The sequence below is a fragment of the Paroedura picta genome, chromosome 5 (genome assembly GCF_049243985.1).
Source record: "Paroedura picta isolate Pp20150507F chromosome 5, Ppicta_v3.0, whole genome shotgun sequence".
NCBI classification, from domain to species: Eukaryota; Metazoa; Chordata; class Lepidosauria; order Squamata; family Gekkonidae; genus Paroedura; species Paroedura picta.
The window spans coordinates 121,263,738-122,221,237 of record NC_135373.1 but is presented as its reverse complement, the minus strand read 5'-3'; the positions used below and the strand labels follow the sequence as shown (position 1 = coordinate 122,221,237).

General features: G+C 47.6%; 1 protein-coding gene, 1 long non-coding RNA gene and 5 other non-coding genes across 29 annotated transcripts; 4 read left to right on the top strand and 3 right to left on the bottom strand.

Annotated features, from left to right (window-relative positions):
- The first annotated feature begins 1,556 nt into the window (after positions 1-1,556).
- TRNAS-AGA (transfer RNA serine (anticodon AGA)) lies at positions 1,557-1,628 on the top strand. The gene has a single exon. It is a non-coding gene; the product is annotated as a tRNA-Ser (tRNA).
- A 192,050-nt stretch (positions 1,629-193,678) lies between these two features.
- TRNAA-GGC (transfer RNA alanine (anticodon GGC)) lies at positions 193,679-193,750 on the bottom strand. The gene has a single exon. It is a non-coding gene; the product is annotated as a tRNA-Ala (tRNA).
- Positions 193,751-200,256: 6,506 nt separating this feature from the next.
- Positions 200,257-200,332, bottom strand: TRNAA-GGC (transfer RNA alanine (anticodon GGC)). The gene has a single exon. It is a non-coding gene; the product is annotated as a tRNA-Ala (tRNA).
- A 136,123-nt stretch (positions 200,333-336,455) lies between these two features.
- On the top strand, positions 336,456-343,552 carry LOC143839139 (uncharacterized). 2 transcript variants are annotated; one of them, XR_013231634.1, is made up of 2 exons: positions 336,456-336,504; positions 343,180-343,552. It is a non-coding gene; the product is annotated as an uncharacterized LOC143839139 (long non-coding RNA). The 2 variants fall into 2 exon arrangements; XR_013231633.1 differs by having other exon boundaries at positions 336,459-336,504; positions 343,183-343,552.
- A 78,873-nt stretch (positions 343,553-422,425) lies between these two features.
- On the top strand, positions 422,426-951,939 carry CELF2 (CUGBP Elav-like family member 2). Of its 22 annotated transcripts, XM_077340258.1 has the most exons (17): positions 422,426-423,013; positions 500,914-500,949; positions 764,247-764,443; positions 810,620-810,702; positions 838,390-838,438; positions 851,680-851,814; positions 874,582-874,611; positions 884,019-884,098; positions 893,506-893,664; positions 902,395-902,478; positions 902,597-902,660; positions 915,445-915,579; positions 929,708-929,839; positions 936,622-936,819; positions 940,595-940,738; positions 942,490-942,661; positions 944,215-951,939. In XM_077340258.1, exons 1-16 carry the CDS (start codon positions 422,961-422,963, stop codon positions 942,615-942,617), a joined length of 1,707 nt encoding a protein of 568 aa, XP_077196373.1. In that variant the 5' UTR covers positions 422,426-422,960; the 3' UTR covers positions 942,618-942,661; positions 944,215-951,939. The 22 variants fall into 22 exon arrangements, with proteins under 22 accessions (XP_077196373.1, XP_077196372.1, XP_077196371.1 ...); XM_077340257.1 differs by lacking the exons at positions 422,426-423,013; positions 500,914-500,949 and adding an exon at positions 565,479-565,865 and having other exon boundaries at positions 929,708-929,827; XM_077340256.1 differs by lacking the exons at positions 422,426-423,013; positions 500,914-500,949 and adding an exon at positions 565,479-565,865.
- TRNAA-GGC (transfer RNA alanine (anticodon GGC)) lies at positions 813,863-813,934 on the bottom strand. The gene has a single exon. It is a non-coding gene; the product is annotated as a tRNA-Ala (tRNA).
- Positions 914,998-915,072, top strand: TRNAS-GGA (transfer RNA serine (anticodon GGA)). Its single transcript has one exon. It is a non-coding gene; the product is annotated as a tRNA-Ser (tRNA).
- Positions 951,940-957,500: the final 5,561 nt, after the last annotated feature.

The following is a 957,500-nucleotide window of genomic DNA, read 5'->3' as shown; positions in this document are numbered from 1 at the left end:
ATCTGGGGCCTGGGGACCAAGCCCTAGGAGGAAAGTCTGAGGGTCTTGGAGATGTTCAGCCTGGAGGAGGTCAAAAGGGGCTAATCTCCAGGCTAAACGTTTAGAACCTTTTCCAGTTGAACATCTACCTGGTTTATCTGAGAGTTCTCTTAAGGGGAAAAAAACCCAGTTACGTCCTCTGGCTTTGTCTCCTTGAAGGTAATTCCCCCAATTAATTAGGAGACTGCGACTTTGGGTCACAACAGAGTTGACCACCAGGCCAGAAGATGGCAGAAACAGCAGATAGCAAGTTCGGAAGCTCTTGGGCTATTTTTTGAGGGGGGGGGGTTGATTGTTGGGGGCCAAACGGGATCGATTTGGTGTGTTCGAGTCTTATCTGCATGCAGCATGAGAGCTACAAATGCAAGGCGCCTCTTTTGTTTATCGGTTTAAGGCAAGGCGGGGAATTAATGGCTATATTTAGCTCGGCGCAAGAAGTCACTCTGGGAATTTATCACCGCGAAGCGATGTAGTTCGGTATTGATTTGTTAATTTCTTTTCTTGGTGAAAGGCAGGCGAGAGAATCTGCTGAGAGCACAGCTTTATTTAATTTCATACCAGAGACTCCGGGAGCCGTTCCAGAAGAATGTCATTCCAGGTTGAATTGTCAAAGGGAGCTTGGCACCAGAAGATGCTGAGAAGATAGTCCCCGACAACAAAGAATATACAGGCTGGACCCTCAAAGGACAAATCCATTGGTGTCCCTGTCTCTGCTTCGGGGGATGTAAGTGTTTAATTAGAGTCAGTGCTATGCCTGACAGATGTGGCTCCGTTTTACAGTTTGGGTAGGGGAGCTCTTCTTAGATCTTGTTTGAAGTAATCTTCAAACTCATTCTTGATCCTAGGATACTTCTCCTCCACGCCTCCCCTGCCCATCACTTCCCTAATCCTCAGGAATTGCTCAGTCTGTTTCTCCTACATGGGCCAGGACATGCACAGTGTCATGAACCCCAATTCATGCCATCTAAGTTTCGTTTCTTACATGCCTTGAGGCCTCTCACCAGCCGGCCCTGGCCAAGGCCGTAAAGCAATAAACCTGTCGGCTAACTCCTAGCCTCCCTTCCTTTTCCCAGCGGGAGAGGCTCCATGCTGATGTATCAATCTTACTGTAAGTGTCCTTGCTGAGACAACCGGAAGTCTCAACAAAGTGTCAACTGCTTAGATAAGATTCCGGGCCATCTGGTCACCTGGGAATCAACCCACCTTTGCTGTTCCCTCACTCTCCCGCCAAGATGCCTATGTACCCCCTCCCTTATTTGATGGGCACTATAACTGCCCTGAGTGTCCCTTTGTACTTTGTTATTATTAAGATTTTTGTTTAGGAAGATCTTGGCTTGCTTTAGCGTTCTGTGGACTCTGTCTAATAAAGCTCTCTTAGAATCTTCAACTGGCTGTTGGATTTCGGATGTGCCTTTATCTCGGACTCTTCAGGCTGGGCTCAGCCTAATTCCTGACACACAAGAGCTTTTCTTTAAGGGAAATTTTGACATGTGATTCAGGAGTTTACAGAGAGCCCAGGGGCTGTGGCTCAGTGGTAGAGCATTTACCTAGAATGCAGAAGGTCCCAGGTTCAATGCCTGGCATCTCCGGTTAAAGGGAGTAGCTAGCAGATGCTTGAGAGACCTCGGTTGAGTAGACAATCTTGACCTTGACAGACTAATGGCCAGCTTTGGTGGAAGACCTTTACTGATAACTCTATTCAGGGGAGGAGTCATGGCTCAGTGGTAGAGCATTTACCTAGCATGCAGAAGGTCCCAGGTTCAATGCCTGGCATGTCCAATTAAAGGGAGTAGCTAGTAGATGATGTGAAAGACCTCAGCCTGAGATCTGCTGCCACTCTTGAGCGGACAAGACTGACCTTGGTGGACAAATGGTGTGTTTCAGTAAAAGGCAGCTACTGGCTCAGTTGCAGAGCATCTGCTTGGCATGCAGAAGGTCCCGGGTTCAATCCCTGGCATCTCCAGATAGAAAGGACCAGGCAGTGGGTGATGGGAAAGACCTCCGTCTGAGACACTGGAGAGCTAAGGAAAGGGGACATGGCTCACTGGGAGAGCATCTGCTTGGCCTGCATAAGGTCCCAGGTTCAATCCCTGGATCTCCAGTTAAAAGAACTGGGCAGAAAGTGACGTGAAAGATCTCTGCCTTTAGAGGAAAGCCGTGGCCAGTCTGAGTTGACAAAACTGACCTTGGGGGACTGGTGGCTGGCCTCAGTATCAGGCAGCTCGATTTGTGCCTTGTGCCCACCCAGTGCCTGAATCCCAGTAACCATTTGAGATGGTTGTACTTTTTAAATGGCTCAATCAAACGTCCATCACATACATTCTCAACTGGGGAGGAAGGGCCAGTGAGCCAACCAGAATCTATTCCCTGTTAAGAAGCAAAACACTTTGGACAGAGCGAGGATGAACTGCAACAAGAGAAGTCGAATCTGAAAGCATGGGGTGGGATAGAAGACCTCCAAGTCTTGGGCCTTCTCCCAGCAGGAGGGAGCCTGTAGGCGGGGGCCATTTCTGGACCCTTCAACCACTTCTCTGCCTGGAACATTACATGAAACTTCTGCGGCCCTTCGAAGTCCTCAAACTCCACGGAGGTCTCCAGGGAGCTCTTCCTTGGCATTCGGTTGCCAGCAGGTGGCAGCGTTGTACACCGCCAAAGAGCATGGCTGCTGAATTCCTCCCAAAATTGTCAGGAGGGAGGGAACAGTAGGTAGGAGTAGAAAGCTGTCGCTGCAGCTGTTCTTAGCCTTCTTCGTTTTTTTAAATAGGTTTCGATGCTAGAAGTTCTGTCATCTGTCACAATAAGAACAGCTCTGGTCTGAACAGCACAAAAGGAAATGGTTTTTAAAAAACGGAATAACAAATGAACTGCTGAAAGGGGAGGGGGGGGACACATGCCTCAGAACGAGGGAGCAGAACTTCCCGGTGGTTTAGTGAAGTTGGCCGTGACCTTAGATGCCTTCTCGTTGCTCCTTGATACGTGTCAAGAGCTGCAACTGAGGTCTGAGGAATGCTCAGCTGGATAACAACAACAACAATTATATTAAATGACCCAAGACCCTGGTGAGATAAAAATACATTATTATTATTATTATTATTATTATTATTATTATTATTATTATTATTATTATTATTATTATTAGAAGAAGAAGAAGAAGAAGAAGAAGAAGAAGAAGAAGAGTTGGTTCTTATATGCCGCTTTTCTCTCCCCAAAGGAGTCTCAAAGCGGCTTACATTTGCCTTCCCTTTCCTCTCCCAACAACAGATACCCTGTGAGGTGGGTGAGACTGAGAGAGCCCTGAGAGAACTGCCCGGTCAGAACAGCTTCATCAGCACCGTGGTGAGCCAATTCGTTGTTGTTGTTGTTGTTGGATTTATATCCCAACCCTCACCAGCATCTCGGAGCGGATAACAACATAATTAAAATATTACACAGGAGTACATTGAAATATAATATAGACCTCTTAAAATAGAATAATGCATCTGATGAAGAGACTGGACAACCAAATCTAACTGGTTTATCGAGCAATTTCTGGTGCTATAATGGAAGGTGGGGGAGTCCATAGGGGGAGGCCCATGAGTTGTATTTTGTGCCATCCAGTTGCCTCTGCTTGGCAGAAGAACTCTGTCTTGCAGTCCCCTTTTGCAGGTTGTCACATAGAGGAGGGTAGGGAGTGGCTCCTGTTGGCAGCAGAGGAGAGGACCTTAGACTACAAATTAAAAAGTACCAGCTAGATATCAGGAAATCATTTATCCACAGTCAGAGTAGTTCAGCAGTAGAAGCAGCTGGTTAAGGGCTTCAAGAAGCTGCTGGACAGATCCTTCTCCTGGATGCTTGAGGCTGATCCTGCACTGAGCAGGGGGTGGGACTGGATGGCCTGGATGGCCCCTTCCCACTCTAGGATTCTAGGAGTCTAATTCAGCAGTGGAATGGGCTGCCTCAGGAGGTGGGGAGCTCCCTCTCACTGGTGGTCTTCAAGCAGGGGCTGGACAGATCCTTAGCCTGGCTGCTTGAGGCTGATCCTGCATTGAGCAGGGGGTGGTCTTGATGGCCTGTGTGGCCCCTTCCCACTCAAGGATTCCTTGATTCTAAAATGTTTTCCAAACTCAGTTTGACCCAGGTTACATCGCACAGGGTGAAGCCTCCTCAGGAATAATTCAACCCACACAAGCAGCCCACTCAAGGGAGTGAACTTCAGTACGATGGCCAGCATGGGCATTGACCTGAAAACGAGAGCCATTCTGATCAAGTATTTCTCAGAGACCTTCAAGATGTCCCCTCTGACTAGCAGGGCTTGTGTGTTCAGCAAACCTGGCCTTCGTGTGGGATTACAGTTATTTATTGGACTCTTCTCTGGAAGAAACATCATTCTGCTTTCCTCCCGGTCATTTAAGATCCTTCAGCCCTTAAGCAAACACAAAACTGTCTTTCCGTAATGACCTGAAAGACGGTGTTGTTAAGATGGAGCGGCTACGCTGCTTAGGGCAATCTGTCCGGGGAATTGCACGGTATTTTCAAAGGTCTGCTGCGTTGGAGCTTATCCAAAGACGTTTTTTGTCATTTGTTTCGCGAGAGTGGCTGGAGGGACCGGGAGAAGAAATTCTGTCTGATTCAGCAAGTTCACGCATACAGTCCCCTTGCAAGGAAGGATCATGGGAAACCGCGATGTCCTGAATCGAGACACTGGTCCGTTCAACTCATGACGGTTTGCTTGGATTGATAAGGAGTCTGCAGCAGCCTTTCTCAATTTTCTTACCCTTGAGAAACCCCTGAAAATGTCTCCAGGCTTCGAGAAAACCCAGAAGGGGGGTGACTATGCAGGATATGGTTTGGAAGCAGAGCTGTGGACACGCCCACTAGGGGCCCCTCCCCTCCCCCCCAGGCCCATCATTGGCCAGTTTGGTTGGGGTTGATCTGGGTTGATCATTTGCTAAACAGTAGGCTGATCAGGTTAATGATCCTTGAACAGAGAGACTATGGATTAAGACTTGGATGCTTTAGGATGCTTAGGGCTGATCCTGCGTTGAGCAGGGGGTTGGACTAGATGGCCTGTATGGCCCCTTCCAACTCTATTATTCTAAGAAAAAGAGAACCCATATATTACTAAAGAAGAAGAGTTGGTTCTTATATGCCGCTTTTCTATCAGGACTCTCTTAGCCTCCCCTCCCACACAGGGTGTCTGTTGTGGGGAAAGGAAAGGGAAGGCGAATGTAAGCCACATTGAAAATCCTTCGGGTAGAGAAAAAGTGGTGTATAAGAACCAACTCTTCTTCTTCTTTAGTAATATATGCGTTCTCTTTTTCTTAATCCTTCTTCTTCTTCTTCTTCTTCTTCTTCTTCTTCTTCTTCTTCTTCTTCTTCTTCTTCTTCTTCTTCTTCTTCTGGTCTCTAAAATCAAGCACTAAAACAATGCACACTGCACCAGATGGCATCTCCCGGACTTAAAACTCAAGATTGTCCTCATCATCCCCATCACTCTCCTCTCCCCCCTCTCCATTTTGTCCCCCTCCTTTGTGAAGTGAGACCTCCTGAACGGCCTCTGTGGCTCCAGGTGGGATTCTCCAGTTTGCTTGATGGAAAAATGACCCTGTGGGATTTTCAAGGGAAGAGCCATTCAGAGGTGACTCACCATCACCTGCCTCTGTGTTACAACCCTGACATTCCTTAGAGGTCCTGACCAGGGAGGGCTGGTTGGGGATTGCTCATGAGTAAAGAGGCATAGGTGTGGGCTGTACCTCATACGTGGTCTTTCTGGGATGAGGGGGAAAGAGGACAAGCTTTAATTGTCATGAGCAGAGAATGTTTGCATGCAAGACAATTTAAAAAAGAACCTCCTTGCAGAAATCTGTTAAGTGGGAACTCCCAGAATGTTAGGAGGTGGCCCCCAGAGCTCTCTGGGAAATTTCATCCGCTTTAGGTACCCGTATAAAAGCTGCTCTGGTGTTCCTGCTGAGTTTGTGGCACACTTTAAAAGCTTCTTTCTTGGTCCCCCACTGAGCTCTTCAAACAGTTTCTAAGACCTTTAAAAACCCAGCAGAAGTGAGCGGAGGCTGGCTTTATAGTGTTGTAAGCCTTTTACAGCATCCCCACTGCCTGTGTGTTAACACACCACTAGAACCATGTCTTTAGAGGACCGGGAAGGACATCTAAGTCAGCTAAGTGCCAAGACCAAGGAGAAGCCCAGGACAGAGATAATCATCATCTGAATTCCGCCTCCCCCTTGGGGCATGATCTTGTTATTATAGCTATGGAAGGGGCTCGTGGTAATTGTAGTCCATAGAGATCTGGAGAGCCGCAGTTAGGCCATGCCTGCCCAAGTGGAACAATTGGGGTGGGGAATGCTTCTAATATTTTCTGTTTTTTTAATAAACAAAATCATAGAATCATAGAGTAGGAAGGGTCTCCAGGGTCATCTAGTCCAACCCAGTAGAATGCAGGAAACTCACAACTACCTGCCCGCCCACAGTGACCCCAATCCCATGCCTTGATGATGGTCTCCTTCAAAACCAGAATCCCTTTCCAGCCTGGCCTAGTGCTTGAAAACTTTTGATTTAGATGGATTTGTGTAGCCGTGCCAAACTTCAGGTTGGAGAAAGCTGAAATGAGAATGGATCTAATTCATTGTGTTGGGGGAAATGGTACCTTCGAGGGGCAGAGCCTATAGCATTTACCCCACTGAGGTCCTGCCCCTCTCCAAACTCCTCCTCGGCCAAATCTCTAGGGAATTTCTCCAGCCGGCGTTCTTTGTGGGTCTGCAAGGCATCGTGATCGGACATTTCTTCCCCAATCGGCCAGGAGCCTTTCCCCAATTGGCCTTCATCTCCAGCATTTACCACACACTCAGCAAGAGAGAAATTAAGCTTGGTCGAAGGGGTCAGTCCTGCCAAGTGATTGGCGGCCAAACTCAATAGCTGGCTCAGCTGCTCTTGAAAACCTGAACAGGTTTAAAATAAAAGTTGGCTTCCTTTTACCGAGCCGGCCTCCAGCTTATGAAAGAGATGGGGAATCGATTGTCTTTTTTCTCTCTTGGTCCATCTGCCTGACTGCCCTTCCCCCCCAGTCTAGCCCTCCAGCTTTGTGGTTCCGTGGCCTTGCCTTCTTGCCTTTAGGAAGACACAGGCCTACATACACAGTTGGGCTGCTTTTTGCACCCTGCCTTTTAATACCCAAAAGAATCTAAAATTGGCTCATAATCACCTTCCTTTCCTCTCCCCTCAACAGACCCCCTGTGGGAGGTGAGGCTGAGAGAGCCCTGATATTACTGAAGAAGAAGAAGAGTTGGTTCTTGTATGCTGATTTTCTCTACCCAAAGATCTCTCAAAGTGGCTTACATTCCCTTTCCTCTCCCCACAACAGACACCCTGTGAGGGAGGTGAGGCTGAGAGAGCCCTGAGATTACTGAAGAAGAGTTGGTTCTTATATGCTGCTTTTCTCTACCCAAAGGAGTCTCAAAGTGGCTTACAGTTGCCTTCCCTTTTCTTTCCCCACAACAGACACCCTGTGAGGGAGGGGAGGCTGAGAGAGCCCTGAGATTACTGAAGAAGAAGAAGAAGAAGAAGAGCTGGTTCTTATATGCCACTTTTCTCTACATGAAGGTGTCTCAAAGTGGCTTACATTCACCTTCCCTTTCCTCTCCCCACAACAGACACCCTGTGAGGGAGGGGAGGCTGAGAGAGCCCTGATATTACTGAAGAAGAAGAAGAGTTGGTTCTCCCCAATATTGTGAACTTCTCGAGCTATCTGGCCCACTTCCCAAGCAGAACCAATGCATTAGGAGTTTTCCACTGTCCTCTGATTTCTCCTTTAACATTCCAACTTTCCGCACGACTCTCTCCACGTGTACTTTGCATGAATGATCAGCGTGTTGATGCGTTCAACGATTTTCACCCCACCTTTCCTCTCGGCTCTGGTTGAAAATGTGCAGTGGACCAATGTAAACCAGATCTGGTTGTTAGCCCGGATTGCACTCAGGGTGTTTTCAGGGCTTTTGGAGTCAATGCACAGGAGCAGATGTGGGCGTCGCTGAAACACTTCCCCGAAAAGCTTTGTGATTCCATCTGATGAGCCATCTCATCCAAGCGTTTTTTTTCTTGCAGTGTTTTTCTCACCACATGTTTGCATCGGGGCCAAGCCAGATGTTACACAGCAGCTCTCTGGAAGAAATCAGCACTCTTTTAAGGTTCGTTCTCAGGAGCGCAGGGGGCCCAGTTTAGACTGGGCCCTGGCATGTGGGAACATGGGCCTTAAAGCTCTCTCCGTGATGTTTCTTTGAGCTGCAACAGCTAGGGTTAGGAGCCAGCTTGGTGCAGTGGTTAAAGAACGGTGGCTTCTAATCTGGAGAATCACGTTTGATTCCACACTCCTCCAAATGAAGCCGGCTGGGTGACCTTGGTTCAGTCCCAGTTCTCCCAGAGCTTCTTCAGCCCCACCTACCTCACAGGATCTCTGTGGTTGTAGAAGAAAGGGAGGCTCCTTTGGGTAGTGAAAAAGCGGGGGATAAAAACCAACATTTCTTCTAACTCCAGCTTGGGAAATTTCTTGGGGATTTGCATGGCAGGGTTGCAGCCTGAGAGAACCAACACTTTGGGAGAGATCTCAGTGAAGTATAGGGTCACCCGGGGTGTAGTATAGGGTCGCTGGCGGGGGATGGGGGTGCTTTCTGGGAGATTTCCAACACGCCAACAGCATCCAGAAGTGATGTATTGGAAATGTCAGGGGGCGACACTCTGATTGTTGGGCAAAACTCTATGGTAGAATGTGCTTCGGTCATGAGAGTTTTGCCCAAAGACCAGAGCCCCTGCCCCACCCCGCTGGTGACCCCTGCATGCAGATGTCACTTCCTGGTAATAGTACCGCATCATATTAAAAATTGTGTTTTTCTGGGTTGGAGTAAGATTGGGAGTTTGGGCCGGGAGTAGGGGACTCTTTCCTGGACCAGAAGACCTGGCAACTCTTGTGGGGTATAAAGCCATAGACTCCACTGTCCATCCATTTTCTGGAGGTCTGTAGTAAATCTTGGTATTCTCCACGTTCTTTCTGGAAGTTGTCCACCCTATGAACTACCCCTGGGGAATCAAAGATTGGCCCCCATTGGCTAAATTTATGAATTGGGCCCATACATGTCTAATAATTTAACTTTAAAAGATTGTGGGAAGTTTCTGATATAGGAATATATAAAATCACAAGATGTCATAGTCACATCAAAATCACAAGATGTCATAGTCCCATTGTATACGGCGCTGGTCAGACCACACCTGGAGCACTGTGTGCAGTTCTGGAGGCCTCACTTCAAGAAAGATGCAGATAAAATTGAAAGGGTACAGAGGAGAGCGACGAAGATGATCTGGGGCCAAGGGACCAAGCCCTATGAAGATAGGTTGAGGGACTTGGGAAAGTTCAGCCTGGAGAAAAGGAGGTTGAGAGGGGACATGATAGCCCTCTTTAAGTATTTGAAAGGTTGTCACTTGGAGGAGGGCAGGATGCTGTTCCCGTTGGCTGCAGAGGAAAGGACATGTAGTAATGGGTTTAAACTACAAGTACAACGATATAGGCTAGATATCAGGAAAAAAAATTCACAGTCAGAGTAGTTCAGCAGTGGAATAGGCTGCCTAAGGAGGTGGTGAGCTCCCCCTCACTGGCAGTCTTCAAGCAAAGGTTGAATACACACTTTTCTTGGATGCTTTAGGATGCTTAGGGCTGATCGTACATTGAGCAGGGGGTTGGACTAGATGGCCTGTATGGACCCTTCCAACTCTATGATTCTATGAATTTTTGGATGCATCTGGTTTGGACACTCAAGAACGAGGGTATGGGGAAATGATTATGGTTTTAGTCATTCAAGGATGTCCACCTTTTGGCTATCCTATGGCTCAACTTCTCCACATTTTTTGATCTTGCACTGCGTCTTTTACTTGTATAATGCTCTGGCAAGGGTCCATTTTAATTGGACCTAACCACCATGTTCTTTGTGGGCCTGTTTTCCTTTCACCACTGACCATTCCTAGACTATCTGCTGTGTCCATTGAGTTAGAGGATCGCATGCTATGGCCAAAGTAAGTGAGCCAGATTTTGGTGATTTTGCCTACCAGTGATGTATCAGGCTTTATGCGCTATACTATTTCCTTGTTGTTGACTTTTCCTGTCCACGGAATCCGCAGAAGCTTTCTCCAGCATCAGAGTTAAAACAAATCAGTTCTACTCCTTTCTGATTTCTTCATAGTCCCACTTTCACAGCTGTCCGTGGCTTTTGGAAATATGCTAAAGGTAAAGGTAAAGGTATCCCCTGTGCAAGCACCGAGTCATCTCTGACCCTTGGGGTGACGCCCTCCAGCGTTTTCATGGCAGACTCAATACGGGGTGGTTTGCCAGTGCCTTCCCCAGTCATTACCGTTTACCCCCCAGCAAGCTGAGTACTCATTTGACCGACCTCGGAAGGATGGAAGGCTGAGTCAACCTTGAGCCGGCTGCTGGGATTGAACTCCCAGCCTCATGGGCAAAGCTTTCAGACGGCTGCCTTACCACTCAGCACCACAAGAAGCTCTTGGAAATATGATAGATTGAACTAATCTACAATTGGCAGTCAGGCTGATGTCCTTGCGTTTCATTGTAAGCTTATCATTGTAGTTGTGAATTTTCTGCATAGTGCAGGGGAGTGGACTAGATGACCTTGGCTGTCCCTTCCAACTCTATGATTCCTGGATTCTGTGATTGCTGAGTGTCCCAGAGCAATTTGCTTTACTGCAGCTGCCACTCTGAGCCAAGAAAAATGAAATCTTGAACGCATTCGATCTCTTCCCCATCTATTGTGACATCGAAGGAACTGAGAACCCTGTATTCTCCCACTCTGGAATTAATTTTAGGAATCCTCCGAGTGAAATCTTATGTAAGGAAGGGTGGAACACAGCCCAGAGAGACAATCTGAAACAGCAAAGAGATGGGATGAGAAATCTGCTCATCTCTAACCTTTACTGGCCTCGTCCTAGGTGGGCCATGCATGATTGGGGCAGGTGTTATTCTGGTCTCCAAGCCAAGAGATTTTCATAGGCTGAGAAACAGTGTTGAATAAGAGCATAAATGGGAACCAGATGAGACCGCCTAGTCATCGTACACAGTCTTCGTGAACAAACAGGAATCAGAGGAGGGGTGCAAAGAGGATTATGCGAGAGGACCAGCACAGCCAAAAACGAGCAGCATCAGAACAAGACAGAAAGGAAGAGCCGTCGTTGCCAAGAGAACATTCTCCAGACCTGGAGCATTGACAATTAGTGTTTTTCCCTCGTTCCTCCGGGCTGGCAAACCATCTGATCTGGGGTGTGAAGAACACAGTTGCTGAGAGGCTGCACAATTGAAGGGCACCCTTGCAGATAAACGCCCGTTTCCACAATACTTGCAAAGGTCCTCTTGGTCACGGTGGTCCAGCTGAGGGTGCTGGAGATGGAAAACCCGTACCATTTCAGAGCAGGCTACTTGGGGAAAGAATATCCGTGGTGTGCCTGGGAGAAGCTGGTGGAGCCTCTGCTTGGCATGCAGAAGGTCCCAGGTTCAATCCCTGGCATCTCCAGTTAGAAGGCCCAGGGAGAAGGGGATGGGAAAGACCTTGACTTGAGATCCTGGCTCAGTGGTAGAGCCTCTGCTTGGCAGGCAGAAGGTCCCAGGTTCAATCCCTGGCTTCTCCAGCTAAAAGGAACAGTAAGTCATGTGAGTGGACAGTTCTGGCTGGAATGGACCAAGGGCCTGAATCAATATGAGCCTCACGTGGCCATGCGCCTTGCTTTCAGAACACTAGATGTAAAGTAAACTCAGGTCTATGGTACTACCCATGGCAACAGACTTCAGTGCTGGACTGGAAAGGCAGCTAACCTGATTCCCCATCTTACCAATGCCATAAGGTGCCCTGCATGGATCCTCCAGTGGCACAGATATTAGTTCTGGAGGTTGCTTGAGGTCAGGAAAACACCTCTGTGCATGTGGGGGAAGAGGGAAGGGTTCAACCCCCACCCATTTTACACTGGCATTATGGTTAGGAGCAGAGGCCTCCTCTAATCTGGAGAACCGGGTTCAATTCCCCACTTCTGTACATGCAGTCAGCTGGGTGACCTTGGGCTTGTCCCAGTTCTCTCACAGCTCTCTCAGCAGCCCATGCCTCCACAGGTGCCCATTTTGGGGAGAGGAAGGGAAGGGGATTGCAGGCCATTTTGAGATGCATGAAGTCTGATGGGTGACCTTGGGCCAGGCACAGTTCTCTCACAGCTCTCTCAGCTCCACCTGCCTCACCAGGCGAGTGCTGTGGGGAGAGGAAGGGAAGGGAAGACAATGGCTGGCCCTTTTGAGACACATGAACCTTAATGTGTGACCTCGGGCCTGTCCCAGTTCTCTCACAGCTCTCTCAGCTCCACCTGCCTCACCAGGCGAGTGCTGTGGGGAGAGGAAGGGAAGGGAAGACAATGGCTGGCCCTTTTGAGACACATGAACCTTAATGTGTGACCTCGGGCCTGTCCCAGTTCTCTCACAGCTCTCTCAGCCCCACCTGCCTCTCCAGATGTGTGCTGTGGGGAGAGGAAGGCAATGGGTGGCCCTTTTGAGACACATGAAGCCTGACAAGTGACCTTGTGCCAGGCACAGTTCTCTCAGAGCTCTCTCAGTCCCACCTGCCACACAAGTTGCCTGTTGTGGGGAGAGCTTCCGGTGGGTAAACATGCCGCTCTGAAGCAGCAGAGCCATGTTTGAATCCAGTGGCGCCTTTGAGACCGACAAAGTTTAATTCTGGGTGGAAGCGTTTGTGTGCATGAGCACTTCTTGAGAGACATTGAAACCGGCATTGCCAGCCATTAAAACCCTCTCGGGATCCTGCTCCATTATTGACGGCAAGAAATTTTTGTCAACACTGGCTTCCCTGGGACCCATTGCCAGCTCCTCCAGTGTGGATCCAGCCTATATCCAGCCCTCTGTGCACACAAGGGAAGCAACTAGCGCATGGGATCCCACGGTGCGCAAGAAGGAGCGCACGCATCTCTCCGACAGAGTTCTTTCAGATTGGACCGTGCCTTTGGCTTCCCCGAGGTTCTCTTGTATATCATGTCAGGAGCGGGCAACATATTATCTGCTGCCATTTGCCGGGCGCAATGATTGGAAAAGAAGACATAGCGTTTGATGAGAAGACCGCAGAGGGACGTCCTTTCCCCAGGCAGACTGGATCGCTGCGCGCTCAGCTGCCGTCGGACGGCCTGGTAGGTTTGCTGTTCAAAACAGAGCGCGCTCCGTGACAGGTTTGAAATGGAGCTGTGGTTTCTGTCTCCTCTCCTCTCTTCGTTCTCCCCGTTCAGCAGCGGGGGAATGAAAATGAAATGCACACTGGGATCTGGAGTTTATTCTTAGAAGGCCGGGGTGGTTTGGCTCAGAGAACGCTCAGCTTTGTCTTACGAGCTTCAGGGAGTGTTTAAAAAGAGACAGGAAGCCATGAGTTCTCCCCGACACCCTCTGCCTTTCCCCCAAACCACCCGCCAGGGAAGAGCGAAGCTGATCCTCATGCCCCCTTTCCAGTCCTGGCCCCCCTTTCCTGTACCCAAGGGGGGAAAGACAATTAGAGGGGCAAAACCCGTGATAGCTGTCGAAATTCACAGCTGCAAATTGTAGGGGAGAATCCGGCTGTTTTTCGATATTGTTATGTTTTGTGTTTCTAAGGAGTTGCTTTCCCTCCCCCACTTTTCAAGCTAACAGCTCATCATCAGAAAATGAATGGGAGAAATAGATAAAGCCTGTACTAAATTGCGATCCTAATGTCCTGATTGGATTTTGTGTTGCGCCCTGTCAAGGACATCCTTTGGAAACCGGGGTCATTGTTTGAATCCAGGCCAGGACTGGATGTTGGAGATCTCACGCATCGATTGCATAAGATTCTGGAATACTGGCCAATGAGTCTTCATTGCAGATGTTATTGCTAATTCATAGGCCAGGAGGAGGAGGAGAACAAAAGGAAGGACAAGAACAAGGAAGGACAAGAACAAGGAAGAAGCAGGGAGGAGGAGAACGAAAAGAACAAGGACAAGAACAAGGAAGGACAGGAAGAAGGAAGAAGAAGAAGAGAGGGAGGAGGAGGAGGACAACAAAAAATAACAGAAACAAGACCAACGAAGAAGAGGAGGAGGAGAACAAGAACAATGAAAGACAAAAACAAGGAAGAAGAGGAGGAGAAGGAAAACAAAAAGAACAAGAACAAGGAAGGACAAGAACAAGTAAGAAGAAGAGGAGGAGGAGGAGGAGGAGGAGGAGGAGGACAAGAACAAAAAGAACAAGAAAGAAGAGGAGGAGGACAAGAACAAAAAGAAGAACAAGAACAGGGAAGGACAAGAACAAAAAAGAAGAAGAGGAGGAGGAAGAGACAGAAGGAGTTGTTTTTCTAACTCAATAGTCTCAAAATAGTTTACGATCACCTTCCCTTTCTCTTCCCGCAGCAGAACAAAGGCCTTAATGATCAAGAGGATTTAATTCTGGGGATGAGCTTGTATGTGCCTGCGTACTTCTTCCAGGTACATTGAAACAACCTCTTCCCAGTCATTACATAAAGGTAGAGTGGGGGGGCTTAGTTGCCAGGAGGGACTCATAGAAGTCACGATGCCTACGGAACTGAGCAATAAGCATCGCTAAGATTGGATTCAAGCAGATGGCAAAACCTGTGAGCGGCAGCAAAGAAGCAGGCAGGTAATAAAAGAAAAGAACAGAGTCTGAGTCCAGGGCCCATTCTGCACACATAGGATAAAGCACTTTCAATGAGCTTTGGCAGCTGGATTTTCCTGTGCAGAACAGGAAAATCTAGTTCTAAAGTGCATTGAAAGTGCATTATCTATTGTGTGCAGAATCCCTTTCAGGCCAACACAGTTTCATTCGGGGTTTATGCGTTTATGTCCATGTACACTTCTTCAGAGGCATTGAAACAAGAGTTCTTCAACCACTACATATTGGTCGAGAGAGAGCAGTTGGGCGTTGGTTGCCAGAAAGGGCTACTTAGAGTCGAGATGCATAAGTTACTGAGCGATCAGTCTGGCTAAGACTGGACTGACAGAAAGCCCTAGCAGCGTGGTGCTGTTTAAAGCAATAAACACATTGTGGATGTACAGAGCGACGGCATATTGGTGTAGCAACTAGCACAGACTTTCACCCTGGGGTTTCTTCACAGCCCTGGAAGAGCTTCCTGAATGGGCGGGAGTTAATTAACTTTTAATATATATTTTTATTTGGTTTTTAAAAATGTGTTCAACATTTATCGGGCGATAGGACCACGTATGGTCATGGTGACCAACCCACCACTCCCCAAATGGCCAATGATGGGCCTGGTAGAAGTGGGAAGGGTATCCTTCCCAACCATATTCTGCCAGTTTGGTGTCGTGGTTAGGAGTGCGGATTTCTAATCTGGCATGCTGGGTTCGATTCTGCACTCCCCCACATGCAGCCATCTGGGTAACCTTGGGTTCGCCACGGCACTGAGAAAGTCAAAGTAAATCAGCAGTGGAATCGACTGCCTACAGAGGTGGTGAGCTCCCTTTCATTGGTGGTCTTTGAGCAGTGGCTGGATGGATCCTTATGTTGGATGCTTGAGACTGATGCTTTCTTGAGCAGGAAGTGGGACTAGATGGCCTGGATGGCCCCTTCCCACTCTAAGATTCTAGGAGTCTAGTTCAGCAGTGAAATGGGTCACATAAGGAGGTGGGGAGCTCCCCCTCACTGGCCGTCTTCAAGCAGCGGCTGGACAGATCCTTCTCCTGGTTCTTTGAGGCTGATCCTGCATTAAGCAGGGGGTGGGACTAGATGGCCTTCATGGCCCCTTCCCACTCTAGGATTCTATGAGTCTAGTTCAGCAGTGGGATGGGCTGCCCAAGGAGATGGGGAGTTCCCCCTCACTGGTGGTCTTCAAGTAGTGGCTGGACAGATCCTTATCCTGGATGTTTGAGGCTGATCCTGCATAGAGCCTGGTTTGGATGGCCCCTTCCAATTCTAGGATTCTAGTACCTATAGGGTTTTCATAATTTCTAATGTGTCTTCTCAAAATCAGTGTTGGTCATGTCATGAATACTGAGGTTACACTTCTCCTGGCCACGAAACTGGGTCACCCTCCCTCCTCTTTGTTATTCTGTGTTTCGAAATAATGTTGAGTCCACAAATCGAAATAACTTTGGCCAAAAATACATGACCATTAGTAGCAGCAAGTCAAAGGCCAAATGGTTTGGGTCGTGAATCACATAAAGGCTGTTGCATGTTTTTAAGCTTGGAGTTGGACATTCCGATTGAGGCATGCACAGCGGGGGAAATTCGGACCATTTCAGATTTGGCCCGATTCAATTTGGCCCGTTTAAATTGCAAGGATGGGCCCTTTGGCTTGGCCCCAAAAGTCCCCAAATCAGCACTGATTCGGGTCCTTTGTTCATTGATCCAAATCAAATCACCCATGCGCCAATTCTGTAAAAACAGCAAATAACCTTCAGCAATATTTAGCATCGACCCGGGCATGGTTCTTATGGAACTATTTTTTGCTTTGCGAGACATGGAAACACCAGCATTAAAGATGGCTGATACCGAGTCGTTAGGCACAACGTTACCACCGGTGACAGTCAACCCATCAAAGACGCCCGGGAGCGATGAATCAAACTACACAGATCCCAGGGTTGTGCGTGGCATTCATTTCCCCCCAGTTTTGCCCAGCTGAGCGTTTGGCATATATTTTGTATTATAGTGTAATGATTATATTATAATGATGCAGGCCAGTGGACGGAGACCAGTCAAAAGATGGAGTGACTTCATTCTTTTTTGGAGGAAGTTCTATCAAAGACAGTGTAAGGCCAGAGGCTGGATGAGATCCAGGCGACTGAAGGGATATTTGAGCAGGACTCAAAACACCTCTAGTCCATGCTGTATCACCAAGTATGAAGAAAGCCGCCTGAGGATGGTGCAGAGATGGATCAGGTCCATGCCACCATCTTAATAATAAAGATAAGGACAAATATGTATTTATTTATATCCCACTTGTCCGGATTTGCCCTTCTGCATCTTCTCTACCCCTTTCATAGAATCATAGAATCATAGAATCATAGAATCGTAGAATCGTAGAATCGTAGAATCATAGAATCATAGAATCATAGAATCATAGAGTTGGAAGGGGCCATACAGGCCATCTAGTCCAACCCCCTGCTCAATGCAGGATCAGCCCAAAGCATCCTAAAGCATCCAAGAAAAGTTCTTTTGCCATCTAGTTGCAGTTTTCAAGGCAAGAAACAATCCAAAATGGTCTGCAATTGCCTGACTCTGTTCTGTGAACCGGGATGTCCTCAGTGGTGTCTCATCCTAGTCCGAATCAGGACCAACCATGGGCAGCTTCCAAGCGATGAAGAGATCAAACCAGCCCGGGCTACCATGGTGGTCCCAGCCTAAAAAATGGTTGCCCTAAAAAGGTTGCTGCAGGAGACAGAGATGGTCACAAAATGGTTGTCACAATATGGCTGCTACTAAGAGGCAGCCTCAGCTGCAAAATGGCTGCCATGGCTTACTCTGAGACCCACAGTGAATAGCCTTCTACAGCAGTGGCAGCTATTGCCCGAGCAACATTTTAAAACAGCTTGGTAAAGTGGTTAGGAGTGTGGACTTCTAATGTTGTGAGCCGGGTTTGATTCCCCGCTCCCCCACATGCAGCCAGCTGGGTGACCTTGGGCTTGCATGGTGCTGATAAAGCTGTTCTGACTGAGCAGGAATATCAGGGCTCTCTCAGCCCCACTGACTTCACAGGGTGTCTGTTGTGGGGAGAGGAAAGGGAAGGTGACTGGAAGCCACTTTGAGCCTCCTTCGGGTAGGGAAAAGCGGCATATAAGAACCAACTCTTCTTCTTCTTCAGTAATATCAGGGCTCTCTCTGCCCTACTTCCCTCCCCAGGAGTCTGTTTTGGGGGAGAGGAAAGGAAAGGCGATTGGAAGCCACTTTGAGGCTCATTTGGTTAGAGAAAAGCAGCATATAAGAACCAACTCTTCTTCATCTTCATCATCTGCATAGACCAGGCTTTCTTGACGGCCTCAGAAGTGTTTCCCGAATGGGTGGGATTTAATTAACATTTAATTTGTTTTTAAAATTTATTAAAAATTTATCTGGCTTTAGCAGTCCAAAAGCGGCTGCTATCTCAAGAAATTCCACAGGGCTGGTAAGATAGAGCTTTTCTACCAGGCCTGAAACCATCGGTTCTACCAGCCTCCCTGACAGAACTATGGATACCAGCCTGCAGGTGGGCATTTAGCAGTTTTTTCTTGTTCGCACCCACCTTAGTTGTGACAGGGAGGCCCGTAGATCAGATGGCTTTATGCCTCAACCATAAGCCTTGTTTTACAAGCCCTGTGGAATTGCCTCAGGTAAACGGCCTCATAGGACCGCTCGAACTGCACGTGTGCAGCGTTCCCGAAAAAGCTGGATGCGAACCTGTTTTGCAGACTTTTAAGACGAGCTCTTGGGATCCCTGAAAAGGGAGTTCCAAAAGGGAGATACAGCTATTAAGGCCATCTCACGGTGACCTTTTGAAATCTGATGAAGAGCACGGAGACGCAGTTTCTCGTCAACCTTAAAGGTCATGATGGAGCACAAGGATGGAATGGGGTCTCCTAGATGCTATGTACCGGCTCATTTAGGGCTTTACAAGTCTTCACCAGAACCTTCAAATGAACGCAGGAGGCACATGGGAACTTCTGTAGATCTGCCTGTTCGCCTAACGTCAAGAAAACCGTATTGTCTACTCCCTGCAGGAAATTATCCAACTTTTATGACTGCATGGAGCCAGCCGGCTCCATCTTCTCCCCCGTCGCAGAATGCTGCCAAAAGGGTCAGCTGGAACAACGGCAATCACCAACTCTGTGGCTCCAACACAAAACGACGCCATGGCATTTGTGACAAACCGCAGAATGTCAACTTGGTGGGGCTTTCGAGGAGTCCTCTCTGGGGAGCCGTGTTCTGTGCAGCCTAATTCCACGTGATGGTTAACGATTGGGAGAAAGGGAGTAAACAACACGGTAATGAGATTCGCCGCTAATAGGAAACGAGGAAGTGGTGCCAACAGGAACGAGGGTGGAGGTGGAATGTGAAAGAGCCCTGCAGGAAATTTGAGGCAGGGAGGAGGAATGAATTTAGACCGGACATGCAAATGAGAAAGGAGAGGGAAGAGAGAATACAACCTTGTAAAGTATGAATTTCTCCCATTTCATACCCTACTTTCACCTTCAGAAGCAGGCGGTCAACCTCTGGAAACCAACTAGAGTTGCTAGCTTCCAGGAAAGTTGCCATCCTCCAGGTAGAGCCTTCAAATCTCCTGGAATTACAACTGAATTCTAGAATCTAGCTATTCTAGGGCAGTGATGTCCTGTGTTCCCGGGGCCTGGAAGGTTTCTAGAGTTCTGGCCCTGCTGTTGGATCTTCTGGTGGCATGTGGAGTTTGGCCCCTGTGAGACCCAGAGTGTTGGACTGGATGGGCCATTGGCCTGATCCAACATGGCTGCTCTTATGTTCTAGGCCAACACGGCTACCCTCTGAAATGGTTATCTTATGTTCTTATGGCCCAACTAGTGGACCTCCTGATGGCACCTGGGGTTTGGCCACTGTGTGACCCATGATGTTGGACAGATGAGCCATTGGCCTGATCCACCATGGCTTCTCTTATATTCTTATGGCCCACTGGGGAATCTCCCGGTGGCACCTGAGTTTGGCCACTGTGTGACACAGAGGTTTGGACTGGATAGGCAATCAGGCTGATCCAACATGGCTTCTCTTAGGTTCTTATGGCCCTGCCAGTGGACCTTCTGGGCTAAACTCTCATCCAGCTGTGATTTGGGTAAAGCCAGGAGCTCCTGGTAAGGCCCTTCCTCTGAGGAGTCCTTCCTAACAGGATCTGGGCTCGCAACAGAAAGTCTACATGGGTTAGAGGTGTGTTTGTACAGCAGTGGGAGTTAATGTAATGGTGTTAACTTATTGCAAAGTTGAAGCACAGTTAACTGAAAAGTTGGGTTGCCACGGCCCTGGAGCTTCCACCCATGGGCTCTTTACCAATGTGGGATGCCTGGCTTCCCACCCATTCGCACACTGATGCGCTTGCAGCTTCTTCAGAGAACATGCTTCTACGAGCCCACGGGAACGTGTATATTTTTATTCATGCACCCCTTCACATTCGAGATGCCGCAGGACGACTCCCCTGACAATGAAGCCATGGAGCTCTGAGCGTTCGTCGCCAAAGGTGAAGGCGACCTCCCTCCCCCGACGTGAATTGGAAAAGCGGGTTCCCTTTCATCCCGTCCCACCGTGACAACCCACGCACGACGTCCTCAAGGGTGGCAGAACATATGCGGCGCTCGGTGATCCATGCAGGATGACGGCCAAACGTTATGCAATGCATCTTCCAACACATTTCCCCCCTACCCCCCCAACTAGGTTTTGCAATCCGTATTAATTAAGGTCTTTGGCTCCCTCTCAATTGGAAATGTCGCTTCCTGCGAGTGAACAGCTTTCTTCGACTTTTGATCTAGTCTAAACTCAAACTGGAAGACTGATCTAGCTAAGAAGCAGGCCCCCTGTTCTGTATACCAGCGGTCTCCAACCTTCATCTGGTCAGGGACCGCCTCTGGGGGTAGGGGAGAGCCAGCGGCCCGGCTTCCACAGTTGCTCAAAAACGCGGAACTTCCGCGCATGCGCGTTTTGGCCACCAGGTGGCGCTAACACGCATACACAGAGTTGCCGAGCATGCGCGTTTTGGCCACCAGGGGTGCAAACGCGCATGCGCGGCAGTTCTGCACGTGCGCGTTAGCGTCGCCGGCGTGCCGGCTGCCGCGCCGGCTGCCATGCCGGCCTCTTTCCCCCCCTCTCGCTGCAGGGGGGGAGGCAGGTGCGGCCACTGGCGGCCCGGTACAATGGCTTTTGCGGCTCAGTACCGGGCCGCGGACCGGGGGTTGGGGACCCCTGCTGTATACTACCCAAAGGAGTCCCAAAGCAGCTTACCTTAACCCTCCTCTCCTGTGAGGTAGGTGGGGGAGGAGAGAGCTCCAACAGAACTGCTCTGAGAGAACAGCTTCAAGCTGGCCCAAGGTCACCCAGCTGGCTGCATGTGGAGGAGTGGGGAATCAAACCCAGATTAGTGACCCGTCTGGCAGACCTCCTGGATACAGGTGAGAGGGGTCATCGCTTTGGGGGCCTGGAGGTGGGCTTCCACATCGGCTGCCTGTGTATGGAGGGAGGGGAGGGGACTTCCTCCTTGGAGTCCTTCTCTCCCATGTCCCTGCACTCTTGGGATTCCGGGAGTGCTGCTGCAGTTAAGGATGCACCCGTACCATGCCTTTTAAGTGTGGCCTAGTATGATGATTGCTCACCAAAACACACCACTGAGATCTCCTCGAGAAAACAGATGCTTTGAGGGTGCGCAATAGGTCTGGCATCATGCCCTGCTGAGGCCCCTCCCCTGCCCAAACCGGTATCTCCCAGCCTTCCCCACCCTACGCATCTCCAGGTCTTTCCCAAGCCAGAGTCGGCACCCCTGTTCGCTCCCCGTATCGCTGGAGGTGACCTTCCAGCGGCCAGTCGATTCTTCTCCATCCCGGGTGTTCGGCTTCGAAACCCCCTTCCATTTCTCCAACCTCCCCCCCTCCCGACCCCACACTTTTCACATTTGGCTTTGTTTACCCGCACAAATGAAGGAGCCGACGGATGGACGGCGCCGGAAAATTCTCCCACGAAACTCCACTGCGAGCCGCCAGCTGATTGACAGGGAAATGTCATTCCGATGCAGTCCAATTCGAGCTGCCTGCAGTCTTCTATTGATCTTCTGATTATTTTCTCATAACTTAAAGGACAGGCCTTGTCAAGCTGCCAGGGGAGCCTCGCCATTGTTTCCAGCAATGTCGGAAAACTCTCCCGAAACATGAGGCCGGCCTGACAGTTATTATTTCCTTGCCTCGCCAACATGACTGATAATGTTGCCCAAGACTTACTGGGGCGAGAGTGATAAGGCAGGGTTGCCTTCCACCCCTCCGCCCCCCCCCCCTCCGCCCTTTTTAAAAGAAAAAGAAGGCTTTCGGGAAAGAAGCAAATGTACGAAGCCACGGAAATGGACAAAACAGACGAGGCTTTAAGGAAGTCGCCATGCATCTTGATAATTGAAGCGGGGAATGCTTGGACCTGACAGATTATCTTCCCGGTGCCGGCAGTGTGCAGGGAGAGGATGACGGATTCCAACCCCCTTGGAAGGGGGAAAGAACATGCGGGCTGGTTTGCTAATGAGCATGAAGTGGCTGGAGGGAGGGACCGGACAATGAGGGGTGCTACAGTTGGAGGATCATTGTCCATGGGGGTCGCGATGGGTCGGACTCGACTTCGCACTTAACGACAACAGCCCCCTTAAGCGTGAATAGGTGTTCGCTCCTTGAATAGGATGCCTTTCTTTGTCTTGACCAGAAAGCTGCCCTCTGATGCCTCTTCTCTCTCGTTCTCTGTCTGTCTCCTCCTTCTCTCCCATGGCCTTCCATGGAGACACATGTCCCACATGTCCCTGCAGGTCTGTCCAGTATAGAGAATGTCCTTATACTTCCATGTTCCCAGTTTAGCTGGACAACTGTGATGGAGAAAGTACTCTTTAGATTAGCCTTCTTCCTCTTCCTTTGACTGCGACCTGAATGGGAACTGGATCTACTTGAATAAATTGAATTTTACCTTCCTCTTCCTCTTCCTCTTCCTCTTCCTCTTCCTCTTCCTCTTCCTCTTCCTCTTCCTCTTCCTCTTCCTCTTCCTCTTCCTCTTCCTCTTCTTCTACTGATTTAGGATGCTTAGGGCTGATCCTGCGTTGAGCAGGGGGTTGGACTAGATGGCCTGTATGGCCCCTTCCAACTCTATGATTCTATGATTTTCTGGTCCATTTATTTACTGCACTCATATCACACCTCAATACCTGGGTGAACGCCACTCCGTTAACCAAATCTCCCAATAGACTGAACAATGATGGGTGCTACATCTGTCTTAAGCATGAATAGGTATTCACTCCTTGAATAGGATGCTTGTCTTTGACTGATTATGCACTGGGAACTTTACTGCCCCAGCTCCCGTGCAGGAGCACAAATCGGGGCTGGATGAGGTGCACCAGGCCAAATACTTCCCCTTGTGGGTGCAGGAAGAGGTAGAACAACCTGCCACGACTAAAACTCCAGCCTGCAGCCTGGTATGAAACCTCCAGTGCATAAACGGTCTTTGTCTTGCCCTGAAAGCTGCCCTCTGACTCCTCTTCTCTCTGTCTCTGTCTGTCTCCTCCTTCTCTCCTACGGCCTTCCATGGAGACACATATCTTTGCAGGTCCGTCCAGCATAGAGAATGTCCTTATACTTCCATGTTCCCAGTTTAGCTGGCCAACTGTGGTGGAGAAAGCACTCTTTAGATTAGCCTTCTTCTTCTTCCTTTGACTGCGACCTGAATGGGAACTGGATCCACTTGAATAAATGGAATTTTACCTTCTTCTTCTTTTTTGCAGTAGACTTTTTGGGCCATTTATTTACTGCGCTCCATATCACACTTCGATGCTTGGGTGAACGCCGCGCTGTTAACCAAATCTCCCACTAGATACATCCTGCAATCGGATGGAGCCATCTTAGCCGGCGTTCAGAGGGGAAGATGAAGAGCATCATTTCTTTCCTTGCTGGGACTCATCGCGGGGAGTCCATCTTGGAGACGGATGGTTGACCTCACCGCTGTATTCACCGATCAAAGTAAATTGCTCTCGCGACGAGCAAGCCTGGACTCAGCAATTTCTCTCCGCTGCCTCTGGTGTAGTTTTCAGGGCACGGTTGAGTTCAGTCTCTACAAAGCTCTCTAGAGGACAGGACAAGTCGGCGAGAAGGTCCTTTCCCAGGGATCAGCTCAGAGCTGAGATTCGTTTTTATCAGAGCCCATCAGCCCCGGTGAATTCCAATGCTAGACGGAGCATCCATCACTGAACAGAAGCAGAGTTTATGTCTATAGGCCACTTTAGTGGAGTTCTTATGTCTTGGTTCGGGGCCTAGCGATCTCCCACTATGACAACGGATATCCAGTAAAGTTCAGTTCCCCTGGAGAAAATGAGGGTAAACATTTTGCATTGATTCATGTAACACTGTGTAACCAGGAACTACTCAATTGTAGTCCACTGAGACTCTTTAAGGTAGAGAAAAGTGATGTATAAAAACCAACTCTTCTTCCTCCACATGAGGCCTGCTGGGTGACTTTGGGCCAGTCACAGTTCTCTCAGTGCTCTCTCAGCGCCACCTGCCTCACTAAGTGTCTATTGTGGGGAGAGGAAAGGAATGTAATTGTAAGATGCTTTGAAACACATGAGATTTCCTGGGGGGACCTTGGGCCAGGCCTGATTGTCTTAGAACTATCAGCCCCACCTACCTCACAAAAGCGCCAGTTAAGGGGAGAGGAAAGAAAGGTGATTGTAAACTACTCTGAGAGTCCTTAAGATACAGAAAAATGTGGTCTAAAAAGCTACTCTTCTCCTTTACTCTGCTCTGGTTCAGCCTCATTTGGAGTCCTGGGTTCAGTTTTGGGCACCCCAGTTGAAGAAGGATGTTGACAAACTGGAGCATGTCCAGAGGAGGGCAACAAAGATGGTGAGGAGTTTGGAGACCAAGACGTATGAGGAAAAGTTGGAGGAGCTTGGTCTGTTTTGCCTGGAGAGGAGGTGACTGAGAGGGGATCTGAGAACCATCTTCAAGTGTTTAAAAGGCTGCCATGTAGCTGATGGAGCAGAGTTGTTCTCTCTTGCCCCAGAGGGATGGACAAAAACCAATGGGATGAAATTAATTCATAGGAAATTCCATCTAAACATCCGGAAGAAGTTCCTGAGAGTTAGAGTGGCTTCTCAGTGGAACAGGCTTCCTCAGGAGGGGGTGGGTTCTTCATCTTTGGAAGTTTTTAAACAGAAGCTGGATAGCCATCTGACAGAGAGGCTGATTCTGTGAAGGCTCAAGGGAGTGACAGATCACAGTGGATAAGCGAGAGGGTTATGAGTGTCCTGCGTAGTGCAGGGGGTTGGACTAGTTGACCCATGAGGTCCCTTCCAACTCTATGATTCTAAATTCCATCTAAACATCTGGAAGAAGTTCCTGACAGAGTGGTTTCTCAGTGGAACAAGCTTCCTCAGGAGGTGGTGGGTTCTCCATCTTTGGAAATTTTTAAACAGAGGCTGGAGAGCCATCTGACACAGAGTCTGACTCTGTGAAGGCTCAAGGGGGTGGCAGGGGACAGTGGATGAGCGATGGGGTTGGGAGTATCCTGCATAGTGCAGACTAGATGATCCATGAGGTCCCTTCCAACTATATGATTCTAAGATTTCTTCCTTGTGGCACGGTAAATTCTGTTTTCAGGCATCCTGTTAGCAAGAGCGAGGAAAGTCTGTTTGAAAGGAAAGCCCACGTCCTGCTCATAAAGAATATCCACAGGGATTCTGTGGGTGAATTCAGGCGTTCGCTCATGTTCTTCACCCCAAATGAACCCAGGAGCTCCAGTTCTAGAGCCATTAAGGCCAGAACTTTCATAAAGGCTTCTTTTTTAAAAAGAAAATATTGCCAAGTTCTCTGGCGATCTTTTCATCTTAGTTGCTCACGTTAATGAATAAGTGTGGGTTCCCCCTCCCCCTTTAATTGAGGGTTTGGCGTAGACATGTGGACTTTTTTTTCTGTTCTCTGATTGCCTGCGCTATTGTTGCCGAAGTCTTGAAATTGGTATCTTTGCACTTCATTTCCCATTTCCCCCCTCCCCACGTTGCAATTTCAGAGTCAGTTAAGTCATCCAAGCAATGGCGTTTAATTCGTTGAGAAATAACAGGTTTTGCCGAACAAGGGAACTGCCGCTAAGAAATTATAGCCCATCGGGGCAATTTTGGGGGTGGATGGGTGACATCTGCACTTTTTGATTTTGAAATTATTGTTGTGTTCTTTGCATTGCTTATTTATTTGTGCTCCCAATATTTGGTGACAACGGTGCTTTTCGACACCATCTGGGAGCCTAAATTCTCCAGGGGGTGGACTGCAATCCTACACATGGCTTATGTGTTGGTAAAGTGACATCAAGTCTTATCAAACTTATACTGACCCCAGAAAGGGGCTTTCAGGGGAAATAAGAAGCAGAGGTGGTTGGCCATGGCTTTCCTCTATAGAGCCTTCCTTGGTGGTCTCTCATCCAAGCCTTATGGTGACCCCAGCAAGGGGCTTTCAGGGCAAGTAAGAAGTACAGATGGTTTATGACTACTTTCCTCTGCAGAGCCTTCCTTGGTGGTCTCTCATCCAAGCCTTATTCCCACTCCACAAGGGGATTTGAAGGGTAATAAAGAGCAGAGATGGTTTTTCCATTGACTTCCTCTGCTTTCAAGGTAAGTGGGAAACAAAGGTGGTTTGCTACAGACTCCTTTCTTGGTGGTCTTTCATCCAAACCTTATGCCTATTCCAGCGAGGGGCTTTCAAGGCAAGCAAGAAGCAGAGGTGGTTTGCCCTGGCTTTCCTCTACAGAGCCTTGCTTGGTGCTCTTTTAATCAAGCCTTGTGCCCACTCCAGCAAGGGGCTTTCAAGGCAGTGAGAAGCAAAGGGGGGTTGCCATGGCCTTGCTTTGCAGAGCTTTCCTTGGAGATCTCTCTCTGTCTGTCTCTCTCAGGTATCCTAGGCTGATGGCCCCACCCTCTCTCCTTTTTTCTCTCTTTTACCTGAGCTTGGAGCTGTAGCAAGTTAACTTTTTTGAGGTAGATTTGTTCATGAAAAGTGAAATGTACCCGCAAGATAGCAGCACATGTTATGTGACACATTCTTAGAATCTATGATTCTCTATGATTCTAAGAATGTGTCGCGTAATATGTGCTGCTATTTTTATAAGTAAAATTTCTTCCTTTTGCTAACACTGGAGTCAGATCGTCTTTGTCAATTGTGTGAACAGCATTTCCCCCTTAACCAGGAAATGTGGAGGTTCAGGGATACTGTGTAAAGCAGCCTTTTCCAGCCTAGTGACCATGGGGGAGCCCCTGAAATAACTTATCATTCTTTGAGGAGCCCCAAAAGTGACGTCAGTTGGCCACGTTGCCCTGCCACACACCCTGGAAATGCCATGTCAACAGAAATGACATCACCATGTGTGTCAACAGGCAGGTTTGAGGAGGACCAAGCCCTATGAAGATAGGTTGAGGGACTTGGGAATGTTCAGCCTGGAGAACAGGAGGTTGAGAGGGGACATGATAGCCCTCTTTAAGTATTTGAAAGGTTGTCACTTGGAGGAGGGCAGGATGCTGTTTCTGTTGGCTGCAGAGGAGAGGACACGCAGTAATGGGTTTAAACTACAAGTACAACGATATAGGCTAGATATCAGGAAAAAAATGTCACAGTCAGAGTAGTTCAGCAGTGGAATAGGCTGCCTAAGGAGGTGGTGAGCTCCCCCTCACTGGCAGTCTTCAAGCAAAGGTTGGATACACACTTTTCTTGGATGCTCTGGGCTGATCCTGCGTTGAGCAGGGGGTTGGACTAGATGGCCTCTATGGCCCCTTTCAACATTATGATTCTATGATTCTATGATTCTATGAAAATATAGTTTGGGGAAAGGACTGTGGTTCTCTGGTAGAGCTTGTAGGCTTTGCTTGCAGAAGATTCCCAGTTCTAGCACACAGATCCCCCACATAGTGCCCCAGGGCTCATGGTGCCCTTCAGCACATTCCCTGGTGTTCACCAAATGTTTTGATAAGGTGTCGTGAAAGAAAGAAAGAAAGAAAGAAAGAAAGAAAGAAAGAAAGATAGATAGATAGATAGATAGATAGATAGATAGATAGATAGATAGATAGATAGATAGATAGATAGATAGATAGATAGATAGATAGAGATGGCAGATGGACAGAGAAGAAGAAGAGTTGGTACTTATATACTGCTTTCCTCTACACCAAGGAGTCTCAAAGCAGCTTAAAGTCGCCTTCCCTTTCTTCTCCCCACAACAGACACCCTGTGATGGAGGTGAGGCTGAGAGAGCCCTGATGTTACTGACGAAGAAGAAGAGTTGGTTCTTATAGGCCGCTTTTCCCTACCCGAAGGAGTCTCAAAGCGGCTTACAGTCACCTTCTCTTTCCTCTCCCCACAACAGACACCCTGTGGGGTGGGTGAGGCTGAGAGAGCCCTGCTATTCCTCCTCGGTCAGAACAGCTTTATCAGAGCTGTGGCAAGCCCAAGGTCACCCAGCTGGCTGCACATGGGGGAGCGGGGAATCAAACCTGGCTTTCCAGATTAGAAGTCGGCACTCCTAACCACCACACCAAGCTGGCTCTACACCGAACAGACCGGCAGGCAGGCAGACAAATAGATACCCACATCCATCTAAGTTTGGGGCAGAGGTGATGGAGGGCGGCGCTTAGGGCGGGGAGGGAGCTCGGAAATGTATAATGCCATAGAATATGCTGCCCTTTTATCCGGGGGGAGCCAATCTGTCACCAGGAGATCAACTGTAAATCGCAGCCAATGCTATTTAATGTCGAGCTGCTTTCACTGGTTGCTTTTTCACTTCGCTTCTCGATTGTGTGAGGGGGCTCCGGAGCTCCTTGAGCTGCCCATGGTTCCCTACCCGAATAATTATGAAATCGAGACCGCACACAAACAGCAGAAAGGCTTAAAAAAAACACCAAAAAACGTGTCTTTGCCCTTTTCCCTTCCCATCTCTCTGCCAGGTCTCGGAGAGTCCCGTAACCATGGCGACGTAACGACAAGCTGCTCAATTTTTTGCCAATTTTGGGTACATTGTTTATTTTCCACCCGTGTATGAAGAGCAAACGGGACCTGGGCCTCCATGTGCTTTGTTTGTCTTTGTTAAGCAAAGTTTGTATATGTAGGTTTTTCCCCTTGCACCCTGCTCCCCCCAAGCACTGTTAAGGTTGTACCTTTTTGTTCTAGAGAGAAGGGTTGTCATCATCTTCTTAACAATGTAGCCGAACGAAGTTGCTTCCCAAAATGTCATGCTCAAAACTCGGTGAGGGTATGGAGGCTTTGGCCAAGAAGGGGACGCCTAGCTTCATTTAGGCCACATTCTTGCAGACTTATATCAAGTCCCACATAACCTTCTCCCAACATCCCCCTATCCCTGGAAGAGAAATTCCCCCCCCCCCCTCCTAAGAACAGAGAGGAAAATAGTTATATACAGGTGATCCTTGTCCATTCTTTGCCGTACCTTGAGAATTAAACGTGGAAAACACGTATTTCACCAAATGCAGAGACAGTCCCTCCCAAGCCCCAAACCACCCCTGGACAAACAGCATTGAGGCATATGGGAATATTTTGTATCAACCACTGGTTGCCGATAAATGCTTCATATACTGTTGTGATGGCTTTGAAAATGGTTCTTTGTTGTTGTTGTTATGTGCGAAGTCGTGTCCGACCCATCGCGACCCCATGGACAATGATCCTCCAGGCCTTCCTGTCCTCTACCATTCCCCGGAGTCCATTTAAGTTTGCAGAAAATGGTTCTATTGTTATTCATAATTTATAAACTTCATTGCATATTTTGAATTTTATTGCTATTGTTCTCACAAGTTCACTGCCCTGAGTCAGCAAGGCTGAGAGGGGCAGATATATAGATGGATGGATGGATGGATGGATGGATGGATGGATGGATGGATGGATGGATGGATGGATGGATGGATGAATGGATGGATGAAGGGTGGGTGAGGCGGTGGATGGATGGATGGATGGATGGATGGATACTGCTTGGTGTAGTGGTTAGGAGTTCAGACTTCTAATTTGGCAAGCCAAGTTTGACTCCCTGCTCCCCACATACAACCAGCTGGGTGACCTTGGGCTCGCCATAACACTGATAAAAGTGTTCTGACCAAGCAGTAATATCAGGGCTCTCTCAGTCTCCCCTCCCTCACAGGGTCTCTGTTGTGGGGAGAAAAAAGGGAAGGCAATTGTAAGCCACTTTGAGACCCCTTCGGGTAGAGAAAAGTGGCATATGAGAACCAACTCTCCCTCTTCTTCAGTAAAATCAGGGCTCTCTCAGCCTCCCCTCTCTCACAGGATGTCTGTTGTGGGAAGAGGAAAGGGAAGGCAAATGTAAGCCACTTTGAAACTCCTTCAGGTAGAGAAAAGTGGCATATAAGAACCAACTCTTCTTGTTCTTGTTCTCCTTGTTCTTCTTGTAAACCAGGATTTGTGTTCCTTTTGATTTCAATGGGAATGTCTTGGCATATAAACTCCCTGAGACCACAGGAGAGCTCATTCCATTCTTTTGCTCTGGGTGGGAGTGGGTGAAAGAGTGGGAGACACACGTAGCTATGTGGAGGGAGAGAATTTTTCAGGATAGGTAAAGAACAAACACCTTCCGTGTTACCTGTGAGTCTTCAGCTGCTGATTTGTGTCTGGCATTCAACACCCCCCTCCCTTCAGAGGCTGATTGCATGTCATTCAGAGCCTCACTGAGTATAGGCAGACATCTTTTATTTTTTTGTCTTTGAAGAGACAAGTATTTGTTCTTTCTGGGAGCAATGTGTGTGTGTTTGTGGGAGGGGGATTTCCTAGGAACATTTTCTGGGTTAACTCACCTAATTTTCTTTCTGGAAGCGGGGTGAAGGATCACAAATAAATTTCTAATGTACTTTTCTACAAAGTGCTTTTGGGAGGGGGTGGGGATAAGCCGGAACCAGATGATTGCTAACGGATCCTCATGAATTCATATGATTCTTACATTGAAATGAAATAAAACCGCCTTCATTCATTAGATTGTGACCATTTCCGCACAGGAGGTTTTGTGTTGGTTTGCAGGCTAGAGTTTGATCTCAGGAATATTTGCATCTAGTCCCCTCAAACTCACTCTAAGATTATCTGTTCTCGCAATACCCACAGCATATACCACAAAAATCAAAGATCCAAACCTTCAGGGCTATGCCACGGAGCAAAAACATGGTTCCAAAATCAGATCCTCATGGATCCTCAAGGATTTTGTATACATTCACCCAAAACCACCATAGGATCATTTCTTCTACTGATAGCCACAGCTTACATCACAAAAGTCACAGATCCATGCCTTCCTGGCCATGCCACGGAGCAAAAACATAGTTCCAAAGCATGGGTACATGGAGTTTTACTTTTAGTCACCCCCAATTTCACTACCCATTTGCATATCATGGCTACGGGTATGTCCACCTTTAGCACCACAGAAATCTCCAATTGTTCATCTCTGCCATGGTACTGAGATTCGATCCATGTTATCCTCATGGATCCTCAGAACTTTTGTGTCGCGTCAACCAAAACACAACTCCACATATTATTTTCTTTGCCTCACATTTCAACACGAGAAGCATGAATCCACTCCTTTGTGCTGTTGCCATGGTGGAAATCCATGATTTCAAAGCATGGATCCTAAGGATTTTTGTATTGGTTCATCCAAGACTTGCAGTCAATTATCATCTCCATACCAACAGAGGACAACACAGAAATCACGAATCCACTGCTTCTTGGGATCACCACATCCAATAATACTGTCTTTATCCAATTGCCTTCGGAGGACGTCCATTACACTGTCCTTCTTCCTTTCTATCTGCAAGCTCCTTGCCCCTTTTGACATTCCACACTCTGACAGTGAGTCCAGACATTGGGAGGGGTTTGGGAGAGGATCTAGTTTGCCGCTTTCCCCTCCCTTCTAGGGTTGTTTACCTGAGTAACCACACCTTTTGGTTTTCCTTTGCCTTGAGGTTTTTCCTTGTTTTACATTCAATGACTTTGGATAGCATCTCTTTGTTGCTTTCTTGGAGCTCTACTGTGTTTACCCCCCCCCCATCTCCAAAAGATATATAGATCTCAAACCAACATACACCTATCTGCCAGGTCTGATTTTAGAGCTGGTGAGTGACTGCTCTCTTTCCCATTGGAGATACAACCATGAGGGTCCACAAGCTTGGATGGACCCTCTCTTCTATTGGAGATATGACCACGAGGGTCCACAAGCTTGGATGGACCCTCTCTTCCATTGGAGATATGACCATGAGGGTCCACAAGCTTGGATGGACCCTCTCTTCCATTGGAGATATGACAATGAGGCTCCACAAGCTTGGATGGACCCTCTCTTCCATTGGAGATATGACCATGAGGGTCTACAAGCTTGGATGTGTCAGGATGTACCGTAGCTATCATCATGCTCCCTGGGCCCTGGGTCAGGTGCTCATAGGTAGTTGTGCTCCACAGGTGTTAGATAGGTGGGTAAATGGTGCTGTGGATGGGCAGATAGACAGTTGGTTAGGTAGGTAGGTAGATAGGTTGGAAGTCAGAGTACCTAAATCAGGATCCAAGGAGCGTATTGGGAGCTACACCCCATCTAGGCCCCTCCAAGCTTGTGGACCCTCATAGTCATATGTGTGGGCACCACTTGGCCCCCCTGGGGGGCTCCCAACACCCATTTCATCATCCATTATGTCCATAGGAAACCATGGTCTCTAAAACTGTGACATGGGAAGGTAGGTGAGTGGATGGACACCTCCCAGGGCCAAACTGAAGGGTAGACATTGGACAAGACCCAGAATCCATGTCCCCAATGAGGCAGTAAAGTCAGGGGGCTCCACAGTGAGTTTCACATGTACAGCACCCCTGGAAACAGCTAAACAGTTAACAAACTCAAGCAAACCCAAAGGTCCATGAACATGGGGAGGAGGTGATCCGTGCAATTTTGGGGCTCAAGGTTTGTGACGTCCACCCGACCCGTAACCACCCACAAATCCCACAAACATCCATTTTCCAGGTTCGCACCCAACTCTAACCAGTATCCTTCTGGTATGTCAACTCTCACTCTCTTTTTACTGACATATCCCTGCACCTTTCTTGGTGCACGCCCTCTCTTTGTTCAGCATCTTGAAAGATATTCTCTCAGATGTCAGGACTCAATCCAAAGAGGTTTAGAGTACGGAGCCGGCGGGGAGGCGGGAGGCGGAGTCACCCAAAACAACATCCAGCCTCATTTGAATCATAATCCCATCCTTAATAAGAATGATAATGAAAACGCGGTTTCACTTCTGATATAATTCAAAGCCTTTTGAATACATATTACCCTTTTAATTGTCTTGCCAGAAAGGAATGCCTTGTATCGAGGTTTGTACACCCACGTCTCGCAAGGCAGGGGGGGAACAGAAAACAGAGAACGAGGGAGAAAGCGCCTCGGTTTGCCTCCCACTTTTATTTGAATCTTAATTGCTCTGAAACTGCTAGCTTTTTGCTTCAGGAAAAGCGAGATTCTTGTAAGACGGGCGGCACCCCTCCCTTCCGGATTGTGTCTCTTAAAAATGTAATAAAATAACTTTCTCAATTTCCCTGTAATCTGCTTTGTGTTGATTCCCCGGGGTTCCCCGGTTCATTTTAATTTGATTTTTAAACAAAGGTGAGGAGGAGGGGGGGGGTTTCCCCCCTTCCATTGAGCTGTTCAGAATTGCCACCCCTGATTAACTTCCCAGTTTTAATCTGCCTGTCTGGTTTGTCAATAAGAAAAGATGAAAGATCAAGGAACCAGTGAATTTCTCCAGCGCATGAGGGAAAACTGTTACTTTCTCCGCTATGTTTTGTTTAAATTGAGAAGCTCAGATAGTGGAAGAGTTCATTGGATATTGAAATCGTAAAACAGCCACGGAAGAACGACCTATGATCAGTTTGTCCTCAACTATTTAGTTTAGAATCATAGAATCATAGAATCATAGAGTTGGAAGGGGCCATACAGGCCATCTAGTCCAACCCCCTGCTCTACGCAGGATCAGCCCAAAGCATCCTAAAGCATCCAAGAAAAGTGTGCATCCAACCTTTGCTTGACGACTGCCAGTTGTGTCCCCTTCTTGCATGCCCAGAGAAATGCCCATTGCTACTGTGGGTTTCTGGTTTTCTTGGAGGGGGACAACATCTGGGCAGGGGTCGCTGGGGTCCAGCATATGTCACAAGGTGCTTGTTGTGGGAAGAAGAATGGAAGGGGACTGTAGGCTGCTTTGAGAGACATAAGGCCTCCTGGGTGACCTTGGGCCAGTCACAGTTCTCTTGGAGCTCTCTCAGCCCCACTGACCTCTCAAGGGATGAGAGGAAGGGAAGGGAATGATAATCCGCTTGGAGATTCCATAAGGCAAAGCAGGGGTATGGAAGCATCTTCTTCTTCTTGACAACCTTAAATCCCACAAACCCAGCCTTCTAGAGAGCCCTGCATCTTGTCCATGACATCTGCATACCTCCAGCCAAATGCCTAAACCCTTCTGCCGCATTGAACACTTGTGTAGCTGAATGTCCCCAATGCAATTTGGACAAAGGAGAAACATCTGTTGGCCACAAGAAGATGGATCACTCAGAGTTGGCCAGATCAACAGTGGGCTCCATTTAATAAAAGCAGAAGCAATCTTTCCACCCCTCTAATGTGGCAGTCACCAAAAGACTAATGGCCCCACCAGACTGCGACCAGGTCTCCCTCGCTCAAATGCACTCCCTGCTTCGTTCTGAAGCCAGCCATAAATTATGCACAGGGGGGGTTAAAGATATCATCAAGAGTGCTTTGCTTCGACAAGACACAACGGTGAATCGTGGCTCTGGACAGAAAAGAAAAAGTTGGTCACATATTGCAAAGCACTCCATTGGGTGCCATTTAGTATCACGGATAAACAGCCAAATGTAGAAGTTAAGGATAAACCCCCCTCTTTTAACACTTTAGTGGCCTAATCCGTGGTTTATGTTGCCCTCTCTCTCTCTCTCTCTCTCTCTCTCTCTCTCTCTCTCTCTCTCTCTCTCTCTCTCTCTCAGTCTTTTGCAGGGCTTCTGAAAGGAACACACAGCAAGGCTGGCAACTCCAGGTTGGAAAATTCTTGGAGATTTGGAGATTGAAGCATGGGAGGGTGGGATCTTATGAGAGCCAGGAGCTCTGTGGAGTCTAATTCAATAGAGTCCACCCTCCTTAGCAGCCATTTTTTAAGGGGAATTATTTGTGTAGTTGGTGGGGTTATCTGTAGCTCCAGGAGATCCCCATGTGACGTTCTGGAACCCTACAAATTTGGACACGCAGTGTTGAGATGCTGGATCATATCTTAGGAAGCATTAACTGAATGCTGATTAAGGATGGATGCGAACCTACTCAAGAATGCAATTTCATGACGAATTCTGCCTGGTTCGTGGTTTGTGAAATGAAGTCGGCAAACTGAAGAGCCAGTGTGAGCTTCTGCGAATTTTCAAGCAGTTTGTGGTGGTTTGTGGCAGTTTGTGAAGAGCAGAAGGGTCTAAGCGGCTCCAAGCCATTTAAACCCCTGAATTCTGCTCTTCACTCCCCCCAAAAAAGAGATGAGTGTAAGGGAGCAGAAAGTAGGGTTTAATGACTCTGAGGCATTTAACCCCCTGCTTTCTGCTCCCCATTGAAAGCAGTGGGAAGCTGAAAGTAGGGGTCATGAACTGCTATGAACCGGTTTGTTTTGTGAAATGACCTCTGATTCGCAGTTCGGTTTGTGGTTCAGCTATGAACCATGAACAGAAACAAATCGCAAAAATTCACATTGTGCCCATCTTTAATACTGATCTCCATGCACCATTCTCTTCCATGCCCCTACAGTTCCTTTAACACCTGGAAAGATTATTCCTCAAATCACAGGGTCCACCTGAGGAACAGTACTGTGGCCCATAAGAAGGAGGTAAATTCTCCTCAAATCTCTTTTAATCAATGCAGCTTTATTTTCTGGTGGCTCAGAAATCTGTAGAGACTAACATACTGAAAAACCCCTCATGCTTGTTCTTGTTGACGCCTTGTTACCCACAGGAAATAGTAATATGACTACAGGGGGCATGATTCGGGGTTATAAAATAGAGAAAGAAATTTGCTCCACCCAGATTAACTTGTTTTTGTCAGATTTCAGAAGCTAGGCAGGGTCAATCCTGGTTAGAACTTGGGTGGGAGACCAAGGAAGTCCAGGATAGCTAAACAGTAGTAGGCAATGGCCAACAACCCCCTGTTTGTCTTATACCCCGAGAACTCTGTGACTTGATGGCACCTTTAGCCACTACTACAAGGGCAGAGAATTGCTTGAGGAACTGGACAGAAATATTTGAACCAGACAATAAGAAGCACCACGAATGAAGAAAAGAGCAGGGGATCGTGGGAATTGTAGTCCATGGATATCTGGAGGGCCGCAGTTTGACTACCCCTGATGTAGAGAAACTGGAGGATGTCCAGAGGAAGGCTGTGAAGATGGTGAGGGGTTTGGAGACCAAGTGGTATGAGGAGAGGTTGAGGGACCTTGGTCTGTTTAGCCTGGTGAGAAGATGACTAAGGGGTGATATGATAACCATCTTCAAATACTTGAGGGGCTGTCACAAAGAATTTTTGGCTAAACATCCAGAAGATGTTCCTCAGTGGAACAAGCTTCCTCCAGAGGTGGTGGGTTCTCCTTCCTTGGAAGTTTTTAAGCAGAGGCTAGATAGTCATCTGTAATAATGGCTGATTTTATGAACTTAGGAAGACTGTGAGAGGGTGGGCAGGAAGGGATGTGCCAGTGTTTGTCTCTTGTGACCCAGGGAATTGCTGATTGCCTCTGTGGGATGGCAGGTGAATTTCCTACAGGCCAGGCTGGATTATGGAGATTAATGGTGGGCATGGAACTGGGGTCTCTGTGGGTGTGCAGGTAGTAGTGAGCTCCTGCATTGTGCAGGGGATTGGACTGTGTGACCCTGGAGGTTCCTTCCAACTCTATGATTCTAAGCGCTTCTTCAAGTGATGAAAATTCAAGTTGGACTACACTTCCACATTCAGTGAAGCTTAACTCATGGAACTTTGCCTTATGATTTGATGACATGTGCAATCATGTTCAAAAGAAGACAGATTCATGTTGGGTCTAGCAAGATCTTCCTCAAGAAGAATCTGCCTCTCCCCAGATTGCTGTTTTCCATCTCCTTGGGCTGGGGGTAGGGGTGTATAGAGCTAGGGATGGGGAATAAATGAATGAATGAATGAATGAATGAATGAAGGAAGGAAGGAAGGAAGGAAGGGAGGGAGGGAGGGAGGGAGGGAGGGAGGGAGGGAGGGAGGAAGGAAGGAAGGAAGGAAGGAAGGAAGGAAGGAAGGAAGGAAGGAAGGAAGGAAGGAAGGAAGGAAGGACGGAAGGAAGGAAGGAAGGAAGGAATGTCTCTTGCACGTGGGTTATTTGCTCTGACCTAGGCTCATTCTGCACGCTTTGGATAATGTACTTTCAATGTGCTTTGGCACCTGGGTTTTCCAGTGCAAAACAGAAAAAATCTACTACTAAAGTGGATTAAAAGTGCATTGTTCAACTCAACATGTTTTGAATAAGCGCTGGATATTGGACTGCAAGGAGAACAAACTGGTCAGTCCTAGACGAGATCAGCCGTGACTGCTCCTTAAAAGGCCAGATCCTGAAGATGAAACTCAAATACTTTGGCCACCTCATGAGCAGGAAGGACTCCCTGGAGAAGAGCCTAATGCTGGGAGCGATGGAGGGCAAAAGAAGAAGGGGATGACGAAGAATGACGTAGCTGGATGGAGTCACTGAAGCAGTAGGTGCAAACTTCAATGGACTCCGTGGAATGGTAGAGGACAGGAAGGCCTGGAGGATCATTGCTCATGGGGTTGCGATGGGCCGGACACGACTTCGCACCTAACAACAACAAAATTGGGTAGTAGGTTTATTTCCCCTTTCCACACATCACTCCGATGCTCCTGCGGACTCCTTTGTTACTCCCATCTTTTTCTTTCCCCTTCTATTGACACAATGAGAAGGGCTAGAACTTAAAAAGAAACACTGATCAAGGTGAAGTCCCCTTCACTGCAGTAAGTCTTGCTTAAATCACACAGTAAATCTGCAAAAAAAGAAAAGATAGAAAACAGTGGAAGGAAGGAAGGAAGGAAGGAAGGAAGGAAGGAAGGAAGGAAGGAAGGAAGGAAGAAAGGAAGAAAGAAAGAAAGAAAGAAAGAAAGAAAGAAAGAAAGAAAGAAAGAAAGAAAGAAAGAAAGAAAGAAAGCTGAGACTTCAGAAGACCTCATAGACAGATTGGCCTGGCTGACAAAAAGACACAAGCCTCTCACAACTTTCTACACCCACTGAGTTACATAACTTCAATTTTGGTTCCTACATCTCCCTTCCATCTAAAAAAAAAATCCTGAAATCAGATGAAGAACAAAGGGCAGTGTACAACCAAGTGTGGAGATAATGGTCCATGAACTATTAATTACTGGAGATACCTTTTCCCTATCATCTTGCTTGTTAGACTTCTTTTAGAGCTAAATAATCAATCGTTGAATGTTTAATCTCTCCGTGATGGAGGCCAACTCATGCCGGTAATCATTTCTTGGTCGCCCTTCACCGGACCTTTTGTAGCCCTGCTGCTTATATTTTTTGAAAAGGAAATGATCAGACTTGAATGTTGCATTCAAGGTGGGTGAATAAAATTGATTGCCATAATGAGCTGGTATTTTCTACCCGTGCCTTACTTCAGCATCACATCATTACGGCTTTTTTAGAAGATACATATAATTGCTGAACAAGGCCATGCAGATAGCTCTCTCCAAGCGTCTGCTTTGCAAGGCACAGACAGTTCAAACTCAAGGATCGGTTTTCGCTGCCATGGGAGAAGTAGAAAAAGATGACTCTGCAGAAGCCAGAGAAGATCCATAACTTTTCAAAGGTGGCAGAGGTAACTGAGTTTCTTCTGCAACCCGAGAATTACTATAAACATGGCTGGGAGACCAGCATGGCAACTGTATTGACTGTAAGTGCAGAATAGCCCTCTTTAAGTATTTGAAAGGTTGTCACTTGGAGGAGGGCAGGATGCTGTTTTTGTTGGCTGCAGAGGAGAGGACGCGCAGTAATGGGTTTAAACTGCAAGTACAACGATATAGGCTAGATATCAGGGGGAAAAATTTCACAGTTAGAGTAGTTCAGCAGTGGAATAGGCTGCCTAAGGAGGTGGTGAGCTCCCCCTCACTGGCAGTCTTCAAGCCAAGGTTGGATGCACACTTTTCTTGGGTGCTTTAAGATGCTTTGGGCTGATCCTGCGTTGAGCAGGGGGTTGGACTAGATGGCCTGTATGGCCCCTTCCAACTCTATGATTCTATGAGTCTAATATTTACTGCCCATACTGACCTGGATGGTCCAGGCTAGCCTGAACTCCTCAAATATTGGAAGCTAAGTCATCCCTGGTTAAGATTTGGATGGGAGACCACCAAGGAAGTCCAGAACAAGGCAACCACAAACTACCTGTGTTCATCTCTTGAAAATCCTACAGGGTCACCATAATTCAGCTGCCACTTGAAGGCACTTTCCACCAAGGGAATAGTGACCCAAATTTAATTTCACTTTTAGTACTAGACACCTTAGTGTGGTTGGGTTTACACTGTCACGGTGGAACTCGTACTGTTGAGATGACTAAAATGCTCCCACCCCACCAACAGTGACATTCTGGAACAGTTCAAGGTCCATGTAGGCCAAAGCAAGAATGGTTGATCATAACATTTATGGCTGGCCAATGATGGAAACCAAAATCCATCATGTAACTTGTTCTGGTTCTAGTCCAGAAAGAGAGACTTGAAGATAAGCTTCAAAGTACAAAGAAAAGTGATGGTAAACATAGCACTGTTCTTCAACATGCAGAAACTGATAAGCTGATGCATTCTGCTTTCGATCAAATGTACTTTGCTCTGGTTCGGCGTTACCTGGAGTACTGTGTTCAGTTTTGGACACCCCGGTTGAAGAGGGATGTAGACAAACTGGAGCATGTCCAGAGGAGGGCAACAAAGATGGTGAGGGGGTTGGAGACCAAGACGTATGAGGAAAGGTTGGGGGAGCTTGGTCTGTTTAGTCTGGAGAGGAGATGACTAAGAGGGGATCTGATAGCCATCATCAAGTACTTAAAAGGCTGCCATGTAGAGCAGGGGTAGTCAACCTGTGGTCCTCCAGATGTTCATGGACTACTAATTGAAAAATATCCGGAAATTCCTAATCTAACTATGCCAAATGCACATCTCCTTCAATGCCCGCTGTAGGATATTCTTCATATCCTTTTGAATCATGCACATTATAAATCTGGCATATTCCAACATGTTCAAGCGATTCTCTGGGATCTTCAAGCTGTCTGGAAAGGCCCATTTGCTGTGTCACTCATCCCTCTAGAGCCGTCTTTCTAACTGAGAGTCACAGCTTGGTGTTGTGGTTAACAGCAGCAGCTCCTAATCTAGTGAGCTGGGTTTGATTCCTCGTTCCTCATCCACATGCAACCAGCTGGGGGACCTTGGGCTCATACAGGGGTAGTCAACCTGTGGTCCTCCAGATGTCCATGGACTACAATTCCCAGGAGCCCCTGCCGGCGTTTGCTGGCAGGGGTTCCTGGGAATTGTAGCCCATGAACATCTGGAGGACCACAGGTTGACTACCCCTGCATTACAGCACTGATGGATCTCCTCTGACTGAGCAGTAAGATCAGCTGCTGAGATGGCAGACGTGGATGAGTTGTGCTTGCCACTACTCACCTCGCTTGACTCCTGCCTTTCTTGATTTCTGGAACGACTGGCCTCAGACCAGACCTATTGGACCTTGATTCTTGGATAGTCTCCACCAGACTGGATTTTGACTCAATTTTTTTCCAACTACTCCTGCTGTAACCTAATGTCTCCAGACTACAGCCTGAGCCAGCACAGGTGTATCAGTTGTAATCAGAAGTCTTGGTTCCTGTTTTTGCCACACCAATTTAGGAGCCATCTGACTTAGAAGATGCACCTTTGCCAGTAAGCTCAGATGGTCTTCATTGGGGAGTTGTGGGCAACACACCTGCTCTTTTCCTTTCTGCAGTAGGATCTGCGGAAGAGGGGCCATCTCTTGCTTACCAGGAAAAGTCCCAAAAGCCAGTGAACCAACTCCTCACTCCCATTTGGACAGTGCCTGTGACAGCCATTGTTAGTCTAGTCTTCTTGACGGTGTTCTGGGTTTGAGAGCAGATGGAAGGGAGCAGAGCAAAGGAGAGCAACAAATCACATTGGGCTACATTAGGAAGCACACGAAACCTGATTTGCTGCCCACCCTTTGTGGAGCGTTTGATAATCAGAGAAGAAAGCAAAAGAATGATAATTGAACCTCGCCTGACAGCTTGGATAATTTACTGGAGGGAATGAGGTGGGGAGGGTTCCAGGAAAGGGTCTTGCAACAGTTGAGAAAATAGATGTCGGCATTGTCACCATGCTTGCTATAGCATCTAGGGATGTTGCAGGAAGAATATGGAGCAGATTATGGAGCAGAGGAACTGGCTGGCCATTGTGTGAGAGAGGATGCTGACTGATCCAGTCGGGCTCCTTCAGTTCTTAGAATGCTGGGCTTGATGGACCACTGGTCTGATCCAGCAGGTCTCCTCTGATATACTTAGGACACTGGATTAGATGGACCCCTGGTCTGATCCAGCAGGGCTCTTCTGATGTTCTCAGGATGCTGGACTAGATGGACCCCTGGTCTGACACAGCAGGGCTCTTCTGATTTTCTCAGGATGCTGGCCTAGATGGACCCCTGGTCTGACACAGCAGGGCTCTTCTGATTTTCTCAGGATGCTGGCCTAGATGGACCACTGGTCTGACACAGCAGGGCTCTTCTGATTTTCTCAGGATGCTGGACTAGATGGATCACTGGTCTGGTCCAGCAGGACACTTTTGAAGTTAGATTATCTCATATTTCGACATTTAAAATATGGCATCTGTTGAATGTTTGTTCCACCTTTGTCTCTTCTGACTAGTGGAAATTCTCCAAGATCACAGGTAGGCCTATTACCTGATCCCTGATCCTATACATTAAAAAAAAAAAAAACAACCCTAGAAGCTGAATCTGATATATTCTACAAGCAGAGCAGGTGCTCGGGTGATTTGGTTTCTCCATTGCTGAATGCCTTCCCATCCATTACAAAAAATTTTCAGAAATCTTCCACCAAAACTCTGAACTTCCGGACAGATTTCATGACCCTTAACCTCACACTCGCCTCCTTTGGCAAGGTTGGAGATTTTCATTTAAAAAAATAATAAAACTCCGATATTTCACCAATTTATCAGCCTTTTTCAATCCACCCTGATTATTTTTCAATGAGAACAAGATATATTGGACAGCTTCATCCTGCCTAACCCTCACACTTTAATGGAGGAATAGAATTACCCATGTGTAATTAGTATTGGTACCCCATTAATATTCAAGACACACAACTCCACCTTTTTTTTAACAGTTCTGAAATATTAAGGATTCCACATGAATTTCTTCTGGTTATGACTCTGGAGCTTCCGTAGTCTTTCAAGGGGATAACTTATCCTGCTTTATGTGCACATAAATGTCCTTTAGGACTCTCTTTATTTCTTTTTAACGCCATATAGAAAATAATGAGGTCCCTGAAGTATGCCAGGAGGACCTTCTAAATAACCAGAGAGGACCACCGCCCGATATCTTATGAGCCCTGGTGAAAATAGCAATTTGTTCATTAATCATGGAAGCAAAGACATGATTGTTAGAGAATTCATCCCGCTCCAATCAGCAGACTACATGACATTCTTCAATAGAAAAGGCAGAGATAGGGAAAGAATCAAGGTAGCGTTTCACGAGAGTCTCCTCCTTCCGCCTCCCCCCTCCCCCTAGCTTGAGACCCGGATGAAGTCGTTCTGGTTTATTTGAATCCCGAAAAATCATCTGAAAACTGTGCTCCCTGCCCAAGGAACAGCTGGCAAACAGACCTCAAAGGGGCCATTGGCTCACAAGCAAAGCCTCTACAGCAGGGGTAGTCAACCTGTGGTCCTCCAGATGTTCATGGACTACAATTCCCAGGAGCACCTGCCAGTGTTTGTAGTCCATGAACATTTGGAGGACCACAGGTTGACTACCCCTGCTCTACAGCACATTGCAAATCCAAGGCTAGGATGAATATTCGTATTTTTTTGCCTGTACGATGAATATTTGTATTTTCCTGGCATGTATAAAGGAAGAGCTGCACAACTGGTTTCTTTGCAGGATGGCGGAAACCCTCTTGAAAAAAGTTGGCAATTCTTCCTGGAACACTCTTGAGGCCAGTTTTAATTTGCCACCAGGTGGTCGATGTAGTTCCATCCCATGAAGCACTGCTAGGGATACCCAGGCTCCTTGGAGATTTGTGTAGTGAAATAAGCTTCTAAGTCTGGGTTAAGAAATCTGGAGATTGGGGGGTAGAGCCTGGGGACGCCAGGGTTTGTAGATGTGAGAAAACTCAGTGGAGAACAGTGTAGGGCTGACAGCCTCCAGAGGGACATCTGAAGAGCTCCCATTATTACAATTGATCTCCAGTTGACCAAGATCAGTCCCCTGGAACTAAATGGCATCTTGAGAGGAGAGGTTCTATGAAGAAGAGAAGAAGGAGTAGAGTTGGTTCTTATATGCCCCTTTTCTCTACCAGAAGGAGTCTCAAAGCAGTTTACATTTGCCTTCCCTTTCCTCTTCCCACAACAGACACCCTGAAAGGGAGATGAGTAAATAGTGATAAATGTAAAGATTTTCATTTAGGTAAGAAATGCATCACTAGATGGATCACTGGTCTGATCCAACTGGGCTCTTCTTATGTTCTCACGAAGCTGGGCTAGATGGACCCCTGGTCTGATCCAGCAGAGCTCTCCTTAAGTTCTTAGGATACTGGACTAGATGGACCACTGGTCTGATCCAGCAGGGCTCTTCTGATGTTCTCAGGATGCTGGACTAGAAGGACCACTGGTCTGACCCAGCAGGACGCTTATGTTTTAGGATTCTGGATTAGAAAGACTACTAGTCTGACCCCACAGGGCTCTTCATCTGTTATTTTGTTCACAATAGTCCTATCAGGTAGATGATGCTGAGCGTGTACGATTGGCCTAAGTTCACCTGGTCAACTTCTCTGCCTGGGAGGGGATTTGCAACCTGGGTCTCCCAGATCCTATTCTAACAGTCTAACTACTATCCCACACTGGCTCATGGCTTTGATTAGAGAAAAGCAAAACTCTGAGGATATGCAGACTGCATTTTCTTCATCACTGTCTCCATTGTATCCACCTCAATAAGTCAGATCCAGGGGCTTTAGGTCCTGGCAGCCGTGAGTCCCGAAGTTCCTGAATTATATAGCCAGGACTGTTTTGAATGAATCCTCAAAACCTGCCGTCTTCTTTGGATATCATTGCCAAGTTCTAGGTCAAGTCTCTACATAAGCCTCGATATTATAGAACGTTTTTTCCCCCTTCCAAACAGCACATTGTGCACAAAGCGGCAAGAGCGGGTGTGTTTGTGCGCAATTGATTTCCCTCCCCACCTTCCTATTATGAAGATTGCCAATCCAGAAATTGTTTTCTATTTGATCATTCAAAGTGTACTTTAGGAAAAAAAATAGATTTTTCAGCCATTGATTTTCTTTTTAACACGCCGGATTGTTTTTAATAAGATGTGTTTCTGTATTCAGGCTGCTGTCACTCATAATGGGAAAAGAACACAACTCAAAATACAAGGGCTACAGGGTTTTCTTTCTTTCTTTCTTTCTTTCTTTCTTTCTTTCTTTCTTTCTTTCTTTCTTTCTTTCTTTCTTTCTTTCTTTCTTTCTTTCTTTCTTTCTCTCCCTCCCCCCTCCCTCCCTCCCTCCCGTCCTTCCTTCCTTCCTTCCTTCCTTCCTTCCTTCCTTCCTTCCTTCCTTCCTTCCTTCCTTCCTTCCTTCCTTCCTTCCTTCCTTCCTTCCACATACACCCTGTGAGGTAGGTGAGGCTGAGAGAGCCCTGATATTATTGAAGAAGAAAAGTTGGCTCTTATATGCCACTTTTCTCTACCCGAAGGAGTCTCAAAGCAGCTTCCAATCGCCTTCCCTTTCCTCTCCCCACAACAGACACCCAGTGAGGTGGGTGAGGCTGAGAGAGCCCTGATATTACTGAGGAACAAGAAGAGTTGGTTCTTATATGCCGCTTTTCTCTACCCAAAGGAGGCTCAAAGTGGCTTGCAGTCGCCTTCCCTTTCCTCTCCCCACAACAGACACCCTGTGAGGTGGGTGAGGCTGAGAGAGCCCTGAGATGACTGAAGAAGAAGAGTTGGAATTCTGACACACCATGGTGGGAGCAACCATCAGATGGCTGCCACAGAAGGCAAAGCCAACCATACATAGGAAGCCCCAAGAGAGGGGAGGGGCAATTAAAACCCTCCTGGCTAAGACAGAGAATAAAACCATTTTTGTGGGGGGCAGTTGCTGTGGAAACAATTTTATTTTAATACCCAATTGAATTTTTAGTGGACAGTTATCCTGCATACTGCCCAAAAATGACTGTTAAATGTAAATTAAAATTAAATTAAATTAAAGCCCCTCCAGCCCCTCCTCTCAGGATATGAAAATACTTGATATGACAGACAGTAAATGGGTAATGCTTTCACTTGGTCTGAGAACCTTGAGTGACAGGATTCAAATTCTACATTTGGGAATGCCAGGAGTGTCAAGTTAAGAGACACTTGACTGGGAAAGAAGATGAGTATAAGGATCAGGAGGGTCCTCATTCGAGCCTGAGGGAATTAGCTCCTTGTAAAGGGGGGTGATCCCTGTCCAGTCTGAAGGAAATTGCTCCTAGTAAAGGGGGGTGATCCCTACCAAGTGATTAAAATGGTTATTGGAGCTTGTGTGACTGTTCCTGCCTCCCCTCGCTTAAACGGTTATGAGATGAAGACATTTATGTTTGTTTATTTAAGCAGAGACTGCCAAGAAATCTCTCTCCTGAGTGTTTAAAGACCTGTCTGATTAACTAAACAGCTACTTGTTTGTGACAAACTACTGGGGACCCTGTACGAGAACTTATATGAACGCAATCCACTAAATATCCCTGGTTCTTAATTTTATCAATTATGCCACAGTCTAATTCTCTGCAGAAGAAATCTCCCTAGGATTGTGCTGTAAAAAAAAAAAAAAAAAGCTTCAACAGAAAAATTTATTCCCACGCATCACAACAGCCATACTAATTTCTGCAAGAGAGTTAGTTTAGTTCTGCTGCACTCACCCCATGGTTCGTGGAGACCCACAATGGGAAGGATCACTACCCAGAAGAAGCACATGGATCAGGCCCCTGGTGCACAAGCCTAATCTCAACTACTTTGGGGTTAAAACCTTCGGAGGGCATATCTTCCTCATTTTCAGCAGTGAGTCCATCATTTCTTGGTGATCTATCAGGGACTCAGTCACAGACCTGGTTGAACAGCTCTGTCTTGTGGGACTTGTGGGTTAAGGTCCAAAAGGGCTATGATCTCTTTCAGCATTGAATTCTAACAGGTTGGGGCCATGGCCGAGAAGACCCTGGGCCTGGTTGAGGCCAGTTTCACTTCCTTTGGGCCAGGGATCCTCAACAAGTTTGGTCAGATGACCTCACTGCTCTTTGGGGGGAAGTGGTGGAAAGGGCAGTCCCATAGATATGCCGGTCCCAGATCCTTTAGGACTTCCTGGACATTATTCCGCCTGGGCACAACAGCTTATCAAAACATTTGGTGAACACCAGGAAATGTGCTGAAAGGCACCATGAGCCCTGGGGCACTATGTGGGGGATCCGTGTGCTAGATCCGGGAATCTTCTGCAAGCAAAGCCTACAAGCTCTACCATGGAACCACAGTCCCTTCCCAAAACTATATTTTCATAGAATCATAGAACCATAGAGTTGGAAGGGGCCATACAGGCCATCTAGTCCACCCCCCTGCTCAACGCAGGATCAGCCCAAAGCATCCTAAAGCATCCAAGAAAAGTGTGTATCCAACCTTTGCTTGAAGACGGCCAGTGAGGGGGAGCTCACCACCTCCTTAGGCAGCCTATTCCACTGCTGAACTACTCTGACTGTGAAAAAGCTTTCCTGATATCTAGCCTATGTCGTTGTAGTTGTAGTTTAAACCCATTACTGCGTGTCCTTTCCTCTGCAGCCAACGGAAACACAATCCTGCCCTCCTCCAAATGACAACTTTTCAAATACTTAAAGAGGGCTCTCATGTCCCCTCTCAACCTCCTTTTCTCCAGGCTGAACATTACCAAGTCCCTCAACCTATCTTCATAGGGCTTGGTCCCTTAGCCCCAGACCATCCTCGTCACTCTCCTATGTACCCTTTCAATTTTATCTACGTCCTTCTTGAAGTGAGGCCTCCAGAACTGCACATAGTACTCCAGATGTGGTCTGACCAGTGCCGTATACAATGGGACTATGACATCTTGTGATTTTGATGTTTGCCAAGCAGTTTTCAGCACAAACAAGATTCCTCATTGTCTCCTAGAGCAGAGGTGGCCAAATTAGCTCTCCAGATGTCCATGGACTACAATTCCCACAATCCCCTCCAGGCGGAATTTTAGTCCATGGACAACTAGGTAGCCACAATTGGCCAGCCCTGTCCTAGAGGACACTAGTGACTCTACTTCTCCTTCCTTTTATTCTCTTGAAAGATATCTTCCAGAGGAAAAGGCCAGAGCACAGGTGAAGATGCCTTCTTTCCGATCCTTTTAACGGCCAGCCGTTTTTTCCCCCTTCATTGTTACTTGGAAACCATTAAAAACATTGAAATGTCTATAAAAGCAATAAAATGATCACAGAGGTATGCGGTGATATTTAATTTCCCCCACAAGTTAAATATCACTGATAATTAACTATTAGAAGTTTATTTTGAAATGACATTTCCCTGGAATACCAGACCTTTACAACATAATTAAAGGGTTTCTCATTGTAATGGGGTACAATTCCTGGTATTAAAGCATTCTTTATTTTTTATCTGCCTGCTTGTACACGATGGGGGAGGGAAGATTTTCCCCGCTATTTAATTTTTTGTCAATTTTCTCCCATCGCTTGTTTCAGTTTTGCTCGAGATAATGAACAAACACATGCGTGCTCATACACACACGCATGGTATTTTGTGCGCTGGCGCTAAAGTGGCTCGAACAAGCCGTATACTTAAGCCGACTGATGATAAAATGAAGACAGCGGCACACTTTGATCAATTTAATGGGTACACTAATCAACCGTGGCATCGGCTGATTAATTAGCCAAAGCGACTTTTAATTAGTGGGGCTAAACACACAGGTCCATTTTCCTGGGGCTGTTTTATTCATTCATTTATTTGTAAGTTTAAATGGTTTTATTTATATCCCGCCTCTCCCCGAAGGCTCAGGGTGAATAACAACAATCATATGAACAATAAATTCCACGGGTCCTCGCCCTCACATGGTGGAATGAGCTCCCGGAAAAACTGAGGGCCTGCCTGAGCTTCCACAGTTCTGCAGAGCCTGCAAGATGGAGCTCGTCCGTCAGTTAGTCAGTTGAGGCCCGGGCAGTCAAATCAGGGACCCCCCTCCTTGGAATAGCTGGGATATCAGGCTACTCCCCATTCAATTTCCCCCCCCCCAGGCAAAGTTGGCGAGTTGGAGGGAATTGGGGGAGCAGAGGGGCAGAATGTTGAGAAAGGCTGTTCTACTGAGAGGGGATAATGTAAACATGTTTGGAGAGTTCGACTGATGCTTTGGGGAACTACAACCCTGTTTCCGTTGTGTGCAGAGGAAAGGACACACAATAATGGGTTTAAACCAGTGGTCCCCCAACCCCTGGTCCAGGGACCGGTACTGGTCTGTAGATCAGTCGGTACTGGGCCGCGGCTCCTCCTCGTCTTCCTTCCTGGCTGCTGCCTCGGGGGCTGCCCTGCCACCCTGCCGCCGGCTCACCTTTGGTGCTCTCCAGCGGCCACCATGGCTGGTGTTCCCCCTCGGCATGGCAGTACGCAGCTGCTGCTGTCAGAGCCCCCCAGCGGGCGGCGGGAAATCAAGTGCACTGGCAGGAGTAGGGTTGTGCAATTTGGCCACTTCGGTGGCCTTTCTCGCAGGGCGCAGCCAGCGCCATGCCGCGGGGGGGGGGGAGGGCGGTGCCAGCAGCAGCGTGACAGCGGGTGCAACCACGCAGGCACGGCAGCGGTGGCGTCCCTCGGCAAAAGACTACCCCCCCACCGGGCCTCAGTAAAATTGTCAAGTGTTGACCGGTCCCCGGTGATAAAAGGTTGTGGACCACTGGTTTAAACTACGAGTACAACGATATAGGCTAGATATCAGGAAGAAAATGTTCACAGTCAGAGTAGTTCAGCAGTGGAATAGGCTGCCTAAGGAGGTGGTGAGCTCCCCCTCTCTGGCAGTCTTCAAGCAAAGGTTGGATGCACACTTTTCTTGGATGCTTTAGGATGCTTTGGGCTGATCCTGCGTTGAGCAGCGGGTTGGACTAGATGGCCTGTGTGGCCCCTTCCAACTCTATGATTCTCTAAGTCATGTTTTTCAGGCCAGTTCTACGCCCATTTAAAACAATGAACGGCATAGTGAATTGCTTGAAAAGTCACTTTAAATAAATCCCCAGTGAAATAAGATGCAAGTTTGTTTTTTAAAAAAAATAAAGAAGCTAATTATAACCCATTCACAGGTCAAGAGATAAATGTATCACAGCAACCAAATAATTAATACAGATTCTTGTTCAGCTCATGATGCGTTCGCTGGTCGGGAAAAGTTAGCCAGCGGTTCATTGATCAGTTCAGTTGCTTGTGAATGCTTGTGAAGAGTTGTCTCTTATATGGCACTTTTCTCTATCCAAAGGAGTCTCACAGCAGCTTACAGTCGCCTTCCCATTCCTCTCTCCACAACAGACACTCAGTGAGGTGGGTGAGGCTGAGAGAGCCCCGATATCACTGCTCGATCAGAACAGTTTTATCAGAGCAGTGGTGAGCCCAAGGTCACCCAGCTGGTTGCATGTGGGGGAGCGCAGAATCGAACCTGGCATGCCAGATTAGAAGTCCGCACTCCTAACCACTACACCAAGCTAACTTTGATGATGATGATGATGATGATGATGATGATGATGATAGCATACTGCCCTCCCAGAACTGGCTCTGGGCAGTGAACGACATAGTACATCAGCACAATACAATCAATAATAAAAATTATTCTCATTAATATTTAAAACACTTTAACAATCTTTCAAAGCATTTAAAATCATAATTAGGGCAGCTGTCCAGTCATACTAGACTGCAACTATCCCCAGATGTTCTCCTTTAGGTATTTCTGATGGGTCATTGTAGTGCGGGGCCCAACAGATGTTATCAGTTCACCGATAGCATTAGATCAATCACCCTGTATTATATGTATTATATCTACAGGCCCTATGGCAACATTTTTTTTCAAACTTTTGACCATGGAGGAACCCCTGGAAGAATTTCTGAGCTTCAAGGAACCCCAGAAGTGATGTCAGCTGGTCATGCCTCCCTGTCATGCCCCTGGAAGTGACATCACCCAGACACTTCCATCAGATGTAACCAGGCCACGTCGCAGGAAGTGATGTTGCCAGGCCTCTCCCTCTTCTACTACACCATCAGAATTGTTGTTTCTAACCTCACCTCATCTCCACCTACTTTTGACTGTCATCTATTAATGTCATTGCATTGCTAGAGTTGCCACATCCAGACCATGGAATCCCTGGGGAGCTGATGCAGAACCTCAGTCTTCCCTGAAACCTCTGCTGGGAATCCGTGCTCTATGATATACAATAGATTCTAGGACATAAGGATGTCCTAGAGTGACAGCATATCCCTAATAGCATTCTTCATTCTCCAAACTCTGGCCTTTCCAAGCACCATTCAAAACTCTCTAGGAATTTCCCAAGCCAGAGCTGGCAATCTCAAAAATTTCTTGGTTTAGCAAAATCCTATGGGATAAGCCTTATAACTCCCTTTCCTGCTCCTGACCTGGGTGGCCCAGAATAGCCCAATCTTGCCAGGTGTCTGAAACTAAGCAAGGTTGGCCTTGGTTAGCACTTGAATGGAAGACCACCAAGGAAGTGCAGGGTGGTTATGCAGGGGCAGGCATTCCTAACATACCTCTATTACTTTCTTGCCTTGAAACAACCCATGAGGGAAGTCACCATAAGTCTGCTGCAGGGTGATGACACTTCCCACCAATCCCACCACTGTGGAACTGATCCAAATATGGGAGAGGTCCTCTGTTGTGTCCATGCAAAAAACCACTATGGCGATCCATTCATGGTCCTTCCCCTGTCACATCTGGCTTGCTCTGTAGAATCCATGAACCACTACAGAACCAAAGACTGGATCCACTAAGGACTCTTCACGTTTTTTAAAAAGTTGGACTCAGGCAGTAGGACCTTGGGAAAAACAGTGTCAGAGCCGTAGCTTTCAGAATTTAAAGGCCCTTGGGATAAGATAGTTACCAGCAATTCCCTTGTAGGAATGTTTCATACTTGTATGGAGACAGATGGGGCAAGCAGCATGTGGTGAGGTGAGAGCCTTTGATCACTGACACGTGCGGTTTTATTTCTGCTATGTTTTTGTGAACTACCACTGAATTCCAGGGGATTGATTGGCTGTTTTGACACAGAATTGTCATTGGCTGTATTTGGTTCTTACATTTACTAACGTAACAGAATTAATGTTTGCTTTTATATTTCCACTGTCATGTAAGGCAGTGGTCCCCAACTCCCGGTCCGGGGACCGGTATCGGTCCGTCGATCACTTGGTACCAGGCAGCGGCTCCTCCTCGTCCTCCTCCCTGGCTGTTGCCTCGGGGGCTGCCCTGACACTCTGCCGCCGGCTCACCTTTGTTGCTCTCCAGTGGCTGCCATGGCTGGGGCTCCCCCTCGGCGTGGCACTGTGCAGCTGCTGCTGGCAGCGCCCCCCAGTGGGCGGCGGGAAGTCAGGGGCGCCGGCGGGAAAGCAAGCAGAGCAGGGGCTCAGGCGGCGGTGACATCCCTCGGCAAAAGGCTACACCCTCCCCCCCGGGCCTCAGTAAAGTTGGCAAGCGTTAACCAGTCCCCGGTGATAAAAAGGTTGGGGACCACTGATGTAAGGAAATCATAGTCTGAGGAAGAGTGCTTGCACTCGAAAACTCCCACCCTGAATAAATCTTTGTTGGCCTTAAAGGTGCTACTGGACTCTGAGTTTATTGAGTAACTCATCTTATTGGTAGGAGAAAAACTGAGTCCGGGGTCACCGTCAAGCCCAACAGAATTGTCTGCAACAGTGGTCCCCAACCTTTTAATCTCTGGGGACCGGTCAATGCTTGACAATTCTACTGAGGCCCGGGGGGGGGGTAGTCTTTTGCCGAGGGACGTCACCGCTGCCTCCTGAGCGCTTGCTCCGCTTGCTTTCCCACCAGCACCCCTGACTTCCCACCGCCCACTGGGGGGCACTGCCAGCAGCAGCTGTGCAGTGCTACGCTGAGGGGGAGCCCCAGCCATGGCGGCCACCAGAGAGCACCAAAGGTGATCTGGTGGCAGGGCAGCCCCGGAGGCAGCTGCCAGGGAGGAGGACGAGGAGGAGCTGCGGCCCGGTACCGACTGATTTACGGACCGCTACCGGTCCCCGGACCGGGGGTTGGGGACCACTGGTCTGCAAGACATCATCTTCCACGTGCATGCCTCCTTTATCAGCTACAGCCCTGCATCTATCCTTTTGTCGGTTTTCCAGTCGGCCACTAGAGGGGGACAGAAAGCTATCCTTTGGAATCTGAGATGTGCAATTCTTTTTGCAAGGATTATGGAATCCCTATCCCCCTTTTCATTTTATATATATATATATATATATATATATATATATATATATATATATATATTAAACAACAGCATGAAAGTCCTGGAGAAAAACAAATCTCGCGAACGCCGCATTAAAAACCCCACGCGAAGTTTCCTCCTCTGTTCTATTAGGGTCTCCTTTGTGTGGCTCCGGTGGCGGGTTGCCTGGGTAACCGTGTCCAGGTCAGCCCTTGATTGGCTGTGTTGTCAGCCTGATTGCGGCGTTTCACGCGGCGCGTCTGAAGAGTGGAACGCCAAAGCGAGTCGACGCGAGCCGGCCTGAAAGCTTTTTAATTTATCAAATAAAAAGAAGGAACGACCTTGATGCCGGGTTTGGAGACAAGCACTGCAGCTGGGTGGATGGGAAGTGGGGAGGGGGGAGAGGATGGCTCGGGAGGAGAAGGGAAGGGAAGGGAGGGCCGTGGAGGAAGCCGAAGGAGCCTGGGTAGAGGTAAAGAAGCCGCTGCTTCCCCCGAGGAAAGGAAAGTTTACTTGGAGGTGAGACATGGCCAAGGATGCTTTGGAATATATTAGCACGGGACTGGAAGGCTTTGAATAAATTTGCACACATTTTTAGTGCGCTCCGAAGAGTTTCCGCTGCAGAGTGGCAGTGTTTGAGATGTATCGATCGTCTCGCATTAAAAAAAAAATGGCTGGAAAGAAAATTGTGAGTGTCAGTGGATGAGAGAGAGGGTTGTGAGTGTCCTGCATAGTGCAGGGGGTTGGACTAGATGACCCAGGAGGTCCCTTCCGTGATTCAGTGATTCTATGAAACCTCCTTCATGCTCAGTTCAAAGTTGGTTTGATGGTGGTGGTGGAAAGGGCGTTCCAGTCACTACGAACTTATGGTGAACCCTGTAAGAGATGGACAGAGGTGGTTTGCCATTGCCTGTCTCTGCATGGGAACCCTGGCTTTCCTTGGTGGTCGTCTCCCATCCAGGTATTGACTGGAGCCCACCCTGCTTGGCATCCGATATCTGATGAGATCAAGCTAGCCCGTGCCATCCAGGTCAGGGCAGTCCCAAAGTGGTATGCGCAACAATGGTCTTCTTGTTTCTTTCCTTGTTCGTTTTGCTTTCATATAATGTATTGCAGTCACGGATATCACTAACCACATGGCAATCATGTTCAGCATGCTGTGCCACAAGCCGGCTCACAAAGTTCATCACACATTTTACCCAGTTCGTGGTTCACAAAGCGAAGTTTGTGGAATGGCAACCGGCCTGAATATTCCACAAACTTTGGTGTTGTTTCTAGCTGTTTGTGGTGGTTTGTGAATGGATACATTTTCAGATAGACTGTCTCCATTCAATTAAATTGTTTCTGAAACTCCTAAGTAACAGAGGGGCGGAATTCTACAGCCTAAAGGTGCCAGCAAGAGCCCTCCAAGGTTGAAACTGCTGGCTGCCAATAACAGATTTCCCATTCTGCTCTATGGGATCCAAATGCTATATACGCCCTCAGCACTGCTCCACACTCTTGCTTCTGCTGGCAGGGAATTTGTTAAAAGCCAATTAGCAGAGCATATTCCCTCCTCTCCCCTGCTGGGGTTTGCTGTTCAGTGGACTCAGAGCTCAGAGCCTTCCCATCTCTCTGCTCAGCCCAAGCTTAGGTACTGGGTGCTTCAGCTGGCGTTCCATATTTTATACCCTCCCACCCTTCCTAATTGTGAACAGCTTTCTGTGCCATGAGGCTGAAAGTGGGTGCAGAAGGATGCTAGACCTGGGGAGAGGGGAAGGCGTCCTCCATCCTCTGTATACCTCAGGCACCAACCCCATCCTGCCAGCCCACTGGAGTCCGCTTCCAGCAAGGCATTACTAGGGATCTCAGAGCCTCCTTTTCTTGTTCTGTTCCTGAGGTTCTCCATGGAGGAAAAAGTGATCAGCAATCTATGGAAAGGAGGACTCTGAGATTGGGGATGGGGAATATCTGCCCCTTCCATACAACTCCCTGTCGTGTCAAGTACATTCCTCTATGGCCCCTCCCAGTCCGACAACAACAGTAGATGACCCTCCCCAACTTCAGTGACCCCTGTGTGGTCGAGTGCCAGCTGTGCTGCAGCCATGTCTGAAAAGGTCTTCTTCTTCTTCTTCTTCTTCTTCTTCTTCTTCTTCTTCTTCTTCTTCTTCTTCTTCAGTAATCTCAGGGCTCTCTCAGCCTCACCCACCCCACAGGGTGTCTGTTGTGGGGAGAGGAAAGGGAAGGCAACTGCAAGCCACTTTGAGACTCCTTCAGGTAGAGAAAAGTGGCATATAAGAAAACACTTCTTCTAACCGTAAGCCAACAGTTCTCCAGTTAATGTACAGCCATTCTAGAGCTCTTAACTGTCTTCCCATTTGCACAAGTAGGTAACATCTCTTTCCAGCTGTTGAGTTGCCAGATGGTGTGCGGAGGGAGAAGCAAAGATGAAAGCTTAAGCAACATCCCGCTAATGTGCATTCTTACTCCAGCTGGAACTCTCGTGTTGTGTGTGTGTGAAAACAGAGGGTGATAAAATCCCGTGTAAAGCTAGACAGCTGAATCCAGCCCTGGCATCCACAGCCAGCCATGGGACCCACACTTCCAGGGGATCCCCTCATGGATCAGGGCTGCAGCCTCTTTCCTCCCTCCGTTTCCCTCTCGAAGGACAATCAGACTGACTCTTCTTTCCACTGCAGGGCACCCCTCTGCCCCAGTTTGGCTGCTCCCCCTGCAATTGTATTCTGCTAGGGCCCCGCACATTCTTAAACCACTACATCCTGGCATAGTGGTTAAGAGCGGTGGTTTCTAATCTGGAGAGCTGGGCTTGCTTCCTTGCTTCCCTGCTCCTCCCTGCGCCTTTACCTAGGAAAGGGAAGGTGACTGTAAGCCGCTTTGAGCCTTCTTTGGGTAGGGAAAAGCGGCATATAAGAACCAATTCTTCTTCTTCTTCTTCAGTAATCTCAGGGCTCTCTCTGCCCCACCTCTCTCACAGGGTGTCTGTTGTGGGGAGAGGAAAGGGAAGGTGACTGTAAGCCGCTTTGAGCCTTCTTTGGGTAGGGAAAAGCGGCATATAAGAACCAATTCTTCTTCTTCTTCTTCAGTAATCTCAGGGCTCTCTCTGCCCCACCTCCCTCACAGGGTGTCTGTTGTGTGGAGAGGAAAGGGAAGGTGACTGTAAGCCGCTTTGAGCCTTCTTTGGGTAGGGAAAAGCGGCATATAAGAACCAATTCTTCTTCTTCTTCTTCTTCTTCTTCTTCTTCTTCTTCTTCTTCTTCTTCTTCTTCTTCTTCTTCTTCTTCTTCTTCTTCTTCTTCTTCTACCACCTCACAGGGCGTCTGTTGTGGGGAGACGAAGGGATGGCGATGGGAAGCCGCTTCAGGTATTCAAAAACGGAGGGTCAAAGCCAAATTTCCTGCTTCTTCGTCTCAGTTTAGGACCACCTAACATTCACTCCGCGGTGCCTAGAGGGCAGTGTTGCAGTAGCTTTTTGCAGGCTGGGCCCTGTGTTTTCCCCCTCTGTCACCCAGCACTTCATAAGATCCCGTTATTACTTTAAATGGAAAGAATCATATGCCCCTTCAAAGCACCGGGCCGGCACATATGAAAATTTGATCAAGTTGGAAAGCCGTAATTCTGCAGGAGATGATATTGTTTGCGATATGAAGCCCTCCCGCCGCTGAATATACCCTCTTCCGTCGCCAATATTGGTAGTCTCCCAAGAAAACTCTGGAGTTTATCATTCCGAGGGTGACCTTATAAAACCAAGAGGCAATGTCCCGGTGGCTTAGTCGTCCTGGGCGACTCCATGGTTCAGATAGGCGACCATGCAGCACGTAGTTCAAAAGATCACAGAGTAAAGATAAGTCCAGAAGTACAAATAAGGTGCTATCCCTGGGCTAACATCTGTGTGGAGGAAATTTAACATCTGGAATAAGGTATTTTTAAATGAATGGATGTTTTAAAGAGCCCACAGCTGATACCCCCCCCCTATTTCCAGTGCTGAGAGGAGACAGGCTGTGCTCAGGAACAGAACCTTGGCTCAGTATGCAGAAGGTCCCAGGTTCAATCCCCTGAATCTTCAGTCAAAAGGTCCAGGCAACAGGTGAGGTGAAAGGTCTGCTGCCAGACTCAGGAGGTAATACTAGCTTTGATGGGTCAATGATCTGATTCAGTATAAGGCAGCTTCATGTGTGTTTCCTGGGTGAAGCAGGGGAATTTAGAATCAAAGAGTAGGAAGGGGCCACACAGGGCCTCTAGTCCCACCCCTTGCTCAGTGCAGGATCAGCCTAGAGCATCCAGGAGAAGGATCTGTCCAGCTGCTGCTTGAAGACCATCAGTGAGCGGGAGCTCCCCACCTCCCGAGGTAGCCCATTCCACTGCTGAACTGGACTCATAAAATCCTAGAGTGGGAAGGGGCCATCGAGGCCATCTAGTCCCACCCCCTGCTCAGTGCAGGATCAGCCTCAAGCATCCAGGAGAAGGATCTGTCCAGCCCCTGCTTGGAGACCGCCAGTGAGGGGGAGCTCCCCACCTCCTGAGGCAGTCCTTAGGCATATCTTTCTAAAGTGCCTTGGAAGTGCATTATCCAAATTTTGCAGAACGGGTAGTTCTATATACACAGGGCATAAACATTTTATAGGGGTAAAGCACACAAGCCTTTCAAATCCCAAATTAAGCTGAGTTTGTTGCTGGCTGCCTTCTAATATTCATTTGTTTGTTTGTTTGTTCGTTCATTCATTCATTCATTTGCTCATGCATTTATATTTGTATTTCTAGCCTGCCCCTCTTGATCCGGTCATCTTGGCGCAGGTTACAATATTTAAACAATACAGCACAAGATAAAAGCATAGCAATCAATACCCATTTTAAAAAGTCAGTAAAAACATTCTCTAGTCCAGCGGTAGTCAACCTGTGGTCCTCCAGATGTTCATGGACTACAATTCCCATGAGCCCCTGCCAGCATTTGCTGGCAGGGGCTCATGGGAATTGTAGTCCACGAACATCTGGAGGACCACAGGTTGACTACCTCTGCTCTAGTCTATACCAGTGAAGTTCAACCAGCCTTTCTCAACCACGGTTTTGTGAAGTCCTGAGGTTTCTCGATGGCCCTGGAAGGGTTCCCCCAAATGTGTTGGAGCTAATTAATTTTAAGTATATTTTAAAAAATCATAGAATCATAGAATCATAGAATCATAGAGTTGGAAGGGGCCATACAGGCCATCTAGTCCAACCCCTTGCTCAACGCAGGATCAGCCCTAAGCTGATGTATTAAACAGTTATCGGGTGATATGACCATCTATGGTCACATCGACCCACCCCCTCCCCAAATGGCCAGTGATGGGCCTAGAAGGGCTGGGAAGGGGAGGGGCCTTAGGTGGGCGTGTCCACAGCTCTGCTTCCCAACCATATTCCATACGATCGTGCCACTTCTGGGTTTCTCAAAGCCTGAAGACTGTGTCAGGGGTTTCTCACTGGTAAAACAAAGTTGAGAAAGACTGAGTTAAACTAACAGCTCATGATCGTCCAGCTGCTATATATGTGGAGCCGGTTATCTGATGAGTCCTACCTTGAGGAGAAGATCCAAGGAAGGGGACGTACTGGCAGGGAAGGGCCAATTGATGTTTAATATTCTGCGGATGCTGGCCTCAGCCCTAAACCTGGTGGAAGAGCTCCGTCTCACAGGTCCTTCCCCCAAAATAATGTGTCTGCTGTTTTCGTTATAAAGTGGCCTGGGAGCCCCTCCCCGAAAACAAAAAACAACAACAAAAAAACCCTTACTGAGGACAAACGCAGTGAAATATGGCTTTAATAAGTGCCCTTGTGTTTTGCAGTTCATCTACAAGGGGATTTGCAAAGACTGATACAATGGAACGTGCAGCAAGATGCAGCCAAGCAAAGGTATCCGGGAATCACCTGCTGAACTGCTATTGTTCCTTCCTGGTGTTTCTAACCTCAAAGCTGGACCTGGAGGTCTCCCAAAATTACGGCTGACCTCCTGGTGACAGAGATGGGTCCCTTCTGGAGAAAAGGCTTGCTCTGGAGCAGAGGTTCTCAACATCGGGGTCGCGACCCTTCGAGGGGTCATTTAGCGCTTTCCCAGGGGTCACTGAGACAGCTCGGCAGCTTGGCGCTGGCCTCCTTCGTGCCGCCTCGGAGCTCATGGAAGCTCATGGAGATCACCGAGGCTGGGCAGATGAGGCCAGCACCATGGTGATTGCCACAGTGAGCAGGAGCAACGGCAGCATGTATGCATGTGCGCATGCCACCCCTATTGTAGGGGTCGCGGCATTAGGGTGGTTGAGAACCACTGCTCTGGAGGGTGGACTCTGTAGCATTTATACCCTGCTGAGGTCCCCTCCTTAAAGCACACCTTCTCAACAATGGACACCTGCCAGGTGACTTCTGCCCTCTCACAATGTCTCAGCCTCGCCGGCCCTCACAGGATTGTTGTTGAGGAGATGAAGTGGGGATGAGAGGAAGTCGGTGAAGAACTGCTTCGATCAAGGAGAAAAGTGGGATATAAATACATAAAAATAAAAGATCTATCTATGTCCAGCATAGGGCAAGTGGTTGGACTAGATGACCCATGAGGTCCCTTCCAACTCTATTGTTCTATGATTCTGTCTTCTAAGTTTCAGAAGAAATTTGTTCTCTGTTTCTTTGAGCTTGCTAGGGGCGTCACGGCTGGCTGTTCTTCTGGGTGAAGAAGAAAAAGAAGAAAAAAGTTGCGAGAATCCAATTGTTGCATAACAAATATGTGAAAAAATCAAACATTAAAATGCTGGAGGGGGATTTGTTTGTTTCTAAGATTTTTCAATTTTTTAACATCAAATTAAAGATCTCGAAGAGATGAAAATGTTGCTTTGAGATTGTCTGAAAAATAACGGTGATATCACAATTCAGCACAGGAGTAGAACCATAGAACCATGGATTCATAGAGTTGGGAGGGGGCCATCCAGGCCATCTAGTCCAACCCCCTGCTCTGTGCAAGACCTGCCTCAAGCATACAGGCAACACAACTGTTAGCTGTTATCCTCCAGCTGTACCTCATGCCTGGCCTCCTACGTGTTTAGAAGAAGAAGAAGAGTTGGTTCTTATATGCCACTTTTCCCTACCCGAAGGAGGCTCAAAGCGGCTTACAGTTGCCTTCCCTTTCCTCTCCCCACAACAGACACCCTGTGAGGGAGGGGAGGCTGAGAGAGCCCTGATATTCTTGCTCAGTCAGAACAGCTTTATCAGTGCCGTGGCGAGCCGAAGATCACCCAGATGGCTGCATGTGGGGGAGTGCAGAATAAAACCTGGCTCGCACTCCTAACCCCTACACCAAACTACAGCTCATGTCTCTCATTTTGTTTGTTTGTTTGTTATGTGCGAAGTCGTGTCCAACCCATCGCGACCCCATGGACAATGATCCTCCAGGCCTTCCTGTCCTCTACCATTCCCAGGAGTCCATTTAAGTTTGCACCTACTGCTTCAGTGACTCCATCCAGCCACCTCATTCTCTGTCGTCCCCTTCTTTTGCCCTCGATCGCTCCCAGCATTAGGCTCTTCTCCAGAGAGTCCTTCCTTCTCATGAGGTGGCCAAAGTATTTGAGTTTCATCTTCAGGATCTGGCCTTCTAAAGAGCAGTCAGGGTTGATCTCCTCTAGGACTGACCGGTTTGTTCGCCTTGCAGTCCAAGGGACTCGCAAGAGTCTTCTCCGGCACCAGAGTTCAAAAGCCTCAATTCTTTGACGCTTGGCCTTCCTTATGGTCCAACTTTAGCCTTGACTAAACGCACTTTTGTTGGCAGGGTGATGTCTCTGCTTTTTAGGATGCTGTCTAGATTTGCCATAGCTTTCCTCCCCAGGAGCAAGCGTCTTTTAATTTCTTTGCTGCAGTCCCCATCTGCAGTGATCTTGGAGCCCAGGAAAATAAAATCTGTCACTACCTCCATTTCTTCCCCATCTATTTGCCAGGAATTGAGAGGGCCGGATGCCATGATCTTTGTTTTCTTGATGTTGAGTTTCAAGCCAACTTTTGCACTCTCCTCCTTCACCCGCATCAACAGGCTCTTTAGTTCCTCTTCACTTTCTGCCATGTCTCTCTATGTACTTTAAATTTTGCCGGTTATTGATTACTTCCATTATGATTTCCGTTGCATTTGTCCATTGCACATCTTAAAGACTTTCCCCACGGCTGCTGCAGTATATGTTTTTACATCAAAAATTGAGTATATGTCCCAAAGTTTTACAGCCTCAAGCTAGAACGTTCTGTTTTCATGCCACCACCGCAGCGAGGTTAATACTGGCTAAGATTTGGAAATCTACAGAGATCCCAGCTGTCTCATCATGGATGGATAAAATGGCTGAACTATCAAGTCTGGCAAAACTTACTATATTGGTCAACAAAAAAACCTCTGGAAGAATATTATGAACAGTGGCCTTTCTATACGGACTACCTTCTTAATTGACTTTCCAAAACAACTTCAGAGTGGAGGAGGAATGGAGGAATCTGTGAACATATGTATCTATTCTTATGTTCTTTTCTGTACTTTCTTAAAATAAAATTTAGATTTTTTAAAAAATATCCACAGGTGTCATGGGGAAGAGGAGAGGATGATGTTATTTTCTGATTCAAATGAGTAGCCGTGTTGGTCTGAAGCAGCACAATAAACTCAGAGTCCAGAAGCACCTTTAAGACCAACAAAGATTTATTTAAGGCGTGAGCTTTCGAGTGCTGAGGAAGAGGGCTTGCACTCAAAGGCTCATGCCTTGAATAAATCTTTGTTGGTCTTAAAGGAATGGGAAGGCGACTGTAAGCCGCTTTGAGCCTCCTTCGGGTAGGGAAAAGCGGTATATAAGAACCAACTCTTCTTCTTCTGCAGTAATGTCAGGGCTCTCTCAGCCTCACCCACCTCACAGGGTGTCTGTTGTGGGGAAAGGAAGGGAAGGTGATTGTAAGCCGCTTTGAGCCTCCTTCGGGTAGAGAAAGGTGGCATATAAGAACCAACTCTTCTTCTTCTGCAGTAATCTCAGGGCTCTCTCAGCCTCACCTCCCTCACAGGGTGTCTGTTGTGGGGAGAGGAAAGGGAAGGCGACTGTAAGCCACTTTGAGACTCCTTCGGGTAGGGAAAAGTGGCATAGAAGAACCAACTCTTCTTCTTCTGCAGTAATCTCAGGGCTCTCTCAGCCTCACCTCCCTCACAGGGTGTCTGTTGTGGGGAGAGGAAAGGGAAGGCGACTGTAAGCCGCTTTGAGCCTCCTTCGGGTAGGGAAAAGTGGCATATAAGAACCAACTCTTCTTCTTCTGCAGTAATCTCAGGGCTCTCTCAGCCTCACCTCCCTCACAGGGTGTCTGTTGTGGGGAGAGGAAAGGGAAGGCGACTGTAAGCCACTTTGAGACTCCTTCGGGTAGGGAAAAGTGGCATAGAAGAACCAACTCTTCTTCTTCTGCAGTAATCTCAGGGCTCTCTCAGCCTCACCTCCCTCACAGGGTGTCTGTTGTGGGGAGAGGAAAGGGAAGGCGACTGTAAGCCGCTTTGAGCCTCCTTCGGGTAGGGAAAAGTGGCATAGAAGAACCAACTCTTCTTCTTCTGCAGTAATCTCAGGGCTCTCTCAGCCTCACCTCCCTCACAGGGTGTCTGTTGTGGGGAGAGGAAAGGGAAGGCGACTGTAAGCCACTTTGAGACTCCTTCGGGTAGGGAAAAGTGGCATATAAGAACCAACTCTTCTTCTTCTGCAGTAATCTCAGGGCTCTCTCAGCCTCACCTCCCTCACAGGGTGTCTGTTGTGGGGAGAGGAAAGGGAAGGCGACTGGAAGCCACTTTGAGACTCCTTCGGGTAGGGAAAAGTGGCATAGAAGAACCAACTCTTCTTCTTCTGCAGTAATCTCAGGGCTCTCTCAGCCTCACCTCCCTCACAGGGTGTCTGTTGTGGGGAGAGGAAAGGGAAGGCGACTGTAAGCCGCTTTGAGCCTCCTTCGGGTAGGGAAAAGTGGCATATAAGAACCAACTCTTCTTCTTCTGCAGTAATCTCAGGGCTCTCTCAGCCTCACCTCCCTCACAGGGTGTCTGTTGTGGGGAGAGGAAAGGGAAGGCGACTGTAAGCCACTTTGAGACTCCTTCGGGTAGGGAAAAGTGGCATATAAGAACCAACTCTTCTTCTTCTGCAGTAATCTCAGGGCTCTCTCAGCCTCACCTCCCTCACAGGGTGTCTGTTGTGGGGAGAGGAAAGGGAAGGCGACTGGAAGCCACTTTGAGACTCCTTCGGGTAGGGAAAAGTGGCATAGAAGAACCAACTCTTCTTCTTCTGCAGTAATCTCAGGGCTCTCTCAGCCTCACCTCCCTCACAGGGTGTCTGTTGTGGGGAGAGGAAAGGGAAGGCGACTGGAAGCCACTTTGAGACTCCTTCGGGTAGGGAAAAGTGGCATAGAAGAACCAACTCTTCTTCTTCTGCAGTAATCTCAGGGCTCTCTCAGCCTCACCTCCCTCACAGGGTGTCTGTTGTGGGGAGAGGAAAGGGAAGGCGACTGGAAGCCACTTTGAGACTCCTTCGGGTAGGGAAAAGTGGCATAGAAGAACCAACTCTTCTTCTTCTGCAGTAATCTCAGGGCTCTCTCAGCCTCACCTCCCTCACAGGGTGTCTGTTGTGGGGAGAGGAAAGGGAAGGCGACTGGAAGCCACTTTGAGACTCCTTCGGGTAGAGAAAAGTGGCATAGAAGAACCAAATCTTCTTCTTCTTCAGTAATCTCAGGGCTCTCTCAGCCTCACCCACCCCACAGGGTGTCTGTTGTGGGGAGAGGAATGGGAAGGCGATTGTAAGCCGCTTGGAGACTCCTTCGGGTAGGGAAAAGCGGCATATAAGAACCAACTCTTCTTATTATTATTATTCTAAAGGTGCTTTTGGACTCTGATTTTATTGTTATTTTCTGACTCAAACTCTTTCCAGCAGATTTGTTCCTCTCTTGCTGTTTAATCTGTAAAAATGGGTAAAACCAGGCAAATCACATATCGGTCTTTTTTTTGGGGGGGGGGGGGTTGAGGGAGAAGAAGGAATCCCCCGCAAGGAGTCATACGCTTGGAATGGATTGGGTCCACCCTCAGAAAATCAGTCCCTTTGCTGAGGCCTCTGAGGAGATTGTCACCCTTTCTCCACATCTTCCCCCAGCTATCGATACACCATTTGTGTGTGTGTGCGCGAGGATTAGAAAGGCCTTTAAACCCGCCTCGCAAGGCCGTTGTGTTCTTCTTACGTCCTCCGTTCCTTGACGTTGGTTTCGTTTTCGGCAAGTAAAACCAGAATCAATTCCCAAGTATTGAACACCCCCCACCCCCCCGGTGCTTTTGAATGGAAGCAGCACTTTCCTTTGTGTTTTGTGTGTGTGTGTGTGAGGGGGGAACAACAACCAACCCTCCTCTCTCAAGAAAAAGAACTTTCTTCTCTGTTACGACACCAACAGCGTCCGTGATGCTGAGGCAAAGGAGGCCTGCATTGTCAAATAAAAAAAAAAGAAAAGAAAAGAAGAAAAAGAAAACCCGCTAAATTGTTTCCTAAGTAGCTGCGAAGATCTCATTGTTGCATTTCTTTGCCGCACTTACGGCCGAGCAAGTTGTCTGCTCGCCGACTCACTCGGTTCCTTTGCGCCCCGAACGGTCCTCGCCATGGCAACGCACTGCACAATGTCATAAACATTGCTGCAGTCAGAGGAGTGAAATGCCGTAGGAACCCACACACACAAACACACACACACGCACACACACACAAATACAAAGGTCTCTAATAGCCAATAATGACTCCCCAATCTCCCTCCACAAAGAAAGAGGCATTTTATGAAAGCCAGGGACAGGAATTACAGGCCAGGGCGTAAAACAATGCGGGGAGCCAAGTGTGTTTAATGCAATAAATCAAGCTCTTAACCGCTCAGGTAAATGTTAATAAGGCCTGGGGATTTTCGAAACAGCAGTTGCTTCTGCACTTTGGCGGGCGGGGAGGGGGGGTCTTTATAAGGTTTGGCTGGGAGGAAAGAGTCGGGCAATATCAGCCTCATGTCAAAGGGAAGGAATTGAGGGAGGGGGGACGCAAAATGGTCCTCGGCTTTGGGTCTCCTGGGTAAGAAGGTCGGAGTATGAAAGGGAGGGGAGTAGGACCCTACCCCCATGTACCCACCCACAACAGCTTTTAGCCCTGGTTTCCTGTTGAGCAGGAGGGAAAGCAGTTCAATCCCCGGCATCTCCAATCATAGGCCGAGGCAGGAGATGACGGGGAAGACCCCTGCCTGAGGCCCTGCAGAGCTGCTGCTGGTCTGGGTAGACAATACTGACTTTGATGGACCCAGGGTCTGAGTCAGTAGAAGACAGTTTTGTATGTTAACTTAGGATCACATATTCAGCAGCACGGAAAAGCCGGTCTTCGAGGAATGGTCAAGCAGCAGCTGGACAGATCCTTATCTGCCTCAGGAGGTGGGGAGCTCCCCCTCACTGGTGGTCTTCAGGCAGCGGCTGGGCAGATCCTTCTCCTGGGTGCTTGAGGCTGATCCTGCACTGAGCAGGGGGTGGGACTAGATGGCCTGCATGTCCCCTTCCCACTCTAGGATTCTAGGAGTCTAGTTCAGCAGTGGAATGGGCTGCCTGAGGAGGTGGGGAGCTCCCCCTCACTGGGGGTCTTCAAGCAGCGGCTGGACAGATCCTTCTCCTGGATGCTTGAGGCTGATCCTGCACTGAGCAGGGGCTGGACTAGAAGGCCTTTGTGGCCCCTTCCCACTCTAGGATTCTAGGAGTCTAGTTCAGCCGTGGAATGGGCTGCCTAAGGAGGTGGGGAGCTCCCCCTCACTGGCCGTCTTCAAGCAGCAGCTAGACAGATTCTTCTCCTGTATGCTTGAGGCTGATCCTGCACTGAGCAGGGGGTTGGACTAGATGGCCTGTGTGCCCCCTTCCCACTCTAGAATTCTAGGATAATCTTGTGTCACTTCCCTGCTGTCTCTCCATAGGTCTAGGGAACCCAGCCCAGAGCCTGAATCACAATCCTCTTCAACCCTCCAGCACTTTGTTCCTTTTGACCCACACCCTGTGGCAGAAGCCCTGGCAGCAGCTGGCTCTCCACCCTTGTCTGCTGAGCCTAAAGAACAATGTTGTAAGAAGCAGCACTTTGACTGACAGGAAAGGCACAGAAGCAGGAGGTTGGCTGCCCAGGGAAGAACTGGCCTCTGAGATTCTTTGCAGAAGCCAGACTGAAGGCTGAGGCAGCCATTCATGATTAGTTGTGTGTTGGGCTTAAAAAAGAGGTGGGAGGCAGAAATCCTATGTGCTGGCAGCCCCTTTCTTGCCAGGCCTGCATCTCCAGACCTTGATTTGGGACTTTGTGGCCCCTGCTTACCTGACTGGTTGTTGTCTTCTCCTAGTAAAACATGCAAGCCATAATTGGGAGTTGTCCAGTCCTTAAATTCTGGCTCACCCCAGCTGCTCCCATTGGGCATTTTGGTGGAAATTCTGGGGGATTCTGAAGAGCTCCATTTTGCATGTCCCGTCGAACGCCTCCGGGAGCTCATTCCCCCAAGTTGGGGTCAGGACAGATCAGGACACAACATCCCACTCAGGAGGGAGGGACCATTCAGATGGTGTCATTTAGTTGCTTACTGGCCCCAACCAAAAGCCTGGAAGAAGAGCTCTGTTTTGCAGGCCCTTCAGAACTGGAAAAGTTCCTGTAGGGCCCTTAGCTCTTCCGGGAGCTAATTCGACCAGGTGGGGCCCAGGACCAAAAAGGCCCTGCTGTGGTTGAGACCAGACATACTTCTCTAAGGCTGGGGATCACCAGCTGGCTTGTATTGGCTGATCAAAGTGCTCTTTGGGAGGTATAGTCTATTCCCAGAATCATAGAATCATAGAATCATAGAGTTGGAAGGGGCCATACAGGCCATCTAGTCCAACCCCCTGCTCAACTCAGGATCAGCCCAAAGCATCCTGAAGCATCCAAGAAAAGTGTGTATCCAACCTTTGCTTGAAGACTGCCAGTGAGGGGGGGCTCACCACCTCCTTAGGCAGCCTATTCCACTGCTGAACTACTCTGACTGTGAAATTTTTTTTCCTGATATCTAGCCTATATTGTTGTCCTAACCTGCTTTATGCCAATAAAAGTATTGTGTGTGGGGAAGGTTTAGTCAGTTATGCAGTCCCTCAGGCTTTGTTATCTTAACAGTTTGATGGATGTTTTAATGGTAAAGCATACCAGGGATGTTTTAATTTGATTTTTTTTATGAACCACCCAGAGCTCATCTGTTGGGATGACTGTATATAAATCCAAGAAAGAAAGAAATCCCCTCCTTTGGGATTTGTAAAGGGATCCCAGCTATGTCCTTAAATGCCGGCCCCAGAGCCTGCTCGTAGGTTATCAAAAGCCCTTGGTCTGTCAAGGTCAGGAACATCTCCCCTCACCCACAATGGATCTCCACTCATGGCATTCCGCCTTGCCTACCCCCTTTTCTGGCTACTTGCCAATTCCAGTGGGGCTGCAAAAAAGGGTTGCTCTCTGGGTGACACACTGCCACCCCATGGTGTTAGGAAAGGAGAACTTGTTGGGAGTATGAGGACTTCAGCTGCCAGTTCAAATTCTAAGGCCTCATCTCTGTGTCTCCCCCAGCCCAGCATGTGAGTAGCGTGGGGACAATTTACTGCAGGGTACACCCCTCCTTCTCCAGAGGAGTAGCTGCTTGCCAAGCTCCCTCCCCTCACCCTAGGTCACCTGTTTGCACTGGGTTAGTGTTAGATGGGAAAGATTGATGTGGTCAGAGAACCACGGCCAGCTTCAGCAGTGAAATTAGCTGCCTAAAGAGATAGTCGGTGGGAGCCCACCTTACACAAAAGAATCCCCAGGATGTGTGCTTGGAATTTTCCATCGCAACCTCACCTGTGACCACTTGATGTCACTAGTGAGCACACAGGTACAGCTCAGCTGCTTAAAGAGCTTAACAACAGCCTTTCAAGGCTGGCTTCACCAAATCTCCTGCTGGTTGCAGTTCCAACACTTTGGAAGCTGGATGTTCCTTGTCTCCTAAACCTCCTCCTTCTCCTCTACCTCCAGCCCCCGAAATCTCCAATTACATCCCAAACTGGAGCTGGGAACCTTGCCAACATAACCTTTGAATGTGGCAAGAGTAGACCCTCCTGTTCCTTTTCACCAGTGAAACGCATTCTGGATCCAGCCCAACAGGTCTCCAAGAAGATATCTCAGCAGAAGCTCATCAGAAGAGAAAATTTTGTGTGCAGATTCATGCAGGAAGCTTCCATCTAGACCCTGGGAGCCATTTTAAAACTCAGGTTTCCCCAGCATCTGAAGCCAAACACACCCTGCTCCCGGTTTCCGATATTTCCCCCCCCTCCTGGTAAAAATTCATTTCATTTCTCCTTTTTAATATGATTTTCCTGGAGACCCGGGTAGGTTTGCCACTGGTGCGACTCATAAACAGGAAGCTAATGATTTTCTTCGGCGTATAATATGTGGATAATTAAGTTAATGTTTTTCCAGCAACTGAAGTGTTCTAAACTGCCTTCAGACAATATACATCTCCTCCATCCCCCCACCCCCCACCCCACCCCACTCGATCCACGTACTTAATTTCAGTGGCGCGGCACAAGTGCAGAGAGAAATACGACAGTGGGCATAATTGCGGCGCCATGTTCATCATTAGATTCCAGAAGCCATTCCTCTCAATCCTCGGCTTGGTAATTTCCTTCATAGTTGGGCAATTTAGGCACTTTTCTCCTGCTCCCCATGGTATTAAATGTCTGCTTTAAGGATGAGGGATGGGCTTTTTTTGGCTTCCTTTGCTTGTTAAAGGAGAAGTTCTCGCTGCGCATTCCTTGGCGTGCTGGGGGCACTAGCTAGGGAAGGCAAGCAGTTGGTGCCTCCTCCTCGTCTTCACCCAGAAGGATTTTCCAGGAGCACCTATATATTTCTGGTTAGGAGGATGAGGAGGAGGAGGAGGAGAAGGAAATGAAGTTGATTATTTATTGTATTGAGGTTGATTTATTTATTGTATTGAATTAAACACAGAAAGCATATCATCATACCACATAAAATGTGAAGGGTGCTTCCAAAAACATGCCGGCTCTCCGATTGACCCTCAGGGTCCTCCCCCTGAGAGTCACTCAGAGGCCACCAGGAAGCACCAGGTGGGGACTCTGATAGGGCCTCACTGAGAGACACCGCTACACCAACAGGGGATTGGATAAACCTGTGGAGCAGAGATCCGTCAAAGGCTGTTGGCCACAAGGTCTAGATGGAACATTCTGTCTGGGATCAGTGATGCCCTTGATTCTTGGTACTTGGAGGGCAACAGTGGGAGGGCTTCCGGAATTATAGCCCTACTGGTGGACCTCCTGATAACAACTGGGTTGTTGTGTGACCCAGAGTGTGTTGGACTGGATGGGCCATTGGCCTGATCCAGCAGGTTTCTCTTTGGTCTTCTGTTTTACATTCTAAGGGTCAAAGGAGAGAAGACTCTACTGCAGGGGTAGTCAAACTGCGGCCCTCCAGATGTCCATGGACTACAATTCCCAGAAGCCCCTGCCAGCATTCACTGGCAGGGGCTTCTGGGAATTGTGGTCCATGGACATCTGGAGGGCCGCAGTTTGACTACCCCTGCTCTACTGTATCCTTAACTAGACGTGTACCTTCAGCTCCATGGAAGTTCTAGGCTCAGTCTCCAGCATCTCAAAGGACCAGGTAGGAAACAGCATCCAAGCCTCCATTAATGACCCTGGACAGCTACTACTAGTCTGAAGAAGAAGAAGAAGAAGAAGACTTGGCTCTTATATGCCACTTTTCCCTACCCAAAGGAGGCTCAAAGCGGCTTACAGTCCTTTCCATTCCTCTGGGCAATACTTGATGGGCCAATGGCCTAATTCAGAAAGAGTTCCATTCAGGGGCGGGGCCATGGCTCAGTGGCAGAGCCTCTGCTTTTCTTGCAGAAGGGCCTGGGTTGGGTTGCTGCAATTTTTGGATTTATATCATTCTCCCACGTCCGGTTGGAGTGACGGTGGACAGTGGAGAGATTCCCTGCCCCCACTGGAGCCTTAGTCACCTTACATCTGTTCGAAAACCAAATAGTTGTCCCAGCCTCCCCCAAATTCTCCCACTGCCAACCCTACGGTTAACCATTCTGCTCCAAACAAAAGGGCTCACAGCGCCGAGACCGAAAAGCCAAAACGAGGGAGACATCTTCGTTCGTCTCCGATTCATTTCCTATTTCCCAAATTGGCGACACGTCTCCGGCTCGCCTCCGTTCCGCACTAACAAGCCGCCCGCGAACGTCGGAGCGACGGCCGGAAATCTTCGCCGTCGCCCTTTATGGCGCATAAAAATAGGGGTCGACATCTTGCAGGCATCGATAGCGTTTGGAGAATATTTGGTTCTATTTGTTGTTTTATGGGATAATGCTGCCGGTTTGACATTCCCGGGACGCGGAGGGCTCGGGAACTGACAGCAAATAAAACACTCACTTGTCGTTCAGCCGGGGACAGGACTCTCCCTGTTGGTGAATAAAACATTTCTTTTTACGGTTCGGATGCTATTGAAAACATAGGAGAGAGGGGCACAGAGGACAGGGCTGCCAAATATGAAATGTATCCCCTCGATGAAAGGGAAAGCGCTCCGACTTTGTGTTGGTGTCTGTTTGAAAGACATGGCACCTGCATGTCAAACATTCTCCTCAAGAAGTGAAGCCTTCTGCCTCACAAAAGAATGGCAAATCTAGGACAAAGTAGGACTCTGTGTAATATTATTATGAAGCATAATATTTTGCCACGGCACAGGATTCCTAAGAGGGGAGGAAAGAAGACTAATGGGGTCCTTCCAGGGGGTACGCAAAGCCGAAATCCAGAGCTGAAAATAAACATGAAAATCACCGTTTCAGATCCTTAAGCCGATCTCTCCAAAGAAGATCAGGAATTTGGGATACGTAGTGACGCAGAGTGGTAAGGCAGCAGACATGCAGTCTGAAAGCTCTGCCCATGAGGCTGGGAGTTCGATCCCAGCAGCCGGCTCAAGGTCGACTCAGCCTTCCATCCCTCCGAGGTCGGTAAAATGAGCTTGCTGGGGGGTAAACGGTAATGACTGGGGAAGGCACTGGCAAACCACCCCGTATTGAGTCTGCCATGAAAACGCTGGAGGGCGTCACCCCAAGGGTCAGACATGACCCGGTGCTTGCACAGGGGATACCTTTACCTTTTTAGTGAAATAGCAGATTTTGACAGGCCTCCCCCTCTACATCGCCCCTCCCCTCTTCATCATAACACTCTCAATTGCTCCCAGGTCAGCTGGATATATCTTCACTTGGAAGCCTGTTAGTTTTTCTTTAGTTTGCTGGACGTTACTATTTTAATGGTAATTGATTTTAATAGTTTTATTGGCATTTGTATCGCATTGTATTTTCAAAAGTGTTGTTAGCTGCCCTGAGATGCAAATGAGGGGCAGGGATATAAATTCAAAAATCAATAATCAATCAATCGATACATGCAACTAACCTCCCTACCACCACCAAATCAGCAACAGTTTCAAGTTCAGAGGCTTGAGCTGTAATGCATATTCAAGGGTGGAGCATGTCAACTAACTACCGGATGGACATTTTATGGACTTGGGCAGATTTTATGAACTGATTATATGAACCTTGTCAGATGGTGAGTGGGTGGGCACAGGACGGGATGTGCCAGGGTTTGTCTCTTGTGACCCATCCTAGCATACCTGGGAATTGCTAATTGCCACTGTGGGGTGGTAAGTGAATTTCCTCCAGGCCAGGCAGGATTCTGGAGATTTTGAGTGGGGGGATCACTTGGTCACCAAACTGGGGTCACTGTGGGTGGGAAGATTGTTGTGAGTTCCTGTATTGTGCAGGGGGTTGGACTAGATGGCCCTGGAGGTCCCTTCCAACTCTATGATTCTAGGATTCTGTGTTTCCAAGCCATATTCTGCATGATTGCACTACTTCTGGGGTTTCTCGAAGCCTGAAGAATGTATCGGGTTTCTCAACTGTAGAAAACCTCCAGAAAGGCTGATCTACCATGTTGAAAGCTACCGTGAGATCTACCAATGCAAGCACTGCCAACCTGCCTTGGTGTAGCTGCCTCCTGCGGTCATCTGTAAGAGCAACCAGAGCCATTTCCACCCCAAGGAGCAGTCAGGGCTGATCTCCTCCAGGACTGACCAGTTTGTTCACCTTGCCATCCAAGGGACTCGCAAGAGTCTTCTCCAGCACCAGAGTTCAAAAGCCTCAATTCTTTGATGCTCGGCCTTCCTTATGGTCCAAATTTCGCAGCCATACATTGCAACTGGGAAGACCATAGCCTTGACTAGACACACTTTTGTTGGCAGGGTGATGTCTCTGCTTTTTAGGATGCTGTCTAGATTTGCCATAGCTTTCCTCCCCAGGAGCAAGCGTCTTTTAATTTCTTTGCTGCAGTCCCCATCTTGGAGCCCAGGGAAATAAAATCTCTGAAGACCAGTGTCACTATCTCCATTTCTTCCCCATCTATCTGCCAGGAATTGAGAGGTCCGGATGCCATGATCTTCGTTTTCTTGATGTTGAGTTTCAAGCCAACTTTTGCACTCTCCTCCTTCACCCGCATCAACAGGCTCTTCAGTTCCTCTTTGTTTTCTGGTTTATTTTCAGGCTTATTGGATCCAAATTTTCAGGAATACTATTATTTTGTTTTTATAACTCGCCCTTCCCGTAACGGCTCAGGGTGAGCAACAACAGGTTTTGCAACGATAAATATAAATTTATATTAAAATATTCATGCAAACTTTCTTCAATATAATTTTAAAAAATTTAAGTTGCTTTCCTTAAGATCACTTTCTGAGGGTACTGGATCTCCCTCCCCCTTTGGTAAATGGGTTTTCCAGTAGGGAGGCAGGCGTCTGTTGACCTTACTCTATGACTTGGTGGACCAGATCTGTCTTCCAGGCCCCTCTAGAACTATTTAAGGTCCTGGAGGTCTCTGTTCTCATCAGCCTTGTAGAGCATCTGCTTTGCTTATAGAAGGCCCCAGTTTCAATCCCCAGTAGAATGTAGAATGTAGAACATTCTCAATTCAGACCCTGGAATCTCCACTTAAAAGGGTTCAGGTAGTTAGTGACTCTGTCTGAGTCCTTGGAGAACTGTTTCCAGGTATGGTAGATCATACTGACCTCAATTGGAGAAATGATTTGACAGCCTGAATCAGGGTTATTCTGATCCCTGTGGGGCTCTGTTGAATGTGCCCTTTGCAGTCAACTATTCTAGAAGCAACCAGAGCACTCACCTGTCCAAGAAAGGTTAAAGGTAAAGGTATCCCCTGTGCAAGCACCGAGTCATGTCTGACCCTTGGGGTGATGGCCTCCAGCATTTTCATGGCAGACTCAATACGGGGTGGTTTGCCAGTGCCTTCCCCAGTCATTACCGTTTACCCCCAGCAAGCAAGCTGGGTCCTCATTTTACCGACCTCGGAAGGATGGAAAGCTGAGTCAACCTTGAGCCGGCTGCTGGGATCGAACTCCCAACCTCATGGACATTGCTTCAGGCAGCATTTCTGCTGCTTACCACCCTGTGCCACAAGAGGCTCCAAGAAAGGTTACCACGGGCTAACCTTTTGAAGGTAGTAAAAGGCCCTCTTGTCTTGGCCGTCCTTGCCACCTGGTTATTCAGCAGCTGGCCTGGATCCAAGTGCACCCCCAGATTATGGACTTGTTCTTTCAAGGGTGCAGCACCGAAAAGGTGTGACCTTTAATTCTAGCACAAACCTTCTGCCCATCAGTAGCTTTTCCGACTTGTCCGTGGTAAATTTCAGTTGATTCACTTGCATCTATTCCAGAACTGCCTTGTCAAGATCATTTGTAGCTATGCAATTGTATTCTAACAATACGCTGAAGATACCCAGCTCTACATTTCATTAATAAAGCCTCCCTAATAAAGCTGACATCTCAGTCTTGAACTAATGTGGCTGGGGGGAGAACAGACTAATGCTCATTCCAGACAAGATGGACGTTATACTGATCAATTCTAGAAGTCAAGTTTTGAGATGATGAGTAGCAATTGCCAACTTCCAGGTGGATACTTTAGGCTGATCCTGCACTGAGCAAGGGGTTGGACCAGATGGCCTGTGTGGCCCCTTCTATGATTCTATCTCCTGAAGCTGAAAAGCCAAGCATGAAAGACAAGATTCTGAAGACCAGTGATAACAGCAAATGTCAACGTAGCAAGATTAAGGATGAAACAGTTGACCACATGGTCAGTGACTACAGTCAGATTGCTCAAAGTGACTATAAACACTGGGAACTTCACAAGAAGTATGACTTAGCAACAGACAGAAATCCTGGACCATAACACCCCTGGCATCGTAGTGGCAGGAAAAATGAGAAATGGGGTTTGGAACATTGGCATTGCTATCCCAGGGGGTTACCAGAGAAGACTGTAAATACTAAGACCCTAAAATAGAGCTAGAGTGCCTCTGGGAGAAGTAAGTTACAATTATTCCATTTGTTATTGGAACCCTTGAAGCAGTGCCTAGATGTCTCAAAAATCACCTGGACCTCCCGGGCTCCTGGAAATTGAACAAATAACCCCAGCTCGGCTCCAGAAGACAGTGTTGCCTGAAAGAGCAAGAATGTCCGCAGAGATACATCTTCAGCTCCAAAGTACTGGGCTAAATCTTGAATTGCAGAACACCATTGAGCAGTCAAATATATGACCGTGACTTCATAACAAGAAGAAGAAGAAGAAGAAGAAGAAGAAGAAGAAGACGAAGACGAAGACGAAGACGAGACGAAGACTAAGGAGAAGGAGAAGGAGAAGGAGAAGGAGAAGGAGAAGGAGAAGGAGAAGGAGAAGGAGAAGGAGAAGGAGAAGGAGAAGGAGAAGGAGAAGGAGAAGGAGAAGGAGAAGGAGAAGGAGAAGGAGAAGGAGAAGAAGTTATTGTCCCTCACCCTCACCCCTTGCTGTAGATCAGGGTGGAGGTGTAAATAGAACAACCTTGTTTCTCTCCATTGGCTTTCCCCCATGTGGGCTCATGTGAGGTCTTTGCGGTTTATTTGGCTTTTTCAGCAATGTCCAGTCTGGGACGACATCTAATGGCATCGTAACAGGTACACCGCACAGCATTACCTCCCTCTGCCTCGCTAATTTGGCGCAGATGTCAAGCCCATCTCTATTCCCCTTCGATACACTGGGCTACATGATCGCCTCTTGTCAGTCGGAGACACCGTTGTGTTGAGAGGAGCCGGGATCTGAGCTGAGGCCTGCTGGAGAGCCCCAAGGCAGGCTCAAATTGAGCAGCAGACTTGTTAAGTGGCATTTGCTGGAAGAAGCTCCAGGAGTGTTCTCAGGGCTATAAAGTCTGCCTCTGGGCTTCTGTTTAATGAGGCACCACCGCGGAGGAATCAGGGTCCTCCAAATGGCCTCGGTTTGTTAACTTTTTTGCGGGCGGCGTGACACGTTGACCGATTTTTTTCCCCCCTCCCTTCCCGGAGACATTTTTGACAGCAGGTAAACCGAGTGACGGACAGGGACGGAATTAGCTGAGGGGAAAGGGATTTGTGTTTGTTAGGCGTCTCCGGTTGGCGTCTCTGGACATGCTGGCTAAGTGAACAGATGAGAACGAGAGGCAATTCGATAAGGAGAAGTGCAGAGTTCTAGACGATCTTGGGCACACAAATGAGGAGTGTGCATCCTGTAGGGGAGAGATATTTCTGGGTAGCCGGGTGTGTGGACAAGGTCTTGGGGGTACTTGTGGACTGTCAGCTAAATAGGAGCAGACAGTGTACTGCGGTGCTAAAGAAGGCAAATGCAGTCTTGGGTTGTGTCAACAGATTCATTCATTCATTCATTCATTCATTCATTCATTCATTCATTCATTCATTCATTCATTCATATACTGCCGCTCTCACAGACTCATGGTGGTTTACAATAAAATGGTAAAACCACAGAACCCTTAAAATCCCCCTCACATTAAAACACATTAAAGATGGCCATTGGTTGGAGTTAGCCCCCCATCTCCCCACCACCACCCCCGTCCAGCTAGCACTCCGGAGCTCTTTCCATAGGAGTGGGGGACCTGATCTCACCAGCTCTAAGGGATCCCTGGATAGTAATTCCAGGACCTCAACCTGGCCTCAGCCATACGTCTGGCGGAAGAGCTCCGTCTTATAGGCCCTGTGGAAAGCTGATAACCCTGGCAGGGCCCTTAGCTCTTCCGGGAGCTCATTCCACCAGGTTGGGGCCAGGATCCCCAGAAAAGCCCTGGACCTGGTCGAGGTCAAGTGAGTGTCCCAGGGGCCTGGGACCACCAGCAGATTCATACCTGCAGAGCAGAGTGCCCTACAGAGGGGGCATGACATCGAAATCAAAAGGAGTCATAGTCCCACTGTATACCGCCTTGTTCAGACCACACCTGTATGCAGTTCCGGAGGTCTCAATTAAAAAAGGACATGGACAAAAAGGAGAGGGTGCAGAGGAGAGTGATGAAGATGACCAAGCCCTGTGAGGAAAGGCTGAGGGACTTGGGAATGTTCAGCCTGGAGAAGAGGAGGTGGAGAGGGGACACTAATGCTGTCTTTAAGTATGTGGAAAGTTGGAGGAGATCAGGGAAAAGTTTCTTTCGGCATTAAACACACAGTAATGGGTTCAAAGTATATGTAGAATGATAGCAACCCTCCAAAAATGTCACTATCTGAGTAGTTCAGCAGTGGAATTGGCTGCCTAAGGAGGTGGTGAGCTCCCCCACACTGGTAGTCTTCAAGCAGCAGATGGATAGATCCTTCTCCTGGATGTTGTAGGCTGATCCTGCACTGAGCAGGGGGTGAGACTAGATGGCCTGGATGGCCCCTTCCCACTCTAGGATTCCATGAGTCTAGTTCAGCAGTGGAATGGGCTGCCTAAGGAGGTGGGGAGCTCCCCCTCATTGGTGGTCTTCATGTAGCATCTGGACACATACTTATCCTGGATGATTTAGGCTGATCCTGCATTGAGCAGGGGGTTGGATTGCCTGGATGGCCCCTTCCAACTCTATGATTCTATGTGATGACCCATAATTCCTCAGGATCCCCAAATCCCTCCGTGGGACTGGCATCAGTGGCGAAGAGGAACTGCTCGGAGGAGAAAACAGGGAAAGCGCGCAGGAATAAATCTGAGCCTCGCTTGTCTTTTTGTTGACAAATGAATTGATCGCTAATCGGGAACGCCGAATTGCATGGGCTCGCTCCATTTCTGACACCTTCCAAACCAACAGACTTGAATTCCGAGCTCAGAAGAGCTCGGCCCTGGACATCGCACGGACGGCCGAATGGTCATTATTAGAGCGAGGAAAACCGATCCCTAATAACCGCGTTATCTGCCATCAACTCTTCAGAAGCCAAAAAAAAGAAAGAAAGAAAGAAATGGATTCATTTGCTCAAAGGCGGCCGGGGTCAAAGAGAGAGATGCGGGAGCCGCCATAAAGCAGATTGATGCCATGAATGAACTTGCACACAGCTGGAGGGAGAGGCGGTGGTGGAACTAAATGGGGAATTTCTAATCTGGAGACTTTAATGAGAGAAAACGCCGACCGGGATGCGGGGCCCGCGTGCGGGAAAGGAGAACGAGGACGTGACCGGTGTGAGAGTGGGTGGGCACGGGGTGAGGAGCACGGGCAACGGAGAAATAAGAGCACATGGAGGCACTCTTGCGCTGTCAAGGGGACCACGAACCTTGGTGGGTCTCAACGTTTTGTGAATCCTTTTCTAAAAGAAATGGGTGCCAGAGACCAATGGCACTGCCAAAGACACTTGAAACAGAGGGAAAGCAGATCTGATTTTTGGGTCCCGGTTTTCAGAACCCAAAGGAGTCCCAAAGGAGCATACAAACACCTCTCCCTTCCTCTCGCCCCAAGAAGAAGAGTTGGATCTTATATGCTGCTTTTCTCTACCCGAAGGAGTCTCAAAGTGGCTTACAGTCGCCTTCCCTTTCGTCTCCCCACAACAGGCACCCTGTGAGGGAGGGGGAGGTTCAGAGAGCCCTGATATTATGGAAGAAGAAGAGCTGGTTCTTATATGCTGCTTTTCTCTACCCGAAGGAGTCTCAAAGTGGCTTACAGTCACCTTCTTTTTCCTCTCCCCACAACAGACACCCTGTGAGGGAGGGGAGGCTGAGAAAGCCTTGATACTACTGCTTGGTCAGACAGCTCTATCAGTGCTGTGGCGAGCCCAAGGTCACCCTGTTTGGTTTTATGCGGGGGAGTGTGGAATCATACCCGGCTCGCAAGATTAAAGCAAAGGTTGGATACACCCTTTTCTTGGATGCTTTAGGATGCTTAGGGCTGATCCTGCGTTGAGCAGGGGGTTGGACTAGATGGCCTGTGTGCTCCTTCCAACTCTATGATTCTATGATTCTATGATTAGAAATCCGCACTCCTAACCACGACACCAAGCTGGCTCTGAGACAGGTGGTGCTCTCAAGGACCTGTGCTGAGGTTGTGTTGTTATAGACACTCTGGGAATTTCCAAAGTCTCTATGGTCAAACAATATGATAAAAAACATGGTGATTTGAGAAATTCCTACATGGTGATTTGAGAAATTCCTACTCCAGCATCACTTCTAGATATTTAACTGGTAGTGACATTCAGTAAAAAAAAAGAAAAAAAAAAAGGAAGTGACATAGGTAGCTCTAGCACCAGAACTCTATTACAAAATTATAGAGTTTCTGGTGACTCCTAGAGCTATGTCACTTTCTTTTTTACTGGCTGTGAGATGACTCCACAGCCGATTTGGTGTTTTTATTATTATTATAGTTTTTACACTAGAAGGTTGTTTTTTTTACCCTAGGTTTTATTATATGGCAGACTTTCTCAACGAGGGTTTCTGAAACCCTGGGGTTCCTTGATGGCCCTTTTAAAAATGTGTTAAACATTTATTGGGCGCTATGATCTGATATGGTCATGTCAATCCACTACCTTCCTCCCAAAATGGCCAATGATGGGCCTACAGGGAGTGGGAAGAGGAGGGGCCCTAGGCGGGCGTGTCCACAGCTCTGCTTCCCAACCATATTCTGCATGGTCATGCCACTTCTGGGGTTTCTCAAAGCTTGAGGAATATTTCAGGGTTTTTTCAATGGTTAAAAAAAAGGTTGAGAAAGGTTGGCATAGAGTTTGGGGCAATTTCCAGAACTACCGAACCCACTTCCAGCTTGGTGTAGTGGTTAGCAGTGCAGACTTCTAATCTGGCGAGCCCGGTTTGATTCCCCGCTCCTCCTCCACATGCAGCCAACTGGTTGATCTTGGGCTCCCCACAGCATTGATAAAGCTGTTCTGACCAAGAAGGAATATAAGGGCTCTCTCAGCCTCACCTCCCTCGCAGGATGTCTGTTGTGGGGAGAGGAAAGGGAAGGTGAATGTAAGCCACGTTGAAACTCCTTCAAATAGAGAAAAGTGGCATATAAGAACCAACTCTTCTTCTTCTTCTTCTTCTTCTTCTTCTTCTTCTTCTTCTTCTTCTTCTTCTTCTTCTTCCTTTTTAAACCAGAAGTTACATCATGCTGCAACTATCTTCGCACAATGCCATATTTGCGTCCTCCCGCCTGTTGCCTGGCAACCCTAAAACAGCCCCATCCCAGGATAAGATTCGCAGAGAAGACATTTGCAGAGAAGGCTGCTCGGCAAAGAAATAGATCCCCAACTCCTTCACAACGATGCGTCCCTGATAATATTAGAGAATGCTTAATGAAAATCAGAAAGATATCCTTTCTGTGGCAGGGTCCAGGCACATCCGATGGCCTCAATTTGAGAAATCCTCCTCATTATATGGGACTTCGGGAGGGACACCTCGCAGCACTGAGCAAACACCCTGAAGAATCAACAGCCGGAGAGAGGCCAATCCTTTCATCCCCAAATGACCTGGAGCGATGGCAGGCACAATTCATATAGATATGGGGATTGCTAGCGCAATCTTGTGCAGATTCACTCCAATTGAAACCCATTCATCTCAGTGGGCCTCAGAGTGGAATACCTCTGCATAGGATAGACCTTGTCAATCACTCCCAATCTGTTTGGGATCATCCCGAGATTAAAGAAAGTTGGGTGGGGAGGGACCACCTCTCCGGTGTGAATGTAGGAAGCTGTCGAAAGAGTGGTCAGCCCTGGAAAGTCAAGATGTTCCACTTGAAAAAAATAATAAAGTCTCTCTAAGTGCTTAAAAGAGCCTCTTGTGGCGCAGAGTGGTAAGGCAGCCGTCTGAAAGCTCTGCCCATGAGGTTGGGGGTTCGATCCCAGCAGCCGGCTCAAGGTTGACTCAGCCGTCCATCCTTCCGAGGTCGGTCAAATGAGGACCCAGCTTGCTGGGGGGTAAATGGTAATGACTGGGGAAGGCACTGGCAAACCACCCCGTATTGAGTCTGCCATGAAAACACTGGAGGCCGTCACCCCAAGGGTCAGACATGACTCGGTGCTTGCACAAGGGATACCTTTACCTTTTACCTAAGTGCTTTTCTCAGCCTGGTTTTGATAAGCAAAATAAATCAGGTTTTGGTGCAAGTGGTGAGGCAGGTTATTATGAGGCTCCATCTCACAACCCCTGAGAAACTGTGTTGGTTCCGGCAGGGCTCTCAGCTCTGCCGGGAGCTCATTCCACCAGGTTGGGGCCAGGACCGAAAAGGCCCAGGCCTGGGTCGAGGCCAGGGGTTGCCAACAAGTTTGCACATGAGATTGAAGAGCCTTGCTGGGGGGGGGGAGGCAGAAGGAGGTAGGCCATCCCACAGGTATGTGGGGACCCAGTTTAGGCTTACCAACCTCCAGGTTGCTTAAGATACAGCTAATAGCTATGTGGATGTCTTAGGAATTTTTATATTGTTTAATTTCCCGCTATTGGCAACACAAAATAAGGACGGAATATACCAACAATTGCTCTTGAAATGTGTTCGTTCCCGTTGACTGTGATTGTCATCTTTTTTGGGTGACACCAACCTGAGCTGTATAGGAAGAAGTCTTTAAGGTGCTCTTTTCTACTTTGGATATGGATTGGCATGATTTCATATGCCTTGAAGTCTACTCAGGCCGAGAGTTTCAAGCTAAGGCTCTATTCAAGGCCTGTGTTTTTTTTTTCATTTTTATTTTAAGTGTTCAGCACAGTTTATTTATTGATTGGATTTCTAGCCCACCGCTCTTGGAGTCTGTCTTGCGGCGGGTTATACCAAAACCCATACAATACAATAAAAATCCCATAAAATCCCATTAAAACAATAAAGGTAAAGGTATCCCCTGTGCAAGCACTGGGTCATGTCTGACCCTTGGGGTGACGCCCTCTAGCGTTTTCATGGCAGACTCAATACAGGGTGGTTTGCCAGTGCCTTCCCCAGTCATTACCGTTTACCCCCCCAGCAAGCTGGGTACTCATTTTACCGACATTGAAAGGATGGAAGGCTGAGTCAACCTTGAGCTGGCTGCTGGGATCGAACTCCCAGCCTCATGGGCAGAACATTCAGACTGCATGTCTGCTGCCTTACCACTCTGTGCCACAAGAGGCTCTTAAAACTCCAATATCAGCACGCAATACAATACAGGCGGGGGAAAAACGTTATTCCCTAAGACTATACCTGGCAGAAGAGCTCTGTTTTGCAGGCCCTCAAGAAAGCAGAAAGCTCTCCGAGGGCCTGCAGCTCCCCTAGGAGCTCATTCCACCAGGTAGGGGCCAGGACTGAAAAGGCCCTGGACATGGTTGAGGCCAGGCAAGCATCCCTAGGGCCAGGAATAGTCAACAAGTTGTTATCAGCAGAGCGCAAGGCCCTGCTAGGGACATAGGGCACAAGGCGGTCCCTCTAGTATGTGGGTCCCAGACCACGAATGTATTGATATGTTTTACTTGCTTCATTTGGAACATTGTTTGAGCCCAACCTTTTGTGCTCTCTGATTGGCCTAGTAGAAGCCGCCCTGAATCCAGGAAATAGACAGATACGGTCCAGTTTGGTTCGTTCAAACGGAGGCTTAACCAACCTTCGTTTCCCTTTGAATAAGGGTTAATGGACCCTTGCTCTTGTATTTCTTTTTTTTTAAATATATATATTTTAATATTTGTGTCGATTGCTTCCGCTCTTGACGTCTGGCTGTTGGTTTCATAAATTTGTTTACGTCGGGTGTGCCTGTTGAATGGCTTTCCATGCCATCACCATGCACGACGTATGCTCTTTCTATCTATAATGCATGACGGTGATTTATCTGTGCTGAAAGAGCCTTTTAAAATGTGAATCTATCTCATGGTGCTGGTGGCGGGGAAGAATCAGCAGACATTCATGTCAGCGCCAAGAATATCAAGTTTAAATTGCGTAAAGAAGCAAAAATCTAAACAGAGATTTCTGAATGAAGGCCTTAAGGAACCGGAGAGCCAAATTCATCTCTAGTTGGGCTGCTTTGTTTTCTTTTTCCCTCCGCATTCTAAAGCTGAATCAGTTTGGAGACGGGCAGCCTTCGTTCAGATAAAGCCCTAACTGCTTTATGCTACAATCCCAAACAGATTGGGGATGGTGAAAATTAGGACTGCCAGCTTGAGATTTGGGGGTGGAGTTTAGGAAGGACAGGGATCTCAGTGGGGTACAATGCCCCAGAGGTGACCCGATAATCATAGAATCATAGAATTGGAAATTGATATTCAGGCCATGAGTTTCCCTAGCCCCAAAGAAGGCCATCTGTCCTCAACCAGGGCCAGAGCATTTTCTGTCCTGGCCCCCACTTGATGGAATGAGCTCCCAGAAGACATCAGGGCTCTGCTGGAGCTAGTACAGTTCTGCAAGACCTTTAAGACGGAGATTTTCCGCCAGGCATTTGGTTGCGGTCAATTGTACCTAACATCTACTGGGCCCCCTTCCCCATGAACTGACTTCTGACCATCCATAGGTAAAGATAAAGGTATTCCCTGTGCAAGCACCGAGTCATGACTGACCCTTGGGGTGATGCCCTCCAGCGTTTTCATGGCAGACTCAGTACAGGGTGGTTTGCCAGTGCCTTCCCCAGTCATTACCATTTACCCCCCAGCAAGCTGGGTCCTCATTTGACCAACCTCGGAAGGATGGAAGGCTGAGTCAACCTTGAGCCGGCTGCTGGGATCGAACTCCCAGCCTCATGGGCAGACTGTATGTCTGCTGCCTTACCACTCTGCACCACAAGAGGCTCTAACCATCCATGGGATCACAACTAATCCATTAATGTTACCACCGGTTACTGGAATATTGTTGTAACTACTGTCATTTGACATTATGATGAATTACACTGTACTTATTCTTGTGTTTCCCCCTGTTCTTTGCAAACCACCCTGAACTGCGAGGGAGGGCAGTATATAAATAGAAGAAAATAAAATAAAATCAATAAAATCTAGTCCAACCCCCTGCTCAATGCTGGATCAGTGCAGGATCAATGTAGGATCACCTACCAATGCATCCATTCCTTTCCAGGGGAACTGATCTCTGTAGCTGTAAAATGAGCTGTCAATCTGAGGAATACTCAAGTTTGACCTGGAGGATGACAACCAGACGCCAAGAGGTTTGGAGCATGGGCACCGCCTTTGGCTCCAGCTGATGCTTTGAGACTGACTCCTGAAACCTGAGGGGCTTTCTGCTGTGGACTTTGCATCACAGCATGGAATCATAGAATTGGAAAGAACCATAGAGGCCATCTAGTCCATCCCCCCCGGCTCAATGCAGGATCAACCTTAAATATCCATGAGAAGGATCTGTCCAGTCGCTGTTTGAAGATCCTCAATGAGGATGAGTTCACCACAGACAGCCATTTGAGGGTCATCTGCTAATTTAACGAGAAGAATTTATTTCATTTATTGGATGCCACCCCCTCACCTGTATTGATAAACATGTTGAAAAGTACCAGAACCAGTCCAGAGCCCTGTGACACCCCACTACTCATCTCCCTCTAATCTGAAGATAAAGCATGAGCAACCACTCTTCGCGTGTGGTTCTCTAAGCAATTCCCTGCCAACCTCTCTGAAAATCCAGTCTGTGCTGCTCTAGTTTACCTGTCTGGAGAAGAGTGAAAAAGTCTTATTTTACTATTGTTCTTTGTGCTTGTCGGGCGGTAGGTTGTGGAGGGTGAGGCCAAGGACCTCTTGCTTTTATTCTATGCTTGTCGTCAGCCCTGTTGAGATGGCATTTACCACAAAGGCACTGGGTTCTGTTGGGCACTGGTGGATAGGTGTCATGTTGTGCTGCTGGGTACTAGTTTCCACTTCAGAGAATCTCAGATTTGACCTCAGTCCTGTTGGGTTTGAGTACTGCCATAGTTACAGGAAATTCTTACCATAGATATCCTAGTGATTCCTAGAGCTACACAGAAATGAAAAGGATAACTCTAGGAATCACCAGGAAGCTCTATGGTAAGGACTTACCATATGCTCTTCATCATTGGAGGCCTTAGCTTGGAATTTCCAGCACTGAATAGGAAATTGGCCTTGGACAGTCTACCCTCTTTCACCTCTATGGTTTTATGCAATTAGAACAAGAAAGCGTGCAACTCTTGGTCTCCTTCAGTTATTTAATTGCGGAATTTGAGGAAAATGAAACGCTTTTGAAATTAACAGAGCCCATATCTGATTGACCTCAACAAGAACGTTTGACCCGTCTCCATATTGTCCATATTCCTGTTTCTTGGACACGGCTGTTTGGAAAGAATCCCATTTTGCTTTCTCAATTTTTGAAAGCAAGAAGCAATTTCTCACCTCTCCACCCTCCCCGTTCTCGTTTCCAACTTTTTTTGAAGTTGTCACTTGGTAACAACATGAAAAGCATTACAGCTTGTGGGAATACCAATTAGAGCTAATTATAACCTGACTGATTTATCTTAGCATAAGGATGCCTTGTGAAATGAATTCTTTTTCTTCCTTTTCAGCATGCATGTTCGCTTGCCGACATGTTATGTTTTAAGGATCTGGGACTTGTCCACAGTCTATGACGAGGGAGGACATTTGGAAAGCTTTTGTGTTGCAATCGTCTTCAAGAAAGCCCCTAACAATATCAAGACATTTCCTGGAATGGGGATCATTCTTGGATGACACATCTAAACAAGGTTTGTTAAGAGAGCCAGTTTGGTGTAGTGGTTACGAGTGCGGACTTCTAATCTGGCATGCCGGGTTCGATTCTGCACTCCCCCACATGCAACCAGTTGGGCTCACCACAGCACTGATAAAACTGTTCTGACCGAGCAGTGATATCAGGGCTCTCTCAGCCTCACCCACCCCACAGGGTGTCTGTTGTGGGGAGAGGAAAGGGAAGGCGACTGTAAGCTGCTTTGAGCCTCCTTCGGGTAGGGAAAAGCGGCATATAAGAACCAACTCTTCTTCTTCTTCTTCTTCTTCTTCTTCTTCTTCTTCTTCTTCTTCTTCTTCTTCTTCTTCTTCTTCTTCTTCTTCTTCTTCTTCTTCTTCTTCTTTTAAGAGGTGCTTTCAGGTTGGTGGAAGAGCAAAATCTGAATCCAGTAGCACCAGTGCGGTATAGCAGTTAAGACTGGTGGACTCTAGGCCGGAGAATCAGGTTTGATTCCCCAGTCCTCCACAAGCAGCCATCTGGATGACCTTGGGCCAGTCACAGTTCTCTCAGAACTCTCTCAGCCTCACCAAACTCACAGGGTGTACATTGTAAGGTGAGGAAGGGAAGGCAATTATATGCCACGTTGAGGTAGTAAAAAGCAGGGTACCAAAAAAAAAAAAACCCAGATAAACAACCAACAAGATTTCTTGGGTAAAAGGGGTTGAGAGCCAAAACTCTCTTCTAGGCATGGCTAGTTCAGCTCAGTTAAGCCAAAAAGTACCCATATCAATGCTGATTCTGGTAGTTTTTCAGCTCATCCAAGTTGAATGGCCCGCTCCCTATATTAGAACAGTCCAAATCAGTGTGGCTGAATCGTGATTCATGGTTTCATCACAATTCAGCTACCTAAATCCTTTCCCCCTGATTTTTCAGGCAGTGTCTGAGAAGGTGTGTGTGGGGGGAGACTCTACGTTTAACAGCTGATAATGACAGGTGTCCCACCTGCTTCCTTTAAATCCCTTTGGAGAGAGATTTAAAGGGAATGGGCAGGGCAAGTGTCATCAGCTGTTCAGCACACTGGCCACTCCCTTTAAATGCTCACCCCACCTTTGCAGACAAGCAGGAGAGGGATTTAAAGAGAAGGGGCAGGGCAAGTCGTCATCAGCTGTTCAGCACCCTGGCCACTCCCTTTAAATGCTCACCCCACCTTTGCAGGCAAGCAGGAGAGGGATTTAAAGAGAAGGGGCAGGGCAAGTCGTCATCAGCTGTTCAGCACCCTGGCCACTCCCTTTAAATGCTCACCCCACCTTTGCAGGCAAGCAGGGGAGGGATTTAAAGAGAATGGGCAGGGCAAGTCGTCATCAGCTGTTCAGCACCTTGGCCACTCCCTTTAAATGCTCACCCCACCTTTGCAGGCAAGCAGGGGAGGGATTTAAAGGGAGCAGGCAGGGCCTCTGTTATCACCAGCTGTTTGGCATGCTGGCTAAGTGAGTAGGATGCCTGTCATCATGAGCTGTTTGGTGGGCACTCTCTTTCCTCCCCTGTTGCTTCTTGGGAAGGGAAGGGTGACAGAGGCATGTACACACAAAAAAGCCCAAATGTTCAGATTGGGTCGAATCAGATTGGGCCGAATATTAATCAGAACAGTCAAAGGGATATTTGTGCATTTCAGATTCAGTGGATTTGTTTCTGGGCAAATCAGAAAGTACGATTTTGGGGGGGGGGGAGGGCACATGCCTCCTTCAAACAACAAAACAAAGTTTGAATCCAGTAGTGCTTTGAGACCAACTAACTTTTATTCAAGGTATAAGCTTTCGTGTGCAAGCCGACTCCTTCAAATCACAGTGAGACAGAATTTCCTCAACCCTTTCATCTAGGGAAAGACAGGGTAGGTGGTTAATTGCCAGGAAGAACTAGTTAGCATCAAGATGCATAAAGAACTGATTGACTTAGCTGAGACCGGATTAAGGCAGTCGGTGAGTCTCGTAAATGGCAGTCAATTAGCATACGCATACAGGAGTTCACAAAACAGATGTGGGAACGTTATGTGCTTGTGTAAATTAACCTCGGTCACCTGAACGCCACACTTTTAAAACAGCAGCTATTTATAATTGCTGGCCGTTGTTTACAGCTTCCGACTGAAGGATGGGCTGGCTTACCCTTGGTTATTTAACGGATCGGTTTTGGAGTGGTATGACTTGACAACCGGTCCGTTTGGGGGATGAAGCAGGAATCCCCATAGGGCTGTGTGAGAAGAGGCATGAGTTAAATGCTGCCATATATGTGCACGATGGCCCACTCAACAGGCATAAGTAGGGATGGCAGACTCCAAGTGGGACCTGGGGATAATCTGAAATGACAACTCATCTCCAGACTAAAGAGGTCAGGAGAAAATGGCTGCTCAGTAGTTCAGCAGTGGAATGTTCAGTAGTTCAGGATGTTCAGTAGTTCAGCAGTGGAATGGGTTGCCTAAGGAGGTGGTGAGCTCCCCCTCACTGGCAGTCTTCAAGCAAAGGTTGGATGCACACTTTTCTTGGACGCTTTAGGATGCTTTGGGCTGATCCTGTGTTGAGTAGGGGGTTGGACTAGATGGCCTGTGTGGCCCCTTCCAACTCTATGATTCTATGATTCTATGGCCTGTATGGCCCCTTCCAACTCTATGATTCTATGATTCTATGGCCTGTATGGCCCCTTCCAACTCTATGATTCTATGATTCTATGGCCTGTATGGCCCCTTCCAACTCTATGATTCTGTGATTCCATGGCCTGTATGGCCCCTTCCAACTCTATGATTCTATGATTCTATGATTCTAGGATTCTATGATGACTCCATGGTATTATACAATACTCAGGTCCTTCCCTGCTCCAGTCCCAAAGTCTCCAGGTATCTCCCAACCCTCAGCTTGAAGAAGGATATTGACAAAGTTGGGACATGTTCCGGGAAGGGTGACTAAGATGGCTGAGGAGTTGGACCCCATGCCTTACGAGGAGAGGTTGAGAGAGCAGGCTCTGTGTCCCTTGGAGAAGAGGAGGGCTAGGGGCAAGTGGAGAGCTGTGTTGAACAACGTAGAAGGTAGCCATTGTTGAAGAGGGGGGGAGCAACTCGTTTGCTGCAGCTTTAGGGACAAATGACAGGACCGGAGGTTCCACTGAAATATTAGAAAGCATTTTCGGACAGCGAGGGCTATTCATAGATGGAATCTGCTGCCTTGAAGGGTGGTGGAGTCTACTTCGTTGGGAGCTTTTAGGAGGAGATTGGAGGAGCACTTGTCAGGAGTGTGTGATTAAGTTCTCGAGAAGGTGGGGGGCTGGACTGGATTGGTGGCCCCTTCCAGCTCTGTCTGATTCTGATTCTGAGCTGCGCACGAACAGCCAAATTGTTCAGTGAAAAGCTGCCTGCCTGTTCATGACCGGTGAGCAGAGAGTTACCTGACTGGAGGAAGTCAGGGTATCTGGTGGGGGCGGGATGGGCTCCATTCAACCTGTGGGGACCCCACAGGGTTCCCAAGGCAAGAGATGTTCAGAGGTGGCTTGTTGTCATTGCCTCCTTCTGCATGGACTTCCCTGTTGATCACCCATCCAAGTACTAAGTGCGAGGTCCCCAATCCCTACCTAGTTTCCAATATCCCTGGTACATTGGGGCTAACCAGGGTCAGCCAGGTCAGAGATGAGCAACCTTACTGATGATCTATTAAAGAACTGAATCTGCAACCAGCAGGTATATATGCACAGGCACACTACAAGAAAACCCAGTAGAAGTCAATTTTAAGGAATTTTAAGTGGTGTAGGAAGAAGAGTTGGTTCTTATAGAGCCTACTTGGTGTAGTGGTTAGGAGTGCGGACGTCTAATCTGGCATGGCGGGTTCGATTCTGCGCTCCCCCACATGCAGCCAGCTGGGTGACCTTGGGCTCCCCACAGCACTGGTAAAACTGTTCTGACCGAGCAGTGATATCAACGCTCTCTCAGCCTCATCCACCTCACAGGGTGTCTGTTGTGGGGAGAGGAATGGGAAGGCGACTGTAAGCCGCTTTGAGCCTCCTTCGGGTAGGGGAAAGCGGCATATAAGAACCAGCTCTTCTTCTTCTTCTTCTTCTTCTTCTTCTTCTTCTTCTTCTTCTTCTTCTTCTTCTTCTTCTTCTTCTTCTTCTTCTTCTTCTTCTTCTTCTTCTTCTTCTTCTTCTTCTTCTTCTCCTTCACCACTTTTCTCTACCTGAAGGACATTCAAAGAGGCTTCTTCTTCTTCTTAAAAGGCCACCAAAGGGCCTAGGTATGAACTGTGACAAACCTACGCAAAACTGAAAAATGAGTACAGACAATCTCAGTGACCAGTGAAAGACATAAGGAATGAACAGAGATAATAGGAAGACATTAGGTGGCAGAACATCATGAAATTATAGAATCTTGGAGATGGACGGGTCCCCCAGTGTCATCTAGTCCAGCCCCCTGCAGATTGCAGGAAACTCACAACTCCCTGCCCACCCACAGTAATCCCAATTTCATGCCCAGTCGGCGCCCCTCTCCAAAACCAGAATCCCTGGTCAATCTGGCCTGGAGAAAATTTGCCTCCTGACCCCAAAGAGGCGATCGGCATTTCCCTGGGCATGCAAGAAAGGGCCACAAGAGCTGAGCACCAACACAGTCCCTCCTGCTCACCACTCACCATCTGCCTAAGGTCACAGAATCAGTTCTCCTTTTCTTCTCTTTTTTCCAGCTCTTTTCTTCTGATTTCTAAGTGGATCAGAAATGAATGCCAAAAGCAGGAATGCAAGCAGGAAAGTATTGTTTTTAAAACAAACAAAAAACCACGAACAAGCTGTTTTGTGGGATGGACTGGCATGCCGATGGGTAACTTTTCTTTGGTGTTGTGTGTGTTTCTTTTTTTAAAATGTTAAACCTTTGGTTTCCTGCCCAAATTGCTGAGCAATTACCTGGGTAAAGTGGTTACATATTGCTGCTGAAGAGTTGTAATCCTCCATTAATAAGTGGGGAAAGCGCTAATTATTTGCCTCTAAAGCAAACAGGCACTTCAGTCGTAATTTATTTAAAAGAGCAGAGCTGCGGAGGAAATCGACGGAAGCCAGGGAGCTCAACGCGATGAGCTAGAAGTCTTGAACTGGGGTCGACGAAGAAGGAGAAGATTTCAAATGGGTAGCCGTGTTAATCTGAATCATAGAATCATAGAGTTGGAAGGGCCATCTAGTCCAGTGGATTGTGGATTGTGTTCAGATCTCATTGAACTCTGTCTCTAAGGGGTTTGGACTAGATGGTTGGACTTCCTTCCTTCCCACATTCCTTCCTTCCTTCCTTCCTTCCTTCCTTCCTTCCTTCCTTCCTTCCTTCCTTCCTTCCTTCCTTCCTTCCTTCCTTCCTCCTTCCTTCCCTCCTTCTCTCCTTCCCTCCTTCCCTCCTTCCTTCCTTCCTTCCTTCCTTCCTTCCTTCCTTCCTTCCTTCCTTCCTTAAATAGAACATCCTATCAAATAAGCAGGCCCCAACCTTTAGGGGTTGGTGACCCATGAATCCAAATGGACTTGGTGTGGTTCCCATCCAGGTTTTTACCAAGGTTTTGTGGTGCCCTAAACAAACCATAAAATGGTCAATATTATAATGTCCCTGGATAGATCTACAGTGCAGCCACTGTTAAGTGAAATGCTCTGTTATCCCAAAAATGTTCTGATCAAAAATTAGGAGTATTAGCTATACAAAAAGGGGATCTGTGTTGCACAGTTTATTAGGTGATTAGGCCCTTCAAGAATCCACGACAGACAACAAGCACTGTTTAAGAAACAAGGTGTGTAGCTTCATTTAAGAAATAAGGCACTGACCGACACTAAGCAATCACGCTTCACATATTGGCAGAGGAAAATGACATGTTATATCGATAGGTCTCTCTTTTCTGCTGTTGGTTTGGTAGGTTTGCTCTGAGGGTGTACAGAGGGTAGACAGGGCGTTTGTCCATGTCATGTTCGTCTTTTGCATGCATCGTGCACACAGTCCCCAGTGACAGGAGATGTCAATTTAGCACAAGGAGATAGAACCATCCCAGGTTTCATTCGCACGATAGATAAGCGAAATAGAATCCGGGACAAGCAGCAGGGATGAAGCCAAACAAGCACATTCCTTGGTTTCCTTCCTGCAGAGAAGGCAGATCCCTCCCCGATGGCATTCCACTAAATGTTCTTGGAGGCTCACATCTAAATCGTATCACCAGAATCTCATGTTGTTCTGATGTTCCTCCCCATTTGTAAACATATTTGCATGGCCGGCCTGGCTTTTATCACCCCAAATATACCTGCTGTTCTGAACCTCAAAGGCCCCATTATGAGCGGGGATAATGGGATTCTTAGTTATATGGGCAAGGGCGGGAAATGCTGATGTAGTATCCGAGTATCAGAAATGAATTTGATTTGTCCTTGGGTTCCTCTTCCCCATTCCCCGGACAATGTGTTCCACCCTGGGGGGGCCTGCTGTAGCTTGCCTCCAGATAGCAGATCATTCTGTTGGGAGCTTCTGTTGAATGCCTTTCTCGGAGAAAGGAAAAGGAAAAATTAGCAAGGGGGCAGCAGGGGAGGGGGGGGTTCGTTGGTACTGTAGATAAAGAGGGCTAGGCTAAAGCTCAGTGTCTTACAACGAATCATAGAATCCTAGAGTTGGAAGGGGACATCTAGGCCATCGAGTGCAAACTTCTGCTGTATGCAGGATCTGCCTCAGGCATCCAGGAGAAGGATCTGTCCAGCCACTGCTTGAAGACCGCCAGTGAGGGGGAGCTCCCCACCTCCTTAGGCAGCCCCTTCCACTGCTGAGCTAGACTCCTAGAATCCTAGAGTGGGAAGGGACCACAATGGCCATCTAGTCCCACCCCCTGCTCAATGCAGGACCAGCCTCAAGCATCCAGGAGAAGGATCTATCCATCTGCTGCTTGAAGACCACCAGTGAGGGGGAGCTCCCCACCTCCTCAGGCAGCCCATCCCACTGCTGAACTAGACTCCCAGAATCCTAGAATGGGAAGGGACCACCCAGGCCATCTAGTCCCACCCCCTGCTCAATGCTGGATCAGCCTCAAGCATCCAGGAGAAGGATCTGTCCAGCCACAGCTTGAAGACCACGAGTGAGGGGGAGCTCCCCACCTCCTTAGGCAGCCCATCCCACTGCTGAACTAGATTCCTAGAATCCTAGAGTGGGAAGGGGCCACATAGGCCATATAGTTTTACCCCTTGCTCAATACAGGATCAGTCTAAAGCATCCAGGAGAAGGATCTGTTTAAGCCCATTATAGGGAGTCCTCTTCTGTGCTGCCAACAGGAACCTTTCCCTGCCCTCCTCCAAGTGACAACCTTTCAACGGCTTGAAGAGAGCCATCCTCTCCCCTCTCCACCTCCTCTTCTCCAGGCTGAACATTCCCAAATCTCTCAGCCTTTCCTCCTAGGGCTTGGTCCTCTCATCGCTCTCCTCGGCCCCCCCCTCCCAGGTTTGTCCACATCCTTTTTGAAATGAAGCCTCCAGAACTGCACCCAGGTCTCCAGCTGCCATCTGACCATGCAGTTCTCATTTTTCTCCCAATCATTAACAAAGGCCTCGGGATCGTGAGCTCCGTTGGATATTTTCTTCTACCCTTTGTCAGCCATAGCCTGTGCCATTTCTTCAGGACGCACGCATTCTGCTTTCAATGGCTGTACAAATACGTTTTTTATTATTTTGGTAAGGTGGAAGCAAACAGGGCAATTGAATGCAAGTGCACTGAGCCCGCCGAAGACAAATGGGGTCACCCTACTGTTTCATCCATAAGAGGGAGGTGTTCCAGAATCCTTCACCCCTGCCCCTTGGCTTCCTCCGAACCGCTTGCCGCATACCTGTTGTATTGCACAGGGGGGTGTACGTTACAGCAGGAGGTGGAAAGGTGTGTGTGCAGGGGGGAGGAAAACGACTCCAAATTGCTGCTTTTAGGTTAAAAAGCATGTTCTGGCAAAGGAGCTAAATAGCACGGAACACGGGAGGCCTATAAGAATGCAGCGCCCCGTAATTTACTCCCCGGTAGGTCATGTTTCCTTAAAGCTTTAAGCGCCGGTTCACATTGTTATTAAATTTAAAAAGTTTTAAAAGGGAGGGAGGGAGGGAGGGAGTTGTCATGGCAACGGCCGGCGTATAGGATGCTGGCTGAGATATTAGCAAAATTCATTATATATATATGGCAGATGGCATGAAGTGAGTCAACATAATCGACAGGACAGGATTGTATTGCTTAGCAAGATAGGCATGGGCCAGGGTGTGCCGATCCAAACTCGGAGATGCAATCCAAGGTCAGGACAGGCAGCAGTCAGAAGTGTGGTCAGAGGGTCAAGGCATGGTCCAGAAGATGTACAAGGCTGGAAAAGACAGCCGTGTTAGAGGAAGTTGAAAGTTTCCTGAAAAGAGGAAGAGCCAAGATGAGATGGGTTGGCTCAGTCAAGGAAGACCCGGCCCTCAGTTTGCAAGACCGAAGCAAAGTTAGAATCCTAGAGGTGGAAGGGACCTCCTGGGTCATCTAGTCCAACCCCCTGCACTATGCAGGACACTCACAACCCTCTTGCTCATCCACTGTCACCTGCCACCCCCTTGAGCCTTCACAGAATCAGCCTCTCCGTCAGATGGCTCTCCAGCCTCTGTTTAAACATCTCCAAAGATGGAGGACCCACCACCTCCCGAGGAAGCCTGTTCCACTGAGGAACTGCTCTGTCAGAAACGTCTTCTGGATGTTTCTTTTGAATTCATTCCATCCCATTCGTTCTGGTCTGTCCCTCCGGGGCAAGAGAGAACAACTCTGCTCCATCCTCCATATTGCAGCCTTTTAAATACTTGATGATGGCTATCAGATCCCCTCTGTTGTCTCCTCTCCAGGCTAAACAGACCAAGCTCCCCCAACCTTTCTTCTCATGTCTTGGTCTCCAAACCCCTCACCATCTTTGTTGCCCAGGTTGGTAATGACAGGACATTTTGGTGGAATTAATTCATGAGGTTTCCTTAGGGCTAATCCTGCGTTGAGCAGGGGGTTGGACTAGATGGCCTGTATGGCCCCTTCCGACTCTATGATTCTATGATTCTATGATTCATACGTCAGGAGTGGTTTGACCATGCCTAATTTACACACAGAGCAGGGAACATCAAAGACCTCTTCCAGAGGACCCAGATGAACCATGAATATGACTCAATATGGGGCACTTCCATATTTTCCTTCCCTTTAATATTAATAAGTCCCTGGTACAGGCTAGGTGTTAATTGGAAACTTAAGGTCAGGAAACTGCAGCCAAGTCAGGTGACGGCTGCTCGCGAGCGTTTCTTGCAATGCCTGAATGTCAAAAGAACAATTCATGGAGATGATGAGGCTGGGTAAATGAGATTCAGGGCGGCACGATGTGCAAATACGACTGGGGCGCACTGATCCAAAAACCACATCGGAAGCTCAAGGGGGAAAACTTGTAAATAATTTGGCGGGCAACCATACCGGAGGTTGAGCGAGGGGGAGAGGGACGACGGGGAGGAATGTTGTTCTTCATTATTAACCGAGCTAAACTGAGAGCCTGTTTGGTTAAGAGTGGCAGGCTCTAGTCCGGATTTGATTCCTCATTCCTCCTGCACATGCAGCCAGCTGAGTGACCTTGGGCCAGTCCCAGTTCTCTCAGAGCTCTCTTAGCGCCACCTCCTCACAGAGGGTCTGCTGTGGGGAAAGGAAAGGAAGGTGACTGTAGGCCACTTTGAGACACATGAGACCTGATGGGTGACCTTGGGCCAGTCACAGTTCTCTCAGAGCTCACCACCCCTACCTGACTCACTCCTGCATTGTGCAGGGGGTTGGATTAGACGACCCTGGAGGTCGCTTCCAATTCTATGCTTATATGATTCTAAGATGTCTGTTGAGGTTAGAGGAAGGGAAGAGGATACGTGAAGCCTGCTGATGGACCTTGGGCAGTCTCAGTTCCTCTCAGAGCTCTCTCAGCACCAATTACCTCACACAACGCCTGTTGTGATGAGAGGGTGATGTAGGCTGCTTTGAGACACATAAGGCCGGCTTATGTGGTATAGTGCTTTAGCCTTGGTAGACTATGCCACTCCTCCTCCATACGAAGCCAGCTTGGGTCAGGCACAGTTCTCCTCAAATTCTCTCAGGACCATCTGCCTCAAAAAGTGCCTGTCGTGGAAAAAGGAAGGGAAGGTGATTACAAGTTGTGTCGAGACTCCTTTCCGGTAGGGAAAGGCATGATATAAAAACTTATTCACAGACCGCAGCTGAAGGCATTGAGCCAACTCAGGGTTGTGGTTAAGAGCTGCAGCCTCTAATCTGGAGAACTGGAGTTGATTCTCCAGCTGGGTGACCTTGGCCTAGTCACAGTTCTCTCAGAGCTCTCTCAGCATCCCCTACCTCACAGGGTTCCTGCTGTGGGGAGAGGAACGGAAGGCGATGGCAACCCACATTGAATCCCCTTCAGTTAATAAAAAGCAGACAACCAAAAAAACAGCTCTTCTTCTTCGTCGTCGTCGTCGTCTTCTTCCAACATGGCCGTTTTTTCCGGGCAAATTGATCACCGCTGACAAAAGATTCCGTGTAATCCCAGGGGATCCCCATCCAACAACTGTCAATTGGCAAACCTCGTTTCAGATTCACCGAAACCCTACCTTCAGGCAAAGTCAGACGGTGAATATCGCCATAACCACAAGAACCAAAAGCGTACGGGGCTGGCTGGGCCGTAATCTCCGCCGGCCGCGCGCCTTGAGCTTCTTCACTTGGACAACGTGGCCGGGAGGGGTTGTTTTATAGCTTGTTTAACCCGGAGCTCCTCAGGCAGGCTTCAACAATCGTCTCCACTCCCTTCCTATCAGCAGAAGATCTTCCCCTGCATGATAGGAAGGAAGGTAGAGACATGGAAATAAGCACATTATTATGTAGGTCAGCCATTAATTGGTTTCCAAGGGCTTTCTTTCCAAGGGGTGGGGTGGTGGGGAAGAGAGAGAGAGACGGAAGGCTTCATCCTTTCAAAGAAGACATTTGCGGTCCAAATTGGGGCATGCATGGGGGTCGCTTTGTGATTCTGCAAACCGGGATGAAGCATCAGGCCCGTTAACAGGAGAAGAGATGCGTTCGGGCCTTCTGGAGACAGTCCGGGCTACTTTTGAGAAATTAGAGATTGGGGGTGGGGGAATTCTCCACAACCGCAGGTGAAGCAGCCTTAAGGGGCAAGGATCGTTCGAGGGAGACCTATAAATGGCTTGCTCTTTCTTTTTGGGTAGGTCGGCCTCTCCAAGTGCCAGCCCATCTCTCGTTTTTTGCGAGATTGAGGAAATCCACGATAGTCAACAGCTGCAATGAAGAAGAAGAGTTGCTTTTTACACCCTGGTTTTCACTGCCCAAGGCAGCCGACAATCGCCTTCCCTTCCCCTCCCCACAACAGAACCCCTGTGAGGGAGGGGAGGCTGAGAGAGCTCTGGCAGAACTGTTCTGTGAGAACAGCTCATATTCATGAGGAAGAGTTAAGGACGCCATAGGCCAGGAAGAAAGGTTACCTTTCCGGGTGACAACAGGAGTCCAGATTTAAAAAATGCCCAAAATGTGGACAAAACTGAGAAGGTTACTGGAGAGCAACAAGGATTATTCAATTCCAAGACATTCGAGGTCAGGGCTGCCAGTTTGGTGTAGTGGTTAGGAGTGTGGACTTCTAATCTGGCAAGCCAGGTTCGATTCTGCACTCTCTCACATGCAGCCAGCTGGGTGACCTTGGGCTCCCCATGGCACTGATAAAGCTGTTCTGACCGAGCAGTGATATCAGGGCTCTTTCAGGCCCACTTCCCTCACAGGGTGTCTGTTGTGGGGAGAGGAAAGGGAAGGTGAATATAAGCCGCTTTGAGACTCCTTCAGGTAAAGAAAAGCGGAGTATAAGAACCAACTCTTCTTCTTCAGTAATCTCAGGGCTCTCTCAGCCTCTCCTCCCTCACAGGGTGTCTGTTATGGGGAGAGGAAAGGGAAGGTGACTGTAAGCTGCTTTGAGACTCCTTCGGATATAGAAAAGCGACATATAAGAACCAACTCTTCTTATTCTTCTTCAAGACACATGATCTGCAAGAACAGCAATATCATTTGCATGATGCAGATGCGATATTCATGCATTGTTTGCACGTCTTTGTCATGAGTAAACTTAATGGCACATTGAGCTCTGCTTTCACAAGCACGATTTAAAGAAACCATATCACCAATGTGACCAAAGGCAGCCAACGGATTAAGGAGTTTGATCATAGACTTGTCGAATCCCGACATCCTAACAAGCCGATGATCAAACGCCTTCTTGCTTCCTCCCTTTGGTGGCCATGGCCATGCAATCACGGCATGATTAAAGACAACTATACAAACAAAAACTAACATATAGAATCATTCAGGGATCAAAGCAGCCTTTGGGGGAAGAGGATGTTGCTTACAAAGGAATCAGTATTCCCTAAAATGTGAGAACTGTAAATTAAGTCAGAGCTTAATTAACATACTAACTGGGAATCCTTCCAACCTCTATGGTCTTTACCGTAGAATCTGGGGGAATGCCTAGAGTGTCCCACAACATGGTGATGTCAATTTCAGGTCTTCAGCAGCCAGTCTTATTGTGAAATCTTCCCCTTCCCCATGTCCTGTCCAAACAACATCCAGCTAAGGTCAGGGAAATCTACTTTCATGGATAAGGATATTTCCAATTTTTTGAGCTGGAACAAGATTCTCCCACCCACCCACCCATCCGTCCGTCCGTCCATCCGTCTCTTCCCCTCTCTCTCTCCTGCACACAGATGCACATAATTTGTTCACACATCAAAATTATTTGGTCAGGGTGACCAAATATACTCCGAATCACGATCATGGCATGAAGAGCTGAAGTGTAGTTGGATCCACATTTGCCGGGTAGGCTGTTTTAAGCCCTGTTAACTCTATGTGTGCACAGTAGAAACTACAAGACCTATAGTGTGCATGATTCAAAACCTTATGAAGAATATCCTCCAGGGGGCATCAGGGGAAATGGATATTTAGCATAGTTAAAGTAGGAACTTCCTGATATTCTTTCAAATACTCTCATCCTATGTCCTGATTGCTTAATTTGGAGACTCGTGCTCCTTGGATCACCCTCTCTCTTTGCCTCTGGAATCGACTGGACACTGGATGAGTACTGGGCAGCTCTTTTCTCTCTCTTTTCTCTATTTACAAAGTTGTTCCTCTTTATGAATAAAACTGTTTTCTTCTTTTAAGCCACCTGCCACCGTGGCCTTCTTTGCATATCTAAACACTGCCCACGAGAACTATGTGGCCTTTTTTCTTCCTCCTTTCCACTTCTGTTACACTGTCCCAACCCAGCATGCGAACCCATATCTGGCATCCCGGGAAAAGGATTCACATGTCTTATATGGCCCCCATGGGTAACTAGTAGGGGTTAGGAGGGTAGGGTTACCAGATCCAGGTGCGGAAAATTGTGGCAATTTTTTGATGGAGCCTGGGGAGAACAGGGAACTCCATGGGGTAAGATAACATAAAGTTCACCTTTCAAAGCATCCATTTTGTCCGAGGGAATTGAATTCTATAGCTCATCTGGACATTAGCTGTAATCCTGAGGGGATGGGGTATTCCCAGGTTCCACATGGCATCCCTAGGAACTAGACATCCAAAATATTGGCCCCCAACTTTTCCCCTCTTAGTTCAATGATCCAAATGGTAAAATAGGAAGAATGGCATCTTAGAGACTACATATCCCAGTATGCATTGGGAGCTTTGATCAACAATATAACAGGCAGGGCAGTGTAAGAGGTTTACTCAGGCTGGCTGACTCATCATGGATACATGCCAGTGGTTTGGAAATCAAGAAGGAGGAAAGGGATTTTTCTTTGGCTTGGAGGCTAGAAGAAGAAGAAGAGTTGGTTCTTATATGCCGCTTTTCCCTATCCGAAGGAGGCTCAAAGCGGCTTACAGTCGCCTTCCCATTCCTCTCCCCACAACAGACACCCTGTGGGGTGGGTGAGGCTGAGAGAGCCCTGATATCACTGCTCAGTCAGAACAGTTTTATCAGTGCTGTGGGGAGCCCAAGGTCACCCAGCTGGTTGCATGTGGGGGAGTGCAGAATTGAACCTGGCATGCCAGATTAGAAGTCCACACTCCTAATCACTACACCAAACTGGCTAGAGAAGATTGCTGGAGTCAGTTATGCTCCCTTCTTACTGTGGGCAAGAATAACTAACAGCTGAAGCTCACACATTGAAGACATGGAGTATATAATATTGCAGGTGTTTCAAACATTGGCCCCTGGGAGCCAGGGCCTTACATGTTGTTCCACCACAGCTATAACCAACCAGCATGAGCTCAACCACAGTGCAATTCTTCGAAAGGGCACCTGAAGAATGGCAGTTGGGGTTAGCCCAGCAGATCTATATAGCTGGAGAGTGTGGAGCTGGAGTTATAGAAGGTTTGTCTCTGAAACTGCCCTGAGCCTTCGGGAAGGGAGGTAAATAAATAAATGAACAAACAAACAAACAAATACATTTGGCTCCTTAGTCCTACCATAAGACCCGTGGCTTTGCTACCAGCTTGGTGTTTGGGTTGGTTACCCTGCTGCTCCGGCTTGGTGCCAGGCAGATTCCTGTCCTTAGTTGCAATAAACAGAATCACATTGCAAATGCCCGCTTGACCTCTCAAGCAGTTCTCATTGCTTTCTAGGGTTGCCAATTGGCAGGTGGGGCTTGGGGATGCCCTGGCATCACATCTCATCTCCCACCTCATGGTCCCTGGGAGAAAATGGCTGCTTGGGCCCTGCGGCCTTGTATCCCGCTGTGTTCTTTCCCCTCCTCAATGACTCCCCTCCCCAGGGTCCACCTTCAAACCTTCAGCCAATTCCTGACCTGAAGCCCCAACCCGAATTTTCAGTGCCAAGGCCTTTCCAAAAGGCCTCTCCGAGCAGATTGTCCTGGTTGATTCAAAAAGCCCCTCCAGGTCTCCCCTTGCCCTCAGATGCATTGGCAAAGTCCTGCCTGCTTGAGCCATTTAACGCCATTCAAGCATCACAGGAAGACGACTCCAGGCATCACATTGTGAAAGCCGAAAATTCATTTTCCGAACAGGTAATTATAACTTCCAGGGATCCTCTTTATGGTCCTCTTTTCCCCCCCATCTGCCGAATCGGTCGGAAACAGGCCGAGGCATCCTGCTTGCCTGATATATATCACTCCATAACTGCATCGTAGGCCCCGGCTCATCGCCCATTTGCTTAACAATGACCAGCCGTCACTGCAACCCCAGCTCTATTTTTCATGCCGGCAAATGTCCCGGCGCATTCCCCAGCCCGATTTGCGGCGGCTTTGATTTGTTAGGGAGATAATTAATGATCGCTCCCTAAACTGGCTTTGATCGTGGTCATTTGACGTTGCCGAGAGCGTCTCAAACAGTCAGCTGCGATGCTTTGGCATGCCGAGTAAATGACATTAAACGGGAGGATGGACCTCGGGGGCCGGCTCTGCGTTCCCTGCCTTTGAAGTCTGCAGGGAGGATTGGTTTAAGATCATCCTACGACACCGCGTGAATTCGGAATTGATCCTGCTTTGGAAGTACGGGGATTGTCGCCGTCCAAATCACAGGGATGGGGAAATCGGGGTCCAATGGTTCCTATTTTTCATGCCGTAGGTCATGTTCGGGCGTGGCCTGGATAGCCCAGGCTAGCTTAATCTTATCAGATGATGAAGAAGAAGAGTTGGTTCTTATATGCCGCTTTTCCCTGACCGAAAGAGGCTCAAAGCGGCTTACAGTCGCCTTCCCATTCCTCTCAGCAGGGACGGAGCCAGTGAGTCCTTGAGTGGATGGCTACGGAGGATTACTGCGGTTGTTATGCAGAGGCAGGCAATATCCAACCACTCCTGAATGTCTCTGAGCTTGGGGTTGTGGTTAAGACTGGTGGCCTCTAATCTGGAGAACTGGGTTCAGTTAACCCTAACCCTAACCCTAACCCTAACCCTACCTAACCCTAACCCTAACCCTAACACATGCAGCCCGCTGGGGGGGGGGGGGCTTGGTCTAGTCACATTTCCCTTAGGGCTCTCTCAGCCTCCCCTACCTCACAGGGTGTCTGTTTTGGAGTAAGATCAGGCAGACCCGTGTGTGATTCCCCTCTCTGCAATCGAAGCTTCTTGATGATTTTGAGCCAGACAAACTAGGCCTAACCCTAGTTGGCAAGAGTTGAGAACCCTGTAAGCCCCATCAGGTTGCTAGTGAGAGGAAAGGTGGGGCACAAATGAACGGAAGGAAGGAAGGAAGGAAGGAAGGAAGGAAGGAAGGAAGGAAGGGAGGGAGGGAGGGAGGGAGGGAGGGAGGGAGGGAGGGAGGGAGGGAGGGAGGAAGGAAGGAAGGAAGGAAGGAAGGAAGGAAGGAAGGAAGGAAGGAAGGAAGGAAGGAAGGAAGGAAGGAAGGAAGGAAGGAAAAGAGTTGGGAGGGAAGAAGGAAGGAAGGAAGGAAGGAAGGAAGGAAGGAAGGAAGGAAGGAAGGAAGGAAGGAAGGAAGGAAGGAAGGAAGGAAGGAAGGAAGGAAGGAAAAGAGTTGGGAAGGAAGGAAGGAAGGAAGGAAGGAAGGAAGGAAGGAAGGAAGGAAGGAAAAGAGTTGGGAAGGAAGGAAGGAAGGAAGGAAGGAAGGAAGGAAGGAAGGAAGGAAGGAAGGAAGGAAGGAAGGAAGGAAAAGAGTTGGGAAGGAAGGAAGTAAGGAAAGAAGGAAGGGAAAGAGTTGGGAAGGAAGGAAGGAAGGAAGGAAGGAAGGAAGGAAGGAAGGAAGGAAGGAAGGAAGGAAGGAAGACATCCTGATGGCACCTGGAATTTGGCCCCTGTGTGACACACAGTGTTGGACTGGATGGCCCACTGGCCTGATCCAACATGGCTTCTCTTATGTTCTCATGGCCCTGCTGGTGGACCTCCTGCTGGCACCTTGTTTTTGACCACTCTGTGTCGCAGAATGTTGGGATGGATGGGCCATTGGCCTGATCCAACACAGTTTCTCTTATGTTCTTTTGGCCCTACAAGTTTGCCCGTACGTATACTGGGTAGCTGTTTAAAATGAACCCACACATCAGGCAGACAGAACGGAGGCTAGATAGAAAACAGGAAGGGACCGCCGAACCATCTTTTAACCCACTGAGCTGCACCCATTATTCATGGTCTCTTCATCCCGTGGTGTGTGGGCCATTGATCGATGCCCAGATGCAGTGGGAAAAACACAGGTGTTTTAGGAGTGCAAAGGAACGGTACAAAACTAAAGAATCCCACGTCCATTTCCCACCAGGAAGAAACAAAACCCAAGAAGGACTCAGAGTGTTGGAACAGCAGGGCCCTATTTCTGCCATTTAATATGCCGCGTTCCACCCTGGCATCCTTTTATTGAAATATGAACGTGGCCGAGATCGTTTCCGTTCCGAACGTTCTGTCTCGTGTTCTCAGCGCTCTGACCTCTTTTTTCTCGCTCGAGTCGCCCCCCATCTCCTTCCCTTAAAACCGGCCCGGATCTTCAATCGTGTCCTAAATCTGTCCATCATCTTTCCCCCATTTTGAGTGTTCTCGGGCTCGTTTTGTCAGCACAGGGCTTGATTCAGGGCAAGGAACTCTCACACGGTCAAAGGGGAGGATGGGTGCTTCAGCCCCTCCTCACGTTTTGGAAAGAGTTCACCACAAAAGCAGCGGCAAAGAGACTGTTTTCGCAGTTCAAGTTTGATGCCTGTTAAATTCATGGGGATTCTTTGCTGGCAGATGGAATCATTGTGTTGGAGGGGAGCATACAGGCTATCTAGTCTAAGGTTTACCAAATTGGGAAATAGACCCCTCCGCAGGGTGGTGGAAGGATCTAGGGCAGGGGGAGTCAAACTGCGTCCCTCCAGATGTCCATGGACTACAATTCCCATGGGCCCCTGCCAGCATTCGCTGGCAGGGGCCATGGGAATTGTAGTCCATGGACATCTGGAGGGACGCAGTTTGACTCCCCCTGATCTAGGGCATAGATTTCCAAGCAGGACCCCTGATGATCCACCGGAGTTCTGATGGGGGCCCACAGGAGCTCTGAAGTATGGGGGGGTGGGGTGTTATGGTCTAATTTATCTGCTCCTCCTTTTCTTTCCAACCTATATCAGGCCGAGCTGCCATGGTAGTAATAAAGGTGGAGGGAGGGAGCAAAAGGAGGGCGATGGATGCAAGTGATGATATCACTTCTGGGGGTGGGGCAGGGGGCGTGGCCAGCTGACCTCACTTCTGGGGCTCCTCGAAGACTGAACCATTATTCCTCTATGGTCAAAAGGTTGAAAACGGCTGATTCACGATGACGGTGAGGAATTTAGGGGCAGTAAGGGGCCAGTGAGAAATTTTGGGTTCGTAAGGGGATAGCAATTTGACTCGTCCTGGTGCAGCTGCATTTTCCTAGCAAGAGACCTCCCAAGGTTGCTGGCCATTGCCTGTCTCTGGGAAGGAGCAATCCTGGACTTCCGGGGTGGCCTCCCATCGTGCTGACCAGGGCCAGCCCTGCTCAGCTTCTTGAAGGAAAGGACAGCTTCGGAAGGTGGTCTGGATGGGATCGTCTTCCTGCTGATCTCCTTCCCCTCCTCAGACTCTCCTTCCTAGGCTCCACCCCAGATCTCCAGGAATTTCTGAACCCAGGGCTGGCAACTCTTCCTCCAAACTCTCCGTCTTTGGGAGGCTGAAAAAGCCTTCACCTGCTTGTTTTGCCAGCAGAGAGCATATGCTTCTTTCTCTCTTTCTCTCGTTCTCTCCTTTTCTCTCCCTCTTTCTCTTTTCTTTCTCTCTCTCTTTTTCTCTCTTTTTCTCTCTCACTTTTTCCTTTCTTTCTCTTTCTCTTTCTCTCTCTCTTTTCCTTCTCATTCTTTCCTTCTATTTTTTCTCTCTCTTTTCTTTCTCTTTCTGTTTTTCTCTTTTCTTTCTTTCTTTCTTTCTTTCTTTCTCTCTCTCTCACTCTCTCTCTCTCTCTCTCTTTTCTTTCCCTCTTTCTTTTTTCTTTTTCTCCCTCTTTTTCTTTTTCTCTCCCTCTTTCTCTTTTTCTCTCTCTCTTTCTCTTTTCTTTCTTTCTTTCTTTCTTTCTTTCTTTCTTTCTTTCTTTCTTTCTTTCTTTCTTTCTTTCTTTCTTTCTTTCTTTCTTTCTTTCTTTCTTTGTCTGTCTGTCTGTCTGTCTGTCTGTCTGTCTGTCTGTCTGTCTGTCTGTCTGTCTGTCTGTCTCTCCCCATCTTGTCTTCCTCCCCAGTAAGGACCCAAAGTGTCTTCTACAAACAACTTCTACAAAGAACTTACGTATTTCCTTCCAGAATATAATATGGCCACTGCGCAGCCTCCAAGGAAGCATAGGCAAAGTTTTGAATTTGCATTGCCTGTCTCTGGGCAGTAGGCTCAACACCAGGAAATAAGTTTGTGTTTGTATGTGTGTGGGCTTTTTTCTGGGGGGGGGGGGCACTAAGGATTTAGCCTGGGAGTCAAGTGGGGTGGCTGTCGTCCCTCAGCACCACATGCAGAAATCCCTTAACATGTCCTGGTGAGCTGTCAGACAGCCGGGCCTCCTGGTCCCTCTCTTGCCTCAATAGCCCCATACTTCACTCAGTAGGAACGACTTCCATTTGCCCAAATGACTCTGTTGCAAATTGCCTCACGTCCTTTCCCGTTCAAAAGACCGGGTCCCTGTAAATATTCAAAAGCAATTACTGCCTCGGGGAGCCATAAACAAGGGCTCTGCCTTGAAAGTTTGACGCCTGCCATTCGGAACGGGAGTCAGACGACCCACTTTGCTCATTGACAAATGGGCCTGATTGGACAAGTGTCGCCCTTCATTAACCTCATGATAGGTTTGGGAGGCTGGGTGTGTAAAACAAACCAACCAGGCCGACCCCCCTTCCTTGCTCTTGAATGGAGGTACGATAACGCAGCAACAGAGAAGGGAATATCCTCGATTTCCAGGGAGCGACTCTGCTTAACGGGTGGCGTTCAAGATTAAGCACAGTGTTTTGAGGCTGTGTCTGCCTTTGGGAATCTGAGACAGGATGGTGGTCATGACCACAAAATGGCTGCTGCAGGAGGCGGAGCCACATACACAGAGAAAGCACACGTGGGGGGGGGAAGAGGGAGGTTATTCAAAATGCACAAAAAGCGTTTGGACTTTCGGACCTGGCTTGGTCCTGAGTCTCTCCAGAGTAATGGAGCTGCAGAGTAACAGAGCCTTTTGAAAGTATGCCGTTATTAGTAACCTTTGTGGATGAGGCAGAGATCCAGACCGACAGCGCTTTGAGGTTTAAAAGAGAATATTTAAAAGTATATATCATATTCATTTGCTTCAGTCTTCTTACTGAAGCAGACTACAAAAAGAGTACTTACAAAAGCAGTCCATTGCATGCCTCTGTGGCTAGGCTGCAAGCAGACTACATGCCACACATCAGCAGGGAGAGAGCAGAGCCTAAGAACTGCCTGCTTGCTTCAGAGCACACAGCTGCTCTTCTTGAAGAAAGAGGAAGTGGGCGGGAGCCCAGTTTAAACATAGGGAGTCCCTGGCATGTACCTGGGATTTTTCCACTGCAATCCCAGAGTGACCATTAGATGACACTAGTGAGCGCATAGGTACAGCTTAGCAGCCTAACAACTTTACAACAACAACCCTTCAGAATTGGCTTCACCAAATCATTTGCTGATTGCAATTCCAATCAAAAGAATGGTGAGGGACGATGCGAGAGCTACCATGGAATCAACATTATTTCAGTCTGTGCAGCCAATCAGATTTTCAGCAGGCCCAACCCATTGTCTAAAAATTCTTAGCGAGCTTCAAAAAGGGAGTTCTCAGGTTCCTTGTCAACTGGGAGCAACATGTTGGGGAATCTTGTGAATCAAAGGGCCCATTGCTTCTTACGTTCTCGTCAGTGATGAGTTGGAGCAGAACCTTAGGATGGCAGTTCTTAATGAGCAATTTTCTGTCAAAGTCATTGCACACCCCAAGAAGGCAGAAAACACTCTTTGAACAGCAGATCTGAGATAACGGAACAAACCATCTTTTGCCGCCACAGAGGGACAAGCGCTTTAATGATTTCTTCTGATCTTCCTGCAGGACCGAAAAGAAAAAAAAAAGAATTGTTCTTATGCAATGCTAGTAAACGTGAAATTGGGGAAGTTAAAATCAGTAAAAATAAAACAAAACAAAACAAAACACTGAGGACAGAAAGTGACATAGTGTGCCCCGATTTCATCATACGCTTAACAGGGTTAGTATTTCAATGGGAGAGCACCAAGGAAGACTCTGCAGAGGAAGGCAATGGACAACCACCTCTGCTTCTCACTTGCCTTGAAAGCCCCTTGCTGGGGTCACAATATGGCTTTGGAGAGAGACCACCAAGGAAGGCTCTGAGGAGGAAGGCAACAAACAGCCAGTATGGTGTAATGGTTAGGAGTGCGGACTTCTAATCTGGCATGCCGGGTTCGATTCTGCACTCCCCCACATGCAGCCAGCTGGGTGACCTTGGGCTCGCTACGGCACTGATAAAACTGTTCTGACCGGGCAGTGATATCAGGGCTCTCTCAGCCTCACCCACCCCACAGGGTGTCTGTTGTGGGGAGATGAATGGGAAGGCGACTGTAAGCCGCTTTGAGCCTCCTTCGGGTAGGGAAAAGCGGCATATAAGAACCAACTCTTCTTCTTCTTCTTCTTCTTCTTCTTCTTCTTCTTCTTCTTCTTCTTCTTCTTCTTCTTCTTCTTCTTCTTCTTCTGTGCATCTCACTTGTCTTTCTGGGGCCATCATAAGTCAGTTGCCTTTATGAACATGGGCATCCGCTATGACCCTCTGATATCCCTCCCACTAAGTTTCAGTATTGCAGACACCATTTTCATGAATGTGAACTTAGGAGCTTCTCTTCCAATGTCGATGAACTTACCCACAATGCATTTCATGTGCCACATTGCTGCCTCCTTACCCAATTGGTCAAAGTCCTCCAGAACTTCTCTGTTGGTGTTTGCCATCCTGATTGTTCTGTGGAATAGTTCTGTTTTTATTTTTACAGGTTTTACAGCCTCCCTGGTAAGGTGTGGTAGAAACCTAACAACCTCTTGAAATAATGTTCCACAGTCAAGTTGAGGCTGGTTCCAAGCATGTCCTGCCCAGGGTGTTCACCCCTTGATGTAGTAGTTAAGGGCAACTGCTTCTAATATGGAGAAGCAGATCTGATTCCCTCCTCCTCCTCTACTTGAAGCCAGCTGGGTGACCTTAGGCCAGTCACAGTTCTCTCAGAGCTCTCTCCACTTACCTCACAAGGGGTCTGTTCTGGGGAGAAGAAAGGTAGGCAACTGTAAACTGCATTGAGACTCCTTCGGGTAGTAAAAAGCAGAGTACAAACCTCCACCTCTCAGAATCATAGAGTTGGAAGGTGCCACACAGGCCATCTAGTCCAACCCCCTGCTCAATGTAGGATCAGCCTCAAGCATCCATGAAAACTATCTGTCCAGGATGAAAAGTATCTGTCTCTTCTTGGAAGGGAGACAGCTTGGTGTTATTGTTGGAGAGCCGGGTTTGATTCCCTGCTCCACCACATGCAGCCGGCTGGATGACTGTGGGCCAGTCACAGCTCTCTTAGGGTTCTTCAGCCCTGCCTACCTCACAGTGTTGTGGGAAGAGGAAGGAAAGAGGAAGGAATTGTGAAATTCCTGCATTCTGCAAGGGGCTCGACTAGATGACCCTGGTGGTAGCTTCCAACTCTATGAGTCTGATTCTATGATTCCTTCAGGTAGTGTAAAGTGCAGAAAACAGCTGTTTTTTCCCCTCCCCTCCCTTCAAATACCAGTTGAACATTGTCATATGACCCTTAACACACCACACAACAACAACAACAACAAAAATATCTGGAAATGAGACATTTTTACATCCGCTCAATTCTTGAGACGTCAACTTTCTCTCAGATGAGATCTCAATCTCCCATCGCAGAATGAACAAAACCGCACAGGAGGTGGGGAATCCGTGGGGAACCCACTGCATATTTGCACACCTGAATCGAATTTAGGTTCAGCGTAGGGGCTCCTCCCGGCTGCAGCCAGCAATGTGTATCTTTACTCGCAGGATACAAGCTTTGTGTACCAGTCAGGGAATCACGGTCTTCCCAAGCCAAATTCCATTCACGGATCCATCAGCCAGAGAAAATAGAATCTGCTCCTCACCGTCGGAATTGTCTATTTTCTCATCAGCATGTTAATAACCTTGAATTTGCCGAGCCGAGGAACGATGTCGTACAACCAATAAAGGCCCAGACCTCCCACAATATCATCGGATATCGGAGGAAAGCGTCCGTGTACCTCACAGACAGATTAAAATGTAAGCTTTACAGGAAAGCTTGTGATATTGTGCTAATATTTAAGACAGGTACCGTGATAAATAGCTTTATGAATACCCAAAAATCCCATGGCAGCTTCGGAACAGCTGTCAGTAGAGATAGATTGAGTAATAACTCTGTTTTGGAAATAACAGTAGGAAATGAATGGTGATTTATTAACTCCAATGAATTTCTACTGCTTAGGGAAAGCGAGGGATAGAGGTAAACGTTGAACAGCAAAAAGAAAAAGAAATAAAAAAGGAAATCTATCAGGGGGAGGGGGAAAATAACATATCTGATAGCGGATCAAGATATAAGCTCAACGGCGAACCAGTGAGTCAAATTAACTTTCTCCGGAAACAGGGATCGACCTGTGAAATGTAAAATAATGATTATAATGCCAGTGTGGTGAATTTGTAATATGTTTTGGGTTTCGGCTCAGAAGACCAGGGCTTAAGTCTCCAGTCTGCAAGGGTGGGGGAGTGGCTAAAGAGAGGCGGGACTCTAATTTGGAGAACTGGGTGTGATTCCCCACTCCTCCACATGCAGTCACCTTCGGCCTCCCAAGTTCTCAAAGAGCTCACTCAGAAAACTGTTCTGTCTGTTGTGGAGAGAGGAAAGGAAAGTGTTTGCAGGCCACTTTGAGACACATGAGGCCTGCTGGATGACCTTGGGCCAGTCCCAGTTCTTTCAGGGCTCTCTCAGCCTCACCCACTTCACAGGGTGTCTGTTGAGGCTGAGAGAGCCCTGATATTACTGAAGAAGAAGAAGAATATATGCCACTTTTCTCTACCCGAAGGAGTCTCAAAGCGGCTTCCAGTTGCCTTCCCTTTCCTCTCCCCACAACAGACACCCTGCAAGGGAGGTGAGGCTGAGTGAGCCGTGATATTACTGATTGGTCAGAACAGCTTTATCAGTGCTGTGGCGAGCCCAAGGTCAACATCCCCTGATTTCTGTAGTGCTTGCTATAGAGATTGCGGAATTTCTTAGAGAGTCATGGGGTGTTCTGATGCCACTTCTGAGCGATCACTCAGAAATAAAATCATAGTGTCTGCAATATTCCCAGCCCCTACTCTTCACATGTATTGTGATTTGGGTTTACAGGGTAGGACTCCGCTTTGCATACCACTGTAAACTTAGATAGCAAAAGTCTGTATGGCCAATAGGGATCCCAGATCCTTCCCCTCCCCCCTGCCTTACATTCTAAAGGTAAAGGTATCCCCTGTGCAAGCACTGGGTTATGTCTGACCCTTGGGGTGACGCCCTCCAGCGTTTTCATGGCAGACTCAATACGGGGTGGTTTGCCAGTGCCTTCCCCAGTCATTACCGTTTACCCCCCAGCAAGCAAGCTGGGTCCTCATTTGACCGACCTCGGAAAGATGGAAGGCTGAGTCAACCTTGAGCCGGCTGCTGGGATTGAACTCCCAGCCTCATGGGCAGAGCTTTCAGACTGCACGTCTGCTGCCTTACCACCCTACGCCACAAGAGGCTCTGCCTTACATTCTACAGATCCCCAAAAAGTCCAACCTCTTTTCTGCTTGCCTTCTGCTGGCTGACGGCCAGTGGGATTTCTCCCTATAATGACTTTTCTGACACCCTCATACAGCTTTTCCAGTAATTACGTTAGGTTTTTAAATGAATGTAATAATATTGTAGTTAAATTTCATTGTCTTTTTCTCCGACGGTTTTAAGCAGTATTGAGCATGGGAAGAGTTCAACAGGAATGAATGGAGTCCAAGCTAACCACAAACCCATTGGATGTTGTACCTGTGGATGCAAGAAGATCTGGAAGGGAAAGATTTAAGGGGATATGGGCTCGGTACACTTGGTAGGTGTACCCCCAGCATGGGTTAAGATGCACTTAGACCAGGAGTACTTTAAGGATTTGCAAGGCCCTGGCAGAGTGCAGATGTGGCGAGAGTAGCCAGTCTGAGGGCAAAGAGGCTCCCCACAGTGGCAAGGGATGTCGCTTTGAGTGTCCTTAAAGAGGGAAAAGTGTAGAGGTGAGAGTCTATGGCCCTGATCCATGGGGGGAAGGCATTTCATGGGACCCCTGGAAGCCTGTAGCATGTCCTATATGTAATACATGGCCTCTCTGGCCACCATTTCCATTCTTTCATCTTGGATTGGACATCTAATCCAGTTTGGTATAGTGGTTAGGATTGCGGACTTCTAATCTGGCATGCCAGGTTCGAGTCTGCGCTCCTCCACGTGTAGCCAGCTGGGTGACCTTGGGCTTGCCACGGAACTGATGAAACTGTTCTGACCGAGCAGGAATATCAGGGCTCTCTCAGCCTCACCCACCTCACAGGGTGTCTGTTGTGGGGAGAGGAATGGGAAGGCGACTGTAAGCCTCTTTGAGCCTCCTTCGGGTAGGGAAAAGCGGCATATAAGAACCAACTCTTCTTCTTCTTCTTCTTCTTCTTCTTCTTCTTCTTCTTCTTCTTCTTCTTCTTCTTCTTCTTCTTCTTCATAACTTCTTCTCTCTCTACTTTAGCTCAGAGCCATCACAAGTTCACCTTTTGAAGTAAATCTGTTCACAATGAATTAAACGTCCCTGCATGAATGCGTCGTGTAAGATGCGCTTCTGTTTCTGTTAGCAAAATGTCTTCCTTTTGTTACCGTCGGAGTCCATTCGTTTTTGCAATTTGTTTGAGCAGCAGTTTCCCAGAATGGCAAAATGTGGAGGATGAGCGATACTGTGAATAACAAACAAGCAAACAACAACCCCCTCCCCTTACTTCTGTGCTTCCACGTCAAATGATTTTTTAAAAAATTAACCCAATTAAATCAACTTTTTGGATTCTTGTGGCAGGACTCTGCACATGAAGCCAGCTGATATTGCATCAGAGTCTCTCTCAACTTTTTGACCTTTGAGAAACCCCTGAAACATCCTTCAGGCTTTGAGAAACCCCAGAAGTGGTGTGATCATGCAAAATTTGGTTGGGAAGCAGAGCTGTGGACACGCCCACCTGGGGCCCCGCCCCTTCCCACTCTCTCCTGGCACATCATTAGCCATCGGGGAGGGGAGGGGCAGATCAACATGACCATATATGGTCACATCACCTGATTTAACACATTTAAAAAATATATTAAAAGCTAATGAACTCCATCCCATTCGGGAAACCCTCCCAGGTATGTAAAGAAACCTTGGGGTTTCACGAAACTCTGGTTGAGAAATCCTGCATAAAACCATCACTCCCTCCTTGGCAGAATCTGCGCTTTTTATCCCCAGTGACCCCAAGAAGATGCCGAGAAGATTCTCAGCCTCTGAGCTGCAACCCCTCCCATGAGTCTGCATGGATATCAGCCTTCCGCAGGGCCTGCAAAACGGAGCTCTTCCGCCAGGTCTACGGTTGAGGCTGGGGTCGGCGAGGTAGATCAACGCCTCCCTCCGGTTATGACCAGTACATTGCTTTCACCTCCTTCTCCAGTAGTGGGGGTTGGCAGCGGGTTTTTCCGCCATATTGGACTCTTTATGTCTTTTAATGGGTGCTTTAAGGGGAATTTATAAGTCTCTGTAACCCACAACAAGCTGGTTTCAGAAGTGGTGGGGAATAAATATAAATATAAATATAAATATAAATATAAATATAAATATAAATATAAATATAAATATAAATATAAATATAAATATAAATATAAATATAAATATAAATATAAATATAAATATAAATATAAATATAAATATAAATATAAATATAAATATAAATATAAATATAAATATAAATATAAATATAAATATAAATATAAATATAAATATAAATATAAATATAATCACAGAATCATAGAGTTGGAAGGGGCCATACAGGCCATCTAGTCCAACCCCCTGCTCAACGCAGGATCAGCCCTAAGTGTCCTAAAGCATCCAAGAAAAGTGTGTATCCAACCTTTGCTTGAAGACTGCCAGTGAGGGGGAGCTCACCACCTCCTTAGGCTGCCTATTCCACTGCTGAACTACTCTGACTGTGAACAATCTTTTCCTGATATCTAGCCTATATCTTTGTACTTGAAGTTTAAACCCATTACTGCGTGTCCTTTCCCCTGCAGCCAATGGGAACAGCATCCTGCCCTCCTCCAAGTGACAACCTTTCAAATATTTAAAGAGGGCTATCATGTCCCCTTTCAACCTCCTTTTCTCCAGGCTGAACATTCCCAAGTCCCTCAACCTATCTATATAGGGCTTGGTCCATCACAATCCTAATCCTAATCCTAATCAAAATCATAATATCATGCAGGTGGGTACTGAGAACGTGTGTCCCTGAAAGGATTCTTAAAAAAAAAAAATCAACCTCGTTCTTTGGGGTCTGGAGCCATGAGTATTGAACCCCAGAACTTGGTACTCCTGGTTTGCATGCAAGATGAACTTGTCTACCATCAAGGAAGAGCTGGCCTAGACTCCTCTTGACCATAATACCTCACTGGATATTCCTGGGTGAACGTTGATTTTAAGTTCAGGAGATCCTTAAAGAGAGTCAAGATTTCCAGGAGAGTGTCATTTTCTGGATTTAAACACACACACACCTTGTCTAAATGACAGGAGGCCGAGAGAAAGAATAATTGGATAGTCTTCGCGACAGACTGGAGGGAGATATAGAGTCGCTCAAGGTTTGTTATTGGATCCAGCGCTATTTAATTGGTTCAGAAATTATTTTGAATTGTGTGTGTGTGTATGTGTGTGTGAGTGGAGTAGTAGCCAAGATTCCAAATGATACTGAACTAGTCCAAATTAAGTGCTTCAACTTCTTTTGCAAAAAATCTTTTTCTGAGGCATTCCGTCTTCACGCTGTCACTGGTCTTTTGCTTTTCTCCTGGGCATGCGTTTGCTTATCGCTGGTACGTAGAACGGTGCTTACAGTTGCATGCTTCCTACGTGGTTTTTTCTCATATCATAAAATTGTTAAATCCTAGAGTGGGAAGGAGCCATGCAGGCCATCTAGTCCCACCCCCTGCTCAGTGCAGGATCAGCCTGAAGCATCCAGGATAAGAACCTGTCCAGCCGCTGCTTGAAGACCACCAGTGAGGGGGAGCTCCCCACCTCCTTAGGCAGCCCATTCCACTGCTGAACTAGACTCATAGAATCCTAGAGTTGGAAGGGGCCAAGCAGGCCATCTAGTCCAGCCCCCTGCTCATTGCAGGATCAGCCTCAAGCATCCAGGAGAAGGATCTGTCCAGCCGCTGCTTGAAGACCGCCAGTGAGGGGGAGCTCCCCACCTCCTTAGGAAGCCCATTTCACTACTGAATTAGACTCCTAGAATCCTAGAGTGGGAAGGGGCCATGCAGGCCATCTAGCCCACCCCGTGCTCAATGCAGGACCAGCCCTAAGCATCCAGGAGAAGGATCTGTCCAGCCGCTGCTTGAAGACCACCAGTGAGGGGGAGCTCCCCACCTCCTTAGGAAGCCCATTTCACTACTGAATTAGACTCCTAGAATCCTAGAGTGGGAAGGGGCCATGCAGGCCATCTAGTCCCACCCCCTGCTCAATGCAAGATCAGCCTCAAGCATCCAGGAGAAGGATCTGTCCAGCCGCTGCCTGAAGAGGGGGAGCTCCCCACCTCCTGAGGCAGCCCATTCCACTGCTGAACTACTCAGGGAATTCCCCCCCCCACTCCAATATTTAACCATTATTGTTCCACATGAAGTTTAACGCCATTACTGCAGGTCCTCTCCTCTGCTGCCAACAGAAACCACTCCCAGCCATCCTCCAAATGAAAACTTTACCAGGAGAAAGAATGCCATCCTGTCCCCTCCCAACCTCCCTTTTTTCAGGCTGAATATTCCCCTTTCTGCACTGGGCATGGTCCCCAGGCCCTGGATCATCCTCACCGCTCTCCATTGAACTCTTTCAATTCTGTCCACACCTTTTTTGAAGCATGGCCTCCAGAACTGCACACAGAATGCCAGGAGGAGTCTGACCAATGCGGTCTACAGCGGGACGATCTAATCTTGTGATTTCAAGAGTGCATTTGTCTTCTTTAATGCCACATTACACTGTCTGCTCAGATTCCGGGGTCAGGTGGGTCATTTCAATTGGCACTTTCCAAGACACTCCTATTCTTGATAGCCCTTCCTGTGCTTGTGTTCTTGCGTCCCTTCTTGTTTTCCTCTGTCTTTCCTCAGCCCTCCTTACATTGGGACACGAAAATCCCCATTCTGGTTTTTTGCTCCTCCGTCCGTGAGTCTACCTTATGGTTGTTTACTTTAATGGCATGTTTTGTTGTGTTGCACCTTGTTTAGTGCCCCCCCCCCTTGCGAAACGTAGCAGTTGTTTATTTCAGTGTCACAAAATCAGCAGGTTGACATCAATGGGTTTCTACAAATGAATACAAACTGATATCACACGAAAACAGCTCGACAACAGGCAGACGCAATCCCAAAGAATGTACAAGCCCGAATGAGAAAAGCAGCAATCCGTTGACAAAAAGCTAAACGTTTGCAGAAGACGTTAAAGAGAATATGTTTGCTCCATTTCTCCTTTCTTGGTTCCTACAGGAAGCAATGGAGAGGAATCCTAGAATCCTAGAGTGGGAAGGGGCCATCCAGGCCATCTAGTCCCACCCTCTGCTCAGTGCAGGATCAGCCTCAAGCATCCAGGAGAAGGATCTGCCCAGCTGCTGCTTGAAGGCCCCCAGTGAGGGGGAGCTCCCCACCTCCTTAGGCAGCCCATTCCACTGCTGAACTAGACTCCTAGAATCCTAGAGTGGGAAGGGGCCATCCAGGCCATCTAGTCCCACCCCCTGCTAAATACAGTATGAGCCTCAAGCATCCAGGAGAAGGATCTGTCCAGCTGCTGATTGAAGACCACCAGTGAGTGAGAGCCCCCACCTCCTTAATCAGCCCATTCCACTACTGAAATAGACTCCTAGAATCCTAAAGTGGGAAGGGTCCATCGAGGCCATCTAGTCCCACCCCCTGCTCAATGCAGGATCAGCCTCAAGCATCCAGGAGAAGGATCTGTCCAGCCACTGCTTGAAGACCACCAGTAAGGGGGAGCTCCCCACCTCCTCAGGCAGCCCATTCCACTGCTGAACTAGACTCATATAATCCTAGACTGGGAAGGGTACATCCAGGCCATCTAGTCCACCCCCTGCTCAATGCAGGATGAGCCTCAAGCATCCAGGAGATGGATCTGTCCAGCTGCTGCTTGACGATAGCCACTGAGGGGGAACTCCCCACCTCCTTAGGCAGCCCATTCTTCTGATGATCTTAACGCTCTTTGCAGGACGTAAGGGAAACAGCTGTCTTGTAAATCTGGTTGCCTTTGAAAATTGTGGAGCCATTCTACTCACTTATATTGACAACAATATGATACCGACCCAAGGGCAGATTTCAAAACTGAGGTTCTCAATCTGCCCTCTGAAGCCTGGAAAAAAAATTCAATCTGACCTCCGAATTTGACCATTGCCCATTTTGGGGTGGGATAATCGATGGAGTAGCATTGATTACCATGATTCCATGGGTCGTTTCAAAAACCCCTCCCGATCGTTCGCTCTGAAAGCCAGCTGTCAAATGCTCCCCGTTGCTGCCTGCTAAGCATCTCAAGGATTGACAGCTCCAAGCCCAATTCGGTCGACAACTGACTGCCGTTGTATGCCAGCTGTCAGAAAGCATTAAAGGCTGCGAAATTGGAGATGACCAGCTCGGATGTCTGGACTGCCCCAACGAAAAGCTGCACATTTGAAACACATTGGAGGCCACATTGTGCTTAATGAAACTGCTTCCCGGCCCCCAGCCAGTCATTCCCATCCCCAAATATCAAATGCCCACTGAATATTTAGGCCAGGGGTAGTCAAACTGCGGCCCTCCAGATGTCCATGGACTACAATTCCCAGGAGCCCCTGCCAGCATTTAGACCATGCTGGAGTGTGGTTCTTTCCTCCCAGGAATGCTCAAACGCTGGTGCATCCTTTTTGTTGGGTCGTTCCTTGTATACACTGTGATATACAAGGTGCAATTGGCAAGTGATATACTGTGGTAGAGCCTCTTGTGGCGCAGAGTGGTAAGGCAGCCGTCTGAAAGCTTTGCCCATAAGGCTGGGAGTTCGATCCCAGCAGCCGGCTCAAGGTTGACTCAGCCTTCCATCCTTCCGAGGTTGGTAAAATGAGTACCCAGCTTGCTGGGGGGTAAACGGTCATGACTGGGGAAGGCACTGGCAAACCACCCCGTATTGAGTCTGCCATGAAAACGCTAGAGGGCGTCACCCCAAGGGTCAGACATGACTCGGTGCTTGCACAGGGGATACCTTTACCTTTACCTTTATACTGTGGTGCAATTGGCTACAGGATCAGAATCACTCAGAGGACACTACAAAGGACCATCCAGCCTAGTCCCTGACCCTCACAGGGACTTAAAAAAACATAACAGTGTTGCCAGATGCTGATCCCATCGCCTCCTAAAACCTTCCAGCGAAGGAGACTCCACCACCCTCCGAGGCACTAAATTCTATCTACAGACAGCTGTAACCATCAGAAAATGCTTCCTAATATTTAAGTGGAACCTCCTTTCCTGTAATTTGAACCTATTGCTCCTCATCCTGGGCTGATTCTGCACTTACTTTGTTTATTCCATTGTGGATCCTGCTCAATTCAGATCAATTTGAACTCGAGTCTTCCTCTATCCCTTTATTCCATTGTGGATCCTGCTCAATTCAGATCAATTTGAACTCGAGTCTTCCTCTATCCCTCCCCCTCTAAAACTGCAGAAAACAAGCTGGCCCCATCTTCTACATGTCTCCCTTTTACAGGATGGCAGTTCATACGGTCATTACATGGGAGTTCTATTATTTGCACCCTCCCAAGCCCCTCATCCCTACTTACTGCTGGGCGCCTGCCAGGCACCTCCCAAAGACCTGCCATCTCTGCTTGGCAGTTGACCAATGTGGCGAGGCAAGGAGATCTGAAGTTTGGCTGTAGAAGGCCAGGTGTGCTTTTGGTCTAAATTAGGGGTTCCCAACCAGGGATCAGGGAACATTCCATCTGAGACCTGCTCAGCTTTGAAGAGTCAGGTTTGAAAAAGGTCCCTCTAGGACACAACCTGAGTGGGTCTTATATTTCCGTTGTTGACAACACAGTGTTTGTTCTGGCAGAAGGGAAAACAAGGCCTTCTATTCATAAAAGGCCAGCGGGCTATGCAGCACTGAAAGCCCATGTTGTATACATGTATACCTAGTTAAAGTTAGAAGAAGAAGAAGAAGAAGAAGAAGAAGAAGAAGAAGAAGAAGAAGAAGAAGAAGAAGAAGAAGAGTTGGTTCTTATATGCCACTTTTCTCTACCCAAAGGAGTCTCAAAGCAGCTTACAATTGCCTTCCCTTTCCTCTCCCTGTGAGTTGGGTGAGGCTGAGAGATCCCTGATATTACTGCTCAGTGAGAACAGCTCTATCAGTGCTGTGGCGAGCACAAAGTGGAGGAGGAGCATGGAATTAAACCTGGCTCACCAGATTAGAAGTCGGCACTCCTAACCACTACACCAATCTGGGTCTCTAGTGAAGGAATACCCAACAGGGGTTATGGGGAACCATAGAGCCTAGCCAGCATCCAAAGGATGTTGGACTGGTAGAATGCAGACCTCGTCGATCTCCTCTGCACCCTCGCCATTTCAACCACATCCTTTTTGAAGTGAGGCCTCCAGAGCTGCACACAGGACAGGTAGTTGTGAATTTCTTACATTATATAGGGGGTTGGACTAGATGACCCCGGATATCCCTTCCAACTCTATGATTCTATGACTCCAGGTTATACATTTGCGTTATACATTTGGACTATGACATTGTGCAGTTTGAACATGAAGTCTCTGTTGACACCTGCCAAGACTTCATTCTGGGAGCAACATCTTAAATTAATATTCGGCCTTAACTGAAAACCTTGGATTTCCTGACGCAATTTGCATGAGCTCACCACGGCTTGGGCCACTAGCGAGCAAACATCAGAGATATCAACAGCAAAACAAACACTTTGATATGTTAAAAGGGTGGGGGAGGGCGCGCCTTTCGCATTCATGGGTGATAAAATGGAAGAAAGACGAAATCCATTTCCCATGTTGCTCCCAAAAGGAGATGCTGCCTCTGTTGTTAAATGAGCATTTAAATTGGAGTGGCCCCGAAACCTGCTTTCCTACAGCAGAATAATGAGAAGCAGTGAATGAATGACTATTCCTATTTTAGAAGGAAGGAAGGAAGGAAGGAAGGAAGGAAGGAAGGAAGGAAGGAAGGAAGGAAGGAAGGAAGGAAGGAAGGAAGGGAGGGAGGGAGGAAGGGAGGGAAAGAGGGAGGGAGGGAGGGAGGGAGGGAGGCAGACAGGCAGGCAGGCAGGCAGGCAGGCAGGCAGGCAGGAAGGGAGGGAGGGAGGGAGGGAGGGAGGGAGGGAGGCAGGCAGGCAGGCAGGCAGGCAGGCAGGCAGGAAGGAAGGAAGGAAGGAAGGAAGGAAGGAAGGAAGGAAGGAAGGAAGGAAGACTCATATCAGTTATTCTGTGGAAAACATTGATATAGTAGAAGCTGTGGCACAGAGTGGTAAGGCAGCAGACATGCAGTCTGAAAGCTCTGTCCATGAGGCTGGGAGTTCAATCCTAGCAGCCGGCTCAAGGTTGACTCAGCCTTCCATTCTTCCGAGGTCGGTAAAATGAGGACCCAGCTTGCTGGGGGGTAAAACAGTAATGACTGGGGAAGGCACTGGCAAACCACCCCATATTGAGTCTGCCATGAAAACGCTAGAGGGCATCACCCAAAGGGTCAGACATGACCCAGTGCTTGCACAGGGGATACTTTTACCTTTTATGAACACCGTTCAGTGAAAACTGTTTCAAATCATTTCATTTGCAGACATATCTTAATGACGTTCCAAGATAAGGAGAGTAACAACTCTACTTGGAATCAACTAATATCTAGTCCAGCCATTCTTAACTGTTTATTGTAGAGAAACCCCTGAAACATTCTTCAGGCTTTGAGAACCCCCGGAAGTGATGACAGCAGGCCACACACTCCTGCCCCATCCCCGGAAGTCACATGACACCAGAAGTGACATAACTCTGTCACACCCACTGGATGTGACATCACCAGGGCACTCCCACAGCCTTTCCTCTTAGAGCTTGGTTTCCTGGCCCCAGATCATTGCTCTCTTCTGCCCCCTCTCCATTTTGATCCCAGAGATCCCTAAGAAACATATGCTCAATTTCCTTGCACCAAATGGCTTTCAAAACTCTGTATTAATCAGTCCCCTGTCCTGGTGAGTGTTAAATGCCATTGAGTCACTTTTTCCTTATGGTGAGCTTAGGAATTCGTGTCCTTCATAACAGCCTTGCTCTGGTCTTGCTACATGGGGGCCGTGGCTTTCTTGATGGGGTCAAACCCATCTCATGTTAAGTCTTCCATTTTTCCTAGCATGATGGTTTTTTCCAATGATATCACCTCAGAATGTGACCACAGTTCTGACAGCCTCAGTTTGGATTCAAATGAGTAGCCGTGTTGGTCTGAAGTAGCACAATAAAATCAGAGTGCAGTAGCACCTTTTAAGACCGACAAAGATCTTCTTACATGACAGGGAATATACAGCAAAAATCAATTCTGTTACATCAGTAGACTGTGTCACAACCAAATTGATTGGCTATTTTGAGAAAGGATTATCATTGGCTGTATTTGGCTCCTGAACTGGCTCATGTAGTAAAGAGGGAGGAAACTAAGGGAGAAACAGGAGGGAGCATGCAGACCAAATGAAATTGGAGTTTGAGAAGCCACAGAGCTCCCAGCTAGGGATGGGCCAAATATTCTGCTACTCCACAAATCTAAAGATCCTGCTGGATCAGACCAGTGGTCTAGTCCAACATCCCAAGAACATAAGGAGAGCTCTGCTGGATCAGACCATCCTAAGAGCATAAGGAGAACCCTGCTGGATCAGACCAGTGGTCCATCTAGTCCAGCATCCTAAGAACATCAGAAGAGCCCTGCTGGGTCAGACCAGGGGTCCATCTAGTCCAGCATCCTGAGAACATCAGAAGAGCCCTGCTGGGTCAGACCAGGGGTCCATCTAGTCCAGCATCCTGAGAACATCAGAAGAGCCCTGCTGGGTCAGACCAGGGGTCCATCTAGTCCAGCATCCTGAGAACATAAGAAGAGCCCTGCTGGATCAGACCATCCTGAGAACATAAGGAGAGCCCTGCTAGATCAGACCAGTGGTCCATCTAGCCCATCACCCTGAGAGCATAAGGAGAGCCCTGCTGGATCAGGCCAGTGGTCCCTCTAGTCCAGCATCCTGAGAGCATGAGGAGAGCCCTGCTGCAGCAGACCAGTGGTCCATCTAGTCCAGCATCCTGAGGACATAAGAAGAGCCCTGCTGGATCAGACCAGGGGTCCAGCTAGTGCAGTATCCCAGGAACATGATGAAACCTTCTTGGTCCTGATTGACTCAATTGGAGACTTCCTTCTCCATTGAGTGCACCTCCTGCCTTCTTTCCTTCCTCTGATCGCTTGCCGTTAAGACTGTTAGGACTACCTCCCTTACTCACCAAGTCTGCTTCTCTTCTCAATTAAACTTTTTTTCTTTTTTTAATGCCTGCCTGGTGCTCTGCTCCTTCCCATACCGAAACCCTGCCAACCGTTATTCCCTAAAATGCCCCACACTTCCGCGCTCCAGGCCACCTTGTCTTTACATGCCAGCGTTAAGGAAGGAGACAGGCCTCGTTATGCGCCATAGCCGCTGAGCGATCGTCGGCACGGCCTCTCGGAAACGCGAAGAGCCGAAATTGGTTCTTCTGGGGATTGCCGGCGCTATGAATTCTTTATATCTAAGAGTTGGCCTGCACTGACCCAAAGGATATTAGATTTCTTAGGAATAAAACGGGAGACATGGCAATGTACTTAAACAGCTCTGGTGGAACAGCTGCCCTCCGTTTTCTCCGGGCCCGACGGCGGCCTGTTTAATGACACCATTTCCTCTCCCTGCAGGGTGACCTTTGAGCCTTCCCGCTCACATCTCTTGTGGCCTGTCTTGTCAATGGAACCTGTCAATAGAAACACCGGATGGAGGGAGAAAGGGCTAGGGGAGAAGAGCCCTTAGGGAATGACGTTGCGGGGTGCAAGGGGGAGACCCCAAGTTCTCCCTGTTGTTGTTGCGGCTGCTGAAAAACCTGCCGCTCTACCCGAACGGACCGTCGCGGCCTTTGGCTGCCTCTTCTCGTTCCCGTCGGCGCCGTCCTCGAGAGCCCCCTATCAGATCGACTTTGCCCCAGAGCCGGAGAAGGGACAGCTGCCTCCCCACGGCTCCGAATACCCGCTGAGGAATAAGCGCTGGCTGGACCTGAAACACAACAAGCAGACAGGGGGAAACCAAAGAGGAAGAAATCTTGGAAAGGTGACAGCCGGCTCAGGTTTTCCCGAAGAAAAACGCGAGAAAGGGTATTTCAGAATCTGATCAGATGGCCTAGCAGTCCAGCATTATGTTTTAAATTTTATTTGTTTGTTTGTTTGCTTGCTTGCTTGCTTGCTTGCTTGCTTGCTTGCTTGCTTGCTTGCTTGCTTGCTTCCTTATTTGGATTTTTATACCTCCATTCCATACCGCTCTGGGCGGTTTACATAGAACGTTGGCGTGCAGAAGGTGCCAGGTTCAATCCCTGGCCTCTCCAGCTGAAAGAATTACGTAGAAGATGAGGTAACTGAAACTGGCCCAGGTCACCCAGTAGTCCTCATACGTCTCAAAATAAACTACAATTAACATCCTTTTCTCTTCCTACCATAGACACCATGTGAGGAAAGTGAGGCTGAGAGGGCTCTAAGAGAACTGAGAGAGGAATGGGAAGGTGACTGCAAGCCGCTTTGAGCCTCCTTTGGGTAGGGAAAAGCGGCATATAGGAACCAACTCTTCTTCTTCTTCTTCTAGGCCAAGGTCACCCAGCTGGTTGCATGTGGAGGGATGGCCACCCAGCAGGCCTGATGTGTCTCATTGGGGCTTACAATTGCCTTATGTTTGAGTAAGGTCAGAGACATGGAAATTATAATCACTGCTTAACTACTATGGCTGTTTTGGAAGATGGTCTCTATAGCATCATATTCCTTATGAGTACCCTCTCCTCCTGAAACTCCACCCTCCCTAAACTCCACCCCATCTATAACTGCAATGGGGACCTATAACTGTGATGAGGACCTATAATACAACTCCTGGACAGGAAGCTGGGAGGGAGAGAGGAAACACATTGGACTGAGATCAGAGACCTGAGTATTGCCAGCCAGTTATTCCCCCTCAGCCTGTCCTACCTCGCAGGGGTGTAAGGAGAACACCGCAAGGTGAGGAACGATGCAAGGAGTTGATAGAATTGCATAGGGCGGGGCCAGCGTGAAGAGCGATGACTTTTGGCAAACGTTTTACTGAATATTTCATTTAAAAGTGTTTATATTTGGTCTCTCCGTGGTACCATTTAGCCTTCCTTACAAAAGCGCTGAAACTTTATTTACCAGTTAAAGAAAAAAGGTATGAATAGCCTTTCATCTTTTAGCTTTCACTACGATGACTGGTGAACGTTAAACAGAACAATGAACTTCTTTACTTTTTTAAGTGGAGGCTTTTTTGGGGAAAAAAGATGACAGAATTAAAGCCTTCGGAGGGTTCCAGTTCTTTTAATGATACTCCCCTCTGTTGTGTGTTATCCTATTAATCGGGGAAAGTGGAGAGCCTGAAAGAATTCTGCTCTGCTAGGGAGAATGCTTGTTCAATGGCGATCTCCCCCGAAATTATTTCCAGGGTGGGGGAAATAAATGAAAGCTGATGAATCTGTTCAAATCCCTGCACACCTGACTTCTGTCGCTCGTGCTTATGTATTTATTTTATTCTTTTTAGGTCTTGAAGTCCGGCTAGTTCATCGCCTCGGACGATTGCAAAGATTTCAGGACGAATATTTCAAAGAGAATGAACTAGAAGCTACATATATACACAGTGCATAATATATGGAGAGCATACGTTGGTTGGCAGAGGAAGAACATGGTTTGAGGTTTCAAAGGCCAACAAGGTTTCTTTAAACTGCTCCTGGGATATGCCAGCGTGGTGGAGGGGTTAAAGAGCGACAGACTCCAAACCTGGAGAACCGGGTTTGATTGGTCCTACTTATCTGCGGGACCGCTTAGTTCAGTGGTTCTCAGCCTGGGGGTCGAACGACCCTTTCACAGGGCCCGCGGCAGGGCAAGCAGCTTGGCCAGGGGGTGCCGTCTACACAACAGCCTTGCAGGGTAGATTGAAAGAACACTTGCATAATGTTATGGTTGGGGGTCACCACAACATGAGGAAATGTATTAAAGGGTTGCGGCATTAGGAAGGTTGAGAACCACTGGCTTAGTTGCTTAAGCCCCCCGCAGGGCTCTTAGCTCTGTGGGTACTAATGTGTTGGTTGTCCCGGGCCCTTGGGATATTTGTCTGGCCTCAACCAGGGCCAGGGCTTTTTCAGTCCTGGCCCCGGCCTGGTGGAATGAGCCCCCGGATGAGCTGAAGGACCTGAAAGAGTTGCCAGCTTTCCACAGGGCCTGCAAGACGGAGCTCTTCTGCCAGACTCATGGTTGAGTTCAGGGCAGCACCCAGATGTTTTCATCAGAGGATCCCCCCTCCATGTTGATTAGATCTGGCCCTCACTCCTACAATAAGAGAATTGGGGGGAGGGAGTGTTAGGGTGGGAGATCGGGGGGGGGGGGAGTGAGGGCTAGGGTGCCTATAGGATTGATTCGCCATCCGTCTAACTGTGATCATTTACAATGTTTTATGGAATGTTTTATGGGTTTTATTGTATTTACTGATGTTAGAAACCGCTGCGAGGCCGTTGGAGAATGGTGGTATAGAAATCTAAAAGATAAATATAAAGAATAAATAAATACATTGAATAAATAAATAAGGGACTTTCAAGTCAAATGTGAAACAGAGGTGGTTGCCATGGCCTCCCTCTGCAGAGCCTTCCTTGGTGGTCTCTCTTTCAAAACTTACGGCAGCCCCAGTAAGGGACTTTCAAGGCAAGTTCGAAGCAGAGTTGCTTGGCCATGGCCTTCCCCTTCAGAGTCTTCCTTGGTGCTCCCCCAACCCTGCTTAGTTTCCAAGATTGGGAGATATTGGGCCAATGCCCTGCCGCCTTCCCTCCCCATCCCAGCTTCACATACACTCAGTCTCTCCACAATAGCCTTCCAAGGGTTTAATCCTGCCGGGGGGGGGTCCCGATCCTCCCACGTTTTGCTTCAGTTGGGTACAGTAAAGGGATCCCAATGACCCTTCTGCTGTGTAGCTGGGAATCATCTGTATTCCTCGCATCTCCCTTTGATATTCATCAACAAGGACTGGACCATCTGGGCACACTGAACGTGTCGTTGGCAAAACCAGTTGGACGCGCCATGTTCCTTCTCTGGCAAGTCCTGCTGCCACCTTATTCTTCTTCTCCCCGAGCCAGAAGCTCATCGAGGCCTCCACCGCAGCGGCCCAGAAAGCCCGTGCCTTCCCTGGGAATCAAGCTGACAGGTGGCCAAGGCTAACGTTGGCGGATGTCCCCGAAAATCCCCCACCCCCATCCCTTTCACTCTCTCCTCCCCATTCCCTCTGGCAATAAAAGAGCCTCTTTGGTGCCTTTGCATTAAATACATCTGTAACCCGCCACGGGAAAGAGCAAAGCTTACAACGGTCTGGACACAATGTCGTCTTTTATCGGCTCCTATAGATCAGGGTGACGCGTTCTTGGCCTGGGCTCCTCTCTTTGCTCTGGCTTCTCCGCTCCCTCTCAATATGTTTTCTCATTAGAGCCAATAGCCCGGTCAGCATTCAGAGGTTCGGCTTGGCAAGCAGAAGGAGCAGATGCCGGACTCCAGAAGCGAGGAGCCCTGAACAGTGAGCTGCTACATTCGGGGTTGGCAGAGATCCTTAGCATGTACTTCTCTACCCGCTGGCCTCTGAAGCTGTTGGAGGGTCAAAAGTTCCTGCCTGCCACTTGAGGGAGAGAGGAAGAGAGAGATCCACTTGCATTCTCTGCTTTGCTCTGCTCAGGTTCGGCCTCATTTGGAGTCCTGTGTTCAGTTTTGGGCACCGCAGTTCAAGAGGGATGTTGACAAACTGGAGCGTGTCCAGAAGAGGGCAACGAAGATGGTGAGGGGTTTGGAGACCAAGACGGATGAGGAAAGGCTGGGGGAACTCAGTCTGTTTAGCCTGGAGAGGAGACGACCGAGAGGGGATCTGATAACCATCTTCAAGTATTGAGAAGGCTGCCATGGAGAAGATGGAGCAGAGTTGTTCTCTCTTGCCCTGGAGGGACAGACCAGAGTGAATGGGATGCAATTAATGCAAAAGAAATTCCGTCTAAACATCCGGAAGAAGTTCCTGACAGAGCAGTTTCTCAGTGGAACAGGCTTCCTCGGGAGGTGGTGGGTTCTCCATCTTTGTAGATTTTTAAACAGAGGCTGGAGAGCCATCTGACGGAGAGGCTGATTCTGTGAAGGTTCAAGGGGGTGGCAGGTTTCAGTAGATGAGTGATAGGGATGTGAGTGTCCTGTATATTGCAGGGGGTTGGACTAGATGACTCAGGAGGTCCCTTCCAACTCTATTATTTCATAATTCTATGGTTCATTCCTACTTTTTAAAGAACATTTATGTGCTGGGTACATCCCAAGATTCTTAGTTTCCCATTAAGCATGGGGAATGACCCATTACCTCCCCCCCCACACACACACACCACACTGCCCAACTTCTGCAAGTGGAGGGATAACATTAAAGAAAGCCTATCTTGGGATGGTGCGTATCACTTCTAAGGAAAACATGGACATTAGGTCAGCCCACTTTAGGAATCCCTGGAAACTCTATGGCATTATCATCATAATTTCTGGCAATTCCTAGAGTGGTTGTGATGTCACTACTAGTTTCCCCCCAGAAGTGGCATCAAGTGACTTGCTCCCATCCATGCTCTTTCACCAAGCCTTTGATTTGGGGCTGAGGACTATGAAACATCTATGGGCCCTGCCGAGAGAAAAGAGACACCCACCATAGAGACACCCACCCTGGGAAGACCCACTAACAGTGACCAGTTTCTGGATATAAGAAGGTTCTACATAGGAAGACAATGGTAAACCACTTCTGCTTCTTCAACCACTTCAGCATATCAAACACAATCATCTCAAGAAGAAGAAGGAGAGTTGGTTCTTATATGCTGCTTTTCTTTACCCTGAGGAGTCTCAAGCCAACTTACAGTTGCCTTCCCTTTCCTCTCCCCACTACAGACACCCTGTGAGGGTGGTGAGGCTGAGAGAGCTCTGACAGAACTGTTCTGTAAGAACAGAACTATCAGGGCTGTGACTAGTCCAAAGTAACCCAGCGGGCTGCATGTGGAGGAGTGGGGAATCAAACCCAGCTTCCAGATTAGAAGCTGCTCTTAGCCATTACACCAAACTGGTTCTACTGTGGCTTATTACTGTGGCAGGTGGGGAAGAAACTATTTTAAGGGAGACATAAAGTCCTCAGACAAAGTTCTGAGATGCTAACAAGCAAGATGACAGAACGTTCCTAGCATGAAGAGCTAGGACAGGAGTTAGCCATCTGTTAGCTATTGTGCCAAGTCAAAGAATTCTGGGCACAGCTTTTCATTTCCGTTGGTTTCTGTGGGAGAGTTAAGTGTGTGCTTTAGGCTCTCATTTTAAAATCTATGAGAATTGTAAGTGAACATAAGAACATAAGAAGAGCCCTGCTGGATCAGACCAGTGGTCCATCTAGTTCAGCATCCTAAGAATATCCAAACAGCCCTGCTGTATTAGACCAGTGGTCCATCTAGTCCAGCTTCTCAAGAACATGAGAAGAGACCTGTTGGATCAGACCAGTGGTTTGACTAGCCCAGTATCCTATGAATATAAGAGCCTGCAAGATCAGACCAGTAGTCCATCTAGTCCAACATCCTAAGAACATCAGAAGAATCTGGCTGGATCAGACTAGTGGTCCTTCTAGTTCATCTTCATACATCATTAGAAGAGCCCTGCTGGATCAGACCAGGGGTCCATCTAGTCCAGCATCCTAAGAACATCAGAAGAGCCCTGCTGGATCAGACCAGTATCCCATGTAGTCCAGCATCCTCACACAGGGGCAAACAACAGGTATAAGAGACCAAGGCCTCCTTACTGGCACTGGGATTCAAAAGCTTTTGACCTCTGAATGTGGAGGTCCTCTTCAGTCACCATAGCTAGTAACCACTGATAGAATCATAGAATCATAGAGTTGGAAGGGGCCATACAGGCCATCTAGTCCAACCCCCTGTTCAATGCAGGATCAGCCCAAAGCATCCTAAAGCATCCAAGAAAAGTGTGTATCCAGCCTTTGCTTGAAGACTGCCATTGAGGGGGAGCTCACCACCTCCTTAGGCAGCCTATTCCACTGCTGAAATATTTCTGACTTCCAGAAAGTGTTAGTCTTAGCAAGGATTCAGAGATGCCTGTTTCATGATGACAATAGTTCTATATTGTCCCTGGCACCAGAGAAGTATGCCTGGCCTTGACCCAGGCCGGGGCCTTTTCAGTCCTGGCCCCAACCTGGTGGAATGAGCTCATGGGAGAGCTAAGGGCACTCATGGAGTTGTTGCAGTACTGCAGGGCCTGTAAAACAGAGCTCTTTCACCAGGTCTCCAGTTAGGCCGGACTAAGATCAATGGGCCCTGCTCAGGCTCTGCTATACCTTCGGGCAAAGCCGTTGATGGATGGCTGAGGGAGGTAGAAGGGTTTTTGCCATCTTGGTATGTTGTGGATAGATTGGTTTTACATGGTCTCCAAGTTCCGTCAGTCCTATTGCTTTGAAGTTTGGCAAGCATTTTGACTAACTAGAGGCAGTCTGTCTGGAAATCTATCTATCTATCTATCTATCTATCTATCTATCTATCTATCTATCTATCTATCTATCTATCTATCTATCTATCTATCTATCTATCTATCTATCTATCTATCTATCTATCTATCATCATCTCTCCATAGTTTTTTCTCTTCACAAATAAGAACTTATTTAATGTTTAAGCAGCCCATTTCTCCACTCTGTCTGCATATTGAAACTCTGCCAACAAAGAGCAGGCCACCATGATTACCTGTCTGAAATGTTTATAGGTAAAGGTAAAGGTATCCCCTGTGCAAGCACTGGGCCATGTCTGACCCTTGGGGTGACGCCCTCTAGCGTTTTCATGGTAGACTCAATACGGGGTGGTTTGCCATTCCCTTCCCCAGTCATTACCGTTTACCCCCCACCAAGCTGGGTCCTCATTTTACCAACCTCGGAAGGATGAAAGGCTGAGTCAACCTTGAGCCGGCTGCTGGGATCGAACTCCCAGCCTCATGGGCAGAGCTTTCAGACAGCATGTCGGCTGCCTTACCACCCTGCGCCAAGTACAAACCCCTAAAAATCCCCCTAAAACCAATAGTTAAAAATACAATCTACCAAAGCAAAGCACGGCAGCAACCAACCCCCCATCTACCCCAGCTGGGATCTAGGAGAACAACTGACCACCACAGATGGAAGGTGTTGGGATATTCCTCCTTTGGTGGGGGGAGGTTGGTTGCCAAATCTCCAGGCCATCTCAAGGAATTTCCACTCCTGCAAGGGAAGATTTGGTGGAAACACTTCCTGATAAATCCCAAGATTTGAGGAAAGCCACCCTTGGGTGCCGCAGAAGTTAATTGGCTAGCCAAGAAACTAACTTGAGGGTTCAGTCCAGGACAGAAGCCGAACGCAACCAAGGTATGTGTGAATGCAGCTTTTTGTCCTGAGCAGGAGCCAAAAAAAAGAGAACATATTGAAACCAATGTCTAATCCGAAGCGAACGCCGCTTGTACGATCCAGAGAATACCTAGCCTTAGCAGGGAGGAGGGAGGGGGAAATTGCAATCTGTCAAGACATATTTGAGTTATTTTGCCATAATTGGTTTGGCAGGAGTCTCAGTCACAGATTTCGGTTTCACAGATTGTCTCCGAATGAATAAAAGGTTTGCTTTGAAATGTAATTAATGTTGCGTTCAGCTGTGAGACTTTCTCACGTTGTCAAAGGGAAAGGGGAGGAAGGAGCTACCCAGAAAGGAGAAAGGAAAGGGGATCGGGACGGAACACTTGAAGAACGGAAGGCTTGCCCTCTTGCCCTCACGCAAATGGGGAGAGACCACCTGCTCCCGTGTGAGCCAGCCAGTCAAGTGAGGTCACCTGTGCCGGTGCTTTATTGTGTATTGGGTTAAAACATGTGTAATAAACTATATCAGGGATTCCCAACCGGGGGACGGCAGCTCCACGGGGGTCCCGGGGAGCTCTGGTGGGAATCCACAGCCTTTCCACTGCTGCCAAAATGGCAGCCAGCTACTAGGGAACTGGCCACTTCCATTGGTCCCCCTGTCCGACTCCTGGGCATGAGTGAGTTCTCTGGTGGTGTTTGTGCCTGGGAGGGGGCGGAGCCTGCACGCCTCTTCCCGCCTCAAACTGCCACCTGTCTCTCCCCCCTCCCTGCCTCATTCGTCCTTGAACCTGCCCGTTAAGGTAGTGACATGTCACTTCTGAGGGGAAAGAGGCGTGGCCTGGTGACATCATAATCTTCTAAACTATCCTGAGTTTCCCACGACAGGGCGGTATATAAATCTCTAAATCAGCCTCTTTCAACCTTTTGACCGTAGAGGAACCCCTGAAACATTTTTCAGGCTGCAAGGAACCCCGGAAGGGGTGACACGCCACGTCAGAGAAATGGCTGTGGAAGTATTTTTTATCTCTGTGGGGTTTTTACGACCTGATGGTAACCAACTGCGAGACAGTCACGAGAGCAGCGGGATATAAATCAAATAAATAAATAAATACAGTAAGATGCGGGAGCCAGGCAATCAATCTATTGATCCTTTACTGTTTCCATTGTGGAGAAAGAGTCTAGGCCTGTCGAGCAACAGGAGACGCGGGCTCCAGTGACGTCTACTGATGTCAGCGACCTTCTGAATTTCAGGGAAAGGCCGCATAACTCCTAGGGAGCTTTCGTGTAACCCTGCTCTAAACCTCTGCTCTAAAAAAATAAATAAAATAAACCTCCAGCACACATAAGAGCAGAATCAGGAGCATCAGCATCACACCAACACTATGACATCATTTCCTGAGTGAACCGGGAAGTGACATCACAGTTTCAGGGCAACACTGCAGGATTTCCCCCCCCCAAAAGACTTACTATAGATTTTAAGGTGAATCGTCAAGCCTGGAGTTTTGCAGTGGTAACATCCAGGGCCACACTGGGAGTGTCATTATGGCACCAGTCCAATTTCTGTTTTCACCGATTTATCCTCAGTTTGCTCTCACTGCAGGAGAGGTGAGGCCTAGACGGGCAGCCACGTCCCTATTGCTGCGAAATATTGCGATAGGAGAAATAAGCACTAGGCGAGAATCATAGGTGAGGCTCCTCTTGTTACTTCTGCTCCGGCAGCTGCTGTTAACACCTCCGCTTGCCGCCTTTGGGAGTGCTCAGTCAGCCATTTTGCTGTTCCGCCGCCGTCTCCCCGGCCCAATCTACGTTCCTGAACGGCACGATCTTGAAGTTGTCAGAAATGACAGATCGTATTAGCGTCGCGATTGGCAAGGCGCTTCAAACGCTGGACTCCTTTCTGCTCGCGTAATTATCTGTGAGCGATGCCCTTGCGCATGTGTGTGTCTTTGTCGCCAAGAGATTTGGGAGGCGCTGGCTTTGAACCGGCTCGGAGCCGGAGACGGGGCAGCTTTATGCATGAAGTGGAGCCGGACCGAGGAAGATCCTGCAAATGGAAGCCCAGCAACGAGACGGAGGCTTCAGCTATCCTATAGATCCCGAGTCTGGCAAGACGTCGGGCTGCGAACGAGCTGTTATTTTCCACGTGGGAAAAACATTGCTACAATCAAATGCCAACGTTCATCCGTCATAATGTCACGGCTCGTATTAAAATGTCTTGAGGGGCCCAGGGGAGTTATGAGCAAAAGACATCAAACCAATTTTCAAGCAATCACTGCAGGGTTTTTTTGGGGGGTTAGGGGTGTCGGTGGGGGTGGGGGGGTTGGAACTGGATACTCTACGAAAGCATTTGGATGGCAGGAAGAGACGCTCTCAATAAGGCCTCTCCTTGAGGGAGGGGAGAATTTAGGATTCAACTCTGGGTCCGGGTTGAACGTGTGTTAAAGGAGGCTGCCCTGCTCTCTGTTTCAGTTTCAGAACCAAAGCGGAAGGAGCCGAATTTCATTGGCCCGGTGGTGCCAGATTAAAGCACTGTTGCCATTTTCCTTGCCCCTGGTACAATGTTGGATGGGAGATACACTTCTGGGGAGCAGTCTGTGTGAATGTGATCTTGGGGCACTTGTGGACTGTGAGGAAAATATGAGTAGACAGAGTGATGCGGCAGTGAAGAAGGGGAATGCAGCTTTAGGTTGTATCCACAGAGGCATCACATCGAAATTATAAGATGATGATGAAGAAGAGTGGGTTCTTATATGCTGCTTTTCTCTACCCGAAAGAGGCTCAAAGCGGCTTACAGTCGCCTTCCCTTTCCTTTCCCCACAACAGACACCCTGTGAGGAAGGTGAGGCTGAAAGAGCCCTGAGATTACTGTAGAAGAAGAAGAATTGGTTCTTATATGCTGCTTTTCTCAACCCGAAGGAGGCTCAAAGCGGCTTCCAATCTCCTTCACTTTCCTCTCCCCACAACAGACACCCTGTGAGGGAGGGGAGGCTGAGAGAGCCCTGATATCACTGCTCGGTCAGAACAGCTTTATCAGTGCTGTGACTAGCCCAAGGTCACCCAGCTGGCTGCATGTGGGGGAGTGCAGAATCGAACGCGGCATGCCAGATTAGAAGTCCACACTCCTAACCACTACACCAAGCTGGCCTAGTCCCCCCGCATACTGCCTTGGTTAGGCCCCAGACTCAGTTCTGCAGGCCTTACTTCAAAAACCAAGTGGACAAAACGGAAAGGGTACAGAGGAGAGCAACAAGGATGATCCAGGGCCTGGGGACCAAGCCATTCTAGAAAAGGCTAAGGGACTTGGGAATGTTCAGCCTCAGTCCTCCCAGGATTGGCTCCACTGGAAACTCCTTGATCCTTTGATTAAATTTCCTCCTTTCTTGCCTATGGAGCAGACAGAATGAATATGGAAGAACGGTTAGACAATTAGTTGGGATGCTTTCTCCTCTCTCTTCCTATACAACATTTGTTCTCTTTGTAATTAAAAAAAACCCCTCTTTTATTCTTTTAACCAGAATGCCTGTCAGTTAGACAGTTAGAACGCTCTCTCTCTCTCCCCTCTTACTCATAAAGTTTGTTTCTCTTCTTAATAAAACTCTTTAAATCTTTGAAGCAGCTGATGCTGCACCCTCTTGGATATTTAAACTCTGCCAACTGCTACAACCGAACGCGGCTCGACACACCGTAACGCATAAAAATAAAATATCTAGACAGCTTTTTCGACATCCCCTGTCACTGACTTTTTAAAAACTTCCCAGATGTCTTTAAACAGTTGTTTGCAAGAGCATGCCACTGTCAAAAATCCGGATCATTACAGAAGAAGGTTCTCGAGAGCTTGCCTGTTAACCTCGCCGTGAAGGTGGAACTCCATTCGATTTGCTTTGAAGCACGGACGGAAAATTAGCTGCTCAGTACAGTCACCTAATAAGAGCAAGGGAGCCCTGCAAAGCATAATGATCTAAATAATTCAGGAAGCACATATCGATTTGTGGTGAAGCTTGATTGGCTCCGAAACAGCAAGAGTACAACGGTGCCTGGGAGAGGGACTCGTGCGACTGCTCGAAATTGATTCTGCCCACCTCTTGCAGGTCCAATGGCCACAGAAGTTGACTTTGATCCATTGGGCACAGAAGGAGAGGTCCTGTCTCAGCGGGAACATAGTGGAATTTGAGTGGATTCATAAAAAGTTCATGGCCTCTTGTGGCGCAGAGTGGTAAGGCAGCAGACATGCAGTCTGAAAGCTCTGCCCATGAGGCTGGGAGTTCGATCCCAGCAGCCGGCTCAAGGTTGACTCAGCCTTCCATCCTTCCGAGGTCGGTAAAATGAGCACCCAGCTTGCTGGGGGGTAAACGGTAATGACTGGGGAAGGCACTGGCAAACCACCCTTATTGAGTCTGCCATGAAAACGCTAGAGGGTGTCACCCCAAGGGTCAGACATGACCCAGTGCTTGCACAGGGGATACCTTTACCTTTACCTATAAACATTTCAGACAGGTAATCATGCCAGCCTGCTCTTTGTTGGCAGAGTTTCAATATGCAGACAGAATGGAGAAACAGTCTGCTTAAACAATAAAATAAGTTCTTATTTGTGAAGTGATAGATAGATAGATAGATAGATAGATAGATAGATAGATAGATAGATAGATAGATAGATAGATAGATAGATAGATAGATAGATAGATAGATAGATAGATAGATAGATAGATAGATAGATAGATAGATAGATAGATAGATAGATAGATAGATAGATAGATAGATGGAGAGTAACTGTTAGCTGTTTTGTATAATCATTCTTCTGTTCAACGACTATTCTAGAGGCAAGCAGGGAGTAAGTGCACTCAAAAAGTAGGAAGTTGGTTGAGCAAATCAGGACATTGGAGGAGATAATGTGAAAACTATCAGTAAGATCCCATTCTATCTATGCTCAATATACTTCTCCTCTGTTGCCCCCTGCAGGACATTCTTTATATTCTGCTTAGAATCATAGAATCATAGAGTTGGAAGGGGCCATACAGGCCATCTAGTCCAACCCCCTGCTCAACGCAGGATCAGCCCTAAGCATCCTAAAGCATCCAAGAAAAGTGTGTATCCAACCTTTACTTAAAGACTGCTAGTGAGGTGGAGCTCACCACCTCCTTAGGCAGCCAATTAGTTATGCACACTGCAGATCTTGCAGATTCGCATACTCATTTCATCAGGAGATGTCAGGTATCTGATGGAGTCCTCTTAGACCCATGACATCTTACACCCTGGAAACAGTGCTGATTTCAGAGGTCTCAAATCAGATTCAACATAATTTTCAGGAAGACTAGCCACATTCCTTTGGAGGAGTTTTCGTACATGCATAGTCTCCACGAGATTACAGACAAAATTGCACGTCATCCAATGTGAGAATTGCTTTCTCTAAAAATGAGGTGCCTATATGCTCACTTTGTAGTCCTCTGATAGCCATCTTCAAGTATATAAAAGGCTGCCATATAGAGATGGAGCAGAGTTGTTCTCTCTTGCCCCGGAGGGATGGACCAGAAACAATGGGATGAAATTAATGCAAAAGAAATTCCGTCTCAACATCCGGAAGAAGTTCCTGACAGTTGGAGCCGTTTCTCAGTGGAACAGGCTTCCTCGGGAGGTGGTGGGTTCTCCATCTTTGGAGATTTTTAAGCAGAGGCTGGAGAGCCATCTGACGGAGAGGCTGATTCTGTGAAGGTTCAAGGTGGTGACAGATTACACTGTCAGCAATAGGGATTTGGTTCTCCTGCATAGTGCAGGGGGTTGGACTAGATGACCCAATAGGTCCCTTCCAACTCTATGATTCTATAACACGAACTTCTTTCTTTGGCTTAACAGCTAAATGCTGGTAATTTCTTCAGAGGAAGATTACTGGTTTGCCTCTCTCAGGATTGGCTTCCTGGATTGAAAGCAGCTCCCTTGGTCTTTTTCAGTGGTGGCTGGAATGGATCTTTTGTTTCAATTATCAGAGTCATGTGTAATTCCACATCACTTCCAGTAAAAAAAAAAAAAAACCAGGAAGTGATATAAAGTAGCTCTAGGAATCTCTGATAACTCTATGGTTTTACTGGCTGCTTAGCCAAAGCACTCACAACCCTATCACTCATCCCCTGTCACCTGCCACCCCTTTGAGCCTTCACAGAACTAGTTTGACCATAGAGTTTGTGTTGATTGCTGGAGCTACCTACAACAATTCTGGGAGTTTTTTTGTTTTGTTTTTAACTGGAAGAGATGTAGAGCCACAGCTGGTGTCCCGGGGAAGGGGGGGGGTCCCATCTCCTGCTGACGGCCACCATGGCCTATTAGCTGAGATCCTTCCCGTGGAGCTGAAAGGGCCTGAACCTAGGAAATTCTACGGACAAATTACATGCTTTGTCACCGGACTACAGGCCTTTCCCAGTCCTGCCAAAATGTGCCTTATTCGAATCCAGCTATTGGCCTCTCCAACTCTCTCAAAAACCCCCAAAGACTTTAGCTTTCTTAATAACGTCACAAATTCTCATTTTTTTCTCTCATGCCAAAAACTGCCCCCTTACCACCCTTGATACCTGCTTTCTCTCTCTCCCCCCCCCTTTAAATCCTTTCTCAAAAATCCATATTTCCCACGAAGCCTCCAGCTTAAGGCAAATCCTTCGTTATTTTCACTTGTCAAGAGCCCGCCTGCCCGTTTTATCTATGTATTTGTTTGCTTAAAATATTCCTCTTTCACCTTTCTAAGTGCCCAACGCTGCCCTCCGGACTGAAGTCTCTAAATCTGCTGAAGTCCAGCGGTTGAGAAGGGACCTCATCTGGTTTAGCGTTGCACTGCCCGTGGCAGCTAATACCAGAAATGCAGACAAAAATTTAAGTTTCTGCTCTCACTTTTTGCTCCCTTTTCGGTTCCATCCCCCTGTGAAATAAGATAGGATTCCAGTGTAGGAGGCAGCTAGACAGGGTGCCGGTTACAACCTGGCTAATAGGAAGACAAGCTCGGAAGTGCATTTCAAGATGTCCTGTCCTTTTGCATCCTCTTTAGATGGCTTTAATGCCTCGTGCAGGGAAGCTGAAAACAAGTCACGACTCATAGCTCTTCCAGGAGCTCATTCCACCAGGTAGGGGCCAGGACCGAAAAGGCCCTGGCCCTGGTTGAGGCCAAGAAACCTTGCCTAGGGCTGGGAATGACCAATAAGTTGATTCCTGCAGAGTTCAAGGCCCTGAAGGGGGCACAGGGTGACAGATGGTCCCTCAGATACATAGGTCCCAGATCACAAAGTTCCTTAATGGTCAATACCAAAACCTGATCGTCGACATAGAGAAATGTAGTGTTTTATACTCTGCTTTTCTCTACTTTAGAGAGTCCCAAGGTGCCTCACAGCCGCCTCCCCTTCCTCTTCCCTTAACAGGCATCTCGTGAGGCAGGTGGGGCTGAGAGCTCTGAGGGAACTGGGATTGACCTATGATCACCTAGCATCCTCATGCGTCTGAAAGCGGCCGACAATCACCTTCCCTTCCTCTCCCCCCAGCAAGCACTCTGTGAGGCAGGTGAGGCTGCCAGGTGGCTGCATGTAGAAGACTGGGGAATCAAACGCAGTTCTCCAGAGCGCGCTGCTCTGAACTACTGCACCCCGTTGGCATGACACAGTAGACAAGATGATGAGAGTGTCCTGCATAGTGCAGGGTGTTGGACTAGATGACCCAGGAGGCCCCTTCCAACTCTATGATTCTATGATTCTACAAGACCTCTTTGTGGTAGGTGTGGGGGACAAAAGGTCATAGAATCATAGAATCACAGAATCATAGAGTTGGAAGGGGCCATACAGGCTATCTAGTCCAACCCCCTGCTCAACGCAGGATCAGCCCTAAGCATCCTAAAGCAGCCAAGAAAAGTGGAATGGAAAGCATTCTTTCTCCTAAAATGGTGCTCCTCCTCCCTAAATTGTCTTGCCAGGCTCTTGCTGGACCTTCTCCTTTGCTTGTTTAGGGAATATTTTATGTAGTGGTCCTCTTAGATTATGCATCTTCTCCCTGATAACTTGACTGTGGATTCTCTCCTTAAAGCCAATCGATTTCCATGGACATTCCCTTTTGTCTAATTGCTTTGGGATCGGAGTTGTTCCCGTATTTTTTTAAAAAACAACAACAACAACAACAGCCTCTTATACAACATGGGGGCTGATGACACATTGCGCAAAAATTTGCCAAGATCAACCCACAAATACCGTCGGCGCCCATGAGTACTTGGAGCCAGATGCTGCAGGGGTAGTCAAACTGTGGCCCTCCAGATGTCCATGGACTACCATTCCCAGAAGCCCCTGCCAGCGAATGCGGCCCTCCAGATGTCCATGGACTACCATTCCCAGAAGCCCCTGCCAGCGAATGCGGCCCTCCAGATGTCCATGGACTACCATTCCCAGAAGCCCCTGCCAGCGAATGCGGCCCTCCAGATGTCCATGGACTACCATTCCCAGAAGCCCCTGCCAGCATTCGCTGGCAGGGGCTTCTGGGAATGGTAGTCCATGGACATCTGGAGGGCCGCAGTTTGACTACCCCTGTGCTAAAGCGTGTGTTTTGCAAAGTTTTAGGGATTCAAATTTTACCTCACATTCCTTTGCGTGATTCATAGCCTAAAAATAAGCGCTCGTTCCTGAGCGCGCTGCTCGGCCGCTGAGGCCTCCGCAAATAGTTGTGTCTTGTCAATGTGTTGATGGGATGTTTTGGTGTGAATCCAGAAGGCCTAGAACAGCGTGTCCTTGGCAAATGAAAATCCCAGTTAGCATCTTGCTTTGTTTCAATTTATAGACCTGGGGAAGGGGAGGGAAGAGAGAGGGTACGGAATCTCACTTGATTCAATACGATTAGCAAAGAATGTACCGGTTCGGGTTGTTATTTAATGCTCACAACAATTCTCCTTGTCTAGAATGATGGATTCAGACATTTTACAGTCCTTGGTAACATTTAATGGCTGGTTTGTTAATTTATCTCTCGCCTTTCGCCCCAATGGGGACTCAAATCAGCAGCAGAAGAAGAGTTGGTGCATATATGCCGATTTTCTCTACCCAAGGGAGTCTCTAAGTGGCTTACAATCCCCTTCCCTTTCCTCTCCCCACAACAGACACCCTGTGAGGGGGATAAGGCTGAGAGAGCCCTGATATTACTGAAGAAGAAGAAGAGTTGGTTCTTATATGCCGCTTTTCTCTACCCGAAGGAGGCTCAAAACGGCTTACAGTTGCCTTCCCTTTCCTCTCCCCACAACAGACACCCTGTGAGGTGGGTGAGGCTGAGAGAGCCCTGAGATTACTACTCGGTCAGAACAGTTTTATCAATGCTGTGGCAAGCCCAAGATCACCCAGCTGGCTGCATGTGAGGGAGTGCAGAATTGAACCTGGCTTGCCAGATTAGAAGTCCACACTCCTAACCACTACACCAAGCTGATATAATTGATCTCATTCTCCTCGCTCCTTAGTTTAGCCTCACAATTGTCAGCTGAGTTTGAAAATGTGAAGGAGACGAGCACCAAAGCCTCTTAAAAGAATAAATTAGTTTTTTTATTAAGAAGAGAAACAATTTGGTATAGAAAGGAAAGGCAGAGAGAGCACTAACTGTCTAACTGTTGTTCTCCCATCATTCATTTTGTTCTGGAGGCAAGAAGGAGATGTGTATTTTGCATATTTAGGTATTTTTCCTGGTATTTTTCTGATCATCTCCTCCTGTGTCCTGATTGGCTCAATCAGAGACTTTCTGCTCCTTTGAACACATTTCCTTCTGCTTCCCCTCCAGAACAACAGTTAGTCAGTTAGACTGCTAGGATTATCTCTCTCCCCTCTTCTTTACTTAGTGATTTCTCTTCTCTCCAGGGTCTCAGGTGGAGGTCTTTCCCATCACCTCCTGCCTTGTTGTTAATGGAGATGCTGGGCACCAAACCTGGGACCTTCTGCATGCCAAGCAGAGGCTCTACCACTGAGCCATGGTCCCACTTCATGGCTCTCCAGGCTTTCAGGTGGAGGTCTTTCCCATCCCCTGCTGCCTGGTCCTTTTAACTGGAGATGCCAGGGATTGAACCTAGGACCTCCTGCATGCCAGGCAGATGCCACAGCCCCAGACCTGAACGGAACTGTCTCAGGTATCTGCCTTACACAGAATCAGGCCAGTTATCCATCAAGGTCAGTTCTGCCTACTCAGAGGGACAGTGGCTCTCCAGGGTCTCAACCTGAGTTCTTTCACATCACCTATTTCATGATTTTTTCAACTGGAGATGCCCAGGATTGAATCAAGGATCTTCACATGCCAAACAGACGTTCTGACTCTGAGCCATAAATCTCCCCAGTATGTACATGCAGGGGTAGTCACACTGCGGCCCTCCAGATGTCCATGGACTTCAATTCCCATGAGCCTCTGCCAGCGTTCACTGACAGGGGCTCATGGGAATTGTAGTCCATGGACATCTGGAGGGCCGTAGCTTGACTACCCCTGGACTATAAGTTTTGGATTCAGAGTGATCTAGGTATGCTGCTAAACTCCACAAGTTCGTGATTTTTACTGGACAAACACAGTCTCTCTCTCTCTCTCTCTCTCTCTCTCTCTCTCTCTCTCTCTCTCTCTCTCTCTCTCACACACACACACACACACAAACACACACACACACAGTGTTTTCCTCTTGTACAAATCAAACCCACACTACTTAATTTCCCCCGTCATATTCTATGTCTTGCTAGCAAGCTCATGCTAGGAATCTAATGGAATTCAATCTTCTTTATTTTTGCATTGTTGCCCAAAATGACACATGGCACACAAATGGTGTAAAAATGAGGCCTCCAAAGAAACAAAAACAAAGAAACAAAAAGGCCTCCAAAGAAACAAAACCAAATAAAAATATCAGTAGTGAAAAAAAAGGTTCAAAGCAGCCACACAGAAGAACACAATGAAAAACAAAGGGAGATGGTTTATTTTTAGTGTTAAGAAGCCCCTGAAATATACTTCAGCTGTGGACACGCCTACCAGAGGGCCCTCCCTTTCGCACCCCCTCCAGGCCCGTCATCGGCCATTTTGGGAGAGGGGCAGATCAACATGACCATATATGATCATAAAAGGTAAAGGTAAAGGTATCCCCTGTGCAAGCACCGAGTCATGTCTGACCCTTGGGGTGACGCCCTCCAGCGTTTTCATGGCAGACTCAATACGGGGTGGTTTGCCAGTGCCTTCCCCAGTCATTACCGTTTACCCCCCAGCAAGCTGGGTACTCATTTTACCGACCTCGGAAGGATGGAAGGCTGAGTCAACCTTGAGCCGGCTGGTGGGATCGAACTCCCAGCCTCATGGGCAGAGCTTTCAGACGGCTGCCTTACCACTCTGCGCCACAAGAGGCTCTTTTGACCCAATAAATGTTAACTTTTAAAAATATTTTTAAAAACCTCCCACCCATTCAGGAAATTCCAGGGCCATCAAGAAACCTCAGGGTTTCACGAAACCCTGGTAGAGGATGCCTAATATAAGGTCATGTCAACCCACTCCCCCCTCCCAAAATGGCCAATGAAGGGCCTGGAGGGGGTGAGAAGAGGAGGGGCCCCAGGTGGGCGTGTCCGCAGCTCTGCTTCCCAACCATATTCTGCATGATGGCACCACTTCTAGCGTTTCTTGAAGCCTGAAAAACTTTTCAGAGGTTTCTCAATGTTAAAAAAGTTGAGAAAGGCCGCCTTACGCCATTTTGAGAGGCCTGACACCTTGTTTGTTGAACGACCTTGAGCTGCTCAGAGGTCAAAGTGTGACACCAACGTCCGCTGCCTTTGAAGAAAAAATTGGGATTAAAAAAAATGCAGATTGGTATTCATACAATTCCCCTTCTTTCAGATTTTTTCTCTCTTTCTCTAAGATAGAGTATTGAGTTTGCATTTCTTTCTAAAGATCTCTCTCTCTCTCTCTCTCTCTCTCTCTCTCTTTTTGGGGGGGAGGGGGCTTGGCTTAAACACCATGCAAAACCCAAACATCTAAATGCATTTTAACAGCACTCCCAAGCTTTCGCTACGACCAGTCAAATCTTCCCCCCCCCCTCCATCAGATGAGATGCTTTTCCGACGGAGAACACTTTTATGTGCTTTTAATAATTCTCTAGGGCGCTATGAGCCCGTCTCTAATGGCACATTAGGCTCTTCCAGTGCTGACGGCTTCCGACACCGTTTTCAGGACAAATCTGACATTTTGCATCACTTAAATAGACCTGACTATTTTAAGGTTTGGTTTTTGTGTGCGAGAGCCAGCCCCGGCCGAGCCCCTCCTGCAACACTGCTGGAACATCGCTTCCAAGTAAGAAAAAGTACGCATCTCGGCAGGTGTTGATTAACGCTGCTAAAAATGCTTGGTGGAGGTTCTCGTCCTAATTACCCTTTTATTTTGTAACCTGTGTCAATCTCCACCGTTCAAAGTGGCATTGTTCTCTTAGGACTGCGGGAAGTGAGGAACCGATGTGCGGGCGAGGCTAGTGCCAAGGAAGCCGGAATGTTCTGTGGTTTCGGATGACAATCTGCTACTTTCCCAAAATGTATGTTCTAAATGAAGAGGATAGCAGGGAAGGCGGTACAGAATATGTGCTAAGTGCTGTTGAGTTACTTTGATTCCAGGCTCCTTTGCATGCAGATGAAGAGGAAGAGTTGGTTCTTATGTGCTGCTTTTCTCTACCGGGAGGAGGCTCAAAGTGGCTTCCAATCGCCTTCCCTTCCTCTCCCCACAACAGACACCCTGTGAGGTGGGTGAGGCTGAGAGAGCCCTGAGATTACTGAAGAAGAAGAAGAGATGGTTCTTATATGCCGCTTTTCTATACCTGAAGGAGTCTCAAAGAGGCTTACATTCACCTTTCCTCTCCCCACAACAGACACCCTGCGCGCGCAAGGGAGCAACAGCGATCGGAGAGCCCAATCGGCAGGCGCTTCGCGCCTTATCGCACATGGACTAAATAATGCGATAAGGCCTTGGGGGGAGGAGTTAGGGCAGGCTCTGTCCGGGATGAGGAAGGGTGTCGATTGGCCCCTTCCTCGGACTGCCCGCTGTATTCCAGGTACAGTGGGCTTGATTACTAGTATATATATATTGCAGGAAACAAATTTTGTACAAAGGTTATCTGCACTTCCAGATAATCGTGTTTGGAAGGCTGCAAGTCTGTTTGTTTGTTTTTTCGCATGCTAGGTTTTGAAATTAGTCTCATCATTGTGGATACAAACAATTGAGTTTCTCCGGCGTTACTGCCATATTATAATGGGATCGAGACTTTCCGATGCCAGGCGATAAAAGAGATTCAGAGCTAAAATAAGATTTGGATAACAAGGGAGATTTCTGAGCAGTTTCTTTTATGGGCTAGTCAAAATAGAACCCCCTCCTGAGCGGGTGATATTGTCCCAACTGCACCCTAAGCTTGAAAAAGAGGGGGGTTTTCATTTATTTATTTTTTTTTACAATCGGAGATGAGATTGACAGGGAGTTTGGATTTTTGAGACATTCCCTTGATATTTAGGGGATATCACTGTCCAGGTGACCATGCACATTTCATTATTAGCATAATTAACAGGGCCTCAGATGTGTTCCTGATAAAAGCTTAAGGTTTTGGTAATCACCTTTAAGACCATATGTGGTCTGGGCCCAGTGTACCTGAAAGACCACCTCCCTGCCTATGCCGCCAGAAGAGCTCTACGCTCCACCACCTCTAACTGGCTATGGATCCCTGGCCCTAAAGAGGCATGTTGGACCTCAACAAGGGCCAGAGCCTTTTCAGTCCTGGCCCCCACCTGGTGGAACAAGCTCCCGGAAGAGATCAGGGCCTTGCCTGAATTGCCACAATTCTGCAGGGCCTGCAAAAGGGAGCTCGTCCACCATGCTGGAGGCCAACGTATTCAAAACATCTGCAGGGCCTCCCCCTCCCCCCTTAGACTGAGAGGTCGAACCTACCTAGGGATTGTCAATGTTATTGTCTGCTGAAATGCTGTTCTAGTTGGCATGTTATTGTTATCTGTTATATTGATATTGTTCTATGTAAATCTTCTACAGTGTTTTACGTAAACCGCCCAGAGCCATAGGGAAGGGCAATATAAAACTCAAAACAAATAAATCAGCAGGGCCATAAGAACATAAGAGAAGCTGTGATGGATCAGGCTGATGCCTCATCCAGTCCAACACTCTGTGTGACACAGTGTCTGAAACCCAAGTGCCATCTGGAAATCCACCAGCAGGGTTATAACAATGGAACAGAAGTCATGTTGATTCAGGCTAATAGTCCATCCTTTCTCTTTCCTTTTAAGCTGCTTGTCTGAATTGACGAATCTCATCGAATACGATTCGGTGATTCAAACAAGGTTGATTCGGCCCATAGGGGACATGATATTTAAGTATTTGAATGGTTGTCACTTGGAGGAGGGCAGGATGCTGTTTCTGTTGGCTGCAGAGGAGAGGACATGCAGTAATGGGTTTAAACTTCAAGTACAATGATATAGGCTAGATATCAGGAAAAACATTTTCACAGTCAGTGTAGTTCAGCAGTGGAATAGGCTGCCTAAGGAGGTGGTGAGCTCCCCCTCACTGGCAGTCTTCAAGCAAAGGTTGGATACACACTTTTCTTGGATGCTTTAGGATGCTTAGGGCTGATCCTGCGTTGAGCAGGGGGTTGGACTAGATAGCCTGTATGGCCCCTTCCAACTCTACGATTCTATGATTCTATGATTCTATATTTAAACTTATTGGTGAATACCAATTCAAACTGAATTTGGCCAACTTGTCTATTTTGGCTGATCTGAATCAAACCACACATCCCTACTTTGGACTTCTCCAGTTGGCCGCCCTCTGGGAGAACATATTCCGGGTGCCACTGGAGGGCAGCATGAAGTTTGTGGATGACAAACTGCCAATGAAAGCAAGGGTTGTACGAAAGGCAGAGGAATTTTAAAAACAATCAAAATGATTCCTGGACCCAAACAGGGCACAAGTTTCATCCTGACAAAGCAAGGAATTAGAACAGTCATCATGGGACTGGTGGGAGGCTGGATTTTGTTTCCTTCTAATGAATTGATGACTTTGAGCCAAACTCATTCTTCCTGGATCTCTCAGCTGCTTGCATCGAAGAAGGGAAAAGAGGAGGTGGGTAGGACGGAACAACGTTCTTTGGTTCTGGCTCACCAGGAGACAAACATGTACCTGGGCCCAGCAATCTCTCTCTCTCTCTCTCTCTCTCTCTCTCTCTCTCTCTCTCTCTCTCTCTCTCTCTGTCTCTCTCTCTCTCTGTCTCTCTCTCTCTCTGTCTCTCTCTCTCTCTCTGTCTCTCTCTCTCTGTCTCTCTCTGTCTCTGTCTCTGTCTCTGTCTCTGTCTCTGTCTCTGTCTCTCTCTCTCTCTCTCTCTCTCTCTGTCTGTCTCTGTCTCTGTCTCTGTCTCTGTCTCTGTCTCTGTCTCTGTCTCTGTCTCTGTCTCTGTCTCTGTCTCTTTCTGTCTCTGTCTCTCTCTCTCTCTCTCTCTCTGTCTCTCTCTGTCTCTGTCTCTGTCTCTCTCTCTCTCTGTCACTCTGTCTCTCTCTGTTTCTCTGTCTCTCTGTCTCTTTCTCTGCTCCATCTCCTTATCTTCCAACTTTTCCATCAGCTCCAGGAGGGCAAGCCAGACATGATGAAATCTTTGCAGGGAGCTGGAATACGCTTTCCAAACGCTGGCATCCTTCTTGAATCGTATTCCCAGAACACAGAGTGCTTTTAAAAGGCCACACGCTCCTTCTGCCAATTGGGAAAGCACTCAGCCCTGTTTTAAAGCGAGGACCAGTGGGGTATCGGCCTGACCTGGATAGCCCAGTCTCCTCTAATCCCATTACATCTCAGAAGCTAAGCACCTTAACAGCATTATAGCCCCCACCCAGGCGAAGCAGTCCCCTGTGTCCCTCCCTACACAACTGTTTACAGGAGTAAAAGCATAAGCTATCGATAAAATTAAACTTCTGTTTATCGGTACCTGCAACAAAACCAGTGTTTAAACATTTTAAACATTTACAATTTTCACATCTTCTACTAATCTCCAGATATTTCCCAACCCAGGGCCGGCAGTTCTATGCATTGTCCTTTGAGGTGGGGGAGGCAAGATTCATGGCCCATGCTTGATTCATGCCACCCATTCTCTGAAGCCCAGCTAATGTAATAAAGGATTCACTTTCAGCTCACATCTGTTCTGCAGCCTGCCGGTGCCACTACACATAAATAATGCTTCCCTCATGCAGAGGAATGACATGCAAATTTGTCACAGAGAAGCACATGAATGATTCCAGATTTCCTTCTTGAGAGCCGCCCTCTGCCATTCATACAAGGAGACAGACGACCAGTTCTCCTACGGCTACACTGGTTGCTGGTTGAGCTGGGGATCAGGTTTAAGGGGCTGGTTCTAACCTTCAAGGCCTTGCATGGTCTAGAACCTGTCTACCTGAGGGACTGCCTCTCTGAATATGCCAATCAACAAATTCCAACCTGGAGAGGTATGCTTGGCTTCGACCAGAGCCAGGGCCTTTTCGGCCCTCGCTCCAGCTGGGTGGAATGAGCAGCCAGCAGAGGTGCAAGCCTTCATGGAGGGCTCTCTACGTTCCGGAGGGTCGGTAAAGTGGTGCTCTTATCCCAGGCACTAGATTGAGGCCAAGGATCACCATTGCCATTACAAAGGGCCCCCAGCCGCACCCCCTACACCCACCATCCCAGCAAGTAGTTTTTCAGCCGCTGAACTTCCAGGCATAACAGTGGGAAATTGATGGATCCCTTCATTATTAATGATTTTAGCAGATGGAATTTTAGCACTTATAAATTGTCCAGGTTTCTACCTTTGTTGTGAGCCACCCTCAGATTGTTTGTGGAGGTGCGACCTATTTACTAGGGGCAAAGCCCGTTGCATTCAGGAATATAATGGGTGCTACTTTGAGGAGGGGGGAGAACTATGCAGATGGCCTCCCCCTCCCTGCAAGACCTGGCAAGGCTGCAGGCAGCGGTTAGGGACCTCACTGGGAGGGGCAGCTCTCATGCAGCAAAGTTCTGCAGCCTCCGAGCCTCAGAGGGAAGTGGAAGGAGGAGGGGGTGGTCAGGGGTGGGTGACAGAAGGCAATTGGCTGGCCGCTGGACAGACAGGCAAGCCAATTGGAGGAGGAGGCACTCAGGGGCAGGACAGCCTCCCTCAGTGGGTGTTAAGCGCTGAGTGGCACTTAAGCCATGAGACACGCTCTTCCTCCTAGGCCTTACCAGAAATATATTATGTGGAACAGATAATTTGACTGATAGTCTACCCCTCCCCCCAAAAAAGGGGTAATTGGTTCAAAAGTAGGTAGGTAGGTAGGTAGGTAGGTAGGTAGGTAGGTAGGTAGGTAGGTAGGTAGGTAGGTAGGTAGATAGATAGATAGATAGATAGATAGATAGATAGATAGATAGATAGATAGATAGATAGATAGATAGATAGATAGATAGATAGATAGATAGATAGATAGATAGATAGATAGATAGATAGATAGATAGATAGATAGATAGATAGATAGATAGAGAGATAGAGAGATAGAGAGATAGATAGATAGATAGATATGCCCTAAATTGGATGGGACAGGTCTAGCTCAATCTTGTCTGGTCTCAAAAGCCAATCACGGTTGGTCCCATTAATAGTTGGATGAGAAAACAGAAGGGTTGTTAGCTTGGGTTGGGAAACAACTAGATATTGGGGGGGGGGTGGACCTGGAGTTTAGGGAAGGGAAGAACCAACTGGAGGCTGGCCATCCTAAATACTACCAAGAATGTCCAGATTCGCTGTTCAGAGACAGGCTATGCCAAACCATCTCTGGAGTCTTCAGCTTTGGGGTCACCATAAGTTGACCCACACAGCCAGTCGCTTGGATAGAAAGTCTCCTTCCACACAAATGTCTGTTCTCCACACTATCTTCTATAAAACAGGGGTTGTCTTCAGGAGCACAAAGTCTATAACACAGTGGGAAGGAGATTATTAACTTGACAACCGACACCTGTAGGTGAACTTCATGCGACTGGCCGCTGGGCAGGAACTAAAACATGGCCTTTCTTCTAAAGCGTCCGACCTTCAGCTGTTGTCTTTTGCAATGTCAGAACTCTTGAGTGGCTTTCTGCCCCCCGTGGAAAACATGACATCCCCTCCTTGGTTGCTTGATATGGGTTGTCACCCACATGATTCTCGTGCAAAGGACACCATCTGATCAGGCCTTTGGCTATACACAGTTGCTGTCGAAGCTCCTGCTGTTTTGTCTGGCTGCGGAAAAGCTACCTGTATAGAGGACGGCACAGGTTCAATGGGGTTGCATTTGCCATGCCATCCTGAAATGACTGTGGAGATGATTGCCGGAAGCTTGGAGCCAGCAGGAGACGATGGGAAAGACATTTGTTCTCTCCCCTTGAAACCAAACAACCTCTGCCCATCTTGGAAAGATTCAATTTTGTTGGTTTGAAAGTTTGTTAGGTTCAATTTAGGGATGGCGGTTGGAATTGTTGCATTGAGCTTCCGTTCCTGTTGTCCTCAGGCTTTTACATTTGCAGCTGTCCATCGGAGGGCAATGGAGGGCTTTGCATCTTGGAGAAATGAAGATTTGAATTATTTGAATTGTTGTTATTCAGTTTTATTATTAATATTAATCATCATCATCATCATCATATGACACAGGAGAGAGGCCTTATTAGGATTGCTCGCTCTGCCGTGCTTCGGTGAGCACTTTTAATTCACTAACTACACATCTCTGATGCTTCCTGCAGGGCATTTGGGTGCTTGATGATTATTATTTATGTAATATTGATGGGTTTTATGTGGTTTTATGATTATTTTATGGTTTTTTTATTGGATGTATACCGCCACGAGCCAGCACACTGGGAGTGGTGGCATATAAATGTAATAAATAAACAATAACGATAACGATAACAATAACGATAACAATAACAATAACAACAACAATAACAATAACAATAACTCCCCGCCACTCCCAGAGCTGGCTCGAGGCGGGTTTCAGATGTCCGATAAAAACCCATTAAACCCCCCATTTAAAGGACACAAAACTCAAGCCATTAAAAGAGAACCTGGCAGAGTATTACCCCACCAAACCCTGCCCCTAGAGGGGGGAGGAAGGAGGGTTAAGATGACTCAAGTTCTTGCTTGACGCCAGGGGGAGGGGCTCGGCCTTCCTCACCGACCCCGGCCTCAACCATAGACCTGGCAGAAGAGATCCATTTTGCAGGCCCTGCGGAATGCCGAGAGTTTCCGGCATTAGAACCCCTTATTCTAAATAAGAGATCACCACTCTTAACCACTCCTAGGGTAAGAATTTTCTAGATTAGACTTCTTCTTTCTGCTGCAACCAGAGTATGAATAGGAGCTACGCAAATCCAAATAAGTTCTACCTTTGCAGATTTATTTTCCTGCTCTCAATTTCATCTTTCTATGACTGGGCAAACTCTTCTGTGCTAACCAAATATCAGAATAATTTCACCACAGAGTTTCTAATGATTCCTAGAGCTACCCTATCTCACTTCCAGTTTTTACCAGAAGTGATGTAATGTTGTTGCAAAAAGGGATTTTTCTCTCTCGCCCCTGCTCTGACTGAGAGTAAGGGGGGAAATTCTCTGCTTGGACCAGGGGCTTCACAGACCTAGATCTAAATCTCTGCATCCACAGCTTGCAGATCGATGTGATATTTTCCCATAAAACAAGGAGATCCTTGATTTTAAAAAAGTTTAACTACAATTAACTACAAAGCAATAGACTGGAGGCCAGCCAGAAAGGAAATGTGAAAGGCAGTTGGCAATCTAAACATGTGAAAAGATGAAAAACTTCTAATATCTACTTTGGTTACTTCTAGTTCAATCACCGGGAATATCTTTGATAAAGTGAGATGACCGAATGTGTCTCGCTCATGGCTAGTCCATGAAAGAACTGCATGGATGAATGCACGTCTTTGAAGAACATAAGAGGAGGAAGGCTAAAGGAAGGAGGGAAGGAAAACAAAAGATAATGCCAGGCAGCGTCTTCAAGACCCCCAGGAGAGCTGCGGCAGACGTGGACCAATGGGGGAGCCAGAGACCCAGAAGACCTTGAAAGGGGCTTTGGGAGACACAATGTTATGGGGATATTTGATTCATATATCAAAGTTTTCCCAGTCCTAGAAGCATGAGCCTGTGCACTCGATAAACCTCCCAAGAAGTATATTGCAAAAAAAGAACATAATAATAATGCGAACTTACATTTGTTCAAATAGATCCAGGTCATGTTCTAGCTGCAGTCAATACAAGAGAAAGGGGCCTAATCTAAAGAGCACTTTCCCTATCGTAAATGGCTAGCTTGACCGGCATCATGTGTGTCTGTGTGAGGTCATTATCTGTATAGGAGAGACCTGCAGAGACATGTGTCCCCAGGGAAGGCCATGTGAGAGGAGAGGGGACAAAGGAAGAGAGAGGGGAGGGGTCAGAGGGCAGCTCCCAGTTTAAGACAAAGAGAGGCCAGCTTGTCTGGCATCAGGTATATGGGAGTATGAGGGCATTGTGTTTACAGGAGAGACCTGCAGATAAATGTGTCTCCAGGGAAGGCCATGTGGAAAGAGGGAGAGGACAAAATGAAAGAAAGGAGGGCTCAGAGGGAAGCTCCCAAGTCAAGACAAAGAGAGGTATCCCATTCAAGCAGATAACACCTATACATACTTAGAGTGAGGTAGTACCCGTCAGTGTCCTGGCAATGTATTGGAGGGAATGCCTTTCCTAATATGCACCCCTATGGAGAGCATTGCACACTGCTAGCACCAATTCCTAGTCCTAAAGGCATTTGCTTGGTCTTCAGCAGGGCCAGGGCATTTTTGGAGCTGACTCCGCATTGGAATCAACAAGTAATTTGGTGAAGTCAGCCTTGAAGGCCTGTTGTTAAGCTGTTTTAGCAGCTGAGCTGTGCCTAAGTGCTCACTACTGGCATCAGGTGGTCATTGGTGAGGCTGCAGTTGAAATTCCCCAGCACATGTCTGGGTATTCCTTTGTTTAAAGTGTGTTCCCACCCACTTCCTGCTTCTTCAGGAAGAGAGCACAGTGTGCGATGGCTGGAGCAAGCGAGCAGCAACAATATAAGGCTGATGTGTGGAACACAGTCTCTGAGCAATTAGAGGAATCCTCTTGGAAATTGTGAGCCTTCTGGACTTTGTATATGAAATAACAGAAGGATCTCAAATTGAACTTTCATTCAAATAGTTTAGCCACTGAAGAAGACATGGTTGAAAACGGGATATTGAAGTATTGAATATATCTGAAGCCCGTTCTGGCCGCCTTTGGGTTTACGTTATCATTCATCAAAATAATATATCCTGGAAAAAATTAATCCAAGTATGATTCATATTTCATTTCTCTTATGATTCGGTGGCTTCATAGATATTTATTAAAATAAAAGATCTGGGATAAGCCTTTACGTCCAAATTTTCCTTTATCCTGAGTGGCGAGTCGACTGGCCCTCTTTTGGCAATCAACCCATGGGGACACATGAAGATGTTGGATCGGGACCATGAGCTGTAAGTCTGCCAGTATTTCACCCCTGACAAGCACCAGCCATTGGGGGCCTGCAAGTTGTGATTTCCTCATTTTCAGGTTTCAGGGTCTGTCTGCAGATGCTGGATTGGAAGAAGCCTATAATTTCAAATGACATCTGGGAGCTATTTATAGGAATCTCGCTCCTGAACAGTAATTAATATATAAGTATTAAGCATTTATTCACATCCGCTTAGTAGTTCTCTTCCCCCATCATTGATGTTAAGGAATAGGTAGGGCAATTCAGAGAAATACTCCTCCTTATTTCACAGGCCTTCTTAAGAGCCCTGAAGCAGATAGCCCAGGCTAGCACAATCCTAGAATAATAGAACCATAGAAACATAGAATAATACAGTTGAAAGGGGCCTCCTGGTCACCTAGTCCAACCCCCTGCACTATGCAGGACACTCACAACCCTTTCGCTCATCCACTGTCACCTGCCACCCCCTTGAGCCCTTACAGAATCAGCCTCTCCGTCAGATGGCTCTCCAGCATCTGTTTAAAAATCTCCAAAGATGGAGAACCCACCACCTCCCGAGGAAGCCTGTTCCACTGAGGAACCGCTCTAGCTTTCAGGAACTTCTCTCCAGATGTTGAGACGGAATTCCTTTTGCATTAATTTCATCCCATTGGTTCTGGTCTGTCCCTCCGGGACAAGAGAGAACAACTCTGCTCCATCCTCTACATGACAGACTTTTAAATACTTGAAGATGGTTATCAAATTCCCTCTCAGTCGTCTCCTGTCCAGGCTAAACAGACCAAGCTCCCCCAACCTTTCCTCATACATCTTGGTCCCCATACCCCTCCCCATCTTTGATGCCCTCCTCTGGACACTCTCCAGGTTGGCCTGTGAGATCTTGGAAGATAAGCAGGGTTGACCCAAGCTACTATTTGGATGGAAGACCTCCAAGAAATATCAGGGTCATGACATGGAAGCAGGCAATATCAATCCACCTCTGAATATCTATTGCCTTGAAGGCCCTAGAGGGTCCTGAGAAGTTAGATATCGAGTGACAGCACGATCCAACACCTTCAGACCAACAGACCGTGTAAAAAGGAACACAGGCTTCCATTTTACGCTTCACAGAACTCAGGACAGAAGCATACAGAGTTTCGTATAGATCGATTTAGCTATATCGATAAATCTATATCAATTGATCAAAATATCAGCTGTCAAGTCGCATCCGATTTAAGTAGAACCCGGGCAGGGGTTCCGAAGCAAGAGACATTCAGAAGTGGTTTGCCACTGGATTCCTCAACACAAGGGCCCTGAAGAAGAAGAAGAAGAAGAAGAAGAAGAAGAAGAAGAAGAAGGAGGAGGAGGAGGAGGAGGAGGAGGAGGAGGAGGAGGAGGAGGAGGAGGAGGAGGAGGAGGAGGAGGAATTGGTTCTTATATGCTGCATTTCTCTGCCAGAAGGAGTCTCAGAGCAACTTATTTATTATTATTATTATTTTCAATGTATATACCAGCGCTCCCCTTATGGGCTCGCAGCGGTTGACATCATAAAACAGTAAGAACACATAAAACCCCAGTAAAACCTTCCCAACTTAACAAGAGCAACCTCTAGCTCCATCCCACCTTGTTCAGCCTAGTGGGCAAGTTGTCTTTCTGTGAGAGTGGGATTAGTGAACTTTGGGGGGGGGGATCCTTGGTCGAACTGCCAGAACTGCCCTGGCCTCAACCATACACCTGTCGGAAGAGCTCCATCTTGCAGGCCCTGCGGAAAGCTGACAATTCCAGCAGGGCCTTCAGCTCTTCCGGGAGCTCATTCCACCAGGTCGGGGCTCCTTCCCTTTCCTCTCCCCACAACAGACACCCTGTGAGTTAGGGGAGGCTGAGAGAGCCCTGACAGAACTGCTCGATCGAAACAGAAAAAGAATAGTTAGTTCTCATATGCCGCTTTTCTCTACCCGAAGGAGTCCCAAAGTGGCTTCCAATCCCCTTCCCTTTCCTCTCCCCACAACAGACACCCCGAAGGTAGGGGAGGCTGAGAGAGCCCTGATATGACTGAAGAAGAAGAAGAGTTGGTTCTTATAGGCCGCTTTTCACTACCCGAAGGAGTTTCAAAAGAGCTTCCAGTCCCCTTCCCTTTCCTCTCCCCACAACAGACACCCTGTGAGGTGGGTGAGGCTGAGAGAGCCCGGATATAATTTGGTTTGGAGACGTGGCCTGAGAATGCTGACATGAGCCTTTGAACCCTGATCTCTCTCTGAAGCCTTGGCAGACTTTGAGCAATGCCCAAGTTGTCTCTGTGTGGCATCCCAACCGCGCCTTTCCCTTGACAACTCGATTGTGAGTTTCTTTCTAATACAAGGAGAAAAAAAGAGAGCACGGGCTCACTAATATTCCTTTCAAAAACTCATTCCCTTCCCACCCCCTCCTTGGAGAGGAGGGTGATATGTGGATGATCTATGATGGGCAATAGAAATAAATTTTCGAGGCTACAATAGTCCTCAGCCTTCCCATACCTACCCGAGCAATACAAAAAGCAGAGAACCTCTCTCTCGGCGAGTTCGGCTCGATAATATCTTGCAGATGGAAGCCGTCTTTCTTTGGGGATTGTCCTACAGCAAAGGTTCTTTCTTCTCCTTGATATTTCAATCATTATATCATAAACTTCCTTAGGGAATGTGCTTATCCTTAATAGCTCAGTGTTTTACGGCAGACAGATGAGGGTAGCCGCCAGATGATTCATGAGGTTCTTTTCTATATATATGTTATAAAATGGCTGGAACGGGGCAGGCGGGGAGGACTAGGGAGGGAGCTTTACGTCTAGGCCTTGATAATCCGGTCTTGCCCCCAAATCTCCATGGCAACCGTAAGCTCCCATAACTTTTCAATGAAAACTGGGATCAAGAAGTTACTTAGTTTGTCAATGGTAAAGGTAGGAACTTTTTTCCCTCCCATTAATAATCAATACCAACATGGCTTATATCCTGATCCCGGAAGTGTACAGAGCGATGTGTCTTGGCAAGAGATGTAGCTCAAGTCCTTGACCGAAAATTGTCGGGATTTTACTGTGTAAAGGAGGTGAGGCTGAGAGAGCCTTAATATTACTGAAGAATAAGAGTTGGTTCTTATATGCTGCTTTTCTCTACCCAAAGGAGTCTCAAAGCGGCTTACAATCTCCTTCCCTTTCCTCTCCCCAGCACAGACACCCTGTGAGGGAGGTGAGGCGGAGAGAGCCCTGAGATTACTGAAGAAGAAGAAGAGTTGGTATTTATATGCTGCTTTTCTCTAACCGAAAGAGTCTCAAAGCAGCTTACATATGCCGAATATGATTGGGAAGCATAGTTTTGTAAATGCCCACCTGGGGCTCCTCCCCTTCCTGCCCCGTCCAGGCCCATCACTGGCCATTTTGGAAGGTGGGGGCAGATTGGCATGACCATATAGGGTCGTATCACCCGATAAATGACCATAAATGACCATATATGCTCATATCACCCGATATATGTTTAACACATTTTTAAAAAATATAAAAATTGAAATGACTCCCACCCGTTCAGCAAACCCTTCTAAGGCCATCAAGAAATTCTGGGTTTTCACGAAACCCTGTTTTTGAAAAATGAGGGGTTCCAGCAAAGCTCTGTCTCTCAAGACCAATACTTTGGTATGGTGGCCAGCGTCATGTTTTCCAAAGGGGACAGCATCGTCATCCAGGCTCTTCCGCATCGTCTAAAACACACGCTCATTTCCATGTGTCAAACGTGTCAAACCCGCTTGCTGCAGAACAAGGAGACCCTGCTGTTCACAGTTGGTGCCTCTCCTTGGCCGGCCCTTGCAGAACATGACTGGCCCGTTCTGTTCAGCTTGCGAGGTGAGAAGGGGAGAATGCTCGCCATTTGTTCTCCATCGCGCTCGGCTTAATTAATGCCTGAACATGGATTTCCTAAATGTGAAACCGCATGCAAGCTGTCGAGAACAAATGTGATGCGACTTGGAAGCAAAGGGAAAGGCAGGCCCAGTGGGAGGATGCAGGAACATGGTATTTTGGCTGAGCTGGGAGAACGGTTGACCTCCGAGACGTCGGATGCTTCCTCCACCCATGGCGAACACAGGTGACTCTGCCTTCAGCTGAACCCAACTGTTGGTCCACCAAGCTCAATACTGTCTGCTCAGACTGGCAACAGCTTTCTAGAATCTCAGGCAGAGGTCTTTCCCATCCCTCTTAGTGTCTGGTCCTTTTAACTGGAGATCCCACGGATTGAAACTAGGGCCTGCATGCCAAGGAGATGCTCTACCACTGAACCACAACCCCTTATCCCATGGCTCTTCACAGTCTCAGGCAGAGGTCCTTCCCATCACCTATTGTCTGGTCCTTTTAACTGGAGATGCCGGGGATTGAACCTGGGACCTTCTATTTCCCAAGCAGATGCTCTATACTGAGCCATAGTCCCTTCCCTTGGCTGCCCAGTGTCTTAGGACATGGTCTTTTCCATCACTTACATGCTGGTACTTTTCAACTGAAGATTCTGGGACCTTGTGTGAGCCAAGCAGATGCTCCACCACTGAGCCGCAGTCCCTTCCCATAACTCTCCAGGGTCTCAGGCTGAGGTCATTCACATCACCTACTATCTTGTTCTTTTAAAACTGTTGGGGTTTGAACTTGGGATCTTCTGCATAACAAGCGGAAGCTCTTCCACTGAGCCACAACCCCTCTACTCACATGAATCTGCCTTAGACTGACTAAGACCCTTACTGCCCATCTCTTTTAATTGGTGATCCCAAGGATTGAACATGGGACCTCCTGCATGTAAGGATGAAGGAGGAGGAGGAGAGGAAGAGGAGGAAGAGGATGAGGAGGAGGAAGAGGAGGAGGAGGAGGAGGAGGAGGAGGAGGAGAAGGAGAAGGAGAAGGAGAAGGAGAAGGAGAAGGAGAAGGAGAAGGAGAAGGAGAAGAAGAAGAAGAAGAAGAAGAAGAAGAAGAAGAAGAAGAAGAAGAAGAAGAAGAAGAAGAAGAAGAAGAAGAAGAATTAATAACAATGCCCTGATCTTCACTACCTGAATTGGTCTCAAATAAAGCATGTTGCTGGGCTCATCGGAATTGTAGTCCATGGGCATCTGGTAAACCACAGCTGGTCCATCCCTGATATCAGGGAAAGTCCTGGAACCCCCAGGGAGCTCTCACAAAACCCCAAGAATCCAGGGAGCTCCGGTTGGGAATCCCTGCCACATACTCTTCAAAGCATCCATTTTCCCCAAGGGAACTGACCTCTATAGTCTGGAGATGAGCTGTAATTCCAGGGGATCCCCAGTTCCCCCCCCCCAGAGGCTGACATCCATAGGTGCTCGTGGATCCAGCTCTTCTACAACACACTGACAAGGACTACCCACCAGAGTTTGAAAAGCTGTCACTGAAGACATTAACCTGTTTTTGTAAGGGGGGGGGGGTTGCTGCAGTATTCTTTTTGCTCAATTTAAAATTCAAAATGCCCAAATCTCAGCAACAGAGCAAGCCAGTCACCCTGTTCTAATGTACATGGAAAACACATCTCCAGGGGTAAGGAGAAGAAAGCTTCACGAATGTTCCTTTTCTCCATTGCCGCATTCCTTTTGATCCTTCCGAAGGATGATGAAACCTTCTTTGATCATGAAAGGTCCCATAGAGTGATGGCTTTTGTTGATGTTGTGAATTTATCTCCATCTCTGGCTCACTGTGTCTCTTTTCTCTCTCACACATACCACCCTAGGCATGTGCATGCAAGTGTGATTGAGGCAGCGGTCCGTTCTCTCTCTTGCTAGAGATGATTCTTTGGAGACCACACTTTCAAGACACTTTGACAGCTTCCCGGGCCCTTTGGGAACTTCAGGAATAAATCTGTGATAGTGAAACTTCTCACCTCACTTTGCATCGCAGGAAGTGTCAATGAGAGCTGAGTGAACAGCTTTGCAACTGTGTGTATTTAAGCAGAGAGAGAGAGAGAGAGAGAGAGAGAGAGAGAGAGAGAGAGAGAGAGAGAGAGAGAACCCACTGAAAGTCCATGCGTGTGCATTCCATAGGCTGAGCATGACACCAGTTTAATGGCGAAACGAGAAAGATATACAAATCTAAAGTTTAAAAGAATGGTGAAGAAGGAAGAAGGAGGAGGGAGAAGAGGAAGAAGAGGAGGAGGAAGAGGAAGGAAGGAAGGAAGGAAGGAAGGAAGGAAGGAAGGAAGGAAGGAAGGAAGGAAGGAAGGAAGGAAGGAAGGAAGGAAGGAAGGAAGGAAAAAGAAGAAGAAGAAGAAGAAGAAGAAGAAGAAGAAGAAGAAGAAGAAGAAGAGTTGGTTCTTATATGCCGCTTTTCCCTACCCGAAGGAGGCTCAAAGCGGCTTACAGTCGCCTTCCCTTTCCTCTCCCCACAACAGACACCCTGTGGGGTGGGTGAGGCTGAGAGAGCCCTGATATCACTGCTCGGTCAGAACAGTTTTATCGGTGCCATGGTGAGGCCAAGGTCACCCAGCTGGCTGCATGTGGGGGAGCGCAGAATCGAACCCGGCATGCCAGATTAGAAGTCCGCACTCCTAACCACTACACCAAACTGGAAGGGGAGGAGGAGGAACAGGAGGAGGAGGGAGAGGAGGGAAGAGGAGGAGGAGGAGGAGGAGGAAGGAAGAAGAGGAGGAGAAAGGGAGGGGAAGAGGAGGAGGAGGAAGAGGGAAGGGAATGAGAAGGAAGAGGAGGAGCAGGAGGAGGAAGAGGAAGGGGAGGGAAGAAGAGGAGGAGGAGGAAGAAGAAGAAGAAGGAAGAAGAGGAGGGAGTGGAAGAGGAGGAAGAAGGAAGAGGAGGCAATTGTGCATGCAGTCACGGAATACCTCCAGAGCTTCCTGGAAGAAACATCAAACACTTGATCTATTCCAGTTTGGCTTCCAATATGACCACAGGGGAGAGACCACTGTGGTTGCTCTCACAGCAAGTCTCCGGAAGCAGCTGGATCTAGGCGAGTTGATGCTGCTGTTGTTACTAGAGCCAACTGTGGCGTTCTACACAATTGGTTATGGGTTGTAACCCAATGCCCTGCTGGCATGAAGGTTCAAGGTATGGCTCTTTATTAGCTATAATCCTTCCTCTAAGGCCGGGGACAAAGGATGGTGACAGGGGAGAGACCATCCCAGTGACATTCCTTGTTTTGTGTGGTCCTGCAGAGAGTGATCCTCTCTATGATGCAGTTTAACATCTACATGCACCCTGCTCACCCAGCTAATCTGTTGACACAGCACAGTTGACACAGCACAGGCTGGATATGGGCCCTCCAAGAAGTTCTGGTGAGGACCCTCGCAACCATATTTTGAACCAGCTGTAATTTCCGGTTCAGGGACAAGGGCAGGCCCGCGTAGAGCAAGTTACAGAAGTCTAACCTGGAGGTGACCGTTGCATGGATCACTGTGGCTAGGTGATCCGGGGACAGGTAGGGCGCTAGTAGTCGGGCTTGGCAAAGATGGAGAAACGCTGACTGAGCTACATTCGTGACCTGAGCCTCCATTGAAAGGTAGGCATCAACAATCACACCCAAATTCCCGGCTACTGGTGTAGGTGTTAATGGCACCCTGTCCAGGCATGGGAAATGCACTGCCAAATCCTGCCCCTTCCCACTCAGCCACAGGACCTCCATCTTGGAAGGGTTGAGTTTCAGGTAACTCTGCCAGATCCATCCAGCCACTGCTTCCAAACAGTTGGCAAATATATCCGGGGGGTGGGGGGAGTCCATCCATTGGTCCAGCAGAAGATAGAGCCCCTTCTTCATAGGGCTCGGTCCCCAGGCCCCGGATCCTCCTCGTCACTCTCCTCTGCCCCCTCTCCATTTCGTCAACATCCTTTTTGAAGTGAGGCCTCCAGAACTGCACACAGGTCTCCAGGTGGGATCTGACCAATTTTTTTTATCTTCATTGGGAGGAGGGTGGAAGGAAGAACTGATTTTATATCAGGAAACATTGTGAGAAAGCACATTTTAAAACATCCCCTCTTCATTTTTCCCTCATTAAATCTCATCTCACCTTGCTTTCTGCTACTGAAGGAGTCAGGGCTAATAATCCCAGAACCGAAAGAACGATTTCTTACTTCCTGAGTGTTTAGGACCATTTCCTGGGGGCAATATTTTACCGCCGGCGGTGGCAGCAGCCCCTCCCTCGGCCTACGCGATCCCACCCTCTGCAGACGGAGGAATTAAGTGGCGTCCATCCCGCCCCGCGGCAGAACACGTTTGATATTGTCGAGATAATTGTTTTATTAAAATATTTGCTCTTTTTGCTCCTGACAAGATCCCTGACAGACTGGGACCCTTTGCTGAGCGTCACGCCGGCCACCAGAGCTTTGATTTCCACCGTGCCTTTCTTTATTTAATAGGCCTGAAATATTGATTAACATTTACAGATCCAATTCCGCGCGCCTGCCAGAGGTTACCACGGGCTGGTTGCACCAGTCAAGTCTGAAGGTGTAATGAAATCCCCTACTGTTCCTGTCAACTTATCCCCTGCACAGGTCATTTCCCACAAGGCCTGCTCGGTGGGGAGAAAAGCAGACATTTTTGCTTCAAATGTTCGGTAAGCGACAGGGGGAAAAAAAACCCTTTCTCCCGTATTGTATTCACTGACGCTTCCGAGAAAATGGAACGGGCTCATTGCAGCTGACGCCGCTTGGGTTCTAAAACACCCGAGATCACTAGAGGATGAAAATGTTTTTAGGGAGACCCGGGACTAGACGCTCCATTTCAATGTGGCATTATCCCTCTCGAGGAATTTCAAGAGAACCAAGCGTACGTACGGGCAAAACAAAGTCCGTACTGTTAGCGTTTGAGTTAGTGACAGGGGAATTTGCAAGTCCGCATCGGCTTGGAAATTGCAGGCTTTCTCAGTGAACATTTAGAATCATAGAATGAAAGAATCATAGAGAAGGATCTCCTGAGTCATCTAGTCCAACCCCCTGCACTGTGCAGGGCACTCACAACCCTCTCGCTTATCCACTGTCACCTGCCACCCCCTTCAGCCTTCACAGAATCAGCCTCTCCGTCAGATGGCTCTCCAGCCTCTGTTTAAAAATCTCCAAAGATGGAGAACCCACCACCTCCCGAGGAAGTCTGTTCCACTGAGAAACTGCTCTAACAGTCAGGAACTTATTCCGGATGTTTAGACGGAATTTCTTTTGAATTAATTTCATCCCATTTCGGAGAGGGTGTCAAGGTCAGGCTGGGGGTGGGGAATCCCCTATCTCAACCCCCCCCAAGCAATTGTTACAGTGTTACAGCATCCATATACAGCCACGTGATAATTCTTTGCCAAACCAGCCAATCAGACCCCTCAAATTCAGTTGTAGTTCACAAATACATATGAGAAATAAAACTGTCAGTGCCAGTCATTAAAGGCTTCCACCCCATCATTTTACCATAGAGTTTCTATTGATTCCTAGAGCTGCTCCTTGTTTTTACCATAGAGTTTCTGGCCATTTCTAGAGCTACCCACTGAGGAACTACCCCAGCTGTCAGGAACTTTTTCTGGATGTTCAGCCAAAAGTTCTTTTGAATTAATTTCAACCCACGAGTTTTGCTCTGACCCTCTGGGGCCAGAGAAAACAATTCTTTGCTATTTTCTGCATGACAGCCCTCCACCCCACAAATGCGATTCTCTCCACCCCACATTCTTCTTCTATGATGACAACATTAGTAGATCAACACAGGCGGATAGATGGTAGTCTCCAATAGCCGTTTGGGTCAGGGGAAATTTCAATGGGACATGCATCTATCTTATAGGGAGAAATCAGTATGAAGAAACCAAACAACCCATACCCAGCCGGTGCTGAGGCAGCTGCATTGGCTGCCAGGTGAAATCTGAATCCGCTTCAAGTTACTGGTTTTAAGGCCATATGTGGTCAGGGTTCAATGTATCTGAGGGACCATCTGACTGCTTATGTCCCTCGAAGGATGCTTCATTCAACAGCTTGGTGTCCCCTGGCCTCCACAAGAAGCCCACCTGGCCTCCACAAGAGCCAAGGCCTTCTCAGTCCTAGCCTCTACATTGTGGAATGAGCTCCCAAAGGATCTCAGGGCCCTCAGATCCACAGGGCCTGTAAGACAGAGATCTTCTGCCAGGTGTATGGTAGAGGTTGGGTGGGGCCAAGAACATCCTGGGGTTCCCCTCGCAAAACTTTGGCACCCTCCCGGTAAATCAAATCACCTGAACTATAGAACTATTGGGGTTGCTGCTGATTGCTAACGGGTTTTTATTGTGTATTTTAGAATGTTTTAACTGGTTGAATTATAGCTAATTGTATTTCTATGAACGTTGGAAGCTGCCACAGCCAGTAACCCCAGGAGTGGTGGTATATTAATTCAGATGGATGGATGGATGGATGGATGGATGGATGGATGGATGGATGGATGGATGGATGGATGGATGGGTAGGTGGGTGGGTGGGTGGGTGGATGGATGGATGGATGGATGGATGGATGGATGGATGGATGGATGGATGGATGGGTGGGTGGGTGGGTGGATGGATGGATGGATGGATGGATCTGCCAAAGTTCACAGAATCAGCATTTCTGATACTTTTGTAGCCTCTGCTTAAAAAACTTCCAAAGAAGGAAAACCCACCACCTTCTGAGGAAGCTTGTTCCACTGAGGAGCCACTCTAACTGTCAGGAACTTTTTCCAAATATTTAGACCGGGCTTTCTCCACCAAGATTTCATGAACCCCTGAAGTCTCTTGGTAGCCCTGGAAGTGTTTCCTGAATATGTGGGAGTGAATGAATCTTAAATATATATTTTTAAATTTGTTAAACATTCATCAGGTAACATGAGCATATATGGTCATGTCGACCCGCTCCCCCCTCCCCAAATGTCCAATGATGGGCCTGGAGGGGGTGGGAAGGGGAGGGGCCCCATGTGGGCATGTCCACAGCTCTGCTTCCCAACCATATTCCACACGATCACACCACTTCTGGGCTTCCCTGGAGCTTACAGGGACTTCTCAACAGGAAAAAAAAGTTGAGAAAGGCCGGTTTAGACCAAACGCTCTTTCTGATAGCATCCCAACCAGCTGATTCTGGTCTAACCTTCAGGGGCCAGGAAGAACAACTCTGCTCTCTGTACTGTGTGATTATCCGGGACCTGTTTATGAAGGAAGTGAGTCCCCCTCCCCTTCGTATAACACACAACAATGATCATTATATAAAATTGCATGATGTGAGCAAGCTTAAGTAGGCGTCCTTAGAAGCATGTCTCCTTTTATTTAGTGGGGCTTACTCCCAGGAAAATGTTCCCGGCAACCAGGTAGGCACGTCGCTTCGGCGGCTTGATCGTCAGCCGTTTAAGGCAGAACAATTTAGTTAAGGGGTTCGAGGGAAATGTAAGCATAATCCAAGCGTTTATGAGATGCAGCCGCGACGGCTGTTCCCCCAGCGCACACACGGAGACGCACATGAATACGCACTGACAAATTCTCTTTTCAAGTGGAAGCTAATGCACAGATATTTTGAGATGAAGGTTTCATGCGCCAAAGAAGGGGGTGGGGAGGGAGAAGACCCAAAGCTATACAGTGGAAGTGTACTACATTTAGCCCGTGGCGTTCCTTGTAAAATACACTTTGGATTACCTCCTTCCAATCAGACAGCTCTGGACTGGGAAACTGAATGAAACCTGCATTTGTTCCCAGGCATTCTCCTGCATTGTAGTGTGCATGCATGCATTGTTGGGGCATGCATCTGGGCTTTTTTTGCATGCACAGGAATGGGAGAGGTTGACGTGGGGATATGTAGCTTGCCCCCAAAGAAGACTCGCAGAACGCCATTCAGAGTGTGGGGCGAGCTGAAATTTCCGAGGCCGGCTGGTTCGATTTCAATGTTATCCTTCACTCAGTGAGTGCATGTGCATGCATGCGATTGTGGCGGTACGCATGTTCAGAAATCGGAGGTGGCTGCAGGAAGATGGGAGGCCTGCCACAAAAGAAGACCAGCCGGCCAGCTAACCAGCAGCAGGAATGCTGTAGTGGTCAAGAGCACTGGATTCTAGTCTGGGTTGGATTCCCCGCTCCTCCTCCACACGCAGCCAGCTGGGCGACCTAGGGCCAGTCACAGTCCTGATAGTGCTGTTCTCACAGAGCAGTGACATCAGGGCTCTCTCACCTTCCCCTACCTCACAGGGTGTCTGTTGTGGGGAGAGGAAAGGGAAGGCGACTGTAAGCCGCTTTGAGCCTCCTTCAGGGAGAGAAAAGTGGCATATAAGAACCAACTCTTCTTCTTCTTCAGTAATATCAGGGCTCTCTCAGCCTCCCCTCCCTCACAGGGTGTCTGTTGTGTGGAGAGGAAGGAGAGGCGACTGTGAGCCACTTTGTGAGGCTTCTTTGGGCAGCGAAAAGCGGGGGTATCAAAACCAACTCTTCTTCTCCTCCGGAGGCAGGGCCGGCAGTGGAGGACCTCAGAATATACCGGAGGGTCTGGCAATCCTAGCCAAAAGGCAGGCAGGCCTTGACAAATCTATCTATCTATCTGTCTGTCTGTCTGTCTGTCTGTCTGTCTGTCTGTCTGTCTGTCTGTCTGTCTGTCTGTCTGTCTGTCTGTCTACCTATCTACCTATCTACCTACCTACCTCTCTCTCTCTCTCTCTCTTCTATCTATCTATCTATCTATCTATCTATCTATCTATCTATCTATCTATCTATCTATCTATCTATCTATCTATCTATCTATCTATCTATCTATCTATCGTTTAGACTTATTGCTCGCCACTGCCATAACTGGCTTGTAGCGGGTTACTCTTGTCCATATTAAAAGCCCCATGAAAACCCCATGAAAACAATTCGAGACATCCATCCATATACAATAACAGACTCCTAAAACCTTTTTAAAAACAATGGCTATTTCTTTGACCCACTAAACCACTCCCCCCCCCCCAGAAATCGAGTACAGGAGTACAGGAGTGGGAGGAGGGAGCCTAGATCACATAGCTGGTGCTTTTGCTCTTCATACTGGGGGCCCCATCAGATCTTCATTGCGACTGTGGCCTCAACCATAGACCTGGGGGAAGAGCTCTGTTTTGCAGGCTCTGGGGAATGCCAGAAGCTCCTGCAGGGCCTGCATCTCCTCCAGGAGCTCATTCCACCCGGTCGGGGCCAGGACCGAAAAGGCCCCGGCCCTGGTCAAGGCCAGGCATGGCTCCCTGGGGCTGGGAATGACCAATAGATTAGTGCCCGCAAAGCATAGAGGGCCTTAAAGGTCAGAACCAGAACCTTTATTATTATTATTATTATTATTATTATTATTATTATTATTATTATTATTATTATTATTATTATTATTATTATTATTATTATATTTATACCCCGCATCCCCCCAAAGGCTCGAGGCGGCTTACATAACCCCGTCCCCTAAAACCATAAAATAACAATAAGATCCGATAAATTACAGTAATGGCAACAGCGATGGCTTAATCTGCTCATTTGGTCTCCGCATCCTCAACTACAGGAGGGGGGGGGTGACACTCTCTACCGCCAGTTTGTGGGGGGGGGCTGATCTTCTTTCTGCCCGGACTCAGTTATAAGCCTGGCGGAAGAGCTCCGTCTTACAGGCCCTGCGGAATGCTGGTAATTCCCGCAGGCCCCTCAGCTCTTCCGGGAGCTCATTCCACCAGGTTGGGGCCAGGACCGAAAAGGCCCTGGTCCTGGTCGAGGCCAGGCGTGCTTCCTTGGGCCCGGGAAACAGATCCGGGCAGTAACTGGCAATGAATGCCCCTAATAGGGAAAGGAGACCAACATTTGCAGCTCTGGGGATAAACCCTGGCAACAACTTCAAAACCATTCTCCTTTTGGGTCTGGAAAAAACTGTTCATCTTTTTTTTAAATGTGGTTACATTTGGGTTGCTTGTCTACGTCATCAGGGGACCTTCTTGGTGCCCCAGAAAGAAAAGTGGGACTGTCCTGATTTTAGCATTTCATCTTAATGAACCTATTTTGATAACCAGCTTCAAAGTGCTTGTTTTGATGATGGGGATGAGCCCACAAACTCCCCCGTTAACGGACCGCATTTTCTCCATCAAATGCAGGAGAACAAAGTGACCCTCTTCAGCTAAAAGGACCAGGTAATATGTGATGGGAAAGACCTCCACCTGAGATCCTGAAACTTCAGCTAAAAGGACCAGGCAGTAGGTGATGGGAAAGACCTCCACCTGAGATCCTGAATCTTCAGCTAAAAGGACCAGGCAGTAGGTGATGGGAAAGACCTCCACCTGAGATCCTGAATCTTCAGCTAAAAGGACCAGGCAGTAGGTGATGGGAAAGACCTCCACCTGAGATCCTGAAACTTCAGCTAAAAGGACCAGGCAATAGGTGATGGGAAAGACCTGAGATCCCAGAGAGCTGTGGGGAAGGACCATGGCTCAGTGGAGAACAAGGGCCATGGCTTAGTGGTAGAGCATGAAAATCCTATCAAGTCTAAAGGGTATACAAAAGACAGAGAATAAAATAAAAACTTAAAATCTAAAATCATCAAAACTAAAACTGACTAACAGAAACAGAGTCAGAGTTAAAATAATTAGGACAACAACACAATTTGTTTCCGTAGTTAGACCTAATTTTCTTAGTGGCAAGAGCAAATAGGGCAACTCTGTAGAAACAAGCAGATCAGGCTAGGCAAGAACAAATATTCAGATTTTGCTGTGCCCCAAGCCGTGGGCAACCAAAGAAAATGAAAAACTGATTAATGTGAGGATTTTGAAGGCATGAGGGATGGAGGACGTGATTTGAGTCTCCTGCTGGGGAGGTGGATTTCTGTGTAGAATTTTTGGCTTTGTTTGATCCATCTCAGATCAATCAGTCCTTATGATAACTGTCATAGGCCAGTACAGATCCCACCAGATTCCATTCCATGCCGATATAATATAAATTAGTCCCGTATACAAGATAAAATTAAGTGGGAGGTTCCTGTTCAGAAGAGAATATGTCTTAACTATAACTAAAAAATCATTAAAATACTACGATGGATAAAGAATCTTAAGTCACCAGTATTTGGTGAATTCTAAAAGCTTCCAAGCCCACAAAGAACACGGCGGTTAGATACAGTCAACATGGACACTGGCCAGAACATTATACAACTAAAAGAAGCGGTGCAAGTTCAGAAGATGGAATAGGTTTCCTAAGGAGGTGGTGAACTCCCCCTCTCTGGCAGTCTTCAAGCAAAGGCTGGATACACACTTCTCTTGGATGCTTTAGGATGTTTTGGGCTGATCCTGCGTTGAGCAGGGGGTTGGACTAGATGGCCTGTTTGGCCCCTTCCAACTCTATGATTCTATGATTCTATGATTCTAGTAGTAGAATGGACTGCCTAAGGAGGTGGTGAGCTCCCCCTCTCTGGCAGTCTTCAAGCAAAGGCTGGATACACACTTCTCTTGGATGCTTTAGGATGCTTAGGGCTGATCCTGCGTAGAGCAGGGGGTTGGACTAGATGGCCTGTGTGGCCCCTTCCAACTCTATGATTCTATGAAGATGTGGAGACAGCTGAGCCATAGGAGCGTCAAGAGTCGGGACTCGACTGAATGGCTAACATCATCATCAAAAACTGCCATTCAAAATTTTGCAGTAAGAGCCAATACCGATAGATTTCCATGTATAAGTAGCAATTTTGCGCATGCCGCATCTGATCCATCTCAGAGTTGTCAACACCGTGCATCACTCGGCAGCAAAACGTACAGATGAGAAAATCAATCCGTCAGCCTGTGACTATAAACAAACAATTAAAAATGAAAAACAGCCAGTCCTCCCGCTGCTGGTGCCTTTTGATAAAGTTCCTGTTAAGGCTCTTTCTCACATGTGCATTTTCACATGGCCTTATAGAATCATCGAACCGTAGAGTTGGAAGAGGCCGTGCAGGCCATCTAGTCCAACCCCCTGCTCAATCCAGGATGAGATTAAAGCATCCATGAAAATCATCTGTCCAGCTGCTGCTTAAAGACTGCCAGTGAAGGGGAGCTCACCACCTCCTTAGGTAGCCTATTCTACTACTGAACTACTCTGTGACACCCCCCCCCAATATCTAGCAAGTACCATTCTACTCATAGTTGAAACCCACTACTGTGGGTCCTTTGCTGGCAACAGAGACTGCTCCCTGTCCTCCTCCAAGTGACAACCTTTCAGATACTTAAAGACAGCAAGCTTGTCCCCTCTCAACCTCCTCTTCTCCAGGCTGAACTTTCCCAACTCCCTCAGCCTTTCTTCATAGGGCTTGGTCCCTAGTGTGTTTGGTCCCTAGGGCTTGGTCCCTAGTGTGTTCAACCCCCTTCCTGGTCTCTTAAAGACCTGACCCAACCATCCATGGCCCTGAGGAGAACCATTTTTACCTACTGCACAGATGTAAAACTGACTACCAGGCAAGAGAAGAAATCTGGACCACCGGGAATCAAACCCAGCTTCTAAGGTTCTTAATGTCTACACCAAGCATGTGTCTTAATCATAGGGACAGCACAAATGCATGTAGTCCTCTGCATTACCAGAAACACATACACATGTGTCCCAAGACGTGTTCAGCAGTAGGGAATTGTTTTGCGAGAGATTTGGTAACGTAGCATTAAGGATCATTTGCCAATGTTTACAAGGTGATTACACCCTTTAGAACTCAAGGCAGACAACAGATAGTTATAGTAAAATAATAACAACCTTTATTGGAAGGAAAATAACAAATAGAAATAGAGAAACATATCTGGCATGCTAACAGTCAAGCAGATAGGAAAATAAAGGGAGAAAGAGGATTGCAATTAGTATATTTACCGGTTCTGTAGAGCAGAGAGGCAGCGACCAAGCAACACAGCCAGCATGAAGGGTGTTCTGGATGGATTTGAATCATACGACACAATTTGGCTTGGGAAACCCAGTGTTTAAATATATTTTTGGGAGAAGGTGTACATGTAAACATAAAAAGGTAAAGGTAAAGGTATCCCCTGTGCAAGCACTGGGTCATGTCTGACCCTTGGGGTGACACCCTCCAGCGTTTTCATGGCAGACTCAATACGGGGTGGTTTGCCAGTGCCTTCCCCAGTCATTACCGTTTACCCCCCAGCAAGCTGGGTACTCATTTTACCGACCTCGGAAGGATGGAAGGCTGAGTCAACCTTGAGCCGGCTGCTGGGATCGAACTCCCAGCCTCATGGGCAAAGCTTTCAAACGGCTGCCTTACCACTCTGTGCCACAAGAGGCTCTCAGGTAAACATAGGATGGCATTTTCTATAGGTGAAAAGTTGGGCCATGGCTTACCCAGGGTAGGAGATGGGTCCCAATGAGCTTAAAAAAGAGAACCATCCTTCCACAATGGGTCTAGCTCTGGAGATGAGGGCTCAATCTCCACTGGCAGATTAGCTCAGGGTGAGTCATAGGTGTGAGACAACAAGAATTTGCTTAGGAGCACCTAAGCAAACACAGTTCTGCCAGTCACTTAATCAGCAAAACAATGGAGTGGGGTAGAGGGGAAGAGGAGAGCAATCCATGTTTCCGGCTGCAGCTGTCATGTCAAATCTGTGGCTGAGAAAAAGATGGAGTCTGTCCCAGCAGGGTCTTGGCAGACTGTTAAAGTGTCTGGCTTGGACACAAGCCTAGACTATTGAGAGGTGTCACTGGTTGTTGGGACCAGTATGCCAATCTGTAGGGCAGGGTCCTGCCATAGGTAACATCTGCCACCTATGGAGTGGACAAGCTTATAGGCTGGCAACCTTGTGGAGGAAGGGATACTGCCAGAGCACTGGTATCCACTACATGTTGATTGAACAAGCAGGTGGATCCCTGGACACTCCTCCTTCTGTGCCACTGATCTAGCGATAAACCCAGCCATGTTATAGAAACAGGGGGTGTGCAGGTGGAGTCACAAGCCTGACCCTATTACCCGCATCTCTTCGCCAGAAGGGAACTCGAGTATCAGATTCCCCCGAGCCTCAGCTTGACTTCCCCTCTCCAGTGGGCACGATGAGGATTTTTTAATTGCCTTGTTAAAGAGAGGGTAACAGCTGACAATTGTTTGGCTCGGAATCATGGAGCTACTAATGCCTCCTCTGGCAAATGAAGGGCGTTGATGGTTCGTGCGGGAAAATTCCTTGCGCTCGGCTGTGCGCTGTATACTTCAGAGCCGACATTCGTGTGCGGGGAAGGGAGGGAAGGAGGACAGGAGGTGGGGCCAGCGTGCTCTTATCTTCATGGTAGATTTCACTCAAAAGCGAGTAATTATATCCCAACGTTGCCCCTGACGTCTGTCTCGCTCAGCCACTTGAAAGCGGCTTTGAAATAGCATCCCCCCAAATATTATTTTTTTATTTTCGAAAAGCCGTCGCGGTGTTTGTTTCTGATCTTGCAAGGAAATAGCAGGAGATCTGATGGGAACCCTGTTTGACAATAGGGGCTTCTCTAAATCAGAGCCCCGTGTGAGGCAAACGGAAAGTTCGCAGACAGGTAACGTGTGGAAGAGAAATTGGCAGCGGAAATAATCTGGGCACCTGGTGGAGAAGTTAGTGAGGTCTCCATCAATCAAGTCTGGACTCTCCCGGGAAGTTAAAAGGATTCAAATGAGGCTATGGTAACTTTGGTCATGTTCGGAGAAGACCAGACTCACCGGAAAAGACAATCATACTAGGAAAAGTGGAAGACCAGAAGAAAAATGGAAGAAGGTGAAGAAGAAGAAGAAGAAGAAGAAGAAGAAGAAGAAGAAGAAGAAGAAGAAGAAGAAGAAGAAGAAGAAGAAGAAGAAGGAAGAGAAGAAGGAGGAGAAGAAGAAGAAGGAGGAGAAGAAGAAGAAGGAGGAGAAGGAGGAGGAGGAGGAGAAGAAGAAGAAGAAGAAGAAGAAGAAGAAGAAGAAGAAGAAGAAGAAGAAGAAGAAGAAGAAGAAGAAGAAGAAGAAGAAGAAGAAGAATCCCCATAGACATGGGAGCTTGCTAGGTGACCTCAGGCCAGTCATATTTTCTCCACATGATCCACCCCACAGGGTTCTTAGGAGGGCAAAATGGAGGAGAGGAGAAGCATATTAAGAAGAGCTGTTTTTTATATATATATATATGCCACTTTTCTCCACCTGAAGGAGTCTCAAAGTGGTTTACAGTCACCTTCCCTTCCCTTTCCCCACCACAGATGACCTGTGAGGGAGGTGAGGCTGAAACAGCTTTGAGAGAACTGCTCGGTCAGAACAGAACTATCAGGACTCTGAGAAGCCCAAGGACACCCAGGTGGCTACATGTGGAGGAGGAGTGGGCAATCAAACCTAGCGCGTCAGATTAGAAGCCACCGCTCTTAGCCACTACACCAAGCTGGTTTCTTTACTTGGCTTACCTCCTTCCTCTTCCCTCAGCCTTGACAAGTAAGTTAAACAGCCAGTTCATCTTTGAGAAGGTGTCTTAGTTCACTCCGCCACTGGTTTTGCCCGGGAGGGATATATCTCCAGCTGGCTGCATGTGGAGGAGCAGGGAATCAGAGCCAGCTCACCAGATTACAAACCACTACCCCAAGATTGGGTGCACTCTTTGTTTCAAAATTTGATTGCATGAAGTTTTCACAGCATTTCCAGTTTGTGGAAATGAACAAAAGAAAGATCTCGACGACACAATACCATCGGTTTTTTAAAGTTTCTAATTTGTCCGAAAAATAACAGCGACCTGCTTATAGACCTTGGGCTCGGTCCAGTTCTCCCAGAGCTCTCTCAGCCTCACCTACCTCCCAGGGTGCCTTTTGTGGGGGGAAAAAGGGAAGGTGATTGTAAGCTGCTTTGAGGCTCCTTCGAGTAGTGAAAAGCGGGGTGTAAAAACCAACTCATCTTCTCATTCGCTCCACCTTGAGACCCATGCGGCCTGCAGGTAGACCTTGGGCCAGTTCCAGTTCTCTCAGAGCTCTCTCAGCCTTACCGACCTCACAAGGTGCCTGTTGTGCAGAGTGGAAGGGAAGGCGATTGTAAGCTGGCTTGAGACTCCTTCGAATTGTGAAAAGCGGGGTATAAAACCCAACTCATCTTCTTCTCATTCGCTCCCCAGATGAAAGCTGCTCTCCCATTCCCTTAGCAGCTCTCCGTGAACATGGGATCCAATGCACTCGGCCCGACACCCCGCATCCTTTATCACAGAGTCTGGCTTTCTACGTGAATGCTTTGGCGCTTAAAAGACCGGCCTCCCAGACACCAACCTTCTCCGAGAGCCAAGCTCGCTCTGCCAATTTGAAGGAGGAGGCGAGGGAAGAGTCATTTTCATTCCTATTCCTTTTACAAATGCAGCATTTGCGGGTCTTAGCCGAGGAACGCGAAGCTTTGTTTTCCACAAAGCGGAAAAGCCTCCTCGGGTCATTATGTTATCCCTGCTTCCGAGAGAACAAATGACAGATACTGGGTTGGACGCCGTTTCAAATCCGTCTTCCCAAGTTCAGAAACTTTAATCAATTGGGGAGATTTTTAAAACACACACACACATACAGCCAGAGTGAAATATTTCACTTTTGTGGGCGGGGGCTCCCTGCGAAATCCAATTTCCAACTTGAAATAAAATCACATCCCAGAGTTTGCAACGGCCGGGGCCTTTATAGGTCCTCGTATCGCCCTCAAAAATCTTCCCTTTCTTTTCTCGTCCTTAAAAATATATATATTCATATTTCAGCACATCGCCAGTACATTACCCCCACCTCCGCCCCCCTGTGCGACTGGATTTCAACTTATTAAAAAAGATAAGATTCTCCAAATTAATTAGCCAGAAGGCTAGAACTGCCAGCTGCCTGGAAGGGGGGGAAACGGCCTGTCCCTTTAACAGACGCTTGATGAGAAGTTTAAAAAAATATCAGACAGCTGCCCATCCTTGCATGGAAAGTGCCCCCGAATTGCAGCCCTGGTCAGGGGCTTTCAAGGCAAGGGAGAAGCGGGGGGAGATGTCATTGCCTGCCTCTGCAGAGCCTTCCTTGGTGGCCTCTCATCCAAGACTTACAGTGACTCCAGCAAGGGGCTTTCAAGGCAACTGAGAAGCAAAGGTGATTTGCCATGGCCTTCCTCAGTGGTCTCTCATCCAAACCTTACAGTGACCCCACCCAACTGGCTTTCATGGCAAATGAAAAGCAGAGGTGGTTTGCTATGTTCCTCCACAGAGCCTTCCTTGGTGGTCTCTCATCCAAGCCCAAGGGGCTTTCAAGGCAAAGGAGAAGCAGGGGGTGAAAGCACTACTATCAGGGCTGTGAGTAGCCCAAGGTCACACAGCGGGCTGCATGTGGGGGAGCCGGGAATCAAACTCAGCTCGCCAGATTAGAAGCTACCCCTCTTTACCACGATGCCCAGCTAGATGCCCTTGCGGCAAGGTAGGCAACTTCAGAATTAGCAGTGACTCACAAAAGCTCTTCCCAACCCAGGGCTGTCAGCCCTACATTCAAAGCCTGCCCCCTATTCTACGGAACCTGGGTGCAGGATCAGCCTCAAGCATCCAAGATAAGGATCTGTCCAGCCAGTGCTTGAAAACCCCCAGTGAAGGGGAGCTCCTCACCTCTTCAGGTAGTCAACTCTACTACGATGACTGTGGAAAAAATTTTTTTCCTGATATCTAGCTGATATTGTTCTACACGTAGTTTAAATCCATGACTGTGGGTCCTCTCCTCTGCTGCCAACAGGAACTGCCTCCTGTCCTCCTCTAAGTCAGGAGTAGTCAACCTGTGGTCCTCCAGATGTTCATGGACTACAATTCCCATGAGCCCCTGCCAGCGTTTGCTGGCAGGGGCTCATGGGAATTGTAGTCCATGAACATCTGGAGGACCACAGGTTGACTAACCCTGCTCTAAGTGACAACCTTTCAAATTCTTCAAGAGAGCCATCCTGTCCCCTCTCTACCTCCTCTTCTGCAGGCTGACCATTCCCCAGTCCCTCAGCTTTCCTCGCAGGGTTGGTCCCCAAGCCCTGGATCTTCCTCATTGCTGTCCTCAGCACCCTATCAAACTTTCCCCTTGGAAAGCTAGCTGGTCTTCTATTGTTGGTAGGTATTATGGACACCCTGTATTATTATTAAGTCTTATTGCCTTAATTTGTACCCTGTCTTTCTGTGGCAGCTTATGTCATTTCCTCCCTCTTCGGAATATCCTCACAGCACCCCTGCAAGGTAGGTTAGGCTAAGAGCATGTGACTGGCCCAAGAGTCTCTCAGCAAGCTTGCCCTGCCTTTCTCCATAGTGGCTTACATCCTTTGCTTCTCCTCAATTTATCCTCCCACCATCTCTAAGTTAGTCTTGCTATAATATGTATAATTCAACAGTATAGGAAGAATATCCTGCAGGGGGCATTGGAGGGAGATGTGTATTTAGCATGTTCAGATCAGGACCTTCCTGGTATTTTCCAAATAATCTTCTCCTGTGAATTGGAGACTTCTTTTTCCTCTGAGCACACTTCCTTCCTGATTGCCTCCAGACGAAGAATACAGTCAGTTAGACTGTTAGAACCTTCTCGCACCTCTGTCTTTACAAACCTGGTGTTTCGCCCCTTGGCAAATTCAAACTCCCCCAACATGCAGCGGGCTTAGATCATTTGCTTCTCCTCCATTTCAACCTCCAAACTACCCTGCGAGGTAGGTTCGGTTGAGTGTGCGAGACTGTAGGTGGGGGGGGGATTCGAACCTGGGTCTGGCACTGTAGCAACCACACTGGTTGCTTCACTGGGTTCAGGCACGGAATCCCTCAGTACAGCAGAAACAAGCTAGCTCCTAACTCTGTTAACTTGCTTCCTGGGCTGCAGTACTCCTTTTTCCACCGAGGTACGCAAGGATAACATTCGGAGACACTCTTCTCGGGCGCTCAAGTGTAGCCAGCTTCGTGCTCCGGCTGTCAGCTTGATAGGTCTTCCAAAGGACAGTGCACTGATCAAGATACAGCATTTTAACATCCCACATCACCCACTGGACATTTTATGCACAGCCCGTGGAGCTGTGACAGCCCTGCGCATACCAGCACGCGCACGTTGGTGTGTCTGTTCAGCTTCCTCGATATATACCAATAAAAAAATTATTTTTAGGGGCAATTGCACCTATTGTATGCACCCACAATTGCTTTCTCCTCAATTTGTCAGAAGGTTTTCTTTCTTACATCCTGGGATTCAAAGCAGACTTTTCTTACAAGCCTTTGTCACAATAAAAGAGACATGTATTTCTCTGCTGTTAAGAAGCAAGAGTTGGTTTTTTGATCCTGCTTTTCACTACCCGGAGGAGTCTCCGAGTGGCTTGCAAACACCTTTCCCTTTCCTCGCCCAGCAACAGAAATCCGGTGAGATAGGGGAGGGTGAGAGAGCTCTGAGAGAACTGTGACTGGCCCAAGGTCACCTGCAGGTCGAGAAGGAGCAGAAAATCAAAGCCAGTCATTTATTGACGGTCATAGACCAGTAGTAAAATGGAGAATTGGACCCGTCTCCCCAAATTAGAGGCTCCTGGGGTTCACCACGATGCCATTCTGGCTCTCAGCCGGTGTAGCAGACAGCCGTTTGAGCACCTCAAGGGCCATCCGATCGCCTTCTGCGACACGAAATAATAATATTAATATTATTCATAGTTATAACTTATTTATAACCCACCTTCCCCCAAAGGCTCACGATGGGTAACAACATATATGCTAAACAATCATAACTCAATACAGATAGATTCAGGTGGGCCGCCGTGTTGATCTGAAGTAGCACAAGAAAAATTGAGTCCAGCAGCACCTTTAAGACCAGCAAAGATTTATTCAGGGCGTGAGCTTTCAAGGGAAAAAGAATGCCTGCGCTCGAATAAATCTTTGTTGGTCTTAAAGGAGCTGTTGGACTCTCTGTTCCACTATATATTTCTGGTAAGGCCTTGGAGGAGGAGCTTGTCTCATGGCTTAAGTGCCACTCAGCGCTTAACACCCACTCAGGGAAGCTGTCCCGCCCCTGAGTGCCTCCTCCTCCAACCAGCTTGCTTGTCTGTCCAGCGGCCAGCCAATCACCTTCCATCCCCCATGCTTGACTACCCCCTCCTCCTTCCACTTCCCTCGGAGGCTTGGAGGCTGCAGATCCTTGCTGCATGAGAGCTCCCCCTGCCGGTGACTTCCTTTCCCAGGGGCCTCCAGCCTGCAGCTTTGCAGGTTCTCGGGGGCAGGAGAGGCTATCCACAGAGTTCTTCCACTCCACCCCCCTAATCTACCACCCCTTGAATTCCTGAATGCAACAGGCTTGGCCCTAATTGTTATCAACAGAAGCATTGGAATCAATAATCTACCGTAAATTTTAAATGACTCATTTTAAAGCTGACTCCTCTCTTCGCACAAAAAAGGTGATGTAATGCTCATGCTAATAATATTTATTCTTATTTCTCACCCTACCTGGTAGCTCAGGATGGGTTACAGTCTATTAAAACAATCCACACTAAAAACCGGTATTAATAATAGAAACACAGAATCATGGAGTTGAGAGGGACCTTTGTGGTCATCTTATCCAACCTCCTGTACAATGCAGGAAATTCACAATGCCTCCACCCACAGTGACCCCAATTTCATGCCCAGATAGTCCCCCCCCCCAAGAAAACCAGAATCCCTGGCCAGTCTGGCCTGGAGGAAATGTGCCTTCTCATCCCAAATTGGCAATTTGCATTTCTCTGGGTATGCAAGAAAGGGCCACAAGAGCCAACCACCAACACAATCCCTTCTGCCCACCCACTCCCAATCTGCCTAAGTTCACACAATCAGCATTTCTGTCTGATGGCTATCCAGCCTCTGCTTAAAAACTTCCAAGGAAGGAGAACCCACCACCTCCCGAGGAAGCCTGTTCCGCCGAAGAACCACTCTAACTCTCAGGAACTTCTTCCGGATGTTTAGCCGGAAATACTTTTGAATTAATTTCAGCCCATTGGTTCTGGTCCGACCCTCTGGGGCAACAGAATATAATTAAACATCAAAAACATTCTATAGTCTACAGCTGCAGAAGTCTACACATAGTCTCATTGCAGCAGAATGTGGGGAATTCCTATTTATTCTTGTGTGTCTTGTTTACGGCACTCAGCACCATACCTCTATGACTGGGTAAAACTCTGCTGCATTAATCAAATCTCCCAGTATTTGTACGGCACGCTTTTCCAATGTTCTTCCCCAAAAGCACTGCATTCCACGCAGACCATATTCTGCTCAGCCTTGTTTTATACCCCAAAATCTCAGATCATTGAGTCCACAGCTGATCAGGGGCATGGATTTCCCCCTTTAACGCCCTGAACAGCAGATGGGTACCCTTTTTTAAAAAAATATATCCCCAGATGCTCGCCTGGCTCCTGAATCCATTTCCATTCTCATCTGGCTGTTCAGCCCTGCTTTGGTTTTCTGTTGAATGGAGCCCCCGAAGAATTTTCTTCTAGCTTATCATCGCAATATTGATCCCATCTCTCCCCCCCCCCTTTTCCTTTTTCATGATCTGAGATGGAGAAGGTGTGTATTGAGAACTCTCAAAGTGAGTTCAAGAGTCCGTTATGTTCTGCGACGTTCTCCTAATCTATTGTGCAAACCTGAGTTTTATAGGGTGTGTGGGTGTGGGTGGGTGTGTTTTAAAATGGCCCATTCTCCTTTATAAACAGTTTATTTGCGGCCTTTGTGCGAACGTTGTCTGAGAATCAGAGTCCCAAATGCTTTAACTCCAGCCAAAGATATAGATGTCTGGACATTTTTTAAAAAACAGATAGAGCTGCAATTGTAGAAAATGGAGAGGGGGGGGGGGCTGCCCTGCTCATTATAAGGATACAGACTTCAAATTATTTGCCTCTGCAAGGAGGCTGATAGACTTGATGCAGCTGCTCTGGAGTAAAGAGCTTGAGAATTACATCCTAACTATTTGATTCTGTGAAGGAGGTTTAGTTGGGAAGAGGGAATACATGACCTCCCCCCTCCCTTTGTTAATTACAAAGTTAATTACAAAATTACTACATTAATAAAGTATTTTTAAAGGGTCTTGTTGGAAATGATCTAAGTCAGTGGTCCCCAACCTGCGGTCCGCGGCCCGGTGCCGGGCCGCGAAGTGCAGGGCGCCGGGCCGCAGTTCCCTCTACCCGCCCCCCCCCCGCAGTAAAAAACTTCCCAGGCCGCAAGCTTGTGGCCCGGGAAGCTTCTTACTGTGGGAGGTTGGGGAGAGGGAATCAGGGCCGTGCCGCACATCGTACATGCGTGGCCCAGCTGCACATGTGCACATGCGCGCTGCGCGGCCGAAATCGCGCATGTGCGGCACTTTTCTGGTTTTTCTGGTTTGTTCTCATTCCTATTGATGAGTAGAGTGTGTCCATCTGCGTAAACTTTCCAGGCGTTTCTCATACTTTTTATCTAAGCTCCCAGAAATAAAGTGTCCAGGACAACAGAGGAGATAACTGAGAGGGGATCTGATAACCATCTTCAAATATTTAAAAGGCTGCCATATAGAGGATGGAGTAGAGTTGTTCTCTCTTGCCCCGGAGGGGCGGACCAGATCCAATGGGATGAAATTAATTCAAAAGAAATTTCATCTAAACCTCCGGAAGAAGTTCCTGACAGTCAGAGCAGTTCCTCAGTGGAACAGGCTTCCTCAGGAGGTGGTGGGTTCTCCATCTTTGGAAATCTTTAAAGAGAGGCTGGAGAGCCATCTGACAGAGAGGCTGATTCTGTGAAGGCTTAAGGAGTGGAGGGTTACAGTGGGTGAGTGATAGGGTTGTGAGAGTCCTGCATAGTGCAGGGGGTTGGACTAGATGACCCAGGAGGTCCCTTCCAACTCTGTGATTCTATGATTCTAACAGCTCTCCCAGTTCCTTTGAGTGGAAGCCCTGACAGTTAACCAGACTTGAGTTCACGGGGCAGGCCGATCTGCCATCTCTAGATTTATTTCAACTTGCTGCGTAATAATTGAAGTTCTAATTGTCTCGCATCTCTCTCTATCAACAATATCCTTTCAGAGGCCCAGTTGCCCACGCATTCCTGACGGATGAAAGCTTACATTTTAATTATCAAATTACGCAGCCGTTGCCCAAGGAACTCTTGTTTTGTATCTACCATTTATGTGTAACTAAGATGTATCTTCTTTCCCTTTCAAATACTTAAAAGGACATGGTTTTCTTCACCCCCCTGTGCTTTCTCCATACAGATTCCGGAACAAAAGAGACTCCCTGCTTCTGGGGAATAGCTGGATAAATACTGGCTTAAAGAAACAAACTTTATTCAATTACCCTAAAAGCATAAATAAGAAAACATGGTTGAGTGAAACCCTGGGCTTTCTTGACGGCCCCAGAAGGGTTTCCCAAATGGATGGGACTTAATTCGTTTTTAAACATTTTTTAAATGTCTTAAACATTTATGGGGTGATCTGTCCATACGGTCATGTCGATCCACCCCCCCCCTATCTGCAAACGGCCAATGACGGGCCAGGAGGGGGTGGGGAGGGGAGGGGCCCCAGGTGGGCGTGTCCACAGCTCTGCTTCCCAGCCATATTCTGCATGATCACACCACTTCTGTGGTTTCTCAAAGCTTGAAGAATGTTCCACGGGTTTCCTAATGGTAAAAATAATTTTGAGAAAGTATGACATAGAAGATCATTTGGATCTTATTCCGATCAGCCTAAATACAGTCCCCAAAAGGTTTGAATAGAAACCTTCGGTCCCTCTAATGGAGATTTAATATGTCTCGTGGTATGGAGAGCAATATCCAGCTGCTGGATAATGGACCAGCACACATCTAATAGTAATAGCAATTGCTGTAATAACAGTAATAGTAATAGTAATCTTTATTCTTTTAGCCCTCCTTTCTCATCAACAGTAACACCCAAGGTATGGGTTCTGTACTCATGGGCAGTATTTTGAGGATGGTTTTTAGAATGGTTTTGACTGGGATTTTGAATTGCATTCATAAGCATAGTTTGTTCACTGCCCTGAGTCCGTTCCAGCAGAGAGAGAAGTCTATACATTCAAATCTGTTCCACTTAATATTTCTGGCAAGGGCTTGGAGGAGGAGCTGGTCTGATGGTTTAAGTGCCACTCAGAGCTTAACACCCACTCAGGGTGGCAGTCCCGCCCCTGATTGCCTCCTACTCCAACTGGCTTGCCTGTCTGTCTAGCAGCCAACCAATCGCCTTCTGTCCCCCACCCTTGACCACCCCCTCCTCCTTCCACTTCCTTCTGAGGTTCGGAGGCTGCAGATCCCTGCTGCGTGAGAGCTGCCCCTGCCAGTGAGTTCCCTAACAGCTGCCTGCAGCCTTTCCAGGTCCTGGGGAAGGGGGAGGCTGTCCGTATAGTTCTTCCACCCCCACCCCCAAATCTACCACCCACTGTATTCCTGAATGCAACAGGCTTGGCCCCTAGTAAATAAATAAAACACAGTTATATATACGATTAAACATGGTTTAAAGTAAATTAAAAGGCTTTCACAATCCATGCCTCTGCCAGCTAATATATTCGTCAAGGAAAGTTTATGTCTTTGGGGGAGATGGAACAGTTCTTTATCTTCTGTGTTTCCCCAGAGAGGCCTGCCAATTGGGCCTTATTGGCTAGATTCCCAAGTGACCTTCAGGTAGAGGGCATGGCTCCATGGTGGAATATCTGCTTGGCTCATGTGAAGTCCCAGGTTCAATCCTTGGCATCTCCAGTTGAAGGCGGTCCAGTTCTCTGAGACTTACCTCAAGGGATGATTGCCTCCACCAACACTGCAACGAGGCCATAGGCAGAGGTAACACAGAGCACCCCTGCTTGGCTGGACGGGTGAGCACCAGCATGCCTGTCACGAACCGTGGTCTGGTCCGACTGACCAGAAGAGACCCCTTCTTAGAGAACTGCTCCATACACATGCGGGGCAAAGAAATCAGTCTTTATTAAAAGGATCCATAAGGCGAGGCAAGGCAGAGCATGGCAAGGACAGGAACATTGACAGTGACAAGCACAGGGTGCCCCTCAGGCCTAGATATAGGGGGTTAGTTTAAGCGGGATAAATGGTTCCCATAGAGGAGGCTTTTGATCTAAAAGGCGCAAATTCAGGAGACATTCAGTCTGCGTCCTCTGCCATTCCTGGCAGTAAATTTCCAACTCCTACTATTTGAACCAAGGACAAGGATAGATAAGGGAGAGCTCTTTGCAACGGGGGATAAACCATGGAATGGATGAGGGGAGGAAAGGTACAGAAAAACAACAGGAATGTGGGGTTTAGGGAGGGGTGAAGGACCCACAGGCCCGTTGGCCTTCTAAGTTAACACTCTCAAGGAGATTGGGAAGGCGATCATGACATCGCCACAGCAAGCAACATAAGAAAAACGGGGCTGAGATACTGAGGCAGGACAAGGCTGAAGCTGAGAGCAGCCAGCAGGAGAGCAGCAGATATGGAAAGGGCAGCCAGGCCAGATCATAGAATCATAGAATCATAGAGTTGGAAGGGGCCATACAGGCCATCTAGTCCAACCCCCTGCTCAACGCAGGATCAGCCCTAAGCATCCTAAAGCATCCAAGAAAAGTGTGTATCCAACCTTTGCTTGAAGACTCCCAGGGAGGGGGAGCTCACCACCTCCTTAGGCAGCCTATTCCACTGCTGAACTACTCTGAATGTGAACATTTTTTTCCTGATATCTAGGCTATATAGTTGTACTTGAAGTTTAAACCCATTACTGCGTGTCCTCTCCTCTGCAGCCAGCAGAAACAGCATCCTGCCCTCCTCCAAGTGACAACCTTTCAAATACTTAAAGACGGCTATCATGTCCCCTCTCAACCTCCTTTTCTCCAGGCTGACCATTCCCAAGTCCCTCAACCTATCTTCATAGGGCTTGGTCCCTTGGCCCCAGATCATCTTTGGCGCTCTCCTCTGTACTCTTTCAATTTTATCTATGTCCTTCTTGAAGTGAGGCCTCCAGAACTGCACACGGTACTCCAGGTGTGGTCTGACCAGTGCTGTAAACAATGGGACTATGATATCTTGTGATTTTGATGTGATGCCCCTGATGAGAGACTCTGTTATGGGCCAATCAGGTTCCTTGGTGGGCCAACTCAAAGGTATATACATTCCATGAGTTTTTATGTTCTCTGTCTGGTGTTCTAGTTGGTGTTGAATGCAGAGCTGCTGGACTGAAAGACATTGTATCGGTGTCTTGCCAAATCCACGGACTTAATAGGATTCATCTGCTGCCTGTCATGTGCCATGCCTGGCTCATGGCAACTTGGTTGTTTTCCCCTGGGCTAGAGTTGTACTCCTGAGATGCACCCCTCCCACATCTGGCTTCCCTGGCTCTTTGCAATTCAGATTTGCGGTGCAAATCCCTTCTTGCAACATACCCTGGTAGCAAGTATACAGCTCTGCTTGGTCTCTGACACCTGGTCGCTAGCTAGACACATTGTTGTTTTCGCACTTTAGAAGATCAAACGCACAAAATGTGGGAAAGTAGTTTCACAGCCAAAATGTGGTTCAAGGGGTGTGTGGGGGCCTGAGAAGATAACCAGCCTGGTCTCCTTTTGTAGTATGTCTTTGACAAGGCTTGCGTGCCTTTGATGTTCCTGTTGATAATGCCTACTTTCCTAAATAAAAATTAACTTCAGTTTTATCGTGATGCCTGGCATACCTGCTTGTTTGTTTTGAGGGAAATTCAGGCTGCACTCCAGGGCAGTGACACTGTTGTGGGCTCAGCATGACTATAGGAAAGGGGAGAAGGAAGGAGGAATTCTTAAAGAAGGGCTCTCCTCACAGGGTGTTTATTGTGGGGAGAGGAAAGGGAAGGCGACTGTAAGCCGCTTTGAGACTCCTTCGGGTAGAGAAAAGCGGCATATAAGAACCAACTCTTCTTCTTCTTCAGTGATATCAGGGCTCTCTCAGCCTCACCCACCTCACAGGGTGTCTGTTTTAAGGAGAGGAAAGGGAAGGCGAATTGTGGCCGCTTTGAGACTCCTTTGGGTAGAGAAAAGCGGCATATAAGAACTAACTCTTCTTCTTCTTCAGTAATCTCAGGGCTCTCTCAGCCTCCCCGCCCTCACAGGGTGTCTGTTGTGGGGAGAGGGAAGGTGATTGCAGGCCGCTTTGAGACTCCTTTGGGTAGAGATAAGCGGCATATAAGAACCAACCCTTCTTCTTCTTCTTCTTCTTCTTCTTCTTCTTCTTCTTCTTCTTCTTCTTCTTCTTCTTCTTCTTCTTCTTCTTCTTCTTCTTCTTCTTCTTCTTCTTCTTCTTCTTCAGTAATATCAGGGCTCTCTCAGCCTCCCCTCCCTCACAGGGCTTCTCTCCTTTTTCCTCCTCTTTATCTCCCCCGCCCTTATTTTTGCCATCTTCAGCCTGGGCAGAAGGCAGACAGAGTTAAGAGAATGAGAGGATAAGGACTGGTTTTCAGCTGTTTTATTATTGCATTTTATTACTGTGTTTTAATATTGTGTTATTGCAGTTTTATTATTGCGAACCACCCCCGAGCCCACTGCAGGCAGGGGTGGTATAGACATTAATTAAATAAATAATCATACCAACCTCATAGCATAAGGATAAAATGAGGTACACAGCCATGTGCTCCTCAGAGGAAGGGAAAGGGGGAGGAATGTTCAAGCCACATGGATCTACATACATTTCCAAGAAGCAGAGGTACATTCCTGCCTTGCCGAAAACACCAGGAGCAAAACACGTTTCCCCGCCCCCTGCATTGAGTTCCACAAGTCGTTTTATTATAATTTTTTTGCAGCATGGAGAAATTCTCAGCCTTTCCGCTAATTAGCAGCATACGATTTCCAGTAGAAATGTTTAATACCGATAGGTCTAGAGATAGCTTTGGAGTTTCTTAGCAACGGCTTGGAGAAAAAAAAAAACACCAACACTGCTTTCACGTCAGATAACGCACTTTAAATGCACTTTCGAGGCACTTTAACAGTGGGAGAAACCCAGTCGGCAAAGAGTCAGTAAAGTGCCTCGAATGTGTTTCAGATGTGACCGATCCGGCTTAAGGGAAAGCAACCCAAGTTCTTTCCTGACTGTCCCTGGTCCATTAAAATGCCCAGCTGTTTGAACAGTGAAACAATAGTGAAACGGAGAAAGCATCAGAAAGAAAAAAATACTTCTAAGCCGTGACTCCGTGAGAAAGATCTAATTGACGCGGACTCGTTTGGTTAAAGATTCCTCTTTTTGATTTGGTTCAAAACTCCGACGTTAACTTTGAGGCCGGCTTCCTTCTCTTCGACGCTGTTTTTACACGGCCTAACTAAAGGCGAGGAGAGTCTCCTCTTATTTCTTTTCTCTCTAGTTAAAAGGGTTTTTCTTCTTTCTTTTCTTTTTACTTTTTGCTTCTTTTGTTTTAAAGGAAGAAATGACATGAATTTCCCCAAAGCTGTTCCGGGCTATTGATCACACAATTTTTAATCTGCCTTTGTTTAAAGGGTTCGTAAAAGGGAAGCTGTAATGTACTGTTATTTTCTCTCTCTCTCTCTCTCTCTCTCTCTCTCTCTCTCTTTTTAAGGTTCATTTTGAAATAGCCTGCAAGAGAGGAAGAAAGCATCAACCATATCCTATCTGGAATTCCGAGGGAAATATGCCTTTAATTAAGGGTCGAAGAAGCAAGACTGAATTTCCCTGGATGTTCCTTTTACAAACACTGCTTTATTAGAGTCTTTAAATAGACCTTGGTAGGATCAGCTTTAGAGCTGACAGGTCCCCCCTCCCCCACACACATCGGACGCCGGCACGGGTGGGGGTGTATGATTGCTGAATCCAAGTTAGGAAATTCCTGGGGATTTGGAGGATGGGGCCTGGGGAGGGCAGGGACCTCAATAGGGACAGATTCCACTCTCCAAAGCACCCATCATCTCTGGGGCAACTAAAGTCTAGAGATACTCTGTAAAACCAGGGGCCCCCAGCTGGAGGCTAGCATCCCTAACTATCTTACAGCATGCCTTTTTACAATATAGAAAGATGTTGAGAACCTGCAATGGATCATAGTTGCATTGGGGGATAAACATTCAGGGATCTCTTCCTGATGATTTATCCAGAGTGTGAGGCTGCTGGGCTCTGGGAATAGATGGTTACATGCATCAATGATATAGCTAATTGTCAACAGGGGCATATCTGTGGATACTTAAATCCAGAGACTGGGTCCATGAACAAGACAAGTCATTCCACAAGCCTGTAAATCATACCAGGTTTGCAGGAAAATATAATTTTTTTAAAAATTGGGGAGGTGGGGTTTTAAAATCTCCAAAATGGCACAAGCCATGCCTGTAGCTTTAATAAATGAATACGATTAGCGGCTATTGCTAGGCAATCACACATTATTGTCAGCTTTCAAGCCTTGGCTTCTGTCAGTAAAAGACAGGCGAGGTAATAGGGCACTTCCTAAGATTGTTCTTGCCTCCCATTATACTTCAAAACCTCTCCTTCTTACCCTGGAAGGAGGTTTATATGGGGACCAGGCTCGGCAGTAATCACTGCTTCTGTGTGATTCACCCGTGTCTAATTGCAATCGCTACTATGTGATAAGAGCTACTTGCCAGGGCAAGTAACTACTGTGCAATTTTTTTGGAATATCTGTAGAGCTGCCAGTTCTCGGTTGGTAAATTTCTGGAGATTTTGTGGGTGGAACGTAAGGAGCATGTGTCTTGGGGAGGAGAGGGACTGCAGCAAGGTATAAACAACATAGGGTTCCCCTTCAATGCAGCCATTTTCTCCAGGGAAAACTGATTTTGGTCATCTGAAGATCGATTGTAAAAATGACACATCTTTTGAACTGTTGGGACTTTTGGACTTGATTGGGTCCCGAGTCCCTCCAGAGAGACAAAGCTGCAGAGTATTTAAAAAGTGTGCAGTTATTTATTATATTTATGGATGAGGTACAGATCCAGACTCACAGCGCTTTTAGGTTTAAAAGTGAGTAATCTCTACTGGGAAAGATTATTTTCAGATACTATATTCATATGATTCATTCTCCTTACTGAAGCAGAGTAAAGGTAAAGGTAAAGGTATCCCCTGTGCAAGCACTGGGTCATGTCTGACCCTTGGGGTGACGCCCCCCAGCGTTTTCACTGCAGACTCAATACAGGGTGGCCTTGCCAGTGCCTTCCCCAGTCATTACCGTTTTACCTCCCAGCAGCAAGCTACAAAAGCTTAAAAGATAGTTACAAAGAAAACACATTGCAAGCCCCTATGGCTGGTTCAAGCAGACTACATGCCTACATAGCAGATGGATAGAGAGCACAGAGCCTAATGGAATGATCAAACGTTTGCAGGTTTCCCCCCAACAATAATATCAAAACAAGCTGTATGATGGCGTCTGCTCCTTGCTTTTGAGCACACACTGATGTGCTCTTTCACTCCTGAAGAAACAGGAAGTGGGTGGGAACCCACCTTAATCAAAGAGATCTCCTAGGCATGTGCTGGTATTTTTCCACTGCAACCTCAGAGTGACCATTAGGTGTCATTAGTGAGCACATAGGTGCAGCTCAGCTGCTTAAACAGCTTAACAACAGCCCTTCAGAGCTGACCACCAAAATACTTGCTGATTGCAGTTCCAACGTGAACATTCCAACCCTCCAAAGCAGCCACTGACTCTCAATGAACTGATCTCTGCCATCTAGAGATCTGTTGTAATCCTTGGAGATCTCCAGCTCCTACCTGGAGGCTTGCAACCCTTATCATTGCCCTTAAAGCAGGGGTTGTCAACCCGTGGTCCTCCAGATGTCCATGGACTACAATTCCCATGAGCCCCTGCCAGAGTTTGCTGGCAGGGGCTCATGGGAATTGTAGTCCATGAACATCTGGAGGACCACAGGTTGACTACCCCTGCCTTAGAGTACCATTTCTTAATAAAACCCCTCTAGAAAGGCATTCATGATTCTCCCTGCATTGTACATAAGCTGGTCTTCTAAAGAACCAGGCACTGCAAGTTCCTGGTTCCCGTGGGAATAGTTTTCAAGCAGCTCTGATGGAAGCTTTCTCTTTCCCATCACGCTCAACAGGAGGAAATAAGAATCTGGGGCCATTTGCAAGGTGGTCTTTTAAACCAAGGTGGTCTTTTTTTGCTGTCTTTTAAACAAAAAAGAGAGAGATTCGGCAAAGGCCAGAAACACAAATCTAATTAACATGACTGGACTCCCGGGGAAGAATATTTACTGATACACAGAGACAGGACGTAAAAAAGCTAAGTTGTACAAATCCATTTTAGAGGCCTTACGTGGAGTTAGCAATTGAGGGTACCCAACGCTGGATTGGGAAATACCTGGAGAATTTGGGGGCACAGCCTGGGGGAGGTGGGGTTTAGGGAGGGGAGAGGCCTCAATGGGGTACAGTGTCATAGTACCCACTCTACAGAGCAGTCATGTTCTCCAGGGGAAATGCATCTCCATTGTCCGGAGTTCAATTGCAATTAGGGTTCACAGGCCCCCGGAGGAAGTAGTGGTCCCCCACTCCTAGGCCCTGCATCACGGTTGTCGATCAACTGGCTGGTAGGGGGACTGGCCTGTAGGGATGGGCACAAACCAGCTCACAAACCAGCTGCTTCATGGTTCGCAAAGTCAAGTCTCCAAAATCAAGTTTGTTAAACATTTAATGGGTGATATGACCATATAGGGCGGTGGTTCTCAACCTGGGGGTTGGGACCCCTTTGGGGGTCAAACAACCCTTTCACAGGGGTCATGGCGGGGCAAGTAGCTTGGCCGGCGTGGCGCCATCCACACAACACTCTTGCAGGGTAGATCAAGATAGAGCGTCCTTCTGTCTGGAGCAGCGGAAAAGAGCAAGATGGGCATGGTGGGACAAGAGGCAGAACTGAACTGAGAAACCCCAGAAAATAACCAATTTATCTACAATCATGAACAAGGGATCTTCATGCCATTGGTCACTTTCGGTTTAATTTCTGTGAAAGAACCCTTGCGTCATTTTATGGTTGGGGGTCACCACAGCATGAGGAACAGCATTAGGAAGCACAGCATTAGGAAGGTTGAGAACCACTGATATATGGTCATGTTGACCCGTCTCCCCCCAACAATGGCCAGTGATGGGCCTGGAGGAGGTGGGAAGGGGAAGAGCCCTGGCTGGGCATGTACACAGCTATGCTTCAAAAATTGCCCGTAAAAGCCTTGGTTTGGTGGGAGACGAAAATATGCAGTACCCGCTCTGCCCTCCTCCTCGCTCGCATTAGTTCAATCTTCATCCTGCCAAGATTTTTGCAGATTCCTGAAAGGCCCTTTGACATTGTCAATCCATTTCTTCAAAGGCCCCATCTGACCCCTCTCTCTTGATATGCAAGGGGGAAGGGGGAAAGAGCACAAGGCATAATTGGCTTGGAAAATTCTTCTCACGAGGGCCGATTATGGGAGATTGTGTTTTCTATTTCTTCTTCCGGACTTTCCTGTTGGCTTAACCTTTATCTAATGGTTTTATTTGTCAAGCCCAGAAACTTCAGTGCGCCTAATGTCTCTCTCCCAGCCGATCATGTTTTTTTTTTGGAGTTTTTTGTGCTTCGAATCCTTTTTTGTTTCTAATTGTCCTCAAATCAAAGCCTGGGGGGAGGGGGGAACTGCAAATTCAAACAAAGGGGGAAAAACTCAATATATGCTAGCATTTCGCTATGAAGTGACATTGCAGCACAATGTCGTACATCGACAGCCCTGTTTTTGTGGAAATCAGCTCCTGGTTTATGGGGGATTAGGAATGTAGACTCCTCAGAATGGAGATGACCACCCCACCCCCAGTTCTTTTTTTATTATTATAAAGTGTTGGTAAAACTAGCTTTTATTGGTGTTTACATAGAACAGAAAAAAGAGAGAATAAGAAAATAATACATAAAACATAGATAATTTTAATTTTAATTTTAATTTTAATTTTAATTTTAATTTTAATTTTAATTTTAATTTTAATTTTTATTTTTATTTTTATTTTTATTTTTATTTTTATTTTTATTTTTATTTTTATTTTTATTTTTATTTTTATTTTTATTTTTATTTTTATTTTTATTTTTATTTTTATTTTTATTTTTATTTTTATTTTTATTTTTATTTTTATTTTTATTTTTATTTTTATTTTTATTTTTATTTTTATTTTTGTTGACTGCCACTCTCATTTCTGGCTCGTGGCGGTTTACAAATTCGCCCTCAATAAAAACCCCACTAAAACCCCATTAAAAACCATACTGGACATACAATATACGATACATGTCGGACTCCAACAATAAAAACCGTAACGGAGGAACCCCTCTAACCCCGCCAGACCAAATATAGGATATAATCCATTATGCCTTGCCATCTTCTAATCCATTCCTTATCTAACTACCTAGATAGTCGATATAACAGCTCCAGAGTTCCTGGAATTCATCTGCGGAGCGATCGTTCATTAGACTTGTAAGCTTTGCCATTCTGGCCAACTCTCCCCAATTCTCAAGCCAATCCGCGACTTTCGGTGTGTCCTGTTGGTTCCACCTCCTAGCCACCACCAGTCATGCTGCAATTGTTGCATGAAATAAGAAACCACCAGCTTTTTGAGGAACACTAACCAGTAACAGAAGAGCCTCTTGTGGTGCAGAGTGGTAAGGCAGCAGACATGCAGTCTGAACCTCCCAGCAACCGGCTCAAGGTTGACTCAGCCTTCCACCCTTCCGAGGTTGGTAAAAGGAGTACCCCGCTTGCTGGGGGGTAAACGGTCATGACTGGGGAAGGCACTGGCAAACCATCCCGTATTGAGTCTGCCAAGAAAACGCTAGAGGGCATCACCCCAAGGGTCAGACATGACTCGGTGCTTGCACAGGGGATACCTTTACCTTTAACCGGTAACACAGTCAGTAACATAAATTCAGAACAAAATGGAAATCTAACTTTCAACATTACTTCTAAAATATTATGAATCCCCCCCCCGCCCCAGAATTTTTGGATTTTTTTACATGTCCACCACATATGATAAAAGGCACCAACCTTTCCCCTACATTTCCAGTGTTTTATATATCAACGTTTGCAGAAATTTTACCTAACAGGTTAGGAGTCACGTATACCATCTATAAAACATACCCCCCACACAGTTCTTTGACATTGCAGTTTCTGCAATGCGGTAACCCAAATCAATTAATTCAGGTGTTGTTCTGAAGTAGCAGAACAAAAGTTGAGGCCAATGACACCTTTAAAACCAACGAAGTTTTATTCAGGGTGTGAACTTCCATGCGCATGCATGCTTCCTTAGACAATAAAACAGAAACCGTCAGAGCACAGAAACTAAATTAGCAGGAAATTAGTAAACAACTTCATGAAGACATCCAAGGAAAACGCAGCCTAATGAAGATGTGTAACACAATCAAAGAATGCTTTGCTAGAATAATAAACTGAGTTCATCTGTCCTTTGGGTTCATCTCCCATTCACAAAAACATAAAGGGAGTAAAAATGTTTTTTAAAAGCCTATAAGTAGGATAATAAAAATGAATGGGAGACGCTTTCCCAGTGGTGAGCAGAAGTAATTAAAAGAGACCCATGGCTAGCCCTCTCCACCTCCACCCGAGCATGGAAGCATATCCACAAATGACAAGCCATACTGAGTCGGTTTCCTGTCCTATGACTGGAAAGCTGGATTCCAAATTACATTACATATACCGCTACTGGTTGTTGTTGTTGTTGTTGTTATTATTATTATTATTATTATTATTATTATCATCATCATCATCATCATCATCATCATCATCAATTAGATTTATTACCTGCTGCTATCGGGCAAGCTGTCTCATAGTGGGTGACATCAAAATAACATCACATTACAATCCACAATGCAATCCCATTGTTCCAAGTGAAATAAAATGAAGTAAGGAATGCAAATATAAGAGATGAATTAGGTTAGTGTATGTAGTGAGATAAGAAGCCCATATCCCTATTAAGTCCTGGGGATTCCATTGTTGTAAGTGTTGCAATAACTTGCTTCCCAGCAATTTCCCTTTCCAGCCTGTTCTTTAAGTTCCTTTGTGATAAAACAGCTGAGGTCCCTCACTGAATGTCCTCAAAGGGTGAAGTGTTCCTCTATAGCAGGGGTAGTCAAACTGCGGCCCTCCAGATGTCCATGGACTACAATTTCCAGGAGCCCCTGCCAGCATTTGCTGGCAGGGGGCTCCTGGGAATGGTAGTCCATGGACATCTGGAGGGCCGCAGTTTGACTACCCCTGCTCTACAGGCTGCTCAGTCCTGTGTTTTCTGGTGGCAGATTCAAACCCATTAATTCTTTGGTGGAGGGTTTGCCCCATTTGCTCTATGTGGAGAACAGAAGGAAATAACAAAGCAGCGAACCAAATCTCACTGACACCACGGAAACCTCAAAACAACACAGTCCTACGTTCGAGTAATGATTCGCCTTTTCCTGGAGCACCATGAGTGTACCTGTTACATGAGAACTTGGCATCGCACAGTGACTAGATGAGCAGTAAGACCTGGGTAGCAAAATAAATAAAGGAAGTAGCCAGCCTGGGCCATTTCTGCCCCTCCCCGAAGCTGCCCCAATCTGGATCGGGGCCCCCGTATGGCTTTCATTCAACCCTGAGAAGATTCGTCCCATGTGTTTTGTTCGTTCCGTGTTTTTACTCTCATCTAGCGTTCGCTGGCAGGGCCTCAAGGGAATTGTATTCCATGGACATCTGGAGGCCCACGGTTTGGCCAACCCTGCTCTAGTCCCTGGGCATCGACAGTAGGTGTAAGTCACTGTTTACTGAGCGTTCTGGAAGAGTGTATCATCGCCTGTTACTTATTTCGCTTCATTTATTTGTTTTATCTTAGATAATGTAATTACTACTAACTATTTATTAATTTCTAATGATTTCTATTTAGACGCTGTCTTTATATGCCATATGCCGCCTCAAGCCTGCAGGAAGAGGCAGGAAATAAATCGAATAGAAGAAGAAGAAGAAGAAGAAGAAGAAGAAGAAGAAGAAGAAGAAGAAGAAGAAGAAGAAGAAGAAGAAGAAGAAGAAGAAGAAGAAGAAGAAGAAGGGTTGCTTCTTATATGCCGCTTTTCTCTCCCCGAAGGAGTCTCAAAGCGGATTACGGTCGCCTTCCCGTTCCTCTCCCCACAACAGACACCCTGTGGGGTGGGGTGGGTGAGGCTGAGAGAGCCCTGATATTCCTGCTCGGTCAGAACAGTTTTATCAGTGCTGTGGGGAGCCCAAGGTCACCCAGCTGGCTGCATGTGGGGGAGCGCAGAATCGAACCCGGCATGCCAGATTAGAAGTCCACACTTCTAACCACTACACCAAACTGAATACTAATACTAATACTAATACTAATACTAATACTAATACTAATATTAATACTAATACTACTACTACTACTACTACTACTACTACTAATAATAATAATAATAATAATAATGTCTTTGAATTTGAATTTGACTCTTTGCATTGGCAGAAGAGCCCAACAGCCCCCTGCTGTCTCGCAAATTCGCCCAGCGAAATCTAGTGTCTGCTGTACCGAATCACGCATTTCAGACTGGTGCTTTTCCTGGCTTCAGAACAGCTGCAGCTTTTTCAAAGGTCTTAGGCAGCACCTCGACGTGTCCCGGTAATCCCGACGAAGGCACACGACGCGGGATTTGCATCTATCACTCTTGACTGGGATTCCTGCCTGGTTTCCCCCCCCCCCCCTGGCCCAATATCCGTTTTGGACCTTAACTAAGGTGGCACGGGTGAGGAACATGCATTGAAATGGAACCCTGATCTTCTGAGCCTCTGCATAATTTTAAAAGACAAACTCCGTAGTGAAAGAGAGAGAGAGAGAGAGAGAGAGAGAGAGAGAGAGAGAGAGAGAGAAACACATTGATTCAGTAGAGTTGGTATTTTGCACCCTGAAATCCACTTTAACAAACACAGGGATCAATAAATGGCTTAGTAAAATCACTCTTTATTTTTACCAAGCTGCCTGCCTGGTGTAATTCTTTGCTCGACATGTTAATTTGAAGCACGGCTCAGGAGAGAGGCTTACGGAGCCCGCATTTGAGAAGTGAGGGATGAGGAATCACTCCTGACCATTCTTAGTACAAAGGAAGGAAGCCAGCTGTCTGTTGCTGTCACAATCCGGTTCTAAGGTGTCGTCCCATGCCTGCATGTGGACCAGGGGTGGCAGCTAGTTGTTGGTACTCAGTGGGAAACTAGAGGGTGGGTGAGAATGAGGAGGTGTTATTACAACAACAATTAATGTTAATGTTAATGTTAAAATTAAATTAAAAAGTCTCCAATTAAAAGTCCCAGCCCACCGGCCAGATGATCATCTCCAATGGAAGGTGCCCTAGACTTGTCCTACACAGGGGCCTGGCCATAGAGTAGAACAGAGGTAGTCAACCTGTGGTCCTCCAGATGTCCATGGACTACAATTCCCATGAGCCCCTGCCAGCAAACGCTGGCAGGGGCTCATGGGAATTGTAGTCCATGGACATCTGGAGGACCACAGGTTGACTACCCCTGAAGTAGAATACCATAGAATCCACATTCCAAAGGAGCTGTTTCCCCCAGGGGAACTGACCTCTATAACCGGGAGACTATGAACCTTAGGGGGAAAGGGGTTTTGATGGGTGGCATGGCAGGTGTGTGGGTGGGGAGTTGGTGATGGTGAGCCCTGAGAACTGCCCCACCTCGGGGGATACAGATACGAGACCTGGTGGAAGTCCCTCTACTAAGTTTATAACTTGACTTGAGCCTACTTCTTGGTGCACCGACACATGAAGCTGCCTTATATCCAACCAGTTCTTCGAGCAACAGGAGCACACAAAGAACATAACAGCCAAAAACTAATTTGGGCATTCATAGATTTCTACAATAACACAATAATATATAAATAAAAAATTCTAAGTCCTGTTTATTGTCCTGTCCTTGGAAGCCAAAGGAGAAATTCTCTATCGTGATTGCTGAACAGGATTCCGGTATAACAAGGCCTGTTTCGTGACTTTCTTCAGCCGCATTAACTAGAAGATTTAAAAAAACTATGTTAAGGGTGCGAATAACCAGATCACACAACCTTATTATGCTTAGACTATGTGCAGAAATGAGACTCACCCAACTGCCAGGACGCAAGCTCTCAGTAGCACCTGGCTTACAATGGCACCTGTCTTTCCTTTAAACCTATAGCCAAGGTTGGGTAATAATTACTATCTATATTTCAGTAATATTTTAAAAATTGTTTTCCCCATAAATGACGGATCCTCCGTGTCATTAACGAGAAACAGTTGGTATCCGAGATTTATCTTCTATGAGTCATGTGCCTTAAAAATCTCATTAACACATTTAAAGTGATACACACATTGCACTCGAAAGCTTGCACTCGAAAGCTCACACCTTGAATAAATCTTTGTTGGTCTTAAAGGTGCTGCTGGACTCAGATTTTATTGTGCTACTTCAGACCAACACGGCTACTCATTTGAATCACACACATTGCTGTCTTCATTTGTGAAATTTTAAAAAATGCCCCCCCCCCATTTCCCAGGATGTGTTGAGACCATTAGGATATCCTTATCCATTGTTCCTCTTAATATTTGCGAAACAGCCCTGGGGGTGGAGTGTTATCCGTTCATTCTGAGATAGAATAAGGCCAATCAGGGTGCATTCTGATTGCCCCTCCCTCTACAGCTCCCACTTTTCTTCCCTGGACGCCACTTTGCTCTCAGACGTCTTAGAGAGAAACACAGAGGAACAGAGAGCCCTGCCGAACTGCAAACGACCCCGATTACCTGCTATGGCTCCTGCTGAGATGGAAAGAGAGAGACAGACTGAGACAAACTGCAAAGGAGCCCTAAACTGCAAACAACCCTTGCTTGCCTGCTAAGGAGCCTTGATTACCTCCTATGGCTTCTGCTGCAAGAGAGAGATTTGTGCCTGCCGGTGTCCCCTGGGTCCTAGCACCCATTTCATTCCTGTTTGCAATGGGCTTTCTTGCTAGTAATATTGATAATCTGCAGATTTTAAAAAAGCTTTCTTCCTGCCATGGATTTCTCCTTTGTCATCCAAGAACAATAAAAAGGATGTCGATGTTTTGATTTGTATATTATTGTGTTATTGGATATATCTTTGTTGTTGTTAGGTGCAAAGTCATGTCCGACCCATCGTGACCCCATGGACAATGGTCCTCCAGGCCTTCCTGTTCTCTACCCTGGAGTCCCTTTAAGTTTGCACCTACTGCTTCAGTGACTCCATCCAGCCACCTCATTCTCTGTCATCCCCTTCTTCTTTTGCCCTCAATCGCTCCCAGCATTAGACTCTTCTCCAGGGAGTCCTTCCTTCTCATGAGGTGGCCAAAGTATTTGAGTTTCATCTTCAGGATCTGGCCTTCTAAGGAGCAGTCAGGGTTGATCTCCTCTAGGACTGACCAGTTTGTTCGCCTTGCAGTCCAAGGGATTTGCAAGAGTCTTCTCCAGCACCAGAAGCCTCAATTCTTTGATGCTCGGCCTTCCTTATGGTCCAACTTTCACAGCCATATATTGCAACTGGGAAGACCATAGCCTTGACTAGACACACTTTTGTTGGCAGGGTGATGTCTCTGCTTTTTATGTTGCTGTCTAGATTTGTCATAGCGTTCCTCCCCAGGAGCAAGCGTCTTTTAATTTCTTTACTGCAGTCCCCATCTGCAGTGACGAACACACAAACAATTTGTTTTTTAGCTTCAATCAGACCATTGGTCAGTATTGGTCTACTCAGACCGGCAGCCGCTCTCCAGGGTCTCAGGCCGAGGTCTCTCACATCCCCTACTGGCTGGTCAACTGGAGATGCCAAGGATTGAACCTGGGACCATCTGCATGCCAAGCAGGTGCTCTACCACTGAGCTACAACCCCTTCCCGCAGCTGTTCAGTGTCTTCAGGTTGAGGTTTTCTCATCACCTCCTACCGGATCCTTTTGCACTGGAGGTGCCGGGGATTGAACCTGGGACCTCCTGCATGCCAAGGAGATGCCACAGCCTCTCCCTCATCAATCTAATCTCCTCCGAGATCAGTTGCTGTGTGGTTTTGATCGGATCGTGTCCACTGAGAAATCTCTACTCTTCCACTGGGCCTTAGTTTGTGTTTATGTTTTCTTCGCCGCCTTCCCTTTTCAGGAAGGTCCGATTAAAATCTTTTAATAAACACGTATAAATAAAACGGAGCCAAATACAAAAGGTGAAAGGCAAGTAGATCGCTATCAACTCATTTCCCGGAGCCCCAAATAACCCAGTTTAGCTTTGCTTTCCCCCCCCCTCCAGGTTGCTTAGAAATAAACTGTGACTCAGTTTCTGCCCATGATGGGTATAAACGGCGCATATTTTAAGTCATATATTATAACCAGATCAAAGAATATCCACATGCCCAAAGGTTTTCTTCCCAGCCAATTATCTTACTTTTACTTTGGAAAATTAACGAGAACAATCTAATTATTCTCTGAACAAATGTATTATTTTCGCTTCCTCCGCAACTTCACGTATATATATATATATATATAAATTGCTCAGACGTTTCTTTTTTGTTCCTTCCTGCCAGCAAAGTTTAATGAGGCATATTCCATTGTTTCCATGGCATTTCAAGAAAGGATTCTCTGACGAAGGCAAGTGGAAGGTTGAGCATTAGAGGTGCCGTTCTTTGATAACAGATCGGCACGTTTGCCTCCAGATTAAGGGGAAGGGAGCCCGTCGATGAGCTTTGGGTGCCTCGCCGAAGCTTTGATTTCACATTTCAAACCAGATGTTTCGTCGGCTTCCTTTCCGTGGCCTATGTAAGCAAAAAGATTTGCGATGAGGGCACCCCAGAGGTTAGCGATACCAGCTTAGGAAACTCCGGGAGATTTTGTTGGTGGAACCTGGGAAGGGCAGGGTTTGGGGAGGGACGGGACCTTGGCAGGATAGAACACCATCAAATCCACCTTCCAGTAATGTCACTTTCTCCAGAGGCGCTGACCTCTTAATCTGGAGACCAGCGATCCCTACCGCGTGGAATGTCTAGCTGCCCACAAAGATGGGGAGAATCTAAGCCAGCCTTTCTCAACTTTTTCACGATTGAGAAATCCCTGACAGGTTCTTCTGGCTTTGAGAAACCTCAGAAGTGGCACGATCCCGCAGATGGGAAGCATAGCTGTGGACACGCCCACCTGAGGCCCCTCCCCTTCCCAGAACAGCTTTATCAGTGCTGTGGGGGGTTCGGGATCACGCAGCTGGTTGCATGCGGGGGAGCACGGGATCAAACCCGGCTCACCAGATTAGAAGTCTGCGCTCCTAACCACGACACCAAGATGGATTTAGGGGGAAAGCCATCTAGTATCCATAAACGGGCCTCTCTCTCTTTTTCTCTCTTTCTCTCTCTCTCTCTCTCTTTCTCTCTCTCTCTCTTTCTCTCTCTTTCTCTTTCTTTCTCTTTCTCTCTCTCTCTCTCTCCCCTATTCCTATATTATGTTTCTTTTCTATAATAAACCTATCATGCTTAAGACAGGGTGCATTCTGGTTTTCTGCATATTTAGACTCTGCCAACTGGAACACTCACAACCAATTCCCAAGCCTTCATGCGGAAACACTCCCCCCCCCCCCGAAAAAACCAGCCTGCCTCTCCGTCGCGTGACCACCTTGCATTAGCAGAGGATAATTAATCCAAAAGGAAACTGAGAAGCCCGACTGACTAAAAGCATTAAAACGTTGGCCTGCTCCCGTAACTTGGCATGGGCTGATCTGAGCGCCTAAGCCATTGTCGTCAACGAGACAACCTGTAGTTTGGAATGACTCGGCTTGTCAGCTTTTCTGCCTAGCTGAATTGTAACAATAACGTGACAAATAGCATGTTATGTCGAGTCTGTCTCTCTTTCTTCAACCTCCCCCCCCACTTTTAAAAAAAAACCTTTCCAATGACTTCTCTTACAGTTCATATTTCGCTACACGATCAAACGATCATTCGGCGTTCGAATCCTGTTGACGGGATTTGAATGATGGCTCGCGACCCTTTTTGACTTTTCTCAGGATTGGAGGGGAGGGCCTTTTGAATCCTGTCGAAAGGTCCTTTTGGGGAGGCACCAATTCTGGAAGGTTGAGAACGGTCCAATCCCGCGCTGATCTCTTTCAGGAAATGGTTTGCTTTCCGTCTCAGTATGGAGGGCAGAGCTGACATCATTGAGCGAATTAGTTAGGGGTCTAAATGTTGGGCATCAGGCTGGAGCTGGAAGGTCCCCGGTTGAAAGGTGGGAGAAGAAGGTAGGAGATGGTCTTAACTGCAGTTGTCAATGTTCCGCAGTGTTCAACGTTCCGCAGGGCCTGCAAGACGGAGCTCTTCCGCCAGGTTTATGGTTGAGGCCGGGGGCTGATAATAGATCTATGCCCCCCCAGAGACTCGGGTTCCGGACCCGAAGCAAAACATCATCAGGACCTCCTCTCCACCCGCTAGTAGTGGGAGGGAGGGGGGGGAGTGGAGCTGCCGTTCTTGCCATGCCGGTAATATTGGCAATGTTATTATTGTTTTTATGGGGTTTTAATGGGGATTTGTGATATTGTTACCCGCCACAAGCCACAAGGGAGTGGTGGGATATAAATACAATAACAATAACAATAACAATAACAATAACAATAACAATAACAATAACAATAACAATAACAATAACAATAACAATAACAATAACAATAACAATAACAATAACAATAACAATAATAATGGCATGCTGGGAAATTCCCAGAAATTTGCAGGCCGAATCTGAGGAAGGCCAGGTTCGGGGAGGGGAAAGAGCTCAGCAGAAAAAGAAGAAAAGAAGAGAAGAACTGGAGTTTTGTACCCTGCTTTGTACTATCCAAAGCAGTCTTAAAGTACCCTATCATTCCTCTTCCTGCAGCAGAGACCTTGTGGGACTATGGGATTCGATGAGACCCAGCTGAACACGAGCCAAATCTCCCTTAATTCGGGCACAAATCGGCCGAATCCACAAATCAGGCACGAACCCAGTTTGAATCGCTGTTTTCCAATATGTTTAAATGGCCTGATCAACCTTGCTCTAATTACTGAATTGCGATTCGGTGCGATTCGGCAATTCGAGCAAGTGGCTGTTTAAATTGGGAAGGGAAACAGAAAGGGCAAAAGTCGGCCCTTTTGTCTTTCCCAGGCTGTGTGTGTGTGTGTGTGTGAGAGAGAGAGAGATAAGGTTTGAGGTGGAGGCACCAGACTTACAGAATAACTGCAGGAGCCTCTCCTCAGAAGAACCCTCAAGTTGCAAAATGATTGGGCCAGGCTGTCTGCTCTGTTCTCACCACAGGAAGTAATATAGGATGGGGGCACCATCTTTGGACGCCCCTAGAATTGGACACCCTGGTCCAATCTTCTTGCAACTTGGGAGTTCTGTTGAGGAGAGGGTCCTTCAGCCACACAGCAGGTTTAGTGCCTCTGCCTCAAACCCCATATCTCCCCAAAGCCCAGAAAAGACACAGTTATATCATTTTCACAACATCAGCCTTCCCACCACCTCCCTGCCCCCAAATCGTTCTAGTTATGGTTGCCAGTTCTGGGTTGGAAATACCCGGAGACTTGGAGGGGGTAGAATGAGAAGTGGGTCAGATTCGGGGCAGGGAGAGATCTCAGTGGAGTATAATGCTATGAAGTCCACCCTCCAAAGCAGCCATTTTCTCTAGAGGAACTGACCTCTCTCATGAGCTGCAAAATCTGGGAATCCCCAGGGCCTACCTGGAGGCTGGCATCCCTAACACAAGTTCAGCTTTGGAAAAGACCCCCACTTATGTGGAATTCCCAAATCAGGGAACGGGAAGGAAATCAAACGAGGAGAATTTCAGAAACAGCCCTAAAAACATATCTTTTTGCTCTTAACTTTAATTTTTTTTGCTACCAGCTGGCGACTCTTGGCGTTCTTCCTCATTCTTTTCATCCTTTCCCAGTAAGCGTGCCGAGAGATTAATCACCGAGCAATTAACCAGAGTGCCTTAACTGCCTTTCATTCCCTCTGACAATATTTCGTGGGCTTTCCCTTCGAGACTCCGACGGGAGACTCGGTGGGCCTTATGAAAGCGAGGGGAGAAGAAATAACCCCACCACTTCCTTCATGGCTTTGACGGAACTCACAGAATTTTGTTCATTATCAGTTAACTGGGCTTGCTAATTAGCTCTTCTTTTTTCTTCTTCTTCCTTTTTTTTTTTGTATTTAGAAGAAGAGACCATATTGCTTTAACACTTCAGTGTGACTGTCGCCTAGCAACAAAGCTTCCTCTGTAAATGACCTCTGCTTTTCAAAGGGCCCTTTCCTCTCCGAGATTTAGTACCTGAGATTTAATAAACGCTTTTTATATATAGTAGTATTGCTTTAAAAAAAAAAGTTGATTGATGGCTCTTAGGACACTAAAGTGGTAAATCTAGGTCTGCCTTGGACCTAAGGTTGCCAGGTGCCAGGATGGGCCAGATTTCGGTGACATCTTTCTCTAGAGAAAATGGCTGCCAGGTGGTCATTGTTCAGTGCTAGGGGTGCCTCCTAGTGGGGCCTGGGACCCCCCCCCCCAGAATTACTGCCTATCACCAGACTGCAGAGATCCGTTCCCCTGGAGAAAATGGCTGCTCTGGAGGGTGGACTCTATGGTCATATATTCTCGTGAAATCCCCCCCCCCCTTGACAAACTCTTTCACCCCTGTGGCTAAGAAGTGGGTCACTGACTACCTGGGGGGGAACAGGAATTCAAGAAAACAAAGATAGTTTAGAGAGCCAGCTCGGTCTAGGGCAAGCTTCCTCAACCGGGAGCCGTCCTCGCCAACCTTCCCCCCTGGAGGCTCGGCGGCTTCCCTGCAGCACAGTTGGCAGCCACAGGGAAGGGATGTCTCTCTCCCCCCATACCCGCTGCTGGCACTTACCTGGGGCCCGTGAAGCGCTTGCTTGGAGGAGCCACAGGGGCAGGGCCAATCAGGGTGCACCCTGATTGGCCCTATTCTAACTTGGGCAGCCGGACTCGCTCCTCCTCGAAGCCGATTTCACAATTATATAAGGAGGAATCACGGATAAAGATATTGCCCTATGTAGACGTCGTTCATTCCGCACACGTTGGATACTGCACTTCCAATGTGCTTTAGAAGTAGATTTTCCGGTTTTTAACAGGAAACCCCAGGTGCAAAAGCACATCGAAAGGGCATTGTCCATAAGTGCAGAATGAATAATTTTTAAACGATATTTTAGTGCAAGTGTTAAAAACGCAGCTGATGTTCAAACAAGGCTTTGAAAAAGGGACTTGTGTTAGCAATCTCTATCCGTACGGAAAGGTCACCAATAAGAACATCAAGATTTCCTTTTAAGGGATCCCTGAAGATTAAAAGCAACATCTGGAAATGTTTTAAATGTATATCAAAATGCTAGAAACCTTGCCAAACGTTGCAAACCATTTTCTGTTTTCACTCCAGCCTGAATGGGTTCTCCTCTGGAGTCTGGTGTTAGCGAATCAGTTTTTTCCGCAGTGATGGATCCTTTTTAATCCCATGTCACCTTTGTTATTTGCAGATCTGCCTCCAGAACTTTCTTCTCTTCTACCTCCATCCCTCTGACAAAACAGACGCTGTCTGTCTTCTCCTCCCCACGCCTTCCCTCAGCGCCAGTTCCTTTTCGCAGTCAATGAGAAACATTTGTTATCAAAGCCGAAAACCTTCGTCCAATCAGTGCGGCAAAAGGAGACTTGCCTGGGTATATCAACACGTATCCTGCCATTGGCGCATGACCATGTCTCCTGCTGTGGCGATCTATATTTATGCATGTTCCTTGTTTGTTTCCTTAGAAATCTATATATTATATCCATATCTGTCAGCCTGACAAATGTTTTAGCCAATATGCCTCCAAAAATTGCAAGGGGGGGTGTTGTAATGGCTGGGGTATTGAAATATTAAATGGGCAGCGTATTAACCGTCTCTGTTTAATGCCAGATTTGAGCATTAAGTGGGATACAGGGATGCACTGAAAAGAGTACAGTGCATTAGCTGTGATAGATGAAAGAACCATCCTTCATATTTCTTTGTCTGAACTAGGAACCGTTTTCTCCCGCAGTTACTTCACGTCAGAAACAACTGGGATCGGAGCCAGAGAAGACATGCGAACACGCATGAAGCAGCCATGTACACATGAAGCAGCCTTGGTCCATCAAGGTCAATATTGGCCACAGCCCCTCCCATGGGTCACCAGGGTCTCCGACCAAGGTCTTTCTCATCACATACTGACTGATCCTTTGAGCTGGAGATGCCCCGGATGGAACCTGGAACCTTCTGCATGCCAAGTAGAGGCTCTACCCCTGAGCCACAGTGCCTTCCCATGGTCATCAGGGCCTCAGGCCAAGGTCTTTCCCATCACCTACTGCCTGGTCCTCTCTAACTGGAGATGCCAGGGATTGAACCTGGGACCTTCTGCCTGCCAAGCAGATGCTCTACCACTGAGCCACAGCCATTTCCCATGGTCATCAAGGCCTCAAGCTAAGGTCTTTCCCATCCCTTACTGCTTAGTCCTTTTGAAGTGGAGATGTGGGGATTGAACCTGGGACCTTCTGCCTGCCAAGCAGATGCTCTATTGCTGGGCCAGGGTCCCTCATCAAGAGCTGAGCCAGAAGAAGGAGAAGGAGAAGAACAAGAAGAACAAGAAGAACAAGAAGAGTTGGTTCTTATATGCCGCTTTTCCCTACCTGAAGGAGGCTCAAAGCAGCTTACAGTCACCTTCCCATTCCCATTCCCATCCCATCCCATTCCCATTCCTCTCCCCATAAGACCCCTGTGGGGTGGATGAGGCTGAGGGAGCCCTGATATTCCTGCTCGGTCAGAACAGTTTTATCAGTGCCGTGGCGAGACCAAGGCTACCCAGCTGGTTGCATGTGGGGGAGTGCAGAATCGAACCCAGCATGCCAGATTAGAAGTCCGCACTCCTAACCACTACACCAAATTGGCAAGCCGCTTGAGGTCCCACAGGGCTCTGATTTCGTTACGCAGAGCGTTCTACCAGGCCCGTCTCCCTTGTGCGGTTGAGAGAGCTCTAAGAGTACTGCTTGGTGAGAAAAGCTCTAAGAGAAGTGTGATTAGCCGAAGGTCACCCAGATGGCTGCATGTGGAGGAGGAGTGGGGAATCAAACCGGGCTCTCCACATTATGGTTTGCCGGTCCTTAACCACTACACCATTCTGGCTCTCAACGCAAGCCACGAAACGCTTGCTGAACCTCTCTGTAAGGACCTGGGAAGTCCCCCATATTTTGTTCTCCACAGACATCTATGCAAACCAACCTACGTCTCATACCATTTAGAGGGGCGGGGAAATGAACCTCTGTGATTCAACAGCTCTTACATTTGTAGAACACCAAAAAAAGCCCTATTTTAAGGAAGCCCCAACTATCGGCTTCTATTTCCCTGCCAAACAACAGCCAGACATTCATTTCCTTCCTCTCAAGCCATAAAGTTCAGGTTGCTAAAAATATCCGTCATTTCACCTGAGCGCCTCTCCCATTCAGTCCTCCTACTCAGGAAAGAATTGTTCGGCGAGTTCGGGATCTGCCTCTTATCAGGCAGGGTTCTTCATCGCCTCCCTTCCCGTTGAAGGTGTCAGGAAAGAAAAAGCAACGGCTAATTGTTCTCATCACAAGGATAATCGCCCTCGATGATGATTTCTTTGAGGGCGGAAAACCCGCACAAGACAAATAACGTCCTCGCACGACTTAGCAATGACAAGACAGATTAAAAGAAGGAGAAAGCCAGGAACGCGGAAAGCTTTGGCAAAAGAAAAACACAAACGCAAGGGGTATGAAGTCTCTCTCCGGCCCAGCCTTTTTCAAACTTCTGACCACGGCGGAAGCCCTGAAATAATCTTTCAGGCGTTGAGGAGGCCCGGAAGTGATGTCAGCTGGACTCATCTCCCTGCTATGCATCCTCACACCCCTGAAAGTCCCCTTGAAGAATGATTTTAATCTCTGGCATGACAGCTTCCCAGATTTGGAAATATTGGAGATTTTGGGGAGCAGAGTCTGAGGAAAGCGGAAGCTGGGGAAAAGATGGGCCTCAGCAGGGTATAATTCCATACTCCAAAGCTGCCATTTTCTCCAGGGAAGATGACATTGGACATCCAGGTGATCTCTAGGTGCCTCCTGGAGGTTGGACATCCAATCCCCAGGGCTAGTTCTAGGTTTCAGAACATTTCCCCCTATCCTGGATCTCATCAGAATCTACTGGCAACTCTTCTCTTCTTCTTCACTTCACATTATGGGTCTCAGACTTCCTGCCTGGAATTTAAGGCTTTTACTCTGAAGTTTTATGTTTCTCCTCAGTTATAGATACAGCAAGCTTTCATTAAATCTAAGGTAAAGGTAAAGGTAAAGGTAAAGGTAAAGGTAAAGGTAAAGGTATCCCCTGTGCAAGCACCGGGTCATGTCTGACCCTTGGGGTGACGCCCTCTAGCGTTTTCATGGCAGACTCAATACGGGGTGGTTTGCCAGTGCCTTCCCCAGTCATTACCGTTTACCCCCCAGCAAGCTGGGTCCTCATTTTACCGACCTCGGAAGGATGGAAGGCTGAGTCAACCTTGAGATGGCTTCTGGGATTGAACCCCCAGCCTCATGGGCAAAGCTTTCAGACGGCTGCCTTACCACTCTGCGCCACAAGAGGCTCAATTTTCATTAAATCTAATTGAATGCAAAAGCAAGACAGCTGAGAACTTCTGGCGGAGAACATGTTCTGCAGGAGAACCTGCTGCTTTTGACAACTGAGATTGCTTCCAGGATGATCTTCAGGATCTCCTCATCTGGCAGCCATCTGGCTGGAATATGGCTCAGCTGCTGTTGTAGTAGGATTTCGTTCCCACCTGTTCTGTGGCCACTTTTACACGTGTGCAGTTGTAGAAATGGATTCTCCCCCAGGGGGATGGTTAGTTGTGTCAGGTAATGAAAGGACATCAGCCATTGGGCTGTCTTTTAGTCTCAGACTTCAGAGGGGGACTAAAGAGAATCAGAGAGGGAGTTACAGGGATGCCAACCTCCAGCTGGGACCTGGGGATCCCCCAGAATTACAGCTCATCTCCAGATAAGAGAGATCATGTCCCCTGGAGAAAATGGCCGCTTAGAAGGCAAACTGTATAGTATTGTACCATATTGAAGACCTTCCCCTCCCTAAACTCTACCTTCAAGAGAGAGAGGGGCCAGGATCCTGAACCCTGTTCCTGTTTTGAAGAAGAAGAGAGCCAGTTTGCTGTAGTGGTTAGGAGTGTGGACTTCTCATCCGGCGAGCTGGGTTTGATTCCGCGCTCCTCCACATGCAGCCAGCTGGGTGACCTTGGGCTCGCCACGGCACTGATAAAACTGCTCTGACCGAGCAGTGATATCAGGGCTCTCTCAGCCTCACCTCCCTCACAGGGTGTCTGCTGTGGGGAGAGGAAAGGGAAGGAGATTGTAAATCACTCTGAGACTCCTTTTGGTACAGAAAAGCAGCATATAAGAACCAACTCTTGCATGGCCCCTTCCAACTCTATGATTCTATGATTCTGTGATTCTAATCCCCCACCAGTGGCCTGAAGGCACCTGGCGACCCTATCTATGAGGGCCCCGCTCAAAGACAAATAGGGGAATTTGAATGATATCGACTTGAGAGCCAGCTTGGTGTAGTGGGTAAGAGCAGCGGCTTCTAATGTGGCAAACCAGGTTTGATGCCCCGTTCCTCCTCCACATGCAGCCGGCTGGCTCATCACAGTCCTTTTAGAGCTGTTCTCACACAGCAGTTTCGTCAGAGCTCTCTCAGCCTCACCTCCCTCCCACGGTTTGTTGTTCGGAGAGGAAGGGAAGGCGCTCGTAAGCTGCTTTGGGACTCCTTTGGGTAGTGAGTAGCGGGGCATCAAAAACAACTCTTCTTCTTCACGAGGAGCAGCGAATCGAGGACTCGGCCCACGTCGAACGGGCTGCAGCCCCCGGAGCTCTGAGTTGAAAAACCCACTTGAGCATTCAGAAGCCCTTCAGCGGGAGACGGAGGCTGGGCACCGGAGGGAATGCCCCCCTTCAGCCAATTAGAGATCCTTTTTTTTGACATTAATTTGACAAGCGGCGAGAGCCAGCCTAATGCTCCATTTCCACGGCCTAGGAGGAAGGATGTGTGTGCAGCCTAACCAGAAGTGGATTTTTAAAAATAAAAACACACACAGTGTTGTCTCCCATGCGATCAACTCAGTGGGGAGAAATCACCCGAGTGGAACCTCTTTGGTTACATTAGTGTGGTGCAACTAATCTCAGCCCAGAGCTCTTGGTTTTCAAATCCTTGTCATCTATCGGCACATTTTTTAAGGGCTTCTTTTACGGGAGCCAGTGTCAAATTGGGCAGGATGCTGGAAGTTGGATACACACTTTTCTTGGATGCTTTAGGATGCTTAGGGCTGATCCTGCGTTGAGCAGGGGGTTGGACTAGATGGCCTGTGTGGCCCCTTCCGATTCTATGATTCTAGGATAACAGGCCGGGATCCATGGTCTTGGGTCGTAGTTACAGGGTGCCAGTTGAGGAATCTTTCTCTCCCCCCCCCCTGCAGCATAGTTCTGTCTAATAGAGATGAGAAGGCATGGGCCCATTCACAATACCCAGGGTTGCCAACCTCTAGGGTGCACGTGGAGATCTCTGGCTTTGACTATTTGTCTCCAGAAAATCAAGATCAGTTCCCCTGGAGATAGATTAAGGTGGGTAGCCATGCTTATTGCTTCATTTATTTATTATTTCACTTACTAGGGGCCAAGCCTGTTGCATTCAAGAATACAATGGGTGCTAGATTGGGGGTGGAGTGGAAGGACTCTATGGATGGCCTCCCCCTTCCCCCCAGGACCTGAGAAGGCTGCAGGCAGCTGTTAGGGAACTCACCGGCAGGGATCTGCAGCCTCTGAGCCTCAGAGGGAAGTGGAAGGAGGAGGGGGTGGTCAGGGGTGGGGGACAGAAGACAATTGGCTGGCCGCTGGACAGACAGGCAAGCTGGTTGGAGGAGGAGGCACTCAGGGGCGGGACAGCCACCCTGACTGACACTTAAGCTATGAGACCAGCTCCTCCTCCAATCCCTTATAAAAAATATATATTATGTGGAACAGATAGACTGCCCCTCTCCACAAACAGACTCGGGAGTTTACCGCAATTGATTAAAACATTCATAACAATCAAAACATCATACAAATGATAAAAACCCTAGCAAATCCCTTGTCTATGAATAGGGATGCCAGCCTCCAGCTGGAAGCTGGAAATCCTCTGGAATGATAGCTCATCTCTAGACTGCAGAGATAATTTCCCCTGGAGAAAATGGATTCTCTGGAATCCGGCTGGGGGACCTTGAGCTAGTCACAGTCCTGTTAGTCCTGTTCTTACAGGACAGTTTTGTCAGAGCTCTCTCAGTCCCATGTACCTCACAGCCATTTTCATTCTGGCCCTTGGGGTGGACTATATGCAAGTTAATATATATAAGCAAGAAAAGCGAAGGGGGAAATCTGAGTCTTTTAGTCTATCTGTAGCAGTAGAAAAGAGCAAAGGTCCAGGAACACCTTAAAGACTAACACAATTTGTGGCAGGGTTAAGAGCTTTCGTGTGTCACTGCTCACTTCTTCAGATACATCTAGAATCTGAGTTCACCTCGTCCTTATATCGAGAAGAGTGGAGTGATTTCAGATGCCGAATGCCATTAGCAAGCAAATGACAACAGCTGGCAAATGACAATAACGCTTGTGATTGGGATAGGCCTCGGTAATGAGAAAGAAAACCTAGATCTAGATTCAGTCCAGGAGGATGCTTTCTCTTGAGCTTCATTACCAAGTGCAAGTCAGCAGTCTTTTACCCCTTGAGAAAAGGGAGGCGGCATTGGGGTGGGCTAGTCTATGACATTATGACCTTCCTTCCTGTCCCCAAGCCCTGGCCTTTCTCCTAATCAAAGAGCTTCCCTCTGGCTCCTCCTCCTCTCTTTCCTTGTCCTCTCCCTCTCTCTACATGGCCTTCCGTGGAGACACCTGTCTCTGCAGGTATCTCCCATATAGAGACAATGCCCTCATGCTCCCATACACACAATGACAGAGATGCTCACCATTTGCGATACGGGAAGTCCTCTTTAGATCCAGCTTTCCTCTCCTCTTTTGACTGCAACTTGAATGCGAACAGGCTCTCCTTGAATAAACGTAAGTTCACATTTTGCATTTGACTGCTCAGGAGATTAATTTACTGCCATCAGCATCATAAATAGCCAAAGTGCAGAAGTATCATAAAGACCATCAGAACTTATGGAGTCGGGATTTCTGCAGCTGAGCAAAGCTCTGCTATATTCACCAAATATTCCAATATATCTCGCTGAGGTCTCTCCCCTCCTGAAATCCTGCTCTCCACAGTCTACACCAGGGGTAGTCAAACTGCGGCCCTCCAGATGTCCATGGACCAGAATTCCCAGAAGCCCCTGCCAGCGAATGCTGGCAGGGGCTTCTGGGAATTGTAGTCCATGGACATCTGGAGGGCCGCAGTTTGACTACCCCTGGTCTACACCTTCCAACATTTTCAGGGATTGCCCAGCCCGGAGCCGAGCACCCTACCCAAGAGTAATTCAATAATAAAAGAGTTAGACCTAAAAGGCTGCCATGTAGAGGATGGGGCAGAGTTGTTCTCTCTTGCCCCAGAGGGACGGACTAGAACCAATGGGATGAAATTAATTCAAAACAAATTCAGTCTAAACCTCTGGAGGAAGTTTCCGGCCGTTAGAGCGGTTCCTCAGTGGAACAGGCTTCCTCGGGAGGTGGTGGGTTCTCCATCTTTGGAAATGTTTAAACAAAGGCTGGAAAGGCATATGACAGAGAGGCTGATTCTGTGAAGGTTCAAAGGGGTGGCAGGTGACAGTGGATGAGCGAGAGGGTTGGGAGTGTCCTGCATAGTGCAGGGGGTTGGACTATATGACCCAGGAGGTCCCTTCCACCTCTATGATTCAATGATTCTATGAGAGCTGAGTCCAGTGGCACTCTAGAGGCCAACAGGATTTGGGGGGGGGGGGGGCTTTCCCAGGTTCAATCCCCGGCATCTCTACTTGAAAGGATCAGGCAGTCGGTGAGGTGAATCATAGAATCACGGAATCACAGATTAACAGAATCACAGAATCATAATCACAGAATCACAGAATCACAGAATCACAGAATCACAGAATCACAGAATCACAGAATCACAGAGTTGGAAGGGGCCATACAGGTCATCTAGTCCAACCCCCTGCTCAACGCAGGATCAGCCCAAAGCATCCTAAAGCAGAACTCTGCCTGAGACCTCGGAGAGCAGCTGCCAGTCTGAGTGGACAATACTGATCTTGATGGACTCGGGCTCTGCTTCCGTCCCAGGCACTTTCAGATGTGTCCCCACGGCCCACTCCTTTTAGCAAACCTCATTCCCTTCGCCCCTTTTAAAATCCGCACTGTTTCCCTCCCGCTTTCCTGCCTAGAAAAGCAAAAGTCAAGGTAGGAGAACGTGACTTTAACCCCTCGGGGGGCTAAAAGGCCTCGTCATTTTGTTCCTGGCGCGGGGACCCACCGCAAAGTGAGGCAATTTCCAGCTCTCCTCCAAAGCAGGGCCCAAAAGAATACTCAAGGACAATGCAGTCATCAGTGGCTGTTGGGGGGGGGGAATGGCGAATCATCGGTAGGGGTACGAAAGCCCAGCATGTTCTGTCGTTGTGAAATTTCTTTGGGGGAAAGGACAAAAAAAAAAAAAAAAAGGGTTTTCTTTTTCTCCCGAGCGGCTTTCTTCTGAATCCCTTGGCCTTTCTCCCGACATGCGGGGCTAATTGTACGGTGTCAGACGGTGGGTGCGCCGGTGCTAAAAATTTTAGAGGCACATCAGCGGTGCTTTATTCAGCATAATAGGGGCTGATTAACCAGCCATGCGGAGGGGCAGAAGTAGATTTCACCACCGACTGTTCACTTCAGCTGCGAGAACTTGGCAATGACGGCAAAACAACCGCGGAGGTGGAGGGGGTGGTTCCGATGCTATACTTGGCCAGGAGGCAAGGGGGGAGGAAGAGGGAGGGGGGGCCCAGAACACTCTCTCTGCTCGCTCAATCTGTCCCCCCTTTTCAGTCTCTCTGCTTCTTAGTTAGCTAGGCCAGGGGTAGTCAAACTGCGGCCCTCCAGATGTCCATGGACTACAATTCCCAGGAGCCCCCTGCCAGCTGGCAGGGGGCTCCTGGGAATTGTAGTCCATGGACATCTGGAGGGCCGCAGTTTGACTACCCCTGAGCTAGGCAGCTGTGGAGCGACTTGCGGCGTTCGTTTGGATAAGGTCGGCCTTTCCTTCCGCCGTTGCCCAAATCTGAAGGTATTTACAAAGGGATCGGTGGCCTTTATAAGCGACCGAAGGGGAAAGGAGGTCAGGCAACGAGGTGGCTGCATTTTGCAGGCTGTGGCCTCCTGGCTCTGGGATACAGAGGCTTAGTGTGGGAACTGCAATCAGCAAGTATTTGGGTGAAGTCAGCCTCGAAAGGCTGTTGTTAAATTGTCTAAGCCGCTCAGCTGCACCTATGGGCTCCCTAGCACACCCAGTGGTCACTCTGAGGTTGCAGTGGAAAAACCCCAGCATACGGCTGGGAGAGCTCTTTCTTTAAACTGGGCTCCTGCCCACTTCCTGCTTCTTCAGGAAGAGAAAGAGCAGATCAGTGTTGTGTGCTCTGAAACAAGGAGCAGATGCCATTAAGGTGCTCTGCTGATGTGCAGACATGTAGTCTGCTTGAGCCAGCCATAGGGGCTTGCAATGTATTTTCTTTGTAACTATCATTTAAGCTTTTGTACTCTGCTTCAGTAAGGAGACTGAAGCAGAAGAATATGATATATTTTGTACATAATATTTCCTAATAAAGATTCTCTCTTTTAAACCTCAAAGTGCTGTGAGTCTGAATCTTTCCCTCATCCACAAAAATAACTAAAGGTAAAAAAGGTAAAGGTATCCCCTGTGCAAGCACCGAGTCATGTCTGACCCTTGGGGTGACGCCCTTTAGCGTTTTCATGGCAGACTCAATACGGGGTGGTTTGCCAGTGCCTTCCCCAGTCATTACCGTTTACCCCCCAGCAAGCTGGGTACTCATTTTACCGACCTCGGAAGGATGGAAGGCTGAGTCAACCTTGAGCCGGCTGCTGGGATTGAACTCCCAACCTCATGGGCAGACAGCTCCAGACAGCATATCGCTGCCTTACCACTCTGCGCCACAAGAGGCTCATGGACAAAGATAACTAATAACTGTATATTTCAAAATGTTATGTTACTCTTGCAGCTCTATCTCTCTGGAGGGACTCAGGACCAAGTCAAGCCCCAAAATTTGGGAGTTCTTTTGAGAAGAAGCTTCAGTAGCTACCCTGAAAATCTGATGCCTTTATCTCAAATCCCCCCCCCCCCCCCCTAGATCACAGAATCCACAATAAGGCAAAATTCCCATTAACTTTAATGGCACCATAGGTCATAATGGTGCCGAATTGATTTGGCCGAACCCAAACTATCCATAGAATCATAGAATCATAGAGTTGGAAGGGACTTCCTGGGTCATCTAGTCCAACCTCCTGCACTATGCAAGACACTCACAACCCTCTCGCTCATCCACTGTCACCTGCCATCCCCTTGAACCTTCACAGAATCAAATCACTATGTTGACTGAACGATTGCTTTGGGTGATTCAGATTCCTTCAAACTGATTTTTGCACTATACCACATCTTACCATGGCTACTATCTGATGAGCCAAGAAAGCAGTTTATTTTAAGGTTAATTCCGGATGCATCCACCATATCCAAGCAGGATAAATTGATATCTTTATTTCCTCCTATCGATCCATATATTTCCAAAAGATTAGCTCTTCATGCCCTTGCAGCCCCGAAAATTAGAGCCATAATAATCATTGGGGGAGCGGGAGAATGGTATCCTAAAACTTTTAAATCCTAAATATTGTAGCTACATTTCGAATGGAATTTTACCTGTTACTGTCCTTTTAGCTGAATTATATATATACTTAAGAGCCTCTTGTGGCGCAGAGTGGTAAGGCAGCCGTCTGAAAGCTTTGCCCATGAGGCTGGGAGTTCAATCCCAGCAGCCGGCTCAAGGTTGACTCAGCCTTCCATCCTTCCGAGGTCAGTAAAATGAGTACCCAGCTTGCTGGGGGGTAAACGGTCATGACTGGGGAAGGCACGGGCAAACCACCCCGTATTGAGTCTGCCATGAAAACGCTAGAGGGCGTCACCCCAAGGGTCAGACATGACTCGGTGCTTGCACAGGGGATACCTTTACCTTTATATATACTTAGGAGACAAAACCTGCTTTAAAAGCGGGCTAGGACACGGTGTCACCCCCTACCAAAGCTCAACACGGGAGGAGGGGAAGAGTGGGGTAGAGGACACAAGCACAAAGGCCACCATAAAAGTGGGGTAAGTGCCAGCAGTGGCCCCACCATGGGAGCTCTGGGAGAATGAGGGGAAAGTTACATGGGAAAACCTGCTGTGAAATCAGACTTGAAGCTGGCATTCCCCACCAACAAGCACTGGAAGGGTACCATCTGCCTCCTAGGTCACATTTAAAGTAGCCCCCCCCCTCCCCGACAGCACCATTTGCCACGCTGGCCTCACATTCACTGCATTAAAATGGAGCTTTCTTGCTGCTTCCACCACCTCTCTGTCCCTGCCCTCCTCTGGCGGATGCAGAGAGAGCTGGGCGGAGGAGACAGCGCAGGAGCTCTCATTAAAAGCAGGCCAGGAGCAGGATTACAGGCAGGAGCGTGATGAAAGGAGCAGGGGACGGGAAGGGCAGATACCTGATTGGTCGAAGACCCATTGAGCTCCGCCACGCCCTCACCACTGCTGGGGGACGGGAAGGGCAGTTGAGCAGGACAGCCACTGTGCCCAGTGATGGGGCGGGTAGCAGCAGTGTGGCCTCCGTGGGGGAGGTAGGTGGGGGAGGCAGGTGGGTCCCTGGTAGCATCAAGGGTCTTCACAAGTCATCCTGCAGGGCCCATTTATGGTCTGTGCAGTTGCCTGGGCCTGGCTTATCTGAGGGACCGCTTCTCTCCTGATGCTTCCCACAGAGCTCTCTGCCCTGCGGGTCTGAATTTGTGGGTTGTTTCCAGTCCTCAGAAGGTACGCCTGGCCTCAACCAGGGCCAGGCCCTTTTCAGTCTTGACCCCCACATGGTAGAATGAGCTCCCAGAAGAGCTGAGGGCCCTGATGGGCAGGAAGGGATGTGCCAGTGTTTGTCTCTTGTGACCCTTCCTTACATACCCAGGGAATTGCTGATCGCCACTGTGGGATGGTAGGTAAATTTCCTCCAGGCCAGGCTGGAATCTGGAGGTTGTTGGTGGGTGGGGGGCTCACTTGTGCACAAAATTGGGGTCACTATGGCTGGCCATGTAATTGTGAGCATCCTGCATAGTTCAGGGGGTTGGACTAGATGACCCAGGAGGTCCCTTCCAACTCTAGGATTCTAGGATCATTGAGCCCTTATTCTCTCAGCCCAGCACAGCATCCGTTGGTGCCCTTTTAGTGACTTACCTGCTTGACTGCAAAAGAAAAGCAGAGGAGAAAACCAAGGTAGCAATCTCGCAATTTGATTAGTACAAGGACAAGGTAACAGTAAGGTGGGTTGATTAGAGTAATAAGCACCAGGAAGATCACACCAGTTACCTGGTAATTATCGAGTGTTTTGTAAGCATTGTGATTCTAAAATTCTACCCTCTGCAATTTTTTTTTTTATTTTAAGGAAGAGAAATTCCTTGCAAATGATCACATTCCAGCTGCGGGGAGATGATTACCAGAGGTAATTGGCTCTCCTGCGATCCCAGTTAGCAAGTGTGTTAAGGGCAACAAAAACACACTGGGAAATGCCGTCCCATTTTGAAAAAAAAAAAAAGCCCAGCATGTATAATGTCACCTAATGCATTATGCTACATGGCAGGGAATTGTGGACATGCTCCAGGACCATTGTTCTGTGATAGAGCATCAGCTTGGCATGTAGAAGGTCCCAGATTGTATCCCTGGCATCTCCCATTCCTGTGTGTAGTCTTTTTACCAAGTCCCAGTTCAAATGAATCCCTCCCATCTACACTGAATTTGATTAATATTTTGATTTGGAACGCTTTAAATTTTCCCTCTGCAACATGCATGATTGATCCGGGGTGACCCTCCCTTTCCCCTGCGATATCCAGATGTGGATATAAGCCTTGATATTTGAAAAATCACCATCAGGAAGTGTGTAGATTTCTGCTTTTTGGAAATTAACTCCTTTGGCTAGGGCATCAGTTCAAAGACTTCCTGGTTCCCGGTTGCAAGGTTTGTCTTAAAGTGACTGCGCTCCAGAAGCCCTAACTTCACTAAGCAGAGATTTGCCTCTTGTTATTTCCCTCTCCTCTGCTGTCTCCATTCCTCTACCCCTCCCCATTCAAGAAAAGAAAGAGACATTTTCATTTGGGAGGGGGGAATAGATGAAGACCTGAGTTGAAATTGATCTGAATTCAGTAGGATCCACAACAGAAAAAACAAAGTAAGTGCAGAATCAGCCCGGGTCTCAACAGCAGGTGTTGTGAAAGACTTCTGCCTGAGACCCTGGAGATCTGTGGCCAGTTTGAGCAGACAATGGGCCAATCCCTTATATGTTCTGCATGCAGAAAATCCCAGATCCAGTTCTCTGTCACTCCAGTTTCAAAGGATCAAGTAGCAGTTGATGTGAACGACCTTGACATGGGACCTTGGAGAACCCCTGCCTATCTGAGCAGGCAATTCTGACCTTGCTAGACCAACGGCCTGGTTCAACTTCATATCTTCTGCCAATGGGCCAGTTCTCCCAGGTCAGACACCCCAAATGAAAGTATGTTGTTGTTGCTAGTTGCAAAGTCGTGTCCGACCCATCGCGACCCCATGGACAATGATCCTCCAGGCCTTCCTGTCCTCTACCATTCCCCGGAGTCCATTTAAGTTTGCACCGACTGCTTCAGTGACTCCATCCAGCCACCTCATTCTCTGTCGTCCCCTTCTTCTTTTGCCCTCGATCGCTCCCAGCATTAGGCTCTTCTCCAGGGAGTCCTTCCTTCTCATGAGGTGGCCAAAGTATTTGAGTTTCATCTTCAGGATCTGGCCTTCTAAGGAGCAGTCAGGGCTGATCTCCTCTAGGACTGACCGGTTTGTTCGCCTTGCAGTCCAAGGGACTCGCAAGAGTCTCCTCCAGCACCAGAGTTCAAAAGCCTCAATTCTTTGACGCTCGGCCTTCCTTATGGTCCAACTTTCGCAGCCATACATTGCAACTGGGAAGACCATACATTACAACTGGGAAAATGAAAGCAACCAACCCCCTAAAAATGAGCTTTCAGGAAATTCTGGGTTGTCAAATGAATTGCCACGTACTCGCTGCTCCAAAAGCCAAATGCGAAACAATGACCCCAATTTGATTGTATTTACCCAGCAGTGGCTTCAGAGTTTCGGCCTCGTTTTCTTTGGCTTCTCCCGACTTTGGATTGTTCCGTCTCCTGCAAGGACAGAGCCTCACGTAGATATGTTTTCTTACCCTTTATTTGTCTCCCAAGAAAGACTTTCTCCAATGCTTCAGGCAGATACCCTACTGCAACCTCCAATTGATATTTTTTTCCCCCTGCTCACAAAAAAGAGAAGGGAAAAAAAAAAAACATCTTCCCAAACCCAATAAATTTGCTGTTTAACCTTTCCTTTTTGTCCTTCGGTACTTCTTCAGTGCATGCAATTTAGTTGTTAAAAATTAATTTTGGACTTCAAAAACCTGTTTCTAGTCAAGGGGCTTAGCTGAACATCGACTTGAGAGAAGCTCAGTAAAATGGAGGTGGCTGCGGAGGACTGGGGGGGGGGGGTGAGGTTGCTGGAAAACCCGGTGCACGTTCCGCTTTGAAAGTAGGATGGAGGAGGAATCAGCTACCTCCAGATTTACAGTCTTTTAAAGTTCCAATCTCAGACAACCCGTGTAATGCAGTAGATTAAGGCAAAGATCCACTCTTATAGTATAATCCCTATGCCTAGGGATTATGAGGATATGGATTATCTGCAACCCAATAGTTGTAATGCCCTTGTGTAAATCTATGGTATGGTTTTATCTGAAATATGATGCATGGCTATTTATTGAGTTATTAACTCTGGCCCTGCTGATGGACCTGGGCTTTGGCCACTTGGTAATACTGAGTATTGGGCTGGATGGGCCATTGGCCTGACCCAACATGGCTTCCCTTATGTTCTTATGGCCCTGCTGGTGGACCTCCTGGTGGTACCTGAGTTTTGGTCGTTGTATAACACAGAGTGTTGGACTGGATGGGCCATTGGCCAGATCCAACATGGCTTCTCTCAAGTTCTTATGGCATTGCTGGTAGACCTCCTGATGGAACGTGGCATTTGCCTACTGTGCGGCTCAGAGTGTTGGATTGGATGAGCCACAGGTCTGATCCCACGTGGCTTCTCTTGTGTCTTCTTATTGCCCGTCTTTCTGAGGCAGATTGTACGGAGGGATTTGACACAATCAACACGATGGGACAGCCATTGCAATAGGAATGAGGGCTGTCAAACTAACCAGGAGTCTAAAAATACGATTGAAGCAAAGCATACTGTAAGAATTAATAGGACACGCTAAATGGTGCAACAATCACACAGTATGATCCTAGGTTCCAGTCGCTATCTCAGAAGGGATGTTGTACAGCTGACAAAAAGGTACAAAAGGGCAACCAAAATGATCAAGGATTTAGAACACCTTCTCTACACATCTATGAAGCTGTGTTGTACTGGATCAGACCCTTGGTCTTTCAAGGTCTGTATCATCTGCACAGACTGGCAAGGGTTCTCCAGTGCCTCAGGTGGAGGTCTCTCCCATCACCTCCTGCCTGGTCCTTTTTTTAACTAGAGATGCCAGGGATGGGACCAGGGACCTTCTGCATGCCAAGCAGAGGCTCTTCCACTGAGCCACAACCCCAAATTCTGGTCTGGACAGGACAACAAGACGTAACGGTCTGCAAGGAATTTTTAAAAACAACAGCGTTGCATCTCCCTCCCCCCACGGCTGTGCCCACAAGTGATTCAAGTCACCACTAAGGGTGGTGACAGAAAGCCCCCCCCCCGTTTGAATCCCCTGTCAGTCAAACATTCTTTTGGATAAATGTTGGGAGATCAGAGCTGTCATTTATCTATTGCTAATTGAAAATTGGATATCTATCCTCCATCTATCTGTCTGTCTGTCTGTCCCTATCATCAATCTATGTAACACACATCTATCATCTGTCTCTGTAGTACACAACTATTTGTCTGCCTTTAACACTCACTGTCATTGTGTCTATGTAACACACATCTATCTATCACCATCTATCATCAATCTATGTAACACAGAGCTACAGCTATCTCTTTAACACACATCTATCAATTTCTCTGTATCTGTAGCATACACATCTGTCTGCCTTTGCAGTAAACATCTGTCAGTCTATCTATATAAGATTCAGATCAGTTTATTAGTCAGCCATTGGCCATCTCCCTCTCTCTATTAAACATAAGGTGATGGTACCGCTTTACTCTGCTCTGGTTCGGCCTCACTTGGAGTCCTGTGTTCAGTTTTGGGCACCCCAATTAAAGAGGGATGTTGACAAACTGGAGTGTGTCCAGAGGAGGGCAACAAAGATGGTGAGGGGTTTGGAGACAAAGATGTATGAGTAAAGGTTGGGGGAGCTTGGTCTGTTTAGCCTGGAGAGGAGACGACTGGGAGGGGATCTGATAACCATCTTCAAGTATTTAAAAGGGTGCCATATGGAGGATGGAGCAGAGTTGTTCTCTCTTGCCCCAGAGGGACAGACCAGAACGAATGGGATGAAATTAATTCAAAAGAAATTCCATCTAGACATCTGGAAGAAGTTCCTGACAGTTAGAGCAGTTTCTCAGTGTCCTGCATAGTGCAGGGGGTTGGACTAGATGACCCATGAGGTCCCTTCCAACTCTATTAATCTTTCCATCTGTCTGTTGATGTGTCCATGTAACAAACATCCATCCCTCCATCCTCTCTCTCTCTCTCTCTCTGTCTGTCAATCAACTCCCATCTATCACCTATCAATCATTGCATCATCAATCTATGCAACACATACATCTATCTCTGAAGCACACATCTTACATCTATCAATCATCAATGTATGTAACACACATATTTCTGTGTGCCTATCTAGAACACACATCTGTCTGTCTATCTTTGTAACACACACCATCTGTCTCTATGTAACACACATCTATCAGTCATCATCTATCTCTGTAACATACACATCATTCTGTATTTCTGTCTCTCTCTCCCTCTCTTTCTCTCTTATCCTGTCTGTCTGTCTGTCTCTTTATCTGTCTGTCTGTCTGTCTCTGTCTGTCTGTCTGTCTGTCTGTCTATCTATCTATCTTCTAGCCAGCCAACTGGCTGGCCGGCTAGCTGGCCAGCAACCCTTCCTTCCTTCCTTCCTTCCTTCCTTCCTTCCTTCCTTCCTTCCTTCCTTCCTTCCTTCCTTCCTTCCTTCCTTCCTTCCTTCCTTCCTTCCCTCCCTCCCTTAGCCCTGAGTCCTATTCTCCTTCCTTCCTTCCTTCCTTCCTTCCTTCCTTCCTTCCTTCCTTCCTTCCTTCCTTCCTTCCTTCCTTCCTTCCTTCCTTCCTTCCTTCATCTATCTATCTATCTATCTATCTATCTATCTATCTATCTATCTATCTATCTATCTATCTATCTATCTATCTATCTATCTATCTATCTATCACATTTTCAAGCCATGCAATTCCCCCTTGGTTCCTGCTTTTACACGGCAGACGGTGAAAGGGCTTTGAAAATGTCAGATAATTTTAAGCCAGAGAAAACCAAGCCCTGCATCTGTCTCACAGAGGGAGGAAGGATATCCAAACTGGACACAAACTCCTCGCCGTGGATTCTGGAGGACGTCACAAAGGATTTCACACCCCCAAGAAACTTCACAATCCTTTTATGGCCAGCCGAGGAAACCCTGTTAGAATCCCCCCTTTTTAAAAAAGAAGGAAATAAGGCAGGTTCCAGATTGCAACACAACGGCACGCCCTGTTTCAAATTTACATTCCAGCTTCCCGAACCGCATTTAATGCCTCCATTCTGCTTGTTTTATTTTCTTTTGATAGAGTGCTACTCAGAGCTGTAGAGCTCTTTCTGGCACTGAGGAGACCAGCTCTTGGTTATCTTTGTTCTAATGGCTCAATCCCTCTTCTTGACAGTGGATCAACAGCTGGCTCTCAGAGCAAAACCGTCCGCTCCAGGCCTCTGAACTTCCGACTGTTCGGAAAATGGGGTCTGCGTCCTGAGAAAGAAATTGACTGCAGGGTCCCAGAGAAAGGACTGCTTTCCAGAGCTTGTTTTTCTGGATTCTTTTTGTATGTCTCAAGCAAGGATGGGACTTACAGAGGGTTGACAGCCCCTAAATACCAGGTTGAAGTACTGAGGCCAGGAGGCCAGGGGTTTTTGGCCTGCCTGATGAAGACCCAAACCCCCAAAGTAGCTGTTTCCTCTAGTTGGAGGGAGGTGAGCTATGGGGGGGTCATGAGGTCGGGTACTTTTCAACGTTTTTATCGTGATTGGGATGAGGGGGTGGGAGATACTCCTCGTTCAATTTGGGGATGTCTCCAAATTGGGAGGAGGATGCTTTGGGCTGATCCTGCGTTAAGCAGGGGGTTGGACTAGATGGCCTGTATGGCCCCTTCCTACTCTATGATTCTGTGATTCTAACATCCCAGAAGACAGAGATAGACTTCAACAAGATCTGAACAGGCTGGAAAAGTGGGCCATGGACTGCATAGACCATGAGCCCCTACTAGCATAATGCTGGCAGGGGCTCGTGGCTGTTATATTGATTTATTTTATTTTTTATTTCATTTATATACTGCCAATCCTGGCACAGCGGGCTCGAGGCGATAGTCCATGGACATCTTCAGAGCCACAGTTTGCCCACCCCTACTCTAGATGTAAGCCCCTTTCATAGTTGATCTTTCCCAGAGGTTGTTCTTACTATGTCTTCCTCCAACGTTTTGTCTCTCTAAGGACCTTGGTTCAAAAAGGTCATTATTGTCTATTCTGACTGGCAGCAGCTCTCTAGGGTCTTGAGTGAAGATCATTCATATAACCTACTGCCTGGTCCTTTCAACTGGAGATGCCGGGGATTGAATCTAAGATCCGTATTCATTGGTCTACCAAGATCAGTCTTCTTTACACAGATTGGCAGCAGTTCTCCTATGTCTCAGGTTGAGATCTTTCCCTTCACCTGCTGCCTGGAGCCTTCCAATGGGGATGCTGGGAATTGAACCTGGGACCTTCTGCATGACAAGCAGAGGCTCTCCCACTAAGCCACGGCCAGTTCCCATGGTTCTCCAGGGTCTCAGGAAGAAGCCTTTCCCATCACCTATTGCCTGGTCATTTAACGGAAGATGATAATCCTCCCCCTTCCCTAAACCCCGCCCTCTCAAGGCTCCGCCCCCAAAACCTCCAGACATTTCCCAGCCCAAACCTGGCAACCTCTGGCGTAGCAAATGCCTTTCTCCAACCCCTGGCTTACACTGAAGCACATTCTTCCCGGAAAGCTACTTTCCCTGACAGGAACACATGTCGCCTTCATCATTTCGTTGACTCTGTTGCCTTTCATCACGTCTCCTCATTGTCGGCCCATCGGCAAGCTTGACAGCCCTGACCTCCTCCCTCACCTTTGCCATTAGCCCTGACAAACGTCGTTACTCAGCAGCTGTCACGGCCCCAAATGGTTCCTGACAACGGTAGCCCCTCCATCTTCCTGTCGCCATTTCCCAGAAGGTTGACAGGTGACAGAAAAGGGCCAGGGGGGGCAACCAACCAAGACTGGTGCTTTTACAATGTGCTGCTCTCCTCCGCTGGCTAAAGGAGTCCTGCCGCTGCCATGGTGTGGCCATTCACAGAATTCTGCCTCAGCCCTTACACAGCTGGCGCTGAATTTTCGAGGAACAGAAGAAGCCTTTCACCTGGAGATCTGTGGGCAGTTCTGGAGGCCTCATGTGGACAAAATGGAGAGGGGGGACAGAGGAGAGTGACAAGGATGATGTGGGGCCTGGGGATCAAACCCTAGGAGGAAAGGCTGAGGGACTGGGGAATGTTCAGCCTGGAGAAGAGGAGGCTGAGAGGGGACAGGACGGCTCTCTTGAAACTCTGCCCAAAATAGCAATCAAGCCTAAAAAAACCAATTTGGAATCCAGTGGCACTTTTAAGACTAACCAAGTTTTACTATTGACTTAATGGTTCCACTAGACTCAAAATTGATTCTGCTGCTTCGGATCGAACACGCCTCCCCGCTAGAAGGAAGCTATGCAGCAGCCACCAAGAAGCGTTCTCCACATTTTGTTATTTGTGACCTTTGAGGAGCCATTCTCTACTTTTTTACCCTTGAGAAACCCCGGAAGTGGCTCAGTGGTGCAGAATATGGTTGGGAAGCTGAGCTGTGGATACGCCCACCCGGGGCCCCTCCCCTTCCCACCCCCTCCAGGCCCATCATTGGCTAATTTGAGAGAGAGGGCAGGTCGATGTGACCATGCATGATCATATCACCTGATGCTTAACAATTTTATATATATATATATATATATATATATATATATATATATATATATATATATATATATATATAGAATTGATTAAATGTCACCCATTCAGGAAACCCTTCCAGGGCTGTCATTCCAGGGTTTTCCAAAAGCCTGGTTGAGAAAGCCCAGCTTAAAGGCTGACACTGAGACAGAGAAGGACGGAGGCGAAAGTTTGAAGGGCCAAAGAAGGATGCCACAAGGACAAATTTATCCTGTAGACTGCCTTTCAGTGCTGAGAGAAGTATCTTTCCTCCTTCCATTACAGCAGGGGTAGTCAACCTGTGGTCCTCCAGATGTCCATGGACTACAATTCCCATGAGCCCCTGCCAGCAAATGCTGGCAGGGGCTCATGGGAATTGTAGTCCATGGACATCTGGAGGACCACAGGTTGACCACCCCTGCATTACAGTACCTGACCGGTAATAGCTTGCAGGGGAGCCCCCTTTTCCTTGCAGCTGGGGCTTCTCTCCTCCATAACACAATGGACAGCTCTGTCTCTATCTCTGTCTCTCTCTGTCTCTCTCTCTCTCTCTCTCTATCTCCTCTGCCTGTGCCCATCAAAATGGAAGTGTGCGTTTTCTTTTCTTCCTTTTTTTTCCCGTCTGAAGCTCAGAAAATAATGGATATTTCCAAGGGGTATAGCAACACATCAATCTTGAATTAAATTTCTGAAGGACTAGGCATGTAACAAATTACATCTAAATGGAACAGCACCTGCCTGGGAACCGTAAGGTACGGCAGCCGGCCGGGCTTTAAGGTATTACAATAGAGATGGAAGGAAATGAATCACAAATGTGTCTAAACATTCACATCTGGCTGCCTTTGGTTTTCCATGCTGAGGAGCACAGCTAAGGAGGACGTTCGACGGGCCCTCGGACAGGGGGAGGGGCTTCGTCTCATTTTGGACATGCTGTTTGGGCAGTTTTTTTAAAAAAAACATGTGACAAAAACCGGCCTAGGGTCTCCACTCATGTCTTCTGCCTGATCTCCTTTCCAAGATTTTAATAGGACTGTTTACCATGCTTCTTTGAATTTGATTGTGTTTTTAAAATCTATATTGCACAATGTTGTGGTGAACAGCAGTGGGTTCTTCTGTGGACAGCCGGGTTTGATTCCCTGCTCCTCCACATGCAGCCAGCTGGGTGGCCTCGGGCTTTCGTTAGAGCAGTTCTCACAGAGCAGTTCTGTCAGAGCTCACTCACAGCCTCCCGTACCTCACGCTTGTCTGTTGTAGGGAGAGGAAGGGAAGGGGATTGTAAGCCGCTTTAAGACTGGGGGTGGGAGGGGGGAGAAAGGTGAGGTAGAAAAGTTCTAAATAATATAAATACAGATCCACCACTAGTATCCTGCTCCTTCTTGGCATTGTTTGAATATGAAGAGAATGAGTGCGGAGGACCAGGCTGCTTAAAGAATAAAATAGATTTATTTATGAAGAGAAACAACTATATAGAGAAAGAGAGAGACCTAGACGGACGGACAGACAGGAGGACTGTTGTAAGCTGCCTTGAGGGAGCCAGTTCACGAAAAGGCAGGTTATAAATGTAAATAGAAATGAATGGACAGCGAATGGTTGAACCAGCTGAAATGTCGATGATGGGAATTAGACCAGCATCTCTTGGAGTCCTGTGTTCAGTTTTGGGCACCCCAGTTGAAGAGGGATGTAGAGAAACTGGAGCGTGTCCAGAGGAGGGCGACAAAGATGGTGAAGAGTTTGGAGACCAAGACATCTGAGGAAAGATTGGGGGAGCTTGGTCTGTTTAGCCTGGAGAGGAGACGACTGAGAGGGGATCTGATAGCCATCATCAAGTATTTAAAAGGTGCCATATTGAGGATGGAGCAGAATTGTTCCCTCTTGCCCTGAAGGGATGGACCAGGAACAATGGGATGAAATTAATATAAAAGAAATCCTGTCTAAACATCTGGAAGAAGTTCCTGACAGTCAGAGTGGTTCCTCAGTGGAACAGGCTTCCTCGGGAGGTGGTGGGCTCTCCGTCTTTGAAGATTTTTAAACAGAGTCTGGAGAGCCCTCAGACGGAGCGGCTGATTCTGTGAAGGCTCAAGGGGGTGGCAGGTGACAGTGGACGAGCAATAGGGTTGTGAGTGTCCTGCATAGTGCAGGGGGTTGGGCTAGATGACCCAAGAAGTCCCTTCCAGCTCTATGGTTCTATGGTCAAGAGTGTTCCCATTCAAAGCCATGCCCCTAGTTGATAATAACCGCCTGGTCTGAGGTTTTGTATTCTGGAGAGCGTTTTGATTACTCTGAATTCTCCCCCCACCCCTTTACAAAAGTTTGGTTATGCCGTGAGGAATATTTCTTCTTTCTTTGTTTTGGAATACCTTTTTTTTAGAACCTCTCCGGCTGCTTTGGGCTTGTATGATTTCCCCCTCTAATAATCCCTGCTTTCAAGGGTGACAGGAAAGAAAGCACAAGGATTTTGGGAGGGGGGGGGAGTTCCAAGCGTTCTTTCCCTCCCTTGTCCCAATTCCTGTAATTATAACCAAATTAGAGTGGTTGTCTCTGAGCAGGAGAACAAAAGGGAGCTAGCAGAATTTTCCCCTCACAATGACATTCTTGCCAGGTGCTCTCTGTACCGCTGTTTTTACAGGCCTCGTACAAAATGCACGGGGAGGGGGTGGGGGGCAGGAGCACAAAGTTACCAGAAAGCAACAGAGTCAGAAGTTGTTCTCGACTCAAACCTTGGAAAGATTTCAAGGCCTGAGAAAAGAGGATAAACGGCTTTAGTGAAATTTCTGTCATTGAGAATTCCTAGGCCAGCTGGAACTACCTGGAGATTTTGGGGAGGATAGGGTTTGGGGAGGACATGGACCTCAGTGGGGTACAAAGCCACAAAGCCCACCTCTCCTAAAGTAGCCATTTTCTCCAGAGGAACTGATCTCTCTAGCCCAGAGAGTTGTTCTAATTCCAGAAGACCAAGAGGAGACTGAAAACCTTAGCGATCTCTGAAACCGGAAGACTACATGTAATTCTGGGAGACCACCTAGAGATTGGCAACCCCAAGGATCTCTGTAACCCAGAGAATAGTTGTAATTCTGGAGACTGGCAACCCCAAGGATCTCTGTAACCCAGAGACTAGTTGTAATTCCTCGAGACAACCTGGAAACTAGAAACCCTAGGAATCTCTATAACCCAAAGACTAGTTATAATTCTGGGAGACCACTTGGTACCTGACATCTCTAGGGATCTCTGTCATCTGGACACTAGTTGTAATTTTGGGAGACCACCTAGAAACTGTCAACCCTAGGAATTTCTATTACCCAAAGACTAGTTGTAATTGTGGGAGACCACCTTGGGCAGGAGACATTCAGAGGTAATTTGCCTCTGCATCACAACTCCAGACTTCCTTGTTGGGCCACCATCCAAATACTGACCAGCCCTGCTTAGCTTCTGAGATCCAATAGGATAGGACTAGCCTGGGCCATCCATGGCAGGGCAGCCACCTTTGGTACAAAGCCAGAGAAGCATTGGGGCCTACTTCCTGGTGGGCCTCTCACAGCCAGGTGATGGTTGCTTTAGGATGCTTAGGGCTAATCCTGCGTTGAGCAGGGGGTTGGACTAGATGGCCTGTATGGCCCCTTCCAACTCTATGATTCTATGATTCTATGATTCTATGGTTGGAGCTCTTCCAGAATTACCAGATCTGCAGTCTACAGAGTTCAGTTCCCCTAGAGCAGGGGTAGTCAACCTGTGGTCCTCCAGATGTCCATGGACTACAATTTCCATGAGCCCCTGCCAGCAAATGCTGGCAGGGGCTCATGGGAATTGTAGTCCATGAACATCTGGAAGACCACAGGTTGATTACCCCTGCCCTAGAGGAAATGACAGATTTGAAGGACAGACTTTATGGAATCATATCCCAGCTGAGCTCCCTGTCGTTCTCGAATTCTGTACTCCTTAGGCTATATTTCCCTAGCTAAAACCCAACCTCTCATATCTAAGAAACCGCCTCTCCCTGTACACCCCCAGAAGAACATTAAAATTGTTGAAGGCTAATATGTTGGTTTTCAGCTCGCTTGTGCATTTGGAGTGCTATCAAGTGACAATGAATGGCAACTCCAGGAATGGGCTGTTAAGGCAAGTAAGAAGCAGTGGGTGTTTGCCATTTCCTTCTTCTGCAGAGCCTTCCTTGGTTGGGTTGGGGGGGGGGAGCATTGCCAGCTCCCAGTCAGGAAATCCCTGGAGAGTTGGGTCTGGAACCTGGAGAGGACAGCAGCCTTGGTGGGGTATGATGTCATAGACTCCTCCCTCCAGCGGACATTGAGCTCTGTCGTTGGGAGATGAGATGTCATTCAGGGGGATCTCCAGGCCCCGTATTGGGGATGGACCTCATTGGGGTGCAATGTCATTGAGTCCATACACCCAAGTATCAATTTTCTCTGTAATCTGGAGATGAGCTGTCTTTCTGGGAGACCGCCAGGTCATATTGCTTTCCCTCCTGTTCATCGCCTACTGCCTGGTCTTTATAACTGGCCTATTTCACTGAGTTTTGGCCATCAAGGTTTTCAGGGTCTACACTTTCCAGAGCTGAGGCTCCCTTTGCCAGATACCAGCAAGCTGTCCAACCGCAGGCCTTTTGAATCGACCCTCTACGAGTAGAAATGTGTGCAACCATTTCAAACCAGCCTACCTCGCTGGGATATTGTTAGGTTTGTATCAAGGATATTTCCTGAATTCTGCAGGGGGTTGGACTAGATGACTTTGAAGGTCCCTTCTAACTCTATGATTCAACAATTCAATGTTTGTGGGGTATTTTGAACCAAAATGCAAAGCATCGCCCTGATTCTCTCAGCACACCGTTGATGAGCGAGAGGCTTGTGAGTGTCTTGCATAATGCAGGGGGTTGGACTAGATGACCCAAGAGGACCCTTCCAACTCTATGATTCTAAATTCCGTCTCAACATCTAGAAGTTCCTGACAGAGTGGTTTCTCAATAGAACTGGCTTCCTCGGGAGGTGGTGGGTTCTCCCTCTTTGGAGATTTTTAAACAGAGGCTGGAGAGCCATCTGACAGAGAGGCTGATTCTGTGAAGGCTCAAGGGGGTGGCAGGTGACAGTGGATGAGCGATTGGGATGTGAGTGTCCTGCATAGTGCAGGGGGTTGGACTAGATGACCCATGAGGTCCCTTCCAACTCTATGATTCTATGATTCTAAGCAGAGTGCAAAGCTATTATACTCACGTCCCATCAGACAGATATTTATTTTAGAACTGCAATAGATCTGGATTTCACTTACATTTGTGAAAACAGTCGGAGGTTTCATCCCGTCTTCTTTTCATGCCTTTGTTTTTCTGATTCCCTCTCAAGTTTCTAGGGTGCCTTTTCAAAAATACAATACCCCTCCCCCCCCCAAACCCCTAGTTGAGCCTTTTGGAAGGGTTTCAATATTTGTTTAGAAGCTCCCAGCGCCTTCCGTTCGTCTCCCCTAACGCTCCGAATCAGAAGAGATCCATTCTGAAAGCCGAACGTGTCATTTGGCTTTATTAAGCAAAGAAACCTTAAATGAAGAACTAAGTGCTGTTTGAAACAAGGAGCCGTACATGAAAAGAATCTAGCAGCTCCTTTTACTGTTGACTCAACATCTCTTTCAAGATGGGCTTGACAAAGTAAGCCTTTTTCCTTCCTTCCTTCCTTCCTTTCTTTTTCTTTTCTTTTCTTTCCTTACTTTTCTTTTTTGTAATAAAGATTTTTAAAACTCCAGTTCGTACGAAATTGTTTCTTTAGCCACGGGATACCTTCCTTGGGAGGAGGAAAGAGCGCCTTCAAAATTAAATTAGTGTGCAATTATTTCGAGCCTCCCTATGGTCGATGGCTGCCAGATCCTTCTTGGCCCTCTTGTTTTGACCCCGATGGGTCGGGCTTTGTTCAGTAACGGGAGAGATAATGAATGCTAAACGGGGCCCGTTTGAACAGGTGATTTGTGTTCACAATGGACCTGCATACTTCCTGGACCTGTCAAAAGATGTTCTTTGCAGCTTGGTGGGTGATATTTTCTTGCTGCCAGGGCTGGGTGCATTGCATGTTTACTTCCGCGAGTGACACAAAGGAAGACGAGAATGGTTGAGAAAGGAAATCAGGGGGGAATAGACAGATGGACAGACAGAAAGATATGTATGTGTTATATACATCAGTGGTCCCCAACCTTTTTATCACCGGGGACCACTCAACGCCTTTTACTGAGACCCGGTGGGGGGAGGGTAGTTTACTCCTCTACTCTCAACCACTGCCCTAACGCTCTCTGATCGCTATGGTAATGTTTAAACATCCCTTCAAAATAAGATACAGGCACGCCACAACAATGAAGTGTGTTGTAAAGGGCTGGGGGGGATGAAGTAAAGGGCCGGGGGGGGGGGAGAGAAGGCGTCCTTCGGGGCCCACCTCCAATTAGTCGAAGGACCACATGTGGTCCGCAGCCCACAGGTTGGGGATCGCTAATATACATGGATGGATGGATGGGCAAATGGGTAAGTGGGCAGGAAGGAAGGAAGGAAGGAAGGAAGGAAGGAAGGAAGGAAGGAAGGAAGGAAGGAAGGAAGGAAGGAAGGAAGGAAGGAAGGACAAACGAACCAACGAACAAACGAACAAATGAACGAACATCTGGCCTCAACCAGTGGCCCTATAATGGAATGATCTCCTGGAGGAGATCAGGGTCCTGTCGGGGCTAACAGTTCTCCAGGGCCTGCAAGGCAGAATTCTTCTACCATGCTTTGAGGCCTCCCGTAGATGACGGTTTTACATCTTAAAGAAATTGCATGGTTGCGCCAAGATGTTTGTAGCTGCTAGGGAGGGTAGTGTATACATTTAATAAACAAATAAGATGGATGGATGGACAGATGTATGTATGGATGGATGGGTGGGTGGGTGGATGAAAAGCCAGACCTGTCCCAAGGTCACCTAGCAATCTTGCATATCACAAGTGCATATTTAAACATGGGTCTCCTAGCTCCTAATCTTCCCGTCCCCTTCCGGCTGAAAGTGCAGCAAAGCACATGTTCCTCTTCCGCATTTTCCTTAAGGCTAAAAACAAAATTGCTAAGCATTTTGTCCTTGTGGGATATAATTGTGGGTTCCCCGAATATATCACCACTTTATTGGTTTCACCTGTGCCTGGAGTTTTCTTCCCACTGGCTTTCTGGCAAGGCAGCATCATAGCAACAGGGAGTTTCTGTTTTCTGTTCTGAAATTAGCCTTCTGCAAGTACTTCTCTCTCTTTTTTTGACACTGAACCATTTGGAGCGCCTTCCCACACAGTTTGCAGGTAACCTTGCCAAATGTCATTGTTCAGAAACTCCAGATGAAGCCACGGAGACGTTCCGCAGTGGGGAGGTGATTATTATCGAGCGATTTTTTTCCAAATCATATGGGGAAAAAATATGTTGCAACTTTAGATTTATTTATGGACATTGTATTTGGACGATTAGCACAACTGAGATGATAGCGCCTTTCCCCCCTAGGGGCTTACAACCAAAAAGGGAAGAGATGCAAAGGAATGGACAACCAGGGAAAGAATATGCCAAATTCAGCCACAAAACCCACAGTCAAAAATGTGCTTATGGGGGTTCATTCTTCCTCCCTCCCTCTCTCTGTCTCTCCCTTCTTCCAACCCTCCCTTCCTCATTTGCTCCTTCCTTCCTCCCTCCCTCCCTCCCTCCCTCCCTCCCTCCCTCCCTCCCTCCCCTTCTCTTCTCTTCTCTTCTCTTCTCTTCTCTTCTCTTCTCTTCTCTCTCCCTCCCTCCCTCCTTCCCTTTCTTCTTCTCTCCTTCCTTCCTCCCTCTCTCTCCCCTCCCTCCCTTTTTCTTCTCTCCTCCCTCCCTCCCTTCTTCCCTCCCTCCATTCTTCTTCTCTTCTCCCCCCTTTCTTCTTCTCTCCTCCCTCCCTCTCTCTCCCCTCCCTCCATTCTTCTTCTCTCCTCCATCCCTCCCTTTTTCTTCTCTCCTCCCTCCCTCCTTTCTTCCCTCCCTTCCACCTCTCTCCTCCCTCCCTCCCTCCCTCCCTCCATCTCTTCTTCTCCCTCCCTCCATCTCTTCTCCCTCCCTTTCTTCTTCTCTCCTCCTTTCCTCCCTCCATTCTTCTTCTCTTCTCCCCCCCCTTTCTTCTTCTTTTCTCCCTCCCTTTTTTCCTCTTCCTCCCCCCTTCCCCCCCTCTCTCTCACTGGCATGGCTCTGGAATCATCAGCAGTTCCTTTCTTGGTCTTCATTGCATGCTCTTTGTGTCTTGTATGGGATGTGTATGCCAAACCAGGTGGTGGTAAAGTGTCAGACTAAGATCTGAGAGCCCCATTTTCAAATCCCTTCTCTGCCAAAGAAATTCCCTTGGTGACCATGGGCCAATGACAAGCTCTCAGCCTAAACTACCTCATGGGGATTTTTTTCGGATAAAATGGGGGAGGGGAGAAGGATGACATCTGTTTTGAGTTACCCTTTTGGAGAAAAGGAAGGAAAGAAGGAAGCAAGGAAGCAAAGAAGGGATTTTATTCTAAGTATATCTATCATCTATCTATCATCTATGCAACACAAGCATGTCTATCAGCTATCTATCTAGCCAGCATGGTATAATGAAGAGCGGCAGCTTCTAATCGGGTTTGATTCCCCGCTCCTCTTTCTCATGCAGCCAGCTGGGTGACCTTGGGCTAGTCACAGCCCTGATAGAGCTGTTTTGACTGAACAGTCCTTTCAGAGCTCTCTCGGTCCCACCAATCTCATAGGGTATCTGCTGTGGAGAGAGGAAGGGAATGTGATTGTAAACCGCTTTGAGACTCCTTCCGACAGTGAAAAGTGGGGTATAAATACCAACTTCTTCTATCTATCTATCATCTGTTTTGGATCCTTGAAAACTATATAGTACCAGCCACGGTGATTTCTGGCCCCTTTGATCCTGTTCATTTATGAATTTTGGACCTGATCTACACCTTGCGAGATAACTGTGTCCAATCTTCCCTACCTGCCCACTAGTCCCCAGGTCTCAAACGCATGCACAAATTGCTAATGACTTTTTGGAACTTGAGCTTCTCTTGCAAGCTATCACTGTGCCAGTATCCGGTCGAAGCGTTGTCCTTTTCCCTGAAGAGCGACAAGCGTTTAGTAGATATGAGAACAGCTGGCTCTTTGCCAGACAGTGCAGGGATTGCTAGCAAACCAGGCTGGGAGGCTGAGAGCAGCTAAAACAAGGGGCTGAAGGCCAGGTCTCTTCGCTTTCGAATGCAACCACTGAGCTTGTCAATAGTCATCGATCGGCTCTGGCAGATATTTTCAAACTCTGCCAAACCCTAGAAAAGAAACATGACGGGCGGCAAGATAGACGAAAACTCACAAGACGTAAGAGAAGAGAAAGGTGCACTGGTCACAGTGGCCTTTCTCAACTCTTCGATCGTTGAGAAACCCCTGGAACATTTTTCAGGTTTCGAGAAGCCCCAGAAGTGGCGCCATCGTGCAGGCGGGCAGGCAGGTAGGCAGGCAGAGAGGATATAATATAAAACCATGAACTCTCCTGTTGAACCAATCAAAACACTGGAGGAGATAATTTGAAAATCACCAGGAAGTTCCTATCCTAACTATGCTAAATATCCATTTCATCCAATACCCCCCTGAAGGACACCCTTTATATTGCGCTTTATATACTGCATATCTTGCATACTTCCACATCACTGCCAATCCTATTCATGCCCTAAAAAAAAGAATCTATCTATTTTGGAAGGTGGACTCTGTTGCATTGTATCCCAGTGAAGTCCGTCCCCTCCCGAAACCCTTCTCAACCCCGAGCTGGCAACCCTATCCATGCCCTAAAAAAAGAATCTATTGTTAATGGATGCAACTTTTACATTGGGAGGCTTTGCTCCAGAGAACAAGGAGAGGAAAACAGCAGGAAAGGTGCAGACATAAAGCCGCAGAATAAAAAATCAAAACATGAAAGCTTCTCAACCGCTGATGTGGAAAAAACGCCATTTGGGAATTTTGAGTCTCTACAGACCAATAGCTTTGGGGCAGGAGTCGTCTCTACGATCCTGCAACTTTTTGCTACACGTTTTAGGATTCTGTCAAGAATGCAGGGGGTTGTTTTTAGCTGTCACAGCCCAGGCAACGCTCAAAAACGACGACTCTCCCTCTTCTGAGCAAAGTACTTCCTGCAAGACAGAAGACTTCATGTTGCTGTAGAAGTATTCAAATGTACCAGCTCAAAAGGGACATTCTGACAACGGGAAGGAAGAATTCCGAGACGCTTTGCTGAAGAAGTCCTAACAGGACGAAGAGAGGAGCTCAAATGCGAGCGCTCATTTTTCAAAGCTTTTTACCACTTCTTGACTTTAATTCTGTGATTGGCCACCCCTCTCTCTTAGAGCTATTTACGACATAGGGTGTGAATCTCAAAACAGTGCAGCCAAAATCAGGACCTACAATCAGTTCATTGTCTACTGATGTGACGTTGTGTGAAGATATGTTTTTGTGATGTAATGAATATCAGGCTCTCACAGGGTATGTGGAACGTTGCTGAAGGAGTCCTAATAGGATGAAGAGAGGAGCTCAAATCGAGACCCTCAGAGTATGAATGAATGAATGAATGAATGAATGAATGAATGAATGAATGAATGAATGAATGAATGAATGAATGAATGAATGAATGAATGAATGAATGAATGAATGAAAAGTCAGGCTCTCACTATGTGGAACACATACCTGCTCCAGAGCTCCTGGGTCCTAGACCCCTTCCTCTGTCTCAGACACACACACCTGTGTGGACACATGCAAACACACTCCTCCCCCCCCCCCGCCACTCCCCCTGCCCTCTCATTCCTTACCTCTCACTTCCTGGAATTCCTCCCTGGTCCATCCCTCTTCTCTCTCTCTCAGCCACACACCTAGACTCCTCCCTCCCTCACCTTCCTTCACTGCCTCAGTTGGCAACCCCATGGCTGACAGCATCAGGGCTCCCTCAGGGCTCCAGCAACAACCTGGTTCCCTCAGCCTCCTCCAGTGCTGCCGGAGCTTCTGCTGTGGCTGTCCAGGCCTCTTCTGCAGCTGCCCTTGCCTCCTCCGGGGCCATACTATGGCTGGCCAGGACTCCTCTGGCAGCGATGCCATCTCAGGCCCCAGAGCCACCAACGCCACCTCGCGTCTTCTAGCAAGGGACTACGGATGTCACATCCATACCTATTTCCATCCCAGGGGGTGAGCCAAAATATGTGTTCCATATTCATAAATTCCTCTCAGTGCAACCTATGAAGGTGAATTTTAATTTTAATAGGGTCTGTATTACGTCTGCACAAGCCTCTTTTGCTAAGTGCTCGTATCGTTTTTTGGCCTCTCCCTCATCGGAGGCATCTTCTTCTCTTCTGCTCCTTTTCTCGCCACCCTGTAATGTATTTGAAAGAACAGCTGAGTTTCTCTTTCCCTGCCTGACAATCTTCTTCCAATACTTCAAAACATACATCCGGTGTAGGGGCCTGGTTTCCTCCTGAGCTTTGCTCAAAGTCAGTTAGCAAACTTTGAAGACATAATTTGATAGGGGAAGAACAGGAGGGAAGCATTATTTTGGGAAACAGTATATTACATCTGTGATACAAAGGCAATCTCGAATGGGGATCGCATTCTTTCAACTTTAGAACACACCTACAATGTATCGTACTGCGTGTGTGAAGTGTAGCCAGCGGATCTAAGAATTGTCTGGCACCCAGGCTAGGGACGTTCAGAGACGGGTTTGCCATTACTTGAAAAGTACCAGACCCAGTACCAAGCCTTGTAGAACCCCACTGCTTGCCTCCCATCAGTCTGATGAAGATCCCTGAAGACAAGGGGCTCTTGGTGAGTTGCTGGCAAGGTGAGGGGGGTTCTTTTATCTGAAACTGAGGAAACTCTCTCTCTCTCTCTCTCTCTCTCTCTCTCTCTCTCTCTCTCTCTCTCTCTGTGTGTGTGTGTGTGTGTGTGTGTGTGTGTGTGTGTGTGTGTGTGAGAGAGAGAGAGGTGGGGGGAAGGAGAGAGGACAATATTTGTGGGTGAGTGGTTGTTTTGTAGCCCACTAGCATAAACTTTGTGTTAAATATTGTGAAGTGATTTTGTTTGTGGCTGATTGAGGAAGTGTGTGCTGGCAGTGGTGAACAACAGAGGGATTACATACCTGGGCTGTGACTCTCTGAGCTTAAAGGCTCCTCCGTGCCAGAAACACAGCTGAGCAGCTGGGCAGAAGGCAAGGATCTTGTGGAGTTGGCTGGCAAGGTGAAGGGTTTCTTTCCCTCTTTCTTGTTTCTTCTAACTGAGGAAGCCCCGCGTGGGCATGCTACCACAATCCAGATGGAGTTTGGAAATCTCCTGCAATCACTTCTCCCCAGACTAGAGACACCTAAGGCGATCAGCATTTTCCTGGGCATACAAGAAAGAGCCACAAGAGCCAAGCACCCACACAATCCCTTCTGCCCACCCACTCACAATCTGCCAAAGCATTTCTGTCAGATGACTATCTAGCCGTTGCTTAAAAACTTCCAAAGAATGAGACCCCATCACCTCCTGAGGAAGCCTGTTCCACTGAGGAACTGCCCCAAATGTAACGTCCTCCAGATGTTTAACTGAAAATTCTTTTGAATTGATTTCAACCCATTTGTTCTGGTTTGACCCTCTGGGGCAACAGAAAACATCTCTGCTCCATCCTCTATGTCAGGGGTAGTCAACCTGTGGTCCTCCAGATGTCCATGGACTACGATTCCCATGAGCCCCTGCCAGCTAATGCACTCCAAATGCACAAGCGAGCTGAAAACCAATGTATTAGCCTTCAACAACAACAATTTTAATGTTCTTCTGGGGGTGTACAGGGAGAGGCGGTTTCTTAGATATGAGAGATTGGGTTTTAGCTAGGGAAATATAGCCTAAGGAGTTCGAGAACGACATGGTGCTCAGCTGGGATATGATTCCATAAAGTCTGTCCTTCAAATCTGTCATTTCTTCTAGGGCAGGGGTAGTCAACCTGTGGTCCTCCAGATGTCCATGGACTACAATTCCCAGGAGCCCCTGCCAGCAGGGGCTCATGGGAATTGTAGTCCATGGACATCTGGAGGACCACAGGTTGACTACCCCTGCTCTATGTGACAGCCCTTTAAGTACTTGAAGATGGCTATCCTATCACCTCCTAGTCGTCTCCTCTCCAGGCAAAACAGACCAAGCTCTCTCAATCTTTCCTCACACAATTCGGTCTCCAAGCTGTTCTATGGGGGACCTGACCATCAGGCTGTCGTCCCTCAATTACAAATCCAAACCGAAGCACAATGAAGTAGCCGGACAAAAAAACAAAACCGATTAACAACATTTAAGAAATATTATTTTATTCCTTTTTAGGTTTCTACCACTCTCGAGGAAAGTCATCTCGGGGCGGCTTACAAGACAAGACAAAGAAACACCGTCTAACCCGTAAAGCCCCATTAAAACATTAACAGCATCCACCGAAATAAGACAATGTCAAAGATGGCGGCATAAGTTCCTAATACTCCACACCCCAGTTCCGCTGTTCCAGGCCAGAGGCCAACAAAGTGACTCTAGAAGATATTAGCAGTATTAATGGGGGGGGGGGGAGAGAGAGAGAATCTACAGAAAGCATGAAGGGCATCCTTGACAAAGATTTTTTAAAAACACAGAGGGTCAAAGTTCTCTCTCTCTAGAAGTATTTGTTGCATTTCCTCATTGAGATCCCTGTTACTTTGTTGGAAGACCGGACGAGACGTCCGTGGCACCGTATGAAAAAATAGTTCCTGTCGCTCTTGTCTTTCTTACAAGGTCACCTGGGAAAGAAACAACCTTGACTTCATTAATGGCCTCCCTTGCCTGAAAGGCTATTCAGCCTTGGGCTGAATGCGAAATAAAAACTGTGCAAGAAGAATATGTCCATGCTAATTGCACACAAACATACTATCGGTGTTGATGAGTGGTTAGAAAGAGGGAACGAGCCATGTCCGAATGCAAGGTCAAAATCTCAACGGTCATGCTTTATAGCAGGTTTCTCAGCCTGGGTTTCATGAAAACCTGGGGTTTTTTGTGGGCCCTGGAAGTGTTTCCCGAATGGGTGGGAGTTATATGTATGTGTGTATATATCTGTAAACAGCCCGTGGTGCCACGGGCGCCACGGACTGTATAAAGGAGTAAGGGGTAGTGGGGAGGAGTTAGGGCGGGACCGGTCCGGGATAAAAACTCGGGGGGGGCCAATCAGGAGCCGCGAAGCGGCTCCTGATTGGCCCCTCCGAGTGTCAATCCCGCCCCAAGCAGACAATGGGGAGCCGCGCAAAGCGCGGCTCCCCATTGCCTGCTTCACTCGCTCGGAAAATGGCGGCCCGCCTGGTGAGAGCCTCGGCTGGGGGGTGGGCCGGGAAGCCTTCTCTCGGCCGGCGGAGCGGCCTCGCAGCGTTGTGGACGCTGCGAGCCCGCTCCGCCGGCCGAGAGAAGGCTCCAGAGAGCCTCGGGGGGGTGGATGGGTGGGGGGGGGAAGGGAAGCCTTCAGCCGCCGGCCGCAGCGGGCTCACAGCGTCGTAGACAGAAAAAAAAACCCTGTAGGAGCCTTTCGCAGATCCAAGCAGCAGAAAACAAAACCCTGAAGGAGCCTTTCCCAGCTCCAAGCAGCAGAAAATAAACCCCTGTAGGAGCTCCAAGCCGGCACACCCACGAGAGCTAGCAGAAAAAAAAAACCCTGTAGGAGCCTTTCACAGCTCCAAGCAGCAGAAAAAAAAACCCTGTAGGAGCCTTTCCCAGCTCCAAGCAGCAGAAAACAAAACCCTGAAGGAGCCTTTCCCAGCTCCAAGCAGCAGAAAAAAAAACCCCTGTAGGAGCTCCAAGCCGGCACACCCACGAGAGCTAGCAGAAAAAAAAAACCCTGTAGGAGCCTTTCACAGCTCCAAGCAGCAGAAAAAAAAACCCTGAAGGAGCCTTTCCCAGCTCCAAGCAGCAGAAAACAAAACCCTGAAGGAGCCTTTCCCAGCTCCAAGCAGCAGAAAAAAAAACCCCCGTAGGAGCTCCAAGCCGGCACACCCACGAGAGCTAGCAGAAAAAAAAAACCCTGTAGGAGCCTTTCACAGCTCCAAGCAGCAGAAAAAAAAACCCTGTAGGAGCCTTTCCCAGCTCCAAGCAGCAGAAAACAAAACCCTGAAGGAGCCTTTCCCAGCTCCAAGCAGCAGAAAACAAAACCCCTGTAGGAGCTCCAAGCCAGCACGCCCACGAGAGGCAGCAGAAAAAAAAAACCCTGTAGGAGCCTTTCCCAGCTCCAGGCAGCAGAAAAAAAAAACCCTGTAGGAGCTCCAAGCCGGCACGCCCACGAGAGGCAGCAGAAAAAAAAAACCCTGTAGGAGCCTTTCACAGCTCCAAGCAGCAGAAAAAAAAACCCTGTAGGAGCCTTTCCCAGGTCCAAGCAGCAGAAAACAAAACCCTGAAGGAGCCTTTCCCAGCTCCAGGCAGCAGAAAAAAAAAACCCTGAAGGAGCTCCAAGCCGGCACGCCCACAAGAGGCAGCAGAAAAAAAAAACCCTGTAGGAGCCTTTCACAGCTCCAAGCAGCAGAAAAAAAAACCCTGTAGGAGCCTTTCCCAGCTCCAAGCAGCAGAAAACAAAACCCTGAAGGAGCCTTTCCCAGCTCCAAGAAGCAGAAAAAAAAAACCCTGTAGGAGCTCCAAGCCAGCACGCCCACGAGAGGCAGCAGAAAAAAAAACCCTGTAGGAGCCTTTCACAGCTCCAAGCAGCAGAAAAAAAAACCCCTGTAGGAGCCTTTCCCAGCTCCAAGCAGCAGAAAAAAAAACCCTGTAGGAGCCTTTCCCAGCTCCAAGCAGCAGAAAAAAAAACCCTGTAGGAGCCTTTCGCAGATCCAAGCAGCAGAAAACAAAACCCTGTAGGAGCCTTTCCCAGCTCCAAGCAGCAGAAAAAAAAACCCTGTAGGAGCCTTTCGCAGATCCAAGCAGCAGAAAACAAAACCCAGAAGGAGCCTTTCCCAGCTCCAAGCAGCAGAAAAAAAAACCCTGTAGGAGCCTTTCGCAGATCCAAGCAGCAGAAAACAAAACCCTGAAGGAGCCTTTCCCAGCTCCAAGCAGCAGAAAAAAAAACCCTGTAGGAGCCTTTCGCAGATCCAAGCAGCAGAAAACAAAACCCAGAAGGAGCCTTTCCCAGCTCCAAGCAGCAGAAAAAAAAAACCCTGTAGGAGCCTTTCGCAGATCCAAGCAGCAGAAAACAAAACCCTGAAGGAGCCTTTCCCAGCTCCAAGCAGCAGAAAAAAAAACCCTGTAGGAGCTCCAAGCCAGCACGCCCACGAGAGGCAGCAGAAAAAAATTAACCCTGTAGGAGCCTTTCGCAGCTCCAAGCAGCAGGAAAAAAAACCCTGTAGGAGCCTTTCGCAGCTCCCAGCAGAAAAAAAAAAAAAACCCTGTAGGAGCTCCAAGCCCACGAGAGCTAGCAGAAAAAAATTAACCCTGTAGGAGCCTTTCGCAGCTCCAAGCAGAAGAAAAAAATTAACCCTGTAGGAGCCTTTCGCAGCTCCAAGCAGCAGGGGAAAAAAACCCTGTAGGAGCCATTCGCAGCTCCAAGCCGGCACGCCCAGGAGAGCTAGCAGAAAAAAAAACAAACCCTGTAGGAGCCTTTCACAGCTCCAAGCAGCAGAAAAAAAAAAACCTTTAGGAGCCTTTCCCAGCTCCAAGCAGCAGAAAAAAATTAACCCTGTAGGAGCCTTTCGCAGCTCCAAGCCGGCGCTCCCACGAGAGCTAGCAGAAAAAAAAAAAACCCTGTAGGAGCCTTTCGCAACTCCAAGCAGCAGAAAAAAATTAACCCTGTAGGAGCCTTTCGCAGCTCCAAGCCGGCGCGCCCACGAGAGGCAGCAGAAAAAAAAAAACCCTGGAGGAGCCTGTCGCCGCTTCAAGCCGGCGCCCTGGGAGCCCCGGCAGCCGCCCACAGCGCTGCTGCTGGCGGCTCCCTGCCCTCATGGCCCCAGAACACAATGGAGCCGCCGGGAAAGCCGCAGAAGAACAAAAAAATGCAGAGGAGCCGCCGCAGCCCAGCGCACCACACCTGGTGCTCCTCGGCAAAAACTACGAGACGCCGAGGAGCCGCCGCCCGCCTCCTCTTTCAGGTAGCCTGTCCCTCGCTCTGTCCCTCGCCTGCCGCTCGCTCTGGTCCCCACCTGCTAGCGCCCATTGTCTTCTTCATACAATGGGCTTTTTTACTAGTATATATATATGGTAAAGGTATCCCCTGTGCAAGCACCGGGTCATGTCTGACGCTTGGAGTGACGCCCTCTAGCGTTTTCATGGCAGACTCAATACGGGGTGGTTTGCCAGTGCCTTCCCCAGTCATTACCGTTTACCCCCCAGCAAGCTGGGTACTCATTTTACCGACCTCGGAAGGATGGAAGGCTGAGTCGACCTTGAGCCGGCTGCTGGGATTGAACTCCCAGCCTCATGGGCAGAGCTTTCAGACTGCATGTCTGCTGCCTTACCACTCTGCGCCACAAGAGGCTCTTCCCTAATGTGATATATAAATGTTAATTATGTATATATATATATATATATATATATATATATATATATATATATATATATATGACAGATTTCTAGAACATTCAACCAAGAGAAGCATGTACGTTCTTTTTCCTTGACTGCAATAATTCAAGTGTACAGAAAGGTACAAGATTGCATTATTTCATTTTCTTTCCCTTGACAAAAAGGGTATTCCATTGGTTCAATTACCAGGGCCCCCCATTAAACCCTCTGGTCTCCCCCTTTTCACATTTTTCAGTCTCTGTCCCCCTTCAAACATGCCAGGGCCCCAATATGGCCCCCAGTTGGGAATGGCTGCCCTAGGGTTTGAACTCAGCCCCCGAGGTCTCAAGGGGTTACATTTCTGAGTGCCAACTCTGATTTGACCAGGCCTCAAACTTTCAGCAATTAAGTTTCTATATTTTGGGGCAAGTTTCAAAGCCTTCCGAGAGAGGCCTCATGAGCCGTCTGATCTCTTCCAGACCCTTTTTCAGCTCCTGTCCTGAAAAAAAATCTCTTTCTTGCCCCTTCCTTCTCTCTCTTACACAGGAGAGAGAGAGAGAGAGAGAGGTGGGTGAGTCCATTGAAGTTATTTTGAGTCTATCCTATGGATTTTTCATTGAAACATCTATGTTAACTTTTATCGGCCTTGCTCCACTTTGTAATTTTGGAAACAGATATAAAGAGCGAGCGAGCGCGGACGCCGTAATATAGTGGGAAGCATCCTTCATAAGTCAATTGAGGAATTTAATAATCTCTTTAGAAATAAGCTCAGCAGCTATGAGAAAAATGTGCAGGTTAAAGGCCTTCCAATTAAGAAAGGTTTCTCTGTGGATTTATAGGCTGGTGGGGAGCTCTTCCTGTTCGTGTTCCCATGGCAACTGTCAGGTAGATTTTCTGCTCCTCGCTAGGAAGTTGGAAACGTCGAGTCGGCTGGAGTTTTTTTGTTTTTTTTTCAATTCAATGAAGCTTAAATGAAATTCTTTGCATGGGAGCTGCCATTTAGCCCAGGTCATTTATTCAGATCGAGGAGAGAAATCCATTTACCACAATCAAATCTGGCCAACGATATATATATATATATATAAATTGTTCTGTTTTATTGGGATTATTTGAGAGTACATTTCTACCCGTGCGCATGCACAGAAAAGCAACGCGGGCCCTCCCAAAGACCTGTCACTCGTCTTGTCAAAACTCTTCCCCCCCCCTTCCCTTTTGATTTCCTCCGCTGTTTCTCCAAGCAGAAGCCTTTGCGATCGCTTCAAAATAAAATTCACCGCAGATGAAATCGGGGTGTGTGTGTGGGGGGGGGGATGTACTCTGCATTGGCTGCTTTGCAAAAATAAAAATAAAAAGTTTCCGTCATCTCGGGAGGGTCAGCTGGATGTCCAGCGCCAATGGAAGTCAGAGGATACGGAAAGACCAATGAAGGTCTGCGGCAGAATGGCTAAAGTCGAAGTTTCGTTGGGCAGACAAAGACCGTTTATGCACTGGGCACTTTACTGCCCCAGCTCTCATGCAGGAACACAAATAGGGAGCAGGTGAGGTAAACTGGGCCAAATGCTCCCCCGTGTGGGTGCAGGAAGAGGTGGGGCCACCTGCCACGACTAAAACTCCAGCCTGCAACCCATCATGAAATCTCCAGTGCATAAACGGTCAAAGAGAGATTTGAATCTCAAAAGCCTCTACTTTCAACACCTTTTGCCCTCTGAGGTGCTATTGGGCCCAAAAGACCAACACATTTTGGGCAACACATTTTTGTTAGCAGAGTTTGAGCACGCAAAGGGGTGTAGCATCAGGCTGCCTGAAAAGAACACCATAGTTTTTAATTGCGATGAGAAACGCTGTCTACAAGGAGGAGAGAAGAAGTAGGCCTAGCTGCCTAGCACTCCTGCTGCCTTTTGCTTTGGAGGCAAGCAGGGAGGAAGAAACAGGAAGTCTCCAATTGAGCCAATCAAGGGCCAGGGGGAGGGTTTGAGAATCATCAGGAAGTTCCTAATCTAACTGTGCCAAATACTCTGACGTCTCAGATGCCTCTGATGCCTTGAGTGTCTAGAAGGAGGAGAGAAGGAAAGAATCCTAGTTGCCTAGCAGTCCCGCTGCCTTTTGCTTTGGAGGCAAGCAGGGAGGAAGAAACAGGAAGTCTCCAATTGAGCCAATCAAGGGCCAGGGGGAAGGGTTGAGAATCATCAGGAAGTTCCTAATCTAACTATGCCAAGTACCATCTTCTCTGACGTCTCTGATGCCTCTGATGCCTTGAGAAACTCTGTCTAGAAGGAGGAGAGAAGGAAAGAATCCTAGTTGCCTAGCAGTCCTGCTGCCTATTGCTTTGGAGGCAAGCAGGGAGGAAGTGCGCTCAAAGGAACAGGAAGTCTCCAATTGAGCAATCAAGGCCCAGGAGGAGAGGGTTTGAAAATCATCAGGAAGTTCCTAATCTAACTATGCCAAATATCATCTCTGATGCCTCCAGCAGGACACTCTCCAAATTCTGTTCAGTCGTGCGCAGTGCAGGTCTTGCATGTTCCAACACTTTTAAGGGTCAAAGCCCTCCTTATCTGATAAGGGAGTTTTGACCCTCAGAAGCTCATATTCCCAAAGTTATGATTGTTTTTAAGGGGTTCTTGGACTCAAATCTGACTATTAACTAATATTAATAGATTCATACTCATAGCTTTCAGTCTCCTCCTTGGAGTCTGTAGTTCTGGATCGTCTGGTTTTGTTTCCAATGTATGAAGGATTTATCTGAAGGGTTTTTAAAAAATAATCCACCCTCCCTCCCCCTACAAGTTTCTTAATGATGTGGTTTGACTAGAGATGGATCCCCATAAATGGGCTCTTCTCTTAGCTTGATGAAATATGTTTCCTTCAAATTTCTTCAAATTCCATGTAATGAGGCAATTTGTCAGTGTGGGTGCAATGTCCCAGGTACACTCCTACATCTAGTATTCAGTTGCCCTGTATTTAGAGAATTTATAGAAGCATAAAGTGGGAAGGGGCCCTCCAGGCCATCTAGTCCCACCCCCTGCTCAATGCAGGACCAGCCGCAAGCATACAGGAGAAGTAAATTCAGGCACAGCTCAAATTCTCTTGGGTAGCAGGAAAGAGGTCTCCCCAAGGCATCTATCGAAATTGCAAGGTGTCATACTCCTGCTGTTTCCCGCATGGGTCAATTTGTACCTGGAGTCTGGTGTACAGTCCTGGAGGCCTCACTTCAGAAAGGACATGGGCAAAACAGAGAGGGCTCAAGGGAGAGTGAAAAGGAAGATCCAGGGCTTGGGTGCCAAGCCCCACAAGGAAAGGCTGAGGAAAGTTGGAAATGTTCAGCCTGAAGAAGAGGAGGTCGAGAGGGGACATGATCGTTCTCTTGAAGTATTTGAAAGGTTGTCCTTTGGAGGAGAGCAAGTAATGATTCCTGTTGGCAGCAGAAGACAGTTCCTGCAGTAATAGGTTTAGACTACATGTCGAATGGGATTGATTAGATATCAGGAAATCAATTTCACAGTCCAAGTAATTTAGCAGTGGAATTGGTTGCCTAAAAAGTTGGCCAGCTCTTCCTCACTGGGGTCTTCAAGCAGCAGCTGGACAGATCCTTCTCCTGGAAGCTTGAGGCTGATCCTGCACTGAGCAGGGCCTGGGACTAGATGGCCTGCATGGCCCCTTCCCACTCTAGGATTCTAGGAGTCTAGTTCAGCAGGGGAATGGGCTGCCTAAGGAAGTGGGGAGCTCCCCCTCACTGGTGGTCTTCAAGCAGCGGCTGGACAGATCCTTCTCCTGAATGCTTGAGGCTGATCCTGCATTGAGCAAGGGGTGGGACGAGATGGCCTGCATGGCCCCTTCCCACTCTAGGATTCTAGGAGTCTAGTTCAGCAGTGGAAGGGGCTGCCTAAGGAGGTGGGGAGCTCCCCTTCACTGGTGGTCTTCAATCAGAAGCTGGACAGATCCTTTTCCTGGAAGCTTGAGGCTGATCCTGCATTGAGCAGGGGGGTGGGACGAGATGGCCTGCATGGCCCCTTCCCACTCTAGGATTCTAGGAGTCTAGTTCAGCAGTGGAATGGGCTGCCTAAGGAGGTGGGGAGCTCCCCCTCACTGGCCGTCTTCAAGCAGCGGCTGGACAGATCCTTCTCCTGAATGCTTGAGGCTGATCCTGCACTGAGCAGGGGGTGGGACTGGATGGCCTCTATGGCCCCTTCCCACACTAGGATTCTAGGAGTCTAGTTCAACAGTGGAATGGGCTGCCTAAGGAAGTGGGGAGCTCCCTCTCACTGATGGTCTTCAAGCAGCGGCTGGACAGATCTTTCTCTTGGATGTTTGAGGCTGATCCTACATTGAGCAGGGGGTGGAACTAGATGGCCTGTATTCTCCCTTCCAACTCCATAATTCTAGCATTCTAGAATTATAGAGTGCTAGAATTAGGGAGTAAGTTGCTAAGATTCAAACGTCATCAGCTTTTTAGAGCCCATGTCCCCTTTGTCAAATTCCATTTTTCATCAGATATTTTAAATCCACATCCCATAATTCCTGGAAATCTAATTGGTCTTTCAGATCCCACTGGACTCCAACATTGTTCTATTTCCCCTTGAAAATTCCTGTTTTACCTTTGCTGTTTTCCGATTCCTGTCGATGTCTTTTGTACCCTTTACTCTCTATTGTTCTCTTGTCTTCTATCGTTCCTGCGAAGTGTACAAAACCAGTTTATCGCTATTGTCTGTCGTTGGCATATAACACACCTCTCATGCAAATAACATGCCAAGCGCATCCAAATGTTGTGAGCAAAATGCCAGTGAGATGTCGTGAAAGGTGCACACCACCAAGGACAATGGGAGAAACCAAAAAAGTATCCCAAGAGCAAGAGAAAGAAGAAACAAAACAACGACCGGGGTGGGTGGGTGGGAGGGATAATTTTGCTTTCTAAGTTGGCATTCCCTTTGGAGTGCTGGGAGCCCCAGCAGAATTTTACCAAAGTCCAAAAACGCATCTGTATTTCCTCCCTTTCCAGCCATGCTCCTGGGAACGCCACTGTGGTGACGATCAGAATTCACCGACGCGTCTCTGAGTTCACTGACCTTCACGAAATTTCTCCAGGATTGTCAAAAGACGCCGGGCGGGGGGGAAGGGGAGTCGAGCGCACAAAGATTCTCTGCTTCCTTTTATAAAAGATCTATTTTTAATACGAGCAGAAGGAAGGTCTGAAATTCTTGAGCACCCAGCCCCCCTCCCTTTGCAAGTATGAAGGCTTAGGGCTTTAATTACAACCCGGCACGTAGCCCCCTCCCCTCTGTGCCTCTTCTCCTGGTCTGCCACTACAATCTGTAATCGCCCTGCGGCTACGGGCCACGTCAATCCGAATCCTAAAGTTTCATTAAATGCCCAGACACCTGTATTGAAAGGAAATGCCACGTGCAAACATTTCGGCTTTCATTCCACCCCCATCCAGTCATTCCTGATTTGCTTGCCTCAAGGCCGTCGCGGTAAATAATTTGCATGGTATTATTAAAACTTCGTCCAGGAACACCGTGTCTTAATTTTCACGTCAGCGTCTGTCGGGCTGCTCTGAGCTTTTGTGCTTTTGCATCGTTTCCTTCCCACACTGATTGTCTCTTGACAGCCCAGCGCCCGTTCGCTTTCTTGTTAATCCTTTCCCTCGCCGGAGATCCGTAGGTGGATCGGGAATGTTTCCCAGGGACGGTGTTTTCTGTTCCCCGCTGGGAAGAAGATCGTCCGTCAGGCCCACCGTTCTCAAAAAGAAGGCCCAAAATGTCTCCTGTTTTCATTTCGGAAGCCAAAGGGCGCTTCCTTGACGGAACAGGAATGGCTAAACAATTCTTCTGCGGCATATAATGTTCAGGTGTCCTTACCTAGGAAATGAGAGAATCAAATGAAATCGGAGAATGGGCTTGATGGGGAGATCTCAAGGGCCTGCCGTTGTTTTTGTTATCCAAAATCTTGAAAGGATATTTCTTTTTCTTCATAGCATGGATTGTTTTTAACCCTCGCAGTTAGGAGTGCTGTTGGAGTAAATGGGGTTTTATTTTTGGGAGGGGGGAGGCGCTGAAATAATAGAATTAGATTCACAGTATTGCCTCAATTCGTCAACAAGCATTTGTTTTGTTTGGCAGAATGTCATTCAGTGTAATTCAGGGCCTATTCTTCGAACCGCAGGCATCTCCTTCAATCTCTCCGAGGAGTGAAATCAACTGCCTGAGGAGGTGGGGCGCTCCCCCTCACTGGCCGTCTTCAAGCAGCGGCTGGACAGATCCTTCTCCTGGATGCTTGAGGCTGACCCTACATTGAGCAGGGGGTGGGACTGGATGGCCTGGATGGCCCCTTCCCACTCTAGGAGTCTAGGAGTCTAGTTCAGCAGGGGAATGGGCTGCCTAAGGACGTGGGGAGCTCCCCCACACTGGTGGTCTTCAAGCAACGGCTGGACAGATCCTTATCCTGTATGTTTGACACTGATCCTGCATTGATCAGGGGGTGGGACTAGATGGACTGGATGGCCCCTTCCCACTCTAGGATTCTAGGAGTCTAGTTCAGCAGGTGAATGGGCTGCCTAAGGAGGTGGGGAGCTCCCCCTCACTGGCCGTCTTCAAGCAGCAGCTGGACAGATCCTTCTCCTGGATGCTTGAGGCTGATCCTGCACTGAGCAGGGGGTGGGACTAGATGGCCTGGATGGCCCCTTCCCACTCTAGGATTCTATGAGTCTAGTTCAGCAGTGGAAAGGGCTGCCTGAGGAGGTGGGGAGCTCCCCCTCACTCTAGGATTCTAGGAGTCTATAAGAATGAAATTGATTTTCGCCTAATGAATATGGACTTCAGAGTATTCCGATTTGTCTTGGATTGGGACTAAAGTATTGACTATTAGCAACTTGGGTGTGTGATGGTGGTGGTGATTGCGTTTTTTCTCCCAGAGAAATATTACATTCCATTTTTGTGGCTAAGTATAGAAATCAGGCTTTATTTTCACACATCATTATGAACTGATAGCACTTTGATTATTAATCTTTTTTCCCCCACTATGCAATGCAAAATCAGCTCTGGCATTCACTGAATGTAAGATAACCCCTCCTGTACAAAACAATGTTATTATTGGGCATAAAATGTAATTTGTGTACTTTCAGAAGGTAGACTGGTTGGTTTGCAGGCTCAACTCATGGATGACCACAAGATTTGAGGGGGGGGGGGTCCTAAGTTTTGAGAGTCAAAATTCCTTTCTTCAGATATCTGAAGAATCCAACTACTGGAATTGAGTCTAACTGTAATTTGTGTGTTGAAAGGAAGATGTCATCTCCTTTATTTGATGGTATTACTTGGGGATGAAAAAACCCTACTCTTGCATTTCACTAAATGCTGTTCTCCTCTTTCATGTTCTAAATTCTTCCACATTATCTTCTTTTATACCCCTAATGTTCACGGCACTTCCCCTCTGTTTTCATAGCTCCTACCTAGGGTTGCCTAGGTGAAATTATTACCACCACCACCACCACCACCACCACCATCATCATCATCACCATCATCATCTTCATCTTCATCATCATCATCATCATCATCACCACCTGCCCTTCCCAGTATTGCTCAGGGCAGGCAACGTCAGACTTAAACACAATTCAGTACAAAATACGTTCTATATACAACAAAATTCAAAAATTAGACATTTAAATGTAGGTTTAGTGATGAAGTGATGGCCATAGGAATAAACAAGGGAATAAACAAAGGGGATTTCATAGATTCATGGAGGATAGATCTATTTATGGCTACTGAAGGCCACCACCACATTCAGAGGCATTAAACCTCTAAATCCCTGTTGTTGACCAACCAAGAGGACCTGTATGGCTGCTGTGTGAGCCAGGATGCTGGACTGGATGGGCCACTGGTCTGATCCAGCAGGGTTCTTCTTATGTTCTTATGAAGGCCTCAGCCTCTAGGCCCCATTGTTGGTCTCCAGAGGAACTGGTTGGCCATTGCGTGAGACAAGATGCTGGACTAGATGAATAACTGGTCTCATCCAGCAGGATTTTCCTTATATTCTTAGGATGCTGGACTAGATGGTCCACTGGTCTCATCCAGCAGGGTTCTTCTGATGTTCTTATGGAGGCCTCAGCCCCTATGCCCTGGTGTTTGCCCTCCAGAGGAACTGGTTGGCCGCTGTGTGAGCCAGGATGCTGGACTAGATGGACCACTGGTCTGATCCAAGAGCACATATGTTCTCAGGATGCTGGACTAGATAGACCACTGGTCTGATCCAGCAGGGCTCTCCTTATGTTCACATGAAGGCCTCAGGCTCTCTGCCCTTTTGTCAGCCAGCTAGAGCAGGGGTAGTCAACCTGTGGTCCTCCAGATGTCCATGGACTACAATTCCCATCAGCCCCTGCCAGCATTTGCTGGCAGGGGCTCATGGGAATTGTAGTCCATGAACATCTGGAGGACCACAGGTTGACTACCCCTGAGCTAGAGGACTTGGTTGGCTGCTGCGTGAGATAGAATGCTGGACAGTGGATGATGGATCTGACCCAATGGGCTATTCTTATGTTCATATGAAGGTCTCAACCTCTACATCCCTGTTCTTGGCCCTCCAGAGGAACTGCTTGGTCAGTGTATGAGACAGGATACTCGAATAGATGGACCTCATCTGATCCACCTGGGTTCTTCTGATGTTCTTATGCCGGGTTCCTTCTGGCAAACAGTTGGGGTATGGAGGGACTTTCCAGGAGTGAGAGGGAAGCCTAGAGGCCCAGGTTATGTAACCACATCATTCCTGGCATGTATCTTAAGTGATATTGCCATGCTGTGAAGTCAGGGTGAAGCTGTAGTATAGTATTTGGGCAAAAACTCTATGGTAAAAACAGCTTCTACCATAGACGTTTTTGCCCAAATGCCAGAACTTCGCTCAGACTTTGTCAACATGATGCACATGAGACGTGACATCGTCACATGACCAGGGATGAAGCATGGGCCCCTCTCTCTCTCTGGATAAGTTCCCCCCTGGTCATAGGGGCCCACCAGCTCCACTGGGGGGGGGCTGGCAATTCTACCCTTATCCTTCAACAGCAAAATACTTAAACGCTCACTGACTGTTAACCGGATAACCTGTGTCACATTGCCAAGGCTGCTAGGGATTTTAACTTTCCCTGGGAAATTTGCCATGTTCTTTTATAAACAATCCCTCTCAGGGACCACTTTAGCAGTTGTCACCTGGGATTCTATTATTCCTTTAATTGTCCTGTTGGCGGAAACTGGTTTAAAAAGAGTGGCCCGGTTTTCATTTGTCCCCCCCCAGCCCTCCCCTCAGCCATTCTCCTTCTCTTGTGCTTGAACGTGCTTATTAATCCCAAATGTGTGCTTAAGAGATTTCTCCCATTCATATAGAACTCCAGAGCTAATCATTTGCTCCCTGGCGTTCGGAGACATTAGACCTCCGAATCGTGATCTTGGACTTCTGTTATTGCTCATTTCATCCTGGGTTTATAATCAGCAGACTTTTTTTTTTCAATGACCAAGAATAGGCAAAATGTACTTTTCTTTTAAAAAAAGAAAGAAAAAAAAGTATAGGCTGATTCTAATTCCACAGCGGAAGGAGAATTCCCCCCCCCAGAATTGGACGGAAACATTTCAAAATGGATCATTAAGACTTAAAAGCCAATAAGTGCCTGTTTTAACATGTAGCTGTTTTCTTTTTTTTCCCCCTTTCCCTCATTGATATTTACCTTTCTGCAGCTCTACCGATTTTCATATAGAGAAGTGATAGACAGTTGGAGTTTATTTGTTTTCTCTCTTGAAGCCAGGCCTCCACCTTTCTCATATAATCTTCCGCGTGCAAGACCTGCTGTATTAAAGTTTCTTTGTACATTTCCAAGGTAATATTGCAGAACCCAGGAAAGAGGTCTTAGAGCTCATCTGGTGTGTTGAGGAGGCTCTAAATCCAGGATAATTCCCCTCGAAATGGGGTACAGGTGAACCATTATGGGGCTACACCTGCAAGGTGGTGCTAAAGTTGATGGACAATGCCAGAGGACCAGTGGAAGGGGATATGGGGAACACAACAGTGGCTGCTGTGTCATGCTACTTCTGGTTATAATAAAGTGGAAGTGGTGTGTAGGTCACTCTAGAAATGGCCAGAAACTCTATGGTAAAACCATAGAGTTCCAGAAATTCCTAGAGCTCCCCTGTGTCACTTCCGTTTTTTTTTATTTTTCAGAAGTGATGTAGTAACATACACAATGCTGTTGGCTTCTTTTAAAATTTCTCAGAGTGGCAGAGGACAATGAGGGCTAGGGGCAGGGAATTCCTGCCTCCATTCGGGGAACGGGACCCCTAGGTGTCTCCCATATGACCAACAGAGACATTATTAAACTGATAAGCTCTAGTGTACATTGTGAAAGCAGCCACAGGAGAACCAGGGATGTACAAACAGAAAGCCAGCATGTCTAGTGGTTACAATGCTGGAAAAAGATTTGAAAGACTCAGGTTTGCAATAATAATTTTTATTAAGGCTTTTTGAGCAAAGGGAGGGAAAAGGTGGAAAAGGTGACAAAAGTTAATAGAAAATGGAAATAGAAAATATATACATGGCTAAAAGAAAAATAAATATAAAGAAGAGGCTTCCAATTTTCTCTAGGGCAACTATAAATAAAATTATTAAGTAATCAAACTATAATTACAAAAGAATAAAAGCTCTCTTTCCCCCCTATGATCTCCCTCCCATCCTCAGAACCACAAATTATCACTTCTTGTCTCTTTCCATTTTTATCAAAAAGTGCACAAGGGGTTGAGAGACCCGGTTTTAAATGTCTACTCGGCCGTGGGAGCTCACTGGACGGCCTTGGCCATCTTTCTCTCTCTCTCTCTCTCTCTCAACTTCATCTACTATGCAGTGTGTTTGTCAACCTCCAGATGGGGCCTAGAGCTCTCCCAAAATCCTGACTGCTTTCCAGACCACAGAGATCAGTTACACTTGAGGAAACGGCCACTTCAGAGGGCAGGCTTTACAGAACCACATACCTGCTAAGCTCCTCCCCTCACTAAGCTCCACCCTCCCCTGGCTCCACCCTCAGAATTCCCAGAATTCCCCAAGCCAGAGCTGGCAATATACATAATTTTTGGGTTACGAGGATAAAAAAAAGCATAAAAAAAGAGGAAGGGGGAATGGCAGAAGTCAGTTTGAGTCCTCAATGTGGTGAAAATTGGGGTAGAAAGATCTAAATCCATCTATCCTCTGCCCCATTGTCTTTTGTTTGGTTTTTTTGTTGTGAGAATTTAACCCATTTTTGTTACCCCCGGTCCGGATTTTTTACATTTATGTCGTTCCCCCACTGTTGACACTATTTACACCTTTGACACTATTTCTCTGTCAGTTTTTAAGGCATTTCCATATAACAGACAGATCAAATGGACACGTTAAGATAAGAGTCCGTTGAACAGGATATTTTTCAGGAGGTGGAAGAGAAAATGGGCTGATGGTAAGATTTATTGGGTTTGATTTTTCAGAATGGATTTTTTAAAAGAAAATCACAACAGGGGAGGGTTTTTTTGAGCTGAAACAAGGATTAGAAACTCAAAATCCCCCTGAAAGATGACCGGTCCTCCATAAACCTGAAAGCAACAACCCTGATCTTAGAGACCCAAGTTCTTTTTTAAAATTTTTATTAATACAGAAAAAGTTACATACATATTAAAGGTAAAGGTATCCCCTGTGCAAGCACCGAGTCGTGTCTGACCCTTGGGGTGACGCCCTCTAGCGTTTTCATGGCAGACTCAATACGGGGTGGTTTGCCATTCCCTTCCCCAGTCATTACCGTTTACCCCCCAGCAAGCTGGGTCCTCATTTTACTGACCTCGGAAGGATGGAAGGCTGAGTCAACCTTGAGCCGGCTGCTGGGATCGAACTCCCAGCCTCATGGGCAGACAGCTTCAGACAGCATTTCTGCCACTTATCACTGCGCCACAAGAGGCTACTTACATGTTATGCTATGCTATGCTATGCTATGCTATGCTATGCTATGCTATGCTATGTTATGTTATGTTATGTTATGTTATGTTACATACATATTACAGAACAACCAATACATATAAGGAGAAAAATAGTAAGGAAGAAAAAAAGAAAAGAAAAATAAGTATCATGTAATTTAAAAAAGACTTCCAACTCTACTTACAAAGAAAAAAAAATTCTTAACCTTTTTTACCCGTATATAAACTCTTGTTATATCACAATATCAAATATCTCAAATATTCTATGAAATATAGAACCATCCTTAATATTTATAATCATATCTTTGTTTTGAATTTTTTTTTCCGATATAAATTTTCTGTTGCTTCCATTCTACGTCGAAGTCTGAGGTCTATTTGTCTTCTACATTAATAGTTAATTTTGCAAAACTGGCTAGCTCCATAACTTTACATTGCCATTCATTAATTGTAGGTATTTCTTCTGATTTCCATTTTGTTGCCCATATAATTCTCACTGCAACTGAGAGGTATCCAAAAAGATTTCCCAGTTCATTTTTTTAAAGAATTCTCTAAAATGCCTAATAAATAGGCTTCAGGTTTAAATTTAATCTTTTTGCCCAACATTTGTGAAATTTCCTCATGAATTCCCCTCATGTCTTGGAAGCTCCACTGGTGACCTTCAGCCAATCCTGCTCCCATTCTAGCCTACCTCCCAGGGTAGTCGTGAAGATAAAATGGAGAACAGGAGGACAATGTAAGCCCCTTTGGGTCTCTATAGGGAGAAAAATAAGGTAAATATGTATCTATAACTAACTAAGGTTTACAATCTGTCACAAAACCCTTTCATTAGAAACACCCCCAAACCCTTCCACGCCTTCAAGGCACTTTTTATTTATTTATTTATTTATTTATTTATTTATTTATTTATTTATTTATTTATTTATTTATTTATTTATTTATTTATTTATTTATTTATTTATTTAATTTATATACCGCCCTCCCCGAAGGCTCAAGACCGGAAATGTTTTGGTTCCCCTCCTCACACTTTCCAGCTGAAGTAAATCAAAAACACAGGCTCTCAGTCTGAGAAATATCAACTTCAAATTGAAAATTTACATTCCAAATTCTTTAAAGATTTAACTCAAGAACCACACAAAACTCAAAAAAAAAATCTAGTTCCAGGTTAATCTCAGGCAAAAATTCCTGTGGAAATCGTAGCTCCTTTAACGACAACCATTTAAGAGAAGGACATGAGTATCTTACGTTTTCACCTCTTCCTCACAGCTCTTGTGAGCGGCTATTACAGTATCCCAACAGGAAGGTAAAGAAAATCAATACTCCGAAAAGTTCAAAGCAGTGTAATATGACTCAACTGGAAATACCGTAAAATATAGTATGCGGGAATCACCTAATCCAACCTGTTGTTTAACTCCCTTCTTCTGTTAGATCTATCCTGGTTTATGCGTGTTTGGCTGCTGATAATTGAGCCCTTTTTTGCTTGTTTTATATAGCTTTTCTTAATAGTTTCAAAGCATGATATGAAAATGAAAAGAAAGGAAAAATACATAAAGGTGGAAAAGAGAGCTCTTTTTGTCTTCAAGCAAACAACAAGAAGAGCTGGGATTTTATACTCTGCTTTTCATGGTCCGATTGAGTCCCAAAGCAGCTTACAAACACCTGCGGGGCTGGGTTTGATTCCCCTCTCCTCTTCCACATGCAGCCAGCTGGGTGACCTTAGGCCTGTCACAAATCTCTCAGAGCTGTTCTTGCAGAATGGTTATCAGGAAGAAGAAGAAGAAGAAGAAGAAGAAGAAGAAGAAGAAGAAGAAGAAGAAGAAGAAGAAGAAGAAGAAGAAGAAGAAGAAGAAGAAGAATGAGGAGGTGGAGCAGCAGGAGCAGGAGAAGTAGGAGAATAATTATTTTACCCTGGTGTCCCCAAAAGTGAGAGAATGGCCCCTGACACCTCCACCATGCAGATGACACTTCCAGATTACGTCCAAGAAAGGCTGGAGGGGAGTTATCAAAGAGTGCCCCCCAACTCTGCTGACAGCACAGCAACATACTAGTTGCTAAAGCTCTTTGTAGTCCTTTGGCCCAGTTGTGTGTCACGTGACCCAAAGGCACCTATCAAGATTCCGCAGCAGAGCAGAAATTCGAACCTGGGTCTCCCCCATCCTACTCTGACATTCTAGGCATCATACCACACTGGCATAGCTGTACCACCCAACGCTACACGGTGTTTTGCATTTAAAAACCACACGGAAAATTAAGCTAATGAGTCCTATTAATTAATTAGCTAAGTCATCGCAGTAGAAAACAAGCGAGGGGGAAGGAAGATGGATGAGAAGCCGAGAGAGAGTTCCTTTGCCTTGCTTCTCAGTTGTTTTGTCTTTATCCATTATTTGCTATTGGCAATGCTGTGGAGGCATTCTACCTCAGCTGCAATGGCTGGAGGTGCCGGGAAAGGACATCGGAAGGGAAATGGGGAAGCAGGCAGTCAACAAACAGGAGGGTTGTCTGACCCGCTGCCGAGAAACCTTTGAGCAACTGGAATCAAATGACAGAAGGTTCCTGGAACCGCGCCAGGGAATGTGGAGTTTGCAGGTGACAGTCTAAGCTGTCTCTTCTAAACTCTATGGTCTTTTCCGTAGGGACTAGGGGAAATTCCTAGAGCACCGCTTTGTGGAGGCCAGTTTTTTCTCCAGCTTCTCGATTTCTCAGCTGTGGGACATTGAGGCTGAGGGGTGAGAAGGTCTCAACCCCATGCCAGTAAATGGGGTTTACCAGTGGGTGACCTTGGGCTAGTCACAATTCTGTTAGAACTGTTCTCTTGGAGCAGTTCTTTCGGAGCGCTCTCAGCGCCACCTCCCTCCCAGGCTGCCTGTTGTGGGGAGAGGAAGGGAAGGCGATTGTAAGCCACTTGGTGACTCGTTCGGGCAGTGAAAAGCAGAGTATAAAACCCAACTGACCAGAGCTGCACACAGAATAATGCAGCAAGTGGGTTACAAAGGTCTGGCCTTATAGTAAAAAGAGAGATGATACGTATAATAAATATTTCAAGAGGCTACAATGCTATCCTTTATGGAAGTGACCTCCCGGGCTGTTCCATGTCTGCATTTCGTTCACAAGAAGGACGATTCTTGGGTCCCAAAAGACTAAGGTATCGTGAAAGGGTACAGAAGAGAGCGACGAGGATGATCTGGGGCCAAGGGACCAAGCCCTATGAAGATAGGTTGAGGGACTTGGGAATGTTCAGCCTGGAGAAAAGGAGGTTGAGAGGGGACATGATAGCCCTCTTTAAGTATTTGAAAGGTTGTCACTTGGAGGAGGGCAGGATGCTGTTTCCGTTGGCCGCAGAGGAGAGGACACGCAGTAATGGGTTTAAACTTCAAGTACAACGATATAGGCTAGATATCAGGAAAAAGTTTTTCACAGTCAGAGTAGTTCAGCAGTGGAATAGGCTGCCTAAGGAGGTGGTGAGCTCCCCCTCACTGGCAGTCTTCAAGCAAAGGTTGGATACACACTTTTCTTGGATGCTTTAGGATGCTTTGGGCTGATCCTGCATTGAGCAAGGGGTTGGACTAGATGGCCTGTATGGCCTCTTCCAACTCTATGATTCTAGGATTCTTCTATGATTCTATGTGACTGTTTGCTGAGCTGCCCCAACATCTATGAGATCATGAATGTTACAACACTGAGATGTCCTTAAAAAAAAGAGGAGATATTGCAAAACAAAATAAAGCTCTCTCGTATCCTTCGGCTCATCAAACACGGTGGATCTTTTCTTGAATGGCCACAGGTGGCTTGTATGTTTGAAGTCAAGAGTAAGAGCTGGTGCCGTGGTAATTGTCAAGTCATTTTCCTCCCTTTCTGGCAGGTAATAAAAGGTCCAACACCCCACAGACTTCACAGCCTAAGCTCATTACACAAGATAGATTCTTACAGCTTGTTCGGTGAGCATTGGCAGCGGAGCCCACTGGGCATAGCACCTTGACGGAAGAATGTTTCCACTGGATTCCCAATGCAATGCAGCTTCAAAGCCAGACACATACTTGGGAGGAGGGAGGGCTTGTTTATCAAACTTCATCCTCAAGATAAGTTACAAGGATCCAACCTCTTGCACTGATTTTGAGCTTAATAACCACCATTCCCCACCCCCTAGAACAGGGGTAGTCAACCTGTGGTCCTCCAGATGTCCATGGATTACAATTCCCATGAGCCCCTGCCAGCAAAGCTGGCAGGGGCTCATGGGGATTGTAGTCCATGGACATCTGGAGGACCACAGGTTGACTACCCTGCTCTAGAACACACGTGAAGCTGCCTTATCCTGAATCAGACAAGGGATGGCCAAACTGTGGTTTTCCAAATGTTCACAGACTATAATATCCCATCAGCCCCTGTCAGCTCATGCTCATGGGAATTGGAGTCCATGGACATCTGGAGAGCTACAGCTTGGCCACCGCTGGTGTATTCAGGTGGGCACTCTCAAATGTAGGTCTTTCTCATTATTTATTGCCTGGTCTTTTAAAGTGGAGATGTTGGGGATTGAACTCCCTGTATGCCAAGCAGCCACTCTTCCCATAGAGCCACAGTCCCTAGAAAACCCTTATCCAAACAGTTCTTGCTTCCCCCTCCTCTGTTTTACTAAAGCAAGTATCTCTGGAATCCGTGAATTCTCTAGTCAACTAGCTAATAATCTCATATGGTCCTGGCTGAGGGCTCTGAAGATATTCAGGAGATAGAGATAGAGTTAACATTAGGGATGTGGATCAAGAGGGGTAGCCATGTTAGTGAGAGAGCCTGTCTGAGTGAAGCTGTGGAGAAGGGCAGTTTAAAGCTTACTGAAAAGACTCAGTCTCTAACAATGGGTCCCCAAAGCTGGAATAGGAAAACAGTTCAAAGGTCCAGTTGAAAAGATACTGTGCAACCTCAATCGTTGGTCTTAAAGGTGGAGCTGGACTCAAACTTTGTTCTGACTTTCTTCAGTGTTCTGCTCAAGCAGTAAATAAAAGTTAGCTGGTCACTTGATTAACCTTGTGGGCTGGTTCTCACAGTGAAAGAAACACACACAGAAAAGCAAAGAGGGATAGACGGACAGATAGACGGACGGGTGACAGTGGAGCATTTCTGAGCATTCAACAGAGAGGCGTGCAAACACTCGGGAAAGAACTGATCGACCTATTGATATATTTGATTACTATAGCAGAGTTTGCTCAGTCATAGAAGCACAATAGTCAGTGCAATAAATAAATCTCCCCAAAATTATGCTACAAGCAATACAACTTACATTTATTGAAGTAGATTCAGTTCACATTCAGGTTGCAGAGAGAGAGAGAGAGAGAGAGAGAGAGAGAGAGAGAGAGAGAGAGACAGAAATCTGATCACAAGTAGCCTACCAAATTTGGCATCGTGTGTATGGATGTACGAGGGCATTGTTTCTCCAAGAGAGACCTGAAGAGAACATGTATTTTCATGCAGCACCATGCAGAGAATAGGGAAGAACAAAAGGCAGGAAGAAAGAGGGGCCAAAGTATACTGCAAAAATAAGGTAAGCCTACATTTATTCAAGAAGAGCCAGTCCACGTCCAGATGGCAATTGATGAAGAATAAGCAGCCTAATTGAAAATGTACTTTCCCTGTTACAAATGGCTAGATAATCTGGCATCATTTGTGTGGAACATGAGGGCTTTGTTTCTACAGGAGAGATTTGCAGAGGCATGTATCTACCATGGATGGCCATGGAGAGAGAGGGAGGGAGGGAGAGGACAAAGTGAGAAAGGAGAAGAAGAAGAAGAAGAAGAAGAAGAAGAAGAAGAAGAACAACAACAACAACAACAACAACAACAACAACAACAAGAACGAAGGAGTCTCAAAGCGGCTTACAGTCGCCTTCCCTTTCCTCTCCCCACAACAGACACCCTGTGGGGTGGGTGAGGCTGAGAGAGCCCTGATATTACTGCTCGGTCAGAGCAGTTTTATCAGTGCTGTGGCGAGCCCAAGGCCACCCAGCTGGCTGCTTGTGGGGGAGTACAGAATCGAATCAGGCATGCCAGATTAGAAGTCCGCACTCCTAACCCCTGCACCAAACTGACTAAAAAAGAAAGTCTCAAGTTAAGACAAAGATTTTTCTCCATTCAAGGAGAAAATACTTATACATGCTTAGAGTAATTTAGCACCTCCCAGTGTCCAGCCATGCTAAACCAATCACTCCAGCACAATTCCCATCCATAGTTAACATGCTAGTCAAACAAACAAACAAAAAGCGGAAAAGACCAGTCAGCGAGATCACTATTTGGAGACATAACACAGCACAACTTGGCCTTTCATTTTAATGTTTTAAAGCTTGTTTATCACTTAATGAATTGTAATTTGGTACTGAAAAAACAAACAGACTCCGTCATTATCTGCAAAGGAATTTTCCAGGGACACATGGAGATTTCACCCTCTTTTTAATTTTTTTTAAAATATTTTTTTGCATCCTGGCTCCATTCATTTTTCAAAGGGCGATCATTCGATCCAGAAACTTTTTAATTATAATGTGTAATTGAAGCACTTTGGTTTCAATTAAAACAAAAAAAGGCCTCCTACCGCAGGGTGCGTGAAGCTTCTTAGGAGGACGTAATTTATTGCCATTTTGATGATCTTGGAGACTTCCATCTTTCTTAAATCAATTATAAATAATTCATTTGAAAATGGATACAAGTCAAATTAACTTAATTGATATCAGTTTTCTTTTTTCTTTTTTCTTTTTGTGATCTGCAAATGTTTGCACTGACTACAAGGGGAGAGAAGGGGAGGAAACGTTAATCCACCTTAACTTTTGCTCTGATAATTCTCTCTGGTAATTGCATGCCGTTCGGTGCGTACATGCCGTACCCGGAGAAGAAATTCGCAGAGGTCTCAAGCAGTTTCCAGAAGTATGAGGACATATTTTTGGGAACAAATAGTACAGATGACTTGAACCTAATGCAGTTCAGTCAGTAAGATCTTCATCAGAGATCAATATAATCACACACAGTTACAGATCTATCTGACACCTGTTGAAAAATGTCTCTGGTGCACAACAATAGCAAACTACAGACCCGGGGAAATACATAGGAATTCTGCTTAAGCTGTTACTATTGCTTCAGTCCGTAAAGCCACCGGGACATATCTGTAGCAGATATCTGGGAGATTTGTGACTTAGATGTGGGGGCTAGGGGTCGCTATGGTCTAATCCTGCTGTTGTGGTTTTGTCGTGGGTTTTATTGGGATCGTATTGTTTCACCTTGGGTTTTATTGGGATCGTACTGTTTCATGGGATTTCAGATTCATGTAAACTGCCACAAACTGGTGTTTCCGGGAGTGGCGGTCTGAAAATTTGGTGATAGATAGATAGATAGATAGATAGATAGATAGATAGATAGATAGATAGATAGATAGGTAGGTAGGTAGGTAGGTAGGTAGGTAGGTAGGTAGGTAGGTAGGTAGGTAGGTAGGTGAGAGAGAGAGAGAGAGAGAGAAGAGAGAGAGAGAGAGAGAGAGAGAGAGAGAGAGAGAGAGAGAGAGAGAGAGAGGCAGGCCGACAAACAATACAATACAATATAATACAATGCAATACAATACAATACAATACAATAATGAGTAAAATACTGTACTGCCTGTTTAATATTTTTGTCACTCGCAGGATTTTTTACCCACCCACATCAGGTTAAAAAAATAATTTTTATACTTATATCTCTAGATGGAACGCATGAGGTCAAAGTCATTTGTACCATTGATGTTTATTTTATTGGTTATATTTTTAAGCTGTCCCTCTCTAGCAGCAATCTCCAGGGGCTGACAGTGGTCATTGGCTGTTTATGATAGAGCAGCCTTTCTCAACTTCTCGACCACTGAGAAACCCCTGAAACTTTCAAGCTTCAAGAGACCCCAGAAGGGGTGCAATCCTGCAGAATGTGGTTGGGAAGTCGAGCTGTGGACACGCCCACCCAGGGCCCTCCCACTCCCAATCACTTGAGGCCCATCATCGGCCATGGTGGGGTGGGTTGACAGGGTCATATGGTCATATGCACCATATATGGTCATGTCACCTTATCGATGTTTACATCATTTTTAAAATATATTTTAAAAATAATTTATGATCGCAAAACCCCAGGGCCATCACAAAACCCTGGCCTGTGTTATTCATATGTGTGTAACCTATTGGGGGGGGGAGTGTTCACTCTTTATGTTTTTTTTAAAATAAATATCTTAAATTGCCTTGATCTCTGTTAAATCAATAATTTATTTACTATACTTTTATACATTTCTGATCCCTCAACCTTTTTGGTTCGCACCTGTTTCTCAGGTTGGGTTTTGTGTGTGTGTGTATGTGTGTGTGTGTGTGTGTTCCCTTCTTTTTTCTTGCAAGAAGTGACCAGCTGGGCAGGCAGCTGAGCCATCAAGAGGTGCTTGTTTTCCTTCACAGAACGGGACTGCCGGTTCAAAGACGTTTAGATCCGAAATGTCAGGAGGCCCGTGGATGGTTGCTGACTGCTGAACCCTTTCCAAATACCCGCCCACCAAGCCTTGCAGGGCAGCATTCATATCCGGCTGTTCTTTCCCTTCACAAAATCCCCCTCTGCTCAAATATCCTATTTCAGAATCAGCCCGGGAGCAAGACGCTACTGACTGTTTAAATTTGCGACGGTCCTCCGATTCCGTTTTCTTTCTCTCCGGAGAGATTCGTTCTCGGGTATCGTTGCAATATCTACATATAACCCTTCTTTTGTTTAAAGCATTCATTTGTTTGCCACGAGAATTTGATTGGAGCAGGTAGGGCTGTTACAGCCACTTTCAAAAGTCTCTCTCAGATTTGGGACATTTATTAAAATAACAAAAAGGAGGGTTGGAAATGCCGACGCCCTCCCTTGTGTTTTCTGTCACTGTCGAGTCCTTGAAGCGGAATATTCGTGGAGGCAGATTGTGGAATAAGAAACGCAGTTCTGACTCTTGAATACGTTTTAATTTTTCTTTTCTTTTCGGTAGCTCTTGGATCCTCTACACCTGGGGTAGTCAACCTGTGGTCCTCCAGATGTCCACAGGTTGACTACCCCTGCTCTAGAGGAAGCCAACATTCGAGCCTGGATCCTGGCCATAATTCTGATATTCAGTGTGAACCAACCCAGGTTGGCAATGCAGTGTTATAGTCCCTAGCCACAAGTAAGCATGTGCAAAACCCAACCAAACACGGCCTGTTTCCGATTCGGCCCAAATTGATTTGATCCGAATCGAAAGCACTCCCTGGTTCGGGTTGAGCCGAACCGATCCAAAGCAATTCGGTGCCATTGAAGTCCATGGACATTGCGAGGACCACAGGTTGACTACCCCTGCTCTACACACCACCCTGATTTGGCAACGCAAAAGAAGAAAAGTCCTAATGGCAGATTTTGTTTAAATTGGTATTTCATCTTGGCATCCCAACCACAGAGGACTTTTATTTCTTCAATTCTCCAGGTATGTGGAACAATGAACACATTGTCGACGATTCAAGTATTGTTGGGACTTGAGGACTTTGGTGGGTTCTGAGCCCCTCCAGAGAAACAGGGCTGCAGAGTAACAGAGGGCTTTTAAAGTATGCAGTTTGTGGTTGAGGCACAGATCTAGACTCACAGCACTTTGAGGTTTAAAAGAGAGAATATTTACTGCATGGTCATTTACAGAAAATATATAATATTCATCTGCTTCAGTCTCCTTTCTGAAGCAGAGTTCAAAAGCTTAAAAGACAATTACAAAGAAAATACATTGTAAGCCTCTTGTGGCTAGGTTGCAGACAGGCTACATGACACATGGAAAGAACAGAGAGCCTAAGTGAAGGACGCTGCTCCTCTTTTGCAGCAGAATCACACACACGTATCTCCTCTTCCAGAAGAAAGAGAACGTGGGTGGGAGCCCGTCTTAAACAAAGGAATCTCTAGGACATGCTCAGGGTTTTTTCCATTTCTACCTCACCAGTAACCACTTGATGCCACTAGTGAGCACACAGGGACAGCTCAGCTGCTTGAGCAGCTTAACAACAGCCCTTCAAGGCTGACTTTACCCAATGAGTTGCTGTTTGAAATTCCAACAATTATGCAGTTGACATATTCAATGAAAAGTGCCCTGTGGATTTCCAAACAGGCCTCAAGCTCAAATACTGAGTATACAGAGTCACCCATACCTGATACTTTGTGTATGTATTGATCTCCATCTCTCCTCCCCCCCCCTTCTGTTCCTAAAATTCACATGGACCAAGATTAACAAACTTGGACATGCTGTGTCAAGTCCTGGGGTGTGAACTCAAAAGGTTGAGGGATGAAAATATATAGAAGTATATTAAATGGATAATTTATTTTAAAAACTCATAAAAACGAAGCTCTTCTTTTCCCCCATAGGTCTCACATATTACATATTCCCCCCCCCATATTACATATACACCAATAGTACAAATAACCTGGACTTAAAGCATTACCATCAGTGAGATATTCATCAGAAATCAGCCCAAGCACACACAGTTACAAATACAATATACTTATAAACATTCTGATTTCAATCAAAGGTGTAAAAAAAAAAATCTGTCCTTAAGCAGAACTCCTTTGCATTTCCCTGGGTCTGCAATTTGCTACTGTTAGTTGTACAAGGAAGCCCACCCATTTTTCAACAAGCATCTATCTGTAATCTCCCCTGGGTGGCAGTAAATTCCACTGCAAATTTCTCTGTGCGCAAGATCAGGAGCTAGAGGCCATGGCTTTCAAAATTGGCTGTGACATGAGATCTTTAGTGTTTTTTTTTTAAATTAAAGCATTGTTTGTGTATTTGTTTTAGGTATTTTTAGTTGCCGCTGAAGAACAAAACTCTTGGCATTACTCTGCACACATTCACAGAAGTCAACATAGAATGATTTATTTAGATATGCCCCACATTTCTCCACAACAAAGACCCAAAGCAATTTCCATCATTCTTCTCTCCTCCATTTTATACTCACAACAATCCTGTGAGGTAGGCTGGCCCAAGGCTACCCAGCAAGCATCCATGGCATGCCCGGAGATGCAAACCTGGGTTCGCCCAGATCTTAATTCAATGCATGTTCTGTTCCCACCCGGAGGAAATGAAAGACCAAAGGTCTTTCCCCAAGATGGAGCCAGGACCAAAAAGGCCTTGGCACCATCTGAGGCCATTTAAATTTCTTTGGGGACAGGGAACCCAAAGAGATCGGGCCGGCTCCATCTTAAAAAGGGGACCATGAGCTTCTGTAGCAACGAACTAAGAAAGCGCCATTTTGGAGATTTTGGTCATCTTGGGGTTCCATGGAGACATGATGAAGACTGAACATCATCACCATGATCATTCTTGGATGCCACCCTTCCCTGTCCTGCTCAGGACAGCTCACAACAAATACGACAGATTCAGCCTGAAATAGCACAACAAAAATAGAGTCCAATAGCACCTTTAAGACCTTTGACCCTCACAAAACCCTGATTGACACAGCCTGATCTAAGTGGACAATAGTGATGTTTACGACTGCGGATTTCTTTGCCTTGGCCAGGATTTCACAACACACCAATTTGCAAAACTCTGATGCAAACCCGGTCGGCCGATGTACCTGTCGCTCCGGGGTCGGCCGCCTCTTCTCTAATCTTCCTCCCTTCACCGCAAATATTCACAGCGTTCCTTCTCAGAAGCACTCGTTTCTGTTGACTTGGAAACCCATTTTTATCTCCGCCGAGAACGACTCGTCGTTCTGACATCAACCACTGTTGCTTTCTCTTTGCAGGGACTTGGGATATGCTTCCCGTTAGGAGGAGAGCGTTAAAAGCAAAGCCACAATACACGGTGAGTTAGTGAAGGCACCGTCTGATGAACAGAATTCACTTGGAGTGGTTTGCAGGGCCAGGGAAAGCTTATGAAGGGCCTCCGGGGAATAGCACATAGCAGATGTATTCAGCCACACAGATATTCTTTTCTTGTTTATTTTTATTGAAGAGGCAATGTCTGGTGTGCAGAGAAGTGAAGATGACCCTGAAGGGGGCAGCAAGAAGACAATTAGAGATTGTCTCTCCCCTGTTAAGTGTTATTCCTTGTTTCTCTCCAGATTGCTCCTCGTAGGCAATTTCCCCCTTCTTCTGGGGAGTGCCACACTTAGGCTGTTTCTGCACAGGAAGCATTGCACCACAATGCCACCTGGTTTCCGGATCAGGGCAGGTTGACCTGATTCTTCCCGGTACCACACAGGGGAGCTTTTGGCTGTGTTACCCCCCCCCATCTCCATCTTTGGAAATTCTTCAAAAGAGGCTGGATAGGCATCTGATGGAGAGACTGATTCTGTGAAGGTTCAAGGGGGTGGCAGGTGACAGTGGATGAACAAGAGGGTTGTAAATGTCCTGCATAATGCAGGGGGTTGGACTAGATGACCCAGGAGATCCCTTCCAACTCTATGATTCTATGATTGTATGTTTCTCTGATTCTGTGATATTGTCCAATCACAGAATTAAGAAGTAGGTATTAAAACTATAATAGAAACTAGATGACCGAAGTTAATAATATTTTTTTTCTTTTTCATAGTTAATGATTATATAATATTTGGCAGCTAAATTTTGGGCTCTTTGGGGAGTACTTAAATATGTTTAGTAGTAGTAGTAGCAGAAGTAGTAATAATGATTAATTAATTAAATTTCTATACCGCCTTCCCAATATGGCTCAGGGCAGTGTGCAAACTGGGTTAAAATTAACAGTACATTAAAAACCAATGCAATAACAACAACATCTGTACCATACATAAAACGGGAAAGGGGTGGAGGGAGGAACTGGGACTCATTCATCACCTATGTTATTGGCCATCTGTCCAATGAACAGCCAATCAGGTAAGCTGTACCGTCCCTGGCCACGTACCCTTCCACTACCAGCCCACTCCACTCAACTGACTGCAAGAGGCTAGGCACCCAACAATCTGGGAGGAAGGGTGAAGGCCTAGGACTGCAGGCAGGACCAGGGCCTGGGAGGAAAGGGAGGTGAGCCCTGGCCTTGCCAGTGTATAGAAGACAGGGAAGGCCATGATCCCTGTCAGTGCTCCCCCCACTCCAAAAACGCCCACTGGCCTCTCCAGACCTCAGCGAGCCTCCCTGGGGCAGGGGGGAGGAAGAGGGAAGTCCCCATTAGCATTCTCCCCCATCCTGAGAAGGCCAGTTGTGGCCTTTCCAGGGCTTGGTGGGGCCGCCCGGGGTGTGGGGGGGAGGCGCATCCCTGCCGGTGCTCTCTCCTGCCCCAAAAAGGCCCCCCATAGCATGTCCAGGCCTCAGTGGGCCTGCCCAGTGTGAGGAGATAAGTCTAGCGCTCGTATTTTAAATCAAAACAGGCTTTTCTGCTAGTTAATAGTATAAAACAAAATAACAAATAGCAGATTAGCAGCCTTAAGCCACAGCAGCCTCCAGATGTCACCCGGTGGGAGCGTTTTGTAGGGAAGGGCCACAGATATTATTAAGTCATTGGACCCAACCAATAGCATGGGGGAGATACTCCATCCCCCTGCACAATGCAGGAACTCACAACTGCCTGCCGACTGACGGTGACACCAGTTCCATACCCCAGTGATTCCCCCTACCAAAAATCTCCAGAATCCAGCGTGGCCTGGAGGAAATTCACCTGCCATTCACCTGCCATTCACCTGCGATCAGCAGTTCCATGGGAATGCAAAGAAGGGCCACAAGAGACAAACACTGGCACATCCCTTCCTGCCCACCCACTCCCAATCTGCCTAAGTTCATAAACTTTGGGTCTCCTTCAGATAGTGAAAAGCTGGATATAAGAAACTTGAATCATCATCATCATCATCATCATCATCATCATCATCATCATCATCATCATCATCATGGCTCCTCTTCCTTCTTTCTTTTCCTCCCTCCCTCCTTCCCTCTCTCTTTCTCTCCCTTCCTCTCTCCCTCCCTTTCTCTGCCAGATCATCTTCTCCCCTCTGAGCTATGACCCCAAGGCTAAGAGCTAAACAACAGGAGTTCATTGGCTTGGGCTCAAGGATTCATGCCTGCGGCTGTGCCCAGGTCTGACGTTCTTGTAAGCAGAGGAGAAACAAGTTCGGCGCAATCTCATCCAGCTGCTCTTAGTCAGCTAGCAGCCTGCTCCTAACATCCTCCTTGGCCAAATGTGCGACCTTCCCGAAACGTGAATTGCCTCTCTGCAGAAATATGGGTACATTCTAGGGCGCAACAATGCGTTTGGTGCTAGCTTGGTAGCGTGGTAAAGAGCAGCGACTTCTAATCTGACAAGCCGGGTATGAGTCTCTACACATGCAGCCAGCTAGGTGACTTTGAGCTAGTCACGGTCCTATTAGAGCTGTTCTCACAGAGCAGTTCTTTCAGAATTCTCTCTGCCCCAAAAAGGTGTCTGTTTTGGGGAGAGGAAAGGGAAGGCAACTGTAAGCCGCTTTGAGACTCCTTCGGGTAGAGCTAAGCAGGATATAAGAACCAACTCTTCTTCTTCAGTAATCTCAGGGCTCTCTCAGCCTCCCCTCCCTCACAGGGTGTCTGTTGTGGGGAGAGGAAAGGGAAGGCGAATGTAAGCCGCTTGGAGACTCCTTCTGGTAGAGAAAAGCGGCATAGAAGAACCAACTCTTCTTCTTCTAGTTGTGCCTCTCTCAGCCCCTGCTTGTCCCTAGATCATCCCTGTAACCAGCACCCTGCGCCCCAGAAATCTTGGTTTTGGAACAGGGCCCTCTCACTGGTGATCGAAACAACCGAGATGCTCTGAAAACACAGCCCAGCCTCCTCCCCAATGTTAATCCTTTCACAAAGAGTTTGCAACGCGGTGGTGGAAATCGATAGCGAGGATAAAGAACTTGATCCGATGCTTAGCTGAGATAGCGGGCACCTATCATTCAATTAAGCTTCATAGAGTGAGTTTTTAAAACCATAAGAACATCAGATTGAAAGCGGGGACTCTCCGTTTGTTCTCCGTGGTAAGGGCTCAGATCTCCCTCGCTGGATCCAGAATGGACTCGTGTTTGGGGCGCGAGAGGCAGTGCCTTCAAATGAGCACCAAGTCATTCTTCAGCCTTCACTTACAGAAATACGATTGTCTGTGATCTGTTAGCCCTGATTAGGCTAGTTTAGTCTTCTCAGATCTCAGACACTGAGCAAGGTCAGCCTTGGCTAGTATGTGGACGGGAGACCTCCAAGAAATACCAGGGTGACAAGAGGGTGACAAGGGCAAACCACCAATGAACCACTCTGGCCTTGGAAACCCAACGGAGGTCAGCTGTGACTTTCCCCCGCATTATGTTGCCGTTTGGACAGATGGCTCTGGGGCAGCCTCGACCCCCTGCCCCTTCAGACCACAGAATTGACAGGAAAGGAAAATTTCCCATTGACCTCAATGGTGCCGAATTGCTTCAGATCGGTTCGGCTGAACCTGAACCAGGGGGTGCTTTCGATTCGGATCAAATCAATTCGGGCCGAATCGGAAACAGGCCATGTTTGGTTTGGTTTTGCACATGTTTACTTGTGGCTAAGGACATTGAATTGCCAACCTGGGTTGGTTCACACTGAATATCAGAATTATGGCCAGGATCCAGGCTCGAATGTTGGCTTCCTCTAGAGCAGGGGTAGTCAACCTGTGGTCCTCCAGATGTTTATGGACTACAATTCCATAATAACTGGAGTAGATGGACCACTGGTCTGATTCTGTAGCGCTCTTCTGATGTTCTTAGGATGCTGGACTAGAAGGACCCCTTGTCTGATCCAGCAGGGCTCTTCTGATGTTCTTAGGATGCTGGACTAGATGGACCCCTGGTCTGATCCAGCAGGGCTCTTCTGATGTTCTTAGGATGCTGGACTAGATGGACCCCTGGTATGATCCAGCAGGGCTCTTCTGATGTTCTTAGGATGCTGGACTAGATAGACCCCTGGTCTGACCCAGCAGGGCTCTTCTGATGTTCTTAGGATGCTGGACTAGATGGACCCCTTGTCTGATCCAGCAGGGCTCTTCTGATGTTCTTAGGAAGCTGAACTAGATTGGGCCACTGTTCTGATCCCGCAGGGCTCTTCTGACATTCTTAGCTTTCTGGACTAGGTGGCCCAGTGGTCTGATCCCACAGGGATGTTCTTATTTTACCATCAGCAAACCACTTTGTGGAGCAAAATCTGTTTCTTTGTGGCACGGCTGAGTCTCATATAGCCCAGCACAAGCCCAGGTTTGTCAATCTGCTGCAGGGTGGGGGCACCACAACCACGAAGAATGCCAAAGCCCTGGCATCCAGGAAGCCTTCCAGCCAATTGGGCAGGAAGTGTGTTGCCGCTGTCGCTAATCTTCAGAACAGCCAGCTCCCCGACTCCCTTGCCCCTGGCTGCTCCTTTCATCTATTCTTCATAAGGAATCCATTGAACTTTAATTAATATGAAACATTCAGGGTTTCATCTGATTTCAGTGTGACTGACACCACGCTGGTAACCGAAAGGGGAACAAAGCGCCAGGGGTGGCGTAAACAATGCTTCCTGCCCACGGTCAACAGGGCAGAGTGAGCTGCCCAAGAGCTTTACATCGGCAGCGATTGGCATAGAAATGCTGGATCCCTCCCAGGAATGGCTGTTCAGAGAGAACAACACAATTGTCGGTGTGTCAAGAGTGCTGCCAGCTCCCTCCCCTGGGCTCACCGTTCTCTGCATGGAGGAAGTATTTCACCTGGCAGAAGAGGAAATGTTCCCCCTCCCAAGTTCCCTTTCTCACTGCTGATGGATGAATCTTTGGCTCAGTGGTGGAGCATCTGCTTGGCATGCAGAAGGTCCTAGGTTCAATCCCCGGCATCTCCAGTCAAAAGGACCAGGCAGTAGGTGATGGGAAAGACTTTCGCCTGAGACCCTGGAGAGCTGGGGGGGGGGGGCTGTGGCTCCAGGATAGAGCATCTGCTTGGCATGAAGAAGGTCCCAGGTTCAATCCTCAGCAGGTTGGACAAGTTATTAATACACTTCTCTCAGCCTCACCTAGCACACTACCATATTCTGAGTCTGACCGTAGTCAGTAGGCTTGGGAAGCAGGTCTCCAAGAACTTGGGCAGAAGGATGTCTTTCCCAAACTGTCCTCCCTGGATGCTTTCTACTGAACTTCCCTTTCCTCTCCCCACAACAGACACCCTGTGAGGCAGGTGAGGCTGAGAGAGCCCTGATATGACTGAAGCAGAAGAGTTGGTTCTTATATGCCTCTTTTCTCTGCCCAAAGGAGTCTCAAAGTGGCTTACATTTGCCTTCCCTTTCCTCTCCCCACAACAGACACCCTGTGAGGGAGGTGAGGCTGAGAGAGCCCTGATATGACTGAAGAAGAAGAAGAGTTGGTTGTTATATGCCACTTTTCACTACCTGAAGGAGTCTCAAAGCGGCTTACATTCGCCTTCCCTTTCCTCTCCCCACAACCGACACCCTGTGAGGGAGGTGAGGCTGAGAGAGTCCTGACATCACTGCTTGGTCAGAACAGTTTTATCAGTGCCGTGGCGAGCCCAAGGTCACCCAGCTGGCTGCATGTGGGGGAGCGCAGAATCGAACCCGGCTCGCCAGATTAGAAGTCCGCACTCCTAACCACTACACCAAACTGGCTCTCTCAGCCTCAAACAGAAGTGATGGGGGAGAAACAATCATAGAATCATAGAGTTGGAAGGGGCCATACAGGCCATCTAGTCCAACCCCCTGCTCAACGCAGGATCAGCCCTAAGCATCCTAAAGCATCCAAGAAAAGTGTGTAAAGGTGCAAAGGTCTCTCCACAGAATGATTTAAGTCATTGTGAACAGCTTAAGGTGCTCTCATTAGCCTGAAACATAAGAACTAAAGTCTGCGTAGGTAACCATTCTCCCTCAGAGTTATCTATATTGATTTATGACAGAAATTTTACCCTTGGTTTCACCTAGCCTTTCCCCTCTATGCTGAATAAACTATTTTGTTAATTTGGAAACTAAAATCTTCTCAATGGCCATTTAAGTTATATAAGTTAAAGGAGGCTCCCCTTTTTTCCCTCAGGTTCCTGGGCTGAGCAAACAGCCAAAATATTTTACTGTGACAGGGATTGCCAGAGTTCTCCAGGGAACAAACAAACAAAAAAAAAGACAACTAAGCCAGCACACTCCCAAAAGGGAAAGAAAAACTGAGAAGAGAGGGAGCGACTTGGGTAATGCTGGCAGGGGCTCATGGGCATTGTAGTCCATGGACATCTGGAGGACCACAGGTTGACTACCCCTGTTTTAGGGGACTGGGGTTGTATGGGGATCATGGGAATTGTAGTCCATGAATATCTGGAGGACCACAGGTTGACTACCCCTGTTTTAGGGGACTGAGGTTTTATGGGGATCATGGGAATTGTAGTCCATGGACATCTGGAGGACCACAGGTTGACTACCCCTGTTTTAGGGGACTGAGGTTTTATGGGGATCATGGGGATTGTAGTTCATGAACATCTGGAGGGCCACAGGTTGACTACCCCTGTTTTAGGGGATTGAGGTTGTATGGGGATCATGGGAATTGTAGTCCATGAATATCTGGAGGACCACAGGTTGACTACCCCTGTTTTAGGGGACTGGGGTTGTATGGGGATCATGGGAATTGTAGTCCATGAACATCTGGAAGACCACAGGTTGACTACCCCTGTCTAACTGGGTTCTTCTGAGGAGGTTTGTAACAAGCCCTTCTGGGTTTCCAGCTTGTCCATGTGCAAAAACCTGCCGGCAGCTCCATTTTAAAAGTGTGATTTTGGGGAAACAAAGCCCACTTTGGTCTGTTTGGTCAACACCTGTGCTTGGGATACCGGAACACCTTGCTTTCATTTTACTTTGCTCCTTCTCCCCTCAACTGGGCAGCAGCAGAAGGTCCCCTTCCAAGCGGAACAAGCCTTCCAGTGGCAGGCAGTGTGAGATAGGTTAATAACAACAATATTTCCTTCCCATAACCAACCCCCTGGATTTCAGCTCTCCCCCCCCCCCTCAGCCTTTTTCTTCAGACCTTCTTTCCCTTTTGGAGACACTTTCTCTGCTTGGCTTGGAAGTGTGAATCACAGCTACAAAAATAGGGCCTGAAGAGACAGAGTGAGTCAGTTTTCCAGAACGAGCATCTGGAACCGCAGATTTTACAAGTACGTCCCACCTGCTCGGGAACAACTGCAAATAGACAAGGGAGTGTTGAGGCTCCAGAACGGCTGTTCGCCTTCTATTTGGGGCTCCTGGAAGCCACAAGGCCGTAAACTCAAGGCTCCTCTCTGTGCCGTTGGGGCTGGTTTTGCATGTTAGTTTAAGGCAGGGAATGGAACACCCCCCCCCCAAACTCCATGACTCTTTGGAAGAAGCCAAGCTAGTTTGAGAGGGGAGAACTGGAGAGGGAAAGCAAGGGTTATAGAATCCTAGAGTGGGAAGAGGCCATGCAGGCTATCTAGTCCCACCCCCTTCTCAGTGAAGGATCAGCCTCAAGCATCCAGGATAAGGATCTGTCCAGCTGCTGATTGAAGTTGGCCAGTGAGGGGGAGTTCCCCACCTCCTTAGGCAGCCCATTCCACGTCTGAACTAGACTCCTAGAATCCTAGAGTGGGAAGGGGCCAAGCAGGCCACCTAGTCCAGCCCCCTGCTCAGTGCAGGATCAGCCTCAAGCATCCAGGAGCTGCTGCTTGAATACTGTCCAGCTGCTGATTGAATATTGCCAGTGTGTGGGTACTCGCCACCTCCTTAGGCAGCCAATTCTACCACTGATGGACTCTGACTGTGATTTTCCCCCCAAGATCCAGTGGATATTTTTCTCCATGTAGTTTAAATCCATTACTGCAGGTCCTCTCCTCTGCTGCGAACAGGAACCTGTCCCGGCTGTCCTCTAAGTCAGGAGTAGTCAACCTGCGGTCCTCCAGATGTTCATGGACTACAATTCCCCATGATCCCCTGCCAGCAAACTCTGGCAGGGGCTCATGGGAATCGTAGTCCATGGACATCTGGAGGACCACAAGTTGACTACCCCTGCTCTGAGTGATAATCTTTCAAAGACTTGACAGCCATCCTGTCCCCTCTCATCCTCCTTTTCTCCAGGCTGAACATTTCCAAGTCCCTCAGCCTTTCCTCACAGGGCTTGGTCCCTTGGCCCCAGATCATCCTCGTCGCTCTCCTCTGAACCCTCTCCATTTTGTCCATGTGCTTCTGCAAGTGAGGTCTCTACAACTGCACAGGTGATGTCTGACCAATGCTTATGATGTGATTTTGATTGTGATGCCTCTGTGGATACAGCTCAAGGTGGCATTTGCCTTCTTTATTGTCATTAACCATTCTCAGGCCTGCTATTGGTCTGATTCTGATAACTACACAAGCAAAACAGGACCCTATTATTTTATCAAAGGAATATCAGCTTGGATGGACATGGGCATCTTTTTTGCCCTGTTTTGCCAAAAATAAAATCCTATGAAGAAAAAAAATACCAGGAATCACATGTATAGGCATATATGTTCATGTTCATGAAGCTGACTTATGCTGAATGAGGCCATTGGCCCACCAACATTAGTACTGCCTGCTCAGGCTGGCAGGGGCTCTTCAAGGACTCAGGCAGAGGTCTTTCCCATCACCTACTGCCTGGTCCTATTAACTGGGGATGCCGGGGATTGAACCTGGGAACTTCCAAATGCCAAGCAGAGGTTCTTCCACTGAGCCAAAGCCCCTCCCCTGATTTGAACTGTCACACATAGCTGCCTTATATTGAATCAGACCATCAATCCATCAAAGTCAGTATTGTTTGCTCAGATTGGCAGTAGTTCTCTAGGGACTCAAGTAGACGGCTTCAGGGTTGTGCAACAAAATTAGGGTTTTTTCATGCCCAGGTATATTGGAACTGAAATATAGTGGCATTTCCCAATATTCCTGAATCCCAAAAACAGTATGGTATTTGGATACTGGATTTTTAAAGAAATCCTTCCCCCTCGCCTCCCTTTTTATTTTTATTTTTTTTGCACTAGCTTCATTATACGCTTTAGGCACCATAATAAATAGTCCCCATTGGATAATATGGGGAATTAATTTGGGGGTATATAGGGGTCTGGGGGAGATTTTTTTTTAGATAAGGTAAAGGTAAAGGTATCCCCGGTGCAAGCACCGGGTCATGTCTGACCCTTGGGGTGACGCCCTCTAGCGTTTTCATGGCAGACTCAATACGGGGTGGTTTGCCAGTGCCTTCCCCAGTCATTATCGTTTACCCCCCAGCAAGCTGGGTCCTCATTTTACCGACCTCGGAAGGATGGAAGGCTGAGTCAACCTTGAGCCGGCTGCTGGGATCAAACTCCCAGCCTCATGGGCAAAGCTTTCAGACTGCTGCCTTACCACTCTGCGCCACAAGAGGCTCTTTTTTTTTTAGATAGGGGCACCAAATTTGCTGCATGTTTGTTGATGCCTCACCTCAGAAGAACCTCCAGTTTAGAAAAATATTGGACCAGGTGATTAAAAATCTATGGGTCTCCAAAGTAGGAAACTCCATCCTGGATTGTTTCTAAAGGAGAGGGGAGGCATTTAAAGGGATCACAGTCTCTTTAAATGCCTTCTCCAAGCTGTGAGAACTCTGACGGTGTTTGGAAGGAATGAGAGCCCTTTAAATGCAGTTTAACTAACTTCCCAGATAATCCCAATTCCCCCCCCAGGAACAGCTATATCAGAGAGCCCAAAATGGACTGCAATCTGTATTCAGCCAAGAAAAATCTTGGAAGTCTTTTTCAGCTTGGATACAGAAGAATGCACATCCCTAGAGGGCTTTCATGCAGACAGGAAGAAAGTTGCCTCACTTGAAATATGGAATGGGAGGAGAGCTTTATGGAAACCATGATCTAGCAATACTAGGCATAATTCTAGAGACCTTCACTTTCCAGGAAGGGGCAAAGCTCAAGAGACATGTAGGGGACAAGGAAATATAAAAGGGATAATTTAGATCTCCTTGACACTCATAAAGTGGGGGGCCAACTGTGGCTCTTGAGATGTCCATAGACTACAACTGGTCCATAGATGTCCATAGCCCCTGGTAGCAATTCCCAGGGGCTCATGGAAATTATAGGCCATGGACATCTCAAGAACCACAATCTAGCCACCCCTGTCATAGAAGTTGCCAGCTTTCCAAGATGCTGTCCATGGTCCTGATGCTTATTTCACATACACTCTTATTCCTAACTTCTGATCAGCCATTGGTCCTTGACCAACCATTGGATACAACAGATCAATAGAATCATGGAAGAAACCACCAATGTCATCTAGTACAACCTCTTGCACAGTGCAGGAACTCACAACTACGTGCCCACCCACAGGGACCCCAATTTCACGCCCAAGTGATCCCACCCCAAAAAATCAGCATAGGCAGAAGGGAATTCACCTACCTCTCACAGTGGTGGTCAACAATTCCCTGAGTATGCAAGCAAGGGCCACAAGAGACAAACTCTGTCACATCCCTTCCTGCCCATCCACCTTTTACTTAGCAGCAACCTCAGTTCTTAGCAGCCTTGATCTTGGGTTGGGTGAGTTGTGGCTTACCTTCACCTGAGGGACAGCCTCATCAGGGTCGAACTCCTGGGAGGAAGGCTGGGAGAGAAATGGGACAGACAACCCTGATCGTAGCTTTGTGCTCCCAGTCACTTGGCACTAATTATTTTCTTTCATCCTTCAAAAGTTTGAGGCATAGAGGGATAGATTTAATATTTTTTCAATTAAATCTTTCTCCTAGAAGCCGTTCCTCAGGAGCAAGAAATTTAAAGTGGGATACATTTTAGGCCTAAATTATATGCTGTCTCCTTAACAGCCAATATATCTGGTTCCCACCATTTTCCAAATAAAACTGCTGTTTGTTAATGTACACCAGTTAACACTGATTAATGAGTTTCATTGTTACGACTAAAATGTTCATGAAATCCACCCCAAGTGCTGTAATAAACCAATAATTGCCCAGACTAAATTATCTAAAGTCAATTGAAACGAAGGAACCAAAAGCACTTCCTAGTTCATTAAAAGTGATAAATACACGTCTCTCTGTACTTTTAAATGATATTAAATTGAGTTAATATAAGGTCTGCTCTTCATCTACAATAGGCCATATATGAGCTATAGGTAATGATCTACTGAATGTTCAAGCTTTGAATTAAGGCTATAAGCTTGAAGCAATTAAACTGAGATTAATCAGAAGGAAAAAGAATCATAGAATTATAGAGTTGGAAGGTACCTTCTGGGTCATCTAGTCCAACCCCCTGCACTATGCAGGATACTCACAACCCTCTCACTCATCCACTGTCACCTGCCACCCCCTTGAGCCTTCACAGAATCAGCCTCTCCGTCAGATGGCTATCCAGTCTCTGTTTAAAAATCTCCAAAGATGAAGAACCCACCACCTCCCGAGGAAGCTTGTTCCACTGAGAACCCGCTCTAACTGTAAGGAAGGTGAGGCTGAGAGAGCCCTGATATTACTGCTCAGTCAGAACAGCTTTATCAGTGCTGTGGTGAGCCCAAGGTCACCCAGCCGGCTGCCTGTATGGAAGGAGTGGGGAATTGTACCCGGCTGGCCAGATTAGAAGTCCACACTCCTAACCACTACCCAAATCTGGGTAGGTACATGAACAGTCTTCCTTCTGTATAGCTCACATTAATTACACGATTACTTGAAAGTAAAGCCATATCAGTGAAAATGTCTCCTACTCAACTATGGCAGTCTCCTCTTGTTGGGTATTTATTTTATTTTCTTCCCATTCCTCCCTGATGTTGCCCCATTATCCATATTGTAAATATGGTTCCTTTCCTTCAAAACTCTAGAGATTTTGTCACCCTCTTGAAGAAAATCTCATAGAAAAAAGTGGTTCCCTTGCTACTTCCTTTGTGCCCTTATACTTGAAGAGGAGTAATGCAGAGTTCTGTCACCAGGTGGCAGTATTTGCAGCATGCTTTGAAGATCACAGTTTTTAAATTCTATGCTTGATCACTAGGCACAGTTATTCCACCTTGGTGTAATGTTTAAGAGTGCTGGCTTGTAATCTGGAGAGCCAGTCACAAGCTCTTCCACATGGAACCAGCTGGGTGACCTTGGGCTAGTCACAGCCCTGTCTGAGCTGTTCTCGCAGAGCAGTTCCTCTCAGAGCTCTCTCAACCTCACTTACCCCACAGGGTTTCTGTTGTAGAATCATAGAGGCATAGAGTTGGAAGGGGCCACACAGGCCAACTAGTCCAATCCCCAAAGAGAAAGGGAGAGAAGGAGAAGGAGAAGGAGAAGGAGAAGGAGAAGGAGAAGGAGAAGGAGAAGGAGAAGGAGAAGGAGAAGGAGAAGGAGAAGGAGAAGGAGAAGGAGAAGGAGAAGGGACTCCCTGGGGTGGTGAAAAGCACTCGTATTTTTTTCTGACTGTAAGGATAAAGACTAAATTCTGTAAAGGAAAAGAAATATGCATGCAAGAGTTGACAGAAGCCATCCACAAATTCCCAAACGAGTGCATAGAATTTTTAAAGCAGAACTCACTCATTTATCTTCCCAAATTCCTGATCACGTAAGTTGGCTCTTTGAAGAGAGGCTTCTTGACCTGCAATCTCCTTCCCTCCCTGACTTCCCAGATTCCTCTCTTGCCAAGTTCGATGTCTCGCGCCAATGCTTTAATTTCATTCCCAGCGTTGTCCGTGCCCCGTAGATTTCGGTAGACTCCCCGCATCAAAAATGTATCACAAGCCACGCCAGTGAGGAACTAACACAAACCATTGCATTTTTTTTAAAAAAAGGATCAATACTTCATTGTCTCTTTTCTGCGAGCCTCGCAGAATGATCTTTTAGAGATATATACTTGGTGGTGGACAGCCAAGCATTTAGGCTGGAGCTGGCAAACTGTTTGCAGTGCTTTTTGACGGCTGGAAAAAAAAACACATCTGGCCCCATCGCTGTGATTGCATTCTTGGGCATTAAATTAGATTTGGAGAGACTGTAATGAAGTCTGCCTGGGGATAAATTTTATAATCCTAGCAGGTCTGCAACTCCAATATATCAAGCCCAAGGTGTGTTTCAAACCGTCCCATTGACTTAAGCCACATCACTTGAACTTCGGAGAGAGGGAGAGAGAATCACCGAAGTAAGACAGATTATTCCACGCTGATGCCGTTTTCTCCATGCTCTGATGACTGTCACCACCACCCAGTTGCAGGCGTGCTTTTAATGCGCTTCGAATGCACTTTAGCAATAGGGCTGAATTGGCACTTACTTTGTTTATTCCATTGTGGATTCTGCTGAATCCAGGTCGATTTGAACTCAGGTCTTCCTCTATCTCTTCCCCCTCCCATTGAAACATAAAAGTGCTCTGCATGTGGTTAGGGAAGCTCAGAAGGGGGGGGGGAGACAAGTGCAGCAGCAGCCTCTTTCCTTCTTTTCTTGGTGGGGGGGGGAGGATTAGAGACAGCAGAGGAGGGAGAAAAAAACCAAGAGGCAGATCTCTACCAAGAGAAGTTAGGGCTTCCCCTTTAAGGCAAGCTTGCAGCCTGAGAACGAGGAAGCCTTTGAACTGAAGCCTTGGCCAATCAGGGCTTCTCGGCCACGGAGACTCAGCAGCAAGTTCGGAACCGGTAGAAATTTGCATGCTTTCTCATGCTGATTTTTCAAATATTGAGGGTTATATCCACTCTAAGATATTGCAGGGGAAAGGTAGGGTCACTCCATATCAGTCCTGCTTGTTGCAGAGGGGAAATTTAAATCACCCCAAATCAAAATGGAAATCGCATTCAGTGGAGATGGCAGGGACTGAATGCACCTGGGATTGGAATAAAAGTTCCGTGCAGATTCAACCCAGCTTGCAAGTTGGTTTGGCCATTCCACACAGTGAATTCAAGCTGCAAAGTGCAATGAATTTGGATCGAAAGGGCATTATTCAGTGGCCTGCAGAGAAAGAAAAAACTGCGTATGAAACAAATGGATAACGGGTGACACAAAACATTTGCTGGGTCGAATCTACAAATTGTTATTGCAGCGTGACTCTGAAACACAACAAATTCAAGATTGTATGGTTAAATGGGCTCAGAACTTTGCAGCGTAGGCCAGTGGGAGGGATTGTGGGTCAATGAGCTGAAATTTACTGAATGTCAAATGTTAAAAGAAGATTGGTACAAGATGTTTTTAGATGGTACAGTGCCCCTCAAGACATGGCAAAAATAACTTACATTTCTGCAATCTCCCTTCCTAGCCTGTTCTTGAAGTTCCTTTGCAATAAGACAGCTACTCTGAGGGCCCTTATTGAATGTCCTGGAAGGTTGAAGTGTTCTCCTACGGGTTTTTCAGTCCTGTGATTTTTTATATCAGACTTGTGTCCATTAATTCTTTGGCGGAGGGTTTGACCTGTTTGCCCAATGTAGAGAACAGAGGGGCATTGCTGGCATTTAATGGCATATACAATGTTAGCAGATGAGCAAGTGAATAAGCCTTTGATGGTGTAGGACAGGGGTAGTCAAACTGCGGCCCTCCAGATGTCCATGGACTACAATTCCCATGAGCCCCTGCCAGCGAATGCTGGCAGGGGCTCATGGGAATTGTAGTCCATGGACATCTGGAGGGCCGCAGTTTGACTACCCCTGGTGTAGGAGGTGATATAGTTAGGTCCAGTGAGTGTGTTATTGGAGTGTATGTGCAACAAAGTTGGCATCTGAGGTCGTTGCAAGCTCTGGGACCAGTGTCCATGTTCACATTAGATGTTGTATTTTTGTGGGTGAGGAGTTGATTGGAGTTGGGGGGTTGTCTGTGTGCAGGAAAAGGCTCGGCCCCCAGAACTGTCATGATCAAGTAGAGGTTGTAAGGAACTTCAAGAACAGACTGGAAAGGGAGATGGCAGAAATGCAAGTTATTACGACACTCAAAACAATGGCACACCCTGGACTCAACAAGGACCTAGGTTTTTTATCTCACAATGCATGCTAACCTCGTTCAACTCTTCTATCCACGTTCCTTACAATCCTCTCTTCTCTTGAATTTATTTTATTTGGGACAATGTAACTGTAATGTGATGGTAGTAATTTTGAATTTAACCCTCTGGTCTCAGGGCAAGATAGTTGCCAGCACAGCTTGTCACTTGCAGGAATGTTTTCACACTTGGGGGGAGACGGATGGGGCCAGCAACAGATGGGAAAGTGTCTGCCATTAATTACTAACGTGGACAGTTTGATTTCTCCAGTGTTTTTGTGAACTGCAGCTGAACTCAAAAGGACTGATTGGCTGTTATAGCAAGGAATTATCATATGCCATCCTATGGCATAATTTGAATCCTATGACACAATTTATTAATTTGCCTCAATTTGTTTTTGCCCTATATCTCCACAGTTATAATGGTTGTTCATTTAGTCTGAGGAAGAGTTCCTGCACTCAGAAGCTCACGCTGTGAATAAATCCTTGTTGGTCTTAAAGATTATTGGACTCTATTTTTGTTGTGCTACTTCAGACCAACATCGCAACCCACTTGAATCTTTTCTAAATAGGAGTTGTGTAGCATATAATAATATACAGAATTTTACCCCTTTTCCTTGTATCCTTCTAAATTATCTGTCCGTCTGTCCAATTAGTGCATTATTCAGTATGTGTGAAAGCAAGTAATGTAATTAATCTGCCACTGGGTAACATTTTGCCAAATCCCCCTGTGCTGGTTAAAGGGCCAATCAAATCAGCACAGCCAATACCCGAATGAATTATTTACAGAGGCACATTGGTTGAGTTTGTTTGCTGGAATACATTTGCAAGAAGTCAATTGCTCTATCAGCTGATGTTGTAACAGGAAGGAGGGAGATTGAAAATACAGGAGAGGTTAAGAGTTCTCCCCGCAGAGGAGCCAATTAAAAGTGCCCACCAAAATTTACCCCTAGTGAAATCCCAGGCATTTGATTTTTTAAAGGCATGTCAAGAAATCTGCAAAAAGAACCATTTGGGTATCTCATTCCAGCGGTTTCAGCCCACAGACCTTTGTTTCGATTTTGCTTCCTGGCTGTACATGACGCCAGGCTGATGTCTCTGTATTAGTAAAGGTTCCACAAGTTAAAAGGAATTTCTTGCCCTTGCCGTAAAGTAAATTCAGAGGAGGCCATCCAGGCCATCTAGTCTAACCCCTTGCTCAATGCAGGCTCAGCCTCAAGCATCCAGGAGAAGGATCTCTCCGGCCGCTGCTTGAAGACCACCAGTGAGGGGGAGCTCCCCACCTCCTTAGGCAGCCTATTCCACTGCTGAACTAGACTCCTAGAATCCTAGAATGGGAAGGAGCCACAAAGGCCATCTAGTCCCACCCCCTGCTCCCCACTTCCTGAGACAGCCCATTCCACTGCTGAACTACTCGTGCTTTGAAAAGTTTTTTTCCTGACAGAAAATCTGTCAAAAAAAACCAAGGAGGCCATAATCTGGTGATCCACTCCACGGAAGCACTGAAGCATTCACGGTTACTATGGAGGATGCAAAAGAGACACGTTGAATCTCTAGACTGCAAACTCCCGTCTACTAATATAACTGTTCTTAGCTCCTGCTAAGGAAGCCTTGGGAAGGAAGGAGGGGATATTTGGGGTTTGTTTTCAGAGCTAGCCTGGAATGGTGGTTCAGAGCAGTCTCTGATCCCCCGCTCTTCCACATGCAGCCAGCTGGGTGAGCTTGGGCTAATCACAGTTCTCTTAGGGCTGTTCTCTCAGAGCTGTTCTCTCAGAGCTCTCTCAGTGCCACCTACCTCACAGGGTGGGGAGAGGACGGGCAGGCAAGTGCAATCTGCTTAGGGACTCCTTCAGGTAGTGAAAAGTGGGGTATGAAAGCTAACTTTCTTTTTTTTTTCCTTTAGCGTTTATATATTAGAATTTTTTTTACAGAAAACTGTTAGATAAAAAGTATCCTAAAAAACAGACTGAGTTCATTGAGCAAAGAGAATAACAGATAGAATTCATGGAATTGGAGTTACTGTGGGTGGACAGGTAGTTGTAAATTTCATGCATGGTGCAGGGGGTTGGACTAGATGACCCATGAGGTCCCTTCCAACTCCATGATTCTATGAATCATTACTGAATTTTGATAGACTCTGGTAGGCCAGCTCTCCTTTCTTCTTCTCCTTCTTCTCCTTCTTCTCCTTCTTCTCCTTCTTCTCCTTCTCCTTCTCCTTCTCCTTCTCCTTCTCCTTCTCCTTCTCCTTCTTCTCCTTCTCCTTCTCCTTCTCCTTCTCCTTCTCCTTCCTTCTCCTTCTCCTTCTTCTTCTCCTTCTTCTTCTTCTTCTTCTTCTTCTTCTTCTGTCTTGCTCACTTAGACATTTTGTTGTGTAGAATTCATAAATCCATTTATCTCCACGCAGTGTTAAAGATGGACTTTCATCCCCAGTGACTCTTCTCGCTTGCATTTCCATTCTTTTATTTTTCATTGCCAATTTCTGTGATTTAAAGAAACCGGGTTTTTTTTTTTAATGATTGGGAACCTGGAGCAGAAACAAAGCATAAATTCTTCTTGTTAGGAAGAAGTTCTCCCAGCCTTAGAAGTTTATATGGCTTCTGATTCATGATCACCCTCATCTCTTATTTCTGAGTAACTTTTGGAACATAGTACAGAATCTATTTGATGATCATGATGATGATGTCATCCGTTCAGTCATGTCCGACCCTTGGTGATTCTACAGGAAAGTCTTCGCCATTCTTCCCTGTCTCTGACTGCTTCTTTTAGTTGGTTCATGGTCATCCCTGTGTCGGCTTTGATCGTGTCGAGCCAGCGGATCCTTTGGTGACCACGTTTCCTTTTGCCACTGACCATGCCGAGCATTAATGATTTCTCCAACGAGTTTGATCGCATGATGTGTCCAAAGTAAGTGAGTTTCAGCTGTAATATCTGGCCTTCTAATGACGGAGTTGGTTTGCTCTTCTCTAAAACTATCTTGTTGGTAACTTTGGCTGTCCATGGGATTTGCAGCATTCATCTCCAACACTATAATTTGAACCTGCTTACTGTCTGACTATATAGGGCTCCTGAGAAGGCACAACACCCACATGCCATGTATCATCAGAAACATGGGTACCATCCTACGTGCAGTTTAAACCTGTTACTGTGGGTCCTATCCTCTGCTGCCCTCCTCCAGGTGACAACCCTTAACCTTTAAAGAAGGCAAGGGGTCTTGGCCATTAGCCTGTGGCTCAACGCAGGATCAGCCCTAAGCATCCTAAAGCATCCAAGAAAAGTGTGTATCCAACCTTTGCTTGAAGACTGCCAGTGAGGGGGAGTATATAGCATGCTTTCTCAGTATGATATGGGGGAGGAGGCCCCAAAGTTATAATGGCTGGGAAAGGGTCTTTTTTGGGGGGGAGAGGGTGGAACATATGCTGAATTATAATGCCACCCCAGCTCCTTAGAGCCAGATTGATGTAGTAGTTAAGAGCAGTGGCCTTCAGTCTGGAGAACCAGGTTTGATTCCCTGTTCCCTCTCCACATGCAGCCAGATAGGTGACCCTTGGCCAGTCCCAGTTCTCTCAGAGCTCCCTCAAACCCACCGACCTTGCAGCTCTTCTTCTGTTCTCTTTAGCCGTCTTTAGAAAGCAAAAAGGAGTCCGGTTTTGGAAAAAACACCTCTCGTCTTCGGCTGGCTTTGCGTCGGTTCAAATCACAAACAATGCTTCCCAATGAAAATGACCCCCAAACCCCCACCCCATATCTTACTAATGAGGTGTAGTCGTCAGGTAGAGAGTGAGAGCGAGAGAGACAGAGAGACAGAGACAGAGAGACAGAGAGAGATTTGTGGCCCCAGCATGCATTCTGCTAGATTTGTGTTTGTTTGTTTTGTTTGTATGGTAACTGTCAGTTGCTACCTGGCAGGTTGTGAAACCCAGTGGGAAGGGGGGGGGGGGGGGATAGCGGAATGCCACTAAAACTGACAGCAAATTTAAATTACTATGTGTGTGTGTGTTTTTCCACATGTGTGTGTGTAGTTTTTCCCTACTCTGTGACTAACTGAAAAAGATTTCAGCACATGATAATTCCAGCACCTACCTACCTACCTACCTACCTACCTACCTACCTCCTTCCTTCCTTCCTTCCTTCCTTCCTTCCAGTCTCCTCGTTCCCTCTATCTTCTTCCATTTCCCTCCCTCCCTTCCTCCCTTCCTCCCTTCCTTCCTTCCTCCCACCCTCCCTCCCTCCCTCCCACTATTCTGAACACTCCTTCCTTCCTTCCTTCCTTCCTTCCTTCCTTCCTTCCTCCCTCCCTCCCTCCCTCCCTCCCTCCTTCCTTCCTCCCTCCCTCCCTCCCTCCCTCCCTCCCTCCTTCCCTCCTTCCTTCCTTCCTTCCTTCCTTCCTCCCTCCCTCTCCCTCCCTCCCTCCTTCCTTCCTTCCTTCCTTCCTTCCTTCTCTCTCTCTTTTCTGCTTCCCTACTCTTGAGTCAGGGATAATGGAAAGAGAATCCTCCAAGAGCAACATTCCACAGAGTGAGTGGCTGAAGCTCCATGCTGGTAAGAGGAATTTAATAGTATTTTCTTTCTCCCCCCCCCAACCCCCTTTTATTTTAATCCCCTTTCTTTTTTCATCCACTTTTCGACCCGGACGCTTTCCATACAGCACACCTTGCAAAGTGCAGTTCCCCTGCTGTGTGTGTGTGGGGGGGGGGCGGAGGTTTAAGATGTAATGGAAAGGTCCAGTCGGTCGCACGATACTCTCGGTTCTTACCTAAAACGGGTAATAGCATCATTCGTGACGGTGAATGTTTTCACTTGGCTAATTTGCTGTTCTCTCCCCGGAAGCGGGCCTCGAATTTTTGCGCTATGACAAAGCAGCACTATTGGCTTGTATTTCACACTCCCGCCACAATAGGGACTTGAAATAGCATCTCGTCTCCTTGGGGTTTTTTTAAGCACTGATGTTCTTCGGAGGGCCAAGTGCGGTAAACGGGGCAGCTACACCTCTGGATTGCTGAGCATTTGTTGACCAGGTTGACGACGGATGGAGACACTCACACTTTGTAAAGGGAGAAAAGACATTGCTAGCACAGTGTTCAGGGTCAGAGGTCACCCAGCACTGGGTGAACCATTTCCCATTGGCACCTTTAAGACCAACAAAGATTTCTTCAAGGCGTGAGCTTTCGAGTGCAAGCACTCTTCCTCAGACTAACCACAGACTAACCTCTTAGTCTGAGGAAGGGTGCTTGCACTCGAAAGCTCACGCCTTGAAGAAATCTTTGTTGGTCTTAAAAGTGCTATTTTATTTTTGTTTGTTTTGTTTGTTTGTTTGTTTGTTTGTTTGTTTGAGGGCTTGTGCCAGGTTACAATTCATTAAAACCCCGATAAAACCCCCTAGACAATAAATCAACTACATAAAAACCAACAAGATGTCGAAAAGACCTGGTGGAAAATCTCGCCCCAATTTAATCAACCGAGATGTGAAGGAAGACAATTGGAGCAGCTCTTCATCATGACACCGGATGAGAGTCCAGTGGTTGTCTAGGGTAGGGGTAATCAACGTGTGGTCCTCCAGATGTCCATGGACTACAATTCCCATGAGCCCCTGCCAGCAAATGCTGGCAGGGGCTCATGGGAATTGTAGTCCATGGACATCTGGAGGACCACACATTGACTCCCCCTATCTAGGGAGTGAGACTCTTCTCCCATCAACTACAACACCCTTGAGGCAGTGCAAGGACAGGAAGGAGAGTACTTCTAGTTTGGGCAGCCTGAAAAGTTCAAATCGCAATGACAGAGTTTGACTAAGAGATAAAGCTCCGGCAGCTTAAAGAATAAAGTGTTGAGAAAAGAAAGTGACTTTGTAAAACGAGAGGGAGAGAGTCCTAACAGACTAACTCCTGTTCTTCTGTCCTGGAAGGCAATCAGAGAGGAAGTGGACTCAAAGGAACAGGAAGTCTCCAATGGAGCCAATCAGGATACAGGAGGAGATTAATTGAAAAAATACCAGGAAGTTCTCAATCTAAATATGTTAGCTGCACATCTCCTCCCATGTCCCCTGTAGGATACCCTTCGTATGCTGCTGAATCATGCACCCGACACATCTTGCATATTCCAACACTAAGAAGTACATTAAAAAAGATTGTATCTGTTCCCCTACCCACACGCGCCATCTCTCAAAATTCAAGTTAATAAGGACCATTCAGGAAGGCTCAAGAAAGGGCCCTTGACAACATCAAGTTGGCTTCAGTAGGACAGAGGCCAAACTCCTTACAAAATCCGTTCCCATAACCGGACATGTCTAACAGCCTTACTTAAGCAGGCTTCAAGAGGGAATGAGCAATGGAAACACTCCACGGCTACTCAGCCTGGAAAAAAAGCTCGGGCAGATCGAATGCCAGATGTTAAGGCCGCGGAGAATTGCTTCCCTGCAGCCACAGGTGGAGGAAAGGCGAACTCTTTCAGTGGAGGAGTCTGCGCCGACATATGTCGAACAACAGCTGGGACGAAATTCGCTCTTTCTCCAGGGTCTGTCTGCACGCTGCTGGCTGGTATACTCTGCGCAACCTGCATGCCTCGAAGTCTGCGTTCTCTTTCAAGGGCTCTCGAAAGGACGTAATTATTTGTGCCGTTTATAGGTCAACTAGTGGTGATTTCCTCTGACCCCTGCCCCCCCCCACCTCCCCCCCCCGGCCCCCTCTCCATTCTCTGAGAAGCAGAAAGCATAGTCCAACCCTTCAACGGCCAATTTCTCCCGGTCACAATGACACAGTGGATTTTTAACTAGGCTACTTAACTATGTTCCAGATTGGTGATGTGCTGTAAGGCGGGGGTAGTCAACCTGTGGTCCTCCAGATGTCCATGGACTACAATTCCCATGAGCCCCTGCCAGCAAACGCTGGCAGGGGCTCATGGGAATTGTAGTCCATGGACATCTGGAGGACCACAGGTTGACTACCCCTGCTGTAAGGCACGGATAGTGTCCAGAAGGGTTGATTGGGCAAGCAGGCATTTGGGTTGGGGGACATTAAAAATGCTTCACCGTTGCAATCCTACCCCCTCAAAATAAACAAAGCCTAGCTTTAAAAAAAAAAAACAGAAATGATAGAATCATAGAGTTGGATGGGTCCTCCAGGGTCATCTAGTCCAACCCGCTGCAGAATGCAGATTTCTAAAGGAAGTTGTAGAAGCATAAGTATATTGAAGGTGACCCATAGGGTACACATGGATGGCGAGATAGTCTTCAGGCAAGTTGAGAGGCAGCTTGGCAGAGTGGTTAAAAGTGATGGCTTCTAAACTGGAGAACCACTCCTCCTTTACATGCAGCCAGATGGGCGGCCTTTACTCAGTCACAGTTCTGTTGGAACTCGCTCAGCCACACCTACCTCACAGGGGGTCTGTTATAGGGGAGAGGAAGGGGAGGTAATTGTAAGCTGCTTTGTAATCAAAAGTGGGGTGCAAAAAGATAAGCTCTTCTTCTGTACTTGTGCTGCCCTGCATGACATAGGAAGATAGGAAGAGCCCTGCTGGATCAAACCACTGGCCCATCTAGTCCAGCAGTTGAAGAACATAAGAAGAGTCCTGCAGGATCAGACCAGGGGTCCATCTAGTCCAGCTTCCTAAGAACATCAGAAGAGCCCTGCTGGGTCAGACCAGGGGTCCATCTAGTCCAGCATCCTGAGAACATCAGAAGAGCCCTGCTGGATCAGACCAGTGGTCCATCTAGTCCAGCATCCTGAGAACATCAGAAGAGCCCTGCTGGATCAGACCAGTGGTCCATCTAGTCCAGCATCCTGAGAACAGAAGACATGCTCTGGCCACCCCTGATGTTGCCACCTGACCCTGAGCTTGACAGGTTTACGACCTCTTTAACTTGTCCATTACATCCACAGGACAAGGACTTCTATGTACCCATTTGTTCATCTGGTTTACCGCCACATCTGTCCCCTCCCCATGAAGTCTACTAACCAAGCTTACGTCTACGTCTAAACAGCCGAAAGAAGTTCCTGACAGTCAGAGCGGTTCCTCAGTGGAACAGGCTTCCTCAGAAGGTGGTGGGTTCACCATCTTTAGAAATTCTTAAACAGAGGCTGGATAGCCATCTGATGGAGAGGCTGATTCTGTGAAGGCTCAAGGGGATGGCAGGTTACAGCGGATGAGCGATAGGGTTGGGAGTGCCCTGCACAGTGCAGGGGGTTGGACTAGAAGACCCAGGAGGTCCCTTCCAACTTTGATTCTCTGATTCAAGCCTGTATCACTCCTAGTGACCCCTGTTTTTTTAAAAAAATAAGATTCTAATACTTTACAGGACATTAAATAATTGCCAGCTGCTCTGATGAACAAAAATAGCGACTATTACAGAAGCATTACGCCTGCAATTACTGTCATCCCACCGCCCCATGGAATTATTGTTTATTGACCCTGATGATCATATTTCTCAGCTCATCCTGGTTTGAGTGTTCTCACTCCCACATGCTGCGCTGTGTGGGCAGGCCCTATGGGGCGACATGTGTGGGCCGCCCACGCGGAACAGCTTGAGGGATCGAGACCTTTTGGGCTGGTTTAATTTCTGCAAAGTGTTGTCAGGAACGACGAGGGAGTTTGATAGCCAGGTTGGGTGTAGTTAGACTTCCAGCCGTTCCATCTCTCCTGCTGGAAACATGCAGTGGAGGAAAATGATGAGCTCAAGATGCATATAGACATTGTTTTTTAATAAAAAATATCATATGCCAATCCATGTTCTTCGATCTGGAAAGATTTTCTTCTCTTTCTGTGAATATGCTGCCCTGACCTGGAAGTCCCAACCTAGACTGATCATATAAGATTTCAGAAATTAAGTTGAACTAGCCCTATTAATAGGTTCAGAGATAAGAATTGGATCAGAGCAGTGATACGTCTAGTACAGCATCTTAAGAACATAAGAGGAGCCCTGCTGGGTCAGACCAGTGGTCCATCTACTCCAGCATCCCAAGAACATCAGGACAGCCCAGCTGGATCAGTCTAGTGGTCCCTCTAGCCCATCATCTGAGGAACATAAGAGTAATCTTTGTTGAGCAGACCAGTGGTCCATCAAGTCCAGCATCCTAAGAACATAAGGAGAACTCTGGTGCATCAGACCAGGGGTCCATCTAGTCCAGCATCCTAAGAACATAAGGAGAACTCTGGTGGATCAGACCAGGGGTCATCTAGTCCAGCATCCTAAGAACATAAGGAGAACTCTGGTGCATCAGACCAGGGGTCCATCTAGTCCAGCATCCTAAGAACATAAGGAGAACTCGGGTGGATCAGACCAGGGGTCCATCTAGTCCAGCATCCTAAGAACATAAGGAGAACTCGGGTGGATCAGACCAGTGGTCCATCTAGTCCAGCATCCTGAGAACATAAGGAGAACCCTGATGGATCAGACCAGGGGTCCATCTAGTCCAGCATCCTGAGAACATAAGGAGAACCCTGATGAATCAGAACAGGGTTCCATCTAGTCCAGCATCCTGAGAACATAAGGAGAACCCTGATGGATCAGACCAGGGGTCCATCTAGTCCAGCATCCTGAGAACATAAGGGGAACCCTGATGGATCAGACCAGCGGTCCATCTAATCCAGCATCCTGAGAACATAAGGGGAACCCTGATGGATCAGACCAGCGGTCCATCTAGTCCAGCATCCTGAGAACATAAGGGGAACCCTGATGGATCAGACCAGCGGTCCATCTAATCCAGCATCCTGAGAACATAAGGGGAACCCTGATGGATCAGACCAGCGGTCCATCTAGTCCAGCATCCTGAGAACATAAGGAGAACCCTGATGGATCAGACCAGCAGTCCATCTAGTCCAGCATCCTGAGAACATAAGGAGAACCCTGATGGATCAGAACAGTGGTCCATCTAGTCCAGCATCCTAAGAACATCAGAAGTGGTCCATCTTTTCCAGCATCAATCTCACACAGTGGCAAATGAGTGACTTTGGCGGGACAACAGGAGAGCACAAAAGGTTGCCTCCTGACAGTGAGATTCAGAGAACTGAATCTCTGGTACCTCTGAATATGGACTTTCTCCTCAATCACTATTAGGAGTGTGAATGAACCCAAAAAAAAGTAAAAAAAAAAAAAGAATTCAGGATTATTCAGCCCATTTCACATCTACTGAAATCCCTGGCTCAGATTTTGGTCCAGGTCATTTGGGTTTGCCTGAATCGATTTACCTCCACCGCCCCACAGATCTCACCGGACAACCAATGCTGTTGAGAGCATGACCTCAGCAGCATCACATGGGTTCTTTGGACCTACCAGGGTTAAGCCCGGCAGCTATGCAGACCCCACCAAAGAGCTGATGCTGCAGAAAGAGCATGAGACAGACTCTGCTAGAGAGATGTCTAACCCCCCTGCCAAACAGCTGGTCCCATCCGGGGAAACCTGCATCAAACTGAATTGAATGCAGAATCGATTCGAGTTCGGCAATTGAGCTTCCAAGTGAGGAGGAGAAGTGCAGTTTGGCTTAAAAATACCAGGGGGGGGGTTGGGGCACACATCTGCATTGATTCAAGTTCTTCTGGTGTTTTTCAGCCAAACCGCATACCCCTAATCACCCTGGCTAGTAGCCATTGATCAATTTATCCTCCATGTATCGATCTAATCCTCTGGCTGAGAATTCCACATTTTAATCCCTCGCGGCGTGAAGTCGTCTCCTCTTTCCCCGTCAATCTGACCCGGGCACCCCGTTTCTCTCCTGGGCGTCTTCGTCCCTTGTTGACTCCAAACAGTTCCTCTTGAAACGGCAGCGTTTATCCTTCATTATTTCAGGAACGCGCTGAAATAATGATCCTCCAAGGATGGCTTCTTTCCTTATTTACTTAGAATATTTCCCCATCCCCTTTTGTTGACTAGCTCCGTCTTCTTGCGTCGTACCTGGAATAATAGCCGCGGAGGGCTCATTGCTTATGCAAGGAGCCCAATTTAGAGAGGTGTTATTTCTGGCAATGCAACGGTCTCCTCGGAGTCTTTTTACTCGAAGCAAAATGCTTCGTTTCTCCATGTTGGCATCCCCGGGTCAGTTGCTTTTTGGAGGTTTTTGTCATCTCTCTTTTTTTTTTTTAAGCAAATTGTTCCGTGGTGGGCTTGTAGGCCTGCCAGGGCTTCACCGGACGCTGGGGATAAAGCCAGCTTGGTGTAGTGGTTAGGAGAGTGGACTTCTAATCTGGCATGGCAATCTTGCGTTGATTTCATCCCATTGGTTCTGGCCCAACCCTCTTGGGCAACAGAAAACATCTTTGCTCCATCCTCTATGTGACAGGCATTCAAGTACTTGAAGAGGGTTCTCTCACATCACCTCTTAGTCATCTCCTCTTCAGGCTAAACAAACTAAGCTCTCTCAGTTTGGTGTAGTGGTTAGGAGTGCGGACTCCTAATCTGGCAGGCCGGGTTCGATTCTGCACTCCCACACATGCAGCCAGCTGGGTGACCTTGGGCTCGCCACGGCACTGATAAAACTGTTCTGACCGGGCAGTGATATCAGGGCTCTCTCAGCCTCACCCACCTCACAGGGTGTCTGTTGTGGGGAGAGGAATGGGAAGGCGACTGTAAGCCGCTTTGAGCCTCCTTCGGGTAGGGGAAAGCGGCATATAAGAACCAACTTCTTCTTCGGTAATCTCAGGGCTCTCTCAGCCTCACCTCCCTCACAGGGTGTCTGTTGTGGGGAGAGGAAAGGGAAGGCGACTCTAAGCTGCTTTAAGCCTCCTTCAGCTAGAGAAAAGCAGCATATAAGAACCAACTCTTCTTCTTCAGTAATATCAGGGCTCTCTCAGCCTCCCCTCCCTCACAGGGTGTCTGTGGTGGGGAGAGGAAAGGGAAGGCGAATGGAAGCCGCTTTGAGACTCCTTCAGGTAGAGGAAAGCGGCATATAAGAACCAACTCTTCTTCCTCCTCCTCTTCTTCTTCTACACCACTGGCAACACACACACACACACAAAGCGATAATTAGTGCATTGAATAACTTCAGCTTGAATTTTTTGTACTTACGAAACCCTTGTTCAAGCCATCCTGCCTGTGCCAGTCCCTTCATTTCATTGTGGCAGAGTGTTGGCCCCCCTGTCTTATCAGCAAAACACTTGCCACGGTTCGCTCTTGGAAGAAGACATTTGCTGAGTCACCAGAAATGCAATGCATCACCAGTGATGGATTGCACTCGAGAGCATTATGTACAAGGGAAATTATTCATTTCCCCCGCTGTCTTTGTAAAATATCCATTTCTCGAAGGGAAGGCATCGATTTCATTGGGTTTTACATGGGTCCCGTCCAGGCTTCTGGAAATTAATTTACAATGCAATCCTAAGCAGTTACATCCTAGAATCCTACAGCTGGAAGAGGCCATCCAGGCCAACTCCCTACTCAATGTGTGATCACCCTAAACCCTAAAGCAGGGGTAGTCAAACTGCGACCCTCCAGATGTCCATGGACTACAATTCCCAGGAGCCCCTGCCAGCATTCGCTGGCAGGGGCTCCTGGGAATTGTAGTCCATGGACATCTAGAGGGCCGCAGTTTGACTACCCCTGCCCTAAAGCATGCATGAGAAGTATCTGTCCAGTTGCTGCTTAAAGACTACCAGTGAGGGGGAGCTCAACAGCTCCTGAGAGGAGCGTAGTTGAAGACTAGTTGTGAATTTCTTGCGATGGATGGATGGATGGATGGATGGATGGATGGATGGATGGATGGATGGATGGATGGATGGATGGATGGATGGATGGATGGGCGGACGTCCCCCTGGAAACATTCACCAGATGTTGGGAAGCAGTGTCTGGATGGCTCAGCCAATGTCACCTGAAGCTCAACCCCTTCAAAATGGCGGTCCTGTGGCTGGGGAGGAAAGGACGGGATCAAGAAGCACGTCTTCCCTACCTGGACACGATGCAGCTGCTGGCTGTACCCACAGCCAGGAAATTGGGCATGATCTTCAATGCTTCCCTGTCGATGGAGGCGCAGATCATGAGCGTGGGCCAGGTGGCATTTTTCCATCTATGCCAAGCCAGGCTACTAGCACCTTACCTGTCCCTAGAGCACCTAGCCACAGTGATTCATGCAACGGTCACATCCAGGTTAGATGTCTGTAACTCACCCTATGTGGACCTTTCCTTGTCCTTGACCCTGAAGTTACAGCTAGTGCAGAAGGCAGCTACTAGGGTCTTCACTAAGTCATCTTGGAGGGTCCATATCCAGCCAGGGCTGAGGCAGCTGCGTTGGTTGCCAATTGCATTCTGGGTCAAGATCTTGGTATTGACCTTTATGGCTATTAGTGGTCTGGGTCCTTTTGCCTCCCACAGGGCTTTTCACTCTGCAGATCTGAATCCGATGGTGGATCCTGGCCCACAGGAGGCATGCCTGGCCTCAACCTTTTTGGTCCCGGCCCATACCTGGTAGAATGAGCTCCCAAAAGAGCTGAGGGCCCTGAGAAGCTATCACCGTTCTTCAGGGCCTGCAAAACAGAGCTCTTCCACCAGGCATATGGTTGAAGCCAGGCTGGGAGATCTGGGTCCCTCCTCAGAAGGTCTGGAACATCTAGGTACAGTGATATATGCCCTCACCCAGGTTTTGTAGGTGGGAGGAGTTACACCAGTCTGGTAATGTTGGGGAGGGAGCTGCAATTGGGGTTTGGGGTCTGTGCTGCCAAGGTTGCTTTTGGTTTTATATTGTTTTAGAATCCTAGAATCATAGAGTTGGAAGGGACCTCCTGGGTCATCTAGTCCAACCCCCTGCACTATGCAGGACACTCCCAACCCTATCGCTCATCCACTGTAACCTGCCACCCCCTTGAGCTTTTACAGAATCATCTTCTCCATCAGATGACTATCCAGCTTCTGTTTAAAAATCTCTAAAGATGGAGAACCCACCACCTCCCAAGGAAGCCTGTTCCACTGAGGAACCGCTCTGACTGTCAGGAACTTCTTCCGGAGGTTTAGACGGAATTTAGAATCACAGAGTTGGAAGGAACCTCCTGGGTCATCTAGTCCAACCCCCTGCACCATGCAGGACACTCCCAACCCTTTTATCGGGGGTTCTTTGTAAACCGCCGCGAGCCGGCCGGGTCCAGGAGTGGCGGTTAAGAAATTAAATAAATAATAAATCGATAAATAAAAAGGGGGTAGGTCCTGGCTCAAATTCCACCCAAAGGGACTCGCCGTGAATGAACCCAACCCCTCTTCAGGCCTAAAACTGGCCATGGGAAGGGTGAGGGATGGTGCACCCATCAAAAGACAAATCACCCAGCAGACCAAGAAGTGCGTAGGGCATCACTGTGCCCCCGACTCCCAAAGAGCTGCTATCGGCCCGAATTATGTCTATTGTTTCCATTCACTGATCCTGAAGGGGTGGGGAGGGAGGGCGATAATATCAGTGCATGTTGTAACTCTGGTTACCCTTTGTGTTCTTTCTTCCCCCAAAGAAGAGAAGAAGACAGATGAAGCTATTGTCCTTCGCACGGTGTACCATAATTCACTACAGAGCGAAAACCGCAGCAACATGATAAAAGATCTGGGCAGTGATTGAAATAATAGCAGAGTATTTAATTGCTAAATTACAGTGGCGATATTACGAAATAACATATTATAGCCGCGTTTATAACAGATTAATCCATCATGATTAAAGGTCTCCCAATGAATACCAAAGGGATTAATACATGATTGGCTTTCCTAAGCAGCCCCCGTAGCAATTACGCCGCGGAACGAGAGCGCCCGCAGACCCCCGTGAAAAACACCCTTCTCTGAAAAGAAAAGGGATCGAGAACTCCAGACAATGACATGAGACTTCATAATGTAAGACCAGCAGCCGTTTGGGACTGGTTCATCAACCTGTTTCCGTGAGTGACCAGTGAGCCCCCTGAAGATCTCTAGGAGAAAAATTGTATCCCATCCTTCCCCCAAGAAGGTCATATCCATGGTTAAAGAATCCTAGAATCATAGAGTTGGAAGGGCCCTCCTGGGTCATCTAGTCCAACCCCCTGCACTATGCAGGACACTCACATCCCTATCACTCATCCACTGTTATGATTCTCTTTTCCTCGACTGGTGCTTCCTCGGCCTATTCTGCACACATAGGATAATGCACTTTCAATGCACTTTAGAAGTAGATTTTCCTGTTCTGCACAGGAACATCCAGCTGCCAAAGCACACTGAAAGTGCATTATCCGATGTGTGCAGAATTGGTCCTCATCTCTTACACTCCCCAAAGAATGTTAAGATCAGGCCATCTAAATCTGCTCACTGTCCCCGGCCCAAGAGAGATGAAACTGACCTCGACCAGGCCATGGCCTTTTCGGCCTTGGCCCCGGCCAGGTGGAACACTCTGCATGAGGAGATCAGGACCATCCGGGATCTCCCACAATTCCTGGTACAAAGTGATTCCGCGTACAAACTGTCCATTTCAGATTTAGGGGGAAGACCGAATGAAAAAGAAGCCGTAACTCACAGAGAAAAACCTTGCCAAAGAAATGCATGTTTTAAATCTGTCTGCCTCTTGGCACTTTGCACACTGGAAAGGGTTTGGAGAACAAAACCTATGAGGAAAGGTTGGGGGAGCTTGGTCTGTTTAGCCTAGAGAGGAGACGATTGAGAGGGATCTGAGAACCATCTTCAAGTATTTAAAAGGCTGCCATGTAGAGGATGGGGCAGAGTTGTTCTCTCTTTCCCCGGAGAGATGGACCAGAAACAATGGGATGAAATTAATTCAAAGGAAATTCCATCTAAACATCCGGAAGGAGTTCCCGACAGTCAGAGCGGTTTCTCAGTGGAACAGGCTTCCTCGGGAGGTGGTGGGTTCTCCATCTCTGGAGATTTTTAAGCAGAGGCTGGAGAGCCATCTGATAGAGAGGCTGATTCTGTGAAGGCTCAAGGGGGTGGCAGGTTACAGTGGATGAGCGATACGGTTGTGAGTGTCCTGCATAGTGCAGGGGGTTGGACTAGATGACCCATGAGGGACCTTCCAATGCTATTATTCTACGATTCTATGATTCTGTGGAATGCTCTTTTTGTGAATGTAGCAGAATTCGTTCAGTAAGAGCTGCCTCATTCCAGTTAATTATTTGTGGTATACTGTTCCTGCCATGGAGGTTCCATTTACTATCAGGCCATGCATTTACATTTCAAGCTCCAGATTTTCCCAATATAGAGCAGACTTCTTTTTTCACACCAAATTGGGTAGCAAGCCCTTGGTCCCATAGCCTACAAATGCTAGAAGCAGTGACAAGAGAAACTAATTTTCTGAAAAAGACCTCATCTACCATAAAGTTCCTGGAGTTTCCTAGAGCGACATTGAAGTGGGAAAGGTGTCTCTAGGATTCACTGGAAACTCTAAAGTAAGAATTTTGGTTTTTCCCATAGAGTTTCTGAGGATTTCACAACTACCCATTTCGTATCCAGGCAATTCTAGGAATTTCCAGGAATTCGATATTGAGAACTTCCTATAAGTTGGTCCTGCTTTATTTGTCTTTTCTTTTTATCCTGGGACAAAGCTACCCCCACCATAGGCTAACACCTAAAGCTAAGGAATGGATGTAGTGAAGCGGTTAATGTATCATACTAGGATGCAAGAGACCCAGGTTCAAATCCTGACTCTGCTGTTTGACCCAGCTTGCTGGGTGGCCTTGGGCCACTCACACACTTTTGGCCTAAAGTATCTCACTGAATTGTTGTGCGGATAAAAGGGAGGGGCAGGAGAATGTTGGAACCTGCTTTGGGTCACCAATGGGAAGAAAGGTGAGAAATAAGGATAAGGATAAGGATAAGGATAAGGATAAGGATAAGGATAAGGATAAGGATAAGGATAAGGATAAGGATAAGGATAAGGATAAGGATAAGGATAAGGATAAGGATAAGGATAAGGATAAGAATGATCATAGTGGTGATGATGGTGATGATGATGATTTTAAACTTATAGCCCACTCTTCCCCATCAGTAGTAACATCAGAATACAACAATGCATTCAATAAATGATAAGAAGAAGAAGAAGAGTTGGTTCTTATATGCCGCTTTCCCCTACCCGAAGGAGGCTCAAAGCGGCTTACAGTCGCCTTCCCTTCCTCTCCCCACAACAGACACCCTGTGGGGTGGGTGAGGCTGAGAGAGCCCTGATATCACTGCCCGGTCAGAGCAGTTTTATCAGTGCCATGGCGAGCCCAAGGTCACCCAGCTGGTTGCATGTGGGGGAGCGCAGAATCGAACCTGGCATGCCAGATTAGAAGTCCGCACTCCTAACCACTTCACCAAACTGGCTCTTAACATAACAATAAACCAATTAATAAACCAATTGTTGTTTAAGATCACTGAAATTGTGTTATTTAGAGTGTTGTTGTATTTTTATGTTATATATTAATTTGTTCCATGTATCCCCATATATGTATGCATGTATGTATGTATGTATGCATGTATGTATGTATGTATATATGTATGTATAAACAAAATTCAAATGAAGTTTTAAAATCAAGTTGAAAAGCCATCATTCCATTTCAATTAAGAAACCTCGGGGGGGGGTAAGCATATTCCTTTAAGGAAGGACTCTGTTTCAGCTAAGGAGACCAGCTTTAAAAAAACAAAACAAAATGAGAATTAAAAAAAAGAAAAACAAACAAAGATCCAGGCGACTTTGGCTGAGCAAAGCCACGACATTTGAATGGGTTCTGAAGCACGGAAAAACAATCTGGACCATTTGCGGAGACAGACCCTCTCGGTATTACGGGAGTGCCGACCTGCATCCTCATCTGATTAATTTCTGCCACTCGAGGAGCTCGGCTGATGCCTTCCAAATTAAAAACAGTTCCGCCTTCCAAAAGGCTGCCAACACGTTTGTACGTGAGAACTCTCCGGAGAGCCCATGCTCACACGCGGCTGCCGCCGGGGAGGTGTCCACGCTGTCCCTCCAGGAAGTGTCGCCTGCCAATTAAGATGGTTCCCGATTTGTATTCATTAGGACTTTGCAACTTGCAACCATGGCTTGTTAATGTGACAATTCCCTCGGAAAAGCTTCGGGACTGCGGGCTTGCACAGGGAGGGAGGGATTCTTAAGGAAGCACACTGCCCTCTCCTCTCAGGCTCTCCCACCTGGATCGACTGACAGGAACAGGTGTGGCTCTGATTGGTGCCATCCTGGCAGAGGCAGGTCTATGCTGGTCCCCTTGTACCTCTTGACTCAACGGAGACTCTGCTTATCATTGACAGCTCAGATCAACATGAGAAGGAAGGATCGACATGCAACCCTTATTCGGACCACCCCAGAAAGTCTGTTGGAAATTGGATATTTGGGAGGTCATTAATTTCTAGGACTGCAATCAGCTGGAAATGACTTGAGAGCCCACTCCAGAATGGCCTGTGCTCCACCAATAGAAAGGAGCAAGAAGGAGTTCCAGTGACATGTTCATTGAGATAGTTGCGCCTTGTTTCTCTATCCAATGAGGGCCCCAAGTGGCTGACCGCATCGTACTCCAGCACTTGATCCTTATAACCACCAGTTAGGCTGAGGGTCACCAAGGTCACCCAACAAGTTTCAATGGCAGAGCAGGGGTTCAAATTTGAGTTTATTACATGGATAGGTAGGTAGGTAGGTAGGTAGGTATGTATGTAGGCAGGCGGGTGGGCGAGTGGAAGGAAGGAAGGAAGGAAGGAAGGAAGGAAGGAAGGAAGGAAGGAAGGAAGGAAGGAAGGAAGGAAATTATTAGGTAAACAGACAGAGAGAAGAAGAGTTGGTTTTTATACTCCACTTTTCACTGCCCAGAGGAGTCTCAAAGCGGCTTACAATCGCTTTCTCTTCCTCTCCCTACAACAGACATCCTGTGAAGTAGGAGGAGCTGAGAGAGCTCTGTCAGAACTTCTCTGTAAGAACAGCTCTAACAGGACTGTGACTATCCCACAATCACCCAGCTGGCTGCATGTGGAGGAGCGGGGAATCAAATCCGGCTCTCCAGATTAGAAGCCGCCGCTCCTAACCGCTACGCCAAGCTGGAATTTAGAAGTTAGAAGCTTATCCTACCCTCTCAAAGTTTTCTATAATTCCATGTGAAATAAACAATTGAAAACCATGCAACAAATGAAATCAGGAATTCAAAACAGTCCTTTGCTGGTAATGACATGTAATACTAATGTTATATGAACACAGCGCTGTCAGGTGGCTACTGACTCATTGGGACCCCTCCTGAGGTTTTCCAGCAAAGAGATTAGCAAAAAATGTCTTACAGTTGCCTTCTTCTCCCTAGCCTCCTGAGACTCCCTCGATGGCTTCCCAGCCAGTTCCTAACCACGGCTGACTCTTCTTAGCTTCCGAGATGCAACGAGTTCAGGCTAAGCAGTGTGGAAAACCGGTCCACTTGGGTAAGCCAAGGCAGCCTCATCCATCAGGGGTCTTCACCACGCAAGAAGAGTCCTCCTCTGAAGCCACATCACTCCTCAGAAGAAGTCTCCCTGTAGGACTGCACCGTCTCCTACCAATCTGCAGTGATGGAAGACGTGCGTCTTCCGTGTGGCAGAACCGTGCTAAAATTGACATTTAGAGCCCGGAATGAAAGCCATCCATTTGCTCAGACTTTTCGCCTGAAGGATACCAATGGACTGAGCAGAGTCCTTAATAAGGAAGGAAGATTGGGGAAACGGGGGGGGGGGGAGAGAGAGAGTTCATTTCTTGACATTTCTCAACTCGTTTCAGAGCCATTGTTTTGCCCGTCTCCTCAGCCGGGCGTCCGGAGATTTGTTGGATGGCTGCCTTTGTCTCATACATAAAACGAAAGAGACAGAACGATTCCCCGCGTTGTTAGGAGCTGGCAAGGGTTGGACAGCAGTCCCTGACTCATGCCGGAGAAAGCCCCGATCCGAGGGAGGCCAGCCCTGGCTGCATCTCCCCGGCCCTGCAGATATCTCCGAGCTGGCAAATCAGGATGCGCGGACTTCTGAAAAGGAGGGAAATTAGGTCAGTGGTTGGCGGCTTGACAGGATGACATACATTTGGAAAATTTGTTCTTTGCCAAGGCCACAAAAAAAACGTTTGCTCATTAAGGGCCTCGGCTCCCTTGGGAGTTGAGACGGCTGGGTTTCATTCTCGTCGGCGTCTAAAATGACATTTCAAGATCTGGAAATGAGAATAGTTTATCCATAACGTCCCGGAACCAGACTTGGAGGCTGATCATAGAATCCTAGAGTGGGAAGGGGCCATCCGGGCCATCTAGTCGCACCCCCTGCTCAGTGCAGGACCAACCTCAGGCATCCAGGAGAAGGATCTGTTCAGCCGCTGCTTGAAGACGGCCAGTGAGGGGGAGCTCCCCACCTCCTTAGGCAACCCCTTCCACTGCTGAACTAGGCTTATATAATCCTAGAGTAGGAAGGGGCCATGCAGGCCATCTAGTCCCACCCCCTGCTCAATGCAGGATCAGCCTCAAGCATCCAGGATAAGTCTCTGTCCACCTCTTTAGGCAGCACATTCCAGTGCTGAACTGTTCTGACTGTGACAACATTTACTGTGAATCCTATCCTGTGCTCCCAACAGGATCCAATCCCTGCTCTCCTCCAGGTGACAACCTTTCAAATACTTTAAAACAGCTGTTCTGACTGAGCAGTACTATGGCTCTCTCCGCCTCACCTCCCTCACAGGGGGTCTGTTGTGGGAAGAGGAAAGGGAATGCGAATGGAAGCCGCTTGGAGACTCCTTTGGATAGAGAAAAGTGGCATATAAGAACCAACTCTTCTTCTTCTTCAGTAATATCAGGGCTCTCTCAGCCTCACCCACTTCACAGGGTGTCGTAGGGAGAGGAAAGGGAAGGTGACTGTAAGCGGCTTTGAGACTCCTTTGGGTATAGAAAAGTGGTATATATGATTCAACTCTTCTTATTCTTCATTCCCACTCAAGGGGGAAAACTGGAGCACTGCAAAGTTTTATTTTTGGATTAAACTGTAGTTTTAGTTGCAAAAATGTATGATGCATAATGTGAACTGCTTTCAGTCTGAATTGGGGAGTAAAATTTAATATATATAAATACCACAGGGAGAGTCAGCATGGCGTAGTGGTAGCCTCTAATCTGGAGAGCAGGGTTTGATTCCTCACTCCTCCCCATGCAATCAGCTGGGTGACCCTGGGCTAGTCACAGTCCTGTTAGGTCTGTTCTCCTAGAGCTGTTGTCTCAGGGCTCTCTCAGCCCCACCAACATCTGTTGTGAAGAGAGGAAACGGACGGTGATTGTCAGCTGGTTTGAGACTCCTTCAGGTGGTGAAAAGCAGAGTATAAAAACCAATTATCCTTCTTTCTAATAATAAATAAGACAAATAACTTAAGACGCTCTTCTCCCAGCATGCAAGAAAAGTCGATGACAAGCCGATTACGCACAGATTAACATTTACTGTAATAAACCGTCAGGAAACCCAAAGTGGAGATGGCATTCAACAGCCTTCATTCTCCATGGAAACCTTTCTCATCCTGAACTTGGATGGTTCATCAGTGAACCTTAACATCTCTTGATATTCGGATTTCATCAGGAGGAAATGCCCCTCTCACAACCCTATCGCTCACCCACTGTAACTTCCCACCCTCGTGAACTTTCCCAGAATCATTCTCTCCGTCAGATGCCTATCCTGCCTCTGTTTAAAAATCTCCAAAGATGGAGAACCCACTACCTCCCGAGGAACAGCTCTAACTGTCAGGAACTTCTTCCGGATATTTGAGCAGAATTTAGAATCATAGAATCATAGAGCTGGAAGGGACCTCCTGGGTCATCTAGTCCAACCCCCTGCACTGTGCAGGGCACTCCCAACCCTATTGCTCATCCACTGTCACCTGCCACCCCCTTGAGCCTTCACAGAATCAGCCTCTCCATCCGATGGCTATCCAGCCTCTGTTTTAAAATTTCCAAAGATGGAGAACCCAACACCTCCCGAGGAAGCCTGCTCCACTGAGAAACTGCTCTAATTGTAGGGAACTTCAAATGAGTAGCCGTGTTGGTCTGAAGTGCCACAATAAAATCAGAGTCCAGTAGCAGCTTTAAGACCCACAAAGATATATTCAAGGTGTGAGCTTTCGAGTGCAAGCACTGTTCGTCAGACTAAGAACTGACCATCATAGCAATAGGAATATCTAAGCAAAAGTTAATTCTGTCACATTAGTAAACTGTGTCACCGTATCCACAGCCACATGATAATTCCCTGCCAAACCAGCCAATCAGACCCCTGGAACCCATTTGTAGTTCACAAAGACATAATAGAAATAAAACTGTCGAAACCCATGGCCATCAAGTGCCAACCATGTCCCTCTGTTCTCTACATAGGGCAAACAAGTCAAACCCTCCACCAAAGAATTAATGGACACAAGTCTGACCTCAAAAGCCACAAGATTGAAAAACCTATAGGGGAACACTTCAACCTTCCAGGACATTCTATAAGGGACCTGAAAGTAGCTGTTTTATTACACAGAAACTTCATGAACAGGCTAGAAAGGGAGACTGCAGAAATGCAAGTTATTACAACACTCAATAATTTGACATACCCTGGACTCAACAAAGACAAAGGTTTTTTTTATCTCACTATGCATGCTAACCTTCTGTAACTTGTGTACCCACATTCCTCACAATTTATTTTAATTGGGATTATGTGGCTGTTAGTCATATATAATGTAATTTTGAATTCTACTTTCTGGTCCCAGGACAACATAAGCTTCTACTTGTAAGAAAGTTTCACACTGGTATGGAGACAGATGGGGCCGGCAGTAAATAGTAGGGTGTGAGCCTGACAAGAGTGCTTGCACTTGAAAGTTCTCACCTTGAATAAATCTTTGTTGGTCTTAAAGGTGCTACTGGAGTCTGATTTTATTGTCCGGAACTTCTTCTACCAGATGTTTAGATGGAATTTAGAATCATAGAATCATAGAGTTGGAAGGGGACCTCCTGGGTAATCTAGTCCAACCCCCTGCACAGTGCAGGACACTCACAACCCTATCAATTAGAGCAGTTTCTCAATGGAACAGGCTTCTTTGGGAGGTGGTGAGTTCTCCATCTTTGGAGATTTTTAAACAGAGGCTGGAGAGCCATCTGACAGAGAGGCTGATTCTGTGAAGGCTCAAGGGGGTGGCAGGTGACAGTGGAGGACCGATAGGGTTGTGAGCTGCATAGTGCAGGGGGTTGGACTAGATGACCCAAGAGGTCCCTTCCAACTCTATGATTCTATGATTCTATGATATTCTCAGCCAATGCTCTCCACTGTGCTACAAAAATGTAAAGAAAAAGGGAAGTGTAAACACAGTCAGGCTAAGAAGATGTGCGAATGCCTGCAGCAGGCAGAGAGGGAAAGACGCATGGAACATTCATGCTAATCCTGGACCGCTTAATGAGGTTTTCACCACCTTTTCTTTCCCATCGCTGCTTTAAAACCACTCAGGGTGCATCTGCGCTGGGTTTTTTAAAACCCCGTTCCCTTTCTTTAAAGGTTATCTTCTATCATTTCCAGCAGCAGGTTTTTTCCCCCGCTTTTTAAAAATAGTTTCCTTGGCACCCGGACAAGTTTCTTGGCCTCTTGATTTCAGCTCTGAAAATGAATTTATTCTCAAAAGCAAAGGAAGCCAGAGTCTCTTCTCCATAGTATCGGAAAGCCAGCCTGTTCACGCCACTGAAGGCGATGTTCTGATTTTCTATCTGCGTTTAGCTCTGCCCCATCCCTGACTTTCAGGTCAGCCCAGGTGTGTCGACTGTTGAGTAACACAATGCATGAAGACACAAAGGTAGCTTACTTTCATTTATTGGTGTAGAGGGGTGGCTTCCAATCTGGTGAGCTGAGTTTGATTCCCAGCTCCATCACCTTGGGCTAGTCATGGTCCTATTAGAGCTGTTCTCACAGAGCAGTTCTCTCTGAGCTTTCTAAGCCACACCAACTTTGCAGGGTGTCTGTTGTGGGGAGAGGACAGGGAAGGCAACTGTGAGCTGCTTTGAGTCTCCTGCAGGCAGTGTTATAAAACTAACTCTTCTTCTTCTTCTTCTTCCTCTCCTATTATGGTGCGTGTAGTGTAGCCAGGATGAGCTTGAGCTAGTCACAGTCCTTTTAGAGCTGTTCTCACCAAGTAGTTCTCTCAGAGCTCTCTCCATCCCACTGACCTCACAGGGGTGCCTGTTGTGGAAAGAGGAAGGGTGGGCAATCATATGCTGCTTTGGGATTCCTAGGGTACTGAAAAGCGGGGTATTAAAACCAACTCTTCTTCTAGACGGCATTTCCCCCCCAAAACAATAGAGTTTCAGCCCAATGGCGCCGTGTGATGATGTCACTTCCTGTGCTCACCAACAGTGATGCAAACATAGTCAGTGACATCACCTGGACCTCCCTTCCACTCCTGGCACATCCCCCCATCCCCCTAAGCGGGATCTAGCAACCGTAGGTGAAATTCGGGGCATTGCTAGCCTCTCAATTGTCCCCTGTTAAGCAAGATGGCACCCCCCACAATATCACAATTAACCCTGAACAGATATGAGCCCTGGCAGCCCGGAAATACTTTGCCGCTTTCCAACTCCAGCGCGATCTCGAGGCATGGCAGGCCCTATTTAAATCCCCCCTAAAGCCATTCCTTCCTAATGATTCGCAAAACTGACAGGTTTTATTCACATATTTCAGCAGGCACACTTAGCCCCCGAGGGCGTTGGAACGGTTTCTTCCCAGTCCCGGAGGGAATTCATGCAAATGCCAAGTCCTTCGCTAAAGAGAGATTTCGTACCTTGGAATAACAAGGACGTTGCCTCTCAAAATGGAGGAGCAGCGAGCCGTGGGATGGGGGGGCAGAGGATCTGCACGCTCTGTCACTACGAACCTGCCGAGGGTATCAGCGCGTCGATTTTCCCTGAGAACAATTTCACAAACGGCGCTGTGTTTCTCTGGGCTTCAGCACATCCGTTCGCCAGCTTGTTGAGTGTCAAGGGACTCAAAACAAGGACCTGGTAAGAACACCACCAGGGGAAAAAAATGACCTTAGGAGTATGTGTGGGTGCTGTGTGGTTGCCAACTAGACCCTGGGAAATTCCTGGAGACTTCAGGGACTGTGATGCCGAAGAACTCGACCCCTTCAGCTGCCATTTCCTTTGGGAGAACTAAGTTCGATGGCCCTGAATTTAGCATAGGGCAGGGTTGGCCAAACTGTGGCTCTCCAGCTATTCATGGACCAAGCCCTATGAAGATAGGTTGAGGGACTTGGGAATGTTCAGCCTGGAGAAAAGGAGGTTGAGAGGGGACATGATAGCCCTCTCTAAGTATTTGAAAGGTTGTCACTTGGAGGAGGGCAGGATGCTGTTGGCTGCAGAGGAGAGGACGCACAGGAATGGGTTTAAACTACAAGTACAACGATATAGGCTAGATATCAGGAAAATGTTTTTCACAGTCAGAGTAGTTCAGCAGTGGAATAGGCTGCCTAAGGAGGTGGTGAGCTCCCCCTCGCTGGCAGTCTTCAAGCAAAGGTTGGATACACACTTTTCTTGGATGCTTTAGGATGCTTAGGGCTGATCCTGCGTTGAGCAGGGGGTTGGACTAGATGGCCTTTATGGCCGTTTCCAACTCTATGATTCTATGACTACACTTCCCATGAGCCCCTACCAGAGTGGCCAATTGAATGGTCCATGAACATCTGGAGAGCCAGCTTGAACACCCCTGGCATAGGGTCTGTGCATCCATAATGACCTAAATGGAACAGCTGAACAGCTGCCTCACTGTGGAAGAGGAGTCCAGAGCATCCTTGCTCCCTTGATAAAAGCAGATTTTGGCAGATCCTGCATTGAGCACAGGGCCGAACTAGATGGCCTGTGTGGCCCCTTCCATCTTCATGACTTACGGCTGGCCGCGTAACCGGCTTTCCCCTTCACTTGCAGACTGATTAAGCATGCCAAACGTTTGTCTAAATTGAGGTCGGAGGGTACAGACATTTTGCGCCTTTTTTGTCTCCTGCAGGAGGCGATAATAAAAAGAATAACCCAAAGAATCAAGACTTATCCTTTTAAAAAAAACCCATTAGTTTTCATTTCCACGTTCTCCGAGGGGCAACGGCCACACACCACCACGCGGAGAGACAATCGAAAGAAAAAAAAATGATTTTATTACCGGTAATAAAAAAAAGTCTCTTATTGCACTTTAACAAATTACTTATAATTATAATTGTCTGGAGAGCGTCTTATCAGCCTGAGCGGGACGCGGCAGAGCTGGACACACAATAGAGTTTCGTGGGTGACGATTTAACAATGGTGCCCGCCGTTAATGGCCATGTAAATTAGCGCTGAATAACAGGGTTAGAATTAGCTTTATGAGGCTAATTTAGGGACCCTGCTCCCCCAGCAAGCGGTTCAGGGATTGTCTTCCATTTGCCTTGCTCCTTCCCGTCTTTCCGCCCCCTCTGCCCCCTGTCTGGCACCTTCTTGGGGCAAAACCATGAGGATACGAGCGTGATCCTACTAGAGGGAAGAAACAGCTGAAGAAGTGAAAATCTGGAGGGTTCAGTTACCCCAGGAAAACTCGAACCAGCAGAACAAGAACACATAATCTCTGCCAGTATAGGTATAGAGGTTCTACGTATACCTGGTGCCTGGATTGGGGCATCAATGGGAGGGCTGTTGGTGTTCTGACCTTGATGATTTACCCTCTGAAGGCACTTAGGTTTTGGCCACCATGACACGGAGTGTGGGCAGGATGGGCCATTGGACTGATTTAACATGGCTCCTATTAGTCCTAGAAACAAAGTGTAGATGAAACACTCTGTATGAGATAGGTACTCTGTATTCTCGGTGTTTGGGGGAGCCAGATTGGACGAGCTTCTGGAATTCTGGCCCTGCTGGTGGACTTCCTAATGACACCTTGGTTTTGGCCACTGTGTGACCTAGAATTTTGGGATGGGTAGGCTTCTGGCCCTATACAAATACAAATATGGCCCTGCTGGTAGACCAGCTGATGGCAGCTTGATTTTGGCCACTGTATGACATGGAGTGTTCGATTAGATGGGTCATTGGCCTGACCAAAGACCTGCTGGTGGACCTCCTAATGGCACCTATGTTTTCGCCACCATGTGGCACAGAGTGTTGGACTGGACAGGCATTTGGCCTGACCCAACATGGGTTCTCATATGTTTTTATGTCTGGGGTAGTGGTACTCTGTCTTCTTAGTGTTTGGGGGGCAAGTGGTAGGGCTTCTAGAGTATTGGCCCTCCTGATGGCACTTGCACTTTGCTGTGATGAGCCCAAGGTCACCCATCTAGCTGCATGTGGAGGAGTGAGTATTGGAATGAATGGGCCATTGGCCCAACCCTACCTTGCTTCTCTTATGTTCTTATGGCCCTGCTGGTGGACCTCCCAAAATCACCTGAGCTTTGGCCTCTGTGTGACACAGATTCTTGTACTGGATGGTCCATTGGCCTGATCCAACATGTCAACATGGCTTCTCTCATATTCTTATGGTCCTACTGGTGGTTTCTCTTCCATTCTTAGATTGTGTTATGACCCTTTCTCCAGTTACTTACATATAGTGATGTAAGTAATTATATTGTGGAATTAACTCCCAGTGGAGATAAGGACAACATCATGGCAATACAAGCACAGATGTACCAAGACTTCTTTGTGCCAAGTCCTTTAACTGGTGATTGGTGGAGCAGGTTGTCCCCTCTGCTAATACGCTGCTGTAGATGCTGCTGGAATTTTGGCCTTGTTAATATGTTTCCAGATTAGATATATACTTGTGTTGCTAATTTTATAGGAAAGGCGATAGGATTTTGCCACCTTTTATACAACGAACTGTTTCTGGAGGTATGTGTATTTGAAGTAACTCTTTGCTGCATTGTTTAATTTGATCAATATGGATAATAAGCTGTACATTTTGAATTTAGGATTGGAGGATTCAACCACTGATGAAGTCAACGAAAACGGAATTTATCTAAAAGCCGTTATGGTTGTTCCTTCTGGTATATAAAAGAATTGCGAAAGAAATCGAATTGAAATTCACTGTAGACATTATTACAAACATATTACCTTGGAAAGGTTCCCTGTTTTCTTTCTGTTGGTGTTCATTCTGCAGAGATGGCCAAACCATTGCAGTCACAAGAAGCTGCCTTATACTGAATCCGACTACTAGACCATCCAAGTCCATCAAGTTCTGTATGGTCTATGCAGATTGTCAAGGGCTCTCCAGGGTGTCAGGTAGGGAGCCTTCTTATCACCTACTACCTGATCCTTTTGTTCATTGGAGGGGCTGGGGATTGAGCCTAGGACCTTTGGCATGCCAGGCAGATGCTCAACCATTGAGCCCTAGCTCCTCCCCATGATTTCTCTTTCTCCTTAAAAGGGGTTTGGACAGACTTAGACAGGAGTGGTCCATCAAAGGCTATTGCTCACAAAGGCTAAAGGGAACTCTCCCTATGCAGAGGCAATAAACCTGTGAATATCCTAGCTTAGGAGGCAGCATCAGCCATGGCCCCTATGACCTGCTTGTTGACCTTCCAGGATATCTGGTTGACCACAGTGGAAACAGGAAGCTAGGCTAGATGGACCCTTGGGCTGAATTCAGCAGGAAAATTCATAGGGACTCCAACAGCTGCACTGGTGACCATTTGACTCCCATGTCAAGCTTAAGGTCTTAGTAATCACCTTCAAGGCCATATGTGGTCTGGGACCAGTGTATCTGAGGGACCACTTCTCTGCCTGAGGGACCACCCCAGAGGGACCACCTCTGAGGGACCACCCCAGAGAACACTATGCTCTGCCAACTCCAACTGGATGGTGATCTCTGCCCCCAGGGAAGCATGCCTGGCCTCAACTAATGCCCGGTCATTCTCTATTCCACTTGGTGTAATAAGCTCCCAGGGGACATTTGGGCCCTGGCGGAACTAGCAGTTCTGCAGAGCCTACAAAATGGGGCTCTTCCGCCAAGCATTTGGTTGAGGCCTGTGGAACCAACATCTATTGGGCCCTCCAGGACCCCCCTTCCAATCTGCAGGTCAGAATGTTTATACTTAGTGACAAATTAAATATTTCTTGTTCAGCATTATTTATTTATTTATTTATTTATTTATTTATTTATTTATTTATTTATTTATTTATTTATTTATTTATTTATTTATCATACTCATATACCGCCCTCCCCGGAGGCTCAGGGCGGTTTACATCATAACAGAGAACAATACATAAAACAGTCTGTAACATGTATAACTGATAACTAATAATTGTAACCAAAATAACAGCACAATATAACGGTATAACAATATAGTACTACAAACAGGTCCAGGGCTTATTGATGGGATTCTGAGGGGGGTGGTTTATTTATTGAATTCTGAGGGGGGGGTGGGGGGGGAGCAGGGGCCCTTGGTCGCTGTTGATTACGTCTGGTCTCAGCCAAATGCCTGGTGGAGGAGCTCCTTTTTGCAGGCCCTGCGGAACTGTTTAAGCTCCTTTAAGCTCCACTCCTCCGCAAAGCTTCCCATCCATTACTCCTCATCACTGATTTAAATGAAGCCGACATAGATGCAACTTAATTTAGTCATATTCATTGCTAGGTAGCCTTGTCCCTTTCTTTTACCTTTTGTTTACATTTAGACCATACACTCTTTGGGGGTGAAGGACTTGATTAGTGAGGTTATCATCACTATGCCGTTACTGAAGACACATTGTGTGTGTCTTCTTGGTTTCCGCGTTCCCTAGGAACCATCCTGAGCTGTAATGGAGAGTGGTATAAAAATGTAGAGCCTCTTGTGGCGCAGAGTGGTAAGGCAGCCGTCTGAAAGCTTTGCCCATAAGGCTGGGAGTTCAATCCCAGCAGCCGGCTCAAGGTTGACTCAGCCTTCCATCCTTCCGAGGTCCCTAAAATGAGACCCCAGCTTGCTTGCTGGGGGGGTGAACGGTAATGACTGGGGAAGGCACTGGCAAACCACCCCGTATTGAGTCTGCCATGAAAACGCTGGAGGGCGTCACCCCAAGGGTCAGACATGACTCGGTGCTTGCACAGGGGATACCTTTACCTTTACCTTTATAAAAATGTAAGAAATAAATAAAATATATATATTTTTAAATATAATGTCTGTATGGCACACTGCTCCTTTCTTGGGCAAACCCTGCAGCAACAAGCCATGCCAAATTACAGCCAGGTGGCTGGGACTGTCTCCGGCAGCCATTCCAAGTTTATTTTAAGCGTTAACATAATGCTGATTACCTCTTCGCAGACGATCTGAATTTCCTTTCAGAAGTTATCGCTTTCAGGTTACTCACCAAACCACCCCCAGGCAACGTGGCAACGGCCGCATTTCAGCACCGACTCTGTTTATGGTGCAGAAGAATCAATTAGCTTCCAGTACGGGTTATAACCACAGCTCGTAAAATCAAAACTGCTCAGTGATCTGGCTCTGAAAGAGGTCTGCCAGATGCCCGTGAAAACTCACGAGAAAAAAGGAAATCACGAGGCACATGGTAGTCTTCTCTATGTTTATAGATGAAAAGGTTATAACATAAAGTTCAAATGGACAAACATAAAGAGTCAACCAAAACGGGATCCTAGGTTAAGTGACCCGCTTTCTGTTCTATCTTCATCAGTGGTTGCTCTTCCAATATACCAGGGGTAGTCAAACTGCGGCCCTCCAGATGTTCGCTGGCAGGGGGCTTCTGGGAATTGTAGTCCATGGACATCTGGAGGGCCGCAGTTTGACTACGCCTGCAATATACTGTCACAGTAGTAGTCGTAGTATCACATTGGCAAAATGCTCATAATCGTCTGGGGATTTCATAAAGTATATGAACCGTTTTGGTTGACTCTTTATGTTTGATCATATGTTTGACCATTTAGACTTTATGTTATAACCTTTTCATCTATAATCATAGAGAAGACTAGTATGTGCCTCGTGGTTTCCTTTTTCCTTCTGAGTTCACATTGAGGAATCCACCATTCTATATTTGATTGGTTTCATGAAAACTCACATGCAAGACATCAAGTCAACCAAAGTTTGTTTCTGATTGCTGGTATTTCTAGGGATCTTGTTCCTGTATGCAACAGCCCTTAGGGATGCTTGTCTGTGTACATCTCGAGCCCCTACTCAACTGCCATGACCACCTAAGGGGTCAGTTCTCCAGCATGGGTATATGACCCCAAATGCCTGCTCGTTAGGGTCACCATGTCCCTCTGGGCACATAGAATCAAAGAATCATAAAATAACAGAGTTGGAAGGTATCTCCTGGGTCATTTATAAGTTGCCGTCATCTTTTAGTCTTAATTTTAACAATGTAAAGGTAAAGGTATCCCCTGTGCAAGCACCGAGTCATGTCTGACCCTTGGGCTGACGCCCTCTAGCGTTTTCATGGCAGACTCAATACGGGGTGGTTTGCCAGTGCCTTCCCCAGTCATGACCGTTTACCCCCCAGCAAGCTGGGTACTCATTTTACCGACCTCGGAAGGATGGAAGGCTGAGTCAACCTTGAGCCGGCTGCTGGGATTGAACTCCCAGCCTCATGGGCAAAGCTGTCAGACGGCTGCCTTACCACTCTGCGCCACAAGAGGCTCATATTTAACAATGTAATTGAGGTATTTAAGGGGTTTTATTGTATATTTTTATTCTTTTATTGTGTAAACTGACATGAGCCCGAATGGGAACGGCGGTATATAAATTCAAGTAATAAATAAATAAACAAATAAACAAACAAACAAATAAATCCACTCCAACACCCTGCACTACACAGGACACTCACAACCCTATCGCTCATCCACTGTCACCTGCCACCCCCTTGAACCTTCACAGAGTCAGCCTCTCCGTCAGATGGCTACCCAGCCTCTCTTTAAAAATCTCCAAAGATGGAGAACCCACCACTTCCTGAGGAAGCCTGTTCCACTGAGAAACCGCTCTAACTGTCAGGAACTTCTTCCAGATGTTGAGACGGAATTTCTTTTGAATTAATTTCATCCCATTGGTTCTGGTCCGTCCCTCTGGGGCAAGAAAGAACAACTCTGCTCCATCTTCTACATGGCAGCCTTTTAAATACTAGAAGATGGCTATCAGATCCCCTCTCAGTCGCCTCGTGTCCAGGCTAAACAGACCAAGCTCCCCCAACCTTTCCTCGTACATCTTGGTCTCCAAACCCAGTGCATAGTGGGGGATGGGGGCTTACCAAGAACAGGGAGTGTCATGCCACATTTCAGTATCAGGCCTAGGGTTGAGGCCAGTGCGGCAAGGAAGATCTGTATGGCCCCCCTCCCCGGATAGAGCGGTATGAGTGGCAGCTTGTGGGTTCCATCTGTGCCCCTCTTCCCACCCACCCCCTCTAGGAGATTTTTTTATTGGGGGGTGAATGAGAGTAGTTGGGTAAGTTTTCCGCCATATCTTCTTCTTGATTAGTGGGATTGTTTTATGTTTTTTTATGTCTGGGGTTTTAATGGGGCTTTTACTGGGATTTTATAACCTGCCATGAGCTGTCTGGGAATGGCAGGTAAAAAATCAAAATAATGAAATCATCATCATCATCATCATCATCATCATCATCATCATCATCATCATTATTATTATTATTATTATTATTATTATTATTATTATTATTATTATTATTATTATATCATGCCCTCATTCCTTCCAACGTGACCTGGAAGTGACGTCGGCACATCAAGGAGATCGGGGTGACACTCTCATTTTTGGGCAAAAACTCTATGGTAGAGTAACTTTTACCATAGAGTTTTGGCTCCCAAACCAACCATTGCCCCGATGCCCCTGATGTGCTGATGTCATTTCCAGGCCATGCTGGCGTCATGCTGGCACATGACTGAAATTCCAGGTGTTCCTCCCTTTTCTTCCCCCACCCCCAGCCTGCCGGAAGTTCAACAGTAGACAGATGGGTCCTGGCAACAGGGAATCCATGGCCCCACCAGGGATCTGGCATCCCTACTGTAGGTTGGGATAGACTCTTCCGTAGCCACAGTGGTTTTGTACCACAGGAATTCTCTTGGTATGTAGGTTTACTGTTTGATCATTCATTTTATGCTCTTAGCTACTCGTTCTCACGTTGAGAATGATCAATAATGTTAACTGTATCCATTATTAATATCCGAGGCACCCATGGGACTTAATATGCGAAACGGACTCCATTGTATAGTTGGCACAGGGTATTAAATTGGCAGCCCAGTGCCTTTGCGACCGAAATGTGTCTGGTCTGGCTTCATTGATTTATTGTTTCCTGTCAATGTACTCAATGGTAAACTGCATCATTTGTAATGTGTGCTGCAAGGTGTGTGAGGCCTATCTCATTTTCAATTATTTCGATGTGCGGTAACACGAATGATTAAGACATGAAAGATATTTCATTTTCTTTAGCCTTTTTTTTAGATATGCTCGTGCCCTTAACATTTAAGGCTTTCATGAAACCCTGGTTGAGAAAGCCAGTTCTTGCCATTCCCCAGATCTCGAAGGCCAAATCCTAGAAGTCTGGAGAACTCCAAGATGACCCAATGCCTTGTTTTCACTTCCAGGTTCATACCAGGAAGTAATGTCACAGCATCATACAGCGTCAGTTTCCTGTGTCACTACTCTTCTGAAGTTTTCAGGAGTCGTCATCCGAGGCAACCAGACTGTCAGAGGGTTGGCTTCCTGCAGGTGATTGGCAAGGGGGCTGTGAATGAAATCAGTGGGTGTGTAGACATCCGTGGCCCTGCTGTCCCAGACCTTTATGGATTATTCATTTACAGAGAGTTTTTGGAGAGGGACTGTGGCTCAGTGGGAACAGCATGTGCTTGGCCAGCAGAAGGAAAGAGAATGACGTGAAGTGGTTTGTGTCTCCATTGTGGAGAAAAGCTGGAGATAAATATCTAAATAAAGAAATTAAATGTGCTAGATAAAGAATATAAGAATATAAGAGGAGCTATGTTGGACAGGTCAATGGTCCAGCCAGTTCAACACCCTGTATCACACAGTGGCCAAAAACCAGGTGCCATCTTAGGGCTATCAGGGCCATAAGAACATAAGAGAAACCATGTTGGCTCTGGCCAATGGCCCATCCAGCCCAACTGTCTGTGCCCCACAATGGCCAAAACCCAGGTGCCTTCAGGAGGTCAGCCAACAGGGCTATAGGAACATGTGAAGGCCTGTTGGATCAAGCCAATGGCCCTTTTTGTCCTATACTCTGTGTCACACAATAGCCAAAACCCAGGTGCCCTCAGGAGGTCCACCAGTGGGGTCAGGACTCTAGATGCCTTCCAACTGTTGCCCTCAAGCACCTAGTATACAGAGAATCATGACCCCAGACAGAGTTTTCTCCAAGAACATAAGAAAAGCCCAGGTGGATCAGATGAATGATTAATTGGTCCAACATTGTATCACAGTGACCACAATCCAGGTGCCATCAAGAGTTCAACCAGCAGAAGTCCTCCAGAAGCCTCCTACTGTTATCTTCCAACTGACAAAATGGCAGAGTATCATCTATATATTCCTTCTATATGTTGTGGCATATAGCCTCCTTTGGACCTCTGTTTCACATGCAAATCCAGTCCCCTTTTGAAGCTATAATGGGTGAAGAATGTCTTAATCCCCACTCCATCAGTTTTCCAGACTCCAGTATTGTGTCACTGAGACAACAGGTAGCTTTAAGTCCAGGGACACTTTAGAGACCAACAAAATATGGGGAATAAACACATTTCATAGAATCATATAGTTAGAAGGGATCTCCTGAGTCATCTAGTCCAACCCCCTGCACTATTTAGGACACTCACAACCATATTGCTCATCCACTGTAACCGGCCACCCCCCTTGAACCTTCACAGAATCAGCCTCTCCATCAGATGGCTCTCCAGCCTCTGCTTTAAAATGTTCAAAGATGGAGAACCCACCACCTTCCGAGGAAGTCTATTCCACTGAGAAACCGCTCTAACTGTCAGGAACTTCTTCCGGATGCTTAGATGGAATTTCTTTTACATTCATTTGGTTCTGGTCCATCCCTCCGGGGCAAGAGAGAATAACTCTGCTCCATCCTCTACATGGCAGTCTTTTAAATACTTGGAGATGGTTATCAGATCCCCTCTCAGTCATCTCCTCTCCAGGCTAAACAGAGCAAGCTCCCCCAACTGTTCCTCATATGTCTTGGTCTTCAAACTCCTCACCATCTTTGTTGCCCTCCTCTGGACATGCCCTCTTCTACTGTGGTGGCCAAAACTGAACACAGTATTCCAAGAGAGTCAATGTTTCCTTCTTCAGAGGACACGATAGGAGTTTAATACACAGGCCCAGTGAAATATCAGCCATTTGGCAACTTTCCTTTGAATTCTTTGAAGCTACCTTTGGGAACGTGGTCATTTCACAAATGTTTTTAAATGCTCCGTTTGCCCATATGGCTGGCTCATTTTTTTCTTAGCCATAGGATCTTAAGTTATAGCCAACTTCCTACTCGAAAGGTGGTAACAACCGTGGTTGAGAGACATTTTAGAACGGGACGCAATGCTCATTTGCGATCGAGGTTTAATTAAACTTTCTTCTTCTTCTTTTTTTTTTACTTTGCATCTTCCGAAAAAACTCATCAAGCTAGACAGGCATCCTCGTTCTCTAGGACTTGATTGACGGAAAGGAACAGATTGACTTAGCATATCAGTGGTGCTCATTAATCTTCTTCAAGTACGTACTAGAGAAGTGTCGAATTTTCTCCACAAGCTGTTCACAGAGCTGGGCTTCAACTGTTTGGACTGCTGGCAGCCTAATGTCACAAGCAGACAAAGGAAGGTTAGTGTGGCCTCCTACTCTTGACTATAATTTTCATGTCGTGATCTGGAGAAATTTCCGAGCCGGATTGGCAAGCTAGCGACCTCCATTAAAGGCTGCTATTTTTTTATGTGAACACATCTTATGTGGAAGCCATACGGAAAACTTTTAAGATATGCAACAGAAAATGCAACAGGAAATGTATAACGGAAGTAATTGTCAGCTGGCAGTATTTAAAGGACATGAAGATGTGAACTGTAAACTTCCAGGAAGGCAGGCAGGAGTTACGCATTTCACCAGTGAGTCATAATCTGAATGGTATGGCCTCAGGCAAGAAGTGCAATACTCCACGGTTGCATCACAATATCTCTGCTGTTCTTTGGATGCTTTCAAAATTTAAAAACTGTTTCATCTGGAAAAAAATATGGAGTTTTAATGTTCGGTGTTTTCATGCACGTCTTAGGTGAGAGTCGGATTCTCACAGCTTTCTTTGGCCACCCCCTTGGTTCATAGAATTACAGAATCATAGAGCTGGAAGGGACCTCCTCGGTCATCTAGTCCAACCCCCTGCACTATGCAGGACACTCACAACACTCTCGCTCATCCACTGTCCCCTGCCACCCCCTTGAGCCTTCACAGAATCAGCCTCTCCATTAGATGGCTCTCCAGCCTCTGTTTAAAAATTTCCAAAGATGGAGAACCCACCACTGCCTGAGGAAGCCTGTTCCACTGAGAAACCACTCTAATTTTCAGGAACTTCTTCCAGATGTTCAGAGGGAATTTATTTTGAATTAATTTCATCCCATTGGTTCTGGTCTGTCCCTCTGGGGCAAGAGAGAACAACTCTGCTCCATCCTCTACTTGGCTCCATCCTCTACTTTTTAAATATTTGAAGATGGTTATCAGATCCCCTCTCAGTCACCTCCTCTCCAGGCTAAACAGACCAAGCTCCCCCAATCTTTCCTCATACGTCTTGGTCTCCAAACCCCTCACTGCCTTTGTTGCCCTCCTCTGGACATGCTCAGAAGTTTTTATTAAAAGATCACATTTAGGAAGTTATTTGTGCTGATTGATTAGTGAATCAACATGCCAGGAAATACTAGTTCACCAAAAGCCAAAGTCCAATAATTCAGTACCACGGAGAGCTCCAGCAAGTTACTCCTTGCTTTGCCTGCTTTCTGGCATAGCAATGAAAGGATCAGGAAAACCCACATTCAAATTTCTTCTCAAATTTTGATCGCATGATGTGTCCAAAGTAAGTGAGCTTTAGCCGTAATCATAGAATCATAGAATCATAGAGTTGGAAGGGGCCATACAGGCCATCTAGTCCAACCCCCTGCTCAACGCAGGATCAGCCCAAAGCATCCTAAAGCATCCAAGAAAAGTGTGTATCCAACCTTTGCTTGAAGACTGCCAGTGAGGGGGAGCTCACCACCTCCCTAGGCAGCCTATTCCCCTGCTGAACTACTCTGACTGTGAAATTTTTTTCCCATTACTGCGTTTAAACTACAAGTACAACGATATAGGCTAGATATCAGAAAAAAATATCTTCCCTTCTAATAGTTGGTTTACTCCTCCCTAAAACTCCCTGGAGAAGAGCCTAATGCTGGGAGCGATCGAGGGCAAAAGAAGAAGGGGACGACAGAGAATGAGGTGGCTGGATGGAGTCACTGAAGCAGTAGGTGCAAACTTAAATGGACTCCGGGGAATGGTGGAGGACAGGAAGGCCTGGAGGATCATTGTCCATGGGGTCGCGATGGGTCGGACACCATCGCACATAATGTGCGCACATAACAACAACAACAACAACAACAACAACAACAACAACAAAAACCTTGTTGATGGTAACTTCGGCTGTCCATGGGATTCGCAGCATTCATCTCCAACACCATAATTTGAAGGAGCAACACGGAGGAGTGGGCGAAAATAAAACTGCATTATTGTTGTGGTTGTGGTTGTTATAGCAGCTATATGGTCAGAAACCCACACTTTCCCTCTCCAAGCTCATACACAGAGGAGAATGGAGCTAACCGTAACTTAAAGAACACTTGCAGAATCATGAGCTGCACCCAAGGTGCATTTGGCAGAGAGAGAATGTGCCTGTTAAGTGGAAGACTATCAACCTAAGGAAGACAATCTCTGTAGCTGAAATGTGAAGGGAAACAAGGGGCGGGTGAGGGGGGGAGACAGCTGAAGAGATGTATTCTGCTGGCTGTTCTCCAAGAAAGCGTCTGAGCTGAGAGTTTGGGAGAAGATGCATTGTGCTTAAAAACCCCTCAGGAAATAGAATGGCACCGTGAAGTATCAGTGAAGGGAATGTGACACGCTCCATTTTAAAAAAAAGAAAAAAAGCTATTTTATATATAAGTTCAAGACTGGGGGGAAGATTCGAACCAAGAAACTGAGATATCTCTGGTTCTGGTTGGAAAAGGTTCATAATTTAGAGGTGCTCCTCTCTTGTCGGGGACAGTCCTGATCAGAGTGCCTTGTGAGGAAAGGCTGAGGGGCTTGGGAATGTTCAGCCTGGAGAAGAGGAGGTGGAGAGGGGACAGGGTGGCTCTCTTGAAGGATTTGAAAGTCCTAGGAGGAAAGGCTGAGGGACTTGGGAATGTTCAGCCTGGAGAAGAGGAGGTGGAGAGGGGACAAGATGGCTCTCTTGAAGGATTTGAAAGTCCTAGGAGGAAAGGCTGAGGGACTTGGGAATGTTCAGCCTGGAGAAGAGGAAGTGGAGAGGGGACAGGGTGGCTCTCTTGAAGGATTTGAAAGTCCTAGGAGGAAAGGCTGAGGGACTTGGGAATGTTCCTCCCGGAGAAGAGGTGGTTGAGAGAGGACATGATTGTTCTCTTGAAGTATCTGAAGGTTTGTCACTTGGAGGAGGGCAGGGAGCAGTGCCTTTTATCAGCTGCTGCCCTTCCTTCACAGTAAAGACATTACAACTTTGGTATGCGCCTTGGTAACACCTCTATTAGACTACTACAATGTGCTCTACATGGGACTGCCCTTGAAGTCTATCCAGGAGCGACAGATTGTACATAATGCAGAGCCAAGAATGCTGATTAGACTGGTTCTTAGGGACCCTATCACTCCAGTCTTGTTCCATCTACACTGGGTCCCAGTTCGCTGCTGGGTTGACTCCACCATTTCTTCATCAACTCCCACCCTCCTCCCATCTATATTGTCACCATTGTCTCACTCCATCCCTGTACCTTTCTGCATCCTCTCCTTCTCTCTCTCACAGACACTAATCCATTACTTTTTTTTATTTTAGATGCCTTGTTGTATGAGGTTGCTAGGCAACTCCATAATGTCAGTTGGGATCTCATGAGATCTCGGTCAGCATTTTCTTTCGAGATGCATTATGTTTGCAGGCCTAGGCCATGTTTCTCCATTTGGGGAGGTTTCGAGCCCCAAACCCATTATTTCATTGTAAAATTTCTGATTCCCTTAGATATGTAGGGAAAGCTCCCCTTTTTTTGCACCTGGCCACACTGAGCAGGTTTTTTGATCTACACTCCGAGGCCGAGGTCACAGGTAGATGGGTGATTACATTATACCTATTCACGAGGAACATCGTAGATACAAAAAGCTGCAAGCATCCAGTTCTAAAAAGGTATATATCCCACCATTTTGGTGTAGTCGTTAGGAGTGCGGACTTCCAATCTGGCGAGCCGGGTTCGATTCTGCACTCCCCTACATGCAGCCAGCTGGATGACCTTGGGCTCGCCATGGCACTGATAAAGCTGTTCTGATGGAGCAGTGATACCAGGGCTCTCTCAGCCTCATCTCCCTCACAGGGTGTCTGTTGTGGGGAGACGAAAGGGAAGACAACTATAAGCCACTTTGAGACTCCTTCAGGTAGAGAAAACGGACATATAAGAACCAACTCTTCTTCTTCTTCTTCTTCTTCTTCTTCTTCTTCTTCTTCTTCTTCTTCTTCTTCTCCACTTTGACACTTCCTTCTGGACTCAGGACTCCAGCGGGCAACTACTATTGGCTGAACAGCCTCTTCAGCTTTAGGAAATTTCCTTGGATTGGAATAGCTTCCTCTATCCAAAGGTTAGGCACATGCAGAGATGTGTAGAATAGTTGGGGAAGAGATTGAGTGCATTCAAAAATGCATTTTTCTTGGGTCACAAATTGATGTGCATGGTGATTGCATCATGGAAATAACATGTCGAATGGCTCTGGGTCACTCAGCAATGAGGAGCTCGAACCGAACATGGAAAACCAAGAACATACGCGTGATTACCAAACATAGATTAGTTTGATCTATCATATTTCCAAGAGCCACTTACAGCTGTGAATGTTGGACGATGAAGAGATCGGACAGTAGGAGAATCGATTCATTTGCACGCTGGTCCTTGGGAAGGCTTGTGAAGATTCTGTGGACGGGAAAAGTCACAAACAAGGAAATACTACAGCTCACAAAGCCTGATACATCACTGGTAGGCAAAATCACAAAACTCTGGCTCAGGGGTAGTCAGCCTGTGGTCCTCCAGATGTCCATGGACTACAATTCCCATGAGCCCCTGCCTGCGTTCTGGCAGGGGCACATGGGAATTGTAGTCCATAAACATCTGGAGGACCACAGGTTGACTACCCCTGCCCTGGCTCACTTATTTTGGCCATATCATGCAATCCAACTCAACAGAGAAAGCAATTCTGCTAGGACTGGCCAGTGGTAAAAGGAAACCAGGCCAACAAAGAAGGTAATGGTTGGACATGACCAGAACGGACATCGGCCAGAACACTGTAACTAAATGAAGAGTTGCAAGATCAAAAAACATGCTGACGGTTGAGCCATAGGACTGCCAAGAGTCGGATTTGACTGAATGGCTAACATCCTCAAATATGCGTACACAATAACAATGGTCCTAAAAAATAAACAGCAAAACACCAAGGACCCATCTTGTTACCATTGTAGATATCTCCATCTGCCCCACCCTACTGACAATACTGATTATGGGAGTTCATGAACAGGAAGTAATAGGATTTCTTTAAAGCCCATATTTATGGAGGACTGATATGATTTGCAACTGATTTAACCATCTATTTAAACCAGGCAAGAGTGCAACAAGGGGAGGGGAGTAGAAATCTATTGGAAAATGTTGAGAAAATAGGTGGAAAGGTGATTCCACTGTTCAACAGCTGAAAACAGGTTGATGAAATGTTCAACTGATTAATGGGGAGGTATTTGAGCATCCTTTCCAATAGGGTTAGTTTCCTGGGTTTTGGGCTTTTGACTACTTTAATACCAGAGACAGGAGGCATCATCTGGGGAAGGTCTCAGCCTCTTTGCCCTGCCCTTGACCCTTCAACTTAACTGATAGGCCACTGTGTGAGACTGGATACTGGACTGGATGGACCACTGGTCTGATCCTACAGGGCTCTTCTGATGTTCTTGGGATGCTGGACTAGATGGACCCCTGGTCTGATCCAGCAGGGCTCTTCTGATGTTCTTAGGATGCTGGACTAGATGGACCCCTGGTCTGACCCAGCAGGGCTCTTCTGATGTTCTCAGGATGCTGGACTAGATGGACCCCTGGTCTGATCCAGCAGGGCTCTTCTGATGTTCTTTGACTGCTCTTCTGGTCTGATCCAGCAGGATTCTTCTGATGTTCTTATGATGCTGGACTGGATGGACTACCTGGTTTGATACAGCAGGGCTCTTTTGATGTTCTTAGGATGCTGGACTAGATGGACCACCTGGTTTGATCCAGCAGGGCTCTTCTGATGTTCTTGGAAAACTAGATTAGATGGTCCACTGGTGTGATTCAGCAGGGCTCCTCTTGTGGGTGCTAGACAGACCACAAGTCTACTCCAGCAGGGCTCCTGCTATGTTCCTAAGATGATAGAGAAGGAATCACCATTGGTAGTCTCTGATCTCCCATCAGCTTTTTGCAGTGTGCTCATTCAAGTCTGGAACAATTTTGGGCCTTATCATTAATGCTGAGTAACCTATTCCATTTCTCTACCTTCCAAATACAATACAATACACCCTCATTCCACAGCCTCTTCCTAAAGCCATTTTATTTACACGAAGAAGACTCCTTGTCCATTACGAATGACCTGCAATAATCAATTAAACCTTGTAGTTGTTTTTCCCCCTTTGAAAAAGAAACAGACAGCAAAAGAAAATCCCAAGCTTTTCAAGGTTCAGCATGTTCAATTAATTACCGCCCTATGAATCAGAGGCTATTCAGATTAAGATCTTTCCATTGATTTGCATCTTGCAAGCCTAAAGGGTTTTGAGACAACAGGCTGATGTTTTCAAAATGGCCCAGGGGAAAAAAAAACAACTTCTGGCTTCCTGAGATGCTCAGGACAATCTGGGTCAGGGATTCCCAATCAGAGGTCCGCTTTAGGATGCTTTGGGCTGATCCTGCGTTGAGCAGGGGGTTGGACTAGATGGCCTGCATGGCCCCTTCCAACTCTATGATTCTATGATGCATGGCAGCTTTGGATGGGTCCTCTCCTGCTTTAATGGACTCAGCCACACATTAGGGAAGTGGCTATGAGGATTGAACTCTCTTGTAGTTACCGTTTCTGCAAGGGAACAGAGCCTGCATGTCTACTCCCATCTTAAACTGTGTCCTGTCTCTCTCTCCCCTCAAGCCTGCCTGTTAACATGAATCATGATGCCATGTAACTTCTGAGGGTCATGACAGGGAGATGAGGCCAGCTGAGTTCACTTCGGAAGCTCCTTGAAGCCTGAAAAATTATTTTAAGGCGCTCCTCAAAATCATAGAATCACAGAATCATAGAGTTGAAAGGGACCTCCTGGGTCATCTAGTCCAACCGCCTGCACTATGCAGGACACTCCCAACCCTCTCACTCATCCCCTGTCACCTGCCACCCCCTTGAACCTTCACAGAATCAGCCTCCCCGTCAGATGGCTCTCCAGCCTCTGTTTAAAAACCTCCAAAGATGGAGAACCCACCACCTCCCAAAGAAGCCTGTTCCACTGAGGAACCGCTCTAACAGTCAAGAACCTCTTCCGGAAGTTTATATGGAATTTCTTTTGCATTAATTTCATCCCATTGGTTCTGGTCTGTCCCTCTGGGGCAAGAGAGAACAACTCTGCTCCATCCTCTACGTGGCAGCTCCTCTCTATACCGCAGAGATCCGTTGCACTGGGGGAAATGGGTACTTTGGTGGATGGACTCTGCATGCCATTGTACTCCAATGAGGTCCCTCCCTTCCCCTTTCTCCACCCTCAAATCTCCAGGTATTCCTCAATGTAGATGGCAACAACTCCCCGGCTGGTGCCCGGGGAAACTTGGAAACCCTCTTGGACTGAAATAGCATCTCTGGTTTCAAAAGATGAAATTGGCAGGTAGTTAGAGGCAAGGCTAAAGACCAGGAAGATTTAGAAGTTCAGGAAAAGACACGAATAGGGGGACATGCTCCTTGAAATGCGCGTGGGCTGAAGAAAGTGGATCAAGAGAACAGGTTTTCCCAAAATATTCGCACTTGGGGCAGGCTTTCTCGACCCGGGCTTTCTCCACCCTGAGGTTTCTTGACGGTCCTGGGAGGATTTCCTGAATGGGTGGAAGGCCAGCGTGACTCATATTTTGTGATAACATCCAATGAGTATTTAACAAATGTAAAAAAAAAAAAAAGATCAACATTAGTTTTGTTAAGGTCCTCCCTAATGTCTGTAGGTCTATGTGTGTCTCTCTGTGTGCATCTTACCCTGAGCCAATAAGCATGCAATCAGCAGGGCTAATTCATAGAATCATAGAATCAGAGAATAATAGAGTTGGAAGGGACCTCCTGAGTCATCTAGTCCCACCCCCTGCATTATGCAGGACACTCACATCCCTGTTGTTCATCCATTCTAACCTGCCACCCCCTTGAATCTTCACAGAGTCAGCCTCTCCATCAAATTAAAAGAGTTTACTGTTACTGACATTTTATTGTGACAAGGAAGTGATTTATAAATATAAACACAATGCTTTTCAGTCCTTAGTTTTGAACTATGAGACCGTTTATGCACCAGGCATTTGGCCCAACTCACCACTTGTCTGATCGTGGGTCTAATTCCTGCTTCCAGATGGCGTTGGCATCAATCCGGGATGGCCCACAGCAAGAGAACATAAATAAATCCACATTCCCTCATCAGGGCTCATGTGGGGCCTGGGCCATTGGGAAGGGGAAAATTGGGCAGTCTTGGCCTGGCTTCTCCCCACCCTTCTCCAAATACTGCATCTTGTGATAAATAAAACAAATGCCCCAAGTAGTTCTGCCGCACTGTGCAGCACAATGGAGCCACCTGGGCCTTTCTTTAAAAAACAGTAAGAACATGTGATTGTGTTGTTCTGAGAAATAGAGCTGCAGAGTAACTGAGCATTTTGAAAGTATGCAGTTATTAGTTACCTTTGTGGATGAGGCACAGATCCAGACCCACAGGTTTAAAAGACAGTAATCTTTACTGGAAAGATTATTTAGAAGAAGAAGAAGAAGAAGAAGAAGAAGAGTTGGTTCTTATATGCCGCTTTTCCCTACCCGAAGGAGGCTCAAAGCGGCTTACAGTCGCCTTCCCATTCCTCTCCCCACAACAGACATCCTGTGAGGTGGGTGAGGCTGAGAGAGCGCTGATATCACTGCCCGGTCAGAACACTTTTATCAGTGCCGTGGCGAGCCCAAGGTCACCCAGACCTTTAGAAACATATCATCTTCATCTGCTTCTATCTCCTTCCAGAAGCAGAGTATAAAAGCTTAAAGAGTAGTTACAAAAGCAGCACATTGCAAACCTCTATGGCTAGGCTACAGGCAGGACTACATACTCACAAATCTGCAGATGGAGAGAGCTGAGCCTAATGGATTGCACTCCTTGTTTCAGCAAAAGCCCACAGAAGGCAAGAGACCACCTTAAAAAAAATCCCCAGAGCATGTGTCTGGGTTTTTTCCACTGCAACCTCACCAGTGACCACTTGATGCCAGTCGCGAGCACATAGCTGCAGCTCAGTTCCTTAATCAAATTCACAACAGCCCTTCAAGGCTGACTTCCCCAAGTTACTGGCTGATTGCAATTCCAACGCAATGGCCACCATTTCCTGCTTTGAGGCAAACGTCTCCCCCCCCCCTCCATGCCAACTTGACAATAAATGGTTTAAAAAAAAAACCAGACCTGAAACGTTACTTCTCATCCTGATTGGCTGCCAGGTAGAAATCAGAAGATGCCGAGTCACATAAAGAAAACTAAGGTGTCAGCGTCTGAGAGAGGAGACGCCCCGTGGTTATCACTCACTCTACTGTCTACATGAAGTTTCATTTAGCAGACATTAATAAGGGCTGACCTTTCACCTTTTCAGTAATTAGCTTAAAATAGGAGGTAAAGGAAGCAAGTGACCTCTTTCCAGGGTATAATTAATCTATGTCTCAGTGCCTGAGTTGGGCCCTGGGTACTCCGTGACGGACATCCTGGAAGAGCGTATAATAACAGTAATCCATTGAAGAGCTCAATTTCACCCGAGAGATGAAACCTCGCATTAAGAAAAGTATATGATGACTGTAAAACAGAGTAATAAAGGGGCTTCTTTGCTTTCTCCCCTGAGCATGAACTGTGTAGGAGCACCGCGCATGAATGCTGAGGGGGAGGGAATGAACGATAACCAGGCAGAGTGGAGGTAAATAGAGAGACCCACCATAGCAGAGGCAAAATAAAAACATAAACAGTTTTGTGCGCCGTCAGACAACGTCTCCCGAAAGACCAATGCAAAAAGGGCACATGGCGCGCAATTTGGAAGATATGTGACCGGCTCTTCTGTCATGAATTTTGCCCTGAAAAGTATTCAAGGGAGGAGGAGGAGGAGGAGGTAAAATATTTGGGGGGGAGGTTAAATATTTTTTAATTAAATTATCTCCATTAAACACTATACACACCGCTGATTTTTCAAATATATATATAACTCTTTTATGTGCAAACCTTTCAAGTAACTAACTCCAGCTTGCAAATTACACAATTCAACATTAGCAACTTCGAAAATTATAAATTACAAGGCTCGAAGTTACGCCAAACACAAAACAACACTCCAACACTCCAGCATACGAATATCAATTTTAGCTGATATCTGCACATTATGTTCTTCCTCCCGACCCCTGGAAAGTACCCTCTACCCCCCACTGGCAGCAGTGACAGACCTGCCCATCCTATGCCCAGGGGAAGGATGATTCTTTCTCCCCACACAATTTCTCCAGTGGAAATCAAAGCCCGCGGATATTAGGGGGACACTACGACATTTTGCAGCTCTCCAATTAAGGTTAGTAACCTGTAAGTCGTTATACAAAAGAACAAAATCCACCATGTAAAGACAGCACAACAAGAACAGGTACAAGGTGAAGAAACCTTGTCTGAGAAAGCCTGAAGTAACCTGTAATTTCGGGGGATCCCCCGGTCCCACCTGGAGGTTGACCTCCCAAGTAATACGTAGCCATGGCCATCGTCCATGTTTTCCTGCCAGTCTTAAACTTGAAAGGGCTTTCTTGCTTTTAAGTTTGACACCATTTACTTTTAGAGCGACCTTGGAGGAAGAAAGATCTGCCCTCAGAGGCATCGTCTGGTGCATTTTTTCCATTGCTCTCTGAGTGTTTACTACTCGGAACAATGACACTTGCAGAGACACAAAATACGGCCCCTGTGAGGGCAAGGGGCCTGCCGTGTCTCTGCTTTAGATACGTGAGGCTTTTAAAAATATATATATTGACAGCCTGACTCTCACAAGGTATGTTGAACACACACCTGCTCAGGGGATCCTGGGTCCCCCCTGTCCCTCTCTTAGATACATGTACAGACACACGCAGAGACAAACGCACACAAAGTCCTTCTCTTCCTATTCCCTCCTGACCTCGCCACCTGTTCCTCTCGTTTACCTGACCTCCTCCCTGGTCCCTCCCTCCTCCCCCTCTCAGACACACACACACACACACACACACACACAACTTCCATCCCATTCCCCACCTGCCCTCACCACCCGTATCTCTCGCTTGCCTGATCTCCTCCTTGGTCCTTCCCCCCTACCACAGAAACACACCCTGACTCTCTCTTCAGCTCATGACAAGGTATTTGCTGTCCGATACGGACCCATTTGTTACACAAAGGGTTGCCACCTTTGCTTTGGCCGCAATAAAGATTCGAACTGGCCTCGTGGCAAATACTGTGGCTAATGAGCAGAAGGTATGGGTTAAGTGTAATTTTTATTCGGGCTAAGTGATAATCCGTGTTTGTTTTGAACAGTTTTATTGTTATCTGATCTTGCAATAGCCTATGGCCTAGTGCGATAAAGTCTGACTATTGACTATTGACCCTGACTCTCTCCTCCCTCCCACCCAGAGTCCCTCCTCCCCTCCACCGAGACTCCCTTCTCTCTCCCCCCTCCCACTCAACCAGACTCCTTCTTCACTCCCTCCTCCCCCCTCTCCTCACCTTCATGGCAGTGCTGGGCCAGGCACCTGCCACGGCACCCTGTTACTCCCCAGGCGTCAGGCAGGGGCAGTGGTGGTCCAGCTGGCTGCTGCTCTACCCCACAACTGCCGAGGCCTCCTTGAGCAGCATGGTGTGGCCCAGCCTCCTCTCGCACTGCCCTGCGACTGCGCCAGCTGGATGCCTGCCACACCACCCGACAGCTGCCCAAGAATATTTTGCCACACACCCTGGGGTGGGACTATGGACCTCACATCCATAGTCACATCCGTTTCAGGAGGCATGCTATAAGATGTGTTCCACATAAAAAAACCCATTAAGCTTCTTCCTCTCTGAATTTATTTATTTAAAGGGAAAGACACACTGCTTTTCAGTCATATGAAAACATAAGACGCACCCTGCCAGATCAGAACAGTGTTCCATCTAGTTCAGCACCTTGTGTCACACAGTGGCATCTGGAGGACCAACAACAGGACATAAAGGCCGAGGTCTTCCCCTGATGTTGCTTTGTGAATACAGGGATTCTGCTTGGTGTAGTGGTTAAATGCAGCAGCTTCTAATCTGGCAAGCCGGGCTTGATTCCCTGCTCCTCTACATGCAACCAAGTGGGTGAACATCAGCTAGGCACAGAGCTAGATTCAAATGGGTAGCCGTGTTGGTCTGAAGTAGCACAATAAAATCAGAGTCCAGTAGCACCTTTAAGACTAACAAAGATTTATTCAAGGCGTGAGCTTTCGAGTGCAAACACTCTTCCTCAGACTATGAACTACCATCATGACAGTGGGAATATAAAGCAAAAATTAATTCTGTTAAATTAGTAAACTGTGTCACAGCATCCAAATACAGCCAAGTAGTGACTGGACAGATACTTATCATAGATGCTTTCAGCTGATCCTGCACTGAACAGGACAGGGGGGTTAGATTAGACCAGGGGTAGTCAAACTGCGGCCCTCCAGGTGTCCATGGCAGGGGGCTCCTGGGAATTGTAGTCCATGGACATCTGGAGGGGCGCAGTTTGACTACCCCTGGATTAGACGGACCCTTCCAAGTCTATGATTCTATATAAAGTTTATATAGATGTATCGCACACTCCTTCTGAAGTCTGGCGTTTCCCTCCTTGAGAAACCTTGCAGCTAGAGATCATGCAACATTGACTCAAATGGAAGCTCTCTTATTTAAAATCAGGTCCATGCCCTGTTTTGTGTGCCCTCCCCCTCTGCCTCTATTCTGATAAAATTAACAGGGAATGGCTTTCCAGGGTCTAGGCTACGACTGTAATGACAAAATTGACTTGTTATGACTGTGAGCCATTCGAGAGGGTAAACAATTTGACAACCACTTCGCAGAAAGCTGGTTATTACTTCTTACGGATTGGAAGGACACCTTTCAAAGTGATGTTTCTCCGGGGGGGGGGGGGTCTGTCAGATGGTCTTCCGTACATTTTGCGACTCTGAAAGTAGGGCTGATAGCTTTTCACACTTCAATGAAGAGTGCAATCAATTAAACAATTAGCAAGTAGGTAGGGTTTTCATTGCAGGACTCAGAAGGCCATAACAATATAAACCAAAGCAGTAATAAATAGGGTTGCACTCGGGGGGGGGGGGGGAATATGGCGTTTTTCCAATTCGGACCGAACCAATTTGGCTGCATCCAAATCACCCGAATCACCGGCTTGGACTACGATGATTCGGATTTGGCCGAATGGATTCAATGCCCAAGCTGATTGGGCTGAAATGTCCGGCAGATGAGTGATCTCCAGGGAATAGCTGTTTGGTGCGCTCTCTCCCATGCCCAGCCTTCCGAGGCAGCCTTCCCCCCATTAACACAACGGTTGTCATTGACAAGAGCAAACCTGGTATAGTGGTTAAGAGCAGTGGCTTCTAATCTGGTGTACTGGGGTTTGATTCCCCGCTCCGGCACCTGCAGCTGGCTGGGTGACCTTCAACTAGCCAGGTCATATGGGGTCTGGCCCAAGTATACCTGAGGGACCGCCTCTCCACCTACACTCCTCAAACAGCCTTGCGCTCTACTACTTCCAACCTCCTGGTGATCCCTGGCCCCAGGGAAGCCCACTTGGCCTCAACCAGGGCCAGAGCTTTCTCCATCCTGGCCCCCACCTGGTAGAAAGAGCTCCCAGAGGAGATCAGGGCCATGACAGAACTTGAACAGTTCTGCAGGGCCTGCAAAAGGGAGCTCCTCCACCAGGCATTTGGTTGAGGTCGACCCACCCCGTATTGAGTCTGCCATGAAAACGCTGGAGGGCGTCACCCCAAGGGTCAGACATGACTCGGTGCTTGCACAGGGGATACCTTTACCTTACTAATATTAGTAATATTAACATCACTATGTATAAATACTCTATAGCAGTCCAGTATACTCCAGACATTATAAGACTAAGTTATTTCCAACACTCATAAAAACATTATTAGAGAAGACTGAGTTATTACAATGTTGAGAATTCACTGGTGAAGATATCGAAAACAGACTATACCTGGGAATCGGTTTTTGAAATGGTTTTGAACATTGTGATATTGTTGTGAATAGATCATGACAATAAAAGGTAAAGGTATCCGCTGTGCAAGCACCAGGTCATGTCTGACCCTTGGGGTGACGCCCTCCAGCGTTTTCATGGCAGACTCAATACGGGGTGGTTTGCCAGTGCCTTCCCCAGTCATTTCCCAGACAATACCCTGCCACAAATGTTAATTTTTTTGTGTGCTACTGGACTCTTGCTCTTTTCTACATCCTGTCCCTTAACAGATCAGTTCTATTCCACCAAAACAGGGAGAAATGAGCAAGAATCATTCAAAACTGGGGGGGGGGGGAGCAGGAATTAAACTGCTTGACATTTCATAACCCAGAAAACTTTTACACAATGCAGCGAAATCGGCAGACGGCAGTGGGCAGCTCGGTATGGATCAGACTCACCGAGAGCAGAGTCTCTGCTTCTTTAAGCCCTAAATAGTCTCCCGAGGCAGAAAGGCAGGTTAATCAAAATAGCACAAGCAGGTGTAAGTACCGACTTTTTCTATAAAGGAAAATTAAGTAGAACTAGTAATTATAACCGGCGAACGACCTTTCGGTGTAGTCAATAAGAAAGTCAATTTGCTTATAATAATGAGGTACTCTGTCGTGAACAATCTGTTCAAACTTGGTTCCCCAGAGCTTCCATCTCGGAAAAGGGAGGTGGAGGGGGGGGGGAATCACAGCCCTGGGTGACATTTGATGCTTCCTGTCATGTTCTCAGACCCACATCAGTCAGAGAGTTCTACAATAGTGCTGAGAGATTATTTGAAGAGAGATTATAATACAATCTGGGAGAAAGAGCAAATTTTCATTCCTAAATGCAGTGGGGAGTGCCAAAAAATAATTAAGCGGTGGGTTTTATACCCTGCTTTTCACTACCGGAAGGTGTCTCAAACCAACTTACAACCACCTTCCCTTCCTCTCCCGACAGCACCCTGTGAGGGAGGAGAGGCTGAGAGAGCCCTGATATTGCTGAAGAAGAAGAAGAAGAAGAAGAAGAAGAAGAAGAAGAAGAAGAAGAAGAAGAAGAAGAAGAAGAAGAAGAAGAAGAAGAAGAAGAGTTTGTTCTTATAAGCTTCTTTTCTCTACCCGAAGGAGGCTTCCATTCGCCGTCCCTTTCTTCTCCCTATAACAGACACCTGTGAGGGAGGGGAGGCTGAGAGAGCCCTGATATTACTGAAGAAGAATTGGTTCTTATTTACCACTTTTCTCTACGCAAAGGAGTCTCAAAGTGGCTGACAATCCCCTTCCCTTTCCTCTCCCCACAACACCCTGTGAGGTAGGAGAAGCTGAGAGAGCCCTGATATTCCTGCTCGGTTAGAACAGCTTTAACAGGACTGTGACTAGCCCAAGGTCACCCAGCTCCCCAAGTTAGAAGCCACTGCTCTTAACCATAACCCAAAGCTGGAAGGTGCCTATATTTCTATAGTTTATAGTTCTACACCTCCACCAACTTTGTGTTCCTCAAGAGATTGCAGCTGACTTCTCTCTGTTTCTTTAACTGCTGCTCCGGTATCTCCCTCCAGCCACCAGCCTCGTAAACCCCCCAACCCTAAAGAAAGACCACCCATGTGCCGAGCACCTCCCAGCTCACAATCACCACTGACGCCCACCCACCCATCTCTAACAGCCCAGCGTTCCGCACAAGTCTCAAGCTTGCATGCAATAAACATGTTCATGTTTTATGGATGCTGCCTGGAGTTGTCAGAAAGTCAATCACTGCTACTTTTAGCATTTCCCAACCTGCTCAATATTCAGGTCTCACGTCGAGCCGAAAAAGAACGCGCTGGTGCTCATGCACGCACACACACACACACGTATCCTCACAAATGTTTTAAATCTGCTGCATTTCATTAAGGGCTCGGGCCGGGCTGCCTATGCTGGTTAAGAACCGGGAGCTGTGCTGCTCAAAAGGCCTGTCATTTTGGAAAAGGAAGGCGCCCTTCGTCAGCAGAAGCTGCTGTACTGATAGCTGTTGAGACTTTTGGACTAGATGTGATCCCTTCCAGAAAATTAGAACGGCAGAGCAACAGAGCGTTTTGAAAGTATGCAGTTATTCGTTACCTTTGTGGATGACGCACAGATCCAGAGTCACAACGCTTTGAGGTTTAAAAGAGAGTAATCTTTACTGGAAAGATTATTTACAGGAATGTATGATCTTCATCTGCTTCAGTCTCTTTACTGGAGCAGAGTACAAAAGATTAAAGAGCAGTTGCAAAGAAAACACATTGCAAGCCTCTCGTGGCTAGGCTGTGGGAAGACTATGTGGAGAGAGCAGAGAGCATAAATGGCTACTGCTCCACATTGAGAACACATCTTTAAAAAGGAATCCCCAGGACATGTGCTCAGGGTTTTTCCATTGTAACCTCTGGCATTCTATAATATTTTTATTTTTATTTTTGAGAAGTATACATATGAGATATATCTGTTATTTCCTCGTGTTACAAATTGTTCGGAAACCTGCACCATTATAATGTTATTATCTGGGTATGTTTCTTCCTGGTCCTGGAATTCTAAATGGCAACGGATTTGGAAACAGGGGCAAGAAGGGCAAAATTCCACCTGGGTTCACCCACAGGGGAAGAGATTGGGCTGGAACCTGAAACGGTTTATCCTGGTAGCATGTCACACATGTTACGGGCCCTGTGTTTCCAGGGGCCCCATAGTGCTGTAGGATGAGGGGGCCTTCATGGTATGATTGTTAGGGGGTCTTCACACTCACATGATTGCAGAGCATAAGAATGGAAAATGGGCAACACGTGTGCCTTGTTATAACTGAACGCGTGCATCCTTCATTGAGCACACATGTGGTCCTCAAGCCAGGTAAGCGTGAAGGTCCTCTTAGATATTGGTCAAGTGTAGAACCGTGGATTCCTCAATGTGGACTCAGAAGAAAAAAGGAAATCACGAGTTACACTGATGTAGGGGTCTTCTCTATATTTATAAGTGGAAAAAGTTATCACATAAAGTCTAAATCAGGGGTAGTCAAACTGCGGCCCTCCAGATGTCCATGGACTACAATTCCCAGGAGCCCCCTGCCAGCAAACGCTGGCAGGGGGCTCCTGGGAATTGTAGTCCATGGACATCTGGAGGGCCGCAGTTTGACTACCCCTGGTCTAAATGGTCAAACATAAAGAGTCAACCAAAACGGGGTCCTAGGTTAAGTCACCCGCTTTCTGTTCTATCTTCGTCAGTGGTTGCAGTGGTTTGACCATTTAGACTTTATGTTATAACCTTTTTCACTTATTAATATAGAGAAGAACACTACATCATTGTGCCTCTTAGATATTGGGGCATTGCACTTGAGTATCACACCCAGGTTCAAGAAATGTTCTCAGCAAAGTAAAGCTGTCAGTTGCTTCCAGAGTTCCAGTTACTTGTGCAGCACAAGGTACAGCTCCAGTTGCATTCTGCTAAGACCTCACAAATACTTAAGACGTCTCTGGTGCTACAGGCCCCAGGAATTCTTAAACCAGGCCTTACTGTAACCAACAGGTTTTGTGCTTCCCAGCAGAGAAAGCAAAAAGGTTTTGGTTGGTTTTCCCACCCATTCTAGATCACCCAAGTGGAATTACAAGGTCATCCCTTAGGGATGCTCACCTCCAGGTGGGACCTGTGTATCCGCTGGAATTATAGACTACTGAGATCAGTTCCACTGGAGAAAAAGGCTGCTTTGGAAGGTGGATTTCATAGTACTCTACTACAATGGGATCCCTCCTCACCCCAAACCCTGACCACTCCTGAATCCACCCCCAAAGTCGCCCCCCAAAGTTCCAACCCAGAGCTGGCAAACCGATCCTCCCTTGCCACTGGTGGTAGGGGAAGGTTGCCAGACATGGCCTGGATAGCTCCAAGCTAGTTCGATCTCATCCGAACTTGGAAGCTAAGCAGGGTTGGGCTTGGCCAGTATTTGGAGGGAGGCCTCCAAGGAATACCAGGATCATGAAGCAGAAGTAGGAAATAGCAAACCATTTCTCAATGTCTCTTGTCTTGAAAACCCAACAGGGCCACCAAGTCAGATGTTACTTGATGGCGCAAATGTAAGAGACACCCAGCCTGCTTTCTTTGCCATTCCTGGCAGTAAATTTCCAACCCCTCTGTGTGAACCAAGGATGAGGATAGATAAGGGAGAGCTCTTCGCAGTGGGGGAGAGAGTCTCTACCGGTCATAAACCGTGGGATGGAGGAGGAGATGGAAGGAACAGAAAAATGAAAGGAACGTGGGGCATAGGGAGGGGTGAAGAAGGACCCTCAGGTTCTTTGAACCTCTACGTTAACATGCCAGAGGAGATCGGGAGGGTGGTCATGACATCAATAGGCTGCAGGAAAATCCATTTGGGAAGTCAACATATACCCCCAAAATACTGATTGTGTGTTTTTCAGGTATATTTTTGGTTCAGTTAAACCCCAATGCACACCCCTAGCTCGTAGCCATTGACAGACGTCTCCCCCATAAATCTGGAGGGGGGGAACAGAGGCGAGGAGAATAATGAAAATTATTTTGGGCCACTTCTGGGAGAGATAGGTAGAGTAGAGCGTTAATAAATGAATGTTCCATGTGTAGAGGTGTTTGGGGCTTGCAGACGTATTTATCTATATTTCTTTGAATTGCAGTTCTTTAAATAATCATGAGACATTTGAAAACATTGCTTTATTGGCTTGTGGTGGTTCTTATTTTCCAGATAAAAGAGAGAAAGCAGTACAGTCAGAGGTAGGGTCATTTTTATTTTTTTAGGCATTGGTAGCTGGAGATTTCTTGGGGTTAAGCTCGATCTCCAGGCAACAGGGATCTGTTCCCCTGGATAAAATGTCCACTTTGGAGAGCAGATATGATGACATTCTATGTTGGGGGAGCTTGGTCTGTTTAGCCTAGAGAGGAGGCAACTGAGAGGGGATCTGATAACCAAGTATTTGAAAGGGTGCCATGTAGAGCAGTGATCCCCAACCTTTCTGAGGCTGGGGACCGGCAGGGCATCGGGGCGCGGCCCGCGGCCCGCGCAGGCCACGCCTACGCATCGGCCGCGCCCACACGGGCGCAGCCGGCCCTGCTTCCCTCTCCCCGCCCTCCCGCAGTAAGAAGCTTCCCGGGCCACAAGCTTGCGGCCTGGGAAGTTTTTTACTGTGGGGGGGGGCGGGGAGAGGGAGCCGCGGCCCGGCGCCATGGCCTTCGTGGCCCAGCACCGGGCCGCGGCCCGCAGGTTGGGGACCACTGATGTAGAGGATGGAGCAGAGTTGTTCTCTCTTGCCCCGGAGGGACGGACCAGAACCAATGGGATGAAATTAATTCAAAAAAAATTCCGTCTAAACCTCCGGAAGTAGTTCCTGGCAGTCAGAGCGGTTTCTCAGTGGAACAGGCTTCCTCGGGAGGTGGTGGGTTCTCCATCTTGGGACAATTTAAAACAGAGGCTGATTCTGTGAAGGTTCAAGGGGGGGGGTGACAGTGGAGGAGCGATAGGGTTGGGAGTGTCCTGCACAGTGCAGGGGGTTGGACTAGATGACCCTATGATTCTTGCTTTGACCAGCCAGTAGGAACCCAAGTCCCCAAAACAGAAACTTATCTTACTGAAAGAGAAATTCGTTGACAATTGTCCCACCAGATTTTCTGCCTTGAAAGCAATCAAAAGGAATTTTCGAGCTGTGATAGCATATGCAAAATACACTTGCAATTTGCATTTCTCCTCAGAAATAACACAAAGTTATTACAGAAGGAAATGGGGGGAGGGGGGAAGGATCATCCCGCTTTGAGCTACAATAGCAGGATGGAAGGTTAAAAATATGTTTTTGTCATTTGCGCTGTTAAACTTGGGGGAAATCTGCATATCAATACAGTAAAGAGATTTCTTTTTAAAAAAAAAAAATATGGATATTTACATATAATACCAGTGTGTGTTTACATTTAATATCCTATTGGATTTAATTTTATTACTTTCAAGAAGGCAATTGGGGGAAGAATAAACAGTGGCGAATGCCAGTTCATTGATATGCTGAATCAATATGATAATCACATTGCTGATATAAACTCATAAGGAAAAAGCTTATGACATTCTGGCTAGGTGCCTTAATTTAGAATTGGCGGTGCGCAAGCATGTGTGTGTGTGTGTGTGTGTGTGAGCAGCGATACACAGCCATGCGCTGGTTTAATTCGGAAGATTTGCAGTTTGTACCGTCTCCCTGACGGGATCTTTCTCCCTAATTACTCTGAGACCGCTTTCAAAAGCGTCGATGGGAAAGATAATTAAAATACACCCACGCCTTTATTAGCTGCTTTTCTGATGCGCCGCCCGGATACGACCTCACCTACGGGCGTCTCCCACAAGGGACGGGATCGCGGCCGCTAATTAAGAGATAGAGGAATTGTCCCGGCATAAATCAACAAGGCCCAACCAACCAGGAATGGTTCCAGAGAACTCTTGGGGGAAGGAAGCATAATTTGCCCCAAATGGGAAAACGTCGTTGCAATTTCTCGGCCTCTGTTGTTGGGTTGCCAGACGCCAGGGGGGACCTGGAATTCCCCGGGGGATTACAGTTCATCTCTAGACAACAGAGACCAATTCTCCTTGAGGAAGTGGTAGCTTTCAAGGGCGCCTATGTAGCGGAAGGGAAGCGGAAGGGAAGCGGAAGGTTGGCCTGCATAGAGGAAAGGAAGAGGATTGTAAGCCGCTTAGAGGCTCCTTCAGGCAATGAAAGTAGGGTATAAAAACCAATTCTTCTTGAGAAGAGAGTTGGTTCTTATATGCCACTTTTCTCTACCCAAAGGAGTCTCGAGGTGGCTTCTAGTCACCTTCCCTTTCCTCTCCTCACAACAGACACCCTGTGAGGTGGGTGAGGCTGAGAGAGCCCTGATATTACTGAAGACGAAGAAGAGTTGGTTCTTCTATGCCGCTTTTCTCTACCCGAAGGAGGCTCAAAGCGGCTTCTAGTCACCTTCCCTTTCCTCTCCTCACAACAGACACCCTGTGAGGTGGGTGAGGCTGAGAGAGCCCTAAGATTCCTGCTCGGTCAGAACAGCTTTCTCAGTGCTGTGGCGAGCCCAAGGTCACCCAGCTGGCTGCATATGTTAAATGCCATCTGTGATTCTTGTCTCTCCTTCCTCTTCCATCTTGGAGTAGGATGGAGGAGGGGTTGGGGGGGGTTCCGCCGTGTTGTTGTTGCTATGCTGTCATTGTGTTGTTGGTTGTCCATTTTAACGGGTTTTAATGGGGTTTTAGCTGGACTTCTGTAACTGCCACGAGCCTCCCGAGAGTGGTGGGTAATAAATTAAATAACAACAACAACAATATGGAGGAGGAGTGGGAAATCAAACCCACCTAGCCAGATTAGAAGTCTGCACTCCTAACCACCACACCAACCTGGCTCTGGATGGGAGGTCGCCAAGGAAGAGAGAGGGTTGTATGCCACGACAGCCAACAGCAAGCCATCCCCATCCACCTCTTGCTTTCCAAACCCTCCAGGGGTCACCCGATGTTAGCTGTGGCTTCACAGCACTCACGGGCCAGGGTGACACCATCCTTCAGCCGCGGAAACGAGCCAAAGAATGCATCCGTCTCTCCCGAGCCGGTTCCTTTCCAACCCTGATAAACAGCCCCGACAGTGAGAAAGCACCCTGGGCAAATGCCTTTTAATGGCGCGAGGACACCCCGTGATCGATGCCTCTCCGTCTCTCTTCCACCCAATCTGTCTTTCTTTCTTTTCTTTCTTTTTTCCCCTTCTCTTTCCTGAAGTGCTCTATAAAAAGTTATAAAAGTCCAGCGCGGCTCAAACTGATACATCATTAAGGGGGCCCGCAACTTTCCGTGGCCTGCCACAAGTGATTTTGTGTGGCGGGATTGATCGGGTCTCGATTCGAGAACGGGGGGGAGGGAAGAGGGAGGCGAGGAGCGATATGAATCCGGCCTTATCTCCCTGTGTTGTTTCTCTCGCCACTCAGTGTCTTGCTATTAAGATAAAGCAAGTTACCCTGGTGGTGCGAGCAGCTGATTGAAAGCAGGATAATGACTTTGGGATTTATTTATATATTTATCGGGGCGCCGGAGGTGATATTGGCCAAGCCGTGGGGAAGGGGGGGGGAGAGATGGATTGGTAAATTGGATTACTCAGGGGTGCCATTTTTTTCTCTAAATGGAGGGGGGAGAGAGAAGGTTCTCAGCTCTTGAACACGTCTCACTGGCTCCAGGGCAGGCATACTTTTCCTCCTACCTAATATTTAATATTCTAATATTTCTATAAAGAACTATATACCCTCACCTGGGTAGCCCAGGATAGCCCTGTCTTGTCAGAACTTGCAAGCTAAGCAAGGACGGCCCTGACCACCGACCACCAGAATACCAAGGGGAGAGTGTGGAGCCAGGCAATGGCAAACTTGCCCCGGAGGGACGGACCAGAACAAATGGGATGAAATTAATTCAAAAAGAAATTCCGTCGCAACATCCGGAAGAAGTTCCTGGCAGTTAGAGTGGTTCCTCAGTGGAACAGGCTTCCTCGGGAGGTGGTGCGTTCTCCATCTTTGGAAATTTTCAAACAGAGGCTGGAGAGCCTTCTGACAGAGAGGCTGATTCTGTGAAGGCTCAAGGGGGTGGCAGGTGACAGTAGATGAGCGATAGGGATGTGAGTGTCCTGCATAGTGCAGGGGGTAGGAGTAGATGACCCAGGAAGTCCTTTGATGACCCAGGAAGACTTCCTTTGGCACATCCGTATAACACAGAATCATTCAGAGTTGTTGCTTTTTTCCAATACATGCAAAATCCGGCTTCTTACCGCGTTCCCAAATGCCCCATACCACTGCAGCTTCTCTGGAGTTGACTGAGCCTAAAATTAGTGGAAAGATTTGATCTTCCTTCAGCCTTTGTTCAAATCGAATTTCCTTTCTCCCTAGCAAACTCTATCTATTATTTCTTGATGATCAAAATTGCCAATTAAAATGTGTGTGCAGCCCAGGAAGAAAGGAGGGGAGGAGGAGGGAGGCGGGAGGAAAGCAGGGAGGGAGAGAGAGAGAGACTATTATTCATAAATTCTTCAGTCGCTGGTCAAAGAAGACAAATTCCAAATGTAACGGCACGTGCTCTTCTGTGATACAGTCCAAATAATTAATTGACTTTTCAACCTGCAATAAATATTCTCCTCCTTGTCGTCTTCTGATTGCTTCATAATTAACATGGTGGAGACACCAGCCTAACTCTGTATGACAGATATTTATTTAATACCCCTCCTGCTGTATACATTAACATTTCTCAGTCCCTGCTTTAAAAGTCGTTTGGAATTTGTGCCAGGAAAAAAATCAGATGCACCCCAGGCTCCTCTTGTTTATTTTATTGTATTTTAAAGTTTGGTGCCTTGCCTTTTCATTGTACATAAGAACATGAGAAGAGCCCTGCTGGGTCAGAACAGTGGTCCAACAAGCCCAGAATCCTAAGAATATAAGAAGAGCCCTGCTGGATCAGATGAGTGGCCCATCCAGTCCAGCATTCCAAGAGCATAAGGAGAGTCCTGCTGGATCAGACAAGCGGTCCATGTAGTCCAGCATCCTAAGGACATAAGAAGAGCCTTGCCGGATCAGACCAGTGGTCCTTTTAGTCCAGCATCCTAAGAACATAAGAAGAGCCCTGCTGGGTCAGACCAGGGGTCCATCTAGTCCAGCATCCTGAGAACATAAGAAGAGCCCTGCTGGATCAGACCAATGGTGCATCTAGTCCAGCATCCTGAGAACATAAGAAGAGCCCTACTGGATCAGACCAATGGTGCATCTAGTCCAGCATCCTAAGAACATGATAAGAGTCCTGCTGGATCAGACCAGTGGTCAATCTAGTCCAGCATCCTAAGGACATAAGAGCCCTGCTGGATCAGGCCAGGGGTCCACCTAGTCCAACATCCAGTCTCATAGAGTGGCCAGCCAGTTCCTCTGGAGGGCCAAAAACAGGCCTTCCTTCCCCTGATATTCCCTCCTAGCACTGGGAGGATTCAGAGGCTGGCTGCCTCTGATCGTGGAGGTTTCTTTCAATCACCATGGCTAGTAGCCAGTGATAGACCTCTTCTTCAATAATCTGTCTAATCCTTTAGGAGTGCAGATCACATTTTAATTACTCTTTGTGTTTCCTTTCCTCTGTCATGGATATGCAGCTCCTCGACCTCATTCAGTGCCATTGAGTCCAGTACTTAGGGAGTAAGTGGGCTATTATGTCCCTTACTTGCCAGTACATTTCATGAAGCCTGCTGGCCAATTAAGCTCTTGTTCAAGAAAGGCATCTCGATAATGAAAATCAAGCTTACCACAAAGCTAAAATTGTGGGTTATGATGCTACTGGCATCACATACCATTATGCCTACCATGTAGCGACATGCCCAAAGCAACATGAAAAATGTGACACTGGCATTGACCAATATCCACCATGACATCTGTACAATTGTAGCAAAAGTTGGGGAACTATATGTTGTCAATGTTTACAAACCTCCTATAGATTCATGGCCAGCATGTATCCTCTGAATCTATCATCAACCTTCTGTACACGCTGGAGACCTCTACTGCCATCAAGAAATTTGGAGATATATAATTAACTAGATTCAAAGCCCGTTCGTGAGAATGGGCTTTGAAAGGCCCACCCCCACTGTGGCCACCCAGCAGACACATAGAGGTGGCATTGCCCCCGGGTGCGACGTTTCTAGGACCAAGGGGAAGGCCTGCTCCCCCCTCTGCCCTGGCACCCGGGGACTCAAAGAAAGGCCCGAGGGGAAGGCCTCCTTCTTTACTCACAATGTCCTGCCGCTTACCCATCGCATTCTGGCCTGGTGAGGGCCTAGAAGCCTGTCCTGGTGAGGGCCTAGATTGTGCCGTCACCTGATTGGCTAGAACTGCTGCCAGTCCTGGTGAGAGGCCAATTGGAAGGTGCGAAGTCTCCTCACTTGGACTGGTCCCGCCCACTCTCCTCCCACTTAGCCCTTAACGAATTATGAAGGAAAAGATGATCAGAATGGTGAGGCACCTGTTGACTTGGTTGAAAAACATGGCTTGTATCTTCTTCTTCAGCAACAGCCTTCTTGTGACATCACAAAGTGATGATGTCACTTCCAGTACACACCAGAAGCAATGTCATCACACTGCTGCTGATGAAGCCTAAGCCTCCCTCTTTCTCCTGGTAAGTCCCCCTACCAGTCGTCTGACCGGTGGCATAGGAGTTGGGCCTGTTGTGGGGGACCCCACAACACTGGAGGGCAGTTTCTGGAAATCCTAAAGTTTCTGGAAATACCCTAAGGCAAATAAACTGTGATTTTATATAACACAAAAGGCAGGGTCTTAGAACTTGACCTGGAAAATCTGTTTTTCCTCCTCCATTTTGAAACTTGTATCATCTAGCCCAGGGGTCACAAACCCTTTTGAGTCTGTGGACACACCTGGAATTCTGATGCAGCATCATAGAATCATAGAATCATAGAGTTGGAAGGGGCCATACAGGCCATCTAGTCCAACCCCCTGCTCAACGCAGGATTAGCCCTAAGCATCCTAAAGCATCCAAGAAAAGTGTGTATCCAGCCTTTGCTTGAAGACTGCCAGGGAGAGGGAGCTCACCACCTCCTTAGGCAGCCTATTCCACTGCTGAACTACTCTGACTGTGAAAAACTTTTTCCTGATATCTAGCCTATATCGTTGTACTTGAAGTTTAAACCCATTACTGCATGTCCTCTCCTCTGCAGCCAACGGAAACAGCATCCTGCCCTCCTCCATGTGACAACCTTTCAAATACTTAAAGAGGGCTATCATGTCCCCTCTCAACCTCCTTTTCTCCAGGCTGAACATTCCCAAGTCCCTCAACCTATCTTCATAGGGCTTGGTCCCTTGGCCCCAGATCATCTTCGTTGCTCTCCTCTGTACCCTTTCAATTTTATCGACGTCCTTCTTGAAGTGAGGCCTCCAGAACTGCACACAGTACTCCAGGTGTGGTCTGACCAGTGCCGTATACAATGGGACTATGACATCTTGTGATTTTGATGTGATGCCCCTGTTGATACAGCCCAAAATGACATTTGCCTTTTTTACCGCTGCATCACACTGCCTGCTCATGTTTAGTTTACAGTCCACAAGTACCCCAAGATCTCGTTCACACACAGTGCTACCTAGAAGCGTATCCCCCATCCAGTAGGCATGCTTTTCATTTTTCTGACCCAGATGCAGAACTTTACACTTATCTTTATTAAATTGCATCTTGTTCTCATTTGCCCATTTTTCCATTGTGTTCAGATCTCGTTGAACTCTATCTCTATCTTCCAGAGTATTTGCCAGTCCTCCCAATTTGGTGTCATCTGCAAACTTGATGAGTAGTCCCTCCACCCCCTCATCTAGATCATTAATAAATATGTTAAAAAGTACCGGGCCGAGCACCGAGCCCTGAGGTACCCCGCTACTCACCTCTCTCCAGTCTGATGAAACACCATTGACAACAACTCTTTGAGTGCGGTTCTCTAACCAATTCCCTATCCACCTAACTATCTGAAAATCCAGATTGCAGTCCTTCAACTTATCCATCAGAACATCATGGGGAACCTTGTCAAAAGCTTTACTAAAATCCAAGTCAATGACATCAACCGAATTTCCACGATCCAGCAAACCTGTCACTTGGTCAAAAAAGGAAACCAGGTTGGTCTGGCAGGACCTGTTGGAGACAAATCCATGCTGACTTCCTTGGATCACTGACACAGCAACAAAATGGCTGTCACAAAATGACTGCCAGAGTAGGTGGAGTCAGGCTTGCGGCAGCTTAGCTTCAATCTTACGGCATCAGTCCTTGTGCTGCATTGTCAGCTGCTGCTGAAGCAACGTATTCAACAATCTGCACAGGCCAATCAAACATCCAATGGCCAATCAGAAGCTTTGCTGGGTTAAAGCCCTATCTGGTCCCACCCACTTCCTAAAAACACTAGGCGATACCCAGAAAAAGTGTCAGTGGGTCCCACAGCATCCACAGGCGCCTTGTTGGAGACCTCCTGAGTTACAGGGGGGAAAGAAGTGAATTTATCCTGGAGCTGCCATTTTTCCATGCCAGTCCCATTCTCTGCGTAGACAATTCTGTCCTAAATCAGGTAGCTGACAAAAAAAGATATTGAAGGATGTGTCAGAAAATCTCTTCCAGCTCTACCTGTAAATTTATGCTAGCTGGCACTTGTCTCGCTCGCCGACAATGTTAGTGTAATTTATTGCCATTTAACTGCTGGATGGCTCGCCCTATAATATATGCACGGGCATGGATATTTGGCTTGGCATTGCGATCAGGGAGAGAAGAAGCCCATGCGGAGAGCTGAAGGCAGCATCCCTCAAAGAGCACCTGACATATTGGTGGAATAAGTTACGGCTCGCCCAGTTATAAAGCAGAGCGTTGAGCGTCAAGTATGGTTGTCAGAATTGGACAGGAGACAGCCGGGCAAGAGTTTCTGAGCTTGCGTCAGTGAATGGGTCAGATGGTTGAAGTCAATGGCTTCATCCCCTCCCAGCTTCAACTGGGTCAGTGCTGGCTCTGTTCTCACATCAGTTGGACATGGTCGAGCTGCATTGGCCAGACCCCTCCCGGAGTCCCGCATGCAGTTCTGTTGGATAATACACTTTCAATGCACTTTTAGAAGTAGATTTTGCCTGTTTCTGCACAGGAAAATCAACCTGAAAGTGCATTATCCAACATGCATGGAATGGGGCCTCACTTCAAAAAGGATGTGGGGGAAATGGAGGGGGGAAGAGAAGAGTGATAAGGATGATCCGGGATCTGGGGACCAAGCCCTGTGAGGAAAGGCTGAGGGACTTGGGAACGTTCAGTTCGGTTTGGAGAAGAGGAGGTGGAGAGGGGACATCACGACTCTCTTGAAGTATCTGAAAGGTTGTCATTTGGAGGAGGGCAGGGAATGGTTCCTGTTGACAGCAAAAGAGAGGACACAGCAGTGGCTTTAAACTACATGTAGAATGGTACCAGCTAGAGATCAGGAAATACATTTTTACAGAGGTTTTTCAATGGTCATCCCCTCCCAACTCAAAATCCTCCCCTTCCAAAATCTCCAGGAATTTTCCTCTCTGCGTCTGGCAACCCTATTCAGGACTCGTATTTTAATTTTACTGATCCAGGTGAACAGGGCTAACCTCTCTGGAATGCTCCTCATGAAAAAGAACACCCAACATTAGATTGGTAGTTTTGGTTCGCTCGCCTTAGGCTATATATTCTGTTAATAACACCATGTTGTATTTCAGGCTTTAGACTCACACCTGTTTTTTCCCCCTGGCTTTCTGATGATAAATAGAAGCTGTATTGCATGACACTTGTGAACAATGGGTGAAATGGATATTAGAAAAATCTCATTTATCTTCTGCTTTATTTCTTGATAGAGGTCCTTGTCACCAGGGCTATTATGTGACCAGGCCTGGAAAGGCCATCTCATTAGTTTCTCTTATCAAGATAGCAAGGTCCCCTTTTCAAGCGATAGCACATTTTAGATTCAATTAAAACAACAATATTTGCGGTGGGCGGTTATACCTTTCCTTCCCCCTGCCGCGACCTCTCTTTCTGAAGCAACTTTTGCTTGGAAATCAAACTCCAATCCCTCTGCCTTTTCCTGCCTCGGTTGTTGTATCCCTGGGTGTTGTATCGAACAGATTATACTTGTACGTTTCTTCAAATTCAAATTCAAAAACCTTTAATGGCATATAATGAACTCTGGTTTCTCCTCAGATCCTCTAAATCTTTTGTGCTAAACTCCGCACAGAGAGACAACATAGGATAGGGGTTATAGACTTTCACAACCAGGAGTTCATCCAATTCAGGAAGCCTTTCTGTGCTTTTTTACCCTTGAGAAACCCCTGAAATTTTATTTAGGCTTCAAGGAACCCCAAAAGTGGCGCGAACGTGCAGAATATGGTTGGGAAGAAAAACCCCTTCCCTTCTCACCCCCTCCAGGCCCATATTTGGTCATCTTGGGAGGGCGGGTTGACATGACCACATATGGTCATATCACCTGATAAATATTTAACATATTTAAAATATATTTAAAACCAATGAGATGAAATTAATTCAAAGGAAATTCCATCTAAACAGCCCCCCAGTCCAGAAAGAGAACCTTTTCATGAGTTGTTTTTAAAGAACCACAAAGAGGATGGAAAGCGACAAAAGAGGACATTAGGAAAGCATATGTCTCACCATATTTTCTCAACCAAGGTTCGGTGAAGCCTTGGTGTTTCTTGATGCTCCCAGATGTGTTTCATGAATGTGTGGGAGTTAGTTATTTTTTTTTATTTTTTTAAATGTGTTAAACATTTATCAGGTGATATGATCATATATGGTCGTGTCAACCCACTCCCCCCTCTCAAAATGGCCAATGGTGGGCCTAGAGGGGGTGGGAAGGGGAGGGGCCCAGGGTGGGCGTGTCCACAGCTCTGTTTCCCAACCATATTCTGCATGATTGTGCCACTTCTGGGGTTTCTCAAAGCCTGGGGAATGTATCAGGGGTTTCTTGAAGGGGAAATGTTGAGAAAGGCTGTTCTAAGATATCTCCCTGCAGATTTCAGTTGCAGGTTCTTATGCAACAACAGCAATGCAATATTGAATTGACCACTAGAGGGAGGCAGATGCATACAGAACACGGGGAGAAAAACCCGAAGCAATAGGAACACACAAGAGATGAAAATAAAAATGGGGTAAATCCCTTTGTAGCCTTATGTCTCCTGTTGCGCTGTTTCCCATTCTATAATCCTGGCCAGACTGCACTCTTTATTGGAGCTCTTTGCCATCTGATTGAATTGAGAAATGTGGGCTATACGTGAATTGTATCATTTCTGTTGTTGCTAAAGTAACACCTCTTCGAGTGAGGGCAACAGAGCATGAACAGAGCAGCCAGATCTGTGTGCCGATCTCTTTTGGCAAAGCTGACATTTCGATCAGCCAGCAACAGGGAAACCAATGGGTCAGTACTAAAGATGGCATTGCCCTGATTCCCTCCTGCACACCTGCATGGCAAGATTTGGTTTGTTTCTAAAAAAGGCCGAATGCTTTAGCATCAGGAGAGCAACCCTTGAGTGGGTAACAATTATAAGCACTGGTTGAAGCCAATTAAGGCAGGGTTCTCCGATATGAAATTGTAAGTCACGTCAAGCTGGCTTTGGCCATGTGGTGATTAATAAATTAAAGAGAAAGACGATGATGCCCAGGGGGCACGATGGTGCCCACCAGCACTTTCCTTGGCCCCTTTTCAGAATGTGGGTGGGGGTATTGTAAGACAGGCATTTTGTGACTGCTTCCCCCATGCTGTATCAGAATTCCAAAGGTGGCCACAGATTCAAAGATCCCTGATCTATGCTCCTGGAATCTTTGGCCGGATCCCTAGAGAATATGGCAGGCTGCCTCAGGTGGAAATCCCTCCCTTCCTCTCCCCACCACAGATACCCCGTGAGGGAGGTGAGGCTGAGAGAGCTCTGACAAGAGTGCTTTGTGAGATCAGCATTATCAAGACTGTGATGAGCCTAAGGTCAAACATCTGGCCGCACATGGAGGAGTGGGGAATCAAACCCGGTTTGCAAGATCAGAAGCCACTGCTCTTAACTCCAACACGACTACAATAAAATGTTAAGATTTAACATTCTGTGCTATCTGCAACCCCTATTGTCTCATTTAGGTCTTCTCTATTTGACAGGCTCCACCGGATTGAGCAGAGTCCATGCGGACGTAGAGCAGAGCAAAAAATGACATGATGTGGATGGAGCAAAAGGAAGTCCATGGTTGTATCTCAGCTGTTCTGGATTCTCCCGTAGGCCCAGTGGAAGAATGCCATTTTGCAGGCCCTGAGGAACTTTGTTATTATATTAGTTATTAGTTATTATATTAAACTAGCTTCAAAGCCCATTCCTAAGAACGGGTGCTGAAAGGGCCCCCTCCCCTGGCTCCTGGTCAGGCAGCTTACGGTGGCTTTGGGACGCAACTTGCAGCCAAATCAAGTGGGGCGGGCGGGGGCTGGGCAGCTCATTAACAGGGCCGAGACGGAGCTCCTTAGCAGGCAATCAGCAGGCCAGGAGGCCCTCGTTAGCAAGCCCTCCACCACGACCCTTTGCCTAGGGCCCTCTCACCTGCTGCTGGCTCGAGGCACTGAGGCGTCTGAGAGCAAAGAGGCTAGAGTCCAGGGCTGGAGGACAGGAGACGCAGGGGCAGGGCCAATCAGGACAAAGCTGGCTGCACCCTGATTGGCCCTATTCCAACTTGGACAGCTGGACACGTCCCACCTCCTAGGCTGTTTCAGAAATATATAGAGGAACAACAATGGATAAGGATGTGTAATCCACCTTGAGCTTTGAGAGACAGGATAGAAAATAAATTCCATAATAGATAGCTAGATACATGATGGCTGGCTGACTTGGCCAGCCGACTGACCAGATAGATAGATGGATGGATGGATGAATGGATGGGCAGGTGGGCGGGCAGGCAGGCAGAGAGATCATAGATTCATAGAATCATAGAGTTAAAAGGGACGTCCTGGGTCATCTAGTCCAACCCCCTGCACTATGCAGGACACTCCCAACCCTCTCGCTCCTCCGCTGTCACCTGCCACCCCCTTGAACCTTCACAGAATCAGACTCTCTGTCAGAGGGTTATCCTGCCTCTGCTTAAAAATTTCCCAAGATCTAAATGTCTTTGCATAAAAATAGACTCTCAATTAAAACTTGTTTGTCCGTTGTTACGATGGGTTTACAAGCTGCTGATTTACAGGCTGCACGGCTAAAAAAAACCCAAAAAATCAAAGCCACTCTGTGCCTCTGGAATTCTGAATACATGTCTGTCTTTCTCTCCCCCAAGCAGCTTCTCCACTCCTCTGACAACAGCTTTGAAACATTCTCTCTGCGGCCACCAAGGCAACAGCCAGGAATGTCAACAAATCGGTAATGATTTAGAACACGTCAAACAGATTTCAGCAGCCTGGCCTCATTTCAAGATATCATAGTGGCAGCTCGATAAAGATGGACAATGCTCCTTCCAGGGTCTTAAATATAGGCAAGGTTTTTTTTTTTCCCCGCCCTAAAAAGTCCGGAGAAGAGTTTAGCTGCGGACGAAATAATGGCTCACATAGTCAGCAGGCCGAAGTGATTAGAAAACGCAGCCGCATCTCACAAAATGTTTCTAAGAGTGAGAAACAGAAGATCAATGATTACCCTCCCCCCCAAAAAACAAATCACTTTATTGTTCACTCTCAAAGCGAATGTGAACGAAGGAGTTAGTGGCGATCCTCTCTGATAAGATAACTGATGGAAATTGGAATTAATGAATTCTTGGAAAAGACTCAATGGAAGAGAAGTATCTCCAGCAGGAGAACATGGGGAAACACATTTGCAAAGAGTTTCTCATGTTGCACGTTGTTAAGATCTAACCTATCACATTCCTTGGGTTGGGGGAGAGGGATTCGATCAAATCCCTTTTCATGTGCAACTGGGGTAGGTCAGGGTTGCCCAATCTTTTTTGAGCCAGGGGACACCTTTGGAATTCTGAACACAGGGCAGTGGGCGACTTCACAAAATGGCTGCCATAGGAGGCAGAGCCAATCACAAAATGGCTGCCAACGAGGACGAGACAACCCTTAAAAATGTCCAGGAGTGAGGTTATAAACAAACAGAGAAGGGTGGGCAATAATAATAAAGTTAATGTTTTATCATCATCATCATTATTATAACTGTAACAATAACTCTTCAACACTGCAGGCAGAAGCTCAATTTAACTGCTGTCTTTTAATCTGCACATCCAGTCAGAAGCCACAGAGGGCAAACACCCCACCTAGCTCATCCCACTTTCTATAGGAACTTGGTGGGCACCAGGAAAAGTGCAAGTGGGCACCATGGGTCTCCTGGTATGTGTACATTGATATGTACTATCCTGTCTGGCACGGGTGGCCAAACTGAAGCTCTCCAGATGCCCATGGACTACAATTCCCTTGAGCCCCTGCTCTTTGGGATCCATTTAATGAGATCCCTGGCCTTCTTCCAAACAGCACAGAGCTGTTTGTACTGGTAGTCTTTAGCTCATGAACCGCATCCCTAAGAGGAATCACAGAAGCCTTCCAGGTGGCCGTAAGTTCCTCCAGAGCCCAGCCCCAGGGCTATTCCCACTGGCAAAAACAGAGCAGTAGGGAAGCTACTTCTACAGCACCAGAGCCCCACAGAGTAACTGAAGACTTTAATTGAGTAAACCCAATTGATGTGAGTCATTACAGTAAGTCAGGCACGGAATGGGTATTCTGGCTCCTACCTCGAGTTGCTAACTTCCTAGTGGGCACAGTGAATAAGAAGAAGAACCCTGCACCTCCTGTCTGCTCCTGGTAAGTCTACCTCACCAGCCAGGTTGGTGGTAAGGGGCCGGGCTTGGGGATGCCTCCAACGTTGTGGCCAACCCATGACATGAACTCCAAGAGAGTAGTCGAAAGAAGTAGGAGAAGAACAGGCTCACCACTTTCCAGAACACACGTCAACGCTGTAGGTGCGTGTAGAATTGCCAGCTCCAGGTTGGGAAAGAGCTGGAGACTTTAGAGATGGAGCCTGCAGAGGGCAAGGTTTGGGCAGGAGAGGGATTTCAGTGGGGTATAATGTCATGCAATCTATCTTCTCAGCCACCAGTTTCTCCATCTCCATTGCCTGGAGATGAGCTGTAATTCCAGGGGATCCCCCGGGGTCCCAACTGCAGCCTGGCATCCCCAGGTAGTTTCCTGCATAGTGCAGGGGGTTGGACTAGATGACCCATGAGGCCCCTTCCAACTCTATGATTCTATGATTCTATGATTCTTTGAGACAGCTATATGCATTGTTTTAGAACCCCAATAGCTCTGCCACCCTAAGCAATAATGGAGGTACAAACCAGACCCGTGGGGGTGACACAAGGGACCATCACCATTTTTGTAACCAAGACCACAGAACAGGAGGGAAGAAAGAGGAGGGTGTGGAGTAGAGCCAAGCTTCTGAAATCAGTCATAATTCTTTCAGTTTTCTAAAGGGCTGGGACGGATTTGGCTGACAGCTATAATGGATGATGACTGAGGTCAGAGAATCAAGAAGGCCAGTCAAGAATGCCGAAAAGATCAAACGTGATGGAGAGGTCCATATCAGGAAATGCAGTCCTTCAAGATCGATGACAAGTTCCAAACAGATGAATTTAAAAGTGAGTCACTCCCAGAATAACCACGGATTTTAAGATGAAAGTTGGGGGAAATGGAAGCTTTGATGGGTGGGTCCTATGGTGTACAGCAGGGGTAGTCAACCTGTGGTCCTCCAGATGTCCATGGACTAAAATTCCCATGAGCCCCTGCCAGCATTTTCTGGCAGGGGCTCATGGGAATTGTAGTCTATGGACATCTGGAGGACCATAGGTTGACTACCCCTGTTGTACAGGATTGCCAGAACTCCAGAGGCCTCCAGCTCCCATTTTCTGCCACCTGTCTAACCAGAATTTTTTTTTCAACCTCCATCAAGCTGATGGCAACATCACTTCCAAGGAAAAAATACCCAGACCTGAGGGAAGTCCTCTATAAGAATCACCAACAATTCTACGGTAAATACATAGAGTTTCCAGAGATTCCTAGAGAGGCGTGACATTACTTCTAGGTTTTCCTGGGAGTGATGTCACGTAGTCACCAGTGGCTACCCCCTATGTTCCCACCCTCAGACTCCCCAAATTTGATATAACATCAAGTCCAAGAGAAATGGAAGTTCTAAGGCAACATCACATTCCTCCCCAAACTCCAACCTCCCCATGCACCACTTCCAAATCTCCATGAATTTCTCATGGTAAAGTTCTCAAGAGGGTTGCCAGATTCGCCTCTCCCAGTAGAGGCTGTTGTGCCCCACTTCCAACTTCTTCCCTCAGCCAGCAGGGAGACCTTTGAAAGATGAAGGCCTATGCCGTATTGCTGGTGTCACACAGGAAGTGCCATCACACCAGTGACTTTGGGGCATGACTCTGGCATTTGGGCAAAAACTCCATCGTAGAAGCCAGTTTTGCCATAGAGTTTTCCCCCCAAATACCAGAGAGTCTTCCAGAAGTTTCCAGCATGAAGACAATGTCATCTAGCTGGTCTTCTTTCTACTGGTAAATCCATTCCCTTCATCCCTCCTGGCTGCCAAGACAGAACTGGTAAATCTAGCTGACAATCCAGGTGGCAGATAATCTGGAGCCAATTTGGTATAATGGTTAAGAAGAAGAGTTAGTTTTTATGCCCCACTATGTACTGCCCAAAGGAGTCTCAAAGCAGTTTACAATCGCCTTCTGTTCCTCTCCCCACAACAGACACCTGTGAGGTAGGTGAGGCTGAGAGAGCTCTTATAGAACTGATCTGTGGGAAACGCACTGTCAGGGCTGTGACAAGCCTAAGGTCACCCAGCTGCCTGCCTGTGGAGGAGTGGGAAATAAAATCCAAATCAAATCTAATCGCCAGATTAGAAGCTGCCGCACTTAACCACTACACCATGCTGGGTCTCTAATCTGGAGACCGAGGTTTGATTCCCCACTCCTCCACGTACAACCAGCTGGGTGGCCTTAGGCTAGTCACGGTTCTCAGATCCCTCTCAGCCCCACCCACCTCATAGGTTGCCCATTGCTGGAAGAGGAAAGGAAAATGATTTTACCAGCTACCCTTACCAAATACACACAGGCCTAAGCCTGTCTTCCGGAGCCTTTGCCTGTCAACCGCTCTATGAAAAGATCGAAACCAGCAGACAGGAAGCTCCTCGAAAGAATGCCACTGTACATAACCCGTCTTTATCTATTTACCTTTTAGAACATTTGATTGATTCAGGATGAACTTTTGGCTGTTTCAGGACCATAACCTTGATTGTTTCCCATTCATTGTGAGTGGCAAAATAACAGGCGTTTCCCCAGATAGAAAACCGTGGCCTTACTTATTGCACTGCCTGGGTCTCCTTGAAAGGCTTATAATTGAAACAATGCCTGTTGCCTTACCCTTCTCATGTGATGTATTGTATCTTCTCAAGTCTAGGCTTCCTGTCAAAGGCTTTTCATCCTTCTTCTGAGAAGGCGCCTTACCTGAACGGATTTCAAATCCCTTCTTCTTTGAAAGAAGGTTGGATGCACACTTTTCTTGGATGCTTTAGGATGCTTTGGGCTGATCCTGCGTTGAGCAGGGGGTTGGACTAGATGGCCTGTATGGCCCCTTCCAACTCTATGAATCTATGATTCTATGATTCTACGATTCTACGATTCTACGATTCTACGATTCTATGATTCTATGATTCTATGATTCTATGATTCTATGATTCTATGATTCTATGATTCTATGAAAGGAGGTCCTTGAGCTAATGGAGTCCAAACTTCCTCAGACATTGTAATTCCCTGCGGAAGGGAGACTCATGGAAACTCGAGTCCCTTAAAGTCCCATTTGCTATTGGGATGAATGGATCCCATTGAGTTGAATTACTCTGGAGCCTTTCCAAATGATCCAGCTCTGCAGCACTATCCATGTGCAGACATCGATCATCTATCACACCAGTTCCCGATGCCTTCTTTCTGCGTAGAAAATTTGCTACAGGATTTGCTGAGCATTATTGTTCCTTTGGCTGGAGAGATGGGATTCCGAGGGCTTTTCTGCACCAAAATTGTTGCTTCAACTCGGATTCTTGACTTTATCCAGTTTTTCACTCCTTGCACACTGTACCGTTTGATGGTTGTTGTTAACCTTGGTTTTCTGTGAGCTCTTTTCATGCAGGAAAAACTTGAAACAACAATCAGCAATAGGGTTGCCAGTTCCGGCCAGTGAAATTTCTGGGGAAGGGAATTCAGGGAAGGTTTTCAGCTAGAATCTATGCTGGGGGGCCCCAAACTTTTGAGGGTATGGGTGTCTTTGTAATTTTCTGAGGGGATCCTGAGCATCACCCCAAAATGGCTGCTGCAGTAATTGGCACCAAACCTAAAATGGCTACCTCTGGAGGTGGAGCCAAATGGAATACCCCCATTCTCACACATCCTGTGAGAATGGAAATCTCAAAGGAGTGATGGAACAACAGACTGACTAAGGAAAAAAAAACAGTTCCTTGCCTGTCCTCCTCATTCTCTAGTAGAAAATCATTTCATTTAAATGAAGGAAGCTGTGATGGCCCCCTTCCGTTTCAGTACCCTCAGGGGCAAGATTTCCCCTCATTATTCTTTCTCTTCTGTGACCAAGTCACCCTAAATTATCTCTTTTCTCCTTTCCTGAAGAATTCTTGCTTTCCTACCCTGTCACGGTAAAATCATTTGGCTGTTTGCTCATCCCAGAAATCTGAGGGAAGGGAGTGGGCTTTAACGTGTAAATTAAATTGCACTCAAGAACTTTTAAATTTCAACAGCAAAATATTTTAGTCAACACCAAGGAGAAACATCAGGTAAAATCAAGGGTAAAAATCCTGAGGTAACTCCATATCAATAATTGTGAGGTAATTTCAGTCCATGCACGGACCTTGGTTCTCATATTTCAGGCTGAGAATTTCTGAAGCTAATCCAAGCTTTCTTAACCAGGGTTTAATCGAACCCCAAGGTTTCTTTATGGACCTGGGAGAGTTTCCTGAATGAGTGGGAGTTAATTAATCTTTAATTTTTTAAATTTTTTAAAAATTTGTCATGTCCACCCACCAACCAAATGACCAGTGATGGGCCTGTAGAGGGTGAAAAGGGAAGGGACCCTGGGTGGGCATGTTCACAGCTCTGCTTCTCAACCATATTCCGCACCATCGTATCACTTCTAGGGTTTCTTGAAGCCTGAAGAAGTTTTTTTTTTTGGGGGGGGGGTGTCAATGATAAAGAGTTGAAAAAAGCTGAGCTATTCAGAGTTACTTTAAATCTTTCGGTTGAGAGGCTTTTATTCCAGTGTTTTCCTCAAGCAATCAAGTACACTTTCCTTGAGTATTCTCTGACACTTTTGGTTTCCAGAAGACTAGTGCAATGTTTGCAGTACCCAAATCTCTTCTCTTGAATTCTGCACTCCCCATATGCAGCCAGCTGGGTGACCTTGGGCTCACCACGGCACTGAGAAAACTGTTCTGACCGGGCAGTGATATCAGGGTGCTCTCAGCCTCACCCACCTCACAGGGTGTCTGTTGTGGGGAGTGGAAAGGGAGACTCCTTCGGGTAGAGAAAAGTGGCCTATAAGAACCAGCTCTTCTTCTTCTTCAATAATATCAGGGCTTTCTCAGCCTCACCTCCCTCACAGGGTGTCTGTGGTGGGGAGAAGAAGGGAACATGACTGTAAGCCACTGAGAAAAGCAGCATATAAGAACCAACTCCTTCTTCTTCTTCTTCTTCTTCTTCTTCTTCTTCTTCTTCTTCTTCTTCTTCAAATTAGCTCACAGAGCTGTGTTGGGGGGGGGGGAAGTGGAGGGGAAAACCATGTACGCCACACTGAGCTCCTTCAAAGATAAAAGAACAAAAAAATTAACCAAGGTCTGGAATGTTTGCTCATTTCAAATAGGAATGCTGTGCCAGCCACTCCAAAGTGCAGCCAAATAGCCAGTCCGGACAGATTGTGACCGTGGGCAGGGAGAGATATTGATACAAACCTCTCGAGTTAATCTTGTCTTTCTTTTGCCCAGCACCATAGATCCTTTCCAGCTTGGTACTTCATAGCATCCTGCCGTGCCCCCTTTAGAATTTGGCAAACTGGTGTGTGTGTGTGGGGGGGAGGGTTGTTCTTAAGGTCGGGAACGCATCGACAGATTGCACCATGCCACTTGAAAAGCATTCCCCCCCTCCTGCCACCGCCCAAAGAAAATCAAATATGACCTTGCCAAATAACAATGCCCACAAAGGGAAGCAGCGTGACACTTCCTTGGAAGACAAAGTTGGTCGTTCATCATATTTGGCTTCCGAATGTGGAAAGCTCTGACACGTGTGACGCTTGCCAAGGTTTGGGGTCAAAATCTGTAAAGCGAAGGAAGGTCAGGGTTTTTTAATGGCCTCTAATTGCGACCGAGTTCAGTCGCCCCGAGAGACGTTTGTACCCGGGCCATTCCACGATGATTGTGTTTCATTTTGCAACGCGTTTGTAAAAATCCGAGGGGAGGGATTTCTTCGAATCTTGGACTGTATGTTTCTCCGTGGCAGGGTGTCCGAGTGGCATTCGAGTGGGGTTTTTTTCTCCGCCACAAAGATGCCAGAAGAAAGCTAATGCATGCGAATGGAGTCTCGGGAAAAAAGGCAAGTAGGTTCAGGCAGCATTCCTGTAGATGTGGAGTTGAATATCTATCTATCTATCTATCTATCTATCTATCTATCTATCTATCTATCTATCTATCTATCTATCTATCTATCTATCTATCTATCTATCTATTTATTTTTGGATTTATATACCGCCGCTCCCTGATACGTCTGGCGGCGGTTCACAACATAAAATTCTAAAAACAATAAAATCCCAATTTACCCAATTTACGCCATAAAACAGTATCACAAAGATGACAGTAATATCCTGATTTAATCCTTCCCACCTTGTTCACGGTGGGACCCTGATCTTCCTCTAGCAGCGGGAGCTGGTCTGATGGAACTTGAGATCCAGTTGGAAAAACGCGGGACTCTGTCCTGGCCTCAACCTGGCGGAAGAGCTCCGTCTTACAGGCCCTGGGGAAAGTTGGTAACTCTGGCAGGGCTCTTAGCTCTTCCGGGAGCTCATTCCACCAGGCTGGGGCCAGGACCGAAAAGGCCCTGGCCCTGGTTGAGGCCAGGCGTACGTTCCAGGGGCCACTCCTGTTTCGCAATACTAGGGGAATGTTGCGGTTGACACAAGCTTACTTTGCTCAGCTTTCTGGATGAATGAATTTGGTCCCTCTACGATTAGTCTAGGCTCCGTCTGTGTATTGAGTCCCCTTGAGTCACTTCCAACTAGGAACTATGACCTATGGCCCAGCGAATTGATTGCTGGAAGATGCGCCCCATGCAATTCTTTACCATAGAGTCCGTGAGACAGATAGGCACACTGATCGCTCACCTTCCTGATCTCTCTCATGCGGTCCCTTTCGGTTACATTATGTAAAACCTTCACTGGCATGCCATAAAAGAGATTATAGATAGGGCTCAATTATTGTACCAGTGCTTCTAATTTGTCATACCTTTTATCACTTTACCCAGGGCAACCCAGGGCAAACCTACCCAGGGCACCTCCCCTTCCCGCTCCTTCATCCAATTTGCGTCCAGATCAAGTTCAAGGTTTTGGTTTCGACCTCTAAGGCCATACACGGCTTGGGTCCTACCTACCTGAGGTTAGCTTATGCCCCCCGCAGGACCCTTTGCTCTGCAGGTATGAATCTGCTGGTCCCGAGCCCCGGGACATTCGCCTGGCCTCAACCAGAGCCAGGGCCATTTCAACCCTGGCCCCAACCTAGTGGAATGGGCTCCCAGAAGAGCTAAGGGCCCTACCGGAGCTATCAAGGTTCCGCAGGGCCTGTAAGACAGAGCTCTTCCGCCAGGCGTTTGGTTGAGGCAGGGAGGAGTGGAAGTAGTGGTGGAAGAATTCTGTGGATGGCCTCTCCCTCCACCCAGGGACAGCCCTCTCCAACTCACCTGCAGGGGCAGCTCTCATGTATCAGGGATCTGCAGCCTCCGAGCCTCAGAGGGAAGTGGAAGGAGGAGGGGTGGTCAGGGGTGGGGGATGGAAGGCGATTGGCTGGCAGTTGGACAGACAGCAAGCTGGTTGGAGGAGGAGAAGGCAGGGGTGGGACAGCCGCCATGAGTGGGTGTTAAGCGCTGAGTGGCACTTAAGCCATGAGACCAGCTCCTCCTCCAAGCCCTTATCAGAAATGTGGTATGGTACATGATGTAAATTATTTTGGGATCTGCTCAGTCTGCGGAGAGAGAGGAGTACAAATGTTTTAATGATGATGGTGTTTTGGTTTTAAAGCAGATTTTTGCTTTCCCCCCACTTCTTTAATATTTTGCAATCCACCCTGAATGCTAATTTGGCTAAAGGGCAGGATGGACATTTTTCCAGCCAAAGAAAATAAAAGGACTCAAACAGATTCGGCCACAAAAAGAAACAGAGGTAAATCTGAACTTGACATTACTTGAAGGACCTCATGTTCTGTTTTTTTCCAAAGCAACTGAAAACGGCACAACTCTTCGAAATCTTATCAGAGACGGCAAGGATTCCAGGAAACAATTTTCAAACTTTTCATACACAGAAAAAAAACTGAAGTACCCTAAAGGCCATTGCTTTTTAAAGATTATTCAGAGCGTTAATCTCTGATACATTTTGGGGCCTATCAGGTGGATTTAACCCAACCTTTTGTTCAACCGGAAAGTTCAAATAAGCTTTTTTTAAAATTTAATTCACTCACTTTAAAAATTCTAATGTTAAACCCTTCTACACTGCTTCATTCTCCCTACAAATTGAAATGTCAGAAATAATCAGAGCTATCGCCAAGCTACATCTGTTCCAACTAAGTGAAGAGTGTACAGGAATTCTCACAAGAATACAGTGTGGGATATCAGATTTCCAGAGACAAACCATGTCCTGTCTGCTGCTGCCATACAGAGAAATACTGTGGCAACCAAAAGCTTCAGCCAAAACATGTATTTCCCCATATTAAGTCTGTCCGTCTGTCTGTCTGTCTGTCTGTCATCTAACTTTTATAGCACCCCTCCCCACTAGCAGACTCAGAGCGGTTTACAACATTAGGCAATAAAACCTCACAATGTTAAAAGTTCAATAAACACAACAAAAACATAATGAGATCCACTGCAAACTCCCCATCATCTGTACCACTCCTGCCCACCAATATGGTCATTAACATGATAAAATATGCCCCCATAAAAGAAGAAGAATGGTGGACGATTTTCCACACCAGAGGCTCCACACCAGGCTGCCTGCTGGAGTTTGAGCCAGGGCAGGTTGTTCCACCTCTTCCTACTTCCGCATGGGGGAGCATTTGGCCTGATGCACCTTGTCTGCCCTGGATTTGTGGTCCCGCACAGGAGCTGGGGCAGTGAAGTTCCTAGTGCGGAAATGGTCATCAAGAGACTGGGAGGAAGACCCACTAAATACTTAGGCCTCAACCATAGGCCTAGGAGAAGAGTGATGCTTTACAGGTTCCTGTGGAACCATAGAGTCATGGAGTTGGAAGGTACCTCCAGGGTCATCTAGGCCAACCCCCTGCACAATGCAGGAACTCACAACTACCTGCCCACCCACAGGGAGCCCAATTCCATGCAGGGATGAAGCCCCCCACCTAAAAAAAAACAATCCGTGGCCAGTCTGGTCTGGAGGAAGTTCACCTCTCGAACCCAAAGTGATGATCCGCATTTCCCTGGGCTTGCGCGAAAGGGCCCAAGACCCAACCTTCTGCCCACCCACTTACAATCTGCCTAAGTTCACAGAATCATCATTTCTGTCAGATGACTATCTAGCCTGTGCTGAAAAACTTCCAAAGGAGAACCCACCACCTCCCGAGGAAGCCTGTTCCACTGGGGAACCGCTCTGTCTGTCAGAAACTTTGAGGGAAAATAGCAGTAGGTGCAAACTTAAATGGACTCCTGGGAATGGTAGAGGACAGGAAGGCCCGGAGGATCATTGTCCATGGGGTCGCGATGGGTCGGACACGACTTCGCACCTAACAACAACAACAACATAAATTATAGATAAATTTGAAAATGTTTCCCATGGAGCCTGGCTCTTCAGGAAAAGAACTTCATTGTGACTGACATCCTGGTTACTTTCTTTATGGCTTTAGCATAGCGTTCCCACCAGTGATTCCTAGAGCTACCCATTCTCACTTCCGGAAGGAACTTCCAGGAAGTACGTGAAGCTGCTTTAGGGGGAAGGGGGGGGGGAGGAAAGGTGTCTTAGCTCAAAGAGGGGAGAAACAGGGTGTGAGGTAGTTTAGGTTTAATTTAGGTCCAGCCTAGGATTACCAGCTTCCATATGGGAGTAACAGGAAAAAAAACTATTTGTCAAGCTTGCGGAAAGCAGACAACCAAAGAAGTTGACAAATGAGCTACACAAGTGAAGACAATAAATAGACTCTTCTATTATTCTATAAATAAAGTGGCGGATGGACAGATCCTTATCCTGGATGCTTTAGGCTGGTCCTGCATTGAGCAGGGGGTTGGACTAGATGGCTTGTGTGGCCCCTTCCAACTCTGTGACTCTAAAATGGCTGCCTAAGGAGGTGGGGAGCTCCCCCTCACTGGTGGTCTTCAAGTAGCAGCTGGAAAGATATTTATCCTGGATGCTTTAGGATGATTCTGCATTGAGCAGGGGGTGGGACTAGATGGCCTGGATGGCCCCTTTCCACTCTAGGATTCTGGGAGTCTAGTTCAGCAGTGGAAGGGGCTGCCTCAGGAGGTGGGGAGCTCCCCCTCACTGGTGGTCTTCAAGCAGCAGCTGGACAGATATTTATCCTGGATGCTTTTGGATGAGTATGGGGTTGGACTAGATGCCCTGTAGGGTCCCTTCCAACTCTGGGATTCTGTGAGCCTATGCAAAAAGATTTCCTGAGCATTAAGCTAAAGTCTTTCCCCGCCTCATTCCCAGAGATCGTTTTGAACTGAAGATGTCGGAACGGAACCGTTTGCATGCAAAGCACGTTCTTCGTCACTGTGCTAGGAAACCTCTCCTCAGCAATAATAAATAATAATGGGGTACATAATAATTGGGGCATGTGGAATTGGAGCCTCCTTCCCTCTAAGCCGACACGTCTCCCTTCAATGCAGATTCAATTAATAGCCGGGGGGGGCTTGGCAAGAAACAAGCCCCAATTCCATCGGGCCAATTAAAGGTTAAGGAACTAGGGTTACAGCAAGACAATCCAGCCCATTTGGCCTCCTTAATTACGTTCAGTTAATTAAGGGCTTCAGGAGCAAACCACCACAGAGCATGAAAAGAAATTCGCTTGGCTGTGCTCCGTTCTCTGAAAAGGCGCATTGGAGTGTCAGGAGCACATTGGAACTACGGCGCAAGCTTGAAGATTGCCACTCACCCCGTTGTGAACCGGGAGGGACAAAAGCAGGAGTGGTTTATCATAGTAGCCCACGTAGCGCACGCTACAGACACACACACCCCGGTTCCAGGGCCCCCGCTGTGTTGTACTGTTGAGGGCCTGCTTACCGCGACTGTAGGGGGTCTTCATGCTTATGTGCTTTATGGACCCCCTTTTTCAGAACTGAAACGATGGTTTTCCTCCCGGCACATGAGACCAAATGAGCAAGCTGAACATCAAATTGGGTACCCCTGCTTTCCTCTCCCCTTCCCCACCAGGGGAAATGTTCACTCTTAAAACTGAGCAAACCTCTTGTTGTGGTTGTTAAATTGATTTCTACACTGCCCTCCCAGCAAATGGACTCAGGGCAGTTTAGAGCATATAAACATAATAACATGAACGAAAAAAAGTATTTAAAAAATACTTTGGCCACCTCATGAGAAGGAAGGACTCCCTGGAGAAGAGCCTGATGCTGGGAGCGATCGAGGGCAAAAGAAGGGGACGACAGAGAACGAGGTGGCTGGATGGAGTCACTGAAGCAGTCAGTGCAAACTTAAATGGACTCCGGGGAATGGTAGAGGACAGGAAGGCCTGGAGGAGCATTGTCCATTGGGTCACGATGGGTTGGACACGACTTCGCACATAACAACAACAACAAACATGAACGAAAAACATACTATGTTTTGTGTGTTTATTAGATTTTTAGACCTCCCCTGGCAGCAAGCTGGCTCAGGACGGTGTACAAAGATATAAAATATATAATAACAGTAATAAACTTCCATTTAAAATTGATTTAAATAAACAACGACAACATTAAAAGAGGTTAAAAACAGCAGCAATGAGCTTACTTGGTGTGGTGGTTAAGAGTGCGGACTTCTAATCTGGCGAGCTGGGTTTTATTCCCCGCTCCTCCTCCACATGCAGCCAGCTGGGTGACCTTGGGCTAGTCACAGCACTGATAGAGCTGTTCTCACAAAGCAGTAATATTGGGGCTCTCTCAGCCTCAACCACCTCACAGGGTGTCTGTTGTGGGGAGAGGAAAGGGAAGGCGACTGTAAGCCGTTTTTAGACTCCTTTGGGTAGAGAAAAGCAGCATATAAGAACCAATTCTTCTTCTTCAGTAATATCAGGGCTCTCTGAGCCTCCCCCTCCCTCACAGGGTGTCCTTTATGGAGAGAGGAAAGGGAAGGTGACTGTAAGCCACTTTGAGACTCCTTTGGGTAGAGAAATGTGGCATATAAGAACCAACTCTTCTTCTTCAGTAATATCAGGGCTCTCTCAGCTTCACCCACCTCATAGGGTGTCTGTGGTGGGGAGAGGAAGGGAAGGTGATTGTAAGCCGCTTTGAGACTCCTTCAGGTAGAGAAAAGCGGCATATAAGAACCAACTCTTCTTCTTCTTCTGAACATCTAGGCCAGGGGTTGTTTGTGGCCTTCCAGATGTCCATGGACTACAATTCACGTTCAGAGGAAAGTGAAGGCGACTGTAAGCCACTTTCTAGAAATTCAAGGTGATTTGGGATAGGTCAATCCATTAGAAGATAGACCAATGATTGGGTGGGGCCATAAATAGGGAAATAGATGGATGTTAGCTTTGGCCCCCACTGAAAGACTGGCGGAAGAGCTCAGTCTTACAGGCCCTGCAGAATTGTGCTCACTCTGATAAACAGAATAAAATAAAACTTCATTCTGGGAGCAGTATTCTTATCAGTAAAATCTATTAAATATTGAATTGTTTTAAACTGTGTTTTTATGTTTTAACTGCATATAAACTCTGAGGTAATATGCCCTGAGGCTGCTGTGCAGGAAGGGGCGGCCTAAAAATCAAATAAAAAATAAATAAAAGTTCCAGGAATTTCACGGAGTTGGCAGCCCTGGTTCTCCCTTTTATTTCTCCCAGCAGTGGTTAGTAGCAGCGACTTTGTGCGCTACGCTTTTTCAGTTTTGTTTGGCTTTTGCCTACGATCCCTGTGACCCTTTTCATTCCTCACATTCTCCCAGCTGGCATCCCCAATCTTGCTTCTTTCTTTCACAGCATGTCCCTACATTACCTCATTCGCATGCCATTTATGCGTGTGCATCTGTAGAACATGCATGCGCCTTTCATGTTATGTGCCGAAAGGAGCAGGGAGTCTACCAGTGGAGGAAATGCTTTGAAAAAAAGATATCAGGAAGTTTCTAATCTAATTATATCATAGATCAGGGGTAGTCAAACTGCGGCCCTCCAGATGTCCATGGACCACAATTCCCAGAAGCCCCTGCCAGCGAATGCTGGCAGGGGCTTCTGGGAAATGTAGTCCATGGACTAATGCTGGCAGGGGCTTCTGGGAAATGTAGTCCATGGACATCTGGAGGGCCGCAGTTTGACTACCCCTGTCATAGAATCATAGAGTTGGAAGGGGCTATAGAGGCCATCTAGTCCAACCCCCTGCTCAACGCAGGATCAGCCCTAAGCATCCTAAAGCATCCAAGAAAAGTGGGTATCCAACCTTTGCTTGAAGACTGCCAGTGAGGGGGAGCTCACCACCTCCTTAGGCAGCCTATTCCACTGCTGAACTACTCTGACTGTGAAATTTTTTTTCCTGATATCTAGCCTATATCGTTGTAAATGTAGTTTAAACCCATTACTGCGTGTCCTCTCCTCTGCAGCCAATGGAAACAGCATCCTGCCCTCCTCCAAGTGACAACCTTTCAAATACTTAAAGAGGGCTCTCATGTCCCCTCTCAACCTCCTTTTCTCCAGGCTGAACATTCCCAAGTCGCTCTCAGGGATATCAGGCTTTCTCAACTGGGTTTTTGTGAAACCCTGGTTTTTTTTTTTTTTATATCCCTGAAAGGGTTTCCCAAATGTGAGGGAGTTAAGTCATTTTTTTAAAAATTTCAAAATTTTGTCAAACATTTTCCGGGTGACATGACCATATATGGTCGTATTGACCATATATTGACCCCTCCCCAAATAGCCAATGGTGTCAGGATCAGTACCTGTTCTCTGCCATGTTTTTATGTTAACCTGAGTTTCTCCATGTTTTCTTAGCCTGGTCTCTTGTCTCTTGTTGCTGGGCCCCTATGTAACCCTGGCCCATTATATTAGCTGTCTGCCTGAAATCGAAACCTGTCTGCTGTGCATTTGTTATCATGATTTGCTGTGAACTATTTGTCTTTTGTACCCAGCCGACAAGTCCTGCTCTATGTAACAATAATAGTTATCTTGTCAGTGGGCGCCAAGCGGTCCAAGGACGTGCCAGAAGTAACACTCCCTAGTTATTTGCCCAGCCGGGCACCTGAAGCTCTTCTCCCTCCCCCCTGGGAACCCTCAAGTTTTGGGCGGGAGAATTCTCTTGAAAAGGGCTTGCTTTTGCATTGTTAGGCAGATTTGACTTGGCTAGTTATAGTGACTGAATTAAACTTCCAACAAAGCTTTCTTCTAGCACTTGACACCTGGAGGAGGTGGGAAGGGGAGGGGCCTCGGGTGGGCGTGTCCACAGCTCTGCTTCCCAACCATATTATGCCTAGTTGTGCCACTTGCTGGGGTTTCTCGAAGCCTGGAGAATGTTTCAGAGGGTTCTCAATGGTGAAAAAGGTTGAGAAAGGCTGGACTATGCTAACTACCCATCTCATGCACACTAAAGATCTTGCACGGTCCAACAAAGACGAAAGAGATCGGTTCCTCTGGAGAGAATGGATGCCTTGGAAGGTAGAATATATGACTGTTACCCAAATTGCTGGGGAATCATGAATATAGCAAGAGGCTGGGTGACGCAAGATCTTTTCTAGCAAATTTTGCGGGGTCCGTTCCCTGGAAGAAACCCTTCTTAAATAAAGGCAACAATTAAGCTTATACTCAGGGGATTTATTTGGGGAAATAATCAGGGTACATTCAAAACATACACATAAATAAAACATGCACACACTAAGTTCTACAGGAGGAATAGTTCAAGATACTGCACCTTTCTTAGATCCAAGACCCAAGGTTGACGACATCAGGGGGTAGACAGGATGCACAACACACACACACACCTGGGAATTTTTGAAATTCTCGGGCTAGACTGATGATTGGTCTCTGATATTATGAGCACCTGATAGGTGAGTTTGAACTGTGAGGTCACTAGAGTGGGAGGTATGGAGTAACCTCATCAATTATAACAATACCTTGGCTAGGTGTAACATGTCGCTAATGGCCCTGTCTTGTTTAATCAGGAAGGACTGGGGGAGTCCAATGGGAGACATTTGGGGGTAAGAGATGCTGCTAGGCAAAAATTCCACTCGACAAAAGACACAAAAGAAGTTGCAGTTAGTTCCTGGAAGGTATATTCCTTTCCTGTAGATAGTCTAATGATCTTTGGCTGGGAGGGGGGGGGAAGGTTAGATAATGTGCACATTTAGCTCAGTCAGTTGGGCAAGCAGGAAATGGAAGAGAAGGTTCTAGTCCAGGTCAAACCAGATGGAAATCTGGCCTGCAAGAGAAAGAAATTGAGCAAAGCCAACCAAGAGGGAGACCTGGCCTGGCTTCCTAGGTTTGATAAGGGGCCCTACTGACTCCATAGTCAGTCTCTGCCAAGCTGGTTTCTGCATGTACCAACCTACTCAGAGTCCAGTCATGGGCTTTTGTGCATGAAGGTGTCTCTGTGTGAGGCATCCTTCCATCCTACCTTTAGGGTAACATGACATTGTGCCCCAGTGCGGTCCCTGTCCACCCCACACTCCATCCCTGAACCTCCATGAATTTGGCAGCCTGGATATGGCAAACCCTACCTCCGCCTCCCTAGCCAGTGACCAGGAGGGGACCTGGGAACCCTACATGAATTCCCGGGAACAGAATGGCTGCTTTGGAGGGTGAATTCGATGGCATTAAACCCCACTGAAATCCTTTCTTTCCCAAAATTCACTGTCCCCAAGCAGCGCCCTCCAATACCCAAGACTTCCCAACCTGGAACAGGCACCTGTAAATCAGTATGGCTATTTTTCGGTAAAGACGGCTCTGTGAATTCCGAGCTGCCATCTGCGTGCACAGTTGGATCAGGGCGGGAATGTTTAGCAGGGATGCATAAATTGCAAGCAGTCGAGTCCTGTTAAAATTTACAAGGCCCAGGCGATGAATTAAAGCAGCGATCAATAGTTTACCGGGCCGTCATCTTGTAAATACATAAATCTGTCTTGCTTGTTGTTAGGGCCGGCTGCCTTGGGCCGCCAATGAAACGGCGAATGAGGAATGACGAAAACGGCTCCTTAAATATTGTAGGTTCTTGGTGTCATTTTCGTTCGTTAGGCTTTTTGATTTCTTTTGGGGCTTTGTCTGTTTTCACGCTGCTTGTCTTTTGTCTTATTAATATATATATATAATATATATATGAATGAGATTTCTCTCGGTAAACAAGTGTTCTTCCCGTGATGAGCGACAAGCAGAAGTGATTTCTGATTAGTCAAGCTAACTTTTTTGAAAAGGACGGAAGGAAGAGAATAGCAAACAGGACTGGGGGGAAAAAACTAATCAATCCGGTGTGCATTCTGAGATGATGAAGGGAACAAATGTGGAAGACGAGGCCACTGCTAAATGTACGTGGATGCTAAGGTGTGTAAAGGGGTTTTTAATGTCCTTTATTCTTTAAAGGTTCATGAGAAAGATGGGGTTAGATGAGTCACAAATTGGGATCAAGATTGCAGGGAGAAATATCAACAACCTCAGATATGCAGATGATACCTGCTCTAGAGCCAGTTTGGTGTAGTGGTTAGGAGTGCAGACTTCTAATCTGGCATGCCGGGTTCGATTCTGCGCTCCCCCACACATGCAACCAGCTGGGTGACCTTGGGCTCGCCACGGCACTGATAAAACTGTTCTGACCGAGCAGTGATATCAGGGCTCTCTCAGCCTTACCCACCCCACAGGGTGTCTGTTGTGGGGAGAGGAATGGGAAGGCGACTGTAAGCCGCTATGAGCCTCCTCCGAGTAGGGAAAAGTGGCATATAAGAACCAACTCTTCTTCTTCTTCTAATGGCAGAAAGTGAAGAGGAACTAAAGAGCCTGTTGATGCGGGTGAAGGAGGAGAGTGCAGAAGTTGGCTTGAAACTCAACATCAAGAAAACTAAGATCTTGGCATCCGGCCCTCTCAATGGGCCCTCCAAGAAATGGAGATACTGATCTTTGTGGAGAGGTAAGGCAGCTTCATGTGTTCCTTATACAGAATCAGACCATGGATCCGTCAGTGTTAGCACCTCTTCTTCTATGTAAACTGTCACGGTTTCAGGTAGAGGTCTTTCACACCACCTTCATCCCGGTCCTTTAACCGGAGAGGCCGGTTTTGAACCCAGGACCTTCTGCATGTAAAGCAGAGGCTCTCCCACTGAGCAAGTCCTCCTATTGAGCAGATCCAGCGTGTGGTGTTTGGCCTGAAGCTTCCAGCAGCATCTTTAAGACCTACCAAGTTTCATTCGAGGGAAAAGCTTTCATATCTGCTGAAGCGTGCACACCCACGGAAGCCTGTACCTCAAAAGAATCTTCCTTGGTCTTAAAGGTGCCGTTGGATTCAGACGTTGTTCCGCTGTAATTATCACGAGGGACACCTCTGCTTTCACTGCAACTGCATTTGACAGACAAGCGTATCATGTCCCACACAGACCCATGGCCTGACCTCAGATTCTGAGCTTTGCGTCAGGTATTTTTCCATACTGCAAATGCAGGGGAAAGCTGCTGCTCCAAACAGATCTGCCCCAATCATGTTGCTAAGGATGATTTAGACTAACACCAAACAGTAGGAGTCTTAAAAAAAAAAAGAAACACAATGTGTTATGTCCTTGGACAATGCCTGGAATGTTGGACGGCAGCCCGTCTCAGCTTATTCACTGTTCAAAAACCCCTGAAGCATTCTTTAAACTTCAAGAAACCCCAGGAGTGGTTTGACCGGGCAGAATATGGTTGGGAAACAGAGCTGTGGACACGCCCACCCCACCCCCAGGCCCATCATTGGACATTTGGTGGAGTTGACATGATTATCATAGAATCACAGAATAACAGAGTTGGAAGGCACCTCCTGAGTCATCTAGTCCAACCCCCTGCAGTATGCAGGACACTCACATCCCAATCGCTCCTCCACTGTAACTTTCCACCCCCTTGAACCTTCACAAGATAAGCCTCTCCGTCAGATGGCTATCCAGACTCTGTTTAAACGTTTCCAAAGATGGAGAACCCACCACCTGCTGAGGAAGCCTTTTCTACTGAGGAACCGCCCTAACTGTCAGGAACTTTTTCCGGATGTTCAGCTGGAAATCCTTTTACTTCATCCCATTGGTTCTGGTCTGACCTCAATCGACATTTGTTGTAATGTTACAGAGCTCCATCCCTTTGGGGAGTTTTCTTGTTGTTGCTGTTGCATTCATTTCAAGTGCATTGATACTCACAATTACCCCTATACTAAAAGTGTGTGTGTGTGTGTGTGTGTGTGTGTGAGAGAGAGAGAGAGAGAGAGAGGAGAGAGAGAGAGGGAGAGAGAGAGAGAGGGAGAGAGAGAGAGAGAGAGAGACTGGCCCAAGTTCACCCAGCACGATTGAGAATTTGAACCCAGGTCTCACTGATCCTAGTGTGACAATTGTGGTCTCCAGTTCATGGGACCAGAATTTGGCCCTGAGAAAGAAGCACCGTCCACTGAACAGAGGGATGCAGAACAAGCATCAAAAGAACCCAAATTTTAATCAACCAAAAACTTCGTTTTCACTAACTTGTTCTGTTAGCTCAAGTATGCAGCGGTGGAAGTAAATGCTTTTTTTTTTTTAAACCCAGAAAATTAATTTCTCTCATTTCTCCTGTCCCACGCTGATTTGTAGCCTAATGTAGCAAGCCGTGTTATTTATTTCACACTTGAAATCGCTACTCCTGGATGGGAGGGGTGGGGGGGGGGGTAGCCATGAGCCAGCCTAACCCACACTATATACTGAACGACCTAATGGAAATCTGAAAGCAGTAATCAGGGTAAATTAAGGATTTGCTCAACTGACAACACAAGCCTCGGTAAGCCTGATATTGTCCTTATGTAAACTCATGAATGAAGACTCTTCTCAAATAAATTACTTAATAATATCAGGGAGTCCTCAGCTGGGTAAACATATCCCAGGGCGCACGCCAAAGAGTTTGGAATGTAAATGTTCATTCAATAGAATTTCATATTTGTCACCTAGGCTAACGACTCCCTCCCCCCCCCCCCCCCCCCGCTTCCATTATAAAACCGTTATTAGCCTGGAAAAGTTCAAATTTCGGTCTCTAATTTCTAGAATTAACGCTCTCCCGAAGACCTGGAGGGCCTGAAAGTTCTTTAACTGGAAAGCTTTATTTGCATAATTCCCATCGCCCCAGCCCATTGATGCTCGCGACGAGTTGAACGTTGCCATCTTGATTTCTTTCTCTCTCTTTTTTTTTAATGCTTGCAGCAAAGTACATTAATTTTTATTCTCCCTGCCACATTTCAAAACAAGGGGAGAAACAATGAGAGGGGGAGAGAGAAATAGCAAGCGTTCAGCAGGCAAGTTGTGTTTATACGACGGTGGGGTCGCAATAAGAGAGCGGGAGGTATTTTATGAACCTGTTTGCTCTTTGTTGAACAACATACTCTCCGCGTTTACACACAATGGGTGGATAAAATGATGCCTACACATAAGTTTGAAAAAGTCACTGTGTCGGTGTGCTGTAGAACCGTTCTATTCGAGGCTGGTATTATGACTAGTATGATTATTTACCAAGGCTATGGTATTCCCAGTTGCCATGTATGGCTGCGAAAGTTGGACCATAAGGAAGGCCGAGCGTCAAAGAATTGAGGCTTTTGGACTCTGGTGCTGGAGAAGACTCTTGCGAGTCCCTTGGACTGCAAGGCGAACAAACCGGTCAGTCCCAGAGGAGATCAGCCCTGACTGCTCTTTAGAAGGCCAGATCCTGAAGCTGAAACTCAAATACTTTGGCCACCTCATGAGAAGGAAGGACTCCCTGGAGAAGAGCCTAATGCTGGGAGCGATCGAGGGCAAAAGAAGAAGGGGACGACAGAGAATGAGTTGGCTGGATGGAGTCACTGAAGCAGTCGGTGCAAACTTAAATGGACTCCGGGGAATGGTAGAGGACAGGAAGGCCTGGAGGATCATTGTCCATGGGGTCCAGATGGGTCAGACATGACTTCGCACCTAACAACAACAAATGATTATTTACGAGGTTTTAATACTGCCATTCTCCCAACTGGAATTCTGAATAGGTGCGTTAAAGCTTCCACCTTGAAAATCTTACTTGGCTCTAGGGCAGCCTTTCTCAGTTTTTTTACCATTGAGAAACCCCTGAAACATTCTTCAGGCTTTCAGAAACCCAGGAAGTGGTGGGATTGTGCAGAACATGGTTCTGAAGCAGAGCGGTGGACACGGCCACCCAGGTACCCTCCCCTTCCTACCCCCTCTAGGTCCATCATTGGGCATTGGGTAGGGTTGACATGATTATATAGAGCCCTGTTGTTGTTTGTTGTTGTTGTTGTTAGGTGCAAAGTCGTGTCCGACCCATCGCGACCCCATGGACAATGATCCTCCAGGCCGTCCTGTCCTCTACCATTCCCCGGAGTCCATTTAAGCTCACACCGACTGCTTCAGTGACTCCATCCAGCCGCCTCGTTCTCTGTCGTCCCCTTCCTCTTTTGCCCTCGATCGCTCCCAGAATTAGGCTCTTCTCCAGGGAGTCCTTCCTTCTCATGAGGTGGCCAAAGTATTTGAGTTTCAGCTTCAGGATCTGGCCTTCTAAGGAGCAGGCAGGGCTGATCTCCTCTAGGACTGACCGGTTTGTTCGCCTTGCAGTCCAAGGGACTCACAAGAGTCTTCTCCAGCACCAGAGTTCAAAAGCCTCAATTCTTTGATGCTCGGCCTTCCTTATGGTCCAACTTTCGCAGCCATACATTGCAACTGGGAATACCATAGCCTTGACTAAACGCACTTTTGTTGGCAGGGTAATGTCTCTGCTTTTTAGGATGCTGTCTAGATTTGCCATAGCTTTCCTCCCCAGGAGCAAGCGTCTTTTAATTTTTTTGCTGCAGTCCCCATCTGCAGTGATCTTGGGGCCCAGGAAAAGAAAATCTGTCACTATCTCCATTTCTTCCCCATCTATTTCCCAGGAATTGAGAGGGCCAGATGCCATGATCTTTGTTTTCTTGATGTTGAGTTTCAAGCCAACTTTTGCACTCTCCTCCTTCACCCGCATCAACAGGCTCTTTAGTTCCTCTTCACTTTCTGCCGTTAGAGTGGTATATATAGCCCTATCACCCAATAAATGTTTAACACATTTTTTAAATATATTAACTCCCATTCATTTGGACCAGAATTGTTCTCTCTTGCCCTGAACGGACGGACCACAACCAATGGGATGAAATTAATTCAAAAGAAATTCCGTCTAAACCTCTGGAAGAAGTTCCTGACAGTCAGAGCGGTTCCTCAGTGGAACAGGCTTCCTCGGGAGGTGGTGGGTTCTTCATCTTTGGATATTTTTAAACAGAGGCTGGAGAGCCATCTGACGGAGAGGCTGATCCTGTGAAGGCAAAGGGGGGGCAGGTTACAGTAGATGAGCAATTGGGATGTGAGTGCCCTGCATAGTGCAGGGGGTTGGACCCCTCCAAGGTGTTCCAGTGAAGACCCCAACAGCTGAATTCCGCACCAGCTGTAATTTCTGGATCAAAAACATGCATAGGCCCACATAGAGCGAGTTACAGAAGTCAAGTCAGGACTGCAAATGGGGTCAGGCACCTATAACCCAACTCGTATCACATGTATCTTGAGTCACTCTCTAAGTCATTGTTGAGTCATTCTCTTCTCGAGCCACAGACCTCTTTCTGAACTCAAAGAATCATAGAATCATAGAAGGGACCTCCTGGGTCATCTAGTCCAACCCCCTGCACTATGCAGGACACTCACAGCCCTATCGCTCATCCACTATCACCTGCCACCTCCTTGAACCTCCACAGAATCAGCCTCTCCCACATGGCTATACAGCCTCTGTTTAAAAATGTCCAAAGATGGATAACTCCTAATATTTGAATCAATGGGATGATAAAAACAACAGCCAGTCCACCCATTAGAATTCTTCTTCAAGAGAGAGAAAGAGATAAATCCAACAATCAGTTCCAGGTGCTTGTTCCAACTTGGGCCTAGCAAACCAGGACTGAACGTGTGACTAATTAAACTTCAGCCAAAATTAGCATACATGCCTGCCGTACTCACAGGAGCTGGGTGATCGCGAAATGCCAAGCTCTAACAAATGAGAAATTGACCACATGTTTCCACTCCCCGCCAGTTGCCAATATTAATGATCAGATATTGACTCCCTTCACCTAATTGGATGCTTAATGATAATAGGGGTTGACATTTCCACAGCAAGCTGGCTGGTTGGCTTATTGGTTTCCAGTGCTTTTTTTTTAAAGAACTGGCATCAATGACATGTTTGTACACAGCTGGGAAGGGCGTAAATTAGAGGTGTCTTTGATAGCCAGCCCCAAAGCAGAATTCTCAAAGGCAGCAGATAACTGACTGGAGGGGATTACCTTGAACTGTAGATCAGGCACTCATGTGACTGAACAGTCCACTTTTTAAAATGAGAATCCACCCTCAGCTTTCAGGGGAAGTGGTGACTCTGGGTTCCAGCCGTCACTGAGAATTCAAGAGGAGCCCTGCTGCAATCGGCTGAAACCGAAATCGGCCAAATCAATTCAGGTTTTTTCTGATTCAGCTGCTTTAGGCATATGGGATATGAGGTTTGGCACCCAGCCCTAGTTCAGGCCAATAGTCCATCTGTCCAGAATCCTAAGAACAAAGCAATAGCCCTGTTGGATCTGACCAGTGGTCCATCTAGTCCAGCATCCTGAGAACATCAGAAGAGCCCTGCTGGATCAGACCAGGGGTCCATCTAGTCCAGCATCCTAAGAACATCAGAAGAGCCCTGCTGGGTCAGAGCAGGGGTCCATCTAGTCCAGCATCCTAAGATCATCAGAAGAGCCCTGCTGGGTCAGACCAGGGGTCCATCTAGTCCAGCATCCTAAGATCATCAGAAGAGCCCTGCTGGATCAGACCAGGGGTCCTTCTAGTCCAGCATCCTAGGAACATCAGAAGAGCCCTGCTGGGTCATACCAGGGGTCCATCTAGTCCAGCATCTTAAGAACATCACAAGAGCCCTGCTGGATCAGGCCAGGGGTCCATCTAGTCCAGCATCCTAAGAACATCAGAAGAGCCCTGCTGGATCAGACCAGGGGTTCATCTAGTCCAGCATCCTAAGAACATCACAAGAGCCCTGCTGGATCAGACCAGGGGTTCATCTAGTTCAGCATCCTAGGAACATCAGAAGAACCCTGCTGGGTCAGACCAGAGGTCCATCTAGTCCAGAATCCTGAGAACATCAGAAGAGCCCTGCTGGGTCAGACCAGGGGTCCATCTAGTCCAGCATCCTAAGAACATAAGAAGAGCCCTGCTGGGTCAGACCAGGGGTCCATCTAGTCCAGCATCCTGAGAACATCAGAAGAGCCCTGCTGGGTCAGACAAGTGGTCCATCTAGTCCAGCATCCTGAGAACATCAGAAGAGCCCTGCTGGATCAGACCAAATTTCATCTAGTCCAGCATCCTAAGAACATAAGAAGAGCCCTGCTGGGTCAGACCAAGGGTCCATCTAGTCCAGCATCCTAAGAAAGTAAGAAACGCCCTATTGGATCAGACCAGTGGTCTATTTAGTCCAGAATCCTAAGAACAGTCCTAAGAACAGTCACAGTCCTGTTACAGCTAGTCACAGTCCTGTTACAGCTGTTCTCATAAAACAGTTCTTCCAGAGCTCTCTACCCCTCTTACCTTACAGGATGTCTGTTGTGGGGAGAGGAAAAGAAGGCAAATTAAGCCACTTTGAGACTCCTTTGGGTTGAGAAAAGCGGGGTATAAAAACCAAGTCATCTTCTTCTATGTGCCATCAAATTGCAACTGATTTCTTGTGACTGCAGCAGAGGGCTTTCAAGGGAAGTGATTAATCAGAGCCGTTCTGCCATCGCCTTCCTTCTTTAGTGGTCTCTCATATCCAAGCCTATGGTGGCCCCAGCAAAGGGCTTTCAAGGTAAGGGAAAAGGTTTTCCATGGCCTTCCTCTGCAAATCCTTCCAAGATGTCCTCCATTCCAAGTAAGGACCATGCTTAGCTTTCCAAGATCTGAGAAGATCAGTCTACACCATGCCGCCTTCCGCCAAGCTGAGCCAAAGAGAGATACAAAATCAACGTGATCCCAATCCCACCTACCAGGCGTTGGAAGCTCAACAGAAGCAAGTAGTTTTCCAGGGAACTACATTCCATCTCCTCCCCCGCCCCCGTTCTCTCTGCCAGATGCCGTGCCCATAAAACCCATCAACGCCCATGTCACCCCGCAAACCAGGGGTGGGGCGGAGGGAGAAACAAATGAGATGGTGTCTCCATTTCTTCTCTCTCGTGAAGGTTTCGCTTGAAGTATTAAGCCTTAAGTTTCGTCTCGTGCCCAAAGCCCCATCAATTATACCGGTTAGCCGCTGTCTATAAAATCAAATCTTTAAACATAATAGATCTAGGTGGATGATAAATTAAGTCGATTAAGGATTTACATGGGAAAGATGAGCCGGGGAATCGAGAGTGCTTTCTGAGGTCAGCTCCACGAGTTTATAAATGTTTGCCTTCATCATAATCTCTTGAAAAGGCAGCAAAAAGGCTGGGATTCAGAGAGGGGTCTGAAAAGCCCCAAAGGTATTTTGATTAAAGACCTCCATTAACCAAGAAAAGGGCAACCTGATCAACGGGTAAAGATTCGGTTTAGGGAATAAGTTTTGGAATGCAACAGAATGGGGAGGGATGAAAATATAGAACGATGGGATGGGTTTTCAGGGATAAGCCCTAGCGCAAGACTTGGAGACTTTGGGGGTGAAAACAAGTGAGACTGGTGGCCAGTACCAGAGGCCCCTGATACCAGCAGAAGGTGATCCTGAGGTGTCAAGAAGCAGGTGCAGATATGACCACCGAGGATTTGGCTGAGGATCGGGACCAACCAGAAATTCTGTCTAAACCTCCGGAAGAAGTTCCTGACCGTTAGAGTGGTTTCTCAGTGGAAAAGGCTTCCTCGGGAGGTGGTGGGTTCTCCATCTTTGGAGATTTTTAAACAGAGGCTGGAGAGCCATCTGACGGAGAGGCTGATTCTGTGAAGGTTCAAGGGGGTGGCAGGTGATAGTGGATGACCGATTGGGATGTGAGTGTCCTGCACAGTGCAGAGGGTTGGACTAGGTGACCCAGGAGGTCCCTTCCAACTCTAGGATTCTAGGATTCTAGATACATCAGAGGATGAAATGCCTGGTCCCCATCAAGAACCCACTGAGCCTCTCGTGCTGGCCATGCTGGGTGTTAAATCCGTAGGTTCAGAGTTGGACCCAGAGCTCTTTGCTAGGAGCCCAGCATGGGACAATTAGTAGAGAGGACTGAACCAATCCCCCCCCCATAAAAAAAAACAACTTATACTTGAAGGGCTGTCCTAGAGAAGATGGAGCAGAGTTGTTCTCTCTTGCCCCAGAGGGTCAGACCAGAACCATGGGTTGAAATGAATTCAAATGAATTTCCGGCAAAACATCTGGAAGACGTTCCTGATAGTTAGAACAGTTCCTGAGTGGAACAGGCTTCCCCGGGAGGTGGTGGGTTCTCCTTACTTGGACGTTTTTAAGCAGAGTCTGGATAGCCATCTGATTGAGAGGCTGATTTTATGAACTTAGGTAGATTGTGGATGGGTGGGCAGGACGGGATGTGCCAGTGTTTGTCTCTTGTGGCACTTCCTTGCATACCCAGGGAATTGTGGGATGGTAGGTGAATTCCCTCCAGGCCAGGCTGGATTCTGGAGGTTTTTAGTAGGGGGATCATTTGGGCACGAAACTGGGGTCATTGTGGATAGGATCAGACCAGGCTGGTTCAGACCAGGGGACCATCTAATCCAGCATCCTAAGGACATCAGAAGAGCCCTGCTGGATCAGACCAGGAGTCCATCTAGTCCAGCTTCCTGAGAACATCATAAGAGCCCTGCTGGATCAGACCAGGGGTCATAGAATCATAGAATCATAGAGTTGGAAGGGGCCATACAGGCCATCTAGTCCAACCCCCTGCTCAACGCAGGATTAGCCCAAAGCATCCTAAAGCATCCAAGAAAAGTGTGTATCCAACCTTTGCTTGAAAACTGCCAGTGAGGGGGAGCTCACCACCTCCTTAGGCAGCCTATTCCACTGCTGAACTACTCTGACTGTGAAAAACTTTTTCCTGATATCTAGCCTATATCGTTGTACTTGAAGTTTAAACCCATTACTGCGTGTCCTTTCCTCTGCAGCCAGCAGAAACAGCGTCCATCTATCCAGAATACTAAGAACATCAGAATAGCCCTGCTGGATCAGACCAGGGGTTCATCTAGTCCGGCATCCTAAGAACATCAGAAGAGCCCTGCTGGATCAGACCAGGGGTCCATCTATCCAGAATACTAAGAACATCAGAAGAGCCCTGCTGGGTCAGACCAGGGGTCCATCTAGTCCAGCATCCTGAGAACATAAGAAGAACCCTACTGGATAAGACCAGTGGTCCACCTCATCCAGCATCCTATCTCACACAGTGGCCAACCAGCCGCTCTTTACAGCCAACAACAGGGCAGAAAGGCTGCCTCTGAGCATGGAGGTTCCCCTCACTCACTATGTCTAATAGCCACTGATAGACCCCTCCTCCATAAATCTATCTAATCCCCTTTTAAAGTTATTTATTCCTGTGTTCATTCTTATGTTCTGCCCAGCAGTTATTTCCACATTTTACGCCCTCTTGGTGTGAAGAAGCATTTATTTTTGTCCGTCCTGAACCTATTGCCCATTTGGCTTCATTGGATGCCCCCACGCTTTAGTATTTTGGGAGAATATCGAAACGTCCTTTCCACATAATGGGATATAAAGAGCTGACGGCCTAAAAACGGAACACAGGTATCTGGAACGTGTTTTTAATATTACATATGTCCTGAATATCAGGGGGGAAACGAACCGCTTTCATCATTTAGTAATGAAGTGGCTACACTGAGAATTTTGAACGGGTGAGGAGAAATCACGCTTGGCCATGAAAAACTGGGTGTGTGTGTTTTTTCTTCTTCATCAGTGACTCGATGGGATCATAATATGGTCTTTCCATGCACCCCCAATGCAGTTGCAGGAAACTGTTTTATAGATTTCTTGGTAATCCGAGCCGATGTTCTACCTGTTACAGGACATTGCCAGTAAAATAGAAACACAGCGGGACGACAAAGGGGGTGTGCGTGGAAAGATACAAATGGTATTTTTATACGAGTCGATAAAAGCATGACGCTGTAGTAATAGAAAAACCCGTTTGTGAATTTCAAAGTATCAGGAACTCAGCTGGGCAAAGCGTTAAAATAATTTACGTCCCGTCATTCGGACTTCTGATACCATTATGTCAGGGTCTGACTTTAATTTTCCACCCCTTTTTGTCACGAGAGAGGGGCATGGGGGAATACTTTGCATTCAAGCTGAGAAGGAGGGCTTCGAAGAACTGCATCGGGTTTGGGACATGTACAAAGTATATATTGTGGGTATGAATTGTGACAATTCTCTTATGGTGCAGAGTCATAGAATCATAGAATCCTAGAGTGGGAAGTGTCCATCGAGGTCATCTAGTCCCACCCCCTGTTCAATGTAAGATCAGCCTCAATTACCCAGGAGAAGGCTCTGTCCAGCTGCTGCTTGAAGATTCTCAGTGAAGGGGAGCTCACCACCTCCTCAGGCAGCCCATTCCACTGCTGGACTAGACTCCTAGAATCCTAGAGTGGGAAGGGGCCATCCAGGCCATCTAGTCCCAGCCTTTGCTCAATACAGGATCAGCCTCAAGCATCAAGCATCCAGGATAAGTCTCTGTCCAGCTGCTGCTTAAAGACCGCCAGCTGCTGCTTGAAAACATTTGTACCCTTGAGAAAACCTCTGAAAATTTTTTCAGGCTTTGAGAAACTCCAAAACTGGCACAATTGTGCAGAATGTGGTTGGGAAGCAGAGCTGTGGACATGCCCACCCGGGGCCCCTCCAACCCCATCCAGACCCATCCCTGGACATTTTGGGAGGGGGGGGGGGTCAACATGCCCCTATATGGTCAAACCACCCAATAAACTTTTAACAAATTAACTCCCACCCATTCGGGAAACCCTTCCAGGGCCATCAAGAAACCCTTCATGAAACCCTAGTTGAGAAAGCTGTTCTATGCAATGCTGAAATCTATTACCAACTTACATGGCATTATAGCTTTGCAACGCACCATGTGTTAATGATTGTTTACTGTATACGGCACCACTGAGGTCCATTTCCTTGACAGAAGCTCTTTATCTCTCTGTTACGACGTCCCCGGGCTAGAGGAGGCAGCTGCTTAGCTCGACCCAAACATCGCCGAGGAAAGTATATCACGAAGGCCCACCAAGGAAGAAATCCATTCTGCCCTGCTAATGCATATTTCAGGCTTCACTCCCTTGCTTAGGCAATCAGCCAAGGCAGATGCATTCTCCATCTTTCACGACTCAGCTATGGGACAGTTAAACAAGAATAAATGAATTCCACTCAGGATCGAAACTGAGCCCTGGCCAGAATGGTGATTCTTGACTACTTTGGTTTTGGATGGTGAGCAGATTCAAGGTGTTGGTACTAACCTTCTAAGCCAGCCTTGGTGTAACGGTTAGGAGTGCAGATTTCTAATCTGGTGAGCCGGGTTTGATTCCCCGCTCCCCCGCATGGAGCCAGCTGGGTGACCTTGGGATCTCAACAGCACTGATAAAGCTGTTCTGACCGAGCAGAATCTCAGGGCTCTCTCAGCCTCTCCCACCTCACAGGGTGTCTGTTGTGGGGAGAGGAAAGGGAAGGCGACTGTAAGCCACTTTGAGACTCCTTCGGGTAGAGAAAAGCGGCATATAAGAACCAACTCTTCTCCTTCTTCAGTAATATCAGGGCTCTCTCAGCCTCACCTCCCTCACAGAGTGTCTGTTGTGGGGAGAGGAAAGGGAAGACGAATGTAAGTAGCGTTGAGACTCCTTTGGGTAGAGAAAAGCGGCATAGAAGAACCAACTCTTCTTCTGCTTCAGTAATCTCAGGGCTCTCTCAGCCTTATCTCCCTCACAGGGTATTTGTTGTGGGGAGAGGAAGGGGAAGGCGACTGTAAGCCTCTTTGAGACTCCTTCGGGTAAAGCAACCTATAAGAACCAACTCTTCTTCTTCAGTAATCTCAGGGCCTCTCTCCATTACACCCTTTCCAGGCCCAACACTGGCCATTTTGGAAGGGATGGGTGGGTTGTCATGAACACGTATGGTCGTATTTCCCACTAAATGTTTAACAAATATTAAAAATAATATTTTTGGGAATTGTAGTCCATGGACGTCTGGAGGGCCGCAGTTTGACTCCCCCTGGTGTAAGCATTCGGAGAAGCTGCCGTCCCCAAACATCATTTCCGGGGCTCCAAACTGGTTCAGCTTCACGCTGCATTTCAGCTCGCAAACTGGTTCTTGCCCACCCCATCCGGTGAGTCCCCCGTTCTCGTCTGCGAATGGCAGGAGAGCGCACACGGTTTGAGAGATTCCGTCCAGGAGACTGCGCCTCCCGCAGCACAATCCAGCTCTTGTAAGCGAAGCTTTGATTCCGCAGAAAATTGTTGCCATCTATATAAACTGTCAACGACAGCACGGTAGACCTCCGGGCTTTTCCTTGGAGGACTCCCGTGCGCGTCTTCATCAGACGGTCCCAACAAAGCCTGTGATATCGGGAGGGAGAAGAGCCCGAGGTGGAATGGCTGCAGGTGGTAGCTTGTTGAAGAGAAGAAAGGCAAAGGGAGATTAGAATGTCAAAACCTTAATTGTGAATCAAAACTGCCTTCCGCCAGCTTGGAATATTAATTCCCAGGGTTGGCTCTTCCTTTCCCAAGGATGTTTTGGGTTTTGTACTGACAAAGATCATTAGCAAGTCATTGTAGTTGATCCAGAGCTACTGCCTTGCCTTTGATCAGCATTCGGGAGCTCCAAGTACATTCTTAGCAATGGTGCCAGATGCCTTTGTGCTTCCCATAATGAAGGGGAACAAAGGGGTCCCCCCCTCCATGCTGGAGACCCAATAGAAAGTTTATCTGTCTCCGACTGGCATTCATGCACAATTAACCCTGTTCTGGAGGGTGGAACTTTTTTTTTTCCTCTTCTGCAATTGTTCAGGTATCTATAAACACGGCCGCCAAGCACGATACAGTTGGGGGGCTCCCGAAAATGGGGGAATAACCGCCTCCTTTGAGGGGGTTAGGCGAGTGGATATTGCCATTTCACACCATAAAGTCCAGCTTTAGTGGCAGCTGCCAACACAGCTCAGCGGTCTTCACTATATGACTAAAAGTAAGAGAGAAGAAGAGTGTGTGTGTGGGGGGGGTGACGATGAGCCCTCTTTAAGTATTTGAAGGGTTGTCAGAGGAGGGCAGGAGGCTGTTTCTGTTGGCTGCAGAGGAGAGGACACGCAGTAATGGGTTTAAACTGCAAGTACAACAATATAGGCTAGATATCAGGAAAAAAATGTTCACAGTCAGAGTAGTTCAGCAGTGGAATAGGCTGCCTAAGGAGGTGGTGAGCTCCTCCTCACTGGCAGTCTTCAAGCAAAGGTTGGATACACACTTTTCTTGGATGCTTTAGGATGCTTAGGGCTGATCCTGCATTGAGCAGGGGGTTGGACTAGATGGCCTGTGTGGCCCCTTCCAACTCTATGATTCTATGATTCTATGAGCTCCCCCTCACTGGCCATCTTCAAGCAAAGGTTGGATACACACTTTTCTTGGATGCTTTAGGATGCTTAGGGCTGATCCTGCGTTGAGCAGGGGGTTGGACTAGATGGCCTGTGTGGCCCCTTCCAACTCTATGATTCTGTGATTCTATAAGGACATCTTTGTTTTCGGCACGACTAAAAAATCCTCTTAACAATGTTTCTTTCACCCAGATTTGAACCCAAATTAAAGATGGCCTTATGAACTCAGCTTGTAATTTCTGTATCTGGTAAACAGCTTCATTATGCTGTGTACTAATCCATGGCCAACTGCATATATATGGCCCAGTACTTTCCATTTCATTGTCTGACGAAGTGTGCTGTGCACAGGCCATCTTACAACTTGAATAAAACTTTGTTGATCTTCAAGGTTCCATCAGACTCAAAATTTGTTCTGCCACTTCAGACCAACATGGCCTTCTTTTGAAATCAGTGTGGAAAAAGCCAGGAAAAAAATCATTTTGAAGGGCCAACAACCATTCATTTCCCTCAGGAATATAGCGGGGTGGGGGTGGGGGGAGTGTGGGAACCTTTCCTTCTTAAGCGGTGATTTGCCCCCTGGGCTTTTTAATTTATTTACAACGCCCAGCTTCCGCGAGGATTTATTGTTCTTCAATTATTTATATCCCACCTTTCCAACGGCACCCTGGGTGCTTCCAGAGGAGAACATGGGCCGAGCAACGCCTGCGATCGGCATAAAAATTACAATATCCAAAGGTCAACCAAACTCCCCAAAGTGAGCCGTGCCAGACAGGACACCAGCTGGGAAGAAATCGCTTCGCTCAGACTCGGCCGAAAATAAGATCCTGACGTGAAAGATGACTTTTTAAAGGATCATCTTACAGGCCTTGGTCATAAAGTTGGCTCGTTGGGGAACTCTGAGAGCTTTTCTTCCAGGGGAACTGATCTCTGTAGCTAGGAGATGAGCACTAATTTCAAGGGATCGGGAGGTTGGCATCCCTGTTCTGGTAATCTGTGGAAAAGCTGTGATACTCCACCACCATAACAGAACCAGGTGAAGAGGGGAAGATCTCAGGGAGTTCAGAGTCTGACACCTCCTCCACTGAGTCTGTAGTGGAACAGAACGTATCAGAAGATCCAAGCATGGACTTTGTGCAGTTCGGCGGTGGCTGGTTGACAACCAGTCTCATGCATGGTGCGAGATTCTGGAGCAACAGATGTCAGCCCAAGAGAGTATGCTTCAAGACCTCAGGGGGTCAGTTGAAGGGCTGCAAGGGGGGCAAGGCATCGTGGGCAGCTGTGCCACTTGGACAGGTGCCATGGCCCTCATTGGCTAAGTTGAGCCCAGAGGCAAACTTAGATGTTTTTGAATGAACACCAGAGGCAGCAAATTGACGTAAGGCAGGGGTAGTCAGCCTGTGAGAGCCAGTTTGGTGTAGTGGTTAGGAGTGCGGACTTCTAATCTGGCATGCCAGGTTCGATTCTGCGCTCCCCCACATGCAGCCAGCTGGGTGACCTTGGGCTCGCCAAGGCACTGATAAAACTGTTCTGACCGGGCAGTGATATCAGGGCTCTCTCAGCCTCACCTACCTCACAGGGTGTCAGTTGTGGGGAGAGGAAAGGGAAGGCGACTGTAAGCCACTTTGAGCCTCCTTTGGGTAGGGAAAAGCGGCATATAAGAACCAACTCTTCTTCTTCTTCTTCTTCTTCTTCTTCTTCTTCTTCTTCTTCTTCTTCTTCTGTGGTCCTCCAGATGTTCATGGGCTACAATTCCAACCTGGCTCTTGGAAATTGAACTCTAAAGGATGACCACTCGCGTGAGCCAGATGTGAACAATGCAATCCCCCTAAGCCGAAATCAAGAGGAAATACGGCTAGCCACTCATAAGAAGCAGCTTCACAGGGCAGCCGGCCTGGTCTGCAATAGAAGAGTGAGCTTCAAGCCAGGACGACCTTGGAGACTCAATGAGATTTTCTGGGGATAAGATTTTGAGAGTCAAAGCTTTCCGTCAAATCCGTCTGGTCGCTAAGGCGCTACTGTACTTGAATCTCGCTCTTATAAGGGGCCGGCTCAGGAATATGGGAACTGTTGTAATGAATAAAGAGGCTATAAAACATGGAGCAGCGGTCTGTATTAAATCGGGTTAGGATGGCCAGCTTCCAGATGGGGTCTGGAGATCTCTCAGAATTATAAGGGATCTCCAGAATTAGGCATGCCAGCCTCCAGGTGAGGCCTGGGGATCCCCTGGAACAAAAGCTCATCTCCAGACTCAACAGATAAGTTCCCCTGGAGGAAAAGGCTTCTTTGGAGGGTGGGCTTCCCAACTGGAAAGGGGGCAAACCTGGAGGGGGGAACGTTATGCTTTGAAATTGTCTCTTTTCCTTCCATCGTGCAAAAAAACCCAAATTTCCCAATCAGCATTTCCGGAAGAGCCGAGGCTCTCCTCCCCTCCTCCCCCGACCCCAACGTGGCGATGTAAAATATTAATGTCCTGTTTGCTTGCGTTTAATATAATTCCTCGTTGCTAATCTACCCCAAAATGCTTGGGAGTCGGTACACAGACATCAAATATTCAGAAGATGTTTAGAAGAATAGCGATTAGTAAGAAACAGAAAGCTGCTATTTACACTCTCGGATTAATGTTTGCCAGGGAATGTTTTGAGAACAATATAGCACTATCTCGCCTGTGTTTTCTCTCCTCATTGTATGGAGAAGGGAGGGAAACGGCTGGTCCCGGATCCCATAAAATTTATAACTACTTACTTGGGGTTTCTCCAAGTGGAGGTCTATATTAACCGGGAGGCTAAGTGCCCTGCAGAGTAGACCCTGGTGACTGCATCGTTTCCTGAGCACATCTCTGGTTAGTGGGATTTCCCTTGCTTCCTGTTCTGGGACCCTACATAGTTCCCCCGGGTTCAGAATTAGGGCAGAAGAGTGCCTGCACTCGAAAACTCAGGTGCTATTGGACTCAAATTTTGTTAGATTTCCCCAAGTTCTACCCTTTTCTCTGGAAATTTCATTCTGTGTTCTCCTTTGATCTGGTTGACATGCTGGCTGCACTGCCAGATCTTTCTCTGTCCTGGCCCCCACTTGGTACAATGAGCTCCCAGAAAATATCAGGACCCTCCCAGCGATAGCACAGTTCCGCAGGGCCTGCAAAATGGAGCTCTCCCGCCAGGCATTTAGTACTGGTTGACCGAATCAACACCATCTACCAGGCCCCGCAGATCTCCACCCACTCCCCTGACCTGAATTCTGAACTGACCAACCTTTGGGGTCATAGTCGCAGGTTAACGTTGCTACAACTAGTTATGGAATGTTATGAAACCATGGTAGTTTATGTAGTTTATTTGATGACTACTGAATTATACTTTACTTATTCTTATTTTCTCCTGTGTTCTATGTGAACTGCCCTGAGCTGCAGGGGAGGGCAGTGAATGAATGAATGAATGAATGGTGGACATGTTCTATAGACTGGAACCCCTGTCCCAATCAGAACCTAAATTATCTGTGGGCTCTAGGAGAGGAAGGGAAGCCATCTGACGGAGAGGCTGATTCTGTGAACGTTCAAGGGGGTGGCAGGTGACAGTGGGTGAGCGAGAGGGTTGGGAGTGTCCTGCATAGTGCAGGGGGTTGGACTAGATGACCCAGGAGGTCCCTTCCAACTCTATGATTCTATGATTCTAAGTAGAATGGTTTTACAGTATTTCTATTTGATTTTATAATTTTACTGGTTGTTCTACTAAGTATTGCAATTTGCAACCTCTCCTGAGCAGAGGAAGGATGTGTTCTAAAAATAAAGATGATGATTTTCTCCTGTCAGAAGAAAAGAAACAATTGCTTTCAGGTCTCTCTCTCTTTTTTTTTTTTTAAGTGATCAGGTTTTTTTGAGCCCAAGTGCAATCCAGTGGTTTCCTGGGAGGAGGGTGAACTCCATCCGAGGCAGATGTGGAAAGAATGACACCAGCCTGGTCTGAAAGCGGAGAGGTGGAATTTTAATGCCCCAATCTGCCTCCAGTGCAACCTCTTATCAGCCCTTTGAAGAAATGTGTGGGAGGCCCGAGGCCTTGGTCTTCAAAGGGCGGCCCAGCACACATCCTATTTGTACCGTCTGAGCAAATAAACAGCAATCCCATTAAGTCCTTTTTTCAAAGTCCTATAAAAACTGATGTTCTGTGAAAGAGAGTTTAAATACATGAGTGCTGGAGCTGTTTCCAGAATCGGAGAGGGGGGGGGGGCTTGATAAATAACCAATTTGTCTTGCTTCCCGGTCATCCGTCTCAGTCTCCTGCCAGCAGTGCAAGTGGCCAATTACAGGTGCTGCAGATCGTAGGGTTGCCAACCTCAAGGTGGAGCCTGGAGGGCTCCCAGTTACAGCTGTTCTCCAGACTATACAGCCTAGAGTAAGCTTTCTCAGCCAGGGTTTTGTGAAACCCTGGGATTTCTTGACGGCCCTGGAAGGGTTTCCTAAATGGGTGGGGGTTAATTAATGTTTAATATTTTAAAAGAATTGTTAAACATTCATTCAGTTCCTTCCTTCCTTCCTTCCTTCCTTCCTTCCTTCCTTCCTTCCTTCCTTCCTTCATTCATTCCTTCATTCATTCATTCATTCATTCTATTTATATACTACCCTCCCCGAAGGCACAGGTCAGTTTACATCAAACAGAAACAATACAAAACTCAGCATATAATAACACAATAATAACTATAACATTATGAACAAGAGAACATTGGGGAGAACAATAAATCAACGCTTGCTGATTTACTCTGTGGTATGACCATATATGGTCAGGTTGACGCACCCCTCCCCTTTCCAAAATAGCCAATGATGGGCCTGGAGTGGTGGGAAGGGGAGGGGCCTGGTTGGGTGTGTAAAAGCTATGCTTCCCTAGCATATTCTGAACCATCGTGCCACTTCTGGGGGATTTTGAAGCCTGAAGAATGTTTCAAAGGTTTCTCAATGGTAAAAAAGTGGAGAAAAGCTGGCCTAAAGGAAATGGTTGGGGAGCGGGGTAGTTTCTCTGCCCTTAAATACTACGGGGGAAGGTTGCTGTCTGCACTTTGAGAAATACCTGGAGATTTTGGTGATGGAGCCAGAGGAGGGAAGGGTTTGGGAAGGGCAGGGACTTCAGTGGGGTAAAATGTCAGACAGTGCACCCTCCAAAGCAGCCATTCTCTCTAGGTGAATTGATTTCTGCCACCTGGAGATCAGGTGTAATCCCAGGAGCTCTCCTGTCACCACCTAGAGGTTGGGAACCATAAATTTTAGCCCCTCCTCCATATATATAAAGGTAAAGGTATCCCCAGTGCAAGCACCGAGTCATGTCTGACCCTTGGGGTGACGCCCTCTAGCGTTTTCATGGCAGACTTAATACGGGGTGGTTTGCCAGTGCCGTCCCCAGTCATTACCGTTTACCCCCCCAGCAAGCAAGCTGGGTACTCATTTCACCGACCTCGGAAGGATGGAAGGCTGAGTCAACCTTGAGTCAGCTTCTGGGATCGAACTCCCAGCCTCGTGGCCAGAGCTTCAGACAACATGTCGGCTGCCTTACCACCCTGCGCCACAAGAGGCTCATCCCATATATATATATATGTATTTATTTAAATTTGTTAACCATTCGTTGGGTGAAATGACCATATATGTGTATGTTGACCTGCCCCACCCAAAGGAGTCTCAAAGAGGTCAATGGACCAGTGGAAGATACAGTATTTTATTTTATTTATTTTATTTTTCAGCTTATATACCGCCGCTCCCCAACTGGTCTTGCAGCCGTTCACACAATAAACCATTAAAATACAACAAAACCCAATAAAACTGCCCAATTAAACAATTAAACAACAAAGGCAGCAGCGGTCGCATCTTCTTTACCCAAATCTATTCAACCTCATTCAGCCAGAGGCCACTCCCTCTTCCAGTAAGAGTGAGAGCTGGTCTGATGGACCTTGGGGATCCTTAGTTGGAGTGCCGGGATTCTGCCCTGGCCTCAACCGTACGCCTGGCGGAAGAACTCCGTCTTGCAGGCCCTGTGGAAAGCTGGTCACTCCGGCGGGGCCCTCAGTATAAACCAAATTCGTGTGTTCAGGTTCTCCTGTGAACTATACTGTATCCATCTTGCCAGTTCCACCCTCCGCATCCCAAATATGGGGGATGTTTTGGGTTCCAGGGGAAGGGAGGAAGTGAGAAAGCCATACTTTGTATAGGGAAAATCTTTCTGTCTGCATTAGATTTCAGCCTCTACCTCATTCACCATTTTTCTTGCCAATTCAGCCACTTCCAACGGACATATGGGGGACACAATGATTAGCCCTGACACCATAAATAACTGAAACCAGCATGCTGTTAAGAGCAGCGCCTTCTAATCTGGTGAGCTGAGTTTGCTTCCCAGCTCCTCTACATGCAGCCAGCTGGGTGACCTGGGGCTAGTCACTGTTCGCTTACAGTTCTTCTCAATGAGCAGTTCTCTTAGAGCTCTCTGGGGCCCGGCTACCTCGCAGGCTGTCTGTTGGGAGAGGAAAGGAAGGCGATTGTAAAGATGCTTTGAGACTCTGCCAGGGAGTGAAAAGCAGGGTATAAAAAACAACTTTTCTTCTTGAAGAAGAAGAATAAGAAGAACAAGAAAAAAGAAGAACAAGAAGAACAAGAACAGTTGGTGCTTATATGGTTCTTATAGTTAAAAAACAACAACAAATTCCATGTTTGCCAGTCCTCAATTTGCAACATCGGCTGGGGCACAATTCTCCAAATAACATGCAGCACCCATAAGGTTTCTAGCGCAATAAGAAATCTGTGTAGGAGAGAAATCTTCGTATTAAGAAGGAAAGCACTTAAACGGTTAATAGTTCAGCTGCTTCCCAAGATGGATTGCATGTGCATTGGGGGGGGGGAGAAATTATTACCATAACAAGGTCTACCACGGAACAGAACATATGTTCCTCATAATGTCACTTTCTAAATCAATGAAATTATCATTATAGAACATGTCGACAAATTAGACATGTAAAATGCAGCCTGTGCGGAGGGGAGAGATGTAATTTGGCTCCATAAAAAGAAATTAAACAATAAAATATCAATGACAGATGTAGTTAAGAGAGAAATTTCTTTTTCTTTTTCTTTTAGAGGTTTAAATACCAATGTGTAGGGAAATAAAATTATGCACACCCAATCAAGGTGGGAGATAAAAATACCAGCGTCCGTGAATGGAGATGATTAAATGCCTGGACCAGATGTTCGGAGACCTTCGGCGTGCCCTTTCTTTAACTGGCAGGCTGGCAAGCACGTCTGTAAATTTGGAAAACCCATGCAGGTAAGATCAGCACAGTTGGAAACCCTAAAACAATCCAATAGGGTTGGGCCCACCACATTGAGGGAGAGTTTTGTTTTTGCTTCCCTGAATTTTCTTTCCCCCCGTTGGCGCTGGAATTGTTCCGGAATGTCTTCTTCTGGAAGATGCTCCTTCGGATAAACCTCCGGAAGAAGTTCCTGACAGTCAGAGCGGTTCCTCAGTGGAACAGGCTTCCTTGGGAGGTGGTAAGTTTTCCTTACTTGGAAGTTTTTAAGCAGTGGCTAGTCACTGAGCAGAAATGCTGATTCTGTGAATTTAGGCAGAATTTAGGTGGGTGGGCAGGAGGGATTGTGTCAGCGCTTGGCTCTTGTGGCCCTTTTCTCTCTCCTGACCACTACACCAAGCTGGCTTTAGGGGAATCGCCCAGTCTGTCCACATGAGCGTTGTACTTACGCAGGTCCATATTTTACGTGATTCTACGGTTCCTGAGTAGAACTCTGCCAGACAAGAAACAATACCACCTCCAAATCTCCAGGAATTTCCCCAGCTCGGGTTGGCAACTTTGTGTGTGTGATGGCTTGACTGTCATACCAAAGAGTTGGCTGCCTGGAGTCTCTGAAGGGAAGGGGAAGCATTGAAGTCCCTCAACCTATCTTCATAGGGCTTGGTCCCTTGGCCCCAGATCATCTTCGTCGCTCTCCTCTGTACCCTTTCAATTTTATCCACGTCCTTCTTGAAGTGAGGCCTCCAGAACTGCACACAGTGCTCCAGGTGTGGTCTGACCAGTGCCGTGTACAATGGGACTATGACATCTTGAGATTTTGGATTGCCTTTGCTCCGGAGTCCTTGTGAGACACGCACTTATTCCTGTGTGGTGGGGGTGTTCATCACATCGGCACATGTTCGGAATGTACTGGAATTAGTTAAGGTTCCCTGTCAAGATCTGTTGTGTGCGTGAGTCAAGAGTCCAATCAGAATATCCCACCGGGGATGCTGGAGGAGATATGGCATTAGCATATTTAGATTTGGAATTTCCTGAGAAATTCAAATAATCTCCTCCTGATTGGTTCAGTTGGAGACTTCCTGCTCCTCTGAGCACACCTCCTTCCTGATTGGCTCCAGACCAACTGTCAGTCAGTTAGACTGTTAGGACATACTTTCTCTCCTCTCTTCTTTACGATCTCAACCACTAAGGTCCAGCAGCTATTTGAACATCTGGCTTTCCACAGCAGCAAGCTTTCCTTCTCCCTGCTGCAAGTTCCACCACTTGTGATAAAAAGAACCCACATTTTCATGACATCTCCAGCATTTACTTAAGTAATACTGATCCATTGTTCCTCTTAATATTTGTGAAACAGCCCTGGGGGTGGAGAGTATCCTGGATGACTGAGTTGGAATAGGGCCAGTCAGAGAATAGAGCCCTGATTGGCCCTGCAGCCACAGCTTTCACCCTCCCCCCTGGACGCTACCCACTTTGCTCTCAGACGCTGCAGGAGCCAGTGTGTGTGAGAGAGACACAGAGACACAGAGAGCCCTGCCAAACTGCAAACCAGCCCTGATTACCTGCTACGGCTCCTGCTGTGAGGGACAGAGCCAGACAGACAGAGCCACCCAAACAAGCCCTCATTCCCTGCTACAAACAGCCCTGATTGCCTCCTATGGCTCCTGCTGTGACGGGGGGGAGGGGGAGAGATATCTGTGCCTGCCGGTGTCCCCTGGGTCCTAGCACCCACTGCATTCCTGGTTGCCATGGGCTTTCTTGCTAGTATTTACATATTGCTTAGACATTCTCCTTCTGACTTTTGGTGTTATATACCGCCTATAAAACATTTTATACCAGAGTTGCTCTGACTCACTTATTAAAATGTTATGATTCAAATTCTGCATCCACTTCACCATGCAGTTTTAATTTGCTCTGTTTCAGTTTCATATTTTAAAAGAAGTTTATATATTTGCCCCTGCAGGTGGGGTTTCTCTGGTTAAAGATCCAGACCATTGCGGAGCTAACAAATGCCTGCAGTGCCTGCAAAGCATCACCATTCCACGAGGCCTGTGGCTGAGGTCAGGTCAACTGAGCCACAAGTATCGGCCTCCCCCTGCCTTCACCCATTCCAGTGCCCCTGCTCTCTCTCCCAGCCTCATACTGAAGCCCCCCAGACAGAGGGGGTTGCAGAATGAAACAGAGAGGTCCATTTTTTTAATTCTTTTATGATGTTTTAAATCTGATTTTGCATGTTGTGAGCCATCCCAGGCCTGCTTGCAAGGAGGAGCAGCCTAGAAATGAATGTATAAACAAAATAAGGATAATGAACTGTCAAAAGCTTTCATGGCCAGAGTCCACGGATTGTTGCGGGTTTTCTGGGCCGCATGGACCCCAGCCACACAGCCTACAAATTTCAAAACAGTCAACATAATGATATTTCATTGATTATTCTCAACATTCCTAAAACTCTCTCTGTGTCTCTCTCTGTCTCTCTGTCTCTGTCTCTGTCTCTGTCTCTGTCTCTGTCTCTGTCTCTGTCTCTCTCTGTCTGTGTCTCTGTCTCTGTCTCTGTCTGTCTGTCTGTCTCTGTCTCTGTCTCTGTCTCTGTCTCTGTCTCTGTCTCTGTCTCTCTCTGTCTGTGTCTGTGTCTCTGTCTGTGTCTCTGTCTCTGTCTGTCTGTCTGTCTGTCTGTCTGTCTCTGTCTCTGTCTCTGTCTCTCTCTCTCTCTCTCTGTCTCTGTCTCTGTCTCTGTCTCTCTCTGTCTCTCTCTCTCTTTCATCATTCTTCATCTCTTAGGCCAAAAGAGCATCCTCCAGGCTTTGAATTTATCCTGGAAAAAAAAAAGATGGAAGAATATCTAATTGCAAGACCCCTTCAGCAAGGGGCTCACAAAGTCCCTCATCACCCCAGAGATAAGGAGCCCATGGAACAAGCAAAGGCTTATGAAAATGCAGCGACTTTCTCGGAGTCTCTAGGACCAAAAGGAACGCTGAGTAAACTGAGGCTGGCCAACAGACTGGGAGGAAAGTGTTCTGTCCCTTTAGCAGAGTCCCTTTAATGCGTGGAAATGGGATGATGAAGCCAGCCGTGGCATGGAGAAAAATTACCCCCCATTAAGCCTCTTTTAGCAAAAAAAAGAACATGTTTTTTTTTTCTCCAGGCCGCTGGCAACCTTAGAAGAATATCCTGTTCCCCGCAGTTTCTCCTGTTCAGTTCTAAGTCGCCACCCACCAAAGTGCCTCAAATCTAAAATTCTTTTCAGGTCCAATTCTTCCCTTAGAACATTCTATTTGTGTGCTGTCTCCTAGCTGTCATCCCTGCCCCCCCTCCCCGTGCTTCTTCTAATTACGGGCTGGCAAACTGAGAACTGCCACCATGAATGTCAAAGCGAAACCAAATTATTCTGGCTCACACCCTGTCCTGATCTTGTGTGGCTCAAATTCTAGACCAGGCTTTCATTAAAAACTTGGGATTTCTTGACAGCCATGGAAGGATTTCCCAAAAGGGTGGGAGTAAATTAATTTTTTGATTTTTAATTATTTGGTGATATGATCGTATATAGTCATGTTGACCCACCTACCCTTTCCCTAATGGGCCTCAGGGAAAGGATCTCCTCTAGATGACAACCTTTCAGATACCTAAAGACAGCAATTCTGTCTCCTCTCCACCTCCTCTTCTCCAGGCTGGACATTCCCAAGTCACCCATTACTGCGCGTCCTCTCCTCTGCAGCCAACGGAAACAGCATCCTGCCCTCCTCCAAGTGACAACCTTTCAGATACTTAAAGAGGACTATCATGTACCCTCTCAACCTCCTTTTCTCCAAGCTGAACATCCCCAAGTCCCTCAACCTATCTTCATAGGGCTTGGTCCTCAGGCCCCAGATCATTCTCGTGGCTCTCTCTGCACCAGCTCAATTTTGTCTATGTCTTTTTTTAAGTGAGACCCCCCCAGAACTGCACACGGGACTCCAGGTGTGGTCTGGCCAATGTGGTATAGAAGTAAAGGTCTATCCCATCACCCACTGCCTGGTCCTTTTAACTGGAGATGCTGGGGATTGAACCTGGGGCCTTCTGTATGCCAAGCATACACTGCAATTAACTCCACATGGACTTGGAACACTCCCTCCTTGGGCCAATCTCCTTTCTTCTTAGCCTGTGTGGGGGTGGCTGAAAAGGGAAATGAAGCCATATCAACAGATCCCATATCCAGCTAGGTGGATATCCCTTGTGGACAATGCCGTTCAAGTCAATCACACACGTTTGTTTGTTTGTTTTTCCATTGTCCATTTTATTTCTCGTTCCGAACTAAATTTCTTAACTCACTGCTGTGTAAAAGAGAACTGCATTTGGATGAAAGTAAGATTCTGACATCCCAGAACCCCGATAAAACTGAACCAGTGGCAAAGTTTTTCTATCTCATCATGAGAGATCATGACTGTATTCTTCTGTCCCAGTCTAATGCATGATATCTGCCTTTGTAAGCGGCGTTTCCATGGGTAATAGGGAAGTGGTTCCAGGCAGAACCATTTGGCATGAGAGAGCAACAGAAGAGGAGTTGGTTTTTAGACTCCACTTTTCTCTACCCAAAGGAGTCTCAGAGTGGCTTACATTCGCCTTCCCTTTCCTCTCCCACAACAGACACCCAGTGAGGTGGGTGAGGCTGAGAGAGCCCTGAGATTACTGAAGAAGAAGAAGACTTGGTACTTTTATGCCGCTTTTATCTCCAAGAAGGCGTCTCAAAGCGGTTTACAGTTTCCTTCCCTTTCCTCTCCCCACAACAGACACCCTGTGAGGAAGGCTGGGAGAGCCCTGATACTACTGAAGACAAAGAAGAGTTGGTTCTTAGATGCAACTTTCCTCTACCTGAAGGAGTCTCAAAGCAGCTTACAGTCGCCTTCCTTTTCCTCTCCCCACAACAGACACCCTGTGAGGGAGGGGAGGCAGAGAGAGCTCTGACAGAACTGCTCAGTGAGAACAGCTCTTACAGGACTGTGACTACCGCAAGATCACCCAGCTCACTGAATGTGGAGGAGCACAGAATGAAACCTGGCTGTCCAGATCGGAGGCCGCCACTCTTAACCGCTCCACCGAGCTGACTAACAAAAGCAACGCTACCTGACTTGAGCCTCCAAGACAGGGAGGGTTGCAACCTGCGTTCAGAAACAAATCATCGAATAAGGTTCTGATTTGTTAAATTTTCAGGGCTGAAATAACACTCTCGATACGAATTCCTTCCACTGCCGCAGCTTTTGCTTGACCTTTCGAGATCTAAGCCTCTGCAGCCCGCCTCTTATCCATCATACCTCCTTTGCCGCAGCATCATTTTTTCTGCCTATTCCCCGCTGTGTTGCAGCCGCTGAATCGTCCGGTCCAATTTTTAAATGACCAAACAGCAAATCTCTCGATTCTTCTCTCGGGATTTGATGCCGAGGCTCAAACAGAGCTCGCCAAGGAGCCGGGCCAAGCTCCCTTTTGTTTAATTCCGTCCCATTATTCTTAACAGCTGCCTGTCTCCTGACCCCAAAAATGTACCTTAAAAAAAAAAAAAACCCAAAGGACTTGTGCTTCTTTGAATGGATCTATCTGGATTTAACTCCCTCTTCTGAGTACCCCGTTCTGACCTTTCATCTGCCTCAGATTCCCAGCAATTCATTTGCTTCTGAACCCTGGCAAACGAAAAAGGGTTGTTAAAAATGTTCATGCCAAGTTCAAACGCTGGTTCTATACGGTATATATCTGATACATTTTCCTCTTACTCATACTCCGGAGAACTGGGTTTGATTCCTTACTCCTCCTCCATATATACTGCCAGCTGGGTGACAATGGGCCACTCACAATTCTCTTAGAACAGTTCAGGTAGAGCAGTTCTCTCAGAGCTTTCTCATCCCTCCCTCCCTCACAGAATGTTGGTCATTATTATTTAAAGCATTGATTAGCTTGATTATTTAATAGATTGAGAGCCAGCCTAGTGGAGTGGTTAAGAAGAACAGCGGCCTGTAATCTGGAAAAAAAATGGATTAGATTCCCTACCCCTCCACATGCAGCCATCTGGGTGACCTTGGGCCAGCCACAGTTGTCTTAGAACTGTTCTCACAGAGCATTTCTCTCAGGGATCTCTCAGCCCCAGAGCTCTGTCAATCCCAGAGTAAGGAAAAACAGGTGTTTCTAAACTGGTTTGGGACTCCTTTGGTTAGTCAAAAAAGCAGGTTATTAGAAATAAAACAGTTCTTCCTCTTCCAAAGCGATCCGAGAGTCATGCCTGGCTCTCACTTCCTCCCTTTCTCCTCACAATGACCCAGAGAGGTCGGTTAGGCTGAGGGAGGGTGTGTTTCCGGCCCAGCAAGCTTCTGTGCGGAGTGGAGGATTTGAACCTGAGTCTCCCAGAATCTAGTCCAGGTTTCTTCAACCAGGCTTTTGTGAAACCTTCCACTACTGGATCAGCCTGCAGGCAGAGTGACCAGCTACCAGGATTCCTGCAGCTTCACAGCGCCACCCCAGGATCAGGTCAGAAAGTGTATTGCATCTCTTGGCCTCGGCAGGATCCAGTTATCTGAAGAGGCATTTTGACCCGCTCCATCCCTCTATAACGGCTCTCTCTCTCTCTCGGCCTTATCAAAAACAAATCACTACTCTGTCAATTGAGTTGCAACAGGCTACCCAGTGAGCCGGCTGAATTGCCTTGCTTCTCCATGGCCGGACCTGACGGACTTTTAGAATTCCCGACTGGTTTCTGAGAGAGCCAGAAATACCTGCTATTATCCTCTTTCTGGTTCTTTGCAGGGCGGCGCCGGGGTTAAGAAGGAAAGGTGAGGAAGGCTTCGGGAACGTTACTGATCCTTCGCCCCACATTAAACGGTCAGAGCCACGTAAAAAAGGAACATAACTCCGAAATCATCCCGAGTAAGTTTTGCTGGGTAATAGGGCTGAACGCGTGAGTTTATCTGCCTTTACGATTAAGTCGTTAATTGCCTTCAGGTCAGCAATGTGGATTCCGTACTGTCGCATCTGCCTGGCTGAACTGCCCACTTAAAAGCTGGACTTTTGATTACCTCCGTAGGAGAGCCAGCGTGGTATTGTGGCTAGGGCTGCCGGCCTCAAATCTGGCGAGCTGAGTTTGATTCCCCGCTCCTCCACGTGCAGCCCGCTGGGTGACCTTGGGCTTGTCACAGTTCTCTTAAGTCTGTTTATTTATTGCTTTGATTTTTTTTTATACCACCCTCCCGATAGGCCAGCTATATAATATACAATCACATTGGGCTTGCCACAGCACTGATAAAGCTGCTCTGACCAAGCAGGAATATCAGGGCTTCAAAAGTGCGTTATCCAACATACGGCTCTCTAGAGCAGGGGTAGTCAAACTGCGGCCCTCCAGATGTCCATGGACTACAATTCCCAGAAGCCCCTGCCAGCATTCGCATTTATCCTCTGCAGCATTCGCTGGCAGGGGCTTCTGGGAATTGTAGTCCATGGACATCTGGAGGGCCACAGTGACTACCCCTGCTCTAGTGTCTTCTCTATCCCATAGCTTTGGACCTTTGGGCTTCCCTGTTTCAAGCCGTGATTCTGAGGAACCCTGCTTTTGGAACAAGCTCAGGATCGCACTGGCTCACCACGTGTCATCTGCCTTGAGCCCCTGTGAGAAAGACAGATTCTACCGAACTTAAGTAATAAATAAGTAAAATTAATTTCCTGCAGCACATCTTGGAGCAACCTCTGAGCGAGAACGAATCTTTCGGCAACATTCGGCTTCCCGCCCGTCGACTCATAGCAGTTCGCAAAAATGCCCCTCCTGTGTGGCTCTCTTTTTCTTCTGTGCCAAAAAAAAAGATATCGCTTATGTGGTCCTCTTTGTCTCAACGGGACAAATTAATCAGTCAATCAAGTTAATCGCCGGTCATAATAACCGAGTCAAGACATGTGAAAACTGCCTGAGAAATGTTGCTTTATATTACCCCACAATTTGTCTGCCTTGCGGTCCAACGAGCTTGCTTCCAATGCTCACACTTAACTGTGGCCCGACCCATGGCTTCCTATTTGTGAACATCGCCTTCATCATTATGCCTAAATCTCAACCGAAGAACAACGGTTTCCTCTTCCAATCATATTTTCATTATTGTCATGTTAACCATACCATTCCCCCCCACCCCTTATGACCTTGATTGGGATCAGGATTTTTTAAAACAAAGATATAATTAATTGCACCTGCGATACGCGACCCATCCCTGAGAAACAGCGAAAGCAGACGGCATTCTGGGTAATTTTATGCTAATTGCCGCAAAGATGAGATCAATAATTCTGACTTTTTTGTAATACCAATGGGGGCCTTTCCATCCATTTGCATGACATTACTGATAACCATTTGTAATTTTACTTTTAAATGATAATTTATCCTCTGCAGCAATCACATTACAATACTTTTTTTTTTATGTAAAACAAATTTGGTTAGCAGCTCATTTGATTTCGTTGGCAGCAAGATGAAATCAAAGTGACATGCCAAGATAAAAGTTGTTAGGGATTTCGTGTGTGTGTGTGTGTATAAAATCTCATGATGGGAGATTAGGCAGACAGGCAGTCAGGCAGATAGACGGACAGACGGACATAGGACTGACAAACAGACGGACAGATGGATGGATAGATGGATAGACAGGTGAAGAAATACGTCTCAGTAGCAGTGTGTGAACAAGATCTTGGAGTAAGTGTGGCTCACCAGAGTTGCAGACATGACTTCTGTTGAGAAACTGTAAGGGACGATGGTAGCTCTAGAAATCACTGGAAACTCTATGGTTTTACCATAGAGTTCCTGGCGTTTCCTAGAGCTAACCTCTGTCACTTCCAAATTTTTATTACACCATGTGTTGATTGCACCCATGCCCTGCCCCAATCCTCTTGCCTTTTGTCTGTTGGCAATTCTAGTTTTGCTCGCAGAACTTCTTGAATTCAGCCCCGGATATCTCAGGCGAAAACGTATCTCAGATTTCTGGGCTGGACAAATAGGACCTTGGAGAGCTTCTGCCAATCAGATGAGAAAACACTGAACTGGTTGAGCCATTGGTCTGAGTCGATATGAGGCGGTTCCATATGAGGAAGTCTTTTCCCAATATGGAGCCTTGATCCCCTTTGTATATTACCATCTCCCGCCTTAAGCCTTTGCTAATCCAATGGGGGCCTAACGACGGCACAACGAAACACTAAATCTTCAGTTTATGAGGCAGTAATTCTGTTTCCAATATATTCCTAGTTCTTGACAAAATGAATCAATATCGCTATATTTGCACTCTCCCCCCAGCCCCCAGCCCCCGTTTCCAGATTATAAGCCATTCTGATTTGCCTCAAAGGCAATGTGTTGTCAGAGTCTAATATCGGATTTTTTCCCCCAACAACAACAAAAAAACCCCCCAGTTCCCGATGCCTTCTGCCTCAGCCCATGTCTTAAGCAAGCAAATATATTCAAATATTCAAAGCAATGTGAGGAGTAATAACACTCTTGCTTCGTCTAATTCCAGAATCATCACCGTGCCGTAAACAGAACTCCCCTTAAAAACCGGGAGAGAATGAAACGAGATCAGACAGAAATGCATATAAATGAATAATAACCAGGGACGGGGGTTGCCAGTCTCATATAAACACGGAAAAGGCCACGTTGTTAGTTGGAAGGCTGAAAAACCGACGTTGGAAGAGGCCTGGATGAAAAGTTAACCCAAATTGTATCCTATTGTAGTGGTCCCCAACCCGCGGGCTGCGGCCCAGTGCTGGGCCGCAAAGGCCTTGGTGCCGGACCGCGACTCCCTCTCCCCGCTGTAATGCTGTGGAAAGCCAATAAAGGGAATGAATGAATGAATGAATGAATGAATGAATGAATGAATGAATGAATGAATGAATGAAGTTTAAAAATTGTTAATTTAAAAATGGAATTAAATTCCACCCTGAGCCAGTTTCGGGAAAGCGATATAATAATAATAATAATAATAATAATAATAATAATAATAATAATAATAATAATAATAATAATAATAATAATAATAATAATAATAATAATAATAATAATAGCCTCTTGTGGTGCAGAGTGGTAAGGCAGGAGACATGCAGTCAGGGTGGAATTTAATTCCATTTTTAAATGAACAATTTTTAAACTTCATTCAGCGTATTAAAGAGAAGGATCAATTAGCTGGAAATGTGTATAAACAGCGACAACAAAACAAATTACAATAGGATATGCTAAAAAAGCTTAGATCTAAGTTTTAAAACTTCCATCAAATATTTTACAGCCGTAGATGTAATTTCAGGTGAAAAGTCAGTAAGAATCGAAATGAACTTTTCCTTTTTACAAATCCCTTTTGAATGCAATTCTTCACGAACCTGGCAATGAAGAATGATGTGTTGTATTGAATCTGGTGAATTTGCAGGGCATAAACATAACCACTCCTGAAGTGGAACATTCAGAAATCGTCCAGCTAGCATTGAAGAGGGGACAATATTCATCCTAGCCATCATGAAAGCTCTACGCTGGTAAGGGTCATCAAGGTTATAGAAATAATGAGCCATCTTTCCAGGATGGATTTGTATACCAAATTTGATAGGAGAACATGTGAGGTTAAGCAGGAGATTTTTGTGAATATTCTAGATCTAATAGTCTTCATTTTAAAACACAAAGTATGGCTCATTCATTGGAGAGTAGGGGGGAAATCTACTGAAAATCCAATTTGAGCGATTTTGGACTCAACAACAAAAAAACAGTAGGCACAGAAACAGTCATTTTTTAAATGAGAAATTAAACAGCTTGACCCAGTTCTAAAATGTATTTTGAGCCAGTACTTAAAAGTTATGATCCAGGCCTTATTTTCCAAGGGATGCTGGCCCACTTCAGTGCAAATAGCAGAATAAGGCACACATTTTGGGGCACCCAGGAATTGTTGAAAGAGGTTTACCAAGACTTTTTCAACATTATTGTTGTATGCCTTTACCCAAATAGGTATGCCATATAATGTTTGCGATGAGATTTTTGCATTAAATTTTTTCACTGCAGCAGGTGCAAATTAATTGCCTTTAAGGAAATAAAATTGGGCAGCAGACCTTTTGGCCAATTGTATTGCTCAAATAGGACCAAGCCCTATGAAGATAGGTTGAGGGACTTGGGAATGTTCAGCCTGGAGAAAAGGAGGTTGAGAGGGGACATGATAGCCCTCTTTAAGTATTTGAAAGGTTGTCACTTGGAGGAGGGCAGGAGGCTGTTTCTGCTGGCTGCAGAGGAGAGGACACGCAGTAATGGGTTTAAACTACAAGTACAACGATATAGGCTAGATATCAGGAAAAAGTTTTTCACAGTCAGAGTAGTTCAGCAGTGGAATAGGCTGCCTAAGGAGATGGTGAGCTCCCCCTCACTGGCAGTCTTCAAGCAAAGGTTGGATACACACTTTTCTTGGATGCTTTAGGATGCTTTGGGCTGATCCTGCGTTGAGCAGGGGGCTGGACTAGATGGCCTGTATGGCCCTTTCCAACTCTATGATTCTATGATTCTATGATTCTATAACCCGCTCCATCCCTCTATAACGGCTCTCTCTCTCTCTCGGCCTTATCAAAAACAAATCACTACTCCGTCAATTGAGTTGCGACAGACTACCCAGTGAGCCGGCTGAATTGCCTTGCTTCTCCATGGCCGGACCTGACAGACTTTTAGAATTCCCGACTGGTTTCTGAGAGAGCCAGAAATACCTGCTATTATCCTCTTTCTGGTTCTTTGCAGGGCGCCGCCGGGGCCCTTTCCAACTCTATGATTCTATGATTCTATGAAATTTGATGAGTTGACCAATTAAGATTATAGTGACAAATAATACCCAAAAAAGCTTTTAACTTTGATACTTTCTTTACTTCTCAGAAACCATTTTTTAGGTTTCCAGCTCCTAGAAAACACTAGCAATTAGAAATTTTAGTAATTTATGGTTAGATAATGATTTGAACAGTATTTACAAAAAAAGTTTAAATATCTTAGAAGGCTGACTCCAGTGTAAGAAAGAATGGTAGTATCATCCACGTAAAGTAATAAAGGAATTGAGTGTGACTCTAATTTAGGGTGATGGTCATTGACAGATTCAAAATTTGGAGCCAAATCATTCAGAAATAAATTTATAAGGTGAGGGGCAAGGATACATCCTTGTCTAAGTTCCATAGGAGACGTGAACTTGGATGTTAAATTGCCATTTCCAGAATATTTAACTTGGCATAAAGTTGCTGTATAGAGTTTCCTGAGGAGAAATAATAAGCAAGGATCAATTCTCAGGAGCTCCAGTTTGTTCCACAGTAGCGCTCTAGGAATGGAGTCAAACACACTTTTTAAGTCAATAAAAGCTGTGTACAATTTTTGTGTGCCAGAATTCATATATTTATCAGCCAAAAAAGCAAGAAGGAAACATTGATTCATGGTGGATTTGCTTTTGATAAAACTAATTTGTTCCAACCCAATGATGTTATGAAAGTGGAGCTAATCATTCAGGTAGGTTTGCACGGCAGCAGTATTGATTTTTAAACTGCATTGCTATGTTTTACATGATGCAAACCTCCCTGAGCCAGCTTGCTGGGAGGGAGGTATAAAAATCAAATTGTTTAACATACTAGGAAGAACTGAGAGCAAAAAGCAAGGGAGAGTAGGGGTTGGGAGGAATGGCAGCTACAGAAGGCCTCAGGGTGGCCAGTTCAACTCATGGAGGGTGAAACATCTAAGCTGGCATGAGCCAGGCATGTAACAAGTGCAAAGAAAGGTAAGAGGAAATAACATGATGATGATGATGATCTATCCTCTTACCTTTCCTTGCAATTATCATGTGCTATGCCCGACCTATGCTGGCTTAGATGTTTCTCCCATTCACAAGTTGAACTGGCCATTCTGAGGCCTCCTGTAGCTGCCTGTCCTCCAAATACTTGCTCCCCTTGCCTTTTGCTTCCAAGAGACTTTGTAGTGCAAACACTCTTATCTCGGTTCCTCCTGGTATGTTATGCTATGTTGTCTCTGTTCTCGCACCTGGGTGTGAGAACAACTGGTAGTCAACTAATGGCACCCCTATAGTGGTTTGTCCTTGCCTGCCTCCACATCATGGCCCTGGACTTCCTTGGGGGTCTCCAATTCAAGTTCTAACCATGGTCTACCCTGCTTAGCTTCCTAGATCTGACAAGATTGGGTTAGCCTTCATCAGGTGAAAGCAACAATGTGTCATTAAGCCACAAATGACTCATGGCGAAAAAGAGGGGTTTCAATGCGAGACTTTCAGAGAGGTTTCCCATTGCCTGTCTCTGCATAGCAATTCTGTTGCAGTGTGGGATGACCAATTGTGATGCTGCCAGCTCCTATATGGAGTACGGCAAGGCATGGTCTTCTCTTCCACCTTATTTACCATCTTTATGCACTCTCTTGCCCAGCTGGAGATTTGGTCTTGGGTATCATCAATATGTTGATGACATCCAACTCTGTTTCTCATGGATGGCCATCTGACTCTCTCCCTGAAACATTTGCCAGAAGTCTGGAGTAGTGATGGGTTGGCTCTGGCAAAGTTGAATGAAACCAACCCCTCCAAGACGGAGGTCCTGTGGCTGGGAAGGAAAGGGCCGGATGAGGAAGTGCACTTGCCCGGCCTAGATGGTATGCAGCTGGCTGTTGCACAATCCACTAAGAACATGGGTGTGATCTTTGATGCCTTCCTCTCAATGGGGGCACAGGTCACTAGGGTAGCATAGCTGGCATTTTCCCATCTTTGCGAACATTAGTAACTAAAAGTAGGGAAATCCTTAGCAGAGGTAGATTTTTTTTAAGTGGTAAGAATTGGATTGTTGCATAAGATGTACGTGAAAACATCAAACAAATTTTTTGTTTCTAAAAATTCTCAATTTTTAATGTCAGAGAAAAAGACCTATCCGATGGCAATACAATAAAATATTATCAAAAAAATAAAGTCTCCTTTTTATAGTTGTCCTTATCTTTTTATTCTGTGGGACTTCTATCAAAACGGCAACCAGTGTGTGTGTGTGTGGGGGGGGAGATCGATGGGCTCCCCTGGTGTCTTGCTACAACTTTGTATCTTGTCTCTCCTGCCTCCTCCCTCTGGAGGTCGTAGTAGGAATTGGGGATGGGGGGGGGGCTTCCGCCATGTTGCTGGGTTGTTGGTTTGTCTGTATCAGTATTTCTTGTCCATTTTAAGGGGGTTTTAATGGGATTTTTAACTGGACATCTGTAACTCACCATGAGCCTGCTTGGAAGTGGTGGGTAACTAAATAATAATAATAATTTTTAATTAATAATTATTAATAATGATGTTCATTTTCTGTGAAATGCTTTCCTCAGTGACAAGTCCTCTGATTCTTCAATATCTGTATCAATTTTACAGGTATCAGAAATTTAAACCTCTTACATAGTAATAGTATAATAATGATAAGTATAGGGATCCCGGTCTGTGCCTGGATGATGACATTACCTGGATGATGTTTTGAGAGAAGTCCTACAAAATAAAAAAACTAAGGAAAACTGCAAAAAGAACACTTTTCTTTCTTTGTTTTTGGATAATATTTTATCATATTGCCATCGGATAGGACTTTTTTCTCTGTGTTAAAATTAAAGACAAGACAAAACTGTTGGTTTTTAAATTTTGGAAATCATCCAAAAATGTCAGAGATATTGTGACACAATATTACGCTTGCTGCCTGAGACCGTATCATAGAATCATAGAATCATAGAATCATAGAATTGGAAGGGACCTCATGGGTCATCTAGTCCAACCCCCTGCACTATGCAGGGCACTCATATCCCAATTGCTCATCCACTGTCACCTGCCACCCCCTTGAGCCTTCACAGAATCAGCCTCTCCGTCAGATGACTCTCCAGCCTCTGTTTACAAATCTCCAAAGATGGAGAACCAACCATCGTACAGCATATTGCTCACCACTGAAATGTCCTCATGCCCAAACTCCTAGATGTTTATGACTAATATCTCTGCCTCCTTTAAATTTCACTAGTTGACAATTACTTCTTTAATGGATTTCCGTTGCTTTCATCTTAAAGGTTTTCCCCATGGCTGCTGGATAAGATGTTTTCACATCGATAAGGATGCAAACCTGCCTTCCAAATAGAGGGGAGGGGGGCTTCCATTCACAATATGGTGGTGGGGGGAGAGAGAATTGAGACATTGATATTGCCACAGCTTAACATGGAAGCTTAATTTGTATTTTCAATGTTTATTTATAAGTAGAGAGTTTATTATGAACAGGATGCTCCTCTCATCCGGGGCAACGATGCAATTAAATTGCTCCTTGTTGAGACAGGTTTTATGGCGCTTATTAAAAGTAAACATAAATAAATGTTGGGAGAGGAGTGGATTTTCTCCCGATCTGGAGTGCTGTGACAGATGAAGGATTTTAACCCTTCAGACCCTACCAAAAAGCGGCCTCACCCCGGCAGACTGGATTAGCAAAGGGGCTCTTGGACATAATTCATTAGGATTCACTCTTTATCCCCCGCCCCAAATTTAAAACTTTTGTCAAAAGTGTTTTTCAAGAGGCTATTAAAGAAGCAATGCAAGTCAAGGTTGAGGCGCCCAGCGCTGGCATGGATTAGAAGCTGTTAAGAAGGCAAGAGGAATGAGAAATTACATTGGAGCAGGGAAACCAACCTCAAGAATGTCTCGATGATGGGCTATTCAATTATTTTCAAAGGGAAGCAAGGAAAACAGGATACTGGAGTGGCAAAATCATATTCCCAGACATCACTGCCAGGAGTTATTTATTAATTTTATGGGTTTACTTTGTGTATGCCCCAACTTTCACCCCAAAAATGGCTCATGTCATTCTCCACTCCAAATTTATCTTCTCAAGCACCCTGTGAGGTAGGCTGGGGATGCGCCACTTGCCCAAGGGTATCCAGGAAGTTTCCATGACAGAGCAGGAATTCGAACTCGGGTCTCTTAGACCCTATTCTGACATTCTGAACACTATACCATGCTGGGGAGCAGAGGCCATGAGAATCACTGACGTAAAACTAATATGTGCTTTGAGTGTAGATGTAGTTTGGATAAAATATTCCTTGCCTAGGGTAGGAGTGGCAAATATGTGTCAGTAGAGAACTAAAATATAGCTGCCGCTGTGCAAAATCAGTCTTTGAGACTCTTTCAGGCACTGAAGAGCAGGTTATAAACACCAAGTTTCCTCCTCCTCCTCCTCCTCCTCCTCCTCCTCCTCCTCCTCCTCCTCCTCCTCCTCCTCCTCCTTCTTCTTCTTCTTCTTCTTCTTCTTCTTCTTCAAACTCTGGTCTGTCCAGGGTTCATGTGTATGTATAACAGCCATGATCAACAACCTTCTAAAGTTGTGTACTTCTTGGTGCTTGGGAAACAACAGTGGGAGGGCTTCTGGAATTCTGGCCCCACTGATGGACCTCCTGGTGGCACCTGGATTTTGGTCACTGTGAGACACAGCGTGTTGGACTGGATGGGCCATTGCCCTGATCCAACATGGCTTCTCTGATGTTCTTATGGCCCTGCTGGTGGACCTCCTGAGGGCATCTGGGTTTTGGCCACTGTGTGACACAGAGGGTTGGACTGGTTGGGCCATCGGCTTGGTCCAACATAGCTCCCCTCATGTTCTTATGTCTGGAGCAGGGATGGTCTGTATTCTTGGTTCTTGGGGGGGAAGCAGCAGGAGGGCTTCTGGAGTTTTGGCCCCACTGATGGACTTCCTGGTGGCACATGGGTTTTGGCCCCTGTGTGACACAGAGCATTGGACTGGATAGGCCAAAATGGCTTCTCTAGTGTTCTTGTGAATGAAAAATTGGAGAAAAACTAATGTTTGGCTGTTGGATGTTTACATCTGGAGAAATCGGAAAGGGGTTTTATTTTGGATTTGTTTGGAGGGGGGAGCCAGCTTGGTTTAAAATGGCAACCTAACCTGGAGAACTGGGCTTGATTCCCCACTCCTCCCCCACATGCAGCCAGATGGGTGACCTTGGGCTAGTTTTGGGGAGTGCCTGTTATGGGAAGAGGACAGGAAGGTGATAGCCAACTGCTTTGAGACTCCTTCAGGTAGCATAAAACAGGTATAATAACAACTCTTCTCCTTCTTCTATCGATAGGCCATACATTTCAGCAAGCGAAGAGCACATAACTTTATGAATTACGCCACAAGACACAGGATAGACTTCGGAAGTTGGTATTTTTGTACAAGGGGGAAAAATCACACACACACACACACACACACACACACACACACACACATACACGTGAATTCACTGTAGGCCTTTTAAAAAATCCATTTATCCTGTCAGCCTCTCCCCGCCTCCTTTGACCTATGGCAGGTAGTTAAAAGAAGAAGAAGAAGAAATACAGGCTCTTCTTAAGCCTACCGTACAACACAAATCAAACCAGCTTAGCTTCAGAATTAAAGGAAGAAGCAAAAGGCCACCCAGTATCTTGAACTTAGGCGGTGGCTGAAAATCCCTACAGCTACGGTGGCTAGCACAGAGAAGAGCAGGTTCTGGTGTCACCATATTTTGTGACAGCCATGTGCAATAGCCGTGACCTGAGTCACTCGGGCAACCAAGTCCCCAGTTGAGATTGGGCACACACCCTCCCCTGGTCTCACTGACTGACCCCCTTCTATTCACACAGCAGTGGCTGAAACATCACACCACACTCCTACAAGTGGCAAAGGGTAGCTCTAGGAAGCATTGAAAACTCTATGGTTTTTACTACAGTGTTTCCAGCAATTCCTAGAGCTACCTCTGTTGCTTCCATTTTTTAAAAAATTCTGGAAGTGACGTGACTGTCTCCATAGCATGGTACTGTACTGGCATATCTTCCCTTCCAAAACCCTGCCCTCTCTGGGATTTGCCCCTCAAATCTCCAGGTATTTCCTAATCTGGAGTTGGCAACCTTAGCAGGCAGCCTGTATTCAGTTGATTAGAAAGTGCTCAACAGTGCCACCAGCCTGCCACTTTGGGTATAACGAAGTCAGTGAGACTCCTCCTGCCTGGGCGGGCCTAGATGATGTCATGCCCGGATGCCTCATGTCCATGCTAGGAAATGGGATAGTGCCCCATTTTTATTGCCACCACTATTTTGTTTGTCTTGAGTCACTCAGAATAAGAAGGCACTAGGACACAGCCCTAGTATAACCTATATAGTGGTTATAGTGTCAGACTAGGGTAGTATAAGACATGGTCAGGTTCGAATCTCGACGCAGGCTTCAGCGGCAGGCCTGCTCTGGGCCCCATGCTGAAGCTGGGAGCTCGGGGGCAGGAGGGGCGGGCGAGGGAGGCCTCCCGCACCCACCCACTGCATTTTGGATACAGTGGGCTTAAATTCTAGTAGGAATATATTGCAAAGATGGTCCAATATAATGCCTCCTGAGATCTGCCTACAGGGTTCTCGTGAGGACAAAATGTAGGACAGAAGAATGAAGTCAATCACTTTATATCTATTTTTATTTTACAATTGAATGTATTGACCGCCACTCCTGGCCATGCCAGGTCAAGAAGGTTGACATCACCATAAAATCGCATCATAGAATAAACGCCATACAACCCTCCTGACCCCACCCACCCCCTCTCCTTTCCTGCAGCTCATTGGACAGCAGCCACCACACCTCCCGCCCTATGGCGGGGTGTTTTGAGGAGGGACCCAATGGATGTTCTGGCTCCCGGCCTCAACCAAACGCCCGGTGGAAGAGTGCCCTTTTACTTTGGATCCCCTTTGGGGTGAAAGCTGGGGTACAGATGACGTAACCAAAGAAAGAAGTCATTTGAATCCCCACCACACTTAGCTGTATTCCATCTTCTGTTCCCATTTGTGAAATCCTAACCGAGCCCCCCTCAGGCGGCACATTTGTGGACTTGTGTGGCTATAAAAAGCAGGTTTAGGATCCTTATTTCCTAAATGGGGACAGACTCACAGAAGTGCTGGGGGCCGGATCGTGGAATGGGAACGGATTCATGGAAATAGCAGGGCGAGAAAGTCTACGAAGCAGACATAGTAAATCCATGGGCTTACTCAAGTGCATTCGGCGCGCAAAACAAAGAGCTCTCCAAGGCCATGTTTTATTTGCCGCACTGAATGCCTCGCATTTTCCCAGCCACGGCGATCGGCGCTTTTAAAAGGATTTTTTAATTCTGACTTTTGAGTCATTAAAATATTGGCTTGGAGGACAGATTAAAAAAAAAACAGCCTTTTACCTGGCGCCAGGTACACAAGGATGTTTTTTGACAGTAGGTAGAAAGACCCCGATTTTCTTCTCCCTTTTCTCCCCTCTCGGCCATTTATTTACATGAGCATCTAAACATGTTTTCCCTACGGCAAGCCGTCCCTGGTTTCTCAGAGCTCTCTCGGTCCCACCTGCCTCACCAGAGGTGTCTGTTGTGGGGAGAGGAAGGGAGAGGTGCTTGTCAACCACTGGGAGGTTCATGAGGCCTGCTTGGGTGACCTTGAGCCAGTCACAATTCTCTCAGAGCTCTCTCAGACCCACCAGACCAGTCTCACATGGTGCCTATTGAGGGGAGAGGAAGAGAAGGCGATTGTAAGGGGCTTCGAGACACATAAGGTCTGCTGGGTGAACTTGGGCCTGGAATACTTCTCTCAGAGCTCTCTCAGCCCTACCTACCCTACCTACCCTACAGCATATCAGGGCTTTTATTTATGTATATACTAGAGTTAAAGCCCATTGTATATGCCAATACAATGGGTGTTAGCATGCCGGCTGGTGGGCCCGGCCCCCCTGCAGCCCTCCTGGCGGCCCCCCCACTGCCACCCCCCTCGGTTCCTCTCCCGCACCCCTCCCCCCTCCTGAGGACCCAGATTCGGTGCTGGGAAAGGAGCAGGCCTGTTGCATCTCCGAATCCAGCTGGGCTCAGCCTACGGGATCCAGGTGAGCCTGTGGAACATTTAGCTCTTGACAACGTCCAAGTAACAACTTTGATCGCCATCAAGAGCCTGGGCATGATCCTGTACTCTTCCCCATCTATGGAGAAGAAGAAGAAGAAGAAGAAGAAGAAGAAGAAGAAGAAGAAGAAGAAGAAGAAGAAGAAGAAGAAGAAGAAGAAGAAGAAGAAGAAGAAGAAGAAGAAGAGTTGGTTTTTATATACCGCTTTTCCCTTCCCGAAGGAGTCTCAAAATGGCTTCCATTCGCCTTCCCTTTCCTCTCCCCACAACAGACACCCTGTGAGGGAAGTGAGGCTGAGAGAGCCCTGAGATTACTGAAGAAGAAGAAGAAGAAGAAGAAGAAGAAGAAGAAGAAGAAGAAGAAGAAGAAGAAGAAGAAGAAGAAGAAGAAGAAGAAGAAGAAGAAGAAGAAGAAGAAGAAGAAGAGTTGGTTTTTATACCCCACTTTTCTCTACCCGAAGGAGTCTCAAAATGGCTTCCATTCGCCTTCCCTTTCCTCTCCCCACAACAGACACCTTGTGAGGGAGGTGAGGCTGAGAGAGCCCTGAGATTACTGAAGAAGAAGACGTGGTTCTTATATGCCGCTTTTCTCTACCCGAAGGAGTCTCAAAACAGCTTACAGTCGCCTTCCCATTCCTCTCCCCACAATAGACACCCAGTGATGGAGGGGAGGTGGAGAGAGCTCTGACAGAACTGCTCAGTGAGAACCACACTATCAGGTCTGTGACAAGCCCAAGATCACTCAGCTGGCTGCATGTGGAGGAGCAGGGAACCAAACCCCATCTCAGCAGAATAGAAGCTGCCGCTGTTAACAGCTACACCACGCTGGCTCTGTCAATACCATGCCAGCTCTCACTTTACATCCGGGCTTGCAAAAAGCTGATTCCCTTCAAAAGATATTAACCGTGATGAGCCAAACAAAACCTCCATCATTAGGGGCAGTGTACCTTGGATGGCTAAGGGCAAACAGTAGAGCAGGGCTGTCGGAAGCAGCTAGCTAACCTCTGTTGAGGATGAAAGGGCGAACTCTCTGCCCCGTTCCGATCCAGCAGGGGTCACCTGGCGTTCATAAATCTCATCATGTGGGGCCTCCATGCGGGAGCTGCCAAGAGCTGACTCTCCTCCTAATGGCAAATGCTACATTGACAATCAACAAGCCGGTTAAAGAAAATATAGGAAGGGAAAGGCAGATTACCGGGGGAGCCGTGAAAGCTTTAGACCGGAGCAGAGTTGTTTTTCATTTATATGGAGAACACGAGCATATTTGGCACACTAACAGCGCATGAATAATGGTTTTTAGTAAAGCGTATATCTTTACAACTTTATTTCCTTGAAGTTTGCGGTGCGGCCGGGGGGGTGAGTGGAGGGGAGAGGGATGACTTAACGCAGGGGTAGTCAAACTGCGGCCCTCCAGATGTCCATGGACTACAGTTCCCATAAGCCCCTGCCAGCATTCGCTGTTTTACAGCCTTAAGAAACTGAAGTTTAGAACTCAGGGCAGGCCTTAGATCAGGGGTAGTCAAACTGCGGCCCTCCAGATGTCCATGGACTACAATTCCCAGAAGCCCCTGCCAGCATTCGCTGTTTTACAGCCTTAAGAAACTGAAGTTTAGAACTCAGGGCAGGCCTTAGATCAGGGGTAGTCAAACTGCGGCCCTCCAGATGTCCATGGACTACAATTCCCATAAGCCCCTGCCAGCATTCGCTGGCAGGGGCTCATGGGAATTGTAGTCCATGGACATCTGGAGGGCCGCAGTTTGACTACCCCTGACGTCTTTGACACGTTGCTGATCCGGCATTTCGACGGCATTTGTGCGGGGAAACAGGACCACTTTTGCCATGCATTCAGCGTGAAGTATTCCGAAACAAAAAATACATTGAGGACACGGCGAGGGAGAGGGGGGGGGAAAGAGAACAAAGCAATAATCCAAGAGCTATTCAACGCCACTCTGGGGCTGCGCGCATTAATGTGCGGAGGCGTGAGCATTGTTCTGATTTGGGGGGGGGGGGCGGATTGAACGCTGTTGCTTTGACAGCCACCGTTCTCTTTCGGCACAGCAGCCAGCTAGAGGGGCACGAGGGCCGGCTTTGCAAACCTTGAACCAGGAAGGGCGCTTTGGCAAATGCCAGATCATGTCCTTTATATCCACCCCAGAAACTGTTAGCGCGTGGGTTTTGCCATTTTACACTGTAAAATCCAGCCATAAAGTGTATTGGAAGGGAATTGGAAGCCGGTTATCCAGCTCAAGAAGAAGAGTTGGTTTTTATACTCCGCTTTTCTCTACCCGAAGGAGTCTCAAAGTGGCCTACATTCACCTTCCCTTCCTCTCCCCACAACAGACACCCTGCAAGGGAGGAGAGGCTGAGAGAGCCCTGATATTACTGAAGGGGAAGAAGAGTTGGTTCTTATATACTGTTTTTCTCTACCCAAAGGAGTCTCAAAGTGGCTTACATTCACCTTACCTTTCCCCACCACATACACCCTGTGAGGTCAGTGGGGCAGAGAGAGCTCTGACAGAACTGTTCTCTGAGAACAGCTCTAACAGGACCGTGACGAACCCAAGATCACCCAGCTGGCTGCATGTGGAGGAGGAGCGGGGAATCAAGAGGGCCAGCCTGAAACTTAAGCCAGCTGCCTGCAGCCTTTCCAGGTCCTGGGCATAGGGGGCGACCATCCACAGAGTACTTCCACCCCCCCCCCAATCTAGCGTTCATTGTATTCCTGAATACAACGGGCTTGGCCCCTAGTCTTAGCATAATGGTTAGGAGCTGCAGCCTCTAATCTAGAGAGATGGCTTTGAATCCCCACTCCTCCCCATGCAGCAAACCGTAGGCTATTCAGAATCCGTTTAGAGCAGTTCTGTCAGAGCTCTCTCAGCCCCACCAACCTCACAAAGGGTCTGTTGTGAGGAGAAAAAGGGAAAGCAACTGTAACTTCTTTGCTGGTCTCTCGCTGTGACCACCCAAGCACCAAGGAGACAGACAGAGTGTTCCATCTATGCCTTGTGGCCAATAGCCGTTGAGGGACCTCTGCTCCGAATGCTTATCCCATCCCCTCTCAACACTGTCTGTAGTTGTAGCCACCACCACGTCCTGCCGCAGTGGCACCACATCCCCTCTCCCAATTCCCACCTACCCAGGCACCACTGCCAATTTGCAAGGGATTCTCCAAACGTAGCTGGTGCCGATTCCCCTGGAGTCTCCCTTCCTCCTGAACCCTGTTGCTTCCAGTGGAGACCCCATGGATTGAACAATGGGCCTCCAGCATAAGGAGCATATGTTCTACCTCTGGAGGAGTCTAGCTCAATTTGTAAACGAGCCTTTGATTTCAGGCCTTGCTTGTGGCCTTCTGTCCTGAATTAGTCTCTGCAGGATGTCAAACTTCTCCAGATGTTTGTGGGTAGTTCTCATTTATATCGTAACCCTTCCTTTACATGAAGAGGGAGGGGGGACCCACTCTGTCTTACAATGTTATCTTTGCCTGCATGTGAGAACATAGATCAAAGTCTACTTATATTGGTGCCTAAGATTGGCAGGCAGTACAAGAATTCTGGACTGGCTATAAAACGGTAGGATCCTGGCCTTCTGCCTGGAGTTGAATCTGTTGCCTTCCTGAAGCCCTGGCTTCAGGAATTCCAACTAGTAGAAACGGTTGTCTCCATCCATCCGCTGTGACCCATTGGTAGAGCATCTGCTTGGCATGTAGAAGGTCCCAGGAACCAGAGTCCCTGATACCTCCAGTTGAAAGGACCATATAGTTGGCGACGTGAAAGACCTCAGTCTGAGACCCTGGAGAACCTTATCACTCCCTGAAGGAGTCTCAAAGCATGGCAGAAAGTGTTGGACTGGATGGGCCACTGGCCTGATCCGACATGGCTTCTCTTATGTTTTTCTGGCCCTGCTGGTGGACCTTCTGGTGGCACCTGGGTTTTGGCCACTGGGTGACACGGAACATTAGACTGGATGGGTCATTGGCCTGATCCAACATGGCTTATTTTATGTTCTTATGGTTGGGATGCTGGACGAGATTCACCACTGGTCTGATCCAGCAGGGTGCTTCTGATGTTCTTATGAAGGCATAGGCCTCTATGCCCTGTTGTTGGTCCTGGAGGAACTGGTTGACCACTGTGTGAGGCTAGATGAACCACTGGTCTGATTCAGCAGGGCTCCTCTTATGTTCTTATGAAGACCTCAGCCTCTGTGCCCTGTTGTTGGCCATCCAGAGAATAGGAGGTAGACTAGATGGACCACCGTTCTGATCCAGCAGGGTTCTTCTGATGTTCTTCTGGTGTTGGAATGCCAGTCTCCAGGGGGACCCGGGAATCCCCCAGGACTGCAGCACATCACCAGACTACAGATTCCAGTCCTCCTGGAGAAAATGGATTCAATGGAGAATAGACTCTATGGGCATTTTGCCCCCACTGGTTCTCCTCACCTCCCTAGACTCCATCCCCAAATCTCCAGGAGTTTTCCAACCTGGGCCTGACAAAGCTACCCCTCCATTCTGCACCAGTGGACAGGGGGACTGACCTGCATTTACAGATAAATGAAGATTTAATCTGTCAAACCCAGATTCTAGGGGTTTTGTTCTGGCATGTTTCTCTCACTAAGGCCCAGACATGCAGAAATCGTCAACATATACATCTTGCAGAGGACAATCGAGTGCTTCATCAGTCCAATGCCGAACCATACCCTATTTGTTTCTATTCCGGAGAAATTTCTTCCTCTGCCTGCAGGTCAGCGGAAGGTCAAATTCCAGCAGCCCCAGAACTTAATTGGGTAGTTCTCAGACCGTGTACCAAGGCACTCGAGCAAGCAATGAGATACAGCGGGGAGAAATAAAATTAACAAAAATCATTTAATGTGCCAACTCATCCAAACCACTAACCCTGGAGATTTTTGTTATGTGAGGCACTGCGCTGGGCTTTCCTTCTCCTGATCAGCCTCCTCTACTAGATCATCCAAGTGTGTTTTCGTCGTAGAGACCTCCCTCCAATGGCATGGACTGCTGGCCCTTGGCCTGAGTCCCTTATCTGAGCATTGCCCACTGGGTCTCTGCCTGAGTCCCTGCTCAGAGTAACCCAAACTGCTCAGAGCAGATCTCCATCCAGACACAGGTGTGAGGTTTTATTGAATGAATGAAGGAGTGGTGATTTAATGCCCCTTCTAGCCTCACATCAAGAGCCAGAATCTAGAAGCTCATTTCTTGAGTGACACACAAAAGTGCATAACCCTGACACATATTTTGTTAGACTGAACTACTGCTGTTTCCTATTGTTGCAGCCCCTTCTGTCACAGCACTGAGAGCACCTCGGAGATAGACTTGGAGGTGGCTGAAGATAAAGGTCAGGCACCTGAAATCAATCAGCTTCCAGCCCAGCCAGAGATGGAGAAAGCTCAGCCAGAGGCAGCTAGTCAGGTTTGGACACTGACAGCTCTGATTCCCCTCCCCCAGCTCATAGGTACAGAAGGAAACCTAGAGTAGCACTATAGGAAAGGAGGAGATCTGCTCTGAGTAACTGCAGGAGTAATCCCCCAGACGTACTGCAAACTGGATTTAAATTACGCCCAGGAAGAACACAGCATGGAAGTAACTCGCGTCAACCTGTGACAGCCCGTCCCCACCTCCTTGCCTCAAATCTTTAGACAACCCCAAACTGGAACCCGCAACCTTGAATTTGAAAATTTGAAAACTGGCATTTTGCTTACACAACTCTGGTTTCTTGGCTTGTTTTTGGACACTCCCGGTTCTGGTGATCCCCTGGTGCTGACTTCTTGACTTGTTTAGGGCTCTCCTCGTTGGACGCCCCTTTCAGTGTGGCTCCAGGAGCTCCAGTTCCAGACTGCATTCAGCAGCTGCTTTCTCAACCAGGGTTTCATAAAATCCTGGGCTTTCTTGATGGCCCAGGAAGGGTTTCCCGAAAGGGTGGGAGTTAATTTATTTTTTAAATTATTTTAAATTATTTTTAAATTATTCATTATTTTTAAAATGTGTTAAACACCAATTGGGTGATATGACCATATATGGTCATGTCGATCCACGCCCCCCTCCCAATATGGTCAATGATGGGCCTGGAGAGGGTGGGAAGGGGAGGGGCCTTGGGTGGCTGTGCACAGAGCTATGTATCCCAACTGTATCTTGGAAGAGTATGCCACTTTGGAAATTTCTTGAAGCCTGACATGTTTCAGGGGATTCTCAACAGCAAAAAAATGTTCAGAAAGGATCCTGTAGACAAGCTAACATGGTGACCTGTCTTGATCTATCCCCAGTGGACAGACTGAGCCTCCAGAATTGTTTTCTGTAACTGGCTCTACCAGGGCCTGTCCTTGATCCTGACCTAGAAATTACAGCTGGTGCCAAAGCTGTAATTTCCCCCCTTTCTCACAATACCAGAACTCATGGGCACTTCAGCACGAGGCTTAGAACAGACTAAAGTAAGTTGAGAGCCAGTTTGGTGTAGTGGTTAGGAGCGCGGACTTCTAATCTGGCATGCTGGGTTCAATTCTGACCCCCCCACACACAGCTGGGTGACCTTGGGCTCGCCACGGCACTGATAAAACTGTTCTGACCGAGCAGTGATATCAGGGCTCTCTCAGCCTCACCCACCCCACAGGGTGTCTGTTGTGGGGAGAGGAATGGGAAGGTGACTGTAAGCCACTTTGAGACTCCTTCAGGTAGAGAAAAGTGGCATATAAAAAACAACTCTTCTTCTTCTTCAGTAATCTCAGGGCTCTCTCAGCCTCACCTCCCTCACAGGGTGTCTGTTGTGGGGAGAGGAAGGGAAGGCAAATGTAAGCTGCTTTGAGACTCCTTCGGGTAGAGAAAAGCGGCACATAAGAACCAACACTACTACTACTACTACTACTACTACTACTACTACTACTACTACTACTACTACTACTACTACTACTACTACTACTACTTCTTGTTTTCTTCTTCTTCTTCTATCCTGCTTTTCCACCTAGGGAAGGTGCTCCAATCCCGTCATCCTCCTGACTGCTCTCCTCTGTCCTTTTGAGATACGGTAACCAGAATGGCACACCGTTTTCCCACTGAGGCATCCATGAACAGAGCTCATTGCCTGACAGACATGTCAGCCCGTGTCAAAGGCGTGACCGAGGTAATTTATTTTCAGCCATTCTGATTTCATTTCGGTTTTCTTGAGCACGTTCACGACGCCGGCCGAAGAGCTGGAGGGTCAGTTTCCCACAGGCCTTTTTTTTTTTTTGCGGTGCCCTCCGTGCCCAGGGCACGATCCGACTTGACGTGGATTTCAGTTAGAGACGTGGCGGGCAAGAGGAATCTGGCACAAATATGGGGTGTTTCCTCTCCCCCCATCTAGAAGCGTTAAAAGCAGCTTTTGTTACTGCCGGGTTGTACCCAGCTTGACCCCTGACTCCCTGAAATGGTAAGGAAAAAGGAGAGATTGTGCCTGGGCCTGAGGAAGCCTTGCTAAATAGAGCCACGGCACACACAAAAGGTCCTTTCTTATAGTTCGTTCTTTCTTTTGCCGAGAGATGACGAACCAAGGGGAGCCACTGGTATAGTAGAGTATGAGGGATGAGCATATGGAGAACCATGGGACACGGACACACACACACACGCAATTTCTTCTGTATCTCATCACCATACCCTTTCTTATTTCCTTCTTCCCTCTTTCCCTGCCCACGTCAGCCCTTGATATCCCAACCTGTCCTTAGTTTAGGAATGCCAGTTCCCTGAGGGGATCTGGGGATCCCCTGGAATTCCAGCTCATCTCCAGAATTTGCTGATGTGCCAACTTTTGCATTAAAGTCACCCATTATGTCAATGACATCCTTCTTGGGTAATTGTTTTAAAGTGTCTCGAATGGCGGTATAGAAGTCTTCCATTTCCACTTCTGTTGCATCAGTTGTTGGAGCGTGTACTTAGACAGCTGTGATATTTATTGCCTTGGCACAAATTCGAATTTTTACGGTTTGGTCACTGAGTGTCCAAAAATTTTCCACTGCTCGAGAACATTTTTTGCTTCATTGAAAGCCACCTGTAATGTTATAATACTTTTTATAAAAAATATTTTTGTAATATTAATCTTGTATTTAAATTTGTTGTTAGCTGCCACGAGCTGGCCAATCCAAAACCGATGGCATATAAATACAATAAATAAATAAGATTAAAGTCTCCTTACCAAAGCATTACATAAAAGCTTAAAAAGTAGTTACAAAAAAATACATTGCAAGCCTCTGTGGCTCGGCTGTAAGCAGACTGCATGCCACACATCAGCAGATGGAGAATGCTGAGCCTAAAGGAGTCCATTCCTTGCTTGCTCCAGAGCACACTGATCTGCTTTTCCGGAAGAAAGAGAAAGTGGGCGGGAGCCCAATTTAAACATAAAGAATCCCAGCTATGTGCTTGGGATTTTTCCACTGCAACTCCAGAATTAGGTGTCACTAGTGAGCACATGGATACAGCTTAGCTGCTTAAACAGCTTAATAACAGCCCTTCGAGCTTGAATTTCACCAAATTCCTTGCTGATTGCAATTCCATCATTTTTACCTAAAAATCCAAACTGGAGGAATAACTAAGGGTGGGACAAGACTATCCTTGAAGAATACAGCATTTCAAACACTAGCTTGGACAATCATTGAAGGAGAAAACTTGGCACTGCCTAAAGGAGAATAGTTTACAAACACTGCTCCCTTCCTTCCCCCACAACAGACACCCCCATGAAGTTGGTGGGGCTGAGAGAGCTCTAAGAGAACTGGGACTGGGCCAAGGTCATCCAACTGGCTGCATGTGGATGACTGGGGAATCAAATCTGGTTCTCCCGATTAGTCTGCCACAATTAACAAATAGAACACACTCTTCCTCTTGGTGTAGTGGTTATGAGTGGTGGCCTCTAAACTGGAGAGTTGGGTTTAATTCCCCACTCTTCTGCAAGCAGCCAGCTGGGTGACCTTGGGCCAGTCACAGTCCTGTTAGAGCTGTTCTCACAAAGCAGTTCTGTCAGAGTTCTCTCCTACCTCTCAGGTGTCTGTTGCAGGGAGAGGATGGGAAGGGAAAGCAATTGTAAGCTGCTTTGGGACTCCTTTGTGTAGTGAAAAGTGGAGTATAAATACCAAACTTTCTCCTTTCTCCTTCTCCTTCTCCTTCTCTTCCTCCTCCTCCTCCGCTATTTCGGAGACAACCCTGAAGTAGGAACCCTTCAGAAGTCTAGCTCTCATCCAGCTAGCTCTCTGACCTTGTATGAGAACGACTTTTCTCTTTTTTTTCTCTCTTTTTCTTTTCTAAATTTGATAAATAAACAAACTGAAAAGCTTTAAGGCTTTTACTAAAGAAACTTATTAAGAATGAGCCGTTTGCAGGCAAATGGGTGCAGAATCCTACCAAGGCTCTTACCAAGGCCTTCTATTGTCCTAGCTGGGATGAGCTACACCTGAAAACACTTGCTAGTCAATTATAAGCCAAGTTCGTGTTCTTTCTTTAAAAAAAAAAAACACAAGTATTTGATACATCAGGCCTCCAGAAAGTGAGCTGGCCAAGGCAGATGTATTTAATGGATGATTACTTGTTATCTCTGTACCTTCAGAACAAATGTTGAGTCCAATGGCATCTTTTTAAAAATTTATTATTAGATTTCCATATCGCCCTCCCATTCGGCTCAGGGCGGTTCACATGGAACAATGCAGGGGTAATACATGGAACAGTCATAGAATCATAGAATCATAGAATCATAGAGTTGGAAGGGGCCATAGAGGCCATCTAGTCCAACCCCCTGCTCAACGCAGGATCAGCCCTAAGCATCCTAAAGCATCCAAGAAAAGTGTGTATCCAGCCTTTGCTTGAAGACTGCCAGTGAGGGGGAGCTCACCACCTCCTTAGGCAGCCCATTCCACTGCTGAACTACTCTGACTGAGAAAATTTTTTTCCTGATATCTAGCCTATATCGTTGTACTTGAAGTTTAAACCCATTACTGCGTGTCCTCTCCTCTGCAGCCAACGGGAACAGCATCCTGCCCTCCTCCAAGTGACAACCTTTCAAATACTTAAAGAGGGCTATCATGTCCCCTCTCAACCTCCTTTTCTCCAGGCTGAACATTCCCAAGTCCCTCAACCTATCTTCATAGGGCTTGGTCCCTTGGCCCCAGATCATCTTCGTCGCTCTCCTCTGTACCCTTTCAATTTTATCTATGTCATTCTTGAAGTGAGGCCCCCAGAACTGAACAGTCTGAACATATAACTGTCACAAAATTACGCAGCAGCAACAATCTAAATCAACAGAACAAGAACTTTGACAAACCCCCAAGGAGGTCAGGCTGGTTCAGGTCATGGAGAGGGTGTCTGAGGGGGGACTCAAGCGAATGCCTGGTGGATGAGCTCCCTTTTGCAGGCCCTGCGGAATTGTGGGAGTTCCACCAGGTGGGGGCCAGAATTGTTGAGGACCGATGCACTTCTTTGGGGACAGAGATCACCAGGCGGTTGGAGGTGGTGGAGCACAGTGCTCTTTTGGAGGCATGGGCAGAAAGATGTCTCTCAGGTCCACTGGGCCCAGACCGTGTAGGGTCTTGAAGGTAAGAACCAAAACCTTAAGCCTGACCTGGAATTCAATTGGGAGCCAGCTGAGTTGTTGAAGAGTAGGCTGGATGTGGGATCTCCATGGTGTATTGTTGAGAATCCTGGCTGCAGCGTTTTGAACCAGTTGTAGTTTCCGGATCAAAGTTAATGGTAGGCCTATGTAGAGCGAGTTGCAGAAGTCCAGTCTAAAGGAGCCATTGTGTGTTTCACTGTGGCTAGGTGCTAGTAGCTTGGCTTGGCGTAGGCGGTAGAAGGCCTGCCATGCTATTCTCATGACCTCCATGGAGTGGGAGGTGTCGAGGATCACACCTGGGGTCTGATTCAGTATAAAGTAGCTTCATGTGTTTCTTCTTCTTCTTCTCTCCCTCCTTCTTCTTCATATTCATCTTCCTTCTTCATCTTTACACATCCTCCTTCATCTTTTTTTTCCTCCTGGTGTTCCTTCTTTCTTACTCCTCCTTCATGTTCTTCCTCCTGCTCCTCCTTCTTTATCCTCTTCCTCCTTCTTCATCTTCCTCCTCCTCCATCATCTTTTCCTCATCCTCTTCCTTCATCGTCATCTTCTTCTCTTTCTTCTTCATCTTTACACACTCTCCTTCTTCATCTTTTTCTTCCTCTTGCTGTTCCTTCTTCTAACCTTCCTTCTTTATCCTCCTTCATGTTCTTCCTCCTGAGCCTCCTTCTTCATCCTCCTCTTTCTTCTCGTCCATCATCTTCTTCCCCTTCCTTCATCATCTTCTTCTCATCCTTTTTCGTCTTGTCTTTACACATCTTCCTTCATCTCCTCTTCCTCTTTCTTCTTCATTTTTACACACCCTCCTTCATCTTCTTCCTCCTTCTCCTTCTTCATCTTCTTTCTTCATCTCTTCTTCTTCCTACTCTTTCTTCTTCTTCATCTTCATCTTCATCTTCCTCCACCTTCACCTTCACCTTCACTATACAAGTAGTGCCTTTGTATTTAATGGAGAGTTTTACTCATTTAATGTGCTTTGTAGTAGACACATATATTTTGTTTGATTTATTTCCCCTTTTTTCCCTCTCACCCAGTTTTCCAGCAGCCAATTTTGTTGTTTCTTTGGCTTGGATTTCCCCCTTTCTGTTTTGGTTCAGTGTTCATAGCACACACTATATCCTGGCAGACTGGTGGGAGAGATTTGTAGGAACTCCTCTGATGTGTGCCTTTGTCATAAATACCTATATTTTGTTTAATTTATTTCTCATAGTGTTCTCTCACCCAACTGTCCAGGAGCCAAATTTACTGTTTCTTTGGACTGGGCTTCCCCCCTTCTGTTTTGGTTCAGTGTTCATAACATACACAATGTCCACGGCAGACCGGTGGGAGAGATTTGTAGGAACTCCTTGCATGTGTACAACATCCTGTGTCTCATACTTGACCTGTTGGGTTTACAACAAACATCTCTTGAACATCTGCCGACTCCCTCACTGCACAGCTGTCTAAACTGAGGACAGGAATTCGGGTTCAAGCCTCTCTCCCCCTTCAGCCTCCTTTCCTCCTACTGCCAGTAGGCAGAGGTTTATGGGTTTGTTTTGTTTCTTTCTAGATACCTCCTTGGAAGATTTCCTTGTGAAAGAAGAAAGCCTATCCCTTAACTGTTGCTGCCATTCAGGGTATGCAATAGGTTTGGGGTCGGGGTTAAGAGCAGCAGGTTCTAATCTGGTGAGCCAGGTTTGATTCCCCGCTCCCCCACTTGCAGCCAGATGGGTGACTTTGGGCTAGTCACAGCCCTGATAAAGCTGTTCTCACAGAGCAGTCCTGTCAGAGCTCTTTCAGCCTCATCTCCCTCACGGGGTGTCTGTTGTGGGGTGAGGAAAGGGAAGGCAAATGTAAGCCGCTTTGAGACTCCTTCGGGCAATGAAAAGCCGGGGGATAAAAAAAAAACAACAACAATTCTTCTTCTTCTTCTATGCAAGATGAAAAGGATCAGTCAACGAGGCTCAACGTCTTCTTCATCGGAGATTTTCAGTTGAGACTTTGAAATATTTTTTGACTGTTTTGCATTCTAATTTGGATCACGTTTTCTTTAGGAGTATCTATTCCAAGCTTGATGTATTCAGGAGAGCTGGACTTTGATATTGTTTTCCACAAAAGAATCAAGAGATTCACACACACACACACACTAGGAGCCAAGCCCGTTGCATTCAGGAATACAACGGGCGCTAGATGGGAGGGGGTGGAAAAATTCTGCGGCCGGCCTCCCCCTCACCCAGGACCTAGAAAGGCTGCAGACAGCTGTTAGGGAATTCACCGGCAGGGACCTGCAGCCTCCGATCCTCAGAGGAAAGTGGAAGGAGGAGGGAGTGGTCAAGGGTGGGGGAAGCAAGGTGATTGGCTGGCCGCTGGACAGACAGGCAAGCCGGTTGGAGGAGGAGTCACTCAGGGGCGGGTCAGCTGCCCTGAGTGGGTGTTAAGCGCTGAGTGGCACAAGCCATGAGACCAGCTCCTCCTCCAAGGCCTTACCAGAAATATTAAGTGAAACAGATTAGACTCAAATGTTTTCTGGCTCCATTCCATCCCCACTGTTCGGTCTTTTTCAGTCTGTAACCTCTACGTGTTACCTGGTGCTCTTCTGCTATTCCACCTAACCTCCAGACAAACAATATCAGTTCCCCTGGAGAAAATGGCCGCTCTGTAGGATGGACTCAATGGCCTTATACCCAACTGAGGTCCCTCCCCTTCTTAAACTCCACCCACTTTCAGCTCCATTCCCAAAGTCTCCAGGTATCTCCCTATCCAGAGCTGGCAACCCTCACATGGAGTAACCGGAGTATCCAGCAGGTGTTCTGACAGGGTCGCCTGGCATCGTTCAAAATGGTAAAACACCTCTATCAGTGGGCTTGCCCATCAGAACTCTGTGCCCTTAATGGGTGCCAGATGTATGCGTGTTTCTTGGCAAGAAGCGTTTTTCGGAAAAGAAAAGGTTATTTTTCAAAGCCTATCCGGAGAAAACTCCCTGGATAAGAGCCTAATGCTGGGAGTGATTGAGGGCAAAAGAAGAAGGGGACGACAGAGAATGAGGCGGCTGGATAGAGTCACTGAAACAGTCGGTGCGAACTTAAATGGACTCCGGGGAATGGTAGAGGACAGGAAGGCCTGGAGGATCATTGTCCATGGGGTCGCGATGGGTCGGACATGACTTTTCACCTAACAACAACAAATCCGTGGAAATCGCAAAAACAAACCCAAACGTCTGTGGAATAGCAAGACAGTTTTTGGGCCTCAGATGACCTGGATGGCCCAGGTTATCCCCATTTGATCAAAACTCAGAAGCAAAGCAAGATCATACCTGTTTAGTCTCTCCCCATATGCAACCCAGAAGAACAGTGAGATCATTCGGTGCTAGTATGGTGATGTTCCCCGGCTCTAATGTTGGACTCCATTTTCTATTAAAATCTGAGATTGATCTGATTTGCATCAAATTTTTTGCTCTTTGATGCGAATACAATCCTGTTACCATATATTTAATAAGTTCACTATACATTTTAATACTGTTTGGTACCACATTTGGGGTCTTTTGTAAATCTGATTTTTCAATTCTTTTTTTGTATTTTGTCATGAATCGTAATCCGATATTTCCTCTCCCTCTGACAAGTCCACCATATACGATAAAATGGTGCATTTATTTCATCATGTTTTCAACTTTTCCCACTATGGCTCCAACTGCTCTTTACTATGTCTTTTCGAGCAGTATACCATCTATAAAACACTTTAGACCATTTTTCTTCTAGTGTAGGCCCTTCAGTAAACTTCAGTTTGTTAACTCAGAATGCCTCCCAACAGCCCAGACTTACATTCTCTCCCATGTTTTGTGCCCACGTTATCACACAAACTTTTGACTTGTTCTAGTTCAGAATCATATTCCACTAGCCATTTATAAATGTATAATTTTTTCCTCAGTAAATGCAAAACATCCATTTTCTTCAGGGAAACTGATCTGAGTCATCTGAAACTCAAGTGTAATAGCCATATGCAAAACCTCAATGGCATTAAAGGAGCAATGAAACTTACAGTAGGTAACCTTCATGACAGAAGAGTTTGCAATTAGAACAGTTACAACAATATAAGTATAGGTCTAATAACAAGAAGACTATCTAGAAACCTTTTAAGTTTTAGACCTAAGCAACATAACCACAGATCAAAACTCGGCAACCTGCTCAGTAATTTCTGGGGACGTATCATCCAACAAAAAGGCTGATTGCCTTATTATCGGGAACATTAACAGAAGGTAATAAAGGCAGAATCAGATGTTGGCAAGGTTGATTGTAATTAATACAACGGAAAATAATATGATAAAGTCATTCTGGTTCTGGCCACAAACTCTTTTGTTGTGAAGAATGGCGTATAACCATCGTTGAGGGGAATATGTTAAACCTCGCTAATATAGAAGTTCTAAGACAGCCGTGACTCCAACAGCAGGGGTGGCGGCAGCGCATGGGCACATGTGTGCGGGTGCGCATGCGCATGCGCCACCACAGTATGCACATGTGCCACCGCCACTCCTGCTCGCTGCGGCACTCGCCATGGCGCTGGCCTTCTCCACGGCTTCCATGAGCTCCGAGGTGGCGCGGAAGAGGCTGATACCATGCAGCCACCACCGAGCTGTCTCAGCGACCCCTGGGAAAGGGCCAAATGACCCCTCGAGGGGTCATGACCCCCCACGTTGAGAACCACTGCTCTAAGATAAGATGGAATCGTTAGATTAGAAAAAGTAGTGCACCATAAACTTTGGAGGATAAGTGAGGCCCAGGAAGCATGGGGAGCATGGCCCGCCCATGCCAGCATAGTTCCACTGTTACAGATAAGAGAAAAACAAAATCAGCAGGCCAAAATGATAAATCTTACAGCCACTATGTATGAATAAATTGCCTCAAGATAGAGAGCTTAAAGCCAGGAGATACATCTTAATTTACTGTTAAATGGATTACAGACTCTGCAGTGTCAATCAATGAAGAAGTATTTGAAAACGGGGGAAAATATACCTAGGAGCTTGTTCTGATTGCCCAGAAATTATATGATTTATCCACCAAACAAGAGTGGCTGTCAGACTTATCATTTTGGCCTGCCGATTTCGTTTTTCTTTTATCTCTAACATTCGGAAATCAACGGTGTAGTTCCTTTTCATTGAATTCAGCATAGTTCAGCTGGCCTTCGATGTCCCAGATTCTTCTTTGAATTGACTGAAATATGTAATCGTTACCAGAGCTGGCCAGCGAGGCCAGGTTAATGCCTAGATATTTGATTTGGGAAACTGTTAATTGGGACCGTTTCGAAATAAACAGCTCAGCAAATATAAATGTAATGAAGATATTTGGCAGTGAACTAAACTGTGATCGAAGCCAGGATTCGATGCAAAAATCCATGCATGAGATCAAATCAGCTCTAATAGCAGGAGATTTCCAGGTGCCACCTGGAGGTTGGTAACCCTAACTACAGCCTAGGCTGATGGGGTGCACGTGGCCCAAGGTCACCCAGCAACTTTCCAAGGCAGAGCGGGGATTCGAACCTGGGTTCCTCAGCTCCTAACCCTGCAACCACTGAGCCACGCTGACTAACAACGCTACGAATTAAGGCTCAGCGTGAGAGCTACATCGGCCTGAACCATCAGGGAAGGCCAGAATGCAAGCATAAAATCAAATTAGATCAAATTAAATGACTCGCTCCACTGCTTTTGGGGGAATTGTTACAAAAAGTTGCGCGTGATGCAACAGATTTTGGAAACTCCGTCCCCCGTTGCTATACTTAACCTTTCCTGGTTTTATTTTTAGAATGTTTCTGTTTGGACTTCTTTATTTAGTTGTCCTTCCTTCCCCCTAGCTGTACAGGGTGAGTGAAATGTCAGGTAGGTCAACCCAAAGGGGCACTTGGCTCGAGTTCCAGGGGACGGGGGCGGTTTCTCCGAGCAGCCGTTGAGAAAAGCAGTCGGAACGGCACGGAAACATCCCATCTTCCTTGTAAACATGACCCATTCTCTGGAAAGAGGAAGAAAGAAATGGGACCGAAGAGGGTTATGTTCAAGAAGGGTCGTTTCCTAACTGGGGGGACCGAAACGAGCGGAGGAATCCCCCCCCCAAAAGCCAAATTTAATCCACATAATTTATTTGTGGAGAATGTTTCCCTTGAAGATAGGTGGTCTTTCCCCTCCTGATATTTGTGGCTGGGCTACATTATTTAAGCTCCGCATTTCAGAGCCAGTGTGGTGTTGTGGTCTAGAGCAGTGGGCTCTGAGCTGGACAACCCCCGGAAGTGATGTCAGCAGGCCACACCTCCAGGCCACGCCCCTGGAAGTCACATGTGACATTACCCAGACACTTACCAGACATGACATCATCCGTGTGTTTGTGGGGGAGGGGGGATCTAAAAATTCAGCATCACCCTCATGCCAAGCTGTTCATTCCAGCAAGACCATTAACCGCAGAAGTTGGGGTGGACTCTAGAGGTTCTTTCAGATGTGACGTCACTTCTGTTTCATGGTGTCGTGGGGAAGAGCGACGGCCTCTATGCTGGAGAGGCAGATTTGGTTCCCCACTTCTCCACATACAGCCCGCTGTGTGACCTTGGGCCCGTTACAGTTCTCTCAGAGCTCTCTCAGTCCCACCTGCCTCACAGGCTGCGTGTGGTAGGGAGAGGGAGGGAAGGTGATTGTCAGCCACTTTGAGGTACATGAGGCCAGCTGGCTGACCTTGGGCCAGTTGTTGTTCTCTAAGAGCTCTCTCGGCCTCACCTCCCACACAGGGTGCCTGTTGTCGGGGAGAGAAGGGAAAAGTAACTGGAAATTGCTTTCAGGCCTGCTGGGTGACCTTGGGTTAGTCCCAGTTCTCTGAGAGCTCTCTCAGCCTACCTTGTGAGGTATCTGTTTTGGGGAGAGGAAGGGGAGGTGATTGTCAGCTGCATTAAGACTCCCTGTGATAGTATAAAGCAGGGTACAAAATTCTTCTTCTTCTTCTTCTTCTTCTTCTTCTTCTTCTTCTTCTTCTTCTTCTTCTTCTTCTTCTTCTTCTTCTTCTTCTTCTTCTTCTTCTTCTCTGATTGCACACCCAGTCCTTCATCTCAGCATTTCAATCAATCTCTGAATGGTGTATCACAGGAGTAGTCAAACTGCGGCCCTCCAGATGTCCATGGGCTACAATTCCCATGAGCCCCTGCCAGCAAACGCTGGCAGGGGCTCATGGGAATTGTAGTCCATGGACATCTGGAGGGCCGCAGTTTGACTACCCCTGGTGTATCACATTGCAACATATTTTGTGTTTCCAGCTGCCCCTTTGAAATCCGGCAGAGGGGTCAAGCAGCTGGTCCAATGGAAAACTATATCCTAACCTTAGAAGCACCATCCCTCTGTATCCCTCTTGATTAAGCCAGAGACAGCCTTGGAGTGCTGTTTAAATTGCGTCCTTGTTTGTTTTTGGTTTTTTTTCCTTGGAAAAGAAGCCCCGGACAATCAAGCCAGGATTTTGAGTGCCCAGGGCCACTTTCATTCTCAGGGCTGAAACTTTACAAGATGGTCATAAAAGGCAGCTTTGCCAATTCCCACAAGGACCACAATCTGCCTGGGGCCGGGGAGGAAAGGGAAGTTTAACCCTTCAGCCACCAAGGCCGATACAGGCAGGTAGCCCCTTGGGTCTGAAAGGAAGAAAAACAAAGTTTCGAGTCCAGCAGCACCTTTAAGATCCACAAAGCTTAATTCTGGGTACAAGCTTTTTTCATGGCTGGAAAATACCTGGAGATTTTGGGGCGTGGAGCTGGGAGTGGGTGGGGTTTGGGGCAGGGAGAAACCTCAGTGGCGTATAATGCCATGGAGTCCAGACCCCAACACAACCATTTTCTCCAGGGGAACTGACTTCTATAGTCCAGATATGACCTACAATCCTGGGGCATCCCACATACGGACTGGCATCCTTACTCTACTTAAGCCAGGAGTAGCAGTTGTTATAACAGTCTTGTAACTTGGGTTTAAAAAGAGAAAAAGAATTTAAGACTTTGTGGTCCTTTTTGTTCAACTATGTTTATTAAATTCATTTTACGGTGGTTGACCGTGTGGTATACAAGTTTGTGGACTAGGTAGAGGTTCGTGTACATGTTTCCATCATAATTGTAATGTTTTGTTATTCTTTCAGACTCTCTGTTAAGAGATCGTTGCTCTCTAAATTTAAGTTTCCTGTTGAAAATAATTATGTATTCATGACATTATTCAGTTGTATCTCTGTTATGCATTTGTTATTTTTTGAACAATCACTAATTATATATATTTTCTAAGAATTGACATCCTTTGAAAAAGCCACACTGTGAAATGTGTCGGGATTTGTTTAATATTCCGGACATTAAAGATCCACTGACGTTTGAAGACTCCTTAGAGGTCTGTTTATTATATTGTAATATTTGATATACCAGACAGGTATCCCAGTGCCTTATTAGTTGCTTTCTTACCAAAAGAACTGGCAGGGTATTCCTTGAATGCATCTAAAATTTGCAGCCTGAACGCCCTCAACCAAATTTCATTCATAGAATCCTAGAGTTGGATGGCAGAGGCATCTAGAGGCATCTAGAGGCATCTAGTCCAACCCCCTGCACAATGCTGGAACTCACAACTACCTGCCCACCCACAGTGACCCAATTTCATGCCCAAGTGATTCTCCCACCACCACTGCCAAAAATGTCCAGAATCCAGCCTGACCTGGAGGAAATTCACCTCCCATCCTACAGTGGCAATCAGCAATTCCCTGGGTATGCAAGGAAGGGCCACAAGAGCCAAACACTGCTACATCCCTTCCTGCCCACCCACTCACAATCTGCTTAAGTTCATAAAATCAGCATTTCTGTCTGATGACTATCTACCCTCTGCTGAGAGGAAGGAGAACCCACCACCTCCTGAGGAAGCCTGTTCCGGGGGGGGGGGGAGAGCCACTCTAAGAGTCAGGAACTTCTTCCAGATGTTTAGCTGAACGTTCTTCTGAATTCATTTCAACCCATTCCAGTGTCTCCCCCTCCCCACCACCATAGTAGGGTAATTTACACTGCAGGGAGCCCACTTACCCACCAGACTGCAGAATTGCTGAGCCTAAAGCAAACTCAACCCACCCCTTGCTAATCTGTACAGGTTGGATCCTGCCCTTTTGCCGCTGCTGGGTTTTCCTGTGTGAAGCCGGGTGCATTGAAAGTGCACTATCTAAAGTGCACTGAAAGTGCACTATTTAAAGTGCATTACCAAATGTGTCCTCAAAGTGCATTATTATTATTGCAAACTGCTGGGAGTCCACTCTGATTTCAGATCCATTTGCGAACAACGGAATGGGGGGGAGGGGGGGAAGGAGGATATTCCAAGAGTTCAGCGGCCACCTCTCCCCTCCCCAGTTTCTGCAGCCTCCGTCTCCTTGACCCCTCGCCCTCCTTTCCTCAGAAAAAGCACTCGCTGCCAGCGACGGAGCCTGTTTTGAATCGTGCCTCTTAAATTAACAAATCTGTTCCCCAGGGCGAAAAAGCCAAAAAAAACAAACCCAGACCGAGGCAAGGAGCCAGCGCCTTGGGTCCAGGCGAGCAAAGCGGCAGAGGGGGAGGAAAGTTTGCAAAATTGGGGCGGAGGTGGGCGGCTTTAGAAGCCTCTGAGCCGTGGGGGAAGAAGACCCTCGACTCTGCTCCCCAAGTAGCCTTTTTGGGGGGAAGGGGGGAGAGCCCGCCCGGTCTTGTTCTCCAAAGGAAGCAATAAAGGGATCTAAACCGGAGCTGAATCCAAAATTGGGCTGGGGAAATCCAGTGTCCGGCAGAGAGAGAGAGAGAGAGAGAGAGAGACCCCCTCCCCAAAAAGCGGATCAGACTTGATCAGTTGCAAGGAGATATTGACCAGGGCGCTCCGGGAGCGCGCAAAGAGGCTGCGTAAAAACGCGCGCTTGCTTTCTCGGGCTGGCCAAGAGCCGGATAAATTCTTATCAGCTGGGGAGGGGGGGGGGAAGAATAGGGGAGAACTGTTGCTTTAAGTCCTCCCCCACCCCCGCCCGCCCCAGCTGCCTGTTTTCATTCTTGCACAGTTAAAGCCGAGCGGGCTGGTTCCTCCTTACTGGCCGGATCTCTTTTTGCAGTTTTGCATTGTGCTGTGCAATATATTTTTTTTTTGAGTGGAAAGACAATGGTTTCTCTCCTTTCGGATTTGGACCCCCTGAAAACCTGGAAAGTTTTAAGGTAGGCCTGTCTCTGTGCTCCCTGCTTCTCCCCGTTCGTTCCTGGTGTCCCCTAATATGGGCACAACCCCCTTTAGGAATTGAGTGAGGTTTTCAAGACACAAGGGGATGGGGGGATGGGGGTCTGGCTGCTGGGGGGCGGGGGAGGAGTTGGGTTGGTTTGAGTTTTTAAACCCCCAGTGAACTGCGACCTCAGGAGGCAAGCCACAATGTTGTTGTTGATGATGATAATAATAAATAATAACAACCCTTATTCCACGCATGCTGGATAATGCACTTTAGGAGATTTTCCTGTTTTGCCACAGACATTCCAAGCGCAAAAACACACTGAAAGTTAACATTATCATCAACCTGCAGTTTATTCTGCACATGTAGGATAATGCACTTTCAATGCACCTTAGAAGTCGGGTTTCCTGCTTTGCCCCAGAAAACCCAATTGTAAAAGCACACTGAAAGTTGTTGCTGTTGTTGCTAATAATAATAATAATAATAATAATAATAATAATAATAATAATAATAATAATAATAATAATGCCAAAGTTTACTCCACACATTTTGGATAATGCACTTTCAATGTACTTTGGAAGTAGGCTTTCCTGTTTGCACCAGAAAAATCAAACTGCAAAAGGACACTGAAAGTTACTATTATTGTCCTTGTTCTTCTTCTTAACCAATGGTTTATTCTGCACTTGTTGTCTAATGCACTTTAAGTGCAGCAACTGAAGGGCCCCTGCGCCTCCCCCCCCACCTCAGAATTCCACCAATATGCTCTGGACCTGTTTGTATTGTTGCACTGTTGTATTGTTATATTGTTTATACTGTTACATTGTTATATGGTTACAACTATTAGTTATTATTATTATAAGGTTATTCAAATGTTTTTATAGACCGTTTTACGTATTGTTCCTTGTTCTTATGTAAACCGCCCTGAGCCTCCAGGGAGGGCGGTGTATAAATATATAATAAATAATTAAATAAGTGTACTTTAGAAGTAGATTTTCCTGTTTCGCATCAGAAAATTCCGATGCAAAAGCACCCTGGAATTATTTTAATTATTTTTATTATTATTAACCCACGAATCTCTGGCTTTGAAAGGCAAAAAAAATAAAAGAGGAGTTTCTAGCAATTGAATCGTTTTGAAGATAGGGGGGGAAATCACTTTTAAGCAGATGTTCTAGCAGAGGGTCTCAAGGGAGCGTTCAAGAATGCATTGCTCCAGCCCCAGCTGAGAGGAAGTTAGTCTTTTATTGGTTTTATAAGTGGGATTTATCTGGGAGTTCAGGCAGTGATAAGTTTGTGCTCCACTTAACTTGTCTGCGCGAAGAAGAATACTTGCCTCGGCGAGAGGATTTCGGAGGACTCGTCTGCATCCAGAAGTGGATGCAATTTGTTGTTGTTTTTAGTTGCGAAGTCGTGTCCGACTGATCGCAACCTCATGCACAATGATCCTCCAGGCCTTCCTGTCCTCTACCATTCCCCAGAGTCCATTTAAGCTCGCACCGACCGCTTCAGTGACTCCATCCAGCCACCTCATTCTCTGTCGTCCCCTTCTTCTTTTGCCCTCGATCGCTCCCAGCATTAGGCTCTTCTCCAGGGAGTCCTTCCTTCTCATGAGGTGGCCAAAGTATTTGAGTTTCATCTTCAGGATCTGGCCTTCTAAAGAGCAGTCAGGGCTGATCTCCTCTAGGACTGACCGGTTTGTTCACCTTGCAGTCCAAGGGACTCGCAAGAGTCTTCTCCAGCACCAGAGTTCAAAAGCCTGTGGATGCGCTAAAGATAATTTTAAAATCATATTTAGCACTCAGTCGGGGGTGTGTGTGGAGTTTCCACTTTTATTTCTTTTCCCTCTTTGTAGTTGGATAGAATATCCTGGAGGGCATTTGGCATGAAGCAAAATGTTTAATCTTCAAGGGCTGTCCCTACGTCATCTTTATCTTTTCCTGTTCTTCTGTGGCACCCACTGGAACCTGTTGTGACCGTTCTAAAAGGCAGCTGTTTTGGGAGGCTGGGGGAACTTTTCCAAAATGAAAGGCAACTTCAGGAAAAGTTTGGGGATGACACTCCGTCCAGCAACTTTTGGTGTTTCCTGAGTAACAACTCCCTCCCCCTCCCCTCTAATGGAGGAATGTAGTTTGGGTAGACTCTTTGGTTGCTTTCCATCTTTGTACTTGATACCATTTAGAAAGGTTTTCCCAGCTGATGGGCTAAGGTTTCTGCACTCCAGTGTTGTAGTTTTGCGGCTTTCGTCAATGGGCAGAAGTGCGCACAAGCTTTTTGTACTCTGCTCTGGTTTGGCCTCACTTGGAGCACTGTGTTCAGTTTTGGGCACCCCAGTTGAAGAAGCATGTAGACAAACTGGAGCGTGTCCAGAGGAGGGTAACAAAGATGGTGAGGGGTTTGGAGACCAAGACGTATGAGGAAAGGTTGGGGGAGCTTGGTCTGTTTAGCCTGGAGAGGAGACGGCTGAGAGGGGATCTGATAACCATCTTCAAGTATTGGAAAGGCCGCCATATGGAGGATGGAGCTGAGTTGTTCTCTCTTGCCCCAGAGGGACAGACCAGAACCAATGGGATGAAATTAATTAGAAAGAAATCCCATCTAAACAAGTGGATTCTCAGTGGAACAGACTTCCTCAGGAGGTGATGGGTTCTCCATCTTTGGAGATTTTTAAACAGAGGCTGGGGTAGCCATCTGATGGAGAGGCTGATTCTGTGAAGGTTCAAGGGGGTGGCAGGTGACAGTGGAGGAGCAAGAGGGCTGTGAGTGTCCTGCACAGTGGAGGGGGTTGGACTAGATGACCCAGGAGGTCTCTTCCAACTCTATGATTCAAAAATGTAGCATCTGTGATATATTCACCTGGTGGGCAGGTTGTATTTGGGAAGCGTTCGTATGCTTGGGAAAAGGGGCCAAGGTTCTGAAATTGGCTGGTTATTATTATTTTGGGTTGACCAATACATATCTTAGTTTGCTACATCATCTTAACGTTACATACCGAATACGGATAGATTCAAGTGGGCCGCCGTGTTGGTCTGAAGTAGCACAACAAAAATAGAGCCCAGGAACACCTTGAAGACCCACAATGATTTATTCAAGGCTTTTGAGTGTCTACGTGGAGACGGATGGGGCCAGCAAGTATCCTCTTTTAATTATTTCTTTTTGCCACTGGAAAAGAGTCATATAAAAGTGCCTCTTGTTTTGGCCAATAATTTATAAACAACAAAGCTGGATTCTTGGGTTTGATTTTGACGCCTCCTCAGTTTCTTTTTCACTTGGCCACTCTTCCACGGATGGGTCTTTTGCATTTGTACTGGGACCTCTGGAGAGCCAGCTTGGTGTCGTGGTTAGGTGTGAGGATTTCTAATCAGGCAAGCCGAGTTTGATTCCCCGCTCCCCCACATGCAGCCAGCTGGGTGACCTTGGGCTCGCCACAGCACTGATAAAGCTGTTTTGAGCAGTGATATCAGGGCTCTCTCAGCCTCGCCCACCTCACAGGGGGTCTGTTGTGGGGAGAGGAAAAGGTAGGTGACAGTAAGCCACTTTGAGACTCCTTCGGGTAGAGAAAAGCGGCATATAAGAACCAACTTCTTCATCTTCAGTAATATCAGGGCTCTCTCAGCCTCCCTCCCTCACAGGGTGTCTGTTGCGGGGAGAGGAAAGGGGAGGCGACTGTAAGCCACTCTGAGGCTCCTACAGGTAGAGAAAAGCAGTGTATAAAAGCCAACTCTTCTTCTTCTTCTAGTTGGGACATGGAGATCTTCCAGAAGAACAACTTAATTGATTGATTGATTAATCAGTTACACAAACACTCTCTCAAACATTGTTATACTGCCCTTCCAAAAAGGTCAGGGAGGTTTACATACTAGTAAAAGCATACAATGATAAAGTCTTCCCTCTGTTTTTTTTTTCAGGTCATTGGGAGGTTATTCCTGCTGAAACCTGTTCTTAACCCCCCCCCCAAAAAAAAAAAAAAACAAGCATAGGAAGTTGTAGCATGCCTGATCTTTCACTTCTTAAAAAGAGAATAAGGATGAACAGTTCCCAAACTGTTCTCTGCAGTTCATGCGTTTAATTTGGCGGAAGCAAAAGTGCATTGAAGGATGAGAGGTTGATGGGACTATGTGTCAACAAGAACCACTGAGTCACTACTGATATCGGTTCCGGTTTTTGCTACCCAACCGTACAGAAGTTGCTGATAAAGATCCATGAAAGGTTCCACAAAGGATTTCAGACCCTGTTTCTTAATTGATGAAGTTCTGCCTTCTTGGTTGGTCGGTTTGGAGTTTCTCCTCTGGATTTACAGAAGAGAACTGCAGCCAGAGATATTTGCTATTTATAAGGTGACCAGATTTTAACATTGGTAAAGCAGGACACCATTGACCGGGGTGGGGTGGGGGGGGGTTCTTGATTAAAAATTTGGTCTATACAGAGCAACAAAAATTTTCATCGAACTTATAGAACGCAAATATAGTATTGTAATATATATTTTTTTAATTTCATAAGTACAATTTGCCAGGTACTCCCAGATGTTCCTCCAAAAGTGGGACAATCTGATCACCTTGGTTATTTAGGAAAGGTGATTGTGTGTGGATGAGCTCCTGGAAAAGCTGGGGGCACTGCCAGAGTTGCCAGCTTTCCGCAGGGCTTGTAAGACGGGGCTCTTCCACCAGATGTATGGTTGAGGCAAAGCGGTGTCCTGGTGTTACCATCGGAGGATCCCTCCCTCCCATTGTTCATTAGATCTGGTCCCTCGCCCCTAGCGGAAGAGAACTGATCCTTGGGCTGAACAGAGGGGAGTTAAGATTAGTGCTCTTACAAGAATTGGATCGCCATCTGATCGATTGTGATTAATTTGTAATTGTTGCTATGGGGTGTTTTTGTGGGTTTTTATTGTATTTTTTTAGAATCGTAGAATGATAGAATTGGAAGGGACCTCCTGGGTCATCTAGTCCAACCCCCTGTACTATGCAGGATACTCACAACCCTATTGCTCATCCACTGTCACCTGCCACCCCCTTGAGCCTTCACAGAATCAGCCTCTCTGTCAGATGGCTATCCAGCCTCTGCTTTAAAATCTCCAAAGATGGAGAACCCACCACCTCCCGAGGAAGCCTGTTCCACTGAGGAACCGCTCTAACAAGAGAGAACAACTCTGCTCCATCCTCTATATGGCAGCCTTTTAAATACTTGAATTACTTTTATTACTGCTGTAAACTGCCATAAAACCTTTGGAGAGCGGCGATACAGAAATGCATAAACAAATAAATATAAGAGAACACCCCAGGCATTTAATATCTTTGTGTGTGTTCTCTTTTATCCTTTTCACCTGGGGCAGTTCCCTAATCTCTGTTTTTAGTTTGGCCCTAGATTACAGGAACATCTTAAAACTGAGCACAAGTTGCTGGGTTTTCATTCTTCATTTGTGAGTTCGCTTCCTGAGGTTCTGAAGACGTTAAGTCTCTTCATGAGTGTGTCCCAGGGGTGCTTCCTGAACATGGTGTCCATGGGTGCTATGGTGTCCCCAGCCCACATTCAGTTGCCTAGCAAGGATTTTTAGGAAGTGGGCGGGGCCAGGTGCAGGTTTTGCCCAGCAAGGCTCCTGATTACCTATTGGAGATTTGATTGGCTGTGCAGATTTTTTAAAAGCTTTGGCAGCTGCTGCCATCACAGCACACGGATCTAAATGATATGGCCGAAGGTCGGTTGTGGCAGCCATTTTGTGGCTGAAGGTCGGTTGTGGCAGCCATTTTGTGGCTGGCTCCGCCTCCCGTAGCATCCACTTTGTTGTTATTCCCGCCACACTGGGTCAGAATCCCTTCAGGCTCAAAAGGGTGGGGGACCCCGGGTTGTGCCTTGCCTCTATTACTCTCAGCTGAATAAGTGAGCTGAGATTCATGAGAGCTCACAGCCTGCCACACGTATTTTGTTAGTCTTTAAGGTGTTTCCAAACCCATGCTCTATTACTCATAAAAACGCATGCATGTAAATAAACAGTGAAAACTCTTTCAGGGCCCTGAGAGCCAGTGTGGCGTGGTGGTTATGAGCGGCACCCTCTAATCTGGAAAACTGGGTTTGATTCCCCCACTCTTCCTTCACACGCAGCCAGCTGGGCGACCTCGGGCTAGTCACAGCCCTGAAAGTGCTGCTCTTACAGAGCAGTTCTGTCACAGCTCTCTTTGCCTCACCACTCTCACAAGGTGTCTGCTTTGGGGAGAGGAAGGGAAGGTGAATGTAAGCTGCTTTGAGACTCTTCCAGGTAGTGAAAAGCGGGGTATAAAAACCAATTAGTCTTCTTCTTGTAGCCAACCTGACTAGAGCAGAAGGGAAATTATCATCTGTGGAGAGTTATGAATCCTATGACCTGGGAGGGTCTGCGGTTCTGAAGTGAATCAATTGAAATTCCTTTGTTTGAGGACTGCCTCTAGGATCAAAGGCCTCCAAAAACTCAATTTATACTCATCTCCATGGAAAAGTGCTTCGACTCTGGGAAACTTACTCCCCAAAATTATTGTGGGTCTCACTGGCCTCGAACCGTAATTGTTCTGCTGAGGTGGTAGGTTCTCCATCTTCGAGGTTTTTAGACAGAGGCTGGAGAGCCATCTGACAGAGAGGCTGATTCTGTGAAGGCTCAAGGGGGTGGCAGGTGACAGTGGATGAGCAAGAGGGTTGTGGGTGTCCTGCATGGTGCAGGGGGTTGGACTAGATGACCCATGAGGTCCCTTCCGACTCTAGGATTCTATGATTGACATGGCTCGTTTCTGAGATAACATTCTGCTAAACTGTTCGTAAGAATCCCAGCGGCGAACAACAAACAGTGCCCCAAATCCGGCAATTAGATAGGCAGTGATACACTTTGACAAAAATTAAGAGCTGATGTCCATAGGTTGACAGGGGCCTGTATTCATAAAAGATCCAGCGAGACAGGGAGCGTCCATGAAGACAGCACCACGATAGCAGCATAGAAGGCCCTGCTTGGTATCGGCAGCGTATCCTCCGCTAGAGGGAGGTCCGGACGCGAGGACGAGAATCCGTATCCAGATAAAATCTGAAATTGGCGGGCGTTGAGGTTGAACGGCAGGATACTGAATTGGGCGCTGTTTAGGTGAAGGTATCAGAAGCGTCTGAGGATAACGAAATAGGCCAACCAGGTTCTGCCAGGTTAAGTTTGGACACTGAAAGCCGTGTTGACAACTATGATTTGGGGAATACCTAGAGATTTTGGAGGTGACTCCTCCAGAGGGCGAGGTTTGGGGAGGGATGGGTCCTCAGGAGGGCAGAAGGCCGCAATGAACAAGAAGAACAAGAAGAAGAAGAAGTTGGTTCTTCTATGCTGCTTTTCCCTACCCAAAGGAGTCTCAAAGTGGCTTACAATCGCCTTCCCATTCCTCTCCCCACAACAGACACCCTGGGAGGGAGGGGAGGCTGAGAGAGCCCTGATATCACTGCTCGGTCAGAACAGTTTTATCAGTGCCGTGGCAAGCCCAAGGTCACCCAGCTGGCTGCATGTGGGGGGAGTGCAGAATCGAACCCGGCATGCCAGATTAGAAGTCCGCACTCCTAACCACTACACCAAACTGGCTCTCAGTGTTGGCCCTCCAAGCAGCCCTTTCTTTCAGGGGGACTGATCTCTCGTTTTAGAGATCATTTCTAATGCTGATCGATCTCCAGGCCCCCCCTGGAGTCTGGCAACGCTAAAGCTACGTGACATTTCAGCCAGGACTTTCCCCGCTTGTATTTACCACCGTAGCCCGAAGCGAGTTCTCAGGATAAATAATCTCTCCAGAAAGCAGCCAAGGGTTTTGGATCATGAACAAGACTTATTTCTTGCAGGACAAAGAGAGACGCTAACTTCACCCAATTGAAATGTCAATAAAAGATTGTGCCGATTGCCCAGATTTGGAAGCGGCTGGGGACGAGGCCCTAAATAGAGCAGCGTTTTATACGGGTCCGCAAGCTCTGAGAAAGGGAACAAAAGTCATCCCTTTCATCACTGTCTTTCCTATACTACAGATGAGGCAAATTTTAAAAACACACAGATTGTTACCTTTTGGGGAGAGGACGCTATATTTAATGGCCATTTTAAATTTTTAAAAGAATGAAGAAGAAGAAGAGTTGGTTCTTATATGCCGTTTTTCCCTACCCGAAGGAGGCTCAAAGCGGCTTACAGTCGCCTTCCCATTCCTCTCCCCACAACAGACACCCTGTGAGGTGGGTGAGGCTGAGAGAGCCCTGATATTACTGAAGAAGAAGAAGAAGAAGAGTTGGTTCTTATATGCTGCTTTTCTCTACTCGAAGGAGTCTCAACGAGGCTTACATTTGCCTTCCCTTTCCTCTCCTCTCAACAGACACCCTGTGAGGTGGGTGAGGCTGAGAGAGCCCTGATATCACTGCTCCGTCAGAACAGCTTTACCAGTGCTGTGACTAGCCCAAGGTCACCCAGCTGGCTGCATGTGGGGGAGCGCAGAATCGAACCTGGCATGCCAGATTAGAAGTCCGCACTCCTAACCACGACACCAAACTGGCTGTAAGAACATACAATGAACTCTGCTGGATGACACCAGTGGTCCATCCAGTCCAGCATCCTGGCTCCCACAGTAGCCAACCAGTTCCTCTGGACCCAGAAGCCGAGACCTTCCCTGATGTTGTCTCCTGACTCTGGGATTCAGATATTTATCTCCTTGGTAAATCAAGCATGCCTTGGCTCTTTCTACAGACAGGCATCAGCAAGTATGGGCAAGGTATACAGGTGTCCACCGTAATATCTGGACAGGGGTAGCAACAGGCAGCTTCGTGTTCATCCGTACACTAAAAAGCACCCCAATGGGCGTCCAAGCACTTGTTCTGCAGATTCTGATCCACGAAGGGTGGCTGAACGGAAAAACAGGAAACTCCCTATAAAAGTTTATTTTGGGGGGGGGGGTAGCAAAGTAGGGGTTTGAACGCAGTTCTCCAAAATGCTTTTGTCCCCTGTGCTGGTTCGTCCCCTACTTGTAACAGCTTCTCCTGCCTTTCCTGTATGGTTTTGCCTGCTGTTGAAATGGGAAATGGAAGAGAGGCCTGACAGAAATGGGAATGTCCCGGTAGATCATTTTGGTAGGATTTGCCCATTCATCGCCCCTCTGTGTGTGCCCCCCCCTCCTCCATTGTGCTGTTGTTGTGTTTTGCTGCTAGGCAAGGGAACTCCTCAGTGGGATGGGAAAGAAACTTTGGCTGGAGTTCAACATCTGCCCCCCTCCCCCCAAGTTCCTTCTTACATAAGGGAGGAGAGCTGCTCTTTGCCATCTTTGAGCATGGCCTTAAAATAGCCACAGAGGGGGGGGGTGTCAGGGGATCTTCCACGGTTCTTCACGGTGGATCGTCCTGTTCTGAGGGTCGATCGGGGGGGGGGGGCTCGTTCCAAGATGGGCATCGCTGCTTCTGCAGAGGAGCATGTGCGGGAGTTTCGTGCGCCGACGGCCTCCCGTTGGCGTTTCAGTTTGCTTTGGCAAATCTTAGTTTTCCGCTCAAGAATGCGGCAAACGCGGGCCTGCGTCCTGAGCACGTTCTGCTGCGTGCAGAATCTGCTCCGGGAATTTATGTTCGCCGTTTTGCATTTGCCGTTATCTGGTTGCTGGGGCTTATCTGTCGGCCGCGTGCTTAGAGCCAGCGTGTTAGGGTGGTTAAGAGTGGCGGCTTCCAATCTGGAGGCATTCCCACTCCTCCATGTGAAGGCTGCGGGGGCACCTTGGGCCGGTCACAGTTCTCTCAGAGCTCTCAGCCCCACCTTCCTCACAGGGTTCTGTTGGGAGGAGAAGCAGCTCAGCCACTTTGAGGCTCTTGAGGGTAGAGAGAAGTGGGATATAAAAACCTACTCTTTTCCCTCCACCTGAAGCCTGCTTCTCCTCCACAGGCTGCCAGCTGGGTGACCTTGGGCCAGTCACAGTTCTTCCAGAGCTCGCTCGGACTCACCTGCCTCCCAGGGTGTCTGTGGCGGGGAGAGGAAGGCAAGGCAATTGCAAGCCACTTTGAGACCCCTTCGGGTAGTGCAAAGCAGGGTCTCAAAACCAAATCTTCTGAGAAGGAAAAAAAAAAACAGCTGTGAATCTTAATGGCTCTGTTGGTATTTCAGGAAGGTCTGCACTTGGGCCCGGGACTGGAGAGATTTGATTGTCCAGGCCAGTGGTCCCCAACCTTTTTATCACCGGGGACCGGTCAATGTTTGACAATTTTACTGAGGCCCGGGGGGGGGGTAGTCTTTTGCAGAGGGCTGCCGCTGCCTGAGCCCCTGCTCTGCTTGCTTTCCCGCTGGCGCCCCTGACTTCCTGCTGCCCGCTGGGGGGCACTGCCAGCAGGAGCTGCGGAGTGCCACACCGAGGGGGAGCCCCAGCCATGGCAGCCACTGGAGAGCACCAAAGGGGAGCCGGCGGCAGAGTGGCAGGGCAGCCCCCGAGGCAGCAGCCGGGGAGGAGGAGCTGTGGCCCGGTACTGACTGATCTACGGACCGGTATTGGTCCCCGGACCGGGGGTTGGGGACTACTGGTCCAGGCCGTTAATTGGATTTGCTTTACTATTTGAAGATACTTATATTGTATTTTAGAGCCTCTTGTAGTGCAGGGTGGTAAGGCAGCCGACATGCTGCCTGAAGCTCCCCCCTCCGTATTCTGAGCCATGCAGGTTCATGTAAAAAGTTGAGAGTTGTTGTCACACTATAAATCTGTTATAGTGTTTTGTTATGATCTGTTATGTTCCATTTTGGAACCACTGTTATGTTACTCTCCCTAGATTTCAATGTATACCCATGACATTTTATATAAACCATCCTGAGCCTTATGGGCATAGAGAATGAATGAATGAATGAATGAATGAATGAATGAATGAATGAATGAATGAATGAATGAATGAATGAATGAATGAATGAATGAATGAATGAATGAATGAATGAATGAATGAATGAATGAATGAATGATGTTAGCCAAGGGGGTGGCAGGTGACAGTGGAGGAGCGATAGGGTTGTGAGTGTCCTGCATAGTGCAGGGGGTTGGACTAGATGACCCAGGAGATCCCTTCCAACTCTGTGATTTTAAGGAGGTGGTGAGCTCCCCCTCACTGGCAATCTTCAAGCAAAGGTTGGATACACACTTTTCTTGGATGCTTTAGGATGCTTAGGGCTGATCCTGCGTTGAGCAGGGGGTTGGACTAGATGGCCTGTATGGCTCCTTCCAACTCTGTGATTCTGTGATTCTTCCCTTTCCTCTCCCCACAACAGAAACCCTGTGAGGGAGATAAGGCTGAGAGAGCCCTGAGAGAACTGCTCTGTGAAAACAGCACCATCAGGGCTGTGACAGATTAGAAGCCGCCGCTCTTAACCACTACACTAAACTGTCTCTTAGAATTCCTTAGAATTTGCCAAATCTCTTTATCCAATGGGATTTTATTACACTAATAATAACAGAAGACGTATGTTTTTTCCTGCTTTCTTTTAGCTCATGGTTGTATCTATTTTCTCATTTATGTGAATGTTTGTTTGTTTTTTAAATATCTTAATCGAATAGGAGCCCGTGGGTTTTTGTTGCTACAGCAATTATGTTCCTCGGACAAATTTTCTTTTATACAAATAGGCTGGGTTTTAACCTTAAGGTCAAACGTCCAGCTCGGTGGAATTACATGAGACGCAGCATGGTTTTGTGAGGTTTTTGGAAAGTGTAATGAAAGCTAAGAGCCTCTTGTGGCGCAGAGGGGTAAGGCAGCAGACATGCAGTCTGAAAGCTCTGCCCATGAGACTGGGTGTTCGATCCCAGCAGCCAGTTCAAGGTTGACTCAGCCTTCCATCCTTCCGAGGTTGGTAAAATGAGTACCCAGCTTGCTTGCTGGGGGGTAAACGGTAATGACTGGGGAAGGCACTGGCAAACCACCCCGTATTGAGTCTGCCATGAAAACGCTGGAGGGCGTCACCCCAAGGGTCAGACATGACCCAGTGCTTGCACAGGGGGTACCTTTACCTTTACTTAATGAAAGCTTGCACTCTGTTCCCACAGACGGTTTTGTGAGCGCCGTTTGTTCCAGAGCCTTGAGCCCCGTCGTCGTCCTCTAACTTGTATCCCGAGCTGTTTTTGTTATCTTCCTCCCTCTTAATCTCATGTTAATGAGAATTTTGTCCGCGCAGCGAAATTAAAAACAAGCCCCGTTCAGACTTAGAGGGAACATCTGATTGTCCTCCTGTGTATCATTTTATTGGAACGGCATGGGAACGAATTCTCCGGTTTCTGAGCCACGTCACAAGACGGATCACGGGCCACAACCTTGTGTAGCACCTCGGCCTGACCGGCAATTGCAATTAAAAAGTTTCCAGGGTTACGAGGCTGTGTTTGTGTGTTTGTGTGTGTGTGTGTTTTTTTTGGTTTTTGCAAGTTCGGCTATCCTTATCTAGCAAGCAGCGCCCAGCCAAGAAAGAGAGGTTGCCCACAAACATGCTCTGGAGTTGCGTGTCTTTGCGGTTGTTTCTTTTACGCAAGACCTTAGCCGTGGCAGGAGTGAAGTACGCGGCCTGCTCCAAATTGTAATTCGAGATTTGATACAAATGAGCAAAAGGCCAGCCAGAAAGCTGCGCTGTTCTGAATATTGTTACTATTGTTACTATGGTACAGAAAAGTCCGCTGGAGAGAATCAAACCTGAATCGGCAGTGACCTACTTGCGATATTTGTTTTCCCTAGATATTTATAGATGGCTTTTCTTTCCCAAGGGGGGGGGCCCAGGGCGACCTACAACAGCATGCCCCCTCCCTCTTTTTATTCTCAAAACAGCCCTGCCCTGGATAACCCAGGCTAGCTTGATCTTGTCAAATCTCAGAAGTTAAGCAGGGCCTCTTGTGGCGCAGAGTGGTAAGGCAGCAGACATGCAGTCTGAAGCTCTGCCCATGAGGCTGGGAGTTCAATCCCAGCAGCCGGCTCAAGGTTGACTCAGCCTTCCATCCTTCCGAGGTCGGTAAAATGAGTACCCAGCTTGCTGCGGGGTAAACGGTAATGACTGGGGAAGGCACTTGCAAATCACCCCGTATTGAGTCTGCCATGAAAACGCTGGAGGGCGTCACCCCAAGGGTCAGACATGACTTAGTCCTTGCACAGGGGATACCTTTACCTTTACCTTTAAGCAGGGCCAACACTTCATAGTATTTGGATGCGAGACCTCCATGACAATAGGGGTCAGGATGCAGAGGCAGGTAACGGCAAACCATCCCCAAACCTCCCTTGCCTGGCTGCCAGATGCTCCCTGTATCTCCCAGCGACATTACGCATGCCCTATGATGTGACAAATACATAAATCCTCACAACAACCCTGTGGGGCAGGATTAGGGGGAGAGAAAGTGACTGGCCCAATTTTGCCCAGTGAATTTCCTTGGCACGAGACAGGTTGGCATCCCTCTACCCTACTTAGTATTTCTATATGACTTCCTGCTGCCCACTGTGGGGCACTGCCAGCAGCAGCTGTGTAGTGCCACGCCGAGGGGGATCCTCAGCCATGGTGGCCCCTGGAGAGCACCAAAGGTGAGCCGGTGGCAGAGTGGCAGGGCAGCCCCCGAGGCAGCAGCCGGGAGGAGGACGAGGAGGAGCTACGGCCCGGTACCGACTGATCCACGGACCGGTCCTGGTCCCCGGACTGGGGGTTGGGGACCCCTGCCCTAGAAGCAATGAGATCAGGACCCTCGCTCCTAATGAAGGACCTCCTGACTGCACTCTGGACAGGGGAGAAGATGGGGGATTAATTTTAGTGAATTGCCATCTTTTCTGCCTGGGGATTTGAAGGGTTGTTGTATTCTTTTCTTGTAAACCGCCGTGAATCTTTGAGAGCGGCGGTATATGTTAAAATATAAATAACAAATATAAGAAAATGTGTTAAAAATTAATTAATTTTAATAATTAATTCCCCTCCCCCATTTGGGAAACCCTTACAGAACCATCAAGAAACTCCAGGGTTTCACAAATAGTGGTTAAAATACTGGAAAATGCAAAAGCTATAATGGGTCATCTGGTGTGATGTCACGTATCCCTTGCCAGGGAAATACCAGCAGGGGATCCGCAGTGACTTGCAAGGGACATCCCATTTCCTCCTCCCCTTTTCCTGCTTCCTCCTCTGGAGAAATCCGGCGCCTCTCTGCATCCCAAAGGATCCTGGCTCCAGTTGAGAAAGCATAATGCTATAGAACTGTGGACCCAGCTGCATTTTCCTGCCTTCCTGCTGGAAACCGTGGACTGCCCCCAATCGGGGAAGAAAGAAAGATGCGGCAGACGAGTCCCCGTACTCTCTGCACCCAAAGACCCGTAGCCCTTTGTGGTTAGCACCAAAGAAGTTGTGGGGCCAATAAGAACCAGAGGTGCAGAGAACTCCGGGCGGGAGCATGGTCACCCTGTGAACTTTCCTTGTTTGAATGCCCTTGCTTATGTGCAAGGGAAGCTCTGGAGCAGACTGTGCCAGTATTTTATGGAAATTCACTGCGAGCTGTTCTCCAAGAGCTTTGTGCCTGCCAATACCTGCCTGTGTTAGATGGTGGTGGCCCAATCGGGCCTTGGTAATATGTGAGAAGGTTTCTGCTTTGGTACTGGGACAGTCTGCAAGCGACATTTTCTTAATCCCCAAGCAAAAGTCACCGTTGGGTCATTACCGACCTGTTATTTATTGTGCATAGATTTGGAGGCTCCTAAGCTCTTTGGGCGTGCACATTTGGATGAGTCCTGTTAAATAAAAGCTATGCAGTCAGCCGTAATTCTGATCAACACTTTGGGTTCGAGAGGCAAAATTTCTCCAGGCCAAATAGCCAGGGATCCCAGGTTTTTTTTTGGAGGGGGAGCATCATCTGGGTACGGAACTGGGTAGGTAGGTAGTTGTGAGTTTCCTGCATTCTGCAGGGGGTTGGACTAGATGACCACAGATATCCCTTCCAACCGGATGATTCTAAGAATTTGGGTGCCTTGATGTGGGGAGGGGAATTTGTGTTCCCCTTCCCCCACGGTTTAGGTTTCTGGTCCCGATCTTTTAAGCAATCGTGCCTCAGAAGGCTAGTTTGTTTATCCTGTCTGGATCTGGCTCTCCGCAATGTTTTATCTGATCTGGAATAAAACTACTTCTGGAAATGTCAGGGCTTGTTTTGCTCTCGAACCTTATTTTCCCGGTAACCGTACCAGCCCACATGCCAATAAAAATCCTCCTATCTGGTTACGGAGTTCAGCAATGTTTGGGCTCTCTTGATTTACGAGCCACAGTGGTGCCTTGAAGAAAGTTTTAATTTGTGGCCAGGGGTAAACCTCGAAAGCTATTAATTCCAGACCGATGCGGCCAAAAATTTATTATTCTGGAATATTTCTGTGGTGAGCGATTCGCTAGCCGGCGTTCGTGCGCTCTTCGGCCGACACGCAAGGACGTTTGTTTGCGTCCTTGTGCGTGTCACCGTTGTTCCGTGGCCAAACCAAACCCAGGGTGGGTGACGGGAGGTAAAAGAAAGGGAAGAAAAGTTTGTTGGTGTTGGCCCAGGTGTTTCCAACCTTGCTCTGGGGTCCTTCTTGAGTCAACTTGGTGACCACGGGCCATGAGAAATTAATCTTTGTTCAAAACAACACCTTTGCGTCATTCTTTTATGTCTTTGCTGTTTGTTCCCGTTCCCCACATGCGCAGTTTTCAGTGTCAAGAGGCCCTGGCCTGAAGGAACTGTTGATCCTTTTTTTATGGCTCTTGGACACCGGAGTGCTGTCCCTTCACAAGCAGGCCATTTAAGAAAGAGAACCTTAAAGTAAGAAACTGAGGAGAAAGAACCTTCTTAGAAGTGGAGCCAAAACATGAGCATTTTTTGTGATGGCAAAATGGCGCGCGCGTGCCAATTTCAGCTTGACGGTCTGATGGCGGTTTGGAAATCTCTGTTGACCCGAGTTTGAAACCGTCTGGGGATTTTTATTCTTGATTTCATGTATGAGGCAGGTGGGGGGGGCATCCTTCAGAATCAGAATCACACAGAGGCGGGAGAGACCACCAAAGACCATCCAGTCCAGCCTTCCCACCTTCTCGAAGACTTAAAAGTCACACAGGTACTCATCCATTCCCCTTCTCAGTAATAAAGAATAATAAAAACTCTATCCCGATGTTCTCTCTCAGGCTATCTAGATGGCATGGGGGTATCTTCCAGGGGTGTGTGTATGCAGTTTATCTGTACATCCTGGCCTCAGCTGTATGCCTGGTGGAATAGCGCCATTTTGCAGAACTTTGATAGCCAGGGCTCTCGTGTTTGCCAGCTGCGTATTCTGCCAGGTTGGAGCCAGGACCAGAAAGGCTCTGTCCCCAATTGAGGCCAGTCACCCTTCTTTAAGGCCAGGGACGACCATTATGTTTGCATTTGCAGATTTTAGGGTTCGTCTGTGGGGGAGGGTATATTGCGAGAGATGTTACCTTAGATACACAAGGCCTTAAAACAGCCTTTCTCAATTTTTTTCCTGTCAGGAAACCCCTGAAACATTCTTCAGATTTCAAGATACCCCAGAAGTGGTGCGATCGTGCAGAATATGGTTGGGAAGCAGAGCTGTGGACACGCCCACCCTGGGGCCCCTCCCCTTCTCACCCCCTCCAGGCCCATCACTGGCCATTTTGGGGCAGGTGGGACAGGTCGACTTGACCATGTAGGGTCATAACGCCCAATAAACGTTGAACGAATTTTGGAAATATATGAAGAATTAATTAACTCCCACCCATTTGGGAAACCCTTCCGGGGCTGTCAAGAAACCCCAGGGTTTCACAAAACGCTGGTGGAGAAAGCCTGCCTTAAAGGTTAAAACCAACACCTTGAATTTGACGCGGAATTCATCCGGCAAACAATGTAGCTGCTGATAAGGCTCATGAGCATATACTGCCTCACCAGCTGCTCTCTGGAAATATTTCAGAGGACAGAATGCCGTGCTGCTAGAAGTCCTTTAAAAGAAAAAAAACAAACATACACACAACCCTTTTCTGATTTGACTGTGTTAACGTTTTGTTTCTTAAAAAAAAATAGTAGGCTACCTTCAGGCATTCTTGCTGACTGAATATGAATAATAGAATAAATCTAAATGAAATAAATTGCTCTTCGGTTTTGAAAAATATGCATTTACGGCGGAAAGGGCTCCCGCATTAATAAATGAAGGGTGCGTTGTTTTTACAGCCATAATGATGTCTGGTGTGATGCTGCAGTTGCTGAGGGGGTTGTGCCCATGTTTTGCAGGTGGAACGTCCCCGGTTCGATTCCTGACACTGTCCATGAAAAGGTCAAAGAGGGAGGCAGGGAGAGAACTGCTTTTAGGCCTGAGTGCCACCACCGTCTAGGGTTGCCAACCTCCAGGTGGTACAAGCAAACACAGACAAAAGGGACGGTTTGCAGTGTCTACAATCTAAAAGGGAGAAAAACTTATCCCAAGGCTACTACCGATGTTTTCAAAAATTTATACAGACTAAAGAAAAGTAAAGTAAAAAGTCTCTTCTTTTTCTGTTTTCTTGTAGGATCCAATCAGAACGATTTCAGGTGTCTCCCATTTTCAATGAGTAATTTTCCTCAGGGGTTGTTCCTAAACATAATTGCTCCAAGTTAGTACCTTTTAACATTGAGATAAATGATAATATATATCAATAAAGCTATACTCTGCCTCTCGCTTGTAAGCAAATTATTACTTCAATACCTGAAAATGATATAAGCCTAAAATCATTAAATGTTCTATCTCATAATATTATAGAATGCTCCTAAATCTTGTATATATCTTACCTCTATTACACCTATTCAATAGTTTAAACCAGGGGTAGTCAACCTGTGGTCCTCCAGATGTTCATGGACTACAATTCCCACGAGCCCCTGCCAGCGACCGCTGGCAGGGGCTCATGGGAATTGTAGTCCATGAACATCTGGAGGACCACAGGTTGACTACCCCTGGTTTAAAGTGTACCCCCTTGGAATGCCTCCTCCCCCCCTGAAACCTGACCCTTCTCAGGCTCCAACCCCCAAATTTCTAGGCATTTCTGAGCCCGAAGCCAGCAATTCTACTGTCTTCACAGAAAGATCAGTGGCTTGGCCCTGACCCCATCATCAGAAAGCAGTAAAGTTGTGACTTGGTCTTCTCAACCTTCAATAATTTAACAACAACAGCTTGTGGTTTCATGTATATACTGAAGAAGAAAAGAAGAAGAGATGGTTCTTATACGTTGCTTTTCTCTACCCGAAGGAGTCTCAAAGCGGCTTACATTCGCCTTCCCTTCCCCCTCCCCACAACAGACTCCCTGTGATGGAGGGGAGGCTGAGAGAGCCCTGTTATCACTATTTGGTAGAACAGTTTTATCAGTGCCGTGGCGAGCCCAAGGTCACCCAGCTGGTTGCATGTGGGGGAGTGCAGAAACGAACCTGGCTCTCCAGATTAGAAGTCCTCACTCCTAACCACCACACCAAGCTGGCTCTTAGCCTTTGGTATCTTCCTAATTCTGTCTTGCTAGTGTTCTGAGAAGCTGGACCAGAATTTGCCGGTTTAAAAGGAACAATACGCACAGTGCTTCACTCTTTGCCATGAAGTCTGGTACATGGTTCGTGAGCACAGGTCCATAGATCAAGATCTGTGGCTTACGGATATGGTTCTGAAAACTTGGAGGTGCATCTGCTTAAACGTGCATGGGAGGTCACTAGGTATCCGGATGTGGGTAGCTCCAGATTTGCCTGATCTCATCAGATCCCGGAAGCTAAGCAGAATTGGCTCTGGTTGATATTTGGATGGGAGACCACTAAGATGATCCTGGGTTGGAATGCTGGACTAGATGGACCACTGGTCTGATCCAGCAGGCCTCTTCTGATGTTCTTAGGATGCTGGACTAGATGGACCCCTGGTCTGATCCAGCAGGCCTCTTCTGATGTTCTTAGGATGCTGGACTAGATGGACCACTGGTCTGACCCAGCAGGCCTCTTCTGATGTTCTTAGGATGCTGGACTAGATGGACCACTGGTCTGATCCAGAAGGTCTCTTCTGATTTTCTTAGGATGCTGGACTAGATGGACCCCTGGTCGGATCCAGCAGGCCTCTTCTGATGTTCTTAAGATGCTGGACTAGATGGACCACTGGTCTGATCCAGCAGGTCTCTTCTGATGTTCTTAGGATGCTGGACTAGATGGACCACTGATCTGACCCAGCAGGGCTCTTCTGATGTTCTCAGGATGCTGGACTAGATAGACCACTGGTCTGATCCAGCAGGGCTCTTCTTATGTTCTCATGATGCTGGACTAGATGGACCACTGATCTGATCCAGCAGGGCTCTTCTGATGTCCTTAGGATGCTGGACTAGATGGACCCCTGATCTGACCCAGCAGGGCTCTTCTGATGTTCTTAGGATTCCATACTAGATGGACCCCTGCTCTGATCCAGCAGGGCTATTCAGGGCTCTTCTCATGTTCTTCAGATTCTGTACTAGATGGACCATATATAGGTATTTCATGTTCTTCAGATTCTGGACTAGATGGACCATATATAGGTATCATTAAGCCTTCCTGCCTTTTGAAAGGACCTGCTAATAATGCATTTGCATTGAGCAAGAGGATGGGTATGACTTAACATTTGAGCATCTGCTTGGCATACAGAAGGTCCCAGGTTCAATCCCTGGCACCTCCAGCTAAATGGTTAGGCAGTAGACAATCCTAGAGAATGGGCCATCTAGGACATTTAGTCCCATCCCCTGCTGAATGCAGGATCAGGCTAAAGCATCCAAGATAACTATTTGTCCAGCTGCTTCTTGAAGACCACCAGTGAGGGGAGGGCTCACCACTTCCTGTGGCAACCAATTCCACTGCTGAACTACTCTGACTAGTAAAACGTTTTCCTGCGATCTATCCGGTACCATTCTACGTGTCATTTAAAGCTATTACTGCGGGTCCTCTTCTCTGCTGCCTACAGGAACTGCCTCCTGCCCTCCTCCAAATGACAAACTTTCAAATCCTTCAAGAGAGCCATCCTGTCCCCTCTCCACCTCCTGGTCTCAAAGCTGACCATTCTCCAGTCTCTCAGCTTCTCCTCACAGGGCTTGGTCCCCAGGCCGTGGCATTCCTCGCCGCTCTCCTCTGTCCCCTCTCCAGTTTGTCCACCTCCTTTCTGAAGCGAGTCCTCCAGAGCTGCACCCAGGACTCCAAGTGGAGTGTGACCCATGCGAAAGACACAGCCTGAGACTGTGGGGAGCCTCTGCCAGTCAGAGGAGACAATTCTGGCCGTGATGGAATTTTGGTGTGATTCAGTGGAAGGCAGCTTTGATTTCCCCACGTGCAAACTTTCTGCCTTCCTTTGCTCGCTCGTGCTCCTCCCCTCCTTACGGGGAGGAGACGTCCCTCCGTGCTGGAGGTGATTTCTCCGGACGCTGACCCTCAGCTTTCCCACCCGGCGGTCCTCCCAGGTTTCCCATCCCTATCTCTCTTTCCCGGCTTGCTCGTGAAGGGTGGGAACGAGGGTGAAATCAGGTCACGTCTTGAATTGGAAGCAGTTGGTGGTTCTCAAGAGGTGCCAATAATTGTCAGGAACGCTTGAGTCATGGAGCTTGTGTCAGACTTTTGAGAATTTCTTTTTCGCTTTTTGCAAACCAGCCATGATCCATCTTGTCATCGCCAGAAAGGGACAGAAGCGAGAACAAAATGGAGCTTTGAGAGCTAATGGCGCAGGCTGGATTTCTTTTCTCATTGGCTGCCTTGTGCCACATGGTGTAGGGCAGGTAAAGGTAAAGGTAAAGGTATCCCCTGTGCAAGCACCGGTCATGTCTGACCCTTGGGGTGACGCCCTCTAGCGTTTTCATGGCAGACTCAATACGGGGTGGTTTGCCAGTGCCTTCCCCAGTCATTACCGTTTACCCCCCAGCAAGCTGGGTCCTCATTTTACTGACCTCGGAAGGATGGAAGGCTGAGTCAACCTTGAGCTGGCTGCTGGGATCGAACTCCCAGCCTCATGGGCAGAGCTTTCAGTCAGCATGTCTGCTGCCTTACCACTCTGCGCCACAAGAGGCTTTGTAGGGCAGCCTTTCTCAACTTTTGTACCATTGAGAAACCCCTGAAATGTTTTTTCAGGCTTCGAAAAAACCCAGAAGCAGTGGAATTGTGCAGAATATGGCAGGGAAGCCTAGCTGTGGACAATCCCCTCCAGGCCCATCGCTGGCCATTTTGGGAAGGGGTGGGTGGGTCAGCGTGACCATATCTGGCCATAGCACAATAAATGTCTACCAAATTTAAAATATCTATAAAACTTTAATTAACTCCTACCCATTTAGAAAACCCTTCTGGGGCCGTCAAGAAATCCCAGGGTTTCACAAAACTCTGCTTAAGGAAGCCTGGTGTGGTGGTTAAAGAGCAAGTTGACTCTTGATTTGGAGAACCAGGATGGATTCCCCACTCTTACATATAGTCAGGTGTCCTTGGGCTAGTCACAGTTCTCCTAGAGCTGTTTTCACAGGGCAGTTCTCTTAGAGCTTTCTCAGCCCCACGTTTCTTGCAGGGTGTCTTGTGGAGAGAGGAAGGGAAAGGTGTTTGTAAGGCATTTTGGCACTCCTTTGTGTAGTGAAACGTGGGGTATAAAAAACCATCTCTTCTTAAATCTTAACAGTTACCTGTGAATGGACTCATGAGATTTTGTATTGCTTAGTACAGTTTGGTGTAGTGGTTAGGAGCGCGGACTTCTAATCTGGCATGCTGGGTTTGATTGTGCACTTCCCCACATGCAGCCAGCTGGGTGACCTTGGGCTCACCACGGCACTGATAAAGCTGTTCTGACTGAGCAAGAATATCAGGGCTCTCTCAGCCTCACCCACCTCACAGGGTGTCTGTTTTGGGGAGAGGAAAGGGAAGGTGACTGTAAGCTGCTTTGAGACTCCTTCATGTAGAGAAAAGTGGCATATAAGAACCAACTCTTCTTCTTCTGCTTCACAACATGCACCGTCAGTTGATTCGGTTTAAATCGAGGGAGATACGGTTGTGTCGGGAGTTTAAAAAAAAAAGGCAGACAAGCCTTAAAGGTTCAACCCTTGCTTGTTAATGAATCTTGTAGGGATGAGCAGAGATCCATTGTGTGAGGTGATCAGAGAATCACAGAGATCCATTGTGTGAGGTGATCAGAGAATCACAGAGATCCATTGTGTGAGGTGATCAGAGATTCACAGAGATCCATTGTGTGAGGTGATCAGAGATTCACAGATCCATTGTGTGAGGTGATCAGAGAATCACAGATATTCATTGTGTGAGGTGATCAAAGAATCTCAGAGATCCATTGTGTGAGGTGATCAGAGATTCACAGAGATCCATTGTGTGAGGTGATCAGAGATTCACAGAGATCCATTGTGTGAGGTGATCAGAGAATCACAGATCCATTGTGTGAGGTGATCAGAGAATCACAGAGATCCATTGTGTGAGGTGATCAGAGAATCACAGAGATCCATTGTGTGAGGTGATCAGAGAATCACTGCATCTCCACTTAGCCTACCTCGCAGGGTGGCTGTGATGATAAAACAGGAGGAAATAGTACCGTGGCCTTTAGCTTTTGGATGGGAGCAGAAGGCTGAAGGCAACTGAAACATCCATGCGTAAACTTTGGTTCTTCACGGGTATCAGTCGAAAGCCCGCGTCCTTTTCATCGCAAAAGTCACCGTGGTCCCGTCCGTTGTTACAAATGCTTTTCTAACGTGAAGCGTGACCTTTTTTCCTCTCTTTCTTGTTTCGTAAGCGATCTGACTTGCTGGTTTGGAACCAGATAAGTTTGAACGGCTGCCTTTTCTCTTCCCCTCCAGAACTTATCCGGGATGCGGGCCAACCGTCTTTTAAGCTCCCCAATAGCGATCGGGTGATTTGTGCTCTTACTTAAGATTAAAGCTAATATTTGCAGGCGTGACTGAGTGTGTTTGGTATTTTTGTCCGGGGAGGAGGGGCGGTGGGGGGAAGCAGAGGGGATAACTACCCTGTGAGTAATGCTGGCCTCCAACGGGGCCTTTTTTTTTTAATGCCGCGACTCGCTGCTTATCAAGGGAAAACAGGGCAGTCTCACAATATGGAGCTGACACGAATCAATAGGGCGCGCTTTATCTCTGAGGAAAGGGATCTTTTTTAACCTGCCGTTCGTTTTAATGGGTTATTTCATTCCGTGGGGGGCAGTGGGCTGCCTTCAAGAGAGTGCGGGGAAATGTAAAACCAAACGGGCAACGATCCAGACGAGATAATTTCTAAGATGTTTTTTTGCAAGGGTTCGTTTGGGGCAGAAGAATAGAATCCTAGGGGTGGAGGGGGCCATCCAGGCCATCTAGTCCACCCCCTGCTCAGTGCAGGATCAGCCTAGAGCATCCAGGATAAGGATCTGTCCAGCCACTCTGTGAAGGCCACCAGTGAGGTGGAGCTCCCCACCTCCTTAGGCAGCCCCTTCCACTGCTGAACTAGACTCCTAGAATCCTAGAGTGGGAAGGGGCCATGCAGGCCATCTAGTCCAGCCCCCTGCTCAGTGCAGGATCAGCCTCAAGCATCCAGGAGAAGGATCTGTCCAGCTGCTGCTTGAAGACCACCAATGAGGGGGAGCCCCCCACCTCCTTAGGAAGCCCATCCACTGCTGAACTTGACTCACAGAATCCTAGAGTGGGAAGGGGCCATGAAGGCCATCTAGTCCCACCCCCTGCTGAAGGCAGGATCAGCCTCAAGCATCCAGGAGAAGGATCTGTCCAGCCACTGCTTGGAGACTGCCAGTGAGGGGGAGCTCCCCACCTCCTTAGGCAGCCCATTCCACTGCTGAACTACTCTGACTGTGAAATCCCCCCCCCCCCGATCTATAGCTGATATCATTAGAGTCAATATCAGTAAAGCCATTGATCCTTGGGGAGAAGCTATGGTCAGTCGCCATGAATGTCCTTTGAACCAGTGGTTTTTATAACCTGCTTTGGGAAGCCGAAAGAGTCAGCTTACCATCACCTTCCCTTCCTCTGATACCGAATGGGACTACTGCTCTGACCTTGTATAAAGAGATCCTGCCGAGGTCTTTAGAGCTTAAATGGACCATTCAGCTTGCCTCAGCATGGAACCAACGCTAAGCTCAGCCATTTGCACTGGCTCTCAGACCTCCTGTAAGACTGTTTCCTTTGCTCACAGAATGGCTTGGATGAGAGGCCTCCAAGAAAGGCTCTGTGGAGGAAGACTGGACAAACCACCTCTGCCTCTCCCTTGAATAGAAAACTCCTTTTTGGGGTCACCATAAGGCTTGGCTGAGAGATCACCAAGGAAGGCTCTGCAGAGGAAGACTGGACAAACCACCTCTGCCTCTCCCTTGAATAGAAAACTCCTTGTTGGAGTCACCATAAGGCTTGACTGAGAGACCACCAAGGAAGGCTCTGCAGAGGAAGACTGGACAAACCACCTCTGCCTCTCCCTTGAATAGAAAACTCCTTTTTGGGGTCGCCATAAGGCTTGGCTCAGAGACCACCAAGGAAGGCTCTGCAGAGGAAGACTGGACAAACCACCTCTGCCTCTCCCTTGAATAGAAAACCCCTTGTTGGAGTCACCATAAGGCTTGGCTGAGAGACCACCAAGGAAGGCTCTGCAGAGGAAGACTAGAGCACTTGCCTTGAAAGCCCCTTGGCTGGGGTCACTGTAAAGTTTGGATGAGAGGCCACCAAGGAAGGCCATGGCAAACCATCTTTGCTTCTCATTTGCCTTGAAAGCCCCTTGCTGGTATTTTTTTTCTTTCTTTCTATCCAGTTCCATGTAAACCGCCCTGAACCTTGGGAGGGAGGAATATAAATATATAATAAATAAATAGTGTTAGGGAAACGCTGCAGTCCAAAGAAGGCCCTGGGTCTTTGGAAGATTCTTCATAGAGCCTTTGGTCCCCAGCTGGGTCTCCCTGATTCTTGTGACAGCTCTATATCCTGCCGTGTGTCCCCCCTCCCATAAAACCTCTTTAATGGTGTCTTCGTTTCTGAAACGGGGAGGGGGCACATCGTAAAGGGCCTCGTATTTATTGCTCCGTCTTAATCTGTGCAAGCTGTGCTTTTCTTTCTTCCTTTAAAAAAAAAATAGCGCCTGGAGCATTCCAAAAGATCGCTTTATCTTTCCAAATGTCAGAAAGCCTCGTACCATGGAATTATGTTTCCTGCAAATAACGGGCCCGACCCTCTTGCAAACGGAGGGCGAGAGCGCTTGCATATGTTCCACAGTGATTCATCATTCACCCCAGGAGTGTTAGAAGAGCTCTTGCGGGAGGCGGTGGAGGCGCTCAGAGCGTGTCACTGGCATGCGTTCGGTGTGCATCCCCTTTTTTTAATTCTCAAAGGAGGGATTTAGAATCATAGAATCGTAGAGTTGGGAGGGGCCTCCTGGGTCATCTAGTCCAACCCCCTGCACTGTGCAGGACACTCACAACCCTATCGCTCCTCCGCTGTCACCTGCCACCCCCTTGAGCCTTCCCGAGGAAGCCTGTTCCACTGAAAAACCACTCGGTCAGGAACTTATTCCGGAGGTTTAGATGGAATTTAGAATCATAGAATCGTAGATTTGGGAGGGGCCTCCTGGGTCATCTAGTCCAACCCCCTGCACTGTGCAGGACACTCACAACCCTATCGCTCCTCCGCTGTCACCTGCCACCCCCTTGAGCCTTCCCGAGGAAGCCTGTTCCACTGAAAAACCACTCGGTCAGGAACTTCTTCAAGAGGTTTAGACGGAATTTAGAATCATAGATTTGGGAGGGGCCTCCTGGGTCATCTAGTCCAACCCCCTGCACTGTGCAGGACACTCACATCCCTATTGCTCATCCACTGTCACCTGCCACCCCCTGGAACCTTCACAGAATCAGCCTCTCCATCAGATGGCTCTCCAGCCTCTGTCTAAAAATCTCCAAAGATGGAGAACCCACCACCTCCCGAGGAAGCCTGTTCCACTGAGAAACCATCCTAATTGTCGGGAACGTCTTCTGGATCTTTAGAATGATAGAATCATAGAGTTGGAAGGGAGCTGCTTAGTGCAAGGGTTGGACTAGATGATCCAGGATGCACCATCCAACTCTATAGAGTTGGAAGATGCATCCTGGGTCATCTAGTCCAACTCTATAGAGCTGGAAGATGCATCCTGGGTCATCTAGTCCAAACCTTGCCCAAAGCAGGTCCCTTCCAACTCTGTGTTTCTACTGCCCATCAGTTTCGTCGGATATTCTCGCATTCTAGTCTTTTGGTAGAGGGAGAAAAAGTTCTCTTTGTTAACACTCTCCATGCCATGTACGGTTTTATAAACCTCTCCTTGGTCATCCTCCCCCCCCCCCACAGCAGTCTCTTTTCTAAATGGAAAAGTCCCTGGCTCTTTGGCCTTTCATCCTAGGGAGGGGGCTCCAATCCCATCATCCTCTTGGTTGCCCTCCTTTCCGCTCTCCCCAGCTCTGCAATGTCCAGCCAAGCTTGCAAGCTATCTCCTATAAGCTTGTTCCTGAAATCATCGAACAGAGAATTTTCCAAAGGGCCCCGGCTCAAACCCCAAACTTTTATCGGCTTCTCCGCCCTCCAGCCTTGCGGTAGAAAGGGCCATCAGATAATCGAGAACTGCAATTTCCTGCCCCTTATTGTGCATATCTGTCGAGATTTTTTTTTGGGAGCAAATTTCATTTCCTTCCCTCTGTCGAAAATTGCCCTTTTTAAAACAAGCTCATCTTGGATAAAGGCTTTTTTATATTATTTGATTCCCCGCCTCCCCCCCGTTTATTGCTGTAAAAACAGTCAAGCCATGAACGTTGACTTTATGCCGTTGGGGTAGATTTAAAGTAAATCTGTTTGTCCCTCTGCTCCAATTATTTAATATCTGCGGTCCAGCGTGCGGGGAAAATTAAGGATTATTCGACGTACAATTTTATCACAAGGTGGCAAGGTTACGCGAGTCGGATTGAGTAAACAGGAGTCAACTCCTTTTTCTTTTTATTGCTCAAAGAATCTTGGTGGATTCTGACAGAGAGCCTGGTTTGAATTAAGATTACATTTTGGATAAGCAGCGACCGCTGGGCTTCGCCAAAAATGGTTCATTTACAGGCAGTGTTGAGGCTTGGTTTTCCAGTCGTCTTGTGCAAGGGAGCGCAAAAGATTATGACTGGAGGAATTGCTCCAAATGTAATCCCAACCCAAGTATCTCGGCCTTGGGGTTCCCTGAGATTGCAGACTGAAGTCTGATGGACTAATTTATTATTATGTTCAACAACCGGAAGGAAGAAGCCTCCTTCCTCCCCTCCCCCCCCCCGCCTGCCCTGTCACTTTGCAATTAAGATTATTCGATTAATTGTGCGTCCCAATTGGGCCCTGCTTTGGACAGGCCATGCCCGGTCTCCGCCCACCCATCCCTTCGGCGGTTATTATAACAGCAAAGTGCTGTTAAAGATAAACTGGATGACATTCAACTGTTAACTAAGCAACCGCAAGTGTGACTGTGGTTTAATGAGTGCCCAGATTGGGAGTTGGCCTGTGTTGTACTTATTTGGTGCCTTTGGGGGTAGCGAGAGGGCTTCTGGGGGGCCCTAGTCGGTGGTGTTCTTTCCTCGGCCTCAACCGAAAGCAAGGCAGAAGAGCTCTATTCTGCAGGACCTGCGGAATTGGTTTAGCTCTGCCAGGGCCCTGATCTCTTCTGGGAGCACATTCCACCAAGTGGGGCCAAGACGGAGAAAGCCCTGGCCCTGGTTGAGGCCAAATGTGCTTCTTGAGGGCCAGGGATCACCAGCTTGTTTGAGCTTGTACAGTGCAGTATCGCAGAGTTTCGATGTGCGGAGGGGCGGAGCAAAGGTTGCCATCATGTGCCATTCCTGGCCCATGTCAGTTTGGATGTTTCTCCCATCCTGGAGAGACTCTGTAGACTCTTCTCTTCATTCCCCTTCAGTATGTGTTTTGGCACTCTGTGAGATGGTTACTTTGGGAAAGTGGACTTCCTGCATGAATTTGGGTTAAGTGGGGGTGCAGGGTCCAAGGGTAAAAGGTAAAGGCATCCCCTGTGCAAGCACTGGGTCATGTCTGACCCTTGGGGTGACGCCCTCCAGCGTTTTCATGGCAGACTCAATACGGGGTGGTTTGCCAGTGCCTTCCCCAGTCATTACCGTTTACCCCCCAGCAAGCTGGGTACTCATTTGACCGACCTCGGAAGGATGAAAGGCTGAGTCCACCTTGAGCCGGCTGCTGGGATCGAACTCCCAGCCTCATGGACAGACAGCTTCAGACAGCATGTCTGCTGCCTTACCACTCTGCGCCACAAGGTCCAAGGGCATTAGCCAAACTTCCTTTTCTTCCCTTTGACAAGGCTCCTATGCTGTCCTTCAGTCTCCCCTATCAAGCTACCCATTCCTGTGGTCAGTGCTCTAGTTGCTGAATCTGAATGAATTCTTCCCTTCTAATAATGCAAATTACAGCTCATCTCCAGGTTAAAGAGATCAGTTCCCCTCGAGAAAATGGCTGCTTTGGAGTGTAGACTCCATAGCATTCTACTCCATCGAGGTCTCTCCCTGCCCCCAAATCCTGCCCACTCCCAGCTCCACCCCCCAAGTCTCCAGGTCTTTCCCAACCCTGAGCTGGCAACCCTGTTGGAGCTTTGCTCCGATTGGCTCCTGAGTTTTTATTCTTCTGCCTGCCCCAGTCAGGATCTATTACAGTTTGTGGCAAACCTTGTGGCCATCTCCACCTGATGTTCCCATTTTTTTCTGGTTGATCTGCAGAAAAAGACCATAACTCCTGGCCATTGTCCGGGGCTTCTGCCTCCCTGGATCTTCTGCCTCTCAAATTACCCAAGATTTATGCACGAGTCTTCTGTTTTGCCAAATAAATTCCCCCGTCGTTGCCCTGCGAACGTCCTTTGTCTGCCAGTTTGGAGGCTGTAGAGGAATTAGCATTGATTTCAGGGCTGTGTGAGTTATGAAGAGAGGAAGGCGTGATTCATGGTAAACAAAGCAAGAACCGGGAAGGAGAACAGAGTTATGAAACAAGCGGGAGGGGAACGTATGTGGAATCGGAGCGGTCTTGACAAAATCAAGTACCGGAGCTCAATTCCGGTTTTCGGTTGACAGTAACCTAATTTCTCCCGCTCTTGTGCTCCCCAAGGTTAATGTTAATAGTGAGACCTTGGCCTTTGTGCTCACTGAAGTAGGATTCAGAAGCGTTTCAGTAGAAAAGTTTGCTGTTAGCTTATATCAGGGGTAGTCAAACTGCGGCCCTCCAGATGTCCATGGACTACAATTCCCAGAAGCCCCTGCCAGCGAATGCTGGCAGGGGCTGCTGGGAATTGTAGTCCATGGACATCTGGAGGGCCGCAGTTTGACTACCCCTGGCTTATATCCACTGGTCTTCCTGGAAGGTTAGTTATGGTACCAAACAAGTGTTTTAAAAAAAAATCCATTGAATTAGAGATGCTATTTTGGCTGACTTGGCACATAGTGGGCAATCTTGCTCAGTGTTCAAACCTTGTTTTGACTCCTATGTTCTTGTGTAGTAGCCAGGAGCATCAGCTTCTAGTCTGGTAAAATGGGATTTGATTCCCTGTGCCTCCACATGCAGCCAGCTGGGTGACCTTGGGCTTGTCACAGTCAGGATGGAGCTGATCTCACAGAGCAGTTCTGTCAGGGCTCTCTCAGCCTCACCTCCCTCACAGGGTGCTTGCTGTGGAGAGAGGAAAGGGAAGGCGACTATAAGCCGCTTTTGAGACTCCTTTGGGTAGAGAAAAGCAACATATAAAAACCAATTCTTTTTCTTATTTTGTTTATCAGTGAATCTTTGTTTGGTTTTGGCTTCCTTGTAACTTCCTGCCAGCACATAAAAATGTTTTTTCTCTTCCCCAAACCATTGAGAGCTGCTGCTGGCTAAATCTGTTTGGGAAGGCTGCAACCAGGCTCGGCGGGGCAGGAGTCTCGCTCGAGTTGAAGCCGTCTTGTATGTTCCTGTTTCCAGCTGCAGTGAACCTCTGTTTGCTTTTGACTTTCATCTCGTGCCACGAACCCATCTATAGCTGAGAAATAGCTGATTTTGATCCTTTCTGTCTCTGCTTTTGGGACATTTTGGAAACTGAACCTGGCACCTGGCACCTTTCTTGCCCTGGAGGGATGGTCCAGATCCAATGGGATGAAATTAATTCAAAAGAAATTTTGTCTAAACATCCGGAAGAAGTTCTTGACAGTTAGAGCGGTTTCTCAGTGGAACAGGCTTACTTAGGAGGGGGTGGGTTCCCCATCTTTGGAGATGTTTAAACAGAGGCTGGGTGGCCATCTGACGGAGAGGCTGATTCTGTGAAGGTTCAAGGGGGTGGCAGGTGACAGTGGATGAGTGAGAGGGTTGTGAGTGTCCTGCATAGTGCAGGGGGTTGGTCTAGATGACCCAGGAGGTCCCTCCCAACTCTATGATTCTATGATCTGTCGCTTATGTGTTGACCCTTCTAGCTTAGCTTTTTTCAACCTTTTGACTGTGGCCAAGCCGCTGAATTGATGTTTCAGGTTTGGAGGCATCCCAGAAGTGATATGGGAGGCCATGCCTCCCTGCCACGCCTCCCGGAAGTGACATGTCAGTGGAAGTGACATCACCACCCCTGTTGAGAGGCGGGCTTGAGGAGGATTGAGGAGGGGGAAAGTTAAGAGGCAATTTAAGGCGGGAGTAGGGGTGCAGCCTCCTCATCCTCCCAGGCACATGAAACACAAGAGAATTCATGCTCAGGGCGGAGAGGAGCAAAGGAAGCAGCTAGTTCTCTAGCTCAGAGGACTGAAGGCCAAATTGTTCAGGCTGGCCTTTGGAGGTTAACCAGATATTTTTGGCTGTCTTGGCAGTGGTATGATGCAGTGGTACACATCTTAATCTCTTGTTCATATGTATTATTTGAGGGTGTTGGTTTTTCACGCTGATTACGATGTTATTTCGGTGTCACAAGTGAAATCCTTTGGACGGGCAGTCTATAAATTTAATACATAAATACCCCTGGGTCTTGGGTAGAGAAGAAGCGTTCTCAATTTGAGGTCATTTGACTAGAGATCCTTGGAGCAAACCCATGCTAACCCTGTGCTCTACCTCTGGAACTAGTACATGGTACGGTTTTCCAGGACACGCTGCGAATCAGTGGTACAGTTCGTGCTTTTGATTTTATTTTATTAACACGTAGCTTAAAGGGACTCCGGATTTTTGTTTTTTCTTAATCACCTCCTTTCCATGCGCTTATTTGAGAAGCCAGGACGCGCGGGGGAAATAAATTGGATTTGCATGTGGCTTTTCAGGCATGGAGGTCTTGCTGTGAACCTGAGAGAGAATTTCATCTGTATCCCGAGAAGAGGAGGAACCGAGAACCTGCCGGTGGCAAGTTCTAACCCCTGTAAACTCGCTTGGCTGCTAACCAAGTTCTGTGTAGTTGGGAAGATAAACAAACCTTCCTGTTTCAAAGATACCAAATTCAAATCTAACAGCTGGGCATTTCCCTCCACTTTTATCTCCTCCGTGGCCAATCCATTACTGTGTTTTTCAGCGCGAGATATCTCTTTTTCCCCCTGTTGTCCCAAATATTTTCTACGGAGAACAAACTTCACCCTGGCGCGGAGGGATATCGCAAGGACTGGATGCTAAAATAATCTTTTTTCTCCTCTCCTTTATGAAATGCTGAATCTCCACGCAGGATATATTTAAACCGTATGTGTGGGAGAGCAAACCGTTTTTAAAAGACTCTATTTTGAACAGTTTATTTAGGATCCATGCATAATACAACATTAAAAGTTTACACATTTGTGGCGATGGTCTAATTTAAGGCTTGTACATGTTGCCTTCAGATATTTGTGGCTTCAATTATGCCTTCCCTCCCTCTGTTCTCCTCAATGTGGGCCAAAAGCAACCTGTTCCGTCTACATTTTATTCTCACAATGACCCTTCGAGAGAAAGTCTGAGAAAAAGGGGCTGGCCCAGGGCCACGTTGGCCCTCTCCCAAAATGGCTGACTATGGACCTTGTGGGGTAGTAAGGGGAGGGGCCTGGGGTGGGCGTGTCCACAACTCTGCTTCCCAACCATATTCTGCACGATTGCACCACTCCTGGGTTTTCTTGAAGCCTGAAGGAAGTTTCAAGGGTTTCTCAACAGTTCAACAGCTGAGAAAGGCATCCGTGGACAGTACTACGGCATGAATTATCTCAATCAGCACAACCTTACCCTTAAGACGAAGCTCTTCCATGCAGCCTGTGGTTGAGATCAGCGGAACCTGCCATAACATCACTTCAGGGCCTTTCTCAATTCACCATCTCCCTCCCTCCTCCCCCATTATGGGGCTAGCGGTTTAATTTTGTCGTGTTTTAGACTAATGGGTCGTATTTTTAATTTTGTCCGACTTCAAGTGCAATTGCATGTCTGGGTTTTTATCTTGATCGTTACCGATGCCTGTGTTGTTGACCGCCCCGAGGCATCCTACCGCAAGGGATTAGTATAGCAGTGGCCAAATAAAGAAATAAAAACAAATTAAGATCTTTTCTTGCTCCTTCACGGCTCCCCTTCCCTATTGCAATCTCCTCCTGATTTCTGGTTCATAAATCCTGGCCGCTGTTTACTGCCAAACTTGGGTATTGTCTTCTGAGAAACGGGAGACTAATTTTTCAAGTTTGTCGTGGGGAGAGGGTGAGGCCTAGGTGCAATATCTTGTTCCCGAGTTAGTAAGTGAGGGCAGGAAGTCCGGAAGGACCTCCACTCTTGGAGACAGTGGGCAATCGCTGTTTTTTTTTTTAATAACCTAACTCGCCTTAGTCTATCTTTTCTTCAAACTCTCTTTTTCCTCCCCCCCCCCGTCCCCCCATGTGCATCAACCCTGTTATTGCCCTGTAAATAATTGAATAACTTCTTCCGGGCAACATGGGGAAAACGTGGATTTCATTTACTCACAGGCCAGGGCTTCAAGGTGGCTCGACTTGGCCCCCTTTTGCTCTCTAGGGTTGGAAGCGGAAGAGCTTGGACAGAAATGTTTTCTCAACCTGCCGGCTTGGTCTTGGAATACACACGTCTCCTGCCGTCTCTTGGTTATATAAAAATGGCTCCCCTTCAGCTCTCGGGCAGTCGAAAGCAATATATTTCCTTCTTTCCCCCACTCCTCTATTAACAGGAGAGATGGAAACACTTTTTTCTTTCCTAAAAAGAGCTGGAAAGTTTTAACTGAGATTCTCCCCGTGTATGTGGGCCCAGATCATTCCCATATTTACCTTTTAGGTAGTGTCTCTGTGTTTAAAATACCAATCGGGATGGTTTTGATTGTTCTAAGCTCTATCCCATCCTCCCAGTCAAGTCAGTAATTCTATAGGACAGCCTTTCTCAACTTTCTGAGAAACCCCTGAAAAATTGTTCAGGCTCTGAGAAACCCCAGAAGTGGCAGGTTCATGCAGAATATGGTTGGGAAGCAGAGCTGTGGACATGCCCACCCAGGGCCCCTCCCCTTCCCACCCTCTCCAGGCCCATCTTTGGCTATTTTGGGAGGGGCGTCAACATGACCATATATGGTCATATCACCTGATAAATGCTTAACAAATTTCAACGTCCCTAGGGGAGTGCGGTATATAAATGTAACTAATTAACTAAATAAGTAAAATAAAATCTATTAAACATTAATTAACTCCCATTGATTTGGGAAGCCCTTCCTGGCCTGTCAAGAAACTCTAGAGATTCACAAAACCCTGGTTGAGATAACCTGCTGTAGGGTTTCAAGGCAACAGACTAACTGGGGTGGTTTGCCATTACTGGCCTCAGGATAGCAATCCAGGACTTCTTTTGGGTCTCCCATCCATGTACTAAGCAGCTGCTTAGCTTCCAAGATCTGACGAGATCTGCCTAGCCTTGGCCATCCAGGCCAAGGCATTCTCAGCTGTGTTTGTGAGAGTCAGCTTAGAGTAGTGGTTAAGGGTGGCGGCCGCTGATCTGGAGAACTAAGTCTGAAAGGGAAGGCGATTGTAAGCCACTTTGAAACTCCTTCTGGTAGAACCAACTCCCCCTCCCCCTCTTCTTCTATTCTTAGGATTCTGGACTCGATGGACTTTTTGGTCTGATCCAGAAGGGCTCTTCTGATGTTCTTGGGATGCTGGACTAGATGGACATCTGGTCTGATCCAGCTGGGCTGTTCTGATGTTCTTGAGATGCGGGACTAGATGGACCACTGGTCTGATCCAGCAGGGCTCTTCTGATGTTCTTAGGATGCTGGACTAGATGGACCCCTGGTCTGATCCAGCAGGGTTCCTCTGATGTTCTTAGGATGCTGGACTAGATGGACCCCTGGTCTGATCCAGCAGGGCTCTTCTGATGTTCTCAGGATGCTGGACTAGATGGACCCCTGGTCTGACCCAGCAGGGCTCTTCTGATGTTCTCAGGATGCTGGACTAGATGGATGATTGGTCTGATCCAGCATGTCTCTTGTTATGTTCTTAGGATGCTGGACTAAAAGGACTTTTTGATCTGATCCGGCAGGGCTCTTCTTATGTTCTCAGGATGCTGCACTAAGGTGCACCACTGGTCTGATCCAGCAGGGCTTCCAAATCTCCAAGCATTTCCAGAATTGGTAATGGAACCATCTGCGCTTTTTGACATTGTGCTTGTGCAGGCAAGTGGATTGAGGAAGGAGAATTGGGGGAAGAAAATTGGGAAGCTGGAGCAGGAAGGAGAGCAGTGCCAAAAATTGGCCTCCTTTTCCCGCGAAACCAAAAGTCATTCTACCGGAGGAGCTGCTGTTGAGCTGATAGTGCGGGATCATGGAACCCAAATGGTTTATTTTAATGAATTCTCAGCAGAAATGGCTTCTCCGTCAAAGTGTTGCATTTCCGAGCTGCATGCTTTGTCAAAGAGTACGCACATGCACAGATTTGTGGACATACAATTGCCGATCCCTAAACGAGATTGATTTTTATTTATGGCTATACTCTGGTGTGTTAGCGGTCCCGGTTGCTCATGTTTACAGGCTTACATAAAATCTACCGCAGCTGCAGGGCAGGGGGATGAAAATTTCATGAGACGTATAAAATATACAAAATGTGGTTAATATTTAATAAAATCTGCAGCAGTCAATGAGCACAATCAATGTTTATTAATTAAGCCGTTCTGGTGTAATCGGAGCTGCGGCTTTTTCAAGCTGGGGAGCAGTTGACTTCGGCATTGGAATAAGCCACTTAGGAGGGAGGAAGAATCGTGACACATAACAGTGATTTTTATTGATTATACGGTTATTAATTGGTAATTTCGTGTTTGCTAAATAAAATAAAAGGGGTCTGGGAGGGGTGTTTTTTTGTTTGTGTGCTGAAGGGTGGACGACTAATGAAAAGCCAGATTACTCGGAAATGTAAATCGTACTTTGTAGTGGTTTCGGAAACAGAAAAATGGAAAATGCCCTGTGCCTGTTCTCCTTTTATGGCTAGTGGAACTGGGAAGTTGAATAAGGTGGGCAGCTGTGCTGGGCTGTGGTGGAACAACCATTCGCTACTGACTGAGAAGGGTCCTTCTGCTCTGAGGTCAGGAGGATATCTTGGTTGGGTGATTCCCACAATGCACTTGAGGATACAGGAACAAGCTTATTTTCTCTTCCTCTCCTTTGTGGGAATTACTGTGCCTTCAGTTTTGGGCTGCCACATTGTCAACTCTGGCAAGCACATGGGAATGATGGGTGTAATCTTTGTAGTCTCCCAAAGCTCTTGCACATTTATCGGAAGGGAGGACTCTGACACTCACCAAATGCCCTGAACTATTCTTTCACTCAGGATAGATCCTCAACCCCTGCAGCTTTCATCCATAAATGTTTGGAGTGCCTCGTTGACTAAGTGGAATTATCCTTGCTGGAGGTTTTTGGCCTTGATCCACCAAAGTAAGCTCTGCTTGACCTTCCGAGGTAATTTAAGTGATGCGTCCTTCCTGGTTATCTGTGACCGAAAGGGCCATAGCAACTGCTGGAGTTGCCCAAAGTGTAATCCACTCCACTGTACGACATCCATGTGGGTGATGAGGATGCCTGTGAAGCTTGTAAATATCATTAGGGATGACAATTTGCTCTATGATGTTTCTTGCCAACTCCCTAATCTTCTGGAATTTCTTGTCCATGATAAAAAGAAATCTGTCTAGTACCCCTGTAAGGTATTCCAAGCTTTGATATGGTGTCAGGCAGCTCTTCTGCAAGTGCACCAGGAAGCCGAAATTCTGAAGCCCTGAATATCCAGGGCAGATTGTTGACTAGAATTAGACCTTATGAGGAGGTCATTAAGTTATGGGTGGATATGGATACGCTGATGTCTCAAGGTGATGACTGGATTAATCAGGAGCTTTGAAAAGACCCTCGATGTGGTGGATAGTCCAAAGAGTAGAACCTCGTATCGGAAATGGTTGTATTCGACACAAAATCTATTTATTTATTTATTTATAATTGGATTTATATGCCGCCGTTTGCCAAAAGGTCTCACGGCGGTTCACAATAAAATATAAAATCAAAGTAAAATCACATAAAATCCCATAAATACCCCATTCTTACAATAAAAGATGGCATTCTATTCTATAACTTTCCCCACTTTCCCCGAAAATATTAGCGTTGTGATAGGAAAATATTTGCAACGGGATGTGGAGCATCCAGGAATTCTGATGCCTCTTATACATACCTTTTGAATTCAGAATGTCTTCAGATTAACCAGTCCAGGAGTTGTAACAACTTTTTCAGAAATAAATATGCTGCATTTTTCTTTGCCGTCCTTAAAAAATGGCTTTATTGAAATATATCAACCTTACCGCTCATATTTTATGAACCGTTCTTTATTTCAGCAATGTGGAATTCAATTTACCTGAAACATGATATTCCTTCTGAAATTTTAAAATCCCAACAGAGGCATAATTCAATTAAGCCCAGAAGATCTTTAAAAAAAAAAAAAAAAAACGCTCATTATTCTCTATCCATGTTTCTCCCTGCTTGGTTCCAAAACAAATGAAAAAATACAGCTGTTCTCTTTGGGTTCATCTATCACTTTGTACAGCTTATATGGCTTTTTATGTGTAATCATGTTTGCAGAGAATTTTTATAGAGTCTGTTCCCCTTTGGGCAGCAGTTGTCTCCACATATTAAAAGCTAGAGAGAAAAACAGTTGAAATGCCTCAGTCCACTCCCCCACCCACCGAATAAAGCAGAAGACTTATGGTTCTCGCTGTGCACCAAAGGACCTCACTGCTCCCTCTTGGTGACTCAGTGATGTGCACAGAGACGCTTTGACTCCCCCGTCATTTGGTCATGTTGGAATTCTGGCTCCTATGTTGTCCCTCATACAGTACGTTACAGTAGCGATCCCCAACCTGTGGGCTGCGGACCACATGTGGTCCTTCGACTAATTGGAGGTGGGCCCCGAAGGACGCCTTCTTCCCCCCCCCCCGGCCCTTTACTTCATCCCCCCCAGCTCTTTTCAACACACTTCATTGTTGTGGCGTGTCTGTATCTTATTTTGAAGGGATGTTTAAACATTACCATAGCAATCAGAGAGCGTTAGGGCAGTGGCTGAGAGTAGAGGAGTAAACTACCCCTCCACACACACTGGGCCTCAGTAAAAGGCGTTGAGTGGTCCCCGGTGAGTGGTCCCCGGCGTTGAGTGGTCCCCTGTGATAAAAAGGTTGGGGGCCACTGCGTTACAGGATTCCACTGTGATCAAAAGACAGCAGCATTAATATCATGGAAGGCCTCTTTGTGTTTGAGTTGTGTTTTCATCCGTCTGTATATTCAAGAGTGACTTGCGTGGGGTAGAACAACTGTAATCTGATGACTTAGATCAGGGGTAGTCAACCTGTGGTCCTCCAGATGTCCATGGACTACAATTCCCATGAGCCCCTGCTGGCAGGGGCTCATGGGAATTGTAGTCCATGGACATCTGGAGGACCACCTTGAGAACTGAGAAGTTGTGAGTTAAAACCTTGGCTGCAGAGTCGCTCTGCGTATGCTTATGTGTGCTGTATTTCCTTCACTGCTATGAGATTTTGACCTGACCTGGATAACCCAGACTGGTCTTGTCCCATAGAATGATAGAATTACACAGCTGGAAGGTACCTCCAGAGTCATCTAGTCCAGCCCCCTGTACAATGCAGGAAATTCACAACTACCTGCCCACCCACAGTGATCCCAATTCCATGCCCAGATGAGCCCCCCCCCAAAAAAACCCCCAGAATCCCTGGCCACTCTGGCCTGGAGGAAATTTGCCTCATGACCCCAATTTGACAGTAGACATTTCCCTGGGCATGCAAGAAAGTGACACAAGAGCCAAGCACCAACACAATCCCTTCTGTCCACCCACTCCCTATCTGCCTAAGTTCACAGGATCAGCATTTCCGTCAGGTGACTGTCCAGCCTCTGCTTAAAGGAGAAACCGCCACCTCCTGAGGAAGCCTGTTCCACTGAGGAACCACTCTGACTTCTTCTGATCAGCAGCAATGTCCTGGGGGGAAGGTCAAAGGAGACCCTTCCTTTTTTCAACACACATAGAAGGGTTGGTTGGATCCAACCCTCTATGTGTAAATACCGTAGCAATTGTGTAGGACCAGCGTCCCCAGTGTGGTGCCTGAGAGCACTTGGCACCTCAGCACCTTTCCCGGTGCCCACAAGTAGGTGGGACCAAGTGGGGCTTTTCTCCAGTGAGGCTTATGATTGGCCGCGCAAGTTTTGATTGGCTATGGAAATTTTTAAAAATGTGATTTCGGCTTCAGCTGCCCACGCAGCATGAGGATCTTCCCTGTCCGACCACAGATAAATCATAGCAGCCATTCTGTGGCTGGCTCCGCCTCCTGCGGGAGCCATTTTGCAGCAGCCATTTTGAAAATGAGCTGTCCACAGTGACCAGTGTTTGAAGTGAGGGTCTATGGCAGGCTTTCTCAATCTTGATGGCCCGGGAAGGGTTTCTTCAATGGGTGGGAATTTTTAATATATATATTTTTTAAATTGGTTAAACCAGCCTTTCTCGACTTTTTGACCATTTAGAAACGCCTGGAACATACTTCAGGCTTTAAAAAAACCCAGAAGTGGCATAATTGTGGAGAATATTGTTGGAAAGCAGAGCTGTGGACACGCCCACCTGAGGCCCCTCCCCTTCCAACCCCCTCCAGGCCCATCATTTGCCATTTTGGAGAGGGGGGGAGAGGTCAACATGATCACATATGGTCACATCACCTAATAAATGTTTAATAAATGTAAATATATATATATATTAAATTAATGAACTCTCACCCATTCAGGAAACCATTCCAGGGCTGTCACGAAACCCCAGGGCTTTATGAAATCCTGGATTAAGCAGCTATCAGTGATATAGAATCATAGAATCATAGAGTTGGAAGGGGCCATACAGGCCATCTAGTCCAACCCCCTGCTCAACGCAGGATTAGCCCTAAGCATCCTAAAGCATCCAAGAAAAGTGTGTATCCAACCTTTGCTTGAAGATTTCCAGTGAGGGGGCGCTCACCACCTCCTTAGGCAGCCTATTCCACTGCTGAACTACTCTGACTGTGAAAAACATTTTCCTGATATCTAGCCTATATCGTTGTACTTGAAGTTTAAACCCATTACTGCGTGTCCTTTCCTCTGCAGCCAGCAGAAACAGCATCCTGCCCTCCTCCAAGTGACAACCTTTCAAATACTTAAAGAGGGCTATCATGTCCCCTCTCAACCTCCTTTTCTCCAGGCTGAACATTCCCAAGTCCCTCAACCTATCTTCATAGGGCTTGGTCCCTTGGCCCCAGATCATCTTCGTCGCTCTCCTCTGTACCCTTTCAATTTTATCGATGTCCTTCTTGAAGTGAGGCCTCCAGAACTGCACACAGTACTCCAGGTGTGGTCTGACCAGTGCCGTATACAATGGGACTATGACATCTTGTGATTTTGATGTGATGCCTCTGTTGATACAGCCCAAAATGGCATTTGCCTTTTTTACCGCTGCATGACACTGCCTGCTCATGTTTAGTTTACAATCCACAAGTACCCCAAGGTCTCGTTCACACACAGTGCTACCTAGAAGCGTATCCCCCATCCAGTAGGCATGCTTTTCATTTTTCTGACCCAGATGCAGAACTTTACACTTATCTTTATTAAATTGCATCTTGTTCTCATTTGCCCATTTTTCCATTGTGTTCAGATCTCGTTGAACTCTGTCTCTATCTTCCGGAGTATTTGCCAGTCCTCCCAATTTGGTGTCATCTGCAAACTTGATGAGTAGTCCCTCCACCCCCTCATCTAGATCATTAATAAATATGTTAAAAAGTACCGGGCCGAGCACCGAACCCTGAGGTACCCCGCTACTCACCTCTCTCCAGTCTGATGAAACACCATTGACAACAACTCTTTGAGTGCGGTTCTCTAACCAATTCCCTATCCACCTAACGATCTGAAAATCCAGATTGCAGTCCTTCAACTTATCCATCAGAACATCATGGGGAACCTTGTCAAAAGCTTTACTAAAATCCAAGTAAATGACATCAACCAAATTTCCCCGATCCAGCAAACCTGTTACTTGGTCAAAAAAGGAAACTAGGTTGGTCTGGCAGGACCTGTTGGAGACAAATCCATGCTGACTTCCTTGGATCACCAAATTGTCCTCCAGATGTTTGCAGATCGCTCCCTTTAATATCTGCTCCATTATCTTCCCCACAACAGAGGTCAGACTCACTGGTCTGTAGTTTCCCGGGTCATCCTTCCTCCCTTTTTTGAAGATCGGAATAACGTTTGCTCTTTTCCAGTCCTCCGGGACATCTCCAGTCCTTAAAGAGGTTCCGAAGATGATGGACAAGGGCTGTGCAAGTTCTCTGGAAAGTTCTTTGAGTACTCTCGGGTGCATTTCATCTAGACCAGGGGATTTGAACTCATCCAGTGCAGCTAAATGCCTCTTGACAACCTCTCTATCCATGTTAACCTGCCACCCAGACACTATCCTTTGGCTATGGCCATCTCTAGAGGTGCCTAAACACTTTGACCTGTGGGGAAAAACAGATGTAAAATAGGCACTAAGCCTTTCTGCTTTCTCTGCATCCTCCGTTAGAGTTTGTCCATCCGCACCCAACAGTGGGCCTATTGCCTCCTTTACTTTACGTTTGTTCCTCACATAACTGAAAAATCTTTTCTTGTTACAGTGGGCTTCCCTGGCCAATCTTAGCTCACTCTCAGCTTTGGCCTTTCTGATGATTGATCTACAGTGCCTAGTAACCTGTAGGTACTCTTCTTTAGAGCTCTGTCCTTCCCTCCATTTCCTGAACATTTTCCTTTTCTTTCTTAGTTCCTCTTGAAGTTCTCTGTTCATCCAAATAGGCTTCTTAGAGCTCCTGCAGTGTTTTCGTATTTCTGGAATAGTCATTGATTGAGCATGCAATAGCTCTTGTTTGAGTAGCACCCACCCTTCACATGCTCCCTTCCCTTCCAGCATTCTCGTCCATGGTATGACACTCATCATGTCTCTGAGTTTATTAAAGTTTGCCCTACGAAAATCCAACATCCGCGTCTGGCTACAAGCTTGCTTGGCTCCCAATCTCAAAAGGAATTCTATGAGGACATGGTCACTTCCCCCTAGGGTCCCCACCTCCTTCACCTCATCCACCAACTCTTGCCTGTTGGTCAGTATTAAGTGCCTGTTGGTCAGATATGACCGTATATGGCCCTGTCAATCTCCCAAATGGCCAATAATGTGCCTGGAGAAGGCGGGAAGGGGAGGTGCCCTCTATTTTTGTGTACACAGCTACGTGGCTGCTAGGATCCCCACTGTGCTGAGGCAGGCTGGATCATGGCCCGGATCAGGTTCATGGTTCTGGTTTTGACCTTTAAGGCCATCTGAGGTTTGGGCGCTGCCTATCTGAGGGACTGCTTGTCTGCTTATGCCTCCCACAGGATGCTCCATTCTGCTGTTACTAATCTGTTGGTGGTCCCTGGAGCCAGAGAGATATGCCTGGCCTCAACCCGGACCAGGGCCTTTTGGGTCCTGGCCCCGACCTGGTGGAATGAGATCCTGGGAGAGCTGACGGCCCTGATGGAGCTATTAAAGTTTTGCAGGGCCTGCAAAATGGAGATCTTCCACCTGGTCTTTGGTTGAGGCTGGGTTTCTTAAGACCAATGGGCCCACCTCAGGCCATGCTGTACTATCGGTTGAACCCGTTGTTTATTGACTGTGGGGGAGGTAGGAGGGCCTTTTTAGCCATCTTGAAATTTTTGGGTTTAATGGGATTGGGATTTTTATGGGGTATTATCATGTAATCTGCCTTGAGTCCCAGGAGGATCAAGGTCCGTAAATTTAATAATAGTAATAATAGTAGTAATAGTAGTAGTAGTAGTAATAAAGATTATTTTAGGGGTTTCTCAATAAAGTGGTCATAGTAATAGAGGTTATTTTAGGGGTTTCTCAATGGTAAAAAGGTTGAGAAAGCCTGGTCTAGGAAAACACTACAAAAGAAGTTTATATCCGACATTAATACCGGCCTACATTAAAGGGTTGTGCTGATTCCATGCTAGCCCCAGGAGGAGCATTCGAACACAGACAGCCTCTTATAGCTGCTAAACTGACGGTTAAGGATTTATTTTCCAGTCGCTTTTGTTCTGTTTGTTAACACCTTTTAGAGTGCCAAAATTATTCATTGTACGATTGCAGGTTTCCTGTCAAAAAGAGCCGAAAACAATAATATTTGTTGTATTTTCATGGGCTAATTTTATGTCTTTGGGTAATTATACCAGCCTGGAGCCTTGGGGGACTGCAGACCAAATACAAATTAAAAGGAAACACGCTATTAGTCTTAACATTGGTTGCTGTTATTGGATTTAGATTAATGCGGAACCAGAAGTCAGCTCTTGTTTTACAGTTCTGTGTACGGGGCCACATGGGATTGTCACAGTGGACGCTTCCTTTTTAATGGGGTGTCCACATAGTTCCTTCCCATTGGCCATTGTCCTGGGATTCTCGTGGGGCTCCTCCATTCATGGAAAGATGTCCTCTGCTTTTCATGTCGGTGATGTAATTGGCCGCTGAACATTCTCGGAAGGGGATGGGGCTTATCCAGGGCTTTGTCCCTGGAAAAATCAAAGCCCTATGGCCAGATGTCCACGAACTGCAACCACCATGAGTCCTTGCCAGCACTATGATGGCAGAGGCTCATGGTAATTATAGTCCATGGACATCTGGAGAACCAACGTTTGGCAACCCTTGCCCTAGGGAGTACTGGGTAATGTCTGTCCACAGTGATGGACATGAGGCTGTCCTGCCCCCGAAGGGAAGAACTTGCCATTCAGCCCTTCCATCCCTGAGCCTCTTGAACGAGTTTGGTGTCGTGGTTAGGAGTGCGGACTTCTAGTCTGGCATGCTGGGTTCTACTCTGCACTCCCCCCCCATGCAGCCAGCTGGGTGACCTTGGGCTAATCACAGCACTGATAAAACTGTTCTGACCGAGCAGGAATATCAGGGCTCTCTCAGCCTCACCCACCCCACAGGGTGTCTGTTGTGGGGAGAGGAAAGGGAAGGCGATTGTAAGCCGCTTTGAGACTCCTTCGAGTAGAGAAAAGCGGCATATAAGAACAAACTCTTCTTCTTCCTTCTTCCTTCTTCCTTCTTCCTTCTTCCTTCTTCCTTCTTCCTTCTTCCTTCTTCCTTCTTCCTTCTTCCTTCTTTCTTCTTCTTTCTGAGGGGGGGCTTAAATGCTGAAATGTAGCACACAGTTCTGGGTCTGTGACGGGCTTGAGAGCTACCTACAGAAAGGAGATCATGTAATGTAGAAAATTATGGGCATTCAACGTAGCCAACATTGGAAGGGCCGCTTGTAGACGAAACATTCCATCCGTAGAAAAATATATTGGAGCACGCGGGCCTTGACAGGTGTTTACCTTAGACGAAGAGAGCGAACTTTGACTCTGTGTAGGTGTGAGACCTCTTTCCACAGAGGTCTTACCTCAAACGGAAGCATCCAGTCATCTCCTTGTTGGGTGATCTGAAGTAGCTGTTCGGGCTGCGAAACCGTTGCTGACCTTTGAGTACCCATGTTTGATGCACGCAAGCACCATCCCCCTGGGAGCTCCGATGCATCGAGCTTTACAGGGTGGCTCTGAACATTGCTTTCTCCAGAGAAAGCTGGAAATGGAAAAATTGTGGGGAGCAATTGTGTCAGGTCCAGGGAAGTCTCTTCAGAGAGATCTAAGTTGGGTTGACGGGACTTGCTCTGTTGAAATGTGAAAAGTGGAGTGTAAAAACTGAGTCTTCTTTCTTCTCCTCCTTTTTGAAGTATGTAAGGGTCTTTTGACCATATAGAATCATAGATTTGAAAGGGACCATCTAGTCCCACCCCCTGCTCAGTGCAGGATCAGCCTCAAGCATCCAGGAGAAGGATGTGTCCAGCCGCTGCTTGAAGACCGCCAGTGAGGGGGAGCTCCCCACCTCCTTAGGCAGCCCCTTCCACTGCTGAACTAGACTTCTAGAATCCTAAAGTGGGAAGGGGCCATCCAGGCCATCTAGTCCCACCCCCTGCTCAGTGCAGGATCAGCCTGAAGCATCCAGGAGAAGGATCTGTCCAGCCGCTGCTTGAAGACGGCCAGTGAGGGGGAGCTCCCCACCTCCGTAGGCAGCTCATTCCTTTGCTGAATGACTCCGACTGTAACAATTTTTTAATGATATCTAGCCAATATTGTTCTGCATGTAGTTTAAACCCAGTACTGCGTGTCCTCTCCTCTGCTGCCAGCAGGAACCTTTCCCTGCCCTCTTCTAAGTGACAACCTTTCAGATACTTAAATCAGCCGTCGCATGTCCCCTCTCCACCTCCTCTTCTCCAGGCTGAGCATTCCCAAGTCCCTCAGCCTTTCCTCACAGGGTTTGGCCCTCAGGCCCCGGATCCTCCTCGTCGCTCTCCTCTGCCCCCTCTCCATTTTGTCCACGTCCTTTTTGAAACGAAGCCTCCAGAACTGGACACAGGACTCCAGGTGGGCTCTGACCAATCCGGCATACACTGGGACAGCATCCCCTTTCTCAGCTTGGTCCTCGGACTACGTTTTGTCCCTGCATGCCTGTCTACGGCTGTGTTAACTACGGTTAAGGTTGCTCTGGACTGTTAACCCTTCAGAGGTGGTTAAGAGAATTGGATTGCTCGAATCCCCTCTCTTGTCCTGGAAGCAGGCATGGTGACCTTAAGCCAATGACATGCTTGAGCCTAGCCTCCCTCACAAAGTTGTTGTGTGAAGATAGCATGGTGGAGAGGAGGCTAACGGAAAGCCACCTGGTTAGAGGAAAATGGGGCATCCGTGAAGTCAAGAAATAATGGAATGAAATAAAACAAAACGAAACATTCTGTTCCCCTCCCAGTTAAAACCACAGTAGGGCCAGTGTGTAGCAGAATCAAGCTATAAAGCTTTTAGGGGGAATGTACCCATTCACTGAAACTCAAATACTTTGGCCACCTCACAAGAAGGAAGGACTCCCTGGAGAAGAGCCTAATGCTGGGAGCGATCGAGGGCAAAAGAAGAAGGGGACGACAGAGAATGAGGTGGCTGGATGGAGTAGTCGGTGCAAACCTAAATGGACTCCGGGGAATGGTAGAGGACAGGAAGGCCTGGAGGATCATTGTCCATGGGGTCGCGATGGGTCGGACACGACTTTGCACTTATCAACAAAAACAACAATCCATTCAGACCACCGACAGAAGACCTCATGTCAAAGACCCTGTGTTGTAGAAAGCTAGCACCTCAGGAATGAGGATTTCCGCCCCGTCTTCTCACCGACCAACAAGCTCACCGGATCACTATTCCCCCGAATCGCAGTCCATCCAAACAACATTTATTCTCATTTTCTCTGGAAGTGGCCTCTTCTCCCTAAACCAAATGGGGATCATCTCTTTATTTACGTGTGTTTCTAAGGACTGCCTCTGTGCTTCATTTATATTTTGAAAGATCCCGTCTACAGGAGGGACGTTCGGTCTTTGGAAAAGAGCATCAGTTGTGTTCCTTTACCGCCGTACAGCCGCTTTACGCAGGGCGAAGTGTTCGCTCGGCCAATCCCCAGGGATATCATTAGGACGGGCCGCGCTGCCCAACCGCCTTGCAGTACAAGATACATTTTTGTTCCGAGATTGGCTCTTTTAACCTTCTCCCAAGCCGGCCGATTCGTTCTGTTTAATGGGGGAGCTGCACACGCCGGGGAGAGAGCAAGGCATAAAGAGACACCAGCTTGTCTTAGAGATTGACAGCTGGCGTACAAAGGTTACTCCAAATAATACATAACCGTTCTCCTCTTGGCTCCTTTCAAGGTTGCAACCTTTCCCGTCTTCCCTGGTTAACCTTGTTTCTGAACGAGGCTCTTTCCGTGGAATCCTTTTTCTGTTTATGTGGCTTCAAGGCCACTTCTGCTGTTCCTGTTCTTAGGAGCTCTTCTTCAGATTCTGTTCCTGGTCTTGTTTGGGGTGTTGGACACCAATGCTTGGGAAGCCCACTCTAATGAGAAAACCTTCAGATGTCTGAGGAGCAAATGTAAGGTCAACGGGGCAAGAGGCCAGCTGTTGGGTGAAGGTGGAGAGACTTTGATGGAGGACCGAGAGAAAGCAGAAAGGCTCAGAACTTATTTTGACTCTGTTTTTCTCCAGAAGAATATGGGCACATCTAAGGATGGTAGTAGACAAGGTATCGTGTCTGGGTGGTGGGTTGACATGGACAGAGGGGTTGTTGAGAGGCACCTGGCTGCACTGCATGAGTTCAGATCCCCTGAGCTGGATGGTGTGCACCCGAGAGTACTCAAAAGAACTTTCTGGAGCACTTGAGTAACTGTTGCCCATCATCTTTCGTACTTCTTGGAGGACTGGAGAGAGGCCAGACGGCTGGAGGAGACCGAATGTTATCCCAATGTCTGAAAAAGGGAGGAAACTGCAGGCCAATGACTCTGACCTAAATTGTAGTGAAGATAATTGAGATCTTAAAGTCAGTGATCTGCAGGCGTCTGAAGGACAATTTGGTGATCTGGGGAAGTCAGCACAGATTTGTCTCCAACAGGTCCTGACAGACCAACCTGGATTCCTTCTTTGACCAAGAGAAGGAGAAGGAGAAGAAGAAGAAGTTGGTTCTTATATGCCACTTTTCTCTACCAGGAGTCTCAAAGCGGCTTACTATCGACTTCCCTTCCCTCTCCCCACCAAAGACACCCTGTGAGGGAGATGAGGCTGAGAGAGCCCTGATATTACTGAAGAAGAAGAGTTGGTTCTTATCTGTCGCTTTTCTCTACCTAGAGTCTCAAAGCAGCTTACAGTCAGCTTCCCTTTCTTCTCCTCTCCCCACAACAGACACCCTGTGAGGTGGGTGAGGCTGAGAGAGCCCTGAAATTCCTGCTCGGTTAGAACAGTTTTATCAGTGCTGTGGCGAGCCCAAGGTCACCCAGCTGGCTGCATGTGGGAGAGTGCGGAATCAAACCCGGCTCACCAGATTAGAAGTCTGCACTCCTAACCACTACACCAAACTGGCTTACTAGATCGCGAAAACTCAGTGGAGGTTGTTTGCCTGGATTTCAGTACTGCTTTTGACAGGGTTCCCCACAATGTTCTGATGAGTAAACTGGAGGACTGCAGACTAGATTTTCGGATGCTTAGGTGAATAGGGAACTGATTAGAAAACCATATCCAAAGAGTATCTGTCAATGGTATTTCTTCAGATTGGAGGGAGGTGAGCAGTGGGGTGCCCCAGGGCTCGGTTATGGGTCCGGTATTTAATCAAGGATCTGGATGAAGGGCGGGGAGGGACTTCTCATGAAACTTGCAGATGACACCAAATTGTGAGGAGTAGCGAACACCCCCAGAAGACAAGAGTTCTATGAGATCTTGGGATACTTGTGGGCTGTAAGCTAAATACGAGCCAACAGTGTGATGCAGCAGCAAAGCAGGCGAATGCAGTCTTGGGCTGTATCCACACAGACATCACATCAAAATTGCAAGATGACACAGTCACGTTCACACACAAGGATACCCAGAAGTGTGTCTCCCATCCAGTCTGCATGCTTCTCATTTTTGTGACCCAGATCATGCAGAACTCTTCACTGGCAGTCTTCAAGCAAAGGTTGGATGCACACTTTTCTTGGATGCTTTAGGATGCTTAGGGCTGATCCTGCGTTGAGCAGGGGGTTGGACTAGATGGCCTGTGTGGCCCCTTCCAACTCTATGATTCTATGACTTACTTCTGTTGAATTGCATTGTGTTCTCATTGGCTCACTCTCCCAGCGTGTTCATTCTTCAGGCTTTGAGAAACCCAAGAAGTGGTGCGATGGTGCAGAATATGGTTTGGAAGCATAGCGGTGTACAAGCCCACCCGGCGACGCTCCCTTTCCACCCTCCTAAATGACCATTATTGACCATTGTAGGGAGCACTTGACATTACCATATATGATCATATCTACCGATAACCAGAATCCTAGAGTTGGAAGGGGCCATACAGGCCATCTAGTCCAACCCCCTGCTCAACGCAGGATCAGCCCAAAGCATCCTAAAGCATCCAAGAAAAGTGTGTTATCCTTTGCTTGAAGCTCACCACCTCCTTAGGCAGCCTATTCCTAACCGTTTAACACATTTAAAAATATATATATAATATTAATTAACTCCCACCCATTTGGTTAGATCAGCCTTTCTCAACCAGGGTTTGTCAACGAACGCCAGGGTTTCATGAAAACCTGGTTGAGAAAGCCTGGTCTAAACCAATGAGAAGGTGGGACCAGCTGCCAGTGGCAGGGTATTCCTAAGCCTTTTCCCTCCCAGATTCTCTTGCAAGCAGAGTCACAATATCCAGCAGGCGTATGGCGGGATCTCGGGTACCATTTGCCCAAAAGCTCTCTAGTTCCTGAAACTGCCACCATCTCCCGCCACTATCCCACGCCCCGCCCCGCCTGTCAAATTGACCACCGCTTCCCACCCTGTTCTATTTCCGTAAGGGCACGCAGAATGAAAACAATTGGCTGGCTTCCACCTCTTTTGTTCTCCGGTTCTTTTGTCTTCCCTAACCTCAGCGACACCCCCCTCCTCCGTGCACCAGGTACATCCCTCCCCCCCTTTCCCCCCCCCTCTTGTCAATCTTTAGAAAACTGTTCTTCACATCTGATTGACGGGAAGTGAGTGGGCTGAAAATTGCACACAGCGCAGCTCCCAATCCGCCGATTCTTTTGTCTCCCTCCTCTTCAAGGTGGAGGTGGAATCGTCACTTTTTTTGTTTTGACTGATTTCAGTTCAGAGGATTGGGGCGGGGGGGGGGGGGAAGCGGGAGGACAAAAGGATTACCTGAATGCACCTTTTATGTAACGCGGTGTACTAATTAGTCGATGACGGGGGGGGGCGGCTAATTAAGGCTCGGTTTTCGGGATGCTGGATGTGCTAAGTGGATGGCTGATGATTCTGGCTTCGGAGCCTCTGTTTGGTTCCAAATGAACCTGGGGTGTTTCCCCCGTCTTCCGACAGGTTGCTCGAGGGTGGAGATTTTATTTGTTTCGGAAGCACGAAGCAGCGTGGCCGGCCTGAAAAATTAAGTTAAGCTCGTGTGATGGAGCGGCTGGGCTTTTGGTTTGGCATGTGCCAATCTCTGATGCAAATCCCTTTGGGTCTAGCCCTCTAAAGATGCCCAAAGCCAACGTGGTAGAGCTGTCAAACAGGGTCTCCCCAACAGATTGCCCACCATGGATTTTGAAGAAGTAGGCGGGATCAAGGAGAGCTTTTGCTCAGCAGCGCTTCTGATTGGCCCTTAGAGGTCTGATTGGCTGTCATTGAAGCAAACCTGTCCGGGATGCTGCAGAGTTACTCTACGGGAGACAGGTGGCCTTTGGCGGCTGCTCTGCAAGGGGTAGGCCGATAAAGGGGGTAGGCAGATAAAGAAATTGGGTTGTGCATAATTTACTGCATGACTTGCGGAGGGGGCTCCTCTCTCTCAACAGGAACCTGTGTAAAGAGTCAGGCGACCCACACCTGAGTTCGGTCACAGCTTTGGCATGTGGTGGATGCATATCTTGAAAATAGTTTAAAAAACATAAAAGGGCGGTCTGTATTCCTGCTGAGGACCAAGCTTGAGGTCTGAGGCAGGACCATAATCCTGCCGCGCAATTAGCCAACGCATGGCTAGATCCCCTCTGCCAATTCCAGTCGGTTTAAACTGAAACTGGAGTAGCACATATACAACATCTCAGTATGTACACCACAAATGCCAACATGTTCAGACCAAATGTGTTTTGATCATACCGATCTTCATTAGAGGTCAATATACAGATACACACAGTTGTATACACACAATATACAGATACACACAGAGAGCCAGTTTGGTGTAGTGGTTAGGAGTGCGGACTTCTAATCTGGCATGCCAGGTTCGATTCTGCACTCCCCCACATGCAGCCAGCTGGGTGACCTTGGGCTCGCCACGGCACTGATAAAATTGTTCTGACCGGACAGTGATATCAGGGCTCTCTCAGCCTCACCCACCTCACAGGGTGTCTCTTGTGGGGAGAGGAATGGGAAGGCGACTGTAAGCCGCTTTGAGCCTCCTTCAGGTAGGGAAAAGCGGCATATAAGAACCAACTCTTCTTCTTCTTCTTCTTCTTCTTCTTCTTCTTCTTCTTCTTCTTCTTCTTCTTCTTCTTCTTCTTCTTCTTCTTCTTCTTCTTCTTCTTCTTCTTCTTCTTGTATATAACACCTTCCTGATGTGCCCAATTGTTAAGATATTTTTTAATGGGTTTTAAACACTTTTTAGCTCTAACAATAACTTGTTTCTGTTTTTTCTGCGTTTGGTGTTATCCCTTCCCTTTGCGGTCCTCACTCGTTTTCCAGGTTGCATTTTTAATTCCCTTTATGTTATTTGTTGCCACCTGGAGGTTAGCTGCCCTATTAATGAAAGACACGGCAAAGAGCAGACGTCTGCTGGGGTTTAGTGGGAATCCAAGCTGAAGAAAGCTCTGTTCTTCAAACAAACATTGCAGGGCCCCAGACACCAAAAACCAGCAGTGGAAGGCCTTGGCTGTTTAAAAGAACACGCAGATGTTCATTCTGCAGTACCCAGGTTTTTCCATGTTCTGTTCTTTTACGGCTGTGTAATTTCTTTCTGGGTTACATCACACTCCATTTTCATCTGAGTTTAATTAGGGGAGCCTGGAAACTTGAATTCGGGACAGTGCGCTGGGTTGCAGCTTCGGTTCATTCCGCGTGCTCTCTCCCGTCTCACTGATGTTCACATGTGGAGGGCATAAAGCACTGCCAAGAAGACCATCTTGACATGAGCATGTGGAAACCGCTGTCAGAGTTTTATGTGTGAAGTTCTCCTGATGTGGAGCATTCGGATGCTCGCCTCTAGGTGAGACCTGATGGTCCCCTGGAATTCTGGCTCATCTCCAGGCTACTGGGATCGGTTACCCTGGAGAAAATGGCTGATTTGGAGGGTGGACTTTATTGGCATTTTGCCCCACTGTGTTCTCTGTCCTCCCCAGTCTCCATCCCCAAATCTCCCAAGAGTTTCCCAACCTGCCCCACAGTCCCTCACCGTCGTCCTGGGGGGGACTTGGCCACATGGTGGAGCACCACGAGGGTGGCCTGGTCCTTCAACACTGCCAACTTGGGATGGGAGGAGCTTTCCAGGAATGACGTGGCTTGTCAATGTCAACCAAAAGTGATGATGTCATGCTGGGAATGTTGAAGGGCGACACTCTGGCTTTCTGGCAAAACTCTATGGTAGAATATGCTTCTAACCATAGAGTTTTGCGCAAATCCCAGAGCATCAGTGGGAAAGGCTGCCCCAGAAGTTCTGAGGAGGAGATCATAAACTCCTTCAGATGCATCCCTAGCGAAGGCCCTAGAGTGGTTTTGAGTATCTACAACCTCTCTTGTTCGTCTGAAGGGTGCTTTGAGTCCCGTAGCGACTTAAAGCCCATCGAATTTTTCCACGATATTAGTCTGAGTGAGTCACAATTCACTCCTTTAGAAACTGTCCTTTGAAAGTCTGAAAACTCCTTCAGAAGACAAAGCAATACTCTTTGAAATCCGTACCATCAATCATCCGTGCTCTTTGAAATCCTATTTGAAATCATACAGACAGCACTCCGATTTACAACCCCGAATTTGAATAATTGTCAAGCTTCTAGCCCTGGGCAAAGCTAGTTCCCCAGAACTTAAAAACATAGCGTTGTTGTGTAGAGTGAAATTTCTTTTTCTAAAATTCACTTTTCCCCCAAATACAGACATTGAATCTTCTCCTCCTCCCCCCCCCCCCCCCGTTTTAAATGATGGAGTTCCTGTTGAAGAGAAATCAATAAGCTCTTTTATAGCTCCAGCCCTTGCAGCTGTTTAATGTTACACACCACAGGGTGTTCCTCTAGCAGGGGGGTAAGGATGCTTCAGGAAAACATGAAGGAATTATGGATCAGTGAAAGAGTATCTGCTTGGCATGCAGAAGGTCCCAGGTTCAATCCCCGGCATCTCCAGTTGAAAGGATTGGGAAGAGAGGAAAGGCAGACTTTCTGCCTGAGACCCTGGAGAGCCATGGGAAGAGGCTGTGGCTCAGTGGAAGAGCCTCTGCTTGGCATGCATAAGGTCCCAGGTTCAATCCCCGGCATCTCCAATTGGAAGGATCAGGACGGGAGGAGATGTGACAGGACCCTGGAGATCCACTGTCAATCTGAGTAGATAATACTGACTTTGACGGACCAAGGGTTTGATTCAGTCTAAGGTAGTTTCATGTGCTCATGTGTCACTTGTTTCTGAGCATATACAGAGCGCTATTCCGAAAATTTGGCAGAATATTCCTTCCTGCCCTTCCTTTCTGCAAATACTCTTTTATCAAAATAGAATAGATTAGGAAAGCCCTTTTCAACCTTTTTGACCATGGAGAAACCCTTGAAATATTTTTTCAGGTTTCGAGGAACCAGGGAAGTGGTGACGCACCCCTGGATTGGGGAGCCGGCCAGTCCATCAATCCATCATTTTCCATCTTGATCGTGGAGAAAGAGACAAGGCCTGGACAGCAACAGGCAAAGTGGTCTCCAGTGACGTCTAGTGATGTCAGCACCCATCCAAACTTCTGGGAAAGACCAAGTAATGCCCGGCGAACTCTTCTGTAACCCCAGGATTCCCTGGACCCCTATTTGGGAATCTCGGCCTTAAAAACTGATATTGCATTCCTAGAAAGAGGAAAAGAAAGAGATTGTTGAGTTCCAGGGAGAAACTGGCAAAGAAGAACTCAGAGAATTTATCTTAAAAGCCACCTTGGTGCAGTGGTTAAGAGTGGCAGCTTCTAATCTGATGAGCCGGGTTTGATTCCCTACTCCCCCCTTCCACATGTGGCTTGCGGAGTGACCTTGGGCTAGTCATAGTCCTATTAGACCCGCTATCACAGAGCAGTTTCTCACAGAGCTCTCTAAACCTCACCTGCCTCCCAAGGTGTCTGTTGTAGGGAGAGGGAGGGAAGGTGACTGCAAGCCATTTTGAGACTCCTTTTTGTTGTGACAAGTGGGGCATAAAACTCAACACTTCTTTTAGAATCATAGATTTGGAACAGGCCTCCAGGGTGGTTTTGGTGGTCTTCTCCTCCTTCTCCTTCTCCTCCTCCTTCTCCTCCTCCTCCTCCTGAGTTGCCAACGTTCTGCATAGTCTAGGAGGACATGATGCATCAGAACCTACAATGCTTTCCCCATGGCCCACCATCTTGTCCACGGATATTTAGTCCTTCCTCAGAATATTCCTACCAAGTACCAACCCAACCTGGCCCTCTTTTGCTTATGAAATCTGACGATCCCATAGCTGGAGGTACCGCAGCAGCTGTGGAGAGCTCCGTACATGCACAAGAAAGGACAGATTGGGGTCACCCTGATGTGATCCGAGCTGACACACATTCCGAGAGACTCAAAGGTCAAGTTCTAATGATCCACATGGGTAGTCTGCCTTGCATTCATGATTCTGATGTCTCATGAGCATCACCGCTCCTCAGCTACGCTTGCAAACTTATTGCTGAATGTTCTTGGAGTGTTCACTGGAGGAAAAATCCATTCCCTAGACACCCTGCCTTACAAACTTTTGGGGGAGCCTACGTTTTTGTGTTCACGTCCCCAACGGCCCTTTCCAGTCAAAGCATCTGGAAGGTTATGGGATATGTGGTGCTTTCTTCATTGAGAGGCTGCGGAGGAGAGTGACAAGGATGGTCTGGGGCCTGGGGACCAAACCCTATGAGGAAAGGCTGAGGGATTTGGGAATGTTCAGCCTGGAGAAGAGGAGGTGGAGAGGGGACAGGATTGCTGTCTTTGAGTATTTGAAAGGTTGGCACTTGGAAGAGGGCAGGGAAAGGTTCCTGTTGGCAGCGGAGAAGAGGAATCCACAGTAATGGGTTTAAAACTATGTGTAGAATGTTACCAACTAGATATCAGGAAAAAAAATGTTCATAGTCCGAGTCATTCAGCAGTGGAATAGGCTGCCTAAGGGGGTGGGGAGCACCCCCTCATTGGTGGTCTTCAAACAGCAGCTGGACAGATCTTTCTCCTGGATGCTTCAGGCTGATCCTGCACTGAGCAGGGGGTGGGACTAGATGGCTTGGATGGCCCCTTCCCACTGTAGGATTCTAGGAGTCTAGTTCAGCAGTGGAATGGGCTGCCTGAGGAGGTGGGGAGCTCCCCCTCACTGGTGGTCTTCAAGCAGCGGCTGGACAAATCCTTATCCTGGATGCTTTAGGCTGGGTTGGCCTATATGGCCCTTCCAACTTCAGGATTCTATGTTTTGACTGGATTATTTCCAGCTGATTTACTGATGATAACTTTGGGACAAGACTAAATATATTTTTTTTTCTTTCCACTTCTAACAGTATTCTTTGTGTAGAAAAATATTATGAATTTTGTGGGGGTGGTGGAGCAATACCAATGTAATTGGCCTTTGACTGTCCATACCAGGGATCCCCCAACGTGATTGTGACCATGGATCATATTCATTCATTCATTCATTCATTCTCCACTTGTCCATGTACTACAATTACCATGACCCCTGCCAGCATTACTGGGACTTATGGTCATTGTAGTACATGGACATCTGGAGTTTGATCACATTTTTTCTCTAGGAAAAAAAAACTCAGAAATTTCATTGTGGGGGAATTGCAATTGTTTCCTAGGAAGGAAGGAAGGAAGGAAGGAAGGAAGGGAGGGAGGGAGGGAGGGAGGGAAGGGAGGGTGGGAGGGAGGGAGGGAAGGAAGGATTGAAGGAAGGAGGGAGGGAGGGAGGGAGGGGGTAGATAGGAAGGAAGATCTTTATCAAACTGGAACTTTTAAAACTAAAATAATAGAATTTATCATTTATAACTTGAGTAGCTTGTAAAATTGTACGATTTGACATACTTATGGAAGGCACAAACAACTTAAAGGCCAGTCCTTAGCAGATTTCCACCCTTCTGAGTCTGTCGGCTTCAGTTCTGCTTCAAGCAGAGTTTAAGTCTTCTGTGAGTTTCCTTCAGGCAAAATAGCAAATCGTTCCAACCTAAAAGACAGAGCCAATGTTATTAAACTCCTGTTACTTTAGCACGTTTCTTAGCCTGTTGTCATGTGAGAGGTGGGTGAAATTAAAAGCTGGGAATGAAAATAAAAACGCAAACACAATAATTTCGGAGTAAAAGTTGGGATGCCAGTCCCAGTGGGACCTGGGGATCCTCCCGGTTTGACAGATCCTTTCTGGGTGACAGAGAACAGTTCCCTTGTGGAAAATGGCCACTTTGAAGGATGGACTCTGTGGCGTTCCCTCCCCACCTCGAACTCCCCTCTCCCTGGTAGGACTGCTTGCCTCCAGGTCATGTCTGGAGATCTACAGATGATAGAGATCAATAGATGTGGAGAATATGGCTGCTCTGGCCAGTGGACTCTATGGTAATGAACTCAGCTGCCCTTCCTAACCATTACCCTCTCAAGCTCCGCCCTCCCAATCTCCATGTATTTCCCAGTCTGGAAAACTGTATATAAATTACATATTACAGTAATATAGCCTTAGGATTGGTTACCTTTTTCTCTGTTGGGCTGCTTGAAGGCCACCAGTGAGGGGGAGCTCCCCACTTCCTTAGGCAGCTCACTCCTATGCTGAACTAGACTCCTAGAATCCTAGAGTGGGAAGGGGCCATCCAGGCCATCTAGTCCCCCCCCCCCTTGCTCAATGCAGGATCAGCCTCAAGCATCCTAGATCAGTATCTGTCCAGCCACTGCTTGAAGACCGCCAGAGAGGGGGAGCTCCCCACCTCCTTAGGCAGCCCATTCCACGGCTGAACTAGACTCCTAGAATCCTAGAGTGGGAAGGGGCCATCCAGGCCATCTAGTCCCCCCCCCTTGCTCAATGCAGGATCAGCCTCAAGCATCCTGGATCAGTATCTGTCCAGCCACTGCTTGAAGACCGCCAGAGAGGGGGAGCTCCCCACCTCCTTAGGCAGCCCATTCCACGGCTGAACTAGACTCCTAGAATCCTAGAGTGGGAAGGGGCCATCCAGGCCATCTAGTCCCCCCCCCTTGCTCAATGCAGGATCAGCCTCAAGCATCCTGGATCAGTATCTGTCCAGCCACTGCTTGAAGACCGCCAGAGAGGGGGAGCTCCCCACCTCCTTAGGCAGCCCATTCCACGGCTGAACTAGACTCCTAGAATCCTAGAGTGGGAAGGGGCCATCCAGGCCATCTAGTCCCCCCCCCTTGCTCAATGCAGGATCAGCCTCAAGCATCCTGGATCAGTATCTGTCCAGCCACTGCTTGAAGACCGCCAGAGAGGGGGAGCTCCCCACCTCCTTAGGCAGCCCATTCCACTGCTGAACTAGACTCCTAAAATCCTAGAGTGGGAAGGGGCCATCCAGGCCATCTAGTCCTACTCCCTCAAGGCTCAAGGCAGGATCACCACCTAAGGAGGTGGTGAGCTCCCCCTCACTGGCAGTCTTCAAGCAAAGGTTGGATACACACTTTTCTTGGATGCTTTAGGATGCTTTGGGCTGATCCTGCGTTGAGCAGGGGGTTGGACTAGATGGCCTGTATGGCCCCTTCCAACTCTATGACTCTATGATCAGCCTCAAGCATCTGGGATAAGGACCCTATTCCCAAGAGTCCACCTCCAGATTCTCCACAAATTTCCCAATCCAGTGTCAGCAGCCAGTACAAGGAAATAAGAAATCATCGCCTGAAAACTCCACTCATGTAGAGCTGCCAAGCTTCTGAAGAGGCCTGTAGGAGGGGTGTGCAAGGGAAGCGAAATCCAGATGGTTTCAGATTCGGTCTGAATCACCCATAGATTTTTTCGGATTCGGTCACCAGTCTTGAAACCAGTGGCGCCGTTGAAGCCTACTGGATTTTTTTCCCTTTGTGTCTTTTCCTATGGTGTGAATCTACGAACAGAGCAGAGAATCTGTTATTTTTTTCCCTTCTCATCATAGGAAATAATGGAAATCAGATGGGTGACACTTCTTTAGGCGCCTTTAGAATTGCACCGCCTGGCCTATTATTTTTGCAACGTGGGGGTTCTTTTGAAGAGAGACTCCTCAATTGGGTCGTGGACTCCAGCGTGCCTTGGCGATCGCTGCAGCTGCGGTGCTGGCTGATTCGGGCTTCAGTGATCGCCAAAGCGGCCAAAGTGCACTGGAGCGCACAACTCTGCTCTTGAAGCCATGCTGTGAGTTTGGTGCCTCTTCCTCAAACTCCAATCCCCAAGGGCCCAGACAGAAAAAAGGGGGCGACTATTTCCCCTTTTTTCTCCTCTTCCAAATTTTAACGGATCCTTGTTCGAATTGCTGAATCACACCGAATCATGATTCGGCGATTCCAATACGGTAGGTTTCGTCCATTTCAGCTTATAGGACAATGGCAATTCTGACCAAATTTGGCCGATTCGCAGCTGGTCCCAATTGAATTGTGCATCCCTCGCCTGGTGATCTCCCAAATTTACAATTGCTCTCCAGACGGTGGTTTTGCAAGGCCCATTCTATGGCATCACCCCCAGGTTGAACTACTTTCCCAGCTCCACCTCCAAACCTGCAAGAATTTACTAAAATGGATTTCTAAAGATATGCACTTGTGGTCTTGGACTTTTTAAGGACTGGAAGAATTGGGGGAGACAAAACCATGACTTGCGCTGGGCGGGCCACAGTGGGAGGGCTTCTAAAGTTCTAGCCCTGCTTGTGGTCTTCCTGATGGCACCTGGGTTTTGGCCATTGTGTGACACAGAGTGTTGGACTGAAGGGGCCATTGGCCTGATCCAACATGGCTTCTCTTATGCTCTCATGGCCCTACTGGTGGACCTCCTGATGTCACCTGGGTTTTGGCCACTGTGTGATGCAGTGTATTAGACTGGAGGGGCCATTGGCCTGATCCAACATGGCTTCTTTTATGTTCTTATAATTGGAATACCATGTCTGGGGTAGTGACTCTGTGTTCTTGGGAGGGCATCTGGCCTTATTGGTGGACTTCCTGATGACACCTGGGCTTTGACCACTGTGTGACACACATTGTTGAACAAGATGGGCTACTGGCCTGATCTAGTAGGGCTCCTCATATGGAAGAGAGGAAAAACACACAGCTAGATCCATTATTTGATGTGTCCTGGCCATGAGCAGACAGATCAAATTTGGAGAAGTTCCCCAGCAGCAAGATGTCTTTAGCCTCCATCCTCTCTTTCCACCATGCTGCAGTTTTCCCACTGGAACCAAAATGCTCCATTATCACAAAAAAAGTTGCAGGGTCCTTGCTGAGCACAGGTGATTGACGGTTTCCCGAATTTATTTTTTATTTCATCTGACGACCCATTCTTAGAAAAAATTGGCGCTTGAAAAATAAGCCTAGGTCCGTTCTTCTTTGATAGTGGGAGTGGGGGAACCTTTTTGATGATACAGCAGTATGTATGTATATTTATATCGCTCAAATTGACGGGAGAAAGATTTTGAAGGGCTTCCCCATTTCTTTCTGCTTTTTATCATGGGAGGGGGGAAGGAAGAAGCCCACCATATCTAAAGTCTTTGAAACAGAGAACTCACACAGTACAATACGTCAGAAGGAACTCAAATCTCCAGCTCACGACGACGGAATTCTGCCAGGCATTTTAATGATAAGCCGGGTTAGCCAGGTTATAATTGTCTTTAATTTGCACTTCTAAAAAACCGCAACGTTTACCTGCCTCAAGAGACTCTCAGAAGAAGTGTGAATTTCTTCTGCCTTTTAGGGGGGGAAAAAACATCAAGGAAATTGCTTTGTCTCTGATATTTACAACAGTGCCCTACTGGCTAAACAAGTGCATGAACAGCAGCAGGGATTTCATTTCCTGCTTCCCCTCTGCCTGTCTTTTGTCTTTTCGCCATGGCTTAAAAGGATCGCTGAAAGTTCTTCTGGATGCAAGCTCAAATGCCGTTCCAAGGGTAACTTGGGCAGAACTTCGTGCCACGGATGGTGTGAAGGATAAAAACAAAATGGCGTCCCAATCTGAATTCCTCCTGGATGCGCCATGTGACACGTTTGGTGGATGTGGAAGCCACGTCTGGCTTATTTGGGAGAGGGGAAGTGGCTTGGTGATAGAACGTCTGCTTGGCCTGGCCAAGGCTTCTCTCATGTTCTTATGGCTCCATTAGTGGGCCTCCTGATGGTTACCTGGGTTTTGGCCACTTGTGACACAAAGTGTTGGACTGCATGGGCCATTGACCTGATCCAACGTGGCTTCTCTCATGTTCTTATGTCCCTGCTGGTGGACCTTCTGATGGCACCTGGATTTGGCACTGTGCGACAAAGGCTATTGGATTGGTTGATCCATTGGCCTGATCCAACATGGCTTCTCTTATGTTCTTATGACCTCACTGGTGGGCCTCCTGATGGCACCTAGGTTTTGTCCACTGTGGGATAAGGAATCTTGGACTGGGTGGGCCACTGGCTTGATCCAACAGGGATTCTCTTATGCTCTTATGGCCCTGCTGGTTATCTCCTGATGGGAGCTGGGTTTTGGCCACCATGTGACACAGAATGTTGAACTGAATGGGTTATTGACCTGATGCAGCATGGCCTCCCTTATGTTCTTATTGATGGAATGCTCTGTCTGGGGCAGTGATGCTCTGTATTCTTGGAGCTTGGGGGAAACAGAGGAAGTAGGATGGTGCTCTATGGTGCGCTTTGGCCACTTCAGCGAGCACCGACGCCCGAGGAGGCCAGCACTGTGGCACGGAGGAAAGGGGTGTTGGTGGCGCGCCAGATGGAATTCTGGAATTCTGGCTCTGTTGGTGGACTTCCCGATGGCAGCTGGGTTTGGGCTAATATGTGACTCAGAGTGTTGGACTGGAGGGGCCATTGGCCAGACCCAACATAGATTCTCTTATATTGTTATGCGCTACTGAGCTCGAAGCTGGTTGTTTAAAATCCCCGTGTCTTATTGGTGTCTGGGGCAGAGTTCTGCATAACTCATAACTTCGCTGCCATAACTTTAATCGGACCACCCCGTTGCTACCACCTCTGCTCGCCCACGAAACTTTTCGCGAGAAGCTGCGACGGAAGACCGAACAAAAACAAACAGGCCATTGTTCCTTTCGCTGCAACGCTCAATTTGATAACAATAAAGCCATTTATCTGCAAAGCACAAGACACTGTTTTGTATCTTTTAAAAAACAACATGGGTGAAAATAGATAAGCCTCCCGGTTCATTATAAACCTTACTTTGGCCTTAAAATGCCTTTTTTTTTTTTAAAATGACAAAACCTTCCATTTGATTCAAGTTCCTTTACAGATTTATAAAGTGGCAAAGGTTAATGACGGAAATTTCGTGGAGTGTTCCAGGGACGGTGGATGGTGGAGCCGACAGACAAAATGAAAATGGTTCTGGGAGAAACTAGAGTCAAACTAATTATTGGCAACGTTATAGGGATGTATAATTACATTCACCTTAAAAAAACACACACACACACACGCACAGAACGCGGAAAGGAGGGAGGTGGAGAAACGGTGAGCTTTATTACAAATGTGCTTTTTAAAGAACGAGCCGAGAAATAAAAGCGGTAATTGTTCTTAATTACAGCTAACTGTAATTGCATACAATTGCAATATGGCACATATCAGCACCGGATTAAGAAATGCTAGCGCATAATGTATGCCGGTAGGGGTTTTTTTTGGGGGGGGGGGAGGGAGAGGAGGTACAATTCTATGAATATTATCTATAATTTAGGTCGTTAGCATTTACCAAAAAATCTCTTCGATTTCGGTCTCTATTGTTCTTCTACAAAAGTAATTTTCATTGGGAATGCACTTGTGAAAAAGATACATTAAAAAAAAAATCTGATGCCATCCGCTCTTAAGGAACGTTTGAGGGACTGTCTAATTTATCAAGGCATTCAAAGTGGACTATTGATTGCAATTTTCCAAATGATCATTTGTTTCCGAAGTTAGCCTCCCGTGAACCTCCCGGTTGAGCATCTGCATGGCAAATCCTATCATAATCTCTGTTACCTATTTTTTGCATTTCTTGCCAGATTCTCTCGCATGTCAGCGGTGAGCACGAGAAGGACCAATTACCCTAGAGACAGGCCCCTATGTGGCATAGTGCAACATTTCAAAGGGTCTCCCTCAAAAGCAAGGGGAGGAGGGTCCACGGGAAGGGGAGGACCCCCTGGTGCATGAGTGGGACTGCGCATGCAGTCTTGGGCTGTAGCAACAGAGGCATCACATCAAAATCACAAAATGTCATAGTCCAGCTGTATGACACACAGATCAGACCCCACCTGGAGACCTGGGTGCAGTTCTGGAGACGTCATTTCAAAAAGGAGGTGGACAAAATGGAGAGGGGGCGGAGGAGAGTGACGGGGACAATCTGGGGCCTGGGGACCAAGCCCTCTGAAGAAAGGCTGAGGGACTTGGGAATGTTCAGCCTGGAGAAGAGGCCACCAAGAGGCGACAGGATTGTTGTCTTTTAAATATTTGAAAGGTTGTCACTAGGGTTGGGCGCTTTCGTGCCCAAAGCAGCTGGTCTCTCCCAGTGCAGCCAGCGCCGCGCCACGGGGGGGGGGGCAACTGGATGCATGGGCGTCAGCGTCAGCCCGTGGGCGCACACACTGAAGCACCCAACCCTACTTCTCACTTAGAGGAGGGAAAGAAAAGGTTCCTGTTGGCAGCAGAAGACAGGACATGTAGTAATGGGTTTAAACTACATGTAGATTGATATTGACTAGATATCAGGGGGGAAAATTCACAGTCCGTGTGATGGGGCAGTGGAAGGAGCTGCTTAAGGAAGTGGGGAGCTCCCCCTCACTGGGGGTCTTCAAGCAGCAGCTGAACAGATCCTTCTCCGGGATGCTTGAGGCTGATCCTGCTTTGAGCAGGGGGTGGGACTAGATGGCCTTTGTGGCCCCTTCCCACTCTAGGGTTCTAGGAGTCTAGTTCAGCAGTGGAATGGGCTGCCTAAGGAGGTGGGGAGCTCTCCCTCACTGGTGGTCTTCAAGCAGCGGCTGGACAAATCCTTCTCCTGGATGCTTGAGGCTGATTCTACATTGAGCAGGGGTGGGACTAGATGGCCTTTGTGGCCCCTTCCCACTCTAGGATTCTAGGAGTCTAGTTCAGCAGTGGAAGGGGCTGCCTAAGGAGGTGGGGAGCTCTCCCTCACTGGCCATCTTCAAGCAGCGGCTGGACAGATCCTTCTCCTGGACGGTAGAGGCTGATGGGGTGGGACTAGATTTCCTGGATGGCCCCTTCCCGCTCTAGGATTCTATGATTCCCACTCTGTTATTGAAGCTTGCTGGATAAACTGGGGCCCATTGTCTTTTTCTATGTCAGCCTACCCTGCCTCACAGGGTTGTTGTGAGTTAAAATCAGGAAAAGAGAACCTTATATACAACTCAAGCTCTGTCACTTTGGAGGTAGAACAGCACAATGCTAGGATGGATCAGGCCACTGGTCCATCTAGTCCAAAAATTGTCACTTGGAGGTGGGCAGGGAGTGATTCCTTTTGGCAGCTGTGAACAGGACCCACATTAATGCCTTTAAACTACGTGGAGAATGATAGTGACTGGATATTGGTGGGGGGATTTCAAAGTCTGAGTAGTTCAGCAATGGAATCATCTCCCTAAGGAGGTGGAAAGCTCTCCTTCAAGGGCAGTTTTCAAGCAGCGGCTGGACAGATCCTTCTCCTGGATGCTTGAGGCTGATCCTGCATTGAGCAGGGGGAGGGACTAGATGGCCTTGATGGCCCCTTCCCATTCTAGGGTTTTAGGAGGCTAGTTCAGCAGTGGAATGGGCTGCCTAAGGAGGTGGGGAGTTCCCCTCACTGGGGGTCTTCAAACAGATCCTTCTCCTGGATGGTTGAGGCTGATCCTGCACTGAGCAGGGGGAGGGACTAGATGGCCTTGATGGCCCATTCCCACTCTAGGGTTCTAGGAGTCTAGTTCAGCAGTGGACTGGGCTGCTTAAGGAGTTGGTGAACTCCACCTTACAGGTGATCTTTAAGCAGCGGCTGGACAGATCCTTCTCCTGGATGCTTGAGGCTGATCCTGCACTGAGCAGGTGGTGGGACCAGATGGCCTCGATGGCCCCTTCCCACTGTAGAATTCTGTGATTGTATCCTAAACATATTGCCCATCAACTTTACGGGATGCCCCCAATACAGGGAGTGGGAGAAATTGTTATAGAAGGAGAGTATTCTGGGAGAAGAGAATTTTCAGCTCTACCTGTTCCCGTTCCCACTCATCTTCTGTTCTGGGAATACTTTTTGGATTCCAGATACTGTAATCTGGCATCCAACAGCTGCCATGATACAAAACAATCTGCCACACAACATGAGACTTGCCTTTTCTCCAGATTGCGTTTACAGTCCCGGACATATTTAGTCCTTTAGGTATCGCAGGTGGAAGGTCTATTCTGTCGCCTGGATCGAAGTGAAGAGTCAAAATGCCTGTGATAGCTGGAAATGAAAAAGGTGTTATATTTATTACAGGGTGGGAGGTGCTTTGAAATGTAACGCCAGCTCAGTGGCCTGAACGGCGTTGTTTTTTGAACAAAGGTAGAGTTGTGAAAAGGTGCCGAAGAGTTGGCGGATAAACACTGGATTAAGAAAAGAACCTTCCGAGAAGTATGTCTTAAAGCAGGGGTAGTCAAACTGCGGCCCTCCAGATGTCCATGGACTACAATTCCCAGGAGCCCCCTGCCAGCGAATGCTGGCAGGGGGCTCCTGGGAATTGTAGTCCATGGACATCTGGAGGGCCGCAGTTTGACTACCCCTGTCTTAAAGACTTGAAGATTGATTAAATGTCGGGCTCGGAATGGGGAAGCCCGAGACTCCCGTGCCTTCCACCGTGGGATGATCCCAAGGCTAACAGGGAATCAAACTCTTCTGTTCCTTAAGAGTCCAGTCGATTCCCCGGTTCCGATTTTTCTTTTCTGATTATCTTGTAGAGTAGGGTTGCCAAGGCAGGTTGTCGGCATGATCTTGTGGGTGGGGTGACAGCATGGCGGCAGGGTGTGCATTGGAATATCAGTTGTGCATGCAGTATCACATGTTCATTGGAATATCACTTCCAGGAAAAACCTGGACATGGTTTCCGGCAGCTCTAACGGTAAAGGTAAAGGTATCCCCTGTTCAAGGACCAAGTCATGTCTGACCCTTGGGGTGACGCCCTCCAGCGTTTTCATGGCAGACTCAATACGGGGTGGTTTGCCAGTGCCTTCCCCAGTCATTGCCGTTTACCCCCCAGCAAGCTGGGTACTCATTTTACCGACCTGGGAAGGATGGAAGGCTGAGTCAACCTTGATCCGGCTGCTGGGATCGAACTCCCAGCCTCATGGGCAGAGCTTTCGGACTGCATATCTGCTGCCTTACCACTCTGCGCCGCAAGAAGCTCTTTTCCGGCAGCTCTAGAAACTGCCAAAAACTCTGTGGTCAGACGATAAATGTTTCTTCCCATTTCTCGAGCAACCCTACATCCCGTCTTGGTTTCCCCAGGAAATGATGTAGTAGCTCTACCCCACTCTGTGCTGCTCTACCCTTGCCTGTCTGATCTTGTCTTCCCTTCTGTAGCCTACCCTATTGTCCTCTCCCCTTCCCTTTCCTCTCCCCACAACAATCACCCTGTGAGGTAGGGGAAGCTGAAAGAGCCTTGATGTCACTGCTCTGTGAGAACAGGGCTATCAGGACTGTGACTAGCTCAAGGTTTATCCAGCTAGCTGCATGTGGAGGAGGAGCGGGGAATCAAACCTGGCTCGCTCCTAAGTACGACACCAAGCTAACTCTCCAGCAAGGAAACAAAATAAAGGAAGAACAGAAAAAGTTTTCTTTCTCATTTTCTTTCTCTTTTTTTCCTATTCAGATCACTAATTTATGGTCCTTTGACGAGTAATCTCTTCCTTTTTTCAAAATTGAGTGATGATAAGAACGGATGTCGAGGGAAAATGTCATAATTAACATTACAGTGTACATTTAATTCCTTGTTTTCTATTTGAAAACATAAAGTAATGTTGAATTCGATGGTTTCGGGGGGGGAGGGGGAATATTCTGGTGTGGCCAGGTTTGATTCCCCACTCCTTTACATGCAGCCAGCTTTGTTGACCTTAGGCCAGTCACAATTCTCTTAGAGCTGTTCTTGCAGGGCAGTTCTGTCAGAGCCCTCTCAGCCCCACCTAGCTCACCGAATATCTGCTGTGGGGAGAGGAAGAAAAGGCGATTGTCAGCCGCTGTGAGATCTCTTTGGGTCGTGAAAAGCAGGGTACAAAAATCCAACTCTTCCTTTTATTGAAACTCCTTGAGCATCAGAGCAGCGGGAATCGAAATGAAAAAAATTCCAAGAGCGTTCAGCTCTATTGTTGCATGTATTTGACCTTGACCGGAACGCTGGGAACGGGGCTGCTAATTGGCAAAAATTCCTTTTGCAAGAAATGAAAGAAGAATTATCTCCACGGTGGAGAAGTTCTGCACGAGAGCTTTTAAAGGGAAACAGTGTCAATCTCGGGTCCAAGACTTGGTTGATAACCCTTCTGGTCGGTTAGGAATCAGAGAATGATAGAGTTGGAAGGGACCTCCTGGGTCATCTAGTCCAACCCCCTGCACTATGCAGGACACTCACATCCCTATTGCTCATCCACTGTCACCTGCCACCCCCTTGAACCTCCGCAGAATCAGCCTCTCCGTCAGATGGCTCTCCAGCCTCTGTTTAAAAATCTCCAAAGATGGAGAACCCACCACCTCCCGAGGAAGCCTGTTCCACTGAGAAACCGCTCTGACTGTCAGGAACTTCTTCTGGATGTTGAGATGAAATTTCTTTTGAATTAATTCCATCCCATTCGTTCTGGTCTGTCCCTCTGGGGCAAGAGAGAACAATTCCACTCCATCCTCTATGGCAGCCTTTTAAATACTTGAAGATGGTTATCAGATCCCCTCTCAGTCATCTCCTCTCCAGGCTGAACAGACCAAGTTCCCCCAACCTTTCTTCATACGTCTTGGTCTCCAAACCCCTCACCATCTTTGTTGCCCTCCTCTGGACATGCTCCAGTTTGTCTACATCCCTCTGCAACTGGGGTGCCCAAAACTGAACACAGGACTCCAAGTGAGGCCAAATCAGAGCAGAGTAAAGCGGTACCATCACCTGCCGTGATCTGGACACGATACTCCGTTTGGTACAACCCAAGATCCCATTTGCCTTTTTAACCACTGAGTCACACTACTGACTCATATGTGGGTGTCCTGCAGCTCTTTTGCTGTGGAATGCAATGTGGTTGATGTTATTCATGATGCCAGCCCCCCAGTGGGGTCAGAGATTTCCTGGAATTACAACTGACCTCCAGACTGCAGAGATTAGTTCCCTGGGAGAAAATGGCTGTTTTGGAAGGTAGCCTGTAGGGTGCTATACCCCACTGGTCTCTATAGGATGCTATACCCCACGGGTCTCTAATTTAGGACCCATGTCCAGCTGCTGCTGAGATAGGTGCATTGGTTGCCAGTCTGCTTCCGGATCAAGCTCAAAGTATTGTTTTTGACCCTTAAGGCTATACGCGGCGTGGGCCCTACCTACCTGTTGGACCGCTTATCTCCTTATGCCCCCCGCCGGGCTCTTTGCTCAGTGGGTATGAATCTGCTGATGATCCCGGGGCCCCGGGAAGTACACCTGGCCTCGACCTGGGGCAGGGCCTTTTCGACCCTGGCCCCTACCTGGTGGAACGAGCTCCCAGAAGAGCTAAGGGCCCTGCTGGAGTTGTCAGCTTTCTTCGGGGCCTGCAAGACAGGGCTCTTTCGCCAGGTGTATGGCTGAGGCCAGGGTAGGGTCTTGGTGCTACCAATGGGGGATCCCTTGGTGTTTGCTAGATAAGGGGTAGTCAACCTGGCAGGGGCTCATGGGAATTGTAGTCCATGGACATCTGGAGAGCCATCATTTAGTTACCGCTGCTCTAGATGATCTTAGAGGGTTCCCCCAAGTATGTTTGTGAGAATTCCAGAGAATTCCTGCAGGATGAAAAAAGTTGAGACCTTTGCCATAGAGTTTCCTGTGATTCCTAGAGCTCCCTATAACATTTCTCTCTCTTTTTTTTTACTGGAAGTGACCTGGCACTATAGCCCTACCAACAACACTCCTGTGGGCGGCCCTCGAGTGCTTGGCAACCCTATGTTTTGTGAACACCATAAGACATGAAGTCCACGTATTCCCAGCCATCTCTAGCATTCCTATTGGTGACTTCCCTAATTACCCAAGAGCCCTTGGGCTCCAAATTTAAGCCTGAAACTCTCTGGGAGATTTGCTCCTTCCTCCATTCAATTGTACAAAGCTACCGTCAAGCCTGCGGAATCCTTTAATGCAGGGTTAGTCAACCTGTGGTCCTCCAGATGTGCATGGGGGCTCATGGGAATTGTAGTCCATGCACATCTGGAGGGCCACAGGTTGACTAACCCTGCTTTAATGGGTCTCTCCTCCTCTCTGCCTTTTCCCTCCTTCTTCCCCATTTTCTGTCTCTCAACATTGCCGGGTAAATGACTCTTAATATGTCATTTCCCTCAACTCCGTGACACTCCTCCAGGGCTGGTTGCATTTGCTGTTCCCGATGCCCAAAGAATCAAGCCGCTAATGAGCACGGAGGCTTGTTTAATAGCTGATTCAGGTAGTTAGTAGCCCGTGTTATTAAATGGTAGCAGAATTATAGGGCATAAACGGTGGGATGATGAATAGACCTACCTGTTCCGCAGCGCATTCTAACCGTTCTTTAATGGGGCAGGCCGCCTTTAAGGATTTATTATTCTGTGGGGGGAGAGGGTGGGAGGGAAGGAGAGGGAAGTTGAGTTGTGATGTGCCCGGCTTGAAGACAAACCGCCCTGCCAGAAGAACGAACGCAAATTCGGCTTCCTTGAAAGAACAGAAAAAGATCCCTGCTGGGTCAGACCTGAGGTCCATCTAGCCCAGCATCCTGAGAACATCAGAAGAGCCCTGCTGGATCTGACTAGGGGTCCATCTAGTCCAGCATCCTAAGAAGAGAAAAGGCCTGCTGGATCAGACCAGTGGTCCTTCGAGCCCAGCATCCTAAGAACATAAGAAGAGCCCTGCTGGATCAGATCAGTGGTCCATCTAGTCCAGCATCCTAAGAACACCAGAAGAGCCCTGCTGGATCAGTCCAGTGGTCCATCTATTCCAGCATCCTAAGAACATCAGAAGAGCCCTGCTGGATCAGAACAGGGGTCCATCTAGTCCAGCATTCTAAGAACATCAGAAGAGCCCTGCTGGATCAGACCAGGGGTCCATCTAGGCTAAGAACATCAGAAGAGCCCTGCTGGATCAGACCAGGGGTCCATCTATTCCAGCATCCTAAGGACATAAGAAGAGCCCTGCTGTATCAGACCAGGGGTCCATCTAGTCCAGCTTCCTGAGAACATAAGAAGATACCTTGTGGATCAGAATAGTGGTCCCTCTAGTCCAGCATCTTGTCTCACAGACTGGCCAACCAGATTTCCTGGAGGGTCAACCACAGTCCTCCCCATGATATTCCCTCCTGGATGTAAATATGGAGGTTCTCTTTAGTTACCCCTGCTAGTAGCCAGTGATAGACCTATCAACCCTTGACTCTGCTAAGAGGATATAATAAAAGAAAGTGGAACCTTGAACTTCATGGACGAAGGTGTAGAATAAAAATGTACAAGACAACTGAAATGATGACACCACGCCAGTAAGTTTGGGATCGCTGCGAAATACACAGTTCCTGGGAACAAGATTTGTATTAACAAAGCACACCTGCGGAGCTGTCCCCATTTTCTGTCCTTTTGTAAATACGGATTTGCAGTGCATACCATTTTTTGAAAACATTCAATTACTGGGTCTGAGCTGGCAAAGGAAGCAGAATTCCAAATTGTAATCCAGCGCCTCCATCACCCAATCAGAGATTGATTGAGCAATATTCGCAGATTCCTTTTTAAGTGTGTGTCCTTTTCATTGCTGCCACGGTTTTGGCGGCCCTCGGTTTGTACCCTGAAAACCATTTAGGAGAGACAGTTGACTTGAACGGTGATGAATGGAGGAGGGGTTGTACAGCAGCCTCGGCTGGGAGCAAACATATTTCAGGCTTCATTCAAATCTGAATTTGGAGGGCTGCCGCTCTGCCAGAAATCAGAAGCGTCCGGCTTTCTGTGAAGCAGCGACTTGTGGAGCTTGGCCTGGGGAGAGTGGCTACAATATGACCTGCGGAGGGTGGGCTGAGGGCTACATGGCCATACCAGGTGGGAAGTGGTCACAGATGCAGTTTCCAATGTAAAACAGTGACAGAAATATCCAGATTTCTTGGGTTTCGTTGTTGTTATTAGGTGGGAAGTCGTGTCTGACTCATCGCGACCCCATGGACAATGGTCCCCCAGGCCTTCCTGTCCTCTACCATTCCCCGGAGTCCATTTAAGTTTGTACCAACTGCTTCAGTGACTCCATCCAGCCACCTCGTTCTCTGTCGTCCCCTTCTTCTTTTGCCCTCGATCGCTCCCAGCATTAGGCTCTTCTCCAGGGAGTCCTTCCTTCTCATGAGGTGGCCAAAGTATTTGAGGTTCATCTTCAGGATCTGGCCTTCTAAAGAGCAGTCGGGGCTGATCTCCTCTAGGACTGACCGGTTTGTTTGCCTTGCAGTCCAAGGGACTCGCAGGAGTCTTCTCCAGCAGCAGAGTTCAAAAGCCTCAGTTCTTTGACGCTTGGCCTTCCTTATGGTCCAACTTTCACAGCCATACATTGCAACTGGGAAGACCATAGGCACACTTTAGTTGGCAGGGCGATGTCTCTGCTTTTTAGGATGCTGTCTAGATTTGCCATAGCTTTCCTCCCCAGGAGCAAGCGTCTTTTAATTTCTTTGCTGCAGTCCCCATCTGCAGTGATCTTGGAGCCCAGGAAAATAAAATCTGTCACTACCTCCATTTCTTCCCCATCATTTGTGTGTGTGTGTGTGTGTGTGTGTGTGTGTGTGTGTGTGTGTGCACACCAAATGATGCATTCCTCTTATTCCAGGAAAAGATTACCTGGATGTCAAGGGTGAAAACCTGTGGAATTATGGCTCTGGCAAGCCCTCCACTTACAACTAGGGTAGCCAGCCAACAGGTGGGGCTTGTAGATCTCCCAGAATTATGGCTGATCTCCAGAGTTCAGTTCTCCTGGAGGAAATGGCTGTTTTGGAGGGTGGACATTGTGGCCTTATAGTCCCCTGAAGTCCTTCCTATCCCCGAATTCTACCCACACCAAGGCCCATCCCTCAAATCTTCAGAAATTTCCCTACCCAGAGCTGGAAGGGACCTCTAGGATTATTTAGGCATAGAATCACGGAATCATAGAGTTGGAAGGGCCCATAGAGGCCATCTAGTCCAACCCCCTGCTCAATGCAGGATCAGCCCAACGCATTCTAAAGCATCCAAGAAAAGTGTGTATCCAACCTTTGCTTGAAGAGTGCCAGTGGGGGGGGGGGGGAGCTCACCACCTCCTTAGGCAGCCTATTCCACTGCTGAACTACTCTGACTGTGAAAATTTTTTCCCTGATATCTAGCCTATATCGTTGTACTTGTAGTTTAAACCCATTGCTGCGTGTCCTCTCCTCTGCAGCCAGCAGAAACAGCATCCTGCCCTCCTCCAAGTGACAACCTTTCAAATACTTAAGGAGTCCAACCCCTGCTGAATGCAGGAAATTCACAGCTGCCCGCCCACCCTCAGGGACCTCAATTCCATGTCCAGATGATGCTCCCCCACCCCTAAAAGAATGGAATTCTTGGCCAATCTGACCTGGAAGAAACTCACTTCTCGTGAAATGGCAATTGGTGTTGCCCCAGACATGCCCCAGATGTGCCACAAGAGCCAGTCCATTCTGCCCACCGTCCCCCAATCTGCCCAAATTCACAGAATCAACATCTCTGTCCGATGGCCATCTAGCTCCTGCTTAAAAACTTCCAAAGAAGGAGAAGTCGCCACCTCCCGAGGAAGCCTGTTCCACTGATGAGCTGTTCTAACAGTCAGAAACTTCTTCTCAATGTTCAGCTGAAAATGTTTTGGAACTCATTTCAATCCATTGGTTCTGGACTTAGAGCTCTCTGTTAGCCTCCCCTCCCTCACAGGGTGTCTGTTGCGGGGAGAGGAAGGGAAGGCGATTGGAAGCCACTATGCGACTCCTTCGGGTAGAGAAAAGCGGCATATAAGAATCAACTCTTCTTCTTCTTCTTCAGTAATCTCAGGGCTCTCTCAGTCTCCACTCCCTCACAGGGTGTCTGTTGGGGGGAGAGGAAAGGGAAGGCGAATGTAAGCCACTTTGAGCCTCCTTTGGGTACTGAAAAGTGCAGTATAAAAGCCAACTCTTCTTTTGCTTTTCCATTGAGGAGGAGTCAGGGGAAGACACTGGACTTCAAGAAAATAGCACTCTTTTTTCATTTATGTTATATAGATATGTGTGTTAAGGTAAGCCAGTGTTTCAGGGTAGAAGAGAAATATATGGCTAAATTACATAGTCGGTTGCCTGTAATTTGCATTGCATTTTTAGGGCTTGCGTTTATTTCGTAATTATGCCTGTTCTCAAATTGGTACCCTCGAATGCGATGAATTTCAGTCAGACCTTGACAAAAAACAAAACAAAAAACAACCCAGATTGTTGTATTCTAAACACCTGCAGACAGTGGTGGATTTTTGTGCTGGGATAATTTAATATACAAAATGTAGCTTCTCTGTCTTCACACTAGTACCTCACAGCTGACATTGTGAGCACTTTTTCTCCCTTCAAATCCTCCCAGTTCCTCAGCGACCGCCATGCCTGTTGGAGTTGCCAGGCAGGTGGTGGGAGACCCTGGGGAAGGCCCTGGCGACAGCATTATACTGGGTTTGCCTGGAAGTGATGTTTTATCTCAGAAGTTTCTGTTGGATGTGACATCAGCTCTCAGATGGAGAATAGAAGAGTGGGAAGGGGCCCTACTAGCCATCTAGTCCACCCCCTGCTCAAGGCAGGATCAGCCGCAAGCATCTAGGATAAGGATCTGCTTGAAGTTGGCCAGTGAGGGGGAGCTCCCCACCTCCTTAGGCAGCCCCTTCCACTGCTGAACTAGACTCCTAGAATCCTAGAGTGGGAAGGGGCCATCCAGGCCATCTAGTCCCACCCGCTGCTCAGTGCAGGATCAGCCTCAAACATCCAAGAGAAAGATCTGTCCAGCCGCTGCTTGAAGACCACCAGTGAGGGGGAGCTCCCCACCTCCTTAGGCAGCCCCTTCCACTGCTGAACTAGACTCCTGGAATCCTAGAGTGGGAAGGGGCCATCCAGGCCATCTAGTCCCACCCGCTGCTCAGTGCAGGATCAGCCTCAAGCATCCAGGAGAAGGATCTGTCCAGCCGCTGCTTGAAGACCACCAGTGAAGGGGAGCTTCCCACCTCCTGAGGCAGCTGAACTACTCTGTCTGTGATTTTTTTCACCTGACACCTAGCTGATATCATCCTCCATGTAGTTTAAACCCATTACTGTGGATTCTCTCCTCTGTTGTGAACAGGGACCTTTCCCTGCCCTCCTCTAAGTGACAACCTTTCAAGTCCTTAAAGATGGCAATCCTATCCCCTCTCAGCCTTTTATTTTCCAGGCTGAACATTCCCAAGCACCTCATCCTTTCCTCACAGGGCTTGGTCCCCAGGCCCCGGATCATCCTCGCCACTCTCCTCTGTACCCTTTCAATTTTCTCCACATCCTTTCTGAAGTGAGGCCTCCAGAGTCGCACACAGCCCTCCAGGTGGGGCCTGACCAATGCAGTACACAGGAGGACTATGATATCTTGTGATTTTGAAGTGATGCCTCTGTTGACACAGCCCAAGACTGCATTTGCCTTCTTTACCGCCCCATCACACTGTCTGTTCATATTTAACTTACAGTTCACAATTATCCCGATGTCGCATTCACACACACTGCTACCCAGTGTGGCACTTTTAATACTATTTTAATTTTAATTTTTTTTTCTTGCATGCTTAAATTATTATTTCTATTTAAATACAATAGCTGGTGAAACCGAAGGATGGGCAAGCATGGGGGAAGGTGGGGCATATTCAGCATACCATACCTGTTCAGCATACCTGCTGTTCAGCATACTTGCCAAGGTCTGGCGAGTATTCAAAGGACCAGGTTGCCACTTAACAACTGATAATGATAGCCATGCTGCCTGTTCCCTTTAAATCCCTCCTCAAGCTGAGGAGGAATTTAAAGGGAGTGGCCACAGGGTTATCATTATAATCTGTTAGGCCCCCTCCCTTTAAATGCTCCCCTCTATCTTTGCAGGCAACTTTGCTTGAGAAGCTGGCTAGGACATGGATGTGCAATCTCCCTGAATCTTTTTTGAATTCGGTTGAAGCCAAAAAAGTGGAGGGGCATTCATGCGTACTGGATTGCACTGAGTTGTTTTGGGCCACATCCAAAATGGTATCAATTTGTTTGTGTATGCATACGCCTACTCCGAACATGCTGAAATGCTGTCCTAGTTGGTATGTTATATCATAAGGGTTATCTGTTATATAAATGTTCTACAGTGTTTTATGTAAACTGTCCAGAGCTGTAGGGAAGGGCGGTATAAAAATCTAAATAAGTAAATAAATACATAAATAAAAATATGTAAAAATAATAAAATTGGCCTCAACCAGAGCCAGGATCTTTTAAACCCACAGCTAGGAATTATTTTGTTTTTTTTCCAGTCGTGGCATACTTCAATCAAGAAAAGAAATGTCGCTTTGAGACTCATTGGGGTAGAGAAAAGCGGCATATAAGAACGAACTCTTCTTCTTCTTCTTCTTCTTCTTCTCCTTCTCCTTCTCCTTCTCCTTCTCCTTCTCCTTCTCCTTCTCCTTCTCCTTCTCCTTCTCCTTCTCCTTCTCCTTCTCCTTCTCCTTCTCCTTCTCCTTCTCCTTCTCCTTCTCCTTCTCCTTCTCCTTCTCCTTCTCCTTCTCCTTCTCCTTCTCCTTCTCCTTCTCCTTCTCCTTCTCCTTCGCTGACCTTGCTGGATCAAGGGTCTGATTCAGTACAAGGCAGCCCCATGTATTCACATGCCTCTGTTTTTTTGTTTTTTAATGCAAGCTATGTGCAAGAGTATAGCCATAGTGTTTGGGTGACATCATCCAAAGCAAGAAAAGACAGAAATTCCTAAAAGACAGAAATGCTGTTGAGTAGCGAATGCCGTTTCCTCTTCGTAACGTAAACATTGAACCGTTTCCTGTCTTTTCCTTGAATAGCCAGTGAGGAAATAAGGGCATTTCTGACTGGGACCATTATTCACCCAAGATGTAAGATCAATATCTTTAGCCAATTGGGGTTGTTTAAATGTCCCTCAGCAGTTTGCTTCTAAGTGCACAAAAGAAGTTCCCCCTTTTTTCCTAGCTGAAATCCATGCAGATCATCATTGGGTTTAATGCCTTCTCTAAATACCATCAGAGCCTCTTATGGCGCAGAGTGGTAAGCGGCAGAAATGCTGTCTAAAGCTGTCTGCCCATGAGGCTGGGAGTTCAATACCAGCAGCCCGCTCAAGGTTGACTCAGCCTTCCATCCTTCCGAGGTTGGTAAAATGAGTGCCCAGCTTGCTGGGGGGTAAACGGTAATGACTGGGGAAGGCACTGGCAAACCACCCCATATTGAGTCTGCCATGAAAACGCTAGAGGGCGTCACCCCAAGGGTCAGACATGACCCGGTGCTTGCACAGGGGATACCTTTACCTTTTTTTTAAACACCATCACTTAATTTTGTGTGGGCACTTGGTTTCCTGCAATAAATAGTGGATTGTCGTGGTTGGGTTGATCCACAAAGGTACTTGGATAAATCGTTAGAATTTTGGCCCGGACTAGGAATGGGCATAAACTGGGAATATGCAACAGTTTTTGGTTCTTGGCATGTCCAGTGCGTGATCCACGAACCATCATGGACTTTTAGGTGTCAAAGGAACCAGTCTGGTGATGTGGTAGAATGGCCACGCAGCATACTGAAGGCACACAACTGATGGGATATCTGTAACTGGCTCTTCTCTACCTGCTTTCCAAGTTAAATGAGGATTGGATATATGAGGTCCAAGTTATGGCCTCCAGTGCCCCAGGAAAGTGCTTTCTGGGAATATGACAGATCAGGTTCAGGAGTGTATAGAACAGATCCTATGCAAGCTAGAGGACTTGCCCTCCAAGTTGTGTGCAGATTGGACTTCTAAAGAAGAGGCCTCTAGGAAAGGGCTTTTGGGGAAAACGTCAGACATACATTAAACTCACAAGGAACTGCTCCTTTGAAATTGGGTAAACATGATGATTGAGTGGAGACAGTCTGTCTTGAAATGTATCCATTCACGAACCAAAATGAACAGCTTGAAAGTCCGTGGAAAGTTTGAACCAGTTGACTTTCCATTAACTTCAGTTTGCAAACTACAAACCGGCCAACATTGCCATACAGGTGTTCACGAGCCAGTTCGTGCTGTGGTTCATTGCTGTAGGATTCAACTTTTTCATCTTGGCTTTGCACACATGCAGTTGAGTCAGACCACTGATCTATCAAGGTCCAGGATTGCCTGTTCAGTCAAGAAGCACATCTTCAAGGTCCAAGGGAAAGGTCTTTCACGTCACCTAATCCTTTTAACTGGATTTTAAATGCTGGGGCATGTGCCATCATCTGCATGCAAACCATGTGCTCTACCACTGAGCCATGGACCCTGCCCTCTGGTATGACACCATATCTGGCTGGGCTGTGAGGCTCCATAACTCATTCCCAAATGGGGATTTGGATTTGCCATGCTTCTCTGCAAAGTGAATTTTAGAATCCCTGGTTCCTCACCTTTCCATCTCTCCCTCTTTTGCCCTTTTGAAGAAAGGGTGTTTTGACTTCTGAGCTACATTGTCGTGTCCAAAACCATTACCCCCCTGCCATGTTCAAGCGAGACTTTCATCCACCAAAATGATGACATTTTGATTTGAGTACAATTAGGCATACAAACGATTCAGTTCTGCTGAAGTATGAGTCAGAGGTTCACCATTTTATTCACAGCAGATTGTTGGGTTTTTTTTTTAATGAAATTTCAATCTGGAGAGTAGGAGTTAAGATCCAAAGATACAAATTAGTTTTACAGAGGGAAAAAAATATGAAAAATTTATAAAAATGACATCATGGGGCCTATCTAGTCCAGCATGCGTTCTCCAAAGTTGGCCCACCACATATCTGTGGAAAGCTTATAGACTAGGGGTCCCTAGCATGGTGCCCCCACTCACATGCCAAGTGTTTTCAGAAAGTGGGTGGGGACAGGTGTGTCTATTGCCCAGCTCAGCTTATGAAGATTAATTTATTTATATCTATACTAGCTTCAAAGCCCGTTCCTAAGATCGGGCCTTGAAAGGGTCTCCTCCCCTGGCCCCTGGCCAGGCAGCTTAAGATGGCTTTGGGCCGCAGCTGGCAGATGGATCAAGAAGGGCAGGCGGGGGTTGGCCAGCTCGTTAGCAGGCTGGAAGGCCCTCGTTAGCAGGGCCAGGCTAGTAGGCCAAGAGGTCCTTGTTAGTCGGCCCTACTTAGCAGGCCAAGAGGCCCACATTAGCAGGCCCTCCACCACAACCCTTTGCCCAGGGCCCTCTCCCCTTACCTGATGCTGGCTCCAGGCACTCAGGCATGTCTGAGAGCAAAGAGGCTAGAGTCCAGGAACGGCGGGCGGGAGCAGCAAGGCAGGGCCAGTCAGGGTGCACCCTCCCCTGTGGCTCAGGGCGGTTACAGAGAACATGGAACAAGTACAGCAGAACATAATAACAAGATTAAATAAACAACAATGGTAAGAGTAGCATCGGTAAATAGTGATTCTCTTCCTCCAAATGTAAAATATATAGATATATATATATATAGAAGCGATCGGGGTCACACAGAGAGATTCTAACAGGACCCAAATATAGAAGAGGAGGAGGAGGGGGGAGGAGGAGGAGGAGGAGGCTTATTTTTTAATTTATTATATTTATATACCGCCCTCCCCGGGGGCTCAGGGCGGTTTACATAATAACATAAGAACAATACATGGAACCGTCTATAAAACATTTGAATAACCATGCAATAATAACTGATAATTGTAAACATGTAACATTATAATTGTATAACCAATAAACAATACAACATTGCAACATACAAACAGGTCCAGAGTGTATAGGTGGTGTTCTGAGGGGGGGCGGGGAGCGAAAGTCCAGTCTAGAGGTGACCGTCGCATGGATTGCCTTCCCATTCCTCTCCCCACGACAGACGCCCTGTGGGGTGGGTGAGGCTGAGAGAGCCCTGATATTCCTGCTCGGTCAGAACAGTTTTATCAGTGCTGTGGGGAGCCCAAGGTCACCCAGCTGGCTGCATGTGGGGGAGCGCAGAATCGAACCCGGCATGCCAGATTAGAAGTCCGCACTCTTAACCACTACACCAAACAGGACACAATGTTATTTTGACTCAGTTGATGCCCTGCCTTTATGTTAAAACTGGCTGCTTTTCATGCCGTTCTTGTCCCCGTTGCCAGAGTGATTAGGACCAAGCTTTTAAACATACTAACAAAGTTTCCCTTCTCTCTCTCTCTCTCTTTCTCTTTTTGATTTGCAGAGAGACTGCCACAGAGCTATCTGGAACTCTACCAAGGTAAGCAAGCTGTTCCACTAAACCAAATCCGTGTTGGCGTTGGATCGCTTCTGGAAGGAAGCACAGCCTTTCAAAAAAAAAACAAAAAAAACTGAAGTGTCCAAGACAGCCTGTCAGTTGTTTGAGGGGGGAAAGGAACATTTGTATGAGAAGCAATCCTTACGATAGACAGGATTCAGAGAAAGGGCAAGCCACGGTATTAGACAAAAGCAGCTGAGAAAGGAATCTTGGGACCCTAGAATATCGTGGAAATGTATTTTAAAAATGGCATGATTTTGAACGGGCAACCCATTGGCTAAGGACAAACATCCCTGTGGTGGACCTTCTGGCAGATTAGGCCTTTGAAAACGCTGTTCATGACGTCGGTTTTGCTTTGGGTGTTTTCTTGATTTGTGTCTGAAGGACTGGAATGGGTCTCTAGCTCAGCCTTCTCAACTGTATTTTGGCCATGGCCCTTTTAGTTCTCTTGTTCAAGACCCCTGCATTAGGGTGGCTGTTTGTGCAATAGGCTAAGAAAGGCCTAAGCTAAGAGTGGATTGACTATACTTAATGTTCCTCGCCTTATGTATGCACGAGAGAGATTTCTAGAACACTCAACCAAGAGTTCTTTTTTCCTTGAATGTATCAATTAAAGCAGGACAGGAAGGCCTGGAGGATCACTGTCCATGGGGTCGCGATGGGTCGGACACGACTTCGCACATAACAACAATCAATTAAAGCATGCACAAAAGATCATATGACATGATTCCCCCCCCATTCCCTTAACAAAGGTCGAACATTTTCGCAATTAACAACATCTTATGTGACCAAAAGGGTATTTCATCAGTTCAGTTACTTGGATCCCCCATAAACCCTTTGCCCCCCCCCCATAAACTCTTCTTACATTTTTCAATCTGTGTCCCTCTTCACATGTACTGGGGCCCCTCAGAGGACCATGTGACCCCATTGAGAATGGTTGCTCTAGATTCTAGAGGATTTCTTGACATGCTTAGAGACCCAGCTTCATTTTCAGACTTGGAGATGCTTGGATGTGTCTTCCCTTCCATCTTCTCCTTTTGCGTGTGCTGCAAGTTCCTTCTGTAGCACTTCAAAGATTCAAGATTCAATTATCTTGGTTTGACTAAAGAGGTACAGAGGGAGAATCACACCACCGTATGTTTGAAGAACATCCGTATCAGTTAATATCTGCGTGTTGGACTGGTAATGGAAGTCGTTCCAAGGTTGGCCATTGACATGGAAGAATGATGGAAGCCAACCAGAGGCACTCGTTTATTTGTTGGGATCAGGCCCCTGATCCTTTTCATTTTGGGATACCGTTTAAGAGGGGTTGCCATGCTGGGTCTGTGTAAAAGATCTTGGGGTCGCAGTAGTTAGCTCAATGGAAATATCAACCCAGTGTGCTACAGTGGTGCAAAAGACCAATCTCTGTCTTTGGGATTATTATGAAAGGAATTGAGGATAAAATAACCAATATTCCAAAATTGTGGGTGGCGTCCCGTATGTTCCCAGGTTTGAGTAGACACCAGCAAGATTTTGTTAGTATGACTTTTGAAGAAGTCAAAGCCTCCTTCATCAGATCCATTAGATGATATCTGCCAAAGGGAGCAGCATTGATAATGAGACAGGAAACCTAGATCTTGATTCAGTCCAGGGGGGATGCACTGTGTCTGAAATAACCCCACTTTCCAACATATAGGACAGATGGGCTCACGATCGAGCTGTATCTGAAGTGAGCTCATATGAAACAGCATACGCTATCACCGATGTGGTTAGTATTAAAGTTTGCTACTAGATTCTTGCTCTTTCCTCCTGGTACAGCTCGCACGGCTACCCATCTCGATCCAGCTCTTGTTCATGTATTTTGAGTAGGGAGCAGTGTCAGTGTAGCGTTTAACCCTCAGTGAATTCGTTGCAGCTGAAGGTTGATACTATATGATATTAGTGCAGTTCAACCCAGTCAGTCAGTAAGTGAATTTTTGCTTTGTAATGGACTTTCTCGGGTAACCCCCCAGGACTTTCTCGGGTAACCCTCCCTCCCCCCCTTTGGCAAAGACAACCGCAGAGTCAAACATATCAGTTGTGCAAAGTCTTGCTTCCGCTTTGTTTCTCATTCTGCCGCTGCCTGTTCATTATTATTCCACTGGGCTATTTTTTAATGAGCTTTCGGATGGGGGTGGGGAGGGGGTGTCGGGTGAATATTGTATTGCAGTTTGATGTTTATTCATAATGAAAATGTGTAACATGAAAGCAGCGATATCCTCATTGCAATTATACTACAGCTTGTTAACAAACATTTTAACAAGAATATTTATTAACCGTGGCATTTCTTTTCTCTTTTTTTGTATATTCCAAAGGAAGAGGAAAAGCTAGCATTAAAAAACAAACAAACAAACAAAAACCAAGAGTTGGGTCTCTTACTGGTTTTGCTAAATATTTGGCTATTTGGCTGTATTTTGTTGGGGGACGGTTCTTTATTTCTGGACAGCTGCTTGGAGGGCGGCGTTGAGTTGTGAATATTAATTGTCAGCTTGTGTGTCTGGCCCCTTGTTTAGGTGGTGTCTTCTTGATAGCTTCGTCTATGCAGGAGAATAACTGGAAACGAGGCTCCAGAAGTCATTTTGCTTATCCGTTAGTTAATGGCTAGTCCGTGACCCTTTGAGGTTTGTGGTTTTCAAGTTTCCGAATGGCCAAGGTACGCTGACGTTTCCACCTAGCTAGGGGGAAACGTTCCAAAGAGGTCCGAGGGTAGCAGGGTGGCCTGCAGGAGAACAGCTTGAGTTGAGGAGCACCTTAGAGTAGCGATCCCCAACCTGTGGGTTGCGGACCACATGTGGTCCGTCGACTAATTGGAGGTGGGCCCCGAACGATGCCTCCCCCCCCCCTGGCCCTTTACTTCATCCCCCCCCCAGCCCTTTACAACACACTTCGGGTGTCCTTGTCTCCCATCACCCCCAGATGGGACTATCTGGTTGCAGTGAAACAAGCTCAGGGTTCCCATTGATTTGTCATTGTCATGAGTTAAAACTTCCATGAAAATAAAATGTTCCTTATGTTCATTGTTGTGGCGTGTCTGTATCTTATTTTGAAGTGAATGCTGGCAGGGGCTCATGGGAATTGTAGACCATGGACATCTGGAGGGCCACAGTTTGACTACCCCTGTTTTAAGGCTTAGGTTTCTAATTTTAATAAATATTAATATTCAGTTTTACGCTTTGCCCTATAGAGGCTTGAGCACATTTTCCTTATTTTGACCCTTTTTTGGGGGGTGGCATACCCCAGAGGACATCCAATTGTAGACGGGAAAGCTTGGTGCAGAAAAGACAAAACAACCTAGCAAAAGTATTTGAAACACACTTTGCGCAAGGGAGAAATTGAGCTGAGGCAGAGATAGTGCCAGCTGAAAAGGTGGGGGGGGGACATGAAATCACCCTTAGAAAACAGGCACATCATTTTAGAATCATTTCGCATGTAGGTTCATCTTGCGTCATGTTGGAAAAAAGATGCTGAGATCTCTTTATGAGGGAGGGGGGGCCCTATACTTAATTAGACTGGCTAATCTCACTTGGGCCAGCAATTAACAGGCAGTCGATATAGTGGAAATATACAGTCTTCCTTGCATTGGAAAGCAATTAGAAGTAGCCCCCCCTACATTCCCCCCCCAAAGCTTTGAAGTTTAAAAAAGAGACTCTTTAAGAGCCTGCCGGGTGCATGTGGGTTCTCTTTCACCCAGTTAATAACCTTAATCTCGGGGCTAAATCCTCGTCTCCGTCAGAAATTAAAATCTAACGACATGTTACTTGACAAAAAATTAGATTTATACGAGCAATATGTGGCCGGCGGTGATGGGAATCAATAACCGAGCTCAGATTAGTGCCGGCATCTACAGACGGGCACATTCTGGCAGTCGGAGGGTAAGAGCTCTTTTAGGACGAGATCTGTCGTTCGTGAAAGAAAAAGAAATCCAGGCCAAAGGATGTCCTTCCTGTGCCAGTCGATAGCCACGTAAATAACGACCCATGGAGCCTTCTGATTTAACATATCCGAGTCCCTTAAAAGAACAACAACAATACCACGGTATTAATATGGATGCTTTAGGATGCTTTGGGCTGATCCTGCGTTGAGCAGGGGGTTGGACTAGATGGCCTGTATGACCCCTCCCAACTCTTTGATTCTAGGATTCGATGATTCTATGAATATCCCTCTCTCTTTAGTTCATTTGCTGTTTCTCTTTCCGTCAAACACTGCTGTGAGAATCATCAGATATCACAGACTTTCTCTCTTTTGCTGCCTTCTGTAACTTCTACAGCAGCCTTTTACAATCTTTTGACTCTCTGAAATATTTCTCAGGCTTCGAGGAGCTGCCCAACTGAGTTGGAAGGGATGTCAGCTGGCCTTCCTTTGTGCCACATCCAAGGTGAACTGAGGAGGGGAAAGACATGGGGGGGGGGGTGAGGCAGGAGTAGGCATCCGGCTCTATCCCCTTTTCCAGACCACATATATAAGCAAAGACTGGCTCTTGGGTTAGTACACCACATCATGAAGCTGTTTACCAGATATAAGACTCTCAGAAATAACAAGTTACGTTTATAGGGTCATAGAGTCATAGAATCATAGAGTTGGAAGGGGCCATACAGGCCATCTAGTCCAACCCCCTTTTCAACGCAGGATCAGCCCAAAGCATCCTAAAGCATCCAAGAAAAGTGTGTATCCAACCTTTGCTTGAAGACTGCAAGTCATCAATCATTTGGGTTCACCTCTGGGTAAAGGAACATAGTAAAGGAAATAAAAATGTCAAGGTTGAAGATTAATGGACAGCGGCATTCCCAGATGTGGAAGTTGAGCGCAATTAAGTGACAGTTTCTATTTGAATTAATTTTTAATTCTTTTTTGTTTATAATTCCATACATATCCAGCCTTTCTTACCAAGGGAAACCTAAAGCCGCTTACACAATTCCCGCCTCCTCTATTTTATCTTTGCAAGAACTCTGTGAGGGAGGTTAGGCTGAGAGCATGTGACCGGCATAAGGTCATGGAATCCTAGAATCATAGAGTTCGAAGGGACCTCCTGGGTCATCTAGCCCAACCCCTTGCACTTTGCTGGACAAAGGTCACTCGATTTGTTTCCAGGGCAAAGTGGGATTTGAACCTGGCCCTCCAAGATCCTAGTCTAACCACTACACTACACTGTCCACGATTGATTTCTACGATTTGCTGTTTTAATTGTTCTTGTTGACTGGATTCAAAATTTCAAATTCAGACAGGGTTCGTATTCAATCTGATTCAGTGTGACAGGGAAGGAAGGAGGCCAAACTTCAAAATTCTTTGTTTCCTGATCGCCTTCCAAAGGCCTGGATTGCGTCTTGTCTTTCCTTCCTACCCATGCCAAACAATCTTGCACAAAACAGCGTATCGAAGAGGAAAAGCTTCACGTGGCGAATCTTTCTAACGGCGCAACGATGTTCGTCTCTTTGACCTATTTAGAAGGCCTCGGATTCTTTTTGCTGTAGATGACACAATTAAATTTTAAATGGAACACGATAAAGAAATTACACTGCTTGATCTCTGGAGATTTGGATATACCCTATTAGGGCCTTCGCGAGAGAGCGCAGCAAAGGCATTGTAGTTTAAATTTTCATATAGGTCTGGCCTAATTTCCCTCCCCCCTCTCCTTCTTCGTCATGCTTTTTTAAGAGCTGCAGCTCTCTAAATCTGGCTGCCAAAGCTTTAACTCAGTTTTAGATACAAGGGTACAGTTGCCAAAATATAAATCATAGTACAAAATACATTTTAAAATAATAATGCCCCCCAGCTGGTAGTCCCCGGCCCGAGGGAAGTCCGCCTGGCTGGAACAAGAGCCAGGGCCTTTTCAGTACGGGCCCCTGCCTAGTGGAACATTTCCCCAGAAGATCTCAGGGCCCTGAGGGAGGTGGTTCAGTTCCGCAGGGCCTGTAAGACGGAGCTCTTCCGCCAGGTGTTTGGTTGGGGCCAGGACAGCGACTTAGCGTCATCTGGGTCCCCTCCTCTAAACCGAAATACCCCTCTGCTGCCAGAGAGAACACTGATTCAGTTGCTGATTGTTATGAATTACGTTGAGGTGTATTTTATAGCACTGGGTTATGTTAAAGCTTTTATTATACATTCTGAGTGAAGACGCATACATCTGCTTGTAAGGAAAAGCCAAAGTAGGTTGGCTTTACAAATGAAAACCAAAACTGCAAAGTAGTCTTGAATGGCCCAGACTAGCAGAGTTAGCGTAGCAAGTACTTAAATGGGAGACCACCAAGGAAGATTAGGATTGCTATGAAGAAGAAGGCGATCACATAATATCATAATAATATTGGAAGAGCCCTATTAGATTGGACCAGGGGTCCATCTAGTCCAGCATCCTAATAACATGAGAGCCCTTCTGGATCAGACCAATGGTCCAGCTAGTACAGCAACCTGAGAACATCAGAAGAGCCCTGCTGGATCAGAGCAGTGGTCCATCTAGTCCAGAATCCTTAGGACATAAGAAGAGCCCTTCTGGATCAGAGAAGTGCCCCATCTAGACCAATGGTCCAGCTAGTCCAGCAACCTGAGAACATAAAAAGAACCCTGCTGGATGAGACCAGTGGTCCATCTAGTCCAGCATCCTAATAACATGTGGATACCCATTTGTTTATTTTTGAAGTTTCTATATTGCCCCTCAAAATGGTTCATCTCAGGGTGGTGTACAACAAAGGCTTGGTGCAAATCCTTACCCAGTGTTCCTTCTCTTAATATTTGTGAAACAGCCTGGGGGGTGGAACGTTCCGGGGTGTCCGAGTTAGAATAGGGCCAATCAGGGTGCTGGCCCAACCCTGATTGGCCCTGCACCTACAGCTCCCGCCCTCCTTCCCTGGACGCCAGCCATGTTCCTCTCAGACGCTGCAGGAGCCAGCGCCTGAGAGAGAGACACAGAGAGCCCTGCCAAACCGCAAACCAGCCCTTATTACCTGCTATGGCTCCTGCTGCAAGTGAGAGAGACAGAGAGAGATCTGCGCCTGCCAGTGTCCCCTGGGTCCAAGCGCCCATTGCATTCCTGGTTGCAATGGGCTTTCTTGCTAGTAAGTAAAACAAAAACCAAGATACATAAATAATCAGTACAAGCACAGTGATCTAACTCTTAACATACTTTTTACCTTTATCTTCATCCAGACATGGTAGAATAAAGGGAACTCTGTGGTATTGCCCACGTAGATCTTTTCTAGATTTCTCTTTCCGCGTTTGAAGACCGCTGCAGCCCCCTCCAATTCTCCCTTTCGCTGCCTGAAGTGAGGCCCTCTGGCCACAGCAGGACGGAGAGTGTATTTCCGTAACTATTTAAATCCACCTTCTAGCCAGCCCCGTTCTAAAGCCGCATGTATGAGACTTAAGCCGTGAGTGAGTCTTGTCTGTTAGGGTTTTCCAGATGTTTAACATTCTAACTGTAGCCGGAGCTTCAAAAGTCTCCTGGCAAAGAGCCTCTAATTTTAGTAAGCCGTATAATTACCCTATCAAATTACCTGGCACTCAAATTGGCATCCATTTTTACCACCTGCCGGTGACTATTAAAACGCTTTACAAACGCTAATGAATTTAGCCTTTTGCCATCTACGTACAGTTAGTCCGATTTGGTGCACAGCTTATAGCTGGAGACTGCAAAGTTACTATCTTGTAATGTGTGTGTGTGTGTGTTGTTCAGGGGATGTTGTTCAGTGGCAGAGCCTCTGCTTGGCATGCAGAAGTTCCCAGGTTCAATCCCCGGCATCTCCAGTTTAAACTTCTGGTAACCTGACCTCAGGTTGGAACAACTGTGAACTTCTGAAGTCTTCCTTTGGAGGAGGATCTGATACCAGAACCTGGCAGGCCAGGACATCTGGGCTAGAAATGAGCATGGGACTAAACCACCATATTGGCATGCACTATCTGCAAGAACAGACATCAACCTGCCAACAAAAGTGCGTCTAGTCAAGGCTATGGTCTTCCCAGTTGCCATGTATGGCTGTGAACATTGGACCATAAGGAAGGCTGAGCGTCAAAGAATTGAGGCTTCTGAACTCTGGTGCTGGAGAAGACTCTTGCGAGTCCCTTGGACTGCAAGGCGAACAAACCGGTCAGTCCTAGAGGAGATCAGCCCTGACTGCTCTTTAGAAGGCCAGATCCTGAAGATGAAACTCAAATACTTTGGCCACCTCATGAGAAGGAAGGACTCCCTGGAGAAGAGCCTAATGCTGGGAGCGATGGAGGGCAAAAGAAGAAGGGGATGACAGAGAATGAGGTGGCTGGATGGAGTCACTGAAGCAGTCGGTGCAAACTTAAATGGACTCTGGGGAATGGTAGGGGACAGGAGGGCCTGGAGTTTCATTGTCCATGGGGTCGTGATGGGTCGGACATGACTTCGCACCTAACAACAACAAAAGCTGCAAGAACATATCCCCCTCCCCAATTAATGAACCCCTACATTACCTTGTTTTTCCTGAAGTCTCTTCTCCTGAAGAGAGCCAGTTTGGTGTAGCGGTTAGGAGTGCAGACTTCTAATCTGGTGAGCCGGGTTTGATTCCCTGCTCCCCCACATGCAACCAGCACTGATAAAGCTGTTCTGACTGACCAGGAATATCAGGGCTCTCTCAGCCACACCCACCTCACAGGGTGTCTGTTGTGGGGAGAGGAAAGGGAAGGAGACTGGAAGCCACTTTGAGACTCCTTCTGGTAGAGAAAAATGGCATATAAGAACCAGTTCTTCTTCTTCTTCTTCTTCTTCTTCTTCTTCTTCTTCTTCTTCTCCTTCATCTCCTCCTTCTCCTCCTTCTCCTTTTTCTCTGTGCTTGGCCCTGCCCGAGTCCTAGAATTTTTGGACTCCAAGGTTCTTTCGGCCACCTCATCAATCAACATTGAATGTCTTTCATTTCAGGGGCTCTTGTCAGCGTAGAGAGAAGTTTCCCAGCGAGAGAGTTTTATTGAGCAAAAAAAAAAAAGAAAGAAAGAAAATGAATTATTATTCCTGCCATGGAACAATCGAATCCCCAGAAGTCCCGTTCGGATATCACGGACTGCGGACGATACGACTTGACGGGGGGAAACAGCAGGGGGTTGATCTGTACGTGTGTGTTCTCGGCCAACCTGGCTAGCAGTGGCTTAGACCAGGGGTAGTCAACCCGTGGTCCTCCAGATGCCCATGGACTACAATTCCCATGAGCCCCTGCCAGCGTTTGCTGGCAGGGGCTCATGGGAATTGTAGTCCATGGACATCTGGAGGACCACGGGTTGACTACCCCTGGCTTAGACCGTCCCCTGTACTTCGGTCTTTTACACCGCTTCCCCTCCCCCACCCACCCTTTCCTTTTCCTTCCTTAATATCTGAAATATTGCACCTATTCTCTGCCAAACCCAGGCAGGGCCCTCTTGGAATCTACCGAACAATCCCATTTGGAAGAAACAAACAGGCTATTTCTTCAGGGAATTTCCCCCTTCCCCCTGCTACCACGGAAGATTTTTAATATCATAATAAAAATATTATTTAACGCGCAGCCAGCTGTTAACTTCCAGGCATGTTCCCCCTCGCTATCCCTTCTGCTTGGGATTCCCTCGCCGGAACAGCTGGGTGTCAAACCTTAAGAGCCACTTTTTCAGTGAAGCCCTTGACGTAACTCTTTGGTTTCCCCTCTCAACTGCAGCCTGATTGCATGTTGCTTCATTTGTCCATGTCCATCAGGGTGTGATCCTGACCTCTCCGTCTGTCCCCTTTTTCATGTCTCTCCCGCTGAGAGCCAGCATGGCTTCTTGGTTAAGAGTGACGGCTTCTAATCTTGCATGCCGGGTTTGATTCCCTGCTCATCCACATCCAGTCAGCTGGGTGACCTTGGGCTCAACACCGTCCTATTAGAGTTGTTCTCACAGAGCAGTTCTGTCAGAGCTCTCTCAGCCCTACCGATCTCACAAGGTATCTGTTGTGGGGAGAAGAAGGGAAAGCAGTTGTAAGCTGTTTTGAGACTCCTTTAGGTAGTGAAAACCGACATAGAATAACCAACTCTTCTTCTTCTTCAGTAATATCAGGGCTCTCTCAGCCTCACCTCCCTCATAGGGTGCCTGTTGTGGGGAGAGGAAAGGGAAGGCGACTGTAAGTCGCTTTGGGTAGAGAAAAGCAGCATATAAGAACCAACTCTTCTTCTTCTTCAGTAATATCAGGGCTCTCTCAGGCCTATTATGCACGGCCGCTGAAACGGTGGCATGAAGAACGCGGAGGAAGAAGAAGCGAAGTAAACCACTTATGCACGGGATGGAACGCAATGACGACAAAACCCAGGGTATCCGATTATGCACGTGGCTACTCCGGAGTCACTTCTGGTTGCGCCCTGGTCCCGGGAAGCTCCACTTTCTTCCACATCTCGCTAACGTGGCTTTTTCGGTGGCATATGTTGACTCTGCGTCCGGTTGCCGCCTGCAGCGTGCATAATTGGTGATTTTAGCCGCCGCCATTCCAACCCGAATGCGGACCTTCCACTCTGTGCGTAATGGGCCTATGCCTCACCTCCTTCACAGGGTGTCTGTTGTGGGGAGAGAAAAGGGAAGGCAAATGTAAGCCGCTTTGAGACTCCTTCGGGTAGTGATTTCCTTATGCCCCCGCCACCGTGATTGAAGGAGTGCATATAAAGGATGTATTGAAGTTTGGGTCTGGCTAGAATCTCCGTGTGTGATCCTGATCTCTTCTATATCTATCTATATATTTTAGATTTGGAGGAAGAGAACATTTCTTTATGATAGTCTCAGCCTCGCAGCCGATCAATTCGTAATTGAGGTTGCGCTGAAGAATGGGCGCCCTCAGAAAAATGAAAAATGAGACGGTGTGCGAGCGCATGTTTCCATCGAGCAGTGATTGAAAAATTGGAAAGAGAGCAGACTTGGGGAATGGGCTGCCGCCAAGCGCCTCTGATGTGCAGGAGAATGGTCAGCTTCCCAAACAGAAGACGAAGAACGAAAGAGGCTGCTCTGGGCCACCCTTTGATTTTGGACTGGGTCTTCTTCATGGCCTGGGATGGTCTCCTAATCCCATGTGGCCCCTTGGATCTGGCTAAGGGCAGTGCTTCGTAGACTTTGTAGTGCTTCGTAATCAGCCTGGAGAAAAGGAGGTTGAGAGGGGACATGATAGCCCTCTTTAAGTATCTGAGAGGTTGTCACTTGGAGGAGTTGTCTCCTGGAGTACTGTGTGCAGTTCTGGAGGCCTCACTTCAAGAGGGAGGTAGATAAAATTGAAAGGGTCCAGAGGAGAGCGACGAGGATGATCTGGGGCCAAGGGACCAAGCCCTTTGAAGATAGGTTGAGGGACTTGGGAATGTTCAGCCTGGAGAAAAGGAGGTTGAGAGGGGACATGAGAGCCCTCTTTAAGTATCTGAAAGGGTGTCATTTGGAGGAGGGCAGGATGCTGTTTCCGTTGGCTGCAGAGGAGAGGACACGCAGTAATGGGTTTAAACTTCAAGTACAACGATATAGGCTAGATATCAGGAAAAATATTTTCACAGTCAAGAGTAGTTCAGCAGTGGAATCGGCTGCCTAAGGAGGTGGTGAGCTCCCCCTCACTGGCAGTCTTCAAGCAAAGGTTGGATACACACTTTTCTTGGATGCTTTAGGATGCTTAGGGCTGATCCTGCGTTGAGCAGGGGGTTGGACTAGATGGCCTGTATGGCCCCTTCCAACTCTACGATTCTGTGATTCTGTGATTCTGACTTCTTGATTCATTGGGCCGTATCAGAAACATTGCCACAGGGACAAAAACACCCCACATCATCTAAATTTGACTCCGTTCTCCAGTCTGGCTCACACATGCAGGGAGTGCGGTAGAAAATTGCAGTGCCAACAGAGAGCTGGAAGGGGCTACAAAGGTCGTGTTGTTCAGCCACCTGGACAATGCAGAAGAAGACGAGTTGGTTTTTATTCTCTGCTTTTCAGTGCCCGAAGGAATCTCAGAGTGGCCTTCCTTTCCTCTCCCCGCAACAGACACCATGTGAGGGAGGCTGAGAGAATCATGGAATAACAGAGTTGGAAGGGACCTCCTGAGTCATCTAGTCCAACCCCCTGTACAATGCAGGACACTCGCAACCCTCTCGCTCATCCACTGTCACCTGCCACCCCCTTGAACCTTCACAGAATCAGCCTCTCCGTCAGATGGCTATCCGGCCTTTGTTTAAAAATTCTCACAGAGACTACTCTGTGAGAGCAGAACTATCAGGACTGGGACTAGCCCACGGTCCCCCAGCTGGCTGCAAGTGGAGGAGGAAGGGGGCATCAAACCGGGCTTGCCAGATTAGAAGCTGCTGCTCTTAGCCAGGACCTCAAACCGTCTCTCTCAAAGCAACCTCCCCACCTAAAGTGGAAGGTAGGAAACCTCCAGCATCTCTGGGTCAATCTGGGATGGAAGAAAATCTCTTTGTGACCCCGGAGTGACAACTGGCATTAATCTGCCCATGTAAGAAACAGCCATGTTAGAGCCACAACTGACTCGTCTTTTCCCGCCCTCCCCTCTCACAGTCTGCCTCAGAAGGGAATAAACATTTCTCTGGCTGTGCAAGAAAGGCCCACAATCCCTCCTGCCCACAACCCAATCATAATCTGCCAAAGTTAACAGAATCAGCATTTCTGTAAGATGACTATTCAGGGGTAGTCAAACTGTGGCCCTCCAGATGTCCATGGACTACAATTCCCATTGCTGGCAGGGGCTTATGGGAATTGTAGTCTATGGACATCTGGAGGGCTGCAGTTTGACTACCCTGATCTAGCCTCTGCTTAAAAACTTCCAAAGGCGGAGAATCCACCACCTCCCAATGTAGCCTGTTCCACTGAGGATTTGTTCTTACTGTCACGAAGCTTTTCCTAATGGTTGGTCCAAAAACCTCTTCATTTCATAACAGTCCATTGATTTAGCTGGAGATGCCGGGGATTGAACCTAGGACTTTCTGCGTGCTAAGCAGAAGCTCTGCCCCTGAGCTAAACCAGTTCTGCAGGGCCTGCAGAGGGGAGCTCTTCCGCCAGGCATTTGGTTGAGACCAGGTGACCAGCAACATCCACAGGGCCCCTGCTCCCTCCCTCCCTCCCAGAAATCTACCCATGCGTTCTGCTCTGGACCTGTTTGTACTCTGTTACCTATGTTATAGTTTAATGTTGTTGTTGTTGTTATTATTATTATTATTATTATGAAGAGTTGGTTCTTATATGCCGCTTTTCTCTACCTGGAGGAGGCTCAAAGCGGCTTACAGTCACCTTCCCTTTCCTCTTCTCACAACTGATCCCCTGTGGGGTGGGTGAGGCTGAGAGAGCCCTGATATTCCTGCTCCGTCAGAACAGTTTTATCCGTGCTGTGGTGAGCCCAAGGTCACCCAGCTGGCTGCATGTGGGGGAGCGCAGAATCGAACTCGGCATGCCAGGTTAGAAGTTCACACTCCTAACCACTACACCATGAAAAACTAAGTTCTATCTACTGTTTTCTGGGTTTTATGTAAACCACCTGAGCCTCAGGGGAGGGCAGTAACCAACCAACCAACCAACCAACCAACCAACCAACCAACCAAACAAACAAACAAACAAACAAACAAACAAACAAACAAACAGTCTTCCCTCCACCATGTTTTTTTTTTAAACTGCAAATTGAAAATCTGCAAAGTATCTGCAGGAGTTGTGTTTGTGTTTGTGTGTGTGTGTATGAAGCATACCCTTTGCTTGGCTAGTTTTGTCCTTCCATGGTGTTTTTTATCCAGTGGAATAGTCAGAATTGGATCCTACCACTTGCCATCTCAAACGGGGCACTACATAATAGCATGTGTCAGGTCGCTGGCATCTCCCCCACCTCATTCTCCCGTGTTCCGTGAAGCAGACCTGATCTGGGGCTTGGAACGGCCCGGCCTCTAGCTAAGCTCGATAATTAAGTTGGCATCCGCTAGGCATCAGGGGTGTGGCACACAGCCGTGCTCTTGGATGGGATGCAATTGTGCACTTGGCGGGAGATGAGGCAGGGATGAAGATAAGATCCCCTCCAAGGTCAGTGGACTTTTGTGCTTTAGTTTTCTGGGCTGTGCATGAGGCAGCAAGGGGTGGAAAGCAGATGTGGGGATTGTTTCCTCCCACCCTTCATGATGAAGAAGAAGAGTTGCTTTTAAACACCACTTTTGACTGCCCGAAGGAGTCTCAAAGCAGCTTACAGTCACCTTCCCTTTCCTCTCCCCACAACAGACACCCTATGAAGGAAGTGGGGCTGAGAGAGCCCTGAGATTACTGAAGAAGAAGAAGAATATTTGGTTCTTCTATGCCACTTTTCTCTACCCAAAGGAGGCTCAAATTGGCTTACATAGGCCTTCCCTTTCCTCTCCCCACAACAGGCACCCTGTGAGGGAGGGGAAGCTGAGAGAACCCTGATATTACTGAAGAAGAAGAAGAAGAGTTGGTTTTTATATGCCAATTTTTTCTACCCGAAGGAGTCTCAAAGTGGCTTCCATTTGCCTTCTCTTCCTCTCCCCACAACAGACACCCTGTGAGGTGGATGAGGCTGAGAAAGCCCTGATATTCCTGCTTGGTCAGAACAGCTCTACCAGGGCTGTGACTAGCCCAAGGTGCATGTGGAGGAGCAGGAAATCAAAGCCGGCTTGCCAGATTAGAAGCCGCTGCTCTTAAACACTACAAAATTCTGGCTGAAAAGCAGAGGGCAAACAGTTGGCCACACCTTGGTTCAAATGTGCTGAGACCGCTGATAAAATTGTGAAGAAGAAAAAGAGTTGGTTGTTTAATGCCCCAATTTACATTACCCAAAGTGGCTGACAGACACCTTTCCCTTCCTCTCCCTGCAACATACCCATTGTGAGGTACATGGCGCTGAGAGAGCTCAGATAGAACTGCTTTACAAGAACAGCTCTTGAGAGAACTTTGAGCAGTCCAGCTTTACATGATTGGCTGCACTTGGAGGAATTTACTTATTTTTTTTAATGTTTCGATTTCTATCCTGCCACTTTCACTGAGGGACTTGTGGCGATTTACGGAGGGCCGTATATAAATATAATAAATAAATAAATAAAATAAATAAATAAAACCCTCATACAAACCCCCACAAAAGTCTAAAAAATCCCCGGATCTCCAGGTTAGAGTCTGCAGCTCTTACCCACGACACCACTATGGCAGAAGGGCCACGGCGGCCCGATGCCCGTCCCCAAATTTGTAAAACAAGTCGGTTTGGTTTCATTATGAATTAGCGCAGGGGTAGTCAAACTGCGGCCCTCCAGATGTCCATGGACTACAATTCCCAGGAGCCCCTGCCAGCATTCGCCAGCGAATGCTGGCAAGGGCTCCTGGGAATTGTAGTCCATGGACATCTGGAGGGCCGCAGTTTGACTACCCCTGAATTAGCTGTTGAAGTCCACTGCTGTCCTTAACACATCCCATATTCCGCAATAACGATGGAGTGTCGTCAAAACCCGAGCCGACGCTCTCGTTACAGGAAAACAATTTGTTGGGGATATTGTTACATGTGTTCTACGTTTGGCCTTCGAGAAATGACATTTTATTAATTCGTCGCACATTTGGCAAGCTCGCTGGGTGTTTGGCGGCAGATGTTTCCCAGTGTGGGGCCTGTGGTGAGGACGGCAGGTATCGACCATGGTTGTCAGAGCGGATCGGTCTAGGGGTGCATCTTTGCTTCCGCCTGTCCCGCTGCCAACTGTGGCAAGCTCCATCCGTTCTCAGATGGCGTGGAGGGATCCCTGCTGCCATCGGCCCCTGTGGTATAAACCCTCTTTAGTTAAAGGCTTATTTGTTCGGAAGATCGTGAATTGGAACATCCATCCGCAAATGCCGTTCGATTCATGCGATTGTAAGAGGGAGATATTCGTCCGGGCTCACGGCTGAAGCTTGCCTGGAAAAAAAGAGCATTCCCCCGCCACAATCTAGATCAGGGGTAGTCCAACTGCGGCCCTCCAGATGGCCATGGACTACAATTCCCATGAGCCCCTTGGCAGGGGCTCATGGGAATTGTAGTCCATGGACATCTGGAGGGCCGCAGTTTTGACTACCCCTGATCTAGATAGCTCTCACTGTCTACCCCTGTTTTTAACTGTTTTAATGATTTTAAAATATACATTTTTTTTTTGGTATTTATTACATTCTGCAAACCGCCCTGCAATGGTGGGCTCGATAGGGGCGATATATATAAATGTGACGAATAAATCAACAAATAAACAAACAAACAAATACATTGCCAAACAGTTGGCAAGCCAACCTTTACAGTTCATATTTTGTTGTTGTTAGGCGCGAAGTCGTGTCCGACCCATCGCGACCCCATGGACAATGATCCTCCAGGCCTTCCTGTCCTCTACCATTCCCCGGAGTCCATTTAAGTTTGCACCGACTGCTTCAGTGACTCCATCCAGCCACCTCATTCTCTGTCGTCCCCTTCTTCTTTTGCCCTCGATCGCTCCCAGCATTAGGCTCTTCTCCAGGGAGTCCTTCCTTCTCATGAGGTGGCCAAAGTACTTGAGTTTCCTCTTCAGGATCTGGCCTTCTACGGAGCAGTCAGGGCTGATCTCCTCTAGGACTGACCGGTTTGTTCGCCTTGCAGTCCAAGGGACTCGCAAGAGTCTTCTCCAGCACCAGAGTTCAAAATTTCATAGTGTTAAGTTTATTTTCAGACTGTGATGCCACGTTTCCCCGGGAGCCAAGACAGCTTGCAACATTCTGTAGCACATAAAAGGGAACTTGTGATCAAGGACGGCTCACCGGTTGACTTGCATGCTCTGCCATCTGAGGGATCTGGGGTGTGGGGGAAAGACAGGGTATAGGGGAAGAACCGGGGAACCTCTGGGGAGCTCTCACCAACTCCTCGGGCTTCAGGGAGCCCTGATTGGGAATCCCTGATCTAGAGTGACTTCCTGGAGGGGAGAGTCCATGTTTCAATTTATTAATAGTGCAAATTGTTGTCTTTTGAGTGTTTAGAGCGTTCTGAGTTATGTCGTTACAATGAAAGTAATAATGTAGTTGTAAAATACATCCGTCATGAAAGGTAAAATGTTTGAAGCGAGGACTATTATATTTTGCCAAGAACGTCTTGAGGATTGTAATGAAGCGGATCTCGGGGAGAAATATTTTCTCATCTGCGCCCGGCAGTGCGGAATAATTTTTGAGACTTGTGATTTGTTATGCAATCTCTCCTTTCCTTTTGCGTCCCTTTTTAAAATTATTATCTTGGGTTGTTTTCTTTTAGTAAACATGTTATGGATAAAAGAAGAGGGGTCTCAATTTGGCAGCTGGATAAAGATGCGTATAAAGTAGATTCAAAATGTTGGTTCAGGCCCTCTTCTTGTTAAAATGTCTAGACAGAGCACGTTCCTGTTTACATGGAATCCCTTAGATATGAAAATATGAGGCGTTTTTACAAGGCCATGGAAATGTTAGTGAAATTTGCCTTTCTCAGGCTTGCCAAACAGAATGTGGCAAACGACGGGGCGGTTGGGTGAGAACATGATAAGGAGACACTATTGTGAGCGTGATGACATCACTTCTGCAAAAACCGGGGCGTTACCATGGTAGCTCTAGGAATCAGCATGAACTCTATGGTAAAACCGTAGAGTTTCCAGCAGTTCCTAGAACGACCGCAGTCACTTCTGGGGTTTCCCCAGAAATGGTGTCATAATGCTCAAAGTATTGGGGATCTTAATTTTTTCTTGTCCCCAGACAACAGAAGCTAGAGTTTCCCCTGCCCCAAACAGGGATTCGGCAGCCATAACACTCTTCCCCATAACTCTAATTCTCATGAAGAGCCGACGAACTCATAAGACCCCATCTGGCCTGTATTTGTTGATTGATTGATGGAACTTCATTTCTACCCCTCTTTTCTCTTCTACTACTTTGGGCAATAAGGGTGGGCACATATGTTTTAAGTTGTCTTCCTTCCCCTCAAAAAGGCCCACCAAACTCCTTGCCCTCAGAAAGCCAACCTGCGAGAGAAACTGGTTGGACTTGATAGCTGACAAATATTTGACCTCAAAACTTGGGTTTGGAGCAGTTTCAGGTCAACCACAGGTTGAAACCTTAAGAGACTAATGTGCCCGAGACATATCTTTTGAGACATATATTCTAGGGTTGAGCGCTCTGGTGCACTTCGGCCACTTCGGAGAGCATGCGGGCGGCTACGCCATCCCTCCCCTCCATGCGGCGGTGCTGGCTGCATTGGGCATTGGTGCTCGCTCAAATGGCCAAAGCACACCAGAGCACTCAACCCTAAATTCTATTCCTTCTTGTTTGTGGTCACTTACTGAATTACACAAGAGCCTCTTGTGGCGCAGAGTGGTAAGGCAGCCGTCTGAAAGCTCTGCCCATGAGGCTGGGAGTTCGATCCCAGCAGCCGGCTCAAGGTTGACTCCATCCTTCCGAGGTCGGTAAAATGAGGACCCAGCTTGCTCGCTGGGGGGTAAACGGTAATGACCGGGGAAGGGAATGGCAAACCACCCCGTATTGAGTCTGCCATGAAAACGCTGGAGGGCGTCACCCCAAGGGTCAGACATGACCAGGTGCTTGCACAGGGGATACCTTTACCTTTACCTTACTGAATTACACCTCCCTCTGCAGGGCACTCTGTGTCTCCATGAGGTAACCTTCTCCTTGCAGTGCCTTTTCTAGAGCTTCTCCATCTAGCAACCATCCAGTGTCGGGTACCTGTCGAGGCCCCAGTAAGCAGACTCATCGTCGAAAAAGAATCTCGGCTCTGAAAAAAGGCAAACGAACAGAAAGCAAGGCTTTCCCTTGCTAAACGTAATGGGCAAGCACCCTAGCACACCTTTCTGTCTCCCGTACAACCCCTGCCTCCAATTTGAGGCCTGCATGCTCATTAACATGCCAGGTGAAAGAACAATCTCCTCCATCCTGCGTACCTATGCAAAAAGCCAGCGGTGGCCCTCAGAAACTGCAGGCATTCCTAAAAGGTTACATTGGCGCGCAAGGTCAAAGCGATGAAACATTCTCGGGAGTCCATAACTACCAATACACAATTAAGCAAAGCAAAAAAAAAATAATAATAAACCCACCAACAGGTTCAGTTAAACAGGTCATTAGGAGACCTACTGGACATAGCCAGATCACTTTTCAAATGGCTTCCAGGCTCAAAAGTCATTTGCCTCGACCAGGGCCAGGGCCTTTTCGGTCCTGGCCCCTTCCTGGTGGAATGAGCTCCCGGGGGAACTGCGGACCCGGCGGGAGATTCCGGCTTTCCGCCGGGCCTGCAAAATGGAGCTCCTCCACCAGGTCTATGGTTGAGGCCAGGACGAAGAGAAGATCTATGCCCCCCCCCCAAGGAGGAGCATTCCACCACGTTCCATCTGTGGTGGTCAACCATTCCCCAGTCCCCAGCGGGGGGTAAATGAGGGGTTGGCTGCTGCCATGCTTGGTAGGTTGTATTTATTTAAATTATTGGTCAAGAGTGGCAGGCAATACATCCCAAACAATAGCAATAGCAATAGCAATAGCAATAGCAATAGCAATAGCAATAGCAATAGCAATAGCAATAGCAATAGCAATACCAATAGCAATAGCAATAGCAATAGCAATAGCAATAATATTGTGGAGGCGGCAGGGCAAATATTCGTGAAAGCCAAGCCGAGAGCCCTCTGGGGTCATTCCGAAAATATCCAGATCCCAAAAACATATTTGAAATCTCTTCCGTTCATTTCTCCACCGTGGTTTCCCCCCCCCCTGCATTGCAGCCCCCCTCCCCTTTTCTTTATTAATTTTAACTTCGGGAGTTCTCTCCGAGACCCTAGTAAATGGCTCGGGGGACTCCTTTGCTATTATTGTCAAAAATGTAACATTGTTTTCTCTTGAAAGGAAGAAAGTGTTAATACGCTACCTGGGGACAAGGTACGGGATGTCAATATGTTTTTACAGCACATCTGCATGCTTCCCTTGGGGAGTTTTCATTATGAAATCCTATCTCCGCTTATCAAGTTTCCATAATCAGGGGATGTGTATACTGAATACCTCGGGAAAGAATTGAACGCCGTCATCGGAAAAGGCTGTTAAATAGCGGTGTGCAGGGGGGGGGGGAGGAGGGGAGATTGTGGCTAGCTTTATCAAAGATTCTTCTGCCTCGGTGGGAACTCCTGAATATGCTTTGGCGCATTTCTCATGGGTCAAATTTGGAATCAGCCCGGAATGCAGGGGGAGACACAGATGTGGGCTTAGAGAGCCACAATGGGTGGGGAAGGGCCAATTCTGTGCTAGGGATTATTTGTAAGCGGGCTGAAATTGAAATGATCATAGAATCATAGAGTTGGAAGGGGCCATACAGGCCATCTAGTCCAACCCCCTGCTCAACGCAGGATCAGCCCTAAGCATCCTAAAGCATCCAAGAAAAGTGTGTATCCAACCTTTGCTTGAAGACGGCCAGTGAGGGGGAAGATTGCCAGTGAAGGTCCCAGGTTCAATCCTTGGCATATCCAGGCAAAAGGACCAGATATTAAGTGATGGGAAAGACCTCTGCCTGAGATGCCGGAGAGCTGTGAGAAGGAGCTGTGGCTCAGTGGTAGAGCATCTGCTTGGCATACAGAAGGTCCCAGGTTCAATCCCCGGCATCTCCAGGCAAAAGGACAAGGTGGTGACTGATGGGAAAGACCTCTGCCTGAGACCTGGGAGAGCTCCTAAAGTGTGACTAGACAATAATGACCTTGATGGACCAGGGATCAGATTCAGTAGAAGGTAGCCTCATGCAAAGTTCCAATCATGAGAAGGGGTGTGTAGCTCAGTGGTTGAACACCTGCCTGTCATGCAGAAGGTCGCAGGTTCAATCCTCGGCATCTCCAGTTAAACGGATCAGGCAGGAGGTGATGTGAGAGGCCTTGGGCTGAGACACAGGAGAGAAAAGTTGGGTTTTATACCCTGCTATCATGAAAATACATTCTTATTGGTGTAGCGGTTAGGTGTGTGGTTTTCTAATCTGGTGAGCTGGGTTTGATTCCCTGCTGTTTCATATGTAGCCAGCTGGGTGACTTTGGGCTCACCACAGCACTGATAGAGCTGTTCTGACCGAGCAGTAATATCAGGGCTCTCTCAGCCCCTCCTACCTCACAGGGTGTCTGTTGTGGGGAGAGGAAAGGGAAGGGGATTGTAAACCACTTTGAGACTCCTTCTGGCAGAGAAATGTGGCATAAAAGAACTAGCTCTTCTTCTTCTTCTTCTTTAGTAATATCAGGGCTCTCTCAGCCCCTCTTACCTCACAGGGTGTCTGTTGTGGGGAGAGGAAAGGGAAGGCGACTGTAAGCCGCTTTGAGACTCCTTCTGGTAGAGAAAAGTGGGGTATAAAAACCAACTCTTTTTCAAGAACAACATTGCTTAGCTTGTAAGATCTAACGCAAAGACGTAGCATCCCCTCCCTCTGCTTAGTGATCCTGGACTTCTTAGGTAGGCTTCCATCTAAGGTCTTTCCAAGCAGCAGCTGGATAAAAACTTGGTCAGGGATACTTCAGACGGATCCTGCATGTATCCAGGGGCCGGACTAGATGGCCTGTCGGGATTCTTCTCATTCATTCATTCATTCATTCATTCATTCATTCATTCATTCATTCATTCATTCATTCATTCATTCATTCATTCATTCTGTCAATCCGTCAATCCGTCAATCCGTCAATCAGTCATATGGCATGTGTGTTGTACAGTCAAGAGATCCTAGGACTGCCGGGCAGCCAGGCTGGAGATGTTTGAAGGCGGTCTGCCTTTACCTGCCTCTACATCACGACCCTCATGTTCCTTGGAGGTCTCCCATCCAAACAATAGCCAGGATTCGGCCCTGCTTGGCCTCTGATTTCTCAAGGGATTTGGCTTTCTCAGGCTACGCTTCCATGGTTCTACAACTCTTCTGAGTCAGCGATGCCTGCACAGTACTGCAAATACTTCATTATCCGAGGCAACGCTAGCCCCACGCCCTGCTTGCAGGCGACTTAATACTCCTTTCCCTTTAAAAATATCCCGGGGGGGGGGGGGAATGTCCGCTTCGGTATAATGGCATTAGAAACCGTGGATTGCAGGCAGATAGTAAATATATTTGACAGCTGTGAAGGCATGGGGGGGTCAAGCCCTTTAATCTCTTGTTTCCTGGTTCTCTGAAGATAACATTTACCAAAGTCCTTAAGTAATAAATCTTCCCAGGAAGCCCAAGGAGAAGGGGAGGAAAGTGTGTCTCGTTTACAGATATAGGCTTCAAATTATTTCGAAAACACCATTTCTTTTTTTCCGGCAAGCAAGCCGCAGCCGACTTAAGGCGACCTCCGTGGGGCTTTCAGTGTAAGAGGCTTCCCGGCATGCATAGCAACACGGGTAGTTCAAGGTGGTCTCCCATCCAAATATGCTTAGCTTCCAAGATTGGACGAGAGCATGGTGATCTGGAACCAGGTCGTTCATTTAAACGTGAGGATTATTTCAAAGAGCAGAAAGAGGATTACCCTTTCCCCCTGTGGCATGCTGATATTGTTTTATTTTTTAAAGAAAAAGAAGAGTTGGTTCTTATATGCTGCTTTTCTCTACCCAAAGGAGTCTCAAAGCGGCTTACAGTCGCCTTCTCTTTCCTCTCCCCATAACAGACACCCTGTGAGGGAGGGGAGGCTGAAAGAGCCCCGATATTACTGAAGAAGAAGAAGAGTTGGTTCTTATATGCCGCTTTTCTCTACCCAAAGGAGTCTCAAAGCGGCTTACAGTTGCCTTCCCTTTCCTCTCCCCACAACAGACACCCTGTGAGGAGGGGAGGCTGAGAGAGCCCTGATATTCCTGAAGAAGAAGAAGAGTTGGTTCTTCTATGCTGCTTTTCTCTACCCAAAGGAGTCTCAAAGCGGCTTACAGTTGCCTTCCCTTTCCTCTCCCCACAACAGACACCCTGTGAGGGAGGGGAGGCTGAGAGAGCCCTGATATTCCTGAAGAAGAAGAAGAGTTGGTTCTTCTATGCTGCTTTTCTCTACCCAAAGGAGTCTCAAAGCGGCTTACAGTTGCCTTCCCTTTCCTCTCCCCACAACAGACACCCTGTGAGGAGGGGAGGCTGAGAGCCCTGATATTACTGCTCGACCAGAACAGCTCTATCAGTGCAGTGAGGAGTCCGTGCATTCTGCCACCTCTAGCCTCTGCTCCTTCTTTTATTGCTTATGTCATCCAGATTGGGTTCAGACCAGTGGTCCAGCATCCTGGTGCTCCACAGGCAATGCCCCTCTGGTTTCTTAGTCAGGTGTCTTTTCATAGAATCATAGAATCATAGAGTTGGAAGGGGCCACACAGGCCATCTAGTCCAACCCCCTGCTCAACGCAGGATCAGCCCAAAGCATCCTAAAGCATCCAAGAAAAGTGTGTATCCAACCTTTGCTTGAAGACTTCCAGTGAGGGGTAGCTCACCACCTCCTTAGGCAGCCTATTCCACTGCTGAACTACTCTGACTGTGAAAATTTTTTTCCTGATATCTAGCCTATATCGTTTTCATTCTTCTGTCCTTTGGACTCTTTGCCAGGAGTTGCTAAGGGCAGAACTGGGGACCTTCACGTTATGCAGTGTGGATTCTAGTTGATGTTCTCTGCTTAAATATTAACAAGTAAGGTTTCTTTTTTGTAAATGAAATATGGACTTCCTGAACTGAACTATTTCCCCCTCTTTTCCTCCCTCTTTTTGAAGTGTTGCAAGGGATACATTTAACAGCCGTTCTCCTCACTTCAACATAGTTCAGAGAGGAAGAAAACCCATTACTTGTAAAGGAAGATGGAGATCAAAGGGAAAAATAGATAATCTGAGCTCAGTTTAGGGAAACCTCTGTGAAGATCAAAAGAAACATGGGGCAGTGGTGATTGAGGATAGCCTTGCCGGGTTAAAATTTCCTGTGTCTTGTACTTGAGGCCATCACCAGCATCCAGGTGTCCACAGCTTAGCAAATACCCACTTCTGACAAGGAGAAAGCTATCTTGTTCTCTAAGGAGACATGCAAGTGACATGTTCGGAGGAGGTAACCCTCTGAATATCAGTACCTTCTTCTTGTGTTCTCAGGATGCTGGACTAGATGGACCACTGGTCTGATCTAGCAGAGGTCTTGTTATGTTCTTAGGATGCTGGACTAGATGGACTCCTGGTCTGATCCAGCAGGGCTCTTCTGATGTTTTTAGGAGGCTGGACTAGATGGACCCCTGGTCTGACCCAACAGGGCTCTTCTGATGTTCTTCGGAAGCTGGACTAGATGGACCCCTGGTCTGATCCAGCAGGGCTCTTCTGATGTTCTCAGGATGCTGGACTAGATGGACCCCTGGTCTGATCCAGCAGGGCTTTTCTGATGTTCTCAGGATGCTGGACTAGATAAGCCACTGGTCTGATCTAACAAGGCTCTTCTTATGTCTTTAGGACGCTGGACTAGATGGACCACTGGTGGAGAGTGGGAAGATCAACACTGCAAACTCTAGAACCCCCCCTCCTGCAGTGTATAAATTGAGGGATATTAGATATTGTGCATGTTTTAATGTAATTTATTGTTTTTAATGATGTTGTAATCCACCCTGAGCTGTATTGGTAGGAAGGGTTAGAAAAAAATATCTATCAGTCTCTTTGTCTTTCTATCCATCTGTCTATCCATTATAAACCTGCCTGCCTGCCACCCACCCACCCACCCATCCCTCCCTCCCGCCATCCACCCATCCACCCACCCATCCATCCGCCCGCCCGCCTGCCCATCCATCCATCCACCCATCCACCCATCCCTCCATCCATCCATCCATCCATCCACCCATCTACCCATCCATCCATCCACCCATCCACCCATCCATCCATCCCTCCATCCCTCCATCCATCCATCCATCCTTCTGTCTATCCACCCATCCATCATATACCTGCCTGTCTGCCTACGTATCTGCCTACCATCCATCTATCCACCCACCCACTTATGCATCCATCTATCAACAGGTAGAAAAGTAGGGTATCAAAATTTACTCTTCTTCTGTAGCCAGAGGTCGAACACCCGTGGGTTGTTTATGGGGAAGACTTTCCTCCCCTGTGTCTGATATTGGCCATCATGGGGAGTACGGCGCTAAATCACTTTGAATCACTCTATTCCAGCCCTCCAGACAGAGATACTAACTGTTCTCTTTATTTCCTGTCATGTTGGCTATATCTTTTCCCGCAAAACACACACACACACACACACACGTGTGCGCACACACACACATTGTTTGTGTTTCCTGTTTAGGATTAGTTGTCATGTTTCTTCCCCCAGAATTCAACCAGCTGCCAACAAACCTTTTAATATGGATGTCTGTCTAGATTGGGAAATCAAGTGCTAATGTGATTATTCTGTGCTAACATCAGCATTTCCCCCTGGAAGGAGGCAAGGTCTGTGCATGAATCTTATAAGGAAGCTTCATAATTTCTTTAGGGCCATTGGGTATTGTTTGAGGGCTTAACCCAGGTGCTTCATCGCCCAAAGCTGGAAGCCGACCCTAATGTGGACTCTCTATGCGCCAGACCTTTCACCGCACCGAAGAGAGTAAGAGGTTTGTAGGATGAAATCCTGTGATGGCAGAGAGAAAAAGCCCCGTGGAAGGCTCGGTCTGATGCTAGCATAGTCTACTTTTGCCTCTGTTTGCTTTAGATTAGAAGAAGAGTTGGTTTTTATTTCCCACTTTTCTCTACTTGAAGGAGTCTCAAAGTGGCTTCCAAACCCCGTTCCCTTCCTCTCCCCACAACAGATACCCTATGAGGTGGGCGGTGCTGAGAGAGCTCTGACAGGACTGCCCTGTGAGAACAGCTCTGGCAGGAAACTGACTAGCCCCAGAACACCCAGCCAGCTGCATGTGGAGGGGGAGCGGGGAATCAAATCCAGCTCACCAGATGAGAAACCGCTGCTCTTGACCACTGCACCAAGCTGGCTCTTTTATGTAATCCCATTTCTTTGCTTATAGTGGCAGACCAGGTGCCCTGTTGATATGTGTCCCCCCGTTGGGACACAGAAAGTGGTGGACCAGCTCTGCTGCCGAAATGGGGACCCAAGAAGGGGTGGAACAGGCATCATTGGTGCGGAATGGACCTTAGATTCTGTTGAGAGATGTGATGGAGAGCATCAGGCCCCAAGTGCTGAAGTAACAAGAAGTGTAGAGTTAAGACTTCACTGAAGCAGAGAGCTGGAGTGACAGGCTGCTCCAGGCATTTTGATTGGCCAAGAACATCTGTTGATATTAGAGATGTATACCAAAGGGAGATTATTCTGCATGTAGACAAGTCCTATCTGTGCCTTAACTGAGCAATAACTTCGCTGAGAAGATTTTTAGTCAGTTCCACATGAATGCTTTAGGCTGATTTTGCATTGAGCAGGGGGTTGGACTAAGTGGCCTATATGGCCCCTTCCAATTGTATGATTCTACACAGTTTGAAGTACTGGAACTGATATTTGCAGTGTTTGGGGTAGCACTGAGACTCCCAATTCAGGACAAAAGAAGGGGAGAGAATGGTTAGGGAGACAAGAAGGATCCCTGCCCAGTCAAAAAGGGAAAATTAGTTAAGGATTTCCCTGGACTGGTGTAGAAAGGAGCTCAATTAAGTCTTCTCAGGAGTTAATGGGAAACTCGTGTTTCTAGGAAGGGAAAGTGGAGTATATGCCTTCTGGAAAACCAAGTATAGTTCAGAGGCCTCAAAAGATCAAAGGAAACACAGAAACAAAATCCTCTCAGTGAGAACTCAAAAAATGAAGAAAGACACTTCAATATGTCTCTAAAGCTCGTAATTTAGAACGACAAATGTATAATAACTGATTTTACAACAAAGCTTTATCTCCCCATTCCATCTAACCCTCCCCTGTATGTGAAATGTAATCTCTTGTTTTGGCTGGATTTTATTAAAGGGTTTTAGAAAAGCGGGCTCTTACAACTCCCCATAAAAATCCAGGGCTGAGTTAAACCTCTGGATGGGACAACCTGTTTTCCTAATTACCCCAAAGAAACCACACTACAATGGCAGCTCAGTTAGGGAGGGCCCAACAGTTTAGCTTTGGAGGGAAACTTTTCCCTCAGAGTGGAAAGTGTGAAGGGAGTTCATCATCATAGAAAACACCAGCGTTAGATGGCCCTTTATTCTCCATGAATGGACTTCTTGGAGATACATGGTTGGACACTTGAGAGAGAGACTATGTTAACTAGATCAGCGGTCCTCAACCTTAAAAAGACCGCCTCTGGGGGTGGGGAAGAGCTGGCGGCCCAGTTGTCACGCATGCACGTTTTCACCACCAGGGGGTTCTAACGTGCATGCGCGGCAGTTCTGCACATGCGCGTTTTCGCCACCAGGGCGGCCTGGTGAGTTTCTCGCTGTGGGGGGGGGGGAGGGAGGTGTAGCTGGCAGTGGCCCGTTACTGAGGCCTTCCCGGCCCGGTACCGGGCTGCATACCGGGGGTTGACGACCCCCGAACTAGATGGACTCTCAACCTGATTCTACAGGGCTTGTAATAAGAACTTCTTTCTCTTAAACGTACATATGTGTCAGAGACAGAAAACAGAAGTTCCTCTGGAGCCACTGTTTTAGTAACAGCCCTGAATGGCGATTTTAAATTTCGATTTTTTTTACCGTGTTTTACCTGGTGCGTTTGGGTTTGTAAGCCACTTTGAGCTCCGTCAGGAAGAAAGGTGGCTCGTAAATGTTTTCAATAAATAAATTTCCAGCTGTCAGCAGAACCTGAATCAAAAGCGCTGGCTCGAAAGAACCTTTAAAAGCTACGCGGGCTTATTTCCCGACACGACTGAAACACATTCTTTACTCCTTATTTTTCTCCTAGACCGCTTGTCCTGATTCCAAATGGGTCCGGAGGGGATGCCCCTTTTGTTTAAATACAGCTGCCACCTTTTTCCTCTTTTAAAAACAGCAACCGCCTCCAACAAAACCCAAACTCCACGGGCCCGTTAAACCGATGAAGTTAAAAACGACAACTTTAAGTGTGAAACCTCAGGACAAATGGTTACCCCGTTGACGAAAGCAGACCGAGTTACTTACAACGGAGGCTAATCCATTTCAACCTGCCAAGACTATATTTCACGTTTGATTAAAAACATGGCGCTTGGGTACAGACAGGGGGGGAAATGCTCACGCCAAACCAGGACGGGCCTGCGTCTGGCTCTCACTAGTGGCTTTTTCGAGATTGGTAGCTTGGAGGAAACATTAATTTCCCCCTCCCTCTCCTTCCCTTCCGATATTAAATCAGCCGCTAGGAAAACACCGTCGTGCAGGACTCGTCGGCAAGAAATGGTCCCTGCTGAGATGCCGTAGAAGATGACTTACATCATGGTGAAGTCTACTCTGTTGGATAGGGTCTCCAGTGGCTCTTACCCAATATCAAGGCAAACACAGAACACATTGCCCTGCCCATGAAAACAGTTTGAGCTTTCACCGATGCCTTTACTCCTCAAAGAGGGATTCACTTGTGGAACTCCCTGCCACAGGAGGAAGGGGTGGGTCCAGCTGGTGCTGAGAGGTGATTGGACAAATTCATGGAGGAGAACTCTGTTGATGGCTATTAGCCACGTGTTATCACCTGAAGCTACCTTCCACTGAATGAGAACACTGGTCTACCAATATCAGATTTCCTTGGCCACCGGTAGGTGAAAAAGGGGTAGGATTGCCAGGTTCAAGTAGGAAAACCCCTGGAGTCGTCCCTGAAACCAGGCCTCAACCAAAAACCTGGCAGAAGAGTTCTGTCCTGCAGGCCCTGAGGAACTGTGATAACTCCTTCCAGGCCCTCGGCTCTTCTGGGAGCACATTTCACCAGGTCGGGGCCAGGACCGAGAAAGCCCTGGCCAGGGTCGAGGCCAGGTGTGCTTCTCCGGGGCCAGAGACCACAATCAGATTCACACCTGCAGGCTGGGAAGAAGGGCAGGAGCTGAGGAGGCAGCCTGGATGCGGCAGCCCACACAATAACCAACCCCCCCTTTGATTTTTACACCCGCGGCCTACTTACTGAGCCCCCCAGGCCGAGGTGGCCAGGTCCCTAGCTTGTGGCCAAATCCATTAAGGCAAGGGGGGTGGAAGGCCACAGAACCCCCTATCTAGCTCCCCTGGACAACCAGAGAGCCACGGACCCCAGATTGAGAATCCCAGATTTAGTGAAATCCGGGCTTTACAGGTGTGTTGGAATACTGCAATGGAGGAGATCTAATTTCAAGCCTCCAGGGGACAGGGGCGGGGGGCTAATGCAGGGAAATCAGAAGCTGGAGGGGGGGGGGAGTGTCGTCCCCCACTGTGTGAGCCCATCGGAGCCCAAGGAAGGAAGAGGCTCACTTTTCTAATGGGGACAGTACACTTTTAGCAAGGCGTCCCCGGAGGAACAAGGATCTATATCAGAACACGTTTTTTAGAACTTGAGATGTTACAGATGTTCCATTTTTTTAAAATGGCATAAAGCTGGGTCACTGCAGAATGGTGTGCTTTTTATAGCCTAGCGTTGGTACAGCGGCCCAAGCGCCTTTGTGCCCTGGCCTCAGATCAAGGAGTTAAATGTTGTTGTTTTTTCTTGGTCTCCCCTTCTTGTGAGGCACTGTCTGTTCTCGAGCGAGGCTCTCAGGACACCTGAGCTGCTTCCAAAGCTTATCAGGGATATTTCGGTGAGAATAGAAGCTTATGGCAGTAGGGATGCCAGCTCTGGTTTGGAAATACCTGGAGATTTTGGGGGTGGAGCCCAAGGAGGGCACGATTTGGGGAGGGGGACAGACTTTCAGCTTGGAGGAATGATGGTTGAAAGGTGTCATGATGGAACCTTACAAAATTACGGAGAAGGCATAGACAGGAATACTCCTCTACCTTTCTCATGGACACACAATGAAGCAGATGAATCATAGAATCATAGAGTTGGAAGGGACCTCCTGGGTCATCTAGTCCAACCCCCTGCAATGTGCAGGACACTCACAGCCCTATCGCTCATCCACTGTCACCTTCCACCCCCCTGAACCTTCACAGGATCAGCCTCTCCGTCAGATGGCTATCCAGCATCTGTTTAAAAATCTCCAAAGATGGAGAACCCACCACCTCCCGAGGAAGCCTGTTCCACTGAGGAACCGCTCTAACTGTCAGGAACTTCTTCCGGATGTTGAGATGGAATTTCTTTTGAATTAATTTCATCCCATTTGTTCTGGTCCATCCCTCCGGGACAAGAGAGAACAACTCTGCTCCATCCTCTACATGGCAGCCTTTTAAATACTTGAAGATGGTGATCAGATCCCCTCTCAGTCGTCTCCTCTCCAGGCTAAACAGACCAAGCTCCCCCGACCTTTCCTTGCCCTGGCTCAGCATCGTGGAACCATTTGTCTCGACCTGCTTACTTTGGCCCCTTGGGACCCGCCAGTGTCTCCTCTGTGTCTCTTCTGCCTGCCATCTGGTTGCAGCAGTGATGGGGGCCATCATCCCCCAAGGCAAATCCTGGGGAATGGGACAGTTAACCCCCCCCCCATTGTATTAACTTACTGTTGGAAAGCTGGAGAAGACACAAGTGACAGCTGCTACTAAGCCTTGTAGCTGTAACTACCCCAGAGCCCAGCTCCATCAGAGCCCAGTGTGGCCTGCTGTGACTGGCCATTCCCAGTTCTCTCAGAGCTCTCCGCCCCTCCTACCTCGCAGGATGTCAGTTGTGGCGAGAGGAAGGGTGGGCGATTGTAGGCTGCACTGAGACACATGAGGCCTGCTGGGTGATCTTGGGCCAGTGACAGTTCTTTCAGAGCTCTCTCATCCCCACCTGAGTGTCAGCTGGTTTAAGACCGTTTCAGGTGGTGAAAAGTGTGGTATAAAATCCAAGTTTTCTTCTTCTGTTGCTTCGTAAGGGAATCGTTGACAACCAAAAGCAATGACAGAGAGCCTTTGGCCCTCCCAACCCTGCATCTTTTGCAAAGATAAAATGGGCCACTTTTATCCCCCTGGGGAATCTTTCCCAACTGCAGCCCTGTTCTCACGGTCAGTTGGGCGGCTGGAGGCTTCACCGCCTTCATTCGATTCCACATCATAAACCTGTTCCCCGTTCTTCTGAAGCAGAGCTGCCCGGGGACAAATCCAACTGCTCCGTTCTTTTAAAACAGTTGGACGCCCTCCAAAGTGGGCCGGATCGATTTGCCCTCACCCGGGACAATGACCCGCTCTCTCCCAATGCAGCCTCTCCGCCGTTCCCCCTTGCCCGTACGCGCCGAGTTCCATCTGACGGCTTGAAAAATCACCCTCGCGGTAGCTGTTTGATCACAGAAAATCTTTACTAATTAGCTTTATGTTAATAACAAGAAACTGATGGTACCTGGAGGCGATAGCGACTCGGTTAACTCTTCCGTCTATCAGGAACGCTGTCTTTCATCGGGCGCTCGGTCGGGGGAGATGCAAACCAGCAGGGATATGTTCCCGGGCTCCTCTTTATGATGAAGCTGTCAGGACAAGCTAGCCATGTTCAGAATTTTTCTTGCCTCTGCTTCTAATAGGCCGTTCCCCCCATCCCTGCCCCGCCCAAACCCTCTGCTGGAAATTAGATGCGCCAAGTGTAGAAATGAGGATTTTGCAAGCCCTATTTGGGAAGCAACCGGAATTAGACTCAACGAGTTAGACCAGGGGTAGTCAAAGTGCGTCCCTCCAGATGTCCATGGACTACAATCTTGTGGGGAGGGGCTGTGGCTCGGCTTGGCATGCAGAAGGTCCCACGGCCAGTCCTCGGGATCTCCAGTAAAAAGCACCAGGGCGTAGGTGATGGGAAAGACCTCCATCTCAGACCCTGGGGAGCCGTGGGAAGGGGCTGTGGCTCAGTGGGAGAGCACCTACTTGGTATGCAGACCCAAGTTCAATCCCCGGCATCTCCAGTTAAAAAGGACCAGGGAGTAGGTGGTGGGAAAGTCCTCCATCTGAGACCCTGAAGAGTCATGGGACAACTCCAACTCTATGATTCTATGAGGCTGTGAAATCAAAATGAATATTCAGAGGCAGGGCTGCCATTGGCTGACAGAACGCTGGGACGGACAGGTCGCCGGTCCAATCTGGACGGACTTTCCCAAGCATTCTCTCTCAAAGTCCCCCTCTCTCCATCTCTTGCTCTCATTTGAAGAAAAGAAAAGGAATTGGTGTCTCTTGATGCAGCAGGAGTGATCTGCCGGTGATTGGTGGTTCCTATTAGTCACGGGTAACGATTCAGCCTCCTGATGTCTGGAGCTTGGATCAAAATGAGATATTGATGACTTTTGGTCTCCAAGCCCGAATTGCAATTAGCAGTCGTGGTGGGGTGAGGGTTATTTTTTTTTTTAAACACGGGGCCATCACTAAGCGGCAGAAGAAGCAGAAGAAGGGCCAGCTCAGGAAAATAATGACTATTGACATTCTCGTGAGATGCTAAGGAACTTTACGAATGGAAGCCTCCAATTTCTAATGGGACTTCTCGTGTGTGTGTTCTGGTTTTTGCGGGGGGGGGGGACAGGATAAAGTCAAGGTCCGCAAGAAGTTTCATAATGTAAACCAGGAAACGCTTTCTCCCATGCTGTGATTATGGTCCAAATCAGGGGTAGTCAAACTGCGGCCCTCCAGATGTCCATGGACTACAATTCCCAGCATTCGCTGGCAGGGGGCTCCTGGGAATTGTAGTCCATGGACTTCTGGTGGGCCGCAGTTTGACTACCCCTGGTCCAAATGTTCCGCTGTTGATTTGGTCTTTCCAAATTCAAAGGAACTCCTTAAAAAAAAGAAATTCAGTCGAGCCACAGAGTGCTGTTTGTTTATCTCCATCGTGCTGGGCTGTCTCAAAGGTAGGACTCCCAGAGAAATTAGCAGGAGCACAAACAGAAGCCCGGAGAAACCTGATACCTGTTCAGTTTACGGAAAAACAACAACAAGGAGGGTTGTACGAAGGCAAGATGTGTTCCTCTTTTAGGTTGGCATATAGTCAGTGGCTTCAGCACTGATTATGCGTAGTTGTTGGTTTTCTGGGTTTCATTTTGTACTATGTCTACCCCTTAGAATCATAGAATAACAGAGGTGTAAGGGACCTCCTGGGTCATCTAGTCCAACCCCCTGCACTATGCAGGACACCCACAACCCTATTGCTCATCCACTGTCACCTGCCACCCCCTAGAATCATAGGGTTGGAAGGGACCTCCTGGGTCATCTAGTCCAACCCCCTGCAATGTGCAGGACACTCACATCCCTATCGCTCATCCACTGTCACCTGCCACCCCCTTGAACCTTCACAGAATCAGCCTCTCCATCAGATGGCTATCCAGCCTCTAGAAATCTCCAAAGACGGAGAACCCACCTCCTCCCGAGGAAGCCTGTTCCACTGAGAAACTGCTCTAACTATCAGGAACTTCTTCCGGATGTTTAGACGGAATTTTTTTTGAATTAGAATCATAGAATCATAGAGTTGGAAGGGACCTCCTGAGTCATCTAGTCCAACCCCCTGCACTATGCAGGACACTCACAACCCTATCACTCATCCACTGTAACTTGCCACCCCCTTGAGCCTTCACAGAATCAGCCTCTCCGTCAGATGGCTCTCCAGCCTCTGTTTAAAAATCTCCAAAGATGGAGAACCCACCACCTCCCAAGGAAGCCTGTTCCACCGAGAAACCGCTTTCAGAAATACCCTGACAGGGAAGTCCGGTTGATAAAGCCTTTAGTCTCTGTCGTTGTTCAACTTAACTGCATAGGCAGCAGGGGTGGCACTCAGGGGAGGGCGTTTAGCACACCTGGAGGAACTCTGGAGCTCTGTCTTGCAGGCCTGGGGAACTCTCCAAGGTCCTGCAGCATCACCCCAGGAGAGCATTCTAGCAGGCAGGAGCCAGGGCAAAAAAGGCCCTGGCCCTGATTGAGGTCAATTTGACATCTTTGGATCAGGGACATTGAGTAGATTGGTGTAGTGGTTAGGAGTGCGGACTTCTAATCTGGTGAGCCAGGTTTGATTCCTCACACATCCACATGCAGCCAGCTGGGTGACCATGGGTTGGGCACAGCACTGAGAAAGCTGTTCTGAACGAGCAGTAATGTCAGGGCTCTCTCAGCCTCACCCACCTTACAGGGTGTCTGTTGTGGGGAGAGGAAAGGGAAGGCGAATGCAAGCCACTCTTCTTCTTCAGTAATCTCAGGGCTCTCTCAGCCTCCCCTCCCTCACAGGCTGTCTGTTGTGGGGAGAGGAAAGGGAAGGTGAATGTAGGGTTGTGAGTGTCCTGCATAGTGCAGGGGGTTGGACTAGATGAACCAGGAGGTCCCTTCCAACTCTGTTATTCTATGATTCTATGAAAGCTGCTTTGAGACTACTTCAGGTAGAGAAAGGCAGCATGTAAGAATCAACTCCTTTTCCTATTCCTATTCCTATTCCTATTCCTATTCCTATTCCTATTCCTATTCCTATTCCTATTCCTATTCCTATTCCTATTCCTATTCCTATTCCTATTCCTATTCCTATTCCTATTCCTATTCCTATTCCTATTCCTATTCCTCCTCTTCTAGATTTTGCTCTCTAGATCTTATGCTCTTTTGGGGGACACATAGGAAGAGATGGTCCCATATATGCAAGTTTCCCAGACCGCTGAGCGCTTTAAAGGAATCATTTCAAAGGAATCAACTTTTTTCCTGTCTGCTTTCTTTGTTGTCCAGCGTTCACACTTTGTCTGCGGAGGTAGGAGGGGCTTTAAATTTAATTATACATAAATAGTAATGGGGAACAGTGGTATGAAGGAACCAGATCGGTTGCAGCTGCTAGTGGCTGGCCCAGTTTTGTATTAATTTAATAGATTTTTGCTTCCTTCAATACAGCTTATCCATGCCGCTAGGGCACACAGCTTTAGAATTGGTTGTTTCATTTATTTATTTTATTTATTAATTGGATTTATAGCCCTCCACTCTCGAAAATCAGGTCACGGCGGGTCACATAAAAAGAAAATCCATGCAATCAAATTCAATAAAACCCCCATTAAAACCCAATTCCGATACACGAAAATCTTAACAGATGGCCAAAATCCCATGGCCCTCCTTAAAACAGGTAGGCCCTTGTGAGGGCAGCATGTTGGCCATAAGAAATCATTGAAATCCTTTAAGATCCGTGGTTCTCAACCTTCCTAATGCCACGACCCTTTAATACAATTCCTCAGTCTTCTTTCCCAGAAATGAAACCAAAACTGACCAATGGCATGAAGATCCATGGTTCATGATTGTATATAAATTGTTTTTTTTCCGGGGTTTCTCAGTTCAGTTCTGCCTCTTGTCCCACCATGCCCATCTCGCTCTTTTCTGCTGCTCCAGACAGACGAACGCTCTATCTCGATCTACCCTGCAAGGCTGTTGTATGGATGAAATGGAAGTGAAGGGATGTTGGTCACTTCATGATTGTATATAAATTGGGTTTTTCCCCCCTGGGGTTTCACACTTCAGTTCTGCCTCTTGCCCCAACATGCCCATCTCGTGGTAACAGTGGAGATGCCCCCCCCTCTGTGGCCAAGCTCCTTCCCCTGTGTAAATGGGTCCCGACCCCCAGGTTGAGAACCACGTATTTAGATCGTCCCTCGGGTGAAACTGACATTGCGGTCCCAGGCATAGTTAACCCCATTCAAAACCTATTGAAATCAGGGGGCTTAGAAGGGTATAACTCCATTTAGAAGACCTTAGAGACCATTTCAGGCGGAGCGAGAAAGCCTCAATTCGATTACATTTGGCAAAGGAGAATCTTCCTTGCTCTCCGAAGCAGCCATTGTGGAAGAAGACCTATGGCTGTCCTCCGGTAATGGGACTCCGTAGCCGGCTAATCTCCCGTTGGGTCCCAAATCCTTTTTTTAAAAGCCTGGACCGTAAAATGATCTCGCAAATTCTGACCTTGGGGGAAGGCCCGCTGTCCACCCGAGGATTCCACAAACGCTCAATAATGGCTGCCAGATATGAATCTCCTCCCGATAACAGGTATGATTCAGTTAGCGGTGAAAATGCGGCTTCCGAGGAGCCTCCGGAGGTTTCTCCGTGCCGTCCTAAACAGAGCATCCCTCCTTCTTAATCCTTGGGCGCCAGCGGGGCTAGGAGTCCCCAACTCTGTGTAGGACCTCACTTTCAATCCAGAGATCTTTAATTTTCTTTAAAAACAGCCATGGGGAGAGAGATGGATGGCATTTCGGTGTTGGGATGGGAGGATTAATTCTTTCCTTCTCGTGTACTGTTTCCCTAAGAAAAAATTGCCTCCCCCAGGCTGCTAAATTTGGGCAACCTGTTTCTCTCCCCTCCACTCCTTCCTTTATCAGGATTAATAACTGCTCAAGGGGAGCAGATTCCGTACAGGAAATGGCACAGATGGACTTTGGCTCCCCTCCCGTACTGTAAACACCCCTTAAAATGGTCTCCCTTCTGACTGTTTGAAGGAAAATAAAGGATATCGAGAGATCCAAGCAGACCTGGCTGGGATGGCCCAGGCTAGCCAGATCTCATAAGTTTATAGTATTTATTTATTTGATTTTTAGGCTGCCCAGTATCTGAACAGTCTTCAGGCAGCTAATAACATTTAAAACCCATGCGTAAAATTTGAAAATCATTTCCAGTTAAAACGAAGTCGCAAGTGAAAGCGTGCTTGGTGGCTACTTCCAAACAACCTGGCATCCAAGTAGCCCTAAATTCAGTTTACTTGGAATCCTGGAATCCTAGAGTTGGAAGGGACCTCTAGGTTCATCCAGTCCAGCCCCGTGCAGAATGCAGGAAATTCACAACTGCCTGCCCACCCACAGTGACCCCTAATTCCATGCCCAGATGATACCCCCCTCCCAAAAAATCCCCAGAATCCCTGGCCAGTCTGGCCTAGAAGCAATTCGCTCCCTGATCCCAAAGCAGTGATTGGCATTTCCCTGGGCATGCAAGGACGGGCCCCGAAAGCCAAGGACCGAAACAATCCTTTCTGTCCGCTCACAATCTGCTTAAATTTGCACGGCTAGCCAAGGTTCAGATGGAGGGGAGGGGAAAAGGAGAGGCCATTCTGATGTCAGTGAGTGCTGGCGTTGACCTCAACCGCCTGGCAGAAGACCGCCATTTTGAAGGCCCGTTGGAACTCTCGCAGTTCGGTCTGGGCCCAGATCTCTGCTGATTCTTGTCATCTGCTGTGTTTCCTACCCCTCCCAGTTTAGTGTCATCTGCAAATTCAATAAGCTGGCAGCTCCATCCACCCGGTTGGAGCCAGGGCTGAAAAGGCCTTGCCTCTGGTTGAGGCAAAACATACTTCTTTGAGGTCAGGGAACACCAACAACTTGGAGTTAGCAAAGAGGAGTTCTCTCCAGGGGACATATTTGGAGAGGTGGTCCCTCAGGTTAAGTAGGGTCAGCACTGCTTAGTATTTGGAAGGGGATTCAACAAAGAATCTCAGTCATTAGACTGCCAGAAGGAGTGTCAAAGCAATTTCAGTCACCTTCCCTTCCTCTCCCCACAACAGGCACCCACTGAGGGAGGTGAGACAAAGAGAGCCCTGTGAGAACAGGACTATCAGGGCTGTGACGAACCCAAGGGCACCCAGCTGGCTGCCTGTAGAGGAGCAGGGAATCAAACCTGTCTCACCATATTAGAAGCCATCGCTCTTAACCATTATACCAGTGGTCCCCAACCTGCGGTCCGCGGCCCGATGCCGGGCCGCAAAGGCCATGGCGCCGGGCCGTGGCTCCCTCTCCCCCCCCCCACAGTAAAAAACTTCCAAGGCCGCAAGCTTGCGGCCCGGGAAGCTTCTTACTGCGGGAGGGCGAAGAGAGGAAATCAGGGCCGCGCATGTGCGATTTCGGCCGCAAATGGCGCATTCGTGCATGCGCGATGCGTGAGTGCGGCCCGTGCATGCACAATGCGCGAGCACGGCCCACTGCCCTGCCGGTCCCCAGCCTCAGAAAGGTTGGGAACCACTGCATTATACCACGCTGGCATTATTGTTATTATATTTGATTTCTATACCGCCCTCCCAGCAGATTGGCTCATGGCAGTGTGCAACATGTAAACATAATAACATTGACTAAACCATACCCTGAAACAAAATTCAAAACGATATTAGATTGTGTGATAATGTCAGCATCAACCAGACGGGTATTTTATCAGCTGTCTTAGATTGCAGATTGCAGCCCGGAGGTGACTTGGGGGGGGGGGGTCAATAAAAAGATAAAGGTAAAGGTCTGACCCTTGGGGTGACGCCCTCCAGCGTTTTCATGGCAGACTCAATATGGGGTGGTTTGCCAGTGCGTTCCCCAGTCATTACCGTTTACCCCCCAGCAAGCTGGGTACTCATTTTACCGACCTCGGAAGGATGGAAGGCGGCTTGAGCCGGCTGCTGGGATTGAACTTCCAGCCTCATGAACAAAGCTTCAGACTGCATGTCTGCTGCCTTACCACTCTGTGCCACAAGAGGTTCTTTTAATAGAATTTCTTTAATGGTGACATTGGTGTGTGTGTGTTGGTGGTGTGGCTCAGTGGCAGGGCCTCTGTGTTGCATGCAGGAGGTCCCAGGTTCAATCCCCTCAGGAGGAGCTGTCAGTTTGGTGGCAAAACACTTGCTTTGTGTGCAGAAAGTCCCAGTTCTGAACCTCGTAGTTGCCGGTTCAACAGATCTCTTGTAGCCAGGCTGTATTCAACCCATTTCCCAATACTGATATAATCTACTGATGGCCTGTATGGCCCCTTCCAACTCTATGATTCTATGATTCTACTTCACCGCCTGAGTTTCTGCAGCCGAGATCATTCACTGTTTCTTCCAGGGTCTCGAAATAAAGCCGGGAAGTAGGTTTGCCGCTTTATGTGTTGGGAACCGGGATAAGTCTTTTGAAAACACAATTTCTTTGGGGCATGCTTTGTTTTCATTATCATAAAATATTGATTGTGGTGCCTTCAGGCTTTTAAACAAACTAAATGCTGTTTTTCCTGTTTCTTCTTTTTTTAAGAGAGAGAGAGAGAGAAAGAAGGGGAAGTTGCCTTTCTGAATTGTGGAGCATTAATTCAGACAAAATTTCCCTATTAAATATTCAACAGTGCCGTGTTTACTACAGCAAAATATCGGCAGCGATTCATGATACTTTTAGCAAGCCTCCCTCGGTCAGGATGAAATGAAATTATCTGCTAAGGAGCATCTGAAATATCTGATCGCTTTATTCAGTAAGGATTGGCTCTCAAGATACGGGGGCAATTGGGATGAATGATCATAGAATAGAATCATAGAACCATAGAGTTGGAAAGGGCCACACAGGCCATCTAGTCCAACCCCCTGCTCAATGCAGGATCAGCCCTAAGCATCCTAAAGCACCCAAGAAAAGTGTGTGTCCAACCTTTGCTTGAAGACTGCCAGTGAGGGGGAGCTCACCACCTCCTTAGGCAGCCTGTTCCACTGCTGAACTACTCTTGACTGTGAAAATTTTCTTCCTGATATCTAGCCTATATCGTTGTACTTGTAGTTTAAACCCATTACTGCGTGTCCTTTCCTCTGCAGCCAGCAGAAACAGCATCCTGCCCTCCTCCAAGTGACAACCTTTCAAATACTTAAAGAGGGCTATCATGTCCCCTCTCAACCTCCTTTTTTTCTTTTTTAATGATCTCTCAACTCCCGAGGGTTGAGAGATCATTAAAAATAGGAGCCTCTTGTGGCGTAGAGTGGTAAGGCAGCCGTCTGAAAGCTTTGCCCATGAGGCTGGGAGTTCAATCCCAGCAGCCGGCTCAAGGTTGACTCAGCCTTCCATCCTTCCGAGGTCGGTCAAATGAGGACCCAGCTTGCTTGCTGGGGGGTAAACGGTAATGACTGGGGAAGGCACTGGCAAACCACCCCGTATTGAGTCTGCCATGAAAACGCTGGAGGGCATCACCCCAAGGGTCAGACATGACTCGGTTCTTGCACAGGGGATACCTTTACAACTCCCAAGGGTTCTGTGTTTAGAAGTACCACAGCCTGCCTATCTAGAAGGTTTAACAACAAAAAATAGAGTCCAATAGCACCATAACTCAATCTTGCTTCGAGTCTGTCCACTTCCTCCCCCCAAATTATTCACAAATCCATGGCTGAGGGGGAAGAAGTAAGCAGTGCTTAAGAAAGTGGCAGGTTTTCACCCAAGATTAGTACCAAATGCATGACTTCTCTCAGTGGGTGTCCAAGAATAGTGCCGGTCAACGTTCATCCAGTGAGTGCCCTTGTGACACCAAACCAATCTTGAACTTCATCCCAAACTTATTTGCATGCTTAGCATCCAACATTGTCTCACCCGAAGGAAAAAGGCCATTTAAAGAGGCACATGGAGTAGCAGCATCCAGGTAGCGATGCCAGACTCCCGCTGGCACCAGGGGAACCCTTGCTTTGCCATTGCTCCTCCCCTTTGGGGTTTTTGGAAAGCAGGTGAGATCATGCAGAATAAGTTTGGGAAGCATAGCTGTGTCCATGGCCACCTGAGACCCCGCCCCTTCCCACTGCTTCCTTCGGCCATTTTGGGAAGGGTGGGTGGGTTGACGTCCATATATGGTCATATCACCTATCATGTAATATATTAAAAAATAATCAACTCCCATCCATTCAGGAAACCCTTCCAGGGGCAGAGAGAAACGCCGGGGTTTAAAGCTTGGGATAGAGAGAGAGAAAAAGAAAGAAGAGCTATTTTTTAATACCCATTTTTCATTTAAGGAGTTCTAAAGAAGCTTATAAACACCTTTCCCTTCCTTTCCCCACAACAGACACTCTGGGAGGTAGGTGGGGCTGAGAGAGCTTGAAGAGAACTCTGTGAGAACAGCCTTAAGAGAACTGTAACTAGCCCAAGGTCACCCAGCTGGCTTCATGTGGAGGAGCGGGGAATCTAACCTGGTTCTCCAGATTAGATTCTGCTGAATTTACCCATGCTGGTGGAAGATGGATGGATGGATGGCCCACTTGATTGTGTGTTTCTACTATTTGAGATCCCAAGGGCCTTTTACTTTTCCATGGAAATTTAGATACTGAGAGCTGTTTTTAGTCGCTGCAGTTGGAGAGTCTCAAGTTCTTCAGGTGGTGCTTGCTCATTTTTGTTTAAAACCTTTTATGTTGAAAAGCCATGACTCACTCTGCACTTTCCCCAGCAAGCTAGGAGGAAGGGACAAAGTGTGCCGATTCCCTCCCTCTGCCATCGCTTTAATGGAAGGGGGAAAAAACCAACATAATTATAATGCTGTACATTCACTTTGCTCCAAATCCATGATGCACACTTATCAGTCCAGGTCCTTACAGCAGTGTACACCAGGGGTAGTCAAACTGCGGCCCTCCAGATGTCCATGGACTACCATTCCCATGAGCCCCTGCCAGCATTTGCTGGCTCATGGGAATTGTAGCCCATGGACATCTGGAGGGCCGCAGTTTGACTACCCCTGGTGCACACAGAGGGGAAGGTTACGAAGGAAGCTTTCCTCAAGGCGTACGGAAACAGCTTTCTAAAACTGTGTCAGCTCGCAACATTTGTAAATAAGACAATAACATGGCTAAGATTCTCCCACCTCGATTTTCTCTTGCACGGCCCCCGTAGTACCAAGGTATTACGCATGATGGCAGAAGTGGTGCTAAAAAGGGGAGTGGTGCTAAAAAGACCCTGTTGTCTCCTCCAAATCTGATTGCGTAGGTCTGGTACATTTTGGCGAGTCACCTGCTTTCGATCAGACCCCAGGTGGTTGTGCTGCATCTGGATATCGTTGCCTGTTTTATTGGCCTGTGTTCCCAAGGAGGTGACTGTGGGAATCGTAGCGCTCATTGACACATCCCTGATCTCCTGTAGATGGATTGTTTAGTAAATGGGCAGGGCCATGTGCGACATCTGTCTGTCTGTCCGTCCGTCCGTCCGTCCGTCATCCATCCATCCATCCTCTGTCTGTCTGTCTGTCATCCATCCACCCACCCATCAACCCACCCACCCACCCACCTACCCACAAATAAAACCACAATAAAGCCATGACATGGATAAACCCCTCAGCCCCACCTCCCACGAGCCACCGTTTGAGGCTCGACAGCCTGACTAAGATTCTGTGCCCTAGGGTGGGAGACCAATGTTAATCCCAAAAGGCGTTTCAGATTTTTTTTTGATGATTTGGCGATTTGGAGGAGGGGCCATCTAGCCACCGAGCCTTCAGATTGGTCATTGTATGTTTGATTGACGGCACAGTTTTTTTTCAAAGCTGCTTTGGCAGCAGCTGCTATTGTACCTCAGGGTTCTTCTCTGGTTGAGGGAAGTCAAGCTGAAGAGCGATGGGGGAGGGAGGGACTGAGTCAGGTTCCTGTGGAAGCCATTTTGTGGTTGCACCCACCATGCTGGGTCAGAATGCCAAAGATGCCCCGTGGGTCCTAAAAAGTTGGGGATACTGGAACCAGGAATAACAGACCATGTAAGCTGGACTCGAGGAGGGGTCAGGTCATGGCTCAGCAGGGGAGTGTCTGCTTGGCGTGTGGGAGGGCCCAGATTGCTTTGGAGGGGGGGTCTTCCTGGCATCCCTGCCGAGGTCCCTCCCTTCCCCCAAACTCTCTTCCCAGGCTCATCCTCCAAATTGTCAGGAATTTCTCCATTGAGAGCTGGCAAGGGTGCTCTTTTTGCCGAGGAGTGTGGGTTCTGCAACTCAGCAGTCAAATTAGGTACCCCACGCTGGCCGGATTTAAACAGGACCCTGGCAAGCCGGGGAAGATGCACACAGCTGTCATCAGGTGCATCCCGCATCGATCTTTCCATCTTTCCTTCCTCCGAGCTCCATTGACCTTTTCCAGCATGTAATACAAATACCCTTCTGTCTCCAATCTAGGATTAACCGCGGCACCTTACCATACAGCAGGGGTAGTCAAACTGGGTGTCCGTGGACTACAATTCCCATGAGCCCCTGCCTGCATTTGCTTGCATGGACTCATGGGGATTGTAGTCCATGGACATCTGGAGGGCCGCAGTTTGGCTACCCCTGCCTTACAGGTATTTCAAGATTATTTCAATTAGAGGTGCGAGATGCATAGAGCAGGCTCAGGGCAGCTTGAAAATGCACCGTTGTTGTAAGACATAAGCTCACTTTTTGGAGCATCCTTCTAAATCGATTTGTTATTTATTCCTTTGAGCCACTTGATGGTATTACGGTTTCTGTTGGGTCCACAGTAGAAGCCACTTTGCAAAACGGGGGGCTACCGGATCCTCGTTTAGACTTCGGTTGGAACTGACCTCTTGAACTGTGACCTTAATTATTTTTTTGTATCAAACTTGTTGAATTGTTGCCTTGCTGTGCACCAAGTTACAGGATTTGGTTATTATGTTTGTCATTTATAAAAGACTGTTTTGTACTTTGGAAAGCATCATTTACTAGAGACTCAGAGTCACGACTGTCCAGTTCCCATTTTCTCCTGGTAGTTTCCATTTTCTGCGATCCCCCGTTTTTGTTTATTGAAAGTTTATTTAGCAGAGTTCAATATTGGCCCTGCGTTTCAAGCCAAAGCCATCTGTTGATGAGTTCTGTGTCGTTTTAAGGAATGGTCCGAATAATATCTTTCAGAGGATATGATAACGCCGCGTGACCATCAAAAACAACACTTACTTGTCCCGCAATAAGGAAAGGCTCGACAATTCAATGAATTTTGCATCGTACTCCTAACCACTTTTTAAGTGCGGGAAAACGAGTTCTGTTTTTTTCTCTCTCTCCTTCCATCCATTAATAACAATTAGAGTTTAAAATAAATGCTGGCACATATCATTAAGCTACACTTAAGTAACTTAGAATTGACAATTAACTCAGCATGGTAATACATTATCATAACATTTTCCCATGAAGAGTTGGTCCCTTTTTTTAAAAAAAGAGAGAGGGGGGGGGAGACAAAGAACCTCTTTGTAGCAAGCTTCCATTAGCGCCTATTCTTGTTCTAATTGTTTGAGCCTTTTTTTTCTAATTAGCGCACCTTGCCAGAAGCTTGTACAATGGAAACATAATTTTATGCCATTGGAAATTCTGAAGTTCCAGTGAGTGGGGACTCACTGTTGCAGGGAGAGGAGCAGGGAGAACTGGGAAGCGATGGCTGCCAAAAGCAATCAAGTTAAGGATCGGGATTCGGGGGCAACCAGCATCTGCCTTTCCATCTTTCCTTCCTCCGAGCGGATGGCTGTAATGACTAAGATGAGCTGACCAGATTGTCCCACTTTTGGAGGGACATCTGGGGGTACCTGGCAAATGGTACTTATGTTGAAATTAAAAAAATATATATTGCAATACTATTTTTGTGTTCTATGCATTCTATGAAACTTTTTGTTGTTCCATATAGACCAAATTTTTAATCAAGAACCCCCCAGGTCAATGGTATCCTGCTTTACCTGTGTTAAAATCTAGTCACCTTAGACTAAGAGTCAAAAGGGCTTTCTCAAGGACAAGTCATGTCAGGCTAACCTTATCTCTTTTTTTTTTTTTTTAGAAAGTTACTACTTTGCTAGATCATGGGAATGCTGTGGAGATTGTTTACCTTGATTTCAGCAAGGCTTTTGTTAAGGCTCCGCATAATATTCTTATTGGCAAGTTGGGAACTGGAACTGATCCACGGTCACCCAGCAGGCTTCATGGGTATCAAAGTGGCCTACAGTTGTCTTCCCTTCTTCTCCCTACAACAGAAACCTTGTGAGGGAGGTGAGACTAAGAGAGCTCTGAGGGGACTGGGGCTGGCCCAAGGTCAGCCACCTGCTCTAACCACTATACCACACTGGCTCTCAAGAGTCTGAGAGGTGGACCAGATGTTCTGTAATCGGGGCAAGGCTAACTTATATGAACTCTCACAGGAGAACATACAGGGCAGTCGAATGACTGCATAGGTGATACTGTCAGTTAAGTTTGTGTTGAAATTTGGCCTACAATTTGTACGCCTCTTGCAGTTTTTTCGGGTTCCAGCTTTCGTAAGCTGCTTTGACCCTGACCTGTGCGACCCAGACAAAATTGGGTCTCAGAAGTTAAGCAGGTTCAGCCTTTGACTCCCTCATTGAAAGAAAATTCAGCCGTTCTTTTCATAAAAGATCAGAAGCCCCTATTGGGATTTTCTGACGGAGATATAAAAAGGCTCTTTTCCTAATTTTATTAATTTTTTCCTTTTACTCTAGGACTTGTTTCACTCAATGTTTTATTAATGAAAACCTTTAATACAAATATATACATGAAGGGGAGGCTCATACAAGCAGAGGTTTTATTGTACTCCACTTTTTACTAACTGAAGAAGTCTCAAAACAACTTACAAACACCTTTCCCTTCCTCTCCCCACAACGGATGCATTGTGAGGTGGGAGGGGCTGAGAAAGCTCTGAGAGAACTGTGACTGGCCCCAGGTCACCCAGCTGGCTGCATCTGGAGGCGTGGGGAAGCAAACGTGGCTCTCCAGAGCTATCCTATGCTGAGTCAAGAAGAAGAAGAAGAAGAAGAAGAAGAAGAAGAAGAAGAAGAAGAAGAAGAAGAAGACTCCAATGTATTAGTTACAGCAGGGGTAGTCAACCTGTGGTCCTTCAGATGTTCATGGACTACAATTCCCAGGAGCATTTGCTGGCAGGGGCTCATGGGAATTGTAGTCCATGAACATCTGGAGGACCACAGGTTGACTACCCCTGAGTCACAGTGACTTTTGATATAGCAGTCATGGGGTTCCAGTTGGTTTCGTGGGTAGCAAATGGGGAAAACCAGGGCTCTTCTGTCTTTTCCTAGACTGTGATGCATGATCATCCGAACGGTTCATTGGCCGTTCAGTTAGAGACGCCATTAATCGGGTGCTTGCTCGAGCATGAACAAGAGACTTTCCACTTTTGGCCTACGACGAACACCAGTTCTTGCAGAACTAAAACACAGGCTCATTAAAAAAATTCCGATTGAGCATTCATTGGCTATTTTGGGCGGGGGAGAGAAGAATCTGGTCCTAGGTAAATGTAATGTATTGAATGTGCATAAAACAATTATGAGTCTTATTAGCAAAATTAGCTCTAGCAAATTTACCAGGAAGAAACTGTTGCTGCTTAGTTCTCTAATTACATGTCACTATTCCTTGAGCCTGGAAGACTTAATGAAAGTAATTTCATTTGTGCATTCTGCAGAGACAGAGAGGGGGGAGAGAGAGAGAGAGGAAAAAAGAGAGAGAAGGTTCTAAGATGCTGACTATCAGACCTCCTATTGTTTTACGTTGCAGGATTAGCAGATCTTTAGGGGCTGAACTGGAATTGAATATAGACTTCATAATAGAAAACATTATGTATAATCAATTGGGAGAATTGGAATATTACGGAATGTCACAGGTTCCATTTGTCTTGAAATCTCCTTTGTAGTTTTGGCCGTTAAGATCTGGGACAGAAAATTTTCAATTAATATTTAGTATTTATAGAGCAAAGTTGGACAACAGTGGCACCTTTAAGAGCAGTGTGGCGTAATGGTTAAGAGCCATGGCCTCTAATCTGGAGAACCCACATGCCCTCAGCTGGGTGACCTTGGGTCACTCACAGTTCTCTTAGAGCTCTCTCAGCCCCATCTGCCTCACAGGGTTGGTGGGAGAGGAAAGGAAGGCAATTCTAAGCCGGTTTGTGACTCCTCTGAGTAGTGAAAAACAGGGTGTAAAATTTCATTCCTTGTTACTGTTAGGTGGATTGAGAACTGGTTGACCAAAGGGTGCTTGTAAATGGTTCGTCATCTTCTTGGAGAGAAGTGACAAGCGGAGTGCCTAAGGGATCTGTCCTGGGCCCTGTGTTGTTCAACATATTCATGAATGATTTGAATGAAGGAATAGAGGGATGCTTATTAGAATAGAAGGAATGCTTATTAAATTTGCAGATGATACTAAACTGGGAGGGGTGGCAAACACAGCAGAAGACGGAATCAGAATGCAGGATGATTGTGACAGACTGGATGGAAAACTGGGCTAAAATGAATAAAATACGGACTGGGGGTTGACGACCACTGCCCTAGGCCTGCCTTGCGTCACCTGGATCTACCCCCTGCATCTCATCTCTCTTAGGCTGCCTAAGGAGGTGGTGAGGCCCCCCCACTGGCAGTCTTCAAGCAAAGGTTGGATGCACACTTTTCTTGGATGCTTTAGGATGCTTTGGGCTGATCCTGCGTTGAGCAGGGGGTTGGACTAGATGGCCTGTATGGCCCCTTCCAACTCTATGATTCTATTCTATGATTCATCGAAGCCAATCACATGATTTGCCATTAGAAGGAACAGATGTTCTTTTGCCATTAAGTCAGAGCTGTCATGATGACCCCTAGTGGTGTTTTCGAGGCAAGGCACACTCAGAGGTGGTTTACGGAGGCCTCCCTTTGCATGACAACCGCAGTATTCCCTGTTGGTCTCCCATCTAAATCCAGACCAAGGCCGATCCTTCTCAACTTCCAAGATTGGAAGACATTTCGGTCCCTCCCGTTTCCTAAGTTGTTGGGTGCAATGAATTGCCTCCAATTCATTGGTCTCAAAGTTGCCACTGGACTCAAAATTTGCCTTGCCTCCCCTAGTTTATCCATCCCATAAGCCTTGGAATAGTTACACTGAAGGAGAACGAAAGGAAACATTTCTCAATAACGAGGCAGTTCTGTGCCCAGCGCAGAAATCGGGCTGCTTTCTCCCTCTGTCTCTCGAGGTCACCGGAGAAATTTTGTATCCCTTTCTTTCCCGTATTCCTCTCCTTCCTTATCCTCTTCAGAAACTGTTGCTTGTAGCTTGCATCAAGGACACTTTCCCATCCTTGAGCCTCCCCGTGATAAATTTTGGAAACCACCGGGCTCCACGGGAGAAATTTTGGAAGGAAACGACTGGTGAAGATCGAGGGCTTTGCACCCGATCGCTTCCTTGAAATAAGACTCTTAGCTCAGTGGGCCTTAAGCTTCTTTGTCGTAGAGAATTCATTTGACTAAGAGATTATCCCATTGACTTCATTATCTCCCGTTCACAAAGAGTGCATCTTTTTCTCAATGGGATTAGCGACAGCCTGCAGAACTTTCCATAAGTTGACTCGCTTGCAAAGGAACCTGTCTGGAAGGCGTTTTCGGACTTCTCCCTTGGGAGATCCCGTTGCTGGAGTTCTCGGATTCTTTCCTGGGAAGAACTGATTGCAGCCTTCCTTCTCCATTGTGCGCATGTGGATGAAATCATTCACCATAGAGTTGGAAGGGTCCGTGAAGGTCATCTAGTCCAACCCCCGGCAGAATGCAAGAAAGGGCCACAAGAGCCAAGCATGTCCCTTCTGCCCACCCACTTACAATCTGCCTAAGTTCACAGAATGAGCATTTCTGTGAGGAGGCTCTCCAGCCTCCGCTTAAAAACATCCAAGAAAGGAGAATCCACCATCTCCCAAGGAAGCCTGTTCCACTGAGAAACCACTCTATCTGTCAAGAACTTCTTCTGGATGTTTAGGTGGAATTTCTTTTGCATTGATTTCATCCCATTGGTTCTGGCCCAACCCTCTTGGGCAACAGAAAACATCTTTGCTCCATCCTCTATGTGACAGGCATTCAAGTACTTGAAGAAGGTTCTCTCACATGACCTCTTAGTCATCTTCTCTCCAGGCTAAACAAACTAAGCTCTCTCATAGAATCATAGAGTTGGAAGAGGCCTCCTGGATGATCTAGTCCAACTCCCTGCACTATGCAGGACACTCACAACCCTATCACTCATCCACTTTAACCTGCCACCCCCTTGAACCTTCACTGAATCAGCCTCTCCGTCAGATGGCTCCAGTCTCCTTTTACAAATCTCCAACAATGGAGAACCCACCACCTCCCGAGGAAGCCTGGCCCACTGAGAAACCACTCTAACTGTCAGGAACTTCTTCTGGATGTTTAGACGGAATTTCTTTTGCATTAATTTCATCCCTTTTCTCACACACCTTGGTCTCCAAAAAAGTCCTGGAAAGTCAGCTTGTCCTTTGCCAAATATTTTAAGAAATTTTTAGATCATAGCAGTTATATTCTGTTCAGTATGTGGACTGGAGGGTATAATCTGGGCATAGAATTGGGGTCACCTAGATTGGTCAGGCATTCTTCAGGAGGTTGGATTAGGTGACCCTGGAAGTCCCTTCCAACTCTATGATTCTGTGCTCCGCTAAGGAAAAATATCGAGGGAACACTGGCCCCATGGTAAGTCCTTCCAGACATTTGGGCACTTCTAGATTTCACTGGCCACAGACAGGCCTTTCCCAGCAGTTTCCCCAGGGCACAGGGAAACTTATTCGAGGTCTTCTGCAGCATCTTCCTGAACTGCTCAGGGGTATTTTTTACGGTGCCGTGAAAGGGGAGAAAAAATTAAACCGCTGTCTAAGCAAACAGCGCACTGATTTCCTGAGCTGGAAGGAGAAGCGTGCGCTTTGTTAAACACTGGTGTTCAAACAGCGAGTGCCGAAACTCTTATCCTACCCCAAGACTTGTAATAGAATTATGAATTAAAAGACTAAACAATGCTGTATTTATTTGGGCAGCCAGCCAGCCAGAAGCTTTAGGGCTCCTATTATTCATCCTTTTGTACGCTAACACTGTCGTCTAAGAAAGGAGCTGGTTTTACACATTTGCCACGACAAGCTGAGAGAGAAACATGCTTGGCTTTGAGCAACAGTCATAGTGGGCCTGGGGATGGGCATATTTGGGTAGAAAGTGATGGGGGGAGATGCATGCAGCACGTGAAGCTGCCTTATATTGAATCGGCCTCTTGGCCAGTAAAGGGCAGTATTGCCTACTCAGATCAGCAATGTGAGTAAGTCTGAGGTCTTAGGGCAGAGGTCTTTCCCATCACCAACTATTGTGTCCTTTTACCTTGAGATGCTGGGGATTGAACCTGGGACGTTCCGCGTGCCAAGCAGAGGCTCTACCACTGAGCTGCAGCCCCTTCCCATGGCTCTCCAGAATCTCAGACCACAATCTTTCATATTACCCACAGCCTGATCCTGATGGGTAAAGCAAAGGACTGTAGACTAGATTTTCCGATGGTTAGGTAGATAGGGAACTGGTTAGGTAGCAAACACCCCAGAAGATATAGAGTTCTTCGAGATCGTACCCCTGTACTCTGCTCTGGTTTGGCCTGTGTTCAGTTTGGGGTACCCCAGTTGAAGAGGGGTGTAGACAACCTGGAGCATGTCCAGAGGAGGGCGACAAAGATGGTGAGGGGTTTGGAGACCAAGTCGTATGAGGAAAGGTTGGGGGAGCTTGGTCTGTTAAGCCTGGAGAGGAGACAACTGAGAGGGGATCTGATAACCCTCTTCAAGTATTTAAATGGCTGCCATGTAGAGGAAGGAACAGAGTTGTTCTCTCTTGCCCTGGAGGGATGGACCAGAACCAATGGGATGAAATTAATGCAAAAGAAATTCTGTCTAAACATCTGGAAGAAGTTCCTGACAGAGCGGTTTCTCAGTGGAACAGGCTTCCTCAGGAGGTGGTGGGTTCTCCATCTTTGGAGATTTTTAAACAGAGGCTGGACAGCCATCTGACGGAGAGGCTGATTCTGTGAAGGCTCATGGGGGTGGCAGGTGACACTGGATGAGCGAGAGGGTTGTGAGTGTCCTGCATAGTGCAGGGGGTAGGACTAGATGACCCAGGAGGTCCCTTCCAACTCTGTTATACTATGAGATCTGAACAGGCTAGAAAAGTGGGCAACTGAGAACAAGATGCAATTTAGTAAGAAGCAGTGCACAGTTCTACATCTGGCTCAGAAAAACAAGAAGCATGCATCCCAGATGGGAGCAATATGAATGCGATATTGGGCTACTTGTGGAAGAATCCAAAGCAGCTGCCATACACTCCCAGAATCACGCAAAGGATCCGATTTAGCAGTGACATAGGTGCTAGCCAATTGATGCTATCCAGGAAAGAGTCATCCTTCAAATTGGCCAGACCCTTTCTTTCCCCAAAATACTTCCTCTTGGAGGGCAAATATTTGTGCCGACCACGGTCCGAGGGTCCCCACCCCCCCTGTTGCCGTACAAACCCCCGTCCGCCTTCCCTTGAAGTATCCTTTCTCCGGATGGTGCCACTTCTCCATTGCCTACGGAACGGACCGGAGCAAAAGATTACAAACGATTCGAACCATATTCAGGTGCCTGAAATCGTCACCCGTGAGGCTGCTTATTGTGAACGCCGTGGACTTTTTTCTTTTTTTTTTTAAGTGTGCGCTTTTGAAGTCTGCAGCGAGTCCTCAAAAAGCCGGCGCGGGGATTGGGAGGGGCGGGAGGAATGCATGAATACATAAAACAGCAGCTTTCATCTCGGGCATGATTGACATCCTACAAAAGTGGGGAAAACTCCCTTTGTTCTCGACCACAAAGGCATTGTGTGTTTGTTTGTTCAGTGCGAATGAGTGCCCCCGTGGAGTCCAAGGGGAGATTTTTAATGAACCTGGCAGGCACCGGGGCTGTCTCCTCCGCAGGATAATTCGAACGACAGAGACATCGCGTACAATTTAAGTGAGGATGACATGAGAATTTCTGCTTGGGAGAGAATGGGTCGTGTGTGTTTGTGTCTGTGTGTGAGAGAGAGGGGGGGAGGTATATTATTATTACCCCCAGATACATATGCATGCCCCAGAACTTCCTCCTAGAAGAGAAGAAGAGCTGGTCTTTTATACCCCGCTTTTTACGACCCGAAAGACTCCTAAAGCAGCTTTACAAACATCCTTTTCCTTCTTCTCCCCACAGCAGAAACCCTGCGAGGTAGGTGGTCTGAGAGAGTTCAGAGAGAACTGTTCTGGAAGAACATTTCTAAGAGAACTGTGACTGGCCTAAAGTCACCCAGCTGGCTTCGTGTGGGGGAGTGGGGAATCAAACCCAGATTAGAAGAAGAAGAGAAGAAGAGTTGGTTCTTCTATGCTGCTTTTCTCTACCTGAAGGAGTCTCAAAGTGGCTTCCAGTCGCCTTCCCTTTCCTCTCCCCACAACAGACACCCTGTGAGGGACGGGAGGCTGAGAGACCCGTGATATTACTGAAGAAGAAGAAGAGTAGGTTTTTGTACCCTGCTTTTCTCTACCTGAAGGAGTCTCAAAGTGGTTTACATTCACCTTCCCTTTCCTCTCCCCACAACAGACACCCTGTGAGGGAAGTGAGGCTGAGAAAGCCCTGAGATTACTGAAGAAGAAGAAGAGTTAGTTCTTCTATGCTGCTCTTCTCTACCAGAAGGAGTCTCAGAGCAGTTTACATTCGCCTTCCCTTTCCTCTCCCCACAACAGACACCCTGTGAGGTGGGTGAGGCTGAGAGAGCCCTCAGATTCCGGCTAGGTCAGAACAGCTTTCTCAGTGCCATGGCGAGCCCAAGGTCACCCAGCTGGCTGCATGTGGGGGAGCGGGGAATCAAACCTGGCTCATCAGATTAGAAGTCCACACTCCTAACTACTAAACAAAGCTGGCTCTCCAGAATACGTCTGAGTATGGAGCATATATTCCTGAGTGCTTTTTAAATTATCTTTTATGAGAGCCAGTGTGGTATAGTAGTTAAAGAGCGGCACACTCTGATCTGGAGAACTGGGCCTGACTCGGAGAATGGAGCTTTTTAAAATAAGTAAATCAATAAATCTGCCGTTCCTCCCAGCAACTCAAGGCAGGATGCTTCACCGTCCCTTCCCCATTTTCTTTCACAAATTCCTTAGCAGATGACGCTTACGGAGCAGGAGAGCCTTGTGGTCACCCAGCATGCTTTGTGTAAGGACGAGGATTGGAGTTCAGGTCTCACAGTCCCGATATTCTAACTCTTTGAATCCAGACGTGTGCTTGGGGAAATTATCTCCGTCCCTTCTATTTGCTTTGGCAACATTCCCAGCTCTCTCCACAGACTGTTCAAAATTATTTTTATGCAATTAATGCATTACATCGGTGTTAGTTTTTACAGCAACATTTCTCTTGAGTTTCCATAATATCCCCCGGAGATCGGAGTGTCCGCAGTGCATTCTGAGCTGGGAGAAATTAGAACATTAGACTTGAGCCAGAGTTATCAAGACGTTCAGCAACGTCTAGCTTTGCCATCCTTCAAGGGTAGTTTTAGCACTGGAGATAAATCTTGGTCATTTACTGAAATTAATGGGGACCTTGAGATTGAGACCCTGGATCCCCCTGGCCTGTTGGAGCCTTTGGCTGATGTATATTATCACATTTAGTTATTTGATAAATTGTTTGGTCAGGCATCCTGTTATTTTTAAATTTTGGATTGGACTTGTCTAATTATGGGGAATAGAATAATTTATGTATTACATTTAGATTTATAGGATTAAGGGATCGGAGTGATGCGGAATACAGTGACCTTCATGTAGAGCCATGGGTTGATATCTGAAATAATTTGTTTCTTCGTCTGTGTTTGTATATACGCATTTCTAATTATTTATTATAAATAATAAATGATAAATTTATTACAAATAATATAATTATTTATATTTATAATTATTTATTGCTAAGGGACTCGCCACTGATGAAAAGTCTTGTTTGAAAACGGAATTTATCTGGACACCGTTTTAACCCTCCCCTCCTCAAACCACACCCTCCTCTGGCTTTATCTCAACGATATAGGCTAGATATCAGGGGAAAAAAATTTCACAGTAGTTCAGCAGTGGAATAGGCTGCCTAAGGAGGTGGTGAGCTCCCCCTCACTGGCAGTCTTCAAGCAAAGGTTGGATACACACTTTTCTTGGATGCTTTAGGATGCTCTGGGCTGATCCTGCGTTGACCAGGGGGTTGGACTAGATGGCCTGTATGGCCCCTTCCAACTCTATGATTCTATGGTTCTATGATTCTATCTCCCAACTCTCTGGCTGTTTTCCAGTCTAGGGCTGGCAACCCTATTGTGAAGTCCCTGTGAGCGGGGAACCCACTCTGGGGGTCCCATGCTGGGGCCGGGGGGATGAAGTAGATGATACAAGAGACCCGGGAGAGTCCGTGGACCGTATTGATGGTGATAGACCAAGCGTCTGATTCAGTGTAAGTCAGCTTCATGTATCCACGCAAATTTGTGCATGCATGTTCATATATCCCCTAATAAGAGCTCTCCTATGATTCCAGTTTATCACTGATTCAGGGGGGACAAACAAGGCAGTCCCCGGGATATAAGGCATAGATCAACATGGTGATAACGATGCCCGTCTTCAGCATCATTGTTTGTTCCAAACTTAGCATGGGAACACTTTTTAACGATTTTCCTGTTCATTGTCCAGTATTCTCCTGCCAGTCTTTCCTGCCTCATCGACATTCCGCTGGTGCCGGCAATCTGTCATTCCTCCGGATCCGTTGCATAAACCAGAGGGGGAAAGAGACGGAATGGATGATGACCAGCCCACCTTGCTCAGATCTTTGAAATCTCTTGACATGCGAGCATCAGGAGTGTCAATGTGGCGGCACGCGACTGGCGCACCGATCTCCCGTAAATGCGCTTAGGCTGACAGCGGTCTTATTGTTGGGCATGGTTTTGACTTTCTCTTCCCGGCCAGCCCTCAGCCCCAAAATTCCCGGCCACAATTCTGCTTCCGCCTGGCATGACTCAAAACCAGGATCTGTGGGTTTGGGGCCGATTTATTGGCTCACAGTGATTCTTCTCCTGCCACACATTAAAATATACATGCAATAATAAACCAGAGTTGTATATTTTTTTTCTCTTTTAGTTAGGAAGGCAAGCTGGTTGTTTTGGAGGGCAGCGTAGAAGTTTTTTAAATAAACAATACATATAATGCCCTGCTCATTCAAGCACTGTATAAATGGTGTAGATGAAGAAGAAAAAGATTTGGTACTTATATGCCACTTTTCTCTCCCTGGAGTCTCAGGGAAGCTTACAATCGCCTTCCCTTTCCTCTCCCCACAACAGACACTCTGCGGGGTAGGTGAGGCTGAGTGAGCCCTAATATTGCTGTTCTGTCAGAACAGCTTGATCAGGGCTGTGACTAGCCCAAGATCACCCAGTTGGCTACCTTGGGGGGGAGCTGAGAATCAAACCCGGCTCTCCAAATTAGAAGCCCCCACTCTTAACCACTCCACATGAAGCTGGCTCTCCCCAAGGGGGGTGGGAAACATACATTGGGAGCATCGAACATAGATGAATCGTCAAGACCAACAGCACAAAGTCAAGCAGCAAAAACTGTATGCAAAATATATAAAAGACAGTGGCCATAGTGAACTGGCAGCTCTGAGGGTGGTATTAGTGCTGAGGGGGGTAAATCTGTGTTTGGGGGGGTAAATCTCAAGATATATAACAATGAACACTCACAAACAAAAGGGAAAGTAAATTCAGGATTGCTGTGCAGGATCACACAGAGACACTTAAATAGTAAGTCTCACTTCAGACCGAACCATTTTCTTTTAGGTATGTGCTTGAGAGCTAACGTGTCACGGCATACTCTAATCTGGAGAACCGGGTTTGATTCCCTGCTCCTCTACAGGCAGCCAGCTGGGTAGCCTTGGGCTAGTCACAGTCCTGTTAGAACTGCTCTCACAGGTCAGTGTTGGAGCTCTCTCAGCCTCCCCTCCCTCACAAGGTGCCTGTTGTTTGGACGGGAGGGCAAGGTTTTGTAAGCGGCTTTGAGACTCCTTCGGAGGGACCGAAAAGCGGTGTATAAAAACCCAAGTCTTCTTCTCGCTGGTTGTGTTCTTCAGGAGGGCCCCTCCCCAACTTAGATGAGAAATTAATATCGGTTTAATATGAACCAGTAATGAAGTCATCGAATAGAGTCTGACGGTTGAAATTCTGTGTCCGTTTCCCATAGCTTTGCACGAATCGTTCGTCTTCACCCTCCCTCCCGCCTCCGCAGATGTTTCTTGCTTCTCCCCTGGCGAGCAGCAGTCCAGGAATATTCACAATTAGGAACTGCTGTCAGGCCTTAATAACTTTCAGAGAGCGTGACCACATTGAGTTCACTGCTTTGATTCGTAGACCGCCGTTCTCTGGCAGCGGTCTTGGGGTGGTTAACAAAGACACATACGCTTACGGTTTTTAAAAGCAATAGACAATTAAAATCTATTTTCTTGTATAAAATGCTCCAAACATCTCTTTACGACTGAGTTTAGGGTCTGATCACATGGATTGCAGTGATGTGAGGAGGTGGAGAGGAAAAATACAACATCCCCACATACAACATACAACAAGGGGGGTTCGCCTGGCTTTTTCCTGGACCAGGGCCTTTTTGGTCCTGGCCCCGACTTGTTGGAATGATCTCCCTGGAGAACTAAGGGCCCTGATGGAGCTCATGAAGTTCTGCAGGGCTTGTAAGATGGAGCTCTTCCGCCTGGTTTTTGCTTGTTCTAGATCAGGGGTAGTCAACCTGTGGTCCTCCAGATGTCCATGGACTACAATTCCCATGAGCCCCTGCCAGCAAATGCTGGCAGGGGCTCATGGGAATTGTAGTCCATGGACATCTGGAGGACCACAGGCTGACTACCCCTGATCTAGATCACCCCCTCCCTCCCGAGCAATGAGTTAAAGAGGTCATCACGTTAGTTCCTGGTAACTCCACCAGGCTGAAGCCATCACCAAAAAGACCCTGACTTTGGCCAAGGCCAGGAAGACATCTTTGGGACCATGGATCACCGGCAACTTTGTACTTGCAGAGCAAACATACTCGGAGAGGTACCTTTTTTTAGGCTTCATGCTCCCTGCAAGAGCATACCACCTGCTGTACTGGGACGTGGGCGACAAGATCGGGAAGGGTCGGGGTGGGAAAGCGATGCCCCTCCGCCTCGTTGAGGGACACAGCAGGTCTCACAAATCACATGCCCAAAGAGGCCTTTTCCGTAGTATTTATTTATTTATAGTCCTTTCTTCCTACAGGGACTCGAGGCAAATTATACATAGTGAGTCGACAAAATGGGATACTCGATAACCCGCTTTTCAGAACCAGAAGAAAGAGCTGAAGCAAAGCGTTGAGTATTGACAAGACACATTAAGGAGCGCAGCGATTATATAATAGGCCTCTTCTTACAATAGCATTGTAGGCCACAGTCTCCTTCGCTTACCCGAATTCAGTTTCTGAACCCTTTTGTGCAGTGAAGCAAGGAAAGCCCTCTGCATAGCAGTCCTGTTCCGGATTTCGATTTAAGGGTACCCAACCTTTTCGGTCATGGCCCCCACCTGGTGGAATGAGCTCCCGGAGGGGCTGCGGGAGATTTCGGCATTCTGCAAGGCCTGCAAAATGGAGCTTTTCCACCAGGTTTATGGTTGAGGCCGGCGCGGTGAGTACGATCTGATGGGCCCCCCAGCGTTAAGAGGTGCAGTGATATAGCATCTATAATCTGTGTTCCCTCTTCCCAACCCTCTGTTAGAGGTAAGTGGGGGGGGGGGGTAGGAGGTTGAATTCCACCACGTTTCTGGTTTTCTGGTATTGTAGTTTTGTCATATTGTATATTTTTTATGTCCAGAGGATTTTAATAGGGTTTTATAGAGTTTTATTTGGACTAACTGTGTTCAGTTTTGGGCACCACAGTTGAAGAGGGATGTAGACAAACTGGAGCGTGTCCAGAGGAGGGCAACAAAGATGGTGAGGGGTTTGGAGACCAAGACGTATGAGGAAAGGTTAGGGGAGCTTGGTCTGTTTAGCCCAGAGAGGAGACAAATGAGAGGGGATCTGATAACCATCTTCAAGTATTTAAAAGGTTGCCATGTACTGGATGGGGCAGAGTTGTTCTCTCTTGCCCCAGAGGGACAGACCAGAACCAATGGGATGAAATTAATTCAAAAGAAATTCCATCTAAACATCCGGAAGAAGTTCCTGACAGTTAGAGTGGTTCCTCAATGGAACAGGCTTCCTCGGGAGGTAGTGGGTTCTCCATCTTTGGAGATTTTTAAACAGAGGCTGGATAGCCATCTGACGGAGAGGCTGATTCTGTGAAGGTTCAAGGGGGTGGCAGGTGACAGTGGATGAGCGATTGGGATGTGAGTGTCCTGCATAGTGCAGGAGGTTGGACTAAATGACCCAGGAGGTGTATATGTAACCGCCTCGAGGTCGTCCTGGGAGTGGCAGGTAATAAATATAAAGAATAAATAAACGAATAAATTTGTAGGAGAGGGAAAGAATTCTAGCCTGCCTACCGTTTGATAAAGACAAGCTTAGGACTTTGCATTCTCTGGCCTTCCCATGGCTGTCAAACGCAGCAATGTGCATTGTCAGCCCCTTTAGTTTGCAGCGGCTCCTGGGGTTTGACCCCATCTCACCGAAGTACTGGAAGATTGCCTTTCTTCTTTCGCCTGGCCCGACGAAACAATGCTATCTGCTCGCCGCACACTGGCTTAGCACTCTGAGGTCCCCGAGCTCATCTAGACTCTCCAAACCGTGATGCGGAGATGGCCTCCCACAACCTCTTGACGAATCTATTGCACAAAGGAACCCAAAGTGGCGATAGGCTGATCAGGAGTCCTCTGCTCGGAGTCGTTGCCCGCAGATAGTTCTATCTCTTGCGCACACTCTCCCGTCGTCCGGTGGAGGTAATTTCCCAGCAGTCCGCATATGGCTGCCGAGGCTTAATTGTTGAGAAGCCTGTTTCCACAACGGGACCAAAGTTCAAGGGGGTCTACAGAACTTTGGCACTTTTTTCCGCAGTGAGTCTAAATCCTCTCGTCTCGTGTCCCTGGGCTTGAGTGCTGAAATCAACTTCTTCTTCTTCTTCTTCTTTTTCTTCTTCTTCTTCTTCTTCTTCTTCTTCTTCTTCTTCTTCTTCTTCTTCTTCTCGTTCTCGTTCTCGTTCCTCTTGTTCTTGTTCTTCTTGTTCGTGTTCTTCTTCTTGTTCTTCTTCTTGTTGTTCTTCTTCTTCTGCATACAGGCTCCACCCCTCCCAGGTACAGAAACCATGAGAGACCAGAAGCAAAGGAAGCGATCAGTTCTTCATCTTGTCACCGAGTGCATTAAAGAAGGAGGAGGGAGGATGTGGAGTCCCTTCAGAGCTTCCTCTAAACTCCGAGGGGTCTGTTGGTCGCTAGTTGGGAATCTCTGATCTAAATAGCGCTGTGTGCCCAAAACAACAGCAGATAGGCTATCTCAGTGTACAGGGTTTGCATGGGGTGGCCTAACTGTAGCTCTCCAGATGGCCATGGACTGCAGTGACCATAAGTCATACTGGCAGGGTCTCATGGTAACTGTAGTCCATGGACATCCCTTGAGCTACGGTTTGGCCACCTCTAAGCCTTCTCACTTCAAGAAGGATGTAGATAAAATTGAAAGGGTACAGAGGAGAGGGACCAAGCCCTATGAAGATAGGTTGAGGGACTTGGGAATGTTCAGCCTGGAGAAAAGGAGGTTGAGAGGGGACATGATAGCCCTCTTTAAGTATTTGAAAGGTTGTCATTTGGAGGAGGGCAGGAAGCTGTTCCCGTTGGCTGCAGAGAAGAGGACACGCAGTAATGGGTTTAAACTACAAGTCCAACGATATAGGCTAGATATCAGGAAAAAAATTTTCTCAGTCAGAGTAGTTCAGCAGTGGAATAGGCTGCCTAAGGAGGTGGTGAGCTCCCCCTCACTGGCAGTCTTCAAGCAAAGGTTGGATACACACTTTTCTTGGATTCTTTAGGATGCTTAGGGCTGATCCTGCGTTGAGCAGGGGGTTGGACTAGATGGCCTCTATGGCCCCTTCCAGCTCTATGATTCTATGATTCTATGATAAAACTGTGTTATTGCAGGGTTCGCGGTTTTCACGCTGCTAATCAGGATTAGGTGGCAGGACAAGCGGTGAGCCCCTGACTGCTTTGTTTCCCCTTTGTCCTCCCTGCCTGCCGTTAAGTGCCTGGTGGATTCTTACAAGGGTGCCCTGTAAGAAATATAACGATTTATATTCAACCTATTGAGCAAATAGCCGGGATATCTTTTTGACGCTGCTAGCGGAAAAATAACCAATTTTGGGTTTGCATGCAAAGCTGCTCAGGTCAATTAGCATGAAATTTAATTTGCATTAATCGCCATGCGGTCAGGGCGGAATTAGATCAAGGTGTATGGGTTTCGCATAAAAGCAGCACGTGGATAGAAGGGCTGTTTTCGGAAGGAGTGGTGGTTAAGAGGGACGGGCTCTGATCTGTAGAGGCGGATTTGATTCCCCACTCCCCCTCCAGATGAAGCCAGCTGGGTTCCTTTGGAGCAGTCCCAGTTCTCTCAGAGCTCTCTCAGACCCACCTGCCTCACAAGGAGCCTGTTGTGGGGCGAAAAAGGGAAAGCGACTGTCACCTGCTTTGGATTCCTCAGGGCAGCCTTTTTGAAACTTTGAGGCTTTAAGGGACCCCAGAAGAAGTGACATGTTCCTTCAGAGAAGTTGTTGTTGTTAGTTGCGAAGTCGCGTCCGACCCATCGCGACCCCATGGACAATGATCCTCCAGGCCTCCCTGTCCTCTACCATTCCCCGGAGTCCATTTAGGTTTAAACCGACTGCTTCAGTGACTCCATCCAACCACCTCATTCTCTGCCGTCCCCTTCTTCTTCTGCCCTCGATCGCTCCCAGCATTAGGCTCTTCTCCAGGGAGTCCTTCCTTCTCATGAGGTGGCCAAAGTATTTGAGTTTCGTCTTCAGGATCAGAGAAGTAGGCGTCAAGTAAGATGCGGGAGCCAGTCAGCCAATCGATCGATCATTTACAGATAATGGCTCAGTATATCTTCAGGACTGCCCCTTTCACTACGCCCCCCACCCCAGAGCAGTGAGGTCATCTGAGCAAAACTTTCTTAGGATCCCCCGGTCCCGGCCCAGTAGAACTCTCTCCCTTGGGAGATTGGGGTCGTGCGGGATCTTGACCAGATCCACAGAGCCTGTGAGATAGAGCTGCTCTACCAGGCCTATCATCAAGGACATCAAGATTCTTTGGGATGATCCTGCGTTGAGCAGGGGGTTGGACTAGATGGCCTCTATGGCCCCTTCCAACTCTATGATTCTGTGATTCCAAGTGTTGGCCTCATTGCAGAAAGAGAAGGAAGACCTAGCCCTCCAAAGATCTTGAATTCCCCCCCCCGCCCCGTTCAGGAGAAATTGGGATGTTTTTAACGTTATGACAGGGGTTTTATGATTTTTTAATGGGGATTTTATTGTGGGGAGATTTTTCCATTGTGGACAGCCACGAGCCATGCAGGAGTGGCGGTAGAGGTGTGGAAATATGAATAAATAAAATAAATATAAATAAATATTTGTAATATACAGATGTGTGTTTTCCATGTTTCAAAACACACACACACACACAAGTATGTTTAATGATTAGAACTGGATTTTAGGTGATTGTTCTGACCCAGGTTATTATCTGCCCTGAATTATCCAGGAAGGACAGGATACAATAATCAAGTCATCGTCTGTGTGTGTGTCTGTGTGTTTGTTTTCGTTTGTATTAACTTTCGGGCCCTGCTGGCTCATGACGATTTACAATACTGTCCTTAAAAGAAGTAAAGGTAAAGGTATCCCCCCCTGTGCAAGCACAGAGTCATGTCTGACCCTTGGGGTGACGCCCTCTAGCATTTTCATGGCAGACTCAATACGGGGTGGTTTGCCAGTGCCTTCCCCAGTCATTACCGTTTACCCCCCAGCAAGCAAGCTGGGTACTCATTTTACCGACCTTGGAATGATGGATGGCTGAGTCAACCTTGAGCCGGCTGCTGGGATTGAACTCCCAGCCTCATGGGCAAAGCTTTCAGACGGCTGCCTTACCACTCTGCGCCACAAGAGGCTCTTTAAAAGAAGTAAAACTACAATAATGATGGATTCAAATGAGTACCCATGTTGGTCTGAAGTAGCACAACAAAATCACAGTCCCGTAGCACCTTTAAGACCAACAAAGATTTATTCAAGGCGTGAGCTTCCGAGTGCAAGCAATCTTCCGCAGACTAACGATGGTGGCACAGTCGAATTCTGTAACCTCCCCCCACCACCTCCATGCCCGGTCACGGCAGCACACCACCACCCTCCGGAGTAGCAGTCCTTGCCCAGATATCCTCCATACAGGTCTTCTTCAGGAAGTGACCCAATCTTGTTTAGCCCGGCCTCAACCAAATGCCTGGCGGAAGAGCTCCATCTTACAGGCCCAGCGGAACTGTGTCCATTCTGTCGGGGCCATCAGCTCTTCCGGGAGCTCATTCAGGGGCAGGGGCAGCGCCAGGTGTATCTCCTGGGGACCGGGGACAACTAGCAGATTCAAAACCACAGAGCAAAGAGCCCTGTGGGGAGGATATGGAGACAAGTGGTCCTTCAGATATGCAGGAACCAGGCCACAGATAGATGGCCTTAAAGCAGGGGTAGTCAAACTGCGGCCCTCCAGATGTCCACGGACTACAATTCCCAGGAACCCCTGCCAGCATTCGCTGGCAGGGGCTCCTGGGAATTGTAGTCTGTGGACATCTGGAGGGCCGCAGTTTGACTCCCCACGCCTTAAAGGCAAGGACCAAAACCTTGAACCTGATCCGGAAGCTAATTGGCAACCAATGCAGCTGCCTCAGCACAGGCTGGATATGGGCCCCCCAAGAAGACTTCCAGAGGACCCTAGCAGCTGCATTCTGCACCAACTCTAATTTCCAGTAGTTAGTCTGAGGGCATCAATGCTAAGAAGCTACGCAGGGTCAGTCATGAGTAGGACTTGAATGAAAGACTACCCTCCCCACCCCACCCCCCAAAAAAGACCAGGGTTGTTATGAAGAGGTAGGCAATTGTAAATAATCTCTGCTTGCCTCTTGTCTTAACCCCGCCCCCGCCCCCGCCCCCGCCCCCGCCCCCGCCCCCGCCCCCTTCACGAGGGGTTGCCAGAAGTTGGTTGCAACTCAATGGCATTTAATGATATTCAATCCTTATGAAATAACAGATGTGCTTCTTAGAAGGACATGCGTCCCCTCGTATATATACACAATGGTGTCCATCATTTTCAGTGTAAATATTGCCAGTGGTTTAGCATCCGTGCCAGGCCTCTCATCTACGGCAATTAACTGCTGGTGTCCTCTAGCAACGGCAAAGGACCATCGAATTTACAAGCCCGTAAACATGTTTACCGGCTCGCCGGCTCACGCATCTAAAATGAACTGCAGCCAAGTTACATAAAACACCCCGCAACCAAGGTGTCCTTTATGGGTCTCTCGTGGAGGTCTCTTTCCTGGCTCTGTACTCCGTCATGAAGGCTCAGACCAGGGGTAGTCAAACTGCAGCCCTCCAGATGTCCATGGACTACAATTCCCAGGAGCCCATGCCAGTGAATGCTGGCAGGGGCTTCTGGGAATTGTAGTCCATGGACATCTGGAGGGCTGCAGTTTGACTACCCCTGGCTCAGACCAACAGAGGGCCTACTTGGCCTCAGTGAGGAGGAGGAGGAGAAGAAGAAGTAGATGATGAAGAAGAATTGGTTGTTATACTCTGCTTTTCACTGCCGGAAGGAGTCTCAAAGCAGCTGACACTCTCCGTCCCTTCCTCTCCCCTCAACTCACACCCTGTCAGGTAGGTGAGGCTGAGAGAGCTCTGAGAGAACTTCTCAGTGAGAACAGCCCTAACAGGACTGTGTCTGTGGCAAAGTCACCCAGCTGGCTGCGTGTGGAGGAGCGGAGAATCAAACCCAGCTTGCCAGATTAGAAGCCACCGCTCCGGAAAACTGGAAGGAAGGAAGGAAGGAAGGAAGGAAGGAAGGAAGGAAGGAAGGAAGGAAGGAAGGAAGGAAGGAAGGAAGGAAGGAAGGAAGGAAGGAAGGAAAGACGATGGATGGATGGATGGATGGATGGATGGATGGATGGATGGATGGATGGATGGATGGATGGATGGATGGATGGATGGATGGATGGATGGATGGATGGATAGATAGATAGATAGATAGATAGATAGATAGATAGATAGATAGATAGATAGATAGATAGATAGATAGATAGATAGATAGATAGATAGATAGATAGATAGATAGATAGAGTCAGATATTTTCCCATTTCAGTTTTGGATTCAATCTCCTGAAAAACCACTGTACAAATAATAGTCAACTGTTTAGAACCCTTGATCCTTCACAGTTTTTCTGCTTTGTCATCATTTCCCTCTCCGATGGCTGCTTCAGCGTCTTTCTTGGGTGAGTCCCGTGGGTGACCTGCCATCCAATGGGAACTCAAGCATTAGGTGGGCATATCATCATAACTTTACCTAGCTAAATCCTGGGCAGCTACGCAAACCAGTAAGGGTGGTGTTGATTAGTAATCAGTTTTTTTGCAGGGATTGCCAAGCAGATGTCGAAAAGTTGGCGAGAATTGTTCAGAGCCGCTAAAAATGCGCGCACAAAACACTGCCTTGCATTATTCGTTAGAAAGCTATTTGAGATGCATGCCCTGTCGTGAGGTTGCATGGAACAAGGAGGTTAAAATAATACAGGAAGCGGGGAAGCTTTTAGAAGAAATCCCCAGGCCCCTAAATGAAAACTTTTCCCCCTCCTATTTTCTTCATCTAAGCCCCTCAAGCCTTGAATGCAAAGGGAAGACAGGGGGAAAAAGACCTCATGCTGTGATTCTCCAGAATTGAGGGGTGGGTGGGTGGGTGGGAGCTCCCCCCTCCAACATACCTTCAAGTGTTCAAGAAGTTCTCTCCCACTCAAACCATGAAAATGCCAGGAGGAACAACTGATGGCTTGTCAAGCCATGCAAATTAGACTCTCCGAATGCACTCCAAAGAAACAGAGACACTCCCTGGATTTCTCTGGTGTGTGTGTGCCTGTGTGTATTTCCTCTCTTTTGGAGGGTCGTGGATTCATGTCCTTTTTAAAATCCTAACGAGATGCTCACGCCAGCCGGGGAAGAGGGAACGCAAACAAGACTCCCCTATAGGCAGCCGAGCGCATTAATGTAAAATATGCCTCGACAACATAACTTGTCAGAGCGGATTATTTCTGTTCAGTGAATCTGCAGGGCCGTTCTCCCCCCCCCCTCGCCCCGCCGCTCAGCATCTGGCGAGAGACAAGAGAGGAGAAAGAGTAGCCATTAGCGAGTCCCGCTCCTGTGGCATTGATGTTCGAGTGCGCTTCCGAGCCGGCTTTTGTTTCCAAAACCGGCGCGAGAAGCATGCGCTGCCCCAAATCCGCTGTTACTATGAGAAATGAAGAGCTGCTTCTAAGGTAGGTGAGATGCCTCCTTGGTTTTGGAACGGGCGCTTTCCCCTTTCGTGTCCCACGCATGCACTTGGCATCAAGTCTTCTGCTGCTGCTCTGATTTTGGTGGGTGGCTTATTTCTCCTGTTTAATAGTCTGGCTTTGTTTCAGCGCCGTTCGGGAATCTCTTAACCCCCCCAGTGGCACAGCACCAGAAATGGGCAGCACCAGGGTTGGAAACGATTAAATTAAAAAAACAAAACAAGGACTCCTCCCCAAATTTGTAAGCATGTTCATGGGAGTTCTTCTCTCGCCTCCTTCATTATTATGCAATGGGCATGTACTACGTGTGGGGTTAAAAAAAAAAAAAAGCAAACGGGAGACTCCATAATTGAACCGGGGCACTGAATGCCAGTTTAATGTGCACTTGGTTTATGTAAACAAGCCTTTCCATGCCGAAGCTATATTGGACCCCTCGACTCTTTTGGCAGGAGGGAATAATAAATATACATATTGGGGAGAACCATATATCAAGGGATTTTGGACGCTCCGAGGTGCAGCAAAGAACCAGGCATTCACAAAAGCTTTTTGGAACGAGGGGGAAGGGAGAGAGGAGAGCGAGTGCCAGAAATTGGATTCAGAGGGGCACCCTAACCTTTCTGGGGGAGGACAAATGTAGCCCTTTGTCTGGTTTTGAGCCAACGTCCTAGCAACGTCCTGCATCTTTTCGGCCAGCCGTGGGATGTTAGAACAACGGAGCTGTCAAGCCGGCTTAGGATTCGTCTGGGTTGTCGTGCGAGTTGTGCGTTTGTGTGTTTTTGTTTGAAAAAAAAACACAAAAACGTCCCGCCCTTTTCATTTCCTCTGATCTTCTTCCTCTGGACTGTGAGATGAAGTGAGCTTCTGTTATTTCTGATCTCCTAAATTAAAAAAAAATACGGCAACCACTGTTTTAAGTTGGGGAGGTGAATTCACGAAGGGTGATTTTATCATTTTGCCGGCTGGAAACAAACTTATAGATCTGCCCGCCGGACTTCCTTTTTAAAATTCAGGACAATGACCAAGTCTTGAAGGCGTGCGATACCACGGTTCGGTTTGCCCTGACTGTTTGTCTGCTGCTTGACAGATGTGTTTGCTCAATTTTGATCTTGGGCATTAAAGCAAAACAAAACATCTGCCAGTTATGTCAGAATAACTGAGCAGCGTAATGGTCCCTATGTGATTTTGCACAACGTCACTGGATAGTAAATATTTTACTTACTTCTTTACAAAGCCCTGGCTTGGTGGTATCACTCAGAGGAACTCTCAGTTTTCGGTCAAGCGTCTTGCAAAATACAGCTGGGGGGGGAAGGCATCTGATTGTCCAATCATTTCAAAAGACAAGAATTCTTGCTCCAGTTGTATGGGACTGGGTGTGCTTGGATGGCCCAAGGGGATAGTTTTGTGTATGTGAGTCATGCCAGATTATAAAAAAGAAAAGAAAAGAAAGTTAGCTGATTCATTAGCAGCTGGAAGCTTCAGGTTTTTGACAGAAGTTTCCTTGAGGCTTTGGGTTGTGTTTGATGAAGGGTGATCTGTGTTCGAATTGGGCTGGGCCATCATGTTTCTGTCCATGCACAGGTGGGCTGGGGGTGGGGAGAGACCATGACTTGGTTTTGTACTGTGTGTTACTTCTGAAACCATGTCGCTGAATCCTGTGCACAGATATTTGACAAAGAGATCCAGTGCTGTGGATTCCAGTGGATCAGAATCACAGATCAAGACCGCTATTGGGAAATGGGTAGGGATCGGTTCCTTCAGAGATACGTAAAAGTTGGGTACCACAGTTGTGTGGAGTTACCTTTGAAGGGGTGCATTTATCTGGCCATGTGGCTGAAAAAAGGAGATGATATCTTAGGGTTCTGAAGCAGGCCATGGATACTGCCCCTCTGGGTGTTAAGGGGAATTAGTTACAAGGTGTTGTACATAAGAATCAATACCTCCAACCCAATTAACAATGGCTTTTAATCAAGTCTTGCTGAAGTCACTGGGGAACTGGGTCATAAAGAAACCTCAGCGGAATGTGGCCGTGACTCCCTTTTTTGACCCATCCCAGCCATGTTGAGTGACCGCAGAAGTTGATGAATGGTCAGCCCCCTGACAACCCCCCAAACGGGTACCTTTCCCTGCCCTCCCCAGCAACTGCCTGAAGTTTCTCTTCTATCCTGAACCTCCAGAGTGGGCTCCTTTGAATATCAACTTTCCCTTTCTTTATTTGAGCATGTGTTTCCCAGCTGCTGTTTTTGTGTTCCCCCATGACTCTCTGGGGAAGGAAGGATGTGAACTGTTCGATGTAACCTTAAGTTCATGAAGGGGCGGCCTTTTTAAGCATAAGGCCCAATGAGCCGCAGTTTCCAGCCCTCAAGGATTCGGTGCGCGAATTGTCAAAAATTGAATATTCTGTAAACTTGGTGTCTTGCACGGGAATTTCTGCAGAGCGGCCACGATGTTCTCCGTGTGTGTGCATGTGTGTGCAAGTGCGTGAACGAGTGCGTGCTTACAGACATGTAGCGAGGTGTGTGTTTCATGCGCTGTGTGCGTATTGTGTGTACTGGGCAGTTAGATATTATTATCCCCTGTGGTTGGATTGTTTCCACAGACCAACATCTTTGCGCATCTCACTCTGTTAATATTATCAAGGGATCCTAGAACTTGCATTTTAGAACGTCATTATTGTTATTGTTTTGCCCGACTCGTCATGGGGGCACATTTATTTTCCTAAAGAAACGAGCATTGAGACTTTTTGGTATTAAAGGCAAGACATCAGGATGCTATCCTTAATCGACTTTCGATTTCTCTGCGCCCTGTGTCTCTTTTAATTGCAAACATTTCCTCGGTATGAAACGGCTCTGAATGCACGCTAAGCTTTAAGAGGTAATTCTTGTATTCCGCCAAAGTGTAAATTGATCAGTTGGATAATAGTCAATGGGAGCCATCAGCCGCGATTGCAAACGTGTGTTTTAAATCAAGTTTTAATCAGAGCGGTTCGTTCTTTTCGGGGGCAATCGTATGATTTTTAAACCCACGTGCATCTGTCGATCGAGCTGGTGGGGACGATCTCCAGTTGTCTGCAAAGGCCCCGTTGGTCTTCGGGATGATGTCGATCCATGTAGGCAAAAGAAGTTCAAACAAGCATAGATTTTTTTGTTTCTCCATTGAGAGGAAAGTGTTGGTTTTATTGAGCGGCATCTGAGTCTTGTACATGAAAGAGCGCGAGACAGAGAGAGTGAACAGAGCAATATTTTTTCGTCTTGCATTCCTGTTGCCCCCCACTAACCCAGGCTGGCCTAGATGGGCCTACCCTTGTCCCTGACCCGGAAACTGCAATTGGTACAGAATACAGCGACGCGGGTTTTTACCAGGTCTTCCTGGAGGGCTCATGTTCAGCCGCTGCTTAAACAACTTCATTGGTTACCAATTTGCTTCTAGATCAGGTTCAAGGTATTGGTTTTGACCTTTCAGGCTTTACTTACCTTTGGGACCGCCTGCCTCCTTATACCCGCCGCAGAGCACTCTGCTCTGTGGGTATGAATCTGCTGAAGGTCCCCGGGCCTCAGGAGGCATGCCTGGCCTTGACCAGGGCCACGGCCTTTTCGGTCCTGGCCCGTACCTTGTGGAATGAGCTCCTGGACAACCTGCAGGTACTATCAGGACTCTCTGAGTTCCACAGGGCCTGCAAAACAGTTATTCCGCCAAGAGTTTGAGGCCGGTTGGGGTATTAAATCTAGTCCTCCCCCCCCCTGCCCCCAGCTCCTACTGCAGGGATCATACATACAATACAATCATAGAGTTGGAAGGGGCCATACAGGCCATCTAGACCAACCCCCTGCTCTACGCAGGATCAACGCAGTGATAGATTGTGATGGGGGCCTGTTTCTATCTCACAGCCAGTACAAATTTCATTGATATTAAGATCAATGCCTGGGATACGGGGAGTGATTTTTAAAGACATTTAGTATTCCGCCATTTTGTCCTTGTATTTATATCTGCTGAAATTGTTTTATTGGCGTACTTTTAATTGATATTGCCTTTTCTTGTTTTTGTGAACCGCCACGAGTCATTTTATGGGAGTGGTGGTATAAAAACACAATGATAAATAAATTTTAAAAAATTAAAAATATGGCAGCAATGTCTGCCCGTTACATCACTTCCTGGGGGAACCTGGAAGTGATGGCAGCTAGCTCTAGGAATTGATGGGAATCTGGAAGTGACATAATCGTTCCTGGGATGGACTGCCCACCATGTCCCTGCCCCCCGATCCCTCCGCCGGTTGTCAGGCTTGGCCTAACATCCCTATCATGATCCTGGGACCCAAAATCAATCGGACAAGCTGGTAGTAGTAGTAGTAGTAGTAGTAGTAGTAGTAGTAGAAGAAGAAGAAGAAGAAGAAGAAGAAGAAGAAGAAGAGATGGTTCTTATATGCCGCTTTTCCCTACCCGAAGGAGGCTCAAAGCAGCTTACAGTCGCCTTCCCTTTCCTCTCCCCACAACAGACACCCTGTGGGGTGGGTGAGGCTGAGAGAGCTCTGATATCACTGCCCGGTCAGAACAGTTTTATTAGTGCCGTGGCGAGCCCAAGGTCACCCAGCTGGCTGCATGTGGGGGAGCGCAGAATCGAACCCGGCATGCCAGATTAGAAGTCCGCACTCCTAACCACTACACCAAACTGGCAATGCACCCTACAATGCACCATTTCCTTCAATAATTCTCAACCCAGTTAATGAGGAATGGCCTTATATTAGAGGGCTGTAGGAAAGGAAAGGAAAAAGGAGAATACGTCCATCTAATAATAACTATTATATAACTTTTTATAGCCTGCCCTTCCCCGTTGGCTCTGGATGGGTAACAACAGGATCCATACAATTAACTTTACGACGATGAACGGTTTTAACGTTCAAATCCAGTGATGTTCATTAAAAGACGTTAAATCTGTAATAATAATAATCCAAACCGCCTTCTTAACCTTATGGAGGGAGCTCGATTTTGTTGGGCAATTGGTAGTTTTTGGATGGGGTGTTTTCTGCCTTGTGGGTAGAGAGGTCAGCTTTCTCGGTGTTAATCTCCTGGCTTCAACCACAGACCCGGTGGAACAACCCTCTGGAATTGTTTGTGGTCCTGGAGGGCCCTGATCTCCTTGGGGAGAGCGTTCCACCAGGGAGGAACCTGGAATGAGAAAGCCACGGCTCTGGTTGAGGCCAATGTTACTTCTTTTGGGCTGGGGATTCTGAGCAGTTGTTGTTTGCTAGATCTTAGTGCTCTTTGGGGGGTACAGCTGTTGGCCTTAGAAGGGTGCAGCTCTGCTCAGGGTCCCATTGTAGGTGGTGGCCTCAGGTAAACAACCGTTTGTCAACCAGAGTCCCCGACTGCAGCCTGAGCACAGTAATAACACCATCTTACTTTGCGTCTCACTGCTTAAGAGCGGCAATCTTGACAACAGCCAAATAAGGTAGGTCGGCATCATTATGGCCCTTTTGCATTATTGTGCCTTGAACACGGAAGCGCCTATATAAATGCTAAGCATTGTTATTATCTCCTCTTTGAGCGTCTGCTCAACCGTGACACGGCTTCTGTAACAACAGGAGGCTGTGCGGAATTCAGGCGCCATTATCTTTTTGGGACGATTATGTATAAACAGTCCCCAAATTGCAACATGCCGTCTATTCCCTTATCTGTGCTCTCAAGACAGGCTTTCAGGTTTTTTTTTTCTCTCAGGGATCAGACCTTCCCTGGGAACAGACGCCGGCTGTGAAACGGTTGTGTCCTTCACACCAATGCGCTGTTAAGACCTGAAGCTCTCACTCGAGAGAATCACTTTGCATTGCGTTTGGTCTTAAAACAGCTCTGGATGGGGAAAGGGGTGGGGATTAGGGGGTGGAGCCTGGCGAAGGCGGGGCTTGGGGAGGGGCGGGGTCACAGCAGGGTATAATGCATAGAGCAGCAGTTCCCGGCCTCTCACAAGTCCACATGGATCTGGTATGGTGACCCATCCAAGATCGGCCCAAAGGTATTTGGTGCTGTTTTCTCCTGGGGAAGTGGACTCTGTAATCTGGAGAGAAGGTACAATTCCAGTAGATGTACAGGCCCCACGTACAGGCAACCCTATTTAATACGGTGTCCATAGACAGTTATATGGAAGTTCTCTCAGATAAACGCAGTAGGGCTCTCAGTGGTCATAAGAACAGAACAGAAGCCATGCTGTATGAGACCAGTGGCCGTCTAGTTCAACCGTCTGTGTTGCACCATGGCCAAAACACAGGGGTCATCAAGAAGTTCCCCCGAGGAGCCAGAATTCCAGAAGCCTTCCCACTGTTGCCTCCACAAACACCACAAATACAGAGCATCACAGCTCAAGAGATAAGAGCATAAGAGAAGCCATGTTGGATCAGGCCAGTGGCCCATCCAGTCCAACACTCTGGGTCACGCAGTGGCCAAAAACCCAGGTGCCATCAGGAGATCCATCAGCAGGACCATTATAACATAAGAGAAGTCATTTGGGATCAGGCCAATGGCCCATCCATTCCAGCACTCTGTTGCACAGTGGCCAAAAGACAGGTGCCATCCATAGGTCCACCAGCAGGGCCAGAACTCCAGAAGCTGTTGCCTCCCCAAGTATGTGGTCTCTGCTCTGAAATGGATCTGTCATATGCACAAATCCAACACTGTGTAACAGAGAAGAGATGCTTAGTTTTTAAAAGCAAAATAGAAGGAGAAGGAGAAGAAAAGCTGGTTTTTATATGCTACTTTTCTCTACCAGGAGTCTCAAAGCAATTACCTTCCCTTTCCTCTCCCCACAACAGACACCCTATGAGGGAGGGGAGGCTGAGAGAGCCCTGATATTATTATTTATTTGATTTATTCGATTACTGCAAGGTCACAGTAGCTCTATCAATACTGTGACGAGCCCAAGGTCACCCAGCTGCCTGCATGTGGAGGAGCAGGGAATCAAACCCGGCTGGCCCCATTAGAAGCAGCAGCTCCTGACCCCTACCCTAAGCGGTAGAATAGTCTTGTTCACCTGCTGGAAAAGCTATCTGTTTTCCATTCATTGAGCATTGCTCAGTGTGGGATCCATCTGCAGGTTGATCCCCAATCTGGTCGAGTAAAGATCTGTTGTGCCCTTAGAAGGCCCCCTCCCCATTCCCTCTCCGCTTCCTCTATCATCAGATTTAAACCCGTACGACGGGGAGCGAGACTCAGGGGGCCCCGAGACTCCCCTCTCCCCTGCAAAGAGAAAACGCCGGATTAATATTCATGCGCGGGTCGTCTACTTCCAAGCATAACTTGCGCTTGGCTACTTAAGAAGTCATTCAGGAGTGAATCAATAGTAATTACTGTAATCAGGAGGGCTAATTAGCTGACGATGCCGCAGATGGAAAGTTCATTGCTTTACAGCCCCAAAAACACCTAAGCTGATGATGCCTCGAGGCAGAGGGCGGGGGGCCGCTAATGGAGAGCCTTGGCTCCGCTTTGGATCGGCTGAATGGATTACCTGCTCTTGGGGGGGGGAGTTGAGGGTCTGGAGATGTGTCTCGAACCTCAGATAATGCAGGGCTTCTTGTGGCAGAGCTCGGGGTGCGTGTCCGGGAACACGGTGGATAGGAGTTAGGGGTCCTGTGGTCCGTGGAACCATGTTTTGCCCGCAGTTCTGGGTGGACAACCGCAGGTTTGTCTCCGCTGCGAACAATGAATGAAGGCCACAGTCATAGTTGCTGGAGCTTTGCAGTAAGAGGTTGGCCACTGTGTGATATAGGATGTTGGACTGGATGGACCGCTGCTCTGATCCAGCAGAGCTCTTTCAATGCTGGACTGGATGGACCCCTGGTCTGACCCAGCAGGGCTCTTCTGATGTTCTTAGGATGCTGGACTAGATGGACCCCTGGTCTGACCCAGCAGGGCTCTTCTTATGTTCTTAGGATGCTTGACTAGATGGACCCCTGGTCTGACCCAGCAGGGCTCTTCTGATGTTCTTAGGATGCTGGACTAGATGGACCCCTGGTCTGACCCAGCAGGGCTCTTCTGATGTTCTTAGGATGCTGGACTAGATGGACCCCTGGTCTGACCCAGCAGGGCTCTTCTGATGTTCTTAGGATGCCGGACTAGATGGACCACTGGTCTGATCCAGCAAGGCTCTTCTTGTGTTCTTAGGATGCTGGACTAGATGGACCCCTGGTCTGACCCAGCAGGGCTCTTCTGATGTTCTTAGGATGCTGGACTAGATGGACCCCTGGTCTGATCCAGCAGGGCTCTTCTGATGTTCTTAGGATGCTGGACTAGATGGACCACTGGTCTGACCCAGCAGGGCTCTTCTGATGTTCTTAGGATGCTGGACTAGATGGACCCCTGGTCTGACCCAGCAGGGCTCTTCTGATGTTCTTAGGATGCTGGACTAGATGGATCCCTGGTCTGATCCAGCAGGGCTCTTCTGATGTCCTTAGGATGCTGGACTAGATGGACCCCTGGTCTGACCCAGCTGGGCTCTTCTGACGTTCTTAGGATGCTGGACTAGATGGACCCCTGGTCTGATCCAGCAGGGCTCTTCTCATGTTCTTAGGATGCTGGACTAGATGGACCCCTTGGTCTGATCCAGCAGGGCTCTTCTGATGTTCTTAGGATGCTGGACTAGATGGACCCCTGGTCTGATCCAGCAGGGCTCTTCTTATAGTCTTTCAGTGCTCATGGAAGAGGACATTGCTATGTCTGTTTTCCACTGATCCTGACCCCTGAATCCCTCTTCATTCTCAGTTCGTATCACTTCCTACAAAAGAATCACCCCATGCCAGCAAGATCCGTGGCTCCAGGAGAAAACACATGCTTGTCCTATAAAAGGTCTTGGGGCTGAATCCCTGACAGCTCTAGTAAAAGAGTCTGAGGAATTAAGGTATTGAGAAAGACCTCTTTCGGTTGGAAATCAGCCTCCAGTCAAATGGGCCAGTGCTCTAACTTAATATATGTTCATCTCATACATTATCATCGATGGCATTTTTATTACTCTGTGTTCAGGGAAGCTGTGATTGTGGGAGCGTATATACAGCCAATGAGGGCTAAATGGCATCAGTAATATTGCAGCCAATGACCCTGGTTATGCATTTGACAAATCAGTGTTTATCGGAAGGCAGGACATATAGTGATTGCTTGCTTCCCCGGTTCATCCGTCTAGAAAACAGTATTACTTAGCCAGGAGCATTATTTTGTATTTCAGCGATGGGTGGGAGCATATTTAACTCTCTCTCTCTCTCTCTCTCTCTCTCTCTCTCTCTCTCTCTCTCTCTCTCTCTCTCTCTCTCTCTCTCTTCTTCTGTGTCAGAGCTGCCAACCTCTAGGTCAGACTTTCGCAACTAGGGGTTTGTGAAACCCTGGGGTTTCTTGATGACCCCGGAAAGGTTTCCTCAATGGGTGGGTGTTAATTAATTTATATATTTTTAAAAAAAAATTGTATATGGTCATGTCAACCTGCCCCCTCCTCTCCCTGTGGGTCTGGAGGGGGTGGGAAGGTGAGGGGCCCCAGGTGAGCGTACACACAGCTCTGCTTCCCAACCACATTCTGCCCGATTGTGCCACTTCTGGGGTTTCTCGAAGCCTGAAGAATGTCCCAGGGGTTTCTCAACAGTAGAAAAGTTGAGAAGTTGATTAGATCTCCAAACGACAGGGACGAACTCCCCTGGAGGACAGGGCTGCCTTGGAGGGTGGATTCTACAGTATTATACATGACTGAGGTCCCTCCCCTTCCTAAACTCCACCCTCCTCCGCCTCCACCCCCAAATCTCCATGAATTTCCCAATTTGGGGCTGGCCACCCTACTTTAAGAGCCTCTTGTGGCGCAGAGTGGTAAGGCAGCAGTCATGCAGTCTGAAAGCTCTGCCCATGAGGTTGGGAGTTCAATCCCACAGCCAGCTCAAGGTCGACTCAGCCTTCCATCCTTCCAAGGTCGGTAAAATGAGTACCCAGCTTGCTGGGGGGTAAACGGTCATGACTGGAGAAGGCACTGGCAAACCACCCCATATTGAGTCTGCCATGAAAACGCTGGAGGGCGTCACCCCAAGGGTCAGACATGACCCGGTGCTTGCACAGGCGATACCTTTACCTTTTACCCTACTTTAAGTATGTTTATATGGCAGAGTTTTATGGAAACCTTCAAAGGCCTGTTCTTGGATAAATCTCAGTCGTTGTTGAAGAGATAAAGTTAGATTTGAGGTGTGCCTCCTCTATAGCAATTTGTTCTCGCAGTTTATTTTTTTACAAAATAGTATATACCTTCCACGTACAAGATGCTAGTGAAAGAGCTAATTTAGCTTCAACTTGACATGCTAGCTTTCTATGTGCAGGGGTTTAAAGAAATACACACAAATCCAACCTTAGCATGAAGTTTCCCAGTCTAGCTGGGAAACAATGGAAACTAGGTCAGAATCCCCCCCCCCCGCCCCCAACTAAAAGCATGTGTTTATTTTGTTTTTATTTTGGGATTTCTTTACCGCTTCTTCAGAAAAAAATAATCTCCCGGGGAAGCATGAAGCAATGCCGCCATTCAAATTAGTAATAAAAATTGTTTTTTTAAAAATGTATCTAAACCAGAAGACGTTTAGCTCAAGGGAAAACATGGCCTCACGGAATATAGCAAGAAAATAAACATGAAAAAGTATAAAAGCATCAAGGAACAATGAAAATCAGCTATAAAACTATGGTAAAATGATGAATAATGAACCAAAAAGCAGTTGGGAGGGAAAAAGCAGTAAAAAAAACTCCATTATTTCTTGTTCATACCTCGTAAAATCTAGGAATGTAGTTTCTTCTGAGATCAAATTTTGTGTACAAGAAAGATCACACTTCCTTGTATGATTGCTAGGTCTGGATTGATAATTCCAGGAGATTTTGGGCTTGGAACATAGAACCATAGAATCATAGAACCATAGAGTTGGAAGGGGCCATACAGGCCATCTAGTCCAACCCCCTGCTCTATGCAGGTTCAGCCCTAAGCATCCTAAAGCATCCAAGAAAAGTGTGTATCCAGCCTTTGCTTGAAGACTGCCAGTGAGGGGGAGCTCACCACCTCCTTAGGCAGCCTATTCCACTGCTGAACTACTCTGACTGTGAAAAACCTTTCCCTGATATCTAGCCTATATCGTTGTACTTGAAGTTTAAACCCATTACTGCGTGTCCTCTCCTCTGGACAGGGTTTTTGAATGGGAGGAACCTTGGTGAGTATTATGCCTTTGACACCCCCCAGATCTAGACGAGACTTCTGCAACTCTGTGCAGGCCTTCCCTTAATCTTGATCCGGAAACTGCACCTGGTCCAGAGGCTGCGGCCAGAATCGCCACAAATACATCATGGAGATCCCGTATTCGGCCTGCACATCAACAGCTCTCACTGGCTTCCAGTCGAATTCCGGACCAGGCTTAATATTTTGGTGAGAATCATAGAGAATCATAGAATCATAGAGTTGGAAGGGACCTCCTGGGTCATCTAGTCCAACCCCCTGCACTGTGCAGGACACTCATAACCCTATTGCTCATCCATTGCTACCTGCCACCTCTTTGCCTTCACAGAATCAGAAGGGCACAAGTCTGCCCTTTTCAACATTTTTTTCCCCGTGAGAAACCCCTGAAGTGGATTTTTCAGGCTTTGAGATACCCCAGAAGGGGCAGAATGTGGTTGGGAAGCAGAGCTGCGGACACGCCCACCCAGGGCCCCTCCCCTCCAGACCCATCATTGGCCATTTTGGGATTGGGGGTGGGTGGGTTGACATGGGTGGAAGTTAATGAATTTTTAAACATACTTTATAAATTGGCTCAACCTAAATCTGGTCACATCACTCAATCACCATCCAAGGGACCAAGCCGTATGAAGATAGGTTGAGGGAATTGGGAATGTTCAGCCTGGAGAAAAGGAGGTTGAGAGAGGACATGATAGCCCTCTTTAAGTATTTGAAAGGTTGTCACTTGGAGGAGGGCAGGATGCTGTTTCGGTTGGCTGCAGAGGAGAGGACACGCAGTAATGGGTTTAAACTTCAAGTACAACGATATAGGCTAGATATCAGGAAAAAGAATTTCACAGTCAGAGTAGTTCAGCAGTGGAATAGGCTGCCTAAGGAGGTGGTGAGCTCCCCCTCACTGGCAGTCTTCAAGCAAAGGTTGGATACACACTTTTCTTGGATGCTTTAGGATGCTTAGGGCTGATCCTGCGTTGAGCAGGGGGTGGGACTAGATGGCCTGTATGGCCCCTTCCAACTCTATGATTCTATGATTCTATGACCATTTTAAAAATGTGTAAAAAATTCATTAACTCCCACCCATTTGGGGGATCCTGCCAGGGTTGTCATGAAACCGTTTCCCAAAATCCTGGTATAAGTAATATGAGTAATAAGTAATATAAGTAATAACGAAAGTGGCTCGGACAGGGGGCGGGGAGGCTACTGACCTCTCCCCCGTCTCTTGTCATTGAACCCGTGCATCATCTTCCCGTTTTCTTTGAGCGCACAGTCTGGAAAGGAAGTTAAACATTTGTGTGCGACAACGAGACTCTTCTTCTTTCCCGGCGCGTCCCTCCTACAGCAGGAGTAGTCAACTTGTGGTCCTCCAGATGTCCATGGACTACAATTCCCATGAGCCCCTGTCAGCAGGGGCTCATGGGAATTGTAGTCCATGGCATCTGGAGGACCACAGGTTGACTACCCCTGTCCTAGAGGGTCCAGCGCCCGGGTCGCTGTTTCTCTTTGGCAATCGCTTCTTCATGACCGTTTTGCCGCTTCCAACCCACTGACACGTTATGTCAGCTGTATCCAGCGTAACTGGAAATGGCAGCTGGAGAGAGAGAGAGAGAGAGAGAGAGAGAGAGAGAGAGAGAGAGAGAGAGAGAGTGCGTCGCCATGACTGGAATGACACAGATTATCGGGGCAGCGGGAGCGGCTGGCACAGCAGCCCGTTTCTTCTTGACCTGCGGAATGATTGGCTGTGGGGGGGGGGGGACAGGATGAGTCCGTGGCCTTTGTCAATCTTGGCAGCTGGCTTCCCCATATTAAAAATGCAATTTACGCTTTCAGCTGTACCGGTGTGGTAAATTTCACGATGGAGAGGCAGCTTGGTGTCGTGGTTTAGAGCGGCGGTTGGATTCCCCGCTCCTTCTCCACAGGCAGCCAGCTAGGTGACCTGGGGCTAGTCACAGTCCTGATTAAAGCTGTTCTGATCAAGCAGGAATATCAGGGCTCTGTCAGCCTCGCCTCCGTCACAGGGTGTCTGTTGTGGGGAGAGGAAAGGGAAGGCGAGTGGAAGCCTTTCTTTAGGTCAGGGGTAGTCATGGATTACAATTCCCATGAGCCCCTGCCAGCAAACTCTGGCAGGGGCTCGTGGGAATTGTAGTCCATGGACATCGGGAGGACCACAGGTAGAGAAAAGCAGCGTATAAAAACCAACTTTTCTTCTTTTTAGAGCTGTTCTCACAGAGCAGCTTTGTCAGGGCTCTCTCAGCCTCATCTACCCCACAGGCTGTCTGTTGTGAGGAGAGGAAGAGAGAGATGTTTGTAATCTGCTTTGAGACTCATTCAGGTAGTATAAAAACTACCTCTTCTTCTCCTATTTTTTCCCCTTATGATTTCCCCCTTCCTCATTGTTTCCCTGTTCTTGTCCGAGTTGAGGATGAGAGAATATTCTGTACATTGACATCTTTAAGCCTTAGCAGATTTTAATTCCGGTTATCAGCTTTCAGGCGCATGATACCTGAAGAAGGCTGTATGCACATGAATGCTGATATCCAGAACTAAACTTTGCCAACTGGACTCCAGCTTCGTGCTCCTGCTCCAGACCAACACAACTGCCCACCGGAATCTATTCTGTACATTGTTTCTTTTCCATATTTGTGTCTTTTCTCCTCCCCGGCTGTTTTTGATTTTCCACTTTTTGCCATTGCTTTGGCAGAATCCTTCCCATCATCAACGTACCTTTGTATTTCGGTACACAAGTTAACCCCCTGATATTGGGTCACGTTGATACCCACCTGTTTGGTACGAGTGTCGATTTGCAGATGCGAAAATCATGGTGGAGAAAATGGATCTGTTTTGCAGGGGGAGGGGAATTGGTTACAATGCAGTGCGAGGGGAATCGCAGGGAGAAATGAACAGAATGGGTATCGTCTGGTTAAAACAGCAAGAGATTTGGATTTTTGGAACACTCCTGCTTTTGCTGTATTCGGGTCTCACAGCACCTTACAAGGGCACTCCCCCCCCCACCACACACACACACACACACACTCTAAATCAGGGGTAGTCAAACTGCGGCCCTCCAGATGTCCGTGGACTACAATTCCCAGAAGTCCCTGCCAGCGAATGCCAGGGTTTGACTACCCCTGCTCTAAATAATGCATCGGCAAGCCACTTTGTATGAACTTTGCAACTTGCAAATAGCCACTGAAGTGGATTGGGATGGCATTAGTTAGCATGCATGAAAACAGATTTTTCAGGGCGTGACTCACTTCAGGCTTTGACTCCTTGAAAGTTTGTCCCCTGAAAGCCTCATTGGTCTCTCAGGTCATACTGGAGTCAAAACGAACGGTTCTCCTGCAGACCAACACGAGACCTACCAACAATGCAGGTGGGCTCTGACGGAACTCACCACTACTAGCTCAGGGTGACGTGAGCTGTACATTGATGCTTGCATTCGTTCTTAAGTACAAGTTGAAGTGAGGTAGACATAAGCCCAAGCTGAGGGCCCAGGTAGCATCGTGGAAGAAGAAGAGTTGGTTTGTTGTATCCTGCTTCTTACTACCTGACGGAGTCTTAAAGCGGCTCACAAATGGCTTCTTACTACCCACAGGAGTCTCAAAGCAGCGTCCCCTTCCTTTCTCCATGACAGAATTTGAATACATCGGCACCTTTAAGACCTACACAGTTTTATTCAAGGTGTGAGCTTTCGTGTGCATGCACACTTCCTCAGATAATGAAGTAGGACTCTTCAGAGTACAGATACGAGAGAGTAAATTAGCAGTATGAGTTTAGTTCAATGCTCGTCCCAGTATTCCACCGTTCTATAATGTTGTTAATTGCTATTACTAGGTTATTGTTATTGTTATCACCACATTATTATTACGAACGGAGTTGCCTGTATCGTTCCTGTTTTATGGAAACCGTCCTTAGTCTTCAGGGTGGGCGGTATAGAAATACAATCAAATAAATAAATAAATAAATAAATAAATAAATAAATAAATAAATAAATAAATAAATAAATAACAAGTAGCATCATGACCAGGGGTAGTCAAACTGCGGCCCTCCAGATGTCCATGGACTACAATTCCCAGGAGCCCCTGCCAGCAAATGCTGGCAGGGGCTCCTGGGAATTGTAGTCCATGGACATCTGGAGGGCCGCAGTTTGACTACCCCTGATCATGACGATATCCAACAAACCGAGCGCATAATGAAGATCAAGTACTGCCTTGCTGGAAATAACGAACTGATTATGTCAGTCCTTTGGGTCCAATTGCTGTTCACAAAAACATAGGGGGTATAAAAGGGTTAAGGTTAGTGATTACTGGCAGACGCTTTCCCAGCTGTGAAAAGAAGTAATTAAAAGTGACCTGTAACTATTGCCTATGACAGACACCCGGTGATGTAGGTGAGGCTGAGAGAGCTCTGTGAGAATTGTGACTGGCTCCAGGTCACCCACCCCCCAGGCTGCATGTGGAGGAATGGGGAATCCAATGCATTTCTCTAGATTAGAATCTTCCATTCTTACCCATGACCCCATGCTGGCCCTATCAGTCCGGAAGTCCAAACCTCATCTCCATCACAAATTGAGGCTTTCTCCGCCTCAGCTCCCTTTCTGAGAGCCATTGCATTCCTCTGAGGCATTCAGGGAGGGTATCGTGCACAGCTTCTTTGCTTTCAGCCACACAACAGCCCTGTAAGGTAGCCTAGACTGAGAGAATGGCAGACCCCGGATAACCGAATAAGTTCCATGGCAGAGTAGGAATTTGAACACAAGCTTCCCTGGGCTCAGGCTCTCTCTGATTCTCTGTCAGCATACCTCGCCAGGTTGTTGTGAAGATAGATTGGCAGGGCGCAAATGATTTCATGCTAAACTACATCGCAGGGTTGTTCGGTAATGGCCAAATTATACTGTAGCACTGTATATATGAAGCGCAGACCATCTGAAACCTTAGCCCCACATGTTAAGATTTGTCACAGCAGGTGATTCAAGTTCGGTGGCTTCCTCAGTCACAGGGGAGAATGTGCCGGCTGTCTTTCGTGCTCATCTTATGCTTCAGGTTTCAGCCCCTGGCCATGCCGAGCGCATGGGCCTCCATGCTGGGGGAAAGGAACAAGTTTTGCGTGGGGCCTCGGAGGGCCATTCCCACTCAGAGCTGACACCACCGAGGCAGAGAGAGACGGGTTGTCAGCCTTGGCACGAGATGGCTTCAGATGTGCACGGACGTGAAAACTATTTCCAAAGAATGCGAACAGCCTGTTCAGAGTGAAACAAAACAGAAAGGGGGAGTTCTGGCATCGGGTCCAAGCGTTACTGCAGCCAGGAGCGGAATGCAGGAAGTCCACGAGGGAAAATGATAATGCTGTTGTTTTAGGGAAGAAGAAGAGTTGGTTCTTATATGGAGCTTTTCTCTACCCGAAGGAGTCTCAAAGCGGCTTCCATTCACCTTCCCTTTCCTCTTCCCACAACAGACACCCTGTGAGGGAGGGGAGGCTGAGAGAGCCCTGATATTACTGAAGAAGAAGAAGAGTTGGTTCTTATATGCCGCATTTCTCTACTTGAAGGAGTCTCAAAGCGGCTTACATTCGCCTTCCCTTTCCTCTCCCCACAACAGAAGGAAGGAAGGAAGGAAGGAAGGAAGGAAGGAAGGAAGGAAGGAAGGAAGGAAGGAAGGATCATAGAATCATAGAGTTGGAAGGGGCCATACAGGCCACCTAGTCTAATCCCCTGCTCAACGCAGGATCAGCCCTAAGCATCTTAAAGCATCCAAGAAAAGTGTGTATCCAACCTTTGCTTGAAGACTGCCAGTGATGTTGAATATCATGTGAAGGAAGGAAGGAAGGAAGGAAGGAAGGAAGGAAGGAAGGAAGGAAGGAAGGAAGGAAGGAAGGAAAGAAAGAAAGAAAGAAAGAAAGAAAGAAAGAAAGAAAGAAAGAAAGAAAGAAAGAAAGAAAGAAAGAAAGAAAGAAAGAAAGAAAGAAAGAAAGTCAAATCTCCAAGAAGTAGAGACATTTTAGCACTTCTCAAAATGAGAAAGGAGAAAAAATGCAGGAACATGGGTCTGCTTTATTTTTAAAAGAAGAACTCAGGATTCTCCCTGTGTGTTATTCCACTCTGCATGTGAAACTGATGGGGCGTGAAATTCAGGTGATGCATGCCTTGGTATTTTTCAAGGCGCATCAGCCCATGCTTCACAGGATAGGATCACCAGCAAATTCCCCTTAAACAGAAGAGGCAAGTGCCCGCTCTGGCAGAACATCTCCGGGAATTTGAGGCTTCCGAGTTTTGACAAGAAACCCTATTGTGAGGGTGGGGGGGGGGTCTGCATAGCCCTACCTAGAAATCCCCTCTCCCAAAAGGCCGGAACCCGAGGGCATCCCATGAAGCTGATGGGCAGTAGGTTCTGGAAGGCCTGTAATGTGGGATTCACAGGCAGGAAAAAAAACAGGTCAAGTTGGGTCGCCGTGTTTGTCTGTAGCGCAGAAAATAGCAAGAGTCCAGAAGCACCGTCAAGTAACACAATCTGTGGCAGGGGAGGAGCTTTTGTGAGACCATGGCTCACTTCTTTGGATACCAAAGGATGTGTTGAGGGCCTCAGGAACAGACGACTTTCTAAAGGGATTAGCTAGAGCCTGCTGTGCAGAGAGGGGTGACCTAGAAATCATAGAATCATAGAATAACAGAGTTGGAAGGGACCTCCTGGGTCATCTAGTCCAGCCCCCTGCACTATGCAGGACACTCACAATCCTATCGCTCATCCACTGTCACCTGCCACCCCCTTGAGCCTTCACAGAATCAGCCTCTCCGTCGTATTATTAATCTCCAAAGATGGAGAACCCACCACCTCCCGAGGAAGCCTGTTCCACTGAGAAACCACTCTTCCGGATGTTTAGATGGAATTTAGAATCATTGAATCATAGAATTGGAAGGGACCTCCTGGGTCATCTAGTCCAACCCCTTGCACTGTGCAGGACACTCATAACCCTCTCGCTCCTCCACTGTCACCTGCCACCCCCTTGAGCCTTCACAGAATCAGCCTCTCCGTCAGATGGCCATCCAGCCTCTGTTTAAAAATAGCCAACGATGGAGAGGAAGCCACCTCCCGAGGAAGCCTGTTCTGCTGAATGAATTAAATAATTCCACTAAATCAAATAAAAATAAATTCATGGGGGATATCTACCAACGGTTACTATCAACAGAGACTGAGGGGAACCTCCAAATTCAAAGGCACACATCCTCTCTGCCTCTGTTCCTTCTCTCTCCGGCCAGCATTCAACTCCCTGTTTCCTTCCCTCTTTTTTTGCTGTCTGAAGTTTCACACCTGCCCCTTGATCCAAGCTCCACCCTTCTCTTCTCTATCCCAGCCACCCCCTGCCTTAAAGCACCTGGGTCCAGAGAGCCTTTGTTCTCTTCATTCCGGGCTTCATACATTCTGAGCATCCCTAGGATAGGGTGACCAAGCCTACCGTGCTGTCATCCAACCTGGGAAGCTAAGCAGGATCAACCTTGCCTTGTATTTGGATGGGAAACCTCTCAGGAGGCTGAGCTGCCTTGCCCTGAGCTCCATCATTCATTCATTCATTCATTCATTCATTCATTCATTCATTCATTCATTCATTCATTCATTCATTATTTACTATGATGTCTTGGGGCAGTGTGCATAGAACAGTAAAAGACAAAAGGACAAGGGGGGAATCAAAACCCAATTCTTGAGGCGAGGGGCCGCTGCTCCTAACCACGACGCCAAGCCGGTTGGGAAGACTATTCCTCTCCGGCCAATGGCTTTCCAGGCGAAAGCCGGCGGATTTTGTTTTAAATGTTAAGATTTTGATCCTTCCTCAAGAATCGGCGAGAATGTTTTTTCCATCCCCGAACAACGCGAAAGCTCTCTCTGGAGCTCAGGGACATGTCTGCAGCTTTCCAGCCCACATTTAATTTTAATGAGTGTGTTACATAACGCCTTTAAAAATAACGGGAGGCTTATAGGCGGGTGAGCTGCCGCAGAACCGTTGTGTGCTGTTGAGATCTCTTGGACAGAGAGAGACAGAAAGAGAGAGACAGAGAGACAGAGAGAGAGAGAGCAGATGGGCTCCATTGCACCCTGGAGGCCAAGCTTTGAGGCCCAGGTCACATGCTCAGGGCCGTCATGTGACTCACGTCCCCTCGAAAAACTGGTTCACACACTCAAGGGTTCTACGGCCGGACTTCTCCCAGTAGATGACTGGACTGCTGGAAAAGCCGCCCAACCACAAATGGAGTTTTGATTTCTCTTGCTCGCCTCTCCCATGGCTTTCGCCAGTGGTACCTGCTCACACTAGGGTAGCCAACCGCCAGGTGGTGGCTGGAGTTTGCTTGGGGTTGCAATTGGGATTGCGGAGGTCCGTTCCCCTGGAGGAAATGGCAGCTTCGGAAAGTGGGTTCTCTGGATCTCTACCCCACTGAAGCCTGTCATCTCCCCAAATCCTGCCCTCCTCAGGCCTCACCCCCAAAATCTCCAATTATTTCACAACATGCAGCTTGCATCCGTAGCTCATAGAGAAGATACCCATGAAATACATATAAAATTGCCCAATAGTGAAGGAGACCCTCAGTTCACCAAGGCAGGGTGAAGATAGTGAAGGAGACCCTCAGTTCACCAAGGCAGGGGTCTTTCCCGTCACCTGCTGCCTGCTCTTTTGAAACTGGGGATGCCGGGGATTGAACTTGGGGACCTTTTTCGTGCAAAGCAGAGGCCCTTCCACTGAGCCAGGGCCCCTCCCCTGAAGAGAAGGGGCCACGATGCCGAAGTTAAACCTGGTATCACAGTATATCATGCTATGGTTATGTTTTGGCACGATCAGAAGAATTACTTAATAGATTCTCCCAAATTTTAGTAAGAAGGGTTTTTCACTTTGTTAAGGCTATGATGTTGGGCAGAAGGTGGAAATTGTGCACTACGTTTTTCTGATTGTGCGGTTAAGGGTGTGGAAGACACAATCTGTTATTTGTCGGAGTGCCAAATTGGTGAAATAAACGAGTTTCGCTGGTTTTTTTGAACCCTAATTTGTGGTTATGGGTTAATCCTGAGAGGACAGGAATAGTCATTGCCAAATATTTGTAAACCCTAGGAGTGACCCATAGAAATACATGCAGATTTTATTGTTAGGAAATTCCACCCTGGAAGGAAATCTCCCCAGACCACAATGAGTAGAGTCTTGAAATTCTTTTCCGTTTTATTGTTTTAGAGAGTTAGTAAAGTTAGTTAGTGAAATATTTATATGCTGGACTCCCCCCCCCCCTTTAAAAAGTTTTGAAGTGACTAAAGAGCCAGCGTGGTGTAATGGTTAAGAGCTCGGCTCTAGGAATAAATATTTGGATATTTTCTCTCTCCCTCCTTCCCTCCCTCCCTCTCTCCATTCTGTCTCTGAGAGCCAGCTTCGTATAGTGGTTGAGAGTAGCAGACTCTAATCTGGAGAGACGGGTTTGAGTCCCCGTTCCTCCACAAGGTGACCTTGGGCTAGTAACAGTCATGTTAGAGCTGTTCTTTCAGGGCAGTTCTCTCAGAGCTCAGTCCCACCTACTTCACAGAGTGCTTAGTATAGGGAGAGGAAAGGAAGGCAATCATAACCCGCTTTGAGACTCCTTCAGGCTGCGAAAAACAGGCTATAAAAACAACTCTTCTTCTTCTTCTTCTTCAGAGACTCGCAGAATCCTAGAGTGGGAAGGGGCCATGCAGGCCATCTCGTCCCACCCCCTGCTCAGTGCAGGACCAGCCTCAAGCATCCAGGAGAAGGATCTGTCCAGCCACTGCTTGAAGACAGCCAAAGAGGGGGAGCTCCCCACCTCCTCAGGCAGCCCATTCCACTGCTGAACTAGACTCCTAGAACCCTAGAGTGGGAAGGGGCCTTGCAGGCCATCTAGTCCCACCCCCTGCTCAATGCAGGATCAGCCTAAATTCTTTCACTCCTTCCAGGTCCAGGAAGCTGATGAAAGCAGAGTAGCTACCTTTTGATTTCACCAACTCCTCTCTCTCCCTCTCTTTTTTCGGTATGCTAATTTCCCACCTAAAAGCTGGACAAGAGTGTTCATCGGTTTGGAAGAAACCCTCCAATTCCAATTAGGTTGGAATCCAAATAGAATGGATTTCTCTAATGCATTCGACATCAACAGTTTGATTTCACAGCTTCCCCTTGGTGCCCTTTTGCTGAAATGCGATGACTTTGAGATCAACAGCGCAGTAATCTGGAGGGCTGAAATATTTCCCCGGTTGATGATGCCGAATGCATCAATTTTTTGTAGGTATCCTATTTAGGTAGAACGAACAGCATGTGGGCATTAATGGCAGGTGATGGCCTAAATCAGGGGAAGGCAAACTGTGGCCCTTCAGATTTCCATAGACTACAATTCCCATGAGCTCCTGCCAGCTGGCAGGAGCTCATGGGAATTATAGTCCACGGATATCTGGAGGGCCACAGTTTGCCTACCCCTGGCCTAGATCATGATGGAGCATGGACAGATGCCTACGCCTATCATTAAATTTTGTAACAGTATTGCTTGAATCGATACAGGGAGGAATTAAGGTAAAGGTAAAGGTATCCCCTGTGCAAGCACCGAGTCATGTCTGACCCTTGGGGTGACGCCCTCTAGCGTTTTCATGGCAGACTCAATACGGGGTGGTTTGCCAGTGCCTTCCCCAGTCATTACCGTTTACCCCCCAGCAAGCAAGCTGGGTACTCATTTTACCGACCTCGGAAGGATGGAAGGCTGAGTCGACCTTGAGCCGGCTGCTGGGATTGAACTCCCAGCCTCATGGGCAAAGCTTTCAGATGGCTGCCTTTCCACTCTGCGCCACAAGAGGCTCTACAGGGAGGAATTAGAACTCACCTTTCATGCAGGGCAGAGTTTCTGGGCTTGTGTCTATTCTTGATCGTCTATTGTTGGTGTGAACTGCATGCTATGGTAGGGAGATCCAGTTTGGTGTAGAACGTTGGCCTCTAATTGGGAGAGCCGGGTTTATTTTCTCACTCCTCCTCATGGAGGTATTTAAAAGGGTGCCATGTAGAGGATGGAGCAGGGTTGTTTTCCCTTGGCCCAGAGGGACGGACCAGAACCAATGGGATGAAATTAATGCAAAAGAAATTCTGTCTAAACATCCGGAAGAAGTTCCTGACAGTCAGAGCGGTTCCTCAGTGGAACAGGCTTCCTCGGGAGGTGGTGGCTTCTCAGTCTTTGATGATTTTTTAACAGAGGCTGGAGAGCCATCTGAAGGAGAGGCTGATTCTGTGAAGGCTCAAGGGGGTGGCAGGTGACAGTGGAGGAGCGAGAGGGTTGTGAGTGTCCTGCGTAGTGCAGGGGGTTGGACTAGATGAACCAGGAGGACCCTTCCAACACGATGATTCTATGAAGCCTGCTCATGAAGCCTGCTGGGTGACGTTGGGCCTTTCACAGTGCTCTCAAAGCTCTCTGAACCCCAACCTACCTCTGTTGTGGGGAGAGGGAGGAAAGGCAATTGCAATCCACTTTGAGACTCCGTAAGGACAAGAAAAGCGGGGTGTGGAAACCTACTCTTCTTCCATTCGGGTGGGAGTGATGAAATGGTGGCTCTCCAGATGTTCACGGACCACAATTACTATGAGTAGCTCATGGTAACTATAGCCCATGGACATCTGGAGAGCCACAGTTTGGCCACCCCTGCTCTAGGGGGTTGCCTTTAAGTGAGAACAGGCCTTGCTATTCAAGCCTGTGTGAGAAGAAGTGTCATTATTCAGGACTGGAGTATAGATCACTGGTGATATATTGGCCTGTTTTCAGCTGGGAGCTATCGCTGACAACATGTGGTGTTCTTTCATGTTGTCTTCTGGCCTGTTCTGTCAATCTGTTTGTGCTCTTTGCTGGGGAAGCACGAATCCCTCTCCGGGGAAACGGAACGGGTGCAGGGGTGTTGTAGGACTTGGCTGCAGAGGCAATATACTCAGCTGCGATCCCATGGGACGCCCTGGTGTACTGGCGAGACGCACGAAGGCTTGGGGAACAGTGTTGTTGAGTATTGCTTTAGGATGCTTTGGGCTGATCCCGCGTTGAGCAGGGGGTTGGACTAGATGGCCTGTATGGCCCCTTCCAACTCTATGATTCTAAGATTCTAGGTAGGAAGGTGACCAGATTTTAACATTGGTAAAGTGGGATACCATTGACCGGGGGTGTTCTTGATTAAAAATTTGGTCTATATGGAGCAGCAAAAAGTTTAATAGAACGCAGGAGAACGCAAAAATAGTATTGTAATATATATTTTTTAATATCAACATGAGTACATTTTGCCAGGTACCCCCAAATGTCCCTCCAAAAGTGGGACAATCTGGTCACCACGATTCCCTTTGCGTTTGTACTACGGCACGCAAAAAGTGAACTGGCTGCATGGATTTGCTCAGGCTCCACTTAGTGGGAAATTGGAAGGTGTTGAAAGCATGGAACTGGTGTCTCTGTGGGTGGGCAGGTAGTGGTGAGCTCCTGCCTAGTGCAAGGGGTTGGACTAGATGACCCTGGAGGTCCCTTCCAGCTCTAGGATTCTGTGACCTTCCTGTGAATCTAGGGGATGGAAAAGACGTTGGTGCATGTCAACGAAAGAAGCAGCAGGCCCTACCAAAGAACAAGGGTGGGTTCTTCTATCTGTGTATGGGGTGGGTGGGGGTTGGGGGGTGAGGTCATAAACGATTCGTGCAAACCTATGGGAACTGGACCCAACATTTCAACCGTCCGACTGCATTTGATGACTTCACTACTGGTTCATATTAACACGTTACAACTTCCAGTAGATCCCTTGCTTCGTTTATCAAATGGGTGACACACCAGAATCTACAGAGTTCTCTTTCTCTTTCTTGTAACCCTAAACACTCGGTGCAGAGCTGAGCACCCTGACGGAACTCCTGTAGTTCCGCAGGGCCTGCAAGACTTAGCTCTTCCACCAGGTCTTGCGTTGGGGCCCGGATAGGGAAGATCTGGCCCTTCCTCCGGTGTTCTATAGTAGCCTGTCTATTTCCCATCCGCCCAGACACATATAGAGATGGTTTAGTAGCTTGGCAGGAGGTGGGAGGGTTTTTGGGGTAGTCTGGTAGAAGAGGGTGGGAGGGCTTTTAAAAAAAATATTATGTTTTTTTTTTAATTTTACTGTTTTTACGGCTTAAATGAGGTCGTAAGCTCGGCGGGCTAGCTAGTCCAGGAGCGGCGGCATAGAAATCAAATAAATAAGTTAGTAAGTACATAAATAAATGAATATATTTTTTTTAAACTGTGAAATTGCCTGCAACTGATGGTGAGACATTGGGTTATTTACTTCAAGCAACAGGAGCAAACAAAGAAGATAACATAAAAAAACAAAAAAAAAAACAAAATCAGCTAGTGTGTTCTTAAATATGTAATATCTTCCATACATATAGGATTTGATTATACATTATTGTATTATTGTATGTTTAGGAATAAAGGTAAAGGTAAAGGTCTCCCCTGTGCAAGCACCGGGTCATGTCTGACCTTTAGGGTGACGCCCTCCAGTGTTTTCATGGCAGACTCAATATGGGGTGGTTTGCCAGTGCCTTCCCCAGTCATTACCGTTTACCCCCCAGCAAGCTGGGCACTCATTTTACCGACCTCGGAAGGATGGAAGGCTGAGTCAACCTTGAGCCGGCTGCTGGGATTGAACTCCCAACCTCACGGGCAGAGCTTTCAGACTGCATGTCTGCTGCCTTACCACCCTGCGCCACAAGAGGCTCTTATGTTTAGGAATACAAAAGCTATATTTTTTGCCGTTGGCTTATCATCATCATCATCATCATCATCATCATCATCATCTTCAGTTTATTACCCACCACTCCCAAGGCATGAGATGAAGGGAAGTGGTTTGCCGTTGCTTGCCTCCCTTTGAACATAGTTTGGTGAATTTAAGCAGATGGTGAGCGGGTGGGCAGAAGGGATTGGGTCCGTGCTTGGTTCTTGCAGCCCTTCCTTGCAGGCCCAGGGAACTGTGGGAGGGCAGGTAGTTGCGAATTTCTGGCATTTTGCAGGGGGTTGGACTAGATGACCTTGGAGGTCTGCTCCAACTCCATGATTCTGTGATTCTATTATTCTGTGGTCTTCTTGGGTGATCTCCGATGCAAGTGCTAACCAGGGTGGCCCCACTTAACTTCTGAGATCTGGCACGATGGAACTATCCTGGAATATCCAGGTCAGAGGAGCTGTAACCTACATCTGTCATTATTACAATTGTTTTAATCCTTTCTAATTCTGAAACAACACACAAACGGGACCCAAAAAAACTCTCCTTCCTTTTTCGTTATTGGTCTTGAGAAGCTTTCCTTCAAGCAGGGGAGGACTCCAGCCATTCGCAAAAAATGTGTTTGGTGAGGGATACAAACAACTCTAGCCAAGTTATTGACTCTTTCTGGCTAGCGTCTGAATTGCTGCTTGGCTGCCTGTCCACAAATCCGGCTTCTCCCCCTTCCCAATTTCCTTCTAAATGTAAAAGAAAAGGCAGGGAAAGGTCCTGCCAATTTCACCCCTGGGCTGTTCTGAATTGTTTGTTCATTTCTATCTGCCGAGCAAAGGATCAGATTTCAGGGGACCGGCAATATTCCTTGAGAAATCCGCTAATGCTGACGCCGTTCACCTTTTTTCACACCTGTTCAATCAGTGTAGTGGCTGATTTCCCTCTCATGGCTATTTCCCTGGAAGGGTTTTTGTTATCCACTGGTTAGGGTTTTATTTTTATTTTTTGGGGGGGGTAGCCTCTTGGGTCTGCAGTAGAACACTTAGTCCAGTAGCACCTTCACAGAATCACAGAATCATAGAGTTGGAAGGGGCCATACAGGTCATCTAGTCCAACCCCCTGCTCAACGCAGGATCAGCCCTAAGCATCCTAAAGCATCCAAAAAAAGTGTGTATCCAGCCTTTGCTTGAAGACTGCCAGTGAGGGGGAGCTCACCACCTCCTTAGGCAGCCTATTCCACTGCTGAACTACTCTGACTGTGAAATTTTTTTTCCTGATATCTAGCCTATATCGTTGTACTTGAAGTTTAAACCCATTACTGCGTGTCCTCTCCTCTGCAGCCAACAGAAACAGCATCCTGCCCTCCTCCACGTGACAACCTTTCAAATACTTAAAGAGGGCTATCATGTCCCCTCTCAACCTGCTTTTCTCCAGGCTGAACATTCCCGGGTCCCTCAACCTATCTTCATAGGGCTTGGTCCCTTGGCCCCAGATCATCCTCGTCGCTCTCCTCTGTACCCTTTCAATTTTATCTACGTCCTTCTTGAAGTGAGGTCTCCAGAACTGCACACCTTAAGAGACCAATAAGGTTTTCATGGGCTTATTGTTTAGAGCTGCCTTTGTCAACCAGGATTTCATGAAACTCTGGGAGTTCTTGACAGCCCTGGAAGGTTTCCCGAATGGGTGGGATTTCATTAATTTTAAAATAGATTTTCAAAAATTATTCAACATTTATTGGGTGATATGACCATGTAGGGTCATATCAAACCCCCCCAGTGATTAATCAGGGGCCTGGAGGGGCAGAGGAGGGGTCCCATGTGGGCATGTCCACAGCTCTGCTTCCCAACCGTATTCTGAACGATCATGCCATTTCTGAGGTTTCTCAAAGCCTGAAGAATGTTTCGGGAGTCTCTTAATAGTTACAAACTTGAAAAGGCTGGTTTAGAATCAAAGTTCCCTCTGTCAGATCTAACAGTGTGGTATTTCTGATTATGCCTCTTCTTGGAGGGAAGGGGGAGACACAAAAATGATGGCAGGTAGCTCTAGGAATTGTTAGAATCTCAGTGGTATTACCATAGCATTTCTGGTGATTCCTAGAACTACCATGTGTCACATCCAGCTTTTCTCCAGAAATGATGTCACGTTCAGGCTGCTGCTCGCCCTCCCATGACCCCTTCAGCCTTCCCACTGGTTGTGCAATCCTAGTTCAGGACCACCACAGACCCTGTTCCCAACCCAATGAAGACTGGCTCTCTTTTGAGAGCAGTTTGGTGTAGTGGTTAGGAGTGCGGACTTCTAATCTGGCATGGCGGGTTCGATTCTGCACTCCCCCACATGCAACCTGGTAGGTGACCTTGGGCTCAACTCAGCACTGATAAAACTGTTCTGACCCAGCAGTAATATCAGGGCTCTCTCAGCCTCACCCACCTCACAGGGTGTCTGTTGTGGGGAGAGGAAAGGGAAGGTGAATGTAAGCCACTTTGAGACTCCTTCGGGTAGAAAAATGCAGCATCTAAGAACCAACTCTTCTTCTTCTTCTCCTTCTCCTTCTCCTTCTTCTTCTCCTCCTCCTCCTCCTCCTCCTCCTACTTCTTCTTCTCCTTTTTCTTCTTCTTCTTCTTCTTCTTCTTCTTCTTCTTCTTCTTCTTCTTCTTCTTCTTCATTTTAGGGACACACCCTGCAGAAAGAGAGACCTTACAGCTGTGTGTACATGTAGCTTCTTTGGAGAAGACCTCACGAAGGGGACAGTGGGACCTGCTCCCTCCCCGCCCCCTTCCTTATGTTGATCATCCCCAGATTTTTAGCCATCTGCCCGAGGCCTTTGCTTCTGCCCAAATCAAGTTAACAGCCAGGCGCCTCTGACAAACCCTCTTGAAGGCGAGGAAGTCAGCTGTTCAAGAAGTCTGCGTTGTGTCTTTGAATCCTGCCTAATTGTTTTAGGAAAGACTGAGTTATTACTCAGCAAGCTTCGGGAACATTATGATGAAATCATCTTTTCATTTGTGTAAAACAGGAAGAGAGAGAGAAAAGTTGGGGCCAGAGACGCTGAGATGCCATAAGTTTTTTGGTTTCTCTCCTCCACGGAGCCCAACTCTTCAGGAAAAAAATTTTCATTCCCGTCTCCTTTTCAGTCGACTAATTTTGAGCAACGTTTACTCCTGCCAATCACTAATTAAGATAACAGCCAGCTCTGGAAGGGAGGGAAATAAAATAAACCCTCTTACGGAGACATACCTGCCAGTCGAATCTGCATCTGAATTAGACTGGCTAAGCCAGAAGAGTCTCGGATTTTCTTAGCCGGACTGCCTAAATACTCCCCCCCCCCTCTCAAATTGTGACAGGCATACATTGGGGTTGCCAACATCCAGGTGGTACCTGGAGCTTTCTGGTCTCCAAACAATTACTACATTGGGAGGTGGACTCCTTAGCATTAGAACTTGCAGGGTTCCCTTCCCACCCAAACCTCACTGTACAAGAGTCCCCCCCCCCCAAATCTCCACCCTCCCCAAGCCCAACTTCCCCAAGTTACACCCTAAAATCTCCAGGTATTTCCCAACCTGTAGCTGGCAATTACAGAATGCATAAAGTTGTCCCCCAAAAATTAGCTAGGTAAAAACAGATTCAAATGAGTAGCCGTGTTGGTCTGAAGTAGCACAATGAAATCGGACTGAAGTAGCACCTTTAAGACCAACAAAGATTTATTGTAAGTGTGAGCTTTCAAGTCCTTTGAGACCAACCAAGTTTTAGTCAAGGTATAAGCTTTCATGCACCCTCACCCTTCGTCAGATACAATGAAATGGAAATTTAACAGTCCATCCATATAGATCAGGGATTCGCAAACAGGGTTCCGTGGACTCCTGGGGGTCCGCAGGAACTCTGAAGGGGGTCCATGGAAGGTTTGGAGGGGGGTCCGGGCTGCCTTCTCAGCTCCTCCTCTTCTTTCTGGCCTACATGAGGCAGAGCCACCATAGTAGTAGTAAAGGCGACGGGGAGGGAGAAAAAGGAGGGCTAGGGGTGTGGGTAGTGATGTCACTTCTGGGGGGCGTGGCGGGGATGTGTGGCCAGCTGACCTCACTTCCTGGAGTCCTTGAAGCCTGATAATTGTTTCAAGGGCTCCTCCATGGTCAAATGGTTGACAGAGGCTGATGTTTAACAGATTTGAGGACCAAACGGGAATGACAAGCTTAGTTTATACGATTAACCATTTGTTTGGCCTTGATTCTGGAGGAGAATATAGTGAAGGAAATACACCTGACCCAATTGGAGATCGATGGGCAGATGTATCCTTGAATTGTGGAATGCTGGGAGAAATTAAGTTAGACCCCGCCATTGTGCTCCATCTGCCTCCTCTCAAGCATGGAGGAAACCTCTGGGCATCTTCATCTTGGAAGGAGGGTGGTAGGCTATGTGGCCTTATGTTCCCAGACAAGAGAAATAAATTCCAGTCTAGAAGAAGAAGAAGAAGAATTGAGTTTTATACCCCGTTTTTCGCTGCCCAAAGGAGTCTCAAAGCAGCTCACAATCCCCTTCCCTTCCTCACCCCACCTGTGAGGTATGTGGGCCCGAGGAATCCTTGACAGGACTGCTCTGTGAGAACAGTACTAACAGGACTGTGACTAGCCCAAGGGCTCCCAGCTGGCTTTATGTGGAGGAGCAGGGAATCAAACCTGGCTTGCCAGATTAGAAGCCACCACTCTTAACCACTACACCAAGCTGGCTCTTCCATTCCAAATTACATTACATTCCACAGTTCATTACATTACATTGTAATCTACTATTCTGATCTCTGAGTCCAAATAAGAAGCAGGATAAAGAGGTTGCATGGCCCTCCAGGGAGATTGGTGAGAATACAGATGTACAGGCTGAATGAGGTTGTCACATAAGAAACCGATATCATAGAATCATAGAGTTGGAGGGGGCCATACAGGCCATCTAGTACAACCCCCTCCTCAATGCAAGATCATCCTAAAGAAGAAGAGTTGGCTCTTATATGCTGCTTTTCTCTCCCAGAAGGAGTCACAAAGGGGCTTACATTCACCTTCCCTTTCCTCTCTCCACCATAGACACCCTGTGAGGTGGGTGAGGCTGAGAGAGCCCTGATATTCCTGCTCAGTTAGAGCAGTTTTCCTTGAACCACAGAATCAGCCTCTCCGTCAGATGGCTCTCCAGCTTCTGTTTAAACATTTCCAAAGATGGAGAACACACCACCTCCCGAGGAAGCCTGTTCCACTGAGGAACCTCTCTAACTGTCAGGAACTTCTTCCGGATGTTGAGACGGAATTTCTTTTGCATTAATTTCATCCCATTTGTTCTAGTCTGTCCCTCTGGGGCAAGAGAGAACAATTCTGCTCCATCCTCCTCATGGCAGCCTTTTAAATATTTGAAGATGGTTATCAGATCCCCTCTCAGTCGCCTCCTCTCCAGGCTAAACAGGCCAAGCTCCCCCAGCCTTTCCTCATAAGAGTTTGAGACTCCTATGGGGGTCACTTTCTGGGTGCAAGAAAAGGTTTACCAATACCCCATACTATTAAAGGGAACTGCCTCTACCTGGTAGAGGTTGTACTGATGATGCTCTGAACCGTTTAGGGATGACAGCTGTACGTGACCGCTTGTGTTCTTTTGGGGGCCTGTCTTGCAACAGGTTTTCTCTGGGTGCCATTCGGGATTTGTTAATCTATTTCTAGACTTAATCAGGGAGATATTTTAGTCCTGAAAAGGGTTGTCGTATATCCCTTGGGTGAGACTCTCTGTGTCTAGGATTGGAGCAGTTGTGACAGTACCGTAGAGCATGGCTGTTCACAATTGATGGTTTGGTATGTTCATGACGGTAGCCAGAGGCATGTAGGTATGTTTGACGGTCAATAGGTTTCTGGTGTAAGTCATTGTCTATGCATTCATTGTGTATTTTTTTATAGTTGTTGTTGTTAGGTGCGAAGTGTGTCCGACCCATCGCGACCCCATGGACAATGATCCTCCAGGCCTTCCTGTCCTCTACCATTCCCCGGAGTCCATTTAAGCTCGCACCTACTGCTTCAGTGACTCCATCCATTTCTTTTTCTATCATAACCCAAGAGATTGGATGAGATGGATTTGGTGCTGTGTTGAATGCTTTATCGAGGTATCATGTAAATATCAGTCCTTTGAGGTAGGCTCGAAGGAGAGAAAATGCTCACCCCCATGACAGACTGTGGATTTGAAACTGAGCTAGGGGGAGCCCTGCTGCCAGGCCCGACTGCCCTGCGGGGCGGGGGGGGGACTAAAAGGAGGGAGGCCAGCTGACATGCAACAACATATCTGCATCACTGCCCACATGACCTGGAAGTGACGTCATGATATCAGGGCACTGCTATGGTCTCTGGGCAAAAACTCTCCGGTTGCAGCCAAATATGCCATAGAATTCTTGCCCGAATACCAGAGCGTCTCCCTCATGTCTTCGACGTGATGATGTCACTTCTGAGTCATGTGGGTAGTGACATCGACGCATTGCTGCAACGTTGGCTGGCCCACCGTCCTGTTCCCAATAAGTACCCCCTAGGGATGCCACTCCCCTGGTGGGACCTGGGGGTCCTGCATTTTACAGCTCATCTCCAGGTGATCAGTTCCTCTTGAGAAAATGGCTGCTTTGGAGGGGGGACTCTATAGCATTTTCCTCCACTGAGGTCTTTCCGTACCCCAAATCCCACCAAATCCTGGCTCTACCCCTGAATCTTCTAGGTTCTTCCCAATCCAGAGCTGGTAACCCTAGTCTCCCCCCAACCCCCAACCCCCCAACACAAAATTGGGCCTTTCCAGAGTCCAGGGCAGCACTTTAACCACACTGGCTCATATGCTAAGGGTCAGGTTGCCGAATAAATCCTACGTTTGCATGCATTAAGGATGCCAGCAACCTGGAATAACAGATCACCTGCCCCTTTCATAGCAGTTCAATGTACCAACTGATAGGACGGGCCACAGAATCTCAACTGCCCCCTTGCCATTCATTCAGCCTCTGTTTATGGGGCCGGGCACGTTTCCCCCCAGCTTGGAGCCATTCTTACTGTTCATTTTTTCCTGCTAGGGTGGTCTGCCACAGACTCCGACGCTAACAATGTAGAGATGTAGGCCTCTGTGCGGAATTGGGCGCTTCTCCTTCTGTTTCCCGTACAATCCCGCCTCTAATTTGTTTTGTTAGGCCTGCCTCTAATTTTTGAAACGGGCGACGGCAGGATGACCTCCAAGGAGCGCGGCGCGGCTGCGATGTTCGTTGTTAAATAAAGCAATAACCTATGCACTCATAATGCTTTCTCTCTGACCTACTTACATACTCCTTCACTCTCCTTATAGCATGATTAAAAGCTCCTTTGGATACACGCTCCCCTCCGGGGATTTTGAGGCCTAGAATGTAACAAACGGCTCGGAAAGGCTTAAGTCGGGAAGAGGGGCTTCACCGCCGCTTCCCCCGGCTAATTCACATGTAATTAAAAGGAAAAATAAATATTGCAAGCAAAGGTGCCTGGCTCGAACAAAAGCTCTCCCTCCCATGTTCCTGTTGGATGGAAAGAGGCAGCCGACGGCCAGCGAGCCAGGGGCTGGTTTCAAAGGAGATTTGGGGGGTGCATCTGTGCTTTTGCCTTCATGCAGAGAAATTCTCTTGGGGGGGTCCCCATCTGTTCCCATTGAGGAGGCTGGAATTGAGCTCTGTAAAAAGGAGATCCGGAAACAGGGCCTGCAACTCATTTCTTTCTTTTGGGGGGGGGGGGGCTAGATGATCGAGCCTCCCCCATCTTCCCCTGCCCATCTCTTGGAAAGACACGGGAAGATCACGGAGGGTTAAAAACGGGAGGCGGAGGTTTCTTATTGAATTGAGTCATCGGCGTTTCTTATGCCTTACTGCGCTCCCGTCCCCTTCAGCCTCGGACTACGATCGGGCCTTTCCACAGTCACAAGATTTTTATTTTTAAATTGAAAGTTAATCCTCCTCCACTCGAGGCTGGATTAAGTCCTGCGTAGGCCTCGGATCAGAAATCAGGTGGTGGGGTCCATCTTGAGAAAGTTGGGATGCCTTCCCCCCCCTCTCCTCTGCTTTGTTCATTCATTTTTGCCTGCTCGCCCCCCCCCCCCTTTAAAACAGGGAGGTGTTTACCAAAAATTGCTGGGATACTTTAAAAAATTATATTGATTTTCTGGAGTGGTCTATCTCTTCCAGCAGTCATTATGACAGCGGGAGAAAGAAATAGTTAAAAATAGCAGCATAGTGTAGTAACCTTGGAGCTGAGATTGCGTCGGTCTAGGAATGATTCAAAACTCTGTGTTTTGACCATAGAGTTTCTAGTGATTCCTAGAATGACTCATTGTCGCTCTAGGAGTGATGTCATCTTGCCTGCAATGCCACACACTCACCGGGTCTCCGCAGCCAACCTTCCCAATGGTCTCCGAGCAACCCTAAGTATCATAGACTCCTAGAATCATAGTGTTGGAAGGGGCCACACAGGCCATCTAGTCCAACCCCCTGCTCAACGCAGGATTAGCCCTAAGCATCCTAAAGCACCCAAGAAAAGTGTGTATCCAACCTTTGCTTGAAGACTGCCAGTGAGGGGGAGCTTACCACCTCCTTAGGCAGCCTATTCCACTGCTGAACTACTCTGACTGTGAAAAGTTTTTTCCTGATATCTAGCCTATATCATTGTAGTTTAAACCCATTACTGCGTGTCCTCTCCTCTGCAGCCAACGGAAACAGCATCCTGCCCTCCTCCAAGTGACAACCTTTCAAATACTTAAAGAGGGCTATCATGTCCCCTCTAAACCTCCTTTTCTCCAGGCTGAACATTCCCAAGTCCCTCAACCTATCTTCGTAGGGCTTGGTCCCTTGTGGCAAGGGGGTTCCTAAGGGAACTGAGACGTTCTGTGACAAAGTTCTTTTTTGGCGCTGAATTGTATAAATCGCAATGTGTGGGTCCCAGCTACTTCATGGACAAAGTGCTGTGCACCCACAAAAGTTTGGAAGCCTCTCTCGTGACTCTTTTGCTTAATCTTTTGTATTTAAAATTGAACGATCCCAACTCTTCTAGCCAGCTTGGGGTCATGATGAAGAGCGGCAGCTTCTGATCCGGTGAGCCAGGTTTGATTCCCCACTCCTCCTCCACATGCAGCCAGCTGGGTGACCTAGTCACAGTCCTGTTAGAGCTGTTCTCACAGGGCAGTTCTGTCGGAGCTCTCTCAGCCCCACCTCCCTCACAAGGTGTCTGTTGTAGGGAGAGGAGGGGGGGCAATTGGTAAGCTGCTTTGAGACACCTTTGCGTAGTGAAAAGTGGGGTATAAAAATACCAACTCTTCTTCTTTCCTCATGGAGAAGGTTCTCCTGCAAAAATGGCCAGAAATGGTTTTGAAAAATAAGCAGGATTCTGGGTCTGTGTTTAATTTTTTTTTTAAGTATAGTTTGGGTGGAGACAGGTTTTTATTATCTCTCAGAGAAGAGAGATGTAGTTATCCTCATGTGCTGTTTCTGTGCCATAGGACATGTCATCTTATCTGTGGCTCAGGAGGTAATAAAAGACATTTGTGTGTTTGAAGCAAAGAGGTCCCTCTGCCTTTATAGAACCTGCTTCCCTAGAAAGCCCACCTGGTCTTAATATGAAGACCCAGAATCACGCAGAGCTGGAAGGGACCACAAAGGGCCATCCAGTCCAGCCTTCCACCTTCCCGGGGACTTGAAAATCACGCACTCCTGACAGTTGCTCCTCCAATCTCCTCCTCAAAACGTAGAATCCTAGAATCATAGAGTTGGATGAGACCTCCTGGGTCATCAAGTCCAACCCCCTGCACTATGCAGGACACTCACAACCCAATCGCTCATCTACTGTAACCTGCCACCCCCTTGAACATTCACAGAATCAGCCTCTCTGTCAGATGGCTCTCCAGCCTCTGTTTAAAAATCTCCAAAGATGGAGAACCCACCACCTCCCAAGGAAGCCTGTCCCACTGAGAAACCGCTCTAACTTCCAACGAAAGAGACTCTACCAGACTCCAAGGAAGCAGATTCCATCTATGAACAGCCCTCACCACTGGAAAACGCTTTCTAATATTGAAGTGGAACCTCCTTTCCCTTAATTTGAGGCTGAGAGAGCCCTGATATCACTGAAGAAGAAGAAGAGTTGGTTCTTATATGCCACTTTTCTCTACACGAAGGAGTCTCAAAGCGGCTTACAGCCGCCTTCCCTTTCCTCTCCCCACAACAGACACCCTGTGAGGGAGGGGAGGCTGAGTGAGCCCTGAGATTCCTGCTTAGTCAGAACAGCTTTATTAGTGCTGTGAGCAGCCCAAGGTCACCCAGCTGGCTGCATGTGGGGGAGTGCAGAATCGAACCCGGCTCGCCAGATTAGAAGTCCGCACTCCTAACCACAACACCAAACCGGCTCTCTCCAAACTGGCTCTCTGTACATGCCCACCTGGGACCCCTCCCCTTCTCACCCACTCCAGACCCATCATTTTGGGGCGGGTGGGCCATCGTGACCATATATGGTCCTATTACCCAATAAATATTTAACAAATTTTAAAAAATGTATTAAAAACTCAATTTCAGGAAACCCTGGTTGAGAAAGCAGCTGGACAGAGCCTTATCCTGGATGCTGAAGGCTGGTTTTATGAAGGAAACTGACAGGATGGCTGGTTAGGATTCTCTGAACTGTATGTTTTGTGGTCGTTTTTTTTTTTTTAAATGCAAGATGTTTCCAAGCCTCTTGGAGACTCTTTCTCCGCAAGCAGGGCAGAAATGGTCAAATAAACAGCGTTCCGGTTCCTGGACTCCTGTGGAAACAGCTTGAGTCAAGAGTTTCTCGGTCTCATATCTGGAGGAGCTTCTCTTTCATGTAAAATGGAATGGGAATGTACCCAATTAGATCAGACAAATGTAGGGCTTGAAACAAGCCAAATACAATTGTATTATAGCATCTCCTCCAACGGTGCCTGCTTGCTTGGGAGGGGCTGCAGCTCAGTGGCAGAGCCACTGCTTGGCCTGCAGAAGGTCCCAGGTTCAATCCTCGGCATCTCCAGCTGAAAGGACCAGGCAGTAGTGCCCTGATATAATTGAAGAAGAAGACAAAGAATTGGTTCTTATATTCTGCTTTTCTCTACCCAAAGGAGTCTTAGAGCGGCTTCCATTCGCCTTCCCTTTCCTCTCCCCACAAGAGACACCCTGTGAAGTGGGTGAGGCTGAGAGAGCCCTGAGATTCCTGCTCGGTCAGAACAGCTTTATCAGTGCCGTGGCGAGCCCAAGGTCACCCAGCTGGCTGCATGTGGGGGAGCAGGGAATCAAACCCGTCCCACCAGATTAGAAGGCCACACTCCTAACCACTACACCAAGCTGGCTCTCAGCCACAAGCTAAGGAATTGGCCGCTTCCATTGTGGTTTCTGCACCTGGGTGGGGTTGGAGCCCACATGCCTACTCCCACCCTGAACCTCCTCCTATCTCTTCCCTCTCTGTCCTTCTTGAGCCTGTCTGTTAACGGGGGTGGTGATGTCACTTCCAGTGCCTGTGACTTCCGGGGAGTGGGGCAGGGAGGCGTGGCCAGCTGATACCATTTCTGGGGCTCCTCAAAGCCTGAAAGATTCTTTCCGGAGCTCCTCCATGGTCAAAAGGTTGATAAAGGTCAGTCTAAGGGGGACCTTCCCACTTATGTGGCTTGTGGTCTGCACGCATGCTCAGTGAGTATTGCACATGCTCACTGACTAACAGAGCATGTGTATTGCTCTTTTTCATTCTTGCCATTGCTCTTTTTCATTCTTGCAGTAGGCAAGCCTCGTAGGTATGAAGGCCTCCTAACCATCCAGCACCGCAGGGGGCCAGGAAGTGCAGGGACCACGGCACACGCCACATGTGCTACTTTTGAGTAACGCTGCTTTTGAAAAGACCTACTGCACAGGCCTATGAGCAGCGTGACATAGTTGAGTGTTTGTCCACTTTAGGATCTACGAGGGCCATGTTCAAATTCCTCGTCTTGCTGGGTGACCTCGGGCAAGGTCTATATACACTCTGACAGACCTACCTCACAGGGTTGTTGTGAGGGTTACATGGAGGAACGAGAAGTGCTGCTTGTTGCCTTGGGTCATGATAGGGGAGAAATAGATAATGTAGATCAGTGGTCCCCAACCCGCTGGCCGCGGCCTGGTGCCGGGCTGCGGCTCCCTCTCCCCGCCCCCTCCCCGCAGTAAAAAACTTCCCAGGCCGCAAGCTTGTGGCCCGGGAAGCTTCGTACTGCGGGAGGGGGGGGGAGAGGGAATCAGAGCCACGCCCGCGCATTGCGCATGCGTGGCCAAAATCGCACATGCACAGCACTTTTGCGCATGTGCGCATGCGCGAAAGTGTCGCGCATGCGCAATTTCGGCCGTGCATGGCGCATGTGTGCATGGTGCATGTGTGCATGCGTGGGCGGGCAGTTGCCCTGCCAGTCCCCAGCCTCAAAAAGGTTGGGGGCCACTGATGTAGATCTCTCGATCAAGATGCAGAATTACCCCAGAGGCTTCTAGTGGAGCACCTTGGTGCAGAATTGGGGTGTTACGAATGAGACGCGGTTATTAATTTTAAGCGCTGCTGCGGAAATGCGAAACACGCTCGCTGTCTACTAACTCTCGTGCAGCCCAGGGGACTTGCTGTTGAATAAGCGCATTTATTAGAGCTGGACATATGTCACCTGTTCTAGTCCGTGGTGTGATTCAAATGGGGAGCCGTGTTGGTCTGAAGTAGCACAACAAAAGCAGAGTCCAGTAGCGCCTTTAAGACCAACAAAGATTTATTTAAGGCGTGAGCTTTCGAGTGCAAGCACTCGAAACCTCACACTTTGAATAAATCTTTGTTGGTCTTAAAGGCGCTACTGGACTCTGATTTTATTAGTCTGTGGTGTGTTTTTGTTTTGTTTTGTTTTTTGTTTTGGTTGGTTTTTGGTTGGTTTGTTTTGTAATTTATAGCTCTGTCTATTGAAGAGACCTCAGCTGGATATAAGGACAATAAAGTCCACCCTCCAAAGGGAACATTTTCATACAGGGAGCTGATCTCTGTAGTCTGGAGATGTAATTCTGGGGGATCTCATAACGGGGAAAGAAGAAGCTGACAAAAAGGCTACCAGATATCAAAGAATCTTGGTTATTCTACGAAGTCAAGGACAAAAGGCGGTCTGGTTATCAACTGGGTGGCTCAAAAACTCATCTTATTCCAGGAAGGTTAATAATGTCGTCTATGCTTGGCACAAATATCCAGCTTTAAAGTATCCATTGGACCAGTGGTTCCAGTAGATTTAGAGGGGGACCTGCATGGCATCAGCTTGGTTGCAATGGTTAGGAGTGTGGACTTCTAATCTTGCAAGCTGGGTTTCATTCCCCACTCCCCCACATGCAGCCAGATGGGTGACCTTGGGCTTACCACGGCACTGATAGAGCTGTTCTGATCAATCAGGAATCTCAGGGCTCTCTCAGCCTCTCCTCCCTCACAGGGTGTCTGTTGTGGGGAGAGGAAAGGGAAGGCAACTGTAATCTGCTTTGAGACTCCTTCGGGTAGAGAATAGCAGCTTCTAAGAACCAACTTCTTCTTTTTCTGAATCCACTAAAGCAGGAGGGGATCCAGAGAGGGTGGCAGGTGAAAGTTCTCAGGAAGGGCTAGTTGCATGCATAAGAAACTGGATGATTATAGCCGAGATAGAATTAAAGGCAGTAAATTCTTATGAAGGCAGTAAATTTGCATACAGATATAAGCAGATGGCAGTAAATTACCATACCAATCTGTTGAGAATGAAAGAATGAAGTTGGAGTCCAGAAGCCCCTTGGGGTTTCTCTGTATGAGGAATGAGTGACTTGGCACGTGTAGTGAGATAAGAAGCCGATATCTGTGTTAAGCCCAAGGGGTTTTAAAAAATTGTATCTGAAGTGCATACACACAAAAGGTTATATATCTTGAATAAAACTTAAAGGTGCCACTGGATTCAGAATTTGTTCTTGAGGCAATGTAAGAGCTGAGTGGCTCTCCCCATAAGAGACACCCTGTGAGGTGGGTGAGGCTGAGAGAGCTCTGAGAACTGTGACTAGCCCAAGGTTATCCAGCTGGCTGCATGTGGAGGAGGAGTGGGAAATCAGCTCTGGTTCTCCAGATTGGAGGTCAGAACTTCCTCCCAGAACACTGTTTTGGGACAACTTTTGCTCCGTTTCTTCAGATCTTTAGTCAAGTCCACCTTTTCCCATGACACCCTTGGATTAACCCCTTGGTCCCCAATTCCCACTCCGGGGGTTCAGTATAAGGCAACTTCATGGATGTTCCTGTGTCATAGAATCATAGAATCCTAGAGTTGTAAGGGACTTCTGGAGTCATCTAATCCAACCCCCTGCAGAATGCCGGAAATTCATGGCTATCTGCCCGTCACAGTGACCCCAAATCCATGCCCAGATGGTCCCTCTCCCAAAACCAGAATCTCTGGCCAGACTTCAAAACATATCGAAGAAGAAGAGTCGGGGTTTTTATACCCAACTTTTCTCAACCAGAAGGAGTCTCAAAGTGGCTGATGAGCGCTTTCCCTTCCTCTCCCCACAATGGGCACCCTGAGAGGTAGGTGGGGCTGACAGAGCCCTGGATATTACTGTTCTGAGAGAACTTCACTATCGGGACTGTGCCTAGCCCAAGGTTACCTTGCCGGCTGTATATGGAGGCGTGAGGAACAGCAGTTCTGTGTATGAGGACTGAGTGACTTGGCACATGTAGTGAGACAAGAAGCCGATATTTCTGTTAAGCCCAAGGGGTTTTAAAAAATTATATCTGAATTGCATGCCACTCAGAGGCTGCTGCTCTTAACCATGAAACCGCTCTGGATAGTTAGCCTTGCCCAGTTGCCTCTCCCCACCCGTTCTACTATTTCCGAAGCCGTTGACATTCATGCTGTGGGCAGTTTGGGTCGGAGACCTGCCGTGGTTCCTTAGGCTAGGCTGGGGAAGCCTCGCATACAGAACCGGCGAAACTTAAAGAAATAACCAGGGAGCGACGTTCGCGTTTAAGGTTTGATAAAAGCAGCCCCGACTTTTTCACCTGTGTTTCTCAGTAATTCTGCAATTTTTTTCTCCCCCCTGACAAAGGGCGATCCTGGCCCAGGAGAAACAAGGCAGTCTAGCTCTTCTAAGGAGCACTGCATGTTCGTTTTATCCCTCAACCTACCTACAGTTACAGTCTTGCTAAATAGAGGCATCACTGCAAGTCTTGGAAAACGTCTCTGTCTCTTGACAAATTATTCGTCGCTTGCATATGGGTGTGGTGGGAGCAGGGCCTTTCTGCTTTCCCCCCCTTGGGTTTTGTGTTTAAATGGATGCCATTCTCCTTCTCCCGTTTGGCCCCCAACTGTCCTCCGCCTCAGTGACCCTCACCTTGATGCCATCGGATTGGCTGTGGCAGCTCACTTGCCTTTCTTGACCGGAATCCTTGAAGGCATCCTCTTGTCAGATCTGGAGCTGTCTCGTCAAAACAATAGGACGCCTCACAGCTCTGGAACCACGTGAACGTTCGGAGGGGTTGGGGAGTCTTCGGGTAACATTGCTTGGGTGCCTAGAGCATCCCAGTTTCAACGTGCAGGAGTAGCCAATGGGAAGATAGTCAACACAGCAATAATGTTTATTAGGAATGAGCAAATATACCTTCCTTCTCTAACTCGTTAATCTTTCAGTACATCTCCCTCTAATCGCCCTACCTTCCTCCCTTTCTTTTCTTCCTTCCTGTCTCCTCCCTCCCTCCCTCCTTCCTTCTCAGTCCACTTCCAGTCTCCTTCCTTCCTTCCTTCCTTCCTTCCTTCCTTCCTTCCTTCCCTCCCTCCCTCCCTCCCTCCTTCCTTCCTTCCTTCCTTCCTTCCTTCCTTCCTTCCTTCCTCCCTCCCTCCCCACTCCACTCCACTCCCCTTCTTTCCTTCCTTCCTTCCTTCCTTCCTTCCTTCCTTCCTTCCCTCCCTCCCTAGAATCATAGAATCATAGAGTTGGAAGGGGCCATACAGGCCATCTAGTCCAACCCCCTGCTCTACGCAGGATCAGCCCAAAGCATCCTAAAGCATCCAAGAAAAGTGTGTATCCAGCCTTTGCTTGAAGACTTCCAGTGAGGGGGAGCTCACCACCTCCTTAGGCAGCCTATTCCACTGCTGAACTACTCTGACTGTGAAAATCTTTTCCCTGATCTCTAGCCTATATCGTCGTACTTGAAGTTTAAACCCATTACTGCGTGTCCTTTCCTCTGCAGCCAATGGAAACAGCATCCTGCCCTTCTCCAAGTGACCTTTCAAATACTTAAAGAGGGCTATCATGTCCCCCCTCAACCTCCTTTTCTCCAGGCTTTTCTCCCTCCCTCCTTCCCTTTTTGCCTGTGATTTTGATCTTGCATGTGCATTGTGAAACCATATCTGATTTTGAAACGCAGTTTATACATTGGAGTTATATTTTTACTTTATGATATTGAAGTGTATCATGTGCAGGGCTAATTCATCGAGGAACAAATAACATTAAAAATCTATGCAAGGTGACAGAATCTGGAATAATATATAAAAAAAAAATCTACAAGGCCCAGGCGAGATCAGGATTGGGGCTCATGGGTCAAAACTGGAAGGACATGAAATTTGGAATCATCCTGAAAAATCTGTTTGCCGGGGAAAGAGCTTGGTATGGCTGGGGTTCCACTGAGTTTCAATTTAAACAGATACTGTTCCGGATCACGCAGAATTTATTTGTAAAATTAGTGCTGTAATATTTTAAGATAGTGAAACAGACTTAAACAGTCAGTTCACATTTCTTCTGCCAAAGTTTTCACGGCATCTACAAACCATTTTCTCGTCTTGGGAAATGAGCATCGCAGGTTCTGAAACAGTGCACAGTAGTTAGAGGAAAAGTTAAAATGTGTTTTCGTTTCATTAAGTTTGGACTCGGGGACCCTTGCTTTACTGAAAGAGCCTTATTATAGCAACTGGTGTAAGCATCAGACTTCAGATTCTGATGAGGTTGGTATCTGGCCTATCAATCGGCATTTTGGTCTCGTGAATTCCGGCTCATAAATCTATCGATATTGAGATGGTCCTTAATCACAAATGTGCCTTGTCCAGATACTTTTGTTTTCATTTCCTAGTGCCCAACTTCTGTCCCCTGACACACGGCACTGTGCTCTGAACGCTCCCGACCGAAGTATATATATATGCTCAGATCTCAGAAATCGGAATGATCGTAACTGGTTTATTAGCAGTGCTGATTTACTAATGCGCTGCTTAATGGCCTCCGTACCTGTGCGTGTTTCTTTCTCTAGATGTTCCTGAGGAACAGGAAAGAGGAAGACTTGCTTTCCCCCCCCCTCGCCACAACCTCTCTAGCCATCTTATCTATTAATCTGCTAATGCTTCTCCTTGCCACCTATCTGTGACAGCTATTGAATTTGCTGGGTGATTTTTACCATGACCGGCTTCCCGTTTTGAAAGCTTTGGGGAGGATGGAGGGATGGGGTGGGGGGGAGTTGGGAGGATGAAACCTATTCCTAGAAATCTCAGTGCAGCCAGCAGAAGAGAACTTGGGTTCAACAGAGGGAACATCCGGGGGGTGGCGGGGGATGATAAGAATCTCAAACTGCTTTTATTGTCTGAAATATTGGGCGAGGCTGGGCCGCAAGATCGATCTGCCCCCTCCCATAGCAATTATAGCAGTTATAGCAGCAGTAGCGATGAACAACTGGCACCCTTCTCTCCCCCTCTCCCCTATCAGGGGTGGGTTAGTTAGGCTTACGTGTTTCTGCCACGTCTCGGTTTACTGTGTTAATTATGCTTATGTGTATTTTGTGTTTTTATTGTATGGGGTTTTTATTGGATTTTTAAAAATCTGCTGTAACTCGCCTTGAGCTTCCGGGGAGAGGCGAGTAACAAATCTAATAATAATAATAATAATAATAATAATAATAATAATAATAATAATAATAATATTGCAGTGAATCACTCGGTGGCAAAAAAAAAGTCGAAGCGAGGCCGGAGACCTGGAAGAAACACTTCCCCGAAGTCGCAGTGCGTCGAGGGAGGCCGCTGTGGATTCGTTTCTTTCAAAAATAATTCCGAAAGCTTCCCCGCACACCCCTCGTCCGGCTCGTTCCGAGAGCCTCTGCCCGGAGCGCCAGGGGTTAAATTCTAGCTGCAGTGGGAAAGGAGCTCCGCCTCTTGCTTCAGCACCTGGCGCTCTATAGACAGTTGCCTCAGCAGTAGATTTCAGAGGGGATTGGAGGAAAACAAGAGGGGGAGAGAATGTGACAACTGCCGTCTCTGACTGCCGCCTCGGGGAGGGAGGCCTCCTCTCGCACCTGTCTCTGCCTGTCTCTTGGCTAGCACAGTTGTTGAATCAGACAAGCAGAGAAACATTCGTATTTGCCAGACCAGAACGGTGTGCATACAGGGGGGGGAGAGCGGAAGAAAGAGAGAGAGAGAGACAGAGAGACAGAGAGAGACAGAGAGAGAAGGGGGGGAAAAATAAAGAGACCGAGAAAGAGCGAGCCAGAGAGAGCGAGACTATGACTTCTTCATTCAAGCTGGATTTTCTGCCAGAGATGATGGTCGATAGCCGTTTGCTAGTTTCCGACAGAATGTAAGTACCTGTTCGCTTCCCCGACAGCATCCCGAAGCTCCGTCTGAGCTCTCGGGTGCCCGAGGTTCTGGACCGGGTCATTTTTTTTCCCTAGAGGTTTTTGGGAACAAATAAAAGCATTCGTAGGTATGTCGCGGAGAGGTTAGCGGCTTGCCGTTGGAAGTATCCGGGTCAAGATCGGTCCTGCTCTTTATCGCTTGCGAATTCTTTTGCGGTTTGTGGTTGATGTTCTTGCAAATTCTGTAGTGTATTTTTTTTCGGGGTGGGGGGTGGGGGTTGTTATTTCCTTTCCCTCGTGCTGTCTCGGTCCTCGTCTCCGGAACGCCGTCCTCTATTTTGATCCGGAGCGGTCTCGATAGGGAATGCTGGTTATAAAGATAGATGGGGAGGCAAAGAGAGAGCGTGATTAATATTCTGCTTAGGTCATGTGGAAAGAAAGCATGCAAGCCCTGTAGGCATAATGAGAAGTGTCCACCCTTTAATAAGCAGTGGAAATTCTGCACCGAATCGCAACTCAGTTGGGGCGTGTGCGTTGTAAGCTGTGTCCGTTGCGAACGGAACAACGCTTAGCGGTAAAATTCGTCGCCAAGACGAACCGTATTGAAATAGGCTGTTAAGTTGGTCTGTTCAGATGTTGCTGGCGAAGGAATGGTAAAGTGTTAATTCCGGGGTTCTTGTACATTGGGTCGAAGTGCTAGCCAGATGGATTGGGCAGGGCGTGTGTGCTGGAATTTCAAGATGGGGAGCATATTCGGTGGATTCTCTGCCCTTCCCATTCATCCAAAAGTTTCTGTCGCTTTCTCATCGGCTGGGGCCAGACGTTGTCAGGAATGGTCTATTTTAGGGACTCCAGGAAACAGAGAGAAAGGAGAGTGCACCAAAGTCCAAATAAAAGCTCCATGAAAAAAAATAAAAAAATAAAAAATAAAACATCATTTGGGGCGAGGAGGCAGTTGGAAATGTCGACCCTATTAAAATGCTGACGCCGTTCACGAGAAAAGAGAAAAAGCAGATTGTAGCCCTGGCGGTGTGATTTTAGTGAAAGTTGTGCGGTATGAATCTGAACTAAACTTTGTATGCCGTCTTCAATGACCATTTGGGAGTATTTCACCTCCCTAATGCATAGTCTGGTGCCGGTCGTATTGTAAACTTGCTCAGAGTTGTAGCCTCCAGTTCTCTCTCTCTCCCCCCCCCCCCGCTTGCCCAAGTAAATCATTTCTTGAGGCATTAGATTTCCCCCCCCCTCTCAGTCCACCACAAAGCAATTGAGAAGAGCTATTCATGAAATTGCCATCTGCTTCAGCAGCTGAGGATTAATACATTTATTGAGAAGCGTGTGGGTGAAGGGGGGGCTCCTGACTTAGAGGGCGACCCTGTCTGCTATAAGCATTCTGGGCAGCCTACGAGACAACTGACCTACTCCCTTGTCCAGTTGTTGATCCTTCTGAGTTTTAGATCCTTGAGTTTCTTATTGGGTGTGTGAGGAATGGACTGAAACGGTTATTATGCTTGACCCGACATCTCAGTATTTTGGGCTGTCGCCATTGGAGCGTGTCTGCTTATGCTGCCCGTTCATACCTATTATGTTGCATGCACATGATGGATGCTTTCAAACAGTTTGTCAGAAGTGTTTACGGCTGTGCCTCTCCACTTTTTTTCTTTATGCAGCCTCCCTGCCAGCCCCGTAATCAGTAAGAGACACAAATCCAGCTCCGTTTTGGAATGCCAGTCACCGTTCGCCAAATCTCACGGTGCCTTAGCTCTTAATGTTTACGGAAAATGTATCCTCAACTTGCCCATTACAGGTTGACAACCATGTCAAACCGTTCCTTGAGAATGCCTTGATACCTTCCTTGGGAGGGGGCGGGGGGGGGAGTCTGCTTCCCCCCACCACCACCTTGCTTGCTTGCTTAGCAACACTGTTGTTCCAAGACAGTGGGTATTTTCTTTTGGGTTTAATTGATTTTTGGACCGCCAGAGGACCAAGATGCCTCTGGTTGGGAAGGATGCGGAATTATATTTAGAAAGGCTTTGATGAATCGCTTCATATTCAGGGTGGGTTCCCCCCCCCTTCCTCCCCTGTTAAGAAATATGAGCTGTATCAGCAGTAAGTCTTGTATATTGTCTGTCTTAGTGATTGCATTATGAGATCCCATCACAATGCAGAAACGGGACTTGGCAGATAGTCTAAATAGCCGTAAAGATTGATGCTTTCCAGGGATTGCTAACCCTGCGTGTGCATTTAAAATGTGCAACGCCGGCTTGGTTTCGGCTGGGACGGGGACGGGGCGGAGGGGAAGGGAAGGGAAGAGAAGAGAAGGGATGGACGGCCGGTCCTTAAATAAGAATGCAGAACCTCTGTCTTTCTCTTGGGTGGAAAGCGATGGCATCACAGTGCCCTTTTCCCAGAAGCATGGGGCAGGGAGGGGATGTGTACGTGCCGAACCTTTTGGACCTGTGTCACTGCAGAAAAGCAGACCACTGAAAGAGCCTGCTGGCCCACCGAGGGCCCACCAAGGGCCATTTCCAATGCCAATGTGCTGTCCCTTTCAGGTAGCCCATCCCAGGTGTCTCCAGGGATGTCCCTGGCATATCAAACCGTCCTAATCCTTCTGGTGTCACTCGCTCGGTGGGCTCCTTAAAGTTTGAACAAAGGACGTAATCCACTGGAAAGTCTGCGCGGAAATGAATGGGAGAGACCCCAGAGCACTTCTCCGGGGATTATGCCCCTGTCCTTTAAACTGGTTTCGTTCTACAGGATAACCAGGCGCCTGTTTTGTGTGCCTTCGTGTGCTTTTTCCACAACTAACGCTTGTACAAAACCTGTATGAGTCCGTTTTAATAAAGGTTCACCTTTAAGGGTGCCTTACTGAGGATTTTCTTGCTATCGATGGAAGAAAAGAGAGAGCTTCCATTCCCTGCCCCTCAGAAAATAATGCTAGAAAGCATTCCCTGCATTTCTGGAGTGTCTTTATTATTATTATTATTATTATTATTATTATTATTATTATTATTATTATTATTATTATTATTATTATTATTATTATTATTATTCATATCTTTAATACCATTAGCCTCAAATACGCATTACTATTATTGCCATCGGCTGAAAGCTACAATTCAAACATTCGTCAACGGTAATAGAAACAGCAATAGAAAAGTCCCGGATACTGTAGATCTTTGATAGGCGAATGTCTTCTGCTTCCAGAGGAGAGGAATGGGAAGGCGACTGTAAGCCGCTTTGAGCCTCCTTTGGGTAGAGAAAAGCGGAATATAAGAACCAACTCTTCTTCTTCTTCTTCAAATGAATGATGCCCAAGTTGGTTTCTATTGTTCAGACATCGTGAACATTGTTAATATGATGCTGGATCCTTATAATTGACTTTTGATAACCCGGTGGCCCCGCGTGGTTTGAAATGGCCATCACAGCGGCCCTTGCAAAACAGGAAGACCTGGTGGTACAACCTTGTATGGCGCTGTTATCGACAGTTACCACCAAATCCTATGCATTGGTGTGTTTTTACCAGACTATCTGGTGACTGCTGACAGGGTATGAGTCGTGCTGTTTCTCCTCTATGCCCCTTCTTTATTTCGCCTGTTTTCCTCCTTCAGAAACATCTTTGGCATCACAACCCATGGCTTTACCTTGTAGTACTCCCTAGGACTGGTGTCAGGCTAAGACAGATGGCAAGGGTCTCAAGGTTAGCAAAAGGTGCATGACCGTACCTCATTACCCCATTCCCGCTTGACACGGGGAAAGATGTACAAGACGGTTCTTGGTTTGCGTTCCCTTCTGTGTTAACGTTGCCATGCCTCAAGGGGCTTAGAATCCGGGCGCTAATGTGGAAACATTGCTCCACCCTGTGGTACCACTGCAAGATCCTGTCAACAACATTGCACTGCAGAACTATATGCCGGCTCATTAACGTCGTGCCCTACCCTGACCGTGCCTTTGCTGACTCAGCAAACATGTCCATCTCCATTGGTTTTTTATCTTGCATTGACATGACAGTTCCTAGAAGCATCCGCCAAAGTAATAATCTTCCCTTAACCTCTTCAGCTTTTCTACCGCCATGACCAAGTTGCACATCTACCAAGTTGCACATGGTCAGTCTGATCCAAGACCACCCGGCGCCATTTTGTTGCTTGGATAGTGGCAGTCGAACCACATGCACCATTGGCAAGCCATAGTAAAATACTGGAGAAAGGCAAATATATTTGAAACTGTGTTTTCCGGTGATGTACTAGCATATATATTGTTTAGGCGAAATGTTGTAATGGTTTTGCACACAACCGCATATCATTGTGAAACAGTTTTTTTGAACGGTGTGCCGCTGGATAACATGCTAGGCCTCCGCGACCCTGATTAAGTTTTGGGGAAAAAAAGCTTGTGTGGATGTCTTGATTGTTGACGTAGATAGAGATAGAGATAGAGATAGAGATAGAGATAGAGATAGAGATAGAGATAGAGATAGAGATAGAGATAGAGATAGAGATAGAGATAGAGATAGAGATAGAGATAGAGATGAGCACCAATGTCTTCGTTTGTCATTGAGCAGATGGTTCTTGGCTGGCCAGTCCACCAACTCTATCTCCCCTGGAGTCCATGGCATACCACGGTTGATTTTGGGATTAATGAACGGAATGCCGTAGACGCCAAATGGATTGGAGTTTTCTGTTTCGGCGTTTCAGTATATAACAACTGAAGATGGATGTTTCACCGGGGAGTCGTGCGGAAGCGACGGGGGTCGCATGACGGAATGCCCTAAAATTAAAGCTGTCTCTGAGATGAGTCAGCTTCTCACATGTATGCGCAACGTGTTAATTAAATGGTGATTGAAGAGATATTTAAGGAAGTTGCTTTTAAGATCTCAGCTGTACCACAGCAAGCGATCCGTACAGGGGTTCATTGTCCGCGGACCTTCATTCTAGAAAAAGAAACCTTTAGTTAGAGGTTCCTCCGAGAAGGAATTCCGTTTAGTACGTAGTTTGCTGCATGAGAGCATATCTGCCACTGCATTGGGGGGGAATTACCTCGCCAAATCCATATTACAGAATGACAGCCATAAGCCACCAGAAACTTCTAATCAGATATTGTCTTGATTCTGTTTTGTTATCTTCTGCTGATAGTTCGACAGGCGGTTTCCGCGTTCAGATGGGCTCGCTGTATCATTTTAAAATTATGTTTTATTGATAGTTCCTAGAACTTTTCTTTTCTCCCCCTCAATCTTCCGGAGTCCACTGATGAAAGGCATAGAGAAGGAAGGATAAAAAAAAAAAGAAGAAGAACCTTGAATGGAGATTAAAACCCTTCCCAAATGAAAAAGGATTTTCACCAAGCGATTAAGATGGGAAGGGATGGTTACCGTTCCCCCCTCTCCGACACATTGCTGCAGCAATTATTTTATAATCGTAAAAGACCCCGATCTGAATTTTGCTTTGTGGAATGTCTAGGTTCACAGGTGCACACAAGGAATTTTAATTTTTTTTCCTCGAGTGTCTGCAAATTCAGGCAGTATGACATGCAGTAAATAAACTAAATCAGTCATCAGCTTTTAATTTCAGTGAAAAGAGGCAGCCCCCCCCCCCTCCGGAAATATGTGAAATTAAAGTGAAATGGGGTATGTTTGATAGACATTTCTATTTTTTATTTGTATTACAGCCTCACTTCTCGGTATTCCGGTGCCTGCCTAGCAGATATGCAGCATGTTGCTTCAAATCATAATATTCATTTTTGTTTATTTCTTTGTTTCATTTCCCCCAAATCATAACCCATTGACTTATTGGGTGAGTTTTTTTTTTAAATTTCATCCGTTATTAAAAAAAGGAAATGTTCTTCTAAATATTTCAAAATCTGTTCCTTTGTATTTTTTAATTTGTCTGATATTTTATAGTCATTCTGGCTAAGACAATCAAGTTCATAATTAATCCCAAATGTATTTCTTTCTTCTTTTCTTCTTCTTTTTTTTAAAATGCCCATGACTGATAGAGTGGGGGGAAATCATCCAAAAAAAATATCTTGGCTCTTTAAAAATTCATGGAATGTAAGGAATGCATATCAAGAAGAAATGGTTCCCTGGAGAATGATAGAGGTCATTGATGTACCACCGAACATGCACGTCACATAAAGTCTTGCATTCTGGAAAAACTGATTTTTCGGTATTACCAGTTCCTTTCATTGAGTCGGTATTTGACACTGAAATTAATGATTGTACCAAAAGGCTACCCAGGTGTTCTGAGGTTCTTGTGTTTGGTGGAGAGGAGGGAGGAAGGACAAAAGGTCATACAGTTATAATCACCCTTCCTACAGTCCCACTCTACTAGGGGGAGATTTAGCTCTGGAGCCAAAGAGCAACCCCCCCTCCCAAGACCACCAAAACATCAGGGTCTATTAGGAAAATAAAAACAAATTGGAGCTCTAAAAGTGGCCCTCAGAACTAATTGTGGAATAATTGTCCCCATTTAGAATTGTCAGCTTTTCAGTGCATGGCCAACATGCCCAAGTTCGATATTCGTGTAAGAAGGGGTCGGCCCTTCCTGCATTCTGGGAAATTTTTTTTGTTACATTATGATTTAAGACATGACACCGATTGAAAATGCGGCCTTCAAATAGTGGTGCTTTTCCTTCGAACGTTCTTGAATTTCCCAGAAGGGTTCGAATTCGCCCCCTCTTCCGCGAACGGCGTCAACGGGTGACAGACACAGCGTCGGTCATACAATTTCAGAGTCCGGTAGATCTTTCCGTACCACCTCCTGAGATGCGTTTGCCATCCTCGGATGCCGCTTGACAATCAATTTCTCCTCGAATGTGAGCATCCCTTCTTGAAGCATGGCACTCCTCAGCTGCACATTCTTTTGTTCACAGCTTGATCCCCTTCAGATAATAACTTTAAAATTATAACAGCGAGGCGATATGATTACCTGGCATTTAAAGCGACGCTCGTGAGCAGCTTCTGTTTGTGTTCTGTCTTAAGTTTACTGTGTTCTAATGAATACCCAGGTGAGCTCATTTGCAAAGGAACAGCCAGGTATGCTGCCACAGGCCGGGCCAGGTGTTGATCGCCTTGTGGTGGATCTGAAGCTGTGGACTGCCAGTTCCAGCTTCTCCAAACGATCTCGGTTAGCAGGCGCTGGGGAAAGATCTTTTCCATTCCTGAGACCTAGAAGCCTGGCCACCAGGTCGACGAGTCGCTGCTCAGCTGGACCTTAGTCTGACTTCATCTAAAACTTCTCCGTAGGTTAGAAATTGCTGAATTGTAACGTCTTCAGTGGGGTAATGTCTTAAGTGTGTGGTAAACCAATGATTTCAGCCAACTTTCAGTGCCTCCCTTTTGGAGTCATAGTTTTGGAATCCATTGGCGATGCTTTTGGATGGGAGACCACCCAAGTGGTGTGTGGAGCAAGGCAACGGCAAACCACCTCTGCCTTGACAACCCTATGGGGTCTCCGTGAGTTGGCTGCCACTTGACAGCTGCTTCTGCTAGCAGATGATAGGGATCTGACTCAGATTCCTGGTCCTTCTATTCCAATGGGATCTTGTCTGACTGTTAGTCACTCTCCATAATTTCAGGAAGAGATCTACCTTCCTTCTGCGACCTGAAATCTCTTGGTTTTAAATCAGGCGTGCCAGGGATTCCTGGGATTTTGTGTGAGCAGAGCAAGCGTTCTGGCACTGAGCTACAGCCTTCCGTCTAGAAGTAGCTTTAGAATAAATCTCAGCCTCGTGTTTGGCTTTGGACGTCTGCGTTCCATTGGATTACCAGTCATCCTGATCTCTCTGACATAGATGGTTTTAAAGCCCTGGTCCACTGATCTATTTCTCGCCTATATTTTTTTTCTCTACGATTTATAAACAAGTGGTAACGATGAAGGTCCGGTTTCATCCCCAAAGCATCTTTCCGGGATTGAGTGGTGAAAGGACATGGACCCACATCTGGTAGGGGCAATGTCCTTGCTTTCATGAAGAAGACCTGTGGACCAGTGGACATTGTGGCTGAAGACTGCCAATCACCAAAGAGGTCACTGGAGCCTGGAAGATCCTGGGCTGATCATGCTTTGGGCCGATCTTGTGTTGAGCAGGGGGTTGGACTAGATGGCCTGTATGGCCCCTTCCATGATTCTTTGATTCTGTGAAGATCATGATCTTATAGGCAGACAGAGGTGGGGTGAGGAAAAGGTGATTCGTTAAAATGAAATATGTAGATATGGGGATATTCGGTTGGGACGGTGGTTCCTGAGCAGACTGATTATGAATAAGACCATTGGTTGGCCACCAAGGGGATATGGACCATGAGTGGGGTGCTGAAGTAGTCTAGGTGGCAATCAGGGTGTTCATAGCAAAGACTAAGAATTCAGTGGACCAGTGCTTTGGAACCACATGTCCACCTGCATCTTCTACCTGCCTGCCTAGGATTAATGGTGTGGTGGTTAAAAGTGGTGGTCTCTAGTCTGGGGAACTTGGCTTGATTCCCAATTCCCACGCATTCAAAAGCAGCTAACTGGGTGACCTTGGGCTAGACACAGTTCTGTTATGGCTCATCCATCCATCCATCCATCCATCCATTCACTCTTGTATTTATATTTCATCCTTCCTCAGAGGTTCTGGGTGTATTCCATATTATTAAAAAAAAACAAGAAAAATACAATTATATAGATATACAAAATAAAATCTAAAGCATTATAGGTTTAAAATCCAAACGGAAAAGCTAAAACAAGCTTGCCCAGGCTGTCTGGCAGAGCAGTTGTCTCAGCTCTCTTAGCCCCACCTACCACCTAGGGAGCCAGCTTAGTATGGCGGTTAAGAGTGGCATTTTCTAATCTGGCGAGCTGGGTTCGATTCCCCGCACCTCCACATGCAGCCAGCTGGGAGATCTTGGGCTGGTCACAGTCTTGATGGTGCTGTTCTCACAGAGGAGTTCTGTCAAAGCTTTCTCAGCCCCACCCACCTCACAGGGCGTCTGTTGTGGAGAGAGGAAAGGGGAGGCGACTGTAAGCCACTTTGAGACTCCTTCGGGTAGAGAAAAGTGGCATATAAGTACCAACTCTTCTTCTTCTACTACTACTACAACCTCCAAGGATGTCTGTTGTGGGGACTGGAATGGTTGGCAATTGCAAGCCACATCTCCTTCAGGTAGTTATGATCAAGGTACAAAAAAACAGCTCTTCTTTTTTTCTTCCATCTGTGATCTTTCGGCATACTAATAATAACCTTGAATAGCGATCCCCAACCTGTGGGCTGCGGACCACATGTGGTCCGTCGACTAATTGGAGGTGGGCCCCGAAGGACGCCTTCTCTCCCCCCCCCCCCGGCCCTTTACTTCATCCCCCCCCCCGGCCCTTTACAACACATTTCGGGTGTCATTGTCTCCCATCACTCCCAGATTGGACTATCTCGTTGCAGAGAAACAAGCTCAGGGTTCCCATTGATTTGTCATTGTCATGAGTTAAAACTTCCATGAAAATAAAATGTTCCTTATGTTCATTGTTGGGGCGTGTCTATCTTATTTTGAAGGGATGTTTAAACATTACCATAGCGATCAGAGAGCGTTAGGGCAGTGGTTGAGAGTAGAGGAGTAAATTGCTCCCCCCCCCCACACCGGGCCTCAGTAAAAGGCGTTGAGTGGTCCCCGGTGATAAGAAGGTTGGGGACCACTGACCTTGAACATTTGCTGATTCCCCTGTTCTCCTTGACCACCAGCAAGTGTGCCTCATTTTCTTCTTCCTGTAGTCTTTACCTGCCAAGGATGGTACAAATAAACTTCACTCCCAATGACAATACTGCAGTTTTTACTTAACACTTGCCATAATTGCCAAGTGTGACGACGGAATACCTGTGGATATATATTAGGACTGGCCAAACGGTGGCTCTCGAGATGTCCATGGACTACAGTGACCATGAGCCCCTGCCAGCATGTGCTGTCAGGGGCTCATGGTCACTGTAGCCCATGGACATCTCAAGAGCCACCATTTGGCCACAATGTCCTTCTCAGTGAAAGTGGGCTTCTTTTCCTATCAGATTGGAACCCAGGTTCTTTGATGGTACCATTCGTGGGACATGAGATACAAAACACCCTCCTCTGAATTGCCCAGGCTAGCCAGTGTTGACCCTGGTTAAGACTTGGATGAGAGACCACTGGGGATGTCTAGGGTCACTACAAAGAGACAGCCACTGGCCAATCACCTCCTAGCTCATCTTGCCTTGAAAACTTGACAGGTCACCCTAAGTCGGCTGTGATTTGATCCCGCTTCCCACCAAGATGCGAAACGGTGGAGAGCCACTGTGTTAGACAACAATAAGGGGGGAAAGGTAAGACAATAAATTCTGCATACTGGTTAAGAGTATGAACTGGTAAGCCAGGAAGCTTGGGTTCTAGTAAAAACGAATTGGGGGGATAGTTCTTAAAGGCTAGAACAGAGAGGTTCCAGCAAGCCTCAACACAACAAGGTAAAGAAGCAAGGAGAACAGAATCGTAGAATCATAGAACTTGGAAGCCTCCCCCAGGGTCATCTAGCCTAACCCCCTAACTCACAACTACCTGCCCACCCACAGTGACCCCAATTACATGCCGAGAATGAAGCCCGCCCCCCAACCGGAGTCCCAGATGGAGGAAAGAACAGCAGGGGTCATACTAGACTGCATGGAATAGGCTGCCTAAGGAGGTGGTGAGCTCCCCCTCACTGGAAGTCTTCAAGAAAAGGTTGGATACACACTTTTCTTGGATGCTTTAGGATGCTTAGGGCTGATCCTGTGTTGAGCAGGGGGTTGGACTAGATGGCCTGCATGGCCCCTTCCAACTCTATGATTCTATGATTTGTGGGCTGTCATAAGGATGAAGAGCACAAAACGCGGAGAAGCAGTGTTGTATACAACCTACTAGGTTGTGAAGAAGAGGAATGTTAGAAGTATAAACAGATTTTTTTGTTTGTTTTTTTTGGAAGCCCCTAAAACACAGAGACACCTAAACCTGTACGATAACGCTCTGCATTCCAAATAACTTTCATGCCCGCTGTTAGCATGTCCCCCAACCTTTTGCGAATGTGGGGGGAGAGAGAGAGAGAGAGAGAGAGAGAGAGAGAGAAGGATTCTGCTTTGCATATCGAGTTTTACAAGTCGCAGCTGCCATTTTCCCCCTTGCAGGCCGGAGAGCTTTCCAATTGCGCCGGCTGCAAACAACGCCCCGTGTCAGCGGTAAGCCAGCCGTTTGTCAATTAATTGATATTAAAAAGCTCCGGCACACAACTCGCCAACAGTATGTCAAAGGGTGAATAGTCAGCGCCGTCCCCTGACACTGCATTAATAGCAGCAGTCTATCTTTAGCCAGCATGCATTAGTTGCTGGGGTCCAAAGGGACTGTGGATCAATTCTCGTTTGACTCAAGCTGTCCGCTGAGAACTGGGCCCGTCATGCAGAGAGATGCCTGCACATTCTTTTCGGCTGTTTCCCAACGGGAGGGAGTAAGGAGCCGACGAGTGGATTTGCCCTTTCCTTTCGATTTCTAGAAGAACGAGTTTGTATGTTTGGAGAGGATGCGCGTCCGTGTGTCTGCATAGAAATACATGCTCACCTTGGGTGGGTTTGTGATCCAGTGGAAAGTGTAGGCTTCTTCTGGTCTCCAGTTTGACCCAAGTGAGGCATCAAGGAGAAAGGAAGGAGTCGGAAGTGGGGGGTAAACAAGAGGAAGAATATGGGCCCTTTTCAGTTACCTGGAATCTCAGGTCCCTCCCCCCCCCCCCCCGTTTCAGTCCTTCTCAGTTACTTAGGGCTGCCAGATTCCAGTGGGTCAACGGGGACTTACCAGCAGGAAAACTAGGCCTGGACTTGCATTGCCGACAACAGAGTGATGTCACTTCCACTGTCCACCGGAAGTGATGTCACCGTGTCATCAGCGATGCAAGAGCGCTGTGATATTTCGACCAAAATACTAGCCTCAGGGCTAGGCCTAGTTTCCTTGCTGGTAAGACCAGTTGCCAGGGGATACCTGACAGCTCTAATGTTGCCTAACAAAGAATTCCTTTTAAAGTCAAGTTATTGAGGATTTCTGCAGTGATAAAGTCAAGTTATTGAGGATCTCTACAGCCGAAAAACGTGGATTCCTTGGCAGAGCGAATTATCATCGCCATTGAGCCCCAGTCGGTTGATGGTGGCCCTGTAAGGTTTTCAAGGCGAGAGGTCAACAGAGGTGGTTGGCCATTCCTGACTCTGCGTGGCACTCCTGGAATTCCTTCCTGGTCTCCCATCCAAATACTAACCACAGTTGATCCCCCTCCCCCCCCCCTCCAGCTTCCAAGATCAAGTTAGCCTGTGCTGTCCAAGGCCAGACTTTGAAGAACGTTGATCCCACCCAATTAGCATGTGAATTGCATGCCTTGTCCAGCTTCTTGTTCCCCCTCTCCTACCCCAGACGATCAGCATCCTTGAAATCCCCCCCCACACACACACACACAGACCCACACCTGCTGGGCAGCTTGGTAGAACATGCTGCTGGATCTGCAGAGCTTGCTAGATCCATTTCAAAGTGTGTTTGTAGACATATGTGTCCACTCATGGACCTCAAAAGCAGACCTGGCACAACACAAAGCTCGTCCATTGTTTACCCCAACCATTCACCACCTTTTTTTCTTTCTTTTTTGGGCCATGGCCCTTTCAGGAGCTCTTCCCATATTCCAGGGCCCCCGTTAAGCTGGCCACTTGCACAATCAGGTAGGCTAAAAAATGCCTAAACTAAGGGTGAAATATCTATACTTGATGGAGACTGGCTGCGTGCACAATGAGCTAGGCTTAAAAAAAGCCTAAGCTAAGAGTCAAGTAACTCTATCTGACATCCTTTGTCTTAACTTATATATATATAATATACGCCAGATGGATTTCTAGGACATTCACCCAAAAGAAGCACGTGCGTTTGTTTTTTAAATCTTGGTTGCATTAATTCGCGCACACACGGGGAAACCAATTGCGTGATTTCTTTTTCTTTCCCTTGACAAAGGTCATACTTTCTAGCAGGTAATACGTGACAAAAAAGGGTGTTTCATCGGCTCACTTACCAGCCTACCCATAAACCCTTTGAGCAACCTTTCTCTCATTTTTCAGTCTGTGGCCCCTTCAAATGTGCCGGGGCCCCAATATGGCCCCCGATTGAGAATGGCTGATTTAGTCTTTCTTAATGAAGTTGAACCCTCCATCAGCTTCATTTGTTTGCTGGGTTCCAAGCAATCCTACATTCCTTGAAAAACATTTAGGCGCTCTCCAAAGGCTGGGATTTGGTGCTAGAGTAGCTGCATTGCAGGGAGGAGGTCCTGGGATCAGGCCCTGGCATGTCCAGCCCAAAGGATCAGGTAGGAGACCTTACCAGAGATCTTGGAGAGCAGACAGTGTTAAGCTTGATAGACCAAAGGTCTCAGGCAGTTGGATGTACCCTCCTTAGTGACGAAATCAGTAATGGTGGGCAAGCTTTCATGATGCAATAACTAGAATGTGAAGGTCTGGCTTGGGGAGTCTGCCCTCCAAGTGATGGTGAGGGAAGGAAGAGGATTATGGGGAGGGCAGTGTCCACAGAGAAAACTTTACAAATGAAAATAAGGTCTTGTCTACTTACAGGAAGCTCTTATTATAGAGTTCCTCGTGGTTTCTAGAGCAGCTCAGAAGTGAAAAGGGTTAGCTCTAGGAATCACCGGAACGTCTATGGTAAAACTGGTCGTGATGGAGAGCCGTGTTGGTCGCCCTACAGCAGTAGAAAAGAACAAGAGTCCAGCAGCCCCTTAAAATAACCAAATTTGTGGCAGGATGTAAGCTTTTGTGAGGTACTGCTCACTTCTTCTGATACCTGGAAGTTCTTACCGTAGGTTTTCTGCAATTCCTAGAACTGCCCTTTTCACTTTTGGGGAGCTCTAGGGATCACGGGGATTCTATGGTGAGAACTTCCTGTAAGTAAACAAGGCCTTGTTTTTCTTGTTCAGTTTTTCTCATCCTCTCGTTTCAAGTGTAAGCAGGAAACTGGACCTAGGGGCCAGGTATGTCCTACCCCCATGGTTGGTTCGGCAGCCCTACATAGGGTAATGATCCAAACAATTCCCAGAGGAGAGCGACGAAGATGATCTGGGGCCAAGGGACCAAGCCCTATGAAGATAGGTTGAGGGACTTGGGAATGTTCAGCCTGGAGAAAAGGAGGTTGAGAGGGGACATGATAGCCCTCTTTAAGGATTTGAAAGGTTGTCACTTGGAGGAGGGCAGAATGCTGTTTCTGCTGGCTGCAGAGGAGAGGACACGCAGTAATGGGTTTAAACTACAAGTACAACGATATAGGCTAGATATCAGGAAAAAAAATGTTCACAGTCAGAGTAGTTCAGCAGTGGAATAGGCTGCCTAAGGAGGTGGTGAGCTCCCCCTCACTGGCAGTCTTCAAGCAAAGGTTGGATACACACTTTTCTTGGATGCTTTAGGATGCTTAGGGCTGATCCTGCATTGAGCAGGGGGTTGGACTAGATGGCCTCTATGGCCCCTTCCAACTCTATGATTCTATGATTCTAAACCCCTATTAAATCCCCACATCCCTCTATAATAATGAGGTTTCCTCATCAGGCAAGGTTCTCGGAAGCCACCTTGAAAACCGCACCATCGATGCACCTTTTTTCTTTCGCTTTGGGAAAGGTTTGGCCCGTGATCCGTTTTTCGGGGCGGTGACATTTCCCCCGCAGCCGCCGTGTCCGACATCCTTCTTTGTGCTTTTCTGTCCAGCGGCGTCTGACTCCCGGGTGGGAAAAGAGACCGGCGTGGTTGCATGACGGGACCACTCGCTTGCCTCATCAACTTCCGCCCTCGCTGGCGCTTGGCACGGAGCCGTCACGAGAGCGTGGTCTGGTTCCAGACAAGTGCACTTCATTTGTCTGAAATGGGCCCAGGTAATTGAGAGTTATTAACTTGTGGCGAAGGTTGAATAACATTTGAAAATCTGCAAAATCGAGCCATTTCCCCAGTGCTTCTCCTCGGAGAGTCGACCATCCAGGCCTGTTGGCTGCTTTCCTCTGGACCCGGGGCGGCAAAACTGTGGCTCTCCAGAAGACTCTAGGCAAAAATTCCCATGCTGGCAGGGGCTCATGGGAATTGTAGTCCATGGACATCTGGAGAGCCACTGTTTGGCTGCCCCTGTTCGAGACCTTTAGGGACAATGGGATTGTCTAATGACACCCAATCAGCTTATTTTTACCAGTACCTGGAATATAGATAGAGGGAAGCCGTGGGCAACCTCCTCAGAACATTTTATTGAAGTCATTGATAAGGGAACATTCTAGGACAGGGTTAGTCAAACAGTGGTCCTCCAGATGTCCATGGACTACAATTCCCTTGAGAATTGGGAATTGTAGTCCATGGACATCTGGAGGACCACAGGTTGACTAACCCTGTTCTAGAATCTTCACAACCTACAACAGGAAGGTCCATGAATTGGGGGCAGAAGGCATGCTTGTACGTAGAAGGTCCCAGGTTCAGTCCTTGTCATCTCCAGCAAGAATATTACAGGTTGAAGGTGCTGGAAAGGTCTTTTGCTGCCTGAGTTTCTGGAAGAACAAGAGGTGGTGATAGGCGGACAGAATTGGGAGGTTCAGAGGAGAGACACGAGGATGATCTGGGGCCCAGGATCCAAGCCCTGTGCAGAAAGGCTGAGGGACTTGGGAATGTTCAGCCTGGAGAAGAGGAGGTTGGGAGGGGACAGGATGGCTCTATTTAAATGTTTGAAAGTATTAGAAGAGGGCATGGAGCGGTTCCTGATGGCAGCAGAGGATAGGACCCACAATAATGGGTTTAAATTATACATAGAAGGGTACTAATTAGATATCGGGGAGAAATTTCACCGTCAGCGGTAGAATCGACTGCCTAAGAAGGTGTCACTCTTCATGGATGCTTTAGACTGATCCTGCATTGAGCAGAGGGTTGGACGGGGTGGCCAGTATGACCCCTTCCAATTCTATGATTCTGTGACTCAGTAGGAAGTCACCTCAGATGTCAATGAATACATTTGCATGTTATTATGTATGCTCGTTATCCATTTAACTGAGAGAAGGGAGGGCCAGCTCCCTGGGATGGGGTGAGACTCAGGGCAGGACATCTGTTCTGCATTCAGAAGAGTTCCTGTTCTATTCCTGCCCCTGACACCCCTGAAAGGGTTTAAGATCTTGGAGCACTTGAAGTAGAGAACACTTAACTAGATGGCCTCTGACTCATTATTTGGCAGGTTAAAATGATCTCGTGGGCCTGGAAGGGTATTTGGTGTCATGTGTTGGCCATCCCATTTCTGTTGGAGTTAAGACTTGCCTATATGTTTAGGCCTGACCCGGGTAGTCCAGGCTAGCAGTGCTGGAGGGTCATGTCCCGTATGTCCCAAGCTGACCTAGTGGTCCTCAAACTTCCTAATGCCGCAACCCTTTAATACCGGTCCTCATGTTGTGGTGATCCCCAACCATAAAATGATGCAAGTGTTCTTGCACAAAAATTAAACCGAAACTGTCCAATGGCGTGAAGATCCATGGTTCATGATTGTCTATAAATTGATTTTTTCCGGGGTTTCTCAGCTCAGTTCTGCCTCTTGTCCCACCATGCCGATCTCGCTCTTTTCCGCTGCTCCAGACAGACGAACGCTCCATCTCGATCTATCCTGCAAGGCTGTTAGAATCATAGAATCATAGAGTTGGAAGGGGCCACACAGGCCATCTAGTCCAACCCCCTGCTCAACGCAGGATCAGCCCTAAGTGTCCTAAAGCATCCAAGAAAAGTGTGTATCCAACCTTTGCTTGATACCTGCCAGTGAGGGGGAGCTCACCACCTCCTTAGGCAGCCTATTCCACTGCTGAACTACTCTGACTGTGAAAATTCTTTTCCTGATATCTAGCCTAGATCGTTGTACTTGAAGTTTAAACCCATTACTGTGTGTCCTCTTTTCTGCAGCCAACAGAAACAGCATCCTGCCCTCCTCCAAGTGACAACCTTTCAAATACTTAGAGGGCTATCATGTCCCCTCTCAACCTCCTTTTCTCCAGGCTTGTCGGGGACCCGCTTGCTAACTGAAAAAACAGGGTGCCCCTTTGAAGAAAACGTCACGCCAGGCCTGGTGAACGATACAACAGGAACAAGCTTTATTTCAGCAACGTGGAGTCCGCTGGTATGGAGTAAGAGCTTCCACCGAACTCCAGGTGGAAGCTCCCTTTTATACAAAACCCACCTCCTTAGGCTGTATTGCCCCACCCAGTACTTGCGGAGGGAACATGCTGATACAATCATGACTCATGCACATATGCGAGGTTTTCCGGGGTTCCTGATGGCCCATTTTCCTGGAACAAAGGGCCATCTCCGGGCCCTTGTCAAAAGGTGGAGGGGGACATTGAGGTTCTTTAGCGGCCATTGCCACCTCAACGATCGGGTGGGGCGCCCAGCTGCCGGCTTGCCTATGATCACCATGCCCTACCTCCGTGATCGCGGGCGCCTCTGATGGCGGGGTTCGGTCCGGTTCCCAAGCCACCAAGGACCGAACCACGACATTCTGCCCCCCCAAAGGTCCATTCTCCAACCCCCCGGGACGGCCAGGATACCGCTTGTGGAAACGTTCAGTGAGTCGGGGCGCAAGGACGTCCGCTGCCCAGACCCATTCCCGGTCCCCCAAAGCGAAGTCCTTCCATTCCACGAGGTACTGCAACTTCCCCCTGTGGAGTCTAGAGTCCAGGATATCCGCCACCTCGTGGTGCTCCCCCCCCGGCAGGACCTCGGGCGCTGGCGGGGAAAACACGGGGTGCCAAACGTCACCGTCCGGAGTTTTTTTTAGAAGGCTCACGTGAAAGACGGGATGGATGTGCCGGAGGTTCTTGGGGAGCTTGAGCTTGACCGAAACTTCGTTGATCGGGGCCAAGACCTCGAAAGGCCCCAAAAACCGAGGGCCTAGCTTCTTGCTGGGCAAATTCAACCGTAGGTTCCGGGTGGAAAGGTAAACTCGATCCCCCGGTCGGATCTCTTCAGCTGGTCGTCTCTTCCGGTCGGCGTCCTCTTTCTGCGCTGCCTTGACTTTGTGGAGCTGTTCCTGCAGCGACTTCCAGCAGCTCCCGGCACGCTTCCCCCACTCGCGAAGGTCGGCCGATTCCCGGGCGGGGACCTCTCCAAGCTCCGGGAAGTGTCTCAGGTCTGTCCCGTAGACGACGGCAAAAGGCGACATCTCCGTGCTGCTGTGGTCTGCGTTGTTGTACGCGAACTCGGCCAGGGGGAGCAGGGGCACCCAGGTGTCTTGATGATAGGAACCGAAACACCGCAAGTACTGCTCCAGTACTTGATTAACCCGCTCGGTCTGCCCGTCCGTCTGGGGGTGGTAAGCGGAGCTCAGCCCTTGCTCGATGTCTAACAGGCGCAGGAAAGCTTGCCAAAACCGGGACACGAATTGTGAGCCCCGATCGGAAATCACCTTGTCCGGCAGCCCGTGCAGTCGGAACACGTGATCCAGGAACATCCGAGCCAACTGTGAAGCACTGGGGACACTGGCGCAAGGAATGAAATGGGCCTGTTTGGAAAATAGATCTACCACCACCCAGATCACCGTTTTCCCCTTGCTGGGAGGCAAGTCTGTTATAAAGTCCATGGAGATCACTGACCACGGCCGGGTCGGGACCTCGAGCGGGTGCAGCAGACCTTTCGGCTTGCCAACCCCCGGCTTGCAGGTCAGGCAGACAGGACAACCACTGACGTAAGCTTTTGTGTCCCGCCGCAGACTGGGCCACCAAAACCGCCGCCGGGCCAACTTCCAGGATTTTACGAAACCGAAGTGCCCGGCGGTCTTAGCATCGTGGCAGAGGCTGAGGGCTTCCCGTCGTAGCCCTTCCGGGACGTAGACAGCCTCCCCCCTCCGCCAGAGACCGGAGTCCAAAATCAAAGAGTCCCGGAGCTCAGCCAGCTCCTCGTCTGTCCCGTAGGCTGCCACTAGGCGGTCTCGGAGCGGGGCGGTCGCCGGGTCGGGCTCCCATCCCTCCCTGGCCCCGACGCCTAGTGACGACCCCCCGTCCCAGCTGCTCCTCACCAAACACGGACCTGGTGCAGGGAGCGTACCCCTCCCCATAATGCGGCAGACGGGAGAGGGCGTCCGCGAGGAAATTCTCTTTGCCGGGGATGTGACCAAGCTTGAAATTGTACCGCGAAAAGAACTCCGCCCACCTCATCTGCTTGGCGTTCAGGGATCGCGGTTGCCGGAGCGCCTCCAGATTCTTGTGATCTGTCCAGACCTCGAACGGCTCCTCTGTTTCCTCCAGCCAATGCCGCCATTCGGTGAGGGCGAACTTAATCGCAAACGCCTCCTTCTCCCAGGTAGACCAGTTCCGCTCCGTTTCGGCGAATTTTCGTGAGAGGTAGGCCGCCGGCCTCAGCTGTCCCGCCTTGTCTCGCTGCAGGAGAACCGCCCCGGCTGCTGCGTCGCTGGCGTCGACTTGTACCACCATCGGCTGGGTTGGGTCGACGTGCAGTAGCGTGGGCTCAGACGCGAAAGCTTGCTTGAGGGCCAGGAACGCTGCCTCCGATTTCTCATTCCAGCCGAGCGCTGCGCTGGGCCGCGTGGCGCGAGGACCTCTCCCCTTGGTACCTAGCAAGTCCGTGAGGGGAGCCACTACGGAGGAGTATCTGGGGATGAAGCCTCTAAAAAAGTTAGCAAACCCCAGGAAGCTTTGTAGCTGTTTCCGGGTGCGGGGCCTTTCCCAGGCCAGCACCGCCTGCACCTTCTCGGGGTCCATAGCTATGCCCTGGGCTGAGATGCGGTAGCCCAAATAGTCCAGGGAGGGACGGTGGAATTCGCACTTAGCCAGCTTCACGTATAGGTGGTTTGCCAGCAGGCGCTTTAACACCTCCCTCACCAGGGTCACGTGCTCTTGGGGATCTTGGCTGTAGATCAGGACGTCATCCAAATAAACAACCACCCCCTGAAACAGAAGGTCCTGCAACACCTCATTAATTAGACTCATGAAAACCCCAGGTGCCCCGCTTAAACCGAACGGCATCACTTTAAATTCGAATTGTCCCAATTGACAGTTAAACGCTGTTTTCCACTCATCCCCCTCCCGGATGCGTACCCGGTAGTACGCCTCCCTTAGGTCCAGCTTAGTGAACAGAGTCCCTTTGCCCAGCCGGGCCAGCAAATCCGGGATCAGCGGGAGGGGGTAAGCGTTCCCCGCTGCGATGGCGTTGAGGCCCCGGTAGTCCTGGCACAGCCGTCGGGACCCATCCTTTTTCCGGACGAACAAGACTGGAGCTCCCATGGGACTGGAAGCGGGCCGGATGAAACCTCGGGCCAGATTTTTACCCAAAAACTCCCGGAGGTCCTTGAGCTCACCCTCACTCATCTTGTAGATGCGCCCTTTGGGTAGTACCGCCCCCTCTGGGATGTTGATAGCGCAGTCCGTGCGGCGGTGTGGGGGTAGCTCGTCCGCTTCCCGCTCGCTGAAGACGGCTGCGAGGTCTCGGTACTCTGGCGGGACCTCGGGCTCTGGTATCTCCTGCTGCGCCGCCGCCGCTCCCCTGGGACGCGCCGCCGTCCTCTTGTGGCTGGAATTCTCGTGGGGGACCCGATGCCGTGCACCCACCGTCAAGTCGAACTTCAGGGTCCCCGCCCGCCAGTCCACCACGGGGTTGTGTTCCTTCAGCCAATCCAGGCCCAACACCGCCCGATATCCCGCTACGGGGACCTGGATCAGCCACCGCAGCTCTTGGTGGTCCCCTATGTGGATGGCGATAGGACCCACCTCCTCCCCGAAAGGTCCCCCCTGAATCGGGCTGCCGTCCATCTGGACGAAAACCAGGGGAACCTTCCGAATGCGCTTCGGTAGCCCCAAAGCCCGGGCTATCTGGGGGTGGACCATGCTGTGGTCGCATCCAGAGTCCAAAAGAGCCTCCCCCACCCAACTTAGTCCGTTCTCCGGGTTCCGGAGCTCTAAAATTACCACGTTCGGAGGTCGCGCCTCATGCTGTAGGGGTTTTCCCTCGCACCGCGGGACCTGCTGCCCGGCGCCGTCTACAGCAGGTCCTGGCCGTTTCCCGTCGCCTGGGCGCTTCCCGGTTCGTTGCGGAGGTCCTCCGCCCGGCGTGCCTGCTGGGGGCGTGTCGCACCTCCCCCCTGGGAGAGCCGGCGGTCCTCCCCCCCTTGCCGTTGGCACGCTGCTGCGAAATGTCCTGCCCCCCCGCATTTCAGGCACAGACCTTCCCGGCGTCTCCTTTCCCGCTCGGGGTTCGGGGGTCGTTTGGGGCGAGAGTTGTCGGGGCCCGGTCTCGGCGCCTCGGCTGACCCGCCTTTGGCCTCCCGGGGGGGTGCGGCGGCCCAACCCAGGCTGGCTTCCAGCTTGGCGACCACAAAACACCACCCCTCCAGTGTAGACAGATCTTCTTCCGTCCCCTTGATCACGGCCCATTCCCTGAGCTTCGGGTTAAGGCCCTCCCGGAAGTACTCGATTTGGGTCTCCTCGTTCCAGGAGAACACCTTGCCTGCTTCCCTCCGGAAAATGTCTATATAGTCCATAACCCCCCTAGTACCCTGTCGAAGTCCCTTGATCCGACTCTTTGCCTTGTCCTCAGCCTGGGGGTCCTGGAATCGTCGGCGGAGCGCGACCACGAAGTCCTGCAGGTCCCGAGTTGCCGGGTCGCCGCGCTCGGCCAACCCTAGGTACCACTGACCCGCCTTGCCCTGGAGACACGAGGCCACCCCCCAGACCAAGTCCTCGGAGTCCTCATACCGGTCTCCATACCTCCGGGCATGCGTCAGCGCGTGGAGGAGGAACTGCGGGAGGTCGTCCGGCGTCCCGTCGAAACGCGCCTTAAGCTCTGGGGGGGAACGTTTTGGAGAGTAGTCCGACCCCCTCCGGATCCGGGATTCTCGGCGTCCGCCGTCTCGTCCTGCTCCGCTCCACCGGCTACCAACTTGCCCAACGACGCCGTGCCGCTCCCTGCCTTGCACGTCGCTCCTGCGTTGGTCCGGCTCTCGCCGCCCCGTCGGCTCACCCGCTCCCCCGAGATCCTCTGCTGTCTCGCCTCTCCGCTGGCCGTCTCGCCTACTCGGGACTGAAAACTGCTCCGGGTCGGGGTCCGGGGCCCGCTCACCAGTGCCGGGCTCGTCCTCGTCGCTGGAGACGTCCTCACTCGACGCGATCCCCTCCGCCGTTGTATTACCAGTCCCTCCGGGCCCGGCCCGAGCTTGCTCACGGGCTTCAGCTGCCTGCAAGCGCCTGGCCAAGTCCGCCATGGCCCGCCGCAGGTCCTCTAGGGATTCCTCAGGTCCTACCGGGCGAAGCGCCTGCCTCAGCTGGGTGTCCCAGGTTGGGGCCAACCCCCCAGACCTCGGCGCGCTCCCCGCCGTGCTTGGGAACCCCATGGCCCGGCGCCTTCCCTTGGCCGCCGCTGCCGAGGGTCTCGGGGTCCCGGACAGCTGCTCCTGGCCCCCCGATTTTCGGAGGAAATCTCCCGGGGACATTAAACTCATGTTCCCGGGGTTCGTGGGGGTCGAGACCGCCCCGTTGCTTGAAAACGCCATCTCTGGATCCGTCCCGATAAGCGCTCGGATGCGATGCCGACCCTGGAGTTCGGTGGGAAGCTCTTACGATGTCGGGGACCCGCTTGCTAACTGAAAAAACAGGGTGCCCCTTTGAAGAAAACGTCACGCCAGGCCTGGTGAACGATACAACAGGAACAAGCTTTATTTCAGCAACGTGGAGTCCGCTGGTATGGAGTAAGAGCTTCCACCGAACTCCAGGTGGAAGCTCCCTTTTATACAAAACCCACCTCCTTAGGCTGTATTGCCCCACCCAGTACTTGCGGAGGGAACATGCTGATACAATCATGACTCATGCACATATGCGAGGTTTTCCGGGGTTCCTGATGGCCCATTTTCCTGGAACAAAGGGCCATCTCCGGGCCCTTGTCAAAAGGTGGAGGGGGACATTGAGGTTCTTTAGCGGCCATTGCCACCTCAACGATCGGGTGGGGCGCCCAGCTGCCGGCTTGCCTATGATCACCATGCCCTACCTCCGTGATCGCGGGCGCCTCTGATGGCGGGGTTCGGTCCGGTTCCCAAGCCACCAAGGACCGAACCACGACAAGGCTGAACATTCCCAAGTCCCTCAACCTATCTTCATAGGGCTTGGTCCCTTGGCCCCAGATCATCTTCGTCGCTCTCCTCTGTACCCTTTCAATTTTATCTACGTCCTTCTTGAAGTGAGGCCTCCAGAACTGCACCCAGTACTCCAGGTGTGGTCTGACCAGTGCCATATACAATGGGACTATGACATCTTGTGATTTTGATGTGATGCCCCTGTTGATACAGCCCCAAATGGCATTCGCCTTGTTTACCGCTGCATCACACTGCCTGCTCATGTTTAGTTTACAATCCACAAGTACCCCAAGGTCTCGTTCACACACAGTGTTACCTAGAAGCGTATCCCCCATCCAGTAGGCATGCTTTTCATTTTTCTGACCCAGATGCAGAACTTTACACTTATCTTTATTTATCTTGATAGCATTTCCCATAGACACAGATACTAGCATTGTTCGGCGTTGCTCAATTCCATGCGATTAACAAGGCCTGTATGTGCGTGCATGTGTGTGCGGGGGGAGGTGGTGGTGGGGATCCACTGCCCAGCTCCATCCGGCAGCCCTCTGGCGACCGAAACGGAGATCCCTCGCAGGCAAATTTGTTCTTGTTTAGCGAATCACGGCATGGTGGCAGCCGGAGGGCGAGGGAACCCGGCGTTGTCCCTGTGAAACGGATCCACTTCAAGGTTCCGGGCATTCCGAGGGGGGCGCATAACGAGATGATGCGCAGGTGGAGAGAAGCGAGCCTCGTTCTGGTGGCGGCGGCTGTGTAATGCTCGCGTTCTCTTTTTTGCGCTCGGAAGTAGGTCAGTGCTGAACATGCAAAATGAGCCGGAGCCCAGCAGGAACTGGGGTTGCAGTGATTAGTCTTTCCCCTCCCGGAAATCCAGGGTAGGGGTAGGGCTCATTTGCAGCATAAAGGAGAAAGAGGAGGGTTCTTTTTTTTTTCCCTCCCCAAAAGAGAGAAAAGAACAGAAATATTATAGGAAAGCACAGCTGGAAATTCTGCTGCCGAATATTTTTCAGCGGTGCCTTTTAAATCATTCAACCAGTCCTTGTCTCTCTCCCCCCCCCCCCCCGCTTACATCAGTTGTTGCTGCATTCCACGTTTTGTTCTGTAAAGCTTTAAAGGCACGAGATGCTAGGCCCTCTTTGGAAGGCGCTTCTGTGTTCTTCCTTCTGTTCGCTTGATCTGCCAGAGGAGTTTTGCTGCATTAATATGGAGTGTGATTGCACAGGAGCCGGCAACAAGCCTGTAGGAGACCAAAAAGCCTCCGGGTGACCGTAGCAGCCCTTGCTTCCAACGGGGAGCTCTTCCTGCCTTCTGTCAGCACCGTCTATCCTTTCACCTTCCCTCGGTGCCCCTTTGGCTCCGGGATTCGTTATCCATGCTTTTTTAATCCCTGTATGCCCATTCCAGGGGTCTCTTGTGGCACAGAGTGGTAAGGCAGCAGACATGCCGTCTGAAAGCTCTGCCCATGAGGCTGGGAGTTCGATCTCAGCAGCCGGCTCAAGGTCGACTCAGCCTTCCATCCTTCCGAGGTCGGTCAAATGAGGACCCAGCTTGCTCTTGCTGGGGGGTAAATGGTAATGACTGGGGAAGGCACTGGCAAACCACCCCGTACTGAGTCTGCCAAGAAAACGCTGGAGGGTGTCACCCCAAGGGTCAGACATGACCCGGTGCTTGCACAGGGGATACCTTTACCTTTTAATGCCCATTCCAGTTCACCGCATTGTACAAATCCTTTATTTTTGCACCCTTCTCTGTTTCCTGTTCCCCTCCCCACCCAGAATTTTACTCATAAAAATACATGTTTTAATTAGTATGTCAGGATGTTGACATCAGAAGATACGGAATGGTATGGTGTACCCCGTTCGTACCAGAAATTGGAAACTAAGTAGGGTCAGTACTTGGTTGGGAGACCTCCAAGGAAGACTCTGCAGAGGAAAGCAATGACCCACCACCTCTGCTTCTCACTTGCCTTGAAGTAAGGTTTCCATCTCAGCCATTTGAAATACCTGGAGGGTTTAGAGGTCAGACATGAGGAGGGCAAGTTTCAAGGCATTGTTAGCTACAGAGTCCATCTTCCCTAGTGTCCATTTTCTCCAGGTGAAATGAATCAGAGTATCATAGAGTGAGACGGGCCATCCAGGCCATCTAGTCCCACCCCCTGCTCAAGGCAGGATCAGCCTCAAGCATCCAGGAGAAGGATCTGTCCAGCCGCTGCTTGAAGATGGCCAGTGAGGGGGAGCTCCCCACCTCCTTAGGCAGCCCCTTCCACTGCTAAACTACTATGGAAAGTTTTTCCTGCTGTCTATCTGGTACCCTTCTACACATAATTTAAATCAACTACTGTGGGTCCTCTCCTCTGCTGCCAACAGGAACTGCTCCCTGCCCTCTTCCAAGTGACAACCTTTCAGATACCTAAAGAGAGCCATCCTGTCTCCTCTCCACCTCCTCTTCTCCAGACTGCACATTCCCAAGTTCCTCAGCCTTTCCTCTTAAGGCTTTGTCCACCGGGTGGAATGAGCTCCCGGACGACATCAGGGTCCCGCTGGAGCTAGAACAAGTCCGCAGGGCCTGCAATCTGGAGCTCTTCCACCAGGCTTCTGGTCGGGACAAATGAACCAACCTACCAACCAAAACCCAGAGGTCCCTCCCATCAACCAACCGCACCCACAGAAAAAGAACTGAGCCACAGGGCAATAAAACGGACTCAAAGTGTTCTATTTGTTGAATTGCTAAACTGTACCTGTTCGGTCTTTTGGACCATTGTGAAGAATGTTACACATTCCACTAAGATTTCTGTCACCTGAACGGTTCATGAAAGTTCCAGTGTAAACCACCCTGCGCCATAAGGGAGGGTGGTATATAAATATAATTAATTAATTAATGGGGCGACTGATTCATCAATTAATTTCGCGCCTGTTGAACGGAGCGAACAAATGAATAAGAGATGACAAAGTTTATTCCAGCACAATTTTTTTTTGGCAGCCGGTGGTCCTTCCTTCAAGAACGGGATGTCGCCCACGGGGCTGGACGTTTCTCGTGCCGGCTACCTGGCACCAAATATTAGCTCGCTGAAGATTCATCGCTTTTGGCAGAAGGCAGTCGGTCCCCTGCGAGGATGCTTGTCTGAGTGCAGCTTTCGTGCCCTGCTTGCGCATTGTGTTCTTGCCACCGATGGAAACATTATCTGTAATTACGTTTCGGAGAGACTGGAAATTGCGGCCCATTGTCGCGCTAAAATGGCCGCCCCAAAAAATGGAACGTGTACCCTTTCTGCCCTCATTAAAAAGACTTCAGAGGATAAGACTATAATGTCCAATAGCAAGGCCTTCCCTGGTACAAACGTGAGGTCTCTTCTCTTATTTGGACGATAATACATAACAACCACCGTATTTTTTTTTAGAATTCTGGGCGTCTGCGACGAATCCAGGTTGCAATAATAATAGCACCGGTGCATTGTTTCACCTTAACAGCCCATGGTGAAGTTGTTTAGGCCAGACCTGCCTTTTCTGCCTATTCACGGATCGCGTTTTCAATCCGTGCGCTGCCTGAGGAAGCGACCGAATCTCGCGGCCCGGTTATTTCGATGCCGGAAATCTCTGCCCCCGTTTCTCTTCTCCTTTGTGTGAACATCTCATTCTGTCCTTCCGGGCTGTTCTGTTTTGAATTTTTCTCAATGCACAGTTTTATATTATTTGCTGTCAGGGGTCTCAAAAGAGCGTTTCCGCACGTCTTTTGGAAATGTTAAAAATGGGCCCGGAGCACGATTACAAGGTTCGGAAATAACGGGAGATGTTGAAGGTGTACCTGGTGGGGTGTAGAGACGGAAGAAACCTCAATAGGGTACAATGCCATCAAGACCATCCTCCAAAGAGGCCATTCTCTCCAAGGGAACTCATCTTGGTTCTCTGGAGATCTAGGGTTGCCAGCTCTGGGTTGGGAAATATCTGGAGACTTTGGGGATGGAGCTGGGGTTGGGTGAAATTTGGGGAGCGGAGGGACTTCAGTGGAGTATGATGCTATGGAGTCCATCCTCTAATGCAGGGGTAGTCAACCTGTGGTCCTCCAGATGTCCATGGACTACAATTCCCACAATCCCCTGCCAGCAAATGCTGGCAGGGGCTCATGGGAATTGTAGTTCATGGACATCTGGAGGACGACAGGTTGACTACCCCTGCTCTAATGCCATGGAGTCTCAGTCTTTTGGGCATGGGGATAGTTATTTATCGCCTTGTTTGCTGTGCGTATTTTTCCTGTATTGTATTGATATGTCCTTTTAATGGGGGGTTTGATGGGTTTTTAATGAGGACTTGTGACCCGCCACGAGCCATTGTATGGGAGTGGTGGGATATAAATTGCATATCTAAATAAACAATAAAGCAGCCATTTTATCCTGGGAAACTGAGATCTAGTTGTCTAGAGAACAACTATAATAACAAGAGGTCACCAGGTGGCCTAGCCAAGGGTATACATTGTGTTGTATACACAAAGTTTCATGCCCCCGCTTATGGAAGAGTTGGCCTGCTTTAATGCTGCTCTCATTGTGTGTTGTGACTGTACCCCGGTACGGCTCCCTTCTGAGCCATAGATTTTTAGAAAATAAATATCATATATGCAAGGGGTCTTCCCCACAGGTTAAGCACCAGGTGACTGTAGCAGCTGTCCTTTTTGACATCTACAGCTATCAGCTTTGGATCTATATATTACAGTCATGCTGCCATGAGAAAGGGTTTCCCAGTGTCCTCCACGTGGCTGGTGTAGTATTTAAGAATTTAAGATCCAACTCTTCTTCTTCTTCTTCTTCTTCTTCTTCTTCTTCTTCTTCTTCTTCTTCTTCTTCTTCTTCTTCTTCTTCTTCTTCTTCTTCTTCTCCTTCTCCTTCTCCTTCTCCTTCTCCTTCTCCTTCTTCTTCTTGCCCCCTCCTCCTCCTCCCCCTCTTCTTTAAATTGGCTCTACTCTCTATGTCTGCCAGATCCCAGTGGGTCGACAGGGACTTGCTGCTGTCTGACAAAGAACTTCTTTTAAAGTCAGATTGTTCAGAAACTCTGCAGTGATCTCCTGGGGCTTGGAAAGCCACACCAGCAACCAGTATTTTGTGTTCTGGTTCTCTGCCATGAGAGGTTTGTGGTGATAACCCCAAATTGGCAAACCATGAGTGGCATGACCGAAAGATGTGGATTCCTTGTCAGAGCAAATTAATGAGTGCAACCCATTGTGGTATGTACTGGGTTTCTGGAAAGCCCACAAATGGTTTGAGGATCAAAGACTTAAGCACAGAAGAACATCAGAAGAGTCCTGCTGGATCAGACCAATCGTCCATCTGGTCCAGCATCCTGTCTCACACCGCTAGTCCCTCTGGAGGGCCAGCAACTGGGCATAGAGGCCGAGGCCTTCCCTTGTCGATGCCTCCTGACTTTGGGATTCAGAGGTTTTAGTGCTTCTGAATGTGGAAGTTCCCCTCAGTCACCACGGCTAGCAGCCACGGATAGACTGATCCTCCATAAATCTCCCTAATCCCCTTTGAACGCTGTTTCTTCCTGGGGCCATCACCACATCCTCGGGTACCGAAATCCCCATTAGAAATGCTCTCTGTTTAAAGTAGTATTTCCTTTTGCCCATCATTTTCATTGGATGGCCTTGAATTCTGGGAGGGGGAGGAAAATTTATCTTGGTCAGTACGTAATTTCATAAAACTCTATCATCACTTTTCTAAACTCTTCAGGCTTTCTTTAACGGGAAGGTTTGATGGGATGCAAACTGGCCTGTGATCTTGAATCTAAGAGCCTTTCTGAACTTTTTTACCATTGAGAAGCCCCTGAAACATTCTTTAGGCTTCAAGAAACCTCAGAACTGGCAGAATATGTTTGGGAAGCATGGCTGTGGACACGCCCCCCCAGGCCCCCCCTTCCCCCCCTTCCAAGCTCACCATTGGTCATTTGGGGGAGGGTCAACATGACCGTAAAAGAGCCTCTTGTGGCGCAGAGTGGTAAGGCAGCCGTCTGAAAGCTTTGCCCATAAGGCTGGGAGTTCAATCCCAGCAGCCGGCTCAAGGTTGACTCAGCCTTCCATCCTTCCGAGGTCGGTAAAATGAGGACCCAGCTTGCTGGGGGGTAAACGGTAAGGACTGGGGAAGGCACTGGCAAACCACCCCGTATTGAGTCTGCCATGAAAACGCTAGAGGGCGTCACCCCAAGGGTCAGACATGACTCGGTGCTTGCACAGGGGATACCTTTACCTTTACCTTTACAACATGACCGTACATGGTTATATCACCCAATAAATGTTTAGCGCATTTTCAAAATATATTAAAAATTAATTAACTCCCACCCATTTGGGAAACTCTTCCAGGGCCGTCAAGAAACCCCAGGGTTTCACGAAACCCTGGTAGAGAAAGCCTGGCCTAAGATAACAAAACATGCACAGTACTAAACATTAAAGGCGCATTGTCCTGGCTCACCTGCTAAGAGTGACCGTGTTCAGAGATGAATTGCGTTTCAATTGTTCTGCTGCTGTAGGAGAAGACTCCCATGACCTGGACGTTCGCCAGGGTTGCTCAATCCATTCCGGATGGCATTCCCATATAGATGAGGCATACACTGAAGCTAATTTGCACATTTGAGGCTAAAAAGGCACCTGAGGGAAATTCCCATTTAGTATTAAAAAGGCAATACGGCAACATGATGGCCCATTCCGCACAAGGACCAATGTTGCCAATTGCTTTCACAAAGCAATAATGGAATTTCACTGGCAGTCTTTAAGCAAAGGTTGGATACACACTTTTCTTGGATGCTTTAGGATGCTTTGGTCTGATCCTGGGTTGAGCAGGGGGTTGGACTAGATGGCCTCTATGGCCCCTTCCAACTCTATGATTCTATGATTCTGTGAATTTAAAATAGTGGAATCTCGGCGTTCCGCATACCTGCATTTGTAGTGGAATCCAGTAGCGTTTCATTCATTCCCCACAGGTTTCCGGTCTCGCAGAAATTGCTAGAAAGGAAGCGATTTTTTTCTGTGCTTGTTCCCACCCCTGGCCATCAATCAAACGAACAGCCAATGGGCGGTTGTTATCATGCTCCCAAAAAGCCCCTTTCCATTTAAGCACAGTTTAAAAAAAAACACACACACACATGTTGCAATGAATATGCCTTGATTCTTCCTAACGTAGGGACCCATCTAGCTGGCATGTGAGCTGGTGAGTCATCGTTACCACACTCCCCCAAGTGAAAAAAAAATCCCCCCCCCCGCATGGGCATGATTTTTGGCTGAAATTAAAGGGAACTGGCAAACAGGGAGCTCTGTTGTGCTTGGGGACTTAGGGGAGCTTTAAGGCACTTCTGTGGAGGGACTGTAGCCGGAGAAGCCTTGCTGGGTGAATGAAGCCTCGCTGATACGTTGCTTTCCCCGCTTGCTCTGAGGGGGAAAAAATGGCAATCGCTTTGCCGGAAGTTCGGAGGAGAGAGCCAGGGGGAGGGACTTTGTTGCAACCGCAACACTGAGAACGCACAGGTCTTTTTCGCAAGTGTTGCTGGTTGTTGGCAGGAGTATAGCGATTTTCCGAGCATGAATCCACTTTTCCCAATTCCCCGGAAATCGCTACAGCGAAGCGATTTTAGTGCTAGAGTTGCAGGAGTGTTGCAGATTGTATGCGACATCATGCGGAATGTCAAATTTGTAGCGTTTACCATTTGTAAGACTTCTGCTACTTTTAACTCATGCGGAATGGACTGATTAATTAATCTGTAAGAGCAACAAAAACGTAACATTGTTTAAGAGATGGTGGTGGGGGTGGGGGGGGGAGAGACAACATGGGAGATTAAAGCCAAAAGGTAAAACTAAAACTAATTCAGCAAACATTGCTTCATTTACACGTAGAGTTGCCAGCTCTGGGTGGAGCCAGAGGCGGGTGGGATTTGGGGCAGGGAGAAACCTCATTGGAATACAATGTTATGGAGTCCACCCTCTAAAGCAGGAATTTTCTCCAGGGGAATTGACCTCTGTAGTCTGGAGATCTAGAGGTGCCAACTCTGGGCTGGAAAATACCTGGAGACTTTGGGGGTGGAGCCAAGAGTGGGCGGGATTGGGGACGGAGAGGGACCTCAGTGGAACATAAGGCTATGAATTCCTCCCTCTAAAGCAGCCATTTTCTTCAGGGGAACCAACCCCTTTTGTCTGGACATCTTATAATTCCCAGGGACCCCCAGATCTTGCTTAGAGACTCACAAAATGAGTGAGCCACACGACATAGTTGAAAAATATGAAAAACCTTGAGAGGCAAAACAGTAAAAAAAAAAAAATCGTAATGCTCTATTTTTCCGGAAAGATGAAAAGCAGAGTTCCAAATAATGATCATTATTTCTGACTCTGCTGTTTATCTTTCTGGAAAAGTAGAACATTAAATATTTTTCACTGTTTTCCCCTCACAGTTGTTCCTATTTTTCGCCCACCTGGGTTCTGACATCTCTATTTATATCCCACCCAAAGGGGCTGACTGCATTCTCTCCTTTTTTGCTCAGGTTACCCCAACAGTATGTGTGACTGCCCCCAAGATTTCCCAGGAAACATTCATGGCTGTGGGGATTCGAACTCAGATCTCTCGGATAACATCCTTTTTCATTTATTTTTGTTTTCATGCATTATTTTTAGCTTTGCCCTTTTGCTCATTTTTGTTACCGGCATTACCAAATGATTTGTGTCTTTACGGCATTTTTAAAGCCACTTAAACAGAGCTGATGGTGGGGGGGGGGGGGGGAATGTTCAGTTCTTACTGAAAACTGTGGTGGCTCAAAACTCATCCCTTGGGAGAGGGGAACTTCAGATAAAATCCTGAGGGTGAAAGGGGGAGATAAATGTTTCCATGTAGCATTTGCAACCAGCCAGGGTCTACGCTCGGTGATTATTTGTGTGGAAAATTCCAGAAAACAAATGCCACCACTTTATCAGGGCTGTGGCCTTCAGCTCACCACAGCCCTGATAAAGCTCTTCTGACCGAGCAAGAATATCCGGGCTCTCTCAGCCTCACCCACCTCACAGGGAGTCTGTTGTGGGGAGAGGAAAGGGAAGGCGACTGGAAGCCACTTTGAGCCTCCTTCGGGTAGAGAAAAGCGGCATATAAGAACCAACTCTTCTTCTTCTTCAGTAATATCAGGGCTCTCTCAGCCTCACCCACCTCACAGGGAGTCTGTTGTGGGGAGAGGAAAGGGAAGGCGACTGGAAGCCACTTTGAGCCTCCTTCGGGTAGAGAAAAGCGGCATATAAGAACCAAATCTTCTTCTTCTTCAGTAATATCGGGGCTCTCTCAGCCTCACCCACCTCACAGGGAGTCTGTTGTGGGGAGAGGAAAGGGAAGGCAACTGGAAGCCACTTTGAGCCTCCTTCGGGTAGAGAAAAGCGGCATATAAGAACCAACTCTTCTTCTTCCTCAGTAATATCAGGTCTCTCTCAGCCTCCCCTCCCTCACAGGTTGTCTGTTGTGGGGAGAGGAAAGGGAAGGTGATTGGAAGCCACTTTGAGCCTCCTTCGGGTAGAGAAAAGCGGCATATAAGAACACTTTGAACACGGTGTGCATTTTCAGAAGCGGGATTTATTGAATATTATGTCGTTTGTTAGGGTAGTCATTTATTGGGTATTATGTCGGTAATTAGGACCTCCAGAATGACTCCTCGCCTACAGCCGTTGCTGACCCAGCGTGGCCCCAAATATTGGCGCACCTGAGGCAGAAAGTCAAAATGGCGCTCCCTTCTCCTTTGTAGAGATATAAAGGGGAATAGAGCATTATAATATAGACAATAAACAAAGCCCTACAGAGAGCCAGCTTGGTGTAGTGGTTAGGACTGTGGACTTCTAATCTGGCATGCCGGGTTCGATTCTGCGCTCCCCCACATGCAGCCAGCTGGGTGACCTTGGGCTCGCCACAGCACTGATAAAACTGTTCTGACCAGGCAGTGATATCAGGGCTCTCTCAGCCTCACCCACCCCACAGGGGGTCTGTTGTGGGGAGAGGAAAGCCACTTTGAGACTCCTTTGGGTAGAGAAAGATGGCATATAAGAACCAACTCTTCTTCTTCTTCAGTAATATCAAGGCTCTCTGAGCCTCACCCACCTCACAGGGTGTCTGTTGTGGGGAGAGGAAAGGGAAGGTGATTGGAATCCGCTTTGAGACTCCTTCGGGTAGAGAAAAGCGGCATATAAGAACCAACCCTTCTTCTTCTTCTTCTTCTTCTTCTTCTTCTTCTTCTTCTTCTACAAAGTGCCCCATCTCTGCTTGTTGTGGTGTATTGGTTAAGAGTGGCAAACTTTCACCTGGACCCCCAGTCTTCATTCTCCACTCCCACATACCAAGGCTGCTGGGTGACACTGGGCCAGCTACCTTTCTCTCAGAACCCTCCTAGCCCCACAGCTCAGCCCCACCTGCTTAAGAATGGGCCAAAGGAAATACTGCTTTACACACATGTTAAAACGTGGGATTCGCTGCCAGAGGGTGTGCCATTAGGCCACAAGAATAAACAGCTTCCCAAAGGGATTAAACAGATTCATCGAGGATGGTTCTGTCAGTGGCCACTAGCCATGATGACTGAGGGGGCCACCACATTCGGAGTCCTTATATGCCCCAGGGAACAACTCAAACTTTAAGGGGACGGTTCAGAACAGGGCCATGGGCTGCCACCAAATAGGAACGTGAGGCCCTAATTGGGGGTAAGAGATCCCCCCGCTTGAACCCTCTCTCGCTATTTCAGGGCTGTCAGTTCCTCTAGAGCAGGGGTAGTCAACCTGTGGTCCTCCAGATGTCCATGGACTACAATTCCCATGAGCCCCTGCCAGCATACGCTGGCAGGGGCTCATGGGAATTGTAGTCCATGGACATCTGGAGGACCACAGGTTGACTACCCCTGCTCTAGAGGGCCAATAAAATGGCCCAGAGGCCGAAACCTTTCCCTGATGTTGCCTCCTGGCTCTGGGATCCGGAGGATTAGTGTCTCTGAATGCGGAAGTTTGCCTCAGCCACTCTGGCCCGTAGCCATAGACAGACTCATCCTCCACGAATCTATTTAATCCCTTTTGAATGTTGTTTATTCCTATGGCATCTTCTGGCAGCAAATCGCGCATTTTAATCGCTCTCTGTGTAGAGTGGCATTTCCTTTTGTCCGGGCTGAACCTACTGCCCGTCAGTTTCCAAGGATGCCCCCAAGGTCTAGTCTTTTGGGAAGGGGAGAAAATAGTTTCTTTTCCCACTGTCTGTGCCCCATGCATATTTTTTAGAAACTTGTACTATGTCCTCCTGTCAACGTCTCTTTTATAAACCGAAAAATCTCAGACCCTTTGGCCTTTCCTCCTAGGGAAGGTGGTCGAACCCCCTCATTATCTTGGTCACCCTCCAGCTTCCCAGTGTCCTGGGTACCTGAGCTGTACACATTATGAAGAAGAAGAAGAGTTCATTTTTCTATGCTGCTTTTCACTACGCAAAGGAGTCTCCAATCAGCCGAGAATCGCCTTCCCTTCCTCTTCCCACAAAAGCCACTCTGTGATGTAGGTGGAGCTGAGAGAGCTCTGAGAGAACTGTGACCGGTCAAGATCACCCAGCAGGCTGCATGTGGATGGGTAGGGAATGAAACCCGGCTCTCCAAATTACAGGCTACAGCTCTCATCCACTATACCATGCTGGGTCTCAGGATTCCAAATGCTGGCAGGGGCTCAGGGGAATTGTAGTTCATGGACATCTGGAGGGCCGCAGTTTGACTACCCCTGTGCTAGAGTATAGTGGATTTGTGAATTTCCTGCATTCTGCAGGGGGTTGGACTAGATGACCCTGGAGGTCCCTTCCGACTCTATGATTCTAGGATTTCTGATACTGTACTCGGTACTCTCTCCAACTAAAACATTACTCTCTCCAACCAAAACATTATGCCCTGATGGGGAGTAGCGTATACAGAACCCTTATCCTTGTTTACTTCTGCCTGCATTGCGTGAGTGTCTCCCCCCCACACCTCCCTCTTGCTAAGCACTGGACTGAACAAATGTATTTGTTTATGGAGATTGAACATCTTCCCCCTATTTGAATTAGTAACATGACTGTATCAGCGCAGGCCCAGTCTGATGTATTTAATGTCACCATGGCTCGTGTTGCCAAGGACAGGGGAATATAGCTCAGCTTGTTGGCCATAGAATAAATTTGCCAAACGGAATCGGTGCCGCTCTAGAGTTTAAATTAACACAAGCGACTCTGTTATCGGTAGTCTTTCTCCTGCCACTCCACGCTGCTAAGAGAAACACTTAGAAAGGAGAAACGTTACATCTGGATACAGCTGCATATTACATGGTCCATTGAGACTCAGATGCTGATGGCTGAACTGAATAGCAAACAGCTGGGCCGCTTTGCAAAGATCAGGAAACCACAAGGAGAAGCTTGTGTGGTAGCTCCGTAGCTTCCAAATGGAATAAACCGCGTATCCAGAGTCATTACCATTTCAGAACAACACAACCCAAAGAGCTGGTTCAGCTTCCTCACCAATGAAAAGAACAAAAAAGAAAACATCCAGGTTACAACATCAAGGAAGTCTGCAAATTGATCCAATGTTTTTGGGTGCAGGAGCAGTTCCATTGTGGTATGCACACCTGCATGGGCAATTTGGGAGAGGCCATGACTCAGTGGTAGAGCACCTGCTTGGTATGCAGAAGGCCCAAGATCAATCTGCAGGATCCAGTACTGGGTGATCTGAAAGACCTCAGCCTGGGACATTTGAGAGTTGGTGCCAGTCTGAGTAAACACAGATCTAGGTGGACCATTCAGTATAAGGCAGGTGTTCATGTATGGGTGCTCAAAGGCATAATATGTGCTGCCAATGGCCACCAGATGCTGTATTAAATGGACCCCTGGTCTGATCCAGAATGTTCTTAGGATGCTGGACTAGATGGACCCCTGGTCTGACCCAGCAGGGCTCTTCTTATGTTCTTAGGATGCTGGACTAGATGGACCCCTGGTCTGACCCAGCAGGGCTCTTCTTGTGTTCTTAGGATGCTGGACTAGATGGACCCCTGGTCTGATCCAGCAGGGCTCTTCTGATGTTCTCAGGATGCTGGACTAGATGGATTTCCCAACTCTGCTCCAGGAACCCTAGCCCCCATTCCCCGCTGATGGCCAAGGTGGACCTGGCAGCCCTTTCAAGAATGGGACGATCACCGCACCACTACATGGCCACATGTTTTTTTCAGAAGCTCTACGTGGCTGGGAAAATACAGGATCCTAGAGTTGGAAGGAGCCATACAGGCCATCTAGTCCCACCCTCTGCTCAATGCAGGATCAGCCTCAAGCATCCAGCTGCTGCTTGAAGACCGCCAGTGAACTAGACTCATAGAATCATAGAGTTGGAAGGGGCCATCCAGGCCATCTAGTCCCACCCCCTGCTTAAGGCAGGTTCAACGTAAAGCATCCATGATTTTACCACAAGTTTGAAAAACTCCTTCCAGATGCTTGGGATGGCCTGATAGAGAAGATAGACATGCCTGAAATATATTTTAGGAGATGGAGGCAGGGAGTCTTTTCTGAAGTTTGGAAATTTACTTAAGGCAGATGAATCGCAACATTTCTCCATGGTTCATTTATAGGGGAAAAAAATCCAAGAAAGGTTGTCCACGACCAGTCCAACCCATTACATAGAAGGAGAGAAATCTCTCAATTCTGATCCAAGTGGGATTAGTCGGCAGACTTGCATTTTCCACTGACGGAAGAAGCACACATCACAAGAGAAGCACAGACAGGTCAGTTTACTGACCAAACAAGAAGACTTGATTCAGAATGAATCCCTTGACTGGGAAGCCAGATTCCAAGACGCAGGAGGAAGGTTTGGGGGAGCTTGGTCTGTTTAGCCTGGAGAGGAGACGACTGAGAGGGGATCTGATACCCATCTTCAAGTATTTAAAAGGCTGCCATATAAAGGATGGAGCAGAGTTGTTCTCTCTTGCCCCAGATGGACGGACCAGAACTAATGGGATGAAATTAATTCAAAAGAAATTCCGTCTTAAACATCCGGAAGAAGTGCCTGGCAGTCAGAGCGGTTTCTCAGTGGAACAGGCTTCCTCGGGAGGAGATGGATTCTCCATCTTTGGAGATTTTTAAACAGAGGCTGGAGAGCCATCTGACAGAGAGGCTGATTCTGTGAAGGTTCAAGGGGGTGGCAGGTGACAGTGGATGAGCTAGAGGGTTGTGAGTGTCCTGCATAGAGAGGACAATTTTGTCCACTCCAGAAATGCGCCAAGATCTTCTACTTGACACAGATCTGCTCGTTGTTCTAGGCTGTGGGGCTTGGCTTGGCACCTTTCCAGGGAGTTCTTGAGAAGCAGGCTAGCTGTTTGCCATGGAAACCAAGCCTAGGGAGATCCAAAGAACCTGGTTTCCATGGGCAGCCATTTTGGATGGCAACAGGAGAGCTCTATCTGGGTCCAGTAGAACCTTACAGACCAAACAGTTGGAATTATAAGCAGTTTCGAGGCCAAGATACTTGGAAGACGGAAGCTTTGACTCTCAGGCTTAAAACCCCAAACCCTGTTGATTTACGAGGTGATGCTAGACTCGAATCCCGCTCTTCCGAAGAAGGCGAATACCCCATCCGAACTCAAGGACCATTACACTGCAGTCTGTTCACAGGAAGAACTCTGATAGGTCCGTCAAAAGTTCTGTCTAGTGCAGTAGCCAAACAGATACTTCTCGGAAGTCCAGAGGCAGGACATGAAGCAGCGGCCTTCCCCTTTGCTCTCCCGCCACTGTGTTCTGAGGTACACTGCTCCTGAACATGGAGGTTCCATTTAGCTATGGAATCTAATTAAAAACACACACACACACCAGAGAATGAGTGTATTATGAAAGGGGTCAAGATGTTACCTACCCTGCTGTTTCTGGTTTAACACATAATACTGTGAACCTCTAAAAAACCCCGTTAGTTGGGGTCTCCCTCCCTCCCGAACTCCAAGCCCTAAGATCTTTAACCTTAGTTCCCTGCAAAGGCGTCGCATCTGCCAGAACGCATGGGCCGCCCTTTTGCACACTTCCTCCAGATCTTTGATATCTAACGTTCGGCAATTTTGTAGCAGTCAGTCTCCATTCCGGAGGACGACAATATCCCAATTAAGCAAACGCCGGGGTTGGCACAGGGGAAATTCAGCCTTAATGCACACAAATGAATTAAACTAAACATAAGCCGGTTACGAAACCCTGACAAGAGCTGGGAGGAGAAACGGACGGGAAGAATGAATTTAAGCATTATTAAAACGACAAACCCTGGGATCGCCGACTGTAAACAATTGTTTGCCACTCAATTAAACCGTCCATTAAATCTCCCTGTCCCCCTTCCAATGAGATGTTTGGGGCCGGCCAATCGGAGGGGGGACGGGGGGGGGGGCTTGGCGATAGTTAAGGAGCACTGTTAATGGAGTAGATCTCAGAACCAGTGTCTCTCTTACATAATCCATCCCTGCAGCATCGCCGAGGCCCTCTGCACAAAGTCCGTTCGGAGGAGGAGAAAGAAATCAGGAACAAGCCAGCCACTGCCCTGCCCCGAGAGAGTGATGCCACTGGCCCTTGGTGGGACATCAACACCACGCGGAGCCAGAGAGCGAAACAGGGTGGGGTGGGGTGGGGTGGGGGGTTGGAATGGCGAAGGAGGGGAGGAAATTCCTGTGACGCAGCGTGCGGTTAGCCTTGCGCTTGCTGAAGAAGTTCTGGTGGATTAGGTGAAGCTATTTTTGCATCCAGTTTGTGGTGGAGAGGCGGGGTGGGGAGGGGAGGGGGGAGCAGACGCATATCAGTCATTTTACGCTGAACGACCGCCATGGTGCAGAAGGTTCTGTGATGCTGACCAACAGGGCTAGAAAATGAATGGGCAGCATTTGTTAGGGAGCCTCAGACTCTTTGAGAGAAGCTTAAGCTCCCAGTTGTGAACAACTCTGGTGCCTCTCTGATAAGGACCAAGCCCAGCTGTTCAGTATATAACATAAATATATAGAGAGACAGTCAAAGAGAGGAAGACAGAGAGACAGAGAAAAAGACAGAGAACAGAGAGACTGAGAAAAGAGAGAGAGACAGAGACAGAGAGAAAGACAGAGAATAGAGAGAAACAGAGACAGAGAAAAAGACAAGAGAACAGAGAAACTGAGAAAAGAGAGAGAGACAGAGAGCGAGAGACAGAGACAGAGAGAAAGACAGAGAATAGAGAGAAACAGAGACAGAGACAGAGAAAAAGACAGAGAACAGAGAAACTGAGAAAAGAGAGAGAGACAGAGACAGAGAAGAGAGACAGAGACAGAGAGAAAGACAGAGAAGAGAGAGAAACAGAGACAGAGACAGAAAAAGACAGAGAACAGAGAGACTGAGAAAAGAGAGACAGAGAGAGAGACAGAGGTAGAGAAAGACAGACAATAGAGAAAAAGAGAGACAGAGACAGAGACACAGAGATAGATTTTAAAATGTTAAAATGCCTTGGTTCCTTGCTCTGTACTTTTGATTTTGCATTGAGTATTCACACTAGTTTTTGTACACAATTCATACAGTATGCATGTGTACAAAGCATTTAAAGATATATCTGTAATATTAAATTAAAAATGCACAAAAAACTTTTGGGGAAAATACATAGGTATAAAGAGGACTGGATAGATTCAGGGAAGCTAGATAAGCCTATCAGAGGCTGTTAGCCATGGTGACTAAAGGGAACAGTCATGTTCAGATGCAGTCAACCCCTGAATCCCAGAGTCAAGAGGCAGCATCAGGAGAAAGTCTTGGACTCAATGCCTTGTTGTTGGCTTTCCAAAGGTACTGGCTAGCCCCTGTGTGAAACCAGACACTGGACTAGATGGTTCATTGGTCTAATCCAACAGGGCTCTTCTTATGTTCTCAGGATGCTGGGCTAGATGGACCACTGGTCTGATCCAGTAGGGCTCTTCTGATGTTCTCAGGATGCGGGACTAGATGGACCACTGGTCTGATCCTGCAGGGCTCTTCTTATGTTTTCAGGATGCTGGACTAGATGGACCACTGGTCTGATCAAGCAGGGCTCTTCTTATGCCCTTAGGATGCTGGACTAGATGGACCACTGGTCTGATCAAGCAGGGCCCTTCTTATGCCCTTAGGATGCTGGACTAGATGGACCACTGGTCTGATCCAGCAGGGCTCTTCTTATGTCCTTAGGATGCTGGACTAGATGGACCTCTAGTCTGATCCAGCAGGGCTATTCTCCTGTTCTCAGGATGCTGGGCTAGATACATTACTGGTCTGATCCAGCAGGCCCTTCTTATGTTCATAGATCCTTTGTACATGAAGGGCTGCTACAACTGGTTCACAGAAGAAGGTCAAAACCTCACTAAAAACCATTCTGCATTTTAAGTCTTAAGACCAACAACCCAAAACACCAGCTTAAAAAAAAATTGTAAGTTCGTCTAAATGTCACCGTATTATCTAGCTCAAATAGATAGGAATTGATTCAAAGAAGATGCCCAGGGGAGGGGGTGTCCTGGCATACATACTGGGCATAGTATTCCTCTGTGACTCTGAAGAGAGAAGCAATACTGAGAACTCTTCTATACATGCTCAGACGTCCCTAATGCCAACATGGTTCCGTGAGATCATCGCAGCACTTCTGTGTGGGAGGAGGAATTTGGTGGCCTAGTAAATGGTTTAATTGGGCCATAATTCTTTGGGCTGGCCTGGTTTGAGTTAAGACTTCAAACTTTGGCTTTCACTGGGGCCCTGTAAAATTTATGAGGTTGAGTGAAAGAGCAGAGGAGAGAACAGCACAACCAGAGAGGGGAAATCGTATATTTTTCTGCGAAGGTTGGTCTATATGAGGTGACTGGGAGTCTATTAGGGGATAAGATTTTAGGAGCTTTCCAATACATGGACACATGAGACTGCCTTATACTGAGTGTATTCTCTTCTTGCTTTTCCCCCTTTCACTTCCTTGTCTCAAAAGACGTTAATCCTGCGACGTCCCTGTGGAGTTATCGCTGGAATAATTTTCAGGCTTCAAGGCACCAGAAAGTGATGTCAGCTGGCCACGCCCCCCAGAAGTGAGAGGAGCCTCAGCCAGCAAAGATTGACATGGCTGGGGGCCTACCCCTTCCAGGGTCACCCTCGGCCGCTTTGGGAGAGCGAAGGTCAACCTGCCCAATAAGGGTAGACTGTCTTTCTTCTCTTGGAGCCAGAAAAGGCCCCTCTCCAGCTGCCATTTTGAAAAAAAGAAACCATTGAGGGGCCTTCGCAGTACCATATGGTACTGTGGTTGGGAAAGCTACTGGTTTAAAGTTTGAGACAAAGAGCTAGGAGAACAAGGTTCGAATTCCTCCAGTGTCACTGATTTATTTATTGCATCACCCTAACCTACCTCACAGGGTTGCTATTATGAAGATTAAATGCAGGAGAGGAGAGCTGCGGAAGCTGCCTTGGGTCCCCATGGGGGCAAGAAAGTAGGACATAAATAGAGTTGATAAAAATAAACGGATAAACCGATGCTTGTGCAAGTTCTCATTTAGGTTGCAGGGGAAAGGAGAGTGAGAAGCCGAATCTGAAGAGTACTTTTCGTATCAGAAGTGGCAGCTGGTCCTGCATGGTGAATGTGGGAGTATGAGGTCATTGTGGCTATAGGGGAGAGACCTGCAAAGACGTGTTTCTCTGTAGAAGGCCATGTGAAGAAGAAGAAGATGAAGAAGAGTTGGTTCTTATATGCCGCTTTTCCCTACCCAAAGGAGGCTCAAAGCACCTTACAGTCGCCTTCCCTTTCCTCTCCCCACAACAGACACCCTGTGAGGGAGGTGAGGCTGAGAGAGCCCTCATATTTCTGCTCAGTCAGAACAGCTTTATCAGTGCCATGATGAGCCCAAGGTCACCCAGCTGGATGCTTGTGGGGGAGCGCAGAATCGAACCCGGCATGCCAGATTAGAAGTCCGCACTCCTAACCACTACACCAAACTGGCTCTCAGAGAGAGAGGACAAAGTGAGACAGACAAGAGAGGTCCGATGGCAGTTCCCATGTTAAGGCAAAGAGAGGTTAGCTTGTTGGGTATAATGTGTGTGAGGGAGTGTGAGAGCATTGTGTCCACAGGAGTGACCAGCAGAGGTTTGATGGAAGGCCATGTGCTGAGAAGGAGGGGACAAAGGGAGAGAGAGAGAGAGAGAGAGAGAGAGAGAGAGAGAGAGAGAGAGGAGTGGTCAGACGGCAACTTTTATCAAGAGATAAAGAGGCATCCCACTCAAGGAGATTACAGCTACATACACTTACCCCCCAAAATCCAGGCCTGCTGAGGTATTCACTCCAACAGCACGTTCATATCCACGTGGGAGAAATCCGTCTGAATATAGCCAGCCACCTTCTAGGAATTTGAACCCAGGCCTTTACAATCCAAGTCCCGCACGTTTTTCTGGCTTTCCACTCTCTCTCTCAAGTGGACCACTCGGAAGATGCTAGAAGCACAGGCGTGCGGGGGAGCTTGTGTGTGATATAAATATAAGTAAACGTAGAAAGGAAAGAAAGGTTTGCCACACACACATACACCCCATCGCCCTCTGCATTTATGTTATCGCAAGCCAGCCAATCAACATAACTAGGATTCAGCCTGTTGTAAAGGTAATGATATGTGTCCTGGATTGCAGTGAAATTCGAATACCGGCCGTTCTTCCCAATGTGTTCCATATCCCTTTGTTATGCAATAATTGGAAGAGAATAGCTCTGCAATTGTGCGAGCCGGTGATGATAAAACTCTTTTAAAATAGTATAATCCAGCCCCGATGCATTTTAAGCGTGCCTCGTAATGGACCGGCGATAGATATCGCTCGTTTAGTGTTCCCCCCCCCCCCATAACCCTTGTTGCAACAGTGTACTGAAACACGGCTATTACCGTTAATTCTTGCCGTGAGTTTTTGACCTTACACGTTGTAATAAGAGCAGTGGCAGGGGAGGGGAGGGGCGGGGTGGTGGAGGGATAACGGAACGCCTGGGGAGAGAAGCAAGGAGAGGCAAAGCACCTTCTCATCAAGGGGAGATTCAGACTAAGCCGGTGTAGGTGGTGGGAAATCGTAAATCGTAACTCGCACCTGAAGTTACCTGAAGGCTACCTAAGGAGGTGGTGAGCTCCCCCTCACTGGCAGTCTTCAAGCAAAGGTTGGATACACACTTTTCTTGGATGCTTTAGGATGCTTAGGGCTGATCCTGCGTTGAGCAGGGGGTTGGACTAGATGGCCTGTATGGCCCCTTCCAATTCTATGATTCTAAGTTTCATTCATCGTAGAAGAACGGTGGGGGCTTTTGGTACTCCCAGCCGGAGATGGGTTGACTCAGTCAAGGGGGCCACAAGAGCACTCGGTTTACAAGCCTCGAGCAAGGAGAAGGACTGCCATGAGTCAGAAGTGACTTGACAGCTCTTAAAACACACAAACGCACTCAAGACATATAATTAGATGTAATTAATCAAGAACGAAGCCTGGATTTTCTGATAGCTTCCCCCCTCCGGCTTTTCGAACTGGATCAGTCAGGGTTATCCTTTTCCATATCTTTTTCATTGTCTGGATCACCTATCCTGGCTTCTGTTTTCTTTTCTTGTGATGGGGCATGAGCGGGATCCTGTGGGTTTTCGTAACTAGGGTTTCATGAAACCCTGGGGTTTCTTGATGGCCCTGGAAGGGTTTCCGGAATGGGGGGGGTGTTAATTAATTTTTTAATATCTATTTAAAAATTTGCTAAAAATTGATTGGTTATATGATTATATGTGGTCATCTAGAGATGCCCCCCCTCTCAAATGGCTGATGATGGGACTGGAGGGGTGAAGGGGAGGGGCCCCAGGTGGGCGTGTCCACAGCTCTGCTTCCCAACCAAATTCTGCATGATTGTGCCACTTCTGGGGTATCTCGAAGACTGAAGACTGTTTCAGGGGTTTCTCAAGTGTCAAAAAGTTGAGAAAGGCTGGCCTGCAACCTTCTTTGTGAGGAAATTGTTTGTTTGTTTATTTGTTTGTTTGTTGACCACCACTCCCAGTCCAAGCCAGCTCATGGTGGTTTACAATAACCCCCCCAGTATTAAAATACAATAATAAAAACCCTGGTAGCATAATCCCGCTTTCCTCCCTCCCTAACTCACCAGTCCTGTGTTGGCCAAAAATACTCACCCCCTCACTCCCTGCCCAGCCGGCTTCAAGGGGAGGGGCACCTTCTCCCCTAGATGTGCTGGCCATCCTGAGGAGATACTCCATGTCTTCTACAGCCTGGCCTCAACTATACACCAATAGGATGAAATTATCCCATTGGATCTGGTCTGTCCCTCCGGGGCAAGGGAGAACACCTCTGCTCCATCCTCTATATGGCAGCCTTTTAAATACGTGAAGGTGGTTATCAGATCCCCTCTCAGTCGTCTCCTCTCCAGGCGAAACAGACCAAGCTCCCCCAACCTTTCTTCATACATCTTGGTCTCCAAACCCCTCACCATCTTTGTTGCCCTCCTCTGGACACGCTCCAGTTTGTCTACACCCCTCTTCAACTGGGGTGCCCAAAACTGGACACAGGACTCCGTGAGGCCGAACCAGAGCAGAGTACCAGTCCCAAAGTGGCTAATCACCTTCCCTTCCTTACCCCACAACAGTTATAACAAGCGGGCTTTCCTTTCTGCCACTTAGCTTACTTCTCCTCTCGGAGGTCTTCCAAAATTTGACGCTAAAGGAAGGAAGGAACTTTCCACACTAATTTATGTAGCGTGTTCCAAGAAAGACTTTCTGGGTGCTCAATCGATTTCCGTTTGTTGAAAAAGGAGGGGGGAAAACAGTTCTCGGGGCACCAGAAGCCCGCCTTTCATCTCAGAAGCACCTTCTCTCCTAGCCCAGATAATGCAAAAAATGAGGGCTTCAAAAGGATGAAAGAGCCTCGGATCAGACACAGAAATTAACCACGAATGGGGGTACCTGTGGCACAGCTGTCCTGTAGCTCCCGATCATGAAAGTGGCTTGATTGCTCATTTTTATTTCCGTACCTTTTGCAACTTGCAATTAATTATTTCAGCTTCTAAAGACATGAATGGACTTGTTATTCGGACGGGATACAGCTTCAGTTGGCTGCAATTTAGATTAGGGAGAGCAATTTAGCATTTTTGTCAGTGTGCTCCCCAGATGCCCTGCTGAAGGATGCTTGCAGTTGATCCGGGGTGGGGTGGGGGGGCAGAGCTCAACAAGAGAGAGGCAATTCCCGATTTCGTCACTGGCGTCTCCCATTGAAAAGGGCTCTACAGGTGGTCGAACAGGTAAAGCCCTCCCTGCTGAGGGTCTTCAGAGAGCCACTGAGCGTCACAGAACGGCGCTAAGTGAACCAAGGGCTGGGGAATGGCGGAGTCACGAATCAAGCCAAAACATCCAGATTTTAACCCCCTGATCTCAAAAACAAGGAGATGCGATGATACACAGACGATGAATATGCCTCTCTCTTTCTCCCTCAAAACTTTGAACTGCATTCCAGAAGCACACTACCCTCTCCAAATACCAAAATGGGGGTGGGGGGTGGGGGTCCTGGCCTGAAAAAAGTGCATCTGGCCTCGACCATAGCCAGGGCCTTCTTATGCTGCATTGTACAATAGGTATGAGCCTCTTGTGGCGCAGAGTGGTAACTGATGGGCAGCAACACAGATGCTGTCTGAAGCTCTGCCCATGAGGCTGGGAGTTTGATCCCAGCAGCCGGCTCAAGGTTGACTCAGCCTTCCATCCTTCCGAGGTCGGTAAAATGAGTACCCAGCTTGCTGGGGGGTAAACGGTAATGACTGGGGAAGGCACTGGCAAACCACCCCATATTGAGCCTGCCATGAAAACGCTGGAGGGCGTCACCCCAAGGGTCAGACATGAATCGGTGCTTGCACAGGGGAGACCTTTACCTTTACAATATGTATGCCACTGCTCAACTTCCAGATCTGTGGATGATGTGCTCTGCCATGCTGCTATCCCTAGGTCTATCAAGTAGTTTTAATTCTGCTCTTCCAGCAAGGAGACACAAAGTTCAGGATGTAAAGTTCTACTTCACCGTTTTTTCCCCACTCTGAAACAGGTGAGGCTGAGGCCTGCCCAGGAAGACTCATGGCAGAATCGACATTTGAAGTCAGGTCTCACAGATCCCCGTTTGACTTCTCAGAGGACTTCACTTCTCTGACTTTCTGAGACAGCCTAATCCAGCAGGGCTCTTATGTTCTTAGACCATCAAGTAAAGGGCAGTCTTATCTAGAAAGGTTTATTTTTTTTTTTATTCCCTAGCGGCTGACATTTTAATGCCGTAGTGCTCCTAAAAATGAAATACACATTGAATTGTGGGATATTTTTTTAGGTTGCGTTTTATGCCTGCAGCATTGGCTCATAACCTGAACATTAAGAACAGAAGAGCCCTGATGGATCTGACCAACTTGCCCAGCATCCTGTCTCACATAGTGGCCAACCAGGTCCTCTCAACAGCCAACTACAGGGCATGAAGGCCAAGGCCTTCATAAGAACAGAAGAAGAGACCTGTTAGATCAAACCAGTGATCCATCTAGTCCAGCATCCTAGGAATATAAGAAGAGCCCTGCTGGATCATACCAGTGGTCCATCAAGTCCAGTATCCTAAGGATATAAGAATAGCCCTGCTGGATCAGGCCAGTGGTCCAACTAGTCCAGTATCCTAAGGATATAAGAAGAGCCCTGCTGGGTCAGACCAGTGGCCCATCAAGTCCAGCATCCTGAGAACATAAGAAGAGCCCTGCTGGATCAGACCAGTGATCTACCTAGTCCAGCATGCTGTCTCACACAGTGGGCAACCAATTCCTCTGGAGGGCCATCTACAGGGAAGAGAGGCCAAGGCCATCATGAGAACCTACTAGTTCAGACCAATGGTCCATGTTGTCCAGCTTCCTTTCTCACACACAACCAGTTCCTCTGGACAGCCAAAATCAGAGCATGGAGTCCAAGGCTGGAGAATTGTGGTTGCCCCTGGTTCTGTGATTCAGAACACCTCTCAGTGTAGTAGTTCCCCTCAGTCACCAGAGCTAGTAGACAGGGATACATCCTCCATCCACCCCCTCTTTGAAAGCCATCTATTCCTGTGGCCATCACAACATCCTCTGGCAGAGAATTCCACAGTTTAATCGCTCTCTGTATAAAGTCATAACTCTGATGATGTTCTATAGGTCAGGGTTAGTCAACCTGTAGTCCTCCAGATGTCCATGGACTACAATTCCCAAGAGCCCCTGCCAGCATTTGCTGGCAGGGTCTCATGGGAATTGCAGTCCATGGACATCTGGAGGACCACAGGTTGACTAACCCTGCTATAGGTGATGTTCTATATTACTCGTGTTAACTGATGTCCTATAAGATACAGTGAGGCGATCTGTTTTCTGATCTGCCTTGGATCTCTCGGGATGTTTAGGAAAGAGAAAATGCGACCTAATATATTTTTTCATTATAATAAACTATCCGGGAGGGGGGGGTGGAGTGACTGTCCCTTCTCAGCAGCTATTCAGCAGCCAGTTGGTGCACGAGACAAGCTGGTGGCCTCAGTCCAGCTCATAGTGAGAAGGGGTCATTACCGCAAGAGCCGTTGAAGCGCAGCGGGGTCCCTATCTCTCCAGAAAGCCCCAGGATTGGAAGGATATCAAAGAGGGAAGTCAAGTCATCCCTGGAGGAATGTAGGCCGAGAGCCCTCGTCAGCTCCTGCTGTTCAAGTCCGAAGCTGAAGTCTGTTTCCATTCTTAGGATGCCTCTTGTCCCTTCCCCCTGTTATGAGGAGTGAGCAAAAGGATGGATGTGCCTAAGCATGGATGGAGGCAACTCTGTTGTGGGAGGCTCCCCATGGTGGATCGTGCATTAATGTGCAGAAATGCATGGCATACAAACCCTTGGTGTGACCTTAGGAGAATTTTATTAATGGGATATTAGGAGAATTCTGTGTTGCTGCCCATCAGTTGCCCTAACCTGAATAGCCCAAGTTTAGTTTGATTTTGTCAGGGCTTGGAAACTATGTAAAACATTGTAAGATTTCTTTGTAATTTTGTCTCGGACTTCCCACTGAGGAAAGTTGTTTCCCATTGAAAACGGACGTTACCCGGATGCGGTTCTGGTAGAAGTCCCGACAAATAAAGGAATAAGAAAAGAAAGAACATATAAGGAGAGACGATTCTTGGTTTTGATAGTATTGAGTTTATCGTGCTACCTTTGGATAGGTTTCTTTTTCTGAGTTTGTATTCATTTTGAAGCCGTCTTACTTATCTTGTTATATATTTGGAAAATATGTGGGCCTGGCTCATCTACTAGTTGGATGATAGACCTCCAATGTCAGGCAGTGGCAAAACCACCTTTGAAACTCTTTTCCAGCGAAAACCGTATGGCAGGGGCAGCCAAACTGTGGCTCTCCAGATGCCTATGGGTTACAATTCCCATGAGCCACTGCCAGTGCTGGCCACTGCTCATGGGAATTGTAGTCCACGGACATCTGGAGAGCCGCCCCTGCCCTATAAAGTCTATGTAAGTCAGCTGTAACTTCACAGCAACCCTCCCCCTCAAAAAACAAACAAAAAACAATTGCAGAATTAGAGGTAGAATCATAGAATCATAAAGTTGGAAGGGGCCATACAGGCCATCTAGTCCAACCCCCTGCTCAACGCAGGATCAGCCCAAAGCATCCTAAAGCATCCAAGAAAAGTGTGCATCAAACCTTTGCTTGAAGACTGCCAGTGAGGGGGAGCTCACCACCTCCTTAGGCAGCCTATTCCACTGCTGAACTACTCTGACTGTGAACATTTTTTGCCCTGATATCTAGCCTATATCGTTGTACTTGTAGTTTAAACCCATTGCTGCGTGTCCTCTCCTCTGCAGCCAATGGAAACAGCATCCTGCCCTCCTCCAAGTGACAACCTTTCAAATACTTAAAGAGGGCTATCAAGTCCCCTCTCAACCTCCTCTTCTCCAGGCTGAACATTCCCAAGTCCCTCAACCTATCTTCATAGGGCTTGGTCCCTTGGCCCCAGATCATCCTCGTCGCTCTCCTCTGTACCCCGGTATGGTATGGTGTCTAGTAGAACACAGTCTCTATCCCGAGTGAGCCAAGCAGCCCGCCATTTTGAGAGCTCGGGGTAGGTTGGTATATGCCCCGGCTCTCCGATCCAAAGGAACCCGAGGTGTGGATATTACGGCGACGCGGAAATCGTCGAAGCGTTTCCAATCCCGTGGAGGAAGAAGAGGCCGCAAGACTCCTTCTCACTTTGAATGCTAACAAGCCTCTGGATTAATTTATGCCGCTCTTCCAAGTCTTGACCACAAGCGACCGCGGAGGCTGATGCCACTGGAGCCTTTGGGCCTCCCGAAAATAATCACATTCTTTAACAACGGCTGTAAATTTATACGGCGCCCCGAGGGGGTTGCTTTATTTGCATGACAGCATGACTCATTAACAGCTCCGGTTTGAGCCCCGGCGACTCCCGCGTGAAGTCAAGTGTTTCGGTCCTAGACGGGCTGCATAAGAAATTGCCATCCGATGCAAAAAAGAAGAAGAAGAAGAAGAAGAAGAAGAAAAGCTGTCGAAAGTAGAAACTGTTGGCCTGAAGGCACCGTTAAAAAATCGCCATAAAACATGGAAATAAAGTTGATTCTCCTGGCCCTGAGGAATGTTTCCGTCACCTCCAAGCCTGCTGGGACTCGGCTTTTCAGACGGAACAATGGCATGGCAGTGATTAGTTTCTCCGTGCAGGGAAATCGGTTCCCAAGGCCTTGCCGTTGTCCGGGGTCAGAACAGTCCGCAAATCTCGTTGGCTGCATAGCTTGAAGTACATTGTCAAAGAAGAGAAAAGCAGGCCAAGAAGGGGGGGGAGAGATCCCGTCGCCGTACGATGAAACCGATTGGCGTTCTTGGCCCTTCGCCAGTCCCGTGGTGCACGGCGGCTGTGCTCGGGTGTGCTGGGAAAAGCTGGCCGATGCGGGCAGCCTAAGTTCTTCAGCCTGAGGCCTGCATCGCAAGCTCTTTTTATGGCTGGCAGCTGTGGGCAACAGAGATTGTTGTCTCTATAGTGAAGCCTCCTCCAAGGTTTCTCCAGAGCTTCTCTTCCTATAGTGACCCCCCCTCCAAGGTTTCTCCAGAGCTTCCTACAGTGATTCCCCCCTTCAAAGGTTTCTCCAAAAGAACTCCTCTTCTTCAGTAATATCAGGGCTCACTCAGCCTCACCTCCCTCACAGGGTGTCTGTTGTGGGGAGAGGAAAGGGAAGGCGACAGTAAGCCGCTTGGAGACTCCTTCAGCTAGAGAAAAGCAGCATATAAGAACCAGCTCTTCTTCTTCTTCAGTAATATCAGAGCTCTCTCAGCCTCACCCACCTCACAGGGTGTCTGTTGTGGGAAGAGGAAAGGGAAGGGTACTGGAAGCCACTTTGAGACTCCTTTGGGTAGAGAAAAGCGGCATAGAAGAACCAACTCTTCTTCTTCTTCCCCACCATATTCTGCAGGATTGTGCTACCAGGGGGTTGGACTAGATGGCCTGTATGGCCCCTTCCAACTCTATGATTCTATGTTTCTATGATTCTATGATTCTATACTTGTGGGATTTCTCAAGAGTTCTGAAGAATACTTTGGTGGTTTCTCAACAGTAGAAAAGTCCAGAAAGTCTGCAACAAGGTTTCCAAAACAAGCGCCATTCAGAGGTGGTGATTGCTATGTGGTAATTCTATCCTGCCCTCCCTGGACACCCCAAACTTGCCTAATCTTGTCAATCTTTGAAGGCTAAGCCTCTTTCAGTATTTGGACGGGAGACCCCCTGCCTCTTCATAGCAACCCTAGACATCCCAGGCTAGGGAATTTTATGGAATTTTATTATATTTTATTGTTGTATATAGCTTTATGCCAGCCACTGGGGAGGGGCGGTCTAGAAAATGAACTATAAATAAACAAACGGGACTACCCTGAGGCCAACGAGGTCAGCCTTCCCCCCTTTCAGCTCACACAATTCCTTCACTGAAAGCACAGTCCTCTGAATGTTTTTTCTTTCTTTGATACTCATGTCTTGTTCATTAATTTTCAATCCAAAGAGAGCAGCAATTGGCGATCCTTGGGAGTCTTCTATACACCATTTCTCGTAACCGTTTGAGGTTGCATAACAGCTGCTCAGCAACCGGCTTCGGCTAGAGCAGCGCTTGTCTTCCTCTCCTTAAAACACTCGAATTTTCAGTCCTGTACGTGCTGCTCTCACTTCTCCGAACGGAGATTTGCCTGCGGTCGGGTACTACTTGGCTACGTTTGACCCGGGGATGGGTGGAATATTTTTGATTGGTTCAATGGCCTGGTGATTAGAGTTTCTCACCCACTGGGGGGTTGGGAGGGGCAGATTCTGGGATAGCGATGCCTTTATGCAACAGCCAGTGATCCCAGCTTCCCTTGCGGTGTGTGTGTGTTTGTGTGTGTGTGTGTGTGTGTCTGTGTAATTGCAGATTCATCCTAGTGCCCAGGTGCTCAAGAGCCGTTGGCTTTAATTGCAGCTCTTCAATCAAGCAATGCAAAACCCATTTGTGTGAAAGAGAGAGAGAGAGAGAGAGAGAGAGTGAGAGAGAGAGAAAGAAAGAAAGAGGGAGGGAGGGAGGGAGGGAGGGAGGGAGAAGGAAGGAAGGAAGGAAGGAAGGAAGGAAGGAAGGGAAAGAAAGAAAGAAAGAAAGAAAGAAAGAAAGAAAGAAAGAAAGAAAGAAAGAAAGAAAGAAAGAAAGAAAGAAAGAAAGAAAGAGATTCCGAGCCAATCAGGCTGTTTCTATAACCAAGATTTAGCAATTCCTTTTCTCGGGATAAGCCTGGATGGATCAAGCTTTTCCCAAGAAATGCTGATTCTGTGAACTTAGGCAGATTGGGAGTGGGTGGGCAGAAGGAATTGTGTCCAAGCTTGGCTCTTGTGGCCCTTCCTTGAATGCCCAGGGATATGCCGACTGACACTTCGGGATCCGGAAGCAAATATCTTCCAGGCCAGACTAGCCAGAGAGCCATAATCTGGGCATGGAATTCGGATCACTGTGGGTGGAGGTCACATATATGATCATATCACCGGATCGATGTGTAACATTTAAAAAAAAAATCCAGAAAAAATGTACTCCCATTAAGAAAACCCTTCCAGGGCCTTCAAAAAACACCAGGGTTTCACAAAACCCTGGTTGAGAAAGCCTGATAGAGGGAGTCACAGACCCGCCATCGATGTGCCCGATTTCCCTTCAAAGCCACTTACTCCTGCGCCCCTGTGGCCACCAATTCCACAAATTTAATGATGTCTCGTCTCCGCTTCTCTTTGTTGGTCCTGGCTCCGGCGCCAAAATCGATTCCATTGACGAGCAAGCTCCGGCCACATTTGCCGGGGCTCTGAGCACAGCCCCCGATGACCTCATGTGCTGCAAGCTCTGTGGGGCCTGCCTTTGAAGACTGTTTGGAAGCTCCAATTAGTGCTGAAGGCAGCTGCTATTTTATTGACCAGCTCTGGAGCGATCAAGACCGCATCCTGCTGGTATCGCAAAGAATGACTTCGGCTGCTGTTTCCCTTCCAAGTGCAGTTCAAAAGGCTGGCGATTCGCTTCCCAGCTCTGAACGGTTCGGGGACACAAGATTTGAAGGAATGCTACATCTACGGTTCGGGGACACAAGATTTGAAGGAATGCTACATCTAGGGCAGGGGTAGTCAACGTGTGGTCCTCCAGATGTCTATGGACTACAATTCCCATGAGCCCCTGCCAGCATTTGCAGTCCATGGACATCTGGTGAACATAGTTTGACTATCCCTGATGTAGGATTGTCGAACTCCAGATGGGGTCTGGAGATCTCCCCAAATTACAACTCACCTCCGAACTACAGAGATCAGTTCGCCTGGAGAATATAGGGGGGCTCTGTGGTATTGCACCCCAAATTGTAACCCCAAATATGCACAGACAGTGTGATGCAGTGGTAAAGAAGGCAAATGCAGTCTTGGGCTGTATCCACAGAGGCATCACATCAAAATCACAAGATGCCATAGACCCGCTGTATACTGCATTGGTCAGACCCACCTGGAGTAGTGTGTGCAGTTCTGGAGGCCTCACTTCAAAAAGGGCATGGACACAATCGAGAGGGGGCAGAGGAGAGCGACGAGGACAATCCAGGGCCTGGGGACCAAACCCTGTGAGGAAAGGCTGAGTGACTTGGGAATGTTGAGCCTGGAGAAGAAGAGAGGGGACAGGATTGCGTTTTTTTAATATTTGAAAGGTTGTTACTTAGAAGAGGGCAAGGAGCAATTCCTGTTGGCAGCAGAGGATAGGACCCACAGTAGTGGGTTTAAACTATGGGTAGAACGGTACCAGCTATGAGGGGGGAAATTTCACAGTCAGAGTAGTCCAGCAGTGGAATAGGCTGCCTAAGTAGGTGGGGAGCTCCCCCTCACTGGTGGTCTTCAAGCAGCGTCTGGACAGATCCTTCTCCTGGATGCTTGAGGCTGATCCTGCACTGAGCAGAGGGTTAGACTGGATGGCTTCTTCCAACTCCATGATTCAATCCCACCCTCCACTCCCTACTTTTCCAGGAATTTTCCAACCCACATTTGGTAACCTCCCCACCATGAGTTTGGGCTTTATGTTTGCCTATTTGCATGTATTTCATTTACATCCCACCTGTCTCTTCAATGAGGACCCAAATCAGATTATATCATTCTCCTCTCCTCTGGTTTGTCCTCACAACAACCCTGTGAGGTAGGTTAGGCTGAGAGATTGTGACTGGCCCAAGGATACCCAGTAAATGTCCAGCCCTAGATCAGGGGTAGACAACCTGTAGTCCTCCAGATGTCCATGGACTACAATTCCCATGAGCAGTGTAGGAACCAAAACCTGGGTCTTCCATATCTTTACCCAACATTTTATCTACTACACCATTCTAGCTCTAATTTGCAAAATCTTCTGTCCATTTGTGGTTTGTGTCTCCCCCCAAAAAAAACCCTGGGGTTCAAAATCAGATGTATGCACATGCACGCAGTTTGTACATTACATCATTGCTAAAGTGTGACAAGGATATTTAACTGTGGGGGAAAATATCAGCAGGGGTGGGCACAAACTTAACCACAAGGCAAAACTTTATCAGAAATTTGGCCTTTTTTTTGTGGTTCATGAACACAAAAGCTCATGAAAGGTCTACCATGACGAAATTCCGCAAACTTAAACACAAATCACATTAAATGAAGAGATTTTTTTTAAAACTCACCGGACGCTCCTACAGGAAGTGAGAAAGGGTAGCTCTAGGAATCTCCAGAAACTCTATGGCTTCCTACTTCCCAGGGAGTCCCATCCCTGCTGCCCGAGAATCTAGGAATGCTGTGGCCTGCTGATCTCTTGCATGCAAAATATGTCCTCTACTCACTGAGATCTGTCCTTCCCCATTGAAGCTTTGGAAGCTCAATGTCTGTTCCTTTCCTGAGCAACAAGCTCAGTTAGCCTCTTAAAGAAGCCATATCCTTTTTTCAGCCCAAAGCCAGAACGTCCGTAGCATACCCACACCCTTAACAAACGGCAAACTGGAGGCTCCCAGTCTGCGGAGGATGGAGAGACCTTCTCTCAAGCCTTCATCTTCTGCCAAGGCCTCTGGGTGAAGCTTCTGCCTTTCTTCTCCAGCGCCTTTGACATCGTAAACACCTGAGCTAATGTGAGAAATTCAGAGGCCGCCATTCTCCGGCTCATTTCAGTTGTTAACAATGTCGCCGTTGCCAGAGAAACCTATATTCTTGGCCTGCGGATCTGGCAGGACGGAGAGGAGAGACCATGCAAAAGGCCTTCCTGGTCCCATTAGTTTGGGCCAAGTCTATTTGAGAAAGTGAACTTTGTGAACGTGGAAAAAAACAAGATATTCCCGCGTGCCCACTAGGGATGCCAGATGTGGCCGTTCGTGAAACGCAACATTGTGTTGAAGAGCGGAATTAGAGTCCCTTGCTTCGGAAGCTTATGATCTGGACATGTGCCTCTGGATCCCAAGTTAATCACTGCAAGAATAAACTGAGGAGTGTTCGGGAAGGGTGAGTGGCTGGGTGGATGAACATCTGCTTTGCATCCAAAAGGTTCCAGGTTCAATCCCTGGAATCTCTATTTTTAAAAAGATCTGTGGGGGGGGGGAGACCTCTACCTGAGAACCTGGAGAGATGCTGACAGGCCAGGTAGACAATAGTGTAAGGCTAAGTCATATGTATCCCCCCCCCCAGCGTTTCTGCTTTGGTCTCTCGTTTTTTATTTTGAAAATTCACGGTTCTGCATTGCAGGGTTATTGTTCCACTTTATCTCATTATCAGGGGATCTGATAACCTTCAAGTATTTAAAAGGCTGCCATGTAGAGGACGGAGCAGTGTTGTTCTCTCTTACCCCGGAGGGACGGACCAGAACCAAAGGGATGAAATTAATTCAAAAGAAATTCCGTCTCAACATCTGGAAGAAGTCCCTGACAGCTAGAGCGGTTTCTCAGTGGAACAGGCTTCCTCGGGAAGTTCTCCATCCTTGGGTGGGTTCTCCATCCTTGGAGGTTTTTAAACAGAGGCTGGAGAGCCATCTGACGGAGAGGCTGATTCTGTGAAGGTTCAAGGGGGGGGGTGACAGTAGATGAACGAGAGGGTTGTGAGCGTCCTGCACAGTTCAGAAGTTTGGACTAGAGGACCCAGGAGGTCCCTTCCAACTCTATTATTCTTTGAGTCTACAAAACTGAATTATTCATTATTATTTATTATTGATAAAATTGATAAAATTGAAAGGGCACAGAGGAGAGCGACGAGGATGATCTGGGGCCAAGGGACCAAGCCCTATGAAGATAGGTTGAGGGACTTGGGAATGTTCAGCCTGGAGAAAAGGAGGTTGAGAGGGGACATGATAGCCCTCTTTAAGTATTTGAAAGGTTGTCACTTGGAGGAGGGCAGGATGCTGTTTCCGTTGGCTACAGAGGAGAGGACACACAGTAATGGGTTTAAACTACAAGTACAACGATATAGGCCAGATATCAGGAAAAAAAAATTCATAGTCAGAGTAGTTCAGCAGCGGAATAGGCTGCCTAAGGAGGTGCTGAGCTCGCTCCCCCTCACTGGCAGTCTTCAAGCAAAGGTTGGATACACACTTTTCTTGGATGCTTTAGGATGCTTTGGGCTGATTCTGCGTTGAGCAGGGGGTTGGACTAGATGGCCTGTATGGCCCCTTCCAACTCTTATGATTCTATGATTCTATGATTCTGATTCTATGATTTTATGATTTAACGGTGTTCAGATGTTGCGGGCCAAGCAAAATGATGGCTGCGGCACACGTCCTTGATGTGGAGACACCCTCAAGGGAACCTGGAGTTTTTCAATGAAGTGTGGCAGCATGGGTGCTTCTTGAGCATGTGTAGGGCCTATTGAAATTAATTGGGCAGCACATATGCCTCAAAGCCCCGGGTTAGGAATATGAAATCTGACAGGTCTACAGATGGATGTTGGGAGGGATCTGCCTTCTCAAACAGCCCGAGGGGTGGGGGCGGGACGATGATGACACAAATCTTATTCATGCTTGAGCCAGTTTGGTGTAGTGGTTAGGAGTGCGGACTTCTAATCTGGCATGCCAGGTTCGATTCTGCGCTCCTCCACATGCAGCCAGCTGGGTGACCTTGGGCTTGCCACGGCACTGAGAAAACTGTTCTGACCGGGCAGTGATATCAGCACTCTCTCAGCCTCACCCACCCCACAGGGTGTCTGTTGTGGGGAGAGGAAAGGGAAGGCGACTGTAAGCCGCTTTGAGCCTCCTTCGGGTAGGGAAAAGCGGCATATAAGAACCAACTCTTCTGCTTCTTCAGTGATCTCAGGGCTCTCTCAGCCTCCCCTCCCTCACAGGGTGTCTGTTGTGGGGAGAGGAAAGGGAAGGCGATTGGAAGCCGCTTTGAGACTCCTTCGGATAGGGAAAAGCGGCATATAAGAACCAACTCTTCTTCTTCTTCTTCTTCTTCTTCTTCTTCTTCTTCTTCTTCTTCTTCTTCTTCTTCTTCTTCTTCTTCTTCTTCTTCTTCTTCTTCTTCTTCTTCCATCCCCTAAGCCATATCTAGGACAGAATGGGGGAGGGTAGTGGGATTTCCCCCCTCCAGCTTTTCTTCAATGATAGGTGGAGTGATAATGCCAGGTAGGAATGAATCTACACTTGCCATATGCAAGCGGAGAGATTATAAGGCGTATCCTGGTTTTACGGCACATTAGTCCTTCCGCCTCCTTTTGGTCAGATGCATACAATCCCTCGGTGCTCAGACAAGAATCGTCCCCTATCAATAAAATTTGAAATGATGTGTGCCATCAATGCAGTGCTTAATGGTTTGTGTGATGTTATGTCTGCCACTCATTTATGAAATGTGGCCTTGCTTTGCTCTAATTTATGCGACACTCGAGGAATGTTCTGTGCGCGGCGGTAATATATTTTGTGCGCTGTCAGAGGAATGGAATGAATTCCTTGATGGCAGAAAGACACGGCCGGTGGCATATTCTTGGGCAGATGTTTGCCAAGAGTAGGTGTGGGGTGCCTTGTTCACTCCTGTTGTCTCCTTGTTTGTGTCATGTAGGCCTGGAGTAGTCAATCTGTGGCCCTCCAGATGTCATAGAATCATAGGACTGGAAGGGGCCACACAGGCCATCTAGTTCAGCCCCCTGCTCAACACAGGATCAGCCCAAAGCATCCTAAAGCATCCAAGAAAAGTGTGTATCCAACCTTGGCTTGAAGACTGCCAGTGAGGGGGAGCTCACCATCTCCTTAGGCAGCCTATTCCACTGCTGAACTACTCTGACTGTGAAATTTTTTTCCTGATATCTAGCCTATATCGTTGTACTTGAAGTTTAAACCCATTACTGCGTGTCCTCTCCTCTGCAGTCAGCAGAAACAGCATCCTGCCCTCCTCCAAGTGACAACCTTTCAAATACTTAAAGAGGGCTATCATGTCCCCTCTCAACCTCCTTTTCTCCAGGCTGACCATTCCCAAGTCCCTCAACCTATCTTCATAGGGCTCGGTCCCTTGGCCCCAGATCATCTTCGTCGCTCTCCTCTGTACCCTTTCAATTTTATCGACGTCCTTCTTGAAGTGAGCCCTCCAGAACTGCACACAGTTCATGGACTACAGTTCATGTCCATGGACTACAATTCCCATGAGCCCCTGCCAGCGTTTGCTTCCCTTGGGGATTACTTAGGAACTTTCATGAAAACAGCACAACATAATAGACATCTTGATTTGAATATACAACATCCTTAATAATAGGAGCTCGAGTCCAAAAACAGGACAGTTTACAATTTAACAATTCAACGAATAGAACCCTTTGAGTCCGTTTTATTGCGCTGTGGTTCCCTTCTTTTTCGGTGGATGCAATAGGTGATGGGAGGGACCTCTGGGCTCTGGTTGGTGGATCTGATACTCTTGTCTCAACCAAAAGCCTGGTGGAAGAGCTCCAGATTGCAGGCCCTGCGGAAGTGTTTTAGTTCCGGCCGGGCCCTGATTGCAGCCCTCTTGTTCCACCTTGACAAGACATAACTGCTGGCTTTTAAAGTTTTGAGATTGCGATGCAACAGTGGAGCATTACACTTGCTGACTGTGGCCATACCATACAGAGCATGGCTTACTAGTGACTTGTGCTACTCGTGCTCAGCCTCCTGGATATTCACAGCTCGTGTCTCCATGTCCTTCACATTTAACCAGTCGTCGATTACTTCCAGAAGGATTTCCGTTGCATTTTTTGTTGCATCTCTTAAAGCAGCTGTCCCCAACCCCCGGTCCGAGGACCAGGACCGGTTCATGGATCAGTCGGTACCGGGCTGCAGCTCCTCCTCGTCCTCCCCGGCTGCTGCCTCAGGGGCAGCCCTGCCACTCTGCTGCCGGCTCACCTTTGGTGATCTCCGGTGGCTGCCGTGGCTAGGGCTTCCCCTCGACGTGGCACTGCGCAGTGGGCGGTGGGAAGTCAGGGGCACAGGCAGGAAAGCAAGTGGAGAAGGGGCTCAGGTGACGTCCCTCGGCCAAAGACTATCGCCCCAGGCCTCAGTAAAATTGTCAAGCGTTGACCGGTCCCCGGTGATAAAAAGGTTGGGGACCACTGTCTTAAAGCTTTTCCCTATGGCTGCAGCATAAGATGTATTCACATGGAAAAATAAAGTAGCAGACATGGGGGAAAGTGTTAATATACAATGAAGGCTACCACCGGTTGTCCTACAGTGACCTGGAAGGGCCAGATTTTGTTTCTTTAGAAGGCAGCTGAATATGGTGAAAACATGCATTGCTTCATACATTCCATGCGCTGTCACTACCCGGATCTTGCCAAGGACAAGAAACATTCTTAATGAGAAACATTATTAGAGGGAACAGCCAGACAGTGGCTGATCATAGAGGGCTCAGTCAACAAACGGAGGTCAACACACTGAAGTCTGCATGCCCTGATTGACTGCAGTGAGATGTCAGGAATGGGTTTGTTTGTTTGCGAGAGGTGTGACCTCTTCTTGTTATTGCAGGGGGGCACTTCCTCCCTCCATGCATGGCGTACAGTGGAAGGCCTCCTGGTTTCAGAAATCCAAAGGGCGAACTCCAGCTAGTAATGATGCCTGACATAGAGATGAGAAGGGAAGGAAGTCTGGAATAGTTCAGTCTGGTCAGATTTCAGAAGCTAAGCAAGTTAAGTAAATGAATTGGCCCTGGAGGCCAAAGAAATTCCATCTAAACATCCGGAAGAAGTTCCTGACAGTTAGAGTGGTTCCTCAGTGGAACAGGCTTCCTTGGGAGGTGGTGGGTTCTCCATCTTTGGAAATTTTTAAACAGAGGCTGGATAGCCATCTGATGGAGAGGCTGATTCAGTGAAGGCAAAGGGGTGGCAGGTGACAGTAGATGAGTGATTGGGATGTGAATGTCTTGCTTAGTGCAGGGGGTGGGACTAGATGACCTAGGAGGTCCCTTCCAATTCTAGGATTCTATGACCCTTCCAACTCTATGATTTTAGGATTCTAGGATTCTATGACTCTTCCAACTCTATGATTTTAGGATTCTAGGATTCTATGACTCTTCCAACTCTATGATTCTAGGATTCTATGACTCTTCCAACTCTATGATTTTATGATTCTAGGATTCTATGATCCTTCCAACTCTATGATTCTACGATTCTACGATTCTAAGTAGTAGGATGTAAGAAAGACAGACTCTGCAGAGCAAGGTGGGGGCAAACCACCCCTACTTCTCACTTGCCTTGAAAGCTCCATCATGAAGTTGCCATGAGCTGGTTGTGATTTGATGGCGCTTAACGGCTTTACGTAGCATGGGCTTATTCTGGAGGGCTTCAAGTCTTACTTGCGGGTTGGTCCAGTCCAAAAATTCGCACTGGAATATGCTCACTCTATAAACTTATCTTTTATCTCCAATTTCAACAGAAGAGTGGGACACGTTTTGGGAGCAAACAGATGTCTTACAGCCTCTTACTCCTTATTGGGGGCGGAGACTGTAATGTCTTGAGTTCTTAACTGTTTTTACGGCTGATATGTAAATAGAGGGTGATGGATGAAGCTTGACGTGTAAGATCAGATCTAAGGGGAAGAACTGGGCCCCGTCACTTATGGGTAGCTTTTTTTCCCCCTGTTGTGATTTTGATTGATTTTTCGTTTTTCCAGTGTTGGCACAGGACTATGTCAGGCAGACAAATCTCTATATCATATCATTTAGAAGTGGCAAACGTTAACTTCTGGGACTAATTAGCTCTCGTTCTTTTGACAGCCCATTGTGATTGTTCAGACCTACTGAGCTATAAAAACGAGCCATTAAACCGTTCGGCTCAAAGAACATATTCACCGTCCTGATCCCGTCTTCGTTTCCCCCCCTCCCTCCTCTTCCTAGAACATTATTTAGCACATTAATGTCAGAGGTCTTTGTTCCAGCTACGATGGGTTTAGGAGCTGTTGCCTCACCCTGAGGAATTGTGCCTGGCTCTCCTTGTGGCGCAGGGTGGTAAAGCAGCCGACATGCTGTCTGAAGCTCTGACCATGAGGCTGGGAGTTCGATCCCAGCAACTGGCTCAAGGTTGACTCAGCCATCCTTCCGAGATGGGTAAAATGAGTACCCCGCTTGCTGAGAGGTAAAATAGTAATGACTGGGGAAGGCACTGGCAAACCACCCTGTATTGAGTCTGCCATGAAAACGCTGGAGGGCGTCACCCCAAGGGTCAGACATGACTCAGTGCCTGCACAGGGGATACCTTTACCTTTTTACCTCCTAAGCAGAGTTAAACCCTTCCAAGGCATTGGGGCTGGAAGGCCATAACTCCACTTAGGATAGCACGGTTAAGAGACCATAAGTCTGATGGGACTGGTAGGTATCACAAGAGAATGTTGAGCATCCTCACCAGACTACAAGCGATATCCACAGCAGAATGTCCTTCAGGAAGAGCATTTCAAGGAGGTCAGTGGGTTGTAACTGAGCAGGAGAAGTCAGGGGAGTTCTGTTCCGCTGACGGAAGTGCCTTATGTCAGGAAGATCTTGGAGGGCCCACATTCGTCCTGTGCTCTGGCAGGAGCACTGGCTTCCAGTTGCCTTCCGTTTCAGGTTTTAGGTTCTGGTACTTACCTTTAAGGCCATTTGGTGTCTGGGGTCAGTGTACCTGAGGGGCCACTTCTCAGCCTATGTCCCCTGACAAGTGCTTCATTCAGAAAATTCCAAATGGTTGGTAGTTCTTGGGCTCAAAGAAGTACGTCTGATCTCAACCAGGGCCAGGATGTTTATAGTCCTGGCCTCTGCTTGGTGGAATTTTGGTGGAGCTCTCAGAGGAGATCTGGGCCATGTCAGAGCTGGCACAATGCCACAGGGCTTGCATGATGGAGCTCTTCCACCAAGCGTTTGGTTTCTTGATGGCCTTGGAACATTTTCCTGAGTGTATGGGAGATTTTTTGTTTAAATTTGTCAAATATTTATTGGGTGGTATGCCCATACAAGAGCCTCTTGTGGCGCAGAGTGGTAAGGCAGCCGTCTGAAAGCTTTGCCCATGAGGCTGGGAGTTCAATCCCAGCAGCCGGCTCAAGGTTGACTCAGCCTTCCATCCTTCTGAGGTCGGTAAAATGAGTACCCAGCTTGCTGGGGGGTAAACGGTAATGACTGGGGAAGGCACTGGCAAACCACCCCGTATTGAGTCTGCCATGAAAACGCTGGAGGGCGTCACCCCAAGGGTCAGACATGACTCGGTGCTTGCACAGGGGATACCTTTACCTTTACCTTTATGCTCATACATTGTCATGTCAACTTGCCCCCCTCCCAAAATGGCCATTGATGGGCCTGGAGGGAGTGGGAAGGGGAGGGGCCCCATGTGGGCGTGTACGCAACTCTGCTTCCCAAACATATTCTGCACAATCGCACCACTTCTGGGGGTTCTCAAAGCCTCAAGAATGTTTCAGGGATTTCTCAACAGTAAATTAGTTGCAAAAGGCTGATCTAAGTGATTCTAATTAATATAAATTGTTCTCAATCAAATGTTCTTTTTCATAGGTATTGCTTTCTCCTGTGTGTGTATGTGTGCGTGTCACACAGTATCACTAGGTGCACAATCTAGGAGTGGGTCAACCGTTAGTTTGCCAGGACTCTGTCAACCTACAGAATGTTTGGAGGACACAGGTTCTAGGGTTGCCAGCTCCAGCTTAAGAAATTCCAGGAGATCTGGCGGGGGGGGGGGAGGCTGGGAAGGCATGGTTAGGAGAGGGAACTCACTGCGATACAATTCATTTTATGTATTACCCCTCTTGGACCTACCATCTCGGGGTGGTTTACACAATCTGATACTCAGTAAAGTCAACAACATTAACAAACACACAATTAAAACAAAAAATTAAACCACAGTTAAGGACTGTCGCACCAGTAGTTCATAGCCAGCCAGATTGTTTTTAAGTTAGGTGGAATCGGAAGGGGGAAAGGAGAGTAGGGGGAGGCGGGAGGGAGGCCCGAGATTTTGAAATGCCAGAGAGTCCACCCTCCAGAGCAGCCATTTTGTCCAGGGGAACAGAACTTGGATCACTTGTCATTCCAGGCCCCACCCCCCTGGAGGTTGGCGACTCTATCTACGTATCCGGGAAGGGGTGGTGGCCATGGCATAGATCAGGGGTAGTCAAACTGCGGCCCTCCAGATGTCCGTGGACTACAATTCCCAGGAGCCCCTGCCAGCATTTGCTGGCAGGGGCTCCTGGGAATTGTAGTCCACGGACATCTGGAGGGCCGCAGTTTGACTACCCCTGGCATAGATCTTCAACCCAATGCAGGTTGTTAGGCATATGATTGACATCCAGTCTCCGAAGCACTAAAGTCAAGGCAGCTTTTCCCCCCAGCTGTCTGTCAAAACTGAGAGGATATGTAACGGGAGAAGTCCTTGCCAATTGCACAAGCTCCGGGGACAGCTCTGGGTGTAACCCCATTACCTTGCATTGCTGGCACCGAAAAGGAAAACAGCTTGCGAACTTGTGTGCGCTTTCTCTGCAATGTAGTACATCATGTCCTCTTCCTCAAAGGCCAATATGTTTTTCTCTCCCTTCCCCTTCCCTTTTTCTCCCCCTTCATCTGACAGGAAGCTCGTGCATCTGGGATTAAGTGTTGTTCTTGTAGCTTCTTAAGGATTTTTGGTGCTCTTGAGCATTTGCTCATATGAAGGGCTGCTCTTGCGAAGTGGATGCTTTGCAGTTCTCGGGGATCTCATCAGGACGTTTGTTTTGGCACAGGCCAAGAACTGGGGTAGGAGAGGTCTGGATCGGAGGGTCTTCCGCTACATGAATGACTGGAGGTCAGTGCTTTCTGGAGACCTCTTTGTCATGGCTGTGTTGTAGCCGTTGGGCAGCCGGGTCTGGATCCAACCCTCCTGTGGTTTACAGGAGCTTGGAATCACAGAATCATAGAGTTGGAAGGGGCCATACAGGCCATCTAGTCCAACCCCCTGCTCAACGCAGGATCAGCCCTAAGCATCCTAAAGCATCCAAGAAAAGTGTGTATCCAACCTTTGCTTGAAGACTGCCAGGGAGGGGGAGCTCACCACCTCCTTAGGCAGCCTATTCCACTGCTGAACTACTCTGACTGTGAAATTTTTTTCCTAATATCTAGCCTATATCGTTGTACTTGAAGTTTAAACCCATTACTGCGTGTCCTCTCCTCTGCAGCCAACGGAAACAGCATCCTGCCCTCCTCCAAGTGTCAACCTTTCAAATACTTAAAGAGGGCTATCATGTCCCCTCTCAACCTCCTTTTCTCCAGGCTGAACATTCCCAAGTCCCTCAACCTATCTTCATAGGGCTTGGTCCCTTGGCCCCAGATCATCCTCGTTGCTCTCCTCTGTGCCCTTTCAATTTTATCCATGTCCTTCTTGAAGTGAGGCCTCCAGAACTGCACACAGTACTCCAGGTGTGGTCTGACCAGTGCTGTATACAATGGGACTATGACATCTTGTGATTTTGATGTGATGCCCCTGTTGATGCAGCCCAAAATGGCATTTGCCTTTTTTACCGCTGCATTAGACTGCCTGCTCATGTTTAGTTTACAGTCCACAAGTACCCCAAGGTCTCGTTCACACACAGTGCTACCTAGAAGCGTATCCCCCATCCAGTAGGCATGCTTTTCATTTTTCTGACCCAGATGCAGAACTTTACACTTATCTTTATTAAATTGCATCTTGTTCTCATTTGCCCATTTTTCCATTGTGTTCAGATGGGACAGATGGAAGATGGGACAGAAGCAGGAAACTGAAGCCCACCTAACCAGGGAAGGTCAGAAGCCCCAGCTGTTCCTCTTTATAGCAGGTCTGGCCCATCCATAAGTAGCTAAGGGCCAGAGCTAGATTTCTTGATTAGCACCATCATTGTCTCATGGTAATAAAATGGTTTAAAGAAGCTGTTTAACTAGAATCCTGGCGCCCCTCTTGTAGATAAGACCCCTGTTGTAAAAGAAACCAGTTTTTTGGAGAAAAGTTAAAAGTCATAAATATTGACGCTTGTGCAGAAGTATACGTGGGCTTATTAGCATAGTAGAATCACCGCCCCTGGGGGGACTTAGAGGTCATTTAAATGCACATACATGTATGGAAATTGTATGTTTGGGGCGTATAGGGAAAAGAGTGTGAGCCCGGCCCAGGACTGCCCTGGGAGGGACGGTTTAGATGGAATTTTCCTGGTTGAACTGTATAAAAGATTGCTTTGGACCAGCAAGTCTTGAGTAAAGTCCTAGCTTTCACCAAAGAAGGCTAAGGTTTGCTCCTGTTTGCTCAAGCATAAACTTACTTTCTTGCTGAAGTCTGTTTGTGAGATTTATTTGGCCTAACAGTAGGGTTACCAGTCCCTAGTTGGGGCCTGAGGTTTTCCCAGTTTGGAGGATCTCCCCATTTTAGGGCACTCAGAAACCGGGGGAACTTACCAAACACATGGAGGTAAGGAGCAGGAAGACAACCCAGTGTGCTGATGTCACCATGAAGCAACTCAGGCCTGTTAGTGACATTGGAGGGCGGCATTCTGGTCTTGCAGCAAAACTAAGAAGCTAATAGACTGCCCAAAGGCCAGCATGTCGCTCCCTGGCATCCCTTCCAAGGGATGTCATGTTATTCTTCACACTACCCCTCATTCCTGGAATGGGCCCCCATCTCCAACCAGTAGCAATGAGGGACCAATTTGTAGGCTGGATTCTGCCTGCTAATCACAATTCGTAGGGTTCCTGGTTCCGGCTTGAGAAATCTGTGGGGATTTCAGGGCAGAGAGTGGGGAAGGAGGGAGCTCAGTGGGGCTAAGATTCCGTAGAGCCCACCCTCCAAAACTGTGGTTTCCTCCAAGGGAATGCTGAACTCTGTCACCTGGAGACCATTTGTCATTCTACGAAGTCTCCAGCTGCCACAGGGAGGTTGGCAACCCTAATAATAAGCCAGACTAGGAAAGAACAAGAGTTCAGTAGCCCTTTTAAGGTTAAATTAATTTACGGCAGGGGAGGTGCTCTTGTGGGTCACTGCTCACTTCCTGCAAAATGTCTTTCGTAAGTGGAACAAGTGTCTGTTACTGGAGGGTACAGTATACAACTAAAGCTCTCTAGGACATTGAGTCACTCTAGAATCTGCCAGTAACTCCATGGTTAAACCATAGAGTTGCTGGCAATTCCTAGACTGACTGATTGTCACTTCTGCTTTTTTCTCAGAAGTGACATCATAGCACTCCATGGTTTTACCATAGCCTTTACAGTGATTCCTAGAGTTACCTGACATCACTTCTGGGCTTTCCATGGGAGTGATATTATGGCACATGTGCTACCAACATTTTTAAACTTCTTTTGCTGCTTGGAGCAACTGCAGGCAGTGAGAGCTGCTGGTGGAAGACCTCTCTCAGTGGTAGGTGTCCTGTCAACCCTAGGAGAAACTGGCATCCTAACTCACATTTCACATCTGGGGATGCCAGCCTCCAGGTGAGACCTGGAGATTCCCTGGACTTACAGCTCATCTTCAGACTACAGAGATCAGTTGCCCTGGAGAAGATGGATGCTTTAGAGCAGGGGTAGTCAAACTGCGGCCCTCCAGATGTCCATGGACTACAATTCCCAGAAGACCCTGCCAGCATTCGCTGGCAGGGGCTTCTGGGAATTGTAGTCCATGGACATCTGGAGGGCCACAGTTTGACTACCCCTGCTTTAGAGGGTGGACCATGTAGCATTGTACCCCACTGAAGTCCCTGTCCTCCCCAGGCCTCATCCCCAAATCTACAGGAGTTTCCCAACCTGGATCCAGCAATCCTACCCCCCCCCCCCCCCCAATCTCCTGGCAACCTTTAAAGAAAATTTGCCTTGAGTTGTCCCCTTGGATCTTTTTTTTTTTAAATCATTATTCTTGGTACCCAGAATAAAATTGCAGCAGTATCTTTCCCCTAACCCCAAAATAACCCAATTTGGTTTTAAAAACCAATGTCTGCTTTTGCGTTAAAAAGGCATACCAGCAGTAAAACAACAGTGTCAGAACATTGTAAAATAAACAAAGAGGCAGTGGGTAGATAGAGAAGCAAATCAGGACAACTGGGGGTAAAACGAAAGCAAAAATATATATTTATTGTTTATTCGCGGGCTCCAATTTCCGATCCGTTTACAGAGAGCCTACAACCCCAAGCCTCGGAGAGGCAGATTGCAAAACACTTTGGAGAGAGAGAGAGAGAGAGAGAAAGAAGTTTCACTTCAGCACACAGGATGTTAAATTGAGCCATTAGGGATTGGATGCCTTGTGTGCGTTCAGTGACCTTTACACAGGAAGTACCATTAGCCGAACAGAAACACGGCCGAGCCTGTTTACAGGAGGCAGCCTGTGTGAGCTTCCCTTATTTGCTCTCTCATTCCGACACAAACCACAGAGCAAGTGAAACAGTCGCCCAAGGGGGGAACGGGGTGAAACAGCGATGATTGAAGATGTGGGAGGTAAGCTTTGGAGCATCACAAACGTCCTCAGATGGGATCCTGGGGAAGGAGATGATCCCGCCAGGCACGATCCTCACCACCGAAAGCATAAATCATGGCAGTTTTGTGACTGCCCAGGAGTCTCCACACTCACAAACCAGTGGGAGACCATTTTAGTTCTTGCTGATTTGAATGCAGCATTCCTCAAACAGAGAAGCTTCAAGGGAAGATTCCAGTGTGAGGTTGCTGAACTGGAATTCACTCACAGGTTCAGCACAATGGATCCTGCAGAGCTGAATAGGGACCTAGGATTCCTGACTTATGTTTTACGTTGTATTGCAACATCCTGAGTCCTCCTTGGTTCAGCCAGCAATATAAGGACTCAGGGATTTCCATTTCCATTTGTAGATAGTGAAGGAGAAATTAGCGTATACCCCAAGAATCTTGTAGGAGGCTAAAGCGCTACTGGGCTAGAATCTTACGATTATCGTGTTTATGGGGGGTTTTATCTCACTTAATCCTCATGACAATCCTGCGAGGAAGGCTTGGGTGAGAGGTCGTGACTTGCCCAAGGGACACGCATCTTAGAGCAGGGGTAGTCAACCTGTGGTTCTCCAGATGTTCATGGACTACAATTCCCATGAGCCCCTGCCAGCAAATGCTGGCAGGGGCTCGTGGCAATTGCAGTCCATGAACATCTGGAGGACCACAGGTTGACTACCCCTGGCTTAGAGTATCGCTTACAGGGCAGTCCAGATGGGAGAAATAAACATAAAGGAATTTAAAAAGAAGCAGCTCTTTTGCTTCTTGGTGGACCTATACATTTTTTTCCTTTGCTTTCTTTCTTTTTTTTTTTTAAGTAAAGCAATCCAAAGGGAGGGGGCGGAATCCCCGAGCATCTGGTGCATAACATTTTTTATGGACTCGGGTCACTATAAAAATGTTTGAAGAGCTATAAAGTTAATTCTGGAAAGGATTTTCCCATTATTTTTTATTACTCTTAAGTGCTGCTGGTGAGTGCAGATTTCATGTCTATTTCACAATCGCTGCAGAAACACCAAAAAAAAAAAAAGAGAGAGAGAGAGAGAGCAAAAAAGAACGATTATTTTTTCTGCTTTATTAATTCATTTTTAAACGAAGCGTTCCGTCATTTGAGGAAAATCATTTCACGGGCGGGGTTTTCCAGACTTTTGAGAGAACCGGCGTTTGGAGGCTAAAGGGAGAAGCAGTGGTTTATAGCGAGATTATATTTCAGGTATAAACATTTCCCCGGTAAAATGATAATATTGTAATAGGAGTGAGAGGCAGTTTGGCACAGTGGTTAGCAGGTCAAACTAGGGTTGGGGAAACACAGTTTCAGATTCCTATTTTTCTTGGGATGTTTCCTGGGTGACCTCGGGCCGGTCACATGGACTTTCTGGCAAGCCTACCTCTCAGGGTTGTTGTGGGGCTGAAAAGACGGAGAGGAGAAATGAGGGAAGCAGCTTTAGGTACCCTTTGGAAAGTAAAATGTAAATAACCATCTAGCAGAGTTATGTTTAAAAGAGAGAACTAAGTGGGGGAGGAAATGAGAGAGGTTGCTAAAAACTAAGAAGGTTTTGGTTTTTATACCCCGGTTTCCACCACGTGAAAGAGTCTCAAAGCACTTACAATTGGTTGAGCCTTCACAGAATCAGCCTCTCCGTCAGATGGCTCTCCAGCCTCTGCTTAAAAATCTCCAAAGATGGAGAACCCACCACCTCCCGAGGAAGCCTGTTTTCTTAGAAGACAGTTTAATACGGTTTCAGTCTTTACTAAGTCATATGAAGGGTATCCTTGGGTGAGAGAATCCCCCCCCCCCACACACACACACACTATGAGAAATGATAAAACATTGTACAGCTTTAAGTGGTACGTTAAAAGAGAAGGGCAATTAGAGAAAGCCTAGGAAAATCAAGAGACCTCAATCAACACGGCCTGCGAAAGAGAAATAGACCACCCCGTTAAACTCAATCTCAAGGCCCTTTAAAGAAAATAACTCTTCCAAAAGATCTTCATCCCCCCATCCTTGGCTTGACATTCAGCAAAGACATCGCCTCTGGGAAGGGGAGGGCTGGAGTTGCCAACTTCCAGTTGGTGGCTGGAGATCGCACCTGTCCACGTCCTTTTTGAGATGGGGCCTTCCTCTAGAACTGCACACAGGACTCCAGGTGCAGCCTGACCAATGTGGATCTGGACCAACATGGCCACCCTCTGAATCTGTCCCAGACTACATCACCTTGATGCTACTCTGTACCTAATAAACAGAAGACAAAGTATGGGGAGGATCATAAGGGGATCTGGGCTATCCCTCTGCAGGTTTCTTGCCCCTGCTGTTGTGCAGGGACTGCTTGGAGTGTATTTCTCATCTCATGCTCGGCGGCTCCCAAAACGTCCAAATGAAGAGCCAGTTTTATAAGATGCTCGCTGGAGGGGAGATGAAGTACCCTCCCTCCCCCCCAGATGGGAAGAGTCACCTTCCAGCTGTTTTCTCTTCACAGCTGGCTCTGAGACAGTAAATTGATGTCAACTGATCAGCAAGGTTGAAAGGACCGAGCTGCAGGCATCCACTTTCGGCATCAGGAAGCCGTGAACTGATCTTGTAATTCCTCCACCTCCTCCGCCGACATGCAGGGAAGGCTCTTTAAGGAAGGCTTCGACTGACCTCCCTTGTACCCACCCTGGAAAGCTTAAAACACGGCACCTTGCTTACAAGAGCAGTTGCATTCCGATCAGAGGGAATTCTCACGTGGGATTCACTGGGGCAGGGAGCACTGATGGATGCAAATATAGGCAGCTTCAAGAGGGGGCTGGATAAAGATATGGTGCCAAGGCCCCTGAGTGGCTATTGGCCCCATGGTCTAGATGGATCATCCTGTCTAGGGCAGGGATACTCTGTATTCTTGGTGCTTGGGAAGCAACAATGGGAGGGCGTGTGGAGTTCTGGTTGCCCTACTGATAGCACTTGGGTCTTGGTCACTGGGTGACCCAGAGTGTTGGACTGGATGGGCCATTGGCCTGATCCAAAAAGGGCATCTCTTATTATCTTATCGCCCCGCTGGTGGACCTCCCAATGGCACATGGGTTTTGACTGCTGTGTGATGGAATGGAAGGGCCAAATTAAACAGGGATGGCGTGCTGAGAACTGGAGGGGATAGAATATAAGATAGGCTTGGCACCTGTTCATGAGCATTTAAGGAGAGCCCTTGCTGGATCCGCCCAGTTGTCTTTCTAGTCCAGCATCCTAAGAACATCAGGAGAGCCCTGCTGGATCAGACCAGGGGTCCATCTAGTCCAGCATCCTGAGAACATAAGAAGAGCCCTGCTGGATCAGACCAGGGGTCCATCTAGTCCAGCATCCTGAGAACATCAGATGAGCCCTGCTGGATCAGACCAGGGGTCCATCTAGTCCAGCATCCTGAGAACATAAGAAGAGCCCTGCTGGATCAGACCAGGGGTCCATCTAGTCCAGCATCCTGAGAACATAAGAAGAACCCTGCTGGGTCAGACCAGGGGTCCATCTAGTCCAGCATCCCTGAACACATCAGAAGAGCCCTAAAGGATCAGACCAGGGGTCCATCTAGTCCAGCATTCTAAGAACACCAGAAGAGCCCTTCTGGATCAGACTAGTGATCCATCTAGTCCAGCATCCTAAGAATATCAGAAGAGCCCTGCAGGATCCACACTCCTCCTCCACATGTAGCCAGCTGGGTGATCTTGGGCTTATCATAGCCCTGATAGTGCCATTCTGACTGAGCAGTAATATCAGGGCTCTCTCAGCATCACTTCCCTCACAGGGTGCCTGTTGTGGGGAGAGGAAAGGGAAGGCCAATGTAAGCCTCTCTGAGACCCCTTAAGGTAGAGAAAAGCGGCATATAAGAACCAACTTTTCTTCTGATATAATGCCAATGTTCTGGTACAGAATATGCCATTTTCTTATGGTCTCACAATGTATCTGATTGGGAATTCGTTTCACACTGTAGCTGTGTCTGTCTTTATTAGAACAGCTAGCCTTGAGACCAGTAGCATCTTACAGACCCAACAAGATTTTCAGGGCATATGTTTTCAGAAATCAAAGCTCCCTTCTTGAGGTAAGAGTAGGTATAAAAATATGAGTCCTTATATCTGAGTCAGAAGGTGTTGTACAGGCTTTCGTAAAACCCTGGGGTTTCTTTACGGCCCTGAAATATATTTTTTTCATATATTTTTTAATTTGTTAAACGTTTATCAGGCAATACGACCATACGTGGTCATGTCGACCCACCCACCCTTCCGAAAACGACCAATGATGGCCTGGAAGGGGTGGGAAGGGGAGGGGCCCCGGGTGGGCGTGTCCACGGCTCTGCTTCCCAACCATATTCTGTACGATTGCACCACTCCCTGGGTGTCTCGAAGCCTGAAGAATATTTCAGGGGTTTTCTCAACAGTAAAAAAGTTGAGAAAGGCTGATTTGAGGGATTGCAAAGACTGAGACTTGGGATGCCGAGATAAAATACACATTAGCCTCTGCTTGATTAGAAGCAGAGGGGAGACGCTGGGGAGGATAAAAATTAGCCTCGGTAGTAACAAAATTCTTCTTTCAAACTCTTCCTTAACAGAAAAGGGCCCTTTGTCCAACATGCCCCTCCCGCATCCGAAAGCACGTTGACTCGCCTGCCTTCTGAGCGGTTCTGTGCCTCCGTGGTCCAAGGCTAGGACGCAGGATGCAGTTGCTAGGCAACCGTCAAGTGGGAGATGCAGCTTGGTCCTCAAGCCAGGCTAAGCTAGGCCAGGATGCCTGAAGAGCTGTCTGGGAGATTTCACCCTTAATAAGCATCAGACTTTGTTTTTTTTTTTTCGCTTAGCTCTACAATGCTTCTCCCGCTCACCGTTCCCAAAACCTTGAAACCGGACAAGGTTGTGTTGGGCGGCCAAAGCATACCGACATGAAGAGGGCAAGTGATGTGGGTCAAGTGGAGAGGTGTGCTAAAAATAAAATTGCCGGGAGGGTGAGTGGCGCGGGGGAGGAAGGGGGACTGTCAGTCGCGGCCCACGAGAAAGGTTTTCGCCACCTTATTGTGCTAACTCCCGGCGTAATCGCTTGCCGAAGGAGGGCTGCCGTGTCTTCGCAAGTACCTTGAAGTGCGGGCAGGCTATTATCTGCAGGAAATGTTTATTTCAGTCGGTATTATAGCGGAGAGAGGGTGGACAAGAAGGGAAAACCAATCTCGCAAGATCACAAAGAGCTGACTCACCCAGAGGCTGGGGGAGATTGCTTGTGGCGTGGCAGGGATCAGGCCGTTAAGAACGGTACGGATCCTGTGATCTTGTTGAAGACGCGGGTCGTCCTCAGAACAAGGCTGTCTTTTGCCATTGCCTCGGACCTAGTCCCCTCTTCTGAAGCCATGAAGTTCATATCGCTCAACAAATGTATTTATTTTCTAGGTCATCACTCTGTGTCACTAATACTCAGTTTGTAAGACCTCAGTATAGCTGTTAAGGAGAGGACGTTTGGGTGGTGGTCAAAAGGGCAGCGGTCAGAGGTGGTTTGCCATGGTCTCCCTCTGAGTTGTGACCCTGGTATTCCTTGGTGGTCAACCCATCCAGATACTGCTTAGCTTCCAGGAGCAGACCCCTGGGGTCACCACAGTTTAGAAGCTACTTGATGGCAAATAATGTCCACTCAGAATCCAAACCATCAACGAATTGGGGTTCTTTTCGAGGGCCGAAAATCACCTCACATTTTTGGCAGTTGGAGCGTCCACTGGAAACCCAACTGTATCATTTTAGCAATTTCATTCTCAGGACTGTTTTCTTTCTTCTGGTTTGCCGTCGCTATCCTCGAACCTTGTTTGCCCTCACTGTTCTTCAGCTCTGTTGGTCAGCTGCAATGCCCCCTGTGACTTCCTTGATAGTATCCCAGCCGCTGCTTCCAAGTTTTTTATGTTATGGGCGCTCTGAGATTAACTCATGTGGCTCATCACAGCCAATCCAATTTAAGTTCCATTATTGGCAACTGAGGTGAAGGACCAGTGAAGGAAAATGGAACCAGGAATCATCAATCAATGCATAGAAACAGTGCCGATGTTCAAGGGAGATCAGTAATACTTTTGGTAATTTATTTTCAGCTGTGCTTTTTTTGAAGCAGATTTCTACATTCTCGGATGGTTGGTACACTTGCGGTGTGGGGAGAGGCTGTGGCTCATGGGAAGAACATCTGCTTGGCATGGAGAATGTGCCCGGAAAAGGTCCCTGGGCTCTCAAGGGCCCATTCCGCACACATAGGATAATCCACTTTCAATGTGCTTTGGCAGCTGGATTTTCCAGTACGGAACTTCTAAAGCGCATTGAAAGTGCATTATCTATTGTGTTCAGTATAGGCCCAGTTGGAGAATCGGGCAGTAGGCAATGTGAAAGACCTTGGCCTGAGACCTTGGAGAGTAGCTGCCTGCCTGAGTAGACAATACTGCCTTTGATAAAACAATGGTCCAATTCAGTACAAGATAGCTAGCTTCATGTGTTCAACTAACCATTGGTGGTGTGGGACAGCAACATATGCCTAGGGGCACATCAGAAGCTGATGTCGTGTAGTTAGGGGCCGAGTGTGTTTTTTCTGTTGCATCCCTTTTGTACCGTGGTTTGGGGGGGGGGGTTTGTCAGCTATTCCTGTTCTTTTGCTACAAAGGACATCCGAGCGATGGGGAGCCTATTAGGGGCAGAACCTAACGGGAAAGTCTCAGAAAAAAAATCATGTTCAAAGGCAAGAAGAGTCTGACATCCCAGCGTTGCCGAAAATGAACAGCAAAGGCTTGAATGGATGCATGGATCTCCGAAAGAGGAAACAAATGGAATTCAAATGAATGATAAATGAAGCCAACAAGACATGTAAAATGGAAACGGGGAGAGAGAGAGAGACAAAAAAATACCCCGTGCATTTTGCTAGGTGTATTGAAACAATGAGCAGAGATGCATTTCAGAGCAAGGCTGGCATAGGGATTAGAGCGTTGAACTGGGAGACCCAGGTTCGAATCCTTGTTCTTCCGTGGAAGCCTGCTGGGGCCAGTCGCAGACTTTCCGCCTGGCCTACCTCACTGGGCTATTGTAGTGAGGATAAAACGGGGGGAGGAGGGTACAAGTTCAGTGGCTCTGGGTCCCCATTGGGAAACAATGGGCAATATGAGTGATGGAGGAAGCTATCTGGGGTGATTATATGGTTTTTAATGGATAGTTATACAGGGCATATGGTTTTATCTCTATTTGAAATTTGTCTTGGACATTTTAACTGTTGGAAGCCACCCCCAAACTCTCTTTCTAGAGGGGCGGCCTTGAAATGAAAAGATCAGTCAATCAAATAAACCAACGAAGTAAACAAATTAAAAATTTTAAAATTAGTTGCAGATGAATTAACTGAAGCTTGGGAAGACAAGACAAGGAGAGCAGAGTTTAGTTTGTGGAGCTGAGAATTAACACCACCAATGTGTATTTCTGAAGGTGCCTTAATTTGTTACTGTAACAGAAAATGAACAAAAAAGATTGTCAAAAATATTCTGGTTTCGGGTCTCCTGGAGAATACAGGACTGGAAATAAATTGCAGGTCATTATTGTGATCGTGTCAGCACAAGACACACATGTTAAGGCTTTAAGAAGACAGAATGGTAGCTAAATTTAATGAATTGGTTTTAAAAAGGAAATTATCGGTCTTCTAGAAATGTCCTGATCAATCAGCTGAGCTAAGAATGGGGTGGGGGATCAAAGAAGCATATAAAATATATTCGGAAATCATTTTGATGAAGCTGCCTCCTATTTACCGGGGACGGGGGACAACCAAATAATTTTTTTATAAAAATACTTCTTTTTTGGAGCTGAAATTCAGAATGAAAGAAAATCACTGGATAGGTTCTTCTGGGGACTCCCCCCTCCAATCTGGCAGACAAACATAACAATTTTGAAATACCCCAGCGGGGCTTTCTTGCATCTCCCCTTAAAAGAAAAAAATATATATATCAAACACACTTCTATAAATGCACCCCTTTATTTCAATCCTGCAAAACCACCAGAGAGTTTGACATTACTACCTAATGTATACAAGAGATGCTAATGCACTAGAATTAAAACAGTGAACACCATCATACGCTTAGCTCAGCCATTAAAAATACATTAATGTTCCGTTCCCTGCAAATTGCCCCCCTTTCTCCGTAATTTATTCAGCAATAACGGTTATTTTTATACATATATTTCCCTGGAAAGTTAATAGGCCTCCCTCCTCTGAAAGCATTTTGAGTTTGCGGGGGGGGGGGGGAACCAAACCCGATCCATAAACCAAGCATGTCAGGATTGCCGATGCTTTATTCTAAAGCCCTGAATTGGGTTTTTCTTTCTTTATTATGGTTCTTGCAGTTTAGCGTCGGTTGTAGTGAAGCTAGCCGCCGGGCGGGGGCAGGAGTTCTCCCGGAATTACAAACTTCTCTCTGGACGACATGGATTGTTTACTTATTTAAAACATTTGTTCCACTTGGGTGGCAGGTTACCGTGGATGAGTGATAGGGTTGTGAGTGTCCTGCACAGTGCGGGGAGTTGGACTAGATGACCCAGGAGGTCCCTTCCAACTCTATGATTCTACTAGAGAAAATTGCTCCTTTGAAAGTCCCCAGATGGGGATCCCCTGGAATTATAGCTCATTTCAAGACAAAAGACATCAGTTCCCCAGGAGAAAATGGCTGCTTTGGGGGGGGGGGGTGGACTCCTTGTCGTTGTACTCCACTGAGGTGCCTCTCTGTCCCAAATCCCACCCACTCCCAGGCCCACCTCCAAAGTCTCCAGATATTTCCCAGCCCAGAATTGGCAACCCTAGATCTCCAGACTACAGAGATCAATTCTCCTGGACAAAATGGCTGCTCCACTGAGGTTTCTCCCTACCACAAATCCCGCCCACTCCTGGCTCCACCCACAAAGGTTCCAGGTATTTCTCAACCTCCAGCTGGCAACCTTATTTGGAAGGTGCACTGCATGGCATTAAACCCTAGCAAGGTTTCTCCTCTCTCGAAATCCCGCTCTCCCAGTGTTGACCCTCAAATCTCTTGGTATTTCTGAACATGGGAGTTGGCAACTCTACTTTGAGGTGGGATTGACCAGGTTAAGAAATTTCTGAAGGTGCAGCATGGGAAGGGTGAAATTTGGGAAGGTCAGGGGCCTCAGCAGGGTATAATGCCATGGAGTCCACACTCCAAAGCAGCCATTTTCTCCTGGGAACCTGACCTTTGTTGTCTGGAGATCAGCTGCCATTCCAGGAAATCTCCAGGTCCCACCTGGAGGATGGCATCCTTAGTTCTGACTCCCGCAGGGTACCCATTGTTGGCAAAGGGCAGCGAAGCCTATCTGTCTCACATAGGCAATATTTAGCAGCTAGGATGAATCGTAGAATCCTAGAATCATAGAGTTGGAAGGGGCCACACAGGCCATCTAGTCCAACCCCCTGCTCAACGCAGGATCAGCCCAGAGCATCCTAAAGCAGTGGTCCCCAACCTGTGGGCCGCGGCCCGGCACCGGGCCGCGAAGGCCATGGCGCCGGGCCGCAGCTCCCTCTCCCCGCCCCCCCTGCAGTAAAAAACTTCCCCGGCCGCAAGCTTGCGGCCCGGGAAGCTACTGACTGTGGGAGGGCGAGGAGAAGGAATCGGGGCCGGGCTGCGCCCGTGCAGGCCGCGCCTGCGCGGCCCGATCCGCAGGCGCGGCCCGCGGGTGCAGCCCGATCCGCGGGCGTGGCTCGTGGGCGCGGCCCGACCCAATTGTAATTGTAAACTGCAATTGTAAACTGCTTTGAGACGCCTTCAAGTAGTGAAAAGAAGGGGTATAAAAAACAACTCTTCTTCATAGTCCCTTCAACTCTATGATTCTATGATCTTCATTCCACCCCAACCGAGCTCCCTCCCTAGCTTCTACTTTCCCAAAATCTCCACTAATTTCCCAATCTAGAGTTGGCAATTCTAGGTTCACCTTTGAGTCTGTTTTGGCAATTTCCTTTTTTTTCCCCCCTCCCAGTGTCTTTTGTCCTACCTAATTGAAGGCAAACTGACTCTGCGGTCCCCCAATTGGCAGAAACATAGTAAGACGAAGGGGAAGTATATATACTGACAAACGTCCCTGAGCCGGTGGGATTTGATTGCCTCCGAGAATTGGAAATCTTCGCTTTTAAAGTAAACCAAGTGGTCGTGGCGGGGCTTTCCTCTGTGTGGATTGCGGCTAATTTAATTCACGATGTGTTTGCTTTCCACAGGGGAGTAGCTCGGTAAGAACAGCAGGAGCGTGCGGACAAGGGAGGGGGAAGAGAAAACGAAGCCAAAGGGGCTCCAATTTAATCCTAGATGTCTACTATCATGTAGATCCAGAGTAATTTCCTTGACTGTAGTCGATGTCACCACTTCATTTTGAGCGCAGAGAGGTCTGGCGTAATGGCGCGCGGGCGCCGAAGTAGCCGTGGCGGAGATCATTCATGCGTAAGGAGGCCGTTTGCATAGTCATAACAAAGGAGAGCGGCAATTGGGCCTATTTCGGTGTGCGCTAACAGGAAGCCTTTTCTTACACGCTGCCCCTATGAGACGATTTATTTGATGGCGTGGCGTGGTTGTGGAAGCTACCTGGTCTGAAGGCACGGTTGCCAGCCTCCCGGTGGTGGAAGGAGATCTCCTGGGACAACAAGGTGGGCTCTGTGGCTTAGGACCCCATTGAAATCCCTTCCCCTCTCAAATACCACCCTCCTCTTCCGAAATCTGCAGGTATTTCCTAACCTGAAGGAGAAGAAGTTTGTATACCCCATTTTTCCCCACCAGAAGGAGGCTCAAAGCGGCTTACATTCGCCTTCCCTTTCCTCTCCCCACAACAGACATCCTGTGAGGTGGGTGAGGCTGAGAGAGCCCTGAGATTACTGAAGAAGAAGAAGAGTTGGTTCTTATATGCCACTTTTCTCTACCCAAAGGAGTCTCAAAGTGGCTTACCTTCCCTTTCCTCTCCCCATAACAGACACCCTGTGAGGGAGCCGAGGCTGAGAGAGCCCTGATATTACTGCTCGGTCAGAACATTAGAGGAAGAGTTGGTTCTTATATGCCACTCTTTTCTGACTCGAAGGAGTTTCAAAGTGGCTGACAATGGACTTCCCTTCCTCTCCCCACAACAGACAACCTGCGAGGCAGGTGGGGCTGAGAGAGAGCTCTGACAGGGATGCTCTGTGAGAGCAGCACCATCAGGACTGTGACTAGCCCAAAGTCCCCCAGCTGGCTGTGTGTGGAGGGGCGGGGAACCAAGCCTGGCTCTCCAGATCAGAAGCCGGTGCTCTTAACCACCACACCACGCTGGCTTGGTAGAACTGGGAATCCATGCTGAGACGCTAACCGTCTAAAATTTGAAGTGATTTTGTATTATCATTGGAGGGGGAAAAAAGGGCCAGACAGAAACTGATGTGAAAGACCTCCAAATGAGATCCTGGAGAGCTGCTGCCAGTCTGAGTGGACAGCACTGGCCTCTGTTGAAGCCATCTGATCGAGGAAGTTTGCCCGGGGATGACACAGAATCATAGAATCATAGAGTTGGAAGGGACCTCATGGGTCATCTAGTCCAACCCCCTGCACATTCACGTCCCATTTCTCAGCATCCCCTGATCCGGGTATGAGACTAGAATCAGAGAAAGACAAGCACCACTGGTAGACTCCACAGGCGAGGGGGAGGAATCCCGGACTGCTATTTGTGTGTTGACTGCCCGTAGCTTTGGCTGAAGCGTCTGCGGGTGTGGTGTCCCACAGCTCCCCCCTCCAACCCCCCCTTCTCTCATTTCGGTTTCTGTTTTGCATCAAAGCCCCTTTTCTTGCCAGCAGCAGACGAGGAAGTCCAATTCTGCCAGGCTGAAGCCTTCGAGCTGCAGCTGCGAGATCACGTGACCCAAACGCTTCTTTTATGAACATCCTTCTGTATATAGAAACGACTCCCTATTGTAAAGGAGACTTGGAGCTCTTCCTGCCACTGGATAATCTAGTTTTACATGAGGATTTTCCCCACCTGCTCCCCCCACCTCCCCCAAGGGGAGGCGGTCGACCAATTCCAAGATCTTCAGAACTGTGGTTGGATATAGTCGTTGTTGTTTGTTGTGAAGTCGTGTCCGACCCATCGCGACCCCATGGACAATGATCCTCCAGGCCTTCCTGTCCTCTACCATTCCCCGGAGTCCATTTAAGTTTGCACCGACTGCTTCAGTGACTCCATCCAGCCACCTCATTCTCTGTCGTCCCCTTCTTCTTTTGCCCTCGATCGCTCCCAGCATTAGGCTCTTCTCCAGGGAGTCCTTCCTTCTCATGAGGTGGCCAAAGTATTTGAGTTTCATCTTCAGGATCTGGCCTTCTAAGGAGCAGGCAGGGCTGATCTCCTCTAGGACTGACCGGTTTGTTCGCCTTGCAGTCCAAGGGACTCACAAGAGTCTTCTCCAGCACCAGAGTTCAAAAGCCTCAATTCTTGGACGCTCGGCCTTCCTTATGGTTCAACTTCCTTATACCTGGATATTAGCCCTTAAGAATTAACATTCCAGAGAGCCAGTGTGGTGTTGTGGGTAAGAATGGCGGGCCCTATTCTGCGGAACCGGGTTTGATTCCCTGTTCCTCCACATGCAGCCAGCTGGGTGACCTTGAGCCAGTCTCTGTTTAAGACAACATCGCGGAGCTCTCTCAGCCCCACCTATCCTGCAGGGTATCCGTTGTGCGGAGAGGAAGGAAAGGGAAAGGTGCTTGTAAGCTTTTCGGGATGTCTTCAGGTGATAAAAAGCGGGATATAAAAAGCTCAGCTCTTCTGCTTCTTCACCATGTCAACAACTAAACGAAAGTCCCTTGAGCCATTACCAGGACGCCATGCGGTTTCTTTCCAAATTGTGGAAAACTGTTTGGGGAGAAGGGTTCTCCTGGGTCCTTCCCACTTGATAGTTTGCCGACTGGGAGCTTTTAGGGCAGCAGGGATAAAAGGAAGATTCCTTCCTAAGGATTCTCCAAAAAGATGGGAATAAAACTGAGAGCATCATAAAGCCTCCTTACAATGTTTTATCTCCACCATCTTTGGAATACTGGAGTCCGTTGGGGATCTCGTATCTCAAAATCAATATTATGAAGTGCGGGAAAGTGCAGAAAGGGAGGGGGAGGCAAAATGATCAGCGCAGGGTGGCCAACCCCCCAGGTATAGAATTGCCAGATTTATTTATGTTATTTTACTCCTTTGATTTATATGCTGCCCCTCACTGTGACGTCTCGGGTGAAGCTAGATCTGCATAGCATAATGTTGCTCTCTACATGATAGATATCACTCTTTGAATATAGTCTTCCCTTGGTGGACGTATCTCTCTCCCCCCCCCCCCTAAAATTGCAGTCATATTTATTCAAGAGGACAGCAGTTCCCTCGTTTGGCAGGAAGGGCTTGCTAATAATAAATTCCAAAACAAGTACTAATCCTTGTAAAGAGAGCCGAAGGCCATAAAGATAATACAGTCCTCCCGTAGCAATTGACAGGGGATGGGTTGGACCCGCCCATTTTGCAGGTGCTCCTTCTGGGGAGACTGAGAAACAGCGACGTGGCAGTACAAGGAACGGGGAAGTGGTTACGTTAATTACAAATGAAACAGTTTACAAGTCCGAGTGGTGGTTGAAGATCTCCTTGGATTATCACTGATCTCCCTCCTTAGGCTTCACCCCCAAAAGAATTCCAGATATTTCTCAACACAGAGCTGGCAACCACCAAGCTCTGGCATCTGCATTCTCTTTGGGGCTTCTCAGCAAGATTCCCCTACCCTGCAGGAGTACGGTTCTCAGATGGCCTTGCATGGAAATGCAAGAAGGGCCCAATCCGGCTCCCTCTCCACTGGCCCGCAGCCCAAACTCATGTCCCAAAGATACCGTGTTTCCTCATCCTCAACGTAAGAACTTCCTGTCCTGTAAACGGAAACGAAGTGAGCTCTCGGTGTATGGCTGGTAATATACTTTGCCGAAACCAGTTCGAAAGCCTGAAGCCCACGAAGGACAAATCCTGTCCCTATTTATGCAGTTCAATAAGAATCAGGGCAAGAGATGGTTAGCTTTCCCCTCACCCTCACTGGTGGTCTTCCAAGCAGCAGCTGGACAGATCCTTCTCCTGGATGTTTTAGGCTGACCCTGCCTTGAGCAGGGGGTGGGACTAGATGGCCTGGATGGCCCCTTCCAACTCTAGGATTCTAGGAGTCTAGTTAAGCCATGGAATGGGCTTTCTAAGGTGGTGGGGAGCTCCCCTTCACTGGCAGTCTTCAAGCAGCAGCTGGACAGATCGTTCTCCTAGGTGCTTTAGGCTGATCCTGCACTGAGCCTGTATCCTGCGATGGCCTATCTGGCCCCTTCCAACTCTATGCTTCTGTTACTCTTTTGCAGGAGAGGAGGCCTGGAGGGAAATGGAAACTTCAGCTGGTACCTTTAATGGTGTGTTTGGACCTTAATACTTAGAGCACAGCTCTGATCTGGGGAGGAGCACTTGAAGTCCGCCTTGCTTGCATTTGTACAGGCGAGGGCCAGTGAGCATAGCTTATGTTTCCACATGTCTGTTGCTGCTCAGCTCAAAAACAGGCCTCCCTCGTCGGTCAGGGGAAGGCTAGTTCCCAGCGACAGAAACGGCAGGGTGCGGCACTCGGAGCAGCCGTGTTCATGGGTTTTAGCTCATCCTTGCTCGCTCAAAGATCGCTAAAGGCCTCCCTCCCTCCCTTCTCCTCCTCCTCCTCCTTTCCAAAAATGCCTGCAAGTTGCAGGCTCCTTATTATCTGCGGTTCCTCGCTGCCGGCGTTGCATGCATCGGGTCTGGAGGGCATCTTGATACTGAAAGGCAAGTGAGGGCTTAACTGATGAACAGTCAGAGGCTCTGTCACAAGGCTGGATGTTCGAGGGAGGAGGGGGAGGCTCTTTCCCTCCCATTAGCCGCCTTCAGCCTGGTTTGCTCATGGCTGGCTTCTCCGACTGCTCTTCCAGCACCTCCAATGCAAGTTATCCTTTTGTTGGGCTTGGAAAACTCAGGCTAGCCCAGTCTTCTCAGGTGCCCGAAGCTAAGCAGGGTCAACCCTGGGTAGTGTAGTTGGATGGGAGACCTCTGAGGATTACTGGGGCCATGATGCAGAGGCAGATAAGGGCAGATAACCGCTTCTGAATGTCTCTGAGAGCCACCGTGGCATCGTGCTTAAGAGCAGCAGCTTCTCCCAGCTGGAGAACCGGGTTTGATTCCCCGCTCCTCTTCCACATGCAGCCAGCTGGGTGATCTTGGGCCAGGCACAGTTCTTTCAAGGCTCTCTCAGCCTCCCTGAGCACATGGGGTGTCTATTGGAGGAAAGGAAGGGAAGGCAACCTACTTTGAGAGTCCTCTGGGTGTGGGTGTATACACCCGTGTAGACAGACTTTCTATATTGCCTTGAAATCTCAGAGGCTAATCAGCTCTGATGAGTACTTGGAGGGGAGGTCCCCAAGGAAGTTAAGCACCTTGGAATGCCTTTTACCTTGAAATCCCTGCAGGGATGGGAGGACTGAGAGAGAATTTGAATGCTGAAACCTGTGGCCAAACTCTGAAGTCCCACTGAAAGCCTCTATCAGATGGATGGATGGCTGGATGGCTGGCTGGCTGGCTGGCTGGATGGATGGATGGATGGATGGATGGATGGATGGATGGATGGATGGATGGATGGATGGATGGATAGATAGATAGATAGATAGATAGATAGATAGATAGATAGATAGATAGATAGATAGATAGATAGATAGATAGATAGATAGATAGATAGATAGATAGATAGATAGATAGATAGATAGATAGATAGATAGATAGATAGATAGATAGATAGATAGATAGATAGATAGATGTCATGTATCATGTCTAGGTCAATAGAAGATGTCCACCTGTGTTTTAGTCACTCCATGAATGGTGTCTAAGGATGGATTGGGCTCCCCCTCACTGGCAGTCTTCAAGCAGCAGCTGGACAGCTACTTCTCATGGATGCTTGAGGTTGATCCTGCATTGATCAGGAGGCTGAACTAGATGGCCTGGATGGCCCTTTCCAAGTCTTAAAAGTCTTACTCTGCCCTATCAATGGAGAGCCATCTGACGGAGAGGCTGATTCTGTGAACTTAGTCAGATTATGAGTAGGTGGGCAGAAGGGACTGTGTCGGTGCTTGGCTTGCATGCCCAGGGAAATGCCGAATGCTACTTTGGGATCAGAAGGCGAACTTCCTCCAGACCAGACTGACCAGGGATTCTGGGGATTTTGGGGGGGAAGACATCATCTGGGCATGGAATTGGGGTCACTGTGGGTGGGCAGTTAGTTGTAAGTTTCCTGCCTTCTTCCGGGGGTTGGACCAGAAGTCCCTTGAGAATCCAACTCGGTGATTCTATGGTTCTAATGGGACGGGTAACCTTTTGGGATGGGTTCAGTGAGCCGAGCTTTCTTTCTCCACTCCCTGGAACGCTGCCTGTTTCTCAGCCTCCCCTTCTCCACCCTTTTCCACGGCCGCTTCTGCCTGCTCCCTCCCTCCCCCCCTTCCCATTGTCAGGAGCGCTGATATCTAGGGCATGGATGTCAGAGCTGGGACGTGCATTCAATTAGGAGACAGCGCTTAACTGACCTACATAACGGTTCATTCATGAGCTAATGTAACCTGCAGCTACAGAGGATTTCTTTTTTTTTTCTTTTCTTTTTTATTGAAAGCCAGTGGATGGAGCTGAGGCATGGCCATATCTGAGGCGGAATTCTCCGGTGGCCCAGGAATTGTCTAAAATTAGAACACGCTCCTCACCACCAAGAGAGCCTTCCTGCACTTAAGGTTCTCCCGCGGTAATATTTTTTTAATGGAATCGGGATAATGATTTCTCACCTTCGCTCTCCCTGTAATCCTTGAAGGTTTAACTTTCATTAGCATGAGGCACTCAGTTCGCCGGTCAGGTGAGCGATTATGGGTTTTGCTTTTAAGGGTTTTCGCTGTCGGCGGCAGGCAGGTAGGGTTGGACCGGGGATCCGGCGTTAGATTTAACGAGAGCCCTCTGATGGGGGGGGGCATAGGTCTGCGGTCAAGTGCATGTTTTGGCAGCTGAAGGCCTCGGGTTTCCCTCAGGGTTAGAAGAAGGATTCTCCAGGGTGAGGCTCAGAAAGATGGGGCTTCCTCGGTGAGCCGGTGGCGATGGCGTTAGACGGCGAGAACTCAGGAACAGACAAAATTGCCTCATACTGAATCAGATGAAGGTTGTCGGCTCTGGGGAAATACCTGGAGATTTGAAGGGGGGTGGAGCCTGGAGAGGGTGGGGTTTGAGCAGGGACGTGTCCTCTAGGTCCCACCTGGAAGGTAGCAGTTCTGCCTGAAAGGAATGTATGGTGTAGAGCCAGTTTGGTGTAATGGTTAGGAGTGTGGATTTCTTACCTGACAAGCCAGGTTCGATTCTGCGCTCCCCCACATGCAGCCAGCTGGGTGATCTTGGGCTCGCCAAGGCACTGATAAAGCTGTTCTGACCGAGCAGGAATATCAGGGCTCTCTCAGCCTCACCCACCCCACAGGGTGCCTGTTGTGGGGAGAGGAATGGGAAGGCGACTGTAAGCCGCTTTGAGCCTCCTTCGGGTAGGGAAAAGCGGCATATAACAACCAACTCTTCTTCTTCTTCTTCTTCTTCTTCTTCTTCTTCTTCTTCTTCTTCTTCTTCTTCTTCTTCTTCTTCTTCTTCTTCTTCTTCCTCTTCTTCTAAAAGCAGCGGACTCTGAAGAACCGAGCTTGATTCTCTACTCCTCCACGTGAAGCCAACTGTGGACCAGTCACAGTTCCCTTTGGGTTGTTTCTGCATAGCATTTCTCTTAGAGCTCTCTCTAAGACTTCTAAGGCCTTGGGCATATTCCGGAGTCATGTCCCCCTTCCTCCCCCTCCAATTCTCTCTGTCTGTTTAGGACCTAGCTTGCTGGCCTCCAGGCTATGAACAGGAAGCAGGCTGTCTTCACCACTTCCCTCTCAGAGCTGCAAGAAGGTGTTTATCTGGTGGCCCTTCCCCGAAACGCTGGTTAATACTTCCGTAGGCCACAAGTGGATCCCTTTTCCCACTTTGCCTGTCCCGTCGGTCAACCTCAAGCCGGTTCCCCTCCCCTGAGTCGCTTAGACGTCTTTCCTAAAGCCCCCTCCTCAAAAACAAACCCAAAGCCTCCGGAGCGCTTGTTTCTCCCAGTCAGAGGGGTGAGTTTGTTGCTCAGCGGAAGTCGCCAGACCACAAAGGAAGCCGAGTCGTGAGCTCGGAGCCTCTGAGACCAGTTGCAAAGCTAGAACCGGAGCGAGCGTGTCAGCCATTGCTTCCCGGTCGATGGGGCCATGAGGTATTCTTTCCAACTTTCCTTGAACCTCTCTCCCCCCCACAGACGCTTGAGCGACAGGACTCCGAGCCCTGTGAGATGCTGAGCGACCTTTCGGAGGGGCCTGAGGACACACGGCACGTTGCAGAGCCGGCCTCTTTTGAAAACTCGGGCTATTGTCCAGGGACGGGGGCGGGCGAGCGAGCGAGCGGATCGCCGTGGGGGAGAGAAAAGGGTTTCTCTTGAAAAGGGAGAAGCATTGTGCAGGCGACACAATGTCCTAGAGGGAGGTTTGGGAAGGGCCAAAGCGAAGGGTGTTTCATCTAGAAATAGTTCAGGGACGCAGTTTGGTTGGACGCCTCTCGCTTTTCTCTTTGGCTGGCGGGAGGTTTGTCCTATTTTCCCCGTTCTTTTAACTTGTCCTCTGGAACCTGAGAGCTTCTCCGGAATTTCTCCCTTTTGCAGGAGGACTGGAGGCCGGACTCCTAACCCCTGGTTTAGCAGTTGGCGCGGAGTGGCCGTTGTGTGTTTCGGATCAGCTTGCCAAGTTTTTTTTACTGAGAAGATTCTGTAGAAGGGTTTCGTGCAAGTTGTGGGTCTGGATGTTGTCGATTGTGGAGCAATCCTGGTGGTGGGGCCACTTGTTAGATTGTGGCCATGTTGTTTGCAGCAATGATACTCCATGGGAGTTGCGTTTCTCAGTGGAACAGGCTTCCTCGGGAGGTGGTGGGTTCTCCATCTTTGGAGATTTTTAAACAGAGGCTGGAGAGCCATCTGATGGAGAGGCTGATTCTGTGAAGGTTCAAGGGGGTGGCAGGTTACAGTGGAGGAGTGATAGGGTTGTGAGTGCCCTGCATAGTGCAAGGGGTTGGACTAGATGACCCAGGAGGTCCCTTCCAACTCTATGATTCTTTGGAATTCCCAAAGGCGTTTGGAATTCCCAAATCATAGCTCCAAATTGGTGGGATGCCCTGTCTCAGGAATTCTACCTACCCTCCCATCAGTGTCTTTCACCTGTGGCTGATGACGTATTTGTTCTATTTGGCATGGTGTCCCTGATTTTTCTTCCTTGGTGTATGTTTTAACCCTGTATGTATTTTAACTTTCATTTCATTGTTGTTCTTTTTCATTGTTATATATTATAGGGGATTAGAGAAACATCTGGAGCAGATGTTGATTTGTAGCTATTGGTCAAAAGGTATAGCTGGAACACTCTGCCTGGGGAAGCCTTCTTGGTGCTTGGGGGCAACAGTGGGAGGCATTCCCACTGGTAGACTTCCTGTTGACACCTGGATTTTGGCCCCTATGTGACACAGAGTATTGGCCTGAATGGGCCATTGGCCTGATCCAACATGGCTTCTCGTATGTTCTTATGGCCCTGCTGGTGGATCTCCTCTTGGCGCCTGGGTTTGGGCCACAGTGTTTTCGACAGGATGGGCCATTGGCCTGATCCAACATGGGTTCTCTTATGTTTTTATATCCCTGCGGGTGGAACTCCTCATGGGACATGGGTTTTGGCCACCGTGTGACACAGAGTGTTGGCCTGGATGGGCCCTTGGCCTTGTCCAACATGGCTTCTCTTATGTTCTTATGGCCCTGCTGGTGGACCTCCTGAGGGCACCTGGGTTTGGGCCACTGTGTGACACAGAGTGTTGGACTGGATGGGCCTGACCCATTGTGATTTCTCTTATGTTCTTACGTAGAGTTGCCAGCTCCAGGGTGAGAAATACCTGGAGATTATGGTGGTGGAGGCTGAGAAGGACAGGGTGTGAGGAGGGGAAGGGACGTCAGTAGGGTACAACACCATGGTTATTTTCCCAAGTGATCATTTTCTCCAGGTGAACTGATGAACAGTGATCACTGTTGATCACTGTTGACTGAACATCCATTCAGGTGGGGGCCAGGATGGAGAAAGCTCTGGCCCTGGTTGAGGTCAAGTGGGCTTCCTTGAGGCCAGGGATCACCAGGAAGTTGGAACTGGTGGAGTGTAAGGTGTAGGCGGAGAGGCGGCCCCCTAGATACACTGGGCCGAGACCACGTGCGGCCTTAAAAGTAATAACCAAAACCTTAAGCTACTCTTTGTGTGGCAGTGCTGAAAAAGGCAAGGGCCCCAGTGGGGATTATTAGGGAAAGGGTTGGAAAGAAAATGGCTGGCGTCACAGAGCTCGGGCACAGACCTACAGCACGACTTAATTTGGAGTAAGCCGTCCAGTTCGGATCGCTGTGTCTCAAAAAGGATGCTGCGGAGTTTAAAAGGTGCAAAACAACAACAACAACAAAGAGGCAACCAGGATTCTCTAGAAAATGATCAGAAGTTGAGCCTCTGTAGTTTAGAGAAGGGATGACTGAGGAGTGACTTGACAGAAGGCTTGTTTTTAAAATTATGCACGGGGAAGGGGAAGTAGATAAGACAGAACTTGTCCTCTTTCACTTGCATTGCTCATAGCCTTTTTCGACCTGTTGACCGTGGAGGAACCCCGGAAATATTTTTTCAGGCTTTGAGGAGCCCCGGAACCAAGCCAGAAGGGATGCCAGGTGGTCACACCTCCCTGCCATGCCGGAGAGGGAGGGAGGGAGGGAAAGGAGGCTGTTTGAGGCAGTTTACAGGCTTTTTAAAGAGCCAGCGTTGTGTCGTGGTTAAGAGCAATGGCTTCTAATCTGGAGAGCCGGGTTTCGTTCCCCTCTTCTCCACATGCAGCCAGCTGGATGACCTAGGGCTCATCACAGTCCTGATAGTTCTGTTCTCACAGAGCAGTCCTGTCAGAGCTCTCTCATTCCCAGCCACCTGACAGGGTGTCTGTTGTGGGGAGAGGAAGGGAAGGCGACTGTAAGCCGTTTTGAGACGCCACTGGGCATTGAAAATTGGAGCATAAAAACCACTTCTTCAAACTTCCTGAACTGATGGAGAGAGATTTATGTGCATAGGCTCTAAGTACATCTCTCGGGGGACATTTGTTCATCAGGGTGGGGGTTGGTGTCACAATGTAACTTCTGCCCTCAAAAGGGCGTCATGAGCATATGCACCAGCTTGGTGTAGTGGTTAGGAATGCAGACTTCTAATCTGGTGAGCCGGGTTTGATCCTGCGCTCCCTCACATGCAACCAGCTGGGTGACCTTGGGCTCGCCACAGCACTGATAAAGGAATATTAGGGCTCTCTCAGCCTCACCCACTTTACAGGGTGTCTGTTGTGGGTGGGGAAAGGAAAGGGAAGGTGACTGTAAGCCACTTTGAGACTCCTTGGGGTAGAGAAAAGCAGTGTAGAAGAACCAACTTCTTCTTCTTCTTCTTCTTCTTCTTCTTCTTCTTCTTCTGCAGTAATATCAGGGCTCTCTCAGCCTCCCCTCCCTCACAGGGTGTCTGTTGTGGGGAGAGGAAAGGGAAGGTGACTGTAAGCCGCTTTGAGACTTTTTTGGGTAGAGAAAGGAGTCTCTCCTTTCCAGAAGAACCAACTCACCCAATTTACAAAAATCTGAATAAGAAGTCAACGAGTTGGTTCTTATATGCCGCTTTTCCCTACCCGAAGGAGGCTCAAAGCGGCTTACAGTCGCCTTCCCTTTCCTCTCCCCAGAGCAAAAACAGTTCTTGGGGCCATGCAGCGCTGGACTGAATGCAGAAAAGAAGCATGCAACTTGACAGTGGAGACAGTGAGGCCACTGGTTGCAACTTTAACCCTGCGCCCCTGCTATAAACAACAATATAGTTGAGGCTGGCTATGGAACGTGAAGAGGGGCCTTCTGTCCAGGCCGAAGGATTTCTCCCAGAGCCGCATTATCTCCTGTGGGAAAGCGATAGGGGTTTCCATTACCGACCGTCCACTTCTTAGCACTCCTGAGCTGAGCAAACCAAAACGCGCACCGTTCAATCGGTAATCTGGGTGCAGCAGACCTCTTCTTTGGGAAGGACGTGTGCGCAGGCAGGCCTAGAAGTGCCGAAATCTGGGGTAACGGAAAGGATTAGGTTTCCAGTCACTGAGAAACGCTTACACCCTTCAGGGGAGCCGAGAGCATATCTTCCCCTTGGCGGAAATGGAGGAGGAGAGGGAAGTCTTTAAAATCTGTTTTGCTGGAACTAGATAGTTGCAAAAATGGCTAGTCTCCGTGTTAATCTGTTTGTGTGTGTGTGTGTGTGTGTGTGTGTGGCAGCAGGGAGACAGGGGGGGAAACGACTACAGATTTCAAATTCTGAAATGGCAGGAGCGATGTCAACAAATTAATTTGAGTGGTCTAGTGGGACTTGGGAGAAGCAGGATGGAACATCTCCTCTGTCTTGCGTCTTACAGGATGGCAATGGGCCTTTCTCTCTCCTTTCTCTGTCCTGGGTAGCCTGCCTCACAGGGTTGTTGTGAAGATGAAACAGAGGAAAGGAGTCCTACAGACCCTGCCCCAAATTATTCAGAAGAAGCGTGGAATACAGAGGTGTTGTGTTTAAGAGCAACAGCCTATAATCTGGAGAGCTGGGTTTGATTCCACGCTCCTCCTCCACATGCAGCTGGCTGGGTGACTTTGACTCATCACAGTCCTGTTGTAGGTGTTCTTGGCCAAATCTGTTCTCCCTATGTCCCCCACAGGGCTCTTCTCTCTGCAGGTACAAATATACTGCTGATCCGTGACCCACGGGAAGTTCGCCTGACCTCGACCAGAGACAGGGCCTTTTTGGCCCTGGCCCCTGCCTGGTGGAACGAGCTTCTGGAAGACCTAAGGGCCCTGCCAGAGCTGACTCAGTTCCACAGGGCCTCTAAGAGCTCTTCCACCAGGCTTTTGGTTGAGGTCAAATGGACAGAAGAAGATCTGCCACTCTAGAACTGGAGTCACAGCTTGGAGTTCCTCATTTATAATTTTACCCCATGGGGACTTGGTAGATCTGGCAGATGGGGGGGGGAGGGCAATGGTGGGGAGCTTAGGGGGCTGGAGAGGGGAATTGTGACTGTGTTATATGACTTTTTTACGGTATGTTTGATTCTTGTTGTTAGTTGCTGCAGGGCAGCAGACATGGGAACAGCGGTAAATAAATAAATGAGGAAGGAAGGAAACCAAGAGTCCGAACTCTTGTCAATCCTGCAGGGGCCATTGCAGTTCTGCCATGTCACTACAAAATGGCTGCTGCAGGCAACAAGGCCAGTCACAAAATGGCTGCCACAGGAGGTTCACCAATCACAACTTGCAGAAGCAAAGACAGTGGCTTGGAGATGTTGTGGGTGGAGCCTGGGGAAGGCAGGGTTTCAAGGAGGGGAGGGGCCTTAGCTGGATGCACTGCCATAGAGTCCAGCCCCCAAACCGCCATTTTCTCCAGGGGAATCGATCCTGGTCATCTGGAGATCAGTTATAATAGTGGGAGGGCTCCAGGTCCCAATGGGAGATTGGCAACCCTAAGTGAAGCATTTTCGTTAGGGTTGTCGAGCAGGGCCTAGCAACCGGCAGGCCTCATCTCCTTACAGGAACCCCTGACAATAGAGTTCCTGGCAATTCCTAGAGTTGCCCACCAAGCCGGAATCCGGCCATCACCGTATATATGCCCTTCCTTCCTGTTGCCAACCTCCAGGTGCGACCTGGAGTTCCCCGGGAATGTACCGAACCTGTTGGGAACGGAGGTCAGCATTCCCGCCAGCCCCTGCCGAGAGATCCCGCCGTCCAGAGCCTCAAAAAGAGCCGCCCGTTTCCCTCCTCCCGGCTGCGTGGCGTCTCCCCGGAGAGCCTCTCCTCCTCCTGCAATGCCATAAGAAAAGGCCTGATTATGATAAGTGTGGCTTGTGGGCTTTACAATTGCTTTCCTTGCATTGCACCGTGGAAAAGTAATAGAACAAAGTAATGCCGGCATTAGCGATAGTTTTCTCTTTCGTGGGAGGGGGGAAAAAATACATTAAAGGCATAACGGCTCCAGGAGAAACACAAATGTTTCTAGTTAACCTTTGCACAAACACTTCCCCTCTTATTTTAATACACTCCGCAAAGGGGAAGAAGGGAGGGGAGGGGAGCGTAATGTCTTGTGAGTAATTGCGCAATTTGAGCTGCATATGTAATTCCCCCTTTGTTGTGTTGTTCGTGGCGTCTGTTTAAAGCTCCCCCCCCCGCACGCGCACACACATGCCTCGATCTTTGAACACAGCGTGCATTTTCAGAGGCGGGATTTATTGAATATTATGTTGTTCGTTAGGGTAGTCATTTATTGGATATTATGTCGGTAATTAGGACCTCCGGAACGACTCCTCGCCTACGGCCGTTGATGACCCAGCGTGGCCCCAAATATTGGCGCGCCTGAGGCAGAAAATCAAAATGGCGCTCCCTTCTCCTTTGTAGAGATATAAAGGGGAATAGAGCATTATAATATAGACAATAAGCAAAGCCCTACAGAGAGTCAGCTTGGTGTAGTGGTTAGGAGTTCGGACTTCTAATCTGGCATGCCGGGTTCGATTCTGCGCTCCCCCACATGCAGCCAGCTGACTCTCTGTAGGGAGTGACCTTGGTGACCTTGGGCTCGCCACGGCACTGATAAAACTGTTCTGACCGAGCAGTGATATCAGCGCTCTCTCAGCCTCACCCACCTCACAGGGTTTCTGTTGTGGGGAGGGGAAAGCCACTTTGAGACTCTTTTGGGTAGAGAAAGATGGCATATAAGAACCAACTCTTCTTCTTCAGTAATATCAGGGCTCTCTCAGCCTCACCCACCTCACAGGGGGTCTGTTGTGGGGAGAGGAAAGGGAAAGCGATGGTAAGCTATTTTGAAACTCCTTCGGGTAGAGAAAAGCAGCATATAAGAACCAACTCTTTTTCTTCTTCTAAAAAGTCTGCTGAGTGTTGCCAACCTCCAGGTGGTGACTGGGGTACTCCTGGGCTTGCAACTTATTTTCGGATGACAATCAGCTCCCCTGGATCAACAAGAGCTGAACATGCTGGAAAATGAGAACGAGATGCAATTCAATAAGGAGAAGTGTAAAGTTCTACATCTGGGTCACAAGAATGAGAAGCATGCATATTGGAGGGGAGATACACTTCTGGGTAGCAGTGTGTGTAAATGTGATCTTGGGGTACTTGTGGATTGTAAGCTAAAATACGAGCAGACAGTGTGATGCAGCGGTAAAAAAGGCAAATGCCATTTTGGGCTGTATCAACAGGGGCATCACATCAAAATCACAAGATGCCATAGACGCGCTGTATACTGCATTGGTCAGACCCCACCTGGAGTCCTGCTTGCAGTTCTGGAGGCCTCACTTCCAAAAGAACGTGGACAAAATGGAGAGATTTCAGAGGAGTGCGATGAGGATGATCCAGGGCCGGGGACCAAGCCCTGTGAAGATAGGCTGAGGGACTTAGGAATGTTCAGCCTGGAGAAGAGGAGATGAAGAGGGGACAGGATTACTCTCTTGAAGTCTTTGAAAGGTTATTACTTGGAGGAGGACAGAGAAAGGTTCCCGTTTGCAGCAGAGGAGAGGACCTTCAGTTTGAACTATGTGTAGAATGATATTGCTTTGATATCAGGGAGGGAAAAAATTACAGTCGGAGTAGTTCAGCATGGAATGGGCTGCCTAAGAAGGTGGTGAGCTCCCCCTCACTGTCAGTCTTCAAGCAGCAGATGGACTGATCCTTCTCCTGGATGCTTGAGGCTGATCCTGCATTGAGCAGGGGGTTGGACTGGATGGCCTTCATGGCCCAACTCTGATTCTGTGAAATTCTGCTCTCCTCAGCCTCCATCCCCCAAATTTCCAGATATTTCCCAACCCAGAGCTGCCAAGCATAATTCTCCCTCTCAGGGTTAACCTCACCATCACCTCGCCTGATAGCAGAGCCCATCTTGCCTCTAGCACAGCATTTCTGGTTTGCTTTCCCTCCCCCACATGGACCCAAAACAATGAAGCTCTTTGGACCTTAGAAGCTTGAGAAGGGAGGAAATTCCTTTGTAGAAGCAGTTGGTTGAGGGGGTTCCCTTTTCAGAAGCCTTTCTGGGACAAACAACCCGGATGAGTTTGGATGTAACAGCCCAACTGAATTTGGCCGACCAGGACAAGAGCTTTGGGATCAGGTGCTGCTGGAAATGTGCTTCCTTGAATCCTGTCCAAGCAGGACAACTGAAGGACCATCTGTGGCCTGAGGACTTAGTCGAAGCTCAGGAGGTGTCTAATCTGTCATTCTCAATCACACCTCCTTCAGAGCTTGACAGGGCAATGGGCCACATCACATTTGCCTGTGCTGCTCTCCTTCAAGCCCTTATTGGTATCATTTATTCTTCTTGTTTGCCTACGGACTTGCTGTTTCGTATTCCTCTCCCCTGTAGCTTTCTCCAGGCACAGGGTGCATTTTCCCATGGGTTTCAGGGCCGAACGAGGCATGGGGGGGGGGGGGCAGCCATATTTGTTGTTTCTGAATCTGCCCTGTTGAAATATATAAAAAAGAGGGGAGGGTCTTTTGATTTATTGTTAGATGTGTGTGCAGATGAATGTTTATTTGTTTTCGTGGTTTGTATCCTGTATCCATGAAGAGTTTCGGGGCAGTTCCTGACCGAAAGGCAGCAAAAATAAATGTCATTATCATTCAATAATAACCATCATAAACGATAACAACCATAGTAACTACCTTCCACCCACACCCCTGCCCATATCTCTCTGCAATCAAGTTGGTTGTTCATGGGTGGGAGGGGGAGGAGGAGGAAGAAGAAGAGTTGGTTCCTGTATGCCGCTTTTCTCTACCCAAAGGCATCTCAAAGCGGCTTACAGTCGCCTTCCCTTTCCTCTCCCCACAACAGACACCCTGTGGGGTGGGTGAGGCTGAGAGAGCCCTGATATTCCTGCTTGGTCAGAACAGTTTTATCAGTGCCGTGGCGAGCCCAAGGCCACCCAGCTGGCTGCATGTGGGGGAGTGCAGAATTGAACCCGGCATGCCAGATTAGAAGTCCGCACTCCTAACCACTACACCAAGCTAGCTCCATCAGGGCCTGGTTCTCAGTTGGCAACTCATTCCACCAGGCTAGAGACCGGGCCAAAAAGACCCTGGCTCTGATCAAGACCAGGTGGACCTCTTTAAGGCCAGGGTTCACCAGTATTTTGGTATTTGTTGAGCATAATGCTCTCTGGGGGACATAGTGGGAATCACGGACCCTTAGGCATACAGGGCCCAGACCATGTAGAGCTTTGAAAGTTAGTACCAAAACCTTCAACCTGGCCTAGAATGTTTCCACTCTCATGTCCTAGAATCATAGAATCGTAGAGTTGGACCTCCCGGGTCATCTAGTCCAAACCCCTGCACTATGCAGGACACTCCCAACCCTATCGCTCATCCACTGTCACCTGCCACCCCCTTGAACCTTCACAGAATCAGCCTCTCCGTCAGATGGCTATCCAGCCTCTGTTTAAAAATTTCCAAAGATGGAGAACCCACCACCTCCCGAGGAAGCCTGCTCCCCTGAGGAACCGCTCTAACTGTCAGGAACTTCTTCCGGATGTTTAGATGGAATTTCTTTTTAATTCATCCCATTAGTTCTGGTCCCTTTTTCCTTAACATGACTCCAGTGCTAGAAACAAACCAATCTGCGGAAGGGAAGAGAGGGGGGAGAGAATTGGGCAGCCTAGCTCCCTTGTACTCTGCTTGATTTTAATTATTTGGTGACTAGTAAATAGGTAGTAGTTAGGCGGTGAGTTAGGTAGCTAGTTCATTAAGTGAATTATTTATTTCCTGCCTTTCTTCCCCCTTTAAGGAGATTCATAGTGTCTAACGAAGGAAGGTAACAAATCTGGACAGAGCCGATACCTCAAAACAGTTTGCAGAGTTGAAATACGCAAAGGAGCCAAGCGGCAAGCTGCTTGAAGGAATAAAGCAATTTTAATTAGAAGAGAAACAACTTTGTAAAGAAAAAAAAGCGGGTACATAAGAGCCCTGCCTAGCTTTTGTTCTGCATTCGTGTTCTCTGTTCTGGAGGCAAGCAGAGAGGAAGTCTGCTGAGTGGAGCAGGAAGTCTCCCATTGAGCCAATCAGGTGCTGGAAGAGATTATTTGAAAAATACCAGGAAGTTCTGTCTTTTCTAGGCTAACGACACCTCTTCTGATGCCCCCTGTGGGATATTCTTCATATACTTTAGAAGCAGGCATATAACAGAGCTTGCATATTCCAACCAAAGCATCTCATCCTATATGAAATAACCCCCAAATGTTAGTCAGAGTCTTCTGTGAGGGTAAAGGGCAGTCGAGTCACAGCAGGCTAATGGCAACCCTAACAGAGTTTGGAAGGCAAGAGAGAGTTTGTCTATTTTGGGTTGGGCGTCTCCTGTCCCATGCTGTCTCAAGTTTGGGCGATCACATTGCATCTCACCACTTAGGTTGCATCCCCGTCATCTTAGCAGCAGCATGACCTTCTTCATGAACCTCGATGCTTGCCAAGTCATGCACGTAACCAAACCTGGCAGGTTCACATGCTGCTTGGCTTTGCATTTCTTCTTCTTCTTTTTTTGTTGTTGTCGCTTTGAGGCTACGGAAAGGCGGTTAGTGTTCCCCGCTCTATCCAGTTTGGTTCAGGTATAGCAAGCATCCTATCAGAGGGCTGGAGCTAAGGAGGCCAACCTCCAAGTGAAGGATGGAGTTCTTCTGGAATGTCCAGCCTTTCTTGCCGTTTTTTGACTGTTGAGAACCCCCTGAAACATTCTTCAGGTTCTGAGAAACCCCAGAAGTGGCACGATCATGCAGAATTTGGTTGGGGAGCAGAGCTGTGGAGACGCCCACCTGGGGCCCCTCCTTTTCCAACCCCTCCAGGCCCCTCCCTGGCCATTTTGAGAGGGCCAGGTGGGTTGACATAATCATATGTGGTTATATGTGCTTTAGGATGCTTAGGGCTGATCCTGCGCTGAGCAGGGGGTTGGACTAGATGGCCTGTATGGCCCCTTCCAACTCTATGATTCTATGATTCTATATCGCCCAATATAAGTTCAACAAAAAAAATTAAATTATATAACTAATTAAGGGGATGACAGAGAATGAGGTGGCTGGATGGAGTCATTGAAGCAGTAGGTACAAACTTAAATGGACTCTGGGGAATGGAAGAGGACAGGAAGGCCTGGAGGATCATTGTCCATGGGGTCGCGATGGACAACAAATTCTCACCCATACCTTTCCAAGATCATCAAGAAACCCTGGTTGGGAGAACCTGGGTCAGACTGATCAGTTCCCCTGGAGAAAATGGCTGCTTTGGAAGATGGATTCTACAGTCTTATACCCTGCTGAGGTCGCTCCCTAAACCCTGCCCTCTCCCAGCTCCACCCCCAAATCTCCTGGTATTGTCCAGCCGAGCACTGTAAACCCTACTTGAATCCAATGGTAGGTTTCCACTAACAGAAAGTTACATACGGGCGGGAGGGCTTACTCCATAATGCCGTAGGAAATATTACAAAGCAGTTCGGTGCCTATTGAGCGGCAAAGTCTGTCTCTGCAGGATTCCTCTTGTTTTCTGGAGCTCAGCTGGCATGGCTTGCTCGATGCCCAGAAGGTCCAGGTGTGCCTTGAGGCTTCTAGGCACTGCTCCAGGGGCTCCAGCTGACACAATGGCCGCCTTCTTCTCCCAGAGGCACTCTTGTTTTTTATTTATTTGTGTGTTCATTTCAGCCTACCCTTCCCTGAGGACTTGGGGTGAGTTACAAGAAATAAAAATGCAATACAATGTGTCATAGCATCAGAGAGTGGGAAGGGGCCAAGCAGGCCATCTAGTCCAACCCCCCACTTAATGCAGGATCAGCCTCAAGCCTCCAGGATAAGGGTCTGTCCAGCTACTGCTTGAAGATAACCAGCGAGTGGGAGCTCCCCACCTTCTTAGGCAGCCCCTTCCACTGCTGAATCCTCCACCCACCCCGATATCTAGTCGGTAGCATTCTGTATGCAGTTTAAACCCATTACTGCAGGCCCTATCCTCTGCTGTCAACAGGAGCCTTTCCCTGCCCTCCTCCAAGTGGCAACCTCTCAAATAGAAGAAGAAGGAATTGGTTCTTAGATGCCCCTTTTCTCTACCCGAAAGAGCCTCAAAACAGCTTATATTCACCTTCCCTTCCTCTCCCCACAACAGACACCCTGTGAGGTGGGTGAGGCTGAGGGAGCCCAGATATTCCTGCTCGGTCAGAACAGCCTTATCAGTGCCGTGGCAAGCCGAAGGTCATCCAGCTAGCTGCATGTGGGGGAGCGCGGAATCGAACCTGGCTCGCCAGATTAGAAGTCCACACTCCTAACCACTACACCAAGCTGGCTGTCTTAAAATACTTCAAGAGAGCCATCTTGTCCCCTCTCCACCTCCTCTTCTCCAGGCTGAACATTCCCAAATCCCTCAGGCTTTCCTCCCAATTCTGCCTCCTGTCTGGGGAGTGAGAAGGAACAGGGTATAAACTCAGCTCCTCCTAGCTAAAATCAAACATTTCCAAGGGCTCAGTCATAGGTCTGGTGGAACAACTGTGTCCTACAGGCCCTGTCAAACTGCCTGAGGTCCTGCATATCTCTCATCTCACCACGCTGAGTGATCCACCAGGTCGGGGCCAAGGGCGAAAAGGCCCCGGCCCTGATCGAAGCCCGTTTGATCCCTTTGGGGGCGGGGCCCCTGAGCAGATTTAGGCCACAGGATCTGAGGGTTCTTCGGGGGGTGTAATGGGAGAGGCAGACCCACAGATGTTGTTGTTATAAACCAGGGGTAGTCAAACTGCGGCCCTCCAGATGTCCATGGACTACAATTCCCAGGAGCCCCTGCCAGCGAATGCTGGCAGGGGCTCCTGGGAATTGTAGTCCATGGACATCTGGAGGGCCACAGTTTGACTACCCCTGTTATAAATGGTCACCATCATATGTTTGCCTGGGAGATCCTGCCACTTTCTTGGGAATTGAGATATATTTTCACAGGATCCTTTGCTGATGCTACGGCTGTGATTATGATTATTATTCTATTACAAAGGCTTGTTGCTACACTGTAGGCTCCATTAAAAAATCGTACAAACAATTAGGCCCGCAAACAAAGGAACTCGATCCAACAGTCATCACTCATTTCAGGCTGAGAACCAGAAGCCTCTCTCCCTTGTCTTAATTTGGACTTGCTCGTGCAAAAGGAATGAATCCAATACATCTTAGGCTTTCCTCGTTAAACTGCTCCTTTGGTTTCTGTCCGTTCCAGTATCTGAGGGATGGAAACCATGTCTCATCCAGCCGCTCCTGAGAAAGGCGTTTACCCTTGCAGGTTTTCTCCTTGGTGTAGTGGTTAGGAGTGCGGACTTGTAATCCGGTGAGCCAGGTTTGATTCCTGCTCCTTCCCTGCATGCAGCCAGCTGGGTGACCTTGGGCTCACCACGGTGCTGATAAAGCTGCTCTGACTGAGCAGGAATATCAGGGCTCTCTCAGCCTCCTCTCCCTCACAGGGTGTCTGTGTGGGGAGAGGAAGGGAAGGCGAATGGAAGCCGCTTTGAGACTCCTTCAGGTAGAGAAAAGTGGCGTATAAGAATCAAACCTTCTTCTTCAGTAATATCAGGGCTCTCTCAGCCTCTCCTCTCTCACAGGGTGTCTGTTGTGGGGAGAGGAAAGGGAAGGCGATTGTAAGACACTTTGAGGTTCCCTTCGGATAGAGAAAAGTGACATAGAAGAACCAACTTTTCTTCTTGTCCAGTAACATCAGGGCTCTCTCAGCCTCACCCACCTCACAGGGTGTCTGTTGTGAGGAGAGGAAGGGAAGGTGAATGGAAGCCGCTTTGAGTCTCCTTCGGGTAGAGTAAAGCGGCATATAAGAACCAACTCTTCTTCTTCTTCAGTAATCTCAGGGCTCTCTCAGCCTCACCTCCCTCACAGGGTGCCTGTTGTGGGGAGAGGAAAGGGAAGGCCAATGTAAGCCGCTTTGAGTCTCCTTCGGGTAGAGAAAAGCGGCATATAAAACCAACTCTTCTTCTTCTATCCTGGGATGTTGTCCTTTAAGGCCCCACGCCATACCTTATGAAGAAAGAGGGGTGGGGGATGTTTTGAGGCACGGGGGCCTCATCACTCTGTTTGGCAGCAGGCCAGAGGAGCCCAGGACTCTGCATTATTCCCCATTATTATTTATGGGATGCCTCGGCATACCCGGCACTTTGCGAAGCACGGGCGAGATTGCCGCTGCTGTCTAAATTTAGATGTCTGGGGTCTTGACACAGAAAAAAGAGATAAAGGGACCGAGCATTCCATGCATGCAGTAAGTCTTTAAGCTCCCTTGCGGTTGGGGATGAGGGCTTAAGGCGTTAAGTCCAATTCCAGACCAAAGGGGTGGGATTTTAAACTGGGGTGGGGGGGGCGGTGTTGAAAAGAAAAGGAAAAACCACATCAGCTCAGCTAGAAGACTTGTGTAGAAATGTCTAGATATCGGAGGCGGGGGAATTCACAGTCAGAGTAGTGGAATGGGCTGCCTAAGGAGGTGGGGAGCTCCCCCTCACTGGCGGTCTTCAAGCAGCGGCTGGACAGATCCTTCTCCTGGATGCTTGAGGCTGATCCTGCATTGAGCAGGGGGTGGGACTAGATGGCCTGCATGGCCCCTTCCCACTCTAGAATTCTAGGAGTCTATGTAATTTCTGTGGGAAATAAGGCCCTATAGGAGAAGTCAAGGGACCAAGGGACCAAGCCCTATGAGGATAGGTTGAGGGACTTGGGAATGTTCAGCCTGGAGAAAAGGAGGTTGAGAGGGGACATGATAGCCCTCTTTAAGTATTTTAAAGGTTGTCACTTGGAGGCGGGCAGGATGCTGTTTCTGCTGGCTGCAGAGGAGAGGACACGCAGTAATGGGTTTAAACTACAAGTACAACGATATAGGCTAGATATCAGGAAAAAAATGTTCACAGTCAGAGTAGTTCAGCAGTGGAATTGGCTGCCTAAGGAGGTGGTGAGCTCCCCCTCACTGGCAGTCTTCAAGCAAAGGTTGGATACACACTTTTCTTGGATGCTTTAGGATGCTCTGGGCTGATCCTGCGTTGAGCAGGGGGTTGGACTAGATGGCCTGTATGGCCCCTTCCAACTCTATGATTCTATGATTCTAAGTCTAGGTGGGAAGGCAGCAGAGTATTCTACTACTATGACTATGATGGCGATGAATATTACTGCATTTATTGACCACGCAGGCCTGAAAACACTAAATATCCCTGGTCCGCAAAGGGTTGGCAGTCATCAGAATCCGTTGGCTCGGATCTGCCGTCCACCTGCTCTTTCCATGTGGCACGCTCTGGCTGGGACGGTGCCACATTGTCCGGGACTGACAGCAAGACCAGCCGGCGAAAAGCCCCATGTTCCATACGGGGGCTCGGCCAGGTGGCTGTGGGGTCTGGTGCGCCATGGCGTGTCTCAAGTTGACTCAGAGTTGGCGAAACCTCCGTCATCGGATGCGGCCGAAAAGGAATGAAGCGTTCGTGCTTCTTCTTGGAGTGCTTTTCTGCGTGAAATGATTGGATTTCTCCAAACCCTCTTGATCCTGCACTCAAGAGCGGGAAGGTGCTTGAAATGTACGGCGCAGAAGTCTCCTGCTCTTCCAGGGCTCTTTCTGACCTACATTTTATTTCTTGGCGCACTGATTTATTTAAGGATGTAACCCCCCCTGGCTTTATCTCCACCGCTCCAAGGTGGCTTTCAGACGAATTAAAAACAACAACAACAACAACAACAACAAAGCCTGCCATGTCACTGCTTGGGTCTCGCGGGCAAATCTTTCTGCATTGGGAAGGAAATGGGTTGGAGGGTGCAAGTAGGGTTGCCAACCTCCAGGTGGGACCTGGCGCTCTCCCAGATTTGCAACTTTTCTCCACACAACTGAGGCCAAATTGAGGCTCTGGAGCACTATAACCCATCAAGGTCTCTCAAGTCCCCAGACTCCATTTTCCCCATGGTGATGCTCCAGAATGTCCCAACCCCGAGTTTTGCAACATGAGCGCTGGTTGAAAATTCTTTGCATCAGGAATTAACTAGGTCAGGAGATACGAGTTGGGTCACCAGTTTCCTGGTTGGGCCTGGAGATCTCACGACCAATCTGCAAATGACAGAACTCATCTCTCCTGGAGATAACGGCACCTGTGGAGGGTCATCTCCATGGCCCTGTACCGTGCTCAGGTCCCCCTCCAAACCCCAAACTCTGCCTTCCACGGGCTGCCCCACACATTCTCCCAGAATCTCCCACCCCACGATTCTCATCCCAAAGCAGAAATGCTTTTGCACATGGGCCGTGTTTACAACTGTTGTTTTTTGTCCCCTGCCAGCGGGTCCGAAAGAGGATGCGTGCGTCTGCCCTTACAACCGGCATCTCGCTTACCCCCTTGCATTCCCCAGGAACAGGTTCACGCATCCCGAAATAGCCACCTCTGGCGACATACAGTAGAAGAAATCCAACAGGGATTCTCTCCCCCCCCCCCCTCCACTTATTCCAAAAGCGTCCGTCATTTCGGACAAGACCCGTACTGCTCTGCATTTGGCGCGCATTCTTCAGCCGCCTGGCTTCAGGACTGCCGTTGTGTGTTTTATTCCCCGCGGGTTTAAAAAATGCCATGCTGAGGATATTTTAAGTGATATTCCTTTCAAACCCTGTTGGGACGAGACGTCTCGAGCCCCGCCGCGTGGGTTTAAAAGCTCCTCTTAGAGAGGCACTTTGATGTTCAGCAATATTCTTCTCCCCCCCCCCTTTTTTTTCTTAAATGTCCAGTCGCAGAGGGTTATGTGCTGCAAAGTCATGATGTTCAGCCGGGGATGATCCCTTAGGATTGAGCACATTTGGAGAGCCTGCAGGCCGGGCTGATCGAAACCGTTCCAACTTGTGGATTTGTTGCCGGATACGCTGCCGGTTTCCAGAGACGGTTCCGGGAATCCCTGTCAAGGATTCTACAATGAAAAGGTCACTGAAGCGGAGGAGCTTTCGCAAGAACGGAAGAGAAGCTGTGTTGGATCAGGTCGAAGGCCCATCCGGTCCAGCACTCTGTGTCGCACTGTGGCCAAAACCCGGGGGCCGTCAGGAGCATAAGAACATTAGAGAAGCCATGTTGGATCAAGCCAATGACCCATCCCGTCCAGCTATTACTTGCAGTAACATCCAGTTGCAAAGTGCATTGGAAGTAGCTTGAAACTGTTATTTAGTGTGTGAAAGTGCCCCGAGTTACACCCTTTGCCAGTGGATTTTATTGTGCGAAATGACAAGAACGGCTTGCAAAGAATCGTCACTGAATTGAAACTGCAGGCTTTTTAGCAGGCGCGGTTTCTCAGTGGAACAGGCTTCCTTGGGAGGTGGTGGGTTCTCCATCTTTGGAGATTTTTGAACGGAGGCTGGAGAGCGATCTGAGGGAGAGGCTGATTCTGTGAAGGTTCAAGGGGGTGGCAGTTGACAGTGGATGAGCGATGGGGTTGTGAGTGTCCTGCATAGTGCAGGGGGTTGGACTAGATGACCCAGGAGGTCCCTTCCAACTCTATGATTCTATAATTCTAGGCGTAAAAGCACCCAAAGTCTCATTCCTTTCTAGGGCTGCTAACTTGTTGGTGGGGGGGGATGACACTCTCTCACTATTACAACTGATCTTTGGACAATACAGATCAGTTCGCCAGGAGAAAAGGGGCAGCGTTGGAAAGGGGGACTACACAACATTATCCCGGGCTGAGGTCCCTCCCCTCCGAAAATCCCGTGCTCCTCAGGCTCCATCTCCCAAGACTCCAGATGTTTCCTAGAATAGAGCTGACAACTCTACTGGTTAAAAGACTCAGCCAGAAGCTGGACAACTTCAGAGGACAAACTGTTGTCCCCACTTAATTGCTGGAGCGGCCAAGGGTTCCGTTTTCAGTATGCAATAAGGGTGTAAGAACACTGGCCTACCTCGCAGGGTTACCTGGCCTGCCTTGCAGCCAGTTTGGTTGTAGCGCTTAAGAGTGGTGACTTCCTAATCTGGTGAGCCCGGTTTGAGTCCCTGCTCCTCTTCCACAGGCAGCCAGCTGGGTGACCTTGGGCCTGTCACAGCCCTGATAGTGCTGTTCTCACACATTAGTTCAGCCAAAGCTCTCTCAGCCCCACCTACCTCACAGGGTGCCTTTTGTTAGGAGAGGAAGGGAAGGTGATTGTAAACCACATTGGATTAGATTTGGGTAGAAAAAAGCGGGGTATAAAAACCAATGCTGCTGCCTCTTACTTGGAGGATTATGGAGGCAAATGCACATAAAGAGCTTTGGTCACTCTGAAAGTGCTGGTGTAAATGCATTGTGCACAGGCCAAGGTGAGGAAGGGGCCTTATTGGAGATGCCATCCTCCAGGCGGAGCCTGGGGATCCCCTGGAGCTCATCTCCAGATTACAGAGATAATAGAATCCTAGAGTTGGAAGGGACCTCCTGGGTCATCTAGACCAACCCCCTGCACTATGCAGGACACCCACAACCCTATCGCTCCTCCACTGTCACCTGCCACCCCCTTGAACCTTCACGGAATCAGCCTCTCCATCACATCAGTTCCCCTGGAGAAAATTGCAGCTTTGTAAAATGGACACGCTCCGTGACATTGTGCCCCACTGAGATCCCTGTCCTACCCAAGCTCCATCCCCACATCTCTAGAAGAAGAAGAAGAGTTGGTTCTTATATGCCGCTTTTCCCTTTGAGGAGGCTCAAAGCGGCTTACAGTCGCCTTCCCATTCCTCTCCCCACAACAGACACCCTGTGGGGTGGGTGAGGCCGAGAGAGCCCTGATATCACTGCCCGGTCAGAACAGTTTTATCAGTGCCGTGGCAAGCCCAAGGTCACCCATCTGGCTGCATGTGGGGGAGTGGGGAATCGAACCTGGCATGCCAGATTAGAAGTCCGTGCTCCTAACCACTACACCAAACTGGCCGCGAGGCCAGGAGTTTCCCAACCTGTATCTGCCAGTTTGACAGCTCTCCTTCTCCAGCCATTGACTGGAGGGGGACCTGGGACTAAACAACATCGAATAAAGTAACAAAGTCCATGAAGAGGATGCACATGGGAATGGGGACTCTCTTCTTCTCAGCTATTTGTCTGGATTTAGTGGGTTTGACCAGGTTTTCAAGGTTACTTCATTCAGAGGGTTAAAAATACCGGCCTCCCTGTTTTAAAAGCCACGGAGCTTTATGAAGTCATAAAAACAGGGAGACGCGATATCGCCTTTCGATCCGCTCCCTGCTCATAATTCACGTTCCATCCGTGGTTCCGTCAAGCGCTCCGTAATGCCAGCTGTTGGTAAAAGACCGTATCACAGGATTGATTTTGGCAGGGGCCGAGCGTAGAATCTTATCTTTTGAATGATGTTAGGAGAGGACGCTTGATCTATTTGTTTTATAGAGAAATCTTATTTATTTCCCCAGAAGCCAGCCACTTAAACGGCCTCCCGCCCTCCTCCAAATTCTTCAGTGATGTGAAAGAATTCTAAGATGTCTCTAGGAAGAGTCTTTCTCTTCTTCTGCGGTAGGGTCACCAACTCCTCGCTGGGAAGCCCCGTGGGATTTTGGAGGTGGAAACATAGGAGGGTGAAGTTTAGGGAGGGGAGGGACAGATCAGAACTAATGGGAAGAAATTAATTCAAAAGAAATTCCGGAAGAAGTTCCTGACAGTCAGAGCGGTTCCTCAGTGGAACAGGCTTCCTCGGGAGGTGGTGGGTTCTCCATCTTTGGAAATCTTTAAACAGAGGCTGGAGAGCCATCTGATGGAGAGGCTGATTCTGTGAAGGCTCAAGGGGGTGGCAGGTGACAGTGGATGAGCGAGAGGGTTGTGAGTGTCCTGCAAAGTGCAGGGGGTTGGGCTAGATGACCCAGGAGGTCCCTTCCAACTCTAGGATTCTATGATAAAATGGAAAAAGGGTGAGGTTTCCACTCTGGGTTTCTGCCCCTCTAGCAGTCCAGAGGGGAGTCCTCATGGTTTCAGCTGTGGAGAAAGTGTGTGTGTGTATTTATCTATATGTCTGTCTGTCTGTACATCCATCCATCCATCCATCCATCCATCCATCCATCCATCCATCCATACATACATACATACATACATACATACATACATACATACATACATACTTGGCATAAATCTATAAATGGAGAAGTGTATAAGTAAACTACCATAGCCCAAGTCAACCTTTCTCAACTTTTTACCATTGAGAACCCTTTGAGAAACTCCAGAATTGTGCAGAATTTGGTTGGGAAGCAGAGCTGTGGACATGCCCACTTGAGGCCCCTCCCCTTCCCACCCCCTACATCTTTGGCCATTTTAGGAGAGGGACGGGCCTACCCAACCATATATGGTCATATCACCTGATAAATGTCTAACAAATTTTGAAATGGATATTAAAGAATTAATTCACTCCCACCCATTCGGGCAACCCTTCCAGGGCCATCAAGAAACCCCAGGGTCTCACGAAACCCTGGTTGAGAAAACCTGGCCTAAATGATAATCTATTGAACTTGTTGTTCAAGAGTGATGGTACCGCTGCAGACTCTCTTGCGCTTACCTACCTCGCAGGGCTGTTGTGAAGGTAAAATGGAAGAGAGGAGAATGATGGAAGCCACCCAGGATCCCCATTGGGGCCAAAGGCAGGACATCAATGAACTAAAGACGGTTTCTTTATCAGACCAGGCTTCCAAGTTCTCCCTGTTCAAGCTGTCCTTTCTCTTCCAAAGAACTCAGGAGGGCTCGCCCTGTCGTGGAGACGACTTTACCTCTGCATGGTGGCGGCTTTCCGCTTTGCATCCGCAATTAATCCACGTCTCCATTTGCATTCCTTGCGGGCCTCTTGACGGTGCCAGAAGGAAAGAACAACCTGTGTAATAAATCTCGGGAGACATTCAGCGGCTGCCACAGGCCTCATTAATCTTGATTATTTCTCATAATAGATAACTTCACAAATCATCCATTATCCCCAATCACGCCCGTAAAGATAATGCGCATGTGTGTATAAATGCACGGAGAAGGGGGTGTTTACGGATGCCGCGCCGTCCCTGGGCTTCTTGTGCGGCAGTTGCAAAACAGACAGGGATTTGGGGGGAAATGGGCCACTTGACAGCCGGAAGACAAACATCAAAGGGGGTAGGGCAGGGGTTGTCAAAATGCGGCCCTCCAGATGTCCATGGACTACAATTCCCAGGAGCCCCTGCCAGCATTCGCTGGCAGGGGCTCCTGGGAATTGTAGTCCATGGACATCTGGAGGGTTGCAGTTTGACTACCCCCGGGGTAGGGAGTTCAATCCGTTTGGGAGGGGAACGGTGGCCACAGGGGAAAGGAATCCCCTGTCGTTGGCGCGTCTAGGAAAGGAAAAAAAAAAGGATCCCGGTTCTAATGAACTTTAATTTTGCATTAACGTCTTCATTTCAATTCAGTCATTTGTTCATGTGGGATGACTCATGAAATTTGTAGATGACACCAAATGGAGAGGAGTAGCATACATCCCGGAAGAGATCTGAACATGCTGGGAAAGTGGGCAAATGAGAACGCCATAGAACTTAATAAGGAGAATTGCAGAGTACTGCACCTGGGTCACAGAAGTGAGCAGCAAGCCTGCAACTTGAGTATTTACACTGAGGGTACTTTGTTGTCAGGATTTCGTTGTAGCTTAGAATCCTAGAATCATAGAGTTGGAAGGGGCCATACAGGCCATCTAGTCCAACCCCCTGCTCAACGCAGGATCAGCCCAAAGCATCCTAAGCTTGTCCCATCTGGAGTTCAATGACCCTTCATCTCTCTCTGTCTCTCACTCACTCACACACACACACACTTTCCATAAACTTCTGTTGTGAGTTATTTTTGTCAGCCGCATACCCAAGCTTCCTAGACAGAGGCTGGGGAGTTTACACAAAGCCGTTCTATCTCTGTAAATCTAGACTAATTTTGTCTTTTCCTCTCCCTCCCCCCCCCCCCACACACACTTTAAAAAAAAGAAATGTGTTCAGCACACGACAGACAGGCAGCTTATCACTGCTATAAATATTCTCGCCGGTTCATTTCCCAAGGTTTATAATATTATTTTGCACGTCAGAAGTGATGTCTCATCCCCGCGATTCCCGCCGAAAGAGATCTAATTTTGTGTCTCAGGGTGCCCCTTAAAGAAAGAGAGATTTGTTTTTGCACGGCCTCGGAAACTCAATTTGTAGTTTTGTGTATAAAAGACGACTTTATGGCAGATTATCTGGCTGTGGCTTTTTGCTTTCTTACCTTGACAGCCTGCCAGGGAAGAAAGATATTAGCGTTGAAAGCCTCCTTAATGGCAAAAGGAGCCTTATTCTTTATCGGGGAGGGTGGGTGGGCGGTCCGGAGGAAGCCAAGCAACTTCCGTGCCGTTTTGCTCAAAGTGATGGATTCCGAGCAGCAACCAAGATAGGGTTTCCAACTGTGGGTGGGGGAATTCCTGGAGCTTTGGGAGTGGGGCCAGGGGAGGGCAGGTTTTGGGGAGGGGAGCGGAAAGATTTGTGTTATATAATGCCGAAGAATCCACCCTCTAAGGTCTTCTCCATGGGAATGGATGCCTGCTGTTTAGAGTCATAGAATCCTAGAATGGGAAGGGGCCATCGAGGCCATCTAGTCCAACCCCCTGGTCAATGCAGGATCAGCCTCAAGCATCCAGGAGAAGGATCTGTCCAGCTGCTGCGTGAAGACCCCCAGTGAGGGGGAGCTCCCCCCCTCCTGAGGCAGCCCCTTCCACTGCTGAACTAGACTCCTAGAATCCTAGAGTGGGAAGGGGCCATCGAGGCCATCTAGTCCAACCCCCTGGTCAATGCAGGATCAGCCTAAGGCATCCATGAGAAGGATCTGTCTAGCTGCCACAAAGGTTGGGCACTTCGGTGTCCGAAGCGGCCATTCCCACTCGAACCAGCCAGCGCCGCACCGCACCGCAGGGGGGAGGGAAGGGCGTGGCGCTGGCTGCTTCGGGTGGCAATGGCCACTTTGGATGCCAAAGAGCCCAACCCGACTCACCACTACTCAGTGCTTGCATAATCCTACTTAATCCTTAACAATGTACAGCCCTGCAGGGCGCTTGGAATGCTCCACCTTTAGTGGGTGCAGCAGGTAGAGAAGGACCTTCAGCTCTAGTTAATTGGGGGGACGGACGGACAGATGGTCCTTCGTGTGAAATGCAGGTTGCCAGGGCTGCCTTAATTCCATCTGCAAAATGCCGGAGCGCACAAAGACGACTTTTGACGCGATATTTGAAGTGTCAATTAATTCCTTGACGTGGTAAATAATGATGTGTGAAAGCTGCATAATTCTATTTTCTGCCACAGTAATAACTGAATACGATCTGGGTTTTATTATATTTTTTTAATCACTTAAACTGCATGTTCAGTCAAGTCATTGTTCTTTTCTGTGGCATTTCTCCCCTCCCAGCCTGACTTCTGCACTGCTTCTCTCCACTACTCTCTGCTTATTATTATTGTTGTTGTTATTATTATTATTATATTATAATAATAATAATAATAATTTTTCTATACAGCCCCTCCCCATATAGCTAATAGTTAGTGAGGGTGACCTGTTTTAACCATGTCAGCTTTGTTCCTTCTCTCCCTGAAGATTTACAGATTACCCTTCTAAACTGGATGTTATTTGATTTCGAGTAAAGCGAAACATAGGCAGGGGGTACATTCAGCGAATTTTCGTCTGTTCATGATTCTGAAGTGCTGATTTCTATTCTTCCCCAGACTTTTTTGAGGACGTTCTGCTATAGAGCTAAAGCAATGTAGCCCTTTGGTGCTATAGCTGTACTGCAGAGTTGCCTTGACTTAACTTACAACTTTCCTCCTTTCAAAAGTTTACAGAAGATCATGTAGCGAAAAGGGCTGGGGGAGAAAGCTGCATAGTAGGAAGCGTTATGGACTTTTTAAACAACACACCATTGCGATTCTGAAGCACAACAAAGTGGTAGAAAGGCAGAAGAAAAACGCTTCCCTCAAAAGCAGCTCAACCACACTTTGTTAACCTGATGTAAGTGGGTTTGTATGAGCAGGTAAATAAATTCTGCTAGCAGCTGGTTACTTGAATGGTTTTGTCTGAAATGACAGGGGGGAAAAGAATGCCAGGTGAGCATCATTCATGAACTGGGCCTCCATTGACAAGGAGTCCAGAATCATGCCCAGGCTCCTAGCAGAGGTCATCGATATTAGTTGGACTCCATCAGCAGCTGGGATCCTCGCCATCAGCCTCTTGGCATGCTGACCCAGCCAGTGGACCTCCCTCTTGGCTGGATTCAGCTTCAGGCACTCTGTTTGAGCCAGTTCACCGCAGCCTGCAAGGCACTGGCCAGATTGCCTGGAGGTGTTGACAGCTAGCCATCCACTAAAAGGAATAGAAGGTGTCATCTGCATATTGGTGACAACCCAGCTGGGAACTCTGGATCAGCTGGGTGAGGGAAGGTGCATGTAGATGTTAAATGACTCAGCAAAACAATACACTGGTGCTGTTGTGTACAGCTTGACATCACATCTGGGGAAGGAAAGAGAGATTACGGCATTTCCTAGTCCTAGGAAATAGTAGAGTTGTTGGCAATTCCTAGAGCGACCTGAAGTCACTTCTGTTTTTTCCCCGGAAGTGACGTCATGGCACACCTAATTCTGTACTCCACATGTCCCTGCCTCCCCACTCCAAATCCTTCACAGTATCAGGGACTGGTTTGTTTGACAGACGAAATCAGGAGAGGCTTTCCAAAACCGGAGGGATTGTAGGTCCCAAGAGGACATGTCCATCCAAATGTGGTGTATCATTTGATGGGTAACATTTTCTCTCAAGAATCCAGGGTACCGTAGTTTTATTAGGCCACTGAACAACCTCTGGTCTGTGCACTACAATTCCCAGAGTCCTTTGGAGAGAGGGGATGACCGTCCAATGTGGAACTGGCATGCTAGGCCTCTGGAATATGCCAGCGAGGAAACAAAGCCACTTCCAAACCGTCAAGAGGAGAGACACTGCGCAGTTGGTCAGAGCGTTTTCTGAATTCCAGCAGTTGTGCTCTCGTAATTAAATTCCGGAAAACAGATGAGCAAACAATCTCCAGGGGTAATGAGGCTGAGTCAATGAAACACAAGTGTTCACAAGTGCTAACAATAAGAACAAAATACAAATGAAACCCACCACCTGTGTGTCAAGCGGGAGGCGCCAGCACCACGGAGAGGCTGTTGTGTTTACCTTGGGCTACATTAGCTAGATTTAGACTCCCGTCTCTTCGTCGCGTTAGGATGTCGAACCTCTCTTGGCAGGAGGGGAACGCACAAACCCAAAATGCAGATTTTTAAAAATTAAATTAGTTTCAGCCTCTTGCCGTTTGCCATCGCCGTTTCTCCCTTTCGTGTTGGTTGGTTTGTTTAATTCTCCCATAGGCACCTACGCGTGGCTGCTTCATAGAATCATAGAATCATAGAGTTGGAAGGGGCCAGACAGGCCATCTAGTCCAACCCCCTCCTCAACGCAGAATTAGCCCTAAGCATCCTAAAGCTTCATTTCCAGTAAGCCAGTGGTTCTCAACGTTCCTAGTGCCACGACCCTTTAATATAGTTCCTCGTGTTCTGGTGACCCCCAACCATAAAATTATGCAAGGGTTCTTTCACAGAAATTAAACCGAAACTGACCAATGGCGTGAAGATCCATTGGTTTGTCGTCAGATCGCATGGAGGTGTAACCATTGTTCATTATTATATATAGTTGTTTTTTTCCCTGGGGATTCTCAGTTCAGTTTTGCCTCTTGTCCCACCACGCCGCTCTTTTCCACTGCTCTAGGCAAACGAACGCTCAATCTTGATCTACCCCAGGCAAGCTGCTCACGCTGCCGCGACCCCTGTGGAAGGGTCATTCGACCCGCCAGGTTGAGAACCACTGCAGTAAGCAGAGCATGTCCCACCAAAGTGACCAATTTGTCCTTGTGCTAAGGTGGCCAACCCCCAGGTGGCGGCTGGAGATCTCCCATGATTACTGTTGCTCTCCAGGGAGCAGAGATAAGTTCACTTGGAGGAGGAACTGGGGAATCTAAGCAGGTTTGGATCGGAAGATCCTGATGCCCTTTGTGGGGCATAGTGAAAAAGGCAGTTCCATAGGTACACCAGTCAAAGACTGTTGAGAGTTATGGTATTGTGCCCCACTGAAATCCTGGCCCTCCCCGGTCTCCGTCTCCAAGTCTCCAAGAATTTCTCCATGTGGATCTGGCCACCTTATCCTTCCTTCCATCCCCTACCAATGGCCAGGGGGGACACGGGAAACTCTCTCTCTCTCTTGATAAGATGCAAGTATGAACAGAGATCTCTGAGCCCTTATATCCCTGCCAGAATGTGAGAGGGGCATTCAACAAAGAGAGCCAGAACGCAAAGTTACAATACAAAATATAAGGGGATATACAAGGGGCTATAAGGACAAAGGGTTCTGACAATTTGGGTTTCCAATTCATGGATGCACCGTGAACCTTATAGTCCAATCTAGGCGTGTGCAATGCGATTCGGCTGAAAATTACCCGCATCAGCCTTGATTCGAGCACTAATTGGGAAATGGTGGTTCCAACCGCCATTTCCCAATAAGTTGAAATGACCAAATCAACCTTGCTTGAATTGCGGGAACACAATTTGTCCCGTTTTGGCGATTCAAGCAAGCGGCTGTTTCCTGAGTTTGTGGGGAGGGGGTCTGAGGTAGAGGCACCACCTTGGCAGCCTAGTTGCAGGAATCTCTCAACAAAAGAACCCCCAGGTTTCGAAAAGATTGGATTGGGGAGTCCAATTCTAGGGGCGCCCAAAGAGGGCACCACCATCCAATCTCCCTTATATCCTATGAGAAAAAAATGGTCTGGGCTCACCATAGGCCAGCGGTCCCCAACCTTCTAGTAGTCGGGGACCGCCTCCAAGGGTTGGAGAGAGCCGGCGGCCTGGCTGCCGCCGCTCGCAAACGCGCACTCGCAGTTGTCGCACATGCACGTTTTCACCACTAGGTGGCGCTAACGCGCAAGCGCAGAGCTGCCGCATGTGCGCGTTTTCGCCAGCAGGGGGCGCAAACACGCATGCGCTGCAGCTCTGCGCGTGCGCATTTGCGTCGCTGGCGTGCCAGCGGCCGTGCCTGCTTCTTCCTCCCCTCTCGCTGCGGGGGGGGAGGGGAGGAAGGCGCGGCCGCTGGCGGCCCGGTACCATGGCTTTTGCGGCCCAGTATCGGGCCGCGGACCGGGGGTTGAGGACCCCTGCCATAGGCCATCAAACTGAAAACAGTCTTTGCTCCTCTGCAGCCTTTGCTACTAAGCTCCGCATTTTCCTCGTAATGATGCCTGTGTCTTTGCAGTAGTCAGCGAACGCCCCTCTCCTCCCCGCTTCCAGGAATCGATTTCCCCTATAGGGTCCTTTGGGGCCCATATCCTGCCTCCTATTACCGTCTTTATGCCGCTTTGTAATGATCGTCGCCTTTGTTGACAATTTAGGGTAATGATACAAAAACACAATAATTGCTGATATGCATCTTGTTTTAAAGCAATTTCCTGTGGGGGAGATCAGCTTCTGGTATTAAAATTGATAGCCCTGATGTAATAAATTAAATTCCTTAAAGGTGCAACGCCTTCGTCTTAAGGAAGCCCGCCCTGCCAGGGAGGGGCGGACGATTTGCCCTAATTAGTACGATCCTGGGCGCCGTTGCCATAGTTACCTTTTTAAATGGATAGCCGAGATAAACCTTGATTTTTTTTGAGAGAGGTTTATTAATCCGGCGGTCGCAAAAGTGAGTGGCTGTCGGAGGCGGCTCCTGCTTCAAATTGCTCCGTGACGCACCAGGCCTTTCATCTCTCTTCCCTGGGGGCGGAAAGGGCCGGGAAGGCTCTGCCGACTGATGGCCACCCCATAGGGTTCTCAAGGAACGAGATGGACAGAGGGGGTTGGCCATTGCCTGCCTTGGGGTCACAACCCTGGATTTCATTGGTGCTCTCCCAGCCAAGGACTAACCAGCCAAACTGACTTCACAAGGCTTGTAGGCAGTATCAAGCAGAGGAGGAAAAGGATGTGAGCTGACTTGGGTCCCTGTTGGGGAAAAAGGCAGGGTACAAGAACACAAGAGAGGCCATATTGGATCAGGCCAACATACATTGCTTGACTCAGGTCACAACCGTGGCTTGTTCCCCACCCTGCTGAAATGGCCCCAGGGCTCCATTGGCGGGTAAAACCCAAGAGTTCACCTGTGGGGCGTCTCAGTAGCCAGATGTTTATGGAAAATTCCTTTCCCAAGGGAGAAGGATTTTGGAAACCGCTGCGTTAGCATATATTCCGAGGAGTTGAGGCTTTTGCAGACAAGATCCTGATAAATTTGAAATATATATTACTAGCAAGAAAGCCCATTGCAATCAGGAATGCAATGGGCGTTCAGATCCAGGGGACACCGGCATGTGCAGATCTCTCTCTTGCAGCAGGAGCCATAGGAGGCAATCAGGGCTCATTGTAGCAGGGAAGCAAGAGTCGTTAGCAGTTTGGGGCTCGTTTGCAGTTTGTCTCTGTCTCTGTCTCTTCCTCACAGCAGGAGCCATAGCAGGCAATCAGGGGTAGTTTGCGGTTTGTTAGGGCTCTCTGTGTCTCTCTCTCAGGCGTCTGAGAGCAAAGTGGCTAGCCTCTAGGGAAGGAGGGTGAGAGCTGGAGAGGGAGGGCAAATCAGGGTGTGGCCAGATTGGCCCTATTCCATCTCGGACAGCCAGGACACTCTCCACCCCCAGGGCTGTTTCACAAATATTAAGAGGAACAATGGATAAGGATAGGGCCGAATGATATCCTTTATACTCTATATTTGTCTTCTGGTTTGGAGGGAGTCAACCGAGTTCTGGCTTTGTGGAATCCAAGCTTGGATTGACACCTGGGACTTAAGAGGTTAAGCCTAGTGGTTTATGGTGAAGCTGAAGGTTGCACATAGCACAAAAGAAGGGTGCATAAGTCGGCTACAGAGCACGTGCTTTGCATGCCCAAGATCCCTGGTTCTGTTCCTACTGTCTCCAGCTAAATGTCTGGAAGCAAGTCCTGAGAAGTCCGGAAATGGTCCTTCATTGAACTGGGCTGATTTTTGTTCTGACTCATACGTCCATGGACTACACTTCCCATGAGCCCCTGCTAGCATGATGACAGGGGTTCATGGGAAATTGTAGTTTATGGACAACAGGAGAGCCCCAGTTTGGCCACCCCTGCCATAGGGGTTTAATGGCAGGGTGCAAACAGAGGTGGTTTGCTGTTGCCTGGCTCTGTGCAGCAGCCCTGGATTTCCTTGGTAATTTCCCATCTGAGGGCTAACCAGGGCCAGCTCTATTGAAGGAGGAGGAGGAGGAGGAGGAGGAGGAGATGGAGGGAGGGAGGGAGGGATAGATGGATGGATCAGAAGCCTCCACTCTTGGAGCCAGTTTGGTGTAGTGGTTAGGAGTGTGGACTTCTAATCTGTCATGCCGGGTTCGATTCTGCACTCCCCCACAAGCATCCAGCTGGGTGACCTTGGCCTCCCCACAGCACTGATAAAGCTGTTCTGACCGAGCAGTGATATCAGGGCTCTCTCAGCCTCACCCACCCCACAGGGTGTCTGTTGTGGGGAGAGGAATGGGAAGGCGATTGTAAGCCACTTTGAGCCTTCTTCGGGTAGGGGAAAGCGGCATATAAGAACCAACTCTTCTTCTTCTTAACCAAGAGTTGGTTTTTATACTCCACTTTTCACACCATCCCTTTCATCTCCACACAACAGACACCCCGTGAGGTAGATGGGTCTGAGATAGCTCTAAAAGAACTGCTCTTTGGGAATAGCTCTAACAGGACTGTGATTGGTGCAAGGTCACCCAGCTGGCTGCATGTGGAGGAGCGGGAGATCAAACCCGGTTTCACCTAATCAGAGGCCGCCGTTCTTAACCACGACTCCACGCTGGGCCAGCCAGGCCGAATTCCATGTTCATGAGCCATCGGTTCAGCTGAGTTATATTTCTACAAAGAAGTTTCTGAGAAGGAGGGGAGTTCTTTCTCATTGATTCCCCTAATACGACAGCAATCTAAGTCGGGGTCACGTGTCCCCATTGGATTCCCGTTGGGTTGCATCATTGCACAATTTCTCGCGTGTTCCAAAGGCCGTTTTGTTCTTTCTCCCATCCTCCTCCTTGAAAACAAGCCCCATTGTGGGCCGTGAAAAGCTTCCCTTGTTATGAAACCCCCAACCAGCATCCCCCAAATCAATTATTACCAAGAGTGTATCGCTAATTGGGTTAAGCAGAGGACTTGGCTGGCTCCACCAGAGCCAGCTGATTCATTGACTGTGACAGGCCGCTTCAACTAGGGGTGGATGGGATGTGTGGATGAGCACGTGCGTCTCGACTAGAGCAGACCCGACAAATGCTGAAAAAAACCATGCTCAAGACACCCAGGGTGCACCAATAGTAACATTGAGGGGGGGGGGTGCTAGTAGAGCTAATGAGCTCCCGATTTCCAGAAGGCTGTTCCCTGTTCTTTTCCCTTGCTGCTCTGCTCCCTGTTTAGACTCTTCCATTGTATCGGCAATTAGCCAGGAACTGTCATTGATGATGGAAAGGGGCTGTAGCTTGGTGATAGAGCATCTGCTTGGCATGCAGAAGGTCCCTGGTTCAATCTCTGGCATCTCTGGTTAAAAGGACGAGGCAGTAGGTGATGGGGAAGACCTCTGCCTGAGACCCTGAAGAGTCATGGGAAGGGGCTGTGGCTCATGGGTAGAACATCTGCTTGGCATGCAGAAGGTCCCTGGCTCAATCCCCGGCATCTCTGGTTAAAAGGATCAGGCAATAGGTGTTGGGAAAGACCTCTCCCTGAGACTCAGGAGAGCTGCTGCTGGTCAGAGTATTGGTATGCGGAAGGTCTCTGGTTCAACCCCTGATATCTCCAGTGAAGAGAACTGTGTAGGAAGTGGTGTGATAGAGGTCCTCCTGAGAACCTCAAGAGTTGCTGCCAGTCTAAGTAGACAATACCAAGTTTGACTGACCAAGAGTCTGATTCAGTTGACCCTTCAAGTGTGCTCATGTGGTGGCTGATCCTACATTGTGCAGGGGTTGGACTAGGTCTATATCAGGGGTAGTCAACCTGTGGTCCTCCAGATGTTCATGGACTACAATTCCCATGAGCCCCTGCCAACCACAGGTTGACTATGACCCCGTCCAATACTCTGATTTTATGAAAGAATCTATGAAAGGGAGAAAGCTCCATTGTGATTCTGGGAGATCCAGGCCCCACCGGAAGGTCCCACTGGAAGGTCAGTAACCCTATTTATGCATTTTACACTGGCAGGGGCTCATGGGAATTGTAGTCCATGGACATTTTATTCATTTATTTATTCATGCATTCAATTTATATACCACCCCTCGCTATGATGAGAAGTTTGTCTACCAGCTGGAGATTGGTAACACTAGAGATCAGGTAATGTTCTAGGAGTCCAGGAGTGGGTGGGAATTCCGTATTGTTGCTTCTCTTAAACCACCAATAAAGCACCTAAAGGAGGGGTGGCCAAACTGTGGCTCTCCGGATGGCTATGAAACTCGCTAAGTCAGCATGGGCCAAGCCATCTCCAGCATTGTTGTGAGGATAGAATGAAGGATGGGCCATGCAGAAGGACTCAAGTGGCACCTCCTGTTTCCAAGGACCGGTGCTGTTTTCAAGGCATGGCTTTCAGAGCAAAGAGAAGTCAGAAGCCTGTCTCCGTTCTGTGACTCTAGGAACCATTGGTGGTCTCCTCTCCAAATACAGACCAGTGCCATCCCTGCTTAGCTTCTGAGATGTGACGATTATTTATTATTTATCGTATGGTGTGTATAGCATAGCCAGGAGGTCTGAGTATTGTCTGGCAGCCAGACAAGGGACACTCAAAGGTGGTTTACCATTTCCAGCCTCCGCATCACAGAATCACAGAATCCTAGAGTTGGAAGGGGCCATAAAGTCCATGTAGTCCAACCCCCTGCTCAATGCAGGATCAGCCCAAAGCATCATGACCCCTAGTATTCTATAGAGCAGTGGTCCCCAACCCCCGGTCCATAGACTGGTCCTAGTCCGTAGATCAGTTGGTACTGGGCCACGGCTCCTCCTCATCCTCCTTCCCAGCTGCTGCCTCGGGGGCTGCCCTGCCACTCTGCTGCCAGCTCACCTTTGGTGCTCTCTGGTGGCTGCCATGGCTGGGGCTCCCCCTTGGAGTGGCAATGCGCAGTTGCTGCTGGCAGTGCCCCCCAGTGGGAGGCAGGAAGTCAGGGGCACCGGCAGGAAAGCAAGCAGAGCAGGGGCTCAGGTGGCGGCTGCGACATCCCTCAGCAAAAGACTACCTCCCCCCCGGGCCTCAGTAAAACTGGCAAACGTTGACCGGTCCCCGGTGTTAAAAAGGTTGGAGATCACTGCTTTAGAGGAACTACCACCCAAATCCTGTGAGGTCTCACATCCAAATACTATCCTGGGTTAGCTTCGGAGATCTGACCAAATCAGGCTTGTCTGGGCTGCCCAGGTCAGATATGATGATATTGGGCTAGTGTAGACCACCCAGATCAGGGGACAAGGAGAACGTGATGGGGAAGTCCTCTCCCTGAGATGCGGGTGAGCCGCTGCCAGTCTTGAGTAGATCTCACGGACTCTGATGGACCAGTCGGTCCGATTCAGTATACGACAACTTCACATGTGTTCACATGGTGGAAAGAATGTGAAAGGGAGAAAGGCAGACATTTGGGTAAGTGGAGGGGGGGTCTTTTGGTGCCCCTCAAGGTGCCACTTGAAAATGACTGCCTGTCAAGGTTTGGGGCACCTCGTGCCATAACGATCACTCAACGACAGGACATGGCATTGATTGGCAACATTCAGAGAGAGAAGAACGGCGCAGCAAAATGTCCTTCCATTCACTTCTCCCTCGGCGTCGCCTGGGTCAGGGCACCCATCTAGTTGGCTGTCTTCTTCTTCCACTCCCCCTGGAGCACTTTGTCCACTGCGGCCTCCTCATTAGTGTCTTACAGTCAAGTGCAGCAGAATGCCGGCTGGTTTTCTTTCCATCTGATCAGACGTCTCCTGCCCCGGATCTATTTTGTACCAGACCTCCAAGGATATTACATATCAAGCCTTGAGTGGCCCAGAAGGACAACATAATTTCATTTACTTGCAGGTCTCACCCAGATTTTGGGAAATTCCTCTATCGCAGTGGTTCTCAACCTTCCTAATGCCGTGACCCTTTAACCCAGGGGTAGTCAAACTGCAGCCCTCCAGATGTCCATGGACTACCAGCAAATGCTGGCGGGGGCTCATGGGAATTGTAGTCCATGGACATCTGGAGGGCCGCAGTTTGACTACCCCTGCTTTAATCCATTTCCTCGTGTTGTGGTGACCCCCAACCATCAAATTAAGCAAGTGTTGTTTCACTGAAATTAAACCCAAACTGAACAAAGGCATGAAGGTAGGTCTTACAACTTCCATTTCCTGAGCGTAGAAAAAGAAAGCTCTAGTTTGAGCTGGAAGGCACTGTGGTAAAATACTTAATAACATACATTTGGGTTTTAATGGAAATTTTTGAACCAAGATTTTCTCTAAAACAGTGTGGACCTTGGTCCAGAATAGCTTTTCCTGCTTTCTCAGGCTAACGGAGTTTGATTCGGGATGATATGGTTAAGATCGAATTGTCGTAATGAACTACAAATTATCGATGCCGTGCTTAGTGAGAAGGACCATGCCCTACCGTCCATAGTTGCTAATGTACTCTACTCAATGTTAACATTTAATAATCTCTTCCGGCTCTCCAGATTAGAAGTCCGCACTCCTAATCACTACACCAAATTGGCTCTGGAGATGACCTGTAATTCTTGGGGATCCCCTGGTCCCACCTGGAGGCTGGCATCCCTAATCCAGGTATTTCCCAATTCCAAATTGCCAATCCAAGGGAGGGCATTAAAAGACAGGGTGGTACATCCCCTCTCCCTCAAGAGCCAGTCTGGTGTAGTGGTTAGGAGTGCGGACTTCTAATCTGGCATGCCAGGTTCGATTCTGCACTCCCCCACATGCAGCCAGCTGGGTGACCTTGGGCTCACCACGGCACTGATAAAACTGTTCTGACCGAGCAGTGATATCAGGGCTCTCTCAGCCTCACCCACCTCACAGGGTGTCTGTTGTGGGGAGAGGAATGGGAAGGTGATTGTAAGCCACTTTGGGCCTCCTTCGGGTAGGGAAAAGCGGCATATAAGAACCAACTCTTCTTCTTCTTCTTCTTCTTCTTCTTCTTCTTCTTCTTCTTCTTCTTCTTCTTCTTCTTCAACGTCCACAGTTCACCTTCTTCCTTCGACCTCATTTATCACGGTTCCTCGACTGGCTGAAACGCCCAGAATATTCCAGCCAAGCCCAGAAGTGCAGAGAAGCTGTTTTGCAAACATCTGTAGCCTCCAAGCAGTGATTATTCCTTCAGGGAAAGTCCATTTAGTTTAATGCTTCGTTTGAATGGCATCTGTTTTAAGACCTCCGCCCCCCGCCCCCCCCCCCAACGATCTCTCAAAGACTTTGCGCGGTGTCACGCCAGTCCAGAAGCCTGCAATTTCCGTTGACAGTAAGTGCTTGAGACCGTGCCAAAATGGCTCCCTTTCAGGCCCATTGTTGAATCATTCACTCTTTTGACGCGCCGCCCTTTGACCCCAGATTGAGACGCTGGAGCGCCACCCTGCATTTCCTCTGCCCCTGCCCCCCGCTCCCGTTTTGTAAAAAATTTAAGGGACAAAAATGAATTCCAAATAGCTACTTCTGTTTCGCCCGGGGTGGGGTTCGAAGAACGAACTGGACGGGAGGGGGGGGGGTGTCGTCTTGAGGATTGCACCCCTCCCTGGGCCTTCCCATAACGCTCGCTTGGCTTGGGTTTCGGCAGCCGAGTAATTGCAGGTTTGCAGTCCTTTCCAGAAGAGCGCCTGTCGGGATTTGAATAGCTCAAGGGGTATCGGACAATTCACAGCTGGCGGCCGCCTTCTGGGATGGCAAGAGAGAGGAGTGCCCGCAGTTCAGTGGCAGAGCACGGGCTTTCTATGCCGAATCCCCGGCTTTGTCAGTTAAAAGGAGGTTGGCTGGCAGGATGAGGAAATAGTCCGTAACGTGCAGGGTGTATTCTCTTCCATTTCTTGTCATCTTTGTTGACATTCAGAAGGCCCATTTTCAGCCAGCCTGAGTAGGGAGGAGGGGCTGGCCTTTTTTGCTTGTTTGTTTCTACGTCATGTTATATTATTTGGCCTGTTTTTTTCATCATTTTAAGAGTGTATTTAGCTGATACACTTTGTTTACGTATTCTGAAGCTTTTGTTCCTCTAACTCATCATTCGTCCTGAGAAAAGCCAAGGCTCGCTCCTTCCTTCCTTCCTTCCTTCCTTCCTTCCTTCCTTCCTTCCTTCCTTCCCTCCCTCCCTCCCTCCCTCCCTCCCTCCCTCCCTCCCCTTCTTCCTTCCCTCCTTCCCTCCCCCTTCCTTCCTTCCTTCCTTCCTTCTCTCCTTCCTTCCTTCCTTCCTTCCTTCCCTCCCTCCCTCCCTCCCCCTTCCTTCCTTCCTTCCTTCCTTCCTTCCTTCCTTCCTTCCTTCCTTCCTTCCTTCCTTCCTTCACTACCTCCCTCCTTCCTTCCTTCCTTCCCTCCCTCCCTCCCCTTCTTCCTTCCCTCCCTCCCTCCCTCCCCCTTCCTTCCTTCCTTCCTTCTCTCCTTCCTTCCTTCCTTCCCTCCCTCCCTCCCTCCCCCTTCCTTCCTTCCTTCCTTCCTTCCTTCCTTCCTTCCTTCCTTCCTTCCTTCCTTCCTTCCTTCTCTCCTTCCTTCCTTCCTTCCCTCCCTCCCTCCCTCCCCCTTCCTTCCTTCCTTCCTTCCTTCACTACCTCCCTCCTTCCTTCCTTCCTTCCTTCCCTCCCTCCCTCCCTCCCCCTTCCTTCCTTCCTTCCTTCTCTCCTTCCTTCCTTCCTTCCCTCCCTCCCTCCCTCCCCCTTCCTTCCTTCCTTCCTTCCTTCCTTCCTTCACTACCTCCCTCCTTCCTTCCTTCCTTCCTTCCTTCCTTCCTTCTTTCCTTCCTTCCTTCCTTCCTTCCTTCCTTCCTTCCTTCCTTCTCTCCTACATTCTTACTTTCTTACCTATTAATTATATTTATATACTGCCCTCCCTTTCAGCTCAGGGCGGTTTACATTAGAACTTTCATAATACAATGCAGTACAGTAAACATCTTGACATAACTATAACTATATGATAACATCTTGGACAATAGGAATACTTACAAAATACTTAGCCCAAGGATGGCAGTTAATATCTTGTGTGTGAACATTGATTTTTTAAAATCAGTGATCGATAAATAATCATTCAGTCTACCACTATTATAGAAAGACAAGCAGCCAGGAACTCATGGTATTTAACAAGGTAATTTCTCCTTAAAGCCTTCATCAGCATATATATGTTCTCCAGATGCATTAAAATCCATTTATCCTTTTTTGGTCAAGGAGCATCTAAGTTTAACGTTGGCTATAAAGAACCGAATGGGGAGAAAATCAAACACAACATAGACTTTGGTTCCCCAAAGAGCTATGTGTCAATCCAGCCGTACACAGTCATTTTTCAATTGTATTTTTCTTGGGATTGTGTAGAACTTATTCCAGGCTTTCTCAACCAGGCTTTTGTGAAACTCTGGGATTTCTTCACAGCCCTGAAATATTTATTGGGTGATATGACCATATATGACTGGGGAAGGCACTGGCAAACCACCCCGTATTGCGTCTGCCATGAAAACGCTACAGGGCGTCACCCCAAGGGTCAGACATGACCTGGTGCTTATACAGGGGATACCTTTACCTTTATGACCATATATGCACATGTTGGGCACCTCCTCTCCCTAAATGGCCAATGATCGGCCTAGAGGGGGTAGGAAGGGAAGGGGACTCAGGTGGGCATGTCCACAGCTCTGCTTCCCAACCATATTCTGCACAACTGTGCCACTTCTGGGGTCTCTTGAAGCCTGAAGAATGATTCTGGGGTTTCTCAAGAGTAAAGAAGTCGAGAAAGGCCGCCTTATCCAGTTTGTATCCCACCTGGAGGTTGGCAGCCATAAACAGTACCCTCCCCTCGGTTTTTCTCCTCACGATCTTGTCATTGTGAAAGCCAAACTCCGTGGCGGTGCGTTTCAGCGCAACATTTGGTTCCCGCTAATTGGAAAAGCGCTGAGCTAAGGTATGATTCTCCCCGGCTGCATTTCTTCGGGAGTGTGAGCCGCGCTATATACAAAAAGAAATCAGGATTTTTAAAGGAAAGATAGAGACCGCAGCCGCCAAGCAGCCGCGATGCTCCGCTTTCAAGGCCTCGCGGCTCACAATAAATAGTATTCATCTTAGCTTCTGGTTCCGATCTTGTACAAGCTAACTCATGCATGCCCAACATGATAGACCGTGTCACGCCTCAGAGCCTTTTTTAGCACTATCCTCCCATACATTTTTTATAAGCCGGAGAATGCAACTCGGCCTCCTTTCCCCCACGTTTCTGCAGAATAGCACCGAAAAAAAATCCATGAGTTTTTGCTCCTGAAAACGAAAACAAAAAGTGCCGATTGTCCACCTGCATGCAAAATACGCCCTTCCTTTTTCTGTCCCACTGAGGACGCTGGATTCCAGGTAGAAGAAGAAGAAGAAGAAGAAGAGTTGGTTTTGATACCCTGCTTTTCACTGCCTGAAGGAGTCTCAAAGCGGCTTGCCATTCCCTTCTTTTCCTCTCCCCGCAATGACACCCTGTGAGGGAGGTGGGGCTGAGAGAGCCCCAAGGACTGCTCTGTGAGAACAGAACCACCAGGACTGTGACGAGCCCAAGGTCATCCAGCTGGCTGCATGGGGAGGAGCAGGCAATCAAACCCAGCTCACCAATTTAGAAGCCGCCACGGATCCTCCAAAATGACAGCTCATCTCTAGCGAACAGAGACCAGTTCCTCTGGAGAAAAATGGATGCTTTGAATTGTGGTATCTATGACATTCATACCCCCCTGAGGTCCCTGTCTTCCCCAGGCTCCAACCCCAACTCTCCAAGGGGTAGGAGCAAATTCATTTTCCATCTTGGATTTGGCAACCTGACCCCCCCCCCCCGCCTCCCCTATGCCCTGCAAACTGCCAGAGGGGACATTGCAACCCCACATTCCCTCCAGTCCAATCTCTTGGGAAAAGATCTGAGTTGGTGGCTAAAAAATGGGGAGGGGTTGTGGCTCAGTTGTAGAGCATCTGGCTCGGCAGGCAGAAGGTCCCATGTTCACTCCTTGGGATCTCTGGCAAAAAGATCTGGCAGTAGGCAATGGGAAAAACCTGGGCCGAATGTGCACGGAGCTTATATTCCAATCCCAGCTTGATTCAATCTCTGCCATCCTACACTGAATGCGATTTCCATTTTGATTTTGGGTGATTTAAATTTTCCCTCTGCAACAAGCATGATTGATCTGCAGTGACCCTACCTTTCCTCCGTGATATCCCGGAGTTGATATAACCCTCTATATTTGAAAAATCGGCATGAGTAAAGGTACAGCTCTCTGCTTTTCCCGAACTAACTTGCTGCTTCGAGCCTCCAATGCCGTAGAAAAGCCCTGATTGGCCAGGACATCAATTCAAAGGCTTCCTTGTTCCCAGGTTGCAAGTCTTCCCTTAAAGGGGAAGCCCTGACTTCTCTCAGCATAGATTTGCCTTGTGGATTTATTCTCCCTTCTCTGCTATTTCCAATCCTCCCCCCCCTGGAAAAAAAGATAGAAAGAAGCTCCTGCTGTGCTCTGCTTACCTCTCCCCTGGTTCTGAGCTTCCACAATCCAGTGAAGAACACCTTTCTGTTTGAATGCGATGGGTGTAGAGGGAGACCGAAGTTCAAATCGATCTGAATTCAGCAGGATCCACAGCGGAATATTATTTATTTATTATATTTATATACCCCACTCCCCTGAATCAGTGCAGAATCAGCCCAGGAGAAACCTGGCAACCCTAAACGCAGTCTGTATAGAAATACAGAACTCTCTATAATGCGTAGCTGAATGGTTGAGCGGGATCTATAAATTATGGCTCCAACCAATATGTGTAAATTTTATCCTTTTTGGAGGCCAATCCCTATGTTATGTCCCTAAAGTCACCCCTCTTCGCTAGCATTAAGTTCTGTACTTATTGCTCAGCTCAACTTTTGAGTTCCTACCTGTTAAGGTTGGGTTTTGTTCCTTTTTCGGTTTAGAACCCTAAATGCAGGACCTCCTCCATCCCAACGCACGTGCCGTATCAATGAGCCGCAGCCCCCCCCCCCCCCCGGACTGCCAACCCTTCGATCCAATAAGCCAGGGGTAGTCAAACTGCGTCCCTCCAGATGTCAATGGACTACAATTCCCAGGAGCCCCCTGCCAGCGTTCGCTGGCAGGGGGCTCCTGGGAATTGTAGTCCATGGAAATCTGGAGGGCCGCAGTTTGACTACCCCTGCAATAAGCCAACCCGATAGCGAGCAAAAACTAAGAAGCGGAGGTGAGTTCAGATGAGCTCGGGGAAGCATCTGGCTCTCAAAGACAGTTGAGGGCTTCGGGTGCTGAGGAATGACAGGGCCCAATGAAATTGTCTCCACGTTATAAATGTTGAATTGGAGAAAGTTACAGCTCATTCCGGATCTCATATCCCTAATGCATCCTGACAGCAGCAAATTCATCCCGCTGTCAGGGGAAAGGACGGTTTCGATGAGAAACGGTGTTAAACGCCACAAACGCAGAGGAGAGCCGGAACAAGCCGACTAGCGGAACATCCAATAGGGAAGCCAAGGAAATCAAAAATTCTCCGGACTTCCAGAGGATCCCGGAACTCGCCATGCCACAAAGAGCTCTGCCACGGCTGCCTTGATCAGAAAAACGATCCAATTAAATGCTGGCCTGCCAAGCGAGACAATCGCTCTGGGTATCCCGCTGATGCCACCCTCCATGGTGGAAATCAAAAGGGACTTTGGAGGTGGGTCACGCCGAGGGAAGAGTCAGCGTTTGGACTTTTTAGAATGTCTCGGAGAAGGCCCATCGGGGGACAGAAAGTGTTCCCACGCGGGGACAGAGGTCGAAGGGCAACGGGCTCTGATTTTTACAGAACAGCCAAGCAGCAAGAGGCTTTTTCCCGGCGGTTCAAAAGTTGGATGTTGAATTGTTATTTAAAAAAAAAAAAAAGACACCTCAACACACCACAACTGCAGCTGTTGGATAACGGGTAAAAATATTACTGCGGGAGAGTAGATCCTCTGAAAAGATGAAAAGGAAGCAGGGTAAATTTAGCCGATGCTTCGCGCGGCGGAGAAAACAGCAGGCCTTCAGAGGGAGAGGGGAGTTTTTTTGGGGGGGGGGAGAAACCGCAATAATTTATGCGTTTGTTTAAAATTTCCTTCCCACTGTTCCAGTCTGCAAGGAGCCTTTGAAGGCGGCTTCCTACCCTGTGCAGTAAAAACAAAGAGTAAGCTTTAAAAATCACAACGCCGATTAATGCCCATCTCGAAACCTCAGCGGCGACCGTAGGCTCTGGGCCGTGATAAAGCCATTTATAAAAGGCTGTGATACCTGGATTAGCTGTCCCCAAACGCCCAGCGGAACAGTCACCGGTGTCTTGACGGGCCCGTGATACGATCTTCATCTCAGAAGGTGGTTCTGGAGACTTGGCCGGAATTTTGAGCACGGTCTCGAGAGATATCTCGTAAACAAAGTCCAGAGAATCCTCTTGGGGCCGGCCAATAGTCTCTCTGCATTTTTCAATCCTTGGATTTTGTAACAGAGTGCTTCTGAGCAGTGCCATCGAAACCCTGGTGGGGGGAAATGCAATAAATTGCACGCTACCCGAACTCCCGTTTTAAATTGGAAGCTGCCGTTGTTCAATATCCCCTTAGGGTGCGGTAGGGCTCCCCTTTCGATGTTGCTGCCATGCTCGGCGAAAGCCCTCTGGGTATGCTCTGTAATGAATATGAATGGGAATCTCAGATTGATCGGGGACTGCCCTGTGTCCTCTGCCCCAAATTCGGGCCACGTGGGCTAAGAAGTGTCTGTACCTGTTTTCAGCAAGTTGTTGCAACCACTACGAATTCTGCATTTCGACGTGTCACTGATAAAGGGAGTTTTGACTCTCCAAAGCAGGGGTAGTCAGACTGCAGCCCTCCAGATGTCCATGGACTACAATTCCCCTGAGCACCTGCCAGCGAACTCCGGCAGGGGCTCATGGGAATTGTAGTCCATGGACGTCTGGAGGGCCGCAGTTTGACTACCCCTGCTCCAAAGCATGTGCCCTGAAAATCTCCTTGGTTTGTGAGAGCAAAACACCGGAAGTCTGTGAACGTAAGCTCTTAGTTACTAGTTGAACCTCTTGGGGTTGCAGGGCCTGGCTGAGGACAAAACAAAACACAAACTACGGTCCGGTATACACATGGATCAGAAGACGAAGAAGAAGAGTTGGTTTTATATATCCTACTTTTCACTGTCTAAAGGAGTCTTAAAGGTAAAGGTATCCCCTGTGCAAGCACTGAGTAATGTCTGACCCTTGGGGTGATGTCCTCGAGCGTTTTCATGGCAGACTCAATACGGGGTGGTTTGCCAGTGCCTTCCCCAGTCATTACCGTTTACCCCCCAGCAAGCTGGGCACTCATTTTACCGACCTTGGAAGGATGGAAGGCTGAGTCAACCTGGAGCCGGCTGCTAGGATTGAACTCCCAGACTCATGGGCAAAGCTTTCAGACAGCATGTCTGCTGCCTTACCACTCTGCACCACAAGGGGCTCTTCTCCACAAGAGGCTCTTCTCCCTTGTTCATAATTGTCTATAAATTGTTTTGGTTTTTTTCTGGAGTTTCTCAGTTCAGTTCTGCCTCTTGTCCCACCATGCTGATCTCGGTCTTTTCCGCTGCTCCAGACAGATGAACGCTCCATCTCGAGCTAAGTTGCTTGCCGTGCCGCAACCCCTGTGAAACAGTCGTTCGACCCCCAAAGAGGTCCCGATCCCCAGGTTGAGAACCACTGAGATAAACCGTGGTCAAAGCCATTGCAACATTCCCCAGGGCTAACACTTGATAAAACCTGGAGTGCTGAGTTAATGAGAAACGAGAGCATCTAAGCTGCACTAAACTGTGGTTTGCCTATTCATTTGAAAGCCGTGGTTTGGGCCTAAATATTTTCATCCTAATGAATGTTAACATCGGTAAAAATACAATGCACAGTTTTGTTTTCCCAGTGCTGTCACCTGTTTCTCAGCACTGACTAGCCTTTTAGTTCAGATACCCGAGTAGGGATGCCAAGCCTCTCTTCACTTCCTGGAAATTCTATGGTTTTACCATAGAGTTTCTGGCAATTCCTAGAGCTACGCTATGTGACTTCCGGGTTTTTACCAGAAGTGATGCAGTGTTGTTGGTGTTGTCGGGGGTCCTGTATCCCACTTCTGACTCTCTTTCTGGTTGCCAGGCACAGTCTGGAAACCCTAATTATGGTTCGGTGTTTCGGTGCCACCCTGTTCTAGTATTATGGTTCGGTGTTCTAGTATTATGGTTCGGTGCCACCCTGTTTTAGTAATAACCTTGGATCTGAAGTATCAGCAGAGGTAATGTTAGTAGCTCTTAAACCATCCCCCAGGCAAGAACCTGTGAAAAAGTGAGCATAATTCAACAGAGAGAATTCCTGTAACCACCTTTCCTCATCCCCCCTGCTGTATCTAGAATGCATATCTGCATATGAAAAAGGGATTTTAAATGATGCAAACTGTGACTGATCTGCCAGCATTAATAATGTGTTTTTTATGTCTGAAATATTGATTTAGAGCCAGCAGTTACCCTAGATTCCAGCGTTTGATGGCATTATAAGTAATTAATTAACCAGCATCATACAGAGGTTGACTGTCATTTTAAATTTCTGCTAGTCAGCAAAAGAGCACTGGATATCCATACTGGATTAGGAACAAAGAAGAGCTGAAAGCAGTCAGAATTGTTTTTTAATGGAAGCTTGCCACTCGATTGCCCTTTTCCACCAGTTGGTACCAAGTTTAGCAATGGATTTCTTTTCATGCATGTACTTAAAACATTTCTATATTCCGTTCCTACCAAAGAGTATACCTGAGACAGCGAACATTAAATCACTGAAACATCTTCAACATTAGAACAATGTTAATAATAATAATAATAATAATAATTGAATAAACACAGATAAAATTGGCATTTTTTAAGCAGTGGCTGGACAGATACCTATCATGGATGCCTTAGGCTGATCCTGCACTGAGCAGGGGGTTGGTCAGACCAGGGGTTCATCTAGTCCTGCATCCTGAAAACATAAGAGTCCTGCTGGATCAGACCAGGGGTCCTTCTAGGCCTACATCCTAAGAACACAAGAAGAGCCCTGCTGGTTCAGACCAGTGTCCATCTAGTCCAGCATCCTAAGAACATAAGAAGAGCCTTGCTGGATCAGACCAGTGGTCCATCTAGTCCAGCATCCTGAGAACATCAGAAGAGCCCTGCAGGATCAGACCAGGGGTCCTTCTAGTCCAGCATCCTAAGAACATAAGAAGAGCCCTGCTGGATCAGACCAGAGGTCCATCTAGTGCAGCAACCTAAGAACTGAATCTTTTCGCAGAGTAGTCCAGCAGTGGGATAAGCTCCTTTTACAGATTTTGTCGTTAAGGGTTTAGTGATTGGGTGCTCCCAAGATCTCTTGAGGATGAGCCCGTGTGGGTGATCCAAGGCAAGGCAAGATACAACCAGTAGTAGTTTGCCATTGCCAGCCTCTGCGTAGCAACCCTAGCCTTTCCAAGTGGTCTGCCTTTCAAATACTAACCATGGCTGACCTTGCTTCGCTTCTGAGCCCTGGTGATATCAGGCTAGCCTGGCCTCTCGAAAATCAGGGCCAAATTCCAGACTGTGAATACTCACAGTGTGTGCTTAAAGGGAAGAGAGGTCAGCTTTAGATTCTGCCAAGCCTTATTAAGAGGAGGCCTGCTTGGAATTCACACGAGGAAAGTATTTTTTGCAGGTGCAATCACTCATGACTGTGCTTAAGCTGACGGTGAACAGGGAGCTTTTCCACACGGAATAGATGACAAAGGGCCACCGAAGAGGCAAACCACCCTTTTTGGGGAGCCACTCCCACAACTGTCCTGGTTGGGACGAATCCCAACCCATCTGAATTCGCTCTGTTTGTTTCCCCGCTCAATAAGGACATATTGTCTCCTGCCTGCGTCTTACAAACCATTGATTAGAGCAGCTTTCTAATCGGATAATCCCATTTGCCGCATACACACTGCCGGAGGTGATCTTTAAATGGTGGGAGTGAAAGTGTGAGTCTTTGGAAGTACCGGGCGGCGGGGAGAGCGACTGTCCAGGGCCGGTGTTAAGTAATCGAGGACCTCTGGCAGTCACTTTGGACGGCATTATTGATCACACGAGAGTGCATTATGCCGAATCAAACCATTGGTCTATCAGAGTCAGAACTGGCTATTCCGATGGGCATTTAGGGTTGCTAGCCCCTCCCCCCACGCAGGTGGGGGTCCCCTGCCACTAGCCCCCCTCCATCTGTTACCAATCAGCTGGGTGGTGGAGGGGCCTACCAGGAAAAAGAGTGAAGCCTGGTCTGTGTTGCTGACAATACTTCAGTGTGACTTCCGTCGTGCAGCGGAAGTGATGTCACCATGTGGGTGACATCCAAGGGGACACTCTAGTATTTGGACAAAACTCTATGGTAGAAACCATTTTTCCTATAGAATTGTTGCTCGTATACCAGAATATGCTGCCTCAGAGGGTGATGGAGTCTCCTTTATTGGAAGTATTTTGGAGGGAATTGGATGAGCACCTGGCAGGAGTATGTGCTTTTTTTTTTAATTCCTCCAGAAGGTTGGGGGCTGGACTGGATGACCCTTTGCGATCTCTTTCAGCTTTGTGTGATTCTGATCACCTTAACAGAACAGTGTGATGACATTTCTTCCGGTAAATGCCGGAAGTGATGGAGCCACATTGGTAGCGACGTAACATGGGCCTCCCTCCCAGTCCTGGTGAATCCCCCCCCCATCCTCTTCTGGTTGATAGGAGGGCCTTGACAAAATTATTGACAGAGTCTAGGGGAGAGGTCTGATGCATCACCTAGCTGCATCTTGCTCCTTCAAAGTCACAGGGAGAACAAGAGGATGTCAAAAAGCTCAAGAAGTGAAGTAGGAGCCCATGACAAACTCCAGGTTAGACCAAAAGAGGCATCCCATTAACATACACATACTTACATTTAGAGCGCTGGTTCTCAACCTGGGGGTCAGGACCACTTTGGGGGTCAAATGACCCTTTCACAAGGGTCGGAGCAGGGCAAGCAGCTTGGCCGGGGGGGGGGGAGATGCCATCTACACAACAGCCTTGCGGGGTAGATCAAGATAGAGCGTTCGTCTGTCTGGAGCAGCGGAAAAGAGTGAGATGGGCATGGTGGGACAAGAGGCAGAACTGAACTGAGAAACCCGGGGGGGGGGACAATTTATATACAATCATGAACAATGGATCTTCAGTTTCGGTTTAATTTCTGTGAAAGAACAATTGCATAATTTTATGGTGGGGCGGTCACCACAACATGAGGTCCACTGACCACTGGTTGAGGACCACTGACCTAGAGCAATGTAATGCCCCCCACCCCCAGTGTCCAGGCATGCCTCACTCCCACTGGCAGGCTCTGATGCTTTTTAAGGCCTCCTGGCCTGATGAAGCAAAATGATCTTTTGGGGGGGATAAAGCAGGCCCAGCAAGTAGGAGGAAACCCACCGGAAGACTTCTGTTCTATAAAGGGGAAATGCCCACTGATTAGAATCCTTTCTGTGCCATCTGAAAGAGCAATTATACCAAGAATTCCGAATGAGGAGTAATTAAAAAACCAGGCTTTATGTGTGTATATTCCCCTCTCTTCCTCTCTCCTTTCTCTCTTTCTCTCTCCCTCTCTCTCTCTTAAAAAATCAAAGTGTCCCTGGAGTGCTGGTACTCATTAGAAAAATCCCATCTTTGTGCTAAGCCCGTTCCTCCGAGTGATTCAGCGGTTGGCTTTCTTGAATGTAAAACAGAATTTTTTTTCAGAACATTTGCCAAAGAGGGGCTCTATTAGGGGAATTAGAGGGGGGGGCTTGAATATCCAACAGGAAGGGAAAGTGCTGATAAATTTACGGCCCTTTCTGTCATGCATTCTCAGCTGCAGCATCTCGACTTTCCTTAGTGGAACGTGGACCATTCATTCTCCCTGTCTTCCAGGGAAAAGGGGACCAGACTGATCTACAAGCAGCAAAGAGGGTTAAGAAAACAGAAGCGACTGTCTCCCTCCCGTCCCCAGTGCATGGGTTGTGAAGCACAATTATTTCCCGTGCCCTTTGTACATGTGCAAATTATAATTGGGATCTGGTCTAGGGCAACAGCCGAGAAACCGGGCTACGGACCGAGGTGTCGGTAATTCGAATGCGAGTCAAGCGGAGGTGAGAATAGATGACGTACTCAGGTTAATGAACGAATTAAAAACTAAGTAGTCATCAGGTGATGGTCCAAAAATGCCGCAAAGCGGGCAGGTTTGCAGATGGTGCCCAATTATGCAGGACGGGGAGAACTGGATTGGGTTCCTAGTGGAACCCATAAGGATCTCTCCAAACTGGATGGAAATACGTTTATTTATTTCTCGTTTCTCGCTGAGATTCAGGACAAAACCCTGCATTCAAACAGCCAGATAATGTGAGGTATTTAATAAACAGTGTGATAGAACTAGGGTTGCAAAAGTTGGGGGGGGATGTTGATATGAAGAAGAATTCAAGGATTCTGGCTTTGAAACTCAAGTACTTTGGCCACCTCATGAGAAGGAAGGACTCCCTGGAGAAGAGCCTAATGCTGGGAGCGATCGGGGGCAAAAGAAGAAGGGGACGACAGAGAATGAGGTGGCTGGATGGAGTCACTGAAGCAGTCGGTGCGAGCTTAAATGGACTCCGGGGAATGGTAGAGGACAGGAAGGCCTGGAGGATCATTGTCCATGGGGTTGCGATGGGTCGGACATGACTTCGCAACTAACAACATCTGGCCATGGAATTGAGGTCACTGGGGTTGGACTAGATGACCCTGGCGATCCCTTCCAAATCTATGATTCTGTGATTCTAAGAAGAGTTTGTTTTCATACCCCATTTCTATCTACCTTAAGGAGTCTCAAAGTGGCTCACAATCATGTTTCCTCCTGCTCGCTGTAACAGGCATCTTGTGAGGTAGGTGGGCTGAGTCCAGAGTTGACCATGACTGGCACAAGGTCACCCAGCAGGTTTCATGTGGAGGAATGGGGAATCAAACCCGGTTCTCAAGATTATAGTCCATTTCTCTTAACCGCTGCACCAAATTGGACGTGACAACGGGTTGTTTTAGGAATCAGCAGAAACTTTATGGCTTGACCACAGAATTCCCGAAAACTCCTAGAGCTGCCCATTGACACTTCCAGTTTCTACACGGAAATTACAAAGAGAGGTCGGTGACTTGCCCTCTGTGTCTTCGCCCCGTCCAACCCTCTGGCTGGTTGCCAAGCTCAGCCTGTCAGTCTTACTTTGAGACCTTGTCTGGCTGGAGGCTCTATAAGGATGCCACCCTCCAGATGGGTCCCATGGAATTTCAACTCATAAAATACAACATGGCGGTATAGCTCATCTACCCTTCCCATCAATGCAACTCTCAACAGGGGAGGTGAGAAGGAGCTGTAAGGGAACTCCATCAGATGCTCAAGTGGTTGCATCTATTTCTAAATAGGGGGGAGGGGGGCACCCAACTGATCTTTTCTCCACCCTGGCCTCATCCATAAACCTGGCAGAAGAGCTTTAAAATGGGTTAAAGTGGGTAGCCATGTTGGTCTGCAGGAGCAGAACAAATTTATCTGAGGAAGTGTGCATGCACATGAAAGCTCATCCCTTGAATAAAGCTTTTTTGGTCTTACAATGTGCTGGTGGGGCAAAGGATTTTAATGCCCCAAACTGAGAGCTGCAGCAGTTGTGAGACATGCTCAACCCAGTGGCTGAGCCGGGATTTGGATCTCATCCTCTGAGTCCAGCCCAAGCCTCACGGGATCCATTGGCTTTGAGGGAGGGGGCCGTGCGTGCAGACATGGGCGCGCTTGTAAAGGTTATTTTGTTTTAAGTACATCTGTGTGACAAGATGATTGGACATGACAGGTTGGCTGCAGGGCTTTGCTTTCGGTTCAGGAAAACAGAAAACGTTGAGTTGTCCTTTCCTGGTAAAATGAGGACATTAGCAATGCAGTTTACACTATTCTGGCACGGGTAAGGACCTACGAAGACCATTGCCGGATCAGAACAATAGTCCATCTAGTCCAGCATCCTAAGAACATTGGAAGAGCCCTGCTGGGTCAGACCAGGGGTCCATCTAGTCCAGCATCCTGAGAACATCAGAAGAGTCCTGCTGGGTCAGACCAGAGGTCCATCTAGTCCAGCATCCTAAGGACATAAAGAGAGCCCTGCTGGATCACACCAGTGGTCCATCTAATCCAACATCCTAAAAACATAAGAAGAGCCCTGCTGGATCACACCAGAGTGGCCAACTAGTTTCTGTGGATGGCCAACAAGAGGTCATAGAAGCCAAAGCCTTCCCCTGATGTTGCCTCCCGGTTGTGGGATTCAAAGATTTAGTACCTCTGAATTTGAAGATTCTCCTCAGTCACCAGGGCTAGTAGCCACTAATGGCTACTACATTGTAATCTGTTTATTTTAAAGGAGTGTTTTCTTTTGCTGCACATGTTGGCTATGTGGTAGAGGTCCCAGTCTAGCCTCTCCAGGGCTTCTCTCCAGGTCTTGGAAGCTAAGCATGTTTCATCCTGGTTAGTAGTTGGGTGGGAGACCACCAAGGAATCCCAGGACTGCTAGGTAGGAGAAAACAATGGCAAACCTATTCATCTCTTACTTGGGAACCTCTGTGGGGTTACCATAAGTCAATTGCAACTTAACAGCATTTTACACATAGACACACATGGTCTGTTATCTGGCAGTTGTTAAAGAAGAGAGGTGAGAATGTAAGAGAAGCCATTTTGTTATTTGTTGTTATTATTATTTTGGAAAAAAATAACAAATAACATTAAATTAATTCAAGGGGGAAAAATGAATGAAGATTTCAATATAATTTGGATTGGTTTGGCAAATTACCTAAGGGGATTTTCAGACAGTAAGGTATGTGAACTAATATTGAACTTGAGACTTGACCTATGATTAACGGATAAAATTTAATAGATGAAATGGACATTGTTTACAGGAATCAAAAGATTGATGAAGCTACAGAGTTGTGTTGCGGGGGGGTTGTCTTGTCTGTGTGTAATTTAATTTTTAAAAAAAGAGAGAGAGAGAAGCCATTTTGGATCAGGCCAGTGGCCCGCCCAGTCCAACACTGTGTCACGAGGGTCCAGAACCCAGCTGCTTTCAGGAGGTCCACCAGTAAGGCCGGAACCCCAGAAGCCTAAATACTGCCTAAATAGCCAGATCTAAACAAAGATGCAGTACAGATTTTCACATCCTGTTTTCATGAAACAAAACTTAGGACGGTGGAAACTGTAGTAGTTAATACCATGTGAGTGTTCAGTTTGAGAAGGCAGAAAAACTGCTAAATGCAATTGTTGAAAATGGTTCTATCCCTGTTAAATTCATTTAAAAAATCATACAATTTGGGAAAAGATTACTTTTGAGGCATATGGGTCACTGTATTTCTTTAGAGGAGTTTGCTGGTTGAGGATCCCCCGCCCATCTATTCTTTTCACAACAGTTAGGAGAGCTAAAAATAACATTGACAACCTCCAGGTGGGATCTGGAGATCTTCTGCTGACAGAGATCAGTCACCCTGGAAGAAAATGGCTGCTTGAGAGACAGAGATTAGGAGGAGGAGGAGGAGGAGGAGGAGGAGGAGGAGAAGAAGAAGAAGAAGAAGAAGAAGAAGAAGAAGTTTTTAATAACCAACTTCTCACTACCTGAAAGAATCCCAAAGCAGTTTACAAAGCCCTTTCCCTTCCTCTCCACACAACAGACACTCTAACTGGCCCAAGGTCACCCAGCTACCTTCACGTGCAAGAGAAGGGAACCAAACCCTGTTCTCCAGATTAGAGTCCATCTCTTAAAACACTGCTCCCCATTGGTGAGGACATACCCCTCCCTGAACCCCGCCTCCTCAGACTTCCCCCCCCCCAAAAAAAAAATATCCGAGCATTTCCCAACCTGGAGTAGACAACCCTAGGTAGAGAATTCCTATTAAAAAGTATTCATTGTGTTTGGGGAATAGAGATTGAAATGTGTGGTTGCCATTTGACGCGTTGGAAACCTGGCCCCATATGCTACTTTTTCTGGCGTTTCCAGAGCCGGGCCTCTGCTCCGCTCTCCCTCTGGGTGGTTGTCATTCTAAATTAGTGTTTTTCCTCAATTAACCTCCCTGAACCTTCCGATCGGGGAGAAGCTGAGCGTTTCAAATACACCACAATGCGTTTCACACCAACCCAATGGAATCCGGCGCTGGAGGAGCCGTGGTTTCTGCCGGCTTGCGGAGACCCCGGCGCTCTTGAACTATCGCTCCAAAGACAGGCCGATTGTGTTTTGCAGGGACGTCGCTAGAGGCTGGCTTCCCGTATCTGTCGTCTGGTTCTCTGTCTCTTTTTCTCCGTCTCCCTCACGTCCTTGATACGTCTGTTTACTGGGAAACTGCCGGGGCTGTTTGTGTGTAACTCTTTCTGACACAGCCTAATTTAACCTGTGAAGAAAGGAGGACAGAGTGAGGAGATGTGAGGCACGCTGATGGCTTTGATCGTTCATGAAGCTTTAATATAGAGAGAGAGACTATAAAGATCCGTTCCCCTCTAGAGAAAATGGCGGGTTCGGAGGGTGGATTTGGTGGTGGTTTAGTGGCTAGGCACACTGGACTCTGCTCTAGAGCAGTGGCCCCCAACTTTTTTATCACCGGGGACCACTCAACGCTTGACAATTTGACTGAGGCCCGGTGGGGGGGGTAGTTTACTCCTCTACTCTCAACCCCTGCCCTAACGCTCTCTGATCGCTATGGTCATGTTTAAACATCCCTTCAAAATAAGATACAGACACGCCACAACAATGAACATGAGGAACATTTTATTTTCATGGACATTTTAACTCATGACAATGACAAATCAATGGGAACCCTGAGCTTGTTTCTCTGCAACGAGAGAGTCCCATCTGGGAGTGATGGGAGACAAGGACACCCAAAGTGTGTTGTAAAGGGCCGGGGGGGGGGGAGAAGACGTCCTTCGCGGCCCACCTCCAATTAGTTGACGGACCACATGTGGTCTGCGGCCCACAGGTTGGGGATTGCTACTCTAGAGAACCGAGTAAGATTCCCCACTCCTTCTCCGCATAACAGCGGCCTGTGTGGCCTTGAACCAGTCCCAGTCCTCTCAGATATCTCTCAGCTTCACCTGCCTCACAGGGTGGTTGTTGTGGGGAGAGGAAGGGAAGGCGACTGGAAGCCACTTTGAGACACATGAGCCCCACTGGATGCCCTTGGGCCACTCACAATTCCGTCAGAGCTACCTCAGGCCCACCTACCTCACAGGGTGCCTGTTGAGGGGAGAGGAAGGGTCACTTAGAGACACATGAGGTCACAGTTCTCTCAGAGCTCTCTCAGCCTCACTCTCCTCACAGAGTGTCTGTTGTGGGGAGAGGAAAGGGAAGGCAACCGTAAGAAGGCTTGGAGCCTCCTTCGGGTGGTGAAAAGCAAGGTGCAAAAAAAGCAGCTCTTCTCCCTCTCCCCCCAAATCTCCCAATCTGGAGTTGTCAGCCCTGACTAGCGCTCAACATGGGTTCCCTCTGCCCTTCCCAATTTGAGGAGAATGAGAAGAGAGGAAAGAAGCACAACGTCAGCCCTTTTCTGAACAACGGCCGGCTTCCCCGGAGAGAATGTTCTCTCTCTTGCTCACCCGGGCTCGGCAGCGAAAGCCCCAGGGGCCGTGGAGAATGGTGAGGCTTACATCTCTCTTCTAGCAGCGCGCACCAGCTGCACTTACAGGTTTTTATTTCTTTCACTGGATCTCTAGAAAAGAGAGCTGCACAGTGCCAGGTGAGACGGACCGCTCCCCTCCTTGCCTCCTGCGGTAACGAGAGTCGCACTGTGCAAGAAATGGGCTTGTGGACGGGATGGTTGGGAGAGCAAATTGGCTCCGGGAGTCGTGGCAGAGTGCGGCGGTTTCCAAAGGAATTGTGGGATTCCGCCTGCGCTGACATCTTTCCCCCTCATTAGGGATTCATTGTAAGGTTTCCTTGAAAGGAAGTGCCTGCACGAGCGTCAAGCGTTCAGCCTTCTGCAATAGTGTAGACAGGAGCTTCTGTGTAATTGGACTTATCTTTTTAAAGGGAATTGTACTGCGAGGGAATATATGTATGTCTGTGCCCATCCACTGTAAATAGCGATCGGCTGATGTCAAGCAGGTTGCTGTAGTGTAGGCAATCAGAATGTACAAATAGGGAACCGATCCCACACCGTTTCCTTTCTCTCGGTTGCAGCAGGGAGGAGCGGAACTGGAATGACCGAGAGGCCCAAACAGTCCTGGAAAGTGCCCTGTCCTCTCCTCTCCGAGGCTTGAAGGTTGACAATATTGCTGTGGTTGCCTAGTAACCCTCACAGTGGGCATTGAGAACTCAGAAGGGATTTGTTTCTTAAAACTAGAGGTTGCTTCTGTTACTTGGGGAGGCGGGGGTTAAACCCAAAGTTATTTTTTCCTACGATCTCAGGAAGTAAGAGAATGCCCTCCATTGGAGGCTGGAGGATTACATTTTGGAACATCCCTCTAAGTTAAAAATTGACTCCAAATAGGTTAAACGCTCACTCCAAACTGAAGAAAGATGTAGAGAAACTAGAACATATCCGGCGGAGAGATATGAAGATGGTGAGAGGTTTGGAGACTTAAGTCATATGAGGAAAGGTTGAAGGAGCTTGGTCTGTTTAGCCTGCAGAGAAGATGACAAACACGTGATATGATAACCATCTTCAAGTATTTGAAGGGTTGTCACAGAGAGGATGGAGCAGAGATGGTTTCTGTTGCCCCAGAAGGGCTGACCAGAACCAGTGGGTTGAAATTATTTCAAAATAATTTTTGGCTAAACATCCAGAAGAAGTTCCTGACAGAGTGGTTCTTCAGTGGAACAGGCTTCCTCAAGAGGTGGTAGGTTCTTCTTCTTTTGTAGTTTTTAAGCAGAGGCTGGATAGTCATCTGACATAAATGCTGATTTTATGAACTTAGGCTGATTGTGAGTGGTGGGGAGGCAGGAAGGGATGTGCCACTGTTTGTCTCTTGTGGCCCTTCCTTGCATACCCAGGGAATGGCTGATCACCACTGTGGGATGGGAGGTGAATTCCCTCCAGGCCAGGCTGGATTCTGAAGATGTTTGGTGGAAGGATCACTTGGGCATGAAATTGGGGTCACTGTGGGTGGGCAGGTAGTTGTCAGTTTCCTTCATTGTGCAGGGGGTTGGACTAGATGACCCTAGAGGTCCCTTCCAACTCAATAATAATATGAAAGCAGAATGGGAAGCAAAGAAGGAAGGAAGAACCTTTCCCCCTGAAGCAGCTAGTTTTCCGATTGCATGGAAGTTGAACGCAACAACGAAATCTTCTGGCTGCGGTCTATTCTACCACTGCAGGGCTCTGTTCCCCACCCCTCTGCATATTAGGATCAGGGCTGCGATTTGCTGCCACCCTCCTCCAAGGCCACGCAGTTTGAAGGTTATAAGCATTTTGCGGGGGCTATTTTTTTTTCAGATTGCTCGGTGCCTGCATGTGCCGAGATCTAGAGATGGTGGCAGCCACGTGCGGGTTCGGCGTTCCCCAAATCCGTGAGTCGGTATGAGTCGTATTTGAATCTCTGCAGAGCGTTTGCTGCCTGCTGGCCTAGCCGATGCGTTGAAAAGAGCGTGGAGAGGGAAGGAGCTAAATATAGAACGCTATCGGCAGGCAGGGCTTGCTGGCAGGCTGCATATTCCGTGGAAATGTGGGATTTCATACACGATGAAAGGCGGTTATCGGGAAGGGTTTTTTCCTTGGTATTATTGCAGTGAATGTTCTTGGTAAATGAACGGGACCTTCGCCTGCCTTAAGGACTATGGATTTTTCCCTCTTTCCATACGTCATCCATAATTCTGCTTTTTAAACAAAGCCAACATCTGGGAGTTTCAGAAAGCATTGACAGAAAACAGGGCCAATGCAGCTTAATCTTTCCTCCGGAACTCCCTGCCTCATGAATGTCACCCGATGGGTACCACCTTCAGTTTAAGAGCCACTATCACGTGGGTGAAGAGCCTCTTGTGGCGCAGAGTAGTAAGGCAGCCGTCTGAAAGCTCTGCCCATGAGGCTGGGAGTTCAATCCCAGCAGCCGGCTCAAGGTCGACTCAGCCTTCCATCCTTCTGAGGTTGGTAAAATGAGTACCCACCTTGCTGGGGGGTAAACGGTAATGACTGGGTAATGAGTAATGAGTACCCACCTTGCTGGGGGGTAAACGGTAATGACTGGGGAAGGCACTGGGAAACCACCCCGTACTGAGTTTGCCATGAAAACGCTAGAGGGTGTCACCCCAAGGGTCAGACATGACTCGGTGCTTGCACAGGGGATACCTTTACCTTTATCACGTGGGTAAGGTTGACCGCATGATTCCTGTACACTCAGGGACTCAACGGAATGTTTGAACCATCTCCTTTGACAAGCGTTTTGTTGACATTTGGCTGGTGTTGAAATTCCAAATGGGTCATTCAGAGATGGCTATCTAGGGCAGGCTTTCTCAACCAAAGTTCTGTGAAACCATGGGGTTTCTTGATGGCCCTGGAAATGTTTCCTGAATGACTGGGAGTTAATGAATTTGTATACATATATGCATATGCATTCATGCATACAGATCTGTTCCACTTAATATTTCTGGTAAGGCCTTGGAGAAGGATATGGTTTCATGGCTTAAGTGCCACTCAGCACTTAACACCCACTCAAGGCGGCTGTCCCACCCCTGAGTGCCTCCAACCGGCTTGCCTGTCTGTCCAGCAGCCAGCCAATCGCCTTCCATCCCCCACCCCTGATCACACCCTCCTCCTTCCACTTCCCTCCGAGGCTCGGAGGCTGCAGATCCCTGCTGCGTGAAAGCTGCCCCTGCCAGTGAGTTCCCTGCAGCCTGCAGCATTTCCAGGTCCTAGGGGGAGGGAGAGGCCATCTGCAGAGTTCTTCCACACACTCCTTCCAGACTAGCACCCCTTGTATTCCTGAATGCAACGGGCTTTGTCCCATTTGTGTGTTTGTGTTTTTTTGTGTGTATTTATTTAAATTTGTTAAACTTTTATTTGGTGATATCAGCATATATGATCATTTCAATTCGCCCCCCTCCCCCAAAATGGCCAGTGATGAACCTGGATGGGGTGGGAAGGAGAGGGGCCCCGGGCTGGTGTGTTCACAGCTCTGCTTCTCAACCATCTTCTGCACAATCCCACCACTTCTGGGGTTTCTCAAAGCCTGAAGAATGCTTCAGGGTGTTCTCAATGTTAAAAAAAAATTGACATAAGGCTGATCTAGGGCATTTCTGTCCCTGCATTTCTTTCTTTTTCCCATTTTATCCTCAGAGGTAGACTGACTTTCCCAAGGTCTCCTCGTGAACTTTGTAGAAGGAGAGGGATTCTGAAATTAGGCCTTCTGGATCTCCATCTAGAAGAAGAAGAAGAAGAAGAGTTGGTTCTTATATGCTGCTTTTCCCTACCCGAAGGAGGCTCAAAGCGGCTTACAGTCGCCTTCACATTCCTCTCCCCACAACAGACACCCTGTGAGGTGGGTGAGGCTGAGAGAGCCCTGATATCACTGCTCGGTCAGAACAATTTTATCAGTGCTGTGGCGAGCCCAAGGTCACCCAGCTGGCTGCATGTGGGGGAGCGCAGAATCGAACCCGGCATGCCAGATTAGAAGTCCGCACCCCTAACCACTACACCAAACTGGCTCTCTAGGTAGTTAGAAAGACACCTGGCCTGTGCACGGCCCCAATGTGCACATTTGGTCCTCCACACCGATGCCAGTCTCTTTGATTTTCAGATGTAATAACTTTAATTCCAGCACACTCATTCCTTGGACTAGTTGGCCATGCTTTAGCAGAAATTTGCCTTTCATGAGAAGGTTATTGCTGTTTGTCAGAGAGGCTTCATTAACAATGTTATCACGGCCTGACATTTATCGTCTAATTTTTCCAGAGCCGACTGTTACATCTCTGTAGAAAGGGAAATTATCATGAGAACAAGTCAAATGATGAAAGGTATCCTTTGAGAAAGGCCACACTTAACTGGCTGCGCATTTTTGAGTTCCTACTTGAGACTTCCTGATATTTTATTATTATTGCCCATCCTTCTATTGAGACTACAGATTAGATGTTTACATGAGGAGAGGAATTGGTACAGTTCAAATCCGGTTCAAAAGGATACATACTGAGCTCTATAAGACACCATCGTTTGAACAAGCAAGAGTCCTGTGAAGATACATCTACAATTCCCAAGCGCTTGCCTAGATGTTGAATTGCAGGACACCATCAACCAGTCGAATACCTGAAGGTGACTATCTCCCTCACTGGCAGTCTTGAAGCAGCAGCTGGACAGATCCTTCTCCTGGATCCTTGAGGCTGTCCTCCTGGACAGCCTCTCTGGTGGTCTTCTGGACAGCCTCTCTGGTGGGGGGAGGAATGGGAAGGCGACTGTAAGCCGCTTTGAGCCTCCTTCGGGTAGGGAAAAGCGGCATATAAGAACCAACTCTTCTTCTTCTTCTTCAAGCAGCGGCTGCTTTAGGCCAATCCTGCATTGAACAGGGGGTAGGACTAGATGGCCTGTTTGACCCCTTCCCACTCTGGGATTCTAGGAGTCTAGTTCAGCAGGGGAATGGGCTGCCTCAGCAGGTGGGGAGCTCCCTATCACTGGCCATCTTCAAGCAGTGGCTGGACAGATACTGATCCAGGATGCTTGAGGCTCATCCTGCACTGAGCAGGGGGTGGGACTAGATGGCCTGCATGGCCCCTTCCCACTCTAGGATTCTAGGAGTCTAGTCCAGCAGTGGAAGGGGCTGCCTGAGGAGGTGGGGAGCTCCCCCTCATTGGTGGTCTTCAATCGGCAGCTGGACACATCCTTCTCCTGGATGCTTGAAGCTGATACCGCATTGAGCAGGGGGTGGGACTCGATGGCCTGTCTGGCTCCTTCAGACTCTATGATTCTAATAATAACAACGATACTAAATGAGTATTATTCTAGATTAGGTATGTCCGAGAGTTGCACTCCATTCCACTCTGTTCCCTTCTGCTCGGGGACAAAATCCTGGTGGGCTGTAATATAATCCTTCTGTATCCCAAGGGCAGGTTAGAACAGCACCCCTGGAAAGGATATTAATCCGGCCCCAGTGCCGGATTACAACTCCAGTGGGACTGGGGGTGGATGGGTGGGAAGACACACCTGTAAAAAGGCACTCGAAGGTGGTCAGCAGGTGAGCCCTGGTTGTTCCCAGTGATGCAGGGTCATTGTTTGGGGGCCTTCCCGCCCACCCCACCCTACCCCACCCCACCCCACTGCAAGAAGACTGTGCTTATTTCCTCCTTTTATACCTACGGACTGGAGCGCTTTGAAGTTCATAACCGTAAATCAATTTAGATAGCGCCTCAAAGCATCAAGTCAAGGAACTGGCAACGGTCCAGGGTGAATTAATCTGAAATTAATTTGATTTTGAAAGGCTCCATCTGGCTCTGTTTGGAAAAGGCAGTTAGACAGAGAGAGAAAGATATAAACACCCGATCATCTGTATTCTCCGCGCCAGATGTTTTGTTTGGGGTTCCCCCCCCCACCCCTCCTCTGCTTAAAAGAAAGTGCCACCACTCTCCAGAGGATATCGAGTTATTTTTAAAAAGGCGATGGAAATTCTGGTGTCCTCAGGTCTCTGGAAATTAGGAATCTGTTATAGGATTTGCAAATCCCACTCGTTTTGTAAAATTTAAAAAAAAAAATCTTGGTCTGTCATAAAGGGAAGTAAAGAAAGAGGAGGAAGTTGGTGAGAGGGGAGCAGGCGGCCTTTAAGAAAGGGAAAGCAAGGAAAACAGCAAAGGAAATTCATTCAGTCCGTCTGCAATGCTGGAGAGCAGGGGTAGTCAACCTGTGGTCCTCCAGATGTCCATGGACTACAATTCCCATGAGCCCCTGCCAGCAAACGCTGGCAGGGGCTCATGGGAGTTGTAGTCCATGGACATCTGGAGGACCACAGGTTGACTACCCCTGCTGGAAATGACTAGGAATAATAATTAGTGCATTTATTTTTTTTTTAAATACTCCTTGCCTTCTTTAAGGGTTTTTTTTTTTTTTAAGGGAAGGCTTTTCATTTTTAACTTAAGTTTCCCTTTGATGAAAGAAGCCTACTTTGACTAAGATGGGAAATAAATCTGGCTGGAGAGAAAAACAGCCTTCTAGTTGCTACAGTTTAGTGAGGCGTTGGCTTGGCACAAGGAAGGTCCCAGGTTCAATCCTCAGTATAGAATTATAGAATCATAGCATTGGAACGGGTCTCCAGGGTCATCTAGTCCAACCTCCTGCACAATGCAGGAACTCACAACTACCTGCCCACCCACCGTGACTCCAATTTCATGCCCAAGTGATCCCTCCACCAAAAATCTCCAGAATCACAGAATCAAAGAGTTGGAAGGGGCCATACAGGCCATCTAGTCCAACCCCCTGCTCAACGCAGGATCAGCCCTAAGCATCCTAAAGCATCCAAGAAAAGTGTGCATCCAACCTTTGCTTGAATCCATCCTGGCGTGGAGGAAATTCACCTCCCATCCCACAGTGGCGATCAGCAATTCCCTGGGTGTTCAAGGAAGGGCCGCAAGAGTCAAACACTGGCACATCCCTTCCTGCCCACCCACTCACCATCTGCCCAAGTTCATAAAATTATAATATCCCTTGTTGATTAGAGGTCACTGCTCTTAATCACTAGACCAAGCGGACTTATCTGGAAAGCAGCTCCCATTCTGAGTAGAGAATACCTGGGTGGGCTGATGTCAACTAGAGGGCTGTTTTTGTCTCCAGCCAGATTTATTTTCCCTCTTAACCAAAGTAGGCTTCATTCTTCAAAGGGAAACTTATATTAAAAATGGAAAACATCAGTTCTCCCAGAGCTCTCTCAGCCCCACCTACCTCACAGGGTGTCTGTTGCGGGGATTGGAAGGGAAAGGTGTTTGTAAGCCACTTTGGATCTCCTTTGGGTCATGAAAAGCGGGATATAAAAAAAAAACAGATTCTTTTCCGTCCGAAGTGATAGAAGAAGAAGAAGAAGAAGAAGAGTTGGTTCTTATATGCCGCTTTTCCCTACCCGAAGGAGGCTCAAAGCGGCTTACAGTCGCCTTCCCATTCCTCCCCCCACAACAGACACCCTGTGGGGTGGGTGAGGCTGAGAGAGCACTGATATCACTGCCCAGTCAGAACAGTTTTATCAGTGCCGTGGCGAGCCCAAGGTCACCCAGCTGGTTGCATGTGGGGGAGCGCAGAATCGAACCTGGCATGCCAGATTACAAGTCCGCACTCCTAACCACTACACCAAACTGGCTCTCGGATACAAATTGAGCCCGGATACAAATTGACCACCTCAATGAGAACTAGAGCCTTTATTAATCCCTCTTCTCTGGGTCTGTCTCCTGCTCCCCATGCCTACTGTTGTTAATTTTCACCCCACCGTTTTACCAAAGAGCCAAACGGGCTTCTCCTTCATTCATTTTTCACAGCAACGCCGTTAGATAGAGCGATGATGGTGATGTTAACCGTTCAGCCAAGTCCGACTCTTGGCGCTCCTACAGCTCAACTCCATCTTTTTCAATCTTTACCCACTTCTTTTAGTTGAATAACCACCACATTCTTTGTCGGCCTGTTTTCCATTTATGACTGGCCAATCCTAGCAGAATTGTTCTCTCCAATGAACGGGATGGCCAAAGTAAGTGAGCCAGAGTTTCGTGACTCTGCCTTCCAGTGAGTAGGTAGAGCAGGCCAACCGAATGTTTGGCCTGAGACAACGCCGGGGTTCCATGGCCAGTCAGGGGTTCAAACCTGACACTGGAAGCAGCCTTACTCAGCCTGGGTTTCATGAAACCCTGGGGTTTCTTGACAGCCCTGGAAGGGTTTTCCGAATCAGTGGGAGTTAATTCACTTATATATATATAATTTCATTTGTTAAACAGTTGTCAAGTGATATGACCATATATGGTCATGTCGACCTACCCTCCCTCCCAAAATAGCCAATGGAGGGCCTGGAGGGGTGGGAAGGGGAGGGGCCCCGGGTGGGCATGTCCACAGCTCTGCTTCCCAACCTTATTCTGCACGATGGTGCCACTTCTGGGGTTTCTTGAAGCCTGAAGGATGTTTCAGCAGTTTCTCCACAGTAAAAAAACTGAGAATGGCTTGAGTAGGTTACCAGGTTAGAAACCTTACCAGGTTGTAAAAGTAGGGAAAAATGCAACTGCAGCTGACTCAAGGCGCCCGCCACCAGCAATCTGTGCAGGGACGGTGCCAACCCCTGTGCCAAGTGGGTGAACAGGAGAACAAGTGGTGCCAAGACAACAGCAGCAGCAACAGCCCCAGGCCATTTGCCAAACAAGCACTTTTTAACTCCCCTGTTCACTTTAATTCTACAAACACAGAAGCCCCTGTTGCTCTTGAGCATTTTCTCTGGTTCCTCCAACTGGTGCCACATTTGGGGGGAGGGTGGTCCAAGAGCACCAAAGGCTCCCTGGGCCCATAACCGAGCCCCTTTTCTTGCTCACCCATTTGGGTGTCCCCACTGGCGTCACTGTCCTTCTGCTGCCCAATTGCACACTCTCCGACCACCTGCAGTAGCAGCTCTCTGCACTGCTTGCTAGGGTTACCCGCCCAGCCCCTGAACACTAGTGGGGGGTGGGGATAGGGTGGCCAGATCTAGGCTGGGAAACTCCTGGAGATTTAGAGGTTGGGTCTGGGGAGGACAGGGATCTCAGTGGGATACAGTGCTCTAGCTACTACCCACCAAAACATGTGTTTTCTCAAGAGGAACTGAGTTTTTTGTAACCTGGTAGATTCCCAGGGTCTCACCTGGGACATGGCATCCCTACTGCCTGAACCCCCTTTCTCCAGTGGTATTGAGTGCAACTAGAAGCATCACTGCCATGTCTTGTGTTCTTATGGCCTCTCTGGTGGACCGCTTAATGACACCTGGGTTTTGGCCACTGTGTGACATAAGAGTGTTGGACTGCATGGACTATTGGCTTGATCCAACAGGGCTTCCTTTATGTTCATATGGCCCTGCTGGTGGACCTCCTGAGGGCACCTGGGTTTGGGCCATTTGTGACACACAGAGTGTTGGACTGCATGGACTATTGGCATGATCCAACAGGGCTTCCTTTATGTTCTTATGACCCTGCTGGTGGACCTCCTGAGGGCACCTGGGTTTGGGCCATTTGTGACACAGAGTGTTGGATTGCATGGACTATTGGCATGATCCAACAGGGCTTCTCTTACGTTCTTATAGATGGAATGCTTTGTCTGGGGCAGTAATGCTCTCAATTCTTGGTCCTTGGAAGTCAAGAGGGTGAGGGCTTCTGGAGTTCTGGCCCTACTGGTTGTCCTCTGTGTGACAGAGTGTGGGACTGGATGGGCCATTGGCCTGATCCAACAGGGCTCCTCTTAAGTTCTTCTAAATGCTGATGTTTTGTGCACCACCCATGTGCCAATCTGATAGCCAAATAGCCTAATTAGGGTTCTTTTGCCTAGCCCGCAATTAATCAAGCTGAGGGAAAACCCTTTTTTTGTATTTTTACTGCGGAAGAAATATAGACACAGGGGAGTTCCCAAATCTTCACAGAGAACAATGGGATTACGTAGTGTTAAATACCCTTTTCTTGGAGGCTGGGAAAGATGATGTCCCTTGTGGAATGAGCCAATAGCCTGGGGTCTCTACCTCCCCACTCCACCTCCCAGGAACACCCTACAGCCCTTATATCTGCCTTCCAGGAACTGCTGACAGGTCCAAATTATTATTATTATTATTATTATTATTATTATTATTATTATTATTATTATTATTATTATTTGACTTATATAACTCATACAATTTCCCAAAATCCAGCTGTAATATAAACTTTGCTATTGTGAGAGAGTTTAACAAAAACTACATTTCAGAGAGGAACACGCCGTTTTCTCTGTATGGTAAAAACCAAAAACGTGAACCAGGACAATGGCATACCCTGGACTCAACAAGGACCTAGGTTTTTTAACTCACTATGCATTCTAATCTCGTTCCACTCTTATATCCCCATTCCTTACAATCCTCTCTTCTTTTTAATTTATTTTATTTGGGATGACGTGACTGTATTGCGATGCTAGTAATGTGTAATGTAATTTGGAATTGAACTCTCTGGTCTCAGGACAAGATTGTTGCCAGCACAGCTTGTCACCTGCTGGGATGTTTCCATGCTTGGGTGGAGATGGATGGGACCAGCAAGAAGTGGGACAAAGAGTCTGCCATTAATTACTAATGGGACAATTTGATTTCTCCAATGTTTTTGTGAACTGCAGCTGAACTCAAAAAGGACTGATTGGCTGTATTGGCAAAGAATTCTCATGTGTCTTAATCTGGATATTATGACACAGTTTACTAATTTGCCATAATTTTCTTTTGCCTTATATTGCCACTATTATGATAGTTGTTCATTTAGTCTGAGGAAGAGCGCATGCACTCCAAAGCTCACGCCTTGTGGGTCTTCAAGGTGCTCTTGGACTCTATTTTTGTTGCCCTAATAATTGAATGATCAATCAGAAGGTTGCAATAATTCTCTTTAGCACCAGGCCACCATTCCTCCCGCAGCACTCGGCCGCATATACAGCTAGGCCCACCAGTGGCGAAACACCAGCAGGCAATGGAAGGGCATAAGTGTGGGTATCAGAAGAGACGGGTGAGGAGGGTATCAGCAGCGGAGGCCCCCAGGGCACCCCCAAAGCCAAGCCACAAACGCCAAGGTGTGCCAGAAAAGGCAGATTGCCCTGGAGCCACGCACAGGTTCAAGTCCCATGGAGAATGAAGGGGGAAATGCAATTGGGTTTCCTTTTCCAAAATCTTTTTCTTCCTTTTCCTTTTTTGGCCTCTGCATCTTGGCCGCCATCTGATCCTAGTCTGCTGCTCTCCCCCCGTTGCCAGCCTCTAATGAAGAAGCTAATTTCCAACGGATTTGTTTTGACCTTACCGCTGCTGGCATTTTTGGGCCCGGGGTTGTTTCTCGGGCAGCGGCCTCCGCCAAGATCGTAAAACGATATTAACATAATTCTCTAATCGCCTCCGAGAGAGAGCGGCGTCTCCCCACCCCTCCACCCCTCTGCCGGGCTGCCGTGGCAAAGAAAAGCCAGCCAGGGCGTTGCAGAAGTCAAGCCCGGTTTGAAACGGGGACGAGGAATGTGCCCGAAGCCACGAGCGATAAGCCAAGGGGAGCTCTGCTATTGCTTCCTGCTTGGAGTGAATGATTCAGAAGCTGGCCCAGGAATTCTGCAGTTTCCTGGGGGTTTATTTATGACTCCTGTGCTGTGTTGGGGGACGGGCGTTTTTTTTGCCGTTGTCCAAAGCAATGAGTGTTTGCAAGGAAAATCACTAATGGGTTTGTTACTCAGAGAGAGGAGAGTGTTGGAAGATACCCAGTGCTTCTGGGATACTGTTTTGTTAATCCAGGAGTAGTCCAACTGCGGCCCTCCAGATGTCCGTGGACTACAATTCCCATGAGCCCCTGCCAGCGTTCGCTGGCAGGGGCTCATGGGAATTGTAGTCCATGGACATCTGGAGGGCCGCAGTTGGACTACCCCTGTGTTAATCCATTAAATATATACGGATCTTAGCTAGGTTTGTCAGCCTCCTGGTGGAACCTGGAGATCTCCTGGGATTACAACTGCCTTCTGGACCAGCCATTCCCAACAGGGTTCAGGGGTCAGGTGGCAACCTGGGGGGATCTGGCACATTTGAAGGGGGTCGCAGACTGGAAAATGTGAGAAAAGGAGCCCAAAGGGTTTATGGGGGGGCGCTGGGAACTGATCCGACGCAATATCCTTTTGGTCATGTATTGCGTCATTCACTGCTAGGAAGTCCAACCTTCACCAAGGGAAAGATGAAGAGATCATGTCAATCCATTCCTTTGTGTGTGCTTGAATTAAGGCATTCAAGGGGGGAAAAAAACATGAACGCACGTGCTTCTCTGGGTTGGAAGTTCTAGAAATCTACCTCGTGTATATATAAGGCAAGGCCCATCGAGTATACTTGGTTCTCTCTTAGCTTCAGAGGTGTCTGAGGAATTGCGCATGCACGGGAAAGCTCACACCTAGAAGAAACTTGGTTGGTCTTAAAGCAGCTAATGGACCCAAATTCCATTCTACACGCATCTGGCATGGAATTGCGGTCACTACGGGTGGGCAGGTAGTCCTGAGTTTCCTGCACTGTGTAGGGGTTGGACTAGATGACCCTGGGGAAGCCCTTCCAACTCCACAGTTCAACGAGGAAAGGAGAATGGAGTAAGTCTCTCTAGGCCCCTTTGGGCAGAAAGTCAGGATATAAAGAAAGTAAATAAATATAAGTCGTCCATTCCATGTCATTTCAAACGTCGTCGTAACAGCCAAGAGGATGTTTAGCTACAAGGAAATCCCAAGGAGATCAAATGCCCCTCAACCAAGGCCAGGGGTTTTCGGCCTTAACCTGGTAGAACACTCTGCCAAAGGAGATCAGAGCTCTGTGGGGCCTTAATCGGTTCCACTTGGCTGTAAAATGGAGCTGTTCCACCAGGCCTATGATTGAGGCCAGTATAACATCTGGAAGCCCTGACCTCCCTGCCAGGAACTGACCGAATGAAACTAAATTTACTCTGGCTAAAGGGCCTAATGATCCCCCTCCACCCCCTCTCACAGGATAGAGAAAACGGGGCACTAGTTTGTAACAGTTTAATGTTTTTAATGGACTGGTTTAACTGAATTCCATCCTATTTAGATTTTTTTGTTAATTTTATTTTTTTTTAAACGCTCTTAGACTGGAGCAGTAATAAAACACAAAAGAGAAACAAATAGAATAAAACAGGAGGGAGGTAAGAGCCCCTTATCCATAACACTAGAATGAAATAAGGTAAAAGTAAAGATATCCCCTGTGCAAGCACCGAGTCATGTCTGAGCCTTGGGGTGACGCCCTCATGGCAGACTCAATACAGGGTGGTTTGCCAGTGCCTTCCCCAGTCATTACCATTTACCCCCCAGCAAGCAAGCTGGGTACTCATTTTACCCACCTCGGAAGGATGGAAGGCTGAGTCAACCTTGAGCCGGCTGCTGGGATCGAACTCCCAGCCTCATGGGCAGACAGCTTCAGACTGCATGTCTGCTGCATTGCCACTCTATGCCACAAGAGACTTATTTCACAAGAATGAAATAGAATAATCCCAATATGCAAATTTCACAGGAGAGTCACCCTAGCACGAGGCGACAGATTTTGCAGGTGTCACAAAACTTTGCTGAGACAGCTGACAACTCAGGGTATTAATCCATCAATAACATTTTTACCAGCATGGAGTCAGAATAGGCAGGGAACATTTAGACACAGGTGCTCTATCCTCTTTGTGTATTTTGTTTTGTTGTAACCCACGCTGAGTTGCCAGAGAGAGGGCAGATGATAAATCCAAATATAAATAAATAAATCTTGTCATTTACTCGTTTTGTCGATAGTCTGTCCGCATGGCCATCTTGTTGAGGCATCTGTAGGGATAAGCTGGGATGAAGGGCTTGCATAATTCCCAGTCAGAATTCCAGCGGGGCAGTAGGAAAACCCCTTGTAGATCACTCTGAGCTCCCTGGAGAAAGGCTGAGAGAGATTTTTTAAAAACATAATTGTTGCTGCTGTTGCTGCTAGGGGCCAAGCCAGTTGCATTCAGGAGTACAACGGGCGCTAGATTGGGGGATGGGGGGGTGGAAGAACTCTGCAGAAGGCCTCCCCCCAGGACCTGGAAAGGCTGCAGGCAGCTGTTAGGGAACTCACCAGCAGAAGCAGCTCTTACACAGCAGGGATCTGCAGCCTCCGAGCCTCAGAGGGAAGTAGAAGGAGGAGGGGGCGTTCAGGGGTGAGGGACGGAAGGTGACTGGCTGGTCGCTAGGCAGACAGGCAAGCTGGTTGGAGGAGGAGGCACTCAGGGACAGGACAGCCGCCCTGAGTGGGTGTTAAGTGTGGCACTTAAGCCATGAGACCAGCTCCTCCTCCAAGGCCTCACTAGAAATATATTATGTGGAACAGATTATTACATTTCTAGACTGCCATCCCATTGCATCTTCAGGGCAGGGAACAACATATTGTACATCATACAGTGCAGTAGATAAAAAATATATAATTCCTTCCCTTTATAACGCTCTTTGGCTTTAAGCCTTAAGCCATGATATGACTATCTAACTCGCTATGCCTCCCTTAGCACTCTTGGGTCTGTGGGTTCGAACAGTCTGGTGATCCCTGGCCTACATGAAGTACACCTGGCCTCAGCCAGGGCCAGGGTCTTTTCGGTCCTGGCCCCTACCTAGTGGAACAAGCCCCCAGAAGACCTAAGAGCCCTGACAGAGCTGTTTCACTTCTGCAGGGCCTGCAAGACAGAGCTCTTCCACCAGGCATTTGGTTGACACTGGGGGAAGGAAGATCTTTTGGGCCCCTCCTCTGCCTACCCCCCGAGGCACTGGGTTGAAGGGGCTGTATTGAGTTTTAAGGGGCATTGGGGTAGTTGAGGGGTTTTTGGGTTGTTTTTATGTACGTTTTTACTGTTTTTTCATTGTTGTAGACGGCCACGAATCAGCTGGCTGAGAGCATGCAGTTAATAAGTGTCATAATAAATAAATTAATTTATGTATGTTATCACATGGGGGAAATCACAAAAGTTTACGCATTTTTATTTTATGTCGAGTTGCCAAGAAATAGAATGCCAGAGACCTGGCGGTATGTCGGGCCACATCCCATAATAGAAAAGCTAGGTCTTGATTCACATTTATAATCTCATTCTTCTCCAACACTGGTTTAGTCCATCTTTCCCTCTCCTCATTGAAGTTGGAGCATACGAAAACTAGGCGAATCAGGTGCTAACATAATTGTAACAGGTAGAAATTTATTTATTTATGGGATTTATAGTCTGCTGTATCTTTGGGAACTCAGGGCAGATTTCCTTTTGGGGGGTCGATACAATCCCTGCATTAAAAAAATAATAAGTTTAAATTAAAACAATAACATAAAAAAAATTTTTATTTAATTTACCCGAAGGAATGTGATGGCACAATTTATGCACTGCTAGAATCAAAAAAAGGGAAATTAATTCTGATCCTGGAATGAGGGCAGGGGAAAGCCTTTTTTCCACCTGTTCATCTATGGAAGGGGAGTCAAAAAGTTCTAGTGTCTGCCGTTGCTTAAACCAGCTACCTTGCTGAGCCTGACATTCCAGTCCCCCCAAGCCTCCCTAAAAAGACATCCGGGGTTGGTTTCCGCCTCCCCTCCCCCCTTCCCATCATGATCTAGGAGGCTAAACAGAAAGAGAGTGAAAAGATGGTATTATTTAATTGAAATGTATCCCCCTGGCAGGGCAAGCCAAGGTTAGGCCCGTTGCAAAATCAGTGATCAAACTTTTCATTGTCAGTTTTCAAAATGTGCCTTTCATGTCACTTCGCCTCCCTTCAGGACCCAGGAGAAGGACAGAAGTTAATAGAGGCATATTAATGTGTTCAGGTGTGCTTGTGCTTCAGGAGGAATGAAGCACAGAGGCCTAAATAATTTCTCTTTGTGCGAGTTTGTAGCCTTGAGGCAAGCGTATACACACATGGGTTCCCTTGCCAGGTCCTGCTTCCTCCCCCACCACCCTTTTATGATTATTTTTTTCATAGGAAGTGGATTTCAGGAGTCTGCCTTCCTTTCGTGGGTTTTGATCTTTGACTGAGGAGCAACTTACGAGCATGGCCCGGACACTTGCGTCACTGTGAAAAAGATTGCCGAAATATTTGGCCCCGTTAGCAAACACGGAAGTGCGGTTGTGGAAGGACTGCATGCCTAACATCAGTGGTCCCCAACCTTTTTGAGGCTGGGGACCGGCAGGGCAAGTGCCCTCCTGCACATGCTGTGCATGCGCGGCCGCACATTGCACATGCGCGGCCAGGCCGCGCATGCACACATGTGCAGTGCATGGCCAAAACTGCGCATGCGCGACACTTCGCATGCGCGAAAGGGGCCGTGCATGCGTGATTTTGGCCGCACATGGCGCATTTGCGCATGCGCAGCCCGAACACATGCGCAATGCGCGGGCGCAGCCCTGATTCCCTCTCCCCCCCCCCCCCGCAGTAAGAAGCTTCCCAGGCCGCAAACTTGCGGCCTGGGAAGTTTTTTACTGCGGGGGGGGGGCGGGGAGAGGGAGCCGCGGCCCGGCACCCACTGCCTAACATCACACCTGAGGGACGCGGATTGCTTCAAGTCCTTACAAGTAGGGATCCCATGGAATTAGAGTTCATCTTCAGAGAAGAAGCAGAAAGTTTCTCAAGACTGCACTCCAGCTCTTCTCAGCTGGAAGACTGCCTTTGAGGCAACTTATCGGCCGAAATGTATTCAAATAGTCTGTGTAGCAATTTGAAGCGTAAACAGGGAGGGTTTTGTTCAGGCCGCGAGTTCCTCGTGGGTGTTGCGCTCTGACCGTCGACTCTCTCTTGTTGTTTTGCATTCCTTTCGTATGACTTTTTTCTTAAATTCCAAACACGCACCCTCAGAAACGAAAAGTCAATGGGCCCTCGGTGGCACGAGCACCCATGCTGGTGCGCCGTTCTGCAGGACACCATCAAGGATCTCCCACACTTCTCAACATGGCCTTTCCCTCCAGCATCCAAAGGCGTAGAACTTGCTGGATTCTCGGTACACGACGGATTCTAAGGGCAGCATGCCGAGCATAGAGAATAACCTAATTACAGATCTGCATTGTGCGTTTTTTCATGTTGTGCTCCGTGGCATTAACGTGGCGTTTTTGTGAACGGCAGGACTGAATCCGCGCGGTGGGGGAGCAATTGGGCTTTGTTTACCCCCGTGCCGCCACTTGCCTTTCGTTGCTGTTCTTTTTCATGCGCTAAGCAAATGATTTCCAAAAAGGTGTCCCTCCGCTAACGTTCCCCTTTCTCTCTCTTCCTTGTTCCTCTCTCTAGTAACGGCACCGCTAACAAGATGAACGGCGCTCTGGATCATTCCGACCAACCTGATCCCGATGCCATTAAAATGTTCGTCGGACAGATCCCCCGTTCCTGGTCGGAAAAAGAGCTGAAAGAACTCTTCGAGCCTTACGGAGCTGTCTACCAGATCAACGTTCTCCGAGATCGGAGCCAGAATCCTCCCCAAAGCAAAGGTAGGGATAACTTGTTGTAGTAGGAGGTTGTTGTGGGAGTAAATTAATAGAGTGGGCCATTCCGGATTGGGAAGATCCAGAAGATTTGGGGGTGGGGCGATTCTGGGAGATATCCAGGCCCCACCTGGACATTAATAAGGAACCAAGGGACCAAGCCCTATGAAGATAGGTTGAGGGACTTGGGAATGTTCAGCCTGGAGAAAAGGAGGTTGAGAGGGGACATGATAGCCCTCTTTAAGTATTTGAAAGGTTGTCACTTGGAGGAGGGCAGGAATCTGTTTCTGTTGGCTGCAGAGGAGAGGACACGCAGTAATGGGTTTAAACTTCAAGTACAACGATATAGGCTAGATATCAGGAAGAAATTTTCACAGTCAGAGTAGTTCAGCAGTGGAATAGGCTGCTTAAGGAGGTGGTGAGCTCCCCCTCACTGGCAGTCTTCAAGCCAAGGTTGGATACACACTTTTCTTGGATGCTTTAGGATGCTTTGGGCTGATCCTGCGTAGAGCTGGAGGCTGGATTAGATGTCCTGCATGGCCCCTTCCAACTCTATGATTCTGTGATTCTATGATTAATAACCGTATCAGATAACAGCAAAATCTCTGATTTGTGCCTTCACTTGGCTTGCGTCTGGATAGCTGGTAACGAAATGGAAGAAGCGATGAGATGTTACCTAGAAGTGAATCACGGGTGTTCAGGATTCTCCTCTGACCAATTTCTTCCCCACATTTTGAATCATAGAATCATAGAATCATAGAGTTGGAAGGGGCCTCCTGGGTCATCTAGTCCAACCCCCTGCAGTATGCAGAACACTCACATCCCTATCGCTCATCCACTATCACCTGCCACCCCCTTGAACCTTCACAGAATCAGCCTCTCTGTCAGATGGCTATCCAGCCTCTGTTTAAAAATCTCCAAAGATGGAGAACCCACCACCTCCTGAGGAAGCCTGTTCCACTGAGAAACCGCTCTAACTGTCAGGAACTTCTTCCAGAGGTTTAGACGGAATTTCTTTTGAATCAATTTCATCCCATTGGTTTTGGTCCACCCCTCCAGGGCAGGAGGGAACAACTCTGCACCGTCCTCTATATGGCAGCCTTTTATTTATCCAAAAGCACGAGCTATTGGGGAAGTGCCAGGAAGGTGCCTGAGTGATGTCACTAGAATGGGCCCTTGTTGTAGAACTTTGCTGAGTGTTGGGGAAATACCTGGAGATTTTTTTTTGAGGGGGGGTGGAATCTGGAGAGGGTAGGGTTTGGGAAGGGGAGAGGCCTAAGCAGGTTACAGTGCCACAAAATCCACCCTCCAGAGCAGCCTTTTTCTCCAGGGGATCTGACCTCTGCTATCTCGAGACGTAATAGCAGAAGATCTGCAGGCCCCACCCGGAAAATGACAGGCCTGTCTTACAAGCCTTTGCAGACGTCTCTTCAATGACCTTCCGGACAGTCTTGTTATTGTAAGGATTTTTGGGACACGAAGGTTTTGCTCTGAATCGGCTACAGTCCCCTTTGCCTGGGCAAACAGCTCCTCCTCCCTGGCAGGGAAGAGAAGAGGGGCAGATCCGTTTGAGCCCTTTGCCAGGCTACTGTCTGTCTGAGCTCCTCGCGGTTCTTGTCAAAAGCGACTGAGGGCTGCGGCTTTTCTCCTCTGCTGTCAGACCCAACTGGCTTCCCTACCCTCGAACGACAAATGTCCTACTTCACTTGTTTTTCTAACGTCTCCAGGCAGCTGCCAATTCAATACGGATCGGAGAAAGAGCTAAGCCTTTCTCCTTCAACTCTTCCTAGCCTCTGGTTTTACAACTCTGGAGTTGCAATGTGTTTACGCAAAAGGGGAAAAGGCTGCAGTGTTCCTGAAAGACAGGGGGAGCATCATGCCTGGAATCCATGGAGTCTCAAAACCACCTATCCAGTTATTGTTTCCTTGTGCAGGTTGCCTTGTTGACCAAGCCAGGCAGCAGAAACTGTGGTTGACTTCACCCACCGCAGAGTTATACTGCATGATGTAGAAGAGCCATGCCTCTGTGACGTGCCCCCTACTTCTCCCTTCTTCTTCCCCTGCTACAGTAAGGTCGCTAAGTCCATGGGACCAGCCAGCAAGGCTTTTTTGAGGGGGGGGGGACTTACTGGGAACAGGGAAGGAAAACCAGGAAGTAAACATGACATCCCTACATTACCTGGAAGTGATGTAGCGTGCCACGGACGTTGGGGCAACACTCTAGTTTGTGGGCAAAATCTCTATGGTAAAATTGACTTCTTTCCATAGAGTTTGGCCAAAGCCCTAGAGCGTTCCCCTCCCTCTAACATCCCTACGTTGCTTCCGGGTGGCACAGGGACATCACATCTACTTCCTGCTTCTTCCCTCCCTGCTCTTGGAAATTTCCCATGGTTTCTAGGAGCCCTAAAAGGGGGGAGATGCTCCAAACCAGGGGATCCCCAGGCCCCAACTGAGGTTTGGCAACTCTACCTGCCAGCCCCCTCCCATTTCTCCTTCACACCTGGACCATTGAACAAGGTTGTCAACTCCAAGGGGGAAAATACCTGGAGATTTTGGGAGTGGACCCTGGGGAGGGTGGGCTTTGGGGACCGGAGGGTGTAATGCTGGGTAACCTTGAGCCAATCACAGTTCCCTCAGAGCTCTCTCAGCCCCACCTGCCTCACAAGGTGTCTGTTGTGGGGGGAGGAAGGCTAGGCGATTGTAAGCTGCTTCAGGTAAAGAAAAACAGGGTATAAAAACATCTTTTTCTTCATTTGCTTGCTTTCTCAGGGATAGCATCTGTTCTCTGCTTAAAGATTATCTGCTGTAGTCAGATAGTCTCTCCCACTCCCTCTGGAAAAGCAAACTCTTTTTTGTGTGTGGCTTAGGAAAATAGGGAACAGTCAGGCAAGGGAATTGGCATCTATGCGTACAAGCACACACCTGCACATTTTGCAAGCATCATGTGTCTGGGGACGCTTCTCCCAAAATCTGCATTTCAGACACCTGTCTTGTTCTAAAGTGGCTGTATAGTGGTGTGTTGTTGTTGTCAGAGTTTAAGTATGCAAAAAGTCAAGCACCGACTATTTACAAGAATAAAATAGTTAGATTGAGAGGAGAAGAGAGAGATCCTCAACTGTTTAACTGACTGATTGTTGTTCTGGAGGGAATTGGGGGGGGGAGGTGCCCCAAGGAACAGGAAGTCTTCAATTGAGCCAATCAGGAGAAGATTATCTGAAAATTCCAGAAAGTTCCTAATCTAAATATGCTAGTTACATATACCCCCTCATGCCCCTTGCTAGATATTCTTCACACACTTTTGAATCATGTGCACTACGGATGGTGCAGATCTCAACACTTTTCAAGGCACGCAGAATGAATTCTAAGCATATTTTTAAAGGTAAAGGTAAAGGTATCCCCTGTTCAAGCACCGGGTCATGTCTGACCCTTGGGGTGACGCCCTCCAGTGTTTTCATGGCATACTCAATACAGGGTGGTTTGCCAGTGCCTTCCCCAGTCATTACAAGCAAGCTGGGTACTCATTTTACTGACCTCGGAAGGATGAAAGGCTGAGTCAACCTTGAGCCGGCTGCTGGGATCAAACTCCCAGCCTCATGGGCAGAGCTTTCAGACTGCATGTCTGCTGCCTTACCACTCTGCGCCACAAGAGGCTCTATAAGCATATTTTTATGGCTGCCAATTTTCTACTGACCAACTCTCAATTGATGTACAGTGTACACCTCCCCAAGACAGGCATTCCTCTAAATCTAATTACAAGTCAATGAAATAAATAAATAAGAAATAACATCCTGTTTAGAACCGTACTGTGAAAATCTTCTCTGACCGGCCGCTCTTTTTCTCGGAAAGATTCCTTCTTAGCCCTGCTACCCAAGATCCTTTGTGCTGGAGGTTATCCAATTACATTGTCTCTTTATCATATGGCGCATGTGTCGTGTAGCTAGGAAATCCTACAACTGTAGGATTGTGCTGGAGGTGCTGGGGATTGGACCAAGCACGAGCTAGACTCACTATAATTTCCTCCAGCCCCTTCGTCCGAGCGCAAAGGCTGTCCAGCAATAACGGTGTTAAATGTCTTACCGTCATGACATTTGGGGAGGCAGGGGGTGGGTGGGGTGGGAGGGGGTGTAGAGGCGCAAGCGGATCCCATATCAGAGGCAGTCTGGTCCGCTAAGGATTGCCAAGGCATAATATTGATTGTAGACTTATTAAACCCAAATGTACATATTTGCCCAAAAGAGAATGTGCAAAACAAACAGAGGCCTTCCTAGTGAAGGTTTCTCCTTTATTGTCTTTGCCCTTCATGGATTCTCTGTTAACGACATTATCTGTACCTGCCGGCATCGTAGCAGAGACTCTCCATGCCCCCCTCGTTGTTTTGATGATTTCTCCCCTTTGCCCATCATAGGCTTATTTATCTATAATTTCATTTCTATACCAAGCCTCTTAGAGCTGCCGTCTTCTGTCCCCTTTTGTATGATCTCCTTCCAGCGGATGAAGACATTTTTTCATTTCATTTGGCATTCCCTCCAAGGTCCTTCTTCTCTGATAAAGGTTTTGGCGGTTGTTGTTATGTCTCCGTATAGATTTTAGTTCTGTTTTTAATTGTTTGGGACCCCCTCAACTACCTCAATGACCCCTTTTTTCCTGACCGAGGTTTTCTTAGTTGTTATACTGTCTTTGTGTTTTAGTTCTGCTTTTAGATGTCCAGCATTCCCTTAATGAATGCTCCGTCCCAACCAATGTTTCAATTATTGTTTTTTATGTTTTGGAGCCTCTTGTGGCGCAGAGTGGTAAGGAAGTAACATGCAGTCTGAAAGTTCTGCCCATGAGGCTGGGAGTTCAATCCCAGCAGCCGGCTCAAGGTTGACTCAGCCTTCCATCCTTCCAAGGTCGGTAAAATGAGGACCCAGCTTGCTGGGGGGTAAACGGTCATGACTGGGGAAGGCACTGGCAAACCACCCCATATTGAGTCTGCCATGAAAACGCTGGAGGGCGTCACCCCAAGGGTCAGACATGACTTGGTTCTTGCACAGGGGATACCTTTATCTTTATGTATTTTAATTAATTTTTATTATTTTTATTATAATTAATAAATAACAGACAATCAACAGAAACACCCCACCAAAAACATAACGATAAGTGAAACCGAAACTGGTCTTATAATAAGACTGTTTATCAAGCAGATAGTGGAGATATATAAGACTTCTGAGGTGAAAAAAAAATCTGTTACCTTATTTTAATGATTTCTTCCGAGAGCTCCTGGAACGTGCGTCCTCTTCACGGCACCATAGCCACGCCCCCCATATCCTTTATGTATTTTAGCTGTATTTTTTCTGTTTGATATCGCTTAATCCTTCATTCCTGACCAATGTTTTCATTGCTGTTTGTATGTCTTCATATGCATTTTAGTTCTATTTTTAATTGTTTGCCATCTCTTTCGTGCTCCCTCTGTTCTGACCAATGTTTTATTGCTGTTTTTATGCCTTCATATGTATTTCAATCCTGTTTTAATTGTTCAGCAGCCCTTCAATGGTCCCTCCTTCCTGACCAATGTTTTAATTGTTTTTTTATGCCTGCGTCTATATTTTAGTTGTGTTTTTAATTGCTTGACATTCCTTCAGCGATCCCTCTCCCCCTGACCAACGTTATTCATAGTTCTTGTTATGTCTCGGTACGTATTTTGGCCCTGTTTTAATTATTTGGCATTATTTTTATGCATCCGTATGTATTTTAGCGCTGGTTTTAATCTTAAAATGTTTTTTATGATATCTGTCTGTAGGTGGTTGGAGTGGTGTTAAAATGTAATTTTGGAATGTGATTTTGGTTCTTGAGAGGGAAGAAAATTTACAATTGTTGTAAAATAATAATAATAATAATAATAATAATAATAATAATAATAATAATAATAATAATAATAATAGTTATTTTATATCCTGCTTTTCTCTACCAGAAGGAGTCTCAAAGCAGCTTACAATCACTTTCCCGTCTTGTCCCCACACAGGCACACTGTGGGGTAGGTGGGGCTGAGAGAGCTCTGGCAGCACTGCTGTGTGAGAACAGCACTATCAGGGCTGTGACAAGCCCAAGGTAGCTGCATGTGGAGGAGCAGGGAATCAAACCCGGCTCTCCACTCCTAACCACTACACCACGTAAACTCTCAGGGCTCAGATTGGGTCTACTGCAGCTTCATGTATTTCACAATCCTAACTGTAAGATTTTTTTAAAAAAAAGATTTTAAAAGCACACCCATATGTTTCTATGCTCACCAGGTAGCAGATCTGGCAATTCTTCGCTCCTTCCTCTTTTCTACCCCCCCCCCTTCTTACTGCAAGCACAAACCTGTATTCCTCCCACCCACCCCATCTAAACCTTCATGTCACTAGATGTTCCAAGACCTTTCTCCTACCAAGCTCGCTTGAATTTCTTGCCACAGGTTAACCCGGCTGGACCTTTGATGACTCATGCTCACTGTCCTCTGGACCTTTCCTCTGATTCCCCCACCCATCCTATTCTTTCCACAGATGAGTCGAAAAATCCTGAGATCAGCAAGACAGATGCCTTATGGACAGGGGGAGAAAACCATCATATCCCCCCACCCCAGGAGTTCAAAAACTCAGGTGGCCCGTGACTCTGCCTTTTCACGGTTCTGTTTTGCCATAACATTTGTGCCTTCCTCTTCTGGCGAACATCTTCTTTGACTCATTCCTCAAGTTTATTCTCCACCCCTAAACAGTCATTTTTTAAAATAAGAATGTAAGAAGAACCCTGCTGGATCAAGCCAATGGTCCATTGAGTCCAGCATCCTGTCTCACACAGTGGTCAACCAGTTCCTCTGGAGGGTCAAGAACAGGGCAGAGAGGCCGAGGCCTTCATGAGAACATCAGAAGACCCCTGCTGGATCAGACCAATGGTCCATCTAGTCTAACATCCTACCTCACACAGTGGCCAACCAGTTCCTCTGGAGGGTCAAGAACAGGGCAGAGAGGCCGAGGCCTTCATGAGAACATCAGAAGACCCCTGCTGGATCAGACCAATGGTCCATCTAGTCTAACATCCTACCTCACACAGTGGCCAACCAGTTCCTCTGGAGGGTCAAGAACAGGGCAGAGAGGCCGAGGCCTTCATGAGAACATCAGAAGACCCCTGCTGGATCAGACCAATGGTCCATCTAGTCTAACATCCTACCTCACACAGTGGCCAACCAGTTCCTCTGGAGGGTCAAGAACAGGGCAGAGAGGCCGAGGCCTTCATGAGAACATCAGAAGACCCCTGCTGGATCAGACCAATGGTCCATCTAGTCTAACATCCTGCCTCACACAGTGGCCTAGGGCCAACAATAGGGCAGAGGGGCCTGAGATCTTCCCCTGATGTTGCCTCCTGGCTCTGGGATTCAGAGGCTTCGTGCCTCTGAGTGTGGAGGTTCTCCTCAGCCACCATGGCTAATAACCACTGAAAGACCTCTCCTTCATGAAACTATCTAAACTCTCTTTGAGAGCTATCTATTCCTGTGGATGTTACTGCATCTTCCAGTAGCAAATTCCACATTGTTAATCACACTCTCTATAAAGAAGTATTGAACCTACCGCCTATCCTCTTCGTTGGGTGCCCTCGAATGCTACAATTCTGGGAAAGCAGGAAATTTTCTTTGTCAACACTCTCTACCCCATGCCTAATTTTATCATGTCCTTCTGTAGTCATCTCTTGTCCCAGACTCTTGAGCCTAGACACCCCCCTGATCCTGTTGGTTGCCCTCTACTCTGCAATGTCCTTTTTGAGATACGGTGACCAGAACTATGTGGCTATAAAGCGAGCCGTTCTCTCAGGGTATATTTTCCCTCACTTTCTCCCTATTTTGTCCCTAAACCTGCCTTACCACAGCAGTGGTCCTTTCTTGCAAAAACAATTTGCCAAGTGAAGGAAACCGTATTGACCTGCAACACCAAATGTCAACATGGCTGGTGACCTTGCTTCACACCAATTCACTCTTCTTTATCTAACCAGTGTCATACTCCGCCAGCAAATGGGTGTGATGATGCCACGGCCCAAGTCAGCTTGTTGGGGCTAAGAGCAGTGGCTTCTAATCTGGTTAGTTCCCCGTTCCTCCACAAGCAGCCAGCTGGGTGACCTTGGGCCAGTCAGAGATGTTCTCCCAGAGCAGATTCCGTCAGAGCTCTCTCAGCCCCACATCCCTCACAGGGTGTCTGTTTTGAGCAGAAGAAAGGTAGGTGATTATCAGCTGGTTGGAGACACGTGAGGCCTGCTTGGGTTACTTTGGGCCAGTCTCAGATCTCTCAGAGCTCTCTCAGCCCCACCTCCCTCCCAGGATGTCTGTTGTGGGGGGACAAAGGGAAAGGCGATTGTCAGCTGCTTTGAAACTCCTTTGGGCAGTGAAAAGAGGGGTATAAAAACTAACTTCTTTTCCAGAGGAGAACTGCTAGAACTGATGATCTCAAAATTCTTAGTCATGATGAGAGCAACGAGGATGATCTGGGGCCAGGGGACCAAGCCCTATGAAGATAGGTTGAGGGACTTGGGAATGTTCAGCCTGGAGAAAAGGAGGCTGAGAGGGGACATGATAGCCCTCTTTAAGTATTTGAAAGGTTGTCACTTGGAGGAGGGCAGGATGCTGTTTCCGTTGGCTGCAGAGGAGAGGACACACAGTAATGGGTTTAAACTACAAGTACAACGATATAGGCTAGATATCAGGAAAAAAATGTTCACAGTCAGAGAGTTCAGCAGTGGAATAGGCTGCCTAAGGAGGTGGTGAGCTCCCCCTCACTGGCAGTCTTCAAGCAAAGGTTGGATACACACTTTACTTGGATGCTTTAGGATGCTCTGGGCTGATCCTGTGTTGAGCAGGGGGTTGGACTAGATGGCCTGTATGGCCCCTTCCAACTCTATGATTCTATGATTCTATGACCTTGACTAGCAACTGAAAACAGTTTTATTCATGACCGCTTTTTGATTCACTCTTCTATCAGTGACCAGTTCTGAATTATTGAGTTTTAACTTGCGGTTTTCGTGTGTTTTATTGTCTTTTATGATTATTTCCATTATAAGAGCTACCTCGAGTTCCTGCCGGGTAGAAAGGCGGCCACACACTGTTTCAAATTAAAAATTTAAAACGAATCAATGCAGTTGGTTTGCGATCACCGTGTGCTGCTCAGCCTAGCAACGAAGAAAGTGAGTTAGTGGCGTGTCCGGAAATCTCGCACTCAGATCTCAATTTGGCATCCCACTCATTAAGGTTCTTTGGCTCCCTGGGCATCGTTTTCCCACATGCATTGTAAGGTAAATCAAGCTGACTTAGCTTACAAGATGGCAGCATGGATTTCGAATTTCTCAGCCCTGCTTTTTTGACCCACACACACACACACACACACACACACACCAGTTTTCAATTCAATTGTGTCCTCACTTACTCAGATCGAACCCACAGCTCACTGGTTTTGCCCTATTTTATATTCCTGCATCAGCAAAGCAGTACACTGCGTATCAAAAGCGCCATGTGTATAAGCGCTGTATAAATGTTGTACATACAGAATAACAACGTACATATCTAAGGGACCGTCTAAGTCCTTACGCCCCTTGCCACATTAGAAACCACCTCTCTATACCACACTAATATCAACCTTCTGGGCCAACTTCCTAAGTGACCTCCCTCTGCCCATGGCCCTCAGGCGTGGCCTAGCTCCAAAAGCACGTGGCTGGAGAGCGTCACCTGCTGTTGACGTCAAAAAACACCACGACTCTCTACCATAGAATGGAATCATAGAATCATAGAGTCATCTAGTCCAACCCCCTGCACTACAGGACACTCACAACCCTATCGTTCATCCACTGTCACCTTGAACCTTCACAGAATCAGCCTCTCCGTCAGATGGCTCTCCAGCCTCTGTTTAAAAATCTCCCAAGATGGAGAACCCACCACCTCCCAAGGAAGCCTGTTCCACTGAGAAACCGCTCTGATTGTCAGGAACTTCTTCCGGAGGTTTAGACGGAATTTAGAATCATAGAGTTGGAAGGGTCCTCCTGGGTCATCTAGTCCAACCCCCTGCACTTTGCAGGACACTCACAACCCTGTCGCTCATCCACTGTCACTTGCCACCCTCTTGAGCCTTCACAGAATCAGCCTCTCTGTAAGATGGCTCTCCAGCCTCTGTTTAAAAATCTCCCAAGATGGAGAACCCACCACCTCCCAAGGAAGCCTGTTCCACTGAGAAATCACTCTGATTGTCAGGAACTTCTTCCGGAGGTTTAGACGGAATTTAGAATCATAGAGTTGGAAGGGTCCTCCTGGGTCATCTAGTCCAACCCCCTGCACTTTGCAGGACACTCACAACCCTCTCGCTCATCCACTGTAACCTGCCACATCCTTGAGCCTTCACAGAATCAGCCTCTCCATCAGATGGCTCTCCAGCCTCTGTTTAAAAATTTCCAGATTACCACCTGCATCTTTTCCCCCAGTGAAGCTCAGTGGTTCATGTGACAGCATTGTCCCCCCCAGGAGCAGAAGGCCCTGACAACTGTACCCCCTACAGGTATGCTGATGCCAGCTCTGCTACAGGTTACAGGTACCGTTAATCAAGAATGGCTCTCTCTCAAATTTGAGAACTCCGAGCTGCGGATCTGCTTTTACTCAGGGCTGTCCACGTCCGGGAAACACTCTCTCTGTTCCCTACTCTCAGTTCCTCTTGCCACGGACTCGGGTGTTGGCTGACAAGCCAAACTCCATAGGACCTTATTAGTGTCCACCCTCCTGACCCACTCAAAACGCAGCCATTTATTTTACCCTCCGTGAATGCTGCAGCCTTCAAGGCATGCATCGGGTAGCAGCGGGTAAGCGTGTGCCGGCAGCCAGAAATTGATTGAGGACCCCTGGTGGAGTCTGTTTACAGACCTTGTATTGCGCTCTGTGCAAGGTCAAAAGCCGTGCGTGGTACAGACACCGCTCTTTCACGGGGAAGAGGTCATAGGTCAGTGATAAAGCACCCGCCGTCTGCACCTCAAGTGGGTCCTTAGCGTCTCCCGTTTAAAAGACCTCAGGATTCGGAGAACAGCTGACGGCTAGAGTCTACGCCTCTGGGATTTTGTATCAGGCAACTTGCAGGTTTATCAAATCAGTTCAACCCTTCTGCAGATGCAACGATAAGACGAAGAATGACAAGAGTTGGAAACACATGCAAACCCCACCATTTTTGCAGAAAACAGCAGGTTTTTAAGGAAAAGGACCAACAACATAAAATATTGACACCACTTAATACTTAGAAAGAATACTATGCAGCAGAGAAAGTATTCGGGAGCGTCTTGTTCTATATTCGATAAGTTGCTTTCATCGACTTCTGTGTTCTGTGTTTTCCATCCGTCCCCCCCTCAATGCAACTCAAAACCTGTGCTTCTTTCATACCACTCTCTGTTTACTTGCCTCAGGTTTTCCTTGTGAAATATATCCCTTTTGAGCCGGGTTTGTGCATCAGTGAATCGGTGTGATTCATTATGCTAATTGCACGTATAAATGACGGACACCAAGCGGATAAATGCCATCAGAGTGTTTAAAAAAAAAAGCGTATAACATCACAGACACAACGTGAATAAACCTACCTGGTGGAGAACTCGAAAATATTGACAGGAATATAAATGGGTAGGAAAATCAGCTTTGTTTTTTTGCTGGTGGAGTTTCTGGATCCAGCTCAAGGTGCTGGTGGTAACCTTTAAGGTAGGCTTTCTCAAACAGGGTTTCTTGAAACACTGGGATTTCTTGTTGGAAGTGGAAGTTAATTTTGGGCAGGAGTTAATTTTGTATATATATATATTTAAGACTTCAGCCCTGGCTTCCGCCTGGTGGAAGGAGCCCTGATGGAGCTAGTGAAGTTCTGCCGGGCCTGTAAAATGGTGCACTTCCGCCAAGCCTACGACTGAGGCCAGGACAAAAACAAGACACAACTATGGGCTTTCCTCCACCTCCCTCAATTCTAATATCTCCAGATGTACCGGTTTATTCCCCACACAGAGGGACCTCCCAACATAGGCTTTTGGAAGAACGCTGCATAGAAATGCCAGTGGAGCAGTGAAGAAAGGAAAAGGAATGGAAACCTTTAAATTGTAACGTTTTAAGGTTTTGATGGATGCTATTAGTATGTAAAGAGCCTCTTGTGGCTCAGAGTGGTAAGGCAGCAGACATGCAGTCCGAAGCTCTGCCCATGAGGCTGGGAGTTCAATCCTAGCAGCTGGCTCAAGGTTGACTCCGCCTTACATCCTTCCGGGGTCGGTAAAATGAGTACCCAGCTTGCTGGGGGGTAAACGGTAATGACCGGGGAAGGCACTGGCAAACCAACCCATATTGAGTCTGCCATGAAAACGCTGGAGGGCGTCACCCCAAGGGTCAGACATGACTCGGTGCTTGCACAGGGGATACCTTTACCTTTACCTTTATTAGTATGTATACTGTAAGAGGGGTGGCCTATAAATTAATTGATTAATTTTTATTTGAATTTTAACCCTGCCACTCTCGATAAATGTCTCACGGCGGCTTACAATATAAAACAATAAACACAATACATCCATAAAAACCCCATTAAAACATTAAGACAATGAATAATAATAGGAATAATAGGAGGAGGAGGAGGAGGGGAGGAATAATAATAATAATAATAATAATAATAATAATAATAATAATAATAATAATAATAATAATAATAATAATAATAATAATAATAATATAAAATGGATGCCCCAGACAACCCTGTCTCCTCAGATCTGAGAAGGTAAGCAGAGTCAGCCCTGCTTAGTACTTGGATGGGAGACACGCTCTGGAAGTTCAGGGTCATTGCGCAGAGGTTAGTAATGGCAAATGACTTCTGTCCGTCTCTTGATGTGAGAGCCCCCTGGGGTCGTCATAGTCACCTGTTATTTGATGGCTCTTTCCACCACCACCAAGAGACAAGCCGTATATGTCGCTCTGATATACTAGTATACTAGAGACCAGGAAGTCTTAACTATCGGTCTGTGGACCCCTGAGGGTCCGTAGCCTCTCCCCTCCTGCCTTAATGGACTCTTCCACAAGCAAAGGAACCAGCCAATTTCGTTGCTCTCCCTCCCTTCTCCTGAGCGTGTGTCTGGGAGGGGGCGGAGCCTCCACGCCTCTTCCCGCCTTAAACCGCCTCCTGTCTCTCTCACCCTCTCAGTCCTCCTCGAGCCTGCCTGTTGACACAGGTGGTGATGTCACTTCCAGGGGGCATAAGAGGGAGGTGTGGCCAGCTGACATCACTTCCTGGGCTCCTCAAAGCCTGGAGAATTATTTCAGGGGCTCCTCCATGGTCAAAAGGCTGTAGAGAGCACCCTGCTTAATATAATCTTAATAATCCAATAACAACTCTTTGAGTGAAATGTTCATCAAGGAACTAGGTCATCTTATAATATCTCCTTAAAAAAAAAAAATTAGGACTCTTGAAAGCGGGGGAGGGGGGCTGATGCAAGTGCATAAATTAAAACAGAACATTTCCATTAGGTTGTTCCGGCTTTCCCCTGCACCTCATTATTCCCTAATCTATGCCCATGAGGACGTAGCTTTAAGTGGGATGTGTCAGTCTTTGACACTTCAGATTAGACCCGGCGGTGCATAAATGTATGGTTATTTGAAAGGAGAGAGAAACAGAGGGGGGAATTCGGCTCGCTGGTAGATTAAAGCTTTGATTTTAAATAACCGATGCTTTTGAGAGTATTGCGCTGTTGTGTCGTTGTTGTAGTAGTAGTAGTTGTTGTTTTCCAGAGGAGAAAAATTAACCGTATTAAAGGTATTTGTTTGTATAGTAAGCTGCGCCTTAGCAGAACTGACGCGCAAGGACTTAAGTTTGATAGAAGAAATGAACTGTAAAATATGTCAGTAAGTTCAGGCTGGCATAGTTTCCAAGGGTTTTCTTTTAATGAGCCCACCCAATTAGTGATTCCTTAGGATAGATAACCATAGATCCGTCATTACATTTTTAATTAGGCCAAAGCCATAAAGCGGAGACGTGAAGGATTGTACGTAGTGATTTTAAACAAGCGTCGATCAAAGAAATCTTCCGGGTACGGGACGGAATCTGCAGAATATTCACTGTTGCCCCCTGTTCAGACGGAAGTCTTCAGACATTCCGCTCTTGGCCTGGGTAAATGTTACAGGCACAATGCAGCAGTGGCTGGTATATTGGGGCCTTGGGATGAAATACGAGCAGACAGTGTGGTGAGGCAGTTAAAAAAAAAAGGCAAATCTGGATCAACAGAGGCATCGCATCGAAATTGCAGGATATTTTTGTCCTGCTGTCGCTCAGATTGCACCTGGAGTCCTGTGTGCAGTTCTGGAGGCCTCAGTTCCAAAGGGATGTGGATAAAAGGGAGAGGGGGCAGAGGAGGGTGATGAGGAGGGGATCCTGGGCCTGGGGATCAAGTTTAATGAGGAAAAGTTTAGGGATTTGGGCGCATTTCGCCTGGAGTGAAGGCGACCGAGTGGGGACATGATTGCTCTCTTTCTGGTTGTTACTTAGAGGAGGGTAGGGAACGGTTCCTATTGGCAGCAGAGGATAGGACCTGCAGTGATGGCTTTAAACTACGTGGATAATAGTATCCACTAGATATCAGGGGGAAATTTGAGATGTAGTAGTTTCAGGATGGACAGGTCTTTCACTCAGTTGACTCCGCCCTCTGTCCAAGTAACAAAGGCAGACTGTAAATAATGCAAATTAATAACTTTTCAGATTCAGGAGGAAGATTCGCAATCAGAGTAGTTCAGCCATGGAATAGGCTGCCTAAGGAGGTGGTGAGTTCCCCCTCACTGGCGGTCTTCAAGCAAAGGCTGGATACACACTTTTCTTGGATGCTTTGAGCAGTGGGTTGGCTGGCAGTGGCTCATGGGAACTGTAGTCCATGGACATTTGGAGAGCACAGTTTGGCATGATGCTGGCAGTGGTTCATGCGAACTGTAGTCCATGGACATTTGGAGAGCACAGTTTGGCATGATGCTGGCAGTGGTTCATGGGAATTGTAGTCCATGGACATTTGGAGAGCACAGTTTGGCACGATGCTGGCAGTGGTTCATGCGAACTGTAGTCCATGGACATTTGGAGAGCACAATTTGGCATGACGCTGGCAGTGGTTCATGGGAACTGTAGTCCATGGACATTTGGAGAGCACAGTTTGGCACGATGCTGGCAGTGGTTCGTGGGAATTGTAGTCCATGGTTTGGCCACCCCTGGTCTAAGAGCTGGGAGACTCAGATTCAAATCATAGAGTTGGAAGGTGCCTACTCTTCCATGGAAGCATGCTGGCTCATCTCAGGTCAGTCAAGCCTAACCTACCCCAGAAAGATCCTTAAATATGTTTTCATTGTTGGCTTTATACAATGAACCTGATAATCAAGTATTGTATATGAGGCGTGATGGTGATGTGATGCTGCATAGCCAGTCAGATTTGATCATGCGTTGACATCACCAAGGGCCAACCAATTCAATGCATAGTGAGGGCATAACTTCCTGGGCTGGCCACAGGGGGGGGGGGGCATATCAAGTCAGTGATCACTAAGGGTCAACAAGCCAGTGTGGTGTAGTGGTTTAGAGCAGGAGTAGTCAACCTGTGGCCCTCCAGATGTTCATGGACTATAATTCTCATGGGAATTGTAGTCCATGAACATCTGGAGGACCACAGGTTGACTACCCCTGGTTTAGAGCATCGGACTAGCATCTGGAAGATCCAGGTTCAAGTCTCCTCTCTGCCACAGAAATTAGCATTGAGCCTTTGGCCAGTCACACACTCACAGACTAACTTACTTCGCAGGGTCGTTGTTAGGGTAAAATGGAGAAGAGAATGTGGGAAGCTCCTATAGGTCCCCAGTGGGGGAAAAGGCCAGGGTATAATATAAATAGCAGACAGATAGATAGAATACCTTTGGTGGCATAATTCAATATTTAATATATTTTTAAAAATAATATAAATAAATAAGCCCATACAGGCTGAGGACGTTTCTTTTTAAATAGGCAGGCATTCATAGTCATCCCTGAAAATTGTGTGAAGGCGGGGAATACCAGTTAAAACATTAATAGCCTTTTTTGTGACTCAACTAACTTAATTATAGCCAATATTGTCAGAGACTAGAACCCTGATTTCCCCACCGTGACTCTTGTCCATGCTCAATTCAGCAATGTATTCTGCCTTTTTTCTCCCTACCGCTAGCTGGAAGTTTTGGTAGTCCCTCCCCCCCGCCCCTGTTATTTTCTTCCTTGCCATTTCCTCTCCGTTTAATGTCAGGATATTTAAACACGAGCTTTCCTTTTCTGTTTGCAGATCACGAGATATAAAATTATTGTTGTTTTAAGTTGGACAGTATTAACCTGAGCAATTCCACCGGGGCCCTCTGTTTCTATAGCAGAGTGTGCTGTGTTGTCTCTCGTTCAATTAGATTTTCTCTTCTCTCCGGGTGTCAGTTTTAATTCACTCTGCTCGGATGTGTGAGGAACTCTTGGCAGAAGCATTCTCCCCCCCTGCCCTTCTCAGCCTTCTGATGGACGGCCCGTAACGCGAGCTCTTCGGCAGCTTCTTTACGGCAATTTAATGTTTTTAACGCTGCCTTGCCCTGGTGTGCTGGGGAAGTGTCACCGAATGTTTGAAATGAGAAATCGCTCTGGGTGCCTGCAAGGAAGAGACAGAAAAAGAGTCAGAGATTACTTTGGCACAGCTGAGAACAGGGTGAGCCCAGGGCTGTCTGTGGTCAACAAGAATGTATCTCTCCGTTTCCGCACTGGGAAGTTCGCTGCACCGGCTCCCATGCAGGAGCACAAATCTGGGGCAGATGAGGTGCACTGGGCCAAATGCCCCCTTTGCAGGAGCAGGAAGAGGCAGGGCAGCAGGGCCTGGGTCAAACTACAGCCTGCAGGCCGGTTGTGAGTCCTCCAGTCTGGAAACGGTAGCTTTTTAAGAGCCTCCTTGTAGGTGTTCTCCTTGTAGGTTGTTTTCTCCAACCTCTTGGGCCAAGTAGCTGGCTTGACCCTTCTCTCTTCATTTCCTTGCTAAAGCCAGAGCTGGTTAGTGGTAGCCGTGAGATCTACAAGTTCTTCTAGTCACCTGTTCAGGATGCACAAGTGTGTGTTTCATCCCCGTGTTCCCTTCTGTGCGTTACAAAACCATGGAGGTCTGACCACAGACTGTAGGCTAATGCTCCACCCACAACATGGCTGCTAATATTAGCCTTTTTGCTCAACTTTGCCCAGCTGTTCTTCATACTACAGCCTCCATCCCATAGATCCAGAAGGATTCTATGAAGATTCAGGGGGGTGGCAGGTTACAGTGGCAGGTTACAGTGGATGAGCGATAGGGTTGTGAGTGCAGGGGGTTGGAGTAGATGACTTAGGAGGTCCCTTCCAACTCTATGATTCTATGATCTAATCCAACCCCTTGAACAAGGCAGGAAATTCACAACTCCTTTCCTCTCTACTCCCACCCATGCCCCCCTGATCTATTCCCATGGATTTTGTGCATATAGATTATTCTTCTTTCCTTCAAGTGCTTTTAATCTAATGATCTTGACCAGCAAATAATGAGCTTTTAATTCTTTAAGGAAAATATGGTGGAGAGTTACTTGTCCCTGCCAACATAATCCTTGGGTCTTTACCCATTTAACGGATAGGGGACTGTATTGTCTTTCATTGCGGTCAAGAGTAGCTAAAAAGGAGGCAATTCATTAGTTGTAGCAAGGAGAAGAGTTGGTTCTTATTCCCCGCTTTTCACTACCCAAAGGCATCTGAAAGAAGCTTACAATTGCCTTCCTTTCCTCCCCCCTCCCCCCCCACAACAGACACCCTGTGAGGTTGGTGGGGCTGAGAGAGCTCTGAGAGAACTGAGAATGGCCCAAGGTCAGCCCAAGGGCCACATGTGGAGGAGTGGGGTATTGAAGCCAGTTCTCCAGATTAGAGGCTGCCGCTCCTAACCACAACCCTACACGTAGATCCAACCCTATACATGAGAGTTCAGGTAGCTCCCTAATACTTGGATGGGTAAAAAGGTAAAGGTATCCCCTGTGCAAGCACTGGGTCATGTCTGACCCTTGGGGTGACGCCCTCCAGCGTTTTCATGGCAGACTCAATACGGGGTGGTTTGCCAGTGCCTTCCCCAGTCATTACCATTTGCCCCCCAGCAAGCAAGCTGGGTCCTCATTTTACTGACCTCGGAAGGATGGAAGGCTGAGTCAACCTTGAGCCGGCTGCTGGGATCGAACTCCCAGCCTCATGGGCAGAGCTTTCAGACGGCTGCCTTACCACTCTGCGCCACAAGAGGCTCTACTTGGATGGGTAGCAACGGAATTATAATACTGTCTCAATCAGAGTTAAGCCCTTCAAGCCCATCAACTTCAATAGGTTTAGAGGCCTAGAAGGAATGTGAGCCGTTCAAAGCAGAACTGGACTAACAATATGTGATTCTGCCTTAGAAGGGTCCCGTTAGAAAATGGAAAATATCTCGTGCACATTTATCCCGTGGAAAAAACGTAAAGCTCAGAGCTTTCCTTTGGGACTGCAGGTGTCAAATATTGTGAATTTCCACGCAGGAGAACCATCTGCAACATGAACATCTCACAGAGTTTTTTTTAAAAAAACTGACCACAAAGAACCGAACGAAGGACAAATCCCATATTGGTAGTGCAGGTCGGCTTCGAATGGCTCATGTTTCTTGGTTCTTGACAAATTAGTATCTCCAAATGGGGGGAAATAGAATCATAGAATCACAGAATCCTAGAGTTGGAAGGGGCCATACAGGCCATCTAGTCCAACCCCCTGCTCAACGCAGGATCAGCCCTAAGCATCCTAAATAGCATGAGCCACGGGGATCTTTACACCCAGCACAAAGTTTGTCTGAATTTCCTTTTTCCACCCCCCCTTCCCTTCCACTCTACTCCTCTGTCTGCCGACTTGCAAATCTGCTGTTGTCTCCACTTTTGTAAGGCGCAACAAAGCAAATCCTTTATCCAAGGACACGTTGATTACTCCGTTGTTCCGCGGCTCTGAATTGTGATCACTCCATTGTTTTGTGGCTCTGAGAAGCAGAGGAAATTTCTGCAGAGAGGAATTTTCCAGCTCGTTCCAGCACTTTTCCTTACAGCCTGGTTGCCGGTTGGCGCGATGGCCATTAACATGAGAGTCGTGGGACGGAACATCCCAGGACTGAAGTGAATTTGTTTTGACGAATTCTCCAGGTGCCTTCTTGCTGAAGACCATCCAGCGAAGCCAAGGAGAGACAGAGGCAGCCCTGTTGAGTTCCGGCCCCTCCCCGAATCTTACCATCCTTGGGCTCCACCCCCAAATCACCAGGGATATCCCAGCCCAGAGTTCGCAGCCTAAATTGGTTCATTATGTGATGATGTCAGAGAGGCCCTTAACGGATTCCTCATATCTGTTTGGGCATTCCACAACGTTTAATGTAAACCTCTCAGGGCCATAGGGAAGGGTGGTATAGCGAATGAATGAATGAATGAATGAATGAATGAATGAATGAATGAATGAATGAATGAATGAATGAATGAATGAATGAATGAATGAATATTCCTGGATTTTTGTTTAAAAAACAGCAAACTTATTTCCGTGCAGAAAAATTAAAACAAAATATTACTATGGAACAGAAAGCAACCTGGTTCATCTAACCTTATTCTTCCCTATGCTTTTGTTCCCAAATACACACATGCACACACACACACACACACACACACACATAAATCATTTTTTTCCTGAGGGAGGGGGAGAAGGGGATAACAGCTCAGCTTTGAAAGCACTGATACGTTTTGTTTATTGCTTTTCAAGCACAGCGTTTTCAAGAAGAGCGTCTTGCGCTGCTAAAATAATAATGCATCTTGCTTTAGCCTATCTATTAAAGTAATTAAGTGCTGTGTTTACCGAGAGGAGAAAACCCGCAAATATCGGGAAAGTGTTCTGTAGCAAATGCTTTTTGAAAAACGAAACGGGAAAAAAAAAACCCATCCTGTCCTTGAAGTTCTGAAGAAATAGTTTCTGAAACGCTTCTTAGCGTTTTACGAGTTGCTTTCATCCCAAACTTCTAATATTTTAATAATCAGGGCTTCGTTCCTAGCTTTTCCCTTTTCTTGGCTCGGAAAATCCTTATGCATATATAAGACATGGCAGAGCTCTGAAAAAGAGATGGCGACGTGCTGTGATGCAGAAATAGGACCCTGTGCTGTATCGTATTTGGAATGATGGGATAGAATAAGGGTCCCCTGGCCGTCCGGTCTCTGTGGACACCTTTCTGAATTCTCACAAAGGGCTTTGGGCACAGTTCCAAAAGGGCCAGCCCAGGATGCTAACCACAAAATTCTAGGGATCCAGGTTATATGCAATGCTAAGCGTAACTCGTCAACATTTCAGGCAGAAAGTCTGTTTAAAGGGATTTCTTTTAATCTGCGCAACCGATCAGAAACCCTGCTGATGAAAAGAAAAAGAGTTGGTACTTATATGCCGCTTTTCTCTACCTAAGGAGTCTCAAAGCAGCTTCCATTCACCCTCCCTTTCCTCTCCTCACAACAGACCCCCTGTGAGGTGGGTGAGGCTGAGAGAGCCCTGAGATTACTGAAGAAGAAGAAGAGTTGGTTCTTATATGCCACTTTTCTCTGCCAGAAGGAGTCTCAAAGCGGCTTCCATTCGCCTTTCCTTTCCTCTCCCCACAACAGACCCCCTGTGAGGTGGGTGAGGCTGAGAGAGCCCTGAGATTACTGAAGAAGAAGAAGAGCTGGTTCTTATATGCCACTTTTCTCTACCAGAAGGAGTCTCAAAGAGGCTTACATTCGCCTTCCCTTTCCTCTCTCCACCATAGACACCCTGTGAGGTGGGTGAGGCTGAAAGAGCCCTGATATTACTGCTGAGTCAGAACAACTTTCTCAGTGCTGTGGCGAGCCCAGGGTCACCCAGCTGGCTGCATGTGGGGGAGCACAGAATCAAACCCGGCTTGCCAGATTAGAAGTCCGCACTGGCTAACCACTACAACAAGCTTGCCCTCCAATTTGCCCCAATTTGCTCCAAAAGCCCCAATTGGCCCTATCTACTTTCTAAAAGCACTTGGTGGGTACCCGGGGAGTTGTTGGTGGACATTACAGTACCGTGGATACCATTTATAGTACCTTTGAGAATAGAGAATGTTCACCAACTCTGGTTTGGGAAATATTAGGAGATTTGGGGAAAGAACCTAGAGGAGGTGAAGCTTGAGGAGGGAGCTCAGCAAGGACTCTCCCGCTTTCCCATTTCTGCATGAGCTCCTGCTTCACATGCAGAAGACCTTGCTCAAGAGAATGGATGGAGGTTTTTCGGTGATTCCTCCTTGGCCTTCCGGAGCAGCTCAGGGGTACAGGAGATAGAATCATAGAATCATAGAATCATAGAGTTGGAAGGGGCCATAAAGGCCATCTAGTCCAACCCCCTGCTCAACGCAGGATCAGCCCTGAGCATCCTAAAGCATCCAAGAAAAGTGTGTATCCAACCTTTGCTTGAAGACTGCCAGTGAGGGGGAGCTCACCACCTCCTTAGGCAGCCTATTCCACTGCTGAACTACTCTGACTGTGATGGACGAAGGAGATACCAAGCCCGTTTCTTTGCTTAGTTGGTAGCTGTCAAATCCAAACCACATGAGAATCCTCCATCTAGGCTCCAAAACTCGTTTAGTGTTAGTCGTGAACGTTCCACCCTGACCTGGATGGTCCCTTGTCAGATGTTGGACGTTCGTCAGGATCAGCCCCAATCTGCACTTGCATGGGAGTTCCCCTTGGAAGTCCAGGGTTGTAATTCAAAGGTCAGTAGCAGCAATCCCCTTGGAGACGAGCCAAGGCCATGCTCCCTGGAATCGACTGACATGCCGTTTGGACATTCCGCACCAGTTTCTCGCCCCTATAGCAAAAACAGAAATAGCCCTATCAAACCTGATACGTTTGATCCAGGGGAAAAGATGGCCGTGATATTATTAATTTATCGCATGGCGTGTTTACATAGTGTAGCCGGGAGGAATGACTGGCAACCAGGCAAGGGATGTTTGGAGGTCATGTGCCATCGTCTGGCTCTGTGTCATGACCCCTGGTGTTCCTTGGAGGAACAACCACCCAAATCCTTGGAGGTCTCCCATCCAAATCCTAGGCAGGGTCAGTCCTGCTTATCTTCTGAGATCTGAAGGGTCGCAGCCAGGCGAGGGACGTTCAGAGGTGGTTCGCCATTGTCTAGCTCTGTGTCATGACCCCTGGTGTTCCCTGGAGGAACTACCACCCAAATCCTGGGCAGTCTCCCATCCAAACACTAGACGGGGTCAACCCTGCTTAGCTTCCAGGATATGACAGCTTCAAGTTTGCCTGGGCTATCCAGACGTCGGGTTTCTTGGTTGTCCCTGGGCCAATGCTGCGTTCCACCATTCTGATAATCTCCTTCTCTCATCGGAAGGCCCCAGGAGGTCTCAGAATGGGCTCGGCTCAGTTACCAATTGCCTGTGCCCCAGCAGCAAGGTAGTGACCATCATAATCATGCTGTCCACTTCATCCCTGACATCCCCACCCCTCAAGCTTCAAAATTTGGCTGCTTCAGGGCCCTTACTCTCAGGCAGGCCCGGCTGCCATGTTTGGCTTCCACCCTCCCTCCTTCCCTCCCTTGGTGGGCTCTCTCAGCTGCCAGCCATGCCGATCTTGTGCTCAAGTGATGAGGCATCTGTGCCAATGGTGCTGTGGTGGGGAGTCCTGTCTTGCCCAGCCACTGCCCTTTTCTCGTTGCTGGGCCCTGAGGGCAGAGCTGTCTCTTGCTCATTGGAGGGCCCACATTCAGCCGGTACTACGATATCTGCACTGATTACCAGTCTGTTTCCAGATCAAGTTTAAGGTATTGGTCTTAACTTTTAAGGCTATATGCATCTTGGGCCCTGCATATCTGCGGGACCACTTGTCGGCCTACGCCAACCGCAGGGCACTCCGCTCTGCAGGTATGAATCTGCTGGTTGTTCCAGGCCCCTGGGATATTCGCCTGGCTTCAACCAAGGCCAGGGCTGAAAAAGCCCTGGCCCTAGCCTGGTGAATGAGCTCCTGGAAGAGCTAAGGGCCCTGCCGGAGTTACCAGATTTCGCCGGGCGTATGGTTGAGGCTGGGCTGAGGTCCAGGAATTATCATCAGTGGATTTCCTAGACTTAGAACGGGACCCTTGCTCCTAAGGATAGAACTCTCATTTCTGCTGGGCAGTATTAACGCCATGTTGTTGTTGTTGTTAGGTGCAAAGTCGTGTCTGACCCATCGCGACCCCATGGACAATGATCCTCCAGGCCTTCCTGTCCTCTACCATTCCCCCGAATCCATTTAAGTTTGCACCTACTGCTTCAGTGACTCCATCCAGCCGCCTCATTCTCTGTCGTCCCCTTCTTCTTTTGCCCTCGATCACTCCCAGCATTAGGCTCTTCTCCAGGGAGTCCTTCCTTCTCATGAGGTGGCCAAAGTATTTGAGTTTCCTCTTCAGGATCTGGCCTTCTACGGAGCAGGCAGGGCTGATCTCCTCTAGGACTGACCGGTTTGTTCGCCTTGCAGTCCAAGGGACACACAAGAGTCTTCTCCAGCACCAGAGTTCAAAAGCCTCAATTCTTTAATACCATAGAACAGCCATTTTTTTAATATATTGGGGATTTGGGGGATTGGGTAGTTTTCTTCTTCTGTTTTCTTCTTTTATTGTAAACTGCTGCAAGTCTTTGAGAGCAGCAGTATATAAGTCAAAATATAAATACACAAATATATAACTGGATAGACGGGCGGGCGGACGGACGGATGGACGGAGAGACAGACAGACAGATAGATAGATCTTCCATCACCTTCCCCTGCCCTTCAGAACTTCAGCAACCTGTGTCTCCATCGTGGAGGCTGGCAGGTGAGTCTTCCCAGGTAGGACCGTGGGTTTCATAGTCTCCAAGGAGATTGCGGCTTTGGGATCCTGACACCACAACAGTCATGGTTTCATCCCAAGCATGGGGAACCCATGTCCGAAATTTCAAATTTTCATCAAGTACTACGCTGATGCTTTTTCGAGTAACTCGTACGTCACAGGAGTGGATCAGGGCTGCTGTTTCCCAGCACCCCTAAGCACCGTCTGGCCACTGAGGATCCAAACCCAAACAAAAGAATCCCCACAACCTAAATTCCTCTCCAGTAAGGGTTGACAAATCAAATGATCGATGCTTGTGTCATTGGGAAACAGTCCCGGGGAGAAAAACTCTCCTGAAGCCAGGTTGGCTCCCAGGCAAGCAGACACACATCCCTCTCCAGTTTAGCTCAAAAAAAATTAATTTGTCATTATCCAGGTGCGATGCAGTAAGCTGCATCGGCAGACAGAGGGGCGGCGTTCGGCACGTTCTTCAGGAGAACCGAGAGCCGTCATGTGGTCACTGAGACAGTAAACAGTCATTTCCAATCTGCTAATATTTTATGTGAGCTGGCACCGTTAGGTTGTATATCATTTATCTTCGTAATCCTTGTTCCACAATGCCTCCCACTTGAGGCCAAGAACATTACAGCTGGCCTAGCAAAGTGGGTGGAAAAATAGCCTTATTATTAACTGAAGTTGAAAACATAATGGCTTTCTTAATGTCTTCATTCACAGAGGCAGTCAGACTAAATACTTTAAAGACTTCTAAGTATGACAAAAAAGCGTGTGTTTGTTTCTTTCTTTCTTTTTTAAGGAAGAAAAATCCCCATTGTCCACAGGCATCGCACGAGACAATCCCTGCTGGAAGGAATTTAAATTTTGTTGGGACTTTAAAAAAAAAATTTGGCTCTGTACAGTCGGATGGTATCTCCAATTTCAACAGGCTTCAAATTCTCAATGTTTAGGACTTTTGAGATCTGTAACTCTGGAGCAGGGTTCCTTGACTTTTTTTTTTTACCTTCGAGAAACCCCTGAAACATTCTTCGGGCTTTGAGAAACCCCAGAAGTGGCGCCATCATGCAGAATATGGTTGGGGAGCAGAGCAGTGGACACGCCCACCTCAGGCCCCTCCCCTTCCTGCAGCCTCCCGGCCAATCATTGGCCATTTGGGGAGGGAGAGGAAAGGCAGCATGTTCTTCCACCAGCCAGTTGAATAAGCCTCCAACCCTCAGACAGAAGCCCCATAAACTGCACAGAAACCGCGTCACAGACCAAGCTGCTATTTATTGGGAACTGTTGTTATTACACCATTGATACAAATTTTTCACTGATAAATAAGCTTTTAGAACTGAATGCTTCACTGTACTGTAATGTTGTGAGAGTTATAAGTAAATCGCCCTGAGCTGAAAGGGAGGGCGGTACATAAAAATAAATATATAGAGAGACAAATAAATGCTTATCAAATTTAAAATATATGTTAAAAACTAATGAAATCCCACCCATTCGTAAAACCCTTCCAGGGCCCTCAAGAATGCCCAGGTTTTCATGAAACCCTGATTGAGAAGGTCTGCTGTAGAGGAGTTTCTTGCTCCTAGCTCTGGGGGGACTTTATATATGTTAATTCTGCAACAGCATTCTTCTCTTGTCCATTTTATCCTCACAGTAACCACTGGAAGGGACCTCAGGGGTCATCTAGGCCAACCAAGTTTACAATGGCCAGAGAAAGGCAAAAGACCTTCAGGATGCTTGGATTATACTTTCCCCGCCTGCTTTTCTGCGCAGTCCCTTGCCTGTTTGGTGTAGTGGTTAGGAGTGCGGACTTCTAATCTGACGAGCCAGATTCGATTCTGCATTCCTTCAAATGCAGCCAGCTGGGTGACCTTGGGCTTGCCATAGCACTGATAAAGCTGTTCTGACCGAACAGCGTTTTTTCTTCGGTAGAGAAAAGCATCATATAAGATCCAACTCTTCTTCAGGAATCTCAGGGCTCTCTCAGCCTCCCCTCCCTCACAGGGTGTCTGTTGTGGGGAGAGGAAAGGAAGGCAACTGTACACTTCTTTGAGACTCCTTTGGGTACTTCCTCTGAACAGCTTTTGAAGAACACATGTGGTCCAGAAACCTTATGTGGCTACAGAAGCAGGCTTTTGAAGCATTTTGCAGAATTGGAATCAAGGATGCTTATCCGTTCCCCATTATTTATTCATTGTCACATGCATAACACGTGCCTATCGATGCAGCCGTCTTGGGCGGTTCACAACAATTCAATAGACACAACATGAATACAGTAACATTGAAAACATTAAAATCATTAAAACACTGAACCCTTGAAGACATCAGTTCTGTTTCAGCGTTAAAACAGATGAGGGAGCTGTCAGACCTGCTGCTGAGGGAGGCCGTTAGGTCGGTGTGTTGGTCCGAATTGCCCTCAACCAAAGGCCTGGCGGAAGAGCTCTACCTTGCAGGCCCTACGGAAGTGTTCGCGGGGAGCTCATTCTACCAGGCCGGGGCCAGGCCCTGGTTGAGACGGATCAAATTTCTCTGGAGCCAGGCGATTTGCAGATGCTGAACTAAGTGCCCTCCATGGGACCCATTGAGACCCCCAGATATGCCGTCTCCAGACTATGTATGGCCTTCTATTCCACCAATCATGCTCCGTATCCAAGCGCTACCTTCCATGATGCCTCTGAGAATGAACCGGGCTGTAAATCGGGTTTCCCCCCCTCTTCCGTATCCAGGGTCACGTGATCGCTGTTGTTCTCCCCAAACGCTGTTGACATTCATAAGTGGTTCTTGCAAGTTTGTACGAAGCTTGATCGATGTTTAGTTCCATGGCGGCGAGCTCAGGCAAACTAATCTGGGGCCTGCTGTTGCGCTCGGGAAGCTTATTTTCTTTTAAGGCTGGCGAAATTAGAAAAATGACAACGAGCGCTCATTTGCATCGGCTCGGTGGATCGGAGCTTAGGAGAGCCAATACTGGCGAAAGCCTCTCATTATGAAATTTCCAGGAGAAAAATAATTCAGGTGTACACCTGGCATTATCCTTCTCATCCCTGTACTGCAGAAGGGGAGGAAAACACACCAGTGCGCTGGAGCATCATTCCACTGCCAGAGAAACTTCTTTGTGGCACTGCCAGCAGGAGGGCTGTGGATGGGATATGGTAAAAACCTGGAAATGACGTAGAGTAGGAATCATTGGAAAAGGCAGGATTCCTCAACCAGGGTTTCATGAAACCCTGGGGTTTCTTGATGGCCCTGGAAGAGTTTCCCAAAGGGGGGGAGTTAATTTATTTTGTATATCTTTTTAAAGAGCCTCTTGTGGTGCAGAGTGGTAAGGCAGCAGACATGCAGTCTGAAGCTCTGCCCTTGAGGCTGGGAGTTCGATCCCAGCAGCTGGCTCAAGGTTGACTCAGCCTTCCATCCTTCCGAGGTGGGTAAAATGAGCACCCAGCTTGCTGGGGGGTAAACGGTAATGACTGGGGAAGGCACTGGCAAACCACCCCGTATTGAGTCTGTCATGAAAACGTTAGAGGGCATCACCATAAGGGTCAGACATGACTTGGTGCTTGCACAGGGGATACCTTTACCTTTATATCTTTTTAAAATTTGTTAAAGATTTTCCAGGTGATTTGACCCTATATGGTCATGTTGACCTGCCCCTCCTCACCAAATGGCCAGTGATGGGCCTGGAGGGGGTGGGAAGGGGAGGCACCCCATGTGGGCGTGTCCACAGCGATGCTTCCAAACCATGTTCTGCAAGGTTGCACCACGTCTGGGGTTTCTGTCCACATGAAGACTATTTCAGGGGTTTCTCAATGGTAAAATGATTGAGAAAGACTGCTCTTTGGTAAAAACCACTCCGTTTCCAGCAGTTCCTAGAGCTATCTGATATCATGCCACAGACAGCTTTGCAAGGTAGCAGGCGATGGTTCCAGGAGTGGAGGACCCATCGATCCCAACAGGAATTCAGCGACCCGACTTAATTCTTTGTAGGTCCAAGCAATACTTCTTATAGGCCCTTCTGGTCGAGACAACAATCCCTCCAGCTAGTTAAAAGCAAGGAACCTCAACACGCTGTCCAACAGCTTTATCGTTCGTCTTCCGAAAGGGCAAGTGCATTTATTATTTATTTATATTTATATACCGCTGCTCTCAAATGTCTTGCAGTGGATTACAAAATCAGTAAAATACAATAAAATCCCCTAAAATGGCCCTTAAAACAGAATAGAATAGAATAATGGCATAACAAAACAAGATGGCAGACAGTAAAAAATATTAGCCCATTCCCCTATTCAGCATAGGTCAAACTCTCTGTCTGGGAGCAAGGAACCTAGTTTGCCTCAACTTCGAGATCCACAGATGGCAACCACTCTGGTACCACTCTGGTCTCAACCATACACCTGGCGGATGAGCTCCGTCTTGCAGGCCCTGCGGAAAGCTGACAACTTCTTTCTCCTCTTGTGGAGTAAAGTAGCGATCCCCAACCTGTGGGCCTCGGACCATATGTGGTCCTTCAACTAATTGGAGGTGGGCCGCGAAGGACGCCTTCTCCCCGCCCCCCCCCCGGCCCTTTACAACACACTTCGGGTGTCATTATCTCCCATCACTCCCAGATGAGACCATCTCGTTGCAGAGAAACAAGCTCAAGGTTCCCATTGATTTGTCATTGTCATGAGTTAAAATTTCCATGAAAATAAAATGTTCCTTATGTTCATTGTTGTGGTGTGTCTGTATCTTATTTTGAAGGGATGTTTAAACATTACCATAGCGATCAGAGAGTGTTAGAGCAGTGGTTGAGCGTAGAGGAGTAAACTACCCCCCCCCCCACCGGGCCTCAGTAAAAGGCGTTGAGTGGTCCCCGGTGATAAAAAGGTTGGGGACCACTGGAGTAAAAGACAAAGACCACAAGTAACAAACCCTGTCCAAGGGGTGTATGTTATTCGGCAGGTTTGGGCGAATTGGGGACGTGATGATTCCCCCTGCCCCCAGCCCAAGACTTTTCCCAGTCAGCCTATACCTCCTAGGATTCTGCTGTCCCACACAGCTGCCAAATATTGCATATTGTGTCGGTCTGGCCTTGCTTGGGCTTTAAATAGGAACATCTGGAAGGGCCGTTAGGGAAGAATAACTCGGGCTTGCATTCAAGGGGTATTTATTTGAGGACCGCAAGCCGCCAGCTTTTGATCACTTCATACATTTGCATGACTTGCAAAAGAAGCAGGGGTGGGGGGGGGGGAGAAGATGAAAGGAAGCTTAATTTGGATTTAAATGCTGTCTGGCTATCAACCACTTTCTCACTTTTTCCCCCCGAGCAGCCTGGTGAGAAGCGTCAGCTGTTTCGATAAAGCAGGGTGGATTGTGACGGTGTTAATACGTTCTCTTAAAAAGAAAGAAAGAAAGAAAAAAGACGTGTGTGCCTTTAACAGCTGATAGGTTGTAAAAATAACTGAGATGTGTTAGAACAGGCATCTTTCACCCCTTCCCCACCCTCCCCAACTGACAGCTGCGGAGCGCTTCACCTTGCCGCGAACTGGTGGTGTGAGAACACGGCTTGATTTCTTTTTCGCCTCCTGAGATCTGCGCAGTTTATTTATTTGACGTCCGTTGAGTGAAGGCAGCCTTTCTCGTCTCTTTTTAGGGATGAGAAACCCCAGAAATGGCGCAAACGTGCAGAACGTGGTCGGGAAAGCAGAGCTGTGGACACGCCCACCCGGGGCCCCTCCCCTTCCCGCCCCCTGCAAGCCCACCATTGGCCACCTTGGGAGAGGTGGGCGGGTCAACTTGACCGTATATGGTCATATCATTCGATCAATGTTTTAACACATTTTAAGAAATTGATTCACTCCCACCCGTTCCGGAAACCCTTCCAGGGCCTTCAAGGAACCCCAAGGTTTCATGAAACCCGAGGGGAAACCGCCGGATTTAAGGCTTGTTCAATTTCTGTCCGTTTGCAAGAGAGGTGCTGTCGTTTCAACCCTCACTATTTGGGCTATATCCCCCTCTTAATTTGGATATGCTGGTTCGCCAAAGAGGGCTGGGCTCCCGAACAGCACTCTTGTTAGCTGGTCAGGTTTGGTGGTTACGAATACAAATGTCAAGCATTTATTGGCGTAGCAAAAACAGTTAAGCAAAAATATATAGTGTCATAGTGCAAAATCCAGTTTGACAATTGAGCTGGCAGCTGGCACTGTGTAACGAGGCTTGGTCCCCCCGCCCGCAGTTTCCCCAGGGAGGGGCCACCAGACGGAGGGAAGCAGGGATAGCTGTGTGTGTGTGTGGGCAGGGGGGGAGAGGTAGGTTGGCTGGTGATTGGTGATTGGATTCTTGCATGCCTAGGAAAATGCCAACTGCCACTTTGGGATCAGAAGGCGAAATTCTTACAGGCCAGACGGGCCAGGGGTTCTGGTTTAGAATCAAAGAATCAAAAGAGTTGGAAGGGACCTCCTGGGTCATCTAGTCCAACCCCCTGCACTATGCAGGACACTCACAACCCTATCGCTCATCCACTGTCACCTGCCACCCCCTTAAGCCTTCACAGAAGGGGGGGGAGAATAATCTGGGCATGGAATCGGGGTCACTGTGGGTGGGTAGGTAGTTGTGAGTTTCCTGCAATCTGCAGGGGGTGATGGATGACCCTGGAGGTCACTTCCAACTCTATGATTCTATTAGAGCAGGAAGCAGGAAAAGGAAAGAAGCCACAGGGGCTTTCAGGGAAGGGAAAGAGGAAACAGTAAAGGAAGGGGGAAATAATACCCCCACCCACCACAAGTCTTTACAGATCCCCCAATTTGTATTTAGAATGTCTAACTCTTTTTTTTCACTTTTTGCTCAAAAATACATATCTGACTATGCATTGTGGGTGTTTTTGCCGTCATTATTTGACAGGACGCCGCCCACCACCTGCCAAATGAATGCTTTTTCTAGGTCCATTTTGATGTATTATGGAGCAGAGGGCCAAAAGAAATTTGGCAGAGAAACCCGGCAGTTGAGAGTTTAGCGAGCCATCCTAATGAAGGCTTTTAACGAAAGCCGGACGGTTCGGTCTCCTGCCAATCCTCGGCTCCTCATCAGATAACATACATCTTCTAGTCCTCTGTGGCCGTGGTCCCCCCCTTCCGACAGTGCCATCTTTCTTCATGAGGGTCCCCCTTTAATTTCCGTGCATACATGCGGCTCTATCGTAAAAGTGTTATGTTTGCCTTTGCAGCAGCCGCGGTTTATTTCAGCTCTCGCCCGAACAATTAATTAGGGCGATGTTTCGATGCCAGCAGCATCGTCCGGACAATGGTACCGAACTAGTCATAACGAGCAAATACCGAACTACACATACCGAACTACACATACCAAGCTAATAATAACGATTTTTTAAAAATCAATTGCTGAAAAAGACCACCACCGCTCCCCCCACCCCAGACTATATGACTCTTGGTTTGAAGCTTCCAAAGACAGAAACACGTCAAGTTTCAAAAGATTGTTTTTTTTCCCCAGGCTCTGTCCAGAGTTCAAAGCGAACCGAAGACTGGTCCTTATAGTTCAAAGACCTCTGGGGTTAAGGCTTCATTTGCATAGAATTGTTTCAGGCGAGAAGAAAGGCTTTGGGCAGGAGCTGTTCGGTTGCCTTTTATTTTTAAATACTTTCTTTAATGTCCCCTCTTTGAGAGCGTGGAAGTGAGGGGGGGGGGAGGAAGAGCTTTAAATAATGAAAAAGGAAGGAAGCGGTACCAGTAACAAGCTGAGGAAAAACGCAGCCGTCTTAGATCAAACGCCGCTTGAAGATGCGCGCAACCCGAATGCGGTCTGCAGGTTTCGACAGTCTTTTTGTCACGAAAGGTGTAAAAGGCTCTGAACCTACCTGTAGAGCCAGCAGGGCCAAATGCTGGGAAACTGGGAAAGAATTTTTAAATACCCATCAGGACAATGACTTACAACTTATTTTAAATACCAGTTTCTGGGGAGCAATGCCGGTTATTGATTTTACTGTGTTTGCTTCCTTCTATGGTTGGGAAGCATCGCTGAGGGAACGTCCACCTGGGGCCCCTCCCCTTCCCACCCCCTCCAGGCCCATCATTGGCCATTTTGGGAAGGGTAGATGGGTGGGTCGATGTGACTGTATTTGTTCATATCGCCCGAAAAATGTTGAACATATTTAAAAGATATATCAAAAGTTCATTCACTCCGACCCCTTCGGGAAACCGTCCTGCCCTAACCACTGCATGACACTAACTCTCATGGACCTATGGTGAATATGTTTTTTAAAAAATAATAATTGGGTGCTTTTTAAAATGTGTGACCTTTCTAAAGGCTATATTCTGGCCTAGAAGTCAGTTTATTTGTTTGTCTGTCTATTTATTGTATTTATATACCGCCCTCATTGAAGGTTCAGGGCGGCTTACATGAAACAAGAAACGATACAGGTAACTCCATTGATAGTAATAACAAGGTGATAACAACAATAATATTAACATAATGGCAACAATAACATTAAAGAACGGAGGAAACTGCAAAGAGCATCAGCTCAGCTCCTACTGAGGCCCAGTGGGAAGGGCGGATTTGTAGTGGTCGTCCCGGCAGAGCTGTTCAAATTGGGATCCGAATGTGTATCATGTGATGGCCTAAGTCAGGGAGAAAGTGTTTCTTTATACGCTAGCATACCATTTGGCACATGCTGGGTGGCATTCCTCATATCCTCAATCCCGGGCAATAGAAATGGGTGTGGCCGATAAGCCTGGCTCAAGTGCAGCCCCGCCCACTTCCCCAGCCAATAGACTCCAAGCGCCCTCGGAGAGGACGAAGAGAGATTGGCTGCAGATAGTGATGCGTTCTGCGTGGGGGAGGCAAATCGTCTTGGCTTTGTCCAGAGGGTGTCCAATCCGCCAATGAGCTGTGACTTGAAAGTCAACGGCTTGTTTGAGCAGTCGAGAAGCAGCTGCCCTCGGGCTCGGTGCCCAAGCCTGCTCCTAGCAACCGCCCGAAGCCTCTCCTCCCTCCCCAAAAGTCTTTACAAAATCCATTGGCGGGGCGGGTACGGCGACTTTGCCAGCTGCCCTGAATGCTTCTGTGTTCCTCGAGCGGCACCGAGGGTCTCGGCTGCCTGTGATAAATGTCAGAGCGGCAGAAGCGGATCTGATAGAACTTGCCCTTTCGTTCTGGGCCCGTAACCCACGGAGCCTCGCCGTACAAGCTGATTAGCCATAAACTTCCCATTCATTATGCATTCAGTCTCGACAGTTCAAGAACCCCGGCTGAAAGCCGTGATTGTCCTGTACGAGCAAAGACGTGTACATTAAAATTCCTCAGATACCTCCTTTAAAAAAAAAAAACAGCTATTAGGCATTTAAAACTGTTTAATATAAGTGGCTTATTTCAGAGAGATGCAGCGGGAGGGGAGGGGAGGGGGGGAGAGGAGCAGATCCCAGCAATTTTGCCCTTGATATCCCCCCCTAGCTATCCGCAGCACTTTAGCCGAGATTTACATAACAATGGATGAGGAAGGGTTGCGGCAACACACACCAAACCCCGCAAGCATTAGTCCTTCGCTCCTTTCCCCCAAAGGCTAGAAAATGCAGCAGATTTAATCTAGGTCAAAGGGGGAGGATGCAAGGAGGGGGGGGGGACAGAACAGACCTCAATTTACCAGACAGAACGCGTCCATGGCAAGCATTTGCAGTCGCCGGGGGAAGGAGGATGACAGAGTAGGCTTTCTTTGAAGACGCTCCCCAGCGCAATGAGAGGCTGACAGAAAACTTGCAAGCCCCGGCCAATTAGAAGAAATGCAGACATAGCTGGAATACAGGGCAAAAACAGGCCTCCACAAAGCAACTTGACTGTCGGCTGTTTCGCATGGAACGTCACGGTTCCCACTCTTCAGGGAAAGGAGGGGAGGGCAGAGGACCTGTCCAAGTAGCTGCGGCGGGTTACCCCGGAGAGTTTTTCGGTGGATGAAATTTCGCTTCATCTGGAGGGGGTTGGGAGGCTTGGAGTGGGAACAGCCAGGGCTCGGCAGCGCTACTGTGGTAGAGGAGTTTGATTTTTTTATTCATTTACTGTTTTTCTCACGGACCGGGGAGCCAGGGGGGTATAGTGGGTAGGATGCTGCATCTTGGAGATCCAGGTTCGATCCCCAGTTTGACATGGAAATTCACTGGGTGACTTTTGGGCCAGTCACACACACTGTGCTTAACAGACCTCATGGGGTTGTTGGGAGGGTAAAATGGAGGCGAGGGGAGCAATGTCAGCTCCTTTGGGTCCCCACTGGAGAGAAAGGCAGGGAATAAATAATTTAATGGACAGGTGAATGGATGGATGGGCAGACGGACAAGCAAATGATTGAATGAACGAATGGACAGATGGATGGACAAATGAATGAACAAACAGACAGACGGATGCCTGAATGGATGGAGGGACGGATGGGTTGATGAACAAACAAATGGACAGAGGGATGGATGAACGGACCAATGAATGAATGAATTACACAATAAATCTGGAGAATCCATAGGAGGGGAAATCTAATAGATAATGAAAGAGGATTTGGATTGGAACCAACTACAGATCTGCAAACAACTGAAGCACAAGTATGCACATGATGCATTAAACAGTACAAAAACTGCATCTGACAACCCTACTAACATCTAGTAGGAGCCATACACAGCAGTATAGATCATGGTCCCTAACTCTTGATCCAGGTGGCTTTCTGAACCATTTTGTTATAGCTCATCTATAGAAAAGTAGGAATGGCTTACTCTGCATTCTGTAGATAGGAATAGCTCTGGAATGTTATCTCCACAACCCCGCAATGAGAAAAGCCTCTTCAAACCCAGGATCATCTCCTGCCCAAGTTGGGATCCTGTGACTCCTGTGTACTAAAGCTGAAACCTGGAAAGTGTATGTGGCAAGGAGGCCAACGTATGCCTAAATAGGTCCAAAGCATGCTATTGTCCCCAAATTGAAGATGTTTTCAACTACGAGACCACCTCCCAGAATACATCCCCTGAAGAGGTTTGCGCTCAGCCAACATCAACAGGCTAGTGGTCCTCAGCCCCAAAGAAATTCCACTGGCCTCAACCAGAGCCAAGGTCTTCTCAACGTTGGCTCCTGCCTTGTGGAATGAGCTCCCAGAAATCATCAGGGCCCTGTCCGAGCTCAACAATTTCTGCAGGGCCTGCAAAACAGAGCTCTTCTGCCAGGTCTGTGGTTGAGGCCAGCAAAACACTCAACAGCATCATCATATTGGTCTCCCTCTTGTATTGTCCCCCCCACCCTGGGTTTGAGTTTTACACCTAGAGGTGGAGTTTTTAGAATTATTTTTTTTAATGTTTAATTGTGATCTTAATTGCATAGTCTTGATATATGCTGTTCACCACCCTTGTTCTAGCTTGACGTAGAGGACGGTCTATAAATGGAAAGAAACAAACAAACAAGACCTTCCACCAATGTTGGATAATGTACTTTCAAAGTGCGTTTGCGTCTGGATCTTCCCATGTGAAACAGGAAAGTCTCCTGCTAAATACATTATCCATTGTGTGAAGTGTAATCTCCAAGTTGCTACTGGATTTGAAAATGTAGGCACTTCCGCACATCTAAAACAACACTGTTGTGCCAGCATAATGGTGTATTGCTAAAAATTATCATGCTTCCAGCCATTCCTCATCTTCTTCCTGTCTCACTTTCGTCTGCTGCCTTATCACGCTTCTTACACTTCACATTGCCTGCTTGAAATGACAGAAGAGAGCAATGCACTTTACACGCAACTCTCTTCCACCTGTCAATCAAGCCAGACAACCAATCCCCTTTCTCTGCATTTTAAAGGGCCCACGGTGCCCGCTATTTTTTTTTAATGCAAACCTTCTCCATTGAAACACCTATGCATCTAATCATAGATGCATAGTGCTTATGGAATCATGAGTCTTGAAACTTAAGAAAAATAATCTTGTTCCTGATTGGGGGGGGCGCTTTAGAGAGGCATGCTTTGTGTCAATGGTCCCCAACCTGCGAGCCGCAGCCCGGCGCCGGGCCGCGGCTCCCTCTCCCCGCCCCCCCGCGGCCCGGGAAGCTTCTTACTGCGGGAGGGCGGGGAGAGGGAATCAGGGCCGGGCCGCACGGCTTGCGGGTGCAGGCCGCGGGCACAGCCCGATGCGCGGGCGTGGCCCATGCAGGTACAGCCCGCGGGTGCAGCCCGATGCGCGGGCATGGCCCACAGGGGCGCGGCCCGATGAGCGGGTGCGGTCCGCGCGGGTGTGTCCCGATGCCCTGCCGGTCCCCAGCCTCAGAAAGGTTGGGGACCACTGCTTTGTGTGACAACTTTGATGAAAATTTCTTTTTGGCTTTGCCTGCACGCTTGTACACCTATTCGTTGCTCCAGGCAGTTCGCTTTAAAAAACAAACAAACTCCCATCCTTGGGGAAGTGACAGAGGGGCGGGTGCAAGGGCAGGACATTGGAGGTGGAGATAATCCTTCTTCGCCTCCACACATTTCTTTGGCTGGTGGCCTGCTGGTTGTTCTCCTGTAGCTTGCGCTACATAGCTTAGGAAATCCACTTTATGCGATTCCCCAATTACTGCTAAAAAATGGCAGAGGTAGTGAGACATTTGCTGCCACAACACAGGATGTGGGCGATGTCATGCAAAACACCAAAAATTTAGCATCTTCAAAAGTTAAGCGTTACACTACATTAATGGCGTGCGGAATGGCGCTGTTGGATTGTAAGGTGAATTCCTCCCATTGTGGCACCTCCCTTCCAACAAATTAAGCCCAATAAATCATATCCAGGCTGGCTTCCTAAGTCATATATCTGGAACGGCACCCCTCTCTAGCGTGTTACTAAATTAAACGTCCCCAATACTACTCTCTGCGGCTCGTGCGTTGAAAAGGCCTTTCTTTTAATATCTTTAATTGCTTTTTTTCCCCCTCACCAATTGAAAGTGGAGCTCCACTGGGGGAGAATGAAGAACAGGACGGGTCCTTTTCCCAGCCTTGCCACATGCCCTGGTTCGAATCTAGCATTCGGCACACAGTTTATAGCGAGGCTGGTGTCGGTGATTCTCTTTGCAGCTGTCTCCCCTATGTTTGTGTTCTCCAAATGTCCTTCTGTGTCATCAGCTGTGTGGGGCAAGTTGCCCCATAAATCCCAGAAAAAAACCCTTCCCCTAATACATAATACGTGCCTAAAGAGTGCAGAAAGCTGGACCAGAAATTAAGAAGAACGAACACCCGGACCCTGGCCCTCTTTTGACTCCAAACTGGTGCCCACCCTCACTTGAGATTCAGGGCTTGTCCTGAAGCTGGCATTGCTGGGCTTGCAAATGCAGATTCAAAAGGGAGCTTCTTTCGTGGAAAGACGGCGGAGAGGGGAGGGAGGGAGGGAGCAGGCACGCAGACGCCAAACTTCACTCGGCTCGCCTTCTAGGGCCTTCCGCTCCTTGATCTGTCAGCCCCTTAGAATTCAAAGGCAGCTTTTAAAGGAATTTTCAATTCACTACATGATGACTCTGTTGATGTCTTGAATGCGAATGGGTCTCGGATTGAATTTTGCCTACTAGGATTCCTCTTTTTCTCCCCCTTTTTTCCCCCTTTCTTTCTTTTTGCTAAAAGAATACAGAGCTCAGTCATCAGATAATCGCTAGAGTGAGGGGAGGGGGGAAGCGTGTTGAGTTTATTTTATTAGGCGAGAAGCTAAAAGTAGATTCCGGTCCATTTTCTTGGGAGGGGAGGGGAATTTGTCAGCGTGCCTTTGAAGATTCCCCAAGATAAGATCTTGTTACTGCTATCTCTGTGTTGTCAAAGCCAGAAGCGGTTTATTTTTTTCACAACTTAGAAGGAGCCCCCCAAATTAACTTTACCGGTGATGGGAAATGACAGATGTTGAAAGATTAGATAGCAAATCGGGCAGCTGCTGGTATTTTTAACTCCCCCCCCCCAGAACCAAAAACAAAACCCTGATCAGGGTTTGTACAATTATAATTTTGTCATGCATAAATCAGCCAGGCTGTTCTGCTAACAGCTCATCACTACTAAGGCCTTGTTCAGACATGCATGTACAACACGTGCCAAATGTTTGTGGGGGGGGGAGTGTGAACATGGTGCAGGGGGTTGGACTAGATGACCCAGGAGGTCCCTTCCAATTCTGTGAACAGAGGCAGTAGAGTTATCAGCCTTAAATTGGGAAATGCCTGGAGATTTGGAGGGGTGGAGCCTGAGGAAGGCAGGAAATGGGGAGGGGAGGGACTTCAGTGAGGTATAATGCCATGGAATCCAGCTTTTCTCCAGGCGAACTGATCTTTAACACCTGGAGATTAGGTATAATCCTAGAAAAAAACTCCAGCTACTGCATGGCAACTGGCCACTCTAGGAGACAGCAGTGGGATCTGGTGGACTTTTGTAAACAAAGTCTCTATAGCTTCTCCATTGCAGGTCCTTTGTTCCTCCAAATCACAGAATCATAGAGTTGGAAGGAACTGCTGGAGTCATTTAGTCCAACCCCCTGCAGAATGTAGGAAATTCATTATTACATGCCCATAATTGTGACCCCAATTCCATGCCCGGATGATGTCCGCCCCAAACCAGGATCCCTGGCCAGTCTGGCCTGGCAGAAATTTGACCCTACCCCCAAACCCCCAAGTGGTGATGGGCATTTCCCTGGGCAGGCAAGAAGGGCCACAAGAGCCAAGCACCGACACAGTCCCTTCCTGCCCACCCATTTCCAACCTGCCTAAATTCTCAGATTAGCATTTCTGTCAGATGACCATCTTGCCTCTGCTTAAAAACTTCCAAAGAAGGAGAACTCACCACCTCCCAAGGAAGCCTGTTCCGCTGAGGAATCACTCTAACTGCCAGGAGTTTCTTCCGGATGTTTAGCTGAAACTTCTTTTGAATTGATTCCAACCCATTGGTTCTGGTCCGGCCCTCTATGGCAACAGAAAACAACTCTGCTCCATCCTCTAAGTGGCGGCCCTTCACGTACTTCAAAAGGGGTATCATATCACCTCCTAGTCGTCTTCTCTCCAGGCTACACAGACGAAGCTCCCTCAACCTTTCCACATATATCTTGGTCTCCAAATCTCTCACCATTTTCATTGGCCAAACTGTGGCTTCCTTCCCTTCCTAGCTGTGGCTTCATTTATAGTTACTAACTTCAGGGTGGGGCCTGGAGTTCTCTTGGAATAACAGCTTATATCTATACAATCGGGATCATTTTCCCTGGGCCTATTCTGCACACAATAGGTAATGCACTTTCAATGCACTTTAGAAGTAGATTATCCTGTTCCGCACAGGAAAATCCAGGTGTCAAAGCACATTGAAAGTTCATTATCCTTTGAGAACAGAATGGACCCTAGAGGAGATGTCAGCTTCTGTGCCTGGGTTGGTCAAGCTGTGACTCTTCAAATGGTCACGGACTTCAGTTACCCCGAGCCCCTGCTAGCATGGCCAGTTGACGGGAGCTCATGGGAATTGTAGTGCATGAACATCTGGAGAGCCACAGTTTGGCTTCCCCTGCTCTATGACCTCACACCCAGGTTTGCTCCCCCAAATTCTGCCCCCACAACCAAATCCTTAGGAATTCCCCAAGCAAGAGCTGGCAACCCTTGTAATGTGTAGGAAATAGAACTTGGCTTACCATTATCTAAGTACGATGCTGCAGAGACAAACATTCATATGTGGGATGTTGCCCTTGTGTATTTCTCACTGAATTGGACTTTTTGACACTGGAATTTGAGAAAAACAGTTGTTGCCTAGTCACTGGCCTAAGGTTCTTGCTGAATGGCTAGGATTCTTTTAAAGAAACAGAATCTAATAACGCAACAAGCCTTTAACAGCATATAGAAGTACAATATAAGGAGGGAAAGTGCAAAAGGATCCACTGCTAGAGAAAACAAAGGCAAAGATCAAGCTTCAGAGTAAAACATAATACATTCACGATATCTCATGGCAAGATATAAAAACTTTGCAATTGGTTCAATTATATCAGGGTTCTGGGATGTCAAAAGAAACTGAATCTTACGTTCATCCGAATGCAGTTCTCTTTTACACAGCAGCGAGTTAAGAAATTTAGGAATCTAATAAATCCGTTGGCCCTCCATAGTGTCAATCCCATATTCGCCATGGAGAACAGGATGAGAGAGCTCTGTCTTTTCGGCTCATCCAAATGCCCATTTTTTGGAAAGGAATCCCAGAAGAATTCAGAGTTCACTTGGTTGCCTCCACAGTACTCCAGGGATACCCGCCTTGCACTTTTGAGAACGACGGAGATTTAGGAACTTGTTTCTCTGGAGAATTTGTGATGGGGAGAGTGGCGTCAGAGTTTATTTATATCTCTTGGAAGAATGTACAAAATGAAAACCTTTCTTCCGTTATCTAGGACTCACCTCAAGCAAATGCCTCGATCTGTATAGCTGAAGTACCTGCTCAGAGTTGCCTCAAACTGTTCTTTTTAGATCCATTCAAGCCTGAACTCTCCCTAGAGATTAAGGTGGCTAAACTGCCTTCGACTCACTGGGAAAGAAAAGAATGCTAGGGAAAATTGAAGGCAGAAGGAAAAGAGAAAGACCGGAGGATTGACGCAAACAAGGAAGTCGTGTTAATAAGACGTGCTAACGATGGGGCGTTTTGGACATTGTTAATTCATAGGGTTACCATTAGTTTGGTGTCAGTTTGGTGTCGTGGTTAGGAGTGCGGACTTCTAATCTGGCATGCCGGGTTCGATTCTGCGCTCCCCCACATGCAGCCAGCTGGGTGACCTTGGGCTCGCCACGGCACTGATAAAACTGTTCTGACCGGGCAGTGATATCAGGGCTCTCTCAGCCTCACCCACCCCACAGGGTGTCTGTTGTGGGGAGAAGAAAGGCAAATGGAAGCCCCTTTGAGACTCCTTCGGATATACAAAAGCGGCATATAAGAACCAACTCTTCTTCTTCTTCTTCAGTAATTTCAGGGCTCTCTTAGCCTCACCCACCTCACAGGGTGTCTGTTGTGGGGAGAGGAAAGGGAAGGCGACTGGAAGCCGCTTTGAGCCTCCTTCGGGTAGGGAAAAGCGGCATATAAGAACCAACTCTTCTTCTTCTTCTTCTTCTTCTTCTTCTTCTTCTTCTTCTTCTTCTTCTTCTTCTTCTAGTTGGAAATGACGATGACACTTAGAAATGCACATTAGGGATGGGCACGAACCAAGTCATGAACTGAATTTTCCCACAAAAATTCTCCAGTTCATGCCTCCCGAATCACCTTCTCCGAACATTTCCCGAACCTCTGTCTGATTCAGTTGAGGGTTGTTGGCTGGCAGCCATTTTAGGCTGACAGCAAATGGGTGTGCGTGTCCCTTTGGCAGCCTGAAATGGCTTCTGCAAGCCATTTCAGTCATCAGTTTCACTCCCCCCCCCCAATCCAAGCAGGAAAGAGCAAAATCGATCGCTGAACTGGCTTGCAGCTAGTTTGGGCTGACAGTGGTGATAGCCAAATGGCCTAATTAGGGTTCTTTTGCCTAGCCCCAATTAATCACACTGAGAGAAAAACCTTTTTATATTTTTACTGCGGATGAAATATAGACACAGGGGAGTTCTCAAATCTGCGCAGAGAATAATAGGATTACATAGTTTTAAATACCCTTTCCTTGGAGGCTGGGAAAGATGATGCCCCTTGTGGGATGAGCCAATGGCCTGGGGTCTCTACCTCCTCCCTCCACCTCCCAGGAACACCCTACAGCCCTTATTCCAGCCTTCTAGGAACTGCTGATAGGGATCTGATTCTTCGCCTGACATTACTCCCAGCGCCCAAGGTTTACATATTGTAATGGCTTAGTTTGAATGAATGAATGAATGAATGAATGAATGAATGAATGAATGAATGAATGAATACTTTCTGACTGCTGACATAGAAGTGGTGTTATCTGGGGATGGCCCATTCACACTTGCCCATTAGACCCCCCCAAGTCACAAATATGTTTGTGTGATTCGGCTGAAAGTGACAGAGGGGTGGGAGCGCAGCCAACAAATCAGTAGGAGCATCATCAGGGTTTGACATTCAGGAACTTGTCCACGTCCCGTGGTTCAATAGGGACTCATTTTCGACTCCGACCCCTGCTGTTCCAGCGCACTGTTGATGCCAGCTAGCCATCTCACCCAACATCTCCTGCAAAGTAGGCACCATTGCTGAACGGGGGGCTATCTTTCCCAGAATACGGCTGATCACCTGCAGTATCGGCCACTGGAGGTCCTTCCATGCGTATTATGTATGTGTGTGCATGGTATTCATGCTCTGATGCTGTCAGGGGCTTGATAAGCCATCCTCATGCTCGCTGCCATTCAATCTTAAGGATGAGGGACACCAGAGGGAGGTACTTTGAGTGGTTCGGGTCAGGTCTGTCTGTCTTAAGGGCGGATTCAGGGGGCAGTCGTGTCAGTCTGAAGCAGCAGGGGGAAAGCTTGAGCCCAGCGTCACTGTTAAGACCAACTTATTCTGGGCATGAGCTTTTCCATGCACGCACACTTCTTCAGATCTATGAAAGCTTATCCCCAGAATAACACTTTGTTGGTCTTAGCGGTGCCACCGGACTCAAAATCTGTCCTGTCTTAAGGACGGTCATTACTCATCTGCCATCCCTCAAGGAAAAGTTGTGTGTTTAGTGCGCGGTTCTATATATAGTTGGTGTATGCTTAGACATTTATATCAATAGCACTGGCTCAGTTAATCCCTCTGGTCAATGAGAAAAGTTCCTGTGCAGGAGCTTAGACATTGTGGCTTCTTTTAGGAAATAGCGGCAAAGGGGGTTTATTGAGAAGGCAGACTTGTAATGCTGGAGGCTTTCACATCTCCAGTCTAAACTGCTGTCTATCAAAGGAGCATTTCCCTTCCAATGTTAACTCTTCTGCCTCCATGACTGTCTTGATCTGGTTCTCTGGTCCAAAGGGATTCCCCACGCCCACTGATTTGGAAACCTGAAAAGCAGGAAGAAGGAGTGAGAGAGGTGGGTAGATAGTTGTAAGTTTCCTACATTCTTCAGGGGGTTGGACTAAATGACCCACGAGGTCCCTTCCAACTCTATGATTCTATGATAGTGTCATATTTTGGGCTAGAGTACCAGAGGAGTGAAGTGAGGAATGAATTGACATTGTCCAAGTAGGACCAGAGAGGCAGAGTCAAAAAATAACTATTGCAGGGTGGCAAAGACGGGGAAATGTTAAGATCCTGCAGAGGTGACATGGGTAGGAACTAGAAACGGGGGGGTTTCAGTGGTGGCCCCTCGCCTTTGAACCCCCCCCCCAACTGAAGGCTTGATTGGCACTTACCTGAGTTCATGCCCAGCTTGGAGACTGGCAATACTACCGTTGATAAACAATCAAGCCTATGAACACCCACCTGCCTTCCTATCCACTCTATTCAATCTTTTAAAAAATAATAATATAATTTATTTAGAGGGGGATAACATCACATGGGTAAAACAATACAGAAGGGGAGGGGAGAAGTTCCATACAGAAATACAACAAAGGACCATTAAAAAAAACCCTAACCAACAAAACAACACACAAAACAACCATGCTGGAATTCAGTGACGGACTCTTACTTGACACTTGAATGCCCAGGGAAATGCCGATTGCCACTTTGGGATCAGGAGGTGAATTTCCTCCAGTCCAGACTGGCCAGGGAATCTGGGGTTTTTTGAGGGGGCATCATATGGGCATGGAACTGGAGTCACTTTGGTTGGGCAGCTAGTTGTGAATTTCCTGTATTCTGCCGGGGGTTGGACTAGATGACCCTGGAGGTCCCTTCCAACTCTGTGATTCTAATTGACAGTAGGCTACCAGTATCTTTCTTTTTTAACGTTTGTATTTGTGAGGTAAACGTGCAAATAAATGTAGAGCCCTTCCAACTTAACGGCCTAACACCATCATTAAGAGCAAGCCGTAATGGTTTACAGCTCTTCACCTGAGGTAAAAACACGACCAAACATAAGGAAAGGATAGTTTTCTAAGAATCTGGTGAAATATTTCACCTGACCATTCTGCAGAAATATTCCCCTCAGAAGGAGGAGGACACCATCTCAGGCCCATTCGTATAAATTCACCTTCAATCTGAAATTGTGATGATTGACATCCATGAGAGAGAAAGAAAGAAAGAAAGAAAGAAAGAAAGAAAGAAAGAAAGAAAGAAAGAAAGAAAGAAAGAAAGAAAGAAAGAAAGAAAGAAAGAAAGAAAGAAAGAAAGAAAGAAAGAAAGAAAGAAAGAAAGAGGGGAGGAGAAAACGAAAACTCCGTTCACCAAGGGCAACTCTTGCTGGATTTAATGATTCTTTCCTGAGGCTAATGACGATCCTTAAAAGGGCCCCTATAATTGCCAAACGGCCCGTCTTCCCAACTGTGGAAATGTTCAGGGTGAGCCGGCCGGCGTTTGTTAGCGGAAAGCCCTTCCTCCTGACAGCTGCTCGACGACACCGCTGCCAGTGCGCACGCCGGAACGCTGGGCGCTCGGCTCATTTGTAAGGCGGGAGGGACGCGCCTCCGTGTCTTACAGCTGCAAAAACATGCTTGCGCTGTTTGCATTAGAAATACAGCACAGGTAGCCATTCTTACCACAAAGGCTTCATGGGTAATTATAGGAGAAATCTGCCACTTATACCGACACAAACAGTGGCAGTGCGTTGGCTGAGGTGTACAATATTAGCTTGTCATGTGAGGATGTGTTCACATGGCACAAAGGAAATAACACATTCCCTTCTCATTAGGCCCTTCTCTCTCTCTCTCTCTCTCTCTTTTCTTTCTAGGGCTGCCATGTTGGGGTTGGGTAATTCCAGGAGATTTGGGGATTGAAACCTAGGGAGGGCAGGGTTTGGGGAGGGACCTCAGCAAGCCCCGCCCTTCACGGCAGCCATTTTCTCCAGGGGGGATGGATCTGTATAGCCTAGAGATCGGACGCAGTCCTGAATTTTTTTTTCCAATCAACTATTTTTATTAAGAGTTTCGGTACAGATGAAAAAGTGAAAGGAAAGAAATAAGGGGGGGGGGACAGCATAAAGAGGGGAAGGGGGGAAATGAAAGCACAATGAACAGACGTGTCGGTCTCATCACAGTCAATTTTGAGTTTTCAGCCTTCCATAGCTTAGATCAGGCTTTCTCAGGCTGTTTCTTGATGGACCCGGAGGGGCTTCCGCAAAGGGAGTGAATTAATTTTTAATAAATCTTTTAAATTCGTTAAACATGTATCGGGTGATAGGACCATATATGGCCATGTCAACCTGCCTCCCCATTCCAAGATGGCCAGTGGTGGGCCTGGATGGGGGTGGGAAGGGGAGGGGCCCCGGGTGGGCGTGTCCACAGCTCTGCTTCCCAGCCATATTCTGCACGATTGTGACCACTTCTGGGGTTTCTTGAAGCCTGAAGAATGTTACAGGGGTTTCTCAATGGTAAAAAATTTGAGAAGGCTGCCTTAGATCTTCACTTCTTAATTCAGATTTAATTCAGATTTATATTTAAATAGCTTCATAAGTCTCCATTGGAGCCAGCTTGGTGTGGTGGTTAGGAGGGTGAAATTCTAATCTGGCGAGCCAGGTTCGATTCCCCGCTCCCCCACATGCAGCCAGCTGGGTGACCTTGGGCTCACCACAGCACTGATAAAACTGTTCTGACCGAGCAGTGATATCAGGGCTCTCTCAGCCTCACCCTCCTCACAGGGTGTCTGTTGTGGGGAGAGGAAAGGGAAGGCGATTGTAAGCCGCTCTGAGACTCCTTCTGGCTTCATCCTGCAAAGGCATTCAGGGATTGCCACTCCTGCAGATAAAATCTCCGCCTAGAACCAGCGGCCCCCTTTGCCAGGTTTCAGGAGGCATTTGTGGAACTCCCAGTCCTGACCAAAAAACCGAGAGGTTTCGTGGGTGTCTCTGCAGGTGAACGTTCTAAGGTGGCCATATGCTGATAAATCGCAGCCATGCCAAAACCACTATTCCAAACCCAGGGAGGTGCAACCGCCCTCAAAATAAGATACCCTGCTGTTTCTTTTGCACTGCCGGTTGTACTTTTGGTTAACTTAATAGCCGAGCGGTTACAGTATGCCGGAAGACGTAGGTATGGGGCAAGGACACGATACGTGTGGGTGATTTTAACCCTCCCCATTTTAAACAACAAAGCGTCTCTCTTATTTGTGCTACCTACATAGGCTCACAATAATTTGCCGTTCCCCCTCAGCCCTCCTATCGCCATGTTACTCAGTCATCTCTTTTCTTTCCCCTTCGTCCCCTTTCCCTCCCTCCTCTATCGTAGGCCGAGCCGAAACCATTCCCGCTCCCTTCTGAAAAAGCTTTTCAATTTCTCTCGCCAGGTTGTTGTTTCGTAACGTTTTATACAAGAAAAGCTGCACTCGAGGCACAGAACGCCCTCCACAATATTAAAACTTTACCTGGGGTGAGTACATTTACTTTTTATTTTTATTATTATTATTCCTCTGCAGTCGTTTGGTAGCTTGGAGGAAGGGCGGTGTGGGAGTGGGGGGAGAGCTACTTCCTTTCCAGAAGTTACTGTTTACAAGCTCTTAATGTCCCAAACAGCTTTGGCCTTTTCAAGGTTAATGACCTGATGGTACAGCTCACATAGGAAGTCCGTACGGTCAGTGATCTTGTTAGCAAGGTTGATAATGGTTCTTACTGCGCGGCTCCCGACTGTGGCGAATGGCAGAGGGGCCAATTGGCCCCCTCTGTCGTCCATCCGGGGCCATGGGGCCGATAATTGGCCCCTGTTTCCTAACCCGGACTGAGCCCACCCCCCTTAGCCTTACGCTTTTATTTATACTACGGAGCGGTATGCAGATAAAGCTATACACCTTATTTTTAAACAATATTTGTTGCTTAATCACCTCATAGACTGTGCAAAACAGATCCTGCTAGTTATCCCCCTTTTCACATAGCTGATTTCCCCCAATTTTTGCTCAGGATGTTTGGGAATAACAGAGCCTTTCGCTTAACACAAGAAAATGGGGTTTTCAAGGCCAGGGACAAACAGAGGTGACTGGACTCACGGGGACCCCATGGAATCCCATCTCATGAGGTTTGCAAGGCAATGGACATCCAGAAGTGGCTTGCTAATGTCTACCACTGTATAGCGACCCTGGTCTTCCTTGGTGGTCTCCCATCCAAGTTCTAACCAGGGCTGACCCTGCTTAGCTTCCAAGATCAGATGACATCTGGTTGGGGCCACCCAGCTTAGGGCAATGATGTGCCGTCAAGTCACCAATGACTCATGCAGCCCCAGGACTGTGGGGTCTCAAGACAAGATGTGAGCAGAAGTGGTTTGCCACTCCCTTCCTCTGCATAGCAACTCCTTGGTGGTCTCCCGGCCACATACTTATCATAGCCAACCCTCCTTAGCTTCTACATTCCAACATAATTAGGCTGTTCTGGGTTATTCAGTCTGCCCTGGGTTTGACTGCAAAACTAAAAGTAAAATCGATGAGCTGAGTTTGGACTAATTCTGTTTGGGATTGCATTATGGGTCTGTTTTACGACAAAACAGTCTTCTTGAGTCAGCTTCTAGAAGAGGTGGGCCTCCTGATGGCACCTGTGTTTTGGCCACTGCATGGCAGTGTGTTGAACTGGTTGGGCCATTAGCCTGATCCAACATGGCTTCTGCTATGTTCTTATAGACGGAATAGTGTGTCTGGGGCAGTAGTGCTCCCTATTCTTGGTGCTTGATGGTCAACAGTGAGAGAGCTTCTGGAGTTCTAGTACCACTGGGTCTTGGCCACAGTGTGACACAGAGTGTAGGGCTGGATGGACCATTGGCCTGATGCAATATGGCTTCTCTTATGTTCTTATGGTCCTGCTGGTGGACCTCCTGATGGTACCTGTTTTTTCCCCACTGTGTGATACATAGTGTTGGACTGGATGGGCCATTGACCTGATCCAATATGGCTTCACTTATGTTCTTATGGCCCTTCTGGTGGACCTCCTGATGGTACCTGTTTTTTTCCCACTGTGTGGTACATAGTGTTGGACTGGATGGGCCACTGACCTGATCCAATATGGCTTCTCTTATGTTCTTATGGCCCTGCTGGTAGACTTCCATTTCTTCCAAACCCTGGGGATGGTTATTTTTATAAAACAGTCAGAGGTGCAAACAGGTGGTAGTACCAAGGAAGGATGCCTTCCCATCTGATCAAGTACTACATGAATACTATTCCCACCTCCCACTGTAGTATGTCAGGTAGCAGGGTGGGGTAGTTTACCTGGAAGTTGCATTTAAGGAGAGTCATGTTTGCCCAACTTCATAGCGTTCTAAGTTCCGCAGGGCCTATAAAGCAGAGCTCTTCTGCCAGGTCTTTGGTTGAAGCAAATTAATGAACTGAGGGTGGGTCCCAGTGAAGAATCCAGTATAGAGAAATATAGATGCACTGGGGAACCAATATGGCAATAAAATATCCAAAATGGACTTATATAGAATCTTCTCTCTTCAGTAAGTCTTTATTCTTTATAATTTCACACAAGTCCTGACGCGTTTCGCCTTATAGCTTTCCCAAGGGATGATGGTTCTTGTAAAATACAAATGTAAAATTAGTAGTTGTTCAACAATAATAATTACGTACATATTAACAAATTAACCGGTAGTTGTCATGACTACCACTAATTTTACCTTTGTATTTTCCAAGAACCATCGTCCCTTGGAAAAGCTATAAGGCGAAACGCGTCAGGATTTGTGTGAAATTATAAAGAATAAAGACTTACTGAAGATAGAAGACACTACATAAGTCCATTTTAAGTCTTTGGTTGAGGCTGGGGTCAGGAACAACTTGGGCCCCTCTTCTGGCCGACATTTTACCATCAGACAAAGCCCCACCCTGTGGTGATTGGCTGGAGATCAGGGAGGATTGGGGACTACGCCTCTGTCTTGTGTTTAAAATATTTAAGGGGTTGATTGGTTTTATTAGGGTTTTATTGTTTTACACGTAAGATTCCACGAATCCTCAGAAAGTCGCAGGATAGAAATCTAGTGAGTGAGTGAGTGAGTGAGTGAATAAATTAATGAACACTTTTGCCTTCCTTTGATCCCCCAAAGAATTGCTGAAAGTGGAACATGTCAATATTTCAAGGAATTTTGGTGACGACTGTTCCTCTCTGAATGTACCAATCAGTTTAGCATGATCCTGAACCCTTTTCTTCTAGATTGGGGCTACATGCAACAGCCAATGGTTGCAGTTATTTCTTTTTAAATCCATCTTTAGTCTGTGCACTCTATTCCTCATCTTCAGGACCATGACTCAGTGGTAGAACATCTGCTTTCAATGCATAAACTCCTAGGTTTACCTGAAGCAGCCTTATATTGAATCAGACCACTAGTCTGTCAATGTCCAGCATTTTCTACTCAGACTGGCAGCAGCTGTCTAGGATCTCGGACAGAGGTCTTTCCCATCACCCACTGCCTGGTCCTTTTCAGCTGGAGATGCCGGGGATGGAACCTGGAACCTTCTGCATGCCAAACAGAGCTTCTTCCACTGAGCCACAGGCCCTTCCCATGGCTCCCCAAGGTCTCAGGCAGAGGTCTTTCCCATCACCTAATGCCCGGTCCTTTTAACTGGAGATGCCGGGGATTGAACCTGGGACCTTCTGCAAGCCAGGCAGGCGCTCTACCACTGAGCCACAACCCCTCAGCATCACTGTTGAATCAGGTGTTCTGAGAGACCTCTGAGACCATGGAAAACCGCTTCCAGTCAGAACAGGTAATATTGTCTACTCAGACTGGTAGTTGCACTTGAGGGTCCTTGGAGATCTTTCACATCACCTGCCACATGATTAACTGGAAATGCTGGAGATTCAACCTGGGGCCTTCTACATGCTAAGCAGATGCTCGGCCATTCAGCCATGGACCCTCCACAATAAAAGACATGTATTTTACATGCTGTGCATGTCTTCGCCGGTAGCAGGAGCCAATCCCAGCTGCAAATAGGCCTCTTTTAATTCATATTGGGCACCTGGCCAGCCTGGGATGAAGCCCCTCAAGATGAAAGCAATCCGGAGCTGTCCAACAATTCAGGAGGTAGAAGCTGGGAATGTTCGTAACAGGCAAAACTCGGTGAGGTGGGGGTCCGGTAGGCTTGGAGCTGTCCAGGCTGAAGCAGGAGGTTTTTATCTGGAGATGTCAAATCTGCAGATTAGACCTCAGTTCTGGAGTTACCTAGGACAGTGGTCCCCAAACTTTTTATCACCTGGGACCGGTCAAAGCTTGACAATTTTACTGAGGCCCGGAGGGGGGGGTAGTCTTTTGCCGAGGGACGTCGCCACCGCTGCCTGAGCCCCTGCTCCGCTTGCTTTCCCGCCGGTGCCCCTGACTTCCGGCGGCCCGCTGGGGGGTGCTGCCAGCAGCAGCTGCACAGTGCCACGCTGAGGGGGAGCCCCAGCCATGGCAGCTGCCAGAGAGCACCAAAAATGAGCCAGCGGCAGAGTGGCAGGGCAGCCCCCGAGGCAGCAGCTCGGACCGGGGGTTGGGGACCACTGATCTAGGAAACTGACTAGCCCAAGTCTTCCTGTGGCCGAAGTAGAGGCCCTGATCCTGTCAAGCTCTAGAACCGATGACAAGAGATGCTGTCATGTTGCTATGCCTCCAGAATGAGTAATTTCATCCATGCACTTTAATTGCTGAGCAGTTAAACCAGGGAACAAAACAGAACATCTGTTGTGTATGAATTCCATACTGTCTACCCTCCAAAGTAGCCAATTACTCCAAGGGAACTGCTTTCTGTTATCGAGTGATCAGAAACGTGGAAGACCTCCAGCCTCCACCTGGAGATTGGCAGCCATTCTCCTAACTCCAGGATTGAAGGCATTTCCTTACAGTGTAGCTCTCACAACCAGTTCTGCTTTGCATTCTGCTTGTTCGGCTGAGGGCTGCAGAAAGAACCTTGTTGGTTTAAGCTGGGAGGGGAGCCCCTCATTGTATGGTCAGACGGAGGAACCAGCAATAAGAGTGGACAGAAGTTGGTTTTCTCTCTGTCTCTCTCTCCCAGAGTCAGTTCTGATAATTGTTAAGAGACGTGAAGGATACAGAGAAACTTTATATAGGTCCTCAACACCTACAGGTAGTTGGGTTCTGGGGGAAATAGGGAGGGGTCATGGCTCAGTTGAAGAGAATGTTTGGGCTTGCCGAAGGTCCCTGGTTCAATCCCCAGCATCTCCAGTTCAGAGGAGTAGGCAGTAGGTGATGGGAAAGACCTTTGCCTGAGACCCTGAAGAGCCATGGGAAGGGCTGTGGCTCAGTAGTAGAGTGTCTGCTTGGCATGCAGAAGTTCCCTGGTTCAATCCCCGGCGTCTCCAGTTGAAAAGGACCAGGCATTAGGTGATAGGGAAGACCTCTGCCTGAGACATGGGGGAGTTGTTGCCAGTCTGAGTACATGATACTATTATTGTTGTTGTTATTGTTGTTGTCAAGATTTATATACTACCCTTCTCACTCTTTTGAGTGGGCTCCTCGCAGTTCACAATCGTCCGATTAAAACATCCATGGTAAGATTGCAATTAAAACATCACATTAATCAAAACAAGGCAATAGAACATCTAAAATATTAATCCAATTTTTTTTAATGGCTCCCATCCTTAGACTGGCGAGTAAGTTTAAAAGAGGAGGACGAAAAAGGGGCAGGGTGTATTAGCCGGTCAGCCGGACAACCAGAGGAGACCCTGATGGGCCTATAGCTTGATTAAGTATAGAGCAGCTAAGGCCTCAAAGCAGATCCCCCCCACCCCCAAAAAATCAAGGCCCTGAAAAGTCTTTCAGTCTAATTTTTTCCCACAGTCCAGCCCTCCCCTTTTGCAGTATCCATTTCAAACTAGGCTGGATCCTGTAACTCTGCTTTCATGCACGGCTTTAGCTGATACACACTTCTTCTTAGCAGAAAGGTGCGCGCGCATCAGCATGCCATTCCTTCCTTTGGAGTTTTCAGCCCTTTTTTGGTGGACATGAAGAAGGCGACGGCGATAAGGCATGAATGATTAATGCTGCCTCTTGTAAGGGAGCATTGCTTGGGTGCCTCGCTGTTTGATTACAAGCCTTGGAATTAGTCAACATTTCCATAATTCTAAACCAATATACACCTGTTTTCCCACTGTGATGTGAAGGCACAACTTAATTTAACAGAAGCCCCGCTGAGCCAAGCCTCTCATTAAACTCCGAGCTGGTTCTTTAATTTAAAGTTGCAGCACCACTGTTTTGAAAGAAACCATCGTTGTATGCGGGCGCATAGTCTGTGGCAGAATTAATAAGGAGCTAATGAGGTGTTTTGCTGTATTCGAACCCGTGAAGCAGCCTTATACAGAAGGGGACTATTGGTCTTTCAAAGACACTAGTATCTACTCTAGGGTTTTGGTTGAAGTCTCTCATAGAATCATATGGGTACCTCATAGATCATCTAGTTGAACCCCCTGCACTATGCAGGACATTCACATCACCTACAGCCTGATCCTTATTGATGATGCCAGGGATTGATTTTGAGGCCTTCTGCATGCCAAGCAGAAATCTCTGAGCCAGGGCCCCTCACCTGAAAACTTCTAAGACGGCTCTAAAGCAGATGAATTGGCATGCACACAGCCCCCCGGATTGGAGACCTCATGTATTTATTTATTTGTTGGTTTAAAACATGCTTATGTGACCTCTTCACCCAATCAAGATCCCCAGTGGGACAAACAACAAGGTGTATGAACAATGAAAAATGTATAAAACAGTTCAATAAAATGGATCAGCGTACAATACCAGAATGAAACAAAGATGTCTTCACCCATTGGCAGAAGACACCAGTTTCAGGGGCTTCTCAACCTACAATTGGCTACGGAATCAAAGACGTAACTCAAAAGGGTCATGGGAACCTACATTGCAGGCCAGTGACATTAAGCAGATTGCAATGTAAGGGCAGGAAATGTTATGGCGTAAACCAGCTGTCCCCAACCCTCGGTCCGGAGACTGGTACCGGCTCGTGGATCAGTCGGTACCGGGCCATGGCTCCTCCTTGTCTTTCTCTCCAGCTACTGCCTTGGGGACTGCTCTGCCACTCTGCCACCTGCTCACCTTTGGTGCTCTCCAGCAGCCAGCCATGGCTGGGGCTCCCCCTTGGCGTGGCACTGTGCAACTGCGCCCCCCAGTGGTTGGAGGGAAGTCAGGGGCACCTGCGGGAAAGCAAGTGGAGCAGGGGCTCAGGTGGAGGCATCCCTTGGCAAAAGACTACCCCCCCCCGTGCCTTAGTAAAATTGTCAAGCATTGACCAGTCCCTGGTGATAAAAAGGTTGGGGACCACTGGCATAAGCCATCAAGCAGGACAAAAGCCAATATACCCATCTGGGTTTTGACACTGAGGAATTGATCTCTGTAACCTGGAGACCAGTGGAAATCACAGGAGATCTTCAGCCCAGGACTGGAGAATGGCAACCCCGAGCAGACTGAAAGATGTTATCCTCACCAGTTCTGCTGGATTATGGTTAACGGAGCTCTGCTGATGGGCTCCCCCCCCCCCCGGCATGTTTACCTCCCTTCGCCATTCACCTCTCACAAGCGGCTTACGGTCTTAATTTGCTCTGGCTCAGATAAGACACGAGGTATCTATTTAAATGGCCGTTTTAAACAGGAACGTAACAAAACATCAGTGATACAGCATCCGGCTAAAACAGCAGCCACCTGCTAATCAGCAGAGCTTTCCCGCATCCAGGCAAATGATCTTCTAAAAGAGGCCTTCTGTCGGAAAGCCAAGAGCTGGAAGCCAAGAAAACCCTGGGTCTGTGGTCGCATTCCAAAAGCACAGCTTCTTCTGTATTATCTTTCTCCCCAGTAACAACTGCCATTAGATCTATAAGGACTTCCTGGTTATTTGGGGAACTGGGAATGACAACCGTCCGAATTCTGTTTGTTCTGCTCCGGCGTTTCGGGAACAAATTTTGTCGCTAAATCGGAGGGCAGGCTACGGATTGTCTTGCGTTTTCAGGCATGCTTTTAGTTCTGATGCCAGGTTTTCCATATTTCCCCCCTCCGATTCCATTTATGAAATCTGTTACAATGCTCTGTTACCACAGCTGTTTGTTGTTGTTTTTTTTTCTTCTGGCTCGCAAGAATTAGGTACGATCTATTTAATTTATTTTTGTGAAAGTTGTCACAATAGTTTTTCTCAATCTTCAAGATCATCGTTATTCCCAAGAAATGTGAGGGCTGTATTTCTCAAGGTCACCCAGCTGGTTGTATGTGGGGGAGCGTGGAATCCAGCCTGGTTTGCCAAATTAGAAGTCTGCACTCCTAACCACTGCACCAAGATGGCTCTCTTAAATAAGTAAATTGTATCCTCGCTTTTCCTTTGGAAAGCTTGGAGCACCTAAAATTTGGAGGCTTCTAAGTTGACCTTTTGAGTGGATCCTGTAGGACTTAGCTTCTCCATTTCAGTGGTGCAGGGTGGTAAAGCCAACGACATGCTGTCTGAAGCTCTGCCCACGAGGCTGGGAGTTCGATCTCAGCAGCCGGCTCAAAGTTGACTCAGCCTTCCATCCTTCCGAGGTCAGTAAAATGAGCACCCAGCTTGCTGTGGGGTGAACGGTAATGACTGGGGAAGGCCCTGGCAAACCACCCCGTATTCAGTCTGCCATGAAAACGCTAGAGGGTGTCACCCCAAGGGTCAGCCACGACTCGGTGCTTGCACAGGGGATACCTTTACCTTTACCTTCAGTGGTGTTGAGCATTCCTATAGAGTTCATTCGCTGAGCTCATGAAAACCTGGTGAAGCTTGAACATTCCCATTAATCGACGCCGGTCTGGTAAAATAAGACATAATTTTAAAATATTGCTTTTAAAAAGCACCTCACTTTATTTTATATGAGGTCAGGCGCTCTACCGGGATTTCTTGGGTTGGTTAACGCTAAGTAAATGTAATGCGATAACAGCTATTAGTACTTCCGTTTTACTGGCTGGTTCGGCCAATAACGGCACTTAATCCTCATTTAACGTCAACATTGCCTCGCCCGCCCAGCACCCCATGGCGGGCAAACTCCCTTTTATTGCTGTGATTTTGGGTTCTCAGCGCACACTTGACTGCGGCCTCCGGAACGCACCTCTGGAGCCATTCTCATTAGGGAATGCCCTGTGTGAATCCATTTAATTAAGGGTGTAATAACCGAGAAATATAGTGCTCGGGAAAGCTCTTGAAACTTTAACGGCGGACGAGAAGCACACAGAATCTTAATGTCTTGTAAAATATTAATAACCTCCCTTCCTGCCAGATGTCATCTCCAAATGCGTTTTTTTACTTCTCCTTCAACCTGCTTTCCCCACCTCACACACCCCTGTATTTTAGCAAAAGAATCACTTACGGGGGTTTATTAAATACACTTGATATTGATTTAGGAAAGCGCTTGTTTTCGGGGAGAGGTTTGCTCCGAGTTAATTGAAGCAGGGAACTGGGTTTTCCACAAGCATTTATCATTATAATGTTTGCGGCCTCGCTGACAGACTTTTCACTGGTAATATCAAAATTATGAACGCCGGCTGCTTGAGGCATTTTGCTGCCATGCCCCCCCCTCCCACCACACACACACTTTATGGTTGTGAAGTCTGCAGTTGGGGTGGGGGATCCTCCACCCTCTGTTCCCATTTCCTAGCTCTGCTCTGAGCACCGATGGGGGAGAAAAATTAAAATTGACAAAAACAGCCGGGATGTCCTATCGCTTCCAGTTAAAAACAAAAACCTAGAATCATAGAATCATAGAATCATAGAGTTGGAAGGGGCCATACAGGCCATCTAGTCCAACCCCCTGCTCAACGCAGGATTAGCCCGAAGCATCCTAAAGAAGTACCATAGAGTAGCACTAGGAACCACTGGAAACTCTATGGTAAAACCATAATGTTCCTGCCAATTCCTTGAGCAACCTATAACACTTCCTCTTTTTAAAAAACGGGAAGTGATGTAATGCTCAGAGCCGTCCCACTGGCCTCCAAGTTTTGCATAGGAACCCTATTACCGCGGCTTCCTTGCCCAGAAATCCAGAGGAATTGATGCTTTGTTCCCAGAGTGACCAAGACTGATGGCTGAACTCTCGTGAGAGGTAGAAATCTCCTGAGAGTTTGAGAAGCCTTACGGGGCATTCAGGTCATCATGCTGAATTCAGAGAAGATTACCTTCTCCAGGTTATAGGGAAAGGCTGTGGGAAGGTGGGACAAGGAAGGGGGAGGTGGAAGGAGAAGGTTGCTACCCCAAATGGTACCATGTAAGATAACTCTCTCATTGGATAAACCAGACAGGATTGTTAAGGTATTCACAGATCACCGAGAAACAAGAAACCGGAATGAGGAATGTGGAAAGGAAGAAAAACCATAAAAGAATATATCATCTATTCTTTTATTGGTTTAAAAATTTTGGAGCTCTAATACTGAATTGTTTATATTTTTATATATATAGTTTTATCCCTATCTTTTGTGGTTCTCACCTGTTTTCCAGGTTGGGTTTTCGTTTCCCTTTACGTTATTTGATCTCCAGGTGCCAACTAGAAGTTGCCAACTCTAACCACAGATTTCTCATGCCATGTGCAAAACTACAGAAAGGCCAGGCATGAGAGGGCACGAATATTTTTTGCTGATCATTGTGGCAGGATTTCCAAAGGCCATCCAGGTCCTTCTAAATTTTGGCAGCCTAGATATGGTTTATGTTGTTGTTGTTGTTTGCTACAATTTCGAAGCAGAATTTAGCCGTGAATACGCAGAACTGGTTGGTAAAAATCAAGGAGATCTTTGTTAATTTGAGACTGACTTATTTGTCGAGCGGAAGGTGCTTGACTCAACTCGCTGCTCTATGAAGTTCTGTAATTAACTGGATGACATTCTAATCTTTATCACGGCAGCACGGTGTTCATCATCTGATTATGTTTTGTTGCCGTTCGCGATGGAATAAATAAATATTTTAAAAAGAGAGGTGTGAAGGAGCAGCATTTCTGCCTGGTCAGAAACAGACACATGCTGATAAGCAAAGTGCCCATGGTGAAGGAACAGATATTATGTATGAGCTGCCAGGTCACGACTAACTTATGGTGACCCCAGCAAGAGTTTTCAAAGCAAGAGAGAAGCACAGGTGGTTGGCCACTGCCTTTCTCTGCAGAGCCTTCCATGGTGGTCTGTCACCCAAGCCTTATGGTGACCCCAGCAAGGGGCTTTCAAGGCACGTTTACTTAACTGTGCTCTGGTTCAGCCTCACTTGGAGTACAGTGTTCAGTTTTGGGCACCACAGTTGAAGAGGGAGGTAGACAATCTGGAGCATGTCCAGAGGAGGGCAACAAAGATGGTGAGGGGTTTGGAGACCAAGACGTATGAGGAAAGGGCGGGGGAGCTTGGTCTGTTTAGCCTGGAGAGGAGACGACTGAGAGGGGATCTGATAGCCATCGTCAAAGTATTTAAAAGCCTGCCATGTAGAGGATGGAGCAGAGTTGGTCTCTCTTGCCCCAGAGGGACAGACCAGAACTAATGGGATGGAATTAATTCAAAAGAAATTCCATCTAAATATCAGGAAGAGGTTCCTGACAGTGAAAGTGGTTTCTCAGTGGAACAGGCTTCCTTGGGAGGTGATGTCTGTTGTGGGGAGAGGAAAGGGAAGGCTATTGGAAGCCCCTTTGAGACTCCTTCGGGTAGAGAAAAGCGGCATATAAGAACCAACTCTTTTTCTTCTTCAGTAATATCAGGGTTTTTCAGTCTCACCTCCCTCACAGGGTGTCTGTTATGGGGAGAGGAAAGGGAAGGCGACTGTAAGCCTCTTTGAGACTCCTTTGGGTAAAGAAAAGCGACATATAAGAACCAACTCTTCCTCAGTAATATCAGGGTTTTTCAGTCTCACCTCCCTCACAGGGTGTGTGTTGTAGGGAGAGGAATGGGAAGGTGACTGCTTTAGGATGCGTTGAGCAGGGGGTTGGACTAGATGGCCTGTATGGCCCCTTCCAACTCTTCCGGTAGAGAAAAATGGCATATAAAAAAACAGTTCTTCTTCTTCTTTAGCCACTTTGCTGTCATCCAGAACCAGGGTGGGGTTGCAGGAGAGGACAGAACTTTCCGTCAGCCTCATTAGAGCCATGTTGCAGGCTATTAATATGGTCCCACTAATGAGCGGTTCTTTCTGATGGCCAACCCTTGACGCTGCCTCTGATGCTGTTTCGGCATCCATGAGGGTCCAAAGGCAAAGATGGTAAACAACACCGCGGGCGTCAGACGCCGGGGCTTGTAAGTGACTCCTGCCCTCGCTTGATGCTTGGCTTCACTCCTTACGCCTTCCCCAAATCAGAGGACGAGGAAACCTACATTGAGCCACCAGTGCTGGTTGTCTGTTTTTGTGTGTGTGTTTTTAAAAAATGGATTTAATGATGAGAGAAGCAGAGGGCAGCGAGGGCAGCGAGAAGCCGTAAACGTAGAAAAAATGTTTACAAGTGCGTTTATCACGTAGATCTCTGCTTCCGAACCAAAGACTCTTGAATTGCTTCCTCTCTGTTTATGAGATGGAGAAAGGGTAACGGTTTTATGGACGGCACTTTGATTGGGTGGCCTTCGTTGTACCGCACACCAGGCCCCCCTCTGGATTGTCTCCCGAGAAGGATGCTTTAGAAACTGGGATTAGGGCCAGTGTCTTTTCCTTCCCTCAAGCTGGGCCCATTCTGCACACATAGGATAATGTACTTTCAATGTACTTTGGCAGCTGGGTTTTCCTGTGCAGAACAGGAAAATCTACTTCTAAAGTGCATTGAAAGTGCATTATCCTATGTGTGCAGAATGCTTTGGTAGTTACCTGGAGACTATCCTAGAAATCGACAGCTTTGGGCATAGAGCAGGGGTAGTCAAACTGCGGCCCTCCAGATGTCTATGGACCACAATTCCCATGAGCCCCTGCCAGCGAACGCTGGCAGGGGCTCATGGGAATTGTAGTCCATGGACATCTGGAGGGCCGCAGTTTGACTACCCCTGCATAGAGGGACAAAGTCACCATGCAGTCCAATTCACAAATAGTTCAGATCACCGGGGAAACAGTCCAGTTTAAAATAAATGCTAATTTCTTTCTTTTGCTGGGGGACTTCTGAAAAAAAGCAAATGAAATAAAAATGATAAGCCAAAACTTGCAGGGCAGTTTTATCATGTTTTCCCTCAACAGCCATTCTTGTTAGAACAGCAATTCTTTACATTGTGATATAAACTTTCCCTTAAATACTTTGCCTCCTTCATATCTCGTATCGATAAATCAAAAGTATTTAACTGCCAATTTTTGACTGCGTCAGATTTCGCATACCTAATCTTACTTAACTTTTAAACGCATTGTTCCAAGATAAACGTAAAAACAGAACACTACAACAATGAAAGGGTTTTCCCCTTGCAGATAACTATCAATCTTATGATTATTACATATTACAAGGAATTTATTTTCTACTTTCAAACAATCCCAATTCTCGCTTTTTATAGAGCTTAATAATCTGGTAAAATAAGAAGGTTGTGGAGAGAATATGTAATAATCGATACTGTAATGCAAGTTTTGCTTGTAATTTATATCTTATTTATTTGAATTTTAAAAAGCCCAAGTGCTAACGGATATTTGGTATAGAAGGACAGAAGAGAGTACTGAGGATAATCAGGGACCAGAAGAACAATCCTTCTCCCAACAGACTAAAACTCAAGGGCATCCAATAAAGCTAGTGGGCAGTAGTTTCAGGGTGGACCAAAGGAAATACTCCTTTACACAAAGAGTGATTAAAATGTGGAATTTGCTGCCAGAGGATGTAGTGATGGTTGGGGAAAGAAACAGCTTTCAAAGGGGGTTAGAGAAATTCATGGAGGTTGAAGTCTATCGGTGGTTGAAGTCTATCAGTAGAATGTCTAAAGTGAAGTTATTGTACTTTGCTCTCCTCTTGAAAAGAAGAAGTTAGGTTTTATACCCCGCTTTTCACTGCCCAAAGGAGTTTCAAAGCCGCTTACAAATCGCTTCCCTTCCTCTCCCCACAACAGACACCCTGTGAGAGTTGTGTGGCTCAGAGAGCTGCTGACATGACTGCTGAGTTAGAACAGCACTATCAGGGCTGTGACTACCCAAGGTCACCCAGTTGGCTGTATGTGGAGGAGCAGGGAATCAAACTCAACTCACCAGATTAGAAACCACCACTCTTAACCACTGCACCACTGGCTGGCCTAACATCACCAGGCATGTGGCTTTCAAACGACAAGCCATGGAGATCCAATAAATTGGGACCCACCACAATCCACAACAATCCTCCATCTGTTCTACGGGGCCTGTCGGTTTGCTGCTGGATGCTGAATGCTCCTCTGGTCCGTGAAAGCCAAGTCTAATGACTACTTGGACGGGGAATTTCCAAGGGCAAGTCAGGGTTACCGCCTGCGACAGCACAAGTGAATCAAGAGCTGGCACACTTCCATGGATGCACCGGCAATGAACCGGGACCGTCGCACGGGGCGAAGGAATGCTGCACAGTTGGAAGTGCCGTGCCACGCACCGGATGAGAAATAGAGTCTCGCTCTTGTTCATTTGTTAGGAGTTGTTTAAGATCCCCGTGTGATTTCTGAAGGGGCAGAGGTGCTTAGCCCAGATTCCTGGCTTGAATTCTGCTCGGGGAGGGGAGGTTAATTAAAGAGCCAGCTTGGCGTAGTGGTTAAGAGCAGAAGGGGGGTTGATTCCCCACTCCTCCAGGTGCAGCCAGCTGGGTGACCTTGGGCTGCTCAGAGTCCTGATAGTGCTATTATCACAGAGCATTTCTGTCAGAGCTCTCTCAGCCCCATCTACTACGAAGGGAGACTCCTGGTAGAGAAAAGCGGGGTATAAAAACCAACTCCTTCTTCTACAAGTTACATAATTTTAAAGTAAATTAATCCAGCTAGAAGAGCATCCAAATTTTCCAGTTCTCCAAGTCCCCCAATTTGGAGTCTTTTTACCGTGATGTAAAACATATAGGTATGAGTCCTCTGGCACCTTAGGGACCAACAATATTTGGGGGGGTATGCCCTTTCAAGAGCCAAAGCTCACTTTGTAAGATATCAGAACTCACACCCTGAAAATCTCGCTGCTGTATAAGGTGCCAGAAGACTAATCTAGCTGTTTTGCCTTGACATGAATCGCTCACTTCTTTCTTGCCTCCAGCGTGTCCGTTATTTTCAACGAGTTACCCTTTGAAAAACCATGCCATTTTATTGCCATTTTATTATTGCCATTTTATTGCTCGGTTTCTAAACCTTTTAAAAAAATTAACAGTCTAGGTAGAGTTAAGAGAGAGGTGGTAAGAACGACCACCCTACAGAACTCTCCGGGCTAAACCGAGAATCCTGAGAAAGTATAAACAAAGTGAAGTTTCCTTTGTCTGTGAGTCTTAAACCGGCATCGAGCCAGATATCAAAGGGATATCAAAGGCAAGCTCCCCGTTAATTAATTCAGACTAGCTCCACAAAGCGATCTGGGGTCTTTGCCGTTATCTGATCTCAGCCACTGCCTAATCTTTGCAAACTGTCATTATGAGCAGCATTAAACCTGCCAGCCGTCAGTCCTCTGCCAGGATCGCCGTTGTGATTGTGAGATGGGCTGTCACCGATCCTAAGGGAAAGAGGCTGGGGCAGGGAAGGAAATTTGGAGGGTTGGTTCCTTCCGGAAGGAGGACGTACCCCTGGCAGGAGCAGTCTGGCAAGATATTGTTTAAATGGTTCTCTATCGATACGTTGATTGATCCAGGTGGGTAATTGGAGAAGTGTGCTTGCCCACGAAAGCTTGTATTTGGAATAAAACTTTGTTGGTCTTAAAGGCGAAGAAAAAGAGGAGTTGCTTTTTGTGCAGGAATTTTGTGTCAGTGTTGGATTTGAATTCAGGGTCTTCTAGAGTTGGTGGCTTGAAGAATTCTTGGTCTCCTAGCCCAAAATGCCCAAGACTTGTTTGACCCCTTTCTCACATCACTATCCCTCCTTTGCTTTCTCTGCCCTTCTTTCAGCCCCCTTGTTGCAGGGCTTTCTGCCCTTGAGTCCCCCGAGAGAGCTGGAAGAGCTGGGGGTTTGTGCCTCTCTTTTCACGATCTGGCGTCTCAAAGTAGCATACCATCGCCTTCCCTTCCTCTCCCTACAACAAGCACCCTGTGAGGTAGGTAGGGCTGAGAGAGTTCTGAGAGAACTGTCCCAAGATCACCCTGTGAGGTAGGTGGAGCTGAGGGAGCTCTGAGAGAACTGTGACTGGCCCAAGGTCACCCAGCCCGCTGCCTGTGAAGGAGCGGGGAATGAAGCCTGGCTTTCCAGATTACAGGTTGCCATTCCAGACCACAACACCTGTCTGGCTCCTGGATTTCTCAAGCTTCCTCCCAGTCAGCTTTCCATCCATTCATCTGCTCCACGTAGCTCCCCTTTCCTTCCATCAAGATGGTATTGTTCCCAGCCATTGTTCAAATGGTTCTCTCTATCTGTCCAGCTGCTGATTGAAGACCACCCCACCTCCTCAGGCAGCCCCTTCCACTGCTGAACTAGACTCCTAGAATCCTAGAGTGGGAACGACCATCCAGGCCATCTAGTCCCACCCCCTGCTCAGTGCAGAATCAGCCTCAAGCACCAAGGATAAGTATCTGTCCAGCCACTGCTTGAAGACCACCAGTGAGGGGGAGCTCCCCACCTCCTTAGGCAGCCCCTTCCACTGCTGAACTAGACTCCTAGAATCCTAGAGTGGGAAGGGGCCATCCAGGCCATCTAGTCCCACCCCCTGCTCAGTGCAGGATCAGCCTCAAGAATCCAGGAGAAGGATCTGTCCAGCTGCTGCTTGAAGACCACCAGTGAGGGGGAGCTCCCCACCTCCTTAGGCAGCCCATTCAGACAATCCCTGCTGGGTCGGTTTCTTCCCTGAATGTATAATATGTTCCGTTTCATTTCCTGACCCAAGTCAAGACCGCGCCCCACCCTCCCCCAAAACAGGGCCCAAATAAGGAAAATACGCTCAAGCCTCAGTAGGGTAAAATGTGTTGCAAAATCGAACATTAATACTGATTAAAATTAAAACCCCAAGGCTGGAAATACAGCCTCATGAAAATCCGAGTGTGCAGTCATACTAATTCCATACTAATTCCAGTACTGACCAGCCATTTCGGCGTGGCTGATTTTATCAGTGGTCAGGCATAAAGAAATAAAGCAGCAGGCATAAAACACAGGAACGGAAATGTGAAATATCCAGTCGGCTCCTTTACATCCAGGGATTTATCATGTTAACGATGTAGGACACTAAGGGCCTTAATCGATTCTATGGACCAGAAGGCCAGATAAAAGTCTTTGAGGCCTCTTTGAGGCCTAAAGCAGGCCCCAGACCAGAGGAGCCCTTCCAGTGTCCAGTGAGGGTCCGAAAGGAGTGAGCCTTTCTCCAAAGAATGCTGGTGCCATATAGCGCAGGGGTAGTCAAACGGCGGCCCTCCAGATGCCCATGGACTACAATTCCCATGAGCCCCTGCCAGCAGGGGCTCATGGGAATTGTAGTCCGTGGGCATCTGGAGGGCCGCCGTTTGACTACCCCTGATATAGCCAGCAATCAAAGGTAGACGCTTACAACAGTTATCCGCGTGAGATGCACCAAAACTTCAGTCACTCAGACTTCTCTGTAATTTGTGCCCTTGACCCGCGCTATGAAAGGCGCCGTTTCAGAAGATTCAATGAGTTGGAAACATTTGCTTATTATAGATGTCTCTTGATTGCGCTCCTTAAATATTAGGTGCCCTTTTCTTTTTTGTATTGTAATGCAAATATATATTGCATTTCTGACAGGAGCGAATCGCAAAGCCTTTTGATGCTTTAAATGGCGACCGGGGGAGGTGGGGGGGGGGGGGAAGAAAGGAAAACCTAGAATTTCGTTGCGGGCGGAATCATAGTGGGTAGTTCACAAAGAACAAGCTAAGTGAATCAGTGGTCCAAGGTGACCTGTCTTTGTGAGGAGAGAGAGCGTCAAGCGAAAACAGAAAAATATGCTCCTGAAAAGATGAAGAAATGTCTGTCAAAAATACGAAAAAATAGGACTTAGAGAGCTCTTGACTCCGAGAAGGCGCAATCCAAGGAGAAACAGGCTGGATCCTGGTTTCTATTGTATGTCGCGGCAATTCCATGTCCTAGTAGTAACTTATTGCCGTATCTCTTGCTCCTGGTTTTAAGAGAGGTGCTCTGAAGGTGGGACACATTGAGTGGGGGACTTTACGAAAAATGTTGGATGAGAATGCAGCCAGTGTGGTTTTTTGGTGAAGAGTGGCAGCTTCTAATCCATCGAGCCAGGTTTGATTCCTCGGTCTTCCACGTACAGCCAGCTGGGTGACCTTGGTCTCGTCACAGTCCTGACAGTGCTGTTCTATAGGAGCTCTCTCAGCCCCACCTCTCTCGCAGAGGGTCTGTTGTGGGGAGGGGAAAGGGAAGGCGATTGTAAGCCGCTTTGAGTCTCCTTTGAGTAGAGAAAAGTGGCATATAAGAACCAACTCTTCTTGTTCTTGTTCTTCTTGTTCTTCTTCAGTAATATCAGGGCTTCCTCGGCCTCCCCTCCGTCATGGGGTGTCTGTTGTGGGAAGGGATTGTCAACCACTTTGAGACTCCTTCAGACCGTGAAAAGTGGGGTAGAAAAACCAACTCTGCTACCTGAGTCACACAGACCTAGGCAATGGCCAACCACCTCTAAATATCTCTTGCCTCTAAAACCCTCCTGGATCGCCGTGAGTCGGCCGTGACTTGACCTCACCACAGCTCTCTGCCTGTGGACGAGTGGAGAATCGAACCCCGTTCTCCCGATTGGAGGTCATTGCTCATCATCGCTATACCACTCCGGCTCTCAGACTGAGTATAGAGAGACGACCCTATTGGCCAATGCCCATATCGTCATTCACTTGACGCAACTCAAGAAGCGAGCTCAGTCCATTAAAAACGCATGCTGCCACCTTTCTGTTAGCCTTTAGGTTGCTGCAAGAGCCTTCACTTGCTTTTTGCTATAGCAGGCCAACACGGCTAACCCTACTCTAATTTCTAAGCAGCGAGATTGGAAATGAACTGTGCTTCACCCCAAACATTGGGCAGATTGAAGGTTGATGCACACCTGCACAGCACAACAAGGAAATGTATTAAAAATATCTTATCAGTCATGACCTCAGCGTCACTAAGTATTCCATTGGGGAGAGAAATACTTCTCTAGAGAAAAAGACTACCTAGAGAATGTTTTTTAAATGATGTAAAATGGGAACCTCTGAGTGTCATGCCAAATATTTGTCATGCCAAATTCCAAATATTTCTCACCAAAGGTGGGCCGGCGACAGAGTGGCAGGGCAGCCCCCGAGGCAGCAGCCGGGGAGGAGAACGAGGAGGAGCTGCGGCCCGGTACTGACTGATCTATGGACCGGTACCGGTCTACGGACCGGGGGTTGGGGACGGCTGATATAAAGATTTAATGCTTCCGTCTGGGCTCATTGGGAAAGGAGGGCACAGCATGGAGTGGAGCAAATGTCCATCAAGCCTTTATTACCCATAACCCCAGGGAACAACTTCCCAAGCCAACCAGTTGAACATTGGCAAACGTTATTGTTGCATCGGCTGAGATGAACCCGGTGTTATCATCTAAAACAAAATGTGGTGCTTAGCTCTCCGGTTTTAATAGCTTTGCATTTTGCATAGATAACGTTAACTAGCCTGGAGGCATTATTTCCAGCGAGATTGTCGAATCCGGCTGAATATCTATTTTAGGATTAAATGAATTTTGTAAAGGCTCATTTGTTTGAAGAAGTGATAGTTAATCATTGGTGTTTACACACGAATGTGAAGTGGGGGAATTTCAGTCACCGTCTCACCCTCTCTCCCTACCTCCACTGCACCTGACCTGCCGGTGCTCCGGAGGCAGACCCAGTTGGGAAAGGCAGAAAAAGAGGAGATTAAAATCCCTCAAATATGTTTGCTTAATAAAGCAGTGTAAATCATTAAATGAGGTTCTCACTTCTCAAATTCAGGGCACTTATTTTTAAAAAATTGTGATCTCACTTGTAACAGATGCCCAAAGTTCTGCATTTTAATGAATAAATGTCATATACTTGCCACGGAGTTGGGAATGCGGGAGTAGCTTCATCTGGGTTGACTAATACTGGATGGAAGCTTTTGAGTGCCTCAGAGCTGTTCTTCAAGCTGGTTGCTTGGTGGAGGGGTGTTGTACAGGTGTTGCCTTCCTGTGTTGCTCAATTTGCTTTGGGCATATTCCACCCGGGGTCCCAAAAGCTGGCCAGCTTTGATTGGTGGGTTGTTATTGTAGATCCCGACCGTAATCCTGGTAGAATAGCTTCATTGTACAGGCAGAATTGATTAAGGGCCCCAATCTCTTTCCACCAGGTGTGTTAAACAACCCTGGCTTCAACCGTAGGCCTGGCGAAAGCATATCTTATAGGCCATGCAGAACTGTGATAGCTCCATCAGGGCTTTGAGCTCAGACAATAACTCATTCACCAGGCAGATGTCTTTGGGGCCAAGGATTACCAACAGATTGGCACTTGTAGAGCTAAGTCCTATCTGGAGGACGTAATGGGGGAGAAGGTCCCTCAGATATGCAGGACCCAGATTGTGTAGGGCCTTAAGGAGAGCCAGTTTGGTGTAGTGGTTAGGAGTGCGGACTTCTAATCTGGCAAGCCTTGTTGGTAAGCCGCTTTGAGCCTCCTTTGGGTAGGGAAAAGCGGCATATAAGAACCAACTCTTCTTCTTCTTCTTCTTCTTCTTCTTCTTAAAAGTCAACACCAAAACCTTGAACCTCGAGAGGTGGTGGGTTCTCCATCTTTGGAAATGGAAAGAGACTGGAGAGCCATCTGACGGAGAGGCTGATTCTGTGAAGGTTCAAAGGGGGTGACAGTGGAGGACCGAGAGGATTGTGAGTGTCCTGCGTAGTACAGGGGGTTGGACTAGATGATCCAGGAGATCCCTTCCAGCTCTATTCTAGGAGGCATCCAAGATCAGCCCCAAATTCCTGCATCTCCACTGATGCAACAGTAACCAACCTGCAAAATATATTTTTACTGCAAATAGGTGTATTTGGATTTGCTGGCCGTTCTCTATAAAGGCGCATACAGTGAGTCTCTGCATGTGGCTGTTATTTTTTAACCCAGCCAAGTTAATGCCCAATTCATTTTCTTTAAAAAAAAAAAAAAAGAAGGGGGAAAATGGGAAATCTAGCATGTTGCAAATGGCACACCGGGACTGCTTCCAAAAACATTTGCCTTTCACCATTTCCTTCTCTTCCCTCCCCGCTAAACGAAGCACCTTGTTCAATTGTGTTCCTGGCCTGTTCTGCTTAGAAAATAATGATGTTCGCTATTGTAACAGGGGACTCGTCTTTAATAATCTCCTGGACCCTCTTCACAGTCCTGGCAGGACTACGACACAAACAGCATCCTTTTTAAATGCGGCATCCATGGCAGAACAGGGCACGGGCAGACCACCTTGTGAGGCTACCCTCAGCTGTGTGTATTGTGTGCATTTTTTAAAAGGGGGCCACTAAAAAAAAAACTGAGGCCATTTCTGCCTGCATAGCTGGATTCTGCTCATCACTGAATTGAAGCCTTTACTTCGCATCCCATTCACATCCTGTTCCTGCACTCTGCATATTTCTTCTTTCTTGATTTTTCTCCTCCAAATCACAGAGTATTACTCCTTGTGCTAATGAGAAAGACCAGATTGCCAAGTCTTCCTTCCTTCCTTCCTTCCTTCCTTCCTTCCTTCCTTCCTTCCTTCCTTCCTTCCTTCCTTCCTTCCTTCCTTCCTTCCTTCCTTCCTTCCTTCCTTCTCTCCCGTGTGTCCCATCCCCATCCTTCCTTCCTTCCTTCCTTCCTTCCTTCCTTCCTTCCTTCCTTCTCTCCCGTGTGTCCCATCTCCATCCTTCCTTCCTCCTTCCTTCCTTCCTTCCTTCCTTCCTTCCTTCCTTCCTTCCTTCCTTCTCTCCCGTGTGTCCCATCTCCATCCTTCCTTCCTTCCTTCCTTCCTTCCTTCCTTCCTTCCTTCCTTCCCTCCCGTGTGTCCCATCTCCATCCTTCCTTCCTTCCTTCCTGGCTGGCTGGCTGGCTGGCTGGCTGGCTTCCTTTCTCTGTCCTTGGTTCTGTCTTCCTCTCTTTCTGTCTTTCTTCTTCATTTGCATGCTTGCTTGTTTGCCGATACAGCCATTTTGGAAACATGAATTTTTCAGAAGCAAACAGTGTAATATTGGCATGGCCAATTTTGTGAGGAACGAAAAACGTTAACACCCAGAGCTGAGTTAAAATCCATAAACTTCTGGTCCTCAGACTAGGATCTTACTGATCTTACTGATTGAACTACAGTGCCTAGGTTAGATTATGGAGCAGATAAACAGTAAATGTTTCTACAATGTTTTTAAAGTAATGCATTGCCTCACTAGAATGGTTAAAAAAAACGAAATCACATACTGCTCCCTTAATTTTTGTTTAAAAAATGACAGGATGGGAAGGGAAGGGGGGGAGGCAGACAGCAACCCTTGGGAGCCTTTCCCAACTCCTCCCCCTCCCCCCGCTGTGTGATGCACATGTTGAGTGGAAGAAAAGGGGAAGTGGCTAGAGGAATTTGGGGATTCACAAGAAAGGTTTATCTTTAGTTCTGACACGAATCATAGAGTTGGAAGGGGCCATACAGGCCATCTAGTCCAACCCCCTGCTCAATGCAGGATCAGCCCAAAGCATCCTAAAGCATGCTGAACCTCAATTCTCACAAGACTTAAGAGGGAGGCTTATAAAAAATGCTTAAGCAGTACTGTAGGTTTGACAAAATGAAGGCAGGAAAACCATTTATTGAGATGGCAACCCAGAAATGAAAGCAGTTTTGAGAATCTATCCTTACAATTTCCTAAGGCCTGAAAGTGACCAATGAGCAGAGATTGTGGCACAATGTTGTTGGTGGAGGTGTGTCCTCCTCGAGCCTGCCTGCTAATGCAGATGGTGATGTCATTTCTGGTGACATGTCACTTCCAGGGTGTGTGGCAGGGGAAGTGGCCAGTTGACACCGTGTCCAGGCCTCCTTGAAGCCTGAAAACTTATTTCAGGGGCTCCACCACAGTCAAAAGGTTGAAAGAGGCCGTCTAAAAACATCCAAAATAAAGTTGACAAAAGAGCTTCCATGGGCAGTGGTCGCTTTAAAACGAATGATTTGAGGCTGGCCATTTATTCTCCCAAGAGTTTATTATTTTTTAAATATATATATCAGGTAGGGGCGGTCACAGGAGCACCAGCAGCAAGCTTTCCATCCCAGCCCTTACCCTGGTGGAAGCAGAACATAATCGCATCCAAGTGACTCCGCTAAACGTCAGGCTGCATGCACCTCCACGTTCCGCGCTGGCTTTTGTGTACGCAAGATGGGCGATCTCAGATGCCAAGTTACAGATGGGGTTGCAGAATGCGACTTGACAGCTGATTAGAGTAATCAGATGGAATTGATGACTTAATCGCCGAGACAGACTCCCAGCCCCGGCGAGAATCCCACCAGGTTAATCTAATTTTCTCGCCATATTGTTTTTTAAGCCGTTCTCCCTGCATGTTTCCTGTTTGAACAACAAACTGCAGTCCCCTCCCACACAAATAATAAATGCAGCATGCACAGGGAAGGCTACTGAAGTTTAAAGGGAAGGGGGTTTAGCAACATCCTGCCTTGGAGCTCCCTTCAGCCCAATGAGGCCTGCCCCACACAATCTCTTGCTACCGCTATGTGGGGGTTCACAGGTGAAACATGAGCTTAGAGCAGCCTTTTTCAACCTTTTGACAATGGAGGAAACCTTGAAATACTTTTCAGGCTTCAAGTACTTAAAAGGCTGCCATGTAGAGGACGGAGCAGAGTTGTTCTCTCTTGCCCCGGAGGGACGGACCAGAACCAATGGGATGAAATTAATTCAAAGGAAATTCCATCTAAACATCCGGAAGAAGCTCCTGACAGTTAGGTCAGTTCCTCAGTGGAACAGGCTTCCTCGGGAGGTGGTGGGTTCTCCATCTTTGTAGATTTTTAAACAGAGGCTGGAAAGCCATCTGATGGAGAGGCTGATTCTGGGAAGGTTCAAGGGGGTGGCAGGTGACAGCAGATGAGCGACATGGTTGTTAGTGTCCTGCACAGTTCAGGGGGTTGGACTAGATGACCCAGGAGATCCCTTCCAACTCTAAGATTCCATGATTCTAAGGATCCCCGTAAGTGCTGAAGTTCCTAGAGAAGTTGCCGCCGAAGTAAGATGCAGGAGTCAGCCAATCGATGGATCATTTGCCATTTCCATTGTGGAGACACAGAGACTAGGTCTGCAGAGCAACAGGGGAATTGGGCTCCAGTGATGTCTAGTGGTATCAGCGGCCATTGAAACTTCTGAAAAAAACCAAGTAACTCCTGGAGGGCTCTTGCATAACCCCAGGGTTCCCCAGAGCCCTTGGTTAGGAAGCTCTGGGTTAAAGAGTCCCTTTCCCTTTATCAATTGTCCTGCTTCGTACCCCCTGGTGTTCCAAGACTTTTTGTGCTGCCTGTCAGTATGCCAAGAAATCCGTCTCGCTGACATATTGTGGACCCTATTATAATCTCTGAACAGTCTCCAAGAGCAGCCCCACACTGTGTACGTTACAGTAGCCCATACCGTGGGAATCACCATGGGGCAAGGTCTCTTTTGTGCCAATTGAAACTAAACCCTGACAAAAGTCAAGTCTGAGAAGCGGCAAGAATCTGCCACAAGCCTCTTGTTTCATGACGGAAAACAGCAATAAACAGGCTTTCTGATCAGGCGGGTGACACGTTTTAGGTTGGCGGCGTTTCATCCGATGTTGGCTTTATATCATCTGTAATCGCTGTTTTGCAGGGAAAGTAGAGAGCTGTTGTATTGTTTTATAGCTAGTGGGTGGGATTAGGGGCAGGGAGAGACCTCAATGGACTACAATGCTACAAAGAACCCTCCAAAGCAGCCTTTGTTTCCCCAGGGGAACGGATCTCTTTAGTCTGAAGCTGACCTGTAATTCTGGGAGATCGCCAGGTCCCACCTGGAGACTGGGATCCCTAGTTTGTGCCTTTGCAGTCATAGAATCATAGAATCATAGAATCATAGAGTTGGAAGGGGCCATACAGGCCATCTAGTCCAACCCCCTGCTCAACGCAGGATTAGCCCTAAGCATCCTAAAGTCCTTGAGCATGAACATGTAGCTGCCTTATACGGACTCCGACCCTCAGGCCATCTAAGTCCATATTGACCACTCAAGACTGTCGGCTGCATTCTGAAGTGCCTGGAACAGGCCTTTCACAACACCTGGTCCTAGAGAAGTCAGGATCTGAACTCAGGACCTTCTGCATGCCGGGCAGATGCTCTTACACGGAGAGACATAGTGCCTCGCTTGATTGACCTTCCTGTGGAATGCTAGGCCAGCATAAAAGGGCATTGCCCTCTTCCAGTTTGGTGTAGTGTTAGGAGTGCGGACTTCTAATCCGGTGAGTTGGGTCTGATTCTGAGCTACCCCACATGCAGGGCTCTCAGCCTCACCCACCTCACAGGGTGTCTGTTGTGGGGAGAGGAAAGGGAAGGCGAATGTAAGCCCCTTTGAGCCTCCTTAGGGTAGAGAAAAGCGGCATATAAGAACCAACTCTTCTTCAGTAATATCAGGGCTCTCTCAGCCTCACCTACCTCGCAGGGTGTCTGTTGTGGGGAGAGGAAAGGGAAGGCGACTGTAAGCCGCTTTGAGACTCATTCGGGTGGAGAAAAGCGGCATATAAGTACCAACTCTTCTTCTTCAGTAATATCAGTACTCTCTCAGCCTTCCCTTCTTCACGCAGAGTCTGTTGTGGGGAGAGGAAAGGGAAGGCAACTGTAAGCCGCTTTGAGACTCCTTCAGGTTGAGAAAAACAGCAAATAAGAACCAACTCTTCTTCTTTTTCTCCTTCCCCGGGACTGCAATAGAAGAACGAGAATAGGATATCCCGTAGGGTAAATTCGAGAAAGTACCCTTAAATACACGTTGTGTTTATGCCCCGTTCTCTAGGGCAGTATCGTTGACTCACTGGAAGTCTTCAAGCAAAGGTTGGATACACACTTTTCTTGGATGCTTTAGGATGCTTAGGGCTGATCCTGCGTTGAGCAGGGGGTTGGACTAGTTGGCCTATATGGCCCCTTCCAACTCTATGATTCTATGATCGTTCTAATAAAGAGCACAATGTCTGACACCTCCTTCCAATTGTGGCTGCCAAGGGTGGGAAAGCACCCTTTCACATCTATATCTCTCGCCAGCACGGTAGCGTGGAGCTCGTTGAGTAGCAGGGGGGGAAATCACTTACTCGGAGAGATAACCATAAGCGTATTGCTTTATGATGTAGAACTGCAATAACTGCCTTTTTGATAAGATGGCCTATCTGGGCGACACATTTGAGGTTGGTGGCATCTAATCGGAGGTTGCCGTTATATCATCTGTAATCGCTTTTTTGGAAGACCCGGGAAAAAGAGAGAACCGTTCCATTATTGTATAGTCTCGAGTAACGCGAACGGGAGACGAAATGCTTGGATTCTTCCCCCCCCCCCCCCGTTGCTTAAAGCAGAGACTTCACCCCCCCCCCTTTAATTCTGTCCTTTGTTAATTGTCTTATTCGTGGTGCTCTTTCCTGGATCCGTCTGACCCGTCTTTTCTCTCCCCTACTCATCAGCCCCGTTTGCACTCGTCAATATTTTATCAGGCAAAGCACCTGGAATATGTACTGTCAGGGTTGCTATCTCCAGAGGTCACCCATGGGTTTAATAATAAGATGTGAGGCGGCAATCCTGTGAAAGCCTACTTTGGATTCTCAATGGCGCATGCTTTGTTGAATCCAATGTGAAAGGCAGTTAGCTTATCCATCGGCAATTGTCGCGGCCAAGGGAGCCTGTAATGGAACCTTGTTAGGTAAAGGAACGGAAGGCCAATTCGGATGACGTGTCAGCTGCACCTAACATCGCCGAGAAGCCCTTCCTCATTCCAAGGCCCATCCCTCATGCCCTGACCTTTGCATGAGCACCAAATGCACTGCAGTATTGTCTGGTCGGAGTAGCCATGCAGGGGTGTGCAAGTCACATGTGGGGGAAACAGCCTTTGACGATACGCTGCTCACTGTGTTCAGAACAAAAGAAGAGCCCTGCTGGATCAGACCAATGGTCCGTCTGGTCCAGCATGGATGGGTCATTGGTCTGATCCAAGATGGCTTCTCTTGTGTTCAGTCATCCTCTTAGGATGAGAGCCAGGGGCTTCCTGCAGATACGCAAGTGTTGCTGTCCGGATCCAAGATTGGATTTTGGGAAGAGGTACTTTGGAGAAGGATGGAGTGAGAAACACGGGGTCCATGGGCACCCCCTTGGAGATCATAGAACCATAGAGTTGGAAGGGAACAGACTGGCCACCAGGTCCAACCCCAAGCTCCATGCAAGGTCAGTCTGAAGCATCCAGGAGACTGATCTGCCCAGTTGCTGTTTGAAGACTAAAGGTTAGGGGGAGCTCACCCACCTCCTGAGGCAGTCGATTCCACTGCTGAACTCCTCTGACGGTGATTTCCCCCCCCCCCCCTGATATCTAGCTGGTCTCATTCTACATGTCTTTAACATCTAGTTTCCTCTCTGCACTGTCCAGCCAACGTGGGAAGGAGGGAGGGTGGGGGACGTGTGTTTTTTTTCAATGTTTTAATGTCTTTTAGATTGTTTTATTCTGTATTTATGACCTGCCCTGAGAGCTTTGGGTGAAGATCGGGATGGCAATTCTTTTTTAAATTAAATACCTAAAAGGCCTGATTTCAATATCAGAGGGCTTCGTGCATTCAGTATTGACCTAGCCAGGGGTAGTCAAACTGCGGCCCTCCAGATGTCCATGGACTACAATTCCCATGAGCCCCTGCCAGCGTTCGCTGGCAGGGGCTCCTGGGAATTGTAGTCCATGGACACCTGGAGGGCTGCAGTTTGACTACCCCTGACCTAGACGGACTGTTGGCAGCTTTGTGAGTTCACCTGCTCAGCTGCTGCTGAGGCTTCCCACAAATGTCTTCCACCTCGCAGCTGCAATTTCAAAATCAAATGTCGAATGGGCTGCAGGTCCTTCCAAGTTGCTTTACTTTCTCTTCCTTCTTCTTGTCTCTTGTTTCTAGATGCATCATCCCATTCAGATGAAACCGGCAGACAGCGAAAAATCCAACGGTAGGTTTCCTTGCGTGCGTGCCACTCACCTCTGACAATCAAAGTGGGAAAAAAACCCAGTATTTCTCTCTGTTTATGCCACGCTTTTCTCCCCAACGGAGACACAAAGCAGGTTACGACATTCTTTTCCCCCCTCTTCCATTTGATCTTCACAACAACCACCCTGCGAGGTAGGTCATGCTGGAGGCCAAAGGGGTGAGCCTGAAGTCATGGCAGAGTGGGGATTCGAACCCCAGGTCACCCAGATCGTAATCCATCCCTCTAACCAGTAGGCTGTATTGATTCTACTCCAGGCTTTCTCAACCAGGGTTTCATGAAACCCTGGGGTTTCTTGACAGCTCTGGAAGGGTTACTTGAATGGGTTGTAGTTAAACAGTTCGTTAAAATTAAAATTAGTTAAACATTTATTAGGCGATATGTCCGTATATGGTAATGTCAACCTGAGCCCCCTCCCCAAATGGCCAATGATGGGTCTGAATGGGGTGGGAAAGGGAGGGGCCCCGGGTGGGCGTGTCCACAGCTCTGCTTCCCAATCATATTCTGCATAATCACACCACTTCTGAGGTTTCTCAAAGCCTGAAGGAGGTTTCAAGGATTTCTCAATGGTAAACAAGCTGAGGAAGGCTGTGCTAAGCAGATGCTGTGATGGGTCTAGAGCAGGGGTAGTCAAACTGCGGCCCTCCAGATGTCCATGGACTACAATCCCCATGAGCCCCTGCCAGCGTTTGCTGGCAGGGCCTCATGGGAATTGTAGTCCATGCACATCTGGAGGGCCGCAGTTTGACTACCCCTGCTCTAGAGAAACACTGAACCTTAGAGAATCACTTCCAGGATTTCCATGCTGCCAGCTGCACCCCATGACCCCACCTGCCCTGCCCTGCCCACCCCCATCCCCACCCAGCCTAATGCTGCCTCTTCCCAGCTTCCCGTGTCTCGCCTGCCATACTGTGGTAGGAGATGGAGGGGAGAGATCGACAGCTTTATTGTTTGAGTGGCGTTACTGCCCCAAGCAGGGAGCTTCAGCATGTCTGAATTGCACCAAGCAGGACCTCTGCAGAAAGAGGCAGGCGGGCGCCTCGGCCCGTGGGGGTCTTAATCGAGCCCCTCTTTCGCTCCTTGAGTCCTCTAATTTGCTCAGAGGCATGTCAGAGAAATCTCCTGCCTTCTTAGATTGCGAGGCCCTTGCTTTTCCCCCACGGCAGAAATAATCGGGGCTGGTTTTTTTTTTTTTTTTCCTCCTGCAGGGATCTTTGCTCCTCATTAATTAGTAATCAGGGCAGAAGCCATGCACTTGGAGATTTCACTACCTGCAAATGTAAATGATCACTGGGCCCTGAAATCTCTCCGTTGGTTAGAGGGTTTTAATGTCCCCCCCTTTTTCATTCATTCTTCCCCCCCCCCCTTTTGGTTAATTATAGCGCATCCCATTTTCTCGTTTCTCGGCGGATTCGGCGAAGTTCGGAAGAAAATGAAAACTTTTGTGCTGTCCTTTATGAAGGGTCCACAAGGGAAACCAGGCGCAACAGAATTAGAAACACTTAAATTCTAACTGGAATGAGGGTTGCCATGTGGGCCAATGAGCTCCCAGGTATTCCTGAGCGTTTGCCTCTGATTGGACAAAGGCACCAAGATGGGCTATAAAGCTATACACACACAAACGCACACAAAACGCTTCTCTAAGAAGCAGTGTATATTTTAATGGCATCATTGGATCATCAAAGAGGCAGCATGGTGTAGTGGTCAGGGTAGCCTCTGTCCACTTTTTTTTACCATTGAGAAACCCCTGAAATATTCTTTGGGCTTTGAGAAACCCCAGAAGTAGCAGGTTCATGCAGAATATGGTTGGGAAGCAGAGCTGTGGACACGCCCACCTGGGTCCCCTCCCCTTCCCACCCCCTCCAGGCACATCATTGGCCATTTTGAAAGGGGTGGGGCAGGTTAACACGACCATATTTGGTCATATCAGGATCATTGTTTAACAAAGGCTAAAAATATATAAAAATTAATTAACTCCCACCCATCCAGGAAACCCTTCCAAGGCCATCAAGAAACCTCAGGGTTGACAAAGCCTGAGTTAGGCTTTTAAGAAGGGAGGAGAAGCCAGGTTGGATCAGACCAGTGGCCCATTTTGTCCCATGTTCTGCAACACACAATGGCCAAAACCCAGGTGCCCTCAGGAATTCTACCAGCAGGGCCATAAGAACCTAAGAGAAGCCACGTTGGATCAGGCCAATGGCCCCTCCACTACAATACCCTGTGTCACCCAGTGGCCCAAACCCAGGTGCCGTCATGAAGTCCACTAGCAGGGCCATAAGAACATAGAAGCCATTTTGGATCAGCCCATCCAGCTCAAACTGTCACATAATGGTCAAAACCCAGGTGCCATCAGGATGCCCACCAGCAGGGCCAGAACCTGAGAATGCCCCCCAACCACAGACACACACAATGGCTCCCCAAGCACTCAGAATTCAGAGCATCACTGCCCCAGACATTAGAACAGAACAGAAGCCATGTTGGATCAGGCCAATGGCCCATCCCAGCCTCTGTGGCCAAAACACAGATGCTATCAGGAGGTCCACTACTGGAGCCAGAACTCCAGAAACCCTCCCCCTGTGCCCCCCAACCCGAACCATGGATATAGATCCTCACTGCCCCAGAGGTAGCATTCCCATCTATAACTTGTGGGTAATAGCCATCTGCTCCAGATGTTTCTCTAATTCTCTCTTGAAGCTGTCTGTACATGTAGCTACTACCACTTCCTGCAGCAGTGAATCCCACACGTTTGGCAAAAAGGGCCATCTGACTCAGTGCTTCCCAAGTTCAATCCCCTGTTCTTCCACAAAGCTTCCTGGGCAAGCCACATTTTTCCCGCTACTTCACAGGGTTGTTGTAAAGAAAAAATAAAAGCAAGGTACCCAGTCTATGTCAAAATATGCTCAGGACATAAATAAACAGACATGGGCACACCCCTCCGATGAGAGCAAGTATCTCAGGCTGTAGTGGCGTCAAGTGCTTGGTTTGCCCTAGAACAGGAGTTGGGTTTTATACCCTGCTTTTCTCTACCCAAAGGAGTCTCAAAGCGGCTTACAATCGCCTTCCCTTCCTCTCTTCACAACCGACACCCTGTGAGGGAGGTGGGGCCGAGAGAGCTCTGAGAGAACTACTCATTGAAAACATCTCTAAGAGGACAGTGGCAGCTCAAGGCCACCCAGCTGGCTGCATGTGGAGGAGTGGGGAATCAAATCCAGCTCTCCAGATTAGGAACTACCTCTCTTGACCACTACACAAATCTGGTTCTCTAGCTATCCCTACCCTTTATGTTTTCTAGCTCCTCCTACTGGCCATACCATGTTAGTGCAGACATCTCCGAGAAGGAGCACAACGTTTTGGATTCAGAGTACAGAATAAACAAAATGCAGTCCAATTTCTGATCACTTCCAAGGGCTGATCGCTTCCAAGGGCATGGATATTTTCAGTGGAGAAAGGAGGAAAAGAGCCCTTCTGTAGCGAGGCCATCTACCTGTGTGTGTGCCACTGCCTGGCAATTCTATGCTTTGTTTTTATAGTTTGCGGCTTGGCTGACTTACTTGGGTGAAGCATGCTTTCTTTCCCATGGAATCACAGGGTGCCTCTCAGCCTCAGTGCGTCCTATTTGTAAAACGGGATTTAAAAAAAAATTAAAAACCCTTTCTAGTATGTCTTCTAAATGTTAGCATTTTTAATATGCCATGTGAGCATATGTTCTACATATAGTTTGATGCTCCAGTCTGGGTTCTCCTGTTCGGTTTAAGCACACTGAGTTCTTGTTTTGTGCTTGATGGACAACCGGAGCCAGGGTTGTCATAGAATGATTTATGTTGCCTTGTTATATTTAAATGATGTGTTATGGCAGGGAAGCTCATGAGCACATGGCAGAAGGCATACAAGCATTTTCTCAGCATTCATTTTCTCCAGGGTAATTAATCTCTGTAGTCCGGAGGGCCCACGTCTCTCTTGGAGACTGGCATCCCTTGTAGCCTACTAGTGTGGCCCTGGGATGAGCCATTCATGTGTTTATTTTCATAGATCCTCAGAATGGTTGCCAATGGGAGGTGGTGTAGTGGTTAGAAGCACAGACTTCTAATCTGGTGATCTAGGTTTGATTCCCCACTCCCCCACATGCAGCCAGCTGGGTGACCTTGGGCTCGCCACAGCACTGATAAAGCTGTTCTGACTGAGCAGTGATATCAGGGCTGTCTCAGCCTCAGCCACCTCACAGGGTGTCTGTTGTGGGGAGAGGAAAGAGAAGGTGAATGTAAGCCCCTTGGAGACTACTTCTGGTAGAGAAAAGTGACATATAAGAACCAACTCTTCTTCTTCTGGGGGCATATGGGGGTGTTGTCAGCATGGTGATGTCACTTCTGGAAAAAAACTGAAATGGATGGTGGGTAGCTCTAGGAACTGCCAGGAAGACTTTACTGTCAATCTTATGCTGATAAATACTTGGAAATTAACAACAACAATACTTTATTTACAGTCATTTAGACCAGTAGAGTAGATGCTGGTACTTGGAGATTAGGAAGCAGAGCCTGGGAACAGAGGGGTTTGAGAAAGAGGGACCTCAGGAGGGTGCAATGCCATAAAATCCACCCTCTAAAGCAGCCATTTTCTCCATGGGAACTGATCTTTTTAGGAGAACCACAGTAATTCCAGGAGATCCCCAGGTCCTATCTGGAAGTTAACATTAAGCCGAGCAAGAAGAAAAGTAGCTGGTTTTCAATAATTTTAACAGCAGTGATCAAACACAACCAAGACTAGTATCCTAGGTAAAAACTAGTTTGGTTGGACTTACTCAGTTGTATAGTACTTGCTGTAAATTAAAGATACTAATATGTTGTCCATTTATTATACACAGTTGAAATGAATTATTTAGAAATTTACAGGATTAATTGATCCACATAGTGCCTTTCTCATTTGCGCATACCCTCCCATGTGTATTTCTACTTTGTTAACTTGATGCCAGCCTAGAGGTTGACAACCCAGGGCAGATCCCCATACTGGCCAAACATAAAAGGAATAAAATGGTTGTAACAGTTGGCATTACAAATTCCATTGAATTCTTGTGATTTATCTTGGTGCAAATAGGCACGTTCTTTAACCTGGGTGAAAACAGCATCTGGGAGAATTGCTCTCAGTCAGCCATGATAAGAAAGAAAGAGTTAACATCTCCATTGTGATTTTTTAAATTATTCCAAAGAAATGGTGGGGAGTAGCAAAATTCTAAATCCTTCTTTGTTAGACTGCATAAAACCCCTAGCGTACAATCTGTCCATGTCACACCTGGATCTAAAGCTGCCTGAATTAATTAGCAACTTTTTTTTAATCCTATGTGCTCGTGCATATGGCATTTAATTATGACTTCCAGCTCAGCACTTTGTTCCACTTAGAGTTTCAGAAATCTTTTCTGTCCAGCTTTCTGTGGAGTCAGAAAACGACTGTGTGGGTGCTACTTATTTTCTTTTGTTCCCAAGAAGAGGCCTTGGTTTCCCTCCACCTCCAACTGCTTCTATGGAAGCTATATACATTGCAAGAGGCAGGCTTTTATTTGCCATTGATGGTCTGTAAGAAAGCCATCAAATTGCAATTAAGCTGGTACTTAGCAGGTAAATGAGCTGGATTCAAGAAGTGTGGTGTGGAAGGACTTCCGCTGAATAATGTTTCCCCAGAGGACAAGGCAACATTCTCCTTCTGGGTTGCTTTGAAACCTTGTGAGATCCCTGCTGGTGTTTACATGCACAGTTGCTATGGGCATGGATCTCACCGTCATTCCATGCACTGAGGAAGAAAACCTAGAATTATAGAGTTGGAAGAGACATCATCTAGTCCAACCCCCTGTACTGTGCAGGACACTCCCAACCATATCGTTCATCCACTGTCACCTGCCACCCCCTTGAACCTTCACAGAATCAGCCTCTCCGTCAGATGGCTATCCAGCCTCTGTTTAAAATGTCCAGAGATGGAGAACCCACCACCTCCCGAGGAAGCCTGTTCCACTGAGAAACCGCTCTGACTGTCAGGAACTTCTTCCGGATGTTTAGACGGAATTTCTTTTGCATTAATTTCATCCCATCGGATCTGGTCCGTCCCTCCGGGGAAAGAGAGAACAACTCTGCTCCATCCTCCATGTGGCACCCTTTTAAATACTTGAAGATGTCTATTAGATCCCCTATTTATTACTTAATAATTACTTTTATTTAAAATTGAATAAATTGAAATAAATTTGAAAATTAAATGTAAAATAAATGAATGTACTGATTTAAAAAATAAAACTATAATCAAATCGTTATTATTATTATTATTTTATTATTATTATTAATTACATTTCTTAACTGCCCTTCTGAGGCCAGCTCAGAGCAGTGTACGTACAGAATTGTAAATCCATTTTGAACAATAAAACATTCAACATCTATAGTCCATTAACCATTAAAACCAATTCATAATTTAAATAGCAATGAAACAGCAATATCATTACCAGCCGAAAGATTTATTACTGCCAATGTGTGTCCCATGCTGGATATTACTGGGGGGGGGGGTGTTGTCAGGGAGGCCCATAGATGCTACCAGCTCAGTGGCCCTAACCAAAAGCCCTGCAAAACTGTGCCAGATCCTATAGGCCTCAGATCTCCTCTGGGAGCTCATCCCACCACATAGGGGCCAGGACTGAAAACATCCTGGCCCTGGTGGAGGCCACACATACTTCCCTAAAGTCCACCATTCAAGGGGTGCATTTTCTCCAGGTGAACTGCTGTCCCTCAGCTGGAGGTCATTTGTAATCCTAGGGGATCTCTGGCCACTAACTGGAGGTTGGCAACCCTAGACATTCTGCTGTACGTGCGTTGAAGGTAACATGAGAATTACGGAGCGCATGCATAAAGATAAATTCGGCGTAATTTGAAGAGGACTGCTATCTAAGATTTATCGAGAGGCACATGGGGAAAGGCCAGATAAAACGGGACAGGTGTGGCGTCATTCAGAGGGAGCATGGCCTTTTGACCATAGCCAGGTGATACTTTGCAGGAAGCACACTGAAAATGCGCATGGGGAAAGAGAAAGAGTGAGGCATCTCAGATTTTTAGGAAGAGGATATTCTGAAGTGTAGAATACTCTTTCCTGGAGAAGGGAGCAGTGACTCATGAAAGCTCCTCTCTAGCCACACATCTTGCTGGTCTTTAAGGGTTCCCTGGACCCTTGCTCTTTTCTGGACAAGTGAGCAGCGACTCAAAAGCTCCTCCCCTGCCTCAAATTTAGTCAGTCTCGAAGGTACTCCTGAACTCTTGCTGTTTTTCTGTTGCCACAGACAGACAAACATGGCTACCCATCTTATCTCTCGACTTTGATTCCATTTTGTCTGGAGGAAGTGCCTGCTTTGCATGGTGGACTCCGTGGCATTCTACCCGACCACTCCCAACTCCCACGCTCCATCCTCAAATCTTCAGGAATTTCCAAGCCCAGAGTGGGCAAGAAGAAGAAGAGCTGGTTCTTATATGCCGCTTTTCCCTACCCGAAGGAGGCTCAAAGCGGCTTCCATTCACCTTCCCTTTCCTCTCCCCACAACAGACACCCTGTGAGGGAGGGGAGGCTGAGAGAGCCCTGATATTACTGAAGAAGAAGAAGAGTTGGTTCTTATATGCCGCTTTTCTCTACCCGAAGGAGGCTCAAAGCGGCTTACATTCACCTTCCCTTCCTCTCCCCACAACAGACACCCTGTGGGGTGGGTGAGGCTGAGAGAGCCCTGATATTCCTGAAGAAGAGTTGGTTCTTATATGCCGCTTTTCTCTACCAGAAGGAGTCTCAAAGTGACTTGCAGTCGCCTTCCCTTTCCTCTCCCCACAACAGACACCCTGTGGGGTGGGTGAGGCTGAGAGAGCCCTGATATTCCTGAAGAAGAGCTGGTTCTTATATGCCGCTTTTCTCTACCCGAAGGAGTCTCAAAGCGACTTACATTCGCCTTCCACAACAGACTCCCTGTGGGGTGGGTGAGGCTGAGAGAGCCCTGATATCACTGCCCGGTCAGAACAGTTTTATCAGTGCCGTGGCGAGCCCAAGGTCACCCAGCTGGCTGCATGTGGGGGAGCGCAGAATCGAACTCAGCATGCCAGATTAGAAGTCCGCGCTCCTAACCACTACACCAAACTGGCAACCCTAGTGCCAACCGTTTTTGGCCCGTCTTGAACTCACCATATTTCCACATTTGTAAACTTTGACTTGAGCCCCAAATGGGCCCATGGTTTTGTTGCCGCCGCTGCTTGTTAGAGCAGTCTTTCCCAACCAGGTTTTCATTAAACCCTGGGGTTTAGAATCGTAGAATCATAGAATAGAGTCACATAATCACAGAATCATAGATTTGGAAGGGGCCATAGAGGCTATCTAGTCCAACCCCCTGCTCAACGTAGGATCAGCCCAAAGCATCCCATTCTTGACGACAATGGGAGGGTTTCCTGAATGGGTGGGAGTTTCATACATATATTTAAATGGGTTAAACATTTATCAGGTGATATAAGCATATATGCCCAAGTTGACCTACCCACCCCTCCCGAAATAGCCAAGGATAGACCTGGAAAGGCTGGGAAGGGGAAGGGGTGGGGGTGGGCGTGTCCACAGTTCTGAAATTAATTCAACTGATATTCCATCAAAACATCCGGAAGAAGTTCCTGACAGTTAAAGCGGTTCCTCAGTGGAACAGGCTTCCTCGGGAGGTGGTGGGTTCTCCATCTTTGGAGATTTTAAAACAGAGGCTAGATAGCCATCTGACGGAGAGGCTGATTCTGTGAAGGCTCAAGGGGGTGGCAGGTTACAGTGGAGGAGCGAGAGGGTTGTGAGCGTCCTGCATAGTGCAGGGGGTTGGACTAGATGACCCATGAGGTCCCTTCCAACTCTACGATTCTGCTTCCCAACCGTATTCTGCACAACTGCTCCACTTTCTGGGTGTCTTGAAGCCTGAAGAATATTACAGGGGTTTCTCAACGGTAAAAAAAAAAATTGAGAAAGGCCGTGTTAGATGAATTTCGATTCTGTTTTGGGGGCAAGCCTCTATTTTCTCAATGCCAGCTTCTTCGAAAAAAGCAGAACAACTTTGCTATGCACAAACATATGTGAAAAGCGGATGAGGGGGGGGGAGGAGAATGACTTCAAACAACACTCTCGGGATTGATAAACATTTACATTCCACCTCTCACGGTTTTACAGTTGCAGAGTTATACTAAAGACGCTAAAAGTATCAAAGCCTTAGTACCAATAAAATGGTAGGGAAATATACTGCTTTTGTATGCTGCACTGGAGGGGATTGCTCCCCCCCCCCCAACCACAACAACAAATGCTTGCTAATATTCCGGGATGCGTCCCAGGGTGGGGAGGCAGGGGGCTCGGGGAAACCTCCTCTCTCCTTCCCGCCATCCCCCAGCAGACTGGAAACAAAAGAACCCTTCATTACTAAAATAATTTGCACAATAATAGAAATAAATAACCGAATGCCAGATCCTCTGGAGGAAGGCTCTCCTTACAAACGCAGGCAGAGTGCTCATTAACCGCGAATTGAATGTGCATGCCATTTCCAGAGCCTACCTGCTGTATAATAAATTTCTTCTTTTCCCCCAAAGCAAGAGAGGAGAATAATGAATTGCCATTCGTGCAAGTCTTTTTCTAAGAGCCAGCTTACATGATGTCCAGTCTTGGGTACCTCTTCTTCGATATCAGCCCTCTGCTCTTTTAATGGCACGTTCCCTCTGGGTTCAGTGTGTCATGGGGTGGGGAGAGGGGAGACTAGATCAATGGTTTACAACATTTCTACCTTCAAGGATACTCTCTATAATGACTGTTGGCTGAGGACATTCAGGAGGTCATAAAGACATGAATAGGCCTGCTGGATCAGACCAGTGGTCCCTCTATTCCAGCATAAGAAGAACCTAAGAGCCCTGCTGGATCAGACCAGGGTCCATCTAGTCCAGCATCCTAAGAACATCAGATGAGCCCTGCTGGGTCAGACCAGTGGTCCATCTAGTCCAGCATCCTGAGAACATAAGCCCTGCTGGGTCAGACCAGTGGTCCATCTAGTCCAGCATCCTAAGAACATCAGAAGAGCCCTGCTGGACCAGACCAGGGGTCCATCTAGTCCAGCATCCCAAGAACATCAGAAGAGCCTTGCTGAATCAGACCAGAGGTCCATCTAGCCCAACATCCTAAGGACATAAGAAGAGCCCTGCTGGGTCAGACCAGTGGTCATAGAATCATAGAGTTGGAAGGGGCCATACAGGCCATCTAGTCCAACCCCCTGCTCAATGCAGGATCAGCCCTAAGCATCCTAAAGCATCCAAGAAAAGTGTGTATCCAACCTATGTGCCCAAGATGTAGTTAAGAGAGAGTGCATGATGGTCCATCTAGTCCAGCATCCTAAGAACATAAGAGAAGTCCAGCTGAATCTGATAAGTAGTCCATCTAGGCCAAAGTGCAACTTGGTTGACTGCTGTGTACATAGAAATTGTACACACGTAGTAAATGCAATGTCAGGTGCAAGCGTTCTATTTGAAACGACAGAATTACTGGACAACGAAATCAGCTACTATGTTAGACTAAACAGGGAAGCCAGTGAAATTCACAAACACCCATATAGCTTTTGCAAAAAAAAAAGAAGAGATCCAGAAAATCAATATAACCTGGGTACCAGCCCTAAAAAAAAACCCCCACCAGGATAATTTTAAGAATGGGACCTTAAGAACACCTGCGGCCCTCCAGACGTCCATGGACTACAATTCCCATGAGCCCCTGCCAGTGCTCACTGGCAGGGGTTCATGGGAATTGTTCCTTTTTGCCCATAATACTGCCAGGGCAACCTACAATGATGCCTTTGATTTTTCTTAACCTAAATGCAGAACTTTACATTGATTACAAGATTACATTTACTTGTATTTACAGCAGGAGGGTTGATATATGAGGCTAGGTTTCAGATTCTGGTGCAAATTGGGCTGGTGTTTCAAGCAGGGACAGCAGGATTTTGACACCAGATTCCTGTTTCTGTTGCTCGCAGTTTCTACGCTATGCAGCTTCAAAGCCCAGGCTCCTGATCTCACTAAAACTCCATCCGACGCAAACAGCTGAGGTTCCCTTGACCTACTTTTGGTGCATTCCTCAGTAGGAAGGAAATGAACTAGCAATAACTTCAACACCCCCACCGCAAAAAAAACCCTCCCTTTCTGAATTGTTTGAAGAAGGAGAAGGAGAAGGAGAAGAGTTGGTTCTTATATGCCGCTTTTCTCTACCCGAAGGAGGCTCAAAGTGGCTTACATTCACCTTCCCTTTCCTCTCCCCACAACAGACACCCTGTGGGGTGGGTGAGGCTGAGAGAGCCCTGATATTCCTGCTCGGTCAGAACAGCTTTATCAGTGCCGTGGCAAGCCCAAGGTCACCCAGCTGGCTGCATGTGGGGGAGCGCAGCATTGAACCCGGCATGCCAGATTAGAACACACTCCTAACCACTACACCAAACTTTGCCCACCAACATTACCAGTCTGGAGAGGAATTTGGTTTCCTCAATGTCATCTTGTGACGCCGGCCATTCAGGTGCGCTGCTCAAGAAAGCAGATGCTCACTCACCATGTCTGCTTGCTATTCTGGGTAAAGACAGGGGAGATTCTGCAGAGATGGTCCTTTTCTGGCTACCTGTCTTATGAGCTGCATCATAATTGGTTCATATTGGTGGGGAAGGGGCATCCCGCAGCCTGCACCATACCTTTGTTGTCATGCGCTCTCTCTTGACTACATCTTGGGCACACAATCCGGAGCTGTGATGCTCTGTATTTTTGGTGCTTGGGGGTGAAACATTAGGAGGGTCCCCACTGGTGGACCTCCTGACAGCACCTGGAATTTGGCAACTATGTGACTCAGAATATTGGACTGGATGGGCCACTGGCCTGACCCAAAATGGCTTCTCTCCTGTTCTTATGGTCCTGCTGGTGGACCTCCTGAAGGCATCTGGATTTCAGCCACTGTATAACACAGAATGTTGAACCAGATGGGCCATCGACATCTCTTAGGTGCTTTACTACCATTTTATAAATACATAGATGGGGTGGGAAGGATTTTATCTAAATTAGAATCTGCATACACTGACGTTGGCCAGCATCTCAACACTTCTTTTCACCTTCCTCTTAATTAGCGAAAACTGTGGAGAAAGGGATCCAGCAGTTCCTATCTGTGTTTCTTTCAGTGAATAAGCTTTGGAAGAAGGGCCAGACCAGGGGTACCAGGGAACAGAGGGGTAGAGTCTTAAAGCAGTGGCTGGACAGATCGTTATTATGGATGCTCTAGAGGGGTAGTCAAACTGCGGTCCTCCAGATGTCCATGGACTACATTTCCCAGAAGCCCCTGCCAGCATTCGCTGGCAGGGGCTCCTGGGAATTGTAGTCCATGGACATCTGGAGGGCCGCAATTTGACTACCCCTGCTCTAGACTGACCCTGCAGGGGGTTGGACTAGAAGGCCAGTATGGCCCCTAAATTCTATGATTCCATGAATGAAGTGGCCTCAAGCAAAAGTCGGGCACTTCAGAGGAGAGAGTGAAAGGATTGTGCATGTGAAGAGTTTTCCACAAGAATTGTCTTTCTTTGTTGTTCTGACTGAGAAGTAATCTCAGGGCTCTCTCAGCCTCATCCACCTCACAGGGTGTCTGTGGTGGGGAGAGGAAAGGGAAGGCGAATGTAAGCCACTCTGAGACTCCTTCGGGTAGAGAAAAGTGGCATCTAAGAACCAACTCTTCTTCTTCTTCAGTAATCTCAGGGCTCTCTCAGCCTCCCCTCTCTCACAGGGTGTCTGTTGTGGGGAGAGGAATGGGAAGGCGATTGGAAGCCGCTTTGAGATTCCTTCAGGTAGAGAAAAGCAGCATATAAGAACCAACTCTCCTTCTTCTTCTTCTTCAGTAATATCAGGGCTCTCTCAGCCTCCCCTCCCTCACAGGGTGTCTGTTGTGGGGAGAGGAAAGGGAAGGCGATTGGAAGCTACTTTGAGACTCCTTCAGGGTAGAGAAAAGCGGCATAGAAGAACCAGCTCTTCTTCTTTTTCTTGCTGCATGATGATTCTTTGCAAGTTTGCGGCTTGGTTTGATGTGCTAATGAAGCATCGATCAGAGACAAGGGAAGTCGGGGGGGGGGGGGAGGTAGCAAAGAGAAAAGGACTGTCCTTTTGCTCATTCATTTTTTGTTTTTAATCTCCTAGCCGTGGAAGACAGAAAACTGTTCATAGGAATGGTTTCGAAGAAGTGTAATGAGAACGATATCAGGGTGATGTTTTCCCCGTTCGGGCAAATAGAAGAGTGCCGTATCCTTCGGGGGCCAGACGGACTGAGCCGAGGTGAGTCCCTCCATCTCTCCTGCTCTGCTTCTTTCAACTGCTAATTGGACCTCAATGTCTCAGGCGAGAGGAGGGGTCTGGGGAAGGAAGCCCCCCCCCCGGTCACCTGCTAGAGTTTATGCTTGAAACCACCTGATGAGCTGACCCTGCCAATCTTTTCACAGTACCCAAAATTATCGCCTTTTGTTTTTAATCTCCAAATGGTTCCCCCGGGAGAGCACCCTGTTAGCAAGACCTGCGAAGATTCGCTGACTCCCTAACACAAAATCTAAATTTATCTAGTCTCTAGGTCTCTAGATCGATAGATCGATAGATCGATAGATCGATAGATCGATATGAATAAACTAGCAAAATCCCCGTTAGCCTGACAGAAGGGAGGAGACTGGAGAAAGGGATTTTATATAGCCGGAGTACAGGGTGCTGCCGGATGCACTGCATCCCAGCAGCTCCCAAATATGAAACAGCAGCCGTGTAGATCACCGATGGCCAGGCATCAAGGAAAGGTTTCGTTTTAATGGCTCCCCAAGTCTAGCAGTGTAGTCCACACAAATCTGCCTTTTACTGTATCATTCCATTGGCCCATTAGATCAGTATTGTCTGCTCAGACTGGGAGATGCTCTCCAGGGTCTCAAGCAGAGGTTCTGTATGGTTTGGCCCTTTTAGCTGGAGTCGTTGGGGATTGAACATGGGGCCTTCTGGATGCCAGTCAGATGCTCTCAGGGTATAAAACTGGTGGTCCATCTAGTTCAACATCCTAAGAACATCAGAAGAGCCCTGCTGGATCAGACCAGGGGTCCATCTAGTCCAGCATCCCAAGAACATCAGAAGAGCCCTGCTGGATCAGACCACGGGTCCTTCTAGTGTAGCATCCTAAAAACCTCAGAAGAGCCCTGCTGGGTCAGACTAAGGGTCCATCTAGTCCAGCATCCCGAGAACATCAGAAGAGCCCTGCTGGATCAGACCACGGGTCCTTCTAGTGTAGCATCCTAAAAACCTCAGAAGAGCCCTGCTGGGTCAGACTAAGGGTCCATCTAGTCCAGCATCCCAAGAACATCAGAAGAGCCCTGCTGGATCAGACCACGGGTCCTTCTAGTGTAGCATCCTAAAAACCTCAGAAGAGCCCTGCTGGGTCAGACTAAGGGTCCATCTAGTCCAGCATCCTGAGAACAACAGAAGAGCCCTGCTGGGTCAGACTAAGGGTCCATCTAGTCCAGCATCCTGAGAACATCAGAAGAGCCCTGCTGGGTCAGACTAAGGGTCCATCTAGTCCAGCATCCCAAGAACATCAGAAGAGCCCTGCTGGATCAGACCACGGGTCCTTCTAGTGTAGCATCCTAAAAACCTCAGAAGAGCCCTGCTGGGTCAGACTAAGGGCCCATCTAGTCCAGCATCCCACAGCAGCCAACTGATTCCTCTTGAGGTCCAACAACACGGCATAGAGGCCGAGTCTTCCCCAATGTTGCCTCCTAGGCAATGGTTTTCGGAGCTTTACTGCCTCTGCACATGGAGGTTCGCCTCAGTCATCATGGTTGGTAGCCCCTGATAGACCTATCCTCCATGAGTCTGTCTAATTGCCTCTCTGTGGCCATCTATAACCCACAGCCCGTCCAGGCAGTTACAGGGGTCCTCTCTATGTCTCCCTGCCCCTGGGGACCCCTGCTTTTGGATATCAAGCTCCTTGCTCTTTATACAACCCAACCTCTTCATGAGTTTAGTGCAGGGGTAGTCAAACTGCGGCCCTCCAGATGTCCATGGACTACAATTCCCAGAAGCCCCTGCCAGCGAATGCTGGCAGGGGCTTCTGGGAATTGTAGTCCATGGACATCTGGAGGCCCGCAGTTTGACTACCCCTGGTTTAGTGTCTTGATCTCATGGGAGCGTGAACTGACTTTAAATTGAATTTAAATTGAAAAATGGAAAATAAATAAATGCCTGCAGACCAAAAAAAGACGTTTTCAGGTTTGCACAATATAATCAGAATCCAGTGGCACCTTTCAGACCAACAAAGATTTATTCAAGGCGTGAGCTTTCGAGTGCAAGCACTCTTCCTCAGACTGAGAACTTCCCTGAGGAAGAGTGTTTGCACTCGAAATCTCACACCTTGAATAAATCTTTGTTGGTCTTCAAGGTGCTACTGAGACAAAGCCTCTTGTGGCACAGAGTGGTAAGGCAGCAGATATGCCGTCTGAAGCTTTGCCCATGAGGCTGAGAGTTCGATCCCAGCAGCCAGCTCAAGGTTGACTCCTACTTCCATCCTTCCGAGGTCGGTGAAATGAGTACCCAGCTTGCTGGGGGGTAAACGGTCATGACTGGGGAAGGCACTGGCAAACCACCCAGTATTGAGTCTGCCATGAAAACGCTGGAGGGCGTCACCCCAAGGGTCAGACATGACCCGGTGCTTGCACAGGGGATACCTTTACCTTTAAGGTGCTACTGAACTCTGATTTTATTGTGCTACTTCAGACCAACCCGGTGTCCCACTTGAATCTTCAGATTTGCAGCAGTTCATCCAACCAGTCAAAGCCATCTACAGGGCCTGTGCAGGTTTTTGCTTAGATTTACTCCTGCAGGTCCGAAGAAAGGGAGGACAGGTTGCACGACGGAGATGGATTTGTGTCTGCTAAGGTCTCAAAGAACTACGCAGCGTTCCGCTTCCAAGAAAGGGTTTCTAAATCTGCCCAGTGGCCCCTTTGAGACCGATAAAGTTTAATTTCTGTGTCAAAGCTTCTGTGTGCATTCAACACTTCTTTAGACTCTTCAGCATCTGACCAAGTGGGCATGCCCACAAAACTTATCCCTTGAATAAAACTTTGCCGGTCCTAAAGGTGCCCTCTGAACAGACTTCATTCTGTTGCCATAGGGCAGAGGTAGTCAAACTGCGGCCCTCCAGATGTCCATGGACTACAATTCCCAGGAGCCCCCTGCCAGCATTTGCTGGCAGGGGGCTCCTGGGAATTGTAGTCCATGAACATCTGGAGGGCCGCAGTTTGACTACCCCTGCCATAGGGTGTGGCTCAACTGTGGCTCTCCAGATGTCCATGGACTACAATTCCCATGAGCCCCCTGGGCTCATGGGAATTGTAGTCCATGGACATCTGGAGAGCCACTGTTGAGCCACTCCAACACCACCTGAATACATTTTTGACAGTAAGTGACAGAAAATTAGCGAATGAACACACATTTACCAGGATATTGTCTGTTTGTATGGAAATCAGTGGGAAATGTCAGAGAAATAAATTCTCCGGTCAATGGCAGCTTTATGCACAGGTAAAGGAGATTTACCATGACACTGACGTACATTTTGGGGGTGTTTTTGAGTTAACTGCCCAGAGTCCTGACGTTTTCGACTGGCTCTTGCACCATCTTAGGACTCACTGGTAAATGTCCACATCTACCATCAGATGTGCAAAAAAAACATTTAACAGTTCCCCATTGGCTGCCTTTCAGAACTGACCACTAAGTTAAGAACTTGAAGGGATGGGTGACAAACCTGAGCAATTCATAGATTCTGCGTTCCCTGCAGTCCCAACTCACCCCTCTAGCTTAAGGGATGTCGTCCACAGTCTTCAGGCCATAAGGGCTAGAAACTTGGGTCCGCTTTTGGAACCAAGGCTGCGATTCAGAGCAGGTTGAATTCCGTACCTTTCACACCGACCTCATATATGCATACAGCTCCTGTCTTGAAAGTGCCACCACAAGAGTACCAGGGGTCGGTGGTTGGGGTGGGGTGTTATCAGCCACACAAAAACCTTCTGAAGACACAGAACAGTGAATGAAGGGAGAGGAAAGGAGATTCTATAAGGGCAACTCCAGGACGCTGAAACAAAACATAACTAAGGAATTCACAGTTTATGCATTTTACTGCAATTTCTTCCAGCCAAGTGAATATGCTTTCTTGAAAACGTATCTGTCAGCATCAAGGCCTGTAGGGACACCTTTGTTTTTTATTTATCTTTTTCCCCATGCCGGCAGCATGGAGAGGCAGCGTGGTGTAGTGGCTTAAGAGTGGCAGCCTCCCATCTGGAGAACCGTGTTTGATTCCCCACGCCTCTAAATGCAGCCAGCTAAGGGACCTGGGGGCTGGCCACAGTTCTGTTAGGGCTGTTCTCACAGAGCAGTTCTGTTGGAGCTCTTTCAACCCCACCTACCTCCCAGGGTGTCTGTTGTGGGGAGAGGAAGGCAAGGTGATCGTCAGCCGCTTAGAGACTCCTTCAGTGAAAAGCACACAGCATCTGAAGAACAAAGGAAGAACCTTGCTGGATCAGACCAGTGGTCATCCTGCCTCACACAGTGGCCAGCCAGTTCATCCAGAGGACCAACAGTCCAAGGCCTTCCCCTGATGTTGCCTCCTGACCTTGAGATTCAGAGGTTGACTGCCTCTGAATATGGAGGTTCCCCTCATTCACTAGCCACTAGTAGCCCAGTTTCATTTCTACCACAAACCGACCCTGGGCAGGCCACCTTCCTTCAGACCAAATATTCCAGAAGAATTGCCTAGGAGAGTCATTGTGGCGTAGACGGGCCCAGTAGACCCAAGTTCAAATCCCCACTCAGCAATGAAGTTCGCTAAGTGATGCTCCGTCAGCTTAACCTACCTTGCAGGATTGCTGTTAAGGTAGCATGGAGGAGAGAAGAGCCAAGTATGCTATTGCAAACCCCTCGGGGAAAGGGTTGGGATTAAAAGGGTACTCGGTTCATGAGCTGGGAGAGGAATTTGGTCCCCTTAGGTCCTGGTTAGTTTGACCACCTCCAGAGCCTGCGTGGTGTCGTGGTTGCCTCTAATCTGGCAAGCCAGATTTGATTCTCCACATGCAGCCAGCTGGGTGACCCTGGGCTCGTCACAGCCCTGATAGTGCTGTTCTGACCAAGCAGTTCTCTCAGAACTCTCTCAGCCTCACCTAACTCCCAGAGTGTTTGTTGTTGGGGAGAGGAAGGGAAGGTTTGAGACTCCTTGGGTAGAGAAAAGCAGCATACGAACCAACTCTTCTTCTTCAGTAATCTCAGGGCTCTCTCAGCCTCACCTCCCTCACAGGGTGTCTGTTGCGGGGAGAGAAAAGGGAAGGCGAATGTAAGCCACTTGGAGATTCCTTCAGACAGTGATCGGTGATAGATGTACCTCTGTTCTGTTCCTGTTTTCCTGACCAGTTCTATCGTTGGATTTCCCGCTGCATGGATCAGAGGCTGAAACAGGGAAAAGCTTCCCTATCCTTTAAAGGGGAAGGAGTGTTTAAACAGGCTGGTCTTTGTGAGTTCCTGCGTTGTGCAGGGGGTTGGACTAGATGACCCTACAGGTCCCATGCGAGTCTACGGCTCTATGATTGTTCCACATATAAGGATCTGGGTCTATGCCATGCAGAGAGAATCAGTCCTAGTGTTAATGGTTGAAACGGGGAGGGTTGGAAAGCAGATCACAGTATTTATTTATTTTTTCCTTTCTATTAATTGTTATAATTTGTTTCATTTTTATTTGGCATTAGACAAAGTAAAAAAAAAACATGACAATACCAACATAAATACATTGAAAAGAAAAATCCAAAGAAAAAAGCCCACAGTATGATTAACTCAATACACAGATTATATAATTACATGGTGAACTCCCCTACGTTGCTATCGGAAGAATCCTTTTTGTTTTGTACTAAATTTTTCCAGGCTGAATTAAAATTAGGATGCGGCCAATTGGGGACCTATATTCACATGTGGTAGGATGTCCAGTTGTTATAAAATTTGGGGGAGGGGGATTTTTAAAATAAATAGAAGAAATTATGAAAGAAAAGATAGAACCATCAGCTTCATTAGCTCTCCTTAATTTATTTTTGAATTATTATTATTATTATTATTATTATTATTAGATTTATAGCCCGCCACTCCCTTGCGGCTCGTGGCGGGTAACAATATCGCAATTCCCCATTAAAACCCCATAAAACAATAATAACATTGCCAATATTGCCGGCATGGCAAGAATGGCAGCTCAACTCCCCCCCTCCCTCCCACTACTAGCGGGTGGAGAGGAGGTCCTGATGATGTTTTGCTTCGGGTCCAGAACCCGAGTCCCCGGGGGAGGCATAGATCTATTATCAGCCCCGGCCTCAACCATAAACCTGGCGGAAGAGCTCCGTCTTGCAGGCCCTGCGGAATGTTGAAAGATCCCGCAGGGCCCGCAGCTCTCCCGGGAGCTCATTCCACCAGGTCGGGGCCAGGACCGAAAAGGCCCTGGCCCTGGTCGAGGCCAGGCGTGCTTCCCTAGGGCCAGGAACGACCAACAGGTTTTCACCCGCAGAGCGCAAGGCCCTGCGAGGGGCATAGGGCGATAGGCGGTCCCTCAGGTATGTGGGTCCCAACTCGCGTAAAGCCTTGAAGGTTAGAACCAGAACCTTGAACCGGATCCGGGCAGCAATTGGCAACCAGTGCAGCTGCCTCAGCACTGGCTGGATGTGGGCCCTCCAAGATGTGCCAGTAAGGACCCTAGCAGCTGCGTTTTGCACTAGCTGAAGTTTCCGGATCAAGGACAAGGGAAGGCCCGCGTAGAGCGAGTTACAGAAATCTATTCTGGAGGTGACCGTTGCATGGATCACTGTGGCTAAGTGTTCGGGGGACAGATAGGGCGCTAATAGTCGGGCCTGGCGAAGGTGGAAAAACGCCTGGCCCGCTACTTTTTTGACCTGCGCCTCCAAAGTCAGGGAGGCATCAATGGCCACACCCAAGTTCCTGGCCTGGGACGTGATGGTGAGTTGCGTCCCTGCCAGGGTGGGTAAGCGCGCTTCCTGGTCCTGCCTCCTACGTCCCAGCCACAGGACCTCCGTCTTGGAGGGGTTGAGTTTCAGGCGACTCTGCTCGAACCATTCTGTCACTGCTTCCAAACATCTGGCGAATGGTTCCGGGGGGGAGTCCGGGCGGCCGTCCATGAGGAGATAGAGCTGGGTGTCATCAGCGTACTGGTGGCAACCCAGTCCAAAACTCCGTACCAGCTGGGCCAGAGGGCGCATAAAGATGTTGAATAATGTGGGGGAGAGGACCGCACCCTGAGGGACCCCACAAGGGAGTCTATAGGAATGCGAGAACTCATCTCCCACTGCAACCCTCTGGGTCCGGTCCTGGAGAAAGGAGCGTATCCAGCGTAACGCTGTGCCCCGTATCCCCGTGCCGGCAAGGCGGTGGACCAACAGCTCGTGGTCCACGATGTCAAAAGCGGCCGACAGGTCCAGAAGAACCAGCACTGCCGACCCGCCCTTATCCAGCTGGCGACGGAGGTCATCCAACAGGGCGACCAGCACCGTCTCCACCCCGTGGCCAGGTCGAAAGCCAGACTGATATGGATCGAATGCCAAAGTTTCTTCCAAGAATGCCAGGAGCTGGTCTGCCGCGGCCCTTTCAACCATCTTGCCCAGGAACGCCAAGTGCGACACTGGGCGATAGCTGGCAGGGTCCCGCGGATCCAGCGTAGATTTTTTCAGGAGAGGGTGAACCACTGCCCCCTTCAGCTGCTCAGGGAACTCCCCGGACTCCAGGGAGAGGTTGATAATGTCCCTGAGCTGGCCTCCTATCTTCTGGCCGCCTCCTTTGAGGAGCCATGATGGACAGGGGTCAAGGGGGCAAGTGGTCGCCCTAACTGAGCCTAGCAACTTGTCCACTTCGGATAAAGAGAGCCGTCTGAAGCCATCAAACGTCACCTCCAAAGGCGGCCAACAGGCCTCCAGTTCATTTACTGTATTAACTGTGGCGGGAAGATCGTGGCAGAGAGACGAGATTTTGTCCGCAAAATAGCTCGCAAATGCCTCACGGCCGAGTTCCAATTTGCTATTATTTTGGCGCCCCTCAAGGGCGGTAAGGGATCTAACTACCCTAAATAATTGGGCCGGGCGAGAGCTTGCGGACGCGATTTCCGTGGCAAAAAATTCACGTTTTGCCACTTTCACCGCCATCTCATACGCCCTCATAAGCGTGCGATAAGATGTTCTCGTAGCTTCGTCGCGAGTCTTCCGCCACACTCGCTCCAGTCGTCTCACTTCCCTTTTCTTCTCCCGTAGCTCCCCGGTGTACCAGGGAGCCCGTTTGAGTCGAGGGCAGAGAGGACGTTTAGGGGCGATCTCATCTATAGCAGCTGTCAGGCGGGACTGCCAGTCCGCCACCAAAGCCGCTAGTGAGTCGCCAGGAGGCATCGGGTCCCGCAGAGCATTCCGGAATCCAGTTGGATCCATAAGTCTCCGTGGGCGGGCTAGAATGCGCCCGCCGCCCAACTGGGGGGGGGGGTGGTATCCTGAGCCGGGCCCGCAGGGCATAGTGGTCTGACCACGGCACAGCTAAAGCTGTATCCAGATCCACCTCTATCCCAGCGCCGAAAATCAAGTCGAGTGTGTGGCCGGCGTGATGGGTGGGCCCGGCAACAAATTGCGAAAGCCCTAGTGTCGCCATGGATGACACCAGGTCTCCACCATGGACTGAAGGGGGCGCGTCTGCATGGACGTTGAAGTCGCCCAGGATCAGAAGCCTGGGGTACTGCAACGCCCAGGCGGCCGCCGCCTCCAGCAGGCGGGGCAGTACATCTGGCGGCGCGTTGGGCGGACGGTATACCAACCAGATAGCCACACTCTCGACCGAGTCCCATCCAATCATCAAGTGCTGTAAACAAAAACAAAAAAACAAAAACAAAAGACTTTGTTTAATTTTATGATTGTAGCTGCCAGAATGGTTATTGATAACAATTGGGAAAATGTGGTAATAGATTAATGGTGGAACAAAATAAAGCAATTTACAACTCTAGACAAAATAACTTGCAATATAAGAATAACCCAAGGAGCATGTCAAAGGAATAATAGTGTTTAATTTAAAAGCAGAAAAGATCTGAATGTGCCAAGCGACAGGACAGACTGCTTGACTTCTGGGTCAGAGAGGCCTGGCCGAACCTTTTGAGCCAGGGCCGGAAGGCTAAGCTGGAGCTGTCCAGCTGTACGAGATCCATGGGAGAGTTCAGCTCCGGAGATCTTGGTGCAGGTTCAAGCAGAGAGAAGCATTTTTTTTTTTAAACAAAGGCTAAAAAGGACAGGGAAACAGGAGTAGAAAGCAGGAATGAGAACCAGCTGCAGGGCTTGACCCCAGGCGAGAAACCAGGATGTTTACAGGGGAAAGCACAAGCTGGCGATTTGATAGCTGAGCCGTGCTAGCCCGTTGTAGAACAGACAGGCCTGAAGAAAGAACAAACTTGGAAGAAGTCATACTTTAATTGAACTTGGGGGACTTTGTCCTCTTGTAAGCCGGAACGATGCTTCCGTGATCAAAACAACGACAATGACAAAATCCTCTGGAATTTGGTGCACAATTGCAGTTCATGAGCATGTATCATTTGTGGCTGGATCACAACTGTGCATTTTCCTTGCCCACGTTTGCTGCCTAGAGACACATCTCGTTGCCCTTTTGAAAATGCATGCATTCTGGGTCTTGGAATGACACGTTTAGGGGCTGGGTTGTATACGAGAATGGGGAAAGCTGTGGAATGTACAGAGGCCTTAAAGAAAATAGAATCCGAAGCTTCCTGGATGATGTAGTTTGTTCTGGCTATGGTTTGCAAGGCATGATCCAGGTCAGTTGTATCCTTCCATAGGTATGAAACTCACCTGGTGGCTTTGTGTCACTGACTCTCTCTTTCAGCCTTAACTACCTCACAGGGTTGTTGTGGAGGGCAAGGGCCATATCTCAGTGGTAGGACACCTGCCTGGCACATAGAAAATTGTAAAAATTTAAGCCCTATGAAGATAGGTTGAGGGACTTGGGAATGTTCAGCCTGGAGAAGAGGAGGTTGAGAGGGGACATGATAGCTCTCTTTAAGTATTTGAAAGGTTGTCACTTGGAGGAGGGCAGGATGCTATTCCCGTTGGCTGCAGAGGAAAGGACAAGCAGTAATGGGTTTAAACCACAAGTACAACGATATAGGCTAGATATCAGGAAAAAAAATTTCACAGTCAGAGTAGTTCAGCAGTGGAATAGGCTGCCTAAGGAGGTGGTGAGCTCCCCCTCACTGGCAGTCTTCAAGCAAAGGTTGGATACACACTTTTCTTGGATGCTTTAGGATGCTTTGGGCTGATCCTGCGTTGAGCAGGGGGTTGGACTAGATGGCCTGTATGGCCCCTTCCAACTCTATGCTTCTGTGATTCTGTGAAAAGCCTTGCTGGATCAGACTCAGGGCCGGCTTGTAGCATGTGCTCCGGGCCTCGCAATTCCAGTGACCTTACATGAGAGGCTGTAACCTCTCTCCTCCCACATTTTCCGGTGAGGGCGTGAAGGCATTAGGATTGCAGCCTCAAAGGGCTGGGGCAGGAAGGAAGGAGGCTGTGTTGAAAAGGCAGAGCCTTAAGAAGGCAGAGCTGAGAGACATGGTGGACACTGAGAGTGCTCCTGCGTGCACACTCTCTCTGCGCCGCAGGGGGAAGAGAAAGAAGGCCACTTCCTCTTCCTCCTTCTGAGTCCAGTCCCTTTCTTGCCTGCTGCTGCTCCTTCCTCCATGCCCCGTGCTCATATTACCTCCACTGCCTGCCCCCTTCTGCACGGGACCGAAAACGAGGCAGCAGCAAGTGAGTCCTTTTTTTTTTTAATGCAAGGACCTTTTTTCAAAAAAGCGAGCTCAGTTGATGGGGGACTTAAGGGCACTCAGAGTGACACCTCTTTCCACTGTGGGGGGGCCCTCTCCCCCCCAGTCTGGCTGCTCCCATCACACTGCCCTTAAACTGGCTCTGGAGCTCCATTCCCCACGAATCCGTACACCTACCCTGCTTGGACCGCACAACAGAAATGGAAGAGTCCCCAGCCAACACGGGCCAGCGGCGCATGATGGAATTTGGCTGCCTCTGCTGCCTCCCGCTTAGATTGACACCAAACAAGGAACATGAATTCATGAAGTGCATCAGAGCAGTGCATTGGCCCGAGGATGGTTATTACTCCGGGTCCTCCAGTCCGCAAAGCGGAGATCAAATTCTCGATTGAAGACGACACAAACAGAAAGCAGGAGCATACTGGCTTATGTACAGAGGGCTCAGAAAGCATACCGATTTTTGTGGCTTGGGACGTCACGTCTGTCGGTTAGCTGGCAGGCTGTTAACATCGGTTGAAAAACGAGTCAGGTGCTGCAGCAGATAGCCGTGCAAATTGAGATGAGCAGGCTGGCTTGGAATGGGCATAAGTTGCATGTATGAAACACTGCTGAGTGTGTCACGAAAGGTACTTTGTCAGCCTTTTTCCTGCTGAGAAAAACCCTGAAACATTCTTCAGGCTTTGAGAAACCCCATAAGGCAGGGGTAGTCAACCTGTGTTCCCCCAGATGTCCATGGACTACAATTCCCAGCGAATGCTGGCAGGGGCTCGTGGGAATTGTAGTCCATGGACATCTGGAGGACCACAGGTTGACTACCCCTGCCATAAGGGATGTGAGCAGGCCACACCTCCCTGCCCCACCCCCAGAAGTCACTTGTCACCAGGAATGACATTACCCGGACACTCCCACCAGATGTGACATCATGCTCCATCTCCACTACACACCCAGCGTCCTCCATGGGGCCAGGAACAGGGCTGGGGCTGGCATCCACCATTCTGCTGCCGTGCAGGTTCTTGAACCCATTTTAAGTTTGCAGCAGATACAATTTGCTGTAAAAAGTTGGAGAGAACATTGCAAGAGAAGGCCTTGACGCCCCTATTGTTGGCCACCTGGAGGCACTGTTGCTGAACTAGATGGGCCACTGGTCTGACCCAGCAGGGTTGTTGCGTGGCAGTTAAAAGCGGCGGCCTCTAATCTGGAGATCTGGGTTTGATTCTCTCACTCCTCCACATGCAGCCTGCTCGATGGCTTTGAGCTAGCCACAGTCCTGTTAGAGCTGTTCTCCCAGAGCAGTTCTGTCAGAGCTCTCTCAGCCCCCCCCTCCCACCTCACAGGGTTTTTGTTGTGGGGAGAGAAAGGGACTTCGAATGTAAGCTGCTTTGAGACTCCACCGGGTAGTCAAAAGCAGGTTACAAAAACCAGCTCCTTCTTTTCTTCTGTTTTTTTGTCGAGAAAAGGCATCCCTTTTATTTTTTAATTCCAGCACGCTTTCAGAGGATGAGGTGAACGCTCGGTTTTGACCTCTCCTCTGCCGTCGCCACTGTAGCTGTAAAACAATATCCCTTAAAGTGTTTTAGATTTTGATTTGAAGCAGCTTAGCGCCATCGGAAATGTAAACATGTGTCCTAATTGGTTTAGCTTGATTTTAAACCGTGGTGGTTCGGAGGAGCTTTGATTGTTGCCTTTGTCGCTGATAATAACATACTTGAAAGCTGCCTTGAGGGGCTGCTGGGCATTGTGGGAACAGAGAAACACCAAAATATGCAGGGAAGCATCAACGGGGGAGAGTAACGGAAGGATCGAGGCTGCTCGGATGGCTGGTTCGGGTGTTTCTGAGTCCACTGGTTGGGTCAAGGTCCTGGGCCACAGTCCGATGCGAGCCATAGAAAAGAGCCAGATTCCAGCAGCGCCTTAAAGACTAACAAAATTTGTGGCAAGAGAAGAGTCTTTCGTGAGTCACTCCCTTCCTGCACAAGGTGATGCCCGATTCAGGTCAGGACTTGGTACACATAAGACAAGCTTTTTCAACCAGGGGTCTCTTGATGGCCCTGGAAGGCTTTCCCGAATGAGTTGCAGTTAATGAATTTTTAATATATTTAAAAAATTTATTTAACATTTATCAGGCGATTTGACCGTATATGAAGAAAAGTTGGTTCTTATATGCCGCTTTTCTCTACCCAAAGGAGTCTCAAAGCAGCTTCCATTTGCCTTTCCTTCCCTCTCCCCACAACAGACACCCTGTGATGTGGGTGAGGCTGAGAAAGCCCTGAGATTCCTGCTCAGTCAGAACAGTTTTATCAGTGCTGTGACAAGCCCAGGGTCACCCAGCTGGCTGCATGTGGGGGAGCGCAGATTCAAACCTGGCTCGACAGATTAGAAGTCCACCCTCCTAACCCCCACCCCAAGCTGGCTCTCTTAGTTTGGTCAACCTGCCCTCCCTCCCAAAATGGCCAGGGCTGGGGCTGGAGGGGGTGGGATGGGGAGGGGCCCTGGACAGGCGGTGTCCACAGCTCTGCTTCCCAACCATATTCCGCACGGTCACGACACTTCTGAGGTTTCTCGAAGCCTGAGGAATGTTTAAGGGATTTCTCAAGTTGAGAAAGACTGACGTAAGACAAGGAACCTTACCTTTCCTCCAGCATGACTTCTCCTCACCTGAAACGGTCCAAAACAGGCCCTGTTTGGTCCACTGGAGAAAACCAAAGGGTACAAAGAACACCATAGATTTCTCATGAACAAGAATTCAGAAATCAAAATCAACATGGCACAAATGTGTTAAAGCAGGGGTAGTCAAACTGCGGCCCTACAGATGTCCATGGACTACAATGGACTGTGAGGTTCCATGTAAACCGCCCAGAGCCGTATGGAACGGCGGCACCAAAATCCAAATAAATAAATCAACACCAAGAGGATATTGTATCAAAATAAACTGCCATAGACCCAACCTCCGTACTCTGTTGAGGTTGTTTGCGGTCTCTTACCGATGTCACCCACCGTTTGGGTGCAGAATGTGCTGGGAGATTTCAGGGCCATTTTGCACGGCTTCAAAGTAGCACAATGGTTGCTATTTGGAAACACTACTAATTTGCCATAACCCACGACGTCGTAGACAATCTGCAACAATCCTGAAACCAATCAGCAAAAAGCGCTTCCTTGTAGCGCTTTCAGGGAAATCCCCAAAAGCGGATTCACCCTCCGGATAGCGATACACTCCTGCAACCAATCTGCAACAGTAGCGCTAAAGACCTGTGCGTTACCATTGTTGCTGGTTCTTCAAAGTCCCTCCCCCTGGCTCTCTCCTCCAAACTTCCGGCGAAGCGATCGCCATTTTTTTTTCTCCGAGCGAGCGGGGATAAACGCACCGGCGAGCCTCTTTCTGTTTAGAGGCTTCCCTGGCTTCAGTCCTTCACCTTTAGTCACTAAGCACAAACCACTGAAAAGCCCGTTTGCTGAAATAAAGTCCCTTTATTTTTTACAAATAAATTCAGCCGAAAATCGGGCCCGTGAGAGGGGGGGGGGATTTTTTTTTTATCACTCGAGGCAGCGTGCAAACGATCATACAATCAAACGACAGCTCACATTAGGCAGCTGGATGGGTCTCTCCGTAGCAACGAATCTACCTAGATTCGTTGCTATGGGTCGTTTGTTTTTTTTAAAAACCTTTCTTAAAGGGAAAGGGGCTGTTTGGGAGCATGCTAACGGCTGCCCATTGGCTGCTTGATGGCCAGGGGCGGGACGAGCTTGGCAATAGCGCTTCCTTTCTAGCGATTTCTGCCGAGACCGGAAGCCTGTGGGAAACGCTAAAAAACGCAACTGATTCCACTACAAAGGCAGGTATGCATAACGACGAATTCCACTATTTTAAATGGCGATTTTTCATTCCGCAAACAATTTGCAACAAAGATCCCTGTGCGAAAAGGCCCTCAGATTTTGCAGTTCCCTAATTGTGTCCTAAAGAGCCTCTTGTGGCGCAGAGTGGTAAGGCAGCAACATGCTGTCTGAATCTGTCTGCCCATGAGGTTGGGAGTTCAATCCCAGCAGTCGGCTCAAGGTTGGCTCAGCCTTCCATCCTTCCGAGGTCGGTAAAATGAGGACACAGCTTGCTGGGGGGTAAACGGTAATGACTGGGGAAGGCACTGGCAAACCACCCCGTATTGAGTCTGCCATGAAAACGCTAGAGGGCGTCACCCCAAGGGTCAGACATGACTCGGTGCTTGCACAGGGGATACCTTTACCTTTAATTGTGTCCTCTCTTATCCAGACATAAATGAGACAAAGGCAATCTCATCAGATCTTGGAAGCAAAGCAGGGCCAAACAGGGATCCTACTTTGATGGGAGAACACCAAGGTTGCTATGAACAAGCAGGCAAAGGAAAACCTTACTGCAGGGTTGGCCAAACTGTTGATCTCCAGATGTTCCTGGACTGCAATTCCCATGAGCACCGGCCAATTTGCCATGAAGGTAGAGGCTCATGGGAATTGTAGTCCAGGAACATCTGGAGAACCACAGTTTGGCCAACCCTGCAGGGTCACCATAAATCCACTGATCTGATCGCACCTCCCCCCATCTGTTAGAATAATTGTTCAACTACTTTTTTACAAAACTGCAGCACACTTTAAAAAAAAAAAAAAGTATATTTATTTGCAGAGGCTATAAAAGGTTGGGTAACTTATTTATTTTTAGTCTTTTCATGTCTATTCTGTGAGCATTTTCACAGATCAGCCTTTGATTTTTTTTTCCATATTAGCCTGAAGCGGCGGCATAATCTCTAATGCGGTTTACAATGTGTGAGAATATTTAGAATAAGGTCAGCGCAGGCAGAAACTCCTGCAGTACCTTGTTTGGAATTATTGTGCCTTTCGGAGAAGGAGCGCCAGGCTCCTATACTCGTAATCTACCCTTAATCCACCCTGCGCGATCAAAGTGTCTTCGTGGATTAATATTGATTTTGTAAATGCCATTCCAAAAGCCTCTTCTTGTATAAGGGTGTTTTCTTTGGGGGCTTTGTTTTAACTTGTATAAATGAGGGAGGGTCCCTCTTGCAATACAAGTTTGATCAAAGAGAGAAAAGTCGTAAATCGTTGCCTTGTTTTGACGCTGGTTTCCCCCCCCCCATTCCGTTCCTGCATCACTGCAGAAGTTTGCTGAATTCCACCACCCCCCCCCCATTCATTTCAGTTTAACTAGAACAGGCTTTCTCAACTAGGACTTCCCGTGAGGTGAGCTCTGAGAGAGAATCTCAGTCAGAAGTGCACTATCAGGGCTGTGACTAGACCAGGGGCACCCCGCTGGCTCCATGTGGAGGAGCGGGAAATCAATTGCAGCCCCAAGGCCAACCCCAAGGCCAACCCACACTCCCCCTCTCCTTGCCAGGGGAGCGCCCGCCCTCTCCGTCCCTCGCCATCTCTGCCCCCCCAACCGCCGTCCCTCTAGGGCCTGCTGATATTCAGCTTGCAGTGGGCTTTCTACTACTAAGTAAATATTATAGCCCACCCTTCCTACATGTTCAGGGTGGGTGACAACTTGGATTAACCATCATCAATAAAAATGTAAGATCATATATACATTCAGTAAAACATTCCATTCCAGTAGCCCCCAACTAATTTAGATGGGTGGGGTTGAGCTTTAAAGCAGGGGTAGTCAGCCTGTGGTCCTCCAGATGTCCATGGACTACAATTCCCATGAGCCCCTGCCGGCGTTTGTGTAGCCTAAAATACCGAACTGGTTTACTTTTGTGTGAGGCTGCAGTCCTTGGGGGGCAAATTGCTTTTAGCCAGTTTTACAAACCAGGAAAGTAGCTGAGCTGATGGGCAGAAGAGTCTAATGAAAAAAGGCTGAGGATTTTTTAAAAATCATTTGCAAATTTTTTGAAGGGAAGGGGCTGTGGCTCTGTGGTTGAGCGTCTGCTTGGCATGCAGAAGGTCCCAGGTTCAATCCCCGACATCTCCAGTTAGAAAGGACCAGGCAGTAGGTGATGGGAAAGACCTCTGCCCGAGACCCTGGAGAGCTGTGGGAAGGGGCCGTGGCTCAGTGGTAGAGCGTCTGCTTGGCATGCAGAAGGTCCCAGGTTCAATCCCCAGCATCTCCAGTCAAAAAGGACCAGGCAGGAGGGGATGGGAAAGACCTCTGCCTGAGCCCCTGGAGAGCTGTGGGAAGGGAAGGGGCTGTGGCTCAGTGTTAGAGCACCTGCTTGGCATGCAGAAGGTCCCAGGTTCAATCCCCGGCATCTCCAATTAAGAGGACCAGGCAGGAGAGGATGGGAAAGATCTCCGCCAGGGACCCTGCAGAGGTGTCGCTGCCAGCCTGAGTCGACGATACTGACTTTGATGGTCTAATTCAGTATAAGGCATCAAACACATGCAGGTAACATTTGCCGCACGGGACCAGCGGCTCCCCTAGTCAAGGAATATTTAGGAAACAGACTCTTTCCCTCCGACTGACCAGAAGCCGTTTCTGTTTGGAAAAGGGAGGGGTTCCGAGATAAACAAAGCGGGAGCCGTTCCCCGCTTGCAAGCGTTTTCCAAGCGCCAACAGAAAAATCAGAGTATAAGACATCCTTTCAGCTGAGATGACAGGTATAACAGATGCATTCCAAAATCTGTGACAGTTCTCGTCCTCCTCTCTGATCCAGACCGTAGGAGGAAATTGCTTTGAAAAACTTCTCCCCAGTCGATCATTGATCCGTTCTGGAGCCTCGGAGGCAGCCCTAGAGAAATAAGTGCCGCTGGTTCCTTTTTGGCATGGCTCGGGATCTCTGGCATTCTGGGAGCGGAGCGGCTAAATCATGAGATCGATAACCCCGGCTGCTAGAAGACAGGAAGAGACAGAAGCCTCGGTCACATTGTACCTGACAGGTGTTTTTAGCGTGTCTGACAATTAATTCAAAGCCAAAGGGCTTGAGGCGAATTCCTACATTTAATTCTTTTTAACGCCAAGTATTAGGAGGAGCATGAAGTAACAAAGAAATTAAAGTTCTGGGTCTTTCTGCTTTGCCTCGGCTATCGGTCACACCGACGGCCTTGATATCCTTCCGCCGGTTCAAATGTTGCCGTGTGTTTTTGTGTATCCAACGGCTGACCGAACCAGGAAACCAGGCCGAATCCTGGCCCACGCATGCAGTGGAATTGGAGCTCGAAGGAACTGCTGGTGGAAGAAGCTATTTTTGAATGTTCCTTCCCTAACGAAGGTTTCCTGCAAATAGGGGTGCCAACCTCCAGGTCTGGCCTGGAGTTCCCGGAATTAAAACACATCTTCACTTGACAGAGCTCAGTTCGCCTGGAGAAAATGTCTCCTTTTCAGGGTGGTTTCTATGGAGTTATAGCTCTGCAGAGGTCCCTCCCACGTAGGGTTGCCAACCTCCATTTGCTGGCTGGAGATCTCCTAGAATTGCTTTGGAATGGTCACTTTGGAAGGAGGAATGGCTACTTTGGAAGGTGGCTTTAACATGCACAAAAGAGCCGCGCATGCGCGATTTCGGCCGCGCATGGCGTATTGCACATCCGCTGCCCAGCCACGCATGCGCAATGCGTGGGCGCGGCCCTGATTCCCTCTCCCCACCCTCCTGCAGTAAGAAGCTTCCCGGGCCGCAAGCTTGCAGCCTGGGAAGTTTTTTACTGCGGGGGGGGGGTGGGGAGAAGGAGCCGCGGCCCGCAGGTTGGGGACCACTGCCATAGGATATAATGGAGCATATGGGGGAACCCTCTTTGGAAGCCCCTGGGATTGGAACCCTTGGTCTAATCTTCTTGAAAATTGGAGGGGAGGTACCCTAGAAGTTTTAGGGGTGTAACATACACCCCTCCCTCCCAGCCCCCAGGAAAGGCAGGGGAGTGGGGAGGGACTCTCTCTCCCAGGTCTGGCAGGAGATAATGGGAATAGACAGGAATTGCTGCTCATCTTCACTCAGAGCAGTTCCCCCATTCCCATCACCTGGGAGAACAGCTCTGGCAGGAAACAGACAAATCATCCTAAACCCTAAACTGGCAGAGAAAAAAAAAACTACTGGATCCCAAAACACAAACCAAACCACTGCTAAAACCAGCCACCCAGGGAACTATCCCCAAAGGTGGCAACCAACAGAACCAAGCTCTGCACAAAGATCCTAAACCAGCAGAGAAAAAGCTACTGGACGCCAAAGCACAAACCACAAGTAAAAGCAACCACCAAGGGAACTGCCCCCAGAGGTGGCACCCAAGTAAAACAGGCACTGCAGAGTCCTAGCAGGAAAAAACAAATCCCAAAACCTCAAATCACCCCCCCCAAACTCAGCCAACTTCCCCCCAAAACAGCAAAAACAACCAACAAACTCAAGAATAAAAATATCAACTTTAATCCCCCACCACCACCACCACAACAACAACACCCCCCAAAAAACAGCAACAAGAAATGAATCCCAAGAAATGAAACCCCCTTGGAGACACATCTGAAGAAGCGTGCAGGCAGGTGAAAGTTTGTCACTATCCCTGTCATCACTAAAACATCATCACTATCACTAAACATAATAAAGTTCAAGTTGCATGCAGACAAATCACTCCCTATCTGATTGGCCCTCCCTGGGAGTGTGCTGCTAATAGGGAGAGAGCACTGTCCCAATGAGGGCCTATCAGTTCAAATTGCATGCAGACAACTCATTTCCTACCTGATTGGCCCTCCCTAGGGATGTGCCATCAATAGGAAGAGAGCGCTCTTCCAATTACGGCCAGTCATGGGACTTATCTGTCTTCTTCTTTCTCCTGTTTGCCAAATGGAAGAGGTGTTGGCCTCTCTGAAAAGCCCTGCTGCTGGTAAGTTGCCCCATCCTCAGCCTCTTCCCACCCTTCATCTCACTCAGGCAAGGGCAGGAAGTCAGCTGCTTCCTTTGCCTCCTGTGTTAGTCTCAGGTTTCAGCTTTCTGCTGGAAAGAAGCGCAGACCAGCTGACATAGGAAGGCAGAGAGAATCAGTATTATAAAAACAGAATGCGGAGGGACTGGCAGAATGCAATGAATGTCTTAACTCAATCCAGTGAATCAAGGGCTTGTTTAGGCAATCCAAAGGCAGCAGTAGAAGAAGCAGGTCCACAACCCAGGCCTGCCAGCCTCAAGTTAATATTGGCTATCAGCAGCTCAGTCCTCACTCTGTGGTTACTCACAGTGTTCTGCGTTTAGCAATTGTGTTGCTAATGTGGTGTGGTGCCTTTTAGACTGGAGCTCTCTACCAGCACATAGCTGGCATTGCTTAATTGGCTCAGGTGAGACAGGTGGGCTGATAAAATAGGGAGCTGCAGCTGGAGGCTGGACAGAAGAATGAGGAGCTCCTGCAACAACTTTGGAAACTAAGCCATGTTTTGTCTGCAGCTCCATTTCCTCCTACTGGTCAGAGCTCTCTGCCTGTTGAATATCTGGCTGGGCTAAGCTCTCATCCAGCTGTGGCTCTGTTGAAGCTGGGAGCTCCTGACAAGGCTTTTCCTCTGAGGAGTCCTCTCTAACAGGACCTGGGCTCACAACACCTCCCCATGGCCCTGCAGCTGGCATCAGGGTACTCTTTGCCTTCCTCTTCCCTCCCTCTTCTCACAGGAGCTGGGGGGATCCAGCAGCCTTCCCCAACCAGCATGGCCCACAGGAGATGTGGGGAAATGGGAAGGAGGCAGCCTCCCCCCCCCCAATATTCTTGCCTGTCCTTTGGAAAATGTGGGGTGGGAAGGAGGCACTGATTCTTATAGCCCAAGGTCACCCACCTGGTTGCATGCTGGGGAGCATGAAATCAAACCCAGCTCGCCAGATTAAAGTCTGCACTCCTAACCTCTACACCAAGCTTGGCACCACCAAGGCAGGGTAGGCTTTTAGATACATCACCTGTCTTTATGGTTGCCAACGTCCAGGTGGTGGGTGAAAATCTCCCGGGATGACAGCTGATCTCCAGATGGGAGAGGACAAAATGGCTGCTGTGAGTGTGAACTGTATGACAAGGCCATCCGTGGTCTAGGCCCAGCATATATGAGGGACCGCCTTTTGCCCTATATCCCCCGCAGGGCTTTACGCTCTGCGGGGGCTAACCTACTGGTCGTTCCCGGCCCCAAGGAAGCCCGCCTGGCCTCGACTAGGGCCAGGGCCTTTTCGGTCCTGGCCCCTACCTGGTGGAATGAGCTCCCGGAAGAGCTGAGGGCCCTGCGGGAATTACCAGCATTCCGCAGGGCCTGTAAGACGGAGCTCTTCCGCCAGGCTTATAACTGAGGCCGGGCGGAAAGAAGATCAGCCCCCCCCCTCACAAACTGGCGGTAGAGAGCGTCACCCCCCTCCTGTAGTTGAGGATGTGGAGAGCAAATGAGTAGATTAAGCCATCGCTGTTGCCATTACTGTAAATTATCGGATCTTATTGTTATTTTATGGTTTTAGGGGACGGGGTTATGTAAGCCACCTCGAGCCTTCGGGGGGAGGCGGGGTATAAATATAAATATAATAATTATTATTATTATCAGCCTATTAAGAAATTTACCATTTGCTGGATCTGAAACTAGTGCATTTTGACCAGTCAGAACCATGTGTGTCCATCAAGCACACATTCTCTGTTTCATGTACAAACAAGTGCCTCTGAATATGGTCCTTATACAGGCCTCTTCCACAAAATATTTCTTTCTAGCAACAATTGGCTTCTTTAAGGTTGAGGTAGAAATCTCAGGGAAAGACGAACCCACCATATTGGTCTAACATACCTTTCCCTTTGGGGGGGATTTTGAAAAGGGAATGCCTTTAGGATTATAAAAGAAAATCAAATCCATTCTTACCTTTGTACGAAACAGGGTATTACTGCTTGGTTTGACTTGTGAAATCTAAGTGGAACATTCTCAGTTCTTCAGTGCCGAGTTGACACTGTGGTAAATGCATAAACTGTCATAGCGTTTTCCTTTTTCCCCTGTTTTAGAAGAAAAAGAGTTGTTTTTTATATGCCCTTTCCTCTCCCCACAACAGACACCCTGTGAGGGAGGTGAGGCTGAGAGAGCCCTGATATTACTGAAGAAGACTTGGTTCTTCTATGCCGCTTTTCTCTACTTGAAGGAGTCTCAAAGTGGCTTACAGTTGCCTTCCCTTTCCTCTCCCCACAACAGACACCCTGTGAGGGAGGTGAGGCGGAGAGAGCCCTGATATTACTGAAGAAGAAGAAGAGTTGGTTCTTCTATGCCGCTTTTCTCTACCCGAAGGAGTCTCAAAGCGGCTTCCATTCGCCTTCCCTTTCCTCTCCCCACAACAGACACCCTGTGAGGTGGGTGAGGCTGAGAGAGCCCTGATATTCCTGCTCGGTCAGAACAGCTTTATCAGTGCTGTGTCAAGCCCAAGGTCACCCAGCTGGCTGCATCTGGAGGAGCAGGGCATCAAATCAGCTCACCAGATTAGAAGTCGCCACTCCGAGCCACTACACCAAACTGGTTTTACCTCCTGCTTGTTGTTTTCATACCTCCGTTTCAGTGCTCACATTTGGGATGGGTAGGAATACGGCTCATAAGCCACACACAAATGCCAAAAATCGTACCTCCCTTCCCCCCCCAAAAAAAACATGCACAAGAGGGCCCATTGCAAAAGCAAGTGGCTTAAATCAATCAGTACTATAAGGGCCAGATGGGTGTATACACTTGGTCCTTAAGGCAAAGATTTGTTTCCATATGTGAATAAACACAAGGTGCACAAGGAGATTTTAGTCCAAAGGAGGAGAAAAGGATTTGAAAGTCAGGTATGCTGCTAATTTCCTGGTCAGACTGGGGACCCCTGGGAATTACAGCACATCTAGAGATGACAGGGATCAGTTCCCCAGGAGAAAATGGCTGCTTTGAAGGGTGGACTCTCTGGCATTATTTCTCACCGAAGACCCTCCCCTCCTCATTCCCTGCACCCCCCCAAATCTCCAGGTTTTTCCCAACCTGGAGATGGCAGCCCACTGACGTCCACATCTTCCCCAGACTCTGTCCCCAAGTTCCCAAACCTGGATCTGGCAACCCTCCCCTCCCCTATGCCTCGTGGGTGGCCGGGGGGGGGGGGGGCCTGGCCACCCTACATCTGGTTCACTTGGGGGGACGAGGGTGCCCCCCCAGCAGGGGACGAGGGTGTCCAGCTACATGCGGCCGAGGGGGTACCAACTGGTGAGCCTTGTTGAACTGCTTGTGATGAGTAATGTTTTAAAGACGGATGACTGATGGTAAATTTGGGCCTCTTTGATTTTAGTGCACAGCCTCAATATGGAGACTAGCAGAGGTACTGTAGACTATTTACCATATTATTTCTACACCTTATTTGTCTAGAATGCTTTATAGAACGTTGTTTCCTTTGAATCCTTCTTCTTTGTCGTTTCCTCAGTGATGACCGCAGAAACCCTTGTTGTGTCTAAAACAGTCAAAATGTCATCAGTTGTTTTTGTTCTGCGTGGGGGGGGGGGGGGGAGAATCCGAACGAGCACAACGCCCTTAGTAAATAATTTGATTTTTTTTTAATGATGTTGCCGAGCTACGCCATTAAATGTTATTATTTTATTTTTTTTGGATTTTACAAACCATGAAAGGAAGAGAGTTGGTGAAACAAACCTCACCCCCTTCTCCTGTCCCTCTAAACCAGAGGCGGCCAAAGTGGCTGTCCAGATATTCATTGACTACAATTCCCATGAGCCTCTGCCAGCACGTTGGCAGGGGCTCATGGGAATTGTAGTCCAATGACATCTGGAGAGCCACAGTTTGGCCACCCTGGCTCTAAACCAGGGGTAGTCAAACTGCGGCCCTCCAGATGTCCATGGACACCAATTCCCAGGAGCCCCTGCCAGCATTTGCTGGCAGGGGCTCCTGGGAATTGGAGTCCATGGACATCTGGAGGGCCGCAGTTTGATTACCCCTGCTCTAAACCTTCCTGCTCTCTTTGAGAAAATGCTCCCTGGGGTCCAAAGACCCTCATGTTTGAAAAGAGGTACAGTTTGCATGGGAGGTGCAGCAAGGAGTGGGCACCAACAGAAGGCCCCCCTACCTCTCCTGACCCACAAGCTCATGATCAGTTTGTGGAGGGGCCCACCAGTGGAGAGGCTTCTGCCAATTCCCACCGCAGTTTCCCATCATACACTGCTTTCCCCTTCAGTCCCAAGGGTCTTCCTGGAGCACCTGTTCGCAGGTGCACAAGGGGACCAGGTAAGGCAGAAAACTCAATCTGGCAAGCACTTTGTAGGATCCATTTGTAGGGCTATAAATGTCAGCAACAAAAGAAAAGGAAATGCATCCGTAGGAAAGTCCGTGACTTAATGTAATGGTGATTTTGTTTTAGTGCAGGCAGATATTTCTCTTGGGCCCAGGTCAGGTGGGTCACTGGCTTCCAATAAAACATAGTTTGCAAACAGAGGGCTCATGTCAGACTCCGCCCCTTTCCGGGAGCCTCCGCCCCTTTCCTTTTTGGCCTTTTCCATAGTTTCCTACCAACTCTGTAACCCTGACAACGCTAGCCCCTAAAGTCCCTTTGGATTTCTTTATGGATACCTTTCTACCCTGCCTGTCTCCCGAAGGGGAATCCAAACTGCTCTCAATGTTGTTCTCTCCTCCATCTTATCCTCACAACATCCCTGGGAGGTCGGTTAGGCCAAGAGAGCATGACTGGCTCAAATTCACCCAGCAAGCTTCCTGACAGGATGGGGATTCGAAACCGGGTCTCCCAGATCCTAGTCTGACGCTCCGAACCACTACACTACTGTGTTTTTCGCCAGGATGTTTGCAACATAGGTCTCCTTCCAAAAGTGCCTAATTAGGATTTATTTATTTATATTTATATTTCAGTTTATAGGCCACCCCTCTGCTTGCGGTCTCGGGGTGGCTTACACCATGAATGAAGAGAGATATGAAGAATTTAGGTTTATTTGTTTGTTTATTTTTATATTTATTTCCCACCACTCCTGAAGCCGGCTCGTGGCGGGTTACACAAGTCCATAAAAACAGACTAAAAACCCCCATTAAAAGGACATAAAAATTGCATTACAATCATAGCAAAATAACAATATATAAAAAAAGAAAACATGGCAGAAGAAGTAAACCCACCCCACCCTACCACTCAAAGCGGTAAGGAAGGAGGGCTGGGTGATTTAAGATGTTCAGTAGTAACTAAGATGTTAAATAGCACTGCGCAATGGAGGGGGGGACATTTCGATCTTCCACACCGAACTTGCCCTCAACTATAGACCTGTCGGAAGACCTCCATTTTGCAGGCCCTGCGGAACACTGAAAGATTCCACAGGGCCGGGAGCTCATTCCACCAGGACGGGGTCAGGACCGAAAAGGCCCTGGCCCTGGTTGAGGCCAGGCGAGCTTCCCTGGGGACGGGAAATACATTAAAAATACATTAAAACAATATATATCTGTAGCCCTCTATTTCTCATGATTAGCGTTGGGGCTCCGGGGAATGGTAGAGGACAGGAAGGCCTGGAGGATCATTGTCCATGGAGTCGCGATGGGTCGGACACGACTTCGCACCTGTAGCGTTGGGGCACGTGGAGTTAAATCATGCTAAAATAAAGAAGGGAACAGAGGACAGAATCTCATGCTTTAGGATGCTTTGGGCTGATCCTGCGTTGAGCAGGGGGTAGGACTAGATGGCCTGTATGGCCCCTTCCAACTCTATGATTCTATGATTCTATGCTGACAGATTAAGGAAAAGAGTCCATTCCCGAGCCTGGCTCTGATTTCCAAGCCAGAGTTTACGGGGAGCCGACCGTGCGTTCGCACCAGACTGTTTTCCCGTTCAATTAAAATGTTAATGTAGACTCGACTTGATATTAGCACCAGGTAGGTACGAGACAAGCAATATAATAATAACAACAATAACCGAGCCCAGAGATGTTTTACATTCACAAATTGATTCCCATAAACCAAACAATCTGTTTCACTGTGAAGCATTCTTTTCTTATTTCTTTCTTTCTTCTTCTCCCCCCCCCCCCCATTTTGCTCATTGGCCACGGAAGCAAGAAGATGGAAACTTAAAATAATAGTAATAATAATAACCCTTGGCTGCTTGTAAGTTTTCACGCCTCAGTTCGATAATGGCGAACAAGGCGGCAGCCTCGGTGTATTTAGATTTGCTTCATTTGGAAACCTTTTTAAAGTCCTCGCAATAACAATAGCAATGTTTGGGAGAAATTGAGTGGAACGCGCTGAGGTTTGTTCCTTTATTTATTTAATTTTAAACCAAGTTTCACACGGCAGCAGGCTAAGGGAGCCCGAGACGCATGCATTATTTATTTATTTATTTTTAAAAGTCGCTAGAGATTGCCCTCAAAATGAGTCAGAGTGGTTTTAGCCGCTCGATTAGCACACCCCGATATTGCGACGAAATCATCCCGAATCTGCATTAGTTCGGTCTTCAAGGTGCCAGAAACGAAACGCAAATTTCATAGGGTCTTTTTTTTTTTTAATTTCTAGTTGCACAAACATTAAAACCGTTCTCTGATGTTGATACAAATGACTTAAACACACGCACACACAGACTCCCAGTCACGTGGCTGATATCTTTCCCACCGTGGGTCAAAACGCTCCTTCCGTCTCGTTAGTACTTTCATTTCGTTTGGGGTGCAAAACTGATCTGTGACATTTGTTTCCTTCTTATTTCTCCACGTTGTGTCCCTGATCATTTCTGGAAAAGCTCATTTGGGAGGGGGAACCTAACAATACAACCCCAACCGGAATTACACCCGGCTAAGTCCATAGGGTCGCGATGGATCGGTCACGACTTCGCAGCTAACAACAACAACAAGTCCATAGACGTCAATGAGCACAAAGGGCATAACCCTGCTCAGGATGGTAATGTAAATTCCCGCATTTCATTTTACACATTATCCTTGCAGATGGTACTGAACAGTTACTGTGTGGCACTTGAGTCTTCACCATTGAGAATTTCACCCGACAATGAGGGAGCCAAGCTGGGGAGTTTCTATGTGAATCATGAGTGGGTTGTCCATTAAACCTATAATGCTCCTCCCCGTTATGCTACATAGGGTTAGATTTATACATGCTCACTAAGTCGTGTTAAAGCTCCAGTACCTCTTGACCATGATCCTATATGGTCCATCTTCTCCCATATGTTACTGCACAGGGATTAAGATCACAGAGAGAGGTCCGCCTGACTGTCCTATCAACCAAACAAGCTTGTTTGGTAGGCACATAAGAGAGGGCCTTTTCAGTGGCGGCCCCACAATTATTGAACAACCTTCACAGGGAAGGGTGCCTGGCCCTTTCAGTCTTGACCTTTAGGAGGCAATTGAAGCCTGTTTTATTGAGGACCACACTTGATTACGTTACTAGCAGTCCTCAGTTGTAATTTTAAATTTTGGTGTTTATGTATTCTATTTTATGCGTTTATCTACATTTCAAGCTGACTTAAGGTCCTTAAGGAAGTGAAGTGGCCAATAAAGGTTTTCCATAGATCATCAGATAGGGCACCAGACCTACAGGCCGTATTTCATAGAATCATAGAAGACCTGGAAGGGGCCATAAAGGCCATCTAGTCTAACCATCTACTTAATGTAGGATCAGCCTAAAACATCCATGAAAATATCTCTCCAGTGAGGGGAGCTCCCCACCTCCTTAGGCAGCCCATTCCACTACTGAACTACCCTGACTGTGAAAAAAAAAAACCTTGATATCCTGCTGTTACTGTTCTACATGTAGTTTAAAGCCATTGCTGTGGGTCTTGTCCTCTGCTGCCAACAGGAACCGCACCCTGCCCTTCTCTAAGTGAAAACCTTTCAAATGATTAAAGAGATCCATCCTGCCCCCTCTCAACCTCCTCTTCTCCAGGCTGAACAATCCCAAGTCTCTCAGCCTTTCCTCCTAGGAATTGTTCCCCTGGCCCCGGATCCTCCTCGTTGCTGTCCTCTAAACCCTCTCCATTTTTTCCACGTCCTTTTTGAAGCGTGGCTTCCATTACTGCACAAAGGACTCCAGGTGCGTTATAACCAAAACACAGCGGGACAATGACATCTTGCAATTTTCATACAGCCCAAGACTGTGATTGCCTTATTCTCCTGCATTCATGCTCAAGCAGACCCCCATAAACATCAGCTGCCTTCTCAAACATTCCTTTAATCCAGGGGTAGTCAAACTGCGGCCCTCCAGATGTCCATGGACTACAATTCCCAGGAGCCCCTGCCAGCAACTACCCCTGCTTTAATCCATCCCTACCTCTCAGAGCCTCTTGTGGCGCAGAGTGGTAAGGTAGCCGCCTGAAAGCTTTGCCCATGAGGTTGGGTGTTCGATCCCAGCAGCCGGCTCAAGGTTGACTCAGCCTTCCATCCTTCCGAGGTCGGTAAAATGAGTACCCAGCTTGCTGCTGGGGGGTAAACGGTCATGACTGGGGAAGGCACTGGCAAACCACCCCGTATTGAGTCTGCCATGAAAACGCTAGAGGGCGTCACCCCAAGGGTCAGACATGACTCCGTGCTTGCACAGGGGATACCTTTACCTTTACCTCTCAAAATGTGTAGCAAACAAAGATGTTGTTCTATTGACTCCACTGACTGAGAGGCCTACGAGGGCACCCTAAACAGAGTGGAGAAGCAAGCAGGGACTCACAAACGCTCAAACCCCACCACCAATGTTGTTAGTCTTTAAGGGGCTGCTAGAATTGTACTTTTCCCTCCATCCTTCTAAATGCCCGGGCCTCAACGGGCTCTCAGGAATGTAACTGTGTTTAGGATGCCGCTGTTAAAACAGGCAGGATGTTAATTTTTGTTTTGGTCTAGGACTAGGCCACATTTTCAAGTCTTCCAATTTGCAGCTGAACACATTCATTCACCTTGACAAACAGATGTGTCATTTTGCTCCTGTGATCACACCTTCTTCTCAGAACCATTCCCCCCCCCGCCTTTTCCTTGCCCTTATTTATTTAGCGAGGACATTGTTTGGCCCTCTACTTAATCTACTTAATCCTCAATACAACCTTGTGGGGTAGGCTGGGAGAAACTGTCTAACTCTGGATTCCCCAGGTATTCTTCAGGTATCTGAAGAAGTGTGCACGCACTCGGAGGTGTATACTACAAATTAAACGTTTTTGGTCTTAAAGTTGCCTCTGGACTCCAACTTTATCCTAGGCTCTCCAGTAAATTCCATACCAAAAATAAAGGATTGGACATCTGGGTCTCTTTAGCTCCAGTTTAGTGTCCGACTGCTGCGGAAATCTGATTGGCTCAAGAAACCCATGTGGCTTTGTTCCAGTGTCTGTAATTTCGTTGTGTCGGATGTAGTGTTGTGACGTCGTCAGCTGTACCACATGGGTGGCCTCAGCCAAAAAGAATGACGTTGCAGTGCGGGCATGGGAACCCAATGTGGGCAAAGGATTAGGGGAATGGTCCCGAGAAGAACAGCGAGGACACGATGCATCCCCCAAAATACAAATAAACAAATAACACAATATTGGGGTTTTGAGCACCAGCATAAAACAAGGTAAGTCGTTTTTAGTTCTTATCGAAGTTTTATCAGACTAAACTAGCCGTTTATCCATGTTGCAAGAGTCATCCTACAAAATGGGAGACTTGAGTTCCGATTCTCACTCTGCCATGAAGCTTGCTGGGCGAGGTTGGGACATGCTCAACCTCATCTTGCCTCCCAGTTTGGATAAAATGGAGCAGGGGAGAGCCATGCACACACACACCCCTCAGCTCTTCAGAGGAAGGGCAGAGCTTAAAAAATGAGTACTAAACAATAGCGTAGAATTGAAGCTTGCTTTGAGTTGCAGACTGTCCCACCACATCAACAGCCCCATTTTACATCTGTCCACATCCGAAACGAGAATCCTGTGACGTTTGTACCAAGGTTACATGCTGGGTGGAACCAAAGTCCAGCTGTTAAAGCAGGCATGTATTTGTTTTATTTATTTAGGTATTTATATCCTATGGTTCTCCCCACGGAGATGGGAAATAGCTTACAAAAACACACACACACACACACGGGCAAAAGAATGTAGTCAAAGAAAAAGTGTATACGGCACAGCTCGGTAGCTGGTCCCAGATCAATAGGCCCACTCCCTCATGGCCAACTGGCTACAAGTCTCAGACTAAGAGCCCTTAGGGTCGTACCTACAATGGAGGAGGCACATAGCATCACGAAAGTTAAGAATCGCATGCTTTCCTATATGTCAAGTGACTACAATTCTGAAATTTCGTAGAGCTGGAAGCATGGCCAGTCTTATTCTGGTCACTTACGCTTGTGAATGCAGGTTGGTCCATTTCCCTTGAACATCATGGTGCTCTCAAGGACCACCCAGCTTATCTTTATTGTTCCTGACATCTTTCCCAAACCTGCTTTGTTCCAGTATTTTGGGGAACAGTGGAGCAAAGTTGGTATGCCATGAGGGTAGGAAAATGTAGATTTTCCTAGTCTTTCCCCACATGTGCGCCATTTCCCCTTCCTCAGTCTTCTCCATAATGGCCATTCCTCTCCCATCCCATAACTGGGTAATATAAAAAATGTTTAAATGAACACACATCCGCCTGTCTTATACTGACTCTGACCTTTGGATCGTCAAGGTCAATATTGTCTGCTCAAACTGGCAGCAGCTCTCCAAGGCCTTAGGCAAAGGTCTTTCATATCACCTCCCACCAGATCCTTCCAAGTGAAAATGCCAAGGATTGAACCCAGGACCTTCTGCATTCCAAGTAGATGCTCCAAGCCAGGGGTAGTCAACCTGTGGTCCTCCAGATGTTCATGGACTACAATTACCATGGGAATTGTAGTCCATGAACATCTGGAGGATCATAGGTTGACTACCCCTGCTCTAAGCCATGGCCCCTCCCTATTGACACAGCAAGACGTCAATATGTCGCCAATTTTCGTAATACCTTGAAAAAACTAACCTCTCAGTGGTTCATGGTTTGTTAGGGTCATGGAATGGCCCGTCGGGAAATAGTGGGACATCCTACTCCAAAGAACCTCGATTAATACAGTGTTGCACCAGCAACCACAGGAACTCAGAGGCTTCCACAAGGAAGTGTCAATTTATGGAAAAGGTCTCTGTTGTGAGGTTGAGATGGGCCATTTAACCAGCGGTAGATAATTGAGGGGAAACATCCATTTTGCCAGGCGTGAGACTGAAATTCCCCCAGTTCATACACACCTGTAGGGTCGGGAAGGCTGACCTGGTTTAGTCCTCTATCTGGAATGAATTTAACATAATCTCATGCTGAGCTCTGGAGTAGCAGTCATTGCGAGGCATAATGTTAACTCATGGATGGATCTTCCCTACCCTGCCCCCTTGACTATCCCATTCATTTATTTGGAGAAAGCAAGAAATGTTTACATTCCTCAATGTGTGCCTGTCTGCCCCTCCTTACTACTTCAGTGAATGAGGTAGCACACCCATTTAGGTAGTTCACATAGCCACCTAGATCAGGGTGATTGTTTGTAGGGTCATTTCAATGTGACTCCTTGGGTACTCAGAGCAAAGTCTCCAACCTGTAAATACTGGAACGGATCGAGCCAATCTCCAGCCAAAAGAGATATCTGCCAACTTAAGTGTGGTTTCCGCCGGCGAAAGAAGGTGGAGTCTCCTTAGATTTCAGGAAGCCTTAGATTTCAACTCAACCTCAAAGATTCGAATGGAATGTTCTCTGGGCAGGTCCTTCCATAACGTCCAAAGCCACTTTGATGAGACCATTTCTGCACTGGGAACTTCGCTGCCCCAGCTCCCATGTGGGAGCACAAATTGGGGATGAACAAGGTGCACTGGGCCAAATGCTCCCCCGTGCGGAAGCAGGAAGAGGTGGGGCAACCTGCCACAACTCAAACTCCAGCTTGCAACCCGGTGCAAAGCCTCCAGTGCGGAAACGGTCTCATTGAGCCAAAGCCCAGCTTACCGAAGCAGTATTTTGCCCTTGAGAGAGCCACTGACTTCCACGCATGCTCACTCTGCGCCGAAAACCTCCCAGCTTTATTTTTCATCTGAAGTTTTCCCTAAGCTTTTCTTTTATTGGGGGGGGGGTTGCCGTGTCACTAGCCATGGCGTCACTAGCCACTTAATTCAGTCAATTAAACCGTTTGCTACCTAATGCAGCCAACCGTGCTTCTTAAAAAAGGTGATCTTAAATTTATACCTAAACCCCTTAGATAAGCACTTTTGCAAAAGGGGGGAGGGGATAGCTTAGCAATTGACTAACCGAACGCTTTCAAAACTGCAAAATAATCCCATTATAGTCCACTTTCGTGAGCGCCAGGAAGTAGGTTGGAAGCAGATTGGAAGTTGTCATTATTTTGGGTGCACAAAAGCACCTTCTGAATGGAAGGAGTTGTCTTAAAAGGAGCCCATTTCAAACGCCGTGGGTTTGAGGGGCTGGGAGGGAGGCTACTCCGCCCTCCCAATTTCCTCCCCTACACTCAACTTCTCCATGTCCCTCCCCTCTCTTTCTCCTCCCCCGCCTCTCCGCCCATCTACGGTCAAATTAGCCAGCACTGCTGAGAAAATAAGAAGTGGTGTTTTTATTTTTGTTTTATTTCTTTTGTTTTCTTTTTTTTATTTTTTTATTTCATGTACTACAGAGAACAGTGTCGTCTTGTGGCCGTTCTCGTAGACTGTGTTGGTTTAACAAGCGTCCAATCCTTTTGTCTTGTTGTTTTTTTCTGTCTTTCCTGCTCCCTGTCCCCTTGTTCCCACAGGCTGTGCGTTTGTCACGTTTTCGACAAGGGCAATGGCTCAGAATGCAATCAAAGCCATGCATCAGTCCCAGACCATGGAGGTACAGTACTGTATCATCTGCCCTTCTTTGTTTCCTTTGTGCAAATGATTGGGAATGGTTCGGCCCATGCTCTGCCGGAGACGAATAGACGCATGACAATCACAGACTTTAAACTTCCGGCTGACTCTCTCTCTCTCTCTCTCCCCCGCTCCCTCTGTCTCTGTCTCTCCCTCTCCCCCTTTCCTCTCCCTCTTTCCCTCTCCCCCTCCCTCTCTCCCTCTGTCTATCCCCCTCCCTCTGTCTATCCCCCTCCCTCTGTCTCTCCCTCTCCCTCTGTCTCTCCCTCTTTCCCTCTCCCTCTCCCCTCCCTCTCTCCCTCTGTCTCTCCCCCTCCCTCTGTTTCTCCCTCTCCCTCTGTCTCTCCCTCTTTTCCTCTCCCTCTCCCCCTCCCTCTCTCCCTCTGTCTCTCCCCCTCCCTCTGTTTCTCCCTCTCCCTCTGTCTCTCCCTCTCTCCCTCTGTCTCTCCCTCTCCCCCCCTTCCTCTCCCTCTTTCCCTCTCCCTCTCCCCCCTCCCTCTCTCCCTCTGTCTCTCTGTCTCTCCCTCTGTGTCTCCCTCTCCCTCTCCCTCTGTCTCTCCCTCTCTCCCTCTCCCTCTCCCCCTTCCTCTCCCTCTTTCCCTCTCCCTCTCCCCCCTCCCTCTCTCCCTCTCTCCCTCTCCCTCTGTCTCTCCCTCTCCCTCTCACATCTGTCCCTCCCCATCTCTGTGACATTTACTTCTCTTAATTGTCCGAGAACATGGGGACAATTTCCCTGTGGTGCTTTCACAATATGGTGGCATTCAGCGTGAAAATAAAATAATGCGTGGAAATGCCACTTTGCCGTCTGGCGAAATTATGCATTTGGTCCATTGGATTGTCCTTTTATGCGATTCCAAAGCAACCCTTGCTCCACAGGCCGCCAGTTCTGCGTTCAGACTGGTCCGGCGACGTGGAGAAAGGCAGATGGTTTTCTGCATATCAACATCTATTATTCCAAATAGCCAATAAAAATTCAAATTATGTCGGAATACAACGAACCGTTTGGCTCCTATGTACAAGAAACCCAACCTTTAAATTTTCTCACCTGCTAAAGGTGATCTTTTTTTTTTTTTTAAGTCTGTGATTTTTGTCATGGTCCTAAATTTTGCACAAAAAACCCCCTCACGAGTCAACTATGTCTTCTCCTGGATCCTCTAATTTAATAATTTGAAAGTGCATGTTATATTGTATTATGTAGACTGTATCTGTGTATTGATTATTTCCTCTCAAGTGGCATTTTGATGTATATCGTGTTCCTGGCTTTCAAAAAAAAAAATTCTCTGTATTCTCTTTTCTTTTGAAATGAGGATCATTCAGCTTTCTTCAATAATATTCTCTCCCCCCCCCTTTGCAATGCTGTATTTTCCCAAAGCATGCTGGGTACTAAAAACAATACCATTGTGTTTCCTGTCGTTGACCGGCTTTGTGTAACACGCAAAGGCAAAATGACAACGGTAAAACTGCATGCAAATGCCACCGTCTTCTGTATTCTCCAGAAATATTTAGTAGCGGCATTGCAAAGCTCTCGTCTTTCCAATTGCACCTGACTTTAGTTGAGATTATTTTGATATTTTATAATCCATGTGTTTTTCTTTCCAGTGCTATCCAATTTTTGGGCATTGAGCTAATGCCTGGTTAAGATGGGACTCTGCCCCAGAGAGAACCCTAAATTTCCTTCACAAGCACTTGCTGTTTAAATGTATCCATGTATGCACACATTGATGAAAACATATGAACATTTTTTTAAAAAATGCGTTCAGTAAGATACATTGGCTTTCCTCCCCATGCCCTGCCCATTTCAATATTAGCGTGCTCACCTTACGTTTTGCTTCAGTGGAAAAGTATATAATATACTTGGGTGTTTTCTTTTTATCTATCTAATATAATTAACGTTTGTTGTGAAATCAACTTTACCTTCAGCGGAAAAGTGCGCATAATTGTCGAATTCCATGTCTGGAATACTAGATTGTAAAATTCCGGGGGCAGGTGGGGGTATTGTGAATCCCAGACCCTTGTGCTGGGTAACAGGGGGGGGGGGCTACCTCTTCTCTGCTTGCTGTTTTCCTAACACAAAATGGCCACCTGGAGTGCTTTACCCTCCAGCGGGAGGAAGGAGCTGGTTTTTTGTACCCCGCTTCTTACTACGAGAAAGAGTCTCAAAGCGGCTTACAATCTTTGTCCCTTCTCTTTCCTCACAGCAGACACCCTGTGAGGGAGGTGAGGCTGAGGAAGCTCTGAGAGAAGTGTGACTGGCCCAAGATCTCTCAGCAGGCTGCATGTGGAGGGGGAGTGGAGAATCAAACCCCGTTCTCCAATTTAGAGGGTGCCATTCTTAACCAGTACGCCATGCTGGATCTCAAGTGGGACTGAAGACACTGAATGTTCAAACATGTTTTCGTGGCAGAGCAGAATAGAAATATAATATTATTATTATTAATAATAATAATAATAATAATTAATCATAATAATAATAATTAATAATAATAATCCAAATTTAAAACAAATAATAAAGACACAGGAGAAGAGATCACTTCTGATCAGGGAAGCAACACAAGGGGTGGGAAGTTAACCCCCCCCTCCATGACCTATCCATGGCTACTTATAGAGCCAATTTACACACCTGTAGTTTCAGTCAAAATTCCATTAAATTGTGGATTTGGGACTTTTAGAAGATTTGGAAAAAAAAACTTGTGTTTGATCCTCAGAGATACGGAAATCTTTAGTGCCCCAAATTGTCCTCATATCTGGAACTTTGTGATGGTTCTAGAAGCTTAGCTAGGAGATTACATGCGCATTGAGGGCAATGTGTTATGCAGGCTAGATTCCTGCTCGTGCTCCCAGCCTTTAACTTAAACTTGGCTTACAACTACTGGGAGACTGGGTGGCAGGCAGAGGCTTGCCAGAATGGCATTCCACAACACTGTGACATCATTCCCCGCTGTGAAATTGAAAGCAACGTTGTTGTGTTGTTGGGTGCTCTAGGATTTTCCTGCAACTCTGTGGTTTAACACCATAGAAGTTTAACACCATAGCACATCCTGATATGCAGTGATGTCACTTCCAGTTACAAAGCTGGAAATGATGTCAGAACATTGCAGGACTCCATTCCTGCCCTTCTGTTCACACACATGCAAATGCACACACACACACACACACACACACACAGTAGTTACTGCCATCCTCTGATAGTCCAAAAGCAAACGAAACCAAAAGGCAAAAAGTTGTGTCTTCTTTAAATTTAATAAATGCAATCCTGAATAATTTTGCAAATGGTTACAAAATTATTCGGGATTGCATTTAATAAATTTAAAGACACAACTTTTTGCCTTTTGGTTTCATTTGCTTTTGGGTGTATTTCTACAAGAAACCAACAGTGTTTCTTCACATGGACTATCCTCTGATTGTCTTCAAACTTGGAAAGTCGTGTCAAAGAGGACACTGCCCCCCCCCCAAAAAAAAAGGAGAGGAGGACACTGCCATGGCTGGACTGAAGTCGATCCTCATTACATGGTTACACAACCTAAACAATATGTTGTCATGAGGATCTAGACCAGCCTCTCTTAATTTTTTTATCGTTGAAAACCCCCTGAAACATTCTTCAGACTTTGAGAAACCCCAGAAGTGGTGCGATCGTGCAGAATATGGTGGGTCTCCCATCCCAGTACTAACCATGCTTGACCCTGTGTAGGTTCCAGGCTCTTCCAAACTCAGGCTAATTGGCATTTATTCGGGGGGCTGCGGGTCTCCCTACCCCCCGAATTGCTAGGGACTCCAGCCTTCAGGAATTCCATGGAATTACAGCTCCAGACTACAGATATCATTTCCCTTGGAGATAATGTACGCTTTGGAGGATGGACTCTATGACCACATACCTCACGGAGGTCCCTGTCCTCCCCTGTCTCCACCTTCAAATCTCTAGAAGTTCCCCAGCCTGGGTCTGGTAATCCATTGCCATCACATGCCAAGGAGGACCTAACAATCCTAAGAATAACTTTTTCTGGGGTCAAAAGGGACCTCCCTGTCCCTCTTGGACAACTTGAAAAGAGGGCACGATTGTACCCATGGTGCATTCTCATGGATCAGGCCTGTGTCTCAAGGTCATTCTTTAAAGGTCACACTCAGTTGAATGCCATTGCCTTCCAGTTTGTTTCAGACATCGGCACGACTCTTGAATGTATACCGATGACTTTGAAAAGTCACTTTAGAAGAGATCCATTGGGCCACAGTTGGGAGGGGGGGGGAGTCCATTGGTGGTATTAGAGAGAGAGAGAGAGAGAGCCACATGAGACTAAACGAAATAGAAAAATGGCTGTCATCTTAAAACAGCCAACGCAGTCGGAGAAAGAGAGCACATTGATTTAGGCCAATAGGCTCTTACATTTCCGCCTCTTTGGCTAATAATGTAAGGGTTGTTACCGTAAACAGTTGATCTTCAATAGCTAATATTAAATCTGGACACTCCGTCAGAAATAACAACACCCACTGGGGTCTCTTGCCTGTCTGCTGAACGTTAAGAAAATTCATTTTTAACCACAGATTGTGTACCGTGCAATCAGATTTCATTGGAAACAGAGACTCTCCCTTCCCCGTCCCCAATCTCCTTATTGGTCCCGCAAATGTGCTGGCTTCTCACAGTGCTATTTGCCTTCCTTGCTCTCTGACTATATTTTAGGAGTCTGTGATCACATCCCGCATGAACCTCGTTTGTATATATGTGTGAGTCATGCACAAAACACTGGATTTGATGGGGACACACACAAACGTATAATTTATACATATATATATATATATATATATATATATATATATATATATATATATATATATATATATATATATATATATATATGGAATATATAGAGCCTCTTGTGGCACAGGGTGATAAGGCAGCCGACATGCTGTCTGAAGCTCTGCCCATGAGGCTGGGAGTTCGATCCCAGCAGCCGGCTCAAGGTTGACTCAGCCTTCCCTCCTTCCGAGGTCGGTAAAATGAGTACCCAGCTTGCTGGGGGGTAAACGGTAATGACTGGGGAAGGCACTGGCAAACCACCCAGTACCGAGTCTGCCATGAAAACCCCAAGGGTCAGACATGACCCAGTGCTTGCACAGGGGATACCTATACCTTATGGAATATAAGGTAGAGAGAGAGAGAGAGAGAGAGAGAGAGAGTATACACATACACACACACACCAGCCTTTCTCAGCTTTTTTAATGTTGAGAAACCCCTGAAACATCCTTCAGGCTTTGAGAAACCCCAGAAGCGGCACCATCGTGCAGAATATGGCTGGGAAGCAAAGCTGTGGACACGCCCACCCTGGGGCCCCTCCCCTTCCCACCCCCTCCAGGCCCATCACTGGCCATTTGGGGAGGTGGGGAGAGCATGTCAACATATATGGTCATATCACCTGATAAATGTTTAACACATTTTTAAAATATATTTTTAAAAAATTAACTCCCACCAATTTGGAATGCCCTTCCAGGCCCCTCAGGAAACCCCTGGCTGAGAAAGCCTGATATATATATACACACACACACGTGTGTGTGTGTGTGTGTGAGTGTATAATGTACATACACACACACTTAGGGAATAAATTAGTTGCCAAAATCACAGCTCTCTTAAGAAGCCACTTTGGTGTACGTGATTTCAATCTTTACGATGTTTTGTTCGCTTGAAAGAGAGCAGCTTGGATGAAATATGAAGCAGACAGGAGCACACACACAAAAAAAAAGAGAATTATAGATTCATAAAGTGCTACAATATTGTTTATACAATTTACTGCCAGTTAAGCATTCATAAATACAATATCGGCTGTCAGCAGAGCTCACAGAGGCAAGACCGTAGACTGGAGCCACTATCTCATTTTCCTGTCCTTGAAATTTATTTCTGTTCTTTTCTGAAAGGGATTTTGAAGAGTTTCCTTCGTGCACTGGGACTGTGCCGCATAGTTTCTTACTCCTCTGACTAACTACATGAAACAGAATCCAAATCTCTCAAGTTGTCTGGTCTATCTTTTAAGCTGGTCTCAATTTTTTTTTTTTAAGACCATAATAAGAACCCCCCTTTTCTTGGTGCATTCATGTTTCAAACAACTTGGAGGAAGCAGTTCCATAGCATGACAATTCCTCTTTAAACTTTGCAAGCCCCTCTGATTTTTGGTTGCCCTCCACAACAGAAAGACTTTCCCCCTGTCTTCTCAAATGAACAGCATTTAAAACAGTGGTTCTCAACTTTCCTAATGCCACAACCCTTTAATACAGTTCCTCATGTTCTGGTGACCCCCCAACCATAAAATTATGCAAGGGTTCTTTCGCAGAAATTAAACCACAACTGACCAATGGCGTGAAGATCCATTGTTCATGATTTTATATAAATTGGGGTTTTTGGGGGGTTCTCAGTTCAGTTCTGCCTCTTGTCCCACCATGCCCATCTTGCTTTTTTCTGCTGCTCCAGATAGATGAACGCTCTAGCTCGATCTACCCTGCAAGGGTGTTGTGCGGATGGCGCCTCCCCGGCCAAGCTGCTTGCCCTGCCGCGACCCCTGTGAAAGGGTCGTTCAACCCCCAAAGGGGTCCCGACCCCCAGGTTGAGAACCACCAATTTACGACACAGAAGACCTTGCTCAAGGGTGCAAGAGCTGTTAAAATAGATCCGTGTTTCAGCATAGAATTTAGTGTGTCACCTGTCACCCCCGAAATGCCCATTCCCAAGCACCAGCACTGGTCATTGGCCACCACACAACACAGATTCTTACTGCCGCTGTTTTCCTAAGCATTGAATTGTATAAAGTCTGATCACTCTGGAGAGAAAAGATTGCATCGATTTGTGAGTTTTTGTGTCCGTGGCTGTGCGTGTGTAGTGAACGAGAATAGGATGATCATGTCGCTTAGCATGTTTACTTGACAGCAAATCCCACGGAGAGCCCTAGGCATTACTCCCTGGTAAAAGTGCTCAGGTGGGCGGCCGTAAAGTTGGAGAAAGGATCATCGTTAAACCCCATCAAAATCTCACGGGGTGCCTAAAGAAAAAGGGAGCAGAATTTCGGTTTTAAGACCTTCTTAGCCGCATTGGACTCAAGTGGAATCAGAAATCAAACCGCTTGAAGTCAAATGAGCAGAGGAGCACGTAAGGCTGCATGGGATTACACTGCAAATTTGTTGGAGGGGGGAAAAAAGAGAAAAAAACAGTCAAAGCAAACCCTGATTTATTGCTATGCCTGAAATCATGATATGCTTAAACTCTACGGGTGTGTTTATAACAAGTTTGCAATGTAAATTCATTCTGTTACCCGCTTCTCAGACTATTTAGAAGGGTATAATGCTGCTGAGGTTTGATTGGTTGGTTTGTATACCATCCCCTCCCGTGAATCAGCTTGGGGTGGCGCACAGCGTCAAAACAGACATCAGTAATCAATAAACCCTCCATAAAACAATACTAGGAATGACCCCCAACTTCCCATGCCACCACATTGGATGTCTCCTTAATCTGGTAGGCAGGACACGATCCGTTTCCTGCCGTCTCCTCAGCAAGTCATCTAAATGGGACAGTGCTGCTCGACAAGCTACGGGTTGGAGAGTCTGATGTCGCAGCAAACCGCAGTCAGTCAGTTACCCATACAAGAAACCCAAGTTAGCTGGGTACCAAAATCAGCTACAAACCCTAGTTTGAAATCCCAGCCAACTGATCCCTGTTTGTTAGTCTGCCTGCATCCTGTCATCATGACAAACTGGGGTTAGATCAAATCGCCTGTTATAAAGCAGGGCTTAGCATGTTGTCTAAACAGAGCCTTAGTCTTCAATTGGATTTGGGGGTGGGATTAGAGGTGGCAAATAAATCTTCAAACAAAGGCCTGTTTTGCCACTGATTTCCCATAGGAAAGGAGTAATTTACAAGCACTTTTCAGATGCTACAACTGCGTGTACCAGGAGATTGGGAGTAGCACATACTTATTCTTTCATTAACCTTTATAGGCATTATTGGTTATCTCTCCTTGCCTCAAATGCTTACAGATGTTAGAAATGCTATAATGTATCTTCTCATTTCTGTTCCATGTACACCTCCCCGAGGTGCCAAGGGAGGGGGGGTATAGAAGCCAAACGAATAAATAAAATAAATAAATGCATTCACCTTAACATGGGAAAGAGTCAGAACACGTTAAAATGTAAATAGATAACCACAAAACAGTTAAAGTAAAGATACACTAGAAGTGCACTTTCCTTATATGCCGTTCCTTTGGGGAGTGTCTCATTACAAGATATTCCCTGTTGCACCATGAGATTCATAGAATCCTAGAGTTGGAAGGAGGAAGAAGAAGAGTTGGTTCTTATATGCCGCTTTTCTCTACCCAAAGAAGTCTCAAAGCGGCTTCCATTTGCCTTCCCTTTCCTCTCCCCACAACAGGCACCCTGTGAGGCAGGTGAGGCTGAGAGAGCCCTGAGATTATTGAAGAAGAGTTGGCTCTTATATGCCACTTTTCTCTACCCGAAGGAGTCTCCAAGCAGCTTACAATCGCCTCCCCTGCCTCTCCCCACAACAGACACCCTGTGATATAGGTGCGGGTCATCTAGTCCAATTCCCTGCAAAATACAGGAAATAAACAACTACCAGAACCCCTGGCCAATCTGGCCTGGAGGAAATTCGCTTCCTGACCCTAAAGTGGCGATCGCGGTTGATTGCCATTGCCTGCCCCATGGTCACGACCTTGGTATTCCCTGGAGGTCATCCTTCCAAGTGCTTGGCAACGCCGACCCTGCTTCGCTTCCAAGATCTCTCGGGATCAGACTTGCCTGGGCTATCTGGGTCAAAATTAGAATCCGGAGTAAAGGACAAAAACGGCTTGTTTCCTTGCTATCAGACTTCCCTAGAACTTCTCTTCAACCCATGTCATCCTTTAATCAAACCCTAAAAATGCTTGCTTGCAATCAGTAACCTCCAAAGAAGAGTATTTCGGATCCGAAATTCATGCGGGGGAGGGGGAGGAGCAATTTGACGCTTTTCATATCTTGGCGGGTTTTCCGCTTTCCCCCGTTCTCTGCCATTATTGAACGTTAACAACGCTAAGAAAACATAGGAACGCCGATTTATTTTGTTTGTTAAAAATCTGTACTTTGTATCCAAAACAAATGGACTTCAGTGGATGTGGAGGGGTGAAACTCTGTTAGGCCCACGCGGTAAAAGAAATTGAAACTTGAAGATAAGACGGAACGATGCCAAACGTTCTAGAATGTACCACCTCTGCCTTCCCGCAGTATCAGAACGCACCTTTCCATGAGTCGATTAAAATTGGCACCGTTTTTCTTAAAGTGGTTGCAGAGAGATCATTCCTCTGCTGAAGACTCCTGCAAACGTCTCCTAGAGTGATTCCCCCCCCTCCCCAATCTGTCCAATCACAGGGCTGTTCTTCACCAATAGTCGTGAAATTTGCCGACACTCAAAAGGACAAGGAGCAGCGACGTTTACAACAACAGTTGGCACAGCAGATGCAGCAGCTCAATACTGCCACCTGGGGGAATCTCACAGGCCTTGGAGGACTGACGCCACAGTACCTGGCTGTAAGTAGTCATCAGATTTGATTACGGAGCACTCTCCAAGCAAACCGCAGCGTTTACCTTAGCGGAATACGGTCTAGGCCTAGCGGTTCGTTAAATTGTGGTGGGAACTGAGTTACGGGCGCTTTGGGGAGGGCGGGTTAAGCCAGGAGGGGCGCTGGAAGGTCTGCGAAAGATTTCTTTCGCAGACCCACAAAACAGCTTGGTGGGGTAGGCGTAATTTGGATCAGGGTTGTCATGTGTGGAGTTTAACCGGATCTCATGTCCTTGTCTCAAAACATCCCCCGAACTTTCCTGGGTGTTTCCCCTATGGAGTAAATGGGGGTGGGGAAGGGAGGCAAGGAAGACCAACAAGACTGTGTTCTAGGTCCTCTATCCTAGAACACAGTCTAGAACTCAACTAAGAACCCTGGCAGTTGCTATATGATAAAGATAAAGATACCCCAGATATTTGTCTCTGTATCTCACACCGTCTCCTCAAATTATGCCCCAACAGAGCAGTGAACAGGACTAGGTATGAAGTGAAGGGGGGGGGGGTACGCAATGGACCCCTAAACCAGTTCTCAAGATTATCAGTAAACAGCTGCATTTCAATGTCAAGAGCGTCGAAATTCCAACGCTGAATTGCAAATGGTGACATTTCGAGGAGGCTCTGAGCAAATAATCACTTTTTTTGACGCGAGACCCTAGGTGGCTCCGTGCACACCTGTGTCCGCATTCACTCCGCTCTGCCTGTTTAGCACCTCTGCTGTTTCAGCAAGAAAGATAACCGCACCTTTGCTGTGATTTCCATGTGTTTCTTGAAACACTGAATGTCGCTTATTTCTTTCCTTGAGTCATGCGCTTAAAAAAAAAAAAAAAATCTCCCGAAAGTTAGGTATGCAAGTTGGGAGAAAAATTGAAAGTTATTTGAAGCTTTCAATCAAAACCTCAATTTCTAGCTAGAATCCAGCACATGTCTGTTAAAAAAAAATTGTGAGCGAATTAATTTTATCTGGTAGAGCAGGGGCAGTCAACCTGTGGTCCTCCAGATGTTCACGGACTACTATTCCCATGAGCCCCTGCCAGCGTTTGCTGGCAGGGGCTCATGGGGATGGTAGTCCGTGAACATCTGGAGGACCACAGGTTGACTACCCCTGCGGTAGAGCATCAAACAATTTTTTGGATTCTGAAAGGAAAATAGAAAATCACAAGTAATAAAAGGGTGCTGGGGAAAGATTAGCTCACTTCCTTTTTGTAATTCAGGGGATATTCATTGCCACAGGAAGTGGTGGTGGCTTCAAGCACGGACAACCTCAAGAGGTAACTGGAGAAACATCTGGCGCAGAGGTCCATCGGTGGCTCTTAGCTACAAGAAATAGAGGGAACGCTCTGGGGCAGAGAAGCTCTGAATTCTTGGTGCTTAAGAGGCAACAGTGAGAGGGCCTCTGGAGTTCTGGCCAAGCTGGTGGACCTCCTGGTGACACCTGAGTTTGGCCACTGTATGACACAGAGTATTGGACTGGTGGACCATCGGAATGATTCAGTATCTCTTAGGTTCTTATGGCCCTGCTGGTGGACCTCCTGATGACATCTGGGTTTGGCTACTGTGTGACACAGAGTGCTGGACTGGATGCGCCATTGACCTGATCCAACATGGCTTCTCTTATATGCTTATGGCCCTGCTGGTGGATCTCCTGATGGCGCCTGGGTTTTGGACCATGTTTGAGACAGGGTGTTGGACTGGGTGGGCCTTCAGCCCGATACAACATCCCTTTTCTTACGTTCTTCTAACCCTGTTGGTGGACCTCCTGTTGGCACCTGGGTTTTGGCCATCATGTGACACAGAGTGTTGAACTGGATGTGCCATGGACCTGATCCAACATGGCTTCTCTTATGTTCTTATGATACGGGTGTAGGGGTCAATCTGCTTTCTGGAATGTGGCTTTCGAAGACCACCCTGCATTACAAAGCAGCAAATTCATATTTTCTCTCGTGTACATGCTTGTGAGAACCTGTCTGGTCCTGAATTTTCACATTATACCTCTGATGTATGCATGGCTGCAAACAAAAATCTGCTGTATTCGATTCTCACAAGCACCTGGAGTACTGTGTGCAGTTCTGGAGGCCTCACATGGACCAAATTGATAGGATGCTGAGGAGAGTGGTGAGGATGATCCAGGGTCTCGGGACCAAGCCCTGTGAGGAAAGGCTGAGGGACTGGGGAATGATCAGCCTGGAGAAGAAGAGGCGGAGAGGGGACAGGATTACTCTCTTGAAATAATTTAAAGATTGTCCCTTGGAGGAGGGCAGGAAGCAGTTCCTGTTGGCAGCAGAAGACAGGATCTGCAGTAATGGGTTTAAACTTACATATTGAACGGTACCAGCTACATATCGGGGGGGGGGGGGAGGGTGGATTTCACAGTCAGTGTAGTTCAGCAGTAGAATCTGCTGTCTAAGGAAGCAGTGAGCTCTTCCAACAGAAAAAACATTTTCTCAGATGGGGGAAGTCTTTTTTCATTCATGGGAGATTGTTGGAGCGGAATCACAGCATAAATAGCAAGAAAAAAAAGCAAGAGTCCTGTAGTATCTTGTAGCAGGGCAGGAGCTTTTGTGAATCACAATTTGCATCTTCCCTTTCTCTGAAGAAGACAGCAGCGGCTCAGGGAAGCTGCTATTTCGCCCCGTGTTTTTTTGATCTTTAAGGCGCTTGCTCTTTTCTACCGCTACAGACATGACTACCCATCTCGATCTAACCCCTTTCACCTTGTATGGGTGGATGCAGTGCCCCACACTTTTAAAGAAAAGAATCATAGAATCATAGAGTTGGAAGGGTCCACAGAGGCCATCTAGTCCAACCCCCTGCTCAACGCAGGATTAGCCCTAAGCATCCTAAAGCATCCAAGAAAAGTGTGTATCCAACCTTTGCTTGAAGACTTCCAGTGAGGGGGAGCTCACCACCTCCTTAGGCAGCCCATTCCACTGCTGAACTACTCTGACTGTGAAAAACTTTTTCCTGATATCTAGCCTATATCGTTGTACTTGAAGTTTAAACCCATTACAGTCCCAGGGGAGTGTACTTTGTTTGATTGTTTGTTTGATTGACTGATTGGCGGATTTCTATGCCAGCTAGCTTGCCGAAGCTGACGTCATTCATTAAAATACAATAGCAATCCGTAAAGCATACAATTAAGATCCCCCTTCCACCCTCCAGACCAGGGGTAGTCAACCTGTGGTCCTCCAGATGTTCATGGACTACAATTCCCATGAAAGGGTTCCCATGAAAGGGCTTCCAAGAAAGGGTTTCTAAATCTGCCCAGTGGCCCCTTTGAGACAGATAAAGTTTAATTTCTGTGTCAAAGCTTCTGTGTGCATTCAACACTTCTTTAGACTCTTCAGCATCTGACCAAGTGGGCATGCCCACAAAACTTATCCCTTGAATAAAACTTTGCCGGTCCTAAAGGTGCCCTCTGAACAGACTTCATTCTGTTGCCATAGGGCAGAGGTAGTCAAACTGCGGCCCTCCAGATGTCCATGGACTACAATTCCCAGGAGCCCCCTGCCAGCATTTGCTGGCAGGGGCTCATGGGAATTGTAGTCCACGAACATCTGGAGGGCCACAGGTTGAGGATCCCTGCTCAAAAGTACTTTTTCAGGAGGTACATAGACCTGGTGTGGGAATGAAGGAGAGGTCCACTTCCGCAAACGTCCTGCATTCACAGGACCAGGGGCTCATGGGAATTGTAGTCCATGAACATCTGGAGGACCACAGGTTGACTACCCCTGCTCCAGACCTACGTTCAGAAACCAACAAAACCCACCTCCCTACCAAGCCGCCAAATGGCTGCCATATATGCCCAGGTCACCAGAGGAGGAGCCAGACTTTCCTCATCCCAGCCTGTGCCAAATACCCCACGGAAGGGCTCTGCCATACAGGCCCTGAAGTCATTCCTTCAGGGATCATCAACCAGTGTGTACCCAGAGAGCGCGAAGCCTGTGCAAGGTACAGCCGCAGCGCAAAAGAACGATGCACGCAGGCGTACGTGAACGCCATAACGTATCTAGTGGCGACTGTATGCGAACTGAGAATCTCTTTGTACACCGTGGGTTTTCCCCCCTCTTCAGTATCCAACAGGATGTCTGTCGGAAAGAAAAACCGGCGTTACAAAGGTCAGGGTTGACTGTGGTGCAGACTGTGGCCGACAAGCTTGGATCAACCACCGTGTCATGGGTCCAAGGTCGGGCATATTTTGTGCTTTGAGAAGAACATGCACGTGTTAGTAGCCTGTCAGGCAAACAACGTTCTGCGTCCTAGAGAAGCAACCTTTTATTTTTAAAAAAGCATATTTTGTATTAATGATTCTTTTTACAAATCCAGCTGCTCAGTGTTCACTTTCAAGCCTCGTTTCTCTGCCTTCGAGACTAGAAGCATTAGAGAGAAGAAGAAGAAAAAAGGAAGAAGAAAGAAGGAAGAAGAAGAAGAAGAGGAAGAAGAGTTGGTTCATGTGCTGCTTTTCTCTACCCAAGGAGTATCAAAGTGGCTTGCAATCGCCTTCCCTTCCTCTCCCCACAACAGATACCTTGAGAGGTAGATGATGCTGAGAGAGCTCTGAGAGGAACGGTGACTGGCCCAAGGTCGCCCAGAGGGCTGCATGTGAAGGAGTACGGATTAGAGGCTGTCACCCTTAACCATGACACCAGGCTTGCTCTCTTGAAAAAAATAGAAGATAGATGCATGAACAGAGCAAGACTAGAATCCAGATAGGATCCCTGTTAAAGGGTAGTTATTTCAGAATGGGGCTGAACTTGATTCCTTTTTGATTATTCTTTGATTATTCATAAGAACATCAAAAGAGCTCTGCTGGATCAGACCAGGGGTCCATCTAGTCCAGCATCCTAAGTACATAAGAAGAGCTCTGCTGGATCAGACCAGGGGTCCATCTAGTCCAGCATCCTAAGAACATCAGAGGAGCCATGCTGGATCAGACTAGAGGTCCAACTAATCAGCATCCTAAGAACATCAGAAGAGCCCTGCTGGGTCAGACCAGGGGTCCATCTAGTCCAGCATCCTAAGAACATCAGAAGAGCCCTGCTGGGTCAGACCAGGGGTCCATCTAGTCCAGCATCCTAAGAACATCAGAAGAGCCCTGCTGGGTCAGACCAGGGGTCCATCTAGTCCAGCATCCTAAGAACATCAAAAGAGCTCTGCTGGATCAGACCAGGGGTCCATCTAGTCCAGCATCCTAAGTACATAAGAAGAGCTCTGCTGGATCAGACCAGGGGTCCATCATGCTCAGCATCCTGTCTCCCACAGTGGCCAACCGGTTGCCCAAGCGGGCAAACAGACAGGGCGTAGAGACTGTGGCCTTCTCTAATGCTGCCTACTAGCATTGTCTTTCAGAGCTTTGCTGCCTATGACTTCCTTCAGGTCCCTGGCTAACAATCATGGATGGACCTCTCTCCTGATCTGCCTAACCCCGTCTTGAAACCATCCATGCTAATGGCCATCGCTACATCCACTGGCATGGAATTCTACATTGTAATACTTGAGAAAACAAGTATTTCATTTTGTCTGTCCTGGACCAATTGCCCACTAGCTTCATTGGGTATTCTTGCGTGACACACCTAGCACTGTTCAGAACGTAGGAGGTGGTCCCTTACCATGTTGCTAGAGACAAGTGAAGCCTCAACAGTGCTGGAAATGGTGATTGAAAATGGCAACATCTTTGGGAGGGGTGAATGTTTTAATTGATTTAGGGGGTGGTTTCCCAACAAACAATTCTGGGTCCCTTGAAAGCCACGGCAAAAGGCTAGTCCAGTGGGAGGTGCTACCTCAGTGCCCGGTTGCATGGGATTTTATCATGCTAGTAAAGTGCTCTCCAAGGTAGAGCAGTCAGACAAGACATGATGTCCAGAGAGACTATAGATCTCAGAAGGAGCATAACTCCGCATACGTCCGTTGCTGGGCTCTGATTCATACACGCACAAATCTTGCTTGATGACCAGCAGCCATATGTGTGAATGGCCCCCATTTACAAAAGCTTTGCAATCAAAGCAATGCAATAAAACCCCAAATATTTTCTTTTGGGAGTTCCCTCGGTGACTCTCCGTGCGGCCATGCAAGTCACTGCTTAGTTTCATGACATCATGCCTGTGCGAACTGACATCCTTTAGCAGGCAGTGCTTTTATTTATTTGTTTTGTTTCTTTATTTGTTGTTTGGATTTCTAGGACTGACCCTCCTGGCGAGCCAGCCTGGGTTGGTTAACAACATCATGAATAAAACATATTTTTGTTTTTTAATTTTTATTTGTTTATTTATTGACTGCCACTCTCAGTCTAGGCGGCTCACGGCAGTTTGCAACGTTAAGCATAAAATAAAATCCCCATGGTCCCACCCACCCCCAACAGACTCAATGGCCCCTTCGACCCAGTGTCTCAGAGAGGGTGTTCGGAGGGTTTTGGAGGAGGGACCCAGCAGATCTTCCTTGCCCTAGCCTCAACCGAACACTTGGTGGAAGAACTCCATCTTGGAGTTCCTGTGAAACACTGATGGCTCCAACGGGGCCCTAAACTCTTCCAGGAGCTCATTCCAGCAGATAGGGGCCAGGACTGAAAAGGCCCTGGCCCAGATCAAGGCCAGGTACACTTCCCATGGCCCAGGAAGCATCAACCTATTCAGGTTTGCAGTAAGAATTAAAATAGCAATAAAAGAAAAACAGAATGGGTTAAAGGCAATCAAATATAATTTTCGTTGCTGTGAAAATTCAACCTGAAAGGGGATATATATGTGTTTGGGCCCATTTATACACAAGGAAACTATCACTGAATGTAAGCAGCAGTCATCAGCTGATGGGCACGCGTGTGTGAACCAGCTCACCTTAGGACTGGCAGGAGGATGTGTGATCTGCCTCCCTTGAAAGGCAGGGCTTCTGCTCTGCTTGAGGAAATTCTTTCTGGTACAGGCATTGCCCTCTTGATGAAAAACGAAAAGGGAACAAAACCCCAACCTGAGAAGACAAGTCGGGAACCTGAAGGGTGAGCAGCAAATGTATATCCAAATTAAAATACAAATATTTACTATTAAGTGCACATTAAGAAGATGTGCATCATTGCAGGTACAGTCTCAATGGTTGCACATGATGAGACCATAGGCCAGGGGTAGTCAAACTGCGGCCCTCCAGATGTCCATGGACTACAATTCCCATGAGCCCCTGCCAGCAAACGCTGGCAGGGGGTCATGGGAATTGTAGTCCATGGACATCTGTAGGGCCGCAGTTTGACTACCCCTGCCATAGACTGAATGCGGTTCAATCCAGAGGGTCTTCTTCATGGTCATACCCCAGGTACACATATAATAGTACAGTATTACAATGAGACCTGGTCAGTGGGATGGATGGGTAGGTGGATGGATAGATGGGTAGGTAGGTAGGTGGATGGGTAGGTAGGTAGATGGATAGGGAGGTAGGGAGGTGGATGGGTAGAAGGGTAGGGAGGTAGAAGGGTAGATGATAGATAGATAGATAGATAGATAGATAGATAGATAGATAGACAGACAGACAGACAGACAGACAGACAGACAGACAGACAGACAGACAGACAGACAGAAAACATGACGCTCCCAACAATATTCAAGATTCAATCCTGAGCATGCAAACTTTTTTTGGTTTACACACGAGGAGCACACTCAGGATTGAATCTTGGCCCTGGGCCAACCGGTGGTTCTTGACTACTTTGATTGTGAGCACCACGTCTTAAATTATTATTGTCATGTTTGTCGTCCTGCCGAGGACCTCAGCTTGAGGTCCGAGACCAGGATCGTAATCCTGCAGTTGCTATTGGCCAACGCGGGGCTGCTGGATCCAATCAGTTCCTAGTGCAACTGATCAATAGCATGCACCGCTGGGGGGTCTGCTAGTGTTCTAACCTATATACTTCTTGGCACTGTCAGGGGGTTTCTCGGGTCACTTTGGTTCTCTGTGCCTTAGAGCTGGAGTCCATAAAGAGCTGAAATGATCTCGCAGTGTCCGTGCCTCCATAAACTACATGTTTAACAATTATTATATGCATATATATTGCCTGACCCTTGATAAAGACCCTCTGGGTTGAGCCATGTATGGTCTACAGGTTATACCTTGCTCAACCATCGTTCTGCCCGTGCAAATTCGTACAGGCTGTGCCTTACATTTTCATGTTGCTCTTAATCCTCTTAATGGGCAATTAATAATCAATGCGGGTACTTTAATTTTGATAGATGTTCGCTGCTCAACCTACGAGCTCCTGATAGGCGCGGGCCGATTCATGTGTGCAGTCATGACTGGGCATGGTTGTGATCCCCCGGATCAGCATGCGTGCGTGATCTCAGCCCACCGCTTGAGTTTGACCGAGCCAGGTCTCCCACTCGGGGAAAGCGTAACGCCAAGAGCAGAGAACGGGTTAGGGCCCTCCTCCCCTTTCATTCGGCACCGCCCCCACGCTCGTGGGCTCACGCGATCTCGGGCTGTAGCATGAATGCATGTCGCTGAAGGGCTGTCAAAAACGGGAGCCCGGACGGCTTAAGCGGGGAGGTGGGAAACAGGCCCCGATTGACAGAGACGAGTTACGGTAACCGCCACGCCGCGGAGGGCGATGATTAGTCACGCTAGGGTGGGCTGAAATAAATCTAACACCTGGCTGTTAAAAAGAGTAAATTGATTAATTGTTTTAAAGCAGCGATGTTATTGAGTTTCCCCAGTGTCTGTGTGTTTCTTAATAGAGATTAGACATTAATATGGATTTACAACATCGACTCTGGGGACCTTCATTCCAACACCAGGCAGAAGCAAGAGACTGTATAAATGTAAAGGAAACTATAAGTATCCCAAATTTAATTTGATTCAGATAATTTTGTTTCAATCTTAACTTGTTGCGCGATTAACCTCGTTAACGTTGCCTTTGTTGTTTCGTTGATCCTCCAGCTTCTGCAGCAAGCGACCTCCTCCAATAACTTGGGTGCCTTCAGCGGCATTCAACAAATGGCTGGTGAGTCATCGTTCGGGGGGGAGGGGCTTCATCCATGGGGGGGGCGGCGGGGAGAGAGACTGTCAGTCAAATGGCATCATCTGAGGCATTTTTAAGCTTTGCATGTTTTATGTGTGTTGGTGGAGTTTAAATGTGCAAGAGTCTGGTGCACCAGGCTGCTTAAAAGAATCAAACAGTTTCATGGAGGAGAGAAACTTTCTATAGAAAGAGAGGAGCGAGAGACCTGACTGTCTAACTGTTCTGTTCGTTCTGTCTGTTCTGGAGGCAAGCAGGGAGGAAGTGTGATCAAAGAAGAAGGAAGTCTTCCATTGAGCCAATCAATACGCTGGAAGGGATTATTTGGAAAACAAGTTCCTCTTCTAACTATGCTAAACTCACATCTCCTCCCATGCCCCCTCGAGGACATTCCTTATATGCCTTTGAATCATGCACCCTACAGATATTGCATATTCCAACACATTGAAGTAGTGCAGGCCAGTGGTCCCCAACCTTTTTATCACCAGGGACCGGTCAACGTTTGACAATTTTACTGAGGCCCGGAGGAGGAGGGCAGTCTTTTGCCGAGGGACATCACCGCCGCCACCTGAGCCCCTGCACCACTTACTTTCCCACCAGCGCCCCTGACTTCCCGCCACCCACTGGGGGGCGCTGCCAGCAGCAGCTGTGTAGTGCCACGCCGAGGGGGAGCCCTAGCCATGGTGGCTGCCAGAGAGCACCAAAGGTGAACTGGCAGCAGAGTGGCAGGGTGGGAAGAGGACGAGGAGGATCCGCGGCCCGGTACCGAATGATCCACGGACCAGTCCCGATTCCTGGACCAGGGTTGGGGACCACTGGTGTAGGCTACAAATTTCAGCAGTGTCACCCAGGGTTTCATTTTTCACATGAATATACCTTGTACTGAATCAGACCATTGGTCCATGAAGAGCAGTATTGTCTACGCTAGCGGTCCCCAACCTTCTTCTGGTCGGGGACCGCCTCCGGGGGTGGGGGAGAGCCAGCGGTCTGGCTGCCGCAGTTGCTCATAAACGCGCATGCCCAATTCCTGCGCATGCACGTTTTGGCCACCAGGTGGCGCTAACACACATGCGCAGAGTTGCCGCGCATCTGCGTTTTGGCCACTAGGGGGCGCAAACGCGCATGCGCGGCAGTTCCATCTTTGCGGCCCGCCACCGGGCTGCCGACCGGGGGTTGGGGACCCCTGGTCTACGCAACCCACCAGTGGCTCTCCAGGGACTCAGGTTTGACTCAAGACACCAGGGATTGAACCTGGGACCTCCAGCAAGACAAGCAGATCCTCTACCTCTGAGCCACGGCCCCGCAAGATTCCATGTATTTCCAAGGTGGGACCTCAGAAGTGGATACTTCCATCAGTTGAAGTTTATTTCATTATTCCTTTGCCACATTTTCATCTTGACCTTTCTCCAAGGCAATCACAGTGGTCTGGCCTTATTCTCCATCCCTCCATTTTGTTCTCCCAACAACGACCCTTTGAGGTAGATTAGTCTGAGAGAGGGTGACCGTCCCCAGCAATCTTCATGGCACAGTTGAGCTTTGAACTCACATCCCTTAGTCCAAACGTGCTAGTAGGGCCACCTTGAAGCTTTTAAGGTTGGGTTACCATATCAATTTGGCCAACATCTCAGAAGAGCAGATTAGATCTGGGAAATAGCATTGGGCAGGGGGTTGTTACACCCCCTTGATACCGTCATTGTGGTCCAAATCGACACAGTCCTGAGATTCAGAAAAAGTATTTAGGAGTTCCCATCCACAAACTCCCAGTTTTCATTTTGTCCACTGTCCCCTGCCACCCCCTTGAGCCTTCACAGAATCAGCCTCTCCGTCAGATGGCTCTCCAGCCTCTGTTTAAAACTCTCCAAAGATGGAGAACCCACCACCTCCCGAGGAAGCCACTGAGAAACCGCTCTGACTGTCAGGAACTTCTTCCGGATGTTTAGACGGAATTTCTTTAGCATTAATTTCATCCCATTTGTTCTGGTCCGTCCCTCTGGGGCAAGAGAGAACAACTCTGCTCCCTCCTCTACATGGCAGCCTTTTAAATAGTCACCGTTTGGAAAGTTTTCAGGTGAACACTTAAACCATCTGAGATCTCCACAAAAGGGGGCATGTGAAACAGCCCTTAATGTTCTTTACTGAGAGTCTGCCAATCGTACCTATTTCAATATTCATGGAACTGCGCATTCTCGTCGCTCTCCCTGAACATGTCGGGGGAGACCAACAGCGAGAGGTCGTTCCTGATCTCAAGTGTGACGTTTCAGCCCATGCCTGAGCAATCAAACTAATGATCGCCTTGGCTCAGTTCGATAATAAGCAGCAGCTATTAAAAACACCACCTGAGATTACCGGGCCTTTACCCTCTTTTTATCCAGGCTGGCGAATCTCTTCTTATAATCATGGGAAATTAACTAAGTGACTTTAAAAGAAAAAGGGGAGAGCACAAACTTTGTCCACGCTATTACAAAGCAGAGGGTTTTTATACTAAAAACCAGTTTGGTGTGGTGGTTAGGAGTGCGGACTTCTAATCTGGCAAGCCGGGTTCGATTCTGCACTCCCCCACATGCAGCCAGCTGGGTGACCTTGGGCTAGTCACAGCACTGATTAAACTGTTCTGACCGAACAGGAATCTCAGGGCTTTCTCAGCCTCACCTCCCTCACAAGTTGTCTGTTGTGGGGAGAGGAAAGGGAAGGCGAATGGAAGCCGCTTTGAGACTCCTTCGGGTAGAGAAAAGCGGCATATAAGAACCAAACTCTTCTTCTTCTTCAGTAATCTCAGGGCTCTCTCAGCCTCACCCACCCCACAGGGGGTCTCTTGTGGGGAGAGGAAAGGGAAGGCGAATGGAAGCCGCTTTGAGACTCCTTCGGGTAGAGAAAAGCGGCATATAAGAACCAACTCTTCTTCTTCTTCTAAATCAGCAAATTGGAGATGCCTTCCACCGGCCCAATAAAACAAAAAGGGATTTGGGCTCTCCTTACATTGTTTTCATGGTTTCCTCCCCCCCCCCTCTCTGTTTATTATTATTATTAATGCCTTGCTTTTGAATGGATTTTGAAGTGCGCCTGTGGAAAAGGGATGCGTTGCTCCCCGCAGGCCTCATGTGCCTCAGCCGTACAATACGCCATAATGGCGGTGGGATCGGAGACTAACACGAAACCAGCTGTCTGACAGGATAAATTGGCCCACAGATGACAGTATCTCTGAGTTATTTTCTCTGGCTCAGATCCGTTGGCAAGCCCTCACGGTTTCCATCACGTTACACTTATCATCTACCCCACAGGTTCTCTTCCTCCCTATCCGCCCCACCACCACCACCCTCATCAAAAATATATCTTAATATGATAAACAACATTTTCACAGTCAGAGTAGTTCAGCCGTGGAATAGGCTGCCTGAGGAGGTGGCAGTCTTCAAGCAAAGGTTGGATACACACTTTTCTTGGATGCTTTAGGATGCTTAGGGCTGATCCGGCGTTGAGCAGGGGGTTGGACTAGATGGCCTCTATGGCCCCTTCCAACTCTGTGATTCTGTGATTCTGTGATTTAAGGGCTGCTGATCACCGTTTTGATTTGGTTAGCTCTGGATAACCCCAAAGCACTTTTTTCTTACGTTCTCACCACCCTCTGTCTCTGAATCCCTGTTTAGTTGGACCAGTTCCCACCTCTGGAGTTTTCTTTCCCAAGAGATTCTTAAGTAAAGTCGAAACCTAGATGCTTCCCAGAAGTCCGCAGACACCTGCTGTTTGGAGTGGGCGTTTTATTGGCCTAGAAGAAAAATTATTTTAGCTTCGTCCGGTGGAAATGCAGGCCTCTGTGCTTGAGAGGAGATGAGTGGAGCGTAACAGGACCTCAGTAAATTACATCCAGCATTCCATAACTGGCAAGGGTACATCTACCCATCAACCACCAATTTGGATATATTCCATTTCCTTCGGTATGTTTTCCCTCAGAAGGAGACCCAAACAAATGGTTAACCATGTAAACTAAGCTTGTTATTCCTGTTTGGTCCTTGCATCTGTTAAAAATCCTCATTATGCTTGTCTGCTAGTTTTCTGCTCACCCTCTACATATATGTACGGGCTGGTTACTTGCATTTCAGTGTATTTGAAGAAGTGTGCCTGCACAAACTTTGTTAGTCTTAAGGGTGCCACTGGATTCAAAATTTGTTCAGGTCCTGTTCACGTGAGCTTTTTAAAAATCTGGTCCTCAATTTTTTTGTTATATAGCCTGCTGTGAGAGCTTACTGACTGCGGTGGGAAAATTAGTAGTAGTAGTAGTAGTAGTAGTAGTAGTAGTAGTAGTAGTAGTAGTAGTAATTAAGACTACTGTTACCTGCCATGAGCCTTTTAGGGAGTGGCGGGAAATAAATTCAGTAGTAGTAGTAGTAGTAATAGTAGTAGTAGTAGTAATAATAATAATAATAATAATAATAATAATAAATATTATATATTTATTTTATCTTTGAATTTATATACCACTGCTTACCATTAGTCTCGTGGCGGTTTACAATAAAACAATAAAATATAATAACCCTTAAAACCCCTTAATATATAAAACATTAAACATTAAAAGATGGCAATATAATCCGAGTTCTAACTCCCACTCCCTGTTCGGCCTGTGGTCAAATGATTATAAAATATTATATTGTATAAAGATGATGTAATAAATATAATTATAACATTATAATGTGATAGTTAGAATGTTATAATATTTATGATTAATAAAGATCTGTAGGACAGTAGGGCCATAAGGGAATCTCTTACTCATACCAGGAATTTGTGATTTGTAGATGCACCACATATTCTTCCTCTATGCAAATACAAATTTAAAATTGGTACTTACAATGACTTTCTGTTTCACACTAAAATCGAGTCTGTGAGTCTCCAAACTCCAAAAGGACAGTATGTGACCTTTCCGTGCAAAGACAGTAATCGGACTTTCTCTTGCCTTGTTCCTTTATTTACACAATAGGTCTCTTGCCTTTCTGTCCTTACAAGGGCCACCAAGGCGGCTAACCATTTAAAACATGCTTGATTTTTTAAAATGACCTTTTAAAATCATCACAATCAACTCCCCACAAACACACATAATTAAAACGTTTTTTTTTAAAGAAAAAAGGACATACAGAACACAAAAGAGCAATTAAGGACGGATCAATGAAGGAATGCCAAATGAAACAGAAACAAATCTTCACCCACTAGTAACCGAGAGCGACAGAATGGGACAGACAAATCTTTCTGGGGAGAGCATTCCGGAGCTTTGGTGCCATAACCAAAAAGACCGGGCCCCAGGGTGTCACTTGCCTGATCTCAGAAGTGGGGGGGACCCAAAGCAGGGAAACAAAGCCGTTTGTTTCTCTAAATATTTATATAAGCATTTATATCCTGTTCCTTCATGCAAAGGTACCAGGGCTGCTCACAACAATGCAGAATAAAATGTATTTAAACATCGCCCCACACACACACACACACACACAACCTGGCAGGACTGCACTCAAGAGAAAGCTAGATATCAAAGGCCTGGGTGAAGAGGTGTGTTTTCACCAGGTGCTGAAAACCATGCAATGAAGGCATCTGGTGAATCGCCAGAGGAATCTTCTGTACAGTCTGGGGGCCACTGTGGGTCCTGTCCCTGACCTGGTGGAATGAGCTCCAAGGAGAGCTGAGGGCCCTGACGGAACGTTCTCAGTTCCACAAGGCCTGCAAGATGGAGCTTTTCTGCCAGGTCTTGGGTTGAGGCCAGTGCTAGTAAGATCTGAGACCCATCCAATCATCCCCCTGAGGCACTGTTTTTATCAATAAGGTCTCTCGAGCCGGAGGGAGGTGGGATTTTTCACCGTTAAGGGGTGGGTTTATATAGGGGATTTTATTTATATGGGTACCCAGCTTGCTTGCTGGGGGGTAAACGGTCATGACTGGGGAAGGCACTGGCAAACCACCCCGTATTGAGTCTGCCATGAAAACGCTAGAGGGCGTCACCCCAAGGGTCAGACATGACTCGGTGCTTGCACAGGGGATACCTTTACCTTTACCTTTTTATTTATATGGGGATTTTAATGTTTGGCCAATTACCGTTACCTACCACGAGCCACTGCATGGCAGTGACAGGACATGAATTGAAATACATATACATATACATATACATATACATATACATATACATATACATATACATATACATATACATATACATATACAGACAGACAAGATAGATAGATAGATAGATAGATAGATAGATAGATAGATAGATAGATAGATAGATAGATAGATAGATAGATAGATAGATAGATAGATAGATAGATAGATAGATAGATAGATAGATAGATAGATAAAAGGTTCGTCCACATCTCACCGCCCCTTGTGCTTCTCAGAGAGGTGGAACTACCAGAAGGTAAGCCGCTTTGAGACTCCTTCGGGTAGAGAAAAGCGGCATATAAGTACCAGCTCTTCTTCTTCAGTAATCTCAGGGCTCTCTCAGCCTCTCCTCCCTCACAGGGTGTCTGTTGTGGGGAGAGGAAAGGGAAGGCGACTGGAATCCGCTTTGAGACTCCTTTGGATAGAGAAAAGAGGCATAGAAGAAGCCACTTTTCTTCTTCTTCTAATGTGGGGGTATGACCATTCAGCCATGCCATTTATCCACAATTCCCCACCTTAAATCCCATCTCTGACAGATTCAGAGCCCATGGACAAACCACCGGATGGGCTAGACTGTTAAACCCGCATTTTGTTATGTTCCTTTCTCCTTCTAAATAATAATGAACTGCCTTTTTTAGTGGAAGCATGAAACAGCCTAGGAAAACGACCTCGTGTGGGACTGTATGTTATCTCAACCCTTGACAGATCAGGCCCCCTTTATGGAGATTCATGGGGATGAGCAGTTGGCTCACTTGGAAGCTGAACAACCGAGCGGTCGCGAATTGTGGCATGGAAACCTCAGGCCTCCGGTTTTACTTGTGCGTTAACAGGCCTGCAAGTGCGATGTGTGTGGTGGCTGCTACACACATATCCTGTGAAATGTGCTAATGGGCCTTATGAGAAAGATCTGCAGCCGTCCATCTGCCGGTTTTTAACAGGCCTGATTGGCAAGCGGCTGTAACAACTGACATCTGTTCGGTGCTTATTGATATGTAGATTTATGGTAATTGCTTTGAACAATAAGACACAAAATTACCTAAGGTGAACATTAAATTAAATTTTCATGGCCCCCTCTCCGTATAAATCCATTTTTTTGTTGTTTTTGTTTAAAAAAAAAAAAACCTTTACGTTTCAAGCGGGCATATTGTACATCTGTTATGAACATAATTTAATTGTAATTTTTTTATCTGCCACGCAGCGGAATCAAAGATGGGATCTTTGCTCTCCTGAATATTAGCCAAGCTTGATAACGTACTGGTATCCCTGAGATCACTGAAGGCAGAGTCAAATTCCACTTTTATTTTTGCAACGGTTTTGCGGTCCCCCCCCCTTCCAAATTAAAGATTAAGAGTTATTTTGTATCCGGGAGCTCGTTCCCGACGGGCGGAATTTTTCCGCTTTTTCTTCTTTTTAAAAAAGCGCTCCTCTTTCGGGCCGCGCTTTCGAGTTTAAGGGATTTGCATTTCTTCAGAGGCCGCTGCGTTTGAGGGATGTTCGGCGTTTTCAAAGGAAGATGATCAAATCATTTTCTGTCCAGTTCTGCTGCGGGAGCAAAGAGGAATCTTTGAGCTGTTTAAAGCGAAAGATTCGGCAAAGGAAGCAGGCCGCATGTTAATCTCATAAAAGTAAAGGACAGTCGTTTTTCGGGGGATCTGGGAATAATTAGATTGGTTTAGACGTTACGAGGTTGGTTTTTTTTTTCTTTTTAATTGGCTCTGGCTTTCTATCATGTTTCCTGACCATGGTTGAGGGGGGCAGCTTCCCACTTAAGTGTAGCTGAAATTTTTCTTGGGTGCTTTAGGATGCTTAGGGCCGATCCTGCGTTGAGCAGGGGGTTGGACTAGATGGCCTGTATGGCCCCTTCCAACTCTATGATTCTATGATTCTATGATTCTTACAGACTATAGTGACTGTGGGTTAGGGTCTTCAGGTCCAGATTTCCAGGGTGGGCTTTGAGAGACAGGATATGTGAACAATGTTGCGAACGACGCTGCATTTTTTTTCCTGAATAGAATAAACAGTAGTTCTAGGAATCACTGGAAACTTGGTGGTAAAACCAAAGAGTTTCTTTTGATTCCTAGAGCTACCCTAAGTCACTTCCAGGTTTTACCCGGAAGTGACATAGTGATGTCAGTAATATAGCTTTCTTATTATTATTTTCCTCAGCAGTGGCATACTGGGCTTATCAATAGGAGGTAGATGGTAGATGATTTAAACAAATCCAGCCACACACCATACAATAGGTCCTCATGACAGAATCAGCAGTTCTTGATTTCCTCCTTTCTGTGCCTGTTTTGTCGGGAGCTTAAGGCTGAGGGGAAGCAATTATTTCAGGGTAAACAGGTAACGATTACTTGATAAAATCACCCCAAAGTAGAAATTAGGTAGACTGCAGGGAAGTGAAGAACAGTCACCTGGCAGCACAGAAAAATAGCCAGACTGTTTCCCTCAGTAACTAAATGGCTTAGTTTGAGGGAAGCTTGGGGGTCTTGAGACCCCTGATAGGGCAACAGCACAGGTTTGGAATTCTGACGTTACCTGATTCCCAAGCCAGGACATTTCCTGGAATTTGTACAAGCACCCCGGCTTGGCATTGACTCTTCTGACCAACCACTAGCGTTACCAACCTTCAGGTTTGATCTGGAGTCCTCCTAGAGTTACAGCCATCCCCAGAGATGCATTCCCTTGGAAGAAATGGCCCCTTTAGATGGCCAACTCTATGGCATTGCCCCCAACGTTGAACTTCCTCCCTGCACACCCTCCCCAAACCTCCAGGAATTCCGGAAGCTGGAGCTGACAACTCGACCAATAAGCTGGCAAGACTGGAGGTTTTGCTCTGCAAACCCCGCCATTTTTAGCCCTGTAGGGTCCGTTGAGACAAGCCACAGAGAAGCAATTGAAGAAGAGTATGAAGACCAAGCTTTCCCCTGGGATGCAACAGGGGAAGCCCACTGGTGTTCAAATTATTGGCTTCTCCAAACCGGCCTCAGCCGTAAGCCTGTCTTGCAGGCCCTATGGAACCACACTAGTTCCACTAGGGCCCCGATGTTCTCGGGGAGCTTGCTCCACCAGGCCAGGGGCCAAGGCAGAGAAAGCCCTGGCCCTGGTCAAGGCCAGTAGGACTTCTTAGTGGCCGGGGACTTTCTGGCAATTCACAACCCTTTCACTTGGTGTACTTTTAGGCTCTGGCTGGCCCCGTAAAGTCCTGGTAATATACTGAACTCGCAATGCAAGGGCAGCTGAGCAATTACATGACACAATAGTTAACACCCAATTACCGAAGCTGATAAGGCTTTGCAATTAGAGTGTTTTGGACTTTGCAAATTTATCAAAGGTGACAGAGAAAGGAGGAGGAGAGAGGGCTTGTTGTTTACATGCAGCTTAATGTCAGGGAAGAAAATATTGAGTTTGTCTGAGAGCCTTATTGTTGAGTTAAAGTCTGTTTGACATATCTATCTGGATTCTTTGTGGGTTGTAGGGTTGCCAGTCTCCAGGCGGGGGTGGGAGATCTCCTGGAATTACAACCGATCTCATGAGAGCTAGCTTGGTGTAGTGGTTAGGAGCGGCGGCTTTTAATCCAGAGATTAATCCACTCCTCCTCCACATGCAGCCAACTGGGGGGAACCTTTTGAAATCCGATGGGATGGGATTTGTCTGAGCTATGCAGACCAGAGCATCAAGGCACAAGTGACGTGTCAACCCCAGCAAGGGGCTTTCGAGACATATGAGAGGCAGAGGAGATTTGACATCGCCTTCTTCTGCAGAAGCCGTCTTTGGTGAAGAAGAAGAAGAAGAGTTGGTTTTTATACCCAAAGGAGTCTCAGAGCGGCTTACTCAAAGCAGCCTCTCCCCTGAGAGGAACTGCTCTTTGAAAACAGCTGTAACAAGACTGTGACTAGGTCAAGGTCACCCAGCTGGCTGCATTTGGAGGAGTGGGGAATCAAACCTGGTTCTCCAGATTAGAGGCCACCGTTCTTCACCGTGACATCACCTAAGAACTGACCCTGCTGGCTTCTGAGATCTGATGAGACCAGCTTATCTCATGCCACTTCCTCTCCCAAGTGCCTTAAACCAGGGGTAGTCAACCTGTGGTCCTCCAGATGTCCATGGACTACAATTCCCATGAGCCCCTGCCAGCATTTTCTGGCAGGGGCTCGTGGGAATTGTAGTCCATGGACATCTGGAGGACCACAGGTTGACTACCCCTGCTCTAAGCCATGGCCCCTTCCTATTGACACAGCAAGACATCAATATGTCACCAATTTTGGAGGAACACAGGTTGGCTACCCTCTGCCTTAAACGATTTGCCCAAAATATCACTGAATGTCTTGGGCTCCCTCCTCCCCCCCCCTCCTGGTGCCCAAGCCCATTCTCAAAAATGTGACCGGTGTGTTTCCGAGAACCCTATTCCATAATAGATTCTGATGGAATCCTGCGGTAAATAGCCACGATACCGGTCTGCTGTTTACCAGTAAGACTGGTGTCGATTTCGTTCAGAAGTCCATTTTGAAGACTCAAAGACAACAGGAACGGAAACCCTGCTTGAGCCGGACTTGCACAGTCGTGAAGCTCTGTGGACCTGCGTCTTCGACGTGCCACTCGGCTATTTGACATGTTTTGACAAGCGGTGCTGAATTGCTGAAATGCATCTGCCGTATCCTGAACAGGGAGAAGGATAGTCGCAAGGGGGGGAGAGGCCAGGGCCCCCTGGCAGGACGCAGGAGTTGCATGCATAAAGCATCTGGTTGAATTCCCAGCCTCTCCAGGTCAAGGAATCCAAGATAGCGAAGCCGGGGAAAGATCTCTGCCTGGCCTCCAGAGAGCTGCTGGCAGAAAGGACAGAGCAAGGGTCCCCAACGCAGTGCCCGGGGGGCCGTGGCATTGGCCACCGAGCATTGCTAAAATGTGGGCAGGGCCAGGTGGGGCCTGTCCCCAGCAAGGCTACCAGATTGCTTATACAGATCGAAAGGGGCCCTGTTAAACATGGGGGGCCTCATATTAAGCTTATTCTTATTAAACTGCACCGGTCCAGTTGAATTCCGGATCAGGCATGTGCACTAAGGGGAAAATCCGAATCGCTTTGGGTTCGGAAGAACCTGCTTCGGACCATGAGAAGCCCAGCCAGAGCGGCTACTTCAGCCGATGTTTCGGCCAATGTGCTTTGGACGTCTCCAAAGCACTTTAGCCAGTAAAATCTCACCCCAGTTTCCCACCCCCGTCGGGCAGGCTGAAGTTGAGCTGCCGTGGTGGGCATGGGGCTTGCTTTGGGGGGCGGGGAAAGCAAGGGCCAGCTCCCCCTCCTCAAAGCCCTTCCCTCTGGACGGGGGACCAGCCGCAGGGGCGGGAGGGATTGGCAGCAGTGGAGGTGGCCCAGCAGGGGGCAGGTTTTTATACCCCGCTTTTCACTGCCTGAAGGAATCACAACGTAGCTTACAAACGCCTTCTCTTCCTCTCCTCACGGCAGACAACGACGTGAGGTAGGTGGGTCTGAGACAGCTCTGACAGGATTCCTCTGTGAGAACAGCTCTAACAGGACTGTGACTAGCCCAAGGCCCCCCGGCTGGATGCACGTGCAGGAGCAGGGAATTGAACCCGGCTTGCCAGATTAGAAGCCGCCACTGTTAAATGTCAGACAGCGGGTGGTCCCAGCTTTTTTTCACCAATCCAGTCCGTAGCCCTCATTGGAGAACTGATCGTAAGGTTCATCTTCACAAGCAGATATTCACTAAGTCATAAGTCCAAACTCAAAAAATCTTACCCTGATCTCTCCCTCACCCTGATTTTATGACATGCTCTTTTAAAAACTGGGAGGCATTGCCAGACGGCACAGAGAAACCCTAATTTATTTATTTATTTATTTTAAATTTATACCCCACCTCTTGCAACAATTGTCTGAGAAGAACGGTGTAGACATGAAGAAGAAGAGCTGGGGGCTTCCCCCCAGCTTTTTACCACTCAAAGAGGTCTCTAAGTAGCTTACAGTCGCCTTTCCTTCCTCTTCCCTCACCCTGTGAGTTAGGTGGTGCTGAGGGAGCTCTAAGAGAACTGTGATCCAAGGTCACCCAGCCGGCTGTATGTGTCGGAGTGGGGAATCAAACCCGGTTCTCCAGATTAGAGGCTGCCTCTCCTAACCACTACTGAATCCTTTCCGAATTGTCCAGTTAGCTTGTTGAACAACCCTCAAGCAGGACAGGGAGGGGCCATGGCTCAGCGGTAGAGCATCTGCTTGGAATGCAGAAGGTCCCGGGTTCAATCCCCGGCATCTCCAGTACAGAAGGCTCTGGCAGCAGGCAATAAGAAAGGCTGACTCCCTGGAGAGCTAATGCCAGCCTGAGTCAAGAATTCTGGCTTTTGATAGACCAACGGTCTAAGCTAGGTGAGGCCCGGAGACTAGGGTTATGTGCGGTGATGTTGGGTATTTGGACACTGCTGCGCACAGCCCTACTGGAGACGACCCTACTCAACCCTAGTGAGCTCCCGGAACTGCGACTCATCTCTGCACCACAGGCTCCGCCCCCAAATCTTCTGGACTGCCCCCTCTCGACTTGCAAGGATCTGAGCCCGCTTCCCAGAATTACGAGACTGTCCGGCTATTGTAACGAACCTCGGTGCCGACGCATCTTCTGTCTTTCCCCCGCAGGAATGAATGCTTTGCAGTTGCAGAACTTGGCCACGCTAGCTGCTGCAGCGGCCGCCGCGCAAACCTCAGCCACCGCCACCAATGCAAACCCGCTCTCCACGACCACCGGTGCCCTTGGAGCTCTCACGAGTCCAGGTAGGCTGGCGGGTTTCGTTCGGGGGGTGGCGGTCACGGTCCCTGTCTCTGCGGAGCATAGAAACCGCCGCAAGGGAAGGGCTAGCGGGAATTCTCGTCGTTGCGCACGGAACCTTGTAATGCAGGGGTAAGTCAAACTGCGGCCCTCCCGATGTCCATGGACTACAATTCCCATGAGCCCCTGCCCGAGTTTGCGGGCAGGGGCTCATGGGAATTGTAGTCCATGGACACCCGGAGGGCCGCAGTTTGACTACCCCTGCTGTAATGTGTCACAGATGGGGAGGGATGTGAACATAAAACGGCATGCGGCAATTTTAAGAAAAGAGATTCGGAATGTGAGCAAGGGTGTCGGGTTGCCAGTCTCCAGGTGGTACCTGGAGATGTCAGATTCTAGCCGGTCACGATCGGTTCCCTGGAGAAAATGGCTGCATGGGAGGGTAGATGGTATTTCGCTGTGTGCTGCTGAGGTCCCTCCCCTCCCTAAATTTCACCCTCCCTAGGCTGGAAATTCTCTGCCGCCCTCCCAGAACGGCTCAGAGCGGTGTACGTAATACAATTAAGAATGAACAATGAATCAAAACCAACCCTGGGAATGAACGTCAAGCATTGACAGCATAAAACATCATAAAGACCTAAGTAACAATTTAGCAGCATTTAAGTAAAAGCAGCCTCCAAATTAATCACTACCCATAAGTCTCGAGACTAGGTATTTCTCTGTATGGGTGTTTTTCAAGAGGAGGGTCATAGAGGCTGTGTCATTTTAGCAGTAATTTTTTAAGGTTTTATGTATGTTTTGCACTTGAATTATTTTTATGATTTGCTGGACGCCTCCCTGGGGCCATGCAGAAAGGGGAGGCATGCAACAAATATCCAAATATAACTAACTAACTAACTAACTAACTAACTAACTAACTAACTAACTAACTAACTAACTAACTAACTAACTAACTAACTAAGAGCTTCTTGTGGCGCAGAATGGTAAGGCAGCAGACATGTAGTCTGAAAGCTCTGCCCATGGGGCTGGGAGTTCGATCCCAGCAGCCGGCTCAAGGTTGACTCAGCCTTCCATCCTTCCGAGGTCGGTAAAATGAGTACCCAGCTTGCTTGCTGGGGGGTAAACGGTAATGACTGGGGAAGGCACTGGCAAACCACCCCGTATTGAGTCTGCCATGAAAACGCTGGAGGGCGTCACCCCAAGGGTCAGACATGGGATACCTTTACCTAAGGTGACCAGATTTTAACATTGGTAAAGCGGGACACCATTAACTGGGGAGGGGGGGGTTCTTGATTAAAAATTTGGTCTATATGTAGCAACAAAAATTTTCATAGAATGCAAAAATAGTCTTGTAATTTGTTGTTGTTATGTGCGAAGTCGTGTCCGACCCATCGCGACCCTATGGACAATGATCCTCCAGGCCTTCCTGTCCTCTACCAGTCTTGTAATATATATATTTTAATTGCAACATAAGTACAATTTGCCAGGTGCCCCCAGATGTCCCTCCAAAAGTGGGACAATCTGGTCTCCTTACCTTTACCTTGAACTAACTAACTGCTTGGCTTCTGAGATCTCATGACACCTGTCTATCCTGGCCCAGGTCACTAATTCATTCCATTGTGGTCATGCAGGGGCTACTGAACAGAGGGGAGAACCAAGGCAAATGCTCTATGATTCATTCCGTGCAAAGGAGTGAGGATTTTAAAAAATTAGGAGTGCCTTGGTCTACAGTGTTGTTAAGAGTGGTGGCTTCTAATCTGGTGAGCTAGGTTTGATTCCTTGCTCCTCCACATACAGCCAGCTGGGTGACCTTGGGCGAGTCACAGCCCTGATACTGCTGTTCGGACTGAGCAGTTTTCTCAGAGCTCTCTCAGTCCCACCTACCCCACAGGGTGGCTGTTGTAGGGAGAGGAAGGGAAGGTGAGCTTAAGCCGCTTTGAGACTCCTTCGTGCAGTGAAAACTGGGCTGTAAAACCCAACTCTTCTTCTTCCACGAAGCAAAAAGCAGGAGTCACTTTCCTGGCACCCGTCTCCCAAGACTACTCACTCGGACACATGCAAACACACACAGATAATAAATAATGCACAAATGCCATTGCAGGTCATGGACGGGAAGTATTCATTTATTTAGAAAAATTTGTATGCCACCACTCCAGAGATTTGCTCCAGGCCGCTTACAAGTACTACAGCGAAACCCTTACCAATTGTGCGTTAAAAATAAGGCCATCAAAACCCAAGCACTTGAAAATCACCAAGTGTAAAACAAAACATCAAATGGAAAACTTCAGGAAATGGAACTTTTCCGGAACGCAGAATAGAACTTTCCTTCCAACATAGTAGGTCCCTTCTCCTAGGAACAGCTTTTTGCTGGATCATACCTAAATGCCACGCAAACCTCAAGGAATGATCACGTGGAATGCAAGGAATGATCACGTGGAACATACATGCTTGTGCGGGGCTCTCTCTTAACCAGGGGTAGTCAAACTGTGGTCCTCCAGATGTTCATGGACTACAATTCCGATGAGCCCCTGCCAGCATTTGCTGTCAGGGCCTCATGGGAATTGTAGTCCATGAACATCTGGAGGACCACAGGTTGACTACCCCTGGGCTAGATGACCCAATAGGTCCCTTCCAACTCTATGATTGTCTGTCTGTCTGTCTGTCTGTCTGTCTGTCTGTCTGTCTGTCTGTCTGTCTATCTGTCTATCTGTCTATCTATCTATCTATCTATCCCATGAGCCCCTGCATTTGCTGGCAGGGGCTCATGGGAATTGTACTCCATGGACATCTGGAGGGCTGCGGTTTGACTCTGTTCTTGAATCCAGAACACAGTTTCTGAATATTTACACCCAGTCCTCTCTTAATTACGACATAATTCACTCTGCCCTTGGCCAATTGTGAGACTCACAGCTGTCCGGCAGAGAATTTGTGTCTGTTTTTATTATGCGGATATCTACGTCCTGTTGTTGATCTGTCTGTCCTGCTGACACAAAGGGCTGGGTCTCCCGTTGCTTTGGCAGACGTGGCTAGAAGTCAATTCGCTCGAGCCATTTCTCCCTAGCTCCGTTAATGACCTTTTCCCTTATCTCTCGGCTCCAGAGCCAGACGAATGCTTAGCGACCAGCAGAGCCTGGTATTTGCAGAACTCAGATGCCTGGTTCCGAAACATTGTTTTTCTGGCCTTTCCCTCTGGAATATGCGGTGGCTTCCTCAGTAGCATCGTGAACTGGATTTGAGTTAGGAAGGGGGTTAGAAGTCTTACCCCATAGTCTTCCGTTTGGTCTGGGACCAAACATTTCTCATGCCTGTTGTTTTAATGTGAGATTGTGACATTTGAGAAACTGTTGGCAATCTTTAGAAGAAGAAGAAGAGCTGGGTGGATTGTACCCCACTTTTTACTACCGAGAGGAGTCTCAAAGAGGCTTACAGTCACCTGTCCTTCCTGTTAGATCCGTGGGTCAAGGACTAGGGAGGAATTGGAAGCTTTCATCTCTTTGTTATGAGAGCCAGCCTGGTGTTGTGGTTAGGAGCGCGGACTTCGAATCTGGCGAGCCTGGTTTGATTCCCCGCTCCCCCACATGCAGCCAGCTGGCTGACCTTGGGCTTGCTACAGCACTGCGAAAGCTGTTCTGACCGAGCAGTGATATCAGGGCTCTCTTCCCTTGAGACTCCTTCGGGTAGAGAAAAGCAGCATAGAAGAACCAACTTCTTCTTCAGTAATCTCAGGGCTCTCTCAACCTCACCAACCTCACAGGGTGGCTGTTGTGGGGAGAGGAAGGGAAGGCGACTGTAAGCCGCTTTGAGACTCCTTTGGGTAGAGGAAAACAGCATATAAGAACCAATTCTTCTTCAGTAATCTCAGGGCTCTCTCAGCCTCCCCTCCCTCACAGGGTGTCTGTTGTGGGGAGAGGAAAGAGAAGAAGATTGGAAGCCACTTTGAGACTCCTTCAAGTAGAGAAAAGCAGCTTATAAGAAATTATTATTATTATTATTATTATTATTATTATTATTATTATTATTATTATTATTATTATTATTATTATTGATCAGCTCCGAGTACAAGCAGTACCGTAACTGCGCTGAAAACCCCCAAACCCCCCAATATATACATAGATCCACCAATGGCCATGGGTGATTAGTTACTGACAGTATGAATGTATTGGATCCTTGGTAGGTCCTGCCACAAGCCATCCAACAGGCTATGGCTATCCTCTACGAAACTACCAGCTTCCACAGAGAAACCAGCCAGACCTGACCCAATCTGTGGTTCTGAATTACGATCCTGCCTCGGATCTCAAGCTTGGTCCTCGGCTGGTCTGCATACACGACACTTCCTCTCCCCACAACAGACAATCTGTGGGGTAGGTGGGGCGAAGAGAGATCTGAGACAACCGGGACTGGCCCAAGTTCACCCAGATAGCTGCTTGTGGAGGACGAGGGGGGGGGAGATCAAAACAGTTTCTCCAAATTACAGGTCCATCTAGTCCAGCATCCTAAGAACATCAGAAAAGTCCTGCTGGATCAGACCAGGGGTCCATCTAGTCCCGCATCCTAAGAACACAAGAAGAGCCCTGCTGGGTCAGACCAGGGGTCCATCTAGTCCAGCATCCTAAGAACATCAGAAGAACCCTGCTTGGTCAGACCATTGGTCCATCCAGCCCAGCATCCTGACACAGTGGCCCACAAGTCCCTCTAGAGGTCCAACAACAGCACATAGAGGCCAAGACCTTCCCTTATTAGCTCCTGGAACTGGGTTTCAGAGGCTGACTGTGCCCTTAGCACGGATTTCGTTAACATGACCAGCAGCCAGAGATAGACCTATCCTCTGCAAATCTGTCCATTCCCCCTTTGAAGCAATCTCTGCTTGTGTCATTCGCTACATTCCACCTTTTAAGCCCTCATTGCATACCTACTACTAGATCCTTTCTGGAGGAGATCTCTGGGACCGGACCTTCTGCATGCCGACGGTCTACCCCTGCACCACGCCCCCTCCCCAGTGGTTTGTCCTATGATTTGGTGTAGAAAGACTAAACCATCCTCGCTTCTCCGAACGGAAGCATTTGCTCCGGGCCCAGGTACTCTGCCCGGAATTCCAAGGAGCAACGATGGAGAAAAACATAATGTAATAATTTCCAAGGCAATGCGTTAAGCCCGTTTGCTGTCAAGGCGCAATCCATCCCACGCAGCTTGCCCTCGTGCTTGCCGAAATCCCACCGGGCAGAAACCGCTGCCCTTAGTGACTGCTCAAATCCCCTTTTCTGATTATCGCAGCGAGCCGGCCTTTTGAGACCCTCTGCAGCTACCATTTCTATAGTCACCCCTCTGCCTTCCCCCCCCCCACCCCTCACTTATAATAACCTCTCATACATTCAAAGGGGGGGGGGGAATACCCAGCATCTTTGGCCATTAAGAAATTCAAAAACTGCTGCTCTGGTTAATTTAGCCTTCGCCTTTAATGCGCAGTGGCGTCCAGGAGAAAGCACGGGCTCTCTTGACTTTAATGAAGCCGCCCTTGATGAACATGTACTAAGCACGATTAAGCTTGGAAATGCTTTGGAAGTGTATTTAATGGGTAGAGAATGGCCTCGGAGCATTGCGGTAAATTTAGATAGAAGCCCGGGGTTATTAACTTTCATAAATCAGCGGCAAAACGAGAGAGCTCTGCTACTGAGAACGCACCGGGCCGTAGAAGCCAGCATCAAACCACGAGAGAGCTTCCTGCTGTCGAAGGGTTGAGACCTGCGGCATTGAGACTTGAAACGGTGGCCTGCTGGACACCAGTGGGGAGCCCACAGACCTCTCCCTGCTGTTCACCACAAGCAGTCTTCATTCCGAGGTATACTGCTTCAGAACATGGAGGTTCCATTGAATGAAGTTTTATTTTTATTTTTTTACACAAGAGAAGCATTCAGACATTATTATTATTATTATTATTATTATTATTATTATTATTATTATTATTATTATTATTATTATTATTATTTCGATTTATTTCCCGCCACTCCCAAATGGCTCGTGGCGGGTTACAGTGTCTTAAAAACCCATTAAAGGTAAAGGTAAAGGTATCCCCGGTGCAAGCACCGGGTCATGTCTGACCCTTGGGGTGACGCCCTCCAGCGTTTTCATGGCAGACTCAATACGGGGTGGTTTGCCAGTGCCTTCCCCAGTCATTACCGTTTACCCCCCAGCAAGCTGGGTACTCATTTGACCGACCTCGGAAGGATGGAAGGCTGAGTCAACCTTGAGCCGGCTGCTGGGATTGAACTCCCAGCCTCATGGGCAGAGCTTTCAGACAGCTGCCTTACCACTCTGAGCCACAAGAGGCTCTTTTAAAACCCCATTAAAACTCCCATTAAAAGACTTTAAAATGTCACAGCATGGCGGCACAATAATAAGATCCCCTTCCTACCCCCCTTCCTAAAAAAAAGGGGGGGTGGAGGAGAAGGAGGTCAACAATGTTCAAGAAGAAGCCCGGGGGAGAGCAGTCGATGTACCCCGGCAGCCCCAGCCTCAACCATAGACCTGGCGGAAGAGCTCCGTCTTGCAGGCCCTGCGGAATGATGGAAGATCTCGCAGGGCCCGCAGCTCTCCTGGGAGCTCATTCCACCAGGTGGGGGCCAGGACCGAAAAGGCCCTGGCCCTGGTCGAGGTTAGGTGTGCTTCCCTAGGGCCGGGAACGAGGCTAGGCGTGCTTCCCTGGGGCCGGGAAATGTTATCCCATGCCTGCAGAGGCTCTGCCCCCTCTTCTGAGACTTTTGGAAGGGGGATCTGGAGTATCCTGTGAGGCTGCCAGGCTCTGTAACAAACTTCCGAAAATGACAGCCGATATAGGTAGACGCAGAGGAAACCCAGCTTGCCAGATTAGAAGCCGCTGCTCTTAACTATAACGCCAAGGAGACTTAGAATTGCTCTTGGAGGAACAAACGTTATACACTTGCTAAAGTAACCACTTGCTACCCAGCAACATTTTGAACCCCCCCCCCTTTTTTTTAAGTACGGGATTCTGTTTCCAAATGCATCCGGTGAAGCATTCCAGAATGTTCCTTTAGGAAGTCCGGAGCAGCACAATGCCCGTAACGGCTTTCTCAAACGGCAAATTTATAATTTTAATTTTGCACATCCAACGAAGTTCTTCCCTGCAGAAACATTAGAATTGTTGTTCTTGTTGTTGTGATGAAAACTTTAACTAAGAATTAGAAGGTAAAGGTTTGATTTTAAGGGGGTTTGGTTGTTTTTTTAAATGCTCTCAGGCAGTAAAAATTGGTCCTTTTGGCCTTTGGGACCCTGAAATGGATGGGAGTTAATTATTTTTTACAAATTTGAATATCTATTGGGTGCTATGTCCATACATGGCCATGTCGAGCCACCCATCCACTCCCAAAATCGCCAATGACGGGCATTGAGAGGTGGGAAGGGGAGGGGCCCCAGGTGGGCGTGTCCACAGCTCTGCTTCCCGACCATATTCGGCATGGTCATGCCTCTTCTGGCGTTTCTCAAAGCCTGAAGAATGTTTCAGGGGTTTCTCAACAGGCAAAAAGTCGAGAAAGACTGCCATAGAGTTTTGCCTAAAACCAGAGCACACCGCCCCTGACGTGCTGATGTCACTTCCTGGTGATGTCAGCACATTGCATCATTCTTGTGGGGTCAGGAGAGTTGGGAGGAGTCCGAGGGGGAGGCGAGGTGCATCCAAAAAGTGGGGGAACCCCACCCAGAGCAGTACACCTGGCAACGGACCAGGTGCCTGAGGCATGATCCATTGGGAGGTGCTCCTCGAATTGACAGCCAGAGGAGTCCCTGTTAATCTCAACGGCACTTGTGGGAGAAAGCTCATTAGCTGACATGGATCCGGGCCAATCAACTGCAGCAGTGGTCCCCAACTTTTTTTAGGCTGGGGAACCGGCAGGGCAACCGCCCCGCCCATGCATCGCGCATGCGCGGCCGCACCACGCATCGTGCATGTGCGGCTGTGCCTGCGCATGCGCCATGCGCAGGCGAAATCGCGCGTGTGTGGCACTTTCGCGCATGCGCACATGCTTTAAAGTGCCATGCATGCATGATTTCGGCTGCGCATGGTGCAGGTGCACATGCGCGGCCCGGCCATGCATGCGCAATGCGCTGGCGCGGCCCTGATTCCCTCTCCCCCCCTCCCGCAGTAAGAAGCTTCCCGGGCTGCAAACTTGCGGCCTGGAAAGTTTTTTACTGCGGGGGGCGGGGAGAGGGAACCGCGGCCCGGCGCCATGGTCTTCACGGCCCAGCACCAGGCCACGGCCCGCAGGTTGGGGACCACTGAACTGCAGGATGCCACATGGATTTTCTGTGCCAGGTTCCGAATTCTTTTTGACCAGCCTCGACATCATCTGCTACTACCACTAAGAGAATCTGCTAGTCCGGGGTCAACATTTACTCTATCTGCCAGGGATGCCGATCATAGTCTAGCTACCGCTGATAACCAGAGGGATTGTCCCAGCATTGGGCTTGTAGCCCAGGACTTCGGAGTAGCCCCACTACCCCCCCCCCTAGACTCTGCTCAACACGGTCCACGTCAATAAAACATCTGTTGTCTGTTTTGCTCCAATTAATTCACTTGATCTCCCGTCTTAAACGTGGATCTTGGTCCCTTGAATCTTTTGACCTGTTGGTCTGTTTGCATGGGCGGAATATCTGAGCTTCGCCCTTGGGATGCAGTTAAATGATTCATGGGTTATTCATTATGTTATCCTTAGCGCGGAAAGGTTGCCTTTGTTCGGGAGAAGGGATTCGCCTTTAGAACACAATGGTCTGAAACGCGGACCGCTTCTATAGAAAATTTAGGATGCTTCGGCGGGTGGGGGGGCTCTCAAAAGTCTAAGTCTTTGACGGCCTTTGAAGCCCCTTTTTTCTCTTTCTCGCCCCCTTCGTTTGAACGCAATACGCATTTCTCCAACAGGCACTTCAAGCCTGCTGTGGTGACATTTTGTTATAGGCCGGCATTCCCACGGCGCTATGTACAATTTGATTCCAAAAAAAGCCCACACACGAACAGGTAAAAATCCCATAATAGTTTTCCCCGTTGGACAGTTTTCCCAATGAATCTGTGTAAACGAGGTGTCTCATCTTGGGAGATATCGGTTTTTGAATCCTTCATCTTCGTTTTCTCTCCGCTTTCAGGATACGTTTTGCTCCACAGGTGACCTCTTAGAAGACTTCTTTTTTAAAAAACTGGACTGGCGTGTTTGTCTGTGTTTATCCGCCTCTGTAGAAAGGAGCAAGAGCCCAGCACTATTGTAAAAGCTAGCAAAATTTGGGGCCAAGCCAGTTTGGTGTAGTAGTTAGGAGTGCAGATTTCTAATCTGGCATGCTGGGTTCGATTCTACACTCCCCCCACATGCAGCCAGCTGGGTGACCTTGGGCTAGTCACAGCACTGATAAAACTGTTCTGACCGAGCAGGAATATCAGGACTCTCTCAGCCTCCCCTCCCTCACAGGGTGTCTGTTGTGGGGAGAGGAAAGGGAAGGCGGCTGTAAGCCGCTTTGAGACTCCTTTGGGTAGAGAAAAGTGGCATATAAGAACCAAACTCTTCTTCTTCAGTAATATCATGGCTTTCTCAGCCTCACCTCCCTCACAGGGTGCCTGTTGTGGGGAGAGGAAAGGGAAGGCGAATGTAAGCCGCTTTGAGACTCCTTCAGGTAGAGATAAGCAGCATATAAGAACCAACCCTTCTTCTTCTTCAGTAATATCAGGGGTCTTTCAGCCTCCCCTCCCTCACAGGGTGTCTGTTGTGGGGAGAGGAAATGGAAGGCGACTGTAAGCCACTTTGATACTCCTTCGGGTAGAGAAAAGCGGCATATAAGAACAAACTCTTCTTCTTCTTCAGTAATCTCAGAGCTCTCTCAGCCTCCCCTCCCTCATAGGGTGTCTGTTGTTGGGGGAGGAAAGGGAAGGCGACTGTAAGCCACTTTGAGACTCTTTTGGGTAGAGAAAAGCAGCATATAAGAACCAACTCTTCTTCTACTGGCTGGTGTTCTGGTTCAGATAGTAGTAGGTTCAGATTTATTGATAGACAGCTCCATGCTAGGTACGAAGACACTTAACAATCCAGAACGGCACTGTAATTATTACAAAATAATATAATCCGGCAAGTTCTCATAAAAATGGGGAATTTAAAATAAGATTAGAGGGATAGCTTAAGAAAGAATTAAATTACCAAAACTCAGAAAGCGTTTCCGGTACTAACATCTGTTTGACATAACTCATAAGCTACAGCACAATATTTAGCTACCTGTTTAGAGACGTCAGTATTTCACCCTGAGAGGGGAATTTTTTAATTTTCCTTCCTCTGATGCTTCAGGAGACCAAAGCAAGAGGGGCACAATGGTCTTATTGTGGTGGAGCGCATAAAGCGGGCACCTAAAGAGAACATGCCCAAGGGCCTCCAATTCCCTTGACCCATATGCGCATGTTCTCTCAGCCATCAGAATCTTTTTGGGACAGCCCTCTAACATGGCAGAGCACCCTGCGAGGGTAAATGCCCGCCTGTGATTCTTGATTTCCGGAAAGGACAGATACGCTGTCGACTTTTGAATATATTTACTACTTGGGGGGGTGCTATAAACTCAGGAGACCTAGACAAATCTAATTGGTACTCTATGTCACTAAACCTTTCTCTAATCACTCACCTTGCTTGATCTTTGCCCAGCTCATGTACAGATTGAATAGGAAAAAAAACCAAGGCTCACAATTTTATTTTCTGTAAACTGCTGCCTTCTGGATTTAAGGTCGAGTGGTTAAAGAGTGGGTGACCTTCAAGTGATATAGCAGACTTGGACAGTCAATACATACTGGAACCATGACTTTCTTTTATGCTTCCTGAAACTCACAAATCTTTTAGGGTGATTTCCTTCCTTCCTTCCTTCCTTCGCACCCTCCCTCTCTTCCTCTTTCTTTCTTTCTTTCTTTCTTTCTTTCTTTCTTTCTTTCTTTCTTTCTTTCTTTCTTTCTTTCTTTCTTTCTTTCTTTCTTCCTTCCTTCCTTCCTTCCTTCCTTCCTTCCTTCCTTCCTTCCTTCCTTCCTTCCATCCTTCCTTCCCTCCCTCCCTCCCTCTTGCTTGCTTGCTTCTTTCTTTCATTCTTCCTTCCTTCCTTCCTTCCTTCCTTCCTTCCTTCCCTCCCACCCTCCCTCCCTCCCTCTCCCCCTCCCTCTTTCTTTCTTTCTTTCTTTCTCTCTCTCTCTCTCTCTCTCTCTCTCTCTCTCTCTTTCTCTCTTTTTCTGAATCTATTGTCACCAACTGCACATGCCAGCTTCTCTGAGTTATGTTCTTCCACGGAATTATGAGACATTGCTGTCGGCACACTCCCTTGTGTCCCGTAGCAATTTACAAAGAATCACTGATGTTTGTTGCTTGTGTGTCTGTAGGAATTCCACACACATTGCATAATGCACTTTCAATGTGCTTTTGTAGCTCAATTTTCCTGCGCGAAACAGGAAAATCTGCTTCAAAAGCGTACTGGAAGTGCATTATCCAACCTGCATGAAATGAGAATAGCTTTCAGGGACGGATCTGGGCTCCAGAGTTTGAGAAACGGAAGGCTAATTCTCTCCTTATGTTGTTCCCCCTGGGCTTTAAGGACAAGCGAAATATCTCAAAAGAGCCAGGCTAAGAGATTTGTGGCGTATCTTTTTTTCTAAATAAAGAAAATAGTGATTATCGCTAAATAATTAGGATTGAAGGGAATGCAGGTGGCAATTTCTCCCGAGAACACCTATTTAATGGACTGGATGTCACCTCTATGGCTCAATTGTTCTTACTGCCAGCTGTGATCTTCTTTTCCTTTCCTGGCTCATGTGTGTTTTACAAAATAATCACAATGATGAAACGTCATGGAAAATAAGAATTAGCTCTTCAAGGTATTTATTTAATTTCATTTAGACCTCATGCCCTTCTGAGGTGGCTGGCAACATTTAAAAATGCAATAAATATAGACCCAATAGAAAATATATTAGAGCCTCTTGTGGCGCAGAGTGGTAAGGCAGCCGTCTGAAAGCTTTGCCCATAAGGCTGGGAGTTCAATCCCAGCAGCCGGCTCAAGGTTGACTCAGCCTTCCATCCTTCCGAGGTCGGTAAAATGAGGACCCAGCTTGCTGGGGGGTAAACGGTCATGACTGGGGAAGGCACTGGCAAACCACCCCGTATTGAGTCTGCCATGAAAACGCTAGAGGGCGTCACCCCAAGGGTCAGACATGACTCGGTGCTTGCACAGGGGATACCTTTACCTTTACCTTTACCTAGAAAATATATATGGTAAACACAGGATAATAATAAAAACCGTGATTGATTGATTGGATTTTTAGACTGCCCTCCAGGTGGGCTGGCTCAGGGCAGTGTACAAAGTTGTATATAAGATGCAATAAGTAAAACAAATAGAATTTAAGTTTAAAATTAATTCAGAACAGATAACAAACAGGTTAAAAATTAGCAGCAACAGGGCATCTATTGAGATTATCCCCAAAGTCATGCTTGCCTGGGAGTAAATAGGTGATGGATGGATGGATGGATGGATGGATGGAAGGAAGGAAGGAAGGAAGGAAGGAAGGAAGGAAGGAAGGAAGGAAGGAAGGAAGGAAGGAAGGAAGGAAGCAGATGGACAAACAGGCGGAAGAATTGAAGGGCGGATGGATGAATGAATGGATGAATGCTGGCCATCTTGGGTCATGTGTCCCTCGGCTCATCCCCGCTGTCGGGAAGGTGGGATGGGGGATAGGTGGCTCACACTGATGTCCGCTCCAGAGGGAAAGCCACAGAGGGAGGGGGTTGTACCAAGGTGGCTGTCAGGTGTCACACCATCTGACATGAGTGGCAGTCACACCCAGCCTCAGTTCTGTGGCATTGGGGAAGGGATGGACTGCTTGTGACCAGCTTGCACACTTCCAAACCATCCTCCCCCTGCAGGAGTGGATGTCACTAAGCACGGGCTGGTCAGAGCATGTGGGGACTTGACAGGTCCCCATTGCTCCCCCATCAAGAATGGCACCCAAGGCACATGCCCCCCTCACCATATCCTACGTACGCTGCTGTTTCCAGGCGTCTAGTTGTTGGAATTATTAGTTCCAGTGAGTTAGCAGAATGCTCGAGACTTGTAGCGCGTGTGTGCAGACAAGAATCTGAATAACAAAGGGGCACTCTCTTCTGAAACTGATTCTTACGGTTTTAATGTCAATTTAATGATGTTATGTTTTTGTTGCCACATTTCATCTAGATGTGATTTTACGATGAAATCCACCCTGAGTCTCATGAGATAACAAAAATGAGTCCTTTATTGTATGGAACTCCATTCTAGACAGGATCGAGTAGAGATACGATTCTAATCTAGGCCCATTCCACACACATAGGATAATGCAATTTCAATGTCCTTTTGTAGCTGGATTTTCCTGTGCAGAACGGGAAAATCTACTTCTAAAGTGGATTGAAAATGCATTATCCAGTGTGTGCGGTTTACATCCTAGTCTAAAGAGCTAGGATGGATAGAGATGCAGGAGGCAAGCCGTGCCTTTATTGTCCAAAGACTGACAAAGCGTAGAGACAAGGTGTCAAAGCCGTAAGGAAGGGAGATTCCTGAATGTAGCCATCTACACATCACAGGGAAAGTAGCAGAGCAGTGGAGAAACGATATCGGTAGCCAGGCCTCTCTCTCTGTCTCTCTCTGTCTCTCTCTCTCTTTCTCTCTGTCTCTTTATCTCTTGTATGGTCCCCCTCTTAAGTCTGAGGCCAAGAGACAGCATAACATCCTTCACTCCTAACACAAATTACAGCTCAGACTCTAGACAGCATCTCCTGCCTCCCTTTGTGTGGGGCAATACTTAAAATATGGCTTCCTGATGTTTCCAAGCAACCGAAAGAGTACGAGAACACAGAGGAATGCCCGAAAACGCTGCATTCCGTGGACAGAGTGCTAGGGACTGCTCAATTACATGCTTCGAGGTGCCATTTCCGCCCCACCGCAGCATTTTTAAGGCACTTCGAAAAGTGGCCGCCACCTATCGCGTTCCTTTGTATTTGCCGCAGAACTTTTGCGGTCGATAATTGCGGGAGAGACACGCTGTTGAAAGTCGTCTGCTGTGGAATCCCTGCTTATTCACCCTCCTTTTGCCTCCTTTAGTGGCTGCATCGACGGCGAATTCCACAGCTGGGGCGGCTATGAATTCTTTGACTTCTCTGGGTACTCTCCAAGGACTGGCTGGAGCCACTGTTGGGCTGAATAATATTAATGCACTAGCAGGTACCGTAAACAGTGAGTATTTATTGCTGTGGTGGACACGCCAGCAATTTCCCTGTCGTCACCCTAGGAACACCAGTGGCTGTCAAACAGTGAATGTTACTATGGAATTAAAAAAAAAAACCCACAAACCACTCAATTGGTGACGTGGACTCTCAATGTCTGCAGGGCATGAGTTAGGTTTCTGGGGACCAATCCTGGTTCTAGAAGAGTCTTATGATTCAGGAGGTTATGAAAAGAATGCTTTAGGATGCGTAGGGCTGATCTTGCGTTGAGCAGGGGGTTGGACTAGATGGCCTGTATGGCCCCTTCCAACTCTATGATTCTATGAAAAGAAGGCAGAGTCTCATGAATCAAGGGATGTAAAATTTCCAGAAGATCCCAGCCCTAGAAGAAGTAACTCAACAAGAGCAAGGGCCTTCATGGCCCTGGCCCGGCCTGGTGGAATGTTCTCCCAGAGGAGATCAGGGCCCTGAAGGACCTGCAACAGTTCCGCAAGCCCTGTAAAACAGAGTTGTTCCACCAGGCTCATGGCTGTTCCGCCAGGCCCCAAAATCCACCGACAAACTGGCCTCCCCATCCATTGTATATACTTCTGTAACGCCAAAACTCATTTAAACATCCAGCTTAGCACTTTCTTCCCGCTCCCCACTCCCCACCCATCGAGAAAGAAAGGCTGATTTTAATGATTTATTCTGTTTAGACTCCTGTATTTTGTTATGGAATCTATTTCAATTGCCTGGACTCTGTATTGCTTTGACTAGGAGGTAAACCGCCCTGAGCCTTTTAGAAGGGTGTTATAAAAATGTTAAAAATGCCAGCCTCCCGGGGGTGGGACAACCTGGGGATCCCCCCGAATTGCAACTCATCTCAAGGCTACGGAGATCAGTCCCCCTGCAGAAAATCAATGCTTCGGAGGGTGAACTCTATGCATTGTTCCCCACTGTGGTCCCTGTCCTCCCCAGGCTCTGCTCCTGACACTCCAGGAGTTTCTAACTGGAATTTGGCAGTTCTACCCCATCCCCTGACAGCAACCCTATTCCCTCTAGTAGCAGCATATAATTACTGTGAGCAGGTGCCAATCTGAAGACCTGTGACAATTACTCTATTTAGTAAGGGGCTTATTTAGGACTTTACATGCCCAGGGTTTTCAAGATCATTCCTTGGTGCCCATTTGTAAAGTCCGAATAAGGAAGAGGCCCACGTGGGAAATAAGAACCTCATTTGCATATGTGACTATTATTATTATTATTATTATTATTATTATTATTATTATTATTATTATTAATAATAATAATAATAATGTATTATTTATTTATTTATTTATTTATTTATTACCTGCCACTCCCTGACGGCTCATGGCGGGATACACACGTCTAAATAAAAACCCCGTAAACCCCATTGAAACCCCAGACGTAAAATCACAGTTCGTTAGTCAAAAACCAAAAGGAAGAAGATATGGCGGAAGAACAAAGCCCTCGCTATTCTCAGCCCCCCCCCCAGGGGGGAGGGGTGGGAGGGAGGAGGGTGCAGATGTCACTTGCAACCCCCACTGATGCCACTTTCCTGGAAGGGTTGACCCTATAGATCTCCCTGGCCGTACCGGCCTGAACCATAGACCTAGCGGAAGAGCTCCGTTTTGAAGGCCCTGCGGAACGCTGAAAGCTTCCGCAGGGCCCGCAGCTCTCCCGGGAGCTCATTCCACCAGGTAGGGGCCAGGACCGAAAAGGCCCTGGCCCTGGTCGAGTTCTCTGTATTACTATTACAGTTCTTTGCATTGTTAATAAACTACTGGTGTCCTTAACAGAAAGGTGTAGATAAGGGAAGGCAGCATTGAACTCAAACATCTGTCTGTGAACGTTTATATTTGTATGCTGATTGCCGGCCCTTCGCAAGGTTCTGATAACTGCCTCGATCCTATCTCAGCTAGAATTGCCCAGTTAATTGTGAATCTGAACTCTAGCATGCCCTTCCTGGCAATTAACACATATGCATTCTCGGGCGCCCTCTCTCTCTACCTAGATGTGCCTTTCTCATTGTGCCTTTCTCATTTTACCATTGAGAACCCCTGAAACATTCTAGAGGCCTCAAGAAACCCCAGAAGGGGCACGATCGTGCAGAATAGGGTTGGGAAACATAGTTATGTACACGCCCAACCAGGACTCCTCCCCTTCCCACCCCTTCCAGGCCCATCATTGGCCATTGGGGGGAGGCTGGTGGACATGACCATATAGGTATCACATCACTCGATAAATGTTTAACACATTCAGTTAACCCTTCCAGGGACTAGAAGTCTGGCTGACCTAGATGTTTGGCTGAGAAAATTCTATCCCATGATATCTGAAGAAGTCTGCTTGCACAGGAAAGATATATATCTTGAAAGAAACTCAAATCTCAACCTGTCCGCCTGCATTTACACATGCCAAATGGTACACCTTGAGGAAATTTAGGTCATTCCCTCCCCAGCCCCAGGATGGGATGGGATTTTATGGGCAACGTTAGAGACTAATTTATTCTAAAATTTTGATTTAAATTAGGTTTTAGATTGTACCTTAGTATTTTATGAATTTTTTTAGTTTGTTATGATCTGCCCTGTGTTGGCCAAGAGAGGGTAGAACAGAAGTCTAAAGCATGAATGAATGAATGAATGAATGAATGAATGAAATTTCCACTGACCAATGATGGGGTGTGTCCACAGGTTGTGAGTGTATCCACTCCCAACCATATTCTGAACCATTGTGTCACTTCTGGAGTCACGTCGTCCCACCCAATCCTCCCAAAATAATCTATGACAGGGGTAGTCAAACTGCAGCCCTCCAGATGTCAATGGACTACAATTCCCATGAGCCCCTGCCAGCATTCGCTGGTTTATGATGTCAACCCTTCTACCCCTCCCAAAATGGGAAGGGGCGGGGCCCCGGGTGGGCATGTCCACAGCTCTGCTTCCCAACCACATTCAGCATGAACCCGCCACTTTTGAGGTTTCTCAAAGCCTGAAGAATGTTTCAGGGGTCTCTCAATGGTAAAAAAGTTGGTGTCCAATTTTGGGGGAGGGGTTAAGAAAATTTCCCCAACAGCAACAAGTCTAAAATGCATTCCTGTTTCCGCCTTGTATTCTCTCGTCAGCGTTCCATGTCATGATTGGCATCCCTTATAGCGGTCCCTTTTCTTCGTTTCTCTTTCTATCACGCCCCCCGCCCCATAGAAAACCTCAAATTTCGAGTGCAAGACACCTTATTAAGCAAAAGCTGCGGAATATCACAGCTGAGCCAAGTGTTAGCACTGCCTGAATTATACTCGTTCCAAAAGGTATAATTTATGCACTAGAAGCCCTCTTAATTGGCACAGGGCATGATGGGAGAAGAGCGAGGGCCCTGGGGTGGTTGTCCTTGATTACCAAGGGAGGGGAGGGACCCATTGTGCTAGAAATGCCATAATTGGCAAGATAGCCTCCCTCTCTCCCTCCCCCCTGTCTTGGTAGGATATCACCTTCCTTCTCGATCTATCAGGACTGCTCTCAAGGGCCTGTTTTAATTTAGTTCTTCAGAGGGCCTTCTCACTTTAAAAAAAGAAAGAACTATTTCACATCCTAATAGAGCTGTTAATTTTTTTTTGGGGGGGGAGGCAGGGCTAATGTCCTTAATTGTATTATCCTTCTCGGTACCTCGTTCTCTACACGTACCTAACACTGAATATTTTGGAGGGGAATTTATAGCATCAAGAAAGCCACCTGTGACAGATGGGGTCAGACCGCTGGTCCATTTAGGTGATGGACTTCAACTGGCCTTGATTCTAGCAGGTCGAGAAACCCCCTAGCCCTGCTAGCGAAGGTCTTTTAAGCAAAGATCTGTTTATTAGATGTATTTATTTATAGTCGCTGCTCACCTGAAGGTCTAAAAGCAGCGTACAGTATGTTAGAAGCATCTTAAAAGCCAACAAAATCACGTAATGTGTATAAAATGCCTTTATTATTCATTTGTTTATTACGTTTTTATACAGCCCTCCCTTTGCGGCTCAGGGTGGTTCACAGTGTAGTCCAATATACGTGCTCTAGATAGATAGATAGATAGATAGATAGATAGATAGACAGACAGACAGACAGACAGACAGACAGACAGACAGACAGACAGACAGACAATCATAGAGTTGGAAGGGACCTATTAGATCATCTAGTCCAGGGGTAGTCAACTTGTGGTCCTCCAGATGTTCATGGACTACAACTCCCATGAGGCCCTGCCAGCAAATGCTGGCAGGGGTTGATGGGAATTGTAGTCCACGGACATCTGGAGGACCACTGGTTGACTCCCCCTGATCTAGTCCAACCCCCTGCACAGTACAGGACACTCACAACCCTATCGCTCATCCACTGTAACCTGCCACCCCCCCTTAAGCCTTCGACACAATATTCTCCAAAATTAGTCCCAATAAATTGCATCAATATTATCAAACATTTAAACCATTCAACCATTTTAAACTTTTAACCATAACTCAGCGGACTGACCGTACTGTAGATTGCCTCACGATGTAGCCAATGAGCATTTCAAATGGAAGGGAGGTCTGGAGGGACCGCTAGATGTTATCTGCTCACTGGCCCCAGCTGAGGAGCTCCATTTCACAGGCCCTGTGGAACTGTGCTGAGCCCAGGCAGGAGAAGAATGTATGGGCAGGTAGGGGTGTTGTTATGAGGATGGAAAGAAAGGCATGAGGTGAGGAGATGGAGCCTCCGGGCACTGGCCACTCAGGGCTCCTCAAAACCCATCCTTTCCAGTGTCTCCAGAAGACCCCTCGCTCAGGTCCCTTCACCCCTCAACAAGGACTGAGTTTCAAACTTTCTTCCCTGGAGAGTTTAGAAGAAGAGCCATCATCATCCGTTGTGCCTGAGTTTGTTTCTTCTGTCTTAGTGTCGTCTTCGGTCGACCAGATTTTGCGGGTTTTGAAGGGGGAGGGGGAAATAAACATCATGAGCAAATAGCTATAATAAAACTCCAGTGGTGATGTTCTTTTTGGTTTTAACAATAAGCAACCTCAGGAAGCCTGTGGTTTCTGCAAGGGAACACCAGGGGAGAGGTGCTTAATAATTTCTCCCACCGGATATTTTACCACTAAAAATCCCCCTCTGATAGCTTCAATGGACATGTTTATGCATCCAGATCAGCCCACGGGAAAAGAAACTTGGGAAATGATTGTGAGGTGGAAAATGTTCACACACACAGTTCTTCGTTAAAGATTAAGGCCTGCTTTGGCTGCTTTTCATTTTTTTTTAAAACTGCTGGAACGGTGTTCAAGGCACACTTCCATGTATTGAGACTATAGGACCAGGGGGGGCTAACTGTGGCTCTTCAGATGTCCACAGACTACAATTCCCATGAACCCTTGCCAATACTGGCAAGGGTTCATGGGAATTGTAGTCCATGGACATCTGAAGAGCTGCAGCTTGGCCACCCCGGCTATAGGAAAAGTGGTCACACCACAGGTAGCGGTACTTTTAGCACACAACCATCATATCGATGAAAACCTGTTTTCAAACGACAGCTGTAGGCGTGGTGATCTACCTGTGTTTAGCTTCAACCACCTCAGACTAACAAGGAAGGCTCGTTTCTCCATCAAAACAAAACTGCCCTGCATAGACAATCCGACATGTTATGGAGACATGTACTAGCTTGGGCTTCTCCTTGAAGTTTTCTAAGCAGAGGCATTATTTTCTAAGAAGGCCCATCCGACCCCATGAATCCCTACCACCCCTTGCAGTCTGCAGAGGTTCAGCCCAAACACAGGTTTAATACCTCAGGGAATTTTCAGAATTACTACAGGCCAAACTACAGCTTGGGAGACGGGTTCAGGAGTTCCATCCTTCCCAGGTGCCTGTGGGCCTCATTCAGATTGCAGGAGAGGGGCGTTTAGTCCTCTCCCCACGGTCACACCTGTCTTCAGAGTGTCCCGAGCAGCCACCATTTCCTTCGTTGGAGACTCCAGTACTGTGTTTCCTTACAAGGACCATTGCTGGCTCCCCAGAGAAAATTGAGGGATTGGTGCACGGAGGCCTCCCTGGACACTGTGGTTCCAATTCAAATCTCGCCCGGGAAGCATGGACTCCCAGAGCAGGCCTCTCGATGTGCCCTAGAACAGTGGTCCCCAACCCCTGGTCCGGGGACCGGGACCGGTCCCTGGATCAGTCGGTACCGGGCAGCAGCTCCTCCTCATCCTCCTTCCCGGCTGCTGCCTAGGGGCCTGCCCTGCCACTGGCTCACCTTTGGTGTTCTCCAGCAGCCGCCATGGCTAGGGCTTCCCCTCAGCATGGCACTGCACAGCTGCTGCTGGCAGCACCCCCCAGTAGGCGGCCGGAAGTCAGGGGCGCCAGCGGGAAAGCAAGCAGAGCAGGAGCTCAGGTGGCGGTGGGCCTCAGTGAAATTGTCAAGCGTCGACCGGTCCCCGGTGATAAAAAGGTTGGGAACCACTGCCCTAGAAGCAATCCCCAGGGGAAACGTCATGGGTCATTCGGCCTTGTGCATTGCGTCAGCTTCAGCCCGATCGCCCTGATATATACGAGGAGCCATTTGCATGTGAACCCCGACCTGGGGCTGAAGCCATTCCGGAACCTTGCGCGTCTGCGCACTATGGCCGCCGCCGTCGTCGTCGTCGTCCTCTCTGTGCCCCCCTCGGTGAAGTGTCCGGGCTTTCATTCCGTCCCTCTGCATGCGCCGCCATTGTCGTCAGTGTCGTATTAATGCCAGCGACATTTGGGAAGCACTAATGAACAAGTGCAATTTCTTTTCTCTATTGTTGGGTTTTTTGTAAAGTTGCTCAAATGCTCTCAGGTATGGCCGCCCTGAACGGAGGACTCGGTGCCACGGGCTTGACGAACGGTACGGCTGGCACAATGGATGCCCTCACCCAAGCCTACTCAGGAATCCAGCAGTACGCTGCCGCGGCACTGCCGACCTTGTACAGTCAAAGTTTGTTACAACAGCAAAGCGCTGCGGGCAGCCAGAAAGAAGGTGAGTCCCTCAGACCAGCCTTTTTCGACCTTTCTGACCGGAGAGGAAGCCCTGGAATGCTTTTCAGGCTTCAAGGAGCCCCGGAACCGGGCTGGAAGTGATGTCACCTGGCCGGAAGTGATGTCACCTGGCCACGCCTCCCCGCCGCACCGGAGGAGGACTGAAGGGGAGAGAGAAAGGAGGCAGGGTGAGGCAAGTGTAGGCAACCCCATTTCCCAGGCATGGTAATCACATGAAAATGCCACCCCCAGGTCAATGGCTCATCCGGTTCCCTGCATTCATAGCAGTGTCGGGAATAGCTTGTGGCTGAGTCCACTAAGGCAGGATATAGGGGGAAGGCCAGAGAGCTCTCACGAAGCCCCAAGACACTAGGGATCCCTAGTTGAGAATCCTTGCTTTGTTTTTAAAAGAATAGGAAACCAAGGAGAGGGTTACTGTCCCCCTCCCTTCAACGTATGTCGAAGACATCCTAATTTGTAACAAACTGCAATTTGTTACAAATCGACGGACTGTACAAAGTGATAAACCGTCATTTGTTTTTGACTTGTACAAGAATTCCAAGCCGTGATTTGATCCTTTTAGAACTTTAAATGAAGCAATGAACCGGAATTTGTCATTTCCTCCAGTTCAAGTGTCACAACAAATTGTGGTTTCTTGCAAATCAGGAGCACTTTCGTCTTTGAGCTATGTTGGAGTGGAGGATGGAATTCATGAATTTGGACTTCCAGGGCTTGTTTTTTTTTTTTTTTTCCTGTTAAGCAGGCACTATATGTACAGGCAAGTAAGCATTTGCGCATGCAGAATGCACAAAGGATCTGTCAAAAATATTTGTTCTCAGCCGCCCAAATCTCATTCATTTGCACTTCTTTGGAAATGTTGCCCCCAGTGTTAATCAGTAGGAATAGACACATTGCCTACTGCTTTGGAAAACAAGGGCGTCTATAATTAAGCGCCAAATACATCATATGTTTGGTCATGAGTTGAGTCAAGGGTCCTCAGCAGTACCAGGGAAAGACGAACTCCTGCCCCACAGGCACAAATTGTTTTCCTGAGCCAAAACACCTGGGGAGCGTTATTTCCACCTTGCTACCATGTGGCAGGAGTTGGGAGTGTCTCAGCTCCTGGCCAGACATATGCAATTTGGCCCTAAAACTATCTTGAACTTAGCCTCCTTTCAAGAATGCATTCTTGCGTAGAGGGAGCTTCCCTGTATGGTAGTTTCTGTTACGTGATTGCGTTTGGAGGTTAATGACAAGATCCATTGCCATTACGTTGAAGGGTTCCTTATAGAATTGAGGGTCTTGCGGGAATGCAAAGAAATGATTGCTCTTCTCTCTCAGTGCCAAGAGAACAAAATACAGGAAGTGAACATTGGGAACAAATTAATACAAATTGCAAAGTGCTTAACGAAATGAGGGAAGGGCCTCTCTCTTTCTCTCCCTCCCTGGAATTGCTGTTGTGTTTTTTTCCTTCTCCTAACCCTAGTTTACGGTCAATTTCAGACTGGAAGGAAAGAATATCCAGACAGTTCAAGAAACTATAGTTTTACTTTTGCCGCTTTACTTTTGCCACCTAATTGGGCAAAGAAAAATGGGATTGAAATGTTCAAAATAAGTTAAATTTTAAATTTAAATCATTTTGACATTCGAGCAGCAATGGGGCTGTAATAATTTCCTAGCAAGGGAATGTCGAGCGGCATATGGACATGATTAGCGCTCCGGAACTAGATAGATGTTTTTAGTTACATTAGATGTGGTTGTTAGACATCGTTTCTTAAGGCGCACGGGGCCTGCAGGGAGCATTTTGGCAAGAGAAAAAGATCCGCAACAACAGACTATCTCCTTTATCAACTGGCCCGCCACTTCTTATGAAAACCCTTGTCACTTAGAGCAGTGGTCCCCAACCTTTATTAGGCTGGGGACCGGCAGGGCATTGGATTGGGCCGCACCCGCGGGCCGCGCGGGCGCAGCCCGGCCCTGATTCCCTCTCCCCACCCTCCCCGCAGTAAGAAGCTTCCCGGGCCGCAAGCTTGCGGCCTGGGAAGTTTTTTACTGCGGGGGGGGCGGGGAGAGGGAGCCGCGGCCCGGTGCCATGGTCTTTGCGGCCCGGCGCCGGGCCGCGGCCCGCAGGTTGGGGACCACTGACTTAGAGGCCGTCTGTGACTTGCAGATATTTTGGTGAGAGTGCAGAGGAAAAAGAAATGAAAATTATAAGTGCAAATCTGTGGTGATCTCCCTGCAAATCTTTCCTCTAATGTGAACTGAACAAATTTGCAGATACATTACCCTACTTTCCTGCTCTCCTTCTCCCACCCACCCCCAAAAATAGCCACTGCTAAAGATTGGGGGACCCTGTAGAACAGTATATCATACAGTGATCTGTTCACAGAACTGTTTAAGTTGTATGTTGGGTGAGAGAGGATACTGGCCAATTCCCCCTTCTTGGTGTAGACTTCCCCCCCAAACTACATAAAATATTGTTCTAGAAGTCCCTCCCTAAGTCCTCAAAAGCAGGGATCCTCAACCTGTGGTCCTCCAGATGTTCATGGACTACAATTCCCATGAGCCCATGCCAGCATATGCTGGCAGGGGCTCATGGGAATTCTAGTCCATGAACATCTGGAGGGCCACAGGTTGAGGATCCCTGCTCAAAAGTACTTTTTCAGGAGGTACATAGACCTGGTGTGGGAATGAAGGAGAGGTCCACTTCCACAAACGTCCTGCATTCAAAGGACCTGGAACCAGCTATGAAGTTACGCTATTAATAACTGCAGTTTCAAATCAGTATATCTAATTCTCAGCATGTCCCCATCTGTGAATACTTAAATCTGGAGACTGGAGCCATGGACAAGCAAGACAGAGCTGCCTATAAACCTAAGAAAAGCCCCAGGTTTGCAGAAAAATCTGAAATCTTAAAAAACATACACACACACTGGTGGAGGGTTAAACCCTCAGCAAAAAACTGTGGCATATAGAACTTTAAGAGTTGAATGCCCTCTGCAGTATGCCGTTTGCTAGGCAACCACAATAGTATTGCCAGCCTTCAAGCCTTGGTCTTTTTGTAAGGATATGATACAGGACTGGAGAATGATGTAGGCTGCTTGGGTCTCATAGTGGAGGAAGGCATGGTATAACTATATATCTATATAGATATATATCTGAAGATGGGGGCATGGATGAAAGGTAAGTTGGATGGTGGGTGGGAAGGAGAGAAGAAAGCAAGGAAAGGAGGATATGGGGATTGTCAGGAGGCGTGAAAGGAAATAGTATGGAGGGAATTTGGGGGGAAATAAAGTCACCCCACAAATCCTTTCAGGTTTCCCACCTTGCAGCTGGGTCTGGCCTGACAGCTAGTACTGTGCAACTTGTCCATAGTTGACCTTCAGAGTGGTTGCTTGGGCTGGGAAGGAGGGAAAACACTGAAGACTGGGTTGCAGATAAAAGGGGGTTGGCTGGTGGATGGGAAGGAGAGAAGGAAGCAGAAAGTGGGAGAGGTGATGGAGGCTGTCAGGGAAGAGAAGAGAAAATGGGGGGGAGCAAAAATGAGAGCCCCCGCCCCCAATCCTTGCAGGTCCCTCACTTGTAATGTGAATTTTATTACCAGCATTCAAGTTAAAACAAGATTATTCGTAATGCAGTTGGTTTTGGGCTTCCTGGGTAATTTGTGCGTAAGGAGGCCGAAACGGAAGCGTCCCAGTTTCGTCTTGCGAATGTTCTCAGTACAAAAGAAAGCCGCTGACCCCTTGCTGTTTTGCTTGTCCCTTTTCCTCTCCAAGGTCCAGAAGGAGCAAATCTCTTCATTTACCACCTCCCGCAGGAGTTCGGAGACCAGGACATTCTGCAGATGTTCATGCCTTTCGGAAACGTTATTTCTGCGAAAGTCTTCATTGACAAACAGACCAATCTGAGCAAGTGCTTTGGTACGACAGCTTTTAGTGTGCAAGGCCGTAGGGAGGCGCACGGAAAAGAGGGAGGTGTGAATTAATACCGCTGTCCACGTTGCACAAGTCCGGTTTACTTTGTTTTTGTGGCTTGAACGTTGCGGTGGGGGGGGGGGGACACAACTCGGGAAGGTCAGTGTGAAAAGGGAGCATCTCTCTCAATACCTGCCACCTGGCATAACTGGTCTCCAGTTTTTCATAATTCCATCAATGCTTGAAATGGCTCAATTAAATTCAGTATAGGGGCTTTTATAGCAACCCACTGATTAAGAAATGTATCAGAATCAGAATACCTTTATTGGCATAAAGATTAAGAAATGTAAAAGAAGAGTTGGGTGTTTATACCCACAGGCATCTCAAAGCAGCCTACAACTGCCTTCCCCTCCTCTCTTCACACCGTGCGACGGAGGTGGGGCTGAGACTGCCCTGTGAGAACAGCACTATCAGTGCTGTGACAAGCCCAAGGACACCCAGCTGGTTGCACGTGGAGGAGCAGGGAATCAAACCCGGCTCGCCGGATCAGGAGCACAAGAACTTCATGGACATTCCACTGAGTTTCACGAAGAGACACTAGAATAAAAACAAAGCCGAAAATACTAGACAAAGAAATTTCTAGGTGCCATGGCAACTTGGCACCAGGGATTGGTTGACACCCCCCACGCCCCATTTCAAAGCATTAGTCTTCCAACATGCCGTTGGATCAGTTTAATAAATAATTTTTAAAGAAATGTATTCTGACATGCTCAACAGAGAGTGTCAGATGTATGAGACTAATTATATCCCATGTGGAAGACTTAACGTTTTACTGTACAATCAAGCTCCATTATTACGGACACCTCATTATTCTCTTTGTGTAAGAAAATGCTCCATGTTTAACTCATTACTTGTAATTACGTTAAATCCTCTCTCCTGGATTAAGAAAGGCTATGCAATTAGATGGGGGTGAGGATGTGGGGGCTTCCTACGTAGAATTTATAGCACTTGACAAGTCTAAAGATGCACAAGTATGGCTTTATTTCCACAAGTGGAGGCAGCTTGGTGTAGTTGTTGTGGCAGCCTCTAACCTGGAGAGCCAGGTTGGATTCCCCACTCCTCCACATGCAGCCAGCTGGATGACCATGGGCTCATCACAGTCCTGTTAGAGCTGTTCTCACAGAGCAGTTCTCACAGAGCAGCTCTCTCAGCCTCACCTCCATCACAGGATGTCTGTTGTGGGGAGAGGAAAGGGAAGGCGAATGTAAGCCGCTTTGAGACTCCTTCGGGTAGAGAAGACTGGCATATAAGAACCAACTCTTCTTCTTCTTCAGTAATATCAGGGCTCTCTCAGCCTCCCCTCCCTCACAGGGCGTCTGTTGTGGGGAGAGGAAAGGGAAGGCGAATGTAAGCCGCTTTGAGACTCCTTCGGGTAGAGAAAAGCGGCCTCTAAGAACCAACTCTTCGTCTAAAACTGAATTTTCGAATTTAAAAACTGAAATTACATTCAAGATGAAGTTAACTTCGTTGCAAGCCTTCCTGAACCCCCTGAAGAAGGGTGAGATATAAATTCATAAATAAATCAAATGTACCATTCTGCCAATGACTTTTAAAAGTTTAATGCAAGTTATTGGGAGGGGGTGGAATCCTTCCCTCCCCCTCCTGCGAAGCAATTATCATTTACTCTCGTTCCAACCCTTCTTCCTTTCTCTCGTCCATTCCTCTTCCCCCCCTCCCCGCCCCGTTGTGTCTCTTAGGTTTCGTTAGCTACGACAATCCCGTCTCTGCTCAAGCGGCCATCCAGGCAATGAACGGTTTTCAGATCGGCATGAAACGCTTGAAAGTTCAGCTGAAGCGCTCCAAAAACGACAGCAAACCTTACTGATCATAACCCCAGAAGCTCACTGCTATTAATTTAGATTTCTTAGGGTAAGTCCCTTGAGCGACCCACCCTCCCGCGGTGTGGGGGGGGCGGGGCACGGTTTGAGGATGAACATAAGAATACATTGTCAAGCATCGCCAAGAGACAGATATTCCTACACCCTGCTTCCACTTTCCCCACCCACCCCAGTAAAGGAGACTTTACTGACCTAATTGCAGAACTTTTGAATTATATGGATTGAACATATTCATGCTAAAAAAAAAATATATACGCTTCAAAGGAGGGGGAGGGAGAAACCCGAAATCTCAAGGAGTCCGAATCGTTGAGGGTGGGGGGGGGAGGGGAGAAACGGGCCATTTAACTCTTTCCGCCTTTGTGTCCTTAACACATTTAATGGGGATAATGGAAGTATATGTACATCTGGTTCTAGACTTACCCAAATGGCACCAGCAGTTTACAGGTTAACAATATGGCCTCATGCCAGATGGAGAACTTACTTAGAAACAACATTACTTAACATGACTTCGGTTTGTTTTGGATAAGGGGCTTGAATTATTATTATTATTATTATTATTATTATTATTATTATTATTATTATTATTATTATTATTATTTGTTCAAAGGATTTCAACTTAATACAATGTTTATGTTATCCTGTTATATACTGGTTGTCTTTATATATATATTATATATATAAATATAATTATATATATAATATATGTTTATAATATATATAATTTTTTTTTCCTTTTTTTGTTTTTCAGTCCTTAAGGGTGTTTTTCTTTTCTTTTTTTTTAATGAGCATTAGTGTAAAAACAAAAAAAAAAGACATAGATCTGTTTCTAAAGCTACAGGGTTTAAAATAAATAAGATACTTGATGTTTCTTGAAAGATAAAAAAAAATCATAAATAGTAATACTAATAATAGATAACAAAAAGAAAGCCACAGGCCTGTAAATTTTATTTGTAAAAAAAGCATTTCTATTTTTATACAAAAATTTTTACTGCCTCAGAAGTTAATGGAAGTTATTTATTGCCTATTGTTAACTTATTCGATACCTAAAGAACAGCTCTCTCCGCTAGCTAGATCCTTTTGAAGTACTCTTTGGAGTATATGTGTCAAGAATGGGTGCTTTTTCACCGTTGAATCCTACCCCTTTTATGGTTCATGCTTTTTTATCCTCTTGTTTGTATTTTGTCTGGTTACCTTGTTCGTGGTTTCCATTTATCGAGTTTGAAGTTGAGTTGTCCTGATTATTCTCTCTCTCCTCCCTACCCCTACACTGCTCCTTCCCCTTCTGTTACATTTGTTTGAAAATGGTTCTTTCTCTTCCCCTTCTAGCCCCCACCCCCACCCCCCCAATACAGCAGGAATTCATCCTCTCTAACTCCTTTCGGATGAATTCTTTTTGGGGGGGAGGGAAATCTCTCATTGTGCTGTCGTTAATGAGTTATTGTACAGTTAATGCAAATTACGTGAATGGCTGAGATTCTAATGAAAGATTTGCATTAGTTTTCTCCTGCACCCATTAAAAAATGATTTTGTTTCTGCTGCATAGATTCTCCGTAACTTTTTTTCCTCTTCCTTGTTTTTCCCTAGACATCTTCATGCCCGTTAGCTTCATCGTTTGCCTAGCATGTCCCTGTGGCGTCTCAAATTAAAAAAAAAAAAACAGTTTCATCGTCCCGTCATTGTCTCTGATGTCTTTCTGACCTCACATCATAATTTGGTTCTCCTACTGACCTTTGATCTATAGTTTGAACCTTTGAAATTTGCATGTGACCTCATCTAGCTATGAATTCTGGGAAGTCAATGTGAAAAGCATTGCTGCATTTGTGCAAGATTGAAATTTTATTATTAGTCAAATTAAGAATAGGGTTATTTAACAACAACAAAAAGAACAATAACACACACACACACATACACACACACACACACAACCTGTGGCAAAATGTTTTGTTAGGGTTTTCCGTTTTCCTTTTTCCTTTTCTTTTTTTTTTCTTTTTGTGTTTTGTTAATTCTTTTTTTTAAAAAAACAGACTTGAAAGTATTATACAGAGATTAGCATTCTGGCTGGTCCCTGGTAGCCGTAGCAATATGTTTCCAGAGGCACAGAATGTTGATTTCGTAACAGACTACTTCCAAACAGTTTGAAGAAGAAAAAAAAACTGTCTGATTTTAAGTCTCTAGAGGTCTGTAATAGTTTTTACATTTTTCAGGCAGTGTAAAGTTTTTTGATAAGGCCATTTTAGATGGCTCACTTTCTCATTAAGAATATATATATAGAACCACTTTTTGTAGATTAGTATAACAGAAAAAAAAAGTTTACCCTGTTTGAGGGCAAATGCTACCTATTTGTGTCACCTTTTGCTGAACTGACTCACAAGTTAGACAATCCATGAATTAATGCACATGAAAATTACCTATATTTTATACTGTTTCAATGTACAGGAGAAAAGTTAACTGTATGATGTCGTTTCATTGGTGCTTCTGTGATTTCGGTTGTGATTTCATCAAGGGTCCCCTGGTCTCTTAAGTGTTCTGTGTTTATAAACGAGACGTTTGAATTTGGTTTTTACTTGAACAACGTCAACGGCAGAAAACGAAAAAAAATCAAATTTCAAAAAACACACAAAAAAAAAACGGTTTGCTTAAAAGAAATAATAATAATTTTAAAAAAAAGTTTTCATGTGAGAAATAAAATCTATTCCGGACTAAGTTTGTGTTGGCTTCTGTGACGCATTGGTGTCAATTTTTCTTTTTCCTTTCTTTTAATTTGGAGGGGGGATTATTATTGTGGACAATTTAGATGTGTTTGCGTTCAGCAAAATGTGATCATTCTTTTTTTTTTCTTTTAAAGAAATAATAATAATAAAAAAAAAAGAAATCAGTGGGGGGGGGGGGAAACTCTTAGTGCCAAATTCCAAAGGTACTTTTTTTTTCTCTTCCTAGAGCTTCAAGTGTGTTTCTTGTGCAAAGTAATTTGATAACATGGGTATTTTACTATGTGTTTTGTATAAATCCCTAATATTTAAAGGAAAAAAGAGGTTAAAAAGTTTGTTAACTTGCTATCCTGTGGTCTTGTTGCCTGAAATTGTTGTTGTTTGTTAATTCTCTTGGATGTTTTTTGTACAACATTGTATAAGTGCCCATGTTTCACTTTCTTCTAACCACTCCGCACATCTATGCTGTGAAAAGCAAACCTCACTCTGTCATTGCTTCATAATGTATGGAAACCCTCTAAGGTGAGAAAGTTCTGAGCTTTTAATCCTTTCCACCCAGAGCTGTCTTGAGTGTTAATACTTTTATACATTCACCATTTTGCTGTTTATTTTTATATATACATATATATATCTATAGCTATAAATATATATATACTTAATTTTTTGTGGTTTATTTAATACATGGTTGAAGTCAGAAAATGCACAGGGCAGAACTGAAGGACAAAAAAATATTTTATTGCTGTCTAAATTTCTTCTGTATCTATAACTGAAAAAAAAATATTTAAAATAATAATTGTGGGTTCTCCTTTTTAGGTCTTTGAGATTTTTTTGTCTTTTCTTAAAAGAGCTTTTAAATATGCTGCTGGAATATGCTATTCAGTATTAATGAAATAAAATAATTCTTTAATTATGTATTGTATAAGCCACTCCTAGAGAGGAGAGGTTAAACCCAACATTTGAAAACATTAAGAAAAAAATATTTTTGTAAAGAAAATAAATTAAATTTTTGCTTAAACCCAATGCACTAGAACTTCCTGGATGAAACTTCATTGTGCAATGCAGTTAAAACTACTTTTTACAAGATGAGGTTTACACATATTGTAACTCTTTGATGTGTTATCTGCAGTATATTGGTCCAGATGGAAGAGAGCCAATGTTGGTGAGGTGATATCTTTTGGTAGCCTGACTTCTGTTTGGAAAAGGAGCATGCAAACTTCCCCCCCCCCAAAAAAAGTGACTGTTTCTCAGCTGTAAGAACACACCTGGAACATGATCTGTCACCTATAGCTATCACAGGAGTCTTCTTGACACTAGCAGCTTGTACATTTATTTTAGGGTTGCAAAACTCCAGGTGAGGCCCAGCCATGTGAGATTGCACAGAAACCACAAAGATGAAAATAGGGTTCCACTTACCTGTAGCTGCTGTTCATCGCGTGCTCTTCTATGCAGTTACACAGCCCTCCCTCCTTCCCCACTGTAGACTGCTGCTGATAGATTGACTTACCTGTTCTAGTGGCAGGAAGGAGAACTGAGGAGAGAGTGCTAACCCCCTCTTACATCAAGTGACTTTTTGTGGGGTGGGGTGAGCACTCTTGGGAGCTTCTAGAAACTTGTTTTAAGCTCGGTAACACTTCTCTGTGGAAGAACAGTCAAAACTTATGGCTGATCTACAGACTACAGAAAATGGCAACTTAAGAGAATGGGCTTAAGGAAATATCACCGCATTGAAGCCCATCCTCAAACCCCGAGCTCCCTGAGCTCCACTACTAAATCTCCACGAATTTTCCAACCCTGTGTGGCCCTTAGAAAAAGCAGAGCCCTTATATCACTGGCAGCCTTCAAGCAAAGGTTGGATACACACTTTTCTTGGATGCTTTAGGATGCTCTGGGCTGATCCTGCACTGAGCAGGGAGTTGGAGTAGATGGCCTGCATGGCCCCTTCCAACTCTAGGATTCTATGATTCTATGATCTGCCCTTCATTGGCAAGTGATGGCCAGCTGTAGTGTATTGGATAAGGCATAGCTAGGCATACAGGTAAAACAGGCCTCCATCTTAAACATCTTGAACCACGGGTTCCAAGTGTGCAGGAAGAAACCCCTCTTTCTGTGTGCCTGAGATCTGCTGCCAGTCAGAGAAGGCAGTGCTGAGCCAACTGGTCCAGCCTCTGGCAGCTTCGGCTGTTCGAGAGCACAACTAGAAGCTTGGTGTCTCTAGCTGGACTTTTAATAATAAGATGCTTCCCCGCACCCTCCCCTCTCTCAACATGCACGGTCAATCGTTTGGAGAATCCGGGACCATCCGGCATCACAAAAATGAAACAATCGAAAAGGGTGGGGAGCAGATGGAAAAGTCAGAAAACTGGCTGGGGTGTTCGCATAAATTGAGAATTCGTTTGGGGATGGGCTTTGGGGTCAATCAAAGACAAAGTTTCAATTAGAGCATCCCGGGGCCGTAGAAATGTACAGTACTTTGCCGCATAGTTGTGTCTCGGTGCAGTTACACTGACATTTCCGGAAGGCCAGGGTCAGTTGGAGCTTTGCGACGGATATCCCCGAGTATTTCAGAACGTCCCTTTTGTAATCAATAAATCCAGATACTCCCAGGAGCTGCAGAACGCAGCTTCTTTCTTTGCAACCTAGCTCCAACTAACTTAGGAAAGTGAAAGCAAGGCAAAAGAATAAATTGAGGGGTGGAGTTTTTACCTCCACTCCTAATAAGGTTTCAGTTAACTCTTTACTACAGAGTTTACTACAGTCCCCACACCTTTGCCCCACTGTTGCGTTTGCTGCAACGGCCGTGGCATTTCTAGCTGCAAACCGTTGGAAAGGCTGCCCCCCAAAATCGGTCTTTTTCCCACTCGCCCCCCCAAAATGGGGAAAGACACAAATTTCCTAAGCATGTGGTCTCCGCGCCTCAGGGAACCCAGGCTAATCTGGGACTCAGGCCCATATGTCCCTAAGTGTTCAGAAACCCCAATCTGCCCTTCATCTTTCCTGTGGACATTACGGGCCCAGGGGCAGCCACTGCATCCGTCCCGTAAAGTAGGTCTCTGTTGCAGGTGTTTCAACACAGCTCTTCAGGAGTTGTTTCAGCCAGACAAATTACTGATGGTGCATTTGCGATCCACCTTGCTCGCGGCTTATCTGCTGAATAGGCACAGCTTATTGCCTAACTCGACAAAGGGGGGTGCGGAATCTCGGAAGCTTGCATGCTCCAGCAGCAGAAAGGTATCGCCCCACTGGCTCTGTACCTCTTTTTCTCTGTCATGGCAATATAGGGGTTCAGCCCTAAAAAATATTCACTATGGAAAGAGAGAGGGAGAGAGAGAGAGAGAGAGAGAAGCCCCGTAAATCCTAAGTGTTTGCAGGATAAAGCCCAGGAAACATTTTATCTAAAGGTAATGATAACCCTTCACTGCCTTTCCCCCCCTGATTCTTTCAAGGAGGATTGGAGAGTATTCCTGTTCCTTAAACCAAATTTGGGTCTTCTGCAGTGGCAAACACGCCCCTCCACTGCAAGCCAATGTGTTTCAGTAGCCTGAGAAAGGTACCATAATTCTTCCTTCCCATCTTTTCCTGTTGGATTTCATTTCTCCTCCCCCACACCACCCCCTGTAATTTTTTTTTTAAGGCATAGCGTGATCCCTTTTCCTCCCCCCTTCCTTTAAATGCTCGATTCATACAGGAGTCCTGGAGTGGAAAGGAGCAGAATCCGAGAGATGCAAAGAGAGGGTGAGGGAAAGAGTTTCATATAGCACACGCACTTACAAATAAATGCTCTGTGTTATTCTCGTCAAAGTTTTTACTACTCCTGGGGGGCCTTCCTGAACCCCGTTGAGGGCTATTTTGTACTTCCTGCAGCCTTTTTTTTGCCTATTATCACATAATGACACGTAACATAAATTAGGTCTTTTTCGGGATAATAAGGTGGTTCAGCATTCAAATTTTCAAAATTGTTTTGTGGCTTTAAAAAAACAAAACCCCAAAATTTCTTTGGATCCTCTCCATGCTTAGAAAACTCAGCGTAAGGCTTTGACGCGTAACCTCCTGTCAACCACCTGCCGTCCATTTTGACAGAGTTTGCATGAAATCCCTGCGTGAGCCTTGTTAAACTGTCCACGGCAGGGGTAGTCAAACTGCGGCCCTCCAAATGTCCATGGACTACAATTCCCAGAAGCCCTGGGAATTGTAGTCCATGGACATCTGGAGAGCCGCAGTTTGACTACCCCTGGTCCTCGGCATGGGATGGATAGCAAGGTGGGAGTAACAGAATCAGTCGATTCGAACCCCCTTCCGCTAAGTGAACAAACGCCTTGTAGCAGAGTGAAGGCTCCTTCTGCCAGTCATAGTCTTGAGGAGGTGGGTCCTCAGATCTGGCCCACCTTTTCTATCTATTTTTTTTGTCATGGCTCTGGTTGGTGCTGATCTGCTTAAGACTCTGGTATTCTTATCCAATCGTGCCTCACAAATCTAACAGGCACGCCCCCTTGCCTTTCGATTTAGACATTCGCCAAGAAGCAATCAGTCATTTTTGCCTAGACAGGGAAGGAAATTACTGCATAGCACGGCCTGCTTTCTTAGAGGCAATGGCTGAGATACAAAGAGGGATGCCAGTCTCCAGGTGGGCCATGGGGATCCCCTGGAATTTCAGCTCATCTCCAGACTGATCTGTTCCCCCAGAGAAAATGGCTGCTTTGAAAGGTGGACTGCATAGTCCACCAAGGTCCCTCCTCACCCCAAATCCTGCCCCCCAACATCTCCAGGGATTTCTCAACCCAGAGCTGGCAAGCTGAGATCCAAAGCTGGAATGACAAGGAAACTGTCCACCCAGCCGGCACTCTGACCACTGCATACCTCGCCATTCCCACTGCCACTCACTGGCCATTCATTTTTGCTTTTAAAGCTGCTGGCCTCTTTGGAAGTGGGAACTGTGGCAGAAGAGAGCAGGCAGTGAAGCTGGAGCCTTTCCACATAGGGACAGCAATCTCTTGTACACCCATAACCCTTTTCTCAGTCCCAGAGAGATTGTCTACTGTCTTTTTAAAATACCCGCCTTTAGGGAAAAGCAGCAAGAGTGCAAAGGACTTTAAAAATAACAGGAGGCAGGGGGGGAATAAATAGTTTTAAAAAGGAGAAACGGAGTTACAAAACTTTTAAAACGTCAAAAGCACAAAAGGAGTAGTGGTTTCCCAACCCAATTGGATAATTCCAATGGCCATATTCAAAGAAGCAACAAAGTTCGCCTTTCTTTCACCATAGGGGTTATGATGCCTTGGCTTGTACAAATCTCTGGAATAATTTTACTGTTTCTGTTCTCTCTTCTTCTTTTTTTAATGATTGAGTGCTAATTAACAAAAAAAAGTTTTCATTAAAAACTTGTTGTTTTGTTATCTTTTCAAATAATGTCATTAAAAATAACCCTGTGTATTTTGGGGTGGGGGGGGGAGTTGTGCTGTGCGAAATTGTCGTTTGTGGAATAATAATTACTGTTTTAATTGATAATGTCATGGGGGAGGGGATCTTGGCGAATGATTCGCTCACACCAAGAGTACAGTGCTTTTGTGCAGAAGATTCCCCTGGCTTCCCCAAGGTATGGTCTTTGTTCTCCCGACGCATGCATAGATATGCATGCAGGTAATGCAATTTGTTATGGGGGGGGCAGAGACAAGGGAGGTCCGTATGTATTCCCTCTAACTGCATCCAACCTCCCCTGTCCACTGAAAATTACTTCCACACAAGGGTGTCCCTCCCTTTTCATGTATCCAGGGGGAGCCGGCAGGATTATAGTTTTGTTCCCCTCCCTCTGTAAATCCTTTGCACATGACCACTGAGCCTACAGTGCAAAACGGATCGTGTCCTGTGTGTGTGTGTTTTTTTTCCTTAAAAAATAACAGTTTTGTCAGAGAAAAGCCAAAGTTAATGCAATGTCGTGAAAAAATGTTAAGATCATCCAAGTATCCTTTTCTGTTTTATTGTCACATTTGGGTTTCGATGTTTGACGGGATTTGAGCCAAAAAAATAATAACCACACACAAAAAAAAACACAAACCACAGGCTTTCCTATTTCTAAAACTTGATTGTAATTATGCATTTTGTACCAGTGGAACTTTTTATACTGGAGATTAAAAAAAAAAAAACCATGGAAATTTTTGTGGGTTACTCTTGTGGGCTCCCAGAACATGGCTGATTTTCAAGTTTGATTTCCCGTTGGTAGAAAGTTGGTTTTTGTTTAGAGAATTATAAAAAAAAAAACTTTGGCTTGGTTTAATTCTTTCCCTTTGCTTATATTTAGTGTTTAGAATTTTGTCTTTAAAAGCAAGCGGTAAGTTTCACTTTTTATTCTGTATTGTGCAGTTTCACAATATAAAAAATAATTAGAATTTAGGAGTACACCGTCACTTTATGTGGATAAATGTATTAGTTAAAACAAAAATAGGGGTTTGCTTTTTTGCTGTTTAGATCAAAAGTTTTTTCTGATTCTTCTGTCTTCATTGTGAACATAACTGTGTAGTTGAAACAGTCAAACTTATTTTTGTAATGTATGTTATTGTGTGATGCAGTTTTTTGCTTCTGTCTCCAATATTAAACCATTTTCCTAATACTTGTCTCTCTTTCTCTCTGTGTGTTGTACTGTTGGTGGTCATTCCGTGTTGGTAATGCATCTACACACCTCACTGTTTCACGTCCCTGTTGATTTTTTTTTCTATTTGTCGTGTACAAAAGATACAGTCGATTCCACCTAAGTGAACATCTGATTGGAGAGTGAATGAGGATATGTAGACATCCTTGGTTGATTTTACTTCCACCTTCCCCACCCCCACCCCCACCCCAAGATGCCTTTGATAAGTTTTGGCCATTTAAACGGACCGCATTAATAACATACCTGAAAAAAAATTCGTTTTGGAGTTGGTCTTTCTGATTGAAACTACCATGCACGTTCGCTTATGCTAAAAGAATTTCATAACATTTGAAAAGTGTTTCTGCTGTTGCTTCACAGAAGCATATTACGTTTATTATACAGAAAGGTTCTTTGCCAGGATTTCGGGCAATGAACGGAATGCGCCCGTACATTCTCATAAGAAAAAATGTTTTTCAGGACAAGTGGGAGGGAATTCTAGATGCGCGCACCAAGTAAACAAGCTCGTTGTAGACCGCTGTGAGTTTAGGAAACGCTTTGAATTAGAATCACATGTAGGTCGAAATTGAGGAAACGACCAGGTCGCAGCAAGGGGCCGAAGGGGACGATTTTTGATCTTATTGTATCTTTCTGCTTGTGGAGATTAAGAGAAACCGAATCACTCAGGAAAAAAGAGAGTGCTTTGACATTTCTTGCACTCTCAAATCCGGGCACCTGTGAGTGCCTCATCTCACAAGTGTGTCGCTTTGTCCAGAGAAAGCAAATTAACAGCAACAACAAAAAAGAGAGAGATTCTGCACAGACACTGTTGCCTCTTTGATCGATTCAGCCCAACATGCTTGAGACGTCTCCTCTGGATTCCGTCACCATCCATTTTGATTGGGGTGTTGTTGTTGTTGTTGTTGTTTCAGTGGCTTAGCCGTATTAGGTTGCCGATCTACATTGATCAGGCGGGGGGGGGGGGAGAGAGAGAGAGAGAGAAACTCCAAAGATAGACGCCGCTCTATCCCCTTGTTTTCTGGGACTCAAGCCATACACGAATCTCTTTTGTCTGACACTCTCGTCTCAGGAACTGAAGGCCACTTAAAAGTGCTCTTATGCGATGGAGGTCACCGACCGCCCTCGCAGCGTCAGCTTTTATTTTCCAGTCTCTCGCTCTGGTTTCGACTTGCGGGTGCTCGTTACGCATGCAAAAAAAATAAAGGCAACACTTCCCAGTGCAGCCGTGGCTCTCTGAATGTTTCCCTCCTGGTCCAGCCCACAATGGACATTTCCCGGTTTTGTTTGTTTCCCCCCCCCCTCCAAAAAATCTGTTTTACAGAACTTGCTCTTGCGGTTGTAACAGAGTTGGGAGATGGGAAGCAAAGCTCTCCCTTTCGGGGCCTGTTCTCTCCGCCTTTTACATGGCCTCGCTGGTGCCTGCTTCCCATCGTCCCGTTCTGCCCTCCGGATTACCTCATCGATACACAGTGGCGTCGTAGCCTATGATGCAATCGTGTGCCTGCTGCATCACAAGACAATAGGCCAGGGGTGGCCAAACTACAGCTGTCCAGATGTCCATGGACTACATCTCCCATGAGCCCCCACCAGAACACAGTGGCAGAGGCTCGTGGGAATCGTAGTCCATGACAACCTGGAGCGCCACAGTTCGGCCACTCCTGCAATAGCCTCTCTAGCAACAGCGGCCAAACGCGTTGGAATGCTGGGAAGGAATTGATCTTCCCAGTAGGATTCGAAGAGCCTTAATTGTGATTTGTGTTGACAATCATTTTGTTGCAGAGGAAAAGATACGAGGATGTCGTTTTAGAAAGGAGTAACTAGGAATAGGCGAGTGGTGTGAGGCAACCAAATGGGGAATAATTGGATTCAGTGTGGGGGATCGGCAGGGAGGGGGGTCCGTTCCCCTCAACCACGGGGCCTTGTCAAAGCCATTCTTCCTTTCTTCACAAAATGTGAATTGTAATCATCTCCAGGGATCCGTTTGTACAGCAACCAACAGAAAGGGGGTGCCAACCGACAAACAAACATGTTTTCTTCTAGCCTAAGCTTTCTGGCATATCTGAGACAGTGGCCTCTAGTTAGGGCTGTGACCTCTAGGTGGGGCCTGAAGATCTCCCGCAGGAAAAAATGGCTGCTTTGGGTAGTGGAGCCTATGGGAGTATGCCCAGCTGAAGTCCATCCATTCCCACCCCCACTCTCTCAAGCTCTACCCTCCAAATCTCCAGGAATGTACTAACTCAGAGTTGGCAACCTCCAGACCAACCTTTCTCGACTTTTTGACCATTGAGAAACCCCTGAAACCTTCTTTAAGATTCCCCAGAAGTGGCCCGATCGGGCAGAATACGGTTGGGAAGCAGCGCTGTGGACACGCCCACCCGGTGCCCCTCCCTTTCCCATCCCCTCCAGGCCCATCTTTGGCCATTTTGGGAGGGGAGGCGGGTCGACATAACCATATATGGTCATATCACCCGATAAATGTTTAATAAATTTTAAAAATATGTGTAAAAGTTTATTAACTTCCACTGATTCGGGAAAAACCCTCGGGTTTCAAGAAACCCTGGTTGAGAAAGCTTGCTCTAGACCAGGGGTAGTCAACCTGTGGTCCTCCAGATGTCCATGGACTACAATTCCCATGAGCCCCTGCCAGCGTTTGCTGCCAAGGGCTCATGGGAATTGTAGTCCATGGACATCTGGAGGACCACAGGTTGACTTCTCCTGCTCTAGACTACAAACATTTATGTTGGATTTTTTTTAAGCCTTCTGTTTTGCTTCAACAGCCTGACATGGCCACTTCTCTGGCGTCCTTTAAGTAGCGGCGCTATCGTAGCTTAACAGCTGCCCGAAGCCATCCCATCCCACCCAGCTTATTTGCGTAGATTATCCAGAGGGGGGCTGATACAAATTGTACATCAACAGCCCTTCTGAATCCTCTTTGCTAGCCTTTGCTGATCGGCTCCCTTTACATCCCGCTCTCTGATAAGCGGTTCTTAAATATATCCGCCTTTCATTTATCTCAGCCAAAGGAATGGCATAAATAATTGGTTGGTTTACCGTTGAGGGGAGACGATGGCCGCTCCAATGCTGACAAGACGAGCCAGGGATCGGAGGCCCATGGCTTCAAGCCGGCATATGTCTTCCAACTAAGTAGAGGGAAGGAACAGGTGTTCCAATGGGCCACATCTACATGGTCGGTGTCGTACAGCAGGGGTAATCAACCTGTGGTCCTCCAGATGTCCATGGACTACAATCCCCATGAGCCCCTGCCAGCAAACGCTGGCAGGGGCTCATGGGAATTGTAGTCCATGAACATCTAGAGGACCACAGGTCGACTACCCCTGCCGTACATCATTAAGTCAGCAAACACACATTCCCAAACTATCACCTATGAAGGGCACGGCAATGCAGGGGAAGAGGGACATTTGCATGAGGAAATCACAACTGGTTGCCCTAAATGCAATCTTTCCCACACACCTAGATACAAGTGACCTCCCTGGCCGGACTTGGGGCCCTTTCCCACATGCTAAATCATGCCACTTGAATCCACTACAGTGGTCTTTTGCCGTCTGAACGCAGTCAAATCCAGCTGCATTGAAAGGGCATTATTTAGTGTATGTGACAGCGGCCTACCATCCAGCTTTGGAGCTCGAAGAGGGACAGAGAGGGGAAGCCCATTGCAATAGACTGGGGGGAGCGTTGACAGGGGGCAACCCGAAGAAGGGCGGAGGAGCTGCCCTCCTGCTGCCAACCAGCCCTCCTCTGCCTGGGGCTCTACCCCCAGCTTTGACTTTGACAAGAAAACAAGGAGAGACGTCATCTACATTGGGGGGTTCATTTTGTTTTTTTTAATACATGCACACGTGGAGCTGCCTTACGCTGAATCTGACCACAGCTCCGCCAAGATTTCCATTGTCTGTTTGGTTTTGCATAAAACTGACTACCTGGTCCTTTCTCTTTGGTTGATTGGTTGGTTGGTTGGTTGGTTGGTTGGTTGGTTGATTGGTTGGTTGCTGTCCTGCCCCTCCTGGCACCGCCAGTTGGGGTGGCTTGCAACCTTGGATAGTAAGCCTGGGACTCCCTGCTTGCCAAGTAGAAGTTCCACTGCTGAGCCATGGACTCTCCCCACCTAGGGTTACGACCCCACCTACGGGGTCATCTGAACCTCTCATATCTCCTTGGAATCAGGGGGAGATATCTTCCCCCCCCCCCAGTTTGCATATAGACTCCCACAGAGGGGTGTATATGTGTGATATTTCTGCTATTCTCCCAAAGATAACCTGGCCTGACTTTGTTTTCTCTTCTCAGTGAACATCTTTTACAAACCCCCTGGATTTCGAGTTGACCAGTATTTCTTTTCTTTTGTTTCTGGCAATGCCCTCCAAAATCCCAGCATCTCTCAAAAGAACTCATTGGTAGGAGTCAGTCAATGCAGGGAATTTTTTTTAGGCCATCCCATATCATAAGAACAGCTCGGGTGTCACTCGAAAGTCAACTCTAACGGGGAGGGGGGAAATGTGTGTAGAAGGCGAGCAGACTAATTAGAAGAGGCACACTAAGCAATTGTGAGAGAGAGCCATAAGAGAGAGATCAGCTGCTCAACTGGACAATAAAGATGAAGAGGGGCTAAATTTAAGGGCAGCCTTTCACCAATTTGTTCCTCGTTTCTAGAAAGATGTGTCTTCACTGCCTAGCTCAATATTGGTTATTTCGCACTGGGTGCATCCTGCTCCAGCAACCCCCTCTCCCTCCCCGATATTCATGGGGGGAAAAAAATAAATTGCTCAACGAATAGTATCTGTTTTGTTAAAGGAGTTTTACTTTGAAGTCCCAAATATTTCTGAACGGCTAACCGGAGTGAGCATAACCCTTTTTATCCCAGTCTGGTGGTCCTTAGGTCACAAACTACAGGGGGGATATAACACACCAGTGTATTGTGTTATCATTCCTGATAAGTGAATAAAGCATTGTTACCAAGCAATCAGGTTATTCACTTATCAGGAATCGACTGTACTGCTGATTTGGCTGTTTCTGTTTTTTCATTCTCCGTTGTAATTTGCTGTGTTTGTTTGTTTCTTTTCCCCTTCTCCCTCCCTCCCTCCCTCCTTTCTTCCTCCCTCCCTCCCTCCCTTCCTTCTTCCTCCCTCTCTCCCTTCCTACTTCCTCCCTCCCTCCCTCCCTCTTTGTCCTCTCTCTCTTTCTCTCTCTCCCCCCAACTCTCTCTCTTTCATGCTCTAGCACAATCAATGGGACAATCTCCCTTCTTTTTGACCATGAAACAAAACAAAACAAAAACCTCTAAAAAAAAAAAAAACTATGCACCTGCTATCAGGAACCACAATATTGGATGTGTCTTATATCTATTTAGTGCGTGATTTCTTATATAAAGCTACTGAAAGGATTCTTTTTGTCTGTAAAAAGAAAAAAAAATGTGAAGGATGAAAAGCAGAGTTTCTAGGATTCGGGTTTTTATTTTTGTTAAAAGGGATGCGAAGAAGTCTTAAGTTCCTCCATACCAAATGATTCTTTTA

Excerpts from the sequence above, each read along its gene's own strand:
- CELF2 (XM_077340256.1), top strand. The coding sequence starts at position 565,759 with ATGTTCGAGTGCGCTTCCGAGCCGGCTTTTGTTTCCAAAACCGGCGCG. Across the intron at positions 902,479-902,596 it reads AAGCAAGAGACTGTATAAAT|CTTCTGCAGCAAGCGACCTC; the intron begins GTAAAGGAAACT and ends TTGATCCTCCAG. Across the intron at positions 915,580-929,707 it reads TGGAGCTCTCACGAGTCCAG|TGGCTGCATCGACGGCGAAT; the intron begins GTAGGCTGGCGG and ends TGCCTCCTTTAG.